General features: G+C 45.8%; 8 protein-coding genes, 2 long non-coding RNA genes, 3 other non-coding genes and 1 pseudogene across 34 annotated transcripts in view; 6 read left to right on the top strand and 8 right to left on the bottom strand.

The window, feature by feature from the left end:
- The window catches only part of RALGAPA2 (Ral GTPase activating protein catalytic subunit alpha 2), a 271302-nt gene extending 94812 nt beyond the window's left edge, over positions 1-176490 (top strand). The window contains exons 17-41 of one of the 5 annotated variants that reach the window (XM_043882987.1): positions 1844-1984; positions 9984-10112; positions 11808-11905; positions 17155-17245; positions 18493-18669; positions 27841-28034; positions 28871-28969; positions 29201-29356; positions 50659-50787; positions 56302-56430; positions 57471-57529; positions 63062-63170; positions 65248-65358; positions 66830-66898; positions 67139-67276; positions 70859-71042; positions 74337-75111; positions 76254-76325; positions 80761-80884; positions 82902-83057; positions 88942-89100; positions 99002-99129; positions 155445-155566; positions 170068-170107; positions 173301-176490. In XM_043882987.1, coding sequence (XP_043738922.1) covers positions 1844-1984; positions 9984-10112; positions 11808-11905; positions 17155-17245; positions 18493-18669; positions 27841-28034; positions 28871-28969; positions 29201-29356; positions 50659-50787; positions 56302-56430; positions 57471-57529; positions 63062-63170; positions 65248-65358; positions 66830-66898; positions 67139-67276; positions 70859-71042; positions 74337-75111; positions 76254-76325; positions 80761-80884; positions 82902-83057; positions 88942-89100; positions 99002-99129; positions 155445-155566; positions 170068-170072 — 3554 coding nt within the window. In that variant the 3' untranslated portion in view covers positions 170073-170107; positions 173301-176490. Of the gene's footprint in view, positions 1-1843; positions 1985-9983; positions 10113-11807; positions 11906-17154; positions 17246-18492; positions 18670-27840; positions 28035-28870; positions 28970-29200; positions 29357-50658; positions 50788-56301; positions 56431-57470; positions 57530-63061; positions 63171-65247; positions 65359-66829; positions 66899-67138; positions 67277-70858; positions 71043-74336; positions 75112-76253; positions 76326-80591; positions 80658-80760; positions 80885-82901; positions 83058-88941; positions 89101-99001; positions 99130-155444; positions 155567-170067; positions 170108-173300 lie in introns of those variants that run through there. The other 4 variants (XM_043882988.1, XM_043882990.1, XM_043882989.1 and 1 more) reach the window with 4 other exon arrangements.
- A 15670-nt stretch (positions 176491-192160) lies between these two features.
- INSM1 (INSM transcriptional repressor 1) lies at positions 192161-195084 on the bottom strand. The gene has a single exon (XM_043884031.1). It carries the CDS (start codon positions 194870-194872, stop codon positions 193313-193315), a length of 1560 nt encoding a protein of 519 aa, XP_043739966.1. The 5' UTR covers positions 194873-195084; the 3' UTR covers positions 192161-193312.
- Positions 195085-202213: 7129 nt separating this feature from the next.
- Positions 202214-445157, bottom strand: CFAP61 (cilia and flagella associated protein 61). The gene is made up of 27 exons (XM_043882897.1): positions 445050-445157; positions 442524-442674; positions 436882-437032; positions 432997-433073; positions 431310-431377; positions 430567-430693; positions 415127-415259; positions 400540-400699; positions 380407-380498; positions 365410-365481; positions 364248-364426; positions 362552-362591; positions 358602-358741; positions 349551-349677; positions 343911-343988; positions 340954-341160; positions 338245-338373; positions 306617-306744; positions 285889-285987; positions 280278-280442; positions 273310-273488; positions 260404-260696; positions 253185-253512; positions 251835-251926; positions 244782-244987; positions 207094-207184; positions 202214-202674 (listed from the first exon to the last, which is right to left on the bottom strand). Exons 2-27 carry the CDS (start codon positions 442664-442666, stop codon positions 202474-202476), a joined length of 3705 nt encoding a protein of 1234 aa, XP_043738832.1. The 5' UTR covers positions 442667-442674; positions 445050-445157; the 3' UTR covers positions 202214-202473.
- Positions 445158-445159: 2 nt separating this feature from the next.
- Positions 445160-465179, top strand: CRNKL1 (crooked neck pre-mRNA splicing factor 1). Its single transcript, XM_043882894.1, has 14 exons — positions 445160-445325; positions 447074-447226; positions 448076-448167; positions 448943-449101; positions 449780-449946; positions 454721-454899; positions 456041-456211; positions 457773-457964; positions 458632-458691; positions 459363-459443; positions 460183-460422; positions 461523-461624; positions 462072-462320; positions 463193-465179. The coding sequence occupies exons 1-14, from the start codon at positions 445275-445277 to the stop codon at positions 463376-463378; spliced, it is 2082 nt and encodes a 693-aa protein (XP_043738829.1). The 5' UTR covers positions 445160-445274; the 3' UTR covers positions 463379-465179.
- A 436-nt stretch (positions 465180-465615) lies between these two features.
- NAA20 (N-alpha-acetyltransferase 20, NatB catalytic subunit) lies at positions 465616-489224 on the bottom strand. The gene is made up of 7 exons (XM_043882895.1): positions 489215-489224; positions 484263-484357; positions 478859-478883; positions 470862-470952; positions 470089-470224; positions 466616-466761; positions 465616-466139 (listed from the first exon to the last, which is right to left on the bottom strand). Exons 2-7 carry the CDS (start codon positions 484313-484315, stop codon positions 466054-466056), a joined length of 537 nt encoding a protein of 178 aa, XP_043738830.1. The 5' UTR covers positions 484316-484357; positions 489215-489224; the 3' UTR covers positions 465616-466053.
- Positions 489225-495285: 6061 nt separating this feature from the next.
- RIN2 (Ras and Rab interactor 2) lies at positions 495286-704205 on the bottom strand. Of its 11 annotated transcripts, XM_043883045.1 has the most exons (14): positions 703935-704138; positions 700859-701031; positions 673114-673222; positions 595404-595497; positions 559573-559673; positions 535692-535884; positions 532226-532337; positions 528529-528649; positions 523111-523202; positions 518440-519618; positions 507007-507312; positions 504555-504686; positions 499976-500139; positions 495286-497143 (listed from the first exon to the last, which is right to left on the bottom strand). In XM_043883045.1, the coding sequence occupies exons 4-14, from the start codon at positions 595458-595460 to the stop codon at positions 496820-496822; spliced, it is 2781 nt and encodes a 926-aa protein (XP_043738980.1). In that variant the 5' UTR covers positions 595461-595497; positions 673114-673222; positions 700859-701031; positions 703935-704138; the 3' UTR covers positions 495286-496819. The 11 variants fall into 11 exon arrangements, with proteins under 11 accessions (XP_043738980.1, XP_043738989.1, XP_043738988.1 ...); XM_043883054.1 differs by lacking the exon at positions 700859-701031 and having other exon boundaries at positions 703935-704205; XM_043883053.1 differs by lacking the exons at positions 559573-559673; positions 700859-701031.
- Positions 663015-663087, top strand: TRNAG-UCC. The gene has a single exon. It is a non-coding gene; the product is annotated as a tRNA-Gly (tRNA).
- On the top strand, positions 697529-697600 carry TRNAC-GCA. The gene has a single exon. It is a non-coding gene; the product is annotated as a tRNA-Cys (tRNA).
- Positions 704206-704236: 31 nt separating the features above from the next.
- Positions 704237-718872, top strand: LOC122681225. Of its 5 annotated transcripts, none has more exons than XR_006336910.1 (6): positions 704237-704642; positions 705738-705875; positions 706559-706649; positions 710205-710314; positions 717364-717474; positions 718146-718395. It is a non-coding gene; the product is annotated as an uncharacterized LOC122681225 (long non-coding RNA). The 5 variants fall into 5 exon arrangements; XR_006336911.1 differs by lacking the exon at positions 717364-717474 and adding an exon at positions 718483-718872 and having other exon boundaries at positions 704241-704642; positions 718146-718213; XR_006336909.1 differs by lacking the exons at positions 717364-717474; positions 718146-718395 and adding an exon at positions 711054-711809 and having other exon boundaries at positions 704244-704642.
- Positions 706796-732920, bottom strand: LOC122681224 (heterogeneous nuclear ribonucleoprotein A3-like). Of its 4 annotated transcripts, XM_043883060.1 has the most exons (3): positions 719783-720785; positions 716604-716612; positions 706796-706806 (listed from the first exon to the last, which is right to left on the bottom strand). In XM_043883060.1, exons 1-3 carry the CDS (start codon positions 720768-720770, stop codon positions 706802-706804), a joined length of 1002 nt encoding a protein of 333 aa, XP_043738995.1. In that variant the 5' UTR covers positions 720771-720785; the 3' UTR covers positions 706796-706801. The 4 variants fall into 4 exon arrangements, with proteins under 4 accessions (XP_043738995.1, XP_043738993.1, XP_043738992.1 ...); XM_043883058.1 differs by lacking the exons at positions 706796-706806; positions 716604-716612 and adding an exon at positions 732916-732920 and having other exon boundaries at positions 719243-720792; XM_043883057.1 differs by lacking the exons at positions 706796-706806; positions 716604-716612 and adding an exon at positions 719243-719628 and having other exon boundaries at positions 719660-720785.
- On the bottom strand, positions 728790-1151585 carry SLC24A3 (solute carrier family 24 member 3). Its single transcript, XM_043883055.1, has 17 exons — positions 1151106-1151585; positions 1080184-1080312; positions 888795-888871; positions 831715-831789; positions 828329-828413; positions 827509-827612; positions 775843-775917; positions 766000-766025; positions 763205-763258; positions 757317-757450; positions 755207-755367; positions 754183-754450; positions 748899-749065; positions 746070-746184; positions 744804-744916; positions 732002-732067; positions 728790-730572 (listed from the first exon to the last, which is right to left on the bottom strand). Exons 1-17 carry the CDS (start codon positions 1151554-1151556, stop codon positions 730423-730425), a joined length of 2250 nt encoding a protein of 749 aa, XP_043738990.1. The 5' UTR covers positions 1151557-1151585; the 3' UTR covers positions 728790-730422.
- LOC122681226 lies at positions 1041945-1062081 on the bottom strand. Its single transcript, XR_006336912.1, has 3 exons — positions 1062071-1062081; positions 1046584-1046592; positions 1041945-1045624 (listed from the first exon to the last, which is right to left on the bottom strand). It is a non-coding gene; the product is annotated as an uncharacterized LOC122681226 (long non-coding RNA).
- Positions 1045832-1045919, bottom strand: LOC122682335. The gene has a single exon (XR_006337349.1). It is a non-coding gene; the product is annotated as a small nucleolar RNA SNORD86 (small nucleolar RNA).
- LOC122682358 lies at positions 1067382-1067463 on the top strand (annotated as a pseudogene).
- Positions 1151586-1153433: the final 1848 nt, after the last annotated feature.

Below are 1153433 nucleotides of genomic sequence, written 5' to 3'. Positions count from 1 at the left end.
CCCATGGACAGAGGAACCTGATGGGCTATATATATAGCCTATAGGGTTGTAAAGAGTCAGACACGACTAAAGTGACTAAACAACAACAACAATATATGTATTTCCTATTTTATATTTTTAAAATTATAAAATATTATGACTTTTTGTTGCCTGTGAAGACAATGATTTTTGAAGATTTTTACTATATCATACTGTTTTATAAAAGTAATCTATCTAGACTACATATTAGAATTTTTACTCATTTCAATTTTTTTTACATATCTTTAGTCTTCTGAGAAGGCCCAGAATATTCTCATGGTAGATTCTCAAAGATTCCCTTTGAATGAGGGAACAGCAGCTCACGACATTAGGTTTTGCACTGTTAGCATGAAGATGTTTATTATGGAAGACCCATTTGAAAGTGACTTTTTTTCTAATCCCAGTAAGAGAATATTATAAGATTATTCTAATTTGCCCCACAGACTATACTTAGACTGAGAAAATGTCAGTGATAGTGGTGAGAGGGAAATAGAAAATCAGCAATTGTGGAGTGAGGAAGTGATGATTAACAGAGAATTAACTTGTTTGCACCTTAAAAGGACTGGCAGGGAGAATCTTAGAGAATTAAAAAGTTTACCTTGTTTTCCTGAGTGTGAATGATGCTAAAACCTTACATGTCTAAAGTGAATGGTTAAAGCAGATTTCCACACAAAATAACCTATATTTTATTATTTCTAAAATATCTAGTGATAAATTTCGGGAAAATGCACAATTATTTGACTTGTAAAAGGAAAACTTTTTAAATGAAGTGTCCCTGACATTGAGACATGGACACATCTTTCAGGAAATTTGAAGTCAAGTTAGTTTGATGTTTACACGGACGTTGTCTTCACCTAAATAGTATCTAACATGTTTGTGATTATGCATTGCAGACAGTTCTCTAGAGCTGGGAATTCTGGTAGTCAGAGAGTGGGGAAGAGACAGGAAAAGTAAGAAGTTTGTTTCGCTTTTTGCAAAAGCATCACTACCATTTGTAGGTCTATTTCATTAATGTTAAATAAAATCATGTGAAAATAATACAGTAAGTAAACCGTCCTAGTTTTGTTTTAAGGACTAAACTGGTTTTCCTGATGATGGTTTCATATGTATGAGGCCTATTCTCTCCTTATGTCCATTCATTTCCTCAAATGGTTTTGAGTAGCAATATATAGTATATAGAAAAGCTAAGAATATGCTAAAGTTTGTAATAAGAAATTATGGACTTCATCAACACAAAGTGTGATTTCAAAGGCTGTGTTTCATGAAGACTTTTACTTTTTTCCCAAATGTCAGATCCTTGAATCTTCAAGTTGACTTTTATGTGTTCTTGAGCTTTTACGATATTTGATTTACTAAATGATTTGCTTTTAAATGCAGTCGTCTCTCAGTAAGCCTGATTATTTATGAAACAGTTTTGATCTTAAGTTAGATTCTTCCCTCCCTCACCATGGTCTTTTTGTTTGGGTCCTTTTAGAAGAGAAAACTGGTTATAACGTCTGCCCAAGTAAACAGACGACCCAAACACAAATCTGATTCCCAGCAGAAAAAAAAAGGAAAGGCTCAACACACAAGGCATTCCAAAAAGGAGATCGATCATTTGTGAATGGCCCGTTCTCCTCGCCATCAGCATGACGGAAAGTTGGCTGTATTTAGAGACTTACCATTAAATCCTGTGTGTTGTGCCAACTTCCTTTAAAGTCTGAAGTGACCTCCTCTGAATATTTAAAGCGAGCCCAGAAAAATAATAATAATAAGGAAAAGGAAGAAGTGAAAGATCTTGATGTTCTTCTGACACTTGACTCTGTTGCTTTGTCTCTCCTGGAAGCTAAGCGAAGCCAGTCTATCAGCAACTGTGCCCACCTCTCTGAGGCTTTGCCCGCCACTAAAAGCGTCCCACTCCTCCTCCACACCGTGAGCGCGCTCTTCCCCGGTTTCTCTTACTCCTCTTGCTCCCACAGGCTGTCAGGTACTGTAATACTGTCTCTTCTGTCCTGCTGTGTCCCTGGGCTGTTCCCGCTTGCTCGCTCGCCCCTGGGTCTGCCTTCATTTGTTAATATCCCTGCCTCACGCATGTGTGCCCGGCCATTGCACTTGGCGTTTGTTTTCAAAGAATATCAATTGTTTCTAGGTGGTTAGACGCTCAGTAGCAATTACATAGTCAAGCAGAATCTCTGCATCTGGGCTTTGCATTCTGAGCTGAGAACCATACTTGTTTTCTTGGAATATAATTGCTTTATAATGTATTAGTTTCTGCTGTACAATGAAGTGAATCAGCTATGTATATACATATATCCCCTCCCTATTGGACTTGCTCCTGCTCCTCCCGACCCCTCTATGTCATCACAGAGCACCAGGCTGAGTTCCTTATTTTATACAGCAGGTTCCCACTGTCTGATTTACACACAGTAGCATATACATGTCAATGCTACTCTCTCAATTCATCCCACCCTCCTCTTCTCCCACTGTGTCCACATGTCCAGAGAACCATAGTTTTTAAGAGGGGAAAACAGTGATGCCAGCCTTGTGTGCCTTGTATATGGAGCCTATAGAGTGGAAGGGAATCTTCATAAAATTCTACAATGGTTCTGAGCCTGCCAATGTTAGTGTGTTTGCTCGGCCTCCCTCAGAATGGATGAACTGGAAAAGTTATGCAGGCTAGAGTTCCTTGGAGTGAATAAATCATATTCATGTATAAAATAATGATCAGTTTACACAGATTCATACTGATTATTGAGTATGAAAAATAACAATGAGTAGTAAAAACAATTTGAGTAAAAAAAATAACAATGGTGAAAATTGCTAATTTCCAAGAGTGTTATTCCAGGCCTTTAGCCAGTTAAAATTGAGTTCAACTACGTATTGTTTATATACTTGCCCTTTCTGGTTTATTAAGATGTTGTTGCATCAAAAGTAATTATTAGCATGGACACCTCAGCAAAAGGATTTATAGTGAATAATTAGGTCTGTGTCTACTTGTTTCTCTGTGATCCCAAAATGAGTCTTCTTGCTGAAGAGGGAAATGTTTTCATGTCCTTTTGGTCTCAGAAAGATAGCATTATAGATTAGTATCTATTTAATATTGGAGATAGCTTAATTAATTGTGGCTTTGAGTGGCAATAAATCATGTCATACTCTGGTTTAGCAAAGCAACATACCCCTGATAAATACGTAAGATGTCATGGTACTTACTTCTAGAATATGATAGAAGAGTAAGAACTGCGTTTCTTAGAAAGCCCTTTTTGTCTGGTAAATACTGAAAGTGGAAAATAGTAAGAATGGTACAGAGAAGATGGCCACCAGTCAGTTAAATCACTGATGAACATTAACTGCTTCACAATTTGGTTAAAAAAAAATACTCCTACCTGGAGATGATTAAAAAAGTATTTTAATTAGTTTTGCTTTCTATTTGGCTGATATATGCCTATAAGGTGAAAAGTTTTCCTTTTTCACATCCCGTTTTTTTCCCCACCCCATTTTGTTTAAGATTTTTTTAACTTGTTTGCCCAGAATATGTTCTCACAAATCTCTTCCTGTTAGTCATCTCATTTTGGAGTTTTTTTTCTCATTCATTATTATATTTTGGTTGACTCAGGTTCTCAATTCCCGTATGTATGTACACAGTTCCAGCAGAAATTGAATAAGATTTCAAGCAGGGATTCTCAACTGGGGACGGTTTGCCCCCCCAAGAACATTTAGCAGTATCTGGAAACATTTGTGGTCATCAAGCCAGGGTCCTGCTCCCTGCATCCAGGGAACGGATGCCGCTAACCATCTTACAATGGACAAGGCTGCCGCTACTGCAGAGAGCCGTCTGACCCAAAATATCAGTGGCGCTGAGGTCTGAGAGATCTTGGTTTAGGGTGGAATGAAGCAGGCCGTGCTTACTGTATGTTTCTGTGCCTCCACCCTCTTCCTGGTTTTACGGCGAAAAAGACCTAGTGGTACAGTGACTTTGAGGACGATCTGCTGATGTTTCATCTGAAAACCACTGTTTGCGAGCGCTTCCCTCATCTGATGCCATGTCTTCTGCGCTAGAGAAGTGATCCACAGTCCCGGATGACTGTTGTATTAAAGGCCTGGGCCCAGAACAATGTGTATCAGTCCTCACTATGAGATTTTATGTCCCTCATGGACTAGCCCACGAGAGGATTAAATGTGTGCTCCATTTTGAATTCTGGTGCTGGCCTGTCTTGCTGCCCTGTTGCTGAATACAGATGTAGTCCGCTAGACATACATCCGTGTGTGCATAATACACAGACACTTTTTTTTTTGGCTGTGCTGGGTGTTCATTACTGTACTCAGGCCTTCTCTTGCAGCGAGCAGGGGCTACTCTTCACTTGCAGTGTGGGGGCTTCTCATTGGGGTGGCTTCCCTTGTTGTTCCTGTGTCCCCTGCATTGGCAGGCAGATTCCCAACCACTGGACCACCAGGGAAGTCCTACAGACACTTTTAAAGTTGCCCCTCTTTACTGTAGATGACAATCGGCTAACTTTGTGTTCTTTTAGGTTAACGTTTCTTGGTTTTGTTTCTTGTCCCACCAACATGTGTTTTAATAATATAACCAATAGACTATTTCTTACCTCCATCCACTCTGATGTCTTATTCTGATCCCTTTGGGACGCCTTATTTAATCACACCAGAATTCTGGGACAGTCACGACCACCTGTATTCTGTTAATTCATGTGAATAGCTGCATAAAAGAACATGTTGGGGGTGGAACTGGCAATTTCAGTGACTTCCTTTTTTTTTTTTTTTCCTCTTCGATGGAAACAGTTCTTTCCAGCTGTTTTGCACTTTTAACTGCTTTTATGTTCGGACATTTATCAATCTGTAGCACAGGCCATGCAGATGGTAGGTTTTATGTTTCTTTGGAGTATATTATAATGGTATAATTAGAGGGTCATGATCTTCTCTTGCTCCAAAGGAGGCTTAACGGGGCCTGATTGAAAGCCTCACTCTGCTGCCCCTGCATCTGGCTTTCCAGCCTCCAGGTAGCACCGGGTTGTCGGGACGTGCTTCTGAATAGGGTCCCCAGCGTTCTTGTGGGACACATCAAGATGTTGAACTGATTTATGTCTCTTGTGCTTTTTATAGGGTCAAGTTGGTTTGTGCCCAGTGTTTTAAAAGTTAGGAAACTACATGATTAATTTTGCTTGTGCAACCTTGTACGAGGAGTAAACAGAACCCGAAATTTTGGTAATTGAAGAATGAGTCTCAGTCTGTTTAGTAAGATGGATTAAGGAAGCCTCAAATTAGAGAGTGAATGAAATGTCTTTGAAAAGTCGTCAGACGTCTGGGATAAATTGAAGTTTCTAAAGAGTTTGCACACTTAATTTAATCACGCCAACTCTTCTTTCAGTGTGGAAAAATGAAATTAGTCCTTATTTGATCATTTTTCTAGTGCTTTGAATAAGCTTTAGAAAGCAGTGATTTAGTAATGGCCATTGCGTAACGTATCCTCTCAAGAAGCCAAAAAGTTGGTACTTTTAGAGTTTGGGTTACTAGGTTAGCCCTGCTTGAGAGAATGCATAATCTGGTGATTCTGAGATAGAATTCAGCCCTGAGATAGAATTCAGTGATATTCAAAACAGAGACTGCATTAGACCTCCCAGCATTTGTAATGTCCTTTTTATGTAATTTAGACTGTCCTGTTTCTATTTTGCACATTAGATAATCCTCTACCTTGATATTTGCATATCAGTGTTGTTTAGTGACTAAGTCATGTGCAACTCTTTGCGATCCCATGGACTACAGCTCACCAGGCTTCCTTGTCCTTCACAATCTCTCAAAGTTTGCTCAAACTCATGCCCATTGAGTCAGTGATGCTATTTAACCATCTCATCCTCTGCGCCCCCTTCTCCTCCTGCCCTCAATCTTTCCCAGTATCAGGGTTTTTCCAGTGAGTCAGCTCTTCACATCAGGTGGCCAAAGTATTGGAGTTTCAGCTTTAGCATCAGTCCTCCCAGTGAGTATTCAGGGTTGATTTCCTTTAGGATGGACTAGTTTGATCTCCTTGCAGTCCAAGGGACTCTTGAGTCTTATCCAACACCACAGTTCAAAAGCATCAATTCTTCAGTGCTCAGCCTACTTTATGGTCCAGCTCTCACATCCATACATGACTACTGGGAAAACCATAGCTTTGACTATATGGACTTTTGTTGGCAAAGTGATGTTTCTGCTTTTAAATATGCTGACTAGGTTTGTCATAGTTTTCCTTCTAAGGAGCAAGCATCTTTTAATTTCATGGCTGCAGTCACCATCCACAGTGATTTTGGAGCCCAAGATAATACAATCTGCCACTGTTTCCATTTATTCTCCTTCTACTTGCCATGAAGTGATGGGATCTGACGCCATGATCTTTGTTTTATGAATGTTGGGTTTCAGTAGTAGTGTTAGTGTTAGTCACTCAATCATGTCTGACACTTTGTGACCCCATGGTATCAATGTTAAATGGTTTTAATTTGTTAGAAAAGAGCAGTAGCTACATCTGACCCCTGAGAAGAGGGACAGCCTTAACCGAAAAAAAAAAAAAAAAGCCAGCAGGGGGAGCTCGAGAACTGTTTTAAAAAGAAAGGAAAAAAGTACCAAGAAAATGTTTCTGGTAGTCATTTGTTCATCTGTGCAGAAAAAATATTGAATATAGACTTAGAACAAAATATGAGAAAAGGCCCGAAAATGTACAGTTCCAAATCGGGAAATTGGGTTTAACTTGTGGGATAAAGAGAATTTGCATGCTTTTTTTTCCTTCACCCTCTTTCACGTGACAGCCGAGACCAGGAGTAGCTCAGGGCACCCCGCCCCACAGCCTGGCAGTTCCTGGGACCGGGATTCACCCCCCACCCTCCCCTTCTTCATGGGCCTCCCATCCCACCTCTTCCCATGGTTTCTGCAGGCTTGGACTTCGTCCACCTGAGAAGGCCCGATCAGCCTTTTTACAAAAGCAGAGCCTTAAAGCCACATCAGGCCAGCCTGTTGGGAAGGCAGAGCAGCTGGCCCTGCAGGTTCTTTATCCGTCTGTTGTCTGAGGACTGGTGGGGACACTCGTGTTTGGAAGCTGTGGTCCCACGGCTGGGCTTCATCCCACCAGATGGCGATGTTCTGTATCCTGAGAAAGATGCTGCCAGCGTTGGCCCAGCTCTTATTTGTTTCTGCTCAGAGCCCAGAAACTAGCATCTACCAACTCTTGGCATCACATTTAAGGGAATAAAGCCCACTCTTCCCACTATCCATAAAGACCGGCAGGTGCCAGTTGTTTCTGATAGAAGCAGGAAGCTCTTGGGCTCCCTCTGCTGACAATGGATTTACAAGTAGGTTTGTTAACAAATAGAAGCCCTTCTCAGAAGGTGTCGGTGTCTTGCATAATTAGAATGAACAATGAAAGAAGACAGTGGGAAGGATGGTGAGTGGTGTCATCTGGCTTCCTCTGCCTGATGCTGAGGAGTCTGGGAGCAGAGCCGTAGGGGGCCTGGTCTGCCCTCTGGGATGCTGGATGGAGCATGGTGTTTATGGATGTCCCATGTTTCTTGTGGGGAAGTGAATAGCTCTTGACTCTTTAGGAGCAGATAAGGGCAGAAACAACGTGGAAAGACAAGGCTGTAGGGGATCTGTCTGCTCTTGCTACCCTGCCTTCCTTTGCTTGTTCCCTGAGTCCAGCTTCTCAACAGTATCTGGATTTAGATCATGGCCCTGCTTCCCTGGTAGCTTAGATGGTAAAGAATCTGCTTGCAATGCAGGAGACCTGGGTTTAATCCCTGGGTTGGAAAGATTCCCTGAAGAAGGGAATGGGAACCCACTCCAGTTTTCTTGCCTGGAGAATTCCACAGACAGACCATGGGATCGAAAAGTGATGGAGTGACTCACACTTTTACTTTCACACCTGGACGTTTGATCATAAGTGAAGAATCACACACATTTCATAGTTTTGAGGTCTGGGAACTTGTATCCATGTACTTAAAAATAGAATTTTTGTGTGGATAGTAAAAATAAAGCGACAGCCCTTCAGTGAAATCCTCTGTTATATTTAGAATCTTCCTACATACAGCTTCTTGGTTGGGGTGAACCAGCCCTTTGGCTTGTGGCTCTGGTTGAAGGTAACACAGAGAAGGATACCTTGGCCACATTTCAGGGGATGAATCGGGTGACATGTCCAGGGAGGACAGTACAGGCTGAGTTCTGATCAGTCCCTTCTTAGAAGGACTGATTGTTGTTGAGTTGTTCAGTCATGTCCGACTCTGCAACCCCGTGGACTGCAGCACACCAGGCTTCCCTGTCCTTGACCATTTCCCAAAGTTTGTTCAGACTCATGTCCATTGAGTCATCATCTCATCCTCTGTCATCCCCTTCTCCTCCTGCCCTCAGTCTTTCCCAGCGTCAGGGTCTTTAACAATGAGTCTTCTTTTCACATCAGGTGGAAGTATTGGAGCTTCAGCATCAGTCCTTCCAAAGAACAGTCAGGGTTGATTTCCTTTAGGATTGACTGGTTTGATCTCCTTGCCTTCCAAGAGACTCTCAAGAGTCTTCTCTGACACCACAGTTCAAAAGCATCAATTCTTTGGCACTCAGCCTTCTTTATGGTCCAACTCAGATCTGTCCATGACTACTGGAAAACCATAGCTTTGACTAGATAGACCTTTGTTGGCAAAGTGATGTCTTTGCTGTCTGGGTTTGTCATAGTTTGTCAGAAGGACTGAAAATTGACTAATGAAAATTTGGAGAAAACATAATCCTAGGGTTATGGATGTAGAGTCCCGAGGCTGCACAAAGGAGGGTGAAGTCTGGAGGTGAGGCAGTGGTGGGGTCACAGGCAAGACCACATGGCAGGTGCTCCAGGAGGGGAGCCTGGCCAGCATGGTGGGGGTGGAGGTCAACCTAGGGGCAGGGGGAGCAGCAGGAGGGAGGGAGCGGCAGGGTCAGGTGGGCTGGGCCTGCTCAGCCTGAAGAGCACAAGGTCTCCTAGTGGGGGTCAAGCCTCTGGGGTGACATTAAGGGGCCCTTGTTCACCGTGAGGAGCGTGAGCTTGAGCAGACAGTGATGGGGGCCTCGGGCGTCCACAGAGGGGGTGGTACCGTCAGATCTGGGTTGTAGGGGGGCCTTCCTGAAGCCATGGGGAGGAGGGCAGGGAGGAGGCCGATAAGGATAAAGCCGGAGGTCAGGGATGGTGTCACCTTGGAGCCTCCATGCTGCAGACAGGAGGTGGGGTGACCCTTCCAGTACCTTGTGTTGTCTTGGGAGATTAAAATGAACCATGACATTCAGAAATGAGCTAGCAGGGACTTCTCTTCTCTAGGGGAACATGGTTTATCTTGATCCTAGCTGGGATCACCCAGTGGTCAGTACTCAGCTGTGGTTTTCTATTTGATGATGTACATTTATCGATTCTCCAAAAATACCAGTGGATCGTTTTTGTACTTCAGTGATAAATTCATGCTTGCATTTGGTGATAATGTCATTAAATAATTGCAGTATTTTACGTTGGACAATTGAACATTTATCTGTGAAAAGGAATGATAAAGTTGAAATTCCCGCTTCCTTTCATCTTCCTTCCAGGTGTAGTGTGTGTGTGCGAGTGCGTGTGTGCGTGTGTGTGTGTGTGTGTGTGATATTCTGCTCTCCCAAGTGTAAATGCCCTGTCCCTGCATCTCCCGGCTCCCCCTCCCCTGGGCATGCCTGTCGCTGAAGCTCCTATGACTTACAGTTGTCAACCATTCTGCTTGTGCTCTCTCTGTTTTTTTGTTTTTTTTTTCTTCTTCACTTTGAATTAAAACACTTTGTAGAACTTAGAAGGCAAATGTACCCTTGGAGTGAAATAGAACTTCTAACAAACAGAGAAAACTTTATAATGTGAAAGCTGCTAATCCTACTGGATAATTTTTGTGGGAAAAAAGTATCTAGAGTCAGTGAAGTAGTGAAATTATTTTAAAATGTTTTGATATCCATCCCTGTGTGTTCTGTGTTAATGCCCACAGAAGTGGAAGAATACCTGCAGCCAGAAAATGCATCTGCCACTGAATCTGGGCCCCTGGGGCAGCAGCCGATGGTTCGGAGCGGCAGTAGCCCTGAGGTCACTGAGCCGCTGTGTCCCGAGGCCCCCCCAGGTATCAGCATCTTACTCACGCGAGACTCTAGCTTCTGGCCGGGGAGGGGCTGTGTGTCATGGGGCTTTCTACTTTAATCCTAGTTCTATTTATTTCAAGGGAATTTACTTTAGAGTTTGATTGCAAGGATGTGATTTCTTGAATCACATGAAATATTTTCACTACTTATTTTTATCTAAGTATCTGAATTGTGTGTGTGTGTGCCCTTTTTTCAAGTGTAGCATGTTTAAGGACTGAAAAGAAATCCAGAGTGGCTGGAGGAGGTGGGAGGCAGAGGATGTTCACCCCAGGCGAGGGAGGGCAGCAGGTTAGGGCAGAGGCCAGTAGGAGAGGGGTCTTGGGGTGAGGGATGAGAGGTGGATGGCTGACCAGACCTGTGAAGTTTATTAGCAGTGCGCAGATCTGCTGAGGTTGAAAAATGATAACTTGTATTATTAACGTTATGGGCTTCCCTGGTGGCTCAGCGGTAAAGAATATGCCTGCAGTGCAGGAGACCCAGGTTCAATCCCTGGGTCGGGAAGATCCCCTGGAGGAGGAAATGGCGACCCACTCCAGTGTTCTTGCCTGGGAAATCCCATGGACAGAGGAGCCAAAAGGGCTACAGTCCACAGGGTTGCAGAGTTGGAGATAGCTGAGCGACTGAGCACGCACACACACCCATTAGCATTAATCCACACTGTTTCTCCAGCAGCTTTCAGCAGCAACCAGGGTGAAAGGTGAGGAGGCAGGTGGTTAGACCTGTGAACATTGACTAATATGTTTTACAGGGAAAATGCGTGTTAAGTGTGTCTGGTGACAGTGAACATACGTACTTAGTTTTATGAGTCAGGTAAACAATCAACCAAGCCATCCTGTGGTCCTCAGTGTCAGGGTCATGCCATCCTCATCAAATGAGCAGGGTATAGCCCCTCATAGAAATTCTCTCAAAAGAAAAATAATAAATACACAATAAAAACAATTTGAGAAATCTGTTACCTGGAAGGTTTTCTGTTCTCCAGAAGTCTTTGTGTAGGATTGTTATGATCTTTTTCCCTTAAATATTTGGTGGAATCCATCAGTTGCCTGGAGTTTTCTTGTCAGAAGATTTTAAAGTACTATTCAGATTTTTGAATCATTCTAAGACTTCGTATTTTCCTTTTCTTGTTTTAATTTGCATAAGTTTTGTTTTTTTTTTCTAGGAATTTGTTCATTTATTTTAAAAAAAATATTTATTGGCCCCAGACTATGCATAGAATCTGATCTTTTTAATTAACGGTGGCAGGCTTGGTGGAGATATCCCATTTTCTATTATGGACACTGGTTGTCGGTTACTTCTCTCGCCAGCAATGCTGAGCCACCTCACGCTCCCTTCCCTGTCCTCTTCCTCCCTTCCCCGGCCTGGCTGACCGGGGCAGCTCTTGTCTGAGACCCCTTCTCCAAGGCCCCCGGACAGGCCTTGTGGCTCCCCCTCCCCTCACCATGTGTAACATTAACACTCGACAGTGAAGTTCTCTGTGCATAAGAGACCAGGTCTGTGGAGCAGTCGTGATCCATAGGCTGCTCACGTGCTGGGCCCTGCACTCTTGTTTTTACATGTCTTAGAATATCTAAATATCTAAATTTAACCATTGCCTATGTATAAAAATCTTCTTCCAGTTTTACCGTCTGAAATATTTCTGTTGTTGATTTCCCCCCTCCCTGCCCCCAAACCTCTAGGCCCAAAGCTAGAAAATTCAGAGAATGTGAGTTCTTCAGAGCCCAGGCCTGCTCAGGAGAGCAAAGGACATGAGAAGAAAGAGCATGAAGGAATAACAGTAAGATCTTTTCAGAGTACATCCATGTGTCATTAAAAATAAACCTACAGATCACTGGCACGATACGCACATTTACTAGTGGCCGTGACACTATCTTTTAAAATTTATTTCCACTTAGATGTGTTTTAGGAACAGGTGACCTTGAGACGTTTGAAAGACTTGCTCACTTTCTATGTAAAATTATAGTCACATTACAAAAATAGAACGCAGTAAGTGTGAAAACAGACTTTCCCACCTGGTCTGTATGTGCACTTTCTCTCTTTAAGGACATCCTTGCCTGTCAAGCAGACGCTCAGACTCCCTATTCCTGGTATCACTTTAGGTTGTAGCCCTCACCTGATGCAAGTTCACAGATAAATGAGATGTTGCAACGATCTGTTATGGTTTCTTTCTTTTTTAAAAAATGTAAAATGGCATTTATCGGGTTCTTAAAACACAAATAAAAAGTTTAAAGAAGAAAATTAAAAAGTAGCCCTAACTCATTCATGCAGATAATTCCTATTTATTCATTAAAAAAAAAATGTAGTATCTATGAATAGAACACCCAGACATCCCAGAAAAGTACAAAATACACACAGAAAGTCACTCCCTACTCTTCCCTGCCTGGAAGATATGAGTGTTAAATTTCCTCAGTCTTCATTTTTTTTAACGGGCATATACCAGCTTTATACGTATGTTCCATTTACATGTATATTCTGTGTGTGTATTTCAACAATCAGATAAACACCCAGAGATCCACCCCCAGTGTAGAAACCAGAGCATCTTCAGTGCTGTTGCCATGCCTCTTGGGCGTCATCTCGGTCCCGCAGAGAACGGCTCTCTGTTGGCTCTGTCAGTCGTGTCTTTGCTTTCCTTTGTAGTTTTGCTTGAGATGTATGTACCTCTAAACAATGCATCCTTTAGTTTCCCTCATTTTTAAACTTTGTAAAGGTGGTATTATTGCTTTGTTCACTCATTACCATGTATTTACCATGCCTACCATGTAGGCACGTTGCCCTAGTTCATTGCTTTCTCTGCTGTTTGATATTCCACCGTGAGTAGAACACAGTTCACTTTTCCATTCTCTTGTTGACATTTAGCTTGTCCCCCCTGCCCACCGTTTTTTTTAAATGAGAAATGAAGCTGTGCACATTCTTGTATGTGTTTCAAGATCTACGTGTAAGATTTTCTCAACAGTATTGTCTTAGAGTGGAACTGATGAATCACGGGGAAACAGGGTGCTCTTTTTCACAAGAGAATGTGTCTTTCTCCAGAGTGGTTGTATCACTTGTTTTGGCCAGCAGTGTGTAAAAAGTTTCTGTTCATCCACATTCCTGCCAACACTTACTACTGTCAGATTTAAAATCTTGGGAGTCAAGTGGGTGAAAATGGGATCTCATTTTGTTTTGCATTTCTCAGGTTGCTGATAAAGTCCTTCCTTATGTTGATTGGCCATGTATGTTTCATCTGTGGGGTGCCTACTGATGTCTTTTCCATTTTCCTGTTGATTTGTCTTATTTATTTTTACTAATTCTTTATGTAGTCTGAATACGGATCCTATATTGGTTATGTTTCTGGTGAATTTCTTCTTCCAATGTGTGGCTTTTATTTTCACATTCTCTATGTTGTCTTTTGATGAACAGAAGCTCTTAATTTTGATATTCTTGATTATCATTGTTATTACATTTTATGAAAATTAAAAAAGCTCATTTATGTATTTGCTTTTGGCTGTGCTGGATCTTTGTTGTTGTGTAGGCTTTTGTCTGGTTATGGTCGGGAGTGGAGGCTACTCTGTAATTGCAGTACACAGGCTTCTCACTGCGCTGGCTTCTCTTACTCCAGAGAACCGGTTCTAGGGCACATGGACTCAGTAGTTGTGGTCCATGGGCTTTGTTGCTCCGCAGCATGTTGGATCTTCCTGGTTCAGGGGTCCAACCCATTTCTCCTGCATTAGCAGGCAGATTCTTCACCACTGAGCCACCAGGGAAGCCCTGAAAAATTTAAAACACCAACTTGAAAGGGATAAGAATATTTGCCTTATGTTTACAAGTGTTTCAGTTCTGCTCTATACATTTAAGTCTTTCATCTGCCTGGAGCTGATGTTTATGGAGTGGCAATAGGGATCCAATTTTATTTTTTCCCCCACATGGATAGCCACTTATCCTGGGTCCCCTATACTGAATTCGTTTTCCTTTATTGATCTGAAAATGCTACCTATCTCTCATAGATACTGCATCCCAGATGTGTGAGGCTTTGTTTTGGTGCTTCTTGAGTCATTGGTCTCTCTGTCTTAGTACTGTAGTTCCCCTGCTTCCTCCTCACCCCCATCTAATGGAAGCTATTTTTTCTACCATCTTCTGTCTTTTGTTGTTGCTGTTGAGAGGTCTTCGGTCCATCCTGTTTGTTGTTCCTCACTGTTCTTCATCCTTGTCCTCCAGTTTCACTACAGTATATTTAGGCGCATTTTCTCTTGGTCTGCACAATTTGTCCTATTTTGGATATTCTACATGTGCCAGGCATCTGTGAATCATTGTTCTTCCATCGCTTCTGGAAAATTCTTGGTAATCAGTTATTCAAATATTGCCTGTTCTTTGTTCTCTCTCCTCTTTCCTTCTGGAGTTCTGGGTAGAAATATATTTAGACTTTCTCATTCTGTGTTCTATGTCTCTTAAGCCCCCTTTCATATTTTCCATTCTCTTTGGCTATGTGGGTGCGTTCTGGGTGATTCATCAGATCTGTCTTTGACTCAGTTCAATAATTCTCTTCTCATGCATATGTAGTCTGCTGTTTAATGGTCCCATTGAATTTTTTTGGTTCAACAATTTTATGTTTTGCTTCTGAAAGTTCAGGTTAACACTTTTCAAGTATATCTTGTAATCTCTCATGATCTCTTATAGCTTGCTCATTTTTGTGTGATTCCCATCTTTTATTCCTTTAAACTAGTCACAGATTGCAGTTCTGAATTCTTCATCTGATCATCTGAAATCCTTGAGGGGTGGGTGGAGAATCTATATCTGATATTTTTTGTTTCTAAGATTTGTGCATAGTGGGTTTTTAATTTCCTTTGGTGTTTGGTGACTTTTGATTGTGAGTTCCTAGCTGGCTGATCTGAATCTGCAGAAAACCTGAATTTCTGATATGATGAAGTTTCACAAAACAGGGAGTGCTACTTTAATTTGGGACTCTGGTTCCTTTTGCCACTGGCAGTGGTAATATTAGATTAATGCCCAAGGTAGCCCCATTTCACTGCCCTGGTTTCCATTTGCTTTGGGTGGGAGTGGAAAGAGGAGGTGGGTCCCTTGAAGGTTTATTTTACTTCCTGTGAGCCCCAGATTTTTATGTAGGTTCTATAGTTGGAGGATATTTTATCTTCCAGAGGGTCAGAAGCAGAAGAGCCTATATTCTGCTTTTCAATTAAGGAGATATCCTGTGTATATTCCATTATCATATTAGAAATATATGCTTCCTAGGTGGCTCAGTGGTAAAGAATCTGCCTACAATGCACTAGACACAGATTCAGTTCCTGGGTCAGGAAGATCCCTGGAGAAGGGAATGGCAACCCTCTCCAGTATTCTCGCCTGGGAAATCCCAAGGACAGAGGAGCCTGGTGGGCAACAGTCCATGGGATTACAAAAGAGTCAGACATGACTGAGCAACTAAACAACAACAATATTAGATATATATCATCCTTCTTTAAAGCTAATATTTTTTTTACATACTGTTAATCTTCTAAATATTTTATTCATGACCTACTTGTGTGTTTTAGCTTAATGATTACTCTGTCCTTTAATTTTACATCTTAGTCCCTCCTTTTCATGTGTTTGCTTATTTAGTATTCATTCCTTCAGTTGGCTTATTGAATTCCATGATGTTTGTACACTCTAAGCTGGAGAGCCTTAAATATACTATCTTCATTTCTGGCTCTGATCTCCATCTTGCCAGTCATGGATTTTTGTTGCACACTTATGGTACATTCTCTTTAGATATTCAGCCCAAAGATGGATATTAAAATATCAGAAACTTTCCCAATTCCTCCGTCCATTGTCCATCCATCTGCCTTTCCTCCCTACCTCACTTCCTTCTTTTCTCACCGTCTTTCTCATGGTCCGCTAGATTCATATCCTTTTGTAATTTAAGTTCCACTCCCATGGACAACACTTATATAAGCTCTTGTCTGTCATTCTGCAGCATTTTTAGAATTTATCTTTTCTTCTCTTTTTCTATCATCAAAAGCCTTGTCTGCTCATTCCTGAATTACCATCAGAGTTCCATAGCAACTTTCTTCGTAACTCTATTCCACAGATAGTAAGTCAACTTAACCATTTTGATTATGTTTTTAATCACAATCAGCTACCGTCTGGAACATACGGTTGCTCATTTTGTCAATACTGGGTTGAAATTCCTAAGCCTGATGTTGGAGGCCCCCTGGCAGATGTGCCGCTTGTAGAAGGTGGTCACGTTTCCTTCCTACCGTTTTCCCTCTTCGCCTGACTGCCCTGCATGGCCTGCTGTAATCGGCTTCTTTTCCTGCACGTAGAACTTGCTGATTTCTCAGTGCTTCCTGCCCTGAGCCCCTTCCTGCCTACTCTCTACCACCTCATGTCTGTAGCCTTGTTGAGCAGCTCTCCTTCACTGTGAGCCGATCAAGGTAACACTTTCTTCTGCATACCTTTTAGAGAGAGTTGACTTGCATATTTTGCTAATGTACATTGTGATCATTTTGTGTAATTTGTGTACGTTTTGTCTTTCCACGCCAGTTATGTAAAATGTAGGGGGTGCAGATTTCCTCCCAGTGTTCTAGTCCTGTATTTAACCCACAGTCCAGTGCTGGGCAGTGCTCAGGGAAGCCTGCTGCACCTGTAACAAGAATGGGTCTGGGTGGGGTTTATGCCCTCCCTGCCAGCACGCTGGTGACTTATACCTCCTGGAGGATGATATCCATTATGTATGTGTACCCAAGCAGAGGTACAGCTAGAACCTCAACATAAATGATTTCCATGTAACTTGGCATCCCTCCTCCATAGACCATGTTAATTGGATGCCAGCTGATAAAGCAGAAGTCTTAAATTTAAGATCTTGGGTAATTTATAACTCAGTCACAGTAATTAGTGAACCCATATCCTTCCAATGCAGAATGTCATTCAGTTTTTTGTTACTGTTCTTGCTGTTCATTTGTTTCTTTTTCTTTAGACATATGGACTAGAAACTTAACAGTCTTATAAAAATTAAAACTTTTCTGTAACCAGCACAATCTTTCTTTCTTTCTGAAGATCTTAGTTCGGAGAAGCAGCAGCCCCATTGAACTGGATTTGAAAGATGACTCACAGCAGATGCAAGGAAAATGTCGGGAGAGACAGAAGAGTAAGTACCAGGAGATGTGGTCTGTGTTTGTCCAGCTTCAACATGGATGGACTTTGTTTCCTTTTGATTTCTAACTTGAATGATATCATCTGAAGATATGATGTTGCGATATGGGACATGTTTATTTGTGGAATCCCAGGATAGATGGGTGGTTAGTACCAGTCAAACATTAAACACTACCCAGTTACCTTCGAGAATTGTCTTTCCAGCCCTGGGTCTTTCTCCAGGTGAAAATCACAACCAAGGCTGATGGCTGGTGAGGAGACAGGCCCAGAAGGAAGAGTGGTCTTCCTTCTGGAAGTTTCCCTAGGTTCAGAACACAGAGCTTCTGCAGTACCTTGACGTCAGTGGTATAAGTATTTAAAATTTGCCTGGGATGCTGAGATGTACCGTTAGGTACTGTGATATGCGGCCCTAATACTCTGCTTCCCTGAGGTCCTCTGCCATGGCCCCTCCTTCTTGGTCGTTCCTGGTGGAGGGCAGAGCAGGAATGCTTCGGCTCCACCTTCTAGAGTCCCGGGACAGGCAAAGTGAGCGACCTCGCAGGTGACTGGGCTAGCTGTCAGTTCTCTGCCCGTGAATACCTGACAGTAGATTAGTAGCAGCAAGGCTGGGGCTGACCCGTCAGCAGCTGACCCAAAGGGCACCAGGAGGGCTGCAGGCAGAGAGGGCGGGCACGCCGTCTGTGTGCAGCAGACAGGGGACTTAGGGGGCAGGCCGGCGGAGTCGGTTCTGTGTCAGACTGAATAGCCAGGTGGGGCTTCGCAGCCTTTGACAGCATCATTGTACCATGACAAATCAGAACGTTTCAGTGCTTAGAGGGGGAGAATCTCTATTGGTGGGATGCCTCATCCCCCAGTGATCCTAGGTGACTTGCCTAGGTTCATGTCTAGACATAGATTCTTCAGCCTGGAAGCATGAACCTGCCTTTGTAGTGGGATCAATTCCCATCCACCTCCTCTAGCCTCCCCTGTTTCATAGTTGAGTAAGTCAGGGTACAGGTTGTGAGGATGTGCTCTTGTGGGTACCAGGGGAACTCAGTTAAGGCCTGTGAAGAGTCGGAGCCCATAAAGACAACGCACATCCACACCTGGAAGCTGTGTGTCGTTGACCAGGGGCCCCACGCAGGCCCCTGTCCCCTGAACGATCCCCACCGGGGCAGCTGCTTTAGGTCCTTGTGCGCTGGGACCGTGGAGGTGCTCGTGCCCTGCCCTGGCCTTCTTGGACTGTATCTTCCGTCATTCCAGGTGACAGTGTGAGCAGTGACCCCACTCTGGGCTGCAGCACCGAGGCAGAGCTGTCCCTGAGTCCCTGGCAGACCTGCGAGGAAGACCCAGATCTGAGCCCGCCCGCGGATTCTGTGACCGACGCCGACGCCCGCCACTGGTTACAGCTCCGGCCCACGGATGCTTCGAACCTAACAGGTAACCATGTCCTTCAGACGAGGCAGCAGTGTTCACAGGGTTTCCCAGGTGTGAGGATGCTAGGGCATCCTTCGGCACAGTGATGATGGGGGCTGCCCCCTCCCACATGGGTGTGCCCACCCCAGTCCCCCCACCCCCACCCCCTGGTCACAATCAGCGGTGGAGTCTTGGTCTCCTGCGTGCAGAGGATTCTGAAACAGTGGAAGAAGAGGGAGGAAACCCATCGTGCCCACACCCGCTGTCCAACACGGGAGGAGGTGGCTGATAATTTAGGCTGACACTTTGCCATCCCTGACTAGATTTGCTTTACTCTGAAAGCAGAGAAAAGTGATTTCTCCAACTTATATGTGCCATGAATCCAGGAGAAGTTAAAGAATTTGAATACTTACCTATTATTGTTTTCTTTAACTTTGCCATAGAATCTTTGATGCATGCAAGATAAGTTGTGATGCATGTTATAGATCAGTGAGCCTGCCCTGAGCATAAGAAGTAGAATAGCTGCCCCACAAGTGAGACCCCCAACAGGGGGGCCCCCTTCTCAAATCCTTCCCTTCTCTTGTCATCTTATGTGAATACTGTGACCCTGTCCGCAGTGTTTTTTTTTTTTAATTAATTTATTTATTTTTGCAATTATTTAAGTTTTCCTGGGGTTTTTAATAACCATTGCCACTTCTTTATAAAGTGTTAACCACAGTATCTGTCTCTTCAAACAACATATTTAATTTTGGCTTTAAGCTTTTTAAAAATGTCGTCATATTATGTTTTTTTTTTTTTTTTTGCAACATTTTTCCCTTGAGTATTCGTAGTTCTAAGATTCATGAATAGGTTATAGAGCCAAACTTTCTGGGATGGCATCCAGGCTCTGCCAAGGAGTTGCTGGGTGGCTTTGAGCTGGTAAATCTCTCTGTCCTTCAGTTTCTCTTTACAGTAGAGTGGGGATACTAATAGTCCATATTATAGGGTTGTTGGAGGAATCAGTGAGTGAGCCTCTAAGTCAAGCACGTAGAGCAGATTTAGCTCTTCATATGTATGCACACACACATGCACGCCCATGCATACACACGTATCTTGTGACCCTGGGAAAGTGAACCTCTTTCACTTTAGGTTCAGTTCTCTGGCCTGTCACACAGAGGGCACCAAGAGAAGTTGGGTTTTTGCTTTGCTTGGTTTTGGTAAGAAATTGTCTGGAGAGGCCAGTGTTCTGAGGAGCTCAGCATGGAGGTGCCCACCACGGCCATATCCCTCCTGGCCCTCCACGTTCCCCGGTCCATAGACATCTTGATGAGAACCACAACAGCAGACCACAAAGCACGTGTTGAGTAAAACGTGGTATTAAACTAAAAATCATTTTAAAATTAGAAGTAAAGGCTAAACTCTTCACTTAGCTTTTTTTTTTTAACTAAGCAAACTGGTTTTCATAAATTAAAGTATAAATTTTAAGCAGTCTCTGTGTTTTGGGAAATTTCTAATAAAGTAACATAAAAACTTCATAAAATTTACATAGAAAAATGGTGTTGGATAAAAATCTTTTATCTCTGAGATAGATAAGACCAAAAAGAATGCTCTTAATGTGCATTTAATGTTTATCTTAATTACAGCTGGAAAAACAAACCAGTTAACTGTAAATGAACAACGCATTGCCTTGTAATGCTGTAAGTGCCGCCCTTAAGAGATAGTGGACATTTTTGGTCTAAATGTTCACCTCTGCCCATGGTAGAAGCCTTGTAAAGTTAATGAGAAAACAGTTGACAAAACCAATGTGCTTACTTTTATAACTTACTGGGTAGTAATTGGTGCTTCTCAAATTTGTGGTTCTTTCATTATAGAAATTTCTGTAATATATGTAATGATAATTTCTATAATATATATAATACAAAATCATTATGTATAGAAAATAAATATAATAATTGTGAATAATAATATCATAAATTTCTGAAGGATTTAACAGTTTACAAAGAACTTTGAGACATCCTCTTTGATTTTTATGGTAAGCAGGTCAGGTTGTACAAATTCTGTTTGAGGTGGAGAAGCTGAGACCCAGAGAAATAGTGTCGTCTTACTAGAAAGTAGGCCCAGCATTGGAACTGGCTTCTAGAGTGTTTTGACTTCAATTCCAGAGTCATGCCCACTCCTTTCTTCTGCACTGCTGTTCAAATTACAACTGCCAACCCCATTCAAACTATTTGAGAATTATTGATACATTTATGGAATCAGTGGCTTCTTTGGGTACAATATTCAGATTATCCAAGGGGAATCATCATCATGGTACTGTTGAAGACTTTAGTGCATTTTCAGTAAGCTGAATTTGCCTAAACAAGGACTAGCTTTAATTACTTTTATTGAAAAGAGAGAAAATTGGGTGATTACCTCTTTTGTCTGCCTTCTGGAAAGCTTAGCTCTGATCCCATCTCAGAGTGTCCCTGCTATGCTCGGTCTAATACACTTGTGTGAGGTAATTTCATATGATGCTCTCTCTGCTGTGATTAACTCCTCCAGATACTCAGCTCTTCTTTGAAATCCTAATATCGAGAATCAGTACACTCAGTTCAATAGTTCATCTTGTCATCTGTGAAAAGGACAAACCGTAATATGATAAGGTTTATGGATTATCACTGTTCTGAATTTAACTTTCTGTTCTTAGGAGAAAAATTTCTTCATAAATGGACAAAGCAAAACTCATGTTACCCTGATCTCTAGGACATGCAAAGCAAGCGATCCAACAATTTGAATGTATCTCCATTTCTCACTGAATAATCCTACTGGTTATTAAATGCTTGGAATAATAAACTGCTTCTAAAATCTTAAATTCCTTTATCACTGGCCAGATAGCAGTTTAGTTTTGTATTTGCTTTCTTATTTAAATCATTTCATGTTTTTTGGAAATGACAGTTAAATTTATAGTGGACTGCTTCAAAATGTGTCTGGGATTTGTATGGCAAGATATGGAGACATGGAGGTGACTGTCATGAAGGAAGAAGATTTTAGAAATAGGGGCATGGGGACTTCCCTGGTGGTCCAGGGGTTAAGAGTCTGCCTTGCAGTGCAGGGGACACAGGTTCGATCCCTGACCTGGGATGATCCCACGTGTCGCAGGGCAACTAAGTCTGTGTGCCACAACTACTGAGCCTGTGCTCTGCCACAGTGAGAAGCCACTGCAGTGAGAAGTCCTGTGTACCACAACTAGAGAGTAGCCCCCACTTTGCCTTAATTAGAAAAAACTTCATTGTTCCCTCGGGCAACAGTGAAGACCCAGCACAGCCAAAAATAATAAATTTTTGAAAAAAGAAATATGGGCACAGCATGCCCCATGGGAGGGCACTTGAGGGGTCATCCAGGTTGGTGGGGAAGTAGGAAGAGCGAGGAAAACATGGGCAACATCCTTTATCATCATTTGCACAGGTAAGGGAAGGCAGGGTGGACTAAGCAGACTGGGGATCGGCTGGTTTAGATCATTTCAGCCGAATCTGAAGCACAGACACTGGCCCAGGCAGCCAGGTGCCAGACCCTGCAGTGATGAGGGCACCGGGGCATCCCCTTGTTGGTGAGAGCTAGACAGAGGAAGGTGGCCAGGATGCCTGGTTTGGGATTGTGAGGTTTGCATGTGAATGACATACTCCCTAGTGAGTTGTTTGCCATCTCTAGGAATTGGCAGCCCTGGGAGTGGCAGCCCCTCCTGGCCAGGGAGGCCCCAGATGCCAGAGTATCAAGAATACCAAAAATAAGAAAGTAGACTTGACTCACATGTAAGTTTTGTTCAGTTGAGCTTATGATTTTCAAGAAGGGGGTATTTATAACTCTATAGAAAAGCTATGACAAACCTAGACAGCGTATTAAAAAGCAGAGATATTACATTGCCAACAAAGGTCAGTATAATGAAAGCTATGGCTTTTCCAGTAGTCATGTACAGATGTGAAAGTTGGACCATAAAGAAGGCTGAGTGCCAAAGAATTGATGCTTTTGAACTGTGGTGTTAGAGAAGACTCTTGAGAGTCCCTTGGACAGCAAGGAGATTCAACCAGTCCATCCTAAAGGAAATCAGTCCTGGATATTCATTGGAAGGACTGATATTGAAGCTGAAGCTCCAATACTTTGGCCATCTGATGTGAAGAGCTGACTCATTGGAAAAGACCCTGATGCTGGGAAAGATTGAGGGCAGGAGGAGAAGGGGACAACAGAGGATGAGATGGTTGGATGGCATCACCAACTCAATGGACATGAGTTTGAACAAACTCTAGGACCTGGTGAAGGACAAGGAGGCCTGGCATGCTGCAGTCCATGGGGTCACAGAGTCAGACACAACTGAATGACTGAAAAACAATAGCTAAGTATTGATATTGCTGCTGACCTCATCTCTTATTTAGCAAATAAGCTTATAGTCTAGAAAGACTGCTTTTGATGCTATAACAAATAAAAAGATTACTTAGCCATAGCCACGACCAATTGAAGAACTTACCAAGAGGACAGAAAAAATAAGACATTTATCCTAATGAGGACAAATAATGGGATAAGTGTGATGAGACTTATTTAAAGAGAGTTTTAATCACAGAGATAGACATGGACTAAAAGAATGGAATATAAAACATATACTGGATGCATAAGGACATGGAGTTGTGGTACACGAAAGAGGCAGCCTTATAGATCTGACAAGAGAAGGATGGGCTGCCCAGTCAAGCACGCAGAACATTTAGCCAGCGGGCAGAAAACCTCACACCCTGATTGCAGCCAAATTCCAATGGATAAATACTCAAATGTAAACAGGAAAATTTTAAAACTTTGGGAAGAAAATGTCTTCTAAAAATTCTATGACCTTGGGGGAGAGAAGAGTTTCTTAAAATGAGATAAAAAAACAACTAACCATAAGAAAGTGGCTGTCATTAATTCAACTCCAGCATAAATAAAACTTTCTTTTCGTTGTCAGAGAGACTTTTAAGAACCGAGAGTTAGCAGAACCTTGACGGTTAAGGGCCAGCTTCGGTGCTTCTTCTTTTCCAGGTACCTATTACATCGATGATACTCTTTTTTTTTTTTAAATATTTTTGGCTGCTCTGGGTCTCCATTGCTACTCTCAGGCGTTCTCTAGTTGCAGCGAGTGAGGGCTGCTTTTGGTCGCAGCGTGCAGCTTTCTTACTGCAGTAGCTTCTCTTGTTTTGGAGCACAGGGTCTAGAGTGCGGGCTCAGTAGTTACGGCCCACAGGCTTAGTTGTCCTTGCGCACGTGGGATCCTCCCAGACCAGGGATTGAACCTGTGTCTCCTGCATTAGCAGGAGGATTCTCAGCCACTGGAAGTCTAGTGCTACATCTTAAGATCAGACTCAGTTAGAAGTAGTTTCCAACACTTCGCTTTAGTGGAGGAAGGGTCAGTGGTGTTGCCTCGCATCAGGGATGGGATTGCCATTGGCGATTGGTTGTTCACAGCTAGTTTTTGGCTCCAGGACAGTACATGACGGGAGAGGATCAGTCAGTGAGTACTTCAGTTGGGGGATGAATCAGCTTTCAGCTGCAGGCTCTTGTTTGATTTAGCTTAAAACAACACATTTCAACCTTTTTTTGGTAGTAAAAAATATGTATGATTAGGTTTCAAAATCTCTCTTAGTATATTTATCCCAACCCTGCCTTTCAATGTTGTTACTGAAATCCTTTGACCACTTCTGCTTTGAATTATAGCTTCTGCTTTTAATTATCCCTGTTACCTGCCACCAAAACTGTTTTTGCATGAGTGGTTTGTCAGCGTCTGCCACTGCACACATTTTTGGAATCTCCACCAGGCTTTGATCTGTTTTGGAAATATCAAATGTTCTAAAGAAAAATCATGATGACAAGTACCATGAGATTGGTTGCTCACCTTGGAGATCTTTAAATGAATGTTACCTGTCTGGGAAGCAGATGAGAAAGGCCACAGTGATGGTCAGCAGAGTGCCAACCTGCTGTTTCTCCACTTTATTTATTTGTTTACTTTTTGTTTCTCCACTTTAAAAAAATGTATTTATTTGGCTGTGCCCGGTGTTAGTTGTGGCATGTGGGATCTAGTTCCCTGACTAGGGATTGAACCTGGGCTCCCTGCACTGGGAGCATGGAGTCCTAGCCACTGGACCACCAGGCAAGTCCCCTATTTGTCCACTTTTTAATCATCAAAGTCTAGGCCTAATTTTTCTGGTCCCAGAATTAAGGTGTTTCAGTTGAGCTTTTGGATTTGTGCCTTTTCAACTCAAATGGGAAAATCATTTTCAAAGCACTGGCCATGCTTCAGGTATACTCCACCAAACCTACATAAAATTGCTGCCATGTGAAGTCGCCATTTGGTTGGCTGCCTTATTTTACCAATCACCAAGACTTATTTCATGACTAAAATCCTTTGTACATTTGCAAAGTTCTAAACTTCAGATTGCTCCTGTATTAAAGGCCTGTATGTGTTTGGGGAAAGGTGGTATAATTTTGTTTGCAAGACTTCCTACTTTAATAAAAAATATTTAATGTCTCTGAAGCATTTAGCAAGAATGAGACAAAAAGGTGCTCTTAGGTTAGCATACTAGCTTGCTCATGAAAAAGAAAATGAACTGTTTGGTATTTTTGAGGTGAACGTGAAATTTTCAGAAATCTCTCAAATCCCAATTTTTAATTAAGCGCCGCTTCACTGAGGAACCATCTACATGTGAAATGTCAGCATCTGTTCTGTTGCTTATGCCACAAGTGGAATCATTTTGGGCAAAAACATTTCAACTCATTAAAAAATTTTTTTCACGGTAATGTTGAGCATGCAGTCATTTCAAATACCTCGAAAAGACTCCCTGTATTTTGATAATGTGATGGGGGATGTTACCTAGAATTTTATCACTGAGGAATACATTTTTGGTAGGGAAGGGGGATCTTTCCACAACAGAGAATGTGATTGTTGGCAGGTTGCAGGGAGATGCAGGTGGTAAGGTACCTGACCTCTTTTTACTTGGAGCTATCACTCAAGGGAAATCCCGGCATGATTGGAAGGCTGAAGGCTGATCTCCACCTCAGATGGCTGTGTTGTGGGGGTGATGCTTGGGGATGGAGCAAAGGTCTAAGTCACCAAATCTTCTGACTCTTTTTTAACCCCTTATGGGGTTAAAGACTCATTGCATTCTTCATGAGAAAACTACATGCCATATGATGCTGTTTGTTCACTTGGAAGCTTAGGTTTATTTGTAAGGTTCGTTGAAGCTTCACCAGACCTTCTCAGACCAACAGATGCTTGATACCAGACTCATTTGACAGACTAAACATCAGGAGGATGACAGACTAAACATCAGGAGGTTTTGTAAAAGTCAATCGGAGAGTCCAGAAGGTCCACAATTTGGCTTTTGCCATCTATACAGGTGCAGTGTGGGAGATTCCAGCATGGATTATATGTGTCTCTTTAGTCAAGTATATTTATGACACTGATGTGGGAAATACTGATGTGTTTCACTCTAAGAAGAAACAGTGCTCCTGGTTTTGGGAAGGCTTTTCCATGACACACGTACCATCCTTATGAAATCTGCTTCAGGGTCTTGTGCTCTTTCCATAATAAACATAATAAGTTGTTAGCGGCTGTGCAGGAAGCATCTAGAGCCGGCCGTGGATTTGCCCGGGCTCCTTGTCACACTTTTCTCCTGCTCCTGGCTGGCTCTGGTCCTTCCTCCCCTTGAGTTCCTCGCATCCATAGACTGTGCTTCCATTTCTGTGGTTAGACCTGAAAAACCCCAACAGCACTTGCACCTGGAATGATGCTCAATGGTGGTGGATGTTTGTTAGTATCTTTTTTTTTTTTAAATCAGCTTCTATACATGTACTACAAAGCAATAGAAAAAGCAAAGAACACTCTTTAAAAACATTAATAAAATAGGCAAATAGGAAAGATTGATCGAGGAAGAAATACTGGGTGTGAAAAAGGGAACAAAGCAATAAAAACAACATAAAAATTAAAAACAATTCAATAGGTTAATTCCAATAGATTTATAAAAGTAGAGGACAATTCCTAGCTTTACTGAAGCTTCAAATAAAAGAAAAGCTGTCTTTTTCAACCTGCTCCAGATATGTTGAAGCTCTCCAGAGTCAGTAATTTTTCACACGAAAGTTTCAATTATCAGAATTATTTTTGAATCTAAGATTGTAAAGGGAACTGTAGGAAAATTAGCAAAGCTTTTCCAGCACAGAATTCTATACTCAGCCAAGCTATGAATTTACCAGCCAGGGAACCAAGACTTTCAGACATATGAGGACACACTCCTTTCTCAGGCATTTAGGAACATGCAGTCCACTAAAAGAAGAAGAAATACCACATACCATTTTGTGATTCTGGTCTTACAGATGAGAAGGGTAAATATATGTTCACACAAAAGCCTGTAAACATTTCTAGCTTTAGGTCTAATCAAACCAAAACCAGAAACTATCCAGTGTCTTTCATCAGGTGAATGGAAAAACTATGACATCTATGGATACACAACCCCCATGGATGAATCTCTCAAATAAATACCTTATGCTAAGTGAAAGAAACCAGATGGAAAGGCTACTTACTAAACAACTCCATTTATCTGACATTCTGGAAAAGGCAATGCTGTAAGGATAGGAGATGGCAGTGGTTGTCTGGAGCAGAGGCTTGGGGAGGGGACCAATGGCATAGGGGCCCTGGTAGAATGAAGAGGAAGTTTCATGTCAGTTATGGAGGTGGTGTATGTGACAGCTACATGATCATACACATTTCTTACAGCTCCTTGAATCTAAGAAGGATAAAACTTGTTATAAGCAAATTACACATCCCACAAAACCTGAGTTAACAGTGACAAACACCGCAGATGTCACTCCCGCCTCGAGGCCATCCTGGGCCACTTTCTCTCATGACAGTGCTCCCTCCGCATCCTACTCAAGTTCTCCTTCCTCTCCACTGCTTATGAAGACCTTCTCAGGGTCTCTAGGAACTGTCTCGTCATCTCTGGGTTGTCACCCTTCTAGTTGGAAGAATCAGAGTCATCTGACATTTCCTCATCAATCTCAGTTTCCTGTCCTTCCAAGTTGTCAGCCATTTCACACCTCATCTCAATTATTTTATTCTGAATTGTTTTACTCTGGATTTGCATACATGTTCAAGCATAGGTCATTTGCATTAAAGATAAAAGGCTGTAACAATGAAATAAAAATTGTGTTAACACACGTTTTCCCTCACAGACAGCAGCGAATGCCTTGCTGATGACTGCAGTATAATTGCTGGGGGGACCCTCACCGGTTGGCACCCAGACTCAGCCGCTGTGTTGTGGCGAAGAATCTTGGGGATCCTTGGAGATGTGAATAATATCCAGTCACCCAAAATCCATGCCAGGGTGTTTAGCTATCTCTATGAACTCTGGTACAAGCTAGCAAAGGTATGTCCTGCTATTGTTACCTTTCATTCTAGTGTGGTAACATTGATTTGTCACTTAACCTAAAAACTGTGTCGCATGTGACTTTTGAACACATTCTGGACCATGGGTTTAGATACTGAGACAAAGTACATTTGGTGATCAAAAAATAAATAAAAATACTTATAGCTTGGTCATTTTATATATGTCTAAAAGTTATTTCATTTAATGCATAAATAAACTATTGCTATAGGATATCAAAGAATAGGATACTATACAATAGTTGTAGTTACTCTCTTTATAAAAGCAGTACTGGGCTTACTGTACAGAATTTGAATGTAGAGAAATGCTAAGAAGAAATTTAACCTCACCGTCCACATGGAAAGCCATTATTAGTATATAATCTTATTTCTGAGGATAATTTTTGTAAAAGAACAATCTCTTGTCCTTTGTTTGTAAAAGAATACATAAAATTTTCATTCTAGTGTTGGTTTTTGTTTACAGTATATATTTTCCCCGTGTTAGTACTTTTTTTCTTTTTTCAAAAATGTGATTTGTGTTTATACAGTATAACTCATGAAACCATTCCTTATCACTTGAAGTTCAGGATGACCTCTGCAAGCATTAGGATTGAAGGAATAACAATGCCCTAGTTTTGCATTAGATCTAAAACCAGCACACAATTCAAAAAGACAGTACATCTCATGATAAAAGAAATACTTGTAAATGCTGTAGCTTTTCACTCAACTTACAGAAATTTAATTGACAGCAGCTATTTGACCGTGGAGCACGATATTGACATGTCATTGGGATAAACTGTGTATTATCTTGCCTAAAATTCTCCTCATTTCGAATCATAGATACGGGATAACCTGGCAATAAGCCTGGATAACCAGTCTTCTCCATCTCCTCCTGCCTTGATCCCACCGCTCAGAATGTTTGCATCATGGCTATTTAAGGCAAGTGAATATGTATTTATTCCTTTATTGTAATTTCCCCTTCCTTTCTGAAATTGAGTTTAAAAAATGTAATTGCCCAAGGCTGCATGTTTTGAAGACAGGCTGGGTCTTACTCAAGCCAGCGCTTCCCACATCTCCATAAACAACTTTGTGGACAACTGAGAAGTAAATGAAGGGACAAAATGCATCTGCGTCTGGGGATGATTAAATCTCTAAACGTCTCCTTGGCAGGCGACGACGCTGCCTGACGACTATAAGGAAGGCAAACTCCAAGCCTATAAGCTGATCTGCTCCATGATGACCCGGCGCCAGGACGTCCTGCCCAACTCAGACTTCCTGGTGCATTTTTACCTCGTCATGCACCTGGGACTGACCAGCGAGGACCAGGTATCTGTGAAGCCTCCGTTGCATGTGTCATGTTTTTGCAGGTGAAATTGGGGTTTATGAAAGTACTCCTGAAAGTCGAAATTCTCCATAGTTTCAAGTCTTTCACATGCAGCAGCACCAGTGGCCTTTCAGGAATGAGTCCGACGTGTCTCATCCAGGCTGCTTCTCCCCACTGACTCTACATTTCACCAACCGAATTTGAATTTTACTCTGTGGCCTGTCCAGTTCTGTGTGATCTAATCTCTGCCTGTTGCCAGCCTCAGAAATACTCATCTCACTCATCTTTTTGCTGGGGTTCTACATTAGATATTGGGTTATGAAGAAAATGACTTTGGTCATTTAAAAATGTTTGAAAGCTACTGTTTAAGGAGTTAGGATATTCTCGAGAATGACCTCACCTTAAATCATGGTTTCTGACATCTCTTGAAGGGGAAGTAATTTCTCTTAAAGAAATGTGATTGGTGGTTAAGTTGAAACAGAAGGGCCATAGGAGCCACCGACAGTCACCAGCCTGTAGCCTCTGGCCTTCCTTCTTCTAGAAGCCCCCTGCTTGTGGGCAGAAGACAGGGAAGGGGGTGGGACCACTGACTCAACTTACTATCTGAATATCAAGCAGGCAAGTGACATGATTGGTTTGTGAAGCTTGAGATTGTCCTGGACTTTACTTGGAGGATGGGTTTAGAAATGTGACAGTACTAGGATAGAGTAGGACATTGGGCCTGGAGATTAAGGAGGAAGTCATTAAACAAATATAGGTTTTGTTTTTTTTTGTTTAATGGCAAGAAATCAGATGGTAGCATTGGAGGTGGGAAAAAGGAAAGGGAAGAGTTTAAGAAAATGTGAAGGCATTTAATTTTAGCACCAGGTCCTCTTGACTGATAGCTTGACTGGGTTTCCCTGATGGCTCAGTTGATAAAGAATCCGCCTGCAATGCAGGAGACCCCGGTTCAGTTCCTGGGTCAGGAAGATCCACTGGAGAAGGAATAGGCTACCCACTCCAGTATTCTGGTCTAGAGGATTCCATGGACTGTGTGGTCCATGGGGTTGCAAACAGTCAGACATGACTGAGCGACTTTTACTTCACTTCCTCTTGACTGATTATAGGTTTGGGAATGTTTCAGAATTTACCCTTTAAATTGATAATACTTATCAGTGAACTTGAGTCATTTGTGAACTCCCGAGTAGCCATTCTTTTTGTCTTTAGTTGATGCTTTGAATATATGATGCAGACACACAAACCTTTTGATACATGTGAGAAGTCATTCTCCAAATTTGCCAGCCTGGCCTTGTGCCCTGTTTAAAACCCTTGTGAAATATTCCCTGCTGGGCTTCCCTTGTAGCTCAGTTGGTAAAGAGTCTGCCTGCAGTGCAGGAGACCTGGGTTCGATCCCTGGGTTGGGAAGATCCCCTGGAGAAGGAAATGGCAACCCACTCCAGTATCCTTTCCTGGAAAATCTCATGAACAGAGGAGCCTGGTGGGCTGCAGTCCATGGGGTGGCAAAGAGTCAGGCACAACTGAGCGACTAACACTGAACTAACTAACTTAACTTAAACTCTTCGAGCTTTAGTCATTGAGCTTTTCCCCTGAAGTAATAGCCATACTGTCCTACTGTGTTGTCTCTGTCATATTCACTACATTTCCAGCAGCGTGCAGTGGACATCTGTAGAGCAGGTTGGACTTAGGTGCATGTAGAAGTAGGGATGTGTGAGTAGTCTTGTTTGTACTCCTTGCTGAGATACGTTGCAGCCATCATTGCAGATGAAAGCATGTTTTATAGAATGATGCACCTCAGGGCATGTGGAAGATTAAGGGTAAAAATAGGAAAGAAAATTAACTCACATATATTAATGAGATCCCTCAGTGACAGAACCAAGAGAGGAAGGTGCAGTTAACAACTCTGTACCTTAAAGCAGCATTTTGCTAAGCTTTGCAGGAAAAACATCTACCTGGGAATAATAATCAGCTGTACAATCTCTGTAGAATTCTTTGTAGAATTTAATACAAATAAATTTGAAGTCAGCTGTAAACACTGAGTATTTCTAGAATGAGTTTTCCAGAAAGTCATGTAAATAGGTGTGTTTAGAGTCCTTCCTATTTTAAAGCATGTTGGAATAAAAATGAAACAGTAAAATGAGATGAGATCTGTATATTATAACATTTGAGAACCCCTAACATTATTTCAAAAATGGGATTTTGCAGAGTAGAAAAAAGGTTTCAAAGTTTATATGTAAAATTTTAACACTTTAATGTATGCCTTATTTTTGGTTAAGTTTGATCTTTTGTAGTTCATTTTAAAATACATAAATCTTAAATGATGGCCCACTGCTAGTAGTAATCCCACCATCCAGACTTCTAAGAGAGAACAGGGATATCATAAATCTCTATTTTATAATCAGCCTTTTGTTTTGACCATTAGAAGCTCATGTTTTTATGTTTCATAGAATTGACTATTTTGCTGTAACCTTAACAATTATTGGTATATGTTTGAGAAGTGATGACTGTCTGCCAAACAGAATTACTCTAAATAAACTTTATTCCTTTGCCAGAAGTAAATTATGCAGAAGGCTTTCTAATGAAAGAAACTTTTCTCATTTAAGTAAGAAATGCCTCCGGTAATTAGTTTAACTTTTGGTCCACATGTCTAAATAGATCATGGTGGTTGCTCCAGAACTTCTATGACTTCTGGAAACACATGTTATATTAATTATAAAAAGCAAAGAAAGCATGTACTATAAAGAACACAGTGAAATTCAATGTCTTAATTGACAAACTGTGCACCTGTGACTTGGACCATCTCATGACTCTTCCTGTCTTATAAGAGTTTTCAAAGTGCTACGCTTTTATATAGCCTGGGACTAGACATCTTCTTTCTTTCAGAGAGAACCTTGTAAAAAAATATTCCTTTGTTTTTTTTTTTTATTCTTTTTTTTAATTTTTTTTTTATTCCTTTGTTTTAATGAAATAAGTACTAGCTAATCATTTTAAAATTTTTGACAGATTAGTTTTGTCTTCCAAATAAAATCCGAGATGAATTTCTTCCTCTCGCCTCTGGGTGGCACTCTTGTCTGCACGATGGTGGTTCACTGGCCAAACAGAGCCTTGAAAGTTCCCGGGAGACCCAGTTCCCTGAGGAGCTTGGTGCTATGGCCTGGCCCAAGTTACAGATGCTTTCTCAGATCGGAGAGTAGCAAAACCATGTCAGTAGTGACTTAGAAAGTGTGGAATTAGAAATAAGATCTAAAATGTTAAAAGTTCTTTTTTTCAAACATAAGAGCACTTACAGTAATGGAAGATTTCTTTTTGTTAAAAAAAAAAAAAAAGTTATAAAATATCTCTGATGATGTTCTGTGTTACAGTCATATAAAGTAGCAATTTCATCTAATATAATAACAAATTAGTTACATAAACAAATACAGTCATTTCTGTATTCTAAAAAAGTAATCGGAATACATATACCAAACAGCTTGAATTCAAAATGTAGCACATTCCAAACCAACTGCTTTTAATATTGTTTGGACCAGTTACTCAACAGTTTCATAGATAAAACCATGGCCTTATCGAGTGACATGTCCTACAGTAAGATGTGTATAGCGGGAGTTTATGGTTTATTGGTGTGATGGAGAAAATGCTTTGAAGTAGCTTTGTTTTTCCTTGACTATGAATTTTTTAAGAAAAAATGGATCCTGTTGCTGATTTAGAAAATAATTAAGATGGTAAAGACTTTCAAAAATAACTATAAATTATGAGTAAGATTCAGGAAGGCTCTCGGGACTGCCTGGACTGGTTGTGCAGGGGGTCTTCTTGCTGGCTTCCCTCCGGCCTATTGCTCTGTGTCTGGGCTGGGGAGGGGGAGGGTCGCCATCTCTGCACCACCGCAGTGCCAGACCCGGGGCTGGGAACTTGTGATGTTGTCCATCGATTCTTCTCTGCCGTTCAGTTAGACAAATATCATGACCCGCTGTATAAATAGCTAAGGCTCAAAAGATATTGAGGGCATTTGCCCAGCGCCACACATGAGAAGGGCTATGAGAGCTCTCGGGAAGCCTGGCTTATTCTGCAGGGTCTGTCTCTCCCGTGGATTCAACACCGCACACGTCGGGCAAACAAACAGGCCTCAGCCACGTCCCTCCTCCTGTTGTGTCTCACCTGGGCTTTGTCCTCAGTCCTGCCCCCAACTCAGAGTCCTCCTCCCTTGGGCCCCTCCTCCCATCCCCGCCTGCGATACCCTCCCTTGCTCCCACCCGGCTCCTCACCAGCTTCTCTTCCAAAGCTGTTCCCGGTTCTGCTTCGTTTGTCCTAATACTTAAGCAGCTTTTTTACCTCAGTCTCCCCCTCTGAATATGTGGACATGAAAGGAGCTAGGGTTTGGATTTATTAAAAACAGTTCCTATTAATTTCATCATTATTTAAAACATATGGACAGATCAATATGTGTGAAATGGAAAAGGACAGTTGAGGAAAGGAATGTTATTTTTATGTTTCTAAGAACATATATCAAAGACTGGAAAGTTTTCTTTGCTTAAAATTTAAGTAAACTATTTTTTAACAATGACTTACAGATTGAAGGTCTTAATGCAATTTGTCTGTTAAATACATCAAAGTTAAATTCGCCTTTAAATGTGGAGCTTACATCAGTGCAATTATGGTTGCAAATTTGCATATAAAAATTTTGGGAAATGAGGGTCTTTGTCGTTTTCATCTATGATGTTGCATTGTTGTGCATGTGTGCTCAGTCGCTTCAGTTGTGTCCGACTCTTTGCGAACCCATCTACCATAGCCCACCAGGCTCCTTTGTCCGTGGGGTTCTCCAGGCAACAATACTAGAATGGGTCTCCATGCCCTCCTCCGGGGGATCTTCCTGAGCCAGGGATCAGACCTGCATTTGCCGGCAGATTCTTTACCACTGAGTCACCAGGGAAGTCGTGTTATCATATTTGGTAACAAACCAAAAAGCACGAGGCTGCTCCCAGGTGGGGAAATGGGTTTAGCAAAGTCTGCTGCAGCTCCGGACCCTCGATACGTGAAGTCAGGATGCAGTCTAAGGGGTGACAGTTAGGAGCCTGGGCTCCCAGCCTTCTGTGCTCCAGGCCCAGCATCCTTCTGAGTAGACAAGTGATAGACCTCCTTACACCTCGGCCCCCTGACCTGCATATGATTGTAGTGCCTCCCTGAGGGGGCCCCTGGGAGACTTTGAGGGTGTAGACAGAGGAACACACTCAGTTTGAGGCCGCCACTGTGCTTGGTGAGCACAGACCCTCGTGGTGACACCGAGGATGCCGAGGAAGGCAGGGCAGTCCCTTGGCCAAATGAGCCCATTTTATTTTTCCGATGTCTTGGGGTGTTGGTTTTTTTTTTCCCTCCATATAGTCTCTTAGTTTGGAACATAACCATTTGATTAAAACCTGTTACTAGGCATCCTGGAATTTCAGAATGTAGTATGGTTGTGAGAGTTGGACTATAAAGAAAGCTGAGAGCCGAAGAATTGATGCTTTTGAACTGTGGTGTTGGAGAAGACTCTTGAGAGTCCCTTGGACTGCAAGGAGATCTAACCAGTCCATCCTAAAGGAGATCAGTCCTGGGTGTTCATTGGAAAGACTGATGCTGAAGCTGAAACTCCAATACTTTGGCCACCTGATGCGAAGAACCGATTCATTGGGAAAGACCCTGATGCTGGGAAAGATCGAAGGCGGGAGGAGAAGTGGATGACAGAGGATGAGGTGGTTGGATGGCATCACCGACTCAATGGACATGAGTTTGAGTAAGCTCCGGGAGTTAGTGATGGACAGGGTGGCCTGGCGTGCTGCAGTCCTCGGGGTTGCAAAGATTCGGGCACGACTGAGCGACTGAACTGAGCCGAGTGAGAAACAATGACTTCACCTGCGGTGGGTCAGATACGAGGAATGACGTGTCCAGGGACCTTGTGACCTGGATGTCTCTCATGTGTCCTGGCCACTGGCTTCCTTTCCAGGCACTCCTGACCCCCAGCAGCATGTGCCCGCTGTGGGATCGATGCCAGAGAGCTGGACACCCTGGCGGCCAGTTGACATCCAGCCGTGTTCCAGCCCAGCAGGGGCCCCGTGTGGTTCTAGACGGCAGGTGGGGCGGCCTGCATTGCTCCAGCCGCTGCATAGCTGGCAGCCAAGACCCTGCCGGGGCCACACCCCAGGCTGGGTGCCTGGCTGGGCAGGGTTGCCGCCTGGGTCCTCTAGCCAGTCTATGAGCCCTCTAATGCCCTGATAGAAACCCCTCCTGTCTCAGACTCAGCACAGGAAATCTTTCGTTTGTAAGAACCTGGCTCCCCCAGTGATGTCCTGGGAGGCACCAGTGGTGTGGGATCCAGGCGGCTCGATGTTTCAGGTGCTAAAAGCACTGGGAGCATTTCTTTCTCCCGCCCCCTCGCCCCGGCTAATTTGTTTTGTAGCCAAGAGTATTTAACTTGTTTTAGGAACATTTTTGCTTTCACTTCCATACACATTTTAGTGCATCTTTTCTCTACCAGTGCTAAAGGAAACATAGTTTTAAAACATCAGGTACAGAGGAATATTCTATCATAGAAGTCACAACAATTCCTGATTTTCTTAACGGATGTTACAACCTCCTCTCATGAGATACATGATGGAATAATATAATAATAAACAGTCATTTGTAAGGAGATCCCAAGGGGCCCCTCGCTGAGCATGAGGCTCAGCAGTGAGCCCTGAAAGCAAGGTGCGGGGGTGACACTTGTAAATTGGCCATACCTGCTTCTTCTAATAACCCCAGACAGCCTGTATCATGCAGCAATATGTAATAATTGCATCACCTTTTCTCAGACAAAGAATCGTTCTTTGCTGGAAATTTAGACATAACTAGAACCGTGTATGTGTGCTATACATAAATTTATAAATATATTTACAGCAAAACATAAGTGAATGTTCAGTTTTAGAAAAAGTGAAGAATTAACATGTCAGATTGGAGACTTACCTTATCTCCTCTCCAAGGAAATACTTCTAATACATCTCTAAAGTTCTTAATCTATACAGGGAGTGATTGTTACCCAAGTTTGAATTCATGGGATTTTAATTTGGTGCTGGCAGGATAAAGTGCATATTTATAAATTTAAAGGTCCAGCTAATGTTGGGAAGGTTAAATAATCTTGATGTGTGTCAGTAGAGAAACTTTAGAAGCCTATCTTAAAAGCTTCATCAGAAAACAATTTTTTAAAATTGTAGGTTTGTTGCAATAAATGAAATAAGATGAATTGCAGGCCTTCTTCCTAAGGTTTTTAAGAATGGGAAAATGTATATTCCAAGACTCCAGGATTTCAGATGGCTTTAGAATATATTCAGCATTTGACTTTAATGGATGACAAGCCTCGTACTGGGAACTCTCAGACCTGGGCGCTCGATTGAGCTCTGTCCCCCACCGGCCTCAGGGACCTTGCCCCACCACAGGTGGTCAAGTGGATGAGGGGGCCCCGGGGACCTCAGAGGCCCTTCCTTGAGCCTTACTTGGTCCTCTGATTTATTGTTAGACAGTTTATTATTAGGGCCACATTGTCCTTTCCTCAATATAGTAAAAGCTTCAATGACCTTTTCCCATTGAGCACTTTTCCCCACCATAGTAAAGACCAGCGCAGTTCTGAGGGTGTATCTGGTGGTATGAGACCACAGACAATGAGTGTCTGTAACATCCATCCTCTTGTGAAAAGGGCTGCCTGAGCAATGCCCACACTGCAGAGATGGAACCATGCTGAACACCCCTAGATGTCGGCTGGTTTGGAAGCAGCTCATGGGGCAGTGGGCATCCAGCAGGACTTGCAAGGATGGTGGGAGGACAAGAAGCAGGATGGGGTTTCTCAGGCCACGTTGAAGGAGCAACAACCAGGGTGGTTTTGATCTAGTGCCTGATGGGTGCGTGGACATGACATGTGGACGTGGATGCGGGCAGCACTGGAGAGAGCCTTGTTTAGATCCGAGTTTGTCCCATGGATAATGGGGAGTTGAGCACAAGTGCATTAGGAAGCTTGAGGCTCGGTGGTTGTGTGGGGTGGACCATGGCCAGGAGGGCCATGACAAGAGGCACAGAACTGGGCGAGGATTTATGTGCGTGTGTGAGTTTATTTATATGTGTGTATACATGTCTGTGTGTGTATTTATGTTGTTTGTTGTTGCTGTTTTATTCACTAAATCGTTTCCATCTCTTTAGCGACCCCATGGACTATAGCCCACCAGGCTCCTCTGTCCATGGGATTATCCCTGTAAGAATACTGGAGTGTATTACCATTTCCTTCTCCAGGGGATCTTCCCTTTTCAGGGATCGAACCTGTGTCTCCTGCATTGGCAGGCAGATTCTTTACCACTGAGCCACCAAGGGAAGCCCTGTGTATTTATATACTTGTGTGCATGTATGTTGTATGTTTTGTGTGTGGAATATTGTGGCCCAGTGGGGTGTAGGGCTGAATGCTAAGTGCCCCAAGAAGGCAGGATCTCCTGGCACTGTGTTCATTTTTTTTTTTTTCTCAAAGCAAGCATTGGTTTGGGAAAGCAAGGTGATGAATTGAGAAAAAGTGGGAGCAGGGCAGGATGGGACCCCCCCCTCCTTCCCATGGACATTGCAGCACCAGGGCAGACTCAGTGGATGTGTCAGAGGGTACACCCAGGGATGCTCCCAAAGAATTCTCACCTGCTGGGAAGTAGAAATGTACGGGAAAGACTTCCAGGCACATTTTCTCTCCACATGAGAGAAGGTGTTCTCTAATCCTGCCGGAATTCAAGCTGACTGTAGATTTATTTACAGTTATTAAGCTAGAACTTCTGAAAGTCTCAGTTATTTTGTGTTGCCTTAGCCCATTTTGTTACTGTGTGTTTTTGAAAGTAATGAGATGCTTAAAAGCAAACGTCTATTTTTCTAAAAATATAATTCCCATTAGCTTGAATTTACATTAGTCAAATTGAGTGGTATTTTACTGAAAAAAGGGTTTGCTGTAGCAATAAATGAAACTTTCAAGGTTTAGGTTTGATGGAAGGGTAAATATTTACAAGGATAGTTGGTGTGTGTTAGTCATCTCCTGCTGTGTATCCTTAAGTTAATAATAATTCCTACTGTGTGCTTGTTGTCCAGACCCCAAATGATGAAATGTCTGTAGCACAGAGTCAGTCTTAGTTTAGGTAGTATCCACTGGTTCCTGAGTGTTTCCCATAAGGTTTCATGAGAATGGACAAGCCATAGATTAGTCAGGTTTCATCAAAGAACATTCTATTATAACTTGGTTCAGCTTCTCAATGGCCATGGAGACTTAAGATAGATGACTGCACCAGAACAACAGACTGCAGGGCTTTTTCTTTCTCTTTTCAGCTGTAAAGCCAGTCATTATTTTCATTAAGCTGCAGTCCAAGCCCCCTGACACCTAACTAAGGAAAGTAGAACTATGTGAAAGGTAACAGATGGTGGAGGCTGGAATGATGAGGGTGACACGTGTGCTGCCAAGTTGTTCCACGGCTTCAAAAGGTGTAAGGTGATCGCCTAGGGGGTGGTCCTGAGAGGAACGGTCCACCTGAGAGGCTAACACTGTGCTTTTGCTGGACTTCCCTTCCTGGGCTGAAAATGTCAAGACTTTCAAATACATGCTACCAGTGAATGATACTAATTACATCTGTTTAGACATCAGGGTCTAATAAGCGTCTGCATGACATACAGTAAATAAAAATGCAATACAGCAACTCAATATATGTGGAAAATTAAAAGCTTGTATTCCTACTGAATACGCTCACCATGCAGTGTATGAGCTTGCCTGCAGTTTCCAGCAGAGAAAACGTTCTTTTACCTCAAGGCATCTCTCTGGAAGGTCCATGGTCTTTTGAAGCCCAAGTCGCCAGAATCTTCCTTAGCAGGCTCTCAAGGAGAGTGGACACTCCATCAATGTGCCAGTTGATAGAGCATCAAAGGAGTCACAGGAGAGCTCCCTGAACCCACGTGCATCCTGGGGAGGAGCAGGTGACAGTGGCCCCTGAGCTGGACCTTCTGGTTGAGCTTTTCGCTTCGTCAGTTTCAGAGCAGGCATTGACCTTCTTTGGTGGCAAGCTCGCCCCCGTTGACAGGAGAACAGGGATTCCTGAGCCATGGGGGAGCTCTGGGGATCTTGGGTGTGTCTGGAGACGGTCTGGTTGTCACAGTGGGGAGTGGGGCATGCTGGCATCTAGTGAGTAGAGGCCAGGGATGTCACACTCTGCGGCGCCTAGGACTCCAGCAAAGACTTTACAACCCGGAGAGTCAGCAAAGAGAAGCTGTGCAAGGACGCCAGGGCAGGGGAGGGGCCAGGCCCTGTGAATTAACCCGTGCATTTCGGCAGCCATCAGAGGATGAAAGGAAGCTCCCAGCTTAACCAAGGACCGGAAAACACGTGAAGGTTTAACCAGGGAGACTGAAGCAGGGGAGGCAGGTGTTTTAGGTGAACTGTATGGAAATTGCCAACATGGGACTTTTTCCAAAAAAGAGGGAGGTACAGTTCCTATGGTTCAGCTTGTAAAATAAGGGCTTCCCTGGTGGCTCAGTGATAAAGAATCTGCCTAACATAGAAGACACAGGTTTAATCCCTGGTCCAGGAAGATCCCACCTGCCTCAGAGCAACTATGCCCGTGTGCCACAGCTCCTGAACCTGTGCTCCAGAGTCTGGGGCAGCTGTAGGTGTGAATGCAGTGGGGAGGGGCTCAGGGGGGCTCTGTTCCCCCACGCAGGTCACTGGGGGAGCCAACAGGGGGAAGGTGAGCAGAGCACAGCCTTTGTGGTGGCAGGTCAGCCCATGGGCACAGATGGTGGCTTTCTTCAGAGGTCCAGAGCCCTGTCTGGTAAGAGATCAGGCCGGGGGACTTCCCAGCCCGGTGTCCGGTTCACACCAGTGTCCGGTTCACACCAGGCACGGTGACCCATTTGGGATTTGCAGCCTCTCACACTCTAGGGTATCTGTCCTGGGCCACGTGGCCTGGCCACCACACAGGCAGCCTAAGGAAAGGGGCATCCACTGTGGGGCTTGAGCCCTGACCTTGCATGTGGATCTCTGTTTCCTTGCATCTGTGACCACACAGGCTCGTCTGGCTTGAGGTTCTTGTCCCATGAAGTAGGGTCCTAGCGGCTGTCTTAGGGGCCTTGGAAAGGTGAGCACAATGAAACCCCAGTGCCAGATAGCAGAAAGGCTTCCGTGTGACCGGAATATTGCCTATTGACCTACAAGTTCTTCTTTAAACATTTAGAACTCGAAGAAGATTCTTGAGAAAATTCACATGTTTCCTTTAGGCAGAGAAGAAATGAGATGGCTTCTCCCATTTCAAGTACTAAACAGTTACTTGGGCGAGGAGGCTGCTTCAACTACGTTTGGAAGGGAGGGATTTTTTTTTTTTTTAATATAAGAGATTTTAAAATCATGATTGTGAGTTATGGTCCATCAGGATCGACCTTGGATACAAGGAAACAATGTCAAGAAGAGCATTGTAAATGGAAGTTTTGTTTCTGGAAGGAAGTGCTCTCCTTGTGGGGATTAATCTCTTTTTGTGTGTTGATTTCTTTTTAACGCATAACAATAAGTGGCAGGGTGGTAATTGCAGATTGTTCAGCTATTAATGCTATTTACTGGAACACAGTTCAGAGAGAACATTGTTTTATAAAGAAACAATAAACAACAGTTCTCTTTTGTTCTTCTGTGGAAAAATATCTTTTGGTAGGTATTTGTGGGCTTGAGAGATGTTAGCAAAAGAGAACCTTTTAGTAATAAGACGTTAAAATAAAATACCTTTTTTTTTTTTAACTCTAGTCTTGGGTGAGCGTGTGCAAGATGGTGCTTCTGTGAAGACCCAAAGCCTATGTGTCAACTGTTGCTTCCTTCCCTGGGTCCCTGTGGAGGGCTGGCTAATCCACAGTGGGTCCCGATGATCTGGGCCTCTCTCTCAACTGTACAGGGCTGCCCCCTGCCCCTTGGGGTCATTGCTTAGAGAAGGTTTCCCCTGTGATCGCACCTCCATGGGCATCAGGGCTGCGTGTCTAGTGTATACATTCCGGAAGCACATTTTTAAGCCACGGCAGCCACTTGTTGACTTCACTTGAAAGTATAGCTTTAAAAATATATTTGCATTCTTAAGCAGAGTGAATGAGGTGAGAGAATACTTTGCTCTTGAAAGTGTTGCCCTCAGCGTGGTGCTGTGCATTCGAGGCTCTCTGCTCCCGGATGTCCAGGGGGTCCTCATTGACCCCGAAGTCACAGTTTCTCTTCTGATGCTTGAGTTTGTGTCCACACCTTGGTCTCTTTCTGGCCTTGATTGACCTCTTACTCACTGTGTATAAAATGGAAAGGTCGAATGATGACCTTTCAGATCTTCCTTCTCTAAGGTTTTGTGGTCCCAAGGAACACTAAATACCCTGTCACGCAGACTCAGTGAATCTTCCCCGCCGTGGATTTCGGTACTTCTTTCTGAGAACAGGCGTGTGCGTTGGAGCCTAATCTGGGTCTTTGCATGAGGGTGAGGAACTGTTGTGGACAGTTATACCTGCCCTGCATATTGGCCATGGCCTTGGGCGGCACCTGAGTGTGTTCAGCTTATAGTTTTCTCTAAGAATTTCTTTTCAGTATTATGTTCAGTTCAGTCACTCAGTTGTGTCTGACTCTTTGCGACCCCATGGACTGCAGCACGCAAGGCCTCCCTGTCCATCAACAACTCCAAGAGTTTACTCAAACTCATGTCCATTGAGTCAGTGATGCCATCTAACCATCTCATCCTCTGTTGTCCCTTTCTCCTCCCGCCTTCAATCTTTCCCAGCATCAGGGTCTTTTCAAATGAGTCAGTTCTTTTCATCAAGTGGCCAAAGTATTGGAGTTTCAGCTTCAACATCAGCCCTTCCAGTGAATATTCAGGACTAATTTCCTTTAGGATGGACTGGTTGGACTGATTCACTGTCATGAGGAGCGTCTATTTCTAGCTGAGGCATTCCTGAGACAGGACAAACAGGGAACCTGGAAACAGTGTGGCTGCCTGTCTAATACCTACGTACATGTGCGTGGTTCACTCCCTGGGGCTTCCCTGGTATCTTCAGGCAGTAAAGAAGATCTGCCTGCCAATGCAGGAGATACAGGTTCCATCCCTGAGTTGGGAATATCCCCTGGAGAAGGAAATGGCAACCCACTCCAGGATTCCTGCCTACGAAATCCCATAGACAGAGGAGTCCAGTGGGCTACAGTCTGTGGGGTCGCAAAAGAGACATGACTGAGCAACTAAACAACGTGGTCCACTCATGGGAATAACTTCTACCTTGATGATGATGTAGGTTCTCACATGATTAGGTGCCATTAGTGTGTTTCTGACCAGCCTGTGCTCAGTGAGGCTGTGACCCCTGCTTCTGCTGCAGAATACCGTCAAAGCTATTAGGGACAGGGTGGAGGAGAGCGTGGAGAGACTTGACTGTTTGGCCTCTTCTGCAACGAGCAGGTGGTAGCCGCAGAGAAAGCAAAGTTAAGCATCCTCCGACCCCCCCCCCCCGCCCCCCCAGGCCCTGGTCTATTCTAGGGATGCACAGACGCCTTTGTGCACAGATCTGACTATCCGGGGCAGTCCTCTTCCAGAACGAGGTGTCCGTGACCAGTGAGCTGAACGCTCAGTCTGCACACGCGAGTCTGGTGTAGCCTCCAAGTGAAAGTGAAAGTCGCCTTAGTCATGTCCGACTCTTTGCAACTGCATAGACTCTAGCCCACCAGGCTTCTCTGTCCATGGAACCCTCCAGGCAAGAATACTGGAGTGGGTTGTCATGCCCTCCTCCAGGGGAGCTTCCTGACCCAGGGATCGAACCCAGGTCTGCCGCATTGCAAGCAGATTCTTTACCATCTGAGCCACCAGGGAAGCCTGACACAGCCTCTGTGCTCCCCTCCCCCCAACCCCCCACCTCGTCATTTACCAGCAGCAGCTCCTTGAAGCCCTCCCTTGCTAAAGTCTCCTCGCGAGGGGTTAATCACCGCTCAGAAGCACCTGCATCACCCTCATTAGGCCAGCCTGTTGTGCAAACTGTCATGTTGTGGATTTGAGGCTTATCAGGGTCACAGCTAAGATGGTCCTTACAGAGGCAGACTGAGGCATCTCCAGGGCCGGGGGGCGGGGGTGGGGGCAGCTGGCAAGTCCCTTCTCTCTGTGACTCTCAGCAGCGTCCCTCATCTTCTGGAATCATAAATGTGCCAGGACTTTCGGTGGGTTTGCAGCCTCCCTTCTTCAGCCTCCCAAGTTAGTGGTGACAGTGCACGACTCCATGAATATACTAAAAACCACTGAGTTGTAACTCTCTAAAGCATGAATTTTTATTCTAGGTAAATTACATCCAAAGCTTTTATAGACAACAAAAAGAAAAAGAGGCAGGTAAGCAGGCTGGTGACGTTGTCAGCTCCAGTATCAGAATTCATATAGTGTTTCTTAAAATCAGTTAACCAATCAGTCTCCCTTTTCCTGGAGCAATCAGCCCATCTTCATCAGTTTAAAGGCGAGCTGAGTTTTTCTTCTCAGATGAGGGATTCATTGTTAAGCAATCATTAAAAAAAAAAAAAAAATCCGAGGCTCTCCTGTAGGGCTTGTGGTTTGCAGTGGCTTTCTCTGCCATCTGCCTTCTAATTCTGTCCCAGGTCCTACGCATGTGGTTCAAGCAGCAATGCTGTGACCCTTAGAAGTTTGTTTTGTGTTTGTGACTCTCTCCTTTGCTGTGTCTTCTCCGAAGCACTTTTCAGGGTGAGAAGTAGGAGGTGATTTTGTTTCTCCAGCGGCAGAAGGCAGAACCCAATTATTCTGTCCTGTCATATTTCTCCTGGCCTTGGTAACATAGTTACACCCGGAGAAGTCACATTTGTCCAGCACGCATAAAAATCTCTGCCTTTCCGCCAAACAGATTACACCACACTTGGCCTTTTGAGCAGAGAACGAATTGCTTGTACTGCGTATTCCTTGGCCCAGATCCTGAAAGTAATTTTTAAGCTTTGTCCTCTGTGTTTATTTCCAGTGACTTTCTGTAAGGGCAGTGCTTATGACATGATCTGTTAATAACTTTCTTTTTCTTAATATGTATTTTTATTCATTTATTTGACTGCGCTAGGTCTTAGTTGAGGCATGTGGGATCTAGTTCCCCTACCAGGGACCGGACCCCTGCATTGGGAACTCAGTCTTAGCCACCGGGCCACCAGAAGTTCCTGTTATGCTTTTCTTTCCTTTTTTTTTTTTTTTTTGATTAATGAATTTATTTTGATTGGAGAATAATTACTTTACAATATTGTGATGGTTTTTGCCATACATCAACATAAATCGACTTACAGGCCATAGTCATAAAGCCTTTTTATCAGCAAAAGCCCTTCCTGAACTGCTGTAGAGCCTGGCGGGGCCAGGTCACAGTTTGTGGTGTGTAGAAGAGGGCAGGTAAGCTAGAGGAGTAGAGACTCCTCAGCAGTAGTGAGGGGACCTTGGGATTGAACTTTGGGGGGGGCTCTTCAGATCTGTCCTTCCGGAAGCCAAGACTTTTCTGTCACTCAGCATATCAAGCCTCGCCAATAAAGCGATCACTGATACTTAGAAATTTGTTGTCGAGGCACTTCAGGATTGTGCCTGCCTCTTTAATTGTTAAAGAAAGGTTAGATTATGTCCAGGGGTAGTGTTCCAAGTAACCCTCTGCATTCACTTCTTCTGCTAATTAGTAATTCCATGAACGGGATCTGTTAACCAGATTAATGGGATAACCGGATCCCAACAGTCCACATCCTCCCAAACAGAAGAACTTCCCATAGACTATTGTAGAGAAAAGGTGTCTTCTGAAAACTAGTGAGGAAATCATTCAGTGGTTTAGCATTTTCCCTCAGATGTGAAAGGAGGACTCCAGTGACTTCGCATATATGGATTCTATTTCTGAACAATTCCGTTTGGCCTCCTGGAAGGTCTGAGTGACTTTCGGGGGAATAACCGGATCTGTTTGCTCCGAGGAGCGGGCGCGAGGCCGCCGAGGAAGCAGGGAGACAGATGGCCGGCTATTGTGTTACCACCATCATCTGCTGGGCCGTGAGCAAATATTAAGTGAATAATATATATGTAATTGGTGTGAAAGTACAGTTGCAACATTTCTAATTCCATGTGAAGGATGGCTGCTTCTTGAACACTTGTATTTCATCGAATGCTATATTGAAATGTTTCTGTTTACAGGGTTAATCCATTTTAAACTGCTTTATAGTGAACGTTTTTCCCCCATTTTTTGACACCACTGTGTAATATTTTGAATTGAAATGGCCTGTAATGGCCCTTTTTTATTTTCCATAACAACACGAGCACTAAATTATAGCTGTGCAATTATGTAAACAATGGAAATGCTTCCAGAATGAATCCTTCCTTTTAAATTTTCATTTTGTGTAATTGTTGGAAGGTTTGGAGCCATAATAAACAAAATTATTTTACACATTTATCGTTCTAAAGGTCAATTATAAGAGAACTAAAGAAACAGCACTATGTAAAATGAATAAACCAATTTCTGGTGCTATCACCATATGTTTTTCTTATCACTTATGGTTTTTCCAGTTGCTGTGTACATAGCATTCAATTAAAGCGATTCATTTACTAGGCTGAATGCGGTTCGTGTTTATAGAACTGTGCTTTGGAGGGGAGGAAGCAACACGCCTCTGTTTGAATTACCTGATTTTTTGTAAGATCAGCGATAAGAGACAGATGCTCCTAGCAGTTCCTTTCCCATAAACCTGAATCTGTGGATAAGCTGTACATCCATAATCATCATCTTACAATCTAGTTTTCATACTCAGTGTAGCTTGTGTGTGGACTTTTAACCAAAAACGAGAGGAAAATACTAGTTTGAAGGTCCGTTCCTCCTCCTACAGCTTTTTGCAGATTGAATTTGCTTTCCTTTGAACAAAAGCATGTGAAAGAGTTTCATGCTGGTCAGTTTTCAAGAATAAACTTCATTCCTATTTTAGAGTCCATTTTTGATTCAGCTTGTTGTTTTGCTTATTATTTTCAGTCCGTTTAAAAATGTGGAAAAGAAACTAATTTTTGCTATCAGACTCACTTGATTGGGGGAAACTCTAGAACTCCTTAGAAGAGTGGGCTCTAGCAAATCTAAAAAAGAGCTTTTCCCATTTTTATTGCATCATTTGCCCTGTGAATTATATACACTTTGGCTGGTTGCTGTAACACTTTGCTAAGGATATTATTTAAGAGCATTAATTTGTATTTTTTTTTTAAACTTCTGGGAGAATGTAATCTAAGAGGCTTTGGGAGCCACCTTTGAAATGTTTTAAAAAGCTCTTTCTGAGCATCAGCAAAATACTAGTTCACTGAATTCTACAGAGTAAATTACAGAAAATAAAAAATCCTTCATGGTCCTTCCCTTATGTTTTTATTCCACTTCTGTGTGACCCTTTCCAACTTACAAAGGCATGTGTTCACATCTTTCCTGACACATTTAAGTCCAGGGGAATCAGCCCCTGCTTGGAAGAGAAACCAGAAGTTCTCAGCACAGTGTGATCTGTCCACGACCCTGTGCAGGGTACCTTGACCCCAGACCTGGGACTCTTTCTACGCTGCCAGAGTCTGACTGCAGAACAGGGCCGTATACCCCACAAAGGAGGAGGCACGGAATAGCCCTGAGTCGCACCCTGGGAGCCGTTGCCCTGGCTCTGCCAGCTCTGAAACTCCCAGTCAGGAGTTGGGTCAGGAGCTGGATCAGGGACAGAATTCTCTCTCCGCCCAGGATGCAAACCACGCTTTTAACAGGGAGAGTCTGCATCCGACTGAAACCTTTGGCAAAAATTCAGTATCCTTGGTTCACTATAATTGTACTGATTTAAGGGTTATTTCCTATTTATGACATAGGCTGGGGCTTCCCATGGGTGGCGCAGTGGTCAAGAATCTGCCTGCCAATGCAGGAGTCGCAGGAGACACAGGTTTGATTCCTGGGTCAGGTAGATACCTTGGAGTAGGAAATGGCAACCCACTGCACTATTTTGGCCTGGGAAATCCCATGGACAGAGGAGGTGGGTGGGCTCCGTGGGGTCTTAAAGAGTCAGACAGAACTGAGCACTGAGCACTCACACACATGCATGGCACAGAATACTGGCTTTCCAGAACATTCTTATTTACATGGAAAAAAAAAGTGAGTTCCTTTTTTAAAAACGACATAGTGTTCTCTTTGGACTTGAATATGACAAAAAAAACATGAGGGTTGTATGTGTATAATTGGTGTTTGAGAAGCACTGTCCTATCTGGTCTCTGCGAAGGCCTGCTGACTGACTGGAAAGTTTCAGTCTCAGGATTTCCATCTTTGCAAAGACTGCAGCCATCACTGTGCTCGGGGTGTGTGGAGAGGAAGGCGAGAGAGGGCTCCTCCCGGAGATGGCCAAAGCACTGGGTAGACCCCACTCTTTCTGGGAAGGTGCAGCTGCTGTCCTTCTAGCATCTGAGTTATTCCTGATTGCAGAATGTCGTCACTAAGATGTAGTCTTCAGGCTGTTCCATTTCAGTGTGGGTAAGCGGAATAAGCCAGCATATGGCCCTAACTTGGCCAACTGGCCGCACAGTCCCCCCCTTTAACCCCCACGTTAACCCCGGCCCAGCACTGCTGTATCTGGCGGCTCCGCTTCTCCTGGGGGCCGCCTTCCATGGGTGGCGGGCAGGCCAGGCCAGCCATCTGTCATCTTGCCCTCTCTTTCCAGTCTTCTCGCCCATAGAAACAGGTTCCGTTGAAGAGCCTGGCTGCAGTCCAGGGGGTGGGGAGCCTGGGACTTGATCTTGCTGCCCGCATCTCTGCCGTCTTCAGCACTGGTGGCAACTTAGTTTTTGGAATGCCCCATTTGCAGCTCGTTGCCCTGACACGCCTGAAACTTGTGAAGTGAAAATGGATTTCATGTATAAATTCTGGCTTTAGCTTGTTAAAGGATTTTGTTCCTAATTCCCATAAACTCATCCGAGAAAACCCTTTTTTAAAAATTAAACCTCTCAATTCCAGTGGTTTTAAAAAAAAAAATCTGTGATTTAAGTATGTGCTAAAGATGTTAAAAATCCACAGAGATCAAGGCTGAGTTCCTCCTCTCAACAGATGGAATGAAGGCAAACCTAACCAAGTTAACATCATGGTTGTTTGCATTATTAATCTTCCCATGCATGGCATTCTGCTACCTTGCAAGCCAGGTTTGCACGAATCCTTTCGTGGCAGCAGATGTCAACAGAAGAGTGCTTCCATCTGCTGCCCGAGACGTTGATGCCTGATACCCCTCGACGAGGCCCAGTGCAGAGTGTACCTCTGTGAGTAATTACAGGTGTGTGGTGAGGAGCCCAGGGCATTAATCAGAGGCTTCATTATGAAAAAGGTGGATCTTTTGTTCCGCTCCTGGAGCGAGAGTTGACCACACACTTTCTAAACTGCAGTGTCCATCTGCTCAGCTCCTAGAATGTTTGCCTTGGCTGATGTGGACACTGAAACGTATCAAAGGACGTGATTACAGCAGGTTTAAACATTAACCCGGGAGAAGCGTGGTTCGGGTTTTTCTTTCCTTTCCTCCTTCCTTCCTCCATTTTATCTGCTTATTTATCTGTTTGATCTCTTTGTTTTTCAGTATAGGAAAACGTCTGCTGAAATGCTAAAACCTTGCATTAGTAGTTGTGAAGTAATTTTCCATATAAGAGTTTTAATAGAGTAGGCACTGCACAGTCATTTTTAAAGGACATAAACATAATGATTTGTAGACACTGAGTGAGCTGACTGTGTAAGGAAGAAACCATAGAAAAATGTTTTGTGAACACAGGAAAATTTTCTTTTACCATTACAAGTTTTTCACTGAGGTTATTTTTATTATAAAGGACTTAACCTGTTAGGATGTAGCACATTGCTGCTCCTTTACTCTAATTTAATCAAGTTAAATCGGGATTATCTTAAGGATTTTCAAATAGCCACCCTGAAATTTGAGGATGGTTTGGGGGACGTTTCTTGGTGTGTTTTTCTTCTTACTCCTACTTTTGGGAACTAATTCTAGGTTATGTCACTGCAAATCACATACCTGTAGCACTTCAGTACATTTGATGAATGCACTTGGCCTAGAACAGCATGAAAACAGTTGTGATTTTCTTACTAATCCTCTTTGCACACACTCACTCACACAGATGGCTTCAGAGATGTGGCCCAGCCATGGATGGCCAGAATGCCGTCCAGGAGGGGAGCGGCGGTCTGCCATGGGCTGGAATGGGGTGTCAGTCTCAGAACAGAGCTGGCGGGCAGGGGCCAGCTGGCCACCCACCAGTGAGAGGCCTGGTGTCTGGGGGAGATCGTCTACTTGCTGTACCGGGCACAGCTGCCTCACCATCCACTTCTACCCAGAGCATTGCCCACCATGTGATCCATCCCAGCGGGACCCCATAGCCCCTCCACTCCCACTGTTTCACTCTTGCAGTCACCCAAGGAGTGAAGTTTCCATCTCTGCCAACTTGAGGAGTTTGTCATAGGACAGTGTGCTTTGACTTTCATGAACTGAAGAAGTTGAGAATTGACAGCTGCTTGCAGGTTTCATGTATTTATCTACTTCCACACTCCTCAGATGGTAACGAGTCCACCTGCAATGCAGGAGACCCGGGTTCAATCCCTGGGTCAGGAAGAACCCCTGGAGGAGGACATGGCAATCCACTCTAGTATTCTTGCCTGGTGAATCCTGTGGACAGAGAGGACTGGTCGGCTACAGTCCATGGGATTGCATAGAGTCAGACACGACTGAGAAACTAACACACAACACACACAGACACTGCTGTAGCTCGTCCAGGGAGCTCGCCTCTGCATGAAAAAGGCAAAAGCATCTGGTCCCAATGCCATGATTTAGATCTTAGACAAGTCACCCTATGAACGGTTTAGCATCTCCATTCTCTTACCTGTAAAATGAATACAGTAGCCCTGGACTAACTCCTCTCTTAGAATCTTTTTCACTGAAAAAGTTCCATGAGTCTGTGTTCTCTTAGATAATCACACAGTAGCCTTATGTATCAGGCTTCCCTGGTGGCTCAGCCATAAAGACTCCACCTGCAATGCAGAAGTCACAGGAGACACGGATTCGATCCCTGGGTCAGGGAGATCCCCTGGAGGAGGGCAAGGCAACCCACTCCAGTGTTCTTGCTGGAAAAATGCCATGGACAGAGGAGCCTGGCGGGCTACAGTCCATAGTGTTGTAAAGGGTCAGACACAACTGAAACAGCCCAGTCATATGTGCAGATGAACTGATGACTTTGGAATTGTGGTCTTGAAAGTTACAGTGGTGTTTTCTTCTCTTCCCTTCTAGGATATCCTAAACACCATCATAAGGCACTGCCCGCCCCGCTTCTTCTCCCTGGGTTTGCCTGGCTTCTCCATGCTGGTGGGGGACTTCATCATGGCTGCTGGCAGGGTCCTCAGTGCAGACACGCTGGCGGTGAGTGTGACAATGCTCAACACCCGGCTCCCAGGAGGCTTCCCAGTGGCTAACAAGGTTCAGATTTCTCCACTCCTAACAGGTGTTGACTCATTAGTGCAACGTGAAACCGGGCTCTCGGGTAGATGCCCTGGCAGCTGATGTGTGAAATTGTAGGATAAGATGACACGCTGGTGGTGGAAAGGCGTTTCATCAAAAGGCCAGAGTGTGAGAAATCATATCCTCACTAATATCTCAGCACATTTGCACGGTGAGAAGCAGGATTCGCCTTCTAGAATCTCATTAGCATTTTTCAGTAAATGGTGGCACAGACATGGATGTCTGTGGTTAAAGGAGAATCTTAAGTGTACATTCTCAATGAAGCTTTTTTCTGTTATTAAGTCTTATTGTAAGTCTAATAGAAAATATTTTCTTAAAATATAAACTTAGAACTTTAAAATCTTGAACCGAAAAATTGATATGTATCTTTTTATTCATATGGCTTAAAACTCGGGCAGAATTCTTATACTAAAAAATTAGAAGCTAGTGGACTAAATGAGCATTAAGGGCTACAAAAAGAATTTATTTATAACCTCAATGTTTACCTCCTAATACTGTTATTTTTAGGGCAAGGTATTAATGCCTTTGAGTGAACACTATTATCTGTTTTAGTTGAAAGGCTTTCACATCTGTACTCTGTACACATCTGTGTTCTGTATGGCTGTTACCTGTCCAGACCCATTTTTCCCCTCTTCAAATGGCTTTCCTGGTGGCTCAGATGGTAAAGTGTCTGCCTGCAATGTGGGAGACCTGAGTTCGATCCCTAGATCAGGAAGATCCCCTGGAGAAGGAAATGACAACCTGCTCCAGTACCCTTGCCTGGAAAATCCAATGGATAGAGGAGCCCTCTAGATTACAGTCCATGGGGTTGCAGAGTTGGACACGGCTTCAATTCAAATGGTGTAAATAAATTAGTTTTAATGTTTGTCATGAACTGTTAAAATCAATGTGAGTATTTAGCTACCTAAGTTTTTTTTGACACATTGTTACTTTTCATTCTCCTTATTTCTTTTTCTCAGGGCAAATTCAAACTCCAGCCCTGGATTTTAAATTAAATTGTTTCTTAATACTTTGTATCACTGGTATTTCATGCTGGCACTTTCATGCAATTTTTCTTATAGGGATAAATTAAAAAGCAAAGGGGAGGGAAGAGAGATGAGAGTGAAAAGGAAGGATGAGTGGAAAGATGTAAGGAAATTGTTGAATTTAACTTTTTTTGGTAAAGATTATGACAACTTTTCATACTTACTTCTGAAAAAGATTATAGGATAATCATTCACGAATAATCTCCTAATTTACTTTTAATCATTCAAATCAGCATTGCAAAATCTTTGAAAAAAAATTGAAAAACTTTTGGGGAAAAAAAGCATTGGAAAAAGAGCATAGAGGGAGGAAAATCATACATTATTGAAATTTTACTTACTTGCTCTGAGAGATTCCTGTGAAAATACAGGTGCCCTTTCTAGTGATAATTTCATGCATGGTGGTCATTCTCAGTGAAAATTTATCTTTTGGCTAGATGAGTTATTAAAGTAGCCTTCCAAAACATTTTTTAAAGAGAAAGAGAGAAAATATGAGAATTTGACTGTAAGAGTTACACTGCATAAAGAGACAGTACCTCTTCAAATTGCTTTGAATCACTGCAGCTTATTAATAACACTTAGGTAAGATGATGACTCTGTCGGTAAAGAATCCACATGCAATGCAAGAAACCTCCTGCAATTCAGGAGACACAGGTTCGATCCCTGGCTTGGGAAGGTGCCCTGAAGAAGGAAATGGCACCCCACACCAGTATTCTTGCCTGGAAAATCTCATGGATAGAGGAGCCTGGTAGGCTATAGCCCATGGGGTAACAAAGAGTTGGACATGACTTAGCAGCTAAACCACCACCACCACAATCTTAGTTTAAACTTGAGGTTTAAAATCATAAGGGAACCAGTGAGAGGTGTTTGGATGGGGCCACAGCTGCTCAGTCAAAATTTTTGAGTTAACACAAGTCACCTGTTCCCCCTGGAGGGCACAGAGGTGGAATGACACAGTGTCTTGAATTTGCTTTATTGAAAGTAGAAACTTTTTTAAAGTTTGTTTTTTTAATTTTTAATATGGGCCATTTTTTAAGCTTTTATTGAATTTGTTACAATATTGCTTCTGTTTTGGTGTTTTTGGCCACAAGGCACGTGGGGTCTTAGCTCCCTGACCAGGGATCAAACCTGCGCCCCCTGATTTGGAAGGCAGATTCTTTTTTTTTTTAAATTAATTAATTTATTTCAATGGAGGCTAATTACTTTACAGTATTGTGGTGATTTTTGCCCTACATTGACATCAGTCAGCCATGGGTGTACACGCATCCCCTGGTCCCGAACTCCCCTCCCTATCCCATCCCTCTGGGTTGTCCCAGTGCACTGGCTTTGAGTGCCCTGTTTCATGCATAGAACTTGGACTGGTCATCTGTTTCACATATGGTAATATACTTGTTTCAATGCTGTTCTCTCAAATCATCCCACCCTCGCCTTCTCCTACAGAGTCCAAAAGTCTGTTCTTTACATCTGTGTCTCTTTTGCTGTCCCGAATGTAGGGTCGTCGTTACCATCTTTCTAAATTTCGTATATATGTGTTGATATACTGTATTGGTTTTTTTCTTTCTGACTTACTTCACTATGCATAATAGGCTCCAGTTTCATCCACCTAATTAGAACTGACTCAAATGCGTTCTTCTTAATAGCTGAGTAATATTCCATTGTGTATATGTACCACAACTTTCTTATTCCTTTGTCTGCTGATGGACATCTAGGTTGCTTCCATACTCTAGCTATTGTAAACAGTGCTGTGATGAACACTGGGGTACACAGGTCTCTTTCAATTCTGGTTTCCTTGGTGTGTATGCCCAGCAGTGGGATTGCTGGGTCATATGGAAGTTCTATTTCCAGTCTTTTAAGGAATCTCCACACTGTTCTCCATAGTGGCTGTAAGAGGGTTCCCTTTTCTCCACACCCTCTCCAGCATTTATTGTTTGTAGACTTTTTCATAGCATCCATTCTGACCAGCGTGAGATGGTACCTCATTGTGGTTTTGATTTGCATTTCTCTGATAATGAGTGATGTTGAGCATCTTTTCATGTGTTTGTTAGCCATCTGTGTGTCTTCTTTGGAGAAATGTCTGTTTAGTTCTTTGGCCCATTTTTTTGATTGGGTTGTTTATTTTTCTGGTTTTGAGCTGCATGAGCTGCTTGTATATTTTTGAGGTTAATTGTCAGTTGCTTCATTTGCTATTATTTTCTCCCATTCTGAAGGCTTTCTTTTCACCTTGCTTATAGTTTCCTTCATTGTACCAAAGTTTTTAAATTTAATTAGGTCCCATTTGTTTATTTTTGCTTTTATTTCCATTACTCTGGGAGGTGGGTCATAGAGGATCTTGCTCTGATTTATGTCAGAGAGTGTTCTGCCTATGTTTTCCTCTAGGAGTTTTATAGTTTCTGGTCTTACATTTAGATCTCTAATCCATTTTGAGTTTATTTTTGTGTATGGTGTTAGAAAGTGTTCTAGTCTCATTCTTTTACAAGTGGTTGACCAGTTTTTCCAGCACCACTTGTCAAAGAGATTGTCTTTTCTCCATTGTATATTTTTGCCTCCTTTGTCAAAGATAAGGTGTCCATAGGTGTGTGGATTTATCTCTGGGCTTTCTGTTTTCTTCCATTGATCCATATTTGTGTCTTTGTGTCAGTACCATACTGTCTTGATGACTGTAGCTTTGTAGTATAGTCTGAGGTCAGGCAGATTGATTCCTCCAGTTCCATTCTTCTTTCTCAAGATTATTTTGGCTATTCAAGGTTTTTTGTATTTCCATACATTGTTCTAGTTCTATGAAAAATACTGTTGGTAGCTTGATAGGGATTGCATTGAATCTATAGATTGCTTTGGCTAGTATACTCATTTTCACTATATTGAATTCTTCTGATGCATGAACATGGTATATTTTCCCATCTATTTGTGTCATCTTTGATTTCTTTCACCAGTGTTTTATAGTTTTCTATATATAGGTCTTTTGTTTCTTTAGGTAAATTTATTCCTAAGTATTTTATTCTTGTCATTGCAATGGTGGATGGGATTGTTTCCTTAATTTCTCTTTCTGTTTTCTCATTGTTAGTGTATAGGAATGCAAGGGATGTCTGTGTATTAATTTTATATCCTGTAACTTTACTATGTTCATTGATTAGCTTTAGTAATTTTCTGGTGATGTCTTCAGGGTTTTCTATGTAAAGGATCATGTCATATGCAAACAGTGAGAGTTTTACTTCTTCTTTTCCATCTGGATTCCTTTTATTTCTTTTTCTTCTCTGATTGCTGTGGCTAAAAATTCCAAAACTATGTTGAATAGTGGTGGGGAGAGTAGGCACCCTTGTCTTGTTCCTGACTTTAGGGGAAATGCTTTCAGTTTTTCACCATTGAGGATGATGTTTGCTTTGGATTTATCATAATTTTGGCTTTTATTATGTTGAGGTATGTTCCTTCTATGTGGAAGGCAGATTCTTAACCACTGGACTGCTAGGGAAGTCCCAAAAGTAGAAAGTTTTAAACAAATTTTAAATATTGAAATGAAAAAGAAATGAATGAGGCAAGAGTGGTAACATTTTGAGTCTAGGTATTGGGTCCATGGATATCACATTTTCTCCACTTTTACATTTAGAAATTTTCTTAACATGAAAACAGAGAAAAGTAAGAGCTGCAGAGGAGAAGGCAGTACTGGAGGCAGGTGGCATCACGCAGAGTCACAGGACCCCATGGCGAGGGCGAGCCTGTTGGGGTGAGGTGCCTTCTGGACCCCGAGCAGAGATGGCGGACACGTCGTCGAGTCTACAGATATGGACTCAGGAAGGAAGCTACAGAGTAGCTACAGTAGTAGATGTAGACTCTGGGCTACAGAGAGGTGGTGGTGGAGAGTCAGCCACGTGGAGGAGGCATTTAAAGCCTCAGGTCTAGATGTCCTGGAGAAGTGACTGTAGGTCTAGGAAGGGAGACGGCTGAGAACTGGGCTCAGCACCCCAGAGTCCAGATCCTGAGAAGCGAAGGGTCCGATCACAGGGACTGTCAGGCCTCCTCTGCAACCCACTAAGGTGTCTGAGTGATGGAAAGGCTCTCTGGTGCATGGGAGCTGTTGGCCATGTCCCCTGCCATGAGGGGTCAGGTGAGACCAGGCCTGGATGTTGACTGGTGGGTCTTGCCTTGTGGAGGTTGTGTAACAAGAAGCGGTGAGCTCCCTGACCGACTTTAGCAAATCTGAACATTCTGCTGTTAGTCGTTTAAAATCTTTGTATTTAAAACATGCAGTAAAACAGTAAACATATAGTAACTTCATCCCTGAGACCATTGCCCCAGCAGAGGTGTCTCTAAGTCAAGAAAAAGTAAAACATGTTGTCACTTATCCAACGTTTCTAACAAAAAGGCCAGTGTGTATCTCATTCCCCTTTCCTGTGTGCAGGCACCTCGTTCGGAAGCCCTCACCATTCTCGGGTCTCTGGTCTGCTTTCCGAACACCTACCGCGAGATTCCCCTTCGGCAGCCAGTGCCTGAAGTTGCTGAAGTCGCCACGGGAGCAGAAGATGTCAAGGTATGTGATGCCATGACAGAATCTCAGGTTAGCATCTTCTCACTCGAGCTATGTGGTTCTGTGGTTCCCTCTTCCGTTATTAAGCTCTGTGCTGCTTATCCCTGAAAGTTTTGCTCAGTCGTTTAGATGTATCAGTAGTTTTTTTTTAGAACACTAGTTTTGTGGGATTAAAGGAGCTAGATGCAGAGTGCGCTGCAGTTATAACTGATGGTTAGATTCTGTGGGTGTTTTTTCCTTAGATCTGTTTACCATCCCTGTGGATCATAATTTTGTAATGAACCATTCTTTGTAATAATTTTATTAGTTTAATTAGGCTGCATTTGTGCATCAAATGAATTTATAAGAAATAATTGAAATATTCAATCCCATTATTGGCCTGATTAAATACTACTAATATTTTAAGTTCTAAATTATTCCTTGGAGAAGAAAGCTGATTTTTTCCTCAGATGACTTTGGGGCAATCAAAGATGGTTTTCAAATCAATTAATCAATTTGTGTATCTATAGTATACATGAATAATATGTAATTTCGTGTACAGTATATAATCCAGGTAAAAAGAAAACTGAGATTTTTTTTCCCTATGCATGTGTGCATGCTCAGTCACTTTAGCCATGTCCAACGTTTTGCAACCCCTTGGACTACAGCCTGCCGGGCTCCTCTGTCCATGGGATTCCCCAGGCGCGAATACTAGAGTGGGTTGCCATGTCCTCCTCCAGGGGATCTTCCCGACCCAGGGATTGAACCTGGATCTCTTGCACTGCAGGCAGAATCTTCACCACTGAGCCCCCGGGGAAACCCAGGAAGAATCATTTGCTCTGCTCGGTTTTCGTCGCGCACACAGAGACACTCTTGTCTAGTGGGCTTCTGAGACCACCATGCTGCTTCCCCAGGCCCCCTGTGTCCTTCCCCAGGGTTCCCTGTCTGGGGGCTCTGCCCTCTCAGTCCTTCAGTGGCCCCAGATTGCCTTAAAACCCGGACAGAACATGTGGGAAGTCAACTACTAAGCAAGGTTTTTATTTTCCTTCATTTTGTGTTTTTAGCACTACCTCATAAGTATTTTACTGAAGAATGCCACAGAGGAACCAAGTGAGTGTGCAAGGTAAATGTTACATGAAAGGTGAACGCGTTCAGAATTTTAAGATATGCAGTCACGTGCACTCAGTGTTAAAAAATACTGTCTTTTCACTTTACTTTTAGACTAAGAAGTGCAGTATGAATTATGTGGGGGGAATCATTTATTACTTTTTTTAAGAGGTGCCATTATTAAGTGAAAAGTGTAAAGTACAGAAGATTATGCCACCTGCTGTGTAATAAAAAGCAAGATTGTGAATATGTGGGTGTATTCCCTGATATTTTTAACATGGAAGAAAACGGAAAGATAAACCAAAGCTTATAAAAACAATGTATGTATAGGGTAGTGATTCTTACTCGGCAGTGGTTTTGTACCCCGGGAGACATTCAGCAACGTCATTCACCAACATCATTCACCATCTGCTTGCCGATGATGCTGAATTTATTTTCCTGGCTCCTCCTCCTCGCCCCTTACATATTCAGGTTTATATATGAAACTGCCTGCTTGAACTTCAACTTGGATGTCCCAACACATCTAAACTGAACACAACCATAACTAAAGCCTTGAGTCTGCTGTCTTCACCACAGCCTCACTGTCTCAGGCTTCATCTCACTATCATCTGCCCAGAAGCTTGGGAAAATCCTTGATTTCTCCTTTACCTGCTACATTCAAACCTTCAGCAAGTCTTGACAATACCATCTTTCCCTCTTTTCCTTTAGTATAGAAAGGCAAATTTTTGTCAAGCTAACTGTGGAATAGAAATGTGAATAATATGGTCAGTCTTTCTTCAATTCAGTTCAGTTGCTCAGTCGTGTCCTGCTCTTTGCAACCCAATGGACTACAGCACGCCAGGCTTCCCTGTCCATCACCAACTCCCAGAGCTTACTCAAACTCATGTCCATCGAGTTGGTAATGCCATCCAACCATCTCATATTCTATTGTCCCCTTCTCCTCCTGCCTTCAATCTTTCCCAGCCTCAGAGTCTCTTCCAATGAGTCAGTTCTTCACGTCAGGTGGCCAAAGTATTGGAGCCTTAGCTTCAACGTCAGTCTTTCCAATGAATATTCAGGACTGATTTCCTTTAGGATTGACTGGCTGGATCTCCTTGCAGTCCAAGGGACTCTCAAGAGTCTTCTCCAACACCACAGTTCAAAAGCATCAATTCTTCGGCTCTCAGCTTTCTTTATAGTCCAACTCTCACATCCGTACATGACCACTGGAAAAACCATAGTCTTGACTAGACAGACCTTTGTTGGCAAAGTAGTGTCTCTGCTTTTTAACATGCTGTCTAGGTCGGTCATAGCTTGTCTTCCAAGGAGCAAGCGTCTTTTAATTTCATGGCTAGAGTCACCATCTGCAGTGATTTTGGGGCCCCCCAAAATAAAGTCCCTCACTGTTGCCATTGTTTCCCCATCTATCTGCCATGAAGTGATGGGACTGGATGCTATGATCTTCATTTTCTGAATGTTGAGCTTTAAGCCAACTTTTTCACTCTCCTCTTTGACTTTCATCAAGAAGCTCTTTATTCTTCTTCGCTTTCTGCCATGAGGGTATTGTCATCTGCATATCTGAAGTTATTGATATTTCTCCCAGCAATCTTGATTCCAGCTTGTGCTTCATCCAGCCTGGCATTTCAATTGATCTACTCTGCATGTAAGTTAAATGAGCAGGATGATAATATACAGCCTTGACATACTCCTTTCCCCATTTGGAACCAGTCTGTTGTTCCATGTCTGGTTCTAATTGTTGCTTCCTGACCTGCATACAGATTTCTCAGGAGGCAGGTCAGGTGGTCTGGTATTCCCATCTCTTTCAGAATTTTCCACAGTTTGTTGTGATTCACACAGTCAAAGGTTTTGGTAGAGTCAATAAAGCAGAAGTAGATGTTTTGCTGTAACTCTCTTGCTTTTTCAATGATCTGACGCATGTTGACAATTTGATCTCTGGTTCCTCTGCCTTTTCTAAACCTAGCTTGAACATCTGGAAGTTCACGGTTCTTATACTGTTGAAGCCTGGCTTGGAGAATTTTGAGCATTGATTTGCTAGCATGTGAGATGAGTACAATTGTGCAGTAGTTTAAACATTCTTTGGCATTGCTTTTCTTTGGGTTTGAAATGAAAACTGACCTTTTCCAGTCCTGTGGCCACTGCTGAGTTTTCCAAATTTGCTGACATATTGAGTGAAGCACTTTCACAGCATCATCTTTTAGGATTTGAAATAGCTCAACTGGAATTCCATCACCTCCACTAGCTTTGTTCATAATGATTCTTCCTAAGACCTGCTTGACTTCGCATTCCAGGATGTCTGGTTCTAGGTGACTGATCATACCATCATGGTTATCTGGGTCATGAAGATCTTTTTTGTATCGTTCTTCTGTGTATTCTTGCCTCCTCTTCTTAATATCTTCTGCTTCTGTTAGGTCCATATCATTTCTGTCCTTCATTGTGCCCATCTTTGCATGAAAGATTTCCTTGGTATCTCTAATTTTCTTGAAGAGATCTCTAGTCTTTCCCATTTTATTGTTTTCCTCTATTTCTTTCTATTGATCCCTGAAGAAGGCTTTCTTATCTCTCCTTGCTATTCTCTGGAACTCTGCATTCAAATGGGTATATCTTTCCTTTTCTCCTTTGCCTTTTGCTTCTCTTCTTTTCTCAGCTATTTGTAAGGCCTCCTCAGACAACCATTTTGCCTTTTTGCATTTCTTTTTCTTGGGGATGGCCTTGATTACTGCCTCCTGTACAATGTCATGAACCTGCATCCATAGTTCTTCAGGCACTCTATCAGATCTAATCCCTTCAATCTATTTCTCACTTCCACTGTATAATCATAAGGGATTTGATTTAGGTCAAACCTGAATGGTCTAATGGTTTTCTCTACTTTCTTCAATTTAAGTCTGAATTTGGCAATAAGGAGTTCATGATCTAAGCCATAGTCTGCTCCCAGGCTTGTTTTTGCTGACTGTATAGAGCTTCTCCATCTTTGGCTGCAAAGAATATAATCAATCTGATTTTGGTGTTGGCCATCTGGTGATGTCCATGTGTAGAGTCTTCTCGTGTTGTTGGAAAAGGGTGTTTGCTATGATCAGTGCGTTCTCTTGGCAAAACTGTTAGCCTTTGCCCTGCTTCATTTTGTACTCCAAGGCCAAATTTGCCTGTTACTTCAGGTGTTTTCTTGACTTACTACTTTTGCATTGTAGTCCCCTATAATGAAAAGGACATCTTTTTGGGGTGTTAGTTCTAGAAGATCTTGTAGGTCTTCGTAGAACTATTCAACTTCAGCCTCTTCAGCATTACTGGTCGGGGCATAGACTTGGATCACTGTGATGTTGAATGGTTTACCTTGGAAATGGACAGAAATCATTCTGTTATTTTTGAGATTGCATCCAAGTACTGCATTCCGGACTATTTTGTTGACTATTATGGCTACTCCATTTCTTCTAAGGGAATCTTGCCCACAGTAGTAGATATAATGGTCATCTGAGTTAAATTCACCCATTCCAGCCCATTTTAGTTCACTGATTCCTAAAATGTCGATTTTCACTCTTGCCGTCTCCAGTCTTTCTTAGTTGTGTGTGAAAGGAGTTAGGCAGTGAAATTAAAGCCATATAAGTGTAGAGAAGGAAGCAGACTAAAATATGAGCAAGATTTCAAATAAACAGAGGAGAATTAAGAGAGAATATAGTTGTAATTGTGGGTGATAATAATTCAGAAAAGTTAAGAAAAATAGTAAGGAGTTTCATTATATAAATTGGAGTGGGATGAAATGGCATGACAGCAAACAGCATTAAGAGAGTGTATAGGAATACAGATTGTGAGTAAGATGATACTGCCATTAGCTTAAAAAAAGTCTTAGTAGACAAAACTTCACAATCACAAAGGACATCCTCAGGATACAGAGAACATGAGGAGTCACTGTGAGTGTAAAAGAATAGGAAGATGCTAAATGAGGATGTTAAATGATGAATCTCAAAGCAAGAAAAGATCAGAAAGGGCTGTTAAAAATGAGTGTGGCTTAGAACTCAAGGCAGGTGAGAGTCGCTTAGGTTATAAAACCATTTTACGGGTCAGTGTGTTCTCCATGGTGCAAGGCTAATAGTTACAGAGAAATTCAGGTGTTCCTAGAAATGAGAGATCTCTGCTCTTAGCAAATTACATTTAACAAGTAGGTTAATGGGTCATAAAAAAAAAAAAAGAATACACACACATATATAGGTACACACATGCATGAAAGGAAGAACAGCTCTTAAAATGGTCAAAACATGCTGTGGGGCATAATTCCAAGTTGTACAGATTGTAGGAAGTTGAACAATCAGAGTCTAAGTTAGGCTGAGGGAAGATAAAGAGGCTTGGGGTAGAATGTAGAATACCTGGGGAAGCTTGCAAAGTGAGATGCAAAGTACAGTTTCTGGACTGAGAACAGGTGTAGGAATTAGGCAAGAGGAGAAAGAGATGTGGACAGTTCTAGATAGTTTGGAGAGTGTGGAGCTCCTGTCTAATGCTGGCACCTGAGAAACAAGAAAGGCCCAGCACACACCTTGTAACCAGTGGAAAAGCACAGCTTTTACCCAGTGGTAGAAGGTGACATGTTTGTCAAAGGGTATTTTAATTCATTTGATCTGAAGCACTTAGTCCATTCTGATCAGAAGAGGTGAGAAGCTAGTGAAGTGCAGTGGTTTTAAAACCTCAAAATAGATGGATTTTAATTGCTGAATTATTTTGAGCACAAAGGAGCACTCAGTATGCAGGGCCAGGCACTGTGTCCGATTTGATTGGCACTGGGTGTGGCCTCTTACTACAGAGAGCAGCACACACACATTACAGCAAGCTTCTGGTTCCAAGTAGAGGTTTGGAGCCCCTTTTTGTTCAGAAAGTGAGCAGGTTGGGGAGGGGGGTGGTTGGCGCAAGCATTTTAATTTCATATATGTGCCTTCAGGAAACATTAAGGGGAATATGACTTTTTGATCATTGTAAAAGATAGTAGGGCTTTCAATTCCAAAGAGAATTATTGCCCAGTCTTGTTTATAATTGAGAACGGTAATTTTTGAAGGACTATGCAACTTAAAGAATATAGTGTCTTAACACATTGTTTAAAAGAAGTAACAGTGAAACTTAACTTTGAAAGTTGTGCTCAGGTATTCTTTACGATGAAATACAGGATTTGTCTCCTGTTTGTGGTAGTTGTTGTGTATTTTATTGTATGGACAGCAATTATAAACTCAATTTCCAATAGTTTTCGAAGATCCATGTTTTTGATTCTTCCTCAAAAATATCCTGAAACAATAAAATGTGATACAAAAATTAGTTTCAGCAAAAATAAGTGATACATGTGCTGTGACAATTCACAGAAAATACGCCATGTCTTTCATTAAGTATTTAATCACTAACTAGAAAACCAGTCTGTTGAGGGTACCTTATCTTTTTTCTCAAGAAGACCTTTTGTTAATGTAGCTACAACTTTTGTGACTTTGTAAACAAGGCTTAAAATATCTTGTCATTGACAAATACCAAGAAAATGCATCTCTTCACAAGGGTTTTCTTCCTTTTCTGTCTTTTCCAAAAGGTGCATTGCCATCTGCTCCCTCGGGATCTGGATCTGTGAGGAGCTGGCCCAGGGCACGAGCCACCCTCAGCTGCAAGAGGCCGTCAACGTCATTGGTGTCACTTTGAAGGTACTGCCAGTTCATCGTGTGTATTTGATGTCGAGTGTCTCAGATAGTCAACCTATTGTAGGTTGAATTAGCACCATCCCTATTGCCCCCTATGTTACAGAGGGTTTTGATGCAAAAATTCTTTCTCTGAAAGCCACGTGGAATGTTCTCTGAGGGTCCTGGACAGGGCTGCTTCCCCCGGGGTGGTGCCTTCTGGCCATCCACCGCCTGAGCTTCGGGGCAACTGGCACAGGGCCGGCACCCGTGACCAGTGCTGAAGAGAGGGTCAAGGATGTATTTCATCCCCACGTCCCGCCACCCTCCGCCTGCTGGCGACACCATCCCCCTCGAAGGCCCCCGTAGCCTTAGTGCCTGGCATCCTGGGCCCGCCGCCTGGAAGGAAACTGTCCCGCTTGTCCCTGCTCAGCTCAGCAGACCACCCCCTGGAGGCTTCTCTCTGCTGTCCGCCCCCCGTCTCTCACACCTCTCTGCCCTCTTAGCTCGTTTTGTCTGCTGTGTCCCTTACTTCGCCATTGTCACCTTGTCTGTCTCTGGCTGAGATGACACAGTCACGCCTGCCTCGTGTTTCTACCGTGTGACTTGCCCAGTGGGAGGCAATAGGACTGCCCTTGGCCCCACTCTCCCCACATTCCATTGTGCCCCCAGACCCCCACCTTGGGGCTGTGCATGGCATTCGGAATATGATGGAGAACAAGATGCAGGAAGATAAACACACAGAAGAACTAGCAAACACACAGAAAGGATTGGCTCTTAGCCCTTAAGGCCGTATAGAAGTTCCAGCGGGGGAGGAAGAGGAGACAGAAGAGCTGGAGGAGGTGGGCTTGGCGGCCTCGTGGAGAGATGACATCTCTGGCTGTGACCTGCAGGACATGGCAGCACCTGCCAAATGCAGACCTGGGGGCTGAGTGTCCTGGACAGAGCAAGGAGCAGGTGCAAAGGCCCTGGGGCAGAAATAAGCCAGAGTATCTGAGGAGTGGACAGAGGCCGTGAGGGTCAGGTGGCGGGAGGCCTGGGTGGCCAGAGGAAGCCATGGAGCCCCTTGGGGCCTGGTGCTCTCTACCAGGTTTCCTTCTGCCTGGCAGGAGAGGGCAGTCAGTACCTGTTGTGCAGAAGCTGAGCTGATCACCTTCCCCTTCTCATCCTGTGCTTCGTCACTGACGTGCTTGACTTTTCTGGTTATTTCTGTGGCCCTCTGCTCAGCTGATATCTGCATTGTGCAGCCGGGCGCTCCTGGCGTGGAAGTAGCTGAGAGGCAAATCCAAAGGTCTGCCTGGACAGGGCACAGATTTGGTGACGAACCTTTCTGCTGTGGCTCATGGGGTCTGACTACAATGCGGCCCAAGTCTGACCAGGGAGGGAGCAGTAGGGGTCCTCGTACCTCCCATGCACCCCCAGTCAGTCCATGGGCCCTGCGGGCATTGCCCCTTCACTCTGCCATCTCCTGAGAGACTGAGATATCCAGAGAACTGTGGACACCTGCCAGACACAGAAAACAGACTCAATAATTGAATTTGCCATAACTTTGAATCACGTCCTCCTAGTTCCACATTTTTCACATTTCTTAGAATGCTATCTGTGCAGGTTAAGTTTAATTTTATAAGATGGAAAGTCTTTTGATCAATCCTTGTTTCTCCAAGTGTAAAATGAAGATAACATCCACCTTACGGAGTTGTTAATGAAGAGTTATCAAGGTGAAAATGAGAAAAATTCTTGTAAGAGGTTCAGCACACCGGGGCTACTCAATAACGTACTACATTTCAATTTCCTCCAGTCGTCAAAACTATCGTTCGTGTGATCTGGATAAGACAGTTGAATTTATGGTTTTAATTTCCAAATGATTAAACATTTCTGCAGAACATTATGTAGATTAACACAACTTGTGTAGACAGAAGGCAGTTAACAGGGTGGTGACCATGTACAAACTGGTGATAAGATACACTTTTCAGATATTTCATGCAGAACAAGGACGTGGGTCCCCAGAGGGAACTGAAAAGAGATCCTTATTGTGTCCTTCTTTAGGAATACCATACATGTGAAGTGAGGTTATTTAGTGTAGGTTTTTTTTTTCCTTTTCTAGTTTCCTAACAAAATCGTGGCCCAGGTAGCCTGTGACGTGCTTCAGCTGCTAGTCTCCTACTGGGAAAAGCTTCAGATGTTTGAAACCTCCCTGCCTCGGAAAATTGCAGAAGTAAGTCTTTTTTTCCGCCATAATGCTCAAACATCAGTGTTTCCTCTTTTTATTACATTTGATATTTAATGAATTCTAGATACTCCGATAATTGTTGGAGCACCGACTGTTAAACTGCCATGTGAGTCGCCCATTTTCAGAGTAAATTACGCTGGCCCTTCTCAGCTGCGATTTCAGGCACCGAGTAAGAAGCCACCAGTGTTCCAGGGCAGGCTCACACTTGGGGAGTTTGAAAGGCAGACACGACCACAACAAAGAGACCTTTTGTCGACTGGGCTTCATTCATCCAGAGTAATTTGGATGGTGCCAACAAGGAGTAGGCAGCTGGTCGTGATGCCCTGTGTGCGGGGGCTGGGGGAGGGGGGCTTTCCCAGAGCGAAGGCCTGGGCTGTGCGTTCTGCCACCAGCATGATTGCCCAGCTGTAATGAGCTTACCACTGTCGTACCCTTGGGGTGGAGTGGGGGGAGTGGGTCATTGGTGGAGGAGAGGGGCAGAAGGAACAGGAAGAATGCCGTCAACGATGACATCCTGGCGGTCAGTGGCATGAGAAGATGCTATCTTGCAGGAAGTAGGTACCCTCACCCTGCAGGAGCTGGGGCCAAGGCTCGTCCCTTCTTTAAACAAGCCCTGGTTCCATACACACCCAGTGGAGAGAGAGGAAGTAAGGTGATTCACTTTTTCTCAACCCTGAACAAATGTCACCCATGAGGTCACTTTGTTCTCTCAGATACCTCAGAAATCACAGGTGATCTTCGACCTCAGGGGACCCAGAGTGAAACAGAGCTTTGGATTTTAGGAATGTGAGATGCTGCTGTATGTAAAGTTGGGCTTTAGAACAACTGTGTAATTTATCACCTAAACGGGGGATGCCTTTGAGAATGAAATAGATGCTGCTACCGTGGTTCAGCTGATAAAGAATCTGCCTGCAAGGCGAAAGACCTGGGTTCGATTCCTGGGTTGGAAAGATCCCCTGGAGAAGGGAAAGGCTACCCACTCCAGTATTCTGGCCTGGAGAATCCCATAGACTATACAGTCCATGGGATCACAAAGAGTTGGACACAGCTGAGCGACTTTCACTCACTCACCCCGGCACCGTAGGTCGTTGGAGACCTGGGGTGTGTTATAAGAAAAGTAATTGGGTGCATGTTCATAATTACCTTTGGAAGTATTTATCGCTTTCATCGTGAGAAGGGTGGAGGCTGATGCTGGAAATGGTGTGACCACAGACAGAACCACTCCTTCCTCTGGACCCCGATCTCCCCGCCCGCAGAAGGGAGACAATCTCGGCCATCACCCTCTCCGGTCTTCAGGCCATGCCTGAAGTCACTGAGGTGACTCAGCCTGTGTCACCTTCCTCCAGGAGCTGGCCCCCTGGATGGGTGTGGTGGCAAGGCCATCCCGGACCTCTTACCTGGTGGCTCCCAGGACCATACCGTGGTCTGTCTAATTGGGAATTTGGCTTCTTTGCAGATCCTCGTGGCCACAATCGCTTTTCTGTTACCAAGTGCCGAGTACTCCTCGGTGGAGACAGACAAGAAGGTAAGTGGCCCATCCGCTAGGTTCTCCCCAGAATCTGTTTTTTTAAAGACATGACTCAGGTGGCAGATGCTGTCACACGCAGGGCTTTATAACCGGCCCTGGCCTCTCTCCGTGAAAGCCTCCTTCACTCCTGTGTCCCTGAAGAATGGCCATGGTGCTGGAAGGTCTGTTTCCTGTAACAACACACAGTGATGGAGGCTGTGAGGCTACAGAGAGGCTCTGGTCTGCTTCCTCCTCCAGTTCCTCGTGTCCCTGTTGCTCTGCCTCCTGGACTGGTGCATGGCGCTGCCGGCGGGCACCCTCCTCCACCCCGTGTCCACGGCGGCCCTGGACGAGCAGCCCCCGGCCCGGGCCCCCTTGCTGGATTACATCTACAGGGTGAGTCCCCCCGCCACCCTGGGCCTCGGGGTACAGGGTGCGGACTGGAGCCTCAGACGGTCCTCCAAACAGGTCGCTGTTGTTCAGTTGCTCAGTCGTGTCTAACTCTTTGTGACCCCACGGACTGCAGCATGCCAGGCTTCCCTGTCCTTCACCAACTTCTGGAGTTTGCTCAAACACATGTTCATCGAGTTGGTGATGCCATCCTACCATCTCATCCTCTGTTGTCCGCTTCTCTTCCTGCCTTCAATCTTTCCTGGCATCAGGGTCTTTTCTAATGAGTCAGCTCTTCTTAGGCATTCCTGTATTTATTTGTACCCTTTGGACAAGGATTTATGGGGGTTCAACATTTTAAAAGAAATGAAGGACTTGAGGAGTGTCCACAGAACAATTATAATTATAGAGAAGCCGTGATTACCTAGGCTTCCCTGGTGGCTCAGATGGTAAAGAATCCGCCTGCAGTGCGGGAGACCTGGATTCAATCCCTGGGTTGGGAAGATCCCCTGGAGTAGGGTATGGCTACTCGGTCCAGTATTCTTGCCTGGAGAGTCCCATGGACAGAGGAGCCTGGCAGGCTACAGTCCATAGGGTCGCAGAGAGTCAGACATGACTGAAACGTCTTAGCAGACAGGCAGTAGTTACCCCAGGCATGATGCAGGCGTTTTACCTGTGAGCGTTAAACAACTGCAGTTTGCCAGACTCCCCCAGTGTTTATGGAACATGGTCCATACCTGCTTTGTTTTGAAAAGAATCTTTATTGTAGGAATATCTACAGCCTTAGTTGGCCAAAATCTCTTTATCAGAGGAAGAAAAAGTACAAGGATCCCAATCTTCTCTTTGCTTTCAAAGATCTTCAGAAATAAATTAAGACAATACAGTATATTATATCAAATTAATCAGCATCATCATTTTTATAACACCTAAGACATTGGAATTTCACCTCCTACCACTGACTAAGTGTGTGTTTACTCTGGACCCTTAGTACTATCCTTCCAAACAGGCCTTAACAGCTCTCCCTGTGGAAGCCTTATCTATCCATCTGTCTATTGTATTCATCCGTCTATTACTTGTGTGTCCATTGAATAGGGCTCCCCAGGTGGTGCTAATGGTAAAGAACTTGCCTGCCAATGCAGGGGACCTAAGAGACACAGGTTCAATCCCTGGGTCAGGAAGATCCCCTGGAGGAGGGTATGGCAACCCACTCCAGTATTCTTTGCCTGGAGAATCCCATAGACAGAGGAGCCTGGCCTGTCGCAGTCCATGGGGTCACAAAGAGTCGGACACAACTGAAATGACTTAGCACACATGCACACAAATCATTGAACAATTACTGCAAGGCAGGGGCAATTTCTTTGCTTATTTTTGTAGTAATAAAACTTTAAAATAATTAAAAAAAAAATTTCTAGGCATTTCCCTGGCAGTCCAGTGGTTAAGACTTTGCCTCTCAATGTAGGGGATGCAGGTTCAATCCCTGTTCTGGGGAGCTAAGATGCCTTCTGCCTTAGGGGCCAAAAAACCAAACAAATCCATAAAACAGAAACAATATAACAAATTCAATAAAGACATCTTTTTTTTAAATGGCCCACATCAAAAGATGAAAAAGATTTCTTAAGTCATTAACGGATTGCTTTGTTGCCTTATTTTTTTTTCCATTTATTTTTATTAGTTGGAGGCTAATTACTTTACAATATTGCAGTGGTTTTTGCCATACATTGACATGAATCAGCCATGGATTTACATGTATTCCCCATTCCGATCCCCCCTCTCACCTCTCTCTTCACCTGATCCCTCTGGTTGCCTTATTTTAAAATGCATTCAGTTAAAACCGAAAAAGCCACTTAACCATGGTTGAAGTTCTACTAAAAAAGTACTTTTTCCTTTTAAATGGTTTCTTGAACGGTCAAAGATTTTAGTAACTATGTTCAGATGAAGCAGATATTTCTGACATCACTGTGACTTATAAACCTAGACGAGGCTTGGCTTAAGCCACTAAAGTAGCTGCAATCACTTAAATTCATGTCTAGCATTCCTTTTCTTAAAACGTCTCTCTTAAAATTGCTTCACCAACATAAAAATCACTTTATAGTTAACGTGATACATAAATCTACTGTATGATCCTTTATTTATTTATTTTTTTAAGGAAACTTTTTCCACTAAAGTATCCTATGCGTCCAAAAAAAACTGCATCCATCAATCCTAAGTGAATTTTGGAGTTTCACCAAGTGGACACGCCTGTGAAAGGGGCTCCCAGCTCTAGAAACGGCACATCCTGGCATTCCAGGAGCCCCCGTGTGTGTAGCCCCCACACAGACCCCGGGGGTGACCACTGTCTTGTCACAGCAGACACTTGTTTTTGGCTGTTGGACTTTATACTGTACAGAATCATCCAGTGCGTCCTCTGGTTCGCATACGTATGCCTCTCTGTTGGACGTACACCTGGCGGTGGAGTTGCTGGAACACGTGTGTTGTGCATTAGAAGTGAACACACAGTAATCTTCCAGGGTGACTATGCTGATAACTGCAGCTGCTCCGCACCCTGGCTGACACTCTGTCTCTTCTAGGGAGGCAGTGGTGTCCTGTTGTGGTTTTATTAATCATTTATATTTCTTACATTTATGGCATTTGACTAATAGAAATTAGCTCTTTCGATGACAGAAGCTCAATGAGGGAGCTACCCTCATTTTCCTGTACTGCTCTTTCGCTAGGAAGAGGGCATATTTGGGTGGCTGTCCCCTGCTGTTCTTGGTCCTTTGTAAGCAGGGACGAAAGTTGCATTTATCGCCAGCCTCCTCCAGTCCCCAGGAGGCAGCACAATTGGAAGGAACTAAATCGAGACACATCCAGCCCGACCTCAGAGCTCGTCATCTAAATGCAGTCTTTCCTTAGTTTTTAAAAGCATCACCTTCATCTTCTTAAAACTCAGTTTTTTACATTTATGATCAGAAAAGAAGCTTTAGTACAGTGATTAGCTCACCTACACACATTGACATCCTGAAGACGGTTGTGGGCACAGCGTCAGCTTCGGTCAATGGCAGTTTGTAAACAACCAGTGAGCTTTCAGGAAACTCGTCTTGAGAAAGTAAGGATACTTTTAGAATTTATGTTAGATTTACTTCGTCAGTTATACCTTTTAAAAAGCGTATCAGATTGGCCCTTCCAAGTCCTAGTGCCATGAGTTACACGAATTCAAATCCAGGAACGTTTATGCACTAGGTCAGCGGTTTCTGCTGATGGTTTTCATTCTGATTGCCTCTGTGGGTGGTGGAGCACCCGTGGCCCATCGTGTGGCTCGTTGTCACCTCTCCGGTGCCTCCATGGACGGGAGCAGCGCCAGGCGTGTGCAACCACATAGAGTGCCAAAAAGCACGCTTGCTGACTTTTGCTTTCCTTTTGCCATCGATACAACAGGAGCGAGATAAGCATGTTCAGAGCAGGAAGGTGTTTTAGGATGGAAAGGATTTGATGCTCTCAGGAATTATCAAGCAGGAATCCTGCCTCCCAGGGGCTGCTGTCATTTGACAGCCCATCAGGAGGCAGGCGGTGGGTGGCATTCCCGGCACACGCTCCCTCCTGTGCACGCAGGTTCTACACTGCTGCGTCTGTGGCTCAAGCACGTACAACCAGCAGAGCCGCTACACCTTGACCCTGGCGGACCTGTCATCCCCGGATTACGACCCCTTCCTGCCGCTGGCGAACGTGAAGAATTCTGAGCCGGTCCAATTTCATTCATCAGCAGAGCTGGGCAACCTGCTTACTGTTGAAGAGGGTAAGGCTCTTCAGGCTATTCATTGCTGTGGGCAGCAGAAGGGAAAATGGTAGCCGTTTGTGAGTACTCGCTGTGTTATTTTCTAAGAAGCTAGTGGTTGCAATCTGGGTTTCTGCAGTGCTCTGTGATATCAAGTCCTTCGTCCTTTGTTTCTTCTTTCTCTGTCCTCCCCTTTCTTCTCCCATCTGAGTTGAGTTTTATAGGCTTGAGGACCTGTGGGAGGCACAAATCCCCACAATCCCCACACACAGTCCACTTTCTGTCCCCAAGGAGTTTTTCATCTCATGGGGAGATAGGATTCAGGCAGAAGGACTCACTGTGTGTGGCCTGGGAGTCCTATAGGGGTTTCCCATGGAGAAGTGCCTAAGTCAGACTTGGGAGGAAGGAGCAGCCTTTGTGAGGAACTGGTAGAGAGGGACCAGCTGGGCGTCACCAAGAGCAATGGAGACAGGACGGTTCTGCTCCCAGCAGAGGGCCTGTCGTAGACGTGGGTGAGGTCAGGACGTAGGCTGTGCATGTCCTCCTCCATCACGCTTCTCCCCAAAATGATGGGAACCCATCTCTACACTTGGGATATAGTCAGAATGTGGGGGTGTCATCTGTATGTGTGATAATATTGCGTAGAATCGCATACACACACACACACAAACACATACACACACACACGCAATTGAGTGCCTGTGAAACTAGTGAACTCTGAACAGTGATGCACAGTCTTGGTGATGACCATACTGATATTGTCCTGTTGCCGCTCAAGATGTTTACCATTTGGGTGAAGGATGTTTGAAATTTCTCTGTGTTATTTCTTACAAGTGATGGTGAATCTTCAGTTGTCTCAAAAAGTAAAAGTTAAAAAAAATGTGGATATAGAGCATTAGATCATCCATGATAATTTTATGGACCTTGCAAGTTAAAAACCTAGGGCTGAGAATGAACCTTGAAGGTAAAAACATCCTCCAAGAAAAAAGAGTGAGGGCAGAGTGAGGGAAATGGACAAAGATCCATTCAGTGTCATTAATTCATTATTTATAACCAAACTGTTTCTAGCCAGATAATGTTTCTGATAAGCAATGTTATATTTTTGTCTATCATTTTAAAATGATTCTTTCATAGACCATTACCCACATTTGATGTAATGACTACTTTCAGAGTTACAAGTGAGAGATCCAGCCACCTATAGCCGAAGTGGCTGTTGGCTCAGCTTGAAGAGGAGCCATCAGTAGTACAACCCCTGCTCACTCTTCTCATCTTTAATACCTAATTGCTTAAAAAGAAGAGAAGGGAGGAGCTTTAAAAAAAGAAAGAAAGAAAGTTAAAGGACAATCTAAAATTAGTGCTTTTATATTTCCTCTCTAAATTTAGAAAAATGAAACAAATATATGGAATATGATTTTGCATAGCCTGCAGAAGTCACAAGCTTGTTTCTTCATTAATGGGGTCTAGATTTCCTCTTGATTTTTCAGGGCAGCCCTGATGCGGGTGAAGTCTGCCAGGGAGAAACAGTTTTTATTCCACAAATATTCTCTTTCCTTACTTTTTGGTACCAAAGATATTTGGGGTGTGTCATTGTTTATGAGGAGTAATGTGACTCCAGGTTAATTTCCCCTTGCAGAATTCAAGCATGTTCATTAAATTACAGATCCGTATTTATCTCAGATTATAAGTACGACCTATGTAAGTAAAAGTAGAGAGGGTTGCTTTTCCAGTTGTTTTCTGCTGTGGGCCTGATTCCAGTCGGACCTTTCTTGTTAGTGTCGAAGCCTGTGCTTCATCATCATGCAGTGTCTTACGTTATGGACTCCTGAGCCCCCAGCTGGCCGCAGCTCTGCTATAGAAGCATTAACATTTCTGATGGGGTGTGTATCCCATCATTTGGGATGATAAGCATGAATAAAAAGCATCTGTAACTTTTGCAAAAGTTAATATGTACACAAAAGCAGAGGCATTCATCACTGTTATTCTAAGGGAATGAGTCAAGGTGTTTTAAATTTCTCAGCTGTATGGAAATTGTCCACACATCAGAGGGTCTGGAAGAAACATTTCATCTTCAGAGACACATGCAGATGACCTTCTCTGCTTCTAAGAAACCTGGGGTTTTAAATGAAATTTTATTTTGCATGGTTGAATACAGGTGATTTCTTGTCTACCCCCCCAAAAATTAAGAAGTTCAAAAGAGGTTAGGACGATCTCAGTCATCATGCACAATTTCCTAGATGCTAGGATTTGATTGTTTCTAGGATTTTTACTTCATAGAATTGATGTTTTATAAATAAGTCAATTAGATTTCTAATGTCTAAGGGGGAGGATGTTTAGCACATGAAAGCATATTTGTACTTAGTGATAACTTTTAATATTTGGTTTTTCATGTCGTGAATTTAAAAACCAAGTATTTCTTAAGTATTTATTAAGCCTTTAAGCCCAAATTAGAAAATTTAGTTTATTTAAATATCTAGTGATTTTTTTTTAATTAAAAGTTTTCATTTTGGCCTGTTCTTCGATTGACACACAGTTCTTTTGTAAACGTGGTGGATTAAGATTTCTGTAACTGCTTTGAGGCCTCAGTAATCGTTTCAGCCCTTACTTGTGAATTTTGCCTGTTTCCCCATCATATCGCAAGCATTTCACACAGCCCCCTTGATTGCTATTGTCAAAGTCCTTCTATACATCTGAAGTCTTAAACATTTTATAAATTAGTTGCTCCTGGGCATTTAATCAACTACAAATTCAGTGAAAGCTTTCTAACTAATTCCATGAATTATTAATATATCAGATTCTGTTAAATATTTAAAATGCCCTAACAACAAAACATAAATAGTCACAATAATCCTAAAGCAAATTGCTTCAAATATATGTAAGCCATCCTGGGCTTGATTCATCCCCTTATCGGTGTCTCCCTTTACCCAACAAAGGGAGCAAGGCCACCTCCCCAGCCCTGGTCCCCAGCCCTCCAAGCCGCCCTGCTCTCCAAGGGCAGATGTCTACCTCCCTGAGCTCTTAGACCCGTCAGTGCTAAAGGATCTGTCTCTGGTTTATAGCTGTACCTGCACATTTTTAAATGTCCCTTTCGGAATGAGACCTTCCTATAAATTGGTTCTTTTAGCCATCTATTTAAATTGTGCTTGTAAATTCAAACAGAATGAATGTCCAAAGAAGAAAACAGGTGGAAAAAAGAAAAAAATCCCCAGACTTAAAAAAAAAAAGCTTCCTCCTTGCTGGGGACAGGTCGCGGTCCGGTGGTGGCCCCTTCTCACCCTCCTTCTCTGCTGTGACCCCATGTCCCTATCTCGCTGTCAGCAGAGAGGAGGAGAAGGAGCCTGGGGCTGATCCCGCTGACCGCGCGCATGGTGATGGCGCATCTGGTCAACCACCTGGGCCACTTCCCGCTCTGCGGGGGCCCCGCTGTGCTGCACAGCCTGGTGGGCGAGCACCACGACAACGCGCACGCCGACGCCGCCGAGCTCTCCCCAGACGTGTTCAGGAGCCCCAGCCTGCAGCTGTTTGTGTTCAACGACAGCACCCTCATCTCCTACCTGCAGACGCCCGCAACCAGTCCTGCCAGCGGGTCACCTGCGGGCGCCCCCTCGGATGTGAGGGTGATCGTGAGGGACATCTCAGGGAAGTACTCGTGGGACGGGAAGGTGCTCTATGGACCTCTGGAAGGCCGCTTAGCCCCCAAGGGCAGAAGCCCCTCATTCCTCATCTCGGGCTGGCATCCCCCAACCCCTGGACCTCAGAGGGCTCCTTCTCAGACTGAGGAGGGAGAGGATGTCCTCGACAAATTACTTGAAAACCTTGGCCACACGAGTCCTGAATGCCTTTTGCCATCCCAGCTCCGTCTGAATGAGCCTTCCCCACCCCCTTGTGGCATGAACTGGGACCAGGAGAAGGAGATCACCAAGGTCCTGCTGCGCCAGAGCACACAGGAAGACGAATACGTCCAGAGGTGCGACTCAGATGTGGCCATGAGGGTCGCCAGCCAGGAGCCGCCGTCCCCGGTGGAGCCCCGAGGAGCCTTCTACTTCTGTAGGCTGCTGCTCGATGACTTGGGAATGAATTCTTGGGACAGAAGGTAACAACCCTCCCTAGACCTTCAGTTGTGGTTTTGTGTGTGTGCGACTGTTGTTCTCAGTTTGGGGTTTGGGAAAAAGAGAACAGAATTAGAGAATCTCCGAAATGGAGATTTTTCTCTATTTCAGCGTTAATAGCTGGAGGAGGGCATGCCTACCCACTCCAGTATTCTCGCCTGGAGAATCCCATGGACAGAAGAGCCTGGTGGGTTACAGGCCATAGGGTCACGAAGAGTCAGATATGACTGAAGCAACTTAGCACACACAGGCAGCTTATTTTCTGCTCCTAAAAGTGAAAGTCACTCAGTCATGTCTGACGCTTTGCGACCCCATCAACTATACAGTCCATGGAATTCTCCAGGCCAGAATACTGCAGTGGGTAGCCTATCCTTTCTCCAGCAGATATTCCCAACCCAGGAATCGAACCAGGGTCTCCTGCATTGCAGGCATATTCTTTACCAGCTGAGCTACCAGGGAAGACCCTAAATGAAAACTAAAAACAAAACTAACTGTGCTCTACTGATGCACAGATTGAATTCCAAACATCTGTTATGTATTTTAAGGGGTATCAAGCATTTACTCTGGGTGTGTGTTTTAATTACTACTCTGCCCATTGTTGCTTCTGCCTTCATGAAAGAGGCCAGTGGACTACAGAGACGAATAAGCCACAATTTCTCCCTAGCTCTGGTGAGGGAGGAAGACTTGCTATGACTCTGATAAAAGACAGTGTGACTCAGGATCTCAGGAAGGACAGCCAATCCATCGGGAAGTGAGGAACAGTGGAGGAGACTGCGGATGGGGTGGGTTTGAGCTGCAGAGGTGAGAAAAGAGTCTCATGACAGAGGTGACAGTGATAATAACAGGATAGGCACACACGTCAGTCACACACTCAGTGACCACAGCCAGCCAGTGTCCCCAGACAGTCTCGGGAGGCAAGTGCAATTGTGATGCCTTTGAACATCTTCAGAATGAAGTTCCTTCTCTAGGCTTCTGCTGCAAATCTTTGGTGAATGGAGTGGTTGCGGAGAGGTGGATGGATGGATGGATGAATGAATGAATAGGTAGGTTTGTACACTGACTGATTGGAAAGGGCAAAATTGATCTGTGATTACACGACTTTTCTCTTATCCCTTTTTCTTTATAGGAAGAACTTCCATCTGTTGAAGAAAAATTCAAAATTATTGAGAGAGCTAAAAAATCTGGACTCCCGACAGTGGTAGGTGAAAGTGTATCAAACCTCCTTGTTCCTGTCTGTCTTTGTGTGTGCTGGCGGGGAGGGGTGCCAGATAAGGTGGCAGGAGTGCCACCCCTGCAGGGACCTGGTGGTTTATACCTTTGGTAGTTTTATCCTGAGGAGTAAACTTTCATGTTTGCTACATGAAGAAGAAGTCCTCTAATCTCTGCCTTTGATTAAGAACCTTTCAGCCAGTGGACGCTGGTTCTCATCATGTTTCTGCAGAGCCTCTGGTTCCGCTGAGGGGCAGACGCCAGTCCACATCATTCAGCAGTGTGGTGTGGATCCTATGGACTAGGTTAAGACCCGGGTGCTATAATCAGGGGCTCCCTGACCCTGAGCCTCATTCTCTAAAGCAGGTCAGATCTCAGATGGACCTCTCTTCTGAACGATTTTAGAAGCAGTTCTGAAGATGAGCTCTGACCCGTGTTTGATCTGGAGAAACAAAGGGCTTCCAAAAACATCTCAGCCTGGGGCCAGTGTCTTGGTGGGCACATAACAGGTGCTTGGAAGTCTTCAATAAACTGCTTCCTTAATCTTGAGTTTTTTAAAACTCATTTAAAAATTAAAACAGCTTTCTGTTCCTATTGTTTTCCCTTCAGAAGCATCACTAGGCATCTCCTTAGAGAGAAAAACCTGCGTTTGTTATTCCTCAGACTATCCTTCCCCACATTGTTTCCCAATGGTCGTTGTGCTGCTTTTTCTCCAGAGGAAGTTCTGGGGCGTGGGCGGTGGGGGATGGGTGTTTCCTGAAGGGGCTTGGGGATTCACGCCCCCTCCCTCCCACCATCCAGTAGGAAATGAGCAGTCACTTGGGTTCCAGACTCATCTTTTCCAGTGTAGGTTGAGTTCTTCCATGCTCCTTCCTATTGAGTGACGACATTGGTGTCTTGTGGTTGTGGCCAGTTTGTTGAGTGTTAATGTACTTTAATTGCATAATGTACAATGGAAATAGCTCCCTGGGGGACTGTTCTTGATATCTCATAAGATATCCACTTATTTTACAGTAAGGATGTTTTCAGGGTTCTTTAAAAGAACAGAAATAAGCTGGGGGGGCTTTTTAGCGTTGAGATCCCGTGTATCAGTCACTTAGCAAATAAGAACATATCTTGTCCCTCAGCTTCCGATCAGGATGTTTCTATTAATTTCTGGTATCAATTTATCTCCCTGCTGTCAAGTCAAAGTTTCTGCTTAACCCGTTCCTAGGAAAAGTATGGCTTCCCAGATGGCACTAGTGGTAAAGAACCCACCTGCCAATGCAGGAGACATGAGATGTGGATTCGATCCCTGGGTCAGGAAGATCCCCTAGAGGAGGGCATGGCAGCCCACTCCAGTATTGTTGCCTGGAGAATCCCATGGTCAGAGGAGCCTGGTGGGCTGCAGTCCTTGGCGTCTCAAAGAGTCGGATGCAAGAATGTAGAGACCACCTCACAACTAGGGTTTGTATGCTGTGAAGCTGGCAAAGATGTAAATAGTATAGTGAACATAGGTACACATTCAAGAAAGCTCCCCCTTTTAATATTAATGCCTCTCCCCACCAAAAGATAAAGTAAAAGTAACAGTCATGTTTCTTTGGCTTTTTAATGTGACATCACAAGGAAACCAAGCTATTCTGGTCTAGTCCTAATAAGAAAAAAACAAACAAACTTGAATTCTAGTGAGGAAGAGGAAACGGTTGATTTTCTGTCCATGTGCTTTGGACTACCTGCTCCTCTGTGCACTGGTCCTGCTGCTCCTGGACATGAAGTGCTGTTGATGTTGCTAATTATCATTTCAAAAGCCTGGCTCTAATAAGGCCAGACACAGCGTCTGCATCCTCCCAGGCTCTCTGCAGTGCTAACATTTTGGAAGCTGTGAAATTTGATGAGTGTTTACAGCTAAAGGTCACCTGGGCTCACACCTCTATCCGTCACGCAGTCACCCGGCATCTCTCTGCTCCACAAGGAGCTGATGAGGACCCATGACCCGTAAGCAACTACGAAGGAAAAAGCTTGGACTTTAAGGAGAGCAAACAAAAGCATTTCAGATAAACCTGAGTTTGTTTTTTGTACGTCCAGTGTATAGAATAGAGAAAAATTAAATGCTGAGGACTTATCGATATGTAGATGGAGCTGCAGAGAAATGGACCGACTCTCCTTTGCTCTCCATCTGTTGAAAGAGACTGTCTTTTAGTTCGCGGCTTATGACCTCCCTTACCGTCCAAGCCCCTACATGATTACAGATCTTAGAATCAACTTGTCTGAGTCCAGACTGCTGGCCAACCCTGCCTGTAGTTCAGGAGGAAATGATGTCACAATTTTGGGCCCCATGTGCTTGAGGACAAGCTTTCCAAGGTCTCTGCTGGAGTACCGCCCACTAGCATCCATCAGCACAGAATCCCCTCCCCACCCCCGACATCCATTCTCTGGAGAGCGGCACCCCCACGAACATGACAGAGCATGTCCTCAGTCTTCAGGACACCCACCTCCCCCTCTGGCAGCACGACAGTTCACCTCAAAAGCCTTAAAAGTAGGCAGTGATCATAGTTCCACATCTATGAATTTATTTTAAGGACTGTCAAAGATGATGTGAAAACACCTTTCAAATGGATGTGACCCAGATGTCCAGTAGCAAGGATTTGGGATATGGAATAGTAACATAATGGAATGGAATATTCCACAATCATCATTAATAACTTTGTTACACAAGCATATGGTGTAAAAGTGTTTGCACTCCAAGACGGTGTAGATGATGATTTTTATGTTAAGCATATTTTACACAATTTTTTTAAAGTGTTCACAAATATTTTAAGTGAAAAAAACAGTGGCAAAACACAAACTGATTACGTCTCATTTTGTAGGCAAAAACGCATCCTGAGATAGTAACCATTGTGATTTCAACATATAAGCAAAGAACGCGAGTGGGTTTTAAAAAATTCTTCTCTTTCCTTTCTGTATTTTCCAATTTTTCCTCTGAGTATGGTCATTAAATGTAACCTATGGGGGAAGCAGGAGGAGTAAGCTATCAAGACAAATCCCTGGGTCAGGAAGATCCCTTGGAGGAGGGCATGGCAACCCACTCTGGTATTCTTGCCTGGAGAATCCCATGGACAGAGGAGCCTGATGGGCTACAGTCCATCAGAGTCTGATGGGTCACAAAAAGTCGGACATGACTGAAGTGACTTAGCACACACACAGAAGGAGATATTGAAGAATGTGTTAAAATACAGAGCCCAGATTCTATCACTGTCGAGTCTAATCAGATTATAATTTTGAGGTATGAAATGATTAGGCAGCAGAAACATTTCCATGTTGTTTAAATGCTCAGTAGTTTTTCCAATAGATTTTTCCAGAGTATATGGTAGAAATCAGGAGAAAAGTGGAACTGCTCTGGAAATGGTAATCCAAAATCTAAAACATAGAGACTGGAATCCACGTCTTGGGTGATGGAGCTGTGGTTCTTGGTTAAAGCTCTATTCCAGCGAGAGTGATGTCATCACCTCTAAACTGTGCCCACATCACTTGTCGTAGATCTAGTGACCTTGACACTGTACTCCAGTGTATAATTTATATTAATAGAAATTTATATTAATATCAACATATTCCAATATATCATTGTTTCTCGGGTCAATTCAACAGAGATTTAGATGAGCAAATTCTGCATGCCAAAGACTGTATCAGATGCACAAAAGTTGACCCAGAACTCCTTTCTTCAGAGTGTGTGTTGCATTTGCCTGATTCAACAGCAAAGTGTCCCAAATCCATCATGGAGAAAGTGGACAAACAGTTTATACTTCAGAAGAAGTTTCCTTGGGCAGCTGTCCAACCTCCCAGGTACCCTCAGATCAGTCAGAGCCCAGGATGGGTACAGCCCTTCACAAAGATGGTACCTAAATGTGTCCTGCTTTGAAGAAGCAGTTTTCATTTCTCAAGTAGTCTTGGCCTGTGTTACAGTCCCAATTAGGGAGCTCCCCAGCTTCCTTACCTAAAGGTGTGGGAAGTGAAATATGCACAGTCATGTGGATCTGTCCACCACTGATACCTATCTGAAAGGCTTGGGTTTTTTTTTTTTTTTTTCCTTAACCAAAGCTAGAGAGAGTTTGTCAAACTGTGTGCTCTTACTTGCTGTTCACACATCACACTTCTAAGAGGTGGTCTCAGGAGCCGGACTGCCCTGCCTCAGCTCCTGACCTCCCGTTTGCGGTGTCACGGGCTGTGCCTCCTTTGAATTGTCTCTACAAGGAGGTGGTGACAAGACCTGTCTTCTTGGGCCGCCTGCAAGGATAGACGAGATCGTGTGCTGAGGCTTCTTGGAACAGTGCCTGATCCTTTGTAAGTTCTTGGTAAACGTCAGCTGTATAACAGATGTATATGTGGCAGCAATATAACCAAACTTTATACCTGAGAATTCTAACTCCTTCCAACCTAAAAATTCACAGCCGCGAAACGCACAAAATCGCAGTGTTTTACATTGCCGAAGGTCAAGAAGACAAGTGTTCAATCCTTTCCAATGAAAGGGGAAGCCAAGCATATGAAGACTTTGTTGCTGGACTTGGATGGGAGGTAATTCATTTCATCTAGGAGGTGTTTGCCCATCAGCATTATCTAAGGATGTATGTAAGCTAGATGTTGATGGTATATGTTTTTACATTCATATGTAGCTTGGATAGAGTTCTGGAGTTGAAGGGTGTGTAGAATTTGACCTCTTGTGTTAGTTTTTTTTTTTTTCATACTTTATACATAAACTTTTGTTCCCCCTTAACTTTCCTTTTAATATTATTTCATTTGCTTTGTATGTGAACTGAGTAGTCAGATTGGCTCTCCCAACTGTAGACAGCGTGTAGTAAGAGAAGACAGACAGGGGCAGGGAAGTAATGACTTTGGTCCCCGTATGGAAATTGGAGAAGAAACCAATGACTCAGGGGTGAAAAATGAAGAGTTGGATGAAGTCAAAAGTTGACTTGACAGTAGATGTGATGGTTTTGCTATCAATTTGTTTTCTTCAGGTAGGGCCCAGGGTGGTTGATATTTAAAAATTTTGTTTCTTCTTGGCTAAATGATATTCTGACAGAAAGATAGCCATACATTTATACACACACACGCACACACATATATATGTCTCTAAAACATATTCTAAAAGAATCCAGAATAGTTAAAATACAAATTAACATATATGAAATAATTTTCTTACTTTTCATTACTTTTGTTTTGGTTTCTTGATCATCTGTGCTGTGGGTAGCTCTCTGGGTGCCTAAGTGAGATTTACCTCTGAGAGCTGAGCATTTAGCAAAGGGACCGATAAGGAGATGAAGATAGGACAAGAGCACATCAAGGTCAAGACCATGTACTTTGTCATCAAGAAGATATTAGTCTGAAATAGTTATTACGCTTTCAGTAAATTGTTCGTCTTACTAATAAAATGATTTCTTGTTTGTCATGGAGTATATGTAGTATTTAACTCACATTTCTAAACTATGCATTTCTTAACTAGCATTTTAAGAAAAGACTAGAAGATTAATTCAATGCATATATTGATTGTCTTTGGCACAGAAGAAATTCTTTTGTTTCTTTCTTTTTTTTTCAGTTGTGTTACCACAGATGCTTTACTGAAGGAATAGCAGTTTATGAAAAGTAAAAACAAAATACTGAAAGATAATCTTAAGTACTGACTAAGAAGAGAACATTCTTACCTTAGCCTGAAAAAGAATTATGAGTCAGAGACTTTGGGCAGCTGTATAAATTGGAAGAACCCTTTTGAAAGGCAGTTTAGGAGTGGCTATTAAATTTGGGAACATTTGTACCCTTTGACCTGAAAGACTGCTTTGAATGCTCCTTCTGGTTTGACCACACCAGGACTGTTGGAGAAAGCAGAAATGCCACAGATCCATCAACAAGGGAGCTCTGTGCATGTCTCTACATACAGACATATTTATGTGTCGGGGGGAATAATGTTGAAGAAATATGCATCAAACCTTTGCTAGTGTTTTTTTTAAGTAGGTACGATTTTGGAGCCCTTTCATTGTTAATTTTTTTATCTTTTAAAAAAAATCTTATTGGCGTATATTTTATTTATAATGTTGTGTTAGCTTCAGATGTACAGCACAGTGAATTAGTGGCTTCTCAGGTGCCACTAGTTGTAAAGAAGCCGCCTGCCAGTGCAGGAGACTTAAGAGACGCGGGTTCGATCCCTGGGTTGGGAAGATCTCCTGGAGAAGGACATGGCAACCCACTCCAGTATTGTTGCCTGGAGAATCCCATGGACAGAGGAGTCTGGAGGGCTACAGTCCATGGGGTCGCGAAGGGTTGGACATGACTGAAGTAACTTAGCATGCATGCACACACATACACATATCCACTCTTTTTAGATTCTTTTCCCATATAGGTCATTACAGACTATTGAGTTAATGTTTATTTAATATTTAATTTCATCTCAGTTTGCATTAAAATTGTTTATAAGCAGAAAATTATAAAAAATGAAAATACTTAGATTAAAAAAAATAATAAACAAACACACTCCCGCTTAGTGAATAAGAATAGCTCCTGTTTGGTCCTCACTCTTTTCCCCTGTGTCCTGCATCAGGTGGACCTGTCAACCCACTGCGGGTTCATGGGCGGGCTTCAGCGCAATGGCAGCACGGGCCAGACCGCCCCCTACTACGCTACCTCGACCGTGGAAGTCATCTTCCACGTCTCAACTCGGATGCCGTCAGACTCAGACGACTCGCTCACCAAAAAAGTAAGGAGCCTCCTGGGGGACCATGCTTGGCTGTCCTGGGACAGAGCAAAGTCCATGATGTGTCACACACATGGAGACTGGCTTCCTCTGGGGTCACTCTCCTCAAGCGACCGTTGTCATTAATCTGAAATATCCTGCTTGGCACAAACTAGATAAAGATAACAGGAAAATCGGTCAGTCGTATAAGTCTTAAATCCTGAGATGAAGATGAAGGAAGCATCTTCGATGTTGTTAGCTTTGGATCTTCTCTCCTGTGACTGTTAACTGAGAGAAAGTTACTCTGTTGACCTCCCGGGCTGGCCAAGGTCATCTGATGTAAGGACCCTCTATGGCTGGGGTCGGAGAAGGCTGGCGCCCCCCAGGGCTGCCAGAGGGGGTCGCTTGGCAGACCATTTGCAAAACGGCTAGTGCACGTGGCCTGCTGCCCACGGCCCCACCTCCTGTTCTCCATCAGCACGGGGCCTGCGGGCAGTTTTCTCTCGAGTTCAGAGGAGACCTCCATCCTCCACCTGGGAGTCAGCATTCCAGGGCCCCGTGTGCGTTCTAACCTGCAGGCTGAACACCTCAGCTGACCAGCAGGAAGTAAGGGGGCCCCTAAGAGAAGAGGACATTTTACTCTGGGGAGGAAGCCTGGAAATCTGACCCACGTCTGTGTTTCCAGATTAGAACAGTTGGGCCTCACATGCTGGTGCCAGGGGCTGAGCCCGGAACCCCCTTTTGACAGCCCTCTCTTCCAACAAGGATCCCAGGAACTGAGGCAGCCCCTGGAGGGTGGAAAGCAGACTATTCTGATGCTAAGTCTGGCAGTTTGGTGCTGTGTTAGGTGGCAGGGGAGTGTCTATAGCCAGGGTTCAAGTGAGTAGCCAGTTCCTTCGTCAGCCAGTTCCCTCCGTTTTCCCATCTATTACATGGGATTAAAAACACAGTTCATGTCCCAGGGTTGCTGGGCAGTGGGTGGACAACGCCTGCAAAATTGCTGAGCACCGATCTGGTACCCAGCAGCCCTCATCCTTGCCTGCTGGTTGGATAGCCTCTTCCTCCTGGCCCGTTAGGTGGGCGATTGATACTGGCCTGCAGGCTTCCTTGTACCTGCCTCATTTCTCTTCTTTGTGGTTTTGCTCTTTCATCACTGCAGCCATGGCCATCCGGACCACAGACACAGTAGGTGGCTGTGTTCGTGGGACCTCAGTGGTCAGGTTAGGGCATGATCAGACTCCTCCCACAATGACCAGGGGTCTCGGATGTGCAGAGCATGACTGACTTTCCCTCAGTGGCCACATGCTGGCTCCTCAGGGCCTGGGGAGCTGCCTCCATGTCTTAGGTTTTGGTGGTGGTGGTATTCTTAGTGGAGGGGGCCCTGCCCACAGAGACGTGATCTCTGATTACCCAGACCCTAGGCAAGATTCTCAGGCATGCTCAGCTGCTAAGTCTGGTCCCCCATGGACTGTAGCCCACCAGGCTTCTCTGTCCATGGGATTCTCCAGGCAGGAATACTGGAATGGGTTGCCATGCCCTCCTCTGGGGGATCTTCCTGACCCAGGGATCGAACCCACATCCCCTGCTTGGCAGGCAGATTCTTTACCATTGAGCCACCTGGGAAGCCTCAGGCAAGACCCACACATCATTTTTTCACTACCATGTAAATTGCTGCTACTCTGCAAATGCGTCACCATAGTCTATGATTTTCTTTTTTATGACTGAAAACTGTTTTGTTCCAAGATTGCTTCATATTTTAAACTTTTCAAAGAATTATTTCCTAAGTAGGATTGTCTTTTTTTTTTTTTTTTGAGAAAAGACAGTGTTTTCTTGATAAAAACACCCTGTTATAAATCCTATTCTGAGGCTTGGCTGGGCTGTAAGGTTCCCTACTGTAATCAGGCAAACGCAGCTGATCCCTTTTGCTGCTCCAAGATTTAGCATCGTTAGTGACAAACTCTCTCTATCAGGACGTCTCACAGCTCGACCAGAAATCAGTCACAAGAACAGCGGCCCCACAGTTCCTCGTCTCATTCCGACTGAATTGTCCCTAACAGCTTAAAAATGAGCTGCAGAATTCTAAAGTGATTCATGCTCTCCTCTGCCCCCGTCACGGGGCCACTTTTTCAACCCTGCAATCTGGTGGCAACCCCATACTGAACTCTTGATCCTTCACCGCAGAAATTCGTTAGCTCCAGCCCGATTAGATTTTTCACAGCTAATCTAACTGCTGTAGGGGTTTGCAGAGTGGGGACAGAGCTGTGCTATTGGATTTGTCCAATTCATTTGACTCCAGGACTATAATTGCACTTATGTCTTACAAGGCTTTTATAGCCCGAGGCTGGCCAGCGCATAAAAAACAAATTGGCAGTGATACAGGACGAGTGGAGGGGATGAAAGGCCCACATTATCAGTCTCCAGGCAGCACTGCTCTGGCAGGAAGTTTCCTGGTTAATTTACAAATAAAACTTAGATTTTAGGATGGGCACACTGTCGGCCGAACAATGGGGATGTCAGGGCTGCCTGTTACTTAGTAAAAGTAGCAGCCGGGCCCACTGAGGAGCAGGAATTCTTCAATCAAACAGACGACTCCTTCTGGAGCCAGCTGGCGACGTAATGCAATTAGTCGGGAAAGGAGGTCAGCCCATTAGGTGTGTACCAGGGCCAGTGTCAGCAGTGGGCGCCGCCTGGCAGCGGCGGGCAGAGGGGCCCCGGCAGAGGGTCTGCACAGCCCTGTCAGGGTGAGAAGTGGCAGGACAGGCACTGATTTCTGAAGGCTCAAGCCCCGAGCGTTTATCAAGCCTCTTGTGCAGTTGAAGCAGTAGCTGGCGTGAAGGATGGCTCGTGCAGACGACCCGCCACTCCCATCAACTTGACTCATGGGCTCGAGTTTCTCCCTGGAGGGCCCGTCATTGGAATTCTCCAAAACTCACATAGTGACATCTCTGTAATGGAACCCCCTTTAGACAGAGCGACACTTTGAAGCTTCCGGAGTACTCCTGGATGTTCTGACGTGGTTGACAATCTGGCTGGGTGACTCTTACATGCTCTTCCTTCCTTCATGTTCTCATCATGGACGGAAGAGGGTGCGTCCTTGCTCTTCACACCCCATGTATTTGCAACTGGTTCCATGGCCTCAGTTCTGAATTCTGTGCATTGGATAATTAACCTGTGACTTGTGCGGAGGTCTGAGGCAAGTGACAATGAAGGCAGCTTTCAGACGGTGAACCTTGAGTCATGACCACTTGGAGTGTTATCACGCCAGACGCGTGGACCTGGTCCTGTGATCTCATCCTTCTTGGTCCATCCTGAGAATACAGTTGTAAACAGAATTGGGAGAAAATTCTTCTTTTTTTTTTTTTGATGTGGACCATTTTTAAAGTCTTTATTTGTTACAATATTGCATCTGTTTTTTGTTTGTTTGTGTGGTTTTTTTTTTTGGCCATGGGGTATGTGGATCTCAGTTTCCCAAGCAGGGATCGAACCTGCACCTCCTGCACTGGAAAGGGGGTGGCTTCACCACTGGACTGTCAGGGAAGTTCCAGGAGACTTCCGTGGGTTATGTGATCAAGTTACCTAATTTAGAAAAGGGAGGTTAACTGCAAAAATTTCAATCCTCACTGTGTCGCCTCAGAGCTGATGCCTTGTGACTCACGAGTCTGGACAGGGAGCTATCCCAGGTTCTGGGGTGCCGACCTTTGGTGGGACGGCCATGCAGGAAGGCTGTTCAGTGGGGTGTGTTGGTCCCGTTCAGAAGTGTGTGCCAGCCCTGCAGTGGGGGCACAAAACTACCCAGAAAGTTGTCTCTCTCTATGGGGTGAGCAGGGTAGATGTGTGCCCCCAGGCAGCCCCTGCCCCCATTACCTTCTCCTGCTCTAAATTCCTCCCGAAGTTTCCATCTGAAACCACTCTGATTTCCCTCAAAAACATGCCTTCATTGTGCTGCTGGGGAGCTACTGCTATGTTTTGACTCCAAAAGACTGAATTTTAGGAGTGCGTCATAAACTCCTTGCAGGTTTTATTGAAAGGGAAAAAGAAAGGAAAATGGGTATCTAGAAGTAGAGAGATGCCTAGTGTTAGTATGAAAACCCAGGGTCTTTTTAAAAAACTATTTATGTAAGGGATCAGCCTCAACTTTTGCCTGCTACCCTTCTAGTCTTTATATGTAAGAGAGGAGGAGAAGGAAAAACTTATTTTACATTTAGCAAGTTGTGGATGTCATTGAATTTTTCCACACCCATCACACCTCGTGTTCAACACCCACAGTAAAGTGTGTGCCCCAGAGCCCAGGTTTCAGATGCAGCTGAATCAAGTGCCTCACGTGGGGGCCACCTGAGCTGGAACCTCACCTCACTGTAGGTACAAAGGTACAGTGGTCCCCAGAGGTGTGACAGAGGAGGAAGAAGCAGGCATTGCAGGAAACCAGTCTCCCTTATGACCTCGTGAAGAGAAGGGAGGCCTACAGGGGTGACCTCGGGTTTTCCCCTTGTGGTCAGAGAGTCTATAAAGAAATTGCACTTATATCAGCATGTTTTAAATACACGGTATTTGAAAACATCCTTTTTTATAGTGTAAGACAAAGTGCTTGCTTTGACCCGACATCTCTGTTTTATTAAGAGCCTCTGAATTTAGTTCTTCTCGGGGCTCACCTGTTAAATGAGTTCACAAGCAAGGCAGGCTTTGTCACGGGCATCGGCAGGCGTACGGGGGCGAGGATTCGCATTCTCAGTAGGCACCTGGGGGCCTCACCAGCCAGCCCCTGTGGGTTTAGGACTTCAATTTCAGCCAGCATTTTAGCTTTTATAATCGAGTTTGCTTGACTAAACAGCCAGGCCTGCCCCCAGGAGCTCACCTGCACTTCTCCAGCCCCAGATGCTCAGTTGCTGCACAGGATCTCCAGGGAAGGTGTTCTCGCATCGGATCGAGCTGTGCCCTCACGGACGCTCAGAGGGTCCCTTCCTTGGAGGCACCGGAAGCCCTCCCCAGAAAGGGCAGGAGTCTCTGACCTGTCGACTTTGGACCGCATGGCCTCTTGTGTATAAATGGGAGGGCTGGGGAGTTGCGCTGTCACAGAGTTGCTGCCCTGGGGTGCAGCCTAGATGGCCGTGGGCAGTGGAGGTGCGTGGATTGGAAGCCCCCGCCCAGCTTCCACGCTACTTCTGCACCTGTGGTGGGGGAGGCTCGCCTTCCTGAGCCCCCTCACCTCCTTATTAGACTACATAAAGGTGATCTCAGAGAGTTAGTGAAAAGGTAGAACAAAATGTACGTGTGAGCAGACTTCTCTGCAGTAAGCAATCTTTCAATGCTCGGTGCTGCTGCTTCGTATTAGTTTCTTATTAAATTTAAGTAACCCTAGTTTCTTAGACAAAGGTAAAATTATATATACTTTTTCTTAAAGGTTTGTCCTAAATTTGGTTTTTGTACATTTGGTAACGATTGTGTTATAATGGCTTCTGTTCTCTTATATGCATCTTTTTTTCTTAATCATCATCGAATTAAGAGCTTTATGAAGCTCTATTGTAATATGGAATAAAAGACTCACACTGTCCATTGTGTAGAAACACACTCAGCCACATAAAGCATCAGGCTTTGCTGCAGGAATAAAATTAAATTTTTAACAAATCCTGGAAAAGGTCCTGTCCCCATGCAGCCACATGTACCTGCGATGCTTACATGCCTCTCTTGGTTCCAATGTGTTTCATGGAAGGCGAGCTGTGTGTTTTTTTTTTTTCTTTCCCCTGTGCACTTGTGCTTTTTTAAAAATCCTCATAGAAGGCATCAGCGTTGTAGCCTTTTTCGGTGGTGAATTATTTTTGCCTCCGAGTATAATAATTCAATTTGTAAGCCACGACCCTTCATAAAGTGCTGTGATCACTCTGATTAATAAGGAGCCAATTTGCCGTTGCAGCTCCGTCACTTGGGGAATGACGAAGTCCACATCGTCTGGTCTGAGCACTCCAGGGACTACCGCAGCGGGATCATCCCCACCGCCTTCGGAGACGTTTCAATCATCATCTACCCCATGAAGAATCACATGTTCTTTATCGCGATAACCAAGAAACCTGAGGTATGTTTCCACTGCACTCTTCATGTGGCTTGTACAGTGATTTGCATGATGGTTCCCTGTTACTGAAAAACAGTGTTAATCGATATGTTAAAGGGGCCACTTGACACGTACATGAATTACACGTGCTGTATAGGAATTAAATATGAATTGGGGTTTTTCAAACACTCTTTCATCAGGAGCACAGAATTCTGTATTTTATTGCTGAGATTCTTTGAAAATTATATTGTAAAGACATGTATGGTTTTTTAAATGTTTTTCATGTTTAAGATTTTATAATATAAAGAAAGGATTGAAAGTCTGGGGCATCTTCATGAATAATAATAAGATCTGAATGAGCCCCATGTCACATGCAGCATTTTATGGGTGACTGTGGGTAGAGGATCCAGCCTTGCCTCTGCCGCTGCTAACGGGGGTCAGTCCTGAAGGATCTTGGAAAAGTCCTAAAGAGCTGGGCCCCCCCGAGGTTCGGTCTATGTTGGGGCTCTAAAGATGGATGCATCTTCCCACCCAATCGGTTCAGCTGGGTATCCATCATGGGAACGGCCAGAACCATTCGGCGTCGTGAGCGCAGGACCTAGATTGGCTTCCATTTCCGCCCTTGTCCTGCCTTTAGTGGTGATTTAATAGTGCTTTGTACGGTGGCTTGATTTTGTTTTGGAATTAATAATCCAAGATGGGCTTCTTAGTCTTTTTAGTAAACCTTTAGTGTATTATCTCTCCTTGTCAAGAAAATGACACGTGCGTCGGCTTCATACTAAATACAACCTTCATTTCTGTTCCAAATTGTCCTCCTGCAGGAGCTAAAAGTTACCCTTCTAAATATACTCTTTTTCAGCTTTAAAAATAATAGGCAAAACTTTCCTGGGATTTATAACCTAAAAGTGTTCAAGTTGTGAAGATTAAATGAGCTAAGAAATGAAAGGTGTTTAAATCAGTGCCTGGTCCAGAGGAAAAAGCTATTTAAGGGTTGATAATGATGATAATAATAATAGCTTTTATTATTATTGCTATTGTTGTTTTTTGTTATAGTTACTACCATGAAAATAGAATAAATAATGACTGCGGGACAACTCCTAAACTCAGAAAAGTCCCCACTCTGGCTGGTGAGGAGCCTGACATAAAGAGAACTCTCTTTTCTTTTCAAGGAGCGAAGATGCCAAAGTTTTTCATATTAAATATTTGTGTGATCTTTGGTCCAAGTCTCTGTGTGTGTGAAGTGTTCAATTTTGTATAAGAAAATGGTTCTTATCGCTAATAACATTTGCGTGTGTCCAAGAAGGACAGTAATTTAAAAAATTAAACTGCAAATTTTAATATTAGACAACTGATAAATTTAGTATCCTGTGGCTTTCCAAACTGGCAAATGTGTTTCTTTAATATTTAGTATGGATTAACTGGCTCTATTAGTTCATTTTCAACATGGCCCTCTAAAATGTCATTTAATGTCTTAAAAATGTCACCTTTATTTTTATAGCAAATTAAGAATATAAAAGGTATTTCAGTTCACTTTATAGTATCAAAGTGATTTTTAAAAGGTATGATAGTGTATGAAAACAAATATTATCATACTTTTTAAAATTTCTTTTTAAAAATATGTAAGTTTTATATATTTGGCCATAAATTCTGACAAGATGAATCGAGCAAATCGCTTTCTTAATATTTCAATTCAAAAGGCCTAAAGGAAAGAAGAGAATAATGGACAACTGGAAATTTAGTGCTATCCCCACATTTAAAGGACAAACCATTACAATGTAATAAAATTAATCCAGACATTTCCAGGGCAAGTGTGGCTGACCTTTTGTTCGCCAACCACTGACCTCAGGGTGAACGCGAGAGGCTTGTGGAGGGAAAGTCTGTTTGTTTGGCTTCGGTCCCTGGTATTTAAATTGCATTCCCTAATCAAATGAAAAGGCTGTCCTCTCTATCAGGTTACAGAATCCATGGCAACATTTGGCCTTTTATATCCATAATGTTAGCCTTTTTGTTTGCATCTAAGTAGAGACACCTGGAGCAATGTTAACATTAACCGATTTAGCATTAATAGCTTCATTATATAAGAATTTCTGATCAGATAGCTGTTACTTTTGTTATATTGCTTCAGCTTGTATTGTTGTCATTTTTTATCTCCCTGCTTGGCAACCGGGCAATGATTTGCAAATTTTTTTTGTCTTGATTAATTAAGCAATATAATTATCAGTAACCACGATGCAGTCTTTGCTCAACAAAGCTTCTGAGAGAAAACAATGGTAAGTCTGTTAGTATGAATGCATTCCACGTGTCCCAGATGCATGAGGATATTACGGACAATGAGGGGAAAGGCCGCCTGGGAGCGGGGACAAAGGGTGTCAGGCAGGCCCGACACACTACACATACCGCCAGGGACGCTCTGCGGGCTCCCGGGGACACAGACGCCTCGTTAGATTACAGCTAGTCAGCAGAGATTAATTCTCAGCCATTTGGTGCAATAATTTACCCATTCCTCAGTCTTTTAACCAGCATGCCTTACCACGGAAGGGGAGGCTTTGTGCTCGAAAGGTTTATTTAACCTTCCCCACTTTTAGGGATTGCCACACAAAATCAATATTTTTGCTAAGAAATTGTCATGACGCAGCTGCTCAAAGTTAAGAATGATCCTTCTCTGAAGGACAGGGAAGTGTACAACTTTCCACAATGACCACATCGGAGCATCTGTGGAGGACTTGTATCTTTCATCTGAACTTGGTGTGACTGTGTTCTGAGTACGTTATACTGGCCTCCGGGTAGCCATACTTCCCTAAGAATAATTTTAATCCTTTTTGTTTTTTTTAGGAGGGAAAAAGAAAAAAGAAAAAAAAAATCTCATCAGTACACAAAAGTCCTGCTCACTGGACAGAGTCATGCATATTCAAATTGTACTTTCATTCACTGGGCCTCATTAGTAGCCTGTGTAATAACGCGGGGCTGTTTGTAATACAAGCTCACAGACAGCACTGCTTCCAAGGCCTTTGAAATTGAACATATTTCGCTTTTTCATCCATACACCTCCCTTAAATATACAAATTATGTGCCTGGCAGAACCCGCCTTGCCTTCATAATACAACCTCTACAAAACAGTAGGTTGTAGGAGCGTAGCTGTGCTCACGGGAGGCAGGGATCTGAGAACGTCTACTCCCTTCTTGAGCTTTTCATCCAACTTAAAACATATAAATTTACCAAAAAATCAGTGTGCTTAGCAACATATTGGGTTGGCCAAATAGTTCACTCAGGTTTTTCCATACTGTGGACATCGCCTCTTTAGTCACAGCAAAGAAATATGCTATTGCCAGACTTGTGGTGTTCTGGTTTTTTTTCCTAAGTTGGTGGTCAGGGAAGACTTACGCCCTGGGCAGAACGTGAGATTTACAGGGTTTGTTAAAACACCCAATTTGTCCTGCAGGAAAATGATTCACAAAACCTCCATGCAGCAGGGGGGTACCCATGTTACTTTGTTTCTTCCAGTAACTGGAAACAACATGGGAACTCAGAACAATATGGGTGCTCATTTGCTTGTATGAATTTGTGAAGGTACGTTTTAGCATTTTTGCTGTGTTTCTCTCCAGGGACCTTAGTGATTGGCTTGTGCCTCTGACCAAAGGGCAGATGAGCCGAAGCAGCCTTGACCAGGAGCAGTTTAGGACAAGAGGAAGCTTTGAGGAAGGGTCCTTTTTGTCACCCCAAGCAGATTGTCCATTTTGTAAGTGAAAACCACATTGGCGTCCTCCAGGGTCTCCTTACTTGACCCTGGTAGATACGGGCTTGGGACGAAAACATGATGATTCGATCGTTTCTGAAAAGCAAGGCAGGAGTGGGTAACAGGATAGGAGCTGGGACCCCAAAGTTCCAGTCCTTGTGCTTCGCAGCAAGGGTGTCCTGGGCAGTCTCAACATCTCTGGACTTTAGCTTCCTCAGTTGTAACACTGAGGTTGGGGAGCATCCATCTTCCATGGATTCTTAAGCACCCCTTTAAGAGGAGAGACCCTTGTTGGAGCTTCCTGATCCTAGATGCCCATCCTTTCCCGAAGTTGCCCTGAGGCTACAGTTGTAGTTTGTGGCTCTCCTGCAGGCTCAGCAGCTATTGTGAGTGTGTGTGTATGTGTGTATGTGTGTCTGTGTATGTGTGTATGTGTGTCTCCAGGAAGACAGCTAACCCAGGACCTTCACTGGGAGCAAGTTATGTACTCGGGGTGCTGGTTAGGGCCCTTGCACCAGAAGCCACAGGAGCATTTGCACATGTGAGATCCTGAGTAGCTGGCACCCGTTTTTGGAAGGAAATCTTTTCCTAGGGTGACTTTATTATAAAGGGGATGTGTTTGACTACAACGTGGTTGTGTAAATTTCTTCTTGTTTCAAATGTGCAGTTTGAATATTTCAAATATTTCTTAAATATTTATCTCAGCCCCAGCCAAATGTCCTTTTTGAGATTAAGTCATACATTTTCAAATACTGTGGGGACATTCCCAAGGAAGGTGAGTTGCTTATTTTTGAATATGTAAAGAATCATTTGTTTTGAAGAGATAATTAAAGACACTGGAGAACTAGAATTCACTAAATATGTTATTAAATGGATAACTGCAATATGTTCTGGTTTGGTAATTTATTATTATTATTGTTGTTGGGAGGTTTTTAGGTAGAGGAATGACATTGGGAACTTTGTGAAAAAGGCAGCTGTCATTTGCAGATGTTACATCAAAATCAGATTTCTTCTCTAGTTCATTGCCACTCCTAATTAAAGAATTCCCTGGATAGAAGGGATCTATATTATTCCTTTTGTCCAGTTTTGAAAGACTGTCTGAGTCACCCAAAAACTGCTGCCAAAGAATAATAAGGGACATTTATTTATAAGATAAACTTCAGTACAGATAAGAAAAAACCTGTGGCCTATTATTAACTCCTAGCTCCTGTTTTATCTTGCACAACAATTTAGCTATTAAGAATTCCCTCTCAATTGATCTTCCCCAAAAGTTGCATTGTTTTCCCTTTTTTCAGCTGGTCTTTGATATTTACATCTTCCCACCTTTGTCTTCTCCTTCTCTGTTGGCAAGAGTCAGCCTGTGTAAATGTGCCCCAAGCAGCCACTGGAAGAGCCTGCTGTGTGTCAGAAAGTGGGCAGTTTTCATCCTCTGCCCCAGTTGACCTCAGCAGGAAGGGCCTTCCTCTCTGACCGCTCAGCATGCACCCGTGTGCCTCCCGAAGCTCCTGTGGTTGCATGGAGGTTGCATGTGGTCGTGTGTGGTTGCATGCACCCTCAGCTAAATCTGGGCAAGGCAGGCAAGGGATGCCAGGAGTGTGGAGAACATCTCCGTGAGCAGGACACAGACCCGCCGCCCCCAGGACTAGCCTTGTACTTTCTGTGCTGCCCTTGAAGTTCATTAGTTGATTGTTTGTTATGGTTGCATTTTTATTGTTTAGTTAGCTTCATGATTTTTTTTTTTTAAATTACAGCTCCATCTCACTGATTACTGGATTCTTTTTAAGGTTAGGGCTGGGACCTTATGACAGATCCGTAGAACACTTCTCCCCAGCACCTCATCACAACATCAGCTGGGCTTTTGTATAGTAATGGGAAGCATCCAAAAGAGCTGCACATCTGAGACCTTATCCGCGAAATCTCTAGGGATACCCAGACACAATAGGGAAGTCAAAAACAGAGGCATCCGAGCAAGTTTTAGAATCTGATGCCTTCATCTATGGCTTCAGCAAACCATAAACACAGCAGTCATAAACACTGGCTAGCTACTAGCCAGACGAACATCAAGTCTTATACTAACAGTCTATTTATTTCAGTTTCTTTTATCTGGCATATCATGTAAATCAGTCTCAACAACAACAACAAAAAAAATCACAAGGCATCCTAAAAGGCGAAAAAAACAAAAAACCCGCAGTTTGAAGAGACAGAACAAGCATCAAAAGCAGATTCAGATATGGCAAAGATTTTGAAATGATCAGATCAGGAATTTAAAAGAATATGCTAATGGCTCTAAAAGTGGACAACGTGCAAGAAGAGATGAGTAATGGAAGCGGAGAGATGCAAACTCCAGGAAAGAATTAAAAGGAAATGCTGGAAATCAAAGACATGGTTGCAGAAATGAAGAATGCCTTTAATGGCTTAATCAGTGAATGGAATGAGTGAAGAAAGGAACTGAGAGCTTGAAAATATTAGTAGAAATATCAAAACTGAAATGCCAAGGGGGGAAAGGATTACAAAAACTGAATAGTGTTCTAGATCTGCAGGATAATTAAAAAGGGTGTGTGCATGCCTAGTTGCTCAGTCTTGTCCAACTCTTTGCGACCCCCTGGACTGTAGCCCACCAGGCTCCTCTGTCCATGGAATTTTCTAGGCAAGAATACTGGAGTGAGTTGCCATTTCCTATTCCAGGGAATCTTCCCGATCTAGGGATTGAACCCACATCTCTTGTGTCTCCTGCATTGGCAGGCAGATTGTTTACCACTGAGCCACCTGGAAAGCCCCTGGAAAGCCATTTATGAAGGGTAATATACACCTAGTGGGAATACCAAAAGAGAAAGAGAAAGGACAGAAGAAATATTTGAAATGGTAACTTAAATACATTTTTATATTACATGTATTTTAGTGGCTCAGTTAGTAAAGACTCTGTCTGCAATGCAGAAGACCTGGGTTTGATCCCTGGGTTGGGAAGATCCCCTGGAGAAGGGAATGGCAACCCACTCCAGTATTCTTGCCTGGAGAATTCCATGGGACAGAGAAGCCTGGCGGGCTATAGTCCAGGGGATCACAAAGAATCGGACATGACTGAGTGACTTTCCCTTCACTTACAATATGTGAAAAATTTCCAAATTGATGACAGATACCAAACCACAGATCCAGGAAGCACAGATAGCACCAAGGAGGATAAGTACGAAAGCATCTACACCCAGATGTATCACATTCAAACTACATGTTGTAGACAGAATGTTTGTATCCCTCAGACCCAATAATTCATATTTTGAAATCTAACCACTAGTGTAATGGTATTTAGGGCTAGGGGTAAAGGTGATTAGGTCATAAGAGTGGGGCCCTTGGGAGTGGTATTGGTGGCCTTTTGGAAGAGGACCCAAGAGCTTCCTTACCACTTCCTGCATGTGAGGACAGAGACAAGACAGCCATCCATCTATTAGCCATCTGACTCAGACTTTCCAGCCTCAAGAATTGTGAGAAATAGATTTCTATTGTTTATAAGCCACCCAGTCTATGATACTTTCTTAAAGCAGCCCAAAGAGACAAAAATAAAAAATAACGGGAAGATCTTAAAAGAAGCCAGAGGACAAAAATAAGTCTAGAGGCTCCAGCCTAGGAATTACATTGAACTTCTAGCCAGAAATCATGCAAGTTAGAAGCAAGTGGAGTAAAATATTTCAAGTGTTGAAAGGAAAAAAACACCCACGAACATAGAATTCTGTATTCTTCAGAAGTGAAAGAAGACATACTTTCTCAGACAAATAAAAGCCAGGCAATTTGTAACCAGTAGACCTGCCTTATAAGAATGTTGCAATAATTTCATCAAAAAGAAGGAAAATTATATGGATCGGAAACACAGATCTAGTTTAGAAAGAAAGCTTTAGAGAGGAACAAATGAAATCTTTTATTTTTTTATATTTATTTATTGATTGCACTGGGTCTTTGTTGCTGCAAATGGGCTTTCTCTAGTTGCAGTGAGTGAGGGCTATTCTCTAGTTATGGTATTCGGGCCTCTCATTGCAGTGGTTTCTCTCGACCTCTTTCTCAGTAGCGGTGGCACACGGGTTTAGTAAGGGAAGCCCTTGCTCATGTGCACATGCCCCTGAGAGGGCCCGGCCTACCTGAGCCTACAGTCCTATGAATAACCACAGAGGTCCCTGCTTTCCCTTTTGACCTCTCATTTTGACCCTTAGTTATTTCCAGTCTGGCACTTGATCCTCTCATTGTTCATGATAACTTTTCTTGATTGTTTTAGGTTTACTTGGGGGATGGGTATTCATGAAATGCCCTCAAATACGTCCTGTTCTCCCCGGTTTGTAGGCAGGATTCAGGGTGAAGCCAGTGGTATTCATAGTGGTATGTCTCCAGGGATGGTCCCGTCCATCAGTGCTGAGGCAGTTCTGACTTCAGGGTAACGAGCCAGCTTCTTGGGGGGAATGTCACGGAAAACCAACTCTCACTGGTCCCCAGTCCGGGACGTCTCCCCACATGCCCTTTCCCCCATGTGGAGAAGCTTTCCTCTCCTGTCTTTCCTTCCTGACGTCGTCTTCTAACATTATTTTGTAACTTCACAAAGTTCCTTTCACAGAGACTGTGATCATGGTTGCCATTACATTTCACAGGCACCCCCTCCTGTTTACCCCATCTTTTTGTAATGCTCTATCCCTGCCCCCACCCTGATTTACAAACATGCATCCTACCCTATCTGACCTTGGGCATTTAGGTTCCTGATCACTTCACTTGCAAAGATCATCTCCAAGTTGGGCCAACTCTGGCCAGAATCAGGCTTCCTCACTGTTGCTGAAACACACCGATTCCGCCCCCACGCAGGGCATCCTGTGTGCTGCTCTGCCTGGGATGCTGTCCTATCAGCGGTCCTCATGCACTGGAGGTCAGCCCTCCCTCCCTCGGTCCAATCCTCAGCTTCAGCCCCCTGGCTGTGTGACCTCTGACTGTAGGACTCTCCCCTAAAGAGTCCTATTGCTCTTCCCTGCCTTCTCCTTCACCTTAACACTTTACTACTGTGTGTGCAGGCTAAGTTGCGTCAGTTGTGTCTGACTCTTTGCAACCCCATGGACAGTAGCCCGCCAGGCTCCTCTGTCCATGGGGTTCTCCAGGCAAGAATATTGGAGTGGGTTGTCATACCCTCCTTCAGGGGATCTTCCTGATCCAGGGATGGAAACCGTGTCACTTACATCTCCTGCATTGGCAGGTGGATTCTTTTCCACTAGTGCCACCTGGGAAGCCCACTTTAATGCTTAACATATTACGTATTTGAGGTCTTTATACTGTTTTTTTTTTTTTCTCCAAAACTTCCTGTAAGTTCTAAGCTCAATGAAATCAGGAGTTTTTTTCTTTATATTCACTGCTGTGTCCTAAGTCAATAGGACAGTATCTGTCAGGTAATAAATATTTTTTGAACAAATGAGTAAGTAAGTGATAAGAATAAATACAGGAGTTATAAGGAAGACCCTATTCTTGACTTTATGGAGCTGACAGTCTCCATAGTAGTGAATGGAGTTGATGAAAATCAAAAAGGAGAAAAAAAAAGTGAAAGAGAGAAAAAGAAATCCAAAAAAAGACAGGCACCAAAACCCTGCGTGGCACAGGTGTGAAGGAAAGCCAAGTCTCTATTAAAGAATTAGAAGGAAATGTGAACAATGTGATGTCTCTGAAATGGAGGGAAGACAGTTCAAGAAGGAGGACCTTGTGGTTGTTAGCCGAGACAGTGTCATCTCCTTCAAGAGTCAACATACGTCGGGATCCATGTGAAAAATTGCTAATTCTAAAACTGATTTCAGAAGGTTGCCAGCCTTGGGGTGTACCATGAGGCCTGGCTGTGGAGTGTATCCACATGGTGGAAATGCTCAGTAAGAGCAGTATCTTTTCCACAAATGACAGCTCAAGAAAGAAAAGAAGAACATAGTCACCGTCTGTCAGGAGAAGTTTAGCTGATGAGTTTGCAGGAGAGGAACGTCGTGGCACAACCCTGCCTGGCTTGATTCGAAAGCCCTGGACCTGGATCCCCTACATCCAGTGCCCAGCCTGTGAGTGGCAAGCCTGCGTGGTCCTGACAGATTCGATATGTATCAAGCAGCTGTTCTCATGTCTTTGGTTCACCTTTTACTGTTTGTTTTTTTTTTTAACATACCAAGTGTTCTTCTGGTTTTTTCTGTTTTGCATTGACAGGTTCCGTTTTTTGGGCCTCTGTTTGATGGAGCGATCGTGAGTGGGAAGCTACTGCCAAGCCTTATCTGTGCCACCTGCATCAACGCCAGCCGGGCCGTCAAGTGCCTCATCCCCCTCTACCAGAGCTTGTATCTTTTTTAAGTTAAGTGTGTAACGCGTTAACCTTCCCAGCCTCCAACTTCAGGCAAAGAGGTAAGTCTTAACAGCTGGGCAGAAGAGGGGAGAAAGGATGTTTTTCAGTCTGAGTTGAAGAAAGCAGAGTGTGATGTTATACCATTTCTTATATCATATCATACCATACTTTTATGTTATATAATTTTGTGCCACATCTAACTTAGGAAGAGTTGATTTTCATAGTCAAGCCCCATACGTTTGTGCTGAGAACAGCACCCGTGATGAGATGCTCATTATCCTGGGGTGTTTCTCCCCAGGTTCATTCTCTTCCCCCCGCTCCTCCTCCTTCCCTGTTTGCTACAGTCCTTTGCGTGTAAGTTGGGGTGCTGAGAAGATGCAGTGGGGTCACTCCAAGCACCTGCCAGAAGCAGCCACGAAGGAAATGATGCTGATAAATCAGAGAACGTGGCACGTGCCACTGGAGAAGCACAAATGGCGTCCCAGGAGGTCAGGGGAAGGGGACGCTGTGTCTGCTTGGGAGGATAGGAAGGGCACCCTCGACCAAGTGTGCTTGAACTCACCAGTGACAGTGGCTAGAAATCCTTTTGTCGTTTTCCCAAATCCCGAATACCTCCTTCTCTCATTTCTGATCTTCTTTCTAAAAACAAAAGGAATTTCACTAGTGTGATTCTTTTTTTTTTCCTCCAACATTTGTTGGCCTGCTATAATCTTTAAATTTAAATCTTAAATCTTTTGGAGCCAAGAACCATGAAAAGTAGCCATTTGACCTGGTTGGCGTTGGAGGTACAGCATATTTAAAGCTTCATTTTACCCTGATGATAAGAAAATTAAGGCGACTTCATAAAATTGCTTCGAAACACATCTGACCTAACACAACTCTGGATCTCTCTGTTTCTAATTAGTATTGATAATGATTATAAGCATATTGTGTTTGACCTCTGTCTTTCTGCTTCTCCCAACCTTGCCATCAGTGACACGCGGCTGGAGGGTGGGTGGGGGCCAGGGGTGTGTGAGAAATACCACGTGTGAATAGATACAGTTCATGAAAAATACCTTTCATTAAAATCCTGGTCACTTCATTGACTGATATTCTGTCTTTAGATTAAGAAAAAAATACATATGCCATGTGGCAACTCGGAATTATCATAGAAATTAGTAGTAGAAAAGAGCTATTAGATCCCATCTGGTCCCTCCCCGGGGGGCTGGGGGGCATTATCCCCCTTGGCCTACCCCCTCCCGATTTGTCCGGCCTGGGGTGGTGTTTTGGAGCAGGCGTCCTGTAACAGGGACCTCCACCGCACTCTGGACTTAATCTCATGGCTGGTGCCGATTCAGCCTTCTGCAGTGGAGTTTTTATTTCACAGGCTGTTAGAAAAAGGTTCTTGGCAGAAATGAGAAAGATCTTTTTAGCAGTTGGCTTGTCAGGTTTGCATGATGAGCTGGACACTCATCAGTCAAGGACGTTGGGCCAAGGCAAGAAAAAGTCATTTGCAAACAGGAAAATTCCGTTTGCTAGAGGTCCATTGTGATTTTTGTCACGTCACCTTCTCCACTTATGGAGCTGCTCATTACAAAAGCCACGCTTTATTGTGTTGTTGGACACTGCTTTCTCCAGTTGGAATTAATGCGGCTTCAGAATAATCAGGTTTAAGGGGAAACACTATTTTTAAAAGTTCAAAGGATAGGATTCAGCATCATTTTAAAAACTCTTCAAGCAGCCACACTGAACTGAAGTGGATGTGGGCTTAGGGCCACTGATGCTCACATGAGTGAGGAAGTGCTCTTTCCCAAAATTGCTCATAAAATAGCTAGATGGACATCTCAAAGGATGGCTTAGTATGGAAGTTAGCAAAGAGAAAGTAATAAACTTATTATGTTGATTGTTATAAAATGTTAAAGATTTTTCTTTTGCCTTATACCTTGAGAAGCTTTAATTAGTGCTATTCAAATAAATTATTTAAAACATTATCAGTAATCTTTATAGAGATATAATCAATGTGGAAAGCTTTGCAATCACTTAACTATTCTATTCTCTAATTTCTGCCTGCAAAAGAGCTAGTATTCAGGTCAAAAACCAAAGGTATAAGAAGAAGAAAAGTTAAGAAAAGTAGGAAAAAATAAGAGAAAAGAAAAGTGGGGTGTTTATATTTTTGTTCTTTAAAAAATTACTAATTTTTAAAATATTTATAGATGTCTGCCTAGGCTATTAATAATGAACTGCTCCTTTAACACTATGTTAAAGCATCTTGGCGCTCTCATTCATGTGCTTTAACAAAAATCTAACCTAGTTGCTGTTGCCACTAGTGTCTGGAATCCACTGCTTCACTGACATAAGCCTTAGGTTTGAAGTTTAAAAAACACCAAATAACCAAACACATCCTAATCATGGGTGTCTCCTTGCATCTGTTCATTTACCAGTCAGTCCCTGTGGGCTCGGAATCTGCCCAGCCCAGAGCTGGGGTTTGGGGTCCAGGGGGCAGCAGGCAGGTGTAGTCCTTGCCCCGTGCTGCCTGGAGGAGACAGGCAAACTAACCAAGTTCGAAGGCATCCAGGGAGTGGGACTGAGATGCCAGGGAGAGAGGCGTAGGCTGAACTGGAGGGTTGTGAGGGGCGCTGTGTCCCCCGGTGGCAGGACCGGGTCCTAGGCAGAGGACACCGGAGCAAAGAGAGGCACTCACAGTGTTCTCGAGTGGTCATCTGGGCTCTTTAGGATTGTATGCATGGTCAAGTCCAGCGGGGTCCTGGTGACAGACACAGGAGTGAGCTTCCAGCAGGGATGGTCTTCTGAGTAGGACCAAGGAGCTGAGGGGATCCTAACTCACTTCACAGCCACCTTGGAGGTTCAGATCCTAGTACAGCATCAGGGTCGCCTGATGCCAGGGCAAGAGGTAGCGGGGACGGGGGAGGTCCACCACCCCCAGCCCCTCAAACCCTCCCAAGGACTGGGAAGATCATTAGTGCCTTAGATATCCCTGAAACCCGGGATCGCTATATAACCCAGGTCCCAGTGCAGAATGAAAATGTGGGCCCCTTACTTAAAAAGCAGAGAACATGCCTTCAAAGAGGCATGTTTATAAAATGCTTTATAAAATATAAAATGTTTATAAAATGCTTTATAAAATATAAAGCATTTTCCATTCTCTGGCAACTTTTCTCTAACTTGTCATGGTGTTTTTTAATTTGCTATTAAACATTATTTTAGATAAAGGAATATTAAAAATTTAGATGATTAGCATTACTTTTTCATTCTTTATATTGTGCAATGTCAGTTTAGTATGCAAAACATAAAAGCACCTAACTCAGGTATGGAACCACTGGAATTACCCAGTTCATATTTCATAACTTGTACATAGATGCCAGGACTGGAAACACTGCACAAAAGAAACTCACCTGGTTTTATTTCACTCTCCCTACGTTCTCCATTCACAGATGTGCTAAACTTACCTTCAGTTTACAGAAGAGTCAGGACTGACAAGGAACCGTGGGCACCATTTTCCCCTTTCCCCCGTGTCATAATTTTTAGAGGAAATTGTTGCCTAACACAAGGAAGTAACACAACTCAGGACACATAGGGTTCCTTGGTGGTCTGTGTTTTTTAGGACCCCATAGGCTTGTTTCTCTCAGAGTGAGTTCTGGTTCAGATGGGGAGCCTGTCTTCCCCAAGGTGGTCAACCCGCACCCCAGCTAGTGACCAGTACTCAACTCAGATATGTCCACTGGGATTCAGTTTTGGGTGATATTTAACCAAAAGTAGAATATGGGCAGTTCTATATCAGTTTTGTTCAGTAATATCCAAGAAGAAGGGCTTCCCTGGTAGCTGACTTAATAAAGAGTCCACCTGCAATGCAGGAAACCCCAATTTAATTCTTGGGTGAGGAAGATCCCCTGGAGAAGGGATAGGCTACCCACTCCCGTATTCTTGGGCTTCCCTGATAGCTCAAACAGTACAGAAACCACCTGCAATGCAGAAGACCTGGGTTTGATCCCTGGGTGGGGAAGATTCCCTGGAGGAGGGCATGGCAACCCACTCCAGTATTCTTGCCTGGAAAGAAAGAGGAGCCTGGAGGGCTGTAGTCCATGGGGTCGTAAAGAGTCTGAGTGACTAAGCACAGCACAGCATTCAAAAAGACATAACAGTTGTTACTAAACTGAGGACGGAGGGCATTGTTGGAATGAAGTTGCCTTTCGGAGATCTTTTCTGAGCAATAAACCCAGCTTAGACTCACCATTAGAGGAGCTCCTGTCTGGGGTGCCCTCGGCTAAGCGATCAAACAGTTGCAAGTGTGTTGAAGGCTCGTAGGAGACTGAAAAATAGCACTGTCTTACAGGATTCCCCCAAAGAACGTGAACTCGGCAGGGATGTGTTTGCAAAGCACCTTCAGTGACGCCTCATCCTGGCCCCGCTGCCTCCCGGGTTTCTGGTCACTTCCTCCGTGGGCCTTTGTCCTGCAGCCACTGTCCTGCTGAGAGATGTGGGCCAGCTCACCAGTCTCCTGCCTTTCCCGTCCCCCATGGGCCATCAGGGGGCCCAGACCTGTGCCTGGAGGGCTGTGGACAGGGACCTGCCACGTGTCTTATTTATAGGTTCTGGGCCAGCTCGAGATTCCCAAATCAGACTGTGGTTGACTCAGGTTTCTGGAACCGTCAGGCAGGGCTTCCCTGCGCCTGCTCAGAGAACTTGTGTTAAGAGAGGCTGCACACAGCAGGCAGTGGGCCTGGACCCACTAGGTCTAGACCCTGCTAGGAGGGGTTCTCCCTGAACCACACAGACGGTGGCCTCTTATTTTTTTTTTTTTTTAGACGGTGGCCTCTTAAAGTGCATGTCCCCCTCTGGGAGTGCAGTGGTCTCAGTGGCATCCCCCGCCCTCCCCCCGTGGCTTTATCGGTTTTGATGGGAGGGGCCTGTCGTGTTGGCCCCCACTCCTGCACCAGTGAAGTTTAGCATCATTTTCCATCAGCAGGTAGACTTGATGATTTCAGAGCATCTCTTTTTAGACTGCTAACTTCTTCCTATCATTGCTCAGTCGTGTTCTCAATTGACACACTTTCAGAAATGGCCCTTTTTCCTAAAGCTGTAACCATCCTGTTTCCTTCCCTCGCCCCTGAGACCTCTGTTCTCTGTCCTCAGAATACTTTTATGTCCCTCCATTTGTCTTCACACACGTGAGAGACGTGTAGGAAGAGGAGGCAGACGGTGCCAGGTGGTGCGGGGCCAGTGACACATTTGTCAACATGGTCTGGGTTCTGCCACGCGCCAGGCACTGTCCTAGCCACTGGGAACAGGAATACGAATAAATGTTCCAAGTGAGGGCACAGCATCGCTCAGGACTGAGCTCCGAGAGAATGCATCACGTTTGAGGCCCACAGATGCTTCCGTCCAGCAGAGTGCAGGACAGATGGACACACAAACACACACATTCACTTGCACGCACATGCATGCACACACACATCTGGAAGGACAGAGGTGATAGAGGCGTTGCAGGGGTAACAGGAGGGGCTCTGAAAAGACCTGAGGGTCTGGTCTGCGGCAGGGGAGGACGGGGCACCCCCCTCAGGCAGGTGGCCTGCTAGATGTGAGGGTGCAGAGGGTGATGGGAACAGAATCAAGGCCGGACCGCCTGGAGCATCCCCTTTGAAGAGTAGATTTGGGAGGAGTGGGGGACTGAGAGATGGGTGGAGGAAATGGAGAGAACAGTTTCCCAGGAGAGCAAGGAGGAGGGGAGTGAAGGGTCACCTTGGCAGGCCAGCAAGCAGAATACATATCCCTAAGGGGTTCAGCCTCAGCACCAAGGCCCCAGCCTTCACCTGGAGAATTGGGAGAAACAGGAATCTAGAGCTGAATTGTTTCAGGGAAGAGAAACACATGCTAGAAAATAGCAGCACCGCTAGGAGAGGAGACGCTCCTTGCTGGGGTCAGAGTGCCCAGGAGGGAGCATGCTTGGGGTGAGGGGTCACAGTCCATCGGTGGGGGGTGGGGGCAAGGGGGTGAGACATGCATAGTGTTTTTCTAGTCCACCTGCTGAGCTGCCTACAGGCAAAGTAGAGCTGCAATAGGGACTTCAGCTGCTTGGCATCCACTCCAAAGTACATTCTACTAAGGGCAGCAAGCATTTGATAAATTTATTTATGTTTGGCTGCACTGGGTCTTCACTGCTACACATGCTTGTGTAGTTGTGGTGTGCTGGCTTCTCATGGCAGTGGCTTCCATTGCAGAGCATGAGCTCTAAGATGTGTGGACTTAAAAATAGCTGGGGCATGTGGGCTTAGCTGCTCGATGGCAATTGGAATCTTCCAAGACCAGGGATCAAACCCGAGTTCCCTGCACTGGCAGGTGGACTCTTAACCACTGAACCACCAGGGAAGTCCGCAATTGATAAATTGCTGGCCAGCAAACTCTCTTTCAGAAGACAGAGGAAGCAGACACTGGGAGCTAGTATCTTAGATCCATTCATTGCTCAGCATCAGTGAAAGGCTGCCTTGGATGTTGCAGAAAGTAACGGTTTGTCCCAGAGTTTGTATAAGAATAATAGAATAAACCACAAGCAGACTTATGCTCTGACACCTTGGAAGCACATTTCAAAAGGTAGAGATCAGGTGAGGAAATGGCATGTTTCCAGGGATGGCTTGAGGCTTTAGGGGGGAGGGGTGGTGGAAAGAAATGAGATTTGATATTTTATTAGAAAATGAAAACTTTCTCTGAGAAAGAAAAAGGGGAGGTGGGGTAGAAGGAGCAGCCAATGTAGCCACATGGCGTGGGGTCTGCAGAGCCTCAGTTCTGAGGGTCGCTCTCCACGGTGTTCATGGGAGGTCTTCACCATGAGCCCCATCCCACCTGTCCACCAGTTTTTTCATCTGGGAGCTGGCAGAAGTGTCTTAGTGTATAAATGAAGACTCAAAGCACTGAGAACACAATAAGAAAAAAAAAGAATTGGCCCCTGACAGTAAGATCCATCTTCCAAGGCCACATACATCGGGTTGTGGAACAAATTTACAACCGTGATCTCAGAACCAGGAGAATTGTTTTTTCAGAAGTCATGTAAATTAAGGATGCACCCAGAACTGAAAACAGGAAACTGTTTTCCTCATTTTCAGATAGGATTAGAGGATGAATTGGGGCATATTGCATAGTCCCTTGTGCATGTAAGCCTCCAAAAAAGGATGAGTCCACATAGAATAAAGTATCCCAAACACATGCATGATATTTGATAAGATTACTCTTTTCAGAAGTTAGAGAAAGCTTGTAAATATACATCTTAATTTTGGTTAAACACAGGATAAAGTATCATAACCGTCTGGCTAATGGGAGGGTTCAGGCCTACAGAAGCTGGGCAACTTTACTGTGGCTAAATATAAATGCAGTCGTTTGTGGCCACCGACCAACCGGGGCCTGAATGTCTGGTCCCATGTGGGCCGAGGCTTTGCTCAAGGCTGCTTCCATCCAGCAATTTTCACAAAGGTCTGGAACACCTGTTTATCAAAGTAAATACCATTTTTAAGGGAAACTGAGAGGGCGAACTAACTTGATCCAAGGCAATATCAGAAATGAGGATCATCTCAAAAGATGAGTCTACCAGACTCAAACCATCCAGATGAGACCAAGAGGGGAGCCCAAAAAGCCACACCCTTGGGCTTAGCTGGGTTCCTAGAGGCCAAGGGCGACTCTGCATGGCCACAGGTGTTGTCTGCAACCCAAGTATCATGATTGAGCACAGATTTGAGATCCAGGACATGAGGGTGAGACCACATCAGGAGGAACAGGCATGGTCCCTGTGCCCTTACACTCTTGGCTCTCATGGCAAATAGGGGTGCCACTCTGGGATCACATCATAAGAGCCCAACCAACCCAGAGCAGGTCCAGAGAAGCTGGTCCATACAGCTCAGGGAGCAAAACCAAGGAGGAATGGTCTCAGGAGCCTGGGGAGTCAAAGAGGAGCAAGGGCTGCAGAACGGGAAGCAGTGAACAGAGGCATCCAGGAAGTGGGTTTTAACTCAATGTTGGAGCAAACATGCAAAACCCAAGAGCCCCAAAACCAGCCATCTGCAGCTGAATCCAACCCCTCAGATGGACTTCGTTTGAACTGCAGTGGCCTCCAGCGTCACTCGTAAAAATTGAGTTTGTCAGCCAGGTTGAGAAGTTGGGAGATTGTGCATTTTACAAAATCTAGATTTCTGATTTTTCTTGAAGAATCAAAACCTCTGACCCCACAGAGCCTCCTCTGCTGTTGGCAGCACTCAGCCTTCTAACCAGCTGGCTGCCTGTCCCCCTGTTCATCACAGACCCCTGGACCACGTCTCCCTGACACTGAGACCCAGAGCCCCACTTGTCCCCCTCCTGGGGGAGATGAGAGGGTCAGAAGACCCCACAGGGGAAACACAGCCTGGTCCTGAGAGCCCAGTAAGTGTCACCATGGTCTTTGTCATCACACTGTGAGCCTGGCTGGTGTTCACTCAGTCGTGTCCAACTCTTTGCGACCCCATGGACTGCAGCACACCAGGCCTCCTTGTCCTTCACCATCTCCCGGAGTTTGCTCAAACTCATGTCCATTGAGTTGATGATGCCATCCAACCACCTCACCCTCTGTTGTCCCCTTCTCCTCCCGCCTTCAATCTTTCCCAGCATCAGGGTCTTTTCTAATGAGTCAGCTCTTCACATATGGTGGACAAAGTATTGGAGCTTTAGCTTCAGCATCAGTCCTTCCGGTGAATATTCAGGGTTGATTTCCTTTAGAAGTGACTGGGTAAATCTGGTAGTCCAAGGGACTTAAGAGTCTTCTCCAGCACCACAGTTCAAAAGCATCAATTCTTGGGAACTCAGCCTTCTTTATGGTCCAATTCTCACATCCATACGTGACTACTGGGAAAACTAGCTTTGACTAGACAGATCTGTGTTGACAAAGTGATATCTCTGCGTTTTAATACACAGTCTAGGTTTGACATAGCTTTTCTACCAAGGAGCAAGTGTCTTTGAATTTCATGACTGCAGTCACCATCTGCAGTGCGAGCCTGGCCCCATAAATACCAGAGTTTCAGATCTCTGTCGTGAAATGTGGACGTGCCCGTCCATGGAAGTCACATCTCAGAAGTAGTTTTCACCATCAGAGGTGCTCAGATGAAGGCTGGAGACCACTCCTCCCTTCTGTGTAGAAGGTCCACCTCCCCTCACCCCCTGTGAAAGCTTGGTACCCAAGAAGGGGGCAGGCAGGAGAGGAAGACACCACTTTGCTGTTTTTGCTGCAGATTCATGACTCATCACAGTTAGAAGCACATCCCTCCACAGAAAGCTAGTGTGACTCTAACAATGTGCACAGAAGCCAGGCTGACGCCTTGCTTCGTGAAATAGCACTAGCAGCGCCCCTTCTCCTCACTTCCCACTCGGATCCATGGCTGGGCCACCCTAGCTCATCCCAGCCTTCACAAGGGGTGTTCTTCCTCACTGGGGGTGTGGGGACCCCCCCCCCCACGATTCTCCCCGGGTCACGCCCATTCCCCCCCACCAATGGTTGCTGACTGCTGTGACCCAGGGGCCTCCCAGTCCCCAGCTGTCCATGCTCCCTGCCAGACCAGCCATCTCCAGCCTCTTCTGTCTAGAAGCTGTCCTCTGTGACTAGAAGCTGTCCTCTTTGACTAGAAGCTGTCCATTCCTCCTAGGGCTTTATAAACATGCATATGTGTGAGGGGAGAGCCAGAGAGAAGAGATTCATTCTGTTTTTTTAAGAAAACATTTTGGAAAACAAGACAAAAATGACTCATATTTTATAAAACAGCATTTCTTTTTCAAAATTGAAAATAATTTTCCAAGAAATAGAGCTCTACAAATACAGTATATATCTCTGTACAGAAGGACATACTTTAAGTCCTTTCCCCATTTTTGAGTGTTTACCTTGCAGCTGAATCCCCCAACGTAGTGTTTTGTGTATATTGCTTTTCTATCTCTTTGTAAATAATAACACTTGCATCACCACCACAAAGTTATTGAAGGACATTTAGGTGGAAATCTCAACAATTAGAATAGTGACTTTATATCTGATTTTTTTTAATTTTTCATTTATGTTTTTATGTATTTATTTATTTTTGGCTTCGCTGGGTCTCCGTTGCTGCACATGGGCTTTCTCTAGTTGTTGCGAGTAGGGGCTGTTTATTCTTCCTCGCATCACCTGGGCTTCTTGTGGCGGTGGCTTCTCTTATTGCGGAGCACAGGCTCTAGGGCCTACATACAGGGTTCGGTAGCTGCAGCTCAAGGGCTTTAGAACCTGGGCTTAGTAGTATGTCCAACGGGTTTAGTTGCTCCGAGACTTGTGGGATCTTTCCCGATCAGGCATCGTCGAACCCATGTCCCCTGCACTGGCAGACGGATTCTTATCCACTGGTTTTTAATTAATAGACGTGTATTGAGGGCCATGAAAAGTAAGTGATGGCTATTCAGTCATCCCGTATTCTTAGAGCCATGAAAAGTAAGTGATGGCTATTCAGTCATCCCGTATTCTTAGAGCCATGAAAAGTAAGTGATGGCTATTCAGTCATCCCGTATTCTTAGAGCCATGAAAAGTAAGTGATGGCTGTTTAGTCATCCCATATTCTTAGAGCTGTTAATAGTTAGATGGATTCGAACAGCGTTCAGGTTACAGAAGAGCAGCCAGGAAGGAGGTGGGGAGGGGAAGCAGTGAAAGCCAGGATCCACCGGAGTGGTGTGGTCCTTCAGTCTGAGACCTCAAGTGACACTGGCCTCAGCGTCTGTTTCTGAATCCTAGGGACACGGTCGTGCAGGGTTGTCATTTTCATTCATAACTGTATGTAAATTTCATACCGCCAGTAACTCGCCATAGGGAAGTCCTGGCTGCCCAGCTCCTGCCACCGGCCAGTCTGCACGGGCAAGGCTGTCAGCTGAAGTCACTTGTTGGGGAGTTCACAAACTCTGGTTACAGCAGCAGCCTTAAGGGAAGTGTAATCAGCCGGAGAGATTAATTTGCATCTCAATTAGAAGAGAGTTGGGAGGAAGCTCTGGGGTCTGGTGCTGGAAGGTTGTGGAAGAAATCTCCCCAGGCACAAAACCTCTGCAGCCTCCTCCAGCCCAGCGGAGGACACTGTCTGAGGTTGCGTTTCCATAGGGACCAGCAGCCTGCTGGGCCCCGGAAGCACTCAGTTTGCACCGTAATCATTTGGTCATGATGACACAAATTCCGCTGTTGTTCCCCAATACAGATTTCTGTTAGAAAGATGCTAGAAAAAGTGGAAACAGTCGTCCTGTCAAGAGCAGGCAAGAGGGTATTTGCTGACCCTTCCCACCTTTCTCCATAGTGCTGCTAGGATTTCTAGGCATTTAACATCTATGAATGTTGGAATATTCAAAGAGCGAAAGATCATTCCATAAATGACCCGTTTCTTTCGAGTTCAGGTGGTTACTTTAGAAATGGCACAGTTTCACAGGGAGCCATTATTCCTGATTCTACTACACTCCTCAGCAGTAGGCAAACAAGAGTATGAATTTTAAGATGCAGGCGAGGAAGAAATATGGACTCTACTGGCCATGGAGCATGGAAAAACTTCTGGCCATTACATATCTTTTTATAATCCTAGCGAAACTATAAAGAGGCATCCCTAACCTTAACTCTATTGATTTAAAATTTAGTGGTAATTTTCGCAGGCTTTATACCTTTCAGAGGGCTTCCCAGGTGACGCTACTGGTAAAGAACACGCCTGCCAATGCAGGAGACGTAAGCGACGCAGGTTCGATCCCTGGGTCGGGAAGATCCCCTGGAGGAGGACATGGCAACCCACTCCAGAATTCTTGCCTGGGAAATCCCAGGGACAGAGGAGCCTGGCAGGCTATGGTCCATAGGGTCTCAAAGAGTAGGACACGACTGAAGTGACTTAGCATGCACACATGCACGCATACCTTTCAGAGGAGATCTTCATGGTCTTAGAATTCTGCACTTGAGCTTGGTGAGAGGCCTGAGCCATCTAACACCAGGTCCCTCTGTTAGAACCAGGGGGCTCGCCCATAGTGTTTTTGGAGGACAACTTTTATTTCTAGTTTATTTTGTCCTCTCTCAAATAATTAATTCATTGGCTCCAGCTTCAAAGTGAGAAAACAAAGAAGAGTGAGGAAAAAAACTGAATCCTACATTATGAACTGTTGCACACCAACTGAACTCTCTTTAAAAAAAAAAAAAAAAAATCAGGCTTTTAAATTTATCCTCTCATCTTGGAGAGGGGAAGACATGAGTTTCCTAAGGCTGATCTCTCCCAGTGCACACATCACAGCGAGACATCAGAACCTCTTAATCCAACGTTAATCAAATTTCAGTTTACTAATTATCGGTCCCATTTTAAAAGGAACACGATGCCATAAACAGCATCCCAGAGCATTTAGCAGTCTCTGCAATTAGAAGCAATGTATTCGAAAGTGAGACTTTCTGTTATTCAGATCTCCAAAAAGGATAATCCATGCCTTATGATAATAAGAGATCGCGCAAAGCTGCAGAGGGACAAAGCAGATCAATCCACATGGTGATCCCTTTTGGGCCCGTCCACTTCAGTGTCTGCAGTGGGCTCCTAGCGGGTTTTGTGCCAGAATAATCTACAACACACGCAAGTAAATTTTTTTTTTAATCAAAGTGGAATGCCTCCTTGGTCATCTGCAGGTGAGGACAATCGGCATGCCATCGTGTTGGCCTTGAAAGGGTGTCCTCTCTAGTTTACTCGGTGGCATTTTACCAAACTCTAAAATGAGTGCTTTGAAAGTTTGCTCCTAATATGTTTCTGGGTTCTGTGCTTTGAAAGGTCTTCCCTGGTGGCTCAGATGGTAAAGGATCTGCCTGCAGTGCAGGAGACCTGGATGAAAGCATTTGACTTCATACCCTGGGACTTGACAGAGACCCCTGGGGCTTGAGAGAGGGGTGCTGGAAGCTCTTAGGATCAGTGCCAGGGCCCCCATCTACCCTCCCAAGATGCGATCATGTGTCCTGCGTGGGAGCCATGCAGGAGTCATGTGGACTTCATGTTGTACTGTGCACATGCCTTTAACTTGAGAAGTGCAAGCTGCTTCAGTTTCCAACAGAGTGGCATGTTTCCAAAATGCACAGTATTTTAACCTGACGACTCCTTGGACATCGCTCATTATGACTTACAAAGCCACGTCTGGTATCACAGCTGTCCAAATGATCTTCTCATTATTTTCATCAGAATCATAAAAAAATGAAACGATACAGTATACAGTGGTTTATGATATTAATAGTTCTCTTTCTTCAGTTTATTTCTTCTAATGCTTCTTCATTCCAATCTCCAACCTTCCTAATTCGGTCCTGGGACATTAAAGAGCCCCGAATATGTGTCCACCCATTTAAACGCTCCACCGCAAAGCTTTCGTCCTTAATCCATCAGTGATCCATGAAGGAGCTGCCTCCTAAAAAAAACAAAAAACAAAAAAAACTGGGGCCTGCTAGTCATCTTAAGCCAGCCCTTAAGATGCCAAGTCCCTTTGGTCCTGCCTTCATTTGCCTATGAAGTGGGATGTGGGTCTGTGGGCGCATCCCGGCGTGGAGGCAGATGTGAGCCTGGAAGCGCAGGCTCATACCTCCACAAAGGCAAGCAGGCCCGCTGATGGGATTCTGAATTTATAAGCAGAGTTCCAGAACTCCCCCAGGGCCTACTTTTCAAAGGCAAATTAGTATGTTTGCAACTTGATCCCTGGGCAACTTTTGACAGTTGTTCTAAGAATAATAAAACAGATGGACAGAATAGATTTTGGGGTCTCCATCCAAACTGCCGTCCTCGGTGGAATTTAAAGAAGGCGCAGCCTCGCAGGGGGGCCTCTATGGCTCACCCCTGTGCTCTGCCCTCAATGCCCCGAGAATCAGAACTTTCTCCCCAAAGATGAAAATTGCCATCACATTGTGTCCTCCCAAGGAGAGGTTAGCTTGGCGGTGAAAAGTAAGTAGGATGTGTGTTTTCTTCACATTTGTAAGATGATATGAACTGAACTGGGATACTTTGAATTGACACTCTCAAGAACCCAATTTTAATACGAGGAAGAAATGGAAATTAGTTTTAGGTTTAAGGAATATTTTCAGAGGATTTTTGACCTGTTTAAATCAAGGAGAGCCTCTTTTGAATGTCCTGGAAATACTATCTACTCATTAATTTGTGAAAGCAGAATTGATATCCTCTCTGACAGGATGAATGTTCTCTGCACATAACCACCTATGTGCACATTAGAAGTCTTTCATCAGAAAACAGCACTTAGGGGCTTCCCTGGGGGTCTACTGGTTAAGACTTCACCTTCCAATGCAGGGAGTGTGGGTTCAATCCCTGGTCAGGGAGCTATCGCACATGGCTTGCAACCCAAAAACCAAAACAAAACACAGAAGCAGTGTTGTAACAAATTCAATAAAGACGTTAAAAAAAATGGTTCACAGTTTTTAAACACTTAAAAAAGAAAATAGCATTTAAATGATCTCAGTGAGGAAAGCAAATTATTTCTGTGTTTATGTGCTGTAAATTCTCCCTCCCAATGCCTATGTATTTGTGCATAAACACCTCACATATACTGGGCTTCCCAGGTGGCACTAGTGGTGGCAAACCCACCTACCAGTGGAGGAGACATAAGAGACACAGGTTTGATCCCAGAGTCAGGAAGATCCCCTGGAGGAGGGCATGGCAACCCACTTCAGTATTCTTGCCTGGAGAATCCCATGAAGAGAGGAGCCTGGTGTGCTACAGTCCGCAGGGTCTGACAGAGTCGGAGATGACCGAAGTGACTTAGCAGGCACACACACACACATAAACTACCTTTCGTGGAATCTCAGAGTTCTTTTGTTGTTGTTGTTCAGTCGCTAAGTCGCGTCTGACTGTTTGTCACCCCATGGACTGCAGCCCACCAGGTTCCTCTGTCCTTCACTGTCTCGCAGAGTTTGCTCAAGTTCATGTCTGTCGAGTTGGTGACGCTATCCAACCATCTCATCCTCTGTCATCCCCTTCTCCTGCCTTCAATCATTCCCAGTTATCAGTGTCTTTTTTCAGTGAGTCGGCTCTTCACATCAGGTGGCTGAAGTATTGGAGCTTCAGCCACAGTCATATTCCAGTGAATATTCGGGGTTGATTTCCTGAGCTAAATGTTGGTTTAAATTCAGATCAGGATGAGATGTGCTCTCCTTTTAATTTCTGGCTTTCTCTGAGATAAATGTCCATCCTGCTCAAACACTCCTCTTCCTAGATTCGTGTGCCCCAGTTATCACACTTTGGGCTGTAAAGAGTACACACAGTGGCAGACACGCTGTGCTTCAGGGTCCCCAAGTTGCCTGAGTGACTGTGAGTTACATGCACTGGGGGTCTCTGGTTTCCTCAGTGGCTTTGTCATTCAACCAGTTGTTTAACCAGAGTTCCACTGATGACAACTCAGTAGGAAAGCAGACTTTTTTTTTTTTTTTTTTTTTAAGCATAAAAGCAGTTTAAAACCTGTTTCTAGCTCTCGTGTTGGGCAATGTCACTGACAGTCACAGTGGACCCTTCTGGTCAAGGCTTGATTCTGTCTAAGAAGCTTCCACCGTCTTCCATCCTCAGCAGCAATTTTCCCACAAGGGATGCATGAATTGTCAGTTGCGTCACTTTGATGTGGTCCTCAAACTAGCAGGTGATGCCCAAGAGCTGGCCTCACACAGACCTGGGGTTTCAGTTTCCATAAAAAGTTCCTTGGCTTTTATTTTTACATTTTTATGATTTATTTATTTGGCCATGTCGGGTCTTAGTTGCAGTGCACAGACTTTTTAGTTGGGGCTCGCAGGCTTGGTAGTTGCGGCACGTGGGTTTCATGGCCCCGTGGCATGTGGGATCTCAGTTCTCTGGCCAGGGATCGAACCTACGTCCCCTGAATTGCAAGGTGGATTCTTAGCCACTGGACCACCAGGGAAGTCCCTCCTTAGCTTTTTAAAAGTATATGTATGTATTTTATTTTATTTATTTACGTATTTATGGCTGCGCTGGGTCTTTGTTGCTTTTCTCTAGTTGTGGCAATCAGGGGCTACTCTCTAGTTGCCGCGCATGGGCTTCTCATTGCGGTGACTTATCTTGTTGCAGAGCACAGGCTCTAGGGTGGGCTTCAGCAGTTGTAGCACGTGGGCTCAATAGTTGCAGCTCCCAGGTTCTAGAGCCCTGGCTCAGTAGTTGTGGCACACGAGCTTAGTTGCTCTGAGGCATGAGATTTTCCTGGATTGGGGATCGAACCCATGTCTCCTGCATTGGCAGCTGGATTCCCTACTCCTGAGCCACCAGGGAGGCCCCCTCCTTGGCTTTTAACAAGCTTCTTTACCTCTATCCGTTTCCTTACCTGTAAGATGAGGATAATAATTCCTCACAGAGAGATCATTGTAAGGATGTATGGCAGGAAGAACATGTAAAAGGAATCAATCCACAAAACATAACCCACATCCAACTGCTTCTCGCCACCCATCACCCCTACTCTGGGCTGGACACCCCCTCACTCATTGCTCCCTGGGTCTAGCCTCCCTGGAAAACTTGCCAGCAACCAAGAGTTTTTCCTCTAAAGTAGAAGTGAGAGCTAGTCCCAGTTCAGAAGCCTCCAGTTACCTCCCCCTCTCCCTGACATGACAACTAAGGCTGTACAGGCTGACCACGGCCTCCCGACTCTGTTTCCGGCTCCTGCCCCATGTCCAGCCCAATCTACACTCGTAGCAGCCAGAGCCAGCCTGCTAAAATGTGGGTCAGACTTCAGGGCTTACCAGGCCCACGCTCTCCACAGGGGGCTCCCCCTCACTGAGAATCAACACCAGAATCCTCCTGGGAGGCCCGAGGCCTGAGGGCCTGGTGCCCTCAGCCTAAAGCTCTGTTCTCCAGATATCCACCGGCTCAGCCTCTCAGCACACCCCCACTAAGCTCCCGCACCTGCACACACACCTCTGCCATCTCCTTGCTCACCTGCACTCTATTTACGGTGTAAATTTACCACCTAGTTCACTCATTTGACTCACGTCATATCCCCTGCCTCAGGGCAGGGGTTTCGTCTGTGGGGTTTACTCTCAGAGGGTGAGGGTGGAAATCTCCAACCTCAGGGATCTCGAGGGCACTGGTGGGGTGCTGGCCAGGGTGCCGCCCACGCTGGTGCTCCCCAGGTGAATACCAGCCCTGGGTGTGGCCTCCGCACCTGCCACAGAGTCAACACTTTGTTTGGTAAATACTTGTTGAGCAAATGCATAAATTCAGCCCCTTGTCATCACAGAAAAGGTCATCAAATTGAGAGCATCTGTCTTCCTATTAAAAAAAAAAAGAAAAATGAGTCATTCATCTTTATGTCCACGAGCTTTCAGAAGAACTTTCTCGGGAGAGCAAGAGCAAGCCCTCACATGGTGCGAAAGCTTTGTGTGTCCTGACCTGCCTCATCCGGTAGACGGGAGGAACAATACTCTCTAAGAATAAAATTCAAGATTTCAGCATACAGCGTCAGGTGGCCCTCGAGACATCCCCATGAGGTGAATGAAAGAGCCAGGCTCAGCCCCACCCCAGCTCATCCTCAGGACTGGTTCTGGTCTGGCCGAGGGCAGGTGACAAGGCAGGAAGGGTGACCCACTCAGGCGAGCATAATTTCCTTCTCAATGGCATCTGTCTGTTTGGCTGTACCAAGTCTTTGTTGTAGCACAAGGAATCTTTTTAGTTGGGGCATGCCAGCTCTCAGTTGCAGCATGTGGGATCTAGCTCTTTGACCAGGGATCGAACCCGGGCTCCCTGCATTGGAGTGTGGTGTCTTAGCCATTGGACTGCCAGGGAAGTCCCTGCTTCTCAATTTTAGTTCAAAGTATTTTAATTTTAACAGAATTTTAGAGTTTTAGTACAAGTCCTAGCCTAGTTCTCTCACTGAGGGAGGCCTGCAGGATAAAGTCAAGCCCTCTGCAAAGGCTTGAAAAGGTGGTGGTGGAAAGGGGACCTCGTGCATCCTCAGGGCTGGCAGGGCTCAGCTGGGTGGTTCACACGCGAGTCTGGCCACCACGGGCTGGCTAGGCGTCCTCACTCCCTGGCAGCCTTCCCACTTGGAGAGCTGGGGTCCCCTCATCCCAGAATGACCTCCCAGCGACCAGATGGAACACATGACTCCCAGAAACACAGGCCAAAGTCTCGAGGTTTTTCACTGTCTAACCTTGGAAGTCCCAGAGCTGTTAGCCTGGGCAGGTCCCCAGGCTGGCACACACTGCTGAGGACAGCGGCCTGCTGTGAGTGAGGGAAGGTGGTGACCAGCAGGCACCCCTGCCCGGCTTCCGCAGACCGTGTGGTCTCACCCCCTGAGCCAGGGCACGTCCTGACGCACCTGCCTGGCCCCACTCCCAGCTGGACAAAGACCACGTCTTCCTTGGCTTCCTCATCTTTTAGTCTCCAGCATCTGACCTGCTAAGAACTCAGGAGCTGTTAGTTCAGTTAAAATCCAAAATGCAAACACTTTAAGGAATTTCCAAGAGGGGAAAGCAGACTCTAGTACCATCTATATAATGACTTAAGATGTTTTTTATGCTGACAAGGAGGAAATGACTTATAATGGGTACCAAAGAGAAATAGATGATTGTAAATGACTTCTTAATCCAAGGAATTTAATCATAAAAGCAGTAAAACTGAGTTCACTTGCTTCTGTGTCCACAGAAGCACATATTTAAAGGGTGCATTTTGTCCTCAGTTTAATTTCTTTGGGTTTCTTATTTTCATTTTAATCTGTTCTCTTTAATCCTGTAATTTAATTTTATATTGCCTCTGAGAGTCATGAATTGTGCACTACTTCATAATTTTATTTGGCTTTTTTAGATGATCTTATGTGTTTATGCCTGTGGACGTTTGTCTTCACAAAAATCTTGTGAAAGCCATTTATATCATTGAGATGCCCTTAAGGAGGATGTCACTTAGGGCCAGTTTTTAAATGCTCTGCTTTGAGTTGGGGGAAGGATCAAGTTGGAGTGGGAAATGGTTTTTGTGTTTTCTAATAAGAGCCGCCCTTCTGACTGGTGAACCCCTCAAACGCTGGAGGGCCTTTCTTGAGCAACATTCTCCACACGCACATGGCTCTGATAGCTTCTTGACGTGGCCTCTGGCAGTTCTCTGCGTTGTGGTCTGTCTGCCTTGAAGGAATGCATGAATGCACCTTCTAGGCTTCCGTTGCCGCGTTGTTGTTGTTTTTAATATAAAAGCCCAAGGTTTTGCTTGGCATCCTTGGCTTCTCTGAGAGGCCCTGTAACCACCGACACGAAAGGAGATGGTCCCCAGGCTCTGGCGTCTGGCCTGGCTCCCCCGCTTTGCCATCCCTGGATGCACACGTCTCCCCCACCTCCCCCGGGGCCCCGATGTACACGGCACAGGAACCCTTCCAGGTGGCGGGAAGGAGCGCTGACCCTCATCTGGAAGGGGAGCGTCACCCCCACCACCGCAGTCGATCAATACCGGAGCTCTCTACTCTGCCGCTCACCTTCCTCGAGCGCAGCAAGACCCTTCTGCAGGAGTGATCGATAGCTCTAATCAGAGGTGGCCTGCAGCAGGTCATGCGAGGAGGGCGCTCAGGTGACGGTCCTGGGACCGCGTAGGCCACAGTTTGCGGCTCAGATTCACAGCCTCCTTCCTAGGATCACACTCCATGTGGCATGGGAGCTCCTTATCGTCTCCCCTGTGGATCTCTATTCCCCTGAAACGTAACAGGATCGTGGGCTTCTGGGGACCTGTGCGTGTGACTCTCAGACACATGTTATGCCTCTGGGCATCCTCTGTAAGCAGCAGGGAGTCAGAAAGTACCCCTTTCAACCCCCACATCCATATCTCTTTATCTTGATTTTGTCTGGAGTTCTGGAAGCTACAGAAATTAAGGTCTGGATGTAAAGACAGCAGATAGACAGGAGATAACCAATTCGGAGCAGGGTCAGCACCGACCACGATGCCAGCCTGACCTTCAAGGAGCAGCCTCTGCAGCTGGCAGAGTCTACTGCCACCCACTCAGGACAGAGCTTTCCTCCACAGTCACAGCTTTCCAAAGTAAAACATGTTTGAATTCATTGATGAGTACCTTGCTGTATTTTACACCAAGTTCCTTATCATTGTACTTGTGTAAATTCGAGGTTTTAACTCTCTTGGGATGTAATCTTTGTGTCAGTCTTGACAGCCTCTGACTCTGTAGCAGCTGTTCTCACTGATGTCCACGCCACAGGCAATCACGGGCTTTCTACCTTTCAGAAAGTACAGGCGTCACCTTGGGAGACCCCTGGGCTGTTTGGCTGGTTGAGCTTGGAGGAAGACTTGGGGGAGACCAGGTTTGCCCCGAATACTAGGCAGTCCCTTCTTTGCCTTTATACACCCACAACATGGACAGAGGAGCCTGGAGGGCTACAGTCTATGGTGTCGAAAAGAGTCAGACATGACTGAGCGACTTAGCACACACAGCACAACCACCCTAGGAACCAGAGACGGAAGTGTACTTCTGGAGCTGGTCTTTCTATTCACTTTTTCCTTAAGAGCTTAAAAAAAAAAAAAGAATCTTGCTGAAAAAGTGATCAACAGATTCTAGTTATCTCATTCGCACTGCCAGCCCCCAAGTCTGAGAAGGACAAGTCTAAAAAGCAGTTGTTTTCACTAATGTACTCATTCAACAAAGTATCCACTGGCCATGTCCTGTGTGCCATGAACTGTGTGCTTCCTGAAGGTCCCAAGCGGAAGGCAGGGTTCTGATACCCATTCTGCCGGGTCTTTGATGAGTGTGAAAAACATCAAGGAAAAGAGGGGTCCGCAGAGCTTCTTAGTGGCTGTGACGGAGTTCAGCCTAGGGAAGGAAGGTGTCTCTAGGAGGGGCTCTGCCCTGGCTGTTGGTGGGTGACTGGGAGTCAGAGGATTTGACCAAAGGAAGGAGTAAACTGAGCCTTCAGTAAACCTGGGACCTTCATGGAACTTCGTGGTCTGGAGATTCAGATGCCACTGGGAGCATAGCAGACCAGGCATACCCATCACCAGTCATCACGCCTGGGTCCTCCTGTCTCCATCCCACTGGCCTCATCAAGGCCAACGCGACTTGCGCTGTCCACCAGTCTCCTTCCCACCCCTTATGTGGAATGTACTGCTGCGTTAGGCTTTGGGAAAAGCCAGGCCAGGGGGTGAAGCAACTTGCCGCCTTGGGTTCAGGGAGGGCTCCTGCCCACGCTGCTCCGTCCCAGACACTCTGAACATCACACGTACATGCAACCATCTTATCCTTACAGAGTACTGTGTGGAAGGTACAGTTATCATCCTGCCTTTATATATTATGCAATCTTAATCCAGTGTCCCGTATAACAAAATCTACCATGTATCTGATCTTCCCTGAAAATAGAGTAGAGGGCACCATGTCCCAGAGAGATTAAATAACTTGCCTGAGGCCACACAGTTGTCCGAGGGGTGAGCCAGGACCTAGCTCCACTCCCCCATCCCAAGGTCCCTTCTAAAGATGCAGACATTTCAGGGCAACTTTGTAAATAAAGCACGTCGGGTGTGTTGGGGTGGGTTTCTAAATTGTGACTTAACCGATTTTGATCAACTGCAAACAGAGGATTCTGCTTTAAGGAGACTGAAGGCACGAGGGAGCAGCCCAGCTCTGGAGGCCGTTGTGGGGACCCGGGCCACCCCCCTGCCCCTCTCAAGGCCGGCATTGTGGCCGGCTCATTAGCATGCGCGCGCGGCCTGCCGTTGAGCTGGCTAGCTTACCAGCTGTTCCTGCTGCTCTGCACAATGTCGAATGTGTTCAACCCACTGGGTTCCCGTCCCCGCTGCCGGGAGGAGACCGTCCTTCCTCTGGGGATACCCACGTGGCTGCCTGTCAGCGGTGGCACCGAATAAAGTAATAGGCCTTCGCATGGCATATGGTGTCTGGATTCGTACAAGATGCAAAACTCCTCCGCCGTTAATGCACGATGACTCATAGCATTGCTAATTTTTCAGACAAAAGCTGACTTCCACACCCACGCTTTTAACCCCTGCAGCTGAAAAGTCTTCAGTTGCAGAGCTCCAGAAAGGTGGCCTCCGGACCACTATGTAAAATGTGTTACACTTACCGAAAGCATCCGAAGGCTTTGGGTTGAGGTTAATTTTAAATTTCTGAACCTTTTAAAAGATTTTTTTCCCTTTCCTCCAGAGAAAGGGAATTTTGAAGCTTAAACTCTGTTTCTCTCTCACAGTGGGAGAGTCTTAAAGGTTTGGGCAATTGATTTTTTTGTTTGTTTGTTTGCTTGTTTATTAGAAAACCATTCAGAGGCTCTATATTTGTCGAAGACTAGAAACTGTTTATAAACTAACTTTCTCATTTAAAAGTTCCATAGAAACTACTGTTGATGCTGTATCAGCTCTACATAGAGCATTCCATGTTAGAATATCTCTAAGTTACAAGAGAATGTTGGTTCTTTTGTCTCTAGCGTACTAAATGCATAGCTTATTTAAATCATCGAATTCTACCAAAACAAATTTAGATTATAAATTTACGTTGAAATGAACATTTTTTCAAACTATAAAATAAATATGTGGGGTTTTCTAAAAAGTGTCCCTACTAAATTATTTAAGACTAGTTGTGCTAATAGATGTCTAAATGTCATCTGAGATCTTATGCACTGAAATAAGGCAGTTATTTGCATTTATACAATCAGGCCTCCCTTTGAATTGATGATCAAAATATTGGTTCTTTTACAAATAATCCTTTATGGAACATTTTATTTAAACATTTCAAGAATCAAGAATGACCAACAGGAATGATTAGACAGTTTCTAATTATGGACTGAATCACTGAGTGTTTTGTAGTCAGTCTGGCACATGAGAGCCTTTGCAATCAGAATTTGGCGAATGCATGAATTTTTAAAGCAACTTCACCCTAGGAGGATGATACAGATTTTTTTTTAATTGAGTACTTTTTGCAACCCCCAAAGATTTCTTTGGGGGTGGGGACTGGAGACTTACTCACCACATTGATATTTTCTTCTGGTTATATTGTCAAATCCAAAGTTTTTGCTTGCTTTTCTACAGATAGGAATTCAAATCTGCATCTGATTTCTTCTAAGAGGCATTCTGTCTTCAGAAAATTAAACAGAATGTATAAACTTCCTAAATGTGCCTCACTTCCTAAATCTTGGCATTTGATGTTGCTTTTCTAGCATTCTTGCCCTCACCATTGAAAGTGAGTCGATGTGTATTCTGTGAGCCCAAAAATTCGTTAAACACTAAAATTCACCGTAACAGTGAAATGAAAGCTAAACAGGCACTGAAGTTTTAAAAATATTTTACCTGAGTTTACCATGTTAAAGATTTCCAGTTTTGCTTCCACTCCATGGAACTTGAGAGCTATATTTCTTATTAGTAGTGCCAGCACTTTAGTGTTTTTTCTGATTTCTATTCATCTTTGTGAAATGTGGGTGGGTGAAATGCATTGGAATATCCAGAGAATTGCACAAGGATGGAAACGGGTACAAAGCTGAGACTGAACTCTTGGTCAGTAGTTTGTGTCTGCAAGTGACTAATAAAATGTTCTCCTGTCAGCTGAGGGACCAGGTATACACACAGAACCGAAAAGCAGTTTGGGGCGGATGATGTGCAAAAGCTCAGCCTGCTCAAAGGCACGGAGAACGAGGACCCCTGGTCCACGGTTACTGCACTTAGTGACAGCCCAGCAGAATAGGGCCTGTTCTTCCAGCACCACAGATGGAGGGAGTGAAGCTGGAAGATGCAGGGGTCTTGGCCAAGGCCCCACAACCTGGGCAGGGCCAGGATGGGAGCCCAGGCCAGCCTGACTCTGAGGCCTCCCTGCTGTTTCTCAGCGGTCCACACTTTTGAGCTAAGAACAAGAGGCCATTAAAATTACGTAGCTTTGATGCTCAAAAAATTAAAAATAGGGACTCACCTGGCAGTCCAGTTGTTAAGACTCCACACTTCCACTGCAAGAGGCATGGCTTTGATCCCTGGTTGGGGAACGAATATCACATATGCTGCTCAGCTAAAAAAATAGTATTTTTAATTATGTGTTAAGAAAATTAAAGCTAAGACTACTATATCATCTAGCAATTTCACTTCTGGGAATACATCCAAAGGAAATAAAAACAGTAACTCAAAAAGATACATGCCCTCCCCCTGTTTGTAGCAGTGTTATTTACAAAAGCCGAGACATGGAAACAACTAACATGTCTATATATATGTATATATATATACATAAAATATATGTATACACACATACATACATACATACATACATACAATGGAATGTTAGCCTTTTAGAAATGAGGAAGTCTGCCATTTATGACAACATGGATGGATTTTGAAAGCATTATGTTGAGTGAAATGGCAGGTAGAGAAAGATAAATACGGTATGGGCTCACTTTCAGATGGAATCTAAAAAAGAAAAAAACTCCTATGGGAAAAAAGGAAATCAGGCTTATTAGCAGAGGCAGAGGGTGGGGGAAGGGGAATTGGAGGAAGATGGTTAAAAGGACCAAACTTCCAATTTAAGATAAATAATTGCTGTGGTTGTCACGTACGTGGCTCTGCTGGTAAAAAATCCACCTGCATTGCAGGAGACCTGGGTTCGATCCCTGGGTTGGGAAGATCCTCTGGAGAAAGAAATGGCTACCCACTCCAGTATTCTGGCCTGGAGAATTCCATGGACTGTTCAGTCCATGGGGTCGAAAAGAATTGGACACAACTGAGGGACTTTATCTTCATTTGTCATGTACAGCATGGTGACGATAGTTAGATATTTAACACCACTGTACAGTATACAGGAAAGTTGTTCAGAGTAATAGTTCTCATCACAAGGAGTAAATTTTTTCCTTTCTTCTTTATTCTTTTTATCATATCCATATGGAAAGATGGATATTAGCTGTACCTTTGTGACAGTCATTTCACAAGTACATGTAAATCAAACTGTCACACTGTATGCCTTAAACTTACAAGGTGATGTGTAAGTTATTTCTCAGTAGAATGGGGGTAAAGTATATAGCTGTCAAAAAGCAAAGCAATCCCACTCAATTTTAGTCTGTTTTATCCTTATTGTTAACAGGAGGATCTTAGCCCTTTAAACCTTGATTTTATGGAATGAAGATGCCAAGAAAATTGTCATAAATTCGAAAACACCCGTTCTGATACCATATGTACATCTCTTATATATAAGTACATGTGGCTTCCAAATTAAAAGGCAAAGAAAACTCTAAGTGTAAATATCCTTAATGACCTATTTCACAACAGAGTCTAGCTCAAAACAGGCACCTGGTTGGTATGACTCATTGTGCTTTTTGCCTTGATGAATGATTGAGAATACAGTTCTCCCATGGTGACACTGGGTCTTGCAAGCAAGTCATCTATTTGTATGTGTTGACTCTATGTATATTCTACCTCTTTCAAAAGTAGGTTTTAACTTGCAGGTTGGGAAGATCCCCTAGAGAAGGGAATAGCTACCCACTCCAGTATTCTGACTTGGAGAATTCTATGAACTATACAGTCCATGGGGTGGCAAAGAGTCGGACTCGATTGAATGACTTTCACTTTCTTTGAAAGGTCATGAGTACTGAGAAAGAAAATCAAAGGAAGTCAGGGCTGGCATCAGACATGGGGCATCCCAGTGGGGCCGTGGCAGTAGAGCAGTGGTCCTTGTTAACTACTGTGACCTCCACAGCTGCACTACAATGTATAGCTACCCAAGTGTCCTCTGAATACCCTTGTTTCAGAGTTTTCTGTTTCTGTCCATGAGATTAAATTGTCTACATTGGAAAACATAATGATCATTCTAAAGATGTACATTCTGAGTTTCAAAATCTTATGTTCTAGACAATAACATATATTTAGAGCAAATTTTTCACATGAAAATAATTTCTGTTCTACCTGAGTCCAAAAAAATATCTTTTGAGTTTATACACAAGTCCATGTGTAGTAAAGGCTAATTAACACCCAAAAAGAAAAAAAAAAAGCAACAAACAGTTGAGGGTTTGACATAGCAGAAGAAGTAAAGAATTAATTAGTGATATGGGAAAACGTATCATTAAAAAACCATCTTAAGGGCCACATTTTCTATATGGCGGCTTTTGCTAAGCCTTTTAGTTTAAAAAGCCCAAGCACCTGACATCTTGCATCTCTGTTTTTCTGTAAAGATAAAAGGAAACTTGAGTGTTTCATTCTCAATAATGCACTTAATATGTGACAAAAAGGGTTCTGTTCCCTTCATTTCCACAGCCAGGCATTTTCGTATTATTGCCCAGTAACTGTCGTTTCATGCTTAACCCTTTGTGGACTGGAACGCTTTCCTCAACCTCCAGGGAGGGACAAGCGGGGCTCATGTGACCTCAGAGGTTTTGTGTGTCAGATACTTGCACTCACGCTGGTCCTGTCGTTACCATGTTGCAGGACTTGTTGCCTAATATCTAGCGCCTGGGCAGGCTTGTTTACTTGTGATCACTATGTAATCATTCATTTTATGGAGCCTCATTAAGGACGGACCAACCTCTGTCCCAATTTAGCGTCGCTGGAGCGTAGGTAGCATCCATCTGCTCCACCCGCACTGTTTAATTAATGAACTTGGTCATGTGCTCGTTCCCTGTGAAAAGCTCTGTCTTCTCAGGTTGTTGAATGGGACCCACGTTCCAGATTTCTCCGTGAAGATCCTAGAAAGCCCGAGTGCTCGGCACTAGCTGTGAACTCACTAACTTCTGTTAGTCTGGACTTGAAAGCACATTTACTTTTTCTTTCATTATTTATTCATAAACCCAAAGTCAGTTGCTTTTTGAGTAAGTAAATTATTAATCATTTTTTATAACTTCTTGCTCTTCGGTGAGAGTGAAAAAATAACCCACGTAAAAGCTATAGTTCCTTTCGATGCAGTGAAAATATACTTGTTATTTTGAGATTTTTCCCTTCTGAGATTAAAGTTACAGAAATGCCCAAATGCCAAAAGCATCATTACTGTTTTCCAGTATCTCTGTTTTACAGAATTATCAAAGAAACTCTGTAGCATAGATTTTTTAAAAAGTAACAATAAAAACTGAATCCATTTCTTTTGGGAAAATATTTTTAAAACTTCATTACCTTTTATTTTTAGTGTTTTATAAAATTCTGTCTGATTTAGAGGTGTTTTGTTAACATCTATTTTAAAGACCTGATAAATTTGATATTCTACAACAAAAGGTGTGGGAAACTAATCATGTTCATTTAAAACATCTATTACAAACTGAGGCCTGGGGTTTAATGCTGATTAGCCATACCTATGATTCCAGTGCCTTCTCTATAAGTCTATTTAATATAGAAATTAAACTCCTCTCTACCCTGTTAAGAGCTCTCAGATCCTGGCATTTCTTTCCACCCTGAAATATGATAGAGTCCCACATTCATATTGTATTCAGTTTCTTCTTTATAGGATCAGCTCTTATTCCTGTAATGGCAAAAAACATGTCTGAAAAGTCATTTCTTCAAAAAGCATTTTTACCTGCCTCCATCAGAATTAGAGGGAAAAACTACATTTGTGTTCTTGCTTAATTGTTATAAAATTAATTTCGCTTAATTCTTATAAAGCTAATACACTTGAAAATCAACGTTAACGTTGTTTCAAGCTAAGTACCCGTGTGGTGGTGGTGTTCAGTCATTTAGTCGTGTCTGACTCTTTGCGACCCCATGGAGTGCAGCACACCAGGCTTCCCTGTCCTTCACCATTTCCCGGAATTTGCTCAAACTCGTGTCCATTGAGTCGGTGATGCCATCCAACCATCTAATCCTCTGCTGTCCCCTTCTGCCTTCAATCTTTCCCAGCATCAGGGTCTTTTCCAGTGAGTTGGCTCTACGCATCAGGTGGCTGATGAGAAGATCCATGAAGTATTGGAGTTTCAGTGCATGAGCATAAAAACCAAAGGGATCAAGAGCTGGAAGAGTAAGTGGGGCGATGCTAGGAGATGCTCGAGGGTGAACAAGTGGGATTATCACCTAGAAGGAGGCCCGCCTGTTTCTCATTCTCTAATGTTTGTCAAGCGGAATGTGATCAGGGACGTGGCACCCTCAGTGGAGACGTCCTTGATGAGGGGTAGGGAATCCCAAGGCCCCGTCCAGAACTGTCCCATCTTGTCCCTTCTGAAGGTGCTCAGAAAAATACTTCATGATGAGACAAAGTCAGAGGCAGGTTGCAAGATGAGGCTCCATGCCTTGTTTTTTGTGTATTTTGTTTGTTTATTGCACCTGGTCTTTGTTTCGGCATGCAGGATGTTTTAATTGTAGCATGTGGGAGCTAGTTCCCTGACCAGGGATTGAACCCAGGCCGCCTGCATTGGGAGTGCGGAGTCTTAGCTGCTGGACCACCATGAAAGTCTCTCCATGCCTTGCTTTAAATTGGGTTGGCATTCATGAAATTGCTGACATTTGACAGGTTTTGACCTAGTTAAAAAAGAAAAAAAAGGCATTTTCATATAGTTCAACCTAGTTTTTTGGATTCCCAAAATGTGTATTATATATGAACATCAACTCCATAAACTGTGCAGAGAAATCTGTGTGCCTGGGCATGGGGGGAGGGGACTGTGAGGAGGGTTGGACCACGTGCCAGGACACCCTCCCAGGTGGAGCCTAGGGCTGTGTCGGAGAGGCTGCTAGTCCTGGAACCCCTGGCTGTTGAGGTCACTACATCTTAAACCGTCTTAGTCTCTCTCTGGGATCCTCTTTTTCCTTTAACCTTCTGTCTGTGTGGCTGGTTTCTCTGGGCCCTGTGCCCAACGGTTGGCATTTCATTATTGCTATTGCATGCAGTGTCTCCAACCCTGTTTTGTGATAGGGGCTTGAAAAATCAGTTAACAAATGAAATACGTCTTTACCTGGGAAAATTTTGCATGGCCTGCTGGGTTAGCAAACTCTCGACACAGACCCCAGCCACTGACCCCCTTCTGGTGCTGGCCAGTGAATAGTCCTCCTTTATTTACCAACCCATGAAAGGGGAGCTCATACCACTTGTATATTAAAAATTGTAAATGGAAAAAAAAAAGTCTCTTTGTTAAAAATATTAAAAATCTACAAGTGAGATCATACTGTCGCTGCTAGTCAGTTGGGAGAGCAGTTTGGGTGGGTTTTGAATCATGACAAATGGGCCATCAAACCAAAGTCCAGCAGAGCCATGGCAGCCAGAGGACTCCAGAGCAAGATTTGGCCCCGGAGTGTGCATTCAGGCACGACCAGCCCAGCAGATTGGTGACTTGTTCCCACCTCGCCCTGGCCCAGACGTTTTCAAGTCACAGGACTTGTAATTCCAGCCCAATAAGTGATGCTAACTAGTGCAGATTTCCTTTAGAATTGTTTTTTATTTCTCTAAATAATTTTCACTTATTTTTAAGTGAAAATGGAGAAATTGAGAGGGGGAAAACAATCCCAGATTTCTATCTTATAACTTTCAATTTTTAAGTATGCATTCTTATTAACTGAAAGCATTATACATTCACTCGACAATCCAAGGTGGTCACAGTTTTTTTTTTTTTTTTCCTTTATTTATTTATTTATTTTTTCAGTGGGTTTTGTCATACATTGATATGAATCAGCCATAGATTTACACGTATTCCCCATCCCAATCCCCCCTCCCACCTCCCTCTCCACCCGATTCCTCCGGGTCTTCCCAGTGCACCAGGCCCGAGCACTTGTCTCATGCATCCCACCTGGGCTGGTGATCTGTTTCACCATAGATAATATACATGTTCTTCTTTCGAAACATCCCACCCTCACCTTCTCCCACAGAGTTCAAAAGCCTGTTCTGTACTTCTGTGTCTCTTTTTCTGTTTTGCATATAGGGTTGTCGTTACCATCTTTCTAAATTCCATATATATGTGTTAGTATGCTGTAATGTTCTTTATCTTTCTGGCTTACTTCACTCTGTATAAGGGGCTCCAGTTTCATCCATCTCATTAGGACTGATTCAAATGAATTCTTTTTAAAGGCTGAGTAATATTCCATGGTATATATGTACCACAGCTTCCTTATCCATTCGTCTGCTGATGGGCATCTAGGTTGCTTCCATGTCCTGGCTATTATAAACAGTGCTGCGATGAACATTGGGGTGCACGTGTCTCTTTCAGATCTGGTTTCCTCAGTGTGTATGCCCAGAAGTGGGATTGCCGGGTCATATGGCAGTTCTATTTCCAGTTTTTTAAGAAATCTCCACACTGTTCTCCATAGCGGCTGTACTAGTTTGCATTCCCACCAACAGTGTAAGAGGGTTCCCTTTTCTCCACACCCTCTCCAGCATTTATTGCTTGTAGACTTTTGGATAGCAGCCATCCTGATTGGCGTGTAATGGTACCTCATTGTGGTTTTGATTTGCATTTCTCTGATAATGAGTGATGTTGAGCATCTTTTCATGTGTTTGTTAGCCATCTGTATGTCTTCTTTGGAGAAATGTCTGTTTAGTTCTTTGGCCCATTTTTTGATTGGGTCATTTATTTTTCTGGAATTGAGCTTCAAGAGTTGCTTGTATATTTTTGAGATTAATCCTTTGTTTCTTCATTTGCTATTATTTTCTCCCAATCTGAGGGCTGTCTTTTCACCTTACTTATAGTTTCCTTTGTTGTGCAAAAGCTTTTAAGTTTCATTAGGTCCCATTTGTTTAGTTTTGCTTTAATTTCCAATATTCTGGGAGGTGGGTCATAGAGGATCTTGCTGTGGTTTATGTCGGAGAGTGTTTTGCCTATGTTCTCCTCTAGGAGTTTTATAGTTTCTGGTCTTACATTTAGATCTTTAATCCATTTTGAGTGTATTTTTGTGTATGGTGTTAGAAAGTGTTCTAGTCTCATTCTTTTACAAGTGGTTGACCAGCTTTCCCAGCACCACTTGTTAAAGAGGTTGTCTTTTTTCCATTGTATATCCTTGCCTCCTTTGTCAAAGATAAGGTGTCCATAAGTTTGTGGATTTATCTCTGGGCTTTCTATTCTGTTCCATTGATCTATATTTCTGTCTTTGTGCCAGTACCATACTGTCTTGATGACTGTGGCTTTGTAGTAGAGTCTGAAGTCAGGCAGGTTGATTCCTCCAGTTCCATTCTTCTTTCTCAAGATTACTTTGGCTATTCGAGGTTTTTTGTAGTTCCATACAAATTGTGAAATTATTTGTTCTAGTTCTGTGAAAAATACTGTTGGTAGCTTGATAGGGATTGCATTGAATCTATAGATTGCTTTGGGTAGAATAGCCATTTTGACAATATTGATTCTTCCAATCCACAGTTTTGATTTCTGTAAGAAACAGGTAGGTAGTTCAGTAAGAATATAAAATGTTGCTGACCACAGCTTCTGTTAGAGCAAGGAAAGAAGGTATCCAACAGGGGAGGTGATGCTTCTAAGAAGAAAATAGATTATATTTGCAGATTCAGTCATTACTTTGGTTTTTAAAAACAGGTGGGCTAACGTCTTTGTTAGCTTTGGCTAGGTTGTGATTACAAATTCAGATCTTAGAGTGCTTTCTGAGCAATTGCTGGATTTTACCAGTTTTCTTTTAAAGAGTATACTTCTTTATAGGGCTGGTTCTTAGAAGGGTGAACACACTGGACAAGCTGATAAAATCTATTTATAATAAAGATCTTTGAAAGGTGAGTCTTAAGGCCTGTTTGACAGTTCAAGGTAATGTGAGTATTTGGTGCTGGGCAGGGGAGGTATGTTTGAGAGCATCCAGCCAGGTAGCCCTGAGGAAGATGGCCTTGTCTGGGGGTGGGTGGGAGAAGAGGTAATTGGGCTTTTCTGCTTTTGGTTTATTTTTAAAACAAGACTTTGCAGCAGCAGTCCTTTCCAGGAGATGCTGGCCCTGCAAGGCCCCATGCTGACCCAAAGCCAGGATAAAGATAAAGTTGCACCCGAGCTTCTGAGTCCAGTGGCTCAGTGAACCTCACTCAGTGACCCTCATACCCGGAGCCCACCTCAGCCCCATGTATTTGTCCTGACATCTGCCTTCCCCCGAACCCTGCCATCTGGACTTCTGCCCTGCAGGTGTAATAGACTTCTCTACCTTTAGGGATCTCATTTCCAGACTCACACACTCCTGGGATGGCCCCATGGTGAGCAAGTCCCGAGAGACGCCTAACCTTCCTTTGCAGATCAGCAGGACTAGGTGGTTAATCATTCACAACATCTTTTATTAAAGTAAACATGAGCCATGAATTTGCATTATTTTTAAGATAAGCAGCTTTGCCTGCAGGCCTCTCAGGCCCAGCTTCCAGGCCCCTGGAAGTCCCGCCCTCCAGTCTATGCCCCTTTGCCAGGGGACGACTCGGGAAACCCTTGTGTGTATTGCCTTCAGCCAGGGTTCTCAACCCTACAACCACCTGGGGAACTGCCACAGACATTGAGGCCCAGGACCCACTTCCCAGGTTCTGGTTCCCCTGGATTTGGAGTGGGGCGTGCTGTGCATATTAAGCCTCTTCAGGCGTGTCCAACTCTTTGTGACCCCATGGACTGTAGTCCACCAGGCTCCTCTGTCTATGAGATTCTGCAGACAAGAATACTGGAGTGAGTTGCCATGCCCTCCTTCACGGGATCTTCCCACCTCAGGGATCGAACCCGTGTCTCCTGTGTCTCCCACTTTGCAGGCAGATTCTTTACCACTGAGCCACTGAGGAAGCCCGAATTGGAGTGGGGATTAATGCATACTGATTAGTCACCAGGCGATTCTGAGGCACAGGCAGCACTCTGACTACCAGGGAGTCACAGATGCCTGAGGGATGGGAGGAAAGGTGCTGCCCATAGGAGATGGAGTCAGGAAGCTCCCCGGTTTCTGTCAGAGCCGGGAGTGGTGGCCTGGAGCTCCCATCTCTCTGGGGCTCGGGCCTCAGTTTGTGCTGTGCGATATACTCAGCACCTCCTGTGGGACCACTGCATTCACTGCTCCCCCACGAGGAGACAGGCCGTCCTCGAGAGCACACAGCTGGAGGAATGGCAGGGATGGGCCCGGGGCACGGGCAGTGTGACCACAGAGACCCCCATCGCAAGAGGATGTCCCACATAAGATTAGAACTAGAAGACGAAGGTGGGGCCACCAGCATGTTGGCTGGAAACTCTGAAAGGCAAGCAGCACCAGCTGCAGAACTTGGGCCCCTCTTCTGGGGCACCTAGGGCTGAAGAGGGACCCAAAGATACAAGGAGAGGAAGGTGGAGGGTGTAAGGCATCCACAGTCCCCCCACTCCTCAAAAATAACAGCCTGGATGACCTCAGGTCCAATCCAAGATGTCTGCTCGCTGGAGAACTGCCTCCCCATCCCTGCCTGGAGAGGTGCTCTTCTGCAGCCTTCCTCATCCAGGAGCAGCTGCATCTGATCCTCTTCAGATCACATCCCTGGACCACTGTACTTGTGTAAGCCCTTGTGTTATTAGCATCTTACCATCTCAGACCTTTGTTAATTGATCAAAGGGTTAAAGTATAAAAACTATGCAGCTTTAAGGAAAATGTCGATCTTAATGCGTTTCTTTAATCTATAACAATGACTGGTTTTAGTCAGGGCGCTTCAAATGCAGCTATTGTGGAGTCCCTGCCCTTGTATCAGTGGTTAAGTGTCCCGGCCCATTGAGATAGCTTTAGAAAGTGCAAAGGCTACGCTAGCACGTCTTTGTCTCCTCGTCTTTTAACTGTAAAGAAAAAGATGTCCTTGTATCAAGCCTCAGCATTTATGTGAAAAATGAAATCGGGTTCAGTGTGTGCATAGATTTTTCAGAGAGATTAAAGTGGGCATCACGCAATTTTTCTCTACAAAAGGCCGCCTTTGATGTGCTTTCTGTCTATTCACGCAGAAGTGTCAGCCTTTGTTTCTGAGCCGCAAAAGAGCGTCCGCTTGTCACCGGCGCATCCTCATACCTTTGTGTGGGGGCCTTGTTCCAGGTGGGTCTCGTAATTCAGAGATAATGTCACAAGAGCGCGTACACTGTGACCAGACGGCAGGCTGCCTCGGCAAGATAAATGCCAAGGCAAAGCCCAGAGCGCTTATCAAAAATGATCAGGAAACAAAACTAAAACATTTATTTCTGAGCATCTGATTGTAATCCCGGGCTCTCGGCATTTCATCAGCCACATAACAGAAAGTTGCTGCTTGGCACTGGCTTTGTTCTGTGCCTAGGTTCCAGTTTGATTCTGCCTTTGAGGTTTTACTACAAAGAAAACCCGTGAAGTGGTTGCATAACAGGGTCTGGGGGCCGGAGCACGTGCTTGCAGCCCAGGTCAGTCCAGGACTGAGGGAGTAGAGTGGAGATGCTGGGATCTGGGCAGTTCCTATAAAGCATCTTCTGGGCACTCACCCCGGGGATAAGGGTCCATGGTTGGTCCTGACTCATAGTGGGGTTGATGCCTGTTCTACTCCAAGGGGATCTCAGGCACAGAGGGAATCCGGGGCACCTGGCTGAGCCTCTGGGCTCTCGGCAGAGAGAAATCTACACCCTTAACCCCTGTGCTTGCCCACATCTTCAGCGTCCTAGCTGCATCATCGCCAGCTGCTAAAAATACCCTCACAAAGGACTCTGAGTTTGTCTTATCAACTAAAACTATGCCTGTCTTTCTAAGTTTGTTGAGACCATCTTCATCTCTGGAAAAAAAAAAAAAAAGGCAGGGTTTTTCTCCTTAAATGAAAGTGAAATCCAACAGACCTTTTTTTTCTTGGCTTGGCTTTATATTCTTTTTGATGGCAAGTAGGTGTTTTAGGAGAATCTAACTTTTTGTGGATGTTTTTGTTAATGCTACTTCCAAATGAAAACTGCATATATATCTTATTTTAAAACAGCCTCCCAAACAGCGAAGGCTGCATCCCAAGGACAGCATTATTTAAACGATGGTTTGATCTCTATGCCCCTTGGTTTCCCTTATGTTTCCTCTGCTTCAGTCTTTCTCTGCACATTCAGTCCGTGAGGCCAGCCTGGACATCTAACTGTGGGATACCAAGCATTCTCAGGAGGGGAAGAGAGGGCCCCCTCTGGGACCCCTTGTCAACCCCTGGGGAGGGGGAAAGTTGAGGAGGAGGGGGGAAGGTGTCTCTTTTCTACTGCAGTCCCGCCATGACCCACTGCCGCCCACTGAGGCCTCTATGAGCAACTTTGTGTGGAGCCGGAGGGGACGTCTAAGTCACCATCAAATTCTGCCCGCACTCAGCTCCTCGGGACCACCTCCCACCCAAGCCCTTCCCCAATTTAGAGATTCTCGACCCTTTACAAGTCCTACTCTTATTTCCTTCTCTTCATTTTCTATCATGAAAGTGGTGATCCTCTGAGACATACCAAAAACAAAAGAAAAGAAAGAAACAGCCTCTGATATAAATTCATGCCAATATATTTGAAAGTGCTCCCGCAAAAGAAAATTGGAATGTGAATTCTCAGTTAAAATGAGACTTCATTCTCCGGCCACTCAATTACATTCTGCTTTTGTTTGTTTTTCATTTGCGAGTGAGCCTTAACCCACATGAAAATGAAGGCAAGGCTACGCTGTTCTGTCCCAAAGAAGCATTTGGCCACTCAGTGAAAAAGAGCCAGGATCCCATGTATAAATTATTCAGAAATTTGGTAAATAAATGGGCAAACTTCTCGCTGGGGCTATCGCTATTGCATTATTCAGTCCAATAAAGAGAATTTAATTTAATGGGTTTTCAGCAACATTGTTCAGCGAGCAACAAAAGGCATAGTGTCCTTTATGAATAACTGATTTTCCCGGGGCTTTCTGAGGAAAGTGAGTCCTCGTTAACCCTAGAATGGCTAGCTCATGTCATTGAAGCTCGACCACCTGGCTGGGAGGTTGCCCATCAGCTGCCAAGGAAGGGCCGGCCGGGAGGACCAGGTGCTCTGCCCGCTCCGTCTGATTGTTACAGGGGAATAAACAGCATGATTGCACAGTGTGGCCGGGGGCGAGGGTCCAAGACTGCTGCCAGCCAGGGAGCCTGCTTTCTTCCCGGCTCGGCAACCGGGGCCCCGAGAGCGCCTCTATTGAGAGCAGGTAACGCTGACAAAGCTGCGATGCTGTCTGCTGTAATTAGGACGGGGAAAAAAAAAAATCAGACCGTTGAGAACGAGGCAGCAGTGAGCCTCAAGTACCTGTCTCTGCTTCGTAGGGAGCCTCAGGCTTTCAACGCAGGCTGGCAAGTTTCAGCATTGACGTGTAGGAGAAATTCTAGAAAGAAACCTTCATCCTGAGTGACCCTGCTTCTTGTTTCATGTTTGGCTTGATGATGCTGCTTGTTTGCAAGCCTCACACCCAGCCATCACCACACGAGAAGTTTTACTAAGGCCTGAATTCCATGGCAACCCCAAATTCCTGCCTCGTTGATCATCCTTCATAAACTGCTGGCCATTTCTCTTTATCTTCCTTCATAAAGCTCTCCAAGTATCAATGTTTAACCACCTGAAGTAGTCCTCACTCTATGCTGCTGTTTATTCTCAGTTATTCCTCTAAAGCACTGCTCCCCGTGTGGAGGTATAAAAGAAAATTAGCCTTATTGGACTTCAAAAAATTTAATTAAGAAATAGGCATTACGACCTTTCTAAGGGGTTTTGAATGTGAAATGGTTCATTAAGTTCATGTTAATAGAAAAGTAAAGAGCGCTTCCCCCAAATGGCAAGAAAAAAAAAAATCGCTCTCTTAACACATTGATTTATTTCATTCGCTAAAGCACAGGAACCATGAAATGGTTCATCCCCAGCAGCACGTTAAATATGTGCAGAAGTCAAATTACAGCCTGACAGTGCCTTGTACTTTGTACTCATGGTGTGTACATTTCAATAGGCTGGAAGGAAAAAGCAAACTCTGGAAAGATCCTTTTATGAAATTAAATTACCTGTGTTGTATGGCTCTGAAGCTGGGTGTGCGGCTGTTGATTCAGAGGGATTTTAACTGTTGCCTGTAGCTTTTCTGTGGGTTAATCCCCCACCCAGGTCAGTCTCCATCATTAGAAAATAGAAAGAAGAAAAATGTTTCCAGTCAGGCATCTAGGCTGTCCAGGGGCACCTAGTTATACAGAGTCATCAGGACTGCCTAGAAGGACAACTGTCAGTTCTTCAGTGTTTTCTATGTTTTTTAATCCAGGGGCAGTCAGGCCTCTGAGTTATAAATCAGGAGAGGGGCTTGAACCACGTCAGGTCACGTGTCCTGGCCTCAGTTGCCACATCTGTGAAAAGGAATGGTCAGTGTGATGATCGTACAAGCTACCAGTGCAGCAGGGTCTGCTGTGGATGCTAGCTTTGTAAAAGTAATCCCGTTTCTCCTGCCCACTCATGGGGTGTTTTCTGATGGAAAATGTCTCCATATCACACCTTTCTTCTCAAAGGATGTATTCTCCAGGCCCCACTTTACGTTAAGTACCCTGCAGGGACAAAGGAAACAGATAGGGATCCAGTTGTTGGAGAAGAGCCTTTGTTTAGCAAACATTTCATCAGACCTATTATATTTAACACATGGACTAATAGATGGGTTCTGTTATATACCCATTTCACAGGGAGGGCAGGAACTTGCCAAGGCCCGGCACACAACATCGGATCTCGGAGCCCTCCACCCTCATCCCATCAGTCAGCCCTTACCTGGGGGTCTGGTGCCTGCAGGGCCCTGCCCAGCTCCAGCTGATGCACAGGCTCTGAGACTGCGGACTCCTGGCAGGATGGAGGAGGGGCAGGGCCGTCAAGACAGAACTCTGCCCCCTGCCCCCCCGGTACTTGAGCTCAGCGTCTCCTCCCCTAGGACCCAGTGGCCCTGACGAGGCCAGGGCTTTCTTCCTTCTGTTTAGATGGTTCTTCTGCCTCCAGTTTCATGGCAGCAAAGTCCACAATGTCTTCTCATTGTCGCCTTTCAGAGCCATCCCTGTGTCTGACTCCCTGCCCACGCTGCTGTTTCTGTACCTCTTTGCCCGGCTTGACCCTGGCTGCCCAGCAGGGACACGGGCCTCATCGCTCTTTTATTGCTGCAGCATCTGTGTCTACCTCGTCCGTCAGCCACCAGGCTGTTCTTCCATCCTGTGTGGAACTGCCTTGGGAGAAGGAATAAACGACACCTTCTAGCGAGCGAAAGGTGGATCTTATTCAGTTGTTTGGCTTAGCAGGAGGAGTATTTACAAATACACTGACATCTGAGCAAACTCATGTAAAGCCCGCCTGTAAAGGCCTTGAATTAAGAGGGCCGAACTGGAAGGCGCCAAGGGGTTTCAGTAGCCCCGTGGTTCCCTGTGGGGGGTGTCTTTGAAGTGCTCTGATAGCGACACGTGCTAGAGGCCACCACATCCCCTAGCGATCGAGTGACCTGTGGCCTGAAAATGAAGAGGTGGCCACGGATGGGGCTGTGGCCAGGCCAGCTGAGAGGGGGCGTTAAAGGCCGTGGGCTTCCCACAGTGCTCCAAGACTCTGAATCAGACTGGACCACAGGGAATTGCCACTTTTGTAGGTCAGAAGCCAGCAGTTTTTCATGATTCAACCCAATGCATTACTCACCCAGTTTTCAGCAGCTACAATATTTCTGGGATCATTCAACGGAATTTGGAGCAAGGAATCTCCAAAAATGTTCACTGATCCTCTCCGCAGTCTCAATCTCGGTCAAGCTAGAACAGTCTCTGGAAAGGGACCAAAGCTTCACCTTGATCCCCACATTGGGTCTCCCATTCCCCTAATGGAGAGAACAGGGTCCTCTCATTTCACCACCCGCGTTCCAGGGTCATCTCCCACAAGCCCATCGCCGGCCCAACTCCTTGACTGAGAACTGTGCCCACCCCTCGCCTCCCTCCCCTCCCATCCCTGCCCTGACTGGGACGGGGCGGAGGGGGGTCATCCTGGGCTCTGCCCCATTGACCTTTATAGTCAGAAGACAGCCCCGATTCCCTCTCCTCTCTCAGATATCATTTAGTGAGCTTGCACTTGACTGCAGAGTGTATTCTTCACCCTCCTTCCGTTTTGGCTCCACGTCAGCTGCATCTGTATTTTATGCCCTCGTGGTGGAGCTCTGGGAGCCACTGTGAGCCCATCTTTCCCCTCCGCAGCTCAGGGATGACAGAATCTGATAAATTGACAGTCTTCCCGACGCCTCTCCATCGTGGAATTAAGTTTCCTATCTCTGCTTGGTTCCTCTCTCCCTCCCGCTACCTCCCCTGGCTGTGCCCTCACCTGGGGCTGAGCTGAGAGCTGGGCAAATCCACCAGCAGGGAGAGCACCTCACAGGTGTGCGGCACCTGGCGTAGGCAGGCAGGGTGCTGGGCAGGGCTGCCTGCACGGACAGGGGCCTCGGTGTCCGCTGCTCCTGGTATCGAGTGAGCCCCTTAGGCCTGGAGTGTTGGGACACGTTGGATCCTGGGACCAGTAGGTGGAGACTCCCCAAGGGAGCCACCTCCCTGAGATGTCCAGTTGGTTTCAGAGCATCAGGGTAGAACACCTAACAATACCTTGTGTAGTCGTTCCTAAGTTCACCTTGTTATTTCCTTAATTTTTAAAATTGAAGTATAGTTGAATTTTTAAAATTGAAGTTACAGTGTTTCAGGTGTAAAGTGATTCAGTTACACATACATGTTTTTCAGATTCTTTTCCATTGTAGGTTATTATAAAATATTTAATACATTCAATAGGACAGACACACTACTATGTATACCGATAGCTTCCCATGCTATTCAGCGGGTCCTTGGTGTTTATGTTTTATAGACAGTCCTGTGTACCTGTCCTGAGTTCACTCTGAGTGGCTCTCCCTAGAAGGAATTTAAATATAGTTCTCTTGACTTGAAGGGATGAAAGATACTGATGCTTCGCTTGAAAACAAGCGTGCCCCAGGGGGGAGAGGTCCTTCCCTTCCCTTGTCTTCACTTCTGAGCGTTGGGCAGGAAGCATCCCTTTGTTCCAGCTTTGGGGCGTCCTCGACTTGCCCTCTGCAGTTTCAGGGTGTCCCTGGAGCAGAGCCTGCAGAGCTTAGAGGGGCAGAGAGCATCTGTGCTCATGTCAAAAATGCTCTTACCCTTCCCCATCTACTCTGGCTTTGAACCTGCTGCTTTCAGAGCCCAGGCGCCTTAGCTGTCAGTCTCAACACAGCAGCTTCCCTAAAAGCATAACTGAGAGCAGCTGCAGACGCTTCTCCCCTCCTGAAGTCCCGGGAAAAGCCAGTGTGTGGGGAAGGGGTGCATGTGTGTGTGTGTGGTGGTGGGGGAGTGGCTAATCGTGTTGTCAAAATTTGCTTTACCTTTTGCTTTCCTTGCGCTTACGTACACCTCACTCCTCACTGCCTGACCTGCCAAATGCCTGAGGCTCGGTTCTTCAGGGCTTTCCTTGGACACCAAGTCATGGCCACCCCGTGTGTCCCCACTCCTCTGAGTCCTCCTCGCTTCCTCCCACTGCGGATGCTCTGTGGCTATGTCTCAGATGCTATGGTTAAAACCAAGGGCTTAGGATGGTGCAAAAATGTCATCAAAATCTTTATCTACTTTTCTGTTCGGCTTTTCTTCGCTACATGAAATACACATTACAGAATATTGTATTTCTTGTTTGATCTACATTCTGTTCTGTTCTGGAAAGCATGAGAATTCCATCACTGGGAACTGCATTTCTAATCCATCTTAGCCCTTATCAGTGATGCTCTGAAGCCAAGGTTCCTCAGCCTGGGAGGGCATGCCAACCCACTCCAGTATTCTTACCTGGAGAATCCTCATGGACAGAGGAGCCTGATGGACTACAGTCCTTGGGGGTCGCAAAGAGTCGGACACGACTGAGTGACTCTATGAATGTGGTCTCCATTCTCAAGAAAACATCGCAGGCTGGGAAACCTGTCAGGCGACCTCGGTGGTCCTTTAAGTGCACGATTCCGACCAGATTGAAATGAGGACACATTAATGATGAGGTTAATTAGGAAAGCTTGCTTTAAAGGAGCTGAGTGGGCTGATGCATGAGTATTCACAATTGTTAGACCTCATCAGAGAAATACTTCAGTCTTGTGATATAAGTTAAGCTGTTGGTGGTCTGGTTTTTCAGAAATGGACTATATGTTTACATTGCATCTGTGTTTACTCCTTACGTCAAAGGGCTTATTCCTGATTTCTCACAGTTGAGTGGCCCCTGGAGGTGCGTGGCCCAGCCTCTCCAAACACCACAGCCCAGGCTGGGTTTAGATCCCTCTCCTAGTCTCTTCCACTGTTCCCCAAATATTTTCTGGGGGCAATGCAGTGCTCCCCCCAACCCCCTGCCATTTCTGGGAAGATTATTATGTTGAACTATGAAATTACCAATGTTCATTTAATACTTAACTTACTAGAGACTCAGTTTCTTCAGCTTTAAAATGAAAATCACCATACCTTTTCTTCCTAGAATTTTCCAAGAATTATTCTAATAATCTTTGCTCATGGTTGGCACATAATAGGATTAATAATCATGCTTGCATATGGACATATGGGCAGATGGATAAAAATGTTTGCATTTGTGGCAGAACTGAAAATGGCTAATGGATTGTCCCTAAATTTGAATGGTCTTTCTTAAAATTTTAGTGTGGGCAGGATCCATCTAGGAGATGCGGGGGGCACAGTAACCAGCCAGATGTGGGCCCCAGGAAGCTGGATCCTGCCATGATGCAGAGGCCAACAGAGAACAGCTGCTTCTCACATGGGCAGTTAGTTCTGAGACTGGCAATTTCAGGACTTTATGCATTTAACAATGATGAATTTCCCTGGCCAAAAAAGGAGGCCAGCTAGTTTTAAAACAACAAAAGCCAGAGACAAAGTTGTTTGGGGGGAGATCAGAATCTGTTCTTTCAAAATAATTTTTCAGTAAAACATAATTACTTATCTTCCTATGTGCATACAGCATTCAGAATCTGTGTTCCTGGCATTGAATTAGTCAACTGGTTTCCCTTAAGAATTAACTTTATATAACTGTTTTCAAAAGATATGCTGTGGCCTTTATTTTTGGTCTTATTATTTTATTTTTAGTTTTTAATTTTTTACCGATGTATAATTGATTAACAATATTGTGTTAGTTTCAGGTGTACAACAAAGTAATCTGGTTATACTATATATATATGTTTGTATATATCTATATTTTTTTCTTTTCCATTGTAGTCTATTGCAGGATATCAAATATAATTCTCTGTGCTATACAGTAAAAGGTGTGGGGGGGGGGGGGTGCTGTGTACCATATACACAGTGGAATATTACTCAGCCATGAAAAAGAATGAAATAATGCCATTTGCAGCAGCAAGGATGGACCTAGAGATTGTCATACTAAGTGAAGTAAGTCAGCCAGAGGAAGACAAATATTATATGATCTCACTTATACGTGGAATCTAAAAAATAGTACAGTTCAGTCGCTCAGTTGTGTCCGACTCTTTGCGACCCCATGGGCTGCAGCACTCCAGGCTTCCCTGTTGATCACCAACTCTTGGAGCTTGCTCAAACTCATGTCCATTGAGTCGGTGGTGCCATCCAACCATCTCATCCTCTGTTGTCCCCTTCTCCTCCTGTCTTCAGTCTTTCCCAGCATCAGAGTCTTTTCCAGTGAGTCAATCCTTTGCATCAGTAAAAAAATATAGTAGCAATGAACTTATTTATGAAACAAAAACAGGCTCACAGACATAGAAAACAAACATAGTTATCAAAGGGGAAGAGGAGTGGAGTTAGGAGTATGGGGTTAATGAATGCACACTGGATACTGGAGAGGGTTCCTACTCCAGGAGATCTTCCCAACCTAGGGATCAAACCTGCTTCTTTTGTGTCCCCTGCATTAGCAGGCAGGTTCTTTACCACTTTCACCACCTGGGAAGCCCATGAATGCATACCACTATATATAAAATTATCAACAACAGGATTTACTGTGGTCTTAATTTTTTAGTTCTCTCCAGTCAAGGGAATTGGATGGCATTGCAAATGATTAAAAAGTCCAAGTAGATGCCTTTTAATTTGTCCTTCCAAAAGCTCAAAAGTAAAGCTCGTTAGGTGGCGTCACTCACCTTTAATAAGATTAGCATTGTCGCAAAGTTCAGGGGACCTCCACAGGATAACGTTTGGCCCTTCCCCTAGTTTTTGTCCCAACTGATCACCTGGCTTGTGACACCAGGCAGCTAATCAATTCTGTCACCACTGGAGAGCCCGGGCAATCCCTCTACAACAGGTTCAAGAGGACATTCGCTATAGGGCTGTCTCTATAGAAAATGACCCAGGCATTTCCTTCTGTAGTGAAAATTGTCAGAAACCTCAGTTTACGAAGTAAAAAACTGACATACTTGATCTGGTTCAGGATCAACTGTAGGGGACACCCAACTTTCCTTCACTGAAATGACTATTCCCTGATTTCCCAGGTTGTCTAGTGGTTAAGAATATACCTGCCAATGCAGGGGACCTGGGTTTGATCCCTGGTCTGGGAAGATTCCACATGCCGTGGAGCAGCTAAGCTCATGCACCAGAACGTCTGAAGCCCGCCCGATTAGAGCCCTTGTTCCGCAACGAGAGGGTAGCACCCACTCACTGCAACTAAAGAAAGCCTGCACGCAGCATTGAAGACCCAGAGCAACCAATAAATAAATATTTTTTTTTAATGACTATTCTCTTAGTTCCTGGTCCTCCTGTTTGTGTTTTTAATGAAGAAGAACATGTCCCCTGGAATATTTCCTCACCTGTTAGAGGAAACGATTTCAGGCCCAGGACGAGGGGAGACCCACTGCCTCCACCCTCAGCAGGACCAGGACTCTGGGCCAGTCGCCTGAGCTCCAGCAGGCAGTAAGCGGATCGGCCCGCAGCTCGAAACCTGTCCTGCCTTCCACTCCTGGCTCTGAGGCAGTGGGCTCCACACACCCCAGTCCTGCTTGCTGGCCATCCTGGTAGGTTCCACTCGTGAATGTTGCAGGGGCTGAGTGCCCTCGTGGGCAGGTAGTCTGCCCACCCCGACTCCAGGCACATGGCATGTACTCCTGCAGGTCACCATGAGGCCCCTCTTCCAGATGAGGGACTGAGATTCCAGGAGGCAGGCTACTTGCCTAGGTGATAAGGCCACATTCAGCGGAGCTGCATCCCAGGCAGGGCTGACCTTGACTTGCCACCAGGGTGCAGGAACACCAGGCTGGCATTTCTCATCTCTCTCTCCCTCAGAGTCATTGCACAGAGGCTTTTAACCTCTGCAGTGTTTCTGAGTGACGCCAAGTGGGCACATAATTAAAAATAAGGGTTTTCCAAGAAGCTTTATGACCCTTGGAAAACAACAGTTAAAGAAGAGCCATCCGTTCTCATTGCTGCTCAGTGTTTTTTTGTTTTTTAATATTTATGTATTTGGCTGTGCCAGGTCTCAATCTCAGCATGCAGGATCTTTAGTTGCGTCAGGAGATCTCCTAGTTGCAGGATGTGAGACCTAGTTCCCTGACCAGGGATCGAACCTGGGGCCACCTGCACTGGAGCACAGGGTCTTGGCCACTGGACCACAAGGGAAGTCCCCGCTCAGTGTTTTAATTGTAAAGCACCCAGTGGTCAGCTCTGCTGTGTCCAGCACCCTGACCTCATCATCCCTGCCTGACAGTGCTCAGCCATCCTCTCCACAAAAATGTCCACCCCAAAGAGTTAATTAATAAAACTTTAGAATGTTCTGTTGTTCAAAATGTGAACAGAAATAAGCACAGTATGATCAATCTGGCTTAAACAGGCTGACTTAAATTTCCCAACCTCTGACACTTAAATGAAAGGATAAATTCATATAGTTCATCACTCTGTATCTTGGCTTCCTAAGTCAGTCGTGCAGATAATAATTCAGCTAGGAGTCACCTCTTATGCCAGATTAGCTGTAAAACTTGCCAGTTTATTTTGTGCCATTCTTGGTTCTGGAGACAGACAGAAGGCTCTGATTTGTCTCTTCTCACCTTCCTGTCAGCACCAAACAACAGTATTTATGAGTTGACTTAGCATGAGCGTTGCAAACTCTTGACTAATATTCATACTAAACTGAAACCAATGTAAGAGAGAAGCAGAGACTAGCACTGGGAATCAGACTGGCCTGGACTTGAGTTCGAGTCATGCTCACTTCTAGCTGGATGGACACAGGAGAAGAATGTCTGCTCTCTGCCTTACCATCTGTGAATGGAAGTTTCCAGAAGGTCCAGTGGGCTCATGGCTGCAAAAAGGGCAGTGCTAGACCAACGCTGGGTAGGCTGTTCTTACTTGTTATGTAAAGATTGTTTCTTTTCTTCTGAGAGAGCCGTTATCCCAACAGAACTCAAGCTAATGATGATGTAACCTCACCACGATGTGTTTTAGAATCCCCCTCGAATACTGGAACATTCAGTGTGATGGTCAGGTATTGTCGAAGCCGAGACTTAAAAGAGAGTTGAGTAGCAAGGAAGTGCTTTTCTTACAGCTGAAGGAAGAATTATGGATACAGAAGAGGCACTCGGTAAATATCAGGTGGATGGATAGACAGATGGGTGGATGGGTGAATGGATGGGGGGTTGTATGGGTGCATGGGTGGATGAGTGGATGGATGGATGATGAATGAATGGATGGGTTGGTGAGTGACTGGAAGAAATAAGAAATCGAAGGAAGACAGACCTAGACTGTCTGCTCTGCATGGCTGCCTCCCAGGGGGCGTGTTGGCCTTCCGGTCCAGGGACCTGAGGTACAATTTGCTTCACCTTTGAATTCTGAGGGACAGTTCCATCTCTCTTTAAATAAAGTACAAAATGGCTACAAAGGACATTTTCCTCATCTGGGCCATGTCTCATGCCATTAATATAAAACTGCTGGCTTAATGGAGTTGCTTTTGATCTATTAAGAAAAAGACACACCTAATTCAATTTCGTTATTTTTCCAAGAGTAAGTGTCTTAATTTGCAAGAGAATGATTTGATTATAATTTTAAGTGATACTGCAGTTTTATTTTTAGTCACGAAGATGATATTGAGTGACTCTATAAGGCTCAAATGTGGAAAGTCCCAGAGAATTGTGTGAGTTGGGAATTTTATCTTTAACAGCGTTCTGGGGTTGTTTCTGCGTGTAACGTGATGAATGTATCTTAGTCAGAATTAACAGACTCCCTGACAGGGAGTTTTGTGTATAAAAATATGAAAACCGACAGTTTTCATTTAAAGTATAAAGTAGAATAATCCTAGCATATAAAACCACATAACATCAAGATGCAAATACCCATCATTTTTCATCTGCACATCTTTTTAAAGCACGTGTTATTGTTGAGAGATCTTTCTTATTCTGATGTTTGTTCCCACCGGGATAGTCTTGTTTCTTTATTTCCTCCTGCATTACTCTTAAAAAATGGGAAGTTTCTAGGTACTCAAAGGGATCTACTAACATGTAGTGTAGATGTTGACTCTGTTGTCCTTCAGGTCTCTGTAAAAACATCACCGAGTAGATCTAACCAGGCCTTCTGTTAGCTGGGGCTCCTCCAGTCCCTTCCCTTCAGGGGAGAATTCTGATATCGAGAGGCAGGGCTGTGGCTGGAGCTGGGGCCCTAAGTCAGGCTGCTAGGGTTGGGATCCAGACGCTGCGATCAGGGTGGAGGTCCTGGCATTTACCATCTCGGGGTCTGGAGCCAGACACCACCCTCCCTCTGCCACGCTGCTCCTGTGTGTAAAGAGAGAAACAGTACAGACCATATGTAGAGTCGTGAGGGTAAGTGATATAGATACAGCTTCTGAAAGGCCCCGCACAGTGCCGGATTCCACAAAATGCTCAGTCGTTTCCGCGGTCTCACCATCTACAGAGAGCCTGTGTTTCCCCCCGCTTCCCTTGTGGGGAAATGCTGTTTCCTCCTTTTGTTGGAGGATGCGGTCCACTTCCAGACAAACTGCTTGTAACAGAACTGTATGTAGATATTTTTTGTTTCTCTGCACAGCCTAGAACTAAGATGAACAGAGGGCATAGAACCGCACGTCGAGTCCCTGTGAAACCAGAGTCATTCTAACAGGCGCTGGGAATTCTGTGGTCAACCTTGAAAGCAAAACATAACCATTTCCCATTACATTGACTCCATATGCTTCTTGATCATCACTTTTTTTTTAACCTGACGCTGATCCTAATTCTGAGACAGGTGTAAAAAGAGTAAAAGAGATGCTTTTTGCCCACCAGTTGCTCAAAATCCCTGTCCTGGGGCTCTCTGGGCTTCTCTGGCCCCTCTGGTTAGCGCGGGGCCCAGATCTATTGACAGGCCCAGCTGTGGCCACAGACGGAGCAGGTCTTCAGAGGGCTGTCTGTGCCCACCCTGCCTGGACCCATCGCAGGACAGCTCAACCCTCATGCCCACTCAGCATGGCCTCCGCGAGCCGTTGGCATCACGCACTGTCTCTAATTGCAGGAACTCAGTCGCTTAAACATTGTGAGGCAAACATAGTTTTGCTGCCTCTGATCACGGAGGAGCTTTGTGTTATCAGAATTCCCCCAAATTTCCAGTTAGGTTTCGATCACTGGGGCAGTATTTTTTTCACTGACTGATAAGTCCGTGGCTGTCTCAAGTTGCAAGCGCAGGTCAGCAGCCGTGGTCATCAGGTGTGCTCTGAATGACACCCTATCTTACCCCCTGGAACTGGGTCTGGATGGGCCCTGGGAGTCACTTAGTCCCTCTCACAGGGACAGCTGTCCTAGTCTCCAGGTCACTTGCATCTGGTAAACCCCTAACTTTTCTTGGAGTTTCTTCTTGTCATTTGATAATTTGGTGTTAAGATGAGTATCTGTCTGGAAAGCTCAGATGCCATTAAGCTATAATTATTTTACAAAAATACAGAAATACTATTTTCTGTTTGCAGATACAGTCTTATTTATCATCTTAAAATACAGCTCAAAGTAAACATCATAAAAAGGAGTATTTCCCCCCAAAATTGTTTTCTGAAATGGAAAAAAAAATAAGAAAATCTGTAGAGTTTAGTGCAAATACTTGGGACAAATACTTTTAATTAAAAAAAAAAATATTTAATTTCTTTTTGACTGCTCTGGCTCTTCATTTCTCTGCAGGCCTTCTCTAGTTGTGGTGAGTGAGGGCTGCTCTCTAGTTGTGGTACGCTGGCTTCTCTTGTGGAGCTCAGGCTCCAGGCACGCAGGCTTCAGGAGTTGCAGCTCCTGGGATCTAGAATACAGGCTCAGTAATTGTGGCCCACGGGCTTAGTGGTTCCATGGAATGTGGGATCTTCCCCAACCAGGGATTGAACCCGTGTCCCCTGCATTGGCAGCCAGATTCTGAACCACTGGACTGCAAGGGAAGCGCTGGGACTGGCAAATTTAATTCTTTCTAAGCCCATCCTGACTTCATCTGGACCCAATGGGTTGGTGAGGAGCAACAGTTGAGAATATTTCAGGAAACTTAGGGTCAGAACTTCTGCCAAAGAAGATTTTTTTGTCCTTTTTGATTTTGTTCTCTTATCTATCATGTATCATCACAAATTTATTTTTAGAAGCAACCTGGATAAAAACCAATCCATAGGTCACATGAATTGGCTTTCTTCTCCAAAGTGAGAGTGGTTGGGGACTAAGTATCAGATGGTTCAGTGCAAATCATGTTGCACTAAAACCTGTCACGTATATTATTTAATAATAATTTGCCTCTTACAGTCAGCAGTAATAAAGTCCGCATTTAAAATCCAGGTGCACTGCTATTTTAATTGTCGACCCTTTTTTATTCCTTGCCACAAAGAGGATTCAAGACCTTTAGAGACAGTTCCGCATTTCTGTGTTCTGTTCAGTTGTAACTTCGTCGATGTTAAACGCCAGCAAATTGTCAGCAGCGGTCGTTTGTATGACTGACGTTGGGAGCATACTTGTCAGCTCTCTGGGATGAATGAAAATCTGAAAGAGAGACAGTGCTGGTAACATTGACTCCCTTCCTCCCAGAAACCGAGTTACTGGCATCAATCTGGCACTCTGTGGTCCACATTGATCTGTCACTTCTTGGGTTGTTGCATCATCAAGGTAGCCAGTGGGGTGTCTGCTCACTCACTCAACCATGTGGCCTCTAGATGTGATTTTCTCATCACTTAGGTTTTTACTGATGTGAGGCTTTGAGGGACAGGGTCTCGGGGCCCTTTCTTGCCTGGTGATTTACAGAAGGTGAGACGAGGGAGCTGGGGAGGATGGAAAGGGAAGCCCATGACTGAGGGTGTGCTCCTCACACATCGATCCCTGTGAAGAGCCGACGTGAACATTTCCAATCATACTGTAATCAATCCTCAAACCCTTGGAGTGCCTCGGACCCTGAGAGTGAGACCTTCCTTTCCCTCCACCCATGAGAACAGACCTTCTCCTAAAGTCTAATTTAATAGCCTGAAAAAAAATCTGTTTTTCCCCCATTTCTATTTACTCTGGTCATTTCCTGTGAATTATTCTTAAACTTGGTTACATGGGTCTTTTCTCCTTTCTTAGCAGTGGTGCACTGGTTCCTCCTCTCCAGGAGTGTACCATTACAGTCTGAAAACTAATCTAATATCTTATGTGTTTAATTTCCTTTTCCCAAACATCTATCTCTTTGGTTACATTGTTCAGTGAAGTTGTCCTCTTTATCCGTTTCCAGGCGGTGACATTTACTTTGAATGATTCATTTATTTGGAGTCTTAAACAGTCCTAGAATTTAAATTTGCATTATATTTGAAAGACAAACAAAATCTTTGTAAAAGTGATGCATGGCTTTAGGCTGTTAGGAGCATCTGCTCCTGTCTTGATTTATTATGGAATTACATCCATTTATTACGGATTATCAAATGCCAGCCCAGCCCACCTATGGAGCATCCCTCTGGCCCCAGCGGCAGGTACCAACCAGAGAAGAGGTTAAGAAAGCAGACGTGAGACATGAACGGAGGCCCTGCCCTCCAGAAACACGTGGTCCAGGGCTTGTCCTGCCCTCTGGCTTCTGCCCTCCCCCTAAAGTGGAGAGGGGGTTGTTCCCAGTGTGCGTCCCTCCCAGGTCTCCTCCAGGACCTTCTCCAGCTGGAGACTCAGAACTCTTCTTCATCTCCCCCCAGAGCTCTGCTGAGCGACAACAGCCGCCTCCTCCCCAGCGCTGCTCCCCTGACCCCACGCAGGCCCCTCAGGCTCCCTTTGCTTCTCCATCCTCTGCATCAGCTTCTGCACCTCAATGCCCTCCAGGCCACCTAAGGCTTGACCCTGGGGCCTGGCCAGAGCGGGAGTCCCCACACCCCCAGGCATCCTGCCATCTGCCACCCACTTCCTTCCCCTCCACCTCTGCTGTCTGGAGGCCCGCATCTCCTCCCGCTTTCTGACCAGTTTCCCTTCCTCAGGGCCCTTCCACACAGGCCCCTCCCTGCCCCCACTCTCCATGATCTCAGGAGTACAGTGTAGACCTGGCTGTTTTCTGTTTCAGAACCCCCAGCAGTGGTTCTCCCAGGGGCTGGAGAGGCCTTGGGCTCCTCCCACCACCGCAGGCCCAAAGGAAGCCCCTCTTTCCCGCTGGGTTCCTGTGACCTGAATAGCAAAAAGAGCCTGAATAAGCAAAAAGAATGAAGTCATTGTTATTTTTAAGGAATTTATAAAATCATCAGGGCTTCTCTGGTGACTCAGTGGTAAAGAATCCACCTGCAAGACAGGAGACCCGGTTCGATTCTCTGGGCCAGGAAGATCCCCTGAAGAAGGAAATGGCAACCCACTCCAGTATTCTTGCCTGGGAAATCCCATGGACAGAGGAGACTGGTAGGTTACAGTCCCTGAGGCACAAGAGTTGGACACGACTTAGCAACTAAACCACCACCACCATAAAGTCATCAAGGTCTGCAGCTTAAACCTGTGTACTCAAGTTTCCGTTGTAGGTTGACTTTTTATACCCACATATGTTTAAGTTTCATTCAAAGAATAAATAAATCCCAACCTTGCACAAGATCATGGAATTGACTTAACCCCATGTGTTTCAGAATTTATGATATTAGCTGAAAGCAGTTAAGTTAGAAGACCAGGGTTCTAGTCCCAGTTGCACCCCTGAGTAACTGACCCGAGAAAACTCACCTGAACTCTGAGCATCTGTTTCCCTGTTAGTAACATGGAAACCACAGGACTCATCCTAGCTCAGGTGGATCCAGTGTAAAGGAGGCTGTTGCCTAAAGCTGGACACAGAGCACCCCACCGCCTTTGATTATCCACCATGTTCTTTCTGGAAGACAAGGCCTTAGGCCCACATTGGGGATGAGGAGGGACAGGGAATCCACACTCATGGTGCTTCCAGCTTGTGTGCTGGAACCCCAGTCAGTGCTTCCTGCTAGGATTCTGTCTGATCTTCCCACAGCCACGAGAGCTGACGTCACCATCCCCACCAGGCACAGAAGGCAGCCTAGGTTGGGGCCCAGACCCAGGGCAAGAGGGGCGGCTGGAATTCAAATGCAGGCCAGTCTTCCTGAGAAGAGCAAGCTCCTTTCTGATTGTCATGCTGCTTCTGTCACTGCTAAGCATCAAACAGTGATCAGAGTAAACCTGGGGGTTCGGGTTTGAATCCTGAAGCTCTTGCAACCCAGCAGAGTTTATCTTGAGGGTTTCAGAAAGTTCTCTTCGAGGTTTTGTTTGTTATTGTTGTTGTTATAAACCATTTTTAAAGTCTTGATTGAATTTGTTACAGAACTGCTTCTGTTCTGTGTTTTAGTTTTTTGGCCTTGAGGCATGTGGGACCCTAGTTTCCAGACCAGGGATCGAACTCATGTCTCCCTGAATTCTAAGGGGAAGTGTTAACCACTGGACCCCCAGGGAAGTCCCTCTTGGAGTTTTTTGAGAAAATGTAACCAGTGAAGACATATGTAACCAGTAAACCACCCAAGTTTACTCTGATTACTTCTTTATGCAAGTGAAGAACACTGAGTAGAGTAGTAGGTAAAAGACTCAAAACTAGGCGGAAACCAAGATGAGTTTCTAGTTAGTAATTTGAATGTTCTTTGCATTTGGTACTCAAGGGGAAATTTTCTCTTAAAAACTGCTTTGCCTTGTGTGGTATTTAATGAGAGAGTACTTCAGGACAGAATGTCAATTTCACGTCAGTGGACTTACTGAGAGCCAGAGGGCAACCGCTGGCATCAAAACAGGCATTGGCTGTGTGACCAGGTGGCTCCATAGCCACCTGCTTCCTCTGGTCAAAGGTTACTGATCACCCACTGCCTGGAATTACTTCAGCCTTCAGTTCATATCTTAACATGGCTTACACCTTATAAAGTCTTTGGTGTCTAAATTATAAATGCCTTTTTGAATAGCACGCAGCCAGCATTGACGTCCTAAGAATGTTAGGTATGAAAATGTCCCAAGACACTGCTCTTTGTTAGTGGCCCTGGATAGTACTTCTTAAAAAATTCAACAAAGATTCCACAGCTACATTTTTTAAAGCTACTTAAAAAAAGAAGAAGAAGAAGAAGAAGAAGATTCTTGGCACGTGTGAGCTCCTTCAGTTCAGTTCAGTCGCTCAGTCGTGTCTGACTCTTTGCGACCCCATGAACCGCAGCATACCAGCCCTCCCTATCCATCACTAACTCCCAGAGTTTACCCAAACTCATGTCCATTCAGTCAGTGATGCCATCCAACCATCTCATCCTCTGTCGTCCCCTTCTCTTCCTGCCCTCAATCTTTCCCAGCATCAGGGTCTTTTCAAGTGAGTCAGCTCTTCGCATCAGGTGGCCAAAGTATTGGAGTTTCAGCTTCAGCATCAGTCCTTCCAATGAACACCCAGGACTGATCTCCTTTAGGATGGACTGATTTGATCTCCTTGCAGTCCAAGAGACTCTCAAGAGTCTTCTCTTGAGACTTCTCTCAAGACTCTCAAGAGTCTTCTCCAACATTGATGTTCAAAAGCATCAATTCTTCAGCACCCAGCTTTCTTTACAGTCCAACTCTCACATCCATACATGACCACTGGAAAAACCATAGCCTTGACTAGAAGGACCTTTGTCGACAAAGTTATGTCTCTGCTTTTTAATACACTCTCTAGGTTGGTCATAACTTTCCTTCCATGGAGTAAGCGTCTTTTAATTTCATGGCTGCAATCACCATCTGCAGTGATTTTGGAGCCCCCAAAATAAGTCAGCCACTGTTTCTGCCATTTCCCCATCTACTTGACATGAAGTGATGGGACCGGGTGCCATGATCTCAGTTTTCTGAATGTTGATCTTTAAGTCAATTTTTTCACTCTCCTCTTTCTCTTTCATCAAGAGGCTCTTTATTTCTTCTTCACTTTCTGCCATAAGGGTGGTGTCATCTGCATATCTGAGGTTATTGATATTTCTCCCAATAATCTTGATTCCAGCTTGTGCTTCTTCCAGCCCAGCATTTCTCATGATGTACTCTGCATGTAAGTTAAATAAGCAGGGTGACAATATACAGCCTTGACATACTCCTTTTCCTATTTGGAACCAGTCTGTTGTTCCATGTCCAGTTCTAACTGTTGCTTCCTGACCTGCATACAGGTTTCTGAAGAGGCAGGTCAGGTGGTCTGGTATTCTGCTGTTTCTAAACGGTGCCAGGGTTGGGGTGGTGTCTGTCTTCTCTTTGTCATGGTGTGTACATGTTCTGGCTTGGGCTGCAAGTGAAAATGTACTTGACGATCTTCTGGTCTCACCCCATCCCTCGTAGGTGTTTGTCTGAATGACAGCACCCAATTCAGCACAGTGTAGCCCAGCCTGGGGTGGGGAGTGTCTGCTCTCGTGATAGCAGAGAACCTTCTAGGAAGCAAACCTTCCTGCTCCAGGGCCCCGTTCTGGATGCACCTTTGTGCCCCATCTACTATGGTGCCTTTTTTGAAGACTTTGGCATCCCTAGTGGCTCAGATGGTGAAGAATCTGCCTGCAGTACAGGAGACCCAGGTTCTATCCCTGGGTCAAGAAGATACCCTGGAGAAGGGAGTGGTTACCCACTCTGGTATTCTTGCCTGGAGAATCCCATGGACAGAGGAGCCTGGTGGGCCACGGTCCATGGAGTCACAAAGAGTCAAATACGACTGAGTGACTGTGTTCTATTTATATTTACATTACTCCATTGTATTTACTGTACCCAAGAACCTCAAAGCTGGATTATTTCCCTCTGGGAGTCCAGTGCTGGATGGAGGTGCTCTTAGGAGCCCAGATCACTCAGCCTTGACAGAGACAAGCTCATGACAGCGGGAGCGTGTCACTCACTCAGGACAAGGCTGCCGGCCACCCGGCGGGTAAGCATGGGGGTGGCATACGCGGCAGCCCTCCGCGGGGACCAGTGAGCTCGGTCAGCGTTGGGGGCGCCCCTCTAGGCGTGTGGCCTCCACCGTGTCTCTAGCCCAGCGTGTGCTCACGTCCAAGCCCCATGTGCACGGGGTCCGGACGCAGCCCAGGCCTCAGGACCCAGCAGGACGGGACTGCAGAGGCCGCGAGCAGGGAAGGGGCGCCGACGGGGCCCCAGGCTCAGGTGGTCGTCAGCCGCAAGTGGAGCTCAGCCCTTTGAGTCATTTGTCACGCCTCGCTCGGCCCCTGCTGGGCCTGCACGTGCCAGCTCAGTGTCACAGCTCCTGTCCGCCAGCCGGCCGCCCAGGCCCAGCATCCTGCTGTTCGCGGCCCAGCGGCTCGGAGGGCCGCGCTCGGTAACAGCCGAGCGCTGTGCGGAAGACGCATGTTCGTAATGAGACGTGAACGGCATTAGTGGGTCCCCCAGGCCACGGGGGCCGCGCCGCAACACTTGGCAGCCTGTCCGAGAAGGCGAGTCACCTGGAGTTCAGCCGGAACGCAGACTCACATGGCCCAGGCCTCAGGCTGCTGCGACCACCGTCCGTCCCTGCAAACCGTCATCCATCATTGTCTTGAAACTCCTGTTCCTTTTGAAAAGTTGCCCAGAGCCAGCCTGAAGGGCGATTCTGGAATGGGCCGGCCCAGGAGAGCTTTCCCTGGTGATGGTCGTGTCCCCTGTGTCTGCACAGTCCAGGCTCTGTGTTCGTGAAATACAGCGTGCGGCACACAAGAACCCTTTTCCTTATTTCTTCATTTTTTATTCATTTAAATTTCAGTGCACCTAGGCACTGAGAGCCCATGGTCCTGTGTTGCACAGCCAGCCCCAGAAAGCCTCTGGGCTCCTCGTGGGCTGAAAACCTTTCCCTGAATGTAATTAAAGGAGGAGGAGCAAAACCCCTTGTAGGGAAAACTCGTGAGCATCCTTTGCCAGAAGAGAGTAGAATACTCTCCTCTTTTAAAATGCATGCCTATTGAACAGCTATTTGGAAGGGCAGAATTTTTCCCCAACTTGCATTATTAAAAGAGGCCATTTTGAAAAGATAGTTTTAAAATTCAGTGAGAAATGCTAGAATTACTCTGGCCTTTCTGGAGCTACAGATAATAAACGGGTGGTAACCCACATTCCCTGTGTTCCTACAGAATTAGCACGGTTTTCAAAATGACTGAACCACGTCCCTTAACTTCTGCGTCGATCACGGGGAAGCAGGGGGAAGAGCCAGCTCGCTGAGTCCCCTGAGTGCTAACTCACAGAGCCCTCCGTGCGTCGCCTCCATTCGCTGCCCAATTGTCCTGACGTTATCCTGTTATTGGAAGGCGTGATTCACCTTCCGAGGAAACAGAAGCCACACACAAAAGGGGAAGATTTGCTTTCTGCCCCATGAAAGGCTGCCGCACGCGGGGGCCCTATTGAGACAGCTGGAAAGTTGCTTCAGCGTGTTACGCTTGTAAGTTTTATTGGTGCCTGGTTTTTGATTACACATTTGAATGCGTGTGTTCCAGGGCTGCAGTTTTAATTAAAAGCCAATAGTCCTTTTTTTTAATATTGTGTTGTGTGCTCCCTGGTAGATTCTCCCAGTTAGTTCTTTCTAATAACTAATATTATTTAGTTATTTAGAACTAATAACTAATATTAGTTCCTTCTAATAATTAATAACTTTCTAATGCTCATGGCCTATCTCAGCCTGAGACTCTGGGGCCCTTCAGAGCCAACCTTCCTAGCCTTCTCCCTTCCCAGTGGTCTTATTTTTTAAAGTGTGTATCACCGGTTCTCGCTTGGAGCATCAGAGTGTCAATTCACGTTATCAGTAGGCTGAGAAAAACATCTCCTCCGGGGACTCAGAAGGGGTGATCCAGCGTTGTCCCATGGTTGTGGATGGAAAGGGATGTGGCTGTCATCCACATCTGTCTTTTTGTTTGTTCCTATCAAGTTGAGTGGAGAAGGAAATGGGTATAGCCTTTTGCTCTGATTCTGTGACTATCAGTTTACGTATTTTTTTTAGCGATACTGGTTTGGGTGCAGTTGAAGTCTAAGAGAAGCGCAGGCCTCCGAAATTGGAATGTTTTCATGAATTATGACTCCTATTTTAATTCTCCAATAGGATGCTTATGCACTTGCAAGGTACCCATTCCCCATCCGAGTGTAAAAGGTGTGTGATTGTGTTTAAAACAAAGTCGCTGCTCTGTCACTGCCCTGCATTTCGTTCTGCATGGACACTTGTTTCCTTAACTGACGCCCGCAGCTACGAGGAGAGAGCTCTCTATCTTGAAGCAATAATTCAGAACCACCGTGAAGTCATGACATTTGAGGATTTCACAGCCCAGGTCTTCTGTCCATCTCCCAGCTACTCGATCAGCGGAACTGGTGAGTGGCCACGTGCCCCCCCCACCCAGCTCTGCCCAAGACCCTTCAAATGCTCGAGCTGCAGATGTACACCTGTTTTTCACAGATAAATGCCCACAAATTTAAGAAGCGCGTTCTCCCCCCTGAATGCACTAATGAATATCAAAAGGAGTGATGACATTCATTTTAATTTGTTTTGTATCGGAGCTGTTCGCCAGGTCCTTTCCTCCCACCATCCCGTTAACCTCCGCCTCCAGCGAGGTTAATGAACTTGTTCTCAGCCCCGTGCTCTGGTTCATTCGGGAGGGTGGGTTTCTTGCTGAGCTGGGAATATGTTGTTTTAAGAGTGGTGCCCGCATCAGGGCCTACTTATCGAGAAAGAGTTCCTCCCAGTCGAAGCCGTTGCTACTAATGCTAAATGGGGATTATGCCGCCGGGATGCTCGGGTCAGGGATTAATGCGGGAGCAACGGGAGGACCGTGTCCCCTGGCCCATGGTGACAGCAGTGTGGCGGGCTGGCTTTCTCTCTGGAGTGGTCCGCGTCCCGGGGCGCAGCCGCCGAGAGCAGCACCTGGTGTGGACCTGCTCAGACACTGGCTCCTAAGCATTTCCACTTATGAGGCCAGTGGAAAATCTCAAAAAACATTGTTTTTAGGTTTTACTCTTTTTATATTTCCAATTTAGAAAAACAAAAAAATGTCTGCTGGCACTTACCATGATGATATGGTTACTGTGGGGTTTTTTTTTTTCCCCAAAGAATAGAATGACTTGGTAAATTTCTGTACGTAATTACAGATTAATTGCCTTTCAGAAAGCAAGTGGGACATTGAGTCGATGCACGTTGAAATCCTCCATGAGGGGCGTCCTCTTCCTCCGCTGGGGTGGGCACAACTGTTAGGGGGGCCTAATAGATTTCTACCCTCTGTCAGTTGCCTCTGATCACTGCCTGGCTTCTCCCATCCTGACTTGTTAACAAATATCTTACACACAAAGTGAAAAAAATTAAATTCGGTGAAATAAATCACTTACAAATAAAACCAGCCATGCATCACTGTTGAACATCGCTGGCTGCCGGCCTGGCCTCCCCGAGCTTTGTCAGGAGATAAGAGGGAGAGGCTGGCCCCGCACTGGGAGCCAGGAGCAGCAGGCAGAAGGCCTGGGAGATAAGCAGGCCGCCGAGGTGCGGGGAGCTGCGAAATTTACATAATCGCGCCTCTGCTTCCCTGCAAGGCGTCCAGAAATACAGGGATGGCCTCTATTGATCTTTGTTGAACTGGAATACTAAGCAACATGAGAAAAGCTTATAACTTAAAGCTTTGATTAATGTTTCTTACATTAAAAAAGTAGAACAGCTGTGAATTGAATTCTTTTATACACTCTGCCAACATTCGATCTAAAGCCTCTGCTCCCCCAGCCCTCCCCCCCCACCCTCTCCCCCCACCCCTGCAAAAAAAAATCAGTTTCAAGGGAAATGAAGATTTCAAACCCAGTCTGGCTCGAGATTGAAAATCACTTCTAATTTTTAGGTGAGAGAACACGAAGGATTTATGGCAAAGCTAGTTTTGTAAAGATCTCATTCAGCTTTTTCCCACCCTCATAAAGTCCTGGGACTGAATTTTTTAGTGCAGGTTTGTTTTTTTTTTTATCTTGATAAAGCTTTTTGTTTTCTAAAATTAAAAGTAATTAAATCATAGCTACATGCTTCCATTTCTTAACTATTATGTTCTAAAGGCTCTTAAGATGTTACTGAAACAAGTATTGATAAACTTTATTTTCTATGTATATTTTAGCCTCTATATAAATTAATTTGATCTTTCCCAAAAGTTCCTAATTATTTACACCAGTTCATGTATAGGTAACTTCTTAGGTGAGCCGCCATGAGTGCTGTAGATTTTTTAAGACCCACCATTTAGAGACTGGCTGCTTTAAGAATGTCGCATTGGCCAAAGTCACTGAATTGATAAAGGTTCTGACAGCTTGATAAGAGCAGGTATTGGAATGTGCACAAAAAGATGGTGAAACCAAAGATGAGATGCCGAGCCAAATGCCGGTCCTTCCTCTTTTCAGTTTATTGACGTCAGCATCACGTGTCATAACCAGTAGGCTTCAGGGTGTTCTGTGTGGACTGAGAACATTTTTCTACACCTATCACACCAATCCATGGATGCAATTTTAAGTCCAAGCATGATGTTCTCTTTCAACGTTTTGCATATCTGCCCACTACAACCATCAGGAAGAAGCTCAAAATCAACTTGGTTTGCCCTGGAATCTGGGGGTACAGTTCCATCCCACACACAGGCCCTCTGTCAGAACCACATCCTCCTCTCATTCACAGACCAGTTTTGCTTCTGAGGAATCCCTGTTCCCGTCTGTTAACCACTTTGACGGATGAAAACATTTTTCATCTATCCACAGTGTTTTTTGTTTGTTTTTTATTATTATTCTGGGACAAGTACAGTCAAACCCAGAAGAGCCAGGCAGCTTAAACTGAGAAATCGAGGTGAGGGCTGCTTTTCGCAGGGACAAGCCAGCTGGAAAAATTGACCCTGAGCGGCTTAAGCTCCCACAGCGCTCTTAGGATTCACTCAGACCGTCTCCACAGCGCTGTCGTCAGAGCAGGGCCTCAGGCCCCCGCCCACAGGCTTGCGCGCAGTCCGAGGAACCTGGGGTTCCAATCTCCTTTGTGTTCTTGCCACAGGGCCTTGTGGTCAAGCACAGGGACAGTGGCCTGAACCCCACATTCGCCCCACACTGTGTTATGCCGCAGGCAGCCCCATCTCTAGAGGGAAGGCCTCCAAGGTGAGCCTTTGAGTCCTAGGTCCTAGGTGTAAGTAAGAGGCATGCCCAATGGTGGGGGCCTATGCCCAAGGAGACTGCCTGGGAAACGCTCTCCCCGGAGGCCCCCAGGCTCCCTGTCCCAGCACTTGCCACCCAGGGCAGCACAAGGGGGCATTGGGACTCACTTTCCAGGACCACAGGTAAAGACATAGTCTTCTGTTGTTAGGCTCATAAGTGAGTCCTCAGTTTATTAAAAGAGGTTTAAAACAACTATTTTCTGAGTCAGAAAAAAAAAATGTTATTTTAAGTCACCCCCTCCCATATCTATTCCACACATTACTCGTGTTGCTAATGCCCAGATCATGAAAGGTATCTGAGCTGGCCTTCCACTCACTCTGTAGTCTACCTCCCTTTAAATTCCTTCTTTATTGACCAGCAACTTCTATAGGGTGGCCAGTGATTAAATACTGGCTGCAGTGAACACACGGGCACATGTTCATATATATGTTTTATGCATGTATTTATATGTGCATTTCACACGCACATGTGTGTGCATGCACATACTGGGGTGAGGGACTAATTTTGTGTGTTCAAGACTGTCTCCAGGGAAGGGGGTGTGTGCAGCAGAGATGCCTTTAAAGGGTTAACTGGAAGGGGAGGGACTGATGTAATCACTGCAGCTCACAGCCAAGTGCATCTGTTCGCCATGAGGTCATTCTTCTGCATGCTAATGATTTGGAAAATCAAGTCTAATGCTTGACATTATCGGAAAGGCTATAAATAGTACAAATCTTTACTTTTTGGAAGCTGTTCTTATTACCTAAGGGAGAGAGAAAGAAAAAAATAAAAATTTAGCTTGGACTTCAGATTGTTTTTTTTTCCAGAACTGCTTTAAAGGTCATGTCTGGACCTTAAAATCTTGGAGGAATCCACTTGTGTCTGTTGATAAATGAATCCCAAAATCACGGTTGCAGTCACAGCTAGCCATCTGGGAGTGGGGGACTGTTGGTATGTGTACTTTGATATCTGATGGGAAGCATTTCCAAGTGCCTTGTTCAGAAGTTGACAAAGGTGGGTTTTTTTCCTGAAAGAACGCCTCCAACCAGGTTAAACGAGGGGTCCTTGTCCGGTAACATGAATGGACCCGAGTTTGGAGAAGCCTTTCTGCTTTAATGCTGCCGTCTGGAGCCAGCAGAGGGAGCACGGATCTCTGTCTCTCCTGTTAGCCCTGCGTGGACACATATGATTTCTCCAAGGTCCGGCCGGGAGTGCTTCCTCCTTCATGGCAGGCCGGAGGGGAGAGGCTCCAGGATTTAGAGCAAGTGGACGGGAATTCCTCGCCAGGCCCCGTCAGACTCCGCCGCGTCTCATGTAGGTCATATTTGGAGCTTAAAGCAGATTAGTCTGAGTCTGTCTGAGGATGCTTCTGCCACCGCCACTGCAGCTACCAGGCAAAATGGCGAACTTTCATCTGCTCGCCCGGAGCAGCATGGTTGCCCTCTCGGAAAGGCTTATGATGCTCACCTACCTAATAAAAAGACATGTCGTTCTTTTCTACCAGAAAATCACCATTTCAAGTTCCCAGAAGCTATCAGAAGACCCAGCCTGGGGGTCCCTGGGTCATTCTGGCCCTACTGAGACTGCAAGTGTGCTACATTACACATTGGTCTGCCTGGAGCAGGAAGCTGCCCCCAGCTCTCACTTGCTAAGACCCCTGAGCCCCACTCAAGGTTGCATGTGCCAGGACATGGCAGCTAATCTTCTGCAATGACCCCGCCATGGCCATTCGCTAGGCAGTTAGCCATCGAGTCAATCCCAGAAACAGCAGAAGATGGAACTGACTCTAGCTGCTCCCCTGCCAGTCCAAAGATGAAAGGTTTTTCCCATTCAGTGAGAGTGGTCACTTTAGGGATTCATTCAGTATGCCTCTGTCTTTCTCACCCTCGCCCCCTATAAATGTGGTCTGAATAAGGTTTTGCTAGACAGCACTTCTTATGTATTCACCTTTCTCATACATTTGCTGAAACCGGCCAAGAACACTGTAGACCATGGAGGCAGAAGGGGCTTCAGGAGTCCCCACGTCCAGGCTCTCATGTCATCCTGATAAGCTGCAGACCAGCTGTGAGGGACACCCCGGGGCGCCAGCCTCAGCCCCTCCATCCCCTTCTCCTCATCACAGTGGGGTCAGCTGGACAGCATCCCAGGCTCAGAGAGTGACCGCTGTCCTCTCAGGTAGGCTGTCACCTACCCCTGATTGTCGGTGACCTTGGTCACAGAGCTCCTGACGAGTCAGTGAGAAGGGAGTTGTTTTAAATAAACCATCTAGACTCTCTGTCTCAATGTGTCTCTTTGAACTGAGCCTGCTCGGGAAAACTTGCCTCCCTCTCTGTGGTCCTTCAGGAAGTCTTCATGAGATGTGAACTCGGTTGGGGAACAGACCCTGACATGACCAGAAACCCAGGCCGAAGGAATCGGGGTCCCAGCATGGGCTGTGTGATACTGGGGGTTCTGCTACTTCCTGTCACTCAGCAGTCAGCGTGTTCATTGGCCAGTACACTCACGGGACTGTGACAGTCTGTGGGGTCACGTGGAAGTTGTAACTGCAGACCCTTCTAGCCAACCACGTGGAACAGATCAGAGGATGAAGCCCAGAGGACGCGCTGAGTCAACAGACAAGCCTCAGATGCTCCCAGGTGCCTGTGTGGGTCAGGCTCCAGGGCTCCATGTGGCCGTGGGGTTTGAGGGGCTTTGAATGTTTTGGGGGTGCTAGGAGTACAGCAGAAACCAGGCCCAGAGCCTTAGTGTGGAGGCAGAAGGTGGAGCCATCACCAAACTTCGGGCCGCCCTTCCTGTTCAGGACTTTGTGCATTTTCCTCTCTCGGCGCGGAAGACGGCTCGGGCTGACCTGCCTGGCTCCATCCTCAGATCCTGCCGTCTTCCTGTCCCCCCCTCAACCCTGTGCTCAGCACTGGCCAGGCCCTTCCACCCACAGCCGGCCTCCCCAACTGCAGGGAGGATGTGTCCCATCAGAGAGCCAGGCTCTGGTGTCCTCTTTGTCTAACCTGTGGCCTCAGTCAAGTTAGTGCCACTCTGCCGCCCAGAGTCCAATTCTGTAAAATGGGTCTAACAGCAGTACCTTCTGAGTTCAGTTCAGTTCAGTCACTCAGTCGTGTCCGACTCTTTGCAACCCCATGGACTGCAGCATGCTAGGCCTCCCTGTCCATCACCAATTCCCAGAGCTTACTCAAACTCCTGTCCATCGAGTCGGTGATGGCATCCAACCATCTCATCCTCTGTCGTCCCCTTCTCCTCCTGCCTTCAATCTTTCCCAGCATCAGGGTCTTTTCCAATGAGTCAGCTCTTTGCATCAGGTGGCCAAAATTTTGGAGTTTCAGCTTCAGCATCAGTCCTTCCAATGAATAATCAAGACTGATTTCCTTTAGGATGGACTGGTTGGATCTCCTTGCTGTCCAAGGGACTCTCAAGAGTCTTCTCCAACACCACAGTTCAAAAGCATCAATTCTTTGGCGCTCAACTTTCTTTATAGTCCAACTCTCACATCCATATGTGGCTACTGGAAAAACCATAGCTTTGACTAGATGGACCTTCATTGGCAAAGTAATGTCTCTGCTTTTTAATATGATGTCTAGGTCAGTCATAGCTTTTCTTCCAAGGAGCAAGCATCTTTTAATTTCATGGCTGTAGTCACCATCTGCAGTGATTTTGGAGCCCAAGAGAATAAAGTCTGTCACTGTTTCCATTGTTTTCCCATCTATTTGCCATGAAGTGATGGGACCAGATGCCATGATCTTAGTTTTCTGAATGTTAAGCTTTAAGCCAGCTTTTTCCACTCTCCTCTTTCACTTTCATCAAGAGGCTCTTCAGTTCCTCTTTAATTTCTGCCATAAGGGTGGTGTCATCTGCATATCTGAGGTTATTTATATTTCTCCCAGAAATCTTGATTCCAGCCTGTGCTTCATCCAGCCCAGCATTTTGGCATACCTTCTAAGTAGTGCCCCGATAGTTCCCGCTAAAGGGCACTGGTAAAGGCCCAGTGAGTCAGTATGTATAAGGGCCCGAGGACACTTCTGGAGACCTCCGCGGGTGTTCCTGAGTGCTCTGCTCACCACCCTGCCCATCTGGGTTTTTTCTCACTTCGCCCTGTGCCTCCCAGTTTCTCCTCTCCTCCTGGAGTCCCTTCTGCTTATGTCAGCCTGTCTCATGGAAGAGGGGCTGCAAACTGGTCTGCCACCCATGAGATGCTGGTCGATTGCCCCGCCTATGAGGACGGTCCCACTCTGCAGGCCAGGATGACAGCCCAGAACTCTACTCAGGTCATCCACAGTAGCCCCCAAATACAAGCTATCTGATGTCACCATCCATTCAAGGGCTCGGAGGCACCCACTCTGCCCACACGTGCTCTGGGCTGCATCTGGATGGCGTTGGCAATCAGCCTGAGAACCACTGATCGCCCTGCACTGGCTGTCACCGCCCCCCATACCCAGTCCCACCCTCCCTCTCATGTCGCCGGTTCAGCCTAACACCTATGCATATGACATTGCTTTTAAAAACTCAAAATGCTTCCCAGGTGGCTCAGTGGTAAAGAACCCACCTGCCAACGCAGGAAACTCGGGTTTCACCCATGGGTCAGGAAGATCCACTAGAGAAGGAAATGGCAACCCACTCCAGTATCCTTGCCTGGGAAATCCCATGGACAGAGGAGCCTGGCAGGTTATAGTCCATGGGGTCATAAAAGAGTAGGACACGACTAAACAACTAAAGAACAACCACCACCACAACAAACATTTGGAAGGCATCAAAATATAAGCCATGTCTAGGGTGTAAAGAGTCAAACACAACTGAGCACGCACACCTCCTCTTGGAAATATGTTAAAGCATTCATAGGAGGTTTTTTAACCGATAATCCATTTGCCAGGACCCAGTGGTGCTGGCTCAGCTGTGCCCTGAGTCACTCCCCAGATGCTGCAAGTCCCTCCACCAAAGACTTGGGGGGTTTTGTCTGTGATGTGGCCTGGGGATGGGGACTTCCTTTCAAAAAGTAAGCAGTTGCTGAGAACCACTGTGTCTCACAAAGGCGACCTGGTCCAGCTTCCTCTAACTTATCTCCCTTACTCTTTGATTTTTCTCAGCCTATAGAGGGAAAGCTTTGTCCTGTGTGTGTGAGTTTCGTATATCTATATTGGGCTGTAATTTCTTTAAAGAACGACATAGCACTTTCTTATATGCCGCAGGAATACGATAGCAGTGCAGGCAGGAAGAAGTCTGACTCTTCTTTAAGGGGTCCAGGTGTGTCTCCAGGTCACAGATGTGTGTGGGGCCTGATGCAAGAGCCAGAACAAACACCTGTAATTGGGTCTCATCCTCCCCGGCCCCTCCCGTCCTCCCAGTGAAAGTGGAGCCATGAAGAGCAGCAGGGCCCCGGCCAGGTGTAGGGGAGGCGGGGCCGCCAGAGCCCGGTGACAGCGCAGGTGGGGAAACCGAAACTTGGTCGGGGGCTTTCCTGAGTGGTATGGAGGGTTTTAAAGAGAATTTCCAGTCGCCCTGTTTTGCGCCACCTTTTGTCCCTTGGACTGCAAGGAGATCCAGCAAGTCCATCCTAAAGGAAATCAGTCCTGATTATTCATTGGAAGGCTGATGCTGAAACTGAAACTCCAATACTTTGGCACCTGATGTGAAGAGCTGACTCATTGGAAAAGACCCTGATGCTGGGAAAGATTGAGGGCAGGAGGAGAAGGGGACAACAGAGGATGAGATGGTTGGATGGCATCACCGACTCGATGGACATGAGTTTGAGCAAGCTCTGGGAGTCGGTGATGGACAGGGAGGCATGGCGTGGTGCCGTCCATGGGGTTGCAAAGAGTCGGACACGACTGAGCGACTGAACTGAACTTGCCTCATGTTTATTCACCCCCTTTCCCTCTAAAACTCTTACTATCTTGGTGTCAGCTCTGAAAGAGGGAAGAGACGGATGTGACGAACATTGCTCCACCTGACCTGATGGAAAATGACGGTGCTGCCTGTCAGATGTCCTCATCGCTGCTCCAGCCCCGCCTTCCCTGGGGAGCTGTCCCCGAGCAGGATATACTGGGCGTTTCAGGGGAGGATGGGGGGCTCCGACACCTTGCGTTCTGTCTCTCCTCATCCCTCTCAGGGCTTCACGTCTCCTCGGGGAGCAGATACTCAGGAATCACCAACATTGGCTTATTTTTCATAAATTAGATTAGTCAGCTCCAAACCACAACTACCTATGAAAAAAAGATTTATCAAGGGGCAAAAAAGACATTTGGCCAGTGGTTTGGGTCAGTTGGGTTGTGATTTCCTTGAGCCAGGCCATACCGTTTGCTTCGTGAGCCAGGAAAGGACGGAAACTTGGCCTGATGTGTGTTAGCTGTCACACTAAGTGTCCTGCCCATCAGTCTATAACTCTCCCAAGCTGGCTGAGATGGGAACTCTCAGAGGTGTGGATGAGAGAACGAGATGCAGAGAGGAAGACCCCACACCTCAGAGCCACCAGCGCGGGGACCTTCCTGCCCCGGGCAGCTGTGGAGGCTGGTCCCACGTTCCTCAGAAAAGACAGGTCCTGAGACTGTTCGAAGTATCGACATGATGTTTAATCGGTTCCTTGGGAAGAACTCGAAGCTGCTGCTTTTTCTGTGAAATGCTGCCTTAGGTTTGCCCTGGGTTCTCAGTCGACTCTACAGGGTTTTAAGTGTGAATGGCATCCTGCCCCTGTCTCCCTGGGTGTTAATTACAGCCCCAGGGACACACAGCAGTTGCCAAGAGATGGCCTGAAAATACCAAGAATTTTTCTCCCAGACAGTTTTTGGAAGTGACTCTTGAAGCTTATTCGAAATAACCTTGGGAAGTTGTTCGGGAGAATCCAGAGTTCCTGACACTTCGGTTCACATGCCTTATGAGCTGTGACTGGAGCCCTCACATCCAGAAGTTTCTAGAAGGTGGAACACGGACAGTTTCAGCTGTCAGGGTAGGCTCCTGGAAGCCTTGATGGTTTTGCCTGAATTTCTGTTAAGCAGCAACCAAAGCAGAGGCCAAATGGGACCTCTCTTAGTAGCACTGAAGTTTGCGGATGGGGAAAAGCAAGAATATTTTATACTCTCCTTTTCCAGAAGAATATATGAATGATAACCAGGAAATAAACTTCTAAAAAAGCTCAGCCACTCAATGGTGCACAACTCTTTGCACCCCTATGGATTGTAGCCCACCAGGCTCCTCTGTCCATGGAATTTTCCAGGCAAGAATACTAGAGTAGGTTGCCATTTCCTATATTTGCAAATTGTGCAGCCATCACCACAATCTAATTTTAGAGACTTTAAAAAAAATCCCTCCTGAAAAATAAAAACCTAAATTCCACTAGCAGTCCATCCTCATCCTACCTCCCAGCCCTAAGCAACCACCAGTCTCTTCCTGTCTCTCTGGACCTGCCTGTTCTGAATGTTTTGTATAAATGGAATCAGATGATACGTGATCTTTGCTGACTGGCTTCTTGCACTCCGCACCTCCTCAAGGGTCATCTGTGTTGTAACCTGTATCCGTATTTCGCTTGTTTTTATTGCCAAATAACTTTCCATTGTAAGGGCAGACCATGCTTTGTTTCCATTCATCAGGTGGTGGATATTTGGGACTGTTTCCGTCTTCCGGCTATTATGAATATGACTGCTATAAACATTTCTGTACTGATTTTCTATTTGGAGACGTAAATCATTCAGACTGGTAAAATGAACAGTCTCCATGGCTGTGAGGCGACTGAGATCGCCGTGTTCATGTCCTATGAGACAGTAAGTGGGTCTGGAAGCATCTTTCTCCATCACGGCCTAACAAGACATTAATGTTCAATGCTCAATTTAGCTAAATTCAGTCATAGATCTGTAAGAATATATTATAGTCATGCAAGGGGAAGAGAAAAATGCCGGACAAGTGTTTTCGAGAACGTTCTACCTGCTGGCCGAGTCCCCGCACAGGTGGACGGGCGCACCGGGCATGCCCTCTCTCTGCCCGCCTGTCTTTTGGTCCAGCTGTCCTAGTTTTATGCTTCGGAACCGAAGCTGATGGGCAAGACCAACGACCAAAAAGAGGAAGCCGAGCCCAGAGCCAGAGCCAGGGCCGGGGCCAGGACCCAGCCCCTGTGGCCGGATGGGAAATTCTGGACGCCTTCCTCGGGCCATTTGGAGATGGTAATTAGGCTGGCTAGTGCCCACTGGTCTGGGGTTGCCAGTGTTGAGAGTGTAGGCTCACCCCATCCACTGCTGCACCTGTTCGCGTCCACAGAACTATTCCAAGGGGTCTGAATAGCCCAGACAGCCCTCCGATCTGCCGTTCAGCCCGCCTTCCTGCCTCAAGGATATTTAGCTCTCACCCGACGCCAGAACGCCAGCCCATTGCTTTCTGTCCCTCAGCATGCCAGCTCTCAGAACCATTCCCTTCCCTAATTATCCTGAACCAGCTAATCGTCTCCCACGCTGACTGCTCAGTAACTAGGACCCAGGGAGAGCAGCCACTTTTCTTGTCCCACCCTGCCCAGCGTGTGTCCCAGGGGGCAGTCCTGGACAGCAGCCTTGCCTCGGAGATAAGACACTCGGTGCAAATCTTTGCTCTTCTGCTCTGCCAGTGAGCACAGCCAGAGAAAACAAGCCACAGAAAGGCCCACCGGCTCTTAAAAAGCCTCCACGAAGCGCCAACCGAGATGGTGATCTCCTCATCCCTGGGAGTCCTGGTGGATATCATCCAGGTGTCAGAGGAGTCATACGAGACCTGAAAAGTAGGATGTCCTTCTGTAAAAGCCGCCTCGGGGGTGTCTGAGCTGCTGAGTGGTTGCACGTGGCCCATTGGCGTCCCGAGTTACCTCCATGTCCCCTAGGGCCATGCCACACCCTCCAGTTCTCCCCAGGGGGTCTCGCTCAGCTGCTCTCAGACGTTAGTAGGGCCAACTCACCACTGCCAACACCGTTCACCTATAAGGAAACTCCAGACTTAAGATGCATATTAACCGTACAATCAGTGCTTCTCAATCTTTTATCCTTCTTGCCCCACGTTTTTATTTTCTAATTTGTCCTCTCCCCCAAAACACCACATATAAATGGTCTACCTGTATATTTTCCATGCTGACATCTGGACTTTGTACAAATGGAGAGTAAGACATCTTTGCCCCCCAACAGTATGCCATTAACTCCTCTGCCAAAAACCTCCGAAGGAAAGGGTTTCATCTGTCACCCGGAGCCTAGAACAGGTCCTGGCACACACCAGGTGCCCAGCCAATGAGAGAATGACATGGTTAGACTTCACGTCTCCCTGGGCATCACACAGCTTCGAGCACTGTGGTCTCTTCTGGTGCTTCCAACACTGCCCAGGTTAGTCGGTATCTCATGCTGAACCGCCCCCGGGGAGGCGTCAGGAAGCTGACAGCCTGCTGCTCTGCTCCACGCAGGGGGTCCCCGCCCTCCAGGAGCACTGTCTGTGTGTCAGGGCGAGTGACATTTGAGCCCCATGGAATAATTACAGCAGCCCCCAACTGCCGCCGTCTCTGCATCTCCTTAACTCGCCGGTGGATTGGCAGTCCCTGAGACTTTCTGACCAGTCCAGCACAGCACACCCGGCTGCATGTGGGGACGCACCGGGAGAAGGGCCGCCCATCCTCATCAGCAATTACAAACAAGCCCTCCATTGTCAGCCGTGCCATCTGTTTGCCCAGTCCCACCAATCGGGTGCCTGTACGCCCAGCATTGCCAGCGCCTAGGGGCTGCCGGGGAGGGGGGCCATGGAGCCCCTTCGTGGGGAGACCCTTTGCTCACAGTGGAGAGGATCGACAGCATGGAAGCTGAGCCCGTCGGCTGGAGGAAGACTCACATGGAGATGTTCCACAACCGCTATCTTCTGGGAGCTCGCAGTGCATTTCAGGGAAGAGGGGCAATCTAGGTCTTTGCAGTGTTTAGAGGTCCCACAGAAAGCAGAATAGTCCAGCACCAAGAGTCAACACTGCCTGAGAACCCCCTGTGCCCCTAGAGCTCACTTTCCATGTAAAGACAGCTGTTCACAGTGTCTGGAAATCAAGGAAGACAGACAAGTCTAGTGCATCATCATGATTGTTCTCTATCCTGAAGTTCCCAACCCTGTGTGACTTCAGGGGGTATGGGGGAGTGAAATTTCATTGACAGATTGGAAAATATGGCTTCAGAGAAGCACACATTCCTTCCAAAAAGCCCCACCTAGGATCTGTTACTGATCTATCCTCCGACGGCATCCACCTTAGAAACTGGCCGTGGTCACTGCGCCAGCCTTGCAGGTGAGGTCAGCAGGCTATCCAGGTTCACCACAGTGGTCAGGCAGATAGCAGTCCATGTCACTGATATGAAAGTCCTTTGTCCAGATTTGATGGTGGGCTGGTTGTTTTTCAGTTGTTCAGTCATGTCCAAGTCTTTGCAGCCCCATGGACTGTAGCACACCAGGTTTCTTGTCCTTCACCATCTCCCAGAGTTTGCTCAAATTCACGTCCATTGAGTCAGTGATATCATCCAACCATCTCTTCCTCTGTCACCCCCTTTTTCTCCTGCCCTCAATCTTTCCCAGCATCAGGATCTTTTCCAGTGAGTCGGCTCCTCGCATCAGGTGGCCAAAGTATTGGAGCTTCATCTTCAGCATCAGTTCTTCCAGTGAATCTTCAAGGTTGATTTCCTTTAGGATTGACTGGTTTGATTTCCTTGCTGTCCAAGGGACTCTGAAGAGTCTTCTCCAGCACCACACACAATTTGAAAGCATCAATTCTTCAGCACTTGGCCTTTTTATGGTCCAGCTCTCATATCTGTACATGACTACTGGAAAAACCATAGCTCTGACTAGACAGACCTTTGTCGGCAAAGTGATGGTGGCCTAGTGATACCGAACTAGGAGTGCTGTGGGGGTCAGGGTGAGGAGCTGTCGCCTGACTCAGAAAGAGGTCATTGCATTTGCTAAGGCAAACCATGTGGGAAATAGGACGGCTGTGGAAGAGTGAGTGGTTGAGAAAAACCGTCCGCTTGGGGGAGCCTCGCTGGGGTCTGACAGGACTGCTGGGGTCCTGCTACTCTGTGAGTGAGAGTCCAGTCTTGCCTCTGCAGGGTCCCCTTTGAAGCTTCCCTGTGCAAAGTACCCCTCACTCTTCCTCCCTGGGGAACGTGACATCGAAGGTGACGCCTGATCCGCATTAACACACTGCGTGCCCCTCAAAAACCTGTAAAATGAAACTTAGAGATGTGTGAACTTATACAGTTAGTGGGTATCAGTTATTTTTTCAGGGCCTCCAGAGAATTCCACATGCTTGTCTTGAAAACTCTTAGCTTTGATTATACCTAAGACAAAACATTAGGAACCCTCGTGCAGCCGGAACGGGGCACCGAGACCCCCAAGGCCCCATTAAGGCCAGCGGTCAGAGGCCGTCCCGCACGTGCTGGGTCAGAGCGCCCCAGGGTCTGCAGGGCTCCCGCGGCAACTGTCACACGTCCTGGGAAAGCTAACATCACCTTTGTTTCACACCTGTACAGGTGACGGCAGCCAGAATTTTGTCCTGCCAAGTGGAATTTCAGGTGAATTTTCAGTTGGTAATGATCTCGGAAGCTGCAGGAACACTCAGGCCACCCAGGAACAGATGTATTTTTAGCACTGTGTTCATTATCGAGTTGGGCTGTGCGTGTACAGGGCCTGTATTCACTCCATTTTATGTTCTTTCCCTTCAGATTAAACTACGTGAAGGCCTCGCTGCAGTGTTTGAACAACGTAAGTTCAAAGAACAAGTGTTTGAACTGACACGTCAGTGGAGCTGCCCAGCGCTCTGCTCTTGGGGGAGTGGGGGAGAGTTCACTCACTGACCCGCCTCCCTCCAAGGCTAGGGGTTCCTGCCACCTCCCCCTCACCCCTGAGGGGCTCTGTACTGCGTGTCTGCGCTGCCCGCCTGCCCGAAACCCACCCCAGCCTTTCTCCGGCCCCCCGTGCTCTGGGCGGAATCCGACACCAACACCTGCCATCCCAGAAAATGTCTTTGTCGCCTGCCCTTTTGTGTGCGGGGGGCCTCGGGGAGCCAGTGGGCCCAGGGCCGCCCCCTTTTTTTTTGTTGCCGAGCCTGGAGGAGCGGGGGTCTTGAGATGGGCCGATAAGATGCAGCACGTGAGGGCCGGCCTTTGACCGCTGGCCTTAATGGGGCCTTGGGGGCCTGGGCTGCGGAGGGCAGGTCGTCCTGGGGCTGCTGAATGGAACAGCTGGGAGAGGAAGAGCAGACAAAAGCTGTGGGGTGCAGAGGGCAGGGAACCCCAGCATCGCTACGGTTTAGGACCCAGAGGGCAGGCTGGCCGTGGCAGGTGTGACCTCTGTGGGCCTCCTCTTTCAGCCTGGGTCTGGGGTTCGGGCCCTGCCCAGCAGCCTGACAGACAGCAGGCACCTCGCAGCAGAGCCTCTCGGGGTGGCCCAGGCTGTTCCTCCTCATGGAGTCACGGGTGGAAGGGAGACCGGATGCTGAGGGTGACCAGGAACCAGAGGGTGATGGGGATATGGATGGGCAGGTCAGGGAGCGAACTGTCGTTTATCACCCACATCGCCCAGTGGAGCCGGGCACAGACACCCTCCCTCCTGAGTCGATATGAACAGGGAGGTGAGGGTCTGGATTTGGGGTTTCTTGCAAGCGCCACCTCCCCCCCCCTGGCAGGCCCACTGCACAGGGAGTTGACCCTCCAACCCAGCTGCTTTTTCTTAACCCGCCCCCGCCCCCCCGCCCAGCCATGGAATTGTTCCAACCTGGGCTCACTGGTGCCAGCCCCCAGGGTGACACGAGCCACAAAGCCCATGTTGGCCAGGCAGAACAGTGTACACTCCTCCCTAGTCGTGGGGATTCATGCAAAAGCCTTTTTTTTTTTTTGCTGGGACCCCGTATCTCCTAAGGTGGCCAAGTGGAGCTCCAGGGTCCTTTGAACACTGGCTTCTAGCATGAGGAAAGGCCGGGCGGAGGCAGTGGCTGTCAGCGGCCAGGAAAGGGATCACCCTCTTTGTGGCCAGCCTGCTCCGTCCGCGGCGGCCACCTCCCCTTGGCATGGGGTGCAGTGGGCATGGTGGGAGCCAGCACAGGCCAGGGATGTGCCAGGGGAAAGGTGGGGACCAGAGGGATACAGGGGACATGTGGTGCGGTCTCCTGCTCTGGCGTGACCTTCCTGGGGCCCCGGTGGTGGGGGTCACTGCCCTGAGATGCCCGAAGGCCACTTTGCAGTGAGAGCTTCATGCTGGTCCAAGTTGGCATTGCCCTGCCCACCTGCCATTCTGCAGTGCGGGACTGCGAGGGCCGGCCCCGCAGGGGTGGGGGAGTAAATATTTCCCTTCTGATCCAGCAATACTCACACCTGATATCACATCTTTGAACATCACTTTATCTCTAGCATTTAGTTGCTTTTTTTTTCCCCCTTGCTTCCCTCTCCCAATGGATCTGAATTCAGAGTGGGTGGAGTTGGTTCCTAGTTGGTGGTGGTTTAGTCACTAAGTTGTGTCCAACTCCTGCGACCCCATGGACTGTAACCTGCCAGGCTTCTCTGTCCATGGGGATTCTCCAGGCAAGAATACCTGAATGGGTTGCCATTTTCTTCTCCACGGGGATCTTCCCAACTCAGGGATCAAACCTGGGTTTCCTGCATTGCAGGCAGATTCTTTACCGACTGGGCTATAAGGGAAGCCCTGGTTCCTAGTTAATGATGTGAAATTGTATACAATTTGAAGTGAAGGTGTTCAAGCTGGAATCATATCTGGGATTGAGTCAGGGGTGTTCTCCCTGCTGCCCGCCCTGATTGCCCACACGCTGACGTCCTCAAGGGGCCTGGGGTAATGTCCGTAACCAGCGCCATCTCCACCTTGGATGGCAGCATAGCTGTGCTGCTTTTACCAAAAATCAGCCTGTTTTCAAAGACAAAAACAGTAGAAGAGAGATTCACAACTCCTCTCTCTGCCCAACCTTCCTGGGACTGGAAGGAGGCGACAGTAGGGACCAGGCATGGGACATCTTAAGGAGCCCATTTGGGGAACAAACCTGGGGTAGGCAGTCTCCTCAGATCCAAGCGTGTTCACAGGTATTGGTTCCAGAGGCTCTCCCTAGAAATGAGAAAGTCAGGTCCGAAAATGAAAGGAGATGCTGTCTGTGAATAAGGCCACTTATGTAAATTAATTTCAAAGGCCAGTAATGAGAGAAATGTCAGGCCAAAGCCTGAAAGTGAAGCATGTCGGGAGAAGGCTAGAGAGCCTGCTTTTGAGGAAGCTGGGGCGAAGCCCAGCAGGGTTTAAAAATAGGTTATTAGGAGGGTGATGAAACGGTCCTCCCTCGAAGCAGGGCCCGGGGGACTCACCTCAGCAACAATGGCCGGGTGTTGCAGCAGCGGGCGCCTGGGTTCCTGGAGCAGCCCTGGGGATGGGGCTTGCGCAGGCTTCAGCTTTGTTCCTTTTTCTCTCTGGGACCCAACAGCTGTAGGCACTTCTGGACTTGTTCAATTAGTCCTGACCTCCTGTCTCAGACCCTTTGGGGAATAATTGAGCTGTAAGTCCTGGTGTAAAGTATCAGCATGTAAATCCATGTAAATAATAACACGACGGAGCCACAAGCTGCCCCTGACTTTTTTTCTTGTTCTTTCACTGATTCTGGGACAGCTTTGCTCTGTCGCCCTTGCCCCACACCCACAGTGTTAATGGTGCCTTTTCTCTTCCTTCTTTACTTGAGGATTAGATGTAAGGCCCAATAAATTTCGAAAAGATTCACAGCTCCTTTTGCACTACAGGAAGGTCTAGAGCAAAGGCTGGGAGGAAAGACCTTTCTAGTCTGGGTTCATCCAGCAAACGTCCCTGCACACGTGTGGCACCAGGCGGGGGTCCAGCCCTCTTCCTGGGGACGTGCCACATCCTCCTCTCCACCCTGTGCTCACGAGGGCCTCCCTCTGCTTCCTTCCAGGGCCCTGGCCGCCGGGCTGAGATCCCCTCTATGGTGCCTCTCAGGGAGGAAGAGCTGGAGGAGACTCCCCCACTTCCCCATCCGAACCCCCAAACCCAGACTCCGGGAACCTCACTGCTCTGCCAGTGTCCTCGGTGAGTCTCCCCACGCACAGGCTTCTGAACTTGAGGAGGAATCCCACCGAAATGCTGCGGATCAGACTCTCAAACTAGGCGGTGGCATCTCAGGAACCTTGGGCTGTGAAAGAAGAGAAGTCGCCAACAACCAGAGACGCACCCACCGGTGGGGCTGCCCCAGCAGAGGGAACGAGAGGAGGTTCCAGGCTCCCTGGGAGGGCGGGGGGCAGCTGGCTCTGTCCCCCAGGAGTCTCCTTTGCTTTGTAAACTGTCCGACGTTTCACTGTCCTGCTCTTGGAGGAGGGCTTCCTGCATTGGTTTTGCTTTTCCTTCTGTTAGGATTCACGGCTAGCCCAAAATTTCATCATCATGGAAATTGGCTTTCCCCAGGGTCTCGAGCCTGGGAGAAGTTCTGCCTCCGTTGCTGTGTATTTTCCACCTGGTCCCCAATGCCCGCTAACCAGGGAGAGCGTTCCTGACTCTGACCCTGACCGTGTCCCTGCTGGAGACCCTCTACGTGGTGATGGTGAAGCGCCCGTCTCTGGGCGCTCAGGTGATTCTAGAAACACAGGGTCCTGTCCCTGCAAAAGCTCCTTTCCCAGCCTCACCCTGTGGTAGGGTCCCCCTGCCCCTTGCTGGGAGGGACCTCCCACACATTTCCCGACACACCCGAGCTTTAGGGGGACTGAACTCGAGCAAAGGGTGTGATCCCTACTTTGTACCTATTTGGCTGCCCAAGGGAAGCCTGTTGTGGCTGTGTGGTTTTTTTTTTTTTTTTTTTTCAGAAAGGGAGGAAGGACAGCCCCACTTTCCATTTGTGCTTGTCAGGTGCCCTTGCTGGGGTTGGGGTGTTGGCGGCTGGCCCTCTGCTAGTCACCGAGGCCCTCGGGCCATCTCCAGAGTGAGCCCTGGGCCCAGAACAGGGGAGCTGCCAGCTAAGGGCCCAGAAAGTTCTCCGTGCAGGTGCTTCCCGCCCGGCCTGCCGTCGCCTCTCCACTCCTGCACCCACCCATGCGTGCCCCCAGCCTACCCCTTGCCCACCTTCCGGCTGGGCCCTCTGAGCCCCCTTGCCCAGCAGAGCCGCCACCTTCCCTGACAGCCCACCGCCCAGTGGGCTGGTTCCTGACAGTGGCAGGGGGAGTGGGCAGACCCTGGAGACGGTGAGACAGGATTCAGAAGGGCTTTCCTGTTAGAAGGAGGGGGACTTCTGACTCTCCAGGGAGCTTGTTTCTCTGCTTTACAGAGAATGGCGGGTAGGGCTTGAGGCCAGGCCCACGGGCAGGGGCGGCTCAAGCACTGTCGGGACCCAAGAGAAGCCGGTTCGTTCCAACAGAAGCAGCTCTCCCGGCTGGTCTGTCAACGGTTCGCGTCCACTGATGGCGGGCTTGGTGGCAACGTCAGGGGTGACTGGAAGTGACCGCCTTCTCTGTTGTGTCAGCGAATGTCACAACTCTTGTCCTCCCAGGCACTCCCCCCCACCGCCCAACCCCAGCTTTGAGTGACTTCAGGTTTCTGCTCGGCATGGTCTGGCCCACGTGGCCCCAGCCTCAGGTTCTGCTCCATGTGGTTCCTCGATCCTACAGGAGGGGCATCGTGTGCTCCTGAGTCCCACGTAAGCTCTGGCTTCTGGGACATGTCACCTTCAGGCTCTGGACAACCCCTGTAGCAGAATTCTTAAACTTGGTTTTAGGACTCATATTGAAGCCCCCCCCCCGAACTCCTGCCCCGTGATTCCAGTCCTCCTGACCCGGAGTGGGAAAGGTGGTTGTAGGTAGCAAATACATAGACTTTCCTATAATCCCAAAAGATTCTGACCACCCTATGACCCCAAAGGACAGCTAGCAGTGTGACGGCTCTTCTCAGTAACAGCTTTGGTTTAGAAACACAGGGACTCTAGTGACCAGGTTTTTTGCTTGCAATCATGAGCACTTGAATCGCTTTTGTTATTTGGGGTGGAAAATCGAAATGATCAAGTTTTTTTTCTTTTTTTTTTTTTTCACTTAGAAAAGCAAATATTGAGCTTCTGTAATAAATGCCTTTCAGCAAAATTTCCAAGCGTCACTTATCCAGTGGGCACCTACCTGAGTCACCGTGCTGACTCATAACATTAGTAGGTCAGTCATCCGTAAACACAAGTGGCCCTTGCTGGCCGCAAATGGAGAAGACTCGTGGGCTTCCAGGCAGGGCCAGGTCTTCTGCCCACCTCTCTGCATGTTGATTTCCATCTGAAGCAAAGATGGTGATCTCTAGTCTCACTGAGTAGGTGTTTGTACTTAAAAAAAAAATAATAGTAATTCCACAAAATGATGACATTTTAAGTAGTAAAACCTTGATTAGACAGCAGTAAGGACTTGTAGTTTGAAGAAGGGACTGTCACGGAGTCTTCCTGTGGTTAAGGAAGCGTCTTCCCAGCCACCACAGGGAAGGAGGGGGCCTTCAGCCTTGACTCTGAGAGAGGCTGGCTGGTGGGACCCTCATCCTTACCATGAGATCCTTTGGATCCTTAGACAATGCAGGTCACATGTTCCTGACTTTCCTCGGGAGTGATCACCCACACTTCATCTACTGTCATATCTGCAGGCAGGAGGGGTGCTTTCACGATGACTGTGACGTCTTAGATGTAACTGTGTTACCCTCATAGCAACTGAAGGGGAATGTCCACACCCAATGGGAAATTCCACAGGAAACAACCATGTCTTCATTGCACTCAGTACCTACGTATGACATACACGTTAAGTGAATGTTTTCTTGTGTTTTCCAGGTCTACAATATTTAGTCCATGTAAATGATAGAATTTGATAAATATGGTAAATTAAGTTATAAGGTGTCATTTGATTTCTCTTTTGCTGTCTCATGTTATTTAATGTTCCCAACGCTCCACACCTGGTTTGTGCCTATGTCGGTGTAGACCGTGCCTGTAAGCCACTTGGCAGGCACGGTGCCCCTAGGCAAGGGGCCTCGCCCCCAAGGAGCACACGGCTCACCAGTGGCCACTACCTGACTCCCCAGTTTGTCCTCCCTCTTTAATTCTGATTTACTGTGACGACTCAATAAAGTAGAAACACAGCACTCACGTGCCATATGTTCCTCGTGTTTTCATTATAGTTGGAAGGAAAATAAAGTTTATCCTGGCATCTAACAAAAGATGGTTTACATTTTTATCAGATTAAGTTGTTCAAAAGCATTTTTTTTTTTTAACCAAAGCCTTAATAAGTATCCAAAATAGTAGCCAGGATGGATACAAGGAGGTTTGCTGATGTGTTGTGTAAAACAATGACCTCTTGGTTCATAACCTGGAAGCCAAGATCAGCGTCATCGCTCTCCTATATCTCAATGTCCCCTCTTCTGCATCTTCTCCTCTCTTCTGCATCAAGGCCCACAGTGAGCCCTGGCTTTGGCCCCCTGTCTCCCCAGAGCAGCCCTCTGTACCAGTCACTCTTCCAGGGGCCTGGAGCCCCTGACTCTGATGAGCAAGGGGCCAGTTCGGAGGCTTTGTCTTGTGAAGAAGTGATAGGGTGTTATAACACCCCCTGTTGGTGCAGCTGAAGCCCACTTGTGGCCTCACCTCAGGACTCTAGCCATCAACCATCACATTCGGACAACCTGGCCAGGTGGCCCCTACCAGCATCCTGGGCTACTTCCATATCCTGGACAGCAGGGAACTTCCAGAACATTAGACAATCAAGCTTTGCAGAAAGCATCCATTCGTCCATCTGCAAATATTTGCTGAGTACCTGTTGCTTACAAGACATTTAGTGACTTCCATGGGGAATGGGGATCCAGCTGCTGTCCTGGGAACCAAGTAGAGCCTGCATCCTTTTGGCTTTTTAATTTTTTTTAAGCTTTTGACTATTAGCAGGAGCTCACTTTGGAGGTATGTTTTGCCTTTAATGCTTGGTTCCTCATAAAAGGGAGCTGGGTGATTTTATTTGTTAGGGAGCCTTTGTAAGATTCTGAGTCCTACCCACCTAGATTCCTATCAATAGGTGTGGTGGGACCCCATCATCTGTTTTCTCCCCCGCAAGAATTCTGCTCCTTACAGAACGAGGGAGAAATTAGGAATTCTCAGTGGTTAAGACCCCTCACTTTCACTGCCAAGGGTGTGGATTTGATCCCTGGTTGGGATCTAAGATCTCACAAGCCATGCAGCACGGCACCCCCCCAAAAAAAAGGAATTCTTAGTAGCCTCCCTTCTGGACCATGTCAGACATGAAAAACACTGACTAGGTTCATTCAAACAAACATTGCTATCACAGATATCAGATGACATTATGTGATCAAAAATCTCTTTAAACGTTTTTTAATTTTTATTTATGTTTGGCTGTGCCATGGAGGCTGCAGGATCTTAGTTACTTGACCAGGGATCAAACAAGCACCTCCTGCAGTGGAAGCACAGACTCTTAACCACTGGACCACCAGGGAAGTCCCCCAAATTCTGCCCAGAACACTAACTTAGGTAATGAAGAATAAATGAATAAATTCTGTCAGGGACAAGAATACGGTTCCCTGTGTGTCTCGGTATAATTTCCGTCTTCCACTTACAGAGCCCACCTCACCCTCCAGCAAGATGCGTGTCGGGTTGGACAGAGCATCTTTTCTATAAATAGGTCATGCTCACCAGCTTCTAGATCAACACGGGGTCCTGGGGGCCTGAAAATTGGAGTGTGGCTCTCAGGCGGGTGTGAAGTGGACAGGGGCTTGCTATTAGAGCTCCTCAAAGGACCTTTCTGACTTCAGAAAATAGTCTGGCGAAGAAAAGCTTTTGTCCGTAAATACTCGGGGACTGCATTCTGCTGCTACGATGGCAGAGGTTAGCACTTCTGATCAATATTCTTCAGAAAAGGCCGCCGGGCTAAGTGCAGGCAAAGGGCTGGATGCCTCCTTCCCTCCAAGAGGGCACAGCACACCCACAACAAAGCTCTTCCCTACCCCACCCCGCCCCCCGTACTTGGAACCAGCGAGGACGGCATGTGACTGGCATCGCCTCCCTCTCCCTTTAAAAAGCATCACCTTGTCTTGTCCTCCATGTTGATGGCTGATTATGGGACACTGGAAACAGCTCCCAGCATCACCTTCATGCAGGGAAATCTTGGCATCCTCATTTTCGGTATGGGGAAAAGGAAGGCCTGGCACTGTCCACTTGAAGGGGAAGGCAGGTGCCAGGAAGAAAATGCAAAGGCCACAACTGTGACCTCTTAGGACTTCCCTGGGGGTTCAGTGGTTAAGACCCCACATTTCCACTGCAGGGGGCATGAGTTCGATCTCTGGTCGGGGAACTCAGATTCCACATGTTGAGTGGTAAGGCCAAAAAAACAAACAGTGGCCTCTCTCTTTTTTTTTTTTTTAATTTATTTTTTATTAGTTGGAGGCTAATTACTTCACAACATTTCAGTGGGTTTTGTCATACATTGATATGAATCAGCCATAGATTTACATGTTTTCCCCATCCCGATCCCCCCTCCCACCTCCCTCTCCACCCGATTCCTCTGGGTCTTCCCAGTGCACCAGGCCCGAGCACTTGTCTCATGCATCCCACCTGGGCTGGGGATCTGTTTCACCATAGATAGTATACATGCTGTTCTTTTGAAATATCCCACCCTCACCTTCTCCCACAGAGTTCAAAAGTCTGTTCTGTATTTCTGTGTCTCTTTTTCTGTTTTGCATATAGGGTTATCGTTACCATCTTTCTAAATTCCATATATATGTGTTAGTATGCTGTAATGTTCTTTATCTTTCTGGCTTACTTCACTCTGTATAAGGGGTTCCAGTTTCATCTCTTAAGGAAGATTGATTACTGATCAGCACTGAGATTTTAATGAAATAGCCAAAGTATAGATTTGTAGTTTACACTGTGTGTTCTGTACTTTTTCCCTTCTAAAACTAATTATCTGCCCCCCACGTCAAACCCCTGATCAATAAACAGATTCTCTGCAGATTAATGCAAACTCATACAAAGACACGAGCTTTCCTTTTTTATAGAAATAGCATCCAACAACACACATCATTCAGTAACTTCCTAAGTTTTGAAACATGTCATGGGCACCCCTCCCTTAATTAATCCTTCTAATAGGTACGTATTATTCCATCATGTAGCCACACTTTATTCAACCATCTGAACATGCAGATGGTCTCCAATGTTTGTTATAACAAATGAACCAGTGGTCAACACCATCTCATCTTACAGATTGACATATAGCTTCTGCTTTTATTTCTGTAAGATAAATTCCCAAATGTGAAATTACCGATGCAGAGTATAGATATAATTTCTTTGTGAATTTTATAAAAGTCTTTTATCCTTAGCTTCCTGTTCATTTTCAGTGGAGCTCAATCTTTTCTCATGTTTCTTTATTAACTATAGATCTATATTTGTGAATTTTGTGCTTATCTCCTCTGTTAACCTGTTATGATCTTCATATTTTTCTTCTCAATTTTTATGTAATTAAGTTTATAGTGAAGCACACCTTTTCATAACTCTTAAGGTTCACTATTTTTTCAAGTTAAAAATGTAAAGTATGCCAAAAATTAAAGAAAGTAGATGTAATTTTAGCCCTAATAGACTATTAGAAATCTGTAATATCCACTTTGGAGGTCTATAAAAAAAAGCAAAACTAAGACCAATGTCTTCCTATATTACCCATCTACTTAAGAAAAGGAAATCTTGGTGTTTTTTTTTTGTCTTTTTTTTTTAACTGAAGTATAGTTGCTATGCCCACTCCAGTACTTTTGCCTGGAGAATCCCCATGAACAGAGAAGCCTGGTGGGCTACAGTCCATGGGGCTGCAAAGAGTCAGACACGACTGGGCAACTAAGCAAAGCACATAGCTGCTATCAGCATTATATGAGTTATAGGTGTACAGTATAGTGACTCACAGTTTTTAAAGGTGGCTCCACTTTTAAAGCCACTCCACATGTGGCTATTGTAAAATATTGGCTATGTTCCCCATTTTGTGGAACACATCCTTGTAGCTTATTTATTTATTGGGATATAATGTACACCTGAAACTAAAGGCCATTGTTAATCAATTATACCCCAATAAAAATTTTTAGAAAGGAAACATGGTTTTAAAGGCAGGCACACAGGTAAAAGGTAGAATTTCAGCCCCAATAAAGTGAAGCCTTCATTAACTGAAGACAGTGAAGGCCTCCGCTTGGCTTACACACCCAATATTTCCTTCCATGATGGTGCTCCAAGGAACTTCCTAACTTTGAAGGCATTTCTGAAAATCCTAATACATGCATCAAAATACACCATGAAACCACGTTTTATTGCAGGTGGAGAGGAACATGAGCCTGGGAGTCAGACAGCACTGCATTCAGTCTGCAGGCTCCTTGCTTGGCCTCCAGCCCTTGAGTCCCAACCTCTCTGAGTCTTTGCCTCACCTGTGAGTTAGGGTAACAGTACTGACCATGGTGGTTAGCCTTGAAGATGGCCCCAGGGGCCCATCACTCTGGTGCTCACACCTGGTGTGATCACTCCTGCATCGACTCAGAGAAAACCAGTGGGACCAAGAAAACACAGCACAAGTGATGGTGTGAGTCTCTAAGGTAAATCATAAAATATTGCAGCTTCCACCTTGGCCCCTTGAATGGCTTACTCTGGAGAAAGGCATAGTGAGATGAGGACACAGGGCAGTGCTGGGGAGATCGACAGCCGTGGGACTGAGCCATTCTGGAAATGGACTCTCCAGTCCAACGATCCCTCACTTGACTGCAGCCTCAGGTGACATCTAATGGTAACTTCATGAGGGATCCTAAGCTGGAACCACCCAGTCGGGCCACTTCTGAATTCCTGACCCACCAAAACAATGAAATATAATGAAGGATTATTGTTGTTCTAAGCCACTAGGCTTTGGGGTAGTTTGTTGTTCCACAGTTGTAGTCATTGGGACATGGACCCAGTGTTTGGAAGATGCTAAGGTACAGAAGGCATGTACATAGGACACATCCTGATGGTGTTTTAAATGGTTTAATGGGTGAGATGATGATAAACCCTGTTTCTCTGGGCCCTGACCACGTCACTTCATGGGAGGAGCACTGGGTCAGAAAGCCAGCCATCCCTCGGGTTCTGGTCTCTCTACATCTCGGGCAATGAGCCTTGTGATGTTGGGCAAGGCATTCAACATTCATAGGCATTTCCCTCATGTCCAGATTAATGAATTTGAATACCTTCCATACAGAGTTGATGTGGAGAACAAATAGAAAAAATCACATTCAAGCATCTAGAAACCAGACAATGCTCTAAAAACAAAAGGTGTATACCAGTTATCTGCTCAGTTCAGTTGCTCAGTTGTGTCAGACTCTTTTTGACCCTATGGACTGCAGCACACCAGGCCTCCCTGTCCATCAACAACTCCCAGAGTTTACTCAAACTCATGGCCATTGAGTCGATGATGCCATCCAAACATCTCATCCTCTGTTGTCCCCTTCTCCTCCTGCCTTTGATCTTTCCTAGCATCAGGGTCTTTTCCAACGAGTCAGTTCTTCGCATCAGGTGGCCAAAGTATTGGAGTTTCAGTTATCTGCTACTAGGCAACAAATGCCCCCCAAACTTAGTGACTTAAAACAACCACCACTTTATTACTCTCTCATGGTTCTGGGGTGATGGGGTCCAGGTGGGGTCTCTCGTGCAGGTATTCCGAGTTGGTGGAGGGTCCAGAGTCAGGGATTACCTCCCTATGCCTCTGGGGTTGATCCTGGCTGTTGGCTGGGATCTCATCTCAGGCCGTCAGCTGATCACCGATATGTGGCCTCTGTGTGCAGCTTGGGCTTCCCCACAGCATGGCATCTGCCAGTCCCAAGTGAGCCCTGGGGAGAAACTGCCTGCCTTTACCCCTCCTGGTCTCAGAAGTCACAGAGTCACCCCCACTGCACTTGATTCCAGGAAGCAGCCACAGAGGTTTCAAGGGATGGGCCCAGAGGCCACTTCTCAGTGGAAAGTGCATCAGAGAGTTTGAAGAAATAGCTTTAAAACCTATACCACCGGGTATGAAAAGAAAAGTTTAAACCAGTATTCTCTCCCATCCAGTGGATGGAGCTGATGGAGATCAAAGGACTTCAAATAACAATGATCATGAGCGAGTTCTCCCCAGCACTTGACCTGAATAACTCAATCTCCACTGCGGCGTGGGCGGTACTTGGCTGCAGATGGCCGGACGCACCCTGGCCAGCTGAAGGAAATAAATGATTTTCTCGGGGCTCTTGGCTACCCCTCCCCCAGACTGTGCCCGAGTGCTGCACGATCAGACTTTGGGGCTAAAAGAGCCACGAACAACACCCAAATCACCCTGCCAGCCAATTTCCACTGCAGCTCACACCAGGGCACTGGGCCTTCCCCGAGGCCACCCCCAGGAGATAAGGATCAAGGCAGGGGCCTGCTGGTGGGAGTGGACTCTGAGTCTCAGATTCCGGGTTGGAACTGCCCCCCCACTCCCAGCTCCACTTTCCCCAACCTGGACATCACCCTTGCTTGAGTCTGAGCAGGGATGCCCAGCGGCCTGGGCTCTGAGATTTCTCCTTCTCACACTCTTGCCAGTTGCCATGGTTCTTGGCTGGCCTGTTAACTCGCCTGCAGGTGTGGAACAATAAGTGGTTTCCACAGCCAAGTGCTTTGAGAGCCAGAGTGGAGGCAGAGAACTGACAGAAGGTGGCGGGGACGTGCCGGCGCTGGGTGATGTCTTCGATGCGGTGCTGCTTCAAGCTTCATCTTTCACAAGGAGCTCGTCCGTTTCCCCTCTTACCGTCTGCACCTGGAGCACGTGAAAGCAAAGCGAAAATGGTTCAGAATCTGTGAATTCGGTGCGGCCATCATGCCAACGTGAGAGCCTTTATTACAGGGCTGCATTAGCCTGTTTCTCAGGAATATCGGTTATTGGAGTTTGGAGGTTGGGCAGTGTAGAACGAATAAGTTTTCTCCAGTGGAGGAGATAGGAGATGACATGAAATGATGACATACTTGGCTCCTCTCTCTCTGGCTCACCCGGGTGGAATTTTCAGGCTGTTCTTTTGGGGTCAAATTGGCAGAACACATCAGTTGTTTTCACGATTTGGGATTAGAAGCGTGTTATTTCCTTCTGCTGTCACATCACGCTCCGTGACAAGGTCCCCTCGACAAGGGGACGCAGCCAAGACTCTGCATTTTACTCTCCATTTGAATTCTCCCATACAGACACATCTGCCCACTCCCAACAGTTTAATCTCTATGAACCAATGACTTTCTTGCTCTCAGCTAAATTTCCCCACTTCCTGGCCATGCCACCTCTTTGGGCTCTTCCGTTTCCCATCAATACAACCTCACAGAGTTATGTGAGAAATCAGTGAGGAAGTCATATCAGTAATAAGGGTTCAATGAATTTTCCCTGGTAGTATTATTGCAAACAAATCAGTCCATCATTAGTCAGAGTTAGTAGTCTCTGGTTAAAACTTCAAGCCATCAAGTCTTCCCAGGCCAAACTTCCTGCCGGCAGCAACAACTGATAACACTGTCTGTGTGATGGAGACCCCAAATTCCACCGGCACACGTTAAACACAAGCAGGCCCACAGCCTCACCCCAACCCCCACCTCCTGGGGATCTTGTGCAAATGCAGATTATGATCTGGCAGGTCTACAGTGGAGCCTGCAACTCTGCATTTCTACGCAGCTCCCAGGGATGCAGGTGGTACAGGTCGGTGGCCTACACTTTGAGTGACAAGGCTCTGAAAAATATATGCTAGGACAGTACAAGTTCTCCACTGTCGTCGTAATTGATACACGTATGACACTGTGTTGGAAGTCTCACCTAGAAAAAAATTTCAAGATGTTGGGAAGTTCTTTTCTTGATTTTTTTTTTAATTGAAGTATAGCTGATTTACAGTGTTAATTTCCACTGTACAGCAAAGTGAGTCAGTTATACATATATATACATTTTTTTATAATATTCTTTTCCATTGTGGTTTATCATAGGATATTTAATATAAGCGTATACATGTGCTAAGTTGCTTCAGTTGTGTCCGACTCTTTGCAACCCTATGTACTGTAGCCTGCCAGACTCCTCTGTCCTTGGGATTTTCCAGGCAAGAATACTGTAGTGGGTTGCCATTTTCTACTGTTGGGGATCTTCCTGACCCAGGGATTGAACCTGCGTCTCTTATGTCTCCTCATTGGCAGGTGGGTTCTTTACCACCAGCACCACCTGGGGAGCCCATTTAACATAGATCCCTGTGCTATATACAGTAGGATCTTTGTTTATGCATCCTATATGTAAAAGCCTACATCTGCTAATCTCAACCTCCCACTCCACCCTTCCCCCAGTCCCCTCCCTCTTGGCAAGCACAAGTCTGTTCCCTATGTCCATGAGCCTGTTTCTGTTTCCTACATTGGTTCATTTGTGTCATATTTTAGATCCTCCATATAAGTGATGTCATATGATATTTGTCTTTCTCTTTATGGCTTATTTCACTTAGTATGATAATCTCTGGGTCTATCCATGTTGCTGCAAATGGCATTGTTTTGTCCTTTCTAATGGCTGAGTAATATCCCATTGCATTGCTGTATATGTACCACATCTTTATCCATTCATCTGTCGATGGACATCTAGGTTGTCTTCATGTCCTAGCTCTTGTGAGTGGTGCTGCTGTGAATATAGGGGTGCATGTATCTTTTCAAATTACAGTTTTTTCCCCAAATATATGCCCAGGAGTGGGATTGCTGGATCTTATGGTAAATTTATTTTTAGTTTTCTGAGGAACTGCCATACTGTTTTCCACAAGTCACATTTTAGGTTGGAAACTTCTAATCAAAGCTGACTTCTTCCTGCAGGACATTGATCTACATGCCCCCAATTGCTCAAATATTTGTACAATTAAGTGAGGTCAGTAATTGTCAGAAAGGTCCTTGTTGCTTTGAATTCACATTATTTTAAAACTGATCAATGCTGAATTAAAATTATCTTCTTTAATTAAGTTGTGAAGCTAATAGTTACCAGAAGTCCACAGATGGTTAGGTTGAACTATGCAAACTTGTTGATATTAAACTTTTCATTTTACCGATAAAAACAGCAATCTATTTACGATTCAACTGAAAGGTTGTGATTTCACTTGGTAAATGGCAGCCACTGATGCAGTGAAGAAAAGTATTTTCTGAGTTCCCTTCAATATCAATTATCACATTTTTTTCAATGTTTTCTCTTTTTTAAAAATAATTTTATTTATTTATTTATTTATTTTTGGCTGTGATGGGTTTGTTACCATGAGGGTTTTCCTCTAATTGCCACAATCAGGGACTACTCTAGTTGCAATGGGAGGGCTTCTCATTGCAGTGGCTTCTCTTGTTGCAGAGCACAGGTGCTGGGGCTTGTGGGCTTCACTAGTTGAGGCATGTAGGCTTAGTAGTTGAGGCTCCCGGGTTCTAGAACACAGGCTCAATAGTTGTGGCATATGGGCTTAGTTGCTCTGAGGCATGTGGGATCTTCCCAGATCAGAGCTTGAACTTGTATCTCCTGTACTGGCAGGTGGATTCTTTACCTCTGAGCCACCAGAAAATCCCTCAATTATCACATTTTGAAAATACAAAGTTCATGCTTTTCTCTGTGGTTAACAGAGCAAAAAGTTTTTTTGGATACAAATCTGAAATCTTAGTCACGTAGATGTTGTATTAAAATGATTTAAAATTGTAATTTATCTGGTAATTTATCAAGATGGGGCTTCCCAGGTGGCCCTAGCGGCAAAGAACCCACCTGCCAATGCAGGAGACAGAAGGGGCCTGGTTTCAATTCCTGGGTTGGGAAGATCCCCCAGAGAAGTGGCAACCCACTCCAGCATTCTTGCCTGGAGAATCCCATGGACAGAGGAGCCTGCTGGGCTACAGTCCATGGGGTCGCAAAAGAGTTGGACACGACTGAGTGAGCATGCACACATGAGTTATCAAGATATTCATGTGAAAACCTTCAAGAAGATATCAAGGAAAATAATACTGTTCAAAGAATCAACAAAGGTCTTCTATTCAAGAGATGAGTGAAGAGAGCGTGTTCCTTTGTGGTATAAAATATTTTATCCGTTCTGACATGATTCTGTTCAGGTTTGGACACCCTGAGATGGTGATTCGTCCATCTTCTTTTATCCCTGGCAGTCCTCAATTACATCATTTTCATGTACCTTGCTCCTATCAGTTTCTGCCCATCCTCTAATAATGACCTCTTTGTAGCTGTCTTCTAGAAGACTCATCTTACATAATAGAGTAGGACAGACAGAAGTAGAAGGGGACCTCTATCCATCGGTGTTACAAGCTTTTCAACGACACATGTTTAAGTCCAAGTTCCCCCATGCTTTTCTGTTCTTTGTGCTCAGGGGAAATTCTAGCCTAATTTTTTTTCTCGTGTAGAAAGAGCCTCCTGTGAAGCCTTCCATGCCTGAACACCTCTGCCTCCTATCAGATCCCAAAGACAAGAGCCTCTTGGCTCACTTTGTACATCCTGTCACTTTCAGGGGTGACCGTCACCTGGTAGGGGTGTTTGAGAAGGACCATTGCATCGGGGCTCCGATCCTGGACAACAGAAATGGAGCAGCTGTTGCTTTTGACTACTAAGACCTTCTTTGATGAGTGAGGGAGAAGAGGAGTGGATTCAGGCTGAGGTTCCCATTATTACTGTTTCCCTGGAGCAGTGCTCAGTCTACTGGTTCAAGCCAAGTGGAGGGAAGACAGAACACCTGGGTTCTGGATGGAGAGAAGGAAGTATAGGTGATTCAGGAATGCAAATGGTATGGGTGAGCTTTTTATAAATGTTTCTGGCACTGCACAGTGTGTGCATGACATAGGTGAAACACTGTTTGTCAGTGATCATGCCCTTGCAGACTTCCCTGGTGGTTAAGAATCCACCTTGCAATGCAGGGGACTTGGGTTGGATCCCTTGTTGGGGAACTAAGATCGCACGTACGGAAGAGCAACTAAGCCCATGAACTGCAACTGCTGAACCCTCATGCTCCAGAGCCCTGGTGCCACAACAAAAGATCCCACGTTCCAAAACTAAGACCCAAGGCAGCCAAATAAAAAATAATCGAGCCCTTGAATGTGCTCTGACTGGCAGTTAACACTCTATATGTATCATTTCAAAATGGAGAATATTCTAAGACCAGCTTGTCCCAGCAGTGTGGGCTTTTGTGAAGAGCTAAAGAAAAAGCATCAGTATTGATGCTGTGTGTGGAAATGCCACCAGGAAGACCACACAGTCTAGAAATCTTCAAACAAGATGAATATGAACACGTTTACTCTTACAACCCATCTGCTCACCATATATGCTGCCAGAGGAAGCCAGGCTGCACTCAACATTCCACTCTCCAGATGCAACAGAACAAGCCCACAATAAAAGTGCCTGGTAGACAATGATGACATATGGGGTTTAAGAGATGAAGGAGTGTGTATTTGGGTCAGTGAAAATATGGTAACTGACTTTGAATCAGATGCACAAAAATGTGCTGTGATTCTAAGAAGCGTATCAGGCCTTAATGATGCCCCCAAACTATCTAGGAGTGGTCGACATGGAAGCCGAGGCATGCCTCTAACCCAGTCCTGAGAAATCAGTTCCTCTTCACCAGGAAAGTCCAAAATACCTCCCACTGGGCTCTGTCACTCCCGAGACCCAGTCTCATTCATCGTAATTTCCCCCACAATTCCTCCTAACTGTCCAGAGAAACAGGACATGTTTGTCTTCACAAAATCCTCTTGACTGGAAAATTGCCTTGATGACACCAAAGCCTGTAGCTGGTTGTTTGTACAAGACAAAGAGATGCTGATGAATCTGTTGGAAATTAGTTGTTTCCTTAGCAACCTCAGAGGGAGGCAGGAGTTCCCTGTTTCTCCTGGTGAGAGAAAGATGTCCCCTTCCTAGAAATCCTTGGGCAGGTGGGTGCTCTCTTCTCTGGCCCCTTCCTTCTGTGGACTGAAGGTATCTGGCCTCACCAGGGAGCCTTGATTGACCAACGTGTGAGCAAATGGGAGGAAGCACCAGGACTAGGATCAGGCCTTCAGAGGATGGCCTTATCCTCTAGGTATCTGGGACTAGTTCTTTCTCCTAGGGCCACAAGACAGGGACATTCTTGGGAACCCGTGACCAGGCCTCACATCTGAACTGCTCTCTGTGATGCTGACCGGCCTGACAGAGCCAGTCGCCATGTTACATCACTCATGTTACAATGAGTATTTCAGCCTTTCCCCATAAGTATGAGTCATTTGATGTTGCAAGTTGGTCATAAAATCACACTAAGTTCCTTCACTGGGGCTTCCCAGGTGGCGCTGGTGGTGAAGAACTGCCTGTTAATGCAGGAGATGCAAGAGACGTGGATTTGATCCCTGGGTTGGAAAGATTCCCTGAAATAGCACCCCACTCCAGTATTCTTGCCTGGAGAATCCAATGGATAGAGGAACCTGGCGGGCTACAGTCCATGGGGCCACAAAGAGTTGGACACAACTGAGCAAGTTTCTTCACTATGTGAGATATTTATAATTTGAAGATGCATTTGTCTGCTCACTCTCTCTCCCCCGTGAGATCCTCAGGCTCTTCCTTTCAGGTTATATTGCCACAACATGATTTGGATGTTTCCAGAATATAGGATCAGAATCCTAAGTGTCTTTGGACCACCATATTGTACTCCAAGCCCTGGTACCACCTTGGGAGTTAAATGGAACCAACATCCTAGTGAGGTGCTGCTCAGCTGATCATCTTGCTATAGAGTGTTCTGCCACCTTTCAGGTCTCTCTCTACAACTTGGTTTCCTGATTGGTCCTCTCTAAACCCCGCAGCGTGGGCTTTTAACAGGCAAACACACAACTTTCTCTAGCCTAGCCACTAAAAGACTGTAACTTAACCTAGCCTGAAACAGGCTACCTGGGTGGTGCGTGCACACACACACACACTGTGTATGTAGGTGACCGTCTAAGTGGCCCCATACACTAGGGTCAATTTGCCAGAAAATCTTTTCCATAAGACGAAACATCCTTTTTGCAGAAAGATAGCAAGTTTGGGTCAAAGCCTGCCTACCACAGGCCAGTGGATTCATAACTAGTCCTAAGGTCACAAGAAACACTCCCCGGGCAGAGCTTTTCTCCCTCCTGCTCCCCCTAGGGCCCTTCCTGGCCTTCACCTTTCAGCCCACAATGTCCTCCCTAGTATCTCACTGGGTCTCCCAAAGTCCATTCCCTCCAGTTTAGATATGCGGACACGGGCCTGTTCGGTTCCCTGGAGCCCAAGCTGCTTCATGACCTTTTGCATCCACAAGATATTGGGTGGGTGAGGAATTCCTAGGATGTTATAGAGGACTGTCAAAAGATTCTTCTGCTTTCTGTGTCTCAAAGACGTGGTGGACAGCTGTGGAATGAAGTCCAAGGGGATGGAGGGGTGGCGGGTTGGGAGTAGGGGCTACCCCAGAGAGCCTGCAGCAAAACAATGGTGGATCACAGAGGAGGCCTGGCCAGCCACCTCTGGGCACAGACACTCTAGGCCACAGGTGCCCGGTGACTGTGGGTGCCGGCCCAACCGTGCCCCCAGGTGTCCGCAGGGCACCCCACTATACCCCTAGGCGCCACTGAGGGCCCAGAGTCCACCCGGCCTCCAGTCTTGTTCTGCTCTGCGCTGTGACGCTGTCACAGGGCGCAGCTGTGGAGCCTCTGGCCTGGCTCCACGCGCTTCCAAGTTACCCTGGAGCAGCTGCCTCCGTGAGTGCTACCCCAGAGTGAAGCCAGAGGGCCTGGGCATCACCTTCAGGCCCTGGCGCTACAGGGGAGGAACAGCGCCCCCAGCGGCGGCCCGCCTCCTAACCGCCGGCCCCCCGCCCGCCTCCCCAGGCTGAACTGTCTTGAGTTCCTTCGCAGCCGGTTTCCACTGGTGGGCGTCCAGGTTGGAGCAGTCTTCCACACAGAGGATGCCCTCCTGATCCTTTGCACACTTATAAGGAAGGTGGGTGCATTTCCACTTGGCATTTTATAATAGGAGCCCTTGGGAACTTATTATCCAGGGAGGAATGAAGAGACAGACAATCTGATTTCCTGCCTGCGGAACATTCTACTAACTCACGTTGCATTACTGTGAAACAAAGTGACCACGGTTTTCTCTCTGCGCTGTTTAGTCAACTTCATTGTACTCCCTTCAGTATGCGATTTCACACAATATCTTACAGAGATGAAATTCACTATGCGATTTCCTAGCTTATTTCGAGGAGATGAAATTTTGGTTTCTGTTTGAGAAAAGGTCTCCTTGGTCAGTCAAAATGAATATCCACAGGGGATAAAGGAACATATTTTCAAACCACCAAATCATATTTTTCTGAAGATGGGCCTTAGGGTTTATGTTTTTATGATTATGGACAAGAAAACGAAGCCAAACACAGATGCCAAGATGTCATACCTGCAGGCCAACCACCAGGTTTTTAAGGAAAATTTGTATTGGCATGGAATGTACACTGACCCTCAGGAGGCTGGGTCTTTCATTGTGAGGTGTAAATTCAGAGGGAACATTTAAAAAATCTCATATTGTTGCTTCGAGGGAGCAATTATCAGGCCACAAATTTGAAGGTTTCTTTGTTTCATTCCAAGTTTTCAGGAGGTTATTAACACAGCTTTGTCCCTATGCTTTCATGTTGGGCTGCACAGAGCTTTGGTCTTCCAGTATTTTCCAAACTGGTAAATAATAAAAAAATAATAAAAAGAGGGGCAGTTTGTCCCCGAGGCAACTTACCTGTGCTGGCTGCTCCTCCATTGTTCCTGAGTCTGTTTCAAGACTCTCACAAAGAGGGTCCTGAGAGTGAAACTTTCAGTAAACCTCGCCCCACAAAAAACTTTAGGCTCAAAATCTGAAAATCATCTCTTTCGTCACATTTTCCTTCCAAGTTTCTCACGTGTTGCCCTTCCCACCATCATGCCAGCTACACCTTTTGGAAATGCGGCTTCAACCGTATGGATTTCTAAAATCCCTTTGAGGGGCAAAACCTTAAGATTTAGTGGGCCACAGAGAATACACAACTGTGATGGTTAGCACAGCTCCATAATTGAGCGTTTCAAAGGTGGAGAAAAACAACTCCAAATATTCACTGGTGAACGTCAGGATTGTTCTTCGAAGAGCTTTGTGACACATCACGGAAAACACTGTAATTACCGTTATTAAATTTAATACCTCAAACAGATGCTGCTCCAGTTTTTACCCCCCAAAATGGATTGCTCACCTGATTGGAAAATTATTTCTGAGTCCTTACTTTAAACTCAGTTGCTTAACTTCTGGTACACCCAAACAGGAGTTGGTCTGTGTCCCTTACTTTGGAAATCTAACCATAAAATCATTCCTACTTTCTCCTGGTTGATACTTAAGGATAAAAAATTACCCATCTTTACTTAAGGAATTACTGTTACACTGAGCCCCAAACTGTCAGGAAATGAGGATCTGATAAATTAAGGTGGTGTTCTAATATCCCCCTTGGTTAAAAGGATAGATTCTTGTGGACATTTATCTAGATTTCTCTGAAAAAGCATTGCACAGCCTCCCTTCTACCTTCCAGTACATTCCTAAGGACCCCTAAAAAGCCTCTGGCTCCAGTCTGTTTTGAGCCTACACCCCTGAACTGCCAGAAGGGCAGAATTCAGCAGTTCAGGTTCAGCTCTAAAAACCCACAATTCCAGTGATGGTGGTGGGATTTTCTTCTTAATAAACAACAGGCATACATTGAAGAAATCATTGGAAGCTGTTTTAAATCCTTGTTGAAATCACATGATGCAGAAATAAGTCCACCTTTGACTTTGAAAATATTTTATTTGAATAGTAAATAGTTATACAGTTGAAACAGTTCTATTGAAGCTTTCTATAAATAGCTAACAATTAAGAAAATAATGTATGTAGAAAAGAGATTGCATTTAAAAGTAAGAGCTGTCGGTTGTAGGAGGGCCCCAGGGGGGAGGGGCTCCAAGCAGAATAAAATGGTATGTTGTCTGTAATTCGCTCAGATAGGTATAAAAGTTAAAACTTTTAACAGATCCCTTTAGAAAAAGGCTCTCTTCTAAAATGCACAGTGAAATGTCAAGAGTGGTGGGGGGAGGGGGGAAGCGCACCAAAAAATATGCAATCAAATAATATCATAATCTTCATAATTAATATAAATAAATAAAGAATAAATAACAATTACTCATAAATCAACATATACATTTAGAGGGAACTCATATAGTCCTACCTCAACAAAGATGATCAAACTGAAAAGACTTATGTGAAATACTGAGGCAGTTTCTACAGCATCTTCTGAAAATTCCCATCCCTCCCTCCTAAAAACAATCCCAAACAGACAACGTTCAAGGCATTTGTGGCTAGACTAAAGAAAACTCTTTTTTTTTTAAGCAATTTGATTTGTTCACATACAAAAAGGTAAAGCCAGACTCCAGCAGTTCACAAGCCATAATAAAGCTAATCATGTGGGGAGTTCAATTTACAGCCTGTGAAATATAAAGGCATTTATTCCTCAAGATTCACCCAAAACAACCCGTAGGCTACATACATAGAGAGCAGAGATTGGTAGGCGAGAGCAAACCGCATTTCTAGACCATGAACACAGCGAATACTAGCAAGAAAAACATCTCCCCTCCAAGGGGAAGCTTCCAACCACGAGACAAACGCGTACAGCTTTTCTCCCTTGTACAAAAAGAGATTGGCTCCTGTTGCGCCAAGGCGGGGGGGGGGGGGGGGGGGAGAAGGGGACACAACGCAAAGGGGGGGGGGTGTCCAAAAGGAGTCACAACGAGAGGATGGGGTTACCGTCACGCCACACCGAGAGAAGCGGAGACCACACTTTCACCGGGGATGGGCGCCCCCGGCACGGGCGCAGGGTCGGAGCGCGCTCTCTCCGTGGGTCTCCGAGCGAAGGCACGGTTCGGGGGGCCGGGGTGGGGGGCGCGCTCTAGCAGGCCGGACGCACGGGCACCTGCAGGAGGATCACCTGTCTGTTCTCGGACGGATGGCACTTGTTGATGTGCCTCGTGAGGCCGGGCGAGCTGTAGAAGGTGGCCGGGCAGTACTTGCAGGGGAACACCTGGGCGGCGTGCAGCAGGCGCAGGTGGCGCTCCTGGGCGCCCTTGCTGGGGAACGTCTCCCCGCACACCGGGCACAGGTGGCACTCGGCGGACGCACTCAGGCCCAGCACGCCGGCCGCCTCGCCGTCGCCGGCCGCCTCCTGGGGCACCTTTTCGTCGGGCCCGGGGTACAAGGCCAGTAGGTCCTCTGCCGGGGGCGCCGGCGGCGGCGCGCCCTTGGCCTGCAGCGCCTGGTGGTGCGCCAGCAGGTGCTTGCGCAGATAGGCCTGGCGGCGGAACTTCTTGGCGCAGTGGTGGCACTCGTAGAGCCCGTCCTCGGAGCCCGATTCGGACACGCCGCCCGGGCTCGGCGTGTCGCGGTCGCTGCTACCGCCGCCCGTCGCCTCCCGCGCCTCAGCCCGGGCAGGGGTTTCGGGCTCGCACGCGCGGGAGGCGGCGGGCGCAGGCCGCGGTTTGTGCCAGCGGCGATGCGAGGCCAGGTTGGCCGGGCAGCTGAAGACCTTGGCGCACTCGGGGCAGCGGTACTCCACGCGCACGATGCGCGAGCACTTGTGCTGCGCCAGCGCGAAGGGGTCGGCGTACTCCTCTTTGCAGAGCTGGCAGATGAACTCGCCCAGCGGCCGCGCCGCACCCCCCGCGCGGCCTCGCGGCGCCTCCACAGGACCCTCCTTGATCTTGAGCCCCAGCACGGGCGACGTGGTCACCTCGTCCTCGAAGTGCAGCTTGCGGATGGCTTTGGGCTTCTTGGAACCCGGGGCCTTGGCTACCTTGGCGGGCGGCTCTGCGGCCGCGGCGGCCGCGGCGGCGGGGGGCGAAGGCCGCTTGCCCGGGGGCCTCAAGCCGGCGGCGGGGGGCAGTGGGGGACCAGGCCCCGGGCCGCGGGCCGCCTCGGCCCCCGCCGAAAAAGCCGTGCCCATCTTGAGCTCGGCGGGCGCGAAGAGCAGCGGGTCTCCGCTGCAGGTGCCACCGCCTCCGGCGCCGTTGGCCCCTCCGCCGCCGCCGCCGCCGCCCACGAGCAGCGCGGCGGGCGTGGGGAAGGACTCGGCCGAGACGGGCGAGCCGAGGTTGAAGCTGCGCTCGAAGTACTTGTGCTTCTCGTGCTCGCGGCTCACGGGCCGCGTGGGGCTGTAGAGCGGCGCCGGGTGCGCGGCCTCGGGGTTGCCGAAGTGCGCGGCCCGCAGCCCTGGCGGAGGTGGCGGCGGGCCCGGCGCGCAGGCGAGCGCGGCGGCGAGCGCCGCATGGGCGCGCTCGGTCGGCGGTGGCGGCTGCAGCGGGCCCTGCCCGGGGCCGGGCGCCGGGGGCGAGGCGCGGGCGCCCCCGCAGCCCGGCGACAGCAGCAGCGCGCGATCGCCGTCCTCGCCACCGCGGATCCGGTAGGACACCGGCGTGGACTTCTTGCTGCGCTTCACCAGGAAGCCGCGGGGCATGTTGGCGCGGCGCGAGGGTGAGGGCGAGAGGCTGGCTCGGTCCCACCTCCGCGCTTGGCCCCGGCGGCCCTCAATGTCCCCGGCGCATGGTCCGGGCGCGGCGGCGGCGGGACTCGCGTGGCGCCGGCGGCAGCTCGGCCCGCCTCTGCGCCCTGCACGCGCGCCCCTGTCCCCGGGCCCGGGAGCCGCTCCCTTTTAACTGGGGGAGGGGGCCATTGTTCTCGCCTCCCGCTTCCCCCGGAGCCAATCAGCGCGTCCGCAGCTCCTCCACCCGGTTGGGTGGGAGGGCGACGCGGCGGCCAAAAGGGGCCCGGGACTCGGGGGTCGCCCGGTAGGTGCGGCAGATGTACCTGAGGGCGCGAGGCCCCCGCGCGCGCCTCTCGGCCGCCCCGCCCGGCGCCGCCGCCCCGCCCGGCCCCGGCACACGCCCGGCCCCGCCTCCCTTCACGGTCTGCTGCTCCTCTATGCGGAGGCGCACGTGCCTGGGCTTTGTGTCTCTCCTCCGGGGGGCTCGGAGCCGCCAAATGGGCCCGTCCATCAGCACGACAATGCTCGCCCCCCCCCCCCCTCCCGCGCGGGGATTACCCGCGGGTCGCGAGCAAAATAGCAACAAAGGAGAAGAATGGCCCCAAATATGTCAGGAGGGTTCAATCCGCGAGCCGGAGCGGAGGGGGAAGTTGTGCGCGCTGATTGGGTAGGGGCGGCGGTGGGCAGGGGAGGGGGAGATCCGAGCGCGGCTGCTGGGGCGGGAGAGGGCTTGGGGGAGGCGCTGGAACTCCTCCTGGTATTGGGAAATAATCGGGAATCGAAAATAGCTGCCAAGCAGGAGTCGCCCAGAACCCCGCCCGGGCCTGGGACTGAGGGGCCGCGGGGACCCAGGATCTAAGCGGAAACGGGACCCTGGAGTTTCAAGTTTGGGTGGAGGGTCTGGCCTGCTAGCTGCAGCCGAGGGCGATGTCCGCAGCCGCCACGCGCCCGAGGGCCTCAGGAAGGTTTCTCTCGAGTTTGAGAAACAGTTGGCACTGCACTTCTTCAATCGCCTGCAGACACAGCGCTGGATGGGGGAAGGAGCAGGCTGGGTTCCAAAAAAACCTTGAATTTCTGAACTTTTTGGTTGTTGTTGTTTAAGCTCCCGGAGGCTCCGGGATTGGCATCGTTGGAACGGTATGGTCCAGGCCATTCGGAACCTCCGCGTCGCCCAGGGCTGGGGTGATTCGAGTGGCGTTGGCCAAAGCCCGAAACGCGCGGCCAGCCGCGTGCGCCCTAGTGAAGTTGGTTTCCGCTCTTCTTGCGCGGCCTCATGCATTTTCATTCGGAGCGGGCATTTTGTCTGCTGGTTGACATCAGATGCTAAATCAAGGGCTCCAATCAAGGCGCAGCGGAATAAAGGGGCCGCCTGTCTGGGCGCGGGGCCCCCCGGAGCCGTGCCCCCTTCACCTTTGTGAAGGAAATTAACCTCCCGCTATTGAGCGCCGGTCTCGGCCAATCTGGACTCAAAAGAGGCGCGTGCTGCCGGCCGGGGGGGAGAGGGGGGCAATCTGTCCTCTGAGGCAGGCTGTGGCCTCGGAGAGGACCGACCGCCTCCCCCCCAGCCCCCCGCCCACCCTTCCAACCGCGCCACCAGGAAAAAACAACAGTGAAAATCTACCCCCACCCCCACCACGCCGTTTGGACCCAGACCGGGCCCTTTCCCTCCAAGCTCTTCCCAGCCCCAGCCCTACCCCAGCCCCAAGGAAACACAAAAGCAGAATCTCCGGGAGTGGAGGGGTCAGAACCCCAAGAGTGGGTAGTGGCCCTGATCGCCCATCACTAGGAAACAAATTGCCAAGCCACATAAAATGTCATATGTTGTGAAGAAAATGTCACTTTATTGAAAGAAAAGGAAATGGGCACTTTTCTGCAAAGCTCTGTACACTCAGATTTTGCTGAATTTTGCTTATGTTTGATTCCACTGAAGGTATTTAATTGTTTTGGATTTTCCCTCTGAAAATACCCTGGCGTGGAAATGAAAGGTTTTTTTTTTCTTTTTCTTTGAGTCCACATGAGTAATAAGTTGTAATGGAGACAGTTGTTAGAGTTAGTTAATCAAGGGGTTAATCAAGTTGATTAATCAAGGGGAAAATATTTGGTGATTTTCTGTTTGTGATTTTAAAAAAAACTCATACACTGAAAATAGACTATAATGCAATATATTTTGAAAGCTCTCACCCTCATTTTAAAAAATGCTAACTAGGATGAAAGTAGTCTTGAAAAAAGTTAGAAATTCTAAAATGACTTTATTTAAAATATATGTGTGTTTCAGTCTAAAAGTAACTGATGTTATTTCTTTGCTCTTTTGAGTGCTGATTAATACTGCTGATGAAATTAGAAGTGGGAAGGGGATTCCGGGACAGCTCTGGCCAATTTTATTTTCTAATCACGAATCCCATCTGGATTGTCCAATAATAGGGGGGGGAGAGGGGGTGGCCTGCCCGCCGGCATCCCCTACTGACGGCCGGGTATTTGGTTTAGCATGTGTAACACTCTTTTCATTCAACAGATAACAGGGAGAGTTAGTCACCTTGCGAATCCTTTAAAAAATGACAACACCCATAATTGTGAAGAGGGCGGGGGTGTGCGTGTGTGCAAAAACAAAACAAAACCCCTGTCTGAATGCAGCGAATTCAACAGGGCTCTGAATTAAGCTAAGAGAATCTATTGAACACTATTGAAATACCGAGATTCAATGGATCCGTTTCTTTTTCTTTATTTGTGGTTTCTAGTCTTGCCAGAGAAAATGAAATCTGCTTTCAGACAGGTATAGTCAAAACAAATGTAAACTTGAAAGGTCCGAGTATTAGAAACTAATTTCACAACCCAGGGCTGAGAAAGAACTAGGTTTCTCTTAGGGCACACACCAGCACCGTCCAAGGACATGCACCTCGCACCCGGTCTTGGGTTTCCGTCCTCTTCTGCGTGATTTTATTTCTCAGAATCTGCGCGCCCGCGGGCAGGTGGCCAGTGAGTCGAGATATTTGCCTTCCTTTTGGAAGAGGAAAGCGCCACCACGCTGCGCTGAAGCGGCGGGCCTCTGCTCACTGCGATTCCGGATAGGGGCCGCGTGGAGCTGAGTTGGGGACCCCTGAGCGCTGACCTGCCCCTTCCAGGGGAGTTCCACGGGGGAAGGCAAGAAGAGGGATCCCAGGCAGGGTACTGTCCTTCCTAAGACCCAAGCGACTCCCTTCCTGTGGGGTCCTGGCCAGTGCTGAGGAAAAACCCGGAGGCCTCTTCGCCTCTCTCCTTGAGGGGGTGAGGGCTTCCTCTGACCGCTGCAGAGCTGGAGGCCACGGCTGCTCCGACTCTCCTGTCCGGGAGCCCTAGGTTGCCGTCGGGGAAGGCGCTGGGGTTCACTTCGGCCAGGAGGTAGCCCCAGGGAGTTGCTAGAAGCCCAAAGCTTGGAGCCAAGCGCTAAAGCGGGGAATTTCGGCCCAGGAATTGCCCCTTGATGTTCCTGGGTTCATGCAACCCCTAAGAGGCCAGAAAGGAAGTCTTTCTCCGGGGTGTGTTTGGAGACGCCCCGGAGACGCCAGAGGAAAGCGATCTGCACCCCCAGCGCCCTCGCGGGTCGGTTGCGTACACCTCTGCCGGATTCGCAGAGGCCCTCCAGGTCCGCGAGCCACGCCCGGACCTGGATCGCGCGTTCCCGCTGCAGAGCCAGCCGTCAAGTCCCGGAGGGACCCGCGCACCCCGGTGCGCCGCGCTCGCCGGCCGGAGCCGGAGACTCTTTGTATTTGCAGGAATGAGGGGCAGGCGTGTTGGGCCCCCGGGGCACGCGAGAGCCACGCGCAGCCCGCCGCCGCCCTGCCCAACCCGCTCCGGCCTCCGGGCACCTTCCGGGGGCCCCCCGCCCGCCGGCCGTCGCCTTTGTTCGGCACATTAGCATAAAGCTGCCACAGATCTCCCGTTTAAATAATTCCACACAAAAGGAGAGCGCAAGAAAGAGGGCGGACGAGGGCGAAGCCGCGAGGCTGCGCCGTCCGCCGGGCGCGGGGAGGGACCGCGCTCCGCCAGTTCCCTCCCCTCGAGTTTCAAGTGCCCCCGGCAATCTGCCGCGCGCCCATTATTCGCCCTGGGCCCACGGGGTGGTGGTCGGCCGCCTCTTTCATCCTGCCGAGTGTGCCGTCGGGCAGCCGCACGCTCCCTTGAAGTGCCCTCGGGGGCTGTTTGTTTTCGCCTCGGGTGGGACTGCCGCGGCCTGGAGGGAGAGGGGAGGCGGGCCGGACGGGCCCCGGGCCGGGCGACTTGGAAGGGTGATGGTACCCAAGGCGGGCGCAGCGACGCCCAGAAGTGTGGGAAAGTCAGACGGAGAGGACGAGGCCGGGGAGAGCTGGGAGGGCACCGAGTGTGGGGCGCGCAGGGGCGGCTCCCCTCACCCTCCCCGATGAGGGGCAGCCCGGCTCCCCTGTCTCGGACAAGGCGGCGACAAAGCTCCAGCAAAACCGACCAGAAAGGCCCGGTGACTCCGACAGTCCCCTGTCCTCGCCTCCCCGGGGGCGGACGGAGGGACAGCCAGGCGCCTGGGGGCTGCAGGGGCGCACCGTCCGTCTGGGCTTCGGGGCCCCTGTCCCTGCTTCGCTCTTGGGTTGGGGGTCCGCGTTCCTCCTCTGCCCTCCTCCTCGTGCCTTCTTCCCTGCCGCCCCCTTCTCTTTCTCCCCAGCCCCTCTCTGCCCACCTCGTCCCACCTCGTCCCACCTCATCCCACCTCTCCTCTCTTCGCATCTTTCACTGCCCCCCACCCCGCCCCGTCTCGTCTCTCTGCTCCGCGGAGTCTCGTCCACCTCTGACCCCCTCGGACAGTCCCGCTCCTCCCTCTTCCTGGTCTCCCTCCCAGCCTCCCCTCCCCTCTCTCTCCGTCCCCCCCTCTCTACGGTGCCCCCCTTTCTCCCCCTCCCTTCCTCTCCTCCCGCTCCTCACCCCCTCTGGCTCTCCACCCCCCACCCCTCCCCGCAGGCCAACGTGTGTTATTTTATTTGTCTAGAGAGAGCCTATTTGTTCAGTGATGTGTGGCCTCCTGGCCGCCTGCTTTAATGGGGGACGCGGAGGCTGGTTTCTGCGAGTATTAGCATACAGCTGCCGCTCCGCCCGGCCCGGCGCGCACTGTATCCCAGCCTTATCATCACCTCTTCTCTCAACCAGAAAACAATCAACAGCCCCTCGCACACGGCGACTTTCGAGGCCCTCGTCCTGCTCCTTGGCTAACACTCAGCCGGTGCACCCGTGCTGGCGCGCTTGCACACACACACACACACACACACACACACACCCCTTCTTCTGAGGGTAAATATTGATTGCCTGGCTTCACATTTTCTCCTCCGTACAAGGTTCCCTTTCCTCTCCCACATCATCTTCTATTTTTCTCTCTCCTTCTTGGGATATTTGGGTAGCATCTCAGGAGCCACTTTGGGGAAGGAGGTGGCCGCGAGTTAGCAGAAACCGACCCGTATCAGGAAATTACTAAAGGCATCGTGAGGCATGGTTGTTCCTTGTGATATGGGGAGAATACAAAGGAGGAAATGTAACTTTGGTGTTTTCTTGTCCATATTCTTTGTCCAAAATTAGAATTACAAGATTGGGTAGGCTTAGAGCTCAAGACTCCCCGCTGAGCAGCACAAGCTGAACCTTATGGGGACTTTTCAGATTCAGTCTCTGTGGAAACTCTGCCGCAGAGCTTCAGATTTAGATTTAGAGAATTCTAAAGATTTAGAGAAGTCCAAGTACTTGGTGTGTCTGGAACCCTTTCCTTTGCCAGGATTTAGCATCATTGAAGAATAAATATCTTTATTCTCTTGAAATCCTTAAAACAGCCAGTTTCAAATTATGATCAACAAGTCTTGGGTTCATCTCCTATTCTTAAACAAACTGTTCCTTAGTCATACAATGCTTGTCTGCACACATATGCTAAAATTCCTACCTTGATTCAGGAAATTACTTCCTGAATATAGGACAGTGATTAGTAACTTCATCCCATACGCTTTGTAGACTATATTCTAGACATTTTCAGTCCTGCCATGATACTTCTGGGGTCCCAAGATTACTTTTTAAAAGGCAGCAGAGAAAAACTTAACCATAAAATTTATGCATGGTTTGACATTAAGGTTGGCATTGTCATATAGGGTCACTTTTATGTGACTAGACGCTTTTTAACAGTAGTACTTGGTCACAGAAATCATCACCAGTTATCCTCTGTTGTTCTGTTCATCTGCACCCAAGGTCCCAGGGCCTGTTACAGAAACTCACTCCATTTACTGATTACTTTGATCCAGGGCCTCTCAGAGAAAGGGGAAAGTGGGGAAAGAGAGTTTCTTGAGCTAACTCATTCACAGGCCCTGAAACATGGTTCCATGTGTGTTGAGCTTGCAGTTTGAAGAGGGAACTAGTATTGACTGTTCCCCATATGAATGGCACAGTTTATACCATATGGTGGGTGCTGGGCCCTCCCTCTGAATGACCCCTGTCCTTGTGTAAAGCATATTTGTGCGGGAATTAATGGAGTTATTGCTTGCTTTTGCCTGCTTTAGAAAAATCAGAGTCTGGTGTTCCAGAACCATTTTATTTTTTGAGGGGTATTAGTTTATTAATGGGGGATAGTTCTGTAATGACTTACCCTCCAAGTAGCTGTGCAGTCATTACAATTGCTCCAACTTTTGCTAAATGTTAACATAAAAAAAAAAAAAAAAAAAAAAGAATGAAAACCGAAAGCCAGTTTTAACCTCTGCTGGTCAAAAATTCAGACACAAATGATGTCACACTATCTGCTTAAAAGATATCCAAATAAACGAAATCAGTCTTACCTGGTGTTTCTGAATCCATGTGATTTCAGGAAGGCATTTAATGTGCTTTATTTATGGGAAAGTGGGCTACTGACCCACATTACAGGTAACAGGTACCAGAGGGCCCCACTGCTAAGCAACAACACCGAGAGTCAAAGGAAATGACCCAGATTAACCTCCTACTGCCGTTTCCTAATCTAAAACGTGGGCCTGAACCTGGGTTGATCTGCCAGTTTTTTCCTTGCATTTATGTGCCTAATCTGAAACAGGAAGTAGAAATGTAATACACAGGCCGTGAGAGCAGGCCCCTCGTTTCCAAACTCCCTGTAAGCTTGTCTATGCAACCATTCCTGATGTTGGATTATAGAGATAATTTCGCCGCGTCTGTATTCCTAATTTTCCATCCCGAGTATACGATTTTATCACCCACGTGACCAGGTAAACATGTAAAGGACTAACAGTATGGGCGGCAGGACTTTTCAGAAAACCAAACAGAATCATGCCCAAGGTTTAAAAAGAAAAACAAAACAAGTTTTGCACACTAACGGTCTCATTTTATTGCTAAACTGGGTTATTCTGGCCAGGAACACGCCTGGTGTGGGTAAAGCCTCTCCGTGCCCCAGAATCGAGTCGCACCGCCGCGCGCCACCTACTGGGACGATAGGAAACTACAGGCATCTGGTGGCCGCAGAAAAGGATGGTGCCCGGCAGTCCAGTCAGGTTTCCTGCTTCTGTGGAGCACTTCCCGGAACGACACGAGTGGAAACGATCACGTGCAGGCGGTGGCTGCAGCTAAATGATGCCCGGCCACGCGTACATGGGCAGGTGGTAATGATTGTAGTGCAGGTAGTCAAGGATGCTCTTCTCCACCAGAGGCCTGTAGATGGTTTCCTGAAAAACTCTTTTGAGGTAATCCCTGGGCTTCTCTGGCAGGTTGATTTCCTCATCTTCGATCTGACGGGCTAACTCTTCCATAGAAGGAAGTCTTTCATCCTGGAAAATAGAGTGAGATGACAGATACTGATATTACTTGGGCTGAGTGCCACAATATTGTTTTTTTTTTTTTTTTTCTAGGTTAAAAAAAATTAAACTGTGGCAAAACACACATAGCATAAAATTTACCACTTTATTTTTAAGTGTCCAACTAAGAGGTGAAAAGGACCTTCATGTCCTTTTCATGTCCTGATGATGCAGCCATCAGCACCACCCATCTCGGCACATTGGTGCGTGAGTGTGAAGTGGCTTCAGTTGTGTCCGACTCTGTGTGACCCCACGGACTGAAGCCCTCCAGGCTTCTCTGTCCATGGGATTCTCCAGGCAAGAATACTGGAGTGGGTTGCCAAGCCCTTCTCTAGGGGATCTTCCCCAGCTAGGGACTGAACCCGAGTCTCTTATAGCTCCTGCATTGGCAGGCAGGTTTTTTTTTTAAACACTAGCGCCACCTGGGAAGCCCTAGAATAATCAAGTTAGCTCTAGTTTACCAGAGTAGGTAGCCATTCCCTTCTCATTCTCCCAAGTTGTCACTACTAACCATTTACTGCCCACCCTAGGGTCTTTCATTGAGGCATGCAAACTCTTAGTTGTAGCATGTGGGATCTAGATCCCTGACCAGGAATCAAACCCAGGCCCCTTATATTGTGAACACAGAGTCTTAGCCACTGGACCACCAAGGAAGTCCCCACACTTCTGCTTTCTCTATGATTTGACTTTAGGCATTTCATGTAAATGGAATCAAACACTAGTTCTCTTTTTGTGACTGGCTTAGTTCACATACCATAATGTCTTAAGAGTTCAGCAAGCATAGTAATTTTAAACTCTTAATTTTCAGATAAAAATGATCTGTAGATCAGGATTTTTTAAAAAATAAGAAAGGTGGTGATTAAACATTTTTAGTTGAAAACTCCTAGATGGTTTACTTTACAGTCCCCAAGCAATGGGATTTTTAAAACCTAAACTAAATTCTTAGTAAAGGCAAATGTCACTGCTATCTTTAAAGGTGTGGGGCTCAGAGAGAATAAAGTTATTTGCAGTTGAGAATCACACACTGTGCATATTTATAATATAGTAGAGATTTTCCCAACATTTTATTATAAAAAGATTCAGACATAGAGGCAAGTTGACAGTGATGCACTTGGCACTCGGATACACACTCTCTGGTTTCTATGGTTACCATACTTGTTTCGTCACCTATCTGCCCATTTATAGGAGGCCTGTTGAATAAAGCACTTCATTCATAAAATAAAAATAACTTTAAAAGGGACTTCTCTGGCAATCCAGTGGTTAAGACTCAGGGCTTCCAATGCAGGAGGCATGGGTTCGATCCCTGGTGGGGGAACTAAGATCCCACATACTGTGTGGGCAGTAAAGCCAAAAGAAAAAGCGCTTCACTGAGATTTGAGCTGTGTGCTTTCTGAACACTCCAGTAATTGAAAATTACCCTAAATGAAGATGCACTTTGATGATGTATTTACTTGACCTTCCAATAATTCTTTTTTATTTTTAACAGCAAAAAAAAGTGGATAACTTGCAGAGTTCTACTGGATCATTAATTTATTAATAGTAAGAACTTATAGGTAGAAAAATAGATTCAAACTATATGGAGACATACAGTAATGATCACTTAGTTATATAAGTGAGACACTGCCGGGCGTGGGGATTATACACATATCACTTGGAAGAACCATCTGTGGGAGGCCAGGACCCCAAATCGGATCAACAAAGATGGGAGAGAGAAAGAATGGCAAGTGATGCCCAGAAGTCAATATTAGAGGCACCAAGACACTTGAGTGCCCGAGCACGTAGAGCTGAGGTTGGCTCTTTCTTCCTTAATTTTCCAGATAGATTATATCAAATATAGTGAATATGCAAAAATTAGAGGAGATTTGGGACTCATGTAGGACGCTGTTCTAACTTTGGGGTGAAAAGTGAAGTCAAGTGAAAGTTGCTTAGTTGTGTCCGACTCTTTGAGACCCCATGGACTATACAGTCCGTGGAATTCTCCAGGCCAGAATACTGGAGTGAGTAGCCTTTCCCTTCTCCAGGGCATCTTCCCAACCCAGGGATCGAACCAGGGTCTCCTGAATTGCAGGCGGATTCTTTACCAACTGAGCTATCAGGGAAGCCCAACATTGGGGTAATGGTGTAAAGTCACAAAATGGAACTCTCAAACTTCTGGAAGACAAATACTGCTCTAGATTGTAAACTCATGTTTTGTGCATTTGCCTCTCCGGTGTGCCCTTTCTCAGGGTGACTACCTACCCCCCCAACATGTTCATCTGTGAGCAGCTCACCTCACAGTGCCCCCCAGACAACACATGACCTCATGTGTCTGGCTCCTTTCAGTTAACTCAGTGTTCTGAGGTTTATCCACTTGTTAGAATGTATCAGCACTTCATTTCTTTCATGGCAGAGTACATTCCATTGTATGGAGAGACCACGTTTGTTTATCCACAGGTCCCATGATGGACATTTGGGTTCTTCTTCTGTCTTGTAATTCTGAATAGTGATGCTATGAACATTCATACACAAGTATTCATTTGAATACTGATATTCAATTCTGTGGGGGTATATACCTAGGAGTACAATGGCTAGGTCATATAGTAATTCTGTTTATAAGTTTTTAGGAGCCATCAAACTGTTTTTTTCCATAGTAATTGTATAGTATTTTTATATTCCCACTAGCAATGTGTGAGACTTTCAATTTTTCCACATCCTTGCCAACACTCAATATTTCCTCTTTTTTTTTTTTTAACTGTAGCCATCCTAGTAGGTGTGAAGTGATATCTCATTGTGACCCTGGCTTTTGTATTTCCCTAGTGATTAATGAGGTTAACATCTTTTCATGTAAATGGGTTTACTTTGGCTCTTAATTTTACCCCGTTGATCTCATGTCTATTCTTATATAAGTACCATACTGTTTTGGTTACCATTGATTTGTATTAAGCTTTGAAACTGCAAAGTGTGTGTCCATCAACTTTTTTAAAGTTTCTCAAATTGTTTTAATAATTTGGAGTCTTTTGCATTTCCATATGAACTTTAGGATGGGCTTTTCCATTTCTAAAAAAAGAAATGGGGATTTTTATAGGCTTGTACACAACCTGTAGGTTGCTTTGCATAGTAGTCCTATCTTAACAATCTCTTTAAACTTTTAAACTTGGTACTTTGGTGTTTAAAATTTTTACTTTATATTGGAGTATAGTTGATTTACAATTTGTGTGAGTTTCAGGTGTACAACAAAGTGAATCAGTTTGATATGATAGATAGATAGATATAGATATATTCTTTTTCAGATTATTTTCTCATTTCGGTTTTTGTTGTTTAGTTGCTAAGTCATGTCCGACTCTTTTGCGACCCCATGGGCTATAGCCTGCCAGGCTCCTCTGTCCATGGGATTTTCCAGGCAAGAATACTGGAGTGGATTGCCATTTCCTTCTTCAGGGAGTCTTCCTGACCCAGGGATAGAACTGCCATCTCCTGCATTGGCAGCCTACACCCTGAGGACCCATGAGGAGGTGACACAGAGACACAGGGCCTGCTCATTTAGACAGTCAGACCACTCAGCCAAGCCCCAGCCCTCGTCTGAGTAAACCAACGAAGCATCTAGAATGGATACTTGACTGAACATGTAAATTCCCCACAACTCTGGTAAAGACTGCAGGTGTTGAAAAAAAATAAAGTTTCATAAATATTTTACTATTTAGATGGCAGAGTCATATTTCTTGCCAAGTACAGAGTCTGTGCAGTCTTCAGCCTCACTTGCAGTTAATCCTCAATTGCTTGGAGAAAGAAGTTTCAGTTTTAAAAGGAGAGTGTTTAGGGACTTCCCTGACTCTCCAGTGGTTAAGATTCTCTGCTTCCACTGCAGAGCGCATGGATTCGATCCCTGGTCAGGGAACTGAGATCCCATATGCCACACAACATGGCCAAAGTGAATTTTTAAAAAAAAAAAGGCACCAACATTTGCAAAAAACTAAGTAAGTAAATAAAAAATAAGAGGAGTGCATCTGGACACCTGTTGACTTCCCTTGACACCTTTAGAACAACATGTGCACACAAATGGTTAACAGTCAACTGGCAGATGTGGACAGAGACCATAGAACGGAGACTTCATGCTTGGGGGCCAGGAGGTACAGCCCACTACCTGCTTTCAGCCCTCACTGTCACGTGATAATGAAAGTACAGGTACTTGTAAAAGAGGAAAAGAAATCTGCCTCACATAAGAGATTTGAATCACCCACTTGCCCTGAAATATCACCGTCTATGTTTACCGACTCCATAGTTTGTTTAAGTGAAGGACAGTTGGTTTTCAAAGTGAAACCATAAAGTGAGAATGTAGGGAAAAGTCTAAATGATCAACAGCTTGTAGCTCCTAATTTGCAAGGAATAACTCACATATCCGTTAATCACGCTTACCTCCTTGGAGGATAAGATTTGGTGTAACGCTTTCCGGAGATCAATAAAACGATCGTGAAAGAGGGCCATGCACCACGACTCCGTGAAGTAGCTGGCGAGGGAAGAAAAAGGTTCGGTTAGTTGGAAACCCTCTCATTACCACTAATAAAGTATTTACCTGCTTTTTTTTGCCTTTATAAATTACAGTTCTGGCTCTTTTGTAATCGTTTGCTCACGAAATGCCTCGCGGAACAGCATGGCCAATCAATTTTGTAAATGGATGTCCCTGATGTAAGGCCGGCTTCCATAATTACATTTAAAGTGGTTTAATTCAGAGCTGGGGCAAGACCCAGTGAAGAATCCTGATTTTATCAGAATTTAAAAGCCTGAAGACTTGTAAAGAACGGTGTCTCCATTATCTGCCCCCGTTTGAGAAAAACAGATTGCAGGATTAACTGAACTGCTGCATAAACAAATTAAATTTGGGGAGACAATAACACAAATGTTGTTCATCATTAAGGTTTCTGGATTAATAATGACCAGAAAAACAGGCCACCTCGGTGTTGGGACATGGCCTTCATGCGACTGCACAGACGCCTAATTGAATCTCTCTTCTGAGAGTGGTTCCGCTGGCGGCCCCTCTTTGCTAACTTGGCCCTGAAAAACTATCTGAACAAATGCTTTCCTGCGTGGGGGACAGCATGGCCATCCTTTATTCACAGGGGATTGTCACAGGTTTGCTGCATTCTTGGGAGAACCAAGAACCTCTACTGGTATTTGAACTCTTACTTCCTCTTCATGCTCAGAGTCTCAGGAAAAGTCTTCTGGGTCAGGCAGGCCCACTGGGGTGACCTGGGCTCCCCTGGCGTGCCTGGGACAGTTAGTGGACGTCAGGTGTGTGCCCAGGGGAAGAGAAACTGGTGCCGACATGCAGATGAGCACTCTCTGTTTTTTTCTGATATTAAAAAAAAGTGTTTATTTGACGGCATGGGGACTCGGCTGCTGCATGGGAGAGCTGCGTCGCAACACTCGAGAGCTGCGTTGCATCAAATGCGATCTTTTGTTGCAGCGCCGGACTCTCACTCTCTAGTTGAGTTTGCCCCGCAGCATGTGGGATCTTAGTTCCTCAACCATGGATCGCACTCGCACCCCCTACCTTGCAAGGTGGATTTTAAATCACGGAACCACCAGGGAAGTCCCTGTTATCTGCAACTTGATGTTAATTCTTGGGAAGGAGACAATGAACCCAGGGACACCACGGCACTAAAGGACCAGGGCAGCGTCAAGCCTGTGTAGGACCAGCCTGGCTCTCAGCTGCACTGCGTGGTACCTATCACCTGTTTGCTTGTCCAGAATATGACCTAATTTCATGCTAAACCACTTACTTTGTGGTTCAGGTCATATATTCATCCAACTACTAATTCCACTAATATTGACTCATTGCCCATTCTGTGCCCAGCACTGTTCTGGATACTCAAGAAACAGCAGGGACCAACACAGACAAACATCCCTGCCACTGAGCAGCTTATATCCCACTGATAAATAGGTCCATGTTCAACATGTGATGGAGAACTGCTTAGGAGGAAACACATCAAGTGAGGATGGGAGAGATCAGAGCAAGGCTTGCTCCTAAGACAGTGACTTAGCCAGCAAAGCCCAAGGGACAGGGAGTGAACCACCTGGGACTCAGGGGAAAGAACCTTCCAGGAACAGCAGGTACAAAGGTCAGGAGGCAGGAGTGTCCCCAGCCCTCAAGGAGGTGGGTGGAGATAAGCAGAGTGGGATGGGGGCAGGAGCTGAGGGGAAGGATGCTCCTGGAGGCAGGGGTCCACTCAGATGTGCTATGTAATCGATCCACGGCCATCTAGCTCAGTACTTGGGTGCAACAGCGTCCCACAGATGTTCACGGAACAAAGGAAGGAACAATGAATGCAGCCCTAGTGGTTAAGAACCCACCTGCCAATGCAGGTTAGACGTAAGAGACGCAGGTTTGATCCCTGAGCCAGGAAGATCGCCTGGAGGATGGCACAGCGACCCACTGCAGTACTCTTGCCGAGAGAATCCCACGGACAGAAGAGCCTGGCAAGCTGGTGGCACAGAGTCTGACACGACTGAAGCAGCTTGGCACGCAAGCGCAAACTGCACACGGCATGGTATACACTCCACACTGCCTGGCCCTGATGGGTCTTTCATTAATACAAAGTTCTATTCAATAAGTAGGTGGCAAAATGCTGCAAAGTGTCCCAAGATGGGCAGTCGTGCAAAGGAGCGAGCCTCACAGGGACAGGGGGAGAGCTGTGGGTGAGCCCAGGCTCAAAGGGCGGTCAGCCTGAGCCCTGGGGTGCAGAGGGAGGGCCAGGGGTTCCAGAGGATGCTCGTGAAAACCTGTCAGCGCAAATCCTGAATGAATGGAGTCGATGGAGGTTCTGCCCCCCTCTGCATGGAGTTCTGACCCCCACAAACTCAGGCTGACCCTCCAACACCTGTCTGATTCCTGCAGCAAAGGCACTGATGTGGAACCGGCCACCTGGGCAGGTATCATCTCAGCCGGGTGATGCTTTGACACATCTCGGACGGTTGCTTCATGGACCAAAGCATCAGTGATACCCAAGTGCGTACACTCAAGCACAGCTTTGCCAGGATGGTCCCTCCCTCTTAAGTCTCAGCAGCTTCTAGGAAAGCTTCAGGGAATCGTAAACTCGCAAATCTCAAAACTATTATGCGTGCATGCTAAGTCATTTCAGTTGTGTCTGACTCTATGACCCCCATGGACTGTAACCCACCAGGCTCCGCTGTCCATGGGGTTCTCCAGGCAAGAATACTGGAGTGGGTTGCCATGCTAACCTCCAGGGGATCTTCCTGACCCAGGGATTGAACCCAGGTCTCTTATGTCTCCTGCACTGGCAGGTGGGTTCTTTACCACTGAGCCATCAGGAAAGCCCCTAAAATGCCTGGGTTAGAATCGAATGGGTGCTTTTAAGTTTGTTGCCACCTTTCCCACATAGCTGAGATGCGTCCTCCTCACCCGGTATGTGTTTCCATGGTGGCATCAGCATTCCTAGTCACTTGGTTTCGGGGTTTGCAGCCACAGCCTTCTGCTGCACAGAAGCAGCTACCTTCCTGGTGTCAGCACAGCTCTTTTCCAACTGCCCAGGTGCTGCTCAGGTGCGGCCCCACTCAGCACCCTCACCGCTCCAGCCTCTGTCTCACCCCTTGGACTCTTCATCATTTGCTTCCAAGAGTGGACTCTGGGGAAACCCACTTCTCTTAGAATGAATGCAGCCCCACACCCCACCTGGGGGCCCATCATCTAACGCCCAGGTCTCCATCACTTCCATCCGGGAGGCTGAGCACAGAGGCCTGGGGAGCCTTAACCCTCTGAAAGGGATCAAGCTGGTCTGCATGGAGACTCGGGGGTGGAAGAGGAAGCTGAGGTTCCTGCATGTTTCCTGCTGCTGCGTTGGCGCTCACAGCCCCTCAGACGGCCTCCAGCAGCAGTGGCACCTGGCGATTCAACGACCACTATGCTCCTGACAGCCCGGCCAGCGGTTTGCAGACTCAGGAGACCGGAAGTTGCTGTCCTTTCAGCCTCACACCACTGCCTCCTGGGATCAAGCACTTGAGGAGCTTGTCCAGAAGGTGATAATCTCTGCAACCAGCTGTTGGCTGCCTGTGTTCCCAGAGTTCGTTTAGTTTAAAACTAAACCAACCGGCTGTCATCGACATCTCCTTCTCAGTTTGACTGCAGCTTCAGTGGTGCCCTGAAGGCCACTTACAAGAAGGTGACAAAGTGCTAGCGCCCACACCGGGGAGCTGGGCGTCACCACAGAAGGCGTGGGCATGTTGTCTTAACTGTCGTGCAGGCAGCACCCGTCACAGTCACAGGGGAACTGGAGTTCTGGAAAAGCCGCAACCCACGGCCTTTCCCAACCAACTGTGGGCTGTGGAGCTCCCAGGCGTCCTCGCTTCGCCCGGGGTGAGGGCTGCAGCTGTGGGCTGGGGGGTGCTGACCGCAGGTGGCAGAGTCAGGGCACCTCCTGGGGGGGCCGGTCCCGTTCAGACTTCTCCCAGCTCCAAAGCTGCGCTCACACTGCCCGCTGCTCTGTCTGCTGTCTTCTCCCCATGGGGAGGGTCTCAGGCTCCCTCCAGACACCTCCCACCCTGGCCCTCCTGCCTGTGAGCAGCCCCGAGGACCCATATGCACGTCTTCACCTCCTCCGGTGCCATCCACGCTCAAGTCCACATAGACCTCCTCTGTGGAGCTGACTCAGGGCTTGAGGTTTCCACCCACTTCAGTGTATAGAGCACTCCTGTCAGTGCAGGAAAGTGCCCCAGGATGTGTCTTGACCTCTAATGCAAGGTGGGCAGTGTGTCCCCATGGTGTCCAGCGCAAGCTGGCCCTCGGGGGGACTGAAGGAGCAGGTGAGGACACCTGGGACCGCTTCTCCTCTCACCCCCTTCGTGGAGCGCTTCTGTACTAGGGCAGTGACCCCGTTTAGGGTGGGTGAGAGCGGGGGTTTAGAGAGGCACAGACCCCTGTGGAGTCCTCAAAACCAGCCTAGAAATATGGCAGCAGCCTTCGCTCTAAAAATCAGAAAAACTTTGAATTTAACCTCAAAGGATGAGGACATTGAGTCAAACGAAGATCATCTCCTTTTGATATCAGGATGTTAGAAAGAAGTTTTATTTTACGAACTTATAAATCTAGTTTTCCTCCCCAACTGAATGACTTCTGTGCTTCAGTTTCTTTCCTTCTCTGTAGAAAGGAGAGGGGCTTCTGGAATCCTTGCTAAGGCTGGCTGGAGTGGGCATACTGTCTGCATTAATGACCCCAAGAACTATGGATGATTGGCATTAGTGCTAGGCTTTGGGGAAATGTATACTTCCATGAACAATGTGAATTTTAAAAAAAATAGAGGGACTTCCCTGATGGTCCACTGGCTAAGACTCCAAGCTCCCAATGCAGAGGGCCCAGGTTTGATCGCTGGTCAGGGAACTAGATGCCACATGCCACAAGTTAACGCTCTCACGTGCCACAACTAAGACCCAGTGCAGCCAAATAAAAGAAACAATTTTTAAAATTAAATAAAATATAGCAACTTCTTTCCCAATTTACAATCAAAAAGGGAAGACCAACAGGACCACTGAGTCACCTTCATAGTTGGTGGCCTCAAAGTCTTCAGGAGACATGGCTGGGTAAGAGCAGGGCTATACCACGGCTTCTAAGTGGCTATGCAGATTGGGGTTCCCGCATCACTAAATGCATTTTTAAACATCTGTGAAAAAAGGCTTACACAAAATTCTCCAGAGCCCAAACAGAAGACATGACAGTCCCTGTTCATTTTGCAAATGGTTGTCCTGGTTTACTGGGGGGAGACTTAAATTCTCCATCACTTTTGCAAATGATCCACTTTTCCCAGAAGGCCCAGAAAAGGTCAACCCATGGAACTGAATTAACCATTCTGGTCGATGTGGTCCAATCATTAAGGAATTGATCAGACTTCTCCAGAGCTCAACCTCATCTGGTCATTCAACCTTGTGGATCGACACAGTCACATCAATGGGGTGGGGACCTGGTAACCAGCCCCGCCACAGGCAAGGGGAAAAGACGGACTCAGCGGACTCAGCCCCAAGGCCAGGGCCCTTCACCAGAAGTAGGGAAGGAGAGTTGCAGGAGAGCAAGGCCCATCTGGAAATGCCAAACTACACACCACTGCGAAAAGGGAGGGAGTGGGCAGAGAAGAAATACACTTCTCTCTCCAAGACCCTCTTTTTTTTTTTTTTTTTTAAATGAAAAGCATTCTAATTTTATCTTGGTGTGATAATAGTCAATTTTTGCTTTGGGACCTGATAAGAGGGTTCCCAGCTGCCACTCACTCACATCCAGAAGTTTATTTGAGCCAGAAACTTGCCTAAGCATTGCCTTTTCTCCTGGGGTGGGGGGGAGGTGGGGGGACCCGCAGGCCTTCCCGGGAGTGTGATGTTCTCATGGAAATATGATGCTCTCGAAGGTGCTGCCCCTTTCCTGTGTGGACAGCACCTTAGACGCAGGGCGGGGACAGATATTCTCCTTCTACAAGGAGGCTGTGGGGGCTGGGAGGGGGCCTCGGTCCTCTGATGGACACTCCGCACACAGAAGGAAGTGCAAACAGACACCCTGGGGGCCAGGTGTGACCTGGAGAGGTGAAGCAGTGGCCCCTGGCCCCAAAGGGCACACACTGTGGGGGATGTGTGGGGGTGTGGGGGCGGGGGGCCGGGGTTGGGGCGGAGGGCCAAGTGAGCCGTCTGCATCCTTCCGGTCACCGCATTTCACATCCCCTCCTCTTAGGCAAGTGTTTGCCAAACTTCAGCCTCTAGGGAACCCATGAGTTTTCACATAGTCTGCATTACTCATTTTTTCAAAAATGACCCTTGGATTGATTTGCTTTTTTTTTTTTTTTTTAACAGAAAGAATGTCTACTGTCTTGTTCTAAGCAATCATACCTATGAAAGAGTGGGTCTGATATGAGCCTTACACTTGTCTTATTCTTATTGAAATGACTCCATCATCAGTCACATGTGTGCCTCTAACTGCCTAAAGCACCTCGCCTGCCGCCGGGGATGCTGTTTTTCTTACTGCATGGTGGAGGCACCTCAGCTGGGGACACAAACTCACAGACACTGTGCTGAACAGTTCCTGTGCATTATCTCATGTCATTGTGAGTCCAGTCCTCTAAAGTGGGGCTTGCTGGCCCATTTTACAGGTGAGGAAATAGATTTGGAGAGGTTAAATGACCTGGTGTCACACAGCTAACAAGTGGCTGAACTGGGTTTTAATCATAATTCTGCTTAATCTGACAGCTTCAGCTCTGGACAACTGCACAATCAAATGTCATTTCCTGAGCCTTTCTAGCAACTTTCTGAATCACCCCAGTTTCCCTGGTATCCCCTGCATTAGCGAAGATTAAGTTTGTTTGCAGTTATAAAAATATTCAAATTAATCCTGCCTTTAAAAAGGCATGACTGTACTTTTTTCACATAAAGAAAGTCTAGGTGAGGTGTTCAGGGCTGACATGACGTTTCCTTAGAAATCAGATCACTGCAGCAACCATAGGGCCCTTGACCTCATGGAGCAAAATGGCTGCTGAGTTCCAGTCATCATAGACATGTTCCTAGATGGAAAAAGGAAAACTGAGGGGCCTTCTTCTTTATTTTAGAAAGCATTCCTATAAATCTCATGTAGTACTTCTATTTATATCTTACTGGCCAAAGTTTGATCAAATGGCTTCCTTGGCTACAGGGGAGCCTGGGAATCATTGTCATCTATTTTAGGTACAAAACAACACCCTATAAATCAGGATTCTGAAGCGCAAGGAGAGAACAGACGTCGTCCGCTATGATACCCAATAAACTCCACAGCATCTGCTTAAAAACCTTGTCTTAATGTTAAGTCTATGAAAACTGTGAGAGTGTGTTAAATTGAAGTTCCCAGAATGAGAACATGTCTTTCACTAGATTCAGATCTGTCCCCAAATTAAACATTCTGGAAACACACACACACTATTTTCTGTATATGACAGTCACCTCCAAGCCCATGGGAGACCCTGGTGTCTTCTACGTCCCCATCTGGCCCGAGTTGGCTTAAATGCAGAGGAGAGAAGAGAACAATTTGTGTTCGCATTGTGAGGGTGCATTCTGGTCGTTTTATTCTGCCCATAAAAGAAACTGGATTCATGCATTTCAATACAATTTAAAAAATAGTAAGAATAGGGACAAATGAGCATTTCCAGTTAGCCGTAGGTTTGCTTGGAAATTAAATTACACGTTTCTGGGGTGGTGGATTTACTCAGGGATGCCATATATTATAGGAGCAGATGCAGCCCACGACACACTGACTAAAAACCCCAAAGACTGAAATGAAAGTCTGATGTGACTATTTCCTGTCCGACTTGAGTTTGCCAGAATTACTATCAATCGTTCATTTATCGCTTCGAGGCATATTTAGAAAGAGAAGATGAAGGATTTTGAAAGCAAAATGAACTAGTTATTTCACATGTTAGTTGCTCAGTCATGTCCGACTCTTTGTGACCCTGTGGGCTATAGCCCACCAGGCTCCTCTGTCCATGGAATTCTCCCAGCATGGATATTGGAGTGGGTTGCCATTCTCTTCTCTAGGGGATCTTCCCAACCCAGGGATCGAACCCAGGTCTTCTGCATTGCAGGCAGATTCGTCACTGTCTGAGCCACCAAAGAAGCCCCATTATTTGATAATCAGTTGTAACTGTCAACCTGCCTAAGATCTGTATAACAGAAAACCAAGCCTCCTCTGAATAAAGCTCGGCTACAGTGTTATTGTAAAAACCTGGAACTGGCATCACCGGGGAATGGATGTTTACTCCTCTAAGGAAATATGCCTCTCAGTGCCCTGGCAGTAAAAGCAAAATTCTGTTCTTCTGTATGGCTGGTAAGCAACCTGTCTCTTCCTGCCGACTGGCTCGTGGCTCCACAAAGCAGGTGTTCATCTGGTTACCCAGGTATGCCAGGAACCAGAAGCTGACACCGCCTTCGCTGGGCACCCTGAGAGCTGGGCGTGCCAGGCACACCTGACGGCAGAGGTGCTGGGAGAGAGGCTGCTGTTTGTTGGAGGCGCCGGAACCTGTGTGATGCGTCTCCTGTGAGTGGACACACGCTCGGTCCCGAGCCGCGCTGCCAGGAGGCCGTGTTCTCTCTCACAAGCATGAGTCCGGGAGAACACGGAGCCCCAGACACAGTGGTCCTGGGTCAGGGTTGGTGCCCGGATGGTGCTGAGCATGGAGTGGTGCCTGCCTGCCCCACGACCCCTGCCTCCGGAGTCTTGGTTTTCAGAAATACTATTCCTACATGATTCTCTGAAAGACCTGTCTGCTGGCAGCTTGCTCTTTCTGAATCCTGGACACTTAGCCCAGGAAAAACTGCTTCATCTTAGAAAACAGACAATGTTTCTCAGGCATCTTGCCCCTCTCACCACCGATAAACATTTCCCTTCTTGCTTTGTCCTGGAAGAAAGCCCAAGCCAAGTGTGCATGTTCACTGCTGATATCTGTGAACACACATCTGTGTTGTGGAGGGCGCCATCTCTCCACCTGGACTCAGCTTTCTTTGCTGACCTGCCCGTGCTCACCCACTTACTGCTGACCTTTCTCTTTGCCCCTGCTCTGCCACTGGTTAGCTGATGTCCTCTTGAGCTGGGTTGCTTTAACCTCCCAGTCTCAGTCTTCATAGCTGTAAAATGGGGATACTGATGGTCCTTACTGCAAAGAATGACTATCAGAATTCTTGGAGACCCTGCAGGAAAGAGGTCCGTGTGCCTGGCCCTGTGTGTATCATGTTCTTCTTTTTTTTTGAATTTTCACTGGGGTATAATTGTTTAATTTTGTGTCAGTTTCTGCTGTACAGAAAAGTGAATCCACTACACATATACATATATCCCCTCTTCTTTGAATTTCCTTCTCATTTAGGCCACCACAGACCTCTGCATAGCGTGTTCTTCTTCTTATTATTATTATTACTGCTGCTGTTGTTGTTCTTAATTATCCTATTGTATATATTTGTGTAAACAGCCTCAGATCCTTTCTGGTGTGAGTTAGAGGCCAAATTAAGGATTAAACACTTTTTTGTTTGCCGTTTGATTGAAAGTCTGTCTTTGGCGTAACTCTGCAGTTCTTCTCGGGGACTGCTTTTGCTCCACTCCAGGGTGTCTGCGTGAATTCATTTAGCTGCAGTTTTGTTTTATTTTTTTTTCAACGGTGAGTTTTTATTTTATATTTATTTTTTTTACTTATGGCTGGGCTGAGTCTCCGTTGCTGTGTGTGGGCTTTCTCTACTTGCGGTGGGCAGGGGCTGCTCCCTAGGCGTGGTGTGCAGGCGTCTCACTGCGGTGACGTCCCTTTTTGGGGAGCACAGGCTATATCGCACACAGGCTCCGTAGTTGTGGGACACAGGCTTAGCTCCCCCGTGGTATGGGGGATCTTCCCCGACCAGGGATCGAACCCACACTCCCCTGTGTTGGCAGGTGGACTCTTCTTTTTTTTTTTTTTTTCCCATTTATTTTTATTAGTTGGAGGCTAATTACTTTACAATATTGTAGTGGGTTTTGTCATACACTGACATGAATCAGCCATGGATTTACATGTATTCCCCTTCCCGATCCCCCCTCCCACCTCCCTCTCTACCCAATCCCTCTGGGTCTTCCCAGTGCACCAGCCCCGAGCACTTGTCTCATGCATCCCACCTGGGCTGGTGATCTGTTTCACTATAGATAATATACATGTTTCGATGCTGTTCTCTCGAAACATCCCACCCTCGCCTTCTCCCACAGAGTCCAAAAGTCTGTTCTGTACATCTGTGTCTCTTTTTCTGTTTTGCATATAGGGTTATTGTTACCATCTTTCTAAATTCCATATATATGTGTTAGTATGCTGTATTGGTCTTTATCTTTCTGGCTTACTTCACTCTGTATGATGGGCTCCAGTTTCATCCATCTCATTAGAACTGATTCAAATGAATTCTTTTTAATGGCTGAGTAATATTCCATGGTGTATATGTACCACAGCTTCCTTATGCATTCGTCTGCTGATGGGCATCTAGGTTGCTTCCATGTCCTGGCTATTATAAACAGTGCTGCAATGAACGCTGGGGTGCACGTATCTCTTTCAGATCTGGTTTCCTCGGTGTGTATGCCTAGGAGTGGGATTGCTGGGTCATATGGCAGTTCTATTTCCAGTTTTTTAAGAAATCTCCACACCGTTCTCCATCATGGCTGTGCTAGTTTGCATTCAGGTGGACTCTTCGTAACCGCTGGACCACCAGGAAAGTAACTGGCTGCAGTTTTAGAGCAGCAATTCATTTTAGCTGCGATCAAGTTAAAATGGACTTTATGACAAGACTTTGTGAAGTTGTGTCGTACCCTGGAGAGTCAGGTGGGGATAAATAAAATGTATATTATCAAGGGTGAAACAGATCACCAGCCCAGGTTGGATACATGAGACAAGTGCTCGGGGCTGGTGCACTGGGAAGACCCAGAGGGATTGGGTAGAGAGGGAGGTGGGAGGGGGGATCGGGAAGGGGAATACATGTAAATCCATGGCTGATTCATGTCAGTGTATGGCAAAAACCACTACAATATTGTAAAGTAATTAGCCTCCAACTAATAAAAATAAAAAAATAAATAAAATAAACTGTGACCTCAACTGCTTATTTTGGTCTGAGTTGATGGAAGTTCAATCAAAAGTGTTTTGCATGGCGTTCCTTGTTTTTTTTTTTTTTCCTGTTTATTATGAAGAGTAAACCAGTCAGTCCAAATAGTTAACCCAGCTGTTGGATGGGTATGTGCAGAGGCAGAGAGGAAGCCCCAGGGGATAAGGATGCTGGCCCCCATGTGTCCAGTGAGACCAGGTTTTCTTCTGACCTGCTTTTTGTGCCCGACACGCTAGAGCAAACAGTCTTCTCGTGGAAGCAGCATGATTTTTATATAGCTAAGAATTTTGTTCCTATTTAAGTTGACCTTTACATTCGCACTGAAGCTGGGACGGTGCCTGCCCAGACCTTTGGTGGCCGTGGGGAGCGGGCCAGGCCTCCCTCCCAACCTGCCGGCCGGGGTGAGAAGCCAGGGAGCTGGCTGACTTACGGCTCCTCGTACCTGCCCTCTCGGTCCATCTGCGGTGTTTCCCGCATGTTGCTGGTTGCTTAGGGGCTGCATTAATTGAATCTGGACGAGATGTCTAGTGCCCTGGAAGTTGTCCAGCTATGTACATTGATTTGTTATATAAATTCAGGACTCAGAGGAGGAGGCGAGGTTAGCATTTAATTCGGTGGAGAAAGGCAGGCTCTTAGCACTCAGCTCCCCTTCCCGTGCCCCCTCCTCTCATTCTGCATCTCTCTTCATAGAAAGCACAACCATTTTCCTTTAATTAGGCTACAGAGAGCACAGGCTAGCATTAGGCCACTCAGCCACTCAGCCACGCTCACAGCCATGGCCATTTCCTATCTATTTTCTGTAGGGAAAGAACAAAAAAGTGTACATATGCACACATAACCCCCTAACAAGTCCAAGGAGGATGGAACAAAGGAACCAGTGGAATTACCTTTTGTGAGACTGAGGCCACAGGAGCCAGGAAACCCCGGAAAACAAGGTATTTTGCTGCCTCATGAGTCTTTTGGTTAAACGAACTGCTCTTTAAATTTTAAAGGACTGCTTAGGATAAATATCACTCTCTGGTACAGAACATATCCAACACATTCAGTCTATGTTTACAATAATTGTGATCGGTACATGTTTAAAATGATTCCCTTTCATAACAAAAAAATTTTTGTAGGGAATACGTTTTTTTAAACTAAAGTTTTTATAGAGATGATGACAAATGACATGCTGTTTCTTCCCTCTCTTTGTCACTTTTATGCATTCAGGTTTGTAGCTCCCAAAAACAAAGAACTAAAATTCAACCAACATATTCCTAGTTCTTATCTCCCTGTTGTTGTTGTTAGTCGCTAAGTCGTGTCTGACTGTTTGCCACCTCATGGACTACAGTATGCCTGGCTGCCCCGTCCTTCACTATCTCCCAGAGTTTGCTCAGACTCATATCCACTGTGTCAACAATGCCATCCAATCATCTTCTCTCCCTAAACTACATTAATGAGAGGAACAGATATGACCACGTATGTGAGAATCCATAAGTGCACCCTGAGATAGATAAGTGAATAAATAGAGAAGCGATAACCTTTCCTCAGAGTCGAAAGCTAAGTAATAAATACAAAATGAATGATGGAGCTAGACAAAAATCAACCTTTGACAAATAAGACAGTAACAATCCTTTCGGGCAAGAATTGTTTATGAATGCTAAAATAACTGGAAAGGATGATATTTATTCTCAAAGTATCACTAATTGATGATGAAGGTAAAAATAGAGAAGCCTGCACATTTGTCACTTTACCAGGGACCACAGTTAACAACACATGTGAGAGGACAGATCTTCCTTAGCAGCCCCTCCTGCTGAGATCCCATCCTGTCCCATCACTTCATGGCGGATAGATGAGGAAACAATGGAAACAGTGACAGACTTTATTTTTTTCAGGCTCCAAAATCACTGCAGATGGTGACTGCAGCCATGAAATTAAAAGACACTTGTTCCTTGGAGGAAAAGCTATGACCAACCTAGACAGCATATTAGAAAGCAGAGACATTACTTTGCCAACAAAGGTCCATTTAGTCAAAGCTATGGTTTTTCCAGTAGTCATGTATGGATGTGAGAGTTGGACCATAAAGAAAGCTGAGTGCTGAAGAATTGATGCTTTTGAACTGTGGTGTTGGAGAAGACTCTTGAGAGTCCCTTGGACAGCAAGGAGATCCAACCAGTCTATCCTAAAGGAGATCAGTCCTGAATATTCATTGGAAGGACTGATGCTGAAGTGGAAGCTTAAATACTTTGGCTACCTGATGCGAAGAGCTGACTCATTGGAAAAGATCCTGATGCTGGGGAAGATTGAAGATAGGAGGAGAGGGGACAACAGAGGATGAGATGATTGGATGGCATCACTGACTCGATGGACACGAATTTGAGTAAGTTCCGGGAGTTGGTGACGGACAAGGAAGCCTGGTGTGCTGCAATCCATGGGGTCGCAAAGAGTCAGAAATGACTGAGCAACCGAACTGAACAGTTAACAACACGCGTGAGAGGACAAATCTGCCTCGTGTCCCTCCTGCTGAGATGCTTGGAGAGGGATGCAGTATCATCCCTGCCATTCCTGCAAGGAGGCACAGCCTGTAGTGAATCAAGAGGAGCCATCAGACAGACCCAAAGGGGCAGGCATTCTACAAAATACCAGTCTGTGTGTTTCATGAGAGAAAGCTCATGACAGCAAAGGGCTAAGGAGCCGTCCCAGACTGGAAGCCATGATGGAGACACGAGGAAGGGATGGTGAGAGGGTTGATGAGAAGCTGGGGAAACACCGGCATCTCATGGGGGCTGGCAGGGTAGGGACGTGGAGGGAGGAGAGGGGCAAAGGAGCATCACCAGTGACCCCAAGTACAATAGAGTGAATTGTGGCCTGCCAGGCACAGGTCCCAGGGCCCAGGGGGAAAGCCGAGGGCGATTGTGCTGCTGCTGCGGGTGGGGGGTGGGGGGTGTGAATGGGGGGAGCAGGGCACCTGGGGGTTCGAGATAAGACAGAGCTGGGAGGGGCTGAGTACCAACCAACACGTGGGCCTGGGTGGGTGGTTCTGCAGAGGGTAGAGGTGAAGGGCAGAGGGCAGAGGTGAAGTGTGGCAGGTCCCCTGTTAGTGGCAGGCAGTTGGATGGCAAGATAGTTTCCATCCAGGAAGAGGGAGGATTAACACAGGGCCAGAACCATCCCGGGGCTTTCCCGGTGGCTCAGTGGTAAAGATCCCCTGGAGAAGGGCATGGCAACCCACTCCAGGATTCTTACCCGGGAAATCCCATGGACAGAGGAGCCTGGTGGGCTACAGTCCATGAGGTTGCAAAGAGTCAGACCACAGCTGAAGCAACTGAGCATGCACGCAGAGCCATCCCTGGTCGCTCGTGTTCGTAGAGGGGGGCTGTCCCATGGTCCTTGTCATTGTGTCCCCTCCTTGTCCTGTCTTCAACCAGTCACAGGGGGTCCTGCTCTGATCACAGCTGTATTCTGTGAACGCTGGGCGTCATGGCCTCGCTGCTGACTTCTGGGACCATTCCATTTTTCACTTTCTCAGAATGGACCCAGGTCGCTAAGATGGGGAAGGAGGATACAGAGGCCATCCCTAGGGAGGGTCCTACCCTCCCCTGCAAACACCCTCAGCTGCCTCATCCTCTCAGCCTCCATGCCACCCAGCTGTCTACCTGCTTCCCTCCTGCACCCAAGGAGCAGAACATAGATGGCAAGAACCCACATGACCTTGCTGCCGGATTGGCTCTCACGCCTGTTCATCCTCACAGAATCTAACGGGCACTGCGTGTTGCCTGGCAATCCCGACACCGTGTGAGCGGATTCACGTTTCTGGCCTCTGAGATGACTTTGTCTCTTTCCTTAAACATCCAGCACCCCTTCCTGCTTTTCTTTGATCTCAGCTGATGACCTCGCTGTATTAAGAAAACAGGGACGATCAAGAGCTGCCTTGTCCTCTCACCCAAGTCCTGCTTCTCTCCTGGGACCCTGCCCCTGTGGCTGTTAGGATAGAAAGCTGTCCAGCTCTGTCCCTGGCCCCTCTCTCTCCTGCATCTTTTATTCGCTACAGATGAGACTCACATCCTCCCCTCTTCGACAAACCCCTCCGCACTCTGCCTACCAAGTATTCCCCAGTTCCCTCTCCACTTCACAGAAGACTTCTCCAAACTGGTCTCTGCGGCGTCTGCAGTTCTCAGGTGGTAACCTCCCTCCTGAGCTATTTCCACTTCCCACCTGCTCCGAAGCAGCTCTGATCAAAGCCCAATTCAGCCACCAGCTCGCCACAGCCCCTCTGTGGAATCAACACAGCTGACCACTGCTCCGCTCTGCAAGCACGACCAAACCCCACATCCTGTGCTCCTTTCTGAACCTCATCTTCTGGACATGGAAACGTGGGGACTCCCTTGGCCCTTTTCTCTGGGAGCTGAGCGGGAAGAGATCTGAACTGGAGTCTGGGCCTGGGGGGCTCTGGATGTGAAGTGTGGCAGGGCTTGAGGCAGGGCTTCAGGAGGCCGTGAGCTCCCCAGGACCAGGCAGAGCGGAAGCTCCTGGGCAAGGTGGCTCCCTGCCCATTACCTCAAGGGGGCAGCTGCGAGTTGTTGTTGTTCAGTTGCTAAGCCTGACTCTGTGACCCCACAGATGGATGGTGGCACGCCAGGCTTGCCTGTCCTTCACTATCTCCCGTAGCTTGCTCAAACTCATGTCCATTGAGTTGGTGATGTCATTCAACCATCCCATCCTCTGTCGCCTCCTTCTCCTCCTGCACTCAGTCCTTCCCAGCATGGGGGTTTTTTCCAATGAGTGGGCTCTTCGCATCAGGGGGTCAAAGTATTGGAACTTCAGCTTCAGTGTCAGTCCTTCCAATGAATATTCAGGACTGATTTCCTTTAGGATTGACCTCTTTGTAGCTGTGAATTACAAGGCCACGTTTACATGGCAGGGGCGGTGGGGGGGGCAGTGTTAGATGGGGACCCTGGACTGGTAGTGTGGGGGTGGGAGAAGCGGGGGAGGGGGGCTCCAGCAGTGCCCACGACAGAGGTGGAAGATCATACATTCTGGTCAGGTAAGTCTGAGGGTCAAGTGAGCAGTTGGGTTTTCACTGGAGCTTAGAGCACATCTTGCACATCCTGATGCTGAAACACATCCCAAATCCGACCACTTGACTCTGCACCCATCTGGTCCAACCCACCATCTCTCGCATGGGAAAACCAGAGAAGCCTCCTAATAGCTGCTTCTATCCATTTTCCACGGCTGCTGCAGTGAGCTTTCAAAGCACAATTAGGCAGGTCACTGCCTTTGCTTTGTGGAAAGAGCCATCTCAGCCCAGGCCCATAGAGAGCCATGTGATGCAGTGGCCTTGACCTCCGGTCACTGTGCTGCAGCTTTGGTCCCCAGACGTTCAGGGACCTCTCCCCGTCGAGGACCTCTGTGCCCACTGTGCCCTCTGGCTGGACTCGTCTCCCCCCGCATCTGGCAGGCCTGGCTGTGTCTCAGCATCGGCCCTGACCACCTCGACTCCTCTCTGGAGCTGCTTTATCATGCTTTATCACACTTTGCTTCTTGAAGTTGTTTCCTAGCCCTTCGCACCATTGGAAATGGTCTTATTTCCATATTTATACACTTGCATGTGGCCTGGCCTCCTCCGGAATATAAAATCCAGAAAGGCTGGCTTTTTTCAGTTTCATTCATAGCTCTATCTGCAGAACAGAGCACACAGCAGGCACTTAATACATGTTTATTGAATGAATACATGCATGCGTGTGTGCTCAGTCATGTCCGACTCTTCATGATGCTGTGAAATGTAGCCAGTCAGGCTCCTCTGTCCATGGGATTCTCCAGGCAAGAACACTGGAGGGGGCTGCCATCTCCTTCTCCATGGGGATCTTCCCAACCCAGGGGTCAAACCCACATCTCCTGTGTCTCCTGCATTGGCAGGTGGGTTCTTTACCGCTGAGCCACCTGGGAAGCCCCTTACTGAATGAAAGAGTAAATGAAAAGCATAGACCAAAACCATGATGGACTTGGCAAGTAGGAGACCATTAGAATCTTAACTGGGAGGAACTGCAGAGGAAATGAGCTGAGTGTAGTTTACTACTTCAGAGACAGTCGGACAGTCACATGTCCATCTGATGTCCGTCCCTACGTGCCAAGCACCATGCCAGGTGCTGAGGAAGATGTGTCTTGTTCTGAGGTGCTCAGACATCAGGAAGACACAGTGGTGTGTGAGCTGGAACACAGCCAGCTCAGGGGCCCAAAGTCAGGGTCACTTCGCCTCCCCTCATGACCACTGTCACCAGATGGCTGTCTTTCAGGCATGGTCAATTTGGAATATTCTCTCGTAACATGGGTTCTATCAACATAAGCAAACTGGCTTTGATTATTCAGCGGGTTTAACCCAGCAAGTTAAAATATCAAGTGACTCTTTAAAGATCAGGTTTTTTAATGGGCTTGCTTACTTTTCAAAGTGAAGAAGCAGTGAAACCAGTTGGGTCTGCTCGTGAGCCCTGTCTCAGGGCAGGTGAGACCTGACCTCACCCCAGTGGCTGCTCAGCGACTCATGCTACACAGAGATGTGACCTACCACGAAGAAAGATGGGGAAACCCCAAAGAAGAGGGAGCTGCAGGGGATTCAAACGCTCCCGAATCATCTGCCTTCCATCTGGGGATGGAATTTAGTGATTCATTCTTCTAAAATATGTTTGGTCATTTTTCTTCTTCCATTTCAATTACCTTCCTATGAAATATTACTCAGCCATAAAAGGAACGAGATTGGGTCATTTGTAGTGATGTGGATGGACTTAGAGTCTTTCATTCAGAGTGAAGTAAGTCAGCAAGAGAAAAACAAATATCATATATTAACACACAGATGTGGAATCTAGAAAAAAAATGGTACAGAAGAACCTATTTGCAGGGCAGGAATACAGACACAGACCAAGAGAATGGACATGTGGACACGGTGGGGGAAGGGGAGGTTGGGATGAATTGGGAGTAGCACTGACATATATTCACCGCCATGTGTAAATAGGTAGCCAGTGGGAAGCTGTTATATAGCACAGGGAACCTGGCTTGGTGCTCTGTGTTGACCTCGAGGGATGAGAGGGAGGCTCAAGAGAGAGGGGATATATATGTAGCTGACTCACGTTATTGTGTAGCATAAACCAACAGAACACTGTAAAGCAATTACACTCCAATTAAAAATAAAGTGACCTTCCTAAGCTGGGAGAGATAACCCATTTCCTCTTTATGGAAGGTCTTGGTTATAACATAAACTAAAGATGCTTTTTGTTACCCAAAGTTTAAATAATGGCAGTCCAAAGATATAAACGTATGATGTTAGCCACGGGAGAGTCTGCTACAATCAAGAAGACCCCCGCACCAACCATTTTGGAGACATGTCATTATGTAAACTGGGGCATATAGTCACTGGGGACACTTCAGTTTAATTTTTCTGAGGGAATAAAAACTATAATGAGAAGGTACATCAATGTTATTTGACTCCAATCTATGGAATATTGAACTACCCTTCAAAGTCCTTGCTTAGTTTCTCTTCAAAAAAATCACTTGTTCATCGTCTCTTCTTCATGAATGTCAAGAGTAACATAATAGTGACAACTATCTCCACTATGATTTAATACTATACCAGTGATTCTAGGAAATTCAATAAAACAAGAAAAATAAATAGGAAGTGTAACTACTGGAAAGGAAAGAAAAAAGCAGTTGTTATTTGCAGCTGATAATCATCTGCCTAGAAATATGAGAATAACCTACTAAAATACATTTAAACAAGAAGAATTCAGGATAAAAACAACTTACAAAACCCACTATTTTCCCTATCTACAAATATTTTTAAAATTAGAAAACATAACAAAAAGATCCCACTTGCAGTAGCAACAAAACTATAAACAATACTAAAACAAGCCTAAAAGTAAATGTGCAAGCTCTGTGAAGAGACCTACCAGAAGAAAACCACTGAACTGAAGACAGCACACAGACACGTAAGTGGTAATGTTCAATTTTATAAATGTTTGAAACTAACCTAAAAGTTCAATCAAAAAATTCAGTTAGACTCCCTAAATGATTTTTTAAATGGAATTAGACATGGTAATTCATTTGGAAAAGTAAAAGAATAAGCTAAGAAAACTGCACATCAAAGATGGAAACAAACTCTAACACCATAGTAATTAAAAGAGTGTGGCAGAATCCAGAAACAGAAAAGAAATGAATCAAATAACAGGGCAGCACATCCAGAAGTGCACTCATCTGTATGAGAGAATTTAGCTCAATATATAATAATGGTAGCATTTCAATGAAATAGCAGAAAAAAAAAAGACTATTTTAAAAGTTATTAAGAAAGTTTTTTCTACACTTAGAAAAAGTAAAATTAGTGTCTTTAAAGAATAAACAAGCAGGAAAAAAATTCCGGAAGAATTAAAGATGTCAATGTGACAAAAAGCTACAAAAGTGAAATAATGGAGCAGAATATAACTTTCAGTTGAAGGAGATTTTCCTAAAGAGGAGACAAAATTCAGAAGCTCTAAAGAAGCTTTGATTAGGTAAAAATTAGAATGTTTATAAGAAAAAAAATATTGTAAACAAATGATATAAGAGAAGGAAAAGACTACTCACAGACTTGGAAGAATATCTTTTCAAAACCCAAATCCGATAGAGGACTAATGTCCCAAATATTCAAAACTCTTAAAACTCAACAGAAAAAGAACAAACCCAATTTAAAAAATGGACAAAAGATCTGAACAGACACCTCATCAAAGAAGATATATAGAGAGCAAATAAACATATAAAAAGATGCTCCTAGTCATTGTTCATCAGGGAAATGCAATTGACAACAATATGATACCACAACACCCCTATTAGAATAGCTAAAGTCCAAAACACTGACACCTGATGGTGGTGAGTATGTGGAGCAACAGTAACTGTCATTCATAGCTGGTAGGAGTGCAACACGGTGCAGTCACTCTGGAAGACAGTTCGGCAGTTTCTTACAGAATTAAACACATTCTTACCATAGGATTCCAAATTGCACCCTTTGGTTTATACAAAGCAAATGAGTTGAAAACTTATGTCTACAGAAAAAAAAACTGCACACAAATGCTTACAGCAGCTTTACTCTTAATTGCCAGAATGTGGAAGCAACAAAGATGTCCTTTAATAGGTGAATGGTCCATCCAGACCATGGAATAGTATTCATCAATAAAAAGGAATGACCTATCAAGATATGAAAGATACAGAGGAACCTACAAGAACATTGCTAAAGTGAAATAAACCAACCCAAAAGGTTTAAATACTGTGTGAGTCCTAGTATATGACACATCTGGAAAAGGCAAAACTTTTGGGTGGTTTGGAAGGTGCACTGGCTCAAACCAGAATCCTCTCCTAGCTGAGGTTTCAACAGTAAGAAGTTGGGTGGCAGACAGCCAATTGGCTTGAGGGGCTGGGCCTTTGGGGGAGGGGCCTCAGTCTGAGACTGTGATCACAGCAGTTATAGGGGCATAATCACATCATTAACGGCCATCTGATACAATCAAAAACAAAATCATTATCATGATCCTTCTAACAATCTCAAGCTTAAAACCACTCAAGGTCTAATTCAATAAGTAAGATACTTAAGTACAGAAAGTCACAAGCAAGAACAGATTTTGTGTCATATTAGCAAATCTGATTTTCATTAATGCAAGATGAATGTCTTCTATGAAACACTTTCATATCATATTAATGACATGATAGCAAGCAGCGTTCACCGGTTGCTAGGCAACATGAGGGCCCTCTAATGATGTCCTCGGTACTGGAGATGGAGCGAAAGAAGATGCCAGAGTTCTGAGGCTCTTCCCCACTTCTTGGCAACGGTTTCTGCCAGAAAACCACTATGGGGCTGAGAGGGGAGGGAATGAATGATGTCATTTACTATGTCACCATGTCACATACACCTCTTCACCCTTTCCTCTTTTTCATGGCCTCACTAGTGAGAGGGCAAGAACTGAGAAGCAGGCTCAGAAGAGGGCACTCAGGGTGCTTTCCTTCCTCTAGGTCTGCAACAGACTCCTAGGAGACCAGGACAGGCAACAGAGTGGATGCCTTGAGAGGTGTCTATCAAGTCATATTTTGTTGGACTCTTTTCTGCTCCTTGCATTACTACCTGTTTGCGTGGAGGGGTGCGGGGGTGGGGGGGGAGTTAGGTCCCCAGCAGTCATGCTGCAACTTCATGGTTCCATGAAGCCAATACAGCATCTGATCCAAGTCTTCTAGTTATAAAATCATAAGCAACAGCCATCCCCAAACTTAGTGCCACAGAGTGAAATCCGTTGTAATATGCTCACAATGACTCGCTTCTGTTCCATGACTGCAGGGGCTTCAGATGGGAAGACAGACATCTTGGGACCACTCTGATGGTCGGGGCTGGAATCATCGTAAGTCTTCTCCACCCACACATCTGGCCACCTGTGCTAGGATGACTTGAAAGCTGGGACTCTTGCTTGAGTGTCTACTTGGTCTTTCCAAACAACTTGGGCTTCCTTGCAGCATGGCAGCCTCAGGGTGCTTGGACTTCTTGGCTGACAGGTCTGGACTCTAAGAGCAAGTGTTCCAGCAAAGAAGCTGGACCTACGTGTGTGGCCTTCTATAACTCAGCCTCAGAAGTCACATCGCCCCACGTCTGCCACACTACGTCGGTCAAAGCCATCACAAGCCGGCCCAGATTCAAGGGAGGGGGCACAGACCCCATTTCTCTGTGGGAACAGTGAAGTGGTTTCAAACTGCCGCCCTAGGCCACACCAGTCACTCTCCAGGAAATCCAGAATGGGGACTGAGATGCACCCAGTTATTCTCTGGATTTTGGGGATTGTGACATGGAGGCATGGGGGCTGTGGAGCAACTGAGGAAACAGACCCGCAGAGAGAAAGCAGCGGCCAGGGCTCAGCTTCTTCCTGCCTTCTTGTAGTCCCTGTCCTGAGACCCAGCCATTTGTATGCCCTGTGTTCCTTTGAAATACAACCATGAATTCTCAACATGAATTCTCCTTTTTAGCTTAAATCTAGCTTTGGTTAGCCTCTGCTACTTGCAACCAAAGAGTCCTAAGTAGCTCAGAGACCCTCAGCTGATTTTTCCAATGATTACTGATGTAAATGTGATTGCTTATATGCATGATACAAATTCTTATTAATTTCAAATATACCTATCAATTCCTTGTTATGGAAAATGAGGGTTTATCTTCTTTTTAATAGTTTTTTTTTAATTGATGTCTTTCTATTTTCATTCATTTATTTATTTTTGACTGTGCCATGCAGCATGTAGGATCTTAGTTCCCTTTACTGGGAAATGAACCCAGGCCCCCTGCATTGGGAGTGCAGAGTCTTAACCAGTGGACCACGAGCAAAGTCCAGAGGTTTACCTTTTTAAAACAAACCCCTATTGCTCCCTATCCCAAACTTTCCAAACAGTATGACAATTTTTGATGAAATTAGTATCTGTGATTATGTTATTTTAACAATGCAAATATTAACCACATTTCTTTCTTGTATAACTTTTTTGCTTTCCTTAGAAATAATAATTGCTCTTTTTTTCCTCTTCGTTTTCAATGTATCTAGCACCAAGTCTTTTTTTTTTTTTTAATGCTCCAAGATGTCTGTAAAATCTCCTTCAATATTATTTTCAACATAAACATGTCAAATAATCAAAATAATTAATAATTTTCTCAGGATTCCTCCCTCTTAATGCCTCTGTGCTCCTGTCTGGTCTCACCTGGTTGTTCCCTGGGCTAATGGGGTCTTCTCCACACTGTTCTCCAGTCTTAGAATATCTCAGCTTACAACTTTCCCTTTTTTTTTTTTTTGATGGTTATGTTGTTTTTACATTTCTTTTTAAAATTTTTTATTGAATTATAGTTGATTACAATGTTAGTTTCAGCAAAGTGATTCAGTTATATATATATATATATATCCATATACATACATACCTATATGGACTTCCCTGGTGGCTCAATTGGTAAAGAATCTGCCTGTAATGTGGGGGACCCGGGTTTGATCCCTGGGTCAGAAAGATCCTCTGGAGAAGGAAATAGCAACCTAGTCCAGTATTCTTGCCTGGGAAATTCCATGAACAGAGGAGATTGGCAGGCCATACAGTTCATGGGGTTACAAGAGTCGGACATGACTGAGCAACTAAACCATCACCACACACACACATTCTTTTTCAGATTCTTTTCCATTATAGGTTATTACAAGATACTAAGTATAGTTCCTTGTGCTAAAAGGAAGGTTCTTGGGTTGCTTCTTAAAAATAACTCACATTGAGAACAAAACAGTGGTTACCAGTGGGGGGAGGGAAGGAGCGAGGGGTAATAAAGGAGCAGGGAAGTAAGAGGTACAAACTATTAGGTATAAAATAAACTATAAGGATCTATTGTACAGCATGGGGAATATAGTCAATATTTTATAATAACTATAAATGGAGGATACATTAAAAAAATTAATTCTTTAAAATACTCTCCTGGTGGTTCAGCTTCCTTGGTGGCTCAGACAGTAAATAATCTGCCTGCAATGTGGGATATGTGGGTTTGATCCCTGGGTTGGGACGATCCCCTGGAGGAGGGCATGGCAACCCACTCCAGTATTCTTGCCTGGAGAATCCCCATGGACAGAGGAGCCTGACGGGCTACAGTCCCTGGGGTCCCAAAGGATCAGACATGACTGAGGAACTAGGCACAGCACAGTGTAGAATTTTAAAATATTTTTAAGTTAGAGGACATTCAGTTCCAAGAGTTATCAACTCATGGCCAGTTTTGTGTCATTTCCAGCCCCATCCACTTTTCTCCCTCCTGGCTTATTTTGAAGAATATCCCAGGTATTTCAATGAGTACCTCTGAAAGACAAGGATACTGCTCTCAAAATACATGCAACTCTCCAATACCATCTTCACATTTAAAAATCAATAACTCCTTCACACCATCAAATATCCAGTGTTCAAATTTCCGATAATGTCATAAAGCACCTAAGTTTTTTACAGCCCATTTGAATCAGGATTCACATAAGCTGATATGCTGATAAAAATCTGTCTTACTCAACAGCCTTCCAATTGCAGTTTATTAGTGGGAGGAGTCAGGCTGTTTTTCTGTAGAGTCTCCCAGGGTCTGGGATGTGTGGACGAAAGCTCTGTGGTTTTAGTGATCATGCTCCTCTCTCTCTATTTCCCATAAACTGGTGGTAGACCTAAGATCCTGGGCAGATTCAGGTCCAGTTTTTATTTCAAGGTGGGGTGTTTTCCTGCCAAGAAGCACAGAGTGTGTGGCTGTGTCTTCTTCTGTGTCAGCAGCCACACCCCGGAGCCCTTTCAATCAGGAGAGGTTCCAAAATGGTCATGTTCTAACCAAGCTGTTCCTCCCTCCCATGTGGGCAGGAACGGTCCTTGGTACCTCCGTCCTTGGCGCCTCCTTGGAGGATGGTCATAGAATCACTGCCAGAAATTGCCTCCTTTCAGAAGGTTGAGGACATTACCCGTTGTCTGTCTGGTTCTGTGGTTGCTGTTGAGAACCTGGTGCTATTCTGACCCTGGTTCCTTTCTCAGTGACATGCTTTACCCTCTGGACATTTGTAGAAGCTTCTCGTTGTCCCTGACATCTGGAATTTCACCACAGAGAGTCTTGGGCTGTTTGTCACTTATTGTGCATCTTTCAATCTGGAGATTGATATCTTTCAGTTCCTTTTTTTAAAAAAAAAATCTTCTGCCCGTAAGAGGAGTCTCCCAACCCTGCTCTCTCTTTGGGTAAAAGGTTGAAATTTTCTCTTCGCTCTCTCTGGAATTCCTCTTAGACAAAAGGTCTTGTTCTCTTTTTCATGATGCTTTGTTGACTTCATCATCTGACCTCTCTGTTCTGACTATTGCCATACTGGGAACACGGCAGCAGAGAGGGACCAGGGACTGTACCGATCAGTACTGGGACCTTCACCTCACCCCTTCTCTCTTCACACTTTTCCTCTCCTGGGTCTGGTGTCCTCACATCTGGAGTTCTTCCAGAGGACAAGGCTCTAGTCTCACACGGGGAGGGGAGAAGCAGTTGGGGGGCTGCTTGACTGTTGCCAGAAGGAAAGAGATCGGGGTTGGGGGAGTTCTGGTCGGTGACATTACAGTCTTTTCTGGGGTTTCGGTTCTGTCACTTGCAGAAAGAAGTTCCCAACTAATGGTTATGACCAGGAAGAACATTAACAATGACAAAAATTTCAATCTTTTACCCAAGAACAACATGAAATGATGATTTGTTTTTTAAAGAAAACCTGGGAATTAGAAATGATTCCCTGCCCTTGGGTATCCTCCTACTTGGTATGCTGTGGGCTGACCTGGGGCCATAAAGCCTGGGGGTTAGCACTTTGGTCCAGTGCACAATTGGAGAAATCAGGGTAGGGCTATATAAGTTCATATATGTAATCCTTACTAGGACCCCTGCCTGCAACCCACATCCAGAAAGATCCACTTGCAGGTCAGTCCAGAGGGCAACAATTGACCCGATGGACACCCTTCGGGGTGCCCTGGAGAGACTTCAATTCGGGGACCTGACAAGCCCAGCAGATCCTTGGTCGTAAGTCGGTGTTAACATCTTGAAGGCAGTGTAGCTTTGTTCAATTATCACGTGCAGAAAGCCTGCGGCTTGCAAATGCCGCTTGTCAGCTGGGGCTGCTGGTGGCCAGAAGCTGATCGTTAAGCCTGCCGTGGAGCAGCGAGGCCACCTCCCAGCAGCCTTGCGGCCTCCAGCGTGGGGTATATTTTCCTATTTCACTTGGATTTGCTCCTAATGATTGAACTATAGATTATTAATGCTGTGAGCCTCTGGGAGCCCAGCGTGACCATGCCGGGCTCTATTCTGCCCTCGGAGCCTTCGGCACGTATCCTGGCCTGGCAGACGGTGCTCCGGCAGCTGTCAGAGCCGCTGGGGCCAAGACAGGACCGTGGGATGCAAACAGCGGCTCCTATTAGCAGCTGCGGGCACATCGCTGGTGGTATTTGGTGCTCTCTTCTCCCCAAATGACCAGATAGAGGGAATAGTAAGTCACAAAGTCCAGCTCGGAGTTTGCTGGGCAGCTGACAAAGAGAGTCTTTGGAGAGAAGGAACGTGGGATTGTGCATCTGTCACTCTGCAAGGGGGCCTGGGTGGGTGCTAGTTTTGGGGATGTGCAGGGCCTGTGGCAAGGTGACCCCGGGATTGCCACCTGCCCCGGGAGCAGAAGGGCAGCAAAGCCAGTGTTTGTGGAATTGGTCCTTCCAGAACAGGCTCTGAGCAAGTGTTCCCTATAGGTCTTCTCATTTAGTCTTCCCCTAGAAGCTGGAATAAGCCTCTTTTATGGGTAAGAGAAATGAAACTTAGAGGAACAGAGGGACCTTCCTAAGACAAGCTGCTAGGTGAGGTCTCAGGGACCCCCCTGGGGGTGTGTTCTGACACATGCATGCTCCTTTCCACACTTTATCACCACCCAGGAAGAACCAGGTTCCCAATGAGGAATAATGTCAGAAGCTGGGGTCAAACACTGGCCTAACTGACATGGAGGTCATTCCCATGGTGGCTGCATACAGAGGGCTTAGGGAGTACCACACGCCTTTGGCCACACAGACAGCAGCCGTCAGAAGCAGCAGGCAGCCTAGTGCATTGTCGGAGACAGAGCATCACCAAAATGGGATGTAAATCTGTCCTAGCTCAGACTGACTGGGTGGCTTAAATAGTAGGCATCTATTTCTCAAAGTTCTGGAGGCTGCAAGTCCAAGGCCAGGGTGCCAGGATGGTGGGTTTCTGGTGAGGGTTCTCTTCCTGGCTTGTAGATGGCTGTCTTCTCACTGTGTCCTTAGACTGAGGAGAGAAACAGCGATCCCCCTCTCTACCTGTTATAAGGCCATAGTCCTATGGGATTAGGATCCCACCTTTGTGACCTCATTTTACCTTAATTACCTCCTAAAGACTATCTCCAGATAGAGATGCACTGGGGATTAGTGATTCAACATACAGAATTCTGAGGTCATGGTGGGGTTATCCATAGAGAGAGTAAACCAATAGAGGAATTAAACAGGGCGATGGGATAGGAAATACTCAGATGTTGTTTGGGCATAGGGAGAATATGTAATATAAGGGGATGTTATGCCATGTATTCGGCTGGAGATGTTACTTTGAAATATAATATGTAATAAATGTGTTCTCAAACTTGAAAAAAATTTTTGTATTTTAAAGATGTTGTTATTCAACTGACTTCTCACTTGCATTGTTTCTGATGAGGAATATGTTGTCACCTTTATCTTTGTTCCTCGGAAAATAATCTGTTTTCTCTTGTTCCTTCTTCATTTATTCTTTATCACTGGTCAAATTGAGCAATTTGATGATGATATGCCTTGGTGTGATTTTCTTAAACTGTAGTTTTACAACATTATATGTTACAGATACAATATAGTGATTCACCATTTTTAAAGGTTATACTCCATTTATAGCTATTATAAAATATTGGCTATATTCCTCATGTTGTAAGTTGATCCTTGCAGTTTATTTTATACCTAATAGTTTGTTCCTCTTACTCCCCTACCCCTCTAGCTTGCCCCTCCTCCTTTCCTCTCCCTAGCGGTAACCACTAGTTTGTTCTCTATATCTGAGTCGGCTTCTTTTTGTTACATTCACTAGTTGATTGTATTTTTTAGATTCCACATATAAATGATATCAAACAGTATTTTTCTTTCTCTCTCTGACTTATTTCACTTAGCATAATGCCCTCAAAGTCCATCCACATTGTTATAAATGGCAATATGTAATAAACTTGTTTTTATGGTTGAGTGGTATTCTGTTGTATATATCTATATATCACACCTTCTTTATCCATTCACCTCTTGACGGATTTTCAGTCTGCTTCCATATCTTTGCAATTGTAAATGATACTGCTATGAACATCGGGGTACCTGTATTTTTTTGAAAAAGTGTTTTTGTTTCTTTCAGATGTACACCCAGGAGTGGAACTGCTGGGTCAGATGGTAGTTCTATTTTTAATTTTTTGAGAAACCTCAATACTAATTTCCATTTCATGTTTTTCATGCTTAACATTCATTCAGCTTCTTGGATTTGTGGGTCTATTTTTACATACAATTTAGAAAAAATTTGGTCATTATTTCTTTAGTCCATTTGAAGCTACCCTGTAGCTCACCAAGTCTCTGCTTATTATTTTAAATTCTTTGTTTCTCTTTGTGCTTCATTTTGGGTGGTTTCAACTCGCATGTCTTCAAATTCACTAATCTTTTCTTCAGCAAGGTCTAATCTTGCATTAATCCCATCCAATGTATTTTTTTATCTCAGACATTGTAGTTTTCACCTCTAACAGTTTTATCTGGGTCTTTCATATATTAATACTTTCTATATGTCTACTCAACTTTTCATCGTGTGGAATACAGTTATAATAACAGTTTCAATATGTCAATCTGCTAAGTCTGTGTCAGCTCTAGGTTGGCTTTGGTTGACTGATTTTTCTTCACATTATGGGTTGAATTTTCTTGCTTCTTTAGATGCCTGCTCATTTTTCTCACCACTTTGGGGAGACCACAGTGTCTACTCGGCCCACTGATGAATCTTGAGGTTTTCTAGGTTGCCTGGTAGAAATACACACTGTTCCCAGCCCCATGTGAGCTCCAGGAACTGTAGCTTCTAGTCCTTGGAGCGATTTGTTCCCAGCCTTGGGTGGTTTCCTCCCTTACATGCACTGATCAGTACTTGACTGAATTTTCAAGGGGAACCTTCTGATAATTTCCAAGCCCCTCTCTCTGGGTGATGGGATTAGGAATGGACTTTGTATTCTACTTGGCTTTAGAGATATTTTTCTAAATTTTCTGTAACAATCAAGTGTTGCTTTCATAATGGAAAATACTAAAGAGTGAAAAAAAAAGAGAAAAGTACACAATCCTCAAAAGGAAACACACAAAGATTCAGGACTAGTAGGGAGAGAGGAGACGGTTGCATGATGTTATACCCTGCTGCCCAGGTGGCTTCAGAGCATCTTCTTGCAATTCTTATTTGGCTATGAAAAATATAAGCAGGAAGGCATGTTTTTTCCACATGATTCAGTGGACTGAAAACAGGATTTCTGAAATGTATTTTTGTTGACGATTCCAGTAACAACAGAACAATCCAGCTTTTTCTTGGAGCTTTGTAAAGAGGTATTTATATTAAAGCAATGTGGTAGCCTTGGAGATAACAATTGGCTCATCAGCTATTATTTTAGACTCATCAATAATACCTTTGACCCACATGCTTGCTGCCAGGTGAAAAGGAGGAAGACAATCTATAAAGGGCTTTAGCTCCTGCAGCAAAAGCTTAAAAACATGCTCAGAGGGACAGAAGTCAATTCTGAACGTACCAGTCAGATCTGCTGAGCCCCTGGGGTCTGATGAGGGCTGGAACGTTAGTAACTGGTGAGGAAGAATAGGCTGGTTGGGATGGGGCCAGCTGAACAGTATATGAGCATAAGTGGACAGGAAGCATCACAGTGTGACCGAGGGCCTCCAAGAGCTTGTCTGCCTCCCCTTCTCCCATGCTGTTCTTGCTCCCCATCTGTCCACCCTGGCATGTGATCTGAGGAGAATTTCCTTTCCAGGTGACCCCACAAAAGCAGGTACAGAGAGAAGTCATGTCTCCTCCCCTGGGGCCTTCACTGCGCATGCACCTCTGATCTACAACATCTAAACACTGGGGAACTTAGAACCAGTCAGGACTGGGGATTAGCCTTTTAGGAGAGTTGAACTTTCTGCGACAGTGGACGTCATCCATTCTGTGCTGGCTGATATGGCAGCCACTAGCCACACGTGGCTGTTGGGTATGCGAGACGCAGTTAGTGTGAATGAGGAACCAGGCTTTTATTATTTTTTTCTTTAAATCCTAATTAAAACTTAAAAGTCGCACCTGGCAACTGCTGTCAGGTTGGACAGTGCAAATCTAAGGTATTGATGACTCTTTGCAATGCATGAAGCAATATTTAAAACTATATGATACTAGATTCTAGTGGGAGGGAGGTTCAAGAGGGAGGGGACATATGTATACCTGTGACTGATTCATGTTGACGTATGGCAGATACCAGCACAATAATGTAAAGGTTATCCTTCAATAAAAAATTAAAAAAAACTACATGATATGAGATTCTAGATATATTCTATAACTATGAATGGCTACCGGTACGGTAGCCACTAGCCACATGTGGCTGTGGAGTATGTGAGATGTGGCAAAAAATAAATCTCAATGCAGACCTTTCTGATAAATGCTGAGATAATATGCCAAACTATAATTTCGTGATAAATGAGGCAAATTATTGGAACACACTGGATAAGAGATGAAAAAGAAAAGCCCTGCAGTGGAAGCAGTGCTCCAGGTTCATTACGTGAACATTCTGCCCTGACCGTGTGAAAATCTGTGTTTGTTTTTCCTGTATGTTATCATCTTGGGATGAGTGTCTGAAGGGACACTCATTGGTTATGAGTTCAAGATGGCTCAAAACAACCTTGTCTTCCTCCCAGCAGAGGTTAATTCCACACAAATGTTACTGAAGGAAAGAGGGAGGTGACATATTTTTTTTTTTTTTACTGTTCTGGGTCATGATTGCTACATGGGCTTTTCTCTAGTTGCAGGGAGCTGGGTCTACTCTAGTTTTGGTACACAGGCTTCTCACTGTGATGGTTTCCCCTGTTGGGGAGAGCAGCGGCTCTAGGCCACGTGGGCTTCAGTACTTTTGGCTTCTGGGCTCGAAAGCACAGGCTCAATAGTTGTGGCACGTGGGCTTAGCTGCTCTGCAGCATGTGGGATCTTCCTGAATCTGCGCCTCCTGCATTGGCAGGTGTATTCTTTACCACTGAGCCATCAGGCAAGCCCAACCCTGATCTTAGCAGAGCAGTATTACAAATAAAAATGGACATAGGTTGTGTTAGATGGAATTTTGCTCCTGCATTGATCTATACTCAGAGACATAAGGTTGACTGTCTCAGTAACTAGGGATGTTCCCAAATATGGGTTCAGCCTCACAGGCAACGTGGTCACATGAGAAACACCAGTGGGCAAGGAGAGGTTCTTAGAGCAAGGAGGCCAAGGGATGACCAGTGAGGAGCCCCAGGTGAAGCGTGCAAATACGCACAAGGGCAGAGAAATAGAGCTAAATGATGGGGAAGGAACATGAAGAGAGTGGATTTTTATTTTAGCAAATCATTTGACCAGCTTTCTTTATCAGGCTATGAAATGGAATTGGCACTATCCGAAATCAAAGACTGGCAGGAACACTGACCTAAAGGTCTCCAGAAAGGCAAGTAGGTAGCCAACACAGAAGTTTGCATCTTGGGAGAACTATTATCCAATAAATAAATTCTTTTTTAATTTTTAGACATTTATTTTTTTGTTTGGCTGAGATGGGTCTTAGCTATGGCATGCGGGATCTTTGAATTTTGTTGCAGCATGTGGGGTCTAGTTCCCTGATGAATGAACCCAGGCCCCCTACATTGGGAAGCATGGAGTCTTAGCCACTGGACCACCAGGGAAGTCCACTCAAACAAATTTTAGGTATGCAAAAAAAATTGATGGGTTGGAGTGAGCAGTCATGGTTCAGTCAAATTTTGATAGGTCTGGAAAAATGGGCACCTGGAATTTAGTGAAATTCGCTCAGTCCATGGAATTCTCCAGGCCAGAATACTAGAGTGGGTAGCCTTTCTCTTCTCCAGGGGATCCTCCCAACCCAGGGATCAAACCCAGGTCTCCCGCATTGCAGGCAATTCTTTACCAGCTGAGCCATAGTGTGTGATTTTCTACTGGACACGGCACAAGGTCACCAACCACAAAGGAACCAAAAGACACTTAAGTCATGATTAAATTATTCCAGTCGAGTCTAATAGGTGAATGAATCAGGAGGCAACACGGGCTGGCAGCCTCCTGCTTGGCTGCTCTGAAGAGATGGCACATGGCAGCTTTCCTAAGGGAGTCACTCCTTGGGTTTTGCAGATCAAAAAGGTAATGGCAGCCTTTTAAAGGGTCTGCTCCTGTTGCATTTATAATATTGTGCCCAGCAGCACTTACCCACTAAAAATAGGCCGAGCACTTGGGAAGTGCGGAGGGGGACGTGGCGCTCGCAGGAGGAGAGGGCCGGGCGAGGGCAGCCTTTGAGAGCTGAGCACATGAAGATGTGAAGAAAGGTGATTTAATAAAGGTTCATGAGTATCTGATGGGCTCACACAAAGAAGCTGGGGCAAGACCTATTCACGCCGTGAGGATAAAGGATGCTACAGACTGTTAATTAAGGCTAAGGGGAAGGGATTCAGGAGGCAAGAGCTTTTCTTCACAGGGCCAACTGCTAAGAGGGGTAAACGAAGATGAGGACAGTTGAGAATGTGGGGAAGGCACAGGATGGGACAGGCCTTACTGGAGCCTCGTGATGGGGACTCAGTAGGCACCTGCCTCAGCCTCCCTCTCCTCTTCACCCACGGTTCCCATCTCTGCTTCCCCGCTACCCTGAGGAAGCTGCCTCTGCCCCAGTATCTGAGGGCGAAGCAGCACCAGCAGGTGGAGGGAAGGGGCCGCTGTCAAAGTGGGTAGGGATGGGGGTACGGAGGTCATGACAGGTGTGTGTAGGTGTGTGTGGGCCACTGCAGGACACAGGTGCTCCAAGGGGAAGATCAGGGAAAAGTCTGCTTTCTAACACTTTTGTTACATGATTTTCAATGCTGAATGGTTCAGAAAGGAACAAATGATTACTTGGACTCCTTTCTTTCTTCAAAGTGATAAATCAGTCAACCCATTAATTTATTTCTCTCTCTTCCACACACATCAGCAGACACACTCCAGCCGACACACTCACACAGACACACGCCATCACAGGTGCACACACACGGTCACCAGGGGTGAATTTGTTCTCTTCATCACTGGCGGTTTGCACGGGCGCGCCAAGGGGAAGACAGAAGATAAACCAGAGGTAGATTCCAAGCCAGCCTGGCTCCAGACCCTCAGCTGCACTGCTGTCCTGTGACAGCTGGCGGCTTGGGTGTCACTGCTGACTGCTCGGCCACCACCACGTGCCCCAAATGGCTCCAAGCGAGTCTGTCCTCGGGCAGCCAGACCCCCGGCTGGCGAGGCTTTGGCTGCCATGGTGTCTGCCTGTGTGGCTGCCACCATTCCTGCTGTGGCCACCAGCACTGCCTCTGTCCTGGCCCGTGATGGTGTGAGACTAGTTTGAGGGAAGTGGATAGAAAGGATCCAGAGGGTTTCGCTGAACTCAGAGAGGAACTTGACCTTGAGGTCACGTCTGCCTTGCTGAAGACAGAGTGGCTGGTTAATGGTCAGCCCTTGCAGCCTGAAGGAAGGTGCCCCCATATGCAGCAGATGGAATCACGCCCAGATTTGAACAAGGGAGGTTGCTGGTGCTGCCCAGGTCAGGAAAACAATCGGTAATCATATCTCGGCCAAAATCAGCTAAACCATTCACCCTGCCTGCTGGGAAAGAGCTTTGCCAGCGGGTCTGACAGCAGACAGGGCAAGCGGACAGGGCCAAGAATCAGCATGGGACCTGGCAGCATTTCGTGGCACTTGAAAAGAACGTGGCCGCAGCTGCTCGTGCACGCCAACATCGTCCGGGAGGGATGGCGGGGCCTGGGGGCACCCTGGGTACCACACTAGGACGTGATCAGCAGTCCCTTCTGCAGCCAACCACTATGCCCCCTGAACCTTTCTTACAGACGTCAACTGGCATGTGCCAGTAGCCAGTGCTGTCCCATCTTCCATCCCAAGGATTCACTCCTAGCAAATCAAATTAACTGTTAAAATTATTTCTACCATCAGTTAACAGCTGTGCCCCAACCAGGGGCCTCAAACTCACAAAGTCTGTCTCTTTCAACATCCCTTCTTCTCAGGGAAAAAAAACTGACAACAGCTTTTGAATTTGGTCAAATTTTCTTTTCAGAGAAGACTCTTAATACATAGCTCCCACAAAAATCTTCTTTGACAAAGAACTGATACCCCACCAACTCAAATATTTTGGGTTAGATTGAGAGCAACAATAAAACCCTACCCAGATGATAAGGAACAAATGAATTCACTTTCTAAATACTTGCACTGTTTTATTTTCAATAAATAATGGAGTCAAGTCTAAAAAGATTTAAGGAGAGAAAATCTATTATTAAGAAGTTTGATACTTAAAATATAATTTATAATGGGAAGCATATAGGAAGACATTTTCATACATAAAATGTTTCAAAAGTTAAGTACTCTTCCTGGGAAAAAATCCATGCATGCTAAAAATGCTTAGCAAGACAGTAATAAAAAGAAACTTTCTTATCATGAAAAAAGTATCTACAAAAATATGTATGGCAAATGTCACACACTTAATATTGAAGGCATTCCCTTTAAAATTAAGAATGAGGCAAGGGTGCCATCCATCACTACTTCTATCCCGACTTCTTTCATACGTCTTACCCAGTGCAGTAAGATAAGAAAAAGAAAAAAAGCTACAAAGATTGAAAAAGAAGAAACAAACAAAACAGTCACTATTTGCAGATGATATAATTTTTTGTGTGGACAATCTAAAAGAATTTACAGGTAAATTATTTGAATGGATGAAGGAGCTTAGCAAATTTGCAGATTACAAGACCATACAAAAAGCACATTTCCATAAACCATATAGCAGCAATCAGTAAGAAAATGATACTTACAACAGTAATAAAAACATAAAGAACTTTGGATCATGTGCTGTGCTTAGTCACTCAGTTCTGTCTGACTCTTTGAGATTCCATGGACTACAGCTGCCAGGCTCCTCTGTCCATGGGGATTCTCTAGGCAAGAATACTGGAGTGGATTGCCATGCCCTCCTCCAGGGGATCTCCCCAACCCAGTGATCGAACCCAGGTCTCCGGCATTGCACGGGGATTTGTTATCAACTGAGCCACCAGGGAAGCCCAAGAATACTGGAGTAGGTAGCCTATCCCTTCTCCAGGGGGATCTTCCCGACCCAGGTATTGAACTGGGGTCTCCTGCATTGCAGGTAGATTCTTTACCAGCTGAGCAGGGAAGCCCACTTTGGATCAAATGAAAATAACACAAGCCATTGATGGAGAAAATAATAAACCTTTATTGAGCTATTTAAAGAAACCCACATAAATCAAGATCTATAGAGTTGACCCTTGAACAATACTGATTGGAACTGCGTGGACCCACTTATATGCATATTTTTTCAATAGTAAACACTATGGTACTACCTGATTCATGCTTGGTTGACCAGCATGCTTGGTTGAATCCACTTTCTTCATAAAGGAAGTGAAAAGACAAGCTTCAAAATAGAAGAAGACGTAGAAAGGAAGCAAAACAAACCATGTTTGCATCCAGAACATATAAATGAACACTGGGAGTTAGTAAGAGATGATATCCTGCCCAAAATGGACAAATGCCATAGACAAGCATTTCCTAGAAACTACCACGAATGGTCACACAAACAAATGAAAACCACTAAACTGCATCAGAAACCAGGGACGAGAACATTACAACGCGGGTCAGACAGCTTCCCACACCACCAGGAGGGCCAAATGTTCAAGTTGAATGGCACAGGGGCCTGCCAGGGTTGTGGAGGGCTTTCACAGCTGGCTGAGCGAGTGGAACAGACACCACTACCTTGGGCAACATCTGGGCATCACCTAGTACACCTGAGAGAAATTCCTGCAAAAAGGTGTGCCCATGACACCAACCGCACCAAACTAGAACCATTTGAACATCCATCAACCTGAAAATGGACAGATGCACTTCAAGACGATTTTGTTATCCTGGGAATATCACACAGCAGGGAGAACACACGAACTCCAGCCACACACATGGCCATGGACAGGCTCGCAAACAAGAGCCCCAATTGGAGTGCTAACTTTCTTCGGCAGCCACAGAATTGATTCAAGACAGGTAAAACGGATCAGTACATCACTTAGGAAACCACAGATATGTGGTATGCCTTTAAAACAAGGCTTGGCCTGCTGCCTGTTTCAGTACACAGGTTTACGGGGACACAGCTGTGTTCACTGGTTTACGGACAGTCTGTGGCGGATTTCACGGCATGGCAGACGACTTGAGTGCTTGGAAGAGAAGTAATGTGGCCCCTGAAGTTGAAAGTATTTACCACCCTGACCTTTATAGGGAAAGCTGACTGATACCTGCTTTCCAAGAAAGAAAGGGAACGATGAACCGAAATCACAGGACAGTGGTGATCACCAAGAAAAGGGAGGTGGGTGTGATCAGACTGGTGCTTTGAAGTAAGGTTGCATGTGTACATGCATGCTAAGTCACTCAGTCCTGTCCGACTTTTTGTGACCCTACGAACTGTAACCTGCCAGGCTCCTCTGTCCATGGGCTTCTCCAGGCAAGAATACTGCCATGCCCTCCTCCAGGGGATCTTCCTGGCCCAGGGATCGAACCCACATCTCTTACATCTCCTGCACTGGCAGGGAGGTTCTTTACCACTAGTGCCACCCGAGAAGCCTCTAAGTAAGGTTATTATCCTTTAAAGTACATACATGCTTTACATACTTTTTGTTTGCTTGTTTCTATGATGTATTCTACAATTTAAAAACATTCTTATAAGAGGGAAGAGGGAGTGCCTCTGATGTTTCAGACTCCCCCATGGGTACTGAGGACCCTGGAATTCTACACCTCTGTCTGTTGTCATCTTGTTTTGTGGACAGAGGGAAATTCTCCTAACCTTTCTAAGCAGCAGACTTAGAGTTCTACTCTAAAATTCTAGCCTTCCGAGAGTTATAGGATAAGTTCTTTGAATTGAAAAGACTGGGCTCTAGACCACCCAGTCTGAGTAACCTGCCAGAGCAAAATTCAACACCTTAGGCAAATGGTCACCCTCCTCTGTTAGAGCATGTGTCCTGAGAAGGTGGCTGGAGTCACAGACACCCTGCCTGCGGTGGTGGGATTCCCACCAGGACCAGGTGCCTCCGCATCCTGCCTCCAAATTGACTTCTTACATTTCTGATCACTACTCTTAGCAGCCTGTGACTCAAGAGAGACTTGAATATCATCTGTGACGTGGAAGCCGTGCAGGGATACGTCTGGGACCCAGCCTGCACGTGGCCACAGGGCCACATGTGGCCACACCAAGAGTCCACGCTCTTCTCCTCTGTGGGCTTCTCCATTCTCTGGCTGAAGTTTAACACTCAACTTGCTGTTGAGAAGCTCTAGCTTCTCCCAGGGTTTCTCTGGTGGCTTAGGTGGTAAAGAATCTGTCTGCAATGCGGGAGACCTGGGTTCGATCCCTGGATTGGGAAGATCCCCTGGAGGAGGGCATGGCAACCACTCGAGTATTCTTGCCCGGAGAATCTGCAGGGACAGAGGAGCCTGCTATATGGGCTACAGTCCATGGGGTTGCAAAGAGTTGGACACGACTAAGCAGTTAAGCACAGCATAGATCTCCCAGGGGTTCCCACCAACTTGCTGGTGCATCACAAAATACTTCACAAGATACCGACTGCCTGTGTCTGTGTTTCCATTCAGGAGAGGGCAATGCCCAGCTTACCTGTAGAGATCTGGGACCAGCCCATCCTCATATCGAGCGCACAGGTTGTTGAGGGCTTGCTCGTGCTGACCAAACAAGCGGATGTAGTTGGAGGCGGGGAAAGGCACTTTGGAAAGGCACGTGATGGTTTCCACCATCTTGTATTTGTTGATGTGGATGCGGAAGTAATTCCCATTCTTCACGTTACCCGTTACTATTTCTGAACCCTAGTAGGGGTGGGCATCAGAAAAACCCCATTAGAAACATGTCTGGACTTTGGCAACTTTATCACAGCAATTTATTTTTCAAATATAACAGGGTATATGTTATTGCTTGCTGCAAATCACAGTGGTAGGTATTGACCAAACTCAACTGAAGGTAAGTGCATGTCAGAAACCACACATGTGGACTTAATGACTAAAAGTTCCTTGGGATATTTCACACTGTGACTACATCACTCCACGTTTCTAAATTGGTTGCTAGGTTACGGCCAATTCTCCATTCTTCAATACCTCACTCGGCAGGTACGTGGAACTGGGTCTTTTCTCTCCTGTGAGGTGTCCTAAGACTGTTAACTTTCTTAATTTTTCACAGTACCACTTTGAGAAAAACTCCTAGTCAAAGGTGGTCAAAAGGAATGACAGTTTTTAAAGTTTTACTTGAACAAAGGAAGCAAGGTAAAGGTAAATCTCTGACAGTTGGGTTTGGGGAGGTTTGACTGGTAGGGTCTGTTTCCAGGAAGAAGGTTCAAGCTCATGGGAAATAAACACACATACAATGTGTGGGCTACTTGTTAGCTTATAAATTAGGAGAGGTGGAGGTTCATGGCTTTATGTCTTCTAGAAACTGACTGAAACCACCACGTGAACCCAGGTGACGAGGAAAGACACCTCTCTGCTCCAGTCACGACTACTTTTTCTAGTTCAGCCCCTGACAGCCACCCACCAAACAGCTGGAGACGTGCTTCTCACCGGCTCCAGCAATGAGCAGAACCTCGGTGGACAAACCAGGGTTTAGCTGGTGGTGGTTGAACCTGCACTTTGGCCCTGGACTCTGAACCCAGGACACAGTAATGTTTAGTAAATCTCTCCTGAGAGCATAGCGATTTAAGCTTTTGCCCTGAACTTGAGTGTGGCATTTAGAAATCCACCACAAGGTGAACTGCAAGGATCCCAAACATTTACTGAGTCCCGGACATCCCCTGGAGACACTGTCTAAACAAGAACACATGGTTTACCTGGATTTTTAAGTAAAATGAAGCAACTGGTGGGTGTTTGGGTATCATGTAGCTGAGCTCTGAGGAGGAGCCAGTCAATCATAAAGGCACAAGGTGAGTCGTGGGGGAGGGTTGACAGGTAAGTCCTGGCCCAGCCCCAAGGATGTGCGTGACAGTAGGGGACAGAACCAACACAGCTTAGGAAAGAGGTAGAGGATGGCACCCCAAGTGAGGTGCACTAAGTCCATCATCATAGAGATGGATGGATACAGAGAGGAACTCTACCTCCATAGCAAAGGGCTGAAAAAAACATGCAGTGAGGTGTTATCTAACAAAACAGTGGTACATCTGCACAATGGGACACAGTGTATCCAATAGAAATTATTGGTAAACTGTATTTCATAACAGGGAACTATGTTTCCAGTACATTTTATACTGTAGAAGTACACTATAACAATTTGTAATTTTTATAACTTGCACAGATTCATAAAAATACATGGGATCAATTATTTGCTTTTGTGTCAACATTTTAACAAAATGTTAATGGAGGAGGGGTGCTGCTAAGACTAAAGCTGCTGGTACCAAACTCAAATAGTCTTTAAAGTCTTGTATTTATCCTTAGAGATGCACATAATGGGAACATTCATCATGCTCTAGCTCCGTGTGTATTTAATTCAGAAATAGCTTTGCTATGATGAGCCAGCAAACAAAGTTGACCCCTGGAGGCCCCTTTGCAGTCAGGGGTGCCTTGGAGAAGTGCGTGAGCAGCTGGGGGAAGGGCTGCCCCCTCACCTCACAGGTAGGGTGACTGTGGTCCCGGGAGAGGGGGCACTGGCCATAGCTTGCAACAGTTTTGGTGCCAGGTTTCCCCAGGGCTCAGTGGAGAGCGGATCCCACAAGGCCTTGGACCCTCTTCTTTGTCTTTGAAACTTATTTATGATGAGTGATTACAGAAAAGCACTTGGGCATCCAAGGGCCACATCTTGAGATCCACCCACATGGCTACTAATATTCTGGGCTCGGCAAAGACTTTCACTGAATATCCCACTTTCACAATGGCTCACAAGCACCAGTATCTGGGGGCTGATGTGGGGGATATTGAGCACCTCGGAGCGAGGTCCATGGGGACTCCATGGGTGGTGTCTTGCCACATTTCCGTGGGGTCCTGGCAGGTTGCTGGTGGAGAATCTGAGCATCATGGGCCCTCCCTCTGAGTTCATTCCGTTCAGGAAGGCTAATGATTCATCAGCATCATTGTGGGTCTGCTTATTTGGGGGTGAGGCAAGTTGGTCTTATTTTTTAAATAATTTTTATTCCTTTATTTGACTTTTGGCTGTGCTGGGTCCTCACTGCTGCTCAGGCGTCTCTAGGTGCGGCGAGCAGGGGCCACTCTTCATTGCAGTGCGCAGGCTTCTCATCGCGGTGGCTTCTCTCGTCACCACGCACAGGCCCTAGAGAGCAGGTTCAGTACTTGCTTACGGGCTCAGTTGCCCCCAAGGCATGTAGAAGCTTCCCAGACCAGGGATCGATCCCTTGTCCCCTGCATTGGCAGGTGGATTCTTCACCACTTGGGCCATCAGAGAAGTCCTTATTTTTTTTTAATTTAAAAGTTGAATTACAATCTGCGGGTTGCCTCTGTGTGTCTCAGCCCTTAAAGAGCTCAGAGAGCAGCTGCGTGGAGGAAGGAAAGGCCCAGTGATGCAGAGACAGCTCAGCTTAACTCTGGAAGTGACCATGACTACTGTTAATGAGACTTGGCACTGTGACCACATAACTAGGGGGCCATCCTGGGCCTGTGACATGGAAACAGTTTGCACTGACATGAAAGACAAGTCACCTACAGATGGGTTTCTCAGACACAAGTTACCCTGTGGGGCTGGGGAGACTGATCTAAACTTCTTAGGTCATTTCTAGTCACAGCAGATGGGAAAATCCAGTGAGGTCCAGAACACTTTCTGCTTATCCTTAAACGAGGACTTCAGGCAGCCTCCAGCCCAGCCACCCCATGAGGGATTCTGAGGCAACAGTGATGGTTTTGCACGCTTTCCAATTCTTGGGGATGTGGTGAGTTTCTCCCTTTAAATACATGAGTTAATTGTTAGGATATTCAGGTCTTGAATTTAAAATTTTGACAGAGTAACTGGTTCTGATGTGGGTTTTTTTTTTTTTTGTCTCCCATCTTTTCCTGAATATAATTATTCTTTTGAGCTCCTTTATGATTTTGACAAAGATTGGAACAAGCCTCTGGAATTCATGCCAAGTGGAAGACCCAGGGGTAATCAGACTCGGCGTGCTAGAAACCCAGGTTTCAGGCCCCACAATGAACACACAGTTTTAAATTTAGTGGTATCCAAGGCAGGGTTTGTTGTGACAAATTTCTTTATTCCATGGAGGATAAGCCAACAAAGCATGTGGACTGGAATCTGTAGATCAGTTTGTTATGTAGACGACTTGGGGACCCCTCTCTTCCTTTTGTCGGGCTACCGACTGAATTACTCAAGCATCTCTTACTTAAATATCCCGAGGAGAGAATGTTATAAGAGCCTGATGAGGTTCATCTGTACTACAATCATTGTGAGAACAGTAATTTAGTTTCTCAAGTGAAATACTGCTCCAACGGTTCCATTCTCCACCCACTGGTGATATTTAGGCAACTGCCTGGCCATTCTGGCAACAATTTTACTTAATCAAATTAATTCCAACCCCAAAAGATTGCCATGGAACCATCCTATATTTTTTTTTCTTGGTGAATAAAATGGGGGAAAAATCTGTTTATATCTTCTGTACTAATTAAAAAGGAGGCTGGCCTGGCAAAATGGTTAATTACAGTCAGGGTTCCTGCTCAAATGCTGTCACAGTACCAGCCAAAGAAGCTATTCAAGTTCTAGTCTTATTAAAACTGTCATTAACTAAAACTTCCTTTGGCGCATCCTCTGACTTTATTCCCAGAGAGAGCCGTGGTTCATAAACAAATGATATTGCATGTCAGAAATCACACACTGTCCTCGAAGAATCTGGTTCTGTCCAATATCAAGTCCAGTATTTCCTAGTGTTTGAAACTACTTCGTTCCAGGTATTTATCTACAAAGACCAAAGTGTCCTTTGGTCACACTCCAAACTCATGATCCGAGCTGCATCCTGTTTACGTCATCAGTGGCAAACTATACTTTTCAAAGATGGCCCCAATGGTACCCCATTCCACATGCTCTTCTACACTTGACCTTGACTATCTTCCCATTGAGAGATGAACACTCTGTCCTTTCTCCTTGAATCCCACTGGGCTGTGACTGCTCCAACAGAGGATGTGGGGGTAGTGACTGCTGTTTGACTTTCAAGGCTGAGTCACAAAAGGCAGTGCAGTGTCCAGCTGGCTGGGGGGGACCCTTGCACTTGGAGTCCTGAGCTTCCATGCAGGCAGTCTCCCCACTCAGAGGCTGCCAGGCTGTGAGGAAGCCCGGGTGACATGGGCAGCCCAGGTGTGATGCTCTGGCCAGCAGTCTCTGGGGCTGAGCTGTGCCAGCCCAGGTCAGTGACAAGCCTTCGGTCAGAGGACCCAATCATTGGGCTACCAATAGTCTACTAAGTCTTCCCAGCTGAGCAGAGACAAGCTGCTCCCACTGTGTCCTGTCCAAATTCCTAACCCACAAAATCTGAGCACAGTCCAAGGGCTGCTTCATGTTGCTAAGCTTTGTTACAGAGCAATAGAGACTAGAGACCATTGACTATGGTCCTTACTTTAAGAACATTTTGAAAAAAAAAAAAAAAAGAACATTTTGTATCAGACCATGGATATGGGACGTGCCTAAAAGAATCTTGGAAAGGCCCAAGGGAACCAAGTTTTAAACACATGGCATCTGACCTTTCCTCAGCAGAACCAGGTCTCAGTACTTATCTGGAACTATGACTAACAACATCCACCACTGATGGGGCACCTGTTTTATTCCTTGAAGGGAGTGTTACTTTATATATGATCCCTAATGATCCCAGAAAAGCAGAGGAGTTATCAACTCTAAGTCCATGGTAAGACAACTGGAACACTGGGATTCTGACTTCCCAAAGAGGGGCCAGAAGCCTGGGAGGTCTGGAGTCTGCTCTCCTGATGGAATTTTCCATCAGTTTCTACTACATCTCACTGGCCAGGACCTGCCATGTGGCTGACCTCATTCTCAAGGAAATCTGGGAAGTGTGCTTATTTTAAGTTAGATTGCTAACCTTCAAATAAAAAAAATTCAGGATATGAAAATGGGAATGGAAGCAGGCAACCTCCAGTGATTGCCTCACTGATGAAAAAACGAACATGACACGCCAGGAAGGAAACCCTCGATTGACCACAAACGCCACTCTGGGACCAACTGTCAGATGATCTTACCTGGGGAGCTCACCAACTGACCAACCACCCTGTATCCTTTCTTCCTCTCTAGTTCCCTGGAAGCTGGGAGACACCCCACCCCCCCGCCCCCTGCAATCCCCAAGCACACGCAGCTTCCGCTTCACCTCTATGGTCTGTCCAGTGTCATTCAGAGGAGCAGGAGTGCCAGGGGGTCCAGACAGACATCAGACCCTCAGAAATCTGCCTGTTGTCAACACAGAGGTGACAGTGATAATTTTAATTATCGATGGATACATCACAGGCTACCTCAAAACTTTGTGGCTTAATGTCCTTCAGGAGGTAGTTGGATACATAAACTGCTGGTGCATCCAGACAGCAGAATACACACACTCACACACACACACACACACACACACCATTCAGGGATAAGAAGAAATGGACTCTCAAGCCATGAAAAGACATGGAGGAAACTTAAACGCAAACTGTTAAGTGAAAGAAGCTGATTTGAAAAGGTGACAGACTGTATGATTCCCACTCTATGATATTCTGAAAAAGGCAAAACTATGGTAAAAAAAAAAAAAAAAGGTCACTGGTTGCCAGGAGTTGCAGGGGATGGAGGGAGGGAAGAACAGGTGGAACAGAAGGGATTTTTTGGGTAGGGACCCTGGTCTGTATAACACCACTATGGTGGACACATGTCATCATACATTTGTGCAAACCCACAGCATGTACAATACCAATAGTGGATCATCATGTAAATTGTGGGCTTCTGGTGATGATGCACCAATGTTGGTTCATCAGTTGTAACAAACATACCCTGTGGTGGGGATACTAATAAGGGGGCAGCTATGCATGAGAGGCTCAGGGGATGTATGGGAAATCTCATACATTTTTGCTGTGAACCTAAAACTGCTCTAAAAAATAAATGGCTTAAAATGGCAATCAACTTTTACAACCTCAGTCTTTGGGAGTCAGAAGTTGGGACTAGCTTAGCTAGGGGATTCTGGCTCATGGTCTCCTGCAAAATTTGTGGTCAAGATATCAGCCAGGGCTGCATCATCTGAAAGTTGGACTGGGGCTGGAGGACCACTCACACAGATGGCTCCTCACACGACTAGCAAATTGTGGAATGTACGGGGCAGGAATCCTCAATCCCTTTCCATGCGGACCCCGCCAAAGGGCCAACCGGGTGACCTGATGATATGGTAGTAGTGACCCAAGAGGGTGCAAGTTGGAAGCTGTAGGATCTTTCAGGACCTGGCCTCGGAAGGCACACGCTATCATTTATGCAATATCCTGCTGGCTACACACATCAGCCCTGGTCATTGTGGGTGGGGACCATTCATGGACATGGATACCAAGGGGCAGGAGTGAGTAGGGGCCATTTCAGAGGCCAGCTGGCCCATGGCTTTCTGATGCAAGAACCAATACATGACACTAAAAACTGTGAATTAAGAATTTCACCCCCTACCCCCGGAAACAAAGTGCTATATTTGAAAGTAAAATGAAACTCAGGAAAAATACTTACAAAATCAGACTGGGCCCTCTGTACCTCCAAAGGGGTTGGGATGGCGGGCTTGGAGACATGCAAGTAATGATAAGACCCAGGGAGGATGCCTCCTAGTGGAAAAGGCCAGTTTTAGACATTTTATTTCAGTTGGGTGAACAAATGGGTAGCAGGGCTTACATCTACAGCACAAGACCACCAGAGACACCTGCTGTGGTGTGTGCTACTCAAACTTTCCCACCAAAGTGCCTCTGTTAGCAAGAAACACCCTGGGGTTGATAACATTTAATACAACCAATGTGAATGTGCCATAATAGCACACAATACAAGCACCAATGCTCTAAGACGTCCAGGCTGACCCTGTGTATCCTGACTTCCCATAACTCATGGCCCTCTAAACCCCACCTACCAAGGCCAACCAAGACTTTGTAAACGTGGCCTTTCTCTGTCCTCCTCCACTGTGTAACCAACATACTAAAAAAACTAAATGTTACAAGGAAAGTCAACAAAGTCCTTGTTCAAGGCTTTAGAAAACGTGGATTATGAAATGGTTACTATTTCTAGCTGGCCCCAGAAGCCCAAGCCAGATCCCGCTCTGAGCAGCTTCTGACATCCAGGACTCGCTGTCCTTTTCCACGGCCACCGCCCTCCCTAAGGTCTTGTATAGAGTGAGGAGGCGATCATGACCTCTCGCTGGGCAGATAAACACAAAGACTGGGATGTTGGGCTTCTGCCTCTTTAGACTGATGTTCTGTCTACTGGATTAGGGTTCACAGACCCTCCCTCCGGGAGTCCATGGATGATTACGGGGGTTGGCCCATCAACTCTCTGGAAGTACATATACACAATTCTAGAAATATGTGCATTTTTCTGACAGAAGGTGCGTCTCCCAAATATAAGGAAATTCTGTGTTACTCAAGTGATGACCTCCTTAGGAGCCAATAAAGCAGAGGGGATTAAAGTGGACCCATTTTCCAGCTGCTAAGAGTTGTGCTTATTATTTCAGACGGCAGGCTGAAGCCTGCGTGTCTTGGAGGCTCTCCTGATCTCTCAACTTTCAGTGAGAATAAAAGTTTGGCAAGATATCAGGACACCACCCACACACCAGTGGTGAGGAGCCTCTGGGCAAGTTATTGACCATCCCCTAGTCTCAGTGGTATTATACATAGAGTGACCATCACAGTTCTGACATGGTAGAATCGGGTCCATCATAAACAGTTAAACATGAGAGACAGCCCTCATCCCCACGTCTCTTTGCAAAGCCACTGATGCACAACGGAGCCTCCTAAACAAGCCTATGGGAAATGGGGCTGGCTGGTTCAGATCCAACAAGCGGCTGCAGCAGTGGGATGAGGGTGGCCCCCTACACACCTTTAATCTTGGCTCCCTTGTACATGGGGATGAGTCGGTCAAGGTCAGCCGGTGGTTCAGTCACAGGCTCCAGAGTCGGATCAAAGAGCTTGAGCATTGCTGCCGCCAGCTGGAAGCCGATCTCTTTGGAATTGAAGTTGCTGTGTGTCCACTCGTTTGAGTAGTACCTATTGGAGAACTTGGTGAGGGGGCCGGCAGCTCTGATGGCTATGTCGTTGGTGTGGAAGTTGCTGTCGATCACGAGTCGGCCATCGTAGACCAAGCATGCATCATTGAAGGCTTTGAATGTTTCATAATCCACGTTCTTCTCGAGGAAGCTGAAGAACATCTACAAAGTGAACAGACACATTATCCCTAGTTATTATTCTTCACTGTACCTTCCCAAGAGGTTGAATCATCTCCATTTTATTATTTGGGGCACACTAGAAAACCTAAATCTACTAAGAGTATGTCCTAATGGTGTGTGTATCTTTGGGATGAAGAACAAATTAAGATCACTCAATGTCACTCTTTTTTTTAAATTGCTAATCTAGATATCCAGCAGTGGATGCCGCACGATGGAATATCTCCCACAAGAGCACACTTTCCCTGGTAATGAGGTTTATGTTCATAGACATGACTTGCCCCTCATTCCACGACACTCATCACTCCTTCTCAGCCTCCTTCCATTTTCCTCTCTGGTGTCTGACACGCATGTCTCTCCAGGCTCCTTCTTGGGGTCACCTTGTCCACTCTTGAGTCTTCAGACTGCCCCATTCCTGGCCCTTTAAGCCCAGAAAGTCTGTCCTTGCAGGATACCCCATCTGCTCCTGCCCTGTAACTCCTGCCCTGGGAGGGCAGGGACTGATTCAGTGAATATATACAGGGTACCTGCATGCCCCACCCCCACATTCTCTGCCCAAATTTTAATACTTTCTCACACTCATCTGGAAATCATCTTCCGTATTGATGTTAAGTCATTAAAGCATCTAGTGAAAGTGAAAGGGAAAGTCGCTTAGTCGTGTCCAACTCTTTGTGACCCCTTGGACTATACAGTCCATGCAATTCTCCAGGCCAGAATACTGGAGCGGGTAGTCATTCCCTTCTCCAGGGGATCTTCCTGACCCAGAAATCAAATCAGGGTCTCCTGCATTGCAGGTGGTTTCTTTACCAGCTGAGCTACCAGGGAAGCCAGTCTAAGTTATTTGTTTTTAGGGCTTCAGTTGTTGTGGAAGAGGCTAAATTGACTCATTTTTATCTTAGTTGTTGCTATTCAGTCACTAAGTCATGTTCCACTCTTTGCAACCCCATGGACTGCAGCACGCCAGGCTCCCCTGTCCCTCACCATCTCCCAGACTTTGCTCAAATTTATGTCTACTGAGCCAGTGATGCTATCTAACCATCTCATTCTCTGTTGCCCCCTTCTCTTGCTCTTTCCAAGCATCAGGGTCTTTTCCAATGAGTTGGCTTTTTGCATCAGGTGGCCAAAGTATTGGAGTTTCAGCTTCAGCATCAATCCTTCCAATGAATACTCAAGGTTAATTTCCTTTAAAATGGACTGGTTTGATCTCCTTGCAGTCCAAGGAACTCTTAAAAGTCTCCAGCACCACAATTTAAAAGCATCAATTCTTTAGCACTCAGCTTTCTTTATGGTCCAACTCTCAAAATCCATACATGACTACTAGAAAAACCATAGCTTTAACTATATGGGTGTTTGTAGGCAAAGTGATGCTTCTGCTTTTTAATACACAATCTAGGTCTGTCATAGTTTTTCTTCCAAGGAGCAAGTGTCTTCTAATTTCATGGCTGCAGTCACCATCTGCAGTGATTTTGGAGCACAAGAAAAGAAAATCTGTCACTGTTTCCATTCCCCCCCTCCTATTTGCCATGAATCTTAGGTTTTGTTTTTTTTTTTAATGTTGAGTTTCAAGCTAGCTTTTTCACTCTCCTCTTTCATTCTCCTCAAGAGGCTCTTTAGTTCCTCTTTTCTTTGTGCCATTAGAGTGGTATCATCTACATATCTGAGGCTATTGATATTTCTCCTGGCAATCTTGATTCCAGTTTGTGATTCACCCAGCCCAGCATGTCACATGATGTATTCCGTATAGAAGTTAAATAAGCAAAGCCATTCCACACCCCTTCTCCACCCAAGAACAGCGCATGAATGAGGAGTGAGCCAGGAGTGAGCCTGCGACAGCCAATAATCACAGGTGACTATACACATTTAAATCAAAATTAATTAGGTACTTCCCTAGTGGTCTGGTTTCTCTGATGGCTCAGCTGGTAAAGGATCTGCCTGCAATGTGAGAGCTCCAGGTTCTATCCCTGGGTAGGAGAGATCCCCTGGAGAAGGGAATGGCAACCCACTCCAGTATTCTTGCCTAGAAAATTCCATGGACAAAGGAGCCTAGCAGGCTACAGTCCATGGGGTCACAAAGAGTCAGAGACGACTGACTGACTAACACTTTCACTTTCCCTAGTGGTCCAGTGGCTAAGACTCTGAGCTCCCATCGTTGGCAGCCCCGGTTTGATCCTTGGTCAGGGAACTCGATCCTGCATGCCACAACTAAAGATCCCACAAGTTGCAAATAAGACCTGCCACAGCCAAATAAATAAATATTTTTAAGATAAATAAATCTAAATTAATTAAAAGTAAGTAAAATTTAAAATCCAGACCCTCAGTTGTGGCCTATTTCAAACGCCCAAAAGCTACAGATGGCAGCGGCTGCCATACTGGACCATTTCTACCATCACAGGAAGTTCTACTGGACAGCACTTGACTTGAGTCCACCATCCCTGTGATATTCTTTCTTCTTCCTGAGGGAACCAGCAAGGACTTTTCCCCTTTCCCTGTCTCTGTTCACTTGGACATCTAATCCTCTCCCAATTACTCCCAGTCAGGTAGCTTCTTTCTCTCTAATCTGTTAGAAAATTATTTCTGCTTTTAACCTTACTCAGTAACCACAGGAAAATATATTTCTCTGAGTCCCTCACTCTGAATCTGTCTGTCTACTCTTTTCTTTTTTTGCCTCTACTCCTTTTCCATTTATACAGAAAGACTTCTTACCCATAGAAAAATACAGAGAGATATTTGAATTGAAATTGTACGTGCAAAACAGGACCAGTAATGCTCAGAATTCTCCTTCAACACCTGCACAAAGTTCTTCTACATACTCAGTTTATCTCCTAGTTAAATCTACCTTTTATTAAAGTGGAAGTGAAAGTGAAGTCGCTCAGTCGTGTCCGACTCTTTGCAACCCCATGGACTGTAGCCCACCAGGCTCCTCCATTCATGGAATTTTCCAGGCAAGAATACTGGAGTGGGTTGCCATTTCCTTCTCCAGGGGAGCTTCCCAACCCAGGGATCCAACCTGGGTCTCCCGAATTGCAGGCAGAGGCTTTTATCGTCTGAGCCACCAGTGAAGCTTCCACTTTTCATTAAGTGAAAGTGAAGTTGCTCAGTTGTGTCTAACTCTTTGCGACCCCATGGACTAATGTAGCCCACCAGGCTCCTCTGTCCATGGGATTCTCCAGGCAAGAATACTGGAGTGGGTTGCCATTTCCTTCTCCAGGGGATCTTCCTGACCCAGGGATCAAACCCAGGTCTCCCGCATTGCAGGCAGATGCTTTAACCTCTGAGCCACCAGGTAAGCGGCACATTAAATATACTAACCCTTGTTTTCTTGGGTTTGGAAGATTACCAGCACTTCTACTGAAATCGTGTTATTTTATACCGTTTTGGAGTAGGCATTCAGAACATGGTTACATTGGAGACATAGGAGTTGGTGGAATGGACCGATTGCTGGAACAGCAAATCCAGCACTGTCCCTGGGAACACAAGTTCTGAGTCACAGATCTCTCAAACCTCTCAAACACAATTCATGTGCTCCTATAAGGCCAACTGAATATTACATCTTGGCTGAAAATATGGAGTGTTAGAAGAAACATCTGCTTTAAATGCCTGTATAAATAATGCCCTAAGGTTCTACCTCAAGGAACTAGCAAAAGAAAGGCACGGTAAAGCCAAAGCAAGCAGAAAAAAAGAAAATAATTGTTAAGAGCAGAAATCAATGAGAGAGAAAACTGACAGACAACAGAGACAATTAACAAACTCAAAAGCTGGTGCTTTGGGAGGAAAAAAATCAATACAATTGACAAATGTCTAGCTAGACAGAGAACTTTAGACAGGTCTTTGCCTCGTCTTCGTTTCTGGCGGCTGCTGCCCATTTGTGCTATTCAGGATCAGGTGGCGGGTGCCATCACTCCGTCTCTACTTCCGTCAGCACACGGGCTCCTCCTCTCTGCCATCACATCTTTCTCTCCATATAAGGGCACCAATTACCAGACTTAGGACACACCCCAATCCAGGATGATCTTCTCTTTGCTTGACAGCAACCATTAAGATCCTATTTCCAAGTAAGGTCACGTGCAGGTCCTGAGGCTTAGGACCGTAGTTCTCCAGGGGACATAATTCAAACCATGACCCCACAACCACAGTGGAGATGTGAATATACTTGTCCCCATCAAAGTCTTGGAGAAGGGAATGGCAACCGACTCCAGTACTCTTGCCTGGAAAACCCCATGGACAGGGCTACGGTCCACGGGGTCGCATAGAGTCGGACATGACTGAGTGACTCACTTTCACTTTTGTCAAAAGTCTCCTAGTGCCCTGACAGAGACGCTACTCAAAGCTGATGATTGGAGGGATAAATACCCTTATCTCTCACCTTCTTTAGGCTTCTAATCCCCAGCCGGTACCTGTGCTATGCTAAGTCACTCAGTCGTGTCTGACTCTTTGTAACCCCATGGAGCATAGCCCGCCGGGCTCCTCTGTCCACTGGATTCTCCAGGCAAGAAGACTGGAGTGGGTTGCCATGCCCTCCTCCATGGGATTTTCCCGATGCAGGGATAGAACCCACATCTTTTACATCTCCTGCATTGGTAGGTGGGTTCTTTACCACTAGTGCCAACTGGGAATCTCCAGCTGGTGCCTACTGTTGGCCAAACACAGATGAGAGTTGCGGGGTTGGGGGCGGGGTGGGGAGATACACAGCTGGGAGGGTACCCTGCAGAGGCCACTGCTCATGGTGCAGAGCAGAGCAGGGGGGAGCAGGAGACAGGACCCAAGGACAGTGGGCCACAGTCTGACTCATTACTTTAGGGGAAAGTCTGGGTAGGAAGGCATGCTGGATCAAGGTGGTTGAGAGTATCTATCTGCAAGGTGTCTGCCTTGATTCTAGTTCTGACCTAACAGGAGAGTGAAGGCTGGTGGGGGCTGCTACAGACCCTGTATTCAGTCAGATACTTGGGGAAGGTCTTCTCGTACCTGTGCTCCCTAGGCAGGGTGTGTACTCACTCACCCCCAGAATTCCCCCAGGGTACACTTGGCACACCTCTTCCAGGATCATCATTATGGGAGGAAACTTTCAATGAGAAGATCTTGATTTTTCCTCTCTTAAATAGGTATTGTGACATACATATGTAGTTGGTGTCACTATTCTATTAAAGTACTAAGAACTTTTTATTTTTCACTGCTATATCCCTCACGCTTAGGACCAAGCTTGAGACCTAGTAGGTGTCCAGTAAATCTCTGCAGAGCGAAGGAAAGAATGAATGTTCTTGAGGAGCAGAATGCAGAATCCCCTGGGTTATCAGAATGAAATGAGAGGAGGTAGGGAAGCTCCTCTGACACGTGGTCTGCCTTGAGCTCCTCCTGTCTGGGTTCTGCGGGACGCGGGTCACGGCACCCACCTGTAAGAGCACTGGGGTGAGAAGCCCTGACTTAGGCCACCAGCCCTTACTGCCAGGTAATGGACCCCCATGAGCCCCCGCGGGCCTCCCCCAGGTGGTCTGCCCACCAGAGGCTGCTGGTATCCTTCATCCCAACCCCCGACACCCCCTTGACCCCCATGACTTCAGCCCTCACTCTGACCGCAGCCCCCTCCTCAGGGGTCTCCTGCTTCTCTGGCGCATCGACTGGCCCCTTCCCCTCTTCCTCCTGGCTTCCGCTCGTCTCCCAAACAGGCTGTGAGCTGAGCTGTTCTAAGTCCCTGTTCCACAGGGAAAAAACCACTGTAGCTGTTTCCAGAATCCTGGGAGGTCAACACGGCGTACACTTTGAGGGCCTGTTAGCCTGGGTTAGATCTTAAGCTGATGGGGAGTCACCGTGTTCTGTCTGTAAAGTGGGGGTGCTTCCTGTGACAGAGCTGTTGTGAGGAGGGGACGGAATGCACTGCAAGAGGGTAGCATGACACCGGGACTTGCTCACAGTGGGGCTTGCTGCTGCTCAGGCGCTCAGTCGTGTCCGACTCTTTGCAACCCCATGGACTGCAGCACGCCAGGCTTCCCTGTTCATCACCAAGTCCCGGAGTCTGCTCAAACTCATGTCCAGTGAGTCAGTGATGTCATCCAACCACCTCTTCCTCTGTTGTCCCCTTCTCCTCCTGCCTTCAATCCTTCCCAGCCTCAGGGTCTTTTCTAATAAGTCAGCTCTTTGCATCAGGTGGCCGAAATATGGGAGCTGGCAGTCCTCAAATCCTGACAGTCCATCCACAAGCAGGAGGGGGATCCAGTTCCCATTCCTTTGCATGTGGGCTGCCTCGGTGACCTGCCTCCAGGACTCAGAATGTGGTGGCAGGATGTCGCCTGATGTATGAGGCTAGGTCACGGAAGGAGGGATGCTGTCGCTGTCTCTATCATCTCTCTGTCTGTTTCTATCTCTGTTTCTATCTCTCTCTCTGTATCTCTGGCTCTCTGTCTGTCTGCTTCTGTCTCCATCTGTCTGTTTCTCTCTGGCTCTCTCTGTTTCTATCTCGGTCTCTCTCTTGATCCCCTCTGTCTCTGTCCCAGTGCTTTTGGAACCAGTCACCATGCTGAGGAGAAGCTCAGTCCCATGGAGGGGCCATCTATGATTGTTCTGATCAGCATCTCACCTGAGCCTGATCTGACACCAGCAGCCGGAGAAGCGGGTGGACACACCTTCTAGATGGCTCCAGCCCTACCCAGTCCCCTTTCATCCTCAGGTAAGACCTCTAGGGATTCCTGCCCGATGAGCTGGGTCCCACCCTGGGACGAGAGAGACTCAGGAATGACTGCTGTTGGTTTAGGTCACTCGGTTTGGGCTACTCATTATGTAGCAACAGAAACTCTGAAAGTTTGCAGGGGCTGGAGAGGGTGCGGCAGGGAAACTGTGACTATAGCTCTCCCAAGGTGGTGAGTGAGGTTCCGGGGACCTACTTACGGAGCAGGGGAGCTGGAAGGGCTTGGTGGGCGTGGTGAAGCTGGCGGTGTGGATGGGGTCCGGGTACATCCCGTTGTTCCACTGAGCCAGCAGCGCGTCCCGGTACACGGTCACCCCTGCGGCCTGGAGTGCATCCTCTATCGCACCCTCCACTGCGCAGTCGTTGATGCAGGTGATGATGGACGTGGGTGGGTGTTGTACCAGGTGGATGCAGGAGCCCCTGACGCCCAGGTTCAAGAGGGTCTCCACAGTGGTGTATGTGTCAATTGAGTTCCCATAGATGATGACGTTCCCTAGAAAAGGGGGCAAATTGCTAAGATACATAGCTTAAAAAAAAACAACAACCAATAACCTTATTAGTCAAATGCTAATAATGCTGAATTGCTCCCTCAACCCTCTTATTTTTTTTCAGCTGTGGGAAGCTAGCAGTGTTACCTAGCAACGGCAACCAAGATAATTTAGCAAAGAATGGACACACAACATCCCACAAAGTAGTCAAGTACTTTTAACACACAAGTAGGATATTCATTTATGTTCCTATAATTTGAAAGTTGAAATTATGCTAAATGAAACGGTCAAGAATAAAACCTTTTATCTTGTTTTTGTCCCCTATTTGCTATACTTATTAAGGGGGAAAAATGGCAAAAGTTTGCAATAAATGCAAATTCTTCTTGAGTCATGAACAGGACAATGGTTAAAAAAAATTAGTCATGTGCATGATGGTATGGATATTTCATCATTTAATTGTTGAATTGTGTTTAGTTCAAGGAAACTTTTTTTTGAGAACGAAAGACTAGAACATTCTGCTTTGCAACAGATAATTTTATAAAGATTCAAATCCTGAGTTTTACAATTTAATGTGCTAAGACCTAGCGAGAGATTGATGGGTATTCTTTTGGTGAGGAAAAATAAAATCATAAAATAATCTTGAAAGATTTCTACTGTGTGAGAGCACTTTGATGATATAATTTATTTATATTTCTTAAAAATATTACGGAAGTAATTACATATGCTCTTCTGATAATGATATAAATTTTAAGACCAATGATCCTATTATATGAGTGAAATGTATTATGTGCTATTCATATGCTATTTTTGACATCGAATTGGCAATATTACCTCTTCACAAAGAAAGAAACTGCTGTGGACTCACATTTCAGGCAAGCTGTAACAATTTTACCACAAAACTTTACCTCTCTTTTTCCTTCTGTTTGTGAAATGATATGAAGAGGAATTTTAAGAGACAAAATAAATGGCAAGTGTATTTACTCAATTTTGTGGAATAAATATGCAAAAATCAAACTGAAAGGAGGTATAATGGCTTATCTTACTTGTCTAGAAGAAAAGGAAGGAACTGGAATCGCTTTCAGGCATTTTGCAGAGCTTCTAGGAAGTCCTCCCCTACTCCCCAACGGGGAAAGAAGCCAGGGGCAGGGCCCTTCCTCCCTGCCTTCCCTAGGACATTCTGATCTGGGGGCTCTGATCACCTCCCCGTTCAGACTCACTAGTGTGACGTTCCTGGGTAAGCTGCATTTTCCTTGGCCGAAAGAGCCAACGTTTTGTTTAAATTATTGAGGTAACCACCTGCTGCAAAACGTGACTCCTGGAGGTCTGACACAACGAACAAGTAGTCCACCAGGAGAGCCAAAACTTGAACCTCACATTGTCCAAATTTGAGGTCCTCTGTCCCTTCTTTTATTTATTTATTTTTTTTATTAGCTGGAGGCTAATTACTTCACAACATTTCAGTGGGTTTTGTCATACATTGATATGAATCAGCCATAGATTTACACGTACCTTCTTTTAAATATGCATGTGCAAACAACGTTCACTTCCCATGAAACAGATTAAGCGTTTAGGCCCCATGGAACTCAGAGTTTCATTATTTTTCCAGTTTCTCCTTCATGTAGGCTTTTAGCAACTATTCTGTTTCTTCATTACACAGAAAGGCTCACAGAAGCCCCAGCAATGCCAGGCTGCTGGGGTCATTAGAGGGCTGTATGTTTAGCCAGGGTTGCCCACAGATTGTAGGCAGCTGGAGAGTCTGAGGACTTCAAAAGATAATACGTTTCATAAAACCTATTTAAATTAGATGTCTACTTAATTTAAATCTATTTAAATTATATATATATATATATATATGTATGCTAACTTCTAAATAGTTATCTTCTAGTTTGTCTTTTAATGTAGTTTGAAACACCTCCCCCAAACATGAGACTTTGGTTATTGTAACTGTCAGCTATTGTCACAATAATGCTGTGTAACAAGCTACCCTCAAACTCAATGCCAAAAAAAAATAAGCCTGTGGTAGGTCCGCTCACAGGTCTGCAGGCTGACAAATGCTGGCTGCTATGGATCCAAGCTATGGTTGGGGTCAAGTCAGTACCACCATGCCTCTCTCAGCCTCTGTGGACCAATAGCAACCTGAGGCATATTCTCTTTAGGGAGCTGTGCAGGAGGGCAGGCATGACTGCTCAGATACTTTCCAAGGCTCTCCTGGAAACAGCCACTAAGGTTCCCTTGACCAAAGCAAGTCAAGCGGCCAAACCCATGCCCAAGGGGGTGAAGCACATTCGGTCCACAGCACGGATGTGTATGTGTGTGTGTTCATTGAATAACATTCCAAAATCACAGTTACATTGGGCACAGGACTCTGTGTGTGCCTATGCCTACATGAGGCCTATGTGATGTCATCTAAAATTTTCATCTAAACATGTTTTACTGATCATTTATTTACATTGTCCTATCCCACAAAACAGAGTAGAATCCCATTATAATTTTCTACTACCTAAATAACAAGCCACAGGTCAAATCACATCCCTCCATGAATATCACAAAACCCAATGTTATGAAGTCAGCCTATTACTCTTTGCCAGTTCAGTCCTTCAGCTTTTAAGCGTTCCTACTCCAGAGTGGGAGGCAGGGAGTGGATTATTCTTTCCATTATCTTTGTGCAGTTGTGACTTATTTCTGCATCATTTCCAACTTTTACTTTGCAAAAAATTTTTAGATTCAATTCCTGTTTATCTCACGACTCTGATATATCAGGCCCAAAGGTAGGCATTTTTAATACACAAGCCCTTATTATTATTACTATCAGTAACAATAACAGAATTGTTATCAATAACATTGGCTTCAGGCAAATGCCTGTAACTTTTTCATAAACTAAAAGTAAAAATATAAGTATGAAGACAATTCATAGGAGAAGCAAAGTCTTATACTTTGGGGAATCCCCAGGAAAAAAAACCCAGCAGATAAAAGAGTTTGATTGTTAATGTATTCATTTCAGGACAAATCAATCTAGGTAAAAAATATGATTGCTTATATTTATCAGAATAATTTTACTTGCATGGATGAGGTGGAACTAAAACTTTTTAGAAACTACTTATTTCTTTTTCCTTTTTTGGCCATGCCAAATGGCATGTAAGCTCTTAGTTCCCTGACACAGGATTGGACCTACACTCCTTGCAGTGGAAAACTAGGATTCCCAACACAGGACCCACCAGGGAAGTCCTGTAACTAGGGCTCTTAAAGCCCTCCTGGGCTGGGCTGTGGCTGTGGTCGTGTCTGGGCCCCAGTAGAGGATCCAGCCTCCAGCCAGGTGAGGCTTCCAAGGATCCAAGATTGTCTCTACCTGCCTTCCTTGCATCACTTACTCAGGGGTGGACTTCAGGCTTACCCTGCCCACCGTGGGGCTCCACACAGAGTCTCTCTACAACAAGTAGGACAACATGCTTCCTGGCCAGATGTATGGAAGAATGTTTAGGCTTTATCAGCTTGCTGACCCGAGACTGACTAAGCATTCCTTTTGGGTCCTCTCAATGTTTACTGCAGACACCCTCACTCTGGCCGGGTTTTCCTACTATGTACTTCTACCTGCTGTTCACTACGAAGTTGACACTACAAGACAGACTGAACCAGCCACAGGATGGATTGTATACTTGAGATCTGTAAGACAGAAACGTTAGATCTGGCTACTGGGCTTCTTTTCTCTTCCAGCCCACAACATCCTACCCAGTTCTAAATGTAACCCAAATTGTGTGTGCCTCCAACACAACAGTATAGAGTAACACTCCTATTGTGTTGGTTCTCATTTAAACCCAGGACTAGGGATATTTTCCAGGGAGGTGAGCCCTTTGTATGACTACCGTGCTGCAGACTGTTGAGTGGATCTGGGGCTGACTCAGGGAGGGAAGATGGAGGGGGAACAACTGAAGAAAGAAAGGGAGGGGGAGGAGTTAAATAAATTTTATCATCTCTGGCTGAGTTAGAAGCAAGAAAGGGTTTAAAAGTAGGTGCATCTGTTTATAATAGCCAGGACATGGAAGCAACCTAGATGCCCATCAGCAGATGAATGGATAAGGAAGCTGTGGTACATATACACCATGGAATATTACTCAGCCGTTAAAAAGAATTCATTTGAATCAGTTCTAATGAGATGGATGAAACTGGAGCCCATCATACAGAGTGAAGTAAGCCAGAAACATAAAGAACATTACAGCATACTAACACATATATATGGAATTTAGAAAGATGGTAACGATAACCCTATATGCAAAACAGAAAAAGAGACACAGAAATACAGAACAGGCTTTTGAACTCTGTGGGAGAAGGTGAGGGTGGGATGTTTCAAAAGAACAGCATGTATACTATCTATGGTGAAACAGATCACCAGCCCAGGCTGGATGCATGAGACAAGTGCTCGGGCCTGGTGCACTGGGAAGACCCAGAGGAATCGGGTGGAGAGGGAGGTGGGAGGGGGGATTGGGATGGGGAATACGTGTAAATCTATGGCTGATTCATATCAATGTATGACAAAACCCACTGAAATGTGAAGTGATTAGCCTCCAACTAATGAAAAAAAATTAAAAAAAAAAAAAGTAGGTGCATGAGGGACTTGCCTGGAAGTTCAGTGGTTAAGACCACTCATACGGCAGGGTCGCAGGTTCTATGACTGGCAGAGGAAATCATGCTGCATGCATGCGTGTGTGCTAAGTCTCTTTAGACGTGCCCGACTCTTTGCGACCCCGTGGACTGTAACCTGCCAGCTTCTCTGTCCATGGGATTCTCCAGGCAAGAATACTGGAGTGGGTTACCAAGCCTACCTATAGGGGATCTTTCCGACCCAGGGATCGAACCCATGTCTCTTACGCCTCCTGCATTGGCAGGCAGGTCCTTTACCACTAGCGCCACCTGGGAAGCCCTCATGCCTCATGGCATGGCCAAATAAAGAAACAAATAAATGTAGGTGAAAGAAAGCGGTTGTAGGGTGGGAGAGGGGCTGGGGGAACTGGGCCATGAATAACAGCAGTGAAAATGGCTTTGTAAGGGCGACGCTGAGTCTGCCAGTGTGTCCGAGCCTGAGAGGGCCAGGCAGGGTGGCTGGGGTCCCCCTGGAGCAGAATACCCTGATGGCTGTTGGTGTGGGCTGGGAAGCAGCCCCAGGGTATGTGGTACCCCCAGTATCTGTCATCTACAGCAGGCTTCAGAGGTCAGACAACTCCAGGTCATTAAAGATTCATCCAGCTCATGCAGTTCTACCACTTCGGTGCTGTGTAACTCACAGAGCGTTTGCAAGTATTTAGAAGGAGATGCATTCGTGTATGTTCTTTGGACGTTCCCCTGCACGTATGGAAGCAGCAGAGTGGAAAAGCTTAGGATGTCCCCCTGGATACCAGTTGTATGCTAAGAGATCCACTCATTGCCTTCTTTGCAGCTCAGTTTATTTAATAGATAAGAAACAACCAGTCTTTGCAACTTGATCTGATGGCTGACAGAGGAGAAATGGCAGGCAGTCCTACTTGGAAATGGTAAATGGCAACCGATGGTTAGAACAGACTGGGTTGATTTTCAAGGAAGGGTGATGGAATAGAACTGCAGCAGTTTTCATGGGAGGCTGATCTCTGTTGTCCCTTTTAGGGGATAAATTATGCATTAGGGAGATTACAGAGCTGAATCAGGAGGCAGGGTAAGGGGGACAGAGGGGTAGTAAAAAAAAAAAAAAAAAGACAACCTTGGAAAGCCCCTGTAATTAAAGTTGGCTGGAAACAGCACCCAGTCTCTCTCTCATGCCCACCTGCAGCGACCTTTGGGACCGAATGTGCAAGGGAGCTTCCAAAGATAAGAGGGGCTTCCCACGGTGCTAACAGCCCAGCTGGGGAGGAGGAGGGGACATGGTGACTCCTATCACCACTCCAGCGAGCTGTCACCCACCTGAGGCTGAAAAAGCACTAAGACCTGCTGCTTGAAATGTTGGCATGAATGGAGAGGTGATGTTTTTGCTACTCTCTTGTTGATGCTGTAAATGAACACACGAGCAACTCTGATTGTGTGACCAGGAAAACAAAGCAAATACACCCAAGATACAGAGATGGGAGGATTCTCCAGGAAGAAAACCATCCCTTGGAAAGAAGAACAGGGCAGGAATTTCTGCTCTGACGTTCTGGCCAGGAAATCAGCTCTCAGGAGGATAGGAAATAAATTTAGGAATTATGCATACAAATATTAATAAGAATTTTTCTTTGTAGTAAATGTATTTTGAAGACCAGAGGAAACAAGAGTTATACATTAATTTCTGTACTTTAAATGACTTCTATGCATGTATATTTACATATTCCATTGTATTTTGATGAAGAATTGTAGTTCCTTTTCCACATCAAAAGAAACAGAATGATTATCACCAGAACAGGCCCAGGAGAAAAGTTTAATTACGCTTTCTAGAAAACTGAGCACAGAGAGGTTAAGTGACGAGCTCCAGGTCACACAGCCGTAGATGGTGCAGCAGGATTCAGACCTGCCAGGTCTGATTTGAGAACCAGGAGGGCATGGCAACCCACTCCAGCATTCTTGCCTGAGAATCCCATGGACAGAGAAGTCTGGAGGGTTATAGTCTGTGGGGTCACAAAGAGTCGGACACAACTGAAGCGAATTAGCATGCACGCCCGCTCACACCACTACACTGTATTTGCAGATGGATATAAAACATGTTCTAAATACCTATATTTTATTTATATATATATATGTATATTTGACTACTGTGGTGTTGGAGAAGACTCTTGAGAGTCCCTTGGACTGCAAGAAGATCAAACCAGTCCATCCTGAAGGAAATCAGTCCTGAATACCCACTGGAAGGACTGATGCTGAAGCTGAAACTCCAATACTTTGGCCACCTGATGTGAAGAACTGACTCATTGGAAAAGACCCTGATGCTGGGAAAGACTAAAGGTGGGAGGAGAAGGGGACGACAGAAGATGAGATGGTTGGATAGCATCACTGACTCGATGGACATGAGTTTGAGCAAGCTCCAGGAGTTGGTGATGGACAGGGAAACCTTGAGTGTTACAGCCCATGGGGATGCAAAGAGTCAGACATGACTGAGTGACTGAACTGAACTGATACAACACATTCCTTAAAAACCGCCTCTAATTGGCATTTTATCTATATAATTAACTTTTGGAAATAACTAGATAATGAAATAATTTTCATAGATATCAAAGAATATTTATAAATTAGGAAATAAACACTCACTTAAAAATTTTTATGTCTGTGAATAGACCAGAGAACACACTTTTTATTTTTCATAAGTTAAAGCATAAGATTTCCATGACCCAAGCCTGACCTGTCCCATGTTGCTCTGCCAAATGAAAAAGGAAGAATATATTAGATATAGCATAAGAAGGGCTTTGTTCGGTGATTCATGCACTGGAATTTTAATGTTACACTTTTCTTACAAACATGCTTTTAATAAGGCAGTAAACTGTATTTAGCTAAAGATGAAAATAATTGATCCATTTCGGGCCATTAAGGTGGTAGATTTTTTTGTACTTTACTTTCATCCTACTTTTCATTTTCATGGAAAGTACAGAGGTAATAGCAGTTGAATTTCAATTAGTTTCAATTAATGCCATAAACTGTTATAATGTATTAGGTTGCTGGGTTCTATCTGAACCCCCGCCCCACCAGCTAAACCCTCCGGGTTTTGTTTGCTGTTGAAAGCCGGTGATGTCAGCCCTTCTCCGGGATGCTGGAGCAGTTCTAATAGTTTAGGATAATTTACATCTATAAACCCATCCAACTCCAGAGCCCCCAAAACAATTTCCTTCTGACTGGACTCATTCCATCACAGAACAACTGTTTCTCCTTTGGAAGCAGAGGGAGGCATGATAAAACAGCCGGGGGTTGGAGGGAGGAGACTGGTGATGCTTTGGGGGAGATGTTTGTGCATTTCCAAAGGGCAGAAATTCAGAGGAAAGCTAACTTCCTCTTAGTTAAAAAAAAAAAATTCATTGTTTCTGCTATCTAGAATCCATCTGTCCTTTTAGAACAATCCCTCCATCATCCTCAGGACAAGCCCCTCTTCTTGAGTCCCTGGGCTTCAAGTTGGGCTTGGACTGTCCCAGGAGTCAGGCGTGATTCTTGGGTGGACATTTGACTCAATCCCCACCCGTGAGACACAGGAGATTTTTTTCTCAGGCTCTTGGCAGAAGGGCCCTATCCTCGGTGCCCCCCTCCCTCCAACCCCACCCTGAACTACCGAGAAAAAGGAGAATTAGCACAGAGGGAGCAAAAGCTAACTCTGATGAAAAACGTCCACATTCTTTCTGGCGTAATTAGGAACCGCGAGCTGACAGACAGAGTGACGGTAATGGATGCGGGAACAAAACCCTGCTCCTCCGTTTCATGGAGTGCCAACTTCTAGTTTCCTGCTTCAAACGCCATCGGCCCATCACTGATGTGGAAATAAGCTAGATGCGGTCTTGTGCCAACAGGACCACCAAATGGATCAAAGGTGGCTGCTTCCAGCCCTTCCCCGCCAGCATGGTGGCCCCCACCTCCAACCCCAATTCACCCCGCCGTGGGTGCCAGAGACGGGGGTTCACCTTTCTGAAGTGCTGTTGCATGCATAGCATCACCCTTGGGACCCCAACCTCTAAAACGTAATCAGTTAAACCCAGACTTGGCTGGACACTGAGGTTCCCCCCTCACCCCTCCACTTTCCCATCTCATTGCTGCCCTTCACAGAGTCTGCCCGACCCAAGTTGTTGGGCCATGGGTTTTGGATACAAGTCAGACATCCCCAGCCTCTCTCTTCCCTTGCTTATCCTGCCCTCCTTTAAGTCTGAGCTCAAATCCTCCCTCCTTGGGGAAGCTGTCTCCAAACTTCACATTCTCCTGGGCTCCCATGAAGACCGTGATGCCCCTCTACAACCAGACTGGTGCCTGGTGTACATGGATCTCCATCTTTTGTGTAGAGACCGTGCTAGACTGCACCATCAGCAGGATGGCAGGGGCTGAGATGTACACCCGGGGAACCTTCGTACACAGCAACAACCCCCTCGCACAGCGGTAGTGGTGGTAACAAGGTTAAGGACAGCCTATGTGACCGAACTCTTACCATGTAAGAGACATGACCCTGAGTTGGACATGAAATAGCTTATTAATCTCGTTTGCTCCTCACAGCAGCCCATGTGAGGAAGATATCTGGAATGGGACTAATTGAATTCATCTGAATAGGGCTCTAATTATGGAAAAGCAACAAAGAGAAAGAGCTTCCTCAAGGCAGGAGGTTAACGTTTTTCTTCCCAACTTCTCTTAGCGTCCTCTGAAAAGGGTCACTAGCCTAAGTTGAATGAACTTGGCTGGATCAGTTTCTCAGATGCCTTCCAGAGCCTGGGGCAGGCCTCTGACTGTTTAGACGACCCACTTGGAAGATTCCCTAGGGGTATCGTTAAGCAATGGACCTGGAAAGCAGCCTACTCTTAAGATAGGAAGCTAATGTCTACCAACTTCCTAACCTGTTCATTCAGTAGACAAAAATAGGCATGAATGGGCTTTATGCAATGGCTAATGGAAGACATTCTTAAATCTTGCAAAACCATTTATTTCCCTTTAAGTGGTACCAGAATGTTATCATCTTTGGCCACTAGTTAAGGCAACGCAATAGCGTGGATGCTCCTCCCCCATTTGAAAGCCAAGAACTTTTTGCTTTGGAATTTCTAAGTACTCTTCCATAAGCATTCAGAGTTAAGAACTTTCATTGTAGAATACTGTACACCAGTACCCCTCATGAACACAGGCATAAAAATTCTTCTAAATGTGTTAGCATTCTGATTCCAGGAATAAGGATATAGGAATTTTCATCTTGACCCATTAAGAATTATTCCAAGATGCAAAGTTAGTTCAACACTCAAAAATTAATTAAGGAAAAAAGAATTAATTAAGGTAACTCACCAAATTAATGGAGAAAGGAGAAAAAAATTATTTATCACCTCAATAGATGCAGAAAAAAGCATTTGATAAAATTCAGCACTTATTTGTGACTGAAAACTAGAAACAGCTAAAAGGCATACTTTTAGATGAAAGTGAAGTGGGAACTTTTCCATCTAAAATAGGAACGAGACAGGAAAGTCCACAATCACCATTCCTGTTCAACTGATGGTCATTGACAAGGCAATATGGCCAACAGAAGGCTTGACAGGTCTACAGAGTAGAAAGAAGCTAAAAAAAAAAAACAAAAAACAAACTTGCATTGCCACATGCAAAGGTATTTTTCTTGGTCAAAAGACTCCTGAATCTTAGCCCTCAAAACAGCCAACAGCTCAATTAAAATATTACATTGTAACAGGACTGAGCACAGTCCTAAGACATAATCATATTTTGTACTGAATCACTGGTTTTTGTGTTTTCCGCAAGTTAAAGTTACATTTTGAGGTCTGGACTTGATGAAATGGGTCCCTGGTGGCTCAACTGGTAAAGAATCTGACTGCAATGCAGGAAACCTGGGTTGATCCCCGGGTCGGAAGATCCCCGGAGAAGGGAATGGCTGCCCACTCCAGTATTCTTGCCTAGAGAATTCCCATGGACAGAGGAGCCTGGGGGGGCTATGGTCCATGGTGTTGCAAAGAGTTGGACATGACTGAGCGGCTAAACAACAAAGACAGCAATGTCACAGACTGTATGGATAAAGGCAGGGTTCTGAAAACTATGATTCACCTATTTTTGTAAATAAAGTTTTATTGGAACACAGTCATGCCCCTTCGCTGACACACTGTCAGTGGCTGCTATCTTGCTATATAGCAGCAGAGCTGGGTAGTTGGAACAGAGACCATATGCCCTGCAAAGTCTAAAATTTTTACTATCTGGCCCTTTATGGTAAAAGTCACTGATTCCGTAGGTGTACTTAGGTCATAGGGCAGTGATTAAAGAACAGCTAAAATATTGAAACAGGTTTAAATACATACAGATCCAAACTGAAAATAATACCAAGTGCTAATGCAAATATTAAAATACTTCATCAAGTTTTAATCTGGGTTCCCAGTATACAGCTATATATATGTAATTATATATATGTGTGTATATATATGTGTCTCCCACACCTGCCCAAAGATTTCAGACCCAGTTGGTTTTATGGGTTATTCCTGTCTAATTTTTAGGTGATGCAAAGTATTTCTGACCCCAGAAAAATGTGGAAAGATTCCCCAAAACATTTTGTGAGACTAGCATACCCTCGATTTCAAAACTGGACAAGCCAAGCATAAAAGAGAAAACAGGCCAATCTCACATATAAGTTTTGATTCAAATAGCCTTTAAGTATTAAAAAATTGAATTCAGCAATGTATTGAATTCCCTTTGATATTTATTTTTTTATTGTTAATGAAGTAAGTGTAGGAACTTGAGAGTTAACCAAAAAGTTCCACTAAAAATTAGAAGAAAGTATATAATTTTAATACATTAATTATAATAACTAACATTGATTATAATAACTAACATTAATTACAATGTGGTGTGCTAAGTTGCTCAGTCGTGTCTGACTCTTTGCGACCCCATGGACTGTAGCCCATCAGGCTCCTCTGTCCATGGGATTTTCCAGCCAAGAATACTGGAGTGGGTTGCCATGCCCTCCTCCAGGGGATCTTCCTGACCCAGGGATCAAACCTACATCACTTACATCTCTTGCACTGGCAGGTGGGTTCTAATTGTTAGTCATAATAACTAACATTAATTATAGTAACTAACACGATGAAATTATATTTAAATAAATACATTACATAGATTAATATGTTTGATTGTATGTATACTGATTCCCCATAGTCCAGTCACTTAGTGATCCTTCGATCCCTGGACTGAATTGAAGGCCTGGGTTAGAAGACCAGCCCCTTGCAGGTAGTTTATAACCTGACCAAGGCCCTGATCCTCCCTGTGCTTTCAGTAAAATGAAGAGGCTGCAGAAAGTCACCTCTAAAAGTGGACTCCCGGGTTTCAATTCAAGACAAACCGGCAGCCAGGCCCTGTTCTGGTTATTCTATTAGTCGAACAATTTTCATGAGCCCAAGTGGGAGAGAGGAAGACACTTAAGAAGACACTTCTGAGTGGCAGAGGCATTTGTACAAATGCTTTCCCCTCTCATTTGGATGCAGAAAGTGGCAGGCGACTCGACTGTGTGCGTCTGTGGGAACGACTGTGCGGGCAACCACGTTGGAGAACAATGGGTGGTGAGAGAAAAGAGCCCTTACGACTCAGACCTTTCTTTTTCTTCCGAGGTCTTTTCAGCCTCACAAAAGGAGACATATTTTCCATATAATTGCTAAACATGTTTGCTTATTAAATTATTCTTTAATTAGTTAATGATTTTAGCCATGCTTTGCTCTTCGGATATTCATTTCGTGTAATAAAATAATTATAGATAATTAAACTATCTCCAGCCCTTTTCTTTCCCCCGGCAAACATGCTGGGTATCCAAAAATGACAACAAGTTGTAAATTAATCTGGAAAACAAAGCATGACAGATGAATGATTTGGTTGGAATTAATTAGGCACTAATTATACACTGGAACTAGACGAAGAATAAGACTCATTATGGAAAGAAAACGCTGTTCTGAAAAGATGCACGGGAACCAGCATCCTTACCTTCGGCCGTGATGGACTTGTTCTTGATCCAGGCCAGGGCCCTCAGGCAATCCTCCTCATCGTTGAGGGTGAAATGATTGCAGGGAATTGGGCCGGTGTACCGCCGCAGGCAGCTGTTTGAAACCTCTCTGTTGGTCGGATGGAGGCTAATATCCACCTCCGTTGGACATGGGACCTGAGGTGCATTACAGAGAGATGCTTATTTCGGTGGTAACAGGTGAAGCGTTCAAACAGTAATTAATTCACTGACTGACGGATTCATATAAACAAAGCAATGCCCAGTACAGGCGTGCCTTTTTCCGTCTCCAGATAGAATCAAGTTTTAATTTAAAAAACAACAAAACAAAACAAAAACCAGACAGGTGAAATGGCCACTTGGAGCTAATTCTCAAAAGGAACTGCCCTGGTCATCTTGATGCTATGTAACAAATTATTCCAAAGCTTGGTCATGAGAAACCATCAGGAGGCTCCCAGGTTCTGGAGGTCAGCCATGCAGACAGGGCAAAGGTGGGGGACAGTAGGTCTCTTTGGAGACCTCAGCTGGGAAGACCTGAAGGCTGGGGGTGGAGACTTGACGGCCAAGGGCTGGAATCACCTGGAGATGAACTCAAGCCTTTTTCTTTCCCCAAGAAGACAGGGTGGGTGTTTAAACAGATGACAAATCATTATCAGCCTGTGTCTAGAGGTTGGTCCCAGCTGGGGTGGGGGACATGATGCCACATGAACACCATGTGACTTGAGCCTCCTCACGACCGGGTGGCTGGGTTCCAGGGCGCACGTCCTGGGAGAGGTCAGCAGTCCAGAGGGCTCATGGTCTTCTCTAACCTAGTCCTGGGGAGCCCAGCAGGGGCTCTCCTGACAGGTTCAGTCATGGAGCTCATCATGAAGGTCTGGCCAGGGTCAAGGGAAGGGAAATCAGGATCCACCTGCTCCCGTAGGAGGGACGGGGCCGTGGAAGAGTCTGTGGAACTGCATTTGATGTGGCCATTTTTGGTTAAAAAAAAAAACTGCATGGAAGCGACTGTATCAGGGACTGAAGTTCAAGTGCACAGAGGGTTGAGACACCAAATGAGGGAAGTGGGCTACCACTTACTTGTGAAAATTATTGGCTTTTCTCTCACTTTTTCAGAGAAGTATTCCTCCCCAGCCTCACCCTCTCTCTCCCACTCAGCGCAGAGCCCTTCCAGTACAATTCCCGTTCCCTGACTTTTGACACAGACACGAGTGAAGACGGATGCTTTCCTCCGCTGCAGGGAAAGCAACAGCACCAGCATGATCATGGATGCTGGCCGGCTCTGGTCCTCGTTGTCCAAGATGCTGTGATGAGCTGGATGGCCCGGACCCCAGCCAGAGTGTTCAACCTGGACTCAGCTCCATCCAGTCACTGCCAGGGTAGTCTCGGGGTTCTGGTTGGCCAGATCTCATCTCTCAAGAAATGCCAGATACTTGGTGTCTTTTTTTTTATGTGGACTCTTGATTTGTTCATTATTTTGGTTCAAATGAAAATCAAACAGAAAGGCGCCGTCATGGAAGCCAAGTTAAAGGGCAGAGTGAGACGGGTGTGCCCAGTGGCCCCTCGCTGCCCTGCTGGGTAGCATTTGGTGGCCAGGTGGAGATTATGGGAGATGGCGAGGCTGGAACCTACGGCGAAACCCCCAGGCAGCCTGGCTTCTATCAGAGGAGCCAGCGTTCTGCTCGCTTGTGGCCTGAAGCCTAAGGGCGTGAGGCCAGACTCCTACGGCTACAGAGGGCAAAGTGTTCACTGTCCGCAGAGACCAACACGGACTTCAAAGAGGCTCTTCCTCCCCTGAGAACCACCAGCAACCCCTGGCCATGAGGGGGATGTGAATGCTGGCTGGTGCCTGAGCATGTGGGGCTTCACTAAACCCCAGATGACATTTGGAGAACTTGCTGGTACATCCTTCCTCAAGAGAAATAGTAAAGTGTGACTACACGACTGTGATGTATGTAATTCAATTTCAAGTGGGACTAAAGAACAAAAAAACAGAATCAATTTTTAAACCTGGATGTCTTTTCTCTGTGAGGAGGCTGGCCAGAAACTATGGTCATTTATCACAACTAAAGGGCTTCCCAGGCGGTGCTAGTGTAAAGGACCTGCCTGCCCATGAAAGAGATGTCAGAGATGTGGGTTTGATCCCTGGGTCGGGAAGATCCTCTGGAGGAGGGCATGGCAACCCACTCCAGTACTCTTGCCTAGAGAATCCCCACGGACAGAGGAGCCTGGCGGGCTGCAGTCGTAGGGTTGCAAAGAGTCAGACACGACTGAAGCAACTTAGCACGCATGTATGCATCACAACTAAAATTGTGGTGGCAATCTCTTATTAGCAATATAATGTATTTAGCAATATCACAGTAAAATTCTGGTATTAATCACATTCACGGTCGGGGGCTTTGGTGAGTGATTTAAAGTGCACAGTGTGGAATACTGTGCCTTAAAGGTTTGAAACTTTATCAGAACTACAAAAGCACTGTATTGATAGATAAGAGAAAATGAACTTGGGGTAACATTATATCAGTTTAGTAAATCATGCTTTAACAAATCAGGAAAAATCCTTGGCAGAAAAAGGCAGAGCTGAAGCGCAAACTGAGAGCCGTTCAGTTTATAAAACTTTAAACTTATCATTCCAGATAGCGTGTGCTCAGACGGAAAAAATAAAACCACAGAAAGGAGGGGAAAAAAGGAATAAGGTCAAAAATGAAAATCAGTTTGCTATAATCCTGTGATGTAACTGCCGCCTAAAGATCCATATAATTCTTCTGTGCACTGAAGTGGGTGGAGTTGTTTTTGCACATTTCTAAACTATAAAGAATTAGAAATTAAAGGGATAATGTATTTTCATATTCGCACAGTGGCATGTCACAAAACAGGCAGAACTCAAGCTAGAATTTTTAAGTTACCAAACTAATTAAGTTGCCCACACAGAGTTTAGCAGAACTCGATACGTCAAAAAGGATCTATGGGGGAAAATCATATGATGTCATCAGTGAAAGGAGGGAGTAAAGTTCAATAGGAGGGCATTCAATGTAGAAGCCCATCAGTACCAGCTCCCCAAACCAGAGGTTCTCTGCCACCACTAACCTGGCACTAAACTGTGACTGGAGAGAAGCAGGGGACTTCCCAACCACTCCAGCGATTCAGGACTGAGCATCACCTGCTGGTGGGAGCCTGTTGGCCACCCCTTTCTCAACAAGTTAACACGGCAGTAGGGGATGCTGGTGGCCTACCAGTACTCTGTCTCCCTTTCTTTCTTAGAAACGGATTCCTGGGACATATGCCCAGTTGGAACATTTCCCCACTTATGACCTAAGAAGTCAAGAGAGATAAGCAGGATCTTTGATGAGGGATGCCTTGGAAGCGGGAGGGAAGAGGGCAGTGGGAAAAGTCATTTTGCCCTAGTCCTTCCTCTCTCCTGCCTCTTGCACATGAAATGGCTGGAACCACAGCAGCCACCACAAGATGCTGAGGATAGAAAAACATTCTAAAGGCAGAATAACAAAAGACAGATGGGACTGGGTTCTTGATGACACTTGGAAGCCACTTTACCAGAACTGAGTTGCTTTTCTCCAGATATTTTTAAAGAAAGAAAAAAACTTAAACAAAATGAAACAACAACAAAAAACAACAACCTGTTTATCTGACTCTAGCTATATGTATTAAGTTCCAGAATTTGTGTGTTGTGAAAACTTTTAAAAGCCATCAAGGGTAACCTCTGCACCACAGCTATGGGAAAGAGCAGGAAGGAAAGGGTAAGGAGGAAGAAAGGGGAAGGAGACAGGGAAAGAGGGAGAGAGGAGAGAGATAGGCAAGGATGAAGAACTGGAGCCAGACCACCTGGGCTCTAACCTTAGCCCCTAATCTGCCACCCTGCTGTGACTGTGGACAATTCGTCTTGTCTGACCTTGGGCCTCAGCCTCACGGCATCTCAGTTGCCTCATCTGTGAAATGGGGATTCCTGCATTTCTCCAGTTAATTCTGCTTTGCTGGATGTGACGATTGCTGCTGCTCCTAACAGCTGTATGAATTTGCCTGACACCTTTTGCTGTTGCCCCGTGTATCTATCTTTTCGCTCTTACCCTCTGGCTGCCCATCTTTGCCCCGCCTCCTGGCTTCCCCAGAGCACTGCCACGAGGGGAGTCCCAGCCATGGTTTTCCCATGGCCACGCTGACTCATCTGACGTCAGGCTGACACACTTTTATCTTTCCTCTTTTTGAGACGACCCACAGCCCGGCGTGGGGGCAGGCCTCTCTTGGTCTGCATGATGTGCCAAGAGCTGAGGAGGGGGCTCGGGGACCCCAGTTGTAAGCTCTTGTACACAGTTTTTTCAGAACCAGTGTGCGGTCAGCAATCAGAATAACTAATCCATACATGGGTTGAGGGGGAGGGGTTAGAGGGTGCTGAATGTGAACCAAAAAAATCTTCATCTTCCAAAATGGAAAGGCCATAGGTCATATCAGAAGTCGACCGATCAAGGGGAAAACTACAAACACATTTCTGCGAGTTCTGGGGAGCAATCCATGAAGACTGAATAACGGAAATGCCTTGGAATGGTTGAACCTGGAGAGAGGGCTTGAAAGTAGAGACTAGCCCTCCTCATGAGAAACCCTGCAACACAGTGTAGCTTGTGCATGGATTTTCTCATTAAAAAAAAAAAGTGTGGTAGATCTGGATATCAAAAATATTGCACGATATTTTAGACTGATCCGTGCCATTTACAAGACAGATTAGAGGTTAAGGTTTGTAATTATATTTTATAACAGATATAACATATAGTCTTCTTGCTTACTTTCATCAGTTTGTTAGTATGTTTTTAAATCACAGAATTGGGACAAAACCACGAGAGACTGGAAGAGAAGGAAATAGGGAGAGAAATAAGAGCTGGAAGCTCTCAATGAATTCAGCTGCCTTTAAAAAATACCAGCTTATGTACCTTTAGTTTTGATGTCCTTCTGGAAAAATTAAATTGGAACACTCTTGATCACTTCTTCATTTCATGTTGCCCAGTGTAAAAAGGGCAAGAGCTTAATGTGCCACAGACGAAAGCTGTGGGGCAGCTGGGCACACATGGGCAGGCGCCCGGGACTCCGGACAGCTGGCCAGGCCTCCTCTCACATTTTCCCAAGTCCACGGTCACAGGGAGCAGCTGGAGCTCTGAGGTGGGGGTGGGGGTGGGGGACAGAGGAGTGCTTGCTGTTTTCTTCTGATTTCATGTTCAAAAAAGAGGAATATTTAAGGACCTAGTTTATTTTTATACTTCATCCAGAAAAAAAAAATCCTTTTCTACACTTGGAGAATTGGATTTCTTTAAAAGAAGAAGGAGAAGAAGAAGGGGAGGAGGAGGTAGGAAGAAAAGACATCACTCAGAGGTTGATCCGAGCTGGACCATCAGGGGTTCCCTTGACGGCCTTGGCCTCACCTGGAAACAAGTCAGAACTGAGGTTTCTCAGCCACACCCTCCCCCCCCCACCTTCTGGCATCTGCATTTTAATGAGACGTGCACAGGGGACGTGTGTGCATAGGACAGCTGGAGAAGTGCTGCTCTAAAGTAAGATGAGGTTCTAGAATGTTCGAGTCCATAGTTCTCCAACCTAGCCTCAAATCAGTGTAAGTTCAATGCATGAAGCAGGGCACCCAAAGCTGGTGCTCTGGGACAACCCAAAGGGTGGGGAGGGAGGTGGAAGGGGGCTTCAGGATGGGGGGATACATGTATACCTGTGGCTGATTCATGTTGATGTATGGCAAAACCCATCACAATGTTGTAATTATCCTCCAATTAAATTTATTAATTTTTTTAAAAAAGAATCAACTGGGAGCTTCAAAAAAAAAATACTGATGACTGGGTCCCACTCGCCCCAGATTAATTAAACAAAGCCTCTGGGGGCGGGGCCCAGCCTGGGTTTATTTCAGAAGTGCCCCAGGTGCACTCAACCAGTAACTGGGGTTCAGTGATCGAAGTAAGTGATGCTCAGGTTTGCCAGGCTGTCTGTCCTCACCACGACCACCAGCTCAACCATGAGTGAATCCCCGTGGTAGCCTGGGACAGGACCAGGAAAACACGACCACTGCTTGCGTGGGACATGGTGGAGGGGGTGGATAACTCCATATAAACCCAACTTGGAGCCTATCCAGTTCCTTGGGGGAAATGTAACAAAAATACTCCATCATCTAAATCTCTTTCCATCAAAGAGATGACCTATTTCTGCACAAAATGCTGCTGCATTGCAGAGTGAGAATGTTCAAACTCAGCTTCAGTCACATCCTGGGGCATTTTCCTCGAGTAGGGTTTGAGAATTTAACCCAGATGGAGAGTACCAGGTAAGCCACCAGCCACACTCCCTAGAGCTTTGTAACCAAGATACACAATAACACAAGGGTGACAGAAGGTATGCATGTCTGAAACACTTTCTTGAAAGTCTGGCACCATCACCAAATGTTAGGCTCTTGAAAGTGTTAGATGCTCAGATGTGTCTGACTCTTTGCAACCCTATGGACTGCAGCCCGCCAGGCTCCTCTGTCCATGGGATTTTCCAGGCAAGGATAATGGAGTGGGTTGACATTCCCTCCTCCAGGGGACCTTCTTGACCCAGGGATTGGACCCAGGTCTCCCGCATTGCAGGTGGATTCTTTACCATCCGAGCCATCAGGGAAGCCATAGGCTCTTGAGGCAAAGTTAATTTCCTGTAGATGCATGACAGGCTGAGTCTGGATTCTGCTCTGGTGAGTGGCAAGTGTTCGACTTTGGGACCACAGCTTCAAGGATGACATTTCTCCAGTTTGCTGCGGTTTTTATCCTTGGGAAGAATGCTTTCTTGGAATGGGTTTTCAGGAGGACCCAGTTCTGGTCATGCGTGCAGATGGGAGGCACACTCTTGGCCCTGGGATGTGGGCCCGGCCACCTGTGCCCCACCCCCCCGCCCTGCATCCCCCAGCCCTCGAGAGCTTCCCTGGTACTGCCGTCCGGTGCAGAGGATGAGGTGGTCGTAGAGCACGACTTTCTCTCTCGAAACGATGACCTGCTTGGCTGCTCGGTCTATGGCAGTCATCCTAGCAACCACCACGTTGACCCAGGAGCACAGCGACATCAATTCATGATCTCTGTCATTACAGCAGTGGCTGCAGAGAGAGAGGCTCCATCAGTGACATCTGAGCAGCTGACAGCGGGCATTAATTAGACATCTGGTGAGCTGGTTCAGGGCCCCTGGTGGGCCGAGCCTGCGCTCTTGCTGAGAACTTACAAGGACCTGGGCAGGCTAGGAGATTTGTCCTTGTGAGACATTTAGTCGCCAATTGACATCTTCCTATTAAAGCTACATTGTTTCGCTTGGGGTAGGCCGGTCCAGCCAGGGAGGGTGCACGTGCGCCCGTGTGTGTGTGTGTGTGTGTGTGTGTGTGTGTGTGTGTGTGTGTGTGTGTAATCATTTCTAATACTCTTTTTTCTAATGCATGGCTGGTGTAAATTTACTTTAGCTGTTGAACTGTCATATTGACAACTGGCATCTTGTCATATTGACCACAGACTCGGAGTGAATGAGGATGAAGAAAGTGACATCTGAGGATCCCCAAAGGTAGGGGTCGAGGCCCAGAATACAGAGAACCCCGCCCATCTGCGAAGGCTTTTTGATAAATGACTCATTTCCAGAATAAGCATATGGATTCATGCCAAAACAACAAAATGCATTTTATTTAAAGAAAGTGTCAATTGGGGAATTATGTTTGCATCCAGTACAATCCTTGGGGACTTTGGGGAGTCCCTCCTAATGACAAAGGTGATTTATAGGGACCTCTGCTTCCATAAGAGCAGGTCCAGGATGGACGGGTTTGCTTCTCTGGGTTCCACTTGAGGATGAACACAACACTGTAATGGGAGAAAAGTAGATTTCCTGTGGCTTTGGGTTTATTTAGATTTCTGTAAGGGTTGTTTCCAGAATCTTCTGGAGGGTGTGACCTCAGGTACAGGACGTTTTAATAACCCTGTTCTGAAGACCAAGAGTGCAGAACAGCAGAACAGTGAGAGTCTGTTTAAACCCAGGCTTCCCCTAGCCAGGGTCTGTGTCCCTGCTCTGTTGCCAAGGAAACTGGGTCCTGGGGACTCTGCACCCCTTTTCAGAACTTCACCATTTCCACCTCTGAGCAGGAGATAATGACCCCTCCTCACCTACCTCGAGGGTTGTGAGGAATGGATATGAGAATGTAAGAGATGCTGTCTGGTCAAGTGGGATGCATATGTGAGGAGTATTAGTCCGGATAATGTTAACGATACACAATCCTGTTTACTCTGCTTAGAGGCAAACAGGATTCTGAAGTGGTAATGGGAGAACATTTTTTCTTTTTGATCCATGCGTAGAGTCTGCTTGCACCACACAAAAAGAACCCTGGTAATGGATACACATTAGACCCTGTTACAGGGCCTGTGAAAAAGAAGCGAGTCTGCGCTTTGTATCTCTCCATGCAACAAAACTTAAAAAACAAGAAAATTTCTTCTTAATAAGAAAAGAAAATAGGGGGCTGACCTGTCACAGGAAAATAACAGAGAGTGAGATGAAATTCTTTTTTAAAAAGCCATGTTGGTACCTTCATAGGAAAACAGGATATTTAACTGATTTCGTACATTCATGAAGAGACCCATGAAGGACTGTTCCTACTTGGGACATCATCCATTCCTAATAGAGTGGTACTGTCAGCCATCCAAGATGGGGAAAAAATTAAATTTCGTTAACGCACAGGGATTTGTCACATGAGGATCTGCTCAAAGATGACAGTGCTCAGGGGAAATTTGGGAAAGGCTAAGATGAGTGTTATTTGTAATGACAGTCGGCCAGCCGTGTTGATAACTTCAGAATTCATATCTCAGAGCTCAGACCTGAAGCTCTGTCCAGCAGGCTGGCACTCAGAAACACTGGGGCTTTAGGGAACCTCAGGAAGCATGGAAAATGTGGGATGCTTCCTTTCACAGCCTGTGACCACACAGAATGACATTTCTCAGTTTAGGACATCACTGGGCAGGCAATGCCCATCCGTTTTGGATATTATAAACCGTCCTGGACCTCCTTTAATTTACCCATCAGGTAGGTGAAGCTAGATACGGGAGGCTGTAAGTGTTCTGCCTGTAAAATTATTTCCTAGGCACAGTAAATGAATATTAAGATTCTCACATGGCAGGGACCGTCTCATGGCTTGGAGACCAGAGAAATATCTCCACTAGGGTTCTCTGGGAGACAAGAGAAGAAACCGAAGAAGGGAGGTCAAGGAAACTTCATGTTTCTCAAGTGAGCTTGACCCTGACACAGAAATAATGTGAAAAGTTGTCTTCATAGAACATTCCGGAGACAGGTAACAAGGAGGGGGGAAAAAAAGTAGAAATGCAGAGTGGCCTGCTGGCTCAAAGTTGCAGTGACCTCAAAGCTAGAGATTGGAAGTCTTAGCCTAAGGTCCCAGGTGCAAAATTAGGAGCGAACTCCAGGGGAATGTTAATAAATGTAAGTGTGGTGAAGACCTGCATTTCATGGAATTGGAACCCTACAGGATGGGAAAGAATCTCAGAGGTTTTCAGGAGAGTTTATTGTGACACTCACGGAAGAAGGAGCATCGTAATTAACCTTCAGTGGTTCAGAGCTGATCGTCTAGTTAGTGGCTTTCTCCCTCTGCCTGTTCCCCCTTCCTCCCAGTGCCTCCCTTTCTGTTGCATCCCGGGTAAGTCATTAGCACTTCCACCAGAGGCTGGACAGTGTGGGGGCATGGGGGAAGGGGACAAAACATGGCTCTTCAAAAAATAGTAATGGCAATAATAAATCCAAACACTGGTTATGGAAAAGTTCAGAATGTGTATTGCGTTGGCCAAAAGGTTCATTCAAGTTTTTCCAGGAGCTAGTATGGAAAAACCCGATTGAACTTCTTGGCCAACCCAATATTTAGCACAAGGAATTTGAATAATTAGATTTACAGATGTCAGCACACTTGCTATTTTTTAATTCCATGATCAGAAAGTTTCCTATATTGTGATCTGAGGGCCATTTGAAAGGGAGCATCCTGTTGATGTTTCAATTTGTAGCTTCTGTGGGTTAGGATAACATGCTGGTCCCCATCCAGATGCATCTTATATGGCTATGTTATCTAGTCCCTGTCTACACCCTGGTGGAGGGGACTTTGGTAGGTACTTTTTGAAGGTAACCATCATCCATTTGACATAATTTACTGAGCACCTGCTAAGTGTCGAACATCGTCCCAGACACTGGGACCCATCACTGAACAAAAAGGTAAAAAAAATTCCAGCCCTTGTGGAGTTTGCAATATAGCTGAAGGATTCAGAATCAACCATTTTAAAGGCAAATTGTATATTTACAAGGATTTCAGTAGTAAGGAAGAAAGCAGAGGAGGAGGACTGGAGTGTCCTGGAGAACTGGTTGCAGACAATTGTGTGGTCAGAATGGGTCTCGTGGAAAAACATAAGTCACTCAGTCATGTCCAACTCCGCAACCCTATGGACTGTAGCCCACCAGGCTCCTCTGTCCACGGAATTCCCCAGATAAGAATACTGGAGTGGGTTGCCATGCCCTTCTCCGGGGATCCTCCCAACCTAGGGATCAAACCTGGGTCTCCTGCAACGCAGGCAGATTCTTTACCATTTGAGCCACCGGGGAGTAAAGACCTCCAAGGTGGGGACTTGCCTCTTGTGTTTGAGAATCATTAAGGAGATTGGTGAGGCTACAGTGGAGAGAACAAGGGCAAACATAGTAAAAGAGGGGGTTAGAAGTGTCAGCAGAAAAGGACAGGCTTCAGACTGGATGGAGCATCTGGAACTTTCTGTGATGACAGAATCCTTCTGCAGCTGGCCTGTCTGATAGGAGAGCTACAAGCTACATGTGGTTAGTCGGCCACTTGAAAAGTGGCTCAAGTAATTGAAGGGCTGAACTTTAATCCCCCTGAACTGTAATTAATTGGAACTTAAGCAGCCACATGTGGCTTGCGGGGGCTGGACAGAGCAGCTCCTGGCCGCTGGTGAGCTGACGTGATCTGATTCACGTTTCTGCAGCCTTTTTCTGGCGACTGGGCCGATAGCATGGATGGGGGGGAAAAACAGGGGCAGAGGCACCAGGTGACCAACTGCCAGCCACACGCAGGTCCCTGCAGAATCAGGCCGGCAGAGTCTCACTCTCTATCTGTTCTCTTCTATTTTTTTTTTTTTTTTATCTGTTCTCTTCTAAAACACACCTGGCCTGGAGACTGACAGGAAACCTTGGCCAGGCTGACTGAATTACATTTGTTGTGAGACAATGATTCGGAACATGGGTATTTCCTGGGAATTGTGTCATTTGGAAAGACAGAAAGTGAGGGAAAGGGTGTGCATGGATTGACTGTCCTTGCTCAGCCAGGCATTAGACTGATTTTAACCCAAAACTCCAGTGAGGCTGGTTTAGCCAAGCATGATCCACAGTCAAATCCCTCAAAGCACAGAGAGATGAAGTCCCCTTTGTGGTGGGGGCAGAATCTGAACCCCCATCGACCTGGCTCCAAACCCAGCCCCTTCTGACGGTGCTCTGATGATGTCCTTACCAAAACCCTGAAGTTTATAGTCTGGTTTTAAAAGTACTGGGTCAAAATGAGCCTGGTTCTGCTGGCAAGGTGGCTGCTGATTTTGTCACTGTCTGACAGCAAAATCAGCCTTTTTCACAGAGGAAAGAGGATCCTTCTTCATGGATCTAAAATTAACACCACCACCACCCCCTAACCGAGAACAATTTCCTCCCTCGTTCCTGGAGAAACTGGGACATTGTTTCTAAAGGTAGGGAGCCTAATCATGCCTGTACCCAGGCTTTGCTCAGGAAATTAAAATGAGTGGAAGCTGAGTGATAATGAAATGGCATTTTCTAGAAAGGATGTTGTCAAAGACTGATTCTGCAGGGACAGAACATTGATGCTTGCCTTGATCAGCTCCAAAGACCTTTGCTTCATCAACCTCAGGTGGTAGAGGGCTGGGTGTGTCTGAGACCCTCTCCCCAGGGAGGCACCCAACCTTTAGCTCCCTCCAGCAGGTTGCCTGTTCTGATGCAAATACGGTCACCAAGCTCCCCTGCCCTGGAGTGTCACTCAGAACCTGAGTGTTGGTGGTGTCTGGGTCAGCAGACTCGTCTCAGATGTCTGGAACAGGCCAGCATCGTCCCAACCCTGCCATTCACTCTGAACTTGCATTTGCATCTCCTAAAGAGAGTCTGAACCCACAAGAAAAGCCCACCACTTCCCTTTTCTACTATTTAGCAGAAAAAGGACAGCACATAAATGAGGGCATTTAGGCGTCAGTATGAAAAAGCAGGGGAAGGATAAACTGGGGGTTTGGGATTAATAGATACACACTGCTATATACAAAATAGATAATCAACAAGGACCGACTGTGCAGCACAGGGCACCCTACTCAATATTCTGTAATAACTATATGGGAGAAGAATCTAAAAAAGAATGGATATATGTATAAATGGATCACTGTGCTATACACCTGAAACTAACACAACATTGTAAATCATCTTTACACTCATATAAAATAAACTTTTAAAAATGAAATTCATACTCATTTGCTAAAAATTTCCTTTGTTCATTGCCCAGAAGTTTTTTTCCTGGGAGTCCGTAGGTTGAAATCAAGGTGAGATTACTGAACTTCAGATGAGAGCTAAGGAGAAAGAAGAAAAAAAAAAAGGTAAAGCACAATTCTGTGAAAGTTCATTGTAATTCAACTGAACCTTATTTCACATGTCTTCTAATTGTTGCTGCTTTCGTTGACAATAGCAACTCTTTTTGCAAAAACCTTTCAAGAGAACCAACCATTTAAAGGAGAAAGAGGGCGTTGGAACAGCTAATGACACGAACTTCCCAAACTGCCATCTTGTGAAGGCAGAACATTAATTTTTAAAAATTTGCTTTTCAGAGTAAAACAAAATCAAACTGCAAATTAGGAGAAAGCAGGTAGATTTAGTGTAAGTCAAAATTGGGAAGATCTCCCGGAGAAGGGATAGGCTACCCACGCCAGTATTCATGGGCTTCCCTTATGGTTCAGATGGTAAAGAATCCACATGTAATGTGGGAGACCTGGGTTCCATCCCTGGGTGGGGAAGATCCCCTGGCGGAGGGCATGGCAATTCACTCCAGTACTCTTGCCTGGAGAATCCCCATGAACAGAGGAGCCTGGTAGGCTACAGTTCATGGGGTCGCAAAGAGTCAGACATGACTGAGCAACTAAGTGCGCGCGCGCACGCACGCACGCACACACACACGCACGCACACACACACGCACACACACACACACACACGCACACACGCACACACGCACACACACACACACACACACACACACACACACACACACACACACACACAAGCAAAGTTTGAGTTTCAGATGACTTCTGAGAAACAGCATGGAACCCTAACCACCAGAGTGAAAACTTGCTGAGTGCTTGCACTCAGGGGTTCTGCGAGGCCCTCCCCGAGTCCTTGAAGCAGTACTATTACTACCCTGACTTTACTGTGTGGAATGGAGGCAAAGCAATTTGCCCAAGACAGTACACCCAGGAAGTCTGGAGGTAGGATGTGAACCAGGTCATTTGGCTCCAGCATCTTCTCATCTAACCTTGGTCTCCACTGCCCTGTAAGACCCCAAACTGGACAAGGATGCAAAGGTCATCTAATTCCCACAGTCAACAATAGATTTATGACTTTCAGATGTTTGTCACTACTCAAATCAGGAGGCCACCGCATCACAGAGGAGAGAATGCTGGAGGATTCCTTTTGAGAGCAAAGCTGCCTTATATTTATTTGCATCAGGGTTTCCAGGGCTCAAGGTGCCCTTATGGGCATCGTCATAGAGATTAATCTTCAAGACAATTTCTGCTGGGGGCAGGAGGCAGGTTTGCATTTATCTGTATTTCAGACTGAAGAAAATCAAGGTTGGAAATAGTAGATAATTTCTTCATGGTCAGGAAGGTCAGAATCAGCTGGACCAGAAATGAAAACCTTGCCTTCTGACCCCAAGTAGCACCCACTGCATTCACCCAGGTTTCCCAGAGACCAGTGGCCTGCGGGGTGGTGAGCAGTCTACTTAGCACACATGTTAAGTGGGTGTTTCTCAGCGCTCCTTCCCTCTAGGTCTCCCTGAAATATTTACAGCTCTCCTGCTGGGCAGATCTACCCTCCAGGTCGAGTCAGCAACATTTTCTGGGTGACCTGATCTTCTCCTGGCCTTCAGCAGGACAAGGAAGGTATTTTTTTCCCCTAAAAATCTCTTCTTGGTTCACCCCTCCCCTTATACCAACCAATGTCAAAAAAGAAACCATCTCCAAGTTAGAGAAGAACACCTGCCCTCCTTACCCAGGAGGGAACTGGAAAATTTCCAAACGTGGAAATGCTATCAATTTGCTGACAATCTGTTAAGTACCATTAAAAGCTGGAGCCTTTTGGTGAGGGCACACACGGCCGGCAATGGAATAAACTCAACTGCACCTGACATTTAAAAGTAGCTAAATGTTATGAAAGGGTCTGCTCTAAAGTCTCTAGGGATGTGTGTCATTTAAAGGTGAATATTCTTATTTGATACAAAGAAAACCAAGAACATCTATCCTCTAACAATAATAATTTTGAATCCATTCAAATAACATAAAGGTTACAATTAACCCCAACTACTTAGGGCTGCCAGTCTGCAAAGACACCAATCATAGGCCTTTGATTTCTTACCATTTAATGGAAAATGCAAATAATAATATGTGTTTATACTCATGTGTGGTCAAAATTTATTTGGGCTTTGGAGGCTAAGTGATCAAAATGTGGTTTATGTATATAAATAACATCTATATGCAGGCCTCTTTCACATCTCTGTGTGAATAGGAGGCTTAGTGATTATTCAGCGATATCTTTTACAACAGAAACAATCTCTTTGGCACTGAATAATTTGAACTAACAACATGGACCACTTGTAAAATGACTTTAATTTGCCAAATTACTGCCCTGCATTGCCCTGAATTATATTATACAGTTAAAGGTTTCACCAAAAGATTAGAGGAGGGGCATTTTCTTAATTTTTATCTATTCATTAATTTTTATCTATTTTTATTTACTCCTCTGCTTTAGCTTCAGCCAAATTCCTTCTGTGCTCTCCCTTGTGGCTTCTCTGATTCTTCATCCACTCTTCAGGGTTGCCATTTCACCCTTTCTCATTCTCCTTACTATGCCCTGTCTCATTTTCTTTCTTTTTTTTTTCTTTTTTTTTTTTTGCCCTGTCTCATTTTCAAGTGAGAACACCTCCCATGTCATAAGGAAAACAGAAAAGAGCCCCCCACCCCGGCAGGACCCCTCCCCCATTTCCCTTTTTGCCACCTCCACATACTCCAACAAGAGCAATCTTCCTTCCCGCTCTGATTCAGAAGAGAGAGGTCCCCCATCCACCCTGTCTCCTCTTCAAGCTCCCCTCCTGTCTCTCCCAGCAAATTTCTCTTTCAGCTGTACTTAAGAAACCTGAAAGTGACCTGTCTCGTGCTGATACGGTGGAGCCATGCCATCAGCAGACCCTGCTTCTCTACTGCTCTTGCGTGCCTTCCATTCCTAAGGTCACCTCAGGTCCAAAGTGGCTCCTGCAGCTCCAGCCATCACATCCACCCTACATCCACACTATAGGCGGAAGGGAGGAGGAATGGGGAGCAGGGGTTGCTCTTTAAGGAGCTTCCCTGAAAGTCTCATGTGGTCCGTCCGCTGACATGGCAGAACTTAGTGACATGGCCTTATGTAGCAGCAAGGAAGGCTGGGAGATGTGGTTTTTCAAAGAGAAACACACTGGGTTTTCCAAGAACCACACTGCCCAGGGTTCTGTTATTAAGACAAAGTACAGAATAAATACTGGGCGGCAGCTAGAAGTCTCTACACACTGACTTGTAAAGGAATGGTGGGTGGGAATGAGGGAAGATCCTCATATTATCCAGGGTCCAGGCAGGAAGTGGACAGTCGACTCCACAGGGTTTGATTGAAGAAAAAGGCAGAGATGTGTGCAGGGTTCTGGGGCTCACCCATGGACTAGCAATGGTGGGTAAGGTGCCACTGCTGATGGTAATCCTGAGGAGGGAGGGCTGGAGGACATAGGGATGGCTGGGGCCATGGAGGAGGCCCCATCCAGAAGCTAACATATAGAACTCTCAATCTGAGACGGCACTGTCTTGAGGTTCTCCTTGAAGACTGCTTTCTTCACCATCTCCTCCTCCATGGCCCATCTACCCTTTGCCAAGCTTCCCAGGCTCCATGCTTAGCCTGGGATTGACCAGGTGATGGAATCGACCACCATGACTTCATCTTACATCTTTAAATTATACTTTTTTTCTGAGCTAGAAATCTAATTTCCAGATGCCCATCAGTCCTAATGTGGCCACTCCACAGGCATACCAAATTCAGTACGTGTCTAAACAATGGGATGGGTCTGTGGCCCCCTCCCACTTCTCTCTCAACTTCATCAAAGGCATGGTTAACTGATCACCTCTTAAGTTGGGAACCTGGGGCTCCTACCCTCCCTCTCCTTCCCCACAACTGGTCACCACGTCTAGTTATGTTTGCATTGTCCATGTCTCTTGAACACCCAACACCTGCCATTCTCAGGACACACTGCCTTAGCTCACCTTCTTGCCTAGAGAAAACAGTCCCAGGGTTAGTCTCTCTGGCACACGTATCTCTCCTGTCTATCTTCCTGGGAACTCTTTTTAAATTAAATCCAAGCTTAATTGTTCCTGGCTTAAAGTCCCCATATCTACTCAACACTTTGCTGAATGCAGAGCAGTGTGGCTAAGACCATGGGGTCAGGGGTCAGATTGCCTTACTGGACTCCTGGCTGGAGCACTTTCTAGCTCTTTGGCCTCAGGCAAGCTATTCAACCTTTCTGTGGCTCAGTTTCTGGCCTGTGAAATGAAAATAATAAAGCCTCACTCCTCATATGAGGGATGTGAGGATGAGATTAAATAGCACCTATAAAACACTGAGAATATCTCCTGTTACACTGAACATTTTCAATGCATGTTAATTATTTTTATGACCAAAACATTAAGTTCAAATTCATGAGCCTGGTATCTCAGTTCCTATGTTTGGGGCATAACCTTGCCTCCCCACTGTTCTTTGAAAGTCAACTTCTTGCAGTTCCATGAAGTTCCTGACTCTTTCATGCCTTTATATGAAATTACCACCAGCATTTCCATTTAATCTCCAACCTCATATCTTTCTGTGACAGCAATCTCTGTCAGCCTGATTTAGAAACATCCAAATATTTAATTTCTTAAATTTATAACTGAGTATCAGATACTCTTAGATAGTCATAGTACTCTTAGTTATAGTACTCTTAGGTACTCTTAGAATACTCTGAGAAAGTTATAAAATACTCTTAGATATAATACTCTTAGATAGTTACGGTGGCCCAGATAGTAAAGAATCCACCAGCATTGTGGGAGACCTGGGTTCGATTCCCATGTTGGTAAGATCCCCTGGCGAAGGAAATGGCAACCCACTCCAGTATTACTGCCTGAAGAATCCCATGGACAGAGGAGCCTGGTGGGCTGCAGTCCCTGGGGTCACCAAGAGTCAGACACAACTGAGCGACTTTCACAAGAGTATCAATCCACAATCATCATACTGTTTCTCATGTACATATAGATCTTAGCTTTTCTTCAGATGAAATATGGAGATAAAACATTTAAGGCTTTTATTCTTTCAATATTCAAAATTCAATATTATTTCAATATTCAATAATCAAAAAGTTCCTGCACACAGAAGAGGGGGTCACGGGGGCATTTGGGTATGGACATGTGCTAGACGAGATGGCAGAAGCAGTGGCACCTCGGAAAAGGCACTATCTTGGGTCTCACACTATCGGCTTTATGCGTGAAAACAAAATGTAGCATCACCGTGAGCCCTCCACTCTGAAATCAAAGGTCATCATGCCGTGGAACCAAAAAAAAAAAAAGAAAAAAAAAAGTTCAAGTGAAGTGCTCAGGCCAATGAAACATTAAACAAGTGCACCTGCATTTTCACAGCAGATAATTCCAGTGGGATTTCATGTTGCTGTGGATACAGAGGGAGGAACGGCTCAAAGACACTTGTGAGGCAGGGAGGGATTAGAGTATCCAGGGAAATAAGTAAAAGGTATTGCGTTTCATTCCATGCTTTAGAAGGACAGCTACAGAATTAGGTCTAAACGTTCTTATCCTTCACATAAAGAGGGTCACATTGCCAAGTTATGGTGAACACGATAAAAGAAACACAATGCTTCTCAGGTTTCTTACCCTTCTGGGCAGTAGAAACCTGTCAACCTGCCAGTGAATGCATATTATTTTTTATTTTTATGTTTTTGCTGATTTCCTGGGGGGGGTGCATAATTAGCACAACCAAAGCAAGTAATTTAATTAACTGTTTCCATTAATGGTTTTATTCAAACAAACAGATAATGTGGAGGGAAACCAATTATCCCATATCAATCTAAATGCTACACTTTAATTTACTAAAATCTCTGCTTTCTGAATCGCTCAGCACAATGACAAAAATATTTGCCAACTGAATGGTGAATCCCAGCTAGAGATGGATATTTAAGCAAACTGCACATTTGACTAGTCCAAGAATAACTCAGACTTAATCTGGTCTTAATGATACCACGTGATTTCACAAAATGAATAAAATGATGGAATTTCAAAGTTAGGAGTTATGTGGACTTACAATATGAGAGGAAAAATACAGGGAGAAAGCAAATCAAAGAGAAATATTTCTTATGAGTAGAGAACCTATTAAGAGAATCTAGCTTTTCTTCTGGAAAATGTTTAACTTCCTTCTGCAATATTTTTTCCTGCTTAGATTACAAAAGAGACTTTTGGACAATGTCCTTGACCACTGACTTCATTTTTGTTGTGTGAGTCAAAATGACACACAGCAGCTGCCTGTGTGGCCACAAAGCTCTCGGTAACTGTACACTCTGACCTCCGGGGGAAAACTGGATGGGTAGAAGCCTGTGATCAATGATCCTAAACCCTTTGAGAAGGGACGTAGTCAGTCTTCACCGAGTGGATGCTGTCTTGCATGTCTCCCCTGCTCCTGGAAGCCCCTGGAGGAACCAGGATGGAGCCCAGAGGAAAGGGCCAAGGAAGAAGTCGCTTAAACCTGCCTGTGTCCAGGCTTGTGTGTGGCGTCAAGGATCTCTTATCAACACTGGATCCACAATCAGGCACAATGTCCTGCCTGGCATGACCTTGGTGACCTGTGGATTCTCCAGGGACCTGGCAGGGGAGGGAGGCTAGTGGTTAGGATAAGGGGAGTTGGGCGGGGGAGACTTGGGGAGCAGGATCTCAGAGGAAAAGCTTATGTATCTGTGCATGAAGGTTAAAACATAATCCTTACCAAAAAAAAAAAAAAGAAAATGAGTGTAATGCTTGAAATGTCCATTGAACAAATGAGACCAAAATTTGGGAGTTCCAACAAAAAGAACAAAATAAAACTGACTTTTGCTTTATGATTTAGAGGGAGTGATTTAAGATGTTTTCCTCTCTACATACATGAAGTAAAAATGTCATTCCCTTCTCCAGTGGACCACGTTTTGTCAGAACTCTCCACCATGACCCGTCCATCTTGGGTGGCCCTACATGTCATGGCTCATGTTAGACAAGGCTATGGTCCATGTGATCAAACTGGTTAGTTTTCTGTGATTGTGGTTTCATTCTGTCTGCCTTCTGATGAAGAAGGATAAGTGGCAAACAAAACACGGTTCACTGGAGAAGGGAATAGCAAACCACTTCAGTATTCTTGTCTTTAGAACCCCATGAACAGTAGAAAAGGCAGAAAGATAGGACACTGAAAGACGAATTACTCAGGTCGCCAGGTGCCCAATAAGCTACTGGAGATCAGTGGAGAAATAACTCCAGAAAGAATGAAGAGATGGAGACGAAGCAAAAACAATACCCAGTTGTGGATGTGACTGGTGATGGAAGTAAAGTCCAATGCTGTAAAGAGCAATATTGCATAGGAACCTGGAATGTTAGGTCCATGAATCAAGGCAAATTGGAACTGGTCAAACAAGAGATGGCAAGAGTGAACATCGACATTCTAGGAATCAGTGAACTAAAATGGACTGGAATGGATGAATTTAACTCAGAGGACCATTATATCTACTACTGAGGGCAAGAATCCCTTAGAAGAAATGGAGTAGCCATCATAGTCAACAAAAGAGTCCAAAATGCCAGTATTTGGATGCAATCTCAAAAACAACAGAATGATCTCTGTTTGTTTCCATTCAATAACACGCTAATCCAAGTCTATGCCCTGACCAGTAATGCTGAAGAAGCTGAAGTTGAATGGTTCTATGAAGACCTACAAGATCTTCTAGAACTAACACCCAAAAAAGATGTCCTTTTCCTTATAGGGGACTGAAATGCAAAAGTAGGAAGTCAAGAAATACCTGGAGTAACAGGCAAATTTGGCCTTGGCGTGCAGAATAAAGCAGGGCAAAGCCTAATAGAGGTTTGTCAAGAAAATGTACTGGTCATAACAAACACCATCATCCAAAAACACAAGAGAAGACTCTATGCATGGACATCACCAGACGGTCAATACTGAAATCAGATTGATTATATTCCTTGCAGCCAAAGATGGAGAAGCTCTATATAGTCAGCAAAAAGAAGACCGGGAGCTGAGTGTGGCTCAATTTATGAACTCCTTATCATGAAATTCAGACTTACATTGAAGAAAGTAAGGAAAACCACTAGAACATTCAGGTATGACCTAAATCAAATCCCTTATGATTATACAGTGAAAATGAGAAATAAATACAAGGGGTTAAATCTGATAGACAGAGTGCCTGAAGAACTATGGAAGGAGGTTTGTGACACTGTATAGGAGGCAGTGATCAAGACCATCCCCAAGGGAAGAAATGCAAAAAGGCAAAATGGTTGTCTGAGGAGGCCTTACAAATAGCTGTGAAAAGAAGAGAAGCAAAAGGCAAAGGAGAAAAGGGAATATACCCATTTGAATGTAGAGTTCCAAAGAATAGCAAGGAGAGATAAGAAAGCCTTCCTCAGTGATCAATGCAAAGAAACAGAGGAAATCCATAGAACGGGAAAGACTAGAGATCTCTTCAAGAAAATTAAAGATACCAAGGGAACATTTCATGCAAAGATGGGCTCAATAAAGGACAGAAATGGTAGGGACCTAACAGAAGTAGAAGATATTAAGAAGAGGTGGCAACAATACACAGAAGAACTAAAAAAAGATCTTCATGACCCAGATAACCATGATGGTGTGATCACTCACCTAGAGCCAGACATCCTGGAGTGCGAAGTCAAGTGGGCCTTAGGAAGCATCACTACGAACAAAGCTAGTGGAGGTGGTGGAATTTCAGTTGAGCTATTTCAAATCCTAAAAGATGATGCTGTGAAAGTACTGTACTCAATATGCCAGCAAATTTGGAAAACTCAGTAGTGGCCACAGGACTGGAAAAGGTCAATTTTCATTCCAATCCCAAAGAAAGGCAATGTCAAAGAATGCTCAAACTACCACACAATTGCACTCATCTCACATGCTAGCAAAGTAATGATCAAAATTCTCCAAGCCAGGCTTCAACAGTACATGAACTGTGAACTTTCAGATGTTCAAACTGGATTTAGAAAAGGCAGAGCAAACAGAGATCAAATTGCCAACATCCGTTGGATCAAAGAAAAAGCAAGAGAATTCCAGAAATCGTCTACTTCTGCTTTATTGACTATGCCAACGCCTTTGTTGTGTGGATCACAACAAACTGTGGAAAATTCTTCAAGAGATGGTAATACCAGACCACCTGACCTGCCTCCTGAGAAATCTGTATGCAGGTCAAGAAGCAACAGTTAGAACTGGACATGGAACAACAGACTGGTTCCAAATCAGGAAAGGGGTATGTCAAAGCTGTATTTTGTCACCCTGCTTATTTAACTTATATGCAGAGTACATCATGAGAAATGCTGGGCTGGGTGAAAAACAAGCTGGAATCAAGATTGCTGGGAGAAATATCAATAACCTCAGATATGCAGATGACATCACACTTATGGCAGAAAGCAAAGAAGAACTAAAGAGCCACTTGATGAAAGTGAATGAGGAGAGTGAAAATGTTGGCTTAAAACTCAACATTCAGAAAATTAAGATCTTGGCATCTGGTCCCATCACTTCATGGCAAATAGATGGGAAACCAATGGAAACAGTGAGAGACTTTATTTGGGGGGGGCTCCAAAATCACTGCAGATGGTGACTGCAGCCATGAAATTAAAAGATGCTTGCTCCTTGGAAGAAAAGTTATGACCAACCTAGACAGCATATTAAAAAGCATATTACTTTGCCAACAAAGATCCATCTGGTCAAAGTTATGGCCTTTCCAGTAGTCATGTATGGATGTGAGAGCTGGACTATAAAGAAAGCTGAGTGCTGAAGAATTGATGCTTTTGAACTGTGGTGTTGGAGAAGACTCTTGAGAGTCCCTTGGATAGCAGGGAGATCCAACCAGTCCATCCTAAAGAAAATCAGTCCTGAATATTCACTGGAAGGACTGATGCTGAAGCTGAAACTCCAATACTTTGGCCACCTGATGCGAAGAACTGACTCATTGGAAAAGACCCTGATGCTGGGAAAGACTAAAGGTGGGAGGAGAAGGGGACGACAGAAGATGAGATGGTTGGATGGCATCACTGACTCAATGGCCATGAGTTTGAGTAAATCTGGGAGTTGGTGATGGACGGGGAGGCCTGGCGTGCTTCCCAGGGGTCGCAAAGTCCATGGGGTCACAAACAGTCAGACACAACTGAGCGACTGAACTGAACTGAAAAATGCCATACATTTATCCTTTGAGCATGTGCAAGGTATAAATACCAAGATGGCACCTATAAAAGGCAAACTGGAAACCCTTCACACACGAGAAATTGCAAAGTACAAGACAGAATCAGAATCATTCCTCAAGACTGGAAAAAACAGCATTGTGGGAATTCAATAGCAAATGAGAGGTGGCTTCCCTGGTGGTCAAGTGGCTAAGAATCTGCCTGCCAATGTAGGAGACACAGGTTCAGTCCCTGGTCTGGGAGGATTCCACATGCCATGGAGCAGCTAAGGCCGTGGGCCACAAGTACTGAATCCCATGAACCCTAGAGCCTGTGCTCTGCAACAAGAAGCCACCACAATGAGAAGCCCATGTGCCGCAACAAAGAGTAACCCCAACTTGCTACAGCTAGAGAAAGACCATGCAGCAACAAAGACCCAGTGCAGCCAAAAATAAAATAAAAATAAACAAATAAAAAGACCTGGATAGTTTTTTTTCCCATTTATTTTTATTAGTTGGAGGCTAATTACTTTACAATATTGTAGTGGTTTTTGTCATACATTGAGATGAATCAGCCATGGGTTTACATGTATTCCCCAACCTGATCCCCTCTCCCACCTCCCTCTCCACCCGATTCCTCTGGGTCTTCCCAGTGCACCAGCCCCGAGCACTTGTCTCATGCATCCAATCTGGGCTGGTGATCTGTTTCACCCTAGATAATATACATGTTTCGATGCTGTTCTCTTGAAACATCCCACCCTCGCCTTCTCCCACAGAGTCCAAAAGTCTGTTCTGCACATCTGTGTCTCTTTTTCTGTTTTGCATATAGGGTTATCGTTACCATCTTTCTAAATTCCATATATATGTGTTAGTATACTGTATTGGTCTTTATCTTTCTGGCTTACTTCACTCTGTATAAGGGGCTCCAGTTTCATCCATCTCATTAGAACTGATTCAAATGAATTCTTTTTAATGGCTGAGTAATATTCCATGGTGTATATGTACCACAGCTTCCTTATCCATTCGTCTGCTGATGGGCATCTAGGTTGCTTCCACGTCCTGGCTATTATAAACAGTGCTGCGATGAACATTGGGGTGCACGTGTCTCTTTTAGATCTGGTTTCCTCAGTGTGTATGCTCAGCAGTGGGATTGCTGGGTCATATGGCAGTTCTATTTCCAGTTTTTTAAGAAATCTCCACACTGGTCTCCATAGCGGCTGTACTAGTTTGCATTCCCACCAACAGTGTAAGAGGGTTCCCTTTTCTCTGCACCCTTTCCAGCATTTATCGCTTGTAGACTTTTGGATAGCAGCCATCCTGATTGGCGTGTAATGGTACCTCATTGTGGTTTTGATTTGCATTTCTCTAATAATGAGTGATGTTGAGCATCTTTTCATGTGTTTGTTAGCCATCTGTATGTCTTCTTTGGAGAAATGTCTGTTTAGTTCTTTGGCCCATTTTTTGATTGGGTCATTTATGAAGGACACTACATAATGATCAAAGGATCAATCCAAGAAGAAGATATAACAATTATAAATATATACGCACCCAACATAGGAGCACCGCAATATGTAAGGTAAACGCTAATGAGTATGAAAGAGGAAATTAATAGTAACACAATAATAGTGGGAGACTTTAATACCCCACTCACAACTATGGATAGATCAACTAGACAGAAAATTAACAAGGAAACACAAACTTTAAATGACACAATGGACCAGCTAGACCTAATTGATATCTATACGACATTTCACCCCAAAACAATCAACTTCACCTTTTTCTCAAGTGCACACGGAACCTTCTCCAGAATAGATCACATCCTGGGCCATAAATCTAGCCTTGGTAAATTAAAAAAAACTGAAATCATTCCAGTCATCTTTTCTGACCACAGTGCAGTAAGATTAGATCTCAATTACAGGAAAAAAATTATTAAAAATTCAAACATATGGAGGCTAAATAACACGCTTCTGAATAACCAACAAATCATAGAAGAAATCAAAATATGCATAGAAATGAATGAAAATGAAAACACAACAACCCAAAACCTCTGGATAGTTTTTAAAAAGCAAGTGAGATCACTTCCGGGTGGGGAGGGTGAGGAGGGTGCTCTGCTTTGGGCATATACTGGAGGTTAGGAAAGCTTTATTGACAGAGTCAGGGCAGGTTTCCTCATGCTCGGTGGGTATCTTCTTGGGCCTTCATTCTTAAGGGTGAATAGTTGAAGCATGAAGCTTTGTGAAATGCTTTCTACTGGGTCCAATTCAACACGTAACTACTATGAACCTGGGGCAATGGCTTCAGCTATACAATGTTTAATGATATGTTAACAATGATGCCTGGTAAGCCCCAAAGTAACGATGAGACTTAGAAGTTATATGATTTGTTGGGAATCAGAAAATGTGGTTTGGAAGACACAGCCCATAAAAACAGCTCAATTACAATGAGCAATCGCGGGGGGGGCAGGGGGGCGGCGAATAGGTTTCCTTATGGGTAAGACTGCCAAGTTTGAGGAAAAGTCTCCATAAATGGTGATTAAACCTGGCTATGTGTCAAAATTACCTGGTGAGTCTTAAAAATACACATTCCTTGGGTGCACTGCAACTCTGCTGGATTGTTACCACAGGAACAGGGTCTCAGGAAGCTGTCTTTTTATAACTACCACCTAGTCACCCTTACCCAGAAAAGTAGCTTTGATTATAGAATTGGAGAGTTTGGAATTTTTGCAAACTGTTGCTTATACAAAAAGTTGTTTTTTGAGTCACGAAGTCATGTCCGACTCTTTTGCTACCCCATGAACTGTAGCTCACCAGGCTCATCTGTCCATGGGATTTCCCAGGCAAGAGTACTGGAGTGGGTTGCCATTTCTTTCTCCAGGGGATCTTCCCTACCCAGGAACCTTCTTGCCCACTTTGTTCCCACTGAGGTTTCTGGTGGAGCAGAACGCCTGGGTTCTCTCTAGAGCCTCCAGGATGCCTGGGGACAGAGGTGGCAGGAGGTCAGGAAAGCCTCCTGACAGAGTTTTCTCTTCTTGCCTCTCTTCCCTCTGCCTTCGTCTAGACCCACGCACTTCGTTAAAGGGGTGCTGCTGCTGCTAAGTCGCTTCAGTCGTGTCCGACTCTGTGTGACCCCATAGACGGCAGCCCACCAGGCTCCCCCATCCCTGGGATTCTCCAGGCAAGAACACTGGAGAGGGTTGCCATTTCCTTCTCCAATGCATGAAAGTGAAAAGTGAAAGTGAAGTCGCTCAGTCGTGTCCCACTCTTCACGACCCCATGGACTGCAGCCTACCAGACTCCTCCGTCCATGGGATTTTCCAGGCAAGAGTACTGGAGTGGGTTGCCATTGCTTTCTCCGTCGTTAAAGGGCAATGGTATGAATATTAAGAAAAGAGAACACAGACTTCCCTGGTGGTCCAGTGGCTAAGACTCCATGCTCCCAGTGCAGGGGCCTGGGCTCCATCCTTGGTCAGGGAACTAGATGCTGCCTGCCACAACTAAGGCTGGGCACATCCAAATAAATAAATAAGTATTTTTAAAAACAGAAAGAAAGGAGAACAAACAAAAGGAACCAGGTTAGCAGGGGACCCCCTCACACACACACACATCCCTTGTAAATGATCCTCCTGCCTCAGTGCTTTCCTGCCTTCTCTGCCCAGGGTGACCGCCTGACCGTGGCAGCTGGAGGGACAGGATGGAAGCATAGCCCAAGAGTGACCAGATGGACAAGAACTGGTGGGTAAATACCTGCTTCCTTGAGCACAGAGGGACGGCTCCCAGCTGTGACCCCGCAGGTCCTGGCAGTGTCTACAATGACCCAAAGGCACATGATCTGGGGGCTTTGCTGGCTTCCCTGCCTGTCCCATCTCACCTGCTCACTCAGGGAGTTCTCAGAGATCACCTCCAAATAAACTACTGGCACCAAATTCTTCGTTTTCAGCATTTGCAGGAATGCAAACCAAGACAGGGGCCGATGTCATCATTTGAAAATGAGCTGACTGCAGAGGCTGGAGGCTGAGCAGCTGACTCTGTTACTGGTCCACATGTGTGGTTTATGTTTCATGTGATCATGGAGAAAGAGCTTCCTGTTTAACAACTTTTACCCCAGAGGCTCAGAGAACCCACAAAATATGGCAATTAGCTGATCCCCCCAAAAGGCCTGACATTGCTCAGAGAGGCTGCTTTCCTTTTGCTCTGGGAGCCTCTAAAGTGAGCCACTGGAGATGAGAAAAGATCTCCTGAAGGGAGCAGGAAGGAATGATGTCAGTAAGCGAAGATACTTTATTTTAACCTTAGTCACAGGCCACCTCAGAGATACTGTGGATTTGGTTCCAGACCCACAATAAAGCCAATATCTCAATAAAGTGAGTCACCTGTATTTTTTTTTTTTTTTGGCTTCCCAGTGCACACAAAAGTTATGTTTGAAAATACTATAGTCTATTCAGTGCGCAATAACATGATGTCTACAAAAACAACGTACTAACTAAAAAATACGTTTTTCCTATAAAATGCTAACCGTCATCTGACAATGCAGGGCTTCCACAGATTTTCAATTTATAAAAGAAATGCAGCATCTGCAAAATGCAGGAAAACCCAGGGATGCCTGTGCGCTTCAATACTAGGATCAGATTAGGAAAGCTGATGGTGACGAGGATGGCTCTGGATCAGTATTTTCTGGAGGCAGGATGTCAGCTCCTTCTGCCTGGGGAAGCACTATCCCCGCCCCTCACCTTCCCTCTCCCCAGGCCATCAGAGGGGCCTCTGTACCAGCCCTCCTCCCCCCTCCCCACACCCCTACCACAGGCCCCATCGTGGTGCCAACGCAACAAGAGGTGATACGTGACCTGCCCCAGGGATCTCTTGCCTGCTCCGCAGCAGGTGCCACGGCCCGGCTGCCACCCCGCATTTCCGGGGTACCCAGAGGGTGATCGGAGCCAGCACAGGGCCCTCAGTCCCTGGGGCAGAGGCTGGCAGCACACACAGGACAGCCAGCAACCTGTTCGCTGGGGTTCAGCTCTGAGATCGGCACGTAAGCACCACTTAATGAATCACCTAATTAGTGACAGGCCACACTGAAGACCTCAGCTGTCCTCAGACAAAGGTGGAGATAAGAAGCCTCATTAAGTTGCAAGCGCTCGGCTGCAGCAGCCAGATCCACAGTTACGCTGGGCGCGGCGTGGTCCTGCGCCACCTGATAGCGCGTGTTCCGGTCACCTGGCACAACTGCAGCCTCGCAAACGTGCCCTGCAGTTCGAAGCTGTTCTTAGTCACCTTGACATGCCCACAGGGATGTGGGATCAAGGCCCAGGTGGAAAACCAGAAATTTCACCCTGGGGTGAGATGACACGGTAGGAATTTTGACACCTCTTCCTGGGGGCAGGAGTGGAAGATGAGGCAGTGGGGGACCTGATGCCCACTGGAGCTCCCCGAGAACCAAAGGGCATCTTCCTCCAACCACCCAGAGTTGTGGGGACACCACCCGGGGCTGCTTTCAGTCACTGTCATCTCAGGGTTCATTCATGCGTTTCTCTAGGGCCATTAGAGGCTCCTCAAGAGATTCTTTACATCAGAATTCAATTAGGAAAGATTTTTAAGTAATGGATTAAAAGGAGCTGCTCCATAATTGGGAGTAAATAATATAATACACAAGGCATAGAGACACATGAGCTGAAACAGAATCAAACAGTAACTGCTTCAGCTCAGTGGCTTGACGACAAAGACAGAAGGAAGAAGCTGTTGTGTACAATTCTGGAAGATAAATTGTCTATCTGGGACACTGACAGTGGTGGGGCCTGAGGCTCTGTGTTTCTAATAAGCTCTCAGGAGATGCTGATCTTGCTGAAGTCCAGACCAAACTTTGGAGTAAAAAGGACATAAGATGAGTTCATAGACCCGGTTCTTATCCCATCCCCCTTTTTTGGTAGAGCATGTGCCATAATTCTTTTTTAAAAATGATTTTGGAGTACTGTTATAGAAAGCCCAACATTGTCAAAGCATTGCCTTTGGAGAGTTCTGCAGGAACAAGGAGCTGGTAAAAATATGACTGGCTATGAGGAAAGAGGTCCCTTGATTTCTGGAAAGAGCTTTCTGACTTCCTTGCAAAGCTCTCCTTTAGGACATGGCATTTCCCTGACAGATGATGGACGCTCCCCTCTGGACCTGGCTGTTGATCTGAGAACGCAGAGTTCCCTCTAGACTGAACTCTGACAGAGTTGGTGGCGCTCCTGGGGTCACAGCACCTCAGGTGGCAGGACTGGGGGTCCCCTGCCGTGAACCTCCCTCAGCAGGGGAGGAGGGCAGGACTGCAGCTCTGGTTGGCCGGAGAAGGGGACCGATGGCTGAGGCCAAGAGCATTCTGCCAAAAACCAGTGTTTGGGGTTTTAAGCAGAAGGACCAGGAAGGATAAGACCAAACAACTACACTGCCCAAGACAACACCTTTCCGTCCCAAAGGGCCAGGCAGCCAAACAAACACCACCTATCAATCATGAGAACTACAATTTTAATATAGCTCATGTCCATCACCTGAATGTCCTGGGCATGAAGAAAAACACAGCAAAGGGTCTTAAAAGTTCCCTTTCCCCTCCACTTCACTGCCCTCTATTCCACAGATGAGTGGGGTTTTCTACTCTATGCCCCCCACCTCAAGAAAGCTCCCTGGCATGCCTGCTGTCCTCCCCCTGCCCAGCCTCCGGCCCCCGGCAAGGTGGGTGATGGGGAAGGAGGCCAGGATGTGCCTGCCGGGTGAGGCCTGGGGGCCTGAACACGTTCCCTCCTCTGCCCTCTGTGGAGTTGTTCAGGCACAGCGCCCTCAGAAGACATTTGCACAAGACCTGGGTGCGGGGGATGGGGGGCAAGTTAGCTGAGCTTTTCCTCCACCCTGAATCACCCTGCCCCTTTCCCCTCTGTATCAGCCAGCCAGGGCTGGCTCAGGAAGGTCGACAGAAATCGTAGAAAGTCTAAGGCCACTCAACTCAGCACGAGAGGATTCACCAGGACCAGGAGGATGTGGACACACATGGCGGGTGGTGTGTGTCTCTAGAAATGCCTGCCAGTCATGTCACTGGGCACTGGAGGGCCCAGGAGGCCTTGCCCTTATGAGGACAAGAAGAAGTCGCCGAGCAATCCACTAGCCTGATGACCAGATAGGAAGGGGTGTCCTCTGAGCAGGTGTGGCTGTGGGTGGGGAGCAGCTGAGGACCAGACAGAATGCTGTACTAAAATCCAAAACCCCAAACACCCCCTCAACACTCCCCCCCATGTGGAGCTCACACCCAGGTATCTGTGTTAGTTGGTGGAAGTGAAAGTTGCTCAGCTGTGTCCGACTCTTTTGTGATCCTCTTTGCGTTTCTCCAGGCCAGAATACTGGAGTGGGTAGCCTTTCCCTTCTCCAGAGGATCTTCCCAACCCAGTGATAGAACCCAGGTCTCCCACATGGCAGGCGGATTCTTTACCAGCAGAGCCATCAGAGAAGCCCAAGAATACTGGAGTGGGCAGCCTATACCTTCTCCAGCGGATCTTCCCGACCCAGGAATCGAACTGGGGTCTCCTGTGTTGCAGGCGAGCTATGAGGGAAGCCCCCTGATGTGTTAGTTGGTGACTGTGGACAAATCACATCAACATCCTAGTTGGCACTTGGGGAAACAAGAACATGACAAGGCCAAGAACTTCTGCAAGGGCTGCTTTTGGTATCTGAAGAGGAGATCCAAGGTGCTTTGCAGTTTTTCCTGCATGTAAATAATGTACGAACAAAGAGTTGTGCTTGCTTTGTCACCAGATGACAGGATGACCAGATTTTCTGGAAAAAGAGGTTGCTGTACGGGGCCTCAGATGGATTTTCTGGGAACTACGGGGCCCCACCTGGGTTTAATAACACAGAGCAGGAGCACGGGAGGGCGACTCCTAAATCTTGCCTCCAAAATGTGGATTTAATCCTCACTGGAGGTCAGCGCTTGGTGAAAACGGTGTTTCTTCCATTTCATTCCAACTCGAATCATTTATAAAATCCAGTTCAAATGGCAGTTAAACTGTTAAGTAAAATCTACAGCAGGTTACTATGGTGATTGCTGATTTGAAATAATTAGAGAACATAATGAGAGAACTATTTCCTCTCTTCGGGATTAGATATCCGTAAACTGATACTGGTCTATTTTTAGTGGACGTAATCTGTGCAACGATGATAGAGAACCACGAGTGCTTTAAAATGCTTTAAAAAGGTCTGTCTGATTGAGGAATTTAATCAACCAAGTACTTATATTAAAATTTATACCTGTCTTTATTAAATCTAAGTTGATTCCATAAAAAGAAAATTATATGTGTATATATCAATGTAATCATTTTAAACAAGACATAATGACTGGATATATAGCTAAATTAAGATTTAAGATCTGTTTATGATAACTTCTTCTCTACTATAATTTCACAACTCCACCCAGATCATTCATCATTCAAAAATGGCTGCATACAACTGCTGTTCAGAATCTTAGGTGAGGAGTCCTGTCACAACAGGGAAGACCTCAGACTACAGAACGGCACAGGCAGTGAAAAGGAAGTTTCCTGAGTGCATCTCATGATTCCTTCCATGCAATGCAAGATTGCGGTGAACTGACCACAGTATTTAAAGCCTGTGAACTTTGTTCTAATTTCAATAAAGACAGGAGACTTATGGGACTTCCCTGGCTGTCCAGTGGCTAAGACTCTGTGCTCCCAATGCAGGGGGCCCGGGTACAATTCCTGCTCAGAGATCTAGACCCTGCATGCTGCAACTTAGAGTTGGCATGAATGTCGCAACGAAGATGGAAGATCCTGCGTGCTGCAACCAAGACTCAGTACTACCAAATATATATATATATACATATATATATATATATATATTTTTTTTAAATTAGGACTTCATTGGTGGTACAATGGATCTGAATCTGCCTGCCAACGCAGATGACATGGGGTCAATCCCTGGTCCAGGAAGATTCTACATGCCTCAGAGCAACTAAACCCGCATGCCACAACTACTGAGCTGGCACCCAGAGCCTGTGCTCTTCAGAAGAGAAGCCAGCACATCATAGCAAAGAGTAGCCCCTACTCACCACAACTAGAGGAAGCTCGTGCCCAGCAATGGTGACACAGCGCAACCAAAAATTAATTAATTAAAAAAATTAAAGACAGGTGACTTATATCTGGTTAACCAAGGGTATGTTCTGAATAAATGAACAAACTGGCTAGGAGGTGAAAAAAATCTTCCATTAAGTGTGAGGTCAGATGAGTAAACTAATCACCTGGGGTTAGCTCCTCCCCCTGTCCACCAGGAACAAACACCTTCTAGGGCGCCTTTCCTCTGCCCTTTTCCTTGTTTAGCCCTCACCACTCATCTAGTGGGGATACCTTGCCCCCTTTGCCCACTCCCCTCTTAGCACCTACAGTTTTGAACGGTAGCCAAAGTTTTCTCATGTGATCTTGAGCAAAAGATTTGGGTAAAGAAATAGATTCTCCTAACTTAGGAGTCTGCGGTTCCTCCAAACCAGGGTGTTTGAAAACACGCAGAGACTTTTTACAAAAGTAACCTGGATCTGAGAGAAGTCAGGCACACACTGGCAGTTCCGTGCTGGTGATGGAGATACCAGGCCACAGACACAAGTTGTTGGACAATAACCTGGGGCTCTTCCTGTTAATGAGGGACTGAAATTCGCTGATCAGATAGAAAGCTAGTAGGGGGAGCTGAGAAGCCTCAGGAACCACCTATCAGGACAATGGGCAGAAATTATGCATTTCTTCAAGGATAATAGAAAACAGCTCAAACAGATGCATGAACCTCAGTTGTCCTGGGGGAATGTACTCTGTCCCCTGGCACCCAAAATACAGGGGTCGAAAGAAACGTCCTGGCCTGCCTGCCACCTCTGAAGCCTGTTATTGATGCATAAAGTCAAAACTGGTCCATCCCCACACCTGTTTGATCACATAGAACATCTGTTAAAATACAAGCTCCCAGGGCCCTCCATGGGACTTTCTCCTTCCATATGTCTACAAGGTCTGGGAATCTACATTGTTAACAAATGCTCTAGGTGGTTCTTATAATTCAGCCAAAAAGTGAGCCCTAGTATAAAACCAGGATGAAAAACATCTTGAATTGGTCAGATTGACACATACTAGGCACTGCAGGCCACGTGGTCACATCTGCTCAAAGCTGCCACTGTATTAACAAAACAGAGACAAAACATAAATAGATGAGCATTACTGTGTTCCTGTAAAGTTTTATTTTCAAAAGCAGGTGGACCTGCTTTGACCTGAGAGGCCAGAGTTTGCCAACTTCTGATCTAGAATATTCCTCTGATTCTTTTTTTTTTTTTTCAAATTAATCTACATAGGTAAGGTATGTGAGGTGTCGAAAAAAAATCAGGTCTGTCTTTTCAAGGGACCCTCTCAGGTGTGGCAAGAGAAAGGCCCCTTTAAAAACAAACTAATAAATAAAGTAAAACAACTTACCAAAATACCAGTGTTTCTAGGAAGGAAATTCCAACATTGGATGCGCCAACGACAACAATCTTGGCATTGATGGTTATTTTAGGTTCCAATGATAGTTTTCTGTTTGTATGGTTCAAGGCATAACTCAACTGGAAAAAAGCACAAAGAGAAAAATGGACTTGAGGAAAACATAGCTGAGTCTGCATTCCCAAATTGGCAATTACTTAACCAGAATATTACCAGCACATCAAACTGAAAAATGCCCCTGTACAGCCCTGAGGAGATTTACAGGAAGGAATGTCAAATAAATTAATGTAAGAATATGGGAATATACCTAATACCTAGGCTGGTGCACATCAAAATGCTTAATCTAGATCACTTTTTATCTTATTATTAGCAGATGTTTCATATAGAACTGAGGCCATCTATGACTAGAGATGATAAAGTGAATAATCCCACAGGAAGACAGGCAAGCTGCTCCCTGAGAAACTGTGGTTTCATCAAAGACCCCAATCTTCCCTTCTGTCCAGGGTTTCCTGAGACTGTGAATGACTGGATTATAGTAGCCAGGTTCTTGATGGAAAGTATTAATTCTATTCAATTCTGCATCCCTCATAGCATATGGAGCACAGTAGGTGTCCAGTGATATTTATAGAATGACAAACGCATTGAATGACAAACATATTGAATGACAAACATACTGAATGACAAAAGCATATTGGATAATAAGGCTTGTTCAGTCTTTCAAATAACTTAGGGTCAGGGAGGACTCTTAGAAGCACAGAGAGTAACAGATGATCGTTTTAATGCCCGTGTTTGAAAAAATGACCTGAATTGATTTGTTTGGTTCACTTTCCTGCAGAGGCTTCAGTGGGAGCCTGAAATGTACAAGGGAAGGTTTTACTACAAGGAAGTGATGGGGTACTCTTGAAGAATGACAGACTAGAAAGTCTAGACTGTTTAGACTCTCCTTTCAGAAGACTTTGCTTCCAATTTTTAACTCATAAATTCAACAAAATTTTAATCTGATGCTTCCTGTGTGTCCAGACAATAACAGGGCTTGCAGCTGACTTTTCATCAGAAGCAATGGAGGCCAAGAGTCGGTGGAGTGATGTCCACACCAATGCATGTCTCCCATTCAAGTTCCTATTACATTAGCATTAACTCATCCTCTAGGTTAGAGACCTTCAAATCTAGTAGACCAAACCAGTTTTTAGTTTTCCCCCAATCCTGAGACCTCACGAGTTGGAAGTCTTAATGGTGAAGTCCTATGGAAAGTGAAGTTCCCACTTACTTTTGAGTGTCTGAGGCAGCATGCGGGGGGTGGGTCGCATGCTTTGCAATTCACCCAGGAACACGTGTGATCTAGAGGATAAATCCCCTCTCTCCAGCTCGAGCTAGCCCAGCAACACGAGGTAGAAAAATGTCTTGAGAAAATAAAGTATTAACAGAAATCCAAAACAAAGTTCCAAGATTTTAGACTCTCCCCATAATTAACATTGATGGTGCCTCCCAGCATCTATTTCACTCTCTCCCACATCTAATGAAGCACACCATGGATTATGGGAAAAGACAATCCACTCCCATCTTTAAGAGGGGACTCTGGTTGATACAAACCAGGTTGTATAATCCCACCCTTCTTGCTCAACAATGACCCAGAATAGACATGTGACCTCTGCTGGCATAATCAGAGTGAAGCTCAGGACTTCTTGTGTGATGATTTAAGAAGAAAAGCCTCTTGCCTTCCAGATGCCTTGAGGTATGTGAAGCCTGAAACAGTACAGTTGTCATGTCACCAAGAGGGAAATGATTCCGGGATGAAGCTCCAAGAGAATAACAAAGAAATAGAACAAGAATTTCTTTCAAATCCTACCTGAACCCCATGCTATCTTTGGGCTCTTCAGTTACAGGAGCAATAAGTATCAGTCAGGTATTGCCAAACAGTGTTACATAACAAACTGCCCCAAAATGCAGTGGTTTAAAACACTGCCATCTATTTTGACTCAGGTAACTCTGAGTCACCAGAAAGAAGGCTGATGTCAGTGGGATTCATCAGGGTTTGGCTTCACTCTGCAGTTTTCAGTTTGGCTTCACATGGTTCTCTTTTTTTTAATTTATCTATTATTGAGGTACAGTTAATGTACAATATAAGTTTCAGGTGTACAACTGAGTGAATCATGATTTTTCAAGGTTACACTCCATTTATAGTTATTATAAAATATTGGCTATATTCCCTGTGCTGTACAATATATTCTCATAGCTTATTTTACTTTTTTTTTTTTTTTAACTAAAACTCTTATTTTGTATTGGAGTACAGCCAACTAAAAATGTTTTGATAGTTTCAGGTGGACAGCAAAGAGACTCAGCTACAATATATAGATGTCCATTTTCCTACCTATCTTATCTTTTTTGGTGACAAAGAGCTGGGTCTGTCCTTCTCATGGCGGCAACGAAAGTGCAAGAAGGGTAAGTGAATAAGAAATACCGTTGCAACCCCATGGACTGTAGCCTGTTAGGCTCCTCTGTCCATGGAATTTTTCAGGCAAGAATACTGGACTGTGTTGCCATTTCCTCCTCCAGGGGATCTTCTCAACCCAAGGATTGAACCCACATTTCCTGTGTCTTCTGCACTGCAGGCAGATTCTTCACCTGCTGAACCATCAGGGAAGCCCACTTATTTCTTAATAAGGTATTAAAAAATATTGTTCATGGCCAAAGCAAGCCACAAGGCTGAGCCCAACACCCAAGAGATGGGGAAGCAGACTCCCCTGGAGTGGGAAGAATGTCAAAGTCACACACAAGGGTGCAGCCCAAGGAAGGAAGAAGCACTGGGGAGAAAGATGCAACCCGCCCTGTTTCCTTGATGGTTAGGCCAGTTTGTTTCTTTTACACGCAACTAAAAACTTCCTAAACTGATAGACTTTCTGAATGACAATAATGAATATACCATTTAGGTGAAAGAGTATCTCCTCTTCAAATAAATGTCACTCTGATTTGCCCTCTGAAAACTTCCCAGCATAGGCCAAAGAGGAGTTTTGTGAGAAAACTAGTTAACCCTGGTACATCTGGCTGCCGAAGTGGACTGTGTTCTGATTAACTTGCAGGACAAGCCTTGGCAGCAGCAGATTGGGTCTGGCAGTTTAGAGGGAAGAAGACAGAAAGCATAGCCCGTGGTATGATGGCATCTAATCGAAGGTCCAATTAACAGACTTAAGATGCAAGCATCTTCACAGAGGTCAGAACCCAAGATTCCTTCTATAGGAGGTATGTTCAGACATTCCCCTCTGCTGTCAGGAAGTGCACGTGGACACTGCAACACGGGCAGTCATGAAATTCCCTGGTAAAGAATGATACCTCATTGATGAAACAGTTCTTGAATCAAAGATACAAAGGCGGCCGGGGAACAGAGCAGAATGGCTTTTGTTTCCCTCACAATAGCTTTAACACCAACAGCTGCCGGGCCTCAGAAATCACCTTTCTAACCGCTGAATACACACAGTGGCCTCGGGTGTCAGCAGCCAGCATCAGTACCCACGAGGGTGGGTGTCTCGGGAGAGCAATCAGGTCTCACAATGGTTCTCGGGAAACCCAATTTTGTGCCCAGGCTTTAATTAAAAACATATTCATCACTGGGTATGAAGAAGTAACCTGAAGAAGCCACGTTTTCCTTTTGTTAGGATAGGCAGTTTTTAAATACCTTGGGAAAAAAAAAAAAAACACATTCTTTCCAGCCTGGAAATGTCTTCCAGTGACAACTGCAAATGAAGACGACTTTCAAAGGGTTTGTTCTGCCTGTAAGCTGGAAGCTCGAGGCATTTTTGGAAGATAGCACGATGTGTCCTTCCCTTATGTTCCTTCAAACTACAGACTTTGACAGTAAAGAAAAACAGGTATGGAAGACCCTCTGAGCCAAGCCAGGTTTTCCTTTTCTTGGTCTGAACATCTACCTAAGATGTGCTGTGACCTGGAGATCCTGGTTTAGATGCTTGTTTCTGTTTTTGATTTCCTTAATAGCAAAGTAAAAATACAAGCTCTATTTATTGACTCACACCTCATAGACAGAAATTAAATGTACTTTGGAACAGTAAGTTATCAAAGATGAAACACAGGCGTGTCTATAAGCCGTTCCACTATGTACTGTACCAGTGATAATATGGGTGAGAGGTCAGATTCTTACCTCCATGTTCTTTTGAGACATTTATGATTCTATTTTCCTAATGGAATTAAATGAGCATTTTTAGACAAAGGGATGATTTTAAATAGAGAGATGAACAGGTGCCCCAGCAAGAAGAGCTTCCCTGATAGCTCGGTTGGTAAAGAATCCCCCTGCAATGCAGGAGACCCCAGTTGGATTCCTGGGTCAGGAAGATCTGCTGGAGAAGGGATAGGCTACCCATTCCAGTATTCTTGGGCTTCCCTTGTGACTCAGGTGGTAAAGAATCCACCTGCAATGCGGGAGGACCTGGGTTCGATCCTTGCATTGGGAAGATCCCCTGGAGAAGGGAGAGGCTACCAGTATTCTGGCCTGGAGAATTCCATGGACTGTACAATCCATGGGGTCACAAAGAGTTGGACACGACTGAGCGACTTTCACTTTCAGCAAGAAGGAATAAACCATACAGCATGTATAAGCTGAACTTTTAAGGCTAAAAGACAAGTCCCTTAAAATAGTTTAGGACTCTCATAATGAGTTTAAAACACAAGCCTTAAGTTCCATCCCTGAGATGGGAGAAGAAAGAATGGATAATATGGGAAATTCTTTCTGTTTGGAAATTCTAGAGCTGGGGTGAGATGGGGAGGGGAGAGAGTGGGAAGGTTTCTGAGAGAAGTGATGATAAAGGTCAAGTGGCGGGGTGTTGAGATGAGAAAATAGGGAATAAAAGTGAGCATGTGCTTAAATTTTAAGCTATTTATCTGTAATCATCTACAAACTTCTGAATCAGAACACCTCGTACAAGTGACAGCGTGACTCATTGAGGGGCTTTGTCCTTCTATTAATTCATCTGGTTGGTCTGCCACCCTAGATTATATGCTTCCTGGGGTCAGAAGCTACATCTTTGTTTTCTGAGGCATTGTTCAGTTTCAGTTTAGCTTTTGTTTTATCTGAACAATTCCTGCCATACATTTTTGGACATTTGATCAATGATGAAAGGACGCATAGGCTGACTTTTCATGAGCCCTTCTTAAAGGGTGTTGATATAATTTCCACTGATGAAAAATACTTCCTTTGGTGTTTCCCAGCTGCTTAAATGACCAACCAATGATTTAGATATAATTAGAGCTTTGTTGTTGTTGTTGTTTGGTCACTAAATCGTGTCTGACTCTTTTGCGACCCCATGGACAGTATGTAGCCCACCAGGCTTCTCTGTCCATGGGATTTCCCAGGCAAGAACACTGAAGTGGGTTGCCATTTCCTCCTCCAGGGAATCTTCTGGACTCAGAGGTTGAATTCATATCGCCTGCACTGGCAGGCAGATTCTTTACCACTGAGCCACCAGGGATGCCCCATAATAAGAGCCACTTAGGATAAAAGTTTATCTGTTTAGTAAAAACGATACTGATGTATAAGCTCAAGTGAGTTTATGCCGTGATTCACATACATTTGTCAAGAGATCTTAAAGACATGGTTTTGAGTTGTATGCATATGCGCTAACTGTTCTGTGTGCACAAAAAACTAGTCAAAATATAACTTTGTCTGGTATATACAGACCTGAGTTCTGTGTTTTCATAACTGTTTAAGTTTCTCTTTTGCACTTAGAATGAGTTAGAATCACAACAAAATCACGACTGAAACTCAATTTCAAAATCAGAAGTTACTAAAATTACAAACAGGTCATTAAACTAGAAAGCAGTGACAATAAATACAAATTATCCTATACAATAAACCCGATTCTTACTAAAATGCGACATGACAACGTCTATGATGAATTTTTTCCAATGACACCATTTCATTTGGGGGTGACATTCAAACTCCAGGATCACTGGACTGGGCATCATTAGCCTGGTGGCAAGGTTTGTGCTTGTTTTCTTAACTCTGCTACTGGTTGAAATTCTGAGCCTCTTTTCCTTAAATATCAGTTTCCTCAGGTGTAAAATGGAAGTAAATTACACAAGCCTCTGCCTTCCTCAGCAGGCAAACATGGAAACTATTCATTAAAAAACGTCGACAAATACTTGGAGCTTTTCAGGCAAAGATGTTACACAAGGTAAAATTGCATATCCTCTCTCCCATCTGCAATATGAAAGGCAAATCTTCGAAAACACATTTTAAAAGGGCGAAACAAGGAGCTCCATTTTCAGCTCCACACCCATGTGTATCTATTTTTTCTTACAGAAAGCGTCCAAAGACTTCAAAGGGAGCTCTGTCCAGGCAAGAAAATGGAAGATGGAGAGATTCAAAGCCATTAGAAATAGAGTTTCTGAAATTCTTAATAAGCCTATTTTTGCCTTACAAATGTAATTTTTTTCCTCCTTACACTTTTCCATTCTCTCTCTTCTTTTTAAGAACGCCGCCCCACTTTCCCCCAATTTGATCAAGACGAATAATGACAGGTTGACAGTGCTATAAATATCGGTGTCCCTTTCAGAGTTCAAAGTTCACAAACTGACCTCTTGGGGGCAAAGTATTGCAACATTTACCAAATAAAAAAAGAGTAAGGAGATACAGACACATGAACAAGATTCAATAAGTGGGACATCTCTTCCACAGATGCACAATGCAATTTTGAAAAGTCATTAAAAGGTTCAGAAGCAAGGTAGGAATGCCATCACCTGTCCCAGCACAGCCTGAGGGGGCTGTCAGGACAACGCCAAGGTTTTCAGCCTTGTTTTCTGAAGGATTCCCTTAACCTTCCTCCCTCTTATAGAATGGGCACTTCTACCCCTTCCTGCAGCTCCAGCACTTAGGGAGAATGCACACTGTTACGTCTCTGGCATCTGCTGAGAGGGATGACTCTGGGACCCATTCTGACTTGCTTTCCTAACACGGGGATGAGTGTACTCAGAACCATGTGACGTGGGGCAAGGGGTGAGCTGGGGTTCCTACAGGATCCCCATTGTTGTCCCAGGCACACGGTAAAGTTAGCAGAGTGAATGAGACCCTAATTCGGCCTTGCAAAATTATTCATAACTCTACCCATGATCCCAATATCTGTTGGAAAGACTAATACTGAAGCTGAAACTCCAATACTTTGGCCACCTGATGCAAAGAACTGACTCATTAGAAAAGACCCTGATGCTGGAAAGATTGAAGGCGGGAGGAGAAAGGGACGACAGAGGATGAGATGGTTGGATGGCATCACCGACTCAATGGCCATGAGTTTGAGTAAACTCTGGGAGTTGGTGATGGACAGGGAGGCCTGGTGTGCTGGAGTCCATGGGGTCGAAAAGAGGTGGACACGACTAAGCAAGTGAACTGAACTGAACTGAACTACCCATAAAGAATTCTTATTTCTTTAAAGAACAATCATGCCTTTAACTCCTTTACATTCTTCACATTATCCCAGGCAAGCTGTGGGAGCTCGAGCCCTAGCTAAAGAAGTGGGTTCCTGGACGTCCCTGGTGGTCCAGAGGTTAAGAATTCTGCCAATGCAGGGGACACCATTTGATCCCTGGCCCAGAAAGATCCCACATGATTCAGGGCAACTAAACCCATACACCACAACGACTGAGCCCGCTTGCCCTACAGCCCATGCTCTGCAACAAGAGAAGCCACTGCAATGAGAAGCCACTGCAATGAGAAGCCGACAAACCACAACTAGCCTTCACTTGCCTCAACTCGAGAAAGTCCAAGCGCAGTATTGAAGACTCAGTGCAGGGATAAACAAGTAAATTTTATAAAAATTAGTAAAAACATATTTTTTTAAAAAAGAAGAGGGTTTCTGTTTCAGTTAGGGTTGGACTTGGCTGCATACAACAGAAAATGCAGCTTAAACACAAAATAGTACCTTTAACAGGATAGAAGATAATTTCTCTCTTTATGAAAAAGAAATCTGGAAATACATAGTCCAAGGCTATTGAGGCAGAGCCAAACTTCTACCTGCCTAATTCCCCATCCTAGTGCATGGCTTCTGTCCTCAAGGATGGCCCAGGATGGCTGCCAGAGATCCAGACAGCATGTCCTCATTCCAGGAAGCAGGAAGGAGAAGGGAGGGGAAAAGGGGCCTTCCTTCCAGCAAGCCACAGCCTTTAACCAACCTTTTCAGAAACTTTGTTCCAACTACTACTACTATCTCAGTGGCCAAAACTGAGTCATATGGTCATGCATACAGGGGCTCTAAGAAACACATTCTCTTTGTTGGGGCATTGCTGCCTGTAACAAAATTGAGATCTTATTACTAAGGCAAAGCAGGGAAAGGATAGTGGGGCTGACTTGTGGCCTTTGCTGGAATTCTTTGCCACTGTGTGTGCTCAGTCACTCAGTTGTGTCCGACTCTTTGCGGCCCCATCAACTATAGCCCGCCAGGTTCCTCTGTCCATGGGATTCTCTAGGCATGAATACTGGAGTGGGTTGCCATTTCCTACTCCAGGGGATCTTCCCAACCCAGGGATCAAACCCACGTCTCTTGCACTAGCGCCACCTGGGAAGCCCGGCTATAATTCAGTAAGCTTCTATAATTCAATGGGTGAGTTTCTTTAACTTGCACTTTTTAAAATATTTTTGTTATCAGCTCCATGTCTCCTACACTCATACCCCCCACCTGTTCATTATCACTATTTGCAAACGTTTTAAAAATTCAAATTATTGCCACCCCATGGCATTCACTGGCAACCATTCTTACACATTTATATGGGGGGGGGGGGGGGAGTGTTTTAGAAGTTGAGTGATTTTAATGGATTTCACCAGTTCTAGGTTGCACAATTTTTCCACATTAGCATCCCTGAAAACAGCCTCATGGTCAAGGTCACCTTAGCCGTTGAGGTCAGCCAGGTAGCTGCAGTGACACAGTTGTCCTTTGCTGGGCACAGGTGACTTGATCAAGGTTATTCACTGTCATCATTTCCAGAGAGTCATATGCATTATGTGACAACATGGGATGAGTTTAACTGCTGCTGACAACGCCTTCAAAAAGATTACAGCATGATTTGGCATCGAAATGAACATTTATTATGTTCCCATGAAGGCCTGGAAACCACACAGCAGGGTGCAAATTTGATATTAGTGAAGCAAATATCAGTCATTGGAGAGAATGGCTATAATTCCATATTTTCTTGCAATGCAACAATCGAGTGCTTTATGGGAGCAAATCAGGGATGATAGATGCCTACAAGTAGACAAAACTGTGTCATATTTTGTTACTGAGACACATGAAAAAGTTTGTTTCTTTTTGCATCCCACAGCAAACAATGCAATTGAAGGGAACATAAATTGGCTCTCCTCTCTGAATAGATGAAAGAAATTTCAAAGCAATAAGACTTGTATGACCAATTTGTATGCTGTTCAGGGCTCTCATTAAGACACTGTGTCATAGTTTGGCCATGTGTTTTTCTTAATAGTACATAAAGTAAGGGTTTATCTTATAATAATGACATCTCGTGTATACGCTAAGTCGCTTTAGTCGTGTCTGACTCTTTGTGACTCTATGGACTGTAGCCCACCAGGATCATCTTGTCCATAGGATTCTCCAGGCTAGAATAGTGGAGTGGTTTGCCATGTCCTTCTCCAGGGGATCTTCCTGACCCAGGAATCAAACCTGCGTATTTTATGTCACCTGCATTGGCAGGCAGGTTCTTTACCACTAGCATCACTTGGGAAGCCCGTAATAATGGCATCTTAGATTTGATAAAGGTGATTAAATTCACTTGTTTTTAATTAAATAACATCTTGAATCAGTAGTTCATATTATAACCACTGAAAATATGGCTGCTTTGATGCAATACTCGAGCAGAGGCAAAGGGAGACTCATGTTTGGCTTTTCAGAGACCCAGAGACTCACTGATTCCCCAATGTGAGGATGCTAGCATGGGCATCAGGATAACCTCCTGTGGCTCCACATCCCTCCCTTCCCATCTGAAGAGGTGCTGAGTGTTTAGAAATGTCTTCTGCACCCCTCATCATACCCAGCAACTCCTGTCTGTTAAGGTTCAGCCACTTGGCACTAGAGTTATCATATCCAATACAATATCAGCCAGAAACTGGAGAAATGACATCTCTAGGGTGAACAGACAGCAAAAGGTAGGCCAAAAGCAAATCCATGGCAGAGAAATGGTTTGAAGAATCAATGACCTGACCTGTATTGCTCTAAAAGCACAAATTACTATTATATCCATGTCTCTTGAAAAAAACTCACTGACTTAATGTCTTAGCTGCCTAACCACTCTCAACCTCTAGAGCCACATGAGAGACCCATTTGTAATGGAATAAAATGAAGGCTTGGCCTCAAAGGTTTTGAAAATACTCAAATTCAAAAGCAGTGAAAGCCATTGTTCCTGTCAAAGAATGTCCTTTTGAAAATTATGGCATTTTACTACAAGGATCCAAGGATAAAAACGGTCCTCTCCATTTTCGAATGGGCTCCCCAGGTAGCGCTAGTGGTAAAGAACCCGCTTGCCAATGCAGGACATATAACAGACACAGGTTTGATCCTTGGGTCAGGAAGATTCCCCTGGAGGAGGCCATGGCAACCCACTCCAGTATTCCTGCCTGGAAAAGTCCATGGACAGAGGAGCCTGGTGGGCTACCACCTACATGGTCGCAAAGAGTTGGACACGACTGAAGTGATTTAGCACGTATGCATACATATACTGAATATAAATGAATATATGCATGTTTATAAAATAGAATTTGAATATCTTAATAATTAGGTAAGGAATCAGAGAAATATATGAGTGATAAGTTTATTCTCTTGGGAATTTCATTAAATGAAAAAAGTTGTATAGTTATTTGTTTGCACTTCCTAAAAAAATGATTTACAGAAAATGTGTCAGGTATCATCTGTCTGAACATTATTTGATTAAAGAAAGAGGACTTCAGGCCATCCTTCCCTTCCTATCCCATATCTTGGACATGTGCTTTATCAGGATGCATGGAAAGTTTATATTTAGCTATAGGTTTAAAAACACTTGCATTTAATATCCCAGAAGCTGACTGGAATCTACCCTTATTCTCACAGAAGCAACTTAAAAATATTCAGCAAAGAGTTTCTATGACATAGAGCAATTTCCCCAGTGAGAGAAGCAACTCTGGGAAAAACTGTTTGCATGAAATCAGTGTTCTAGCAACAAGGCAAGTCTGACTTGTTGGTGGAGAAGGCAGTTGGATTCGTGGAGTGGTTCTGGGGATAGCAGGATAATCCATCCAGAATCCTGATGCCTGAAATTCTTCCATCAAAAATCTGACCTTAAGTCAACAATTTCAATCCAACAGACACATATTGAGCATCTCCCACGTGTCAAGCACTGGGCCCAGTGCTGGGGTAAGAATGAGGCACGGCTCCTGTCATGAAGGAATTCTCATTAAGTCAGGAGACATGAGTAAACTAAGAAAACGCAGCATGTGTGATTAAAGGCAGTATACCAGGAAGCAATGGCTGTGTAACAAACCAGCCCAAGATTGAGAAGATTAAAACAAGCGTTCATTGAACTCAGGATAGGAGGGAAGTCGGGATGGTCTTCTTCGAGGAAATGACAGCTGAGCTTGATTTAGAAGGATCCTTTCCAGGTGATGGGCAAGAGAAAAAACAATTTTCTAGATGGGATGGCAGGGGGAACCAGTGCAAGAGTCTGGAAGAGTGAGGTATCCCACTGAAGAACAGATTAGGCTCTACACGTGCATTTGCAGATGACGTCCTGAGAAGGCAGAGCGGACAGGGGAGGCAGACACAGAGGGGACACACAGGGAGGAGCAGGGTCAGGAGAGCCTTTGGGCATCTCCGGGCACAGAGCACAAGGGAAATTTCTGTTTCCCTGGGAACAAGCTATTTGCTCAGGTCGGGTCCCTGGCTATTTGCACTGCTGGTTCGGGTCTCCGGTTCATTTGCCAGGAAAATGACAGCAGTGGGAAAAGAACTCATTTTCCTGAGAGCTCCTGTCCAAGCGAGGGCTGTTCTACAGATACAACTTTTCAATCTAGCTGTGTCCCCGCCATTTCTTTATTTTCACTTCTGGGTCTTAACACACACTCCTGAAGGCAAGCTGAAACTCAGGGCTCTGCTGTGCATGTCTGAGGTGTGCCTTCATGCACACGTGTAGCCTTTCAATCAGGCTCTGTACTTCCATTGACATTCGACAGTATCCCAGAGCTGCTCTGAAGAAATTAAGAACATTATCTCTTTCATTTTGATGCAGACAATGGTGTGTATTCTTTTGCACGACTTGACATTTCTGTGCACTGAAATGAAAGATTCACTCGACTTCTGAGAGCAACACACACGGGCTGTTGTGACAAAATAAGCCTTTCTGAAAATTCCTATGGAGAATGCTAAGGCTAAAAATAAAGTTCAAAGGACCTTGATCAGAACCTATGGGCCAGCTTTTTGCTTCCAGGGAAGGATGTACAGTGGGGAATAAAACAAACTCATTTTTTTTTTTGACCACACTGTGAGACATGTGGAATCTTAGTTCCCCGATCAGGGATTGAACCCACACCCGTGGCTGTGGAAATGTGGAGTCCTAATCACTGAATCACCAGGGAAGTCTCAAACCCAGCTTATTTTTAAATTGAAATTAAAAGAGAGCTGGATAGAGAGTAAAGCAGAAACTGCAACAGCAGGGAAGCTGGGCCACCATTAACGGGAATGGCCGGTGCTGAACAAAGATGGGAACACGTTAATAAAACGCGGAGGCTAACGTCAGTCATGCAGACATTTCACATCCGATCAGGGAAAGCAACAATGTTTGCTGCTCATTCCTGTGAAAAGAAGAGCTCGGTGCACAGGAGACACCCATACAGGAGATTTCTACTTCTTTGTTCCTCCTCATTCTTTGAATCCACGCCTGATGATTTTGGCAGCACTTTTGAGAGACACTAATTCCATGCTCTCGATGGAAATTTTTCCATCATAGTAAGATAGTAAGTGTTCAAAATATCTGATTACAACACGCACATACACAGACGCACAGTAATAACAATCCTGCTGTAATTAATTAGCACAAAAGGCCAGGCCAGGCCTGGAGGGCTTAGAAGGGGAGCTGGCTTGCCACTCCTGTGGGAACCACCCTTGGGAAGGCAGGTGTCCCTGGCAGCATGTTTGAGGCTCCACAGATCAAATCAAGCAGGGGTCCTGGGGAAAATGTCCCCTTTTGCTCACTCTGCTGTGTATTCAGACACAAACTATAACCACCACCACCACAACAGCTAAAATCGCTCTTGGTAGGGAAGAGGGCAGAGGCCAGGGGACGCCTGTCATTACACCTGTGCATGGCTCGCATCACGCTTCAGTGCAGAGACAGGCCCAGAACTTTTCATCTGTCACGGGCACGTCAGCGGTAAACAGCCCGGCGTTCGTGTTAATGACACCATCTGGCGGCTCCCGTAACTGTGGAGCATTCAGCTTCCAAACAAGATGTAATGGCAGCAACACATGAAACCCACTGACATTTACAGTAAGGAAATTTATTATCCGCCGTCGGTTTGTATAAATGTGTTTGCATGACTGCTGGGGCTATAAAATCATCACCTTTGCCAGGCAAGGGAAGGTGCAATAAATAATGGATTGTAAGCCATGCATGTACTACCAAATCATGAAACATTTATCACGCAGGCACAATAGCGTCTTAAGCAACAGTTACCACTTGAAAAATTAATGCCACTTTGGCGGGTTAAATGAAAACCATTTAGTCTAAGCTTTCATGATTTTTAATACGGTTTGTTATAGAACACAGGGATTTTTTTGATTTTTTTCTTAATTTTTATTTTTTAGTTGAGTATGATATATGCATGTAAATAACTCTTTTATAATAATTTTCTCTTGAGAAACAATTGGTCTAGACTCTTTTGTTAAAAAAAATACTTAAATATATAAACTGAAATGTTTTCTCAAAAAAGAAATAATTGTTAAAACCTTTTCAAAACTAGAAACAACAAAAGAAAGGTTCAGATGGCATTCTTCCCTTTCAAATCCTTAATGGATTGGGCAGTTATGGTTGCAATTAAATCATTTTAACTCTGAATTAAGGAAACAAGTAAGTATAAAGTCAAAACTAACCAAATCCCACGAGGAATTGAGCCACATTGTCCCCATTACTTAGCCCTTTAAAATACTCTCCCCACAGGGTGCCCCGTAATTTTCTCCTTTTTGCTTATTCTAAGGGTATCCACAGCTTTAAAAAAAAAAATCCATGAAAATAACAATTCAAAATACAGATAGACTGGGCAATGGTGACTAGCTTTATGGAGGATTCATCAAAGACTACCATCAAATTTAAAGGAACAAAGAGAGATGTAGGTGGGACAAGTTACTTGTTTTCTTCCTGGACACGGGGTGGTGAGTGTGGGGAGCTCATGCCTGCCCTGACACAAGCCTCAGGCTGGGATGGAGGGTGGCAAACCCAGCCTGGACCAAGGCTCTGTCATGGGATACTCCTAGAAAGATGGATTCTTGACACATCATCATCTTGACATGTAAAAAGGAACACTTATCAGGAGGAAACAGAGAAAGCACTGTTTAAAAAAAAAGTTTTAGGCAGAAGTCAAGAAATGATGGAAGTCGAGGTTTCTAGCTCAGTTTGTAAGTCAGGTTTAACTCCCTAGTGAGAGCTGTTGAGTAGTTTCAGGGTCTCAGACCCTCAGATTTGTCCTTCACTCTCCCCTGCCCCTCCAGGCACAGTGCCTGCCCGGGCGGGCGGGAACGTTTTGGGGGGGTTGGGGACGGATGGAGGGTTCTCTGGAAGGCTCATCCCTGTAGGGGAGATGATGGGCTGCAAAGAGTCAGGAGGCCCCGGGGGAGCCCTGCCCCATCATTGGATCAGTGGAAGGACAAGGATTTTCATGCCTTCATCCCCAGGCTGACTGTCACCTCAATGGCTCCTGGAGCTGCCCCTCTGTGTGGCTTAGGATCAAAATCCCAGGATTTGTCAAGATGAGTCGTTGAGGATGGTTCCGTCGACTGCCTGGGAGAATCACTCACCCTTTGGAGGACTTCAGCGCCCGGCCTGGGCAGACAGAGGGGAAGAGGGGAGGGGGACTGCTCGCTGTCCACCACTGTCCTATGCGTCAGGAGAGGCGACCACGTGTGTGAGGAAGCTGCCCGCGTCCATCCACACGCCCACGAGTCTCCACCGCACAACGGAACCTCTGCCGTTCCAGCCTATGGACGCCAACCCCAGCACCGCGGGACTGCTATCCTACCATGATGTAACATGTATTGCTTGAACCTCCACATTCAGACAAAAGCACCAAGCCGGGGATTCTTCTCAAGTGGAATCTCTATGCAGTAACCTGTGCGAACACCACACGCTCACCTGTCCTTCCATCTGTCAGTCGTTAATGTAAATACTCCCCAGAATTTTGGCTCTTACAGGACGTGTTCTGGAAAGAACTCTCCGGGCTCTCCCAGAGGCAGAGGATGGAGGGACAAGGCCAACACGGCCTTGCTCTTTCCTCTCAAAGTGGTATCAGTGCCCCTAGCACCTGACTAATCACTCTGCCTCTGCACATGTGTGTGTATGTGCATGTGTGTGCATGTACGTGTGTGTGTGAGGCAGTGTGTAGCATGGCAGAAACAGCTCTCCTGAGGGTATGACACAGGCTGACAGCCTGAATGCAACTGTGAAACGAAGGAGAAAAAAACAGCTAACAATAAAGAGAAACAAAAAGGAATTCAACAGATGCATGTCATTTTTCCTCTTCAGCGAGGATCAGTTTTTCTTGTTAATTATATCACCTATTCTTTCCTTATATTGATAATTACATAATTACATGAAACAGATGGGTGACAGAATGCTCCCAGATGGTGAGAATGTAAACAAGCTTACCAATCGCTTATTCTTGAGCATATTATAAAGAATTATTTAATAATACATAGATTTCTATACACATCTGTTAAATAGAGACTTCAAAATAGCAGTGACTTTGTCATTCTTTTCTTACCTAGATAACAACACCCTCCAAGGAAGTTCAGGGGAGGCCAACTGCCATCCAGGTAAAATATTTAACCTTTTCCAAACATTGGGGCACATGAAATCCTGAACTCTTATCTGAGTCCATGGGTTTACCCTGCCCCTTTAAAAAACAGAAATAATTGTTTGAAGGGGAACTGCAATCCCACATAGCTCTAGTTCTGCTTTGAGCAAGCTGTGGAAGATTGCAAAGAAATGGGGGGTGTGTTTTAAGAACATAATTGGAAACATTTCCATCGCATCTGATGGGCTTCTCCAATGAAATTCTTTTAAAATAGCCATGAACTAGAAGTCAAAGCATCAGTGCTGTGTCATCAGAAGTGTGTGCCCATGGGAAGGCTGGTTCTCACGGGGCCAAGGGCAGGCTCAGCGCCAGGCTGCACTCTGGTGGGTGAAAAGGAAGAAGGGAAACCTTCCAGACCCTCATACCACCGCTCTGGCCCATCAGATAAGGCATGCACAGGATCCTGTCCATGAAGGGGCAGGGCTGACTCTGGGAAAGGCGTGTCCACATTGTGGTGTGCATCAGATTCAGGACAAAAGACACAGCACCAGGAAAGGTGATATGGGGGGGGGGTACAGAAGTGGGCTCAGGGTCTGTGCGGCTCCCAGGGAGAACCTGGACAGGGGAGGCGGGTGAAGAACAGAACTCAGAATCAAGCTGTGGTCACCCACTGTGCTGTTGGAGTTGACGGGGTGTAGACATGCTTGGAATTTGCGCACTTCTATAGGGATGGTGATTGTAGCATGTCTGCATGTGTGTGTGTGAGAGAGACAGGTGGGGGATGGCAGAGGGATCGGTTTGTTCATAAGCAGAATCCAAGAAGACGAGTTTGAAACCGAACTATATACTTCACCAGTAAGAAGAGTTTCTAGACCATGGATGCGTGTAGGGATTAATGTACTGATTCTTACAAGGAATATAGGACAGTGCCTTTCATACATAATGTGTGACAAATGTTAACTATTATCACATTTCTCCTGACTTTACTTGGTTGTTCTTACTTTTAGCATATTTCGTGTTTTGAAAAGAAATAGGAGACTAATTGAACAGTCTCATTCAATTACACAGAGCTTTGTTAAGTTTTCTTTTGCAAAGACAATAATATTCAGAAAAAAATTTTCATCCCCTCTACCACTAGCACTAAAAACAAGTAGTTTTGTTTGTATATATTTCCTGTTTTTGTCCTATGTATACATATTTCTTTAAAGTTGAAATAAACCCATAAATAATGCAGACACACACACACGTGCGTGCACAAAGATGCATTTGATTACTCAGGGCCTGGAGATTCTTTTGGAATCTGGGCTTGGCAGGAGGTATCCCCCATCTGCTCTCCACTGAGGGCAAGTCCCCAGAGGGAAGGCCAGCTGGGAGAGAGAGGCCAGGCCATCTCTCCTGGAGTTCCAGGGAACTGGGTCTCAACGTGGCTGCCCTGAGCACAGCCAAGGCTCTGGGGCTCCAGACAGCAAGCTGCAGAGCAGACGCGCTCAGGGAGCAGGACATAGTGAGAGGGGAGGTGGTGGGGGCAGCCCCACCAGCAGTAAGGCGCCTCCACCTGAGAAGACAAGGGGCTGGAGAGCCAAGGACAGGGGCAGGTTCGAGCCCAGCCACCCAAACTCCTCCATCTCTGGCACTTGCTCCCGCCTTTGGGGTGAGTCAGATCACCGGGGGTGTGTATTTGTCTTGTGTGTCTGTCTGTAGCCTCCGACCTACCAACCCAGAGTGACCAGTGGGTGGGGAAGGAGGTTGTCTAGTTGTCAACGGTACATAATTCCGTGGGACACTCTCAGACCATCTCTGTGACCTGCTCACAAACTGTCACTTGTGAAAGATAATAATACCCGGCTCGCTTTTTAAAATCAGCCATCACCTCGGGTTTCACGGAGGCACCACCCCAAGGTGATATCGAAATGTTTTCGGCCAGCGGAGCTTCACTATGGTTACCAGAAAGTGTTGCCTGAGCCTGGCACCTTTTGGTTAAATACATAAACTACCATAAAACCCTCAATTATAACAATTGCCAGGGTGATCATTTCAATGCACTAAACTATACTTTAAAACAAAACAAAACAAACAGAACCTGGGACATGATTGAAGAGTGCCAGTCAGGACAAGGGGCTGGCGTGCAATCCTCGGTTGCCACCTTAGGTCCCCAGAGCCTGGACGGCGGGAGCCAGCCACACACTGTCCAAGACATGTTTGATATCTGCAATAAGACCGCCATAAAAAACCTTTATGGCTCCTACGCTTCTACCATACCTTATTTATTCTTTTATTTTCCTGTTTTTCAGGCATGCTTTCTGTTTTCTTCTTGCTTGTTAAGTTGGTTTCTATGGAGATCATGACATCAGTAATCCTGACTACGCTTAGTGGTCTTGAGGCAACATACGGAGTAAAGGGTTTTATTCTTCCTGAAAGAGGGTCAACCCCAGACGACAGCAGCAGCCTGAGGTCTGAGGACTCCAAGCTGCTTCTCTGATGGGGGGAAGGGGGGTGCGGGGTTGGGGAGGAGAGCACATGGTGGGGGAGGGCAGACCAGCTCCCCCCAACCCCCTGCTCCACCCCCAGGCCACCAGACCCAGGCCTCCAGACACAGGCACTTCAGTTTCCAAGGCTCATTTAATCCTTTGCCTCCATGCACACAAATGCCATTTCCCCCTCAGATTCAGTGAGTGTGTAAATAATGATGAATAAACTCGGAAGGCTTTATGAAAATTACTAAAACGTGGAAGACTTTTAATCCACCTGAGTTCAATTTGAATGTAAAACCTCTCTAGGTCCTTAGTCTGTTTGTTTTTTTTTCCCCTAGCCTCTCACATCTTCAAGAGAGCATATCATACTTTTTTATCAACCAGAATTGATTAACAAGATGTACCATCCAAAAGCTCTCACATAAAACTAAAAGTTAGACTTCTGATACTTTCTAGTACCAACGTCTATTGACATAAAATGACTTCGGAACAAATGGTGTTGTGTTTTTATCATTACTCCAGGGGCCCGAGGGAGCGGCCAGCCCTGCGAGGGCCTGCTGAGTCTGCAGGCCAAGTGCACATCACTGTCATCGTCATAGTCGGCACTGTTTTATATTAACAGATGTGATTCATTCCTGCCAAGTCCCTGTTGACTCCTGGCCCTGCCGACCCCTCAGGCAGCAGCCAGGGTACACCAGCCGTTGGGCAGACATGCCTTTTCATTTCCAGGCAGAGAGCAGGTTGAGAGGCTTTTGAGTCTCACAAGAGCCTGACTTTTGAGTCCCCCCAAAATCAGAGTTGATGTTTCAAACAACAGATTTCAGAAGAACACATGGTGATGGCAGAGTCTGCTGTCTCAGAGAAGGCAAGTCGGAGGGCCAGAGGGAGAGAAATGCAGCCCAGCCTCTCCTCCCCCTGGGTAGGGCCATAAAGCTGAGGGGCCGAGTGGGATTCATCCCCACAGGGTTCTGGAGAGCACAGTGGTAGGCAGGCCTGTGCTTCACAGGGTCGCCCAGCCCCCTGGGCTGAGAAGGTGGAGTGGTGAGAGTGGCACCAGGGCAGGAAAGAGGATGAGGCCGGCCAGGAGCTTCCCAAAGCCCAGGATGGTGGGGCAGGGGCTGTCAGAAATAAAACATGAGACAGGGCAGCGAGAGAGGGCACGTGTTCCAGCAAACTTGAGGCCTGATCCGAAGAGATCTTGAGGCTGTGAAAAGGGCCCCCACCTTGAGCCCTGAGGGCTGCTTGGGAGCCTGGGTACCAAAAGAGGGATGGCTGAAGGTAGGCTGAATCTCTGAAAAATGAGCAGATGCCTGTGAGGATGGAACATTTCCGAGTGGGCTCCATTTAAACGTTAAATGGCTAAATGTGCCTGGAGTTGATGGAGGTTCCTTGTCCTCCCAGAAGGTGGAATGGAGGCTCCAAGCAGAGATTCAGCTGAGTTAGAGGCTAATGGGGAAATGGAAGGATGCTGGCCATCTGCAGACCTGATTATCTGCTTAAGAATCTACATCTCACTGTGGTACATATATACAATGAAATATTACTCAGCCATAAAAAAGAATAAAATAATGCCATATGCAGCTACGTGGATGGACTTAGAGATTTGTCATACTAAGCAAAGTAAGTCAGACAGAGAAAGACAGATCAGTTCAATTCAGTGGCTCAGTTGTGTCCAACTCTTTGTGGTCCCACAGAATGCAGCAAGCTGGACTTCCCTGTCCATCACCAACTCCCAGAGTTTACTCAAACTCATGTCCATCAAGTCAGTGATGCCAGCCAACCATCTCATCCTCTGTTGCCCTCTTCTCCTTCTGCCTTCAGTCTTCCCCAGCATCTGCACCTTTTCCAATGAGTCAGTTCTTCACATTAGGTGGTCAAAATATTGGAGCTTCAACTTCAGCATCAGTCCTTCCAATTAATATTCAGGACTGATTTCTTTTAGGATTGACTGGTTTGATCTCCTTGCTGTCCAAGGAACTCTCAAGAGTCTTCTCCAACACCACAGTTCAAAAGCATCAATTCTTCGGCACTCAGCTTTCTTTATAGTCCAACTCATATCCATACACGACTACTAGAAAAACCATAGCTTTGACTAGACCTTTGTCAGTAAAGTCAGAGAAAGACAGATAACATATGACATCACCTATACGCGGATTCAAAAATATGGTAAAAATGAACCTACCTATGAAACAGAAATGGACTCACACACGTGGAGAACAGCCAAGAGGGAAGGGTTGGGGGAGGGATGAAGTAGGAGTTCGGGATTAGCAGATAACAAACAATTATGTGGAGAATGGATAAACAACAAGGTCCTACTGTACAGCACAGGGAACAATATTCAATATCCTGTGATAAACCACAAAGGAAAAGAAAAAATTTTTAAATCTACATCTTACAATAAAGAGAGTGTCCCTCATGCTGGCAGTTTACACACTGCAAGGAGAAATCATCTTTTAAAGAAGGCAATCGCAAGCTTGCTTTCTCAGATCCTAAATCGGTTTGCTTTTTGTTCAAAGACATAGTAGCTTTACCTTTGACCTAGAGAATCATTGCTAGGAATTTACGGAAATAAAATCATGATGAATGTACTCAGAAATAACAAGGATGGACGTAGTGGCCTTGTTTATAATGACAGACATTTGGAGAGGACATTAGGGACCCAGCTACACGCAGCAGTGCTGGCTCCCAGGTCTGGCATCCCTGCATCCCAGCGCCTAACCTGGCAGCTGCTCGGCCTGGGGAAGTGGATGTCACAAAGGACGTGTGAGGCAGGAAGACAAAGGCTGCTTCGTTCCACTGGAGCTGCGCGCGTGAAAATGTGAAAGCAGGTGGGCAAGCACTGGTTAAGTGACTTTTAAACCCCTCATTCACAATTAGGACAGAAAAGCATCGGAAGAATGGAGAGAAGGGGATTTTTCTGGAAATTTCCTCAGTGAGAACTGTTGATGTGCTCTGGGGCGCACACCACTCCAGGCCCAGGAGGAGGGGTAGGGGTGCCTCATCCTTTAAGTTACAAGACAAGGGTCTGGGAGCCTCAGGCTCTCGAGCGAGTCCCCACGGCTAGTGGACACTGTGCAGCGCTGTGTGGTTCCCACCCAAGGATGCTGATGACATCAACGGGCAGGCCAGTGACGGGGCGACCGAGAGGGAAGGTGCTGGCCACATCTGCTGACCAGATAGCCTGAGCTCTTATCAGAGGTCCTTGCCATAGGACCATCTCCAGGGGCAAACCAGACTTGGGCTGCAGAGTTGGAGGTATGTCCCTGAATTATGGGATGCAGTCCCGAGCAGAGGGACAGGGATCTCTGGAGAAATGGACCCGTGAGAAGAGCTGTCAGGCACACAGGGCGGAGTCTTCCCTCTGACACACGCCTGTTGCCCCAACTGTTCCTCCCCACCTTGGCCCCCATTCCAGAAGGACTGGAAACATAGCTAAACAAGAATAAGAAATGAATAGGCTTTTTTCCCCCCAAAAGCTAAATACTAATAAGCTAAATAGATGCTCAGTCACTGGAGGGCATGGTGACTTAGAAGGAGCGAGGAGGCTCCCAACCCTTCTTCGCCAGTTACAGGTTTCAGTGGTGGGGTGGAGTGGGGGGAATGCAGAGGAGGGAAGGAATAAATTCTAATCTTTGGATGAAAATGGAATTTGAGGTTTGATTATTATCTGAAATGAAACTGGAAATTTTATAGAATTAAAAGCATATTTTGTGGATTTGGAATGACCCACTTGGTGCAGTTGGTAAAGAATCCGCCTGCCAATGCAGGAGACACAAGAGATGCGGGTTCGTTCTCTGGGTGGGGAAGATCCTCTGGAGGAGGAAATAGCACCCCACTCCAGTATTCTTGCTGGAGAATCCCATGGACAGAGGAGCCTGGCAGGCTACAGTTCATGGGGGTCACAAAGAATCGGACATGACTGAGTACACATACGCACACAACTCTAACTACCTAAAATTGACCAGGAAAGCCCCGGGACTTGCTCGATCTCTCTCTGAGTGCAGGAAAAGCTGGCCTTGGTAATCATATTCCCAGGATGATGGGGCAGAAATGGTTATTATTCCCACAAGTCCCACTGGCTCAATGTTCAGGCATATAATCAAACGGCTCATAACTTCAGTTCCCCCAGTGCAAGATGGAGAAAACACTACACAAACTACTGTGAGAACGTTGCAGGCTAAGCCACACAGGCACAGGACGCAGAACCTGGCCCAGAGGGCGGTGTGGCCACCCAAACGCCGCTCTAGAATACCCTGGGACACGGAAAGGTGTTCACGACCTCAAAAGTGAAAGTGCATGTTTCAAAACACTGCACGCCGATGACCCCATATTTAATCGCGTGTGGCTTTTTTCACAGAAAATAATCTAGAAGTAAAAACACCAAAATATTAAGTAAGGTAACCTATAGATAGAAGATTGCAGGCTTTATCCATGTTCTCTTTCTACTGTTTCTCTTTTCCCCTAAAATTTCTACCATCACCATGCACTGCTTTTGTAACTGCATACATATATTTTAATCAAGGAGGAGGATGTGACTTCCCTGCGGGGGCCGGGGCGGAGGGGGGGGCATCTGCAGCTCTGATTGTCCCCTGTGTCATTTTACCTCCTCAGCTCCGTTAAAATCCACAAAGCAAAGCTTCCTTGGCGGGCTTTCCTCCCCGAAGGCGGATTCTGAAGAAGCCACTTAGCTGCAGAGGCCAGCTCCTGCCCGGAGCTCAGGTCCATCAGGGAGCCTTGCTTGGCAGGGGGTGTCCAGAGCGCTGCAGCCAGCAGCTAGCGTGTCCCGAGAACCCTCTGGACTTATGCGGCCTTGCTCTGCAGGCAACAGGACATATTTTCCCCCTCCTGGATTGCAGCAAGAACCCCATCAGCATCTAGGAAAGCCTCAGAATTTTTTTTTTTCTGTTGGAAGCTGTTTTAAACGCATGTTACCAAATGCATTTAAATAATGTTACCAAAGGTGGGCTGAAGCGATGGACACACCGGTGTGAAAACCCAGCCACATCACTCCTTGGCGTCTGGATGGGTGTTCCCTGTGCTCGGAAATGTCCTTGCAGCCCTTCCTGGGAGATGATGGGCCAGAGAGGGTGAAGCAGGGAAGATAAGGGCAGGAGAGATTTTATTTAGAAAAACCTCTGCTTTCCAGAGAACTGAAGGTTAGATAGGTGGCATACCACCAAGCACATGTATGGCACTTTCCCAAAGCAGTGGGGACGCTCCACTCCTGCAACTGAAGGAACAGTCAAGGTCACGGCCCATCCATGGCCTTGAGCTGGCCAGCAGCTCACCACTTATGAGTAGGGGTGCTGGGTCTGATCTAAGAATGAGAGAACCGGGACTTCCCTGGTGGTCCAATGGCTAAGACTCTGCACTCTGAATGTGGGGACCTGTGTTTGATCCCTGGTTGGGGAACTAGATCCCACCTGCCGAAACTAAGACCAAGTGCTAAATAAATAAAAATAAATATTTTTGAAAAATTAAAAAAAGAAAAAAAAAAGAATGAGAGTGCAAAATGGTGCCATTAGTTGGGAAAACAGCTCGGAAGTTCCTCAAAATGTTAAACTTAGGCTTACCACATGACCAAGCATTGCTAATCCTAGGTGCAACACCCAAGAGAAATGAAACCACACATCCACACAGAAACCTGTGTGCAAATGTTCACAGTGACATTACTCACAGTAGCCAAACAGTGGCAATGACTCAAAAGTCCATCATCTGATGAATGGACAGACAAAATGGAGTATGTCCACACAACAGAATATTACTCAGCTGTAAAAATGAATCGAATATCGATACATACTGCAAAATGGCTGAACCTTGAGAAGATGCTCAATGAAAAAAAGACAGACACAAATGCCACATATCATGTAATTCTGTTAAATGAAGTGCCCAGAAAAGGCAGATTCGTAGAAACAGAAAGTAAAATAGTAGTTACCAAGGGCTGGGGGTGGGGGTGTAGGGAGTGACTACTAATGGGTTACTTTTTGTGGGGGGAGGTGACAAAAATATTCTAAAATTAGATGGTGATGGTTGCCCAACTCTGTTAATATACCAAGAACCAATAAATTGCTGTTTAAATGGGTGAATTGTATGGCAGGTGATTCATATCTCAATAAAGCTATTAGACAAGAGGGGGGAAAGAAGAGAGGAAGAGAGAGAGAGGTCGACTCTTACAATATCTATCCTAGAAAATGATAAGATATACTTTTCTGACAATACTGAGAGATGGAGAAGTAACTTTACTTTTCACCATATCTCATCACACCGTGAAACCACCTTTTGCCTCTACTGCAGCCCAGCTTCTAAACAGTGCCCAGGCGGGGCCATCAGTGCTCACCCTGTCCATGCCTCACCTCCCAAGTGAACCTTCAGCTGCTCATCCTGGGCGTTACCTGAGCACTTTCTAATGAAGCCAAACACAGAAAGATAGTGAATCTTGAAAAATGGATACTGTCACCCACATACAGGATTATTTTTTTTTTTCACCTTTCCCAGTGGCTGCCACTATAATTTTGAAAGGTTTATAACAACAAATTGGACACAACAGAGAGAGATGTGCAGACAGCCAGGATCAGCTGCTATCCAAAAACTGACCCCAGGGCTCTAACCTGGACCCCTGTGTCTGCTCCCACCCCATCCAGGGTCTGGCTGGCACAGGATCAAACGTGAGGCTGGGTGGCTCAGCCAAGAGGAAAATCCAGCTGTTCTGGGGAAAGCCAATTATCTGTGAGTCACCTTTTGATTACAAGACTAGTGCCAAAGATCTGGAAGACTCCAAAAGGTTTCTTATCAAGCCATCTTCTTTTTCTGTGGTTTGGTTTTCCTACAATAAGCCATGATATCAGTACTTTAATGTTTAGGTAAGAGAGAATATACAATGGTCTGAGTTTTTGGTGTCTAACTGCTTGGGCATGAAGCCCTGTCAATGAATTAGCCTTTGGACACGTCACTAGCTCTCCGTTCTGCAGGCCTGTTTTTCTTTAAATACCTTGAGAATGACAGAAGCAGTAACTATTCACAAGCGCTGCTCATATGAGGATTCCATGAGATAATTCACGGGAAGTCTCAGAAACAGCATGCTAGTAATGGCAGTAGGAGCTGTAGTTTATTACTCTGTAACCTTTCTATAGGGAGGAATTTGATAACAAGGAGAATGAACCACTGATTTATGTCATTTTGATAGATACATATATACTGTGCACAATACTAAAGTAGATAGTGTTTAGAGAATTGGAAAGACATGACCATAGAATTTGTATTCTTTGTTCAGGAGGGGGAAAAAAAAGAGCCCATGAAAGCATTTATGTAAATTATTCTAAGAATGTCAGAGAAAAGGGTTTGCCATAAATAAAAGGAAATGCATTTCCCACAGGTTGGGTAACTGTAGGAAATGGCCGAGAAGTGGCTTGAAAAAGCAAACTGGATTCACAGCGATAATTTAAAGTGGGTTAATTTCATTTCAGGAGAATATCACAATGGTCCCATTAATAATGATCAGTGCATGTATGATGCTGAAAAATATGGGTTTGCATTTTTAGAAACAACGAGATACTAAAGGGTCAATTTACACACACACACACACACACACACACACACACAGACGTGTGCGTGTACAAGTACAACCAAGAGAAGCCTAATGCAGGCAGTGAAAGTTTCCAAGTTTAACGAAGGGTTGGGGAAACAATTAAGCTGGGAAAATCTAGCAGGTGCTGGGAGAATAATGCAATTTCCTAGGGCAGCAGATGCGCAAGGGAAACAGTATCCAGCAGCAGTCCATCAGATGGTAATTACAGCTGAACTGGGGAAGAGCAGCCAGATGAAAGGGGCGATTCAAAGGGTAACCGAATGCCAGAGCGGACATCTTCCTGAGAGCTCACACACCAGGAAAGGCGGGCCAGCACTTAGCTCTGAGAAGGGGGGTTAAACAAACCGTCGTTCTTACTTTGTAGAAGGACAAAGGGAAAACGGGGGCCTCAAAGAATTCATTAGTCCAGATTTAAATTGACCGTCACGAATAAACAACCACACACAAACACACACACACACACACACACACACACACACACACACAAACAAGCGCTGATCACTCTAAACATCTGATTCCTGAGATGGTTCTGTTATATGAAAGATGATGGATTGACCTGGTCCAAAAAGTTTTGGGGAAGAAAAAAAAAAAAGGAGAGATGGATTCTCATTCATTTAGAATACTCTAAATCAACACAGAGAACCAAAGTGATCAAAGTGAATGACAGGGAGCATCTCCTGGTACCGAAGCAAAGGGAGGAGCTTTTTAAGTTCAAAGCAGATTTTCTGGTGTTTATTATCACAAGTAAGAGTCATTTAAAACCCCGGTCTTGGAAAGGAAAGCATGCCTCAGACACATCTGCCCCTCCCAAGGGATTCCACAGAACAGGTCCAACCCCAGCAGGGCTGTTCTTCTCTTGCTCCCTGGGGCCGGTGCACCCTCCCCCATCCCTGGTTTAACCAACCCCAAGAAGATCCCCTGAAGGAGGGCATGGCAACCCACTCCCGTATTTTTGCCTGGAGAATCCCCATGGACAGAGGAGCCTGGCATGGGCTTGCAGAGTCAGACATGACTAATGAGCATGAGCATGAAGCAGTCCCACGAAGCGTCCCAATACTGACACTAGACCGTAAGCTCCCTGAGGGCAGGGACCCTGTCATGGTCATCTCTGAATCCCTAAGGGGGAGGCAGGAAGAAAAGCAAGTCAGCTTGCACAGAGAACCACCCCAGAGTAAGTCAAACTGCTCCATAGTTTGTAATTAATATAGTCATCCATTCAACCAAATTTTGAGCATTTCCCTGATCACGGTTCTCATGCAAGTGGGCCACACTGATCCATTTCATTAAAAATTCCCATCAGGAATTTAGAAAGATGGTAACGATAACCTTATATGCAAAACAGAAAAAGAGACACAGAAATACAGAACAGACTTTTGAACTCTGTGGGAGAATGTGAGGGTGGGATATTTCAAAAGAACAGCATGTATACTATCTATGGTGAAACAGATCACCAGCCCAGGTGGGATGCATGAGACAAGTGCTCGGGCCTGGTGCACTGGGAAGACCCAGAGGAATCGGGTGGAGAGGGAGGTGGGAGGGGGGATCGGGATGGGGAGTACGTGTAAATCCATGGCTGATTCATATCAATGTATGACAAAACCCACTGAAATGTTGTGAAGTAATTAGCCTCCAACTAATAAAAAAATTAAAAAAAAAAAAATTCCCATCAGAACAATTCTCAGAACGCAAATGCACAGGCCGACGAGACAGCCCATTCAAGATGAGAAGCAAGTCTTCTCGGTCCACGCCATGTGGATTATGGTCAGGAAAAAGCCTCCCTTTATCCATGAATCTACTGGTTGACTGGCAACATGATGAATCTTCTGGGCCCAGCCCTGTGATGTGTGATGAAAATCATTCACACGTTTTCCAGGTCCCTTCCTGTGACCTGACATGGGTGGGCTGTCAACTGATATGAACTACAGGGCAGGTCTGGTGGCAGGGACACGATTCATCTAGACCAGGCAGTAGCATCCTGGCCTCGGGGTGGGAGGGGGCGTGTTTCTCTGCCATGCGATGATGAATTTCAATCACTGCTGGCTTGTGCCAGCATCAAATTGGCAACCCACCGAGATGAAACGCTTTCTATCCCATTACTCATGCCTGGGGTGATCTGTTCCCTTGAAGACTGGCTTCCCAGGTGAAAGCTAGGGAACGGATGGTCAGTCTGAGATGGCTTAAATGGGATAAAATGTATGAGAGGCCAGTGCCCAGAGAGAGAAACCTCTGTGAGGGAGCTGAGTCCCAAATGAAGCCCCAGGCACACAGGGGAGTGTAAAACTTAAAGGGACAGAAAGGGATTCGTTTAGTCAGACATTCCGTTAACTTCAGCAGCTGCAATACTATTTGCTCTGCTCAGAAATCAGTGTGCTTATGACCCTGTAGACATTCCTTTTAGGGGCTTCCTTCTGGCGGTTCAATGGTAAAGAATCTGCCTGCCAATGTAGGAGATGCAGGTTCGATCCCTGGTCCGGGAAGTTCCCACATGCCGAGAAGCACCTAGACCCGTGTGCCACAACTACTGAGCCTGTGCTCTAGAGCCCATGCTCTGCAGCTAGAGAAGCCACTGCAAAGAGAAGCCCCCGCGCAGTAACGAAGACCCCGCACAGCCAAAAATAAACAAACAAAATCATCTTAAAAAAGAAATTCCTCCTGAAAAGTTTCCATCTGACTCACCTTGTCTCAGATAAACAGCCTAAAACATTAAACCCACCTACAACCTTTTTTAAATTTAAAGTAATGTGACATAATAGCATTTTAATGCTTGAGCATCCAAGCTCATTCCATGTGGATGACGATCTCAATAATCCTTTGGTTGTACTTCAAGACTTCTACATTTTGACTAAATCTAGGTCTTTACTAAAGCCTTCTTGAGAATGAGTACAGCAGCAAGCAGCAGTAAAGTACTTCTTTAAAAAAATCAGAATTCACTGTATACCTATGGCTGATTCACCTTGATGTTTGGCAGAAACCAAAACAATACTGTAAAGCAATTATCTTTCAATTAAAGATAAATAATTTTTTTTTAAAAAAATGAAAAAAAAATCAGAATTCACCAATGCAGTAAACCATACAGCACAAAGCAGCAGATACCGAGCACCAGCCACACCATGGCTGACTTTCTGGAGTAGGGATTCAAAAATCCATCCTGTGCTGCGTCTTGAAATAAGCCAAGGCTCTAGGGCGGGGCCGGGGGGGCAGCACACACAGAGATAACCACAGAAAAGCTTATTAAATGTGAGCAAGGATTTCAACTCATAGAAACCTGGAAAGCTATGGTAGGGTTGTTGTTAATGAAACAGAATGTTTTCTTTGGCTTTTTTCCCCACCCGGAGTCCAGCTCACCTCAAATTCATCCAGTTCTGGAGATTCCCAGGGGTGGGAGATGCTGGAGGTTCAGGAATGCTGCTCTCGACACCAAGTAAGCAGCCCTGAACTGTTCCCCGTCCCTCCAGCCACACACTCGTGCCCCCCAGTGACCAGCTGAAGGCAGTGGGGCCATGGGCTGCCACTGACGTCCGGGGGCTTCTCCTGGCCCAGCCGTGTGGTCTACCCAAACTCTAGTGCATCTCAGCAGTGGGTGCATATAGGCAGCACCTCTCACACAGAAGCATGTCTGTACCTTGCGCCTGTGGGCCCTTCTCCTGGGATCACATGACGTCAGACAAGCCATGTTTCAGTGATGGGTAGAGATGAAGCCACCCTCCCTGACCCCAACACACTCTCTTGGATCTCATTATGAAAGTCCTTTCCCCCCGTCTCCCCACCCCTACAGGCCACCTGGTGGCCGAGCTGGTGGTCCTGCAGATGGGCTTGAGCCCTTTCCTCTCTAGCATGCGATGCTCAGACCCTGCTACCTAACGACACACCTGTGGTCCTGGGTGAAGTGCTATGTACCTGCTGCAAAATGATAAAGCAGGAAGGGATATTAGGTGGGGATGCAGTAGATGCAAAACTGGCCAAGAGCTGAAACTTGTTGCAGCTGAGGGCAGAGGATCCAGGACTTTCAGTGAAGCTCATCGAGTGGGCTGAGACAGGGGCCCCCTCTGCCTTCAGAAGCTTTTAGAGCAAGGTTGCCTGTGTGCTCAGTCATGTCCGACTCTTTCTGACCCCATGGACTATACCCCGCCAGGCTCTTCGGTCCATGGAATTTCCCAGTTAAGAATACTGGAGTGAATGGCAATTTCCTCCTCCAGGGGATCTTCCCAACCTAGGGATTGAACCCACATCTCTGGCATTGGCAGGTGGATTCTTTACCACTGTGCCACCTGGGAAGCCCTCTAGAGCAAGACAGAGTAATTCAGGATCTGTGAAATCTAGTAACAAAATAATAAGACTTGAATTTGGCCTCTGTTTTTAACCTTCTTCTTTCAGGAAATCATGCTTCATAAAACTACCAGTCTATGAGGGATTGTACACTAAAAAAAAAGAAGATAAAGTCTCTTGGTTTGGTCGGGAGAATCTCTTTTCTGTCACAGGATTTGCTCTGCTTCTTGAGGATGCCTCACGTTTTCCGTGAGGAAGACTGGGAGAGGGCAAAAGGATTGCTTTGTTTTCAGTCTCTACTCAAAGACAAAGTTAGAACTTATCAGAAAATAAATAAAAAATTTCTGTTTAATTTTATAATTTAGAGATAAACGTAGGACTTACAGCAACCTGGGTCACAGTCAGCAGTTGCCTCAAAGATGGGTCTTAGGGGAGCGCCCCCCCACCTCCAGCAAGTAAAGCAGGAGCTGGGGATAGTGCGGTGATGACTTTGGGCAGCATCAGGCTTCTCTCCGGTTGGTCTGAGCACCACATGCAGCTCTGATGACCAACTCCTTGGCTAAAGGTTTGGAGAATTTAAGCTTTGCACTTTTTTCTCTCTCACAGAGGACAAACGTCAGCCCACTGAGGGCTGTCTTTCTCATTTATGCGCAAGTGTGCACAAACAGAACAGGCTCACCTGTGAGTCAGCCTAAGTCACAGCCGAGTTCCTGAATATGGCTGGCCCTGTGTGTGTGGCTGTTTACACGTACACCTCCATTGAAAGCGAAACCTAGGCTCTGTGTGGTTCCTTCTCTTGTTCTGCTGGTAAGGGCGGCCCAGGGCTGTCATTTTAACGTCCCCCCCGGCGCTCCCACCCGACACACCGCCGCTCCCCAGGGCAGCGCTGACTGCCCGCGAAAGAGTGAACAAAACCCAGCTCAGACTCAGCCCCGACATCCTAATGCAGCCAGATACCGGTTCTCAAATCGTGCAACGAAAGCTTGAGGGAAGGGGCGTATGCTTTGCAGCAAGGCGGCAAAGCCCACAACGATGCTGGGAGGCTGACGCCAGCCCCACTGGTCCTGAGATGCAGGGGGGCGTCACAAGGACCCCCTCGGCGCCCTGCTCCGGGCTCTCCGCGGAGGCACCACCTGAGGGCAGGGGCCGCGGGGAGCCCGGGCTCGGGGATGAAGGAGCCGCCCCAGGCCCCCGTTCCAGCGCCGCCCCATCTGCCACGCCCCGCCGCGCTGGCACCGTGCCCCGCCTGCTGCCGCCGGCTACCCACCGCGTCCTTGGAGACCTCCTTTGATGGAGCGTTGATGCCAAGCTTTTCCAGGGGATAGACAATCTGTCGTCGGGGCCGCACGGGAACCAAGTAGTGGAGGGCGGACGTCAGCGAGTGGGCCTTGGGGACCTGGGAGACAGCAACCTCTATTTTAGCCGGGAGGGTGTGGGAGCCCGAGCGCACAGATGCCAGACTCGACAACTGGAGGGCGGGTGGGGGGAAAAGGGGGAGATCGGCAAATAAACAAACATACACTTCGAGCAGAGGAATGAATTGTAGATAATGCCTGACACTAATGAAGATAATTATGGGAGTAATTGCATTACTATCTCTGTGGGAATGACAGATAAACAAGTGGTTTGGTTTATGGGATTTTTCAGCTCAAGTATTTTCCCCAGGAGGATATTCTTCTCCACAGTGATCATGAATCAGCTTGATTTGACCCCATTAATAAGCTGTGTTATCTGCATCCTGGTAACCTTTGTGTCTTTGGCACAAACTGCCTTAAGAGGGCATGTAGATTAAAAAAATGTCATCTGAGGGGCAATAGGGCAGGGATGTGAACAAACCTCATGTTTGTGAAAGTCACTGCTACTTCAACTGGACCTTTCTGGATCAAATGAGTGCTTTAAAATCAAAGGATGAGACTGGAGAGGTGGGGGTGAGGTAGGGGCTGAATTAGATTATTTTGATTTATATTCAATCCTAAATTATGAGCTGGATTTATGCTTACTGAAATGGGCTATAGTAAATCATGTTTTAGATGGATGCTTTAGATATTAATGTTACCCAACTTAAGAGCTTCTAGAAGGGATTTTTTAAAATCCTTCACCATTGAACTTCAGCTCCTGATATTACACGCTGAAAAGAAGAACCTTGGGGTCTCTAGCCAAAGCTCTGTTTTTAAGCCTGGACAAGTTCTCAGCACATGTTCTGGCAGGAGGTTGTGGAGAAAACTGTCTTCGTTGTGTCAATCAAGAGTCACTTATATTGCTGTTGACTGGGGATTTATAGCAGAATTTGGAGAGTCTCATTTGCACTATTTGGAATTGCTTCTTGCACTTGTTTAAATGGATGTGTATAAATCAACCAGAGATGTAAACAGAGAGGAAATCTGTTTCCAAGTGTGTTTTTATGTTATATACACAATAGTGCATAACATGGTGCTAATTCTACACCACGAGGGGAATATGTGAACACCCACTGAGTTCAGTTCAGGGTACCATTTTTTTTAGGATGGATGCAAAAAGACTCTACCAACCTGGCACGTACAGACACCACTATGAATAAAAATTGAGGATTTAATGTCACATCCTGAAGGTCACCAAGCTGGCACTTGGCCAAATGGGAAGTGCAAAGCAATTGCACAGGGCCATGCTTTTCAGGCAAAGCTGTTACACTTCCCATTTTGTGAGTTCAAATCTGGGGCATTCATGTTACTGTTGTGCTGTGTTTTAATCGGGGAAAAAAAATCATCTTTTGAGCGTATTCTCCATTTGCTACCAATCTTTCCCATGTTTTTCCTTCTTTCTCCCCCATTTCTTCTGTTCTTCCAAAAGGCATTTGTCAAATAAGATACGTTGGTAAAATTACTGTTATGTGCATGTACCCATATACCTTAGATTGTTTTCAGTTGGATAATTCAGAGCATTTTAAAAAAATCCACTTAACTCATCATGGTAATTAAGAAGAAAAGTGACAGTGTCAGAATCCAGGCAGAGCCACAAATGGATTATGGGACAATTTCAACCTAGTCTGGGGGTTCACCTCGCAACAGCCCTCAAGTCTGCCTCGACACTCTCAGTGGCAGAGGGACCATCTCGCAGGAAAGAAGAGCCTGGGAGTCCAGCTCTGAGAAGCCTTTGCCTTCGAGCAAACAGGACAGTGAGTGTGTGTGTGAGCACAGGTGGGACTCTTCTAGGCATTGAAGGTCGAGCTCTGAACAGGACAAAAAGCTCCAGCTTCATGGAACAATACAGAATGAGAGCTAGTGAGAAGTGCAATGAAGGAGACTGAAGCAGGATGAACAGAAGCAAGAGCTTCCGTGTGTACACATAACAAGTGCTATGCAAGACATAGAGGTGTTTCACTACATAAAGGCTGCATCAGTATCACTTATCTCCACTTTTCATCCATCACTTTTATGGGATGTTACAGTGCTAATTTGGAATGTCATGATAGCATACCAGTATTCAGAATTGAACTGATTTATCCTATGAGTTCACTACTGGAACGTTCTTTGCCTGAAGAACATCATGGGACGTTTTGGCATTCACTAATGTATGTGAGAGATCATTTGATTCTCACATCCCTTAGGACACTTTTCCATAGCTTCCCGTCTCTGTTTAGTTGATATGGAAAAGCAAACAAATTGTTTTACTAATTGTGTGGGTTGTGATGGTTTCAGAAATTCAAAGCCTTCTGGGTTTTCCCTAGAGTGTGTGAAAAGGACCAAATTCAGTATGGTCATTTGAAATTCAGAGTCAAAATCCATATATAGTCAAATATACATGTATCATATATATATGTATCACATATGTATATATATGTATCACATGTGTGTATATATGATGCATATGTCATATATATATATATATACATATATAGTCAAAATCCATGGAATGAGGAAGAAATAAAATATTGGCACACAATACGAATGACACCGTGGATGCTTATCTGCAGGAGAAGTGACTGAGGACACTCTTTTACCTTGCTTTCCTTGACTTGTGGGTAAACAGGGTAGTAGAGACAAGATTTGTATCCTAAACGGAGGATCTCCTTGAGAAAAAACTTGGTGTAGTGCCGGAAAATGGGATTCAGGACAAAGTGATACAGGTGTCCGTGCTCTTCACGCTGGTGGTGATTGAAGTAGATGAAATCTTCAATGTTGTAGTGAGATCGGATATACTCTATATCCTAAAAAAAGAAAAAAGAGGTGAGAAAGGACACCTGAGAGGGTTTTAAACAAATGGCATGCATCCTCTAAGAAACATCTGGCTGATTCATATCAATGTATGACCAAAAAAATAAATAAATAAATAAATAAAAATTTTAAAAAAAAATCATGAAACAGAAAAAAAAAAAATAAAGCAATGATTGAAGTAAATAGAAAAAAAAAAAAAAAAAACTTTAAGGGCATGCCTTTCCCTTCTCTTTCTAAGGAGCCAGGGTAGAGACTGAACTACACCTGGTGGGACTAGGAAGAGATCTACCCCAGCATCCGCTCTAAATGGCATTCATCCTTGGGGAGAAAAGTTGAATACACATGCCCAAAGATATACACACAGGGATGTTTACCACAGTGAGGTTTTGAGTTGTGAAAACAGGGACTCAGTCCTGCAGTGGATGCTGCCCGGACACCCTTTATCAGTGACTAACAGCTCACAACGGCCACCTCAGCAAAGAACTGCTCTGATGGTCATGCTTAGGTCGATCTTCAAGAAGTTTCCCTGGAGAGACCTGGAGTGTGAGCTAATGATTCTCTCCTGCATTATCATGTTCCAGCATGTGGCCAGAGGAGTGTCTATTTAGCTGATCCCCTCTGGATGGACATCTAACTTGTTTCTAGGGCTTTGCTATGAGGAAACACACTGCCCTGTGCACCAGATCCAGGGCTTCTCTGAGCGAAATGCCCAATGAAAGAAAAAAGACTAGGTACAATAATGAGAGACGAGTTATTTTCTCCTATTACTTACTAATCTCATTTTCATTGTTAATTTTTGAAAAGCTAAAAGCTTAAGTTTCCTGAAAGTCACCTGCTTTGATGGCTTACTTCGGAGCATGGCTCAGAGCTTTGGAATTTGCTCCTCACACCTGTGCTAACAACCTAGAGAGCCTTGAGTCCCAGCTTGTAGGCAGCCTCCCAGTGGTCAGGGCAATGTCATGGAGAAGCGGATAAACACACTGTCAGGGAGACCATGCCAGTCATTCGCACTGACCATTTGATCTCTCATTCATGACATGGACAGACTTTTGAGGTAAACTGAGAAATGCAAAAGATCAGATAGAGAAACATACCACTCACTCCAGAGGAAACAGAGGTTATCCAGCAAACAGAAGATAATTAAAAAGAAAATTCTACCAAATGTCCTCAGGGATACCAAAAAGGATCTCACATAAACATAAAAAACAAGCTGCTACAAAAAATAAAGGAACAATAAGAGAACAAGTAAGAGACTTGGAAGTTAAATACATGAACTCTGAAATTAAAATTCCAGTAGAAGTTCTGAATAGACATGGCTGAACAGTGCATTAGGAATCTGGAAGACAAAAATCAAGGAAATCTCCTAGAATGAAGAGTAACAAGTACAAGAGATTAAAAAGTACAGGAAAAAAGATATGAGACAGCGAAGGGTCAATTCCACTTAAAAAGGAATTTAAGACAAGGAGAATACTGAAAATGAAAGAGAAGAAATAATTAATGAAATCATGAAAGAAAGAGGTTCACAAGCTCAAAAGAGACATAGATACTTTACAAGAATTTCAGGAATAAAAAGGAAAAGGGAATTCTCAAGAGAGAAAGCAAACAAACATACATTTATTTACATCAGATTGTATTTTACCTGGGACATTGGCTACTAGAAGATGATGAGAGTAAAAGCAACACTCTGATGAGAAATCATTTGCATAGGAATTCTATACACAGCTGAATTCAGGTGTAAGGACAGATGAAAACTTGTATGTGTGTGGACTCAGAGACCCAGCCCTCTTCCACCCTCTCTCCAAAAATTCTTAAGGATATATTGAATCAAAGGAATCTAAGAACAAGGATAGTTTGAATACATTGAAGAAATAAAGTCACATGAGCATATCAATAAACGCCAAAACACATTTAATAAAATTCAATATGCATGCACAATAAAAACTTTTAGTGAACTAGAAATAGGAGAGAAGTTCCTTGATATCTTCCAGAAGCTATGTTCCCAGGTGGGAAGTCTCAATATTATATTTATCAGTTCTGCCTAAATTGTTCTGTAAAATCTACATAGGCACAAATAAATTCATAGTAAGTGTTACAAGGTTTATCTGGAAAAGAAAACAGTCAAGTAAAACCAAGAAATTTTAGGTAAAGAAAACAAATAAGAGAAGACTTCCGTACCAGATACCAAAACACATGATAATGCAATAGCTATTAACAAATAAATCTATGGAATGGAATAGAGAGTAAAAATAGACACAGACACATGGAAATTTAATAACGTAAAGACAGCATTTTAAATCAGCAGGGAAAGAATGGACTGCTCAGTAGTAAATACTTTGGAATAATTGGCTGTGCATTGGGACAAAATAAAATTAGATGTCCACTTAACAACAAACACACACGATGCATGTTATTAAGTGCAAGAAAGGATGTTGGAAAGGATAAATGCATAATTCTCAATAGAGTAATTCTTTGGGGAGAGAGCTGGGACTTTTTTTGGTGTTGGGAGGTTATTTGAATTTTTAGAATGTGAATGTTTCCATGTATTCTTTGTAACATTTTAAACATTTTGACTGAAAAAAAAAAGTGGCTGCCAAGTGGGATGCAAGCAGATCTATAGCCTTCAGGGAAAAGGAGACATTTGTATTAAATAAGTAAAAATGAAACTTAGAAAAGGGACATCGTGCGTTGATTCAGGAGAGGAAAAGGCTTAGTAAAGGGAAGTCATATCCACTTCCCAGCTTACCATTTCATTTCTGATCACTGCAATGCCGACTACCTGTTCTGCAACTTCAGCTACAAATACCTGAAGTGGTGTTCCGTCCTGGAAAGAGAAGAAGATGCTTTAGGACCTTTCAAAATATTGCTATTAATGTTTCTGTAAGCTGTCCTTAACGGGTTTCAACCGTGATCATAGAACAACAATGATAAAGCCACCATCCTATCACCTTCTGGGCCAAGTAATAGGTTCAATGACCTCCTTGATTGCATTTAACCCTCACTCCAACCCTATGAGGTAAATATTACCATTTTGTCTCTACTTCATTTGTGAGAAAACAAGGCTTGGGAGTCCACCTTGACAAGATCTCCAACTACTATGGAACGGATCTATTGATTCCAACCACGTGCTTTTGACTGGGAATCTGTATTCCTGCCAGGATAATCTCATGGACAGAGGAGCTTGGCAGGCTACAGTCCCTAGGGTCGCAGAAAGTCGGACATGACTTAGTGACTGAACAACAACTGTTTTCTTTAGCACAACGTCAGTGGTTCTCGCTGTCAGCCCAGGAGCCCTGTGTCCTGAGGACGCCAAAGAGCATTGGTTCATGTCTGTAATGTCTGCTACTACTTTCTGTATTAGAAATTAAAATTGAGAAAATTCTGGATTCTTCTATGAATTTTTGTTGAATTTATTTGTTAAAGCAAATTTTTTAATTTGACAAAATATTTAGAGAAATATTTAAATGACACCACCTTTATGGCAGAAAGCGAAGAAGAACTAAAGAGCCTCTTGATGAACGTGAAAGAGGAAAGTGAAAAACCTGGCTTAAAACTCAACATTCAGAAAACAAAGATCATGGCATCCAGTCCTATCACTTCATGGCAAATAGATGGGGAAACAATGGAAACAGTGAGAGACTTTATTTTTTTAGGCTCCAAAATCACTGCAGATGGTGACTACAGCCATGAAATTAAAAGACGCTTGCTCCTTGGAAGAAAAGCTATGACTGACCTAGACATCATATTAAAAAGCAGAGACATTACTTTGCTGACAAAGGTCAAAGCTATGGTTTTTCCAGTAGTCATGTATGGGTGTGAGAGTTGGACCATAAAGAAAGCTGAGTGCTGAAGAATTGATGCTTTTGAACTGTGGTGCTGGAGAAGACTCTTGAGAGTCCCTTGGACTACAAGGAGAACAAACCAGTTCATACTAATGGAAATCAACCCTGAATATTCATTGGAAGGACTGATGCTGAAGCTGAAACTCCAATACTTTGGCCACCTGATGCGAAGAACTGACTCATTGGAAAAGACCCTGATGCTGGGAAAGACTGAAGGCAGGAGGAGAAGGGGATGACAGAGGATGAGATGGTTGGATGGCATCACCAACTCAATGGACATGAGTCTGAGTAAGCTCTGGGAGTTGGTGATGGACAGGGAAGCCTGGTGTGCTGCAGTCCATGGGGTTGCAAAGAGTTGGACACGACTGAGTGACTGAACTGAACTGACAGATTTAAAGAAAAGAGTAGCATTGTTTCCTATTTTTGCAGATCTCGAATGTGTGGCTTAATGGAAGACAGCTGGATTCTCACATCTGCTTCTGTATTCAATCTGTTGTAATATATTAGTTTGGTTGAAAGGAATACAAAAGAAATCTGTCTTCATAAGGACAGTAGTTGGAAAAAGGAGATGTATTTAAACAATCTTTTCAGATAATTATGGATATTCTTCTTTGATGCTCCACCAAAAAGTAACATGTCTTAAGTATTGTATTAAAGATTTGTTGCAGTGTGGATCTGAAACCTAACAGTGAATGTCCTACTACATTGAAATTCACTGGTGTCTTCTTCACTTTGCATGATTTCACTTTATCACTTCTGCATGATTTTGTAATATCATGGCCTGTCTACCTGGAAAATATTGGTTCGCCAAGCTTATGTAGATTTCCCAAATGTTGACCTATTTTTAATCACAAAATATCAAAACACTGCATTTGGTAATATCACCATCAGCTTCATCAGAAAACCTGTTTTTAAGTTTTGGGGGAGCTGTCAAGCTTATGATGGCAGATACTGATTTTCTAAAAGTCTAAGTTTTTCTTGAAATCTTGGACTTCATCATAGAGGATACATGCTGTCAGTTGTCTTCGTGGAGTGACCCTCTCACCTTGTTCACTTTGAAGAAAAAGTCTGCCAGCTCCCCAGGACTAAATAACCATATTTTGTCTGCCAGCTGCTCTGCGACAGCAGTGCTGTGATTCAAACAACCTCAGAAATATTTTTCTTCAAACCACCACCGTGCTTCAGTCTGCAGCCCAAGAGCGGTATGGGCAAATCTCATTTTGCTACACAGAATATGGCAAATACATATACTCAAGGACTGAGGCTTAGTAAGTTAATAATGTTTACAGCTTCAAGGAAAACTGGCTCGCCTCTTTTTTTTTTTTTTGAATTGTAATTAAAATGTCTATGGAGATAGTTGCAGATTCACCAGCAGTTGTAAAAAACAATACAGAGAGATTCCTTGCACATTTTGCCCAGGATCCTATAATGGCAACCTTCTGCAGAACACTAGTATGATATGACAGGCAGGGAAAGCACACTGATGTGATTGTGTGTGTGTGTGTATTCAGGTCTATGTAGTTTTAGCCCCTGTGTGGGTTCATGCGCCCACCATTGCAGTCAAGATACTAGACAGTCCAACACAAGGATCTCTTGGCTTGCCTATTGTACCACACCTGTCTGCCCTCTGCCCAGCTCCCATCCTTAACCCTGGCAACAAGTGATCTGTTCTCCAGCTCTAAAGTGTTATCATTTACAAAATGTCATACAAGGAAAATCATACAGTATACAACCTCTAGGGATTGGCTTATTTTTCCATTTAGCATAATTCTCTAAACATTTTCTAGTGGTAAAGAATCTGCTTGCCAATGCAGGAGATGGAAGAGATGTGGGTTGGATCCCTGGGTTGGGAGGATCCCCTGGAATAGGAAATGGCACCCTATTCCAATATTCTTGCCTGGAAAACTCCATGGGCAGAGGAGCCTGGTGGGTGACAGTCCATGGGGCTGCAAAGAGTTGCACATGACTGAGCAACCGATCACACACACACGCACACACACTGGACATTCACCCAAGTTGATGCATGAATCAACAGTGCATCCCTCAACAGTACAGAGGTCCTTAAAAAACTAAAAACAGAACAACCATATGATCCAGCAATTCCACTTCTGAGTATATATCTGTAAAAGATGAAAATCCTAATTTGAAGAGAGACATGCACCCCAATGTTCATTGCAGCATTATTGACAATAACCATGACATGGAAGCAACATAAATGTCCATCAACAGAGGAACGGAGAAATTAGATGTGATACTTACATACAATGGAATGTTACTCATCTGTAAAGAAGAATGAAATTTGCCATTTGCAGAAACATGGGTGGGCCCAGAGATGATCTTATTAAGTGAAGTAAATCAGACAGGAAAAAAAATAAATCTCATATAATATCACTTATTTGTGGAATCTAACAAAAAATGATACAAATGAGCTTATTTACAAAACAGAAACAGACTCACAGACATGGAAAACCACCACAGTTACCAAAGGAGAAAGGGGTGATGGGAGAGATAAGTTAGGAGCTTGAAATTAACTGATATACTGACTGTTTGGCTCAGTCATGTCCGATTCTTTGCAATCCTACAGACTGTAGCCCACCAGGCTCCACCGTCTGTGGGATTTTTTTCAGGCGGGCATACTGGAGTGGGTTGCCATTTCCTCCTCCAGGGGATCTTCGTGACCTAGGGAATGAACTCACATCTGCTTCGGCTCCTACATTGCAGGAGAAGTCTTTACCACCGATCCACTGGGGAAGCTCAACTGATACACATTACTATATATAAAACAGATAAACAACAAGGACTTACTGTATAGATATACATATATTTATTTGAATCACTCTGTGGTACACCTGAAACTAATACAACATTATAACTCAACTATACTTAAACGAACAAAAACACAGTACATCGTTTGCTACAGATGAGCACTATTCAGTGGCATCCCCACCAGCGACAGAGGAGTGACCCAGTTTCCCAGCATCCTTGCCAGCACCGAGCGGTGTCCCTCTTCTTAGATTTAGCCTTTCTGCTGGTGCACAGTGACCTCCCATCATGGGCTTTCTGATCCTGTCGCTGCTGTGAGAGCAAACTCGGTGACCTCTGGCAAGTTTGCTGCCCCACCCCCGAGCCACACCGAGGTCCCTGAGGTTTTTCCCACCACTGCTTTTGCATCATCAGAGCGAATATCAATTCAGCAGAAAAGGAAAATAATTTCTTACTCTTCTTAGGAGGAGAGTTTTAACCTCACAGACTCCTTGAATGTCTTGGGGACCCCTAGAGTTCCTTGGAACCCGCTTTAAGAACTGGACCACTACGTCATATACTGTGTCAGCCAGCCAAGAGGGAAGGAACAAAAAAAATATATAAACCAAAACCAAAAGAGACCAAGACAAACCAAAACAGAAAAACATGTGCTGAAGGGAAGTTTTAATTCAGTGCCTTTATACTTATTAAAACTCTCACCATGTTTGTGTTTGTTGCCTCCCTCTTGATGAGTTTTAGATTGACTGAATGGTTTATTCAAAAGAGCCCATAACTGGGAACTCGCCAGATGACCTGAGAGGTGGAATGAATAAACTGGGGTATGTTCAAGCAATGAAGTACTTTGTACACCACACTGTGGATGAACCTCACAGTCGTGGCTGAGCAAAAGATGCTTGGTGTCAGAAAACATATTGTCCGATCCCTTTAAATAAAGCTCAAAAGCCAGGTATTTAAGAAGTGAAGGTAGTACTAACCTGGGGGGAAGGGGGAGTCACTAAACAAGAACTTGAAAGGGACTTCTGGTGGGCTGGGGTTAGTCTGTTTCCTGCTTATTCAAATTGGCGTGTTCAAATTGTGACATCCATCAAACTTTTTTATTGGTTATGCTTCAGTGAAATTTTTTAAAAATAAAATTCATCAAAACAGTAATGAAGCATTTTCCTAACCACATGCATTCTTCCACATCTGGAGGAAGGTAACTGGCGCGGTTCTTAAGAAGGCAGCGATGACATAAGGACCACTGCTAGCTTGTCCTTTGTTATGCCAAATGTATAATGTACTTACAGTAGTATAACGAGAGCCCCAAATTTGTCACACAGGATCTTCCCAGCCAATCTGATCCTTGGGGATGCAGCCAGCTCAACAAAAGCGTATGGACCAACCCATCATCCAGAGGGTGAAATGGGTGCTGCTGGGATGGGCACCAGGGACCCAAGGATCCTCTAACCGGACTCAGATGTGCCTATTCCAAGCACTGGGGTCTCATTTTCTTACATGTTGCCTAGATCAAGTTCAAATTTTCTATGCCTGAGATAAGGATTTAGGGCATATCTGATCAGCCCCCATGGGGCCACTAGTGAGAAAAACAGCCCCAAACTTCTTTAAACCTCAGTTTCCTTGTTCTTTTTATCTCCCTCCCCTCTCCCAACCCTACCTCTGTTGCTCCCCACCACCCAATTCTCTAACAAGGCCCGAGAAAACTTCGGGATGGAACCCACACGGCTCATAATGGTACCAAAGCATGGGGAAAGGAAGCCAATCTGGAAGTAGCAGGTACTTACAGGGTCCCTGCGAGCCTCGTTGTACTGCTTCAAATCCTCCAATATGCTTTTAGACGGCATGAGGGTGCTGACGAGCTTTTCAACACCAGGAGTGTCCGAGAGGGTAGCTAATCTTATTTTAATGGTCCTGGGTAAGAAGAGACACATTTTCTTTTTCAGCTTACAGTACTAAAATACATATTCTCCCTGTCCCCCAAATGGAGACAAGATTGTAACAGATCACACTTATATAAAATAATATCCAGTAAAATATTTTTATATAACATTGGGATTTAATTAAAAAGTAACTCTTCATTCTAGAAAACATTCATTTAAAAAGTGCAAAGAATAAGGTTAAAAGAAAACAACAACACCGACTGTAACCATTAACCAAACAACACAAAGTCAAATTTTAAATTTATTTCATTTAAAATGTTCAGCACCATGCTTTATGTCACATTTGCTTCATACATAAAACCAAATTCTTTGTCAAATTTATAAAGTATGTTAAGAAGTTAAGAACTTACACTGAACCCAGGCTGGCTTCATGAGTCTTAAATTTCTTAATAATTTGATCTTTGATTTCGTGTTTTTACGTGAAGTCTAGGAGGACAATGGAGCATGTTCAGGGCTTGATGCCTTGGCTGGCACGTGGTACCCACCTCGCCAGCTCCCACGATGGTTTCTCCTCCACCTCTGCCCTGTGATGGCTTCCATCCTCTGCCAGGGTGACAACTGGGTGCATCACTGGGGGAGCCCCACTTTGAGCAATCCTGCCCCCTCCTCGCTGGGGTCCTGGACATGGGCCTGGGGAGGATCAGCATCAATCTGTGCCCCTGGAGTCTCTAATCAGAGCAAGGTGGTGGCTGTCCGCACCCAGGGCAGGCAGTGCCACAGTGTGTTAGGCTGGCAACTCAGTGCAGAGCTCCAGCCCACCCCATACCTAGGTATGCAGGGCATCTGAGTGCCTGTTTGCCACGGGGTGGAGCTGTGGACCCACGCGAAGGGGAGGTGATGTTTCCACCTTAGGCTGGAGGCTGGGCCCTGCATACAATGTAGGGTTCATACAAGACACGCTCTCCAGTCATTAGGGGGTTATTAGTGTTATTATCAAATAGGACAAGGCTACTCCTCCTACAACTAATAAAGTAAAATACTCTAACCTTCTTTGCTTCCAACTGTAGTGAATATTTGTGCTTATGTTTTAATGTTTGCTTCCGTTCTATGGGCAAAGCAGCACATTTGTAAAGAACAATCTATATCTATAGTTAACTGATATAAAAATGATCAATTACTTTGTCTCTAAGTCGTGTCCAACTCTTTGTGACCCCGGGGACTGTAGCCCACCAGCCTCTTCTGTCCATGGAGTTTTCCAGGCAAGAACAGTGGAGTGGGTTGCCATTTCTTTCTCCAGGGGATCTTCCTGACCCAGGGATCAAACCCATGTCCCCTGCATCTCCTGCACTGGCAGGCAGATTCTTTACCACTGAGCCACCAGGGAAGCCCCAATCAATTGCTATCACCTGAACAATAGAATAATAATAAAATTGGGAAAAGAGTACATCAAGGCTGTATATCGTCACCCTGCTTATTTAACTTATATGCAGAGCACATCATGAGAAATGTGGGGCTGGATAAAGCACAAGATGGAATCAAGATTGCCAGGAGAAATATCAGTAACTTCAGATATGCAGATGACACCACCCTTATGGCAGAAACGGAAGAACTAAAGAGACTCTTGATGAAAGTGAAAGAGGAGAGTGAAAAAGTTGGCTTAAAGCTCAACATTCAGAAAATTAAAATCATGGCATCCAGTCCCATCACTTCATGGCAAATAGATGGGAAAACAATGGAAACAGTGACAAACTTTATTTTCTTGGGCTCCAAAATCACTGCAGATGATGACTGCAGCCATAAAATTAAAAGACACTTGCTCCTTGGAAGAAAAGTTATGACCAACCTAGACAGCATATTAGAAAGCTGAGCCATTACTTTGCCACCAAAGTCTGTCTAGCCAAAGCTATGGTTTTTGTAGTAGTCAAGTATGGATGTGAGAGCTGGACTATAAAGAAAGCTGAGCACTGAAGAATTGATGCTTTTGAACTGTGGTGTTGGAGAAGACTCTTGAGAGTCCCTTGGACAGCAAAGAGATCCAACCAGTCCATCCTGAAGGAAATCAGTCCTGAATATTCATTGGAAGGACTGATGCTGAAGTTGAAACTCCAATACTTTGGCCACCTGATGCGAAGAACTGACTCATCTGAAAAGACCCTGATGTTGAGAAAGATTGAAGGTTGGGGGAGAAGGGGATGACAGAGGATGAGATGGTTGGATGGCACCACCGATTCGATGGACATGAGTCTGAGTAAGCTCCAGGAGTTGGTGATGGACAGAGAAGCCTGGTATGCTGCAGTCCATGGGGTTGCGAAGAGTCAGACACGACTGAGCGACTGAACTGAACTGAATAATAGAAACAGCATGAGCAATTTTTAAGTGAAAGATAAGAACATGGTTCTCACATGGCCACCTTGTGCCAAAATCTAGTTCAGATGTTCCTACTTGTATCTCTCCACAAGTTTGGAATGAGGAGTTTCGGATCATCATTCTTTCATTACCAGCTCTGTGCTGGGTCTCTTCCTCTGTCCCACAACCAGGCACAGAACCGGGAAGGAGACCACACACCCAGCCCACCACCTGTTCTGCAGGTTACCTTGCACAACCTTCCCAGAAGTGAACACGTGCTCACACCAAGATGGTTTAGGTGTTTTCTCCTCAAGGGCTCACACATGGTTCTAGAGCTGCTTTGAATCAGAGAGGAGCTTAGCCATGGTTGTCCACCCATCCATGGGGCTTCCTCCAGCCATAGAAGAAGCAAGTTCTCCCAAGAGGGTCCTACATGGGGCCCCCTGGTTTCCTAACGCTTCCCTGCGGCCCTTCACCTCCCCAGGTCACTCTGCCCTCACACGTCCCGCCTCTGCTGAACTTGGATGTTCAGGAAATGTCACCTCTCCATGAAGAAATGATGTTATCCTTGCCCACTGGTTCCTTCTTGGATCTGGAAAGTTTTGTTTCACAAGAGATTTTGTTCTCCTGCTTTTGGTAGATTCTGGCCTCAAAGGTCAGATTTTATAGCATTTAATCAGACTGCATGCATAACAAAATAGAAAATCATACATAAAAGTAGAAGGAAAAAGATTTAACAGTTAATTTTTCAACTTCAAGTTCAATGAATGAATGGTTTTAGATACGTAGAAGTCAATGTATATGTCGTCACTCAGTCTTGCAGAATATAGGGTGGTTTTTTGACGCCAGTGAATTAGATGCCAGAAGAAAAAGTAATTTGAATCTTACTGCATTTCAAAGGAGTGATCTATGTAATAGAAACATAAAATAATTCGACAGCTATCAGCATTTCAGTTTAAACCAAAACAAAATGATAACCACAAAATAAAGTTTCTCTTGGCTTCTATTCAAGGAAGCTGGTTAAAAGCACCAGAAAGACTGATAGCCCTAAACCACTCTCAGTGACAACGTGGGCCTGAAACAGGTAGAATGGTGACGTGCTAGAAAAAGATGACCACCAGGCATGAGTGAGTCACCCATGGAAAAGCATATAAAGCAAAAACACTGAGGGAAGGAACCATTTAAAAGCCAACTCCTAAGGGCATTTTTATTTCCTGAGCAAAGTTGACAATAAGTAGTATGATTCAACTTAGAAGTCAATGTTTATTCATAGAAAATCATTTCTGGCACCAAATATATATATATACATATGTGTGTATATATATATATATATATATATATATATATATTTCAGTTGGATGAGTAAGTTTGAAAGTCTCCCAAATTTAAAAAAAAAAAAAGGCAAATTTCAGAAAAACATGCTTTGGAAGGGCAGGAAGATGGAATGAGCAGTTGGTTCATCCAAACGTGTGTCCTCTGGTCATGAATAAAGAAGAAAAGCCCATGCAATGGTGGCTCAGATGGTAAAAAATCCACCTGTAATGTGGGAGACCTGGGTTCGATCCCTGGGTCTGGAAGATCCCCTGGAGAAGGGAACGGCTACCCACTCCAGTGTTGTGGCCTGGACAGAGGAGCCTGGTGCGCTACAGTCCATGGGGTCGCAGAGTCAGACATGACTGAGCGACTTTCACACACACAACGGTGAAGGACAGGCAGGCGGAGGAAAGGAAAAGGGGTCCTCATACCATGCACTCCCCTCAGGTTATATAAGCAGGCACCGCTGAGATCACTCGGTGAAGGAGAGTGTTAAAAAGCGTTCAGTTTATGCACATTCCAAATGAAAGCTAACATAAATGCTGGAAAATGTCCTCTCAAAGACCAGTAGCCACAAATGAAACGAGAGGGGCCCCCTCATGGAATCTGTTGACAGAGAGGTGACACCGCTAACAACCGAGCGATTTGTCCCTGTGCTCAGCGGCATGGCCAGAGGGCAGGTGACAGACATAAATATAATTTCCCAAGGGAAGAGGAAGGCGATCCGGTGGGAGCCGAGGACAGAAGGTCATGAAATTTAGAGTAACCAAACTTAAGGGCAAGAACAATCCATCCCAGATGTCAAGAGAAGTGAAGCAAAAAATGGAAGAACACAGAGGTATTTAAAGCCACGGCTCAAAAAGTGGGGCAGTGGAGGGCAGTGGAGGGCCACAAGGCTGTTCCGCTGCCTCCTGCCCTCCGCCCCCACATGTCTCATGCCTCTTCATGTTCACCCTCATCACTGCCCAGTCCGTATCTTCCCTCTCCTCTTCCCTTCTATCTTCCTCCTCTACCTGGAATGCAGGTAGAATTTAAAGAATTAAAGATGTAGGTTTGCTCTAGAGAACAATGATCTGCTGCCATGGCCACAAGAGAGACATCCCCTGTTGGTGACACACACATGGGTTTTGAGGGACATCGCCCCCTACACGCAAGCACAGATTCCAAGCAGCAAGAGTCAGGAACAAGAGTAAAAGTGCAAAGGAGCCACAAGACTAACACACTGAGACCTGGGTGAGCAGTGGTGGGTGGGTTGTCAATGAAACTCAGAGCAACAAAGGAGAGTTCCCAAAGAGGACTCAGTGACAAAGATCATGATTTTCTAAGGACATGGAAACTATTTCCGCTTGAGAGTCTTTAACTTTTTCAGAAAATAACCCAGGTGCACACAATCTGCACCTTTATATGTAAGTGATTAGAACAAAGCAAACATGAAGCTGACATTGCAAATGGTTACAAAGAAGAACTAGGGCCCTGCTGCCACCAGGATTAATTTCCAGATGCATGTTGAAAGTCTCATTGCTTTAAAAAATTAAACTTAATTTTTAATAAAAGAAATATGTGTTCATAGTAAGGAAAGGAAGTGTATAAGAAAGGAACATGGCTATGAATTAAATAAGTAAGCAAGTAAGAGCAAGGTCACGACCACAGGCAGACCCAGGGCCCAGTTCTGACCGTATGTCATCTGGCTGCTGTCATCAGTGTGTTTATTCATGAGTAGCATCAGAAGTCATGAGAAAATGTCACCAATATGCTCTATGCAAGAATGCAGAGAGCGTAAAGAACATTCTAATAAAAGTTTTACTTGAGTCATAATAAAATTTAAAATCTCAGTGACACAAAATTAACTTCATTTTCTATTATGGACATAATGCATGCCTATAATTAAAAAAAAAAATCACACAGAAATAAACAACCCACTCTTAAAAAGGGCAGAAGATATGAACAGACGTCTCACCAAAGTAGATACACAGATTGCAGACAGCAAATGAAAAGATGCTCAACATCATAAATCAGTATGGAAATGCAAATTAAACCAAGATACCACAATATAGCCATTAGAATGGCAAAAATTCAGAACACTGACAAATGCCGGTGAGGACGTGAAGAAGCATTCATTGCAGGTAGGAATGCAAAATGGTGGAGGACTTTGGAAGACAAGGGGGTAGTTTCTTACAAAACTCAATATTCTTACCATACAATCTATGGTTGTGCTCCTTGGTTTATACCCAAATGAGTCAAAAACTTACGTCCACACAAAAACCTGCACACGAATGTTTGTAGTTGCCTTTGTAGTCTGTCTTATTCATAGTTGCCAAAACTTGGAAGCAACCAAGCGGTCTTTCAGTAGGTGAGAGGATAAATAAACTGTGGTCCATCCAGACAAAGGAATACCATTCAGGGCTAAAATGAATTGAGCTATCAAGCCATGAAAAGACATGGAGGAACTTGAAGATACTAATTACTAAATGAAAGAGGCTAATCTGTAAAGGCCAGACACTGTATGATTCCAGCCATGACATTCTGTGTGTGTGTTAGTTGCTCAGTTGTGTCCAATTCTTTGTGACCCCACAAACTGTAGCCCGCCAGGCTTCTCTGTTCATGAAATTCTCCAGACAAGAATACTGGAGTGGATTGCCGTTCCCTTCTCCAGAGGATCTTCCCAACCCAGGGATCAAACCCTGGTCTCCTGCATTGCAGGCAGGTTCTTTACCGTTTGAGCTACAGTGAACAAAACTATGGAAATGGTGATAAGGCCAGTGGCTGACAGAGATGGTGGGGAAGGAGAGAGAGATGAACAGGTGGAGTACACGGGAGTTTTAGAAACTACTCTGTATGAAATTATAATGGAGGACATGTCATTATACATTTGACCTGACCCATCAGCAGTGGCCACGGGACTGGAAAAGGTCAGTTCTCATTCCAATCCCAAAGAATGTTCAAACTACCGCACAGTTGCACTCATCTCACACACTAGCAACGTAATGCTCAAAATTCTTCAGGCCAGGCTTCAACTGTGAACTTCCAGATGTTCAAGCTGGATTTAGAAAAGGCAGAGGAACCAGGGATCAAATTTCCAACATCCACTGGATCAAAGAAGAAGCAAGAGAATTTCAGAAAAATATGTACTTCTGCTTCATTGACTATGCTAAAGCCTTTCGCTGTGTGGATCACAATAAACTGAAAAATTATTAAAAAGATGGGAATACCAGACCACCGTACCTGTCTCCTGAGAAATCTGTATGAAGGTCAAGAAGCAACAGTTAGAACTGGACATGGAATAACAGATTGGTTCCGATTTGGGAAAGGAGTATGTCAAGGCTATATATTGTGACCCTACTTATTTAACTTATGTGCAGAGTACATCATGTGAAATGCTGGGCTGAATGAAGCACAAGCTGGAATCAAGATTGCCAGGAGAAATATCAATAACATTAGATATGCAGATGATACCACCCTTATGGCAGAAATTAAAGAGGAACTGAAGAGCCTCTTGATGAAAGTGAAAGAGGAGAGTGGAAAAAGCTGGCTTAAAACTCAACATTCAGAAAACGAAGATCATGGCATCTGGTCCCATCACTTCATGGCAAATAGATGGGGAAACAAGGGAAACAGTGAGACTTTATTCTCCTGGGCTCCAAAATCACTGCAGATGGTGACTGTGGCCATGAAATTAAAAGATGCTTGCTCCTTGGAAGGAAAGTTATGACCAACCTAGACAGCTTATTAAAAAGCAGTGACATTACTTTGCCAACAAAAGTCTGTCTAGTCAAAGCTATGGTTTTTCCAATAGTTATGTATGGATATGAGAGTTGGACCATAAAGAAAGCTGAGTGCCAAGGAACTGATGCTTTTGAACTGTGGTGTTGGAGAAGACTCTTGAGAGTCCCTTGGACTGCAAGGAGATCCAACCAGTCCAACCTAAAGGATATCAGTCATGAATATTCATTGGAAGGGCTGATGCTAAAGCTGAAGCTCCAATAATCTGGCTACCTGATGTGAGGGACTTGGGAAATACTCCGTCAGGAAAGATTGAAGGCAGGAGAAGAAGGGAATGACAGAGGATGAGGTGGCTGGATGGCATCACCGACTCGATGGACGTGAGTTTGAGCAAGCTCCAGGAGTTGGTGATGGACAGAGAAGCCTGGCGTGCTGCTGTCCATGAGGTCACAAAGAGTTAGACACAACAGAGTGACTGAACTGAATTGAACTGATAGAAGGTGTAACTGATGAGCAAGCCTTCATGTAAACTTCATGTGGACTCTGGTTGATGATGGTGAGTCCCTATAGGTTCATCATTGGTACAAATGGTGCTATGAGCCTAAAACTGCTCTAGAAAATAAAATTTATTAATGAAAAAAATCAAACAGAGCCCACAGATATAAAGCAAGGAATACATTGCCATGTACACCCCCACATCCCCGTCTTGCTTCCCAAAGGCACATAAGGTTAATAAAGTCCTGTGGACTTTTCTAGAATGTCTCTTATGTATATACAATTAAAAACAAATCTTGATTTTTTTCTTGCATGTTCTAAAAAGACCTTCCCTATCCTGAGACATAGTAAGGATCAGTCTGCCCTCACACTCCTCGTGGGCTTCCTCTGACCAGGTTGATTCTTCTAGTGACATGTCTCCGTGGTCCCACAGACCCACGGCTGGTACCCCCATCACAGCTGCAGGTTTACTTTTACTTGAGTGTTTATGAGCTTTGAAAGGACAGAGGACACATCAGTAGGTTGCTCATTGCTGTATTCTCAGAATCTGGCCCGGAACCTAGCACTGTAGACACAGTTTCTAATTTGGACCTATTGCAATATTTACACTGAACTCTTCAATCATGTGGGAATTTATTTTACTGGAGAATATGAAGAATATTTCTGTTCTTGTTTTACCCCATCACTTACAGAATCATTCTTTCTTTTCCCACCACTGGGACACAAATGCCATCATATACATTCATCTACATACCTTTAAACACACACACACATTCAATTTTTACTCTCTTGGGGTCTGTGGTGGGACTCTTTCTTGTGTTACCTTGCTCTACCCATGGAAATGGTCAAATGACATTGTTTTGATTATCTTGGAGTTGGATTATGCTTTAATATCTAACTGGACTAGTAATTTGTCACTATGACTCTTTCCCTAGATTGGTAAAAATCACTTGATGAAGCCCTCCATCAAGACAACAGTTTTAAAGATAAGTTATTAAATGAAAATGGCAGGGAGTTCCTGCTTCATTCTCCTTTTGTAACTTCATAGACTGTCTTTTGGCCCACTGAGCATCCGCTTACTTGAGCAACCCCGCCCGATGGAAGACATACAGGTCCTGGTCTAGGGTGCAGTTGTTGAAGGGAACCACCTTCACGAAGCTCTGGATGAGGACAAACTCAGGGGTGAGATGCGGCACAGAAATGATGCAGAAGTCCTTGTCCTGATGTGATTGGAAATCAGAACTCATTAATCACTAAACAAATTCCTGCTGTAAAATACTAAAGAAAAGAGGAGTAAAATGTGTGAAGGAGACGGTATTCAAGTTCAACATTCCTATCATTTGGAAAATAATCAGAAAATTCAGGGAGATAAACAACTGTAAGAATACGGAGAAAATTTCTGGCGTTTGACTGAAACCTAAATAAAAGAATATTGTGAACAACGGAAGCCATTTGGTACAGCTGTTTTTTTGGAAGTAGCGTTTTAAACTTGCGTTTGCAAATTCACTTGTATCCAGGAGTGAATAAAGCAGTGCACTGTCATGGCAAAAGCCTGGGTTTACCAAGTGATGCTGTGCTAGTCGTGGTCCCCGCCTCTATGAGGTGAGAGGGTGGTGCTCAGACCTTTTCAGCTCAAAAGTCCTGTGATTACACAGGAACGGATGTCTGTATTGTATCAGGATGTGATCTTACTTGGGTGATGAAATCTAAGGGCAGGTTCACCTGGGCAGTGAGATCTGTGTGTCCTGACCTGTGTCTGCACTATCCAATATGCTGGCCAGGAGCTGCTTCTGGCCACCGAGCATTTGGAACCTGGCTAGTGTGATGGGGGAACCCAATTGTTACTTTTATTTCATTTTGATTAATCTAAATTTAAGTTTCAAAACTGATACTTGGGAACCCTCCTATATTGTTGGTGGGAATGTACACTGAGGCAGCCACCATGGAGAGCAGGATGAAGGTTCTTCAAAAAATTAAAAATAGAACTACTGTATGACCCAGCAATCCCACTCCTGGAGAAAACTACACCTCAAAAAGGTACATGCACCCCAGTGTTCACAACAGCACTATTCACAATAGCCAGGACATGGAAGCAACCTAAATGTCCATCGACAGATGAATGGACAAGATGTGTGTATATATGTATACACACACTCACACACACACACACACACACACACATGATGGAATATTACTCAGCCATAAAAAATGAAATAATGCCATTTGCAGTTACATGGTTGGACCTAGATATTATCATACTAAGTGAAGTAAGACAGAGAAAGGCAAATACCATATAATCACATACATGTGGAATCTAAAAAAAAAGATACAAATGAACTTATTTATAAAAAGAAACAGACTCACAGACATAGAAAACAAGCTTATGGTTGCAAAGGGGAGGGGGAGTGGGGAATGTATGGAGTAGGAGTTTGGGGTCAGTAGACACAAACTATTACATATCAAATAGATAAGCAACAAGGTCCTACAGTATAGCACAGGGAACTACATTCCATATCCTTTAATAAAGCATAATGGTAAAGAAAAAAATAATAAAATAAAAGCTCAGTTATTGGAAAAGTTGCATGTCTGTTTAGAACAACTGGGTATATGAATCTATTCATTCAACTATAAATCTTAGGAAACCTCAAAGCAGATCAAGGAGTTCTGATGACAAGTATAAATTTTAGGAATTCTAAAAGCAGATCAGGGATTTCAGATGACAATTTAGCGCTTGTACTGCAATGTACCCTAAGTGTAAAATACACACTGGATTTTAAAAACTGAGAAAAGGGATGTTCAAGATCCCCTTAATAATTTTTCATACTGATTACATATTGAAATGATTAATTTTTGGACATAGTACATTGAGTAAAATACATTATTAAAGTTGATGTCACCTGTGTCTTTTTTAGCTTTTTTTTTCTTAGTAATGTGTCTACTGGACATAAAGGACAGACCTGCGGACACAGCAGGGGAAGGAGAAGGTGGACGAATTGAGAGAGTAGCGTTGAAACATATACATTACTCTATGTAAAATTAGACAGCCAGTGGAAATTTGCTGTATGCTTCAGGGAGCTCAAATCCGGTGCTCTGTGACAACACAGAGCAGGGGGCTGGAGTGGGGGGCGGGGAGGGAGGTCCATGAGGGAGGGGCATACACACAGCCATTGCTGATTCATGTGGATGTATGGCAGAAACCAACACAATACAGTAAAGCAATTAGCCTCCAATTAAAAATAAATAAATTTAAATTTAAAAAAAGGAAAAAAAAAACAATAATGTATCTGCTGGAACATTTGGAACTTGGTGTCTACGGGACAGTGCTGCTGTGGACCGTCTCTGCTCCACATGTCCCCCGAGACCCTCTGCCAGGCGCCTGCAGAGCAGCTTGCTCTTCCCAGAGCTAATTTGTCCCTGTGGGATCTCGCCTTCTGCTGAACCCTGTGAAGGCATTGCCTGAGCTAATCCAAGACCCTGGAGACACACGTGCAACTCAAAGGAGTGTCACTCTCTGACCTTATCCTCCTTCTTTCTAGCAAAATAACAGCTCCTTCTTGAGTCAAGAAGGGAAGACTCACAAGGGAACTTGTGAGTCAAGTTGTCGAAATACTCTAGCTGAAAAGAAGGACTGAGTGCCATGTCCCAGGGGCTTCCTCTGGGAGGAGGAGACACTAATGAGTTGCTTCATTGTGCATGGGAAGGATTAAGGATGAAGTAATGATGATATTTTGCTCCTGTCTCCTGTATCCTGAAATAATTAAAAAGTAAACATGTTGGACTTCCCTGGCTGTCCAGTAGTCAAGATCCCACAGGGGTCCACTGTAGTGGGTGTGAGTTTGATCCCTGGCGAGGGAACTAAGATCCCACATGCCACCTGGAACAGCCAAAAAATAAATAAATAAAAAGTAAACATGTCTTTTATGGTTTTAAAGCCAGCATTGCTTTTGTCACAATACTGGAGATCTGTCTTTGCATGAACTTTAAAATAGCAATGAAGTGAACTTAGTGAATTTACTTTGGGGCATCTCTGAGGGAAGCCAGCTTTGCAAATCCTCTCTCAGGGTCACTACAGTGGTTTCCGAGTTTCAAAATGCCTTAAAATTCATTCAAAAAAATTATGATGGAGAACATCAGTGCCAAGGCTTCATGATCTTAACAAAATGAGGAGATACAATCTGTGATCACATAGCTTTCACGCAACAGAATTAAAGCCTCTTTGGCTTTATAGCCTCAGTATAAAGAGAATCAAGGAAAAATAAAACAATAGACATCTTGCCTATATTAGCTGACTGAAGAAGTGTGGTTGTTGACCTGACTTAACTGACAGGCAAGCCATGAAAAAAAGCCATAAAAATTCAATGGAGGAACCTACATTGTCTTCCTTCCCTCCTTTCTTCCCTCCAATAAGGTAACAAGAGGTTGGTCAGAATTTCTATCCCTTGACAACTGTGAAACAAAAATGGAAGCGGCAGCCCAGACACCCTAAGATAGAGAATCTTGTTTGCACTTGGGTGTCTCCTTGGGGCCATCCACCAACCAACAGTAGAGGGTCAAGCAGCTCCCACATGTCAGGCGATGCCAACCAGAAGATCAACCTCAAGTTCCCACCTTCTTACCCTCAGAAACTCAGTATACTGGTGTCAGAATTCTCTGAGCCAACACAAACTATAAGGAAATACAAAAGACTAACTTCACTGTAACTCCTGACATTTTCAGATGCTCCCAGCATTCTGCCCATGATTTGATTCTATTGATAACAAAACACCAGAGAAATACTCTCTAAAAGAAGTTATGCATTGAAAGAATACTAAAACAGCATGACTGAAAAATTATTGAGAATGACAATATTTCCTACTTTGAAGAGTTCATGATGTATTATTCAACCTTTTTTTTTTTTCAGAACAGAGAAGTGGTCCCACCTCAATATTCATATCAGATATGTTTGGATAATGAGTATGGTATCTTACTTCTCTATAACTTTTCTAGCTTATAAAACCAACTATATTACTCAAAATTCAACATGTACTTACACGGAAAAGATGGAAAACAAAATTCATAAAGTCCAGTGACCTGTAAACAGACAATAAGAACTGTCACTGACCTCCAAGCAAATGCAGCACCCGTGTACCTTCCAAGAGATGTATGGCTCTCACCCCCTTAGGCAAGGATTAGCCAATCACTATTCAGAATGTGTCGAGCTGAACAGTAATCAACTGCAGAAGTCAGAAGCTTCAAATGTCAGTAATAAAGCATTTGCCTATATTCAAGGTACTATTATGGCAATTAATAGTCTCTACACATTCAAAAAGCAAGACTGTCCTTTTGTGAACAGGATCCCTCCCTTCCTTTCTGGAGGAGCTGTGGGGAGACGTGGGCATATTCTAAGCTACTCTGATCTTTTTCTCTTTTATATGCAAAAGCTTTTCTGACCAGTGGCAGATGCCTATTTGCAGGCGAACCATAATGGGTCATCGAATTGCTGTTTGAAAATTCAAAAAGCACATTTCTTATCTTATCATGAGCAAGGGGAAACAAATATACGCAACAGATCTAGAGGGATTTTTTACAGGCTTTTTAGATGTCTGTAATATAGTTAGAATAAAAAGGCTTCCCTTTTTAATCTTTCAGTTGAATTGCAATTTCAAGGAAATTGAAAACTCTAGAGGAAAAAATGTCCAAGTTAAAGCATGGTTCTAAGCAAGGCTGGGAGAATGGGATGTAATTAAACACACCCTCCAAGAAGGGAGAAGCTAGTGGCACTCTTGGTCATCTCAAAAATACTCCAAAACCTTCCAGTCTATGAAAATGTGCCAATCTTTCCTTCTTCAACACTGTTCTGTGAACAGAATGTCGAGTGGGTGGGCACCCCAAAGGGGATATGGACTCTCAGGTATGGAAGGCAGGGGCCCATATCCAGACTTCAGGGGGCAGCAAGCAGTGGACACGGGAGTGTCTGCCCAGCACCAGGCCTCCTCCTTCCAGCAGCCAGCCTGGGTTGTTGTCTGGTGTCCCATTAACCCCATCACAGATTGAGACTCCAGCCCCCAGTCAGTGGGGAGCATGAGGAAACTGACAAAGCTGTCCTCACGTACTGGCCCCAGCCATCAGCTTAGGAAAGAGCACACAGTCCAACCAGGCCCAATGGAACTTCGAGAGCTGGGCCCAAACCACACTGTCCTCCTCACTGGCTCTAGTGCAAAGCTGAGGCCACTTCTTGTAGCCCCAGGTGGGGACACTCCTCTGAAGATGGGACCGGCAGAGGCGAAGGGTAGAGAGAAGCTTGGTCTGTGATTGGGTTATCCAAATCCCAGGTCAAGTCACACCGAAAATCAGTCCTTCCAGTGGATTATGCTTTCTTCTATGCGGCAGTTTTTGTTCATGTTTCCAAAGCCAGTTTCAGTTGGATTTTCTATCACTTGCAACTAAAAGATCCTAGGCAATCTAAACCCAAGTCTCCCCAGAATGCTAACTCTAGAGAATGAGGAGCAGCATGTGGCTTGGGAAGGTATGATCTCGCAGACCCTGGGCAGCCTGGAATTTCATGGGCTGGAGTCTGAAAATGGGGCCTAGGAATCTGTACTTAAAAAAAAAAAAAAAAAAAACTCCCCAGAAATGAGGATGGGAAGCCAGGCTTGGAAACCCCTGACTCTGTGAGATGAAAGTACGGGGCCAGCAAGGCCAGGAGAAGCTCTTCCCACGGCAGACGAGCTGGGGACCAAGACTTGCCTTGCTTCGTACTTCTCGTCGATAAAAAACAGCTGGATGCAGAAGGCAGTGGAGGCGCCCCTGTAGACAGGGCGGAAACTGCTGGTGTCCTCGGGCAGAGACAGGGACAATGAGCTCCTATGGCTGATGTAGTAACCCATGTAAACCATACTGCTCACTTGACTGAGTTTTTCTGAGTCCTGCAACAAGGAGAGAGGACAAACCCAACTGGGAAACCCATTCATTCTCTGCAACTTAAGGGACTAGTGGTTGCCTCGTCTCTACATGACACTGTTCCTGGGACAGACGTGACTGCCTCACCTGAGACGAACCATCCTGAGCCAGGCCCGGCTTTAAGGAGATGTTCTTAGTGAGATCTCTAAACTCGTAAGGATGGGAACCAGTTTTCCTGGGAAGGTCAGAAAATGAATGGTCTTGGTTGGCTTTTGATACAGGCTCCATGTTTTAACTGCATCATTGAGGAAACGTTGAAAGTGAAAGTGTCAATGTATGACAAAAACCACTACAATATTGTAAAGTAATTAGCCTCCAACTAATAAAAATAAATGAAAATAATAATAATAATAAAAAAAATTAAAAAAAAAAATAAAGTGAAAGTGTCAGTCACTAAGTCATGTCCAACTCTTCGAGACCCCATGGACTGTAGTCCACCAGGATCCATGGAATTCTTCAGGAATTCTCCATTCCCTTCTCCAGGGGATCTTCCCAACCCAGGGACCAAACCTGGGTCTCCTGCATGGCAGGGAGATTCTTTTAACAGCTGAGCCACCAGAGAAGCCCCTTGTGTGAATAGTATAATAAAAATTAGAATCAGTATTAGCACTAAAAACTTATAAAGAAAATCAGGAGCCTCCTCTCTAGAAAATGGGAAGAGGAGATAGAGTCTATCTACTGAAATGGTTGCAAATTATCAAAGTAGAAAGTGTAACTTCTAGGACCGAGCTGTGTGAGGGGGACAGAATAAAAGGCTTAATCTCAGTGGAATAACGGTCATCAAGGGTGACCTGTAGAGCAGGTCCTAAGGAAGGAGGCAGCTCTGAACTGGGAGAGGGAGGCAGGAGGCCTGGGGAGGACAGGGCATAGGAGTGCAGGTGGAGAAGAGTGAGCTGCATGGGGGTGGGGAGGGGAGCACCAACCACTCCAGTGCCCTCAAAAGCCTTACCTCCACTTCACTAGTGTTCTCACTTATGACTGGTGACAAAGCCTCCTCCACTGTGGCTTCTGCACCTTTTCTCTACAAATGACAAAGGCAAGATGTGAGAATTAATCACTACCCGCAGTGGCTCAGAGCCCGAGTTCTGGTCAAATTCTGGCCTCACTGCTTACCAGCCACATGACTTTCACAAAGTGAGCGAGTTTCCTCTTTCATACAAAGCGGCTAGGAGCACCACCTGCCTCGTCTGATTGTCTGAGGATACAGTCAGGACATGTGGGTGGGGAGATGCTCAGTTACCTCCCAACTCTGCAGATGCTATTAACACTGATCCTTCCTTTACTCTCATTTCTGTATGTAATTTGAAAGCTGCACTAGGGTTTTTTTTTTTTTTAATTTTTTCAGTGGGTTTTGTCATACATTGACATGAATCAGCCATAGATTTGCACGTATTCCCCATCCCGATCCCCCCTCCCACCTCCCTCTCCACCCGATTCCTCTGGGTCTTCCCAGTGCACCAGGCCCGAGCACTTGTCTCATGCATCCCACCTGGGCTGGTGACCTGTTTCACCATAGATAATATACATGCTGTTCTTTCGCAACATCCCACCCTCACCTTCTCCCACAGAGTTCAAAAGTCTGTTCTGTACTTCTGTGTCTCTTTTTCTGTTTTGCATATAGGGTTATCGTTATCACCTTTCTAAATTCCATATATATGTGTTAGTATGCTGTAATGTTCTTTATCTTTCTGGCTTACTTCACTCTGTATAATGGGCTCCAGTTTCATCCATCTCATTAGAACTGATTCAAATGAATTCTTTTTAACGGCTGAGTAATATTCCATGGTGTATATGTACCACAGCTTCCTTATCCATTCGTCTGCTGATGGGCATCTAGGTTGCTTCCATGTCCTGGCTATTATAAACAGTGCTGCGATCAACATTGGGGTGCACGTGTCTCTTTCAGATCTGGTTTCCTCAGTGTGTATGCCCAGAAGTGGGATTGCTGGGTCATATGGCAGTTCTATTTCCAGTTTTTTAAGAAATCTCCACACTGTTTTCCATAGCGGCTGTACTAGTTTGCATTCCCACCAACAGTGTAAGAGGGTTCCCTTTTCTCCACACCCTCTCCAGCATTTATTGCTTATAGACTTTTGGATAGCAGCCATCCTGACTGGCGTGTAATGGTACCTCATTGTGGTTTTGATTTGCATTTCTCTGATAATGAGTGATGTGGAGCATCTTTTCATGTGTTTGTTAGCCATCTGTATGTCTTCTTTGGAGAAATGTCTGTTTAGTTCTTTGGCCCATTTTTTGATTGGGTCATTTATTTTTCTGGAATTGAGCTTCAAGAGTTGCTTGTATATTTTTGAGATTAATCCTTTGTCTGTTTCTTCATTTGCTATTATTTTCTCCCAATCTGAGGGCTGTCTTTTCACCTTATTTATAGTTTCCTTTGTTGTGCAAAAACTTTTAAGTTTCATTAGGTGCCATTTGTTTAGTTTTGCTTTTATTTCCAATATTCTGGGAGGTGGGTCATAGAGGATCTTGCTGTGGTTTATGTCAGAGAGTGTTTTGCCTATGTTCTCCTCTAGGAGTTTTATAGTTTCTAGTCTTACATTTAGATCTTTAATCCATTTTGAGTGTATTTTTGTGTATGGTGTTAGAAAGTGTTCTAGTTTCATTCTTTTACAAGTGGTTGACCAGCTTTCCCAGCACCACTTGTTAAAGAGGTTGTCTTTTTTCCATTGTATATCCTTGCCTCCTTTGTCAAAGATAAGGTGTCCATAGGTTCGTGGATTTATCTCTGGGCTTTCTATTCTGTTCCATTGATCTATATTTCTGTCTTTGTGCCAGTACCATACTGTCTTGATGACTGTGGCTTTGTAGTAGAGTCTGAAGTCAGGCAGGTTGATTCCTCCAGTTCCATTCTTCTTTCTCAAGATTACTTTGGCTATTCGAGGTTTTTTGTATTTCCATACAAATTGTGAAATTATTTGTTCTAGTTCTGTGAAAAATACCGTTGGTAGCTTGATAGGGATTGCATTAAATCTATAGATTGCTTTGGGTAGAATAGCCATTTTGACAATATTGATTCTTCCAATCCATGAACACGGTATGTTTCTCCATCTGTTTGTGTCCTCTTTGATTTCTTTCATCAGTGTTTTATAGTTTTCTATGTATAGGTCTTTTGTTTCTTTAGGTAAATATATTCCTAAGTATTTTATTCTTTTTGTTGCAATGGTGAATGGTATTGTTTCCTTAATTTCTCTTTCTGTTTTTTCATTGTTAGTATATAGGAATGCAAGGGATTTTTGTGTGTTAATTTTATATCCTGCAACTTTACTATATTCATTGATTAGCTCTAGTAATTTTCTGGAAGAGTCTTTAGGGTTTTCTATGTAGAGGATCATGTCATCTGCAAACAGTGAGAATTTCACTTCTTCTTTTCCTATCTGGATTCCTTTTACTTCTTTTTCTGCTCTGATTGCTGTGGCCAAAACTTCCAACACTATGTTGAATAGTAGTGGTGAGAGTGGGCATCCTTGTCTTGTTCCTGATTTCAGGGGAAATGCTTTCAATTTTTCACCATTGAGGGTGATACTTGCTGTGGGTTTGTCATATATAGCTTTTATTATGTTGAGGTATGTTCCTTCTATTCCTGCTTTCTGGAGAGTTTTAATTATGAATGGGTGTTGAATTTTGTCAAAGGCTTTCCCTGCATCTATTGAGATAAGCATATGGTTTTTATCTTTCAATTTGTTAATGTGGTGTATTACATTGATTGATTTGCGGATATTAAAGAATCCTTGCATTCCTGGGATAAAGCCCACTTGGTCGTGGTGTATGATTTTTTTAATATGTTGTTGGATTCTGTTTGCTAGAATTTTGTTAAGGATTTTTGCATCTATGTTCATCAGTGATATTGGCCTGTAGTTTTCTTTTTTTGTGGCATCTTTGTCTGGTTTTGGAATTAGGGTGATGGTGGCCTCATAGAATGAGTTTGGAAGTTTACCTTCCTCTGCAATTTTCTGGAAGAGTTTGAGTAAGATAGGTGTTAGCTCTTCTCTAAATTTTTGGTCGAATTCAGCTGTGAAGCCATCTGGTCCTGGGTTTTTGTTTGCTGGAAGATTTTTGATCACAGTTTCAATTTCCTTGCTTGTGATGAGTCTGTTAAGATCTTCTATTTCTTCCTGGTTCAGTTTTGGAAGGTTATACTTTTCTAAGAATTTGTCCATTTCATCCAAGTTGTCCATTTTATTGGCATAGAGCTGCTGGTAGTAGTCTCTTATGATCCTTTGTATTTCAGTGTTGTCTGTTGTGATCTCTCCATTTTCATTTCTAATTTTGTTAATTTGGTTCTTCTCTCTTTGTTTCTTAATGAGTCTTGCTAATGGCTTGTCAATTTTGTTTATTTTTTCAAAAAACCAGCTTTTAGCTTTGTTGATTTTTGCTATGGTCTCTTTAGTTTCTTTTGCATTTATTTCTGCCCTAATGTTTAAGATTTCTTTCCTTCTACTAACCCTGGGGTTCTTCATTTCTTCCTTCTCTAATTGCTTTAGGTGTAGAGTAAGGTTATTTATTTGGCTTTTTTCTTGTTTCTTGATGTAAGCCTGTAATGCTATGAACCTTCCCCTTAGCACTGCTTTTACAGTGTCCCATAGGTTTTGGGTTGTTGTGTTTTCATTTTCGTTCATTTCTATGCATATTTTGATTTCTTTTTTGATTTCTTCTATGATTTGTTGGTTATTCAGAAGCGTGTTATTTAGCCTCCATATGTTTGAATTTTTAACAATTTTCTTCCTGTAATTGAGATCTAATCTTACTGCACTGTGGTCAGAAAAGATGACTGGAATGATTTCAATTTTTTTGAATTTTCCAAGACCAGATTTATGGCCCAGGATGTGATCTGTTCTGGAGAAGGTTCCGTGTGCACTTGAGAAAAAGATGAAGTTGATTGTTTTGGGGTGAAATGTCCTATAGACATCAATTAGGTCTAGCTGGCCCATTGTGTCATTCAAGGTTTGTGTTTCCTTGTTAATTTTCTGTTTAGTTGATCTATCCATAGTTGTGAGTGGAGTATTAAAGTCTCCCACTATTATTGTGTTACTATTAATTTCCTCTTTCATACTCGTTAGTGTTTGCTGTACATATTGCGGTGCTCCTATGTTGGGTGCATATATATTTATAATTGTTATATCTTCTTGCATTAATCTTTTGATCATGATGTAGTGTCCTTCTTTGTCTCTTTCCACATCCTTTATTTGAAAGTCTATTTTATCTGATATGAGTATTGCGACTCCTGCTTTCTTTTGGTCTCTGTTTGCGTGAAATATTTTTTTCCAGCCCTTCACTTTTAGTCTGTATGTGTCTCTTGCTTTGAGGTGGGTCTCTTGTAGACAGCATATATAGGGGTCTTGTTTTTGTATCCATTCAGCCAATCTTTGTCTTTTGGTTGGGGCATTAAACCCATTTACATTTAAGGTAATTATTGATAGGTGTGGTCCCGTTGCCATTTACTTTGTTGTTTTGGATTCACGTTTATACAACCTTTCTGCATTTCCTGTCTAGAGAAGATTTAGCATTTGTTGAAGAGCTGGTTTGGTGGTGCTGAATTCTCTCAGCTTTTGCTTGTCTGTAAAGCTTTTGAATTCTCCTTCATATCTGAATGAGATCCTTGCTGGGTACAGTAATCTAGGTTGTAGGTTATTCTCTTTCATTACTTTAAGTATGTCCTGCCATTCCCTTCTGGCCTGGAGGGTTTCTATTGATAGATCAGCTGTTATCCTTATGGGAATCCCTTTGTGTGTTATTTGTTGTTTCTCCCTTGCTGCTTTTAATATTTGTTCTTTGTGTTTGATCTTTGTTAATTTGATTAATATGTGTCTTGGGGTGTTTCGCCTTGGGTTTATCCTGTTTGGGACTCTCTGGGTTTCTTGGACTTGGGTGGCTATTTCCTTCCACATTTTAGGGAAGTTTTCAGCTATTATCTCCTCGAGTATTTTCTCATGGCCTTTCTTTTTGTCTTCTTCTTCTGGGACTCCTATGATTCAAATGTTGGGGCGTTTCACATTGTCCCAGAGGTCCCTGAGGTTGTCCTCATTTCTTTTGATTCTTTTTTCTTTTTTCCTCTCTGCTTCATTTATTTCCACCATTTTATCTTCTACCTCACTTATCCTATCCTCTGTCTCCGTTATTCTACTCTTGGTTCCCTCCAGAGTGTTTTGGATCTCATTTATTGCATTATTCATTTTTAATTGACTCTTTTTTATTTCTTCTAGGTCTTTATTAAACATTTCTTGCATCTTCTTAATCTGTCTCCAGGCTATTTATCTGTAACTCCATTTTGTCTTCAAGATTTTGGATCATTTTTATTATCATTATTCTAAATTCTTTTTCAGGTAGATTCCCTATCTCCTCTTTTGTTTGACTTGGTGGGCATTTTTCATGTTCCTTTACCTGTTGGGTATTTCTCTGCCTTTTCATCTTGTTTAGATTGCTGTGTCTGGAGTGGGCTTTCTGTATTCTGGAGGTCTGTGGTTCCTTTTTATTGTGGAGGTTTTACCCAGTGGGTGGGGTTAGACGATTGGCTTGTCAAGGTTTCCTGGTTAGGAAAGTTTGCGTCGGTGTTCTGGTGCGTGGAACTTGATTTCTTCTCTCTGGAGAGCAATGGAGTGCTCAGTAATGAGTTTTGAGATGGGTCTATGTGTTAGGTGTCACCTTGGGCAGCCTGTATGTTGACGTTTAGGGCTATGTTCCTGCATTGCTGGAGAATTTGCTTGGTATGTCTTGCTCTAAAACTTATTGGCTCTTGGGTGGTGGTTGGTTTCAGTGTAGGTATGGAGGCTTTTGGACGGTCACTTATTACTTAAAGTTCCATGTAGTCAGGAGTTTTCTGGTGTTCTCAGGTTTTGGGCTTAAGTCTCCTGCCTCTGGATTTTAGTTTTATTCTTCCTGTAGTCTCAGGACTTCTCCAACTATACAGCACTGATAATAAAACTTCTATGTTAATGGCGAAAAGATTCTCCCCCATTAGGGACACCCAGAGAGGGTCACAGAGTTACATGAAGAAGAGGAGAGGGAGGAGGGAGATAGTGTTGAGCAGGAGGAGAAAAAGGGGGACTCAAGAGGAGAGAGACAGATCTACGCAGTTGTCTGTTCCCAGAGCGTTCTCCGTAGCCCAGACACCCACCAAGATTCACAGAACTGGATTGGGAAGAAAAGGGGAAAGGAGTAAATAGAGGTGTTCTGAGGTAGAAAACGGAGAGTCAAGATTGGGAGAGAATAATCAACACACTCGTGAATAAAAATGGGAACTGAATATTGGATTCTTAAATGTTCACAATTTATATCATATATTGAAAAACAAAAATTAAAAATCTAGAGTAGAGATTAAACTCTTAAAAATACTATATTAAAAACAAAAACCAAAACACACACAAAAAATTTTTTGAAAATATATATGAAGTTCAGTTTAAAAAATAGGGCTTCTCTTTTTTTTTTTTGGTAAGGTTATAGTGTATTGAAAATGAAAATTAAGGAGTAGTAGAGGAGTACTGGAGGACTTTAAAAGAAATAAGAGAAAAAGAAAAATAGAAAATAGAAGAGAAAAAAAGAAAAAAAAGAAAAGAATTTTCCCTAATTAAAAAAATCATAAAAATCTATGAAAATTAAAGTTAAGGAGTAATGGGGGAGTAATAGGGAATTTTAAAGGAAAATAAAAGAGAAAAAATAAAAAAGAAAAAAGAAAAAAAATTTTTTTTTTTCTTATTTACAAAAAAAAAAGTAAAAATATACCTAGGAATTTCTCTGGAGCTGTTGCGGTCAGTGTCGGTTCGGCTCAGTTTCAGATATCTCCTCGTTCCAGCTTACACTTCTCGATATCTACAGGCCTCTTCCAGTGTAATCGGTGTTTTCTACAGGGATTTTAATCTGTTGCACTGCTCTCTTCTGAAGCGGTTCCCTTTGTTTATTTGGCTTCTGTTTGCCGGTTTCTTCAGAGCCTCATTTCCGCCCTGACACAGGCGGGCGGAGGTGGACTCTTATTCAGGTAGCTAGTTCTGTCGCGCTGCTGGGAGGGGCTGGTGCTGCGGGGAGAGGCTGGCGCTGCTTTCTCGGTCTGCGCTACTCAGGATCCCGGCTGCTCTATGTGGAGCGTGCCGCGCGCTGTGTGCAGCTCCAGCCCTCGGGTGTTCCACAAAAGCACGGAACAAAAGGCTGCATCCGCTCTTGTGCCTTCCCCGTCAGAGCGGTCCAGGCAGCCAGGAGCTTGACAGGCGCACTCTCCCCAGGTGCGGTGCGCCCACTCCCTTCCACGGTCCCAATCTCGGTTTCCGCCGGCGCCAGTCGGGTGCGTGCGCCTTCTGCCCTCTGCGTCCCCAGCCCCAGTCCCCGCCCGCGCCGGTCGGGTGCCTGCGCCCTGTGTCTCGCCGCGACCTGCTCCCGCCTCCGGCGGGTCTGGGCCGGTGCACAGTCTGCGAGCTCTTCTCTGGACTTTCTCGGTCCCTTTGTTCTGCGAACGGCCAGCAGCATGTTCGGGCCGGTTAATTTTCTCTCTCTTCCCTGCTCTTCCACAGTTCAAGTTGGCAACTCACAAAAGCTCCCTCCGATTGTCCTCAGGGCACTCAGGCCCAGACCCTACCCCAAGCAATGCCACCCACTCCCCTCCGTGCCGCCCCCCACTTGCTGGTGGCGGATGCGGGTGTCTGGGGCACTTTTCTGCTGAGAGTTGCTTTTAGGCACGTAATCTGTGGGTTTTATTTATTGTTTCCCTCCCAGTCAGGTTGCCCTCCTAGATTCAAACATTTCCCCCAGGCCCGCCAGTGCGAGGGTTTCCCGGTGTCTGGAAACGTCCTCTGAAGACTCCCTTCCCGGGACGGATCTCCGTCCTTAGCTCTTTTGTCTCACTTTTTATCTTTTATATTTTGTCCTACCTCCTTTCGAAGACAATGGGCTGCTTTTCTGGGCGCCTGATGACCTCAGCTAGCGATCAGAAGTTGTTTTGTGAAGTTTGCTCTGCGTTCAGTTATTCTTTTGATGAATTTGTAGGAGAGAAAGTGGTCTCCCCATCCTATTCCTCCGCCATCTTGGCTCCTCCCCCTGCACTAGGGTTTTTAACTGCTCTGCATGCTCAGTCACTTCAGTCATGTCCAACTTTGCAACACTATGGGCTGTAGCCTGCCAGGCTCCTCTGTTCATGGGATGTTTCAGCCAAGAATACTGGAATGGGTTGCCATTTCCTCCTCCAGGGGATTTTCCCAAAGCAGGGATTGAACCCATGTTCCTGTGCATCCTGCATTGCAGGCGGACTTCTTCACCCACTGAGCCATTCAGCTCAGTTCAGTTCAGTCACTCAGTCGTGTCCAACTCTTTTCGACCCCATGAACCACAGCACGCCAGGCCTCCCTGTCCATCACCAACTCCTGGAGTCCACCCAAACCCATGTCCATTGAGTTGGTGGTGCCATCCAACCATCTCATCCTCTGTTGTCCCCTTCTCCTCCTGCCCTCAATCTTTCCCAGCATCAGGGTCTTTTCAAATGAGTCAGATCTTCACATCAGGTGGCCAAAGTATTGGAGTTTCAGCTTCAGCATCAGTCCCTCCAATGAATACCCAGGACTGATCTCCTTTAGGATGGACTGGTTGGATCTCCTTGCAGTCCAAGGGACTCTCAAGAGTCTTCTCCAAGACGATAGTTCAAAAGCATCAATTCTTTGGCAATCAGCCTTCTTTATGGTCCAACTCTCACATCCATACATGACTACTGGAAAAACCATAGCTTTGACTAGATGGACCTTTATTGGCAAAGTAATGTGTCTGCTTTTTAATAAGCTATCTAGGTTTGTCATAGCTTTTTTTCCAAGGAACAAGTGTCTTTTAATTTCACGGCTGCAGTCATCATCTGCAGCAATTTTGGAGCCCCCCAAAATAAAGTCTGTCACTGTTTCCACTGTTTCCCCATCTCTTTGCCATGAAGTATTGCTGAAGCCTGGCTTGGAGAATTTTAAGCATTACTTTACTAGCGTGTGAGATGAGTGCAATTGTGCGGTAGTTTGAGAATTCTTTGGCATTGCCTTTCTCTGGGATTGGAATGAAAACTGACCTTTTCCAGTCCTGTGACCACTGCTGAGTTTTCCAAATTTGCTGGCATATTGAGTGCAGCACTTTCACAGCATCATCTTTCAGGATTTGAAATAGCTCAACTGGAATTCCATCACCTCCGTTAGCTTTGTTCATAGTGATGCTTCCTAAGGCCCACATGACTACATTCCAGGATGTCTGGCTCTAGGTAAGTGATCATGCCATCATGATTATCTGGGTCGTGAAGATCTTTTTTGTACAGTTCTTCTCTGTATTCTTGCCACCTGTTCTTAATATCTTCTGCTTCTGTTAGGTCCCTACCATTTCTGTCCTTTATTGAGCCCATCTTTGCATGAAATGTTCCCTTGGTATCTCTAATTTTCTTGAAGAGATCTATTCTTTCCCATTCTATTGTTTTCCTCTATTTCTTTGCATTGATCACTGAGGAAGGCTTTCTTATCTCTCCTTGCTATTCTTTGGAACTGCATTCAAATGGGTATATATTTCCTTTTCTCCTTTGCTTTTCGCTTCCCTTCTTTTCACAGCTATTTGTAAGGCCTCCTCAGAGAGCCATTTTGCTTTTTTGCATTTCTTTATCTTGGGGATGGTCTTGACTCCTGTCTCCTGTACAATGTCACGAACCTCCATCCATAGTTCATCAGGCACTCTGTCTATCAGATCTAGTCTCTTAAATCTACTTCTCACTTCCACTGAGCCACTGGGGAAGCCTATAAAGGTGCCCATAAAAATATCATCACAATAAAAAGTGATGTGTTTCTACATGTCTCTCCCCCCAACCCGGGGCCACTCTGCCAACCATAGGAAAACAGTGATCTGCTTCGTCGTTGTAGATTGTATGCTGACTCTACTTCTGGATTATCTATTCTGTTTGATTCATCTATTATTAACCTTGACATCATTACCACACTAATGCAGTTACAAGAACCTTATAATAGATCTTGAAATCAGCATCATTAGTCCTACAGCTTGTTCCCTTCCCATAGTTGCTTTGGCTGTGCTAGGTCCTTCTCAATTTCATCTGAATTTTGAAATTAGTTTTCATTTCTCTTCGGCTCCAAAATCACTGAGGGCAGAGACTGCAATCATGAAATTAAAAGATGCTTGCTCCTTTGAAGGAAAGCTATGACAAACCTACATGTCATATTAGAAAACAGAGACATCACTTTGCCAACAAAGATCCATACAGTCAAAGCTATGGTTTTTCCAGTAGTCATGTATGGATGTAAGAGTTGGACCATAAACAAGGCTGAGTGCTGAAGAATTGATGCTTTTGAATTGTGCTGAAGAAGACTCTTAAGAGTCCCTTGGACTGCAAGGAGATCAAACTAGTCAATCCTAAAGGAAATCAACCCTGAATATTCACTAGAAGGACTGATGCTGAAGCACCAATACTTTGGCCACCTGATGCAAACTGCCAACTCATTGGAAAAGACCCTGATGCTGGGAAAGATTTGAGGGCAAGAGGAGAAGGGGACAACAGAGGATGAGATGGTTGGGTGGCATCACCAACTCAATGGACATGAATTTGAACAAACTTCAGGAGATAGTGAAGCACAGGGAAGCCTGGTGTGCTACAGTCCATAGGGTCACAAAGAGTCAAACACAACTTAGTGACTGAACAACAACAACAACAAAAATTAGTTTTGGCTGAGATTTCATTGATCAACTGACATCTTGAAAATACCAAGTCCTCAAAATTATGTATGGGGGATACTTCTCCACCTATTTAGGTCTTATTTCATTTCTCTCAGAAATGTTTTGTAGTTTTTAGTATACAGGTTTTGAACATCTTTTGTCAGATTTATGTATTTTGTGTATTTGTTCTACTGTAAATGGTAGTGAAGTGGTAATAAATCTGCCTGTTGATGCAGGAGACCCAAAAGACACAGGTTCAATCCCTGGATCAGGAAGATCTCCTGGAGAAGGAAATAGTAACCCACTCCAACATTCTTACCTAGAAAATTCCATGGACAGAGGAGCTTGGCGGGCTACAGTCCATAGGGCTGCAACTGAGCATGCTATATTGTAAATAGTATTTATTTAAATTTCTCATTGTTCATTACTCTTACGCATAGATAAAATTGAACTTTGCCTATTAATTTTGTATATATTTAGCAGTTTATTAAATTACTTATTAGTTCTAGTAGCTGTTTTATAGATTCTAGATGACTATGCTGCTGCTGCTGATGCTAAGTTGTTTCAGTCGTGTCCGACTCTGTGCGACCCCATAGACAGCAGCCCACCAGGCTCCCCGGTCCCTGGGATTCTCCAGGCAAGAACACTGGCATGGGTTGCCATTTCTTTCTTCAATGCATGAAAGTGAAAAGTGAAAGTGAAGTCGCTCAGTCATGTATGACTCTTTGAGACCCTATGGACTGCAGCCTACCTGGCTCCTCCCTCCATGGGATTTTCCAGGCAAGAGTACTGGAGTGGGTTGCCATTGCCTTCTCCGCTAGATGACTATGTTATCTGCAAATTGAAGACAGTTTTAATCCTTCCTTTCCAATCTATATGCTTCTTAAAGTATTTTCTTGTCTTTTTCACCAGCTTGAACCTCCAGAATAATTATGAATAGAAGTGGTGAGAACAGACATTCTTGTTTCTGACCTTGGTGGAAAAGCATTCAGTCTTTTACCATTAAGGATGATGCTAGCCACATGCTTTTCAAAAATAACCTCTATCAAATTGAAGAACTTCTATTCCTAGTTTTCTGAGAGTTTTATGAGGAATGAATGTGAATTGTCAAATACCTTTCCAATATTTAAGAGATAATCATACAGGTAATCCTTTTTAATGTTAATATGGTGAATTACTTTCATTGATCTTCCTATAATTGTATTTCTAACCTTGTAACCCAGAATAAACCATACTTGGTCATGATGTATTGTCCTTTTAATACACAGATTCAATACATGATTTTTATTTGAATTTTTCCATCAATGTTCATGAGAGCTATTGATCTGAAGTTTTATTTTCCTGTAATGTTGTCTGTTGAGAAAGATCATACTTTAGATGACTTGAATCCTTTAAATATCTTGAGACTTATTTTCTAGCTTGGAATATGACCTGACTTGGTAAATAGTCCACATGGATGTGGGAAGATGTATCTACTGGGTCGTGTGCTCTATTAAGTGCAAATTGGGTCAAATTGGGTAGAGTGTTCTATTAAGTGCAAATTAGGTCTAATTGTCAATAGTGTTCTTAGAATCTTCCACACTCCTATTAATTTTCTGTCTACTTGTTTTATCTGTGATCAAGGGAGGGAGACTGAAGTCATCAAATATAGCTGCTTATTTATTCATTTGTCTTTGCAGTTCTATCAGTTTTTATTTCATGTTTTGTGAAGTTCTACAATTAGGTACATAAATATTTAAGACTGTTATGTCCTCTTGACTTTCGTTGTCCCTGGTAATACTCCCTCCTCTGAAATCTACTTTGTCTGAAATGAATGAAGCTACTCTAGCTTTCTTTTGATCAGTGTTACCATGGTGTGTTTACATGCATGCTTTTCATTTGAACCTATTCTGTCTACTCAAAGTGCATTTTTGTGACCCACATATAACTGTCTTGCTTTTTAATTGAATCTATATCTGCTTTACATGCTCTTTATCTGCGACATGTACAACAAAAAGATCATTTTACATTTAATGCAATTATTAATGTGTAGGATTAAGTCCGTCATCTTGGTGTTTGTTTTCTATTCGTTCTATTCTGTTCTTTATTCCCTCTTTCCTTTAAACAAAAATTTTTTGGGGGTTGTCTTTTGGATTAATTGTATATTTTTATAATTCCACTTTACCTCTTTGTAGGCTTATTAGATATAACTTTCTGAATTTGATTTGTAACTTTCATTTTTTTTTTTTAATTTAGAGAAGCCTGGCAGGCTGCAGTCCATAGGATCACAAAGAGTCGGACACGGCTGAAGCGACTCAGCACGCATGCATACATACATTCCTCCTGCCCTGTGCTATGGCCAGGAACTATCTCAAGGCAAGAGGCCAGCACAGTCAGAGGGCTCAACAGAGTTGTTTCCCACCTCTTAAGAGTCACTCTCCTTTGTTACCTGATGAGTGAAGCCTTAAAACTTACTTCATATACTTTGGCAATGTTTTTTCAGGCAGGGAAGTAAATCTAGTCTCTATCACTCCATCTTTGCCAGAAGCAGAAATACCTCTTACTGAGTTCTTTTTATCACTTCCATTCATCAGCTTCCTCTCCCACACTCTAGTCCATGCCATACAACCTTCTTTAAAAGCTTCAGGGGTCCCTCAGGGCCCTCTCCTGGGTGGTTTTCCACCCTCATTTCCACATCCTGAACTAGCAGGCTTTCCTCTTCCCATGGAGTACCACCTCCTGAAGGCTGAGGCTGTGTTTCAGCCACATGAGCACCCTCAGTCCCTAACAGAGAGTTCAACAGTTATGTGTGTCCAACCTTGGTGCAGAGACAAAAGCAGTCTTCAAAACACAACACCCACCCAGCTACAGGTTGGGTCCTATCATGGTCTGTGGTACAGGAAGGCATTTTTCATAGAGACAACGAAGGCAGGGTGAGCCAGGTGGCCTAGTGCTGAGATAAAGGTCCTCCCTACCTCCTTGTCTTCCCAAGATCTTCTTTGCATGAGCTGATGGGCAGGGGGAATGTTATTTTGTCCAAGATTGGAAAGGAGGAAAAAAAAAAGGGAGTTGGGGGCTGGAGTCCAGGAAGCAATGACACTGCACCAGCCCCATCCTGGTCTCACACAGACGGAAGAGTCAGGAGGACCGGAAGCAGAAGGGCCCCGGCCGTGAAAACACGTGCTGGGACCCTGGCCACACGCAGTGCTGGTGCAGGGCTGGGCTGCTCATGGTAGCCAGAGGTAAGCCTGTTCGTCCTCCCCACCTCTTTGGTGAGGCTTGTTATAGAGGACACGGGGACTTGCCCCGAGGTCCTGCAGGAGCAGGTGAGGACCCAGAGCCCAGTCTATATGGGCGTTTCTATTTCTGGGAATCATCAGTGGTCAGAGGGTGGCAGAGCTGGAATGATCGCTGGATCCCCGGCCCATCCCCCCAAATCCTATGTCCTCTATGACATGGCTGACTGCATCTCCTTCAGTGTGGGGTTTGCTCCCCTGTAGACTTTTGAGAGTCTCTTGGACAGCAAGAGATAAAGCCAGTCAATCTTAAAGGAAATCAAGCCTGAATACTCATTGGGAGGACTGATGTGGTAACTGAAGCTCCAAAACGTTGGCTATCTGATGCAAAGAGCCGACTCATTGGAAAAGATCCCGATGCTGAGAAAGATTGAGGGCAGAAGGAGAAGAGGGCGACAGAGGATGAAATGGTTGGATGGCATCACCGATGCAACGAACATGAACTTGGGCAAACTCCAGGAGATGGTGAGGGACAGGGAAGTCTGGCATGCTGCAGTCCATGAGGTCACAAAGAGTCGGACAGGACTTGGCGACTGAACAAATGGTCAGGGCAGCAGCACTTGTAGAGCAGGAGGTGGGGGTGGGGTGGAGAGGGATCCTGCTGAAGGCAGGTCAGGGAGCTCTGGTGGGTGCTTCTAGAGCCTGAGGGGCCCAGTCAGGCAGGGAGAAGACGTTGCCTCACTGGAGTCTGTGGACAGGGTGCATTTTCTACTGGCTTTATCCATGTCAGCCTCCTGAAACCAGGGGAGGAGTGAGGAGGCAAGGGGAGAAGGGATGGGATTCCACTCTGAGCTGAACTCTTGAAGATGTTACAATGTTCCAATGTCTTAACTAACATGCAGCCTGTTTCATCCCTGCCCTGGTCCCCAGCTCTTAGTGCTAGGGAGGCCTTTCCCCGCTCAGGAGTCACTCCAGCGCCAGGAGCGCGCCTGACCTGATGGTGCAGCAGCCCCAGGCCCGCCCTGGGCTCCGGCTGGGCGGACATTCTCCTTTACCTGGATGCTCTCCCTGGTCTCCAGCGACACAGCTTCCTGCGGCTCCTTGACTATTTTCTGGGATTCCTCGCTGATGTTCTTGAGCTCGGAGTCTTTGGGAGAAAAAGTGACACAAGGACAGAAAAGAGATGATCGATGTCCGCACAGCACAGGACACTGGCGGCAGCGTGGTCGTGTGTTTCTAAACTGCAGCACATCTGAAGGATCCAACTGCTGGGGGCAGCACTGCGAGGGGGGTGGGGGAGAGCAGGGTCTGTGCAGCCCACCTGGACTCAGTTCTCCGTGCCACATTCACACGATAGGATTCAGTGGCACCCGGCCCTGCAGGAGCCGCGGGGATAAACTGAGGCCAGGGTGGGCCTGGTGGGCTGCCAGTGACTGAGCTCCGTGACTCTTTCATGGGAGCCCCTTTGAGGTTTGTAAGCAACTGGTTATCACCCTCTTGGATGGCAGGCTTTGAAATGATTTTAAGCCGGAATGGGGAATTAGACCGCAGTCGGATGTGCCCGTGCTCTCAGGACACAAAGCAGCCCAGGGCTGCTTTCTCTCTACCTGGAAATACTGTGAATAGGCATCTGAAAGCAGCCATGACACTCACGTTTATACTTCCTAAGCAAGAACTAGAGCTGAGCTTACATTATCATTTAATATGTTGTGGAAAGTCAATAATCAGGGTGGTGTTCATGTATGTAGTGTTCACGTGTTTGTACGGTTCACCAAAAAATAGAGCAGAAAAGAAGTTTCCCCATGTGTCTAAAAAGCTATTCCCCCTCCTTTCCTTCCTCCTCCTTCTGCTCTTTTATTCCTGTCTCTCTTCCTGTCTTTCTCTCCCCAACCCTAGCCCTGCACCCCCTGCATCTGCCTCTTCCACCGCCTCTCCCCCTTCCCCTGCCCCCCACCCATCCTCTCTCGCTCCCTCTGTGTCTGCTCCATGGAGGGACTCAGCCCTGACCCCTGCTCACAGCCTCTGGGCCTCAGCTCCTTCCAGCCCAAGGACGCTCTGCCTGGGGGCTGGCCCTCCCAAAAACTGTCTGCACAGACACAGGAGGGACATTAGGACTGCAGGAGGCCGCAGACACTGGGCTGCCGGCATGCCCTGCTGCCCCATCTTCCTGTTTCTAAGCATCACAGCAGATGGGATGGGGCCAGAGGCTGCGACCCTCTCTGTGTCCCCCTCTCACACTGCGTCTGGTTCCTCCAGCAGCAGCCAGAGTCAACGGGTCCTGCAGATTACTTCTAGACCCTGCATATGCACTGGCTCACACCCTATACACTGCTTTGGGCAAAGACACAGACAAATGAAATAGAATGAAATTCTAAGTTAGAGAAAAGTCAGATGCTCAGAGAGGTGGAAGGGGAGAGATGAAGAGGTACATGACGTTGAAGTTACCATGACACAATGTCACCCCAGCAGAGTGAGAAGCTCTTCTACATGGAGAGCAGGTGACAGGAGAGAGGACAAGGGACTCAGAATCCCTGCTCTGAAGAAAGATGCTTTGGGGACAATGAACCCTAGCATGTCCCTAGCACCTGGAAACATCCTTCTTCCTGCAGAACTTTCCAGTCGTCTATAGAGCATTTCCAGTGTTCTCAGGCTGACAAGAGTAGAGGGCTTTTTAGGTGAATTTAGCTTGTTGTGGTGATACAACTTGTGTGCAGTAGAGTGCACATGAATCTCTACATGTATCGACTCCCATGTAACAATCACTTAAATGAATATTAAAGCTTTTCCAGAGCCCAGAGATTTCCCTCACCTGCTGCCCAGCCAACACACCCCTTAAAGGTAGCGGCTGGTCTGACTTACACCATCACCAATTCACTTTGCTCAGCAGCAAAGTTTTTGAAATTTTATATATATATATACAAATATATATATATATATATATATATATATATATAATTCCCTATTCTTGAGTTGCACTTTATATTTTAATGAAAAAGATAGTCTTAAGCTTTAAATTTGAAGAACTACCAAAAACAGTCTAGTTTAAAAGAAAACTAGACTTCCCCTGTGCATTTATTTATTGAAGCATAGTTGATTTGTAATGTTGTGTTGGTTTCAGGTGTACACAAAGTGGGTCAGTTTTGTATGTGTATCAGGGCTTCCCTGGTGGCTCTGCGGTAAAGAATCTGCCTGCCAATGCAGAAGACTCAAGCTTGATCCTTGGGTTGGGCAGATCCTCTGGAAAAAAAAATGGCAACCCACTCCAGTATTCTTGCCTGGAAAATCTCATGGACAGAGGAGCCTGGTGGGCTACAGTCCAAGGGGTTGCAAAGAGTCAGATACAACTGAGTGACTAAACAACAACAACCTATATATATATGTGTGTGTGTGTGTGTGTGTGTGTATGAAAGTGAAAGTCACTCACTCGTGTCTGACTCTTTGCGACCCCATGGACTGGAGCGGGTAGCCCCTTCTCCAGGGGATCTTCCCTACCCAGTGATCAAACCCAGGTCTCCCACACTGCAGGCAGAACCAGCTGAGCCACAAGGGAAGCCCATGTGTATGTGCGTATGTGTATATATATATTCTTTTTCAGATTCTTTTCCCTTACAGGTTATTACAAAATACTGAGTAGAGTTCCCAGAGCTATACAGTAGGTCCGTGTTGTTTATGTATTGAATTTACTTTATAATTTGCAACCCCATGGACTGTAGCTCACCAAGCTCCCCAGTCATGGGATTCTCCAGGCAAGAATACTGGAGTGGGCTGCCATTCCCTTCTCCATCTTCCCCACCCACGAGTCAAACCCGGGTCTCCTGCATTGCAGGAGGACTCTTTACTACCTGAGCCACCAGGGAAGCCCATTTTAATTAGGACAAAATTACTAAAAAGCCAGAAATTTCAGGGACTGGATTAGATTCGCAGTCAACAATTAATCCTGGAGCTCTCACTGTCTGACAGGCTAATGCTCAGAAGACAATTTCCAATGACAACGGCTAATTGTCTGGGCTAAAGTGTCATGGGTGCTGCTGCTTATTTCAAAGCAGCTGCCGCACTCGTCCCCAGAGGTGGCTGCATTTCAGAACTGGGCGAGGTGAGGCCATGTCTCTCCTTCCCATGTCTCTGGGGTTTTGTGGGGTTTAATTAGTTAATGTTCTTAATGTGCCCTGAGATCCTCAGACGTGAGGTGCTGTCCCGGGGAAAGTCAGGTAGTGGTTTTATATGACACGCAGCTAGAAACACTACTGAGGCTGTGAATTTAATTGTTATTCTATTTGCTTACATCACCTAAGTAGCTTGGAAGTCACGAACCAGGGCTTTATTCTAGTGGGAGGGAAGGCACCGTTTGCTGACACTTTCTCTCTGAGTGAGACTGAGAAGGGGCTACTCTGAGGAGGGGTTACCATGATGTGAATAAAACATCATATTATCATCCCAAGGGACAGCACCCACTATTGCATTCCTAACTTAATATTCTTTTTCTTAAAAAGACTTCCCAAATTGTATAAACCCAAGGTCCCACCAGACCTGGTTCTACCCTGCTCTTTATCTAACAGGAAAAATATGTGAAAGTAGCTCCGTCATGTCCGACTCTTTGTGACCCCATGGATTATACAGTCCACAGAATTCTCCAGGCCAGAATACTGGAGTGGGTAGCCTTTCCCTTCTCCAGGGTATCTTCCCAACCCAGGGATCGAACCCAGGTCTCCTGCATTGCAGGTGGATTCTTTACCAGCTGAGCCCCAAAGGAAGTCCAAGAATACTGGAGTGGGTAGCCTTTCCCCTCTCCAGCGGATCTTCCTGACCCAAAAATCAAATTGGGGTCTCCTGAATTGCAGGTGGATTCTTTACCAACTGAGCTATCAGGGAAGTCCTTTGTCTAACAGGAAAAATACATAGGGAAAGCTAAATAATACATTCTGAAGGCTTTAGGAAAAAGTAACAGTATACAATCTGGCGGTTTTTAACTTAAAAAAAATAATCAAAAATCCTACTAGATTTTTCTTTTTTGTGAAATGAAATAAAGTGATTCTAAAAGAGTAATGGAAGAAGAACTAGTCAACAAAACTTTAAGGAAAAAGAAGAAAGAGTCCAAATTTTCTAACAAACATTAAGACATATTATATAAAGCCATAGTTATTAAAATAGCAGGTTATCAGGAGCAGGAACAGAACAGAATGAAATCCAAAAAAGAGCCTAAATGTTCATATACAGTAAAGGTAGCACTGGTGTGGAAGCATAAACAATACAATAAACAGTGCTGATCAAATGGGAAAAGAATGGGTCCCAATTTCATATAATACACAAAGGTCATTTGCAGATACATTAACAGCTTAAAGTTCTTTTTTTTAATACTTTTAAATTATGAGAAGAACATATAAGAGAATCTCTCTATTATTTTAGGGGTGGACAAATCTTTCCTTTCAAATGTAGAAGGCAGAAGTCTTAAAAATATTGACATACTTGACCCCATCACAACTTAAAAGTTTTATCAAAAGAACCCTAAAGTGTTTCTTAAATAAGTAGATACACGGAGAAAATATTTGCAACACACATAATAGACCAAGAACTGAAGTCTAGGGGAAGAGAAAAAAAGCAATAGGCAAAGAAAATGAATGGACAGGAGACGCAAATGACCAATAAACACATAAAACGTGTCCAACCTCAGTAACAGAGAAATGAAGTTTAAACAATAATATCTCCTTTCACAGCTATCATACTGGCAAAAGTTAAACGTGCTGACAACACTAAGTCCTGGAGAACTAGGAGAGGCTCGGGAGGAAGGCCACCGTTGTGGCCACACTGGGTATATTTCCAGGCTGGCAAGAGCAGTTCTGGGAACACAGCCTGTGGAAACACTCTCAAGGGGCCCAAGGCGAAGTGTGCAAGAATACTTACTGTAGCACAGTTTGTGATACGAAATAGTGGAAACAATTTGCATCCGAGGACAAGTGTGTCACATTTCATAGAGTGAAATCCTATCCAGAAGATAAAAGGAGCGTCCCAGACCTAAGCTTATTGACATTATTAGATCTCAAAGAACTGAGTGAAGAAGCAAACTTCAGAACTTCACAAACCCAAAAGGTGCCATTTATGTAAAAAAAAAAAACACTGCCACGAAATGGCAGAATTTTTTCCAATGAACACATGGACTTCATATAAAAGCAGAAAAAGAAGTCTGGATGGAAGCCTACTAACGTTATAAAAATGGCCATTTCTGGGAATGAGAGGGAGAACCAGGCTGGGATATTGATCCAAGGGAATTCAACTCTAACTGCATTATCTTAACTTTTTAAAGGAGGACAGTTTCATGCATTAACTCAATTAAGATCTCCCCAAAAATGTCTATTTATGAGAGTAATTTCATTTCAGAATATTACAAAATGGTTATTTTCTTTAGTATTTTAATATTATGGCTGATTTCAGAAAAGATTGACAAATGAATTTAAGCCCTCACCTTTTAGAAGAGGAAAAATTAAAGGTTCAAGTTAAAACATTCATTCAGCTGAAGTTCAGTGGAGAACGAGGAGTTGCAGTCACATGAGGTACCCAGCAGTACAAAAAAACCAGACAGAGGTAGTCCTTACTCTAAGAGGCTCACAAGTGATCAGGGTAGGTAGGTGTGCATGCACACACTCACAGCCCCCCCCGCCACATACACCCCTAACTACCTTGCAGTAGGGAAGTTGCTAAAGCAGAGGTATGAACAAAGCACATTGTTCCCTTATTTATTCATTCATTTAAAAATTTATATTTCATACCTACCACCTGGTGCACATTAACAAACTAGACATTAAAGATTTGGCAGCAAATGAGACTAACTTGCCCTTCCAAATAAAGTCAGTAAGAGAAGAAGAAATACTAAGCTATGCTAGATGGTGTGTAGAAAACAAGAGCCTGGGAGCTGCTTCAGTTTGAGCAGTCAGTGTTCTATTGAGTATGTAAAGTGAAAGAGAAAGTGTTAGTGTCTCAGCTGTGTCCAGCTTTTTGTGACCCCGTGGACTGTAGCCCACCAGGCTCCTCTGTCCATGGGATTTCCCAGGCAAGAATACTGGAGTGGGTTGCCGTTCTCTTCTCCGGGGGATCTTCCCGACCCAGGAATCGAACCCAGGTCTCCTGCATTGCAGGCAGACTCTTTACTATCTGAGCCACCAGGGAAGCCCATTGGACGTGTAAACTGAGATCTAAAGGATAAGAAGGAGCCTCAAGACAGTAAGAAGATGGAGACAGTGAGCAAACAGCACATTCACGGACTGCTGAAGAGTGAGGGTACCCTTACTTCCTGACCTGTTTCCTTCCTTGCTTTGCCTCCAGCCCTTTGGTCTTCCTTATAACTGTGTTAGTTTCTTGTGGCTGCTGTGACAAGTGGCTTAAAACAACAGAAATGTATTCTTCCAGAGTTCTGGAAGCCAGAAATCCAAAATCAGTATCTCTGGGCAGAAGTCAAGGTGTCAGCAGGGCCAGGCTCCCTCTTTCAGGATAATCTTATCTCCAGATCCTTCATCACATTGAGGAAGACCTTTTACCAAAATGAAGGCAGCATTTACTCGTTCCAGGGGTTAGGGTGAGAACGTCCTTTGGGAGGTCACGTTTCCATCTAAACTCAGAAGCACCTGTTGCTGTCTGGATGCTCTGTATCCACTCAAGGGCTTTCCAGGAAGGTCAGACTGAACTTGTCCAAATCAGAAGTCACAGCATCTCCATCAAATGACTCATTCACGCTTTTTATTTCCATCTGGCAAGACGGTTCCACCATCCACCTGGCTTCCGAAGACATCCTTGAGGCTTCCCTCTTCTACAACCCTCCTTCCCCATATGCAATAAAATATCAGGTTCCATTAATTCTCCAAAATATCTCCCAAGTTCATTCACAGTCACAGCTCTAGTTCAGCCCCTTCTCATCTCTTTCCTGCACACTCTAGTGGCCCCTGGGAACTCTTCCTGAAAACTAGAAGTTGATGGTGTGTCCCTTTCTGGTTCAACATTCCCAGGCTGCTCATCAGATATGCTATGATTAACAAGAGTCTAGAGTCTTTGCTTCGCCACCCTCTGTCTCCTGACCTACTTCCTCCCTCCTGCTGCCCCCTCCCTTCCTGCTCCAACAACACTGGGCTGGTGCTCTCCCCTCACATGCCCTGGTCTCTAACACCTCCTTGCTTTTGCACAGGCACAATGTCTTTCCTCTGTTGAAATTCTTTCTGCTTCTTCACCTACAAAGCTCCAATTTGTTTTTGAAGTTCTGATTCAAAAGCTTTCTTTCTATGAAGTCCTATATTGATGTTCCCAAGATGACTTAGGTGTAATTCTGCTGGGATCTCAACACAATTTTCTCTCCTTCAAAACAATTCTCTGATTGTAAATTCATTTGTCTGCATGTTTGTCCAACCATTAGGCCATGAGGGGCTCACCACATACTGGATCAGGCTCCCAAAGACTAGTATATGGGATACACTCCATATTGGCTGAGTGACTGGCAGGAAGCTGAGGATAAAGTCCATACAAAGGAAACCACTCAGCAAACCACAGGAGAGCAGGACAAAGACCTTTTCCATATTTTTCAAGGACACTCTTCCTTTCTGGACTGCAGGGCAACCTCCAAGCCATATAGCATGATGAACTTGAGCTCACTGTCTTGATATGAGACTTTAGGTTTTAGCCTTAAACAGGCTAAATTGGAGTTTGTGTCTCTGGAGGACAGGAGAAAGAAGGCCATGACAAAAATCACCAGCCTTATTCTTCTGTGAGCATGGGTTGTAGTCATGACGCTCATTTTTCATCCTTAGTCTGTTCAGGCCTTTTGTCATGTAGTGTCCTCCACTCTGATTCTGAGCTTAGCCTGGATCTGCTTTGGATAAGTGACATGTGTTAGTTCAATGCCCAGACCTCAAGAGGCTTTGTGTGTTTCTACTTGATCTCTGGTGCCTCTGCCATCACCATGATAACATGTCCCATCCAGCCTGTGAGAGGCACATGGAGTGGACCCAAGGCCAGCCTAGATCTGCCAACAGGCAACCAACCCCAAGACGGGTGGGAAGACCCAGCCATGGGCAGCAGAGCTGTCTAGCTGATCCAGCTGTGTGGGTGTAGGACGCCACTGCGCTTCTGTAGTTGTTTGTTAGCGGCATTCTTGTGGTAATGGACTGTTGATACAGTCACAAAACACAGTACAGAGAATCAACTCAATTCTGAACCTGGTTCTCTGAAAAATAAAATTGACACTGGTGAGATTAAGAAAGGAAAAGACATACGAGAAAAATACCAGGAATAAAACAGAAACGTGGGGAACGTCTATAACGTAAGACGATAGATATAAACCCATAAGAGAAGAAAATGAACTAAATACTAAAATTAAAAGACAGCGGCTGTTACACTAGATAAAAACAACAACCAAATTTATGCTATTTACAAAAGACAAACCTAAAATGTAAGAAAACAGGAAGGATGAAGATAAAAGAATGGGAAGAGATATGGCATGCCTATATGAGCTAAAGAAAGCAAGCGTGGCCACATTAAAACCAGAAAAAGTAGACTTTAAGGCAAAAACCTTTCACCAGAGATAAAGAAGGACACTTCATAACTGGTTTTTTTAATTTCAAGGAAGACATGACTTAAAAATCATGCACCTAATTACATAGACTCAAAAAAAAAATAATAACATAGACTCAAAATACATAATGAAACAATGATAGGAGTAGAAATTTATATATCTACAATCAAAGCAGGAGATTTTAACAGACCTCTCATGAATTGATCAAACAACTGATGAGGTCAAAAGGATAAAATATTTGACATTGTTATCAAACATAATCCTAAATATAGAACCTTGTACCTAACAACTAAAGATTATACATTTTTTTCATGGACTCAAGGAATATTTACCAAAATCAACCATAAGCTCAACAAATTTTAAAGGATTAAAATCACACAGGGGAGGTTCTCTGACTAATAACTTTCCAGGGCCAAGATGGAGCTGCTCTTGCCTGGTGGGGGGCAGGTCAGAAAACTGAAACTTGGGTAACCTTCATGTTCCTGTAAATGCTACACTCAACCAGAAATGTAGTCGATCCTGTCAGCCAATCCTCAAACGCCAACTCAACACTGGGCCTTCTTACCCCAAACCAGGGTGACTGTGAGACTTGGCCAACCAGATATTTTCTCTTCCTTATTCTTTATCCTATAAAAGCTCCCTGCCTTTTTGTCCAGTTTGCAGTTCTCTGAAAAGAGACCATCCACTTCATGAAGCATTAAAGTTTATTTATATCACATAAATTGTCTTCTTTAATCATTTTGTGTATGTGTTAGTTACTCAGTCGTGTCCAACTCTTTGCCACCCCATGGGTTGTACCTGCCAGGCTCCTCTATTCATGGAATTCTCCAGGCAAGAATAATGGGGTGGGGTGCCATTCCCTTCTACAGAGGATCTTCCAGTACATGTGTGTGTTTGTGTGTGTGTGTGTGTGTGTGTGTGTGTGTGTATACACACACACACACACTGGAGTTATATATATCTATATATGTATATATACCAGCAATTGTACTCTAATCATTTTTAAACCTTCATATACTAAACAATGCTTTTCTAGAAAAATCTAATTTCCTAAAGTTGATTTGAAAGAAATAGAAAATTTGAATATGTTAATAACCTTGAGGGGAAAAGGAACATTGTCAGTCATGAACCTGAAGTCAGAAGCCATCTTCCAAGGTGACTTCCCTGGTCTTTCACTGGGCGAGCCCACGTGTTCCTGAAAGTCTGAAAATGCCCAGAGCCAGAGCAACGTGCAGTGAAGAAAAGGCTTGCAAAATGCAGCAAAATAACTGGCTTCGCGTTGGGCTTAGAATGAATACATCTTCCTTTGCTTGCTTCCATGAGCAACGACTGTGATTTTTAGCAACTGCCTCCTTAGCTGCTTGCTTGCTCAGATTAAATTTGCTCTGTGATATTTTAAGAGTTGTTGAAACCCCTGTGTAAACAGACACGGAACTCTTGGTGACCCCCGTGCAATGGGTGCAGCCCATTGTCAGCCAATGTAATCAAGGGAGAATTCAGAGTATTCATCATAAGCAATTGATTTTCAAGAGAAAAGTCAGCAGGATCAAACAGCCTGTTGGGATGAAAACCCTCTGAATCACCCCTATCACCGTGTTTTCTAGCAACTAACTCCTGACTCCATATAGTGTAATGGCCAAATTACTATAATTATCCTGCAACACAAGTGCCATATCAACATTATTTTAAACATGGATTTTTTGCATAATCTTTCATTATTATCATTCAGCCTCCCATTTGGAAATGGAAAACAACAACAAACTGTGATCTACCCCCAAAAGAAGAAAGGTCACCAGAGAGAACAAATAAAAGGGCTATTTACATGTGAATGTGGTAAGAGAGACGCATTTTACAGTCAAACACACTCTTGAAATTCATTAAATGCCTTCTCCCCTGCTTCATAAATATGGGCAAAAGACATGCTGCCTACTGAGAAAATAATCCCAGTACATAATGATCATAACGAATATAAATAAAACCACTTTTCTCTCAAAGACCTCAAGGCCCTATGTACAAATGCATTTGTATTTCAACCGCTGAGAAACGGATCTGACTGGTGAATGCAGCGGAGTCATCACTTAGCTAGTGGCTCCCAGTGCTGATGAGGTAGATAGGACCACTCCTCCCAGACATCCAGCTCCCAGCACAATTGGGGAGTCTTCAGAAGGTGCCCTCGCCTGTCGCCACTGTCTTTAAAGGCATCCAAAAGGGCTTAGAAACCAGTACCTGAATGAAGACAGGTAAGTAATCAAAAGACTTTCCAGGGCAATGACCCTAACAAGACTGGTTTCCAGCCCTGACTGCCTCCTTCCTGGTATGATACCAGCCCAAGGGTTCCACCTGGAAAACCCATGCAAGCGTTTATACTGTTAATGAAGTTAAAATTTGTATTCTAAGGCAAGTCAAGGAAAATCTAAACATAAACATTTTTCTATGTCCCTTGTTCTCCTCTCTCTCCTCTTCTGTGTTATGGATGGACCAAACTCCTCATTAGTAGAAATACCTGATCAACAATATAGAGTAACATTCTCTCAGTATCCACAGAACAACTCCTTAAGAGAAAATATTTCTGGGATTCCCCTGTGGCCCACTGGTTAGGACTCCACATTTCCAGTGTGGGGGACTCACATTCAATACTTGGTTGAGGAACTAAGATCCTTCAAGGCATGCGATACTGCCAGAAAAATACATAAAGATGATATTCATTCTTGACCTTGTAAGGGTTTATGATGAGCCACCACTTTGTACTGTGATACTGAATGGTTTGCCTTGGAAACAAACAGAGATCATTCTGTTGTTTTTGAGATTGTACCCAAGTACTGCATTTCGGACTCTTTTGTTGACTACGATGGCTACTCCATTTCTTCTAAGGGATTCCTGCCCACAGTAGTAGATATAATGGTCATCTGAGTTAAATTCACCCATTCCAGTCCATTTTAATTTGATGATTCCTAAAATGTCAATGTTCACTCTTGCTATCTCCTGTTTGGCCACTTCCAATTTGCTTTGATTCATGGACTTAACATTCCAGGTTCCTATGCTATATTGCTCTTTACAGCATCAGACTTTACTTCCATCATCAGTCATATCCATAAATGGGTGTTGTTTTTGCTGGAAAGGGTCAGTTCTCATTCTGATCCCAAAGAAAGGCAATACCAAAGAATGCTCAAACTACCACACAATTGTACTCATCTCACACGCTAGCAAAGGAATGCTCAAAATTCTCCAAGCCAGGCTTCAACAGTACGTGAACTGTGAACTTCCAGATGTTTGAGGTGGATTTAGAAAAGGCAGCGGAAATAGAGATCAAATTGCCAACATCCACTGGATCATCGAAAAAGCAAGAGAGTTTCAGAAAAACATCTATTTCTGCTTTATTGACTATGCCAAAGCTTTTGACTGTGTAGATCACAACAAACTGTCGAAAATTCTTCAAGAGATGGGGATACAAGACCACCTGACCTGTCTCCTGAAAAATCTGTATGCAGGTCAAGAAGCAACAGTTAGAACTGGACATGGAACAACAGACTGATTCCAAATCAGGAAGGAGTACATCAAGACTGCATATTGTCACCCTGCTTATTTAACTTATATGCAGAGTACATCATGAGAAATGCTGGACTGGATGAAGCACAAGCTGGAATCAAGACTGCTGGGAGAAATATCAGTAACCTCAGATATGCAGATGACACCACCCTTATGGCAGAAAGCAAAGAAGAACTAAAGAGCCTCTTCATGAAAATGAAAGAGAGTGAAAAAGTTGGCTTAAAACTCAACATTCAGAAAACTAAGATCATTGCATCTGGTCCCATCACTTCATGGCAAATAGATGGGGAAACAGTGGAAACGGTGACAGACTTTATTTTGGGGGGGCTCCAAAATCACTGCAGATGGTGACTGCAGCCATGAAATTAAAAGATGCTTGCTCCTTGAAAGAAAAGTTATGATCAACCTAGACAGCTTATTGAAAAGCAAAGACATTACTTTGCCAATAAAGGTCTGTCTAGTCAAAGCTATGGCTTTTCCAGTAGTCATGTAGGGATGTGAGAGCTGGACTATAAAGAAAGCTGAGTGCTGAAGAATTGATGCTTTTGAACTGTGGTGTTGAAGAAGACTCTTGAGAGTCCCTTGGATTGCAAGGAGATCCGACCAGTCTATCTTAAAGGAGATCAGTCCTGGGTGTTCATTGGAAAGGCTGATGCTGAAGCTGAAACTCCAATACTTTGGCCACCTGATATGAAGAACTGACTCATCTGAAAAGACCCCGATGCTGGGAAAGATTGAAGGTTGGGGGGGAGAAGGGGATGACAGAGGGTGAGGTGGTTGGATGGTGTCACCGACTCAACGGATATGAGTTTGGTGATAGACAAACTCCGGGAGTTGGTGGTAGACAGGGAGGCCTGGCGTGCTGCAGTCCACAGGGTCGCAAAGAGTTGGACACGACTGAGGGACTGAACTGAACTGAACCACTTTGTACTTAATCTGGATTGTGAAAACTATCTACATCATTGAAAGTACAGCCCTCTGCCTCAAAAACCTATACAACTGTGCTTTGACCTCTAACAGGTGCAACCATTTTCGGAGCTATCTGAGAGGTTGTTCCTGGGTTAAAAACCTCAATCTTGCTAGAATAAAATTCCCCATTTCTTTCTTAGATTGACTGATTAATTTTTCATCAACACTGTCACCATGGAGATAACTGTGTCAGCCTGGGCATAAGCCTGGAATTATTTATTTGTTTTGTCAACTTCTTTAACACACCATTAGAACTCACATAGTTACTTCTGGAAAACTAGAGCTGGCAAGAGTGGCTAAAGTTTCAGAAGAATGCAATTTTCTTACCTTTGTATACCAAAAAGACATTTGTTGTTGTTTTTAAAAAAAGATGAAATTCAAGCTGTGACAAATATGAGTCAGTATATTAGACTTTGTATGAGCATCAGGTAGAGGGGACATTACTGCCATGTCTTGCAGCCTTGGCCACAGGGCTCCAGAGAACCACCAACACAGGATCCTAGGTGTCACTGAATGTTGAATCATGTTCCCACAAAATTCATGCTTTAAGTCCTAGCCCCTTAATATCTCAGAATGTGACTATCTGGAGAAACGGCCTGTCATTTATTTTTCAGAGTTTTTAATGTCAACCATTTAAAAAGTCTTTATTGAATTTGTCACAATATTGCATCTGTTTTATGTTTTGGTTCTTTTGGCCACAAGGCATGTGGGGTATTAACTCCCCAACCAGGAACCTGCACCCCCTGCATTGGAAAACAAAGTCTTAACCACTGGATCACCAGGTAAGGCCTAAGAAAGGGCCTTGGAAGAGACAGAGTAATATGAGGTCAGATGGGTGGGCCCTTAAGCTACTATGTGTCCTCATAAGAAGAGGGGATTAGGACACAGACAGGAACAGAAGGGAAAACCATGTGAAGACACAAGGAAAAGATGATCATCTACAAGCCAAGGAGGGAGGCCTCAGAAGAAATCACCCTGCCGACAACTTGATCTCAGACTTCTCATCTTCAGAACTGTGAGAAAATCATTTTCTGTTGTTTAAGCCCCCTGTTCTGTGGGACCCTTCTATGACAGCCTGAACAAATCCATACAGAGTCCAAGAGGGTCACTACTTAAGTAATTATAGACCATACTAGTTGGTATTAATAAATACATGGTCTGAGATACAATATCCAAATATCTTGGCGGAAATACTGCTAGGCTCTGTAGAGGAGTGTTTCATCCACATTTGGAATCCATGTTAAAAGAAGAATAAAGTATAAAACAGAAAGCAACCCAGACATATAAAATAGAACCTTAGGAAGAGAGGCTAGACAACCTGGGCTACTTGATTAAATAAGACTTGATTTAGCTGCTGTTTCTCAGCCCTCCATATTCCTTCTCCCTGCAGAAGAGAGACTGAGAAGCAAATGTAAGTGCAATAAAAGAAATTTAAATAGGACATAAGGGAACATTTCCTGACAATGAGCGATTTTCTTTCATTTAAAAGGCAACATTGCTATATGGAGATGTTGTGAAAATTATATTTTGAAGGGCCTTTTAAATGTAGATTAAGCAGTACTTTTCCTGGGTGGGCTGGTTATAAGAGGCTGCATTGGTTGGTTATTCTTCAGGACACCCACGATTCTGTTGTGTGAAACTGTATCTCTCCCAGCCAAGGGCACGTCGAGGTCCTTGGAGCCTACATGTGCTGGCCCCTGTGCATGTATTGAGATTCACTTTGCAGGACTCTTTCAAAACCAAGACTCTCACTCCCCAGGTCACACCAGCCTGCGTGACAAACAAAAGTTTCGTCTTTTGCTTGTTTTTAACTGGTAAATGTGTCAATGCCAGGGCAGCTGTGGAAATGCAGGCTGTGCCCTATTTTGCCTTATGCATCATCAAGAAAATTGCCAGCTCACTTCTGGTTCCAAAGTCTTCATTGTAATGATGCAGGGAACAAAAGACACAGCTTGATTTGCAATCGCTGGGCTGGGCCAGCGGTGGAGCCAACTGGAAAAAATACATATTGTTTTGAGCCATTTTATTGTCAGTGAAGGAAAATATTCATAAACTGCCAGCATATGGAGGGAGCATCCTGCTGCTTGTTCCCTCAGCTTTCAGACTCCTGGCATTTGAGGGATCTTGGGTCTCATTCAGTACAACCTCCCATACAAGTAGCAAGCCCTTTCCTGAGACTTACGACTATTCATGAATTTTTCCAATGTCTGGGGGAACTTGGCTACTTCTAAACGAGGTACTCTACTTAATAAAAAATAAACTTTTACTAGATTTTCCTTAAACTGTACAAAATCTGCATCCTTAGACTTTGTTCCCATTGGTCCCAATTTAGTCTCAAGGTTTAGCAGCTAAAAACCCAAATTTACAAGTGTGTGTAACAATTTATAGATGAAGAACCAGTGGCTAAAAGAACGGGATCATATACAAATTATTCAAGTAAAATGCAAAGTGAATGTGCATGGTTACACTTTTCAGATCCAATGGAAACTTTGGACACAGCTGAAATGATGAGATGGCAGCTGATCACAATATGTACAGTAGCTAAAGAATGAGGAACTTGATAACTAAATTCCATATAGGTTAAATGGATTCTGTATTCATAAATACAGTGAATCATGTAACTTTGATATTGTTAAATCATTAGAAACAATCAGCATCATATTACAAAGATTTAAATATTTTAAGATCTTTACCTAAAGAAGCTAGCAAACTGCATTTTTGTTTCTTTGCTTAATAAATAATTTGGTTGGAAAAAATAAAGAATGGGGACCACTGTACGAGCTCTGGAATGTTGAGCCATGATGTTGTCACTCTGCTTGGAGGGGTGGAGGTTTGCATGAAATTGTTTCACAGCTGGTGGGATCAGACCCTACCTTGAGTCAGGACCTGAGAACAAGCAGTTTACTTGGGAGGTGATCCAGGAAGCACAGTAGGACGGTTAGGAAGAGAGAAGGGAAAGGAAGGCAGCTAATGAAACATATGTCATCACATGGATCACTAGCTGGAACTTCATCTCCTGGAGGAGCTCTGAGAAACAATGCAAAACTCAAATCTCAAAGCTATCCCACCGAGGGGTGAGGAAGCTGAGGCATTTATACCTCAACTCCTTTCAGTTGTAGTAAGTAAATGTTTTCACAGTTGGTGGGGAAAGACTAGACCAGCAGTGTGTTGGGGTGGGTTCTCTCAGAAGCAGACCCTGAGTCAAGGATTTGAGCACAACTGTCTATCTGGGAGTTGATGGAGAAGATATCAGTAGGGGAGCAGGGACAAGAAACAGGGAAGCTGGGGGACTTTCCCAGTGGTCCAGTGGTTAAGAGCCCACCTCCCAGTGCAGGGGACTCGGGTTTGATCCCTGGTCAAGGTATTACGATCCCACATGCTATAGGGCAACTAAGCAATGAAAGATCCCATGTGCTGCAACTAAGATCCTGACACAGCCAAATAAGTAAATAAACATTTTTCAAAGAAGAAATGGAGAATCAGAGGCTGCTCCTGGGTTCTCAATGTCCTGGTACTTCCTGCCCACCTCTGGCACAGGACAGATTGGCCGTGCACAGTCCTGGCAAACAGGACAGATTGGCCGTGCACAATCCTGGCAAATCCCATAGACACAAGAGGTGAAGAGTCCAGAAGATGGGAGTTGCCCAGAGTGCGCACACACACACACACACACACACACATCACTGAGAGCTCCTAAAAGTGGTAACTCATTCAATAATTCATTGAAGTGAAAAAACTGATCATGTATTTGTATAGTAGACCCACCACTGGAGTTTCTGTCACAGCCACCCTAGACAGAAAGTCAAGTGGAAGGCTGAGCTGGGTTCTGGGTCAGCCCGTGCTAAGCTGTAACACCTTTTGTGAATTTGGGCAACAGGGGTCACCTTTCCCAGGTGGTGCCAGTGGTGAAGAACCTACCTGCCAAGGCAGGAGACCCAGGAGATGTGGTTTTGATTCCTGAGTTAGAAAGACTTCCCTGGAGGAGGGCATGGCAACCCACTCCAGTATTCTTGCCTGGAGAATCCTATGGACAGAGGAGCCGGGCAGGCTGCAGTCCATGGGGTTGCAAAGAGCCAGAGATGACTGAAGCAACACAGCACACATGAATGCACCTTTCTTAGCTCTCGTACATCAAGTCATGAGGATAAAATGAGACAATATATATGAAAATCCTTTGAAAGGTAAAAAGCATAACAAAATTGAAAGCATAAGGCATAACGGTGTGTGTCCACTGAAGCAAGAATTTTAGCTCGTATTTTAGAGAAATTATATTTCCTTTAACTTGAGACTTTCATCAGATAAAAAAGGACAGGATCATAACACATTTCCAGTTTTCTCTGGAGCCTCATTCTTTGTTGCTGTTGATGTGAAGGGGGAAGCAAAATGTGCCAGTGACTCTTTTCTGGAATATAATGAGCTGTTGATTCGTGAATCCATCCCTGGGTTATTTGGAAGTCTACAGTAGTGTTTCCTGGTAACGAAACTTCATAATCACCTTTTTATTAGTGGAGCTGGATTTTCAAAAATAAACAAGACACACAAAATGACAAAAGAAATTTTCCTATTTCCTTTAGCTACCATCCTGTCCTAGATCAACTAATTTTAGGTAAAAATATTAAAAGTGGTAGAGAGAGTAGTAAGACTTCTTTCAGTTTCCATGTCTCTGAGGCTTTTGCTAAACAGACACACTTTGGCTAAACAGATTATGTGTTTTTGAGTCCAGGGTTAGGTCTAAATTTTGAATTGTGTTCCTGCCCATAAAGTTTCTAAGATAGGAACATCCCAGTCATTCTATGTAACTTCAGAGCTACTCAGAAACGTACTGAAAGGGAACCATATCTTTTCAACATTTTTCTAAAGATTTTTTTATGTGGACCATTTTAAAAGTCTTTATTGACTATTTTACAGTACTGCTTCCGTATGTTATAGTTTTTTGGCTGAGGGGTATGTGGGATCTTAGTTCCCTGATCAGAGATTAAACCCATACCCCCTGCTCTGGAAGGTGAAGTCTTAATCACTGGACTACCAGGGAAGTCCCTCAACTTGTTTTTAATAATGACAACAATCAAGGGGAGAGGAAAAACAACCTTAATTTTTTCAGAACTTACTCCATGCTCGGCGGAGAGCTAAGGTTGTCATGTAGACATGACATGTTAGATGTAAACATCTAACATTTAACCATCCCAACGACTTTCTGGTTTTGATACTATTTTTATCTCCATTTTAGGCATGAGACCCATTGAATGCTGCCTTCAAGAAGAATTTATACATTCGAAAGTGACAATGATAACATATTATTCAAGACTGTCTCATGCTGAAGGTTCCTTCAGAACACTCCTGTATGTCTTAACTGAGAAGCAAGGGCAGGCCAGCCTTCACCATGAAACAGTAAAGACCTCAAAGCTCTTATTAATACAGAAGGGATCTCCCTCTCCAGCTACAGCTCTGAAAGGTCTTTGTGACCCGTGTGAACGTTCTGACTAGCTCCATGCGCTTGGTTTCCTGTCCAGCCAATAAGGTCTGCCAAACCAACACCTGTTGTTGTTTAGATCAACAAGTCCTCTGCTTGTCCCAACATGCTCCTCTTCCTATTTTTGAACAATCTTTTTTTTTTTTTTTTTTACATCTAGAAGCATTTATTTTATGCAAAAAAGCTGAAATATGAATATATGTACGCAGAAAGTGCACACATTACCTATGCTGAACAATGCCAAATAACAGTATATTGATGCAACAGTTGTCTTCAAAAATAAACATAAAAATGGAGCCCAGACTGGCAGACAAGAGCAAAATCTTGATATAGTCTTTCAGACACAAGAAAGCAGAGCAATTCAAGACGCCCAGATGTTAACCTGGGAAGACTCATGTAAGTGAAAGACCAACCACAAAGTGATGGATAATGACTGCTCAAAACGAGGATCCATGCTGATGGAGCACTAAGTTTTCTGGAGATGCTGAATAAAGCCCTGGACCTGAGTGATCTCAGTCAGACCCCACGATGCCCCTTCGTGGGAGGTGTTCCTACTCTTCCTATTTCACAAATGAGGAAACCTAGGTTTGGAGAACTAGATTTACATACCCTGCTGCATCTCCTTGATTTAAGAAACAGAACACTTAACCTCAAAGAGGCTCATGGGTGCAGGGAGACTTTCTTAAAATACCAAAGTTTGAGATGACCCAGTTTCACTTGGTGAATTTCCTAATACAGACATGATTTTAAAATCAGTTCTACAGCATGTATACTATCTATGGTGAAACAGATCACCAGCCCAGGTGGGATGCATGAGACAAGTGCTCAGGCCTGGTGCACTGGGAAGACCCAGAGGAATCGGGTGGAGAGGGAGGTGGGAGGGGGGATGGGGATGGGGAATACGTGTAAATCTATGGCTGATTCTTATCAATGTATGACAAAACCCACTGAAATGTTGTGAAGTAATTAGCCTCCAACTAATTAAAAAAAAAAAAAGGAAAAAAAAATAAAATCAGTTCTAATATTGTAGATGGCTAAAAATAAGCAAGTTTAAAATGACTACTTGCAATAGACCTGTATTATATAATAAGTTGTTGATGACATAAACACAGAAGCACTAATTGTTGGGGTTACAACTTAAAGGCATATATACATATATCTGAATATATTTGTATAAATGAATCACTTTACTGTATACCTGAAACTAACATAACATAAATCAACTATACTTCAATTAAAAAAAATAAAATAAAAACTTAAGGACATACAGAATTTCTCTAGTTCTTGACTTAGAAGATTCACTTATGATATTCAGGTTTGGGGTTCTATGTGTATGCACAAGTAAAATCTTGAAACATAATCAATTATTTCACCACAAGTTACCTCTACTCTATCAATGAACTTCTGAAGGTAGACATTCTGAATTGAGGAGACCTTCAGTGGCAAGGCCGTGGTGTCTACCCAGGGCCATGCCCCTTGACCCTCTGTGCTCACAGATACAGGCGCAAGGCTGTGAGACACCAGGAACCACTCCTGGAAGGGGACTGGGGACACAGTGGCCCAACAGGTGCCAGCACCCAGCTCCAGCACAGAGTCGAAAGCAGAGCACAGCGCACAAAGCCCCATCCCCGCGTGCTCCTGCGACAGCCACTGTACCTGAACTTCCGTGGATGCTGGACTCCGGGGGTGGTTCTAGGATGTCGTCCTGGTGCGGGATGCAGAGTCCATGGAAGGGTCCCAGGTCAAAGCACTTGTGCAGGAGCTGCAGGTTCACTTGTGAGCACACACTCATGAACCCGACAGCCACACCTTCCACCTGAAACATCCAAGACATCTCATGACCATCCGACCTCAGGGGAATGGGCGCCGTGAAACTCCCATGAGCCCCTGCCCCTGGGCCCCTGGAGCTGTATGAGGGAGGGAGCACCCCGTGGTCAGGCGCAGTGCACAGCACACACGACAGGCTCAAAAACAATGTCGTGGATGACCACCTTGGATGGAGGACAATCCATCATGGATGACCATCCTAGAGATGGGGCTGGAACTTAGGGAGGCTGTCATGGTGTTCTTGAGGGGAAACTTTGTCCAAACAATACCCCTGCCTGCCCTAAATCCTTTCATTTTCCTACTGCAAGCCCAACCCTTCTATCTACTTTCCTCCCCACCACAATGCAGTTCCAAGGAAGACCAGCCATTATTTCTAGTGGCCATCTGGTTGACCCCAATTTAGAACAAGTTAACAATTCGCTCCTTATCAGGTAGGTATTCTTCAATTTTCGTGTGTGTGTGTGTGTGTGTGTGTTGTGTGTGTGCATGCACTCAAATTATGCCCAACTCTTTGTGACCCCATGGACTGCAGACCGCCAGACTCCTCTGTCCACAGGATTTCCCAGACAAGAATACTGGAGTGGGTCACCATATCCTTCTCCAGGGGACCTTCCCAATGCTGGGATAGAACCTGCATCTCTTGAGTCTCCTCTATTGGCAGGTGGATTCTTTACAACTAGCGCCACATGGGAAGACTTATTTCTTTCATTCTCTTGAACATATATTTGACTGGATGGTCTCATGGGGAGGAGATGAGAGGAAGGAGGTTTAGTGGAAAGTTCTTAGAGAAATAAACTCATTGCACCTGTTAACCAGGTGTGTCTGATCTACAACATAATCACCTCCCAGCATCCTGTGCTGTGCTGTGTCACTCAGCCGTGTCTGACTCTTTGTGACCCCACGAACTGTAGCCCGCCAGGCTCCTCTGTCCACGGGGATTCTCCAGGCAAGAATACTGGAGTGGGTTGCTATGCCCTCCTCCAGGGCATCTTCCCAACCCAGGGATCAAACCCAGGTCTCTCACATTGCAGTCGGATTCTTTACTGTCTGAGCCACCAGAGAAGCCCTCTCAGCATCCTACCTGATTCTAAACCTCCTGCAATGGCCCTCATCATTTTAGGCCTTTGATGAGGAATACATCAGTGGGAAGATGAGGGTGACAGTGAGATATAATAAAAAATATTTGGTCTTCATCCCTCACTCCTGGCTCAAAGTTCATAAAACACTCATAATTTCCTGAAAGAAGAGTCTTTTATTCTTCATAATAAGCCCCTTAGTTATGCTAATGAGGTCACTTTCAGAGGATGGGAACGGGTTACCAGAGGAATCAGCCATGTGATTAGAGGGTTGGAACTTTCAGCCATGTTCCCTCAACCTCCAGGGCTTCCCAGGTGGCTCAGACAGTAAAGAATCTGCCTGAAATGTGAGAGGCCTGGGTTCGATCCCTGGGTCAGGAAGATTCCCTGGAGGAGGAAATGGCAACCCACTCCAGTATTCTTGCCTGGAGAATCCCCATGGACAGAGCCTGGGGGGCTGCAGTTCACGGGGTTGCTAAGAGTTGGACACAACTGAGCAACTAAGCACACAGCACCTCGGCCTCTGAGAAGGGGAGAGGAGCCGGAGAGTGAGTGCAGCCACCACAGCCAAAGATCTAATCAACTGTTAATGGAAAACTAGAAAAACACCTGAACAATGGGGTTCCCAAGCCTCCGTGCTGGTGAACACATGGAAATGCCAGGCAGTGGTGGGCTCAGAGAGGGCATGGACGCTCCCCCCACCCTCCCCACCTCGTCCAGTGCATCTCTTCCATTTCCTGATCCTGAGTGTATCCTTTACAGTGAACCCATGATGGCAGTGAAGAGTCACTCGAGCTCTGTGAACCCTTCCAGCAGGTTCTCAAACATGACCAAGGGGGTCATGGGAACCCGTGAGTTATCGCTGGTCAGTTAAAAGCACAGGGGACTGTGAATGGGGCTTGTGAATGGCATCTGATGGGGGCAATTTTGTGGGCCTGAGCCCTAAATCTGTGGGGTCTGCACTAAGGCTGAGCAGTATCAGAAAGTGAATTAGACTGCAAGATACCCAGCTGGTGTTGGCTGGTGTGGGAAAGATGCAACACATTTGGGCTCATAAGTGTTCTGAGTGGAGAAAACAATATATCTTTTCATGAGTGACTAGCTGATCTAGGCCTATTACTGGTACTGACATTATAAATTAACAACAAATTTTAATTCTATCAAATTTTAATGCCACATTGACTGATGACTGTGATTCAAATTCTTTACTATGTTCCTTTAGTAATTCTGGATTTCACTCTTCTCTGCAAGGAAAGCATTTAAAATTTTAAAAGAGGCAAGAAGGAATACAGAGTTCTTGGGTTAACTATTCTCACTCATAGTGATTATTTTACAATATATACATACATCAAAATATTAGGTTGGACACCTTAAACTTATACAATGTTATATATCAATTCTAGCTCAGTAAAATTGGGAAGAAGAAAAATAAACACATTTCACATAAATAATTCCTTTGATCTTTATGTGGGTTCTAAGCAAATTCTGGTAACCCGATTTGACTCTGACAGGTCTTACAAGAAAACAGCATTTACTGGGTGGGTTCTAGCCCTCCAGAGTTCAGATTTTATTTCTTGAGACAACCATTCAGTCAGAAGAGCTCAACAATTGTCAGAATTCCCAGATCCTAAGAATGCAACATCATTCCATAAATGCCCAGTTGGATAAAATGGTTAATACTCCCTAAAGTAGGGCAAGAAGCTACAACACTCTTTTAGAGGAAAAAAAAAGTTAGCTATTAAGCTCTTCGTTCTCAAATGTATCTTTTGGCTTAAAACTGTTCTCCAAGATGTGTTTGAAAAGTAAATATGAGATTCCCTGTAATTCTCCCAAATGCTAGAATACAAGAGGAATTTTTTTAATGAATTTTTTTCCATACATATTCTTTTCTTTACAGGCCCCCCCAAATACTAACTGCAAAAGGCTGGATTCACACAGCTGTTTTACAAATCCATCGACACTTCAATAAAAGTCCAAAATAAACATTTTAATTTTTTTCCCAAATAGCAAGTGATTGTTTGTCTTGTTTGCACGCGTGAACAAAGGCTGCGGTAGCCGCAGTTGTCTGGCTTCTCTGTAATTTTAGGCCCAAGACTCAGCAGACGCTGATTAACCAATCCATCTACCATATGTGCAGGGAGAGACGGCCAGCCTCCCTCTCGGCAGGGAAAATTGGCATCCATCTTGGTTCACATGGAGATGTCCTTCTCATCTACAGCCACGCTGGCGCAGCGCAACTTCCATGGCCTGAAATACCTTTTGCTGGCTTCGCGGCGAGCTGCGTGTGCATGATAAGAATGTATTATTTATAAGACCGCTGTTAGTAATGAGCTATTACACTAATGGCTCGTCGTGTTTGGAATTTGATTTCAAATGGCATGGATCACACATTCTGATGAAAATGAGAAAAACATGTTTTGCCATTAGGAACAAAGATTTCACGTTCTCCAATTCTGCAACCTGTTATATTCTCGTCATTCATCCCGGGGGTGTGACAATTCACAAAGTTAAGGATGATGGACCCAACACAGCGGGGATATATTGTGGATGTGCCTGCTTTTTTCCTTTGGGTTCCTTTGTGATTACCGTTCTGACGTGAAAAACACTGTTCTTAAATATGAATTTGTGGGAGTATTCAAATGCATCTTTGTGTGCGTGTGTGTTTTCCAGAAAAAAAAGTTGATTTGATGGATGTTTTCTTTTTTACTTGTACAGTGAAAAGGTAATGATTGCAGGCTCCTGTCTGTCTTCCAGGTAACAAGTACTTTCCACTCCAAAGGTGGCTTTCATTTTCTCACACTGTGAGCAAAACTGAGTTTGTGGCTGTGCTTGTTTTTCCCATGAGGATCCATATGACAATGCATAAGGCTAAGATCATCATAAACCACACATTCAGTCGCTGTATCTTCATAAGCAGGTCCATCAATAGGCCCGTGTGCAACATATCAGTCACACTTCCATCTAAAAAGCCCTGTATCACCCACCTTTCTGGGTGACCATACTCCACAGTGAGGCTGCCCTCATTGTGACAACTGTCAGTGCTGATCCTTCCCGCCTGATGCCAAAGGCATGGCTGGGCAGGCAGGCTCTGCCCACCCGCAGGTCAGTGGTGCCTCCTTGGACTGCTGCTGCCCATGCTGCAGATGCTGCCAAGGCAGACACTCTGCCCATCTGTCTCCAGGAGCCGCCCTTGGCCTCCAACTGCCCCGCCCTGAAATCTCAGTTTGTGTAAACACCAGATGTCAAGGTAAGCCGGGATGAAGTTATAAAAAGCAACTTTGCTAACTCAGAACTCCTCCAAAGTGTCGATGAAGTCAAAGAAAGTGCTCGCAGTTAAAACCCTTTAGTCCGCAGCTTGCACAGTGCAGATACAGTTCTCAGGCCTTCCACACACGTGGCCTTGACTGCCGTGGATGGGTCTGGAAGGGGCAGGCTTGCTGGACTGTGTCCTGTTCTCTCTGCTCACCCAAAAGTGCAGTGTGCTGGGTAACTCCTAAGTGGCAGTTACAAATAAATGGGAAAAGCTTATTCATAACTGTTGCCAATTTCTGTGGTGTAAATACTCCTGTTGCAGCCTGTCGTGAGTTCCTGGTGTGATGTCACTGAGAGGAAAACTGGGAAAAGAGGCCCAGCAGCCATAATTACAGTAATTCCTCTGCACAGAGACCACAGATATAAGTGACTTCAAGAGGGCAGATAATAGTAAAATAATGACAAAGTTACGGCCTTTGAGCTCATCTTTGCATGGGCTCAATAAAGGACAGAAATAGTATGGAACTAACAGAAGCAGAAGATATTAAGAAGAGGTGGCAAGAATACATAGAAGAACTGTACAAAAAAGATCTTCACAATCCAGATGATCACGATGGTGTGATCACTCACCTAGAGCCAGACATCCTGGAATGTGAAGTCCAGTGGGCCTTAGGAAGCATCATTACAAACAAAGCTAATGGAGGTGATGGAATTCCAGTTGAGCTATTTCAAATTCTGAAAGATGATGCTGTGAAAGTGTTGCACCCAATATGTCAGCAAATTTGGAAAGCTCAGCAGTGACCACAGAACTGGAAAAGGTCAGTTTTCATTCCAATCCCAAAGAAAGGCAATGCCAAAGAATGTTCAAACTACTGCACAATTGCACTCATCTCACACACTAGCAACATAATGCTCAAAATTCTCCAACCCAGGCTTCAATAGTATGTGAACCATGAACTTCCAGATGTTCAAGCTGGTTTTAGAAAAGGCAGAGGAACCAGAGATCAAATTGCCAACATCCACTGGATCATCAAAAAAGCAAGAGAGTTTCAGAAAAACATCTATTTCTGCTTTATTGACTATGCCAAAGCTTTTGACTGTGTGGATCACAACAAACTGTGGAAAATTCTTCAAGAGATGGGAATACCAGACCACTTGACCTACCTCTTGAGAAATCTGTATGCAGGTTAGGAAGCAACAGTTAGAACTGGACATGGAACAACAGACTGGTTCCAAATAGGAAAAGGAATACATCAAGGCTGTATATTGTCACCCTGCTTATTTAACTTACGTGCAGAATACATCATGAGAAATGCTGGGCTGGATGAAGCACAAGCTGGAATCAAGAAGTAGCAGACTTTATTTTTTTGGGCTCCAAAGTCACTGCAGATGGTGACTGCAGCCATGAAATTAAAAGATGTTTACTCCTTGGAAGGAAAGTTATAACCAACCGAGAGAGCATATTATAAAGCAGAGACATTACTTTGCCAACAAAGGTCCATCTAGTCAAGGCTATGGTTTTTCCAGTAGTCATGTATGGATGTGAGAGTTGGACTATAAAGAAAGCTGAGCACCAAAGAATTGATGCTTTTGAACTGTGGTGTTGGAGAAGACTCTTGAGAGTCCCTTGGACTGCAGGGAGATCCAACCAGTCCATCCTAAAGGAGATCAGTCCTGAGTGTTCAGTGGAAGGACTGATGTTGAAGCTGAAACTCCAATACTTTGGCCACCTGACTCATCTGAACTTACTCATCTGAAAAGACCCTGATGCTGGGAAAGATTGAAGGAAGGGGGAGAAGGGGATGACAGAGGATGAGGTGATTGGATGGAATCACTGACTCAATGGACATGAGTTTGGGTAGACTCTGGGAGTTGGTGATGGATAGTGAGAACTGGTGTGCTACAGTCCATGGGGGTCACAAAGAGTTGGATACAACTGAGCAAGTGAACTGAACTGAACTGATGACCTTTGAGGATTTATTGATTTTACTTTTAGTATAATTTATGACACTGTTATCACTTAATTTTTGACAATGGCTATGTTTAATGACCAGTTTGCCAAGTTCCTGAAGATTTAACAACTGGCTCCTGTGAGCCAGGGCAAGCGCACCCCCCTCCCCCCCACCCTGGAACACTGCTACCGAACGGCCAGCCTGAGGAAGCCTAGAGGGGTTGGGAAGGGGGTCCTGGGAGGTCAGTGGGAGGGTGGTGACTGCACTGGTCTTGAACCCAAAACAGGCTGAGATACCCAATATGGCTTGGTGCAAACCAGAGACTCACTCCCAGATCCTAGGTCAGCTTGCTCGCCATGGACAGGTCCTGCTTCCGACCTTCCATGTAAGACTGAGGCCTGTGGTCACATCTCCACGGAACACACAGAGATCAGACTGGACTCCGTTTGTGTCTTTAGAGATACCAAAGGATCTTTGCAGGGTTGGGACTACAGTTTCAGCCGGGAATGTTGCTTTGATGTTCACCCACACTGAAAGCTTGTAACACATGACAGGAGAGGGAAGGAAATGAGGGAGGAGGCCACTGCAGCTGCGCCTCACAAGCACTAAAACTCAAGAGATTTGGGTTCAAACTTGCATCATGAAACCAAATAATTAGAGGCCTTCTCCAGAGTGATATCAGTATCACTATGACAAGACATCCTTGGTTTTGTCTCCGGCTCAGCAGCAGATATTTGGCTTCCATGCACGAGCAAAAGTGCAGTTGAGGGAGCTGTGGGATCCAGCACCATCCACCAAGGGGCCTGGGGGGAGTCTCACCTGCCTGTGCATTGGGAAATAGGCAGACAGACCTCAGTTGTGGTTGCGGACCCTGCAGAGGCCCATGAAGTGACTCTAGCTCTTCTGAGCCTCGGTCTAGGAGCTCCTGAGAACAGTGCCTGTGACAATCGCTCATGGATTCAAGAGCCTTTGATGAAGTTCAGACTTTCAGAGGAGAAGATTCTGCTCCATTTGGAGCAAAAAAACAAACCAAAAAAAACCAGTTTGGATGTCCTAGAGTGGGTAATACAAACAGTCTGCCTTTCCCCACAACACCCATCCTCCAAGGCAGTACAGCTTAGGCCAAGCTTTATTCCCATAATTTGTCCCACGGGGGTAAGGGAGACTGTGTTAGGGAGTGCCTGGCTTCCCTAGCTATGCAGGATGCTGTCAGAGGGACTCATTTCTCTCTTGCCAGACTTAGAGTACTAAATTAGGAGCTCATGACTGGGTTGGGGGGTGGGGGAGGAAGGAGTCTGAGAAAGTAGCAGGTAGGACCCTCAGAGGACATTAACAGGCATCACGGATTCCATCAAGAAGTCCACACACGAGCTGCTGGGAATATTACACCCACGGGTCCTGCCAACTGGCCCAGGAATGTTCCACATGCCTTATCCACACACCAGCCCACCTTGTGGCAGCCTTTACGTGCACTCCTAGGAGTGGTGTGAGCAGACCTGGCAGATGGCTAAGGAGCATAATGAGAAAATCGGCCTAATCTGTGGTCCAGGAAGATACTACAAATGTGAGCTTTAGTGCCATCTTTGGGAAGACAAAACACTCAACCTGGTGCTTTGGAGGGCCCATAGAAAATAAACAACTTAAAAATTCTGCCGCAAGAGAGACCAAGAGGCACATAGGAGGTGTATCCATAAAAGGATACCCCAGAATCTCTAGCAGGGCTGAGAGAAGGTATTTCTCACCCAAAGACCAGAGGAAATGATTGCTATTCAAATGTGAAGTCAGCAATGCAAAACTCCAGGACCATGAAATATCAAGGAAATATGACACCACCAAAAGGTCACAATAGTCTTCTGATAACTGAACCCAAAGACAAGGACAAATGGTAACTCTCCAACACACTACACAAATAATTCAAAAAAGCTGTTTTCAGGAGACAGTGAGCTACAAGAAAACACAGATAGTTCAACAAAATCAGGAAAACAACACACAAATAAAATAAGAAGTTTAGCAAAAGAGAATCCATAAGAATCAACCATAAATTCTGGAGCCAAAGAATCAATGAACGACATGAAAATACAACACAAAGCATATAACAGTGGACCTGATCAATCAAAAAAAAGAATCAGTGAGACTGAAGACAGGAACTTTGAAAATATCAAGTCAAAGGAGAACAAAGTAAAAAGAATGAAAAGAGTTAAAGAAAGTCTGTATGATCTATAAGATACCATCCTAAGGACCAATTTGTGAATCACTAGAGTTCCAAAACAAGCATTGAGGGAAAAGGGAGCAGAGAGCTTATTTAAAGAAATAATGGCCAAGAACATCCCAAATTCAGGGAGAGATATAGATACCCAAGTTCATGAAACCCCTAGGTCATCAAACAAAATCAACTTAAAATATCCTTCCCAAGACACATTATAATAAAACTCAAAAATCAAAGGTAAGAGGAGAATCTTAAAAGCAGCAGAAGAAAAAAATCTTGTGACTTCCAAGGGAACCCCCCTGTAAGACTGTCAGCAGATTTCTCAGCAGAAACCTTCCAGGCCAGGAATTAGCAGGATAATATATTCAAAGTGCTGAAAGACAAGAACTGCCAATAAAGAATACTTCACTCATCACAGCTGTCCTTCAAAAATGAAAGACTCGCCTAGACAAACAAAAGCTAAGAAAATTCATCACCACTAGACCTGCCCTATAAGAAATGCTGAAAGGAGTTCTTCAAGATGAAATAAAAGGATGCTAATTAATAACACAAAAATATATAAAAAATATACAACACAATAGTAAAAGCAAGTATCCAGTCAAGTTCAGGATACTATAAAACTTTAATATGGCAAAGCATTAACCACTTAAGTGTAAAGATTAAAGGATGACAATTTAATATTTCAATAACTATGGGTACAATAATTTGTTAGTAAATATGGGATATAAAAAAGGGTAAATTGTGATTTTAAAAGTGTAGGGAAGTAAAAGGGTAAACCTTTTGTGTGCAATTGAATTAAGTCTTTAGTCTTTAAAATAGACTGTTATGTCTGTAAGCTGTTTTATGTAAGTTTCATGGTAACCATGCAATAAAGATCTATAGTAGACTCACAAAAGATAAAGAAAAAGGAATCAAACCATTTCACGCCAGAAAATCATCAACTCATAAAGGAAGGCAGGAAGAAAGGAACAAGAGTACTACAAAACAGCCAGAAAACAGTAAGATGGCATTTGTAAGTCCTTATCTGTAACTACTCTAAGTGTAAATGAACTGTATTCTCCAATCAAAAGACACAGAGTGGCTAGATGGATTAAAATAACAAGACCTATCAATTTGCTGCCTACAAGAAATCCACTTCCTTTAAGGATACACATCATTTTCAAGTGAAGAGATGGAAGAATATATTCCATGCCAGTGAAAACCAAAAGACAGCATGGGTAGCTATGCTTATACCAGACAAAACAGACTTTAGGCTCAAAAAAAAAGAGACAAGGAAGGTTATTACATAATGATAAAGGGGTCAATTCATCAAGAAGATATAACAGGACTCCGCTGGTGGTGCAGTGGGTAAGACTCCGCCTGCCAATACAGAAGACATAGGTTCATTGCCTCGTGTGGGAAGATCCCACGTGCCACAGAGCTACTAAGCCCATGTGCCACAACCACTGAGTCCAAGTGCTGCAGTTACTGAAGCCTGTGCGCCTAGCACCTGTGCTCCGCGGCAAGTGAAGGGGCCGCAATGAGAAGCTCATGCACTGCAGGAAGGAGTAGCCCCCCACTCACTGCAGCTAAAGAAAGCCCGCACAAAGCAATGAAGACCCAGCACAACCAAAAATAAATGAATAAATAAATCATTAAAAAAAAAGATATACCAATCATAAATATATAAATATATATATACTCAATGTCAGAGCAACTAACTATGGTAAGCAAATACTAACAGATCTGAAGGGAGAGATAGACAACAATACAATACTAGCAGGGGACTTCAATAGCTAACTTTCAACAATGGATAGACATCCAGAGAGGAAATCAACCAGGAAACGTTAAGAGTCGATGCAAATGTTAGATAAAATTGACCTGACAAATTTGTACAGAACATCTCATCCAAAAGCAGTAGAATACACATCGCTCTCAAGAACACATGGAACACTTTCCATGATGCAGAATATGATAGATAACAAAATGAGTCTTAGCACACTAAAAAGATTTAAATCACACCTAGTATCTTTCCCAACTACAATGGCATTATCCTAGTAATTAATAATAGGAGGAAAGCTGAAAATTCACAAATATATGAAAATTTAATATTACACTCCTGAGCAATTAAGAGGTCAAAGAAGAAATCAAAAGGGAAATTAAAAAAATACCTTGAAACAAACAAAAGTGGAAATACAACAAACCAAAATTTACAGGATACTGCAAAAAGCAGTTCTAAGAGGTAAGTTTATAATAGTAAATGCCTACATTAACCAAAAAAAAGTAACATTTCAAATACACAACCTAACTTTACAACCTCAAGGAACTAGAAAAAGAAGAACAAATTAAGAAGCCCAAAATTAGCAGAAGGAAGAAATTAACAAAGAGCAGAGCAGAAATAAATGAAAGAGAGACCAGAAGAGTAATAAAAAAGATCTGCAAAACTTAGAGCTGTATTTTTAAAAGATAAACAAAATTGACAACCTGTTAGCTAGACTAACTAAGAAAAAGAGAGAACACTCAAAATCTGAAATGGAAGAGTAGGTGTTAAAACTGATGCCATGGATACAAAGGATAAGAGATTACTATGATTAATTATATACCAACAAATTGGATAACCTGAAAGAAACAGACAAATTCCCAGAAACAGAGAAGCTACCTAGACTGAATCAGGAGCTATTGATCAAAGGATACAAATTTCCAGGTATAACATGAATAAGTTCTGGGCATCTAATGTACAGCATGATGATTACAGCTAATAACACTGTATTATATACCTGGGAGTGGTTAAGAGGTAGATCTTAAATGTTTTCACCACAAAAGAAAATGGTATTAATAATTCCGTGATTTATGTCGGAGAGTGTTTTGCCTATGTTCTCCTCTAGGAGTTTTATAGTTTCTGGTCTGACATTTAGATCTTTAATCCATTTTGAGTTTATTTTTGTGTATGGTGTTAGAAAGTGTTCTAGTTTCATTCTTTTACAAGTGGTTGACCAGTTTTCCCAGCACCACTTGTTGAAGAGGTTGTCTTTTTTCCATTGTATATCCTTGCCTCCTTTGTCAAAGATAAGGTGTCCATAGGTTCGTGGATTTATCTCTGGGCTTTCTATTCTGTTCCATTGATCTATATTTCTGTCTTTGTGCCAGTACCATACTGTCTTGATGACTGTGGCTTTGTAGTAGAGTCTGAAGTCAGGCAGGTTGATTCCTCCAGTTCCATTCTTCTTTCTCAAGATTACTTTGGCTATTCGAGGTTTTTTGTATTTCCACCTCCCAGAATATTGGAAATAAAAGCAAAACTAAACAAATGGGACCTAATGAAACTTAAAAGCTTTTGCACTACAAAGGAAACTATAAGTAAGGTGAAAAGACAGCCCTCAGATTGGGAGAAAATAATAGCAAATGAAGAAACAGACAAAGGATTAATCTCAAAAATATACAAGCAACTCCTGAAGCTCAATTCCAGAAAAATAAATGACCCAATCAAAAAATGGGCCAAAGAACTAAACAGACATTTCTCCAAAGAAGACATACAGATGGCTAACAAACACATGAAAAGATGCTCAACGTCACTCATTATTAGAGAAATGCAAATCAAAACCACAATGAGGTACCATTACACGCCAGTCAGGATGGCTGCTATCCAAAAGTCTACAAGCAATAAATGCTGGAGAGGGTGTGGAGAAAAGGGAACCCTCTTACACTGTTGGTGGGAATGCAAACTAGTACAGCCGCTATGGAAAACAGTGTGGAGATTCCTTAAAAAACTGGAAATAGAACTGCCATATGACCCAGCAATCCCACTTCTGGGCATACACACTGAGGAAACCAGATCTGAAAGAGACACGTGCACCCCAATGTTCATCGCAGCACTGTTTATAATAGCCAGGACATGGAAGCAACCTAGATGCCCATCAGCAGACGAATGGATAAGGAAGCTGTGGTACATATACACCATGGAATATTACTCAGCCATTAAAAAGAATTCATTTGAACCAGTCCTAATGAGATGGATGAAGCTGGAGCCCCTTATACAGAGTGAAGTAAGCCAGAAAGATAAAGAACATTACAGCATACTAACACATATATATGGAATTTAGAAAGATGGTAACGATAACCCTATATGCAAAACAGAAAAAGAGACACAGAAATACAGAACAGACTTTTGAACTTTGTGGGAGAATGTGAGGGTGGGATATTTCAAAAGAACAGCATGTATACTATCTATGGTGAAGCAGATCACCAGCCCAGGTGGGATGCATGAGACAAGTGCTCCGGCCTGGTGCACTGGGAAGACCCAGAGGAATCGGGTGGAGAGGGAGGTGGGAGGGGGGATCGGGATTGGGAATACGTGTAAATCTATGGCTGATTCATATCAATGTATGACAAAACCCACTGGAAAAAAAAAAAAAAACTGAGAAAAAAAAAAATAATTCTGTAATGTAATGGAGGTGCTGGCTCACGCCATGCTGGTGATCACTTTGCAAAATAAGTACATCAGACTAACACACTGTACACCTTAATCCTACACAATGTCATACGTCATAACATCTCAATAAAGCTGGAAAAGTAAACACATAAATAAATGCCTTCTCTAAAAAACAAAGAACTGACTTAGCTGGATGGGTACCGTGGGACCATTAAAAGCTCATTTGGGCCTGTATGAATCATTTTAACTATCAGGGCTTCTCAGATGGTAAATGTCTTGAGTCTTCTCAGGAGACTCAGGAGATGGGGGTTCGATCCCAGGGTTGGGAAGATCCCCTGGAGTAGGAAATGGCAACCCACTCTCTTATTCTTGCCTGGAAAATTCCATGGCCAGAGGAACCTCGAGGGTTACAGTCCCTGGGGCCGCAGGGTCGGACGCAACTCAGCACATACACACACACACACAGTTTTTGACTCATTGTGTAAGATGTGGTTCTTCAAAATGGTGCTGCTGGAACCAAATGCTTCCTGACCCTTCCTTCTGTCACTAGCCTGGAGCCAAAAGTCAAATGACAATATTTGAACAAACGTCCTTAAAAGACAACACATAAACCTAAATATGAGGAAAAAAAAAATTAAAAAAAAAAAAAAATTTAAGTCTTTCAATGCAGAAGAAACAACTATACATGGACCAGTACATCTGAATCTAATTTTTAAGGCCAGTTCTCACCTGAAACTAAATCTCTATGAACATCTAAACTCATCTTATTCTTTTTTTAAGATTTTTTTTTTTTTTTTTTGATGTGGACCATTTTTAGTCTTTATTGAATTTGTTACAATACTGCTTGTGTTTTACGTTTTGGTTTTTTGGCCACAAGATATATGGGATCTTAGTTCCCCAACTAGGGATTGAATCTGCATCCCCTGCAGTGGAAGGTGAAGTCTTAACCACTGGACCACCAGGGAAAGTCCCCATCCTGGCCTTCTCCCAATGTGTCTTCTTCCATCATGTAGATCAATGTTTCACCACCTGGGAGGCATATGGGAAGTATACGGGGAGCGTTTTCAAAATACTGATGTGCTCTACCCCCAAAAGACTGATTTCATTGTTCTGACTGCAACCTGGCATCAGGAATTTTTTCTGAGATAGAATTCACCTTTTGAAACTGAGTAATAATCAGTTAAATCCATCACACCCGGGGCCCGCCATCACTGATTAAGCTCGCCTTAACTGTTGCTACCCATACAAACGACTTGCACATCCGCCAAGAGGCACGTAGCCCAAATGATAAGATGTTTGCCCAAGTTGTTTTCTAGGAACTTGGAGTCAGCTGTGTCTAGTTCAGGCCTGAACCTGTTAAGACTGAGCACCTGGGAGGGCCTCGTAAAACCTGAAAAACCTAAAGCGGGAACCCTGGGGAAGCGGGTGATGTCATGGCTCCAAGGATGTTCCTTGAACCAGGACCAGGGCTGCCCCCCTCTCACCCCTCTCCCGGGCGGGCCCCAGGTGAGTTATCACGCACCTCACACACAACAGCGTGATTCTCCTCGTCTTGGGCCTCGATGAGCTCAGCCAGGAAGTACTCGCCGTACGTCTCCTTCAGGATGGTGTCGTGGTGCAGGAATATTGGCATGAGGTCGTCGTGATCTTCCACCCTGTCAAAGGAAAAGGCCTAAATCAGTGTTGGTTCCTCCATCTGCTCCTTTGACCCTGTCCTAAATGCCAGGGATAGAGCAACACGCCCAAGAAATGGACTTACATCATAATGGGGAGAATAGACAAGAATGTAACAAGTAAGTATCCTGGAACATTTCAAAGTGCGACCATTGCTTTGGGATGGAGAGTGATGGGGCCAAGGGGTCAGGGATGGGAGACCTGAGTGAGACCCGAATGGAGAGATGGGGAGGAAGCTATGTCGAGACCTGGAGGTGGGCTGTTCCAGGCAGAAGGGACACGTTCACCAGCTGGGTGCAGAATGCAGGCGCAGCATCGCTCGTGAGCCAAAGGACAGGAAGATGGGCACAGCACCTCCCTTGTGTGTTTCAAGGAGTACTGTTTCTACAACACTGCTCCCAGCAGCCCCTTCCTTCCCTTAGAAGAAAACCATAATCTAAAAACACTTTTCCGCTATAGGGTCCCTCATGGATTATCACAGCTAAGATGTAAAGGTTCTGGGAATGACTATGATAAAGACTATTTCCTCAAGGGGCCCACGGTGCCCTTACTCCTGAGATGCCTACTTCCGTGGAGGAGGAGATGCTGGTTTGCAGGTAACGAAGCTCTGCTCCCTACCCGGGGCACGACTACCTCAAGCCTCCTTCCCAGGACTGCCTACCATGACCCTGACCCCCAGTGTGGGCGGGGATGGGAGACCCAAGAACCAAGTTCATGGCAGCACAGTGGTGCTGGCCCTTGGCTTTCATTTTGCTGCCATATTACTTGTTTGTTTCTTCTTTGTAGCAGATTCTTGATTAACACTATTTTAGTTTTCCTGTCTAGGATATTCTTATACATTTTCCTGGTCCTTTTCTTTTAAAAATGTTCCATATTTGTATTGCTTTTCTCATATAACTGACTTAGCTACTACCCTTTATCCCCCCTCTTCTTTCATTACTCTGCCATCTCATGGGGCTTCCCAGGTGGCACTAGTGGTAAAGAAGCCACCTGCCAATGCAAGAGACATAAGAGATGCAGGTTTGTTCCCTGGGTCAGGAAGACATCCCACTCTAACTTCTAGTATGTTCTTTTTGATGTTACTAGCAGCTCCATCTAATGAATGACAAAGACTCTCCCCTTGACCAGACTCTGACCTGCGACACTCAAAGTCTCTTCTTGACTAAGCCTGAGCCCTGGCCTGAATATCTGAACAAATACTAGCAGTTACTAAGGACAGCTCAAGGCCACGTCCCTAGGATGATGTGAGACTGCCTTAAAGCGCCTGCCTGAGCAAGTTCAGGTTGCCAGGAGAATTTCCAGCTTGTTCCAGCCCACATCTATGGTTACCCCATCACCCAACGTCTGCAGGAGGGCAGGAGCCTGGCTTCCACACTCAGATGAGTCTCATAAGGGCTCTCTCATTTTCACTCTGTCTTTTTAAAAAATTTTCGATAAAGCCCATTTTATTTTATACAGATACAGATTGATATGAATGAGCATATGTCCTTTTGCCTGGAATGACTTCTATTTGCTTCTACAGGTTAATTGATGTTCATTAGATATGATCACAAGCATACTTCACAGTATTTTCTGTTTCAACAGATTTTAAATTACATTGTAGCTAATATATATCTATTATTGTATGTAATGCATTATTTCTACTACTTTGGAGTTCATAGCATATAATTGGTTTGTTTTAGTCAAATATCTAATACAGGAGAATAGTTCACCCCCTGACAACACCAGATAATTTTCTCAGTCATAATTGCTATTTTATATTACAAGAAAATACCAATATATTGATTCTAAATAAGAACTTAAAGAATAAGATCACTGCCCGAATTTAAATTTCAGTCTTTTTTCCTTTGGGTCTTCTATGCAGTTTTCTTCTTCTCTTAGATACTGCATAATTTGTCATTATAAAAAAATCTTTTTAGAATAAAAACATTTCTATGAGAAACAATCATCATAACATTAAGTTGCTTTATTTTACTCCAACTATTAGCTATAAGGAAATTTTATTTTTTTATTTTTTTATAAAGAAAATTTTAAAATATAATTTTTCTTGATCTGTATCTCTATGAAGTGTCTTTACAATACCCTCAGAATTCAAATTATTACAGTTTGAATTTTTAAAAGATGATGCAGAGTTCAGTTTTCTTATGAGATCTTGATAATGTTACTTGAGTTCTCCTTTTATTCTCCATTGTTCATATAAGCAGACTGTCTTCCCTTTCTGTAAATCACAATATATAATCAAAAGAATAACTCTTGGATCCAATGTTTTAAATTCCTCCAGGATAAACTGATCATATAAACTCCAGATTTCTTTCTCCCTCCTCTCCTCCCTTCCTTCGTGTTTTATTTTCCTGTATTTTCACTTCAGAAGGCCCAGTCACCTCTGTACAAATGAAAGCTGAGTTTGGTCCACCCTGGACCGCACTCCCAATGGAGTTCTCTCCCAGTGGTTACTTAGGATTAAAATCTGTCCTTATCAGAGTCCTGCTTTGTTTGACCTTTGACGTCTGCACACCCTGGAGCCCATAGCCCAGGGGCAACAGTGACAGCCAACATGGAAGGGACTCCCCCCACCACAGACACTGACGGCTCTGGGGGTGCCATCGCTAGACCTGTCTGCCAGGAGTGGCTATGTTGTCCGAGGGGGGCCCTCTGGGGAGTGAGCCCACCCCAGCCCTCCAGCCTGCCTCGGACTCCCCTTCTGAGACTCCTGCCCAGGTCTCCTCACTGTGTGGCCTTGGGGTCTCACCTGTAGGAGGGCAGAGACGAGGAGAGTTGGGGGGGCGGAGTACAGCATGCAGACACGGGACGCCCTCAAGGTTACTCTCTCGCAGGCATTCAGCCCCTGGCGGCATCTGCTATGGACGACTTCACATGCCACCCACCACCCCCCTCCCACCATCCGACATACTCCGAAACCCCTGCTGGCAACCTCTATCTGAGTGTCCAAGCCCTCTGCTGGGAGAGCCAAGAAGGCCCCACTGCATTCAGGACACCCCTCCCTTCCCCACACCACAGCCTGCAAAAGGGCGCTGCTAACAGAGGTGGCTTTTCTCTGTAAACAGAGTCCTCAATGATAGATTCTAGGCGAGAATAGACAACAAATCCATTTTCAATATCTTGCCAAAAATTAAAGTTCCCACCAATATTTTTTTTAAGAATTTAAAAAATATTGATTTATCATTTAGACTGTGCCGGGTCTTAGTTGCAGCATGTGAACTCCTAGTTGCAGCATATGGGATCTAGTTCTCTGACCAGGGATTGAACCGGGGTCCCCCTGCATTGAGACTGCAAAATCGTTAGTGCCTGGACCACCAGGGAAGTCCCAGTATTAGCTCAGTTCAGTTCAGTCGCTCAGTTGTGCCTGACTCTATGTGACCCCATGGACTGCAGCACACCAGGCTTCCCTGTCCATCACCAACTCCTGGAGCTTGCTCAAACTCATGTCCATCAAGTCGGTGATGTCATCCAACCGTCTCATCCTCTGTCATCTCCTTCTTCTCCTGCCTTCAATCTTTCCCAGCATCAGAGTCTTTTCAGATGAGTCAGTTCTTTGCATCAGGTGGCCAAGGTATTGGAGTTTCAGCTTCAACATCAGTCCTTCCAATGAATATTCAGGATTGATTTCCTTTAGGATGGACTGGTTGGATCTCTTTGCAGTCCAAGGGACTCTCAAGAGTCTTCTCTAACACCACAGTTCAAAAGCATTAATTCTTCAGTACTCACCTTTCTTTATGGTCCAACTCTCATATCCATACATGACTACTGGAAAATCCACAGCTTTGACTAGATGGACTTTTGTCGGCAAAGTAATGTCTCTGCTTTTTAATATGCTGTCTAGGTTGGTCATAGCTTTTCTTCCAAGAGGTAATTATTTTAAATTATGTGAAAGTAATTCAATATTCTAATCATTTTAAGAGAATAGAGACAGCTATCACTCAGAGAACTCCAAAATCAACTGAGTACCATGGTCTTTTATCCATATGATGGACACAAAAACACTACTTTATGGTATAAAAATCAAGAATAAAGGTTCAGAGAGACCCAGGGCCGAATGCCTAATCATGAGCCCTCGGCAGCCTGTGAACAAAGTGATCCATAATCACACCTCAGTACTTATTCTTCTGGGAAAAAGAAGAAAACATCCAAGTTGTGGAGCTCTGAAGAGTCTCTCCCTTAAGCCCATCCCCAAAATGTATAAAGAGGAACCTGTTCTGCAAGCATGCTCCTTGGGGTAATCGATGGTTTATGCTCTTGCATCAGCCCCAGTGCTAATGATAAAGTATGACATCAGCCTCTCGTAGTCTCAAATGGCATGTGACAAAGTCTAGCCCCTTGGAAATAAGACACCCCAGCTAACGAAAACAACTCATTCAGGAAAGGGTTTAAATTTGTGCCCTGCCTGCTCAGAAGGTAAAGACTCTGCCTGCAATGCAGGAGACCTGAGTTCGTTCCCTGCGTGGAGAAGATCCTCTGGAGAAAGAAATGGTAACCTACTCCAGCATTCTCGTCTGGAGAATTCCATGAACAGAGGAGCCTGTGAGGTTACAGTCCATGGGGTCGCAAAGAGTCCGACACAACTGAGCAACTTTCACTTTCACTTTGCCACTCAGATAGGAGGAAAGCCACTTCTCGTGGAGCCGTTGGGCACGGCAGGGCCACGTGGCCAGCACCTCCATGACCCCCAGTGTTTAGGTGGTGATGACTCTGAAGGTTACAGTTGATCCACACAAAGTATTGACACATCGGGGAAGATGCTACTGAGTAAGGAGTAACCTTCCTTTAGAGCTTGCAGCCGTTATGAGGTTTGGAGTAGACGATGATCCCCATGTTATGGAACTAGTTATGGACTATTTTATTTTAACCTGTTTGGAGGAAACAAAAGGCCCTTCCCATAGAAACTGGTTTGATCCCTCAGGCCCCTAAATGCCCATCAGACTCAGAACCATGCCAGATGAAAGCGGGGTGGAATCCAAAGCTGAAGGAAATCAACAGCCTCTCAGGACACTGGAAGCCCTGGAGAAGGCAAGGTGAAGGAGGACAGGGACCTGGAGGCTCTTGCTGGCTTCCTGGGAGGTGGGGAGAAGGAAGAACAGGCTCACTCCCCACCTCCTCCGTGTTAGCGAGGGGGGTTTCAAGGAACAGTGTGATGCCAGACCCCAGGGCACTGGCCCAGCTGCTGGCATGGTCCCTTGGTGGCAGGTGGCTCCCTCAGTATCCTGACCCCTCTTCTGTGGCATCACAAGTGTGGAAGAGAGCCCTCAGGAGGCTTCCCTGGACAGGGAGGTGCACATTGTTTCCTCGCCAGCAAAGAAACTGTGAACGCATAGATGGAAAGCTCATGCTTACAGGCTGTAAACGACGGCTCCAGCCCACCTTTGTGTTTGGGATACTGGCTTGGCCTTCTCTCTGCCGTCTGAAGGCATCTGCCACAACCGGAAAGGATCTGCATGTCATTAGCGAGACTTGAAAATGTGCCATTGGAAAAGAGATTCTGATGTCACTTTAAATGCCATAAATATTGTATTTCTTCAAGCCTGAGAGTGCGTGCATATATGTGTGCATATTCTTTAAGAGGGGGCATCCCTGGTGGCTCAGCGGGAAAGAACCCACCTGGCAATGCAGGAGATGCACTTCGATCCCCTGGAGGAGGAAATTGCAACCCACTCCAGTATTCTTGCCTGGAAATCCCATGGACAGAGGAGCCTGGAGGGCTACAGTCCATGGGTCACAAAGAGTTGGACAAGACTTTGTGACTAAACAACATTCTTTAAGAAATCAGTGAAGACAGAAAAATTCAGAGAATCCAGTTTAGAGGTAGTGCTAAAGAATGCCGTGTATTTTGCTTTAACCAACCCCTAACACAATTGATTTTAATTTGGAGTTGGAGAACCTACAGTAGGTGCCAACTTGGCACCCAGATTTTTCTTTTTATTCAGATGTGTACAACAAAGCACCTTTTTCTTTCCAAGATCTCTTGTGACCTCTAGTGGTCTTCTCTAGGAGAATCAAATCCATCATTTCTAAACTGTATATTCATTCAAAACTTTAAAATGGGTTTTGGAACCCTTTAGCCTCTGCTCATTGGAAAATGTCATGATTTTAACAAGTTGTGGAGGACTTCAGGATGACTTCAAAGCACATTTGAGGCCAACTAGAGGCTCCTGAACTTCCACCACTGCGATCTGATCTATGTTGGCACGTCTCTGCTCCAGTTGGATTGTGAACCAAATTATATCTGCTGGGTCACTTATCAGGACCCAAGAAGACCAGTGGGGAAATTCCAAACTGCTCCACACATTGTTTTTGAACGCTTTAGTATATTTATCACTCAAACATCAGAATGTTTATTTACATGAAATTGCTTAGAAGTCAAGCTTAAGTGGATTCCTAAAAAATCATGAGACTATCAAATGCTTAATAAAAATAACTGCTTTAAAAGGTGAAAAGTTAGCATTTTAAAAACACCAATCTTAAAAGTCCTAATTTTTTCATCTATTTTAAGTAGCAATAATGCTGACCTAACTTAATTTCTGTTATTAGCAAAAAAAAAGCAGTACTATATTAAGGAAACTTTAAGTTACTTTACAACCCTGATTGACAGCACAATTATATTCCTTTCCTCGGTAAGTACTCTCCCATTCCCATGAAGACTTGAAAAAGGTAGGTTTCTTCCCAGAAAGCCCATTCCAATAGTTTCTGCATCTGAGAACATCTCAAATCCACCAGCAGTGATGAATCAAGTCCATGATAGGTTATAAAGATGTGTCTAGAAGCAGCTGGGCTTTGCTTCATATATTATACAAAATACAGAACAGTAACTTTGATAATTAGTTTCTAAGTAGAGGGGGACACTACAGCACAACACGGGTGTGTCAAAGAAACGGGACTGGGGATGATCACGTCCGTGTGCTGGCTCTGAATATGCTGCTAGGTAAACAGCAAAAGTATAATCATATTCCCAAACCCTTCACTGGTTTGGTGTCTTAAGGACTGTGTTCTTCACCATTAATTATCAGTGCAAGTAACAACAGATGAAACAGATGTCAGAAAATAAATGTAGGGGAAACCAGAAATGAGGCAGCCTAAGTGGATGCGTGGCCACACCCATCTGACTCCAACATGGTTTTTTCCTGCATCGTTAAGGAGGGAGCTTGTCCACATGAGTGCCGTTTCCAGATACCTGAAGTCCGACACCTGCAGGTGTCAAAACTCGAATTGGGACACTGTGGATGCAGGACCTCCTAAGATGTGTCACCCGCCCTCTCTGCAAGCAAAAACACCAATTCTCATGACACCATAATCACCTCTACATTTCAGTGCTACACCCCAAAGTCTCTTCTTATAAGCATCCCTTCCTCACTACAAAGCACCCCCTGTCATCTCTTGGCCACCAGGACCACATTCCTCTCGTGAACTGCTTTTGGCAGATTTCCTGGACAGTTCACTCTCGGAGGGAGGCTAAATAAGCAAGACCGCAGGGAAAGGAAATGGGAGGTTTAGTTCAGGCTGGGGGCAGCCTGTCAGCAGGAAGGTCAGCATTCCTAACACTCAAGTTTGCAAGAGTAAAAGGAAGAAAGGAAGAAGGAGGTGGGAAGACAAGAACTGGGGAGACCAGCTCCTGACCCCCAGTTTCCATGTGCTTCTAGGAGCCAGCACTGGGCGGGGCACATTCTATACCCAGTTTCTCCAGCCACCTGCGTCCCAAGGTGGCAGGAGCCGCATCACTGAGTTAGCCAAGATGCCAATTACTTTTTACACAGTGGAAGAAACAGGTGATTTTTCTCCCCCATAATTCATTTATTTTGTAACTGGATATTTTTACCTCTTAATCTCTCTCGCTTACTCCACTCATCCCCTCCCCCCTCCCCCCCACGCATACATCAGAAATAGGGCATTTTGAGATAGGCAGCTTCAGTACATGTCAATGTCAGCATTGGATTTATCTCATTACAATAATGTCTTGATGAATATCTACGTCAAAAAAACATTCCCCAAGAAAATTCCCCAAGGAAATAACAATTTGCACAATCCAAATTCCATATGCTTTTTGTATACATTTTAAGAGAATTCGGAGTGTGCAGGTCTGGGGAGACTGGAGAAGGCATGGAAGCCCTGAGCCCTTCCCCACATCCTGCCCTGTGCATCTCGTCCATCTGGCTGTACCCAGGTCATGCCCTTTTATAACAAACTGGTCATCTAGTAAGTAAAAAAAGAAAAGGCTTAAAAATGTGCTAATTCATCTGTAACTGTTCCCCTCCAACCTCCCCCAAAGAACTGTCTGCTTTCAATGTACACGTTTAATCATCTGTCTAAACTAGAAGTTATTTTAAATGCAACTATTTTCTTCATTTAATATGGAACCTGTAAAATGGCACTGAAACCCACAAATATTTGGATTAATGCAAATTAAAAAACAAACTATTGTTCTACTGCAGACAGTTTTAATAAGTGAAACATCCGCCATTAGCAAGAATGCAAGAAAATGAGACTGTTGGTTAGGATATAAATCGACGTGATTATTTTGGTCGAATAATTTGGTAGTATCTATTTTAAATTTTTAGTATTAAAGCAACCTTACCCAGAAATTCCACTTCTAGGTATCTATACTACAGACAAAAATAACATTACCACAGCATCACATGTTATAGAAAAAAAGAAGACACATTTCCATAAACAAGGAATACTTCAGTGAACTTTAGTAAAGCCACATGATGTGGCATTTCACACAATGAAACGCCACACAGCCACGAAAATCAACAAAATAGATCTGAAAGGTGGATGAGCTGCTATATTAAGTGGAAAATACAATTAACAAAGCATACTATCATGACTACAGACATATATGCATGTGTATATATATAGAGAGAATACATATGTAACACTTTCATGTGTCTGTACAATTATATACTCACATAGAATAATGAAACAAGGAGTAATTTTTAAGCTTTTTATGATTGGAAAATATAATTCATTTTATTAAGTGACCCCATGCCCCACAATAGTTAGCAAATGGCAGGAAAAAAAATGATTAATTTTTAAATGAAATTGAGATTAAAGTACAGCAACTGTGAGACTACAAGACCCTAAGAAATTAATTTATGGAACTTTCTTATAACATAATTAACAATTCGCCAAGTGGCCAGAGGTAGAGCACTGGGTACAGAGGAGCCAAAGGGGTGAGCCTGGGAGAAAGCTGAGGCCCAGGCCCAGAGGCAGTGTTCAGAGCCACACAGGAGGAAAAGAGAAGACACAAGCCAGGATGGGGCGGGTTGGGGCTGGAGGCTGGGGGAGAGGCTACTGTCAGGGCACAGTCACCCTTCCTCTTACCCAAGGTTCACCTGACATTTCCTTAATGGATATAGAATTATTCAATTATTACCATCTTTACAATGAGTGTAGGTAGTTTGGGTTTTTCAGGGAATAGGAAATATTTTAGATGATTAGATTTATCTAAACAATTCAGATAAGCATTTTATCTAAATTGTTGAATTTATAGAATGGAATCTTGTCAGTGTCTGTAAAGTGAAAGTCACTCAGTTGTGTCTAACTCTTTGTTACCCCATGGACTGTACAGTCCATGGAATTCTCTAGGCTAGAATACTGGTGTGGGTGGCCTCTCCCTTCTCCAGGGGATCTTCCCAACCCAGGGATTGAACCCAGGTCTCCTGCATTGCAGGCAGATTCTTTACCAACTGAGCTATCAGGGAAGCCCCTCAATGTCTGTAGGATCTGTACTAATATCACCTCTTTCAATCTTGATATTGGTAGTAAGTCTATTCTTTTTCTTTTTCTTGATCAGTTTGGCTAGGAGTTCATCAATTTTATTCATCTCATCTGTGTCTTTTAAATTGCCAAATCCAACGGTCTCTCTTTTGTAATCAAATTATTTGATCTCCCTACAAATTATTTGATTTGCCACTTTAAGAGTCTTTGACTTCTGTGACTCTCTTCCAGTTTTCTTTATTATTGTTAAGAGTTTCATCTTTCAAAATTCTGCTCTAATTCTCTGCTTTTTACTTTAAAATAACCTCCTAAACTAGACCATCTCCTTTGTTCTCATGATCTCCTCAAACTCTCTCCTCTACATCTAGCACTATTATTTTTATCTTTGGTTAATGAATCCACCATCCCCAAGTTCAGATCAGTTTCTCAGTCGAGTCTAACTCTTTGCAACCCCATGGACTGCAGCACGCCAGGCCTCCCTGTCCATCACCAACTCCCAGAGTATACTCAAACTAATGTCCATTGAGTCAGTGATGCCATCCAACCATCTCATCCTCTGTCATCCCCTTCTCCTCCCACCTTCAATCTTTCCCAGCATCAGGGTCTTCTCAAATGAGTCAGTTCTTCACATCAGGTGGCCAACGTATTGGAGTTTCAGCTTCAACATCAGTCCTTCCAATGAATATTCAGGACTGATCTCCTTTAGGATGGATTGGTTGGATCTCGTTGCAGTCCAAGGGACTCTCAAGAGTCTTCTCCAACACCACAGTTCAAAAACATCAATTCTTCAGTGCTCAGCTTTCTTTACAGTCCAAATCTCACATCCATACGTGACCACTGGAAAAACCAAAGCTTTGACTAGATGGACCTTCGTTGGCAAAGAAATGTCTCTGCTTTTTAATACGCTGTCTAGGTTGGTCATTTTCTTCCAAGGAGCAATTGTCTTTTAATTTCATGGCTGCAGTCACCATCTGCAGTGATTTTGGAACCCCAAAAAATAAAGACTGTCACTGTTTCCGTTGTTTTCCCATCTATTTGCCATGAAGTGATGGGACCAGATGCCATGATCTTAGTTTTCCGAATGTTGAGTTTTAAGCCAACTTTTTCACTCTCCTCTTTCACTTTCATGAAGAGGCTATTTAGTTCTTCTTTGCTTTCTGCCATAAGGGTGGTGTCATCTGCATATCTAATTGACGTTTCTCCCAGCAATCTTGACTCAGCTTGTGTTTCATCCAGCCCAGCATTTCTCATGATGTACTCTGCATATAAGTCAAATAAGCAGGGTGACAATATACAGCCTTGATGTACTCCTTTCCTGATTTGGAACCAGTCTGTTGTTCCATGTCCAGTTCTAACTGTTGCTTCCTGATCTGCACACAGATTTCTCAGGAGACAGGTCAGGTGGTCTGGTATATCCATCTCTTGAAGAATTTTCCACAGTTTTTTGTGATCCACATAGTCAAAGGCTTTGGCATAATTAATAAAGCAGAAGTAGAAATTTTTCTGGAACTCTGTTTCTTTTTTGACGATCCAGCAGATGTTGGCAATTTGATCTCTGTTTCCACTACCTTTTCTAAATTCAGCTTGAACATCTGGAAGTTCATGGTTCACGTACTGTTGAAGCCTGGCTTGGAGAATTTTGAGCATTACTTTGCTAGCGTGTGAGATGAGTGCAATTGTGTGGTCGTTTGAGCATTCTTTGGCATTGCCTTTCTTTGGGATTGAAATGAAAACTGACCTTTTCCAGTCCTGTGGCCACTACTGAGTTTTCCAAATTTGCTGGCATATCAAGTGCAGCACTTTCACAGCATCATCTTTTAGGATTTGAAATGGCTCAACTGGAATTCCATCACCTCCACTAGCTTTGCTTGTAATGATGCTTCCTAAGGCCCACTTGACTTCGCATTCCAGGATGTCTGGCTCTAGGTGAGTGATCACACCATCGTGATTATCTGGGTCATGAAGATCTTTTTTGTATAGTTCTTCTGTGTATTCTTGCCACCTCTTCTTAGTATCTTCTGCTTCTGTTAGGTCCATACCATTTCTGTCTGGTCATAGCAAACACCCTCTTCCAACAACACAAGAGAAGACTCTACACATGGACATCACCAGATGGTCAAACCAAAATCAGATTGATTATATTCTTTGCAGCCAAAGATGGAGAAGCTCAATACAGTCAGCAAAAACAAGACAGGGAGCTGGCTGTGCCTCAGATCATGAACTCCTCATTGCCAAACTCTGACTTAAATTGACGAAAGTAGGGAAAATCACTAGAACATTCAGGTATGACCTAAATCAAATCCCTTAGGATTATACAGTGGAAGTGACAAATAGATCGATTCAAGGAGTTAGATCTGATAGAGTTCCTGAAGAACTATGGAAGTAGGTTCATGACATTGTACAGGAGGTAGGGATCAAGACCATCCCCAAGAAAAAGAAATGCAAAAAAGCAAAATGGCTGTCTGAGGAGGCCTTACAAATAGCCGTGAAAAGAAGAGAAGTGAAAGGCAAAGGAGAAAAGGAAGGATATACCCATTTGAATGCAGCGTTCCAAAGAATATCAAGGAGAGATAAGAAAGCCTTCCTCGGTGATCAGAGCAAAGAAATAGAGGAAAACAGTAGAATGGGAAAGACTAGAGGTCTCTTCAAGAAAATTAGAGATATCAAGGGAACATTTCATGCAAAGATGGGCACAATAAAGGACATAAATGGTATGGATCTAACAGAAGCAGAAGATATTAAGAAGAGATGGCAAGAATATACCAGCCCCCACTAACCTTGAAAATCCCGCATCACCGTCAACTTGTTCTCATTCTTCAACTCCTCTATACAATTGGCAACCAAACTGCACCCTCCCTCTCAATCATTTCTTTGCACCTATGCACCTGCCTTGGTCCATTCCGTGAGCTGGACCTCTGACTGGTCACTGCCTGAATTCTAGCCAGCACCACTCTTGGCCAGACTGTCCTGTGCCCCTCCCCTGCGAGCCACTGACCACAGGAAGACCCGTTATTCTTTGACATACAGTCCACACCATGTCTTTCTTCAGTGCTCCCTGCTGGCTCCGAGTTGAAGTCTGCTCATCATGGTCGCGTGCTTCGTCATACCTGCCCACCTGCCTGATGCTCTCTTGCCTTCATGCCTTTGCCCATCGTGCCCATCTGGCTGAACTCTGCTCATCCCCCCTGACTAGAGTCAGAGGCTACCTTCTCTGTGAAGCCTCTTTTTCATTTACATTTCCCCCACTGAGGTACAGTAACATAGTGTAAAATGCACAGGTATTCAAAGTTGATGACTTCTGACAGCTGCATGCACCCTCATCAATCCACAGAGCATGGTCTCCCTATCCTGTCCCTCCACCATACTCTTGCCTCTGCCAGAGGCATCTGTTGATCTGGCTTCTGCCATTTTCTACATCATACAAACAGCAGTCTTTGTTTCCATGTCTGTCTTCTTTCATTCAGCATAAACTTTCTGAGCCCGGTTCATGCTATTGTGTCTGCGTATGTGCTCAGTCACTTTAGCCCTGTCTGACTCTTTGTGACCCCAAGGACTGTACCCCTCCAGGCCCCTCTGTCTATGGAATTCTCCAGGCAAGAATACTGGAGTGGGTTGCCATGCCCTCCTCCAGAGGATCTTCCCAACCCAGGGATCAAACCTACATCACCTGTGTCTCCTGCATTGAAGGTGGATTCTTTACCCATTGACCCACCTGGGAAGCCCGCTATTGTGTATATCTATAGTTTATTCCATTTCGTTGCTGCGTAGTATCCATTGCACAGAGGGACTGCAGTGTGGTGGATATTTAGATTTCGGAGAGCCTGGGGGTGGTATGAAGCTATCTTGATCCCTCTCTGTCCTTCCCTCCTCCAGGCTACGAAGCATTACAGCTTGTAAGTGGATCTGTCTCCCCCACTTAACTCTAACAATGGTAGTAATAATGTTCAATTTTCTTGAGCACCTACGTGTGACCGGCAGGGTGCCGAATGCCTGATTTCTGTCAGCTCATCCCATCACTACAACAGTCCCACGTGGCATAAAGTATCTTCACATCCACTGACAGACATGAAACCATGGCTTGCAGAGGCCCAGTTCCTTGTTTAAGTTAACTCATCTGGAGAGGAGTAAAACCAAAATCAAGATTTACATCCACCTGATGTCATTATTACAAATTCATAATACTACATGCCTGGTAAATAGTAGGCTCTCCCTGAATGTTCAGCGATGATTTTCTTTAGGATTGACTGGTTTGATCTCCTTGTAGTCTAAGAGACTCTTGCTTTTTAAAAATTGAGATTTTATACTTTCTAAAGAAACCGAGTACTTATCCAATATGGCAATGATGGGAATTCTCTAGCAGTATAGTAGTTAGGACTCCATCCTTCCACTGCAAGGGGCATGGACTCAATTCCTGGCTGGGGAATGGAGAGCCTGCAAGCTACATGGTGTGGCCAACCCCCCCCCCCCCAAAAAAAACCCATGAACTTCCCTGGGAGTTCAGTGGTTAGCACTTCATGCTTCCAATGCAGGGGGGTGAGGGTTTGATCCCTGAAGCCCCCTTGTGGCTCAGACGGTAAAGAGTCTGCCTGCAATGCAGGAGACCCAGGTTCGATCCCTGGGTTGGGAAGATCCCCTGGAGAAGGGAATGGCAACCCACTCCAGTAATCTTGCCTGGAAAATCCCATGGATGGAGGAGCCTGGCAGGTACAGTCCATGGGGCCGCAAAGAGTCGGACATGACCGAGCAACTTCACTTTCAGTTTCTTTCTGGAGAACTAAGATCCCATATACAGTTGGGCAACACCAGAAACAAACAAAGCACATGGAAAAATGCAACAAACAAGCAAAACCAACAAATATGGTGGTTCCATATTTCCCTAGCAGTCCTGTGGATGGGACTTGGCCTTCCAATGTAGGGGTGTGGGTTTGATCCCTGGGCGGGGAGCTAAGATCCCACATGTCTCCTGGCCAAAAGACCAAAACATAAAGCAGAAGCAATACTGCAACAAATTCAATAAAAACTTTAAAAAAGTTCCACATCAAAACAAAAAGTCAAATATGGGATCTGTCTTTAGAAACTTTTAAGTAGCAAATGCACAGCTTCACTGACCACATGGCACCAAATGACTCTCAAACATGCAATCCTATTATGTCATCAAGGGGAACTCTAATCACCTCCAAACGAATGAAAGTTCCTGGGTATTCTAAAGTAATTTCATTCAAGCTATAATCACTCACAGTAAGAACTGGCGATTTTTAAACTCTCTGTAAGGTAACTGTTGGGCTTCCCAGCTGGCACTAGTGGTAAAGAACTCGCCTGCCAATTCAGGAGACATAAGAGATGCGGGTTCAGTTGCTGGGTCGGGAAGATCCCCTGGAGGAGGGCACGGCGACCCACTCCAATATTCTTGCCTGGAGAATGCCATGGACAGTGGAGTCTGGCGGGTTACAGTCCATGAGGTCGCAAAGAGTCAGACATGACTGAAGCTACTGAGCTCGCACGCATGCGAGGTAACTGTCAGGGTAAGTGCTTCGGAAACAGGAGGCCTGGCGCCCGTCTTACCTGGCTTTGCGGATGTGCAGCTGAGGGTAGTGGTTTTGCCTGTGACACACATGCACGGCAAAGTCCTCATCATTCGTCAGGCTCGGGACACACCCCACTTGGCTGAACACGGTTATGAGAGTGGAGCCTAAATCCCAGAGACAAAGAAATGAGGCCTGGATTTACCAAGAAGTAACTTTAGGGCTTCGAGAAAAATGAAGCTTTCACTCTAACATGTGTTGTTTGTTTTGTTTTTTTAATTGAAGAATAATTGCTTTACAGAATTCTGTTGTTTTCTGCCAAACCTCAACCTGAATCAGCCATAGGTATACATATATCCCCTCCCTTTTGAACCTCCCTCCCGTCTCCCTCCCCATCCCACCCCTCTAGGTTGACGCAGAGCCCCTGTTTGAGTTTCCTGAGCCACACAGCAAATTCCCCTTGGCTGTCTATTTCACATATGGTAATGTAAGTTTCCATTTCACTCTTTCCATACATCTCACCCTCTCCTCCCCTCTCCCCACATCCATAAGTCGATTCTCTATGTCTGTTTCTCCATTGCTGCCCTGTAAATAAGGTCTTCAGTATCATTTTTCTAGATTCCCTAACGTATGTAACATGTGTTTTAATTGTTACAATCAGATGGGCATGTTACGTCTCAAGGACCTGGAGACCATTTTTATGTCCCATTCTCGATGCCCCATTTTAAGCAGAAAATTCCTGTCTCAGCTCCTGGAGCTAGGACGTGGTGGAGGAGGCCTTACCGAGGCTCATGCAGGATGGCACGATGAGGAACACGAAGTGCAGGTCCGGCACCGCCTTGAACACGGTCCTGGTGAGGGTAAGAGAAGGTTGGGGTGTCAGTAAAGTGACCTCATGAGCCACTGAGGTAGGAGATAGATGGGCCTCAGGGCCAGACAGCTGGTGTCTGTCAAAGGGAGTAAAATTCAAGCTGTGTCCCCACCCAGAACTCCAAGGACAAAGCTAGTGGCAGAAGCTGAGCTCTGCTAAAGAGAGAAGATGACCACTCCTGAGGTCAAGGAAGACTTCCCTGTTCCCACACGTGCAGGAAGCCTTCTAAAAGGGGGTCAAAAAGGGAACATGCACCCCAGGCCTCTACAGTGGGATCTACTTTAGAAAAAAGCTGCACATGCATCTTGGGGAGGGTCCTAGGACCAGTCAGGAGTGAGGAAAGAAACAAGGTAATTGGCCAATTGTAAACAAAGATCTGGAAGGACTGCCCATTACAAGTGCTTTAAAGCACCTCTTCACTGCTTTCCTCATTCAGGACCCCTCTCCAGGTATGCCCCGCCTTGTTCCTGCCTTCAATAAACTGTTTATCTGTGTGCTCCCCTACATGTGAAGCTGCCCTCTTCAGTAATAAACTTTGTACCTATTTTTACAGCTTTTGCCTCCTTGAAACATTCTTGCTTTCGAATGGGGAAAGAGCCAGGGTCACTTTGCTTCTTAGCCTCCAGACCCTCTGGGTCTGGTGGCTAGGATTCCTGGTTTTCATCCAGGCTACCCAGGTTCAGTTCCTGGGCAGGGAATGAAGTAAGATCTCTCTTCAGGACCACTGACGGCTGTGTCTCTGAGATCAGCACCTGAGTGAGACACACGCCTTCACTACAAAAATGAGACATTCATAAATGCACCCGGGCGCTCTGCTCCCCACCGGCAAAGGGAGCCTACAATTCCTTTCTCTTCTCTGCTTTTCTCTGGATTCCAAAAGGCCTCCTTTTGTATCTGTTCCATGGAGGTGGCAAGAATCAAGGCACCATGTCCATGCAGTGCACCAGATTTCTGCTTAGATTAACTTTTGCCCTGGCGTCTGGAGGTTCTGGTGTGACATTACAGAGGCCACCACCCCCAAATGTCAGGGATCCACCTCGGGAACTCAGCAGGTCATGTTTCCCCATGACCTGTTACTCACGATGTTCTGCCAGTTGTCCTGTTAATAACATGTCTCAGGATAAGATTGGGGGAAACTATTTTTACAAACATCCAAGCCTGTGACCTTTTTCTTTCCTTTCTTCCCCCAAATCCATATTTTCCCAAAGGACGGTCCGACCTGTTTGCCTCCAGTGGTGGCAGTTAAAGGCATCCATTTAAAGGATTGTTTTCTTTCAGAAATTACACTGCTGTTCAGAGAAAATGCTCTACTAGAGCCGGAAAGCAAACAACACCTCAAAGAATTAGGACCTTTAAAAATATTTTTAAACTATCTATCATGTATGTGTATGGCAAGCCTGTCACAACATTGTTTATTGGCTATACTCCCAACACAAAATAAAAAGTTTAAAAAAAAAAAAAGCAACCTAAACTTTAGTTCAAAAAAATATCTCTGAACTATCCAGATACTTAAAGACATGATAGAGACAGGGGCAAGTCTTGTCTGCGATGCTGCTACCAGCACTACACGTCACCGTCTGTGATGCCGTGGCCACTCACCGAATAATCTCTTTGCAACAGCCGACAGAATACTCGTCCACGGCCACAAAGAGGTGCATGAACAGTGTGTTCAGAGGCTGCAGAAGGAAACAGGACAGGTTAGAGGCTGAGTCAGAGCAAGGGGAGGGGTGGGGTCGGGGGAAGGTCTGGAGGTGGGCACAGCCCAGAGCTGCCTGGAACTGGTGGATGAAACTTTGTGTCTAAAATGAGGAAACTTTGTATCTAAAATGATGAAACTTTGTGTCTAAAAACACCCAGGCAGGGTTCAAGCCAATTTCCTTCATCCTGTGAAGTCCCTTAGTCAGTGTCTGACTCTTTGCAACCCCATGGACTGTAGCCTACCAGGCTCCTCTGTTCACGGGATTTTCCAGGCAAGGGTACTGGAGTGGGTTGCCATTTAGCTTGGACTTATTCAAGGAAATGGACAGCCTCCGTCCGGCCCTTCCTCTCGCCTCACTTCCAGCCACAAGGCAGGGGCACACCTACAGGGGAGTGAAACCGACTGTGAACTCCATGGTCTTGTCCTGGGAGGCTGCTGCCTAATGAAAGACAATCCTGGGACTCCTGGGTCAGCAGCTGCTGCTCTGTTCAAGTGACACCCGAGGGAAAGAGTCTCTCCCGAATTTGCAGGGTGGGAGGCAGATGCCCCAGTTATGAATCTGATGGCTTGTTTTGTTCCACATTCCCAGAGTCAGAATCTAACCCTACTCTCAGGATCCAGAGAACCCGAGGGGGAAAACAAAGCAGCAAAGATTCTACTGTGACTCTCAGGGTAAGATTTTCGGGTTTTTAAAGAGCTCTGCCCCATAGCTTTTGAAAAAAATTCTATCAAAGTATATTGTTGATTTGGGGGCATCCCTGATGGTTCAGTGGTAAAGAATCCAACAGCAATGCAGGGGACGCAGGAGACTAAGGTTCGACCCATGGGTTGGGAAGATCCCCTGGAGGAAGAAATGGAAACCCACTCCAGTATTCTTGCTTGGAAAATCCCATGGACAGAGGAGCCTGGTGGGTTACAGTCCATGGGGTCACAAAGAGTCAGACGCGACTGAGCCACTGAGCACACAGTTGATTTACAATGCGGCATCCATTTCTCCGGTACAGCACAGTTGTCCTGAAGACTTCTCAGCTGTTCTGTGCATCCCCACGCTGGTCTGCTCAACTCTGTGCCCCTGTGCTTACTGGCAAACCCTCAAATTCTCGAGATGATGCAAATGGGAGGTGGCTGAGTGGTGAGGGGAAGGCAGTGCCTGTACCTCAGTCCAGACACAGCAGCACTTCTGTGTCTGTTTCCTGAGCAATTTCATAGGTGGCCTTGGGTAACCACTGGCATGTCTGTGCCTTGGTCTCCCCTCCTGTTGGGTGGCACATGCCCTCAGAACACTCAGAAGGAGCTTATCAGGCGTACAACAGTGAGAGAATAATCATGAGTTTAGTTCATGAGCTTGAAAATTCCCCAAAGGTAAACAACGCAAACTCCAGAATCCAGATACCACCAGGGACAGTGAGTGACAAGGTAACGTCACAGTGTGAGCACTTCCTGTGCACAGACTCGCCTAACCCCACGGCATCTTTTATATTCTGAGCAGGACTTGGCTTACGGTACATGGCTTATCACTTGGCTGGTGATTTCCCAAATTCTTTCTTCCATCAAGAATATTACAGTTCAATATTTATTCCTCAGCTTTAAGATAAAAACCATTATTTCAGTTGCAGATACCCCGGGGTAGGTAATACATTAAGCCATAATGGTCTACACCTATGCTAAACAATAGGAAGATAATTCAAGCCACAAATGCTAGGTACATAACTAATTTTCAATTTTCTATTAGATACACTTTTTAAAAAGGCGTAAACAGGTTAAACTAATTTTATTATATTTTATTCAATCTAATATATTCAAATTATTACCCTTTTAAGAAGCAGTCAGTCAGTATAAAACTTCTCAACAAGATATTTTACACTCTTTTTTTTTCCTACTGAGTGTTTGATGTCCAGAGTATGTTTTATACGCATCAGTTCAGTTCAGTTCAGTGGCTCAGTCATGTCCGACTCTTTGAGACCCCATGGACTGCAGCATGCCAGGCCTCCCTGTCCATCACCATCTCCCAGAGTTTGCTCAAACTCATGTCCATCAAGTCGGTGATGCCACCCAACCATCTCATCCTCTGTCGTCCCCTTCTCCTCCTGCCTTCAGTCTTCCCAAGCATCAGGGTCTTTTCTGGATTCTTTGAATCAGGTGGCCAAAGTACTGGAGTTTTAGCTTCAGCATCAGTCCTTCCAATGAATATTCAGGACTGATTTCCTTTAGGATGGACTAGTTGGACCTCTTTGCTGTCCAAGGGACTCTCAAGAGTCTTGTCCAACACCACAGTTCAAAAGCATCAATTCTTCGGTGCTCAGCTTTCTTTAGAGTCCAACTCACATCCATACATGACTACTGGAAAAACCATAGCTTTGACTAGATGAACCTTCGTTGGCAAAGTAATGTCTCTGCTTTTTAATATACTGTTTATACACATAGTTCATCTCAATTCAAACTAGCCACATTTAGGTTCCCAGTAGCTGCACATGGCTGGCATACCATACAGGAAAACTCAGCTCTGACACTATCGAAGGAAGTAGTTGAAAAAGAAAACAATCTTAAAAGAACAAGAAGAGGAATAGAAGGGGAAAGAATTTATGAAGAATCGTGTTAATTTATAATTTTTGAGACAGTAAAATCACGACCCTAATGCAAAGACAAAGTGCAAGTATCAGAGATTGATTCAATGCATCAATTCAGAAAGCAACCAGCAAGATGATTAAAAACAAAACAACAACAACCAAAAAAATGATTCATTGCACTTGAGAAGCTGTCTTCAGACAGTTTAATGAGGAAATTGTTAGAAGATTGCCTGGCTAGATACAAAGAGTTCCTGTCCCGCAGGGTCAGAAATGGTGACCTTTGAGGTTATCTCTTCCACCAGACAGAAGTGACTTACATCTCAAATGAACCCAAATCTACAAGCTAATCACTGCTCCTGCAGAACTGGAAAATAGCTCAGTCAATAGAAAATCAATCAAAGGTACAAGCCCTGACCGAGCAGATCTTTTTGGCCTATTTCCAAGTTTGAGATCACTTTCCTGACAATGGGGACCAGGAGAGCACAGGGTGGTGGGCAGAGGGGACCACATGGGATGAGGGGGAGGCTGCATCTGGACGGACAGATGCTGGGTAGCCAATGTGCTGGCTGGGCGTGTTTGCGGGTGTGCTCCAATCCACCCGTGCATGCGACTGCCGTTCCCCAGGGTTCCGGGGACTCACTCTTGAACTCCATGGTCGCAGCTTCTGACACTCCCCAGCAGCTGGGGCCTGACACGGGCCTGGCTCTGGCAGCCGAGGCAGGGTCAGCTCAGGCTGGGCACCCCTCCCAAAGCCCCACTTCCCTGGGACCCGCCGACGGGGCTCCTGTGGGTCCACAGGGTGTCCTGTGTCTGCAACTGAAAGACGTCAAATGAGCCGGAGCCCACAAGGGCACTTTAAAAATTATAGAGCATGACTTGAACCTGAGACTCTATTGCCAATATTTCAGGAGTAGATGGTGTAAATGGTAGGTGCCCACCAGGCAGGTCAGAGACGTGGGCACAGAGCATGGAGAAGTGGGAAGCAGAGTTCTGCTGCTCCGCTAATTCCTTCCTCCCCCAGGTCCTCCTCAGAGGCCTCTTGCTCCCAGACTCCCCTTCCCCCTCCACCACCTACGTTTATGTCTGTCATGATGTCACATACTTTCTGTCATGACCTTTGAATCGCTCAGTCTGAAAACTGAGGCGATCCACATGCAAACACAGGACTTTCCTCAGAAATTCAGGCTGCTCTCACAAATGACACGTGTGGTCACTCACTGTGCATGGTATGTCACTGTCCAGCTCCCGGAACACGGACACCCAATCATCCTGCGTGGCGATATTCCAGTTGGGGTAATCCAGGAAGGTGGCCTGGGCCATGATCTCCTCTTGGTCATTGTGGAGGGTGATGGCAAGGTTTGCTTTCTCCCTGTGGAAATGGTTTGAATTGCACACGTGAAGAAGATACCAACCGTGAGAGGAAGAGATGTCATTTTCTCCTACCTTGGGTTCCCGGAGTTCAGCACCCACTGTGTCAGGTGTGACCACCTTTCAGAGAAGTGGCAGCGATGAGGCAGCATCTGTGGAACATCTTTCAGGACACCTGGCACTATCAACCACATCTCTACAGAAAGTTACGCTTCCTGAGAAAGGTGCTATGTCTATGATATAAGATGCCCAGTATCCTCCCTTGGAGACAGGCGGGGGAAACATTGAATGCAGACTTCTGCATGCTCTTCATGTTGCCAGCTTCATCGTGCTGGCCAAAACACACGTTTAGGATGGCCAACTGACCCCTGTGAGTCTCTCACACACATGCACTTCCTACACTTCATTATTTTCTTTAAGCCAGTTCACTTTTGGCTGCAATGAGTCTATTTCAATAACAAGTTTTACATTACTATCATAAAAGGAAAACCAGTATCCCTTCCTATAAGTAGAAGCTAACTATAAAAATGAAGATATGACATTTAACACAAAAACTGCTCTACATGATTAGAGTCAAAATCACTTGAATCAGATCTGGTACCACCAGAGCTGTGGGCACCTTAGGGAGACACTGTGCTTGGACACCAATCTCAGTACCTCCAGCCACCATCCTGTCTCACAGGAAGTCACAGCACTTAGCCACAGGGGACTCCCAACACGGCCCAAGCTCTTGGCCCAAGCTCTGCAGCTGGTTGTCCTCAGGTATTGAGAATATGGGATCCACAGAGGACGTTCGTTAGCAGGAGAGGCAGCTCCCCCCCAAGCTTCTTCCATCTAATTCACTGAGGTCCCTGCCCCTTATTCTACTCTTGCAGGTCTCCCTCCAGGTCCTGTCCTCTGGGCTCCCCTGATCCGGGCTCCCAGAGCCATGACCTATGACTTCACACTGAGAGTCCTCACTCTAACCCGGATGAGAATGGTCAAGGGCACAGGACCATTGACCTTGACCTTGATCAGTGAGCATCAGTGATGGTGGTGATGAAGATGGTAGAGGAGGAAGTGGGCAAGACCTGGGACCGGGCAGCCACCATCCCTTCAGCGAAGGAAAGGAAAGGTGTTCCTGGAATCCCAATTAGAAGTTGAAATGCACTTATCCATGGGAACCTAGGGTGGTGGTGGTGTTCTGCAGCACAATTAGCACAGTGCTATATCACACAGACAGTATAGATTAGATAGGCTTTTCTGGGGTGGCCTAGGAAGCCAGCCACCAATAACTTTATTTCAGTGGGAAAATGCACTGCAGTTTCCAAAGAGCCTGACTGCAAAAAGTAACTTTGGCAGCAAATCATTATTATATACAATTTCCACTTATTACTGTTTAGCAAATAGGTCCTCTATAGGACAGATAAAAATCATGATGGGAGTGAAAGTGGGAGAGGAGGGAAAAGGTAGAGGGAGAAGGCATGTGCCTTTAAAGCTGGTTTAAAATTATCCTTTGTAATAAGCCAAATCCAAGCCAAAGGAGCCCTTAAAAAATATATATACACACACGTGTGCACATGTATATATTTCACCAAAACATATTAAAGTTCAAAGATGTTACCAGCAATAGAAATCAGAGTTCTTTCCATTAGAGCAGTGCTCCATTTACTCAATAGGTTTAAGGAATTTAAGTTCAGCCAGTACTGGTTTTACTTAACTGTATTTGGTGAAAATCTTGGTGAAAAAGGGGTCCCATTTTCTGCCTCGTTAAGGAGCAAGAGTGAAACAGGGCTCCATGTCCCTTTTCTCCCCAATACTTCAACTTTAAATCCTTCTGTGACTTTTTATACCTTAGGTATGCCTCATATGTAAAACATGACTGCTATTTGTTTTGTTCTGTTTTCAGCCAATCCACTCACCTTTACATTTTAACTGAAGAATTTTGTTCAGATACACTTATTTTGATTACCGATATACAGAATTTTTTTCAATCGTCCTATTATTTGTGATTTTAATGTGTTCTATGCTTTCTGTTTCTTTTTTCTTCCTCTTTTCTCACCTTCTTTTAGATTCTGGTTTCTTATTAGTTTCCTGTTCAATTTTCCCCTCTATAGATCAGCAGGTATAATTTCTATGCCTATCCTTTAATGATTATACTACCCCAAGTTAACACACATTTCTAACAAAGTCTTTACCCTCTGTTCCAGTTATCAACTGACATGTACCAAACCACCCCTAGGCTCCAAACAACGATTTTTTTATCATTTCTCATGGTTCTGGGCTAGCTGGTTTTGATTGAGCAGTTTTTGGTGGAGGTCTCTCAGATGATGGCAGTCAAGTGGTGCAGATAGCTGGAGTCCGCTGAATATCCAATGTCTAGAATGGTTCCACTCACACTGTTAGCAGTTGGTGCTGGTTATTGGCTAAGAGCTCAGCCAAGGCTGTCAGGTGAGACAACCTGCGTGTAGCCCTGTGACTTGAGCCTTTAACAGTGTGGCATCTGGGTTCCAAGAGGGAGCATTTCAGAGAGCAGTGGGAGCTGCAGACTTCTTATGGTCTAGACTTGAAGTCATAGAGCATCCCTGTTGCTGATTTCTATACACAGGGCCAGCCCTGACTCAGGACAAGAAGAGACTTGAAAAGGACTTGATGGAGGGTGTGTGGATGGTGGGAGGGAGGGGGAACACCTCTGAATACTAGCTACCAAACCCTCCTCCTCAACAAATCCTTAAAGCTACTTTCAATTTAATCACACGACCCCCAATTTATCAGCTATTTTTGTCCTGTATTTTATCTAACTCATTATTTATATTTTATAACACCATTTATAGTTAGTATCTATATTAGATTAGTCATTGTTACTGTTTCATACAAGCTAGATTCTTTTTCATATTTATACATATTTTTCTTTACTTTCCTTCTTTTATCTGGGGTTTTTCCAGCCGAGATATTCTTCCTTCTGCTTAGAGTATGTTCTGAGGAATTTCCTTAATTCAGAGTCTACCAGTAAAGTAACTGATAAACTAGTTTTTATTTATCTAAAAAATTCATTCATTTTTTTCCCATAAGTATTGAAATGTTTATCTAAAAAAATCATTCATTTTTTCCCATAAGTACTGAAACATTGTTTCACTAGGTATAAATTCTAGTTTGATGTTATTTGCTCTCCAACATTTCACTGTCTTCTGGGTACCATTGTTGCTAGTAAGAATTATCATTAGACTAATTTTTAGTTGTTTGCAGGCAACTTCTTTTTTCTCTACAGGTATTTTCCAGGTCTTCTCTTTAGCTTTGGTGTTTTGCTGTTTCACTATGATGTAGTTAGTTGTAGAATTCTCTGTGCACTTTTCCCATTTGGAATTCATGGAGTTTTCTGTAAAAATGTGTGCTTTTCAACAATTCTGGAAAGTTCTCAGCCATTATCTCTTCAAATATAGACTCTTCCACTTTCTATTATGTTCTTCTAGAAGTCTGATCATACCTAATTGTTAAGTATCCCATTTTTATGTTTTGTCTCTGTCTCTTTGCACTGAATTCCAGGTAATCTATTTTTATTGATCCTCCAGTTCACTACTTCTGTCTTCACCTGTGTCTATTATGATGCTTAATTCATCCTCTGAGCTTTTAATTTTAACTCTATTTCTTTCTAGATGGTCTATGAGACTTTTTCAATACTCATTTTTCTTTTTATGGTCTTTTAAAACATACCTTTTCACTTTAGACATAGTATACTTATTTTATATTCTGTGACTTAATATCTGAAGTCTTTGAGTCTGGTTCTTCTGTATAGTTTTTGTCTCTGATTCTCACTAATGGTGACTGTCTCCTTGTGTATTTGTTTTGTGATTTTTGTGTGTGTGTGTTGTTATTTTTAACTGCGAGTTTATGTTTCTTGGAACCTTATCTGTGAGTATTATTTGAAGTCTAAGCTGAAGCTCCACCCTTTCAGACCTGATCTGCATTTATTTCAGCAGTCTCCTATATACAATACTAACCTATAACCACTTTTAATCAAATTTTCCACTGCCTTTACTTTATTCAGTCTATGGGTAAATTAACTTAGTTTTAGTTGTCTGAAAATGCATCCATTATTTAGGAGGTTTTGAAGCTTTTGCAGGGGAGCTTTATTCCTCCCCTCAACGCTTTTATTCATGCTGAGGTTGAAATGGCCAAGTTTCCTTACTTTTATGCAGTGGGTTTATGTCTCCTTCATCCCTACAAACAATATAATTTTATACAAAGAAATCTAATACTTCCCTCCTTAAGTGTAGGGAGTATTTAAATTCTGTTCCTTGCAAACCTGTCAAAACAGAAGTGTGAGTTTCTAGAATGTAGCAAAAAATCCTCAAGGAGAAAGTGGCATGGGTTCCTGCTGTTGTCTTGAAGTTTCTGATTTCATTCTGACAACTTTCTCAGCATAGTCCTTACTTTGTGTGTATGTGTGTGTGTGTGTGTGTGTGTGTGTGCATATCAACATGTTTCCATCCAAAGGACATCATTAAGGTGTTTAATCCATCATAATGCCAAAAAAGAGAAATAATTTCATTGGTATACATATTTTTAAAGCTTTTATATATATTGCCCTACTGACCTCCAACAAAACTATGCCAAATGTACATTACATTCATCAGTGTGGTGATCAGAAACTGTAAATTTTAATGTCTTAGGCTGGCCTAGTTTAAACATTTCGATTGCATTTAATCTGAAGCTTTATGAGATCCAAAATACTGAGCTATCTCTTAACATGCTCAATAAAAATAATGAGGAGTCGATTATAGGATATTTCTATGTGTTAGTCGCTCAGTCGTGTCGACTCTTTGCGACCCATTGAACTGTACCCCACCAGGCTCCTCTGTCCATTGATTTTCCAGGCAAGAACACTGGAGTGGGTAGCCATTTCCTTCTCAGCCCCGGGATTGAACCCAGGTCTCCTGCATTGCAAGTGGATTCTTTATCATCTGAGCCACCAGGGAAGCCCTATATTCATATTCTAGTGTCCAAAAACAAAACAAAACAGGGAGAAAAAAGATCTTTTCTAAAAAAAAAAAAACTATGCCTAATTCGAAGTTTAGAAGAACAGATCAACAAAAGTGGCTGAGAGCACATTCAGGCTTTGTCACCTACTAACTGCTGGACCTTGGGCGGGCCTCCACTTTCTCATCTGTAAAAACAGGCATGACAGTGGCTACCTCAGAATTAAACAAGACGGTGTTGGCAAACCATGGAGTCTTTGCAAAGCACAGAGAATAAATTCTCAATACCGGTAGCTAATGTTATTAACTTGCCTTCAAATGACTCTACTGGTAGGTGAGGCAGTCAAGATTTGAACTCAAGTTTGCCTGAATCCAAAAGCTGTGAGAAATCTTTCCAATTTTTATGTTTGTTATGGGACTTAGTGATGGCTGTTCCCAGACACCTTCTGCTCAGTAGGGCAGACTTTCCTGCTGTCTGTTTCCTTGCCATAAGCCCTGTGAGGACAAAGGAGCGGAGCCCCTTGGCAACATACTTACAGAAGATAGATGATATTAAGATTTCCAAAGAGCTTCTGGGTAAATTTTCTAATGAGGTTTTTGATACAGTAAATATCCTGTGACTCTGTTCTTCGGCAGTGTACCACTTCCACTTTTCCTCTCGGAGAAGTGAGTACTGACATTTTTGATCCTGTCCCCAAAAGAGAGAAAAACAGCCCACTGTTAACCTGAGATGATGAGCCAATCTAGCTACGTATTTACAAAAATGGGGCATTCCTTCAGTCTTCCTGTGGTCAGGGTGAGCATGGTTGGTGGGATACATCTCCCCTGGGCGTAGGCTATGACAACTGTTCCCCAAAACTAGCTGACACATATCTCTCCAGGAAAATGAAGTATCTGAGAACTGGCCTGGCTAGAAGTAACTGCAATGATATTTTTTGTTTTCCACAAAGCTGCTTTAAAAATATTCAAACAATAGGACTGAAGAACATTGAAAGGAATTGTTTACTGATTCAGGGTCCTCATCAGCCACCATGGTCAACTAAAGAGCCTCTTGATGAAAGTGAAGGAGGAGAGTGAAAAAGTTGGCTTAAAGCTCAACATTCAGAAAACTAAGATCATGGCATCCGGTCCCATCACTTCATGGCAAACAGATGGGCAAACAGCGGAAACAGTGGCTGACTTTATTTTTTGGGGCTCCAAAATCACTGCAGATGGTGACTGCAGCCATGACATTAAAAGACGCTTACTCCTTGGAAGGAAAGTTATGAGCAACCTAGACAGCATATTAAAAAGCAGAGACATTTCTTAGCTGACAAAGGTCCATCTAGTCAACGCTATGGTTTTTCCAGTGGTCATGTGTGGATGTGAGAGTTGGACTATAAAGAAAGCTGAGAGCCGAAGAACTGATGCTTTTGAACTGTGGTGTTGGAGAAGACTCTTGAGAGTCCCATGGGCTGCAAGGAGATCCAACCAGTCCATCCTAAAGGAGATCAGTCCTAGGTGTTCATTGGAAGGACTGATGTTGAAGCTGAAACTCCAATACTTTGGCCACCTGATGCAAAGAGCTGACTCATGGGAAAAGACCCTGATGCTGGGAAAGATTGAGGGCAGGAGGAGAAGGGGATGACAGAGGATGAGATGGTTGGGTGGCATCACTGACTCGATGGACAGGGGTTTGGGTGGACTCCGGGAGTTGGTGATGGACAGGGAGGCCTGGCGTGCTGTGGTTCATGGGGTCGCAAAGAGTTGGACACAACTGAGCAACTGAACTGGACTGAATGGCAGAAAGTGAAGAGGAACTAAAGAGCCTCTTGGTGAGGATGAAAGAGGAGAGTGAAAAAGCTGGCTTGAATCTCAACATTAAAAAAACATGGCATCCAGTCCCATCACTTTGTGACAAATAGAAGGGGAAAACGTGGAAGCAGTGACAGATTTTTTTTTCCTCGGGCTCCAAAATCACTACAGGATGATGACTGCAGCCATGAAATTAAAAGTGTCTTGCTCCTTGAAAGGAAAGCTGTGACAAACCTAGACAGTATATTAAAAAGCAGAGATATCACTTTGCCAACAAATGTCTGTATGGTCAAAGCTATGGTTTTCTCCATAGACATGCACAGATTTGAGAGCTGGACCATAAGGAAGGAAGAGCACTGGAGAATTTATGTTTTCGACTTGTGGTGCTGGACAAGCCTCTTGAGAGTCCTTTGGACTGCATGGAAATCAAACCAGTCAATCCTAAAGGAAATCAACCCTGAATGTTCATTGGAGGGACTGAAGCTGAAGCTCCAGTACTTTGGCCACTACATGCAAAGAGCCAAGTCATTGGAAAAGACCTGATGCTGGGAAAGATTGAAGGCAAAAGGAAAAGGGGGTGGCAGAGGGTGAGATGGTTAGATGGAATCACTGACTCAACGGACATAAATTTGAGCAAATTACAGGAGATAGTGGAGGATAGAGAAGCCTGGTGTGCTACAGTCCATGAGGTCTCAAAGAGTCGGACCTGAATTCGCGACTCAATAACAATAATAGATAAGCGCACTGGCGCTAAGAAAATTGACATTAAGATACAATGACAGAAAATTTAAAATATCTGTTTATCTGATATTATTTAAGATTGATATATTGTTTATCTGATATTATAAGGCTGGATTATTTGCTAGTACTCTGATGATTTATTTTCACTTTTTTCTGTTATCTGGCTTTAAAATTCCCTCAGTTTCTTTCAGTTATAAGCCATAGAATTATTTGGTCACAACTGTCCAGAAACCAAGGGGCAGTTGACTATTCTGGAATACAAAGCCCAGAATGCACCCCAGCTCAGGGCGGCCGAGGAGTTCAGCAGCTTGCCGCTAGGCATGCCAGGAATGGTAGTTTTCTACCCCACCCCCGCCCTCGAGTATCCGCACGGGAGCCGGGTTCCTGTCCCCTTGCGGGATACCGCGGCTTCACGGATCCACCCGTCCTCGCACGGTCATCCCAATCCCAGAGGCGACCTGAGGATGCGCCCCTGAAGCCCCGGATTCTGCCCGCCTCTCGGCGGACAGCCAGCACTTCTCACCTCACCTGCAACTCCCAGAGAGTCCCGGGCTCAGAAGAGGACGCGCAACCCGGTTACCACAGAAACGACGTTGACGCCGTCACGGCGCGGAAGAGAGGTCAAAAGTCGCCCCAGCCAGTTCCGCTTCCGGTTCCGGGATCCCGCTGTTGTCGGAGAGTTGCGCGGTGTGGGCGAGCCCTCGGGGAAGGTGTTCTGTGGTCCCGGGCTCGCCCGCGGTCGCCGCTGCAGCCATGGCGGCCTCCACCGCGGCCGGGAAGCAAAGGATCCCCAAAGTGGCCAAGGTGAGCGGCTCGGGGCCTTGTGGGATGAGGCCGGGGACGGGGTTGGCTCGGCCTCGGTGGTGGCCGGGACGGGAGGTGTGTGGTCCCGAGAGCTGGTCGTACCTCCCTGAGTGGGGGCCGCGGGCAGGGAGGGCCAGCCGGTCGTGGGGGGCACCCCCGCATCAGCGTGGTCGTCGTGTTAGAAGGTGTTTATCTTAGAAGGGGAGGAGAGAGGTCCTTCAGCACAGACCCGCTGAACCAGGCACTTGCTAGGCGCTGGGGCTCCGGGTAGAGCGGGCTAAGAGGTGCTCTCCGTAAGGGTAGAATTGCAGCCTTGCAAAGGCTTCTGAGCCCCAGAGGAATATGTCGTGGCTTCCTGGGCTCTTGTGCGGAGTCTTCAGCGCCAACTTTGCAAGGAAGTGATGGTTAAACTATGCTGAAGGCGGTAATAGGAGTCAACCCCGGGTGAGAGTGCAAGGAGTGAGAAGAGATGACAAGGGCTGTTTTGGCTGATCTGACTTTTTCCGTGCGCAGTTAATACTTAGCGAATGCTTAGTATGTGACAGCATTTGTCCTAAACGTTTGCACATACTCTTCCCTCCCATCTTTCTCCAGCTCAGATGACTCTCTGGAGCCTGTCCTTTAGGTACCCGTTTGGATGACTCCCAGAGAGAGTGCATAGAAAGCACTCAGCACAGTTTCTGGCACTTAATGTTCATTAGACAGGCGCTCTCAGCAGCATCATTGCCCACGTGGCATTAAATACTTAGTATTTCTTATAGTTCAGTTCCATAAACTTTTATTGGGCTCCACAGGTCCCATAAAAATTTAATGTGAGCCACATAGATAATTTTAAGTTTTCTCATAGCTACAGTAAAAAAAAAAAAAAGGCAAAACAGGTGACATGAATTTTAATTATACATTTTATTTAACCAGTGTAGCCAAGATAGTGTCATTCCATTATGTCATAAATACAAAAAGTTTGATTGGATAATTTATTCTTTTTTTTTTTTCCCCCATACTAAGTCTTTGAAACCCCTTGTGTGTTTTACCCTTGCAGCCCAATTTGGACTCACCAAATATGATTCATGGCTGCTGTGTTGGACAGCACAGCTCTAAGACCTCAACAAGCTTACAGTCTAATGATAGGAACTTTCAAGTTTAACTGGATAATTTATTCTTTTTTTTTCCCCCATACTAAGTCTTCGAAACCCCTTGCATGTTTTACACTTGCAGCACAATTTGGACTCACCAAATGTGATTCATGGCTGTTGTGTTGGACAGCACAGCTCTAAGACCTCAAGAAGCTTACAGTCTAATGATAGAAACTTTCAAGTCTTTGACCTGAAATGCCATGAAAAATCAGACAGTTATCCACCTGAGGCCAAGGCAGAAATTGAAGGATTCTGTAAATAGAGGTTGAAATGCCAGTTAAGGCATGGCGCACATCTTGATAAGACCTCTGTTGAGAGTTTTACCTAGGCATCCTCAAAATTTATTATACTGTTCTAAAAGAGAAATGTTGTTTTTGCTACCTTTCCTCTTGAGACTTTTATCTATGGCTTTGTGATAAATACCTTGCATGAAGTAAAAATGTTTGTAGTTTTTTTTTTTTTTTAGTTTCATAGAGAAATGGGAGCACGTCATGCAAAGGGGGCATCTTGTAACAGCGTTTATAAAGTTCACATTTTAAAAAAAAGCTCATTTGTTTCTTAAACTTTGTGTGATAAAGCATCTGCTAAAAATGGAAATGTCTCCTGTGTTAAAAGGTGAAAAACAAAGCCCCAGCTGAAGTACAGATCACTGCGGAGCAACTGCTAAGAGAAGCTAAGGAGAGAGAACTTGAACTTCTTCCACCTCCCCCTCAACAGAAGATCACAGATGAAGAAGAGTTAAACGATTACAAACTACGGAAGAGGAAGGTTGGTCTGTGTGGTCTGTGTTAGTCTGTCAATATCATTCAGAATTTATAGACCAGAGTTTGAAAAGTTCCTCACTGATTAGAGAGACTATAAACTTAAGAAGAATTTAGTGTTTCTGGCCCCTTGCGTAATGTGACTTCTGTTCACCAAGTGGTTGCATTATTGCTAAACTTCATGAAATACACCACAAGTTGTCTGTCTTCCATTAAATCCACCACGGACAGAATTTTTAGTGCTGAATCAAAGACGGGTGGGAGTTTACCAGGGAGAACAACTGACAGCCGAGGAGGGGCAGAATTAGCGAGATTGTGTCATGTTCTTCTGTCTGTAGGGGCCTTCTGTGCTGCGAGGTAACACCTGGGGTAAAGCCGAGCAAGGACTGGGGATCTGATCTGACCTCCCCCCACCCCAGGATGTGGGATTGTTTTTTTAAAAAATCCTGTTGCTCGTCCTGTTGTATCTACATATTTAATTATCCTCAGTAATATCTGAGACATTACTGAGAGGACTTAAACAGTAAGACTCAAAAACACTTTCTCATTAGTAACATGTGTAGAGTATATTAAAGTACCAGTTGGTTGTTACAGACAATAAGAGAAAATGTCAGCAATTCTACTCATAATTATTTTTATCTGAACTTTTCTCTTTGTTTGCCTGTAAGACTTTAAAGAAACACTTGTAACTTTAACCTTCTTTAGTGGGTTTCTTTTCTCTCAAGGATTCCAGGATGTTATTTCTCTTAAATAAGAGCAAAATGAATACATTTCTTAGTACAAGGGTTAACAGACAAAAGACAGTGTCATCTTTAGTTATTTTCCTTTTAATTTGACCCTTTTTGCCTTTTGCCAGACTTTCGAAGATAACATAAGAAAAAACAGGACTGTGATTAGTAACTGGATAAAATATGCACAATGGGAAGAGAGTCTAAAGGAGATTCAGAGGTAAAGTCACTGAGCATGTAACTGTGTAAATAGAAATTCTCAAGTTACCAGATAGAAAAACACAGAAGTTAAAGCATGTGTAAAACCGTATGCCTCTGATAATAATAAAATAAAAAATTTCAGACTTTGTTCTTTGGGACCCTAGGGTTCCTTTGAATGGCCTCAGGAGCGCTGTGGTGGGCTGGTCCTAGTGGAGAAGGCTCTCCAGGTGGATCTCATCACCAGCTCACACTCTGCAGCCAGAGAAGTGCAGTTCCATCCGTTTTCTCCATGTTGGGAAATTCATTTTTTGTTTTGTTTTGTTTTTTAAGAAAAATTGTTCCACTCAAAACCAGTGGCCAACAAAATGAAATCATGTCCTGACCTTTCCTGTTGTTCCACCTTCCTGTGTTCTCCCAGTATGCCCCCTGCCCTGGCCAGGCCCAGAACTCACCACATCTCCTCACCCTGACGCCGGCAGGGTCCCCCCCTCCCTACCCAACTTGGTCTTGGGAACTTTTGTTCTCACCTACTGCTTAACTAACTTTTCCACTTGACATTTTTCTTTCTTTCCCCTCTGCTTCCTTGTGCAGACCTTCACATTGCATTGCAGTTACATGCATGTCAGTCTTTCTCTAAAACTTGTAAGGTTCCTGAGAACATCCTATCTTTTCACCTTTTTATGCCCAGAACCCCACTCCCAATAAACACCTGACAAAACAGCCGAGCCTTGGAGGTGGTTGGCAGGTGTGTTGCATGTGCTGTAACTGATACCCTCCAAATCTGGCTTCTCAAGGGCTCGATCCATATATGAACGTGCCTTGGATGTGGACTACCGAAATATTACACTATGGCTGAAATATGCCGAAATGGAAATGAAGAATCGCCAGGTCAACCACGCCCGGAATATCTGGGACCGAGCCATTACAACTCTGCCTCGGGTCAATCAGTTCTGGTATGTTGCAGATCTAATGAAATAGCTTTTTGTAGACTAAATTTCCACATTTTTGTGTGTACATGTGTTTGTTTATTTGGCTGCATCGACTCTTAGTTGCAGTATGTGGGGTCTTCATTGTGAAGCATGGGCTATTCTCTGGTTGTGGTTCATGGGCTCCAGAGTGCACAGGCTCAGTAGTCATGGCACACGGGCTTAGTTGCCCAACCAGGGATCAAACCTGTGTCACCTACATTGGAAGGTGTTCTTAACCACTGGACCGTGAGGGAAGTCCCTGTGTAATTATTTATAGTTGTAATCATATGTATTAAATCTTGCATCCTGCTCTTTCTTTAAACATACACTCATTATTGTTTAATGTCTTTTAGTCTGTTAAGTCATAATCCCAATGTATAATTGCTGTGTCATCAAAACTGAAATTTTGGTTGCAATCTTTTATACAGAAGAATCTTTTTGTTGAACTAAGCAACATTTGAGGAGAAAAATCCTTTTTTTCCAATGTCTGATCCTTTTCAGATTTGTAGTTTAATAGGAAAAACATGTTTGACTTCACCTTTTGGGAAGATAAAGCCCTGACTCTTGATGTGTTAGCAAAGTTAGAGCCAGAGATTGCCAAAGACCGTTTTTTTCTGAAGTCATTTTGACCGTGACCGATAAGTTCAGATGATTCTGTTGAAGGTACAAGTACACGTACATGGAGGAGATGCTCGGGAACATCGCTGGTGCCCGGCAGGTGTTCGAGCGCTGGATGGAGTGGCGGCCGGAGGAGCAGGCCTGGCATTCGTACATCAACTTCGAGCTGAGATACAAGGAGGTGGACCGGGCCCGCACCATCTACGAGCGCTATATCCTTCGGACGGGTCTGCCTGCTGCTCTGCCGGGGGGCTGTGGTCTGGCTGGGACACGTAGTCACTGACATTGGCCCAGAAGTCAACTTCTGCTTGATAAGTTGCATTTATATTTTCTAGGGACATAGTTGTTCAGAACAAAAGTTTGTGGTCTGGATAATTGTGTCTTTTCCAGGGAGACTCAGGTTTGTTTGTCCTTTGGCATTAGCACTGTGGTTCCTTGTGGAAGTTAACACCGTAAGACCCTGTTTGCTCTGGGATGTATGTTGGTCATGGGCACCGGTACTGGAGTTGGTCCAGGGGTCTGCTGTTTACTAACTGTGTGATCGCGATGTGTCAGATCACTCCTTGGAGCCTAGGTGTCCTCATCTTTATTTTTTTAATTATTTACTTATTTATTTTTGGCTATGTGGGCTTTTCTCTCATAGCCGGTGGGGGCTAATCTAGTTGAGATGTGTAGGCTTCTCTCATTGGAGAGCACTGGCTCTAGGCACGCAGGCCTCAATAGTTGCAGCTCCCAGGCTCTAGATAGAGCACAGGCTCGGTAGTCGTGGCACATGGCCTTAGTTGCCCCATGGCGTGTGGGATCTTTCTGGACCAGGGATCGAACCAGTGTTGCTGTGTTGGCAGGCAGATTCCTTACCACTGAGCCACCAGGGAAGCTCCCTCATCTCTAGAAGGGAGGTAAAAGTCCCTGCTGTGGGCTGACTGTGAGGAGGAAGGAGATGGTGATGGGAAAGCACCCTCAGCAGTGCTTGATTCTTGTTTCACTGTTTTCGTGCTGGTTTATCTCCTACTTGTTAACATTTATTCGTAAATCCACAATCAGTATTTGTGGCACTTAGCAGTCATTTGCAGACAAGTCCAGAGTGATGAAAAACTTGCATCACCCAAGGCACTTGGTCCCAGTGGAGGACAAACAAGACAACCGTCTGCCTTCCTGTCTCTGCTCTCCTGCAGGGCTGACCGGGGCAGGGAGCAGGAGGGGCAGTGCAGGGGAGGGAGATGCCCTGGCTCTGGGCCAGCTGAACAGGACAGAATTCTTTCTCTGGTACAGTTAATGGGCAGCTTTAGGCATGTCACTTAACACTCCTGAGACTTGTTTTCTCTTTTCTAAAATAAAAGAATTTGCTAACGATAGTTATTTTTAGGATTTAAAATCACAGGCTGTGAGATATGTGTATGTATTCATATATATAGATATAGTATATATGTGTGTGTGTATCATGCATACATATTTCCTCTGGGAGTAGCGATTTGGTATTCTCCAGGCAGAGTGAGTTCATGGAGCATAAGTACTGAGAGATACAAGACTCAACTTTATTATGTAATTTTAGCATCTTAACTGTGACTACTCATTTTGATATCACTAGTTTAACAAGAGCATGTATTGCACCTGCTCTGTGCCATACGTTATTCTAAGTGCTTTACAGATACTGTTGTTTAATCCCTGTGACAGCCCTCGATTCAGGAGCTGCTTCCTTCTGCAGATGAGGAATCTGAGGCAGGATAGCACCTCTCAGGTGCTGGTGAAGCTGGGATTTGAACCAGTCAGCTTCAGAGCCGGTGCTCTTTAATCATTGCCCTATTGGAACATGTTCAGTTCAGTAGCCAGTCGTGTCCGACTCTGCAACCCCATGGACTGCATACTCTTTAATCATTGCCCTATTGGAATGTGTTACTACTTTGAAATTTAATGATTTCTTCAAGGAAAGTAGATGAAAAACACATCCTATGGAGAAGAAAATTGTAATAAAAAATGTCTCTGTTGGCTCTGATTATAGTAGCTTTCTTTTCATGACATGTTTTTTTTCTTTTCTTCCTTTTTTGTATTTTTGATTTTCTGGCCATGCCACACACCTTGCAAGGATATTTGTTTTCCCAACCAGGGATTGAATCTGGGCCATGGCAGTGAAAGCACTGAGTCCTAACCACTGGACCACCAGGAACTTCCTCTTTTTTTCCCTTAAATCTTTATTGGAGAACAGTTAATCTACAGTGTTGTGTTAGTTTCAGGTGTACAGTGAATTAAATCAGTTATATATATGTATGTATGTATATACATATGTCCATTCTTTTTCAGAATCTTTTCCAAGGTAATTTACCACAGAAGTGTTTCCTGTGCTACACAGTAGGTCCCTGTGATCTGTCTTATGTACAGTAGTGTGTGTGTGTGTCAGTTGCTCAGTTGTGTCCGACTCTTTGCGGCCCCATGGACTGTAGCCCACCAGGCTCCTCTGTCCATGAAATTCTCCCGGCAAGGACACTGGAGTGGATTGCCATTCCCTCTTCCAGGGGATCTTCCTGACCCAGGGATCGAACCCAGATGTCCTGCAATGCAGGTGGCTGCTTTACCGTCTGAGCCACCAGGGAAGCCCAGTACTGCATGTATGTTAATTCGTTTCCCAGTCCATCACTTCCCCCCATGTTTCCGCTTCCGCAACCGTAAATTTGATTTTGGGATCTGTGAATCTGTTTCTCTCTGCCAAACAGTTCATTTGTGTAATTTTTGTTGCTGTTGTTAAATTTCACCTATAAGTGATAAATGGTATTTGTCTTTCTCTGTCTGACTTACTTCAGTTAGTATGACTGACTTCATTTCTTCTTTGGAGAAAAGTCTACTTAGATCTTTTGTCCATTCTTTGATTGTGTTGTTTGTTTTTTTGATACTCTAGGTTTATCCATGTTGATGCAAATGACATGATTTCATTCATTCTTATGGCTGAGTAATAGTCCATTGTATGTGTGCACCACATCATCTTTATCCATTCTCCTGTTGATGGACATTCAGGTTGCTTCCATGTCTTGGCTATTGTAAATAGTGCTGCAAATTAAAATAGTGAACATTGGGGTGCATATGTCTTTTTGAATTAGGGTTTTCTCCAGATATATGTGTAGGAGTTGGATTGCTGGATTGTATGGTAATTCTGTTTCTAGTTTTTTAAAGAACTTCCATACTGTTCTCCATAATGATTGTACCAAATTATATTCCCATCAACAGGGTAGGAGGGTTCTCTTTTCTCCATGTCTGCTCCCAACATTTATTGTTCACAGATTTTTTGATGATGGCCATGCTGACCAGTGTGAGGTGATATTTATAGTTTTGATGTGCATTTCTCTAATAATTAGTTATGCTGAGCATCTTTTCGTATGTTTTTTCCCCATCTGTCTGTCTTCTTTGGAGAAATGTCTATTTAGATCTTCTGTCCATTTTTTTATTGGGTTTTTTTTTTAACATAGAGCTGCATGAACTGTTGGTGTATTTTGGAAATTAATCCTTTGTTGGTTGCTTTATTTGCAAATATTTTCTCCCATTCTGTGGGTTGTCTTTGCATGTTGTTAATGGTTTCCTTTGATGTGCAAAAGCTGTTATGTTTAAGTCCTGTTTGTTTTTTGTTTTTATTTTCATTACTTTAGGAGGGGGATTCAAAAGGATACGCTGTGATTTATGTCAGAGTGTTCTGTTTTCCTCTAAGAGTATCTGGCCTTACATTTAGGTCTTTAATCTATTTTGAGTTTATTTTTGTATATGGTGTTAGGTAGTATTCTAATTTCATTCTTTTACATGTAGCTGTCCAATTTTCCCAGCACCGCTTATTGAAGAGACTGTTTTCTCCATTGCATATTCTTGCTTCCTTTGTCATAGGTCAGTGTGTGGGTTTATACCTGGGCTTTCTGTCCTGTCCCATTGACCTATATTTCTGTTTTTGTGCCACTACCATACTGTTTTGATGCCTATAGCTTTGTAGTATAGTCTGAAGTCAGGGAGCCTAATTCCTCCAGCTCTGTTTTTGATTCTCAAGATTACCCTGGCTATATGGTGTCTTCTCTGTTTCCATACAAATTAAATTTTTTTCTTTCAGTTCTGTGGAAAATGCCATTGTTAGGTATTGCATTAAATCTGTAGGTTGCCTTGGGCAGTATTGTAATTGTTGACAACATTGATTCTTCCAGCCGAGGAACATGTGTTTCCATGTGTGTATGTCATCTTTGATTTTGCTAATCAGCATCTTACAGCTGACCTCTCCAGCAGTGAGGGGGCCTCCCCAATATGGGAACGCTCTCCTCTCCTTCAGTCCCCCACCAGGGGCAGGTCCTGTCCCGCTTACTGTTCTCTGTTGTTTTCCTTTCTTCCATCCTACCTGGATGCGTGGGCATCTTTCTTGTTCTTTCAGGTGTCTGAGGTCCTCTGCTGGTGTTCAGCAGGTGCTCTGTGAAAACTGTTCCATGTGTAGCTGTACTCTTGGTGTACTTGTGGGGAGAGGTGAGCTCCACGTCCTCCTCTGCCATCCAGAGTCCTCTCAGGTGTTTCTTCCTTAATCAGTAATTCAGCTATTGTTACTAAGCAGATAGCACAACAGGGCCACTTGTTGAACACATTCTCTTGGCCTGAAAGTGCAGAGTTTTTTACACATTTTTCTAATTTATAGTTGACAATCATTAAATGAGGTTGGTTGTTAACTATTTTCTTATCATTTATAGATGATAAAACTGAGGCTTAGATAAGGTAAGAACTTGCCCAGATCACATAGCTAGTCATGGGGTTCAGCTTTTCATGACTCCAAACTCCTCTTTGTACTACTCTTAAAATACTGAAGAAGCACTGGAGGAGGCCAGAGAAACAAGACCCTGCCCACTGGGGAGTCACAGGTTAGTGGGTCTCCAATATCCCCATAGCCATAGTGGGTGGTGTTGAGGTTCTGGGTTTGGGTTTGGGTTTTTGTTCTTTAAGCCACGTTGTTCTGCCTGGTTTTTCCTTCATTCCACTCACTTGTTCTTGTGCACCCTGATGTGAAGAACTGGATTAAGTACGCCCGCTTTGAAGAAAAGCATGGTTACTTTGCCCATGCACGGAAAGTGTATGAGAGGGCTGTCGAATTCTTCGGGGACGAACATATGGACGAACACCTTTATGTTGCCTTTGCCAAATTTGAGGAAAATCAGAAAGAAGTAGGTAAACTTAAAGGAACTCGATTATGTTGCAAAAGAGAAAAACGACTTCTTGTGCACGTTGAGTTCATTTACAGTTTCTTAACTTATCCTTGGAGAAGATAATTTCAAAATACGAAAACATGATTTCTCAAGGAAAACAGTGCACGTCACTAACCTGTAGGTTGGGAGTGATTATAGATTGTATTACAACTGTCTTAATTTTGTGTGCTCTACTTGAAAATAAATCTTTAAATCTAGAATGAGAATATTATCTACAAACTAAGAGTCATTTAGTTTAGTCATTTAGGCTCTGATTAAAGGGCTTTACAAGTCATGAGCCTGGGAAACAAAAGGCCTAGAGCCCTCAGTACTGAGAACAGAATTTGAAATGGAAACAAAGATGGCCCCACAATTAAGTCAGTTGTGTTCTCCCGTAGTATGTGTAGGAAATAGTCCCTTCACGTAGCTCAGATAATCGGGGATGGGGAGTGCCACGTGCTGGGGTCTGAGTGCGGGGTCTTGCACAGGTCTCAGGGGTGAGTTCAGGTTCTGTCCTCAGGCCGGTGGGAAGCGTGGAGGGTCTTAAGCAGCAAGTGGTTGGATGTTGTCTGTGTGCCGTGAGGTGGGCCTGTGGCTGCTTCGTAGGGAGCGTATGGGGGAGGGCGGCAGAAGTGGGATGGGGGCTTTTCACATGGTCCACAGAGAAATGGAGGTGGGCCGGCAGGGACCTGGGGAGAAGTGGAGGGCTGAATTGAGGAGGTAGAAAAGGTGGACTGTGGAAGCAGGGAGTGTGGGGGTGCAGGGGAGAGAGGAGTCGGGGGGGGGGGTGGGCGGGAGGGCCCTGGCTGAGCAGGTGCGTGATCAAGACCGGCATGGGGAGTCTTGACAACAACCCAGCTAGGCGGGACTCGGGTGAGTCCGAGATGCAAGTACAATGTCCTTGCTGGCAGATTAGGTAGACTTAAATGTGGGGCTCAGAGTATCTGTCCATCCTGACCGAAGTACCTCAACAAAAGGGAGAGGGAAAACCATACTTTGGACACTTTGAGGCCTCACAGTCTAACTTACAGGTCATGTTTTATGTCAGGGTCGCTTTCCGTCTTGTGGCTAGAACAAGAGTGCTGTGTTCTGGAAGAGTAACCATCCTGTCTGCTTTCAGTTTGAGAGGGTGCGAGTGATCTACAAGTATGCCCTGGATCGAATTTCGAAGCAGGAGGCCCAGGAACTCTTTAAAAATTATACTATCTTTGAGAAGAAGTTTGGTGACAGGCGGGGCATCGAAGACATCATTGTGAGCAAGCGGAGGTTCCAGTACGAGGAGGAGGTGAAGGTGAGTGTCGCGGGGCGGCACCGCTGGACCACCCTGTGTCTGCAGTAAACTGGCAGTCACCCCAGAAGGGGGAGGTAAACGGGCAGGTGGAAAAGGCAAGCAGACAGCACTTGGACTTGCTCTGCCACACGGGTGTCGGAAGTCATGGTATTGGCAGCTAACTGGACACAAAGAACTTGAGCAAAGGAAATTTGGAACCCGTTTGAGCTCATTGTTTAAAGAAGATGGAAGAGTCAGAGATTGACCTAAAAAAACCATTTTTATACATTACCCTTTAGTTTAACTGCCTGAGCAAGACTATTGTAGTTATAGTTCCATCCTCATCTCTCTCTGTAACATGCTGTTTTGATTTGAATTCAGCGGTAGTAGTGTTTGCCTTTATTGTTTTGTTGTGTATTTTAAAATATTTCTGGCTGGTCAAATTAATTAAGATAGCGCCAAACAAAGGACTAAGTGGTGGTAGATGAGGTCAGCGAAATATGTCCAAGATATATTATTATTAAATGAGAAGGCAGGTTCTGCCGTTGTGAAAATGGTACAGTCCCATTATAATTTTTAAATCTAGGCAGAGACAGAGTCACATCCATAAACACACTTAGGAGAACAGATGTCTGTTTTCATGGCTATAGATACTGGGAGCTTTGCAGAATCAGTAGGAAGCTGGAGGAGGAGGCTTGGAAAGTGGGCAGGAATCAGGCCAGTTGCAGAGAGTCCTAAAGTAGAAGGTGGGACAGTCACATTTCAGTCTGGCTGGGAATGATCAACCCACCAATGGAAAGCACTTCCACAAGCCAGTTCCTCCTGTCCTTCGTCTCTGTGTCACCCACCCGCATGAGCCAGACTCAGACAGGGGTCCTTAGTTGCCAAGTGCAGTGGCTTCCAGGGGGCGGGAAGGCGGGGCCCCGGCTCCCTTCAGTTCTGTGGAGGAGAGGTGTGCAGGGCATCGCCCAGCACAGAGTTGTGCTCAAATTACCAATTGCTGCTTCATTTAAAACAAAAACAGAAAACCAATTGTTAATCAATTTTTATGCATTTGCCTCTAAGTCATTTTTCCATTTATACCTTCTTTTAAAAAACTTAAAAATTGTGTGTTAAGTCGCTTCAGTTGAGTCCAACTGTGTGACCCCATGGATTATAGCCCGCCAGGCTTCTCTGTCCATGGGATTCTCCAGGCAAGAATACTGGAGTGGATTTCCATGCCTTCCTCCAGGGGATCTTCCCAACCCAGGGTTTGAACCCATGTCCCGGATTGGCAGGGAGGTTCTTTACCGCTAGCGCCACCTTGGAAACCCAGCTTAAAAACTGGGATGCTCCCCAGCAAAAAAGGCTATTGTAGGTGAAAGGAGCTTTGCTGGGGAACCCCTGGGTAACAGTCTGTCTTCTCTCTCCTTTTCCCTTTCTATTTATAAAATCTCAAGAATGGTATTTCTCAATAGTATAAAGTCTAGAAAAAAGGCTGCTGGAGTATAGAAAGTCAGTCTGGTGTCTTCTGTCAGCTTGCCTAGTCCAGCAGGTGCAGCTCTGGGTTCGGTTTCTGTTTAATCCAACCTGGTGTTTCCAGGCTAACCCACACAACTACGATGCGTGGTTCGATTACCTGCGCTTGGTGGAGAGCGATGCAGAGGCCGAGACGGTGCGGGAAGTGTACGAGCGTGCTATCGCCAACGTGCCGCCTGTGCAGGAGAAGAGACACTGGAAGCGATACATCTACTTGTGGATCAACTATGCCCTCTATGAGGAGCTGGAGGCCAAGGTGCAGCGTGGGTCCTGGCAGTGGAGGGCTGCTCCACTGGGCAGCTGGCTGGCGCGGGTGGGAACTGATACCGTGGAGCCTTGACCACACAGGAATTTCACTGTACATTCTTACAGGCTTCCCTGCAGCCATTTACATTCTTTCTGCTACGTTTTAAACTCTGTATACCTGTTGTGGACACAGGCGAGGTGGTTTTTAGTTTTGATGTGTTTTTTTTAATTTTTTACACTTTGAGGCACTTGAAAGGGAACAATTAACCAGCCCTTAGTTTTATTATTTATAGTTGCCAGGGTTTTCTCATAACTAGGGATCACAGCTGGATTGCATATTCTTGCTCTTAAACCAAGTAGAATTTTCAGAAATTGGTTGTGTGTAAGTTAATAGGAAAAGATGAATCCTGTTGGACGAAGCCTGTAGAACGTCTTTGTTCCTGCTGTCACACAAGAAAGCCTCTCCACTGAGAAGCTCTCCCTTGCTGGCTCAGTGCTGAGGGCGGGTCTTTGATCAAAGCTTGATGCCCAAAGTTAGTTCGCTTTTGATCGTAAATGGAAATAACAGCTTGTGGAAACATACTCAGTGTCAGGGGTGTACATTTTTTTTAGTAATGGTGAAATTAGTGTTAGTATTGAATGTGAATATTTTGTGCAAATTTCTTACCCTAATGTAGGATCCTGAGAGGACAAGACAGGTTTACCAAGCCTCTTTGGAACTCATTCCTCATAAAAAGGTATGTTTGCTGTAAGCATTCTGTTCTAAACACATGAAAATCCTCCATCTGTTACTTGTGAAATAATCCCGTGGAATCGTATTTGTTGATGAGCTCTTTCCCTGTGCTAGGCACCCTGGAAAACATAAATAAGAACAAGGTATGTTCTTTGCCTCTGAAAACAGCTTCCAGTCTAGTTGAATGGACAGCCTTAAGTGACCAGTGACTAATAGAGATACTAACGGAGAAATTCTGAGAGGATGGTAACGGGAACAGGCTGAGCAGGTGTGCTCAGCGTGCACAGGGACAGCCAGCAGGCTGCTGGCACCCGCGTGGAGGTCCGCGGGCATGGAACACGGGTGTTCTGGGGGCAGTGGACACGTGGTCTCTGCCCACTCTGGGCAGTTGGCTTTATTTCCTGACACTAGAGATAGCGAGCGATGTTGACCAAATTACTTTCTGGAACAGAGGGGCGTGTTCTGCCCGCTCACCACACACCCACAAAGCTGCCCCTCAGTGGGGGCTGGAGAGCCCTGCGTCACAGTGAAGTGTCCAGATTACTCTTGGTGATTTCTGTCAGATATTGTCAGCTTAGCTAATGAGAAAATGTCTGTCCTAGCTCTGAAGCTTTAGGGAAATTCACTTGTGGCCTTGTGTTAATTTAAGTGAGTTTTTGTGCTTTTGTTTTCTAGTTCACATTTGCCAAAATGTGGTTACTATATGCACAGTTTGAAATAAGACAGAAAAATTTACCATTTGCCAGAAGAGCTTTGGTGAGTAAATAAAGGATCATGATGCATCATTAAGTCGTTTGAGAAGGAAATTTACATTTTAGTGTTTACAGGTTGTCCAGTCCCCCACTAAGAAGGCAGTAGAAATACTGTGCCTTTATAACCTGAGACATGTTTTCGAAAGCTGGGCCTTAGAGAAAAGATTGAGTGATAATCCTTAAATTATTCTGTTGTCAACAATGGACAGTTACAGCTACCTGTTAACCAGATCTTTCCTGTGGCTAGAGAGATTTGATCTTAAATTGTTAGTAGTCTGATCCTATGCAAGATTTTTGGTGTATTAAATGCACCTCCGCCTTGACAAGTATTCTGAAGTTTCTCAATGGGATCAGATGCAGCTGTCCTTCTGATAAGCCCCTGGCTGTGGGCAGCAGGGTTTGTTCATTGATAACCCCTTTATCATGGGAAGTGTTCTCCTCTGACATCTGGATTCCATAAGAGATCCTGAGAATCTAGGTGAGGTTCAAAATAGTTTTCCAAACACTTCAGGAACCCCGCCTCTTACTGAATAGGCCCAGTTGACAGCCGAGTGAGCTGGAGCTTTTCTTTGGGCCTCTGTCAGGAGCCAGTAGAGCAGTGCAGTACTGCAGAGGGAATGGGTGGTTCGCCGGATCGATGCACCAAGGCTCTTGATCAGTGGAGTAACAGCTTCTCGGCCAGGTCAAGGATGTCTGCACAAGTCAGACCCACTCAGGCATCACCTCAGTGTCTTCTTTTCCAGGGAACGTCCATAGGCAAATGTCCAAAGAACAAATTATTTAAAGGTTACATAGAATTGGAGCTACAGCTTCGAGAATTTGACAGATGCCGGAAGCTTTATGAAAAGTTCCTGGAATTTGGGCCAGAAAACTGTACCTCTTGGATTAAATTTGCAGAATTAGAGACAATCCTTGGCGATATTGAGCGAGCCCGGGCGATCTACGAGTTAGCCATTAGTCAGCCACGCTTGGACATGCCAGAGGTGAGGTACTCGTGTTGACCATGGCTTTATTTCAGACACTTGCCCAGCATTACCTTAGATAACCATCTAAGTGTGTGTGCCTTTTGGAGCATAGAGACGATACCACCTGTAGTCTTTCACTAACATCAGGACTTCTGTTTTAGAGACAGAGAGGCGGGGGGAGGAAGCTCTCTCTAGCGGGTAGCTCAGCCCTGCCCCAGTGACACCAGTATGAATTGGGAATTTACAGGTGGGCTCTTCCTGTCTTTCTGTAACAGAAGGCTAAAGGGGGTGGCCAGGGCAGTGCAGTCAAGGCCATGTGAAGTACAGGGGAGGGGTTCTTCTGGCACAGATTTGCCTGAATTAGGCCCTCACCAAATCAGGATGTTCCTGGAGGCACCAGTACCCTGGCCTGGCCAGCTACTGGGTAAGCTCGAGCCGCCAGGTGGCGCCAAACTGCAGCCTGGACAACGTGAACCTCTCAGGAACCTCCAGGCTCTCTCAGGTGTTCTGCGAATCTTGCTCTGGGGTGACTGCACTCAGCGGTTTACCAGGCCCTACTGACTGCACTGGGCAGGGCTTTCTGGGTCACTGGTCCCATGAGTTGACCTCAGCTACCCCACAGACTGCGGTCCCAGGTGTCCAGGCTACATCTTTCTTGTCCTTGTGCCCTGACAGGCTGTACCCAGCTAGTGGGCAGCTGGCCCCTGGATGCTTGTTGAGTTGAACTCAGACATATCAGGGAACTTACAGTGACGGCAAAAACAGTATATGCTGACTGACCTAGGCCCATTTTCTCCACACAAGTTCCTCGTATGTGGCAGGTTTATAATAGTGCTGGGTGGTTTGTTAAGTTTCTCTGCTCTTCTTGTTAAGTCCAGCATTTGGGAAATTTCAAAAGAAAATCTGGAAATAAATCCAAAGTCTTTTTTCTCATAATGTAGACCCTTAGCCAATTGGCCAGCTCGTAAATACTAGCATTAATCGTATCCACATACTGTGTGTTCCTTAGAAAATTCTAGGTTCCTGGATGTTCTAGGTTAAGATGGTAGGCTGTGCTTCAAACAAGAGCATGTTGCTTCTTAAATGTCAAGACTGACCTAAGAATTTGTCTGTCTTAGGTGCTTTGGAAATCATATATTGATTTTGAAATTGAGCAGGAAGAAACGGAAAGAACACGAAATCTTTACCGACGATTGCTTCAGCGGACACAGCACGTCAAGGTATCCTGTGATTTGTGGGCTACCTTTGATTTTGCTCGAATCAGCAGTCTGGAAGAAATACTGTATTTCTATATTTTAGTGTTTTTTTAAGTATATTTTAAGTGGCTTCCTTTTACAGAGAACTTGTGAATCTCAGGACTTTGGAATGTTAAGCTTATATACCAGGCCAGTATTTATACTGCATGTGAGTAACTTGGATATTGTAAGTTGAATAAAAATTAAAACTTTTTTCAGGATATTAAGATTATTTCAGATACTTAATTGAATATGAAAGCAGACTTCTTCACCATTACTATATAGAAGCAGCTAGTCAGTATGTTATATTCTTTCAACTGCTCGATGAATACAGTAGGTGTGTTCAGATGTTGTCAACAAGAAATTAGCTTTATTATTACGTTATTGTTTCTGGGTGACATGGTTAATTTGGTTTGGTAATTTCTTTCTAAGGTATGGATCAGTTTTGCACAGTTTGAGTTGTCTTCAGGGAAAGAAGGAAGTTTGGCAAAGTGCAGACAAATTTATGAAGAGGCTAACAAAACCATGAGAAACTGTGAGGAAAAGGAAGAGAGGCTCATGCTGCTGGAGTCGTGGCGAAGCTTTGAGGATGAATTTGGAACAGCGTCAGATAAGGAGAGAGTGGACAAACTCATGCCCGAGAAGGTCAAGAAGAGGAGAAAGGTCCAGGCTGACGATGGGGTAAGGACTGAGCCCGCAGCACTGGTCCTCCATGCCAGCCGAGCAGAAATGCCAAAGACTTTGAAATGCGTGTACAATGCGTGGTATGTGTACAACCTGAGAACAGGGGCGGCAGCTGGGGAAGGAGCCAGTCACAGTCTGGCTGCTGTGGGAACACGGCAGGGTATGCGGTCCACACAGGGTGGAGCCCCGAGGAGGGCTGGCAGAGGGTCCTCCTGGCGCTGCTGGTTCCGTGAACTGTCTGAAGCATGTTGTTTCTGGAGCATTAGACAGGAGGTGGAGGGCACTGAAGCCTCTAGGTGGGAACTAATACAGGGGAGGCTCTGTGGGCCATAGGAAAGCCCCCAGAGCTCTGTGGGTGAATTGTGGGGGGCTTGGTTGGAGAGGGTCTCTTGGGAGGCTGTTGTATCAGAGAGGTGGTGCTGGAATCTGGGACAGCGCACCCATGGGGAGTGCAGTCAGTGGCCGACTGGACATGGGAGGGGCAGGCAGGGAGCCAAGTCCCAGGTCTGGCTTCACTGCCAGGTGAAAGTCAAGTAAATCTTTAGAAGTTCAAAGTCTCACAGGGCTGCAAGGTGGAGTGGAGGACACTGCGTATCTTCTGGTTGGCTGTGGAGCACTTTTCCCACCACGCTGTTGCTTTCAGTGAGCAGCAGCTGCAACAACACCCACCCAGCAGTAGGTACTCACTCTCAGTCTCCAGGGCCTGCCCTTGAAAGTAGAACTTTCAAAGTAGGCCTTGATGCTGTTTTGCATAATAATTATAAGTTGAATATGAACCCTGGGCTCTACAGTGACAATTCTCTGCTTTAACTGAAAAATGCATTTCAGCCACAGGTTAGCTTATCTTCTGTTTTTCTTTGTCCCTGTAGTCGGATGCAGGCTGGGAAGAATACTATGATTACATCTTTCCGGAAGATGCGGCCAACCAACCCAACCTCAAGCTCCTGGCCATGGCCAAACTGTGGAAGAAGCAGCAGCAGGAGAAGGAGGCTGGAGAGCAGGACCCAGACACAGACACTGCCGAGCAGGAAGCTGGGCCTTCCTGTTCGTATTGACAGATGTTTTATTATTTTTATAAATGTATAGTTTGGAATTCTTGCGACTCCTGTAAGTTTTGTCGTATTCCATCAGTGATGAATTGATGGAGATCTTTTGACAACTACTTTTGAATTATTTTTAAAATGCTCTTGGGTTAGTTGGGGGTGGGGTTTGTAAGTAAAGGAATTTTTCTTTAGCTGCTGGGTTTTCTTTATCTGAGTCTAAAACATTTTGTGTCTCCATCATTCATTAGGAAATCTAATTCATCTATTTTAGATGGACCTGCAGAATTTTGAAAGTCTTTTTTTATAAAAGTTTCAATTGCATTCCATAGTAACTTTTAAGTTTTCTCATCGTGGTCTTCATAAAGGTATGTTATGCATTCATCTGACACTTCTGACTTATTCACGCCTCAAGTCACTGACTTGAGTTCCATCCCCAGCTGTCACTTAGTGATGCATAACTTAACCTTTCAGTTTACGGACTTTTGCCAGCTCATTTTAAAGATTAAATTAGAACAGGAGTATACCTGGCACAGAGGGAGTACTCGGTCAAATGTTCATGCCTTGTGGAACTGGACGTGCTTGGATTAATTTTAACATCAATAACTGTACCTTCTTAATGGCCATTTATACTAAATGTTTATGAAAACACCAGTTGGAAAATAATTTACAGTTGCTACATTTCTGCACAAGGTATTTTTTTTTTTAAAAAAACCAAGAACATTTTAGTAAAATTTCAGTTATACCATACTCAGTTGCCCAAACTGGCTTAGTTCTGCAGTGGCTTGTTTAAAGAACAATGTTCCATGCTCCAGTGAGTGTGGGAAACCCTAGGTTAAGCCTTGCTGACAAGTCTCTTTATACTTAGTCTTCTTAGGGCTCTTGACACGTTCTTGTTTGTTAGGAATCCTCAGCAGCAAGGCCTGGCTGTGTTTCCCAAAATACAGTGAACAAGGAAAGCATTTCTACCAAGAGCACCAATAAACACTGCCCGGCATTGTTGCAGCAGACTGTCTACCCGTAAAACCTGACTCATGCAACCTGGCCTCAATTTAGAATGTGAAAGACACCTGCGGTAACTTTGTCATGACACAAAGTAACGCAAGATGATGGTGTATTTGCTGGCCGATACATTGCTTATATTCTCAAGCAAAAAAGCGTTTGCCTTAGTTAACCAATCTGAGAAATTGTTTCCTTTAATTTAGCCTGTATTCTCAAGCCTGTTTTTTTGTTGTTCACTGCCAAGGTTATTTGGCTGGAAGCATATCTGTTTCTTCACCTGTAAGGACAATTAGCAAATTTACTTGGGCAAATGTATGATTACATTTTCAAGTATGTCAGTCACCCAAGGGAGTAAAAGCTAGTTGTTACGGTGTTAAATTCTATCTTGAAAATAGGAGTGTTTGAGAGCAGAAAGAAATAGGACCAGCAGGTAAAAGCAGCCTGTTCTCCACCTCACTGCTTCGGTCACCAGACTGGCATTGGCTGCTGGAGCCATAGGCTCTGAGTCCCGAGGTCTGAGCAGGGGCTTCAGAGGAGCACCATGTTCTGAACTGGCTAAGTTGCACAGGGCCACGGGTGAGATGAAAACAGGCCAGATGCTCTGTAAGTGATGAATCAGAATCATGTTTGTGTTGCACATGTGTGAAAGGAAAAAAAACCAGCCAAGTTCTTGTGTAAACTATCACTGTTTGCAGGCACATACCATGCCTGTGTAAAATGCTTGAAAGAAAAAGTTAGTGTCTTGGGAGAGTATCACTTCTCTCTCATCTTCACCAAAATAAGTCCTTTCAAAAGTAAAGGGTGTTAACAATCATTTGTGATTCTTTTTCATTTTATTTAGCTACTTTTAGTCAATGGTATTACAAGTGATGAAAACGACACATGAAAATAAGTGGCTAGCCTGTGATCTAATCGTTTGGCCTTTTGTTTTTTTTTTTTTTTTTTTAAAGAAGTTAGGCTCTGTTCTCCCTTTATCATCTTTTTGTATTCTGAAAGGCAGGAATATAGTATTGTGAAACTAGACAGAGGAAAGACCTGAGACCGGCAGTGTGGAAACAAGTATCTGGGAAGACCTTAGTCTGCAGTAAGCAGGAAGCTTAAGTGTGCCAGGCAGGGGCTGTCACGGAAGCATTTAAACAATGCTTTGTATGTAAATGAAAAATGTGACAAACAAACCCTAAATGATGACCTTTCTCAATCCTGCTAACTTTGGGTTTACAAATGACCATCAAACTTCCAGAAAACATTCATAGAGTCAACAGTGCATTTTATTATACATCTTAGATCTATACATTTCATATATGCTTTTAAAGCTTAAGTTCAATACAAAATAAAAACTGTATATGCAGCAGTGGTTCTCAGGCACAGAATTTAGGGGGAGACTAGAGCAATCGTTTTCCCTAGCACACTGTGAACAGTGTGTTATTAGCCATGACAGTGGAAGGTTTCCTTCTCACCTAGCTGCCTTTTTTGGTTGGATTTTATTACAGTGAACAGCTTTAGAAAGTATGATATTGCTAACAGGAAACAAGATGACTTAAAATAAGTTGATAACCTGTATTTTCTTGAAGTCTTTAAGAGTTAAACGATCCCCTTCTCTCCTAATAGAGCTCCAAGGTCATCTAATGAAAAAATATTGTCCATAATTCTATCTGGAGCATCATCAGCCTAAGAACCACTGCTCATGGTTATTCAATGTCTTCTGGCCTCACAGGATGAGGTAATGGTATGATGGACTTCTTCTCAGTGTCCCTGGATAGCGCTTTCCTCATATCTGTTAAGAAGCAAAGTTTAATGTAAGTACCCAAATGTCAGAGTATGATTTTGTATCAGATTTAAAGTGTACAGGTGTTTAAAAAAACACCAAAACCATACACGGTTTTGTCCCCTACTCTCCCACTTTTACCAGATTCTAAGAGAAATGTATTTATAAGTGAGACTCCCAAGCAGGAATACACGAAACACTATTCGAACCCTAGTGGGATTTAGCTCTTCCTACAAATGTTCTTTTGACAAAGTCTTAGTAACATGTCTGTAACAGCAAAACAGTTGATAGTAATTAACCATTGGTTAGTTAATGTAAGTTAGTTAGTAGTAGGTTCATGAAGGTAGCTTACAGGAGATTTAAATACTATAGCTCAAATTTAAATATGATTTTTTTTAAAGTGTATTAAAAGAGCCGAGTATTTTGGTCTATAGGATGCGTGTAAACGTCTCTTCCTCTGGGACGCTGCCCCAGCAGGGACTCACCGTAAGCGTCCTCGTCGGGCTCCCCATTGCTCGCCGAATAGTACTCAATGACTGTCCTGTACACGCTGTAGCCCAGCTGCTTGTACATGTTGACAGCAACTTGGTTAGACACTCTTACAAAGAGATCAACAAAAAATCCACCCTTTCTGTAATTAAAAAAAAAAAAAAAAATCAGAATGGGAGAAGTCCTAGAAAACAATACTGGTATGAATAGTTTCTCTCTTCATTTACATAGGTCATATTTACTGTCTCCAGATAAAGTTGTATGAACTTCAGAGATGTCTTACACAGCTTTTGTTAGATTTTTCCCAAAGGCTTAGTGGACTGATGCCAATGCAGATCTCATCCTCTTAATGTTACTGTTTGTATTAATTGCTTCACTGTATGGTCAAGGATTTCCAGTAATTACTAAGAGAAGCATTCCATGCATCACCTCTAATATTTACTATAGGTTTTCAGTAAATAATTTTTGTTGGTTAAAGTTTTCCCTTTCTGTATCCTAGATTGCTTAATCAAGAGGGAATACTGTATTTTATCAAAATGCAGATCTCATCCTCTTAATGTTACTGTTTGTATTAATTGCTTCACTGTATGGTCAAGGATTTCCAGTAATTACTAAGAGAAGCATTCCATGCATCACCTCTAATATTTACTATAGGTTTTCAGTAAATAATTTTTGTTGGTTAAAGTTTTCCCTTTCTGTATCCTAGATTGCTTAATCAAGAGGGAATACTGTATTTTATCAAAGCATTTTCTACATTTACTGAGATAAAAAAATGTTCTTCAGTCTATTAATTGCTAGAATACATTCTTAGGTCCATTGCTAAGTTTTTCTAGGACTTCTGCATCTGTAATGAGATGTTCTTTCTTGTACCGCTTGTCCGGTTTTTGTTAAGATTATCTTAGCCTTAAAAAATAAGTTCTCTTTTTGTCTGTAAGATTGAACTTAAGTCATTTAGTCGTTTTCAAGCTAAGAATCTTTTTTTTTTTTTTTTAACAATTTTGGAGGGACAACCCTAAATATTTAGAAATATATTTTAATGTTTTGCCTATGTTCAAGAAGTTTTATGGAGTATGGTGACATTTATACAGTGAAAACATGACACCCACTAAACTACATTTTAAAAGGATGAACGTTACAGAATACATCAATTATAATGTGCAGCAGAGACCTCAGGTGGCCTTGTGAACCCTTTCTGGTGGCCCAGGAAAAGTTCGTTGACCCCTGTTTTATACAATCAAATCAATTTCTGATTGTTCTAATTAGGAATAGGCCTGTTCATACCTCTAATTATGATGATCTATTTCTTCCTGTAGTTTAGTCAGTTGTTGCATTTTTACTTTGTCACTGGGTATGTAACTTTTGATTGACTCTTAACAATATGGAGTGACCGTTTTTTATTCTAGTAATAACTATAATGTGACTTAACTACACCCTTAATTGCTTTTCAGTTTTTATTTGCTTTAGAATTTGCATAATTTAAAAAGTGAAGTGAGCATAAGTCACTCAGTCTTGTCAGACTCTTTGCAACCCCATGGACTATACAGTCCATGGAATTCTCCAGGCAATCTATCCAACCCAGGGATCAAACCCAGGTCTCCCGCATTGCAGGAGATTCTTTACCAGCTGAGCCACCAGAGAAGCCCAGTTTAGAAATTTTCTTTACTTTTAATCTTTCTGTATCTTTACATGTATTTCCTGTAAATAGAGTACGGTTCTGACAGCAGCATTTTTTTAATCTGTCGTAAGAACACTGAATGTGAGGTTCACCCTATTGGTAAATTGTAAATGTAATAACTTCCAATTCCCCCTCCCCCCACCATTCCACTCGTCATGAATCTAACTACCTTAGGTCTCTCTGAGTGGTGTCATGTAGTGTCTGTCTTTCTGTGACTGGCCTATTTCACTTGGCATAATGTCTTTGTCTTTAAACTGGAGTTACTAGTTCCTTAACATTCACTGTTGTACTTACCTAATTATATTGGGATTCATGACCACCACCTCATTTCATGCTTTTTGTTTGCCACTTTAGTTTTTCTTTTGATTTTTATTAGCCAATTTTTTTTTTGAAATATAGTTTCTATTTTTAGTGTACATTATTTAATATATACATGTATATATATGTATACGTATAGGTACACACACACTCCTGTACAAATACAGGCCACTTAAATCTTAGTAACTACTGTAATGAAGGTTTAGGAACTGGAAGGGAAAGGAGAGTAGTAATTTTCTACTCTAAAAGATAGTCTGTCCTATAAATTTTATGTGTAAGGTCATGGCTATTAGAACACATGTCCAAACTCCCTGTCCACTATAATAAAAATGTCAGATAACTTTTTCAGACGTGCATGCCATTAATTCTTGTCTGTAAACTACAATCTTCCTAAAAATTTTCTCCTCTTCCCTGTTCAGTCTAGGAGAATCTGATTCTGCAGAACCACCTGCATTCTTGTTTTATATTGATTTTCATGTGGTCCTGGAGCTTTTTAATGACAGGAATTTTAAAATTCTTAAGGACTAGACTTCTTTTACAGCTTAAACAAGAATGAACTCAAGTTCCCTCTTGCCCTCGACTTGCTTCAAGTCAACTTTTGAGGCCATGGGTTACTTCTGTAAAACGCTCCACTTTAATGGATTTAATAAAAGTAACACATTAACAAGTGTCTGATATATAAAACAGGTCTGTAAAAAAAAAAGCCACAATGTTGGCTGTTCAAACTGTGCTGCCAGGTGGTCCAAACTCATGGAGGTGCTGAAGAATATTTCAAACATTTTGGGAAAACACAGGCAAGCCTTACATGTTGAACACGGGCAAACTACTGGCTTTGTATAGTTCACAAATACACATCACATTATATTTCTTTTGGTGACACAGTCTCTTTATGAAGCCAGGCTTTTAGCAATTTCTGTCATAAAGCCCCAGGACCACATGAAAATCAATGTGAAACAAGAGTGCAGGTGGCTTTGCAGAATCAGATTCCACAGTTTGAGAAGCCATGTGATGCCCAGCAGGCACATCTCATTAGGAGATAACCACAGTGACTAAAAATGAAATGAAAATATTTCTTTGTTTTACTGCTTAAAACTATAAACTTTTCTTTAGCCTAGGACACTACTGAAAGAATTACTGAGATGCAAAGGGCATGTTAACAAAAAATTGGGGAATATATCTGCCACAGTGGCAAGAACAGTAACAGAGACCTTGAGGGCTAGATTCTGATTCCACCAATTACCCAGCTCAAGAGTCTACAGAACGTCATTCACTCTGCTTTAATTTTCCTCAGTGGCAAAACAGGGACAATAATTCCACTATGAATGTGTGAAAGAACTGTTGTAAGGACTATTAGAGGCTGAACATGAAATTCCTATGAACCTGCATCATGACAACCTTCAACCTGAAGGAAACAACTGATAAACATTTACCAAGAGAGAAAGAGTTCAAGAAATTATTTGAAAAACAGGCTCCTACCTTTCTGAAATTTCCTCTAGTAACTCCATAAGTTTAGCAGCCAAACCAAGGCGCCGAAATTCCGGGGCAACGGACAGAGCTGTGACGTGCCCATGCCATTCTTCCCTCGCCACTGAGCCTTCTGCTTTGCCCATGACTGTCAACGAAAGACCACATCCAGTAACTGAACACGGCAACTACACGTGGAGAAATACTGTGTGGTACACTTTCATCATAAAGGAAGCGACCAAGCCCTGATTTTTAAGTAACACTTAAAGCCGGGGTCCCCAACCTCTGGAGACCTGATGATCTGAGGTGGAGCTGACGTAATAATAATAGAAATAAAGTGCACAATAAATGTAATGTGCTTGAATTGTCCAAAAGCCATCCTCACCCCCACCGGAAAATTGATCTTCCATGAAACCGGTCTCTGATGCCAAAGTTTGGGGACTGCTGCTTAAAGCCATCTAGCTAATTGCTAGTGCTCTTACCTGATATGTGTTTTTTAAATGACCTACATTTCGTGTGGGTATGTATGTGTGTATGTACACACAACAGACAATCTACAGCTCAAACTTGTGTCAGTAACACGACCAGTTCTGTTTGGGTCACTGCTGTATCCCCTGGGCCTAGCACAGTACCTAAGACAGAGGGATCAGTAAGCTGTCCAAGAGTTGAAAATAAAATTACAGGCATCATGATTATATTTCCAGTTCTGTGATCAGTCTAAGAGTTAAACACTATTTTTTATCTTAACTGCTTACCCAGAAAAGCACTAGTAGTGTTATACTTACTATAACCCATTAACTCTCCTCCAGGGGCCTCTGCGACGATGAAGTACTCTGGCCAGTGGGCGAGGTACTGTAGGTAAAAAGGAATCCCATACTAGAGACTTGTTAAGGAGGATGCAAAGTAAGGACAGTCAGAGTTCTTCACAAAACGTGAAGTTTCCTTTAAAAAGCATATTGTTCCTTTATCCCTAGCCATATGTATGATATCTGCAATCAGTTCATTACATGAAATGTTTAGGTTAGCACTAAGTTAAGAAAACTGCCTGAATATGTAACCTCAGATGTGAACGGAGACATACCATCCAAGAGTGGAGAACCAGAACCCCCAAGTTCTACAGCCTGTCTCCCCGCTGCTCACACTATGGCTAGCACCCCTTCCCGGGACAGCACTTCCCCATCACCTGACCTTCCTGTTTACTGTCCCCTTGCAGTGTGGGCGTCACCTGCCCTCTCCCCCTGGTGCTGGGCACACAGTGCAACCTCAGTATGTTTACTTCTCCCTTTCGGCACTAGGAAATGAATGACTAGTGCCTTCGTTAGCTTCAGGCATGGGACAGTGAAAATAACTTTAATTTACTTCCAAAGGCTACTTAACAAACCCAGTTTGTTCAGTCCACTGATTCAAATTCTGCATTTCTAGTAATGCAGAAAATAAAAACCTACTGTAAAAGTGAATGCCTGAGTACTTTGCTCATTACTTAGCTCTTCAGCCCTGCTGTCCTGCTGAGTTGTACTCATTTCTATACTTCTCAGTATTAACTTGGAGATGCAGTTGTATTAAGGGACACCATCAGCCTTTTTTTTAAACTTTCTGGAAAATCTTTTTGTAAATTCTTCAAACTCTCCTCTGAAGGACAGCCTTTATTCTCTCTTAAAACATCACCATTAACATGAGAGCAAAAGTCTTTCTGCCACCCAGCCACTGACACCATAACCGTCTCTTCTCTGGCTACTGAAGGAGCCCCAGGCACTAGCTTATGGACCATGAAGCCCTGGCAGGCACGTCACCCAGTTTATGGGACTTTTGCCAAAAACTTTACGTATAATGGGAAGCATACCCTATAGGCTGATTCGCATTGTAATACTTTGCCTATTATACAGTGAAAATTTTTCTGTCATTCAAAATTCTTCAAAATCCTTTCACTTTTTTAAACAGGGGTCTTTAATAGATCATAATCTTTTCAATACAAATGAAAATTGAGTTTTTTTTGTTTTTGCTTTTTTCAGTGAACTTTGTTTCTGATATTCAGCCCTACTGTCACCTGCTATAGTTGATTTTTACTGCTGTTAGCATTCCACTGACATAACTAAGGGGCAAACAAACATTTCCTATAAAGAGCCAGATAGTAAATATTCCAAGGCTGTGTGACCCATATGGTCTCTGTTGCAACTACTGTGAAAGCCACAATAAATCCTAAAGGAACTTCCCTGTGTGGAAAAGACTATTAGCATCAAGAAAAGCATGAATGGGAAAGCTCACAAGCACAGGCAAAAGAGGTAAAGGTAGGAGATCCTCCACACACAGAGTATCAAAACCAACAGTATTGGAAATGCATCAGAAATTGAGACCAGCAACTTAAAACAATCCTGTATGTATACAGACAGACTACTGTATCAAAACCTCATGTAAACCACAAACCAAAAATCTACAATTAAGACACACACACAAAAAGCAATCCAAACACAACACTAAACAGAGACAAACCACAAGAGAACAAAAAAGGAAGGGAAGGAAATACCTACAAAAACAAACCCAAAACAAGAAAGTGGCAGAAAGAATGTGTCAATAATTACCTTAAATGTAAATGGATTAAATGCTCAAAAGACACAGACTTGCTGAATGGATACAAAACAAGACCCATATATATGCTGTCTCCAAGAGACCTACTTCCAATCTAGGGACACACACAGACTGAAAGTGAGGGGACAGAAAAAGGTATTACATGCAAATGAAAAAAGAAAACTAGAGTCGCAATCTCGTATCAGACAAAATGGACTTGAAAGACTGTTACAAGAGACATAATGATCAAGGGATCAATCCAAAAAGACGTATACATGCACCCAACATAGGAGCACCTCACTATATCCTGCAAATGATAACAGAGAAAGAGAAATCAACAAAACACAATGATAGTGGGTGACTTTAACAAGCCACTTTCATCAATGGACAGAGACAAAACCAATGAGGAAACACAGGCCTGAAATAACACATTATACTAGATGGATTTAACTGATATTTATAGAACATTCCATCCCAAAGCAGAATACACTTTCTTCTCAAGTGCACATGGAACATTCTCCAGGATAGATCACATACTGGGCCACAAATCAAACCTTGGTAAATTTAAGAAAGTTGAAATCAAGCATCTTTTCTTACTACAACACTATGAGATAAGAAACCAAATACAAAAAAAATAAAAAATACAAACACATGAAGGCTGAAAAATATTTACTAAACAACCAATGGATCACTAAAGAAATCAAAGAAGAAATCAAATACCTAGAAACAAATGACTGTAAGAACATGACAGTCCAAAACCTATGCTGCTGCTGCTGCTAAATCACTTCAGTCATGTCCGACTCTGTGCGACCCCACAGACAGCAGCCCACCAGGCTCCCCTGTCCCTGGGATTCTCCAGGCAAGAACACCAAAGTGGGTTGCCATTTCCTTCTCCAGTGCATGAAAGTGAAGTCGCTCAGTTGTGTCCAACTCTCAGCGACCCCATGGACAGCAGCCTACCAGGCTGCTCCGTTCCTGGGATTTTCTAGGAAAGAGTACTGCAGTGGGGTGCCATTGCCTTCTCTGCCAAAACCTATGGAACGTATCAAAAGCAGTTTTAAAAGAGAAGTTTATAGCAATATAGTCTTACCTCAGAAAACAAGAAAAATATCAAGTAAACAAAGCAACTAAAGAAAAACAAAACCTCAAAGTTAGTAGAAGGAAAGAAATCATAAAGATCAGAAAAGAAATAAATGAAAAGATCAGTGAAACTAAAAGCTAGTTATTTGAGACAATAAAATAAACCTTTAGCCCAAACTCATCAAGAAAATAGAAAGCTCAAATAAATTAGAAATGAAAAAGAAGTTAAAACTGACACCACAGAAATACAAAAGATCATAAAAAACTACAAACAACTATATACTAATAAAATGGACAAATTCTTAGAAAGATACAATCTTCTAAGGCTGAAGAAACTGAAAATATGAACAGACCAATCACAAGTACTTAAATTGAAACAGTGATTTAAAAATGTCCAACAAACAAAAATCCAGGACCAAATGGCTTCACAGGTGAATTCTATCAAACATCTAAAGCGTTAACACCTATCCATCTGAAACTTTCCCAAAAATTGCAGAAAAAGGAATACTTCCAAGCTCATTCTATGAGGCCACTATCACCCTGATATCAAAATCAAAGATACCACAAAAAAATAATTACAGGCCAACATCACTGATGAACAGACACAAAAATTCCTCAACAAAATATTAGTAAACCAAACCCAACAATACATTAAAAGGATCATACACCATGATCAAGTGGATTTATCCCAGGGATGCAAAGATTCTTTAATAGCTTCAAATCAATCAATGTGATACAGCACATTAACAAACTGAAGAAAAACCATAGGATCATCTCAATAGAAGCAGAAAATGCTTTTCACGAAATCTGACACCAATTTATGATAAAAACTGTCCAGAAAGTTGGCATAGAGGGAACTTGCTGAAACTCCAATACTTTGGCCACCTCATGCAAAGAGTTGACTCACTGGAAAAGACCCTGATGCTGGGACGAATTGGGGGCAGGAGGAGAAGGGGATAACAGAGGATGAGATGGCTGGATGGCATCACCCGACTCGATGGGCATGAGTCTGAGTAAACTCCAGGGGTTTGTGATGGACAGGGAGGCCTGGCGTGCTGCGATTCATGGGGTCGCAGAGTCAGACACGACTGAGCGACTCAACTGAACTGAACCTAAACCTAAGGCCATATAGGATAAACCCACAGCTAACATTATTCTTAATGGTGAAAAGCCAAAAGCATTCCCTCTGAGATCAGGAACAAGGCAAGAATGTCCATGATCACCACTTTCATTCGACATAGTTTTGAAGTCCTAGCCACAGCAGAGAAGAAAAAGAAAGAAAAGGAATCTAAATTCAAAAACAAGTAAAACTGTCACTACAGATGACATGATACTACATACAGAAAATCCTGAAGATGCTACCAGAAAACTACTAGAGATTGTCAGTGACTCTGGTAAAACTGCAGGATACAAAATAGACAGAAATCTCTTACATTCCATACACTAATGATGAAAGATCAGAAAGAGAAATTCAGGAAACAACGCCATTTACCATTCACATAAAAAAAAAAAAAAACCTGGGTATAAGCCTACATAGGGGACAAAAGACCTGGACTCTGAAAACTTTAAGATGCTGATGAAAGAAATCAATGACAGACAGATGGAAAGATACACCAAGCTCTTGGATTGGAAGAATCAATATTGTCAAAATGACTATACTACCCAAGGCAATCAGGTTCAATTGCAACCCCTATCAAATTAGCAATGGCATTTTTCACAGAACAAGTTTTTTTTTTTTTGTATGTAAACATAAAAGACTTGAAAGACCCAAAGCAATCCTAAGAACAATAAACAGAGCTGGAGGAATCAGGCCCCCCGACTTTAGACTATACTACAAAGCTGCCGTCATCAAAACAGCATGGTACTGGCGCTCGCGCACACACGCGTGTGCACACACACACACACACCACACCATGGAGAAAAGTGTCTCTTCAGTAAGTGGTGCTGGGGAAACTGGACAGCTACATGTAAAAGAATGAAATCAGAACATTCTCTAACACTATACACAAAAATAAACTCAAAATGGATCAAAGACCTAAATGTAAGATAAGATACTATAAAACTCTAGAAGAAAACACAGGTAAAATGTTTTTTTATATAATCATGTCAGTATCCTTTAGAGCAATCAAAATAAATGGGACCTAACTAAACTTAAAAGCTTTTGGATAGCAAAGGAAACCATAAAAAAAAAAAAACTGAAAAGACAATCCACAGAATGGGGGGAAACTATCTGCAAATGAAGTGACTGAGGTGGTTAATTTCCAAAATATACATAACAGCTCATGCAACTTTGTATCAAAGAAACAACCCAACCAAAAAATGGGCAGATATAAATAGAATTTCTACAAAGGCGGCATACCAGTGGCTAAAAAGCACATGAAATAGATGCTCAATATCCCTAATTATCAGAGAAAAGCAAATCAAAACTACACTGAGGTATCACCTCACAGTGGTCAGAATGGCCATCTTCAAAAAGTATACAACAATAAAATGCTGCAGAGGGTGTGGAGAAAAGGGACCCTTCTTAGGGAATATAAACTGGTAGGGAGAACAGTATGGCGGTTCCTTAAAAAACTAAAAATAGAACTACCATATGATCAAGCAGTCCCACTCCTCTGTATGTATCAGGAGGAAACTGTAACTCCAAAAGATACATGCATCCCAATGTTCACTGCAGCACTGTTTATAATAGCCAAGATATGGAAGCAACCTAAATGTCCACTGACAGATGAATGGATAAAGAAGATGTGGTAAACACATACAATGGAATATTACTCAGCCATAAAAAAATGAAATAATGCCATTTGCAGCGACCTGGATGGACCCAGAGATTATCACACTAAGTGAAGTGAGATAAAGACAAGTATCATATGCTATCACTTTTATGTGGAATCTAATTTAAAAACTAATACAAAGAAACTTACTTATAAAACAGACTTATAGATATCAAAAACAAACTTATGGTTACCTTTGGAAAACATGTGGTGAGAAGATAAATCAGGAGTCAGGGATTAACATACACACTACTATATATAAAATGTGTGTGTGTGTAAATAACCAATAAGAGCCTACTGTACAGCACATGGACCTCAACTCAGTATTCTGAGATAACCTACATGGGAGAAGAATCTGATAAAACAATGGTTTTTTATATATAACTAATCACTCTGCTCTATACCTAAAACTAATGCAATATTGTATATCAATTATACTCACATTTTTTAAAAGGTCACAAAACAAGGATTGTTATTAATATATATTACAGATACTCACTGTCAGTTTTAGATATTTAAAAAACCTGCTTCCATTCTACTATTATGTTCTTTAAGTAGATATACATGTTTTAAATATTCAATTATGTCTTGTGCTGAACTGACCTAAAGGTTCAGAAAATTTTAACGAGAGTTTTACTTTTTGACTTTAAAGTCTTAATAAAGTTTTTACTACAAAAAAAAAGTACACGCACATGCACACACACACCCACATAGTCTTGATTTCTACTGCTTGATTTCTATTCTTGATTTGTACTAGGGGTACACATGCTACTGATTTTTCAAAACTTGATCTTGGTTCTAACATTGGTGAACGTTCTTATTCTTAACAGGTTGTTCATTTTTCTAGACTGATGATTGTACTATCAATTATAAATGATGACAGTTTTATTTCTAACTTTCTCATCCTTATACTTTTTCCTTCCTTCTGGAAGTTTGGTCAGTTCCTCTAGAACTATGTTAAAGGGTAGTAGTGACAGTAGGCATTCTTATCTTATGCCCTATCTTGAAGGGAATGTATCTTAATTTCTCACTCAAGTATATAATGCTTGCTCAAAGTTTTAAAATATAAAACCTTTACCAAATTAATAAAAGTCCTTCTAATTCCAGCTTGTTATACATTCTTAACCATAAAAAAACACTACACTGTAAGTCAGCTATATTTCAACTAAAAAGTCCAGGACTAGAGCACAGTGTGTAAATTATTCCCCAGTAAAGCATTACTTACAAGAACAGGCCCATGCATGTTAGCGTGCCCACCCCTGACATAAATGCCTCTATTGTTATTTTCAGGTTCCAGGAAACTGAATTACCAGGTATTCATGAGTAAAGTACCTTCAAAAGACTAGCTTTTGAACATTCTCATAAATTGCTCTGTCACTAGCAATTTATGAGAATACTCCCCTCGCCTCACCTCCATCAGCCCTGAGCTTCATCACTGCTTGAAATCCTTGATAGTTTGATAGATAAAACATGTTACTTCATTTTGGTTTTAATTATCATGTCTTTTAATTGGTGAGACTGAACTCTTGAAATTTTCATAGCCTCATATATGCCCTCTTGGTTAAATGATCAATTAATACTACCCTCTTACCCCACAGTGGACATGGCACATAACCCAGAAATCCAACTCTGTGCTTCAAGCTGTTCAGAATGTAGGAGTTATCTATTCAGGTCAGAGGACCCTAACTTCACACATTCTTGCCCATGTTTCCATTGGGGACCATGACAGATATTGCTAATTGTTACCTAAAATCAGTTTTTTTCCCCTTTAGCAGCCAGCCTGAATGTAAACCCCAGGCTCATCCCAGACTGTTCTAGATAGGTGTGTCTTGAGGCAGGTGCTGGTCGGGCAAAGGGCTGCATCACACCTCCCAGCGGTCCCCTTGGCTTCCCCTCTGCTGATTGACGCTCCTGCCAGGAATGCGGATGAGATGCCGTAGACTCTGGAAGCCAGGGTCCCCCGGATGAGAGAGTGGTCCCAGGGCAGAGCCTGGAGTCTAGGACATCATGGAATCGCCTGGCACTGATCATCCTCTTGAGGCTTTGTTCTTATCAGACAGAAACAGCCCCTCCTGCTGAAGTCACGGCTTTCTGCTGCTCACAGCTATGCTTACTACTGAGGGGCAGGGAGGGCAGGGGATTGTACTGTTCTTGATTTATGAAGTCATTATATTAGCTTGTCAGCAGACGTAAGATAACTCTTGTTCCCAGTTTTTAGTTTCTTTTATTCTTAATTGCCTTCAATGTTGTTTATGATGTTTCCTGACCTCCAAGTCTTAAACATTTTCAGTATTCAAGTCTATTTTTTTTCTTTTCTCTACTTTCCTTATTAGAAGCCTTTATTTAAACTTTTTAAAAAAGGATACAGTTTCTGTAAGTGGATCCAAGTTACTAAAAGAAACAAGAGAAATGTCAACAGTAAGCAGTGTTTACAAAATCAGTTTAAATAGGCCAATTACAACTAAAAATAACATGCACAGGGAAAACAGAACATGTTAAATTCACAACTTTAAACCAATTTTTCAACTAAGAAAAATGGTTTAACCTACCTAATGACCATATTAAGCCATCATTACTGTCACTATAAAGACACGCATACATTTTCCTTTAACTGTTTCTTTACAAATTACTTTACGGTTAATACATCATCAAAATATTCCATCTTCTTTTTCTTTGGGCCATGCCTCACCGTGGCTTGTAGAATGTTAGTTCTGCAACCCGGGATTGAACCCATGCCCTCATGCACTGGGAGCACTACGTCAACTACTGGATCACCAGGGAATTCCCTACAATTTTCCATTTTCTAACTAACAGTAAACTGTAAGTGGAACTGGTGACCAACCTGGGGTGTCAATCACAGACAGGGCTACACCAGCCTTGTAGCATGTGCCAGGGCCGTCCCTCCCTCATCCCCTCTAAACGTGGGCTCTCTCACTCCTGGGGCTTCTGCTCCCCACTGCCCCCATTCTCATACTTTTAATTTTGCTCTCAGAGGAATACTCCTTACCTGGCTCTGGAGCTGCTGAGCACCTGCCTCACCAGCATGTCTGACCACAACACTCCCAAATCAGCATTTCCACACCTGCCTCCCTCCACAGAGAGCTCTGCCCCTCACTTTCCTATTGAGTCAGTGGAAGCACAATCCTGGCGGACCCCAAAACAGCACCCTCAACTCCTCTCACACATGCAGTCAAGCTCTTCCTCGGGACCTTTAGCAATAGCAACAGTAACAGCGCATTTCTGGAGACCAGCAAATCTTAGCACCCCTTTATACTCAAAACTTACTGAAGACCCCAAGACTTAAATCTATGGATATTTAAAAGTGTAAGACATTTGTTCATTTTTTAAAAATCAGTTAAATATTAATGTGATTGACTTTTTTAAACCAAAAGTCACTATTTTCAAAGACAAAAGAAAATTTAGTGACAAGAATGTCATTATTTGAACAATTTTATGTATCTTTTTAATGTCTGGCTTAATAGAAAACAGCTGATTTCTCATTCCTGTGTCTGCTGTGCTTTCTGTTAGATGATCACACATCTGGAAGACTCCACTTGTGCACTAGTGAGAGAATGAAAGTTAAAAAAAGCAATAAAAAACAAAAACTGGACTTCCCTGGTGGTCCAGTGGTTAAGACTGTGCTGATAATGCAGGGGGCCAAGGCTCAATCCCTGGTTGGGGAATTAAGATCCCACATGCTGCACGGCACGGCCAAAAGGTTTTTAAAAAACAAAAACCCTTAGTTTTATCATGAAAATGGCTCTGACCCTGCAGAACCCCCTCAAGCAATCTTGAAGTGCCCCTGCCCACACCTAGAGAATCACTGCTCTAATTCAGTATAGGACTCACTCTCCGCCCTTCTCAAGACTACTTTATACCCTCTCCTGTCTTCTCAATGCTCCCTCTTCCAGCTCAGCTGCTTCTGACTTCAGGAAGAAAACATAACTGTAATAAGCAGCTTCACCAAGGTTCCAGCAGCCACCCCACCTGCTCTCTGCCTGCGGCATTGGGCCCAGGCCCGGAGTGCAGGTCAGCAGGTCCACCGCCTCTCAGGACCCAGCAGCACGGACAAACGTGCTGCACCCTAGGCCGTAAGAACACGTGACACAGTCCACAGCTCCGTCCCGACATGCTGTCCTCTCAGCCTCCAGACCCAGCAGCAGGGTTTCCTCCTGCTTCACTGGGCCACTGTGTCTCCTTCACCACGCGATGCCCCGGGAACCATCCTGGAGCCTTTTCTCCTGTCCGCACTCATCAGTGAAGTCATCGAGCCATCTGGGTTTAACACCATCCATGCAGTGTTGACCCCCAAGCTTTTATTTTTAGCCCAGACCTAAACTTGAGACTCCCATGCCCGGATGCCTGCCTGACTTCTCTACCTGGGGGTCTGAGCACCCTCTGCAGAGAAGCCCATGTCCAGCGCCGGCCTCTCCAAGGTCCAGCCCTCTGACTCCGACCTGGTGTCCTCACACTCCCACTTGCTGCTTGGGCCACACTGGCGGCCGCTTCCGCCTCCGCCTCCCCCACTACATGTCTGAAACAGGAACCAGTGCCCATACTACTCTGCCCATACCACCCATGCCCCCAAAACCTACACACTCCCCCTACCCCCATCTTTCTGCAGTGACACCTTCCCTGAAACACCTAACCCAAAGTCGAATCCACATGTACTTCCTATTTCCCTTTCCTGCTCTCATTTTTCCTTGTTTACTGAACACTAAGTTCTATCTTACTTTCCCCTCTAAAATGTAAATTCTGGGAATTCCCTGGCAGTCCAATGCAATGGTTATATACAGCGACTTCAGTTTTCAATGACTTTGGTTTTCACTGCCGAGGGTCTGAGTTCAATCCCTGGACTTGGGGAAGCAGGAACGACAAGCTGGGTGGTGTGGCTAATTTCAACAAATAAACTGTAAATTCCATAAAGATAACATGTTTTGTCTTGTTCACTACTGTCTCTTCAGCACTGGCAGGCATAAAATATTTTTCCAAGGATAAAATATTTGCTGTTAATGGCAATGTTTCTACATCCATTGCTTCTTTCAGTTACTACTGCGACATCCTACCCCAGTGATTCTCCGTGTTCTTGACAGAAGCGCCCTAATCAAGGTGAGAAACAGAAGGAAGTGAGGAGGAAGAGGAGTCCCCCACTGGCATAGACTGAAGATGCCTTAACAAGTTAGATGACTCTGAAATCAAATTGATGTTGTTTAGTTGCTAAAGTGATAGTGAAGTTGCTCAGTCATGTCTGACTGTTTGCGACCCCATGGACTGCAGTCTATCAGGCTCCTCCATTCATGGCATTTTCCAGGCAAGAGTACTGGAGAGGGTTGCCATTTCCTTCGCCAGGGATGTTCCCAACCCAGGGATCAAACCCAGGTCTCCTGAATTGCAGGCAGATGCTTTACTGTCTGAGCTACAAGGGAAATTAATACATTTGAAATAAGGGGGCCCAAATGTCCTACATGAGTAGTGGGACAGTAACCATGCAAATCAGTCCTCCCTTCCTCCCCATCCTACAAAAAAAAAACGTCGGCAGTAGTTGCGGATCCCCAGGATAAAACCAAAATGTAAAGGACTAGAACTTCTGGTGGGTGAGTGAGTGGGTGAGTGAGTGGGTGAGTTAAAGTCGCTCAGTCGTGTCCGACTTTTTGCTAAGTTTAGTCACTAAGGCGTGTTCAACTCTTTGTGACCCCATGGGCTGTAACCCACCAGTCTCCTCTATCCATGGGATTCTCCAGGCAAGAGTACTGGAGTGGTGGCCATTACCTTCTCCAGGGGATCTTCCCAGCTCAGAGATCGAACTGGCATCTCCTGCATTGGCAGGCGGACTTCTCGCCACTGAGCCACCAGGCAAGTCCTCATAATTAATCTTTAATTAATGGTAATTTTGAATATATACCTTTTTTGTTATACAAAGGCATGGTGACTACCACAATGTGGAGATTAAACAAATATGTGTTGATTGTCTACCTGTTAACAGGACAGGATGATGTTTTGTTGTACATAAATGGTCACACTTATTTTCCTTCTGTTCTATTCATTTTCATATGAAAGTGTTGACCCTTCCTCAGTCTTCGGTTAAAACTGACTTTCTAGGCGGCTTTGCCTCATCCATTCTTGAAGTGTCAAAGCACCCGGTCACTTCCCAGGTCTGTGCTTCTGAAACCCAAGCCTTCATCAAGTCATCATCTCTGGGCCACTGCCAAGACCTCCTAAATGGCTCACCTGCCGGGTACACCTTCTCTAGTCACCCCGAGACACAAGGCCCTGCAGCGGAGGGCTCAGGGGTCCTGGGCAGCCAGGAATGAGTATTTGCAAAAGAGTGCTCAGTGATTACTCTTAAGAACCACCAGCCTGGGGCCAATCTCCTTAGGGAGTCTCAGTGCTCTGCCCACTCCCACGCAGGGCTCTTCCACCTGGGCCATTCCTCTGAGCTCTCGAATCCTATGCTGACTCACGCCAAAAATTGGGAATGAGAAGAGCAACTACTTCACAGAGGTGTGAGGAGCAAAGGGATTACTCTGATCTTCCCTGTAGCTCAGATGGTAAAGAATTTGCCTACAATGCAAGAGAGCCGGTTGATCCCTGGGTGGGGAAGATCCCCTGGAGAAGGGATAGGCCACCCACTCCAGTATTCTTGCCTGGAGAATCCCATGGACAGAGGAGCCCGACAGGCCACAGTCCATGGGGTCGCCATGAGTCTACATGACTAAGCGACTAATACTATTACTACTCTAGCTACTAAGGAGTTACTCCCGGGCCAGGCACAGTGAAACTGAAAGCAGTGGCCTCAGTTACTCTGCTCCGACTGAGAGAGGCCCGCAGAAACCACCTCCGCCCCCAACAACGGGGCACAAGTCCAGCCTCACCAGTTGCTCTGACCCCGGAGTTATAGAAACCCGATCCTACAGTCACTCCCCCGCACAAGTGTCCGCCGCCCCCCAGGGCAATGGCTTTCTCCTCCAGCACCTCTTTCCTCACCATTGTCAACACTTACCCATCTTCTGAGACTCAGCCCCTCTGTGAACGTTTCTAGTGAACTCTGCTCAGGTTCTTTCCATCCTCCTGACACTTGAACCTCAACTACCTGGTCCTTGAAGTTTCCAAAAAATTGCCTCGGGATCTTTAAAAGTGGGTCTGGGATTGGGGAGGTGGGTGGATAAGATGGACGGAAATGTGATGAAGCCAAAAGAGTGAAATGGTAAAAAAGTGGGAGGCCAGCTGGTAGCCTACAAGTCTTCACGGTAAAACCCTATCAAGCTTTTAAGCGCTCATAGATTTTCATAATAAAACTTAGGGAAAAAAAACAAACAATGAAACCTGCAAGTCACAGAGCCTGACTTAAGCCGGACGAAGGACCGGGCACCCCGAGGACCGCCCTCCGACCCCTCTCCGCATCCCGCAGCAACAAGTGGTACCCCTGCCGGGACGCGCAGCTACAGTAACGAGGCGCGCAAAGGCGCCGCGCCCGGCGGCGGCCAGTGTTACCCCGCGCGGATACAAGGTAACCACGCCGCCGCCGGGCCTCGGCTGCCGCGCAGTGGGGGGACGCCGGCAGGAAGCGGAGGGGAGCTCGGCCCGGCGCCCCCCGACCCTCGCCCGGCGTCCCCCCAGGCCCCGAAAGGCGCCCGCACTGCGGCCGGGGCTGCGGGGACACAGCCACCCGGCCAAGGTCAGCGGGGCCGTCCAGACGTCCCGCCCGGCTCCCTCCCCGCGCGGCCCCTGGGACGCGCCGGCCGCCGCCGGGCCCGAGCGGGCCTCACTCACATGTTGTTGAAGCGAAACAGGTCGTCGCACGTAAAGGCCCGGAGCGTGGTCATCGCGTCGCCGCTGCCGCGGGACCGGCTCGCGGAACCACCTCACTCGCCCCGCCGGAAGTTGTCTGACGCGGATGCCCTGGGGCGGGGCGGGGCGGGGCGGGGCGGGGCGGGGCGGGGCGGGGTGGAGGGGGCGGTGCAGAGAACTACTTCCGGGCCACTAGTTGCTCGGCAACGCCGGTCGCGACTTCGCGCCCTCTGGAGGCCGCAGCCGGGAACGCCTGTAAAGTCTGGGGTTTTCCGAGGATCTTCACTGGGAGCCACCCCGCCTCCCCGAGAACGAAACAAGACGCAGCCAGGGGGTAGGAACCCAAGGCAGAAAAGCAGAGCTCGGGATCACTTTGTGCCCCCTGGCAAGTGAGGAAGGAAGCCGAGAGGAATGGGAGAACTCATGGTCCAGAGCGGCCTGTCTTTGTGATGCCAGCCGTGCATGCGACTGCAAATTTTCTAACATATTTCACAACATAAGAGAAAGGTGGAATTAATGGCATTATTATTTTACCCAGTATATAAACAGTATTGTTTCACATGTAATCAAGTTTTAAAAATTCTAATAGAATGTTTTAATTTTTCTTTCTTCTTTTTTTTTAATGATACTAAGCCTTAGAAATCCAGTGTGTATTCTATATTTGCAGCATATTTCAACTCAGGACCTAAATTGTCACAGGCAATTCTTGCCCTGTATTTAGATTTCATAAAATGTATGAATAAAAAGTGAATTGATATACCCAAATTGTTCCAACCATGCTAAGTTTTCAAGTAGCCTTTTAAAAAAGATAAAATTGTGATTCTTATACAAACATAAAATGCACACATAAAAAAACATTTTAATTCATTCATTATGAAAGCACCACTAAGATGTTACTATGGGTTAAAAGGAGAATTTAAACCACAGAAGGCAATCAGGAAAGCTGAAATGTGTTTATAAATAGATGTACAGCTGGTCTATTTACTGTATTTCCTGGCCATGTACCATGCGTTTGTGTTTCTGTGGACAGGGATCCTTTTCATTACTGTCCATTTCCTGCAACTTACAGGGTTAACCTGGATGTGCGTAGCTGGCAGAAAGCAGAGTCTTTTTTTTTTTTTTGGTAATTTCCAAATGAACTGAATTAAAACTAAATAGATTACTGAACACCAAAGAAATAAGAGTACCCAAAGATCTCCTTTACACTTAAGATACATTTTATATTACATCATATATGGGAAGATCCCCTGGAGGAGGAAATGGCAACCCACTCTAGTATTCTTGCTTGGAAAATTCCATAAACAGAGAAGCCTGGCAGGCCACAGTCCATGGGGTTACAAAGAGTTGGACATGGCTGAAGCGACTTAGCACACACACACATCATATATGGTAAATATGTTTTCAACATCTTAATGAAAATCATTGAGAAGTATTTTTTATTATAAGCTTCCATTTAGGGCACTACTGTCTCTTTGTAATGAAAGATATAATGATCTTTGTCATGGTCTTTGTCCCTCCTGCCCTAGTCTCCTGATTATGTTGCTTGTAACATTGTTACGTTTCCGAACTTTCATATATACAGCTGTTTTACACCTATGCATCTCCCAGTTGCTTGATTTCTTCAGTCTGTAATTGAGTGAATAGCATGCTCTCTGCCACTTTTTGTTACAATTTCCTCATTCCATTCTTCATTTTGATTCATTTATGGCTTGGCTGGGTTTCATTATAGTATTTCCTTTTCCCTCTTTGCTTTGTTTTCCAGGGGCCCTGTGGGGCTGGTCCTCTGTTCCCAGACCTCCTTAGCCTGTGAGACGCCTGATTAGAATATTGGCTGGATATTCATGGATTCCCATGTTCTCTCCCCGCCAAGAAACGTTGTAAACAACATTATTCCGTTGTTTTCCAGTGTTGAAAGTTTCTGGGGGAAAAGAGTAAGGCCAGCAGGATTTCTGTTTTCCCTTTTGTGGGTGACTTAGTTTTTGTACTGGAGTGGGATTAGTCAGGACACTTCCAGAAAGAAAATATTCTTAAAAGTGCATACATTTTAAACCAACTATATCTTTGACAATTTCAGCAGTTTAACACAAATTTACAAACACACACACACACACAACAGTCAAAGTTGAATCACTCCCACATACCGGAGACAGCCTCTCTGGAAAAGTTTGGTAGTTTCTTTAAAAACTACTGAGTTGGCCAAAAACTTTGTTCGGGTTCTCCTGTAAGATGTTATGAAAAACCCAAAAGGACTTTTCAACCAACCCAATAAATATGCAATTACTATTTAGCCCAGCAGTTGCACTCCTGGGCATTCATCCCAAAGAAGTGAAAATGTATGTATACACAAAATCCTGTGCACAAATACTTAGTTCAGTTCAGTCTCTCAGTCGTGTCCAACTCTTTGTGACCCCATGGGTTGCAGCACGCCAAGCTTCCCTATCCATCACCATCTCCTGGAGCTTACTCAACCTCATGTCCATTAAGTCAGTGATATCATCCAACCATCTCATCCTCTGTCATTCCCTTCTCCTCCCACCTTCAATCTTTCCCAGCATCAGGATCTTTTCAAATGAGTCAGTTCTTCGCATCAGGCAGTCAAAGTATTGGAGTTTCAGCTTCAGCACCAGTCCTTCCAATGAATATTCAGGATAGACTTATTTCCTTTAGGATAGACTGGTTGGATCTCCTTGCTGTCCAAGAGAATTGTCATGGTTTGCATCGTTACATCGTTGTCCCCACCATCACAGTAACTCTATTTAAAAAGTACAAAGTACATTACATGCCTTGGTGCCCCACATTGACTTAGACTTCTAGGATGTGCTATTATGGCTTTCCAATCTTTATCCAATCTTATTTTTAACCTGCAGAAAAACACCATTCCTGTCCTGGCTGCACATTTTCCTGTTACAGATGACTCAGAACTTCTCACTGATCATTTCACACTGTGTACATCCTGTCTTTGCTTAGTTGGGAAAAAAACAAGTTTTTACCACATTTTATCACAAAACATCTTCCTGCTCATTGAGATGAAACACCACGTGCTCTTCTGTAAATAGTGCTGACCCAGGCTCTCATCCACCATGGCAACATTCCACTGACATTAAACAAGCAAACAGCCTGGTGTTTCAGCCGCTGTTGCTTTTTTTTCCCTTCAGATCACGTGGAAAAGACAAAGTGCCCAGGAAATATGTATTTTGAGAAATCCTCAGCAATATGCTTGACAATGAAACTGCTTGGTAGTTGCCTTCAGATGAAACATTTCTTTTTTTTTTTTATAAAATAACTGGGTTGGATAGATGCTCTCACTCCAGCCCTCCATGGAATCAATTACTTTTAGTTTTGCTAACTAGCTTGTACAAAAGCACTGTCCATTCATATGAAAAGCTGACAACGGGTTTCAGTAAAACAAGGTGAGCAGTACACATGGGCTCCCTACCAGCACCTCACTTAAAATGAGAAGAAAAGAGCTTTAAAAAAAAAATAAACTTTTAAAAGACAGAAATCCATATGAGGGGCTTCTCTGGTGGCTCAGGGGTAAAGAATCCACCCACAATGCTGGAGATGATGGATATGCGGGTTCCATCTCTAGGTCTGGGAAGATCCCCTGGAGGAGGAAATGGACATCCACTCCAGTATTCTTGTCCAATCCCATGGGCAGAGGAGCCTGTGGGGTCACAAAGAGTTGGATACAACAGAGCGATTGAGCACCCACTGCACCAAATCCATAAGAACGAAGAGAATGGAGGAGGAGACAACAGCCAGTGATATCGGGCCGCACAGTTATGGAAGCTGGTAAACTCATAGAGCAATCGGAGACAAGCTGAGAGTTTAGCAACTGCTAGACAAAAAGCCTGGGGCAGGCAGTGGATTCCCAGTGCAGAATCTGCTGAGGCCCAGGATTTGGACAAGGCTGGGACGCCTGCAGGGAGAGGGATGCAGTTATATCCCCAGAGCATCACAGGAGCTGTCTTCCTGAGTTCTCAGCACACAGACAGCACAGGGTGAGGGTGAGACAGGGTTAAGTAAGAGCAGGCATGCTGACCCTGCCCTCTGGAGGTCCCAGAGTGCTGGCAAGACTTAATCCCACCCTGCAACCTCCAGTAGGTCACTGGAGAACTTTTCCTGGGGAAGTTGCCTGACCCAAAAGGAAAAGTCCCACTGCTATTCACATTTTTCATCCCTCCAGTGAAATGACCAGGTTGTGACATGGTCACTGGGAGGGTCACCAGTTCACAAACTCTGCCCGGTATCTGCAGCTCCCAACAAGCTTTGTGATGCTTTCCATTTAATTATGAATAGCTAGCCAAAAGCCATGGAACATTTCAGTAGAGCCTGTAACCCCAAAAACAATAAAACAGAAAAAGAGAACTAGCATAAACAGAGATTTTAAAAAAAGAAAAAGATGCTGAGGGCTTCCCTGGGGGCTCAGTGGTAACTAATCTGGCTCCTATGCAGGAGACACAGGTTCAACTCCTGATCCAGGAAGATCTCACATGCCGCAGAGCAACTAAGACCGTGAGCCACAACAACTGAGCCTGTGCCTTTGAGCCTGGGGGGCACAGCTAGTGAGCCCAACTACTGAAGCCTGAGTGCCTGGAGCCTGTGCTTTGCCAGGAGAAGCCACTGCAATGAGAAGCCTGCAAATAGAAATGAAGAGTAGCCCCTGCTCACCACAGCTAGAGAAAAGCTGGCGCAGAAATGGAGAACCAGCACAGCCAAAAATAAATCTTTTAAAAAAAGAGCTTAAAAAAATAGGTGTGCAATCTACTAGGTCTGTTACAGAGGCAGGTTCATTTCCTCTATATGAAGCAAACCAAATGCTGGGAGATGGAGATTTGTCACAAAGGTTTATTTACAAGGCAGCCCCCATAAAACTCTTCCCCCAATTCCCTTCTGGCCCCTCAACTCCAGCCCCTGGGATTGGGGGAGGGGACTGGAACCACCGCTTCCTTATACAGCTGCGATTATTTGATGTTTTACACAATTCACTTCTTAATCACCAAATAGATTTTAATTACATCTGTCTTCCCTGTGTTTCAAAACTGATGAGTAAAATGGCCCTGTTGGTAACAGATTCTCAGAGAATGGAATGCCTTTAAAAGAAAGTTGGCTGTCCTTTCAGAAAATGAAAAAGCCCATAAACTTCCAGCATCACGTGCAGACAGCGTGACTAATTATCCAGAGTACATGATGATGTCCCTGCACACACACGCGCGCGCACACACACACGTGCACACAAGTGACAGCAGCTGGCCCAGACAGAAAGAACCTGCTGACTCAGCTTCTGTTTGCCCTCACATCAGTTCGGTTCAGTTCAGTTGCTCAGTCGTGTCCGACTCTTTGCGACCCCATGAATCGCAGCACGCCAGGCCTCCCTGTGCATCACCAACTCCCGGAGTTTACTCAAACTCATGCCTGTCGAGTCGGTGATGCCATCCAGCCATCTCATCCTCTGTCGTCCCCTTCTCTTCCTGCCCCCAATCCCTCCCAGCATCAGGGTCTTTTCCAATGAGTCAACTCTTCGCATGAGGTGGCCAAAGTACTGGAGTTTCAGCTTCAGCATCAGTCCTTCCAATGAACGCCCAGGACTGATCTCCTTTAGGATGGACTGGTTGGATGCCCTCACATAGTCGGAGGTAAAAGACGATGCTGGGCAAAATTATTGAATTTGTCTTCCCCCCTACCTTTCAGGTGTTTTTTTTTCCCCTATAAAAGCAAGAGAACATATAAATAACCAAGAGGGTAATACTCATTTCCTGACATCTGCCTTTTAAACCTTTTGTGATCATGCAGTTGATGTGAAGTGAGGTTATGCCTTTTTTTTTTCCCCGTAAGCATCACCAGCTCCTTTCCTCCAGAGTTTTTTAACAAGGCTTTCCAGGTGGCACAGTGATAAAAAAAAATATGCCTGCCAATGCATGAGATTAGGGTTCACTCCCTGAACTGGGAAGATCCCATGGAGTAAGAAATGGTAACCCACACCAGTATTCTTGCCTGGAGAATCCCATGGATGGAGGAGCCTGGTGGGCTTGAGTCCGTGGGGTCGCAAAGAGTCGGACATGACTGACCAATTGAGCACACACACCAGCCCTTTCCTCCAGACTTGTAACAGCAGCAGCCTACGTCTGTTTAATCATATCAGCTGCACAAATGTCCTCAATTCAAATATGCCTTGAACTAATACTTCTCAAATTGTAACATGCATTTGGTCATCTGGAATTTTGCTAAAATGTGTGTTCGGTTTCAGTAGGTCTGGGAGGGGCCTGAGACTGACCAGCACCTAGGAGATGCTGGGCTTGATACTTCGATTGCATTTTCTGCAGCAAAAACTTCAACTCTCTGTGAAATGAGATTCTGCACTCTGCCAAGTATGGTATTTCCATGTGCTTATAAAAAGCAGATGCTTTCCAATGTCCTAGCAAGTTCATGTGTGTTTATTTTTAATTGCTTAAAGAGACTTGGGCAGTTTCTTGTTCTTTGCAATTTTTCATTCTTTCGTTTCACTGTTGATGCATTTCTGTTCTGCTTGTGATTGTATATCAATAGACTAGAGAAACAGAGAGCAAAAAAGATAAAATTGACTAACACTACAATCTGAGTCCACTCTCTTCATCTGTAGAATTGGCAGCAAGTAGGAAGCAAGGACACTAGAGATAAGGAAAATCACATCAAATGACACCTGATTCTTCTTTCAAAAGCCTAATGTATTTCAGAGTAATCCAGTTAAATAATAGACACGCATATATAAATATCTAAATGAATAAGTGAATATAAAAATACAATTAAAAGAGGAAAAGCTATGGAAATAGTCACTGACAGTAGTTGTACTTATCCATATGTCATTCCTTTCTGGGAAGCGCTGCTGCAGGCAACCTCAGGGGCAGACCCGCTTCCTCCTGGGAGGTCTCTCTGGCTGCCCCTGCAATCTCCCTTCCTCTCTTTGCCTCCTCTTGGCAATAGTCACCACTGGCCATGAGCCCCGCTGATGCTCTTAGCCAGGAGGGAACGCTGGGAAAATCCTTCCAGTTCACACGTGTATCTGCCATCACTGCCATCATCACCTCCATCATAAACAACAAGGCTAAGGGAAGGCATCCACTTTAATTCCCCCACACTGGGCATCCCACATACCAGTGCTCAGTGCTCAGTCGTATCCAACTCTCTGTGACCCCATGGACTGGAGCCCATCAGGTTACTGTGTCCATGGGATTTCCCAGAGAAGATTACTGGAGTTGGTTACCATTTCCTCCTCCGGGGAATCTTCCTGACTCAGGAATTGAACCCACATCTCTTGGGTCTCTTGTACTGTAGGCAGATTCTTTACGCCTGTGCCACCTGGGAACATGAACACTCTATATGTGTGTGTGTGTATGTGTATGTGTGTGTGTGTGTGTGTGTGTGTATGCTGTGCTTAGTTGCTCAGTCGTGTCTGACTCTTTGCGACCCCCTGGACTCTAGCCCGCCGGCCTCCTCTGTCCATGGAGATTCTCCAGGCAAGAATACTGGAGTGGGTTGCCATTTCCTCCTCCAGGGATCTTCCCAACCCAGGGATTGAACCCATGTCTCCTGGGTCTTCTGCATTGAAAGTGGATTCTTTACCATCTGAGCCACCAGGAAGCCCTGGTGTATACACACACACACACACACACACATATATACAAATGTTAAACCTTTGGTACCTGTTACTGCCTTTCTTTTTTTCATAAGAAAAATTGCCAGCAGATAGTAACACAGATGAGGAAGCAGAAATAACCAGTGGCAGTGGAAAATTTTCAAAGTTGATTATCTCATGATAATAGTAACAATATTCAATGTGCTGGTGGAGAACTGGGTACTAAGACTTCACATGGATTAATTCAGTGCCGTATGGCTCCCAGAGGAGTTAAGAGGAAGACGCTGTTAGTTCCTCGGCTGGTAAGAAGTGCCTGTTTGACAGTGTGCATGTTTGCGTGTTTTGTGGATAGATGCTCTGGATGTGATTTTATTTTATATGCTGTAGCTACATTCTTCAGCTTCCTAAATCGTTCCTAGTGAATTTGGTAGAACTGCGCTTTCCAATATTGTAGCCATGAACCAATTTTGGCTCCTAAACATTTGACATCTGGCTAATAAGATGTGACATATATGCCCAGTACACACAAGATTTTGAAGACAATACAAAAAAATTAATGTAAAATATATCTAAGATTTTAGATTAATTGTTGAACTATTATATTTGGGATATCATGGGTTAAATATAATAATTACTAAAATCAAATAAATTATTAGTAATACTGCAATATATTGCTATTGATTTCACCCATTTGTAATTTTCTTCTCTCTTTAATGTGGCTACTAGAATACTGAAAATCACTTATGTGGCTTGCTTCCTATTTGCATGGAACAGTGCCATGTTACGAGCACATTATCTTATGGTCTTTTGCTGAAATCAGACAGATGAGACCAAGAACTTGTGCTTGATTAGGTGTTTGGGGCTGTAGACAAGGTCTTACCTCTCCTAGGCACGTGTCTCCCGTAAGACCTGTGTCTTGCTCTAGCCTGGTATTTCTCAGCCCCAGTGGACTCACCTTGGAAACTTCAGTAAAAGTTGCTGCCTGGATCCCGCGTGCAGAGATTGTGATGGTCTGGACAGCTTGGCCATCGGGGTTTTAAAGCCCTGCAGGTGAGCTGAAGAAGCAGTGGAAGCTGAGAACCTGATGGAGAAAAAGGACCTGGGGACAGCGGGGCAGGGGAGTGGGGAGCGGGGCAGGGGGTGGGGGGGAATGGGGGCCGGGAGTGGAGGGGGCGGGTGTTGGCAGAGGGGCTTGGCTCACTCTGCATCTCTCCTAGAACTAGATAAGCATGGGGAAAGGTCAGAGCCCGCCCAGCTCATTAAAAACTAAACTCCCCCTCCCCTTCAGGGCCCTGGGGTGGGGAGGGGAGGAGTGGAACTCAGTTGGGGTGGGGTGGGGCTGAGAATGCTTTCAGCTGTGTGAGGTGACACTTCCCCAGGGACCCCAGGGACGGCTGGCTGTGGAAGTGTACGCTTCTCTCGCCTCCAGGGGCCACGGGGGAAACCACAGCCCTGAGCTGAGCCTGGCCTTACCCCCACCCCTCCCCCAGCCCCCAGCCTCTGTCCACAGGTTGAGCATCCTCCCCGTCCAGGCCTAGAGCCAGAGTCCAGGAGACGCTATAGCGGGTCTGTGTTTGGTCGAAGGAAATACTCAGATCCTTTCATATAATATTCTAAATGTCTACTATGTACAGAATTTCAGAATTCAGGCAACTTCCAACTTTTGAAGGTTAGCTTATTAGCATCGAGACAAGAAACTGCCCCCTCCAAACCCCCGCTGACTTCAATCAAGGCAGACTTGCCTGTTGAGCAGGGGTCTGGCTACCACTTTATTAAACATTATTGGCCCAGACCTTCCTGAATAATTTTTTATAAAACTTCCCCTGCATACCTTCCTGACAAAGTCACTGTTCCAAGGGGGGAGGTGCTGCCACCTGCCACCCATCCTTCCATGCTGCAGCGAGACATCTTTTTCGAATAAGCACGTGATCTCTGAGACCAACCACCAGATCTTCCTCCGTCTATCTCTTCTATTTTTCTACGATCCATTTAGGATTCTGCCATGTTATGTGAACATTCCCCTATGTCCAGGTTGATCAGGGCTCACAAAATGACCAATAACACTTTTGCTCTCAAATTCACCATCATGAACACGGCTTGGAAAATGATTACTTTTTAGGATTTTTACCACCAGATACTGCCAGGTGATGAAAATAGCTGTGTCCATGTATGTAACCCTTCCTCTCAAACCTTTGGGGGAATAAGTGGGCAGTGCTGAGGACCATCAGAGCACGCTCTCATTTCCAGACTCTTAAAGATGAAGGGAAGAGCTGCCCAGCAGACGCGAAGCCGCGTTTATGAATGAATGCATTCATGGCTGGGTTTCCTGCCTTCTGTGTTTCCTTACAGATCTAAAGTTGTAACTTCCACACAGTGCTGAACTACATGAACAGTTTCTATTTCTATTCTCTGTCCCCCAAGGAGAGAATACTTGGCAGCCCATGTAACGTTTAAAAAAAAAAAAATCCTTTCCTCTGGCTGGCATTCAACTTTTATATTTTTAGATTTGGAAATACATTTCCCTCTCCCTCCACCCAGCATATATATTTTTACTCTCCTCTGACTCCTTCCAAACTGCAGCAAAATCTGTTTCCTGGCAATTTGAGAAGTGAGAACTGTTGGAGGGGGGGAAAAAGTGAGGAGACATGTGATGCTGTCATGTTAGCATGGAAACATTGCCCAAGGACAAAACCAGGGGCCGTCTTGTGATGTTTTCTTCTGCTCACACCAGCGTCCTATTTTGATCTCACCGAAGTTTACTCCGGCGGCCCCCATTCAGACATTGTGACCCGCGTGAAATCAGCAGGGGAACCGACTTCTGAAGATAAGAAGAGCTGATGCTCTCACAGCCATCAGGACCAAACTGTCACTCGGAATTCATTGTAAATATACAAAGCAGGCAGGCCGCTCAGCTGTAGCTCTGATCTTAAAGTGCCCATCCTACTTCTGGGTTAGAAAGTTCATTCTTCAACAAGGACTTATCGTGTCATTGCTCTCTGCCAGGCTTGGCTCCAAGCAGCAGGAACAGGGCAGCTTCTGCAGTGTTGGTTTTGCAACAACCCTAAACTCTCAGCCTGGGCACTTTAGAGGTTACATAAGACCTGGGCAGCAGGGGTGGGGGAGAGAGGGGGCGGAGGCGGGAGAGGAGTGTCTGCAGTACTCCCAAAAACACCAAAACCTTTCAGGTCAGAAGACCATCTTTTCCTTCTGCTGCAGGATTTTTGCCTCCTGTCAGAACAAGAGCTGGCTAAAAAAAAAAAAAAAACACAGCATAAACTTTTCTGTTTCCTGTCTGAGGATTATCTAACCACAAACACCAGCGTGGATTCCAGTTTTACATAACACTCTGCGGTACATCATTACACTCCGCTTCTCAAAGGAAAAGAGACAACGTGAGGATATTGCAAGAATTATTTTCACACATGAATTATTGTACAGTATTACAAAGAGTTATGTGCAAAACTCCATTAAAAATCATTTACAAAAGGAAGTACAACACAGTATGTGTTGAGGGTTCCAGATGTATAGCAAAAGCTTGAAAAGGTACAAAGTAGAAAGCCAAACAAATCAGATGACTGGGCATCTTTACACAGTACAATAACATACTTCTGTAACTACCTGTGTGACACGGATACAAGAATTCATTCTCTGTGCAACCCCCCGACCCCCACCCAAATAGGTTTCATAAAACAGAAACTGAACTTCACCACACATTCCTACAACACAGACAGGCTTTTTTTGGTGCATCGGCAAACTCCTTTCCAAATAGTATTTATTTAATTCGATGAAACTCACATTATGTGGTTTCTGCCCCAAAGAATTTGATGCTGTTAGTTTTGATTTATGTGGAAAAGGGGGGAAAAAAAAACTGTTGCTCTAATTTTTTTTTCCTCGTGGGGTTTTCAAAATTGCTTCCAAAAGCAAATAACATGGGACAGATTTTGCAAACCTCACTGCATATTTACAGTATTTTCAGCATAGGTGGTTCCTTCTATCTCCTTTCCCCACTTCCTTTAAGGAGCCTGAACCAGCAGGCTCCACTCTTTAGTCTCCTGTGAAGAGTCTGTATTTCCCTCTCAGTCTCTCTCTACATTCATTTCTCTCCTGATTCTCAGCATCACTTGGTGAAAACACAAAACAACATGATAGCTCTGAGCGTGAACAAGGTAACGACAGTACATCGGATTCCCAAAGGCATTCTGTGGCCAGTGTCAGAAATACATGGCTGTAAGAAACCCAGTAGTCTCTCCCCACAAAGTGGCCGAAACATCCAGTTACGGAAGAGAGACCTTTAAAATGCAATACTCTCAAATCCAGCAAGAGATTTCTTTTTTGCATCATTCAATGTTAAAATCACATGCATAATTATAGAATATCTTAAAAGTTACAAAAATATTTTAAAAACCAATCCTGACAGTTTACCTGCAACTGCTATAAAATCTTCTATGAAATATATAAAAACACAAAGGCTCTTTGTAAAAAAAAAAAGGAAGGAAGGAAGGAAGGAAGGGTGGATGAAGGCATCCACAGAACTGAGAGGTCCTTGATGCACTGCATCGGACCGTCTTGTCAAACGCCTGCTGTTGAACTCGAGAGAAGAGCTGGTACTTAAATGTTTATTCAGTACATATGCACACACGTGAGCCAACCCAATACCTGGCTGAGGGGTAGGCAGCAAGCCATGTGGGGACACTTGAACCAGTGGATGCAACTTTCCACCTCTGAAGGACAGACAGGTCCTCCTCTTTGCCGAACCTCAGCGAGCTCGCTGGGGAGTCGTGGTTAAAGATGCCCTTGGCCAAGTGGGCCTGTGGATGGCTCGGTCACGGGTCCTCAAGGAGATGACTGCACAAGACCGTGGACGCCAGAGGCCAGGTTGCTAAGTCTCCCCCTTTGGACACACCACTGGGAAGCCTCCACGAGTCCCCTAGGAGGCGCTGAGGTCTTCCTCCCCGTTCTGGAAGATGATGCCATAAGGATCCTTCTTGACGCGCTTGTAGACGAAGTGGAAGACGTGGGGTTGTGGCCGGCTGTGCAGCTCGGCCTTGATCTTCTGCGGGTACGTGTCCTCTGCGAGCTGCTGCCACGTTTCATCCACAAAGAGGAAGAGGCTGTACTCCTGGGGGTCGGCCACCTTGAACTTCTCGGCGCAAAGCTGACACACGTCTTCAGTGGTGACGTACGGCCTCACGAGGAGGGTCTTTCCTGTGCAGCCACTGTTGACCTCCTGGAATGCAACCCGGAGGTAATTCTGCAGGGGGCGGAAAAAAGAGATTTGGGGGGGACAGAGTCAGAAGAGGAAGAGAGACGGCACAGATGAACCCGTGGGATGCCAAGGAGAGGGCTCACAGGTGAGCCTCGTCAGGACACCAGGCCTCCCAGGTAGGGAAGGGGGCTGATCCCAGTCGGGACAGTGGAGAGCACACTGCATGGTCTGGGTTGCTGTACTGTTGTTATTGTTTAGTCGCTCAGCTGTGTCTGACTCTCTGCAACCCCATGGACTGTAGCCCGCCAGGCTCCTCTGTCCATGGGATTCTCCAGGCCAGAATACTGGAGTGGGTTGCCATTCCCTTCTCCAGGGGATCTTTCCAACCCAGGGATCGTCCCCGCGTTTCTCGCATTGGCAGGCAGATTCTTTACCAACAAGCCACCAGGGAAGCCCTGTAATTCATCCCAAGTGTCAGAAGCAGGAAGTCTGTTCAGCCCTGCTCTTTCAGTCCCTTTCATAACGCTGGGCTGAGAAATTCCTGGTGAAGAGTGTCAACTTACTGCTACCCTGATCTTATCCCTCTAGCCTCCAAAACTGTGAGAAATAAATCTCTGTTGTTCATAAGCCAAAAAAAAAAGAGTGTCAACTAGAAGTGATGCCAGGTTTATTCCCAGCTTGAAAAGTAACCCAGAGGGCAGAAGAGCCTGAGCCAGGACAGCAGGGGGAGACACATAACATGAGGACACAAGAGCACAGGCTCTGTTGGCTCTGGACCACCTTTTACGAGGCCTAAGCAGGGGCTATGCTGTTACTGCGGAGAGCCGACCAGCCTTCTCTCCCCTAAGGGCAATTTCACACCGTTGAACCCAACGCAAGGCTCCAGGAGGCTCTGAGTGCCCTGTGGAAAGTTGGTGGCGGTGGGGGGAACATGGATTCTGTGGAAAGACTTGGGAGATGTGCTGACTGGGTGCAGGGTGCTGCCATGTGGACATGGAAGGTGTCGGGGGGAGGGGGGTGTTGGCAGGCCCCGTGTCATAAGCAGTGCCAGGCGAGCGGCATCACAGGACAGACTGGGGTCCTGACCAGGGGCAGGGTGTCCCAGCCTCCCGCCCGGTTCTCCCAGCGTCTATGGCCCCGAATTATTCTTCAGTTCCACTTCTTCAGGAGTGGGGGTCACCAGGTAAAATAGGGGAGGCCCTGTTACATCAGATTTTCAGACAGAAAATAAATGCACATTCCTTTTCAAAACATGGTCGCCCTACTCAGGTGTGGAGGGGAGCGAAGCCCTCTGCCTGGGTCCCATGAGGTTCCCCTGAGGGTTTCCTGGGCTGATGGAGAAGAGAGCTCTCTTGGGAAGGACAGTGCAATCTGCACATGAATGATAAATTGAGGCTCTGAACCGGAACGTTTCGGGGCACCTCTGAGCACACACCTGCCCTGTTTTACTTACCCCTCCTCTCTCCTCCTGCGCCCCACCCCCAGCACACGTGGCTTGAACGCCTGATGTGCATTCACTCACTGACTCCTGAAGAGGACTTTGTGCAGGAGGCCTACACTATCCCCATCTGACCAGGGAAGAAACCGAGGCACAGAGAGGCTAGGTAACTTGCCCAAGGCCACACAGCAGGCGAGTGGCAGGCCAGCGTTCCAGCCTCTTGCCCATGAGGTGGGGTGCTGCCACTCCGGCGTGAGCAGACGCGTGTGTCTGTGAGCCTGACTTAGGTGTTCCGAGTGCAGCCTCGCTTCCTGGCTTTGCTCCTTCAGCCAAGCTGAGTGCCGACAATCTCTGTCTTGGGCCTATTCTAAGAAGATGCCCGTCTGCAAGGTGAGCGAGGCTGGTGGAGAGGGTGTGTGTGAGACAAGGGCTCCATGGACTCCAGGGGTCTCTGGCCGAGAAGCTCCAGATAGAGACAGGGGGCTGGGGGACGGTGGGAATTGGAAGGACATGCATTTTCCTTCAAGAACACCTTGCTGACCCTGCCTTTCCACAACAGGCTCCTTTAAACCAAATGTACCTTTTGAGTGTTTTCAGAGCATTAAAAAGGCAAAAAGGGCAAGGAAAGTGAATTGGGACTCAGAGACAAATCTGGCCTGCTTGGGAATTCACCACGTGGCACGTGGACTCAGTCCGGGTTCACAGTTCTGCTGGAAGCTTTTGAAATAATATTTGAAGACCTGTGCAGACTCACTCATCTTTTCATAGACTGTGAGCCCATGAAGCGATCCTGTGTTGGGTCAAGATTTCTACAGCCTCAACCCGCCTCTCCTCTCCAGGAAGCACGCTCCATAGGAGCCCCACTTTCCCAGCACCAGTTCATGGACAGAGAAAATTCTGGATGGGGAATTCAGGCAAGATTGGGCTCAGATGTTCATGCTCCAGCTCTGGCCCTACCAGGCTGCCAGAGCTGACACTGCCGATGAGACCCTAGGGTCTTCTGTTTTGGGGGGAGGGGGCAGGGAGAGGAGAAAGAAATGGGGTCACTGCACCCCTCCATCTTCTCAGAGAGGCCAGGTCAAGTGCAGGGCCTCACAGGGCTGTTTCCATACGGCAGGTCACCTGTCTGCCACCTGTGCCAGAAGCATCCTTCCCGTAGGCTTTCTGAGGGCCTAGGTGCTCAGTATCCATGCAGAACCTTCAGGAGGAAATCCTGCCTTCATTTGACTATTTCCTTAAGGGCAGCAAAACTTGGGCCAAATCCACACATACACACACACACACTCTCTCTCTTTTAAGGAAAAGAGAGAAGTGAAACAAGGTCAGAAGATGGTTTAAAATATCCCTTTTCCACTGGATGATCGGACGGGGGTGGGGGGCCCTGAGCCGCGTGGGCCGTGCGGAAGCAGCGGGGCCCACCCCGGCCGCTGGCCACGCACCTGAAAGTCGTCCACCGAGGGGACGGTCCGGTTGGTGGTCCTGCGCTTGTGCCACTGCCTCAGGGTGTCCCTGGCCTCGGAGCTGAGCAGCCGCGCCGCCTGCTCTTCCTGGAAGTTCTTTATCAGGGAGAGGGCCCCGTAGGTGCTCGTCAGGTAATAGCCTCCTGGAAAGGGTAGACAGAGTGAGTTCTGCAGGGGTTCACCTCTGGGGACCACAGGAGGGGGACCACAGAGTCGGAAGTCAATCTCCACCTTGCCCCTTCTCTTCCACACGCATTTTTTTTTTTTTTGAGCAAGAGAATCCTCTTCCATCCATTCCTGCATTCCTATCCATGGATGTGCAGCTAACCCAGGCCTGAGCCACTGCCTGGGGACTGAGGACCAGGCCCTGCTTCCACTGATGGAATTTCCATTCCAAAGCTGAGACTCACAAAATCAACCGAAGTGCAACAGTGAAAATGCTTTGCCAGAAAAGGTCAGAGCACTGGAGCCTGACATATTGAGGGCGGGGGGAGGGTGGTGGCTTGTGAGGGCGGCAGGGTCCACTGCTGAGGTCAGAACACTTTCCAGAAGGAACAGGAATCCACACACCTCCCAGCAACACCTGCTTTGAAACTTCTCATTTAAGAATTCATATGTGCTAAATTTGAAGTGAACTATACACTTTGAAAGAAATATACAATACACAAGTGTGCTTACAATAATAAGGGGTTTTCAAAATAACCTCTCCCCCATGTTTCCCTTTCTTACCCTTACACATAGGGACTCACAGGAGACGACATTTAGGAAAAGGTTAATTTACAGGGAAAAGGAAGTGGTGTCCCTTTTGCTGGTGCATTTGGGAATGATTTCCTGTTTGTGCTGTGCTGAGTTGCGCAGTTGTGTCTAACTCTTTGCGACCCCATGGACTGTAGCCCACCAGGCTCCCCTGTCCACAAGGACTCTCCAGACAAGAATACTGGAGTGAGTAGCCTTTCCCTTCTCCAGGGGATCTTCCCGACCCAGGAATCGATCCAGGGGTCTCCCACATTGCAGGCGGATTCTTTACCACCTGAACCACTAGGGAAGCCCTCTGATGTCTGAGGGGGTGTTAAAAACACTTACAGTACTCTGAAAGGCATGTAAATGTGTTCACAGTTTGGTCCTAAACTATAGGGTTGTCCAATAAGTTCATTCTGGTTTTCCTCAAAGATGTTACAGGAAAACCGGAAAGAACTTTTTAGCTAACCCAATACGATGAGGTGCCTTTCTGGCACTTGTAAAGCTCCTCGCTGGAGAAACACTAGAGGGCGCACTAGATGTTTATTACAAACTCTGCAACTGGACACTGCACGTTGTGGACTGAGAGACATTCTTCGTCCAAATACCTGTTGAATCTCCACCTTGAGCCAGGTACAGAGCCGGGCTGGGTTTGTAAAAATTAGGATCTGAGTCCCTGCTCCATAAATGCATTAAAAGAAAACGGATATTGGTGTGTTACTGATACAGGGACCAGAAGTTAGCTGTGGTTAAATGAGTTTTGTCTGCCAAGTGTCACTTCCACTGCCAAAGTATTGAGTGTTAACACAAGACCCTAGAGAACTTTCTCTCTGGTCAACAGGTGGCAACACTCAAGACGGCAGGTGGTCCACCATCTAGGAAACGAGTTGAATGCCCCCCTAAGTCATACTGGACGTGGAATCTGAGAAACAATTTTGTGGTTTTCAGGTCACTGGCAGAGATTTGGGGGTCATTTTTTTTTTTTTTTTAAGATTTTTTTTGATGTGGACCATTTTGAAAGTCTTTGCTGAGTTTGTTACAATATTGCTTCTGTTTTATGATTTGGTTTTTTGGCAGGGAGGCATGCAGGAGCTTAGCTCTCCAACCAGGGATCGAACTTGCATCCCCTGCATTGAAAGGTGAAGTCCTAACCACTGGACCACTAGGGACGTCCCTGGAGGTTATCACTTACTGTAGCATCCTCTCGCCCACTCTGAGCAGCACACCTGCTATGCATCCATCATAGGTCAGCCTTTTTGTTCAGAGTCATTTGACTAATTTGGCAGATTTACCACTCAGCTGTAAGCTTCCTAGGGCAGCCCCCACGGTACACAGTAGAGAGTTTCAAGTGGCTGAGTTTTACTAAATATTTCACCCATGAACAAATCACATGATTGAGTGGGAAACTCAGTAGTATGGAATTTAAATGTGACACAGAGGATTTCAGGAAAAACCAATATGGACCTAAGGACTCAAGAGAGGCTTGTGGAGGTGTCAGAATTGGAGCTCGGACTTGGAGGGACGACGACTGTTGAGTTGGGGATGGGGGTGGTTTCCTTTGAATGTCAAATTTTTCACTCTATGGCTCAAAGTTCAGGCCACTGAGGGGAAAACGCCAAATGCTGGAAGCACAAAACTGACCACACTTGGAAACATGTGGATGCAATTAGAGTAAGGTTTAAATTTCAGCAAAACTAACCCTGCCACTAGGGCTGTGCATGTCAAAGGGATTCTATGACGTCTTTTCCGTAAATGAAACGACCTGCTTCAACAGCAGAAAACTGATGTGGGCTGTGCTTTGGGCTGTGGGGCAGGATGCAGGGCAGGACCAGCCGTGCATCTCCTCCTGGTCTGCTAGCCTGACAGGGCCGCCCAGTTCTCCCAGCAAGGAGCCCAGAAGCCAGGACATGGCTGAGTGAAGGCGGGCTCCAATGAAACTCCGAGTTGACTGACTGCTCTGTGTGTTTTCTAGCTGCGTCCTTGTCTTTCTCTGTGATTCCCGGAGGTGAGGACCTGCCCACCTATCACTGACACAGTACCCTGAGCAATGCCTCACTCTGGAGAAATGCTGGGAAAAATGACAGGTCTCCATCCTCAGGTCACAGGATGTAAGCATGTGTTTGTCCCAAGCACACACTGTCAGCAACAGAATGGTAATTTTCTGAGGGAGGCTGGCATGTCCTTTCCCCAAAGCCCCAGGAGTTCAGCACACTTATTACTAGAATTAAACATGACTGAAGCTCAAAATAACCCTCGCTGCATATACAATTATAATAATAATGCCATGGAAGAAAGAAAAGAAGGGCATGGAAATGAATGTATGTTTCCTCCTGGTCCCTGGACAAAGCCACATGCTTCCTCCCCTCTGGGAATCCCAGGGCAGAGCCGGGGAGGAAGGCTCCAGGCAGGGTCTGGGCAGTTTATCCTGGAGGGTCCGGCCTCAGCATTGGTTTATATTAATGAGGGGAGATAAACTGGGAAGAGGTAAAGGGATGGATGAAAAGATACTCATCACTGGTCCTGAGTCAGCGGGTCCCTGCAGGGGTGGAGGGGGACCACAGGGCTCCCTGGAGGCCAGACTCTCTGACCCAGAGCCAGGCCCTGGGGACCAAGGGACTAATGCACACGTTTGGGGGGTGACAGTGCACTGCCGTCTCCTCCAGGGAAAATCCCGGGATGCTACATTCTCTGGGGAATCCCATCAGCATGTGGATGGACGTTCTCACTCAAGCCCAGACTAAAACTCACTAGAGGAAAAAATGTTAGGCGCCAATTCATCACTCAGAGTCCATGTGGACTGAGACACATGAAATGAACTGTCAGGACACACAGGCCGAACAAGCTCCGATCTGCTCCCTTTAAGACAAGCTCATACAAGAGTCCTCGTTATTTCAGGCCTGTGCACCATGGTGACAAACACCCTAATTATTTCCATGATAAAATACTTAACCTTTGTGTAAGGACAGGGATTCCTGTGAAGACGTGTTGGAATGAGGCAGACAGGAGGAGGACGACTGAACTGACAAAGTAAGTTGAAAGCAAATCGCCCAGATTTTTTTAATCCGCTGTGGTTTTATGTGAACGATGAGCAGGTGCTATTTTTTTTTTTTTGTAAGAAAAGGAAATCACTGATGCTTTTTTAATCTTGAAAACCAAATTTAAAGAATAAAGATGAAAACAAAAGACAGGCCTTTGTCCGATTCACTGACACAACAGTGGGCAGTTATGCTGGCAGTGGAAATATTCTGCAGCAAAACTTTACAGTTTCCCTGTGAAATCAAAGAAACCATTTCTTTTAAAAAACGGCCCTGATTCTACTGAACGGTATTTTTTTTTTTTTTCTTTACTGCAACTAAGCAATCTTGGTGAAGTATAATTATGGCAGGGTTGCATTGTTTTGTGTGTTTTTTTGACTTTTCCAAATTTTCTGCGACGAACATTATGACTGCTGTAATCTGGAAAAAAGTCAGTACCTTCTCACAAACGAACAAAACTAAAACGGCCGTTAACCCTGAATATGTCAAGAAGCACCCATGTAAGTGCCAGGTGGATCTGAGGTTTTATTTGGGGGGATGAAGATGTTTGGGCGCTGAAAAGAGTTGGAGGATTGCCCCAAATTGCAACTGGACTAAACGCTACTGAGTTGTCCACTTTACAGTAGTTAATTTTAGTTTAACCATGAATGTACTAAGGCCTATTTCATTGCTCATTTTCAAATGGTTATCTCATGTTCTGCAAACTCTGCCTCAATTTACAAAGAAAAGAAAATAAAAATGAAGAAAAGCACCCAGTTCCTCCCACTTCTCCAAATGCCCGCTACCTTCTCCATGTAGCAGGGACGGATCCAGAAGCTCCATCATGTACTCGACCTCCGTGTCTAGCTCCAGCATGTCACACTGCGCTATGACATAGGTCAGGACCGGCAAAAAGTCATCTGCTCCGTACATCCTCCCTGGAGTAGGAAGAAAGGGGGGGACAGACGGGTTATTTTTAGCTGCATTTCTCCCTTTCATGTCCTACTTGCTGCTTTTATTAGCAAAGAGTCATGCAGGGGAAGTGAGGTGGGTATTTCTGGAATCCTACAGTGGGGAGGGCTCCTTCCCACTGCCCTCATCAGAGGCTGACCCTAACTCAGAATTTCAGGATGAATGTCCAAGTCAATGAACACAGGGAAGATTGTTTTCCCATTTCCATGATTTGCCTCAACACATGCAATAAATCGGGGCTTCCCTGGTGGCTCAGCGGTAAAGAACCTGCCTCAACGCAGGAGAGGCAGGTAGACGCAGGCTTGATCCCTGGGTTGGGAAGATCCCCTGGATCTACTGGAGTGGGCAACCCACTCCAGCATTCTTGCCAGGGGAATCCCATGGACAGAGAAGCCTACTGGGCTACAGTCCATTGGGTCGCAAAGAGTCCGACATGACTGAGCACACACACACGTGAAATAAGAGTCTTTTTTTTTTAAAGGGTTTCACTTTTCAGCAAGTGACAGAATAAAACATTTTGCGTTAAGTGTCTACTTAGGATGTTTCTCCTTTGTGTCTTCCTATTGCTTTCTGTCCAAATTAACCAAACCATAGTGACCAAAACCAACTTCAGCAAGGAACAACTCGTCCTTCTCCGTCTTCAGTGTGACTTAAATGTGCTTCATCAGTGGACATCGAATAAATACATCTGATTAATATCTGACAAAAAAATGGTCAGTCCGTACTATGTTTTATCACGACAGAGATTCTCAACTAGCGGTGACTCTTGCCTCCCAGAGAAGTCTGGCATTGTCTGGAGACATCTTTCACACTCATGACGGGAGGGTGGGCATGCAAAGAGCAAGCATCTGGATGCTGATAAACTTCCTAGAGGAAGTGGGACGTTCCCACAGCAAAGGACTAGCTGGCTGTAATGTTATTAGTGCTGAGGTTGAGAAACTGCCTAAGAACAGAATCCTGTGCAGATATAATGTGGGGGACTTCTTATAATTTGACAGACTACAGAAAATACACTTCTTGGGACTTCCCTGGCTATCCAGGGGTTAAGATTCTGCACGTCCAAGGCAGAGGGCGCAAGTTTGACTCCTGGTTGGGGAACTAAGACCTACATGCTGCTTGGCTCAGCCAAAAAATAAAAGAAAATCCATTTCTTGCATGTGAAGCATGCTTCAGAAGTGGTGTTCATCCGCCAGCATCACCAGCCCAGGAGCTCACGTGTTAACATTTCTGCTCAACAATCTGCAAAGTGCATGCTCATGGTGACCTCCCCCAGCCGTGAGAAAACAGAGCCTGTGTTTTCTCTCTGCTGCCTCTCCATGAAGCGATTTCGCTCACTGGAAACACTGTGATCATCCAGGGAATTAAAAAGGCTCACCCAAGACCTGGGGTACCACAGGGCTCATCACTACCCATAAATCAGGGTCACTCTCGCATCTACAAGTAGCAGCCCTGGGGAAACCTGAGGGCTGACACGTGTGAATTCCTATTGCACTGCATCAGCTCAGAGCAAAGAAGGGATGACCAATAAATGACTGTAATGAGACCTGAACGCTCAAGTTTCTGACAGATGCTATCACGGACACAGGCTCTCACCGGCCAGAATGCAGTAACAGGAATAATCGGGACTATCTCCACCATGCTTGGGGCTATGCAAACATTGATCTGTCTAATGCCCACCTTAGGAGGAAGGCTAGGGTCACACCCAGGACAAGAACAGAACTGCAGCTTGGAAGGTTGATTACGGAGGTTGAAGCCCCACAGTTAATGAACCCATTCCCAGACCCAGGGTCTCAACTCAGACCCAAGACTGAGTCTGTATCCACTGCCCTGAATTAAATCTTTTTTTTTTTAGCTTAACATAACTTTTTTAAGGTTTTTTTTTTTTTCTTTTTTGGATATGGACCAATTTTTAAAGTCTTCATTGAATTTGTTACAATACTGCTTCTATTTGTTTTGATGTTTTGGCCACAAGGCCTGTGGGATCTTAGATCCCTGACCAGGTGTCTAACTCTTGCCCTCTGCATTGGAAGTGCAGAGTCTTAACCACTGGATTGTCCGGGAAGTTTCTGAACTAAAGCTTTTATAAACTGGCATTGTACAAAACTCATTGTTGCCCTGCCCTGGATTTTTGGTGCTGTTAGTTTGTTGCATGTGGACTAATTTGCATTTTTGTGAGCCCCTTGGTGAAGTCAAGAAGCTGAAAGGAAGAGCAGTTGGGGATTGGAAAGCCCAACACGTCCCAGCCCCATAGGAGGGCCAAGAGCCTGGATGGGGTGGTGGCCTCACCTGAGTTGTTCTCCATGACGGTATAGATGAGCTTGCAGACTCTCAGCAGCAGCATGACCTTCTTTTCTGGCGAATACATCTTCTGCATGGTCATGAACTTGACCTTGATTTTCTCCACGTCTACAAAGTCAGGGGTGGGGGCGAAGACGCCCAGCTCCTGTGGATTCCTCTGCCGCACGAGCTGCAGGTTCTCCTTGAGTTGTTTCCATGAGCCATCGGCCACGTGGAAGTGCTTCAGCATGGCCTCGACGTGGCCCTTCAGGGGCTTCAGGATGCACTTGTGCATGGCTTTCTCCAGTACCACATCTGCCAAAGAAAGCGCAGCTACTGTGACCATTGTCTGAAGAAAGAAGAAACGTAAGGTCTGCTTTCTGGAAATGCACACCTGCAACTCTGTGCATTGGTTATCAGGCAGACATGTCCCAACTGCACAGCCAATCAACCAAAATTTAGCCCCACATCATTTACATACTGGGCTTTCCTGGTGGTTCAGACAGTAAAAAATCCGCCTGCGGTGTGGGAGACCTGGCTTCAATCCCTGGGTTGGGAGGATCCCCTGGAGAAGGAAATGGCAACTCACTCCAGTGTTCTTGCCTGGAGAATCCCCATGGACAGAGAAGCCTGGAGGGCTACAGCCCATGGGGTCGCAGAGAGTCAGACACTGAGTGACTAAGCACAGCACACATGCATTCACACACCAAAGTTTCTTTTTTCTTCAGTAAAGAGCCAAGAAGAGTGAATCTTCCCTAACAGTCTTATAGTCTCTCTTGCATGCAGTCAATACAACTGAATATATTTGTTTTAACTACTTTTACACCTTCTCACCCATAAGCACAGGTGAATATTCTAGAAGGTATGCTTTCCACCCAGTCTTTCCACTGAGGAGCCAGTGAACAGCTAAGCAAATGTGTCATGTTAAAAGAAGGATTTGCTAATGGCAAGGGTTCCAGCTCCTTCAAAATTTTTCCTGAGGGAAAAACTCAACTAAATACACATGGTATCTTGGATTGGATTCTGGACCAAAAAAGTCTTTCTGTCATTTACTATAAAGGACATAGTGGGGCATTAGATGAGATCTGAATAAAGTCTGCAGATTAGATAACATCATTAACAATGCATCTGGCTTCTTTCACACAGACTGTATCTTGGAGACTCCGCCAGCTGTGCCTGGAGCAACAGTGTGCTCTTTCTCACAGAATGACTCTTCCCTGAAAGTTAATGAAAGTTAATGTTACTGCAGTTTTGGAACACAATGTCCCTATTTTTAGATAAATACCCACTAAGTATTTAGGGGAAAAGGGATACAATGCCTGCAACTAGCTCTCAAGGCTTAGATAAAAGGAGGGGATGTGTGCATGTGTATATGTGTGTCTGTGTGTGCGTGAGCACGCATGCGTGTGTCAACAGGAAATCACTAACACTGGGAATCTGGGTGAAGGGCAGACATGATTTCTTCACTGACTTTTAGCAACTTTTTTGAATGTCTGAACTGATTTCAAAATGAAAATTTAAAAATTCTTGAAGTGAGTTTCTGTTCAGAATTAGGAAATATCCTTAGGTGTGGGAGACATTATTTCCCCCTCTTTCTTGGAATGGTTTGCCCAGAGGAGAAGCCTTCTTGGCTGATGGTACAGGGACCAGGACCACGAAGCTGGAGCCCGGGTCTAAAGAGGGTCTGTGCCGTGAGAGGCTCTCTGCTTCTTCCACATCAGTTTTTCAACCTCAAATGTTTCACATTCTCATCAAAGCTGCCTGGGTAGCAACCACCCCAAGGATACGACACTTGGGGATACGATTTCATCTTGGAAGCCCAGGAACCCACAGAAATAGCCAAGTTATCTCTCTGGCCCTTGGCATTTCTGACACACATCAGATGACACAGACTCTAAATGATTACCTATTATTAGAAGATCAGGGACAAAGAGAAATCTAAGCAGGACATACCAATAGAAACCAAGGTTGAAGCAAAAGAGGTTATACAGTAAGAAGAAAAACAGAACATTTCTTCACATCTGGCATTGAAACAAATTACTGTTTTAAAACAAATTAAAACCAAGATTGCATTGGTTATGCTGTGTCAATAAACTTCTAGAAAGTCATATAGCATCTCTGACTTCACTTCCAATGGCCACTAGGATGAAAAGTCAACAATAGTAATTAACATTGGGTGCCCAGTTGGGCTAGGCTTTATTTCATTATCTCATCTAATTCTATAGTATCTCTATTATTTTTGCACAATATGACTATTAGGGCTTTTTATAGACGAGGAAACAGACTTGGAGATGTCTAATGGTTTGCTTGAGCCCATAAAACTGAACACCCTGCTTTTCAAAGTCAATGCTATCTTAGTTCTAAAGTTCATGGTGTTTCATAAACATTCACCAGTTTACTGCTCTATCCAAAGATTCTGCAGCTACATTCCTGGTGACCCCTCCCTTTGCTGGAAGGAGGTCACCAAGGGAGGAGAAAGCCACGTCAATCATTAATTAGGATGCACATGAATGTTGGGAGCAGCGTTACTCACAGCAGGCTCAAACTAGAAAGCACCCAAGGCCCAACCCAATGGCATGGATGCCAGGAGATATACACACAATGGAATTCAGAAAATGGAATGCAGACAATGGAAGATTCATTCCATGACAAAGAGCAGGTTGCTGCTCCAGACACAACTGGCTGAGTCTCCAAGATAAAATCTGTGTCAAAAAAGCCAGACACACAAGAGTTGTCTCCTTTAGCATGATGCTTACACAAAGCTCAAGGACAGACAAAACCAACCTATGATGACAGGTCAGGATGGCAGTCACCCTGAGAAATAAACGGGGCTTCTGGGGACACTTCCAGGTGATGGAGACAGTGGATGCCTGTGGTGGCTACATGGATAAAAAATTATCAAGCTAAGCACTTGAAATTTATACACTTCATGGATATATGTTAAACTTCAATAGCCATGTGTATAAATCAAGCCAACAGAAAACACCTAGAGACCAGCCTGAGCATTTCACCTTGAACCCCAAGGGCAACTTTTAAATTCCAAGCAAGTCTGATCATCTCAGGGCCAGAGTGTGCACACAAACCATCTCCAAAAGGTTCTATGCTGTTCCTGGGGCTGACAGCAGACAGCTCGTCACCAGCCAGCTGAGTGAGTCTCTTGAGCAACTCATCCTTGTCCCCAGGGAAGGGGTGCTGATACTGGCCTTTGAGCCACAAACTCCACTCTTAATAGCAAATGCAACAGTGGAAATCTGCTAGGAGGGTTGATATGCAGGACCCATTGCCTTAAAATTCCCAAACAAACAAATTTTTAGAACATTTTTAAAAGGTTATAATTTAGAAATAAGATAAAACTGGTCTCTCTGCTTTCTTTTTCAGGTCTTCACTCCTAACCACCCCTCCCCATCCTCACAAATCTTTAATAAATACAATGAATAAGAAAAAAAGTCCAAATGACAAGGACCCAGTACCTGAATGATTCTCTCAAATAGGAAAAGAAGGTCATGCTTATGAAGCAAGAAGGAAAAATGATTTTAGGAAACAAAAGAAACAGAAAATCTTTCAGAACATAGACTAGCTCAGAACAAAAGGAAAGAACAGATCAGATCAGTCATGTGGCTTATAAATTACTACTATCCGTTTTCCCCTACCCTCTCTGGTTGCTTTACATCCAAGAATGATGCTGTTCTAGGCACTTTACAAGCACTGACTCTTCCGCTCCTCCACCAAACCCCTGGTGGGAAGACCGTGATTTATTTTAGAGCTGAGGAAACCCAGAGACATGGATGCCACACAGGTACCAAGGGGAGCCAGGATTCAAGCCCAAGAACTCTGGTTAGGTCAACTGTTTATCTACAAGGAAATAAAAAGATGCCGGAGAACTGTCTGCACTACTACATTTTGAGTGTGAGAAACTGATTGCTAACTGGATAATCCACTGGAAACACAGTTTTTGAAAATATTTTTATAGAGATCCTATCAACTGGTTCCAAAGTTCATCCACTCAGGGAAGCAGTCAGGGGCATCAGCCTAGAGCTCCCTGCCTTACTGAGACCTGTAAATGCAGTGATTTACAGAAAGCACTCAACGTGTTGGCCTCTAGAGCCATGACACGATCGCCCCCGTCTTAGGAATGAGGACAGAAGCCTAAGGTCTGTTACTTCCCTCTGATTGGAGGCACGGATTCCAGAGAAAGTCAGGCATGAAACGGGGACCCATCACAGGACAGGCTCACTCATCAGCTCGTCTGGACACTTTCTGCTCCCCTGCTTCTGCCAAAGAGGAAGCGAGAGTCCAGAAGCTGAAGTTCAGCGAAGGCGCGTGTCTTAGAAAGAGTGAGAGGAGGTGGCCTGGCAGCCAGCCCAGCTGTGTCTTTCTAAGTGACTCTGGCCTCATCACTTCACCTCTCTGACTGTCACTGCCTGCAACTTCTGAACTGCCATCTACTCCTCGCCCAGGGCAGGGAAGACAGAAGGAGCACTCTGAACCTAACTGATGGTTAAAACAATTCCCGGTATTCTCCAGGAATTCTAACAGAACCCAGAGTCTAAACAACATGATGTCCAAAAGGGGTAGGTTGCAACCTACATGACAAAGCTCAAAGATGAAGTAAGGTCATAGAGCCTCTTGGCTTATTTAAGTTCTAGCATTCTTTCAAGAAAGTAAAGTAGAAGAAATAGAAGTTAACGTTTGATGACAAGAGGCAGAACTTTTTTGTGGGGAACTCAAACTGTGAAGTGCAAACGTGCACCATCGCGAATACTGATGGGGACGTCTGTTTTCACAGTTCCTGGGACAAGGGGCGGTTACAGAAGCCTGTGCTCTGTGCTGGCCCTCGCTTCAGCCCTGTCACAATGAATGAGGGCCCTCTCCCTGAGGCACAGAAGTTAAACGACTTTCCCTGGACGGTGGAGAGCCTGGTTGTTCCTACTGCAAAGAAGTCAGGAAATAGCATAGTGGCACTCGCTCTGTACGAGAAGGGAAAGAGGACCCGGTTCTGTCTTTCGGTGCTAACATGGTCACCTCTGCCTGCATAGCTGGATTAAAGATCAGGGCTGAGCTGGACGGGGTACTCACTGCTTTCCAAGCATTCCAAACACTTTTATGTACTTTACATGTATTTAAACTACCCTTTGACTGACATGAATACATAACTCCTATGTGTTTTTCCTTTGGGTCTTCTAGAAGCCCACCCAGAGACAAACAGATTAGATAGGAGCCCAGGCAGCTCTGGTCCCTGAAGCAGGGAGGCAGCCAATGCTCTGTGCCTTGTTAGCCAGTTACCACTGGGAAGAGAGGTAGCACAGGGGTGCCTCAGAGCTAGCCCCCCCAGGGGAGGCAGCTAGGGCCTCACACACCTGCTCCCTCACTCCCTGCCGGAGGGTGGCTTCCCCAGAGTGGGGCGAGCATTAATCCTCCCCACCTCCCCCTTCCATCCAAGCTGGACTGGCGGGAAAATGCCGCAGGTACTGGAAATCCAGGAGGGGAGTGAGTGTCAGTGGAGCGGGCACAGTGGTGCTTGGTAAGCCTGCGGCAGGTGAAGAAACGGAGGCACAGAGAGGTTAAGACACATGACCGAGCACACACAGCTCAGCGGCAGCAGAGCTGGGACTTGAATCCACAGTCCAGTCTGAGCTGTGGTCAGGAAAAGAGGGGCGGTCTTCTATCTATTTATACTAATTTTCAAAAATAATATAGACGTGCTTTCCCTAGGCTGCAAGAGGTCGATCTTCCTCCTGCTCTGTACCTTTTGATGATGTACAAAGAGATCCTCTCCTTCCAGGTGACATAGACCCAAGGACTAGGTCGGAAGTCAGAATCACCGTGGCTTAACTCTTAACTTGGCACCACTGTGCCTCTCAGCCTACGACTTTCAGAAGGACTCTGTCTAAAACAGAGCAGGTAACGCAATAACTCAAGGGATTAAACCAAACTCTGAATTCAAACTTCAAAGCAAATCACGCTAGATTTTGAAGCTTGAGTAAGACTTATTCGTGCATGCTCAGTCGTATCCAGCTCTTTGAGACCTCATGGACTCTATGTAGCCAGCCAGGCTGCTCAGTCCATGAGATTTCCCAGGCAAGAATACTGGAGTGTGCTGCCATTTCATCCTCCAGGGGATCTTTCCAACCCAGGGGATTGAACCCACTCTCCTGCATTGGCAGGCAGATTCTTTATGACTGCACCATCTGGGAATCCTCAGGCTTGAATGCTCATTTAAAAAAATGATATGAAGCAAGGAAGTTTTCATTGTTTAAAGCTCAAGGAATGACTTCAGACTTCTTTCTTAAGCACACTAGACTCTCTGGTGTTTAACCACATTTCTCTATAAAGAAAATAAAACATTCATGTAAGTAAATTGATGTTCTCTTTGAAATATGTGGGAATTGGGTTTAAGGCTACTTTTTCTTCAAATAATGGTAATACCCTTCAGAGAAAATACACATTTTGACAGCCACTAAAGAAAGCAAAACCATATCTTGTTTCTCATTACTGACTTTTAGAAATACAGTTGGCTTCTCTGTATCTTTGTTGAGTGTTTGTGTGCAATTTGAATGAAATAGAAAGTTGAGGATTACTAACATTTTTGGGAGTTGGAAAAATTTTGTTTTTCTTGAAACAAGACTTGAAAACAGAGGGATTTCCTTAAGATTAATATCAAATCAGAAGTAAAAATTCTTTTGCTCGAAGAAAATCAAAACAGCATCCACAAAAATGCAACAAGTTCTGTAAAGTGTAGATTTCACTACCAGAAAGTTGGGACTAAGTTCTCTCATTGGTTGAAAGAGACTGAAGCGGAAGTGGTGTGATGTGAAACCCACCAATAAGGAGCAAGTGTTGGGATAACAAAGGATGTCACAGGGTCTATACCTTACTGGGCGGGGCACTCAGGAGTGAGTACACTTCACTCTGTCCATGAGTTACAGATCCTGGGCTTTTGAGGAGGATGCCAAATGGTACACATGCTTTTGTTAAAGCAGTTGCTTGTCCCTGCACGTACCACTTCTGCAGAGTGGAAGGTAGAGAGCTTGCCACAAGGGAAACACGATACGGGGCCCTGGAATCAAGAGAGAGCTAGGTCGAATGGGAACTTATCTCATCCTCCTACCAGGAGAGCAAAGCTGATGTCAATCAACCAACATCTGTTCAAGAACCTCTACACGGCAGGGTTTTGTGCGGCAGTGCTTTAAAGAGCAGTCTAAACAGAAGTCAAATTCTCTATGATAGGGCACCACCATTTAGGCTGGCAATTTTAGAGCTTTGAGACTGTTTATCATAACATTCTCACCTGGCAAGTGCTGACCTACAGGGCTCCGACAGGAGCACATGGACAAAGTGGTAGTTGGGTGAGAGCTATTTGGTTTTTTCATTGGCTTTTCTCTGTGCAACTGAAGAACTCCTTTGTGAAGAAGATTAGCATTGTATCCAAACACTAATGCACATGCGTTCACATGGTTCTTTTTCACATATGAGTGATGGATTTCTACATGGGTTACAGCACTGAAATACCTCCTCCAACTTCCTTAATGACAGGATGGAATTCTGTAGATCTAGGCTTTACATTTCCACCTCCTCAATCAGCACTCTCTCCCCCAGAAGCTGTGGGAAAGGAGGACAGGACTAGATTTTTTTTTGAAGAAGAGAAACCCAACTGGTATTCTTGAAAAGCCTTAGAAGCAAGCATCAGTTGACACCGGTTCTGAAGAAATTTGAGGTTTGGAATCCTGGGGGTGGCATTTAAAGTGAATCCATTCAAAGTGAATTATAACCTCCCAGGAAGTGAGATTGGTGAAAATAAACTGATAAACAAGAGGAGACCCAGGCTGAATCCAATCTCCCCTACCCACCAGCAGCATAACCCTCCACAAGTCACTTTATATATCTTGACCTCCGGTCCTGAATTTGCAAAACAGAACAAAATCTACACAAAGGTACCAACCATGAGTTGATCACACAACTCAAAGGAATCACTGTGTTAACAAGGTCTTAGTAAACTAGTGAGCCCGTCATTGAGGAATATGTAAAACAGATCATTTAGACTCCATTTTCTTGCCAGAGTCCGAATCTAAACTGGCACATTTAAGGGGACTGGTTTTCTAATCATTAGGATCACATCTTTCCCCACAACTCGGCACGTGATGAGTTTCTCAGGTCACCTTCTGCTTTGGCTCGCCTTCCTCTTAATTTCAAAAGCCCAGCACATTCTCTGCACTTCTCAAAACAGAATAATGGTTTCATTGATGAAGTAACAGATATGATGAAGCATCTGCTTTAATGCAAAAGCTTAAACAAAACAAACAATAAAAAAGTGTGGCAGTGTGTTGTCTGGGTACACCCACATCCGCAGACAGTGGCACTTTGAGCTGCCTCTACCAATGGTGAGCCTACTATTCTTGAATCTAATCCCTTGAATTTACAAATTAAATGTTTAAAGTAATTTTCATTTAGATACAATTGACAACTATTGTAGTTCTATTAGGTGTATAACACAATTAAACAATGTTTTCCAATCTCCTTAGTTTCTTATGAGAAAATATGAACATAGGCACCAGCAGGGGAGAGGGGTAAGGTTCAAAACACAGGGTTTAAAAAAAATAAACTGGGGTGGGGGGCTTCCTAGGTGGTTCAGTGGTAAAGAATCTGCCTGCCAATGCAGGAGACACGGGTTTGATCGCTGCTCCGGGAAGATTCCACGTGCTGCTGGACAACTAAACCCGTGTGCCATAACTACTTAGCCTGCACGCGAGAGCCTGTGCTCTGCAACAAAAGAAGCTGCCACAACGAGAAGCCGTGCACCGAAACTAGAGAGTGACCCCTGCTCGCCACAGCTAGAGAAGAACCTGTGCGGCAACAAAGACCCAGCACAGCCAAATAAACAAAGTAAAAAAATTTTTTTTAATTTATAAGGTTTTTTTTTTAATGTGGACCATTTTTAAGCTCTTTATTGAATTTGTTGCAATATTGCTTCTGTTTTATGTTTTGTGTTTCTGGCCGCGAGGCACATGAGATCTTAGCTCCCCGACCAAAGGTTGAACCCACATTCCCCAGTGGTCCAGTGGAAGGCAACCACTGGGCCACCAGGGAAGTCCCCTCAAAAAAACAGGCTCTGAATCCAAAGAAGAAAGTTCAGAAGCTGCACTGGCTAGGCTGGTATAGCCCTGGAGAGCTGACTCCACCTGGCAGAACCCAGCCTTGCTCCAGGGCGCACGGATGCCGGCTTCACAGGGCTGAGGCCAAGACCTACTGCCAGCGCTGGGACAGGCAGCCTGGATGACAGCTTCCCTCCTCATGACCTTAGATTTTTAGATGGAAAGCTCCATCTTTCCAGGGCAGCAAAGCGTTTGTGTCAGACTGCTGGCCACATTCAAATCTGTTTTTAGAGAAGATGAGATCCGGGCTCCAACCAACAGCAACACCCTATCTGAACTGTCACCTTCCGAGACGCCAGCAGGAGAGCTTCCCCGCACCCCACCCCACCCCCGCCCCCCGGAAGGACCGGCAGCTCCGGTCGGTGCTCACGGCATCGGCGGGGAAGGAAGGCAAGGCCTGGCGCCCCAGGGAGGAGCCTCGTCTCCGTGGGCTGGCTGGCACTGCGGCCACATAGCCCAGCGCTGACATCAGCGCCCGCCTGGCTCTCCCGCTGGTGCGGGGTCTGAGCCGGTCTCCCCTGAGAGGCAGGCTCGGGGGGCGGGACCGAGAGGGCCGGGCCGCTCTTCCGTTGTCCCGAAGGCATGCATTTCCATCCCCAAGGCACATCCTGGGGCACATTCCTTCCAGCTTTCTCTCCAGCAGCCGGGCTCTAACCACGCCCCACCCACCCAGGCGCAAGCCACAGGAAAACAAACAAGGCTTTGATTCCTTTGTGAGAAAATCAAAAAGCTGCTGAAACTCACTTCAAGGAGGTGGGGGGGAGAGAGAGAGGCGGGGAGACACCACCGGCAAACCACACGCTGTTTACTACTTTCCACAAACAGACCCAATCAGAAAGAAGCCGATTCCAGCTTTGCTTTATGAACGGCCTAGAAAAGTTGGGTAGCTCTTTTTGATCGCTGCTGCCCAGTGAATGAGGTCTCTGAAATTTGTCCTTCAGAGTCAATCTTCTGAAGTTAAAAAAAAAAATCCCTTAAGACTCTAGCCCTGGAAAAAGAGAGGTCTTGCCAAATTCAATCTTCCCTTGGCCAAAGTAACTATTAGCAATTCAGCTCTCCAATGAGGTTAGAAAGAAAGTTATTTCCCCTTGACTTCGGAGAAAACACCTTTCATGTGACCTCCAAAATTTGATACTTATTTTTAAAGATACACAAAACAAACTTGTCCATTTGACTTTTTTTTTTTGTTTTTGCTTACTCCCAAACTTATTGAATTCTGTGATTAGAAGCCCACAGGGCAGTTACCCTTTGGGGAGAAGGGGGACAGGGAGGGGGGTCCCTGGGGGTTTTGATGTTGTCATATTATGCTGCACTGGTGCTTGCTCCCTGTGGCAACTCACCCAGCTGCACACCGTGGCCTCTGCCCTCCTCTGAGGGTAAAAAAGGGTACTTTCCAACCAGTACAGCACAAACCCCCACGGCTTGCTGAGACACACCTTCAGAAGACCCTCAAGGCCCACACAGAGCGCACAATCAGGCAGGCAACCGGAATGGTCCACCGCTGAACAGACCCATCTGCGGCTCCCATCAGTTGCTCCGCCAAACGTGTCCGAGCCTGATGCTCAGCCCCGAAGCGAGGTATATAACATGAAGTCAACTTCAAGAAGCTGTGTTTCTAGTTCAGATCAGCCCAGGGGGGTGGAGTGTGTTGCTGTTTTGAACTCCAGAGAAAATGCCACCCAAGAGAACTAACATAGGCTACACTGTCCTGCCAGGCCATAGGCGACAAATATATCGTCGTTTTATTGAAGTATAGTTGATTTACAAAGTCCTATTAGTTTCAGGTGTATAGTAAACTGACTCAGATATGTATAGACACACATCCTGGAGGAGGAAATGGCAACCCACTCCAGTATTCTTGCCTGGAGAATCCCATGGACAGAGGAGTCTGGTGAGCTACAGTCTGTGGGGTTGCAGAGTCAGACACCAGTGACTGAGCACATATATACACACATATATAGATACACACATATGTATTCTTTTTCAGACTCATCCCACATAGGTTATTACAAACTGTTAAGTATATAGGTCCTTGTGCTATACAGTAGGTCCTTGTTGCTTATCTATTTTACCTACAGTAGGGTGTATCTGTTAATCCCAAACTCCTCATCTATCCCTCCCTCCCCTTCCCCCTTTGATAACCATAAGTTTCTTTCTACGGCTGTGAATTTCTGTTTTTAAATAATTCCACTGGTATCTTTTCTCGATAGCAGGTATAAGCAATTCTACACACACACACACACACACACACACACACACACACACACGTATTTAAAGGCAAGGTGGTACTCACCTATCTGGTCTTCGGGGATCAGCGATTCGATGGGGGGGTCCAGCTCGGAGCTCTGGGACAGGTAGTTCTTCACCTGGGTCATGAACTGCCGGATGGTCTGCAGGAGGTCGGTGCTGGACACGTGGCACTCCTTGTTCTCCTGCAGGAAGCTCACGTAATCCTGCACCAGGCAGCCGAAGTAGGTGCGCTTGTCGCGGGCCAGCTCGGCGATCCGGCGCACCATGCGCTTCTCCGGGGTCAGGAACGAGCTGAAGACGCCGCTCATCTTGCGAAGCTGGGACTTGACGAGCTTGGGTAGCACGAAGGAGCTGTTCCGCTTCTTCTTGGACTTGATGGGGGGGGCCATGGTCTCCTGATCGCTCTCGCCGTCGTAGTCCTCCAGGCTGCTGTTGGTGTCCGCCTCGTAGCCAAAGAGGGGCATGCTGCGGTCCAGGTCCAGCGAGTCGGAGGAGGAAGTGGAAAGGCTCATGTCACTCAGCCGCTGGCGGCCCGCGCGCCACGGGGGCCGGGATGCCGAGGCCGAGGCGGCGGCGCGCCGGGCCCTTGCGCAATCCCCCGAGGCCAGGACCGCCTCCGCCTCCGTCTCCGCCGGGGCGGGCCCCCCCGCTGCGCCGCTCGCCGGGCCCGCAGCGGGCTCCGGGCGAGGCCGGCCGCCGGTCAAGGTCTTGGCGCCGCCCTCCGCCTCGAGGAAAGACGCCTGCTTCTTGAGCCGGGGTGGAGGCACGGGGGTGGGTTTCGCTCCAAGCCGCGCCGCGTCCCCGGGCTGGTGCAGGGCGACGGTTTCCGGCATGCCGGCCGGGGGCGCCGCGGGCCCGGCCAGCTGGGGGCCGGCGGGCTGACTATGAATAGCGGGCGGCGGGGGCCTGGGCGGCGGGGACCGAGGCCTCTCGGTGCCATCCGCGTCGGGAGTCCGGGTGCAGGGCCGCCGGGGGCCCCCGCCGAGGTCCTGGCTGTGCACTTTGAAGAAGAGGGGATTAATAAAGCACAGGGCCCCGTTGGTCTGGCTGCACTCCAGTTCCGAGGGCGTCCTGGTTTTTATAGAATGCACTCCATTTATCAGGCAGAGCTGACGCGAGGAGGCCGGACCCACGCCATCGTCGTAGCCGCCGTCGGAGGAGGGAGGCCTATGGGGAGGTGGAGGGTTTGGGGGTTTGTTGTCAGCTGGAGAGCTCCAAAAATCTGAAAGTCATTATCAGTGAACACAAGAATGTAAATACAGTGCACTCGGCCGGTCCATCACAAACAGCACACTTGCCTGGCAATGCATGGCTTTGGAGGGGAGGTGCTACGCTGGAGTGTGGTGTTTTCCTTTCTCTCTCTCTCTCTCTTTTTGCTTTTAACTGCATTCCTTTACTGGAAGGGCTGGAAATACTGCCAGGCCCAGCTGCAGGCTCCCAGGAAGGCTCGGGAGGCTTTGGGCTTCAAGGCTCTTGAGAAACGGCTTGGCTGTTGCCTACAGCGGGCCCAGCCCTCCCCCAGGTGAGAAAAAAGGAAGAGTGGGAGCTGGGAGAAGGCTGGAGGGGGGGCGGTCCCCGGGGTGGGGGGCCACTTGCTCCACCAAGAGGGAGTTTGCCTGCCCAGCAGCAGCACCCTTTCTGATGGATCCCCTTATCCTGGGGTGCCCTCCTCCGCCCCCCAGGGTCCGCAGTTCCCCTTTAATGGGCAGGACGAGCAGCTGGGCCTGAGGACATTACACAATCTGCCTGGGGTTTTACACATTCAGCATTAAAACCCAAAAGGAGGAAAAATGCACTCATAGGGCCTATCAGCAAAAAAAAAAAACAACAAAAAACAGGACAACTGGGCTCAGGCCAAGGATAAGTGCAAGTTCGACCGTCTTTGTGGTTTGCTGCCCACTCTTCCCAAATCTTCCAGCCTCCTAGCCATGGCCACTGTGGCTCAGCACACTCTGGAGTGGGGCACATCGCTGTGATTGCAGCCACCCTGCCTGTGTGTCCTTGGACGGACAGGCTGGTCTTCCATGCAAATCAAGGGAGGCTGTGGTGCTGATAAATACCTGGTGTTACTTCCATCTGGAATAGGTTGCTCTCTCTACAGCTTTGCCTTGCTGTGTTTGCTGAAACTGTTTCTTTCCTAAGGGCCCAGCATGGCTGGTCACCAGGGTCTGGAGAGAGGGTGAGGCTGGGAGCCCTGGGCCTGCCTTTTCCTTGCCACGCCTTGCCCTGACCTTGGCTCCTGTTGCCCGCTTTCTGCCGTCCTTCCTTCCCTCTAGGTCTGTGCTGTCCAACAGGGGAGCCAGCAGCCACCTGTGGCCAGTGAGCGCTTGAAATCCAGCTTGTGCAACGAGGGACTCAATTTTCCATCTTATTTCATGTAAACCCATTTAAATGTAAAACTGGACAATTCCATTACTGGGAAACTCAAGTAGGTCTGGAACTTGGGTAGGCGAAACTACTTCTTCAGTTGTAAATTTAATGGACTCTAGATACTGATCCATGTATTTTTGCTGAAAATTTAGTGCGTGAATAGAAATGTGCTGTAAGGATATAATATATACTGGATTTCAAACACTTAGCAAGGAAAAAAGAAGGTAAAATATTTCATTACTATTTTAAAAAATAGGGATGATATATTGAAATAGCATTTCACATAGTAAATAAATTATAAAAATTAACTGCACCTTTAATTCTCTTTCATGTGGCCACTAGGAAATTTAAAAGTGCGCACTGGCTGGCCTTACATATTTTTATAGTGGCCAGTATAGGGCTGCTCTAGCTTGAAATTTAAGCCTCCTTAAATTCCCACTGTCACCGTTGTTAAGACTTTGCAAATATAGAACATATAGTTCCTGTGTATGTGTTGTTCCCATACAGACAATAAAGCTGGGGTATGGGCAAGGGGGAGAGACCCTATGGATCCTTAAACCCTTACTGTGGCTGCCATATAGCAGACCCTCCAGAAACACTTGTTGGATGAACAAATACATGAGGTACAGGGTTTTAAAAAGGGATGTCTCTTCACAAAATGAAGTGCACAGTAACAATTACACGTTGAATATCTATGGGCTTCTCTGGTGGCTCAGACGGTAAAGAATCTGCCTGCAATGCAGGAGGCCTGAGTTTGAGCCCTGGGTTGGGAAGATCCCCAGGAGAAGGGAAAGGCTACCCACTCCAGTATTCTTGCCTGAAGACTTCATGGATAGAGGAGCCCAGGAGCCTGGTGGGCTACAGTCCACAGGGTCACAGAGATTGGGACATGATTGAGCGATTAATACTTTCGCTTTTAAAAAAAATTTGCTTCTGGTGAGTGGCCACCAGAACAGTTTTGTTTGTTTTTTTTTTTTTTGCCACAGCCTTTGCAGGGGGCAAGGGCTGCCCCCAGATACTCTAGTCCTTGAGCCCTGGCCTGAAGCACACACAGCAGGTGGATCACCCACCTAGGAGTCCAGTGGACGGAGGTCACCAGAGGAAAGAGACCTGGAACACGTCCTCAGCAGGGCTAGAATCTAGGTGGTGATGTGACCTTAAACTCAGGAAATGCTTTGAACTCTCTCCAAGGTGTATAAAGCTCAGTGGCAGAGATGGCATGACTTTTCAGCAGGGACACTTACGTGGCCCTGTTATTTCTACAAGGACTCTGCTTCCTTGTCCTGCGACCCAGCTGCCCATCAGGCAGGGCTTGGACGCATGTGGCAATTCTTCTGAGGCAATCTAGGTTTCAGAGGGGACCATGACTCTTAACTCTAGGCTTCTCTGTGAATTCTGCAGGCTCCCCTGGCAACGGCACCCCCATCGGAACAAATTCTTTAGAGTAAGGGGAAAACGTGCCCAAGGAAGGACATTTCTTATTTGCTGGGTCAAGTATCACAGTTTCTTAGGTTCTAAGAATCCTGGGACTTGCACTTCTGAATCCCAAACTCTCACTCAAATACCATGGCCCGGTTGTTCATCTATCTGAAGTATGGAGCCCTGAAATCTTAAGAGAATTCCCCCTTCTCATCAAGGAGGAAAACATTGTGTGTGTGTGTGTGTGTGTGTGTCTGTGTGTGTGTCTGTGTGAAAGTCAAATGCACACAGATTCCCCAGAGCAACAGGACCCAGAAGTGACGCTGGGGGAGTGGTGTGTCCTGAGCCCCTAACATCCACCGCCCAGCACGGGGCTGGGTTGAGAGGCACGAGGGGAAGCGAACATCTGGCTGGCCGGGGTGGGGATGCAGGGCAGGGTGAGGGGTGTGGCCGAGAACACCGGGGCCGGAACTGAGACAGAGAGGAACTGAGACAGATGCTCCCTGGAAGCCCGTGCAGTTAGATTCCTCAAAGCATAGAAGTGCCGTCAACACCGTGTGTTCTAGAATACAACTCAAGCAGGGGAGGTGCCCGCGCTGGACTTCCCTGTCCATCAGGCACGGCCATTCCCCAGCAAGATGCCATAGAAAGGCAGGACCTATGACAGACACTCGCCGGACATTTGGGGGAGCTCAAACTCATCAATGGGAGAATTGTGGGGAGCTCCCCACGCAAACCCAGCACCTGCCTCTGAGAGCTGGTTCAATGCTTGACTTAGAAAAAGACTCTCAAAAGCTGTGACTCAGGGCCTCCTGAAGTTCTGCCATGGAGGTGAGGGTTACATTCTGATGCAACAATGTATCACGGGCCACTGGCTCTGCTCCACCCATGCATGACAAGAGACTGGGCAAGGGCACCCACTTACTTAGTCCCAGCTGGGCGAGTTCTTCAAGCTGAGCCTCGGTCTTGGCTGTTGAAATGGCATAAGGCAACTTCAAGGTAAATGGCAGGACGTCCCTGATTTTTCAAAAGAGAGAATACACATGATTACACGTCTCATTTCTGTCTCTTGTTTTCATTTCCATCCTAGAAAGGTTTCAGCTGAAAGTATTTTATTTTCTTGTAAGTATCGTTGATTTACAGTGTTTCCAATATACGGCAAAGTGATTCACTTTTATACACATATACAGTCTTTTTCCAGATTCTTTTCCGTTACAGGTTATTACAAGATATTGAATACAGTGCCCTGTGCTGTGCAGTAGGTCCCTGTTATTTATCTACAGCTTAAACTATTTCAACATCGCATCATATCCAACTGGACTTGTCTTGACTGGTGACCAGACTGGGCGGGTCATGACTCCTGCCCATGTTAACACATGCAGGACAGACTGAGTTCCTGGTTCCAGATCAGCAGTGAAGATGGAATTGCATTCCTGGGCAGCTAAACTGTATCTAGAGTTAATATTGGACTCACTGACTATGACGGTTGATCCGTCATGCAAATAAAACATTAGGTATCAATTTGCTACCTGCTCTGGATGTTGGACCCCAACTCCCTGGGTGGGAATGTGTGATCCTAAACCGAGATGTGTTACCCACTACCTTTCTCACGGTAGGTTCTCAGTGAAGGTCTGTTGATTTTACTTGTGAGGGGTTCCAGCTGGAGCCCAAACACTGTCCTTTGTGTGCTGGTGACAGACCTTCCTCTTGAGTCTTCAGGTAGTGTTTGTCTAACTGTGATGTGTGCCTGAATCCATGGGGGTCTTGTGAGGCTGCGCTCTGATTCAACAGGTCTGGGGGAGGCTGGAGGTTTGGCATTCCTGCCAAGCTCCCTGCCCCTGGATCACACTTTGAGCAGAAAAGCAAAACTAAAGGAACTCATGTGACAGCCCTACCCCTAAAGAGTCTGGTGCCATGTGTGGACCAGGAAACACACGCACTGCAGACCAGCAGACCCAAGAGGAAGGAGCTGGGCTTGCAAAAGGATCCTGCCATGGCCAGAGCATAGCGTCACCACCGTGACCTCCTGCTTTGTGACCTCCTGCTTTCTCCAAATGGAGAAGGAAATGGCAACCCACTCCAGTGTTCTTGCCTGGAGAATCTCAGGGACGGCGGAGCCTGGTGGGCTGCCGTCTGTGGGGTCGCACAGAGTCGGACACGACTGAAGTGACTTAGCAGCAGCAGCAGCTTTCTCCAAAAGGGCAAAGCCAGACTTGAGAAGCATTTGCTTATCTTCATACACAAGGACCCGGGCTGCCCTGGTGGCTCAGATGGTAAAGACTCCACCTGCAATGCTAGGAGACCTGGGTTCAATCCCTGGGTCGGGAAGATCCCCTGAAGAAGGAAATGGCAACCCACTCGAGTATTCTTGCCTGGAGAATCCCCTGGACAGAGGAACCTGGAGGGCCACAGTCCATGGGGTCACAGAGTCGGACACAACTGAGAGACTAACACTTAGACACAAGGATTAGGGTCATGCTCTCAGCACTGGTGAAATCTAAATGGGGCTCAGCACACAGCCTGGCCTGATACAGATGGGAGAGAGTGTGTTTCAAATAAATAGATGAATGAATGTGCAATGACAATAATGACTTCCCAGGAAAGGACTTTTTTCCCCCTCATTGATGTTATTGATCTTACAAAGAAAGAATTCATTCATTCATCCAGCAAAGTCTATGGTAATCCACAATGTGCCAGACACTATTCTAGGTGCTTCGAACAAAACAAAGTCCACACCTGCATGAAGCGTCACTCCAGTGGATGCCAGCAGACAGAGAACAATAACGCAATTCATAGAATCTATGAGAAGCAGATGTGCTCCATGGATAAAAATAAAGCACAAAAGCAGAAAAATAAAGAGGGTTCAAGTATGAGAGTTGGCCTCACATTCCAGGCAGAGGGAACAGCAGGTGCAAAGGCCCTGGGGTGGGAGAGTGTCTGGTATGTATGAAGAACAGCAAGGAGACCCCTCCCCTCCCATGCCTGCCATGAAGTGTGTGAGGGCAACACTTGGAGTGTCTGTTTTCTGTCTGCACAAGACGCTCTGGATATTTCCACTGAAGAAAGTAACTACACCAAACAACTTGTCATTTACAGTAAGACTGGGCAATACTCTGGGCTGCAGCAGATTAAATCTGGATGACTGGAGAATCTTGGAGCCCTTGAGGCTGTTGACAATGAATAACAAATTAGTAAGGTCTACGAAAAGAGCAAAACATGAATAGAATGTGACAGGGTTAAGAGGACTCACATAAATATTAGGAGCTGGCAGTCAAGAGGCTCCTCTTTCCAGGGTGTCAAGCCAGGGTCACATCCTGCTTCCAGCAGACCCTTCTGCCCCTAGATGCTATGATCACCTCCCTCTACTTGTCCCCGTGCATCTGCTCTGGATGAAGCAGGTGGAGTGTCAGGGGACACAGCATTTGTGTAAGAGCTGCTGCCTGACCCAGGAGAGGCCATGGCCCTGATGATAATCTTAAATGAAGGCTAACAAGAACCAGAACTTTGTAACGCCAAAGTATCATGCAAATATATGTTTCCATGGCTTGCCCACTTCATGAAAACCTACTTTCTTTAGACGATCTGGGAGGAAAACCACGTATTGTCTGACTCAGGTGGGTTCTTTACCACTGAGTCACCTGGGAAGCCCCAAACAAAAACCAACCTACGTTTATTTTAAGATTTTACTTTGCCCAGCACAGTACCTAGAGGCTAAAACATTGCATGATTGGTTTTGGTTTTCCTTAATGACAGAGATGGCAGGAAACCACACCTGTCATTCACTCATGGGTGGTTTTAGGCTTTGATCTACTAGAAAATTAGATGTTGTTTGTGAGTCCTCTCCTGCTGTGCTGGCCAAGGGCACAACCCAGCCCCTCCTCACACAAACACACAAAAGGGGGCGCCTCCTTCTCACCTACACCCTGGCTCTAAAACTCTCAAGATAGACAAAATAAAGTCACCTTTGTTAAAAATGTTTCACTCGAGAGTGTTAGTACATGCGTACTCGTTTTATTTTTTAATTTTGTTTTTACTCCATGTGTAGTTTCTTCTAAAGAGCAGACTGGCTATTGATCACAAAATGTCAACAGAAGGGTCTGCCTGTGAGCACCTGTCTTGACATCATGTGTGTAGGCCACCAAGGCTTCTATGGACTCTGTCCCCTCCAGTCATCCAGTGGCCCTGGACAGTGGTACCCAGTCTACCATGACCACTGATGGCAGAGATGATATATTTCTCAGGCTGCCAAATCCTGTTTTCTGGGTGGGACGATCTTTTTTTTTAAACCTGTTTAGTTTTAATTGAAAAATAATTGCTTTACAATATTGTGTTGTTTCTGCCATACATCAACATGAATCAGCCATAGGGACACATATGTCCCCTCCCTCTTGGACCTCCTTCCCTCCTCCCACCCCATCCCAGCCCTCTAGGCTGTCACAGAGCCTAGGTGGGACTATCTTTCATAACAACAGTGGGCCCATCAAGACGTGAACTATGCCGTGCAAACGCCGGCCAACCTTGCCTCTGGCCCACAGGAGCCTCTCAGGGGCCCGTGCCACAGCAGGTGTGCATGCCTGGGGACGTGGGGGCTTCTGCACTGCCCTCCTCAATTGGGCGGATCCCCTCACACCCGGGCAGGTGGTGGCCCCTGCAGGGTGCTCACGGGGCCCTGGTCAGTCCCATTCAGGGGCGTAAAAGCCCTGTTTCTTGCCCCTCTGAAAGTACCCCCCCATCAGGCTGCTGACTGTGGCTTTGACTGGCCTGGTCTGGGGACCTCCGGGAATGGACAGCTTGGGTCTCCTCTACCACCCAGCTCCACCAAGGGTCTGGTCCAACAGGTGCAACAAACATCTCACTCAGTTTTTGAGAAACAGCCCACATATTAAATTACCATAAAATAACCCGATTCTAAATAGACTTCTCAGCCACGGGTGGGACAGGGATGAGAAGTATCTTTTGCAAAAAAACCCCCAGGAACACACGCTCATCTCTGCTCTGTCAGCTCCAACAGATATGCAGAAAAGCCCAGGGACCGCCGCGCCCCCCCCCCCACCGGCCCCGCCCCGAGCCAGGCTACTTGAGAGGAAGCAATGTCAGCCTCTGCAGACAATGTGTTTCGATCCTGATTCACAGAAAGAATCCTTGATTTGAGAAACTGGGGTGGCTCACAGGAAAAGAAAGAAAGAAAGCCTTTCCCAATCTGTGCCCTCCTGACACTTGTTAACATAGGGGTTTGGGGCTTAGCTTCATGTAGACTGAAACAGTCCCTTTAGTTACAAAAAAGACAGGGGTACCCAGTGGGCCTAAAGGAGAGGGATGCAAGATTTAGGGGCTGAAGGCACTCACAATTCTAGATGAACTGCATCTACTGGGGAGTTTTCAGAAACATTAGGATCTTGATTTATTTTGAAGTAGAAAAGGATATATTGTTTTGCCAGGCAAAGGAGGACATGGAAGGCCCCTGCCTTGAAAACCTATGTGTTCCAATCCCAGAGGAGTTTTTTTTTTTTGGATTGGAGTGTAGCCAATTAACAATGTTGTGATAGTTTCAGGTGGACAGCGAAGGGACTCAGCAATACACACATATGTATCCGTTCTCACCCAAACTCCCCTCCTATCCAGCCTGCCACAAAACATTGTGCAGAGCTGCCTGCGCTGTGCAGAAGGTCCTTGTTGGTTATCCAGTTTATTCTTTTTTTTGTAAATTATTTATTGGGGGTTTATTGTAGCATGTGGGATCTTGTTCCCCAGCCAGGGATTGAACCCAGGCCCCCTGCATTGGGAGCACAGAGTCTTAGACACTGGACCAGCAGAGAAGTTCCCTATCCAGTTAAATATAGCACTGTGTACACGTCCAACCTAAACTCACTAACTATCCCTTCCACTCCCCCTCCCCCCCAGCACCCATAGGTTCCTTCTCTAAGACTGTGAGTCTGTGAGTCTCTATTTTGTAAGTTCATTTGTATCATTTCTGTTTAGATTCCACATATACGGTTGTCACACCATGTTTCTGCTTCTCTGTCTGACTTACTTCATTCCGTGTGACACTCTTAGTTCCATCCATGAGGAATATTAGGATCTTTAAACATGACAGGTTTGCATCACAGGTCCCTTTCTACGTGAGTGTGTGATTTTACATTTACAGGGGCCAGGGCAGTCATTTAAGCCTGGCACAGGGGGGCCTGGGGACCCTTTTACCTCAGGGGTCAATCCTTTCAGGGACATCCAATAGCTGACAAGCCCTCTGGAGCCCCCTGCCTGGCGTGAATGAAGAAACCTGGGAGCTGGTGACAGCGCAGCCACCAAGCAGCGGCTTGACATCAGGAGACAAAGGGAGCCTTACCTGCTGATGCAGTAGAAAGCAATGAGCCGGAATAAATCCGCAAAGCTGATTCCTGAGCCTTCCAGGGAAAAGGCTGGAAAAGAGAGAGTTCGGAAACCAGCTGAGTGTCCCCGAGTGCATCCTGGGAAAGGAAAGGCCCTCGATATTGCTGGCTGGGAGGGCAGGAGCATCTCCGGGCTCCCTGACCGACTCCCGCATGCCTGATGGGAACCAGCTGTACGGAGGACGCATGGTCGTGGGAGACAGGCCAGGGAAGGGTGGGCAGCCCACAAGTCCAGCCCCTGACTCATCGAAGCACGTGCTCCAGTGCTTGGTAAACAGAGCAGCCCAGACTCAAATTACACAACTATCTTTTTTCTAAAGTTCAGGATGCAAAACTGGGCAGAGTAAAAGGGTCAGATGGGCTGGAGCGAGAGGCTAGCAGGAGGCAGGGCGTAGGGGGACACTAAGGCCCCCCTCAAGCCCTTGACCCTCCCGGGCTGGACCTCCTGGATCACAAATGCGCCACTTGTGGTTAAGACAAAAGGCAGAAGGAGCGTGAAGCCTGGAGGATAACACAGGTTCCCATACATCAGCTTGGGTTCAACTCTGCAGGAAAGATGCTAAAATTGATTTACTTCGAGAGCCCCCGCCCCACCCCACTGCCTCCACTAAGTATGCAACCTTCCAACAAAGAAGTATTCTGGCAAGATGGTGTGCCATTCTGTAAATCTTCCAAATGATGGAACAGAGACAGTGGCTCGACTTCAAAAATTCATGTATTTGCCAACCACTCCTTACACTGTCTTGGCTGAAACACCACCCTTGCAGCCCTTCTTCCAGAAATTCTCCAAAGAGCTTCAGCTCTGTGACGATTCCCTAACTTCAGATGAGTTTCTCTCCCTTCCAAATCCTCATTTATTTTGCTTGTTTCTTGTTTGTGTTGTATTATTTTGCTTACTTACTATTTCTTTACTACCCCTACACATATACCCTGACTGACAGACACAGAAAGAGAAACATACACATATGTACCACAATTGTGGAGTAAAAGGGAACGAACTTGGGTAGGTTAACATCTCTGCTCTCAGTTTTCTCATCTGTAAAATGGACAATAATTAAACTTCCCTTGTCTTCCAGAAGGAGAGTAGTGGGTAGTGCAATCTTTTAAAAAGTGAGTAACTTCTTTGAAAGCAGTTCTATGCAGATATGAGTTGGTACTTATTATGCAAAACACTGTCCAGATGTTATGACGAAATAGCTATAAGGTTTGGGGTTTTTTGGTTTTGCTTTTTATATTTATTTATTGGGCTGTGCTGGGTCTTAGTTGTGGGCATGCAGAAGCTTTAGTTGAGGCATGTGACCTTTCAGTTGCAGCATGTGGGTTCTAGTTCCCTGACCAGGGATCACACACACCTGGGCCCCCTGCATTGGGAGCATGGAGTCTAAGCCACTAGACCGCCAGCAAAGTCCAAAAATATCTACGTTTTTAAGGCCAGCCCTTCCTCGCAAAGAAGGTAGACCCTGCCCAGGAAGGGATCATCATGGGAGGCCTGTAGTAACCAGTTATAGGCAGGTTAATGTTTTGCTCAGACTAGGCAGACTAGCTCTTTCAGCTACTTTAAAACCAGAGAAGTGATAAAGATCTTCGCAAAACAGGGAGGAAAATCATGCAGCCAGGGAGGGATCTCAGTCGAACAACAAGAGAAGGTTTAAAATACAAAACACTAACTGTACTTATTGTAGGAGGGGAAGGTGGGTGGGATTTGCAAGCTGACTTATCACGGTAAACTGTGGGAGTTGTTGTTCATTCACTAAATTGTCCGACTCTTTGTGACCCCATGGACTGCAGCACGCCAGGCTTCCCTGTCCCCTGGAATTTGCTCAAATTTATGTCCATTGAGTTGCTGATGCCATCCAACCATCTTGTCCTTTCACCCTCAATCTTTCCCAGCATCAGGGTCTTTTCCAATGAGTCGGTTCTTTGTATCAGGTGGCCAGAGTATTGGAGCTTCAGCTTCAGCATCAGTCCTTCCAGTGAATACTCAAGGTTGATTTCCTTTAAGATGGATTGGTTGAATCTCCTTTCAAGTCCAAGGGACTCTCAAGAGACTTCAGCACCACAGTTCAAAAGCATCAATTCTTTGGCGTTCAGCTTTCTTTATGGTCCAACTCTACATTTCCGTGCATGACTACTGGAAAAATCATAACTTTGACTAGACAGACCTTTGTCAGCAAAGCGATGTCTCTGCTTTTTAATACACTGTCTAGGTTTGAAATGGCTTTCCTTCCAAGGGGCAAGAGTTTTTAAATTTCATGGCTCAATTACTGTCTGCAGTGATTTTGGAGTCCAAGAAAATAAAATCTGTCACTGTTTCCACTTTTCCCCCATCTATTTGCCATGAAGTGATGGGACTGGTTGCCATGATCCTAGTTTTTTGAATGTTGAGTTTTACACCAGCTTTTTCAACTGTGGATGTTAGAAGGGATTTAAAAACCACTTAGATTTATCACTTCTTGGCTAGCTGACTTTAAAAAGCCAACTCAGCATCGCCCTTTTTCACTTAATATTTAATTCACTGTCTTTCAGAGGGTGGGTTTGAAATCTACCTTTTGATTCCCTCCTAAATCATTAGGCAGATCATTAGCCAAGCTCAGTGACTGCTCAGATGACTCTGCACGTGGGGGCTTTTCCCTGATGTCAGCGACCTTGGAAGAGGCCTGGGGGTAAACATCATAAGACCCCATCTACAGCTGACCTGAGGCCAGTCGTAGATCACACAGAGGCTGGCAAGTTCCGCTGGGGCCAGAAACATCTCCTCCAGACCCAGTTAATAGATATTTGGCTCAGTAAGACTCTGAACTCCAGGCTGAGTGGAAGCCTATATCTGCCCCCAAATCAGTCTCAAGACCTTCGGTGCCTTCAAAGACAGGGACTGAGGCTGCTCAGCTTATAATGAGCATCTGGTCTACATCGGCTTATTGAACAGTCGATGGCATCCAAACTGGCCTTCACACCTGGGCTCGCTCACCTGTGGCTGAGAAAGGCCTCCCCCTTGGGGCTGTAGGTCCACCTTCTTATTGTCACTGGGAGGCTCATAGGACATCAGGATTGTGTGTTCCCCTTTTCCTTGAAAACTTGACATTCCAAAGACTTCATGTTTCCAGGGACCACAGATTAGCAGAAAGAAACCAACATTCCTGATTCTCTCCCTCCAAAATTTCAGCCAGTCCATTTCTCCAAAGAGCTGGATTCAGCCTATGACCAGCTGCCCCTATAGAACACTGTACAAGGATGGCCTAGAGGGGACAATCCCCTCTAGGGCTACTCAAGGGCTGTGCAGACACACACTTTGGCATGAGATCCCAAAAAAAGACTGTTGTGCAGCCCGTCCTTCAGCTTAGCCATCAGCAAACCTGGGGACCACGCCCGGCGTAACTGGGAAACTAGCCTCTGTGAGGCCCTGTCATGTGCCAGGCAATAGACTGCGAACCTTGCACACAGGCTGTTTAACTGTCAACAGCTCTCTGAGGTCACCACCATCCCATTATACAGATAAGAAAACCGAGGCTCTTGTGCTAGGTTATCTGCAGGGAATAAGTGACAGCTCCAGGACTCAGACCCACGTCTGTCCATCTTCAAGTTGCAGGCCCTCTCCCCCTCCACTTACTTAAAGACCTCACTTCACCGGGACCTCACCACCTGATGACCACTTACTGTATGTGCTTTCCTTTATGGCAAATTCCTTGAGTGGGACTCCAAATTCACAGGGCAGGCGAAGGCAGAGGACTTTCTTCTGCATTTTGGTGGATTTACGAACCAGGAAGATCTAGAGGAGGGAAAAGAAATGCAAGCTGAAGAGACATCTAGAAGGCTGGGACCTGGGTGTGTCATTTCCTACACATGTAGCTTCCATGCATGGAACCCCTCTCATAGCCAAACTACAGGGTTTCAGGTGCACATTGCTGCCATGGATACTGATGAGCCAGCAGGCCACGGATGCCCGCCTTTGGTAACCAGTCTCGGAGGATCCCACTTCTCCACGAGACTGAGAACCTCCTCAATCTGTGAAACATTTTCAGTTTGGTGACTATTTTACAGCTCATGATACACGCTCTCCAGCTTATGTCTGATAAGGCATCCTGGCTGATGAACCCTAAATTCTAGACACAGGTAACACGGCTCAGCCATTGTGGAGAATTGGAAGTTCATTGGCTAATCTGGCTCATGAGTATATTTAAGATAGAAATCTGAATTTGTTGCCAACATTGGAAAAGTACAAGGTCTTTCACTTTACACAAGAAAATCTAAGTGGCCAGTGTCTCTTGGAAAATGGGATAACAAGGCAAGACCTGGCTTGGCCACATCTGCTGGAGCTGAAAATGGGAAGTGCTCTGAGGTTCGCGCCAGCCAACACACAGGCTGGTGGTCCCTTTACTCCTGACTCACTTTGCTTTCCGACAACTCCCTCCAGTTCCAAACGGTGTCTTTAGATGCATGTTTAAACCAGCCCAAGCCCAGTGCTGATCTCAGGAGGCCATCCAAGCACATGTTACTGTAGAGCTGGGCATGCCACATCCAGCTGTGCACTGCACAAACCTGGGGGCGTCATCTACCCAGATGACAAACGCAATGGTACTCCCTGGAGTTTGTGGTGTGGTGGCCTGGCTGCATGCCGGTTCCCTCCTGTGACTCATGACCCTTCTTCCAAGGAGACCATCCAGTCCTGTTTCTTCATTTTTCTTTCCTCTGTGTTTGGCTATCTGCTCCTACGTTTCTGCAGCCTTTTACTTTTCCCATCTAATCGTCATCTCTTTCTTGATGTCCAGTCAATAGCTCTTAAGACACTTTTATGGGGGGAGAAGGGGTAACAGGAACTGGGTGTCTGTGGAAGACAGGAAGGTCAATTTCAGGGCTCTCTTTTTCCCCAGTGACCATAGAGAGGTGGCCACAGAATGTGCCAGCAGTGGGAGTCAATGGCTCTGGGTCAGCCTGAAGCAGAAGCGGGTGCTCCCACAATGCTCTTGTGATGAGGAAAAGCCTCAAAGTACTGCTGGGAGGCAGCTGCTGTTGGTGGAAAGAAGTATCTCTCCCTTTGGGAGGTGGGGGTCTCCTTGAGTCTTGAGGCTCAGGGAGGGTACAATCTCTGAGCCTTATCTCCTGAACATCCAAAACCTTAGGTCAGCAGTTGGCAAAGCATGGCCTACAGACCAAACCCATCCTGCCACTTGCTTTCATAAATAAAGTTTTATTGACATACAGCCTTGCTGCTTGGTCTACATATTTAAACAGCTGCAGCTACCCTGTGATGGCAGAGTTGAGTGGCTGTGACAGAGGCTCTGTGGCCACAAAGCTCCAAATACTGACATTCGGACTCTTCACAGGAAGAATTTGCCGACCCTTGTCTTAGGGTTATAGATGAATTAGGGATGGTGGCACCCTAAGGACCAGATGCCACTAGGGTTGGTCTTTCAAACCTTTCTCTTTCACACACCTGCTCCTCCTCCTATTCAGGATCCTTGCTTCTCCTGGTGAACTGTGGCCTCTCCCCTCCTCACCCTGCCCTCAGCCCCATCCCGTCAGGCAGATCCTGCCCAGGGATCGGGAAGGTGGAGAACCTCCTGCCTGACTTGCTCCCCACCAGCTTCCAGCAGGAATCGACGTGCCTGACTCCAGGTGCTGGGACGAGCACGGAGATGAAGTGTTGCCTAGCAACACGGCAACCTCCCTCATTAGAATTTTTTTTTTGCAGAAACACAGGAGCAGACAGCTCAACTTGCAAAAAGTGGGGGCCTCACAGAAAGGGGTCCTGATCATATAGACCAAAACCAGAGACAACAACCCAGTGAGCCGGCCAAGGAATTCTCCGCAAGGATGATCCAATACTGCGCCTGTCCTCCTGAACGTGTTCCAGCAAGGACTTAGTCTTGTCTGCTTCCGTCAGATGAGGAACAAAGACTCACTTGTGAGTCAAAAAGTGACAACCGACAAGCTTTGGCTGATAGGAAACTGGAAAGTTTATTTTTGTGTCCAGCTGTTACAACATTCCTTGGCCAGCTACAGAAGGAATTTTCTCCCCGCCTCTCCATCCATTCCTTAGTTTCTATCTCTTGTGGTGTGTTGTTTCCAGTCTTATTTTATCTGTGATTTATTGTATTTATCCTTGTTTTAGAAGTGTACATTGTACACAAGCGCTGTCCCCAAGAACTTTCTATGATGGTGGAAACGTTCTATACTTTGCACCGTCCATTCAATATGGTAGCCACACAGACATTGGGGATAGTGAGATCTTAAATATGGCTAGTGCCACTGAGGAACCAAATGTTTTATTCTATTTTATTAATGTAATTTAAATAGCTACATGAGGCCAGTGGCCACCATGTCAGATAGCACAGAATATATCTACCTATCACTGAATAACATTTTCTAAGAAACTTCTATAGCATCATGGAGTGGGCTTGAGTTAGATAAGACTAGCCTTGGGTGAAAGTGAAAGTTTCTCAGTAGTGTCCGATTATTTGCAACTCCATGGATTATACAATCCATGGAATTCTCTAGGTCAGAATACTGGAGTGGGTAGTCTTTCCCTTCTCCAGAGGATCTTCTCAACCCAGGGATTGAACCCAGGCAGATTCTTTACCAGCTGAGCCATATGGGAAGCCCTTGTGTAGCCTTGGGGAGGGGGGTGCTGAAGAAACCAAACTGGGCTTTGATTTGTCACTGAGACCACACAAGGGAAAGAGGATGACTTTGGCAGCCAGAGTAGACAAGACTAGGGATGTGGAATTTTAGAAGGCTGGGTCCTGAATTGGATGGCTGGACCCAGGCCAGGGCTCCCGGGCTCATGATGAAAGGAAAACCACAGACTGAGGACCCCACACCAGGCTCATCCTCCATGTCACATCTCAAGAAGTCAGGCCCGGGGCCCGTGGCCAGTGGCCCCTCCTCAGTACCCAGGTGCCCTGTTATCGCTCAGAGTCTTGAGGTCCCAAGGGCAGATGAAGGGCTCTGTTTTGGGAGCTGCCGCCATAGTTTCCAGAATTTCTCTGCCTTGTAAGGAGACACACACACCGGGCACCATGCTCCCTAGAGGCTGGGAAGAACTCTTTGGAACTCGCCGTCTTTCTCTTTAGGGAAGTGACGGCCCTGCCCGCCTCCCCGTTTCCCCACTTTAGAGTCTTACCCCCGGAGGCTGCGCCTGCAGGACTCCGGCCGCCTCCTCCTCACTCAGGCTCAGTTGCAGCCATATGGGGTGGGTGTGCAGGAGTCGGTCCAAGATGCTGAGCCTGTTGGAGAGGCTGTCGTAGCCCGAGTCCCGGGGGCAGGTCTTGGCGTCCGTTTCCTCGGAGTAGTGATCGTCCTTGTGTCTTACCATGCTAGGAGAGAGAATCGGCAGGGGTCAGACGGCTGCAGCAAGGTCTCCCTCATGAGGACAGCACCCTGTGGTCTCCTAGGCTGGACCTATCCTGGCCCAGGGCCCCAATCTTCATCACCACCTCTTCTGTCTTCCCCTCCAGACTGAAAGCTTTCCAGGGGCAGACACTGGGTTCTATATCACTCTGTATGTCTAACATTGCAGCAAGTCCTCAACACCCCTCAACACACTCAACCTTCCCTTTCTAACTCAGTTTTCACAGGGTTTTAAATATCCTAAATGCTGTTTACTGTTTTCTGCTATTAGGGCATGTCTTCACTTTGAGCAAAAAGAAACTCTAAGTGCTAAATTCCATACAGTAGCCATGAGGCTAAGAGCATGACTAGGCAAGCTCTGAAAACACAGATGAACATTCCTCAGGCACACTCGTTTTATATCCATATGAACTGGATTTCATTTCCTTTCGGGCACTTTCACTTTCACTATTAATATTATTTCTAATAGAACCCCACAGTGGAATGGTATTGCACTATTCATAAAACCATATGAATATTATTCGTAGTTGCCATAAAGTAGAAACACTTCAAATCTCCATCAACTAAAGAAAGGATAAATAAAATGTGGTATATCCAGAAAATGGAATTTTATTCAGCCATAACGGTCATTGATTCTTTTTATGATTGAGACATTGATCCATGCTACAAAATGGAAGACTTTGAAGACTCCATGGAATGGAATGAAACCCTGAGGATCCCACACTAAGTGAACGAAACCAGGCACAATAGTGTGCTGATCCCACTTATGCAAAATATCTGGGTTATACAAAAACATAGAGACAGAAAGATCAGTGATTGCCAAGGACTGGGGAGGGGTTGGGGTAGGTCATGACCACGAAAGGGTTTGGAGGTTCTTTCCAGGTAACAAAAATGTTCTGGAATGAGATGAGCTGATGGCTGTGCAACTTTGTGAAATACTGAAAAAAACCACTGAACTGTATGGTATGTGAATGAAATCTCAATACAAAAATATCCCCTTGATGGATATCATCTCCTCTGCCCCCCAACCCTAACCCTGTTTCTGAGTACTTAATCCCGATTTTACAAGTGAGGAAACTGAGGTTCAGCAAGCTCCAGAGTAATAAACAGCCAAGAAATGGCAAAGCCAGAAATCCCAGAAGTTTGGTGTTTCTCCAGCTTTGCAGCTAACAGGTGCGATCACAAACACAAGATGGCTGTAACCAGTTGGTGTCTACTGTTGGCCAAACCTTCAGAAATACTCTCTTATCTGCTCCTTACAGTAGCCCTGAAAGGAGGTGCCAGGATCCTAGCTTTCAAAAAGAGGACCAGGAGGCTCAGGCCGAGGAACAGCGCTCTGCTGAGAGAGGGTGGAGGTCCCCGTCTAAGGCTGCCTAAGCTCTGGGGTGTCTTTCCTTTGCCACATTCAGAGTTCTCCATGCTGGTCTTCTCTATGGTCCCAGAATAGCCAGTGGGACCACCAGGCCTGACCACCCACGTCTGCACGGCTGAGTTCAGGTGGGGTACACCTCATCTTCAAATGTCTGCACTCCAAGAGACCCATACATGTGGTCTGAAGGAAGCCTTCAACAGTGAGGAAGACAGGTGATGGGGTCTGAATGTAAGGGGAGAGGGGAGAGGAGGTATGCCACTCCCCTGTGGACCACTCTGCTCTAAGAGGTCACGTGGGGGCACGTAGACTTAGGAACCACACACCCCCTGCCACCCCATGACAGCACATGGGCCACCAGAGACTGCACCCCGCCTTCTCCCCTGCCACCTCTATACCTGCTCCAGATCTAAAGAATCTCTAGATCTAAAGAATCTCGGGCTTCCATTCAATATTTATATTTCATCTGCTCTCAAGTAAGGAGTGTTTTCCTTTACTGCTGCTGCAAGTTTCCATGTGGGACCATCTGTGCCCAGAAAGGGTAGTTCCTCATTCTGGAAATGCCATTCCAGGGCCTCCAGGTGTTTTGAAGAGAATCTCTGCAGTGCTCAGAACAAACTCTTCACAATGAAGCTGGTGTAAACATTCCTTTCCCATGAGGTAAAGAAGGCAACTTACAGCACGGGTTTCCACCCTTGGCTGCCCATGAAAATTGCCTAGGGAGTTTAAATTTTTGTGATGGCTAGACAGCACCCCCAGATCAAATAAATCAGACACTTTGGGGGCAGAATGCAGACATCAGAATGGTTCAGCTTCCCCAGGAGGCCCCAACCTACACCAAAGTTTATAATCATTGCTTTGCATCAGTGCTTGAGCCTGGGGGAAAAAATCCTCTGGGGGGTGTGAAGCCACAGGCGCTTCCTGGTTTCAGCCCCAGAGGTTTTGATTCTGCAGGTCTGGGATGGGCCCAGGACTCTGCATTTCTAGCAAACTCTGGGGGAATTCTGATGCTGCAAGCCCCAGAACTTGAGGAGCACATGCCTAAGAGCAAAATATGCACTTAAACTCAGACCCAATTAGGTGGTTGGTGTTTGTGTTTTGTTTGGGGCTGAGAGGATACAGGTAACATGCCATTGAAAGAGCTCTCAGGGGATTTCCCTGGTGGCCCAGTGGCAAAGACGCCATGCTCTCAGTTCAGGAGTCCTGGGTTTGATCCCTGGTCAGGGAACTAGTTCCTACATGCTGCAGTTAAGACCCGGCAGAGCCAAATAAATAAATAAATGTTTTGAAAAAAAAAAAAAAATTCTAGGAAACCAAATAAAGGCACATGTCAGCCCTGCCATCTCAAGTTGGAGATACTTTGGAAGTGTGAAAGTGAAAGTGTTAGTCACTCAGTCGTATCTGATTCTTTGCGACCCCATGGACTGTAGACCGCCAGGCTTCTCAGTCTATGGAATTATCCAGGCAAGAATACTGGAATGGATTGCTATGCCTGCCTCCAGGGGTTCTTCCTGATCCAGGGATCAAACCCAGGTCTCCTGCATTGCAGGCAGATTCTTTACTGTCTGAGCCACCAGGGGAGTCAAGAGATATTTTACCAAGACCAAGTTCTCCTCCCCCCAGCATGGCAGTCTGGACACTTGTGTACTGAGAGTGAATAGGTTGATACCTCGTCCTTAGAAGGGCCCATCCTGTGTGGTTAAGCAGCCTTGGTTGTTAAGCAGCTACAAAGCCTTTGTTCTGACAACTGACCTCACCTTCAAAAGCCAGGGCCCAGACAGGAAGGCGGTGAATAAGATTCATGGGGCCTCATAAAGGAGCAACCATAAATTAGACCTTGTCTTTGCAAATGACTAAGCTCACGCCTTTATGCAGCCGGCTGTCTGAGGTTTATAGCCTATGATTACAGGACAGATTGGCTTTTATGGGGACAAGCCTCAGGAAAGAACTAATGAGGGAAACACTGAAGCTGTAGTGGATGTGGTTGGCGCCTTGCCTGCCAAGATCCCCTTGATCAACCAGGCACCCGTGCCCCTGTCACTATGAGTGCTGGCTGCCAAAAGCCCACAGCTGCTTCCTTCCCTGGGTAACCCAGGAAGCTACACCACCCCTACCCCCTGGAAGCAGATGCACGGCTCAGGACTCGGTAACATGGGTGGAGAAGAGGCTTTCTGGCTTCAAGGTGGGACAGGTCCAAGGTAGGTGCCAGTCAAACTTCAGAGCTCCCTGCAGGGTCAGGCGGAGGCTATACCCCAGCTGACCCCACATCTCTGTCTGGTTTTCTCCCATCATATCCTATAAGCCCTGTCTCAGGCTCTGCGTCTAGGGAATCCAATCTGAGAAAGAACCTGATGAGATTCAACACCATGATTTCTAAGACTGATGTGAGGGAGGACAAAGGAGGAGAGGCTTATAAAAGATAAACCAGTGAGCAGGAGACACAGGATGTCACAGTGGGGAGGCTGGCACCTGAGATCCGGCCAGCTCCCTTTTTAAGCTTTGTCTGAAAGTGGCAATTAATATCTCCACCACCGTGCAGAACTGATGAATGGCAGGCTTATGTATGGATGCTGACATCAGTAGGTGAAAGATTTAGGGAACAGAACATTCACAGCCTTAAAATACCACCCCAAGGTTTCCTTATTCTGAAGAAGGAAACGTGCCCTGACAAGGGAGAAGCCACTTTGACCGAGTGACCGGGGTTGATATCTCCACCACCTCACCTGGTGCCTCTGATGTGATGCTCTGAGAAGGTTATAGCATCACCTGGTCTTCCTGCCCCCAAACGCATACAACCTGACTCCCTATGGGAGGAAACAGAAAGACCCACATTCAGGACTTCTGCAAAGCCACTGGCCTGAGCTCTTCAAAAAAGTCAGTGTGGTAAAAGATTAAAAACAAAAAAGAGCTTCCCTAGTGGCTCCATGGTAAAGAATCCACCTGCCAGGGCAGGGGACACAAGTTAGATTCCTGATCTGGGAAGATCCCACCTGCTGCAGGGCAACTGAGCCCATGTGTCACAATTACTGAGCCCTTGAGCTGCAACTACTGAAGGCCATGTGCGCTAGAGCCCACACTCTTAACGAGAGAAACCACCACAATAAGAAGACTGCACACTAAAATTAAAGAGCAGGCCTTGCTCACCACAACTGGAAGAGGTCCTTGCACAGCAATGAAGACCCAGGGCAGCCATAAATAAATAAATCTTAAACACACACACACACACACACAAACTGTGAGTTACCGTAGAGAAAAGGAGACTAAACAGATGTGATCATCTCACTGAGTGCACAGAACCAATCACATACAGCCTCAGAATAAAATGCAGTGAGAAAGAACAATCGGAATATCTGAATATGAATATATTCATATCTGGAATACATGAGATACTACTGTGTTGATATTTAACCTCCTGACTGCGATAACGTTATCACAATTCTGCAGGAACATGTTCTTGCTCCTAAGAGAAGCATACTCAAAAATTCAGGGGCCAAATATTAAAATGTTAGAAATTAAGTACCAAGTAGTTAGCCCCTCCTCACCTCTCACCTCCTCAAAAAAAGGGAAGAATACAGACGGAAGGAAAAGGAGGCGAAATCCCAACAACTGGTGAGCAGTTATAAATAGTACTCTTCTTGAAACTTTTCTGGTGCTTAAAGTTTCTCAAGTATTAGGTTGGGGAAAATGAAATGGAAAAATACATAGCACCTCAGTTTTTTTTGTTTTGACTGTGCCGCATGGCATGTGGAATATTAATTCCCGTACCTCCTGCTTTGGAAGGGCAAAATCTTTACTACTGGACCACCAGGGAAGTCTCTCACTGGGTTTTTATGAGCAGGGGATTCATTTATTTATTCAACTATTAACTAGTATTTCCAAATATCTAGGCTGCTTTCAGGGAGGGGGGAGATGAAGCTCAATTATGGATTCCGTGAGCCCCACACCTGCATGTGAAAATCCTGGGCAGTCAAAGAATGCCCTCCAGCTCTAAGATGCCTCTGGGGCAGAGGCATCTGGAAACACTGGAAAACTCAGACCCTGCCTGCTCTCATTCCAACTGGGCTTCAGGGCCCAGCAGCAGATGGCCGATGACCACACCCACTCTGGGGGGCAGGGTGCTCCAACATTCTGGTCACATTCAATGCCAGTCTCTTCAGAGTGTGGGACAAGAGTGGCCTTTCCACTTGGCTGTATTCCTGTCATTCCTGGGACCAGGCGTTGGTAGCCTAGGCAGGTGCAAGAAGAAGCAACGGCAGGCAGTGCATTATAATTCAGGACCAAGGCCTGCTTCTTCTATCACATGTCACAGAATCAGACTCATCTCAGAGGAACCATGAACTTGCAGCAGTGTTCCCAAAGGATGCTTTCTGATCCTCATCCAGAACCCCAGAGTACGGCACAATCCATCCAGGCAGCCACTAAGGTCCAGCGTCTAGACCAAGTGTGTTCAGTAAGGCTCCCTTGTCTTTCCCATACATCACTCCCTCCCAAGCTCCTATCCAAAACACCACGTTACTTTACACTTCAGTCTTTCTTCAAATTAATGACGGGCAAATAAGAAAGCAATATTAACACATAGGGGCTTCCCTGGTGGTCCAGGGATTAAGAATCCACCTGCCAGCGCAGGGGACACAGGTTCAATCCCTGGTCTAAGAAGATCCCACTCGCCGCAGAGTAACTAAGCCTGTGTGCCACAATTACTGAAGTCCGAGTACCTGGAGTCTGTGCTTCTAACAGAAGCCACCGCAGTGAGAAGCCCAAGCACTGCAACAAAGAGTAGCCCCGGCTCACCGCAACTAGAGAAAGCCTGCACACAGCAATGAGAACCCAGTGTAACCAAAAATAAATAAATCTTTTTTATTTTATATGTGCTGCCGAAGCGAGCACGAAATAAACCTTTTTTTTATTTTAAAAAGAAAGCAATACATAATAGACATGAAACTTTGATGTGAAGTTGTTTCAGTGCAGTGATACAGTCGACAGCGTTCTGTGTTTAAGAATCTTAGTTCAGCTGTTGAATAGCAAAAATGAAGTTTAAAGGAACTAGATACAAGCAAATGCCAAACTGTTACGCTCAACAAAGGCACACAAGTCCGTTTGGCAAATGGGTCTCAGAACGAGTTCAGTGGTCCAAAGGGCTCTGTCCTCAGTCAGGACATGGAGACAAAAGTATAAACCTCAAAGAGAAAGTTCTCCAAACCTATCCTATGTGCATTAGAAACACATCATTAAGGGACTTCCCTGGTGGTCCAGTCGCTAAGATTCTGTGCTCCAAAAAGCAGTGGACTGGGATTCGATCCCTGCTCAGCGAACTAGATACCACAGACTGTAACTAAAGATCTGCATGCCACAACTAAGATCAAAGATCCTGAGTGCTGCAACTAAGACCCGGCACAGCCAAATAAATAAAATAACTATTAAAACTTCCTTTCCATTAAAAAAAAAATCATTAGGCCAAACAATTATACTTTTTAAATGGATAATTTATATCAACATCTATGATAAGCTGTACTTGATTATTGTTCAAGGGCAATCACTATTTCAACTAAGTCATTTAAATGTGCTAAGACTGTTCCTTTCTAGAGCAGAGTGTTAGATCATAGTTCAAAGGAAAAAGAGATTGGTTTAGTTCATTAACAACTTGAGAAAACCTCTCCTAGAATGAATGGCAAGTGCTCTGAAGAACTATATCTATATAATGATATATATAAGGTGGGCTCCCAAACCAGATTCTACAGCTCCCAGCTCCCTTCTGGGTGTTTGCGTGGAGGAGGAACAGGCATCTTTGCACAAACCCATCCCATCTGCCTTGGAATTTGGTACCTTTGTGATCCCCTTCACAGTAAACCCATCCTTACATTTTAACCAGGTTTTCTGTCTTGCCTCTACCCAAAGAACTCTGTGAGTTGAGTCATCTGAGGACATTGGATGATTGAGTCTGCAGGCATTTGGAGGAAGGGTTATTGCAATTCCTTAAAATGCACCTTGGCTTTTGGCCTTTGTCCCTTTTCTTCCCTACATCCCAGCTCCCTGGCCCTACACACCACCTTTGGTCTCCTCTATCAGGTAGTTAGTTCTCTTCTTCAAAGGGGAGTCTGCCCACTGTGCCTGCTCCTTCCTGGCCAATCCCAGGTGTGGACTGTAGGACTGAGTGACTCACAAGGGCACTAGATTTAGGATCTGAAGGGGTAAGAGGCAGGCTCCACCCAGGTTTTACCTTCCAGGCCCTCCCTGGATTTCCAGCAAATATAACTCAACTCTCAGGGAAGACTCAGAATTCTTCCTGCAACCTAAAGGCTGGCCTTCCAGACCCTTAAGAAAACTAAGAGTTTGTCTTTGTTTACACTGTAAAGGCCTATTACACAGACAAAGAATGAATCAAGAGAAATGGATGGGGCTGATGATTATCAATAAGATGTTAATGTCAATAAAACAAAATAAAAACAAACAAACAAACAAAAACAACAAGAGCAGAGCCCTGGGTTTGGGTTTCAAGTTGCTTTTGCTGAGGACTTAATTATGACTTAAGATTCATCTCCTTGCCTCTTTCCCTGACATAAAGAGCTGAGTCTGGCTACAAAGCGAAGAACTCAAAACCAAACCCCACCTGGTACGACAGAATAGATTACTTTTCATATTTTATAACTTTTCAGTAGTTTACTGAAAATTGACAGTAATTCCCAGAGTGTGCTGGATATACTAAAAGTATAGTGGAAGTATATGGAAGCATGGTTTTTATTTTAATGTCCAGCATTTAATAGCCATATGGATTTAGTGTAATTCCCCATTATGGTGGAGGTATTAATTGACTTTTCCCCCCATTTTTTATTGTGGATAAATACACATAATATAAAACTTACTACCCTAACCATGTTTAAGTAGTGTTGAATACATATGCATATTGTTGCACAACCATCACTATTGTTAAAAAAGAAATGACAGGCCCCAAATGGAGTCACTTGTGCTGAGCCCACCAAAACTTCCTAACTAACCTACGTATGGTTTCAACCTTCCTCAAGAATGTGACCTGTAAGCAGACAACTTAAAATTTCCTGGTTAACACTAACAAGACATACTGTCTAATCAGTTCAGTTCCGTTCAGTCGCTCAGTTGTGTCCGACTCTTTGCGACCCCATGAATCGCAGCACGCCAGGCCTCCCTGTCCATCACCAACTCCCGGAGTTCACTCAAACTCATGTCCATAGAGTTGGTGACGCCATCCAGCCATCTCATCCTCTGTCATCCCCTTCTCTTCCTGCCCCCAATCCCTCCCAGCATCAGGGTCTTTTCCAATGAGTCAACTCTTTGCATGAGGTGGCCAAAGTATTGGAGTTTCAGCTTCAGCATCAGTCCTTCCAATGAACACCCAGGACTGATCTCCTTTAGGATGGACTGGTTGGATCTCCTTGCAGTCCAAGGGACTCTCAAGAGTCTTCTCCAACACCACAGTTCAAAAGCATCAGTTTTTCGGCACTCAGCTTTCTTCACAGTCCAACTCTTGCATCCATACATGACCACTGGAAAAACCATAGCCTTGACTAGACGGACCTTTGTTGGCAAAGTAATGTCTGCTTTTTAATATGCTGTCTAGGTTGGTCATAACTTTCCTTCCAAGGAGTAAGCGTCTTTTAATTTCATGGCTGCAATCACCATCTGCAGTGATTTTGGAGCCCCCAAAAATAAAGTCTGACACTGCTTCCACTGTTTCCCCATCTATTTCCCATGAAGTGATGGGACCAGATGTCATGATCTTAGTTTCCCGAATGTTGAGCTTTAAGCCAACTTTTTCACTCTCCTCTTTCACTTTCATCAAGAGGCTCTTTAGTTCCTCTTCACTTTCTGCCATAAGGGTGGTGTCATCTGCATATCTGAGGTTATTGATATTTCTCCTGGCAATCTTGATTCCAGCTTGTGCTTCCTCCAGCCCAGCATTTCTCATGATGTACTCTGCATGTAAGTTAAATAAGCAGGGTGACAATACACAGCCTTGACGTACTCCTTTTCCTATTTGGAACCAATCTGTTGTTCCATGTCCAGATCTAACTGTTGCTTCCTGACCTGCAAATAGGTTTCTCAAGAGGTGGGTCAGGTGGCCTGGTATTGCCATCTCTTTCAGAATTTTCCATAGTTTTTTGTGATCCACACAGTCAAAGGCTTTGGCATAGTCAATAAAGCAGAAATAGATGTTTTTCTGGAACTCTCTTGTTTTTTCGATGATCCAGCGGATGTTGGCAATTTGATCTCTGGTTCCTCTGCCTTTTCTAAAACCAGCTTGAACATCTGGAAGTTCATGGTTCACATATTGCTGAAGCCTGGCTTGGAGAATTTTGAGCATTACTTTACTAGCGTGTGAGATGAGTGCAGCTATGCGATAGGTAGTTTGAGCATTCTTTGGCATTGTCTTTCTTAGGGATTGGAATGAAAACTGACCTTTTCCAGTCCTGTGGCCACTGCTGAGTTTTCCAAATTTGCTGGCATATTGAGTGCAGCACTTTCACAGCATCGTCTTTCAGGATTTGAAATAGTTCAACTGGAATTCCATCACCTCCTTGTTTGTAGTGATGCTTTCCAAGGCCCACCTGACTTCACATTCCAGGATGTCTGGCTCTAGGTGAGTGATCACACCATCGTGATTATCTGGGTTGTGAAGATCTTTTTTGTACAGTTCTTCTGTGTATTCTTGCCACCTCTTCTTAATATCTTCTGCTTCTGTTAGGTCCATACCATTTCTGTCCTTTATTGAGCCCATCTTTGCATGAAATGTTCCCTTGGTATCTCTAATTTTCTTGAAGAGATCTCTAATCTTTCCCATTCTGTTGTTTTCCTCTATTTCTTTGCATTGATCGCTGAGGAAGGCATTCTTATCTCTCCTTGTACTGTCTAATAGGCCCCTCCTTTTCCTTAGGAGGGCGACCTTGCTAAAAACGATGAATTCTTTGCTAATAATTTCATTTTCCCATTTCCTCTCTACCTTAAAAAACCTTTCCTTTCCTGCAGCCCAAGGGAGTGCCTTTTTCCTCCCTAGATGGAATGCTGCCTGATTTCTGAAGTATAAATTCGTGAAGCCATTCACGTCCAGACCTCTTTTCCTTTTGCAAATCTGAAACTACCTTTTAAACAGTAATTCCCATTCTTCCCCTCCCCCTAGGGCCTGGAAACCACCATGTACTTTCTGTCTCTATGAATTTGACAACTCTAAATCCCTCATATAAGCAGAGTCATATAGCATTTGTCTTTTCACAGCTGGCTTATCAAATTTATCTTAAATGTAACACATAGCCAACCTAAGAAAAATATCAGGTACATGAATAGTAAAGATGGCACATGAATAAGTGAAAAACTGGGCACAACGGATGATGGGCTAAGACAATTCAAGTAAGAAGACTATTTTTTCTGTATTAATCTTCACAAACCCTTCTCTTAGTTTCAGCAGGGAAGACCATCCTGAGAAGAGCATCTATTGTCTCTTCTCAGCCCCTCCTTGCCCACGTTCACACTCCGCCCCCCTTCATTTCATTTTATTTCTGTTTTTTAAAATTGGCATATAATTGCTTAACAATGCTGTGTGAGTTTCTGCTGTACCACGAAGTGAATCACTTATACGTATACGTCAAAACTGCTCTTGAGTGTCTATAAACGGCTGCAACCCACCTGTCAAAACCCAGCACAGGGGCTTCCCTGGTGGCCCAGTGGCTAAGACTTTGTGCTCCCAATGCAGGGGGCCTGGGTTCCACCCCTGGTCAGGGAACTAGATCCCACATGCTGCCAGTAAGAGTCCACATGCTGCAACTAAGACCCAGAAGCAAAATAAAAAATATATATATATATTTAAAAGTCTACCAAAAAGTCCCCACATTGAACTCCCCTCTCCCCTCACCCCTGCCCCATCTCTTGCAGCTGCAGTGAATTCCTTCACCCACTGTTTATCTGCCTCTGAGGCAGTCACCTGTCTTACTCTGCATTCCACGTGGCTCCTTCTGGCCTGGCTTCATCCCTTAGCCATACTCAGGCCTAACCCTGGGCAGATGTGGACATGATGCCTGCTCTGGACATGACAGGGATGATGGATGAGGCTGATTCCTTGTGAGTCAGGAAGGGGAGGAGCTCAGCAGGTGGAGAGAAGTGGGGGCCAGGATCCCCACAGCTTTGGTCTGGGCCCCCATTACACACCCTCTGACTCAGGCCTTTCCTCGGGGAGGTCCCAACAACAGAATCCATATGCTCAGTTCCGGTCTCAGGAGACAAAGGACCCTTGTCTCCATGTTTACCAGAAAATGGGTGGGGAGGGGAAGCTGGACATACCACCCCAGAAGACACCACTTTGGAAAGTGGATTATTTCAAGTTGAAGACTCGGTCCAAGGACTCAGGGAGACCCTCCTTCCCCTGAGCTACCTGGAAGAATTCTGCTAGAGGCCTGATCCAGGAAGGGAGCTCATGGCAAATGTGACCTTTCACAACAGAAGACTTTTGGGCCCTGCAGACACCTGTTTACCAGCATCTGCTCCTCTGTCCTCCAGGTGAACTCTCCTCTCCTCCTGAAGTTCCTGACCCTGACGCCTTTCTTAGCTCAGAATGGCACAAGACTTGATTGCCTGACTGTCTTGAGTTTCATGCCTTTGGGGTCCCTGTATGTACAAAATTTGGTTTTCTTCTGTTAATCTGTCTTATGTCAATTTAATTACTAGACCAACTAAAGAATTGATGCTTTTGAATTGTAGTGCTGGAGAAGACTCTTGAGAGTCCCCTGGACTGCAAGGAGATCAAACCAGTCAATCTTAAAGGAACCAACCTCGACTATTCATTGGAAGGATGGATGCTGAAGCTCCAATACTTTGGTCACCTGACATGAACAGCCAAACTAATTGGACAAGACTCTGATGCTGGGAAATATTGAGGGCAGGAAGACAAGGGGATGATAGAGGATGAGATAGTTGGATGGCATCATCGACACAACGGACATGAGTTTGAGCAAACTCCGGGAGATAGTGGAGGACAGATGAGCCTGGCGTGCCCAGTCCCTGGGGTCACAAAGACTGAACAAAACAAGAGTAACAATAACCACAATAAACTAAAGAAGCTAGAAGGGTAGAAAAGAAAAGTTTCCCTCCCTACTGCAGCCAGCAAGAGCTCCCTGGCCTCTGGCCATCTCAGGGTCTGCGTTGAGTAGCGGAAGCAGCCCAGACTCTTCCAGGACAACAAGTCCAAACTTAGAGCAGCCCCGATCTCACTGCTCATGAGTTTCCCTCAGGGACACACCCTCTCCAGCCTCCCATGGAGCAGCAAGGGGTGGGGGGTGGGGTGGGGAGTGCTTAGGGTAAACATGTCATTGCTGAGTTTTGGTCTAGAACTGTACTTCTATACCCAGCAGACAAAGGGCACCAGTGCCAAGCACTCCATTCAAGGTCCCCAAATACAAAACACCATCTCCACCACTGGGACTGAGACTCAGAATTCCAACCAAAGTGGCCGGGTGTGCTCCAGCTGGTGGAACACAGGAGACAGAGAAAGACCTTCCCGACAGGACAGCTGTCTTTGGTGGAGGCAGGTCTGGAAAAAAAACAAGGTGGGAATCTCACGCCCACACTCCCTTGGGGCTCCACCATTCAGTTATAAATGGATTCTTACTGACCCAGAACCAAACCCATCCACTTCCTGCCCAACATGTGAAAGCGTCAATAGCAAGATGCTCTTGTTTATAAGGCAAGTGGACCTGGATCCTAGGGTCCCCTGAACCTGACAATCTGGTTTCAGGGGAAGAACATTTGTAGTTAGACTTGGATCAAAGCCCCAGCTGACTCTATAACTGTGAGACTGGGCTCATTACTACATGTCCTCCAGCCTCAGTTTCCCCATCACAAGAATCCCAAGACGGATTGTTATTAAGAAAAGGAATCTGTTTCTAAAACAGAGGAAATCGGAAAAGAACTGAGTAGAAGAGCCTGGACACGTCCTGAGAACTATGAGTAGATTCTGTTCAGGAGTTTCCAGGGTGTCTCTCAGTGTCTCCTAATTTTTAGAAATTCAGAGAAAGAAACAAGGCAATGTTTTTTTTCATTCTAGACTATTCCAAGGCTATTCTATAAACAAATTCTGGAGTTTGTTTGATCAGCATTTCATGTGAACCTTCTTGGGAAATTCCTTGGCAGTTCGGTAGTTAGCACTCAGAACTTTCACTTCAGGGGACCAGGGGTCCCATCCCTGGTCAGAGAACTAAGATCCCACAAACTGTGAAGTGCAGCCAAAAAAAGTGAATCTTCTAGAGGAGGGCTCCCGGTGGGTACCTCTAGCTGGGGTGTTCTCCATCTGTCCTCAGGGATGAGTCCCAACCTGGACCTGGTGCCTGCCACTCTCAACCTCCAGATGGAAAAAAAGGAAAGGTGGAAATCTACTTCTCCTGGTGTCTTTGTGTTGAAATTCCCAGGAGCATCCTGCCTCTCTGGGGCCCTCCCTGCCTCAATCTGCCCATGTAGAGCCTTCAGCTGCTCCCCAGCCTAACAAAGCCCCTTCCCTTGATGTTGCCTCAACCAGCTGCAATGGCAAGAAGGATGCAGCCTGGACATAGCACTGCCACAGGGCTCAGCCTCCAGCTATAAGAGGCCAGTGCAAGGCTGTCTTCAGATTTAAGAAGCAGACGGAAGTCAGAGTAGCCTTGCTCTTGGAGCAATAGATCCTGCCTTATGTATTAAAAGGACACCAAACATGTTCCAAGTACTAAACAGTGGCCAAGATGCTAGGATTGGTGGGAGATACATCAAGGGATCAATAGGTTCTGAGAAAAACATTAGTAGCAAAAGCTTCTTAGGACTTGTCCAGTGGTCCAGTGATAAAGAATCCACCTGCCCAGGCAGGGGACACAGGTTCAATCCCTGGTTAGGGAACTAGATCTCACATGCTCTCGCTAAGACCCAGATTGGCCAAATGAATAGACAAATACATAAATAAACAGATGCTTAATTTAAAAAAAGAAAAAGCCTCTTATGTAGAGAGACAGAGAAAAGACCAGCTCATCCCAAAGAGATACATCTAATAAATATTTCTGGCAAAGGGACCAATTCCAAATTTTGCTAAACACACACACACATATATATAGCAAACACAAATTTCCCAGAAAACCTTTCATTTCAGAGATACCTGGTAGCTGATGTACAATGATTTCCTAACACTCTCAGTCAGGCAAACACTTCTTTAGAAGGTGTGAAGCCAAAATAAAACCCACTGTGTAGTGTTCCAGTCTGGAGAAGGGGGCCCCAGTTCATTCTAGCTGTATGTGGCTCCTTTCTCAGTTTATAGCAGAGAACTTGCCAGGTGAGCTAAGACTCTGACCCACCACCTGGGATGGAAACGTGATGGACAGAGGCCTGAGAGGTGGCATGTTCTCATAAGGATCATGGCATGTCTACCTTCATTGAAGGGAAATTAAAGGCCGTCTAGAGGAAACTAGAGGCCATCTCCTTCTTTGAGGTCAAACGCTAGAAACTGGTAGAACTGGGCCCAGGCCTGAATTGTGCAGTTTCCCTACGCCACAAAAATGGGTATTTTCATTCCCCAAGGCTTTTTTGTCCCCTTGAACTCTGCAAGGACAAAGATGAACAGATTTGGGGTCACGGGCTTTATCCCCCACTGGCCAAGGGTTGTTACTTGCTGGGGGAGGAGGGGAGGCCTTGACTTCCTCAAAAAGATTTCTAAAAGCAGTGACAGAAGGATTTTCATGAAAAAGCTCCATCTACTGAGGACCAGTTGGAGAGAACAGCACAGGAAAGGGAACATCAGGGGACTCGGCCCTGCCACTTGCAGGAGAGGAGAAGGATTCAGTGACTTTTTTACTTATGAACTTCCTGCTACTGACTCGCCAGTGAGAGATGGAAAGGGTAGATAGGAGCCCGTGCTGGCAGGGTCTCCCCTCATTCCTGTAAAACTAAGAAAGGAACAAAGGACCTATTGTCCTGGGCACCCTTGAAGCTGAAAACAGGAGCAGGAGCCAGGCAGGCTGTGTCTCACCCGCTGATCCTGGAGCCCAGGCATTGGCCAGCATGGGGCTTCATGAAAAAGAAACTCTCCTTAGGGTCACACCACGGGTGTCTCAGAGCCAGACTCAGTCAGACCCTGCATCTAACCGACCCGATGTTCTGCAGCAAAGTCAACTACCAATCCAGCGGCCAGCCAAGGTCTATAAAGGCCGAGAGAGATCAGGGCCACCAGCCCCCTGACAAAACCAGAATCTACTTCTAGGACACATTATGCCTTTCCAGAATTCTCCAAAAACGTCCTTGTAAGTCAGCGAAAATCATGCATGATCTACCACTCAGATGCACAGGACACACTGGCAGGACACGTAACCAGGCAAAGAATGAAAATAACCAACAAGCAATCAGAAGGGACTCTATCTCAGGGGGTGGGTTCATGGTAATACTGATTTTTATTTTGTGCATCATGCTTTTTCCATAATGTACAAAAAGTTTTGCTTTTGCTGATCAAAAAAGAAATCTTACATGTTCTTTTTAAAAGCCTTCCCCAGGACTTCGCTGGTGGTCCAGGGGCTAGGACTCTGAGCTCCCAATGCAGGGGGCCTGGGTTCCATCCCAGGTTGAGGAACTGGATCCCACATGCTACAGCTAAGACCTTGCGCAGCCAAATAAATAAAAATAAATGTTGAAAAAAAAAAAAAAAAAAAAAAACAAAACCTTCCCCAATATCACCAGTCAAAATGGGCAAAACAACTGTTTCGGGAACTGTTGATTTAGATGTTGTCCTTACACCTGCTCACCTCATTCTTTAAGGCTGAGTCTCATCTTTGCTAAAACCGCCTCCCACCTGGAATTACCCACATCCTTGCTAAGGTCCCCAGGACATCTGGCACAGTCCACTATTACGTCCTCTTCCCATTATATGATATTTGTTGACAATTCTTTCTTCCTTAGGTTGTGTAACACTTCAGGCTCCTGTCTAGGTATGTTAGCAAATAGCACCCGCTCAAAACATATTTTCTGCAAATTGAACTTAATTGTTGCCACTTTGGTAACAGTGTGAGAAAAGAGTTGGTCAGTTCATGTAGAATTCCTTGACACCATAATCCAAACACTTGCATAGTGGTTGGAAATCAGGAAACATCTTAAGGAACTGGGAGAAAGCTGATCAGGCAAGTCATGGCAGAATATCCTCACGGGCGTAATGGGTCACTATCTTACTGCAAAATGATTTCCGCTTCTGTCCCCCCAAAAGCACCCCACCGTCCTGCTTCCACTGAAGGAAAGAGCAGCTGTGTCTATGGTGTCACTTGAGTGTTTCAGACAAATGGGTCTTCAACCCAAGTCAAAGAGCTCCTCTGTCCTGTTTGCATCAGATAGTCTTTGAGAAAGAAGGTGAACAGGTGAGGGCTGACAAATCAGAATTAATGGAAATATGCGTGGGGCTTCCCTGGTGGCTCAGTGGTAAACAATACACCTGCCAATACAGGAGATGTGGGTTCAGTCCCTGGGTCTGGAAGATCCCTGGGTCTGGAAGATCCCTGGGAGAAGGAAATGTCAACCCATTCCAGTTTTCTTGTCTAGGAAACCCCATGGACAGAGGAGCCAGGTGGGCTACAGGCCATGGGGGTCTCAAAGAGTCAGACACAATTTAGTGACTAAACAACAACAGTGTTAGTAATTCTTAGAAATAGATCATGTGTAAGATGAACATAAACTTTGATAACAGTAAGCATTTTTTTTAAGAAAGAATCTAAAATGCTACAAGATATAGCTAAGATTCTGTAGCAAGTGATCATTGTGAGCTTCCTAGGAGGCAAACCAACTTTTCTGACAGGTGTGGTTGGTTCTGGGCATGGCCAGCTCTCAGATGTTGTGGGACCTAAGGATGAGCCCCAAATTCTGAGGGGCAGACAGGTTTCCAAATATAGCAATAAAGGAAAATATTGCTTTGCTGACTAACACTGCACATGACACAGACACTATGTAAGGAGACAAAACACAAAGCAATTTTGCATTTGATGACTTGAACTTGTTCCAAAAGACCTCATGTAAAGATCCTCCAAGACCTTCGGAGGACCAAAAGTGGCTAAACTCAGTGGAGAATAGTCACTCTGCATGTGGTATTTCAAGAGGAAAAGATGGAAAGGAATAATACAAAGTGACGTTAAATTCTGTGTTTAAAGTCACCGATGTTGAGGACATGTACTTACTAACTATGGGAAACTGTATGGGAAACTGTATCTGAGTTTAAATGAAGAATTTAAGCCCCCCATATAACCAAAATAGCTCTACCAGATTTTGGGTGCATATGTTTCTTAGTTAGGGATTCTCAGGTGGCACCAGTGGTAAAGAACCCACCTGCCAATGCAGGAGATATAAGAGATGTGGGTTTGATCCCTGGGTCGGGAAGATGCCCTGAAGAAGGGCATGGCAACCCATTCCAGTATTTTTGCCTGGAGAATCCCATGGGCAGAGGAGCCTGCCCATAGGGTCGCAAAGAGTTGGACACGACCTAAGCAATATAGCACTCACATACTCACTGCAACTAAGAGTGTGCATGCCACAACTAAAGATCCTGCTTGCCACAACTAAGACCCAGCACAGCCAAATAAATAAGTAAATAATTATTAAAAAAAAAAAAAAAGTAGATGATAGCAAGTGTACATAAGAACAGAGCATTCAGAACTCTCACACACTGTGGGTGTAAGCGCAAACTGACATGACTTTGGAAAACTGTTGGGCACCATTTACTAAGGTTGACTATATAAGCATCCTACAACCCATCAATTCATTCCTATGTCCCTAACTGAAGCTTGTCACACGTGTTCCCCCAAAAGACACCACAAGAATGTTCACAGCACTGTTATTCAAAATAGCCCCACACTGGAAACAATGCCAATATCCATCAACAGGAGAATATAACTTGTGCTGTATTCATAGAATGGAATACACACTGTATGATTCCAGTTGTATCAAGTCCCAAAACAGGCAAACCTGACTGATGGCAACAGAAGCCAGGAAAGTGTTTACCCCTGGGGTATGGCGATCAGAAGGGAGTACAGTGGGGGGCCCTCCCTCTGCTCTGGAGGAAGCTTAAGGCCTATCCCACATCTTCAACATTTCTTTACGCACCAGAATTTATTTTCTTGGGCTCCAAAATCACTGCAGATGGTGACTGCAGCCAAGAAATTAAAAGACGCTCTCTCCTTGAAAGAAAAGCTATGACCAACCTAGACAGCAAATTAAAAAGCAGAGACATTACTTCACCAACAAATGTCCATCTAGTCAAAGCTATGGTTGTTCCAGTAGTCATATATGGATGTGAGAGTTGGACCATAAAGAAAGCTGAGCACTGAAGAATTGATGCTTTTGAACTGTGGTGTTGGAGAAGACTCTTGAGAGTCCCTTGGACTGCAAGGAGATCCAACCAGTCCATCCTAAAGGAAATCAGTCCTGAATATTCATTAGAAGGATGGACGCTAAAGCTGAAACTCCAATACTTTGGCCACCTGATGCAAAGAGCTGACTCATTTGAAAAGACCCTGATGACGGGAAAGATTGAAGGCAGGAGGAGAAGGGGATGACAGAGGATGAGATGGTTGGATGGCATCACTGACTCAATGGACATGAGTTTGAGCAAGCTCTGGGAGTTGGTGAAGGACACGAAGCCTGGCGTGCTGCAGTTCATGGGGTTGTGAAGAGTTGGACACAACTGAGCGACTGAACTGAACTGAACTGAGGTCCCCTAACTGCTTTATGAGCCTGGCATCTTGCTCCTCCAAGAGGCTTCTGATGCTTGAATATGTTTAGAATCTCAAAGGGGCTGGCGACTGTCATTTTCCCATTCACTGAATGTTTACCAAGTAATGCTACCTGCCAGACACCATCCTGTGTGTTGAAAAAAAACAGCACTGGGCACAGACGAAGTCTCTGCTCTCACACAGCGTACTTTTTAGTGCCGGGGGCAGAAGACACATGCAAGCCAGTGAGTCCATTTCTGGTCTGTACAAGTCCTACAGATTTGAATAAAGCCAAAGACTCCCCTGGTGGTCCAGGGGCTAAGCATCTGCCTTGCAACACAGGGGACACAGGTTCAATCCCTGGTTGGAGAACTAACAGCCCCCACTCCACAACTAGAGAGTCCATGAGCCTCAAATGAAGGTTCCTGCAAGATGCAATGAAGATTCCACAGGTGGCTGCAACGAAGACCCAATGCAGCCAAAGAAATAAATTAATATTAAAAAAAAAATAACAACAGCCAGCTGAGGGGACAGAAGAAAGGAGAGTCCATGGGTGACTGCTTCTTGCAGGAAGGGCATTCCAGGCAGAAGGAACAGTAGGATGAAGTCTGGGAGGTGGGAGCTTGCTTGGCCAGGAGCCCAGGGGCTGGAGTAGACAGATAGAGCAGGGGACACTGTCAGAAGATATGTGGGGGGCGGGGAGGGGGTTGGATCCCCGTAGGACTGAAGGCCATGGTGAAGATTTTGGTTTTAAATGAAAAACTACTAAAGGACTTTGAACACGAGGGACGTGACTTGGATTCAGATGAACTAAAGTCAGATTACCCTCTGACTTAGATAACAGTTCAGAGGGACTTCCCTAGCAGTCCAGTGTTTAAGACTCCACCTTCTAAAGAAAAAAAAAAAAAAGACTCCACCTTCTAATGCAGGGAGTACAGATTTGATCCCTGGTCCAGGAACTAAAGTCCCACATGCCTTGGGAGCTGTGCCAAAAATTAAAACAACAACAACAACAACAAACAGCTCAGAGGTGGTGAATCAGTGAAAATAAAGCAGGAGCAGCGGGCAGTGTCTACTGCAGTGGGGATGAGGAGTAGTCCCACCCTGGATCTATCTTACTGGCAGAACTGCCAGGGTTTGGAGACAGAGGGGAAGGCAGTTAAGAGACAAGAGGTGTCAGGGTTTGATGCATTTGTGAAGGGAAACCAAGGGCTCAGTCCTGGTCTTTGTAAGTTTGAAATGCCAAGGGTCAGGCTGTGGGCAGCTGGATGCAACATGTGGATCCAACAGAGGACCAGCCTAGGGATGGATACATGCTGGGAATCTGGGAATATTCTGGAGGTGGGATGCTCATAACAATGGATGGATGAGACGGAGAGAGGTAATAGGAAGTGGAACCAAAAAGATTCTATTTAATCTACAGTTGGATCATAAGCCACAAGCCTGGATGGGGTCACATAGGAAGTTGCTCTAGAGATGTTTCTGTGAACAAGATACTGTGCTTACCATGTGCTGACACTGGGCCAAGTGCTTCACAGCTATTAATTCAGTCCTCCTAACAACTCAGAGGTAAAGCTCCGTTACTATCCCCATTTTACTGATATGGACACTGAGGCTCCTATTCAGAAAGGAAAGGGGTTAGCGCAGAGGCCTCTGGGGACCCCAGGATCAGGTGGGCAGGGGGACGAGGAGGAAGCCGCCAGTGGCAGGCAAGGCGAGAGGAGACCAGGGAGCCTGGTGTCCCCGAAGCCCACAAGTATCCCTGCAGGGGACAGAAGGTGGGAGCTGACCATGGATACAAAAAAGGGTCATCTTTACTTCCACTAACCTGCTTCCTTCTGAAATTAACTTTCTCCCAGTTTGAATGCAGGCAACACATCTCAGCAGTGCTCTCAGCCCCTGAGTCCCTATCACCACCAGCAGTCCCAGACGTTCTCAGCGTCAGTGCAGTCCTGCCTGCACTCAGAGGTCAAGCTCCGATTTTTACCATCCATTCATCTCTGCTTCCAGATGAGAGCGGCTCCTCAACCCACAGCCTGACCTGGCCTTTCGCATGTCAGTAAAGGAGCGCCTATGCTATGAAATCACATATTAACAATCCTGATCCTCATATCTCAATTGTTCCCGCTGTCACACTACATATTTTATTTTATGCATTTAAAGTATTATCCCGAGGAGGGGCTCTATGACACCCGAAAAGGTTAAAGACCTCCAGCTCATCTCAATATTAACCACAGAGGAGCCACCGCAGGCAGAGAACCGAATCCTAACCTGGGGAGTCAGCGGGTATTTCACCTCCCATTCCTGGTGACTGCCTGGGGCAGGTGAGGTTAGCCCACAGCACCCCAGCACCCTCACCATAAGTGATGTCACAAAGGAAGGTGACTGGGATGCCTTCCTGCAGCCACCAGAAGGTTCCCTGCCCAGGTCTGGGGGTGGGGGTAGGGGATGAGGGTGGGATGGGGTTGGGGTGTGTCTTCTCTCTACAAGGCTCTGCTCCCCTCACTCCCACTGCTTCCTGGTCGCACCTTCAGGGTGCTCTGTGCCAGGCTGACCCACTGTCTCCCTGTGACCACAGTTCTGCTCTGCCCTCACTTGCAAACAGCTCAGAGTCCTCCTCGAAGTACCTCTCCATCATCTGCCTCTCCTGACTTCTCCACTGGGCAAAATGGAGGGCTTAAAACTAAGTCACTGTGCCATGCTCCAAACAGTCAGTGAGAGATCCCAGCACAGAATCCAGAGGCTTCTCAGGTGGGCTTTTTTCCATGTCACATGGGTCCCAAATCAGCAGAACTAGGGTCACAATAGAGTTTCCTTCAAGGGTCGTTTGGAGATTCAATGAGCTGGCAGCTATAATGTACTTACAACAGTGGTCCACACGTGGTAAACACCATATACATTGTGAAAGATAATCTTGGAAACAGACATTACCATATGTAAAATAGATAGCCAAGGGGAATTTGCCATAGGACTCAGGGAACTCAAACGGGGCTCTGTAACAACCTAGAGGGGTGGGATGGTGAGGGAGGTGCCATGGCTGTTCAAGTGGGAGGGGACATGGGTAAACCTGTGACTGAGTCATGTTGATGTTTGGTGGAAACCAACACAACATTGTAAAACAATTATCCTTCAATTAAAAAACAAATAAAAAAAATAATCTCAACTTTCCTGTTCCCCATTTTTAAAAAGCCTTTAAAATTCATAAATTCCGTACCAACCAGTGTAGCATTCAAGAATAACTGACACTAACATGAAAAAAAAAGATTTTGTGGAATGTTTATAGTCATTCTTAAATTTAAAAACCTTAAAGGAGATGTTAAAGGTGAAGAGAGAAAACCTGGCTAAAAGTTCCATGGAGTCTGGAACTATAGTGAACATGGGGCAGAAAATCTCTGATCAAAAAAAATCATTGTGTATTTGTCGAGTTTATGGGGAAAAAATGAACCCATCAAAATTGTTCATACCAAAGTCAAGGGGAAGTCACAGAATGCCAAGTGGAGGACCATCTGGTCTACCTCCAGCATTTTTGTACAAAAAGAGAAGACAGATAGCACAGAGTATTTGCATAGCTAAGGGAGGACACATTCCTCCAGAGACTCAGGGTGTGGACGCACAGACTCTCAGCTGCAGGGTGGCAGGGTGCCTCCCTGGGTCGGCCAGTTTTCCCTCTACAGCAGGAACAAGTCGGGCTGGTATGAAACTTGCCCAGACAACCAGATTCACCTGGTTTGCCTGCCTCTGCAGGACTCCTCCTGCCCAGCTCATGACTTGCAAGCAAAACCAACTCCAAAAATCTCACCCTCGCACTGCACTAGGCAGCCTCAACCCCATTTCCTGAGAAAAAGGGGAAGCTGCTAATGAATCTGGTCTCCGAGGCACCAAGTGTCCATGGCATATTCTACTGACTATGCCCTCCTGTCCTTGCAAAGAACTAGAGCTTCCAAGAACTGAAAGAGGTTTGGGGACTCTCCTCTAGCCTGCCCGCTCCCAACCTCTGTATCCTCATTCTGCAGAAAATGCCAGTCCTTAACTACCTACTTAGACCTTGTGCGTTATGAACACAACGTAACACAGGTAACCAGTGCCTTTCTTCATCACTTACAACCACATCCAATTTCCAATACGCTGGGTCACATTTCAGGCTAAGGGCCACGGAAGGTGCTGGGGTTTTTTCTGACCTGAGAATGCAAAACGAGTCCATCCTCTTTAGTGCTCCCTTTAAACCTTCTGGAGACAGACACGGGCTACACTGAATTCTGTTTTGCACACGGAGGCTCCCGCTGCGTTACTGTTTTCATCACTGTGAGAAGGTGGAGGTGGCAGACAGAACTTTAGGTTTCCGGGTTCTGATGCCAAGAGGAATGGAGAAGGTGTAAAGTTCAATTGCCTTCGGAGGGATGAACGTGAGCCCAGACAACTGGTTCCTAGGCCACTCCCACCTCCTACAGAAGATTCTTCTGGAGTGGCCACCACACCCCCAGTTCCCAAACCTGCCAGGCGACCGGAACAGCTATCCCCGCAGCTACCAGGGTCACGTTGCCCCCATCGCGTCCCCGATGCCTAATCGCCTCGGTCACCTGTGGGCTTCGGTGGGTCCCAGGCCATTTTCCAGGCTGACATCTGTCTGCACCATCTCCTGTTTCAGTTCGCCGATCTCCGAGGCGATTGTGTCAATGAGCTATTCAAAGACAAAAATAGTGTGACGTCAGGAAGTGGAAGAGGCGTGCCCAGAGCTGGGCAGCGTCAGCCACTTCAATAGGAGCACAGAGATGACCACTTTTCTTTTCTTTTCTTTTTTTTTAAATCCTGGCTTTGTGAATTTCCTTCACCCAGAGAAGGGGGAAACAGGGAGGGGGCAGCTTCTGAGAAAGAGGAAGAACTTAGGTTTCGGTATCACCCTAAAATATGACATAAATAAAGTAAAAAATATGACACCCAGTTTGCTTTCTCAACATGAATACAAAGAGGAATAAACAAATCTTGGTGAAACCAGGCTTCAATATTTATATTGTCAAAGTGAACAGTCAAAATGGATGCCCTGGGTTAAACTTTATACCATCCTTATTCTGGTTACAGAAAGATATCTATTTCAAAGATACACACAGTTGGCAAATCAGCTTCCAATGACTTGTTCGGGGAAAGGGAAGAGAGAGGGTTGTGTGGGGGCAGGAGTGGGTGAGCGGGCAGCCAGGGAGCCGCAGGGGAAGAGATGGGGAAACGTGTCTTCTTCTTGGAGAAGGCTTGTGTGGTCTTGCATGCCTTGCCTACATGCTTGGGAGGAAGCTACATCTGACCCTGAAGTTTGGTCTGAATTCTTGAGCCCCCCTTCCTCCCCATGTCCACTCATTCAAAGACTCTTCATGATGCTAACCAGGATCTGTGGAACAGCTACTCAAAGTGTCACTGCTCATTCATTTTTTAAAAAAATGTAGTTATTTTCTCATGTGGGGCTTCCCAGGTGGCTCAGTGGTAAAGAATCCACCTGCACTGTGGAAGACATAGGTTCAGTCTGAATTGGGAAGACCCCTTGGAAAAGGAAATGGCAACCCACTCCAGTATTCTTGCCTGGGAAGTCCCATGGACAGAGGAGCTTGGCAGACTACAGTCCATAGGGTCACAAAAGAGTTGGATACAACTTAGCGGCTAAATTAACAGATGTTTTCATATAAATGTTACTTATGTCAACAGGAAACCAATTAATATTTTAAAACAAACATTTAAATTATTTCTTTCCTAATATAGTAGATATCTGTAGGCGTAACCCACACGTCAAGCCCTTCATAATTTTTCACAGTGTAAAGGGGTCCCGGGGATAAAATGCTTGAGAATCGTTGTTCTAGCTTAAAGATGTTGTCATCTTGCCTCAAGCAGCTTTTATCCCACCCAGACTCTGGAAGAAACTTCATTTTGAGTCTATAGGCTGTATCAAAATGTTGACCCTCATCTATTCATTCATTCAGAATGTTATGGCTACTCTCTTCATGGTAAGCACTCCATGACAGCACTTAGCATCGAGAAGTTACAGAACGAAAAGAGAGTTGAGTGATGCTGTAGGCAGCAGCTTAAGGGTCACCCTAGCTATGGTGGGCGGTCAGGACAGGTCTTTGAGGAAGTGATGAAGCCCTGAATGACATGGGAGCCAAGGAAAGATCAGGGGAGGAGCCCTCTACACAGAGTCCCAGAGGCGAGGGAAGTTTGTGGGAGGCTGTGGTCTGTCTGCCACCAGACCTTGTGTACCTTCTAGATTACAGTACCCTTGGATTTGAGTTTTCAACTGAGAACCATTGGAGGGCTTTACTAGGGGAATGGCCATTTTACTTGTTTTATGTTCTAAAAAGATCCCCTTGGCTGCTGGCTACACGGGGTTTGTAAGGAGAAGCAGCAAAACTAGTTAGGAGGCAACGGCAATGGTCCAGGCAAGAGACAACAGTGGTGTGAACCAGAGTGGTATCAGAGAGAAGGGGGGACATCCAGGAATCACTGGAATCACTGGACATGGAAACTGATAGATGGATTGAATGTGGGTGTTGGGGGAGAGAAGTCTTAAGGCCACTCCTAACTTGTTGGCTTGAGCAATTAGATAGATGATAGTGCCTTTCACTGCGGAAGAAATGGGGAAGGATCAGATTTGAGGAAGAAGCCCAGCTGGACACTGCACAGGTTAAGTTTTAACTGAGTTGCTTGTTGGTCATCAATTAAATGTATTAAGTGACTTCTAATACGAAGGGTGGAACAACTTAAACATTTGGAAGTCACTGGAATAGGTCACTGTGACGAGGAGAGACTACCTATGGGGGGTGGGGGGGGATGGAGAGGGGCCCCAGCAAACAGCTGGGTGCACTCTCAGCACTTAGAGGTCAGGGGACGGGAGGCCAGCCAAGACCATCCCCTTTGTGTGTGACTGGGGTGCAGGCTATAGGTGGAGTTTCTGGAAGCACTGGGGCCTTAGAAGAGGAGGTAAGGGGATTTCCTTTGAGACACATTCCAGAGGCAAACATTACAAGTCTGACAATGTCAAATCCTCGAGGATGTGGGAAAACAGAAGCGCTCACATGTTGCTGGAGGCATGTTTTGTGAGCATGTTGGAAAGCAGTGTGGTACCTTATAGAGACATAGACTCTCATGCTTGAGAAACCCACGCCCCTGGGTGAGATGAGAATGTTGGCCACACCGCTGTTTGTAAAAAAACTGAATTATAAGCACCTAAATATCCACCAACTGGAGATATTGGATAAATGGAGGTATAGAATACTCCACAGCAGTTAAAATGAATGAACTAGGACCTCCCTGGTGGTCTAGTGGTTAAGACTCTGCATTTCCACAGCAAAGGGCATGGGATCAATCCTGGATTAGGGAAATAAAATCCCCGTAAACCTGCCCGGCGTAGCCAAAAAAAGAAAAAGAAAAACAAAAGAAAGATAAAGAACCAGATTATATATATCAACACACAGGCAAAAGCTCAAACAAGTTTTCATAAAAGCAAAAAAAAAAAAAAAGTGAAACAAATTACACTCAGTATATGAAGTTTCAGTTCAGCTCAGTTCAGTTGTTCAGTCGTGTCTGACTCTTTGCAATCCCATGAATCGCAGCACGCCAGGCTTCCCTGTCCATCACCAACTCCCGGAGTTCACTCAAACTCATGTCCATCGAGTCGGTGATGCCATCCAGCCATCTCATCCTCTGTCATCCCCTTCTCTTCCTGCCCCCAATCCCTCCCAGCATCAGGGTCTTTTCCAATGAGTCAACTCTTTGCATGAGGTGGCCAAAGTATTGGAGTTTCAGCTTCAGCATCAGTCCTTCCAATGAACACCCAGGACTGATCTCCTTTAGGATGGACTGGTTGGATCTCCTTGCAGTCCAAGGGACTCTCAAGTCTTCTTCAACACCACAGTTCAAAAGCATCAATTTTTCGGCACTCAGCTTTCTTCACAGTCCAACTCTTGCATCCATACATGACCACTGGAAAAACCATAGCCTTGACTAGACGGACCTTTGTTGGCAAAGTAATGTCTGCTTTTTAATATGCTGTCTAGGTTGGTCATAACTTTCCTTCCAAGGAGTAAGCGTCTTTTAATTTCATGGCTGCAATCACCATCTGCAGTGATTTTGGAGCCCCCAAAAATAAAGTCTGACACTGCTTCCACTGTTTCCCCATCTATTTCCCATGAAGTGATGGGACCAGATGTCATGATCTTAGTTTCCCGAATGTTGAGCTTTAAGCCAACTTTTTCACTCTCCTCTTTCACTTTCATCAAGAGGCTTCTTAGTTCCTCTTCACTTTCTGCCATAAGGGTGGTGTCATCTGCATATCTGAGGTTATTGATATTTCTCCCGGCAATCTTGATTCCAGCTTGTGCTTCTTCCAGTCCAGCGTTTCTCATGATGTACTCTGCATGTAAGTTAAATAAGCAGGGTGACAATACACAGCCTTGATGTACTCCTTTTCCTATTTGGAACCAGTCTGTTGTTCTATGTCCAGTTCTAACTGTTGCTTCCTGACCTGCATATAGGTTTCTCAAGAGGTGGGTCAGGTGGTCTGGTCTTCCCATCTCTTTCAGAATTTTCCACAGTTTATTGTGATCCACACAGTCAAAGGCTTTGGCATAGACAATAAAGCAGAAATAGATGTTTTTCTATGATCCAACAGATGTTGGCAATTTGATCTCTGGTTCCTCTGCCTTTTCTAAACCCAGCTTGAACATCTGGAAGTTCTCGGTTCACGTATTGCTGAAGCCTGGCTTGGAGAATTTTGAGCATTACTTTACTAGCATGTGAGATGAGTATATGAAGTTTAAAACTAAGCAAAATTGTACTATTGAGTGTTTGTAGATACATACATGAAAATAGATGACTCCAAGATGCAGTATAGGGTTAATCATCTTAGTTCTCAGGAAGAGAAGTGAATGGAGGTGTGCACAGGTGAATGGAGGTACGCACAGGTAGAGCATCTCAGCCACCTGCAGCACTTCATTTCTTAAAGTAATATGGCAAAATGGATGGAGCTAGTGATGCGTGTAATATCATGTGATTTTCTCTATGCTTAATTGACTTCATCATCAAACTTATTAGGTATATAAGAAAGAGGGTGAATATGTAGGAAAATGGAAAAAGGAAGGACTAAAAAGGTGGGAGTGAGTAGGGTGGGCTGGGGGTGTCTGAGTGTCTGTGCAGGGGTCCCTCCTCCCCTTTCTAGGGCAGGAAGGTCACACATGGCCCATGAGGGAGCAGGCAGGCCTGCCCTAGGGAGGCCCAACCTCGACCTCCGGCAAATCTTAAAGGGAAGATTCCCACCCCAGCACATTCATCCTTTCTGCCCTCAGTCCCCTTCACAGCCACCATCATGAACTGAATGGCTTTCCCTGAAAGAAGCAGCTGACCCCTCCAGCTAGCTTTCTTTGTCTCAAACACACAATACAAACTGGTTGTCACTTAGCAGCACCCAGATGGCAAACCACAGGTGACACCTCTTTTCTGTAAAGCAGAAGCGAAGTGTCGGGACCCCAAGACATGTAGGTGGATGACCACTGAGGTTGCCCTGGCTAGATGACTCTGGGACACTCTGGCTGGATTGAGGGCGTTTTCACCCCCTCCATCTCCCCTCTCCACCCCTTTTGACCCCCAACTCATCCATCAGATGGCACAGATTTACCTGACGGATGGACCAGAGGCTAGGGTTCCAGAGCCAGGCCTCCAGCAACAAGCAAGAGTCATCCTAAAATGTCTGCTGATCCCTGAGGTCAGCCCAGAGGTCCCTGATGGGATGTAAGCTGCTCCCCAACACTGTTCCCAGATACAGGGGTGTTTGATTGGTTTTAATCCCGAAGATGTTTGACCTCACCCCATATGCTCTCGTGTTCTTCCAGATTTCACTCTTTGAGGGCAAACAGGGGTAACTTACCAGCCACTGAAGGGGGAGCAGTGACAACCGAGTTTTAGCCTTTTCCTGTGTTAAAGCCAACAGCAGTCAGTTTCAGTGTAAGCTGCTTCATCAGAGTTTCTCCAAATCCACTTACACAACCTGAGACCCCAGCACATACGGGTCTCTGTTAGAACTCCTCCGGGGGAAGGGGCTGCCTACACATGTGCCAAGCTGGAAGCCAGTGTGGCTTTCCACAACCCTGTTTGGCCGCCCTGGACATGTGTGGGTGCCCGAGGGGGTGACAACACAGCCAGACGGCTGTTACTCAGTGAACTGGCACCAGAGATGGGTCTCAGGTTTCAGGGCACAGAGCCGGTGAGAAAGTAGTTCTTGTTCAAAACACAGTAGCTATGTTCTCTCCAGAAAACCCCACAAGCAGCAACACGGTCAGGGCACAGAAAGCCTGCCCAGAGAAAGTCTGGGCATGGCCTGTGTTCTGTATACCCCTCAGGGCTGGTGTGCGGAACAGGGAGATGTGTGGTTGCAGCTGCTTCTGCATCTGCCACAGGGGGAACAAGCCTGGGGCTGGGTCTCTAAGTCCCTTCTCTACATCATTCTGCTCAGAAAGCCAGCGCCCCCCGCCCTGGGCCCCAGAACAAAGCTCAGGAAGTGCTCCTTGGGATGAGTTTCACCCTACCCTGCAGCCAGGCCAAGGGCAGGAGAATTCGGAAAGCCCCAGGTTCTTTCCCGAGATCACACCCAGGGCTCCACCTGGACAACATGGAACTTGTGCGGCTCCAGCCAGGCCCAGGAGTCTACACTGATGTGGACCAATCTGGGATTATTCTGGGTGGGTCATGTCCCTGTTGGGGGAACCTCACCATTGGGGCCACACTTCCAGGAGCAGCGGGTATAGCGTGTGAGGCAGCCCGCTTTGCAGCCCCTACCTGACAGAGAAATGAAGTGCTTCCTGTAAACACTGATGCTTCAGTAAACAACGATGTCACAGTCATCAGCAATTCCAGACCTCCAGGGCACTCAGGAAGGAGGAAAAATACCTGAGATCTAACAGCCATCAGATTGCAACCACTCCCTTCAGTGAGCCCAAGGGAGCTCAGTTTAGTTCAGTTGCTCAGTTGTGTCCCACTCTTTGCGACCCCATGGACTGCAGCACGCCAGGCCTCCCTGTCCATCACCAACTCCCAGAGTTTACTCAAACTCATGTCCATCACGTCAGTGATGCCCCAACCATCTGATCTTCTGTCATCCCCTTCTCCTCCCGCCTTCAATCTTTCCCAGCATCAGGGTCTTTTCCAGTGAGTCAGTTCTTCACATCAGGTGGCCAAAGTATTGGAGTTTTAGCTTCAGCATCAGTCCTTCCAATGAATATTCAGGACTGATTTCCTTTAGGATGGACTGGTTGGAGCTCAGGATATGGGGAAAAAACACCCAGGACACTGGCCCCAGATAGTTGAGATGCACGTGAAAGGAATGATTTCAGTGAGCTCAGACTCCTGCATCTTCCCATATACAGAAAAGTGCTAAATTCCTTGCGATATCTGGTTCTCTTTAATTCACAAAAATACTTTTGATGTTCAGACTACCTGCCCTTTGTTGCAAAACTTCTATATAACCTGGTGACTCCCTCACCCCCCTCCCCCGGAGCAATTCTCTCAAGGCTACTTGAGACGCTGCCTCCCAGGCTTAAGTCCTAAAAATTTCCGTGGAATAAAACGTAACTCTCAACTTTTAGGTTGCGACTATTTTTCTTAAGTCGAAAGAGGGCTCAGAAAGACCTACCTTCCAATCCCAGCCTGACCCCTGTCAGCTGAGTCCTGAATCCCTCCATACCCACTTATTCCTAAACCCCTGATGCTAGGGCTGGAAAAGACCCTGATGCTGGGAAAGATTGAAGGCGGGAGGAGAAGGGGATGACAGAAGATCAGATGGTTGGGGCATCACTGACGTGATGGACATAAGTTTGAGTAAACTCTGGGAGTTGGTGATGGACAGGGAGGCCTGGCATGCTGCAGTCCATGGGATCGCAAAGAGTCGGACACAACTGAGCGACTGATCTAAACTGAGCTCCCTTGGGCTCACTGAAGGGAGTGGTTGCAATCTGATGGCTGTTAGATCTCAGGTATTTTTCCTCCTTCCTGAGTGCCCTGGAGGTCTGGAATTGCTGATAACTGTGACATCATTGTTTACTGAAGCATCAGGATGCTATGGATGAGTATAAAGGATGATGAGATGAAAATATCTTGGAGCCTGCCCCTAAATGCTCTCACATTTTCTTCCTAGTTCAGTCCTCTCTTTATATGAATGGTGACCCACTAGGAAGCAGAGAGCTGATAAAGCTGACACTTAAAACAGATTCATACACCTCCCTGCTGCAAAGAGGCCGTTTCATCCCCAGTGGATGGACCTACAAAAGACTAGTGTTCCTGACTCCAACCCTCCTTCTACCTGTCTGCCCAAAAGTCTCTAAGCTTGAGATCTGCCCACTAAATAACAATTTTTCCCAATGAACTGATGGACCAGGAGAGAAGTTGTCTGACACCCCTGCTTGCAGGGCAGGCTGGAGGGAGGGGAAGAGGAGGGCCTCAATCTTGCTTTCTTTATTTTAGAGCTAGATAAGAGGAGAGAGATTCTCTTGAAGGTCAAGTAAAAAAGAAAGCCCTTATACAGCAAGTTCTGATATAGGAATTCCAGGACTAACTCAGGAATGTTATCAGCGGTTCTTGAAAAGATGTGTCACTGACAGATGAAGACTTGAATCCTAAGGTGTGGGACAAGTCAAGTGCCTGACTCCCAGCCAGGAGTCAGAATTTCTATTCCCCAAGTGCATCGAGTTGACCTTGGGATATGATGCGCCTTGACAATCTTATCAGCTCTGTGGGCTTAGACCCACCTCCAGGTCACAAACAACCACTGACCCTCACAACTGCCTTTCCTGTCTGTTTCCCCTGAGCTGGTGGAGCCTCCCAGGTCTAGCAGGCACACCCCATGCTGCAGTTTTCCTAAAGCAATCTGGAAAATAATTGGCTTCCTACAAACTCTCAGAAGATTTCTGCCCCCCAGGAACCATCACCATGGAAACAAAGAGGTAATGAAGGGTGCTTGCCTTCACTTGCAAAGGCGTCTGGGGGGTGACACTGGACCATCTTGGAATCCGGCCCTTTTTCTGTTTTGTTTTTATGTGTTAGTTGCTCAGTCATGTCTGACTCTTTGCCACCCCGTGGACTGTAGTTCCCTAGGCTCATCTGTCCTGGGGATTCTCCAGGCAAGAATATTGGAGTGGGTTGCTATTTCCTTCTCCAGGGGATCTTCCCAACCCAGGGATTGAACCTGAGTCTCCTGCATCTGCAGGCAGATTCACTACCATCCTGGAGCAGGAAATGGCACCCCACTCCAGTACTCTTGCCTGGAAAACCCATGGACTGAGGAGCCTAATAGGCTACAGTCCACGGGGTCGCAAAGAGTCGGACACGACTGAGTGTCTTCACTTCACTTTCTTTACCATCTGAGCTACCAGGGAAGCCCTCTCCCAAGAGTGTTTGCATTGATGTTTGTGAAATTTTAATTATAATTACAGACATAATACATGAATATATTTCCATGAAATCATGGGTTATTTGTACTTTCCTGGTGGCCCAGGGCTTAAGACTCTGTGCTTCCAGGGCAGGGGTTGGGGATTCCATGCCTGCTCAGAGAACTAAGATCGCAGTCCCCAAAGATTACTGAAGCAGTGGATGAAGAGTGTCACCCGTCATGTCAGTAAACAAAGGATGTCATGGCCACCAAGCCCTCAGCCACTGTAGCTCCCAGATTGTGCACGCTGGCGGGATTCAGGGTGGAGAAAAACAGGATACTAAGGTAGATAGAAAGGTGCACACCAAGAAATGATTTCAATGAGCCCAGACTCTTGCTTCTTTCTCATAGGAAAGTGCTAAATTCATCAACTAGAGATGTCTTTTTCTTTAGTTAACAGTAATATTTTGATGTCCCAGCTACTCGTTCTTTGTTGTAAAAACTGCTGTGTATCCTGGCTCCTCCTTTGCCTCTTTGGAACAGTCCCTCAGAGCTATCTGAGAGGCCACGTCCTGGGCTTAAGTCCTTGGTATGTCCGCTGAATAAACATAATTCTCAACTTTTAGGTTGTGCATTTTTTTCAGTCAACATAGTTAAAACTAATCTCCCTTGACTACTGCCTATAACCCCACCTACTCAGAGGGAACCACAATGACCAGTTTTGTGTGTATCATTCTTTTTTAAAAAATTTAATTAATTAATATTAATTTTTGGCTGTGCTGGGCACGAAGGTCGCTGTGAGGGCTTTTCTCTAGCTGTGGCGAGCAGGGGCTACTCTCTAGTTGGGTGTACAGGCTTCTTGTTGCGGTGACTTCTATTGTTGCAGAGCATGGGCTGTAGGGCCCACAGGCTTCAGGAGTTGCAGTTCCCAGGCTCTAGAGCACAGGCTCAGTAGTTGTGACGCATGGGTCTAGCTGCTCTGTGGCATGTGGGATCTTCCCAGACCAGGGATCGAACCTACGTCTCCTGCACTGGGAGACAGGGAAGCCCAGTTTGGCGTGTTTCAATCTTGAATGTTATCATTGTGCGCTTTTTCTACACAATGGAATTGTACTGATGCACTGTCCCTTAGCTCGCCCATATTCATTTCACCTAAGAAAATGTTGATACATGAATACTTGGTTAATTCTTTTTATTTTGTTTACTTTTAATTTCTCGTCTGTGCCACAAAGCATGTAGGCTGTGAGTTCCCTGACCACGGATTGAATCCTCCCTGCTCTGCATTTGAGTCAAAGTCCAGAGTCTTAACCACTGGACCACTAAGAAAGTCCCACCTTTGGTTAATTCATTCCAAGTGGGAATGGTTTTCCACCATAGGGATAAACCATGCAGGGATATACCTAGGAATACCCTGTGTATCCATTCTATTTTGATAGATGCTTAGGTCGTTTCTAATCTGTTGCTGTCACAATCATGACTGTGATGAGCAGCCTTGTGTACCGTGTGAAAACTCAAGAGAAAATGCCCAGTTGTAGGCACATAGGAGGTTATGAGAGGTACCATGTGGCTCTCCAGGGGTCTGTGTCCAGCTGCAGTGCCTCCACCCTCTTTGAAAACATCCGCCTCACTTGTCAGCATTTACTGTGTGTTAGTCGTTCAGTCCTGTCTCTTTGCGATCCCACGGACTATATAGCTCGACAGTCTTCTCTGTCCACGGGATTCTCCACTGGAGTGGGTTGCCATGCCCTCTTTCAGGGGATCTTCCCAACCCAGGGATTGAACCCAAGTCTCCTGCATTGCAGGTGGATTCTTTACTATCTGAGCCACCAGGGAAGTATCAATTTTTTAAGCTTTGGCTAATCTGATAAATGGCTTTTTATTATCTTAGCGCTTTGCAAAGATTATTTTTGTCGGGACGAAAGAAATTTTTCTTTGCCCTTCTACACTCTTCTGGCTGGTCCAAGAATTAACAATTAAAAAAAAAAAAAAGGTGGGAATGTCCTTGGATGTCCAGTGGTTAACACTCTGAGCCCACTGGAAGGGGCGAGGACTCCATCTCTGTGGGGAACTAAGATCCCACATGCTGTGCGGCAGGGCCAAAATAACTAAAATAAATTAAGTTAGGATGCAACAGGTTAACAGCAGAAAGTCAAACAAAGTATAATAACATGTACACATAGAGGAGAGCCAAAAGAACCAAAATGGCCAAAACCTTTAAATATCATCTTCAGCTAAAGACAAAAGAGAGTGCTGGGACAGTGGTTTTGGGCTTCAAAGGGGAGGAAGGCAGTTCTTAGGAGATGGACCAGCAGCTGTTTGGGAAACAAAGGTTTGCTGGGCTCTGCAGAGACAATGGGCCATGACTTCCTGTCCACTGCCTCATGTGAGTTAGAGGCTTCTACGCGATGGCTCCCTTCCTGGTACAGGTCCTCTATCTGCGTTTTTTTTAGGCAGTTTAAGGGGAAGGTCAAAGGTTCTTCCTGAGTCTTTGAGCTATTGTCTCCAGCTTCAAATAATCTGCAGGCCAAAGAGATATTTTGGGGTGGCAAGTTTTTCTTCCCTTCATATTTTGGTTATCTATTTGTATTTCTTCCCAGAGGGATTGTCTGTTCATTTATTTGTTGCCTGTTTAGGGGTTTGTTGATTTTTCTTAAGTTGTGGATATGAATCCCCTGTCTCAAATACTGAAGATTTTCCCTCATCCTGTTTCTCTGCCTTTTAAATTTCCTTAAATTAAAAAAATATATATCTTATTTATTTTGCCTGCGCTAGGTCTTAGTTGCTCTTCATTGTAACAGGCAATTTCCTAGTTCTGGCATGCAGGGTCTAGTTCCCTGACCAGGGGTGGAACCTGGGCCCCCTGCTTTGGGAGCAAGGAGTCTTGACCATCTGGTAAGTCCCAAATTTCCTTAAACTTTGAATGTTGATAGAATCAAAAGTTACTTAAGGCTCTTGCTGACTCTCCGTTATCTAGGAAGACACTCCTTATCTGGAAGTAAGAAAGTCTCCTTGGTTTTCTCTAAGACACATGTCATTTTGCCTCTTTATGTATGATGTATTTGTTTCCATCTGTCATCTGTCTGGATTTAATCCTGAGTGTGATGTGAAGTTGGGACAAGGAGGTGAGGGGTGACTGTGATAAGACCAGGGCTAGTTCTACACTACCCACCCTCCTGGCCTAAACTCTGCCCGGGGTACCTTCTGCAGGCCAAGGAATCTGCCCAGAAGGCTGCCTTTTCCCAATTTGCCCAAAGGCTGGGAGTGGCTCAGGACATGTGAACTCTGCACTGGGTTTTTCATTCCATATGGAGGGTCAGAGACACCACAGTATTTATGCCACAGTCCCTACTGATCCAAAACAGCCCTTTAGCCTCAATCAGAACTTTGAAAGAAAGTGAAAGTGTTAGTCCCTCAGTTGTGTCCAACTCTTTGAGACCCCATGGACTGTAGCCCACCAGGCTCCTCCACCCATGGACTTCTCCAGGCAAGAATACTGGAGAGGGTTGCCATTCCACTCTCCAGGGATAGAACTCGGGTCTCCTGCATTGCAGGCAGATTCTTTACCATCTGAGCCACCAGGGAAGCCAATCAGAGCCTTCCTAGTTACCAAAAAACAACACCCACTACCTTCTTATTCCCCTTTCTCCTTTGGAGTTAAAAAAATATAGCCCACTTCCAACACACGTAGAGGAAAACTGAATAAGCAACCCACCCCTCCCCATCTTCTGTGTTAAGTCAGTGGTTTGCCATGAGTAATTTTCTGTTTTTAGCACAAAGTAGTAAATAGCAGTATTTAGAAGAAACAAACAGGAGCGAATAATTGAATTATTTAAAAGCAGAATTTTGGCCAAAGGCCCAGCTTCAAATTGCATTGGCTCTGTTGATTCAAGCAGTGTATTCCCTGAGGAAATCATTTGACCCCCTTGCATTTTGTCATCCATGAACTGATGATGCGCTGAGGGCTGTTTCTCAGGTCCGTTTAAGGGTCCAAGGCGGTGTTGCAGGCCATGTCCACAATAGACAGGCCCCTTTATTGTTTGCTGGAGGGTGGGGGGTAGGAGCTGCGGGGAGATGGGTGCGGAGAGAGGGCTTTCAATTGATACCACATTCCTCGGAGGACAGCAAGGTGAGAAGTGTGGTTTAAGGTGTGCCACCAGAAGCTCCAGGTGGGATTAAGGATGCTGGATGTGATGGCTCCAGGTGGGATTAAGGATGCTGGATGTGATGGCTCCAGGTGGGATTAAGGATGCTGGATGTGATGGCTGATTGTATATGCTGGGGACGCAGGTCCTGCTGCAATGCCCACAAGGGAGAGGGAGACCTCCATGTGCTATTTCCCCCAAGCACTTGAATTCCACAGGGCTCGTTGGGGGCCTGAGAAGCATGGAGATACTTTGAATGGGTCCCTTGGACTACAAGGAGATCAAACCAGTCAGTCCTAAAGGAAATCAACCCTCAAAATTCATTGGACGGACTGATGCTGAAGCTGAAGCTCCAATACTTTAGCCACCTGATGCGAAGAGCTGACTCATTAGAAAAGACCCTGATGCTGGGAAAGATTGAGGGCTGGAGGAGAAAGGGACGACAGAGGATGAGATGGCTGGATGGCATCACTGACTCCATAGACATGAGTTTGAGCAAGCTCCAGGAGTTGGTGATGGACAGGAAAGGTGGCGTGCTGCAGTCCACAGGGTCGAAAAGAGTTGGACATGACTGAGCGACTGAACAACAACTTAGAATGGGTAGAAATGTTTGAAAGGCAAAGCCCTCATCAGTACTTGGTGCACCTTAGGTGTGATGGTACCCGCTGCAGGACTCATCCAGGGACCAGGCTTCTGGACTTTTAGCCTCTTGTTGGACCTTCCTAGTATCTGAAAAGCCCTGCAAACATCAGGTTGCACAGTGGTCTTGCTGACACTAGTGCTTCTGCCAGACATGCTGGGTGCTTCCCCAAGGCTGTCGGGAGAAGGGAACCTGGCCCTCCACAACCAGCCCCAGGTCCTCTGTCAGAGGACGGAAACTGCTTGGGCTTGCGCACAGAAACCCAGAAGGACCCTCAGAGTCAGTTCTGGACCACTGACTGATGGGCGCTGACTGTAAATGCTCCAGCTCCCTCATCTTTGGTCCTTGAAGACAGAGCCAGAGTTACCCTCAAGGGACTTCCCTTGAACTTGGACCCTTGCTCAGCTTCTCTGCCCCACTCCGCTATGGGTTTCTCTTGGGAGCACTTTCTGATAAGCCACTTTCATGAAAAATTTTAGCTCTGGGCTTGTTTCTGGAGACACTGACCCAAGGTGCTCCCAACCTCCCCTGTTGCCTCTCTCCCCCCATTCACCACTTGAGGTTGATGGTCCTGTGTCTGGGACCATCCTGAAGCCAGAGGCTCTCGCCAATGGCCTCCACCTGGATGCAAATTCTGCAGAGCAGGAATGGTGTCCTTGTGCTCTGTGGAGACCTCCGAGCTCAGGACAGTTCGGGGCACTTCCCTTTCCTGCCTTCCTCTTGGTAACTTCCCTGTCCATTTCCGTCTAGACCAGGGATAAATCAGGACACGGGGTGGGTGGGGCTCCAGCCTGACCTCAGCTGGACACCACAGGGAAGTGGCTGACACTGTGGCAGCTGCTGCGAAGGCACAGCTCCAGAGTTTTCAGCTGTCCACCAGCGATCACACCACGGGGGCTGTGCATGCAGAATTCAGAGCTCCGAACCACTGTTCAGTGCTCACTGAGCAGAAGCCATTGGTTTGAAACCACGGCCCCAGACTCCCCTGGCGATCCAGTGGTTAAGAATCCGCTTGCCAATGCAGGGGGCACGGGTTCGATCCCTGATCCATTCCAGAAGGATCCCACATGCGGAGGATCAGCTAAGCCGGCGCGCCACAACTACTGAGTTTGCACGCCTAGAGCCTGTGCTCTGCAACAAGAGAAGCCACTGCAATGAGAAGCTCACGAGCACCGCAGCTAGAGATAGCCCTCGAGCAGCAATGAAGACCCAGTGCAGCCAACATAAATTAATACATACAAAAAAAATAATAATGCGAAGAACTGACTCATTGGAAAAGACCCTGATCCTGGGAAAGACTGAGGGCAGGAGGAGAAGGGGGTGATAGAGGATAAGATGGTTGGATATCATCCACTCAATGGACATGAGCTTGAGCAAACTCCAGGAGAGAGTGAAGGACAGGGAAGCCTGACATGCTGCAGTCTGTGGGTTTGAAAACAATCAGACTCGACTTAGCAACTGAACAACCGCTAATGACTAAACTGTAAGCTGCTTCTCTCCAAGGGTAAGAGATCTCCACATTGGCTATACCCTGCCAGACACTCACCTCCAAATATGGGGAGGTTGTGGAGGGCAGGGAGGCCTCTACCGTCAAGCATGCCAAAGGCTCAGTACAACTTAAAGAGGCCCAGCCCAGAGCTGTTAGTTTAATTATATTCGAAATGATCCTCCACAACAAACACTAATATAACTTCAAACTTAGTGCATCTTTGGGGAAAAATTATTTTTTAATTAATTAATTTAAGGGGAAAATTTTTTTTCATATATTTATTTATTTTTATTTATTTATATTTGGCTGTGCCCAGGTCTTCGTTGCTGGAGGTGGACTTTCTCTAGTTGTGGCAAGTAGAGGCTACTCTCTAATTGTGGTGCCCGGGCTTCTCATTGCAGTGGCTTCTCTCTCTGAGGAGGAGGGGCCCCAGGCACACAGGTTTCAGTGGTTGTGGTACACGGGCTTAGCTGCTCTACAGAATGTGGAATCCTCCTGGATCAGGGATCAAACCGATGTCCCCTGCACTGACAAATGGATTCTTACCCACTGTACCACCAGGGAGGTCCTGGAAAAAAAAAATTTTTTTTAATGATACACAGAGTGTCTATAGTTTAATATATAAAATATGGAAGCAGCCAGTGTGCTGTGCCTTGAAATAGTCATTCTGCTGAGGTCCTGATTTACTCTGTCAGTGGTCTGAGGTTAGTGTTGTGTTAGATTCTTCAATGAGTTCAGAAGTATAGATACCTCTCTATCACTGCTTGTGGCTTTGAGTTTTAAGGTGAAATAACAAGATAACCGATAAGCACCATGAAGAGCAAAGCTCTTTCTAAGGCTTGGCACTAATGTTTCTACAGCCCTGGTTTTAGCATCTGTGTCTGAAGTTTTAGTGTTGCATGTTTTAAAAAAGATTTTTAAGAAATGGTTACAGTGGTGATCATTTTGTAATGCAGAGGAATTTTAAGTCACTATATTGTGTACCACAAATTAACTCCATCTTACAGACCAATTGTTTTTCCAGTAGTCATGTATGAATGTGAGAGTTGGACTATAAAGAAATCTGAGCGCAGAAGAATTGATGCTTTTGAACTATGGTGTTGGAGAAGACTCTTGAGCGTCCCTTGTACTGCATGGAGATCCAACCAGTCCATCCTAAGGGAAATCAGTCCTGAATATTCATTGTTAGGACTGATGCTGAAGCTGAAACTCCAATACTTGGCCACCTGATGCAAAGAACTGACTCATTGGAAAAGACCCTGATGCTGGGAAAGATTGAAGGCAGGAGGAGAAGGGGGTGACATAGGATGAGATGGTTGGATGGCATCACCAACTCAATGACATAAGTTTGAGTAAACTCCGGGAGTTGGTGATAGACAGGGAGGCCTGGGGTGCTGCAGTCCATGGGGTCACAGAGAATCAGATGCGACTGAACTGATCAATTATACTTCAAAAACAAACTCATAGAAAAAGAGATCAGATTTGCGGTTATCAGAGGTGGGAAGTGAGGGTGCAGGGGAGGGGAAATTGGAGCAAGGTGGTCAAAATGTACAAACTTGTAGTTATAAGATAAAGAAGTACTAGGAATGTAATGCACAACAGGATTAATACAATTAATGTTGTATGATATATATGAAAACGGTTAAGAGAATAAATCCTAAGAGTTGTCATTACAAGGAAAGAAAATCTTTTTTCATTTCCATCAATTTTGTAACTACTGGGTTGTCCAAAAGGTTCATTCGGGTTTTCAAAGCCCAAATGAACTTTCTGGCCAACCCACTATATGAAATGATGGATGTTCACTAAACTTATGGTGGGCATCATTTCATGATGTATGCAAGTCAAATCAGTATGCTGTACGGGGCTGCATGTCAATTATACCTCAGTCGATCTGGGGAAAAATAAGAAAAGAAAAAAGAAGCGTGTACAGAGTACTTTAAAAACATCAGACTCTAGGTCAACAACAGGAAAGATGTACAATCTGCTCCATCAAATTTAAGATACTATCATCAAAAGACATGGTGTTACTTTGTATACCACCAAAAAAAAAAAAAAACCTGCCAGTAATAATTATAACATATCATTGATCATTGTTGTTGATGTTCAGTCGCTAAGTCATGTCCAGCTCTTTGTGACCCCATGGACTGTGGCATACCAGGCTCCTCTGTCCCACTATCTCCCGGAGTTTGCTCAATTTCATGTCCATTGATTATAGGATCCAAATAACTTCAGAGATGGTAACTTTTGGAACAGTATGTCTTAGAATTGAAATGCACTATCTACATCTTCACGCAGATCAAGTGGAAGGGCCTGAGGTTGTGTTGGTTGACTGTCAGCGGCTCGTTTTGTTGTTCTGATAACAACAAACAGGCTGCGTGGGACCAGCATCCTGGAACTTACAAAACAGTGGTGGGCAGATGACCAGCCGGCCTTCCAGCCTCCTGGGCTCCACCTGGCACTCCCTCCAGGTGTGACGGGCCTCGAGAGGGTGTTCCACCAAGCTGGAGGCTGGAAGCCTGCTCAGAACATATTCCTGCACACCAAGCAGGCTTCTCTGCCCAGGAACCGCAGTGTGGCTAAGTTCACCACTACAATCAACCTTGTCCACCCACTCATCGACTCAGTCACAAAAACTGTTCCTAACAAAACTATACAAAAAAGTTCCCTCCAAAGTCAAAGTTGGGCACTGTCTAACAAGCCTGCCTAAGGGTCCCCTGGGATCTCATTTTGTTTGACTCTTTTTTTTTTTGGCCACATCGTGAGGCTTTCAGGATCTTAGTTCCCCAACCAGGGATTGAACCCAGGCCCCCAGCAGTCAAAGCTCCCAGTTCTAACCACAGCAGGGCCAGGGAAGTCCCCAACTCTTTTCTTTTACAGAAGGCTCGGACTCTGTAAAGTCAGATGCAGAACTTGTGGGAGAGTGATACATCACAAATGATGTTTGTTTGGCAGAACTGATATCCCCAAAGGCTTTGGCTTTATTGCCCTGTCCATCTTGAGCCAGTTTTGTGTTAGTCTGTGCTATATAAAACTGCAGTATTGGAAGGTCAAAAAGTGGTTGCATATCAGTAACATCAAGCCGGTATCTAATCTTGCAAAGTTAGATTCATAAAGCTGGCTCATGGCAGATGGTTAAGCTGGTTCAAGATAAACTTCTTTTGCCCATTATTTACTAGCTTCTGCCATCTATGACTGGCTCCAATAACCTGCTGATTTTCTCCTTAATGAGTTAAACCAATCCGTGATGCACATTCACTATGTATTTGTTTGAGAATTATGTTTTTCACTTCTATTCATTCTAAGAGACTTGACAGCTGTGTATTTATGGGGTGGGGTGGGGGTGAGGACTGTTTAACCTCTCTGGACTTCAGTTTCCCGAAGCATTAAATACATGGTTGGACTTCTGACACCTCTTCTGGCTCAGGCTCCTGATGACAACCAGCTGCCCTGCTTAGCCTTTCCGGAATGCAGTGGCATAAGTGTCAGTCACATTCACTTCCCTTTTATCACCTCCAGCTTCCTACCAAGCAGCTGCCTGCACTGGGCTTTCTACCAGCCCTGGAGAAGAAATAATGACTCACCCTTTCTGGAAGTCGATCTGTAAGCAAACTATCAAATTTGGCATTTCCAATTCTAGGACATTCAAATAAACACTCAGGTATATGTAAAGAAAGGGTCTTGGGAGCATCAGTTACAATAGTAAACAATGCAAAAAGGAGTAAGTGTCTAATAACAGTGACCTCATTAAAAGTGTGGTACAGCAAGATGCTGGAATATTATACAGCCCTTAAAATGGTGATTCATATGTTGATTGATATGTACAGAGATTTGTACATTATATATCAGTACAGAGATTTGTTATTCAGTGGAAAAAACTTGCATATATTGCCCAAGCCCATTTAGGTAATATATTTATTATGGATTACTGTATTGCAGTATAACTATAGACAGAAAGCAAAATTCTGGACTCAGTGACTTCCCTGGCAGTCCAGTGGTTAAGACTTCACCTTCCAATGCAGGGGGTGCAGATTTGATCCATGGTTGGGAAGCTAAGATCCCACATGCCTCAAGGCCAGTAAAACCAAAACATGAAACAGAAGCAATATTGTAAGAAATTCAATAAAGATTTTAAAAAATGGTTCACATTTTAAAAAAATATTTAAAAAGAAATTCTGGATTCATCAGCATCAAGATTCTCACAGGGCTTATTTCCAGGTAGAGCAATAAAAGATGGTAAAATATAGGAGACATTCTCTTTCTTCTTTACATTAAATTTTTTTTCTACAATAGCTTTTATTTTTCCCATAGAAGAAATAGCTATTTTCTTTGGGAAAAACAGAAATTAAAAGAATAGTTCAGCAGGTGGAATTCATACAGAGCCTAGTGTTAACATCATAGCAGTTAGACAAGTCTTCAGAGCTCCTGGGTTTGGCGATATAATACTCCAGTTTGGGCAATACGTGTGTGTGTGTGTGTGTGTGTGTGTGTGTGTGTGTGTGTGTGTGTGTGTGTGTGTGTGTGTGTGTATACTCCAGTTTGGGCAATACGTGTGTGTGTGTGTGTGTGCGCATGCTCAGGGCTCAGTCATGTTCACCTCTCTGTGACCCCAGGCTCCTGTTTCCAGGGAATCTTCCAGGCAATAATACTGGAGCAGGTTGCCATTTCCTACTCTAGGGGATATTCCAGATTCAGGGATCGAACCCGTGTCTCCTGCACTGGCTGGCTGATTCCTTACCACTGTGCTACCTGGTATCACAGGTGCTTAAACTGTCAAATGGAAGTGCCAGTAATGAACCACTTGGTCAGTGTAGGCCTGGATAAAACTAAAGAAATGGGGTGTTCTGCCAATTATCATGGTCTGAGCTACTGAATTAAATTCCTTCTCTTGAGGCCAGATGGACACTCAAAAGAGTTGTACCTCACCCACCCAGCCTACCTTTTTTTGGACAAATCTACTCAATTACACATCAGGGGTTGACTTCAATATCGAATCAGGGTTGCTTCTCATTCCAAAACATCAGTTACACATAAGGAAGTTTTCTCTCTCTTTCTTCTTTTTTTGAGTTACAAAAACCAGGGCAAACTCTGAGCTATACTTTTCCTGTGCCCACTGTCTCTACTCAGCCACTACAGCCCCGCTCCCACAATGCTACCAGTTTTAGATGCAGTGAGAGAGAGTGTGTTTCTAGTGCCATTTCCTCAGATGGTTTTCACTCAACACTAGCAGTGTGGGATGTAAACAGGCATGATTTCAAAAAAAAGAGTTACTGCTCCAATAACACTGGAAATATCCAAGGAAACCGGGTTAAACATTCAATTACACAAGGTCACACGGACTCCTCAAAAACATTTAAAACGCGGGGGTGAGTGAAGTTTCCAAGAAGAGAATGGAGTGTCCAAGATTCCACTGTTCTCCTGATCTTTTTGTTTGGTTGGTTGTTTTTTAGCTTTTATTTTATATTGGAGTTGTTGTTTAACTACTAAGTTGTGTTCAACTCTTTGCAACCACAGGGACTGCAGCCTGCCAGGCTCCTGTGTCCACAGGATTTCCCAGGCAAGAATACTGGAGTGGGTTGCCATTTCCTTCTTTAGGGGATCTTTCTTGATCCAGGGATCGAACCCGAGTCTCCTGTATTGTAGGCAGATTCTTTACCACTTAGCCACCTAGGAAGCCCATATTGGAGTATAGTTGATTAAAAACATTGTGTTAGTTTCAGTATAGAACAAAATGATTCTGTAATACACACACACACACACACACACACACACACACACACATATCCTTTTTTTTTTTCAAACTCTTTTCTCATTTAGGTTACGATAAAATATTGAGCAGAGTTCCCTGCGCTATACAGTAGGTCCTTGTTGGTTATCTATTTTAAATAGAGAAGTGTGTCCATGTCGATCCCAAACTCCCAATCTATCCTTCCCCCTCACCCTCTGCCTCAGTAACTATAAGTTCATTCTCTAAGTCTGAGAGTCTGTTTCTGTTTTATAAATAAGTTCATGTCTTAGTATTCTGCATATAAGTCCCCCCCTGATCTTTAAGACTCTGTTAAGGACAATTTTCAGGTTTTACAGAAACCCTTAAGGAAGTGATGACCTAAGGAGATGCTGACATGGTCCCTAGGAATAGCAATTGCCATATATGGAATTCAATTTTATTTTTTTTAAAAAAAGAGAAATAAAGGAGTAAGGAGTCAAAGGGAAAGTAGCAGGAGAAGAGCCATGAATCTACAACTTGCAACATTAAGGTGAAATTTTTGAAATTAATCATAAAAAATGTTTTTTCTGTAAGTTGAGGATGACAACATCCTCTGAGAGCATACACTTAATTTAGGGAAGGAAGAAGGCAGAGGGATTCTGAAAAGGGAATTTGGACTGTAAGAAAATGTAGAGTCTGGTCATTTTCAGTCTTGTGAAGATGACTAGCAACTTGGAGGTGATGAATCACAGAAACACTGAAACTTACTAAAGTGCAAAGGCTAGTTCCTCATCAGGAGCTGAAGCACCGATGGGGATGTCGGCGAGGCACTCAGCTCAGAACATCAGGTGGGCCACATGCAACAAATACAGGCAGCGCCCACCTCTGCCTCCTGGGGTCGCTGCTCCCTCAGGTTCCACTACAGACACCGGGACCCCCCTGCCTAAGGCTGTGGATGCTCTGAGGACATGTGCAGCAGGGGTGTGGGGGTGTGGTAGGGCTCGGTGCACAGGTACCCTAGCTTCTTCCCACCCTGGAGGGACAACTCTGACCAAAAAATAAGTTTTGGACTAAGAGCCACGGTCAACTCACATTTACTGAAGACCGGCCACCTTTGGGGCACCAGGCTAAATGGGCACCAGAAGAAGTGTAAGACATTGTCCCCATCTCTAAACCTGTCACTAAAAAGCCTTACAATGTGACTGGAAGGTTAAGACAGAAAAGTAACGAGAAACACACGTCAGGTGAGTGGCCATAGCCGGTAATAACTGGGACACCTTTGATTTGCCCTAAAGTCACAGTCACGCCCCCCTGCTCACTGAGTTAGACTGCAGGGCCCTTGCCCCCGCCAGCAGACACCAGGAGCCACATTTTGCAAGAGACTCAGGCTTAACTTCAGTCCTAGAGCACATCCCTCACCCTCTGACATGCTTGTGTACCTTGCGGGTGATGTGCCTTTAATCAGAGAAGTTTTAAGGTTCTTACTCAGGGCAAGAGAACTAAGACCTTTAGAAACAGAAGCCATCCCGTGTTCACAGCAGCATTACTCACGACAGCTAAAAGGTGGAAGCAGCCCAAATGCTCATTATGGATGAATGGATGAACAAAATGTAGATTATACATATAATTGAGTATTATTCCTCCTTAAAAAGGAAAGACATTCTGACACACGCTTCATCATGGATGAACCTTGAGGACATTATGCTGGGTGAAATAAGCCCATCACAAAAGGACACTGTACTATTCCACTGATCCGAGGTTCCTGGAAGGTAGTCAAGTTCATAGAGACCGACAGTAGCATGGTGGCTGCCAGGGCCTGGGGGAGGAAGGACCGGGAAGTCAGTGTTTAATGGGGATGGAGTTTCAGTTGGGGAAGGTATTAGAGTTCCGAAACTGGATGGCAGCAATGGTTACACAATAATGCGAGCACATGTAATGCCACAGAAATGTATACTTAAAATGGTAAATTTTGTGTATGTTTCACCACAATTAAAACCTCAAATCCACAAAAATCAGAAAGCAGGGTATCAGAGTTTTTGTTTTGTCTTTTTTTTTTTTTTTTAACAGATCTGTGCTATAGGGACCATCTTTGGAGGAAATAAGCTATAATAACCCAGTTCCAGCTTCTAAGCCCTGGGCTCCCCTAAGAAGGGAATGGTCATCTGAAGCGAAGCCCCAGGGGCTCCAAGATGTGAAGAGGTGTGACCTCTGGACAGCACGTCCACGAATTCCACACCCGTGGACCCAGGGCCAACCCAGCTGGCACTCTGCAGGTTGTGCCTCTTGGCGCCGGGATAAAGTGCAGTCCCCACAGCCAGGGGTCCCCACACCTCTGCATCTTAAACACTCCAGATGGAGAACAGACAGATGCTCCACACCAAGATGGTCAGGAGTGACCAGTCCAGCCTAGGAGGCCTGGAATCTTCCCAGTGCTGGACAGACTCCTGGAACCAGGGGGCCGAACCAAGATACTCCAGGAGGGAAAAGCTGGCCTTACCAGCAGGCCCGAGGCTGGGGCCGGAGTTGGAGAGCTGGGTCCTAGCCTACATGCCTTCCTTTTGTGCCACGAAAAATGCCTCAAAGCTCTCGCCTGGTTTGGGGTCTGAGCATTTTGGTTCAGATGAGACACCTGCCTATGGCCAGATGACTTCTCTGGGTATACAGAAGTCTCTTGAACTCTTCTTGCAACTTTCTAAGGAAATGTGAAATTGTATCATATGAATACGTGATATCATATAACATGCACATATATGTCGGTACACAAGGAATCCTTTGTGCCATCCTTACAACTCTGCTATAAAATTAAAATGATATCAGTCAAAACCCTCACTCCTGACTCCTGGGTGGGGTGGGGGGGGCGGGAAATACAACATACTTAAGAATGAAAACCAGACTGCCAGCAGTCACTTCCCTCTTTCTCCCAGCTTATCTCCAGAGCTTACTTTGCACATTCTTCTTGTTGGGAAATCTCCGCTTTGGAAAGTTCAGACCACTCTGTTCCTTGTCCTCAAAATCTTTATCCAAGCACCCTTGGAACCCAAGTCAGAGGAAGCGTGGCCGACACACCTCTTCCTACACAGCAGCTGGGCTCCGAGGCCTGGTCGGGCCTTGCTCCCCGGGGCACCCCGACCACACCCAGCCCCCAGGGCTAACACTCCGCCCCCTGGGAAGTCAAGGATCAGGGGTCACCAGGCAGACCTGCCAAGCTTCCTGATAAGCCCCGGAACCACACAGCCCTGGTTGGAAGGCCAGTTTGAACTCCTGCCCCCTGGGTGGCCTGTGAGGGAGACCGTAAGCTCCCTGAGCCTCAGTCTTCTCATCTGTAAAAGGGGCAATGATCACTCAGTTGAGGGGGATGAATGGGAACTAGCCTAGGGGAGGTGTCCGGCCCCTCTGTGGCCATAATAGCCCTGGCTGGTTCTGGGTGGGGCTGCAGAGCCGAGCACTCAGTTGTCAAAAGTTTCCAGGAGGGAAGCCTTTTAATTTCATCATTAAACTTAATCCCATCATCAATCTAATTTCATCATTCAAAGCTAACTTCTGTGTCACAGAGGAAAAATAAAAAATTATTTGAAATTACGCACAAATGGTGGTGGTGGGGCACAATTCTTCAGGCTTTGCCCGCCTACTACAACTGCTGAGCCCATGCCTTGACAACACTTCAATGAACGGACGTGGCCATGTCCCCACCACAAACACAGGTGCCTGCTGGCTCTGACTTGAAGGTGACAGCTGGCTAACTCTGCCCAGAGTGACTGTCCGGGTCCCTGGGTGGCCCCCCTCCAGTCTACTCTGCACATTTCAGGTAGAGGACATATTTCAAAGACTCTGGGGCGGGCCTGAGCAACAAACACACATGGAGACCTCGCAACCTTCCTAAAGTGGCAGTGGGCAGCTGGCTGTAGCCCAATGTTTTCAAGACTGATTCCAAGAAGGTGCAGAGCTGGAAAACACAGTCCGTGGCTCCAGACGGGCTAAGATGATATGCACAATAAAGATGAAAAGGTGGAGGGCAAGACAGAGTGAACCAGAAGTGATGGGAAGACTTGGGGGTGTTTTGAGAGCAAGGAGAAGGGGCGTTTCTGGAGGGGCAGCTGGGCACAGAGACATGAGGAGGTTGACCAGCAAGCTGAGCTGTGCTGGGTTGGATGTCTGCTCTGCATCCTTTGAAGGCCCAACCCCTAGCATCTGATTCCAGAGGTCTGCACTGAAATCCAAGAACCTGCATTTCTAAGACGTCTCCAGGTGAAGCTGAGACCAGAGCCAGGACCACACATTGAGAACCACTGGTTGAGGCTGCCTCAGTAACAAACTCCGGCCAATGAGAACACTGTCCGTCCATCAGAAGACCACATTTCTTGTGTCAATTACTTCCTAACATGCAGGTAAATGCAAAGACACAGACTCAGGCATCTCACCTTGAGAGGCCTACCTAAATCATTAGTGTCTTCTGATTGAAATTATCAAGTATCACCAGGGCCCTTGTTAAGGCAAACGATTCCATTTCCTCCCTTAGAGGTTCTGATTTAGTGGATGTGAGAATCTGCCTGTTAACAAGAACCCACAGGAGTTCTTATCTGTGACTGTTCAGGGAAGGAAATCCTCCCCATAGGAGACCCTTACTTAACAGCCAAGAGTGGAACCAAGAAGGCAACACCTTCCCCCAGGGGGATGTCCTAAGATTCAATTCAGTTCCAACACCACCCAAAGTCAGCACACTTCACCTGCCCAAAGGAGAGGCCAGTCTCTACAAAAAAACCTGTGCCCCAAACAAAGCAGCCAACTTCACAGCAGGATGCAGGCCAGCCAGGTGTGGAACCTGGCGCTCAGGGACCCTGAAACCTCTGAATCTTAATGTGTTCCAGGTGCTTGGGGATAATATCACTGAATTTGTGCAACAGCAGCCTTAGGAGGGAGGGAGCCTTAATCCTCAATTTCCAGAAGAGGCAACAGGTCCAGAGAGTTGAGGTAAGTCGCTCAAAGTCACATGGGAAGTAGGTAACAAAACTGGGATGAGACCAGGTTTGTCTACCTCCAGAGACCGACTCTCAACATGCCTGTCCTACCTGCACTATTGTGACATCATCAGGATGCTATGTGATGTCATAGTATATGGTGTCAGAATATATGCCATCATAAGGGATATTTGACTCATTTGAAAAGACCCTGAAGCTGGGAAAGATTGAAGGCAGAAGGAGAAGGGGACAACAGAGGATGAGATGGTTGGATGGCATCACCGACTCAATGTACATGAGTTTGAGTCAACTCCATGAGTTGGTGATGGACAGGGAGGCCTGGCGTGCTGCAGTCCATGGGGTCGCAAAGAGTCAGACATGACTGAGCAACTGAACCGAACTGAACTGAATTGATAAGGGATATTTGGCCTTTGATCCAAACTCTCAGGATCGCCTGAGAGGTAGAGGGAATGGGAGTGTCTTTAGTTACTCACTGCAAATCTCCTTCTATCGGGCCTGAGTTTAAGTCATAGATGCCTGGTGGCTAGAAGCCCCTGGAAGGCTTCAGGATGCAGGCTGGTTGCCAGGGGGCCCAGGCATATGATTAGAGGGTTGGTATTTTCAGCCCCACCCCACCCCACCACCAAGAACAGGGGCTGGGGGTTGAACCAATCACCAAAGGTCAATGATTTAATCAACCTGCCAACACAACGGGACTTCCCCGATGGCTCAGGGTTGGTAAAGAATCTGCCTGCAATATAGGAGACACAGGACACTCGGGTTCAATCCTTGGGTCAGGAAGATCCTCTGGAGAAGGAAATGACAAACCACTATCGTATTCTTGCCTGAAAAAATCCCATGGACAGAGGAGCCTGGTGGGCTACAGTCTGTGGGGTCGCAAAGAGTCGGATATGACTGATCGACTAAGCGCGCGCGCGCGCGCGCACACACACACACACACACACACACACACACACACACACACAGCACAATGACCTCTGTAAAGGCTCTATGTGGAGGGGTTTGGAGAGCTGCTGGTGGGAGAGGCTGAGAGGGTGACACACCCAAACTCCCAGGGACAGATGCCCCTGTGCGTAGGTCCCTTCGACAGCTTGCCTTGGCTGTTCAATGTATCCTTTATAACACACTGCTAACAGTAAATAAAGTGTTTCCTGGAGTTCTGTGACCATTGTAGCAAATTACAGGAAGAGAAACACTTTGCTTTATGGCACTCTGCTCCCCAGATACTGCATTTTTTACAAATTGAAAGGAGGTGGCCAACCCACATCAAGCGAGGCTATGGGCCATTTTTCTAATAGCATTTGCTCACTTCGTGTCTCTGGGTCACATTTTGATAATTCTCACAGAATTTCATACTTTTTCACTATTATGGTATTGGTGATGGTGATCTGTGACAGGTGATCTTCGATGTTACTACAACCAAATGATAATGACTTGCAGAAGATTCAGATGATTGCAAAATTTAACAATATTTTTAAATTAAAATGTGTACTTTTTTTTAGTCATAATGTTATTGCATACTTAATAGACTATGTTGTTGTTCTGGCACTAAATGGTGTCTGACTCTTCTGCGACCCCGTGGACTGTAGCCCACCAGGCTCCTCTGTCTGTGGGATTTTCCAGGCAAGAACATTGGAGTAGGTTGCCATTTCCTTCTCCAGGGTATCCTCCCCACCCACGACCGAACCCGCATCTCCTGCATTGACAGGCAGATTCTTTACCACTGAGCCACCAGGAAAGCCCCTTAATAAGACTATAGGATATTGTAAACATGGCTTTTACATGCATTGGGAAACCAAAATATTGGTGTGGTATCTGCTTTACTGTTATATTCTGGAATGGAACCCACAACATCTCCTAGGTCCCCTGTACTGAACTTAAGTGCAAGCTGGAAAGAGTGTGGGTGACCAGGAAACCCCTCTACTTGTGATGGCATCTGAAGTTGGGGGCAGTTCTGCAAGACTGAGTCCCTAACCTGGGAGGTCTGGGTAGTGTTAGAATTGAGTTAAACTGTAGGACATCTGTTGGTGTTCACAGAGAACTGAAGTGGTCAGTGTAGGAAAAGCCCACACATTTGGTGTCAGAAGATTTGTGAGGATAGAAATGGTTTTCTCTGAGCAGTGAAAGATGTGGAACTACACGGCCTCTTCACTGACTACTTTCTGAGGCCCTCCCCACTCCAGGTGACTGGTGCCCTGCTTGCTCAGCCCACTGACTGTGGGTCCCTGAGTCCTGTCCTCCCCTCAGAGATCTTAAGTTACCTTTTCCATCCCTTCTCCTCAACATTCATAAACTCAAGTTTCTTCTCTGGGCTGATCTCAGCTAACAGTTCAGAAAGTCCTCATCTATACTAAGTTGTGAATGACTGATGACATTTGATATTCTGTCAGGACATGCTAACTCAGGGGAACCTCCAGTTGGTGTTACAGGAAGGTGGGGGAGGTATTTTTGGACAGGCCATGCTCCTTTTTAGAAGGTAAGGCAAAGGAGAAAGGAGGCTCCATCCCACACTAGTTCCTCCCTTGGCAGCTTTCTATCTGGGACAGTGGGCTCCTAATACCCCATAAGTTAATGGCAAGAAGCTATTCCTAAAATTCTAGTTTATAATCCCTCTGTCACCCAAGGGTTATTTATTAGAAAGTGTTGAAGTTTCCAGGCGGAAGACTCCTTTGCTTTGAGTACATCCTTTCATTGTCATGCTCTGGCACTGTTTCACTAGGTCACCTAAACACTAGTTATCTAAGGGCTGCATCTGTATTTGACTTTGCTCTGTTGCTGCTAATGAAGGGCTCAGGCACTGTGAAGTTACATGTCTGCCTGGAGATTTCTGCTCAGAAAAGGGAAAAGATTACCCCAAAGGTTACAGTTGTATTGCCCTGTAGGACTATCACCCGTTTTGACTTTAACTTAGCAAACTTATTACAAAATGACTCTTTTTTAATTTTTTGGCCACACTAGGTGGCATGTGGAATCTTAGGTCCCCAACCAGGGATCAAACTGGTGCCCCCTGCAGCGGAAGCACAGAGTCCAGGGCACTGAACTGCCAGGGAATTCCCAGAACGACTTTTTAAGTCAACTACAAATATATCATTTGTCCAGGTATTCTATGAACCAGCTTTATACTGGCCTCCTAGATTCATGCATGGTTTGAATAAAGCTTCGAAAGATGTTCATTTTATACTGTATAAGATGTTCATTTTATATTGTATAAGATGTTCATTTTATATTGCATGATTTAACTTTTTGAAAATCATACAGTGAAACAAGAGTCCTTCAAACCTACACCTTCCTCCTGGGTACCCCCCTAGTTATGAAAACTCAGAGTTACAAGTAAGCCTGCAGAGATGATGTGGTTGAGGGGGACTGGGAGAATCTTTTTCCTTTCTGATGTTCAAAAGGCAAAGTTCCTTGGAGCAAGTGAGGATGTGCTGAGGCCCAACCAGGCTACATTTAATATCAGAAAGGGATGGCCAAAGTGTGCTAGGAAAGTGATGCTATAAAACCATGAAGTCCACTGCATTTTGAAAACATGAACAGGAAATGCTGTCCAAAACGTTTGGGGGCATTCCTAGAAAGTCATGCCTGGGGAGGGAGAGGATGCTGATCTGTGTCCTGGAGGCATTTGGAGCAGATGGTGAAAGATATGCTTGTGTATCCAGAAAAAGCCCTAGGTCCTCCAGAGAGAGGACACTGTCCCCAGGACCTTTCCAGACAGAGTTTCCGGGGGGATCTCAGTGGAGAAGGGGGGAAGGGATCAGAGCAGAAGCTTCAGGAGGTCTACACAGGGTGTGGGTGGGGCGGGGGGGGGCACATGAGAAACTCAGACTGAGTCCCATTCCCACCCCTGCTGTGGACCAACAACCAGCCCTTGGGGCTTCAGCCTTTCTGAACCTCAGTATTCTCCTCTGTGAAAGGAGGAGGTTTACACTAGACAAAATGCAAGCCTTCACTCTTCAATACTTAGCCACCAGCCATGTGGGCTCCAGAGCCCTTATAATGTTGACAGTTTGTATCAAGACACACTCGGGGTAAAATACACACTGGGTTTCAAGGGCGTGGTACCAATAAAAATGTAAAATATCTGATTAGTAACTTTATCTTGATGACATGCTGACATGACAATATTTTAAATATACTGTTGGAAAAAATATTAAAATCAATTTCACTCTTTTTTAATGTGGCTGCTGGAACACTTAAAATGACATCTGCAGTTTCTATGTATTTCTCTGGGGACAGCACTGCTCTAGGGTCTCTCCAGATGTGAGCCTCTAGAAGCAAAGCAAAGACACACCAAACACTGATGTCAGGTATGCTTTGCGATATTATGAAGAATAATTAGCCATGTGTCAGTTGCTCTGACCAAATCTCTAATCACTATTTTGTTTCTAACGCAAGGCACTTAGTCCTTTCCTGGTCAGAGTCAGTGGACAGAAGTCCACCATCCAGGGGGCACATTGGGAGACAAATGCTCACGTCTGTGGCTTTTAAGCACCCACATATTCATGTAGGGATTTGATCCATGAAACTACTAAAATGTGATTTGGGATTCCATCCATTCCTTTTTTTGAAATTTTATTTTTAATTGGAGGATAATTACAATGTTGTGATGGCTTCTGTCATACATCAACATAAGCCTGTTATACAAAGGGAATTAAATCTGAAAGGAAAGATAAATATTGTATATTAATACATATGGGCTTCCCTGGTAGCTCAGCTGGTAAAGAATCTGCCTGCAATGTGACCCAGGGAGACCTGGGTTCGATCCCTGGGTTTGGAGGATCCCCTGGAGAAGGGATAGGCTACCCACTCCAGTATTCTTGCCTGAAGAATTCCATGGACAGAGGAGCCTGGAGGGCTACAGTCCAGGGGGGTTCGCCAAGAGTCAGACATGACTGCGTGACTAACACACACATTAATGCATATATATGGAATCTGGAAAGATGGTACTGATGAATCTATCTACAGGCTATCTACACTTTTTTAGCCCCACCATCTCTGACCACTGTTCCACAACACTGACTTCTTGTCCTAGGCAGTGCGTTCGGAGACGTGACTTTCCACAAAGGATCATCTTCAAACTCAAACGCTGGGAATCCCTGAGGCCTGAGATGGGCAGGGGTGCCAGTTCTTGATGACTGAAAATGTGTCTGTAAAGTTTTCAAAACAGAGTAACTTTTCAAATGCCGAGGAGAGACCAGTCATTCAGGAAAGTCGGTTGGGGTGATGCAAACCATCACCCCCAGTTCATCTACTTTGCAGAGTCGGATTTTAGCAATTAGGTTTCTTCAAAGCCAGTCACACCTCTGTTCTTCATGGAGCCAGAGAGCACTTCCAAGGCTTGTCTGAACTCCAACCCCAGGCTTTCTGTTTTTGAAAGACAAGCATCATGCACCTGCTATCTCAACTGTGCAAGATGACCAAAACGGGATTTCTCAAACAGAGCCTCTGCTGCTGAACTGGGCCCTCGATCATCCCGATGGTTTGTGAGTCCAGGCTCTGGGCATCTCCCTGCAGGACGAACAGGGGCTTGGAGGCACAGGACAGCATGGGCCCTGTGGTCAAACACATTTTCTTCCTGATCAGTTAAGACCAGCCGTTCCCCTGTCCCAGGAGTAAGGGAAGGAGAAGGATCAGACACGCAGCAGCAGGGAACCCTACCAACATGTGGGCGGCCAAGGGCAGGCAGGCCTGGAAGCAAGTAGCACTGCCCGGGGGCAGTCACACTGGTTCTCTTCCAGCATCTTTGCTGCTCTAAGAGGATCCCTCTCAGGGTCAGAGACATGGCAACACAAGCCAGAACAAGTCCCTCATGGCAGAGCTCAAGCTATGAATAGAGGGGGATGTCCTGGTACGAGGCTGTGGCCCACGGCTAGGTTTACGTGACATTTCTACTACTGGGCGGACACCAGCTCAGCCCCCTGCTGTCAATGGAGAAAGGGGGTGGACGCCAGCCTGGAAGGGCAGCTGGGAGCCTGATGGGGAGAAAGCATAGGGTGGGAGGAGGACGGACACAGCAGGTTTGGGCTACAGGAGCAGACCTGGGAGGGCACAGGGGCAGGATGGGTGAAGGATGAGCTGGGAGAAGGTCTGGAAGTCCTTGAGTGTCAAGGTGAAGACTGCAGACCTGGTCCTGGATGTAGCAGAGAGCCGGGGTCGGTCTGCAAGCAGGCAACATGGATGGATGGAATGATTGGAAAGAACCAACCAACCAATCAACCATCTGCATTCAGAGGTGGTGCAGATGGATTCTGAGCATCACCTGTGGTGCCCACAAGGAAAGAACCAGACCCTAGGTAGGGTGGAGGATGCAGGGAAGGGGAGGAGGGGTAGAGCTTGAAGACCTGAGGGGCCTCTGCCAGCACTGGCTGCCTGGATGAGGAAGGGGAGGCGTAGCTTGGGGAAGCTAGGGATCCAGCAAATAGAAGGATCCAAGATGACGAGGAGCTGCTCAGCCCTGGGCCAGGACCACCTACAATTCTCCCAGCCCAGATGATGTCTTCCTTATACAGTCTCCTCCACACCACATGGCCTTGCAAGGTGACAGCTATCGGTGTTCACGTTGATGTAGGTGCAAATAACTTTGCTGCCTCCCCAACGTTAAGACCTTTCAGGACAGGAAGATACTATTCTCACAGGCGGGTGAGGAACATTAGCAATGATGCTGGGAAGGGCTATGGACCATGTGTTTGTTCAGCACAGGATTTCTGTGGCCAGGATTCCAGGATGAGAGTCCATGAGCACCATAACCCCAGGGTATTCTCAATTACCGCAGAATGTTCAGACCATCTGCCTTACCCAGGACCTCACGTCCTGCAACTTGGCTGAGTCACTGCTAGGAGCTGGGACAGAGGCAAAGCCACAAATCGAGGCTCGCTGCTAGCGGTTAGCAGCTCTAGCTTAAAGCACAAACTGGGTAGGGAAGATGAGGCTGAAAAAGAGGTCTGGTGATTGCCTTTCAAGGATCCATGCTTTGCACAAAATCAGGCGAGCCCTAATAAAAAGAAAGGGATAATGACTGTGTGGAATTCAGCTGTGAGTCAAGAATGTAACCACGAACTCTCACATTTATGAAGTGGTCCTACCCAGACGTAGGGCATCGCGAGTCTGTGTGGAGGGTGGAAGGACAGTGGCACAAGAAAGTTACTCTGATCCCTAGATTCAACCTTAGCTCTAGGTCAGATGCCACTTTCTAGGAAAGACTGTTCTGGGACCCATGTCGAGTTATCTGTCCTGAGTCCCTTTTACTTCTCTCATGAAGCACTGTTTTCTCCTATGATTATCACCATGGGTTTACTATTATATTGGATTAATATCCTGCTTTGGTACCAGACTGAAAGCTCCGTGAAGTCTGGGATGGCTTCTGGTTTTTCTCTCCCTGGTGCCTAGGACAGAGCCTGGCTGATCACAGGTACTTGGTCAATGTGAGTCAAAATGAAGCTTGAGGAATAAAGGAAGAGCTACTGGGTTCTGGGCTGTGCTGAGGGACAGCCCATCTCAGCAGCTGAACACACCTGGCATTTTCACAACAAACCTTCATGGGGTCAATATTAAAGGTCCAAAGGGCAGATGACTCCATCCTTGCAGATAACCACATGGAAAAATGATGGAATAATTAATAATAGCTAATAATATTATTTATCTAATAAAGAATCTGCCTGCAATGCAGGAGACCTGGGTTCAATCCCTGGGTCAGGAAGATCCCCTGGAGAAGGGAATGGCAATCTACTCCAGTATTCTTGCCTAGAGAATCCCATGGACAAAGGGGCCTGGTGGGCTATAGTCCATGGTGTCGCAAAGAGTTGGACACGACTGACTGACAAACACTTTCACTTTCAATATTATAATAACAAATATTTTTATTCCATGATAACTAATTATGAAATAGCTATAGTAAAGAATAACAATGTCTATAAAAAAGAGGAGAGAAAGAAATATAAGGTAATTGTATCAACTTGGAGCATCTAACAAACAAAACGATTTTTTTAAGCTCTGCAGTGGGGAAGGGGAGACAATACCAAGTTATATAGTTCAGGCCACTTGTAACATTTTCCTCAAGGGCATTTGACTCAGCAGAGAAGTGGACCTGCCCTCAGCCTCTCACTTCTTGTCTGATGGATTCTTTCATAGGACATAACAAGTTAACTATTTTACCTGTTAATGCAACTGAAAACACATTAAAACAAAAAAGATTTTTCCCAGGACTGCAGGAAAAACTGATTATGTTGAACTTAACAGTAGGTAGTATTGGGTCCAATTGTTTTTAATTGGGTCCTTAGGAATTTTCAAAGGCAATCTGGACTCTGTTTTCTCCTTTTGCCTGGACTTTAACTACTACGTGAGATTCAGTCACTCTCTGCTTCCTGAGGCTAGGGTGCTAATTATGGACAAGCCGACATTTAGGCTGATGTAGGCAGTGCCTTGGGGGAGGGGGACTTGGGTTCCCCCCTTCCAGCAAGATGAAATGGATATCTTAGCATAAGTCAGAATCCAAGAACTGGAGATGAATCAAAAGCCTGGTGGGTTAGCACCTGGTCCACGGGACGCTTGGGGGGCCCCTCTTGTGCCTCTGCTGGTGGATTTTACACAGGTTTGATTCAAATCGAGTAAATGGTTGTGAACTAAGACAGCTACATGGACAAAGCTCAACTCTCAGGACTGAGAATAGAGACCATCTGTGTCAACATGACTTGACTAGTTCTTCCAGGAAGTTATCGTAAACCAATAAATAAATCTGCTGTTTACGGCAGGAAATTCCTACAAAACAATCTGTCCTGGCACATTAGTTTGCTCACCTGGGAAAACAGCTTTGCTGATCAATGGTTTACTCTCGAAGACTCGCTTTAAGACTCTTGACATGCTGCATCCACCCATCCTGAACTGTATTACGTACTATGTGACCACAAACTTTGCTGAAACCCAGTCAATTCTCTGCCTGAAAAAGCACAGCTTAAAGAGCCTGGACATGGACTTCTAAACCCTGTAAAGACACCTCCTAACCCCCTTTGCCTAGACACTGACAGGCCCAGGCCCTGGCCATGTCTTCTTTTGACAGTCTCTTGAACGAACTTGGCTTTGCTTTACCAACAGGCTTTTCTGATGAAAATTTTGCAGCCCAGAACTGACACAGGAAATCAGGTTTGGTTCTCTTGGAAACAGGAAGCATCTAAATGTGAGTTACTCTATACCTACAACCCACCAGGGTGGGGTAATCAGTAAATATAGTCAGTTTTCCTCCAAAATAAGAAGGCCTCTATTTCATTCCCCCTTTGAGGAAAAGACCTGGTATTTGAACACCTGCCTGTGACACATTGCAAATGCATGTTTTACTACTGTTTCCCTCTGATTTTACATTTTCTGCATTTCCCAAATTTTCTACGAGTTTGCATTATTTGGAGGGTGAGTGAGAGGAAGCAAAGCAAACACCATAAAAAGAAAATTAATTCCCTCATGTATATTAGAAACAATTGTCAGGTCTTAATTTAAAACACATACTCGAGTATATAAAATACCCACTGAGAAGCTCATCTCATTAACCTAGCAAGGTCCCCCATTGACATCAACAGGCATGTAGAAAAGTGGTCCAGCTTTCATCATGCTGCCTGGGTTCTCTCTTAAGAGGCCTCTGGGGGTGTTTGATAAAATACACCAGCAAAAGCATTCAGTCAGTCTAGGGTAAGGCCCAGGAATCTGTGTGTCCTTCTCTTCTTTTAACAAGCACGTAAATGATTTGCAGGATCAAGCCAAGGGTAAAGCACACTCAGATGCTGAGCCCAGCTTCCATCAAAAACCATCCAGGTGAAAAAGGAGCAGGTGAGCAGTTGACAAGGGAAGGTTGTCTCACCTGTCTCATACAGGTAGCATCTCCCTGTGCCTGGGTGCTGACCCTGTCTGGAAGCACGGACTCATGAAAGCCCCTGTCTCCCACCAAAGCCAGAAGAGCTCCCCAGCCAGAGCTGGTTCAGGGAGCAGGCTTCCCCCTCCCCTCTCCGCAGTCCTGCAGCTCCCCGTGCAGTCCGTCACTGGGAGCAAGATACCCATCAGCAACCCCGATCGAGGCTCCCTTTTACCTTAAAGAAACTTCCTCGCTTGTCCAGACCGCGGGTGCCCATGGTCTGAGCTGACATGGCCCCCCGACGAGGCTCTCCTGCACGCCGGGGACTCCTGAAGGTAGAGACATGTGTGATGGTTAGTCCAGCCTGTAGGAAATTCCTTTCTAAGCCACAGAACACTCACAACAACCCTCCTGCCAAGATCTTTTTCCATCAACAACAAGAGTGCCGTTTTATTTCCCACCAAAGCCCTTCCATCTCCTTTCAGGCTAATTTCCTGCCGCCCATGGCTCAGACTCAGCCCCACCTTGGCCGCCCCCCCTCCCGCTCCTCCAGCTGACGGCCGAGGCTCCCGGGGACTGCGGATAGCATAATGATTGCTCTGTGTGTTTGCTTGACCTCACGCTCAAGTCCTAGAGGGACAATGCTAGATGTCACTATAATCTGCTCCAAAGCTCACAGACTTAATGCGGCTGATCACAGAGGCCAGCGGAAGAGTGACGCCCTGCGTGTCCCAGAAAATCCTGCAGGAATGGGATGAGGTCATTAACAGCTCTGCCAGCCCTCTCCCCCCAGGCAAGGTCAACACAAGGGCACCAGGAAGAAATCCCTCTCTTTTCTCCTAAGAAATCAAAGCTTCGGATGAAATCCTGTGTGCCTGTTGACAGAGATCAGTTTGTGTTAAGAAACAGCATGTAAACAGCTCCAGGATAACCTGAGGGGAGGTGGGGTGGACATTGGAACGCAGAGGGGAGTTTAAGGGCATGATTGGGTTTTGAATCATAACTGCAGCTATTTGAGCTTGGAATTGCCCTTACTGGAGCATCAAAACCCAATAATCTTGTCTCCAGGCTGCAACGCCTTCCATGTCCATTTATAAATAAAGCACACATGCACACAGGCAGCTGGCCCCGCCCCGTCCAGTGCACGCTCAGGAAGCATCTCCGATCTGGCCTCCTGCACCAGGAATGATGATTAAACTGCCCTCTGGCTCTCAGAGGTAGCTAACCCTAACCTCGACCAGCCCGGCAGAAGGACCATAAAGGAAACATTAAATGAAAAAGTGTTTGGGGGATCTTAGAGGGATTCTGCGGCAGGGGTGGGGTGGGAAGGCCCCAAAGACACAGGAGCTGCTGCTAGTTTGCTGAGGCTCTTTCATCATGAACTTGGGGGGACAGAGGCAGCAGCAGCCCACAAACATGTCAACAAGCAGAAAAGTTGCAGAGAACTGCTTGCGTTAGGAAGTGATGACCTTTGGAGACAGGCACGTTCCCACCCCAAGACCTGCCACTCCTTCACATCCACAGGGGGCTGCGATGACCCGTGGTTTCCATCTCAGAAAGTGAGAACACAGCGTGCACCCGCCCCTTCTTCTGGAGCTGTCACTTATTTTAGTTATGTCTCTGTGGCTCCGTCCCTTTAAAGGTTCAGAGCTGTCTTCCATCTGATTCTTTCCACTCAGAATCCCTCTGAGATGAAGATCAACCTTCCAAAAGCCTCCTGAGAAGACTGGTGAGCTTTCCATGGCGATTCTGTTGACTCTGAGATTCACATTCACGGGCTCTGCTGTTGCACGGAGCCCCAGTTCCAGGCCCTTTGAAGTTCATCACTTAATTAGCAAAGTCCAGGGACTGGAGTGCCCCCAAAAGGAAAACGCAGTGCTGTCTTCAGAGCACGGAGCAGAACCACAACCACAGTGGAACCTTGAGGGGCAAATGATTAACTGTTTCAACCAAGAAGCACACAAATAAAAAAGTACACTTGAATCCAAGCCTAATGCCTGTAATTCTTTTCCTTCCAGACGCTTTCTCGGCAAGGAATTTGACATTGCACAGCAGTGAAGGAATGGCACGTTGGGAGCCAAGACTTCATTCCTCATCCAGACCTAAGTCCCTTTGTTCTGTTCAGAAGTTTTCCGTATACAAACCCTTTCTGATGAGCCAGGACAGGCACGGAATATTGCCTATAACCCCCGAGCAGTCTGGATTCCTCAAGTTTTACTAGCTTAATTAGCTGCCTGAAAACTAAGTGTGAACACGTCTACCTCAAGTGGTCCTCAAGGAAACAACTAGCCTGGATTCCATGTGGAATTGGCAGATCCATCACATTTCTCCCGGAGGATGCAGGTTGCATCTCTGCTTCTTCAAAAGGCTATGAGAGCAGGTGACAAAGACAGGCTGCCAAGGGCCACAGCAGGTCCTTTGCAGAGAATGAAATCCAAGCAGACAGTATATCCACATTATTCAAATTCTTACAAATAAAGCTCTCAAGGGTCCCAAAGAAGTTGGGGTGTCAGGTCTTTCCTGTTGGAGCAGCAGTTTCCTTCCCAAACCATAGCCTCTGACACCCCAACTCAACATGGACAGAAACCTAATACAATTGATAAGCAGACTTTCTTTCCACTTGTGGTTCTCATTTGATCCCTCTCCCACCCTGGGGTTATACCAGCGATCTCATCCTAACACCACCCCAGTACACAAACAGACTGAACCAACATACAGAAAAGGTACGGTAGTTAGAGAGGCTGTCAAATTCCTCCAGACTTACACGGTGGAAGCTTGCTCCTTTCCTGGTTTCCCTGAATGGTGGAGCAGAGTCTCCAAAAAGGAGCCCAGCGTGTCCAGTGTATCTTTCCAGATGCTAGCTGAATGCTAGCAAAAAAAAAAAAAGAGAGAGAAAAAAAAACACGAAAGGGACCGAAGGACGCTGCGAACCCTTTGGAAGGACACAGCCAAGCACTTTCAATAACAGCACTGAAAGAATGTAAACAGAGCCGGCGCTGTGGTCCAACTACAGGACAAAGGCAGGAAGCGAGTATTCCCAACTCTTCCCCTATGCCAGGCTCGGCCACTTTGGAGGAAGCCTGGTGGTGGCCTCCATGTGGCCCCAAGAGCGAGTGCCGAGGTGAAGTCTGTCCTGGGATTTCAGTGTCCAGGACTCACTGCATCGTCTGATCGGGCTCCAGGTGGTGTGGACCGTGCTGAGCAGGACACTCCCAGCCGGCCTTCCAGCCCCTTCCACTGGGAGCCACTGAGGACGGCGCTGGGGTACCGCCATCCGATCTTGGGCTGCGGGACTGGCCGGCGGGGCTGGAATACCTGGCGCTCGGGCTCCAGTTCACCGAGCCACGGAGCCAAGTCACTGGCAAGTTTCCAGCTGTTGCTTAAAATTCCAGCTTGCCAGATCTTGGCAAGAGAGGCTGCATCCGAGACGGACCCCAGCCGCCCACCCCCTCCTCCCCCCGCCCCTGATTTATTTAGCCAGCCTCTACCATTCTATTCTGTTCACCTCAGGTACAAGTTCGAACCTCCAGAGCAGCAGCAGTAACACTGACTCTGGCGACCTCCACTCCCAAGTCTGGTTTAAAAGACGCAGCTTCTTGGAGTCATGGGTTTCTCCTCGGCTGCGGCTGTGCAAGTCGGCCCTGAAATCTTTCTAGTCACTCCCGTCCTCCTTCCTCCTAGCAGCTGAATGAAGCGAGGCAAAGTAGACTTCAGCTCTTGGTAAACAAGCTCTCATTATTATAATCATTTTACAGCCAATTGAACTGAAGTAGAAGAAAGTGACTCACCCCCGGGGACCTGTTAGGTCGAGGCCGGTCCTGGGACAGGCATGTCACCTTTCCTCCCGGTTCCTTGAGTGACTCCGATGATGGCAGGTCCTCCCTCTTTTGAATGTTTTTCGTCTTTACTAAGAGGTAAGAGCCAGTGGGGCGGGTCTGCGTCTGGGTCCAGGGAAGGTCTCTGAATATTTCCGTAATTATCTTTGTATGACCAAGGATTTTACAAGTTGGATAGAAAAATCTCTATTCCAGCCCCTGGCTGGACGATTCAAGTTATTTAAATTTAAAATTTGTTCTTTGAGCATCTTGTCTCCCTGCCCAGCACTGGTTTTTTTCTCTTAGTTGTTAAACTCTTTAAAGCATTTTGAAGATCATAAACATCTTTTGTTGAAAAGAGAAACTAATTTACGGGAAGTAAGAAACCAGAAGAGAAGCACTGTATTCCCAGGCTCTTGGTAACTGTTTTTAAAGAGAATTAGAAACAATGCTCTGTGTCTTGACTTTCACAGGAGTAACCGAGGAGAATAAAAATAATCTTTCTTCTTTTTTTAGGAAGGTGTTCACAGTGAGACTGCCTTGCAGCCACTCACAGGGTTGTCCTGTAACCAATTCCAGGGGAGGGCCTTCCCCTTGGAAAACAGGGGGTCTCTCAGAGATGCTGCAGAAGCTTTGCCGATGCCTACAAAGCAGGCATGGACGCCTCCAACAAGGGCAGTGAATATGCCCTGGACACAGGCAGGCAGCTTGGCTGTTACAAGCTCCTCCTCCCCACCAATGGGAAACTGCTCCCTGACCCCCCACCCACTGCCCCCATCTGACCCGTCGGGCCATCCAAGAGTTACCGCCTGCCTCCTTCTCCCTGTCCCCTCTGAGTGACACCCCTCGGGCCTCGGGGCTGCTACCTGGAATAGGGCTAAGAAGAGAGAGGGGTAGCCCCCAAGGTCATTCTCAGAAGCATGTGTCTTTTAAGCTCCTCACTTGAAAAGCGCCACATAGTCGGTGGTCACAGCCGGCACACGTGTGCAATGACCACACGTAGGTGAAGAAGCCCCATAAGCCGCATCGGCCCTGAACCCAGAGGACACCATGGAGGGAAGTCACACCCTCCAGGCCTCCCTCGGGTTTACTGTCTACATGTGAGCACCTGAGTTTACAGCTCTCCTTCCCTAAGTGCTCTGGCCACAATGGTCTCTCTGTGTGTGTGTGTGTGTGTGTGTGTGTGTGTGTGTGTGTGTGTGTGTGTGTGTGTGTGTGTGTGTGTGTGTGTGTGTGTGTGTGTGTGTGTGTGTGTGTGTGTGTGTGTGTGTGTGTGTGTGTGTGTGTGTGTGTGTGTGTGTGTGTGTGTGTGTGTGTGTGCGCCCCCAGCCGTGTCTGACTCTTTGTGACTCCATGGACTGCGGCCCACCAGGCTCCTCTGTCCATGGGATTTCCCAGGAGAATACTGGAGTGGGTTGCCATTTTCTTCTCTAGGGGATCTTCCCAACCCAGGGATGGAAACCATGTCTCTCGCAGCATGTTCTGCACTAGCAGGCGGATTCTTTACCACTTTGCCACCTGGGAAGCCCCAAAAGGGTCTATGCTGGTGGTTCATTTTAACTGAAGGTTTATAACCTGGTGGCACCTGGATGGAATCCACACTGAAGATACAACAGATGAAGTAACACACTTTTTTAAAAAATTGAGGGGAGGAGCCAAGATGGCGGAGGAATAGGACGGGGAGACCACTTTCTCTCCTACAAATTCATCAAAAGAATAATTGAACGCAGAGCAAACTTCACAAAACAACTTCTGATCGCTAGCTGAGGTCATCAGGCGCCCAGAAAAGCAACCCATTGTCTTCGAAAGGAGGTAGCACAAAATATAAAAGATAAAAAGAGAGACAAAAGAGCTAAGGATGGAGATCCATCCCGGGAAGGGAGTCTTAATAGAGGAAGTTTCCAAACACCAGGAAACCCTCGCACTGGCGGGTCTGGGGGAAGTTTTTGAATCTCGGAGGGCAACCTGACTGGGAGGGGAACAATAAATAAAACCCACAGATTACGTGCCTAAAAGCAACTCCCAGCAGAAAAGTACCCCAGACTCCCCGCATCCACCACCAGCAAGTGGGGGAGGAACGGAGAGGAGCGGGCGGCATTGCTTAGGGTAAGGACCGGGCCTCAGTGCCCTGAGGACAATCGGAGGGAGCTTTTGTGAGTTACCAACTTAAACTGTGGGATAGCAAGAGAGAGAGATAATTAACCAGCCGAACACACTGCTGGCCGTTCGCAGAACAAAGGGACCGAGCAAGTCCAGAGAAGAGCTCGCAGGCTGCGGATCAGCCCAGCCCCGCTGGAGGCAGGAGACAGGAGGCAGGGGGGAGGGGAAAGGGGCAGGCTCGGCGCCAAGGACCGCATCCCCTATCGCACTGCAAACAGGCCTCCAGTTTCTAATCAAAGACCTCCTGAGATTCTGGATGGTCGACATCCGCTGGGAGGGTCGCGGTGAGACACAGGGCGCAGGCACCCGACTGGCGCAGGCGGAAACTGAGACTGGGACCGCAGAGAGGAGAAGGCGCGCCGCACCTGGGGGGAGTGCGCCCGTCAAGCTCCTGGCTGCCTGAGCAGCTCGGACGGGGAAGGCACAAAAAGCAGGCGCAGCGTTTTGTTCCGTGCTTTTGTGGAACACCCGAGGGATGGAACCGTGCGCAGCGCAGGGCGCGCTCCATATAGAAGAGCCGGGAGCCTGAGCAGCATAGACGGGGAAAGCAGCACCAGCCCCTCCCCGCAGCGCGACGGAACTAGCAACCTGAATAAGAGACCACCTCCGCCCACCTGTGTCAGGGCGGAAATTAGGTACTGAAGAGACTGGCAAACAGAAACCAAATAAACAAAGGGAACTGCTTCAGAAGGGACCAGTGCAACAGATTAAAATCCCTTTAGATAACACCGACTACACCGGAAGGGGCCTGTAGATATCGAGAAGTGTAAGCTGGAACGAGGAGCTATATGAAACTGAACCGAACCTACACTGACCGCAACAGCTCCAGAGAAATTTCTAGATATATTTTTACTTTTCTTTTTTAAGTAAAAAAAAAAATTTTTTTGTTTGTTTTTTTAAAATTTTTTCTCTTTTATTTTCTTTTAAAATTCCCTATTACTCCCCCATTACTCCTTAATTTTCATTTTCATAGATTTTTACGATTTTTTTAATTAGGAAAAATTTTTTTTCTTGTTTTTTTTTTCTTTTTCTCTTCTATTTTCTATTTTCCTTTTTCTCTTATTTCCTTTTAAAGTCCTCTATTACTCCTCTACTACTCCTTAATTTTCATTTTCATTACACTATAACCTTACAAAAAAAAAAAAAAAAAGAGAAGCCCTATTTTTAAACTGAACTTCATATATATTTCTAAAATTTTTTGTGTGTGTTTTTGTTTTTGTTTTTAATATTGTATTTTTAAGAGTCTAACCTCTACTCTAGATTTTTAATCTTTGTTTTTCAGTATATGATATAAATTGTGGACATTTAAGAATCCAATATTCAGTTACCATTTTTATTCAGGAGTGTGTTGATTACTTTCTCCCAATCTTGACTCCCCGTTTTCTACCTCAGAACACCTCTATTTCCTCCTTTCCCCTTCTCTTCCCAATCCAATTCTGTGAATCTTTGTGGGTGTCTGGGCTACAGAGAACATTCTGGGAACAGAAAACTGTGTAGATCTGTCTCTCTCCTCTTGAGTCCCCCTTTTTCTCCTCCTGCTCATGTCTATCTCCCTCCTCCCTCTCCTCTTCTTCATGTAACTCTGTGACCCTCTCTGGGTGTCCCTCACGGGGGAGAATCTTTTCGCCATTAACCTAGAAGTTTTATTATCAGTGCTGTATAGTTGGAGAAGTCTTGAGACTACTGGAAGAATAAAACTGAAATCCAGAGGCAGGAGACTTAAGCCGAAAACCTGAGAACACCAGAAAACTCCTGACACATGGAATTTTAATAAGAGACCATCCAAAAGCCTCCATACCTACACTGAAACCAACCACCACCCAAGAGCCAATAAGTTTTACAGCAAGACATACCACGCAAATTCTCCAGCAACGCAGGAACATAGCCCTGAACGCCAATATACAGGCTGCCCAAGGTCACACCTAACACATAGACCCGTCTCAAAACTCATTACTGGGCACTCCATTGCACTCCAGAGAGAAGAAATCTAGTTCCATGCACCAGAACACCGACGCAAGCTTCCCTAACCAGGAAACCTTGACAAGCCAATCGTCCAACCCCACCCACTGGGTAAAACCTCCACAATAAAAAGGAACCACAGACCTCCAGAATACAGAAAGCCCACTCCAGACACAGCAACCTAAACAAGATGAAAAGGCAGAGAAATACCCAACAGGTAAAGGAACATGAAAAATGCCTACCAAGTCAAACAAAAGAGGAGGAGATAGGGAATCTACCTGAAAAAGAATTTAGAATAATGATAATAAAAATGATCCAAAATCTTGAAAACAAAATGGAGTTACAGATAAATAGCCTGGAGACAGATTAAGAAGATGCAAGAAATGTTTAATAAAGACCTAGAAGAAATAAAAAAGAGTCAATTAAAAATGAATAATGCAATAAATGAGATCCAAAACACTCTGGAGGGAACCAAGAGTAGAATAACGGAGACAGAGGATAGGATAAGTGAGGTAGAAGATAAAATGGTGGAAATAAATGAAGCAGAGAGGAAAAAAGAAAAAAGAATCAAAAGAAATGAGGACAACCTCAGGGACCTCTGGGACAATGTGAAACGCCCCAACATTCGAATCATAGGAGTCCCAGAAGAAGAAGACAAAAAGAAAGGCCATGAGAAAATACTCGAGGAGATAATAGCTGAAAACTTCCCTAAAATGGGGAAGGAAATAGCCACCCAAGTCCAAGAAACCCAGAGAGTCCCAAACAGGATAAACCCAAGGCGAAACACCCCAAGACACATATTAATCAAATTAACAAAGATCAAACACAAAGAACAAATATTAAAAGCAGCAAGGGAGAAACAACAAATAACACACAAAGGGATTCCTATAAGGATAACAGCTGATCTATCAATAGAAACCCTCCAGGCCAGAAGGGAATGGCAGGACATACTTAAAGTAATGAAAGAGAATAACCTACAACCTAGATTACTGTATGCAGCAAGGATCTCATTCAGATATGAAGGAGAATTCAGAAGCTTTACAGACAAGCAAAAGCTGAGAGAATTCAGCACCACCAAACCAGTGCTTCAACAAATGCTAAAGGATCTTCTCTAGACAGGAAATGCAGAAAGGTTGTATAAACGTGAACCCAAAACAACAAAGTAAATGGCAACGGGACCACACCTATCAATAATTACCTTAAATGTAAATGGGTTGAATGCCCCAACCAAAAGACAAAGATTGGCTGATTGGATACAAAAACAAGACCCCTATATATGCTGTCTACAAGAGACCCACCTCAAAACAAGAGACACATACAGACTAAAAGTGAAGGGCTGGAAAAAAATATTTCATGCAAATGGAGACCAAAAGAAAGCAGGAGTCGCAATACTCATATCACATAAAATAGACTTTCAAATAAAGGATGTGAAAAGAGACAAAGAAGGACACTACATCATGATCAAAGGATCAATCCAAGAAGAAGATATAACAATTATAAATATATATGCACCCAACATAGGAGCACCGCAATATGTACGGCAAACACTAACGAGTATGAAAGAGGAAATTAATAGTAACACAATAATAGTGGGAGACTTTAATATCCCACTCACAACTATGGATAGATCAACTAAACAGAAAATTAACAAGGAAACACAAACCTTAAATGACACAATGGACCAGCTAGACCTAATTGATATCTATAGGACATATCACCCCAAAACAATCAACTTCATCTTTTTCTCAAGTGCACATGGAACCTTCTCCAGAATAGATCACATCCTGGGCCATAAATCTGGTCTTGGAAAATTCAAAAAAACTGAAATCATTCCAGCCATCTTTTCTGACCACAGTGCAGTAAGATTAGATCTCAATTACAGGAAAAAAATTGTTAAAAATGCAAACATATGGAAGCTAAATAACATGCTTCTGAATAACCAACAAATCATAGAAGAAATCAAAAAAGAAATCAAAATATGCATAGAAATGAATGAAAATGAGAACACAACAACCCAAAACCTATGGGACACTGTAAAAGCAGTGCTAAGGGGAAGGTTCATAGCATTACAGGCTTACATCAAGAAACAAGAAAAAAGTCAAATAAATAACCTAACTCTACACCTAAAGCAACTAGAGAAGGAAGAAATGAAGAACCCCAGGGTTAGTAGAAGGAAAGAAATCTTAAACATTGGGGCAGAAATAAATGCAAAAGAAACTAAACAGACCATAGCAAAAAATCAACAAAGCTAAAAGCTGGTTTTTTGAAAAAATAAACAAAATTGACAAACCATTAGCAAGACTCATTAAGAAGCAAAGAGAGAAGAACCAAATTAACAAAATTAGAAATGAAAATGGAGAGATCACAACAGACAACACTGAAATACAAAGGATCATAAGAGACTACTACCAGCAGCTCCATGCCAATAAAATGGACAACTTGGAAGAAATGGACAAATTCTTAGAAAAGTATAACTTTCCAAAACTGAACCAGGAAGAAATAGAAGATCTTAACAGAGCCATCACAAGCAAGGAAATCAAAACTGTAATCAGAAATCTTCCAGCAAACAAAAGCCCAGGACCAGATGGCTTCACAGCTGAATTCTACCAAAAATTTAGAGAAGAGCTAACACCTATCTTACTCAAACTCTTCCAGAAAATTGCAGGTGAAGGTAAGCTTCCAAACTCATTCTATGAGGCCACCATCACCCTAATTCCAAAACCAGACAAAGATGCCACAAAAAAAGAAAACTACAGGCCAATATCACTGATGAACATAGATGCAAAAATCCTTAACAAAATTCTAGCAAACAGAATCCAACAACACATTAAAAAAATCATACACCATGACCAAATGGGCTTTATCCCAGGAATGTGAGGATTCTTTAATATCTGCAAATCAATCAATGTAGTACATCACATTAACAAATTGAAAGATAAAAACCATATGATTATCTCAATAGATGCAGGGAAAGCCTTTGACAAAATTCAACACTCATTTATGATTAAAACTCTCCAGAAAGCAGGAATAGAAGGAACATACCTCAACATAATAAAAGCTATATATGACAAACCCACAGCAAGAATTACCCTCAATGGTGAAAAATTGAAAACATTTCCCCTGAAATCAGGAACAAGACAAGGGTGCCCACTCTCACCACTACTATTCAACATAATTTTGGAAGTTTTGGCCACAGCAATCAGAGCAGAAAAAGAAGTAAAAGGAATCCAGATAGGAAAAGAAGTAGTGAAACTTTCGCTGTTTGCAGATGACATGATCCTCTACATAGAAAACCCTAAAGACTCTTCCAGAAAATTACTAGAGCTAATCAATGAATATAGTAAAGTTGCAGGATATAAAATTAACACACGGAAATCCCTTTTATTCCTATACACTAACAATGAGAAAACAGAAAGAGAAATTAAGGAAACAATACCATTCACCATTGCAACAAAAAGAATAAAATACTTAGGAGTATATCTACCTAAAGAAACAAAAGACCTATACATAGAAAACTATAAAACACTGATGAAAGAAATCAAAGAGGACACAAACAGATGGAGAAACATACCGTGTTCATGGATTGGAAGAATCAATATTGTCAAAATGGCTATTCTACCCAAAGCAATCTATAGATTCAATGCAATCCCTATCAAGTTACCAACGGTATTCTTCACAGAACTAGAACAAATAATTTCACAATTTGTATGGAAATACAAAAAACCTCGAATAGCCAAAGTAATCTTGAGAAAGAAGAATGGAACTGGAGGAATCAACCTGCCTGACTTCAGACTCTACTACAAAGCCAGTCATCAAGACAGTATGGTACTGGCACAAAGACAGAAATATAGATCAATGGAACAGAATAGAAAGCCCAGAGATAAATCCATGAACCTATGGACACCTTATCTTCGACAAAGGAGGCAAGGATATACAATGGAAAAAAGACAACCTCTTTAAGAAGTGGTGCTGGGAAAACTGGTTAACCACTTGTAAAAGAATGAAACTAGAACACTTTCTAACACCATACACAAAAATAAACTCAAAATGGATTAACGATCTAAATGTAAGACTAGAAACTATAAAACTCCTAGAGGAGAACATAGGCAAAACACTCTCTGACATAAATCACAGCAGGATCCTCTATGACCCACCTCCCAGAATATTGGAAATAAAAGCAAAAATAAACAAATGGGACCTAATGAAACTTAAAAGCTTTTGCACAACAAAGGAAACTATAAGTAAGGTGAAAAGACAGCCCTCAGATTGGGAGAAAATAATAGCAAATGAAGCAGCAGACAAAGGATTAATCTCAAAAATATACAAGCAACTCCTGAAGCTCAATTCCAGAAAAATAAATGACCCAATCAAAAAATGGGCCAAAGAACTAAACAGACATTTCTCCAAAGAAGACATACAGATGGCTAACAAACACATGAAAAGATGCTCAACATCACTCATTATCAGAGAAATGCAAATCAAAACCACAATGAGGTACCATTACACGCCAGTTAGGATGGCTGCTATCCAAAAGTCTACAAGCAATAAATGCTGGAGAGGCTGTGGAGAAAAGGGAACCCTCTTACACTGTTGGTGGGAATGCAAACTAGTACAGCCGCTATGGAGAACAATGTGGAGATTTCTTAAAAAACTGGAAATAGAACTGCCATATGACCCAGCAATCCCACTTCTGGGCATACACACTGAGGAAACCAGATCTGAAAGAGACACGTGCACCCCAATGTTCATCGCAGCACTGTTTATAATAGCCAGGACATGGAAGCAACCTAGATGCCCATCAGCAGACGAATGGATAAGGAAGCTGTGGTACATATACACCGTGGAATATTACTCAGCCATTAAAAAGAATTCATTTGAATCAGTTCTAATGAGATGGATGAAATTGGAGCCCATTATACAGAATGAAGTAAGCCAGAAAGATAAAGAACATTACAGCATACTAACACATATATATGGAATTTAGAAAGATGGTAATGATAACCCTATATGCAAAACAGAAAAAGAGACACAGATGTACAGAACAGACTTTTGGACTCTGTGGGAGAAGGCGAGGGTGGGATGTTTCGAGAGAACAGCATGTATATTATCTATGGTGAAACAGATCACCAGCCCAGGTGGGATGCATGAGCCAAGTGCTCGGGCCTGGTGCACTGGGAAGACCCAGAGGAATCGGGTGGAGAGGGAGGTGGGAGGGGGGGATCGGGATGGGGAATACATGTAACTCCATGGTGATTCATGTCAATGTATGATAAAACCCACTGCAATGTTGTGAAGTAATTAGCCTCCAACTAATAAAAATAAATGAAAAAAAAAAAAGAAAAGAAAAGCTCAAAAAAAAAAAAATTGAGTAAACTGTCTCCAGAGACCCTCAGTCAAGAATTCATGTCCACATGGTTTATCAGAGGTGCCTTCACGATGCCCTGGTCAAGGAGAGGGTGTGACACAGGGGAGGAAGGGCAACCAGCACAAACTGCAGCATCAAGCAAGCAGCCAGAGGCAAATGGCCTGCAGCCCTCCAGGGTTGGGAGCTCTGAAAGCTGGTGGAGACTGGCCTTGGGTCCCAACTGAGGGGCCAGGGAACTGGGATGTTTGTTCAACTCCCCCCAGGTAACAGTGGGAAGCTGCCCCCAAGGGGCCTTGGGTCACCAGCTGCTCCCATATAACCCTGGTGTGGGTAGAGTGGACTCTTGGAGCCAAAGAGAGCCCTCAGGCAAAGCTGGCAGTTGGAAATCAGGCCAGTGTGCATGGAAACACCCAGTACCCAAAGGAGATGGGAAGGACTGAACAGTGTCCCCTACACCTGGTAACTCAAACCAGGACATTTTGCCTAAAGTGTGAGTGTCTTGCTTCTCTGTCACAGCGAGTTGTCATTCTCCTACACTGCTGGTGGGAATGTAAATTGGTACAGCCACTATGGACAACAATATGGAGGCTCCTTAAAAACTAAAAATACAGTTATCATATGACCCAGCAATCCCACTCCTGGGCATGTATCTGGAAAAGACAAAAACTGTCTAATTTTTAAAAATACATGTACCCCAATGTTCATTGCAGTACTATTTACAAAAGCCAAGACTTGGAAGAAACCTAAATGTTCATCAACAGAGGAGTCAATAAGATGTGCTATAGATATTAATACAGTGGAATACTGCTGCTGCTGCTAAGTCACTTCAGTTGTGTCCAACTCTATGCAACCCCATAGACGGCACCCCACCAGGCTCCCCCATCCCTGGGATTCTCTAGGCAAGAACACTGGAGTAGGTTGCCATTTCCTTCTCCAATGCATGAAAGTGAAAAGTGAAAGTGAAAGTGAAGTCACTCAGTCATGTCTGACTCTTAGCAACCCCATGGACTGCAGCCTACCACGCTCCTCTGTATAGGGGATTTTCTAGGCAAGAGTACTGGAGTGGGGTGCCATTGCCTTCTCCAACAGTGGAATACTACTCAACCACAAAAAAGAATGAAATAACGCCACTTGCAGTAACATGGATGTTGATCATCTTACATCATTAGATCATCACACTAAGTGAAGTAAGCCAGAGAAAGACAAATATCATATGATATCCTTTATACATGGAATCTAAAATATGATACAATGAACTTATTTACAAAACAGACTCACAGACTTAGAAAACAAACTTATGGTTATCAAAGAGGAAGCGGGGGAGGAATAAATTCACAAATTATCTGTGGATTAACAGTTATACCCTACTATATGTAAAACAGATAACCAATAATAACCAATAAAGAGGACCTACTGTATAGCACAGGGAACTATACTCAGTATATTGTAATGACCTATAATGGAAAAGAATCTGAAGAACAATATAGCTGAATCACTTTGCTGTACACCTTGAACTAACACAACATTGTAAATCAACTATACTTGAATTAAAACAAACAAACAAACAAAGACCTTGGTATAAAATACATACTGATAAAAAGCCCCATCAAGCCAGGACAGAACTGGCAGATGTCACCTCTGGTGGGGGTTTCCTAGATGAATACAAGGAACAGAGGCCTTTGGACCATCCGAAGGAAGATGCTTCAACTGACGGGTGAGGAAGACAATCAAAAGGCACATTTCCACCCCTTCTATCCTCATTCCAAAGGTGCAAGGGGCTCTGCTGTCTGTACCTTTCCACACTTTCTGCTTCATCATCAGAATATTTATCCTCCCCTTTAATCAGTGATATGCCGGAAAATATTCAACAACTGATGTTCTGGGGATAAAAGCCTCCAAGTTTTAGCATCTGCCTACTTTAAAGGTGAAATACTCTTATCAGCTCAGTTCAGTCAGACTCTCTGCGACCCTGTGAAGCACAGCACACCAGGCCTCCCTGTCCATCACCAACTCCTGGAGCTTGCTCAAACTCATATCCATCGAGTCGGTGATGCCATCCAACCATCTCATCCTCTGTCATCCCCTTCTCCTCCCGCCTTCAATCTTTCCCAGAATCAGGGTCTTTTCTAAGGAGTCAGTTCTTCCCATCAGGTGGCCAAAGTATTGAAGTTTCAGCTTCAGCATCAGTCCTTCCAATGAATATTCAGGACTGATTTCCTTTAGGATGGACTGGTTGGATCTCCTTGCAGTCCAAGGGACTCTCAAGAGTCTTCTCCAACACCACAGTTCAAAAGCATCAACTCTTCAGCACTTAGTTTTCTTTATGGCCCAACTCACACATCCATACATGACTACTGGAAAAACCATACCTTTGACTACACAGACCTTTGTCAGCAAAGTAATATCTTTGCTTTTTAATATGTTGTCTAGGTTGGTCATTACTTTTCTAGCTTGTGAGATGAATGCAATTTTGTGGTAGTTTGAGCATTCTTTGGCATTGCCTTTCTTTGGGATTGGAATGAAAACTGACCTTTTCCAGCCCTGTGGCCACTGCTGAGATTTCCAAATTTGCTGGCATATTGAGTGCAGCACTTTCACAGCATCATCTTTTAGGATTTGAAACAGCTCAACTGGAATTCCATCACCTCTACTAGCCTTGTTCGTAGTGACGCTTCCTAAGGCCCACTTGACTTCACATTCCAGGATGTCTGGCTCTAGGTGAGTGATCACACCATCATGATTATCTGGGTCATGAAGATCTTTTTTGTACAGTTCTTCAGTGTATTCTTGCCACCTCTTCTTAATATCTTCTGCTTCTGTTAGGTCCTTACCATTTCTGTCCTTTATTATGCCCATCTTTGCATGAAATGTTCCCTTGGTATCTCCAATTCTCTTGAAGAGATCTCTAGTCTTTCCCATTCTATTGTTTTCCTCTATTTCTTTGCACTGATCACTGAAGAAGCCTTTCTTATCTCTCCATGCTATTCTTTGGAACTCTGCATTCAATTGGGTATATCTTTCCTTTTCTCCTTTGCCTTTTGTTTCTCTTTTTTTTCACATCTATTTATAAGGCCTCCTCAGACAATCATTTTGCCTTTCTGCACTTCTTTTTCTTGGGGATGGTCTTGATCCCTGCCTTCTGTACAATGTCACGAACCGCCATCCATAGTTCTTCAGGTACTCTGTCTATCAGATCTAATCCCTTGAATCTATTTCTCACTTCCACCGTATAATCATAAGGAATTTGATTCTCCAAGCCAGGCTTCAACAGTACATGAACCGTGAAATTCCAGATGTTCAAGCTGGATTTGGAAAAGGCAGAGGAACCAGAGATCAAATTGCCAACATCTGTTGGATCATCAAAAAAGCAAGAGAGTTCCAGAAAAACATCCACTTCTGTTTTATTGACTATGCCAGTGCCTTTGACTGTGTGGATCACAATAAACTGTGGAAATTTATTCAAGAGATGGGAATACCAGACCACCTGACCTGCCTCCTGAGAAATCTATATGTAGGTCAGGAAGCAACAGTTAGAACTGGACATGGAATAACAGACTGGTTCCAAATCGGGAAAGGAGTACGTCAAGGCTGTATATTGTCACCCTGCTTATTTAACATATGCAGAGTACATCATTAGAAATGCTGGACTGGATGAAGCACAAGCTGGAATCAAGATTGCCAGGAGAAACATCAATTACCTCAGATATTCAGATGACACCACCCTTATGGCAGAAAGCAAAGAAGAACTAAAGAGCCTCTTGATGAAAGTGAAAGAGGAGAGTGAAAAAGTTGGCTTAAAACTCAACATTCAGAAAACTAAGATCATGGCATCCAGTCCCATCACTTCATAGCCAATAGATGGGGAAACAATGGAAACAGTGACAAACTTTATTTTTGGGGGGCTCCAAAATCACTGCAGATGGTGATTGCAGTCATGAAATTAAGGCATTTGCTCCTTGGAAGAAATGTTACGACCAACCTAGACAGCATATTAAAAGGCAGAGACATTACTTTGCCAACAAAGGTCTGTCTTGTCAAAGCTATGGTTTTTCCAGTAGTCATGTATGGACGTGAGAGTTGTACTATAAAGAAAGCTGAGTGCAGAAGAATTGATGCTTTTGAACTGTGGTGTTGGAGAAGACTCTTGAGAGTCCCTTGGACTGCAAGGAGATCCAACCAGTCCATCCTAAAGGAAATCAGTCCTGAATATTCATTGGAAGGACGGATGCTAAAGCTGAAACTCCAATACTTTCGCTACCTGATGTGAAGAACTGACTCACTGTAAAAGACCCTGATGCTGAGAAAGATTGAAGGCAGGAGGAGAAGGGGATGAGATGGCTGGATGGCATCACTGACTCAATGGACATGAGTTTGAGTAAGCTCCGGGAGTTGGTGATGGACAGGGAAGCCTGGCGTGCTGCAGTCCATGGGGTTGCAAAGAGTCAGACGCGACTGAGTGACTGAACTGAAGCGAACTGAGGTTGGTCAATGCTTTTCTTCCAAGGAGCAAGCATCTTTTAATTTCATGGCTGCAGTCACCATCTGCAGTGATTTGGGAGCCCAACAAAATAAAGCCTGTCACTGTTTCCACTGTTTTCCCATCTATTTGCCATGAAGTGATGGGACTGGATGCCCTGATCTTAGTTTTTTGAATGTTGAGTTTTATGTCCATTTTTTCACTCCCCTCTTTCACTTTTAGTGGCCAATTTCAAGCTACCAATGTGATATCCGTGAGCTTGCAGAATTCATGAAAATTTAAGTCAACTCTAGTGAGCAGAGCAAACTGACTCCAGCTCCCACTGCACCAACTTCACCCATTTTCCACCACCCATTCACCATCTGAAGAGGTTGCTTTCACTTGATTCCTCACATGCGGAAGTCATACAGGACAGCAAAAGTAAGAAATAAGGTTCCCAGGCAAAAACCTGTGCTTTATCCATGAAACCACATTATTTGTTTCTACTAAGATGCGAACTATTTCTGGTTATCATCTTCACCAAGTTAAGTGGTAGCATCAAGAACACTGAAAGAAGCCATATGCTCAGTCTGCTATTTTCAACTCAGAAGGTTCCACATCCTTAGAGGTTGGAGAGAAGAAGAAAAAGAGCTTCCTTTATCCAACTGGACACTGGGGATCCACATGCTTTATTCACAGTGGTCTCTCAAGGACCTTTCATGGAGCCTGGCACTTATGCACTCAATAAATGCGTGTGAGATTTTACAGAGACATCATGGAGTCTGGAAGGAAGGGTTTTTAGGGAATGGCTTCATCCAAGAATGAGAATTCAGGAAGAACACAGCCTCAGGAACAACGCAGAAAGTTCGAATGCCAGGAACATGCACTGTTGACCCATACATGCTGGACAAAACGCTCTTTACACCACCCTGAAACACAAGGTGTTGGTTTACAGAGTCCATGTGTTCTCTGTGGCTGGATCTCTCCTGCAAAGTACATGATCTGAAAGCCTCTCCTTTCTCTATAACATATAGACCTGCTGTTGTCTCCACATCCTCAGTCACTCACACTTCTCAGATCTTTCATTTCTGCACAAATCACAATCCTCGAGAGGCCTCCAGGTATGTGTCCGAGCCAGCACAGCTTTGCTGGAGACCACAAAGCAGAAGAAACCCACAGAAAGCTGCCAAACACCCAATAAAATAAAACTGACTGAGCAAGTAGGTTTCTCTGTGTGTCTGTGTATGTATCCCGATCTTGTGTTATGGAGATCAGACCCTTAAAATTCCCATCCTTGCTCTTAGGAAGTGGGCTGGAGAATAGCTAAGCCTTCTCTGGAAATATCCTCCTGCTTTTGAACATTCTATGTGGGGTGCTGAGTGGAAGCACACCACCCAATACCAAAGTAATGAAACACTTCTACACAGAGTAAGTGCCCTATGAACAATGTATTTAATTCTATCTCACAGTCAGAATTGGTGTTATCAAGGGAGACACATATACCAATAAACAGTTGCTCTCCAAAATAATTTAATATTTTATGTTGGCTACCAAAGAGTCATGGAAACCCACAGAGCTCAGTAAGGTTCTCAGTCATGTCTGCTGCCATCATCGAAAAGATGGTTTTTGTTTGAAATTGCGCCTCTGAAGTTCAGGCATGTTTAACAGTCTCTCTCTCAGCTGGCCAGGCACATCTGCAGTTTTGCGGGGGAGATAAGCACATACAATTGGGGCATTTCACAAATCCAGCTTCATATTCAGTATGACTGGGTTTGGCACAGGCCACAGCTACCACAGAGTTTCTGCAGGCTCTCTTTGAAGCTTAGGGGTTTCCTCTCAAGGGTCTACCCCTTCCTTTCCTCTTGGGCAGTGTCTGACCGATGTGAGGACAGGGAGGCCAAGCAGGCAGGCACAGTGAGCGTGGAGAACGGGGGGACAGGGGGGAGGCATAGCTGGATCACCCTTTTTCATCTGGAGTGTTTGCGCGTGAGGACACACGTCAGAGGGAGAGAGCTTTGGGTCATAAGGACAGCCTTGGGCTCAGACCTCTGGAAAATGAAGAGCAAAGGCATTGCGGTCAATGGACCCATGGACGGAGGGCCTGAGTGGACAGAGCAGACAGCATGCCATTGCCCTTGTCTGGGCTCTCATTCCTCCAAGGGGGTGCTGGGTGGACACCAGTCGTTTCAGAACTTGGGACGAGAGGACAAATGGAGACTCATACCTTGTGTCTGAATTTTTTAAAGTTATAATCGAAACGACAAGACGAATTGTAAAACGTGTTCTGTCCTCCTGCCACGGCAGATGGACCGTGTAAGGACTTGGAAAGCCTGGCTGTGATTTAAAGTTTTTCAGACTCTTCAGGGTTCTGTGTTGACTGAGGGGACACGGGGCCATCCTGAACCTACCTCCCCGGCTTGTCACCCTACTTTTCCCTGGGACGGCTCAGTGGACACCCTAGCCTTCCTATCCGAGCCCTGTCCCTCTCTCATTTCCTCCCAAACCCTGCAGCCTATGGAGATGTACTAATGTAGTTGGTGCAACTGAAGAACTAACTACATATCCGGAAGCAGAGCCAGCCCTCAGGCAGAGGACGTGGGGGAGCCTGTGCACAAGGGTATGGGGCGTGCGGACAGGGATCCCGAGGGCGGAGAATCTGGAGCCAGAGGTGGCGGGGGATGGGGTCTCTGGACAGGCATGGCCTTTGACCCTGTAGACTTCTCCTTCCACAGGAGGGATGAGGTTAGAGGGGTACTAAGGTCACTACTGGAGGGCAGCTGAGTCATCCTAGGACCCCTGAAAGGATGGACATGGACACCGGTTCCACCACTGCTCTGGGGTTCTACCACCCTCACTCAACCTTTTTTTTTTCTTTTTGGCAGGAGAGTAAGGCTCATCCCAAGTGACCGGGTTATACCCTTGTGGCATTTGGAGAAAATGGACAGGCTTGGAGTCAATAGTCCTGAGGCCTCCTAATCGCTCTTGAGCTTTTAATTCCAGTTTATGAGGCCAGGCTCTCTCCCTCACAGCAGCCCAGCTATGGCGCTCCTTCTCTGCTTTCTCTCCTTCCCCCTCTATCCTGAAACTCTGCTGCCTCCTCACTATGGGTCCACCCTCCTGAACTCTGCCCCTGCCCCCCAATCCTCCCTTCATCCTACACCAGCTGCCTCTGCCCTCAGCATCCTTCACGTGGAGGTCCAGTCAGCACTGACAAACACTCACCCTTGGATCTGAGATCAAGGTCCCATACGGACTCTTGCTTTGGGGCCAGGGATATTTATGACCCTCGACAATCAGCTTCTATTGACCTCGAGTTACTGCAGATAACAGAACACTGGATGATATGCCTGAGAATCCACCCAAGCTGGTTATCTTGGTAAGACAAGCCCTCCCTCTCTTCGGATGGTTGTATCAGGTCCCCAGCAAAGGGGAGGATTAGAAGTGAATTCTATTATCCTCCTGAGGACCTCACACTCTTGCTTTTGTCCAGAGGCTGAGAATGTTTCCGTCAAAGCCAGGGAGATAGTTGATGTCTGCTTCAATGCAGGGCCAAACCATCCTTCTCACAGTACCCTTTGTTGTTGTGGTAAGTAGTGCTCAACTCTTTGCCACCCCATGGACTACAGCCCACCAGGCTCCTCTGTCCTTGGGGTTTCCCAGGCAAGAATACTAGAGTGGGTTGTCATTTCCTTCTCCAGGGAATCTTCCCGGCCCAAGGATCAAACCCATGTCTCTTGCATTGGCAGGCGGATTCTTTACCACTGAGCCACCAAGGAAGCCTTCACAGTCCCCTTTGGCCTAACCCAAATTGGGGCTGGGGGTCTAGCTATGACAAAGCTATCACCCCACTACTATCAAAATAGGGCCCTAACCTGTCTGTGGTATTTTGATTGACAAAGGATTTTACCCATGTATCCTCATCTCACCTGCCTGCTAGGGCATCAGGGGCTCTTCCATCTATATGCACGAGGCTCCCTGGTAGCCGGAAGCTACTATTTTAACCAAGGCTTCACCACAGACTCTGTTCTCAGAGCTCGAGTGCTTCCTTTTCCTTCCTGCTCCTATTTTTGATTATTTTCAATCCCTCTATGATTCCACTAAGGTGAACAAAAGGAGTGGACAGAAGTCAAATCATTCAGCTGGCAGGCTCGTGTGTGATTTCTGGATCGCAGCTCTTTGTTTCCTCTGCTTCCAATTTAGGGGGAACAAAAACAAAGCAAAATCAAACCACAAAGTGTTTGTGGGGTCCTCTTCCCCTCCCTCCTCACTGCCTTTGCTGAACTCAGAAAGATCTGTCTACAAAAAGGTATAAAAAGAAGCACTCCTTTTTGCTTTCTGTCTCTGAAATGCTGACTTTCCACTCAACATTCCTTTCCCCTGAAGTCCAGGCTCCCCTCTCTTAATGACAGCACCAGGCTTGAATCCCCGCTTCACTCTGCCCATCAATCACTCCCAGTCCTGCAGGGTCTTTCATCCAAACCTCTGTCATCTTCCCCCTCCCCCCGTCCTCCATGTGCACTCAGACCTTGGACCGCAGCACCCTTAATGGTTTCAACATCTCGCCGCCGTCTGTGGTCCCCACTGTCTGTCGGCTCCCCTCCAATCCCAGAGGCATTGGTCCTTTCCAGCCTCCTGCTTCCTGTTGCTGAGCTGCATGGGGAGAAACCTGCTTTTAGGAATCTAATGTCCACAGTCCCTGGTTGAGTACTCAGGGCCCTTTTCCCATCTGTTTTCAGTAGTGATGTGTGTGCAGACTGGCCCTGTCCGTTTCGGAATGGAGCTCCCACAATACTGGACGCTGAGAATATTCCTGATCGGCAGCCCCCTCCTCAATGGTGTTTTCACACCTGACATTTGCACATTGTCACTTTCAGCCACACAGCAAACCTGGGTCAGCAAGTTGATGAGTCCGAGGCTGGTAGCCATGGGGCAGGTGAGACGCTGAAGGCACGTGACTCCCGGCTCCCTGACCACCCAGGTGGGAAAGCTCTCAGGTGCTGTCCTGTGCTGTCTCCCAGGGTCCCCGTGAGATGAGGTTCCAGTCACCCCCAGGGAGCTGGCTTGATCACACAGCCTTTTCCCTCCCCCTCCTCACGACGGGCTCAGAGCTGGTGCAGAGATGTCGGCTGGGGTCTGGGTCGCTGCCTAAGCTTCAGCCCTCCCTCCTTGCTCGACCTCCTGGTGACAAGTGACCAAAGGTTCTCTTTGCTATGAATTTCCACTGCAGCCATGGGAGATCTGAACCTCGGTTTCCTCTGACCAGTTGTAATAAGAATCAACCCAAACTCATGCCTGAGCCTCTCTCTTTCTGGACCTTCCCTGCCCTTCTGCTAGGACGTTTGGCCACTGCCTGTTTTTTGCTCTGTTCAATGGCTCCTTATTTGTACTCTGTGACCCGCTGCAATATGCTGCTTTTATGTATCCAGAGAGGTCATTGCTGTAACTTGCAGAGTTTTCGATTCTTGCTCTGATGGCATGGACAGAAGCGTTTGTGACACCCACAGTAATGCACTGGGATGTCTCTGAGATGTTAAAGTTTGGTCCTTAAAAAGCCCTCCCTTGCAAACTATCTGCACCTGAATCCTTATCTTAGGGTCTGCTTTTGGGGGCAGCTAAAGCAAGACAATCACAGTCACACACACACATACACACACACACTTTAATGGCTGCTCCCCCTTCCCTGCGTCCAGCCCCACTTTCTTCCGATCACCTCCCAGAAAACAACTTCTACAAAAATCCTTGTCTCAGAGTCTGGTTCCCTATTTCTCCTAGGAAAGCTGCTCACTTGGTACTGAATTCACAATTAATGGAAACACCTTTGCCAATATAAAATCCACAAACATATTTTGAATAAAATTTCTACGACCCTATATATAACCACTACTCTTTGTGAGCATAACTTACCCTTTCCAGGTAAAAATGGAAACAAAAGACCTATCTTGCAAACTGTTGCAAAAATTTGACTTACTTGAAAATGAGTTAAAATGTTACATTACTCAGTGCAACAAATGATCAATCTATTTTGAACTGAGGATCTAATTTTTATTACCAGAGAATCTTTTTTTTTGGGGGGGGGGGTCCGTCACTTGCAAAATAAATTCAAAGATTAAGAAGCATCACTGGATAAGTCCTCTCAGGATACCCATGTACTGCGGTCCAGCTCTGCTCCCATGTGACCACAATTAGAGCTTTTAAGAAACTCCCCCGATTTTTCTCATCATAATCACTTGCTTGTTTCCCCCACGGTAATGAGCAATTAATCCCACATTATAAATAGGCCCTTGGATCAGTGAGGGGCTTTTATGTTGTAAGTAACAGAAAACCCAATTCTAATTGGCTTAAGAAGAAACAGTCATGTCTCCTTATAGATGGCTGATTAATTGCAAGAGGAATGATAGTAATCAAACAGTGGAAAAACCAAACAATGCCAGGACCAGGTGAGTGAGATGAATACCTCACTGAGGCCAGAGAGATGCCATGTTCCTCCAGGCCTGAGATGAACACATCAGTTATAGTGCATCCCAACAGGAGGCGGGGGACCTGGAACTTATTATAAGGAAACCACATATGCTCCACCTAAGGGACATTCAACAAAAAAACTGGCCTGGATTTTGCAAAAATATTGATGTCATGAAAGACAAGGAAAAACAGGAATCGTTCCAGATTAAAAGAGATTAAAGAGACCCAAACCTTCCAAAACTCATGATACTGGACTTAGAGAAAGAAACATGCTATAGAGGGTATTGGGCTTCCTAGGTGGCTCAGTGGTAAAAGAATCCGGTCGTCAATGCAGGAGACACGGATTTGATCCCTGGGTTGGGAAGATCCCTTGGAGGAGGAAATGGCAACCCCTCCAGTATTCTTGCCTGGAAAACCCCATGGACAGATGATCCTGGCAGGTTACAGTCCGTCGGGTCTCAGGGAGTCAGACACAACTGAGCGTGTGCGTACACACACACACACACACACACACACACACACACTTAGAGGGTGTTACTGGGAAAATTGATTAAAATTGGTGTCTGTGGCTTAAACTACTGTATCATACACCTAAATCAAAAAGGACATTTCTTACATTTGCTCATTCTAGTTTATTTTCATTTAAAATTTTTTAGGTTAATCTTAAGCTTTTTAAAAGTTAGTTTTGAAAATTGAGACACATTAGTAATACTGTAGGAACTGGTGAGGCCTTGACTCACAACTTTCTTTGTATTGTGATTCCTTTTTGGATGTATATTGCTAAGTGAAACTTGTTAAAATCTTTTGTTATAGTATGGGTGCTGTGTTCAGTCATATCTGATTCTTTGTGACCCTATAGACTGTAGCCCACCAGGCTCCTTTGGTCATGGGATTTTCCAGGCTAGAATACTGGAGTGGGTTGCCATTTTCTATTCCAGGGGATCTTACTGACTCAGGGACTGAACTTGCATCTCCTGCTTTGGCAGGAGGATCCTTTAGCACTGCACCACCTTTGTTAACTAAGATTTTTTTCTTAAAAAGACTTCCTCACAATGAAAAGAAAAGATTAAGCTGCAGTCCTGGATGACAGGACTGTGGGGATGTGAGAGAAGGTCCCTGTTCTGAAGAACATTTGGAAAAGCACATGCTCAAGGGGTGTGATGTCCACTGCTCTCACCGGGCTCAGAGAGGACCCAACCACAGGGCACAAAGTGATACAAATTGGTGAACTGGCATAAATGGAAAGTAAGGGTTTTCTGAACTACTCTTGCAAATTTCTGGAAGTTTGAAAGTATTTTGAAATCAAAACTTAAAAAACAATTGAGAAATGAAAGTGACTAGCTGACCTGGAGGGCCAAGCCAGTGGCTCCATGATTTTAGCAAGGCCCTACTTCCCTGGCTTTCTTCTATCTCCTGGTTCTACCCTCCCGGGGTCAGCGCACCTGTCCTCGTGACAGGTGGTGGACTGGCTGGGGGACCTCAGGCTTCACACACTGTCATAAGGGGAAGTGAGGGCCTTCTTTCCCGAAACTCTTCCTTCATGTTTGGAAACCCTGCTCCATCACAGAGAATCTAATCAGGCCGCCCTGATACTTAGGACATGAACTCCCCTTAGTGAAGTGAAGTCGCTCAGTCGTGTCCGACTCTTTGCGACCCCATGGACTATAGCCTACCAGGCTCCTCAGTCCATGGAATTTTCCAGGCAAGAGAAGTCCCCTTACCCACCCACTATGGCAGACACCCCAGGTCTCCTCCAGTTTCACGCAAACCTTCATTCCCATTTCCAGCTCCCCCACAAGCCCACCCTCATCTGCCACAACCCTGAATCTCTGCAACAGTCCCTCTCTCTAAACTCGCCCCCTTCACCACTTGGTAAACACTTTCACACTTTCTGTCCCTCAAGATTTGATTCTTGAAGCACCTCTTTTGTGTGGCCTTCTGGGTTCCCTCAATGTGGGGGGCTCCTCTTTCCTGGGGGTCTTGACCTTACAACAGCCTCTCATGACATTATGAGGCCATATTTCTACTTATCCCCCACAGGCCCTGAGCTTCTGTAGGGCAAAGCTGGGCTATGGTCCAAGGTTCAGAAAGTGCCCACACCCCCACCACACGTGGACCCGGCATCACGTCTGCCCCGCCGACACCACGTGCTTCCTGCCCAGGAGAAACCTGCGGAATGAGTTTCATGAGTGAATCTGTGAAACTGCTTACAGCAGGGCTGGACCTGAAATAATTCACTGAAATAAAATGTTCTCCAACAAAATACATCTTAATTAGGTTGGGTATTTTACTCGGGGAAGGAAAATTACCCGGTTATTCAAGCCACATGGAACCACTGAGAAAGGCATCATTTAGCCCATACGTGGCAAGTGCATAAGTTCTAATTTCCTGTTTTTTTCCGAGAGGCCGCCGTCCCAGCCTGGGTCGGGCAGTGCTTGATCGCGGCCCAGCCTTGGCTCAGGAGAAAGACTGTCTTCAAAATATGGGGAAAAGGGAATCTCAGAAAAGCCACAAATCACAAATACCACATCATCAAACAGGCGGGACAGCCACGGTCAGCGGCCATTTAGGCAGCCTGGCTGGGGGGCGTCGGCTCTTCACGCCGGGGTGGGGGGCCACGCCAGACACATGGACATGATGGTTTTGCAGCCCCTGCTACCCAGTGGAGGCCCTTTCCTGGGGCACAGAAGTGCATCACAGCTGAAAAAGCAGACTGGCTCATCAGCTAGATGACTTTTTCAGAGCAACTAGGGACTCATCCCCCTGAAAAGTCTAAACAATCCCTGCGCTTCATTCATCCTTCATTTTTAGTCAAATCATGGCTCTTAAAAACCTCCCACTGAAAAAAAAAAAAAAAAAAAAAAAAAAAAAAACCTCCCACTGGAGGACATGGCCACAGTCACCCGTGCATCCTGAGACTGGACACCACGGAGGACACAGCATCCTTTAGGGGGCCAAGAGCACACGACCTGAATCTCCTTGTCAGGCGCCCTGGACACACCAAACTGAGGGGAGCTCTGCAAAAACCAGTCTGAGCCCTTCAGAAATGTCAGGGTCCTAAAGAGAAAGGCTGAAGACCCACTTCAGGTCTAGGGAGATTTAATGCAGATTTAAATGCAACGTGTGATCCTGGACTGGATCTGAATCTAAAGAATAAAAAGGAAAATGTCTCTAAGTGGCATTCCAGGGTGAAACCAGAATATGGGCTAGAGGTTAAAGTACTGGATGAACATTAAGTTTCCTGCATTTGACAACTGCACTGTGGTGACATGAGAATGACCTTGTTCTCAAGAAGTACATAGTGACGTGTTAAGTAGCTCACTGACTCTCAAATCACCTAGAGAAAGGAGTACAAGTGTATATGTGTGTATGTGAGTGTGTGTAAAACAGACAGGGTGAAAAACTGATATGGGAATATGTTAAAGATGTATTAATCTGGGTAAATAAATGGCATACTAACATTTTTTGTACTATACCTGCAATATGTATCAAGTTTGAAATCTTTTTAAAATGTGGAAGTGCATTCCACTGCCTCATTCTATAAAATAAAATAAATGAGATTCTTAGTGACAGTGGTTTGGAACAGCTCACCATGAAACACTGGAAAACAGTTAATTAAGCAGAGAGGGTGGGAAAACTTTATTCTATCACTTATACAAAGAGAGAAGGCAATGGCACCCCACTCCAGTACTCTTGCCTGGAAAATCCCACGGAGAAGCCTGGTAGGCTGCAATCCATGGGGTCGCTGAGTCGGACACGACTGAATGACTTCAGTTTCACTTTTCACTTTCATGCATTGGAGAAGGAAATGGCAACCCACTCCAGTGTTCTTGCCTGGAGAGTCCCAGGGATGGGGGAGCCTGGTGGGCTGCCGTCTACGGGGTCACACAGAGTCGGACACGACTGAAGTGACTTGGCAGCAGCAGCAGCAGCATACAAAATAAGTTAGTCTGGCAGTACAATTTGATTGGTGAGTGGTTTTTTTTTTTTTTTTTTGGTGAGTGGTTTTTAAAGATTTGACACTTGATATAAAGTGTATTTGTGGGTGTGTTTTATTATTCATTGTCCAATTTGACTATGCCAAACCCTTTGACTGTGTGGATCACAATAAACTGGAAAATTCTGAAAGAGATGGGAATACCAGGCCACCTTACCTGCCTCCTGAGAAATCTATATGCAGGTCAGAAAGCAACAGTTAGACTGGACATGGAACAACAGACTGCTTCCAAATGGGGAAAGGAGTACATCAAGGCTGTATATCATCACCCTCTTATTTAACTTATATGCAGAATACATCATGAGAAACGCTGGGCTGGAAGAAGCACAAGCTGAAATTAAGATTGCTGGGAGAAATATCAACAACCTCAGATATGTAGATGACACCACCCTTATGACAGAAAGTGAAGAACTAAAGAGCCTCTTGATGAAAGTGAAAGAGGAGAGTGGAAAAAGTTGGCTTAAAGCTCAATATTCAGAAAACTAAGATCATGCCATCTGGTCCCATCACTTCATGGCAAATAGATGGGGAAACAGTGGAAACAGTGGCTGATTTTATTTTTGGGGGGGCTCCAAAATCACTGCAGATGGTGATTGCAGCCATGAGATTAAAAGGCGCTTACTCCTTGGAAGGAAAGTTATGACCAACCCAGACAGCACATTAAAAAGCAGTGACATTACTTTGTCAACAAAGGTCCATCTAGTCAAGGCTATGGTTTTTCCAGTAGTCATGTATGGATGTGAGAGTTGGACTATAAAAAAGCTGAGCGCAGAAGAATTGATGCTTTTGAACTGTGGTGTTGGAGAAGACTCTTGAGAGACCCTTGGACTGCAAGAAGACTCTTGAGAGACCCTTGGACTGCAAGGAGATCCTAAAGGAAATCAGTCCTGGGTGTTCATTGGAAGGACTGATGTTGAAGCTGAAACTCCAATACTTTGGCCACCTGATGTGAAGAGCTGACTCAGTGGAAAAGACCCTGATGCTGAGAAAGATTGAAGGCAGGAGGAGAAGGGGACGACAGAGGATGAGATGGCTGGATGGCATCACTGACTCAATGGATATGAGTCTGGGTAAACTCCAGGAGTTGGTGATGGACAGGGAGGCCTGGCGTGCTGTGGTTCATGGGGTTGCAAAGAGTCGGACATGACTGAGTGACTGAACTGAACTGAATATTTAAGTGATGCTAAAAGCTTTAAGATGGGACCATACACCTCACTGCCCACTAGCATTCCTTCCATCACATCCTCTTCTCCCTTTCAGAAGTTAACAGAATTCTGCTGTGATTGCATGAGTTTATATTCTCACCAACAGTGTACAAGATGGAGGGTCTTCAAAAAGCTAAAAATAGAACTACTATATGACCCAGCAGTTCCACTCCTGGGTATATATTGCCCCAAATCCTCACTAATTCAAAAATATATATGCACTCCAATGTTCATAGCAGCATTATTTACAATTGCCAAGATATGGAAGCAACCAGTGTGTCCATCAATAGATGAATGGATAAAAAAGATACGACACACACACACACTGGAATATTACTCATTTCAAAAAAGAATGAAAATTTGCCACCTGCACCAACATGGAAAGATGAACACAGATGAACTTGGAGGGCATTGTGCTTAATGAAATAAGTCAGACAGAGAAAGACAAATACTATATGATATTACATGTAGAACCTAAAACATACAACAAACTAGTGAATATAACAAAAAGAAACAGACTCACAGATACAAAGAATAAGATAGTGGTTACCAGTGGGGAAAGGGAAGGAGGGAGGGGCAACATAGGGATTCAGAGGCACAAAATAAGCTACAAAGATACATTGTACAACACAGGGAATATAGCCAATATATCTTAATAACTATAATGGATTAAAACCTTTAAAATAGTGAATCATTATATTGTACACCTGTGACATATAATATTGTATCTCAACTGTACTTCCAAAAACAAAAACAAAATAAAAAAAGAAGTTACAAGAATTCTATACTTGGTGTTCATCAGTCCCCTATATTTCTTTACATTTGCTACATTTATGTGCATGTGTACGTTTTGTCATATTTTTTTAAAATATAACTTTTAAAAAGAAAGTTGAATTCAGTTTGTGTGACCCTTGAGGGACCCTCAAGGAATATTACAGTTTCAGGGATTCTAATCTTAGAACCATTGGATGGACTAATCTCTTAGGCTCTTCTGAAATAGTCACCTAGTGACCACAATTTCACACTCCTGGCAAATAACTTGAACACCATGAAACGGTCCGTAAAACATGTGTCACAGCACACACCCAACAACATCTTGGAACCAGGAAATACCAGTGAGCAGTAGTGATTTGGAAATCTCTTCCTCACTTTATCTTCAGTGCCGGCAATCACATCACGTTAGTAGATTGAAATTCACCGTGGCTGGAGTACTTATACCACGGAAATAGGCAAGAACTGCAGGCGGGGGCGTCGTAAACACAGCAAACCACTGAAGGCACCCAGTTCTAAGGCACCTTGGTTGGAAAAGCGACAAAGTTTTTCAACTAACCTTTCAGATACTCAAAAGGTGGGGGAAAAAGGAAAAACGAAGAACTAAACTTTGTTAAAGATTAAGATTTCACAGCCCAGACAGACTAGTATAGAAAATGTTAAAGTGAATTCAGATGATAATTTAAGAAAACACTGTGCAAAATATCCAGATATAATCATCCAAAGTAATTTACAAATTACATTTTGTCCAGTAGAGAACAAGATTATCTCTTTAAGAATTCTTGCCCTGAGGAAATAACTCCTCCTATACCATTAGACCTGAGTCTCTGGATCACTTATCTAGACCATCTCTAATTCCTGAAACCAAAAAAAAAAAAAAGGGAAGGAAGACTGAAAAAAAAAATTTTTTTTTCCAACTGTTATTTACAATTAGAGTTTTATATTGTGATACCTGATTCATAACTAAGTTTGGAAAACAAAACTATAAGATCTCTTGGGTCTATTTGGAAATATGTATGTCTCAGTGTGTGTCTTTGTTTTTGGATATTGTTGGGATTGGTTTGTAAATGAGCTCTAATCTAATTGGCCTAAAGAAAAATAAGCACTTACAAATCAAATAATTCTAAATACAAGAGAAATTAACCTAAATGAATTTCAGGTTCACATGAATTGGGAAATAATCAGTATTAAATACCTGATTTTAATGTTTGTTTGTTGATCTAACTAATAGAGACATGTCTAAGAGTCATTAACATTAAGCATAAATTTCCATTGGCCTAGGTTTAATATAAGTTAAATATTGTTATTTTGGGCTTTCCTGGTGGCTTAGACGGGAAGGAATTCACCTGCAACGTGGGAGACCTGGGTTCGATCCTTGGGTTGGGAAGATCTGCTAGAGGAGGGCATGGCAACCCACTCCAGTATTTTTGCCTGGAAAGGAGCCTGTCCTTTGCATGGACAGAGGAGCCTGGTGGGCTACAGTTAATGGGGTCACAAAGAGTCAGACACGGCTGAGTGACGAACCATAGCACACAGTAGAGAACAACTCCAAAGGGTATGGGGTTTGATTGCCCTGCAGGACAGTAACTACTTTGGTCTCTTAAATTGTGAGCGTATTTTAGCAGCTTGGCTTTTAATTGATTATATATACATCAGCCTCCACTTTTTTATAGGTAAGAAGTAGATTTATTTAGAGAGAAACTCCATCCACAGACAGAGTGTGGGCCATCTCAAAAGGTAAGAGTGGTGTTCTGTGAAATACCTTGGCCGTCTTGCTGATGCTTTCCAAACCAGTGAAGTAAATCTTTAGGTCATGCATCTTCAATGTCTGCACAAGTGCTATATTTTAAAAACTCTTTTTTTTTTTTTATTTTAAAAACTCTTTAATGATCACATTTTGACAAAGGAGATAATGGGCTGAAACTAAAGATTTCGGTCATTTTTCCATCTCGTCAAATTCAGGGCTGTTAGCCTAGAGGAGGAGAAACTTTGGAGACGTGAGGAAGGAAAGATTCAAAAGGCACCATGTTGTTGGATGAGCTGGTCGCCTTGTTCATCAGAGCCAAGCCTTGTAGGTCTCGAAATGTAACCGAGTCTGGCTATAATAAGAACTGAAGAAAATCTTAACCACAAACAGATAGATAGATGTTTTGCCAAAAAGCCTGGTGCCTCTCTGGGCAAACTTCACCAAAGAACTTTAGGAAAGCTCAGCTGTTCACTCCCCACTCCAGAAAAGAGGACATGAACCCTGCTAACTAAACAATGCCACCAAGATGGTCCATAGCCAGCATAATGCCAATAGTAAGAGGTCCTGCCTGTTAGAAGCTGGTGGGGTTCTGTTATTGTTGTTATTGTCTGCCCCCCTCTTCCAGGAGCCTTTAGATGTTTTCCTATTGACTTCGCTCATTTTTTTTTTTCCTTTTTCCCCTTTTCTGGCCATACCATATGGCATGCAGGATCTTAGTTCCCAACCCAGGGATGGAACTCATGGCCCCTGCAGTGGAAGACTGGTGTCCTAACCACTGGACCTCCAAGGAATTCCCTCATTAAATGTTAACACCACAGATATACTGTATACTTATTTATATGTCAGATGTATTTCTGTGATTTATACACAAAAACAGTAGGATTTTGAGACTTCCCCGGTGGTCCGGTGGGTTAAGACCCCACGTTTCCAAGGCAGGGAACGTGGGTTTGATCCCTGGTCAGGGAACTAGGACCCCACATGGCACACAGTACAGCCAACAAGAAAAAAAATTTAAAGTAGGATTTAAAAATTCCCCCCTCCAAATATCCCATTTATTGTGAAATGGGCTTCGTGAATTTGACAATTGCTGAGTTTGATCTGTCAGTAGGGAAGTTCAGGAGGCAGGTGCCTCAACTGACCTGGCACATCATGGGCGGATACACGTGGGAATGGTCAGCATGTACACGTGCTATGGATTGAATTTTGCACCCCAAATCCATATGTTGAAGCCCCAATCCCACATACATCAGAAGGTGGCTGTATTTGGAGACAGACATTTACAAAGGTAACTGGGTTAAAATGAGGTTGTTAGGTCAGCCCCAAGGCAATACCTCTGGTGCCATTATAAGAAGAGAGGCTTAGGATACACAGAGAGAGACACCAGGGACACACACAGAGAAAAGACCATGTGAAGCGGCAGGAGGAGAGTGATCGTGTACACACACCAAGGAGAGACGTCTTGGAGGAATCCAATCCCACCAGTACCTTGATTCTGAACATCCAGCCCCCAGAACTGCAAGAAAAGTAATGCATGTTGCTTAAACCACTCAGTCCATCTATGGCAGCCCTCGCTACCACAACATGGTAGCTGTTGTCATGGAACAGAGAGATCTGCGTGGGAGCCGAGCAATCTCAAGACTTTGGGACTGTTCACTGAAGCCAATGTTGCCAAGTGGGCAGAAAGGGCAAGGCCTAGAAGCTTCCTGTTGGTTGTGGCAACAGGAAGGAGGAGCTAAAAAATGGGAGGGAAATGGAAAAGTCAGCCTTTTACACATATTATTCTACTTGACCTTCTTGTCCATCTTGGGATGGAGGTACCATCTACAATTAATGACTGGTATAGCTATGACTGGGCTTCCCAGGAGGCACTAGTGGTAAAGAAGACACCTGCCAATACAGAAGATGTAAGAGACGTGAGTTCAATCCCTGGATCAGGAAGATTCCCTGGAGGAGGGCATGGCAACCCACTTCAGTATTCTTGCCTGGAGAATCCCATGGGCAGAGGAGCCTGGCGGGCTACTGTCCATAGGGTCGCAGAGTTGGACACGGCTGAAGCAACTTAGTATGCAAGCACAGAGCTATGATGGAAAGCAGGGGTGCTTGACTCCCAAGAGCCCCCTCCTTCTATGGCACCTTCTATCCTGTTCCTGAGAGTGAAGGCCCAAGGGTATCCATGTCTCTGCAGCCTCCGCCAGCTCAGCCCCCTGGAAAGTGAGTGGCTACTTCATTTCCTGTTCCGGCCAGTTACTGTCCCCTAGGAGACTCAGCTCCATTCCAGTTATCCCAACATTCTAAGGATGAAAGCCCTGGGAGGGCCTGGTGTGTGGCTGGACCACACTGACTCCCTCCTAAGCCCACAGTCGCACCCTCTCCCAGCTCCTGGTGACTGAGTTTCAGCCTCCTCACCAGGAATGCACCCAAGCCAGAGGAGCTCCCTGTCCCCCTGCACCCTTGTCTCCATCTGATATGAAAACTAGAAGAGTGCCTTTTGCTGGACACAGATGGTGAAGGGCCATGAGACACCTGGGTAGTGGAAAACGCCTGGCTGTGGTCGATGTGGACACGTTTCTTACTCGATAGTCAAGATTCGGTTTCCCCCTTTGGCCCCTTTGGCCCTACTGTCCCCTTTGGGCTGCCAGGAGGGCAGCTTCGAAGCCCTCTGGAGTGTGTGTCCACTCAGTCCTGCCTGCCTATAAGTTCCCCAGGACAAGCTTCACAACTGCATCTTATGGAGCTGCCTTCTACACTTCTCAGTCTCAGAAGCCCCTCTCAGTTCAGAGTGTATTATTCCACATCTCCGCCTCCCAGCAGCTGGCATGGAGGGGTGCTCCCACTTCTCCCCAGGACAGTCCTGCAGCTGCCACAGCCCCCAGGGACCCTCTCCCAGCTCTGGGGTCTGAGCTCAGCGGCTTCGACCTGCTCTCGATCTGCTTAGAGACACGGAGTCGACAGCAGTGGTCCCGCCTTCTTCCTGCATGGCCTGTGGCTTCTGCCAGCTTCCTCCTGGCTCTGCCCACAGCCCGGGCAGCTCCACCCATTCTGCCAGGGTCTAATTATGAGAAGCAGACCTAAACATTCATCCTGGTCTTTAGGAAAACAGATGAGATCATGGAACTATTGACATTGATCTTTTTTAAGGAAAACTTACAAAGAATAGAGGAGGAGTCAGCAGATTAGGATTGGGAAAATGTTATTTCAAGGGGAGAGTTTATTTCCCGAATATGGTCAAGAAAGAAATATTAAGCTAGTGGGCTGTGCAGAACAATGATGCCTGGGAGACACGAGCATGCTGCCCCTAAAACACAACATCCTTGACGTTTTATTATTTCTCAGCAATAGGGCAGGGGCTATTTTGACTTCATGAAGGAGTCTGACAAGTCTCTCAAAATATTCTAAGAGATACAATGTGGGTGGGATGGCAATACAGTCTGCTAACCTAACCACAAAGCCTCTAGAATACATCTATCCTTTCAGGTCCTTGGACCAAAACCTAACAGTGCTGGGTCTCTTCTTCATTCCTCTCAATCAGCTGAATTCATCTTTGCAACTTAACCTCTGGAATACTTCCAGCCTCATGTAGATTCAGCTTGACCCGACTTTCATTCTCCCCTTGGAAGAAAATACATTGACTTTGGCATGCAACTAAATTGTCGAGAGAAATCAGAGAATGGCAATGACAGGCGGGCAAAGATTTTTAAATAAGATATAAAAAGCAAGTGCATGCAACTATTTCTGTAGAATATTTTAAAGGGGCAAACCACTAAAAAAGGGATAAACTAGACTTCATTAAAATGGAAAACTTTGAAAATTAAAAATTTGGTCCAACGAAACACATTATTAAAAAGCAAATATACAAAGAACTTAAATTCAGAATATATTTTTTAAAAACCCTGAAAACCAGTAAGAAAACAGACAAAATGAATTTTTTAAAGGAGCAAAAGATTTTAATATAACCCTTCATGAAAGAGACTATGTAAATCTAAAGTACATGAAAAGGTGTTCAATGCTATTACTCCTAAGGAAAATCAGAATTAAAACCAAAATGACATACATCCATGTAAGCAGTTGAATAGATAAAATTTAAAATCATATCAAGTGTTCCAACAATGAGGAGCAACTGGAAGTCTCCTACACTGATGAAAGGAGTAAAATTTGGTCCAACCATGCCGGGAAACTGGAATATCTACTAATATTTACACTCACTCTGTAACAAGGAGGTCTAGGTCTAGGTATACCTTTAGGACGGGGCTTCCCAGGTGACACTAGTGGTAAAGGATCTGCCTGCCAATGTGGGAGACATAGAAACTCGGGTTCAATCCCTAGGTTGGGAAGATCCCTGGAGGAGGGCATGGCAATTCACTCCAGTATGGACAAAGGAGTCTGGTGGGCTGCGGTCCAGAGGATCGCAAAGAGTCGGACACAAGTTAGCATGTGTGCATCTAGGATAAATGAGTGTACATGCCGACAAAAAGACGAGAACATCCATGGCAACCTAATTCACAGTAGCGCAAACTTCTAACAACTTCAATATCCACGAACAGGAAAATCGATAAACAAATGATGTTATATTCATACTGAGAATAAGTATTCAGGGATTAAAAGGAACAGATTGTTGGTATAGAGCAAAAGAAGCCAGTCACAGAAGTGTATATACTTTATGCCACAAATCAGGCAAAAACCAAACTATGGTGACAGCTAACAGAGTATCAGCCACTCTTATTCGGGAATAATATTGACAAAAACCATCTGATGTGATGGAGACATAAGAGATGTGAGTTCTCCTACAGCTCTTGGTTCTCTTACGTCTCTCATGTCTCCACAGCGCTTCGTGAACTGAAACATTGAGGCTACAGGTGTGTGATGCGAAAAGTTCACTAAGCTGCATATATAAGATTTTTCTTTTACTGTATGAAAATTATGTCTCAATAAATATATATATATATATATTTTAAATGAGGGCAGATAGAGGCTAAGATATTCCAGTAAAGGCCTAAAAAATACAAAAAGCAGTCTCTCTTCCTATTTCTCCTTTACTAGCCACCCTGCAGAGTCTAGAATCACTCCATTTGGGGTCCTAGACCCGTTCCTTTTTTTTTTCTTCTCATATCACCCCCAACTATGAGTCTTTTATTCTAGCTCTAATAAATTTCTTGCCATTATACGAAATGTGAAAATACCATGAGTCCACCTTTTTTTCTTCTTACTGAGATTGCCTATATCTTTTTAAAATTTATTTTTAATTTTATATTGGAGTATAGTTGATTTACAATGTTGTGTTAGTTTCAAGTGTGCAGCAAAGTGGTTCAGTGATACATTCTTTTTCGTGTTCTTTTCCCATTTATTTTATTACAGAATATTGAGTAGTGTTCCCTATTTCTGTTGACCAATAACTGGAATGCTTCAATGGAGAAATACTAAATTTGACAGCCTCTAAGTCACCAGTGATCACAGAAGGTCCATGGTTTCACACACTACCCAGTACGCTGAACATTGCCATTTAAATCATCACATCACACTTTCTTATCCTTTAGAATTTATTTCAATTTTATTGAAGGAGGTCTCAAGCTAGAAGGCTTATCTAGACATATGATGCTATTATATACAATTTTTCTGCATACATTAAAAAAAATAAGGAAAATAATTGGTTGATATAGTCCTAAAACTCTTTCATAGACCGAGTCTGGTCTTTCAAGAGCATCACTGTGCAGGACCTTTTAAAAGAGTGCTCCCCACTCTAGTCTGTGGGAATTTCTCCCCAGCCTTTGCCACCAACAGTGCACATCTGATGCTGGTGTTTTCTTTATCTCATAGGAGAAATCAATGAAAGGTTTTCAGATGACAACCTAGATTCTTATTCCTTCCTCGAATGGTCCTGAAATGCTATGTGGACTGAAATGCCAGGTGTCCACCCAGGCTCCTAAGAATAACAAGCAGGTTTGCATACAACCAGGAAAGGACAACCACCCCATGTTCATGTGGCCCGCAGGGACTGCAAAATGCCCCCAACCTGTGATACCCAAAATTTCAGAGACATAAACGAATATATAAAGTATCTCATCCTAAGTCATGGTCAGTGACTGAGTGACTGGAAGGTTTTGCAAACACCTTAAATCTCAACAGGATGATCAGCCTGAGGTCACAGAAGAGTCATTTCACTTGTATCTCTAAAACTACTGTCAAGTTGTACCTAAAGAAAAAGTGGAGATTCAGAGTGACCTGAGCAGAGGTTTCAAAAGGGTAGGACAAGAAATAAGTTGACCACACTACTCCCACCTAAAGGGAGGTGGCCTCCTGGTACCCGTCATGGGTATTTTCCTGTAGAGGAGGTGGATGCCTCCAGCAACCAGACCTGTATCCTTCAAGCCATTCAGATGATCCCACCGTGCCCCTTGCCCTATCTCCACGTTCATAAGCACAATTTGAATTATGACCTGGTGCTCTAAGTAGGTTTCCTAGAAGAAAAGAACATACTGGGTGGATGGTGAGAATTACCAATTCACAGCGTATTCCTCTTTCTTACTGCAAATCCATCTGCTGGCACCTTGGCTCATGTGACAGCTCTTGAGTTAGGTCAGTTAGCAGGAGTCCATGTGAGCTGCAGTCACCACCTGGACGTGCTGGCAGAAAGCAACTGGATCCAGCTATCCACCCACTGCCCCCCGAAACTTCATGCCTTTCTTCATCTGCACCCTCTGCTACGTGACCTTGCGGTCCCCCCAAGAGAGGCAGAGCATACTTCCCTGCCCCCATGACGCTGGGCTTGGTTGTGTGACATGCTTTGTCTAACAGGATCAGTGACGTGGGCACCAGCTTCACAGTACTTGGGCAGCAGGATTTGCGCCCTAGTGCCTCTGTCACCACACGAGGACCCATCTCAGACAGCCCAGGAGGCTGAGGCACGTGTGCCCCTGAACCAGCCCAGACCTGGGAGCCACCCACAGACAAGCTCCAGCCAAGTCGCAGATGTGAGCATGAGAAGGAAACGCTTGTGGTCACGGGCCTCGAGTCTGGGGAGCTTTGTTTTGCAGCACCATTGAAGACGACAGCTGACTGATGCACATTTCCAGCCAGTCTCACTGCAGCTGTCACAGTGCCATCAATGACGTGCAGTTACCCCACCTGGAGCTCTTGGGAGCCCAGGGCTCCCTGTCCCTCTGGATCTAGGGCAGCTGGGTAGGCCTCCCTGGGACTGGAACTTCTTCCAACCCTCTTCAACTGTCCCTGTCTCCAAGCTTCACCTGTGTCTGGGACTCCGAAACTGCAAATCCTTCTTCCCCTCCTTGAACTGAACCTCCCTCGGCCCAGCATCACCTCTGCGGCATCTAGACCTCTTCCCCCAACCCCCCCTTGTCTGCTTCAAGGCTTTCTCTCTGCCTTCTGGCTCTACTGTCTTCTGTCCCTGCCCTGGTCCCCAGCTGGCTTGGAGGTCACTGTCAGAGTGCAGTGCCATTAGGCAGACTTTTTTCTTGGGCCATTTCTAACCCCTACACGCCCTCCCTTAGAACTTGGTCTTATAATGGGATATATGGCACCAGGGGCAAGCACCGGGTGAGAAAAGTGCAGGGAGCATCTTGGCTGAATTCAGGTCCCTCCACCCGACCTTCTAGGAGCCTGTGCTGCACTTTTAGCCACATCTAGGACTATGTTGCTGCAAACAGAAGGCAAGATGACACGGTGGCCAAGTGGCCTGTGAGAACCGTAGACTACATCACCCATGACCAGGCATACTATGTCCCCCATCCGGAATCCAGCCAGAGTCCACACTAACGAAGAGATGTACAGCATTTCTCCTTACAAACCATCGCCCTTAGGAGAAATGACAGCCTCCCCTGAGCCAGACGGATGTTCAAAGACAGTGAACAACTCCGCCTTCCTTGGGGGCCTCACTCGATTCTGTGCTGGGCAAAAGGGGGGCTGGGGGATGAGGCTAAACGTGCTCAGAAAAAGACATGGGGAAGGTCCTCGCAATGTTAGTTTATGGGGAAGGTCATCGTTGATGTGGGATTAAAGCAAAGGTCAACAGCCTCTGTCCTTGGGCTCATTTTTCCAAGGGGCCAGGCTCACAGCTCCCCGGGGATGCTGTGTCCACAGCATGGCCACTTTCAGAGGACACTGAAATTTACTTTAAAGAGAACAGTCACTTGTATAAAACCCAACACAGAGGCAGAGGAGATGCAGGAAAAAGGGACTTGTTCCTTTCCGATAAATCACAAGGAACAAAGAGGGAAAACTTGGATCTCTAAAAAACTGTTTTGTTTTGTTTTTTTCCCCTAGCCTCCTAGATGAAACTTCACATTTTCTGGAGGTTGCTGTTTTGCGGCATTAAGAGACTTGTATTTTAATATAAAAACCACACAACCCTTGCTTTTTCTGTGCTGTGCCATTATCTGACTTTTGGCAGACTTCAAATTCTTCCTTTTAAAATGATTTCCTTTTGGAGGTCAGCTGAAAGGCCGGCTCAAGCACCACATTGATAGAACTGAGCTCTTAAAAGCAGCCATTATGGGTCCCAGTAGAAAAACACTCCGTGGTGCCAGCCTTCCGAGACATCAGGCCTCAAATGTGGCTTTGTGTCAACGCAGCTGGATCCACAGGCGAAAAGTTAAAAGACTGATTTAAAAATGTTTCCACTTCTGGAGAGGGAGGCCCCTCTCCCTGCAACTGTGATGCCGAACGCAAGCAAAGAGCTGGGCTAGAAGGATGTTCCACCAGGGCAGCTGTGGACCGAACTTCCATGCCCAGAGCTTGACCTGTCTTCCAGGCTCTCTCCTTATATCCCGGTGGGCAGGCGGCACCCACAAGTGCCCTGAGAGCTGGTGAGCATCACCGTCCAGAAGAAAAAGCCATACTTTTCTGACTGTCAATATTTCAATGACAAAAAACTGTTTATTTATTCTGCAGGCAGGACAAGCTTATCAGGAACCAGAGTTTTTTTTTTTTTAACTGGCAGGCAGCTTTAATACAGCCTAAGATTTTAATACTTGCTGAATTCTCTTAAAACTCCTCCCAGGAGCTTGAAACTTTTCTCTCTGCACGGTACTCCCTAAAGTAAGGACCGTCATACAGAGTGAATGGACAGTAAGACAGGAGTCACAGATACTTAGGGCAAAAGCCAAATTATTTGGATGATTTAAATGGTTGACCACTGGTGAAGAACTGAAAAATTGGTTTCACTCTTGTTAATAGAGAAACAGAGGCATATTAACATGAGTAGGAGTTTATTGGAGCAAAAATAGATTCAAATCGGGCAGCACTCAGTCTGAAAGGTAGAAGGAGCTCCCAGGAGCCATACAAAATGAAAGACTTCCCCAGGCAGAGGGAGTGGGATCCAGGAAGTTATACCAGGTAAAAAGGTGGGATGGTTACGGCAAAGTCATTTCCTTTGGGGGATGGCAGTGGTCTATCTAGCAGGTGACCTCATTACCACTGATAACATGATTCCTGAGTGTGACTGGTTTAGGATTCCATTTCTGGGAGAGCTGAAATTGTCATGAACTCAGTTTGGTGACATAGGGCTTAGCATCAGCAACTGCACTTGGGGGCCGGTTGTCTTATTTTTAATACTCAACGTGGGAAGAGGATTGTCACTAATGGGTAGGAACAGACCACACATCTTTGACTCTTTTTAAGTCAGCTCTTCAATATATGTATGCACAAGTGTGCCAATTATACACAAACAGCCTGATGAATTTTCAGAAAGTTGGCACACCTGTAAGCCAGCCCGCAGACCAAGAAACAGAATGCCACCAGTTGCTCAGAGTCACCTTCATCCTCTCCTTCCCCTTGGCTTTTATCTTCCCAGGCAGTCATCAGCAAATCCATCCCCGACTGTCTGTGTGAAAAAAGTTTTACTGGAATACAACCACACCCATTCACTTACATATCATCTACATCACCATAAAAGACATGGTGAGTAGTTGCCAGCAAAGACCTATGGCCTGAGGAGCCTAAAATATTTACGATCTGGACCTAGAACAAGTTCAAAGACCATTGTTCTATGGTGGCACTGTCCAGTAGAATATGTAATTTTAAGTTTTCCAGTAGCCAGATTAAAAAGTAAAAGTGGCCAGAAGATCTCAGTTGACATTTCTCCAAAGAAGACATACAGGTGACTAATGGGCCCATGAAAAGATGATCAACATCACTAATCATTCAATTCAGTTCAGTTCAGTCACTCAGTCGTGTCTGACTCTTCGCAACCCCATGAATCGCAGCACGCCAGGCCTCCCTGTCCATCACCAACTCCTGGAGTTTACTGAAACTCAGGTCCATCGAGTCGGTGATGCCATCCAGCCATCTCATCCTCTGTCGTCCCCTTCTCCTCCTGCCCCCAATCCCTCCCAGCATCAGGGTCTTTTCCAATGAGTCAACTCTTCACATGAGGTGACCAAAGAATTGGCGTTTCAGCTTCAGCATCAGTCCTTCCAATGAACACCCAGGACTGATCTCCTTTAGGATGGACTGGTTGGATCTCCTTGCAGTCCAAGGGACTCTCAAGAGTCTTCTCCAACACCACAGTTCAGAAGTATCAATTTTTCAGCGCTCAGCTTCCTTCACAACTCTCTTTCTTCCAACTTTCAACAACTTCCAACACAACTTTCTTCCAACTCTCACATCCATACATGGCCACTGGAAAAACCACAGCCTTGACTAGATGGACCTTTGTTGGCAAAGCAATGTCTCTGCTTTTTAATATGCTATCTAGGCTGGTCATAACTTTCCTTCTAAGGAGTAAGCGCCTTTTAATTTCATGGCTGCAATCACCATCTGCAGTGATTTTGGAGCCCCCCAAAAATAAAGTCTGACACTGCTTACACTGTTTCCCCATCATTTCCCATGAAGTGATGGGACCAGATGCCACAATCTTAGTTTTCTGAATGTTGAGCTTTAAGCCAACTTTTTCACTCTCCTCTTTCACTTTCATCAGGAGGTTCTTTAGTTCCTCTTCACTTTCTGCCATGAAGGTGGTGTCATCTACATATCTGAGGTTATTGATATTTTTCCCGGCAATCTTGATTCCAGCTTGTGCATCTTCCAGCCCAGCGTTTCTCATGATGTACTCTGCATATAAGTTAAATAAGCAGGGTGACAATATACAGCCTTGACATACTCCTTTTCCTATTTGGAACCAGTCTGTTGTTCCATGTCCAGTTCTAACTGTTGTGTCCTGACCTGCATATAGGTTTCTCAAGAGGCAGGTCAGGTGGTCTCGTATTCCCATCTCTTTCACTAATTATTAGAGAAATGCAAATCAAAACTATCAACCAATATAACGAAGTATCACCTCACACTGGTCAGAATGGTCATCACCAAAAAGTCCATAGATAACAAAAGCTGCAGCATGTGTGGAGAAGGGAATCCTCCCACACTGTTGGCAGGAATGTAAAATGGTGAGCCACTATGAAGTTTCCTTTTTTCTTTGTTTTTGGTCATGCCATGCACTCTGTGGGATTTTTGCTCACTGAGGAGGGATCAAACCTGGGCCTTTACCAGTGAGAGCACAGAGTCCTAAACGCTGGGCCACCAGGGAATTACCTGGAGGTTCCTTTAAAAAGTAAAAATAGAGCGACTATATGATCCAGCAATCCCATTCCTGGGCATCTATCTGGAAAAGGTGAAAACTCTAAAAGACATATGCACCTCAGTGTTCAATTCCAGCACCAGCACTATTCACAACAGCCAAGACATGGAAGCATCCTAAATGTCCGTCAACAGATAAATGGATAAACAAGATGTGGTAAATATATACAATGGAATATTACTCAGCCACAAAAAGAATGAAATAATGCCATTTGTAACTACATGGATGGACCTAGAGATTACCATAATGAATGAAGAAATAAGCTGCTAAGTCACTTCAGTCGTGTCCGACTCTGTGCGACCCCATCCCTGGGATTCTCCAGGCAAGAACACTGGAGTGGGTTGCCATTTCCTTCTCCAATGCATAAAAGTGAAAAGTGAAAGTGAAGTCGCTCAGTCGTGTCCGACTCTTTGCGACCCCATGGACTGTAGCCTACCAGGCTCCTCCGTCCATGGGATTTTCCAGGCAAGAGTACTGGAGTGGGGTGCCATTGCCTTCTCCGAAGAAATAAGCTAGAGAAAGACAAATATTATATGATACTGTGTATATGCAGAGTCTAAAAAATGATACAAACTTATTTACAAAATAGAAACAGACTCACAGACAGAAAACAAATTTAGGATTACCAAAGTGGAAGAGGAGGTATAAATTAGGAGTCTGGGATTAACAGATACACACTACTACATATAAACTAGATAAACCACAAGGATTTACTGTATAGTATAGTCAATATCTTGTAATAACATAATGGAAAAGAATCTGAAAAAATACATATGTATAAGTGAATCACTTGACTTTACCCTTGAAAGGAACACAATATGGTAGATCAACTACAGTTTAATAAACAAAAAAAGAAAAAAAGTAAAAAGAAATATGTAAAATTAATCTCCATTTATCCAACACATCTAAAATATTATCATTTTAGCATATAGTCAATATGAACAACTGAGATGTTTTTCTCTCTCTTTCATACTGTTTCCAAGCCTGTGTGAGTTTCATAGATCAATTCACTGCAGCCATACTCAAGTGCTGGACAGTCCTATATGGCCAGGGCCCTCTCTGCTGGACAGCACAGCTCTGGAACACCTTCTGCTCTTGGAACCAGAGCTCCAGGACTTATCCTCCCCCACCCTCTGGCTCACCCCCCTGCCAGCCGGGTTCCTCTCCTTCAACTAACTGCATGTGCCATTCTGTATAAGCTTCCCTCATTCTTGAAAATATGAATGGAAAACAAACATTCAAAAATCCTACAACTCTTAGTTGTAACACATCCCTAGGGCAAAGAAAGGTGAGGAACTGCTTACAGTCTTTAGAGAAAGGGCAGAATGAGTTGGTGAGGAGAATCAGACCTCATCAGATCTTGTTGGGGGACTTGAGGCTAATAAACAAGCTAAAACAAATCAACACTAAAGGTGTCAGAAAAAGAACAGGAGGAAAAGAGAACCTGATGAGCATCCCTTCAGGTGTCTTTGGCAATTCAGCCATGTGATTATTCTACTGAGCCATGAAAGAATGTTGACTGCAGGACAAGATATGAATTTAATTTTGGTCTGCCTGATGTTCCAGAAGCAAACGAGCAAAAGAAAAACTAACTAGCTGCCAATATTTAGAAATTAAGACATAGCACTTACCAATGAATTTCTGGCATCTTTGGAAAAATGACAAGGGCCGGGAACAAAGTTTGGATGACAACAGTTGGTGGGATGGACTGGCAGGTGCCCCCCCACCCCGACCCCAGAAGGTGCATGTACTTTCCAACCTGCCACAGTCACCTTCTTCCAAGTCATCAAACAGCACTTATGTACCTGCTGACATGGCCCCCTGGCTCTTAGTTTGTACTTCTGCAGTATACATAACTTTGAGACATCAAGATAACTTTGAAACTATGACAGGGTAATGTTGAAAGCAATGCAGTTACATCTACTAGCAATGGGGAAATTTTTAGCCTGGGTAAAAACTATTATTTATCAGGTTTATAGTCTAGTGTGGTTTCAGTCTGGAGGGGCTTTGATCCTTTAGTTTATACTGGTAGAATAGTTGGTCCCAAATTCAGAGGCTGGTGATTTTTCTTATCCATTAATTAGCTGAGCAGCTCCCAAGAGCACACAACTGTGATCACAAACCCTTTCCAATCACACTGGCCAAACTGGAAAAACAGTCTGCCGACATCATTTCTAGAGTTATTGCCTCTTAAATTATTATGGCTTTGGAGCTGACACAGTCAAGGGTTTAAATATGACAATCAGGAAATGAACAGTTTCATCTTTGGCATCCCCACTTCAGCTGCTTGTGCCTTGAATTTTGTTCATTGACCTATGTCATGCTGTATTAAGTTACAAAGAGTTTATGAGCCATGGCATTGCATGTTTTATAGACCTATGAAATGTATTCTTTATAAAGTCAACATCTTTTATTTGAAAACATCTTGAGGACCAAAATTTACTTGGTCAGAATAATTTTCTACTTCTAACAAGAAGTTCCTCTCAAAAGAAACTCAAAGAAAGTGACTCTATTCTTCCACGTGGCTTGCCATTTTGTTTTGGAACATCCCGGTAGCCTAAATCAGTCTTTATCTAGCTGGACAGTTTGCAAAGGAGCAGCCTCACTGCTCTGAGCCTCAGTTTCCCTGTATTTAGTGTGGGGTAGAGACTGGAGTGGCCAATGTCAACATTACTTATTTGCACCAGAATCCCTTTCTTCAATTTGTTTTTTCTATGGCTGCACCACAGATGGCATGTGGGACCTTAGTTCGACCAGGGATGGAACTCCCATCCCCTGCCCTGGAAGTGCAGAGTCTTAACCACTGGATCACCAGGAAAGTCCCCACTTTCTTTGATTCACCAGAAAAGGGCAGAGCTGCCTTGCTGATGGGGGTGGGTGTTAGGGCCTCAGCTGGGACACCACCCACTTACCCTCCTCACAGGCAGCCCTGGTTGGTCTGAACACAAATGCCCAAATGACAAGCTCATTCCTCTTCTAGGGTGCAGAATTTTTGAACCAGTCATTAAAATGGCTCAGGGCAGTGGGGCAGCCTCACAAAGATTTCCCATCACCTCTATCAGTTGCCTCAACAACCCAGGACCATTCTGTGATCCACTGTCCCCCATGCCCTTCTGCTCTCTGACCCTCACCCATCTACAAGCCCCACCTCCCTCCAGAAAGCTCTCTCAAACACCTGGGGTGTCCTGCCCCCATCCTGTTCTCCCCAGGTCCCTTCTCCAGCATGGAGCACTTACGTCACAGGGACTTTAGTGAACACCTCGACAGGACGGCTGCACAGAGGAGGGACTTGCTGAGGGCCACGCGTCCCCATCACTGGTCTGCTGTTCTTCACAGTGAGTCCAGAGCCTCCCCCTTGATTTCTGACTATGGTAGAGTCTCAAAGGTTTTGACCTTTGAGGAGGTCACCTTCATCACACAATACACCCCTTTACAATGAGGGTACATCACTGTACTACCGGATCATCTTCCACAATAATAATTTTCAGAATAATTTTCTGCTTCTAACAAGAGGCACTTCTCAAAAGAAACTTAAAGAAAATGACTCTATTCTTCCCCTTGGCTTGCCATTTTGTTCTGGAACGTGCTGGCGGGGTGTGGTAGCTGAAATCTGAATGAAAGCAGAGAAAGGGGAGGCCCTGCATCTATGGTTCAGTTGCTCATTTCAACAGGGGCCTTTTCATTCCATTGGTTGGCAAACCCTGTGAGGCTGCAATGGTTACTCCCAGCTCTGAGTGGGATTTACTTCACTTCAATTGAACTGAAAGAACAAAGGCCAACCTATGTTCAAGGCAGCAATGCTAAACAATCCTAGTAAAGTTCTTTTTTGAAAAAGTTGTTATGCGGTATATACAAGGGACTGAATATAACCCATATGATCAAACGCACCCCAAAGCACAGACATCTTCTAGGGAATGAGAGGAGCCAAAGCAGAAAGGAGAAAGTGGGGCCTAAGCCCCATGTTGGAGACGATGAGAACATTCTTGAATCTCATACACGTTTCAACAAAATACTTGTAGCAAATTTTAAGACTTTTAACCTGTGAGTTCCCAGAAAAATAAGACTTCTGCTGCTTGACTGCTTTGGGGTAAGTCCAGGACAGGACCTCTGGAAATGTGCATGGAGAAGGCCAGTGGGGCTCCAGGATCCTAGGGATTTGAAACTTGGTCCCTCGCTGCCCATCCCGGACAAAGACGCTCTCCTAGCAATTGCAGGGCTTGATTGGATGTGTAAAGACACCTCTGTAATGATCAGAAGTATTTCTGGGTTGGACTCAAGGGTGTGGAGGCTCAGCCTTGAGAGACCTATGAACAGGTTGTGTCAATGATTATAAAACATTCCTGAAAACTGTGGGGAGGGACTCGCTGTGGAAAGTGAATAATGATGAGTGTTTGTATGTTAAAAACAAAACTGTGGGGACCTGAATGGGCAGGAAACCTGAACAAGAGGGGATATATGTTTACACATGGCCGATTCGTTTTGCAGTAGAAAATCACACAGCACTGTGAGGCCACTATACTCCAACAAAAATTAATTTAAAAAACTAAATAAAATCAGGAGTGTCTCCTTATTTTAATTTGTGTCTTTCTAGACGCCGCCTGCTCCAAGTCACATTGGGGGAATACAGGCACCTGATGGAGAACAGACAAGCAACAACCCCCTAACTCCTGCCCAAGTTAAGTGCTGAGAAGCCTGACCACTCTCTCCCGGGCATGGAGCCAGGGGAGAGCCATGGGGACGGGAGCCGTGACACCTGGATTCAGCCGGTTCCATTGCGTGACCTTGGACCAGGTACATTCTCTATGAGCTTTGGTCTCTTTGTTCATAAAATTTGAGGTTGAAATTTCTAGTCCTGAAAAAACTAGCTTTTAGTACTTTTAATCCCTTGACTATAGGAAAAATACGTGCCCAGTGTAATAATACACGGCCCATTCAGAGGATGAGAGAAAACAGAAGACCCTGGGGACCACACAGACCCAGAGATGGGGGGGGGGGGCGCGGGCACCCGCGGAAGCAGAGGCACAAGAATGGAGCCCAGGGGGGCAGCCAGGGCTGAGGGGCTTGAAAGGAGCAAAGGGACCAGGGCTTGCTCACCTCCGACAACAGTCACGGCACAGCAGAGGGAAAGCATTGGGCCAGGAGCCAAGGGACACGCCTGGCTCCGTTGTGGAACTGGTTTTGTGACTTTGGGTGGGTGACTGAGCCTCCCTGAGTTTCCATTTCCTCATCTGTAAACTGTAGGCTATGGTTCCTACTTCAAAGGGATTTGCTCACGAAAGCTGCAGGCAAGCGCGGAGCATCTACACAGCAGGTCATTCCCACCCAGACAGAAAGGAGGCCTTTCCCTACCTCGGTCTTGGTTTTCTTTCCTTCACAAGGATTTGGGCAGCTACAGACCCACAGAAGGGCCTGTCTGCACGGAGCTTGTCTCCTGGGGGACCCGCGTGGTGTTGGAGCCAAGGTTACACAGAGCAGATCCAGGTGAGAACAAACCCCGGGGCACATCGATGGGGCAGCGAGCAGAGGCCAGCGCAGGGTTGGACCCGGGCCCTCTGCCCACAGTTCCTGCTGGAATCCTGCTAATAAACAGGTTGGTCCACCTACGTACAGATTCAAAAGGACTGCAGAGGCCTGCCGAGCTGAGCGGTTGGTGCTGTCAGGCCACCGGCAGGCACTCCAGGGACCAGCGGAGGCTTGAGTGAGGTCCCCAGGGATCTGTGTAAGGAGTGGGATGGTACCTTGGCGTCACCCTACACCCAGAGCCACCGCCCACACTGGAGAAACAGGTGCTGGTCGGTGGGTGTGCCAAGATCTGCTGCGTCACCCAGTCCACTGTGGCCACAGACAGTCCCACACTTCCTCAACAGGTTTACCCAGGCATTGGGATCAGATCTGACCACATCTGAGATGGTGATTTTTCCAGACAAGAAAGAGCTGTGAAAGGCCAGCCGGCAGCAGGGCCCAGGGTGATGCCCAGTGGGGAAGGGTGTGGCGATAGCCACCATCTGCCCCAGGTGCCCCCTGCAACCACCCAGTGTCCCAAAGGCCCCACTCATCTTCATCTCCTGCCAGTGCTAAATTAGACAAAACCCCTCCACTGCTTATTTATCGAAGCTTTGCTCAAAACATCTGTTTTCTCCTGTTTTAACAGATAATTGGTTAAATTATAATCATAAAACTTTTCCCGGCCTTAACAGTATATAAAGAGGTAATTGGTATGACAAAATTAGCAGAAAGGAGGGGATACAGAATGAGACAGAAGGGGGACTTCCCTGGTGGTCCAGTGGCTAAGACTCCACGATCCCAAAGCAGGGGGAAGGGGTTCCATCCCTGATCGGGGAACTAGACCCCACATGCTGCAACTAAGACCCAGCACACCCAATTAAATGAATAAGTATACATATATTTTGAAAAGAATTACACAGAAGCAAAGTTTTTTTATTTTTATTTTTTCCTGTCATGCCGCATGGCATGCAGGATCTGAGTTCCCTGACTAGGGATCAAATCCACGCCCCTTGAAGTGTGTCATCCTAACTGCTAGACTGCCAGAGAAGTCCCAACGTTATAATATGTTACCTAAATAATGCTGGGATTAATCCAAACTTAATTGTTACAAGTTAATATGTTAATTGCAATCTTCAGGGCAACACTAAGAAAGTAACTAAAAAAGAAACATGAAAAGGAGATTAAAATGGTACACCAAAAAGTATCTATTTAATATAAAAGAAGTCAACATTGGAGGAACAGAGATGCAAAAAGGTATAAGACATACAGAAAATACACATCAAAGTGGCAGATGTAAAGCATATATTACCAGTAATTACATTAAATGTCAATGAATTAAACACTCCAGTAAAACTGATTTGGGCAGAAGAAAAGAATTCCTGATGATCTAACCATATGCTGTCTGCGATGGTTAATTTTGTATGTAACTTGATTGGACTAAGGCACGCCCTGAAACCTGGTAAAATATCATTTCTGGGTCTGTCTGTACAGAGGTCTGCAGAAGAGATCAGCATTAGGATATGCAGACTGAGAGAAAGCTGGGCGCTGAAGAACTGATGTTTTCCAACTGTGGGCCTGGAGAAGACTCTTGAGAGTCCCTCAGACTGCAAGATGATCAAACCAGTCAATCCTAAAGAAAATCAATCCTGACTATCCATTGGAAGGACTGATGCTGAAGCTGAAGCTCTAATACTTTGGCCACTTGATGTGAAGAGCAGACTCAGTGGAAAAGTCCCTGATGCTGGGGGAGATTGAGGGCAGGAGGAGAAAGGGACGACAGAAGTTGAGATGGTTGGATGGCATCACCGACTCAATTGATATGAATTTGAGCAAATTCCGGGAGATAGGGGAAGACTGGGAAGCCTGGCGTGCTGCGTCAATTCATGGGGTTGCAAAGAGTTGGACATGACTTAGAGACTGAGTAACAACAGCAGTGTAGACTGAATAAACAGCTTCACATATGTGAGTAAACACCATCCAATCTGCTAAAGTCTTGAACAGAACAAAAAGGTAGAGGAAGGGCAACTTTGCTCTCTCTGTTTGAGTCGAGATATTCATCTCCTCCTGCACTCAGACACTGCTGCTCCTGGTTCCTGGGACTTCAGACTCACACTAGTACTTCCACCCCCGCTCCCCACAACCTCCTGATTACAGGGTCTTTGGATTTGGACTTAATGTCACCAACTCCCCAGATTCTCCGAGTTTTGGATCTGGACTGAACTGAACCTCTTGCTTTCCTGGCTCCCCAGCTTAGACTGCAGATTGTGAAACTCCTTGGTCTCCAAAATCACATAAGCCAGTTCCTGCAACAAATCTCTTCATATGTCTAGATCTATATTTATATCTATGTCTTACTGGTTCTGTTTGTCTGGAGATACTCTATCCATAAGAGATTCAGTTTCTCTTCAAGGACACATAGATTGAAAATAAAAGAATGGAAAAGGTTATGCAAATAGTATCCAGAAGAAAACTGGGAGGGCTACCCTAATGTCAGACAAAGTGGACTTTAAGACAAGTTACTAGACCAAGAACATTTGTCATGATCACAGGACCAACCCATCTAACAACAGAGCCTCCAAATACATGTCACAAAAACCAACAGAATTAAAGGGAGAAATAGAAATTCAACAAAAACAGTTGCAGATTTCAGTGCTCACTTTCAGTAATGAACAGAATAATTAGAAGATGAACAAGGAAATAGAAGCCTGACTGATACTAGGAACCAACAAGACCTGACAGATACCATAGAACACCCCACCCAACAGCCACAGAATACATTCTTCTTAAATGCATGTGAGTATTTTCTGAGAAAGATCATATCTTAGGTCATAAAACAAGTCTCAACACATTCAAAAGGATTAAAATCACAACAACAGATGAAATTAGAAATCAGCTGTAAGAGAATAAGGAAATTCTATATACGTGGAAATTAAACAATATACTCAAGTAACCAATTAATCAAAGAAGAAATTATAAAGGAAACTAGAAAATAGTTTGAGATAAATGAAAACAAAAACACAACATGCCAAAATTTATGGGATGCAGCTAAGGCAGTGCTTAGAGGGAAATTTGTATTTGTAAAATGGTTATATTTAAAATAAATGAGGTTTCAAATTAAAAGCCTAACCTTTCACTGTAAGAAATTTTGAAAACAGCAAACTAAACCTAAATTAAACAGAAGAAAGGAAATAATAAAGATCAGGGGGAAATAAATAAATTAAGAGAAAACTGAGGAAGTTGTTTCTTTGAAAACATAAATTGAATTATAAGAAGACTGAATTATAAGAAGAAGACTCAAATTACTAACATCAGGAATGAAAGAGAAGACATGACCACCTACTTTACATAATTTAAAGAACAAAAAGAACTATGAGAATTTATATCAACAAATTAATATTAAATTAAATTAATTATTAAATTAAATAAATTTGTTGATATACAGAGAACACTATGAACAACTATACTTAGATGAAAGGACAAATTCCTAGAAAGACACAAACTACTGAAACTGACTCAAAAAGAAATAGGAAATCTGAATAGATCTATAATGAAAAGGCAGAATTAGTTTTAAAACACCGCCCTAAAATTCCTAACATGAGAAGTCCACAACTAGATGACTTCACTTGTGAATCTCCCCATTGTTAAAACATTAACACCAATACTTCACAAACTCTTCCAAAACATAGGAGAGATTGCTAGTGGCTGGGAGGAAGGAGGAGTTGGGGTTACAGAAATGTTCTGAAATTAGATAGTGAATCATGGTTGCAACACTGTATATACTGACGACCACGTATGCTTTGAAAGGGTTAATTTTCAGGCATATGAATCATATCTCAATTCTTAAAAAGCAAAAAAAAAAAAAAGTAATGGTCTTATTAAAGTTAGGGACACTATTAAATTTAGTTGATTAAAGGAATTAGTTAACCACAGCATGCAGTCTGTTTGTCCAGAGCAGACCTTCGCTCCTCAAGACACAGCGCAAATGCCAGCTCACCTCACAATGACTAGCCCTGTGTCGTATGAGAAGCCCTGTTTCAGACTGACGGCGCAGAATCTGTTTAAAAATAAGTTAGAGGTAACAACTAAAGTAACTTGATATTGAAAGAACAAAATAGCCTATCAAATGAGAAAAGATGTGCTTTTATTTTCAAGCTAAAAATCTCTGAAGATCTTTTGAATAAAAAAGAAAAAAAAGACCTAACTATGAGAAGGAAATGGCAACCCACTCCAGTATTCTTGCCTGGAGAATCCCATGGACAAAGGAGCCTGGTGGGCTATAGTCCATGGGGTCACAGTCAGACATGACTGAGTGACTAATACACACACGTTATTGTTACCCAGCTAAATAAAGTATTTTCTTTTTCTTGTCCCTCAACTCAAAATGCATTTCAGGTGCATCACAGAATCGGAAAAAAATGAGTAATAAGACTAGATGAAAGGACAGGCATTCATCCAGTTCATCTCTGGATGGGGAAGGTCATCAGCATACACCCCAATCCAAAAAATAAAAGATAAAAAAGAATCAAAAAGGAAAAGACTGATAAACTTAATTATATTTAAAGTAATTGAAGTATTTGTACATTAACCACATCATAAACACAATTAAAAGCCAAAGTAAAAGGGTGGTTTAATATTTGCCAGGAATTTGACAAGAAATAATATAAATACTTATATAATTAATTCAAATAAGTCAGTTAAAAAAAAAAAACTACTTAAATTTCCCAATGGTGAAATCAGCAAAAGTTATGAATGTAAAAATAAAAACCCATGACAAAACAGGATAGAAAAGATATGTGTTTAATCTGAAAATGTTGGAACTTCTTAGGAATAAAAATGCAAATAAAACTGACAGTGAAAGGCCATTTAACAGGATAGAAAAGATATGTGTTTAATCTGAAAATGTTGGAACTTCTTAGGTATAAAAATGCAAATAAAACTGACAGTGAAAGGCCATTTCTCACTTAAGAAATCAACCCAAATTATGAAGGACACAAAGCTCAAAGGTGTTGATTCCTCAGAGCCTTTATTTTCCCTTGAGGTGTTTTCATTTTCTTTGAACAATTCCCCATGTTTATTGAGTTAAATTCATTCCCAATTATCTCCTTTTCTGCTATTAAATGTAAAGGCTTTTAATCTAGCTCGACTCAGCCAGAGCTAGATTAAAACCCAGCACTGTAACTTGTGGTGTTAACATGTGTGTGTGTTCTCTGTTCTGTGTTACTTCACCTCGCTGAGACTCAGTTTCCACATCCATAAAATGGGGACAAATAAGACTTTAAGGGTAGTACCTGTACATGACAGGTGATAAGTGACACTAATAACAATGGTGAGACAGCCATGACAACCCTGTCTTGAAACCCTCTAATTCCTCTAAAATGAGTATCTATTGCTTTCACAATTATGAATCTGTTTTTATACTGTTGCTTTTGTTTTTATACTGATATGATTTATATACCTTAAAGTTGCACAAAAATCAACAAAAAATTTTTTGAGAGAAGGGGTTCAGGAAAATTACAGGATCTTACCTATAAATGAAAAATCAATTGCAGTGTTCAATTTTAGTAGCAGAAGAGAAACTCACTATCTTCTCTGATCGTAATAGCTATAAAAATTAAATAGAAAAGAATCATGTAATTCAATAAATATAAGAACCATTTAAAATTTGGTAACCTTAATGGAAAAATGAAGAAAGATCTAAATAATGGGGAGAGATATCACAGTCTTCTTGTTGGTAGTCTAGAAATACTCCAGATGACAACATTCCTTAACAGAGATTTAACATAATTCCAGTTAAAATACTAACATAACCTAAGGAATGAGGCTGAATTGAATCAGCTGTTTTTCTGAAGAACAAGCTGGTGATACACAATGAGAATAACAAATCTCTTCATAGTGTGATTTTTAACTTGCTGATTTGAGTGTTGAGGATAAATCCTGTTAGCTTTGGTGTGATACTATAAGGAAACTGTCAGTTACAAATTCACTCTAATTTTCTTTAACTGAAACTAGAATTTACCTGAAAAAAATGGGGAAGGAGGGGAAGAAATCTATTATGTTCAGCAGTATCATGGTGAGGCGTTAGATATGTTTATTCTTTTTTTCAAAATACCTATGGTTGAGTTTATTGTGATTTTTAAATTAGGTCTAATTGACATATGATAGTTTTAGTGGCTCAGATGGTGAAAAATCTGCCTGCAATGTGGGAGACCTGGGTTCAGTTCCTGGGTTGGGAAGATCCCCTGGAGGAGGGCATGGTAACCCACTTCAGTATTCTGGCCTGGAGAATTCCATGGACAGAGGAGTCTGGTGGGCTCTAGTCCATGGGGTCTCAAAGAGTCAGATACGACTGAGCAACTAACACTCAAGGATTCACTATTCACTTATATTGCAAAATGATCACAATAAGTCTAGTTAACATCCACCACCTTACATAGTCACAGAATTCTTTTCTTGTGGTGAGACCTTTTAAGACCTACTCTCTTAGCATCTTTCAAACCTGCAGTACAGTATCATTAACTATAGTCACTGCAGTACAACATCCCATAACTTATTTTATAACTGGATGTTCATATCTTTTGACTCTCTTCACCCACTTCCCACACCCCACACTCCACATCCAGCCTCTGGGAACCACCCAAAGGTGGCTTCCGAGTTCGGTTTTTGTTTTAATTTCTCTATGTGAGACAGTATAGTGCTTGTCTTTCTCTCTCTGACTTATTTCACTCAGCACAATATCCTCAAGTCCCCTCCATGTGGTTGGGAAGGCATTCACATTCATTCTTTAATCCACTTTGCCCAGTAGAGGATGGAGCGGGAGTGTGCCGAACGATGGCATCATAGGATGACATCACAGGAATAGGGAGTGGCCATGTTTCAACCCATGGTCTGTCCTGAACACGCTTGGTGCAGAGCGCAGATCTCCCTCTGGGTGTGCAGGGTGAGGGGGCGTGTCTGTCACCCCGGACAGCCATACAACCCAACCCAGGCCTGCTGGTTCCCGGCACGGTGCTCAGGCAGTGACCAGTGATTGGTAAGGGTCGCCCTCGGCTTCCATCACTGTGAGGACCACATGGGTGGTCCAGGAACCAGGCCAGTCAGGAGGCAGAGGGAGACGGGAAACCATTTCCTGTGGTTTCCGTGGGGAGATACGGGTGAGGAGGGTAGGTAGGCTGAGAATTGGCTACCTTGAGTAATTTCAGTGGGCTCTGGGAATGGGGGCTGTCGCTGGTGGTCCATCTACTTCCTGGCCCTTGGGTGGTCAGAGCTGGGAGAACAGTGGTCCAGAGTGGGAGAGGCCCATAGAGGAGGTGGTGGGGTTGTGGGCTCTGGATGGGTCAGTCTGCATTTCAAAGATGCTCTCACTGGGTGAGTGGTTTACTGTTTCTAGGATGTTACTCAATCCAGAGTCAGCAGGACCCCAGATATTAACACATCAGAATGCAGAAAATACAAGACACGGCTGACGCACAAGCAAGCCTGACCGTCCACGGCACTCTGAGAAGCCCAGGCAGCTTATTATCAGGAGGGCCCTGATCAATCCCCAGTCATGCTTCTGCTACCCACCTGCCTTTCCCCACATCCCCGGGGCCCTAGGCACCAGGTTTCTTACCTCAGTTAAGCAGGACTTCCAGGAAAGCCCAACCGTGCCCTCAAACATGATACACTACACCGGGATCTTTCCATAAGATCTGGCCCCACCTGAACCAACCACACATCCCCTCCAGCACTGCTCTTCTCCACGCCTTCTGTCTTCAAGGGGCAGGTCCTAAATACCAGAGCTCTCTATAGAAGTGTGGCAGCACAGCAGGTCTAGTGTAAGACCCCGAAGGAGAGCCACAGGGGAGGAGCCAGCTCTGCCTTTTAGCAGGTGTGCAATGTGGGTGGAAGTAATAATACAACCGACAAGGTTGTTGTGTGAATTAAACTGGATGAAGAGCGCCTGCACCACTGAGTTGTCGTCACCATCAGTTACAACCCCTAGATGCTGTCTTTCCAACTTATAACATTCAAGACCCAACCAGGAGCATCATCTTCTTAGAAATAAGAGGTTGCCAGAGACACCGGTCAGAATTCCAGCTCAGCTCTGTGACCTTTGCAAGTTACGACCCTCGGTTTCCTCATCTGTAAAACGAAGATAAAACCGGTTCTGCTCACAGGACAAAGGTGTTAGTCCAGGTCCTCTGAGATGAAGATATGCACACAGGATCCACTGTGCAAAGACTGTCTTAGAGGGGGAGGGAGTGTCTTAGAAGGAGTTTCCTGCTGTGGGGGGAGAGGAGGAGGAAGCAGGAGGTGGGGAGGGTCATCCAGCCAGGATGCAGGTCTCTTCCAGTGAAGCTGAGAGGGATGGAAGGGAGGGGAGAGGTACACCCTAGGATGCTGAGCAGCCCGAGGAAGGCTGGGGAGGCCCCAAGGGCTGATGGAAGCAGTGATGACCATCACCGGGGGTTCCTTGTCTCTCGGCAATGGGCCTGACTCAGCATCCCTGCTGGGTCAGCCAATGGCTGGGAGACCTGGTGACAGATTACAGAGCGCAGTGGTTGGCCCTGCGGTCAATCATGTCCCCTTTGGCTGGAAATCTGCAAGTCACCTTCTCATGGCCACACAAGTGTAAGGATGAAATGGATCAAAACAAGATGGAGAGAAGGATAAATATGTGATAAAATAAGTATTGTAGAACGTTCATGGTAGAATCTGGGCTTCCCTGATGGTGCAGTGTTAAAGAACCTTCTGCCCATGAAGGAGATGCAATAGACACAGGTTCAATCCCTGGGTTGGGAAGATCCCCTAGAGGCGGAAATAGCAAGCTGCTCTAGTACTCTTGTGGGTTGGAAAATCCCACGGACAGAGGATCCTGGTGGGCTACAGCTGAGCAGCCAAGAACATGCACAATGATAGAATCTAGGTAGTGTGTATATGGGGGCCCACTGAAAAATTCTTTTGACTTTGTTTGATTTTTTATTATAAAATAGTGGAAAAATAAGTATGCATAACCTTCCTAGGAAGGGCAGACTGGGAACCTTTTATGAATTTATTTCAAAGATAAGGTCAAGCCCATCTGGTATTGAAGATCATATCAGTATAATTTCGCTGATGTTTTGAATTCGTTATTTATTCAGCAAACATTTATTGAACACGTACCGTGAACTTGTATATACAGATGATGTTCCAGGGAGGATAAAGAAATATAAGAGCTTTATCCTGCAGATGTTACAGTAGATAAAACAAATACATAAAGAAAGTTAAACAACAGACAACATTTTATGTCATATCATCCAGGGCATACATTTTTAAATGTGTTTATTGGTTCTATTGTACAAACACCATGTCTGACAGTTGATAATTAATAATAATAGTAGCAGTCACTTACACAAAGCTCCCCACATGCACGGACTTGTTCCAAAGGCTCCAACATCTGAATGTCTGTCTCAAGACTCATGTTGAAAATTTAATGCCCAAGGTGGTAGAGTTAGGAGGTAGAGCCCTTGGGAGGTGATCAGTTCATAAAAGCAGAGACCCCATGAGTGAAATTAGTGCCCTTTGCAAAAAGGCCTCACAGAGCCCTCTAGTCCCTCCCACCGTATGAGGACAGGACAGAAATCTGCAACCAGGAAGACCCTCACCCATCCACGCTGCCCTGATCCGAGACTGCCAGCCTCTACAGTTGTGAACAGTAAATTCCTGTTGTTTGTCGCCCACCCAGTCCCTGGCATTTAGATGCGGCAGCTTAAAGGGACTGACAGCTCACTACGCTCCATCCTTTAAAAAATAAGTCCCCTCCCGAAGTGGACACCTGTCCTCCATGGATGCCCCAGAACTCTAACCATACTCCTCACATCAATAACATCTTACAGAATAAAGGCAGTTTTTCCAACAGAGAATGAAAAAAATAAAACATCCAAACCCTCATTTCCTGGCTTCCATGCTGCTGGGCTAGTTATGTGACTTGGGTTCTGCCAAGCAGACGGGCTCCTGCAAGGCTTTGCCGGGAACAGAAGGATGTGGAAAAAGAGGCAGGATCCAGAACGGGGCAGAGCAGGTGTGGCCTGAGGGTCAGTGGGGGAAGGGTCCCCTGACTCACCAGCTTCCTGACCCTTGGCGGGCTGACTCTGATGTGTCCTTCAGGGAGTCAACTGGGAAGCCCAACCCACTTCTGAATCCATCCTAGGTTTCTGAGAACTCTGCTCCTCAACATGGCTTCCTGCATCAACCAGCTAGGGGTGATGAAGTGCATGCATCTAAAAACCTGACTGCTATATTTCCTGATGGAAAACAGTGGAAAGGGAACTATGACCTCTTTTGGACCCAATCTATTTTGTTCCACCTTGTCTAGCATGCCTTTTGTTCTGCAGTCCTACCCAACCAATCCCCATCTCATGCCCCAGAACTCCGGGTCTCCAGACCTGTTTACCTACTCTTCCTTCTTCCTAGTGGGTCAGGCATGATGTTGTCTGCCTATATGCTCTTCCTAACCCTCTCTCCAGTGCTGCTTCTCAAACTCTGATGGGTAATTTCAACAACCCTTAGCATTCATGGACCTCCCATGTGCAGACATAACTATTCTGCATTGGAAGGACTAACACTGAAGCTGAAGCTCCAATACTTTGGCCATCTGATGTGAAGAGCTGACTCATTGGAAAAGATCCTGTTGCTGGGAAAGACTGAAGGCAGCAGGAGAAGGGACGGCAGAGAACTAGATGGTTGTATGGCATCACTGACTGAACAAACGTAAGTTTGAGCAAACTCCAGGAGATAATGAAGGACAGGGAAGCCTGGTCTGCTGCAGTCCATGAGGTCACAATAGCCTGACATGACTAAGGGACTGAACAACAAACCCAGATAATCTTGAAATTTTGCGGAGGCACAAATCTAAATCACGAATGCACCAAGGTTGGTCAATTGCCTTGGTTTTTCTCTTCCTTCCACTCTAATACCCGTCAGTGCTCACACTGGCCAAACCCAGCACAGACCCAGTTAGCAAAGGGAGCCTGAAGCAATGTAGCTGGTTGGGCCAGTCTAGTTGCCAACACAGTAGAATTAGGGAAAAGCAAAACCGGATCCAGGGCCGTGGAGGATATGACAACTCAGCAAAAGCTTACAGAAGGCAGGGGGACCACAGAAACGAGGCTCTAGTTAGATTTCGACAAAGGGAGATGCCGTGTACCATGGTCTGTTCATAAGGAGTAGGTTTTTGTTTGGTTGGTTTGGAGAATCAGTAAGCTGTTGCTGTAAGTCAATAACAAATAACTCTAAATGCATGTCTACCCCAGTTCTCATGTAGGGAAAAAAATGGGGATGAACAGAGAAAAGTGATAGCAGGACATCTCAGCCACTGCCAAATGCTGGAAATGAGTGAGTACCACTGCTACAGAAATCAGGAAGAAACATCGAAGACATAACTGGTGGGGATTCAACCATGCCCACACATTCTCATATAGTGTCACTATGATCAAAACTTTGCATGACACGCCCTTGGCCTACTCGATGACAGATCCAGGCCTCAGAAGGTTGAGAAAGCAGTGGGAGGGGCCACTAGTCTTGACTTATTTCCAATTAACGAGGAGGAAGTGATGGGAGAAGTGGAAGTGATGGGTATCGAGAGAAGATGCTCACGTCATCTTTAAGCTCATGGCAGCCAGGAATGAGAAACCCAGTCCAGCTGAGAATCTGTAGTTCATGAGCAGAGATCTCAAAATGCTGAAAGGTGAGTTGACATCTAAAAAAAAAATATGCCCTCCTTCTCAATTAAGGTGAGCATTCTTGAAAACAGGGCCTGACACCACAAACACAACTAAATAATTAGCAGAGACATAGAAGAATCACAGCAAGCCGATGTGACTGCACAGACAACTCTGAAGTGAACTCAGAGCTAGAAGGGACAAGCTAAGAGGAAAGGTTCTAAGTGAGGCAGAGACAGATGTAAATGAATGACGTCTATAAACCTAAACCCCAAGAAAGGGTGTCTTGCAAACAGAGCTAAAGAAAACCATCAAATAATTTTTTAAAGGTTCTTTTTTGAAACAAGAGATGGTTGACCAGCAGCAGAACAAAAGAAAAACACACCTATTCAACTCCTGTCCACTGGAGTGTTTAATACCCATGATGTGCGCTTAGCTGCTCAGTCGTGTCTGATTCTTTGTGTGACCCCATGGACTGTAGCCCTCCAGGCACCTCTGTCCATGGGGATTCTCCAGGCAAGAATACTGGGGTGGGTTGCCATGCCCTCCTCCAGGGGATCTTCCAAACCCAGGGTTTGAATCCAGGTCTCCTGCCCTGCAAGAGGATTCTTTAACAGCTGAGCTACCAGAGAAACCCTAATACCCATGATACGAACAAATAAATAAGACTTTGGGACTTGGAGGAGGAGACCAGCATTAACAAGGAGCACGGGATCCTCAGGGTCACAGCGCAGCTGTAAGAGGTTGTCTGGGTGTTCCACTGGCACTTCCATTTCCCAGCCTGGAGGGAGCAGGTGCCAGGCTGTGATTAAAACTAAAACGCACATGAGATGATTTGTGGTCATCGTCCAGCATTCACAGGGAACTGAAGAGGTGCTGGGGCAAGGCTGGTATAATGTGGGCCCTGGTTTCAAGACCAGAGAAGGAAGTTGGCTCTTTCCTCTAAGATGTGGACTTTGGGGCCATCTTGTGCATGACTCTAACTGGGATTACTGGCAAAATGGTCTTTCTTTGGGCAAAAGTGCTCATCCCCAGGGTCAGCTTGATTTCCAAAGACAAGGTCTGTCACTCAGAGACACTCACTATGTTTTTGGCAGGGCTATTAGACTAGGAAATTAGTAAAATAGATAAAATAAAAAATGAACCTGTTAGTCATGGATCTGAATTTCAAAAAAGGAGCTGACAAATAATGACACCCTTTTAGCAAGATAGAACATTGTGCATAAGAGGATGACAAAACAATAGTTATGTGTCCACACACCCAGAGTCCCGGTTGATAAATCGCTATCACACAGGAGCAGACCCCACATTTCTTTCCATGACTGTTCTGTTCAGGATGTTTACTAAAAAGTTAAACTAGAATAAGGATTGCATCAAAGTTAAGCTTAAAGTAGAGAGAAGTGGTAAATCTTGTAAGCCAGTGTTTTCTAAACCTCAATCTTGAGAGAAATGCCTTAGTAATTCTTACCACTGTGTACACACAGATTTAAGGATTTTCTTTGATTCATTTTAAACTTACACTTATTTTTTTTAAAAAAGAAGCTATGTATTTGATGTGTTAATTATATTTTATACTATAAATTAGGTTCATAAGAATTAAACAATGAAGTGAAAGTATAAAAATGCTCATCTGAGAACCACTGAAAAATCTTCTGGGCTGTCTCTACCGGTATCTGTAATATGCTTTGGAAAAAATGGAACCAGATGACATCACTGAAATACAAAATACAACTCAACTGGCTGAGACCACAGCTCACAAAATGATGTTTGGGAAAAATCAATGTGAACTCCTGTGAGCAGGGGGACAGAATGCATTACCGGAGAGCTTGCTAGAGAAGACAACCGCGGGCACACGAGAGAGGGACTCCAGGTTGAACCGACTCTTTGTGCAAGATGGCACAAGTGCCCGAATCCCCAGTGCACGTGGCTCATGTAAGCCATTTCCACGGCTTTCCAGGTGGTGCTGGTGGTAAAGAACACGCCTGCCAATGCAGGAGACCTAAGAGACACAGGTTTGATCCCTAGCTTGGGAAGACCCCTTGGAGGAGGGCATGGCAACCCACTCCAGTATTCTTGCCTGGAGAATCCCATGGACAGAGGAGCCTGGTGGGCCACAGTCCATGAGGTCACAAAGAGGCAGATGTGACTTTGCACGCCCGCAGAAGCCATTTCTTTACTGCAGCAAGTCCTGCTCCATGAGTCCCCAGCTCTCACAGAGAACATGGCGCTCAGTTCAGTGGGCACCTCTGCGGGGATTCTGCCACATCAGACGAGGTGAGGAGAGAAACCAGGAGGTGAGAGAACAGAAGCCTGGCCCCACAAGGATGAGCTGACTGCCTGAGAAGGGTTTCCCAGAGAAGCCTGGGAAGCGGAGAAGGATGCGGCAGGTGGGCCATCTTCTTACAAATAGGTTCGACCTACAGGGCTCAGCCTAGGAAGACCATCGGATGATCCGAGCTGTCCTGGAAGGCCCAGAGCCAACTGCTAGAAGGTCAATCATAGGCTTCTCAAGCATTTGGAGATGAGAACGGCTTAGTCCTGAACCAGATTCCCCAGAAGTAGAGCCCGGGATGGGGATTCAGGTGCACACGGCTGGCTGGGAGTGTCTTGGGGGTGAGGAAGGCAGAGGGGAAAGGACAGAGAGCCCAGCAAGCCTGTGCCCGTGGTTACGTCTGGCCGTGGCCTGACCCCACAGGCAGCTCTATAACATGAATGGAACGATATTTATCCCACTGGAGGCAGGACCTGTCTTCTATACCCACATCTGCCGGTCGATGACCGGCCTTTCCTGCAGGGTCTGTCCTCCTAAGTATCATCGAGAACAAGTCTCCAGAGAAAGGGGCCACTGAGAGGCCATGAGAACCCGAGGCCCACCCCAGCCTGCGGGGAGACCTTGGTGGTTTAGGAGGATGGTCACTACATGGTTGTTTGCACCTGGAAATGATTGATGGGACCTGAGTTTTTGTAACTGATGTCTGAGTTCACTTTTAAAAAACCGTAAAAGGCCATTTTCCCTTCTTCTTGGCTCCTACTGTGTCCCTGACAGCCAGAACTTGCAAAAATCTCTCTTCCTGAGATCCTAAGAGGCTCCTGTAATTGTTACCAAGTCCAGCAGGGATGATCCAGGTTTTAGGGAGCCTGAGGCTTATTCTATTTGGGAAGCCTCTGCTATGGGAAATAACACAAAATTACTAATGCAGGGAATTCCTGACAGTCCAGTAGTTAGGACTCAGCATTTTCACTTCCATGGACTGGGGTTCAATCTCTGGTCGGGGAACTAAGATCCTGCAATTCTGAAACTTGGCCAAAAAAAAAAAAAAAAAATGCTACCCTATGCCCCCAGACATTCACATGATTACTGTTAAAATTGAGATCTGCGACCAGCACGATGGTGACAGAAGTTAAAGGTGTAAAGTCTTCTGAGAAAGACCAGGATGGCTCTACAAAGACGGCAGCCTCAGAGTTGAGCCTGGAAGGATGAGTAGGAAGTGGAAGGGATTCCAGGCAGAGAGAAGAGCATGAGGAACACCCTTCAGAAGCAAGGGGTGAGCAAGTGCTTTGGAGAGACCACAAATCCAATTTTTTAAAAATTGGAATATAGTTGCTTTACAATGTTGTGTTAGTTTTTGCCATACAGCAAAGTGAATCAGTTAAACATATACAAATATACTGTCTTTAGATTCTTCTCTCTCTTTTTTTTTTTTTGGCCATGTTATGCAGCATGTGGGATCTTAGCTCTCTAACCAAGGATTGAACCTAGGCACCCTCCAAGGAATGCAGTTTTAACCAGTGGACCACCAGGGAAGTCCTTATAAATTCAGTCTATTGCTAGAGCACCAAGGGTTCTATGGAAGGGGAACTGGCTTTGCACAGAACAGACCATCTTATAGGCCATGCCAGCTAATGAGGATTTGACCATCTGGGTGAAGATGAGACACCACTGAATACCTCTGAGCATAGGTGACATTTCCAGGGGGCCACCCAGGCTGGGAGGTGGGAGGCTGATCCATGCATACAAAGGGCGGGGCATATGGGTGAGATTCTATTTAAAGGGTCAAGACTTGATACCTGTGGGAGGTGGGTAGAAAAAAGGGAGTCCCAGGTAAGTTTCAGGTTTAATGTGCAAGAAACTTGGGTAGAAGGTGGTACAATTCACCAATATACAGCATCCAGAAAAACAGCAGGTATAGTTGGAGAAATGAAACAGATGAATTTTAGCGCAGTTAAATTTGAAGAGGCTGTGGGTGTAGGTGACCAAGAGAGCTGGATATGACTCTGGAGCTTGGCCACATGGTCAAGGCTGGAGAGACAGTGTTGGCATAGGCAGGATGACCAACAGATGGCAAGGAGGAAATCTGAAGTTAAGCCTGAGGACTCCTCTCAAGCATCTGCAGCCATGTTCTGGGACCAGCTCACAGCAGGTCCAATTAGTTCTCTAAATTAAGTCCCGCAAAACAGCTAAAATATGAAATAAAGAAAAGGCTAAAGAGAACAAACATTATGGAAATCACATTGACACCAACTGCTGTCCTTTCCTGTATGAAGCATGAGTGACAAAATAATCACAGCTGAACATTCATGCCTACACTGTTAGTGGAATTGTAAGTTCACTATGGAGAACAGCATGCGTTCCTTAAAACATTAAAAATAGAGCTACCATATGATCCAGCAATTCCATTACTGGGCACCTATCTAGACAAAACTCTAATTTGAAAAGATACTGGTACCTCTACATTCATAGCAGTACTATTCATAGCAGTCAAGACATGGAAGGAATGTAAGTGTCTGCTGACAGAGCAGTGGATAAAGAAGACATGGTACATATGTACAATGCAATATTACTCAGCCATTAAAAAAATGAATTAACACCATTGCAGCAACACGGATGGACCTAAAGATTATCATACTAAGGGAAGTAAGTCAGAGAAAGATTGAAGAGTCATGTCTAAATCACTTTCTGGCCAGGGCTCAGGCTAGCTAGTGGTTTATGATGTTAATAACAAGTAGGGCTTCTAGACTTGTCACAAGTCACACCTGAGGGAGCTGCTGGCCGATGGGAGCTGACAGCTCACTGAACATGTGGACAGCAGGTATCGGGCACCTCCTCTCTCCCTGACACTGCAGACATTGATACCAGCTGTGGTGCCATTTCCCAGTGGGGTCCGCAGCACCCTCCTCCACACAGCATCCTGCCCACCAGGTAGAGCGGCCCTACTCTGATTCCACCGGTGAAGAAGGTGAGACCCAGAAGCTGCTACCTATCCACCAGCGTCAGAGCCGGGCTAGCACATGGCTCTCCTGATTGCCTCACCCACACGCTAACAATTTCTAACCAAGCAGGAGGGTTACCGTGTTCTGGATTCTCCAGGCTCCAGATCATCAACAGGACAGACAAAAGCCGAATCTCCAGACGAGAGCTCCGTCGTCCCAGGGAGACAGAGCTGGTGATCCTTCTCACTGCGAAGGTTAAGGACTTGCACTTCCTGTACGTTCATCTAATATTTGCTCAGGTTTTCTGTTTGTGTGACCCAGTTCTGACCACAGGGCCACCACACCCAGCCCTCACCTGGGAGCACTGTTAGGGCTTGGCCTTTCTGCCTCCTGCCACATATGCTAACAGACTGAAAGAAACAATCAGGTGCAAACACAGCTCCCCAAAGCCACCTGGGGCTCAGACCAGAACATGATCTTCCGATACTTTCTTCAGGTTATCAAACTGCTTAACCATGGGTCCCTGCTCTTCCGTTGCTCTACTCTCTTAAACTTGAAGAGGCTTCACTCAGAACAGAAAAATTGAAGAGTTCTCCCAACTGTAAAGGTCACAGCCATAACACCCTTAGGTCAGGCTGTATTAAGTAGGGACTGGTGGTCACGGCTGTCAATCAATGTTGCTAAATGTAAGTTGAAACCTTGCAACAATTACTGATATAATTAAGGCATGACCTTGGGAATGTCTTTATAAGTCTGGCCGATGAAGAAAAATCCTTGGCCTTGAAATTTTCTGAAATTAGACTAAGTGAATTTGATAAAAAAACATGTTGGACATAAATAAATCTGTTCCAAGTTTTTCAAAATTGCATCCATATATTAAGATTCAGCCCATCCACAGACACTACACATGTGCCCCAGGGATGGGGCCCTGATCAAATCTGATGTCTGTTTCCTCAGGGCAGAGGGCACCTGAAAAGCTTCTGAACCAAATGAGACCTCTGTCTTTCTAATCTGCCTGTGTGCTGTATTGTAGAGATGAATCCAAGGAGTGTGACAGGCCATACAGACCCCCCCAAACTGAGGCCTTATTCCTTCCCCAAAGGAAGATGGTGCAGCAGTTTTCATCTTTCTCCTAAACGCATGGCTGTTGGAGCTAATACCAACCATGGCATGCAAGGTGCCTGGCTGGGCTGTGACTAATCCATTTCCCAGAGGACCTGGTGGTGTGCTGAACTCGGGAGGAAGTGGATGGCTATGAATCAGTGTCCAGGAGTGGAAAATACAATGTGATTCACATTAACTAAAGGAAAAGGTTGAGGGAGAAAAAACAACCAGAAATTAAAACCACACGCACTCATGCATCAGCAAATGCCACACTGAGCATGTCACTGTGACTTCTGCTTTTTAAAAGTCCAAGGAAGAAAAAAAAAAAGGCAAATTTCAAAACAAAGCCTAATAAAACTAGTTACAGCAAAACTGAACTAGTACAGTGCATAATGTGGTTATATAAAGACGAATGAGTTCTTTTTAGTGAAGTCGGTACTTGTTGTAAGAAAATAAGAAGCCAATACAATATTTGTCAATCTCAAATAGTCCTTTACATGCCTTCATTTACTTTTGTTGAATAGTAGAAAACTTTTAATATTAACTTAAGCTCAAAGTGCACTTGTTCTTTGTAGTGAGAATTCTTGCCTCATTTAAGCCTCCTCTCAAGTAGCATCATTTAATTTTCCAATAATGAGGGATCTAGAAATGTAAAATGAAGGGGTGACAGTGGGGCTCCTTAGAATCCAATCAACAAGGAAGTGAAAAATAAACAAACAAGAAACCTCAAAGCCACTGGGATCAATCACATTGAAACAACGGGAATCACTGGGAACACAGAGACATAGAGCTCAGACTTAAAGTAAAAGCAATTAAGTATCCACATGAGGACTTCCCTGGTGGTCCTGTGGTTAGGACTCTGCACTTCCACTGCAGAGGCCGTGGGTTCAATCCCTGGTCAGGGAACTAAGATCCTGCATGCCATAAGGGATGGCCAAAAAAAAAAAAAAAAAAACCTCCCCAAACAAAACACTGAAGTTGTAAAAATAGAATTATAACATGACTAGAAAATATGTATTAAAAATGTATTATATATAAGAATCTATGTGGGCACAGATTATGAGTTTCTTTATTGGTGCTACATGGATAATTACAAATTCAAATGGGTTATTAAGAAAACCTGAACAAGCTTGTGCATGTAGGCTCAGCCATGTCCGACTCTTTGCAACCTCATGGACCCCGCCACGCTCCTCTGTCCACGGGGTTCTCCAGGCAAGAACAAGAGTGAGTTGCCATGTCCTTTTCCAGTGACCAAACCTGCAAGCCATCAAATGAAGTTACTATTTGGATAGGATTTGATTTATTCCCTAGTGGATTTTAAAGTCAGGCTAGACCAGAAATGGAGTGAATGACTTGACCGTGTAGGGCGGAAGGTTTTGGGTGGATGTGTTGGGTGGGAGTGTTGTGTGACCTAATGAGTTTCTTGAACAGCTGTAATAATCAGTGGAGATGTTAGGAAATAAAGTGTCACAGTTTTTGGAAAGTGGCACCAATCAGTGAAAAGGCAAAGTCAGTTGTGTGGAAGCAGTGGGGAAGAAAAGAGAAGGAGGGAAGGAGAGAGGGCGGCGTGCTCACCACCCCACTCCCATTGTACACGTCTGCGTGTTCCAGGGAGCTGAGCTCCAGGCAGAGTCTGGGTGAGGGCTGAAAATGTTTTATTTTTGGCTAACTTTCCTAAGTCTGGGAGTCTTCTTGGGTTGAGCTAACCCAATGACTGCAATCTGCACTGTATGATCTGTTGTGTGAGCTCCTTAAACAAACATCCGTAGCTCCCTTTGCCAGTGAAAACAAAGCAATATTAGAAACAGCATTTGGGGCTCAGATGGTTCAGTCTCTGCATCCTGCATTTAATGCTACTATTTTCTATTCTGACCAACGTAGCAAAATGTGTAATTTACCAAGACTTGAAGAGAGCACTCATCATTCCAAGTTACGCATCAGAAAGGCATTTTATAAACATGTCTGGTTTCCCATAATTTATTGATCATATATTTCCAAACATCAAACTTTCTAAAACATGCAGAACTGCATCACAGATAATAAAGACTAGGTATTATTTTCCAGTTGATTTTTTTTTCAGTATTTTTGGTTATAAAGTTATGATACAATGAATCATATGGACATTCAAATCTAATGCTTTTGGTAAGTTTGGAATAACTTTTTTTTTTGCCAAAAAGAGCAATACAAATTTGTTATAGAAAAATTAGAAAACAAATTACTAAAATAAATTGCTTAAAACTATCATTTTCTTTGTTAATCCTCTGTAGTACATCCTTCCAGAAGCTTTATGAATGCATCTGTCTCTACTTCCTTACTGGATTTTATTTCATTTTGTAATGCTTATTATAACTTGCTATCTACTGTGTATTTATTTGTTCAATTATTTATTGTCTGTTTCTCCCACTTCTATGCATCTGTTCCTTCCTTTTAAGAGAATAGACAACTTCTTGGGGGAAAGCACTTTGCCCCTTTTGTTCACTACTAACTGCTCCCCCACCCCTAGACTCAAATAGTGCTTGATACCTATTTGGAGTTATAAAGGCTTAGTGAATGAATGAAACAATGAACAGTTGATGCTCACTAACTATTTGGAAAATTGAAAGCCGTAAGTACAAGCCAACCCGGCCGACATCAAGGAGATAGCAATTAGGTGAGAAGGTCTTCCTTCTCCCTCTCATCATCCTGATTCCCTCTGCTGTTGACTAAATCAACCCATTAATTCTTGTTTGAACTCAGTATATATAGCTGCAGGCATGGATTTGGTTCACGTTCACAATGTGAGAAGTTACAGAGAGACGGGAAGCAGAGGCGAGTCTACAATCAGGTCAGTGTCAGAGGGCAAGAGCAGGGGCCCACTGGACACGGTGAGTCTGGGCTCTCAGTGCCAGAATGGGGATCATCCAGCCCTCCCAACCCTCTAGATCTGCCATGCGACCGGCCCGCCAGGGGCCTCCTGACCGTACCCAGAGTGGAAGGCTGAGGGGGTGGAGAAACTTGTGCCCTAATGTAAGAAAGAGAGATACTAATAAGCTTTTTCATGCTTTTCTTTATGCAACATCTGGACACATTTTAATCACCAATTTCCCATTCACAGAGAAAAAGCGGTCAAGGAAGTATGCCTTCACTTAATAAAGAGCCACTGTGTCGTGACCAGACAACTTTTTCTGGCAAAAAAAATCAAAGTCTGATCTTGCCCTTCCCTTTGATACTTTTAGCAAGCACGTCCATGCTGTGAGACGATTCCTGGATACACCATCCTGATGGGGTGTGGGGGCTAGCCTTTTTTTAACTTTTTATTTGGACATAATTTCAAACTTCCAGAAAACGTGGCAGGAGTCCAGAACCCTTACTAATTAATAGGGAGACAAAAGGACCCAAAATAAACATAAGGAAAGATCAGAAGAGACACAATGCCAAGAAGGTAAGCCAATAGCTAATAAGCACATGAAAAGATGCTCGACATCTTTAGTGAAGAGGAAATGCTAAATCCACAGTAAGACGAGAGAACACATCTACCAGAATGGCGAACAACAATAAAGATGACCACATCAACTGTGAGAATGGAAATTAGTCTCCCATTGTTGGTGGGAATGCAGTAAAATGGAGCAGCCTCTCTGGAAAACAGGTCTGCAGTTTCTTAAAGAACCAAACACTCATCCTATGACCTGTAAACTTCACTTGTAAGTACCTACCCAAGGAAAATAAAAATCTATGTCCACATAAAGGCTTGTATATGGATGTTCATAGTAGCATTATTCTAGAAATGGAACTGAAACCAATCCAAATGTCTATCAACTGTAGAGTGGATAAACAAAACATGATATGTCCAATCAATGAAACACTATTCCACAGTAAAAAGGAAACAAATTATGGGCATGCTACAGTCACGGATGACTGAGTGACAGCAGCTAGACACCACGTCCGAGTCCATTTGCCTGACATTTCTAGAAAAATGTCAAAGTTTACTCAAACGCCCATACCTATACACTTAAAATGGGTTAATTTTATGATATATAAATTAAATCCCAATAAACTAATTCTGGGCTTCCCTGGTGGCTCAGTGGTAAAGAATCCGTCTGCAATGCAGGAGATGCAGGTTCGATTCCTGGGTAGAGAAGATCTCCTGGAGAAGGAAATGGCAACCCACTCCAGTTTTCTTGCTTGAAGAATTCCATGGACAGAGGAGCCTGGTGGGCTACAGTCCAAGAGGTTGCAAACAGTCAGACACAATTGAGCGACTAAGCAACAACATCAAAGCTATTTTTATAAAGGGGAATATATTCTAAAGATTGCTCTGTATTGTGCTTTTTCTCTACTCAGAACTATAACTTGAAGATGGTTTCATATCATCACCATAGTTCTACCTTTTTTGAAAAAGTGAAAATGTTAGTCGCTCAGTCATGTCTGACTCTATGTGATCCCATGGACTGTAGCCCACCAGGCTCCCCTGTCCCTGGAATTCTCCAGGCAAGAATACTGGAGTGGGTAGCCATTCTTCAGAGGATCTTTCAAACCTGGGCCTCTTACATTGCAGGCAGATTCTTTACTGGTTGAGTCACCAGGATGCTCTCTACCTTTATAAGTGGTTGTCTAATGTTTCATTGTATGACTGTGATGAAGTTTAAATAAATAAACAGCCATGGACACACACACACACACACACACACACACACACACACACACATGCTCTCCTTTCCGCATTCTGTCCTAAGGTCTCAGAGGGATTTTGCTTCCAATGTGCTCAGATTTAAAAGCTACAAGACCCCCTCCTTCCATTCCCCAAACTGCCTGGCACCCCCATGTCAGATGCAAAGGTACCTCACCCACGTCCCCTTATCACTTGCCCTCCCATACATGCCACTTTTTGACTTGAAAAAAGTCAACATTACTTTTGTTTTGATTTTTTTTTTTTTATTTTCTTTTTTAAATCACAAATTACCTACTCCAAAATATCCATCCTCTGGTACCCATGGCTCTCTTTGATCTAAGCACAAACAGTAGGAGCATGTCTGGGTAGGCCAGAAGACCAAGGAGCTATCGCCTTGCAATAATCCGTGGCAATGATGAGTGGGAGTTGGTGGATGAATGCCCCATGTACTCACTCCCTGGGAGAAGTAATTCGAGGGGAGATCAATGCCACCTCCCAGAGCTCCTGGGCAGGCTGGACCCCAGCTGCCCACAGTGGTCAGGTGCTTGTGAACACAACTGCTCCCCTTTGCATCTCACGTCTCCTCTCCCCCTGTATCCTTCCCGCCAGAAGGATGGTAGTGGTACTTTCTGCCTGATCCTTGTGATTCATGAAGATGGAAATCAGCCATAAAGTCCACAAGCATGTCGACAGCATTCATAATTTGCATGCTGGCATGAATGAGTTAATTAGAAAGCTCTGTTGGGCCAAATAGGGTACCATCACGGTCTTACTTGAAATAGGGTACCACCATGAAGACACCAGAGTACAGTCTTGCTTGCTTGGCCAACATGCAAACACAGTATGAATAACTTACGAGTGTTTGGAAACACATTTAATCGTTCGAGGCTTAGGTTTCTGCCGCAGACCTCCACTACGGGGCCAAGAACACAACTGTCAAGCCACCCTTAGCAGATGCTTTATGACTTAGAACTCACAAAAAGCATCAGATGGCAAGTCTTTTCCATGCTCACTTGGAAAAAGCCCTGTAAATTTATGGCTGCTAATTCCAACCAACATAAAAGCGTCGCCTCCTCTCCTTCCAGCTTCAACTGTCTTCATGCCAGATGGGAGAGCCAAGGACCCAAGAGGCAAAGAAATGACATTTTCACCAAACTCAGAGCACTCTCTCCAACTGTAGGAAAGTATACACTTTAGTGTAATTGACAATTTAGTCATCCCACCGGCTGCTCTTATTTCATTCTGACGCACTTGAGCAACTGGTATGTGCTGATGCCAAGTAAAACCATTTCAGGCCGCTGCCGGTGGGGTAGTGCTTGTCACTGAGGGAGCTCAACAACCCCAGACACCTCCTGAGTCCAGGAGGAGCAACGCTGAGATACCAGAAGGGGCAGCAATCGCCCACAAAGGACTGAGCTCCCAGAAGTTTCTGGAACCCGGGGCTATGTAGCTTCTAATGACTACATCATATGGCTTCCCCGATGGCTCAGTGGTAAAGAATCCACCTGCCAATACAGAAGATGAAGGGTTGCTCCCTGGGCGGGAAAGATCCCCCGGAGAAGGAAATGGCAACCCACTCCAGAATTCTTGCCTGGAGAATCCCATGGACAGAGGAGCCTGGTGGGCTACAGTCCACGGGGTCACCAAGAGGCAGACACGACCTAGGGACTAAGCAGGAACACACAGAATATCACCAAAGACTCGCAGGTTTGCCCAGAGTTAGAACAAAACTGCCACTGGAAAAAGCCTTTACATTGCAGCTTGTCTTTGCCCAATTTGACAGAAGCAGAGGCAGCATAAGAGAGGGACTTCTGGGTTCTGACCAAGGCCAAGGCCAAGGCCAACAGTAGATCCCCACCCTCCCACCCAGCACAGGCGGAGTTCACCACTCAGCCTCTTGACTTGGGCATGGCTATGTGACTTGTGTTATCAATACGATCACACAGGAGCACCAGTGAAGAAGTCTCTGCATTTCCACCTGCACCCCCGCCTCTCTCATGGTCATGAGAAGAGCTGCTCTTGGGCTGCCAATGCCCTCAAGCCTAGATTTAGAATGAAGTCAGGCAGAACAGGCTTGAGCCCAGACCTGAGCGAAAGACCTTGCTGGATCAGGTTGGAAGCAGTGGTCCAGTCGAGCCCAGCCTGGATCAGCCACTCCCCCTCAACCCTCCCCACGAGGTCAGCAGAGTTACCCAGCTGAGTCCACCCTAGATCAGACAGGCCAACCTTTACGGAGTGTGTTGCATAAACCCTTATTATGGGCTTCCTTGGTGGCTCAGATGGTAAAAAATCCACCTGCAATACGGAGACCTGGGTTTGATCCCTGGGTGGAGAAGATCCCCTGGAGGAGGGCAACCCACTCCAGTGTTCTTGCCTAGAGAATCCCATGAACAGAGGAGCCTGGCAGGCTACAGTTCAGTTCAGTTCAGTTGCTCAGTCCTGATTCTTTGCGACCCCATGGACTGTAGCAGGCCAGGCTTCCCTGTCCATCAGCAACTGCCAGAGTCTACTCAATGAGCCTACTCAAAGGGTTACAAAGATCCGACATGACTGAACGACTAAGCACACAGCCTTGTTTCCACTGTATCTGAAGGCAGTTTGTTGCACCAGACAAACTAATGCAGAGAACAGAGGGAAGTCTAGGAAGCCAGGGGTCCTGCTTGATACATTCTCCTTCCTCCCTTCCCTGGACAAATGGGGCAACTTACAGGATATAATTGTGATGATCACACTTGCTTCAAAAGGTCCCCACGATTTCTCTAGGAACACCCCAACTTCTGTGTCCCTGATTGGGACAATTCCTAGATGTTCCCTACATGGTCTGTCACAGGTTCCACGCAGGACTGATCCCTGGTTACCCACAGCAGTCCCCTGCTCAGGGCCTCCCCACTTCCCCGCCACACCCCTCACTCCCTCACTCTGCCTCCGTGCATCAATGCCCACAGAAACACTTGCACTGACTGTCCCGTGGTTAAGATTCTGAGCTCCCAAGGCAGGAGACATGGGTTTGACCCCTGGTCAGGGAACTAGATCCCACATATCTCAGCTAAGAGTTCGCATGCTGCAACTAAGAACCAGCACAGCCAAATAAATAAAATAAATGCTTTTTAAAAAAATCACTCCTGAAGAACTGAGATTTTGTATTTTTAAAAAAAGATACAGTTGCACATGAATGCTCAACTCTAACACATGGCTCACTTTACAAACAACGGGAAGCACTTGAATGTGCCAGGCATCATAACACACAGGCGACTTCACCTCTCTGTGCCTCAGCTTCCTCATCTGTAAAATGGGGTCAAACCACTGCTCACCAGGGCTGCTGTGAGAAAAGAATGTGTAACACACCTCAAACAAGACCTGGCTTGTGGAAAACCTTCAATAAACGTTACTATTTTGAAGCAAGAATTGCTTCTACTTGGACTTTCCTTGTGGCTCAGCTGATAAAGAATCCGCCTGCAATGCAGGAGACCTGGGTTCGACCCCTGGGTTGGGAAGATCCCTTGGAGAAGGGAAAGGCTACCTCTAGTATTCTGGCCTGGACTATACAGTCCATGGGGTTGCAAAGAGTCGGACAGGACTGAGCAACTTTCACTTTGCTTCTCCTTATTACCAACAGGCTTCCAAGCTGCATACTCCTATTGGATGGAATGGGTAGGATGGAGGAAAAGAAAGCCAGAAAAAAGAGGATGAAGAACAAGGAATATCTTCCATCCTCATGAAAGTGAAAATGTTAGCTGCTCAGTCGTGACCGATTCTTTGAGACCGCATGGACTGTAGCCTCACAAGGTTCCTCTGTCCATGGGATCTTCCAGGCAAGAACACTGGAGTGGGTTGCTATTTTCTTCTCCAGGGGATCTTCCTGACCCAGGAATCGAACCCAGGTCTCCTGTATTGCAGGCAGATTCTTTACTGTCTGAGCCACTTGGGGGTTAGATGAGTTCCTCCCCATGAACCCACTTTAAATTCTTCAGCCAGCTGATGGCAGCACTAGCCTTTAACTAAACGTGAGCAGGGCCAGCAGCAGGCATCCTCCATGGATTATACTTGGTTCAGGACATTCTGCTTACTGAGAACCAGAGGCGGAACAAGAAGGGTGTCTAGGCGAAGCCACAAGGCCACCGATGCCATGAGCAAAGGCTGACGGAGAGGAGAGCACACACAACAGGTCACATTTCAACATTCATACCGAAGCCAGTTCTCCAGTGCTGCACATCTGAAAATACTTTCCACTTGAATAACAACCCACAGAGAAATAGTAACGCAGAGCCCCGCCGGTTCCTGTTATTGTTTAGTTTACTGTTGCATCTTGTGGAAGCCGTTTATTTATATAAGTGAGACCCAAAGATGTTTCATCTCACAGGAAAAACAAAGGAAGTGACAGAGAAACCTTGACCTCAAAAGACAACCCTTTAGCCCCAAGATAAGACTTCAGTGTTTATACCTGGAATTTTGCACTTCCTTATGTTACCATCTTCCTTCTCAAGAAAATTCATACTTCCTGCTCTTTGCTGTTGATTTAGCTTACATTTATTCACTGTCTGCTACAGATTAGAGCCTGTGCTAAAAAAAAAAAAATGAAGAACGGGAGACACAGATTAGGCTCTGGTCTCATGGAGTCTGAAGTCAAACATGGGCAACATAGAAATGTGAATATCACTCCACATGCTATGAATCTCATGTAACATGAGCAGAGACCATGAATCTAAGCTCTTGAGGGGGTGGTGGTGGGAGAAGCAGGCAGCCTCCTGAGAGGACTGTATGTTTAAGGCAGGACCCCAGGGTTGAGCTAAGGGCTTCCCAGGTGGTGCAATAGTAAAGAATCTGCCTTCCAGATCAGGAGCCACAAGAGACACAGGTTTGACCCCTGGGTGGGGAAGATCCCCTGAAGGAGCAACTGGCAACCCACTCCAGCATTCTTGCCTGGAAAATGCCATGGACAGAGGAGCCTGGTGGGCTATACAGTCCATGGTATTTCAAAGAGTCAGACACGACTCAGCAATTGATCATGAGCAACGAGTTTAGCTAGGATTCAAATTAAGGAAACAGAGTCACAGGAAACTATGTACGTAAATCTAGTTCTCCAAAGCTGTGTTTGCTGGTCCGCCTGCTTCAAATGGTCTGCCTTCTCTGAGCAGAGCTGTGTTTGAAGGGCAGCTCCTGGTCCAGAAGGAATGGGCACTGGGGTCAGAGTTCATCTCACAAGCTCGGCATCAAAGAGCCCTGGGTTCACATCCAGCTCGTCATCTGGCCTTGGGTGAGTCACTTCATCTGACTGGGCCTCCCTTCTCTTACTTGGAAATCTGTGTAATGACATCTGCCTTAAACAGTGCTGCAGTGGGTTTAAATGAGATGCTCAAAGCAGTGAGTTTACACTGTCCTGAATCTGCTGCGGGGTCAGGGATTGGAGGGGACAGTTCACTTTGTCCCAGTTCCACCTGGCAGCAGTGGGTGGAGGAATGGAGGCTGGAGCCACCTGAAGTCTCCCTCACATATCAGTGGGGCCTGGGGGGTGGCTACTGACTAGGAAACCCCCCCCCCACCCCCCCACACACACGGGGCCGGGGCTGCCTCACAACACAGTGGCTGGTCTCACCGGCAAGCCTACCCTGAGCCTGAAAGCCAGCCGGGAGCCACGCTGGTGTTGCTGCTCTTGGCTTCGGAACGACTCAGTGTCACCTCTGCCACCTTTTCTGTGAGTCCCCCGCACCCCAGTTTCCAGAAAGGGGAAAGCAGACTTCCCAGATTGAGGGGACCCAGGGAAACTGTGATCCCCCACAGTGACCTACACAGATGTCCCTCTGATGTTCAATCCCTTTTGTACAGAGATCTACGATTCCATGAAAAAAAAATAGATGAAAAGTGGGGATGGGAAGAGAGGCAAGTGGGGAATGTACCTGAAAGAGGAAAAAGGCTTTTACGTTGGGATGGGGCCACCATCAGGACCGTCTGCTCTCAGTAATCAACCAGCTTCAATGTTCTCATCTCTGAGATGAGAACGAAATGAATTAACCCATTAAAGGGCCGAGTCTGCCACACAGTTGGAGCTCTGTTACTCTGAGCACTTACAGTGAGCTGTCCTGACCTTGGTTTGGCCCTGCTGCTACTGCATCATGACAGGATCCCTTGGGTACCTGAAAATAGGTAAGCATCCTCCCTGACTCTTTCGGAGAGAGGTACCATCCACAGCAGTGCACCACACTAGAGCGCACAAGGTCCCCACGCACAGAAGAATTTGGAAAAGAGAATCCAGGGCCTCGGGGTACGAGGCTTTAGTTGTCACTTACCCTTCACACCAGCATCTCAGTCCAGCCTCCACCTGCTCAGCATCCTGAAAGGGCTTGAACGGGTATCTTCCCCAGCAGAAGGTCAGAAGTCCGCAGGTCCCTTCTTCATCTGCAATACACAGAGTTGGCCATTTAGTGTCTTGTATGCATTTCTTAAATGCCACAGGGCTTCCCAGGTAGCTCCGTGGTAAAGAATCCGCCTGCCAATGCAGGAGACACGGTTCAATTCCTGATCTAGGAAGGTCCCATGTGCTGCCGCGCAAATAAGGCCATGCGCTGCAACGACTGAGCCGGTGCTCTCGAGCCTGGGAGCTGCAATTACTGAAGCCCACGAGCCCTGGAGCCCTAGCTCAGCAACAAGAGAATCATGGCAATGAGACACCTCCATATCAAAACCAGAGAAAAGCCCGAACAGCAACAAAGACCTAGTGGAGCCAAAAACAAACATATAAAATTTTTTTAAATGCCACAAAAATCACCCAGGGACTTGCCCATCACCTGGCTGGGAGGGGTTGCTGAGAGCTGAGGTACAGCCATCCTCAGTGTCTGGGGAGCGGGGTGGATCCAGGACCTGCAGATACCAAAACCCACCATGCCTAAGTCCCTTATTAAAAGGGTGCAGTAGTAGGTGAATGAAAGTGGCCCCATATTCTGTATCCACAGATTCAACTAGCCGTAGACCCAAATTTTGCAAAACTGAATCCAAGGACGTGGAGGGCAGGTTCACAGGATGGAGGGCAGACTGTGTGGCTAAGAGCCTTTCCCTCCTGTTTTGATCCCCTTTCCCACCTCCTGGTCAGGTTATGAACAGGGGACTTCCCTTACCAGAATGTTGTTTATATCCCTATGCTGATGCTCAGATTTCTAAAACTCCAAATAGTCTTCTGTGGTAAAAAATAAAAGTAACTATTAACAAGGATTCTGTCTTCTTCATCAATCAAGTGACAATTTGTTCCTTCACCCCTTGCATTACATCCGTTCCAACAATTTAAAGAGTCCTGCAATCTGCAAGGGTAGGATTTGGAGATGAAACTAAGTGCAAAATGAAATTCTCAAATGACCCCGTATCTTTTTTGTCCTGTCAACACCCTAGCCTTTACAGAATTATGTAAGTCCATGAATGCAGTTGTCTTGCTTACAAACAAACAGAAAACAAAACGCAAACACCAAATCAAGGCTCAAGTTTCCTTTAGCAAAAGCTAAACATCCACAGACAAACGGATAGGTAAAGAAGGTGTGGGCTGTGGCCCACCAGGCTCCTCTGTCCATGGGATTTTCCAGGCAGGAACACTGGAGTGGGTTGCCATTGCCTTCTCCAGGAGATCTTCCCAACCCAGGGATCAAACCCTGGTCTCCTGCATTCCTAACATATCCTTTACCATCTGAGCTACCAGGGAAGTCATGGTTGTGGTACAGACAGACAATGGAATATTCAGTTCGGTCGCTCAGTCGTGTCCGACTCTTTGTGACCCCATGAATCGTAGCACGCCAGGCCTCCCTATCCATCACCAACTCCCAGAGTTTACTCAAACTCATGTCCATCGAGTCGGTGATGCCATCCAACCATCTCATCTTCTGTTGTCCCCTTCTTCTCCTGCCGCCAATCCCTCCCAGCATCCGGGTCTTTTTCAATGAGTCAGCTCTTCGCATGAGGTGGCCAAAGTATTGGAGTTTCAGCTTCAGCATCAGTCCTTCCAATGAACACCCAGGACTGATCTCCTTCAGGATGGACTGGTTGGATCTCCTTGCAGTCCAAGGGACTCTCAAGATCTTCTCCAACACCACAGTTCAAAAGCATCAATTCTTCTGCACTCAGCTTTCTTCACAGTCCAACTCTCGCATCCATACATGACCACTGGAAAAACCATACCTTTGACTAGACGGACCTTTGTTGGCAAAGTAATGTCTCTGCTTTTTAGTATGCTATCTAGGTTGGTCATAACTTTCCTTCCAAGGAGTAGGCGTCTTTTAATTTCATGGCTGCAATCACCATCTGCACTGATTTTGGAGCCCAAAAATAAAGTCTGACACTGTTTCCACTGTTTCCCCATCTATTTCCCATGAAGTGATGGGACCAGATCAGCCACAAAAAAGAATGAATGATCTGCAGCAGCACGGATGGACCCAGAGATTATCACAGTAAGTGAAGTAAGTCAGACAGAGAGCAACCATCTGATACCACTTATATGTGAAGTCTAAAAACATAATATAAGTGAACTTACTCACAAAAGAGAAACAGACTCACAAATACAGAGAACAAACTAATGGTTCCCAAAGGGGAAAGGAGGGGAAAGGGATAAATTAGGAATTTGGGATTAGTAGGCACCCACTACTATATATAAGATAGATAAACCACAAGAACCTACTGCACTGCAGAGGGTATTACATTCAATACCTTGTAATAACCTATACTAGAAAAGAATCTGAAAAAGAATATGTATAACTGAATCACTTTGCTGTATACCTACAACTAACATAACATTGTAAATCACCTACCCTTCAATCAAAAAAAAGAAAAAAAGAGTATGTTACTTGAAATCTTAAAAAAAAAAAAAAAACCAAACAGGTTGAAAAGAACAGGCTACCAATGGATGGTGCCAACAGTAGTTAAGTGTCAAAAGAAAACATTGTTCCATAATCCTAGTAAATTGGGAAATGTGGAGTTACACAGAGCAAAACAGGTTACTTTGTTGCAAGATTTCTAGGGTCTCTCTGAATATGACCTGGAAGAGTTTAAGTATGTCCCAGCGCTATCTTCCAAATTTTTCTGCCCAAAGAGCTTTTGTTCGTGAACACCTCAGGGTCAAGCCAGCTGTGAAAGATGGTGACCTGGCATATTTTTTCTTCCTCTCTTTTTCTTTCCTTTCTTCCTCTCCTTTTCCTTAATTGTCGTAGGGAAAGGCGTTGCCATTTCTCTCTCTAGAGGAAAGGCCAGAGAGGATGCTATAAAGCAAACTGTCCTACTGCCATCAGAATAAGACCCCTGATGGCTGGGCCATCCAGCGGAGCAGCCTCCAGCCCCGCACGGCTATGGATCACCCGAGCCATGCAGACTCCGAGTTGAGATGTATAGAAAATAGACACCAAGTTCTGAAGACTTAGTACAAAAAAGTAAAATACCTCATTAACAATTTTTTACACAGACCTCATGTTGAAATATTTGATACACTGAATTAATTAAATAAAACATATTATTAAAATTCATTTAACCTGTTTAACATTTTTTTAATATAACCACTAGAAAATTTAGAATGACATGTGGCTCCCACTACATTTCTATGGGACAGCATTTCTCTATGGAATAGCCCTCAAGGCCTTACTGGCTCCTGGTATACCAGAATACAGTTGGTGTATTTGCTGTCTTCTGAATACACGCATACACACAGACACACACACACATACACAGACACAGAGACACACACATGGAGGACGCTTAGCCTAAAACCCCTTGTTCCTTGATGCCAGGTCCTGCTACAATCCAAGCTTTCCTTTAAGCTCCATCTCAAAACAGAGCAGGTCACGGCTGTCATGTATGAAGAACCAATGACATGCCAGGCACCATGTACTATCCCCTGACTCTCTGAAGCCATCCCAGCAGCTGCATAAGGAGAGTAGCAACAGATTCTCAATTTACAGCAGGACAAAGTGAAGTGACCTGGTATTGTCGGATTGGGCTTCCCTAATAGCTCAGTTGGTAAAGAATCCACCTGCAATGCAGGAGATCCTGGTCAGATTCCTGGGTCGGGAAGATCCGCTGGAGAAGGGATAGGCTATACACTCTAGTGTTTTTGGGCTTCCCTGTGGCTCAGCTGGTAAAGAATCTGCCTGCAAAGCGGGAGACCTGGGTTTGATCCCTGGGTTGGGATGATCCTCTGGAGAAGGGAAAGGCTACCCATTCCAGAATTTTGGCCTGGAGAATTCCACAGACTGTAAATTCCATAGGGTCGCAAAGAGTTGGACATGACTGATCAACTATCACTTCCACTTTAGCACCATGAGCTGGGCATGGCAAAACCCAGACTTGTCATCACCGTCCCCACCTTTAACTCCTGGGTGGTCCTCGCCCCCTCCCCACGTCTGCTCTGGGGTCCCGGGTATCACGCTCCCTCACTCCTTTGAAGCCTCACTGCACTTGGTAATACATCTTAGTTTACATACGTTTCCACAGCATGAATTACTATGTTGTACTATTACAATCTCGATTTTGTCTGATCCACATGGTTTTCTCTGAAGACCAGGATGAACTCTGCTCTTGCTTGAGTCTTCACAGAAAATGGCACTTTGGGACCTCCGTGACCGTTTGACTAATATACAGCGTATTATATATTATACTTGAATGTCCTCCTCTCAAAACCTTTTACAAATTACAGACTTTTGCTGGTGAAAGGGGAATAAGGGAAATTGGTGTGGATGCCCACTGCTGACAAGCAGAATAAAATTAGGGGCAGGGCCTCCCTGGCGGTCCAGTGGTTAAGAATCACCTGCCAATGCAAGTGACACTTGGGTTCGATCCCTGGTCAGAGACGGTCCCATGGGCAGCAGAACAGCTAAGCTCACACACCTTGAGCCTGAGCCTGAGCGACCTGGAGCCTGTGCTCCGCAACAAGAGACGCCACAGTCGTGAGAAGCCCACACACTGCAATTAGAGCGTAGCCCTTCTTGCTGCAACCAGAGAAAGCCCATGTGCATCCGTGAAGACCCGGCACGGCCAAAATAAATAAATAAGAATCACGACCTGAAGTACTTCAAATCACTAAAAATCAGAAACGGGGGGCCAAAGAGAGCAGCTGGGTGTCTGTGGTTCCCGCCGGCAGGACCACCTCTAAATACCTTCTAGCTTCTCTCTTTCAGCTCACACTGCCAGGCTGACTCTGTCCTTAATCTTGTCCCCAGAAGGCATCCTGTCCCCCACCTCCCTGACCACAGAAAACTGCCTGAGAAGAAACTGATGGGGGAGGGAAGGAAAACATGCAAGGAATTAGGAGAGTAATTACGGGTATTTCCAAAGCAAGAACATTTCTGGTAAGCTTAGAAGACTCTTCATCCTTTAGCTATTTTGTTGTCAGAAATGGGCACCCCCAAAAAAGTCAGAATGAAGATCCCCTAGAAGTTACAATACCTATGAAAACTAAGGATTCAAATTTGTTATTTATTTTCTATTCCCTTTCCAAAGACTTTTGTGTAATGGAGAAATTTTAGATGTTTCCAATTGCTTTAAAACAGACTTACTGGTTAACTTTCCTTATGCAATGATCTCAGTTTTTCCCTCAGAAGCCAGCTTGCCATGACTTCATGAAGTTTTTCTCACTTCCATGAAAAAACATTCAAAGATGGGGCACACCTTCTCTTCTGAGGATCATTTTATTCTGATATGTATTCTTGCAAAGGATGAGCCAAGAATTCTGTTGCCCTTTGATGCTCTAAACCTTCATACTGTACTAACACATTAAATTAGATTCTTTGATCTCTGCTTAAATATGTAAGATTAAATTAAATAAGATCAACAAGATTGTTTTGAATAATCTTCTCAAATAGGTTCATTGTTTTGGAAACATTCTCTCATCTTCAGAAATGACCAGCAGGTCTAGGAATGCATATATATCCATGATAATTCTGTAAGCGTTTCTATTTCTGTCCTGCCAGTTAAGGAAAGGGGCCACTAGAACATTTGTTTATTCATTTTAACAAACATTTCCTGGATTTTGCTCAGGGTCTCAGCTGGACACTGCAGGGACACAAACAGGGTCCTGTTTTTAAATGTGGGGATCTCAAAGGGACGCAGAAGATGAGGGTAGTTTCAATCAGGGGGCAGGAAGCGAGGCATTTTAGAGAAAACCACTTGGTCAAAAGCAGATGTGCCAAGGTCAAAGCATTGGGATCCTCGTTGGCCCTGGGAGGACTGGGGATGGAAGTGGATAGGCAGCCCAGGAAAGGGCCTGGACCACGGGGAGGAGGGGGGCTTCCATTGTACAATGAAAACAGCAGAGCTGCTGAACCGTGTTGCAGGGTGGGCTGCTGGAGGTGGAAGGGCCTCTTAAGGCAAATAATGAAGACCTGAACTATGGACTACCACCTTGAACTAGCAAGATGGTACCAGACACCAGAGCTGTTACGGAAGGCTGCTGCTGAATATGAGGAAGCTCTAACAGGCCCCCAGAGAGGACAAGGAAGCCTCGAGAAGCAGCTGGTGTGGGCGGGTGGAGGATTAGTACATTTTTAGATAAGCTGAGTCTAAGTTGAAAAGTCCAGCGCTAGTTGAAATATTAAGAGGAGTAAATGTGTGTTTCTGTTTCAGGACAGAAAGTCCCCTCCCAGCAAACCCACAGATATACATATCTGTGTATATCTCCACGCACAGATAGTGAGTGAAGGGAGAGTGGTCACAGCTGCCCTTGTGATCAACAAAGCCAGGAATCAAGTTTCCTGTGTGGGAAGCAGGCATCCTGACCGCTGGCCTTACTAAGACGAGAGGAATTGCCCGTGTGAGTGGGTGTAGGTGTTTTTTTTTTAATATAATTTTTTTATTAGAGTATCAGTTCGGTTCAGTTCAGTTACTCAGTCATATCCAACTCTCTGTGACCCTATGGACTGCAGCACGCCAGGCCTCCCTGTCCATCTGGAAGTAAACTCCCAGAGTTTACTCAAACTCATGTCCATTGAGTTGGTGATGCCATCCAACTATCTCATCTTCTGTCATCCCCTTCTCCTCCTGCCTTAAATCTTTCCCAGCATCAGGGTTTTTTCAAATGAGTCAGTTCTTTGCACCAGGTGGCCAAAGTATTAGAGTTTCAGCTTCAGCATCAGTCCTTCCAAAGAATATCCAGGACTTATTTCCTTTCAGATTGACTGGTTTCATCTCCTTGCAGTCCCAGGAACTCTCAAGAGTCTTCTCCAACACAGTACGGTGGGTTCACAATGTAGTGATAATTTCTGCGTGTACATATATCCCCTCTTTGGGGGATTTCCTTCCCATTTAGGTCACCACAGAGCACTGAGCAGAGTCCCCTGTGCTATGCAGTTATCATTAGTTATTTATTTTATACATATTAATGTATATATGTCAATATCACTTTTTCCAATTCACCCTACCACACCCCCCCCATTGATATATATATATACCCCCTTGGTATCATATATTTGTTCTCTATGTCTGTGTCCCTGTTTCTGCTTTGTAAACAAGATTGTCTGTACTTAATTTTTTCAGATTCCAAGTAAATGCATTAATATATTTTGTTTTCTCTTTCTGACTTACTTCACTCTGTATGACGGTCTCTAGGTCCATCCACGTCTCTGCAAATGGAACAATTTCATTCTTTTTTTTGGCTGAGTAATATTCCATTTATGTATGTACCACATCTTCTTTATTCATTCATCTGTTGATGGACATTTAGGCTCTTTCCATGGGTCTATGATTATTTCACTTTTGGATGATTTGGTCTGAGGTTCCAGAGGGCAAGGGGTGGATTCTAGGGCATGGTGACTGCACCATTAGGAATGAAATCTCATCCCAGCCCTCTCTTTGAAGTCTCTTCTCTCTATTGTGACCCAGGATATTAGACAAGTTGTTCACCATGCAGCCAATGCAGGAACCACCCAACCTTGGGCTTCATCAGAAAGCTTAAGACTGGTACTCATGTTCTCAGTTCCTGCATTTATAAGGATTATCACATTCAAAGACAAGGTAGACAATTCTCCCAAGAATTCTCGTGTCACTTACTTTTGCAAAAAGCAGTAGATATTTAAAGATCTAAAACTACAAAGAAGAAAACCACCTGAGGATAACTCAGTTCTTTTCCAGTGGAAAGGTCAGTTTACAAGGTACATTTAGACAGCAACCTAATTCTTCTTAAAAGAGACATGTTCTGGGGCTATTAACGTCCTCTTTAAAAACCTTCCAAAACAAAACTACTGAAAAGGGCGCCAGTAGTAAAGAACCCACCTGCCAATGCAGGAGATGTAAGATATACGGATTTGATCCCTGGGTTGAGAAGATCCCCCGGAGAAGGGAATGACAACCCACTCCAGTATTCTCTCCTGCAAAATTCCATGGACAGAGTCTGGCGGGCTGCAGTCCATAGGATCGCAGAGTCAGACGCGACAGGGCAACAGAGCATGCACAAACACACACCCACACACACACAAGGTATTAGGCTAGCTACTCCTCCTCTAACAGTCCTTTCTTCTGACACTATTCATTCTGGATATCCATCACTGCATAACAAATCACACAAGACTTGGTGGCTGAAAACAACCAGCATTTTATTATCTGGTTTGCGAGGGTCTGGAATTCGGGTAGGGCTTCACTGAGCGGTTCTGGCTGAGTCCTGAACGGGACTGCAGCCGGAGAAGAAAGCAGCTGGGACAAAGCTGGGGCTGGGGGAGCAGCCAGGCATCTTTCTCTTACTTCTTGTAGGTTCAGACCATGCAGTCTCTTCCCTCGGACCAGTCTGGGCTTCCTCACAGCATGGCGGTCTCAGAATATCCCGAGGACAAGGTGGAGAAAGCATCACCTTTTCCAACTCATCCCCTAAGGTTGTGTTATTTCTGCTACATTCTACTGGTTACAAGCGAGACTCAAACCTGCTGCTGCTGCTAAGTCACTTCAGTCGTGTCCGACCCTGTGCAACCCCATAGACAGCAGCCCACCAGGCTCCCCCGTCCCTGGGACTCTCCAGCCAAGAACACTGGAGTGGGCTGCCATTTCCTTCTCCAATGCATGAAAGTGAAAAGTGAAAGTGAAGTCGCTCAGTCGTGTCCGACTCCTAGCGACCCCATGGACTGCAGCCCACCAGCCTCCTCTGTCCATGGGATTTTCCAGGCAAGAGTACTGGAGTGGGGTGCCATTGCCTTCTCCGAGACTCATACCTAGCCAGATGCAAAAAGAAGAGAGTAGAGTTCACCCCTGAATGGGGTGGGAGGACAAAGAGAACAGGCATAACGGTGATGACGCTGTGTCTGTCTTTAGAGAAATACAGTCTCCCCCAGCCTAGAGTTGGCTTGTACAACAGATGTCTCATTTAAGGAAGCCAGGGATAGTCTCTTTTTCTAGGTATGTAAACCAGACAAAACATTTCTAAGCTGCTTTTAACACAGAGGAAGGGAAGAAAACATCAAATCTGTTGAGTTGTTTTTTTTTTTTTTAGCCTATATGCAACTTTAATTTAAGCTCCAATACTTTGGTCACCTGATGCAAAGAGCTGACTCATTAGAAAAGACCCTTATGCTGGGAAAGATTGAAGGCAGGAGGAGAAGGGGACGACAGAGGATGAGATGGTTGGATGGCATCACCAACTCAATGGACATAAGTATTAGTAAGCTCCTGGAGATGGTGAAGGACAGGGAAGTCTGGCATGCTGCAGTCCATGAGGTCACAAAGAGTCGGACACAACTGAGCAACTGAACAATAATAACAACAGCAAATTCAACTTTAAAGAATATAACACATGGAAAGTACTTTGTGAACTATAAAATACAGCCTAACTTGTGGTCATTCAAAGCAATTTAGAAACGTCTCTGAAGTTCTATCTCTCTGAAATTGTGATATATTATTAATGGAGATGACACTCTCCTTGGCAAGTTTTATCTACTTAACAAATACCACTTGAGCCACCCTAGGAAAGTATTTGGGTAATTCTTAGAGTCTTTTTTTAACAGAAAACTTGGAAAGTAAAAACCATCACCAAGACTAGCCTTATAAACTGTTTCTCCTTGGAAGAGGCAATAAGTACAGCTGTGGGCAAGGAATGTTTGCCTTGGGCTGCGGTTTAGGGAAGGAAGGACAACAAAGTAGGTGCCAGGTGACCGGTCACTCTGCTCTCTCTGGAAAGGATGGTCCCAGGGACAACACAAATCCATTCACGGAAGCTGAGGTTTATTTCTTCTTCTAGGTTCAGCCAACTCTCATTTCACATCTTCCTGGGTTTTGTCCATTTTAGCTCTTATTTTTAAAAATATCTTTGATTCAAGGTTGACATATATAAACATATATGTGACAAATCTATATGTATGACAGCCTTGAATCAAGAATTTATAAAAAGAAAATGCTTATCTCAGGATATTTAATAATGTTGGAACGCTGTTTGCTATTATCTTCTGTTTGGGGGTGTGTAGATGTGTTTATGGAGAAGGAAATGACAACCCATTCCAGTATTCTTGCCTGGAGAATCCCATGGACAGAGAAGCCTGGCAGGCTACCGTCCATGGGGTCGCAAGAGTCGAACACAACTTGGCAACTAAACCACCACCACCAGATGTGTTTAGAGAGGGGTGCATATTTATCCCCTGAAGTGTTTTGATTCCCAAAGTGTTTTCTTCTCATCACAGCTCTGCGCGTGCATTGCCTGCCGCATTCTGTTCTTTTTGTAATGGATTTTCTTTCCTGGACCAGCAGTGAGCAGGTAGACAGGGGCCTCGGGTGGCTAACGAGGTTTCTCGAGTCACATGCACCCTCTGCTGTTGATGTGGTGAAGTGCACTTTCTTTATTGCACAGAGCGCTTCTGGGCGATTCTAGTCTGCTTTTACAATACTCCTTTTTTTTTTTTTAAATCTCTGCAGGACTCCTCCAATTTTACCCCAATCGCTGTACTTTCTACACATCATCTACAAGAGGCAATGCTCTTTCGGGGTTCCCTTCCTTCTGTTTTGAAACCTCGGGTCCCACATGCATTCCAATATTTCTACCCAGGACAGAACTTGTCTTTCTAGGGGTGATGTTGACTGGTTTGGGTCACCCCACACTCCCGAGAGTCCTGTCCTTTGCTCCAGATTTTCTCTGCTGTCTCTGCCCAGTGCTCCTGACAGGGATGGGCTCAGAGACTCCTGGCTGGACTTGGGTGTTTATCTCATTACTCACAGGAAGTCCTCCCCCAGTTTCAAACCCCACTTACTAACTCTGTGACTTGGGACAAGCTCACTTAACTTCTCAGAGCCTGTGTTTACTTGCCTGTAAAATGGAATCAAGGCACTCATTTCACAACACTGTTCAGGGACCCTGAATGGAGTGACGTCCATAAAGTTTCCAGCATAGTCGGGCCTGTTTTTCTTTTAATCGCAGCCTTTTCAAAAATTCTCATCAGAAAAGTTCTATTCAACTCAGACCTTTTTTTTTTTTTTTTTAAATCATAACCACCCTTAGAAAAACCAAAAAATGACAACTAGGAGCAAAACTATTTCTTTTAGTTCCCTGAATCCAGCTCCTCTGGGATCATTGTTATTCTCAGGCTTTTTAAATGTAACATTGTCCTCTGTGATTTCAAGAGCAAAACGAGCAACATGATGCTGTTTGGTTTTCTGCATTTTGTTGTTGTTGTTGTTATTTAATTTGAAAAAAATAGAAAAAAATCAGTTTGAAATTAAAGTAGCCAACAGACTAGAAGCAACAAACTCTCGAAACAAAACACCAAATGGCCAAAAATAAGTCAGTCTTAGAAGTACAGTTTACAAAATCGCATATCTCATAAAAACAAAAACATGAAATGCTTTTCCTTCTAGATTAGACTGTTTTCTCTCCAGAAAGAGGAGAAAAAAGCAACCAGTGATGTGAGATTAAAATGAAACATAACTGTTATCCATCCCAGCAACAGGCTTCCCAGGTGGCTCAGTGGTAAAGAATCTGCCTGCTGATGCAGGAGACTCAAGTTTGATCCCTGGATTGGGAAGATCCCGGGGAGGAGGAAATGGCAACCCACTCTAGCATTCTCGCCTGAGAAATCCTATAGACAGAGGAGCCTGGTGGGCTATAGTCCACGGAGTCACAAGGGATCAGACATGACCGAGTAACTGAGTGCACGCACGCGTGCACACACACACACGCACCCCAGAAACATCTAAAGAAATGACCCACAGGGCATCAGATGTGGAGTGTGTGAGTTGTAAAAACTTGGGCACATAATTTAACTTTTCTAGGACTCAGTTTCCCCTTCTGAAAGTTAGGTGCTATGCGTCAGCAATTTCGGGGTCTTTTGCTATCTGAAGTTCTTTGTCTATATAAATGCTCATGCAAATTTAATTCTCCATCTTGTCTGAATACCAATATTGCACCTTTTTTATAACACCTGTCAGGGAAGAACATTCATGTAGATAAGTCACAAATTTGTAAATGCCCAGGGCAGTAATACCCCTAGCATTTCTAAAGTTGTCTCTTTAGAAGATAAAGTCTCAAAGGAGACTTCATTTTTCCTCCCCCCTAAAATAAAAATCTACTCAGCAACATCTCAGAGACACGATTTTTTTCTTTTCATTGAAAAGATAGCTTCTGTAGTATGATTTGCCTTTCTGGGAATTTCATTCTATTTGCAGGAAAATAATACCCCGTAAGACTGGATTGTAGCACATGTCACTCGTAATCAGAGATTCCCTCCCAATATCCAATTATATTTTTGTCTGTTTTTAAGAGTGAAATATGACTTAAAAAAAAAAAAACTAAAGGCCTGGGGATGTCGCAAAGCAAGGCTTTGCTCTCCTTGAGCATTTTCTTTGTTTATTCACAGTATTCTTAAGTCCATGTGGAATGACAACTGCACCAGAGCCATGAAAGATTTCATGCGAATAGGAAATCCCCCATCACAAAGAAGGCTGATTCTCAGCTGGACACAGATGCAAAGTTAGAGAAAAACATTGGCAAATGTTCCTGCTGCGAGCCAAGATGCTGCAGTTTCATATCTAGCTGACAATTTATAAAAGCCTCTTTAATCCCCATAGAGTCATTTTAAGGTAACTGGAATGCAGGATTTAAAATTTCGTGTGCAGAAGTAAAAAACATGTGAAGACAGCAGAGCTCAGGTTTCACACCACCTTTTTCTCGGTGGCACTGGGCTACCTCACCCTGGCTCTGTACTGGGGCAGAGAGCCAGCAGAGGTGAGCAGCAACCCACAGGCAGGAGGGGCCATGTGAGGTAGGGATGGGGAACGGCTCCCTGGGCTTAGAAGGGAAGCAGGTGTGTGGACCTGGCCACCAGTGTGGGGGTCAGCCCCACTCCCGGAGGTACAGCTCAATCAGAGCTCCAGCCCCCTCGTCATCAGCGTCCGTCCCTTACCAGCTTCACCAGGATTTCCACAGCCTCTGCCTGCATCCTCAGTCCTTTTAAAGGCTCTGCATGTAAACAGAATGAACAAACAAAAAAACCCCAAACCCTCTGCCATTAGTGATGGAGAAAGGAGGATTAAAAAGCACTCTCTCTTGCTTCTAAGATCAGAATTAAGGGTGCCTGTTTTCACCACTTCTATTCAACACAGTACTGGAAGCCCTAGTCAAAGCAATCAGGCAAGGAAAAAAATAAAAGGTACCCACTGGAAAGAAAAGAGAAATCTCTGTTCAGAGATCACATAATCTTATATGTTAGAAGATCCTGAATATTCTGCAGACAATGAGAACTCAGAAAGAATCCAGCAAAGTTGCAGTGTACAAAGTCAACACACAAAAATCAGTTGTATATACAAAACGTAAATTAAGAAAAGAGTTCCACTTACAATCACATTAGAAAGAATATAATATGTAGGAAAAAATTTAAATTTTGCCAAGGGGGCAAAAGATATACACCAAAAACTAGAAAATGTTGCTGAAAAAAATTAAAACACAAATAAAGGGGAAGACAGCCAGTGTTTGTGGACTGGGAGATTTCATATTGTTAGGACATCAATACTAACCAGATGAAACGCAGTCCCTAAGAAAACACCAATGCCATCTTTTTGCAAAAATCGAAAAAATCATCCTAGAATTCATATAGAATCTCCAGAAACCTTGAATAGCCAAAACAACCTTGAGAAAGAAGAACAAAGTTGGAAGACTCACACTTCCTGATTTCAAAACGTACTATAAAGCTATAGCATAAAGACATAAAGACAGACATGAAGACCAACAGATTAGAACAGAAAGCCCCCAAATAAACCCATGCATATATGGTGAAATAATTTTCAATATGGGTGCCAAGATGGTTCAATGAGGAAAGTCCTTACAACAAAGACCTTTGACTTTCCTAGCACAAAGACTCAGTGCTAGGAAAACTGGATATCCACATGCCAAAGAATGCAGTTGGCCCCTTAACTTATACCATATACAAAAATTAACTCAAAACAGGTCAAAGACTGAAGTGTAAAAGCTAAAATTATGAAACTCTTGGAAGAAAACAGAGGAGAAAAACTTCAAGATACTGAGTCTGGCAATGATTTCTTGGTATGACACCAAAAGCACAGACAACAGGAAAAAAAATAGATAAATTGGACTACATCAAAATTAAAAACATGTGTGCCTGAAAGGACACAAGCAATTAAGTGAAAAAGCAACTCAAAGAATGGGAGAAAATATTTACAAAGCATGTATCTGATAAAGGATTAACATCCAGAATACAGAGAGAACTTCTACAACTCAGTAACAAAAAACAAACAACTAGGTTTAAAGATGGCAAAAGGCTTGGGTAAATATTTCTCCAAAGAAGATATACAAGTGGCTAACAAATAAAAAGATGCTCCATGTAACTAACCATTAGAGAAAGCAAATCAAAACCACGAAGAGACACTGTCATCTATTAGAATGACTATTATCCCCCCTCCCCCAAAAAACCCCACAAAAAACAAAATAAAAAGTGTTAGCAAAGATGTGGAAAAACTGGAACCCTTGTGAACTCTTGGTGGGAATGCAAAATGGTGCAGCTGCTATGGAAAACAGTAGGGCAGTTCCTCAAGAAATTAAAGAATTACCATAGATTTACCATATTATCTGTGGTAATAGAATATCTATGGTAATAGAATTACCATATTATCTAGCAATTCCACTTCTGAGTAAACACCCCTAAAAACTGAAGACAAATATCTCTTCTTAAAGAGATATTTGAACATGCATGTTCATAGATGCATTATTTACAACAGTCAAAAGGCAGAAGCAACCCAAGTGTCCACTGATAGATGAATGGATAAACAAAATATGGTATTATATACAATGGACTACTATCAGCCTTTAAAAAGTAGGAAATTCTGACACATGCTACAATATGGTTGAACTTTGAGGACGTGATGCTAAGTGAAATAAGCCAGTAATTCATGTGGTAAATACACAGTGTTATTTACGCTATATGAAGTAGGCTGATAAACAAGACAAAGACTGTAGTATTCTACTTATATGCAGTACCTAGAGTTGTTAAAATCAGAGACAAAAGTAGAATGGTGAATGCCAGGAGCTGGAGGGAGAGGAATGGGGAGTTACTGTTTATTGGGTATTTCAGTTTGGAAAGATATGAAGAGTTCTGTGGATGGATGGTGGTGAGGACTGTGCAAAACTCTGAATGTACTTAATGCCGCTGAACCATGCCCTTAAAATGGTTAGAATGGTAAATTCTGTTATATATACTGGAGTGGGTAGCCTTTCCCTTCTCCAGGGGATCTTCCCAACCCAGGGATCGAACCCAGGTTTTCCCGCATTGCAGGCGGATTCTTTACCAGCTGAACCACCAGGGATACTGGAGTGGGTAGCCTATCCCTTCTCCAGTGAATCTTCCCAACCCAGGAATCGAACTGGGGTCTCCCGAATTGAAGGCGGATTCTTTACCAACTGAGCTATAAGGGAAGCCCAAATTCTGTTATATTTCACAACTAAAAGAGAAGGAAAAGCTACAACCAGTTGGTTAGCTGAAATGATGAGAATTTGGCAGTCCACCAGCAACCCAGCCTTACAAATAAAACGAGAAGACAGTCGAAGGCAGGATGGGTCGGGGGTGGGGCAGTGCACCTGGACCCTCACCCCACCACCGCCTCCCTTCACTCCCTTTCCTAGTTCATCAACTCGCTGCAAAAAAATTAACGGTAGACTTTAGGGCACAGAAAAGACAGAGGCTTGAGGACACCTAGGAAACTGTTTAATGAACTATAAACATCACAAAAATATTTGTGTATTTCTATTTCAGAAGGAAATTGTGCAACCAGATTTCTTGGGTATTTCTCTACAGCCATGGGTGGGGGGAAGGATCAGATAACGGTGGTGGGGGGGGGCGGTCAGAGGTCACAGGCTCCTGGAGGCACAGAGTCCCACATCCACCCACACCCTCCATCATGAGACAGAAAGTTCCTCAGCCGGCTGACTCTTAAGAATCAGGCTCTGCCCATGGATGCACCTGGGGCCATGCTGTCCAGCCCCCATTAGCTTGACCTTGAGCAGGTCAGGTCACTGGTGCGACCCCAGCCTCCGCCTTCCCCATGTCAAACAGGTACAAGAAGCCTACCCATCTTTAGGACTGGCAGGAGCAGACCTGACAAGACAGCACATGGACTGTGCAGACTCAGTAAAGGTAAGTTCTCACCAGGACTCCCAGGATGGTCAGCCCTCAGGATTCTATCGACAGGCTCCTGCCAAAATCAAGTGGTTTCTTCAGTCTCAATGGAGAAGTCTTCAGCCTTTCTCCATCAGACTCGGAAACCCTGAACCCTATGTTAGAGGGCGCCACATGTGAAAGTTCTGAGTCCCAACTACCCAAGGGGCTCTGTCTGCTGGGAAGACAAGCAGCTAAGGGAAATGAACCAGCATCATCCCTTGAGCTGAAACATTTTCAACCTGTGCATGTCGTCTCAAATACTTTATTTTTGACTGCACTTTGATGCGGTGCATGGGGGCTTCTGGGATCTTAGTTCCCTGCCCAGACATCAAACCTGCACCCTCTGCATTGGAAGGCAGATTCCCAACCACTGGACTGCCAAGGTAGTCCCCCCCTCCCATATACTTTCAGTCATCTCCAGATTACTTATGGTAGCTGATATAAGGGAAACAGTTGTAAATACAAAGTAAATGCTACAAACCAGTTACTGTGTGCTAAGTCGCTTCAGTTGTGTCCAACTCTTTGTAATCCCATGGACTGTAGCCTGCCAGGCTTCTCTGTCCATGGGATTTTCCAGGCAAGAATACTGGAGTGAGCTGCCATTTCCTTCTCCAGGGAATCTCTCCCACCCAGGGATTGAACCCAAACCTCTTACGTCTTCTGCATTAGCATTGGCAGGCAGGTTCTTTACACTGGCGCCACCTGGGAAGCCCAAATAGTTGCTGGTACACAGCAGATTCAAGTTCTTGTTTTGGGGGAGTTTCTGGAATTTTTTTTTAATGTTTTGATCCACAGTTGGTTGAATCCAGAAATGCAGAACCAGCAGATTAGAGGGCAACAATAGCATCCTCCTCCTCACAAGATATGAAGATGACCTGGACGGGGGCGATGGCCAGGAAGACTCAGAGAAACACAAAATGGGTACCACACCTGTTCATTTCAGGGCCTGACCCATGGTACTCAATCGCACTTTGAAAGAATGCAAGGGTTTCATTCCCTTCTAACCTCTTTTCTAAGATAGGAATGCTTTTCTCTGGGCACTTCCAATTCCTTCGAAAGCCACAGTGGCAGCAGACCTGGGGCCAGTGGGGGCGGGGGGCGGGGGGCGTGGGTAATGGCTTTTTCCACCTAAATATTCCTCTCCATCTTCTGCAATCTTGGGCTTCTTGATCTTTTCCCCACTCCTCTACTTGAAAAAATATCGCTTTATCAATGTTGCTCCAAGAAAAATACAATGTGCCCAGAGCACATTCCTGTCTGACTTCCTCTGGAAACACAAGTCAGGGTTGGTTCTACTGACCGCGAGTGTTGTCACCCATCTTCTTGAACAATCCCAAGGCTCTCTCCCGCTTCAGTGCCTGGCTTAGTGGGGCAGGGAGGGGCAAGGGATGCTGGAGCCGGTTCAGATGCAAGCTGAGTTCAGAAACCTGAGTTCTGCCTGCATCAGTCTTCTGAGGGAGAAAAGAGTATAGAGATCTGCAGAGATCCCCAGCTCCTGCCCCGGCATGACAGCATGGGTTCCATGGGACAGAACCCCAGGCTTCCAACAAAGGAACCGCCAAGGTCACGGTGTTGGTCAGAGGGAAAGCAAGGGCAGGTTTGTGAGTGTTCTACAAAGCTAAATTTTTATATTTTTTAATAGGCTGTGATCAGCATCACTGTACTATCTAGGGATCTGAAAGTTTTGCTACACATTTCCCCAGTCAAGTCATTTGGTCTCTACCTATCCTGAGTCAGCAGAATGAAAAGCTGTGGTTCATTAAGGGTCAGCCTCTCCCAGGACTCAGGATGTGGCGATCATTGAAACCACTGCAGTGGTTTAATGGACAGCACATCTCCAAACCAGCAGTCAAGACATCAGTCTGCCTGTCATTTCTTTAAGACTTCGCCTCCCATTCTCAGCTTCCATCCACTGCTGGGAGGGTGCTGAGAACTCCCTGCCCTGAGAAAGAGGCAGGAAGGCAGGACAGAGGCGATTCCTGTCGGGCACTTTGACCACAGAGTAACCACTCACTGCCGAGAATACCCAACTCCTGACCATGTGAGCTGGTCACACTTCCTGCTCATTTGATCAGTTTCCAACTTTACATCCTGCTATGGGTTGAATGATACCCCCCCAGAAAGATCAGTGGGAGACCTGATCCCCAACACTTCACTGAACAGGCCCCTTATTTGGAAATAGGGCCCATGAAGATTTCATCAGGTTAAGATGAGGTCTTTGGATGGTCCCTAATCCAATATGACTGGGGTCCTTATAAAAAAGGGAAATGTGAACACACACATGCAAAGACAGGACCATGTGTAGACCTGGAGAAAGGACTCCATGGGAGGATGCGAGTGGAGACTGGAGGCTGAGAACTGCTTGACAGTTCCTCTCAACCAGAAGGCAGGAGAGGAATCCAGACTGTACCGTCCTTGGCACCTTCAGAGGGAGTCACGGCAGCCCCCAGAAATCTAACATACCTTAGTATTTTCACTAAAAGATGCTCTGGAGACGTGATAAAATGCTGCTAGGAGCGTAGGTCCTGGCATTTGACAGACCTGGTTTGTATTTTGGCTTCTCCACGTTTGTGCTGTGTGACCACACACAAGTTACTTAACCTCTCTGTGCCTTGAGTCTATGATCTGAAAAAAAGAGGGAAAATAAAACCACTTCCTGTGCCCCACAGGGACAATACATGAAGTAACCATCTCAAAGGCGCTCGGTGCCCCTGGTTGGTATGACCATCAGTTGGGATCCTGAAGCCCTTGCCAGGGGAAGCGCATATCTCCTGCAGCCCATGGTGCACTCCGTGGTCACACGGCCATGTGCTCAGGAAGGCCCCACTCTTGGCTTAATGCTCTGCTGACACTTTCTTGAAATTATTAATAATTTTTGACCAGGGCCCTCATTTTCATTTTGTCTGGAGCCTCGCAAATTATGTAGTGTTCCTGCCTGGCCCCTTCAGTCACATACGTGAGTTGAAAGCTTGTGGTCCCCGGTGTGTGCAGGAGAGCATCCTCTTTAAGAGTGAAGTGACCTTCCAGGGTCGGGAGCCTTTTTTATCTTTAAGCATCTTTATCCCTCAGCCCGTCGCTCAAGTCTTTCTGGAGGCTGCATTCAAATATCCCAATGTCTTTCAGTTCAGTTCAGTCACTCAGTCATGTCTGACTCTTTGCGGCCCCATGAACTGCAGCACGCCAGGCTTCCCTGTCCATCACCAACTCCTGGAGCTTGCTCAAACTCATGTCCATTGAGTCGGTGACGCCATCCAACCATCTCATCCTCTGTCATCCCCTTCTCCTCCTGCCCCAAATCCCTCCCAGCATCAGGGTCTTTTCCAATGAGTCAACTCTTCGGATGAGGTGGCCAAAGTACTGGAGTTTCAGCTTCAACATCAGTCCTTCCAATGAACACCCAGGACTGATCTCCTTTAGGATGGACTGGTTGGGTCTCCTTGCAGTCCAAGGGACTCTCAAGAGTCTTCTTCAACACCACAGCTCAAAAGCATCAATTGCTTCAGCCCTCAGCTTTCTTTATAGTCCAACTCACATCCATACATGACTACTAGAAAAACCATAGCTTTGACTAGACGGACCTCTGTTGGCAAAGTAATGTTTTTTAATATGCTGTCTTTTTAACATGCTGTCTAGGTTGGTCATAGCTTTTCTTCCAAGGAGCAAGGGTCTTTTAATTTCATGGCTGCAGTCACCATCTGCAGTGATTTTTGGAGCCCAAGAAAGTCAAGTCTCACTGTTTCTATTGTTTCCCCATCTATTTGACATGAAGTGATGGGACCGGATGTCATGATCTTAGTTTTCTGAATGTTAAGTTTTAAACCAACTTTTTCACTCTCCTCTTTCACTTTCATCGAGAGGCTCCTTAGTTCTCCTTCATTTTCTGCCATAAAGGTGATGTCATCTGCATATCTAAGGTTATTGATATTTCTCCCAGCAATCTTGATTCCAGCTTGTGCTTCATCCAGCCCAGCATCTGGCATGATGTACTATGTATATAAGCTAAATAAACAGGGTGACAATATACAGCCTTGATGTACTCCTTTCCCTATTTGGAACCAGTCTGCTATTCCATGTCCAGTTCTAACTGTTGCTTCTTGACCTGCATGCAGATTTCTCAGGAGGCAGGTCAGGTGGTCTGGTATTCTCATCTCTTGAAGAATTTTCCACAGTTTGTTGTGATCCACACAGTCAAAGGCTTTGGTGTAGTCAATAAAGCAGAAGTAGATGTTTTCTGGAACTCTCTTGCTTTTTCGATGATCAATGACTTTACCTCTATCTTAATTTGAGCATTACCTGTACTTATAATGTATTTAAGGAAAAAAAAAAATCTCTCTTGCAGAAACTTGTTCCAGGTTTGAGGAAAAGAATGAAGAGAAAGAGCTTTCATGGCTCATGTTCTCCCTGACTTCATGGTCTGAGCCCCAGCGCCCTGGGCTGGTGCTACTGAGAGAAGCTCCTACAGAAACTGGCAGGCTGCCTCACAACAGGCAAGCTTTTATTTTTAGCTCAAACGGGTATTTGGCCTCTTTAGTCACTGTGCCCAAGCCTTCAAGAATCTTTGTGCCTTAACTGTTTAAGTCAACAAAGTTGTATTAAGTACCTGCTAGAGACGATGTGGAGAAAAGGGAGCCCTCCTACACTGCTGGTGAGAAAATGAATTGGTGCAAGCCCTATGGAGAACGGTATGGAGATTTCTCAAAAAACTAAAAATAAGAACTATTGTATATCCACTCTTGGGCATATACTCAGAGGAAAAAATGTAATTCAAAAAGACACATGTACCCCAGTTCTTTGCAGCACCATTTACTATAGCCAGGACATGGAAGCAATCTAAATGCCCATCAACAGATGAATGGATAAAGATGTGGAATATATACATAAAGGAATATTACTCAGTCATAAAAAGGAATGAAACTGGGTCATCTGTAGAGATGTGGATGGACCTAGAGTCTATCATACAGAGTTAAGTAAGTCAGAAAGAGAAAAATAAATATCATGTATTAGTGAATATGTCTGGAATCTAGAAAAAATGGTACAGTTCAGTTCAGTTCTGTCACTCAGTCGTGTCCAACTCTTTGTGACCCCATGAACTGCAGCACGCCAGGCCTCCCTGTTCATCACCAACTCCCAGATCGTACCCAAACTCATGTCCATCGAGTCAGTGATGCCATCCAACCATCTCATCCTCTGTCGTCCCCTTCTCCTCCTGCCTTCAATCTTTCCCAGCATCAGGGTCTTTTCCAATGAGTCAGCTCTTCGCATCAGGTGGACAAAGTATTGGAGTTTCAGCTTCAACATCAGTCCTTCCAATGAACACCCAGGACTGATTTCCTTTAGGATGGACTGGTTGGATCTCCTTGCAGTTCAAGGGACTCTCAAGAGTCTTCTCCAACACCACAGTTCAAAAGCATCCATTCTTCTGTGCTCAGCTTTCTTTATAGTCCAACTCTCGCATCCATACATGACCACTGGAAAAACCAGAGCCTTGACTAGATGGACCTTTGTTGACAAAGTAATGTCTCTGTTTTTTAATATGCTATCTAGGTTGGTCGTAACTTTCCTTCCAAGGAGTAAGCGTCTTTTAATTTCATGGCTGCAATCACCATCTGCGGTGATTTTGGAGCCCCAAAAAATAAAGTCAGCCACTGTTTCTGTTTCCCCATCTATTTCCCATGAAGTGATGGGGCCGGATGCCATGATCTTAGTTTTCTGAATGTTTAGCTTTAAGCCAACCTTTTCACTCTCCTCTTTCACTTTCATCAAGAGGCTCTTTAGTTCTTCTTCGCTTTCTGCCGTAAGGGTGGTGTCATCTGCATATCTGAGGTTACTGATGTTTCTCCCGGCAATCTTGATTTCAGCTGTGCTTCATCCAGTCCAGCATTTCTCATGATGTACTCTGCATATAAGTTAAATAAACAGGGTGACAATATACAGCCTTGACGTACTCCTTTTCCTATTTGGAACCAGTCTGTTGTTTCATGTCCAGTTCTAACTGTTGCTGCCTGACCCGCATACAGGTTTCTCAAGAGGCAGGTCAGGTGGTCTGGTATTCCCATCTCTTTCAGAATTTTCCATAGTTTGTTGTGCTCCACACATTCAAAGGCTTTGGCATAGTCAATAAAGCACAAATAGATGTTTTTCTGGAACTCTCTTGCTTTTTTGATGATCCAGAGGATGTTGGCAATTTGATCTCTGGTTCCTCTGCCTTTTCTAAAACCAGCTTGAACATCTGGAAGTTCACAGTTCACGTATTGCTGAAGCCTGGCTTGGAGAATTTTGAGCATTACTTTACTAGCGTGTGAGATGAGTACAACTGTACGGTAGTTTGAGCGTTCTTTGGCATGGCCTTTCTTTGGGATTGGAATGAAAACTGACCTTTTCCAGTCCTGTGGCCACTGCTGAGTTTTCCAAATTTGCTGGCATATTGTGTGCAGCACTTTCACAGCATCATCTTTTAGGATTTGAAATAACTCAACTGGAATTCCATCACCTCCACTAGCTTTGTTTGTAGTGATGCTTCCTAAGGCCCAGTTGACTTCACATTCCAGGATGTCTGGCTCTTGGTGAGTGATCACACTATCGTGATTATCTGGATCATGAAGATCGTTTTTGTATAGTTCTTCTGTGTATTCTTGCCACCTCTTTTTCATATCTTCTGCTTCTGTTAGGTCCATACCATTTCTGTCCTTTATTGAGCCCATCTTTGCATGAAATGTCCCCTTGGTATCTCTAGTTTTCTTGACGAGATCTCTAGTTTTTCCCATTGTTTTCTTCTATTTCTTTGCACTGATCACTGAGGAAAATTTTCTTGTCTCTCCTTGCTATTCTTTTGAACTCTGCATTCAAATGGGTATTTCTTTTCTTTTCTCCTTTGCTTTTCTCTTCTCTTCTTTTCACAGCTATTTGCAAGGCCTCCTCAGACAGCTATTTTGCTTTTTTGCATTTCTTTTTCTTGGGGATGGTCTTGATCCCTGTCTCCTGTACAATGTCATGAACCTCCGTCCATAGTTCATCAGGCACTCTGTCTATCAAATGTAGTCCCTTAAATCTATTTCTCACTTCCACTGTATAATCATAAGGGATTTGACTTAGGTCATATCTAAATGGTCTAGTGGTTTTCCCCACTTTCTTCAATTTAAGTCTGAATTTAGCAATAAGGAGTTCATGATCTGAGGCACAGTCAACTCCCAGTCTTGTTTTTGCTGACTGTATAGAGCTTCTCCATCTTTGGTTGCAAAGAATATAATCAATCTGATTTTGGTATTGACCATCTGGTGTTGTCCACATGTAGAGTTTTCTCTTGTGTTGTTAGAAGAGAGTGTTTGCTATGATCAGTGCATTCTCTTGGCAAAACCCTATTAGCCTTTGCCCTGCTTCATTCTGTACTCCAAGGCCAAATTTGCCTGTTACTCCAGGTGTTTCTTGACTTCCTACTTTTGCAAAAAATGCTACAGATGATCTTATTTGCGAATCAGAAATAGAAATACAGACATAGAAAACACACCAAGGAGGAAAGGGGTGGGGGTGGGTGGGATGAATGGAGAGTTGGGATTGACGTAGATACACTGCTGCTGCTGCTAAGTCTCTTCAGTCATGTCCGACTCTGTGCGACCCCATAGATGGCAGCCCACCAGGTCCCCTGTCCCTGGGATTCTCCAGGCAAGAACACTGAAGTGGGTTACTATTTCCTTCTCCAGTGCATGAAAGTGAAAAGTGGAAGGGAAGTTGCTCAGTCGTGTCCGACTCTTAGCGACCCCATGGACTGCAGCCTACCAGGCTCCTCCGTCCATGGGATTTTCCAGGCAAGAGTACTGGAGTGTGGTATAGACTGCTATGTATCAAATAGAGAATGAATGAGAACCTACAGTATAGCACAGGGAATGCTACTCGGTGCTCTGTGTTGATCTAACTGGGAAGGAAATTAAAAAAAGAGGGGATATATGAACTTACAGTTGATTCTCTTTGGTGTACATCAGAAGCTAACACAACACTGTAAAGCAACTATATTCCAATAATTTTCTGTTTAAGTGTCTGCTATAGATGTAGCTCAGTGGTAGAGCGCATGCTTTGCATGTATGAGGCCCCGGGTTTGATCCCCGGCATCTCCATTTGGACTTCCCTGGTGGCTCAGATGGTAAAGCATCTGCCTGCAATGCAGAAGACCCGGGTTCGATCCCTGGGTTGGGAAGATCCCCTGGAGAAGGAAATGGCAACCCACTCCAGTACTCTTGCCTGGAAAATTCCATGGACGAAGGAGCGTGGTAGGCTTCAGTCCATGGGTTGCAAAGAGTCAGACACGACTGAGCAACTTTGCTTTCGCTTTCTTTATAGATATGCCAGTGCTACTCTGGCAAACACCAGACAAGCCCACAACTTTCCCAGTGCATCTCAGATGCAAACAGGTACTGGGAAGATGGACTGATAAATGGAGCAGGATGCCTTGAGATCAACGGCTATGAATCCTTGACAAGCTTGTGGTTTTCCAGCCTGTTTGCCTTCCTGGGGCAGACATAGACCAAGGGATGGGTTCAGACAGGGGAGTCCCCTGAGAAAGACAACAACAGAATTCACGTGTATGCCAAAGAAGGGCTATCACCCTAGACCCCGAAACCCAAGCTGGGAAGGAGGCAGGTGAGGATGTGACATGAGCCAGGCGCAGGGACCAGGTAGCAAGGCCAGTGGATTGTCGAGCAGGGCAGGGGCTGAGCCAAAGCAACTCTACAGGAAAAACAAGGTTTCACATCTCATCGTCGAGACAGAGGACAAGGTGGATTGAGTCCCCTCGCCAACGGCCACTGGTGGAACTCGTCTGTTGAATGTTGAATTCTTCTGAAAATGCTTCAGCTGTTACAGTGTTTGGCCCCTGCTTCTGCGCTGGGTCTTCATATGGTGTGTAAATACGCTTAGATCGTTTCATATCTTGATCCATTTTCCCAGCACTCACTAAAAAAAGTTTCCTCAAAGGCAGTTTTGTTAAATTAAATAACACACAAGTATACAGCTCTATGAGAACCTTTAGTTCAGTCAACCTTCAACAACTACACTGCCATGCTTATTGATTTTTGTCTGTTTCTAGAATGATGTTTCATTTATAAAAGCATCAAAATCTCAGAATACAGTCTTGGTTCTCAAGTGAGGCTCTTTTTCTCTCTCCAGAAGAACTGAGTACAGCTTCCTCTGAAGCATTCCATTTTTTCCTCATTTTCTATGGGGGTATACAGAGAATTCTTCAGTACAGTAAACACCAACTAAGACCCGGATGTTTAAATGCACTTATGGAAAAACAATGGTGAAAAAATGCTACTTTTTCATATATTCATTTTCTTTTACCATTAATGTTGACCGTTTTCTTTTTTCTCTTGCAATTGTTATTTTAATGGTTTCTTGGTACTTACACTAAATGAAAAAAATACTGTAGGAAAGTAAGTCAGAAAGGGAAAAATAAATATCATATATTAACGTATATATATGGAATCTAGAAGGATGGTACTCATGAACCTATTTGCAGATCAGTAATGGAGACACAGACATAGAGAACAGACTTGTGGACATGATTTGGGGAGGAGGAAGGAGAGGGTGGGATGTACCAAGAGTAATACGGAAGCATACATTACCATATGTAAACTAGATGGGAATTTGCTGTAAACTGGGGCTGGGTAACAACCTAGAGGAGTGATGGGGAAGCGGGAGGGAGGTCCAAGTGAGAGGGGACATGGGTAAACCTATGGCTGATTCATGTTGATGTTTGGTAGAAACCAACACAATTAGTGAATACTGTAAAGCAATTACCCTTCAATTAAAAGTAAATAAATTTAAAAAAATACTGTAGGAAAAAACTAAGAAAGAGATTGATTTCCACCTTATATCAACACTTAAAATTAGATCTGATGATAGATCTCTGGAATGGTCCAACTCACTATCAATGCAGGCGCTTTCTCTTTCCTTCCAGGTCCCTGGACATGGAAGTTCTGCCTCGACCCTATTCTACTTGTCCTGTGGCCTGTCCCTGGGTGAGTTCACCGACTGCCCCACTCTGGTCCCCTCAGCATCCCAGTAACTCCCCAACTCTGGCTCTTCATTGACAATTTCTATCGAGGTAACATACAGGACTTGTTAAACTCAACAGGTTAGAAGTCGCACTATTTCTTCCCCACTTTCTCCCTTGGCCACCTATGCAGAAGGACACACACACGCTCACTCAGGAATACCCACTCCATCTGATAGGTTCATTTTTCTCAAAACATTCCTTTCCTTGACCTCTGTGACACCATCCTATTAAATACAGATCTCTAAAGGAGCCCACATATCTTCCGGTCTTTGAAATTACCTGTGAAACAAATCTGCAGACACATTTCCTTAGCACTGGAGACCTAGAAATGTCTCCATCCAAATACAGATGGACGTTAAATTCACCCAGCCTGTCTTATCACAGTATCACCTTTCCCAAGGCTCCTCCTAGCCCACCACTCTCCTCTGAATCCCTGAAAATACACACTGGAATCCTCTCTTCAGCTCCTCTCTTAAATGCAATCAAGCCTGAAGAGCCAGGGGTACCAATGGGTGAAAAGTACATAACAGATTGCAGGCAAGCTCTGATTCAAAAACAACTGCAAACAATGGGTGTGTCTGCATTGGGGGCTTCTGAGGCACTGTCTGGGGAGGCTAGGTGAGCTCTCTCTGCCTGCTTAGCGCAGCCCAGAGAGCCCGCTTGCTAGGGCCTGTTTGCATTGCCAACCGAAGTCCTCCAGGTCCCTCAGACCCGATCACACCCGGGGGCAGGGTGGGGGTGGGGGACTAATTCATGTTAATCAGATGCATGCATGCACAAACGCTAAGTTACTTCAGTCCTGTCAGACTCTTTGAGACCCCATGGACTACTGTAGCCCACCAAGCTCCTCTGTCCATGGGATTCTCTAAGTAAGAATACTGGAATGGGTTGCCATTCCCTCCTCCAGGGGATCCTTCTGACTCTGCAGAGATCGAACCCACGTCTCTGATGCCTCCTGCATTGGCAGGTGGGTTCTTTACCCACCTAGTACCACCTGGGAAGCCCAATCAGACGCATAGAAGCTGGCAAGCCAACAATTCACTCTAAATTTACAACGGGGGATCACTGTGCCTTTTAAATGTCCAGAACATATATTTTCACTCTTCTGCGCACTAATGTTCCTTGAACACTGCCTAGACGTTAGGAGGTTTTGCATGAACTAAGCAATTTCCCCAAGTGGGCTCCTTAAGAAAGCTGGATCCAGAAGATGCTTCCTGGTTCTGGGGCCAAATGAAGTTGGCAACCATTCCATATTATGGAGTCATACTTAAGAACCCCAATGCACATAATAATAATAATGGCACCGGAAAGTCCTGCAGTGGAAAACCTACTTAACCTTCTTATTTCTCTAAGACATTTTACCCCTGTGACTCTGTAATAATTTCTCTGAAAAAGTACCTCTGAACACACCACTGTGTAAATTCTGTTCTGGATGTACACTTCATGGTGTGTGTGGATCTGAGTCCGGCCACCTCCAGCAAGTCAGCAGTGGTTCAGCAAAATGAGTACTGGGCCTGGGGCTCTGCTTCCAACTTTGGTGCTTTGACCTGTCCAGGCCTCTGTTTTCATACCTACCAAATGGAATTATTAGTGTTGTTGTGACAAACAACTATGATATTATCTGGAAAAGCATTTTATAAAGCAATATAATAATATGATTATCTGCCAAGGATATACTTATTGCTCTGAAACTCCTCCAAATGCTTTTTACAGAAGGATGCTGCTGCTGCTGCTGCTAAGTCGCTTCAGTCGTGTCCGACTCTGTGTGACCCCATAGACAGCAGCCTACCAGGCTTCTCCATCCATGGGATTTTCCAGGCAAGAGTACTGGAGTGGGGTGCCATTGCCTTCTCTGTTACAGATACTTCTGTTCATTCTTTCAACACTCATTCCTGAAGTGTTAGGCAGTAAGAGCTTGGAGCTGGCTTTCACCCTTAGGAAGTTCAAAGACAGGGGTTGAGCAGGGGCCACTGAATTCTGCTCAAAAGTAACTGCTTCCCAGGTGACTCAGGGGTAAAGAATCAGCCTGCCAATGCAGGAGACAAAGGATGCGCAGAAGGCGCAGGTTAGATCCCTGGGTTGGAAAGAGCCCCTGCAGTAGGAAACAGCAACCCACTCCAGTATTCTTGCCTGGAGAATCCCACGGACAGAGGAGCCTGGTGGGCTACAGTCTATGGGGTTGCAAAGAGTCAGAGAGGACCGAGTGAACATGCATGCACAATACACACCCAAGGACTCTGGGTGTCTGACCAGGGAAACGCGGCCAGAGTTCAGCTGAAACCACTAGGAATCTGGCAGCATCATCAGACCTGGATTGACACGGGGAACAGGACAGAGCCTCATGGTGGAATGCGGGCAGTGCCTGTGCTAATTGGGCCCAACTGTGGCTGACCTCTCAGGGCTGCATACCCTCGGACAGAGGAGAAATGAGTTATCTGTCTCCTCCAAGAGGAGGGGGAGGATTTAGCTCCCCAAAGAGAGATTTCTGGAGAAGAAATTCCTCTTTGTAGTGGGTGGTGGCCCTTGAATTTGGCGAACCAGAGGGGGACCTGGGGCGGGTTTGGGGGAGGGCTGCTTGGACGTTCTCTCTAAACAAGAACATACCTGCAGCCCTAGAGTGAGTCAAGCTGCTTGCATCTATTTCTGCATGGCGGGGAGGGAAGGGCTATTTTAGATCTCCTTCTTTTCTTAGGGAACATGTTTGCAGCGGGGAGAGGGTCTCCAGACAAAGGAGGCCACAGTAGCAGGGCGTTCTCCTGTCCCCAGCCTTCAAAGGCTGAGAACCGAGTCCCCAAACCCCAAAGCTCCTGTCAACCACCAGTGCTCTTTCTGGAGTCCCAAATGGGAACCCCCCCGCACCCCACCTCAATCCAAGGCCACCATCCTGTGGAGGTGCCAAGGCAGGGACAATGCATGTTTGTTCTAGAGACAGAACTGGAACTGGAGGCCGAAAAGGAAATGCCCACCTCTATGTACACTCATAAAAATACTCTTGCATACTTGAACTGGGTAAAATAGTACCAGTTCCACAGTTAAAAAACATAGCCTACAAGGGAAAACAATCCGAAAAAGAATGTATCTCTGTGTATAACTGAATCACTTTGCTGTACACTTGAAACTATCATAACAGTGTAAATCAACTATATTTCATTTTTTTTAGAGTCATAGTAAAAACAAAAGAGATATTCAATATAAAGCCTAAACCGCTGCATACCACTCTGCCAAGGCTCAGAAACCCCCAGGTGGGGTCTAGACAAACAGGGCGATTGGAAACACTGTTTCCACTGCACAGTGACGCAAGGTCATAACCACAGCCGGTCTTGATGTAAAACGTTGACATTTTGTTCAGGGGATTTTTCACATGAAATTTGATGGTTTTCAACAGTGCATTAAAATACCAATTTTGTTAATGACCGAGTTCCGCCAGCTGTTTGTTTTTGCTGCAATATTTACAAAGTCCTGTTGGTCCGAAGAGTTCCCTGGGGTTTCCTTACTGATGACAGCACGTTCCTAAGAAACCCCACTGTGCCTGAAACCCTCAGGGCTGGAAGAAAATACAGCCCCCCCCCCCCCCCAGCTTGCGGGTTTCTGTGGCTTTCTGTCCTGAGTTAGGAAACCTCCCGGCACCCCCTTGCACCCCTCCCCCACTAGAGCAGAGAGGCGCCGGTGAGGGCCCGGGCGGCGGGGAGGGGGTGTCAGTCCCTGCTGTATTTCTTGGCAACACATCACAAGCTTTAAAGCTGAATTCTGCAAACTCTCCGAAGTCCCGCAGCCGTCGGGGCAGAGAGGCGCGGGTGGGTGGACAATGCGCTGGTGCGAGCCGAGTCCAAGGGTGGAGACCGAGCCCGAGGGTGGGGGGGCGTGGAAGCCTCAGAGTGGGAGAGTGACCCCCTCCCTTCCCCGCAGGAACCCAGGGCTCCTCCTCAGCCTGCCGCACCGCCATCAATCACGGCGACAGCCCCTTCGACCCCCGGCCGGCCTCTCCCCCGGGGGGGAATCTTTAGCCCGAGCGCACCGACCCGGTCTGCCCCAGGCTTGCCAGCCCCACTCCAGGTTGCGCGGCTCGGGGCGCACTTGACACGCCGCCTGCATCCCCGCAGGTCCAACTCCATCCAGGTCCCCGCGGCCGTCCGCAGTGCGCGCGCGCACCCGGAGCCCCTGCGCCTGCAGCCGCGGCGCCCCCTCCCCACTACCCTCAGCTCAGAGGCCCCGGGAGGATTCCCGGTGGGAAAGACCACCCTGGCCCAGTCCCGGCGCCCCTCCTCCCTGGTGCCCCCTCCCCCGTGCGTCCCCACGACCCCAGAGCCGCTCGATTGCCAGCCCCCCCAGGTCTCCTCCGGAGGGGAGGAGCGTGCGAGAACTAGCGCCCGGAACCCCGCAGAGCCCCCGCCCGCGTGCGCCCGTCGGAGGGGGGTCTCCGGGCGCTTGGGGTGCAGGCCCAAGGGGTGGGGTCTCCGCTGCCGCCGCCCCTTACCTCGCGCAAGCCCTCTCCGCAGGTCTCGGAGAGGGGGGCGACCCGGGCCCAGCGGACCGGCGCCGGGCTGGCTTTCCCCGCCCGGGAGAAGCTGTTGGCGGAGGAAGAGGAGGCAGGCGAAGAAAGGGCTTTGTGTCTGCCTCGCGTCCTCCCTCGGCCCCAGCACGGGCCATCCCCCTCCCCCAGCCGCCCTCCCGAACTCTGGAGCGATGGGGCGGGGGAGCCGAGGGGGCGAAGAAGGCGCCTGCGCGACCCGGGTCCACCCCCGCCCTTCCCCCCGCCCCCACCCCGTACCGCCCACCCTGCGCCCCGGGACGCACAGCCTCTGCGCTCACCCCGGCACCCGGCGCCCCGGCGGCAGGGCGGAGAGCTGCCGCAGAAAGTTGATCTAACCCGGCGCGAACCCCGCTGGCCTGGCTCCCGACTCGCCTAGGCGCCGCCGCAGCGCTTTGCTCGCTCCCCCGGGGAGGGCCAGGCTGTTGTTACCGGAGACAAGGCCCAGCGTCCCCTTTCGATCTGCTCATCCCCCCAGCAGCTTGAACGCGTGCACCTCCCTGCACGGGACGAGCCCCACCACCCCGCCGCGGACCCCGATCCGCCGCGCGGGCTGGGAGCCCTAGTCCCGGAGGCCCCAGTAGGGCGCGGCGCTTTGTCCCGGGTTTGAACGCGCCCGCTGCCTGCCGCGCGGTGTTGTGCTGTTTTCGCTGGGTAGGAGGCCGCCTGGGCTTGTTTCTGCGGGAGCGGCCCGGCCCCCGGCCCGCGGGAGTGCGAGGATGTGGTTTGGCTCCGCGCTGGGAGACCTTTCTCACCCCTGGTGGGGGCGACGCGCACAGGCAGAGAGGCGAGGGGGTGCGGGCGGGTTCACCGCCCCGAACCAGCAGTGGTCTGGCGAGTCCCTGGTGAGGGGAAGTTCTCAACACTTCCCCGCTGGAGAGAAATACCTAAAGGTTACAAACTAGCTGGTGTCTCGAAAAAACAAAACAAAACAAAAAAACCGAAAGAACAACTCAGAGACACCCGTTTTGGACAGAGCAGTAAAAGAAAAAGGAAACCAAGGGACAGACACCTTGTATTTTGTTTCCGTCCTGCCCCAGACCAGTAGCCCAAGAGGAGGCCTGCATTTTATTGGTGGTGGTACTTGTGAAATCCTGCCTTCTAAAAATCCCCAAATTTATCCTTTGTATTCAACTAGGCTCCCAGGAAGACAGAACCCACTGTGCTCGTCTTCTGTTATAAGTCAACCATTCCATGAATAATTGAGCACCTGCTTTTGTGCCAGGCAGTGCTGTAATGGGATGAGCTAGAGAGAAAAAGACCAAAAGATCTTTGTTATTGATTCCAAGCAAAGATCTCCCTGCCCTTGGTGGAACTGACCTACTTGGCCGGGGGTGGGGTGGGTGCAGGGGCAGAGGGTGATCCATGAACATCAGTCAGTTAATTATCTGGGCTGTAGAGGAGGTCAGCAGTGGGAACTGGAGACAAAGTAAGCAGGCTGGGGAGTCCTTATGCCTGGGGTGCTCTGAGGAAGCCGGCCTGAGCAGGTGGGATTCGGACAGGTGAGGAAAGGAATTACCTGGAGAGAGGACTATGGGCAGAGGCTCTGAGCTGCTGGGTAGAAATCACGATCTACGTGGAGGGTAAATGTGGTCTGGCTACATTGCTGAAAAATGGGTCTGATGTTGTACGGGAGAGTCAATTGCAAGGGGCAAAGGTGGAAACAAGTTAGGAGACTTGAAATGATCTCAGATTGAGGGAAAGGTGGCCAGAGCAGAGGTGAAGTATGGATTCTTACTGGTTTTGCAGGTAAAAGTGTCAGGAATTCCTCTGCGGTTGGATACACTGGAGAAGGGAGAAGCAGACAGAGGCAGTCCTGGCCCCACATCTCTCCCCCTTCCCTCCCTTCCTCCACCAGGAATGATTGTGTTTTGTAGACAGCCCCAGGTAAATACCAAACAGGTATGGCCTCTGCTCCTTCCTTCCTGTTCTTTTCCTTTTCTTCCTTTCTAGCACCCTCTTGAAAACTTTGTTCATCTTGTGGACACAGGCTCAATGTATCCCAGAACTTGGGACCCATTAGGCCCTATTCCCCCCAGGGAAACATTCTACTGTAGAGATGGATTTGGGGGTTACTCAACCAAACTGTTTACTGAGTAGCAACTGTGTATGTGCCAAGCACTGTTGTAGGCTTTGGGGCTACAGCAGGGAACCAAACAGACAAAACACTGTATTCTCCTGGAACCCTCAGTCTCATGGGGAGAGAGTCAATAAGCCAGACAAACAAGGAAAATATGTGACATGGTTGATGAAACGTGCCATGGAGGAAAAATGAACCTGGGGAGGGAGAGAGAGGGTGCCAGCGAGGCTGTGATTTGAGATAGGTGGTCAGAGAAAACTCCAGGGGGGAAGAAAAAAAAAGAAAACCTTTTTAAAATAACGAACCTTGGACCCTCTCAGGGACATATTCACACTTGGCAGGTTTGGGTTTCCCCGACCCGGGTCCCTGGAGGCTGCAGCGTGCACTCCAGTCAGCCGCAGAGATCACAAGTGCTCCGGGGGCTCTGCTGTCAGCTGAGGACCAGCCAGCCAAGAAAACGACATTTCTAATGAAGTTATTTCCCTTCCAGAGTAAACCAAGCAGCCCTGGTCTGGAAGCATTGCCCAGAGCTGGCAACTTGGCAGTTTGTTTCTTTCCTCTGTCGAGCAGGGCAAATAGAGGTGAGTGTCCTGTGCACAGAAAAGGACTTGAAAAAAGTGGTTTGGTATTCCAGGATCTGAGCTGTACAATCATCACAATGATAATGATGGCTTCTCTTTATTTATGCATCTGCAATGGTAAAGGGTAACGTTACCTTGCTCAATCCCCATAGCTACCCTGAAATTATTTGAGGCTTTCTTTGTGACCTAGTATATGATCTATTTTGAAAAAAATTCCATATTTATCAGAAAAGCCGTATTAAATGCCCCCCGCCCATAATCAAGTTCATACTTAGCATTTAGTAGTTGTTCAAAACTGTTTATTCCTGAACTCAAACACCAACTGATTAAATGTGAATTCATCTTTTGCATTTATTCTAATCATTTGTGTCATTTACTTTTATAATTTTCTTTGCCAGTCTTCTAATTTATATTCTGCTTTCTCCCCATCCCATTCCTGAATAAATGAACATCTTCCATTTCAACTGGAGTTCTGACATTTTTCCTTGCATTTTCTACCTCTTGTATTCTAACATTGTTATGCTGTTACCTAGTACATAAATATTTATGGGTACTATGCTTTTACAATGGATGGCAGTTATCAGTATAATAAGCCTCCTTTGCCCCGTTAAATGTGTTTGTCCTGATTTATTCTGAAATTCATACCATGACCCCCACTTTCTTTGTGTTTATGTTCAATACATTTTTTAGTCTACTATTTTAAATCTTTTTGCATCTTTTTATTATGATGAGTCTTTTTGAAGCAACATTTATATAATCGAATTTTCTTTTTAAACCCAACTGATGAATTTGTTTCAATTTTTGCCATCTTGTTTTATGATGTGGGGATTTTATAATCCCCTGCCCCTTCCTGAGTTCTGTGCTTTTTTTGGTAAAACTGACTGTACTTTCTGTCCTCATATTTTCTTTGGGCATTTGAAAAGTATAGTTCTTGTTTTGGCCAGAGTGGTTCATTCCATCCTGTATTCAGTTATGATTCTGTACAGGGTAGCAGACACTGTTCTAGGCACTCTGGTTATTTGATGAATATATGAAGCGCTTCCCAGGTGGTGCTAGTGGAAAAGAACCCACTTGCCAATGCAGGAGACATTAGCGATGTGAGTTTGATCCCTATGTTGGGAAGATTCCCCTGGAGAAGGAAATGGCAACCCACTCCAGTATCCTTGCCTGGGAAATCCCATGGACAGAGGAGCCTGGCAGGCTGCAGTCCATGGGGTGGTACAGAGTCAGACACAAATGAAGTAACTTAGCACGAAGGAAGCCAAGAAGAATCTGTACAAACCTGATGAAAAGAACCCTTATCCTCTGTTTGCTTCCTCATAATTTCAGTTACTTTTCCACAATCACTCTTTGTTCAATGAAGTATATAAGCACTTAGGCTTAATCACTTTGGTGGTTGTCCTGCAAAGGCTGCTATGCCTGTGTAAAAATAGAATTTGTATGCTTTACTTCTGTCAATCTGTTTTATGGCCACTTAAGTCTTGGGCCCAGCCAGAGACTCTAAGAGAACAGAGGGAAAGTTTGCTTCCCTACACTGTGCAGGTAGAATCACCAGGGCATGCTTATTCCTATGTCTCTCCTGGGTTATGTTTGGGTGCGATTTAGATTTATTTATTTATAATTGGCCATACTCTGCATGGCATGTGGAATCTTAGTTCCCTGGCCAGGGATTGAGTCTCAACCACTGGATTGCCCAGGAAGTCCCTGGATGCAATTTAGATTATATTTTAGTTGAGTTTAGTCATGGGTAAATTTATTAAATCTGGTGGGTGCCTTAAAAGTAGCAGACATTTGTTGACGTTAACTGAAAAAAAAGTGTCTCTTTTGAGACAGTTGAGTTACAATGAAACGCTCAGGGTGGCATTTTAGAAATTGTGTGTGGATGTGCTTGCCAGTGTGTGTTTATACCCCATACCTCGTCCAGTAGGTATCCTGAGAGTCCTCAGGGCATGTTGAAGAATCCCCCCAGCTGCTTAGGTTTTGGGGGGAGCCCTTCAGTGAATAGTGGTGCCGTTTACTGAGATGGGAGCAGTTTTGGAGGGATGAGAGGTAAAGACTCCTAGCCGTCTTTGGTTTATTTGAGAACTGCCTGCCCTGACTCGGCCCATGAGCACTGCGGGATTTACCGTGCCGTCCTATTCCCTGCTCACCTGCCAGGCCCCTCATTCTTCCCAGTCTTTGTTTATGGGCGCTGGACTTTAGAACAGAAGCTTTTACATCACTGAATTATTATTTTTCTTCTGTGTGACTCATCTGTTGGGAATTAATTGTATATCTGTATTCGGCCTAATGTGAGGCTGAAAGGGCTTTGTCAGTCACCACTGCCAGGACGTTTCCAATCAGTTTTACTCCACACATGTTAATTTCTCTCCTATAAGTAAACCCCATTTTCTCCTCCTCCTTCTCCTTCTCATTCTCTGCCTCCTCCTGCATGACCAGACTCCAGCGAGTGCCCCCTACTTTTGCTTGCCCCCCACCCAGCACCATACCCATTCACACTCTCTGGGTAATTAAACACTTTATCTTTACCACTGATCACAGATCTATAACCCCAAATCTAACCTCTCATGTACTTGATAACTCTCTTACATCTTCTACTCCTGGGAGGTAACAGCTACTCAGTATTTACATACAAAGTTAGAGCTCCTAATTTGCTCCCCTAAAATTCTCCCCAAACTTCCCTATCTCTGCCTTATCCTTAATTTCTTGCTTTTTCTCACCTTTTTTCTTCCAGTTTTATTGAGATATAATTGGCATAGAGCACTGTATACATTTAAAGTGTACAGTATACAGATGACTTACATACATCATGAATGATCACCACAGTTTATGAATGTCCATCATCTCTGATAGATATGAGGGGACTTCCCTGGTGGTCCAGTGGTTAAGACCTGTGCTTCCAATGCATGGGGGCATAAGTTCAATCTCTGGTTGGGAAACTAAGATCCTGCAGGCCACACAGCCAAAAAAAAAGAGTAAAAATTAAAAAAATCCACCCATGGTGGAGGGAAATAATTTTTTTTAAAAGCCAAAACCTAAAAAAATAAAATAAAATAAAAAGCCAAAACCTCTTATAAATACGAAATTAAAGAAATAGAAATATTTTCCTTGTGATGGGAACTCTTGGGATTTACTCTTAACAACTTTTACATATAACATGCAGCAGTGTTAATTACATTTATCATGTTGCACATTATATCCCTAGTGTTTATTTATCTTATAACCAGAAGTTTGTACCGTCTGATTATTTTCATCCAATTTCCCTCCTCCTCCTGCCCTCGGCCTCTGGTCTCTTTTTCTCTATGAGTTTGTTTTTGAAATGTAATTGACCCACAGCACTATGTTAGTTTCTGTTGCCCAACATAGTGATTCAGTATTTCTGTATATTTCAAACTGATGCCCTCAAAATGTCTGCTTACAGTCTGAAACCCTACGAAGACAAGACTCTTGCTTTTTCTTTAGTTCTGACTACAGACACATCAGTGACACCTTCCTGCTTTCCCCACAGCATGTAACCTGAATCTGTCCCCTTCTCTCTGTCTCCCTTCTCACCAGCCTGGGGCCGAGCCACCACTCCTCAAGCCAAGGAGGCGTCTCCCTGAAACACTGCATCCAGCCTGGCCCTCCGAGGATCTTTGCACACGCAGCAGGCAGAAGGACAGACAGTAAGTCAACACTGAGGTCAAAAACTTTCCAAGATGTGAACGTGCCCCTGTATGCCAGCTATTGCACTGTACTATTAGGCTTTTCAAGGTACTGTAAGATTTAAAATGTTTTATTTTTTGTCTTTTTATGTATCATTCATGTGAAAAGTATTATAAACCTATTACAGTATGGTGCTTAATAGCTGATTTGGTACCTAGACTAACTTTGTCAGACTCATGAATATACTTTCAAAACAACTGATTCATGTGTAGGAGACTTGCTACACTATAGTCTAAACGGAAGTCAGGTCACATTGCTTTCCTGCTCACCATCTGGCTTCTCATAGTGCTTCTGGAAATTCAAAGTCCTTCTCGAGGCCAACAGGGTACTCACACCCTGGCCCCGTGCCCCACCTTGAGGCCCACCCCCCGCCGCTCCCCATGGTCCCCCATCTCCCCACTCCCTGCCCCTGGACTCTGGTCTTCTCTTTGTTGGACACACTGGACTTTTTCCAGCCTCAGAGCCTTTGCAGGAGCTGTTTTCTCTCTGTGGTCCTTTGCATGTTTGCACCTCAGGCACAGAGCGCACCTTTGAAGACTGTATAGACCCAAGGATTTTTTTTTATTATGTCCTCATAGTTCAGTGACAGTTTGGTGAGTTATAAAGTTCTAGGTTCAGAGTTATATTTATTCAAAAAAATCAAATTCCCTGTACACTGTGGAGAAGCCTGAGGTCAACTGCACTCTTGCTTCATTGTAGGTGGTCGGCTTCCGTCATCTGAAAGCTGGGAAATAGCAGTTCTATATTCAGTGTATTTGAATTCCACTGCGATGAGGTTTGAGAATTTTTCTTCATCCACAGTTAGGTGCCTTCTCCAACTGTAGACTCTCATCTGTCTTCATTCTGGGGAACTTAAAGACATGCCTTCAGGCCCTTCCCCGTCTCCTTCTGGATCTGCACATCAACTTCCATCCTCCGAGCCTTTGAACTTCTCCATCTTCCATCTCCAGTCTCCTCGGAGAGGTCCTGGGTCACATCTTCCTGCTCATTGGTTCTTTGTATCTTTTTTTTTTTTTGCTGCACCATGCAGTTTGTGGGATGTTAGTTCCCTGACCAGATCGAACCTAGACCCTCAGCGATAGAAGCACAGAATAACTGTCTCATCTGTTAGAAGCGGAAGACACAGACATACACATTTTCAAGACAAAGGATCATATGTCAAAGTGACAGCTTGATATTTTACATAAAGTTCACTGGACACACAGTTCTGGTAAGCACCTGCAAAGCAAGCAGTAAGTCTCCATGACTCTCCAGAGCCAGGAAAACACACTGTTCTTTTAAGAAATTGCATTGCTGGCATCAGAAGAAAGAAAAAAATTGATCTTCATGGTTGGGCAGGCCTTCTTATCTTTGAGGCACTCAAGGTTTGTGTGTAATTCAAAGGCACACGGCACATTGGGGAGGAAGGAGGTCCAGACAAATGCAGAGAGAGAATTTTATGTTGAATTTTTCTTGTCCTGCCTTAAAATATAAATTTTATTTCATCACTAGCAAGACAGAGTTTTTTATGTGTCATTATGTATTCACGGGGTACATGTGCTAAGTTGCTGGGGCATACTAGGTGGCGCCAGTGGTAAAGAATCCGCCTGCCAATGCAGGAGACGTAAGAGACGAGGGTTCGATTCCTGGGTTGGAAAGATACCCTGGAGGAGGAAATGGCAACCCATTCCAGTATTCTTGCCTGGAGAATCCCATGGACAGAGGAGCCTGGCAGGGCTACAATCCATGGACGTGTAGCAGAGTCGGACATGACGGAAGCGACTTAGCACATGTATTCATGGGAGTGACAACCATGCCTTTTCCTTATTCTGTAGCCTGGAAGCAAGTCACAGAAGTAGAGGCTTGTAGGACAGACTTCAGGGTGGGGAGCATGAGGCCCTTTGCCACCTTGTGGGACTTGGCCTACTGCTGAGGGGGGAAGGGCCTGTGAGCCGTGGGGGAACATCTGTGGTCACACCCATTACTGGCTTCCACTGGAAACATCCCTGCTCTGGGTTTCATTTGGAAACTCCTAGAAGCAGCAGCACTGGGCAACAACCCCTTGCCCTAAGCTCTGTCCGCTCCTCCCTGGGGTCCACAGGAAGGGATGCCTAAGGGGCTCAGGTCCTGGAGCCTCTTTCCAGGGCCCCTCACTGCAGCGGGCATTGGGGCTGCCCTGCTGTGCTCTGGAGAAGGCAATGGCACCCCACTCCAGTACTCTTGCCTGGAAAATCCCATGGACAGAGGAGCCTGGTAGGCTGCAGTCCATGGGGTCACTAAGAGTCGGACACGACTGAGCGACTTCACTTTCACTTTTCCCTTTCATGCATTGGAGAAGGAAATGGCAACCCACTCCAGTGTTCTTGCCTGGAGAATCCCAGGGACGGGGGAGCCTGGTGGGCTGCTGTCTATGGGGTCGCACAGAGTCGGACACGACTGAAGTGACTTAGCAGCAGCAGCAGCGCTCTAACACTGCATTCGCATCAGGGCCCACGGCGCTGTTGCAGGGCAGTCAGGGGAGACACAAGGGTAGAATCAGAAGCTTTTTTCTAATTAAAAGTGGGAATTGATCACCTAACCCACTCCCCAGTTCTCTAATGATGTGAGTGAAAAGCTGGATTCCGCTAAATACCATCACATGCCCTGTGGCTTGACTGGTCTCCGCTGAGGTTTCCTTCAAGGGCGAGACCCTGCGGCTCCTGGTCTGGGGTCTCATCCACTCCTCCCCTCCCCCATCAGTGCTTTGTTAGATACTGGTTAAGGCCAGCGAGTCTCAACCTTGGTTGTGCATTATACCTGGAGAGTTTGATAAAACCCTGAGGCTCAGGTCACAGCCCTGACCTATTAGAGTCTCTGGGGTGGGGTGCCTGCATCAGCAGCTTTATAGCTCTCAGGTGATGCTAATATGTAGCCAAAGTCCTAGAAAAGTCTGGAAGCTGCAGCCTGTGAATCAGTCCTTAGCCTTGCTGTTCTTTGGGATCACCTGGGAAGCTTTTAAGACACACTAAGGCTCGGGCCTCAGCACCCAAGGTTCTGAGGGAGTTGGTCTGAACGTGGTTGGGATTTTCCAAAACTTCCCAGGTGCTGGCATTCTGCAGCCAAGGGTGGGAACTGCTGGGCCTGCGTCCAAGTAGCAAGGTGCTCATGGGGAACTGGCTTGTCTTTCTGCTCTTCTTGGCAAGAAAAGGGGCATGTGCCCAGTTTAAGTGTGATTCATAATGAGTGTGGCCAGAACAGAAAGGTCTGTGTTGCTTTTGTTCAGCAAGTTGAAATGATCAAGAATAGGTCAGGTTCAAGAATGTACTTGTAAAAAAAGAAAAAAAAAAAAAAGAAAAAAAAAAAAAAAAGAATGTACTTGTGTGTTAGTCGCTCAGTCGTGTCTGTGACCCCATGAGCTGTAGCCGGCCAGGCTCCTCTGTCCATGGAATTGTCCAGGCAAGAATACTGGAGTGCATTGCATGCCCTTCTTCAGGGGATCTTCCCAATCCAGGGATTGAACCCCAGTATCCTGCATTGCAGGCAAATTCTTTACCATCTGAGCTAACAGGGAAGATTCAAGGATAGACCAGATTCCCTGCTGAGATCAGAAAACCTTAGGAGAGTTTTCCAAAGGAGACACTGGAATTTCCCGGTGCTAGCATGTTTGGCGTGCGCTTTTATTTTATAAGGGGGTATTAAGAGACCATTCCTCATCTCCTCCACTGGGTAGTCAGCTTGAGGAGCCATCTCCAAATGGGGAGTGAGGCCATTATCCACTGGGGTTGCTGAGGGACACAGGATAGAGGCAAAAGGGTAGACCTGCTCAGCTGAAAGGAGAGAGAGGGAACCACCAGGCCCAGGGTACAGAGCTGCGCCTTGCAAGCTGTGTTGAACAACAGACAAAAGACCCAGCAGATTCGGGAGAGGAGAAAGGAGGTCGTGTAAAGCAGGGGTCCCCAGCCTCTGAGATCTAAAGCCTGATGATCTGAGGTGGAGCTGATGTATAATAATAGAAATAAAGTACACAATAAATGTTATGCACTTAAATCATCCTGAAACCATCCCTTCGCCTCCTGGTCCGTGGAAAAATTGTCTTCCATGAAACCGATCCCTGGTGCCCAAAACATTGGGGTTGACTGGAAAGACAAACGTGTGATGGCTTCAGTGACACGGTCATTGTCAGCTGCAGGTTTATTTTCACAGGTGCGTCCAGCTCTGAAACCATAAGTCAGTTTTCTAGACTTTGTTTAGAGGTTGATTCTGAAGACTGAACACAAACCACATTAACATAGTTATAACCGGTGCTCATTCTGCAGACTCACCACAAACTAAGATTAATTTTCCTTCTCTGCAAATCCAACATCACTCTTCCCAGGACATTTAAAGAGAAATGTTTCCAGCATCAAAGCCAAATGAATTATCTTCTTATTCCCTCTCAATTCCTCAAAATCATGATCATGCTGTATGTCGACTCACTTCCTGTTGGAAACCTTATTTTTTCTTAAATGTCCCTTTTCTCTGGAGGTTTGTTATTGCCTTTTCCTTCATCTTCCCTCCCTTCCTATCCTCCTTCCTTTTATAACTTTTAAAAATCATTTCTGTTATCAACAGAGGACATTTACCATCCCAGACCTTCAGAAATATTCAGACTTTCAATTCCACACACTGCTGCAGGAAATTCACTTTCTCTCTGAAAACATGCTTCCGGAGACCTGGACATGAGGGTTTAACACGTAGTGTCCCCCACTGGTCCCTGTGAGGGTGGGCGGGCATGCTGGTGTTGTGGGGAGTCACATCTGCCGGGCTGTCTTTTTGCTGGTCTCCGAACACAGGGCTCACATGGCAGATGCTCGCTGGGGGCGGTGTTGCTCTCAGGCTAGCAGCCCCCGAGGGTGGACCTTCGGTGCTCGGCACAGGCAGAAGTGGGCCGTGGTTCACCCCAGGCCCCCACACGCTCTGGGTCCCTGCTCACCTTCCAGATGTCCAGAGGCTGGGGCTGTGACCCTCCCATCCCCTAGTGAAGTCTTACTCTCCCAGCCCGGCTCCAGCCTCAGCATCTGCTTCTTCCTCGGAGCTGATGTCTCCTGTGGAGTGCTCTCCCTCTCCCTTCTTCCTGCTGCTGGCTGGGCCCTCAGCCTGCCCACCGCCTATGAATGAATGGGAGCAGGACTCGCAGAAGCGTGGGTCTCTCTTATGCACCCCAGTCCCATTAGACAGCCCCCACCCCATGCCCCCAGATTAAGCTTCATCCCACAAGCCCAGGGTCAAGCCCACACCTGCAGAATGGCAGCGGGGTCTAGTCCCACCTTGGGGGCTTCCATGGGGGGGTGTGTGTCCAAGTGCTGGTCAGGGGCCGTGTGGTGATGGCTCTCCCACAGAAATACTGCTGCAGAGGTGGCCAGCTTCGCAAGGCCTATGGGTCCCACCTGGAAAGGGATGCTGAGGTCCCATCAGAGAGACCTGGTGAGCTGATAAACTTGGTTCTATTTCAGTGTTGCTCTCTGAAGCATCACAGGACTAGCTTCCCGGAGCTGCCATAGCAAAGTACCACTAACCTGGTGGCTGCAGGCAATAGACATATATATCCCCTCACAGTTCTGGAGGCCGGAGGTCTGAAATAAATCAGGGTTGGCTCCTTCTTGCGGGGGCCAGGGGGAATCTGTCCAGTGCGTTTCCCTGAGTTTCTTGGTGGCTGTGGGCAGTCCTTGACTTGTGGCAGAGTAACTCCAGCCTCTGCCTCCATGGTCACGGGGCCTTCTCCTTGTATGTCTGTATCCAAATTGTCCTTTTATAAGGACACTAGTCACTGGAGTAGGGCCCCCCTCAACTCCAGTGTGATCTCATCCTTACTTGATTATATCTGCAAAGGCTATTTCCAAGTAGGGTCACATTTGCAGGTTGTAGGGTGTAGGATTTGAACATATTTGTGTGTGTATGTGTGTGTGAGAGAGATACAGTTCAATCCATAACAATTATCAAAGTAACTTAAAAGATAATTAAAGTCATAAAATGTGACAAATCTTGTTATTCTTTGAACAATAGTATTGTGAAACTTGCCTAGCTTTACTAATAGCCCTAGCCTTTTCAAATACATAAAGATTGGCTTATAAATACTTAGATTAATGAAAAATGGAAAAATACATGCTCTCACCTCTATTAAACCCCTAGTTCATGCACACAAATGGAAAAAGAATGATAAACACAAATAGTCCTCTACCATCAATGGCAAAACAAATACATAGTATGTTCATACAAGTATACAAATGATTGGTGCATTGCAGAGGAAGGAACACTTCCAAACTCATTCTACAAGACCAGCATCACCCTGATACCAAAACCAGACCAGTATCACTTATGAACACAGATGAAAAAGTCCTCCACAAATTATTAGCAAACTGAATCCAACAATACATTAAAAGGATCATACACTGTAATCAAGTAGGATTTATTCCAAGGATGCAAGGATATTTCAACATCTGCAAATCAATGTGATATGCCACATTAACAAATTGAAGAATAAAACCATGTGACCATCTCGATAGATGCAGAAAAAGCTTTTGACAAAATTCAGCATCCATTTATGATAAAAATCAGTGTATCTCTTTTAAAGAGGTAACCAAAGTTTGTTTCTTGTTTATTTTAAGGTTAAAATAATGTTTGAGATTAACTTCTTTCATAATTCTTTCTTTTTGTCAAATCCCTCCAAATAGAAATTAACAATTAATCACGTCTCAATTTTTCACTCTTTCCTGCATGTATTACACTTAGAGTGAGAAGCACCACAGAACTTTTAATTCCACATTGAGCTTTTTTTTTTTTTCACAGTCCCTGTGAATTTACAAATTCTCAGATCCTCAAAATGCACTTGGATGGTAGATGCTCTAAAGATGGTAACCAGCTTTACCATCTCACTGGTTCCTGTTATTGAGTTAACAATTCTTAGACCTATACTTGTTTTCTTTTACTTTTACATAAAATATACCAAAAACCTTTTTGATTGTGTGCTTTAACATACTTCTGGACTTTTTCTCTATCCTTGTTTTTGTGGTAGAATGGAAGACGTTACGTGTCAAAGCTCAGATGCTGTGCTTTCCTGTGACAGGCCTAATAGGTCCCCAGAGGAGGTGACTAACCAGATCCCCTCACTGCTCTGCTTTTACACGTAGGTGGAATCACATAAAATGCCAGAATTAAACACCGCTTTTGTTTTCATCTTGCACTTTTTTTGCAAATGATAGTCTATGATCGCTTTAAAAAATAGCTATTGTAGAAGAGGAAGAGAGGAGATGAAAGTTGGTGTGAAATCATTGAATTGCTTTCTGGGGGGCAGTATTTTTTTTTCTTTAACTTTTTATTTTATATTGGAGTATAGCCAATTAACAATACTGTGATAATTTCAAGTGGACAGCAAACGGACTCAGCCATACATATACATGCATCCACTCCCCCCCAAGCTCCCCTCCCTTCCAGGCTGCCCCATAACATTGAGCAGAGTTTCCTGTGCAGTAGGTCCTCATTGGTTATCCATTTTAAATATAGCCATGTGCACATGTCCATCCCAAACTCCCTAACTGCCCCTTTCCCCCATTCTTCTGGTGGGCGATATTTTGAATGGCCTGAGCAGCTGTGAAAGAGACCTCTAAAACCAGCTCCCAGTTGTTTTATGTTTAGATTGGGGTACTAACTGGGAAAAGGAGTGGGGGGACAGGAGAGCCCTAGGGAAGGAAAATTCAGGGGTGGTCTGGGCTAAACGTCCAGAATTCAGCCTGCAGAGAGCTGTGATTGAATTACTCGAGTGAGCTGCCTGAGGACGGGTTCTCCTCTCACTCACAGCAAGATGGCTGTGCCTGGATGACCGCAGGACACCACCAATGCCAGCATGACAGTCGGCGCTTCCCTGAGTGAGGATGCCCTGGGGGCTGAATCATCTGCTCCTCCACTTCCTGGCTATGTTTGCTTCTGGCTTCAAACTCCGCCGCCATCCAGCTGTGTCTCAAATATCCTTTCAGAAATGACAGCCTAAATGTCCTCCTGGGGGGACCTGTCCCCACACTTATTACAAAAAATTGCTGTTGCATAAAAACCACTCCCCTCTTTGTTCTATTTTCTGCCTCCTCCTGCTAAATGCAATGACTTTCTTGGTTGAGCTATTTTTTTTTTCTCCCCGTAGGAAATCTCTCATCTTGCAAATGATGCAAAATCTTATGGAACTTTAGAAGGAAAAAATGTAGAATCAGTCCTGGATTGATTATGGAAAGAAGACAGGTCTGTTTCTCAGTACCACACAGGAATTTCCAGTATTAGCAATATTGCTGGCAGCGTATCCACGTGGGTCCATGTTTAAAGAGTTGGGTGAATGTGAAGATTCACCTTGAGTTAGATCTTGGCACCTTCAATGAAGTGCTCCACAGTTATTCCTTCATCCAATGAAAATGGACTTATTAGAACTAAAAGATGACTCTCTTGCCATCCAAATTCAGCAATCAGTTCAGTTCAGTTCACTTCAGTCGCTCAGTCACATCTGACTCTTTGTAATACCATGGACTGCAGCACGCCAGGCCTCCCTGTCCATTACCAACTCCCGAAGTGTACCCAAACTCACGTCCATTGAGTCGGTGATGTCATCCAACCATCTCATCATCTGTCATCCCCTTCTCCTGCCTTCAATCTTTCTCAGCATCAGGGTCTTTTCAAATGAGTCAGTTCTTCACATCAGGTGGTCAAAGTATGGGAGTGTTTGGCTTCAGCATCAGTCCTTCCAATGAATATTCAGGACTAATTTCCTTGAGGGTGGACTGGTTGGATCTCCTTGCAGTCCAAGGGACTCTCAAGAGTCTTCTCCAGCCCCACAGTTCAAAAGCATCAATTCTTCAGCACTCAGCTTTCTTTATGGTCCAACTCTTTTTTTTTTGAAAAGTTAAAAATTCCTTAATTTTTTATTCCTGGTACCACTACCACAATTTACAGGGCAATATACCTGATGTAATGAAAAGAAAAAGAAAAAAACAAAGCTACAACAGATAAAAGACCTCAGGAATGTACATCTAATTGACACTACATTGCATTAATCAATAGCTGCACTTTTTGCAAACTGTGGCTATGACAGTCCTGAACAAGAAGGGTTTCCTGTTTAAGCTGCAGTAACTTTTCTGACTATGGATCATCGTTCCTTCTGTGGCAGATTTTTACAGTTCCTCTAACGCATTTGGGACGACTGTCACAAAGTAACCTGCAGCTTTCCTGACAACTCCTCGCTCTCTCTCCTGCTAAGAACTGTAGCCCTTTTCTTCTGAGTTTTTAGAACCTTCTGCTACCACTTCCACCATATCTGCTACCATATCCACCACTTCCACCACCAGATCCATAACCACCACCATAGGGACTGCCCGAGTTTCTTCCACCAAAACTACCCCCTTTCATGGGTCCATAATTTGATTGCTGTTGTCCACTATAATTTCCAAAATCGTTACAGTTTCCACCACCACCATAGTTACCACCTCCAAAATTTCCTCCTTCATTGTAACCATCATGTCCTCCACCACCGCCACCATATCCACCACCTTGGTTTCCATATCCTGGTCCACCACCACCGTAACCTCCTCTACTACTATAACCAGGACCACCGCCATAGTTGCCACCATCACCTCCAAATCCATTGTATCCACCATCACCTCCTCCGTAACTCCCTCGGCTGCCACCACCTCCACCACCATAGCCTCCTCTTCCACCAAAGTTTCCACCATGGCCAAAGTTACCTCCACCACCTCCAAAGTTTCCTCCACGACCCATAAAGTTGCCAGATCCACCTCCACGACCTCTTTGTGATCCAGCAGATTGCATCTCTTGTTTAGAAAGGGCCTTTTTCACTTCACAATTATGCCCATTAATAGTGTGGTATTTCTGAACAACAATTTTATCAACTGCATCATGATCATCAAAAGTTACAAAAGCAAATCCTCTCTTTTTTCCACTCTGCCTGTCTTCCATAACTTCTATGGTTTCAATCTTGCCATACTTTTCAAAGTAGTCTCTCAAATTATATTCTTCTGTATCTTCTTTAATACCACCAACAAAAATTTTCTTCACTGTTAGATGGGCACCAGGCTTTACAGAATCCTCTCTAGAAACAGCTCTCTTTGGCTCCACTACACGCCCATCAACCTTGTGTGGTCGAGCTAACATTGCTGCATCCGCTTCTTCAACACAAGAGTGAGTCACAAAACCAAAGCCCCTGGAACGTTTTTTTTGGGGGTCTCTCATCACCACACAATCTGTAAGTGTGCCCAATTTCTCAGAATGTTCTCTTAAGCTATCATCTGTAGTTTCAAAGCTCAGACCACCGATAAACAGCTTTCTCAACTGCTCTGGTTCCTTGGGATCGTGACCCTCCTCCCCCCAGCGGCAGCGGCGACAGCCGGAGTCGGGCTGGGGGCGACCGGGCGGAGGTTTTACCTCCATTTTGAGACCGGGTATAGTCCAACTCTTACATCCATACATGACTACTGGGAAAACCAATCCATCCCCAATTTCAAGTGTGTTGCTCCCCTTGACCTATTCGGGTCCCCACTTGATACATCCTGTAATAGTCTCAGATGCCAACAATGCAGAGTGAAGAGTATGTGTGTAAATGGTCACCTGTCCCCTGGAGAGCAGAGTGACATTTACCGTCAGAGTTTCTCAAACTCGGATGTTCATATCCATTACCCAGGACCTTGTTAAAATGCAGGTTCTGGGACTTCCCAGATGGTGCAAGGGCTAAGACTCTGTGCTCCCAATGCAGGGGGCTCTGGTCCAATTCCTGGTCAGGGAACTAGCGCCCATGTGCCACAATTAAGAGTTTGCATACTACAGCTAAAAGATCCCGTATGCTGCAACTAAAACTCAGTGAACCCAAATAAATAAAAATTAAAAAAAAATTTTTTTAAATGCTGGATCTGATTCAGGAGGTCTGGGTGGGGTCTGAGATTCTGCTTTTCTAACATGCCCCCCGAGTGATGCTGCTGGTCCGAGCACCCTGTAAGCACCGCTTCCCTGAGGCAGCTCCTATTTCCGGCCAACCAACCTCAGGTTCCCTGGGCATCTTCTCAACACCAAGGAAGAAACTTTACCCTCCTTTTTTCTTTCCTCCCTGGTTGTGCTGTGCAGTATGCATGATCTAGTTCCCTAACCAGGGATAGAACTGATGGCCACTGCACTGGAAGCTCAGAGTCTTAACCACTGGACCCCCCCAGGAAACTTGACCATCTTTGTTGGCCCCTTAATACTCTACTGGCTGCACAGACACTCATCACACGTGGTTCTCCTCAGGCAAATTCAAATCGACAAAACAAGGTTGAAAAGGCTATTCTTGGTTGCCCAAGCCGCCTTTCGAGTGCTCAACAGCTACGTGCACCTCATGGCTACCATATCAGACAACAGAGGTGGAGGACAGTCACATTCCTGTGGGAAGTTCCAGCGGACAGTGCCGTTCTACAGGGTTCCCCAAGTGTCTCATTCTAGTCAAAGCTGCCTGCTGAAGGCCGACCCACACTTTGAGTAGCAAAGACCCACAACATTCCTGTGTGGTTCTGCACAATCAAATATCTCAAATGGTCTGATTATATCCCATGAGCTGTGGTTCTGAACCAGGGGCACAGGGAGAAACATCCAGGCAGCCCAAGACAGGTAAGCAGATCATCCAGCTCAGAATGTCAGCGGGGGAGGGGGTGGTTAATCGGAAACACACCGCAGGGGATTCTAATGTGGGGCCCAGCCACCGCTGCTTTAGGACTGAATTCAGTACCATGACCTGCACTGACACGCAGCCGGGAGGCCTTGGAAAGGTCTCTGGGCTTGTCACAACACACAGCTGCTCATGCCACCTGCACCCAGCACCGCCTAAGAGGGTGAGGGAGGCAAAACACCTAAACCACCCCTCCAGTCAGCCCCTGGGCACACCTCTACCCTCACCCCGTATAAGGAACAAGCTTGCCCCACTCCGGCAGCCAGCAAGGAAACCTGCTGTTTGTTCTCAGTTCCCCCTGTGCAACAGGGGGCCCAGTAAAGCTTTGCCTAGGGAAAAAAAATACACGACTTTCCAGGGTGGAGGTGGGTCTCTGAAGAGCCAGTGGAAGATTGCTTGGTTTTGCCTACTCACAGCTTTTTTAATGTGTGCATTTTCAGGTGAAGTCTCTGAGACACATGACTGTGACTTGAACAACTATTATTACCTTAAAATTCTAATCAAGACTGGAAACCTGAGGCACCAGTCCTGTGAAGTCTTCATGCAAGACTTTTATAATGGTGCCAATTTTAAATACAGCTTTTATTTAAAACATTGCATTCTCCACTTCCAGTCCAGTGCGTGTAAAGTTCAATGTTAACTTCCTTTCTCTGTGTACACATTCCCTGTTCAAGTATCAAGAATGCCCAGTTATTTACGTAAGAAGAGGTGTTTTTGCAGACATTGAGGGTAAAACAGAATACCCTTCTGCCATTTCCTTGCTTCAAGTGTACCCAAATTAAAACCTGCCTTATTTACTGAAGTAGACATTTTTATGGTAACACATTTTCTGACGCTCATAGCCATCAGTATCCCTCTGAAGCTGCTCTGTGTATCTTCTGCCCTCTGAATGGCCCTCTCCATGGGGAATAGACACTGTCTGGGCCAAGCAGACCCATGAAAACCAGGCAAACAGTTACTGCTGAGCGATTTCATCTTTATGGGATCTGTGTCTCCAACTGCCCTTATGTCCAGACCTTGCTGGCTCCTCTGAATTATGCCTTTAGCAAGAAGAAGGATGCTATTATGGCCACTATGTCATTATCTAGAGCTCAAAAGTTGGGTTAGAATTGTTCCCTGTTTTTATTTCCTGTATCACAGAACCTGGGTCTCTTATTAACCCAGCCCTCCCCGCGTCGGTGCTTGCTGTGTGTTGGCATCACTGCTTCGGTAATGAGAATCCTTGAGGAACCCAGCTCTGCACACCTTTGGGGAAGGGGAAGGGAGAAGTCAGGTCAGGCTGTGACCAAGTGCCAGGTGGGACCGATCACGACAGTTGATGGATGTGAAGTTGGGGCGGGGGAAACAGAGGGACCTGGCAGCATTTGGGACTGGCCTCCGTTGCTTTCCGGACTGCTGACTCAATCAGGAACTCCCAGGAAAAGAGCGATACAGGATGCCACCTTCCCAGGGGGCGTGCAGGGAAAACTTACCGCTCACTCTGGAAGGCTGTCTTGTCCCAGGTTCACACAGGGAAACTGTGAAACTTTCCGTGCAGCCAGCCCACCTAGGTTAAAATACCACAGGGCCAGAACTCCTTCCTGAAACAAATACCAAAACAGAGTTTAAAATTCGGAATTGGATTCAACTCCTTTTGAGAGTCACAGGTACACCCTGTTACCTGGTCATCCAGGGCACACGAAGCACTGACGCCTCCAATGAAATTGATTTGCCTGATTGATAACAGATGAGTGAGTTTCTTGGCAGGGCTCTCTTTTTTTAATCTTCAAACATTTTGTTCTTCCTCCCAAGAAGTGCCCTTGGTTAACATCCAGGTGGCAGATTAAATTCTGCCTGGGAGGGTAAAAGACCTGCTTCTGTTACCAAGAGGTCTGGGAAAAAAATGAAGAAGTACCTTGAATACAATACCTTGCATTCAATTAACAGTAACAAGACACACACGGGCCTGAGTGGGCAACGCTGCCCCAGGAGCACACATCTTACTTGACTGGCTATGCTGCTGCTTCTCAGCGCAGGGAGAGATCTCATCATTTTTTTTTTTCCCTCGGGACCACCCCATACAGGCAGAGACCAAGCATAAAATGTTATATTTCTAGAAGGAAGACTCTGTCTTTTCTCCTTGTCCTCCCCCCCCACCAACTGTGCAGAGTAATATCTCAACCCACTTCCTGATTCTTGAGCGCAATTTTTAGTGGATACAAAAATGGGCTCTTACCATGTCATCTGGGAGCACAGTGTGTTCCCTGAGGTTCTCGTGGATAAGCCAGGAGCCCAAGACCAAGTTAAGGTCTGGCTGCAGGCAGCGCCACTCCTAGACCTGTCTCTCCTGGGAGTGGCAGTTGTTTCCAGGTGGAAACTGATCTCGGCAGCCTGGGGATGTGGTTTCTGAGCCCCAGGCAGGATCTCTAGCTGGGGTGTGTTTTGGTTTGTTTGTTTGTTTTTGGCTGTGCTACTTGCAGAATCTTCGTTCCCTGACCAGGGATTGAACCCCGGTCAGGGCAGTGAGAGTTAGCTGACTCTAGTGCCAGGCTCTTACTTCTTTCTTGGAGTCATGACATCTTTGTTGGATGGATTTACATCAATGGAACATGTTTAGATTAGAAACATAGCTAGATACAGTTGTAAGGTGCAACTCAGAGTTTGTGAGTTGAAATTTTCTCCTATTTTCATTGTTACTTTCTGTTGTTGGGATTTAGAACAAAATCTTTTTCACCTGGAATGAAAATGGTGGTGGCCTGCTCACATCTCTCCCAAGCTAATACTTCCCCAGAATCCTGGCTCTCCTGCATTTTCATCTTAAACCATTTGCTCTGATCTGCTTTAGTTTTAATTTGAAGGCTGTCTTTGACTGTGAGTAGATGCTTCCTGCCAGATAATAGAGAATGTGGTTTTGAAGAACTGATCATATTTCTTTTCCTACTTTCAGCCATTCGTAGAGCTCAGTAGAAGTAGAAAGAAAAAGGAATTTTGAAAGAATGAAAGGAATAATATATGTCTGTATTGTGTGTTTTTCTGTAAGCTGTACACCAGTGATATTGGTAGATGCTACTGTAGGAAAAATATGGCTTTATGGACAAAACACCCATACACCAGTGATTCTCAAAGTGTGACTCAGACTCAGCAGGGATAGTGGAAATATGAATTTTGGGGCCTATCTTTAGAACTACTGAACCAAAAACTCAGGGGCAGGGGCCCCAAATCTGTATTTTAACAAGTCTCCAGGTAAGTCTGATGCATAATTAAATTTGGAAAATGCTGATTTAGACCATAAGATGAGTAAATGCAGGTAAATATATTTTTTCATATATGAAGTTGACTAATACTGTATTTAACTTGTAAGCAACTGGAAGGAACAATTCAACCTGACATGAAATGAATGACTAGATATTATGGAATTAATGTTTTACATATCTGAAATCACTGGACATAGATTCTCCTGATAGTAAAGCAGCAGGCATCTGGGTTCAAACCCAGATTGGTGGTTGGAGTAAAGATGCCTGACCAGAGCAGAGGGTTATTATCTAGTGTTTGAAGAATGAATCATCTTAATCATGGGTGAAACAGTTCACTTATGTGTCAAAAAGAAAGATATGAAACTGAGTGGATACATTTTTTTCTGCAAAAATTTTAAAATACTAGTTTTATCTTGAAAGCACTTTTTCACACGTGTACAGCTCTTTTTAGCAATGACTTGTAGGCATGGCTCAGAAGTACCCAAAAAACAAACTGCCAGGATCCAGAAATTCCTTGTCACATTTCATTGGGAGCTTTGTATGCAGCTCTCTGGGATCAGTTATTGGATTAATTGTTCCAACAAACCTAAGATGTGATATCACCAAATCCAGCTTTTGACAGACAGGATAAGATGGATGTTGTGTTAAAAAGAAATGTAATTCACATATATTTGAATACACTTACGAAATAACTTCAGTTTATACCTTGAATGGCATAGATGCTGAAACTCAAATCTTACCTCTTCCCCCTCCTCCCACCCATTGCAAAAAGAAAGACAAAAAACCAGGATGAGTATTAACTATGATTATTCACTATATTTAAAACCTCTACAACTTGGCAAGAGTGTGTACTAAACTGTGGTTCAGTAAAAAGTTAATGGGACGCCTGGGTATACTTTACTAAGGAAATAAACATCCTGAGTGCAGCAGTAAGCTATCTGAAAGATTTTGGTGAGGTTTATTATCCTGCCTTGTGTTTTGAAATGAACCACAAAGTTCAATGTGAAATCAATCCTGAGACACGGCATAATTTATCTCATGCACATTGCTAATCTCTGCGTGTCCACAGGCTCAGTTCCTGACTTTTCTAACATGTCTGCAGTGCCTGAAACTCTAGATGATGATGCGATGGACCCACGGCATTTTATTTATTAGAGAAAACTTGGCTGAATCGACCAGATTCCTGCAGTTGGACTATAATACACAGCTGGATAATTGGAAAATTTTCAAATATCCATCAGGTTGTTTTCATACAGAGTTCTGGTGTCAGATAGATGGTGTGTGTGTCTGTGTGTGTGTGCATGCATGTGTGTGTGTGTGTTGAGCAGCCACTGCAGAAAATCAAAATAAATGAGACGTATTAATTAGTACAAGATGACACAAAATCCAAGAAGGCAATGTCCCATCTACTTCAAAATACTTAATCAAAATGGGTCAGAAGAATTGGATAATTATCTATTAATGGGATAACCATCCTGTTTTGAAAAGATGAAAATAAATCTTGGAGAGAGCAACATTACCATCTCTAATTTCCTATTTCTGTCCCCTCTGCCCCAAATCTGACTATCTTCATGAACAATTAGGCACAGCTCTAAGGCTACACTTAATTATATTTATTGCAGGTTGAATGTTATTCCTATTTTATATACTGCAACTCGAAACTGTCTGGACTTTACAATATTATTACACTGTTCTCCCCCCTTTTTACATAAAGACATTTATGCTTTATTTTTTTAAACATGAGTGCTTAAAATAAGTTCACATTTGCTGTTTGAGATGCACAGAGTCTCAAACCCTAGCACGTACATTTAGGACTAAGCTACAAATATCAGAAGCCACAGATTTAGGAAAACATAATAAGCAGCTCTCCAGGTCTTTTTGAAGGTAAATACAAACCATGTACCTATAAAAGTGCATTCTCCCTTCAAGGGTAGGACCAGCACTTTGCTTTGGGAAGTGGCAAAGCCATCTGGAAATTTCATGGCCTCTCAGTGTATGCAAGGTCACTTAAGGGCATGTGTGGGGACAGTGACTTTGGTAGGCCCTGGCCACGTTGGGAACACACTTTCTAGAAAGAGAGTGTATGGTGGTACCCCCTGGGGTCATCCAGGCTATTTAGGAAGAAGTACAAGCTTCAGGGTCCACGCCCCACCCCCCTCACCATTCAGGGCCACTGAGGTGTCCCCTTGTGCATGAAATCACAGCCTGGGAGTTTACAGAAATCAACACACCCCAGAAAACTGCTGAGAGGGTTTCTCTGGTGATACCGGCAGGTTTGGGACGCTGTAAGAAGGTTCTCCCCTCTAACTCATCCCAACTTCTCCCAAATAAATAAATCCCAGGACAGGGAAAACAGCTGCATCAGCAGTTGCGCATGGCTGGACAGACGGCCCAGTCAGAAGCATGTTCTCAGTCAGCAGTTTAAGATACAATGTGCATGGCTGAGACCTGGCAGAAAGGAGCCCTGCCCAGTTCCTAGGTAAGCAATCATGGTGCATGAAACATGGAAACAACCTTGTCCCAGAATTTCCTCTCTGAGACATTTAGCCCGGAACTATGGTTTCTTAAGATTTCACAGCAAATGTGTTAAAAAAAAAATCAGGCTTTGGATCAAATGTCTTTGTGTAAGACTAAAACTAATCAAGACCAGTATGACAGAATATTTAACATAAAAGCATCTGATGCTTTGTAAGTACCAATCCACTTTACGGTAATACCCTATCCATGTCTAGCGTGTATTTATAAAAAGCACCAATATAGGAGTAAAACACTTTTAGACGTAAACACTCAAAACAAAGCTAAGTTCCTAGTATTTTCCCACCACCTGGGAAGAGATTTTTAAAAATAAATTTGGTGCTGTGAATTACCAGCTATTTTTCTTCTGATTCCTATAAAACAATTATATTGAGGTTCAGGTGGAAACTTGCCTTGTTTGCTCATCTCGGTCTACTTTTAGATCCTGGTAATAATTTTTGTTTGTTTGGCTGCACCTCACAGCATGCGGGATCTTAGTTCCCCCACCAGGGATGGAACCCCCAGCCCCAGTAGGAGAAGCATGGAGTCTTAACCACTGGACTGCCAGGGAAGTCTTCTGATAATGATTTCTTGAGAGTCATGCAGAATATGGCTTATTATGTATTACTTCCTTTCCTTCTTAAGGAACCACCTTGGGGAAGTCTTAATTTTCACAACTGAAATCTACTAAAATCAGACAGGAGGGTGACTTGAGCCCTGCTGGACATCACTGTCAACTCTGGAATGCTCTTCCTATTATGTCCAGCTGAAAGAACTCCTAACACACCGTCGCACATATTCTATAGAATGACAGGCCTGGAGTCCCTTCAAGATTCAGAGGGGACCCACAATTTGTCACCTCATACCTGCAATCTGCCAGACACTGACCAGATTCCCAGAGGCATCAACCGAGAAACAGTAAACATTCCATGACACCATCTTTTCACCTTCCCTGTGTCCTCCTCACTCCAGGGGGAGAAAGCAAAGAGGAAACTGCTCAAGGAAAGATACAGAACAGAGAAGTTTATTTTACACTATCCGTCCAAGAAAACAATCTCCGTAAAACCAGTGCAAAATGTGTAACAGAATCCGTAAGTGTGTCTCAGCTCTGAAAGCCCGAAGTGGTGATTCCCTCTCCCGCTCCTCCGGCCAGCAGGTGCCCCTCGGCCAAGGCCGGCCTCGGTGGGCACCGTGGGCAGAAACATTCAACCCATTTGTAGCAGGTTATTTTTACAATTCATACCAGAGTGTGTACAGGGGAAGGGGAAAACCATACCGAATGAATAGGTGATCAGTGCTTAAAGTAAATACATGGGGCAGCACGGGGCGAGAATCCACAGTTTCAATAAATACAAGTGAACAAGCATGGGTGGGTCTCAACTCCGTGGAGTTGTCTGCGGAGTAATTCAGCGTCGGACAGAACCTAGCAGAGCTGCTGAGCAGCAACTGATAACAACATCCACAGTAATATGCCCTTGAGCGAGTCTGCATCCAACACGTTCTGTGTTTCCAAGGTGTCAGCTCTGTTCCCCCTTCCTGTGCCCCCTCCCCACCCCCGGGGAAGGGAGCGGGGTGCTGGGGCAGCTGGGCGCGGCGACTGTGAGGAAGGACGCTGGCCTTTGAGCCAGCGGTCAGGGTCCAGTGTACTCAGTACGAGGGGCGGTGTCTGTGCAAAGTGCGCTTCTCCACTTCCCGAGAAACCAGTGTCTGTAACTCCTGCCTCCGGGTCACACTCCCTGCCCCCCCAAACACCAAACCAAGAGCAGTCTCAGAGTCTCGGGCGGGAGGCACTACCGCGCCGGCTGCCTGGTGCTCAGGATGGAGAGATTAACCGGGGCAGGCAGGCTTCAACTATTGCTTGAGAGGCTAGAAAGAACTGGGGAGAGAGTGATGGTCAGAATGGACAGGCGGGCAGCTGTCTTCTTCCTGGAAAACCCAGGGCCTCAGGGCAGGCCCCCCGGTGTGACGAGAAGGAGTTTGTCCAGGGGCCTCTCCAGCCGCTCCTCTGACGGGCGCTAAATCCACACAAGCTCCAACGCGACTGGGACTTGACCCCAGAGGACGCAGCTGGGACGCCCGGTGGATCAGCGAGGATCCACAGCCCGGTGAGAGAAGATGCGAGGAAAAAAGTCTCCATCTCTGGAAGGAAAGGAAGGAAAGGGGGGGAGCCCCCAAAACCAAACAACCCCCAGACTCAGGAACGTAGAAATCAGCCCCAAACATAAGGAAAATCCCAAACGCTCCCTGTCATGCGTGGACCCTCTCCTCTCTCTTCGCCACAGTCTCGGCTCATACATGAGGCCGGCCTTCCATCCAATAACTTAAAAAAGGAGGAGGGGTATATAGTAAGTTTGCCTGGCTCGGGCCAGTTAGCAGCCAGTTTTTCTAGAATCTCATTCACTGTTCAAAAATGGGGCTTGAAAATTCACGCGGAGGTCGGGAGCCTTCACGTGGAGGAGGGCTGAGCCGGAGTGGGGGTGGGGGTCCGGGGCTGGCGGGTCAGGAGGCGGAAGAGGGTGGGAGGGGTAGGGCCAGGGCCCGGGAGGGGTCGAGGGAGCGGAGGCCTGCGGGCGGCGGAGGCGGACTTGGGCGCCCGCTTGTATTGCACAGAAGGAGGGGCCGAGCTGGGCGCGGCCGCGGGTCAGTGGTCCCCGCACATGGGCAGGTTCACAAAGGTGAACACGTTGAACTCCGTCATGATGGAGAAGCACAGGAACACGCCATAGAGGAAAAGGCAGCCGCACCCCAGCTTCCTGTCCAGCTGCCACTTGTTCAGGTGGACGCCAAACACCTGCGAGCAGAGAGCAGGGTCAGAGGGCCCCTCCTCCAGGCGGCCCAGACACCGCACGCGCACTGGGTTTCCCTCTGCCGGCTCCCTCTGTGTTCCTCTTGCGGCTCTGTCCCCAGCATCCTGACCTCCGACTGCCCGGGGCACCGGGACTCACACTTCAGCCTCTCTCTTCCACCTACGCTCACTCCCTGGGCAGTGGGGGCGTCTCATCCGACTCCTTGACTCTAAACCCCTTCTACTCCTGGTGTCTCCTGCGTGGGCTTCCTCCTGAACCAGCTGTTCTGACCTCGCCCCTGGGATGTCAGTTTGGCACTGAAACCTTCAGATGTTGGAACCTTCCAGTTCTTCAGTTCTTTCAGTTCTTCAACAGCCCTCCAGGGCAGAGGGGGCAGTGGTGAGACCCTGTCCCAGGAATGCCCAGCCACAGCATCCCGAGACGCAGTGGACCTGCAAGCCAGCGGGCACTCAGAGGTCAGATGTAAGGTCCCTACGGGCCTCACTGGTCAGTCTGTATAATGGGGCTGATACCAGTGACTACCTATTCGAGCGTGGTGAGCTCCAGATGGGGAAATCCCCACGGTAAGCACTTGTGTGACGGTTACAAGCATAATAACCCTAAGTCATACCAACTTGAAGAACCTCCTAAAAAGAAGGAATAGATGGGTTTTCACTATTGTGTAATGCAGTATTAGATCTGGTAAAACCTTGACGTTGGACTTGCATGCTGGTCCTGGAAATGACCTCTCCTGCCCTCATGAATTCCCATTCTCTACATATGTATGTTCTCATGACAGGTGTGATTCAACAAATAGTTCCTTGAACAATTCAGGAAAAAACACATTGCATTTCTTACTGTGAAAATTCAGTAGCATACGTGTACGTTATCAGACACTTAGGGCATGTGGGTCAGTGCACATGGTGGTGTGAACTTGCTCCCACCAAAGATGTCAAGTGAGTTGGAATAGTTTATGCAAGTGGATGGATGGCCAAGGCAGTGCAGTGGCATCAAAGTGCACTCACTGTCCAGCAAGTCTGTCCTCAGTCTTTGAGTGTTGGTCACATCTATGGATTTATGGAGATGTTTAGGAACCTGGAATAGTCAATTAATTAGACTATAACCTTCTGTAGCCTCATGTGCAGTAAAAGTGGGATTCCCCCTATTGCTTTTGATAAATGTTTGTGTTTGACATGAGACAGGCTGCACTTCTGAGAGGAGGCTGGCTCCTTTCAGAAAGGGAGGCTTTCTCGTGGGTTGCCAGGATCCACTTGTGGAGGACACAGCCATGAGATGGGACAACCTCGAGGCTGACTGTCCCTATCCACCGGGAGGCCAAGTCCATCTGGTGTCCAAACAGACTCTGTAGCCAGAGAACCCAAGGGGATGGGGGGAGAGGTGGGGACTGGAGAGCGGAGAGAGCTGCAGACCCACCGTGACAAAGACGGAGGCCAGGAGCAAGCCCACGGAGTAGATCAACCCCCGGCTGTTCAGTCGAATCTGTAAGAGAGGATGACAGTCTGTAAGAGAGGAAGAGTTAGGCTCCCGAAACACATCTGCCAAGTGTGGGGCCGTGAGTTCTAGTGAGGCTGAGACCCTCCTCCAGGATGGAGGGCAAATGGCAGCTCCTCAGTGGGGATGGTGCTTTCCTCGACACCCAGGGGGCACCCTGGCCTGGTCCACCCTCAGCCCCATCCCTGCCCCCTCCAGCAGCTGACTGCCCCTGAATTCTCCACTTGAATTCTCCATCCTATGTGGCCTGATTCTTATTTCCTGGGGGACCTGACTTCCAGGGAGCTTCCGATTTCCCAACACACAACTTTCAGGGTGAATTTAATAACGTGGGTCATGAGAACAATATTTTGAAAAATGTGACTTAAGCTTTTCTTTTTTTTTAAAGACTCTTTTAGGGCCCCTTGGGGGCGGAGCCCCAGGCACCTACCAACATCCCCCTGCGGCACCTTCCATCTTTGTACCTGCCTCTGACTAAGCTTTTTAATCTCTTTTGCATTCAAATGTCTGTGACCTTCACCTGAACTTGATGGGAAGTGGTGAGTGAGGGTTGCTATTTTGAACAGGCAAAGAAGAGTTAACATTTCAATTTCTGATATTTTGTTTGTTTTCCATAGTAACACAGTGGGGTTAACAGGCAAACTTTGAAGATTAAAAAAAATACAAACAACAATTTCTGGAATTCTTAGGAGCCCTGTCAGTGCAACTTCCCTTGAGGCACGCATAGTCTTAGTTCCCTGATCAGAACCTGTGTCTTCAGCAATAGAAGCGCAGAGTCTTAACCACTGGGTCACCAGGGAAGTTCAAGCGCAGTAAGTCTTACCCCCGTGAAAAACTAGTTTCTTGGGGTCTTGCTAAGCCAGACAATCTCACCAACCATTCTCACCTCTGGACAAGACTTGGAGCCTCAGCAGTGCAGTGTGGACCTAAACCAGCATTCCCTGCTCCTGCCTCACAGATGCGAGGCCCATGAAGTGCAAAGGCAGGCGGTCCCCATGGCGATGCCCTTCTGAGAGCAGGCAATGCATTTGGATTGTTCAGCTTTGACATTTAACGTTGTTTTTATTTCTTGCCTTCAAAACTATGAAATTTCACTCTCCAACTCCCTCTTGGCAGTTGCTGGAGAGGAAACAGGAGGCTGGCTGGTTCCTGAGTCAACAGGAATTTAGGCTCCACGGATGTGTCTTTTAGTGCAAACGCACACAGAGACTGCGTCACCCCCAATTTCCCGCGTGCATGTGGCTCATAAAACAGCCCACTGAATCTTACACCGTTTGTTTAAGGACCTGAACCTCCAGCCTCAAAGACTCTGACTTCCCCCACATCGCAGTGTAAAATCTCTGTATGTTCTGAGGTCAGCTCCACCCGACCAGCAAATTCTTTTAGGAAAAACAAGAAGCCCCTGGATTTTCGCTAATTGGTTTATAACTCAGAACACATGTGGTTGTCACTTTGCATTTTCTGACTTGGGTGGTTTGAACACTTGCTGAGGCTTCGGTTCCAAATGGATACGTCCAGCTGGGACTTTACACTATGTTACGTCACAGGGTGGGAGGCTTTCCTTGAACACTGGCATGAGGTCAGAAAGTGAACGAGAACTGGAGCAGCAGCTTTCTCCCCAGTGTGTGTGCACACACACGGGCTGCACTTGTTCTCGCGGCAGCTCCTCGAAGTGTCCCGAGCTGCCTGAAGGTGAGAAAGCTGAGGCTCCAGGAAGTGGAGTCTCACCCTTGGCCCCGGTGAGACTCAGCTCACACTGTGTGTGTGTGTGTGTGTGTGTGTGTGTGTGCAAGACTCAGCTCACACTGTGTGTGTGTGTGTCAGACTCAGCTCACACTGTGTGTGTGCAAGACTCAGCTCACACTGTGTGTGTGTGTCAGACTCAGCTCACACTGTGTGTGTGTGTAAGACTCAGTTCACACTGTGTGTGTGTGTCAGACTCAGCTCACACTGTGTGTGTGTGTGTATAAGACTCAGCTCACACTGTGTGTGTGTGTGTCAGACTCAGCTCACACTGTGTGTGTGTGTAAGACTCAGTTCACACTGTGTGTGTGTGTAAGACTCAGCTCACACTGTGTGTGTGCAAGACTCAGCTCACACTGTGTGTGTGCAAGACTCAGCTCACACTGTGTGTGTGTGTAAGACTCAGTTCACACTGTGTGTGTGTGTGTCAGACTCAGCTCACACTGTGTGTGTGCAAGACTCAGCTCACACTATGTGTGTGTGTGTGTAAGACTCAGCTCACACTGTGTGTGTGTGTGTATAAGACTCAGCTCACACTGTGTGTGTGTGTTGGGGGTTTCCCCACTGTGTGTGTAAGACTCAGCTCACACTGTGTGTGTGTGTGTGTGTAAGACTCAGCTCACACTGTGTGTGTGTGTAAGACTCAGTTCACACTGTGTGTGTGCAAGACTCAGCTCACACTGTGTGTGTGTGTAAGACTCAGCTCACACTGTGTGTGTGCAAGACTCAGCTCACACTGTGTGTGTGTGTATAAGACTCAGCTCACACTGTGTGTGTGTGTATAAGACTCAGCTCACACTGTGTGTGTGTGTGTAAGACTCAGCTCACACTGTGTGTGTTGGGGGTTTTCCCACTGTGTGTGTGTGTAAGACTCAGTTCACACTGTGTGTGTGTGTAAGACTCAGCTCAAACTGTGTGTGTGTGTGTAAGACTCAGCTCACACTGTGTGTGTGTGTGTGTGTGTGCGAGACTCAGCTCACACTGTGTGTGTGCAAGACTCAGCTCACACTGTGTGTGTGTAAGACTCAGCTCACACTGTGTGTGTGTGTAAGACTCAGTTCACACTGTGTGTGTGTGTGTCAGACTCAGCTCACACTGTGTGTGTGTGTTGGGGGTTTCCCCACTGTGTGTGTGTGTAAGACTCAGCTCACACTGTGTGTGTGTGTGTGTAAGACTCAGCTCACACTGTGTGTGTGTGTGTGTGTAAGACTCAGCTCACACTGTGTGTGTGTGTGTCAGACTCAGCTCACACTGTGTGTGTGCAAGACTCAGCTCACACTATGTGTGTGTGTGTGTAAGACTCAGCTCACACTGTGTGTGTGTATAAGACTCAGCTCACACTGTGTGTGTGTGTTGGGGGTTTCCCCACTGTGTGTGTAAGACTCAGCTCACACTGTGTGTGTGTGTGTGTGTGTAAGACTCAGCTCACACTGTGTGTGTGTGTAAGACTCAGTTCACACTGTGTGTGTGTGTGTCAGACTCAGCTCACACTGTGTGTGTGCAAGACTCAGCTCACACTATGTGTGTGTGTGTGTAAGACTCAGCTCACACTGTGTGTGTGTCAGACTCAGCTCACACTGTGTGTGTACAAGACTCAGCTCACACTGTGTGTGTGTGTGTCAGACTCAGCTCACACTGTGTGTGTGTGTAAGACTCAGTTCACACTGTGTGTGTGTGTCAGACTCAGCTCACACTGTGTGTGTGTGTGTGTATAAGACTCAGCTCACACTGTGTGTGTGTGTGTCAGACTCAGCTCACACTGTGTGTGTGCAAGACTCAGCTCACACTGTGTGTGTGTGTAAGACTCAGCTCACACTGTGTGTGTGCAAGACTCAGCTCACACTGTGTGTGTGCAAGACTCAGCTCACACTGTGTGTGTGTGTATAAGACTCAGCTCACACTGTGTGTGTGTGTGTAAGACTCAGCTCACACTGTGTGTGTTGGGGGTTTTCCCACTGTGTGTGTGTGTAAGACTCAGTTCACACTGTGTGTGTGTGTAAGACTCAGCTCAAACTGTGTGTGTGTGTGTAAGACTCAGCTCACACTGTGTGTGTGTGTGTGTGTGTGCGAGACTCAGCTCACACTGTGTGTGTGCAAGACTCAGCTCACACTGTGTGTGTGTAAGACTCAGCTCACACTATGTGTGTGTGTAAGACTCAGTTCACACTGTGTGTGTGTGTGTCAGACTCAGCTCACACTGTGTGTGTGTGTTGGGGGTTTCCCCACTGTGTGTGTGTGTAAGACTCAGCTCACACTGTGTGTGTGTGTGTGTAAGACTCAGCTCACACTGTGTGTGTGTGTGTGTGTAAGACTCAGCTCACACTGTGTGCGTGTGTGTGTGTGGTGCAGGTTTCCCCACTCACCTGAGCAATTCTGCGGCACCAGCTGGCTGTCCTTCATCTGACACTACCTACCTGGAGGCGCCATCAGATCCCACAGGCTGGGGCTCAGCCCTGCAAGGCTGTATCCCTCACCCCTACTGGAGATGCAGGTACAAGTCCAAGTTGTCACCTGTGCTTCTGATGAGCAGGTTATAGATCTGAGGTTCACACAGAGGTTCCAAGAGGGAACCCCCTCCTTGGGTTCAGCTGGTTTGCCGGAGGGCTCACAGAGCTCAGAGAAACCCCTTGCTTACTCTGTCACTGGTTGTTAAAACATGATGTGACTCAGATGGACGAGACGCACAGGGCGAGGTGAGGGGAAAGGCTCAGGGTTCCAGGCCTCTCAGGACCCGCTCTCCCTGCATCTCACGTGTTCCCAGAAGCTCTCTCACCCATCGTTTTGGGGCTTTTACAGAGGCCTCGTTACAAAGGCACAACTGATTAAATCTACTGCTGCTGCTGACTGAGGGACCTCCAGCCCCTCTCTCTGCCCCAGAGTTCACAGTATTGGGATGCAAAGTTCCAGCCCTCAAATCACAGGGTTGGTTCTCTTGCCAACCAGCTCCATCCTTAGGTGCTGTCCCAAAGTCACCTCATTCACATAAAAAGATAATTCTGAGGCTTTTAGGAGCTCTGTGCTAGAAAAAAAGACGAAACATATATTTCTGACTACAAATCGCAGTATTACACAAGGCCATGGAGCTAGTAGGGGTCACGTCTGCACTAAGAATCAGGCTTCAGCCTGAAAATTCCAGACTCTTTGGTGCACCTTGCAGGGCACAGGAGAAAAGCCAGGGCTTTCTCCACCTGCTAAGAACTTTCTAGGGTGGCATCTGGGCCCCTCTTACCATCTTGGTGGGGCCACCTGACTCCCTGGAGCCCATGCTGGCATCTGTGGTCTGTGTCTGAGGCGCCTCCTCGAGCCCTGGAAGTGCCACCACCCACCTCTCTGGCCACACCTGTCCACCCCCTACTGGGTTCTCCCCCACACCCGGAATAAAGTCCTCACCCCACCCTCATCTTCAGAATGGAGTGGTTTAGGGAGGGATCTAAAACTTTGATGGTGAGATGGAATCTGCTTCAGGCCTTGGTGACCCAGGAAAGACCCTACCTCCCCCCAAATATCACCTCATTTTTCCTACAATCTCAAGAGCAAGATTCGTCTTAAGGGGATTGGGTGGTATCATTGCAGCCCCCAGGGCCTTGTTAGAACAGCCTTAAGAAGAACCATTCATTGCGAAGCCCCCAGACGATCCCCAGTTACCTCACTAGGTCCGTGGGAACAGTCTGTGGCCAGGCCCTGGCATGGTTTCTGCATTTTCCTGGTTTCCATGGTGTCAGTATTCCTGCCAAGGTCAAGTGCAAGCTGCTCACGTGGCCTCACTGACAGTGGAGTGGGGAAGGGCTCCGTGCAGCTGTCCCAGGGTTGGGGCAGGGTTTGCAGAAAAAGAAAAACTGGTCTGGCAACTGGAACAGAAACTGTATACCAGGAGATCGACTTAGGAATGTTTATCCTCGAGAACATTCTTCCTCGAGTAGGAAGATGTGGTAGCATTGAGAACTGACTGGTAGGTTCTGGGTGCACTGGCTGAGTCGGACACAGCTTTGCTCTCAGAGGGTGAGGGAAGATGACACCCCCCTCCCCAACTATGTGACTGAAGAGGCAGTGGACATGGCCGGGTGGCTTCTCGGAGGAGGGGAGAGCTAGCGGACAGATGGCATTAGAAGGAGGAACTTGGGAAGAGCCTTCCTCCATGTGGTCAGTCTTTCTGGAAACAGGATGCTCATCCTTGCCCTTTCTGGCTGACCACCCCCCAGCCTCCTTCCCTGGACCGTTTCTCACTACCTGACATTAGGGTATGGTCCTGATTCTCTTCTCTGTTTACACCTACTCCCTGTATGAGCTTTAGGCTTAAAAACCCATACTAACACTCTTGACTGTCAGAGGTCTTGCCTCTGAATTGATCTCATTGTCTGCCTGATGTCTCCACCAGGACGACCCTCAGGCACATTACACCTCATCTGGTTCTAAGCACAACCCTGGACGCTGTCTCTTAAATATGCTCTCCCACCCTGGCTCCCCTGGGTTCTCTCTCTCCCCCAGGTCACATATTCTGCTTTACCTACAAATGCTTCATAACTGGTCTGGCTGCCCTCTGTCTTGTCTGGTTCCACGATGGTGTGATCACTCACCTAGAGCCAGACATCCTGGAATGTGAAGTCAACTGGGCCTTAGGAAGCATCTGGGCCTTAGGGAGCATCGCTACGAACAAAGCTAGTGGAGGTGATGGAATTCCAGTTGAGCTATCTCAGATCCTAAATGATGATGCTGTGAAACTGCTGCACTCAGTATGCCAGCAAATTTGGAAAACTCAGTGGCCACAGGACTGGAAAAGGTCAGTTTTCATTCTAATCCCAAAGAAAGGCAATGCCAAAGAATGCTCAAACTACCGCACAATTGCACTCATCTCACACACTAGCCAAGTAATGCTCAAAATTCTCCAAGTCAGGCTTCAATAGTACATGAACTGTGAACTTCTAGATGTTCAAGCTGGATTTAGAAAACACAGAGGAACCAGAGATCAAATTGCCAACATCTGTTGGATCATCAAAAAAGTGAGAGAGTTCCGGGAAAACATCTATTTCCGCTTTATTGACTATGCCAAAGCTTTTGACTGTGTGGATCACACCAAACTGTGGAAAATTCTGAAAGAGATGGGAATACCAGACCACCTGACCTGCCTCCTGAGAAATCTGTATGCAGGTCAAGAAGCAACAGTTAGAACTGAACAACAGACTCCTTTCTGGGAAAGGAGTACGTCAAGGCTGTATAATGTCACCCTGTTTATTTAACTTATATGCACAGTACATCATGAGAAATGCTGGACTGGATGAAGCACATGCTGGAATCAAGATTGCAGGGAGAAATATCAATAACCTCACATGTGCAGATGACACCACCCTTATGACAGAAAGCGAAGAAGAACTAAAGGGCCTCTTGATGAAAGTGAAAGAGGAAAGTGAAAAAGTTGTCTTAAAATTCAACATTCAGAAAACTAAGATCATGGCATCTGGTTCCATCACTTCGTGGCCAATAGATGGGGAAACAATGGAAACAGTGACAGACTTAATTTTTTTTTGGCTCCAAAATCACTGCAGATGGTGACTGCTGCCATGAAATTAAGACACTTGCTCCTTGGAAGAAATGTTACATCCAACCTAGACAGCATATTAAAAGGCAGAGACATTACTTTGCCAACAAAAGTCCATCTAGTCAAAGCTATGGTTTTTCCAGTAGTCATGTATGGATATGAGAGTTGTACTATAAAGAAAGCTGAGCACCGAAGAATGGATGCTTTTGAACTGTGGTGTTGGAGAAGACTCTTGAGAGTCCCTTGGACTGCAAGGAGATACAACCAGTCCATTCTAAAGGATATCAACCCTGAATATTCATTGGAAGGACTGATGCTGAAGCTGAAACTCCAATACTTTGGCTACCTGATGTGAAGAACTGACTCATTTGAAAAGACCCTGATGCTGGGAAAGATTGAAGGCAGGAGGAGAAGGGGATGACAGAGGATGAGATGGTTGGATGGCATCACCGACTTGATGGACATGAGTTTGGGTAAGATCCGGGAGTTGGTGATGGACAGGGAAGCCTGGCGTGCTGCAGTTCATGGGGTCACAAAGAGTTGGACACGACTGAGTGACAGAACTGAACTGAACTGACCCTTTCCCCACACTACAGCTGGAATTCTCTTCCTCAAAGGATGGACAATCACACCACCCGCTTCCTTGTCCCCACGACCATGGCTCTCCGTGTCCTTGCCCACGTGGCCTCTCTGGGCTCCAGCTCACCCCTGCCACTCATCCCTGCCCCTCCCACATCCCCACCCCCCCACCCCCACCCCCAGGCAGAGGAACTGCCCTCGGGTCCTTCAGTGCCTGGAACATTCTCTTATCTTGGGTCTTCTACTTGGCTTCTGATAATCTCAGTTTCTCAGGGTAAGGGGCATTTCTTCACACGCATCCAGGTGGCCTGGCCCCAGCCCACAGACACATGCTGCCCTGAATGCTGCATGGCCAGCTCTCGGGAGGGCAGGGGTCACACTGTGTGGTCATGTCCTCCCGGAGGCTGGGGCTCCGGGAGCACAGGACGGTGTCTGTCTGGGTCACTGAGGCAGCCCCAGCGACGGCTACCAGCTCAGCACAGAGAAGGCAGTCAATTCATGTCTGAGTAGAAGAGTGACCTGGACAGAGGGGTGGGGGGAGAATGCTTCTGATCACTTCTTTTTACCTCCGTGGATTCTGGAATAAGGTGGACTCTTGGTTGGAGAGAGAGAAAGACAGACTCCCTTGCTGCCCCTGTTTGCTACTTCTTAGGTTTCTTTGATGTTTCTAAGCCCCAGCTCAGAAATCTAGATTTTGCCCTAGCTGCCTGGAGCTTGCCTGGTGACTTCCTTAGTTTGGTGGGAGCAGGTAGGAGAGACTTATCACCGAGATGGAATAAGAAGTACTCATTTTCCAAACCGACTTTTAGAAATAGCTCTTACTGGGGGCACTTAGGTAGCTAGCTGGCTTCTGAGCAAGACACAAGTACTGAGAAATGCAAAATCTGTGCAACTGCCTTCCTTCCTTGCTGTCAGAAGCCTGAACCTAATACTTTGCACAAAACAGCTGTCTCAGTGGTAATTTATCCAGTAATCATGACCTGGAAATCCAGCTAGGCGAGATGGAAAAATGGCTTCAGAACCATAGCAGCTCCCTTGCTAGGGTGGAGAGGCCATTAAACCCACACAGGCCGCTGAGTACTGATGTCAGAGAGACAGGAAGATGTCATGGGGGTCACTGAAATGCTAACAGGTGGAGGCCCCTGACTGTCCTTTGGGAAGGAACACTCTCTCCTGGGAAAAGCTGGAGGCAGAGATGAGGGAAGACTAAACATTCAAGACCAATAAGCCTTTAAATTTGCTTTTCCGTGAGCCTGAAATTATCTTTGCAAGCAACTTCTATATCTCGGTATGAAGTTATACACGGGTGCCCCTACAGTGTGGCTGGGTGTGGGGGGCTGGCCCAGAGGGCCCGATGGAAGCTGTGGAGGGACCAGGGCGTGGACAAATGGGTCACCTTCACGGAAGGATCCAGAGTGGTTCCTCCGACATGCAGATGGAAATTGTGGTAGACTCACCTCTTACTGCAGCTGCGGGCAGTGGCTGTTTGAGCTGCACCAATGCCTGTGGGATTTTACTCTTAATTTTTCTGGATGTCTGAGAATCACCACCATGAATGCACATTATTTAACTGGGCTGAAATACAGCAATGCTCTCAGGAGCTACTGATGTATGAGGAATGCTCATCCCTACAATTGAGGAAATAAAATGTATTCTCTATTTAAACAAGGTAAATGTCCTGCTGCATGGATGGCAAATGCCAAGTGGACAAGGTCTCACACTCAGGCTCCAGCAGCAGGGAGACAGTGTGGGTAAATGACTGTTGGACAAAGTAGGGTCTTCACTTGTTCCAGCCATATGTCAAGTGCTTGAATGTCTCATGGGACTAGCGGCTGACTGTATTCCACATTCCATGGCTGGAACATTTTCATCACTGCAGAAAGTTCAACTGGGCAGGCTCTGCTCCAGAGTTTTCCCTGATTATAATTCTCTAGTTAAAGTTTCTCTCATTTTCTATGACTTGGAAGAAAAGCTATGACAAACCTAGACAGCATATTAAAAAGCAGAGACATCACTTTGCTGACAAAGGTCCATATGGTCAAAGCTATGGTTTTTCTAGTAGTCAGGTATGGATGTGAGAGCTGGACCATAAAGAAGGCTGAGCACTGAAGAACTGATGCTTTTGAGCCGTGATGTTGGAGAAGACTCTTGAGAGTCCCTTGGACTGCAAGGAGATCCAACCAGTCAACCCAAAAGGAAATCAACCCTGAGTATTCATTGGAAGGACTGATGCTAAAACTCTGGCCACCTGATGTGAAGAGCCAACTCACTGGAAAAGACCCTGATGCTGGGAAAGATTGAAGACAGGAGGAGAAGGGGATGACAGAGGACGAGATGGTTGGATGGCATCACTGACTTAAAGGGCATAAGTTTGAGCTAGCTCCAGGAGATGGTGAAGGACAGGAAAGCCTGGAGTGCTGCAGTCCAGTGCTGGGTCATGAAGAGTCAGACATAACTGAGGGACTGAACAACAACAACAGATTTTCTATGAAGATCATAAGTTACTTCTATAATCAGAAAAAAGGACTAAAAAAGGAAAGTTTAGATTTATGGACTCTTGGGAAAACCCTGGAGATTATTTTGGGAATGGCAAAACAGAATCAAGGTGACTTGTATCGAAAGGAAGTAGTGAAGCTTAAATGGAAAATACTGTTCTCAGTTGAAGTACAGAAAAGGATGTGTTACCCAGAAGGGAGGCAGTCCACACATGACCCAGGAAAAGGAGCTCAGAGGCTGGATTAGAGGGAGTGGAGGGGGCAGCTTGGGATGCCAGAGAGACAGACCCTACAATAGCGGGGCACTCGTGGACCGTGGCTGCTCTACAGCCCCGGTAACAGGTTATCCAGCAGGTCCCTCCTGTCTGGACTCCACTCTCGACCTGGCACCCTGGACCACAGGACTCATTTGCGTCTCCTCCCCTTCCTGTGCAGCCAGCTCCACGAATGACCTGGAGCCCCCTTATAAGTAGGTGGGAATGTGTGATTTATGGGAAAGAATATGAAAAAGAAAATGCATATACATGTGTAATTGAATCACTTTGCTGCACATCAGACTCTAACACAACACTGTAAATCAACTATAGTCCAAAAAAATAAATTTTTAAAAAACCAATATAGGGAAAGATGAAAAAACACTCAACTCACACACAAAAAACCATTACCCTCTAATGGAGAATTGGGTAAAGGGCATAAAGAGATACTTATCTGAAGGAAGAATCTAAAAGGCCAATACATGTGAAAAAGAATGTTTAGTGTCTCTGGTAATTAAAGTAAGATTGACTAAAACACAGTTAAAAAAAAAAACCACAAAACTCATGCTGCTGAATCTCATAAAAGCCATCAAAAACGTCGTTTTGTAAATCTATGTACCTCATCAGTTTGAATGTCATCATTTTTGATTAACTGTCTAAAAGCACCCACGTGGTCTGCCCCTGCATGACATCTAGGCCACATGCCCCCAGGCTTGCTCTGCTCCTCTTACATGGGTCCCCTTCCTGTTCTCCAACAGGCTGAGTGCATGTCTGCCTCAGGGCCTTTGCACAGCTGTTTCTTTTGCCTGGAATGTTTTTGCTCTGCCTTGCCCCAGTTTCCCCATGATTGCCTCTTCCTAGTTATTCAGACTTCAACTCACAGTCACCTCTTGTAAGGAGCTTTCCCAGACCCTGCTCTATCACCATGTCATCTCCCAATTTCACAGACAGCAGAGCAGAGATCTCAGCTCCTTAGGATACATAATGCTTCCTTCCAACCTCTTGTGCTTATCTTAACTCTCTGGTGAAACCTTCCTGCCAACAGGTAGATTCACATGAACCAAACATGTATGGCCTTTCTCACCCCGTGTTTAGAAATTTCATCAATGGACACACTCTCCCTACTTGAAACAGCTGCGAGGGAAGAAACTTGGAAACCACCATCATCTCATAAATGAGCCATGATATTTTCTTTGGAAAACACACTTACCTACAACATATTACACAGATAGACTAAAGCATGCTCAATAACACATTCAGAGAAGCACCAACACTGGGTTAGGTATGAACACTGCAGAGGCATCATTCTGTTTTTCTCCCTGACACAGAGAGAAGCCTCTAATTGCAGTTTCTCCCTCATCTCTGGACAGTGTCAGGACAGGAGTGCCCCTCAGCAGAGGGGGAACAATCTGGCAGGCTCGGAAAGAGCACTGATATCTAGCTGGAACTCCCAAGTCCCCATCTGCAAATCCACCTGGAGTCAGAGTTGTCTTGGTTTTGAGAAAGAGCGTGGGGCCGTCACTGTGGAATGTGACGGTCACTAGATCCCTGGCAGAGATAGCGTCATGTACTTTGTGTCCCTTCCTTCAGGAATAAAATATTTTGCATGCAAAACAAATCCGCAGAGCAAGAGTTGGTGAATTAGGGCCTGTGGGCCAAACCTGGCCCCTCTGCTGTTTTTGCAGAGCCCGTGAGTGAAGAAGGGTTTTTACATTTTTCATCAGTTGAAAAGTTTTGAAAAGAATCATAACGTGTCACGACACGTGAAAGTCACATGAAATTCAAATTTCAGTTTCTATACAGAAAGTCAGACTGAAACAGCCACGTTTACTGACCCGCCATCACCTGTTGCTGCTTTCAGGCCAACACAGCAGAGCTGATGACGACTGTGACGGAGACCATCCAGGCCACAGGGCCTAAAGTATTTACTATCTGACCCTTTCCCAAAGCTTGTAGCAGCTCCGTCTGCTCTCTGAGTCCTGAATGTCCCCACGTGGGCCTGACCTTGAGAAGACCTGGCCAGGAGAATTTGTTTCCCCTCAATGCAAGTGTTTCCACGCCTCCTCTGCCCTGAGACACAGTCTGAGCGGCTGAGGTCACCAGCAGAAAATTCCACTTACGTAGGATCCATAATCCACAGCCAGGGTCTGCAGTGCCCAGGGGAGACCGAGCCCGATGAGGATGTCAAAAACATTGCTCCCGATGGAGTTGGACACGGCCATGTCCCCCATGCCTGCGAAGACAAGAGGTCACTGGAGTGAGGAAGGTGGTCCCTGGGGGGTGCCCCAGCCTTTGAAGACTCTCTCCAGCCCCTATTCTGACAGCCAGAGACCTGGCGGGCAGGTGGGCCAGCCCAGGTGCTCGGGCTGTCCCAGACCATCCATCACTGTAGGATGATTCTGATAATAAAATAGTCACTGAATACATATTTTCAATAAATAGAATGAAATACACATTCTATTGAACTGTTGAGCTCTACTTCAAATATGATCATTGATTAAATGTAATTCATAAAACTAAATCTGGTTGCAAAAATTCTGAAACATTCTGTGGAAAGGAATAAACTCAACAGTCTATAAAGGGCTCATGAGTTCACCGACCCACACAGTTCAGTGTCATTACCCATCTGCTCCATGCCGTATCTGAGTCTTCTTCTAAATAACTGAGCAACATTAAGGAAAATAATGTAACCAGTAGAATTTTGTGAGGACCAGTGGAGGACACTTTGCTAAGGGTGGCAGCTACACACTGCTGAAAACCGATCTCCTCCCACACAAATCAGGTTCATAAAGGAGAGTAGGTGCTGGGAGGTACATGGCCATCTGGGGGGCTCCCACCCAGGCGTGGGGAGACTGTGATCTTGGTTTTGAGGGTGGAAGGGTCTGTTACACACTAAAGAGTAACGTCTGGCAGCTGGTGCTTTGAGAGGTTCTGCAGGGAGTAAATCTTAGGCTATGGGGTCCATCCTCTCTAAGCTCAGTTTCCTCATCCATGAAATGGGTATACGACTGTCCCTAATTCATAGAATTGATAAATTAAGTAAGATCACGTGTCCAAATTGCTCTGTTAGGTGTGGGGCTATCATCAGCAGATGTCTGCTATCACTGTATTTCTTACTATTTTAAATAATAGAAACAATACAACCCCAGAGGGGATGAGGCGACACGCTAGTATTTGGGTCTCTGCCTTTCTCGAGGGTGGATCTTCTGGCTTGTTTCCCTGTTATTCTGATGCCAGGAAGCCTTCTGACCAGCCTGGCACTGAGGTGGCTGGTGCTCCTGCACGGCTGGGATGCGGTGCCCTGGTAACTGCCGTGTAAGCTCCCCCTGCCCCCCAAAGTAGGGAGGCCTGGCTTCCCTTCCCAGCCCTCCCCATGCGGGCCCCACCTTGTCTGGCCACAATGAGGCTGGCCATGCAGTCGGGCACGCTGGTTCCAGCTGCCAGGAAGGTGATCCCCATGATGACGTCAGGAATCCCCAGCGTGTAGCCGATGATCGTGACCTGGGGGCGGGTGTGGGGGAAGGAAGGGAGGCAGGAAGAGGCTGTGAGCGGAGGGCCGATGCCAGCCCTGCCTGCCTGTCGACCCTGTCACCAAAGCTGAAGAGTCTGCAATCTGGGCAGTCTCTCTAGGGGCAGCTTCTGCACTCCGTGTCAAAGACAGAGGGCTAGGAATGTCTCAGGGAATAGAGAGGTGGAGTTACAGAGCCCATGCTTTCCAACCAAAGACTGGCCTTTTTCACATGTTCCTTTGGGTGAGGCAGGCAGTCTGAGAGAGGAGAAATAGAGTTGCTGGAAAAAGGCAATAGCGGGACAGTTTTTGAACTCAGGATGTTCCTGGGGACCCAGAATGGATGGCTGCCATGCTGTGCTAGGAACTCCACTGTCCACGTCTCAGGTTGGCTGCGTGAAGAGACTTTACTAGAGTGGGGAGGGGGTTGAATGACACCACCCAGTCTAGTAAGAAAAGCTGTCAGCTTTCTTTCCTCCCTTCCTGGCAGCTTGGGAACATCATCTCTGCCCACATCACCCTCTGCTCCATGGTGGCTTACATCTGCCTAGCACTCAGGCACTTTTAGTGTAACTTACTTAACTCTCACTAAAACCCAGGGCATAGCTACTGGTGTTATCTCCATTCTCCAAGCGGCCTTGGGGCATCCTCTGCCCCAGACATCAGGCCCGAGGGCATGGGCAGCACCTCTGTGTACACAAGGGGAGGGGTTAAGTCAACACCAGAGGCAGTGCTTCTATTCTGTAAATGAGCTCATTCTCACTCCCAGTTTTCAGATGGGCAAACTGGGAGGACAGCAGTGGGTGAGACGGAGTGACCAGGGGCAGGTGGCACAAATGAGTGAGTGGAAAGAGACCCGTTCCGGGCACCCTGGCCTCAGGAGAGGACAATGTGCAGGAGCTAAACGTTAGGTCATTTTGGGATGCCCCCCCCCCCCACGTTCCATAAAATGGCAAGAAACGCAGACGGCATGTGGCCAGTAGCCCACTCCTGCCAGCTCCTCCAGGATCCCTGCATGGGAGTCTAGCCTCACTCTCTCCCCTCCAAAGGTTTGGGGGACGTTATCTAAATCTGCTGGGATGTCTGGCTTGGTCTCTTTCACGCAGAGGCTGTGTGCCTCATTTCCGCCAGTGCTGGACGGGATCTGCGGTGGCCTCGGGCTCTCTGCCTTCCATGCTCCAGGGAGGAGAGGGAGGCGCAGAAACACCGCAGTTTCTTGTGGCTGCTCTGGAGCCTTTTGTGCAATGGAGCTGCAAGCGTCCTGCTCACCCGTGTTTTTCTGTTCTCACCCCCAGCGGGGTCCCTGCACAAATTGGTTTTGCTCCGTGGGGCTCAAGCTGGGAAGAGGAGCCTGTCCCCACTGTTCCTGTGGTTACCATGGTTACAGCCGAGGCTGGAGTGCTGGGAAGCGATTCTCCAGGTGTCTGTATCAGGTCCCGAGGGTTTCTCCTGGTCTCTCCTTCCCCCCGGCCCTTTACCAAGGCTTCTCCAAACCTCCCCCAGAGTGGAAGGAGGCAAACAGGAAGAGAGTGAGCCTAAGATCTGTCAGCTACTTTGCATGTTAGTGGACTTCAGAGAAAAACCACTGGACACCGGGAGGTCAGGGATGCCAATGCTATTCCCCAAAGTTGGCACCCAAAGGGAAGGTCAAATAAAAACAGTAATGGACACAGCATGAAGGAGAGACCCCTGCCTATGAGATTTGGATTGAGAAAAAAATGTCTGTGATGTTGAAGGCAAGGGATAACTATGATTAGTTGTGTCAGGTTTACACATTTGTTATTACCTCCAAAATAATCTTTTCAGAACTTTTTTTAGCTCTTGAGTTTAATTCTCCAGCATTTATATTTCATCTCTACCTGATGCTCAAGTACAATTAGATGTACAAATGTCATGGTTTTTAATTTCTTCCCAATTCCAATTATAGTGAATTAGGGCCACTCCCCAGTTAAACACGAGCGTTGTGCATGGGCAGTGAGTGCACTCTGGGTTTCCTAGGATGGCTTTAGGGCAGAAATGCTTTTAAGCGAAGGTCCCTCAATCAATGCCAACTCTTGAATCATTGTTTTAGCTTCAGAAGGGACCCTTGAGCATTCACTTGGTTCAGTGACTTCATTTTCTGGTTGAAGAAACTGAGCAGAGATGGGGAGTGACTATGACGGATGGAGTGTCACTTCTCAGGCCTCCCACCTTGCCTCCATGCTGGCTGCCTGTGACCCTGCAGGTCTTTCCACCAGAGCGGGTGGGGTGTATGTCCCCCACTCCACGGATACTTAGCAGATGGAGGCTGGGTGGAAATCTCAAGCCAAGGCCCCAGAAGGCCCCCATATTTGCCTTTGCCCTCCTGCATCCCAATGACCCACTGTGAGAAGACACTGCCCAGGTAGCCACTGGTCCAAAGAAAATGGGCAAACACAGAGCAGACACGAACCCCACCTGCTGCCTGAACCAAAGGCAACCACACTGGAGCTGAAAGCAGACTGCTTAGCTGGTAAGACCAGTCACCCACAGTCTACCTGCCGACACATGAGCAGGAGGATAAGCTCTTCTGATTCTAAGCCACAGAATCTAGGGCTGGTTGTTACACAGTGTACGGCAGCAACAGCTGGCTGATACAGTGACTGGTCTAAAACCTCTGCCCTGGCTCCCCTCTGGTTGAGAGTGCTTCTCTCTGGAGGGACCCAGCACCCTGGGGTCCTGGACTCACCATCCACACCATCATGTAGGAGAAGGCTGCGATCCACAGCGTGGACGAAGCGAAGGTCACCATAAACCATTTCTCCCAGCGGGGCTTGTTGCAGTTGGGGACGGTGAAGTACAGGACGAAGCTCAGGGGCCAGGTGAACGCCCACTTCACTGTTTCCAGTTTGCCAGCTGGGAAAACAACAAAGGCAAAACAAACAAACAAAAAAATCAGGTGCATTTTTTGGCTCCATCCTCAGCATGAGTGTCCCCAGACATTCAGCCTGACCGTGGTGCTCCTTACCGCAAAGACGCAAGTGCCTTTCCACCAACAACAAGACCAAGAGGAATAGAAAGTGCCCACTTGTTGGCAGGCCTCAAAATGACAGGATGTGTTGCTTCTGAGTAATACAGCACTGGGAGGGGGGGGGAATGGTTTGGCAAATGGAGCCAGGTGGAAGAGGATGCAGAAGATTCTCAGGATACAAACGGGGTGCAGGGAAGAGTGTGGGGTTGGGGTGGAGGCAGAGGAGGGGAGGTAAAGACCACCAGCCCCCTCGCAGTCCTCCCCATGGATAGGCAGTACATCTTCCCAGAGTCTAAGGCCGGCGGGGGGCGGGCGGGCGGGGGGCGGGGGTTGGGGGGGGGGGGCGGTGTCCAGCAGACACAGCGCCACCTAGTGGAATTTCTCAACATCGTCCGTCAACTTGCGGAAATTTTGATGGATGATGTTAAAGCTCTCCAGGTTGCCAAAGCATTGCTTGACTGTTTACATCCCAAGCTGCTATGGATTTGCAAATTCATAACTGCTTCCTGGCTCTATCGGCCTGCTGCTGTGGATAAGATGATGGATCTGTTAGTGATAACCTGTCCTACCATCTCAGCGGCCTGAGTGCTGAGTGCCAGACACAACGGTGACTGTTTTACCATGAGTTCTTGTAGCCCCAGATTTGAAAAACCCATCAGCTCTCCTTTGGCCATGACTACCATCCTGCTTAGTGGCTAAACGACAGCAACAACAAGCCATCCTGCATTAAGTACTAACTCACCTCTGAAAAGAAATATCAACCAAGATCTGCAGAAAGGTCTCTGTGCATCCTTTCTGGTCAACTTCCCACCCCCTACCACCATAGAGGAGTTCTTTCTGTTCTCCACCTTCAAATAAATACAATTATACGGTTTTTGTTTGTTTGTTTGTTTCTACCTTCTTTTATTCAATATAATGCTTTCTGAGTTTCATCCATGGATCAGTAATTCATTCTTAATTGCTAAGTAGTGTTCCAGCCTGTGAATACATTGCAGTGTGACTGCATTCTCCTGTGTCTGGGATTTGGGCTGTTGCCAGTTTTCAGGTATTACAACTAAAGAGGCTGTAAGCTTTTCTGTGTGAATCTTTCTGTGGGCATGTTTTCATTTCCCTTGGGCAAAGACCCAGGAGTAGAAATGCTGAGTCATAGGGTGGGTGTTTTTTTAACTTTATGAGAAACTGCTGAACTGTTTTCTAAAAGGATTGTTCCAGTTTGTATTCCCACCAGAGTTGAGGTATTTTTAAAATTACATTGTGAAAAGTGATGACTAAAATGTTTAACACAATTTATCTTATAATTGTACACCAGCATCCAGCACTTATTTCATACATCTTTCACCAGTCTCCAAATATTTTCTTAGAACTGCAGTTAAGTTACGTGACATCACTTTTGACCCCTGGTCTCCCTAGATTGCAAGGTGGTCTCTAGTGGGAGAGAGAGGGGACTTTCTTATCAGTCCCCATTCTGTCTGTTCTGCCTGAATCGAGTGCCTCAGTTATTTAAACTCCCTGAGCGTCAGTTTCCTCGTCTGTGGAACGTCGACAGAGCAGCAGTCCATGGGGTCACAAGGAGTCAGACACAAGTGAAGTGACTTAGCACTCCCACATGGAGACATACAGACACATACATGATGCATGTGTGCTCAGGCACTTCAGTCGGGTCCAACTCTTCACCACTCTATGGACTGTAGCCCGCTAGGCTCCTCTGTCTGTGGAATTCTCCAGGCAAGAATACTGGAGTGGGTAAGCCATTCCTTTCTCCAGGGGATCTTCCTGACCCAGGGATCGAACCTGGGTCTCTGGCATTGCAGGAGGATTCCTTACCATCTGAGCCACTGGGTAAGCCCATTATATACTATACAGCATATTAAATATATATAAATATTTGTGTATTAATATGCAACATATCAGGCCTTCCCAGGTGGCTCAGTGGTAAAGAATCCGCCTGCTAATGCAGGAGATGTGGGTTTTGATTTCTGGGTCGAGAAGATCTCCCGAGGAGGAAATGGCAACCCACTCCAGTATTCTTGTCTGGAGAATCCCGTGGACAGAGAAGCCTGGTGAGCCAGTTCATGGGTATATGAAAAGAGTTGAACATGACTAGGATGCACACACAGATGCAGCATATTAAATATATACAGTATATAGAAAGCATGTTATATGCATGCATCACATCAATCATACATGTGCACACGTACACCTATATTCATGTACACACACGTATGCATGCATGTCCTATACTCCTCTATTTGTATACTCCCACACAATTATGTACTTGTTAATGATACCCACTCCAGTCAAGCCTCAGTGGCAGAAACATGCAAATCCAGGTCCCTGCAAGATTCCCGTGAGAGGGAAACAGATCCTTACCCAGTGGCCAAAGTATCTTGGCCTGAGAGGACCCTCGAGTGCCCTCTGCTGGCCTGAGGGCCTCTGCTCACTCACTGCTGCAAGGAGGCAGCCCTGCCCAGGGGAGGCTGTGGCTGGACACTCAGCCCCCAGTCCCGGCCTTGAATGCTGCTTCTCAGCAGCTGGTGCAACAGAACAGGGGCCCACACTCGGACAAGCCCATCCTCACTTCAGGGGCAAAGCCAGGTGCTGACCTTGCTCCCGGTGTGGCAGAGGAACCCTGAAGATGGCTGGGGGACCCCAGGCCTCAAGCCCGTGCCACCCAGCAGTGGCCCATGGACCAGCAGCATCGGCATCACCCAGGGCCCCACCTGGATCACCCAAGTCAGAGCCCACCCCAAAGATGCCCACAGGAGAGGGGCTGGCGAGGGAGGACTCGGCATCCCACTGACTGCCTCAGCAGCTCAGGGCCCCGGGGTGAAGCTGAGACCTCCAGGGGTGGCAGGGCCAGACGGCGCATCCGTTCTCCCTGTGGGGCTGTGCTTCCAAAGGCTGGAGGGTGCCTGACGTGGGTGCCTGAGCCCACACCTGCAGCCGCGCCTCCTAACGTGTGGGGAGACCCTACGGCCTCCACATGTGCACCGCAATCCTGGGGTGAGGGTGGGGAGCAGGAGTTCAGGATACCCCAAAACTTCACACGTAGGCCTGGAGGTACCGCATCCAGGGGAGAAGCAGGGAGCTCGTGACCCGAAGGGGCCCTTCTGTCCCCCTGAGTGATGCGGTCTGTATGCTCTCACCCCTGTGTCTCTGATGTCTTCCTGGAGGAGTGTGTGTGGATCCTGGGCCCTGGGGCCAACACAGCGCCCGGCCACTTACAAACTCTTTCATCAGGGACGACGTCAGCCAAGTGAGCATTCTCGGAGCGAGGTTACAGGGCCGACGGTGAGCTCTGCAAACAAGGGCTGGGGAGGGGGTGGAATTCCAGACACGGCCCCCAAGGTCTGTGCCCCGATTTTCAGAGCCTGTGGGGAGGCTGAACCACCATCCCTGACTGCATTACACTGTGAAGCAGAGCTGACCTCCAGACAGGCAGGTCATCACTGGAGCCCTCGCAAGCGGAAGAGGAGGCTAGAACCATGAGCAGAGTGGGGAGGACCAGACATAACACACGCAGTTCGTTTGAAATAAGACGCCATGGGATGAAGAAGACGGTGGCTGTGGGGTGGGGAGCAGCCCCAGCTGTCAGCCACAAGGAGCCACCAGGAGCCACCCTGCCAGGGACCTGAGTGTGCCGGGGCTTCTGGCAAGGACCACAGCCCTGACCCCCTCATCACTGCCCCGTGAGCCTCGGAACCCCCAGCCAGGCCGAGCCAGACTTCTGACCCCCAGAACCTGAGCTAGCCAACAAGTTTAAGCTGCAAGGCTTGTGCTCATTTGTTACAAAGCAAGAGGAAATGAACATGAGGCCTTACAAGGGAGGAGTGGGGGACCAGTCATTCCATCCTTAATATGTTTTTGTCCTGGTCGATAGGAAGGTTGCCAAGAAATGTCACCAAAGGTGGCAAAATGGATAAGGAGCCAGGATACATTTTTACTAACAAGCAATGACTCAACTTTGGGTGATTTGGGGTCTGGGAATCTGGGTGGTGTTTTCTAGTTACTTTCGGTCGGCAGTTGACCAGGCTGAAATCTCAGGAGCCCTTCAGGGACCCCGTCTCCCCCTGAGCTTTACTGGCTAGACACCAAGAGGGGCCCCGAAGGACACTGCACCCGAAAGGAACACTCGACTGTGACACTGCACCCATGTCTCCTTGTTAAACGGCCTCTCAAGTGGATTCAGCACTTCCTCCTCAGAGCTGACAGCCCCCACTACGCTCCAACGTTGCAGAGAAGACACACAGGCTAATTAAGCTTCACATACTTGACAGTGAATGTGAACTGGACTAGCAAACACTTTCCTGAAACAGAAACTTCTGGAAGGTCTGGCAGACAGGCAAAATTCTTTGGATTTGGTCCACCCATTCCACTAATGGTGGGGCTGGAGGACAAGGCCGCTGGCTCAGCTCAGTCTTTACTGGAGGCAGCAGTCGGCGGACAAGGACACTGCCCTTGTGGCCAGGGTTCTGAGAGCTTACCAGCCTCTGCATGCACCCTGACCCATCAAGAAACAGGGAGACCCCTGGGCCAGCCCCTGAGGTGTGATTGGGGAGCTCTCTGCCCTGGTCTGCATCTCCCATGGTGCCCACCCTGGAGACAGCAGGTCCTGGGACCTGGGCCCCCAAGGGCTGCCTTGTCAGGACAGTGCCCCGACCAACTGCGATGGGGTGGGTAAAGATGGGGGAAGCCTCTCCCCACAGCACCAAGCCGCCTGGTTGGCAGGGTCCCGAGGAACCACTGACGGAGCCTTCCTCCTCTAAAGGCCCGCATTTCAACCAGGCCCGAAGGTCACCGTCTTAGTCATCTTTGGACCCACTGTGACAGAATCTTACCCACTGTGAAGGTTAACACAATATAAATATTCCTACGGCCATACAGACAGTCCTTGAATTTGGTATCAGAAAGGTCACCCGGTCAAGGGCATCAAGTCAGTGGCTTCAAAACAGCTCTGGACCCCAGCCCGCCCAGCCCGCCCAGCCCCAGCAGGGGCTCTTACACGGGGGGTCGAAGGGCGTGTATGGCCCTTCCTCCTCCTCCTCGTCCTCCTCCTCCTCATCGTTCTCGTTATTCTCGTTGTCCTCATTCTCGTTCTCCGTCTCGTCACCCGCCTCCGCGACGACCTCGTCCCTCTGAGTCCCGCTCGAGCCTCTGTCCGGGGCGCCGCTGGGCCCCATCCCGTTCTCCACCGTGTGCTTAATCGGGATCTTGATGGCCACCTCGGACTCTCCATTGGCATAAGCCCTGCTGTTTATCAGTCTCTGTCTCTGGAGAGGGAAAGGCACGTTCTAACACAGAACGCCCCCAGAGGGGCTGCAGATCCTCTCACCCAGGGCCCCGGCTGTCGGGATTTTCCCAGGCTGCTGACAAGGGGGTGCTTCCAGAAGACTCTGCAGACAGGTTCTAAGGGACTCCTTAAAGTAACAACCAACTCTGATAAACTTTCTGGGAAGAAGGATCACTCTTTCAAGACCCTCTGGAACTTACAAATCCCTTTAGAGGAGAGTCCCCATGTCTCAAATGGGCACTGCTTTTCGAGCCTGTGCACTGGGTTGTTAATGCTCCTCTCCAGATAGTAGCAATTCCCTGGTCCATATGTGAGAAAGCCATAAAATGTATCGGGATTAGGATCAACAAGGCTGCCATTTCAGAGAAAGGCATCCCTGGGAAAATTTGGGTCAGAGACTCTGCAGTACCCTAAACTAAAGGTACCTTGACTTAACAACTACTTTCCTGCAAGTTCACATCCGGGGGCTTTATTCCGATGGAAGATAATGAGAAGAAGGTAGGCAGAAGGGACAGAAGAGTCTTTCTACACAGCTGGGAGGTGGACTGCATCTCTGGACACGTGGTGGGAAGAGCAAGGACCAGGATGCATAGCTGAGCAAGAATGTTGGGAAACAGCTGAGGGACATTATTGTGTAAAACACTGAGGCAGCTGCTTATACCTGCAGACTAGGGAACGTCCTCCCTGCCCAGTTCCCCACCCCGGCTGTGGCAGATGGACTTGTTTTCTTAGATACCTCATTGATTAACATGCGACTGGCCATGGAAAGTCGGGTCTTGGGGGGGAAGTGGCTGGTGATCATGATTCGAAGACCAGCCTCAGAGAAAGAAAGCTGGTGTGGGTAGGCCGACAGCAGCTCGTCTACCATGATCACTGATGCTTTGCGGTGGAAATTGGCTAGGAAAATTAAAAACAGAAAATAAAGATAGCGTTGAGGCTAGGAGTCGGAAAGAGATAGTCATTCATCTTCCTTCCCTTCCTTATCTTTCTTGCTCCCTTCCTTTCTCCTTTCTTCCCCCCTCTTCTTCTTTCCATCCACCCATCTGCCAACCCATCGACCCTCCCACCAATTGACTCATCCATCCATCCACCCACCCATCCATCTGTCTCGAAGGGTTGTGATTAAAATTTGAAGAAGAGTCAAAATCCGCTTTCCATGGGCTCATCGATACTTCCTTTGAAATGACTTGAAACAGTTTGAGTCCTTCTTGACAATAATAAGAATGAGTGATAACATAAGAGAATTTTCCTTTCTCCTCAAAGGATTCTTTTCCTGCCACTAATATCTGGGGTATAGGAAAGACTCCAATTGTTTTTAGTAACCCTTTATGCCCTTTTCAAATGTCAAGAGTGTTCACAGTGGGCTGTTAAAAGCTGCAGGATTGATGCTAGTCCAAACAGAGGACATGGCGGGGGGATGCAGGGCTGACCAGGGGGCGGGGGGGGGGGGGGGAAGCAGGGAGCTGGCTAGCTTATAGAGGCTCAAGTCCAGAGGGTGCTTAAGACAAATCTTATGAAATGATCTGCTAGCAGGCCTGAAGAATACTTCCTCCATGGCCCAAGCTCTTCTGCGTGGATATTGCAATGTGAGGACGCAGCTCACGGGTCACAGCCTCACTCCTGTTCTCCAGGCCACTAAACCATGAAATGATCTCTGGAAACACTGACTAATAGTAGGTAGCTCTCTTTGGTTCTCTAAGAGTATTCCTTTTATTGTTATAAACTACCCTGCAGAGAAGAAACAAAATGAAATCTTTATGTGGGATAGCGCTGAATACTCAAAAGTCTTTCATTTAAAAACATGGGTATAATTAGTGAGAAATTAGTATAGTATAATTAGTGAGAAAACTACATCAAATAATTGATTTTCAAATTCTAATAATTACCCACAGATTTCAAACTGAGATATGTACTTGGAAATAACCTATAGATTTTTCATTTTCTTTTTTTCCTTCCCTGAAAAGGAAGGAAATGGGACTGAGAAGAAATAAACCCACACATTTCAATAGGAAAGTTAAAAAAAAAGTTAAATGAAAAGGGAAACACATTCTAGGCAAAAGTAAATGATAATTTTCCATGTTCCTCTAAGAAAGAATATTATCAGAGAGCACTGTATTATTTCTCTTTGAATAGGAACTGCTTACTAAACATCTACTGAATATCAGAATTTGGGGGAATGATTGAGTGACTAACATTTTCACACTTTCAGGGCTTCCCTGGTGTCTCAGACAGTAAAGAATCTGCCTGCAATGTAGGAGACCCAGGTTCGATCTCTGGGTCAAGAAGATCCCCTGGAGGAGGGCATGGCAACCCACTCCAGTATCCTTGTCCAGAGAATTCCACGGACAGAGGAGCCTGGCGGGCTACAGTCCATGGGGTCACAAAGAGTCGGACATGACTGAGTGACTAACACTTTCATTTTCTTTTCTATGTCATTTTGCAGCTGGGAAACTGAGGTAATATAGCCTGAAAGTGAATTCAGATATATACACTAATAACAGCTATCATTAATGGAGTATTTTACATACTTTATCTCCTTAACTTGTTACAAAAATTATCCTCGTTTTACAGAAGAGAAAAATTGAGGCTCAGAGAGGTTAAGTAACTTGCTCCAAGGTCACACGGCCAGAATGAGAGACGGTCAGCGCCTTGACAACCCTGGTGTCTCCTTTGCCATCTTGTTTCTCTGTTATCAACCCCAGCACATTTGGTCCAAGAACTTACACCAGCTTCCAGAGGCTGCCCATCACCAGGATCAGCCTGTTCCCGGATGCAGCCAATGGGAGGGAGTCGGGGGGGGGCACTCCCCGGGGCAGCCCCGCAGTGGGGCATGGCCCCAGGGTTACCTCTCTTGAGTAGCACCACGGTTGCGTCGCAGTTGCCGCTGTCGTCCATTTCGGCGTTGTTGGCCAAGCCATTGACCATGTTTCCGGCACCCTTGGTCCTCCTCTCGAAGCACTGGTGTATGCAGGCATTGTATCTGGACACGGCCAGGAGCAGAAAGAGCCCATCAGCACTGCCGCCCCTCCCTCCTGGGCTCCTGGCTCCCCAAAGCTCCCTCAGTCTGGACACGGGTGAGGGATCTGGTGCCTCAGGTTAATAGGGTTACTGTTTTATTATCCTGTTTTCCCCAGGATATTCAGCCCATTCCCCCAACTTGAGGATATATGGTAAGTGAAAATAAAACCAACGTCAGACAGATAAATAGGGGCACACTGCTTTCTCTGCAGTCTTTCATGTCAGTGGGGGAGCTCTGGGATTGATTTCCCTTACTCATGATCTATGTATGGATGTGAGAGTTGGTCCATAAAGAAAGCTGAGCACTGAAGAATGGATGCTTTTGAACTGTGGTGTTCGAGAAGACTCTTGAGAGTCCCTTGGACAGCAAGGAGATCCAACCAGTCCATTCTAAAGGAAATCAGTCCTGAATATTCATTGGAAGGACTGATGCTGAAGCTGAAGCTCCAATACTTTGACCACCTGATGTGAAGAGCCGGCTCACTGGAAAAGACCCTGACACTGGAAAAGATTGAAGGCGGGAAGAGAAGGGAATGACAGAGGATGAGATGGTTGGATGGCATCACCGACTCAATGGACGTGAGTCTGAGCAAGCTCTGGGAGATAGTGATGGACAGGAAAGCCTGGCGTCCTGCAGTCTATGGGGTCACAGAATCAGACACGACCGAGCTACTGAACAACAACTGTGACCTATGCATGGTAGGGCTGTGATGAGGCTCAGGTGGATGAGTGAAGACTCCCTCCTCTGGGCCATGTCCCCAGGGCCTTTGCTGTCAGGGCCATGCTGGGTGGAGGAAGGTCAAGGTGTCACGTCCGTCCGCCTGTGCCGCTAGCATCACAGTCCATATGCCCAGGTGGGCTGACTATCAAGGTCTCCGCCTGCCTTTGGTTTCCTGAGGTCACAAGCTGGGATCCAGGGAAAGTCTGTCACTGTTGTGCCATAATTCCAGGTCTGCGGGGCTCTTGGCTTTATGACAAAATTCTGGGCTATGTTTCTTCAGAGCAACTGAGGGAAAGAATCAAAACACTGTGCGGAGTTTCTCCCATGTGTGTTGGAAGGAAGGCAGCTTAGTCAAGTTCCTGGGATGCTCTGGCAGGTACTACTGTCCTGGTCCCTTTATCATTGGTATTAGAAGACTCCCATGGAGGAATCCTAGGAAACTCAGGGGCAAAGACAGCCACCGGGCAGAGTCTCCAGGGCACTGTGGCCCCCGCTGCTTTTTTCACTAAGAGACTTAAAGGTCTTGAAGGTTCACTGACCATGGGACAACCCACTGAGGGGTCCCACCAGCTTGGTCTCTGGCCTCCCACAGAACGGCACCCAAGCATGAGACTCTAAATCCTGCTCACATGCCACTCAAGCTGTGTTCCCCCTCCTCTTCTTCATCCCTTTTCCTGCTACAGACATGAGGCCCCTTGGGGGTCCCTTCCCACTGCATCCTGTGTCTGTTCGTAGTGCAGCTCTGGGTGGTGGGCCTGCCACGGAGATACAGGTGGGGGATCCTCTAAGGCTGGGCCCCTTCCTGTTCACCCTGGGAACTTATGGTGCTTCCTACAGACCTGAGGGAGAAGAGAAACCTAGTCTAGAGGGATGGTGGCAGCCGTGGAAAGGGCAGTGGGCAGGCCCACTCCCAGGGTTTATAGTCTCAGGGCTTGCAAGGAATAGAATGAGAACATGACTATTCTGCAACGTGATGAAATGATGGAGCCAGATATTGAGGATCGGCAGCTGCCAAGATAAAGAGAGATCCAGGTGTCCGTTGGTGCGACTCTCTACCACCCTGGACACAGTCTAGCCTGAATGCTATCAACGGCTGACACGGGGGGGACATAGCGGCTGGAGGAACAGGTCACACAATCCCACAGATGTAATCAGCAACGTCCAAACTGTGGGCAACTCTGCAGAGCCATCAATCAGATTTCATTCAAGAATAAATTGCAAGGAAAAAAAAAGAGGGGGAATTTATAAACTCAAAGAAATCTAAAATATGGAGCGACCAATAGTGATGAGTGGAATGTATTTGGATTCTGCTTTTTAAACTATTCGTGACATTTATGAGACCGAGGGAACTGAAAAAATATTTATGAGGCTGTTGAGAATTTGAACATTGGATACTGAATCATATTAAAGAATTAGCATTCATTTTAGGTATGATCATGATAGTGTGGCTGGGTTAAAAATGAGTCCTTTTAGAGGTACGTACTGACGTTTGGGTAGATGAATTGGTATGATGTCCGGGGCTTCACGGGGCTTCCCAGGTGGTGCTAGTGATAAAGAACCCTCCTACCAATACAGGAGACATAAGATATGTGGGTTCAATCCACGGGTCAGGAAGGTCCCCTGGAGGAGGGCCTGGCAATCCACTCTAGTACTCCTGCCTGGAGAACTCATGAACAGCGGAGCCTGGCGGGCCACAGTGCAGAGGGTCACGAAGAGTTGGACACGACTAAAGGACTGAGCAGGCAAGCACCGGGGTTTCAGATCATGTCGGGGGAGTGACACAGCTGCCAGTGTGGGGGGAGGATGCGAGTCAATAGTGGGGGGACTCGTGGGGAGCACATGGGGCGCGTCATGCTATTCTGCTGACTGCTCTGCAGGTCAGCATTCTTCATGGCAAGGTCTCCTCACCCTCTGTACCCCGTCCTGGAGGAGCTCCAGGGAGAGGCACTGTTTCTGTCATCTTGACTTAGAATCCACTTTCCCCCAAGAAATACCGACTCTCCGGGGGGTTTGCTTTAAAAGTTCACAACTGTGTTTTGTGTACTTATTTGGATTTGGATAATAGGATACTAATGCTATGTATTGCATCATTATGAGCACTTTCTTGGAACTGGATATCAGTTAATTAAGTTAACTATTCTATCACATCCCATCCTTACAAACAGCCTTTCAGGTAGGAAGCATCAGTCCTTCTGTTTCTAGAAGCAAAAACTGAGATTCAAAATGCCGGAACCACCTGGTTCAGTTCTGCAGCCAGGGCTGCAAGGGAGGCACCTGATCTTAACAACAAGCCCACACTGCCTCATCTGGGGACCAAATCCCAGTGAAATGACCCGGAAGGACAGAAATCAATCCTCGCCAAAGTCAGGTATGCTTCAGGCTCCCTTAAGGTTTCCACCTATTGGGCTAAACCAGAACTGCTTTTTGACCTTCAGACAGAATGTTTAAAAGTCATTTGAAAGCCATCTATCCAGGAGGCAGCTGACAATTCTAATATAGGCTGTTTTCAACGGCTGCTGCTGTTTTATATTTTTAATTGAATGTTTTAAATTTTGTGCTTGCACCCCAAAGCTACTTTATTGTGAAGCATGCAATTTTATAAATCAGATTTTATAAAACCCAATGATTAAAGCCTCTGATTACTGAGGGGGATGGCAAAAGAGCAGAGATTTCAATTTAGAACTTGGGACCAGAATTTATGCAGAAAATTTCACGAGCGCAGTAGCTGCCGTTCCCCACTTTATTTGTATCCTGCTGGTCTGAACAGCTGGGAAGCTGGTAATGCTGACGCATCAGCAGAAACACACCTCATTAGCTTTCACGGTGGACTTGGCTGGGGGTAGGGAAATTGTTCAGTATGTTCTCTTCATGTCCACATGCCCTGCCTACAACTCACAGATGTTACGATGGCTCAGTAGAGGGGTGTGGTGGTTATGGAGTGCATGCTAGCAAAATTCTTCAATCTTCCTTCTTTTTAGATAAAAAGAACTTTCTGAAGGCCTCCTTATTCTGTACAGCCGTTAGTGAATTCAGTATGGGACATGCTTTCATCTAAATTCAGATTTTAAAACACAAGATCCATGTTGGGCTTATAGCAGACACTCAGTCAGTTCTCCTGGAATAATTGATGAATCCACCTTTTCAAAAGGGGAGATGAGAGCTCTTGACTCACTGGGGTCTCAAAGCATCAAATGTTAAAAAAAAAACCAAATACGTGAAATAAAAAATGCTGAAAGAAGACATGTATTGTTCAGGCTTCCTGATGGTGGCATGGATTCCCTGATAGTTTTGCTCTTTGAGAGAAAGAGAAATAAATTGGCTGCTCCTGCCTTCAAAGGCATTTCCTTGGAGTCTAGAAATTATGGAAAGCCTTGGGCCAACTCGGTTTTTTTTATGGGAGCTGATGTACTGGGGTGTGTGATTTGTGGGAAAAGCACCTGGTTTTGTCATCTTACTGTGATGGCAGTTACCACCATGGCAATTCCACATCAGGATAACTTTGGGTGAGGTTCTAGTCTAGAAATAGTCTCGTTCAGTCACAAGGTCCAGATGCTGGGTCCATGCTGACCATGGACAGCTCCTGAGGTGAAAACTGGGCATCATATTGGGTCAGTGGTGTCAAATGGCTCACAGCCTACCCCGGCCATTGGTCAAGCCAGCTCCTGACTTCTCTATTCCTGTGACATTGGCCAACGGCCACACTGATTTCTCCCCACAGGGTTCTCAGCCACCAGAATTAATTTTTATTAGGCCTCAACAGCAAAGAAAACTTGACGTGTCAGTGGCAGACTGCTACTGGAGGCATCCACATCAGCGATTTCTGGCAGCAGTCAGACAAAAGGACCTTTTGCCAACAAAGGTCCATCTAGTCAAAGTTATGTTTTTCCCAGTAGTCATGTATGATGTGAGAGTTGGACTATAAAGAAAGCTGAGCACCAAAGAATTGATGCTTTTGAACTGTGGTGTTGGAGAAGACTCTTGAGAATCCCTTGGACTGCAAGGAGATCCAACCAGTCAATCCTAAAGGAAATCAGTCCTGAATATTCATTGGAAGGACTATGCTGAAGCTGAAACTCCAATACTCTGGCCACCCGATTCGAAGAACTGACTCACTAGAAAAGACCCTGATGCTGGGAAAGACTGAAGGTGGGAGGAGACGGGGATGACAGAGGACGAGATGGTATCACTGACTCGATGGACATGAGTTTGAGCAAACTCCGGGAGTTGGTGATGGACAGGGAAGCCTGGCGCGCTGCAGTCCATGGGGTCACCAAGAGTTGGACACGACTGAGTGACTGAACTAAACCGGCAGTGGTCTCCTGTCCTCCCCCTAGAGGAGGCGGTTACTCCTGCAGTCACATGGGCTGGGGGAGAGCATGGGCTAATTCAAAGCAAATGCAATTGCTCCCGCGGGGGCAGGTGGCTGCAGCACAGAGTATCTCTGCACTGTTTACAAGCTCCTCATCTCAATGGTCCTTGTCAAAAAAGATGACCCAGCAGGTTTCTGACCACAGTGCTTACATCAGCAACATAACTCCTGATACAGGTGGCTATCTGCGCAGACTCCATGGGGAAAAAAGAATGCATGATCTGGCAGTCTAAAACATGTCCACAGGTAATTGACTCTCCTCTCTTGGAAAGGCAAGGAGTGAAGACCACAGCGACTCTTTTCTAACAAATAGAACACGGCAGAAGGGACGGTGTGTGACTTGTGAGGCTGGATCACAGAAGGTGTTGCTGGGTCCTTCCTGCCCTCTCTTGAATCACCTGCTCTGTGGGAAGCCAGCTCCTGGATATGGGGACACAGGAACGGTCCTAAGGAGAAGCCTATATGGTAAGTTTTGCCACCTTTCTTATTATGAAAGCGAACAGCCAAAAACTAGGCTGCCAGGTCCTGAAGAGGGGCAAGGGCAACGTCCCTCTGTCCACATCACCACATAACGCTGAGTGCAGGAAAGAGTCTGGGGAGAGAAACTGAGCAGGGATCTTACTTACTTCATGATGACAATGTAGATGAGATACATCAACACGAGGACCAAAGACTCCCACCTGTGGACAAACCAAGAATGGTTAGTTAACGGAAGCCCCCAAGGCACACGTGCCACACCCCCGACTCCGTTACACGCTCGTGTGATGCGAACAACAACTAAACCTGCCCAACACGGTAAGGAGGAGGTAGCCATGAGAACACCACACACAGTCTCTGATCTATACACAAGTCCTAGGCAGCACCCAGCTTTGGAGGATCTCTTCCTTCCTCCACTCAAAAGGGGAATGCTTCCTCTTCTTATTTTCTCACTCCAAAGAGTGCTTTGAACACAGCAAGACTTCTGTCATATTGCTGAATATAGGACTCCATGTATTAAATCTGGCCACAGCTTAATCATTCACTAAAACAATTCAGATACAAACGGCAACCTGGGGGAAATGACAGGAGCAACCAAGGCACTGTTAGCTACATCGGAGTAAGGCCTGTTAGATACATTAGATACAGTGGGAGATGGAGACAGAGAAGGAGAGAGGGGAGGGAGGGAGCAGACAGACAGACAGACACATCTGGGTCAGGGAAGGTGCTGTCAGAAAGGATAGGAATGAACAAGTGGGAGAATGGTCAAGGGAAAAATAATGAGACCTCTGGAATGTACCTTGAAGTTTTGATACTTTGAACACTTCCTCTAGTTTATTTTAGTAACTTCCAGTTAGAAAACAATGAACTTGATTTCTAGGTTCCTCTTCAGGTGTAGAATTTAATTAGTTAATTGAGAGCATCATTTTTGCTTCAAGAAAAGGTTCCTGAGGGATGGTCTATGGAGAAATGTTAGGTTATGGCTTTCCTGTGCGCTTTCAAGTTCCATGTCTAGAAACTGATCCTGGACAAATATGCAGTCAAACATGAAAAGGATGCACACACAGCTTCCTGCTGCAGTGCTATTTTATAAAAATGCAGTGTTGGAAAGAAGCAGTCATCCGACGAGCAGCTGGCTATGTGAGTTACGGTGAGTCAGGCCTCGCCATGGGCCACCACCCATGGGTCAAGAATGATCCTGCAGATACTGGATGAGGCTATTATAGACACAGTGCTGGTGATGCTGGTGATGCTACCGAAAGAAATCGGGGGTCCAAACCACCTAAAGTCTCCTGAAAGAGGCTAAGGACTGACACAGACTTGCCATGAACCTGCTTTCACTTCTTCCTATGTGGTTTTCACGAGCAAGGCCAGGGAGATGAGAGGGGGCTCCTTCTAAGACCATCAGATGGGAAACCACCTGTGAATCTCCTTGCTTCAGGTCTTCTGCACAAACGCAGCAGAAAGATTTCTGAGGTCAACTGTGTCCTTATGGCAGCATGGTTAGCAAAGAGCAGCAACCCTGAGCAACACTTAGGCACCTGCTGTTTGCCGAGAGACAGTGCTGGTTGTGTTAACCGTGTCATGAGTTCAAGTGGCAATGCTTCTGCAAGTTTTCTTGCGCTGCACTGAATCTCCAAGGACATGAGGGGACAATATCACCATTGCATATGGTAACCAGGTCCAGGTGGATCCCACAAGGAGGTTCTTCCCTGGTCTCTGAGCTGAGATTCTCCCAGGCATCTTGATCCCTTTCAGCCCATTGATCACTTATTCAAAGACTTCTTTCCTATTTCTTATGGGTCAGTATACAGACCATGTGTTTTAGAGCAAACTCTCCCAGCTGTCTCCCCCTTGCCCTCTTGGGCAGGGGAGAGAGAGCAGCAGAATACCTTAATACCCTGAATAGTGTGTAACATTTATGGTCAATGTGATATGTCCCCCGACACCTCGAATTCTGAAATCACAGTGACGACCTAGGATGCAGAGGTGTTGCTCCTGCAAAGGGCTAGCACTCATTTTGCTGAAAATGAAGACAGCTGGGCTCTGTATTTCTTTATTTTTACTTAAAAATGATATAACCTATTATTATTATTTGCATATTCTTTTCCATATGGTTTACTATAGGATACTGAATATATTAGCTCCCTGTGCTATAGAGTAGGAACCTATTATTTGTATGTTTTTGCTACCTCATTCTTAGCTTTAAAAAATACCATCCAAGTCGCCTACCTGCAGCATCACAACTGCCTGTTTCTGAGGAGTTATCTCAGAAAAAGTAGCTGTATTTTCACATCACTCTACTTCCACAGATCAAATATTTGAAAAAGGGAACAGGAATGCACAACACACCCAACTTCTGTTTCCATTACAAACACAGCTGACATGCTCAGAACTCATCTCAAAAAAGGCAATTTGGACATTGACCCAAATGCAAATGTTCCCACATATTTAATTTGGGCAATATTTTTAATCTATCAGGAAATCACTGATTTTTCAGAGCTCCAAGTTCATCTTGAATGTTAGGCAGAACTTTAATAGGCTAAAGGTCATGGAAGTGCCTCCACCTCTGGCTCCTGTGATATAAATGGTATTCGAAATATGGCAATGTGGTCTGAACAACTGGAAAAGTTTCCTCAAATCTTGTCCGTGGCCTTGCCCATGGCTGACTACAGAAAAGCACAGTTAAATCACACCATCTAATCTGGATGAAAGATGGCGGGATAATAGCAAAGGAAGCGCACTAGCCCAGCCCAAGGGAAACAGCTTCTGCTCCGTTAAAGCTGGTTTGTTTGTTGAGATGGACTCAGGGTTCCCAAGAAGTGCTAGCCATTCCAAGCTGCCCTGACATTTCCCTTTCTTTCCTAAACCCTGATTCTGGTTTTTAAGATACTATCTCTGCAACACAGCAAGGGGAACTTGGAAGGGGAAGAGAGGTACTTACCAGGAAACTTGTTCATCATAAATGAACTGTGAGAAAGAAGATAAACAAAAGAGAAGATTAGACACACACATTCATGCACACGCATGCCTTATCACTGCACGTTATTTGCCCTTGTGGCTGGTTGGTGGGAACCAGGGCTGGGGCTGGTTTGGAGTCTGAAGCGTCTGTGGGCACCTCAGTGGAGGGAGGTCTGCTGGCAGACTGGGGTGGGCCTGGTTCGGAGGACAGAGCATCAGCCCATTTTCTGTCCGAGGGTGGAGTGAGAGGGAAGCCCAACCTTGTTATTTGTAGAATTTTGGATCTGGAAGGCAATGCAGAGCTTGGTGGGAGTATCCAAACATTAGCCACTTATGGGCCACCTGGAAGCTGTCTGCACATCTCTGTGCCTTATATAGCACCTTCAAGCTCTTATGTTAGCACCTGGGTGTCTAGGGACTCAATATTTTCCAATCAGTCAACCTACTCTTTCATTTCCTCAAAAGAACTTATTTTCAAAGAAAATTTTGTATCACAACTGGACGTGGAGAATCCACACCATGTGTAGAGAGAGAATAAAAATGCACACAGTAACAACAGTGAAGATCCTGGCTGGACGCTGTGAGTTGCCCACGTCCTGGGTCCCGGGCCTGCCGTATGTGAAGGGAGCTTAGCAGGGTCAGAAGCAGTGGAGAACACACAGGGCCGCACAGAAAACCTCCTTCATCAGTTAGGACCCAAAGGAAATATACAAGACTGAATTTATTTAAGCCCTGGTCCATATAGTAATAGCATCTAAAATTGCTTCTCATTTTTTGGGGAAAAGTGGTATAATCTTGGCTCATTGATTTATACAGGGAACGGGGCTACAGAGAACACGCATAGTTTCCCTGTGATTGCTCACTTAGCTGGAGAGTTGGTCCTAGAACCCAGCCCTGGCTCTTAATTTCGTGTTCCTTCCAAGGCACCCTATTTGCCCAGATGGTATGGTGCTGAAACCAAATGAATACGCTCCGTTTCATTCCAGCAGGAAGCTCTTTCTTTGCCTACACTCAGGACATGACTGATTCGGGCTCGAGCATCTCTGAGTGGCTTTCCGATGGGCAGGGACCCACTGGAGTCTCTGAGGCAGAAGCATCCATACAGAGGATGATCACGGCACTGAGATGGTTAACTTGGCTAACAACTGGCATCATTCAGTCGCTGGTGATGATAACTACTACCAGTTGTGGTGACAACAGACACAGACAACCTCAAAGTCCAGCAGGTGCAGCTCAAAGGCACATGAGAGGACCCCCCTCCAATCGCCCCGAAGGAGTAGAGAGAAGGATGAGGAGAAAGTGGCCACCTTTCTTGGTAACTCACTGTTCCCAAAAAGACACTGAAAAAGACATTGATTCCATTAGGTTTTGTCCTTTTGTCATATGTCATTATTGCATCCAACAGGCTGGTGTTTGGATGAAGATGTCAAACCAGGATGGGAAAAAAGAAAAAAAGAAGCCAAGGAAATTGCCCCATGACCCAGGCTGGATGGTACGGAATCCATTCCAGTCGCTTTTATGTAATCATTAGCTTTCAAAAAATCCAATAAATCATGGAATGGAACCAATGATTGAAGTTGGAAAATGTTTTCTATTAATTGAAGTTAATTCAATATCAGTCTTGGGCAACAGGATAGAGCAATCAATTCGTAGCTACTTAAAAGAGCACAAGATACTGGTGAAGAGTTGATTAGATGACCAATTTAATGTGTGTCTCTGGGGAGGGCAGCCGACACTCCATAATATGAAAGCAGCTCTAAGGAAGCCTTATTTTGTGACATATGACCGATGGGGGTAGGGCTCTATATGTTTTTAGCTATTATCTTAATGATCATAGCAGTCAGAAAAACCAGAATGGGCTTACTATCTTAATGATCGTAGCAGTGAAAAAAACCAGAATGGGCTTAACTGGGCAAAGGATTCCAAAGTGAGAGCAGAATTTACAGGGAACACAATGTCAGAGAAATAGTGGGGTGCCCCATCCCTGGATGCAAATGGTGTGGAGGGAGAGAGAGGCAGAAACTTCCAGACCGCGGAGGTAATGGTGCTGCTCCCTGACCCTCAGAGCCCCAAGGACTAAGCCACCCTGTGGCCCACTTGAGAACAAGGTCTGGGTTTGATCCCCCTTCCTCAAGAGGACTAGGTGGAAACACCAGGGGCCTCCAAAAAGAACAATACAATGGTTATAAGGGGCTAGCAATCAGGCCTTTGAGAGCATCTGAATGGAAAGAGGCTTGTTTGTGGAGAGGAAGACCTGCCTGCCGAGTCTGGCGGCGCCTGGAGGCGTGTTGACTGATGGTCGCCCACACAGGACATCTGCCCTGTTCACGGAAAGGTCCTTCCAGGCAGCACATCTCCAGGGCATCCCGAGGGAGCATGGGGCCAGCCTGTCTCAAAACTTCCGATGCTGAGGACAGTGTTTCTCACTGGGTGCTGCTGATGGCTGGACGGAGTGGATTTCTTATTCCTTAGAGATTTTATTTCATTTAATTCTTCTAAGACAAGTGTTGCATATCCCTCTGTATTTTCATGTCCTCTGTGAGTAAAAGAAGTCAAAACGACTTCCCCCACCCCCGCAGGCGGGGAGACCAGGGAAGAAGAAAACCTGAACGAACTCTCCTCTCCTGAAATGAGAAACGCGCCCCCAGTTCCAGCCGGCTCCCACTAGGTGGCGATCACGGTCCAGCCCCGCGCTTGGCCATGCGGCCCCGGAGGGGAGGGTGTGAAGAAGGAGGACCATTCCCTTTCTGGGCTCCAGGACATCTGGGCAGAGGGAAAGCGCCTCCGGACAGACAGCCTCCCGCGGGCGCCTGTGGCCAGCCCACCTCGGTCACGCGGCGGGGTCACGTTCGGGAGGCAGCTCCTTGCTGGGGCTCTGGGATGCTGACGGGCGGGTCCCTCATTTACACTCACATGCGATCACTGGCCCTACTAGGGTGCGGATGGAGATGACCTGGAGCTGACCTGCCCTTTTTTCCGGATGTTGCAGCGGAGCCTTCGGCAAGCAGTGACAATTAATTTTCTTGGGCTCCAAAATCACTGCCAACGGTGACTGCAGCCATGAAATTAAAAGACTTACTCCTTGGAAGAAAAGCTGTGACCAACCTAGATAGCATATTGAAAAGCAGAGACATCACTTTGCTGACAAATGTCCGTATGGTCCAAGCTATAGTTTTGCTAGTAATCACGTAGGGATGTGAGAGCTGGACAGTAAGGAAGGCTGAGTGCTGAAGAACTGAAGCTTTCAAATTGTGTTGCTGAGGAAGACTCTTGAGAGTCCCTTGGACTGCACGGAGATCAAACCAGTCAACTCTAAAGGAATCAACTGAATATTCATTGGAAGGACTGAGTCTGAAGTTGAAGCTCCAATTACTTAGGTCACCTGATGCGAATAGCCAACTGATTGGAAAAGACCCTGATGTTGGAGAAGATTGAAAGCCAAAGGAGAAAGGAGTAGCAGAAGATGAGATGGTTAGACAGCAACAGTGACTCAATGGACATGAATCTGAGCAAGCTCCAGGAGATAGTGAAAAACAGGCTGGTGTACTGCAGTCCATGGAATCACATAGAATCTGACATGACTTAGCGACTGGACAACAACCCCTTGGGGAAGCAGCTTTCTGTTCTCTGCTGGTTGTCTGAAGCCAGGCCCGTGATAGCCCCTGTGACACGTGTGGCCCCAGATTTGCTGCGCAGCTGGTCCTGCCCTCTGACCCACACGTGGTTCCTCCAGATCGACCTCAGGCTGCGCCCTAGGCTTTCCAGGTGTTCCGTGGACCAGCTAATGGGAATTCACAGGAGTGAATCTGAAAAAAATACTCTTTTCCTCCAGGCCTCTGGGAAATAGATGGGCTACCATGGAAACCAGCTTTTCAGTGTTGGCATCTGGTCTAGAATTCTTCCCAGAGACAGGCTTCCATCAGACAGGCAACTCCCTGGATGACAGAGCATCCCAGAGACTCGAGATGGGACACCAGGGAATGGACCGCCAGGGGTTGCAGGCCAGTGGGCCAGAGAGAGAGGCTGGGCTGGCCCCACTCTGTGCGGCAGCCTCGGGTTGGCTGGTTATAGGCAGTAATCATGGCTGGGTGGCTGCCTTGCTGAAGCTGAGACCTTGTAGCTGGAATCGTAATCACTGGCACCATCAGAATTTTAAGCAGTGGAAAGTAAAAGGAGAAAATCAACACCATCATTCTCTTTCAAGAGCCTGAAACCTTGAACATCCTCCCTGCTGAGAAGGGAAACTGCTCCCTGCAGACTCTCCCTCCATGGCGTACAGGTGCCCTCAGGAGATGTGCTGTCTTGGAGGCCTGCCTTCCCAGGCTCTGGGGCTGCAGGTGTGGGTGGGTGGCTTAGCTGAGGCCACGGTGACTTCCCTCTAAGAGGAGTCAGACGGAAAATACTGGAAAACAGCCGCGAGGCATGGGTATGGTTTCCAACTGAAGGGTAAACAGGAATTTCCACATTAGGATCTTCAGCAGGCTGACCTGACAGTGTGGGGGCTAACGGAGGGTGGCAAGGAGAGCTGGTGTAAAGGCAGGGCTTGAGCAGAGCCTGGGCAGGGATTAGGGGAACAGGGGGCTCTTGGGACCTCCTCTTACATCCTTCCCTGTGAGAATCTTCTGACCGCCACAGCCATTCCTGCTTTGCCAGGCCCTGAGGTGGAACCGTGAGCACGAGGGTCTCAGGGTCTCCAAACTGGAGCGAGAGGAAGGGGCCCAGTGGGGACAGGCCACAGAGGCCAGGGGCCGGAGGACGGTCATCCCCGTGGGTGTCCGGTGTCCCTTCCCTCCTCTCACAGAAGGGAGAGAGATGATTTCTGGATCACTGAAGATGAGTCGTCTTAATGAAAGACTCCCGGGAGAGGGAGGCTGATGTTCAGTCTCTGGGTAAGGAGGTATTTCAGGTGCTTCTGTAGAGGCAGATGCATGTTAGGTGCAGTAAAATCAGACTGTATGAGGCAGGTTTTGTTGGATGAAAAACCCGAATTCTTTGCTGGGCTGATATAGTTGTGCATCTTCTTCTCTTGCTCTGGGAGACCTGAGTAGAGGGCAGCTACCTCACCTCGGGGAAATCCTTGGATTTCTAGAGCCTTGGTGTTACCATCTGTAAAATGGGAGTCCTATCACAGCAGCTCGAGAGATCATGAGTATTGAACTAGGGAACCTTCATCGTGTTCAGTGCTGTACTCAGTCCTGTGAAGTATGGAGCCTGTGCTTGTTGAAAGGGTGAGAATGTGGGGCTACTTCCCATGGAAGGGTTTGCTGTCTACATCCATGCTATCCAGATGATAGGCGCTAGCCACACGTGGCCACATGCACTGAAATTAATGAGATAAGGTTCGGTTCCATAGTCTCACTAGCTGGCTTTCAAAAGCTCAATGGCTCAATGGGAAAAGAATTTGAAAAAGGATACATGTATATGTATAACTGAGTCACCTTGCTGTACATCTGAAACTGGTACAACATTGTAAATCAGCTATACTCCAGAATAAAATAAAAATTAAAAAAAAGGAGCTCAAAGGCTTACATGCCTGGTGGCTACCATATGGGACAGTGCCCTCCAGGCTGTCTTTGACGGTTGGTTCAGCTGACCTGTCTCTCTGTGTCCCCATGGAATCTCCTTCAGAGTTGGGGGCTGCGCTGAGTGAGGGGGGGAGCATTACCTTAGATAAGCTCTTTCTGCTGTGCCAGCACTTAGATTGCCCCTGAGGCCCCCAAACTGCCAATGGCCCATCTGGCCCTTCTCCAGGAGGGCAGCACCCCCCAGGCTGGATTTGGGAACCCCAATAAGCTATATGGAGCCTGTCTCATGGGGCTTTCCATGTTCCCCGGCTACCCCCACCCTGGCCAAGCTTCCCTTCTCCTGATGCTCAAAATCCCTGATCTTGAAGCAGAGATGAAGGGTAAAAATAAAGCATTCCTTTTAGGGCAGCTGTTAGATTGATGATGAAATGAATCATTTGCATTTATGTAAATTACATGATTATGTAAATTACAGTAACATTTCAATAAAGGAAACTATCTGGCCTGCTGGAATTTGGAGAAAGCAGACGAGGAGGCCAGAACTCCCACAGTCAGTTGGGGGTGGGTCCTTGGTGTGAGAGAGAGGCAGCCAGAGGGTCTGTGAGGGTCTGCGGACTATCCTTCAGGTAGATGGGCAGTTCAACAGGCATGGGACAGCACCCGGGACTCTCTCAGGACCTAAACAGTGACATTTCTCTTGCAGAGAGAGACCCAAGTCATGGGGCGAGCCTCCTGGGCCACGTCCGGCTTCTCCAGGGCTGGTGCGTCACTGTAGAGTGTCCCCAGGACTAAAGGGGGAACACCAGATGGGGCAGGAGAAGGGCACTGACTCACACTATATGCTTTAGAGGAGAGCAGGCTCAAAAATCAGCAACATACAAATGAGCTAGAAAATAGCAGAGAGCAAAGGTTAGGTGCATCCCAGATACAAAATTGAGTCCCTTGTCTCTAAGCTAACTGTTTGAAGCTCTGCTGGCTTCAGAACATCCCTGCGGTGTTTTTGCCTTTGGGTCCGGCCTCTGCATCAGCCTCCAGGCCAGCTGCCTCTCAGACCAGGTCAGAGCACCCTATCAGCTCTCCCTGGCCCGGGGGCCCCAAGTCTCCCAGAGAAATCGACTTTCCCAGTGCTTCAGACCCCCAGCCCTCATGGATTGTCCTCAGGGCTGCTCTACCCGAGCAAGTGTATTTAGAAGCAGCATCTGGTCCCTCTTCGTTGGGACTTGCCCTCCAGGTGAATGAGCTCTTCACTGTGGTACCTCGGAGGCCCATCTTCTGAACAATTCAGAACCGTAAAAAGGGGAGAGAGTGAAAAAAAAAATACCCAAACAGTTTAATTATTTGGCTGGTTGGTAATTCTTTCTGGGTAGGAGGAGAGCTTCTAAGTAGAGGACTTTTCAGTGCCCATTGCAGGGTCCAGTGGAAAAGCTTTGTGTTATGCAAGGAAAACCTGCCCCCCTAAAAGTGATGATGTTACCATGACACTAGGGGAAACACAGAAGGAAGAGATTAGGAAACCTGACAAAAAGATCCAGCGTGTGGAGCAGCAGCCTGGGGCTGGCGCATGGAAGGGGTCTGGGGACACTGAGAAACCTCCTTACCTAAGTGCTGCTCTTTGGGTACTAGATTGTTTTGCTCCTCATGCTGTTTTAAAGTCTCATGTGAAAAGGTCTCCAACAACAAACAGCTGTCAGAAATCCAGACCACCAAGCTGCCATGATGCCTCCCTTTTGCGGCTCTCCAAGTGTATTGGAGATGACACCTGCCCCACAGCAGGTGAACGTCTGAGGAAATAGTATCCGACTGTCTTTGAGATTGAGTTTCTGCAAGTGCAGTGGGCGCTGCTGGCATCAGAATCACGATGGAAGATCCTGGTTAAACTGAAGTTTCCTGGGTCCAACCCCAGGCCCTACTGGATTAAAAACCTCGGGGTTGCATGTTTCCGGGAGGCATGCAGGGCATGTCAGTGCTGCTGAATTTGGAGAGACACCATTAAAATCAAAAGAACCAGGACCAAACCCCCAGGACTCAGATGTTCTCTTTTGCATAATTCCTAACAGTGGAGAAATGTAATTTTTCTCAAGATCATAAAAATCTAGGCGCGACATCAGCTCGGTAAATATCCAGTCCAGTCTCTAAGTCACAGCCCAGAATCTCCTGCTGTTGACTGTTGCCGTCGGAGGGAACACAGAGTCGCTGGCGCCCCATGCCCAGCTGGCTCAGCTCTGATTCATCCACAGTAGGTGACTGCTTTGCTCAAAGACCCTGCTCGCGTGAGCGTCACCAGCAGCCCAAGGGAGCAAAACTGCCTCGCTTCTTCACATGTCATTAGCGACGATATATTTGTTCTGTCTCAAACATGTCCAGATACACTTAACAGAAGACAGGTTATTTCACACACAGTTCCAGGAGGCGTCTGTGTGAAAACAGAGTGAAGCTGATGTCTGCAAGTCTGCTGACAGGCATGGACATCACAGAGCCCTTGCTCCTGGCATGGGGCTGGGTCTTGGACTTCGCTGTTCTGTCTCATTACCTTGTCTCTAGTGGGAGTGGGTGGGCATCTCTCTAGAATTCAACAAAGTGGAGAACTGCTTTCATTACCACCACCCCCAATACATCTCTTGAAAAAAATGACTTTCACAAATCATCCTAAAATCCCTTGACAGCAGAAGAGCTGAGCACATGTGATCTATATCAGGTGGGACATTGCAGGGCAGAGCTCCTGCAAAGCACGTGTCAGCAGTCTGGGCTGGGTGAACGGAGGCCTCCAGATCCGGGCTGACTGAGCCTTTTCCACAGGTATAAGAACACAGAGCTCATGGCTGCCCTCAAGTCTGCTGACCGGGCATTCTACAGATGGAGTGTGTGTTCATCCCAACGCGGGCGTCTGAGCCCTGCTCCTCCCTGGGGCTGGTCTCCACTCTCCTGATCACCTGTCACCCTTGGAATGTGGGGGCTGTAGTTGTAAACCCAAGATCTTTGCTGTAGGATTTGCTACTGACTGAAGTACCCACCTGATTCCTTGGGCAAAGTCTTGTATTAAATGTCACTTTTGACTTATTTGCTTGTGTGTATGTGTTGGTCACTAGTCGTGTCCAACTCTGTGACCCCATAGACTGTAGCCCACCAGTCTCCTCTGTTCGTGGAATTCTCCAGGCAAGAACACTGGAGTGGGTTGCCATTCCCCTCTCGAGGGGATCTTCCCGACCCAAGGATTGAACCCTGGTCTCCTGCATTGCAGGCAGCTTCTTTACCATCTTAGCCACCAGGGAAGCCCTTATTTGCATAGAGATTTACAATGAAATACTATACAGGTAAATTCTTTGTAAACAGGTAAGTAAATCCTTGAGCGGATCTATTCCTGTCCAGTAGGTGCGAAAACTAAGACCTGGAGAAACTGATTCCTCTAAGGTCATGAGAGCGAGTAAGGGAAGGGCCAGGAGTCAGATCTCCCACCCTCATCATTGTTCTTTCTGCTTTGCCACCCTTCTATTCCTGGATGGCTCAGCTTGGGTTTGTCCCCACAGGAGACCTGGAGGCACTGCTCATTTAAACAAAGGACTGGCATTTGCAGGTGTTCTTTGTAGAGACGGCATTTGCACGGCTCTGAGGACTGCTGGAGGTGCGGGGTAGGGGGTGGCTGGCAGTGATGCTACTTGTGACATTAATCTGCGATGAGCTCTGTCAGTTTGGGCCAGAGATGCAAAGAGCCTCAAGTAAGATGGGCTACAGGGGGCACGCTGCGGAGATCTTTACAAAATGAAAATCCACAGGACAATGAAGGCAATGCGTATGGTGGGAGTGGGGGAAGATCCGTTTAATATCCTTCCCAGGCTGGGTGGCTAGGATGGGAGTGGGGGACTGAATACAGGAGGAGGCCCAGCCTTGGGGAAATCATTCTAAGTGTAGAGACACTTGGACCTAGGACATGAAGGTGTCTAGTAGAGACACCCACCACTAGGGACACAGTGTGGGGTGTCCCCATGAAGGCGGTAATGGCCATGGAGAGTGTGGGACAGGCAGGACGAGGAAGGAGGGTCTGCACCCAGGGACACTGAAGGGAGTTACAGTGGAGCCCGTGAGGACAGTGAGAGCAAAGAGTCATGAGAATCCCAGGAAAGCAGCAGGGGATGCTCATGGAGCCAGGTGAGCAGAGCCACCTCCTGTTCTGAGCACCAGAACCATCGGGCTGGGTTCTGGGTGACCAAAGCAGCTGCCTCTATGCACCTGGAGGAGTCCCGAGTTGCCCCGAGCTGAGAAGGGTGATCGGGAGAGGAGAGGCGAGGTGCCCGGCACACACTTACCACGATGAGCGCGACCACGGACAGCGTGTAGTAAATGGAGTCCCTCAGCAGGCACCAGGAGGAGAGAGCCACGACCTGGGGGGAAGGGGCGGCAGGTGAGAAACAGGACACGGGCCACGCGAGGGACACAGCCTGGCTCTGGCGGTGCAGCCACTGATGACCCAGACACACAACTCAGCCCTTCTCTCTCTGCCCTAGACCCAGTCCCTCTGCCAGTCAACAGGGACTCACTGAAGGTCTTTAGGCATAGTAGTCTGGTCTCTGAAAATTGGGTGCCAAGATGGGTTTGAACCTGCCAAGACTTCATTATGGGGAGATGCCCAGGAGAGAAGACAGGGAGGGAGCTGGGGAAGGCGGAGGGCTGCCCAGCTGTTACTCCGATCTGGCCCCCAAAGGAGAGGCAAGGCTGGGTTAGACGGACTATCTGAGGAAGGTTCTGCAAAACCAGGTTGAAGTCTCTCAGGAATCTGCCAGCCTTGGTATCCCTGCAGCCAAGGAGAGGGGAGGAGCCTCCTGACTTGCTGTCCCTGCCAGCACTCTGCCCAGAGCTGAGCATGCCCTTCCGAAGGCCTCCAGCCTCTTCTCTCATCTCTATGATATGCCTGGCCTTGTTGGCACTTGACCTCTGGCTTAATCAGAATTTTTAAAAGATTGATTTGCCTGTTGATGTGAAGAAAATGCTATCTTAGAGGTGGTGGCTCTGCTGAGACCAGTGGACACTTCGCTGGAGGCTAAGCAGCCTTGGCCTCCTGTGTGTGGACTTCCTGCAGGAGAAGGAGACCCTTGGTGCCGAAGGAGGGGAGGGGACGGGCAGGGCATCGTGGGAGGAGGGGCCTTGTTCTGGAGGAGAGTCCTCTCCCCTGGGTAAGTCCTTCAAAGTCTTTCATGGAGGGAAACCTGGTATTTTTCCCTCTGGTTTGCAAAGTAGGTCCATTTTTGCAGACTCGTCCCAAAAGGAGCCTGGGAGAGTCGCAGGTCGGAGGTGCCTCCTGGGCTGTCATTCTCACTCCCTCCCACCTCCCTAGGAAAGTGTCAGCCACCCCACAGCCACAGGACTCATCTAGCTGCCTTTGCCCTTGCCTCGTAAGTGGGAAAGGACACAGCAAATGCCACTCTGAGCTGCGACAAGAACAGGGACCAAAGACAACTGGAAAAGGGATTCCAGGGACGCCACCTTTGGTGTCTCTTCCCTCCTGGATGACTGGGTCCAGTTGTAAAGAAAAGATCAGGGCAAAGGCAAACCAGAGAGACTATTCTGGATTCAAATAGCATGAAAGATGTGACTTAAATAGAACTAAAAATGAATAACGAGGCCAGCCTCTTTCTGTGAACACACACTTCCACCACTGTAGGGACACTGAGTATTTTCTGTGCTAATTTTGCCTTCCTTGGTTTGGTATTTGCAGATGCAAGTTCCAGATGAAGGGCTTGTCAAGAAAAGGACTTCTGCCACAAGGATCACTTTAGAACAAAGAGTCCTCTCCAGCCTTTTATCATCTCTCCTTGGACTGTTTACTCTTAGAGCCTGTGGCCACCACTCACCATCTATGGAAGAGGACAAACTGGGCTAGATTATTCATGTTCCATCAGGTCATAAAAGGTGGTGAATATTTTAAAATTTATTATAATTAAGCAAATGGACTTAAAACACATGGCAAACATCAACTCTGAATTTTCTTAAAAATCACTTGGATTTTTAGTTAAAGATAGGTGGACTGAACATCCCAGTACCACTGCTCTTTCTTATTATACCATAACAGGGTTACAGCTAAGGGATTTTTTTTAAAAAACAAGATATAAACCTGGGAGAGAAAGAGACTAGAAGAATTGATCAGAGTAAGAAAATTTTGGAGGCTGGAAAGCAGAACCATTGAACAATCAAAGTCTTTCAGCTGGCAGTGGACCAAGTTCTAGAAATGGTGGTAAAGGTGGCCTGAAAACGGGATGACTGCAAGACTGTTGAAGAATTTAATCCCACCTAATACTATTACAACAGTGTTAATCAACTATCCTTCAATATAAAATAAAAAAAACTTTTTAAAGAATTTAACCACAAACTTCTTCCCTCACTTCAAATAGACCAGTGACTGTACATTCCCCACCTTATCTGAGACAGGAGACCTGGCATTTACAGAAGAGAAATTTCAGAAACGGAGGAGAGGAAATGATTGAATAAATAATTAAAGAAAAGTTCTCAGAAGTTAAGGACTTCCATTTTTCTAACACAATGGACAAAAAGATGCACACCAAGGCATGTCATTGTGAATATTCTGAATACTGGAACCATAAAAGAGTCCTAGAAGTCACTGGAGAGAGAAAAACAGGATCATATACAAAGAATAATATTTTATTTCTCAGCCAGAGAGCTGAAAGCTAGAAGACAATGGAGGAGTGACTTTGAAATTAGAAAGGAAAATGATTTCAACCTGGAATTCTACACCTGACCAAATTGTTCATTAAGTGTGACAGGAGAATAAAAATAAAAGCTTAATTATCTCAAAAAATTTACTTCCTACGTATCCTTTTCCAAAAAGCTACTAGAAGATTGCTCCACTAAAATCAGGGAGTAAAACACTTGTTACATAGAATGTTGGCAAAATAAATCCTTACATCAAAAAACAAAAATTTATTGTAATAAGAAAAGATCTCCAGAATGGTGGTGAAAGAAGATTCTAGAGAGATGGTAAGAGGAGATTCTAAAAGAAACTTTTGAAGCTGGTCAGAAGACACAGAAGAAATGATGCCAGGAGGACAAAATTGATGAAATATAATTCCAAACCCACAGAAAGGAGACTGGAGAGCTCTGGGGACAGAGCATTGAAATCTAAGCAAACAACAACAAAAAAGACAATCATAAACCATGGGGAAAACACAGAGTTGTGCAGGAAGGGAAGATGAATCATTACCTAGTTATTGGCTGAGCTATAAACAGTGGTCACACAGTCATAATAAATGCAGTGTAGACTGCTGTCTAAGTAAATGGTGTCTAAGTGTTTGGTGAGGATGGAGGGCTGGGCATTCGAGGTGAGCAGGGCTGAAAAAGACCTTAACCCTCCTCCTCCACACTGTAAAGCCTTGGAGAATACTTGGAACTGAAAGGTCAAGTCACTGCTTTAGAAGCACATGATCTGGAGACATGGAGTGAGTATCAGGAACAACCAAACCAGTGGAAAGTAGTTGCCTCTGAAGGGTGGCAGGTTGGTGCTGGTGGGATAGGAGGGTGGCTATCTTTCATAATAAGCTGCCTGGAACTGGTTGCCTCTTAAGCTTTGTGTGTGTATAACTTTAATGAAAATAAAAACTAAATTAAAAATGAGAAAGTGTAATGCAAGTTATCCATTTATATTTACTGATCTAAGAAATACATATCACACTAGGTCTAAATGTCAGATTTGCCTGGATACTGATCTACTGTATCTCTTTATAAATAGAGTACTTTTTAATGTATAGACCATCTCCACGTTTCAGCTCTAGATTCAAAGCCTACAATTACCAAAACCAATCTTATTTATTAAATTAAAAAGATGAAATATAGTTGATTTACAATGTTTCAGGTATACAGTAAAGTGATTCAGTTATATATATATATAATATATATTCTTTTCCATATCTTTTTCATTAGAGGTTATTACAAGATATTAAATATAGTTCCCTGTGCTACAAGTAGGTCTTTGTTACCTGTTTCGTACAATTAGTGTGTCTATGTTAATCGCAAATTCCTGATTGATCCCTCTCCCACCCCCTTTCCCCTTTGGTAACCATAGGTTTGTTTTCTATGTCTGTGAGTCTATTTTGGCAAAACCAATTTTTTTCTATAGAAGCAATGAACGGGAGGACAAGAAAGGAGTCATACCAGGGAAGAGAAAGTCTCCACACTCTCGAAGGTATTAAAGCATCCTTGATTCTGCAGCATCTACAGTGAAAGCTGTGACCACTACTCACCACAATAAAAAGAGTTACCTGACACTTCCTGCAAACAAGAGGACCCGGAAGGGTTACTTCATTCAGTCCTACAGTATCCAACAAGGTGGGCACTGTCACCCTCACTGGCTGGCAGTGTGGGCATGGCCAAGTTGAAGTCTTGAACACAGTGGTACAACTAGCAGTGGGATGAGGACTGGGATCTGAACCCGGAAGCTTGGATCTCATGGTCCTGACCCCACACACTGTGCTACTCTGCGTAAACAGAGGCAGGGTGAAAGCAGACACCCATCTGTGACATCCCCCGTGGAGGTCTTCTTTTCTCCATGACCAAATGCAGGGGCATTTGGCGAGAGACGAGAAAGCAGTGACCACAGCTTCCCAGGTGGCTCAGATGGTAAAGAATCTGCCCACAGTCTCTGGGTCAGGAATATCCCCTAGAGGAAGAAGTGGCTACCCACTCCAGTGTTCTTGCCTGGAGAATTCCATGGACAGAGGAGCCTGGTGGGTTACAGTCCGTCCATGGACAGAGGAGCCTGGTGGGTTACAGCCCGTCCATGGACAGAGGAGCCTGGTGGGTTACAGTCCATCCATGGACAGAGAGGAGCCTGGTGGGTTACAGTCCATAGGGGTGCAAAGAGTTGGGCACGAATGAGTGACTAAAACACTTCCACGCACTCACAGCTCAATATAAAAATACACTGCTTTAAAGAGAGCCCAGGCAAGAAATCAAGGCAGAAGGAGTGACCACAGAGACTGCAGACAGGGATATGGACATGCTGTGGACATATTCCAGGAGGGAAAGAGAAAACTCAGAAACTATTCCATTTAGGTGGTTATTGTTTTCCTTCTTTTTTTTTAAACACCAATACAGCTCATTGTTTGGTGATGGAAGTGTTCGCTTTTCCACAGACATGGATACACTGATGTTTGGGTACAAGCCACTCTCTCTGCTTCTCGGTGGAGGGGCTTTTATCTCTAGACAGAGGCCAGCAACCATCTGACTTAGGCCCCGAATGCACCCGTGGGCACAGAGGGATCTGTCAGCACCCTTGCGTCAACATGGGAGGCTCTTTGGCATCTGCTGGCAGACAGCATCTTGCGGAGCACTCTGTAGAGTGAACACGGGTCCCCAGAGAGAGTCAGCAGTGAGTGACGCTGCCCTTGACCTCATTAATCAATAATACAGACGGCAAGGACTGTAAGAGGTCACCACTGGCAGACTCCTCTGTAAATTAAAGCCAGAGGCTCTGTTCGTCCCCTTTCACTCTAGGAATCCCTCCCAGCTGGAATTGCATCTTGATATTTCTCTTCTATTTCAGGAGTGCATTTCGCACTTCTTCTATTGAATATGCAGCTTCAGTTTCCTTTTTATAATTTCATTTAATTTCAGAGTGGCAAGAAGCAAAAAGAAAAAAACAACAAAAACAAAAAACAACCCACACTTCTAAAACAGAGGAAAACACCTCCTCCTGTATTCAAATGCTGAGTGATCATTTGGAATTCTGACTCCTTCTAGGGAGTTAAAATTAATTGTTTATGATAGAACTATATATTTTCTGTGTATGGATTGTATTGTAAATCTATACATATATATAGATATATATGGTGATGCATGCACATCATACATGTGGATAGATGGCATATATAATACAATTTAATATTTTTTCCTTGATGGAGAATGGGATTTGACATCGTGGACACATTTTAAAAGGAATGAATACCCTCAACTCATGAACACTTTGCCTTTTTAAAAACCCATTTAAGCAGGCAGAACACCATAATAGTTACATGACATAAACATAAAACTGCTATCATTTCAGAGAAATGTTGTTATTTCACACAAATTTCATGGAAAAGGGATTTGAAAATCATAACATGAATCTTGTTCCAAGATTTTGAGTTGACACAGTTCCCACAGCCAATTCTTATCTCAGGCAAGACAGCCGTGAGATCTGGAGAAATGCTGGGGCTCTAGGGGGTCCCTCGCATGGTCTGAGGGCATCCAATGGTGTTGGGGGTCAGAGCTGGTGAGGGACAGGTCTTGACACTACTGTCTGTTCATTATTCAAGTACCCATTCAAAATGCTTCAATCCTGGGAAAAGTCACCGAACTACAAATGGCTCCTGCTTTCTGGAAATTTTTTACTGAGAGTGGACAGTCAGAGTCAAGCCATATAAGAAGACAATAATAAATTTCTGCAAAATACAATGAATGTCCTCTTATTAATCTTTGCAAACAGGAACCAAAAATGAACTCATATTTTAAATTTTACATTTTTCCTAAGAAAACCCATTCTGAGTTCTAGTTTCATGTAAGGAAAACAAACGACAAATGAAGAAGCTGCTCCTGGAGATATATTTAAATAAAGACGAGGCCATGTTGGGACCATGCAGGCATACAGCAATCTCCTGAAGGCTCTGCATTGACCGAACCGAACAACCACCAGGGACACTCTAATGATCCGAAGTGCCCAGGATGCAGGAGCACCTTCCCAATCGTTTAGAACATCAGGTGCAGGTGTTCTCATGTTGGATGTAAATGCTGCCTTCTAGGCCTTCAAAACTTGGTAGCTCAGGGTGTTCTCGCATACCTCAGAATTCTCAGGGAGATGGCGCCACCTTAAGGAAGGATTGTGCGGGCTCATGCTCCTGGGACCAGGCGTGGGGCCTGTGCTCACTGCCAGGCATTGTCATGCCAGCACTAGGGGCTATAAGAGTTTGCCTATAAAAGTAGGGCATTTAGGGTAATTTCAAGTCATCAGATGTATTTGCTTGGATTCACCCAGAATCAGAGCCCAGGGCAAGATTTGAGTGCATATACTTCATTTGGGAAGTGATTCTATGAAACACTGTTGGGGAAAGTGAGGCAGATAATGAAAAGATAGAGATACAGCAGCAGATGACTGGGGAGAAATCTTGGTGGGGCACTCTCCTGGGGGCAGGTGCTATCCTGGTGGGGCGTGATCCTGGTGGGGTGCTCTGAGGGACCCTGGAGAACATGCCTCTTCCTTGTCTCCTCCAAGGGGAGAGGAAGGTGGGGTATTTATCCACCTACTTCCACCAGTCACTGCTTGAAGGCTGCAACCAGAATGTTGATTCCCTGGCCAAGAAGAGCCCTCAGAGAGAAGGATGCAGGCTCTGGCACGGGGAAGTCAGGCCAGTGGGAACTCAAAAGGTGTGGATGAGGGGTCATGGGGAGGGACACCTGCAGTATCTGCTTTAACCCTAACCATGGATTTACACAATGATCTGATAATCTGAATAAGCATTCACACACACACATACTTTTGTAAGCTCAAAAATACAACCCATTGTCTATACACATCACACCTTTTTTATCCATTCATCTACCAGTCGACATTTAGGTTGCTTCCATGTCCTGGCTATTGTAAATACTGTTGCAGTGAACATAGGGGTGCACATGTCTTTTCAAATTATAGTTTTCTCTAGATATATACCCAGGAGTGAAGTATCACATGATATTGCTTATATGTGGAATCTAAAAATGTAACACAAATGAACTGACTTATAAGGCTGACATAGATCCACAGACATGAAAAACAGATTTGTGGTGACCAAAGGGGAAAGGGGAGGGAGGGACAAATTAGGATTTTTGGATTAACAGATACATTAATATATATAAAATAGATAACCAACAAGGACCTACTGTATAGCACAGGGGACTAAGGTCAATATTTTGTAACAACCTACAAGGGAAAAAAAAATTCTGGAAAAGAATAAATAGGTCCATAGAAACCACCGCAGTGAGAAGCCTGCGCACCGAAGCTAAGAGAAAGCCCTTGCAGCAACGAAGACCCAGCACAGCCAAAAATAAATAAATAGCATAATTTTTAGAAAAGATGCTGGGAAACCACCCTTTTGTACAGTGTAGAACCAGGCCAGAAAATTCCTGCTCCCTTCCAAGTTTTCCTAGTTGATCTATTGAAAAGATGGTATAAAGAATTCTAAAACACAGAGAATTTATTTATTTTTAAATTTATATCATTTGGGCTAGGAGCCAGATACACATTAGAGGCAAGTATTTCCTCATTTTATCAATTATGAAGCCTAAAAGGACAATGTCTGGCTTGAGTGATCATTTTACTCTCTTGATCTGTAACGCATCCTCATGGGACTGGGGTCTCCAAAGTGCAGTGGGGCTTTTCTGCATTTGAAGTGCTGATGGAAAAGGAAGTTAATACATATCATGTGAGTTCAGAAATAAGACAGCTAAGACCATGTATGGGCTTCCCTGGTGGCTCAGATGGTAAAGCGTCTGCCTACAATGCGGGAGACCTGGGTTTGATCTCTGGGTTGGGACGGGCCCCTGGAGAAGGAAATGGCAACCCACTCCAGTACTCTTGACGGGAAAATCCCATGGACGGAGGATCCTGGTAGGCTACAGTTCAAGGGGTCGCAGAGTCAGACATGACTGAGCGACTTCACTTTCACTTTCAAGACCATGTATGGGCTTCCCTGGTGGCTCAGCTGGTAAAGAATCCACCCGTAATGTGGGAGACCTGGGTTCGATCCCTGCATTGGGAAGATTCCCTGGAGAAGGGGAAGCTACCCACTCCAGTATTCTGGCCTGGAGAATTCCACGAACTGTATAGCCCATGGGGTTGCAAAGAGTCGGACATGACTGAGCGACTTTCACTTCACTTCAAGACCATGTATTTGAGTTGAAGCTTCTGGAAGTAAGAGCCTGGCTATAGCATACGATTGCATTATTAGCCATTAGTGTTTCCACTACCACATGATGCTTTTCATGCTGTCAGAAACCAGTAGTGGAAGCACCGTGGGGAAGATGTCCCATTTCCCTCTGGTCTCTCTGAAAATTAAAATGCTGAAGGCAAGGGGGATGGAAAAAGAGGAGGGCCAGCTCCTTTCCAGTCCACAGGCTTGGGTATGGACTTGGAAGGGTCTGTTTCACACCTGGAAAGAGCCATGTTTCTCTGGCTTCATTAAGTTACAGGGGAGAGGAAATGTGTACTTCAAAGCAAAGATGTCTACCCCCTGCTTGACATGAAACAGGACTTGCATCATATCAGGAACTACCCTGACTTGTGACATCTCCAAAGGGAAGGTGGGTGGCCACCCCTCCATGGGAGCGCCAGGTTGGAAAGGAAGCACTTGCCCCTCTAGGTGTGGAAGCAGGGTCACACTCTGATCTTGGGGGCATGCAGTGACATTTTTGTACTAACAAATACTGGCTGCTAGTCTGTGTGGCTCATGCGGCCCCAGTTGATCTGTCAGGCAACGTATTTTAAGTAATTTCTGTGACTCACGGTGGAGAGAACAGGCGATGCCCATGAATCAGTCCTGTAGCCACGGCAGACTGAACCCAAGAACTATTCTTTAATGGATGCTTGGCAGATCGTTTCCCCTGCATTAAAGATCTGAGGATTAAAATACGGTAACACCAGAACATACCCAGCCTTGATTTGCATTTAGCAGTGAAGCAGAGGCTGTGGCAGCCAGTCACACCTGCCAGCTGACAAAGCCCCTTCCCCAAAGAGCTGGCAACTTTTAGCCAAAATCGAGGGGAGAAGTATCTGTGTTAATTCCACTTTGTGGATGACCGTGTAAAGGGGGAGAACTTAGTGCCTTATCGGTTCAGAGGCTCAGATGTGGAATCAAAGTGCAGCGTGGAAGGTGCAACAGTAAAGATGTGGTACTTATCTGGTTTGAAGAAAGTTGAGACGTGGGGAGGGAAGGGCGTGCAGGTCTCACCCCTTCACCCGTACTTCCTCTGCATCTCCTACTCTGCCCACCCCCTGGCCTGCAGGCCTGAGCATAGTCTCCCAGTCTCCCAGCCTCATCCTCCATGTGTGGTGTGGGAACAGAGGCCTGTGCTCCTCCAACCTTCAATTCTCCACCTGGAAAGGTCATTTCTATCTGCATCAGTCCCTCAGCAGCGTGGTAAGGATCCACACAAAAACCTCGGAGACGCTAAGATTTTGGGGTGAGAGGAAGGTTGTGCGTGGAGGCATTAGGAACAGAGTGTCTTTACCTGGAGCACCCTGTCTCATCCTCAGGAAAGAAAACGCCCCTCTGAAGATTTGGGGCCTTCAGGGACCCAATAGTAAGTGTTTCCCGGGAGGTCATGGCCTGAGATGCAGCCCCTTCCTTAATAGCCTATGTTTAAAAATTGGTTCTTATGAACCAGATACTACATACAGCACTTCACTTGCCTTTTCCTTTCCAATCATTTACTCTTCCTATTTTACAGATGAGTCAACTGAGGTTACATAACCTGCCCAAGATTCACAGTTTGAAAGTGACTGAGCCATATTTTGACCAGGTCTGAATTCAAGAGCCCAGATGGTCACCCCTTTGCCAAGGTTACTCAATTTAGCTGATCATAAGAGTGATCTGAATCTGACAATGGATTCCCAAGCCCATGTCAGACTTTTTCTTTTTCTTTTTTTTTTGCACTACACAGCTTGGGGGACGTTAGTTCTCCAACCAGGGATAGAACCCAGGCCCTAGCAATGGGGACCCTAACCACTGGACCACCAGGAAAGTCCCCCTTTTTTTTTGCACCCCAGACCTTTCGAATCAGAGCTGCACACTGGAATCTCTTAGAAGCTTTAGGAAACACTGATGCCTAGGTTCCACCCCCAGAGATGCTGAATTAGTGGATTTAGGCTCTGACTGGGCCTTTGGGATTTCTCAAAGCTTCCCAGGATTTCTCAAAGCTTCCTAACATCTGGCAGGGGTTGAGACCACTGGCCCAGCCTGCAACCACCTGTTAGTCTGAGGGATGTCCAGATAAACAGAAATGAGAAACTACCAACCATCCCCTGTCCCCCACAATGCAGAAGGAAACCCTGCTGGTATGTATGAGATTTTGAGAAATAACAACAGATTATACGTATTTCTTATGACCATTTCAGAGCCCACATACTAGCAGTGTTGCCGTCCACCACTCTGCTTATAAAGTATTTCTGTTTTAACATCTCATAGATTTATAATAAAAATTTGCTTTGAGAGTCACATCAGCATAAAACTAGAAGTGTGCAATTGTTGGATTTCACTTTTAGCTGGAGAGACTCAAAGGTGAGGGCTGGAATCCTCGGAAGGTTTGTTCAGTGGTGTGGCTGGTGGCTGATGCTGGCTGTCAGCTGGGGCTATGGGCCTAAGCTACAAACAGCCTCATCTGTGTCGTGTATGTCAAGACTTTGTTCCTTTTTATCACTGATCACTATTCCCTTTGCTTATCCGTTTACCTGCTGAGGGGTGTTTGGGATGTTTTGAGGCCTGGTGACCAAAGCTGTTCTGACCACTTTGGCATGTCTTTTGATCCAGATGAGGATCTGGGAGGGCTGATAGGGTCATCACTTCCGGCATTCTGAAAGAGCTGACGTGGAAGCTGATGAGAGGGCTGGCCCTATGTTATCTGCAACCACACTGCAAAGCCCTTTATTTCCTCCTCAGAGTGACAAGGGTCTCCCCAGCAGAATTCTGGTGCAGCCCGGCAGCCAGAATCTGTCAAAGCAACACTCACATTCTCCCTTGTCCTATGAACGACACGACTCTAGATCCCAGGAGTCAGAGGGCACAAGCCAACCAAAGCAAAAGTGGTCTACAGAGACTTCCCTGGTGGTCCAGTGACTGAGACTCAGTGCTCCCAATGCAGGGGGCCTGGGTTTGACCCCTGGTCAGGGAACTAGATCCTGCATGCTGCAACAAAGATCCCATTTGCCACAACTAAGACCCAGTGCAGCCAAATAAATAAATAAATGTTAAATTAAAAAACAGTGGTCTATGAAAACCAAAGCCAGTCAGCACTGCTGCGCTGAAGAAGGTGAGTCAGGCATGCTTGATAATGAGCATTTCAAAGAGATAAGCAGCCTCCTTTTGCAGCATATAAATTCTACCCCTGTGGAGAAAACAACTCAACAGGCATCGCTTTCGACTGGCAATGTCTCAGCACTTAGGCCTGGCCATGAGTGTAAAAGATAACCGCTGACAGGGGACCTCCAAAGGAAATGGAAAGCTCATGGAGCATTTGTTCCTCTTCTAAACACATGAACTATTTCATGGCAGATAGAGAAAGGGGTAGGAGGGAGTATTGGCTAACTTCCTCAAAAAAGAAGAGCAGCAGCAGTGGCCTTTTATTGAATATTTACATGTGCCAGGCATCAAATGAATGAGTTTTCTCTACAGGCTTTAGTTCATTTCATTCCTGCACAGGGTGGATGCTAGGGGCTTGATTATGTCCCTCTCAGATTCATATTTTTTGAAGCCCTAACTCCCAGGACCTCAGGACCTGGGGCCTTTAAAGAGGTGATTCAGTTAAAAAAAGAGGTAATGATAACCCTTTCTGCGAGACAGCAAAAGAGACACAGATGTATTGAACAGTCTTTTGGACTCTGTGGGAGAGGGCGAGGGTGGGATGATATGGGAGAATGGCATTGAAACATGTAAAATATCATACGTGAAATGAATCGCCAGTCCAGATTTGATGCATGAGACAGGGTGCTCGGGGCTGGTGCAATGGGATGACCCAGAGGGATGGGATGGGGAGGGAGCTGGGAGGGGCGTTCAGGATGGGGAATACTTGTACACTCATGGCGGATTCAAGTCAATGTATGGCAAAACCAATACAATACTATAACGTAAAATAAATAAATTAATTTTAAAAAATTAAGAAAAAAGAGGTTCCCAGGGTGGGCTCTAAGCCACATTGACTAGAGTCTTATAAGAAGAGGAAGTGAAAGTCGCTTAGCCGTGTCCGACTCTTTTCGACCCTATGAACTTTAGCTCACCAGGTTCCTCTGTCCATGGGATTCTCCAGGCAAGAAAACTGGAGTGGGTTGCCATTTCCTTCTCCAGGGGATCTTCCCAACCCGACCCAGGGATCGAACTCCCGGGTCTCCTGCATTGCAGGCAGATTCCTTACTGTCTGAGCCACCTGGAAGTGGTATCATCTGGACCCAAATTTTATAGAGGGAGGAGGACCACGTGAAGACACAGGAGGAAAACAGCCACAAGCCGAGGAGAGAGACCTCAGAACAGACAAATCCTGCCAACACCTGCCTCTCAGACTTCTGGTTTCCAGAAGTGTAAGAACGTAAATTTCTGTTGTCTAAGCCCCCTACTGAGTGATGCTCTGTCCAGACAGCCCCGGCTGACTCATGCAGGGCTATGTAATGTTGTCTCCATTTTACAGATGTGAAAAACTGAGGATCACGGTCACCTTCTAAGCTTGTGTATCCAGTAGTGGAGCTGGCTGACTGTTTCCAAAGCCCAGGCTTGCAAGCATTATAGAAAAGACTGTTGCCTCAAGTGAAAAAATAAAAAGGAAGAGGGGTCCCTACCTTGTGGAGCTTACAACTCACCGTGAAGACAAAGTCCTGTGTGGCAGGCAGAGAATCAAAGGGAGTCATAGGAGATTTGTTGACAGAAACAAGGGACTGGAGCAACACAAAGAAGGGGCCCTGAGCCAAGGAATGTCGGTGCCTCCAGAAGCCAAACAAGATGATGAATCGGATTCTCTTCTGTAGCTTCCAGAACAAACACAGCCCTACTGATGCTCTAGCTTTAGACTTCTGACCTCCAGAACTCTCAGAAAATCAACTTGTGCTGTTTGAAGCCACAAGTTTGTGGAACTTTGTGACAGTGTTGGTAGGAAATGAGTACACATGTCCTAGTGTGAATCTCAATGACAACCTCGATGCCCCAGGTGCCCAGAGGGGCTGAAACTCAACCAATTCCACACCCAGCAAGGTTCAAATCAGAGTGCGGTTCAAATTATTTTCCTGACATATAAACATACTGCTTTCCTAAGGTCAGTGGCGCCCCACAGCCCTACATCCAAGGCAGTGCCTGCGGAGTGGGTGTCTAATGAACCTGTCTCATCCTCCATCTCTCCGAACAATCCTGGGCAGAGGTCGTGGTCAGTCCTATTTACAGAAAGGCAAACAGAGGCTAGAACAGCAGAGGGACTTTCCGAGGTCCACAGCTGGAGGTGGCAGACTCAGGTCCATATTTGCCAGAGTCTGAACCCCACACTGCTTGCATTTTTTTACACTCTGTTTTTGGGGTAATATACATAAGACTTACCATCTTCACCATTTTTAAGCGTACAGTTCAGTGGCATTAGTGAGTAATGTGGTCATTAGTAGGATGCTAGTATTGTCATTTGAAGGCTACAAACAATAATTTTGAAACACGGGGCACATTCTTTGGAAATGGCGCTTAAAATGATTACTTAGTGTTTGGTTCCACTTAGGTAAATCAAATCTTTAACACTTTGAATCCTAGCTATTAAACAAATGAATGGAATTAGTGAATTTTGTAAATGAATAGACTCTTTATCAATTTAAAGTTATTGAAATGGTAAAAAAAAAATGTTGTTGTGCAACCCTCACCACCAACCATCTTCAGAACTTTTTTCATCTTTGCAAACTCAATCTCTGTATCCATTAAACACTAACTCCTCATTCGCTCCCCCAGCTCCTGACAACCACCTTTCCACCTTCTCTGTGTGAATCTGACCACTCTGGGTACTTGAGAGAAGTGGGATCATACAAGGTCTATCCCTTTGTGTCTGGCTTATTTCACTGAGCACAAAGTCCTCCAGGTTCAGCCATGCTCACGCTTTTAACTCTTGCATGATTTCCTGTAGACGCACAGAGAAGCCTCAGCATGGCTGAGGGTGGGAGCTGTGTGGGTCATCTCAGCATCCACAGCCCAGATTTACAGAAACCTGGGACATATTTCTGGTCCTCAAGAACGCTGTACCACTGAATTCTGAGACTACAGTGTGGTCACACAGTCCGTCCCTGCATTGCCCACAGAGAGGCTTACTAATTATAACAGAATGAAAGATAATTGCAAAATCCTTCTTTAAGCCCATAATTTCAACCTACCCTCCCTCTCCACAAATCCCACTAACGTGAAAGTACACAACATGAGGTTTCTACCACATTTATTTCTTCGGCTCTTCCTGATGTCAAGATGGGGCAGAAGGCCTTAGGACTCTATAAAATTGAAAATGTAATTTATAAAGAGAAGAGTTGCTGTATCTTGGCTTATTCTAAACATTCCTGCTGTGAATCTTTCCATTCGGTTACTTTATTCTTCAGCTACAGAATTTCTGTTTGGTTCTTTTTAATAGTTTATCTCTCTTTGTTGATATTCTCCTTTTTTTCATACCTTTTACTGGATTTCATCTAGCTATCTGTTTCCTCTCTCAGTCTACTGAGCATCTTCATGATAGTTATTTGGAATCTTCCATCAGACAGCCCATAGGTCTCCCTTTCTTTAGGGTCATGTTCTGGAGATTTATTTTAGTTTTATGATTTGACCATGTTTCCAGGTTTCTTTGTATGCCTTTTAATCTTCTGTTGAGATTTGGGCATCTGAAGAAAATAGACACTTTTCTCAGGCTTTACAGATTGTTCTCATACAAGGGAAAATCGTGTCCAATCAGCCTAGTTAGAGAGTTTATAGATTTCTCAAACCTTTCCTGGGGTCACGTCTTCTCTAGGCTCCTATGTGTAATAATTTCCCGGCTGAGGAAATGCGCCGTTTCTACTCACGAGCGCCCCTCTGTGTCTGTTTGTGATACTGCTGTCTCAGAGCGCCGGCTCTGGCGAGTCAAGGCGGGGTTCCCCTTCCTTCTCAGTGGCCCCCACGCACCCAAGGTTGCTACTGCTTTTCCTGCTAGTGATCAGAGTCAGGCGGGACAGGAACTGACCCCCCGGGCAGCACGCTAAGAAGCCAGAACGCTGGACATGCGTCCCATCTTTCTCTTCCCTCCAGAGGGAGAAGCAGCCTCCTGATGAGGTTGCAGTCTGCTGGGAGGGCACGGGGCGTGGCAGGTAAGCCGATGGACTTGCCCACCCGCCCAGGGCACCTCTTTTGGCACTGCGCTCACCTAGGGTGCTGTGATCTCTCAACTGGTTTTTGAAGTTCTCATACAGGCAATGTATGGTTCATACACCTGGTCCATATTACTGTTGTCAAATCGGTGTCCCCGTGGGGCAAGGAGTGCCTGGGGCTTCTATTCCAGCAACTTGCTACTGTTATTCTGATGGTCTCTCTCTACTCATCAGTGATATGAACACGTTTGCAGCTATTTCCTGAAGGTATCTGTTCAACTTGGCAGCTGATGAAAATTTCCTTTAAAGTTACTTCATATTTGCTTCCACCTGTGTGAATCCACGTCTCCTTATGAAATCCTGTCACTTGTCATTACCCAGTGTTTATACTTGTTCAGAGAACGTGACAGTAAAATACCTCACAAATCACTCAACTGAACATTCTTCCCACTTGAAGGTACCCTGGGGTTCCATTCACTGCTAACTTCGTGGAACAATTAAAATAATATGGGCCAGGAATGATGGAGTCTTCTCTTCCTTGCATCTTACAATGTGCCAGTCCTTTATCTATTCTTAAGGACCTTTATTTGGCTCTGCTGGGCCTTTGTTGTGGCATGTGGGATCCTCAGTTGTGGCATGTAGAACCCAGTTCCCTTACCAGCACACACAACTTTTTGGGCAACCCAACTCTTATTTCCTTTGGAAGACCTAATCAGAACCCAGGAGTATAAGACCAAAAAATAATCACTTCCTCTTGACATAAGTTGCCCTGGTACCCTAAAGATAGATTTGGTTGTGTTCAATTAAACACCCATTTTTGGGTCACTTGCTATAAACCAAGTACAAAAGTGGATGGTTTTGAGAAAAAACTGCAATTTCTAACTTAATTTACGTATAACTTATGTCACAGCTTTGCCATCAGGAAAAGTGAGGTAAATAATATTCTTGCTCTTCTTTACTCTCTTCCTAGAACTTAGGAAAGGTGCTTCACTGTTCTCAGTTTCCTCAGCAGAAACTTATTAACAACCCTCCTCTTTAAGGACATGAGGATGAACAGGGTAACATCAAGTTTTACTGCAGTGCTTAGATGTAGTTGGTACTCAAGGAACATTAACTTACCTTTAATTCTGAATTTTGATGGATTATTATTGGACTAAGGGGCTTCCCAGGAGGTGCTAGTGGTATGGAACCCACCTGCCAAAGCAGGAGACACAAGAGTTGCAGGTTTAATCCCTGGGTAATAAAGATCCCCTGGAGGAGGAAATGGTAACCCACACCAGTATTCTTGCCTGGAAAATTCCATGGACAGAGGAGCCTGGAGGGCTACAGTCCGTGGGGTCACAAAGACTCAGACATGACTAAGTGATTAAGCCCAAGGGACTAAGTTGAAATATTTTATAAATCCAAGCAATATTAAAAACAATAACTGTTACTAAAACAAATTCACCAACAGCCTACAAAGCTATGGTAGACCAAAGTGATGGAAAGTGGACAAACTCTCCCCACAGTAACTATCCCCACAGATAAATGAGAAGAAAAATAGAATTCAACAAATATGGAGAAAGGGCAATCCAAAAGAAATTTGAACCAGATGAAGAGATTAAAAATATGTGAAGTAGGAGAGTGTTGTATTAAAACTCTCAGTGGGATGAAACAGAAAACTGGGACTCCATGGAAAAGATATATATTTTAAGGAGTTACTATTTGTATTCACTTGTGGCCAACTGTTCTTGAACAAATACACTCCTGTGGGAAAAAAGGATACAATATATGTTTGTAGTCACTTTGCCTCCTAGAAAAAATGAAAGTGTAATAACTTGTGGTTTAGTGTTATGGTTACAGCTGCTGTTGACAGCTGTTACGAGCAGCTGCAACTCTATCCCTTAGAAAAGACCTGACAGGTGGTACTGGCTAGGGCTGGACTTTCACAGAGATGGTTTGGATCAGACCCAGAGAACTGTTGCTGGTGAGATGTTGGCTTAATAATGACTAGCTGCTATTATAGTATATTATATAATGTCAAATGCTTTTGGATTTTTGCTTTTGTCTCACCAAGTAAGACAGGGCATTCAGTGATGCCCCCACCGCACAGGGAGAAACTGAGGAAACAGACACGTCCTCCTCTGAATTCTACTTGCACTTGTACTTTTAGATCCTCAACTTGACCATATATGGTAAATTTTAGATGGGGACCAAGCCTTATATTTTAATTTCCCATCGTGGGATATATATATTTTGGGTCTATCTGGTAAACTGCAAACATGACTCAAGATCATAAAGTTCTTTCCATCAAGAGGTGCAATCTATTCCCTCCTCCATCCCCAATCTGGGCTGACTTGTTTTGGGCCGTTGGATGCAGCAGAAGTTCTGGGGTACCAGCTCCAAACCTAGGTGTCTAGAGACCCCGAGCTTAGCTCTCAGTGGGAACCCTTCCACCAGCACGTGAGCCAGCCTGCTGGAGAATATGAGATGCAGCCTTCCCAGCCTGAGACACTAAACAAATCCAGCCAAAAGCAGCCTAGACCAGAAGGATCATCTCACTGAGCTGATCTCTAATCGCTGACCCACAGAATCATGAGCCATGTACAGTGGTTGTTGTTTCAAGCCACTAACTTTTTGTACAGTTTGTTGCACAGCCATCGAGAACAAATACTATCCAGAACTCACCCACTTGAATCAGGATTCAACCTAACAATGAACCTTACTAACCTAACTCAGGATTCAGTGAGTATGTGCTCATCTCCTCTTTCCAAAATCTGGATGGTCTAGCACCATGTCTCAGACTGAATTATTGGCCCTGATTCTCCACTCTGGACCCACATCCTATTTCACATACCTTTGTAGTTCTTCCTACAAAAGGTAGAATGAACTTTCCAAGTCCTTTGGACATTGGAATGAGCACAGAAAGTGATGGTTCACCAGTTATGAGCCTAGAATTCTGGCATATTTTCTTACCCTATTAATTGCACTTCTGCCATCACCATGAGAATACCTTCCCTTGAGTAGCTGCTGCTGCTGTCTCAATCTTGGCCCCAGAATGAACAGATATGTAAGAAATAAATGCCTATTATTGCATACAATTGAGGTTTGCTTATTACACAGCAATAGCTGACTCCAACACATAGCTTCACTTTGACAGAGCAAACATATTTGAACTTCCTTCTCTGATAAGTGAGGCAGCATTCAAGGCCTGGATTCCAGGATTCTGGGCCCATGGCCTGCACAGTAATCAGCAAGTGAGTTTAGAAACATGGCTCTTCAGCGGCTAACACAAGATCAAACTGCAGAGTCCTGTCAAAGCATCAGAGAGAGAGGATGGGTGGAAAGGCAGATGCCAAATAAAGAAGCCTCAAAACAAGAGGTGGAAGCGTCTAGCCAAGGAAGGTAAATTCCTTTATGGTTATCGAGGGAATGAAGGCAGAAGGGATGGTTAGGGGCTCTGGGATGGACATGTACGCATGGCTGTATTTAACATGGATAGCCAACAAGGACCTGCTTTACAGCACAGGGAACTCTGCTCATTGTTATGTGGCAGCCTGGATGGGAGGGGAGTTTGGGGGAGAATGGAGGCATGTATATGTACGGCTGAGTCCCTTTGCTGTCCACCTGAAACTATGACAACATTGTTAATTGGCTCCACTCCAATATAAAATGAAAAGTTAAAAAAATTTCCCTTAAAAAAGCAAGTAAGTTCTTGAAGAAAATTAATAGGATATGAGACCCAAAAAAGATTTCTTGAGGCCTTGACTCTTTTGAGGGAGGTCTATGTCCTGCATTCTGACAAGAGAAGGAGTTGTTAGTTCAGCAAAAGGGCCTTTTGGGAGGTTGGTATTAGCAGATGCAAACTATTATACACAGGATGGACAATGAAGTCCTACTGTAAAGCACAGGGGACTGTATTCAGTATCCTGTGATAAACCATAATGGAAAAGACTATTAAAATAATGTATATGTGTGTAAACTGAGTCACTTCATTGTACAACAGAAATTAGCACAGCACTGTAACTCAACTATATTTCAATTAAAAAAAATTAGAAAAGGGGGGGCTTTTATAGAGAATTATGTAAACTCTTCCTTAGTGGCTCAGCTGGTAAAGAATCTGCCTGCAATGAGGGAGACCTGGGTTCAATCCCTGGGTTGGGAAGATCCCCTGGAGGACAGCATGGCAACCCACTCCAGTATTCTTGCCTGGACAATTCCATGGACAGAGGAGCCTAGTGGGCTACAGTCCATGGGGTCGCAAAGAATCGGACACGACTGAGCGGCTGTCACTTCACATGCAAACTCTTTAGCTCCCTTTCTTCCTCCAGAGACACAGGAATGGTCAGCACCTGGTAGATAGCACAGCTCTCTGGGCTGAATCAGGTGTGGCCTCTCTCCTTAGGCACAGACTCGCTCTCCTTTCCCAGATGTCTGGATCACATTCAAACAGGCCCATCTTCCATCTAGCACTGGCTATGGAGACAGTGTATGTGCTTAAGGCCTAGAGCAGCTGTGCAATAGTCTAGAATCTTTGCTGTCTGACATGGAAACTGCTATCACATGTCATTAGTGAGCACTGGAAATGTAACTGGTGTGGCTGAGGAACTGAATTTTAAATGTAAATTAAGTTAAATTTTAAATGGGAAAGTGAAAATAAAGTAGAAGTGTTAGTTGCTCAGTCGTGTCCAACTCTTCGCAACCCCATGGACAATAGCCCACCAGACTACTCTGCTCATGGGATTCTTCAGGCAAGAATACTCAAGTGGGTAGCCATTCCCTTCTCCAAGGGATCTTGCCAATCCAGGGATTGAACCTGGGTCTCCTGCACTGCAGGCAGATTCTTTACTGTCTGAGCCACGAGGGGCTAGTGGCTATTATCCTTAACAGCACAATTCTAGAAGGCAGTGTGACGACCAACTCCAGGTCATCATGAACATTTAATAAAATTACCTGTTAACTATGGGAGCTTATTGAGAGGCCTCATTTCTCAGGAGAGGAGTGAATGAATTACTCATTCCATCTGTTCTGCCCAAGTAAGACAGAAGATCCAGTAACAGGCAGTTGGCATCTTGTTTGCTTCCCCCCATCAATGTGCTGGGTTGGGGAGGGGGGTGTTCCCAGTGACATCCGACAACAGCTGGGGTAGACCTGCAGCTGCCTGCCCCTCAGATGCACCTCAGCCTGTGGTAAGGCTTTAACGTCAGACAGCTAATGTTCTAGCGATGTCAGTTCTTATCCTTCCCGTCTCTTTCTCTCAAGAGTGCCTAATCTCACCATCTACTGGGTCTCCCAATAGAGAGCACTGCAGAACTTGCTGGTATTAAAGAGCTTTGAACTTGAGACGCTGAAATACAATCGTTATCTTGTCAGGCTTTCTCTCCCAAAGAGGACTGTCAGCACACAGACTGTTAAGACTCCCCAATTCATCCTTTCTTTTATCCCAAAAGGAAAAGAATCACCATTTAATCTTATTTCTAACATGCTGGAAGCTGCTCTGATGATAAAAAGATCTGCTTCAGGAATCAGGGTGACTCTGCAGGATTACAGCCTAGATGGGCTGGGAGACCCTCGGGCAAGGCAGATTTTGGTAGAACTCCCAGTTACTGAGTTGAGGTTGGGGATCATGGAGTGAGTCAACCAAGGGACAAAGGTAGGTTAGTTCCTCTGAAAATGCAAAGGAGGGTCTTTTTTTGGCGAGGAGGGGGCATGGCTTTGTGACCTCTTGGTGGGTCCTAAGTAATTTTTTCCCCCTGCAGAAAAAAGTGTCCTAAACCCACAGATATTCCATAGCTTCGGTCTCTTCCTTCTTGATCAACTTTCCAATCAGTTAAGATTTTCCCTTGCTATCATTTAATTTGTATCCATAATTTAGTATTCACAAGTTACGGCAAGAATTGGTTTTTTAAAACCATCGACTGTCATTGAACAATAGACACAAGTTCCTTAAGCCAGTTTTCAATAAACTCAACATAATACAAACATTAACAGCATGTAGACTCCTTATCATAGATCTATACCCCAAAGCTCCAAGGGATGGGCCGCAGCCAGGAGAAACACCCCACAAAGCCTGCTTGAAATGGTTGGATTAGAGGTAAGTTGGGGCTCCAGTGCTGTCAGCTATGTAACAAGTTACTCCAAAACATGGTGGCATAAACCAGCCATTCCCAGGCTCACAGACCCCAAGAGTCCATAGTGCCTGCTCATCTCCATTCTAGTCAGCATCGGTTGGGGCGGCTTGTGGATCGGGGACTGGAGTCATATGAAATAAGATTGCTTATTCTCATATCTGCCTCCTGGGGTGGACACATCCCAACAGCTGGGGCAGAGAGACTGGGGGACCATGGACATCCTGCTCCATCCTTGGATCATCTCTCCTGCATGACAGTTCCAGGGTAGCTGGCTTCTTTCACAGTAGTTCAGGACTCCAAAGGTCCATGTCCCGAGAAACAGAGACACAGCTGAAGGGGAAGCCCTACCGCCTTTGTGGACCCAGGCTGGGAAGTCACGCAGTGTTACCTCCACCTCACTGTGTTTGCTGGAAGGGAAGCCCTAGTGAGCCCACAGTCAAGGAGACAACCAGACTCTATTTGTTGATGGCAGGAAAGTAAAAGGATGTGTGGCCATGGGTTGAGCCGCTGCAGGTGGGCAGCAGTGGGTGGTGTGGGGAGGTATGTGGTGTCACAAAGAAGAGCTGGGCGGTGGCTGGGAGCCCTGGCCTGCCCCGGGGGTCCACCGTGCCATGGTTTACACTTTGGTTTGGGGGAACTGGAACTACTGAGCACTCTCAAACAGTAAAAACAACTGACTAGGACCCTTAATGAATCTGTGGAAGGAGTCAGGCATGGTTCTTCCCAAAGAATCACGAGAGTGAGAAGGCTGTGCATTTAAAATTCGCTCTGCTTCCCTTGGGAATAACAATTCCCAACACTCTTCTAATTCACACTTAATTCATGAGGTATTAACTCAGTTGATCCTCACAAAGACTCCGCGAGGCTGGCATGATTACTGTGCCCATTTTTCAGATGAAAAGCAGAAGCACAAGAAGCATAAAAGTTACTTGCTTAAGATCACTTAATTAGTATATGATTGTTAGGAGCTGAATTCTGTCCCCCCAGTTTATGTGTTTTCGCTTTAACCGCCGGGACCTCAGAATGTGATTGTGTTCCTGATGTCTCTATAAGAAGAGATTAGGACATAGACACGCACAACGCGGGGACTGTGTGAAGACGCAGGAGACAGACAGCCATCTGCCAGCGGAGGAGGAGGCCTTAAAGAAACCGTCTCTGAGACACCTTGATCTTTGACTTCCAATCTCCAGAACTGTGAGAAAATCACTTTCAGTTGTCTAAGGCCCCCAGCCTGCAGGACTGTGTTGTGTGGGCCCTAGCAAACGAAGGCAGGGGTGACACTGGCGTCTGGACCCAGGTAGTGATTCCCGGGGCTGGAAAGTGGGAAAGCATCCCCTGGGGACCTCCCCCAGCGACCTTTCCCAGTCCCTGCCTGCTCCGCCCGCTCCCCCTGCCTCCACCTCAGGACAATGTGTTTTAAGACAGGCTGGGCCTCCTCCCCTGAACACTTCCAGGAGGATGCCCAGTGCAGATGATAGAAGAAGCAGCCAATTCCAAGTGAGGAAGTAAAAGAAAAACAAAAAAAAAGACCGGAAAGGAGATCATTTAAACTAGGACGACAGGAGATTTAAAGCTCCCTGGGATCTGGCTTGGAAGTTGGAGATCAAAAAGAAAAATCCCATGGCCCTCAGAGCTTCCCTGCCTTCATTACCCCGCGGTTATGTAACCTGCAGCCTCAGCTGAACCGGGACCGGCGTTCTCGCTAGGGCATCACCACTCTTTTCATTAAATCTCTCTTTTTACAACATTGCTGTGACACAGGCAGCAAGTGTCCGGAGCCAGCGGTGGGGCTGAGAGTAGGTGGGCATGTGGGTGGTTCAGGAGCCAGACCTTGGCTTGCATACCTCCCCCAGGACAGCCCCTAGCTCTGACCTCAGAGGGGACCCTTGAACTGCCCTCCACCATCAGGCTTGGTTAGACTAGCATGGTTTCCACCCCCATTTGTCCTCCCAGATCTGACTAGAACAAATGTCACGGATGGTATCCATGGTGAGAAGAAAAGACTTCAGGGATGAAGCCAGCCCCACTGGCTATCTCAGAGTCCCGAGGCTTTGAAACCGGAGGCTGCTTATACTCCTCACTGACTGCTGGTGAGAAGGACCACTTCTCACCTGCCAGGTGGCTGGCAGGAAGAAGGACCTGGACATTTGCCTGCCACAGTCCCAGGAGCTTCTCTGCAAACTCAGAAGTGCCCAGGGGTGTGGGTGGCCCAGATGTACGGCATAGAGCAAGCCCAGCAGGCGCACTCTGCAACCAATCTAGAGGCCCATGGCTCATCAGCATGTGGAGTCTAGACCAAGTGGCACGAAGGATCAGCTGCAGAGGAGTCTTGTGACATCAGCTTCATTTGGAGCTTTGTCCCCTTTAGACTAAGCTCCGTGGGCTGGGACCATATCCACCTGATCCGAGTGCTATCCAGAGTAGTGACAGGTGGGTCACATTCCCCCTAGTCAGGCCTGTGAGGACATGGGCTCCACCTGCATGGCCCGTCCCAATCAGGCACTCGATAATTGTTGGATGCGTGAAAGAGCAGTGACTGGTCCATAGTTCTCCCACTGGTGGGAGGTGTGAAGCACCTGCAGAGGTGGTTTGCTCTCTCCTTCCCCTCTTTCCTTGAAGACGCCCTGGAGTTCTAAGCTACAGAAGCAGTACCTGGGACAGAGCCAGGTTTGAGCTTTTGGCTGAAGCTGTCTTCAGGAGGATGGTGATGCGGAGGGGTGCTGGCATCCTTACAGATGTGGCTCAGTGCTGAACGATCAAAACTCCTCAATGGCTCCTAGGCCTTCCAATATCCTCCAAACAAGCAGACACTTTCTGGAACCCGTTTTCTTAGGGTGACTTGAACATAGAAGCTTCCTTCCTAGCTCAAATGTCTGCTGTTCAGGTGGTCCCAGCATCAGTGGGCATATCTAGGTCAGCCATCTCAGAATAGACACTGGGCCTGAAAACTGCAGAGACACAGAACTTGCTAGAATGTTTCCGAGAACTCACCTCATGCTGTCCCCTGACCGGGTGCATGTGGATGCTCAGGGGGTACTGGGTGGCTCTGTCCAGAGGACTGGAAGGACCTGCTGCTCAGCTCCAGGGGCAAGGTCGTCTGGTGACCTCCAGCTGGCAGTTCCCTGGGCTGATCTGCCCCAGCTGCAGACAGCAGCCTTGCCCGAGGTCATGGCCTTCTTGGGGGGCCTTGTCCACTAACTGAGGGATGCAGGGCTATACAAAGTGGGCCATATTTTTTCCAGAACTTTCTGCCAGGTTGGCTGAGGCGTTGGAGAGTCTGCTTTGCAGCCTGACTTCATCTCCCTCCCCCTTCCCTTCATAGGTATTGGTCCCTAAAAACATCTTATTCCCAGAACTCTGTCTTGGTGGGTGTCTTCTTGCAAAAAAAGCAGCTGGTGACAGCGTGTCATTAATTCATTTAAAATGTCTAGGCTCTCTCTGATTTGATCTCTCCCTGATAGATTAAAAAAAAAAATGAGACAAAACCCAAACATAAACCAAACTACAGCAAACAATAATAATAGCAGCTGGAAAAGGAATTAAACCCCCTGGTGGGAAAGATCCTCTATCCCATAGAGGTCTGTTCAAAGATGAAGCTAAAGACCACATAATCTGTGAGATTAAAGCTTAAAAGATTATGGTTTAAAAAGGGGATTATGGCTTGGATGAGGAGCAAACACAGATTCACTAATCAAAACATATACACACAAGCACACACCCCCCAGCAAATTTCAATTCGGGTTGTTGGATGCTAACCCAGGAGATCATTTGATCTTCCTTGAACACTCCTAGGGATTCAGCCTCATTCTTCATTATCGGTGTCAGGGTTCTTAGCAGAGAGATCCAAGTCAAGGATTCATCTGTGTCAACAGAAGCCAGGTCACAGGCAGCTGCAGAGTTGGAGGCAGTTTAGTCAGAATCCACACGGCAGCCTGAGGGGTTTCAGAGCCACAGACCGCACTTTCCTGATTCAACAATGCGAGCTGGTCCTTGGTTAACAAGAGCCTGTGTGCATTGCGCAGGATGGGACCCAGAGGCAGAGGACAACATTGAGCTCCCGGAGCCCACAGCCAGGCTGGACGACCCAGAGGAGCACAAGCAAAGTGCAAAGGGGAGGGCTTCCCTGGTGACTGCCTGCCAGTGCAGGAGGCACGGGTCAGTCCCTGCTCAGGAGGATCCTGTATGCCGCGGAGCAATTGGGTCCACGCACCACAACTATTGAGCTTGTGCTCTGGAGCCTGGGAACTGCCACTGCTGAGCCCCCGTGCCCTAGAGCCTGTTCTCTGCAACAAGAGAGGCCACCACAATGAGAAACCTGCGTGATACAACTAGACAGTAGCTCCCACTCGCCACAACTAGAGAAAAGTCCGTGCAGCAGCGAAGACCCAGCACAGCCAAAAAATAAAAAGCACATAAATAAAATTATTAAAAAAAAAAAAAAAGAAGTGCAAAGGGGAAGAAAAGCAGAATGGAATCCAGAGCAAGGTTCTGGGGTGAAGCCCAACGTCTGGTGAAGGAGAGTCAACGGGTCCTTGGCACGAAGGGACAGCTGCTCAGAGAGGAAGGGCTTGGGCCTTGCAGGAAGGGAATTTAGGACAAAGATACTACTGCTTGAGCAAGAGCATAGAAAGAGGTCTTGAATATTTACTGGTGTCATTCTAAGTGCCTTACACATGAATTCATTCCTATAACTGTCACAGTGACCTCCCAAGGTAAAAACTAGAACCCATTTCACAGACAAGGGAACTGAGGCACATATAATTTAAGTAATGTGTTCAATGTCATCCAGGTAGAAATGGCTGAGATGGGATTCATTCCCAACGGTGTGACTCTAAATTCTCTTAATTATACTTTTAATCTTAAGGTTTTCAAGATGCCACTCTCACCAACCCCACTTCTGCAGGAACATTGAAGAATACAAAAGGTGAACAGATGCTTGTTCAATCTGATGGCAAACACTGCAGAGCTTATTACTGTTACCATTTCTACTAGTTCCCACAAATACAGAGAACCCTACGCTAAATGCTTTTTGATCTCAAATTTCTTTTTCAGAGCAAGAAGATTTTCCCATTATTTAAAAAGTATATACCCAGAGAAAACCATAATTCAAAAAGACCCATGCACCCCAATATTCACTGCACCACTATTTATAATAGCCAGGACACTGAAACATCCCAGATGTCCTTTGACAAAGGAATGGATAAAGAAGATGTGGTACATATATACAGCGGGATATTGATAGTGAAAGTGAAAGTCACTCAGTCATGTTCGACTCTTTGCAACCCCATGGACTACACAGCCCATGGAATTCTCCAGGCCAGAATTCTGGAGTGGGTAGCCTTTCTCTTCTCCAGGGAATCTTCCCAACCCAGGGATCGAACCCAGGTCTCCCGCACTGCAGGCAGATTCTTTACCAGCTGAGCCACCAGGGAAGCCCAAGAATACTGAAGTGGGTAGCCTATCCCTTCTCCAGTGGATCTTCCCAACCCAGGAATCAAACGGGGGACTCCTGCATTGCAGGTGGATTCTTTATCAACTGAACTATCAGGGACTCAGCCGTAAAAATGGACAAAATTGTGCCATTTGCAAGAGATGTGGATGGACTTAGAGATATAAGTCCATACAGAGGGAAGTAAGTCAGAAACAGAAAAACAAATATCATATATTAACACATATATGTGGAATCTAGAAAAATGGTACAGATGAACCTATTTGCAAAGCAGAAAGGGACACAGACATATAGAATAAATGTATGGATACCAAGCAGGTGATGGGATGAATAGGGAGATTGACATATGTACACTACTGTGTATAAAATACATATGGCTTCTCTCATAGCTCATTTGGTAAAGAATCTGCCTGCAATTCAGGAGACCCTGGTTAGATTCCTGGGTTGGGAAGATCCTCTGGAGAAGAGATAGGCTACTCACTTCAATATTCTGGCCTGGGGAATTCCATGGGCTGTACAGTCTGTGGGGTCGCAGAGTCGGACACAACTGAGTGACTTTCACTTTCCACTTTCATGTATAAAATAGATAACTAACGAGAACCTACTGTATAGCACAGGTAATTACTCAGTGCTCAGTGTTTACCTAAATGGGAAGGAAATCTGAAAAAGAGGGGCTATAATGTGTATGTATGTTTGATTTACTTTGCTGTATAACAGAACATAACACAACATTGTAAAGCAACTATACGCCAATAAAATCTTTTAAAATAAAATCAAGTAAAAAGAATCCCATCTTTGGAAATCTGTACTTTGGGGTTAGGAAAACTATAAAGACAATAAACATGGGGAGAGCTGGCAGAGAAAAAAGGACACCTACATGTAAACTAGTTCAAGTGAGAGTGAGTTGCAGAAGTTAAAAAAGTGGGGTTTTTTTTTGTCCTAAAAAATAAAATCTGTGGACCTAATGTTTCCCTAAAAATGGATGTTCTAAGAGCAATCACGCCCTGCTTGCTGTAATGAATGGGACTGGAATCAAGCATCGCTTGTCCCTTGCTGTAATTTCCCCATAACATGGAGGAAGGACAGCAGATCATAGTGCACTCCCACCTTCGTATTTTATTCTCCCTTAGTCACAGAGAGAGTCTGGGGGAACATTTGAGGGTTTCATCAAATCTTCCGAGTCTCTGTCCTAATCCTTTACTCTCTGAATCATTCTTTTGGAAGGATTATAGAGCCTGTGTCATCATCCTTGTCTCACTTTCTCCCTCCACAGGGAGACCCTCATTTATTTTAATGACTTTGCGAGTGAGGTGTGAGCAATCCTCCAACACGTCAGCTTCATGAAACCTGCATTTTTATGGGATGTCGGAACATCTAACAAGTCCCCATAAACTGGACACAGAGGCTGAGGTATCGGGTGGGAAAGGATGCTATTGTTAAATATGGAAAGGCACATGGGAGGGGCAGTTGTTTCAAGTGCTTGGCTCATTAGTGAACATTGTGTGTTTTGGCAACTTTGCTTCCTTGTGCAAACTGCTCACAGCAGGGACTTGCTTAATGAACACCAGAGGCAGACCAGTGAGGACCCCAGGCTCCGCTACACACGGTACTCTCTCTCTGTGCCTTTAAAGCAAGCATATCCTCACTCTTCTTTCCTGAAGCCTTCTTGTGACATGGTGATTCTACAGAGACAAGGAAAGCACACCAGAAACATGCAGCAAGTGTTGCTAACTTGCAAAAATAAGTTACTTAGTTATGCTTCTTCGAAGAACTGTGTGTGCTGACAGGAGACACAGACACCAAAGAGCTGACTTTAACTCATGTCATAGAAAAATACATTGGGATCTTGAAAACTGTACCATTCATTTGGCAATGAATCATTGACCAATCTGTAACTTCATGTTGTTTGTTGCCTTAACTTGTATTTAGATCTCATATTGCTAATTAATACGCACTTGTTTATGTATTTTCTCGACACCCTCACCCCCATACCACCATCACCAAAGAAGCTTATACCAGAAGAATCAGCTTGGACAGACAGGTTTAGTAGTCTATTAGAGATGATCATTGGCAGACATGAATAATAAAATGGAAAAGATTGCTATGGGAGTTTGAAGAAGAGATTATGTCTACCTGGTGAAACCATGGAAGGCTTCCTGCAGGAGGTGACATTTAATACATACTTGTAGAATAAAAATGACTATGCTTTCACAATTGGGAGATGGTATGGAGTGAACAGAGATAAGGAAAGGCATTCCAGCCAGGAGGAAGAGCACATGTGTAAGCTCTTGAATGAGGTAAAACCCGGCACAATGAGTGGTTGGTTCAGTTCTGCTGTAGGTGTGGTATGAGTGAAAGCCAGCCAGAAACGGGAAATGACCACGGAAGGTGGGCCCTGCAGGCAAGAGACAAGATCAAGAGGAGGTTCAGGAAGTTTAATCACTGTGAAAATGGATTTGGGGAAGAGAGGATAAAGTCAGAGGGGAGGGGCCTCTGGTGGTCCAGGTGCCCAAGAGTGGAGGTCTGCGCTAGATTGGTATCAGTGGACTTACAAAGGAAAGGACAGGTACGAGTACTGCTGTGATGGAAGACTCAATCAGACTTGACAATGGGCTGGGCATGGAGGGTCTGCTGTGAGGCCGAGGCTTAAACTGTGGGTGTCAGAAACCAAGGAATGCACTCAGTGTACTTGGAGAGCTTGGGTGGGAGGGTGTGATGGTTGACTTTATGTGTCAACTTGACTGGGCTACACATGTCTAGATATTTGGTTGAACATTATTTCGGGGCACAAATGTGAGGGTGTTCCTGGTTGAGACTGTCTCCCCAGTGTGTGTGGGCCTCACCCAATCCACTGAAGGCCTGAAGAGAATAAAAGGCTGAAGAAGAAAGGATTCTTTCTCTCTGCCTGTGTCTTTGGGCTAGGACGCTGGCCTCCTGCCTTCAGACTAGGACTTGAACTGGAACTTAACTAATAGCTCTCAAAGGGTTCTCAAGCGTTTGAACTTGGGAGTATCCTACACCATCGGCTCTCCTGGGGCCTCCAGCTTGCTGACTTGCCCTGTAGCTCCTGGGATTTGTCAGCCTCCATAACAGTGTGAGCTAATTCCTCATGGTAAATCTCATCTATATATACGATTATGTATATATATATATATATGATTATATATAATCACACATATATGATAATATGATTTTACATATATAGTATATATGATTTATCTATATATATGTGTGTGTATATATATATACACACACACACATCTGTTCTTTAAAGAAACCAGAATAATAGTCAATAGGCAGAGTTTAGTTCAAGGTTTAGACTTTGAACTGGAGGCTGTCCCCTGGGACCTGGGTTGGAACGGTCTGGAACCCCATTTGCAAACTAAATCCTGAGGACCAAGAACAGCCTGGGCCAGGGATGGAGACTGTGGTGCCTGGCAGAGGAGGCTGAAGTCGAGATCAGATGAGACTGTCCCACATCAGGTGGGGGAGATGGGACTATGGGCAGCTCAGCTGGGGAGGGATGTCCCCACTGCGGGGTGAGAGACGAGGGGATCCAAGAGGAAGAAGGCATTTTGCGAAGCAGGGCAGAAGAGGATGCCCAGTAGGAAAAGCTCTGTGCATTTGCACCCCGAAGTTTGAGGCGCTTAAAGAATCGGTCCCAGCTGGGGCGTGGGGACAGGGAACGGGCCAAGTCTCATGTCATAGGTTCTCAGAGAGTATCTCTGAGCTGACTCAGCTTTCTGGTGGCTTCCTTGAGGATAACTATCTGGACGAGGTGACACATCCCTCTCTCCTTCAGGTATATACGTCTCTTTGTTCATTTGTGAAGGGCCCTGAGGGGCGGCAGAGGGGTAGGACCAACAGGTGGACTGAGTATAAAGCCCAGCTTGGCCACACACTGCCCACACGTGCCATGGAATGGCCGAAGCGGGCTGGGCTTGAAGCACTGCAGTGAGGTTCCGTTCATGATGGGACAGTCGCTAGCACGTTTGTGGACGAGTCACCCCACCCCCAGAGCACCCGTCCACCTGCCCACCCTGGTCATTTTCCTGTGGCTCGGGACCTCCCTGGCTGTCTTCCTCCACACCCTCAGTCCGACATGCTCAGCCCCCTTTGATCTCCCTCCCATAAGTGAGGGATGCACATGTGTCTTCTATTTATATTCATGGACAGAGAGGAGGTTAGTTAGCATACTTCCTTGGGCTCTAAAGATTGATTCAGCAAAATCCAATGAATACTATTTGCCCAGCAGTCGCTCAGATTTAAATTCAATGAGAGGTCTTGGAACTTTATTGGAGCTTGAAATCCCTTACAGTAAATGTGTGTTCTGCATTTCAGCACCAAATAAGTTTTAAACACTGAGCTATGGAATAAAAAGTAAAATCAATACCAACTGCTATTACTTCTATGGGCAATGCCTGAACCAATCTCCGCCAGAATCACCCTTGCTGTAAGAAGCTCAGTTGAATGATATAAGTCACTCTCCCCCATGCTGGAGCCCTAAGTCCTTAGCAGGCAGTAAATAGGAGAAGATAAGTCTACCCACACGGGTGGGCAACGTGTTTACGGGGAACCCAGGTGAGTAGTCACTCTCCCCTGCCCCAATTCAGGTTAGCATGTGGTTACGGGCATGATGCTACAGGCCTGCTTTATCTCACGATGCTGCCTAGTTTGGCCAACTTTCCTTTGCTGCATTGCTCACCAGGGCCAAATAGCATACTAGGTGGGTGGATGGGGTGTTATAAGGCCTCACCCAAGGGTGATTCCAGGCTTTAAAAAAGACTACTCCCAGTCAAGGGATGTGAGCTGGGTGTCAGAACAGGCTTCAGAAAGTGGGCACAGCTGTTCAGAACCAAGAGGGCCAGGGAAGGGCAGCCGCTTCCTTCAAGTCCTACCGAACTCCTAGCTGCTGCTTCCAGCTGCCGCTGGATGGAGGAGCTGGGAAAAAAGCAGCCCCATACGCAGAATGCCTGTTTTCCTTTCAAAGCTATTAAATTGCATTCGTTTTCCTTTGGTTTGGCAAGTTCAACAGACTGATTTGTGGGGAAAATGGAAGCTTTAAACAATTTGGTGGTTTGTCTTTTACTGGGAAGATGCTAAAAGATCAGGTCACTAAATAGAGGCTCTGCAGGTAGATGTCAGAAAGCCCCTGCTGTAAAGAATGTCTCCTCCACAGAAGACAGCACATGTTACACCTCTGGATGAGCAGATCTGCTGATGATGTGAATGGCAGCCTGCGGGGTTGAACTTTCATCTTTTAACGGCAGTGAATATTAATTGCTGCAAATCCCAAGAATCAGATGACAGCGGTTTCTGAAACTCATATATTGCTATGAAATTCTATCAGCAAGGGTACATTTTATAGAAAGAGAGAGAGGGAGGGAAGCAAGGGTGGATGGAAGGGGAAGAGAATAGACCTCTTTGTGGAGAAAGCTTAGTAGAAGTCCTAATTGGAAATAGACTATTCAAGCTGTGGACTTCAGTGATTTTAAAAAATTATGAGAAAGAACTAGAAATAAGCAGGGTGAAAAGTCTTTGGACATTAGCTAGCTGTGGCTGAACTGGGTGAGCACGGTTCAGGCAAATACTTCACACAAACTGTGACACCGCTCATTTCACACCATCTCTGGGCTCCCCAAGCCGAGGACCACTGCAGGACTGAGATGAGGGCAGTGTGGTCTGTTGCTTTTTCCTGAGATTGTCCGTCTGTCAAAAGTCAGATGCCACAGGCAGCTGTGTAAAGAGGTAAGAGCGTGGACTTGTCTGTGAAATGGATGGGGCATGATTCCCTGGTGGAATTTGCTGGAAATTTTGCTGGAAATCCCTGATACTTCTGAGCCTGCTTTGTCATCTGTCAAATTTGGAGTAACTTTTACTGTATTAGTTACCCATTGCTGTGTTGAGCAACTTAACGCAATAAACATTATCTCACGGGGTTTCTGAGGGTTTGGAATTTGGAAGTGGCTCAGCTGTGTTGCTCTGGCCCAAGGTCTCACTAAATAGGGTCCACAGTCCATGCGAGGACTTACAGGAGCTGGAGGAGCTGTGTCTACAGCAGCTCAGTCACATGGCAGGTGACCACATGGAAGATGCTTGTTCAGTGTGGGAGGGAGACAGAAAGGCCTGAATACCAGGACCCTGGGGTCAACGGGACGCTATCTTCGGGGCTGGCTATCACATTTGTCAAATATCTTCATTCTCCCAACTGTTCTAAATGTTACTACAAGGAATAAATAAGAAAATGCACTGCAGTGCCTTGTTCTCAATAAAGCCTGCCCCCCTTGCACTAGGATTTGAGGCAATTCTAGTATGGCAGACACTCAGTTTAGCATCATGGACAGAATCCCAGAAGTAGAGGAAGCATGGTTTTACTAGAAATCTGACAAATTACAACTCAGAAGAGGTGGCTACTTAACTGTGGAAAGTGGACCGACAAAGTGGCTGCTCTACAGACAGTCTCAGCTTCAAATATTCCAATCTATTATTCCTAATAAACCATCTTACTGCTCAACTAAACTCCAATATTTCCACACTCAAAGTGGACTTCCCAATTTAACTCTTGGACCTGGAAATACCATAAACCTTGGTCAGACCAAGCGCTCCGGTGTGGGTGAAGGCAGGAGGGATGACCATCCCAGAGTGGGGGAGGCAGATACTAGAGTGAGGACAGCTGATCCAGATGCTAACAGGGAAGAGGGGAATGCTGAGAACATGAAGGGAAAAGGATGAGATCTGCAACAAGACAATGAGGCTAAGGTTAAAGGATCCATCACCTTTCAGGAATGGAACAGAGGCCGAGGGAAGGGAGAGACACTGAACTGAAGTCACAGGGAGGTGGGAGGCAGGATAACAGGGTGGAGTACAATTCCTCAGGACCAGCAACCAGGGGTTTTGAGCCAATCCCCCGCAGCATTCAGGCTATGGTGGAGACTCACACCTAGATGATGCTACAATGTCTGCACATGGCATCTAACACCTGGAGAGATGGCAGGTAGCACCGGGCTTTCCGACTCCTTTCCACCCACTGTGATGTCTCCCTAGGGAAAACGCCCCCAAATATTTCCCTAGAACATGGTCCTGTTTGGAAGCAAACCCCTCACCAGGCCTCAGGAGCCCATTCCAGATCTGCCTCTACCCCTGGGCACTCTCTCCAGCAGGTCCCTTCACCGGCATTCTGCCTGGAAGGTTCTGGATTGTCACATGGCTCCTCCCTCATACTGGTCAGGTTTCAGCCTCACTGCAGCCCTTTGCTCCCTACTGGTCACTGACAATACCCTCTTTCACTATCAGACTATTTCTGTCTGAAATTACTTTGCTGACTTACTGGGTCCTTGTTTATCATTGGTCTTCCCTCCACTAGACACAGTCAACAGGAGAACTCAGGGGGCCTGTTTGTCAGCATCACCTCCCTGAGCACTGGAACTATCACTCAGGATGTCTGCACTGATGGAGCAAATCTCTAGCCTACAGGGTGCCGCCAGGGCTTGTAGAAGCCTTTGCTGCCCTTTAGAGGACAGTGCTTAGCCTCTTAATCATGTCTGACTCCTTGCAATCCTGTGGACTGTAGCTGGCCAGGCTCCTCTGTCCATGGGGATCCTCCAGGCAAGAATAGTGGAGTGGGTTGCCATGCCCTTCTCCAGGGGATCTTCCCGACCCAGGGATCGAACTCAGATCTCCCGCATTGTAGGTGTCTTTACTGTCTGAGCCACCAAGGAAGCCCTTAGAGGATTCCCTGGAATCCTCTGGAAATCCACTGAATCCAGAGATTAAGGATGCAAATTCTACAAGCCTGGCAGGAACACAAGCTGTAGCCAGCACCCAGGAAGTCACAGGAGTTTTTTCAGACTGTATGCGTACATGACTCCAAGGCTGGCGCCAGCACACTCGGTTCTGAAATGAACAAGCAACTTAATGAGTAATTTAAAAAAAGACTGTAAGGGAAAACATGTACCCAAACCCTGCAAGCTCCAGGAAACTTCTTCCTTCTGATGGCAAAAGGATTTCCTGAGTTCAAATACTGGCTAAGTGGTTTGACAACAGCCAGCCAGCTGGGAGGACAGGTGTTCAGATCCCTAAAGGACTTGGTCACAGATATGAAGTCATTTGGACTATTTATGGAGTCTGTTGATCCCATCTCTGATGGAGCTTGCTTGATAATGTGAGCACTGAAAGCCTGCAAACAACCTCAGAAATATCTACAAAACGGACCCCACTTCCATACTGTTCTTTTCTTTGGAAACAGGGAGACATCAGGGACCCTGAAGCTGGAGAAGTGAAAAGTCTGCATGCACTGTCATCCTGGCTCTGCAATTGGGGACGGTCCATGGGCAGATGCTATGCTGTGGCTAGGAGTATACAGACCAAAACCCACAGAATTTCAGCCCCAGCCCTAGCCAAACCAGGGCCAGGGACTTGCTTATTTCCAAGGACCTTTTCCTTCTAAATCCCATGTGGGGTCTATCAAGGTGGAGCTGGTAGGTTCTGGAGACTGGAGTCTGGGGCAAGGAGAGGCGAGAGGGTGGGAGGTGACCCACTGCTGGGGTAAAAGCACAGAGTTCCTGCCCCGACCCTGGTTCCAGCTTTGTGGGAAAAACATGACTTGAGAGGTCATGCAAGCAAAGCCAAGCCAGCCAAAGATTCCAGGATGGAAAGTGAACACTTTACCCAGGACATGCCTCAGCTTTGCTTCCCTTATGTGAATAAGAACTCATCTGGTGGTCCCCTCAATCTTACCTTCTTATCCCTGAAACAGAGTCAGTTCCTCTAAAGAAAGAGACTGGAGAACAAGGGCAGAGGGGCTGATAAAGTCCTCAGGGATAGTGCTGCCGACATGGGACAGTGGAAGAGAATCCCTCCCCACTTGGTGTCAGGGAAGAAGCGCCACGCTCGCCAAGGGGCCACGCTGTGCTGGTTTTAGGAATAGAGGATAGAAAGAGCCTTAGGATTCATTTAGTTCCCCACCACATCCCGGAATACTCCATAATCAGACAACATATACACAGAGTTCAGAGAAGGGCCTCATTTTCCAAAAGGGGACATCCTCGTGGTTCTCACTTGGAGATGACCCCCCGGGTCACCCATCTCAGCATTCTCTATAACTGGTTCTAAAACAAGAGTTTTAAAGGATGCCCTGGACCTGCCCTGTACTTCTAGACCAGAGAGAAGAGCTGTCTTGACAATCCAGGACAGTCTCTTCCTCCAACTGTGAGACAAGTTCTACAACCCTCCAAGGAGGCCGGGGGCCTCTGCATGGCTTTGCTCCACGGGTTTATAGAATCCCACAGAGATTAAGAATGCAAATTCTACAAGTCTGGCTGGTTCTGATTCCAACTCTGCTATTCCTAGATGTGTGGTCCGGGGCAAATTTCTCTACCTCCCTCTCTGGGCTCTGTTTTCTCATCTGTAAAATGAACAAAAACAACATCCTCACCATGGGTTTGATAGAAGGATTAAAAACAAGTTACATATAATTTTGTATTAACTTAGTTGAGATCCCAATGTGTATTAGCTATTAATACATAAGCTGTTTTTAATTAAAAATGAAAAATAGTAAAATAAAAAAGGGAGCAGAAGAAAATTGTATACTGTTAAAAAAAAGGGGGGTGGGGAGAAAAGCAAAGATGCCATGGGGATTCTGGGACATATGTTTTTAGAAGCTGCACGTTGCAGGGGCCACAGGCAGAGCAAGATGGGGGAGAAATAAGGTTTACTGTACGCTGACCATGATGAAAGCCAAGGCTCTGATGTTATCTGACAGCTGAGCCAGTCAGTGCTTGAGTCTCCCAGCCTCTGGCTACCACATTGAGTACCCTGTTCTAACTTTCCACACCCCAATGGCAGCCATAGCTTGATCTTGGAAGAAGAATCACAAACAAATAAAGCCCACGAGGCTGTTTTGTTTCTCATTTCCTAGGGAATGGCACTCACATACACCCACTTCAGGGAAGGATGAGTTCCCCTCGTTGCCATGGAGGCAGCATCCCCTTGGTTGAGCCAGTGAGCCCCAGGCCCACCACTGTTCCATCTTACTCTCCTTGTCAAAGCCAGACCTTCAGAGCTCCCCTGTTGCCCCAGATGGTCTGTGCACAATCTAAAAAGGTTAATGACGATTGTTTCTTGCTTTTAGAGATTCAGGTTCAGGAGGGAATAAATTCTAACTTCACATAAACAAATGGAGATGGGTCAGAATAAACAAGAATAGACTAGAAAAGTAATTTTATTATATTAAAAAAAAAGCCCCCATACCAAAAAAGCAAAATTTACCATGGTCACCTACCCTGATTCTCCAAGTCCCTATTGCCTGATGAATCTGAAGACTCAAATGGCTTGTCAGGAACTCAGAGATCCTGGACATCTCCATGACACTGCAGCCTAGTATGAGCTGATAAAACAATCCGGCTTCATCTGGACCGAGGGTGGGCAGGGGGAAGGGGTGAGGGAAGGAGATGATGGAGAATGCAATGGGTCAAGCCACACCGGGTTACATGCCATGGATTTCAGCTGTTTTGTTCTGGCTTCACCATATGTAAAATCACGACTTCTGGAGGTCTGTGCAGCTCCTAGGTGCCAGCTGTAAATTCCCAGGGGCAGGCTGGTGCAAGGCGGGCAGTGCTGTCCAGGACTCGGGCACATCCCTGTGTCTGGGAGCCTGGAAGGAGCTAATGAGGGTTTTCCCCACAAGTGACACCAAACAGGAGCAGAAGCTCCACGTGCAAGAGCTGGGGGGCTGCTCACTGATGCTGAGCAGGCATTCCGTGACAGAAGCCTCCAGGCCAAGTGGCTGGTGAGTAACAGACAGCCAACCTTTCAACGAGAAACCACCTCACAATGTGTCTCAGTGACCCTACCAAGTTTCTAGATCTGACACTCGGTGGGAGACCTCAGAATGTGTTTGATAATGAGCTGACTGTTCTCTGAAAATTCACTCTCCAAATTTCTCAAGACCGAATCATTCTCATTTGTAGAGTCAGGACTCATGCACATCACTCAGGACAAAAATCCCAGACTCTTCCCTGACTGATCTCATTTGATGACCCCCATTTCCAATTTACCAGCAAATCTTCTCGATGTCACCTCCAAAAATATTCTAAATAGAACAACCACATCTTCTCATATTTAGTGCCCAGAATTCAGCTCTCACCTCATCACTGGTTTCCCCACCACCATCTTGTCACCATCAGGTTCCTTTCTCCAAGGAGTTATCAGCGCAAACTTTGCCAGAGGATAAATCAGATGTTACTCTACAGCTTAGAGCCCTCCCATGGCTTCCCACAGCACCCGATCCCCACCACGACCCATTCCCACCGAGCTCTCTCCCATCTATGCCCCTCCCCCTTGCACACTAGGCTCCCAGTTGGCCTTTTCTCTGACCCTCAACAATGCCATGATTGTTTCTGTCTGAACACCCAACTACTCCTTCCCTGGGCTTCCTTTCCCAGGTCTCCATACAGTGCTGCCTTTGTAAATTGGGGTTCTTCTGTGACACTTTCCCAGACCACTTCCCTAGAGCTGCTCCTCCTCCTCCCCGACAGGTCCCCCATCCCATTGCCCACGGCATTTCCTTCAAGGTCTCTTCTTTGTACCACGATCTGACCCTTTATTGGCTTCCATGCTCCTTGCCTGAGTCCCCCTGCTGGTCTGTGAGCTCTATCAGAGCCAGGACTTTCCTACCCTGTTCATCTCTGTGTGTCCTGTGAATGCACATAAAAGGCAGCGAGTGGAGACCCTCAGAACATCAATAATTCTGTTTCAAGACTGTGTCTCAAGTTCTGTCCAGAGTTCCCACTGTCTCAATCCACCTTGTCTTTGGGGCACCCAGCGGCAGGTGGTGACATGTGTCCACTCATCGTCTAACGCCCCAGGCACTGGTCAGATAGTTCCTGGGCACGTTTGTGTCAGGCTACGGGGCCTTGTGAACGCTATCTCTGATCCACACATTGACCCTCCCCTTCTCTGCGTCAAGGGTCACTTAGTAAATGCATCAAAGATTGACTGTGTGCCAGCCACATGTGGGCAGTCCTCCGGGTGCTGTGGACAGAGTGGGAACGAGGGGGAGGGAGGCTGGGCTCTCAGGGCCTCACAGCCTGGCGCCATGATCGTTTCCTGGTGGAAAAGCGCTCCCCTCATTTCTGCAGCATCTTCATGCACCCCATCATCTTTGGGATGAGGGGGGCTGGTCACCGCACACGCCTGCTGCCCTTGGCTCTGTTCTTTCCTTGTGCTAGCCTGTGGGATTAGCCCACCCGACTTTTACAGCATCCCAAAGGTAACGGCCGTCTATCTGCTTGGCTGGCGTGTTTCCTCTGCTCAGAGAGGAACTCAAATGTCTGAAACGGTGCCTGCAACCAGAGTCTTACCAAAAAAAAAATTTTTTTAAGTTTTATTTGGTGCCATTTTCTTTATGGAGTGGGATTTAGTAGTGTTTTCTCACTCCATTAAACTATCAACGCTTGCAGAGGGACCTTCCCTGGAAATGCTTTATAAATCAATATCTCTTTTTCCCACACTCTCTATAATCCTTACTTTGTTTTACTTTTCTACAGCATTGGCCACCCCTGGACACACATGCTCTCTCCCTGTTCACTGTCAGACAATCTTGATCCCTCTCTCTCCTTCAGTCCATCCATCCATCTATACATCTGTCTACTGATCTTTCATTTCTGTTGGATAATCAATACTCCAACAGATAATCACCTGCTCCGACTCTATCCTTTCTTCACTGGTGTCTCTCTAGTGCCTACAACACTGCCTGGTACGTAGCAGATACTCAGAAACATTTGCTGAATCAATGAATGGACTTACTGCCCAAAGAGGGAATATAATAAACATTTCCCCCAGAACCCGATCCATGGACTACTACCACAGGTTTGAATTCACAGGTGACAATATGAAGAAACCAACACCTCGAGTTTACATTTTTTTGTGCAAAGACAGGCTTGTGATTCTCTATCTCCTCAGGCTATGGGGGCTGGCTACGGCTCCCACCACGAACACTTTAACCACACTTGCTCACACTAGAAGCATGAAGTCTGATCAGTTCGGTCACAGAATCTGCAGCGCCCTGTGTATGTGGAGTGACAGGAGGGCAGGCGGGGTGCTCGGGGGAACATCTGGCTGTGGGAAGAGACACAGCGGCCTTCCTGGTCCTCTGCACACACGGTCACTACTTGCTCACATTCTGGACTTCTTCACCTCCCCACTTCTTCACATCTTCTGTGTGCAGGCTCTGCTCATGGACTAAGGGCTTGTGTGCTGGCAAGTGGGTCTCGGTGCCCAGACTGAGGGGGCCTGGGGCCACCTGGCAGTTTCAGGGGGCTCAGGAGTGGATGTGAGGGACTCAAGATGCCAGACCCACCAGAAGGGTGGAAGTTCAGGAGATGCTATATATGCTAATTTGGGGTGAGGAGGAATTCCCATCTTTCCCTTTTCACTGGATCACAGCCTCTGCTTCCTTGTGAGGCAGGTTTTGTGGGAACGCAAAGGCACTGAGCTGTGAATGGGAGCACAGCTGTGGTGTGGAGGGAGCTTAATGCACGAGGCCTCTGAGCTGGGCTTGAGGGGGAACCTTTCATTGCCGGGCTTTCAGGACCCCTGGAGCCCTAAGCTCCTCACAACTTAACGGCTCTGTGACTGACAGGTTACTTGGTCCCTCAGAGCCTCAGTTTCCTCTTTTGCAAAAACACTGTCCTCTTAGGAGGGTTCTTGTGAGGATCAGAGGGGTTTCAAACATGAGAGTAGCACCAGGCACAGGCTGACGGCTAAGGATGCTTGTTGAAAGAGACACGATAAAGCAGGCATCTGCCAGCCAGAGGGCTTCTGTCCCTACTGCATTCACCCATCAACCCGGGTCAGCTGCTTGTGGGGCGGGGGTCCTGGCTGGACAATAGGCAGCACGGGGGCTGTGGAGTCCATTTGGGCATGATCCTGACCACAAAGACACGTGTGTCTAAAGATGGACCTTCTACTTGGGGTGGCTCTGGGATGGATGGCTGTAAGGTTCTGGGCTCCTTGTACACTGAAAGGGAAGTCACCTTGCCTTTTTCTCCCACAGGATGAGAGAGTTCTCCAAGGACCTCTCCTAGAAACTCAAATGCATCCAACATAAGTGACAAAACAAGGCCACAGTCACTTTAAAGCATCTGTAACAGCCCTAGTCTTTACTGATCTGAAGATAAACTGGACAGAATGTCTCTGAAGGATGGTCAAGCATCATGGTACACAGACCGCTGGACTTTAGAGTAAGAGGGTGAAAACCCCACTTAAAATGGCAAATCTTAAACAAGGGGATACATATGAACTTATTTACAAAACTGAAGTAGAGTCATGGATGCAGAAAACAAACCAAGGGATAAGGGGTGGGGAAGGGATAAATGAGAGATAGGAACTGATATACATATATATATATATATATATACACACACACTATATATAAAATAGATAACTAATAATAAGCTGCCATATAGCACAGAGAACTCTACTGAATATTCTGTACTGGCCAAGATGGGAAAAAAATCTAAAAAAAGAGTGGATATATGTATGTGTATAACTGATTCGCTTTGCTGTACCCCTGAAACTAATATAACATTGCAAATCTACTGTACTCCAATAATTTTTCTTTTTAAATGGGCAAAGATTTGAACAGACTCTTGCCAAACAAGACGTATGCTTGACAAGGAAGAAGCACATGAAAAGACGTTCAACATCATGACTTATCAGGGAAATGCAAGTTAAAACCATAGTGAGGTGCCATGTGTGCTCACTAGAATGGCTAAAAGTAAAACAGAACAACAATCTGAAAGTACCAAGTGCTGGAGAAGATGCAGAGTGGCTGGAATACACATCTTGTTGGTGGGAATACACATCCTGTTGGTGGGAATACAAAAGGGTTTCAGCCACTTTGAACGTCTGTTGGTGGTTTCTTATAAACATACTCACCATATGACCCAGCAATCCCACTCCTGTCTTATTTACCCCAAAGAAATGAAATCAGTGTCCACACAAGGATCTGTAATAGATCTGTACACATTTGTCTGTGTCACACTAGCCCAGGGAACATAGCCAGAGAGGCAACATGAGATACTGCACAGGCTTTGTTCTGTAGTCATTTAACTGCTTTCTATGATAACCAGGGACCAATGGCTACGTATGTGGAGTGGAATTGATCATAGTCTTATCTCTGGGGAGAAGGAGGAAAGCGTGGTTGGTTTCTGAGTAATCTAAGCCAACTGGGCAATTCTAGTTCCCGTGCCACAGTGATGGGTTCAGGGATGGTCAGGTGACCTGAGTCCAATCAGATTTTTGTTTGATGATGCCATGGGGATGAAGTGTGGGGAGATATGCCCCTTCTTCCTAGTCAGTGTGAAATGTGTATACGAGGCCTGCAACTGATATAGCCCCCAAGAAAAATATTTACGTGGAAGTGAACAAAAGAGATTAGTGATAAGAGAATCACAGAAAATGGGGCTGGAGGCTTGATGAAACCATGCCTGATGTCCAGTTTTCTGTATTTTTCAGACATAAATAAATTCCCACCCTCTAAGAGACCAAGTTAGAGCTGGGGTTTTTTTTTTTTTACCTGAAACCAAAAACCTCTTACCTAATCTAGATGTGGGTTCTGATCTCCAGGGATCATTTCAAGGAAGTAGAACAATCCACGGACAAGTGCTGTGAGCCAAGCTAAAGTGAGAACAGAGAGCTGGGATGAGGACGCAGAGGCCACTGAGGTGGAGCAGCAGAGAGCTGTGTGGGTGACCTTAAAGGAGCCTGGGCCAGGAACAACAGGGTCTATCAGGGGAAGATCAGGTGTGGGGCTCTGTTGGGACCTGGCCTTGTAGGGGAATGGAGGGGACAACCGAGGAAAAGATACCAGGGAACATAAGAGAGACAGCCTTGAGCAGACAGATAGTCATAGGACAGGAGCATCCAGAGGGGACCATTTACGCTGCCTGGACCAACTGCCCAAGGGGGGCTGCCCTTTGCCCAAGGTCAAGCTTGGTCCAAGGACTGAGTAGAGCTGAGCCTGCAGATGGGTCTCAAGCAGGTATAGCTGTTCCTCCTCCCCTGCTCTGGACGAGGACAGGGGATCTGCTTTCAACAAGATCCTCTTAAGGCAGGTGGCCTGCAAATGACCCTGGGAGAAACTCTCTTGTACTCGAATGTGGTAGAATATCCAGGGACCACCCCAGCTGGACCTGACCCAGGCTTTGGTCTACTCCTGCACCACAAATTCTCCCATTAGAGCATCCTGCCTCCTGGGCAGGGCCTCCGCCTGCACTTGGCCCCTCCTGGTTTCTCCATGGATCACTCCTACTCCTTGAGCTTCCCCCCCACCCCAACTCTAGCAGGGGATGGCAGGCCTACAGCTCCTAATTTTAGGTTCGGCAACTCGTGGTGTGAGATCTTCAGCCTTGCCTGTCCTCAGTTCCCAGCCTCTTGGGGAGACTGGATGCTTCTCTGAACAGGAATTTGCTAGGTGGTGTGTTTTTGGGTTTTGTCTGGGATACAGTAAGCCAAAAACCAAGGTGCACAGGTAACTGAGGTGGCCTGTAGACCTCTCACTGTATTTATCAGCCTGAATCCCCTGTCTGTTTGGGGGAATTGTAAACCCAACCATGGAGGATGTCATCTGATTATGAGAGAAGCTTCTAGCTGAGCACTGGTTGGGTTGAGTTCTTCCATCACTCAGCTTCGGTCACCACCATGGTGCTGACATGGCCATTCCTTGCTTCGCTCCATTTCTTGCGTGCCTGAGTGCTAAGTCACTTTAGTTGTGTCCGACTCTTTGCCACGCTATGGACCGTAGCAGGCCAGGCTCCTCTGTCTATGGGATTCTCCAGGAAAAAATACTGGAGCGGGTTGCCACGTCCTCCTTCCGGGGATCTTCCTGCCCCAGAGATTGAACCAGCATCTCTTACATCTCCTGCATTGGCAGGTGGGTTCTTAGCACTAGCGCCACCTGGGAAGCCCCTGTTCCGTCTCCTACACTCAACATTTCTAAGGAACACTCACAAGCTAAGGGATAATTATAAGAACTCAATAATAACATCTGGAATTTTTGAGTCGTAAGTTCCGCGTGTGAAAAGAGAGTGGATTTGACAGTCCGCAGACGTGACTCAAATCCAGGCTTAACTACTTCACGGTTGCCCCCTGCCTCCAGCTTCTCAGGCCTCTGTCTGTGAATGAGGATGACGCTATCTTAAAAGTCAGCGGATGCATTTCTACAAATACTTATAAAGTATCTAGTGTGGTGCCTGCACTTTGGTGAAACTCAATACGGTTAAGTTCCCTACGTACGAACAAGCTCCATTCTGAGAGAGCGCTCCTAAGTCCCTTTTGTTCATAAGTCCAACAAAGTTAGCCTGGGAACCCAACTAACAAGTGACGATTGTTACTAATTAGTGCTTCTTGGCAGTACCAGTGACATCACCCCTGCTTTGACGCTTGCTTCTGGACGTCCTGAGCTTGAAATACAGATACGGTACTACTGTGCTCTGTACAGTACCGTCCAGTAAAGTACAACCACGCATTGAGGGTGCACTCACACGACTATACACCAGACATGTGAACTAACTTATGTGATTGTACATGCAAAGGCACATTCACATCTTTAAAAGTTCACAACTTGTAGGCTTATATGTAAGGAACTTACTGTAAATATATATATATATATATACATATATATATATATATATAAAACATCTATCTGGTTTTTCTTATTCTTTCCATTTCTCTGCTGAAATATACCACCCTCATTTATTCTTCCCACCTTTCCCTATTTAACAGAGATGGTTTAAATGATTTTCTGCTAATTCTTTTATCTGGATCATCTGTGGTTTACTTCTGCTGCGGTCTTTCCTTGGTTATGAGTTCTGTTCCTACCTCTTCATGGGTCCTGTAACTTACTGCTGCATCCTGGAAATTATGTACAGAAGAGTGAGAGCTGAGGAATAAGCCTGGTTCTTTTCCCTCTGGAAACCTCCAGTTCTTCTCTCGCCTGTTGGCACAGGGAGGAGGTGATTATTCAGAGGTCAGCCTGGCTTCGTTCGACCAGGGCTGAGTGGCAGCCCACTTTGGCTCAGCGCAACACCATCCAGCTTCCCAAGGAAGGACCAGTCTCCCAGTTCTTATCAGAATCTGATCTGGCATTTCAAATTCTCAGTTCCCTTTGCATCCATCCATTTCGGGTCTCAGGAGAGTGTGGCAGAGGAAATGATTTCCTTCTGTTTATCGACCCTGCCTTCATTTCCACTTTTCTCAGCAAATCTGGGGTGAGGGGATCAAATCATTATTGTCTCAGATGGTCAGACGCCAGTGGATCCCACCTTTGTCTACCCTTGCTTGGCTCACTTGTCTCTATCCAGTGAACTTCTGGATCCTGCTGCTCCTCCATGTCCAGACCCACCAGGTCTTACAGCTCACGTAGGATGGGCTCCTCTCTCTGGAAATCTGTCCATCAAGCTCTTCTGGTCTCCACTGTCCCTTGATATCCCTGTATATGATTTTTACATTATCCAGATTTCTCCTTGCACTTTTAGGGAGCTCAGGCCTTCTGCATCCCAAGTGGAAGCAAAGACTGCCTAGAATGGCAGCTATTGTTTTGGACACAAAGGACATTCCCTGCAAGCAGGCTGTCCTGGCCCTGAGCTCCTAGGAGGGAGCCTGGCACTGAGGCTGGTATCTCCTCCCTGTGAGCTGGAGGTGAGACCTATGGGATGGCTTATGTTTGAAGGCTGTTTTGAGTGTGAAGCCATGCTTTATGGACCCCACTCATATCTCCCCACCTTTTACCATTTCAGGTCCTTCCAACAGCCAGCCTCCTAAGTCTACTTGCTTAGGGGTTTTCTCTGGACTCCAAAGTCCACCCTGCCTGTGCTCAGTAAATTTGGAACGTCACGGAATTAATGTCCCTCAAAGGCAATCCTTAAGCAATGACGGGGGAGGCTGGTGGATAAATCCCCTGCTCCCACCCCTTGAGTACGGAAACCTGGAGGCTGTGTTCTATGTTATCTTCCTGGCCCCCAGAAGCAGCCATCCCAGCCGCCCACACCAGGGACTTGCTGGGGACACACAGCCCTGGGCTGCTTTCGCCTGCCTGTTTCACTCCCCCACTGCCTGGCTGGCCTGTCCTGGGATCACCTTTTATTGTGTTATTTATTTATTTTTTTTATGTGAACGATTTTTAAAGTTTTTTTATTGAATTCGTTACAAAATTGTTTCTGTTTTCTGTTTTGGCTTTTTGGCCAGGAGGCATGTGGGATTCTAGCTCCCTTACCAGGGATCAAACCCTCAGCTGCTGCACTGGAGCACTTAACCCCTGAACCGCCAGGGAAGTCTCTGAGATCAACTTTTAGATAAACTACTTGAATTTGAAATTGCTGTTTAGATTCTTCTGGGGAAACCCAATCGCAGGCAGGCAGGTCTTGGTTCAGAGATGCCACCTCTGGGTCCTGTCTGGGGCTAGCAAGGTGTTCACAGAAGGAAGGCAAACCCAGCCACTAAGAGGTGGACCTCACCAGAGGACATCAGGTACATTTCTAGGATGCCGGGAGAGGAATGAGGGGCTCCTCTGCCAGCCTGTAATAACTGGAATATGAGAGTTCTGCATCTGGGATACAGTTAGACTGTTTACTGCCTGTCTCTGCTTATGTCTTGAAAGCTTAACATAACTCTGAATGGGAGATTTAAATTCACAAGTATGTTGTTTTGCAAAACTGGCAACAGTTCTTTCAATACAATACGTAAGATACATTTACTGTGTTGCCTCCAGATCTCGGTGTTCTGTCTTTGTTATTATGTTTTGCTCTTAAATAAAGAAAATCTTTAGGACCACAGTCCCCTGCATGTCTTGTGAGGATTCCAAGAACCTTTCCATAAGCTACTTTCCAAGAAGCAATTTCTTTCTCATCCCATAGAAGTCCCCAAAGCACCTTAGGCGAACTCCAAGGCGCTGGGTATGTTCGCAAACTGCAAAAGTAGCAGACATTCAATTACATCGAATTCATCAAAACCCTAATTGAGACAGAAACTCAAGCCTTATGGCTGAATCACTTTAATTTCAGATGGGGAGCAGACTGGGTCACAAACAGCCTTTCACGCTGAGGACACCATTAGAGAAGCCCACGGGCGCACACTGGTAATTCTCCCCGCAAATGCAAGTGCGGAGCAACGTAAATGACGCTGCCAAGTGAGCCCCCTGACTGGATTGATGAATCAGCTCAATTCCCAAAGTCCGGCCTGTGCTGCCACCTTCCTCTGTCCCAGCTCCACTGCCCAGGAGGGCTTCTCGGTAGATAAGGCAGCACCTGTGTCTCACCGAAGTTGGTTTTCCTCCCAGCGATCAGAAGGCACAGGGACCAGGACCAGTCCTCTGAGGTCTTCCTACTAACACCTCCTCATCTTTTCTTTTTTAATTTACTCATTCATTTATTTGGCGGTGTCGGGTCTTAGCTGTAGCACACGGGATCATCACTATGTCACGCAGGATCCGTTGCTGTGGAGCACAGACTCTCGAGTTGTGACACATGCGTGGGATCTTAGCTTCCCAACTAGGGATCGAACCCTCATTCCCTGCATTGGAAGGCAGATTCTTAACCCCTGGGCCAACAGGGAATCCCCAACACCTCATCTTGCTTCTCATTTTCTCCCCGACCTTCCCATTCCTCCCTACTGGCATCCTGTGGTTGTTCAACGATTTTTTTTTTAACTTTTTTTTAATTGAAGGATAATTGCTTTACAAAGTTGTGGTGGTTTCTGCCATACATCAGCATGAATCAGCCATAAGTATATATATGTCCGTCCCTCTTGAGCCTGTCTCCCATTCCCACCCCATCCCACCCCTCTAGGTTGTCACAGACTACTGCGTTGAGTTCCCTGTGTCATACGGCAACTTCCCATTAGCTATCTATTTTACATATGGTAATGTGTATGTTTGGGCTCAGCTGGTAAAGAGTCCGCCTGCAATGCAGGAGGCCCCAGTTTGATTCCTGGGTGGGGAAGATCTCCTGAAGGAGGGCATGACAACCCACTCCAGTGTTCTTGCCTGGAGAATCCCCATGAATAGAGGAGCCTGGTGGACCCCATTATAGTCCATGGGGTCGCAAGGAGTTGGACATATTAGAGCGACTAAGCACACAGCACATGTTTCAATGCTACTCTCTCAATTCGTCCCACCCTTTCCTTCCCCTGCTGGCTGCACAAGTCTGTTCTCTATGTTGAGTCTCTATTGCTACCCTGCAAATGGGTTCATCAGTATCATTTTTCTAGATTCCATATGTAAATGTTAATCTACGATATTTGTCTTTCTCTTTCTGACTTACTTCACTCTATATAACAGGCTCTAGGTTCATCTACCTCACTAAAACTGACTCAGATTCATTCCTTTTTATGGCTGAGTAATATGGCAACCCACTCCAGTATTCTTGCCTGGAGAATCCCATGGACAGAGGAGCCTGGTAGGCTACAGTCCACGGGGTCGCAAAGAGTTGGACACGACTGAGCGACTTCACTTTCACACTTTAATAGTCCATCATATATATGTACCACAACTTTCTCCATCCACCTGTCAATGGATATCTAGATTGCTTCCATGTCCTGGCTATTATAAATAGTGCTACAATGAATATTGGGGTAGATGTGTCTTTTAGAATTGTGGTTTTCTCAGGGTATAAGCCCAGAAGTGGTATTGCTGGATCATATGGTAGCTTTACTTCTAGTTTTAAAAGAAATCTCCATGGGCTTCCCTACTGTTTTAGCAGTAAATAATTCACCTGCAATGCAGGAGATGTGGGATGGATCTCTGGGCTGAGAAGATCCCCTGGAGAAGGGAATGGCAACTCCAGGATTCCACTCCAGTATTCTTGCTTGGGAAATCCTATGGATAGAGGAGCCTGGTACAGCCCATGGGGTCACAAATGAGTTGGACATGACTTAGCGACTAAATAACAACATATTGTTCTCCATGGTGGCTGTATCAACTTAGATTCCCACCAACTGTGCAAGAGGGTTCCCTTCTCTCCACACCCTCTCCAGCATTGTTTGTAGATTATATTGTTAATAAGTTCTGCCAATGGGTAGGTCAAATTATTGCAGTGACCGAGGGTGGAATCTGGAGACAGTGACCCCAGGGAACCTTATTCTTCTCAGAGCTGATAATGGTGTCTGACTGTACTAGTGTGTACCATGTGGACCAAGCACTGCTGAACAAGGTCTGTTTCATCCTTACAGTGATGCTAAGAGGTAGATGTCTTTGTACCCACTCTACAGATGAGAACACTGAAGCTTAGAGAGGTGACATAACTTCTCCAAGGCTCCATAGCCAGCAAATGGCAGAGCCAGGATTCAGATCCAGGCATATCTGATCCCTGGGCTCATGTTCTTTCCAAAACATCATTTTTTCTCCCTCTGCAAAGACTTCCGGGATTCTACAAAGGTCTGAAAAAGAGAGCTGGAACTTTCCAAGTGGGCACAGGACAAGGAGAGTCAGGAGGGAGGTCAGCCTCGGAATCACCACCCAGCTCCTCTAACACCATCGTGGTTGGTGTTTCTCCGCTGATCATGTGAGAGGAGCTTGGCAAGGCCCTTCCAGGGGGGCGAAGTGACTGATCCCAGCACTTGCTGAAGCTCAGGAAGCAATGTGTCTTTTCTGCAGGTGTTCTCACCAAGCCAGTGATTAACCGCATTGCTAATAAATTATGAAACATAAGTGCATTCAGCCCACCTCCTATGTAATTAGTCGTGTGGCATTTACTCGGCACTTTTCAGCCATGTGTTTCATTTCTTTACATTATTTCTCCCCCTTTGGGCTTGACTTTGCATCAAGCTTCAGGTACAAATGACTAATGAACTAGTGACAACACTAATACCGGCCGAGCTACTACTCCTACTGCTGATGGTGACGATGCTAATTAAGAGAGCGGGGATAGCCGCGGGCTCTGCGGAATGTGACTGTTCATCTCCGGGAGGCAATGAGAGGGTGGCCAGCATAGGCGGGGGCCAGGGAAGTACAAACGGCCCCAAAGGCAAAGACGGGCACTCACTTTTTGGGGGTACTAACTACATTTACAAGATATCTAAAAAATACCATGTCGCGGGCCCATAAAATCTAAGACGAGACAACGGAATGAAAGGATGAAGAAAGAAAACATCCAGCCTAGCAAATCAGGTGTAACTTGATCACCACATATGGACCCAGCTGTCCAGAAGCCCCTTCTGGGGGTAAGCATCCAGCTGTGGGCTCTGCAGCCGACCCGATGGGATCAAGGTGTCCCTCTGCCTGTACCCAGAAGCAACAAACCAACCAGGCGACCCAGACAAACCACTTGGCATGAAGATGATGGGAATGAAAAGCAGGCAGTAAGGGGGGGGGCAGTGGTGCCAGGGAGTAGCCGGCCTTTGAGACTCTGGGGTCCACATGAGAGTCGGTGGTGCTGGGTGCCCCCAGCCAGGATCTGGGAAAGGATATGGGAGAAGGTTTGCAGGAAGTTCCTTAGCCCTACAAACCAACCAGCTGTTTCCAGCAGAACCTGCATCCTTCCTCCATAGCGAGGGGGCTGGTGGGGTCCCCAAGTTCCTCAGAACTGTAAGTGGGAGAGCCTCACGGGCTACTGGAAGTTGCTTTTCCTAGAAGATATGGAGTCCTGGCTGTTTGGGCAGAGAGCTCAGGACTGTGTTTCTGAATAATCTTTCTACAAAAGAAATTAGGGCATCAGAGTCAGCCGGGAGGGGGGTTGGCTGCAAACCTGCAGCTGCCACTACAAGGCTGCAGATGCCAGGCAGCCTCACATGGTGGTGACATCAGGTGTCTTCTCCAGATTTTCCAAGACAGACACCAGATGCACACGGGCCCCATGACACCTTCTGGCAGTGGAATAGTCTCTATAGATAAAACGCAGGTATGCAAAGCCTCTCATGACCCCCAAAGTGAGCTCAAGTGGACACAGAAGTCAAATGTTTGATCCTTATAGAAAAAAAGAGAATGTTCCCCAAACTGTGACAAGTGAAGAAAAACAATCTGTCATCTCCTCTCCCTCCATCCCATTAAGTCCATTTCCACTCCTAAGGTTGGTTTACATCATTCCAGTTCAGATCAGTAACACAGCAAAATGAGGGTGACACCCTCAGATCTGCAGGCTGGTTACCTATTCACGTGGCTCTTGAACTCCATGATTCACTGGCCCAGAGACCAAATCACGCTGCCTGGGTTTCCAGTCCTGGCTGGGCCAGCTTCTCAGGCATGAGACCCCATGTCACCCCACCCAAGACCACTGGCCCTTGGGTGAGCTCAAGGGAGACAGGCCGCTGCCTCACCTCCACAAGGGGCCCACCATGCTACGTTTTGCGTGAGTCTCACCTGCCCCGCGAAGAGCCCACAGACGCCGATGATGCACAGAATGTTAAACACAGCGGAGCCCACGATGGTCCCCACGCCCACGTCACCCTTGGTGATGAAGACTCCTGAAACACAGACCGAGGTTAGCCGGCTGCTGTGGTGGGCTGTATCCAAAGTGGGTGCGGGGCGGAGGGGGGAGATTTTTATTTATTTATTCATTTTCTATCAGAGCATAGTTGCTTTACAATGCTGTGTTGGTTTCTGCCATAATACAAAGTGAGTCAGCCATATGTATATATATATCCCCTCCCTCTTGAGTCTCCCACCCTGCCCCCATCCCAGCCCTCTAGTTCACCACAGAATATCAAACTGAGCTCCCTCTGCTATATAGCAGCTTCCCACTAGCTATCTGCTTTACACCCAAATATGTATACATGTCAATGCTACTCTCTCAATTCATCCCAGCCTCCCCTCCTCCCACCACCCCATGGACACACCTCTGTTCTTGACATTTGCATCTCTATTCCTGCCTGCAAGTATCACGTATATGTGGGGGAGTTTTTTTAAGTGTTAGTTAGACTGTTCTCAGGATCTACAGGAAACAGCCAAGGGTTGGAGAGAACTTTCCAATCTCTATTGGAGCCTCTGTCCACAGGACCATTGGAACTGGGTCTGGGACCCATTCATGCAAAGCAAAAATACCATTTTAATAAGATGAAAACAGCCACTCCAGCAGTGGGAAGGCTGGCGCTCTTCCCCTTGGGGTCTCAGGGCTCCTGTTTCCAGAGCCCTCGTTCCTCAGGGAGGACAGAGCTGAGATGTTCCTCAGGATGGCACCTACCTATGACCGACGTGAACAGCTCCGGGGCCGAACTGCCGGCCGCCATGAATGTGGCTCCCGCCACATCCTCACTGAGGTGCAGGCGCTGCAGGGGAGCAAAAACACAGGTGAGTCGGGTTTCTCCTGGAACAGCAGCGACCGTGACTCCCCAGGTCCCAGCTCAGTTCCTCCTCAGCTTCCCCTCCTCCCCAGCTGGGCCACACCTCCTCTCTGGGCAGTATCAGGGAGGCAGCTACATGCTCCCTCCAAGTAAAGGCTCTGACAAGATCCAGGGATCCCAAGCCAGATGCCTGGGGGGTTGCAGAGATAATGGGGGGAGGGGGTGGTCTTGCGAAGCAGGGTGGGCCTTTCCCTCCTATTTAAAAGCTCAGTTGCCTCTATGTTGCCAAATATTCCTATTTATAGAGATGCCCAAATCCACATTTTTATGTAAAAGATTCTGACTTTTTTCACTATCTTGCTGATGTTCTCAGGCTAAATTAAGCTCATGGTAACCAGTTTCTGAGCCTTGAGTCTGGGAGGCTACGGAGGATTTGGGGCTGGGGAGGATCACCCATCCTCAGTGCAGCCTCAAAGCCTGGGGTAGAGGGAATGGGGGGCAGTGAGAATGAGTAGAAAGAGATGGTGAGCCCTGCCGAGATGATCCACACAACGAGCTCTCCAGGTTACCTTGCTTGCTGACCCAAAAGGTGATTTGCAAGAAGACATGCGAACTGAGGCTGGATGGTGTGGGGAGGTGGCATGGGAAGCCTTTCTGCATCCACTCCTGGCCCAGAAAGGAAGCTGCTGGCTGTCAGTAAACAGGCGGCTCCTTGGGCATCCCAGCTTAAGGGACCCTGGTCCCTCTCCCAGCAGCACCACAGCCGCACTTCCCCACTCAGCCATTGAGGGGCAGCACGGCCTCGGTGAAGGCCCCTGGCTCCACCGACCCGTCCGAGGCTGCCGCGGAGCCCTGCTGAACATTTTGACCTGGAAACCTGGGTTCCCTGGCTCTTGACTGAACAGTAAACTTTGCAGGTGGTTCTGAGAAGACCCTAAGATGGAGGTGCGGCTGTCTGAAGGTGAAAGGTGTGGCCGTGAGGGTGGCCGGGCATCCCGTCTCCCTGGGCGGGTACCCCAGCAGTGCTCAGGGTCCATGGCTGGTTTGCCCAGGCTCGCCAGGAGCTGCGAGCCTCACTCTGCAGTGTCCGCTCTAGCTCGGGCTCCCGCTGGGGCGTTAGCTGTGGAGTCCACCCCCGGGCTCACACATGTCCTGTTCCTCTCTCTGCTTCATTCATCACACTGCTTCTTCCTCCTGGACCTCCCCTCTTTCACCCCTCATTCACGTCAGCTCTGGCCACATCTCACTGGGTCCTGGCATCACCAGCTGGTTGGGGGAGCACTTCCTGCCTTGGGACCCTCTCCATCCACCAGAACAGTCATCAAAAGCTTTCCAGCTTCCTCCTGAGAAACTCCTATGTCTGGGCCGGGCAGCCTCAGGGCTCCCCACACACTGAGTCTTATCCCTGGGTCTCCCAGCTCAGTTGTCTTGCTCGGACTCTTGGCTTACATATCTGTCCTTGTAAGACACTGCCACTGAGACTGCTGCTCTCGCCCTGCCCCTGCACAAGCCCTTCCCTGATCTCAAGGTGAGTCAATTCCCTCTTCTCTGCATCTCCAGCTCCAGCACTTCACCTGTCCACAGGTCTCACTCTGGAGCTTCTCTGAGCCCCAGGCCCCGTGATGGCCAGGATCACACCCACATTTCACCTTGATTCCTCCCCAAGGGCTGTGCTCACAGGTGCCATGTGTGTCCCCAGTGGAGAACACATTCTGCACAATTGCACGTACATTTCCAGCACGAGGTCTTAACTTGGCTATTAAACAATGTGTGGTAACGAGAGTGGTTGGCTTTGTATGAGGACTAAACTGCTCCTGGTGGATTTTAGAGACCACAGATGACCCTGATTACTGGTACTTCGGTGCCTCCCCCTCTTCTCCACCAGGTGCCCCTGTTCTCAGGTTAAGTTGCTTTGGACAAAAGGCTTCCACACTGGCCATCCATCCATCTCAGAAACCAGCTCTCTCACTTCCCTTCTCCCACCTCCACTGTTCAGAGGAACCCACTCCTGGGGTCTCTCTAGGATTGCTGTGGGATGATTCTCTTTCAAGTACACAAAACTGACTGACTTCAGGAGGTGGAAGAAACTGCTTAAGCTAGTAGTTCTCAAGTGTGGCTTCCAGACCAGCACATCACCTGGGAACTTATTGGAAATGTAACTTCTGTTCCCCACTGTCCCCCAAGACCCAGTGACTCAGACACAGTGGGGAGGGACAGTCCAGGCTGAGGGCAACGTAAAGGAACAGACAGGAGGTGCACCTGGGAGACAGACACTTTCTGAAAACGGGATTCTGAATTAAAAATAAAGCAGAAAGCTTCCAGATAAAGAAAACTACGTTTCAAATCAGAAAAAGAGATGAAAGAAGCAAGAGAATTGAAAGAGCTCTGGATATGCTAAATATTTTCAGATAAAAGGGACATAATCGGCCCTGGCGTCCCCTGGGCTGACTTTGAAGAGACCCTTTCCTGGTCTCTGCAGCCAGTTTTTTCATTGTCTTGCTTTTTGGGGGCCCTGCTTGCAGTATTTGTGCACATGCACAGAGAGGAAGTGTGGTGGAGGTGTGGCTGAAGACTTCTCACTCTTCGAGGACCCCATGAATCATGAGGGAGGGTTATGGCAGCAGAATGAAAGGGAGGGGAGGAAGGTGGAGGAAGGAGGAAGGAAGAGTGAGACTTAAAAGAAAAAGAAAGTGGGAACAGAACACAAACTGCATTTTGAGTTACGCCAAATGGTGCAGGGAGAGCTGGTCGGAAGGGTTAAAGCCCAGATATGGATCAGCATGGGCTTCTCTGGTAGCTCAGTTGATAAAGAATCCACCCGCAATGCAGGAGATCCTAGTTCGATTCCTTGGATCGGGAAGATCCCCTGGAAAAGGGATAGGCTACTTACTCCAGTATTTTTGGGCTTCCCTGGTGGCTCAAATGGGAAAGAATCTGCTTGCAATGTGGGATATCTGGGTTTGATCCCTGGGTTGGGAAGATCCCCTGGAAAAGGGAAAGGCTATCCACTCTAGTATTCTTACCTGGAGAATCCCCATGGACAGAAGGGCCTAGCAGGCAACAATCATGGGGTCTCAAAGAGTTGGACACTACTGAGTGACTAAGCACTACCCAAAACAGCAAGCATGGGCACACCTAAACTCTAAGCAGACCAGTGAGTTTCTGGACTACCACTTCCCACGGCTCTGAAGCATGCTGGTGCCTGGCCTTCCTGCCCAGCAGCATGCAGAGCTCCTCAGAACCTCAGTGGAGGAGGCTGGAACAGTTTCAGTGCTCAAACATGTACCTCACAGATCTTTTCCAAGGAGGGGACGAAGAAGTCGTCACACACAATGGCCAGCGCGTAGAACATGTACATGGCCTGGAAGAGAGGAGAGAAGGGGTTAAAGTCAGAGTCAGGGCAGAGTCCCTGGGGTGAGGGTCAGGCCACCCTCTGCTTCAAGAACATCCTGTCTTCATTAATTCAGCAGCTTATACTATATACTGAGTCTTTGCAATGCCTGCCACCTATCACATGCTCACCTTGTCCACCTCCTAGATCCCCAAGTGTGCCATGGATGCTGCCCCAGGGCCTTTGCACTTGCTGTTCGCACTGCCCAGAACACGTTCCCTCCAGATCACCTTGCCTCAGTCCTCCATGTACTTAGGGCCTCTGGATTAATGTCAGTCTAAGCAAACGGCCCTCCCCATTCCCCATATTCTTTGTTTTTCTTGATCTATTTTATGTACAACAGGCTAAAAGCCCCAACGCCTCTTACAAGTCCATAAACTCTCTCTCCAAGACCATGTTCCAATATTAGGTGTTGATCTTCCTCGAGGTAAGAAGCTTTGTCTAATGCACAGCAGTGCCAACACTTGGATTAGGACGAGAAATGAGCAGATTTGCCAGGCTCTCTGTGCCTTCAAGGGTGAAAGCTACTGAAAACCAAGTTAGTTCCATGCCCGAGGCAGCGTGAGGTAGGACACCCACCCACAGATATTCTGTGACAAGGCTCCTCTGGACACCTAGGGGCCTGCCAGGCCATGGGTGTCTTTCCAGCTCAGAGCACTTCCTGGCATCTGAGGGCAGCCTGCCACTTTGCTTACAAGAAACTCTCTTCCAGCTGTTTGCTATATTACCCACTAGAAGTCAGGTTCCCACTGGGAAAACAAACAAAACAGAACAAGATGTTGATGGGGTGCTGTGTGTGTCGGGGTCAGGGGGATGAGGGAACTCTGTACCTTCTGTTCAATTATGCTGTGAACCTAAAACTGCTCTAAAAGGTCTACCATTAATAATAATAATAATAAAACAGTATAAGGGAACAAAACAAATGTACAAAGTCAAACTTGAAGATGCAAAGAACCTATTGGAAGTGGTGACATGGATGATTTTATTAATGCAGTGGTCCAAATACTTTAGAGAACGAGGCATTTGGGGATTAATTTGACCATTCCTGTATTTCCAAAGGATAATATAACATCATCATTAACAATGATAACAATACCACCATTATTAATAATATTTGCCCCTCTTTGTCAGGCCAGGAATTAAGGCATGTTCTGGTAGTCTCATTTCTCCTAACTTACATGGGAGGCAGGGGGTTACTGACCCATCTCCCAGACACCACAGAGGACATCTTAACTTCTCCAAGGATCCTCTCCAAGCCTTCCCACAGGGCCATTGTCACCCCACACAGAGGTCGTTTTTTATTTCTGCCCCATCTCCGCTTCCTATTTCAGCTCACTTACTAATGACTGCCTTCGCCAGTCACACAGAGGGAGGGACAGTTTCAGAATCCTAGTCAGCCACTTTTGGGGGCTGCCCGTCAGAGCCACTGATGTCCTTATTTATTTATATTTGAAAAGGTTTATTTTGATTGCGTGTTCACATAAATATACCATTTATACACAAGAATAAACGTGATCAGCATGAACATGAGTAAACCCTTGCTACCTCTGTATTTGGAGTGAATCCCTCTTATCTTCTATAAATGAATGGACCATAAACAGTGTTGCAATTTAAAAAAAAAATCTTTAAGCATATATCCTTTTACACTTCTAGGATAAGCTTCCAGATGGGGAGTTGTTGGATAATGGTCTTTAATGTTATTATTTTTACAAGATGCACTGCAAAATATAAGACAGACTGGAAGTCTCAAAAAAGGTTGAGCCGGCCCAATACCCTGGGATTGCCCACGTGGAGCCTAGGCCAGTGGAAACTGAGGCTCAGCTACAGCAAGCAAGGCAGATGAATGCGGGTCATGCTCTAAAGACGATGAGTGAAGATGTTTGGGGGAGGGGGTCATCTGTGTGAGCTGCAGCTCCAGTATCAGACCACAGGGGCTTTTCTTCCCTGGAATGCATCAGGACATCTCTACTCAGACACCGACCCACATGCTGCCAGGGACCATGGGTCATGTTTCAGGTTTATGTATCTTCAAAGAAGGGAGGCAGCTATGTCCTTCACATGTTCCTCACTATTCTGTTCCAGGTTTGCCCAGAATGAGGGCCAGGTTTGCCTGGAGTGAATAGGTTCCAAGATGGGAGCGCTCAAATAGTAGCTGGTGTCGTCTTCTGAAGCCGTTCAGGGAAGTGGTCAAGGAGCTTGCCTGGCACAGTGACTGCTGGAAGAGGCAGCCTGCAGCCTTGGAGGAAGCCCAGGATGAGGTCAAGGACCTTGCACCCAGTCCTGGACTTGACACTTCCAAGCTGTGTGACCTTGAGAGACTATCCTGAGCTCGCTAGCCTTCAGCATGAACCCCACCATCTCTAGTTAGCTTCGGGCTGCTGGAGAGAAGCAAATGGAAAAAAAAAAAAAAAGCCAAGACATGTCCCAGTCATCCCTGCTGTCTCAGCTGAGACTGACCAAGCTCAACCCAGTTCTGCTGAACCCCAAACACCCACAAGCTAAATAAATGTTTACTGTTGTATGTTGTTGAGGTTTTCAGGCCATTTGTTATACAACACTATTGTGGCAACAGCTTAACAGCTACAGCCAAAGTGATGAAAAGAGCCATAGTGAAAACAATAACAACAAGAAGTAACTTCCAAGAAATTTAAAGTTTCTTGTTCTGAGTGACTATGTATTTAGCTTTTCTAGCCTCCCTGGAACTAGCCATGACCACTCACACAATTTTGGGCAATGGGAATAAGGGACAGATTCAAGTAAAGTCACCCTTTCTTCTTGCCTTGAACTCAGATGTGATGTTTAGAGTGTCAGCAGCCATTATGTGACCATGAGACAATAAACATGACAATACATACCAACATGCTAAGGGTACCAGAGCCCTGAAGAATGCTATTCACCAGCTGATCTAATGCCAGAAACCACCTGCCTCTGTACTTTTAGTAGGTGATAAGATGAATCTCCTATTTGCCTCAGTCCCCATTAGTTGGGATTTCTGTACTTGCAGCCATGTGCCTCCCTAACAGATACAAGGCATAAAAGATTCATTCTGCTGGGTGTAGGTGAAGGAGGTCAGAGAAGGCTTCACAGAGAAAGTGCCTAATGAGCTAGGATTTTGAAAGACAAATTCTATTTAATCAGGCAATTCTAAAAGTTGATTGGGACTAATAAACTAGAGAACTTTGGTAAAAATAGTTAAAATGCAAAATATCTAAGGTAACAGGAAGTCATCATGGCCTGGGGCTTTACGGGGGTGAACGGCTCTAGATGAAATGTTGATACACATAAGGACTTCCAAATTGTGAGGGCAAATGTATCCCACCAGCATGACATTAGCCCCGCTGTTTTATGTGGCATCTACAGTCAGCGGTTTTCACAGACAATTTCCTTTTACTCCATCATCTGTACTTGTGTTTCTCTGTCTTTAATTTCAGTGAAAGTGGTGCTGGAGAAGCAATTTCTAGAGAAGACTGTAGAAATCTGGCTTTGGTAGAAATTGTTCTAAATCTCCCAGGGAATATGATCAGAATAAACAGCAACAACAACAAAAAGATTTTCCTTTTTTCTGTCTCTGTCTTTTTCATGGTTTCAAGTGATCATATGTGATTAAACTTGGAAAAAAGTTTTTTCTTTAAAAGTCATTCTCCCCCTTGAAAAGTTTGATGCCTGGTGGCCCCATGATGCTATGGCAGAACCGACTCACCCACCCACTCTCAGGTTCTGCTACCATTGTAGATATCACTCTGTTGGAACAGCTCACTGCCCTGGTGATTAGAGAGAGACACAATCTCAGCCAGCCTTGGATTCTGACCAAGAGGATCTGAGGTTGGGGAGCGGGCTGCAGGGAAGAGGAACACGGCAGAAGGTTAGGGGTGCCCCCTGGTCCTACCATGTTCATCGGGCATTCCCAGGTGGCGCTAGTGGTAAAGAACCCACCAGACAATGCAGGAGACATAAGAGATGTGGGTTCAATCCCTGGGTCTGAAAGATCCCCTGGAGAAGGGCATGAAAACCCACTCCATTATTCTTGCCTGGAGAATCCTATGGACAGAGGAGCCTCGTGGGTTAGAGTCCATGGGATTGCAAAGAGTTGGACACAACTGAAGCGACTTCGCACACACACACATACACACTGCCTTTCAATAGTCAGAATTTGCCTCAATCTGCTTGAAGACCTGACCAGTGGGAGTTGGTGCATCTGTCCCTGCTTCCTCACTCCCTGAGAGGGTCCCTCCACTTCATCCTCCTGGGTTCCCACAGCTGAATCAAGCTTCAGGAGCCTGTAGTGTCATAAGCTCCAGTGCTCACCTTTTATCAGCAATCTCTCCTTCTCCCATCTCACTTCCTACACCCCAATCAATATTTCCTTTCTCCACAAGTGACCACTGAGTTCTAATCATTGTCTTAAGGTCAGCTTCCAGGAAACCTCGAATTAAAGTAAGAGCAAAGTGTGTTAAGGAAGACTGTGAAAGGAACTAAATGCAGTATTGAAACCAAGCTGCACCACCAAACGCAGAATGTTTATAATGAGGGAAACTCTGTGCAAGGGGGAGAGGAGGGATGTATGTGATCTATCTGTACTTCCTGCTCATTTTTTCTGTAAACCTAAAACTATTCTAAATAAATAAATGTATTTTTGGAGGAGTTTGCAATTAACATATATATACATACATATATGTATATATATACTACAAATAAACAAAAGGTCCTACTGTATAGCATAAGGAACTATATTCAACATCTTAATAACCTATAATGGAAAAGAATCCAAACAACGTGTGTGTATGTATATATACATAACTGAATCACTTTGCTGTATACCCAAAAGTAACATAACATTGTAAGTTAATTATACTTCAGTTTTTTAAATAGCCAAAAAAATAAACAAAACAATGTATACAAAAAAAAAAGAAGAAATCAAGGTGGACCACTCTCAGAAACAATTGTCTTCCTAAAATCGAGTGGGGACAGTAGTTAAGTGTCTGGCAATGAGCTTTTCTTTTAACGTAAGTGCCTGACATTAGGCTTTTGATCTCCAGGGCATCCATTCCAAAGGCACCCGTCTCAATAAACACATCGCCAGCTACACAACTAGATGAGGAGACGGGCTGCCTCACCCAGGAAGTTCCCCTTTCAGAAATCCTGGGTGACCCAAATAAGTGACCACTGGACTGACCCCGATTTTCCCTATTTGCACCCTAAACTCCTGCTTTTAGGTTTTAAATTTGCCAGTAAAGAGTGAACCAGATAAACTCTAGACACCCTACACTTGCCCTCAATAAAGGCAGGACCCCAGCTCTGTTCCCCCCTCTCTCTCCCAGCCCTGGCCATCCAGGACCTCACTGTGAGGCCCTGGATGTACACCCCCAGGATCTGGGAGTAATAAACTTTGTCCTTTCAAAGTTCCCTGGTTGCTGTTTCTGGGGTGTGTCCTGCCATCGTGATAGAACCAGGAGGACCAGTCCAGCCTCAACACTGGCTGCTGCTCAGGAGATGCCCATGGGAGTGCACCAGCAGCCCGACCCAGGTGAGTGCACTCCCAGTCACAGCATTGCTCTCAAAGGCTGAGAGCAACAGAACTCGGGGATGTTCTCTTCTCCCCACCCCTCATCCTTCTGTAGTTGGCATCAGAAGGTCGCTGGAACCACTGCCAACTGAAAAGGATTCTCTCACAGGGACTCAAATGCTAAAGGAGGCTGAGCATATGTTAATATTCCTGCTCACCAGCATAAACCTTTTCATTGTGTTACTTGATGCCTCTCACGACGACCAGATAAAGCCCACGGTTGACGGTGTTCTCCGAGGTCAGCACCCTGGGGTCACTGTCTCAGAGCCGTGGGTATGAGATCTGCCTTCTCTTCCTTTGTTCTCTCGCCTCTTTCTTCTCCACCCCAACACCTCTCGTACAGGGTCCACTCTGAGAATGGCTCCTGAGTCCCTGAGGACCTCATTTATTTCACTTGGTTGTCAGTTTCTCAAGGAAGTGGGGCTGGTAATTGCCATCTCCCCATAATATCCACTAAAGGCATGTTCTGGGAACGGGTTTCTGTAGATGGGCTGACGTCTGCGTGGGCCTTACAGGGGCTCCCTGATGGGGGCAGTCACACTCATGCTCCACTGACCCTCACAATCATGGCTGCAGGACGGGCTGCTGGTTTAATCCAGCCTCCTCACGATGGGGAATCTAGTTCATTAACCTGGTTCAGGTCAGCCAGCTAGTAGGTGGCAGAGGCAGGATGTGAGCCCAGGAACTATCTCCCTACTACATGCCCCTCATCACCACACAACAGCACCTCTCACTCTCTCTCTTTATACACACACACACACACACACACATATATATATATACACAGATTTAAGGATTGGAGACGGAAATAGCAACCTACTCCAGTATCCTTGCCTGGAAAATTTCAAGGGCAGAGGAACCTGGTGAGCAACAGTTCATGAGATTGCAAATAGTCAGATACAACTGAGCACACATGCACAGACATAAAGATACAGATATATACTATAAAGAGATACCTATATTATATAAATGTGTATATATATATAATCCCCTGGAGAAGAGCATGGCAACCCACTCCAGTATTCTTGCCTGAAGAATCCCATGGACAGAGGAGCTGGGCAGGCTACAATCCACAGGGTTGCAGAGTCGGACACAACTGAAGTGATTTAGCATGCATGCACATATATACATATATTATACATCTCCCTATATATTTTGATTTTTAAAAACTTCATTTTTTTATTATGTTAAATATACACAAGATTTACCATTTTAACCATGTTTAAGTGTATAGCTTCATGGCATTAAGTATCACACGGCTGTACACCATCACCTCCAGATCCTTTTCATCTTCCCAAACTGAAACTGTCTCCACTAAACACTAACTCCCCATTCCCTCTCCTCCCAGCCCCTGGTGGCCACCTTTCTACTTTCTGTGTCTATGAATGTGACAACTCTAGAGACCTCATATAAGGGGAATCCCACAGTATTTGTCCCTTTGTGACTGTCTTATTTCACTTAGCATAATGTCTCCATGGTTCATACATGCTGCAGCAGGGGTCAGAATGCCCTACTTTTTCAAGGCAGAGTACTATTCTATTGTAAGGATATGCCACATTCTATTTAATCGTTCATCTGTCACTGGACATTTGGGTTGCTTCCATCTTTCAGCTATAGTCAATAACTTTGCTGTGAACATTGATGTACAAATGTCTGAGTTCCTTCTTGTAGTTCTTTGGAGGTAGATACCCAGAAGTGGAATCACTGGATCATATGGTAATTCTGTGTTTCGTTTTTTGAGGACCTGCCATACTGCTCTCCATAGGGGCTGCACCATTTTACATTCCTTCCAACAGTTTACGAGCTCCAGTTTCTCCTTATCTTCACCAACACTTGTTATTTCCTGTTTTTATTTATTTTTTCAATAGTAGCTATCTTAACAGGTGTGAGATAATGTGATCAAGGCACAGTTTGGGGTTTTGTTAATAAGTTCATTTTTGAAGAAGTAGTTACTACCCGCCCCCCCCCCAACCACCATCAAAGCCCTGCTGTCAGGATAGGAGACAAGTGTGACAGAAACAGGAGGCAAGTGTGTTCCTGGGCCCTGGCAATCCTCCACCTAAGTATGTGCAAATACTCCAGGAAGCCCATTCATTGTTTCCAAAGGAAGAGTCTCCTTTGTAGAATCAAGAATGAAAACTCCTTCCATTGTCCTGGGCTTCCTTCCCTTTCAGGGTATTGCCCTGCAGGAGTCTTCACTGGACTTAGACAGAACAGGCAGAGATCAGGGCTGAGGGGAGGAGGACGGTCAAGGCAGGATGGGAGCAGAGAGTGGAGGCAGCCGGTTTGGGCATGCCTGTCAGAGGCTGCTACTTGGTGCCAGGGCCTCAGCTGCCCACAGGGGATGAGGCAGGCTCTGTGGCTCACTGAACAGTGGATGCCCATCTGAAGTGGGCAGCCTGTGCTCTGCCCTAACCAGCGATGCATGAGAATACGTGCTTAGCAAGGCCAGAGCTTCTGATCTCCCAAGAGAGAAGCTGCGAGTCTGGACTGTTCGGTAGCATCTCTTGATGCTGAGTAGGACTATGGCTGCCCTGCTTCCCATACTTTCTGCCTTGCTGATTCTGCTGCCTGCACCCAGGTCTCCTGGCTGCTGTCTGAATGAGCCTCACAAGCTCTGCCTCAGGGCTTTCGCGCTGGTTACTCTCTGTGCCAGCCTCACTTTCTCCCCAGCCATCCACCTGGCTCTGTGCCTCACTTCCTTCAGCCTTTGCTCAAACCTCACCTTCACAGAGCCTACTTCTCCTTCACCTCTCCTCCTCCTGTTTCTGACCCTGTTCCATTTCCTCTTTTTTTCCATTACCAGGATTACCTTCTAGCATACCAAATAATTCTTATCATGATGCTTATTTTATTGTATGTCTCCTTCCTTAGAATGTAAACTCCACACAGACAGGGGTCTTTGCCTAACTCATCCTTTGATGTATCCCTAGTGCCCATATCAGGGCCGGCACATAGTATGTGCTCAATAAATAATTCCTAGATAAATGATTGAATTAAACAATTGTAAAGCACTCAGCCAGCTACACAGAACCTGCCAATTGTAAGCATTATAAATTCAGTTTGGGTCCAACTTTCCAATTCTTTGATCAGGAAAATGGTATACCATCATGTCTGCTGAACATGTAAGCAGAGCATTTGATATTACAGGTAAACACAGAGTTCTTCACTGGATTTTCTGTGGACTTTAAGGAAGGACACAGGGCCTAGGTTTCAGGGAGTGAAGGGGAGGGTGTAGTAAGACCATCTGGAGGAGCTAATGTTTATATCACGTCTGAGAAGATGAACAGGTATTAGCCAATCAAAGAAACCAAGACAGAGTTGACTAGGCAACAGAACAGCATGAATGAAAACATGGAGTCATAAATTAACATGGTTTGTGCTGAAAACTACACTATGGCTGGAGTGCAGATTATGAGTGAGCTAGCAGAGACAGATGAGGCTACAGAAACAAGTTAAGGTTAGTTGGGCGAGTTTTTATACTCTAGACTGAGAGATTTGGGTTCACAGGTGCAGACCATCTGTGATGATCAGGAATCATTGTTGACTTTACTGGGAAAACCTTATGATGATGGTAGTGATGAAAGTGACTTTGATGGTGTGATGATGATTGTAATAATGCTGGTGCTGATGGTGATGACAGTGATGGTGATGGGATGATGACGGGGACAGTGATGAAGATGAAGATGGTGATGATGGTGGTTGGTGGCAATGGTGAAGATGGTGATGATGGTGATGGTGAAGATGGTGGTGATGGTGATGGTGAAGATGGTGATAAAGATGAAGATGGTGATGATGGTGGTTGGTGGCGATGGTGAAGATGGTGATAATGGTGATGGTGAAGATGGTGGTGATGGCGATGGTGAAGATGGTGGTGATGGTGTTGGTGAAGATGGTGGTGATGGTGATGGTGAAGACGGTGATAAAGATGAAGATGGTGATGGCGGTGGTTGGTGGCAATGGTGAAGATGGTGATAATGGTGATGGTGAAGATGGTGGTGATGGTGAAGATGGTGATGATGATGATGATAATGGTGATGACGATGGGGACAATGGTGAAGATGGTGATGATGATGATGATAATGGTGATGACGATGGGGACAATGGTGAAGATGGTGATGATGATGAGAAAGACAAAGATGGTGATGATGATGACAGGTAACACTTTTTGAATATTGACCATTGAGCACATGACCACTGAGCATACTGGCCATATGACTAAGCATAGAAATACATTACAACTTAATCCTTTCAACTAGCCCATGAGATACTATTGTTATCCCCACTTTTCAGACAAAGAAATTGAGGCAGACAGAATGTAAGTCCTAAGTCACAGCACCAGCACAAAACAGAAACTGGACTTCAACCCCATTTGAATGACTACAAACCAAGCCAGCCATGGTTCTAACCTTACTTTCAGCAGCAAAAGAAGAGATGTGGTCTGAATGCTCAGGATGCCCACTGGCTTGAGGGCTTCTGAAGACCTCTCATCTTTCTTTGAGTGATTTCTTTCCTTTCTGCCTTTCCTAATACTTCGCCATGACACTCCCCCTCTCCCATTGCCACTAAACCTGTGTGACATACTCTGGGAGCTCTGAAAACCCCATGTGAGATGGTCTGACAGCAGGTTTGTTAGCTAGCACTGGCTTCTCCTTCAGGCTCATTGAAAAAATGACAATGACTTCTACCTTGAGGATATATTGTAAATAACAGAGAATTTAACTTTTCTGGGGGACTTTGAAATTCCAGCATATACTCAACTATCTGTAGGAAGATGGAACTCTCCAAGTTTGGTGAGAAACCTGCTTCTTGCCTTAAAGTTTTTATTAGTAACCAGAGCTGAGTCTTTCCGAGGCAAGCCACATTGAAGTAGGAATTTCCATGCCAGATTCAGAGCTAAGCTTATTAAACAACATGGAGCCTTTGAAAGACGCCAGTCTGGTTAAAGTTATCAAGACATTTATATTCTTGCCTTTCTGTCGTTTTCTTGTTATTCTCTGTCCAAACAGTCTTGGGAGCCGGTGGGCACCACAGCTGCCAGATAACATCAAACAGTGGATGGAGGCCCAACCCTGGGCAGATAACCAAAACTTCCAAAAACAGAGTTGGCCTGAGACATGGGCACTTCAGGCAGGCTCATCATCTGGCGCCTCTTCAAACTCATGCTCTTTAAATATTTATTCAACATTTATTTACTGGAGGATGGAGGCGAAAACTCATCCTCTATTAATTAAAAAGTGTATATAGAAATCAAGCCTCTTACTAATGCATTTCTAGCAATGCAGGCATAGTCAATATTCTGAAAAATAGACTGCAAATTCTCCCCCATTTTTCCATAATTGTTATCCTCTTTCATGTTTCTTTTGCAAAGGGGATTATTCTTAAGTAAGCAACTTCTTGTTGGTGAATTCAAAGTTTTAATATCTAATATTTAGGTAGTGAAACACTTTATGCACTATTCATTCTAATTTTAAAATTTCAGCTGGTGACATTATTCACAATAGTCAAGACACAGAAACCACCTAAATGTTCATCAACAGATGAGTGGATAAAGAAGATGTGGTGTATATATACATATATATATATATATCTTGTTTTATATAAACATATGCTATATTTTATATATATATAAAACAATGGAATATTACTAAGCCATAAAAATAATTAAATAATGACATTTGCAGCAACATTGAGATCATCTAGAGATAATCATACTAAGCAAAGTAAGTCAGAAAGAGAAAGACAAACACCATATGATATCACCTATATGTGGAATCTAAAATATGACAGATATGAACCTATGTACAAAACAGAAACAGACCCACAGACATAGAAAACAGACTTGTGGCTGCCAAGGCAGGGGTAGGAAAGGAGTGGGAACTTGGGATTAGCAGAGACAAACTTATATATAGGATGGATAAACAACAAGGTCCTATTGTGTAGCTCAGGGAACTATATTCAGTATCCTGCGATAAACCGTAGTAGAAAAGAATGTGAAAAAGAATGTGTATACATAGGTATAACTGAATCACTTTGCTATACACAGAGACTACCACAACATTGTAAATCAACTATACTTCACTAAAGAAAATAAAAATTCAGCTGGTGGGATGATGTGAGCTCTTATAAAGTACATGTGATAGAAATTGGTTGGCAGTAGCAAAAAGCAGGAGGATATGTGTTATTCCTGCTGTAGGTGGCTGTTTGCTTCAAGTGGAGGGGATCAACTTATTTGTCTTCAGTTGTATTGTGCAGAAACCTGAGTAAAGAGGCACCATCTTTTCCTGTTCCTCTAAAAAAATTTTTTTGAATTTTGTACTGGGGTCTAGCCGATTAACAATGTGATAGTTTTAGGGGAACAGTGAGGGGACTCAGCCATACATATGCATGTATCCATTCTCCTCTCTTGTTTCTTATGCAATGTTTTGTGCTCCTGGGAGGTCAGTGACCTGAGAAGGTGCTCAGATGGACACATCACCATCTAGCTTTGGGTATCCAGTTAAAAGGCATGGTCATGTGCCGGGCTGAAACTACTTCCTTAACTGCATGCCTTTACTGTGTCCTCTTATCAGAACTGACCCAGGATCGTTTTCTCCTGGAGAGGAAGAAGCTTTCCCATTCATGGTGGAGGGCAACACAGGTCATCCTGCTTGTGACTGGTGTAAAGGGTCAACAGGCTGGATGGCTGTGGGTAGCAGTCCAGCCTGGGGCTGTGTGTCTAAGTGAGCAAAACCAACAGGCTTGCGTGGGGCTTAAACTCTCACCTTCATTTTATTGCTTAAGATCTAGTATAGTTAATGAAGCCAGACCAAAGTTTTGTATTATAGTACTTCCAACTTCACACTTCAATGACAATCCACTAAAATCACTCCCAGATGAGTACTATGGACTTTTAACTAGGAGGTTCAAAGCCTCTCTTGCCAGACAATTAGCTTAGCTGGGCACAGAAGGTCCCTCCCCTGGGCTGACATTCAGGGTATTCCAAGGAATCCTTTGTACCCAGACAACAGCGTGAATGACTGCTGGTCTTGGGTGTCCTTCGTGCATTCTATTTACATTGTGTGCCCTTAGAAAGCAACAGGGCTCAAGAGAGAGATGCTCTCAAATGTTCTACTAAACATATTTCTGTTGCTGGAGGGACAATGCCTCTGATAACGGGAAGAGGACTGACTTTTGCTGCAGTCTGTAGATGATGACACCAACATGAGGAACTGGGGCTTTAAGGCAGAAGCTAAAAGTTAATCATGCTTACACTCACCTCCCCCAGGGCTCAGAAAAAGCAAGATGCAGAGCTGCAGCTAAAAACCCAGGAGATCGTCTAAAGGCTTAAGGGTAAAGCATGCTGAAGTATGTGCATGCATGCTAAGCCACTTCAGTCGTGTCCGACTGTGTGTGACCCTATAGATTGTAGCCTGCCAGGCTCCTCTGCCCAGGGGATTCTCCAGGCAAGAATACTGGAATGGGTTGCCACACTCTCCTCCAGAAAATCCTCCCGACCCAGGGATTGAATCTGTCTCTTACATCTAACCTGCATTGGTAGGCAGGTTCTTTATCACTAGCACCACCTGGGAAGCCCACGCTGAAGTACAAGAGAGATGAATTCCTGGAGATTATAAAGAAACTGGAGAACAGTGGCATCTTTGAGTTACTTCAGTTCTTTCCTGGAACCAATAAAGCAGGAATGGAAGAAATCTGCCTGGCTGGTTAGTGCTGTGAAAGTGTTAGTTGCTCATTCGTGTCTGACTCTTTGTGACCCCATGGACTGTGGCCTGCCAGGCTCCTCTGTTCATGGAATTCTCCAGGCAAGAGTACCGGAGTGGGTTGCGATTTCCTTCTCTGGGGATCTTCCCGACCCAGGGATTGAATCCACATCTCCCACGTTGCAGACAGACTCCTCACTAGCTGAGCCACAAGGGAGCCCTGGTTACCCCTGCTCTCCCAGTCAATGTAAAGAAGTTGGTGGAGGCAGTGATGAACCATGGTTATGAAGCAGGAATCAATCAATTTATTGTTGCTTAGTTGCTAAGTTGTGTCTGACTCTTTGTGACCCCATAGACTGCAGCATGCCAGGCTTCCCTGTACTTCACTATCTCCTGGAGTTTGCTCAAACTCATGTCCATTGAGTTGGTGATGCCATCCAAACATCTCATCCTTTGTCGCTCTCTTCTCCTCTTGCCCTCAATCATTCCCAGCATCAGGGTATTTTCCAATGAGTTGGCTCTTTGCATCAGGTGGCCAAAGTACTGGAAATTCAACATCAGTCCTTAAATGAATATTTAGGGTTGATCTCCTTTAGGATTGACTGGTTTGATCTCCTTGCAGTCCAAGGGACTCTCAAGAGTCTTTTCCAGCACCACAATTCAAAAGCATCAATTCTTTGGCACTCAGCCTTTTTTGTGGTCCAACTCTCACAACTGTACATGACTACTGGAAAAACCATAGCTTTGACTATATGGATGTCTCTGCTTTTTAATATGCTGTCTATGTTTGTCATAGCTTTTCTTTCAAGCAGCAAGCATCTTTTAATTTTGAGGCTGAAGTCACCATTTGCAGTGATCTTTATTGGAGCCCAAGAAAATAAAATCTGTCACTGTTCCCAATTTTTCCCCATCTATTTGCCATAAAGTGATGGGACCAGATGCCATAATCTTAGTTTTCTGAATGTTGAGTTTTAAACCAGCTTTTTCACTCTCCTCTGTCACCCTCATCAAGAGGCTCTTTTAGTTTCTCTTCTCTTTCTGGCATTAAGAGTGGCATCATCTACATTTCTGAGGTTGTTGATATTTTCCCCATCATTCTTGATTTCAGCTTGGGACTCATACCCTGTCCTTTTACATGATGTACTCTGCATATAAGTTAAATAAGCAGGGTGACAATGTACAACATTGATGTACTCCTTTTCCAATTTTGAACCAGTCCGTTGTTCCATGTCCAGTTCAAACTGTTGCTTCTTGACCTGCATATAGGTTTCTCAGGAGGCATGTAAAGTGGTCTGGTATTTCCATCTCTTTAAGAATTTTCCACAGTTTGTTGAGATTCACACAGTCAAAGCCTTTAGCGTAGTCAATGAAGCAGGAGTAGATGTTTTTTGGGGATTCCCTTGCTTTTTCTATGATTGCTTGGTCCATATCTCAGCAGTGTGACCTGAGGTGAGCATTTCAACTGCATTGAGGTTTCAGTTTTCCTTGTTTGTAAAATGGGGATAACAGTATCTACCTCAAGTGGTTGTTTTGAAACTAGATCATGTAGAATTCTTAGCACCACAGCTGGAATGTTGCAAGTGTTCAATAAATGCTGAATAATATTACTGGGTCATTATTATTTCAATCACCTTGTTAGAAAGAAAAGTGGAACCAACTGAACTGAAATGGACTCAGAGGATTATTCCTATTTTTCTTCTTTACACAAACACAAGGCAAGATGAGCAGGACTCTTCCTCTCTCCAACTGCATCTGGGGGCCACTCAACTGGAAGCAGGCACTCAAAAATGGTTTCCTTTTCCTTCCTTGTCTCATAAGAGCTAATGCCCATCCAAGGAAACCCAACCCAAGTTTCACATTCCAACAAACACAGGATTTAGGACTCCCGAGCGGTCAATGGGGAAGGCCAACACAATGGTAAAATCCAACCAACCCCTGGATCCGATGTTAATTACAACTGAAAAGCAGATGGTATCTAAATCTAGGCCCATCTGTTCCCTGTCTGTGGGAAGTTTCCCCAGCGGAGAAGACAGAGCCACAGCCAACTTCCTCTTGCCCCAAGGAAGACGGGACTTTTGCATTTAAGAAAACATCTTCCTGTTTGTCATGATAAGATTGTCTCTGATCTACAAAACCACAGAAAATTTAGGTCAGACACCCAACCAGGCAAAGTCAGTGGGACAACCTCAGGAATGTAGACAGCTACTCGAGCTCTCACCACAAGTGGAGCATTTTGGAGATAAGAAAATATTTGAATATGACTTGTGCCTTGGTTTATAAAATGTCCCCTACACTCCATTTGGAATTCCAATTATGAAGTGGCCTAGATGAGAGAATTATTTGATTGGATTCTATTACTCATATGCTTTTGAACTGTGGTGTTGGAGAAGACTCTTGAGAGTCCCTTGGACTGCAAGGAAATCAAACCAGTCCATCCTAAAGGAAATCAGTCCTAAATATTCATTGGAAGGACTGATGCTGAAGCTGAAAATCCAATAATTTGGCCACCTGATATAAAGAACTGACTCACCGAAAAAGGCCCTGAAAGACTGAAGGCAGGATGAGAAGGGGATGACAGAGGATGAGATGGTTGGGTGGCATCACCGACTCAATAGACATGAATTTGAGCAAGTTCCAGGAGTTAGTGATGGACAGGGAAGACTGCCGTGCTTCAGTCCATGGGTCTCAAAGAGTCGGACATGACTGAGCAACTGAACTAAACTATTACTCATGCTTATATCATCTGTCTTTTTTTATTAGAATATAATTGCTCTACAATGTTAGTTTCTACTGTACAATGAAGTGAATCAGCCATATGTATACATACATCTCTTCCTTCCTGAGACTCCCTTCCATCCACGCCCCCATTCCACCCCTCTAGGTCATCAGGAGTACCAAGTTGAGCACCCTGTTCTATACAGCTGCTTCCCACTAGCTATCTGTTATACACAGGGTAGTGTATATGGGTCAATTCTATGATCTCAATTCCTTCTACCCTCTCCTCCCCCCACTGTGTCCACAAGTCCACTCTCTGTGTGTCTCTGTTCCTGCCCTGCAAATAGGGCATCAGTACCATCTTTCTAGATTCCATATAAATGTGTTAATATGTGATATTTGTTTTATTTGAATTATTTGATTGGTTTTTATTGAGTAATAAAAACTTAATATTCAACATTGAGTAATAAAACTCATACTTACATTACCTGTCTATTAAACAATTGACAAAGAGGTAACTCCCCATTTTCCATTCTTTAAAGAAAACGATATCTACTAATTGAAGAAGAATAAACATCAAGGCTCTCTTGGGGAATGCCAGTGTCCCTGGGTCTAGTCAGGTGGGGATGCTGAATCCACAGATATGAACTGATAAAGAAAGCATCACCTTACAGACACTGAAAGCACCTCTTCCCTACTGCATTTTATCAGCCAGTTTGCACCAAACAAAGTGACTTTGACTGTGAAAGAAGGACCCAAGTGGTTGTTTACTACTGCTAATAAAGTGTTTAAAGAAGCTCGTGGTACATGGAGTAGATGCTGTGGATGCCCCTTGGACATCTTAAGAACCTGGCAGTTTCCTTCCCAGGATGGCTTCCCACCTCACCTGGGGCTGGTGCCTCCGTGCATTTCTGCCTAAAGCCTCCTCCTGTGCTGGAAAGCTCCCCTCAGCCCATGGGCAGAGCTGCCTGATGGTGCTCAGGATAGCATGGGGTCAACCATCAACAAAAAGGGATGGGGTAGGAGTCAGTGCACTCACACCCATCCTGCTCAATCTCAACTGGACAATCTTGAGTCGTGTCTACGTCACCCCTTGAGATCCACAGTGGGGTTCAGTTCAGTTGCTCAGTTGTGTCTGACTCTTTGCGACCCCATGGACTACAACATGCCAGGCCTCCCTGTTCATCACCAACTCCCAAAGGTCACTCAAGCTTATGTCCTTCGAGTCATTGATGCCACCCAACCGTCTCAACCTCTGTCGTCCCCTTCTCCTCCCACCTTCAATCTTTCCCAGCATCAGGGTCTTTTCAAATGAGTCAGTTCTTCGCATCAGGTGGCCAAAGTATTGGAGTTTCAGCTTCAGCATCAGTCCTTCCAATGAATATACAGGACTTACTTCCTTGAGGATGGACTGCTTGGATCTCCTTGCAGTCCAAGGAACTCTCAAGAGTCTTCTCCAACATCACAGCTCAAAAGCATCAATTCTTCTATGCTCAGCTTTCTTTATAGTCCAACTCTCACATCCATACATGACTACTGGAAAAACCATAGCCTTGACTAGATGGACCTTTGTTGGCAAAGTAATGTCTCTGCTTTTAATATGCTATCTAGATCGGTCATAACTTTTCTTCCAAGGAGAAAGAGTATTTTAATTTCATGGCTGCACTCACCATCTGCAGTGATTTTGGAGCCCCCCCAAAAGAAAGTCTGTCACTGTTTCCACTGTTTCCCCATCTGTTTGCCATGAAGTGATGGGACCAGATGCCATGATCTTAGTTTTCTGAATGTTGAGTTTTAAGACAACTTTTTCACTCTCCTCTTTTACTTTCATCAAGAGGCCCTTTGGTTCTTCCTCGCTTTCTGCCATAATGGTGATATCATCTGCATATCTGAGGTTATTGATATTTCTCCCAGTGGGCAGTGGGGTTGAGCCCAGCTATTCACGGCATTAACAGCTCTTTCTTACCCCTTTGGTTGGCTTCCCTCCCTCCCTGTCTTGTCTACCTGACTACCTATCTCCTGCTTCTTGGGCTTCACTTCAAATACATGTCCTGTGGCCGGTGGTATGCTGGAGCAGTCCGTGTCAGCTCATAAGGACCAGTTATTAAGCTTTCAAGAAAGTTCTAAGTCCACTGATGTATTGGTAGCTTAAAATTAATCATGGTGTAGATAGTTACAGCATGTTAATGAGCAAATGCTAAAAATCACAGCTTTTCCCCTCAGGAGAAACAGTTGTTAAATATTTCCCAGCACACCACAGTCTTCAGCCTAGTCCTTGCTTTTGGGTTTGTTTTGGGAGCACTGAGACTAAGTGTGAGTAGCAGGTGCCCCACTGAACCAACCCATGAGCATTTAGGGAACAAAAGAATCAAATGTGCGATGATTATTACAATCATTCCTTCACTGGCCAAATGAATGATTCCTCATGAACGTAACTAGAGGAATAGGATTTGCTTCTAAATTAAGAGTTAAGGAAGGAGGTAGAGAAATTGAAAGGGAAGAAACAAAACAAAACCAAACCAGGAGCTATTGCCACTTGAAATTCATCCCAGAGGAAAATATAGAAGAAAATCTTCATGACTCTGGGTTACACAAAAATGTATTAGATAGAAACACTAAAAATTTAAGGAAAACCAGGAAAGAAAAATAAGGATAAAATGGACAACATCAAAATTAAAAGCAAAACAAAACTTTGCTCTTTAAAGATACTGTTAAGAAAATGAAGAGGAAGGCCACAGACTGGGAAAAAATTTGCAATATATATGCAACTATATATATATATATATATATGGGCTTCCGTATATACAAGCAATGTATATGGGCTTCCTTTGTGGCTCAGCTGGTAAAGAATCCTCCTGCAATGCAGGAGACATGGGTTTGTTCCCTGGGCTGAGAAGATCCCCTCGAGAAGGGACAGGCTACTCACTCCAGTATTCTGGCCTGGAGAATTCCACAGACTGTATAATTCATGGGGTCGCAAAAGTCAAACATATATATATATATGTATATATAAAACTTGTATTCAACAAAAATAAAGAACACTTACAACTCAAAAATAAGGAGACAAATAACCCAATTGAAAACATGCAATATTTGAACAGACACTGAAGAATATAAATGAGTGAGAAATAAGATTAAAAAATGCTCTACATAATCATTAGGAAAATGCAAGTAAAAAACCACAATGAGATACCTCTACACATGCATTAGAAGGGCTGAAATCAAAAAGATCAGCAGTATTGAGTGTTGGTGAGAAGGTGAAGCTACTAGAACATTCATCACTGGTAGGAATGAACACGCTTTCCAACCAGTGTGTTGGAAAAATATTACAAAGTTGAACATACACTTGCAAACCACCCCCAGGTATTTACCCAAGAGAAATGAGACCATCTGTAGACACTAACTCTTGTACACGGATATTCATAGCATCATAATAACCCCAATCTGGAAACAACTAGATGTGGTTGGATAAAAAACAGTGGTACAGCTGTACAAACGAATTCTGTTATTTTAGTTGCTAAGTTGTGTCCAACTCTTTCGTAAACCCATGGACTGTAGCCCACCAGGCTCCTCTGTCCATGGGATTTCCCAGGCAAGAATACTGGAGTGGGTTGCCATTTCCTTCTCCAGGGGATCTTCCTGACCCAGGGATTGAACCCATGTCACCTACACTGGCAGGCAGATTCTTTACCACTGAGCCACAAAGGAAGCCCACAAATGAATTGTATTTGGTAATAAAAGGGGATAAACTCCCTGCATATACAACCCATACACATGACTACATAATAGATCTCAAAAGCATTATGCTAAGTGATGAAGTTTATATTGCCAGTAATAAGATCACTGCCCAACCTGTCCCCCATGTGACATGCTGAAAAGAGTATCAGGTCACTTCAGTATTTCAGCTGAACAGGTATGACCTAACCAAGTCATAGGAAAACTGAACACAAACCCAAACTGGCCTGGACTCTTTAAACTTAGGAGGATCATGAAAAATATAGATTTAGGATTTGTCATGGATTGTAAGCAATTACAGAGACATACAGCTAAATGCAATGTGGGGTCCTAGGTTGGACTAGAAAAAAAGAAACCTGGCAAAATTTGAATAAGTTCTGTAGTCAGTTAATAGTACCATACTAATGTTAGTTATCTAGTTTTGATAACTCTATTACAGTTATGGGAGACGTTACCATCAGGGGAAGCTGGGTGAAATGTATGTGGAGAATTTCTGTGTTATGGTGGTAGCTCTTTCTTTAAGTCTAAAATTACTTTTAGGGAGTTCCCTGGTGGCTCAGTGGTGAAGAATCCTCCTGCCAGTGCAGGGGACACGGGTTCAATCCCTGGTCTGGGAAGATCCCACAGGCCTTGGGGCAACTAAACACAGCCTTGGAGCCTGCATGCCCTAGAGTCCATGCTGCCCAACAAGAGAAGGCACCACAATGAGAAGCCCATGCACCACAACTAGAGAGTAGCCCTCACTCGCTGCAACTAGAGAAAGCCACATACACAGCAACAGGGACCCAGTACAACCCCAAATAAATAGATTAATTAAAGATTATTTTTAAATAGGTTTTTTAAAGTGGCAATTTTTAGCATGCAAATCATACTTCAATAAAGGCAATTTAAAAAATAAGCAGTTCCAAGCGAAGGGACTCAGCCATATGTATATTTGCATCCATTCTCTCCCAACCCCTCCTGCCATTCAGGCTGGTACAAAACATTGAACAGAGTTACTTGTGCTATACAATAGGTCCTTGTTGGTTAAAGACTGTAAAATGCTAAGAATAAAATTAATCTAAGCTAAATAGAAACTGTATATGTAGCCAGATTTCAATTAAGAAACTATACAGGCATAAGAAATGATACTGCCTGAAAATTTATTTCAGAAGATTATACATCTACCTCTAAACTAAACAATATGTTATGGCAAACCGGGCTTCCCTGGTAGTTCAGTTGGTAAAGAATCCACCTGCAATGTGGGAGACGCTGGTTTGATTCCTGGGTTGGGAAGATCCACTGGAGAAGGGATAGGCTACGTGCACTCCAGTATTCTTGGGCTTCCCTGGTAAAGAATCAGCTCGTAAAGAATCCGCCTACAATGCAGGAGACCTGGGTTCGATCCCTGGGTTGGCAAGATCCCCTGGAGAAGGGAACGGCTACCCACTCCAAAATTCTGGTCTGGAGAATTCCATGGACTACATAGTCCATGGGGTCGCAAAGAGTCAGACACGACTGAGTGACTCACATCACTTCACACTGGCAAACCTATAGAGAAGAGTGAGGGAAAGATTTAAAATTAAGAAGGACAGTGGACAACTTGAGGGTGAGTGGAAGTGGCATAGAAGAATGGGGCACACTTGGGGAAAAATGGCAGCGGTTATCTTCTATTTCTTAAGTTGGATGCTGGTTTTTAGATATTTGTTTACTATGTTTCATGGCTTACATAAATGTTTTATATGGTCTTCTAAATGTATCAAATTATTAAAAATGAAAAAAACAAAAAGTAAAAATTTGTGCAAATATATACATATATATATATATATATAAGCAGTTCCAATGTAACTCAGAAAATCTGTTGTTACTTCAAGGGGCCTGAAATGAGGACACAGTGAGGACAGGAATCTGCATCCTCACATTTCCCCGGCCATCCCTGACCTTATGTCATGCTTCAATCAAGCATGACCTGTTTTCCCTTGTTTTATATACATGTCTGAATACCTACATACATGCATACATAGAGATATACACAGTTGTTTTCCTTATGCCTTCGTTCAAAAGGGGGCAGATTACTGCTAAAAACTGCTAAATTTTTTCAATAATAGGATTATATTTTGAAACATTCAAGTCTAACTTTTTTAAAGAAGAAACCCATCTTTAAGAAAAATGGAAGTAGGCGATGGTTTTAGAGATGGGTGCCGAGTTGGAGTTGTGATGCCAACAGCTGGACACAGAGATGAGCTGGTAGATGTTGAGCAACTGACACTCCGGATGCGAGGGAAGCCCTGATATGAAGCATTTGCTGATATCTGTGGTGTAAATACCACCATCACGGCCAATGTTAGGACACTGCCGTGATGGCTAAGTTGGGAAAAGGCAGACGGGCACAGTTGGCATTGTGGGCCAGGTGGAGCCATTGCCTGCACACCCATGGGGCAGATGTGGCTGGGGAAGGGGGTGGGGCTCTGTGTATGGTGCTTGGGAGAGAGGCCCTCACGTGTGTTTGGAGGTGGAAGGTCCTCTTTATCTGGCTGATAAAAGCCATAGACAAGTCATGTTGTCTCCATCACAGGAGACCTAAGATGTGGAGAGAAAAGAATCACAGTTTGCCCTCACAAGCATGTGAGCTGCACAATTAGGAATCACCCAGGGACCCAAGCCCCAAGAGGATGCTGTGCTAGAGAAGAGCGTTTTGCCTCCAGACCCCAAAGGGCGGGGCTCTGGACAAGCCCAGAGGCCTGTGCGTCTCCTTGGCAGGATGTAAGAACCAGTCAGAGTGTGGAGAAGGCCCTACATCTCAGGACACCAGGAATGAAAGGAGGATTTGTTTTTTTAATGGATTTGGAGAAGTGTGGGCAATGTCCACACTTAATGTTTTCGAGTTGACTCTTTTTCTATAATTTTGGGTTTTGAGGTCAGGAAGGACATAGCACAGGCCTATCTGTGCCTTAAGAGAGAAAATGCTCCACAGGAAGAATGACATGAACCTGACCACTCAGGAGTCTTGCAGAAAAGCGTCCCAATCAGGTGTCACAAACCCGATAGAGAAGTGAGTTACATCTGAGCCGTCCAAGCTGCCAAGCTGACACTGTCCTTCCTTCTTCTCTCCTCCTTTTCTTCCTTCCTTCCACCCTCCCTCCATTCCTTACAACGCATGAGCTACTCCAGCAACATTTTTCACTCTGGCTAAAACCGCTGCCTCCTTCTCAATGTGACGCGATTATTTAGGGTTTGCTGGAAGAAAGCCCACACTTATTAAGTGGCTTACCTGGATGGTGAAATTATTCAGCTGCTTCGGAATTCTCTGCCTCTTTGGCTGATGGGGTGGGGGAGAGGACAGTTTAATAAGACAAACTTATTGTTAACCCCAAGACCAATTTTCCCAGGAGAATACACCACCAGGGAGGAAGGAGTTGTATCTTTGGATTCTCTTTGTGCCTAAGGCAAACAGTGGAGAATAGGAACAGCAGCCACTTTTGAAGCCCGTGGTGTATCTTTTTCTGCATCTTTCTGGTGGTCAGCCTTTCCTTGACTTGGGATGATAAAACATCAAAGTGGTATATTTGCCATACAGAGGAGAGGGGTCCTTGAAAGCTCAGGATGATTCACAATGTCCTCTGGTCATTTACAGAATGACTTCTGGGGCCTTCTTTTCCCCGTAAAATAAGAGACTTGTCTGAGGAGGTCCTTTGATGCACGAATGAGCTTCATTTTATAGATGAAAAACTGAATTCTACTGAAGAGGGCATGGATGTTTCTGGAGGGGACAGACCAAGTCATGGGTGCCACTGCACTAGAAGCAGGTTTCACGAACTCTTTCCAGACCAGAGGTTTTCAGAACATGCCTGCAGTAATCTGGTGATTATCTACTGTCCTAAGTTAGGAAGGCATCTATTTCCCTTCCCTCTCATTGAGACTAATGGAAGAAGGCATACTGACAATTCTTGAACTGTGAATTCAACAGGCTGAACCTGAATGATGGACTTGTCCATCAGTGTTCCTTAGCTTCAGTTTCTTTTAGTAAAGAAGTGTCCAGTCGGCAGCAGCTGCCTTGAAATAATTCAGTTTTGCTGCAGACGAGTCCCTCCAGGATTGTGGGACGTTCTCTGAGAGTTGATGTTTCTTATTTATAAGCAACAAGTACGCAGCCTTCTCTCCCTGGAAATCTTTGAGCTGAACAATACTCACAGATTCTGCTGTCCCTTTCAGGGATGCTAACATCTATCTGGGGGCACAGTAACACTCCAGGTTGCCAGTACTCCTATTAGTGTTCAGTCGTGTCTGACTCTTTGTGACCCTACGGACTGTAGCCTGCTAGGCTCCTCTGTCCATGGGATTCTCCAGGCAAGAATCCTGGAGTGGGTTACCATTTCCTTCTCCAGGGGATCTTTCCAACCCAGGGATCAAACCTGGGTCTCTTGCATTGCAGGTGGATTCTTTGCTCTCTGAGCCACCAGAGAAGCCCAAGGTTGCCAAGGCTGTCTAACTCAAAGCAGTTGATTCCATCCAACCATCTCATCCTCCGTTGTCCCCTTCTCTTCCTGCCCTCAATCTTTCCCAGAATCAGGGTCTTTTCCAAGGAGTCAGTTCTTTGCATCAGGTGACCAAAGTATTTGTCATCATGGGCTTGCTCAAGTCTTTTCTCTCCTCCATTTTGTTTCTCCACTGGACTTTCCACTCCTCTCTTCACTTGCCCTTTTCACTGCAAACCAGGACGTGAAGAAAACTGAGACACATTCAGAATTTGCCAACCTTTATCTCAGCTCTACCTCGCTGCTCCTGGATCCTCTGATGTGTTACTCTGAGTGAGGGAAAGGAGGGGAGGAGAGGAACCTCCCGCTACACATACGGTATCCCTCAAGAGGCTCTGCAGGGCTTCCCACTCAGGTGTAACAACTCCAGGAAACAGACATCATCAGACAGCACCTGTTACAGGTGAGGACACTGAGGCTACCTGAGATGACGTAACTTGCCCAACCACCCCCAGCAGGAAGCTCACCCGAAGCCCGGTGTGACTGCTACCCCAGGATATGCCTTCCCTTCCCTCCTCCTCCGTCTCCCTGAAGGCTGCTACAAGTGCATCTGGAGTAGGGTTTGCAAAGGGACGTATGTGTGAGCCACATATACAATTTACAACATTTCTACTTTTTGAAGTAGTGTTTTTAGTTCAGAAAAAGTAAAATCTGATATTGCTTATATGTGGAATCTTAAAAAATGGTACCAATGAACCTATTTACAAAACAGAGTCACAGATGTAGAAAACAACCATATGGTTACTGGGGGGGAGTGGGGGAGGGATAAATTAGGAGCTTGAGATTAACATACACACTATTGGCTTCCTTGGTGGCTCAGTGGTAAATGGTCTGCTTGCCCATATTCAATCCTTGGGTCAGGAAGATCCCCTGGAGAAGGAAACGGCAACCCACTCCAACAACAATAACAACTATTACTACTGTATATACAATAGAAAACAAACAAGGACCTACTATATAACACAGGGAACTCAATATTCTGTAATGGCCTATGTGGGAATAGATTCTAAAAAAGAGAGGATATGTGTATATGCATAACTGATTCAGTTTGCTTTATACCTGAAACTAACACAACACTGTAAATCATCAATACTCCAGTAAAAATAAACTCAAAAAAGTAAAAAGAAACTAGTAAATTTTTTTAAAAAAACTGAATATATCCACACGACAATTACACAATTATATCACATGCAATCAATATTAACCTATTAAGGTGATATTTATATGCTTGTTTTCCACACTAGGGGTTTGTGATCTGGTATGTGCCACACAACAGCACATCTCAGTTGGGACTCACCACTTTTCACGGGCTCTAGAGACACCCGTGGCTGGTGGCTGCCATGATGGGTATGCATAGACAATGCCCCATTTTCCATCTCTGGGTTATTTCTTCTTAAATCACAGTGTTGTCATGGGACCCATTCCTCTGCCTTTGAGATCAACACCTTGGATTCACTTTCCGCCTTTTCTGAATCCTCTTTCTTGCTTCTCCACTCTGCCTCCTAGTGGCACGGCTGGCTGTTCTTAGGTGGTCCGCCCACCTGCCAAGTTCCCTACAGCGTCACCCAAAGGTGCACCGGCCCCTCTGGCTCTCTGAATGTACTCTCTTTTTTATACCCCAGTGTTCTATATTTCCATGGTGTATGCTCCTGAAAGCATCCCAAAGCAGACCTGTCCACTCAGCACACACCCTCTCCCTCCCACCACCAGTCCTGAGTGTCGTCTTCACTTTCACAGGATCATTGAAAAGGCTTGGGATGGCCATCCACAGCTGACTGATGTGAATGGCATCACATTGGCAAGCACATAAGTGGCTTCAGCTGCGTTACTTTTACACACCCGTCAGTCATTCCATTATTAAATACTTACTGAGTGCCCACAATGTCAGGGACACGTTCTGAGGGGCTGAGGAAGAAGTAAGGATTATTCCCATCTGGACTCTGGCCTTTTGAAGTTTACACAGCTGTGCTTCAGAGAGGCCATCCTGCCCTGTGTGGAGTGAGAGCTCACAGTTTCTGACTGAGTGTGTCCCTCTCACCGTAAGAGTCACTTCAGTCTCTTGTGATGCAGTTAGTCACCTTACGGTATCTGTCATCTGCCTATATTCTCCCCACCACTTCCACCCATCATACACAGGTGTGCACATACAGGTACACACACATGCACATATGCAGGAGATGGGCTGCCTGTTTGCTGTAAATTGTGTGCTATTTGGCAGAATAACTCTCTGGACATTCAGAGAAAAGGAAAGAAGGAAGGAGGGGAGAGAGAGAGAGGAAGAGGCAAGCCAGACTGGGGCCTCTGCAAGCTCCAAGAATTTCACCTTTCGGCGCTTGTCCACCATGCGACATGACAAAGCCCTGCTGAGGGTGGATTCGTGGACTTCGGTAAGTATGTCCCCTTCTTTCCTTCAGTGATGCAAGATGACACAGGTGTAGGCTGTCACCCAATCTTATCTGTCCTTGTTTGCAGACAGTGACACCCAAGGTAGTCAGGGAGGGAAACTCCCCAACAGTAAGAACTGTGAGCCAATGACAGTGGAAGCAGCCGAGAAAATCCAAACATGGGGTTTTAAGAGGAGGCAGAATGAAGAAAACAAGATCTTTTGAAATGTTCAGAAGTGAATGGAATCAGCTGAAATTGAATGTCATTTCATAATGAAATTATATTGGGCCCCTTTGCTGGCGCCCAGAGAGCCAGCTGGTCAACAGTTAAGGAATGAATCCTGTTGAGGCACAAAATAATGGAGAGAAGTGTCACAACTGGGGGGAAATAGGAAGACACACTGTCTTCCTAAACTTCTAAGGAGATGGCCACGGAAGGAGCAGCTACACTCTAAAGACCTAGGCAGCATGGTGCAGGAATGGTGAAAACTTCCGTAGGCTGTATTGGGGGGTCTCCCCCCGAGCTGAGAAGCAGGTGTCTAGACAGGAACATGACGGGGATGAATTTTACTTTGCGGACACCAAAGCTGTCTGCAGGGACCTGGGGATGTGGGAGGAGAGCTGTTCCTATCTGCTTTCTCCTCTGCTAAAGGGAGAGACTTAAAGGAATCTTTCTATTCCTGGCTGAAGCCTGAGTCGCAATTTTGTATCTTATGGGAAGAGGACTGTACCCAGGTTGTACTAATAATGAGACACTCAAAGAGAAAAAAGAAGTTTTTCTAAAGATAAATCTCTAAGGAAATGGAAATCTTTTAGGTGAGAGGTAACTGAACTGAAAGTTGTTTCTGAGTCAATACAAGAGCAAGAAATGAGGAGGAGAGTAGCTTCTGACATGGTCAGCAAAATTGTCTTTCGAGTTTTGGTTTTATTTTTTATGTTTCGGCTTTTGAAATTTGGATATATTTTGAGCCCCAAGAGGGGATCAGGCAGCTGAGGACAGGCTGTTTGGGCCTCTAGGGAGTGAAGGGAAGGAAGAAAGAAGTAATTAAGGGGCCTCTGGAAAATGATCCTAGGATTCATTAGGAGAAAAGTTGCGAGTGTGTCCCAAGGGTGGGTGATCAGCAGGAGACTGGCCTTCTGTTGGACTCCTTTGGTCCCCAGAAGCCAAAGGAGCAGAGTATTCCCAGGCAAAAGGTCACTTGTCCCTCCAATATAGGGCAATGTGTCTCTGGAGGTCTCCAGAGGGGGCTGCAAGGGCGCAGAGCATGAACAAAAACAAGAGGCTCATGGCAAGTTATGGCAACTCCACCAAGGAATTCAGCTTTCTACACCTATCGCAAGAGCAGGGGAAGATCACATGGATGTGGAATGGGGTAAGAGGGAGTGATCATTAATTAAAACTTAATACCACTTCTGTCTGAATTTTTGGAGAGTTCATTATATATGTGGACAATCTTCTCAACACCTTGACTCTCTATTTCTTGAATTCTTCCTGTGCTCAGATACTCACCTCTGGAATCATACTATTGCAGACCTCGTCGTTATTAATACCTACTGTCCCTTCCCCAACCTCAAATATATCCCTTCCACCCTGATGACTTCCTCTGCCTTCCAGAGTATTCCTCTAACATCCTGATTCCAACAAGCCTTTTCCTAAATAGAGCCTCCATCCTAAAGTCACGAGAACCAAAGAGAAGCTTTGCCAGCCAGAAAGATGGGAGGGTCTTGGCACATTAATGACACTGCAAAGGCATGGCACTAGCCCTTGAACTGACTCCTATGAAGTCTCTCCCTTGAGAAAAATAGGCACCTAGGAGTTTAAGCCACTCTTCATTGAGTTTCCTATTCCTTGCAACTGGACACAAACTCCAAGGATGCAGAACCCACTAGATCCCTGAATCCTGTTCTCCTGTTTCTTCCCCACACTCAGCTGCTCTCAGACCTCACTGCTGACTGGTTCAAATGTACCTACCACTCTCACCTTTGGCCTCTGTTTGCTCTGAATTACTGCCTCTTTTAAGTTTTTCAGTCTAGTTCCTTAACTACTCATGACTTTCAAGGCACTTACTTTCTTAACCAGACTTAGCCGTGACCATGCTACACAGATATGTGTCTGTCTATCATACAAAGAGAGAAGGCTCGGGTGACATCTTGTGTGAAGACCCAATTTAATTTTGACATCATGCTGCTAGTCTTTAACTTAAGTTCAAAATAAAAGGTACAAATGCATTTTCTACTTTTCTTGTCCCCACGGACACGTGTATATGTGTGCATACACACAACACATCAAGCCCCAAGCTTCTCTAATTGTGATTTTGTGGCTACACATAAATCAAAAAGATATAATTCTTTCAATTTCCAGGTGGGTGAATTCAGGTAAGTCTTTGAAAATGGCAGCCAGCCCCACCCTCTCACTGGGTCTCCCTTTTCCTCATTCTCTTTTGAGATTTGTTGAATCTTACAGGACACAACAGAAATTAGCTCACTGATACCATGGATGTTATTTTAGGTTCTCAAATGGCACATTCATAAAAGAGATGTTTTTCCTCTAAAATTTATTTTAGCTGTTGGCTTTTTAAAGAACCAGAAAGAAATATGTCAAGTAGAAAAGTTAAGACTGGGAAAAAGGAAACTGCTGTAATTCTTTAGTTGCATCTAGTATAGCATGAGGAGAAGGCAATGGCACCCTACTCCAGTACTCTTGCCTGGAGAACCCCATGGATGGAGGAGCCTGGTTGGCTGCGGTCCATGGGGTTGCTAAGAGTCGGACACGACTGAGTGACTTCACTTTCACTCTTTGGAGAAGGAAATGGTAACCCACTCCAGTGTTCTTGCCTGGAGAATCCCAGGGATTGGGGAGCCTGGTGGGCTGACGTCTATGGGGTCGCACAGAGTCGGACATGGCTGAAGTGACTTAGCAGCAGTAGCAGTATAACATGGTGAAAGTAACTTTCAGAAATTTGTCTAGACCAAATTGAGTAAATGCTGTCTTGGCAATTCCAAGCCTTTATTTTTATTTCTCCCAAAGTTTTTCCTAATACAGAGGACTGATAATGATTAGGTACGAATCAAACATAAGATTTTCTTCAAGAAAATATTGAGAATTTTATTTTCTAATTATTGTCACAATTTAAAAAGTAATCACCTTGGGAGGTGATATCTTTTTCTCAGGTTTTCTATCTTTCAAAACATATTTGGAATTTAGATGATGAGCATCATATCCTTCAGAAAAAGTCCAGTCATTCAATTCTTTATCATTTGGGAGTATGATTTTCAAACTATCAAAGGCTTTTGAGGTGAAATCTAGTATTAATAAATCAGTGAAATTAAGTTATGAGTAATATGCAAGTTGATGCTTTTAAAAATGGTGTCTGTATCTTGGTCAGAACTGAGATATTGGCTGTATCATGTCAACTTTATATTGTCCTTGGAGGACAATATCCTTCATTTGAATCCATCCAAATCCATTTGGATGGATTCATTCTGTAGTGTTTCCCTAAAAATCAGCTGTTGCAGAGGAATGTCTAGCTATCCACCAAAAACTGGTGCTCTCCCAACCAGGCTGTAAAGATACCACTGGAAAGTGGTACCCAGCTAAAGATAGCACGTCCCAGCGTCTCTTGCGGTTAGGTGCCATCTTGTGACTGAGTTCCAGCCAGTCAAATGTAAGCAGGCAGAAGTGATGGGCAACACTCTCAGGCCTTTCATATCAAGCTCCTCCATGTCTGACCCATTCTGCTGGCTGTTTGCATGGTCAGGAAGATACTGGAAGCCACGTAGAGGACCGCCTATGTGGGTCCATGCCCTTTACTGACTCTGGAAATGGGCTATTAACCTCACTCCTGAAAATGTTTTGTGAGGAAGAATCCTCTCTTGTTCTGCTTGTGCCATGACACATTTAGGGGTCTATGGCAGACAGAATTCTAACAGCCCTATGGTGTACATATATTTTCTCACAGTTATTCAAACACAATAAAGCTGCTGCTAAAGACAGGATTTGCAAGTATAATTATGGTCTCTAAGCAGGGGACTTTCAGATAGGGAGATTATTCTTTGTGGGTCTATCCTAGGCAGGTGAGCTCTTTCTGGTGAAAGACATTTGAGGAATGAGAGGCACCTGAGGGATAGTCTCCACTGACAGCTTGTGAGATGCTGAGAAGAGAAGCCAGCCAGAGTGTGCCTGGACATCTGACCTACAAATGGCGAGAAAATAAGAAAATGCTGTCTTAAGCTTCCAGGTCTGTGACCACTTATTACGCAGCAATCGAAAACAACATAAAATCTGTTTGTCACTGTAATTAACCTCCCCTAACTGCCACATTGGCCTATTTACTTTACACATAGACTCCATGGAATATCTCATTGTTAAATGTTTAGAAAATTAGTGATAAAGAGAACTTCTAATTAATGACACAGATTTTCCAAGGCCATTGCTTAGAGTGTCAGTGTATGTGAAAACAAACATCTTACATTGTAGGCCAAACCTTCTCATTTGTGACAAGCATGCTCCTTGAAAGCAGAGGGGCCATTCTAAATATGCAACACCAGGGAAGGACGAACTCAGCATGGCAGAATAGATACAGCCCGATTCACACTGAGAAGGGCCAAATGTCAGCCTGGCTTGTAAGCTAACGACTTTCATGCTATACCCACATTCTTCCACATACTGGGCTTGAACTCATCTGCAGGGTGACTGAGAAATCACACGAATTCAGAGGAGAACAGAATGCAGTCAGAAGCATTCTAATATGCCTAAAATTGGCTGGGCATTTTTAATGATCTAGTTGTGTGTGGGGGGAATCCTTAACTGTACCACAGTTCTCAATACTTAGTTATCTTGCTAAACTCTGCAGCGATCACTGCAAATACCTCCTGATTTCTGGGCTGTGCTCAAAGGAGATCTCTCTAATTAGAGAGAGGACAGAGCTACAACCAGGGCTGCAGCTTATTAGAAATCATGAATCTCCTCTTGCCCTGGCTCTGGGACACCATCAAAGGAACTGCAGTTTCAGCATCTGCCTCTGAGCTCAGGGCAAAAGGAGGGTGGGAGAGGGAGTTGATTTTGGCCTGGTCACTCACCCAGCTGTGCTGAACAAGCACATCTCTGGGCTGGAAGAAAGTGGGGAGGGAATATGACAGCAGCCATGCCCCTGTAGTCACCTGTGAGATTCTAGTTCATCTCATTTTATTTTGATCATTTGCAAAATAGCTTTATTGAGATATAATTTACATACCATAAAATTCACCCATTGTAACTGTACAGTTTGATGATTTTCAGCAAATTTTATGCAACTGTACAACCATCACCACAGTCCAGTTTTAGGATACTTCTACCACCCCCAAAGTTCCTCCATGTCCATTTGTAGCCAATCCTTACTTCCACCCCCAATCTGCAGGCAACCAACAATCTGCTTTCCGTATCTTCAGTTTGACTTTCCTACAAATTTCACATAACAGATCACAAAGCATCTAGTCCTTTGTACCAGGCTTCTTTTGCTCAGCTTAATGCCTGTGGGGCATCCATGAGGTGTCAGACTCGGAGCTAGGCTCTGGGATAGAGTGATGAGTGAAACCGACATGGTCCCTACTTTCATGGAGAACTGAGACCAGCAGGGCGAGAGCTGTTAATCAAACAATCCCACAAATAGAAGCATAATTACACACTCTGATCACTGCTATCAGAGGAAAGATACAGAGTACTCTTAGCTCACACAGACAGGAGATGTGATCTGATCCGTGAGACTCAAAGGAGGCTACAGAGAGGAGGTGATCACTTAGCCGAGATCTTAGGGATGCACAGTAGTTAACCTTCCAGAGAGGGAGAACAGACAGACATCTGAGAACAGACAGACATCTGAAGGAATGGAAGGAGGTCAGAGCTATGGGAGCACACGGCGGGGGTGCAGCAGACAGGTGGATAAGGAAGAACCTGGGGGGATACTAGCTTCAGCCTGAGCCCAGGGGGGACCTGGGAGTGTGAATGGCACCAGAGAGATGTCCCATCCAGAGGCAAGAATCCCTGGGTAGTACTGATACAAGTGGAAAGTAGATACAATTGGGTTCCACTTGCTTCTCACCCTAAAATATGCATACAAGTCTCCAGAAGACCTTGCTAAAGTGTAGATTCCAATCAGTAGACTTGGAGAGGGCCCAGAGATTCTACATCCTATCCACTACCCAGGTGACCCATACTGGTGGTCCATGGACCACACTTTGAGTAGCCAGGACCAAGAAGGCCAGGTAGTGGATTCAGCAAGGGCGACATCACCAGGTTTCCAGGCTCAGCATTTACAGGAAGTATAGCTCCAATTTCAGACCCAGGAGAATCTGCAAAGAGGCCAGGTTTGGGAGGCAAGGCCAGGATTTATTCCTGTGGTAAGACAGTCTGAGAGTGCTCCTGACTATGCCCCAGAGAATCAGGGAACCTCTGACTAGAGGAGACCTTCAAAATCACTAGTCCACGGGACTTCCCTGGTGGTCCAGTGGCTAAGACTCTGTGCTCCCAATGCAGGGGGTTGGTGTTCAATCCTTGGTCAAGGAACTAGATCCTACATGCTACAACTGAAAAGAAAAAAAGTCCCCGAATGTCACACCAAAGATCCCACATGCTGCAACTAAGACCTGGCGCCACCAAATAAATAAATGAACATTTTTTTAAAAATCACTAGTCCACTATTTCTGAAAATGAAGGGAAACCATGCTTCCAATTCTTGGTGTTTCCTGCCTTGTCGGGGGTGGGAGTGGGATCAGGATGGAGGATGAAGAGTGATGGGCTAGGGGAAACAGGGCTTTGGCTCTTCCAGCCAACTTCTGGAAAGCAGCTCTGTTTTCTACACCGAAGAGATCTGGTTTACAATCTATTTCCAAAAAACCCCAAAAAGACAAGGGAAGGAATGAAAGGATTTCATATTGTGTGGCATTGAGAGATGGTAGCCTGATTTCTGGTCATCACAGAAGAGTCCTCTCGGCTCTGATCATTATTGGCTCCAGATTCTTGCACAAGCTCAGGAGTGTAGGGTGGGTGTGGTTATGGATTCTGCACCAACCACAAAATGCTCCTCACTAGCCACATCCTGGGGAAGGGCTTGGGAGAAAGACTCGGTCCAGCACCTAGTTTGGAGGATTTAAGGGATGGTGTTTACTTCTAAGGAAATGGAAGCACCTACAAATCAATCAATTTGTATCAGTCAAAGGGAAAATAGAACATAAACTGTTCTTTGTTTTCTTGGAACTTGGAAAGGTACAAGCCTCCAAACTTCACTTCATCCCTGTGCCCTGGACAAGCCTCAGAATGTCCCCAAGTTGGGGCAGGTGGCCTCAGGATACTTGGAGGGTTGGGGGAGAGGTGGCCAAACAGCAGGACTCAGACTCTGAACATCCAATCTCATCTCCGAGGAACCCAGTAGTAACATCACTCCATTCCCAGGAAGGGCCCGGGAGTACCGCTGACCTAGATGTTTGATTTTTTTCAACTCCACATGGCAGCAAGAGTCAGAAAACAGAAGCCCTTTTATCTGATCTTAATTAAACACAATATGCACAGAGGGGAGTCACTCTGAACAAGGGTGGAAGCGAGGCCAGCTGACTGCAGGGGGAGGATCCCTGATGCAGGAGCTCTTAAGTGACTGTCACCCATATGGAAGCTGAGAGCTGGGAGTTCTTTCCTCCCAGGGTTACACTTTTCCACCTTCCTGTCTGAGCTACTCACCAACTCAGACTTGCTCCCAGGGTTCATTAACTATATGCAGCAGCAGGCTGTCTTTCCACCTGCATCATAAGCATACTGAGTGAACAGCACTTCTCCTCTTCCCCATATACTTCCTAGGTCCCCATCATCACCCTGAGTCTAACAAGTGAGGTGTCTGGTTCTGGACCCTCACATGACCTTGCTCCTGCCAGGTCTTGTGTTAATGGTGACCATACTCACACAGCCGTATTCTTCCTTAATCCTTGAGCCTGGTGCCAGGAGGAAGTGGCATCCTTCCTTCCTGCTTTGATCCCTTTGCCTGTCCCTCTTAGTCTCCCACACGGAGGTTGATCTGAAGTCAGAGCTCAAGTTACCAGAGGGCAGGTCCTTCACTCAGAATGACCTGAGTGTGCCTGCTTCCTCCCTTTCTGCCCCATGTGGGTATCATGTCCATCCTGGAGATTGTGCCACCTGGGCTGGCGTGTGTATTTCCACCAAACTGCCAGAGTTTGGTGCGTGGTGTCAGATGCTCACCAAGTTCTTCACTTTGCTATTGTCCCGTGTGAGGTGATGCCCCCTAGACAGAGTTGGTGTGGTGGTGATTGACCACACCAACATCACCACCCCCTGGAGAATTTGGGACAAGAATGATGTCACTCGGGCAGACTTTCCCTCACATATCTATGCATAAGCATTGAATTTTAGGTGTGCTTTTTAGCCTTTTTTTTTTCTTTCAATCTCCCTGGTGACACTCTTGCTGCACCCTGCCTGTCTGGCTGGAAACTCAAAAGAAAGACGGGAAATGAGAAACATCCATTCTCCATGCAGTTCTAGCCTCTTCTCTCCGAAGGAAGTTGGTGTGGTCTCACCTGGCTGGGTTTCTACGGGGCCAGGGGCACACTGGGCAGCTTTCAGGGCTGCTTGGGGGAAGAGCCCAGGATGTCACCACTGTCCTCTGGAATCATTTTCTCAGCCTGTGACTGATCCTTTCTGACAACTTCAGATGTGGTAGATGAGGTGCTTACTGGGCAGTTTTGACTTTGAAAAGTGGTCCAAACTCTTTGCAGGCAAAATACAGGCACCTAGAAGATGGCAAGCCTATGTAATAACACAAGGACTTTGACTTTCTAGAGGGAAATGTGTACCCCTAAACTCTTCCCTGACAAGGAAGGGCTCTGAAAACACCTGGGATAAGGGCAGTTAACAGGAATGATTATGTGAGCTCTAGGACACTGTTTCACAGCTCAGATCAGCGAACACATCCTGGAATCTATGTAAAGGAAAACCATGCCATTCACACTGGGAACTGCACCTGAGGCAGCACTGGATTCTGAAGCTCAGAGTGTTGCTATCCTCTTCGCAGAGACACTACACTTAGGTGACCAGCTGTCCCTGGAAACCTAGCTTATTTCTCAGTGTAGCCAACATTTGCAGGTTGTGGCCACCTACAAAGTGTGGGGCCGAGCTCTTCTCAGAGCACAGGATCCAGTGCTTCCTCTGAAGCCTCCCCATCCCACACTGGGATCCCTCCCTGGGGCCCTTGGCAGATCCTCCTGGCCACGTCCCTGTCACTTGCCTTTGCACCCCCAGTGCCAGCAGCTGCTTAGCGTGGAACAGGACCTTGATACACACTTGCAGAATGAACGCTGTGGACAAGGTCCTCCAGAGGATAGCCCAGGATCACCAGCTGTACCAACACTTTCTAGGACCCAGAACTTCAAAACAGAACTCCCTTTCTCTGAAAAAACCCTCCTTTATCCAGGCTTCCCTTTCCCTGCCATGCCTACCCCCCACTCCAGGGCCAGTGACACCTGCGTAAGAATTAGACACCCCTGGGACCACATCTCCCTTACCATCTCACTAGATGTATGACCTTGAAGATGTGACTTCACACAATAGAGCTTTGATTTTTAGCTTATAAAATGGGGAGAGGAAGACATACCCACCTGGATTATTTGGAGAATAAATGAAATCCTGATAATGGTAATAAACATCCCATTTAGTGAGACTTATGATGTCTCAGGCATGTGTCTTACATACATACTTTGATTCTTTTTTTTGTTCTTTTTTTAAACTTTTTTATTATTTTTTTTTTTGGCTGTGCTAGGTCTTTATTGCTATGTGGGCTTTTCTCTAGTTGCAGCAAGTGGGGGCTACTCTCTAGTTGGGGTGCATAGGCTTCTCATTGCAGTGGCTTCTCTTGCGGAGCATGGGCTCTAGGAGCACAGGGGCTTCAGTAGTTGTGCTCCTGGGCTCTGGAGCACAGGCTTAGTAGTTGTGCACACGGGCTTAGTTGCTCCATGGCATGTGGGATCCTCCCAGACCAGGGATAGAACCGGTGTCTCCTGCATTGGCAGGTGGATTCTTTACCACTAAGCCACCAGGGAAGCCCTAATTTGATTCTTTCTTTAAGTCCATATGGCAAGTGTCATTGTTTAACAGATGAGACTGCAGGACATTAGTAACTCTAATGGGTCATTCTGTGACTAGGAGGCGGTCTGGCTTTGACCTTCACTCTTGCTCCACAGACCTTGGCTGAGATAAAAGATCAACTGCCCAACTGAGGCCGAGTGTTCATGTCTCTTGTCCCCCCGACAAGTCTGTGACCTCAGGTGCCTTTCACTTCCTCCCCTCCTATCCCCTGTTCCCCATTAATCAATAGCCATCCCTTGGGTGGAGTCAGAAGTGGAGAGATGGGGTCAGTGTTGAGAGGCAATGCCCTTCAACATTCTTTCCTCTTTCTTTCTCCCTCAGGCACAGACTTGAGACAGGGCTCAATTCTCTAAACACGGTAGTACCAGAGATGTACACCACCCCACAGCTACACCCTGAGACTTTCCTATCACTCTCATTTGGGGATGCTGCCCTGTTTCTGGAGTGACTATCCTGCCATAAATGTGGATGGAAACAGAAGTGGGCCCCCAAACTCAGACTTTCTCCAAACGCTAATGTTCATCTTGCAGTCACATGAAACAGCCACCATGAGACAGCAGGAAAATCCCATCTTTGCAGCTTCAAAACCAAAACAGGGCAGATTTCCCCTGGCAGCATGGGTCCTGACTTCCAGTCAGTTTACCTGAAGCAGGAAAACCTGCCCTTTAGCTTGCATTCTCAGTAAGAGGAAAACAGGAAGTTTAGTCTGCAAAAACTTGCGTGCGTGCTAAGTTGCTTCTGTTGTGTCCTATTCTTTGAGACCCCATGGACTGTAGCCTGCCAGTCTCCTCTGTCCATGGGGATTCTCCAGGCAAGAATACTGGGTTGGGTTACTGTGCCTCCTCCCGGGGATCTTCCCAACCCAGGGATCAAACCTGCATCTCTTAGGTACCCTGCACTGGCAGGCAGGTTCTTTACCACTAGCGCCACCTGGGAAACCCTGCAAAAACATGACCAGCCCCTTATTCTGATCCCCTGATTCCGAGTAATTAAGTGATTACATATTTACATATATTCAGTACCTGATAAACACATAGACGCACCATTTGCCAGCTTCACGTATTTCAGGGTTTCTATGTAGGTGGGAGTGCAATTTCACCTGGGCCTCAGCATTCATTACCCAGCTCAGGCGTATTTGCTCTGGGCGTTGCCTCTCAACACTGACTCTGTCTCTCCCCTTTTGACACTCCCATCCAGCCCAGTTATAGGTCCTCCAAATAGGTTGGTTGACTTGATAATGTTTTGCCAGGTGGGAACCCTTGGAATCTCATTGGGAGTTACCAATGGTTTGGATCCCACAGGCTTGCTTGCTAAAGTCCCAACCGGTAAGCACATTCCCCACCCCTTTTATTTTAAAGATGTCAAATTTTCTTATATTTCAGGTAAGCTTTTCATATTTTAATGGGGACATTCTGGAAACAATGACTGAGTTCCTTAGAAGTGACTTTGATGACGAATGAGATCACGGAGTCTAAGACTGATTCTGAGATGCCAGGGGTCTGTGATTCCAGCAAATGGGGAAGGGGGTAGTTTTCTGCCTCCTTGGGTTCTGCCTCCATATCCTCTTCCTTCAGGATGTCCTAACCAGGGATAGCAAAAAGTAAACAGTGGTACTTGTGAATGAACATTTTACATTGACTTAGGAAGGAAGCTGGAAAGAAAGGAAAGAAGGAAGGAAGGAGATGTCTGGGTGGATAAGGAGCCCCATTCCCAAGAGCACGAAATGTGTGTGGAAGAGGCAGGATCAGGGCAGCCTGAGCACTGTCTAGAGACATCTCCCAGGGCACTGCCACGGTCATCATCAGTACTACTGTTAAGTCTTTCACACATGTCATTCTTCTCTGTCTGAAAAGTTTCCATCATGGATTTAGCCTAAAAGGAAGGTTTAAGCAAAATATGTTCATTCTAAAGGAAGACTAAAAGTAAAAAACTGCTTTTAAATCAGAACACGAGCTGAATGTATGAGGTTTGTTAAACTAGCCAGCTTTCAAGTCTTCACCAGTTGACATTCTTACTGTGAGTGGTTTTTCAGGGTAATCCTATAAGAAGCAGGAGAGGGGCATGGGAGAGTACTAAATTATCTGTAATTTTTAATTGCTTCAATGTTTATACATTTCAATATATGTAAAGTGACATTGCTATTGAAATAGATTTTCTCTTTATTAATACTTGTCATTGATCTTTGTGACTGTGACAGGTGAGTTAGGACTACACTGAAGGAAAGGAAGATCTGAGATGTTCTGCTTTTTCCTCTCGGCTGCCTTTCCCTTTTCTGAAAATAATTTTGGAAATAAAGCAAATCAAATGCAAATGCTCCCCCATTCCTATGGCACAGAATGTCAGGAAATCCGCTTCGCCAGTCTTTGTGCAATATTAACCGCCCACACATAACACATGGGATGTTTATTCCTCACTCTGGCACCGGCTTCCTCCCTTCCATACTGTTTGGAATGTACAATGTGGAGGAGTTGGTGTTACCGGCCTCTGAGAACCTTCTGGTTTCACATTTCTGTAAAGGAACAGTTTTTGTGTTTTCAAGGCAGATTAAAGAATCAATTTGCATTTTAAATGGGCACTATGGAAGAGAAGTGTGTGAAGGGCTTCAGGTGGTTTCTGGGTGGTGCAGGTTGCGCCAGGGCAGGACGCTCTCCTGACAGGAGGGCCCGCCACTTAGAAGGCAGGTTGTGGAGTCTGGGAGACTGGTTCGAATCCTGAACGTGTTCCCTGAGTGACCTTGGATGGGCTGCCTGTCCTCCCTGAGCCTTAGTTTCTTCATCTGTAAAATGGAGCAGATTATAGCAAGTAGGAACGTGGTGTTTGCTTGGGTACTGATGTCCATCAACCACCAGAACGGAAAGATCAGTTCAGGGTCTGTACCCACACTGTGACCCTAACAGCTGTGCCCTTGGCAACTTGAAGTCCTGGATAAGGCAGGCTGTGAGTGGCAGGCCCAGCAAGCTCTTGGGCTGTTGGTGGGAAGAGCACACTCACCCAGCGGAGCTGCTGCCCGGGGCTGCAGAGGGCAGAATGCAGCCTCTATGCTCGGGCTGCCATCTCACCAGTGACTCAGGGACTCTGATTTATGTTTTCTTTGTTATTGGAATGGACATGTTTTAACTGAACAGCTTGGTCAATTTTGACACCAGAATGTACTTATGGCATCAGTAGAGAACTTGACCAGTACCTCACAAGACCCTTCAGAGTCACTAAGCCTAAGATGAATCATTATCCTGACTTGTATCTGTTTTTGTACTTAATAGAAGTAGAATCATACAGTCCACACTCTGTGTCAGACTCAGTACCCTGTGTGTGAGGGTCAACCACCCTGATGCATGTAGCTCTAGAGCACTGTAGGTCATTATCCCGGCTGTGAAGTCTTCCACTGTGTGACGTGAGTGCCATTTACTTATTCCTTGCACTACCGACGGGGCTTTGGCTATTACAAACGGTGCTTCCATGGACATTCTAGTACTTCTGTTTTGTACATAATATACATTTCTGTTAATACTTAGAAGTGGGATTGCTGGGTCACAGAGCAACTCCACGTTGCTGTTAAGCTTCCATCTTTACTACCAAAAAGTTTAACAAAGTGATTGCATTAATGTATAATTCTACCAACAGTAGATGGGAGTTCCAGTTACTCCACATCTTTGGTAACATTCGGGATTTCCAGTCTTTCGTTTTAGCCAGGCTGTACCTCTCTGAGGTATATCTAGAAGGATGCCCTGGCAAGAAGCTTCTTTGGGAACCATCTTCAGGGTCTGCTCTCTTTCTAAATAAAATCTCTATTCCTTGCCCCAACAACTCATCTCAGTATATTAGCATGTTGTGCATATGAGCTTGGTAACCACTGTTAGTCACTCAGTCGTGTCCAACTCTTTGCAACCCCATGGACTGTAGCCTACCAGGCTCCTCGGCCCATGAGAATTACTAGACAAGAATACTGGAATGGGTTGCCATTTCCTTCTCCAGGGGAGCTTCCTGACCCAGGGATCGAACCCAGGTCTCCTGTATTGCAGGCAGATGGTTTACTATCTGAGCTACCAGGAAAGCCCTCTGGTAACCACAGGGCACATGAAAATGCTGTTGACTGTCCACGTTCCACTGATGGAGAGGACCATGTACACAGACAGTCCCGAATGCATTCATGTCTGGCTCTTGAAGGGGTCTTGGTACTAGCACAGGAACATAGGTATCTTTACCTTTTAGGAAATCCAAAGTGCTTGAAAGAAAATGCTGGTCTCACCTGGTCCTCTTCTGTCTGCCCCTGCTCCCTGCCTCCTCTTGAGAAAGGCTGGCATCATCTCTTTCATAACAGCCAACATTCACTGAGGACTTGGTGAAGCTGTGGCTGGGCAGTGTTTTATATATATTTTCCATCATCCTCACAGCATCCTCACGATGTAGGTGATATCTTCTTGTCTTCGAGGAGGAAAAACCCACCTCAGGAAGGCCATGTTAAAAGGACACAGCCGTGCCACAGGCCTGGGGGGAGGTGGAATTCCAGGACAGGCCTCCTGCTGCCCACCCACCCAGAACTGTGCAGTCCTGCCCCCCACAACTAACACAAGGTGTGTCCTGAAATCAGAGATCCCGCTGCACTGAGGTGGGTGGTCCACACTGCTCCGCTGCAGTACAGGAGAGCGATGTTGACATAGCCCAGCCTTCAGTGGTCATATTCCATCAAGTCACTACAAACACCGAAGTAGTGAGGACCAACCCCTTCCTCCTGGAGGAATGGAGGGTCAGGTTCCTGTGAGGCTCAGGGCACAACATTTTCATCAAAGGATCAACCCAGAATCTTGTTTTATGTGCGTTTCTCTTTAAAAACACCTTCCTTAACACACACCCTTGAGTTGTTAGCATTGAACTCATGGCCGACACCAATGTCTCTTGTGCCTGAATGAAACTCATCTAACACATGTATTAATATTTTCTCCATCAGGCGCATCCCAGCCTTCACGCACAGGAACCCTAGATTGCACTTCAGCATTGTGCTCGGAGGCAAATGTAAACAGCAACCTCATCCTCATCCCCTCCCCAAAGCACAAAATATAGACAGCGTGGCACAATGTAGGCTCAATGGGATGCTTGTTGACAGTTGCCTCACTCAACCTCAGCTGAGAACATGCACGTGCAAACATTGCTTTGGGGGCTGCAAATAAATTTTAGCAAGTAAGCGAATCTGCAAATGCATAATTTGTGAATAATGAGATCAACTGTGTATCTGTTGGTTGATTGATCTAGGGTAAGAATCTTCTTTATTAAGTGCTATGTGCTTGAGCAAACAGTGGTCTCAAGTAAAGCACTGAACTAAGCAGAGCGATGGCCATGCCCTCATACTGCTGCAGATCACCAAGAGAAAACTTTCTTCCAAAGACCACAGAGATTGCTGGGAATAGCTGTGCAGTTTCTGCACTGCACAGTCCTTTCAGCTGCGGCCAGGCAGCCTACTTTGGGCTGCTTCACCCAGGAAGGGGCACCATTTTATCATTTATCCAGGAGTACCATGTGTACCAGTGGTGGCCTCTCAAAGTGCTTGCTGAATGATTTTCTACAAACTTCCCTGGAAACCTATGAGGTCAGCAGGGACAGGTAGCCACGTGCTTGCTTTCCTGTTGGCAATCAAGTGACTTGTCCTAGGATATTCTAACAGTCACTCTTCCGATGCATGTGGTCCTTTCAAAGCTGACAAAGCAAGGGGTCCTCTGGGCAGTGCCCACCAGTGTAGTGTTTCCTGTAGCCAGTGGGATGGACCAGTAGAGGGCCAAGGCTGCCTGCCACCTGCCAGTTCAACTCTTTGTTCCATTTGGGGGTTCACTCTTGAGGCTGCCATGCCTTTAACATGACTGGAGAAGCATAGGGTGGTGACAGCAAATGGCTGAGGCTGGCACATGATAAAGTCTCTAACTGATCAATTTCTATCCAGGCCTAGGGTGACATAAACATCTGCCCACAGGTGACCAAAGCCCAGTGTTTCCCACAGAGCTCAGTCATTTTTACATAGGCCTACAGATTCTGAGCAATGTGTCTAATAGTACATGGACAAAACTGAACCCCAAACCCCAAGTGACCCCCCTATCCTGCCTGCCTGGTGATTGCTGCTCCCTCCTCCCATGACACCAGCATCCCTGCTGACATCCTACTGCTGCCTGCACAGACACCATGGAGATGCATCCACCCCAGGCCTCCTCCTCTTTCTGCCATCCCTTCTCAGAGTCATGCAGCTCATGTTAACTTCCCCCTTTCAGAGATTCTCCTGAAGCACCTCTGGGTGTGCCCCACCCCATTTTGCTGCAGCAACATAAAGAACTGAACTTCATCCTGGAGTGACTACGGGAGCATTTCCGGTTATCTCTGATTGGTGTGCTCTCGTGCCTGAGAATCCTATTTTATTGGTAGAGAAAAGTTGAGACTCGCCTCTTATGGGGTCACGGAGAAGTGGACTCTAGAGTGGTTTTGGTCTTGTATAATCTCAATTAGCTGGCCCTCCATGTCCTGACACCCCAAACAAACATACCATCTAGTGCCAAAACCCTTTTTCTTTGTTCCACACACACAGATTCAACAAGAATGCCAGCCCTGTTCTCCCAATCAAATCACCTCTCCAAAGACCCTCCTGCCTAGAAATGTGGAGCCTCCACTTTCTGAGGCTCGTTTCTCCTTGGCTGAGGATCCAAGGGAGTTGCTTGGTGAATTGTCTTTACCAACGGGATATGGCAGAGGTGATACCATGCCAGAGGGGAGCTTAGGGCTGCTTCTGATTATCTCATGGGACACTTTTAGCTGTCATGTGAAGAAACCTAGGCTAGTTCCCTGGAGGAGGACACAACATGTGACCCCAGCTGATAGCCAGTCATCTGTCCAAAGACAGGCACCTGGCTACTGACAACTGAAGAGATACACACAGGGAAGCCTAGCCAAGACTGGAAGAACCACCTGGGTAAGCCCTGCCCAAATTGTTGACCCACAGAACCATAGCTAAATAAGTGGTTGCTTGTATAAGCTACTAAAACAGAGGTTCCTCTGTTACACAGCATAAGCTTACTGATGCAATATCATTCCTTTAGAGCTAAGATCATTAATGGGCCCTGAGGGTGGTTAGTCATCATTACTCAAAGTAGGACTTTAGCAAACTGTAAAGTACTTGTGAAAGGAGAATTCTGTGATCAGCTTTGAAAACCATGCTATTACACATCCCATACGGAGATTCATGGCCCAATTTGCATATTAAAAGATTGTGAGAAACCCTGCACTTAGCACATAGTCAGACAATAACTTATCATTTCTGTTCCCGATCAATAAAGGAGCCTTGATTTCAAACCTGAAGACCACAGATCCTCTGAGAAGCCCAAGTGATGGTACTGGGGTCAGGTGTCAACCCAGAGATGGTGGCAGGTGGTCGAGACACCTCTCTGATGGCAACCAGGTGTCCCCATGCTATGGAATAGATGGGGGTGTCTCTGCTCTTGGCTCCTGACCACCTGGAGGCTTCCTTGTACCTGCTGAGGCCGAGGGACAGGCCACCAAGAGGGCACATGAAGCAGCCTCCAGAAAGAACTGAAACAAGACTAGTGCTGCCTCCAGAAGGTGGACGAGCTGCCTGGAAGTCGTTGCCAAAATTCTCTATTTACAGAAAATGGCACTTTGTAAATACCAAGCTGTGCTATTTATGTAGCTGTTTCTCATCAATATATGTGGGAATTCTGTAATTATCACGAGTGCTCTTCAAAGGCTTCTGGAATTGCAGACAAAGGAGGGGCACAGATAGAGTCAGCTGAGCCTCGCAAGCCCTGTGCCCCCGGCTCCTGTTCTTTCACGTGGCTTGGCTGCTAGTGAAAGTGAAACAGCAAAGGGCAGGGCAGGGCCAGGCCAGAGCCGTGACCAGGGTCTGGCCAGATGGCCCCTCTCCTTGGGGCACGGATCGGGGAGTAACGTGGGCAGAAACAAGGCACTCAGGGATCTGGACGTGGAGGGATATGAAGCCAGTCCAACAATGACCAGCCCACGCTGGTGCTGGACATAAGGCTGGTGACACTGTCCTGCAGCATGGCCACAGTCCCCGAGTCCACCCCACAACCCCGGGTCCTCTGGCAGTTTAAGAACTGGGAGGTTTCTAGAGCTGTGCCCGGAAAAAAGGCTTTGAAAACTATCAAACACTGCGTCTACTGACCACGCCTGGAGTCACTTCCAAAGTCATCACTCATATCGTTGCCATGGAAGGAGACTTCCCCCCCCCATCGCCCCCCGACTCAGGAGCCCTGCACCTGGGTCCAACCCCAGCTGTCAATCCTGCGCTCTGTGCCCTGGGCAAGTTGCCTGATTTCTCCGTGCCTCAGTTTCCTCACCTGGGAAAAGAGGAAATAATCCCTGTGTCCTAGGTGTTATGTCATGGGACCCTCTCAGGGTCTTAGTGACCCATCTCCAAAGTGGGAACAAGATCGGCTCCTGCAGGAGAAGCCAATGAACACGCAGCTCTGAGCGTCTCATCCTTCATTTCTGTGCGATGTTCCCAGCGCAAGTCTTACATTTGTCAGCCCCCTGGGAGGGGAGGACTACCACCCATCCTGCACTGCTCACTGACAAATCTGTCCATCAATATGTCTTCATTTGATTGAAGCTGAGGTAATTATGCAACACTGGTCTAAACATGGTGTCAGCAATTGCTTCTTTGGGCTATTTGCTCTGCCAAACCTCAGTTTGTTCATTTATCTAAAATGGGAGGATTAAGGTGGAAGGTGAGAGGAAGGTGCTGGCATGCTCCTCCCACTGTGGGAAACTCGCAGCCAATGTCCGTCTCCCACCCCCAGCCTTTACCTTCATGGCCTGGAGTGGACCAGCTGGACGCCCTGTTTGTGCAGCATGTGTGCACACAAGCCCTGGTGCTCCCTGCCACTCTCCCTTGTCAGCATCTTAATGGGAGAGAAGAAATTCCTATCTACTTGGTTGGTTGCTTTTCTGAGCTTCTGGGAGATTCCTGATGCACTTGAACCAGTGCCAGGTATACTGGTGGCTGAAAAAATGACACGAGGCATCAGGGGCCTGTTACCCTGTGACTGACCTTCAGCTGAGCAATGAACACTGGGCGACCTTTCTGCTTGGCTCCCACTCTGATGCCCTGGACTCGTGCGCAAGTGACGGACTACAGTGCCCGGACCACTGGCAAACTGAGGCTGGAGTTGTCTAGCATCTGGCCCTTTGCCATGAATATTATTTGGGGGCAGTGGTGGCTCTTGACTCTCTACAGGAGTCCTGTTCCACATATGAAGCAGCTGCCCACTTTTGTTCTGCCCACACTGGTCATGTGACTTGATCTAACCCCAGGGGCCATGGAAATGAGCCTGTTCTCTTGTGATAAGAAGGCACAGAGCCTCAGAAAGTGCCTGTCTGTACCCAAGCCCAGAGCTCAAGCTCCCAACTCCAGCCTGCTGAGTTTCACTTGGGCAATATCGATACTCCTCTGTTTCCAGGCAGCACAAGCTCTTCAGAAGGGGCTGAGTCCCAGGAAATTGGACAGTGTCATGGCTGACCAGAGACGGGAGTCCTTTTGTCTTTTACTGCACCAATTGCGGCTCTTGGAATTGGACTGGACCTTGAGAATTTTTTTTTTTTTACTTACAGCTGAAGAGGCCAAAATATGAGAAAGGCTAGTGACTTTCTCAAGGTCGTAGAGCTGGACAGTGGTAGCCCTGGGACAGACTGGCCCAGCACCACTGCAATCAACACAGTAGTGACATCCTCACCAGTCACACTCTTTCTCCTTTGGTGAACGGTGCCATCGCCCATTTATCCCAAAGACAGACAGACAGAGACCCTCTGCACTCAATTGGTTTGAAGACATTCAAAGCAGCACAGCTCTCCTGCCAGTGTTCAAACACTCTTATCTCATTATTAGAAAGATCACATGGGAAACATTCCAGTCTCTGCCACATCTCACAGTGCAGGACACCCCTTCCCCTCCCTTCCCACGCTGCCTCTCCGTGCCAACACCATCACTAAACCACACAGAGATGAATACACTCACAGAAGAACTTTTCCCTTCCTATCAGTTTTTATTTTTTTAAAAAAGATGAGGACCAGATAATTTTATAAGGGAAGACACAGTAAATCATCTCGTTAGTCATCCTGAGTTCTTTCCAGTTTGAACAGACTCCTCTCTGAACTGACTTGTCTATTTACTATAGCAAGGGAGACAAGAGGATTCACTTTTTGCCATTTTTGGTATAGAAAAATCTGGTTCCATTGCCAGCAAAGAGTGGAGCAAAATGTTCAGGCGGTGGCTAGTTTGGGAGTGTTCACACGTGAGAACCAAGGCATGTGTAAAAACTGCACAGGGCAGCAAGATAGAGGGTCGATGTGGAATCAGAGGAAGGGGTGCACCCAGGTACCCCAGGTGGGATGAGCTTGAAATGACTGAGGAACACGAGGAAGGTCTGTGGGATGGGAGTGTGCTGGGGGTGGAGAGGGTAGGACATGGATGTGGAGAGGTGGGCAGACCCAGAACATGCAGTCCAATCCCCACATATATCATTAAAGGACTGCCTGGACTACTGTGTGGGACGTGGACATGGGGGGGGATCCTGGTCCAGGGGAGGGTGATGGCAGCCTGGACAATGGCCATGCCAGTGAGGATGGAGATGAGATGAGGATGAAGACACAGGTTGGAGGTGGAAAGGCCAGGATGGGCTGATGGAGGTGGGGTAGGAGGGAAAGAAGTTAAGGCTGATTTCTAAGATTTCAGCCTGAGCAATTCAATGGACGGTTTCTGAGATGGCCAACCTAAGGGGCAAGAGGGTTTGTTGTCTTTTAAAAACCCATGGCTCCATTTCAAACTATATTCCAACTCCATATCAATCTACATTCCCCCTTCAATGGAGTGCTGAGTTGCCAAGGAAGAAATTAAACACACTCACACACACTCCTTTATCCAGAATCCCACTTTAAGTAATTGTGCCTAAGATGGTAAAATGTCTTTCCTATTGCCTTTTAAAAGAGGGTTATGGTATCCATAGATAAGCATCTGTACGTGTCATGTGTGCACTCAGATGGATGTGCACATGAGCCTGGGGATAAAATTGCCCTCTGGGACTTGCCCTCTGCAGAGGAGAGTAATAGGTCTTGCCTCAAGCCAACTCTGTAAAACAGAAAAGAAATGAAGTCAGATGAAGCTGGGCCTGTGTCCAGGAGAGGATGAGAGGGCCAGCACAAGCCAAGTTGCTGGTCCTATCACAATTTCAGATACTGAAAACCACTCTGCTGGCTGCATTCATCCCTCTAGTTCACAGCATTGAGGAAAAGACAGCTTTAACAGTTCAAGAGGAGAAAAAGTAGATCCTCAGTGTTCTAATTTTGTATGTAAAATGAGACCCATCAAAGCACTAATAACATAGCTGACAAGACAGACTCCATGTTTACCTTTGGAATCCACTCCCAGGCTAGGAGAGTGCCTTGTATTCTGAGAATGCATCACGAGAGTCCATGAAGAGCATCCCCAGCCACGGGACAAGGATGAGGCCACAGGTGGGCCTAATTTGCATTCTTGCTTTGTCATTTACAGGCAAAAGAGCTTTACATCAAGAAATCTATTTGCAAACAGCTCCTAGTATTCTTGGGAGTAAGATGAAATAAGCCTTAGGAAACAAGACTTTCAGAGAGGGTGTCACAGGTGTCCCAGGAGTGGAGGACACCCGTTGGATTAGGAGTTGGGTAGGTGGGTGCCATCTTGGTCCCTGGGCTGACAGTGAGGGGCAAATTTGATGGCTGACAGTTTACTCCAAATATCCCCTAAACCAGCAGCTTATTGGGATCTGGTTCTAAATTCCCCAATGAAAGAGGGCCACTTATTGAAAGGGCAAGTTATCTTTGGGGTTCCTTAAGATTCCTTAAGTGTGAGAACAAGAGAGGACTAGCGATGGGAACAGTTCTGGAAACTCTTTAGGAGCCTCTGAAGAGGGTGAGAAGCTCTCGGGATCTCAGGGAAGCGGGGGTGGGGAGAGATGTGGCAGAAGAATCCTGGCTCCTGCCTCACTGTGCCCCCCAGGGTGAATGGGCTTAGCCAAAGCTACACCCCAAACCCCACCTCTGCCCACTCCTTAACTGAGAACACATTTGGGTGGTTTTCATACTCAGGCACCAGCTTCAGCTGCTGAAATAACATCTCAGCAGACAGCGGCCAATGCTTCAGGGAAAGAACACTGTGATTGTCACCAATGACGTGTTTGTTCAGATGCTACATGTTGGAGCACGTGTTCAGAAAGGACTCTGAGTCCTTGTGAAATTGGGAAACAGACACAGCTCTGTAGGGGCTACAGACATAGCTCCCTGGGGCTCTTCAAAGCCCAAGCTGCCTGGCAGCACCAACATCGTGGAGACAGGCATGTAACTGGAGTCGATGGTTTCAGAGGAAAGATACTGTAAAATTGTAGCCAGTATAGAATATTGTTCTCATTGGGACTGTTGGCAATGTCATCTCAGAGGAACACATAAATTAAGTTTGCCTTGTGGGTTACAAAATAAAGAAAAACAAAATAGACTGGGGACAAGTGGACCAATAATAATAAATTACTATCAATAATGACAAACTACTGATAGATAAATAAGATGAAGAGAAGCATACAGTAGGCTGCAGGTGTCCGGTCCTGCTAGGTAAATATTTGGTATCTAAGCAATGTGCCTGCTCTCTCCCATCACCAGTTGGGGCTCCTCATTAGATCAAAGGTAACACTGTCTGCTCCATGCTCATTCTCTAAGCTTCTCTCTATTGCACTGGGTTCAAAATGTGAATCAAAGAGACAGTAGACGAACACATGTAGTATCTGTCCAGAAGGGGCTGGATTCTCATAATTTTGCATCTTCTATAGCCTCATGGGTTTTAGAGAGAGAACAGATGTGCATAATAATAATGGTTGTTGTTTACTCAGTTTGTGTATGACTGTTTGGTGACCCCATGGGCTACAGTCCACCAGGCTCCTCTGTCCATGGGATTCTCCAGGCAAGAATACTGGAGTGGGTTGCCATTTCCACCTGTGAAGATCTTCCTGACTCAGGGATCGAACCTGCGTCTCCTGCATTGGCAGGCGGATTCTTCACTGCTGAGCCATGAGGGAACTCCAATAATAATGGTAGGTAATATCTATTAAGCCTTTACCCTAGAAGCAGAACTAGATTCCAGGATTCTAGTGCAAGTCTTTTAGCTGGGAGGGGGGAGTCTCAGAAAGTGACCCCCCCCCATCCAGAAAAGAGCAGGAAAATAGATCGGGGAGGAATGGTGCTGCTGATCCAGATGTGTTATCCATAAGATGCTGGACAGGCACCTGCTGGGGCACCTGGGAGAGACAGGGCTGAATGTGTTTCCATGTGTACATCTGAGGCATAAGGGAACCAAGGTATTTATCCATCAACCCCTCTCTGACTGAGGGCTATTTCTGGGGCTGATGATTTCCTGGCACTTCTGGGCTGCCCTGCATTCTGGCAGAATGGGTTGTGGGGGTCAGCAAAAGCCTGGAGTCATAGGAGCTGGGAACTGGGATTCAGGCAGGCGCACCAAGCTGTAAATACTAAGTGGGCACAGGGGAGCCTTATCCCAGCAGTGCCAGATACTCTACCAAGAACTCTGCCCACATGCCTTCATACGTTCCTGAAAGCAGCCAGATTCACCTCCAGTGACTGACGGGGAAACTGAGGCTTGATCAGGCAAAGCAGATCGTCCATGGCTATGCGCCTAATCAGTGGAAAAGCCAGGACCGACACTCAGGTGGGTTTCACTCAAAGGGTACGCTTTAAACCACCACCAGGCTTTATATTCAGCTTGAGGCCCTGGGGAACCAACCACTGGCCAACCTGTGTACAGCTCATGGGGCCTGATGGTCAGACTCTGGCCATCTGAACTGGGTCTCACGCAAGGAGAGGAGTCAGTAACTTAAGATCTTTCGAAACATAATTTACCCTCTTTGTGCTAATCTTCTCTGGACACCAGTTTTAGCTTTGTGTTGACACTGACAAATTAAGGACATGCTCAGCACTTTTGCAAAAGTAAACAGGAAATTCCACAAGCTCTTCTAATCATTTTTCTCTTCCAGGGTGAAATCCCTTAACGCAACACGTCTGCCTGGCCAGAGAGTTGTTGGCAGGGCCTTGCTGACCAGATCCTGTGGGTCCCCCCATACGTCGAAACCCCTGTGGCAGCTTCTCTCTAAGGACCCTGGCCTTGGAGCTATAGAAAGGCCTCTGGGCCCCCCTGTCCTGGTGTTCATGAGGCTGGGGCTGGCTCCCAGTGTGTCTGACTCTGGTCCTTTGTGGTGGGCTAAGCACAGGTGAGCCACCCTTAGAGAGATGTAGGGTAGGGAGAAGGTGAGGACCAAAACACCTAACATTTCTTGAGCATCTACTATGCACTCCCACTTTATAGATGGGGAAATCGAGGCCAGGAGAAGTTCTGTGACTTGTTCCAAAGCCCCTAGCACTTTGGTGACACACAAGCTCTCCTGCTCCTAATCTGGGTATCCTTCTCTCTCATCAAACATCTCATCTTGCAACAAAGGTTTATTGTCTAGCTCAGGGAACTATAGTCAATATCTTATAATAACCTATAAGGAAAAATAATTAGAAAAATAATATATGTGTATATGTAAAACTGGGTCACCTTGCCGTGCACCTGAAATATTGTAAGTCAACTATACTTCAATAAAAATATATAATAAGAAAAAAGAAGCCTATACATAACCCCTGCCCTCCCCCTGCGCTCCCCCCCCCCCCCCCCGCCCCAAATCCCATCTTGGTAGCCTGGTGGCTTATAAGTGACTTCTACACATCCCATGTGTGTGAGTTGCTAAACCCAGGCCATCGCTCAGATGCCAGGGTAAAGGAGTAGCGCCTCTTTCCTAGCGACCTTTTTTCCCAGCTTTGTGACCCAGAGGTCACAAAGCCACCTCTGCTTTGTGATTTTTTGAGTTGACAATGCAAGCAAAAGGAGGGATGACGCTCAGTTAGAATCTCTAGGTCTTCCAGGGGAGCTCCTTGCCATGCATGCATGCTCAGTTGCTCAGTTGGGTCCAACTCTTTGCAACCCTATATGGACTGTTCCCCTGCCTACAGGATTTTCTAGGTAAGAATACTAGAGTGGGTTTCCATTTCCTCCCGAGGCTACTTAGATTTATATTAATGAGAATAAAATAAAATTTAAAATCAGGCTAACCTCTCAGTCAGACTAACCAAGTTTCAAGGGCTCAGTAGCTCACAAGGCCAGCAGCTCCTTTAGAGGACCGAGCAGAGAGGCAACAACTTCATCAGCATTAGAAGGTTTGATGAGATAGCACTGTTCTGTAGACTTAGAGTTCAGTCTCAGAGCACAAAAGGAAAGGAATGACCTTGGAGAGACAAAAATCACCCCCGGGGCTGAGGTGGAGCTATGATGTACAACGCTGCCTCTCCAAGTAGGGGTGGGGGCAAGAAGGGCCAGCTCCACATCCTACTGGCACCCTCGCCCCTCCGGCCACTGAGAACTGGCTTGTGCATCAATTAGTTTATTCTTTGGCTCTTAACAAAAGCACTCTGAGCCCCAGGGAGGGGAGAGGATCCAAGGACACCATTCCTTAAGATATTATAATTAAACAGATGACTGGAAGCAGCCAAGGCCCCAGGGAAAAGACAACGGTCCAGTAAGGCCCCTTCCAGAGCCCCTCCCCCAGGACTGAAAGGGGACTGGAGCTCGGAGGAGGCAGGGAGAGGAGGGGAGTGCTCCCCACCTGGGATGGGCTCTCCCCCGTTCTTCAGGAGCATGTCAAAATTAGCTTTCACCCTGCTCCAGGTGGGGGTGAAATTGGAGTTGGAATTCAGACTGCAAAGCCAAGACTTCCTTTGGGATCTGCCTGCCCTCCTGTGCTTCAGTCACCCCGACTAGAGAAGACCTGATGGAGGGTATCCTGATCAACATTAGAACAGACTGTGAAACAAGTTCTCAGACAAGTGTGTTTCCCTGGGGATATTCACTGTCGACAGAAGTTTGCAGATGACGGATTTCCACTCTACCAGGAGCTTCCCAGGTGGCTCAGTGGGTAAAGAACCTGCCTGCAATGCCGGAGATATGGGTTCAGTTCCTGGGTTGGGTAAATCTCCTGGAGGAGGGCACAGCAATCCACTCCAGTATTCTTGCCTAGACAAGAATCCCATGGACAGAGGAACCTGGCAGGCTACAGTCGCAGTCATACATGACTCAGCACAGCACAGCACACGGAACCCCTAGGTAAAGAAAGTAGGAAGGAATCTTTGTCTAGTGGAATCTCAGGCCTGAAGGTTTCTGACGGCCTCAAAACCTGGAAGAGCCAAGGAAAATTAAAGTCACAGTGTGGGCAAAGTTTAACCAGAAATGGCTGCTTGATTTCCACAAAGCTCACAAAAAGGAGGGAAGTATAAAAAAAAAAAAAAGAAAGAAAGGCAAGCTTGGACAGGGAAGATTAAAGTGTAGTTTCAGGGAGTCAGAGCACCTGTGACCACGGGCCAGCACCAGGCCAAGGGCAGGGGCTGTGCAGAAAGCCTCCCATGAAAAGCATACTCACGAGGTCTATGTGCGACGGGGTGTGTGAGCTTAGATGTGAAGCTTAATCAGGTTTCGAGACACATGCTAAAAGGCCTGGGTGCTCTGGTGGAGATCCCAAATCACTGCCAGTTGGTCCCTGGGGTCCTCTCTCTGGGGTGGCCACAGACAGGACACAGCTCTGGGACCCTCCCGAAGAGGGCCTGCCACCCCTCACTGGAAGAGGCCAGATGATGTAAACACCCGTTTACGATGCCCTGAGGGGTGTTCGTCAGGGTACCTGGGACCCCTAGCCGCATGGCCCTGAGCCATCCTCTGGCATTCCTGGACTCTGTGCCCTGACAGGGGAGAAGAGTGCTCTGAGTAGCCCCTGGCCATGCCTGACCCTATTCCCCAGGCAAGGAGGGACCACTTACAAGCCAGTGCCTGAGTCACCGCCTGGGGCCTCCCACCCTCCAGACCATAGTTTCCACTCCCTCTAGATCCTGAACTCCAGGGTCTAAACCTTCCAGGTTTCTGCCTCCTGCCTGGAACCCCCTTCCCTCTTCTCCTTTGGAAAATGCCTGCCCACTCTTCAAACCCACTCCACTGTTGGAGCCTTCATTTCACTCCTCCTGCCCTGGGGGGGACCATGGCTGCAGTCTCATGCAGCGGGAGCCATCCAGGGGGGATCTGCTTCCAATACAGTGGGCTCCTGCAGAACAATACAGTGAGCTGTGACCAGACTGCTAGAAGGGTCCAGCCCAGTGCCACCATCCTGCGGGGGCTCAGAGATGCTTCCCAGAAGGCTGAAAGCAGGACTCTGTATGTAGCTCCTACAGCCCTGACTCATGCATTTAACTGTTTCCCACCGGCGACCGGGATGGCTCAGGTTAGCCCTGGCAGCCTTTCCTACACCCAACGATGTAATCCGACAATTCTTGAGCTCCAGGTGTGCTGGGTACCATGGTGGGTGGAGCTTGTCCCAGTGCTGAACAAGTAGGGACTGAGGAGCTTTTGTTTTGTAATGGGCCAGACAGTACACGAGGGTTTCTTGTGAGGCTCATGTAACCCTGCAGTGGAGGTTTGGGTGGGTCATATTCCTGAGGCTGGACAACACAAATTTGTTCCCTGACCCTGGGGAGGCCATCAGCAGGCCCAGCCTGCCTAGATGCAGCAGAGGGGCTCCTCCTCCCCCGAGCCTGGGACCCCTGTCCTGCATCACCTGCCTGCATGTGGATCCCCCAGGCAGCAGGTTGGGCTTCTCCACAGGGGTCTCCTCCCTCTGAGAGGCAGGTTGGGGAGGAAGCCTGAGTGGGCCTTGGCTGCAGACACAGGCTGTTTGGGTGGAGAATTCTGGAATTCAAGGTGCTGGAGCGTGGTCTTCAAGGGGTGAACACTGACTTTGGCCCCTAGACTCCTTGCCCTGTGGTTTCCACAATGCAGGGCCCAGGGCAGGGCAGGCTGTGGGATAAGACACCAGTAATGACAAAGTGTGAGGCTGCAGGCTTATATCCACTCCTCTGGGCAAGGGGGATAAAAAAGTACCTTTAAGCAAAGGCCGGAATTATCCTGCTTTGTCTACTTAGCTTTCATGCCTGCCTGGGAACTCACTGCCCCAGATGGCAGAGGCCTTACGGGACCCTTGGCTCATGAAGGACAAGGCAACGTACCCTCCTCTGCCTTCAGCTGGGTTCAGAGGATCCCGGGGCCGGGGGGAGTGGAGGAGGGAGGAAGGGCCCTGCCTTCGGCTGCGACAACACCCCTTGGGAGACAGAAGCTCGTGCTGTTTGGGCTGAGAGTGGAAACCTCATCTCTCAGCTGTCAAGGCATCAGGGCGCCGAGGCGGCTGGGAGTCCCGGGTCTGATGGAGTGCCTAGGTCTTCTCAGCCTAACAATAGGGAAGGCTCCCTGGTGCTGGGATGGCAGCTAGCATCCATAGGAACTGTTCTGTGCCTGTGACTCTCCTGATGGGCAGAAGGGCTGCAGAGGTTGCTTTATCATTTGGGGCCCCTTGAGCCTTTTTTTAAGTGGAGGGTTTAGAGGGGTTGGGGTAAGTGGGGAACGACTTGTAGAGTTGACAGCTTTCATCAGGAAAGGAGTCATGCTTAGGCAGCTTATTGGGCCAGGGGGTAAACATATTGCCAGAAGTCACACACAAAGCAAGGATAGCAGAACCGGGCTCCACCCCACATCTGGTCTGACTCCAGAGCCCGTGGTGTGGATGGAAAAATAAGGTCTCTGTCCCCTCCCCTGGATTATGGTGGGCTTGTGACTGCAACAGAGGCTAACAGAAATGACTCATGTGACTTCAGAGGCTGTGCCACTCAGGCCATGGGCTTCCTCCTTGTCACCAGAACCCTCCCTCTGCAAGCCCTGGGCTGCTACCTGGAGCCATGCTGGAGAGGGTACACAGAGGTGCTCCAGCTGACAGTCCCAGCTGGGCTAGTCCTCCAGACACTGCAGCCCAGACACCAGACATGGGAGTGGATGAGCCTTCTTCAAAGGGTCCTCCAGCAGCCATGGCTCCAGTCCTAGCCATCAGCGTTACCACAGCCATCAAATCTCCCATCCTGAGCCCTGGATCCTGGGGTGCAGCACCCACCTCTGTGCCCTTTCTGAACTATTGATCCCTGGAACTGATGAGTGACAGGATGTGGTTATTTGATATGTCACCCAATTCAGGGAATGTTTCACAGCAATAAATAACCAGAATGGAATCAAGAGCATCCAGGCAGAGCCCGTGCCATGGAAACGGGAAAGAGCACTGATGTATCTAGTGGAGAATGTGTCCTGAGTCTTACTAGTTTTGCAGCTACTTCTTCAAGACAGCATCATCCCTGCACCCACCCCACCCCCCAAACTCTCTGGATGGGGACAAGGAAAATCAAAAGCCTTCCATCCACTGGGCCTGTGGGTGAAGTGCTAGGCCAGAGGTGGAGATTAAGAGCCAGAACACATTTTCATGGACCACCTACTATGTGCCAGACACTCTCCCACCACAGGACAGGAAGAGGTCTCGGAGGAAGCCACATGCAAAACTACATCCCTGTTCTCATCCCAGCTGTGCACAAAACTACATCCCTGTGGAAGAGAAGGTGATGAGCAATAAGCAAAGAACTAGATAATATTATGTCACAGGGTACTCGGTGCTGCAGAGAAAAGTAAAGCCATGTGAAGACAGGCAGTTCACAGAGGCAGGTTGGGGAAGGATGGACTCCCAAGGAAGGTGGCATTTCAGCAAAGAGAACCCCCACTCTGTTTGACCCCAGAGCCCACTCCCTGGGCATGGGTATCGGGGAAAGAAAACGTCCATGTAGCCCCTAGCGTACACACCTGTGGCCTCTTAAAGACAGTACCTTTGGATATACACTACCATATGTAAGACAAATGAGAAGAATCAGCTGTAAAGCACAGGGAACTATACTTGGTATCTTGTAATAACAATCTAGAAGGGAAGAGGACCTGAAAAAGTATATATATGTACACACACACACGCACGCACACACATATAATTGAATCACGTTTCAGTACACCCAAAACATTGTATATCAATTACGCTTTAATAAAAAACACCTTTTAAAAAGCACGTTTGTTGATCACTCGTTTGGGGCTCACAGACCCCACAGCAGGTGTGTGAACAGGAGGGGAAACCCTTCCCCTCCCTCATCTCCAACCCCCAATTCCAAGCTCTCCCTCCGGCCCTGCGGCGGGGCCATCAGCAGGGTACTTACACAAAGCACGTGAAGGACCACTGCCCCCTGTCTTCGGTCCTCGTTGGTAAAGATGTCATTGGGGAACTCATGCAGGGCTGCGGGATGGAGAGAGAAGAGCAGCTCAGTATACACAGGTAACAACATTTAGAGCAGGAAGCCTTCAGAATACTGCCTTCCTCAGTCTACCGTGAACTTGGATGAGGAAAAATGACATCTGTAAGTTCAAAGTTCACAAATCTCTAACTGGGAACTTGGTGATTCCTCCTGATAAGCATGGAGGCAACAAATCTCGGTTGGGTTAGAAACACGCAGGGCTGTGACCCCAGCGGACATGCTCAGGATCCACGGTCCTGCCATCTGCCTGGTTCCCGCTCACCCCCTTCAACATGGGGGTGGCGTGGAGTTCATCACCTGTGACCAAGGGTCATGAGGACACCTGGGAACCACTACTGTGCAGGTCTGTGTTCTAATACGCTGACAACTTCATTCCAGTGCATTAGTTTCCTTCTGCAGCGTCACACGTCTCCTTGCAAATATTTAAACGTTTTTCCCGAGCAGAGGTCTGCAGGCCTCAAGGGTTACCCGGGGGTCCGTGGCACATGCAGGGTTAAGTCCTTGCTCTGAACTGTCTGTCTGGCCCTCCTTTCCTTGTCCTGCTCTTGCCCTGGCCGGGGGCCCCCTGGCCTCTTATACTCCCTCCTCCTGCCTCCTACTTCTATGCCACATTGCCCTCTGCTTCCCAGGAAGTCCAGTGCAGTGCAGAACACATAAGAAATGTTCCTTTCTGCCCACTTTCCAAACTCAGGACACAGATGGCTGCCGTGCAGTAAAGATAAGAAGGAACCCTGCAGGGCAGGCCTGTCCCTCAACTTTCTGGCTCAGGTTGCCCAGCACTGTCTGCCCCCAACCCGGGGGTGCTTGACTCTGGCCAAACCTGCACCCCACTCCATGCTTCTGAAGACAATAGGCATCGCCCATAGCTGCACTGCTCCCTCCTGATGTCCCCTGGGGATGGGCTGGCCGTGGTGGGTAGACAGAGGCTCTGACAGCAGGACATCTGCACAGGTTTGGGCAGAATTCACAGCAGCATACGCAGTGACCTCTGCTCCCAGCCAGCCAGCACCCACCCGCCCTGCACTTGACAGCCACTATGCCTCCAACCCTCCCAGAAAGCTGTTGCTTCTGGACTGTAGATGAGAAACCCAGGGGCAGCAGGACTGGACAGTGTGCTGGAGCATCCACAGCGAGGGCCATGTGCCCAGAAGACCAGCCCGTGACGCCCTCACAGCTGTGACCTCTTGGCTCCTGGCACTGCTTGCACATCTTATTTCACCTGGTGACCTCTTCTTTCTGGGGGGCTTCTTCCTAGTGGGGGACCTGATCCGATCTATATTCAGCCCCCACACACCAGAGGAGCAATCTGTGCAGCTGCCATGGGGCTTTTCAGTGTTGGGCAGTGCAGGGGGAAATGTGACCAATCCACTGCCCACTTTCCCCCAGAGGTGGAGACGGGCCAGTATGCAGGTTACTGTATCCATCAGGACAGCCTTGGGAAACTGAAGCCAGGGTCTGCCTTGTGATGGGCACCATGCAAAACCGCCATGCATGGGGACGGCTTACCATCAACGAGGAGGAGGAGGGATGTGAGGGGCATCAAGGTGCCCCTGGCACTGATACATGGAAGCCAGCCCACTGCCTTCCCTCCTACCCCTCCTGTTGAGAGCAGCATATGGAGGGAATGAAGGCCATGGTGCAGGCAATCCTACAAGTCTGCAAGATGCCCACCCTGTGCCCACTCTGTCATCCTTGTCTCTCTACCAGAGCCCCCAAGAATGGTTCGATCAAGGGCACCATGTCAGTAAGTGACACATTTTTATGTTTTGAATTGAGGCATTTTGAAGGACTGTTGCTAATGTTGAAGCTTCAATACCTTGGTCACCTGGTGCAAACAGCCAGCTCATTGGAAAAGATCTTGATGCCGGCAAAGACTGAAGGCAAAAGGAGAAGGGGGTGGCAGAGGATGAGATGGCTAGATAGCATCACCAACTCAATGGACATGAATTTAAGCAAACTCCAGGAGATAGTGGAGGACAGAGGAGCCTGAGATGCTGCGGTCCATGGGATCACAAAGTTGGACATGATTTAGCAACTGAACAACAACAATTTTTATTTTAAATGCCCTGGGTGCTCAACAGTGAGTGCAAAAGTGGAATGACCAGGACCAGATGGATGTTCTGGGCTTTGAGTTTGATAGGAGAGGGTCTCAGCAGAGATCTGGATTCCCAATCAACCCTGGGGCCTGGCTGGGGCTCTAGGCCGAGAGCTAAGCCCTTGGATGGGGAAGGACCCACAGAGCCCAGTGCTGGCTCTGGACCCGCAGAGTGAGCGCTGTCCAAAGTGCTGGCCCAGGAGGTGTTGGGCAGGGGTTGGGGTAAGAGGGTAGGGCTGGGGACCAGGACACTCTCCTTCAGGCTCCTCCTTCCTCAATGCTCAGGGGAGTGGGGAGCTTGGCAGTGTCCCCTTCTTGATCTGTCTTCCCGGCCTGGTGTCTGACTCATCACCAGCTGGAAACTCCCAGTCCTTGGTCAAGGGTGCCTCCTGCTGTCAGAACCCATGACTGGCCAGGAGAAAATCAGTGAAATTCTCCATGAGATGATCCTGTTACCCAAAGGCTAGTCCATGTGCCTGACATGCAGTGAGGCCAAATGATACTGAAATGCTGGCGTTCAGAGCAGAGAAAAATTTACTTCAGGGCCTAGCAAGGCTGAAGCAAGGCTCATGCCTTAAAAACCCCAAACTTCCTGAAAGCTCTCAGCAAAGCCCTTTTCTAGGAAAGGGGAGGGAGAGGCATGGTTGTTGTTGCAAACTTCCTGGTGTCAAGCCCTTTATTCCTGAGGTCAGGTCGTGGTCAGGGAACGACATGCTTGTCAATCTCCACCAAACAGATGTGATTCTCTCTCTGACAAGAAAGGGCAGGTCCCAAGGCACAACTTCCACCCTCCGAGGTCTAGGGCCTGGTTAAGAGGAGGCAGAGCTCAGTTGTTGGCTCCTTCAGGGCCAAGTCTCCAGACCCTGTCTAGCTGTCACAGCTGAGGGAGCCAGACCCCCAGGACCCAACTGGCCCTCAGGCTCTTCAGGCTGCCTAGACAACAGGGACTGGGTCTGGCAGGACACAGTCCCAGCCTGGTCCCTGGGCCCCCCTAGCTCACCTGCTGGCCCAAGCCTGGGTGAGCTGGAGGACCCTGGGAGAAGGCCAGGATCCACCTCTTACCTCACTCTCCACCTGATGACCACCACTCTGCTGACCATTGGCTGAAATGCCCATGATTGATGGCTCATTGACAGCTGGTTGCCTGTTCTTGGGACCAACTGCAGTGCTGACCAATGGCTGAGCAGGACCACTAATGGTCACTCACCGACAGTTGGTCACTTGGGGGTGGGGCCCATGGCGGGGCTAACCAATGGCTGAGAAGGACCACTAACGGTCACTCATTGACTGTTGGTCACTTGGGGGCAGGGCCCACAGCAGCACCAACCAATGGCTGAGAAGGACCACTAACGGTCACTCATTGACAGTTGGTCACTTGGGGGCAGGGCCCACAGCAGCACCAACCAATGGCTGAGAAGGACCACTAACAGTCACTCATTGACAGTTGGTCACTGTTGGGGGGTGCCCACCGAAGTGTCGACCAATAGTTGAGCAGGACCACTAACAGTCCTGAAAAACCATTGCCTGCTAATGGGGTGCAGGGTGTAATGGCACACAGCAAGGGCCTGGCTCTGTCACTATCCCACTGCAGAAGCACGGGGCTGTGAGCAGTGTGGCTGGCCCTGCCGGACCTCCTCCCTGAGCTGGAGGTGACTGGGCAGGTGCTGAGACAAATGGTGGGTGTGACCAGTTGGGAGGGTTGGAAGGCAGAGGACAGTCAGTTAAATGCTTTTCAATTGCTTCCAGAACAATGACAACATTCTTTTTTTTTTTTCTTTTCTTTTTTTTTTTTTTTTTAATGACTGGTTTTCTTTTTTTTTTTTTTCTTTATATTTCAGTGGGTTTTGTCATACATTGATATGAATCAGCCATAGATTTACACGTATTTACAACATTCTTACTTGGTGGTTCCCAGTCATGTGGAAAGAACGGCCAGGTAAGAATCCCCCAGGAAGCCTCACCTGATGTGGGTCCCACTTTATGACAGCTCCTCTGAAAACATGCACTGGGCTGATGATGAAATTATTATGATTTCAGAGAGCTAATACATGACTTGCAAAGAACATTGTAATCATTTTCAATTCCATCATGTTGGAAGCTTGTGTGACTCATTGGCAAAGACCAGTACCTGATGACCCCAGTCACAGGGGACATGACTCAGGAGCCCCATCACCAGAGACCCAACTGGGGCAGCAGTTTCTTTGGGGGTAAGCCCCCAAAGCTCATCACTTTTCTCATTAGTAACCCTCTCCACCCCATATGCACCCCACACAGTGCCTGCCGGTACAAAGTTATTTCATGAAGTGTTGCTTTGTCCTGGTTCTAAAGCAGTTCGATGTGATGGTGTTTACTCTCCTTAAGGCAAGGGTCAGCTTAGGCTGAGGAAAGGGCCCTCAGTCAGGCATCTGGAGATGTGGGGCTTATCCCCAGGCCTCTCGTGGTGTGGCTTTTGCCAACGTGTCACTTCATCTCTCTGGGCCTGAATCTGCCTGCTGGCCCATATGAAAAATGGCTGCGGTTTCTTGTCACTGCTCCCTCCAGTCCACACAGAATAGGGTCAGTGCATACAGCAGGTGCCTTATAAGTGTTGACAGGATGAAGACCTCTGAGGGGAGGAGACGGGGTCCCTGACTGCAGATAGCATGAGCCGGCCTTGCCCAGCTGGACTGGTGGTTCAAGAGCTGCCGGTGGTGGTTGACTTAGCTTCTCTGAAGCCGAACAAGCCCCCACGTGAGGCCAGCACAGACTCTGGGCCACAAACTCAGCCCAAACAGTGCTTTTGGAAGGGCCACATCTGCCTCTGAGAAGAGTATACAGAGACAGAGTGGCCCAATGGCTCTGCCCAGCGCTTCTCAGCCTTGGCTTCCTTAACATTTTCCTGTGGCTTAGGCTTTGAGTATGAGCCCACCGTGGGAAATGAGGCCTGGGTTCAGGGCCCACCTCTGTGACTCATGGGTTTTCTTTTCCCCTCTCTGAGCCCACCTCCTCCATCAGTGAGAAGGTGTGAGGACGCCATCCGTGTAAAGTTGCTGGGAAGCGCACAGACAGTGTGTGCAACACCTCTGCCATGCCATACGTCCTGGGTACCTATCGCTGTTCTTGTTCATTTTAACAGTGATAGGATGCAGGCCCAGCAGGGGGCCGAGGACACATTCCTCACGACGTTGGTGTTAAAACCCACCGATCACCAGCTCCTGCCTGCCTCACCTGGGTGTCTATTTCTCCGGGATGGTGTTTGGTCTGAAGGAGCCGCACGAGTGCCTGAGCCTCTGATAAGTGCTTCCTGTGTACACGCTGTTGGGAGCCCAAGGTCCTCGTGTCATGCTGGCAATAGCTACACATCCAGCTGAAGTTTCCCCCAAATACCTTCAAAATCCTCAAAGTCTCTTTTTGCTCCTCTCCTTCTCCCCATAATTTTCTTTCCGGTACATCTTGCCAGTCTGGGGCAGGCAGCCGGCAGAAGCAAGCAGTGCTGTTCCCATGGAAACCACAGAGCCTGGAGGGAGCGGATTCCCCTTACCAAGGCAACGGCAATCAGCAGCCTGCTCCTCTCTCCTGGCTGCTTTCCTGGGCCTGAGTTTGATGAGTCTAAATGGAAGTCTGAAGGGGATGGAGAGCTTTTTTTTTTTTTAAATGCAACAGGGACTTTCCGAGCATCTTTAGACATACTAATTGCATACTGATCAAATAAAGCGGCTCAAGATGAAAATCAACACACCTAAAAAGGCTCCCTGAAAATACCTGAGTGAAAGGAATCTGGGCCTCTGTGACCAACACAACACCCTGCTCTCATCCAGTTCTTTTTTTTTTTTTTTTAAATCATGAAATACTTAGAGCATCTTGATTGCCTGGCCCCTTGGGAATTGCACCAAGAACTGAGGTCCTGACACTGCCCAGCTCCTCTCTGTGGCAATGGGTGACTTCAAGCTTCTGTTTTAGACACTCTGATATATCTTGCTGCTCCCTGGGCCCCTGGCAGACACCCTGGGAAGCCAAGTCTGCCATGTGTGGTGACAGCCCCCACAGAGCCCTCTTGATGCTCTGTTGGTGGTCCCATTATGCTGTGCTGGCATGTAACTTTCCAATAAACTGCAGTCATGCCTTGGCCTAAATAACCCTATGAGCTGCTGGGTGGCAGGACCTCTCTCAGGGCAGCACCCACCAGGCCAGGGCCACAAAAGAGAATGACACTGACTGAATGGAATCAGACAGACTTTCTCCTAGGACACAGCTTCTGTATGCACCTAGGACAGAATTATTAGCTGAAAAAATGACACTGGGAGGCACAATTCAATAAAACATCCAAAAACTGAATTCCAACATGAGTGGTCTTTCAGGCTGTGGACAAATAACCCATTCTTTCCATTCTAAGACCTGGAAGGAGCACAGGTCTAAGCCTCCTGCGTGGTTAGGTGGGGCCATGCAGATGCTTTGGTTAATGAAATGTGAATAGAACAACAGGACGTCTGTTTTCCTGGGTCAACCTCCATAGCCAGGGTCTGACTCACTATCTTGTGTGCTCTTGGCTACGTGTCAGGAACGAATCTTTCATCAACCAGGGTCCCTGAGTCAGATATTAGAATCCCATCCCCCTGAGGTGCACATTTGGTAGCCTGAGTAATAAACAGCACTTGTAGTCTCCTTAGCCACTGAGATTTGGGGCTGTTTGTTACCCAACATATCCAAGCCTACTCTGAGCAATGCAACAGCAAATGTGTCTTTGGCATCCCTATGGCATTTTGCACTTGAGGATCTGCCTTGAGACAATCTTTCATTTCTCCTATCTTCTCCACTAGACTGTGTGAGGGTAGGAAAGGTGGGAGGAAATTTGTTCTTCTGTGCATCCCCCGTGCACAGCTAAGTGCCTGCAGCAGAATAGTTGCTTTATGAGTATTTGCTGATCAGATGAACACATGCGTCATCACTGAAGGCCCTTGAACAAGATTATCTGTGAAAGAGTCTATGAAAGTGGTTGTATTCACAACTTGGGAAGTTTCAGGCATTCCAGACTCAGTGAGGTTGAGCAGGACACGGGGATGCGACAGGGAGCATGTTGGCAACAGGCGGGTGCAGGCTGCTGTGAAGTCATCATTCGAACTTGCTTCTCAGTCCAAGGACTGTCAGTAACATGGGAAAACTTAGCAAATCAAAACCATGCAATGAAATACATACTTATTTAGCTCTTACCATGCTCTCAGTACCTTATTCAGCCCCAGTTCTAGAAACATGAAGGATACACAGTCCTGACCATTGAGGAGTTAATAAAAAGTTAGGCTGGGAGCAAGGGAACCCTCATCTCTGAAGTCACACCAACAACATGTGTCCCAAATTGAAGCAGAAAAGTAATCTTTATGGAGTACTGTAAAGATGTATTTACCACTTTTTCATTGCTCCTATGGGATAGGAATCATTATCTTCAACTTACAGAGGAGGAAACTGAGGCTCAAAGAAATTAAGTAACCAGCCCACAGTCACACCATGTTCTTGGAGGAGCCATCATAATTGGGGTCTGACTTCCTAGCATGTTGATGTCTCTGCAATAGAAAAGGCAGAGTGAATGGAATCAGACAGCCTTTCTCCTAGGACACAGCTTCTGTATGCACCCAAGAGAGAATTATTAGGTGAAAAATGACACTTGGAGGAACAATTCAATAAAACACCCAACAACTGAATTCCAACCTGAGTGGTTAGAATTGGTTTTTTTTTTGTCCCTTTCTGTGACTTTTTGGGGCACAGGTCCCTCGTTTCAAAAGCCAGAAGCAAAGTTCCAGACTCAAATGGGTTGATGTGTGTGTGGAAACAAGACTGTGAACAGCACCTCTATGAAGGAGAATGTAACAGAGGTCGTGGTAACCAGGAACCTCAATCCAGGGTTCCTCCAACTATTACTACAAAGGCATCACCAATCAAATTCACTGGCAAATGTCATTTCAGCCAAATGTCTATGTGTTGACATATGCTCATCAGGCAGCCAGGGTTTTCTAAGAACCTGAATACCTAGATTTGAAGACCTTCTTCACCACTCATGAGTTCTGTGGCCTTGCACAAAACTCCTGAGATTTCTCCAGTCTTAATTTCTTAATGTGCAAAATGAGGGCATGAAAACAATACCAGTTTATGTGATTAGGAGGATTAACTGTGATGATCTCTGTGAAATACCAAGTACCTAAAATTAGGTAAATAATTATCAAAGGGTAGCTCCTTTGATTCAAATAATGAGGAAGGAGAAATACAGACAGGAGTTGTTTCCCGAGGCATCCATGCGCACCTTCCTAGAGTCCCATCATGTTCATGCTGGGCAACCCCATCTCATTTGCATCTCTTTGCCTGAGGGCTTTCTCCAAGGCTGACCATGGGTGCTCTGCCCTGTTACTGCAGGTTGGAGAAGCTGGAGAATTCTTATGACTCTTGGCCCCGAGAAGGCCAGGAGAAGCCCTCCACCAAAGTCTGATGGAAGGTTGGGTGTATTAGTATCCCAACTCCCTCCCCACACAGGTGGGGTCACGGGGCACATTCTGTGCTGTTTGCTGCTGTTCTCAGAGGGACTAAGCTCCAGCTTCTTAGAGTGACAGCTGGCTTCGTAACCTTCCTTTGATTGATTGCCTTTCCTTCCTTGTCTCACTTCCCAACTCCCCTGCCTAAATCATCTCCAAAATAAACTTGTACTTGAGCTTGCCTCAAGGCCTTCTTCTGGCAAATCCATATTTATACAGAGGGAACTAGGAATTCTGCAGTCTTGTACCCTCCACTTCAACAAATGCTAGTCTTTCCAGCAGAGAATTCATCCATATTCAGATGAATTTCCCTCCAATCAGGGCCTCATTCCCACGCATTTATAGAGAAGTGATGCACCCTGCCTGTCAACAGCAGCACAGAACCGCCTCCCTCCTGAATGCAGGTTGAGAGACCATCTTTGCCTCCTTTTTTGTGGTGCAGACGTTGATCCAGCACCCAAGACAAGCTCCTTGATTTCCACTCCAGGGCTCTTTTCTCTCATGTCCATATTGGCAGAAGATTTTAAACAACCATCCCACAAGCTTTTCTCCTGGAAGGGAACAGACATTCTTTGCAACTGAAGAACCCCAGTCATTAGTTACATAGAATTTTGGCCTGGCAGGGCCCTGAAGTGTAATTCGATGAACTAGAAACATATTTCTTTATCAATAATAAAAAGCTGAGGCACCCACGCTGCTCATGTGTCTGAGCCAGCAGCTACTGTAGAAAAATACAGTGATCCCACGAACAACGCTGTGCTCTCAGGCCACAACCATGGCCGCAGAGAGGAGGCCTCTTTGCAGAGGCAATAGCCTGCCACTAGCATTTGCTGCTCCTGCGGGATATCATGGCTGTGTCAGTAATGAATTCTTATTAAAGGAAATGAAATATTTATGGTAAATAGGTCTGCAGTGCTCAGAACTTTATAGTCTCCTTGGACTGCTCTGTTCCTCAAAACGTCCCTTGGTGCCAACGGCAGAGACAGGATGTTTGGATGGATGAACAGGGGTCTGACCCAGGTAGTGCATCCCTCGTGTTCTCACGTCTGCTTATTGATCCAGAGAAATGCAGACCGACAAGCTGAGGTGTGCAGAAACCCGCTGCATAGCTCCTCAAGGCAACACACGAGGGCTGGAAAGAATGCCCACTGCTGAGAAGCACCCTGGGAGAGGACAAGGCTCTGTGAAAAACTTTCTTAGGAAAAATGTAATTAAATAGTTCTTTCTGAATGTTGCAATTCCCTACAGGAATCTATGTTGAACACGTTCACTCTTTCAGCATTTATTCTACTGAAGATGAAGTGTGCACGCCAAATGACTGGTAGTTTCAAAATCGGTGATTTTTTAAAACGTTAACTCATCACATTTCAGAGCTAGAAGCAACCTTTAGGGTTCTGTTGGTCTACAGATGGAAAGGTAGTTAGCATAAGGACTTGATGAGAAACGCTGTTGAAGTTCTCCTCTGCTTCCCCTTTTAAAACCTGCTTTCTTTTTTCTCCATATTATTCCATGATCACCAATTTCAGGGATAGAAAGTAGAGGTCATTTCATATGTTCATCAGTTGATTGGTAATGACTGACTGCTAGGCTGCATCATCTGGGATGGGGTTTGTTGTGGTGAAGCGTCATGATCCACTAACAATGGCTCTACCATGGCTATGGGAAAGGAAATGGGGGCATGTGTGCTTCTTATTTCCTTGCACTGAGCTCTGCTGACAAAATCCTAAAAATAAAGCAAATTGTCCCTTCTCACTCCTGGTAATAGTGACTACTGTAATTTCTTCTGGTCTTCACCTACCTTAGAGTGTAATCCACTGAAAAGCTGGACAGAGACTAAAAGTGCTTCAATGACCAAATATACCTCAATTAAAAACATATTCAGAACTCAAATTGTAAAAAAAAAAAATAATGTTTCAATATGATCCCCCAAAGATGCCAAATATATTCAAGCAGATGTATTAGGTAGCTACTCATTTATAAATATTAGCTGGAAATCTAGTCTGTAGTAATGAAATAAATACCTAAGAAAACTCACAGCTAGTTGTAGGAAGAGATGTAAATAAACAGACAAACTATTTGGCAAAACACAATTTAGTATTTGGTGATCTCTGACCACTCCTTGAGGGAAACACGAAGAAATGTTATCTGGAGGAAACCATTTTCCCTTTGTGTTACCATACATTAGCTATCTTTGAAAAAGCCCCAATGAACTTTTTGGCCAACCCAATACAAACTGATGACAAGAAAGATATTTTAAGAAAGCTACTACGCTGTCTTGCATTTAGCAAAGCAAAACTGGTCACAGTTTGGAGCAGAAAGATAAAAGCAAGGGCATCTAGAACCTACTTGAGGTATGTTTAATAATTTTTGATCGTATATTTACTGTATGGATGGTGCACTGAAGAGACTCTGGATTCTGTTGTCTTTCTCTGAAGAGTGTTGTGTTTTGTTGGAGCAGAAATTTAGATTACTGGTGCTCTCCGGTGCTGGTTTTAAGTTTTTTTCTAAAAAAAGCCATTTTTATTATATGCTTAGTCCTGGGATATGGTCCTAATAGGTTTCAATGGGAAGTCTGAGTAATAGATTTCTTTAAATTTAGAGACTTGAACTGAAAAGTCTTGTCTCCCCAGTGCTGGTAGCTACTGAAATGTCTACTTAGCAGTTCCAACCTTTCAGCTGCTGTCCCCCTAGGAACTGCCTGGAATCCCACACACCCAAAGCATGCATAATTTCGGGGTTAGTCAAGAATTTGAGGGGAATTTATATGCATGCTTTGCGCTCTCCCTCTGAATTTTTCCTTTCTGGGGTATTCCCCAAATTCTGGCTACTCTGGGAGCACCTTACACTAGTCTCTGATGGATTGCGCCAATAAGATCACTGCTCTTGCTCTGCTAGAGCTCTATCCCCATGCACTGTACATTATGGGAGCTTGCTCTGGGAAAAGCCAATGGGTGCGGCCCTCACACAACATAGTTTCCTTCTTTCAAACCTCATATACTCTCTATTCTCTGCTTGCTTTATTTATTCACTTTCTGGAGCCTTTAAACAATTGTTTTTCTTTATTCTATTTAGAGTCTATAACCATTCCTACAGGAGGATTAATCCAATATAAGCTACTCTACCATGATGGGAGGTCTAAAGTCCAGAATATATCCTAGATCATAACCTGCCACAGAAGAATGTCCAGTAACCTAAATGCACGTGAATGTTTTCCCAAACTTGCTACTAGTTATATTAAATCCTCCATGGAACTACTGTAGTCCAAAATAACTGTGTGGTCCACTGGTAAATAACACCCCGGGGAAACTGAAGGTGACTAGATGGGCAGGCAAGTTATGATGGAAGGGCTAGGAGGCAACCTAGTTTCATCCTAATTCATATGGATAAACCAAGGATTGGACAGAGAGAAATCAGTACAGTGTAAGATTCGTGGCAGCCTTGCAAAGCCCTCAACTATAAATATTTCAAGGTCAAGGCAATCCAAAGACACATCTGTGGCAGTTCTGACGTCTCTGACAGGTGATGCCCGAAGGCTCAGAGGCAGGAAAGTGTGTTAGGAGGCAGAGTGCTATCAGAAACCAGTTACAGCCAATGAAGTGGAATCACATCCTGCTCTCCTTTGGAGCCTAGAGGTCCTCTTACATGTCCCCCAGAGTGTCAGATTTTGACATTCCACCTGAATTTGGCAGATTGAAATTCACAGCAATAGAAAGTAGGTGTTTAATAAAGGCTTTTCAAGTCCAGACAAATTTATGAAGCTTTAGAAACAAGAAAGAGAAGTATGCAGCAAACAAACTTGACTAAATCTGGCCATTACCTAAAGAAAATAAAGGTAATCACGTCTATAATTTTTTTAAAAAAGGAAGTAAAGGGAAATTCTGCTCATTCCCTGAATTAGTTGAGACCAAACTCATAAATACGACAACTGGTGTTCACAGTGAGGAGGGAAAGGATTCACTTTGTTCTGGTGTCAGAACTCCCTCACATTCCCTGTGACAAGTCAGCGACCACTGGGCCCCCTCGGAATCCAGGATTTCTGTGTCATTTCTGGCTAGCTCATGTCTTTCTATGTGTGATATTTCACTGCAGGGTTGGCTGGAGTTGAAAAAACAGTCAAAGAAATCCTTAAAGAAATCAACACAATTATTTTGGGACAAAAAGATGCAGAAGCAGTGGCATAAACTTCGTGATGTAATAAACTTGATCATGATGTCATTGAGACCAGAGGCAAATGGACACATTTACTGTCATAAGCCAGAAAAAAATTTTATCCCATCTGAAGCAAAGGCTAATCCAAGACAATGAGCATCCTCTTGCCATCCCCACCATCCGAGAACTGGATTAGCCCAGACTTAAGGATGTGGACCTGCAGCTCACCAGGCACACTGGACAGATGAATGAGGTGTGATAACTTTGTTGACTTCAAAGAATGGAAAAGAAATTCATATTACTTCCTCTGATCTTTTCTCATGTAAACATTGAATGGGGGGGGCATTTCATATAGATCTATGGACAAAACCTATTAAAATAATTTTTTAAAGAGGTGATCCTTTTAGTGTTCAAGATATGTATTTTTTTGGGGGCGGGGGAGGTGGCTGGGGAGAGGTAAAATTATTATTCTGGGAGTGACTCCAATGTTTGCCTTTTCTTGCATAGGTCAAATAAATATGACCAGACTGTCAAACTTACTGCACGAAGATCTCTGATCTCCTAGGTAACAATAAGGTGGGCAGATAGGCAAAGCTGCTTTTTCCTCTGAAGATGGAAATGACAAACTACTTCGAGATCCTGGACCAAGAAAATAAGGTCCGGCCTAATCATGAGCTAATCTAAGAGGCCAGTGATCAGATGCCTACAGATGGGAGGGCTAGTGTGAGCTGTGTTATCTAGGACACAGAAGCAAACCAAGGGACTTGTTCTCAGTGATTTTAAGTAAATGGTTCTCTCCAAGGATACAAGGTTCCTTTGAGAATGATTCAAAGACCACAGAGACTCTGATTTCTTTACAATCACAAACGTATCCTATAATGCTAGCAGGCTTTTCAGGGACACAGACGTGCACACAAATGTCCCCTATCCACTTAACAATGCATGGCGTTGTTGTTACACCCACCGCACTGACTTAAATCTGGCATAGGATAACTAGGGCACAGACTACACAGCCTTGTCTTCCTGGAGTTTGCAGTCAAGTTGGGGAAGCCAGATTTAAGTGTATATACAAATTGGAGGCCGATAGAAGGCTATATCCCCAAACATACATGTAGGTATATATGTGCATACACATGTGCATGTGTATATGTGTGTATATATCGACTACTGAATAACTATGCCCAAAGGCAGTAGTTGGCCCAAGACAACCAGAACATCTTATGCTTACGGCTCATGACTCTGGGGTTGACCGACCTCAGGGAGGTGGTCCTCACTTCACCACTCACGCGACTACAGTGACCCAGTGACTGGGACTAGAAACAGGAAGCTCCCTCCCTCACTCCCTTTCTGGTACCTATGCTGGGGCAGCTCAGATACCCGGGTCTGACACTTCTGGGGCTCCTAGAACCCCCTTTCTTTCTTGAGGTCTCTTCAGCGTGAGGACTTCTCACATGGCCTCGGAGCTACAAAGGCACATGTTTCAAGACAGACACCCAGGAGAATGACCATAAACTATGGCCCTTTATGATGGATCCTGGGAAGTCACGCAGAGCGTTTCTACCACAGTCTGTCATTCAAAGGCCTGACTGCCCTCAGGGCGGGGCAGCAGGGGCGGGGGTACTGTAGACTCTTTGTCTTGACTTTTGGTGGGGGTGGGGGAGGGACCCTATTCTGGAAGCACACGTGGTCCTGGATTTATTACCATGGTCATTTGAGAAGATGAACCCAGGCACTGTTTCCCTCTGTGTGAAATGATGTGCTTAGTCGCTCAGTCGTGTCCAACTCTTTGTGACCCCATGGACCTTAGCCTGCCAGGCTCCTCTGTCCATGGAGATTCTCCAGGTAAGAATACTGGAGTGGGTTGCCATGCTCTATTCCAGGGGATCTCTTCCCAACCCAGGGATCGAACCCAGGTCTCCCGCATTGCAGGCGGATTCTTTACCATCTGAGCCACCAGGGAAGCCCTGTCTGAAATGCTAACTTTATAGCTATATTTACAATGTATCCATTAATACGGATCAGCGTAGGTGGTGTTTAGAGTCAGGAACCAAAGCCCCTGGGTGAGTCAGCAGGTAAGGGCCGCATGTGGTGAGTCAGTCCTGAGCGGAGCCTTGAAGAAGGGGAAGCTGGGGAGGAGGCCCTCCCAGGTGGGAAGGAAGTGGTAACCAAGGTGTGGAGGGGGGAGAACCACAGCTTCTAGGTTCTAATGAGGTGGGGACTCTTCCATGTGGTTCTCCTTGAACAGAAGCCAAGTTCTCCAGTGCAAACAGTGGGAGCTACTCATGCACGACCCGGTCATTGCTTTCCTTCTGTGACCCTCCCTAATCCTCGCAGCTAGCTACCCAGACAGCTCTATAGACAGGGAGACTGAGACCAAGTTCACAAAGCGTATGTGCCCTTGGGGCAGACCCTCTAAGGGGGCACCCTTTCTTCTCCTCCCATGAGTCGGGGCTCAGCTCGCATTTCCCCAGGCTCACAGAGATCAAGCACACGCTCATGAGAACCCTCACTTTGTTTTTTTCCAAACGAAAACACTTCACCCAGAATCTACAAGAGCCTGTGGAATTGCATTGAATTTCATGGTACATTAGAACCCAGAATAGGACCCAAGACGAAAACTGGCCAGGTTTCCTGATTAGCCGTTTACTAAGCCTCAGGCTAGAGAAACAGAACTCTGGACTGTGTTGAGTCTGGGATTCTGCTCCACCGCGTGCCTTGTGGTGAATAGCTTTCTGCATCCAGGGCTTCCTATTCAAACGGGACTATTTTCTAGCCCCTTCCACCCCAAAAGGAGCTGGCTTGGCATTCTCACCTTATGTAAGTGCTGCGAATGTCTACCTGCATCTTGACATTTGTCATCAGTGGAGAACAAGCTAGGAATCGACCCAGATCCTCTCGAGACCTGAGCTCCATCCTGATGGGAAGCATGTTGGCACTTTTTGCAGGATCTCCATCCCAGGGTGCAATTTTATCCTTTGCACATTTCTGGCCGAGAGATGCTGGCGCCCCAGTTTCTCTTTTGGTGTGTTGGGACCCACAAGAGCAAGGTGCAAAGAGTTGGCATCAGGACTCCGGAAAGATGCCAACTTAGAACAATGTTTGACATGGGGGAAGCATTGTCCTGGTGCTACTCCTGCTCCTGAGAACTCCTCTGAAAGTCTCTGGGAGGGGCCTGAACCAGCCCTGCCTGTGCTCTGCTCACCTCGCCTCAGATCCCGTTTCTTATGCCGACCCCCTAGGGTGTTTGCACTCCTGAGAGCTGGCACCCAGAGTCCCCTGAGCTAAAGTCTCTGTTTGGCACTGCCCTCTCCCATTCCCTGGTCCCAGCAGTTTTCCAGGGAGCCCTTCCCAAATCACTCTCACATGCGCGCTCCTGCCAGGCTCTGCTTCTGGGAAGCCAGGCTAACCCAGGAACCGCACGAGCGCTGCTTCTCCCACAAACATCCCCTTGATCATCCCGAAGGAATCCTGCACTCAGTCGCCACGGGAGTGGGATCCAGACCACGTGAGCACAGGCCGCTGACTTGTTCCCACGCCCTGGGGTGTGTGCGTGGCAGTACTACGAAGGGACAGGATCCCAAAGAGGCCACATGCCTCGCCTGTCAGCCCATCCATCCCAGATCAGCCTGTTTATGCTCTGTGATGAGCGTGTCTTCTGTCGAGACTCCAGCATGCTCATGGGTCCTTGTTGCCTGAAGGTGGGCTGGCTGGGGTTTAGGATGGGACTCTGCTAGGGTAGAACTGCTCTGAGATGCGGTCAGGAAGGAGTGTAGCAGCCACGGAAACAGCTGCCCGTGGCTAAAGTTTCCAGGGCTAGTGCCAGCGGATGGAGCCAGGAGCGTCCCAGGGGCACGTCTGACTTGTCTGAGCCATGAGGAGGCAGTGGGATCATCTTCTCACTGTGTTTTCACTGATCTTAAACATGTTCCAGACATTTCTATGTTCTCCTATCACAATACATATATTTTCACCAGGAAGCTCAGATGTAAATAGCCAAACAGAATAGGATTTCTGGTTCTGTCTTGGTCCGTTGGAAGCAGGAATAGGCTCAGGTGACAACAGAACACCCAGCCCAAATCTGAATATCAGAACCTCGTGGTCTGAAAGGAAATGGCAACTTGGGTTTGGGGATGGAAATGGTTGTGATTTTGGTTGACTATTTCAAATGACAGAAAGGCAAGTGCTAGAAACAGCCCAAGTACGCTCACACTCTATAGTATCAATAAGTAGGTGTTGGTCAGGGGCAGGACCAGGCATATACAAGGGAGAAAAATGTTGAAAACATCTTTCACACAAAAGGTATGGACCACACACATCTTGGCCAGGCTTACCTCTCCTGGGGGAAACTACACAGTGCTATAAAATGAATGAAATCAGCTCTTTTTAAGCCCTCATGTTTAATAAGCCTGGATGAATAGCTAGCTGAGTGCTTACATCAGGGGCTGGCGGTCCTGGGTCCAAGGCTATAATATTTGACCAGCTACATTCTCTTATGTATCCACCTGCTGCCGCATGCCCTTTCAAAACACATCTAAAACCTGCTAAGGTATGAAAAGAAAGGAAACTTCTCACAGACAGATGTTCAGTGCCTTCTTTTCAAGGTGACAAGAACTTGCAGTTTTATTATAACCAGTCCCAGGTGAAGTCAAGCAGGACAACAGGGAACATCCTTGTAGTAGACACTGTTGCCGGCAACTTAGATCCCCTTCACTGGGCTGGGACCCCCACCTCCTGCTGCCGTGAATGTTGTCTATTGAGTGCATCCTTCTCTTTGAGAATTGCCCTTCTCCTGAGAAGTGACCGATGCATGACACTTCACCTGAAATGCCTGGAAGACTAAGTGCTTACTTCCCGAGCCGCGTGCGGCCAACCCCTGCCTCAAGGTGGGACAACTTTTCGGGGCCACACATGCTCTCTGGTCCCTGCAGGATCAGGCTGAGGCTGGCCTGCAGCTGAGAACACAGCTTGGCTAACTCATCCTGCTGAGCCTGCTTCTCTCACTCCCCTCTACATGAGAACTGTCCATCAATAAATCACTATCTCAGGAACCCAAACATAGACAGCCCCTTGAGTTGGCTTTTGCTCTCAACTTGCCAAGGGAATGAGGCCTGTCACTGAAACATAAAATCCACACCCTGGGGAGAGGTGAGAGGGCCTGTGTGTTCAGGGATGAACCAGAGCAAGCTGTGCCTCTTTCGATCCCTCCAAATCACCGCAGCTCAGAGCTAGACCAGTAGTTCTGCCTCTGTTCCGAGTGAAGCCCTGGGCCGGAACACAGCTACAGTCCAAGCTGAATGCCCTGGAAGTGGACTGACAGCTGGGGAGGCAGATTTGGATTTGGCACCAGAAACAATCCTGTTTCCTCCCCACCTCCCCAGCATCCTTGGAATAATTATAACTGGGTAGGATTTCCTTCCCCCAAATCTTCCTTTGAAGTCTAAAGAGGGATGCTGGGGGAGATTTTATATTTTAATATGGAACTTATTCCCCAGATGTTTCCATCACTTGGAAGATAACGAGTTTGGATGAACCCAGCATCCCTGCTGTGATGGCCCAAAGATCAATATGTGCAACACTTTTCTTGGTCATTTTCCACCCTCTGGTCCTCCTGGAGTCTTTGTCCCATGACCACAGGAGTACTTCTCTATCAGAGGGAGACCCTGTTCTCCTTCGTGGTAAGGATTAAAAATGTATAGAGAGTTCTAATCGCATGACTGACTTGGGCAGGAGGACCTATGGATGTGTCAATCCAGTATCTAAACATTCAGGTAATGCAGGCAGCGTCTCTACTGGTCCCATGGAGGCCTGGAGGCTCAGAGATGTGGACTGATGCCCCTCCAGAGGCAGGGCAGCAACCACAGACCCTCCCTCTCTCCACACAGATCTACACCCTGGGGAGGCTGCTGGGTCCCGCCTGGAAGAAGCGTGAGCTATTTTAACTTGGAATGCGGCAAGCAAGGCCAAGAAAGCCACAGCCAAGAGATACAGTGCAAGGCAAGCACGCCCAAGAGAGTACTTTTCCCAACAAATCAGGTCTCTTCCAAGGCCCCAACGAGGCAGGCAGCACTGTGGTCTCCAGGCAGCTCACCCTGGAGAATCTGCTGCATTTCAGCGTGTGGGGGTGGGGAGGGCTGGACCATCTTGCGGGAGGTGGGGATGAGCAGGAAGTGGGCAGGACAAGTGCACTCCTGACTCTGGACCCCCAACCCTATATCCTGACCCTTGACACTTGACCCTGACTCCTGACCCCTGACCCTGATTCCTGAACCCGACTCCTGACCCCCCATCATTCTCATATTCTAACTGGTTCTATTTTCCTAAGAAACTCCTATATCCTCCACCCCTTCACATTCCACAAGCACTTTTTATTTCCACTATTTCGCTCTGTGATCCTCAACCTGGTTCTAAGAGTACAGAAAATACTCTGTATACTGGTTGCAGTAGAGGCATGACTATTACACAGAATGGTTTTAGGACTCAGTTTATTCATCTGATGAAAATTCTGGAGTGTACACTCTGTCCTAGGCACTGTATGCTCACCCTGTTTGCGAAAGACCCAGTGCAGTCAAAGCAAAGAAAGAAAGAAAAGTGGAAAGGAAATAATTATCCATAAAGTATGGTGCCAAATAAAAGAAAGAAAAAAGGGTGAAGGAAATAATTCACCATAAAGTATATGGACATGAGAGACAAATGACTAGGTGATGCAGGCAACTAAAGTGCGGGCACCCTGGCCTCAGGATTAAGAGGTCAAAGGTCCACAGTGAGTGGGGTGCGATGACAGCACTGACCTCTCAGCTTCGTCGGCTCTCAGATGGGAAAGGTGAGCAACCACGGACCTCTCACGTATGGATCGGGTATGCTGGGCTGGCCCCTTGTGCCAGGCCATGCACACACTCTGGCAGATGGATGGAACTGGCACCATCGCACAGATGCGGAGGTTTGACTCAGAAAGACAATACCTTGCTCAAGGCCACACAACTCCTCACAGTCAGGGTCAGACCTAAACGCGGTATCCTTTGTCCCCAGAACCCACACTTTTAACCACAGTGTTGTCCTGATCGCCAGGGAGCAAGCCTCTGGCCCAGAGGTTAAGAAAGACATGTATGACTCTGTCAAGGTCAGAAGGTTTCAGTTTCCTCTCATCTTAGTGGAGACTTTCAGACCTGGTACACAGTGGACAACAAGTGCGGACCTGCCCTAACCCCTTTGTTTATGGGTTCTTAACCTCCCAGTTTAATAATAGCTCTAATTGCATCAATCGCTGAGTTGCTATTGTCTTTTGGCAAATGTCCAGATCAGGCTTTCTTATTGGTTCAAATATGCTGTCCTTATCAGTGCTACATGGCAGCCTGGATGAGAGGGGAGTTTGGGGGAGAATAGATACATGTGTACAGATGGCTGAGTCCCTTTGTGGTCCACCTGAAATGATCACAACATTGTTAATCAGCTATACTCCAATACAAAATAAAAAGTTTAAAAAATATGCTGTCTTTGAAGCTTTTTAAAGGTTGTTAATGTTGTAAAGGATAATGTGGAGATGCCCTGACATCTCTCTCCCCAGAAAACTAGGTGGATTAGAAACAAAAAAACTAGAGGGACCCTTGCACTCCGACCCGCCTCTCTCTCGGGCTTAGTGGTTGGAGGAGGATGCAGTAAGAGTCAGGAGGCATCTCCATCTGCTGACTTTCTCAGGAGTCTGAGAAGACTTTCTTCTGTGAGGAGTCAGCCAGGAGCCACTCTCTCAATTTCCAAAGGGCCACGGTCTGTGCATTAAAGAGGTTGCTACCCTGGGCCACCTGATTACTGTCCTCAGGGGCAGATGGCAGAAACATGGCCCTTGTGCTCAAGAGGACAGCTTGTGTGAACTGGCAACAGTTCATATGGCCAATGGTGAGCAGGAAGTATGGTTTCTGGGATCCCTTTGGAAGGGACCTTTGGAAGTTTACAGATTTAGAGAGAGGCAAGCAGTTCAGGATCGCATGCACGCAGTTGATAAGAACTTTCTCTATTCTCAAAGCTAGCTTTTATTTCCTTCTACCCAAAGCCTCCAAGATCTAGTGTTGGATTCAGAAAGAAAATAGGGCAAGACTTGATTCTGCTATTCAACATGGTCAAGGAAATGGAGAACTGCAGAGGGAGCCACCGTCAGGATGCCGGCTGTCAATTAAGAAGATCATGTGCCATAAAATACTCCCAGCACTGACATTTTTTTGGTACATAATTTGATTTTTCTTCCAGTTCAAAAGACAGTTCAGGATCCACACACCCTAAGGGCCACTATTAAGCTCAACAGCAGTTAAAATTTCACAGATAGGCATGATGGTATCTCTAAATAGTGATTTCTTGGAACACCCTACTTTTATCTTTTCTTCCAAAGGCCCTTGGGTTCCTTTGAAAAAATTAATTGGGGAAAAAAGATCCATAAAAGAGAAAAATATGTAAATGTTTATAACAGTATCTCCCAAACTTCAGGTCTTTAGTAAATGTAAATTATTAACTGAGAACAAAGGATGTGACCCTTGTTGAAAATATTACTCTGGTGTTTGCTTAAATTTTCTGGAGTCATGGCTGCATTATCCTGCCATCATAATTAAAATGATGAATGAAACACTTGACATTAAAACTTAGGATCTTACATCAGGATTCTGAAATATGAAAACCCATATACACTGAGGGAAAAGAAATAAAAACCTCATGGAGCCAACAGGGCTTCCCTGATGGTTCAGCAGGTAAAGAATCATCCTGCAATGCAGGAGACACAGGAGACGCAGGTTCAGTCCCTGGGTCAAGAAGATCCCCTGGAGGAGGAAAATGGCAACCCATTGCAGTATTCTTGCCTGGAGAATCCCATGGACGGAGGAGCCTGGAGGGCTACAGTTCAAAGGGTCGCAAAGAGTCAGACACAACTGAGCGACTAAGCACAGCACATATGGAGCCAATGGGTCAATCATATCGAGAGGGGTCCTGTGTTTTGATTGTTGCCACTAAACAGTCACTCCCCAGCCCCTGGCACCCACTGTTCTACCATCTGTCTTTCTGAATTTGATGACTGTGGCTACCACATACAAATGCAAGCATATTATAGTATTTGCTTTTTGTATTTAGCTTATCTCACCCATGATGAACTGTCGCAGAAGATCATCCATGTTGTGGCATGTCTTAGAATTTCCTGCCTTTTAAAACACCTGGATAAGATTCCATTGTATGTATCCTCCACATCCTGTTTCTTCATTCATCTGCTAGTTGACACCTGAGGTTCTTGCACCTCTTGGCTACTGTGAATAATGCTGCGGTGGACAGAAGTATACAGATAGCTCTTTGAGACACTACTTTAAATTCTTTTGGGTGTATACCTGGAAGTGGAATTGCTGGATCATATGGTAACTCCATTTTTAATTCTTTCAATATGTTTTGATGCCATTTTATTTTCTGCTGACCCCTAAGCCCCACCCAGGACCTCTGTTCTGAGAAGCCTCTCTTCCACCCTCAAGCCTTTCCCAGAAGGTGTCTTCAGCTCCCTCCACTTCCTGTGATGTGCTGGGACATTGCCTCCAAGAATAAAGCCAGAATCAGTGCTTCAGACCCCTGCTGGCCCCACACTTGCAAAAAGCTGAGCCATGAGCAGAGGCAACCCCTCCCAACGCCCCCGACACAGAGACTCCATCTGCTCAGGCCTCAGGGAATTTGACCCAGCCTCCTGGCCACATAGACCCTCTGGTTTCTCTCCTATGCTCACAGAGGCAATAACTCTGATGACCACACCAAGGAAGCAGGTCTTTGAGGGCATTTGGAAGCAGGTCTTTGGGTGCATCTGGAACATCCTTGAACCTCAGAGGCAAGAAAAACAGCTGGTGCGGCTGATACAAATGCCATCTATCCTTCAGATCTCACCAAATATTCCAAATCCTAAATTTAGGTTTGGTTAAAATGCACACACACACAACTACTCCATAACCCTGCAAGCCACTGAAGTAAGATAGCTAAATTCTGTGTCTAGCGTCCCAGGCTGGCTGCCTCTAGAATTTCTTTTCAATTTATTTCAATGGCAAAGAACTCTTTTTCTTTTGGTTCTTCTTCCCACTGCCTTGGAAGCCAAGCTCAGACAAAAATCTGCCAAGGAGCTACTGCTTGTGAACCATCAACCTCTACTGCCTAGGCAGGAGAAGAATAATTGATGACCGAGGGCACATGTTTTCTGGAGGCTTTGGATCAATGAGTCAGATCTGATCTGCTCACTGACTCTAAGCTGCCTGGCCTCAGCAGTCATTAATCACAAGTAAATAAGCTAATCATAAGTAGGTAATTCATTGCTTCAGAGCCTTGATGGCTGCAACGGAGACAGGAGGGGTGCTGACACGTGAGCTCTGACAGAAGGCCATGCCTCAAAGAGGGAAAGACCAGGGCAACTCCAACCCCTTGGCCCATTCCCATAACCCAGCATACTTCCTGTCTGTTGGGCTGGTCTTCACACTGGATGGTGAACCCTGCAGTTCGATTCGGTACACACAGTGGCAAAGGCTTAAGGCCGAGCCACACACTTGGGGTGTCCTCAGACTCTGCCCAGAGGTCCCTCCTGAAATCTCTGCAGTCTCACCAAGTTGGTGGCCAGAGGAAACATCTCAGCAGGAGGCTTCTCATTGTTCAGAACATTTCAGCAAGAGACGGGTTTTGTCCTCGCAGAAGCAAGAACACTTTCTAAATGGGAAAGAAGGGAGACTGTCCCAGGCTTGCTCACTCCATTCATTCATTCACTCATTCACTCACTCATTCACTCACTCACTCATTCATTCACTCACTCATTCATTCCTTCACTTACTTAGGTAATATAAGTTGAGCACCTATTACCTGCTGGCTGTTTGATAAACACTGGAATACAAGGAGATCCCTGCCTAGTGGCCGATCATTTAATTTCACCAAGGAGTATAAGGTTTCAACTGGAATGAGCATGAGGAAGATGCTCCCTGGGGCTTGAGGAGCCAGGCGAGGGGAGGTCCATGACTCCTCCGCCTACAGAGGGAAGAAGAGGAGCAGGAGTGAGGTGGAGGGGAACCTGTCCAGGAAGATGAAGTGGAGCTGGGAGGCAGGGAGACCAATGTGGTGTTTATGTGACTGGAGGAGAGTAAGGCTGGAGTGGGGAGAAGTAGGGGAGCATGAGAGGTGGGGCAGAGGGGGCAATGCCAGCCCAGGAGAGCCAGCCAGCCCAGGCAGCCTAGGTGGGAAGTGCTGCTTTTTGTGCATTACTTATTTATTTATAAAAATATTCATTTTATTTATTTATTAATATTTAGCTGTGCCAGGTTTTGCACAGCCAAATAAATATTTAGTTACGGCATGTGGTATCAAACCCAGGCCCCCAGCATTGGGAGCAAGGAGTCATTAGCCTCTGGACCACCAGGGAAGTCCCATGTGCATTTTGTAGAAGGGGGAGCTTGATTAGATTTCATCTGCAGGAGGACCACACTGGCCATAAGATGGGGAGAGTGTGGGAGGGTGGAAACCACGTGGGCCAGAGCACAGCCCAGGGGAGAGGAAGAAGGCATCCTCCACGGAGGTGTGGCCAGCAGTGTGCAGTGGGGAGCTGATGTGGGTGTTAGGGAGAGGCCAGTCTAGGAATACATATGGGTTTCTGCCTCCAGCAGTAGGGAGGTGGTTAATTGGGGCACCCAGGACGGGGAGGTAAGAGGGGCACTGGATCTGGAGGGTGGCCAAGGGGTCACTTTGGACATGTGGAGTGTGAGGACCCCATGGCTCTCCAGGAAGAGGTGTCAGTTGGGTCTAGAGTTTCAAAGGAGAGCCCTGAGGGCAGAGGTCAAGTAGGGGAGGCCCTCAAACTCACTGCTGAGAAGAGGTCATGTGGGAAGGTCACCCAGTGACCTGGCCTGACTTTTCTGACTCTCCAGGGAACCTCCTCTCCTCTCTTGCCACCCCCAGGCTCACTCTGTCCTCCATCTCAGAGCCACGCTGGGCTCTCATCCTGCGTCCTCTTTATGGACAGGTAGGACTGCCCCTTCCCCAAGCGTCCAACTGAAACATCCGAGTCCATTTGAATTTTCCTGACACTTGACAGCTCCAGTGGAGCTGGATCCCTGAGACCCCTGCCTCCACCCCATCAGACTCTTCTCACCCTGGTTGGGTGGATTTCCACTAAGGCCTGAAGCCAGGCCTCTCAGATTCTCACTCTGCCTCTGGCTGGGCAGTTCTGGGCCTCAGTGTCCTCATGTGAAATTGTGGCCACCTCCTCTTGGCACTCCTAAAGCAGTGGACAGCTTGGCACAGAGGCATGTCAAGTCCTGAATCCACTGTCTGACACAGTATTGCTCTATCAATGTCCATCATTATTGTTTTAATTTTTCTTTCAACCCACTTTGTGCACATTGATGACCAAGATGTAGCAACACAGCATCTCTTCTTGACAGCACTGCCTCCGATATCAATTCCTTCCTCTGGACTCCAACCGCTCGTGGGCAGGGACAGCCTCTTATTTATATTTGCTTCCCCAGCTCCCCCAACAATGCCCTGAACATACTTATAAGTGGCCTTCCCTCTGATGCGCGTGCAGCCACGAGACATCAGACAAGTCCAGGCAGCTTGTCAGCAGGGGGCAAGACGAGCATTTATAACGTTCCTGCCAAGAACACCGAGGACTTTCAGAGGCTTGTTATTAAACAAGAATCAATATGCATTTATTGAATCCTACTGTGTTTTTCTTACATAACTGAACTCAGTTTTGCTGTTTTGAAGGCTTCCAGGAGGACACCAAGGCCCCGTTGTCAGGAAAGACGGGTCTCCCAGGACTCAGATGTTCCTGAGCCATAAACTCAGCTCTCAGACTGTGCCCTTTGCCCCAAGGAACTCGCCTAAGTCTACTGTTCTCTTGGGACTCCTCCCTTCTCCAAGGTCAGCACATAGCATCTTCCCCCTGCTGAGTGTGAGGGTAAGGAATACAGGGTCTACAGAAGGGTCTGGATTCCTCTGAGAGTAGGATCTCAGGAGCTAAGTGGGCTAGTTCTCTGACAAATGCACAGAAGCAAGCCATCAGTGAAGGACCCCACCTCGCCTCCGCTAGGCCACCTGTGGGGAAAGTCCCCAGTTAGTTACTGCAAGGGCACTTAAATTTGGTGCCATTTTTTGAAAATCCAAAACTCAGGCGGCTGTGAGTCCAATGGTGTAAGTGTGGTTCTTAGGACCAAGGTTGCTAATGTGTGTAAAAGTGGGAGGCAAAAATGAACAGAATAAAACACAGCTTTCACAACCTCTTTAACAAGTGGTGCTGGGAAAACTGGTCAACCACTTGTAAAAGAATGAAACTAGAACACTTTCTAACACCATACACAAAAATAAACTCAAAATGGATTAAAGATCTAAATGTAAGACCAGAAACTATAAAACTCCTAGAGGAGAACATAGGCAAAACACTCTCTAACATAAATCACAGCAGGATCCTCTATGACCCACCTCCCAGAATATTGGAAATAAAAGCAAAAATAAGCAAATGGGACCTAATGAAACTTGAAAGCTTTTGCACTACAAAGGAAACTATAAGTAAGGTGAAAAGACAGCCCTCAGATTGGGAGAAAATAATAGCAAATGAAGAAACAGACAAAGGATTAATCTCAAAAATATACAAGCAACTCCTGAAGCTCAATTCCAGAAAAATAAATGACCCAATCAAAAAATGGGCCAAAGAACTAAACAGACATTTCTCCAAAGAAGACATAGAGATGGCTAACAAACACATGAAAAGATGCTCAACATCATTCATTATCAGAGAAATGCAAATCAAAACCACAATGAGGTACCATTACACGCCAGTCAGAATGGCTGCTATCCAAAAGTCTACAAGCAATAAATGCTGGAGAGGGTGTGGAGAAAAGGGAACCTTCTTACACTGTTGGTGGGAATGCAAACTAGTACAGCCACTATGGAAAACAGTGTGGAGATTTCTTAAAAAACTGGAAATAGAACTGCCATATGACCCAGCAATCCCACTTATGGGCATACACACTGAGGAAACCAGATCTGAAAGAGACACATGCACCCCAATGTTCATCACAGCACTGTTTATAATAGCCAGGACATGGAAGCAACCTAGATGCCCATCAGCAGACGAATGCATAAGGAAGCTGTGGTACATATACACCGTGGAATATTACTCAGCTGTTAAAAAGAATTCATTTGAATCAGTTCTAATGAGATGGATGAAACTGGAGCCCATCATACAGAGTGAAGTAAGCCAGAAAGCTAAAGAACATTACAGCATACTAACACATATATATGGAATTTAGAAAGATGGTAATGATAACCCTATATGCAAAACAGAAAAAGAGACACAGATGTACAGAACAGACTTTTGGACTCTGTGGGAGAAGGCGAGGGTGGGATGTTTCGAGAGAACAGCATGTATATTATCTATAGTGAAACAGATCACCAGCCCAGGTGGGATGCATGAGACAAGTGCTCGGGCCTGGTGCACTGGGAAGACCCAGAGGAATCGGGTGGAGAGGGAGGTGGGAGGGGGGATCGGGATGGGGAATACATGTAACTCCACGGCTGATTCATGTCAATGTATGACAAAACCCACTGAAATGTTGAGAAGTAATTAGCCTCCAACTAATAAAAATAAATGAAAAAAAAAGAAACACATACACACACAAAAAATAAAGTCTTTTCTCCAAAAAAAAAAAAAAAACAAAACAGCTTTCGATAAATATTCATTTCACAGAATCAACAAGGATGAGAGACCCCCCAGCCTCCAGGCCAAACTCTCCAAATGAGAAAACAGACCCAGAGAGATGAAACACCTTCTTAGCTTACTTGTCTGAAGGACAGACAGCCAAACCCTCGAGTCTCCTAGTTGTTATTCAGTCACTAAGTCATGTCCGACTCTTTGCGACCCCATGGAATGCAGCATGCCAGGCTTCCCTGTCCTCTATCTCTCAGAGTTTGCTTAAACTCACCTCCATTGAGTCAGTGAGGCCAACCAATTCCAAATTATACAGATCACATTCTTTCGAACAAATTTCATGCTAAAACAAGCAGCAAAAGACCAGTGTAATGACACCATCATCTGTGGCTAAGACGTCTGTGTACTTTCTTAGCCAGACCCATGAGAAGTGCTTTCTATGCATTTCCCAGGTTTCACAGCCACTTTATCAGATACATACATCAGATACATCAGCTGCCATCACTGTTTCACCGAGGGAAGCAGTGCATTGCACAGACTTTGGGCAGCCAGCCCCAGTCCACTCAGAAACACAGATGGCACCAAAGCCCCAGGCTGAATCTTCCTTCAAGGTCCTCAAAATCTGAGTGAGCTGCTAGTGTCCCAGCTCTGTCACCTGAACACTCGTGGTCCTCATGTGAGGGGCAGAGTCCCTCCAGCCCAGGGCTTTCTCCCATCCTACAGGTGGAACAGTGGAGTAGATCCGAAGAGATGAGATGGATGCCTCCGGGAGCAACCCTAACCAATGAGGGATGGGAGCTGGAGATTAAAATTCCCAGCCTCCTCCTCCTCCACTGTGTCCCAGAGCTCCCTCGCTGGACAGACAGACCCCCATCTGCCCACAAAAGCTACCTGCTCATTAATATGCTTGGTACTACTTTCCTTCCCTCCTCTTTCCCTCCCCCCTGGCCCACCAATGCCTCTTGGTATCACCTCCCATGTAAACTTCTGATTTGCATCTTTGCTCAGGGTTAGCTCCTTGGGGAGTAAGGCTAAGACAGCAAGAGGGAAGGGCAGAGCCATCCTCTCTCCACATCTGTGAGGATGGGAAGCTTCAGAGAGATGTCAGGAAGCCAGTCAGGAGGTGGTGGCTTCCCCCACAAACTCAGAAGAGGCGTGATAACAGAGCCAAGAAGAGCTGTGTGAGCAATGGATAAAGCAGGAGACTTGGGCCATAAATAATTAACCTGTGGACTTGCCTGTGGTCAGTGGTTCATGACGAGGGAGTTGAAACTAATCAGAGGTTGGCACGAAAGGAAGCTACGGGTGCCTATGTTAGCTCCAGAAGACTCAAAGGACCAGGGCGGTGACCCCAGGACCCAGATCTTTGCACACAGGGGTAGTTGGTCAGCGAACCTGGCTTAGGTGTGTCAGAGGCCTTGGTGAATTCTGCAGCCTCCCAGGAACCCACACACAGAGTGGTCGCGTGGAGGAAACAAGAAGTTCTGCTGACTGTGCCTGGGCTATGCCCCCCTTCTCGAAAGTGACTTGGCGCTGGCAACCAAGGCCATCCACTCCCCATTCAGCCCAGGTGCTGATGGCGCCATGGCCTGGGCTGTGTTTTGGGACAGAGATGAACTTAAGACAGCTCTCAGCCTGCAAGTGCTTATGGCTTTTGGTTCCTTGTCCTGTAATATGAATGGTCTGGCAAGCCTGACCTGCATCTCACTGAGTATTAAAGCTCTTTAGTGACGGAGCACCACCGTGGCCCAGGGTCCAGACTCCTGCTGGTGGAAATACTCCCCCTGCCCCCAGGGGATGCGGAGAAACACTGCTGGTGCCCCGGAGTGCGGTCACACTCACGGTGCTCTGTAGCTTTCTGAGCTTGACTTTTCACAAACCAAATGGATCAGTGATTGTGATCCTGACACTCCCCTTTTAAAAATCTTTGAGATTCAAGTTCAGGAAAGCTCCCCTCAGTGAAGAAGAGGGTGTATCTGAACCCTGTGGATATTCTCTGTGGCAAATGTAAGGAAGAAAAGAAAAAAAAAAAAAACCATGGCATAAAGGAAGTCAAGAAGAGCAGTAGCAGTACATTCCACCAGTGGATTTATGGACCTGAGTCGGGTCAGAAGACCACTTCTGAAATCAAAATAGGATCCTAAAGATGCATCTGCTGTCACGGAAAATCAATAAAGCCCCGAGTGGGCACTTCATCTCTCCCTGGGGTGTCGGGGAGAGGTGTGTCATTTATCATTTACAGGAAGGCTGGGAGGAGACCAGGGCTGCCAGACAAGGTTACTCCCTGGCTCCTGACTCCGGGCAATCTCTGGATTCAGTTTACTAAATGAAATGCCTGCTAATAATCTATATGACAAATAGCAATAAATGAGTATGACTGAGGACTTCTCACTGACACCACGGATGGGATTCCTGAAGGCTGTCCAAGGGCTGGAGTGGATGTCCAGGGACCTGGGCCTTCTATTCTCTCTGTAGGGTTTTCTATTTCCCTCTGGAGAAGGAGGAGGCTACTTCCCTTGTGAAAATGACAATCACATTATTTCATCCCCTTCCAATACCTTCCCAGCCCAAAATTAGTCATGTAATCCCTTCTGGTGTCAAGTCTAAAGGGTTTAATACAGAGAGCATACAGAGTTTCTACTGTATTCATGTGCCAGGCTGGCAAAAGGGAGAAATTGTCAGAGATGCTAATTGAGCCACTTGCTTTGACAGGGGAGCACTGATACTGGGTCTTTAGGCAGGTGGTACCCCCTTGACAGGCGAGGCCAGGGAGAGCTGGTGACCCCTGGCCAGAAAACTCCCCATCCAAGAACTAGAGTAGCTGTGATCCTTAACTTCAGGTTAAGCACTGTTCTTTTTCCAGAGTTCTTTTGCACACACATATACCGTAGAAGAGAAACTCTGTAACTCAAAATTATCTCTAGGTAGCAAATTAATCTGCAATTAAAATCCCTCTCTTTGGTGGACTTAGCTTGCCTTCAGCTAAAATTGGCAATCTGTTCCCTGCAGGTCTCTCCAGCTACAAACACCTGCCTCTTTCTCCTGCCTTCATTATTTCTACAAATAGCAGCCACCCCTATATAAGCTCCAAACAGAAGATCTGAAATCATGTATCCTCCGGACGCCAGACCCAGCTCATATCCAGGGGCTTCCAAATCAAGAGACTTGTTTCCTCCAACCATCAGCTCTCCTCCAGGGCATGACCATCGGGGGCAGGCCCCTCGGAGGTCCGCGTGATCAGGCATTAGTGACAAGCAAGTTTCTCCAGCTCAAGTCCTTCCTTTTGCAATCTCTCCTGCTCATTTCTTCTCCTGTGGTAACCCTCTTCCCACTCAACTGCCAACTGATTGGGGACCACAGTCCTTACCCTGATGGTCTACACACTGCAGTCCACGCACCCACAGATGCCCTGTGGTTCATCCACAGGAAGGGAGTCCTTACCTTACAAGGTTATCTGTGCCTAACTCACAGCTCCCCAAAATCCCGTATGTGCCCAGAGGAGTTAGGCTTCCCAGGTGGCACTAGCGGTAAAGAACCTGCCTGCCAATGCAGGAGATGCAAGAGACGTGGGTTCGAACCCTGGGTCCAGAAGATCCCCTGCATGAGGGTATGGCAACCCACTCCAGTATTCCTACCTGGAGAATACTATGGACAGAGGAGCCTGGTGGGCTATAGTCCATGAGGTCGCATAGAGTCGGACACAACTGCAACAACTTAGTACACACACACATGCCCAGAGGAGTCAGGACAGTGATACGAAGAGAGAAAAGGAGGATTAAGAAGCAAGCGCTACTCTCAGCCCTCCTCCAGAGACCCCTGTGGGATTCTCTGTGTTTTGGGAGAGACCCTTTGAGGTTACCATAATTACAGATGATGACATCCCAAGCCTGCCTCGACAAAAGTCACAAGCTCTCAGTTGCAATTCCCCCCTTCTTTGAAGCAACCACCTCCAAGCACTCACCTAGCTCTCTCCAACAACACTGTGTAATTTTACATATTCTGGATACTAGTCCTTTATCAGACCTGTGTTTGGCAAAGATTTTCTCCCAGTCTGGGGCTTATCTTTTTATTCTCTGAATAGTAGCTTTCACCAAGTTAGTATTTCAAAAAGTTAAATTTCCATTTTTTAAAAATTATAGCTGATATACAATGCTGTGTTAGTTTCAGGCATACAGCACAGTGAATCAGTTATACATTTACATATGTACATTCTCTTTTAGACTCCTTTCCCAGAAAACCCAACTTATCATTTTTTTTTCTGCACAATATGGATTGTGTTTTTGGAGTTGCATCTAAAAAGTTATTGTCAAGCCCAGGACCATGTAGATTTTCTCCCATGTTACATTCTAAGGGCTCCAAATTTTATGTTCAGGCCTGTATTTTATAACTAAGTCAAGTGTTTCAGTGTTAGTCGCTTAGTTGTGTCCAACTCTTATTGATCCCATGGACTGTAGTCCACCAGGCTCCTCTGTCCATTGGATTTCCCAAGCAAAAGTACTGGAGTGGGTTGCCATTTCCTCTTCCAGAGTATCTTTCTGACACAGGGATCGAACCTGGGTCTCCTGCACTGCAGGCAGATTCTTCATTGCCTAAGCCACCAGGGAAGCCACATTTTATAACTAAAGTCATTTGCTATGTAGCCAGGACTACCTTTAGCTCTCTCTTAGATCAGGTCCAGGATTTGCATCTGAGGTAAGTTCAGGCTTATCATGGCTTAATAATCAACACCTTGGGTTTATAGCAAGGGCTTATTAACATGGACCTCCAAGAGCATTCATATAACCAGTGGCTAGGTTGGCAGGAAAGAGGCTGGCAGGGCAACTGGCTCGCACATCCTCATCAGCAAGTGGATTGCTGGGGTCTGACAGAGCAGGGGGAGAGGGGGGAAGGCCTCGGACGTGTGCTCAGGTGTGAAGCTAACTGGAGCGGTGGGGGGGGGGGGGGGGGGAGGGCCTCGGACATGTGCTTAGGTGTGAAGCTAACTGGAGCAGGGGGAGAGGGGGGAGGGCCTCGGACGTGTGCTCAGGTGTGAAGCTAACTGGAGCAGGGGAAGGGGGGGAGGGCCTTGGACGTGTGCTCAGGTGTGAAGCTAACTGGAGCAAGGGGAGAGGGGGGAGGGCCTTGGACGTGTGCTCAGGTGTGAAGCTAACTGCAGCAGAGGGAGGGGGGAAGGCTCGGACGTGTGCTCAGGGGTAAAGTTAACTGGACTCTTTCCAAGTAATTTGCCAACATGCTCTGTTAAAAGTCCTTCCCTTCTGCCGTGGTCAAGGCTGTTTCCTCTGTTAGAGATTAGGCTCACGTCCTAATGTCAGTTTCAGGCTATCTCCTGGGTACCACTCATCTGTCTGGTTCAATGCTGTGGCTTTAATAAAATGTAAACTACATTTCCATATAGAGTAGGGAAAAAATGTTCCTTCATTGCTCTTTTTCAAATTATGTTCAGGGCTTCAGGTAAATCCAAACCTAAATCTTACAGATTTTTCAATTAAATTGGAAAGATGATTTAAAAATAAGCTTTCATCTTCTCCCCAAGAACACCTAGTTATGAAAATATTTTAATATCTGTTTAGATACAAGTTGACATTTTCTTTATAGAGGTTGTGCACTGTTAAAGTCAATCCTAGATGTTACATTACTACTTTTTGGTTGGTATTATCTATATAAAAGATTTGATGCATCTTCTAACCGGTCACTATCAATATTTAGGGGAGCTATTGATGTCTGCATATTTATCTTGTATCTGACCATATAAAGCTTTATTACTAATTTTAAGAGATTACCAATAGATTTATATTATTTTTTGGTACATAGTTATATTATCCATAAATAGCATTCATCTTTCTATTGAGAAGAGCTATCTAATAGCATCTTTGAAGCAAATGTGTTAAATAAACATGATCATAGTGGCCATCTTTATCACAGATATGATTTTTATGGCCCATGTGTGTTTTCTGGGCTTCCCAGGTGGCGTTAGTGATAAAGAACCCGCCTGCCAAAGCAGGAGACATGAGAGATGCAGCTTCAATCCCTGGGTCTTGAAGGTCTCCTGGAGGAGGAAATGGCAACCAACCCCAGTATTCTTGCCTGGGAAATCCCATGAGCAGAGGAGCCTGGCAGGCTACAGTCCAAAGGGTTACAAAGAGTCAGACATGCCTGAATTGACTTAGTACAGCACGGTGTGTTTTCTGGTTACCTCCACTGATGTATGGTTTGGATCAGGGAGACTGAGTCTTTTTGGCAGGGGGGATACCCTTCCCTTTAACATTAATTTTTTTTTTTATATAATGTGATTACCCCCTACCCCGTGGAGACCCATCTCTACAAAATAGGACACTGAGAGATATTCTAGTGTACCAGTGTTAGTTGCTCGGTTGTGTCAATCTTTGCTACCCCGTCGACTAGCCTGCCAGGCTCCTCTGTCCATGGGATTCTCCAGGCAAGAATACTGGAGTGGGTTGCCATTTCCCCCTCCGGGGGGTCTTCCTGAGCCAGGGGTCACACTTGGGTCTCCTGCACTGCAAGCAGATTCTTTACCGTCTGAGCTACAGGGAAGCCCAAGAGAGACATATTCTACTGTTAATCAATCTTTGCATCACTAAGTTCAGATCCAACTGGCTCATGAAAGAAACTTCTTTTGATGTCCTGACAAATCTAGTTAAGTGTTTCCTTTGGCAGTTCTGGATTCTTAATTTTCTTTCAGAGTGCTCTGAGTCTAAACTCTGGGTTATGATGAAGTTCTAAGCCATTGGGGATAAACACCACCCTCCACCGCTCCCTGGCTCCCCCGTCCAGGGGCAGTGGGAGGGTCGTGCACACTCTTGGGGGCAGGCATCATATCGCGGTTCTTCGCTTCAGCTTGGTGCCCTGGAGCCCACACGGGGAACTTCAGAAGCAGCTGACATCAAAACCACCCCAACTTCGGGAGAAAGGCTGGACCGTGGCTGACAGGCTTTATGAAGTGGGCTCCTGGGCCCGAGCTCAGTGAAACAAGGAGAAAATTTCCTCAGACAGTTTAATTAAGTTGAGTGACTTTCACTGTCCCGGAAAATAAACTCAACCTTTTTCTCTATTAGCAAAAATGACAACTCAGCACCCAGGCAGATTGCTGAATTAATAAAAATTCATTAGAAAAAAATCCATCTTTTAATTAGAAGTCTCTGCAGACTTAAGGACTGATCTGCCTGGAGAGAACACGGAGAAATTCTTGATGCCAAGTCTCTGCCAGCCCATCGCCCACCTCCTACACTGCCTGGGGCTCCTTCCCTGGGCTCCTCACACCACCTGTACCTGCAAAGCAGCTCCCAGGTCCTCAGTGAAAGCAGGACAGCTCCCCTGGAGGAGGGTCTTGTGGGGGCTGCACAGATCCTACTATTGACAGAAGGTGGTCAGTTAGAACAGGGAGAGCTGGTTCAGATCCTGGTTTCCCAGAGCCCTAGCGGCCTGGCCGAGGGTGAGTGACTCACCAGCTGACCATGGAGATGGGACTAATGCCAAAGCCTACGGATGGCACAGGTCAGTGAAGGATGAAAGGAGAAAAGCCCATGTGAAGGGCTGAGCCCACTTCCAGGTAGTGCCCACGGGAGGTCCGCTGTTGCCGGTGTGATGACAAGTGCCAACACTGCTCAGTTATTATTATTATTATTCCTTCCTGGCAGATGGGGGGTGGATCGTGTGCTAGGAACCTAGACCTCTGACCTTCGCTAATTGCATATGCGCTCAGTTTCAGTTCTCTTTCTTTTATAAGGTAAATGAATAATATTTATCTAGCATGTTGTACAGAGTTTTAAGGAACACATGTTTTAAAATCCTGAAGACTAAGAAAAGTAAAGAAAGAAATTATCTTACGAATTGTCAAACAAAATTCACGGAGAAAAAACAGTGCCTCTACAGCAACTATACTGAGACCGAACCATTCATATTCCTATGAATAGCATTCATTTATACTAACCCTGTGAAGGTTTATCATTCTGCCCATGATGTTTTTACAGAAAGCCCTGCTTCTGCAGTGCCCAGAAAGGTGCAGAAATATCACCTGCAGGCGATGCAGGGACACACCTGGACAGGTGGAGATGGGCTGTCTGACCACACGGGGCGTTCATGGAGTTGTGAGGTGAGAACTCATACTCTCAAACTGGCCCCTCCCCGGCAGGAGCCTGAGAGAATTTCACCCACACCAGGAGCAGCCAATGTGTTTATCACAAAGTGTTCTGTTCTCTCAGTGAGTTTCCATCAGAACAATGTTGCAGACTGACCATCAGAAATCTGTTGTAGATTGATCCTTGAGAAGTCCACTTCCCACCTCTCATCCCAAGGCAAGGACAATGCCTCCAGCAGGTAAAGGTACCCGTGACACTGACTGACACCCACTTTACACGTGCCTGCAACTTTGGAATGCCTTGTTGGATCCACACACGTCACCACACATGCTTTTGTGATGTACATACAGGACATGGGGCCCTGTGGTGGGTGACAGAGTCTGTTACTGTCTAATAAACATACTGAAGAATCTGCTGAAAGCTTCATCTCCATAGAAAGAGCACATGTGGACAAGTACAAAGCTTCTGCAAGCTCCCTAAACTCTCCTCCACCATGCATCCTTCCAAGGATTCATGGACCCCAAATGAAGAACTGTTGCTTTATACAAGAGAGTATTTTAAGAAACGGTAAGCTAAATATTTGCAAAATTGAATCTTTTTTAAACCCCGAGATTACTTGGTATTTAAAGAACTACAAGGCAAATTCCTTTGTAACTCAACAATCTCTGTTATGCAGAGATTTGCAGACTATCATATATATATATATATGGGCTTTCCCGGTGGCTCAGAGAGTAAAGCATCTGCCTGCATTCATTGCAGGAGACCCAGGTTCAATTCCTGGATTGGGAAGATCCCCTGGAGAAGGGAATGGCTACCCACTCCAGTATTCTTGCCTGGAGAATTCTATAGACAGAGGAGCCTGGTGGGCTATGGTCCAGGTGGTCACAAAGAGTCGTACATGACTGAGCAATTAACACTTTCAATGCTATAGTATATATATATATAAAATATGTACATGTAATATATGTGTGTGTATATATATATACACACCACAAGGCTGCACTGCAAGGCATGCAGGGTCTTAGTTCCCCGACCAGGGATCAAACCCTCATTGCCTGCAGTGGAAGTGCAGTCTTAATCACTGGACTGCCAGAAAATTTCCTATTTTTATATTTTAAATTCTCAAATATGGCTCTATTTTTAAAGGAACAGTTTGAAATTTTTGGATTAGGTTCACAAACTGCCTGCATCCATTTTTTTTTTTTTAATTAATAATTTGAAAAGGAGAGGCTGTTGATGGGGAGTGTTGTCAAAGGAAACTTTTCAACCTTTCCTGCTCTTACTTCTGCATCCCCTCCCCCGCCCCTTCCACCCAGTGATGGGCTGGGGCCATCCTCGACTAGCTCTTAATCCACATGTTACGCATTCAGAAAATTCCCCTTGACCTTGGCTGTTGTGGGAGGATCTACGCCAAGGGAATCAGCAAAGGCTACCAATCATGAATGGGGGCTTTTTGCTTCCTGGAGCCAGTTTACCAGGCAACTCCTGTCTCACTCCCTAGTTATACACATACAGTCAACACCTGGAGTGTTCATGGAGCTCACACCTGGCTTTCTGGCTTCCAGATCAAAACCAGAAATGCATTAATAATATAACTCAAGGAAGAAATTAGTGCCAAACTTGATCTTAATGGCATATTAATTAAGGATGAAGTCGGAAAGCAATTTCTGCAAATGTTTCAGGACCAGATTCACGGAGGGACTGAAATAGTCATTTAAAGATGGGGCAACATTCGGGATCTGCCAGTAGTGAGGACCTCCTGGCCATGCCGCACACCCCAGCACTGTCCACCAGATTGCCACAGCATGTCAGCATGGAGTCTCCGCTCTTACTCTGCTTCTCCCACTGCTTCTTCAAAGACACCTTGACCCAGAAACCTCACAACAGGCAGAGAATCCCTGAAGCACTCTCCAAGCCCTTGACCCTTGCTGCGCTGGGCCCCCGCTCCTTCCCAGACACTGTCCTGGGAAATCACAGCATCTCCTTGCTTCCTCCCGCTGAATTCCCCTTCCTGAATCCTCCTCGAAATGTTTACCCCATTCAAGTGGCAAAATTGCAGCCTGAGGTTAAAGCCAACCCTCCACCTCCTCTGGGCCACACCTGAGCAACTGACATGGCTGGAGAGAAATGACACGCCTGGGCTTAGAAGGGCTTTTCTCAAACAGGCCACTGGAACCCAAAGGGGCACCATGTGATTTTCTCCCTGCTCTTTGGAGTGATGGCCTCACACTCTCTTCTCTCTCCTCAAATGCATCCTCTCCAACAGCTCATCACTCTGCCTTATGTTTAGAAAAATTAGGAGCAATCAGACTCTCATCTTCTTCTGCCAGAGCCCAGAAGCTCCCTGTATCCACACCCATATCCTTTCTCTCTTGCTCTTAAAGTGCAGCATCCCCGCAGCTTTAGAAGGAGGTCAGGGGTGCCTGTTCTGGGTCACTTCCCCTCCTGGACTGTCCACGATTTTACCTCCTGGTTTCCCCTCTGCTCCTGAATCAGAAGTTTTCCTTTCCCCTCCATCATTTCAATCAACAAACAAATAGGTTCCAGAGTCCTCCCTCCAAACATATCTCGTCTTAAAAACAAAGCCTTCCCCAGTTCAACAAGCTATGGGCTGCTGCCCCATTTCTGTGCTCCTTTTTCAAAGAAAAACTTGCAAAATGGTAAATTCAACTTCCTCACCTTAGTCTTGGACTCAGCTACTCTTTGATCATTTAACACACTCCCCACCCTCCAACCTCCCTTGAAAATGGCTCTCGCCCAGGTTGCTATAGACTCCATGCTGCCCGACATTTCAATGAGGGCTTCTCCAACCTTGTTTCCTTGGTGACCATCCTTCTGACCTCTCTTGTATTTAAGGATGCTGTGATCTTTTCTCCTTCTTTCTTACTGACCACTCCATCTTGGCCTCCTTCACTGGTACCTCTTCTCCTGGATCCAGATGGTGAAGGACCAGAGGGCTCCATCTCCAATATCCATCTGGGTCAACTCATGGCTCTAAATGCCATCTGTAAGCTATGTTTCCAAAATGCGTATCTCTAGACATGCCAGAACTCCAGGCACATGTACACTTAGGTGACATTCAGACTTAGATCAGTTAGATGAAGGCACATTCGATATTTCCCCTCAAACTTGCCCCTTCTATGCACACTCCCATCTTCTCTGTCTGGGGAAAAATTACAACAATCCCCTCATTTGTTGACCCACATGTTCAGGAGTTTTTCTTGCTTCTTTTCCTTCTCCTCTCCCATCCAAACCCTCAGCAAGCCCTCTCCACTGTACACTCACGTACATTACAAGTCTCCCCCTTCTCTTTACCCTGACCACCTTCACCATCTTTTTCCTGAACCACTGCAATGGCCTCTTTCTTGGTGTCTTGGCTTTCACTTGTGTCCCCCTTGTAATCCATCTCCCCCGCCACCCTCCTCTGGCAACCAGAGTGGTCTTTCAAAACACAAATCAGGTCATGTCACTTCTGGGCTTAAAACATTTCACACCACCCTGCTTATTACTTTCACAGCAATGACCACAGCCTGTAATGACCTGATTATTTGTTTCCTTTTCTGCTTTCGGTCTCCTCTCATTAGAATATAAGCTCAGGGCTTAGGGGCCCTGTCTTATCCACCACGGTACCCAGAAAGAGGCCAGACACATAGTGGATAGTCACTCTCATATATTTTGGATAAATTAATAAAACTTTTTTGAAAGGGAGGTCTTTTTATCTAATCTCGAGTCCAGGATAGCTTCTTGTGGTCAGCAGAATCTCTGTGCATTAGGAAGACGAGGTGTGCTTTAAATAGGGCCCAATCCTGGCAGAAGACAGGGCACTCAGAGAACTCCATCCCTGCAGGACGTTTTATCGCCCTCAGACACTGAAAGCCCCTAAATATAGGCCAGCCATGAAAGATTCATGAGCTCCTGCTGCGACGGGTCAGAGCCATGGAAATCAGAGACTTCCATCATGGTGGATACTGTGACATTTATCCCTAATCAGCAAACGCATGTACTTTATTACCTTTTGAGGGAAGAAGGACCAGGGTGATATTCCAGAAGCACAAGAGGCTTCCCTCTGGAGCAAGGATTATAGTTTGCTCTTGGATGCAAACACACAGCACCCATGGGCTACATCCACTGCACGGTGGCTGATAAAAGGGGTAGCCCTGGCTGGACTCCCTTCCCAGTGTCATTGCAGGCATCTTAGCTGCTCACTGTCCTCTTTTCTTAGGTGCATTTAACTTAATCCTCGTGTCAGGAGTCTGTAGCATCTTTCCTGAGGCAATGAGACTTTCTGGTCAAAAGGACTATTGGAGGAGTAGCAGCAAGGGATAGGGCTGAAACGATGCCAGCATTTGACATTTATAGTAATTCTGATTTATCATTTGGGATCCTACATTCAAGAAAAGTTAAACTTCTATATATGGTGAAAACATGGTATACTTTCTCTAACACGTAGGATGAAGATTTTTATTTAAGGCGTACCAATTTACTTCTAAATAGACCCGGGGCAGCTTACAATGAAATGAAATACAAAACTAGATGGCTAGGGGAACACAGAAAAAGGCCACCAAAAGCTGAGTGCCCCAGCCTGAGGACCTAGCATACGTTCCCCTGTAGCTCCAGAGATGTGCGTTCTTAGGCTGCATCTACAGAGTCTGGTTTAACTGGCCCACGGTGGAGTCTGGGCCTCAGTGGGTTATTTTTAAAGTCCTCTGGTGAGTCTAATGTGCTTTCAGTGGTGGAAGGGCCTGCCCAGTAGAAGCATGGTTAGAGCCTATGACATCCCAGAGACAAACCACTGAACACGGCAGGGCAGTGACTTCGTGTGGCTGTTTTAAGACATCGACAACAAAAGAGAAACATGCCATGCCATGCCAATTTCATTTTCTGCTGGAGGAGACCGCAAGTTGATCTGCAGATATAAGATTTCCCACCTTCCTGGAAGACCCCAGAATCAAGCATGAGTTAACCACTTGGATAGAATCAGTAATATCACAGGCACACAATCACCTCTGGCTTTGACGGGACGTGTCTTAACTAAAGACACATGTCATTGCTCGCATCAAACAAACATGCATTCTAGCAAACCATGTGAGTAAGCATTTTATATTTCTGAAAAAAAGGAATATGACCAAGTCCCTGATGGGAAGATATGTTCTAAGTGGGAAGTTTCTGTTGCACAACTGGACACTTTGGATGCTTCCAGATTGTCAGTGAGCCTGGGCGTCCACAGCTCTCACGGCTCCACCCTCCTGACCTGCTCTCATCAAGGAATCCTGGAAGAAAGACTGCAGGAGCACTGATCACATTTGATTCATGAAATCTGCCTTCCGAAGTGCTCTTTCCTGTATGTGCTCCAGGCCTGTTCAGTACCGCAGCCGCAGGCCGCACATGGCTAACTAAACTTAAATAAGTTAAAATTCAGCAACATTGAAACTCCAGCACTTCCTTGATTGCTCAGTGGGTAAAGGAGATGCAGTTTCAATAAGTCAGGAAGATCCCCTCGGAGAGGAAATGGCAACCCACTACAGTATTTTTGCCTGGGAAATTGCACAGACAGAGAAGCCTGGTGGGCTACAGCCCACGGGGTCGCAAAGAGTTGGACACAACTAAGGGATCAAACAACAACAACACTGAGACTCCAGGCCCTCAGCTGCACCAGCCATGCTTCAAGTGCTCGACAGCCCAGGTGGCAGGTATCGCCAACTTGGACAGGGCTGGTGCAAGGGATTCCCATCCCACAGAAAGTTCTATGGGGTGATGCTGCTCTGGACTTAACAAGTCCCCGGCCAAAGTCCCTGCAGAAATATTGATTGGGGGCTGAAGAAGTGAAAGAAGATCAGATGTCTAAGCAGCATCGACAATCTCCTTGGGAAAAGAGGAAATCATGGTGTGTTCGGGGGCCTTGGTTTCTTAATCTGTATAATAGGCAAGCTCTCTCCTTTCTTCTTTCAGCTTTAATGCACATAAAGCTTGTCCAAAAGGGAGACGACTCCTGAGAAACATACTGTGTACACAGAATAGGCTATTATTGTTCAGTGAAACAATTTTAAGCACTAACAGCCCCCAGAAACCAGGTCCAGGAGGAAAGATGATGGGGAGCTAATGAGCAAGGAGGGGGTCTTTGTCTGGTTTGGGATCAGACAGGTCTCTCAGGGTCCTTCCTTTCGCAACTGACCTCATCTCTTCCTTTGAGCACACACTCGATGGGCCACACACCCACACGTCCTGACTGGCTGTGCACGTATGTGCATGCATGTGTGTGCATGTGTGCAGGTGTACGTACACGTGTGCACACATGCACGTGAACTCAGGGCCTCAGGAGCCAGCGGTCAGAGGAGGGTGGGGAGGGATGTCACAGTCATGTCACAGGCCCGCTCTGAGAGGACAGGACAGGACAGTCCACTTCCACCAGCAGGGTGGTCACGAGGACAGCAGTCCCGATGGCCTGGGGATGAAGGACCTTCCACTGCAGTGGCAGTTTTTCGCAGTTTCCACGCGGCTGTAAGAAGGTCAACAGGAAGCCATTCATGCCCCGGGGAACTTGGGGACAGTACGCTGTTTCCTTCTCTGCAGCTCAGCGTCCAGGCCTGTGGATGTGTAGTGTGAAGGGCCCTCTTTATCATGAGGCTGGAAAAGTGGGTGGGGAAAGCACCAGCATGCCCCCCACCTCTACCTCGGGTGCCCCTCAGCAACCCTGGGGGAGCCTGGTGGGTGGCAAGTGCAGCTTCCTCCCAGGACCCCCACCCAGCTAGAAGGAGCCCCCCACCTCCCTTCCCCGTGCCTGCTGAGCTCTCATCCCATCTCCAGGCCACCTCTGCCAGACGGACCTTCTCCTGAACTTCTCAGTCCACACAGGTGGCAGAGGAGAGGGGTCCATCTGCTCGGTCCAGCTTCCTGGCTGGGCACCCAGCGCTGTAATGAAGGAGTCCTGCCCTCAGGTCCCCGCTGAGCCCACCGTGGTGCCCACCATCTGTAATGACCCCTTCTCCATCCCTCTCCTGTCACCACCTCTAACTCATGCTCTGCATTTGCCAGGGAAATTGTATCAGAACAAATCAGGGAAAAGATGGTAAGAAACTCTCCTGTGTCTTGACATTTGCTGATGGAAAAAGACAACGATGACGGATAAATGCTTTTGTGGAGGGATTCTCCACACAAATATGTGCACATATGTCTGCAACGTTATTTCACTGCGACTGAAGTGTTCACTGGTGGAGGGACTTTGTGGGGCATCCTCACCCTGACAAAGAGGGAAACCAGCCCTCCTGTACACAAACTCATGCAGGAAACAACTGGCATGATCAGACCCAGAAAATACACTTCAGGAATCTGGCGTCAGGAAAGGCAGATGTACAAGGATGCAGTGGTGTTTATGATGTAGAGAAACTGGACATCAACTAAGTGCTTCGTGAAAGAAGCCCAGGAGAATAAACACAGAGCATCCCTGTAGGGCAACGGCATGCAGTTATTAAACACCACGGAATACATTTTTTTTTTTACTTTTTTTAAAAAAATTTTCTTCTGCACTTTTTTTTCATTTATTCTTATTGCTGCTGCTGCTAAGTCACTTCAGTCGTGTCCGATTCTGTGTGACCCCATAGACGGCAGCCCACCAGGGTCCCCCGTCCCTGGGATTCTCCAGGCAAGAACACTGGAGTGGGTTGCCATTTCCTTCTCCAACACATGAAAGTGGAAAGTCAAAGTGAAGTCGCTCAGTCGTGTCCGACTCTTTGCGACCCCATGGACTGCAGCCCACCAGGCTCCTCCGTCCGTGGGATTTTCCAGGCAAGAGTACTGGAGTGGGGTGCCATTGTCTTCTCATTTTTACTAGTTGGAGACTAATTACTTTACAATATTGTAGTGGTTTTTGTCATACATTGACATGAATCAGCCATGGATTTACATGTGTTCCCCATCCTGAACCCCCCCTCCCACCTCCCTCCCAATCCCTTTATGTTGACCAGTTATGGTGTTCATAATGTGGCAAATTGAATGAAGACACTTACATGGCCACCATTGGAGAGCTGGAGGGTTGTCCCCCAGGGAGGATGTCCCAACGGTCTCACCATTTAGGACATCTTTAATTCCTCTGATTAACGACAGAATTCCCTAACCAGAATCCTTACTCCGTTCACTGATATTTTCTTTCTTCAAGGCGACCGCAAGAGGCAGTTGCTTAAACATCAACAAGAACCAAGCTTTTCAGGAAGATGGACATTGAGAACAGACTTGGCCTGAAAACTTTTCCAAACACACTTCAGAGGATGCATGGAGTGCTTAGAAGGAGTCTGGACGCTGGGAGAGGAAACCCAAACTAAAGCCGTCAGGAGGCAGGTTCCTGGGTGAGAAGCTTGGGAGGAGTGATCAGCATCCCGAACCTGCACGACAGACAGCAAGGGGCACCAGGTAACTAGGCAGCATCAATGGGGTGGGCGAGGCCACGCTGCAGTAATACACAACCCTCTCCTTCACACGTGCCCAGCATGGGGCAGCAGGGGCCTGAGTCCCGGGAATCACTCAGAGAGGCTTGGTTTCCATGGGACCCCTATGAGCACCCCCTTGGGGCAGGAGGACACCTTCAGCTCTTACAATTTCCGCACGCCCGTGCAGCACACCTCGCTTCTGCCGTGTTTCATTGGCAGAAAACTAACTCATCGCGTGCCCACGACCGGCTTCAACAGCTGGGATGTGACAGGTAGCAGGGTTGGGACTCTGACGAGCAGTAACAAGGTGGTAGAGACATGGGCGGGAGCAGGGGCTGTGTGGCCACCTGTCAGAGACGCAGGCAACTGGCGGGGGTGGGGTGGGGGTACAAGGGGGAGAATCACCGACGTCAAGTACATCCTTGGGGGAGGCGCAAAGCAAGAGGAGTGTTGAGGCAGATAGCCTGGATGTCAGGGTTGAGGGGTGAAGCCACAAGAACCCAGCTAGAATGCCTTCCTCTCCACTAGGTCCCTTGAATGAGGGAGAACAAGTCACAGAGGTGGGGGGCACTGACGCTCAGGATGAAGCCAGCCTGAACTTGCCCCCCAGGGAGGGCAAGCCACCCTGGGTGTGCCAGGATAACTCTGAGGGGAGCGTGTCCCTACATCAGGCGCCCTGGATGCTCCTCAGAGACCCCAGCCCTGGCCCTGCCCCTTCCACACCCCTGTTCCCAGCAGCCTTGCCCTGCACTGGTGGTCCAGGGACCAGCAGCACCCAGGAGCTTGTTACAAATGCAGACCTTCAGCTCCACTCCAGAACTTCAGCATCATCATCTGCATGTTAACAGGATGCTGGGTGATTCATATGCACAAAATTTAAGTTTGAGACCTGGCAGGGCCTAGGAACAACATAGAAACTGCAGCTCACCTGGCATTTGCCATCTCTCAGCCTTGCTGATGCTGGGGTGGGGGTGGGGGTGGGGCTTGGGGGTGGGGGGATGGGCTGATATTAAGGAGGAAGACACTCCATGGGTATCCAAGATCCCTCTCAGCCACCCAAAGATCACAAATCCACACTCAGCTCCAGAGAGCGAGCATACTAATTCTATTAAAATAAAGAGTTGTTGACCATTTATTAAATATTTCACAAAGTTCACACATTGCATTTGGATGAAAGAACCACTGCTCTCCAAGTTTCCATCTAGTACTCAGAGCCTGTTTAATTTTGCAGGATGTCAATATAGGCCATGCCATAAAAATCAATCCATGTTTACACGGTGCCTCAAACGCATCCAGAACTTAAGATAACAACGTGTCAGGCACATGCCTCAGCATCCACTCCTGGCATGACTGAAAGATGTGAAGAGTGGTGATGAGCAGGTTACTAATACAAGGATGTCTTGTAAGAAACCTGGGTTGACTCCGTGGTTTTATTCAATGAGTCTTAGATGTGACAATTTTAGAGGATGTGTTGACTGGGAAGAAGATGTTGGTAAGTATAGCAAGACTGGCCAGGATGCTCACGGTTATGTTCAGTATCTTTTAAAACATATCTGGATGTATACACTTTCCATTAAAAGCAACCCAACTCAGTAAGCCATGCCAATCACCCAATTCAAGTCAAGTGAGACTGATCCATCACCCACCACGCTTGCAGTCTTCTACATGCAGGTGCTGGGGCCCAAGTCTTCCAAAATCTATGGACACTCCAAAACCACCTTCTCCCCCAACCCACCTGCCCAGGTCCATACAGGAGGAGAGAAGTGAGTTCTGAGTGAGTCTGATAACACTGCTGTTTTACCACTCCAATGGGCCAAGGCAAGCGTGTCAACTAGTCCTAACTTCTCAAGTGCCTACAGACAACAATTCTTCAGTCCATTGAGGTAAGTGACTTGACAAAGTCCATCTGGTTAAAAACTCAGCCAATTTTACCCTACTGTCTCTGAGATACAGAAAGACACACACAAAGACGTGTACGTGTATATCTATGTGTTTGTATATGTGTCTGTACGATGTGTGTACAAGTGTGTGCATGTGTGTGAGACAGGCTGGAAACCACTCTTTGCAGGACACAGGATGCATGAACCCAGAACCCGTCCAGACCTACGACCCACTGCAGCTCCCACCCTGCCATGCCGACCCAGGTGGGTAGAAGTCACGTGGAAAAGGTGCTTATGTAACTGTGGAGCATGTACAATCTGGACCTTCTGGAGAACGAGTCTGGGAACAGATCTGCCGTCCCCCAGATGCTCTGGGATTCCCCTGGGGGTACCTGATCCCAAGACTCTGCCACCTCTGAGCCTTGTAGCTAGAACTGCCACTTTTGATTACCATGGGCTGGAGGTAATTAATTCCTGGAGAAGCCACGTGGGCCTCTGCAGGGGCTGTTCTGCATGCTCACCCAGCTGACTCCTTCTTCCAGATGGGACACAGGATGGCTGGAGTGATGGCCCAGAGAGTGTCTGTCCTCAGAGGGAGCCTGTGTTGGAGCCTTGGTCCCGTGATGGGTGACCTGTGGCTGTCAGGACCCATGCGAGTGCCTGGCCTCACCAGGTGGCCTGGGAAGCCAGGGCAGGGCAGAGCACCAGAAAGCTCCCTTTTATAGCACTTCTCTAAGTGCCCAGCCGTGAGCATTTCAGGGTTGAAAAGCAGGGCTGACTTTTTCCCTGGTGTTCTTCTATCCCATCGAGGAAATCATCTAATTAAATACACATTTTCTCAAATGGAATCGAATCAAGCATTTTCATTTTGAGTAAAAAAAAAAAAAGGTAGGCCACAAATAACTTTTATTTCAGTCTGAATGTGTATTGTGAGAAACAATGCTGCTTGAAAATGCCCCAGTTTAATGCTTTCATCTGAAAGTTCAAGTGCAAGGTGGTAAACTGATGTGCCCCCAGGTCACCCAGCAAATGAAGCCTCAGAGGCCGGTCCTCCCATGCAACGTTCCTCCACCACGACCAGAGACTCTGCTCGTAAAATGTGAGGCTCCAGGAAGATCTGGGATCCTGCCACTAGGGTTTCCCTTTACATCCCAAGCCACATGTCGGTAAGTACTGCATTATTCATTTTCTCTTGAGTTCAGACGTTTTTCTGGATGCCCTTTGCAGTGTTTCTTTTTATAGCATCAGAAAGCTTGCGGAGGAGCCATATCTGTCACATGCCTCCCCTTATATTAATCCCAGGAGAAAGCTCGGGATCTAATATTTAAGCTTCTAAGACATTAACAAGGGGTTCTGCCCAGATTCGCAGTTTCATCTCTTGTCTCTGCAGACACTTGCCCCCACCCCACCCTGAGTGAATACTGGGAAGCACTTCATGCCCAGGTCTAAGGCCCCCTGATGGCTGAAGTCACTACCCACAGCCCCCTCTCTCACCCCTGCTAGCCTGCCTTGCCCGAAGATTAGGGTTTGGGATTCTTGGGGGTGACAGGATTTCTGAGCCACTGTGAGCTGCAGACTGGCAGTTTGTGAGAGAAACGTCACTGAAATGCCGGCCATTCTCAAGACAAAGTGGCAGGATGTGAAAAAGGGGACAGATGCTTGCCTGGAGAAGAAATAAACATGTGCTTTCTCTCCCCATGGGCCCTCCTCCCAAGGCTTCCCAATTGTGAAGCCCCAAACAGCAGCACCCCACCAGGACTTTTTCTCATGGGTCTTTCTTTCAAGATTAACAAAAGCTTTATGGATCTAGATGGGGAAGAAGAGAAGAACACAGGATTCGTGGGAGAGTCAGCACTGTCGGTGGCAGAGAGAACCTGTGATGTGGGGTGTACCTACTTGGCCTTTCCCAGGACACTATAAACCAAAAGCTCGCTCATTTGTGTAAAACTGTCTCATATGGACTGTTGGACTTTGCATACAGTAGGTGCCTGATAAATGTCACCTAAGGAACTGACTCTGTATTATGGAGACACTGGTTATTTCAGTCTCCCAACCAAGTAGTTTGAATTATTCAGCCTCTGTCCTCATTTGGGTTCCCCCAGTAGCGGACCTCAAGAAGAGCAGTTTATCTGCGGAGGGGAGGAGGGTTCCCAGGAAGCAGTAAAGGAGTGGGCGAGGGAGGCCGGGGGGGCAGGAAGCCCGTCTAGGGGGCGGCCATGAGCTTGTTACCTCAGCGGGCAGCTGGGACTCAGTCCCACTAAGGAGGCTCTGAGAGAGAGGGCTGAATGGCCTTGGACCAGTTCCACAAAGAGTTAAGGAAGCTGGTGTTACCTCCTAACCCCATACATCATCGGCTGAAGACTGCTCCTGGGACATTAGCTTCCAGGCATTTTCAGCTTGCTCTGTGATCAGGCTGAGCACATGGCCATGGTCGGGAAAAGAATCTGATAGTTAATCAGTCCACTGATGACCCAACCCTGTACCAGGTTCTATGGAAGAGAAAGAAAACCTAGAGAATCAGAGAGTAGCTGACATTTCTGGCTACCTGTCCCACACCCAGCTCTCCCTCCCTCCTCCTCCTCCTGTCTGGATCCCTATTCTACTCCAGTGATGAGTTCTCTTCACAAGCAGGGATTCAGGAACCAATAGTGGTGGTTCCATTCTATTTGCAAATCCTTGGCCCAGGAATGGGTGTGAGATGTGAGGGAGGAGTCTTCAAGGGGGCACTGAGAGCCTACCTCGCTAAGAATGAGAGACACACAGCAGGGTGGGGAGGGAAGGAAGAAGAGCTGGAAGTCCGAGAGCGATGCTGCCATGCACCCTCTGTTCCCAAAAACACACATCCTCAGCCACATCCGATCACAGCAACATGAACAAAACCAGGGGACACAGCCCTCTACAGCGACTGCTCCTTAGCCCGCGTTCCCCACCCAGCACTCGTATAGCTGGTTTCAGGGACAGAGTTGGTGTGGGACTTGGCACGTTTCTCGATTAAATTTCATCTCCTCCATCTCCAGGCTGGAGAGTTTCAAAGCTTTGTTCTCCCTAATGCTTTGTGGTTATGACTACAATCCTTGGGTCTCTTGCAAATGTGGTAATCAGGCCTTTGATGTCTTCAGTGAAATTCTTTATGACCTGACATTTCTCATTCACTATCATCTGTAAAAATGATGAACTTCTGAGGTCAAGAGGGCCATGAGAGAGAAACCTTCTCCCGCCCAAGGTTATTAATCAGTTTTGAAGCAGTCTTGTCAACCAGCTGCTAACATACGAGCTGTACCCCTTCCACATCCAGTTATCCATCTAGCCTCCAAAAAAGTCATAACAGATTCTGCAAATTTTGTGTTGAAATCAAGACCCCATCTAACTACTTCATAGCTTTGAATTACTGGCCTGGAAAGCCTATCACAAAATGGAAATAAACAACAAGTGCAAAAGATGCCTTCAATGAACCTTACATCCATCACGGGTCAGGGTGTTACAGGTTGGAGACCACACAATGCAGACATGTCTTCCCCTCACTGGCCTGACAACTGGCTCCTTAAACGGTCGGGAAATGAGAAGGGCCAGTTGCCCAGCCTCTCCCCAAACCTTGGGTCCCATAAATACCGTATTCAATTACATCAGACATGTCACTAAGTCCCTGGCTTTGAGCACACCTCCTAACCCCTAGCATCTCCACCTTTTGAACTATGAAATGGTCATGTCACCAAGCTGGCCAGATTTCTGCAAGGAATATTCACTAAAATGTGGAGACAGCAGTTTGTAAAATAGAAAATGGCTCTGTCTGTACTGTTAGTGATCTTTTGCCCAAATTCTTGCAATAAATGAAGTCTTTGGGTCTATTTTTAGTCTTTTTTTTTTTTTTTAAGCAGCCTGAGAACACTCTCAGTCCCCCAAAGCCCTCTCCTGGGCATCTGTTTTGGGTGCCCTCATTGTTCTATCAGTGGGTGCAAGTCGTGGGGAGGGGGAGCAGGCTCAGGAGACAGGTGAGTGTAGACCAGGGTCCTATATAAGGAAGGGAGGGGCTGGGCGCATGGTGAAGGCAGCACAGGAGACAGGGGGGTGGGAAGCAGACACCATGGAGATGCTCATTCAGAACCTGGACACTCTCCTAAGGCGACAGAAATAAAAACAGCAATAATAAATAAGTGGGACCTAATCAAACTTATAAGTTTCTGCACAGCAAAGGACACAATAAACAAAACAAAAAGACAACCTACAGAATGGGAGAAAATATTTGCAAACAATGTGACTGACAGCAGCTTAATTTTCAAAATATGCAAACAGCTCATACAACTCAACAACAACAACAACAACAAAAACAACCCAATAAAAAAACGGGCAGAAGACCTAAAGAGACATTTCTGCAAAGAAAAAAAATACAAATGGCCAACAGGCAATAGGCCAACATGAAAAGATGCTCAACATAGCTAATCATTAGGGAAATACAAATCAGAAGTATAATGAGAAACCACCTCACACAAGTCAGAATGGCCATCATCAAAAAGTCTACAAATAACAAGTGCTGGAAAGGGAATGGAGAGAAGGGAACCTTCCTACACTGTTGGTGGGAATGCAAGTTGTTGCAGTCACTATGGAGAACAGTACAGAGGTGCCTCAGAAAACTAAAAATAGAATTACCATATGATAGAGAAATCCCACTTCAGGGCATATATCTGTTCAAAACTGTAATTCAGAAAGATACACATACTTCTGTGTTCATAGCAGCACTATTCATAATAACTAAAACATGGAGACAAGCTAAATGTTCATCAACTGATGAATGGATAAAGAAGATGTGGTACACATATGCAATGTGTCTGGGACACACCATACAATGGAATACTACTAAGCCACAAAAAGAATGACTTAATGCCATTTGAAGCAACGTGTGTGCAACTAGAGATTATCATACTAAGTGAAGTAAGTCAGAAAGACGAGTATCGTATGATATCATTTATATGTGGAATCTAAAATATGGCACAAATGAACTTACCTACAAAACAGAAACAGACTCTCAGACATAGAGAACAGGCTTGTGGTTGTCAAGGGGGTGGGAGGTGGGGGACAGATAAATTGGGAGTTTGGGATTAGCAGATGCAAGCTTCTATATATGCTTCCTAGGTGGAACTAGTGGTAAAGAATCCAGCTGCCAACACAGGAGACGCAAGAAACGCGGGTTTGATCCCTGTGTTGGGAAGATCCCCTGGAGTAAGAAATGGCAACTCGCTCCTGTATTCTTGCCTGGAAAATTCCACGGACAGAGCAATCTGGTAGGCTACAGTCCAAAGGGCCGCAGAGTCAGACATGACTGAGCACACATAAGCTTTTATTATATATACAGGAAACCACAATGGAAAAGAACATAGAAGAGAATGTATATACGTATAACTGAATTGCTTTGTTGTATAGCCGTAATTAACACAACATTGTAAATCGGCTATGCTGTGCTGTGCTTACTCGCTCAGTTATATCTGATTCATTGTGACCCCATGGACTGTAGCCTACCAGCCTCTGTCCATGGAGATTCTCCAGGTAAGAATACTGGAGTAGGTTGCCATGCCCTCCTCCAGAGGATCCTCCCAAACCAGGGATCAAAACCAGGTCTCCCACATTGCAGGCGGATTCTTTACCATCTGAGCCACCAGGGAAGCCCAAGAATACTGGAGTGGGTTGCCTATCCCTTCTTCTGGGGAACTTTCCAACCCAGGAATTGAACTGGGGTCTCTTGCATTGCAGGCAGATTCTTTACCAGCTGAGCTACCAGGGAAGCCTGAAATCAACTATAGTCCAATGGAAAAAAAAACAACAACCTCAACACTCACCACTACTGTCCCCAGGCTCCTCCCCTCCAATGTAAACCACCCCAACCACTTCTCATGTCTCCTTGGAATCTTGGCAACTTTTGGTCTGAGACCAGAAGCCAAGGCCCTCCAGAACTTGGTCAGGCTCCCGAAGGACTCTGGTGGTTGATGGTGGGCTCTTGTGTCCACCCAGGCACTCTTCTCTCCAAAGGGTGGGATCAGGGTTGAAATTTAACAGATCCCTCACTACCCCCTGAAGGATGCTCTGTTGAAGGATGGAGCCTAACGCTGCCAGCAGGAGGGGCAGCTGTGGTCCTCTGGGCATCTGTCAGTCAACCACCTCAGGCATCCCCAATGAGCATCCCAGACCATGCCATCAGTCTCCACATCCTTCCTCCCTAATAATCCTCTCCCACCACCCCCGTCTTCCCCGACACACACACACACCCCTCCGGCCCCCACATTAGCCACCTGCTTTCCATTTTTTAAAGCTTTGCCGCTGATGAGTGCTGACAACAGAAGACACAATTAGGACAGAAATTCTTCTGGGAGCCTGATGACCTGATAGTAGGTCTTTGATAAACCGTTAACTCCGCCTTCGGAAAATTCTAACCCTGTTCTTTAAAAAGTACACCATCTCTTCCCCTCAGTGTCTCAGATGCTGGTCTGTGGCTGAAATGGAGCAATCGTACTTGCAGGATAAGCCCCCAAGCACCTTATCTTTCACCCACAATGCCTCCCCAGAGTGGAGCTGGGCTCCTCTGAATCATGTCCTGGCGTTAGGGATGAGATGTGGTCTGGGCTCCTGAAAATAGCCACCAAGACAATCCTGTCTTGTAGCATGGGGACAGACAGAGGCACGTCAGGAAGAGCAGATAAGGCTCTGGGTAAATGTTTCCTTCTTTCCCTTTGTCAGGGCTGGAAGCCCAGTCGAGCATGCTGAGGAAGAAAAAGGAATTATCGGCAGTTTGATGTCCCTCAGACAGCCTGAGATCTGAGGGCCCAGTGGTATGTTGTCCCCTCCGGAGGTGGGGAAGAGAGACCAGCACCAGAAAGGGATGGCGTAATTAAGCAAATAGTGGAAAGTTATTTATCAACAGCTGAGCATGTAACCTCCTGATGACCTTAAGAATCTCCGGGCCCCATGTCCACTTGTAGCCATCACTCAAAATGTCTTTACTGCAGGGGCTGCTGGCTAGCCTTTCATGTGCTCTTATAAAAGCAGTGGATTAGCTTGAGTGACAAAACTCTTGGGTTTGCACAAGAGACCTCTCCACTGAGCCCCACAGTTGAGGTATCAGCAATGCAGGGGACCAAGAGCTGGCTGTGCTCAGAGGGCTAAAGAGACCCAATATGACTGATGAATAGACCAAGTGGATGCCCATTGATAAGATGACCTGCTGGGGCTGGGCACAGTTATAGGAAGCCCCCCAGAGAGATGACACCGAGTAAGGTCAGGGTGGGCTATGCATAGCTGTGTAGGATGTGAGGTGCACAAGTGGCTGAAGAGGCCGCTGGGTGCCCTTGCCAAGTTAAGCTGGAGGAAATGGTATTTTTAAATTTATTTTCTTATCCCTTTAATATTTTTTGGTAAATGTCATTGAAGTATTATATACACATAAGAAAAGTGCATAAATTGAATGTTCCAGGTTTGCTGAATTTTCACAAATCGAACACACCCAGGTCACTGGCATCCAGGTCTAGAAACAGAACACTAGTAGGACCCCAGAAGTCCCTCTCCAAAGGGCACCTTTAAAAAATGTAAACCAAAAAAAAAAAATGTAAACCAAGGTGCCCCCTGTTCCCTAAGACCGCATTTCACAAAGCTGTGACCAGCCCAAGGGGCACCTTTTCCAAGGCTGCACAAAAGTCTTCTACAGGCCAGTGGTGTCCCAAGAAAAGTGGCCGCTACCTTCAAGACGTTGCCACACACTCAGGGGTCAGGCAGGTACCAAGATGACAACGTGGGATGCAGGCCAAGGCCAGTGATGCTGCACAGTGGGAGGGGCTGGTGGAGGACTCTCCAGGAGCCATCTCTGTGAGAGACAACTTCCGGGAGTGCAGAGCCCGGCTCTAATGCCTCGGAGCCTCCTCTGCTCCCTCCTGTCTCACACTCCCAGCCCCTACTCCTACTTCCTGCCATCACCCACCCCCAACCCAGTGAACTGCTCAAGCCTTTGTCCACTCTGCCGCTCCAGGGGGTCCAGAAAGGGCAGCGTCTCTGAATGCACCTACTTCAGGGCTGTGTGCACAGGGGCTGAGGGGCCACCCCCACCTGCACTTACCCTGCTCAGGGTGTGAGGTTCCCCCCTCCCTATTTTAGAGAAAGAGGAGAAATGACCTCTGCTCTCCTTCTGATACTAATACCTCATGGAGTGTTTACTAGGTGCAGGGACCACGCTAATTTGCTTTGCAGGTTTATCTCGCTGAGTCCTGGACCACATCCTGTGAGACCAGCTCAAGTTCACCCACACAGCACTGAGGCTTCAGGATGATGTGCTGCCAAGTAGTAGGGCCCAGAGTTGACCTGAAGGTGAAGTCCAACCTTACTTCCCAGCCCGTGACAAGGGGGGGCCTCATCCAGTTAACCACTGGCACCATTGTGGGGATACAACATGGATGTGGAGAACCATCCAAGGATTCTTTTGGGGAGAAAGGACAGATGGTCACCTGTCTGATGCCACAGTTTCAGGGTTCAGAGAAGCTGTGTGCAACCCACAACGCCCACAAGTAAGGCAGGACTAGGGTCAGCTATGTAAGCACCTTCTCTGAAACCCAAGATTTTGTTTTCACATCAGAAAATGTGGATTATAAAGACAATGTTGCACTTATTACTGAGATTAAAAAATTGTACAAAATAAGCATCAGTGACTTGTGCCTAACAAGTGCCCATATACAGCAGATGCCAGGATCACCATGGTGACTTGGTGATGCTAAGATACGGTCAGAGCACCGCGTCTGCTGTTGTGCTGAGCTGGGACCATGGGTTTGGAGACCAGGTCCAGCCACCCTGGCCTGGGCAAGACTGGTGGAGACCTAGGATCCTGACTTTGGAAAGGAGGGAGTGGTTGCCACTGTGGGCCTCGCCTAGGACTCAGAACCAGCTATGGTGGCGGAAGCTGGACACAACAACTCCTGAGTCCTCAGTCATTGTATAAAAAGTGCCTACTGAATACTGCCTCAGACCTCGCATATGTGAGGATTAATCTTCTATGGTGTTAAGCTGCTGGAATTTGGGGCCTTATCCAATGGCAGCAGCTGGAGCTACCCTACATAATTCAACAAGGTGCTTTCTGCACATCTTTCCAGTGTTACAGGGTCCACGAGGTGAGTTTGGATGCTCATAGTGCCCTCATCTGAGTCATGAGGGCCCCGCCGTAAACTTCCAGGCTTGGTCTGGTGGAGCCACTTAATGGCAACGGTGGCCTGAGCTGATGGCAGATGCTGGCAGTAGGCCCTGAGCCCCGTGGGTGCACGTACGGGTCTTGGCATACAGGATCTATGGTCCATGCATTTGCCCATCCACCAGGTGCAGTGAACAGAGCTCAACAGGACCCCACAGAAAATCACTAAATCCAGAGAGTTCTAGGGATGGGTCCAAAGCCAGCTGGTGACAGAACTGAAGTCTGTGAGAAGTTCCCCATCGGAGGCATTCTGGTAGAATGAGTCAAGGTCACATGAAGGGCACTCTCCCTTTCTGTCCTTCTATGCTCAAAGGGCTCACTCAAGTCACCTGGATGCAGAGAATAAAGGTAACTCCTTCCTTCTCAGAGTGATTCCCTAAAGCCACAAGCCTCTAAGAAAACACTGAAGACTTGGCCCTTGGCAACAGGCTCCAGCCAGCAACCAAGTCCAAGATCTGCCCAGAGGCAAACCTTAGACCCAGAATTCACATCTTCTTCCTTACTGCTAGGAAACAGGAACATGGTAATTATACCACCACCTAATGAGAGACCTGGGTCTCCAGAGTTTGACACTTTTTTATGTGTAAATATTAGCCTTCCTACTGAAGCAGCTGACTTTCAATCTCCTACGCTTTCCAACGTTTAATTAAAAGGCTCCAGCACTCTCTGCAGCTGCCTCCACAAGTTGGCTCAGAATAAGTTTTCTTTCCCATCACAGCCTTTTCCTTCCAGAATTTTCTCCAGGGTCACTGAGCCACACTCTCTGAGGAGGTGGCTTGAGTCCTGGACTGGTGTGTCAGGGATAGTGCTAAAGCCCGGCCAGGCTCACTTTCCACCTCTGGACAATAGGATAAAGGTCACAAAGCTTCCCCACAGGGTTCTTACAAGAACACGGTGAGATCCCAGGAGCTCACACACAGCATGTGCTCTTTCCCCCGCTTTTTCACATAATTGGACAGCAGTCAGTCAGTCCGTCGTGTCCGACTCTTTGTGACCCCATGGATTGCAGCACACCAGGCTTCCCGGTCCTTCACTATCTCCTGGAGTTTGCTCAAACTCAAATTTAGTGAGTCCATGAGGCCATCCAACCATCTCATCCTCTGTTGCTCCTGTCTCCTCATGCCCTCCATCTTCCCCAGCATCAGGGGCTTTCCCAAAGTATTAAAGCTTCTTGAAACTGCACTCACTAAATGATGACAATAAATGCCCTTTTTTATTATTAATCAGAATACTTCTGTGGTTTTTTGGTGTAGAAACGTAAAAAGGATATGAAAAACAAAATGAACTTCTTTATAAAACAGAAATAGAGTCACAGACATAGAAAACAAACTTATGCTTACCAAGGGGATAGGAGCGGGGAGGGATAAATTGAGAGATTGGAATTGACATATACACACTTCTCTGGTAGCTCAGCTGGTAAAGAATCTGCCTGCAATGTAGGAGATCCTGGTTCAATTCCTGGATTGGGAAGATTCCCCTGGCGAAGGGATAGACTACCCACTCCAGTATTCTTGCGCTTCCCTGGTGGCTTAGATGGTAAAGAATCTGCCTGTAATGTGGAAGACCTGGGTTCGATCCCTGGGTTGGGAAGATCCCCTGGAGGAGGGCACGGCAACCCACCCCCAGTGTTCTTGCGTGGAGAATCCCCATGGACAGAGGAGCCTGGTGGGCTGCAGTCCATGGGGTTGCAAAGAGTTCGATGCAACTGAGTGACTAAGCAGAGCACGCACACTTCTACAGATAATAACAATCTACTGCATAGCACAGGGAATTCTACTCAATACTCTGCAATGGCCTATTCGGGAAAAGAATCTTAAAAGAGTGGATATACGTATATGTTTGGGCTTCCCTCATAGCTCAGTCAGTAAGCCATCTGCCTGCAATGCAGGAGACCCGGGTTTGATTCCTGGGTCAGGAAGATCCCCTGGAGAAAGAAATGACAACCCACTCCAGTATTCTTGCCTGGAGGATCCCATGGACAGAGGAGCCTGGAAGGCTACAGTCCATGGGGTTGCAAGAGCCAGACACGACTTAGCGACTAAAACCACCACCACCATGTATATGTTTGACTGATTCACTCTGCTGTACAGAAGAAACTAACACAATGTCGTCAATCAACTATAACCCAATAAGAATTAGTTTTAAAAATAAAACAAAAAATACAGTGAACAGTAAAAAAAAAAAAAAACAAAAAACACATAGAAGAAACAAGTCTACACCCTGGCAGGGCTTTTACAAATTGACCCTCCTGTTGTGGACGGTGGTGTTGGGGGGCCCATGCTACAGAGGAGGAAGTTCCAGGTCTGGAAAGGTGAGGAGGTGGCCCACACATGCCCAGCTGGGACGTGGCTCAGCCAGGATTTACATCTAGACTCCGCATGGCATGAAAGCCTGTTCTCTCTCTGTGACAGACTGTCCCCAGTTCTCCAGTTGGGACTCTCTAGGGGATCTTCCCGACCCAGGAATCAAACCAGGGTCTCCTGCATTGCAGGCAGATTCTTTACCAGTTGAGCTAGCAGGGAAGCCATCCCAAATAGAGAGGGACAGCAATTCTGGGGTTGTTTAGACAGAATCCAACACCAGGGTAATTGGATCAGTTGATCAAAAAGTACCTGTTGAAAGATGTCCTGAGGACCCCAGAGCGAGTGGCAAAACAAAGCCAAGAGGACTGTTAGCTGTGGCCAAGAGGACTTTGGGTGATCATGCAGCTTCTGAAACAAAAATGAAACCCCTGGAAGCTGCCCGCCATTGGAAGGAGTTCCTCCTCTCCATGTCTGCATCACTGTTTCCGATTCCCCCATACAGGACTCTCTAATTAGGCATGAGATGAGCGTTAGCTTTTTCTAAGAAAAGAGGGAAAAGGTGGGTTCTTAGCTGTAAGACTGTGAAATCCCTTCATTCTGTAATTAGCCAGGAACAAATAAGCACCAGGAAGCAGCTGTGTAGCCCCCGTGAAAGGCATGCAGGGGGCAGGGTGGGCACAGAGCCCCACATTAGGAACCATGGACAGCCGCCTTCCCTTTCCCAAGGAAATGGCAAGTCCTCCCAAAAAAGGTCATTCATCCCGAGGCCAGCAGTACAGGCTGGAGCTCTACAACCCTCTCCATCTCATGCAGTGATTGAAATGTTATTCCTGCAGTGTAAATCTTCCTGGGCTGAATCCACCTGCAAAATGTTTCTCGTTTCCCCCGTGCACTGGAGCTCAACCCTGTCCCCCATCTGCCTCAAAGCTGGCGGAGTGCCTCCCCGACCCCCAAGCCTCTCGACTGCATGACCAGCAGGGACTGATGAACACCAGGTTTGCCGACATCCGTGGGAGAATAAAGTTCTGTGACTTCTGGGTTTTAATGTCCGTGAACATTTCCCTTATATGGGGGGTTTCTGGGAACAGAAACGTAGCTCTAAATCCTCACTCCTCTCGTTTGATAAACCACTGGAATTTCAGCTTGGAGATGGGCACGAAGCAGGGCCTTTATTTTTTTAATTTTCGTGGGCTCCATCTAGGGCTTTGTTGGCCCAGGAGGGAGGGTCTCTCTCAGGGGTCAGCCCACTCCTAGAGCAAACACATGGGTAATAAATAGTAAACATGAGCACACTTTTCAAACCAATCAATCCAGAGCCCTCACGCCAACCACCTCCTTTGTGGAGCTCTCACCCTCTGGGCCACCCTCCACCTGCCCTTCTGGAAGCCAGGGCCAGATACCTGTACCCCAGGTAACTGTACAACCAGGACAGTCACTGTACCCCAGAGCCTGCTAAAACTCACCAAACTAGCCAAGCCGGAGGCTGCCTGCTCTGCCTCTCCTAATCCTTTCAAAGGAGGTCACAATAAAGGCTTTGTCCTCAGAATGTCTCCCCCCACCCCCACCCCACTCTCTTACCCCTGACCCACTCTGATACCGCCCCATGAGCTATGACATGCCCCCTTCTCTGGGAAGCTGTGTGGAACAAACCATGTTTTCGCATTGTTCCTCTCCTGATTGGTTGGTTTTATCATATCTCAAATTTTCTTATTTTTTAAAAGATTTTTTTTGATGTGGACTATTTTTTAAACTCTTTATTGAGTTTGTTACAATATTGCTCCTTTTTTTATATTTTGGGTTTTGTTTTGTTTTTTTTTTAGCCACAAGGCATATGGGATCATAGTTCCCTGACCAGGGATAAAACCTGCACTCCCTGCATTGGAAGGCAAAGTCCCGAACACTGGACCACCAGGGAAGTCCCTCAAATTTTCTATAAAACACCTTCTAGTTGAACACAACAAGTCTCTACTAAGTCACTCTCACCACACTCCATATCCACCTCCCACAAGATGGCAGAAAACTTGAGTGGCTTCATCTGTATCATGCTTTTCAAAGAGGAAAACCAACAGTTAGGATGGAAAAAAGAATCCAAGACATGCAGATGCAAGTTTAATACTCTGCATATTGGAGAAAATTTACCTAAAGTGACCTAACTTTGTGACTGCCTGATTCAAAGGCAAAGCCTTAGTGCATTCCCTGTGGAAAATTCATTAAAACCACTGCAGAACCACGATTTCTGAGGATCTCATTAGTTTGTGTAAGAATGCTCTGGGATTTGACCCAGTTTCCACTCCCAAAGTCTGAAAATAAAATGTAAGTGTTTTCTGCATAAGGATTTGGTCATGTGTCATTAATCTCCTAATAAAATTGGTGGTGATACTGTCCCACTCAAAACTTAAACTATCTCTAGATGAGATACCAGAGAGAAAGCCCACATGCCATTACTACCTGCATTGGGGGACTTCTGATTAGAACCCTGAGATTCTTGCACTGGATAAAATGTACGTGCACGCTAAGTCGCTTCAGTCGGGTCTGACTCTTTGCGACCCCATGGACTGTAGCCCACCAGGCTCCTCTGTCCACGGGATTCTCCAGGCAAGAGTACTGGAGTGGGTTGCCATGCCCTCCTCCAGGAGATCTTTCTGATCCAGGGATCGAACCCGCATTTCTCATGTCTCCTTCATTGGCAGGTGGGTTCTTCACCACTAGTGCCACCTGGGAAGCCCACTAGATAAAATATCCACATCTTATTTGAAGCTACCTGAAGGACAGGGTATAGTCCTAAGGTTAGTTAAGATATAGAAGATTACAATTGCCACCAATCCAAGAAAGTTCATTGAAAGCTTGAAACATCCTCAGGCATTTATATCTCTTGGAATTGACAGCACGAAATCCATGTGTTAAGATGCTCTCGTGAACACAGATTCAGTAATGCATCTGGCTACTAAGAGCTGGCAAACCATTCCCCCTATTAGTGGAAGCTGCACAGCCGAGTGGATCTCGGTAGTAACATTACACACTCTTTGGCCAGTCAGATGAGAGACCCTGCTCCTGATCAAAGACTTCCTTCCTCTTTGGTCGCTAACACTTTTCCTTCACTTATGAACACCCTGGCGCTCGAGATACGCATGCAGTGGTATGCATGCTCCAGCTTACATTCAGCTGCATTGGTATGCATTCAGATTTCAGACTTCAGCTTGAAACTCTCCATGGGTCATCACCTCTACCTGAAAAACTGTGGGCAGCAGAGAAAACTCAATGGGCAACTGAAAGATGGTCATAGGAGAAGAGCAACCAAGGACTAAAAAGAGTCAGGCACTGTCTCGTCTTCTGTGATTGATGAGTGCTTCTTTTAACTCTGAAATTTTCCAGTGTTTATCAGGACCATCTTCAAGATGACATATAAGTCTGTTTGATTTCCTGAACATGAAGTCAGCTGACCGTGGCTCTTCTTACACCACCTGCTTTGGGGGTTGGAGCTGGCTAAATGCTGTTTATATGGATGTCTCCGTGGCTTCAGTGGGAAGACCTTGATCTCTGGTCACCCATGGATGCGTTTTGCTGACCCCAGCCCAATGCAGGGAGCACTGAGGTCGTCCGGGAAGAGAAAGGGCTCTTCCCTTGGACAGTCATTCCACTGATATGAAACTGACAGGATTCAAACCTGACTTTTAAAGACTCTAAAACAAAATGATTCTACAACCTTTTGCCCTGTTTAAAGCTCCACTCACCATGCAGAAGGTCTTCCATGCCCCCAAGCCCACCATCCTCTGACTCAGTTTATAATACTGGTGCTTCTCAGTGCTGGGAATGGGAGGGGGCATGTTGCCTGGCTGGCCACGCAGAGAGTTCCCCTAATTCAGACAGAGAAAGTATCTTATTAGCAAATGATTATTTGACTCACTTTATCACTTTATGATTTTTTTGGACCTCTTTCTTGAATTGTTGTTGATTTCTGTTTGGAGTCAGTAGAAAAGAGAGCCAGGTCAGTGCTTCTGCCTTGGGGCTCAGTTTCCATCGACTTCTGTTTGCTCTCGGGCCGCACACCCATCTGGCCACTAACCACGGGGTGGCCAGATCCACAGCCATGTTGGCGGGGACACTAAGGCAGACCCACCTCTGGGAGGACTAGGATGCCCTTGAGAGGTGGCCTTGGCTCTGTGACTCCCTGACGGCCCTGAGGACCCTCTCTCATGGCCTTTCTGGAGGAGGCTCCCAAAGCCTTCCTGCCCTCCATCCTTCTCATCACCTCCCTGCCTCCCCAGTTCTCCTTCTTATAGGCTTTGCCCTAACCAAGTCCCTGCAGGCTTCCTCCCTCCTTGGAGGCCCCCACGATGACCCTGGATGCCTCACGGGAGCTAAGCCAGGTCAAAATCCAAGGCTTCACCAGACTCGTGTCCACACGGGTCTTTCTGCCAGCCGACCAGCCAGTGAAACCTTCACAGGTAGAGAGAGGCTATTCTGCCCTGACTGCAAAGCCCGCGGGGCTCCCCGCATCCCAGCAGAGGTCCTGACCAGGTGGGGCCCTGAGGGCAGGACCTTGTGGAGACCCCACCTCTGGGTCAGGGTCAGAGACAAGGGCAGAAGCCAAGACTCAAAACAGGAAGGACGGGGCAGGGTATGATCACATGTGTGTATGCACATGTGTGTGTGCCTTGCACGGATGTGCCTGTGTGAGTTTGCCTGTGCATGTGTGCAAGCCTGTGTATGTGTGGTCATGGGCTGGGGCCTCTCGAGGGAGCAGGGCCGCTTACCGTGGATCAGCTGCATTTTTCTGCACTATTTTCCCCATTAACATGCTCCCCTAAGGCTGCAGAAACCCTACAGTCCAGGTTCTGCTTTTAATTTCCACACGAATCAACTGCGAGAGCGGCCTCTCCTGCCTTCCTTCCCACCCCCTTCCCCCATCCTTCCCACGCTCCTTCCAGCTCCATCTCTTCTTCCTCCTTGTCTCCCTGTTCCCGTCCTTCTTCTGGTTTCTCTCTATGGGCATTGGGTCCCCTGCTTGGTTGGAGACGGCACCTTCTGGGTGGCGACCCTCTTTAAAAGCTCAGTCCCCTCGGCTCTCATCCTCTGTCCTCTCTTTGATGAGCCCAGAAATCCTCACACCTTTGCCGATCCCCTAGAAAACTGCCCCAGAGTTGAGAACCCCAGGATCCAGACCCAGGAATGGGCTTCACCCCAGCAAGAGTCTAACTGAAACTTAGAGCAAAGAATACAGCGCGAGGGTTGGGGGGAAGGAAGAGACGAAGCAGAGGCCCTCCCTGGGCCTCAGACCCCAGGGCTTCCCCGGGGATGCCTTCCTGCAGCTGGGTTGCACTGTCTTCCTCCCTGCATCTATTTAATCATAAGACCAGGCTGCTTTCTCGAAGCCGTGCAGACAGGCTTCCCCGCTGCAGCTCTGGATTAAAAATGAGATGGACTGTGAGGACATTCTCACTGCTTCAGGGTGACTGAGCTTCAGATCAGATGACAAGGTTGTCATCAGCACACAGGAGATGCCTTTTATGGGTCAGTGGGAAATAATAAAGACAGAGTGACCACACAGAGTGACCTCACTCCTGTGAGGACAGATTTATGAGCCTCTACGAGGCAACTGTAGGTTGTGATGCACCGGTCCAAGGCGCTATTTATTTAGCAGATCAGAAGTGCTTCGAAGATGGTGCTCACTGAAACTCACTGTCCAGTAAAGGGACAGTGTATTAAAATGACGAAATAAATTCTAGTTCAATTCCTGACTTCCACCTGAATGTGTGTCTCTATCCCAGACTGAATCAGACTTGAGAAATAATGGTAACTCCTGGATATGGGGATGGATTGAGTAGTGGAGATGCTGTGTGTGTGTATTACCTTTGCATTTGTTTACATGGCACTCCCTACATTTGAAAGAAAGTGTTAGTCGTGTCCAACTCTTTGCGACCCCATGGACTGTAGTCTGCTAGGCTCTTCTGTCCATGGGATTCTCCAGGCAAGAACACTGGAGTGGGTTGCCACTCCCTTCTCCAGGGGATCTTCCCGACCCAGGGATCGAACCTGGGTCTCCTGCATTGCAGGCAGATTCTTTACTGTCTGAGCCACAAGGGAAGCCCCTACATCTATATCCTAGATTTTTCACTGTAAAAACGAGACAGGCAGCATTATCTTGCAATCCTGCTTGAATAGCCCTGATCCATGAGGCTGACTCTCTTCTGTAAGTCACTAGGTTGAACCACTGGAAACTGGCATTTCCATATATTAAAAGGAGTCAAATGTCAGCCGCTTCCTAAGGGTCTGCCTTACAGTCTAGCCCCTGGATTCTTTTCTGGATGATTCTAGACATAAAGGTGAGAACAGCGGGGGACAGCAGAGCTGTCTGCTTTTGTCCACGCTGCTCACACCTCGTCCCGCATTGGGTAACCTGCAGAGAAGTGAGGCACTGGCTTCTGGAAATTACAGCCCTCTGGCGGGGGTGGGGGGGAACCCTATTTCAGGATTTTCAAAACAGCATTATATTTCCTTTTAAAATTCTTTGGGGGTAGAAGGCAGTAAGGTTCTAGTGCTTCCCAGGTGGTACTAGTGGTAAAGAACCTGCCTGTCAATGCAGGAGACATAAGAGCTGAGAGTTCAGTCCTTGGGTTTGCAAGATCCCTTGGAGGAGGGCATGGTAACCCACTCCAGTATTCTTGCCTGGAGAATCCCATGGACAGAGGAACCTGGTGGACTACAGTCCATAGGGTCACAAAGAGCTGGACAAAACTGAAGCGACTTAGCACGCACGCACACAGAGAGGGGGTAAAAGAAGCCCTGGAGGGGGGAGGGGGAACTCGAGGATAGAAGGGAAACATCTCACACTTGTGGTGGCTGAGAAAAATCACAACTGGGAAACCGTACCTTGGCTATCATATGTGTAAAATAGCCCTGAAGTGCAGATAAGGGTATTTTGTATTTGTAGCTGGCTCACTCGGGTTATACTTTTCCATGCTCACCACCTGGGAGAGGCAGGTAACCGAGCTCCACCCACAGGTATGAACTTGGAAGTCATGCTCTTGCCTTCTGCCTCCCAAAGACAGACTGAAGGCTGCCTGTGCCACCCCCATCCCCTTAAAGGAGAGAATTGATACCCATGATAACCAGAAGCTCATATTTGGTCAGTTGTACTGGAGGCTTGCTCACTTCCAGGAAAAGAAACGCCTGTAGGCAAGCACAGAGGCAGCACTCCACCATCCAGACGTGAAATCTCCTTCCCATCCTCGCTCTTGGCGAGAATCTCTCAGCCCTCATGTTGCAGGAAGCCCGGTCAGGCATGGATTTCTGAGAAGTCTCTAAGAGCCTCAGAACTCCTCTTCAACACAGAGTATTAACACTACAGAGAGCGGGTGACTGTGTCCAAGTCGACCAGCAAACGCAAAGCAGAGTGACTAGGTTGTTCAGGGGTGAAAGGAGACGTCAGCAGCTGGCAGCCAACCCTGAGGAGGGCAAACAGGAACCACAACCCTCACAACCAGGCCAGGAGAGAGAATTCTCTGTCAATTCTACTGAGTCATGAAGAAATGACTGAGTCATGTGCACTACGCAGAATGAGGAGGCAAGAAAGATTTAACAAAGTCTGTACTGGAATCAGTGGAAACCCAGATAAACGATCAACCAATATATAGTCATTGAATCGCTACTTAAGGCATCTTTCAATTATTTGAGCCACTCAGATATGAGGAGCACAGCAGAGCGGATCCTTGACGTGTTCCTGCAGATATGCTAGCTGACGTGTGAGGAGGGCAGAGTTGTTGATAAGCTTCAAAAAGTGGGATTGCATCCACTGTTATTTAAGGTGGTCATGAACACACAGGGCCCCATCTTTAGTCAAACATGAACCACTCTGGATGTAAAGATGCATTTCCTGATGGAAGACAGGGGCTCCATCCAGGGAGCACATCCTGGAAATGGTCCACATCCACCGCCTCCCAGAGCTCCCAGCCTCCAGCAAACACTTTACCACCCTCGGGTCGGCCCAGGACAGGCCAGTCAGGGGACAAGGGCAGTTCTCTGGCAGATGGCAGCACCATGGGCACCACTCATGAGGGCCTCAGCCAGCAGCTCGTTTCATAACTAGAGTCATCACGCCTCGTACTGGGGCCAGTGGGTATTGTCCTGCCCCCAGGAGGGCGATGAAAATCACATGTGGTCTGGGAAACATCAAGTCCCTTCATTTTTTGGCAGCAGTTAGCTACATTTTTGGCTTTCCCTGGTAGCTCAGCTGATAAAGAATCTCACATGCAAGGTGGGAGATCCTGGTTCGATTCCTGGATCGGGAAGATCCCCTGGAGAAGGGATAGGCTACCCACTCCAGTATTCTTGGGCTTCCCTGGTGGCTCAGACAGTGAAGAATATGCCGGCAATGTGGGAGACCTGGGTTCGATCCCTGGGTTGGGAAGATCCCTTAGAGGAGGGCATGGCAACCCACCATAGTATTCTTGCCTAGAGAATCCCATGGACAGAGGAGCCTGGCGGGCAACAGTCCATGGGGTCGCAGAGTCAGGACACGACTGAGCAAAAAGCAGCAGCAGTTAGTTACATTTTTGCATCACTTGCTCACTGTAATTTTCCTCAACCTCCAGATGCCCCTTTGGATGAAGGACCTCTACCTTTAAAGCAGTGGATCCACATGTGCATCCAAGCAATGTAAAACAAATGTTCCATTTTCCCTGTGTTTCCAGAGGTTGGGGACACTTGGTGATGCATGGCCTGGTCTCAATCATAATCAAGGTCTTTAGTGCCAGGGGCTCATTGCAGCCGGCTGCCTCACATGTGCTGCAGGCTCTGCATGTCTGTGTCCCAAACTCGTGCACATGTGGGTGCACCCACACACATGCACAGATGCGCACACACACAGACACTTACAGACACACATGCAAGCACAGAGACACACCCACACACGTCTTCTTCTTCCTTCTCTTTCTTGTCTCAGTGTGCCCTCAGCCCAAACATCTGGGAGTCTTCATTCCTTTGTCCTTCTGTTCTTTTTATTCCATGGCCACGCATGTTCAATCAAAAGCTAAGCCCCTCAGTCAGCCCAACCCCTGCCTTTGTCCCACTCCTGCAGTTCAGACCCTGAGCCATCACTTGCCCAGATACCCACAGGGACCTCTTGTGTCCCATGACACTTCCTCTCAAACCTACCGTGCAACAGAACCTCCTGACAACTCTTATGGCGCAGCACAGACGGAAGGGAACGTGGCAATGTCTCACAAAATCACACGTGCCTCTGCCTGGAAGTGCAGCAACCCCATTTACAGGGGTTTACCTGGACAATGCACTTTCACAAGCTGAAATAATTCACCGTGGCTTTATTTGAAAGAGTAAAATACTGGAAACAACCAAGTACCCATCCCTTGGAGTCAGGCTACATAAACAATTTTCTAAGTATTGACTCTTGAAATGTATGTAGTATACATTCCCCCAAAATAAAACTGAAGATGAAACAAGAAACTCTAATTATATACAAATGAATTGATTTGTACACAATTATAAGTCACATGCACAAATAATAAATTCAGGTCCTTGGACTAGATACCCTTGGTGGGATATGTACTAAAGAGGAAAATAACTGCAAAGAAATCTCACCTCTCACCGAGTAAATCTATTGGTGGTGGTGGTGCTATTGGTATAGCAATCCACAAACAACTTTGTGGATGTTGTAAGATGCAGCAAATAAATTAATGTATTGATATATTTGTGCTGGAGAAGACTCTTGAGAGTCCCTTGGACAGCAAGGAGATCACACCAGTCAATCCTAAAGGAAACCAACCTTGAATATTCATTGGAAAGGCTGATGCTGAAGCTGAAGCTCCAATACTTTGGCCACCTGATATGAAGAGCTGACTCATTGGAAAAGACCCTGATGCTGGGAAAGAGTGACGGCAAAAGGAGAAGAGGGTGGCAGAGGATGCTGGTTGTATAGCATCACTGACTCAATGGATATGAACTTAGACAAACTCTGGGAGATAATGAGGGACAGGGAGGTCTGGTGTGCTGCAGTTCATGAGGTTACAAAGAGTAGGACATGACTTATCCACTGAACAACAACAACAACAATGGATGTATTTCGAAACCAAGGGGCAGTGGGTGTGTAATGGCATCGGATCATGTAGGATACGAATGTGCATTCCTCCCAGATGCCCAAGCTCACGTATTTAGTCATGACATCTGTAACCTGCTTTCTGTAAGATTCTGAAAAAATAACCCAGAACAAAGGAGAGCAGGCCAATGGGCAGATGTTAACAACTTTGGAATCTTATGTTCAAGGTGCAGCATTATTTATTGTATTAATCTTTGAACTCTCCTGCTCGTTTGGAAGTTTCAGAATAAAAAGTTGGAGAGAAAATAAGTGTTACTCGTCCCCAGGCACACACAAAATGAAGTCTAGGCACTGAGCAAAGGGTCTTGGGGGTCTGGTCTTCACTAGATCTCTTGATTTATCTCTTAACACCACCCCCACCTCCCAACCCCTTGCACCTGTGACCCTATCCACACATGTTGGGGTGCACGTCCTCTGTCATATCCTGCCTTCACCCCACCCCCTGCAAGGGTGGGTCCCTTTCTGCCTATTCACACCATAACTTCTCCTGTAACCTCATCTCAGACAAGACTCCTTGTGGGGCATGATCTTCCTTCACATCCCTCTGCCTTGCTCCAGGCTCGGGTGTTACCTCCGTCACATCCTGCATCACGGTGCAAAGAAATGAACCCATGGACCTGTGTCCCGCAGCAACCAGTAGGCTCCCCAAACAGAAGCGGCTTCAAATCCTGAGGGCATCATGGGGACCCAGCACCCCCAACAGAACTAGCCAACTCTAAGGAGCTGGACAGGGATCTCTCTGAACATGGCAGGATGCCCGCTTCTGTTACTGTCCTCCTCTGTTCAAACTCCAAATGGTCCTGGGTTGTAACAGCACAAGGGGTTCTGGAGGCCAAGACAGTTCAGTGCCCACAACCAGACAGAAAGTGACCTCAGGAGCAGAGGAAACAATTCTGCAAATCCTTCTGCTTCTGACACCCAGGAAACCCCTCCCACCTCTAGGGACTCCTGCTTTCCTTCTCTCAGGGAACAAAAGCACCCAAAAATGTGTAAATGTCTTCTATCCAGCCATCCACGGCCAGCCTCCTGCTTCAGAATGAATGGAGGTCTTTTACCATGTCATCCTCTAACTGCTGTTGTGGTTGGGGCTGAGCGGGTGGAACAGGAAAAGCTGGAGGAAGGGTGGTCTTCACCCCTGAGTTTGGTTCCTCAAATGTCTTCTTGGCACGGCATCTGGGCCCCGCGGAGAGGAATGAACATCCCTCGCTCCAGTAACACTGCTCCTCTGTTAACCACCCACGGACTGTCCTCACACGTAGGACAGGGGCTGCCTGCATCTGCCTTGTGCGTGTTTGGCACACAGTTCATGTGCATTTTGTCAAACATCATGCACATCCCCATTTTAGAGACAAGTGAACCGAAACTTGGGAATTGGAGAGGTATAGCTGGTAAGGAGTCTTTTAAGATCAGAAGGTGACAGAGACAGGGCCTCTCGAACAGCTGTTGTTGCTGTTCTTCATTCACTAAGTCAAGTCTGACTCTGTGACTGCATGGACTGCAACACGCCAGGCTTCCCTGCCCTTCACTATCTCCCAGAGTTTGCTTAGACTTGTGTCCATTGAGTCCATGATGCTATCTAACCACCTCATCCTCTGCCACTCCCTTCTCCTTTTGTCTTCAGTCTTTCCCAGCATCAAGGTCTTTTCCAATAAGTCAGCTCTTCATATCAGGTGGCCAAAGTATTGGAGCTTCAGCTTCAGCATCAGCCCCTCCAATGAGTATTCAGGGTTGATTTCCTTTAGGATTTACTGGTTTGATCTCCTTGCAGTCCAAGGGACTCTCAAGAGTCTTCTCTGGCACCATAATTCAAAAGCATCAATTCTTCAGCTCTCGGCCTTGTTTATGGTCCAACTCTCACATGCGTACATGACTACTGGAAAAATCATAGCGTTGACTATAGCCACCTTTGTTGGTAAAGTGATGTCTCTGCTTTTTAATACACTGTCTAGGTTTGTCATAGCTTTCCTTCCAAGGAGCAAGCATCTTTTAATTTCATTAATTTCCTGAACAGTGAACCTCTCCAAATCACTTGTCAATTGATCACTATTCAATTTAACTTAAGAACTCTCAGATTCCTGCGGACAAAAGGGATGTGCTCATACACCCTTCTGCTGGATCTCCTTCTCTCCCCTACTCAGTAGGTGAGGTTTCATAAAGAAGTGAGCAATTCCTTCCTGATTAATAAAATAATACCTGCTTGCAATAGGGACTTCCTGCTTAAGCTTTTAGAACTTTGTCATAAGCGGTGACTACTCATTAGAAACCTGGGGGGAATTTCAAACTCCTGGTGCCAGCACTCACCACAGGTCCATTACTTCTGTCACTTTAGCAAACTGACAGCTGCATATCTGTCTTTTTAAAGGTCTCCAGGTGATCATAATGTGTTGCGAAGGCTGAGAACTACTTGAAGCATTTCACCAAAGTTGCCAAGCAAGGGGGTGAAATTTCCCCATCTAAAGATGGCTGCCAAAGATGCCAAACTCAGAAGGCCTGCTCAGGTCAGAAGCCAGGTCCTTGTCAGCACATGGAGCACAGGAACATCCCCAATTCTTTCGGTGCATCATGCCAGAGGCACCCATGCACATCCCTAGATACCTAAGTGCCTGCTCCCTGGACCCGTGACATCTGCACCATCACCTAGTGGACTTAGGCCAGTCCTGTCACATCAGTCTCTCCTCTCTCCCTGAGCTCCGGATCTGCACCTTATAAAAGACCCCAAGGCCAATTCAGTGCAGTGGTTATAAGCATAGCATGGGAGCCAGGAAGTCTGGCTCTGCCGACTCTGACTTGCTGCGGAGGTCATCTGCAGGCAGTTTCCCCCAGGTAGGCAGTGTCCCATGTCCTCCTGTCTGCAACAGGTCTCTGGCCAAAGTGTGGGTTCAGTGGGACGGGACAGACTGTCAGGGAGTGAGCACCCCAATGGAGGAAATGATGGGTGGATGAAGATCCCTGCTTCCTCATCCCTGGAGGGGTCATCACCAAGATCTCTAATGGGGTGAAGCTCCAGCTGCCCACAGTGACTGGCTCCCTCATGCATACTGCATGAATGCTCCCAGCTCCCTTCCTCCCTCCCTTACCCTGTTTCCTGGGATCTCCTCTACAGCCAAGCCTCTGTGTAGGCTCAGCTGTTGGAAGAACCCAAGGTAAGACATCAGGAAAACTTGAGTTAACTTCTCTGAGCCCAGGCTTCTCTAAAAGCCCATGGAAGTGGACAGAAGCACTACATAAGGAGCTGGCTCACTGCCTCCCAGGGAGACAGGTAGGCAAGGAGAGCAGCTTTGACCACGCCATCCTGAGGGGACTTACACCTCTCCCCCTGGGGTCCTGAGTGTCTGCAGCACCATCCCAGCTGATGGACAAACAGCTGGAAATTTCCAATACCCTTTCTAGCCAGGGGTTCCGGGACTTTTGCTTGGAGGCATCAGGTTACTCATTTAAATGATTAAATCAATCAAGGCTAAAGTCTTTAAGCTAGATCCCCAGTCTCTGTGCAAACTGGAGTAAACTCAGCTTCAGCCTAAAGTTTTCCCTACTGTCTTAGGGAGCTGGGGAAAAAAAGACACTGGACTTTTACTGCCTGGTTGGTGCCAACAGGTGGTGATGTGTACTTCTACTGGGAGGCACAACGTACCTGCTTGTCACTCTTTTTGTGTCGTCAATGACAGCCACTAATCTTTCAAGGATCCCGCATCTCACTGGGGGATGCAACAGTGACGGTCTCATTCTTTTGTGTCCTTTTTTGTTTATCAGCCGAAATAGTTTTATAGAAAAACCTTCTCTCATCAACTGTTTTGTTACCCAAGGTACAGTTTTACAAGGAAGACAAAAATAAATGCTTATTCATTCTTGCTATTTGCTAGTTTTCATAATAAGGAGTTGGCTCCCTAGCATCTTCCAAAAGTGACCCAATGAGTTCTCCTTTCCATTGTCATGACAGACTTGTGATCTGATCTGTGCAGCCCTTATTCTAAGCGAGGCTGAAGTCATCATATCTTTGACCAGTGGAAACCTCTCCAAACTAACATGACCCAGATTTCAATGACTGCGTTGCTGTCTGGCTTGACAAGATGTTCCATCTTGTACATTTCCTACCTTAGATCTAGAATCAACCACTTCCTCAAGGATCTCTGGTTCTTTAAATGAGGAATGGTATTTAGAGATGAGGGTCTTTTAAAATCCATTGTAAGGGGCACTCAACTGTGCTATCATGCTAAGTTGATTCAGTCATGTCCAACTCTTTGCGACCAGGCTTCTCTGTCCATGGGATTCTCCAGGCAAGAATACTGGGGTGGGTTCCTGTCCTCCAGGGGATCTTCCTGACCTGGGGATCAAACCCACATCTCTTGCATCTCCTGCATTGCCAGGTGGTGTCTCTACCATTAGCACAACCTGGTCACTCAATGGGTCCTTTCGAAGTGGGCAACTCCTATCTGTGAGCTGGACATTTTCTTGTGTTTTTATTTGATCCTCTCTTCTCCTTTTCCATATTCTCTGTTTTCCATTTGTTTCATATTGATCTGGGCTTAGATTTCATAGCCTCATCCTGTGAAATTTTTTAATTCCTCTCCCTTTATTCCATTCTACTTTTGTTTTATTCTGCTTTCTGGGAGATCTCTTCCACTGTATATTACTCCTCCCTTGTTGAACCTTTTGATTTTGTGATTATATATTTTATTTCCAAGATTTCTTTTATGTCCCTTTTTATAGCCAACAGTTGTTGCTCCATGGGTGCAATAATTTTCTGACTTTCAAGGCTATCACTCACCATCTTCTGGATGTTTCATATGTGCACCACACTCTCTATGTGTCCATCAAATTTCTTTCTGTCCTACTTTCTGGCTTTGGTTTCTGACTCTCCACTTCAAATGACCCCTTGATGTTCACTCATATTTGAGTAAAGTTTCTGCAGAGTTGGGAAAGTCTTGTTTCTGGCGAGGAAGAGGCTGGTACCTTCTGGGCTCCAGTGCAGACTGATCAGGCAGGGATTAAGCAATTTCTCAGAGGAACTCCAAAGTCCTTATTAAACTGTAGGTCTTTTCTTTTAGGTGATCGATTTCCCCAAAGACTTCCCGACTCCAGCTTCCTGCCTGGTGTGAACAGGTCTGCCTCCCATGGATGGGTACAAGCAGGGGTCTAGCCATTCAGCATGCAGATTTTCACTGAATCCCCCCATAACATTACAGAGTCACTCCTTCAGCTCAGGTGATACCTGAGTCAGAACTTCTCAGACTCAACTCAGAGAACGTGCCTTCACTTCTCTGCTGGAGCTGTGGTCGGGGCTGGTTTCCTGACCATGTCGTGGGAGAAGAGACGATATCTCTATAAGGTTACATCATTATTCTAACAAAGAATCAACCAGTTCTTCTGTCTCCAGCCCTCCCTCAAGTCTGTGCCTTCAGGACTTCCCTGGTGGTCCAGTGGTTAAGATTTCAGCTTCGAATGCAAGGGGTACCGTTTCGATCTCTGGTTGGGGAACTAAGATCCCACATGCCTCATGGCCAAAAAACATAAAGTAGAAACAATATTGTAACAAATTCAATAAGGACTTTAAAGATGGCCCACATCAAAAAAATTCTTTAAAAAGGTGCACCTTCACAACTACCTGGCACCTTGACGACTGAGCCTTTCCAGGGTTCTTTCTGGTTGGCCCCTCCTGTTCCCATCCTGCAGGGACAGGGGTGCCAACTTCACCAGCTATGTCAGTTATTGCTCATTCTTCCACTCAACAGATAGCAGAACCGTGCTGACCAGTCTCTGCTTCCACTCTCTTAGAACTTGGGGATCCATGCCTTTCTTTCTTTATTGAGGTATATTTGACATATAACCTTATATTATCCTCAATCGATGCCTTTTAAAATTTATGTTATTATCAACATCCAAGGATTTTGTGAAGAAATGGGAAAAAACATATAAAATGTGCCATATTTAGCCAAATGTCATCTCTGCTGTAAGAGAGGTGGGGAGAAACTAAACTAGTCAAGACTATTATTTTTTGGGTCAAGAATTAAATTTGATCTTAGTTTTTTGATAGGCAAGGCTGAAAGGACAGCATTATTATGTAATTTATGGGTTAGTTGTCCACAGATGGAAGATGTGCTCTAAGATACATAAAAGGGGTGACTATTATTTTCTTTCTTTTTTATTTTTGGCCATACCATATGCCTCGCAGGATTTTAGTTCCCAATCAGGGATCAAACCTGGGCCATGCCAGTGATAACACATAATCCTAACCATTGTACCCAGGGAATTCCCAGCTATTTTCTACTTTAAAAGGAATAGACATCCTTTCTGGAAAACTTAGGGGAGGCACTTTAAAAGAATATAATAGTTCCCTGTCATGTCATTACCCTAAGAAAACTGATGTGAGCATTTGGTATTTACTTTCAGTCTCCTTCCATTTTTAAAAATGTAGGTGAAATCATATGTGGAGATAATTTCCTATTTTTTTCTATCATGTTCTGTCTTAAGAGTTTTTCCATGCTGTGAAAAACTTTTCACAAGCATCATGGTTAAGGCTGTATTTTTCATGGAACACATAAGCCATATTTTTTGAGCCATTCTCATAATTTGGTGCATTTCAACTCTTTCGTAATTAGTGTTCTAATAAACTACATGTCTGTTATGAATGTCTTTGCACACCAAGGAGGGCTCACATATCTGAGGCCCTCTTTAAGATACATTTCTAAAAGCTGACTTTTGGGGTCAAAGGGCATCCACACATTTCAAGGCTCTTGATGTGTTGTGGGCCAACTGTTTTCCAGAAAGTCTATGCTTTGCTTGAGTTGGACAAAACACAATATCTGACTGTACCTCTTTCTGGACCATTGTCCTAGCATTTCTGTTACTTTGACAGGGGAGATGATGTGCCCTGGCTATTTCTATCTGCATTTTGTTGAAAACCAATGAGGTTGGTCGTCTTTGTCATATGTTGATTTGCCACTTGAATTTTCTCTTTAGAGGTTTGTTTTGTCCTTTACTCAGGTCTGTTTTGGGTCTTAATGTTTTTCCTATTGATTGGGATGAATTCCCTATATATTAGAAATATTAATCTTCTTGTTCTGTCCTATTTGTTTCTAGCATTTCCCAGCTTGATGTCTGCTGGTTAATTTTGTTAATGGAATAGCATTACAGAACGAGATTTTATTTTCCTCTTATTTATTTATTTGGCTGCACTGGGTCCTAGTTGCCTCATGCAGGATCTTTCATCAGGGCGCATGGGCCAGCTTACTCTAAAACACATGGAATCTTAGCTCCCTGACCAGGGATCAAACCCATGTCCCCTCCATTGCAAGGTGGATTCTTAACCCCTGAACCATGAGGAAAGCGCCCAGAAAGAAATTTTAAAATGTTATGAAGACAAACTATGGATTGTCTCCACCTTGCTTTCTTCCAGTGCGTTTATATTAAACAGTTTCAGCAGGGAGCTTGACTGAAATATTCCTGTTTGAGGGAGCTACAGGAGAATGGCACAGAGACTTCAGTTTTTCCTGCTGTTCACTTGCTCCAGAAAAGGAAGTTGTAAATCAAAACGTAATCATTAGTCTGTACTGCAGAGGAGGGGCTGAGGGAAGAGTAAAAGGTGATTATTGGGTGTCGGAATCCTTGATAGAAACCAAAACCAGGAATCAGAGGAGGCAGCCAGTGTAACTGGAAATGCACCATCAGGAATCTGCTTGGACAGAACTCTATTGAAAGACTGGGCACACATCCAGACAACTCCAAGGGCCCACCTGAAACCTGGCAATCCTCTCCTTGAAGAGAAGTTGGGAAAGTTTTCTAAACCTTTTCTCTAATTCTGCTATACTGTTCTGTTGTCATAAGGACCCAGGAATCTCAGTGTCTGGAGCCACTTATTTATTTATACAGCAAATATTCACTACATCTTAGCTCTGCCCAAGGCACCCCACGAAGCATCACAAACCAATGTTCACATTTTTCCATTGTCTTCTTTTGTTTTTAGAAAAGGGTCTGACTTATAACTGCCTTCAGGTTCAGGTCAATTCCCCTCAGCCTCAGACCTCTGGGTTTGGCTGTTCTCAGTGACTCAGGAGGTCACCAAACTGCAAAAGGGTTGAATGTTCCTTCAGACTGTGGTGAGAAGGGGTGTCCCAGTTGGCCACATGTCGACCTTCCTAATTCGAGCCTCATACCAAGATGGTGCATTCTCATAGCACTGCTCTCTCCCATTTTAGCTACTGTTCCCCGTTCTGGTTATCTTTTATTTTGGTCCTGAAAACACTGTAACATCTTCAACAGACACAAGGCGAAGAGAAGGACACCTACAAAACAACATGAACTGGTCCGTCACTGGGAGAGTTGAGTGGCTAGAAGTTGGTCAGGTAATGATTTGCAAGCTGTCTGGCTGTTACTCCACACTGGGCAAGCACTAGGGACTCAGGCTGTGAGTCAGTGGCCCATTCTTGTAAGATATTAAGCCAAATGGGCATCTCAAATGAGCACCCTCTACTGTGCCATGTGTGATCTTGAAACAATTTCCACTGGTCAGGCTGTCCAAGCTGCTGCCTTCGGGTGGTTCTTTCTGCCCCTTCCTTCCCCCACTCTCCCGGCCTTTTATTTTCTAACTTGGCATTTCACCCACGAGGGAAATGCAGCGGTCACAGTCCATTAGTTCCCATCTCTGTCCTACAGGAAGGTCTTCTCCATGAGCTTTCGGCTCTGTCTTGCCATCCCAACCAGCACATTTTTCTTTGTCTGGGTCACTCCTTTTGCCTGAATAATCTCATTAGGGTTTCATTTCATTAGGCGTGAAACAAAGAGGGCTTGGATGAGCTTGAATAAAAATAGCATGAGATGAATTCACGGACCAAATGCTTTAAATTCCTACTTTCTGGGGTTTGAAATCTGCCTAGTGCTATACTCAACAATTCTGTCGATTAATGCCTTCAAAAGTACCCCCCGTTGCTGCAGATGGAGAAGCTATGACCCTGCACACACCCACAGCTAAAAACATGATGATAACAGGTGTGGGGGATGAGGGGCCATAAGATCACCCTGCTGTAGCTCACATTGTACATTTCTTATACCCTGGTAGATCCTGAGATGAACACAAAGGAAGTTCACCAAATACATTAGAAACAAAAGGTGAGTATGCTGGAAGTGTCAAGGGGAAGTCAACATCCCCAGGCCCAAAGCCATGGTGTGCAGCTGCTGGAGAGAGGCCGTATCAGAGGACACTACAGCAGAGCATGTGGGTTTTGACTTCTCAAAACCATCACCCACAATTATCCAAGCTGATGGGAAGATGGCCAGAGCTTAAAGGGAGAAGCAAATGAGATGCTCCCCAGGGACTCCTGCACTGCTCCCTATTTATTTTCCTTAAGTCAGTTCTATCAGACCGGAGGCTTGGACTTTCAAAGCCATCATCAAGCTGCTTGGTGATGGCCAAGGCTGCTAGGTCCAACGATACCTCAACATGTCCCAAATACTGACTTTATTTTCTTGCCAATGAACACAGTACCAAAGGATGCTGAAGACTCAGGCTACTGCATGGCATCAGTGCACAGACTCAGTGTCCCCCCCTAAACATTACACTCTCTGTTGAAGAGGCATTTGTAGAAGGACATTTTCAGGAGTGGGGGAGGGGGGGCTACTTGGGAACACTGGGCCAGTTCACCACCTCAGGGAGAAGAAGGATTTGGAAACATCCTGATGCAAGAATGCGCCGAGGGGAAGGGTCACGTCACTCACACCTTGAGGAGCCTGGGGCCAATCAGGCGTCCCCATGCCAGCCAGCAATGTGCTAAGTCGCTCCAGTCATGTCCAACTCTTTGCGACCCTATGGACTGTGGCCTGCCAGGCTCCTCTGTCCATGGGGTTCTCCAGGCAAAAATTCTGGAGTGAGTTGCCATGACCTCCTTCTCCAGGGCATCTTCCCAACCCAGGGATCGAACCCACAACTCTTACGTCTCCTGCATGAGCAGGCAGTTTCTTTAGCACTAGTGCCACCTGGGAAGCCCACTAGTCAAAAGACCCTTTGCTCTGCCCAGGACTCAGTCTCAAGAGATGACTGGACTGGAAGGGATTCAGGATGAAGTCAGTCAAGGCATGGCCGCTGTTAAGTACCAAGGAACGAGGAAGGAACCACATGGCTTCTCCCAGACTCCACCTCAGGACAGAGATGTTTCCAGAAACAGCACCCAGCTCTGCTCCCTTTCACAATCCAATGTGGGCACTGATTTGTATCAAATGTGTTATGAGCTCATGTCTATTTCGAAGGTGGTGTCTTGCACAGGAAAATGCTCAATGCATAATTGAAGAAAGAATAAATGAATTTGTTCATAGTGTCACCTCTTAAGGTACTTTCAACTCTTGATTCGCTGGATTCTTTTATCCCTTTACTTCCAGTGTTTCCCGAGCACCTAATTATATGACAGACAAAGTCTTTGGTGCTGGGAGTCCAGTGGTGAGCAAGACGGGACACGGTTCTGTCTTCGTGGAAGCCACAGACCCGAGAGCAGTGCTGACTTATTCTCCAGCCTTGTGGGGGAGGCAGTAGCATGTTCTCTTCAGTTCCACCAGTTTATCATTTCATGATCTGATACATCCTCCCTGTCTTTCCAGATCAAACGCTGTTCCTCTTTAAGTCTGTCTCCAAATGACCATCACTCTTCCTACAGCACAACCTCCTCATCCCTGGTCCATCGGGGGAACTGCGCCAAGTCAGCACCGCAGGACCCACTACCCAGAGGGGACACTGACCACAGGCTTCAAATGAGACCTGGGCAGGCACTGCCTCTCTGCATTCAACCCACTATTTTCTGTTGTTTAGTCACTCAGTCTTGTCCAACTCTTTTGTGACACCATGGACTGTGGCCCACTAGGCTCCTTCTGTCCATGGGATTTTCCAGGCAAGAATACTGGAGTGGGTGGCCATTTCCTTCTCCAGGGGATCTTCCTGACCCAGGGATTGAACCCAAATCTCCTGCACTGGCAAGTGGGTTCTCTACCACTGAGCCACCAGGGAAGCCCATATTCAGCCCACTGGCATGTTAAAAATGGCGAGCACATGCATCCTGGGGGGTGATAACTAAATATTAAAGTTTCCCCCCAGCTGCCTCCTCCCCACTCACCTGCCTGCGTTTCTCCTCCTTGGACTCTTTCTTGCAGTAAAATGGCCCCAAGTCTCATCCAGTGTCTCAGGACACAGTAGGGCAGTTTCTGTGCTGAAATTCACAGCAAGGCAATGCCTTCCTTTTTTCCTTTCATCCTCTTATCTTTTGGGGTCACTACTGCTTAGCGGATCAGTTTCTTCAAGGACATTGTCTAATGCCTTTTGGCAAATGGGGAGTTTAATTTTTCCCCCTCTGGGAACCATATCATTTTGCTTCTTTTTAAGTATTTTTTTCCAGGCTTTAATAAGCTTTCTGATAAAGTCTCCCAGCTCCTTGTAAGGCACTTGCTTTGTTCCCTTACCCCTTTCAACATTCTTCTAAGAAGTGCTCCTATTCTCACCACTCTGTCTTGTTCTCTAATTGAATATCTGTGTCACGAGTTTCACTGCATTCAAAAAACTGTCCACATATTTTTTCATATTAGAGAGATAATGCATGTACGTGCCAAAAAACGGAAGATGCAGAAAAGCATGAAAATGAAAGATAACCATAAGCCTACTTTCTGGAGACATCCCCCGTTAACTTTCAAGATCACTCTATTCTGTATATATTTTGTGCATGGATATATTTTTTTACATAATGGTGCTACTATAAAAAAAGTTTTAGCCCTTTTTAAAAAAACTTTCTCTGGTATTGTTTTCATTTTCTTGTGTTATTAAAACTCTTCATAGCCATGATTTAGTGGCACAATATTTTATACTATGGATCTAATTTATTGCCCAATTTCCTAACCTGACACTTGGGTTGTTTTCCCCTTGGGACTGTAGTTGTGTAAGGAATTTCCCTCCCTCAACCCCTTCTCCAATCAGACAGCCTCCTCTGACTCAGCGGCTCACCCACAAACGTGCCCTGAACCTTCTCCCGGTTACTGGTCAGAATGGGCACAGCACATTCTTCTCAGGGCACCTGTCCTGCCCAAAGCTGCTCAGCCCAGGCTGCACCTGCTGGGTGCACCTTGCCCCCAGACCCCTCAGTGTCAACATCTGTCTTCCTGTTTCTGCTTCCTTCAGCCCACTCAGGTGGCCCCACTGCCCCGGCAGGCCTACCTCTGGCCCCCGGCACTGCACACAGAGGGTCCTGGCCTGCCAGCTGCACCCGCTGCATCTCCTCCTGGAAAGGTCACCTCCCAGGTCTTTAAAAGAGAGATGGGAGGGGGGCTCACGAGGGAGGGGACATATGTATACTTGCGGCTGATTTGTGTTGACATGTGGCAGAGGCCGATACAATACTGTAGAGCAGCTGTCCTCCAATAACTGCAATTTATTCTCTACTTCTCAAAATGAAATGAGTCCAAAGAATTAACTCACTGAAGGAAACAACAAAAAGGTGTCTTCTTGGAATTCTGGTCTCAACCTCTTGGGATCTGCAATCTAAAGAAACAATGGACATGTATATGTATGCCTGAGTCCCTTTGCTGTCCACCTGAAGCTATAACAACATTGTTAATCGGCTATACGTCAATATAAAATAAAAAGTTGTTTTTTTTTTTAAATAAAAAATCAGTGGGTTCTCCTCCCCACCAGCCACTTTCAATGACCTGACCCAGCACCACTGGCTCCTCACCCATCTCTCCCGGAAAATGACTAGTTCTTGAAGGTGTTTCTTGATTCTCTTTCCCTTCAGGCCAACTCAGTTTCTCTTGTTCCTTACTATGACTCCTTTGCCCAGAATGGTGAAGGTACACAGCAGGAGCTCAATAAATGTTCCCTTTCTGAATGAATGAAAGCATGAAGATCAATTTCCCTTCCCTGGTGAACTACTCTACAGAGGAGTTGCCACAGTATATAGATAGACTCTATACCCACAGAATTTCTTAAATCTTGAAAATGTCCATAAACTTTGGGCCGGTATTTTGCTTCTAGGACTCTCTCCTGCTGACATGGGATGGAAACAATAGTTCTGGCAAAGAACAGTCATCAGAACACTATTTATAGCATTAAAAATAGAAAGCAACAGAAAAACGGGGAAATTGTTAGGCATGTTCATCACATGTGAATGATGAAATACCATGCAGCTGTCAAAAACTGTACTTACAAAGAATTTTTAATGACATGAAAATGACAGCAAATGTAATGTTAATGGTATATCTCTGAGTGATAAAATAGGGATGATATTTCTCTTTATACTTCAGCATTTTATCAAATTTTCTTCAATGAGAATGTGTTTCTTTTACAGACAAAGCAAAGCACTGAAAAGTCACCAGTTTCTGAGTTTAAAGGTATTTGGTTTTTTTGAGGTCCCTAACTTCTTTTCTTTGCAAACGGCAGGAATTTTTGTAAGTGTGACAGAAAGAATGGTCAAAGAAGGAACCAGTTCCACAGGTTTAGTCCCATGAAACCCAGAGGTTCCCTCGGAACTGTCAGCAGTCCTCACCCTTGCGCACCCCACTCCCCGTGAAAGTGGAAAGAGACACCAGGGCTTACTCCAATCCCACTGACATCTGGCCTTCCCTGGGGGCTCAGTGCTAAAGAATACACACGCCTGCCAATGTAGGAGACACAGGAGACTTGGGTTCGATCCCTGGGGTGGGCAGACCCCCTGGAGGAGGAAATGACAACCCACTCCAGTATTCTGGCCAGGATAAGCCCATGGACAGAGGAGCCTAGTGGGCTACAGTCCATGGGGTCACAAAAAGTCAGACACAACTGACCATGCCGCACACATGCACTGACATCCTCTGCTGAGTGAGTTAGGGTGTAGACACCACAACAAAAAAAGAGCATTGTCAACATTTTCTTGCTAAACCATACGAGATTCATATATATATATACATATACTTGATTCAACACTGTGGGAAAAAAGAAATACATACCGTGGGCCACAAGAGGAAACTGACACCTAAATGATTACTCTCATTATTATTGGTGCTATTGTCGTTTCGTGTTTTTTTTTTTTTCCTTTTTCACTTCCCATGCCTGAGATAAGCACCAGTAACTAGACTCCTAAAATAGACACTTTTGTGACTCACTTCTTCTCCTTGAAGGCCTTTTTCAGCTGCATCCTTCCTGCAGTTCTCTTCTGAAGCCAGGGTGACTTTGGTGGCTTCCCTCTCTGTTTTTCCCCCTCTCTGTCTCTGACATGAAAGGCAGCCCCACTTTGCCAGGCAGCCGCCCTGGACACGGGAAGCAGCTGGACAAGCACCGTCACAGCCCATCCTACCCCTTCTTCACTCCCAGGAAGAGGATGGAAAGTGGAACACAGAGAGACTAAAGATGACAAATGCCTGCCACCTGACGGGCTCAGCCCACTGCCCCTAATCTCCTGGTTCCATCATTTCATAGGATGACCACAGGGACCCGTCACTGCTTCCTGACCTTGAATCTTCTTAGGCAGCCTCTTGGCACCAGTGCCCAAGGTTCTCTGAGGAACAGCCGAGCTCTTCAATGAGCCCAGAGACTCATTGATAAGAACTGGCTCTGGTCTCTGGAAACCTCCACTGTCCCTGGATCAACAAACCAAATCAATCCCCCATTTTTTCTACTCAGTTTTCAAACAAAGCCTCTGTGTAGTCAACAGGTATCTTCCAGCAGGCAGTGATTACAGCCATGAAATTAAAAGATGCTTGCTCCTTGGAAGGAAAACTATGACAAACCGAGACAGTGTATTAAAAAGCAGAGACATCATTTTGCCAACAAAGGTCTGTAGAGTCAAAGTTATGGTTTTTCCAGTGGTTGTGTATGGATGTGAGAGTTGGGCCATAAAAATGGCTGAGTGCTGAAGAATTGATGCTTTTGAACTGTGGTGTTGGAGAAGACTCTTGAGAGTCCCTTGGACAGCAAGGAGATCAAACAAGTCAATCCTAAAGGAAATCAACCCTGAATATTCATTAGAAGGACAGATGCTGAAGCTGAAGCTCCAATACCTCGGCCACCTGATGTGAAAAGCCAACTCACTGGAAAAGACCATGATTCTGGGAAAGACTGAGGACAGGAGGAGAAGGGAATGACAGAGGATGAGATGGTTTGATAGCATCACTGACTCAATGGACATGTATTTGAGCAAACTCCAGGAGATAGTGAAGGACAGGGAAGCCTGGAGTGCTGCAGTCCATGGGGTTGCAAAGAGTCAGACATGACTTAGCGACTGAATAGCAACAATAACAATCTTCCTGGGACCAGCAACACTGATGGGTAGAAACTGCCTGGTTCGCGACTGAATAGCAACAATAACAATCTTCCTGGGACCAGCAACACTGATGGGTAGAAACTGCCTGGTTTACCATCCTGTCAGAGATCAACAGGAAAGAGTACCACGATAGACTAGTGATATCTGTCTCTGATGGTTGGGGGGCACTCAGGAGTACTGCATGTTCCCCAGCTGCCACCTCTGACCAGATCTGTCCCTCCACCTCCTCAAGGCTTGTGCTTGTATCTTTGCAATTTCATACCTTACGAGTGGGGTGGGAGGTTCCTCTCACATACAACAGATAAAGTATTAGTTGCTCCATCAAGTCCACCTCTTTGTGACCCTATGGACTACAGTCCACCAGGCTCCTCTGTCCATGGGATTCTCCAGGCAAGAATATTGGAGTGGGTTGCCACAACAGATAAAGCAACTATCAATAAATAAGCTCACCCATGCACCAGGAGGCCAAGGCCATGGTACTGCCCACCTAAATCAGGGGGACTTCACTGATTCCCAAGGACACGGGGAACGCATGGAACCGCGCTGCAGCCCCGTGTTCCCCTTCACACTGCCTTTTGCTCTCCCCGCCACACTCCTGCACTTCGTCCCTCCCCTCTCACTGCAGCAATCACTCCATTCCAATAAATCTGTCATGCGTCTCCTTCTCCTTCATGAGACAATAGATTCCTTTTATGGCTGGAATCTCATCACATCCTCCTTGTGGGCAGAGTGGATGAGCAGAGAATAGCTTCTCAGTAAAGATTTTTTTTTTTTAATTTTTTGATGTGGACCAATTTTTAAAGTTATTATTGAATCTGTTACAATATAGCTTCAGTTATATGTTTTAGTTTTTTGGCCATGAGGCATATGGGATCTTAACTCCCCAAACAGGGATCAAACCTGCAATTCCTGTATCAGAAGGCCAAGCACTGGATGGTCAGGGAAGTCCCTCAATTAACATTTTTGAATAGAATTCAACTGGGTCTCTGGATGAAGATCTAAAAGTAGATTGACATATACACACTACTATATATAAAATAGATAACTAAAAGCCTGCTGTTTTGCACAGGGAACTATACTCAATACTCTGTAATGGCCTAGATGGGAAAAGAGTCTAAAAAGAACGGATGTAATTATATTCATAACTTATTCCCTTTGCTGTACACCTGAAACTAACACAACATCATAAATCAACTATATGCTGATAAAAAATAATTTTAAAAAGTCAGTTCTCTTAGTCTCTGTATGGACATGAAGGAAAGAGGTAGAAAAGCTCTGAAATTGAACTCCAGGCCCTTCAGTTTTTAAACCAACTTTGCCAGTCCTCTATCATTTCACAGTTGTTCTCACATATAAATCAACATAAGAATGTTCTTAGTCGCTCAGTCGTATCCCACTCTTGGCGACCCCATGGACAGTAGCCTGCCAGGCTCCTCCGTCCATGAGGATTCTCCAGGCAAGAATACTGGAGTGGGCTGCCATGCCTTCCTCCAGGGGATCTTTCCAACCCAGGGATCAAACCCAGGTCACCTGTATTATAGGAGAATTTTTTACCCTCTGAGACACCAGGGAAACGCAAACACAAGAACACTCAGGTGGACTCTTTCAGATGCGGTCACATTTGGTGCCAACATTCAAATACTCTTTCTCACATACACACACACACACACACACACACACACACACACACACATACATGTGCATCATATGTATTTACCAATAAGCACTAAAATACTGAGTCCTTTGGGGGACATCACCCTGATATTGTGGAAGGCCACTAAGGCCCTCAGGCTGAACTGCAAGTTCTCCAAAGCAATCAAAGAAGGAAGGATAGGTACAAAATTTCAGCAAGTTCAACAATGCAATTCAAAATCAGGCTTTCAGAGGTTCTTTTTGAAATTGCATTTGCTGTCAGAGTATTTATTAATACACTCCTTCAATGCAGAAAATCATTCACTGAAAAAACATGAATATATCTGCAAATCCATGTGTTAAAAGGATTTCATTATTCCACCTGAAGTTCCCTCTACAAAAAGAAAAACACCTAAATTTTATATACTGTCCAGTGTGTACACTCCTATTATCCCAGATATCTGTGCCTTTTGGTAATTTTCCTTGGTAGAAAATAATATTTAGATTCTTCAAATACTTCAAGGTTTGGGATTTTGCTTTAAATCAGTTAGAAATTTTGTTTTAAACCAATGCTGATGCCAAACATATTACTAGAAGTTAGGTTATTTATGTCAGGGTGATTTTTGACAAAAATGTAGAGAAAACAACAATTGTAAAGAAATATGCAGCTGAAATTCTGCTTCCATCACTGTGATCAAACCCAAGATGCTATTCTGCCTTTTATGTTTCAGTTACATTTCCATTGATGTGGCCAGGGTACCAATGGCATTGTAGTTTCATGAGTCTGTCCTACCTCAAAGTGAAAAGGAATTTGAGGCAGCTAGGACAGAAGGCTGATAGAAGGCCCACCAAAATTTTGTTTTCTCACAGTGAACTGATTTTCCTAGCTGTAAACTTTAGAGAAGAAACAGAAAGATGGATTAGAGACTGATGTTCTGGTAGTAGTGGTGGGTCCTGGTTTCTTGAGGATCCTAATGGAAGAAGCACTGAGTTGAGAGCCTGGTTTCAGTTACACCCACAACTAACCCCCATTCCTGCCCCCTATGCTGGAGGGGATGCCAGGAGTGGGCCCTACAGGAGACACAGTGACTAAAGTGATGGAGAAATACACTAGATTTTGGAAATAAGACTCTAGACCCACGGAGGGCAGAGGCGATTCCTGCCTCTCAGAGGGAGCCACACCCAGCAAGAACACACCCCATGGACAGAGGATGGCCTGGGACATTGGCTAGTAATCCCTGGGTGAGAAGCGGGGGAGGGGAGCATGCTTTGGGTTGTCTTTACCTTCTGTGGTCCCTGTCTTAAAGACCCTGAGAGAGAATGTGGAAGAAAATAAGTGGGCTTTTAAAAATAAGACTGGATTTCCCTACTGGCCCAGTGGTTAAGACTCCACACTTTCACTTCAGGGTGTGCTGGTTTGATCCCTGGTCAGGGAACTAAGATCCCACAAGTCACGTGGCATGGTCAAAATGTAATAATAATAATAATAAAGTAAAATAAATAAATAAAAATAAGACCATGTCAACCCTGATAGGCTTTGAGGAAACCAGGGGTGGGAAGCCTCCTGGGTAGGATGTCAGGGGAAAGAATCACAACTCCATGAGAGGGACAGCCCTTCACATCCTCAATTTGTCATTGGTCATCACTCCTGTGAAGAGTGGCAGGCACTGTAAGATGACCGCCGTGTACCAGGATCAGGCCACCCTGACTGTCCACGGTTGCCTAAACTGACTTGAGGACCCCATCTTGCCACGCTGCATGCGTCAAAGTCTTCAAGGCACTGGATTAAAACTCATGCCTGACTCTTCACCCTGGGTTGATGCACAGGGACAATGGAAAGGCAGGGAAAGAACCAGGGTAAACCCGGGGCTCCGCAGGCTCCCGGTTCCTGAAAACATCCATCCAAAGTCCACTTACTCAATCCCTGTACTCAGGGCCTCTCCGTGACCATGGACTCCTTCATGTTCACCCTCACCAGGGCAAGCGGATAAGGGCATCTTTATCTGCCCACAGTGCTGGGTCACAGGAACCTGAGCATTTCCAACACTAGAATGGCCACTGGCTTATCCATCCCAGTATTTCACTGTCTGAACGCAAGCTCGGGGAAATTAACTCCACAAAGGACTGTGGCCTGTTTTGCTAACTGATCCAAGGATGTATAACAGGTGCTCAAAACTCTTGGCTGAATAGAACTGAATTCTGAAGGAGTGCCAAAGAATCCCTGGTGACAGCCCAGAATGTTACCCTCCGTGGTAAAGCACAAAGAATACGGGGGTGGGGGCGGTGGAGGAGGGCAGGGAGACCCCAGTACTGGTCTCTTGCTGTCCTCGAGCTGAGGAGCCTTAAATCACATGCCTGCCTAGAACCTCTATCCTCTCACCTGTGAAAGGAGAGAAGCTGACTCCACAGTGTTTCCACCACTGTTACCTTGAGCCCTAGAGCTCTGCAGACATGCTTCTGCATAGGAGATGCACGGGGGACTCTGCCTTCATCTTCATCTGTTTTATTATGAGACGTCCCACAAATTTTCATTTGACTAAAGAATTCCACTGCAGACTTCCCCAGCAGTGCAGCAGTTAAGAGTCCATCTTGCAATAAAGGGGTCTGCAGTAAACCCTGATGGAGGAACTAACATATCCTGCATGTCCTGTGGTTCAATGGAAAATTAAAAAAAAAAAATTCCACTGTTAATGATAAAAGGTAAAAAAAAACAAAACGCTTAACTTTTTTATTTTTTTGCCGGTAAGACACTACCACCTGACAATGTTTATAATCCCTTAAATCTGGCTACACAGGCATCTCATGGATCCTAGAACACCCCTAAAACCCTTCACTCCCCATGACTCCAGATATTCTGTTCCCACTGCCTGGAATGCCCTTCCCCAGCCTCCCCGTGGCTTCCTCTTTGTTGAACTAATTCCTACTGAAAGGTCACTTTCTCAGCAACACCCCTGCTGTTCTCAGATGAATCTGAGTCCCTGTTCATCATTCTCACAGCATCTGTCCTATTTATTAAGAGTACTTTTCACAGTTAAGATGAACTAAATTGGTACCATCTTGGGTCTAATGTCTGTTCCCCTGGCTAGATGATCATTTCCAAGAGGCTGAGGCTGAGGACAGAGACTGGGTCTGTTTGTTCACCAACTTTGCTCTCATACAGAGCTGAACTCATACGTCTTACCTGAAAACTGCTTCTTAAAGCATAACAGAGGAGCTGGAGGGCTGTAGTCCATGGGGTCGCAGAGTCGGACATGACTGAGCAAGTGAGCACAGCACAGCATGCTGCATAAAGTGCTCAGTAAGAGTTCATTCCTGTGGGGTTACCATCCCACACACTAAAGACCCTGGACAAGCCAGGGCCTTCGTCACACTTCCCGTACAAAAGGAGAGAAGCCACACCAGCTCTGCCCCAGTCCTCAGGCTCATCCTCTGTCTTGTGTCACGTCTCAAGGTCACAGATCACATCATCCTGGGGTGCACCTTCCAGACCTGGGCTATCTAATGTGGAAGCCACTGGCCAGGTGAAGTGAAATGAAAAATTCAATTCCTCAGTCACACTGATCACCTTTCAAGGGCTCAACAGCTGCATGTGGCCAAGGGCTACTGTCCTGGGCAGTATACGTACAGACCACTTACCACCATCACAGAACTGTATTTCTATTATTAATTTTCTTTGGGGTACAGTTGACTTATACTATTGTGTGAGTTTCTGCCGTACAGCACAGTGCATCAGTTATACACAGACACACAGGCTGTGTTGTGAGCTGCGTTAAGTCACTTCAGTCATGTCCAACTCTTTGCGACCCCATGGACCATAGCCCGCCAGGCTCCTCTATCCATGGGATTCTCCAGGCAAGAATACTGGACTGGGTTGCCATGCTCTCCTCCAGGGGCTCTTCCCAACCCAAGGACCAAACCTGCATCTCTCATACCTCTTACATTGGCAGGCGGGTTCTTTACCACTAGTGTCACCATCCACCCTTTTTTAGAGTCTTTTCCCATATAGGAAATGGGTCACTACAGAATACTGAGTAGAGTTTCCTGTGCTATACAGCATGTTCTTATCAGTTGTCTATTTTATATATAGTAGTGTGTATATTGGAGAAGGCAATGGCAACCCACTCCAGTACTCTTGCCTGGAAAATCCCATGGATGGAGGAGCCTGGTAGGCTGCAGTCCATGGGGTTGCTACGAGTCAGACACGACTGAATGATTTCACTTTCACTTTTCACTTTCATGCATTGGAGAAGGAAATGGCAACCCACTCCAGTGTTCTTGCCTGGAGAATCCCAAGGACGGCGGAGCCTGGTGGGCTGCTGTCCATGGGGTCGCAGAGAGTCAGACACGACTGAAGCGACTTAGCAGCAGCAGTGTGTATATGTCAACGCCACTGGCATAGCCACTATGGAGAACAGAACAGAGGTTCCTTAAAAAACTAAAAAAAGACCTACCATATGATCTAGCAATCCCACTCCTGGGAATATATCCAAAGAAAACAAAAATTCAAAAAGATAAATGGACCCCAGTGTTCATAGCAGCACTAATTACAATAGCCAGAACATGGAAGCAACCTAAGTGCCCATCAACAGAGGAATGGATACACAAGATGTGGAACACTTTCTAGCCTACACTGTTCTAATGCCTGCTTAGCCTGACACACGCCATATTTCTGGGTTGTCCTGGACCACATTGTCCCCTTTCTGGGTGTTATCTTCCTTCCTAACACCATACCTGGAACTAGCTCACTGCTTATCTCCTCCAAAAGGACAGAGCAATATCCTACAAGCTTCCATCTGTCAAAAAAACTAACTTCTCTGAACCTTTAGCCTACCCCACAGTTTTTAAATACTCAGTTTGATTTTTTTTCATTATTTTCGCAGTCTTTGCTAACAACTTCCTTTAGACATTGGCCCTCTCAATGCTGTCTGCTCATTGCTGGGCTGCTCCTGGAGGACCTGGCCTCATTCCCTGGGACTCCTAACTCTGGAGTCTGGGCAAAGCCCTGGGTTGGTTCCTAATCATTTCTGTCCTTCTGACACTGTGGCTCATTTGCTTCTTTTTTTTTTTTAATTTTTATTTATTTATTTTGACTGTGCTGGGTTTTCGTTGCTGTGTGGGCTACCCTCTAGTTGCAGTGCGCAGGCTTCTCATTGCGGTGGCTTCTCTTATTGTGGAGCATGGGCAGCAGGGCATACAGGGTTCAGTAGTTGTAGGCATGTGGGCTCAGTAATTGTGGCTCCCAGGCTCTGGAGCATAGTTTCAGCAGCTGTGGTCCACAGACTTAGTTGCTCTGAGACATGTGGGATCTTTCCTGATCAGGGATCAAACCCATGTCTCCTGCATTGGCAGATGGATTCTTTTTTTTTTTTTTTAACCACTAAGACACCAGAGAAGTTCCTGGCTCATTTGTTTCTAAAGAAAACTTTAGGCTGTTGAATCATAGCTCCAATATCTGCATTCATCTCTCACTTTTCATACAAGGCTCGAGAGAAAAATTGCTAGAGAGAAAAACCTAAGCAAATCTGCTTTCCTGAAATGGACTCTCTTAACTTCGGGCTTATTGCTACTGAGTTCATCATGGATTTGATTATTTTGTGATCATTTCCTCCAAGGCTTCTGTCTAATCTTTAGATTAGAGCTTTAAAGCAGTAATTCTTTCTCTCCTCTTTCATAACATCACATTAAAAAGGGATTTCTTCCTCAGTTGATTCTCTGATGTTTGTCAATTATCCTCATGCAGCTGCTGGCCTGCATCTGGGCTCCTGCAGGAGCAGACACTGAGACAAAGATTCAGGTTTCCAAGTTACAGCACTGGATCCCAGAATAAGAGAAGCCACCGCAATGAGAAGCCTGAACACCGCAGCTAGCGAGTAGCCCCCACTTGCCGAAACTAGAGGAAAGTCCTAGAGAAATACAAAAATACCCAGCACCAAGCCAGGTAAAATTCATAATGTCTAAATAACCAGGGAAAGATTACCAGTGGTGCAAAAGACCAAGAAAATAGTACCCAAGTTGAAGAGATAAAGCCATCAGTCAATACTAGCCCCAAACTGACACAGATGTTAGGACTGGCAGACAAGGACATTAAAACAGTTGCTATATCACATTCCAAATTTCAAAAGTTACATGGAGATGAGGAAAATACTGCTGCTGCTGCTGCTACTAAGCTGCTTCAGTCGTGTCTGACTCTGTGCGACCCCATAGACGGCAACCCACCAGGATCCCCTGTCCTCGGGATTCTCCAGGCAAGAACACTGGAGTGGGTTGCCATTTCCTTCTCCAATGCATGAAAGTGAAAAGTGAAAGTGAAGTCGCTCGGTCGTGTCCGACTCATAGCGACCCCATGGACTGCAGCCCACCAGGCTCCTCCGTCCATGGGATTTTCCAGGCAAGAGTACTGGAGTGGGTTGCTAACAAGGGTCAAATTGAGCTTCTCTAGATGAAAATATTTTCTAGATGAAAATGTCTGAGGTGAAAATATACTGGGCAGGATTAATGGCAGATTGGACATTTCAGAAGTGAAGTTGGAGATCTTAAAGACAACAATAATAGAAACTATCTAAAATAAAACAGAGAATGAAGATATTGCAACACCCCTCTCTTGATAATTAATATAACAAGTAGACGGAAAGTAAGTCAGGAGACAGGAAACAATTCTACCCACCAACTTGGCCTCATTGACATTTATGGTTCATGCCACACAGCAATAGCAGAAAGCATGTTCTCTGCAAGAGCATACAGCACATTTATCAAAATAAGCCATATTCTGGGCCATAAAACTAGTCTTCATTAATGTAAAATGAATCAAGTCATACAAAGTTTATTTCCCATCCACAATGGAATTAAATTAAAAATCAACCACAGAAAGATATGTAAAAAAATCACCCAATATTTGGAAGCAAAATAATATGTTTCTAAATAAGCCACATGTTAAAGAAGAATGCAAGGAGAAATCAGGAGACATTTTGAACCCCATGAAAATGAAAACACATCAAACTTTGTGGAATGTCACAAAGAAGAAACTCTAGCACTATGTATCTATGCTGAAAAATGCTTTAGATCAATGACTCTGGGGTCCACCTCTAAAAGATTAGGAAACGAACACAATCTCCATACTATTTTTCACTGTGGTTACACCACATAGCATTCCCATCAACAGAGCACCAAGGTTCCCTTTTCTCGACATCCTTGACAGCATTTATTTGTTTGTTTGTTTATATCACAGCCACCCTAACAGGTGTGAGCTGATACCTCATTATGGTTTTTATTTGCATTTCCCTGATGATTAGCGATGCTCAGCACCTTTTCATATACCTGCTGGTCATCTGCCTGTCTTTCGAGAAATGTGTATCCTGTTCCCTTGCCTATTTTTTTAGCATTTATTTATTTACAAATTTATTTATTTACTTTTGGCCGTGCTGGGTCTTCACTGCTGCATGCAGGCTTCCTCTCGTCGTGGTGAGTGGAGGCTACTCTCTAGTCGTGTTAAGTGGGCTTCTCTTGCTGTGGAGCACGGACTCTGGGGCATTTGGGCTTCAGTAGTTGCAGCTCCTGCACCCTAGAACACAGGCTCAATAGTTGTTGCCCATGGGCTTAGGTGCTCCAAGGTATGCGGGATCTTCCCCGACCACAGATCAGACCCGTGTCTCTCCTGTACTGGCAAGTGGATTCTTAACCCCTGGACCACCAGGGAAGTCCCTGGCTATTTTTAAAATGAGGTCATTTGTATGGTTTGTTTTTTGTTTTGTCTTGTTCTTTGGTTGCTATCACATTTAGGAGTTTCCTTTATATTGTGGATATTAACTTTTTCTCAGATATATAGTCACCGAATATTTTCTCCCATTCCACAGACTGCCTTTCCATTTTGTTGATGTGCTGTGCAAAAGCTTTTTAGATTGCTGTAACCCCCCAAAAGAACTACATATGATCCAGCAACCCCACTTCTAAGTGCATATTCAAAGGAACTCAAATCAGCATCTTGAAGAGATAGCTGCATTCCCATGTTTATTACCACATTATTCACAGTAACCAGGACAAGGAAGCAACCTAAATATCCATTGAAAGATGAATGGATAAGCAAAATGTGGACATACCATATATGTATGCACACAGTAAACAATGAAATAGTATTCAACCTTGAAAAGGGAAGGAAATCCCACCACTTGTGACAACTGAATGATATACTAAGTGGAATAAGCCAACCACAGGACAAATACCATGGGTACCACTCATATCAAACTCACAGAAGCAGAGAAGAGAATCACAGTTGCCCATAGCTCAGGGAGGAGACAGGGAGGCATTACTCAGAGGGCACAAGGCTTCCACTGTGTAAGATGAGTAAGTCCTAGAGCTCTACTGTACTGCACAGAGTGTATAGTTAACAGTACTGGACACTAAGAAATTTTCTAAGAGGATAAATCTTATGTTGGGCTCCCTGGTGGCTCAGTTGTAAAGAATCTACCTGCCAATGCAGCAGACTCAGGTTCAATCCCTGGGTTGGGAAGAGCCCCTGGAGAAGGAAATGGCAACCCACTTCAGTATTCTTGCCTGGGAGATCCCAGAGGACTACAGTCCATGGAGTCACAAAAAGAGTCAGACATGACTTAGCAACTAAATAACAACAATAAATCTTAAGTGTTCTTATCACACAAATAATAACAATAAAATAAATAGGGCAGAAGGTGATGGATGTCTTCATGGCATGGATTGTAATAATGGTTTCACAGATGTACCTTGTTTCCCATGCCATCAAGTTGTGTACATTTGATATACACAGCTTTCTGCATGCCAGTCACACCTCAGTTAGGTGCTTAAAAAAACACAATTAAATTCAAAGTAAGTAGAAGTTAGAAATAATACAGATCAGCGTGATAATGAATTAAATAGAAAATAAACACACAGAAGAGCAATAGAGAAAGTCGTTGAAACCCAAAGTTGTTTCTAGAGATTGTCAATAAAATTTACAGATCAGGAATGAGAGTCATCTATACAGATTCTATACACATATTAATAGGACACCAAGTAAAAATTATGAACAACTTGATGCCAATATACTGACAACTTAGATGAAATGAACAAAATCTTTGATAAACAAGCTACTAAAGTTCATTCGAGAAGAAATAGATAACTTGAATAGTTCTCTATGAAATAAATTGAATATTTAGTTAAAAACTTTAGCATGTATAAAACTCTAAATCCAGAAGGTTTCACTGGTAAGTTCTACCAAACACTTAGGAAAGAAATAATATGAAGCCTGTACAAACTGTTCCAACTCCCACACAACTTAACTTATGAGGCCAGTATTCATCTGTTACCTACCAAAACCAGACACAGACATTATAAGAAAAGATAGATGAATATCCCTCATAAATGTAGATGCAAAATTATAAATAAAATTTTAGCAAATTGAACCCAAAAATATGTAAAACAGATAAAATATCATGACCAAGTCAGATGTATCTTAGACTCAAGGTTGGTTTGACATTCAAAAATCAATTAATGTTAATTCACTATATTAACAAATTAAAACAAGAAATCTTATGATCATCTCAATAGGTACATTAAAAAGTACTTGACAAAATCTAATATTATTCTTGATTTAAAAAATAACTCTCAGTTAACTAGGAATACAGGGGAACTTCTTCCATTGATAAACACTATATTGAAAAATCCTATAGTTTACATTTAGTAAATGTTGAAAGACTGGAGTGCTTTCCTCCTAATACAGAAAGAGACAAGGATGGTCACTCTCTCCATTTCTGCTCAATATTACAGAAGCTCTAGCCAGTGCAATAAAGCAAGGGAAAAAAAATAAATCTGTATTTATTGCAGACAGCATGATCCTCTATAAGAAAAACTAAAATAATACACAAAAAGGTACTAGAATTAATATTTGCTTTAGCAGACTGAAGGATAACACAAGATCAATATGCAAATATCTATTGAAAGCTTAAATGCTAACAATGAACAATCAAAACTTGAAATTACAATGAGATACCAAAAATTCAAAAGTTTAAAAAGAAACACCATTTACAATAGCATAAAGACAGGATAAATCTGAGATTAATATGACAAATGTTGTGCGAGATCTGTACACTGAAAATGACAAAAGATTGCTGAGAGAAATTAAACACCTAAATAAATATACCATCTTCATTTGTTGGAAGACTTGTGATTCTTAAGATGTCAGTTCTCTCCAACTTGACTGTAGATTAAACACAATCCCAATCAAAATCCCAAAAGGGTTTTGAAGAAGAAGAAAAAAAATTATAGCACTTAAATTCAGTAGTGAATGCATATCAGTTAGGAGTCTTAGAAATTATATCATAAGCCCAAAGGCAATGATGACCAGTGAGAGAAAAGAGAAGGTTCTAATTATTGAAATAAGCAGAAAGGAAAGATTTAAGAGAAAGAAGTATAAAATGCCTTAAGTATTCAGTAAGGTAGGTTACATTCTTCTAAAGCAATGGTATGAGAAAATGGTGTCGATTTCCTCTGTACATGAGAGAGAAAGAGCCAGGTTTCTCACAAACTATTAGCGACCCCTTCCTCATGCAATCTCACCACCTCCTGTGGACCGAGGTCCTCAGACAGCAAAGCTTCTGAGCTATAACACTCCTCCTTCACATTCTCATGAAAGTGCATCAAGAATTAACAGCCTTTTCAGCATCACAAAGATAGTTTCAAATTATGTTCTTTATCTGCAGCTTCCAACTTACATAATAGATGCAAACAGCCTTGTTGGTTTCTCCAACCTCCAACTTGAGAAATTTCCTTGTTTCCCTTACCTCTTTATCACTTAAAAAAAAAAAGCACAATCTTTCCCTTTATAACCACCTACATTTTGAAGAAGGCACATATTTTCAAGGTAAAATGAAATAAGAGATGAAGACAAGGCCAGTCCTTCCTTGGAAGACAATAAATGTTTGTTATCTAGGAAGTTGTTTTTAGGATTCTGCTTTTGTTCAAAGTTTGAAAACACTGCGAAACTCCTGGGTTCAAGTCTCCTTTTCTTTCCAAATGTAGTGATTTCCAACCAGTTTGTTATCTTCTTTGGAGGACTGAGCCTCAAGATTTGTATCTCAAATGATTATTTCATACCTTTGGCAAGAACCTAACTGGTTATGAGGAAAAACAAATCATTTGTATTTTGAGGGGAGAAAAACATATGGCCTGTGGAAGAAATTTTTCTAATGAGAAAAAGATAATGTATGATTCAAGAGTTCCAAATCTGCATGTTAAAAATATGCAAGAGGGAATAAGGGAAATTTGGAAGAGTGCGTAGAATGTGCTTACCCTGAGAGTGAAAGCCTTGAGTCTGTTGAGTTGGGTTGACATGCACACAAGACATACAGTGCATATCAAAGTGTATCATGTTGCTACCTCGAACACTAACATTAATGATCACTTTCTCATTTACCCCACCGGCCAAGTTCTCCTCTAAATTCAAACCTATTCCTACTAACACAATTCATGCGGATATATCCTGATGCCGAATTCAGTTCTGTTGACTGGGATGAAAATGCAAAAGAACATCCATGTGCAGGGTTGCCAAGGGGAGGTGATGACTCTGCATGCCTACCCCTGGCAAGCTTTCCCTGGCACTAATTACCATGATTTGACATGACTGCATATTTTTTACACACCATATGATCCTGGCAAACAAATGTGTCAGTGAAAATTATACTCTATCAGCAGAAACCTTCCTAAATGCCAGGGAAGTAACGTGATCTGTGCTGTGAGCAGTCTCTAAAAACGGTGCCAATCCTGATCACGTTTTATTCCGATCTAAGAGTTACCGAATGCACTGCACTTACTTATTTCTCCTAAACCACTGTGAGTTCTTGACCTGCTCTCCCCAATTGCATGTGGCTCCTGAGTGCTGCCACTGGGGCTGGTGAGTATTTTAAGTGCAGGAGATTTTGAATAAAAAAGAGATTGTAAATCCCTCATTAGTGACTTTATATTGATTACATGTGGAAATGATACGACTTCAACAAGCAATAGAGCGGGTTAAATATTAAAGTTGATTTCACCTATTCTTTTACTTTATTTAACGTAATTATCAGAAATTTAAAAGTACATATGTGTTTTGCATTATATCTCTGCTCAGTTCAGTTCGGTTCAGTCGCTTAGTCGTGTCCGACTCTTTGCAACCCCATGAACCACAGCACGCCAGGCCTCCCCGTCCATCACCAACTCCCGGAGTTTACCCAAACCCATATCTCTATGAGGTAGCGCAATTCCAGACAATAAAGGTTAATATATCCTGTAGACTCACTGCTTGGTCTACTTTAAAGTATAGAAGAAGGGATATATGTATACATATATATGTACAGTAGAAACTAACATGACATTATAAAGCAACTATATTTCAACAAAAGTTAATTTAAAAATAAAGATTGGGTTCTGTGTATCTACAATAGATAACTAATAAGAATCTACCGTATAGCACAGAGAACTCTACTCAATACCCTGAAATGACATACATTAGAACAGAGTCTAAAAAAGCGTGTGTATATGTACAACTGGTTCACTTTGTTATACAGTAGAAACACCACATTGTAAATCACCTGTATGCCAATAAAAGTTAATTTAAAAAACAAAGTATATAGATTTGAAAAGCAACCCAAAAAGGAGACTATCCTTTCAGTGAACCCACACACATTCAACCCTCTGGGAGCACCAATAGATGGCAATTTCTTCTTTCAGAGAAGTAGATGGTCACGTTCAAGGGCTATTGTGCAGCTTCTGTGGTGACAACTGGTTCCTGTTATTGCTGTTCACTCACTTAGTTGTGTCCAATTCTTTGCGACCCCATGAACTGCAGCACAGCAGTCTTCCCTGCCCTTCATTATCTCCCGGAATTTGCTCAAACTCATGTCCACTGAGTCAGTGATGCCATCCAACCATCTACTCTTCTGTTGCACCCTTCTCCTCTTGCCCTCAATCTTTCCCAGTATCAGGGTCTCTTCCAATGAGTCAGTTCTTTGCATCAGGTTGCCAAAGTATTAAACGTTAGCTTCAGCATCAGTCCTTCCAATGAATATTCAGGGCTCATTTCCTTTAGGATGGACTGGTTTGATCTCCCTGCTGTCCAAGGGGCTCTCAAGATCTTCTTCAGCACCACAATTCGAAAGTGTCAATTCTTTAATGTTCAGCCTTCTTTATGGTCCAACTCTCATATCCGTATACGACTCCTGGAAAAACCACAGCTTTAACTATATGGACTTCTGGTTCCTGGAGATCCTTTTTGTTGCAGCCAACATAGTTTACATTATTTAAAAAAAAAAAAAAAAGAATACCCCTGGGGCACCTCCCTGACAGCTAGAAGACTGAAGCTCCCTAACGGGGCCCAAATTACCTTGTCCAGGCTCAGTCCAACCACTGCCTGTCCCATCCCAATACTCCACTGCATCCACAGACCTCTTCACTGCTCCCGAACTCCTCACAGCCTTCTCCTCTTCCTGGAGTGCATTGATCCTTCTATGCCTGTAAAATTCCTATTCATGCTTTAAAACCCAACTCAGATGCCCCCTCCTTTGCAAGCTCTTCCCGCTCTGACCCCCCGCAGCTCTCCAGCGTTTTCAGCATCTAACCCCTAGAGCACAGCTGGGTTTCCCCGTCATGACTCAACTACCTCTCTGTCTGCTCTCCTTCCATCTGTCCCTTCCCATATGCTACAACTCATCCAGGTCAACCCAATGAATGATTTGTGTGTGTTCACATGTGCACATATTTGCATTCGTGCACACAGGAAAGAAAAATCTATAGACCTAACATAATTACTCACCGAAATGTTGAGAGTGGTCAATTCTAGACTGGAACCATGGGTGACCTTTTAAATTGTGGTAAAATGCACATTACATAAAATGTATCATCTTAACCATTTTTAACTGTACAGTTCAGAAGTGTGAAGTTGTTCCCATTGCTACTCAACAGATCTCTAAGACTATTTTTTACCTTGCAACACTGAAACCCTGACCCAGTCAAAGACCTCCTCTCTGCCAGTCCCTGGCCACTACCATTCTGCTTTATTTCTATTAGCGTGACTATTATAGAATACATCATGTAAGGGAAAGCATACAGTCTTAATCTCTTTATGACTGTTTATTTCTCTTAGCATCATGTGATCAAGGTTCTTCTGTGCTGTAGCAGATGTCAGAGCTTCCTTCCTTTTTAAGGCTGAATAATATCCCACTGTACAGATACACACATTGCGTTTCCATTCATTCACGACTGGACATTTTGCTGGCTTCTACATTTTGGCTATTGTGAATGACGTTGCTATGAACATGCATGTATAAATATCTTTCTGAGAGCATGCTCTGAATTCTTTTGAATATGTGCCCAGGAGTGGGACTGCTGGATCATACGGTAATTCTGCTTCTCATCTGAGAGGAACCTCCAGACTGTTTTCCACAGTGGCTGCACCATTTTTCAAGCCCATCAACAGCACACAAGGGCTCTAATTTTTACATATCCTCACTAACACTTATGCTCTGATTTTCTTTTCTTTTTTAACAGTAGACATCCTAGTGGGTAAGAGGAGGTATCTCAATGTGGCTTTGATTTGCATTTCCCTAATGATCTGTGATGTTGAGCACCTTTCCAATGCTTGTTGGCCATTTGTACATGGTCTCTGGAGAAATGTCTATTTAAGTCCTTTGCTCATATTTTAATTGGGTGGTTTGATTTTTGATTGTTGATTAGTAGGGGTTCTTTATATATTCTGGATAGTAATATCCAGATATACAATTTGCAAATATTTTATTTTGTTCTGTAGGTTGCCTTTTTACTCGATTGTGTCCTTAGATGCATAGTTCCAATGTATCTGTTAATACTTTTACTCTTGTTGCCTCCGCTTTTGGTGTCATCCAAGAAATCAATGTCAAATCCAAAGCTGTGAAGTTTTTGCCCTGTGTTTTCTTCCTGGGGTTTCATAGTTTTAGGTCTTACCTTTGGGTTTGTGATTCATTTTGAGTTCATTTTTGTATGTAGTATAAGGTACAGGTCCAACTTCATTCTTTTGCATGTGGATATTCACTTTTCCCATTTTTTGTAAAGATTTTCCTTTACCCATTGTATAGTCTTGGCACCCTTGTCAAAATCCTTGACAAACCAAAATCAACAAATTTTTTGGTTTTGATTCTGGTACCATCCTTCACTGGTAGTGTCTGGTACTGTCCTTCACTTTTTAACATTTCAAATATATATGTGTGTGTGTGTGTGTATATATATAAATGTATATACGTATATATACGTATATATATGTACTCTTTTTCAGATTCTTTTCCATTATAGGTTATTACAAGATATTGAATACAGTTTCCTGTGCTATACAGTAGGTCCTTGTTGTTTATCTATTTTATATAGAGCAGTGTACATATGTTAATCCCAAATTCCTAATTTATCCCCCCAGCCCAAATCTATTATCCTGTTTGGAAACTGTAAGTTTGTTTTCTATGTTTGCAAGTAGCTAAGCTATTATATTTTCACTGAATAAAAATGTACTGGATATCTGCTATATTAGACACAGTCCTAAGCTGGAAATTCAGCAATAAACAAAATAAATCCCCACTCTCCTAGAGCTTGTACTGGGGACAAGAAAAAATGAACAAATAAATACCTGATGTCAGAGTCTGTGATATATATTGGGAGGTGATATAAAGCAGAAGATGCCTGTGATGGTGTGGGCTGCAATCTTGGATCAGGGACAGTCCCCCCTCCCCTCAATAAAGTCAACAGAACCACTGGCCATTTGGGGAAGGACAAACCAAATTAAATCATTTGATTTATGACTGTATTAAGCATGCTGTGAGGAGTGGGGAAAGCAGAGAGATGAATGAGAACACCGTCTCAAACTGGGTGAAACCTTGAGGTCTGCCCAATCACAAAGGAAAGTGAAGACAAAGCATTGAATGGGTGAAAGTGCTGAGGTCAGAGAAAATTAACAAGCAACACCTGAAGAAAGCTTTCAGCTTAAGGGGTGGAAGCACTCAGTGGATAAAATTGGACAGGAGGCAAATGGTTCTCGAAGTTTCTACCTAGGAGTAAGCAGAGGTGATGAGGAGGTCATGCAAACACACCAAATTTCCCCTAACCCAGCAGATCAGACAAAGCAGGTAAAATGCAACCAGAAGCTCCGTAGATTCCATGTATAAACATAGGACGTCAATACATACATGCACACTTATCATCATGGGCATGTGATGCCCGCATGTGAATTGACTATTCACGTACGTTATGTACACAATTGGGTCATTTCACAGGACATTCCATTTTTGTCCAGGTGGAAGTTGAAAAAAAGGACCCTCAGCTTCCATAGAAAAATGTTACAGGAAAGTGGGCTCCTCCCATATCTTCTCTGCATCCGGCTGCATTCAAAATACCCACAGATTTCTCTTCCTGAGTACAGGGTTAAACAATGAACTCAAGACCAGCAATGGAATAGCGGCTGTCTGAAGGGATAATATCTCTGGAAACAGACTGGATTAGCCAAGCAGCATCCAGAGAAATAAGTATCTCATCATGATTACCTCCCATTTATAGCCCAGCCTCCTGGGAGGATGCTGATCAGGGCTGCCAAAGAAGATCAATCAATTCAGCCCGATTGGACTTGGTGACTTTACCACTTGCACTCAGAGAACTGGGCTGGGATCACTTTGAAAAGACATCATCTCTCTTACCACTCTCTATTTAAACAGAAGCCGCTGTCAGAAACGGATGGAAAATAGGTTTTGGCAGCCGAGTCCGTGGTAATGGTAAGAGCTGAATGCTCACAATTTTGCAGGCTTTGCCACAGAGATGTGGGGCAGCTGCCTGAGTGAATATATCGGAGCACTGGCTTGATCCTCTTGGGCCCAATATGCTGTGTTTGTCCACAGCTTGGTTTCTGGGTGGAAAAAGTCAGAACAGGTGATGGAGGGGAGCTGTAATCAAACCCTCTCTCTTTCCCCTCCACATTTGTGTACTTTAGTTATCTTGTCTTAGATAAGATTTCTACGTTTCTACATTGCCTGAAAAGGTCAGAGGGAGGGACGCTGCACAGACTCTGGTGATCCTGGGGCCCTGGGTGGCTCCTGAGAAGGAAGGACACGTGAGTCCACGTCGCGTGTCCATCAGACACCAGACTCCGAGAGCAGAAGTAATAGCCTCTTCAGGTTCTCCCCTAAAAAGATGAGGAAGCTGCTTAATTTTAATCACTATGACTCTCAGGTGTTAAAAAAAAAACTTTCTTCCTTCGGAACCATTTTTTTGTCTTCCTCCCACTGGGGTAAATTAGACAAACTCCTACATGGCTTTAATTAATCATGTTATCATCACCAACAGTAATGCAGCTTCTGGGACTTTTCAGGGACTCTGATCATTCAGTGTGTAATGGACATGCGGGGGAGAAACTTTTGGTTTCTGCGTTCCCACCCACAGATGATAAATGGCATTTTCTCCTGCATTTGTGGGCCCTGGCATCCGGATCGATCAGCCAAACCATAGCCCTTATGCATGTGGAGTGAATCACACAAATCGCTGATGTGTTTACCAAGAGCAGACACGTGAAGAATGCTGCCAGGCCCCCAGCAGAGACCCGGCACTTGGCGGATGTCCGAGGAACTGTCAGATAAGATGCTTGGGACAGGGACATCATCTGTCGGAGGCAGAGCAGACACCTCAAATGTCACCTGGGTGGTTTCATTGCCTTCAAAGATGTCTTTCCTTCCATTTCTACTTCAGCATGTCAAGTCTCATTGCTTCTTTCTGTGTCACATGTTCAACTGGACACTTGCCCCTCCAGGTCACTAGACAAATGGGGACTTTTGTCAGTCTTGAAATTGTCGGAAAGGAGACACAACCATGCAAGGCAAAAACTTGCTAAAACTCTCAAGAAATTTCTTCTGGGAACCTTCTCCTTATATAGGAGGAATAGCTGCCAACCTCAGCGGTGGAAACTAGTGGGAGGGATGTGGAACCAGAGCCCCAAGGAACAAAGAAAGAAAACAAAGAGTGGCTGCCAATCCCTCAGCACATCTCACCTCCACCACCCAGAAGAGGGGCTCACTCCTGTGTTAAGCATTTGTGGTTCTACAATAACAGAAGCTTGGCACATAGAGCAGAGAGCACTCCCCAAGCCATGCAAACCTCCTCCCTCCTTCTCATACTATGGATGAACATTGAGGGCATCATTTAAGTGATGAAACCATCCCCTGCCATAGGACCTTTGCATCTGCTGCTCCACCTTCCTGGTCATCCACATAGTCTATGCCCTCTGCTCCCATCCTGGCTCAGCAGTGTCTCCTCAGAGAGGCCTTCCTGGGCTATCTTCCCCATCCCTCTCTCCATCCCCTGTTCCTGCTTTATTTTTCTAATTAGCTCTTATTCCCATTTTCCAGACAATGCATTTATTTATTCTTTTTTTTTTTTTACTTAATCACCTCCCTCAGCCAGAATGTAAGCTTTAGGAACATGAGAAGGTAGCTTTGCTCCCTATTATATCTCTAACACCTGTAATAATGCCTGGTATAATATGTGCTTGGGCTTCCGAGGTGGCTCAGTGGGTAAAGAACCTGCCTGCAATGCAAGAGACACCGGAGATATGGATTTGATTCCTGGGTTGGGAAGATACCCTGGAGGAGGGCACAGCAACCCACTCTCGTATTCTTGCCTGGAGAATCCCCCTGGACAGAGGAGCCTGGCGGGCTACAGCCCACAGGGTCGCAAAAGAGTCGGACAGGACTGAAGCAGCTGAGCACACACAATACAGCACAACATAACAGGTTCTCAATAAACATTTGCTGAAAGGATGAACTGAATGAATGAATGAATGAATATAAAATGTGAGAGAGCAATGCAGCACATTCCTGTTGGTAACAGTAGATCTAATATTAAGAACAGGCAATATCTAAGCAAGACACCGAGTCAAGTACACCTATACTTCTCCCCTCCCCTACCCCCACTGGGTCTCTTCATCGCCCAGATGTCTTAACCTATTGTGATTTTAGCCTGGTTCTTAATTACAAAGAGTCAGAAATCATTTCCCAGTGTTCTGTCATTTAAGGTTGGCTGCCAAGGAAAACCTCTTAATGCTTTATTCTGGACACCAAAGGAAAAACCTGGTTTAAAACAGGAACTTAACCTTCACAGCCAAGATTCGGTTGACTTCAGTCCAGTTCAGTCATTCAGTTGTGTCTGACCCTTTGAGACCCCAGGGATTGAAGCATGCCAGGCCTCCCTGTCCATCACTAACTCCCGGAGTTTACTCAAATTCATGTCCATTGAGTCAGTGATGCCATCCAGCCATCTCATCCTCTGTCGTCCCCTTCTCCTCCCACCTTCAATCTTTCCCAGTATCAGGGTCTTTTCCAGTGAGTCAGTTCATTGCATCAGGTGGCCAAAGTATTGGAGTTTCAGCTTCAGCATCAGTCCTTCCAATGGTGGATGGAGTCATTTCAGACTTCAATTTACCTGTCAGCACCACACTTACCTGTTTCACCCATTAATGCTGGTACCTGGTACTCCTACTCATTTCAGGTCTCAGGGAAGACCATTCCAGACTATTCCATCCACCCTTCCTTTAATAAATACCCCAATCCATCCTTCTGCTCAGAAAAATCAGAGGCTGAATCAGCCTAGAGCCCCACCATCCAGAGAAAAAGTGAGAGAAAAAGAACAGACATGCAGAAAATCAGTGTTACTGCTGGGTCTTCCCTTCTGGTCCACAGCAGGCACTGGCTGGAGGGATCCTTCCAAATGTGACTCCAAATGTACCTTCTCCAAACGTGAATCCACCTCCAGAAGCACCACTGCAGCTTCTGCTATTCTTGGACTCTAGTTTGCCTCCTGCACGGGATCCCAAGAGACCTGTACCGCTGGGTCACTACCAAGCCTCCAGCTTTACCTGGCACCCTTCACCCACCTTCCCACCCTGCAGTCTTCTTTCAAATCCTTCAACACACCCTGCTCCTTTGGACCCCAGGGCCTTTGCACAACCTCCATCAACCTTCACCTGGTCAATATCCTTTCTGTAGGTTCCAACTTCAGGATCACTTTCTTTTCTACGAACCCCTCCTGACACCAAACTCACTGTGTGATCTCCTGTCACTTACAATATTGTGCAATCGTAAACAGGCAAACAGATATTTGAATGTTATTTGATGACAAGTTACCTGCTCTACGATGCTGTGAGTTCCCTGTGGGCAAGAACCGGGTTTGGTTTTGCTCATTAACTACTCCCTAGCCCCAAGGATGGCACCTGGCAAATGACAACCTGCCCCATTAAGATAAATTAATGCATATTCAATGTGACCTAGCCAGCATCTGGATCACAGGGTTACTGTTAGCAATTCTATAAGAACACTAACAAATGCTAACAAAAAATATTTTATAAAAATATGAAAAATCGTATTCTCCCCAAATCCCAAATGTATATCTGAAGCTACAGGAAAAATCAATCAGATTATGGGGTGTGTGTGTGTGTGTGTGTGTGTGTGTGTGTTGTGGCCATTGCTGCTATTGCTGCAGTCAGGTGCAGTGGCCCCAGGGAGGAAAGGAGACTTTCGCAGAGACTTAATTATTTTTGACACTACCATGCAGCAGAAGCAGTGGCTGGCTGAGTCCTGTTGAGCCCCTGTTAATCCATGACTATCCTCCAGTTAATAAGGGTAAGTGAGAGATGTGCGGGTGTGAGCACATACCCCAGAGCCCCTCACTTCTAACAAAGTAAAACACGGTGCCCAACACACAGGAGGCTCTATGTATGCACCCTTGACAAAAAGAAGGGAGCCCACTGGAGGGGCCCAGGACATGTGATCAAGTCATGACTTGATCTACCACCCATGACTCATCGGCTTGTCTCTGAAATGCTCTCCATTAGACAGTAATTTTCCAGTTCTAACAATTATGCCTCACTTGCTCACAGCAACCACTGTAACCCGGGGCCATCAAGGGACAGTCTAATGTACCACTAAGGCACTGATATGATTTCTTAAGTCCCCAATTAGGTGGACTCTTGGGGTCTATAATTAGCTCCTCTCTCACACACACACACCCACACACACACACACACCTTTCTTAGGGAGAAGAGAGATCTGTTTCTCAAGCTTAGGTGATACTGATCACATTTGGTTGTTCTCATTAAAAAATAATAATAGTAACAATTGATCCCTCTTCCCCAAGACCTAACTTTCTGGTAATGGCAAAAGAAGGAAATAGGTAGATGGAGGAAGCACAGAATAACTGCAAAATGAAGAACAACTCCGCTTGGGGCCCTGTGTACCACATTACCAAGCCCCCCAGAGTTCCAGCCTGGTCACGAACATTCTTGGAAAGAAAGTAAAGCAGAAAAAGACGTTTAAACCTTTCCAAACAATTGACAATGTAAACAGCATCTTCGGCAAAGTGGTTCATAAAGCCCCAGATCCAAACCTACATTTTGACACCAGCTCATTTGTTCAATGTGTTCCTTCGTTTACTGAATAAACCTTGCCAAGTACGTTGATCGGGTCTCACCCAGACCATGTGTTGAGCTTTATTTTCCCTGCAGGGATAACTTACAGGCAAAGGCTGTGCTGTAAACTATCGTGTCTGACTCTTAGCAACCCCATGGACTGTAGCCCACCAGGCTCCTCTGTCCACAGGATTTTTCAGGCAAGAATACTGGAGTGGGTTACCATTTCCTCCTCCAGGGGATCTTCTCAACCCAGGGACAGAACCCAAGTCTCCTGCATTACAGGCGGATTCTTTGCCGCTGAACCATCCAGGAAGCCCAAAGGCAAAGGCGGAGGGTTTGAAACGGGAGTCTTGCTCTGGCTATGGACAGATTCCAGGCCTTATTTATTTCTCCCTCCTTAACAAAAGCAACACAGGAAACTTTTTTTAAACTTTATATAGGCCAAACTGTACTCCACTGCTGGTCCCTGGCACCAGGGGACAAGACACCACTGGTCTAAATGGCGACATCTATACCTGACTCCTCAGCGTTCCTGTCCTGACCCTCCACCCACACAGGGATCAAGCAAAGAGTTCCAAAAAGAAAGGATCCTTTAGACTGAGCTGCGGCAAACTTTTTCTGGAAAGGGACAGAGTTGATATTTCAAGCTTGTGGACCAGGGGTCTCTGCAGCTGATGTGAATGGGGGTGTTCCCATAGGACTGTGTTTACATACATTGGCGGGGGTGAATGGATTTGCCCTGGGGGTTTTAGTTTGCCATCCTGTGCTGGACTCTGCTCACTTCTAACAAAAGATTCTTCTGAATGACTCAGCAAACAGGGGGAGGCTGCGTGGTAAAAACCAGACAAACATGAAATCGGACAGAGACTGATCAGAGATCCAAACCCATGACAGGGCACAGCTTTGGAAGGTCTTTTCCCATTTATTTCATTGAGGAGTAACTTACATGCAATGAAATGCACAGATTTTAAGTGCACATCCAATGTATTCTGAAACACGTTTACCTCCACCTAGCTAACTCCCAGTCCAAGAAAGGAACGGAACAATCCTGTCACTCTGTAGTATCCCTGGTGCACTCCAGCCCTGACATCCAGTTTAACCAGATCTAGAACTTACACCAAAATGGAATCAAGCAGAACGGATTATGAGGTCTGGCTTCTCTCGCTCAATATGCAGGGTCTGTCTTTGCTAATGGTAAAGAACCGCTTGTCAAGGCAGGTGATGTAAGAGACGCGCGTTCAATCCCTGGGTCGGGAAGATCCCCTGGAGGAGGGCACAGCAACCCATTCCAGTTTTCTTGCCTGGAAAATCCCACGGACAGAGGAGCCAGGAAGGCTACAGTCTATAGGGTTGCAAAGAGTCGGACATGACTGAAGCGACTTAGAGCGTGCGTGCATACACACACACACACACTGCCACTTCAGTGTCCACACCCCTTGGTGGCTGTGTCACAGGCCACTGTGAGATGTATCACCTTGCCTATGATTGAGGACACATGGCCCCAGACTCCTATGATCAAACTCATTTCGAATCAGAGTGAATAAATACCGCCAGAAATGCCTAAACCAGAAACAACATGCAGCACTATTCTCCTCTCTACATTCACATTTCTATGCAGACCAAAGCCCCTCTCCCCATCCCATATACCAAAGGACCTCCTTGGCTCAGTGTGAAATAGACAAAAAAAAAAGGCACACACTCCAACTCATACATAATCCCGGCTCCACCAGAATCCCAAGTAGGCAGCCCTTGGCAAATTCTCTAGAAACCATGAATGTCTCTCCTCCAAGCCCTTCAAGCTGCCACGTGACAGACAGGCCCCTGGCACTTCCTCCCCTAACGCTGGCCTGTGAAGCTGGGCTGCATAATTAACACCCATGGTTATCTTTCAATGCCTGCACCTGGTGCTCTTAATTTAATTATCTCTCCGTTTATACAATCCACTGCACACTGGGGCCTGCCCCACCTAGCCAGCCTGGCCCTGCATCTCCACTTGCCTGCGGGACTTCTCATCCAGAAATAATTAAGAACACAGGGTCCTCTGTCCTGTGGCCAAGTCGGCCGTCAACATTACTGGACCTGGAGGGACGTTTTATCTCAAAGAAATGGAGTCAGCGAGAAGCCCTGGTCCGAGGGACAGGGAGGGACACCCGAGCATTTCTGCTGAGATGGGAGCAACCAGCAAAAAAGTGGCCGTGACCTTTCAGAAAACCTGGAACAGTCTGCTTCTGGGCATATTCTTTCCCTTGGCTTGCTCCTGGAGGAGAGTGAAATAATGAATTGGGAACAGGCTCCCAGCAAGGCTAGGATGACGGGCTGCTCACAGTTATCCACGTGAGGACACACACACAGAACAGGGTCACAAGCAAGCTGGGGTGATGCTGGCCCCTCCTGTACGATGGTGCCAGTTTATTCTCCCTCCCAGCCCTTCTATGACTACTGGTCACCAGAAAACCAGCAAGCAGCGATCTCAAACACAGGGAGGCCTCCATGTTTCCTTTCACTTTTTGGTTTCTTATTGGACATGGCGCTTAGCAACCAAAATGTTGTTCCTACCCTGGCAGTTCATGAGCAACAACTACAATTACAAACAAAATAGCATTACAGGAAATATAAACTGGGGTGTATGATGGATTCCATGAGAGCACCTCATCTGCCCACTTGCCCTCACCTTCATGTATTTTCTTCCAGCGTCTGTCTTTCGGCTCCCACATACCCACACACATGCTATCTCTTGTACTGGGTTAGAAAGTTTTCACTCTAATGCATGCATGCTAAGTCGCTTCAGTTGTGTCTGACTCTTTGCGACCCTATGGACTGTAACCTGCCAGGCTCCCCTGTCCATGGGATTCTCCAGGCAAGAACACTGGAGTGGGTTGCCATGAGCTCCACCAGGGGATCTTCCCAACCCCAGGATTGAACCTGTGTCTCTTAGGTCCTCTGCCTTGTCAGGCAGGTTCTTTACCACTAATGCCACCTGGGAAGCCCCTCCATTTTAATAATCAGTTCTAAATAGAAAGCTGGTCAGTCCTCAACATCTCTTTATTTCAGTCTGTTTCAAGACACACAAGAGAAACTTCTAACAGCCATAAGAATTTTGGAGACTTTGCTTTATTTATTAACAAAAAGGCCCTCCGCATATATGCATTAGTATACAATATTTGTTTTTCCCTTTCTGACTTACTGCACTCTGTACGACAGGCTTAGGTTCACCCACATCTCTACAAATGACCCAATTCCATTCCTTTCTATGGCTGAGCAATATTCCTCAGCCATAAACAGCCTGAGTACTATATATATGGACCATGTCTTCTTTATCCATTCTTCTGTTGATGGACATTTAGGCTGCTTCCATGTCTTGGCTATTGTGATTAGTGCTGCTATGAACACAAGGGTATGTGTAGCTTTCAAATTATGGTTTTCTCAGGGTATATGTCCAGGAATGATGACCCAGAAGAGCGGGATGGAGGGGGTGTGGGAGGGAGGTTGAAGAGGAAGAGGATATATGTATACATATAGCTGATTCACTTCATTTTACAGTTGCAACTAACACAACATTGTAAAGCAATTATACTCCTATAAAAAAAAAGGTAACAAATAAAAGCAAAAGGCCCTCCCCACTCACATGGCCAATCCTAGTTCATCTTTGCCAAATTCAGAAAAACATTTTCAGGAAATTTTGGTGTGTTTTCCCCAGCTTCTCTGATTCTCAGGGGTGTCTGAAGGAGGAGCAGAACTCTCCCACTTCAGTAGCCCCCTTCTTCACCAAGGCTCAGCTGAGGAGGGCCCGCGGCCTGGCCTCCTGCTTGATGGATGGCTGCATCTCCAAGCCCTGACTCAGAGGTGGCCACGGCACACTCCCCGAGATTTACGATGCCTGCTGCCCTTCTTCCCCTCACAGAACATGAGGTCCCATGCACAGTAAATGTGGTGACTTGGGAACTCTGTCACCCCTCTGGGCCCGGTCTGTCTTCCAAAGGCCAGAAGCTCAGACAGGGGGTCTCTGCCTGCCCCTCGCTTCCCTTTCTGGACAAGAAGCAGAGCTAACCCGGGAGGTGGATGGGGGGGCGTGTGCCAGGGAGTGTGGTAGGTTTCCTTTCTCTTCAGAATAAAAGAAGAAAATACCCTGACCTTAACTACATGTTCTCCATCCCCGGTATTACTTGACCTTAGCCTTGGAAGACAGCCTGACTTCTCTCTAAGGAGCCTGAGGAGACTTTCCACTCAGAAGGTAAAAGGGGAAACACTGCTGCCTAGATGGGAGGAGCCGGGATTCAGTGCCCAGGAATCTGGGTCTCAGTTCAGGCTCTTAGGAGGCCAACTCTGTGACAAGGATGCCGATGCAGGTGACTAACTTGAGAGGTGGAAGATGGCCAGCAGGAAGGTGGGGGGACGTGACCCTGGGAAAGGAAGGTGGTTAGTAAAGCATGATCTGGGAAGCCAGTTATCCCTGTGGGCTGGTGGGGCCTGACCCCAATTCCCAGGGAATTCTAGGGAGAATGCATGAACCATGAACCTCAGGGTTATTCTTACGCAAGGGCGAGGGAAAGTGAGAGTGAAAGTTGCTCAGTCATGTCCTGCTCTTTGCAACTCCATGGACTGCAGTCCATGGAATTCTCCAGGCCAGAATACCGGAGTGGGTAGCCTTTCCCTTCTCCAGGGGAGCTTCCCAACCCAGGGATCAAACCCAGGTCTCCCACATTGCAGGCAGATTCTTTACCAGCTGAGCCACAAGGGAAGCTCAAGAATACTGAAAAGATGCTCAACATCACTCATTATTAGAGAAATGCAAATCAAAACCACAATGAGGTACCATTACACGCCAATCAGGATGGCTGCTATCCAAAAGTCTACAAGCAATAAATGCTGGAGAGGGTGTGGAGAAAAGGGAACCCTCTTACACTGTTGGTGGGAATGCAAACTAGTACAGCCGCTATGGAGAACAATGTGGAGATTTCTTAAAAAACTGGAAATAGAACTGCCATATGACCCAGCAATCCCACTCCTGGGCATACACACTGAGGAAACCAGATCTGAAAGAGACACGTGCACCCCAATGTTCATCGCAGCACTGTTTATAATAGCCAGGACATGGAAGCAACCTAGATGCCCATCAGCAGATGAATGGATAAGGAAGCTGTGGTACATATACACCATGGAATATTACTCAGCCGTTAAAAAGAATTCATTTGAACCAGTCCTAATGAGATGGATGAAACTGGAGCCCCTTATACAGAGTGAAGTAAGCCAGAAAGATAAAGAACATTACAGCATACTAACACATATATATGGAATTTAGAAAGAAGGTAACAATAACCCTATATGCAAAACGGAAAAAGAGACACAGAAATACAGAACAGACTTTTGAACTCTGTGGGAGAATGTGAGGGTGGGATATTTCAAAAGAACAGCATGTATACTATTTATGGTGAAACAGATCACCAGCCCAGGTGGGATGCATGAGACAAATGCTCGGGCCTGGTGCACTGGGAAGACCCAGAGGAATCGGGTGGAGAGGGAGGTGGGAGGGGGGATCGGGATGGGGAATATGTGTAAATCTATGGCTGATTCATATCAATGTATGACAAATAAATAAATAAATAAAAATTAAAAAAAAAAAAAAAAGAATACTGGAGTGGGTAGCCTAACTCTTCTCCAGGGGATCTTCCCAACCCAGCAAATTGAACCAGGGTCTCCTGCATTGCAGGCAGATTCTTTACCAACTGAGCTATTAGGGAAGCCCAAGGGAGAGGCAGTTGGGATATTTATTCACCAACTAATGCTCCACCAGGTGCCCCCATCAGAGGGGTGAGGACCTAGTGTACCAGTGGGTTAAGGCAGGCATGGAATCCATTGACAGGCATTATTCTTAAAGTATCATCTCTCTTTAAAATTAATTTTTATCAGAGTAAGGTGTTTTATAATGTATAAACTGTACAGCAAAGTGAATCAGCCATATGTATGCACACATCTGCTCTTTTTTGGATTTTCTTCCCATCTAGGTCACCACAGAGCACCAAGTAGAGTTACCTGAGCTATGCAGTACATTCCCATTAGTTATCTATTTTATACATAGTAATGTGTATATGGGGCTTCCCAGGTGGCACTAGTGGTAAAGAATCCACCTGCCAATGCAGGAGACATGAGAGATGGAAGTTCAATCCCTGGGTTGGAAAGATTCCCTGGAGGAGTCCCATGGACAGAGGAGCCTGGCGGGCTACAATCCATAGGGTCACAAAGAATGAGACACAACTGAAGCATGGATGCACATATGCATGCAATGTGTATATGTCAATCCCAACCTCCCACTTCATCCCACCCTGCCTCCCCCAAACTCAAGCACAGATTACATGAAGAGTAGAATCTACCTATGTCTGCTTTATCCTAAGAAGCAATTCTCTTCCCTCTAACCTTCCAATAAATCAGATCGTCCAGAAGGTAGTCTGACTTTACTGGCTACATGTGCTCAATGAAAGCCAGGCAGAGAACCCTGGAGGCCAGGGGGCTGAGACGTCCTCGTGGCCTCAGTAGTGGTCTTCTGAGGGCCCCTGAGATGTGTCCAGCACTCAGGGGAGATGCAAGGCGGCGGGGCGGTTGGTGACAGGGGTTCTGTGCAGTTCAGCGCCCCGCCCCAGGCTGGCAGTGCATTCAGCCCAGGCCCTCTGCCCAGGGCCTTGCCTGGCTTCTGCCTCTGTTCCCCCTGGTTGTCCTCTTGTGGTTTAGAGGTCACACTGCCCTGTGTTCCTCTTCTTCCAATGAGGAAACAAGGTCCAGATTTTCCCAAGGCACGTGTGAGCTCGAGGTGAGGGTCAGAAGGTCAAGAGTCCCCTCCAGGCGGGCCCCATTGTCTGAGACACCAAAGTCCTCTCTCTCTGTTTCTCTCTCAGGCCCAGTCCTCTCCAGTTTTCCAAACTTTCTGATGCCATAAACCAATACGGCGCACTGCTCCACCCAGACCCTCAGCCCCCCATTCATTCACTCACCGGGCTCAGGCCCTGCCTCTACAGAGGAAGGGACGGTGGGACTGATGCTGGTGGGACCCAGAGGGACCCCTGTGAGAGGCCTCAGCTTCTGGCTGGACTCCCTTTGGCCTTTGCCGAGGGAGAAATTAGCTTGTATAAGTCAGATCCTCTCTCAGGAACTAAATCCCAGCAGCAAACAAAAACCAGACCGGGAAACATCCGCTCGAAAAGACAAAGTGGGTTGAGGGCAGGGAGCCAATCCGTAGGCCCCCGACCAGAGCTCAGTGCCAGGGTCTCCCTTTCACGACAAGGGACAAAGAGTCACAAAGTAAAGGAGTTCTCTCCTTCTCTCTCTCTCTTTCCTTTTTGGGAATGAAGTCAGGCATGCGCCTTCTCCATGTAGTTCATTTCCCTTGTGGTCCCAACCAGCCCCGGGGCCACCACAGGAAATGGTGAAGCAGAAGAACTTTCCATAGACAGGTCCAAATATTTGCCTTCTGATGCCACCTGATTAAGTCTGTGATTCTGGCTGCCACGCAGAAAGGCGGAAATCTGCTGGTTGTTCCCGAGTCCTCTGCTGGGTCGTGGTGGAGTGAACATCTCATATTCGCTGTTTCTCCCCGGGGTCCAACCTCCTGATCTAAGTGTCGCTCGTATAACCGGGGGCCTGTGGGGCTCATACTAATGTTAGCCCATTTTCTCCAGGAGATTCCACCACCAGTAAACAGACAGGAAGCCCCTCAGAGGTGGGAGCTTAGGTCTGTCTGCCCGCTGCTTTGTTCCTTTTTGTGCTTCACCATTTTCCTCATAAACACACGAATGACAGAACTGGGTGGGTACTGCCAAAAGGCCAAGGTCACGACCTTTATTCCCACATGGGCCTTTTACTTCGTTTGTTTTTTTGTTTTCAATCAGCTCTGCTTCCTTGAGGAGTATCCCTCGCCCTCAGAGGGCCACCACGGCCAGGAGCAATATGGCAGTACCTAGGAACGCCAGGGGTGGCGGACCCGCCTCCTCCAGGGACTCCTGCAGCGAGCTTTCCTCTTAAGAGTCTTCTAGTCTCTCTCCTGCCTGCCCTCAGCTTCTGCCTCTTCACAGAAGCAGATGTCCGGCAAACACAACCACGGCACAGGAGGGATCTAGACGGGAGTCACGGATCTCTCAGTGTCACGTAGCTGGGGCTCCCGACATGGGGTTAGAACTGGGTCTCTGGTCCCATCCATGAGAGGAAGGAAATCCATCACCTTCAAAAGTAGGGGCAGCCTGCGGAGGGCATGTTATCAGGGAGCCTGCCCCCACCTTTGTCGGGGGGTGCGGGTGGTCATTGACGATGGCTGGCAGCTGGAAGGCCGAGGTTCCTTTTATGGAAGTAACCAGAGAACCCAGTTCCTCTCCCTCTTCCCCCGCCTATGCCTTTCTGAGCCACTGCCCGGCCACTGGCTGCCAGGCAAGAGGGATCTGATTCCAAGATCTGGCATGGAGTCCATAATGTGCTTTTCCTCTCAAAGCTCCTAGAGCCTGTTCCACTTGGTCTGGCCCTGAGCAAACACTGGGGTCCCCTTCAATACACCTCCTCAGTCCCTGACCCCTCAACTTCCACTACCAAATCAGCTTCTCTTTGCCCAGCTGTGTGATGGATAGAATGACACTCACTCTGCTCCCCACAGCCCTCAACCAGCAATTCAGGGGAGTGGATGAGTATGTCCCCCGGCTCCCTCCCATCCAGGGCTTCCTTCCCTTCCCTGGGTCACCTCCCAAACTAGGCCTGCGCTCAAGTTCTAGCTCACGGCTGCTCCCGGGAACCCACACTAAGACGGGCTGCCTGATGTACTGGGAAGAACCTCAGAGAAAAGGGAAGAAAGTCCAGACGGATGATTAGGTATCTCTGACCCTCAGCGACCCCACGTGCAACAAGGAACCCAAGCGTGTGCTACAAGAATTGGGACCACCATGAGACCTGCCAGGCTTCAGATGGCCAAGCGCTGGTGGGATGTGGAAGTCGAGTTCCTTTTCTGAGCAGCCACAGCCTCAGTGGGGTGAGACTGCTCAGGTGAGACCGGACTCTGCTTCCTCCGCTCCTGGTTCAGCATCCTTATTTCCCGTCCCCTTACTGGGCGAGGTTGGCATAACATCTTTACTCCATCTGCCTCGGAGGTGGAGAGATGACACTACCCCCAAAGCTTCCTGGCACAGGAGGGTGATTTTAAAAGCAATAGGTACATTCTCCAACCTCTGCCATCAAAGCAGGGAGCTGGCTGGGGTCCCTTAAAAGGAAACTCCAATAAGCAGACTGTCAGGCTCCAAACCATAAGCCCTGCAGCTGGCCTGGTGGATGGAGGAGAATTTCCTGGGGTGGAAAGTGATTTCACCGAGGTTGTGAGCGCCTGGAAAGTTCTGACCTGGGGTCGCTTTCTGTTCCTCCCCTAGAAACACAAATGTCTTTCCCATCTGCCAGGTCTCAAAGAGGATGAAGCATCCAAGATGGCAATCATCAAACAACTGGCTGATATTCACTGTGCACCATAGGATGCTAAATGCTAGGAGGGGAAATAGGATACAACCATGAAGTGGTGAATTAGTTTTAAAAATTAACATGCTTGGATCAGAGATGACTCTAGAATTTCAATGTAGCCATTTTGGAAGGCCTTTCACCCACCTCAATGGCTTTATACATTAAACAATTTTATAACTGTCTTTTTTTTTTAAGTATTTGATTTTTCTGATTTAATTTTCCAGTGAGGCATAACGTGCACATGGAAAAACGCACAGAAGTTCAGTGTAGAGTTCAGTACCTTTCAACAAATGCAGACGCCCTGGTGACCCGCAACCCAACAAAGGCACAGAGCATTCCATCACCCCAACGGGTCCCTTGTGCCCTTTCCAGTCAAGGGCAGGTATGGTACCCTTTACACCTACATGGATCAGTGTACTTCCCAAGGGCAAGGACATACTCTTACACAAGCGTGGCAAAACTGTCAAAACATGGACATCAACAATGCTAACAATAGTATGATCGAATCTACAGACCTGATTCGTTTCACCCATTTTCTCACTATCATTTTATTGGAAAAGGACACATTTCTGCACTGGATGCAGTCAAGAATCACACACCACACATACCTCAACTGTCACCTTAGTCTCCTCCAAAGTGGGGACAGCTGCTCTCACTGGGCTTCCACATCCTTGCAGACCAGATTGTGTAGGCCGCCCTCAACTTGGGTCTGCCTGTCAATTCCTCAAGATATACAACCCCAGAAGTGAGTGTGCCCCTCCCAGGGTATCCTGTCAGGAGGCACGATGCCAGCTTGTCCCTACACTGGGTTAGGACAGGGTCAGCCAGTTTCCTCACTGTCAAGTTCCTATTTTCTTATCCCATGGGAATATGCTTAAAGATGATGTAAATATCCTGTTTATCAAGCATTTAGTCACTAGTTGAACTGTTATTTATGGTTCTTGCTTGAAACAATTATGAAGGTTGCCATATGGTGCTTTTCTAATCTCATCATCTCTACTCAAAGAAAGAGTGCGTCTCATTCATTCATTCATCCATTCATTTATTCAAACGTGGACTCACAGATTATTTTTTAAATTAATTTATTTATTTTAATTGGAGGTTAGTTACTTTACAATATTGTAGTGGGTTTAGCCATACATTGACACGAATCAGCCATGGGTGTACATGTGTTGCCCATCCTGAACCCCCCTCCCACCTCCCTCCGACTCACAGATTCTTATCTTATTCCATGGATCTTATTTGACTGTTACTGTCACTAATTATTTTGATCTCAGATGGTCTCAGTTTTGGCCAGTGAGGAGTCCTTCCAAAGCTGGTTGCTGTGTCCTTGTGCAAAGTCAGGACTGAGAAATTTCCGGACACTGAAAGACCATGGGTCCCATTTTTGTTTCAGAAGAGATTTAGCTTTTATTAAAAGCTCTTCTTTCAATAAAGCATCCTTTGGCTACACTGTTGGGTCCTGGGGCCAACGGTTGTCATGGCTGCTACTTTGCAGAGAGGGGTGGAGCAGGGGGCCTGGGACTGCAGAAGGGGTGGGGTGGGACCCACTCAGCACCAGGAGGAGGGCACTGCCCAGCCTCAGCTGGACACAGGGCACACACCAGCCCAACAGCCAAAGCCAAGCTCGAGAGGCTACCAGGGCAGAGAGCAGCCAAAGCCGTGTGCCAGAAAGAAGGGTGACAGGAGCCAATGTCAAAGGGAGGGACAGGCAAGTGGGTGCCAGGTTCCCAGGACATCGCTGGGCCCCAAGGGCTGCTTTTAACTCAGTCTGTCCTGTTTTCTTTCTGACTGGACCTTTCCTGTCAGCAGTCATCACCACCAGTTAGGAAACTGTTCTCAGTAGAGACACCAGGCAAGATGGTTCTCAGTTTAAAAGGACCAACTTCCTTCCAATTGCTGTCTCACTGACTGCCACCCATGTGCAAGCTAAATATGCATGGGTACACACACACACAAACACTCACTCCCATTCTTTACTGAAAAATTGACACTTGATAGTTACCTCTTCCACCATTTATCCCAAGAGTGCATATTTTACTTTTCCTACTCTATGGCGCCATGTGTCATGGTGATAAATACTGCTTCTCCTGAATTTCATAGCATGAAACATGGAGCCTGTTATCCAGCAGATATCCAGGGATGGACACTGGTTAATCATTACAAAACAGAACAGTTTTCTTAGGCAAACATGGGGAATATAGCAATGCCAAGTGGTCAGGCCCTAGGCTACCAAGGAAGTTCCAGCTCTGGGGATGGTTCATATCCTCCCAGCCAGACCCTCTCTGTGACACAGCCACCAAGGGCAAAACCAACTGGTGCTGACTCCTGTCTCCTCCTCCCTCCCAGGTAAGGTATGGTAAGGACTGGCAGGTGGGAAAATGGAAGGTAGGGAGACCACAGCAAGTCCAAAAACCTGGGCATCTACTCAGACAACCATCAGCTCCACACTTTCCCTAGTCAAAACAAAAGCCCCTGGACACTTCTAGAGTTTTCTGCAATTCATCCCTACTGGATGAAGAAGGGTTAAAAAAGAAAAAAAACAGTAGGCCTTTCTGTTTAGTTCTCTGCTTTCATTCCAAGCCTATTTGTTAATAATGAAGCAAGGCTCTGTTTCACCTCAGTGAAAATTTCAAGCCTCAATTATCTCAATTTCTTTGCAAAAGCCTGGTCTTTTCCCTTCTCAGCTTCCAGGTTTTCATAAATGGGGGAGCACCTCCTCTTCAGGGAGCCAGGCTGCCACCTGTGGCCACTTCAATGTAAATTAAATAGAATTAAATAAAAGTCAAGATTTAGTTCGTCAGTTGCACTGGCCACATGTCAAGTGCTCCGGGGATGCATGTGGCCAGGACCTTCCATGTGATAAACAGTGTAGAGAACACACTGTCCTCCAGGGAGTCCTCCTTGGCGAGGGGGTGGCTAGCCAATGGGCTCCCCCATGTTCAAAGGAGAGGGAGCTGCATCAGAACCATGCCGCGACCTCATGAGGTGTCCTCTGCACTCACACCCATGGATGGTGTACTGAGTGCCGGATGTACACCCAAGGGTGGTGGGGGGTCGGGGAGAAGCAGAGGCATTTGACCTTTATCTTTCTTTACTGACATTTCACCTTCCAAATCCTTCCCGCTCATTTCTCAGCAAGTTGAAACATTTGCCTCAAAATGGAACCCAACCATTGGTCCCTATTTTTTTTTCTTAAATTTTGATAAAGTAAGTTTGATGATGCCAAAGGTCTCTCTGGGGCTTCCCTGATAGCTCTCAAGGCAGGAGACCCCGGTTCAATTCCTGGGTTGGGAAAATCCCCTGGAGAAGGTATAGGCTACCCACTCCAGTATTCTTGGGCTTCCCTGGTGACTGAGCTGGTAAAGAATCCACCCGCCATGCAGGAGACCGGGGTTCAAAAGCTGGGTTGGGAAGACCCCCTGGAGAAGGGAAGGCTACCCACTCCAGTATTCTGGCCTGGGAATTCCATGGACGTATAGTCTATTGGGTCGCAAAGAGTCGGACACGACTGAGCGACTTCCACTTTCACTTTTCAAAGGTCTCTCTGTGACCAAAGATTCTGTCATTATTACTTAGGGTCTCACGAAGAGAGGGGTGTATGTAGTTTGGGGACCCCTCCAGAGCAGGAGAGTTGATGACTACATCCTGGCTTTAGGAGGACAGATAAAAATCTAGTCATTGAGATAGGTGAGGAGGTGGTGGGAGGAGAGACTGAATCCAAAATCACACCCCAAACCCATTAACATGAAGGGACTATAAGAAAAGAAAAATCTCCAGAGATCTCCTTTCAGTATGAAAGTAATTCACATTGGGGATAACTATCAGCTTAAATATATGCCATAGGCCTGTGGTATTTATAAGTTGTTCTTTAAAACAGTCATAGTAACCTTCACTTCTGGAAGTACTGGGATAACTTTTAGGAACAATAAGAGGGTCCATGGGGTCACAAAGAGTCAGACCCGACTGAGCAACTGAACTACAACAAAGAGAGGAAGATGAGCCCACAGAAGGAATGACTGTTCACAAAGGGCCATGATGATTGCTTTGCCTTTAAAGAAGTTAACTTTCCACACTGAATATCAGCACCTTTGGCAATGCGAGGAAAAAACAGTACCCTCCCACTGTTTCCCCACCTCACCCCCGCCCCCAACACACACAAATACAATGACCCTGTCAATACGTAGTTTGAAAAAGTAAGACCAGATCACGAGGTGAGTTAAGCAGGAGGCAGGCAGGTAGAAAGAGATGGATTTCCTGTTTGAAGAAAGCCTCTGCCACACCTGGAAGGGGTAAGCAAAGAGTTATTTTTAAGATTTGCAAAGTTTGAATTGGCTTAAATGTAGTCCTTGCCTGGAGGCAAGGGGAAAAACCCAGATAATAAATAATACCTGGACCAGCATGTCAGGGAAAATCAGAAAGGAAAAAAACAAAGGATCTTCATTTTCACAGCATAGATCCTAAACCAGGGAACAGGCAACCTTTGCTATTGGACAGTCCAAGAAGGATCCTCAAGGAAGGACTGGGGGCAGGGTGTGGGGGGTCCTAGCAAGACCCCTCACAGAGCAGAGTTACTAAAATTAGCCTTGGAAATGAACCACTGACGTCTTCTCATTCTTATGTAAAGTGTAAACAAAAACACCATTAGAAAGATATGACTGCTTTATTGACCTATAACCTATCACTTGGGCTTCCCTGGTGGCCTGGCAATGCAGGAGACCCAAGTTTGACCCTCGGGTCAGGAAAATCCCCTGGAGAAGGGAATGACAACCCACTCCAGTATTCTTGCCTGGAGAATTCCATGGACAGAGAAGCCTGGAGGGCTACATACAGTTCATAGCGTTGCAGAGTCAGACATGACTGACAGACTAACACACACACACACACACACACACACACCTTATCATTTAGAAAGTAATCCTGTTCATTTCTGGATATCAGCTCAAAAGAAATCACCCACTACCCCATTCTAGCCATATCCTGCCCCATATCTTGCTAATAATGGTCCTCCCATTCAGAGACCCACCCTAAAGCCTACGGGGAGAACCTACCACATGAAAGAGACTTGAAAATGCCAACAGCAGAAGCCCCACACTGCAGGGGCCATCCTGGTTCCTCTCCATCCCTAGGTCCAGATGAGCAGTGTACCAGGGCTCACCCAGAGGGCATAAGTTCAGTTCAGTTCAGTCGCTCAGTCGTGTCTGACTGTTTGTGACCCCGTGGACTACAGCACTCCAGGCCTACCTGTTCATCACCAACTCCCAGAGTTTACTCAAACTCATGTCCATTGAGTCGGTGATGCCATCCAACCATCTAATCCTCTGTCGGTCCCTTTTCCTCCCACCTTCAATCTTTCCCAGCATCAGGGTCTTTTCAAATAAGTCAGTTCTTCACATCAGGTGCCCAAAGTATTGGAGTTTCAGCTTCAGAATCAGTCCTTCCAATGAATATTCAGGACTGATTTCCTTTAGGATGAACTGCTTGGATCTCCTTGCAATCCAAGGGACTCTCAAGAGTCTTCTCCAACACCACAGTTCAAAAGCATCCATTCTTCGGCACTCAGCTTTCTTTATAGTCCAACTCTCACATCCATATATGACTACTGGAAAAACCACAGCTTTGACTAGATGGACCTTTATTGGCAAAGTAATGTCTCTGCTTTTTAGTATGTTGTCTATTAAAGAATATTAAAAGTTGGTCATAACTTTTCTTCCAAGGAGCAACTGTCTTTTAATTTCATGGCTGCAGTCACCACCTGCTGTGATTTTGGAGCCCAAAAAACCAGTCTGTCACTGTTTCCACTGTTTCCCCACCTATTTGCCATGAAGTGATGGGACCAGGTGCCACGACCTTAGTTTTCTGAATGTTGAGTTTTAAGCCAACTTTTTCACTCTCCTCTTTCACTTTCATCAAGAGGTTCTTTAGTTTTTCTTCACTTCCTACCATAAGTGTGGTGTCACCTGCATATCTGAGGTTATTGATATTTCTCCCAGCAATCTTGCTTCCATCTTGTGCTTCATCCAGCCCAGCGTTTCTCATGATGTACTCTGCATATAAGTTAAATAAACAAGGTGACAATGTACAGCCTTGACGTACTCTTTTCCCAATTTGGAAACAGTCTATTGTTCCATGTCCAGTTCTAACTGTTGCTTCCTGATCTGCATGCAGATTTCTCAAGAGGCAGGTTAGGTGGTCTGGTATACCCTTCTCTTGAAGAATTTTCCACAGTTTGTTGTGGTCCACACAGTCAAAGGCTTTGGCATAGTCAATAAAGCAAAGGTAGACGTTTTTCTGGAACTCTCTTGCTTTTTTGATGATCCAGCAGATGTTGGCAATCTGATCTCTGGTTCCTCTGCCCTTTCTAAATCCAGCTTGAATGTCTGGAAGTTCACGGTTCACCTACTGTTGAAGCCTGGCCTGGAGAATTTTGAGCATTACTTTGTTAGCTTGTGAGATGAGTGCAATTTATGGTAGTCTGAACACTCTTTAGCATTGCCTTTCTTCTGGATTGGAATGAAAACTGAGCTTTTCCGGTCCTGTGGCCACTGCTGAGTTTTCCAGATTTGCCGGCATATTGAGTGCAGCACTTTCACAGCATCATCTTTTAGGATTTGAAATAACTCAATTAGAATTCCATCACCTCCACTAGCTTTGTTCGTAGTGATGCTTCCTAAGGCCCACTTGACTTTGCATTCCAGGATGTCTGGCTCTAGGGAGTGATCACACCATCATGGTTATCTGGGTCATAAAGAGCTTTTTTTTATAGTTCTGTGTATTCCTGCCACCTCTTCTTAATATCTTCTGCTTCTGTTAGGTCCATACCATTTCTGTCCTTTATCAAACCCATCTTTGCATGAAATGTTCCCTTGGTATCTCTAATTTTCTTGAAGAACTCTCTAGTCTTTCCCATTCTGTTGTTTTCCTCTATTTCTTTGCACTGATCTCTGAGGAAGGCTTTCTTATCTCTCCTTGCTATTCTTTGGAACCCTGCATTAAAATGGGTATGTATTTCCTGTTCTCCTTTGCTTTTGGCTTCTCTTCTTTTCACAGCTATTTGTAAGGCCTCCTCAGACAGCCATTTTGCTTTCTTGCATTTCTTTTCTTGGGCATTGTCTTGATCCCTGTCTCCTGTACAATGTCATGAACCTCCGTCCACAGTTCTTCAGGTACTCTATCAGATCTAATCCCTTGAATCTACTTGTCACTTCCACTGTATAATTGTAAGGGATTTTACTTAGGTCATACCTGAATGATCTAGTGCTTTTCCCTACTTTCTTCAATTTAAGTCTGATTTTGGCAATAAGGAGGGCATAGGGAAACTCAGATTCTGGGGCTCCACCCCAGCGCTCCCAACTCAGGAGGGCTGGGATGGGGCCAGAGAATATGCAATACTCACACATTCTAGGGACCCGCTGGTCCTCAAACTGCATTTTGAGAAACACTCACTGCTTGAGGGATTCCTGGGGTCCCCCCAGGTCTGGTGGAAGGAAAGTCAGATAGACTGAAGAGGCGAGTGGGGAAGCACACTTCTCTTTGGCCCCCGGGTGCCAAGTGCAGGGCCTTCCGGGAGAGCATGAGTCAGCACCAGCAGAGCCTCGAGCCCTGTGGGGGTGCTGTTCCCAGGAGACCATGAGCACCTGCCCAAGAGCCCCTCCATGGTCTCCAGGGAGCCCTGGACAGATGGCAGCCTGGGCTGTTCTTCCCTTCTCCTCCCACTGTTCCTGCTGCTCCCCGTGCCAGCTCCTGGGTAGCCCTGGACTTGGCAGGTTCTCAACCCTACAGATGACAGCTCTGCCCAGAGAACACCAGCGGTCTGGGGTCTACGGTCTGTGGTCTGGGTGCGTTGCTGAGGCAACCTGTGCTTTACAAGTTAACTGCTCCTGAGATGCAGACACCAGGCTTGCCTGGTGCAAACTGACCCTCGAGGTGGTTTTTTTTTTTTTTTTCCAGGAACTATTTTTCCTGGCATACATGTAACATACAACGAAAAAAAAATCCTTTGCTTTTTTAAAACATCCAATACAAAATAAGCTATTGTTAAGGCTCCAAGCAGTCTGTCGTAACTCCCCAGTACGCTGTAAAAACAATAAGCCCCTTGAGGGCATGTGTTCCTTGGCCATCACTCTCTCCGGGAGCTGGTTTGACTGTACTGTGTTCCTTCCATGGTCTCGGTGTATGGGCATCCCCACCAGACACACATGCTAGGCTCTGGACTCTCCTTTCAGCACTGATGGGGCACCCAAACAGCGGACGTTGTTCTCAAGCGGACACTTTTTTTCTTCCTTTATGCTGCAGACAAAGTCAGTAGCCAATTGTGGATGATGAACTTAAGAAGATGGGCAAACCTCCATGGAAACTGAGATGCCTGGCATAAGGCTGTCCAAGACGACCAGGTCTGAGGCAGACGCGATGCCCCAGGGGAATGGTCAGGTACAGGCTGAAGCAGAAACAGCGGTGGACTCGGGGATGAGAGCTCAAAGTCCTCCGCTACTCTGGGACACCCACAGGGTCGGGGTCTGCAGGTCCCTGAACTGCTCCAAACACCAGTGCCCTCCACTGTGCCCCAGGGTCCTTACCACTGCCTGGCCCTAGGTGGGGAGAGTCGGGGTGTGGGAGACAGTGAAGGTTCAAGTTACCGGCAGGTGAGGCTCAAGGGTTTAAAGATTCTGTAAAAGTCCACCCAAGTCTGCTGTGTAATTTCAGTCTGTCTTTTAACTATCCTCCCATGGACGTTAATAACTTTCTTTTTTTGTTAGTTTGTTTGTTTTTGTTTGACCGCACTGTGTGGCATGCAGGATCTTAGTTTCCTGACCAAGGATTGAACCTACGCCCCCTGCAGTGGAAGTATGAAGTCCTAACCACTGGACCACCAGGGAATTCCCAGATGTTAATAACTTTCAGCAAAATTCTTTTCGACTTTCAACAGATCCTTTTTGCCCTGAGACCAGAGGAGATGCCAGTCAGTTCATCCTCACAGTCTTCTTCTGCTTCCTTGATTACTCCACTAGATTTGGGGGGAAACTGGTTGAAGTAGAAAGGGCAGTGGACTCAGAGTCAAGGGTTCGAGTCCTCCCTCTATGCTGAGGCTGGCGGGGAGGAGAGGGAAGTTCCCAGGGAGGAAGGACATCTCCAAACACCAGCTGTCTTCTCTGGGAAACACTTAAGACAATGTTCAGTCTGCATTACAGAAACGCCACGCAGACTTCAGGAACGGAACTGAGGCTGACAATTCCACCTGGTGAAGAGCCTACTATGCGTCAGACTCTTTAACACGTGTTGCCTGCATTATTTATGTCTTACGAGAAACCTGTATTTTACTTGTCATCATTCGCACTTGTCACATAAAAGCATCATGATGAAACAGATCAAGAAATGCCTCCATGGTCACATACAGCAGGGGGACAGTTTAGACAGAATACAAGTTTGGGTGACTTTAGTTCCAAAGTCCTTTTCCTAAAACCTTGAGGTGATACATGTGAAAGTGCCGTGAAAATGCTCTGAAAATGCTGACGCCAAGTCAAAGGTAAGATGATGTGATTGTCCAGGAACCAGAAATGCTAATTAAAACAGCAGCTCACTCATCCTGTATCATCAGGGAAGGAGCGATTTCACTTAAGTGAGGTGTTCCAGGTTTCTAAAGGTTAGCCCTAATTAAGAATCGACCTTGCAGATGCTTTTAATGGAAAATTTTCAAAAGTAATTACACTCTCTTTTGCTATCTTAAATACACACGGATCTGAATTTCAAGATTTCTAAAAATAATCCAGAACGTTAATGAGTATGAGGCAAGAAAATGAGATACAATTGGAAATGTTCTTAGAGTCTGTGATAGGAGTTAAGGGGGACCCGAATGGCTGGACTTGTTCACGTAACAAGCCTGCTTTCTCCTAGAATATTTTATTACGAAAATGTTTCCAAAATGCTGAAAACTCGGGAAAACATTACCGCCACACCCCACCCACCACATAGATTGTAACATCACATTGTAAAAGGCTTGTTTTATCACACAGGCACCCATCTGTCCACTCCTCTATCCAGCTACCAATATGTCTTTTAAAAACACATTTAAAATTATACTGCAGAGGACGTCCCTGGTGGCACAGTGGATAGGAATCCACCTGTCAATGTAGGGGATGCAAGTTCAATCCCTGGTCTGGGAAGATTCCACCTGTTTCAGAGCAACTGAGCCCATGAGCCACAATTACTGAATCCCATGTGCCTAGAGCCTGTGCTCCACAAGAGAATCCACCAAAAGGAGAAGCATGTGCTGCAACAAAGAGTAGCCCTCACTCGTCACAACTAGAGAAAGCCTGTACAGCAACTAAGACACAGCACAACCAATAAATAAATAAATTAAAAAATAAAATCATATTGCAGAGACCAGCACACTTCTCCCTGAATTCTTCAGCATGCATATCAAATCCATACTTGTTTGTGGTACTTTTCCATTAAGATGCAGTTCAGACACAATAAAATGCACAAATCTTATGTGAACATTCACTGAAGTGATACACCCTTGTAGCCCAAAGTTCTCTCAAGATGCCGACCTTTACTACTGCCCAGAAGGTTCCCTAGTCAACCCTAGTCAACTCCACTCCCGAGAGACTCTACATTCTACAGGGTTTCCTTCTCCTCCCCTCGAGGCCAACTCTACAAGTGCCAGATGTTCTGTATCTAATCTGTGACCTCATTTTATCTGCAATATTCTGGATGGGGTCATGAGAGTAATTCACAGCCACTTTTAGAAAAGTGCATGGGGCTTAGATTGTCTTGCCATGAGGCCAAGAGGCATTCACCTCTACAAGGGCATAGGAGTATCTGACCTTGCCAGCAGGCTGGTTTCCATCCAAATGGCAAGCTACTGGATTGTTACAAAGCTTGACCAAGTATCTTTCCACCTGTAAGATCCAGTGCTGATTTGTACAAGAAGAGAATTTCCACAAGGGTTAAAATTTCCATGTGACAAAGATTCATCTGGTCAAAGTTATGTTTATTCCAGGGGTCATGTACAGATATGAGAGTTGGACCATAAAGAAGACTGAGCGCTGAAGAACTGATGCTTTTGAATTAGGGTGCTGGAGAAGACTCTTAAGAGTACCTTGGACAGCAAGGAGATTAAACCAGGCAATCCTAAAGGAAATCAACCCTGAATATTCATGGGAAGAACTGAAGCTGAAGGTGAAACTGCAATACTTTGGCCACCTGATGCAAACAGCTGACTCATTGGAAAAGATCTTGATGCTGGGAAAGACTGAAGGCAAAAGGAGAAGAGGACAGAAGAGGATGAGATGGTTGGATAGCATCACTAATTCAACGGGCATGAATTTCAGCTAACTCCGAGAGATAGTGAAGGACAGGGAAGCCCGGCATGCTGCAGTCCATAGGGTTGCAAAGAGTTGGACAGGACTTAGCGACTGAACAACAACAAAAGTATTTCACTAGGGTTCTGAGGGACTCTGTTTAGAAAAAAGATAATGGCTCACTCAACTGTTTGGAACCATGGTGCCATGACACTCATGTGCTGTTAGGTTGGCAATCATATACTGAGAAGGCAAGACGTTTTCAGGTTGAGATGTTGAGACATACACAGGTTCACATGTTGAGACATCACATATTGGTCTGTTGTGACATTTGCATCTTGAGATGTTGAGACATGAGTGCATTATGGCTACTGAAACATTCACAGGTTGACATTCACATGTTAAGATGTTGAGATGTTCACACGTTGAAATGTTGAGACATTCACACGTTGATGTGTCACGATGCTCAACATTGAGATATTCACAGGTTGACTCAAGGATACATTCCCAGATCCAGATGTTGAGATTTTCACACATTGATATATAGAGGCATTCACAGCACCTGGTGAGACAGTCCCATGTTGAGACGTTGAGACATCCACAGGTTGAGATGTAAAGACCTTCTCATTCATCTCTCTGACTTCAAGTATCAGATGACTTGCGCCAGGCCTGAGATACAGACATGGGTTTCTTCTCACCACCCTCTGATGAACTTTCCTTCTGCATTCCTTCCCTGCAGCAGTGCTGGTCCCACCCTGGAGGTCTCCACGGACAGTTTCCATCCATGCCTATGGCATCCTGCATCTTCCTGCCTGAAGATGTTTTCTGGGCCCAGGTGGGTGTGTGACTCCTACATGGGCAGGCAAGAAACACTGTGGGTCAACCTATGTGGATAAGATTTGAGGGATGAACACCCCAGTTTCTTCACCTGTCAGTGGCTGGACACTGTCTCCCAGAGGGTCCATGCTAGAACTGAGCCCCACGCATCCTCAATGGTAACATAACCTGTTGGTGTTTCTTGAGATCACCTCCCAAACAATCTGTTTGTACCCAAATCCTTGTTTCTGAATATGGTGAGAACCCTAACTTGAGCCATCTCCAAAGCACCAATCCTGTCTCCAAGCAGACAACTGGAAAGCAGAATCAGGACCTCATCCCTGCCAAGAGCGAACATGTCCTCTTCTGCAGGCCACCAGGTTCTCAGGTCACCATCTCCTCATGGCACCTCTGCTGAAGCACGTGGGTGGGACCTGCTCCTTGAGGAACAGGGGCATCAATGATGGAACTCCACAGAGGCGCCTCAGAATCATGACACCCTTCCCAATGGCAGACAAGTTCACCTCCCACTGCATCCCAGGGAGGGGCCAGTTCTCTCTCTCCACGTGCAGGTGCCCATGGCAGGCAGTGGTAGCAGGTGCTGACAGCTGTCTTTGGAGTGGGGCTGTGGGGAGGGGTTTCTCAGGATGAGTCTCTCCATGGGGAGAGAAGGTGCTGGAGCTCCACAGAGACTGTTCACAGCTATGTCTCCTAGAATCTCTGGGTGAGCAGACATGAAGGATACTCACAGAGACACAGGAATCTTAGAACATGGGCAGCTTGAATGAATAAGAATGTTTGTTTTAATTGGAGAAACAAAGGATGAAAAAAGATACAAATGGTGAAACTTCTGTGGAAAATAGATTGGTGGCTCTTCAGTAAGTAGACCATAGGGGTGTTCAAACAAAAATTTGTACACCAAAGTTCAGAGCAGCGGCTCAGATGGTAAAGCGTCTGTCTGCAATGATGGAGACCTGGGTTCGATCCCTGGGTTGGGAAGATCCCCTGGAGAACGAAATGGCAGCCCACTCCAGTACTCTTGCCTGGAAAATCCCATGGACAGAGGAACCTGGTAGGCTACAGTCCGTGGGGTCGCAAAGAGTAGGACACGACTGAGTGACTGAGTGACTTTACTTTTACTTTTAAGTGGAAATACCCAAATGTCCATCGACAGATGAGAAGAAACAAATGGGACAGAAGCTCACAATGGAATACTGTTCAGTTCAGCCATAAAGAGGAGTAGGATTGGTACATTCTTATATAGATATATACATACACATATACGTATAAATATATTGATATATAATAATATATACATTTATTGATATATGATTATATGTATATTTATACATGATTAAATATAGATTATAGCTTGTAAACATACTGAATGTGAGAAGATATTTGCAAATGACACATTCATAAGGGGTTAATACCCAAAATATGCAAAGAACTCATACAACTCAATGGCAAAACAAAAACAAAAACAAAAACCACCAAGTGGATTAAAAAGTGGACAGAAGAACTAAATAGACATTTTTTCCAAAAAAGACATAAAGGTGGCCAACAGGAACATGAAAAGATGCTCCACATCACTCATCATCAGAAAAATGCAAATCAAAACTACAACGAGATATCACCTTACACTTGCCAGCATGGCTATTATCAAAAAGACCAGTGCTACATCAGATATTAAAATGTCTGACAATACCGAATATTTATGACAGTGGAGAACAATGGGAAGTCACACTCTTGCTGGTCAGAGTGTAAATCTATCCTCCATGCTGGAGAGCAGTTTAGTGGAATCTACTAAGGAGACACATATCCTGCCATCCAGCAATTCCACTGTTTGAGAAATTGATCTTACCAGGAGACACTGGCCAGAGTGCTCAATGTGGCAATGCCGTGTCAAAAAGCTGAACACCATCCAAATGTCCATCCACAGAACAGTTAACTAAACCATGATGTAGCTGTGCCCTTGGATACCATGCAGCTTTGAGAGTCAGTGAACTAGAACCTCAGAAACCCACATGGACAAATCTCACACACAGAACGTCAAGGGAGAAATGCAGGTTGCTGGAGGACACACATGGTGTGAAACATTTATATTGAGTTTAAAAACATGCAGCTGATACTTGATACTGTTTCTGGACACACATGCTTGTGCTGAAAGCCTAGAGGTAAATATGGGATCACAAGCACTCAGAGGCAGGGAAAGTGACAGTCACTCAGTCATGTCCGACTCTGCGACCCCATGGACTATAGTCCATGGAATTCTCCAGGCCAGAATACTGGAGTGGGTAGCCTTTCCCTTCTCCAGGGGATCTTCCCAACCCAGGGATTGAAACCAGGTCTCCCACATTGCAGGCGGATTCTTTACCAGCTGAGCCACCAGGGAAGCCCAAGAATACTGGAGTGGGTAGCCTATCCCTTCTCCAGTGGATCTTCCCAACCCAGGAATTGAACCGGGGTCTCCTGCATTGCAGGTGGATTCTTTACCAACTGAGCTACCAGCAAGTGAAGCGAAGTTGCTCAGTCGTGTCCGACTCTTAGCGACCCCTTGGACTGCAGCCTACCAGGCTCCTCCATCCATGGGATTTTCCAGGCAAGAGTACTGGAGTGGGTTGCCATTTCCTTCTCCAGGGGATCTTCCTGACCCAGGGATCAAACCCGCGTCTCCCGCATTGTATACAGACACTTTACCATCCGAGCTACCAGGGAAGCCCTCAAAGGCAGGGAACAGAATTCAAATGTGAACAGTGAGAAGTTCAAAGGGGAGTTCAAATGCATTTGCAATCGTTTACTTCTTAGGTGAGTGATGGCTATGTGGATGTTCATTATATTATTTCCTAGACATATTTATGTCTGAAGTATTTTGTCAAATTTTTTTTCCATTAGGAGGTGATGTACTCAACTGGCAGGAGAGGTGCAAACCAATGGGAAGGCCTGGTGGGGAGTAGAGTTTGGTCCCAGTATCAGTGGTTCTTAACCAACGGGTCTAGGGGGAGAATATAGGGGACCCTGAACAGGGATGAGGAAATACATCTTTTTTAGTAACTTCTACCTGAAATGCAGCATTTCCCTCAAATATAAACGTGGGCAGCAAACTGCATGGTGTATTAGTAATTTCTTAGCCTTTAGCACCAATAGCTGTCAGGTATTTTACAGCCCATGACACTTTGCAGGTATCTCAAGATAGCATTTATGCTCATCAACAATTCAAAATTACAGTAGTTATCAGACTCTCCACCAGCTCTTGCTATTGAACATGGAATAAAGAAGCACATAGATTATTATTTCATCCCCAGATTGTTTATTCACTACACTGATAAATGTATTTCAACAAAGGCAAATTGTCTTCTGTTGCCCTGTTTTTTATCCTATGTCTTCAAAACAAGATTCTTCAGCAGACTGCCAATGGGTTTGAGTACCCCTGGAGGAGGAGCAGGGTTGGGGTCTCCAAGGAATCAGGTCAGTGACTATTAAAGTCCGTGAGGGTCCCCAAGGTTTCAGGACACACAAGGGCAGAAATAAAAATCAGATCCTGATTTAAAGAGGAAAAGAAAGTTGCACTTGTTTATCTCAGCAGATAAAAAATGCAAAGCTCAAGAATCAGGTGAGCTCTTTGCAACTGTGCCATTGTCCTTGACCTGTCTTCTCTCAGTCTCCTTTTATTGGATTTTACCCAGGGCCCGTCTTGTGAATTGTTCTGAACACAGATGGAAATGTAACATGAGAACTGAACTAGTGGGTCCAGTCTCCAAGGGAGCCTCCAAAATGACTTGAAACCCAAGTGAAGGCTGAGTCTGTAATTTGGTGATTAGAACCACATGTGACTTCCTCCCTTCTGGCCGGAAGGATGCCTGGGTGGGGCAGGGGCGTGGGGAGCTGGCAGATTTCCGACTCAGCCTAGCAGACGTGTGGCCAGGCCTCAGGAAGCCTGAATCCAAATTAAAGGATCCCAAGATGGAAGAGAACACCATGGCTTTCAGCGGGAAGCAGCCTTGTCCACCACATAGAGTGGGGTATGTGTTTATGCCCCACAGGGAAGACCATGGGGGTTTCTGTACCTCAGAACTGCCTACAGAATAGGAAGTGATGTATCTTAGGAGTGAGGCTGGTGAGAACCTTGCAGGTTGTAGACTAGAATTTTTTCCTTAAATCTACCATTTATTGAGCATTTGCTACATGCTAGGCATGCTCCAAATAGGAAAAGGAGTATGTCAAGGCTGTATATTGTCACCCTGCTTCTTTAACTTATATGCAGAGTACATCATGAGGAATGCTGGGCTGGAAGAAGCACAAGCTGGAATCAAGACTGCCGGGATAATAACCTCAGATATGCAGATGACAACACCCTTATGGCAGAAAGTGAAGAGGAACTAAAAAGCCTCTTGATGAAAGTGAAAGAGGAGAGTGAAAAAGTTGACTTAAAGTTTAACTTTCAGAAAACTAAGATCATGGCATCTGGTCCCATCACTTCAGGGGAAATAGATGGGGAGACAGTGGAAACAGTGTCAGACTTTATTTTTTTGGGCTCCAAAATCACTGCAGATGGTGACTGCAGCCATGAAATTAAAAGACGCTCACTCCTTGGAAGGAAAGTTATGACCAACCTAGATAGCATATTAAAAAGCAGAGACATTACTTTGCCAACAAAGGTCCATCTGGTCAAAGCTATGGTTTTTCCAGTGGTCATGTATGGATGTGAGTGTTGGACTATAAAGAAAGCTGAGCACAGAAGAATTGATGCTCTTGAACTGTGGTGTTGGAAAAGACTCTTGAGAGTCCCTTGGACTGCAAGGAGATCCGACCAGTCCATCCTGAAGGAGATCGGTCCTGGGTGTTCATTGGAAGGCCTGATGATGAAGTACTGAAACTCCAGTACTTTGGCCACCTCATGCAAAGAGTTGACTCATTGGAAAAGACTCTGATGCTGGGAGGGATTGGGGGCAGGAGGAGAAGGGGACGACAGAGGATGAGATGGCTGGATGGCATCACCGACTCAATGGACATGAGTTTGAGTAAACTCCGGGAGTTGGTGATGGACAGGGAGGCCTGGCGTGCTGCGGTTCATGGGGTTGCAAAGAGTTGGACACGACTGAGTGACTGGACTGAACTGAACTGAACTGAAGGCATGCTGCTATGTGCTTTTTAAAAATCAACTTTATTCAAGTATTTGCAATAAAACTGCAGCCTTTTAAGGTGGACAAGTCCATTGCCCCCAACCATTCTTTCATGTCCCTTTGTGGTGCATCCATCATGGGCCCACCTGGCCCTGAAGTAATCACCAATCTGCTTCCTGCCTTAGTAAATTAGTTTGCTTTTTCTAGAATTTTATGCAAATGTAAGTACACAGTATGTACTCCTTGGTATCTGGCTTCTCTCATTTATCAGGATGTTTCTGAGATCCATTCAAGTTGTGGTGTGTTTGGCTGTTAATTCCTTTAAGAGCTAAATAGTGGTCCTTTACATGTATGTCACCCTACTGGTTTATTCATTTACTAGTTGATGTATACCTGGGTTTTTCCAGTTTGGGGCCATTATGAATAAAACTGCTATGAATGTTCACATGCATGTCATTTTGTGACCATATATTTTCATTTCTTTGGGGGAAACACCAAGAGTACAATCACTGGGCCATAATGGTAAGTGTATGTTTAATTTATAAGATACTCCACACTGTTCTCCAATGTGGCTGCACATTTTACATTTCTGTCAACCACAGATTAGAGTTCCAGTTGTTACACATCTTGCTAACACTTGGCATTGTCAGATTTTAAATGTGAGCCATCCTAGTGAGCGTGCAGTGTTATCTCATTGAAGTTTGAATTTTCAATTCCCTGATGACTAATGATGTTATGTATCCTTTTGTGAGCTTATCAGCTGATATATGCCTATTAGTTGGGTTAATGTGATAAAGGACCTTGCTCGGGGAGACACTTGCTCGTTTCTTGTTTCCTCTTTAAGCAGTTTTGACTTTTTATTTATTTATTTAATTTTTAAATTTTTTTCATTTATTTTTATTAGTTGGAGGCTAATTACTTTACAATATTGTAGTGGTTTTTGTCATACATTGACATGACTCAGCCCTGGATTTACATTTATATGCGTTAGTATACTGTAATGGTCTTTATCTTTCTGGCTTACTTCACTCTGTATAATGGGCTCCAGTTTCATCCATCTCATTAGAATTGATTCAAATGAATTTTTTTAATGGCTGAGTAATATTCCATTGTGTATATGTACCATAGCTTCCTTATCCATTCGTCTGCTGATGGGCATCTAGGTTGCTTCCATGTCCTGGCTATTATAAACAGTGCTGCGATGAACACTGGGGTGTACGTGTCTCTTTCAGATCTGGTTTCCTCGGTGTGTATGCCCAGGAGTGGGATTGCTGGGTCATATGGCAGTGCTAGTTCCAGTTTTTTAGGGAATCTCCACACTGTACTCCATAGTGGCTGTACTAGTTTGCATTCCCACCAACAGTGTAAGAGGGTTCCCTCCACACCCTCTCCAGCATTTGTTGCTTGTAGACTTTTGGATAGCAGCCATCCTGACTGGCGTGTAATGGTACCTCATTGTGGTTTTGATTTGCATTTCTCTGATAATGAGTGATGTTGAGCATCTTTTCATGTGTTTGTTAGCCATCTGTATGTCTTCGTTGGAGAAATGTCTGTTTAGTTCTTTGGCCCATTTTTTGATTGGGTCATTTATTTTTCTGGAGTTGAGCTTCAGGAGTTGCTTGTATATTTTTGAGATTAATCCTTTGTCTGTTGCTTTGTTTGCTATTATTTTCTCCCATTCTGAGGGCTGCCTTTTCACCTTGCTTATCGTTTCCTTTGCTGTGCAAAAGCTTTTAAGTTTCATTAGGTCCCATTTGTTTATTTTTGCTTTTATTTCCAATATTCTGGGAGGTGGGTCATAGAGCATCCTGCTGTGATTTATGTCGGAGAGTGTTTTGCCTATGTTCTCCTCTAGGAGTTTTATAGTTTCTGGTCTTACATTTAGATCTTTAATCCATTTTGAGTTTATTTTTGTGTATGGTGTTAGAAAGTGTTCTAGTTTCATTCTTTTACAAGTGGTTAACCAGTTTTCCCAGCACCACTTGTTAAAGAGGTTGTCTTTTTTCCATTGTATATCCTTACCTCCTTTGTCAAAGATAAGGTGTCCATAGGTACATGGATTTATCTCTGGGCTTTCTATTTTGTTCCATTGATCTATATTTCTGTCTTTGTGCCAGTACCATACTGTCTTGATGACTGTGGCTTTGTAGTAGAGCCTGAAGTCAGGCAGGTTGATTCCTCCAGTTCCATTCTTCTTTCTCAAGATTGCTTTGGCTATTCGAGGTTTTTTGTATTTTCATACAAATTGTGAAATTATTTGTTCTAGTTCTGTGAAAAAATACCATTTAAGCAGTTTTTAAAGAACGTATTCTTTTTGAAGAAGGACCACGTCTCACTAATCATTGTGTCTCTAGCACAGTATGTGACACATGATAGGTACTAAATAAATTAACTCAAAAAAAAAATGAGCAAATGAATTCCAGTTAATTCTGGGATGTAATAAAATGACATTCTTAAGGCCAAGTAGAGTGTTCAGCTATAGGTTTTTCTACACTGAATGGCCCAAAACTTAATTTTTTTTATTGCTGTTATTATATTCTCTCTCCTTTCATATCAGACCTTCAGCCTCCCCCTGCCTCTAAATAACCCACCTCCAAAACTAGTGATCTGAATCTATCATGGGCTTGTTTGGAACACAGACAAACAGGTTTGTTTTGACTTCTAAATGTGCAACCATATAAATAAAAGCAAATAGGTCTGAAGGAGAGCCTTCAACACTTTAAAAGAAGACTCTGGGGAAAAGTCCCCAGGAGATTCCTAGGTAATGATTTTCCCCATCAAAGGCTGAGAACATGTTGAAACTGAGGTCTCTGGTACAGCAGAAATCAGCAGTGAGGTCCAGAGCAGGGAACTGGGCTTAAGGAGAGAAACCCAGAACGACAAATCTAGTTCAAACCCCAGCTCCTCCAGTCCTGATTTCTCAGACCCTAGAAAGCTCCTGGATCCCACCCAGGGGAACACAATGCAGTGCTTATGGGGCATTTTAAGAATTAAATGAGGGAATGGATGTGGAATTTCCCCACAAGGCTGCTCACAGCAGCCTTGCAATAAGCATCAGCTCCTTTCCTCCAGAGCTCCTGCTGCCATGGGCACCAGTCCAGAGCTCCCCTGGCAGCTGGTACCACAACCCCCTGCTGCTGGGGCTACAGCTTGGACTCTATCCTCAGAACTGCCCCTTGGAAGGCTGGGCTCCCCATGCCCTGGAGGTGTCCAAGGACTGATGGATACAAGCAGCCTCAGGCTCCTCACTTGAGCAGGGACCATCCTGAGTGTGACCAGAGCTGCAGGAGTGGCCCTCCCCGACACTCCGTCAGGCCCGGACTGAACCTGGCCTGAGAAAGCATCCCCCTTGGCCTCTTCCCCTGCCTTATCTGCTTCTCTCCTCCTTTCACAGACTCCACCTGAGAGCTCCCCCTCAACAAAACACATGCTCACGAATCCCCATCTTCCTGCCTCCAGGAACCTGAGACGCCCAGGAACATGTGGGCACCGCATCCCCCTGATGCACTGATGCCAGGAGTAAGACCATTTGGAGCCACACTCGTGGGTCAGAGGAGTGTGAAGGGTCTGGAGAAGTTTTCCATAATTCTTAAAACCCACGGACTCTCTGGGTATCACAGTGTTTGGCCTGTCACCCAGACCAGTCACCAGAGGGGAAATCAAGGCACTGGAGCAATCAAACAAGAGACATGAGCAGGAGCCTCGGGAGGTGTACAGAAGAAGCTGCACAAAGACAACCTCTGGTGGGGTGCCAGCGGTGTAAAGACCCTGATGAATACCCCAGGAGAGGGATCTGGAGGAGGCTGCGACAGACCAGCAGTAATGCCCACATGAGGGCTGGCAAGAAGCTTAATCACATAACTCAGAGGACACGGCAAACACTGAAGAAGTTCTCCAAGCCTAATCCCAGGCTGGAACAGGAGGACAAACTAGGACAAGAAGCCAGAAATGATGGGGGTGGCCAGAAAGTCAGAGGTCTAGCGTCATGCTGAGTCACGCCTGGACTCAGAGGACAGTCCCGCAGTTGGGTCCCGAGGGTCAGTCCAGATGCTGCGTAACCCACGATGCAGAGATGTGATAGACAGGGAAGAGCAGGCGTGAGCTGGACTTCTGAAAAGCAGGCCACAATCCCCCACTAAGCCTACAAGGGTGGCCACACCTACAATGGGGCTGGCAGAGCAGCTGATAGTGCCTACAAAGCCAAGGCCATTTCTGGGGAAGACCGGTGAAGCACAGACTTGGGGGAAATGTCTAGAAAGACTCTATGGAGGGTGGCCCTGGACTTGAGCCCCTGGGCACCATCACAGAGAGGCCAACATGAAAGCATCCAAGGGAGATGATGACAGTGATCAAGGGACCTGGGAGCTGGTTTATGGGAAAAGCTAGAGGCATCAGAATGTACAAAACCATTGAGGAGAGGAACCCTATCTGTATATACTGTTAAAGGTCTTCAGTAAACTGTCACTGGGACTGGGACAGAGATGAGTGAAAACTCAGCGTGTGGTTCTCATCTTTCCTGGATTTCTCTCAAGGTGATGAACAGGTCAGCGTAGGGCTGCACCCAAGGCTGACTCACAACTGCAGAACTCAAGGAGAAGCTGTCCTAGAACCTTCCTCTCTTTTGATGTTCTCCTAACAGAGGATAAGGATATGTGAAACTAAAAGGCATATCAAGTATCTGCCTAAACTGGTCTCCCTGTTCTAAGCACTTATGTTAAATCAGAAAAATTTCATCTCCCATGAGAATGCCCATCAACCAGCAATGGCTTCTGTGAGCTCTGGGTTGACAAGAATATGTTGATTGATGATTGAAGGCAGGAGGAGAAGGCAACGACAGAGGATGAGACAGTTGCATGGCATCATCGCCAACTCGATGGACATGAGTTTGAGCAAGCTCCAGGAGTTGGTGATGGACAGGGAAGCCTGGCGTGATGCAGTCTATGGGGTCGTAAAGAGTCAGACACGACTGATCAACTGAACTGAACTTATATCTGGCAAGAGCAATGGAGGGGAGATGGCTACATGTGTGCCGCAGATGGATCCTTGTTTTGTTTAGAAAATTCTAACACATTTAAATGCTAAACAGTTAAATCAAGTTATCTGTATGCATATTTTAAAAAGCAAACAGTTTAACATCGTTTAAATACAGTAGCACAAATAACGTGGTAAAAGGAGAGGCAAAGAGAAAGGAAGGAAGAGAATGAACAGAGGACAGAAGGGCACGGATTCAGGAAAGAGAAGTAGGACTAAATTCAGATAAAAATAAGTCTGTCACAGAAATTCTGCAAAGTAACTTTGATGTCTTCCACCAAATTCTATTAATATTTTAATTAAATGTTCTTTTTATGAACTACAGGGGGAAAAAGATATTTAACACTGAAACAGTATTTCACATTTTTCATATATAAACTTCCCAGCTGGGCATTCATTCCTTAGAAGCAGTAGAGCTGGTGACTCTCAATAATCCCTGGCTTAAGGTAGGAGCCAGGGCTATGAAGAATAGCACCACACCCTCTTCTCCAGAACTCCTGGAGCCCTCCAACCGTGCTCACACTCTCAAGACATGTTCTTCATCCTGCTGGGTCCCCAGCTGAACATGTCACTCACAAGGATTAGCTGTATGACATGAATGAAGCAATCATTCCAGCTAACAGCTTAGACATATGTCTCACAGGGAGCAAACAGTGTAGACAAAAATACCAGCCAGAGCTCATTGAAGGATGTCAAAACCAAAGAGGCCAGAATGCCAGAAATGAAGGTAACTTGGTGCTGTGCTTAGTCGCTCAGTCATGTCCAACTCTTTGTGACCCCATGGACTGTAGCCCACCAAGCTCCTCTGTCCATGGGGATTCTCCAGGCGAGAATACTGGAGTGGGTTTCCATGCCCTCCTCCAGGGTATCTTCCCAACCCAGGAATCGAACTCAGGTCTCCAGCATTACAGGCAGATTCTTTACTGTCTAAGCTACCAGGGAAGGTGACTTTACAGTCAACCTGAATTTGGGCTCCCCAGAAGCAGAATCTGAGACAAAGATTTAAGGCAGCTCACTTAATGGGAGGGAAAGGGAACTCTGACATGGGGAAGTGGGGCAGGGGAGGAATGCAGACAACGAAGACTTAAGTGATCAAGCCACTTAGGCTGTGGGGCTGGAAGTCAGTGCTCTTGGGGAACCACATGCAGCAGCAGCTCAGAGCTGTCCACACAGTTGGAGAGGGAGCGGGGGGATCTGTACCCTACCTCCCATCACTTCTTGCTTGGGGACTGTTCCCAAGGATGCTCATTTTCCGGAATGTCTGGTCTGCTTTGTAGGGCAGGTAGAGCAGTCTTCTCTGGCTTTGGAGAACATCCAAAACCCCTTAGGAAAAAGACTCTGGTTCAGGCAAGAGAAGATTGGGTGTTGCAGAGACATAATCTGGGCATCAGCAGTGTCTGTTACACCAAATGATCCCTTAGTGAGCAAAAGGAAACTCCTGACTGGTGTGGCTAAAAGGTGGTCAAGAGAGACAGGGTGAGACAGGAGTCCTACGGCTGTCTCCCTACGTGGGATCTGTGGAAGTATGCTGGCTTGTTTCTATGGTGATTTAGGAAACAACTTCTTGGAGCAGTAACTCTGGAGATGGTTTCTTGGTCAGAGGGTCTTGTAAGCAATACAAATATGTATTGCTTGGCAAAGCATGAGTCTAGCTGGCATATATGAAGGCAACAGAGCACTTGTCCTCAAAAGGGATGTATTTTCCAGGAGGAAGTGAGCAACGAGTGATGCAAACACTGTACCTGCCCTACAAAGCAGACCAAATTTCCTGAAGCAAGATGAGCTACACACCTCAAGAGAGGGAAAGGATAAATTGCCAGGGAATTTCCCCAAGAAAGAATTATCTGGCTGGGTGGCCATGATGCCTTTTTTGAGGAGGTGAGATTTGAGAAGTATGCCACAAACTGGAGAAGATATCGACAGGAGGAGAGAAGGGAAACCACACCAAGGCTGGAGGGGGACGTCAGACCTTGCACAGGGGTGTGGAGGGGAAGGATGAGTGTGCAGGACATCAGGAGTCTTGTGTGCACAGGCTATGCACACAGGTGTGTGCTGGGGAGCAGGAAGAGATAGCATGGCAAAAGTGAGGTGGGTCCTGGCAGGGTTTGTGTGCCCAGCAGAGACACAGCTTTGTCATCTGAAAAGCAGGAGGTATAGCGTTTTACCAGACTTGCTAAAGGACGTCTGTAGTGATCAGTCAGCACTGAGGGCCAGAACTAGGGTGGTGACCACACGCACAGTGAGAACAGATGCATGCAGGAGATACAGAGGCAGTTAGTGAGTGAGGCAGAATACTTCTTATCTGTACTGTCTGGCAGAATTTTCTGAGATGACAGAAATAACCCATAGCTGCACTGTCCAACCCAGTGACAGCTCAGCCCCACCACAGATGGATCGCTCATCCAGATACGGCTGTGTTCACACGTATGGCAGACTGGACCACTAGTGCTCAAATGAGAGTGGACAGAACCTTCCAACCAGCTGGGAATTCCCAGTTCTCCTTGTAGAAAGCAAATCATCCTCAAGAGGTCCGTCTGAAGTGTGAACTGCCTTTGCCACCCATAAAGAACGTCTGGAGTGCTACAGCGTGAAACTGAAGGTGCACATGGGGAGCCCATTGCTTCCAGCAGAGCCTGCACAAATGGCTTTGAGGAGCAAGGTCCATCTCCACCTTGTGACCTCCAGAGCCACTGTCCATCATCAACTGGCAGCCCAGTCATGGACAAAAAGTCAAAGATGGACAAGCCTTGATTGGGTCAAAGAGAAGTGATTGGATCAAAGTCCAGCACCCTGAGAGGTACGGAGGCAGGGCAAGCGGCCAGGGACTGTGTTCTAGGCGCTACTATCAGCACGCTTCAAAGACAGCGCCTCCCTTCCCCTTCACAGCCGCACCCTCACCTGGTGGACGAGACATCTGAAGCTGAGTTCTAACTCATCTACAATCTCTGCTTCTAAGGCACAGGCTGCGATGCGGCTCGGCTCCCGAGTCCACGGTCGTCTTCTGTGCCACGTGTGTCAGCACAGCGTTTTTTTATTTTGATAATGTCACATTTTCATTTCTACCTGGAATCATTTTTATGGGGAAGATCTGGACTCTAACTTATAAGTTAATCACTCACAAATATTTATATTTTTAAAACTCCAGTCTATATAATGTTTCCCTTTTCTTTTCATTTATTAATAGTTTTTTTTTTAAGAGAAGCTTTAGGTTTATAGACAAACTGAGTGGAACGTACAATTGAGAGTTCCCCTGTGCCCTCTCAATCCCCCCTCAGCCCAGTTCCCCTGTTACGAATATCTTGCATGAGTATTTTGTATTTATAACAACTGATGAACCAATATTGATTTATTAGTATTATTTTAATAATACATCAAGTGTCACTCTTTGTGTGGTACAGTTCTATGGGTTTTGACAAATGATGTTTCCACCATTATGGTATTATACAAAAGAGTTCGACCATTCAGAATATCTCATATAGGTGGTTAATGGCCCATCTACTTATTCTTCCCTTTCTCCATCCCCTGGAACCCCAGGCAATCACGGATATTTTACTATCTCTTTAATTTTGCCTTTTCCAGAAGAGCATATATTTAGAGTTACACAGTATGCAAGCCTTTCAGGCTGGCTTCTTTCAATTAGCAATATGCTTTTATTAAGAGGGCTTCCCAAGTGGTGCTAGTGGTAAAGATCCTGCCTGCCAATGCAGGAAACATAAGAGACTTGGCTCTGAACCCTGGGTCAGAAAGAACCCCTGGAGGAGGGCATGGCAACCTAGTCCAGTATTCTTGCCTGGAGAATTCCATGGACAGAGGAACCTGGTGGGCTACAGTCCATGAGGTTGCAAAGAATCGGACACGACTGAAGTGACATATAGCACGCATGCACAATAGGTTCCTTTATGTTCTCTTGTGGCTTGACAGTTCATTTCTTCTTATTGATGAATAATATTCCATCATATGGATATACCACAGTTTGCTTACCCATATGCATATTGAAGGACATCTTGGTTGCCTCCACTTTGGGGGCCTCTTTATTCTGTTCCATTAATCTATTTGCCTCTACTTTCACCAATATTGCAGTGTATTTTTTAAATAAACAATAGAAACTTACTTAAATCTTCTTTATTGAGGCCTAACTTACATACAACATTAATCAGTTTCAGGTGAATATCACACTGCCTTGATTACTGTAGCTTTATACAAAGGGTTGAAGTCAGTGTCAGTCCTCGAACATCATTGTTCTCCTTCAATATTGAGTTGACTATTCTGGGTCTTCTACCTCTCTGGATAAGCTTTAGAATCATTTTGCTGATATCCACACAATAACTTGCTGGGATTTTGATTGGAATTGCATTTTATCTAGTCAAAATCAAGTTTGGAGGCTAATACCCTAATGCTATTGCATCATCCTATCCATAAACATGGGATATCTCTCCATTTATCTAGTTCTTTGATTTTTTTCATCAGATTCTTCTAGTTTTCCTCATATAGATCTTGTACATGTTTTGTTAGACTTATACCTAAGTATTTCATTATTTTGCTTTTAATGTAAATAGTGTTGTATTTTTTATATCAAATTCCAAGTACTTGTTACTTGTATACAAGAGAGCAATTGACTTCTGAATCCTTGTATCCTGCAACTTTGCTACAATTACTTATTAGTTCCATGAGCTTTTTTTTACTGACTCTTTGGGATTTTCTCATAAGCAATCACGACATCTGTGAACAAAGGCAGTTTTATTTCTGCCTTCTCAATTTCAAAAATAATGAAGGAGCAAAAAATTAAAAACAATAAAATGGCACACAAGATTTTTTCAGTGATACAGCAATGCACTGTATTGTGGCCTGAACATGTCCCCGTCATGGACCAACATCCTGTTTACTCGCTGGAGGGGGCGGTGTCCACAGATAACCAGATAGCGGTTTCCCCAACGCAAAAACCAATGCTCAAAAGTGAAGTCCACCATGAGTCTTTCCAGGCTCAGAACCCAGGGCTTGTATCCATGGTGTGGACTGAGGTCTAAAATACTGCAATATTGGTTCAATGTTGGTACTGGCTCCAGGTAAGATCCACGACCCAGTGATTTTGGAAAACATGGCAGGGGCAAGGCGCCCTGTTCGCCAGCATTCTTAACAAGCATGCAACATCTTCTATCACCTCTCCCTTTATGGAGATAAATCTACCAGCAGCCCCGTAAGACCCTCCACCACTCAGCTTCACTGAACTTATCCAACACTGCTGCCCAACACTTCCGCATCCTTCTCTGTTCCAGCCAGACGTCCCTGAAAACCCTATCTGGTTGACCATCTGCATGTGGCCCAGACATTTCTAGACTAGGCCATAGGTCTATTTTCATTTCTATTTTATGTCTCCACAAATACTCATTCCTCAGGACAGCCTCCTGCCTTTTCAACTCTTATACATCCATCAAGACCCAATGCAAGTAGTCAGACAGAGAATGACAAATATGATATCACTTACACGTAGAATCCAAAAACAAAAAGGGGTACAAATGAAGTCATGTACAAAACAAAAACAGAGTCGCAGATGTAGAAAACAAACTTATGGTTACCAGGAGATAAGTGGGTGGGGGGAAATAAATCAGGAAATTGAGACGGACATATACACACTACTATACATAAAACAGGTAACTAATAATGACCCACTGTAGAGCACAGGGAACTCTACTCAATATTCTATAATCACCTATATGGGAAAAGGATCTAAAAAAATAAAGTGGATACATGTACATGGATAACTGAATCACCTTGCTATACACCTGAAACTAAAACAACATTGTAAATCAACTATACTCCAATAAAAAAAAATTTTTTTTAAAGATCCAATTCAAGTGAAGCCACAACCATCTGGCAGAATTAGTATGTCCTTGAAAAATACCAACAGATACAAAGATAAAAACAGAAATAACTTCTTCCAACCACCAGAAACCCTTTCTTAACATTTGGTATCTATACTTCCATATTGTAATTTGCTTTTTGCACCTAGAACATTTATCATAAATATGTTCCCGTGTCACCCAATACCCAAAGACCCATTTTTTAATAACTGACCAAGATTTCAATGTATGTTTGTCCTACAATTGGGCATGATCTTATTGGATCATCTGACCTGTCCAAAGATTAACACTGCCAACTCAGCAGAAATGTATCTCGGTGGGTTCACCTAGAGCAGAGCATAGGTGCCATGGCTCCATCCCTGCTTCCCATCACCTGGGCAAGACATAAAGGCAGATTAATTAATGAATCAGCTTTGAATAACGGCCCAGTCACCTCTGTCACTGCCAATATTTTCTGCCTTAGATTTTAAGCTTCAGGAGAACAGAGCCAGTCAGCTTAACTTGCTGTATACAGCATCATATTTCCACATCATTTGAAAGTTGGCAAAAGAAAACCAAACCCACAGAAACTGGTACTTAACTCTTCTTGAAGGTACAAAGTGAAGTTTGTGCCCCACCCTGAGTTTCCATATCAACCTGATGTGGGCCAACATTCCATTAATAACAACAGTAATAACGAGTGTTTTATAAAGCTTCAAAGTACTTTTCGATATCTACTATCTTGAGCCCGATGAGGTTCTCTTGTGATTAAGGGTGAAGCTGAGACTTAGACATCGGGGTCCAAGCCCAGGAGCTGAGCTCAGCTCCACTACATGGCGCGTTCTCTCTCTCTCTCTCTCTCTAAGGTCTTTTTTCCACCCAGAACGATGACCACCACCAGGACAGAGCATCCCTGAGGTGTGGAAGATGACATGCACAGGTCTACAGGATGTGGAATTAGGGTGATGTAGACAGCCTTCTGGAGAAGGCCGTCCACAGAACACCCTGAGCGGAAGCCGTGACTCCCTCCACCCTGCCCCGTGCAGTGTGGAGCATATGCTCTCGCTGGGCCGGGCACACTCCCCGCGTTCCAGCCGAGGTCCTAGCCAGAAACAGCTTCATTTGTCACCACATCACGGTGACTCCTACAGGAAGGGCCCATCTGGAGCACAGACCTCACGGAACTGTGGTCAGTGAGCTGCAGCTGGATGGACACAGGGTCAGAAGCACAGACGACGAGAACATCAGAGTTGGCACCCAGAGCCTCCAAACCGAGACCCGCCTTTTGCAGGGATCAGACGGGTGGCCACACCCTCCAAGGCCTTCAGTTTCTTCATTTGTAGAACAAACAAATCAGCTCAATGATGTCCAAAAGGCTGCATTCTATGGGTTTATGGAATGGGAAACTGTTTCCATTTCGCGGACTTCCACAAAATGATGTAAAATTCCAAAGCAGGGTTCCTGGATGGCTGGAAGTTACACCCAGTCACGATGCAAAAGCCTGCACTCCATTTCCAAGTCTGGGATCCTTTCTGTGGGACACTATAATATTTACCTTTAGAATCTCTGAAGTGAAAGACAGAATGCTCCCTGGGTCATCAGGTCGGATGTCACAGCCCAGGCTTTACGGGAAGACAGGCAACTCTTCACGGCCTAGAATCCCACTAGAATACACTCTAAGACCCAACCTGTATGACCCTCAAGTGATCCTCAGACCTTCTGTCAAATACAGACACCTGGACTCTACTCATAGAAACTCTGATCCAGGGTGCCTGGTGGGAGGGAAAGGTGTGTGAAAATCTTTCTTCAAGGAAAAATTCCCCAGTGATTCTCACCAGCTTCTTCATAACCTAACTTAAACATTTCAACCTAAAATAATTAGTTGGTTTGCCTATTGGGTTTCCCTGGTGGCTCAGACAGTAAAGAATCTGCCCGCAATGAGGGAGACCCAGGTTTGATCCCTGGGTCAGGAAGATCCCCTGGAGTAGGAAATGGCAACCCACTCCAGTATTCTTGCCTGGGAACCCCCTGGACAGAGGAGCCTGGAGGACTACAGTCTATGGGTTCCCAGAAGTGTCAGACATGACTTAGGAACTAAACAACAACAAGAAGCACCCAGGGCTTGCCAGAGCATCCCCCCCACGCCCTTCACATGGCATCCCCACCGGTCTGTGTCCAAATGCCTCCTCTTTTGACTTGCCTCCTCTTTTGACTTTTTAATTTTTATTTATTTTTTATTTACCTGCTTATTTTTACTGAAGTTCAGTTGATTTACAATATCGTGTTAGTTTCTGCTGTGCTGCAATGTGAATCATCCCTAAACGCTTCCTTTTCAGGACATGTGCCGTACTGGACTAGAGTCTAGCCCCATGACCTCATCTTAACTTGATCCCCTCTGCAACGACCCCATCTCCAAATAAGGTGACATTCTGAGATGCTTGGGGTTAGGATGCCAACACAGCTTTGCGGGAGGGACACAATTCAAGTGATAACAGACACCATCCTAGTCCTAAAGATCGGAGACCACCCCCTGGGACCTCATGTGCCCCATGTCCCCGGGACAAGAGTGCAACGTGCATGCAGGGGTGAGGGTCCTGGTTGGACTGTCGCTTCATCAATCAATTCTTTTTCAGTCTTCTAACTTTATTGAGGCTTTCAATGGCTGAGTCAAAGATCTCTCTTGGTAAATGTCACATTGTGCTTGAAAATATGTGGGTTATTTTCAAATATCTTTTGATATTGATTTCTAACATAATTCCACAGTGATAAGACAATAGACTCTGTATGGTTTCAATATCTTTAGACCATGAAGTTTTTGCACCTTGTTTTATGTCCTTGGGTATGTTCCAGTGTCTCATACTTTATAGTCCATGGGAACATGAATAGAATTTGTATCTTACTGTTGTGTGAAAACTGTATAAATCTTAATTATGTTGAATTGGTTCATGGTGTTTTCAAGTCTACTATATCCTTCTACTTTTCTGTATAGTCATTCTGTTGATTTTTGAGAGTTTGATATTGAAACTCCAACTAAAAATCTCATCTACTTAAAAAATAATTGTAATATAGAGTGGAACTATATGTAACTTTTCTGTATTGTCCAAGTCTCCTGTAAATGTGTTATCATACTTTCCTAATTTAAAAAATAAAAAAGAGAAACACATAAACATAAAAACATCCCTTGCTTCACACACTGTCACAAGGACATCTTTTGGGAATTATTCACTTTATTTCTATCTCCCTCTACCCAACCTATCATGGGTGACACATGATGGATCAAACACTCAAGGCGTTACTCAGAGCTTCCTTCAAACAACTCAGCTTGTGTTTAGGACCCAACAAAGGCCGTCTCCAGCCCAGCCCTGTCCCCACCCTGTCAGTTTCTGGCCCTTGGCCTGCAGGGCTTGGCAAATCTCACAGCCCTGGGTTAAGAACACAACTCTACCCAGCAGGTAGGACAGGGCGGGGTCTCTCTGAAACACCACGTGGAAGCCAAGTGCAAGGAAATGCCAACATTTATGGAGTCCTTTCTGTTTCTTCTAACTCGACCACCCCTCAGCTTCGGTGCTCCTAACCTGCTCCTCTAACTTTTCCTTAGAAAACAGGAAATAAAAGAATTTCTGAACAGCTAGATAAGTGAACTGACATGTTCTCCTACCAACTGTTACACAGGTTCGGAGATAGCGTAGGAATACATATCTCCACAGATTCTCACGGAGTATACTGAGTTACGAGCTCTCTCCCCTTCTGCAGACACCCACATGGATGCTGAGCTGAGAGGAAAACAAATGAAACAGCTACCTGGAGACAAAAAATGACTGCCCTGCATGAAGCATGGCCCTCAAGACAAGGAGGAGGACTGCAGAGAGTTTTCCAAACCGTGGTCACAGCCTGGTGAGAGGCCCCGGGGGAGACACCAGGCTGGTCTGATACAATGCTCTGGAAGCATTCAAATTAATGACAAACAGGTCCTGGTTTGTTGGGAGCTTCAGGTCCAAGAATGCCTTTCCACAATTCAGCAAGTTTATAGCTCTTTTGGAGCTTGGAAGGCATCCCTTTGCTGAAGAGAAGCCACCCCCTTCTCAAGTGGAAAGTCCCTGTGTGATTCAAAAAATGACATCTTCATGGCAACCCCTGGATGTTCCCACTCAAACAGGGCCACCCAGACCCAGGCTCAAAAAGGCGACGGAGACCCCCTTCAAAGAGGAAAAATCCGGCATATAACTCAGACTTAAAAATCGCCAGGGGCTCACTACACTGGAGTCAGACCCATAAAAATAGTCTCGCTAATAGGAGCTGTCATCGAGTGAGTGCTTATCCCACACACTGAACTCAGATGACTCCCAAGCCACTAGCTCGTGGTGTCTCTGCAGCCCTGTTACTGATCCCATCTTACTAATGTAAGACCCAAAGCCTTCAAGGTCAGAATCTTCCCCAAGGTCATACCTGCAGGGGATGGAGTCAGCTTTCCTTGTTCTGTTGACTCCAGAGGCTAAGCTCTTGAGCCCCTCATGCTTTTAAGAGTTGGTTCAACTCTGAACACAACTGGCTAAAACAGAAGAGCCAATAAGATCAAACCAGCACATCATCCAAGGACTGCCTGATCCCAGAGGCCAAGACAGCGCCCCATCCGGCCACGATTTTCATGTCTCAAGTGGCCTTGGTGGCAATGAGCAGGCACGACACATCCCGAGGGAACCACATGAGTCTGTGAAATGGGGCTTGAGGGCTCCGAGGACTGTGGTGCTTATAAAAATGTCAGAGAAACTCGATATGCAACCAGCCAACAGGCCCTGAGGTTTGCCGACCCTATTACATGACAAACTGTGGGAGGCAGACCCCAAATGAATGTCCTGTCAAAGGATCTGCTATCCCAAGTCTGGAGAGATGACAAGGCAAGGGAGAACTTGGGTTTGGCAAGTAGAACTTCATTGAAGATTTCATTTCATAGCTTTTTCCCTTCCTATTAAAAGTAGAGACTGTATATTCAGTGTCTTAAGATAAAGCTAACAGTGGTTGCTGAAAATAGTTGGATACTTGAATTGACGATTGATATAGATGAAAGGCATGATGTCTGTGATTTCTTGATTGAACTTTTTACCATCCTGGTGAAGAAGCCAATGTGATCAATTACAAAATGTCCCCAGCTCTTCATTTATCCCTGTCCATGATCCTTGCAATCAAATTCTTCAGCTCATTCCATTTCTGGGGACAGCTATTCTTTGAATTTGGGCTGTTCTTGGGATCTAATCTGGCCAAGAGAATGTGGTAGTAATGACATTCAAAACACATGAGACCACCCAATCTAGCCACCTCCCAGCTACCATCAGATGACCACAGGCTCAGGAACCAACTCAGCTGACATCAGGTGAGCCTGACCCAGATCAGCATCACCACCCAGCTGACCCCTGGATTCAGGAGCCGCAGTAAATGCTTATTATTTTAAACACTTGAATTTCAGGGTGTCCTGTTACACAGCTGTAGCTAACAGACACAACAGGGTTCCCAAAGGACGAAGGAAGACTACTTTCCCAAGACACTCCCATGGCAGATATGAACTTGTTCTGAGCAAGCCATTTCTCCAAGGCCATCATCTTATTTACTAAAATATGCTGCTTCAAGAAGAACTCCCATTTATGGACTTTTACTATGTGTGAGGCCCTGGGAGTCCATTTTTTTATTTAATCCTCCCTGCAAAGTTCTCTGGACTGCCACACACAAGGACTGTGATGTAACATTCTCCTGTTCATGAGAAACAGAGACTCGGAGGGGCCAGCTGGCCCAAGGCCACACACTAAGTGGCAGATCCAACCTGCGACCCCAAGGCCAACTTGCCTCGACCTCACATGCTTACAGAGTGTGCCTCGGAAGTTCTGTCTCTGTAATTCATTAACGGCGATGTGCTGGGGTTGAAAAGGTTGCAGTGGGATCATGTATCAAGTTCATATATATATTGGAGGTTTCACCAGCTTCCCCCAGGCCAAGAGAGGGCGGTGGACGGACAAGCACAGGCTCCTTGAACTGCTCCCCATGCCAACAGGAAGATTTTTCTCCCGTTCAAAAAAGTCAAAAGAAGAATGGAAGTCAGGGTCCAGAAAACTCTTCCTATAAAGGGCCAGGCAGTAAATATTTTAGGCTTTGCAGGCCACATGGTCTTGAATGTGTCCTTGAACCAAAAGAGCAGCCATGGAGAACACATACACGATTGGGCGTGGCTGCGTCTGGTAAAATTTTACTTACAAAAACAGGGGTATTTTGCTGAGCCCTAGCCTTAGGAGTCAGGCTATGGGATCTCCCAAAAGAAAATAATTGCTCTTACTCCATAGAACTTTTTTTATTTTTTATTTTATAAAAGTGTTGGTATTTCTCAGCTTGATGACTCAATCACCAAACCTACCTTTGAATTATTTTTAACTGTTTCCAAAAAACAAACCACCTTCCAAGGACATTTGACTCCATTGAGAAACCGAACACAGTAAGTCCCTGGTTCTGGAAACTGTCCCCAGAGTCCGGCTCAAGGATCTTTCACCCAATATCAAATCTTTACAATAAGTGGACTGGATCACATGGAAGAGAATCTGTGTGTGTGTGCTATCTCCTTGACTCTTAAAAACTTAATTTCTTCATGCCAAACACGTCTATTTTTCTTTTGTTGTCTTTTTTTCCCCCTCACAGCTTTATTCAAATACAGTTCACATCTCATACAATCCACCTATTTAAAATGTGCAAGTCAACCTTTTTAATACAGTTCTGCACCCACAGACTCATGTGCATAGGTTATATGCAAACACTACATTGTTTTATACCCAGGACTTGAGCATCTGCAGATTTTGGTCCCCAAGGCAGGTCCTGGAACCCATCCCTATCAGACACCGAGAGACAACAGTGCATTCACAGGGTTGTGGCAACCATTACTTTTGTTGTCTTCATTCACCATAAGTGGTAACAGGGAGTGAGATCCCACACGTTATTCCTGCTCGACGGCCTTGCGACTACATCCAAAATCAAAGCTGTGTTCACTAGAGGGTCATTTACTACCCCTGAAGAGGTACAACAAGCAGGCAACAGTTACGCCAGCATTGCTTTCTTCCCTTCCATTTTCCTCAAATTACCACCTTCAATGATCGATTCATCTATTTACAAGGCAAAAAAATTAAAAATTAGCAAGACCAGACTCAGTAGCATTTTGTTTGCTCAACAAAATGGAAATTCACACATACAAGTTGGCTCTTTTTAAAAAATTCCATTCCTTCCGAGTTCTCTGATTCTTACTGATGCCACAAACCACTTCGGTGGAATCATTCCTTCTTCTTCTCACTTTGTAACAGGCCAAGTCCCCCACCTCTCCACAGACACACACACACAGCATCCATTTGGGGTCCATTCAAGCTCCCATCAGGCTTCCCAGGTGGTTCTAGTGGTAAAGAACCCACCTGCCAATGCAGGAGATGTAAGAGACATGGTTTCAATCCCTGAATTGGGAAGATCTCCTGGAGAAGGGCATGATAACCCACTCCAGTAAAATTCTTGCCTGTAGAATCCCACGGATAAAGGAGCCTGGCGGGCTACAGTCCACAGGGTTGCAAAGAATCAGACGTGAGTGAAGTGACTGAGGACGCATACACACGAGCCCCACCAGAAACTGCTTCACAGACCCTGGTTTGAATGCCCTGGTTGTGGGGGAGTGGTGCTGCAGAGCAAGAAAACCAGCCCAGAGACAAGATAAAAGGCACCTCTCTCTATGACCATCAAAACACCTGACTAGGACTATTGATGTCACCGATAAAAATATCTTTCCAGAAACATCCGGCATCCCAAGGTGCATCCGCCTACCTGCTAGATACACATACACAGAGGCACACGCTCACCGTACACACACACACTGCTCTACCTGTGAAGGTCAAGAGCCACCCACCCTGAAGAATCACCACTTCTCCAGGCCCCTCATTTCCACTTTCTGGCAGGATCATACCTCAACAAAACAGCCATCCAGTAGCCACCAGCATCCGGTCCCTGGGCCCCTCCAGCTGCTAAAGAAAAAACCCAGTTCATCTGACACAGGGAGCAAAAAAAGGGTTGGGGAGATATTTAGAATGTCCTCTCTAAACTCTCCTGGTTCCAAGACTTCAGGATTCCAGATTCTAGAAGAGGGTGGCTGATGGCATAGGGCAGAAGCCGAGGTGGGAACCCATTCACAAGAAAGACTACAGCCTTTAATTCTTTTAATAAAATACTCCATGAGGCCTCTGGATGCCTGAGGGACTGACGCCCCCCCCCCCACCCCAGCCCCGGCCTCTTCCTCCTCCTTTAGGGGCTCCCGTGATCCTTCAGACACTCCTCTGAGATTTTGGGAGGTTTTCTCCCTGTGGAATGGGGCCTCTTTAGCCATGATCTGCGTTTCTATTTATTCTTCCCCAACACTCAGGCCTGAAAGTAGCTCAAGAGCGAAAAAAAAGAAATTGGAGAGAGATGCATTTTTGTCATTCTTGGCATGTGTCAAAGTCATGTTGGAAAAAGAATTCTGGTCAATTTTTAGAGTTGCTGAGAGGCATTGAGTGAGTGCGCTAAAGATATGTTTTGGTATAAAAGACAAAAAAGAGACAGTGTGCTTATACAGTCACCCTCTATTCCGACAGGCGTTCACACCCATGGGGGCAGGGAGAACCGACAAGAGCCGGGAGCCCAGGCTGCCTCTCCTGGTCCTGGTGGGGGCTATGGAGGTGGCCCCCAGGCCTCTTCTCCTGCTCAATGTCCCCCTACAACTCATACCCCAGGAGGTAGCCAGAGCAATCTTTGGAAACACGAATTCATTAAAGTCATCTCCATTCTTCCAACCTTCCATCAGCTTCCTCCCCTATTGAGAATAAACTCCTCCAGTGGTTGAGTGCCCCAAGGCTCTGACCCCTCCTGTCCCACCCCCAACCCCTATGTCCTTCTCTGTTCCCCAAGGATCTCTGGCCTAGAGTGGGTCTTTTCAGAGGCCGGTCCCTCCATCCAGAAAGTTCTTCCCTGGGTGGGGACAGCACCAACTCCTTCCCATAACCAGGTTTCCATTCCCCCCACAACCCCGACCAAATGGGATCCCTCCCATTAACCCTATCACCACCTGATTACCCCCCACTTCCCTTCTCCTTAGCAACTTTGTTCTTTGTAGATTTCTTTATTCCGTCACGTTCCCCCAGGAACAGGCACTTCATGAGAATTTGGGGCTTGTCTGCCTGGCACACTGCATGCAAAATGGGAATCTGACTGGTGCTCCATAAATCTTACATAAATCAATCAAACCATCAACAAAAGGGGAGCTTTTTAAACTTTTCTTTTCAGAAGTAATTTCAAACTTACAGAAAAATTGTGAGAATAGTATATTGAATGCCCATAAACCCTTTATCCAGATTCACCTTGCTGCCCCATTGCTTCATCATTCTATCTATAGCTATATAATTTCTATTTATAGCCATCTATTTCCATCCATCAATCTATCTACTCCATACATCTATCCACTCATCCATCCATCCATCCATCCATCCACCCACCATCCATCCACCCATCCAGCCATTATCCATCCACCCACCCACCCATCCATCCATCCATCCACCAACCCATCCACCCACCTATCCATCCACCCATCCAACCATCCATCCATCCATTCTTCATTATTTCTGAACTGTTTCAGAGTAAATAGCACACATCATGGCCCTACACCCTTAAATACTTCAATGCTTATTTTTCAGTAATAAAAACATTCTTTTACATGATCCAGGCACACAATTTCAATAATTTTATCATTGATATAACTCTTGTATCCAATCTACTGTTCAAATTCAAACTTTGTCAACTGACTTAATAACGTCCCTTAGAGAATTTTTCCTCCAGGATAGGATCCACAGCATGTAGCTGCCCCCTCTGCTATATACCTGAAAAAACACAACACTGAAAATCAACTATACTTCAATTTAAACACACATACATATAAGTGGGATGATCAGTCATGGAGGCAGAACCGTATGTTCTGTGCAGGTAACAAATCTTGTGACATCCTCTCTGTCTTGTGTGTTCCACCCACTGGCTTCCCTACCTGGGGGGGGCGGCGCGGGGAACTCTCCCACAGGGACACAAAAATGGGTTTTTCTCTTGGTGACCCATATACCCTGACCCTGGGGACAATGCCACTGTAGCCGCCTGCCTCTGCACCCCTCCCCAGCCTGGCCACGGAGTTGGAGGACTCAGGGAGGCAAGCAGGAACCCCTCAAAAGCTGGAGAAGGTTACAACCATCTCCAAGATCCACCATTCCAGCCATCATGAATAGGCAGGGCCTCAGAAACTCTCTTCCCATTGTGTGAATCACAACAGAACAAAAGGATCTGATACTTGGGTATCATGAAATAGTAATAGGATGTTTTAAAAATAAAATTGAAGAAATAAAGAAACGTTAATCAAAATAAATGGAGGGAACAGTAAACCTTCATGAAACATTCAGGCCACCTCTCTCTCGGTACAAAGTCCAGTTTTAATGAATCTCTAAACAGAAACGTAATTATTGGCTGGATTTATTTTTCCTGGCTTTCCACAGAATCCATTTCTGTAAAACAAAGGAAACAAGCTTTGTTCTGTGCTTTTTGCATTTAATAAAGGAAAACTGAAGGTGCTGGAAATTCTCCCTCTCTTCCTCCTGACCCACCGTTCCCAGGCCCCAGCCCCTGCTCTGAGCTCCAGAAGGCCACACTTGGCTTCTGGGGGCCACTGCTGGCTCCCAGGGGGATTTGACCACTGGCGGGAGCTTACGGAGGGGAGGAGAGAGTCCAGGGCACTTACTGCCTGTTTCTCTCCTGGCCCCGAGCTCCTGTCAAGCTGCCTCTCCATGGCTCACAGCACTGGGGGCCCTGCCTTCCTCTCCTCCTCCAGCTCAGGGTGGTGATGGCCCCTCATTATAGCAACTCCACAGACTGCACACCCTGTCCTCTTGGTCCTCTCGCCCTGCCCACTTCTCACTAAGTAGATCTTTCCCCAAACTACCTCCATTGCTCCTTGCAAGTATTCCATTGTTGCTTCCCAGACCTTAGCAGAAGGAAGAACTCGGGGGGACACCATGACCAGAGGGAAAGATCCCCTCACACACAGTCTGGTGGCCAGGCGTCCTCAGCCATAATCTAAGTTATTTTAGGAATTGAAGAAGATGACACCCCGGGCTATGAATGAGTTGACATCATCTCAGAAAAAAAATCCCTCCTTCCATTCACCGCCATCAGCTGTCAGAACTGAAAAGCTGTGCTCCTTGGCTGTCAACTGCCAGGGCGAAGACTGAAAAGTGAACATACCAGGAGGATGAACTCATTCATCCAAGGTCTGAGACACTGTCCGGGACAGCATGTGTCACAATATTAATGCAAATATCAGACTGTGTTCAAGAGCTTGCGAGAACAAGATCATTGACTTCCCCCCATGTCCAGCTGCATAACTGGCCTTCTATAGACACAGCCTAAGGGCAGCCCTTTAATGAACCCACAGCTTTGATTTTCTCTGATTAAATGGATGGGTAGAGACATCAAATCATCATGGCATGGAATCTGGAGAGGATGACGACTAGGGCAGCTGCGACCACAGAGCTCTGCGACCATGAATCTGGGGTCTATGGGACTGTAACACCTCTCGGGGTGAATCAGAAAGAACCCTTTTCTCAAAAGCAGAACTACTCACCCATCAACTGGAGCAAAGAATGCATCCAACGGCTTTGCAGCTACATGGATGGACCTAGAGATGCTCATACTAAACGAAGTGAGTCAGACCAAGAAAGACAAGTATCATGTGATATCACTTATATGTGGAATCTAAAATATGACACAAATAAACTTATCCATGGAACAGAAACAGACTCACATAGAGAACAGACTTGTGGTTGCCAAGGAGGAGGAGAATGGGGAAAGGATGGTGTAAGAGTTTTGGATTAGCAAATGCAAACTATCATGTATATGATGGATAAACAACAAGGTCCTGTTATATAGCACAGGGAACTGCATTCGATACCCTGCGATAAACCATAATGGAAGAGAATATATACACATATACATATTATATATGTAACTGAATCTCTTTGCTGTACGCCAGAAACCAACACAACATTGTAAATCAGATATACTTGAATAAAATAACTTAAAAAAAAAAAGTGCCCCACGGTAAACATCAAAGGGTTTTTACCTTGGATATGATAATATGTTTGTCACCCAATCTCACTGTGGATCTTATCAGTCCTCAAGGAAAACATTACAACTTAAAGACAGTATTAGATGGATCTGAGGAGTGCCTTAGCACCAAGAAAAGCAGTGTTCTGGCTGGTGTCCCCTCCTCTAACAAGGCGAGAGGGCAGTGAAATTAGCCCTCTGACATCAATTTGTAACTTATCAGCCGCCACCACAGACAGCCAGCTTTCAAATGACTGAAATGAGAGGAAGCATCCAGTGACTCAGGACGAGCATTTTTTATTATTCTCAAGTGTGCTAAGGTCAGATCGTCACAGCTACCAAATACGTTCAGTCATCATAACTGATGTTTTCTGAGCTCCGATCCTGTACCAGGCACCGCATGCGGACTTGCTGTGCCTCGTCTCATTTGACGTTCAGAGATCTTGTGAGTAAGGTAGTCCTGCCTCCGACATACTCAAAAGCAAACAGTCCTAGTTTAGTAGACTTCTTTTTTAAGCTTTTTTTTTTTTTTAATTGGGCTCTAGGGGATGGGATGGGGAATACCTCTGTAAGTTATGTCCCATTAGGAAGTTGTCCATTCTAACTTTCCTGGGATAGCTTTCGGAGCTTTTTCTTTTTCTTGGAGCTGCTGCTCTTGCTGGCAGCAGCCTCTTCAGGTCCACTGCTGAGTGGCTCCTCCTTGGACAATTTCCACTTTTTCTTGGGGACCCTCTTGTTTTCTGACTCATCCGGGTCAGTAACTGTTTCCTCTTTGGGAAAAAATTTCTTCCTCTTGGGAAGACTTCCAGTACCAGCTGTCTCTTCAAGATCACTACTAACTAGCTCTTCCTTGGAAAAAGATTTCTTTTTTGGGGGTTTGGAAAAAGAGACAGTTGGGTCTTCCATTCCATTCTCCTGAAGAGCCTCCTGGGGCTTTTGCTTTTTCATCTTTTTGGGTCTTTCACTTGTCTCCTCACACTCCTCCGGGGCACTGCTATTTTCTGAAGAAGCCTGGGCAATTGCAGCCACCCTTTTCTTTTCCTTCTTCAAGCGTTTCTTCTCCTGTTTCTCGAGCTTCCTAGTAATCTCAGCAGCCACTTCCTCTGCCTGAACCATTGCCTCCTTCATGACATCCAGATTCTTTCGGGGAATCTCTCCAGTCTCATAGAAGGACAGCCGCTCCTCAACTTGTTCTCAAAGCTTCTCCCCAAAAACACTGGTGGGCACCTCAGAGAGGCAATCGATTTGTGAGGCAATACTGCATTTGTTTGCCAGGTGTCGGGAGACGCGACCTTTGTTCTTGGCAGCTGCTCGGCCAATGAAGGTAGAGTGGAAAATAAGTCCGTATTTTGGGGTGTTACCCCTTGTCTTCAAGGCTCTGGAAACTTGGTCCCTTTGCTGGGCCCAGGGAATCACTCAAGACACCAGGACTGGCCATCACCCCCATAGCAGAGGCCTGTATAAGTCAGGGAGTTTTTTTTTTTTTTTTTATGTGGACCATTTTTTAAATACTTCATTGAATTTGTTACATCACTTCTGCTTTATGTTTTGTTTTTTTTGGCTACAAGCATGTGGGATCTTAGCTCCCCAACCAGGGATCCAACACATATCCCCTGCATTGGAAAGTGAAGTCTTAACCACTGGACTGCCAGGGAAGTCCCCAAGTAGATGTGTTTGAATGCCAATCATGGTGTTGATGATAATTACATCAATCAAATGGTTGGCCAAGATATAAAAAATAATTCTTAAAACAGAGCAAAGGAACAATTTCCCAGCTAAAGCAAGTCTTTCGACCCTCTTGGCATATGAGGCACTGATTTTAATTCCTCCAGTGGCAAGCGTGGTTTTCAGCACCCCTTTGGTAGAAGGTTCCATAAAACGGGTAAGTGGTTGGAAAAGTTCCCCTTAGGCCTCAGCATCTGGTTATTCTCCTGGTGACCCTTCAGGGTATAGAATACAGAATGAAAGCACCCACAAAGAAGCCTGAAGATGCTACTGGCCTTGTGGTAGGAGGTCACCTGAATATGCCCGTCTAGTCCTGCTGGCTTTATAAGGCCTGATCCCACTGCTTCTTGAAATGCCCTGACCAAAGAAAGTCTTCAATGTAAAAGAAATAAACAACCTTGCCAAAAAAAAAAAAAAAATCCCCCACTAGGTGAAACCTCCAGGTCCTAGAACATTTCTGGGCTGGACCACCCAAAGGCTTCTGTGTTGTTGACCTGCTTACCCTGCTAACCCACCAGTTAGCACAAGTATAGTCAAACATGGCTCCAGGTCATTCTGTTACAAAAAGTCCATTCAAACTGACACATTTGGCTTTAAAAAAAAACAAAAAAACAAAAAAAAACTGCGGCAATGTAAACATCAGGAAAAAAAAAAGTGATGGCTCACATGGTAGCTCTATTTTTAGTTTTTTAAGGAACCTCCATACTGTTATTCATAAAAGTGAAAGTGTTAGTCGTTTAATCGTGGTCCCACTCTTTGCAACCCCATGGACTGTAGCCCACCAGGCTCCTCTATCCATGGAATTCTCCAGGCAAGAATACTAGAGTGGGTTGCCATTCCCTTCTCCAAGGGATCTTCCCAACCCAGGGATCGAACCCGGGTCAGGGAAGCCCATTCTCCGTAACAGTTGTACCAATTTACATTTCCACCAATAGTGTAGAAGGGTTCCCTTTTCTCCATGCTGTCACCAACACCTGTTATTTGTGGTCTTTTTGAGATGGCCATTCTGACCAACGTGAGGTGATACCTCCTTGGACTTTTGAGTTGCATTTCTCCAATAATTAGTGATGTTGAGTACATTTTCATGTGCTTCTTGGCCATCTGTATGCATTCCTCGGAGAAATGCCCATGACGATCTTTGGCCCATTTTTTGACTGGGTTGTTTGTATTTTTGTTATTGAGCTGCATGAGCTGTTTGTATATTTTGGAGATTAATCCCTTGTTGGATGCTTCATTTGAGAATATTTTCTCCCATTCTGTGGCTTGTCTTTGCTTTGGCTTTGGTTTCCTTTGCTGTGCAAAAGTTTTTTAGTTTAATTTCGGACCCATTTGATTATTTTTGTTTCTCTTTTCATTACTCTAGGAGGTGGGTCAAAAAAGATTTTGCTGTTATCAAAACTACAGTGGGCTATCACCTCACACCAGTTAGAATGGCTATCATCAAAAAATCCACAAACAACTGCCGGAGAAGGTGTGGGGAGAAAAGAACTCCCCCCCACCCCACACTGTCGGTGGGAATGTAAATTGGTACAGCCACTATGGAGAACTGAATGAAGGTTCCTTAAAAAACTAAAACCAGAGCTACCATATGACCCTGCAATCCCACTCCTGGGCACAGACCGGAGAAAAACATGATCTGAAAGGATACATGCACCACAGTGCTCATTGCAGCACTGTTTACAAAAGCCAAGACCTGGAATGTCTTGTCAATCGACAGAAGTGAAGTCGCTCAGTCATGTCCGACTCTTCGACCCCGTGGACTGTAGCCTACCAGGCTCCTCTGTCCACGGGATTCTCCAGGCAAGAATACTGGAGTGGGTTGCCATTTCCTTCTCCAGGGGATCTTCCCGACCCAGGGATCAAACCTAGGTCTCCCGCATTGTGGGCAGATGCTTTAACCTCTGAGCCACCAGGGAAGCTCTGTCAATCGACAGAGGAACAGATAAAGAAGATGAGGTATAGATAAAACTCTATAGCATCTTTCCTCCATTGTTCTCGGACACACTTTTAGTTATTTTAAACACATTCAAGTGTAACAAACATCTTGGAGATTCAAGGCATAAGATGATCTTACTCCTTAAGATGACCTGTATTGATTCCTAAATGATCTGACAGCCTGGAAATAGAAATGGCTTTCAATTTTCTAAGACCAAAGTCATTCAGCATGAGCTTCTTCATTTTTTCTTTTTTGATCTTCACATATTTTCAGTATCTTTATCAGTTCAGGCTTTCCTCTGCCCTCTGCTTCCTTACTTCCAAGCCCAGCGACCTGTGCAAACCAGAGACTTGGTAAATGTCTGCTCAATAAATTACTAATCATCTTGCCTGCTTCTGAGATTCAGGTCTTAATTTGATTCAAAATTTCATTTGTATTGCTTTCAAAGGTTCTGACGTGGCTGTTCTATTTCTTGAGTAGTATTGCACTCATGTATGGGGAGATCAGCCCTAAGTGTTTAGAGACAAAGGATCATGATGTTTGTCTGCAATACTTTTACCTGATTTTCCCATATAAATATGTTTTATATGTATATATATGGGCTTCCCTGATAGCTCAGTTGGTAAAGAATCTGCCTGCAATACAGGAGATCCCAGTTCAACTCCTGGGTAGGGAGGATCCAATCCAATCCCAAAGAAAGACAATGCCAAAGAAGGCTCAAACTACTGCACAATTGCACTCATCTCACACGCTAGCCAAGTAATACTCAAAATTCTCCAAGCCAGGCTTCAACAATACATGAACTGTGAACTTCCAGATGTTCAAGCTGGTTTTAGAAAAGGCAGAGGAACCAGAGATCAAATTGTCAACATTCGCTGGGTCATCGAAAAAGCAAGAGAGTTCCAGAAAAACATCTATTTCTGCTTTACTGACTATGCCAAAGCCTTTGACTGTGTGGATCACAATAAACAGTGGGAAATTTGGAAAGAGATGGGGATATTAGACCACCTGACCGCCTCTTGAGAAACCTGTATGCAGGTCGGGAAGCAACAGTTAGAACTGGACATGGAACAACAGAAAAGGAGTACATCAAGGCTGTATATTGTCACCCTGCTTATTTAACTTATATGTAGAATACATCATGTGAAATGCTGGGCTGGATGAAGCAAAAGCTGGAATCAAGATTGCTGGGAGAAATATCAATAACCCCAGATATGCAGATGACACCACCCTTATGGCAGAAAGTGAAGAGGAATTAAAGAGCCTCTTGATGAAAGTGAAAGAGGAGAGTGAAAAAGTTGGCTTAAAACTCAACATTCAGAAAACTAAGATCATGGCATCTGGTCCCATCAGTTCATGGCAAATAGATGGGGAAACAGTGGAAACAGTGGCTGATTTTATTTTGGGGGACTCCAAAATCACTGCAGATGGTGATTGCAGTCATGAAATTAAAAGACGCTTACTCCTTGGAAGGAAAGTTATGACCAACCTAGACAGCATATTAAAAAGCAGAGATATTACTTTGTCAACAAAGGTCCATCTAGCCAAAGCTATGGTTTTTCCAGTAGTCATGTATGGATGTGAGAGTTGGACTATAAAGAAAGCTGAGTGCAGAAGAATTGATGCTTTTGAACTGTGGTGTTGGAGAAGACTCTTGAGAGTCCCTTGGACTGCAAGGAGATCCAACCAGTCCACCCTAAAGGAAATCAGTCCTGAATATTCATTGGAAGGACTGATATTGAAGCTGAAACTCTAATATTTTGGCCACCTGATGCGAAGAACTGACTCATTTGAAAAGACCCTGATCCTGGGAAAGATTGAAGGTAGGAAGAGAAGGGGCCAAAAGAGGATGAGATGGTTGGATGGCATCACCGACTCAATGGACATGAGTTTGGGTAAACTCTGGGAGTTGGTGACGGACAGGGAGGCCTGGCATGCTGTGGTTCAGGGGGTCACAGGGAGTAGGACACGACTGAGTGACTGAACTGAACTGAACCCACTCCAGTATTCCTGGGCTTCCCTGGTGGCTCAACTGGTTAAGAATCCGCCTGTAATGCAGGAGACCAGAGTTTGATCCCTGGGTTGGGAAGATGCCCTGGAGAAAGGAAAGGCTACCCACTCCAGTATTCCTGGCCTTGTGAATTCCATGGACAAAAAAGTCTGGCAGGCTACAGTCTGTGCGGCTGCAAAGAGTCAGACACAACTGAGTGACTAACACACGCACACACACACACATATGTGTGCAGGTAATAATAATGTACGTTCAATATTTGGTCCTGAACCCTGTACTGGCAAAATGCTCCTAAAACTCTTGGAATTTCTTGAGTGATGGGAGTGGTTTTCTTACTCTTAAGGAGCCCCTTTGGAGCTCAGGTGGGGTTCCCGGAGAGCCTCAGGCTGGTGTTACTCATAAGAAAGACCCAGTGATTAGAGAGCTAGAACTTTTAATTCCACTCACCAACCTCAGGGAAGGGGAGGGCGAGGTCTGCAGATTAAGTTCTATCAAAATTCTTCAGCAAGTTGAGTTGATGAGCTTCCAGGTTGGTAAACATGTCCATGTGCTGGGCGGGTGGTACACCCCAGTCCTATGGGGACAGAGCTTCTGGGCAGGACCTCCCCCTGTGTACCTCTTCATCTGGATGTGTCTGTATCCTTTTACAATACCCTTTCCCCACTTTTTTTTTTTTACTGAGATATAATTCATGCATATAATAACCTTTAAAATAAACTGGGAAACGTAAGTAAATGTCTCTTGAGTTTCATAAGCCAAATTATGAAATTAACTGAACCAAGGAGGAGGTTGTGGAAAGCTCCAATTTATAGCCAGTGGGTCAGAAGCACAGGTGACACCTGGGACCTGGGACCTGTGTCTGAAGTGGGGGCAGCCTCATGGACTGAGCCCGTGACCTGTGGGCTCTGTGCTGTGTCCAGGTGGACAGTGTGAGGATCGGATCAGATCTGCAGGACACCCAGGCGGTGTCCACTTAGAACTGGAGAACTGCTTGGCAGGGCTGGAAAACACACAGAGGAAACACACACACTTGTGTAGAGACAGAGAGAGATCACACACACAGACACAGAGCGAGCCAGAAATGCTCAGCATCCATAAGAGCAGCTCACTCCAGGCGGAAGGGCCACAGTATGAGCCAAATGAGGGACAGCATGCCTCCCAGAAAAATGAGCAGATGTCCCAGCCCAGGAGCTTCACAGCAGCGATTCTGTAACAGTCTCTCAAATGAGGTGGAAATAATCTTCGAAGCTCCACGCAGGCACCCCCCGCGTTAATTTCATAATATGGCCCCTGTGATGTTGGTAAATCACCATGTTTTGACTGGAACGCAAAACACACATATGCAACACCTCTGCAACTTGACCTGCCTGTGCCGGACAGGACTCGACAAAGGCAAGAACCGGCTGCAACACAGGCTGGGCCGTCGGCAATGCCCGGGCCAGCTTGCCTTTAGACACATTTGGCTCCAGATGCAGCTTTGACATGCCGACAGGTTTAAGTGAACGTAATTACAGGTGAGCAAGCTGGGTGGACCCTGCTTTCCCAATCCATCCCTGATGCTGCCCAGGAGCGAGGCAGGCCCAGGAGAATGAGCCTACTTGGGAGTCTGTGCGATGAAGCTCTGGGATCCCCCACTGATACACCCTGCCCCAAGCATAGGAGGAGCTGATGGCTTTGGTGAGCCTGGTGCACCAACCCTTAAGTTGGAAGGACCCATAACCCACCATCAAGTGGGCACAAGTGGCTGAACACGCAGTATGAACCCATGTACCTACTGTGAACGTATCAAAACACTCGGTACCACCCGGTACATAATTGCTCCCTGAAACTCCTCCAGCACCCGCCCCGTGCCTCCCTGAGCCCCCTCAGCACCCCCAGCACCGCACCCCCATGTCCCCACAATCCAAAGGATAAGAACAGGGCTCTGGCTCCATTCGACTCAGCGGCCAGTCCTGACCTGTCAGGGCTGCGCTTTGTCACTGTTGAGTATTTTAAACCCCACTCTGGCCTCCTAGTTCTTCCAGGGCAAGATCTACTTTGTTCTGCATCACATCCCAGCACTTCCTATGGTGCATACAGGGCATCCACAGATGCAGGCGAGCACCTGCAATGGGGCAGGTTTGCTGGGGGCGGGGAGGTGGGAGGACCTGCTGAGGCCACACCTGCCTTAGAGACACACCCGTGTCTCAGGAACAGGTTCCCAGAAGCAGGTCCCAGAAGGCGCTGAGCCTGAGGCCCTGATTGCCTTGCCAGGCGGTTTTGCTGGGAAATGCTGACTTGAGACATGTTAGCAATACAACACACACACACACACACACACACACACACACACAGTGAAGAATGAAGCTATTCTGTCCCTCCCAGTGTCTCCACCACGAGCTTGCAACACAGTGGAACCCAGGGTCCTTGAGCTGTGTTGTGGTCAAACCTGAAACCACCTGGTAGGTCTATGCCAGGTAGAGGAAAGGAGACCACCTCAATAGCAAATTGGGAGGGGGGGCTGGGACAGCTGTAAGGACACCCACGTCTCCAGACCAGGACTCTGTGTGGCTGCCCCCTGAGGTCTGGACACAGCTGGACACAAAGGGAAGGTCAGTGTGCCAGCACATGGCTGCCTCTAGAAAGGAAAAGAAACCACCTTGAAAGCTTCCCTGGTGACTCAGATGGTAAGGAGTTCGCCTGCAAGGCGGGAGACTTGGGTTCGATCCGTGGGTTGGGAAGATGCCCTGGAAAATGGAAATGGCAACCCACTCCAGTATCCTGGCCTGGAGAATTCCATGGACAGAGGAACCTGCTGGGCTACAGTCCATGGGGTCACAAAGAGTCGGACATGACTGAGCGACTAACTCTTCTGGAGACAGGGTATTCCTCTCCCCTCGTGGTGGCCTCCAACCCTGCAAGTGGCCAGGAAGGGGCCCTGCTGGCACAACCGCCCATTACCCCATGAGCCTCACCGCCAGCCTCTCCCCCTAAGGTGGCCAGCAGAGCCGTGTCCTCAGCAGATGAGTTGGTGGGCAGCCCCCAAGGGCGGTGCAGCCATGACCCTGGGCAAGAGGTGCTCCAGGGTCGCAGACTCCGACATTTCAGCCCGTCACTAGGGGAGCAAAGTGGGCTCCAACTCCAGGGAAAGAAGGCAGGAGCAAATGGGTGGGGTGGGGCCAGGTGCCCGGAGTGGATAAGGGACAGAGCCAGAGGCAGGACCCAGGCAACCCCTGCTCCCTGAAACCCAGAGCAGCTCTGAACACCCCCACCAAGCTGCCTGAGATCCCGGGAATGTAAAGAAGAGAGGTGTTCTACAAACAGCGTGCATGCATGCTAAGTCATTCAGTCGTGTCCAACTCTGTGCAACCCCATGGACTGCAGTCCACCAGGCTCCTCTGTCCATGGGATTCTCCAAGCAGGAATACTGGAGTGGGTTGCCATGCCCTCCTGCAGGGCATCTTTCTGACCCAGGGATCGAACCTGTTTCTCTTATGTCTCCTGTATTAGCAGGCGGGTTCTTCACCACTAGAGCCGCCTGAGAAGCTCCTCCTGTAAACACCACACCCTCAGCAAAGCAATCCTATGCCCCTGACAAGAAGGGGAAGGCAAAAAGACCTCCCCAAAAAGGGCATGAACCCATCATGGTGACTCAGGGAGGAGAGCCAGCCCCTTGGCTGCAGGAGTGAGGTGCTGTGGGCAGGCCTCCAGTGTGGCTCAGATAGGGCACCCAGGTCTCTCCTACCACTTGGGTCAGGGTAGGGAGGGCGGTGGCCTGGCAGGGTTGATCGGCCCTGAAGACCCCTTTTCCCTTTTGCCTCTTTTCTGTAAACGTGGCCGGTCAGGGAGGAGTCACCGTGGGAGCAGAGGAGAAACGCAAGCATCACTGAGACAGAACAAGGCAACCCTGTTCGCCACGCAGGAGGCGTCCGACCAGCCCTGGAGGATCCAGGAAAGTCCACATTTCAAAGCGATGCTAGCAGAGCCAGGAGCCCTGACAGCCTGAGGTTGTCCCCACCGTCTCCTCTGCAAGGCCCACGTCAGGTGGGGTCACACCCCCTCCTGTGAGTCAGGGTGACTTCACTTCTGGCTGATTTACAGCTCCCGGCTACGTGACTTAATCCCAGAGGTCCTCAATGTCCTGCTGGACATTCTCAAGATTGGATTTTTCATCTGAGTGATTTATGAACTGCAGCTCAGATGACACAGGAAACCCCCGCCCTGTCAAACGGACCACGGTCCTCGCTCGCGAGAGACCAGACGCTCGTGTTGTCCAGCCCTGACACCCCCAAGGCAGTTCCAGCCTCCCTTCCTTGGCCCGTGTAATCTCGGGGGACCTGCTTACCGCCTCTGGTTGCTCCTGAGCCTCTGTCTCACCTCTCCCTCTCCAGCTGCACTGCTAGTGGGCAGAGGCTGCAACCCTGACACCACTGCCTGTGAGCACAGTGGACATGAGGACTGTGGATTCTTGTGCTGTGATTACCCACTCACCCTCCAGCAGAGCCCCTGGGTCCACACAGTCTGTGTTCTTGATAAAATTGTGAGCACCGGGCCCCTCCCATGAGATCCTGTCCTGATGATAGCCAGGAGGCAGGGGAGGCCTCAGCCCTGCCGGGTCAAGGATCTGGCCCCAGCCATTCAACAAACTATATGGGGTGGGCCCATGACCCCACCTCTTCCAACCACCTTTCACTGACTCCCCCTTGGTGCTGGGTGGAAAGTCCCTCCAACGCACCCTCCCACCATGCCCCTGAGTGGGAGTGTCTGATGCTTACCCCACTCCCAACAACTGGTCCTCAGAGCATCACCCTCTGGAAAACGAGCACTGGGGCCCCTACCAGGGCTGCCCAGAGCCCGCTTTCCATTTCTCACTTAAAACATTTCCAGTCTGGTATAAAAGAGGGGGAAACAGGCCTACTGGACACCAACCTTTCACAAGTGAAAGTACAGGAAACAGATATGGGTGTGTGGTGAGCAGGTTTGAGCACAGAGACGCAAAGGACCTCATCTTTGCAAAAAGACAAAAACCAACCCAGGTGCTCTCCTCCAGCCGGGACAGGATGTAGGTACCACAAAAGCAGGTGTCTTGACCGCCAGCCTGCTTGGCCCCACAACCCATAAAATCAAAGCAAATTTCTCCTTTAGCACTTTTTCCCACATTGTTGTTCAGCAGCTAAATCGCCTTTAACTCTTTGTGACCCCATGGACTGCAGCATGCCAGGCTTCCCTGTCTTTCACCATCTCCCGGAGTTTGCTCAAACTCCTATCTATTGAGTCGGTGATGCCATCCAACCATCTCGTCCTCTGTCATCCCCTTCTCTTCCTGTCCTCAATCTTTCCCAGCATCAGGGTCTTTTCTAATTAAGCCGGCTCTTTGCATCAGGTGGCCAAAGTTTTGGAGCTTCAGCTTTATGCTGAAAAGTGTAGTTAGTGTTCTAAGAAATGAATGTCCTTCTGCACAGGGCAGACACCATGCGTAACTCATGTCTGACGTGGCCTTCTGCCTGTGTCCAGACACACCGACAGGCCACAGCCTGGGAAATGCCAGGCTGTGTTAGGACAAGCCTTGGCTGGCGCTCATCCTGGAGCCCATGGGACGGGCAGCATGCCTGGAGGTGGGAGGACTGGGCAGCCTACTTGGCCAAGAACCCACCACAGTCACTCCCTCCAACCTGCAGACAGGGAAGACCTCACTGAGAAAGGACGCTCAAGTGTCCAGAACAGCGGGGGAGGTGCTTAAGGACGGGCCCAGGCTCCCTTCCTGCCTCCTTGGCCCTGGAACGAAGACTGTCTGTCTGCAGCCCTGGGACCTTTGACCCTACAAGAAACCAGAGTAAAACTCGGGGCAGAGAGTTTGCAGGTCAAAAACTTCGGTCGTCCTTCAACAGTGCCCGGTTGTACTGGGTTGTTCAGAAATTTTGTTCAGGCTTTTTTCCATCTTATTTTTTTTTTTAATAATTTTATTTACGTATTTATTTTTGGCTGTACTAGGTCTTGGTTGCTGCACAGGTTTTTCTCTAGTTGTGGTGTGCGGGCTTCTCACTGGGGTGGCTTCTCTGGTTACAGAGCATGGGCTCTAGGGTGATTGGGCTTCAGTATTGGCGGCTCGTGGGCTCAGCAGTTGCGGCTCCCTGTCTCTGGAGCACAGGCTCAGTAGTTGTGACTCACAGGCTTATTTAGTTGCTGCGTGGAATCTTCCCAGACCAGGGATCGAACAGGGGTCTCCTGCATTGGCAGGCAGATTCTTTACCACTGAGCCACCAGGGAAGGCCCTCTGCATAACATCTTACAGAAAAAGCCAAGCAAACTTTTTGGCCAACCCCATAGAAAGCTGAGCTGGATGACGGATGAATGCACAGGGTGACGGGTTCATGCCCGTCATCAGGAAGTGCGCACATGAAGGGGTTTCCTCCCCGTGCACCCCAATACCTGGGCTTGTATCCTCAGCCCACGTGTCCAGCACCGCCCTCTCTTCTGCTCACCCTCTGCAATGTAGACCCTCCCAGCGAGGGGCAGGGAGGTCACCCAGCAAGTTTGTAAAGCCCCAGGGGGATTAAACTTGTCACTGAGACACCTCCCTGCCACCAGCTGGGAAAGGGCAGAAGGAAAGGTTCACGTTCAAGAGCCGCTCGAAACCCCAGGACTGACTCTGAGGGCAGATGGTGCTGCGTGTCCAACCAGACGCAGGAGCTGGAACACCACACGCCTCAGACTCTCAGTTCAGCCTCAACCTCTGACTTGTCAAGTCAGCTGAGAAAAGAAAGGCCTCAGAGAGGCAAGTCCGGGCCTCAGAGTTGAGACAGGCCCTGACCCAGAACGGGGCTGCATTCCAGAGTCGCTCGGGTACCTGGGTCCCACTTGAGGCCATGCAGGTGTAGAGCCCCAGGGCAGACCGGTGAGGGGGGCACCAGCCTCCCCCCAGCTCTTCCTGAGGAGGCTCTGACTCCCCTCCTGCTCGGAGGGTGGCCTGTGGGACTCTGAGATGCTGAGTGTGATGCTATAAGCTTGTGACATCTCCTTGTTCACGTTAATGGCTAAAATAAAACCACCACCTCGCCCAGGCCCTTCCCTGTCACATGTGGTCTGGACAAATAGATGAGCAGAAAACGAAAGAAAACAAAACCCATCAGGGGTAGCAGTTCAGCAAATAGCCAAATAAAGTGTAAAATGTTCCTACCTATGTTTTAATCATTTCTCTGTGTGCACTTGTAAATGAACAGAAAGAGATCCTGAAGGACCCACCCTGTCACTGTCCTGTTTGCAATGACTGTCTCCCTGGAGCTCACGGGGAGGAGGTAACAGGTGCGTGAAAAGGAATTTAACTTTTACTCCACAGGATTCCATACTGTTTGGACTATCTAAGCTAAGTGTGTGTTCTTAAATGACTCTTCTAACTTAAAAGAGCCAAAGATAGAAATATAAAGCTATATATACTTGACCTGTCCTAGGCTTCCATATAACTGGACCTTTGGATGGATTCCTGGAATGCCTTCCTCTCCACCGGCCCACCAGCCAGGAGTCAGCCAACATTCCTTGCACACATCAGGGGGAGGAGGGGAGCCCTTGGCTGAAGGGAAAAAGGAGCCCTGGGTCTCAGCCTCCTGGGTACTCCTCCAACACTGCAACTTAACTAAGGCCACCTCCATTACCACTCACAAATAACCTTGTCACCTTTATAAAGTAATCAAGTGCTCTGGTTCACAGGGCGACTTTCCAGCCTGACAGTACACTACTCTGAATTTACTGTTCTTAGAGTATAGGCTCATGTCCATTTGCTATTCCAGTATTTGAAAAGTGAATTTGACCATGAGAAGGAAGTGGGTGCAAAAGTACTCATTAGGCACGACATATGAAAGAATCAGAAAAAAAAGTCCTCATGCCACAGACAGGGCATGGCAGTTATGCCCTCAGATGGGCTAAGGGCTACCCCGGGCAACTATAATCGCCTTTCTTTGGAGCCATCCTCTTGAAAGACATGCTGCAAGATGAGTTCTGTGTTGACCAGGGCAGCAAGAAGGGAGCTGTGTGCTGTCGCTAAAGCAAAAGAGGCCGCTCTAGTCCCCCTGACCACCTTCAAGGATGCATGCCATCGTCTTCCCAGGGGTGATGCTTGTCAATTCAAAGAAGCCTCCTCCTGGAAACCTTTCTTCCCCTGCCTCTGCCATCATCCTGACCCTCTGCTGAGCCTGCTGGGCAGGCACACGCCATCAGCAGAGAAGTCATCACTCTGCAGGGAAGAGGTCAGATGTCCTGCCCCCACCTTCAGGGAGTGAGACCTGTGGGCTCAATCTCCCCACCCCCACCAGAAGACCAGCCTGCCTGCCCCAGAGTCAGGGAGGAGGGTCTTGTGTGTGTGTTAGCTCCTTGTCCTCATTTCCTGTCTGTGGTCCTGGAAGGATTCGCTGCCTGGCAAGAAATCACTGCTGGACCCTGTGGTCAAAAAGCTGCCCAACACAAGGCTGGTTCTCCTCTGGCCCTGGGCCCCTGAACATGGGTTTAGGTTCACGTCCAAAGTCCTCCAGGATCTGAACTCAAATTCACACAAGCAAGTGAGCAACCAAAACCGAGGCTCCAATGGCCCTAAAATGTGCTTCTTGATGAAGGAAAGAAGAAAGGGAAAATAGAAAAAAAATTGAGAGACTCCAGGAAAGCAAATAAACACAACTTAGAATGAGTTTTAAAAAGGCATTTTCCCAGAAGATTTAAAGCCCACTGGCCATCCTGGGAGCTGGCCTTTGTCTTTCCCCTAGAGAAGCAGAATCTGGCTAAAGACACAGGTAGTACGAGGGGCAGGGAGCAGTCATCCACACATCTGGACAGCAGGCCTCCAGGGCGGTTATGTAACATGTGGACTGCGCCATCACGCTCTGTTTACGCTCCTGCAGCCCCAAGATTGCAACACAGGCGACAGCTCTATGCAGCAGCCGAGTGGGGGGAACAAGTGACCAGAGTAGCCTGGTTCCTCCCCTGGTGACCAGGGTCAGCCCTGGAGCAGCCCAGCTGGGACCCGGCAGGGAGGAGTTGGTGCACGAAATTCCTGGCCCAGAATTGAGGAGCTTTGTTCCTCAAGCTCTCACACAAAGCCTTCTTGGTTTTTATTTGCTACACAATGGTTAACAAAGGAAGACAGAACGTCTGCCGAGCATACACCAGCGGGATGCCCGTGGAACTCTCCTGTGCTCAGGAATCGTCGGGATCGTGTGAGACTCATGTTCAGATTCAGCGGGTCCAGGTGGACCTAAGCCCCTGGTGGCCGATGAGCCCCCAGCTAGGCCGACACCTCTGTCTTCTGACCATCACATGCGACCCCTGGAATGATGTTAGAAGGGGCAGTGTGAAGGCAAGGGCCCATCTGTTCAAGAAACTGAAAATCATCGGTTAGATGCCGAGCCTCCTGGATAAGGTGACCAGGGGTGGAACCAGCTCCCCAGGACCAAGCAGGTCAGGTCCATCCCCAGGGTCCACCTCTGGCATTGAACCTAGCTCTGCTTCAGGCCATCATGACCTGTTGGGCTCTCCCGCTGTTCAGAGTCAGGACTCCGGGAGGATGGACGCTGTAGCGGCCAGAGGGTGACACTCTGCGCCCCCACTCCAACCTGGTGGATGACCTGGATCTTCCCAGAGCTCAGGGCACCCAGGACACAGGCGGGAAGCCCAGCTCTCCTAGGGGGAGAGGTGTCCCTGTCCCTACACCCCCAAACGATGACCCTCCATCTGCTTGGGAGCGGCAGGTACATAAACAAGAAAGGGCCATTTCAAGTTAGCCCACCTACATGGAGAAGAATCCAGACCCAGTTTCCACTCTCCTTTGGTGGGCCACTTCTCAGGAGGCTGAGGACCCTGCCCCCTTCCAGAAAGCCCCTTGATTCCCTAAAGCTGGCTCAGAGCTTTCTCTCCCAAGTAGGAGATGGGAGCTCTGGGCCTGCGCTTCTCAGACTCTGATGCACACAGAATCACCTGGCGACCCTTAGTCAGAGGGCCCAGCTGGGTGTGAGACTCTGTATTTCAAACTGACTCCCAGGAGATGCTGAAGCTGCTGTTGATCCTTGGGCTTCATTTTGAGAAGAAAAAGACTAGAGAGTGTGCCAGTCATCTGGTGAGGCCCTTTATTTGCATTAATATACTAGCAACACCATCACTGGCTTGGACAGGCTCAGACCCTTCACCAGACAGATGAAACAGCCGACAGTCTCTGAGATTAGGAAATCCGATCGAGTTTTGGAGCTAGAAAACGGAGGTGTCCGGATTTTAAGTCACTGGAGGAGAAAAGGGCAAACCACTCCAGTATTCTCGCCAGAAGAAGCCCATGAACAGTATGAATAGGCAAAAAGATATGACACCGGAATGTGAGCCCCCAGTTTGGAAGGTGTTCAATATACTACTGGGGAAGAGTGGCAGGCAATTACTAATAGCTCCAGAAAGAATGAAGCAGCTGGGTCAAAGTAGAAATGATGCTCAGTTGTGGATGTGTTTGGTGGTGAAAGTAAAGTCCAGTGCCTCAAAGAACAATGCTGCCTAGGACATGAATTTGAGCAAATTGCAGGAGACAGTGGACGACAGAGGAGCCTGGCATGCTGCAGTCCACGGAGTTGCAGAGAGTCGGACACGACTTAGTGACTGAACAACAAAACCACCAAAGTTTATGTTCTTTGCTCAACAAAAGGAGGGCCCCAGTTTATTAGGAGAAAGTTCAACCTAGGTTCAGTGCATTGGGTCTCAGAAGGCAAGCATGCATGGAATTTACTTTAGAAGGATATCAATCAAATGTTTATCGCCTTTTCTTTAATGGTCTGGGGTTTGAGGGAATGTTTCATTTAGTTCATTCACTGTATTTAATAGACATTTGTTGCGTTTCTAGATGTTAAAGGCTTGAAAAACTTAGGTCATGACATGGGCACCTTCACAATGAAATCAAGAGCGTATTGTAGCCCAGTTTCGTATTTTTCCACTCCATATTCCAAAAGGCACAGATGATTTCAGACATTTTAATAAAAAACTAGCTCCACAAAGGTTTGTAGGGAAAAATCTATACTGACAAGCCCTCAGCCAATTGGGGCTTCAACATCTGCTTTTGGAAGAAACCATAGATGTCACCTCCTCTCACTGGTGGTCGGGAGACTGCAAAGCTGAACTCCAAGTGTGTCTTTAGCCTTCAGCAATTTCGAACAAAGCCACAGCCACTCAGAGGAGGAGCTTTCTTTTTTGCAAGGGTGACTGGGGCAACACTTATAGCCCATGGAACTGAAGAAACAAAAAGTCAAGGACGTGGTAACATCAGGTTGGCCAACACGCCTCGAAGAGACCTTCTCCTTTCAACAAATAAAGTCCATCAGGAAATCTCACAGCGTGCAAGGAAAATATGCTTAACATGCTCCATCCACAATTTAAGCCACAGCCAGTTTGAAAGGAAGAGAACTGACCAGGCACTCATCCACCTAGGAAGCCCCCGTCTGTTTCCCAAGGTCCCTCTTTTATACCTCTATGGAGGGAGGTCTACGTCATGTAGATATTAGGGGACAATAATGACAAACAAAAATGATAACATTTCACTTTCAAAATTTCTTTGTTTCCATGAAAATCAGGAACAAGAAAAATGCAAATATTCTTGTGCTGAATTAGGATAAGTTAACCACATGACTCAGTAGTATGCGGGAGCCATAGGAGACATTTGTTCAACCCCTGAGTTGGGAAGATCCCCTGGAGGAGAACATGGCAACCTGCTCCAGCATTCTTGCCTGGAGAATCCCATGGACAGAGAGAAGCCTGATGGGCTACAGTCCATGGGGGTTCCAAAGAGTTGGACATGACTGAGCATGCACACACCAAAAGCAACCCAGCATCCACTTGGTCAGAACAGATGTCTGTTTGGTTCAGAGGATCCCTGGGCACTCAAGACCTGCACCTCTGTCAATTTTAATCAGTTTCCCAGAATGAGACTTTTCAAAGGACCACAACCTGACTTTGGCTTTGAAAATAGTTGGAACTGTAAGTCTTAAACGGAAAAGCACAACTGGCAACATAATTCACATTCACCTGGATGGGATTTCCCCAGGTGCTTTTTCCCTTGGAATTCTGGACTCCAAGGAAGTTAACCAAAATTACCAGAAAGGGGTTCTGCTGCCCAACTGTTTTGGGAAATGTGGGCTTAAATGAACTTAAGCAGGTTATTTCCTGCAGCTCTCAGAGGTTTTGATGTGAAAGTGTCCAGTCTCGCCAACAATGAGCCTGTTTTCTAAGTTTGGTGGCTCAGGGAAGCCCCTCCCCCAGGTTTGTTTTCCAAACTAGGCCAGATTGCTGGAAAATGGAAATCATTTTTAATATGTTCCAGGCGGTACCTATTTTTCAGGCAAGTGTTACTATTTGTTTTATTTTAATTAGCTCTATGAGTCTGGGAGCAGGAGGACACAGGGCGGAAGGCCCGCCCTCATCCACAGAGCTGACCCAGCCCATCTGGGAACCATCATTGACGTGGGGCTCTCATGTCCTCCAAAGACAGGCATGCTGTCCATCCACCCATCCCCCAAACATCTAACCCAAACCCACTCTGTGCCAAGGCCTGGAGAAGGTGCAGGAAATGCCAGAAGAAGGCCTGCCCTCGGGGAGCTTCCTGGGGTGACTATTCTACTGCAAGGCTCTTGGCAAACAAGTTATCTTGTTCATTGAGGTTCTATGTTTCCTCACCATTTCAGAATTACACAGAAGGTACAACCATCCTTCACATTTCCTCCGGAAAGAGACACCATTCAGGAGATCCTAAGAAAAGGGGTGCACTGGGAAGTCTGAGTAACTAACCCTGGTGTGTGGGGCGGGGGGTAAGAATATATATATTTTTCCTTCCTTCCCCAGGGATGTGACAGCTCCTGGCAGTGTTGCTCCTCCGTTGAGAGCTGCTCTCATCCCACACAGGTCTTCCGTGAACAAATATCACAAGCAGCCAAAACAGGAAGAGTTAAATTTAGAAACACAACTGTCACACTGCATTCAAGAAGGAAAGAGAAAAATAACTCATCAGGTCTTCAAATTCAGTCCAGGCCCAAAGATCCTGGTCCAAGTCTGCAAGGCGTGGATTCGCTAAGAAGCCAAGGCCCCAAGGATGCCCCAGAATCAACTTCTCATTACTCCTGGACCCTCCTCCACAATCCTGTCCTCCCCAAAGAAACTCTTTTTCAGCTTTTGCTGGGTAACTGGCACTCTCTCAGAAACTTTATTTTTTTCCTGTAAAATGTTTTGCCATTAGCTTTTAGTTGAGAGATTTCCAGATTCGCGGTCTTTTAAGAAGAGAAAAAAACGAACTCGACACTGTAAAGCAATTAGCCTCCAAAAATCCTGTGATAAACCATAACGGAAAAGAATATTTAAAAAATGTATACATATGTGTAACTGAATCACTTTGCTGTGTAACAAGAGTTAATAGCATGGTGAATCAACCATACATCTATAAAAATAAGAGAGAGAGAGAAAAAGCACAGATGATGACATTTAGCCTCCCGGTGTCCCTGTCTAGCAGACCACTTGTCTCCCCCTAGACCCCGCAGGTGAGCTAGGGGATGGGGAAAGAAGAGACCAAACAGATGGAGACCTAGGAATGGAAGGATTCTCAACTGTTCTATCACAGAGAACCTGCTGCAGTGGCCCGAGAAGGAGGACAGGTACCTCTGATCCTTCCCACATGGTCCTGGAAGATGGAGATCCTAGGAAAGTTGAACTCTGCAGAACTGGAGAACAGAGGAACCAAAGCTGTCACTAATTGAGCCCCTACCTGGGCTCCAGGCATGGGGTTACACTCAGGGCAAATGCTATTCATTAAGTAATTATCCCAACAACGGCTCACAATTTCTATGCACTAATTATGCAACAGCATCTTGACAACAACCTTATGTACAAGAAGGCACTTCCAGGGCTTCTGGGGTCAAAGCTTACACAATTTGGGGACCCCCTTTATAAAAACACATATCAAATGATGAATAAAAATGAGACAGAAGATCTTGGAGGGGCCCCAGAGAGTGTGAATAGCCCTGAGGCTCACCATTCCCAGTCCACGTGGTCTGGCAGGGAGGTGCTTATCAACAGCATCTGCTCTGAAACACAAGGAAATGGAAACTCCTCTGGGAAGTGACGAAACGGGCCCAACGGCCTCTCCCAAGCCAGTAACAAAGCCAGGTGGTTTCAAGGCAGTGGTGCCATCCTCCAGGAGGGAAAATGAGGTCATCATTGCCTCAGAAACTCAACTGTCTTTTGGTAAATTTGTAAAACTTGATGTTTTCAAAGCCTTCATTTTTAAAGAGAAATGAAGAGTGAAGTAATTAGTCTCTAAGTTAACTGGTTTCAAAATCTGCTTGATGGTGACACTATGTTCCTTTGAAATGGAAAAATGCATCAGATCACCCAAGACAGGAGGGGTCCCATCCCTCAGGGACCTTCTAAGCTGAGAGATAAACTCACCAGGGCTTCTTGCTGCTTTTGTGAAATGTGGGTCAGCTTCAAGGTGGTGATAACCCTCATCTTGTCTGCCCAGCAAGCCACCCTGGAGGGCACAGATAAGACCCTGATTTGGGGGGCGACCCTCCTACTTCATGTAGGTCTGTTCTCTGCCATGAAACATATGGGTTGACCTCAGTGGGCATCAAACATTTCCATTCTTCTCTAAAATTGGTCATTTCTTTCCTGGAGCTTTTCCTCCAATTCCTTCACCTTTATCATGTCCTTTCCTGAAGGGAGACAACTTCAGGAAGCTGTTAGAGGTGTTAGGTATTAGACAGCCAATGCCTGAGACAGAGGACAAGTCTGGTTCATTCTCTGCTTCAAGCACCTGTTAAAACTGTGACACCTTAGATGGGTCCTCTAATTGCTGGCTCTAAAGTCCCTTACCTGAAAACTTAGGGTGAGAAGAGTAGGAATCACCCCATGGCAGGGAACAGAAAACAGGCACATATGTATTCCTGGGAATGGACAAATAAGTGGCAACAAAGTCATACGACGGAAAACAAGAGAGCAGTTCAAATGAATGATTTTGCACATACCATCACAGAACATCAGTCTAATAGAATAATGTTTACATAAATTTGAAAGCACACCAAACCATACTACTTATTGCTCATGCATACAAATACAGGAGACAAAAAATTTAAACACAGGTCAACCACCTTGAAAATAAGGCTGATGGTGCTTCCGAACCTGGAAAATCAGAGGAGGTGAATAAAGGGAATGTCCATCTGGTCTGCAACTGTTGTATTTCTAATAACTGAAAAGAGACTAGAAGCAAATAAAGAATGTTGTTGGTCAGTCGTTCAGTCAGGTCTGACTCTTTGCAACCCCATAGCCTGTAGCATGCCAGGCTTCCCTGTCCATCACCAACTCCCAGAGGTTGCTCAAACTCATGTCCATTGAGTCGGTGATGCCATCCAAGCATCTCATCCTCTTTCGTCTCCTTCTCTTCCTGCCTTCAATCTTTCCCAGCATCAGGGTCTTTTCCAATGAGTTAGTGAATTCCAGTGAATATTCAGGGTTGATTTCCCTTAGGATGGACTGGTTTGATCTCCTTGCTGTCCAAGGGACTCTCAAGAGTCTTCTCTAACACCACAGTTCAAAAGCACCAATTCTTCAGCAATCAGCCTTTTTTATTGTCCAGCTCTCACATCCATACATGACTACTAGAAAAACCATAGCTTTGACTACGTGGACCTTTGTAGGCAAAGTAATGTCTCTGCTTTTTAATAACCTGTCTAGGTTTGTACCGCTTTTCTTCCAATGTTTCTTCCAACATTTAAAGAATGCTATCATTTATTAATTCCCAGAGCAAATACATTGGAATCTGTTGTATTTTCCCTTATAGTTTTGAGGGTTTTGTTCTCTCAAGATAAAATGTGAAAAACAACAACTGTCACAGAGACGTTCCAAGGAGTCATTCATTCAATCAATCATTTGTTCAACAAAGAATGAACGTCAACAGGTATTTGGGGCATGCAGGGAATAATTCAAACCCTGGGGATATGACCGTGAATTGACGGCCCTGCTCCTGCCCAGGCAGGGTTCATCACCCGCAGGCAAGGACCAGCACTGGTGGAAATGATGCGTCAACACTATGCTCCTGGCTGGAGTTCAATACAGGGAGGAGCGAGATGCTGGAAGGGGCACCTGGGCGTGGCCAGGCTTTCACTCCAGCTCTGCCACCTCCCCCCACCCCAGATGCCCCAGGGACACCTGACTCACAGGCAAGGTAGGAAAATTAAGGAGATCCTGCAGGTCTCGGTCCAGGCACACTTAGCCCAGCCCTGACTCCAAGGAGACACCCAACAAATGCCTGGTCCCCTTACCTTGTCCCTGAAAAAAAAAAATGCCTGGTCCCCTTACCATGTCTCTGGAAAAAACCTATGGATTTCCATCCTAACTCAGGAAAGCTGGGTTTACATCTGAAATAGTAATAATCGTATCTAACACCTGAACATGACTGTATCAAGTCCAACTTCTCCATGTGTCATTCAAACATCATTTTTAAGAGCTGAGGAGGAATGTTTGGTCCATAAAGTAATCAGGAGAGTGAGGGGTGGACTCGGGTCATACAGGGGCTGAGGGCTGGGAGGGGGGCAGCTGAGAAACTGAAGAGAAGGAAATGCAAACAAAGAAGACCGGCAGCTGACCTTACAGGTACACCAGCCAGAAGAGGTATAAGATTTATTTTACAGAACTCACAATGACTAAAAGGAAGATGTTCTGGTTTAGCATGAGGAGGACAACTGTAATAAACCTGGAGTGCCAGGGGAAAAAAAGGCCTCTCATAGGTTGTGAGGGGTGAGCGCCCATCACTAAGGACATCCTGGGACAGGACAGAGGACCACTTTCTGGCGGTGCTACAAAGGGAACTCAGGACTTACATGGACTGCTAGGTCACACAATTTCTTAAGAGTCTCGGCATGTTGAGAGTCTGTGACTCTAATTCATGGTTTTCAGAGAAGATAAAACAGCCATGTAAGTATGCCACTCCTGCCCAGCCCAGTAACCACTCACTAACCCCTCAACAGAACTTCCTGTCTATTGAAACACCTTAGCAGGACATTCACAGTTCTCTCCCATGCATTTTCACATTTTCCCCCAAGACAGTGAAGACAAGGAGGAGCCATTCCTGGGCTGGACCAAGAGGGGCACCGGGGAGGAAGGGACGTGAGAGAGAAGCCCCCGGCTGGGTGCCCAGGGACCTGCCTTCTGCAGGCCCGGAGCCTAGGACAGGGCCATGGAGCTGAACCGCTGGGCACCGTCCAGCCTGTGACACCCCAGGCAAAGACCAGACTGTGGCCACACAAAAGCTAATTAGGAGCTTTGTGCAGTGCAGTATCGTAGCCAATGAGGTTTATCCGAGGTGCAATTATTGCTAATTGAAAACTTTTCCCAAAAGCCAGTTAGGTGTGCAGAGCCAGTCCAAGAGCCTAGAGCTCAGGGACAATAAGGAGACCACCACTGTGATCTCGACTGGATGGAAAGAAACAGCTTCTCCACCCTCTATCCCCTCTGCAGCCGGAATCAGAAGAGGCCCTCAGCCCCAACCTGCTGGCGTCAGGACAGCTGGAAGCCTCATGCCACCTCTAGCTTCCATGCTGGATCCAAGAAACATGCCCGTCCTTGTCTGTCCCCACCAAACGCCAATGCTGGGGAGCACCAAGGGAGTCACTGCACCAGACAAAAGAAGTGATCCGTAGCAGAGATTCTCTCCAGCCCCAGAAGTTGTTGAGCAGAATGACCAAGAGTGTATGTGTGTGCCAGTCACTACAGCTGCATACAAACCAGCCCAAATGGGCAGCTCCGAACAGCAACAACCACGTATTATCATGTCTGTCTCCTGATTCTGGGGTGACTGGACTCAGGCAGCTCTCATTTGGGGCCTCACATGGCTGCATCTGATGGTGGCTGGGGCTGGGGTCATCTAGAGGGTGTCTCTGCTCAGGTGTCTGGGTGGCGATGCTGGCTGTCCACGGTCAGCAAGGCCCTTGGCGATGGCCCCCATGACACCTGAGCTTCTTCCCAGCAGGGTGGCCAGGTTCCCGGAGCCACCATCCCAAGAGGAAGAGCTGGGGGAACCCTACTGCTTTAGAGGACTCAGCTTTGGAGATCACAGAGCTTCTGCCACAGTCCATCTGTTAGAAGTGAATCATGAAAGCCAGTCATATTCAAGTGGAGGAGAACAAGAGAAATTTCATGTTGAAAGACAGATCAGAGTACCTATAGGTACATCTCAAGACATCATAAGGTACCAGCCTTCCTCGGGGGCTACAAACGGCATCCGTTAGCCTTCAAGGATCCAAACATCTCAAATTCCAGGTGAGAGTTACTTCCCATTGTATCAGGCTTTGGGCTGAAGAACATCACTCAGTGGGATGTATTTTTTTGGAAGTCTCACCTTTGAGGGCTCTAAGAGCTATGAGACCACAGAGGACCTGAATACCAGGGTCATAGGGTTCCCCACTTAAAACACATTGAGCCACCTTGAAAGATGATTTTCTGTAAAATATAGATTCCATTTCACACCAGACAGAGACCAATGAGGGATGAACTGGTTACCTGAGGATATGGATACTCTAGCTTGATTCTGAAGCTGGAAAATCCAGTGAATGCCCCTGAAACAACACATATCCCAGAGAGCAAAAGATACACATTTCTCAATTCTGATTCAGGGTTCACATTCAATCTTGATCCTGAGTTTACATACATTCTAGACCTCAGGCACCAGCAATGCTCCTAGAAAGAGTTCTTTTACTTTAGTTGACTGCAAAGGAGATCTGCCTGGTGGGCAAAGGTTCTGTTTTCTTGCAGAAGGAGCTTATGCAGGGCTCCTTGTTTTCTCCTTTTCTCAACTTTGACATGTCCTGAGCTTTGCTGAGGTTCCCCGAAGGCCAGCATAGGCATGGAGGCAGTCAGATGAATGAGGACAGGAGGGATGTCTCCTGTCTTCCTGAAAGCCCTCCGCTTTTGGCCCGGCCAGAAGGGCTCCTCTGCTGTGGCCAGGCCAGAAGGCCTCCTCTGCTGGGTCTACCTAAGCTCCCACTTGTGGCAGGAGGGCCTAGTGAGCAGTCAGCACTTGTGCAAACACACATTCCAATGCAGTAAAAACAAAGTCCAAGGGCTTCACCGAGCAAGACAAATCCACGCACAGACAGAGGAAGTGCAGAGTGATGCTATGCACTCTTCTTGGGTCACGATGAGCTTTCCAACCTGTTCAACAACATGAAACCACATCCTTGGGAATAGAGAAGTAGGTGTTTAGCAATCGCTGTTGCTACTCTGCTCACCTTCCCTCTCTGTAGCTCTTGGGTGCTCACTGGCCCAACATCCAACCACCAGCACCTGCTCCCCAATACCCCTGGGGCTGTCTCCACCCATAGGTGTTACTCCACCTGTGCAAGGGGCATCACCACCCCCAGGAGCAGCCTTCAACCAGTGAGTGACAGGAGCTGGTGCATCAATACCTCAACTCCCTCACCCCCTTGTGGGAGAACATCCAGGTGTCTTCCATACTCCATCCCAGCTCACTAACCTAGTGCCCACTCCATAACTGGTTCAGGACATGCCCTCTCTCCCCTATCTCACTTCTCTACTCCCTGCTCCCACAGGTTTCTTGGGCTCATCTCCCAAATAAACTGCATGCATCCAAACCTTTGCCTCAGCATCTGCTTCTAAGGGAGCCACAACTGAGTCAAGGTGCTTGATGGTCACAGCAAGCAATGGATGATCACCAAGAGTGTGCCATCACTGGAGAGTCATGTGTGCGTCTCAGAGGACCTCCTCCCAGTCAACATGTATGTCAGGAACTGACAAGGAAACAAGGAGCACAAAGAATGAAGATCGGGCCAACAAAGGGTTCTGCTGGGACAGAGCTTACTGTGGACAATGAGGCTCTCATCCTTTCCAAAGACCCTAACACACACACACATACACATATACACACATTCAACCTTAGTGGGGCTGGTGACCTTCCCCAACCAGGTATCTAGTTCCCAGTGCAGGTGCATCATCTCTCTCTGATGCTGTTTGTGAGAGGAGTGTGCCCAGCTCCAGTGAAAAGGAATGCCATGCTAGCCCCCAGGAAGCAGCTTCCACAGCAGAAGGAGCACAGCCTCTGACTCAATGAATCAGACCATTTTCTGGACCTTCACAGCTCTCCTCCTTCCATCTCTTGTCATCATTGAATAAGTGAATGTGCAGTGTTGCATCAGAAGTAATAACACCTTAAAGACAAGGGAGATCGCCCCTCCTCTCTGCTCCCCCTTCCCCCCTTTCCCTTCTTAAAACCACAAGGTTGCTGAATCCAGTTTGTGGTTCTGCTTCAGGGGAAGTAACAGGGGTCATTAGGGGCAACTGGCTGTCTATGACTAACCTCCTCAGGCCAACCAAAGTGCTTGCTAATTTGACAGACATCACAAAGGTCTCTTTGAAAGTGAACCTAAAATAAGTATCTAAGGAAAGTGAGCAAAATCTACAAGGCACTTCCTAGAGAGAAATATACCCAACATGTCACATTTACATGGAAAGCATGTCACATGTGTATGAGTAATCTACATGCATTTGTGTACGTGTGAGTGTGCATGCAGAGTCAGGATGCATTTACACACAGAAACATGGATGAATCTCAAAAGCAGTGTGCTACAGACTAAGTCTTACATCAGAGAGCATATAGTGTAAGATTCATGTACAGAAGGTCCTAGAACAAGTACAAACTAATCTATGGTTTAGTATGGTTTAGATCTATGGTTTAGAAATCAGAAGAGTAACTGTGTGGGGGTGGGCTGGGCTACGGGTTTACTGAAAAGGGACATGAGGAAACTTCCCAGAATGATGGTATGTCCCATATCGTGATGGAAGCTGGCCATGGAGTTTGCATAGGTCATAGGTACCACTCATGGGTGGTACACTTAAGACTTGAAAACTTCATTGTGCATAAATGTTACCCAACATTTGGATAAACATCTTGTTACCCAAGACGGATAAGCAGATCATAAAGTCTAGCTAATGACACACATGCTAAACCTACACGAGACAGAGTGTGTTTATTTCTTCAAATCACTTCAAAATCCACCAAAAAGGAATAAGATAGATTAACGGATAGATACAGGGGTGGAGAGGTGAATAAACACGATAAAGCCAGTAGTGTGAAATGCAAATTAAAGAACTTAGGTGCTGAGTCTGAGGGTGTTTGCTATAAAATTCACTCAATTTCTCTGCATGTTTGCAAATTTTCATAATAAAATGTGGGAGTAGGAGGAAAGATACCTAAAGGCAAGAGTCTTGAGACTAACTGGGGAGAAAGAAGATACAAAATTGTAACAACAATGACATTGTGGCATTGAAAAGACAACAATTTTAGGTTCATTATTGTGTGCCCTTGGGAACCATTGATCCACCGGGCACCACATTCTTTGTCCTGGGTCCCATTAAAGGAAACATCCTTCGGTGAGCTACAAACACACAGTGATTCCTGCAGACAGGTCAATATTCTGCATCAAACTTGGGTCAATAATGAAGACACTCAGAGAGATGGGTACATCTGTGTTCCACCTTCCATTCCTTTAAACTCAGTATCAAATTATAATTTAACTTAATAGGTCTCCTATGTGTGGTTAAATGGTGCAGACAGTAGGGAAACTTTGTTTCTGGAATATGGAAGGACAGTTGCCCTTGGGACATGGATCACCGTCTTTCTGGATGAGTTGACCTACTCATCAAAGACTTGTTCAAAGAGCAGACCCACCGTGGTAAAACAGGAGAGACCTGAGCAGAGAATAAGTCCAGCTTCTTCCCCACTTCTCACCGCCCCTTACTTCTCCTTCCTTCACCCACTGACATCCACTCTGCACACCCAACCTTGCACATGCAGTGTGAAGACCTAAATCTCTATCGTTGGTGACTTTTCATGGATTTTCCCAGGACAGTCAATTAAGATTGCAGCATAAGTGAAATTCCCATTTCCCAAGAAAGATCCATTGGGAAATGGAGGCTGATGCTAACAGGATGTTCATGTGCCCAACATGTATGCTTTGAAAATTAATAATATTTTTACTTTCCACCTAGCTATTATAATATTAATACAGTCAGACTGACTTTACTCTCCTCCTAGAGAGTAAAGTCATGCCCAAGCCAGTGCATGAGTGATAACCACATCCTCCTGCGTATAACTGAGGCTTTGGGTGCAGGAACCCTGAGCACACGGTGGGTGCTCCAGAAATGGGCATCAAATCACAGTTGGATATGTGCTTTGTGCTAAGCTTCTTTATTTTAATATTTATTTGTGTATTTCTTTGGTTGTGCCAGGTCATAGTTGCAGTGCACAGGATCTTTTATTGTAGCATGCAGGATCTTAAGTTGTGGCATTCAAAGTCTTAGTTGCAGCATGTGGGGTCTTGGTCCCTGACCAGAGATTGAACCTTGGCCCCCTGCGTTGGGAGCATGGACTCTTAGCCACGGGACCACAAGGGAAGTCCCTTGTGCCAAGTTCTTCACACATTTTATCTCGTTGACTCTCCACGGCAACCCTCTCTGTTTGTGCAGTGAGTTACCCTCACTTTGCAGGGGAGGAAACTGAGGCTTGGAGAGGTTAAATGACTGGCCCAGGGCCCCACAGCCCATGGATGTCAAAGCAGGATGCCTCTCCAGGTCTGTGGGACCCTGGACCACATCCCTGACTCCACTCAGAAGTACTTTACAATTATAAAACGTGGACATCCCTTCTCTTCTGGTTCTCGCAATGACTCTGAGGCAGGGTGGGTACTCCAAGTGCCTATTTCGTGACTTGGACCCCAGTCCCACACTCCTGCCAATGTGGCCTGACCTGCTAGGTTGCAGCCTGTTCTCTTCCATTCCTCGGCCCAGTGTATCGGCCTGACATCCCATTGTAGACATGGGGCTAGGGAGCAAGGCCTTGGCCGGGATGGACAAGCCACTGAGCTGGGTTCATGTCCACTTCTTTCTGAGTCAGCTTCTAAAATAGGCAGCTAATCTTTAATTCAGGGATTTTATTGTTCTATGATAGACACTTCAGTCACACTAATGGTCTCACACTATATCAGGAACCACAGAAGCGCCAGTGTGATAACCCAGATGTGGACTCATTTAACCTTACTGTCCAAGATGAAAACCTTGTCTGCCCAGGCCAATCCCAGGGGAGGCAAACTGGAGGGTGGCCATCAGCCCACTTGCCGTGGGGAGCACCCAGGTGGAAGAACTAACAGGCTTACTGTCCAGATTCTCAAGTGTGCGCTGGTTGGTGGGAGCCACAATAAGCGGGTCAACTCAGACATGCTTTCCCCCAGCCCTCCGCCACACCATCGGCTGTGTCCTGGGAGCCTGTTTAAAACGTCTGAGGCCTAGGAGACTCTGGGGAGAGAGGTCAAGCCCTCCCCAGGCCACATCCTAGCCCAAAGCTCCCAGAGGCCGTCCCAGGCCTGAGAGCATCCTAGTCAGGGTCAGAGGGTGGAAGGGAGAGGCAGTCAGCACCCTGAGATCTTGCCCTCAGCTGCTCTGGGTCAGCCTGGCTGCTGAGGGGGAAGGGATTAGGAGGGCAAGGTCAGAGTCACTGACAGGACACTCTGAAATAAGGGGTTAGTCCAGACCAGGGGGTTTCAAGCATTTTCATTTCAATTTATTTTTATGATTGATTGATTGATTTTTTTACTTTTTGGCCTCACCACCTGGCATGCAGGATCTTAGTTCCCCCACCAGGGATCAAGTCCACACCCCTTGCAGTGGAAGCGAGAAGTCTTAATGGTTGGACCACCAAGGAAGTCCCTCAAGCATTTTTAGAGAATAAATATTGATTCTTCTCTTAAGATCCCTAAGGATCTTTCTAGTGACAAAGATAACATAGCCACCATTTATTGTTGCTGAGTCACTAAACCATGTCCGACTCTGCAACTCCATGGACTGCAACATGCCAGGCTTCCCTGTCTTTCTTTATCTCCTGAAACCTGCTCAAACTCATGTCCATTGAGTTGATGATGCCATCCAACCATCCTATACTTTTGCTGTTTTATGAAGCTTAGTTCACTTCATGATGTGAGCATCTAAATATGCATTTTACAGATGGAGGAAAAGAGATTCACAGAATTCAGGAAACTCACCTGACATCACATAAGTTGAAAGCAACATAACGGAGACTTAGGATTTACTCTGAAACCCAAGCTCTTTCCACATTTCACCAATGATTTCACACATCCTCAACCATCCGTTATTTTTCCTACACTCCTTGCATTTACAAAGAAAAGATGCAATTTGCAAGCAGACACACCTGGGATAATTTCTACATGACTTGTGACCCTCTTAAGGTGAAAAGAGAATCAAAGTGTGTCACCTGACCAGGTGAGAACCATGAAAGTTAAACCAAGAGCTAGTGTTGTGTTAGGCGCTCAGGCGACTCTCTTCGACCCCAAGACTGTAGCCCACCAGGTTCCTCTGTCCGTGGAATTCTCCAGGCAAAAACAGTGCAGTGGGTAGCCTCTCTTTTCTCCAGGGGATCTTCCTGACCCAGGGATCAAACCTGGGTCTCCCGCATTGCAGGTAATTCTTTACTGGCTAAGCCAGCCTCAGAAGACATAAGTTTAGGTTAGGATTTTTGTCTACAGGGAGTATATTGCTTTTGAAATAAGATAAGCATAAAGGAAAATTGAGACATTTGTTTTTTTAATAAGAAACGAGTTTGGGGGGGAAACCTGCTTTCTCTTCTTCCAGGGGAATGGGAGAAGTCTCTCTCGCAGTTATAAGTGGTCTTGCCTGAGCCCTGACCAGCAGAATGTGAGCAGGAGGGAGGGTCTGGTCCATAAAACCCAGCTATGAACAACCCCCCTATTCTTTCCTCTTCAAGCAGAGAAGCACAGCGACCTTGGAAACCAAGCATGAGAAGAGTGAAGCCTCAAAATGGAAATTTCAGAGCGCACAGACCACCTCTAGCAACAGGGCCACCCACAGACCAGAACCTCACATGAGAAAGAAACTTCTTTTGTGTTAAACCCCCAAGTCTGAAGGACTTACTTGTTACAGCAGCTGCTGTTGCCCTAATTCAGTAAAGAACTTGATAAAAATTGAAGAGCAGATCACAATGGGTTTCCAAGGTGTTCCACTTAAGAATGTCCACAGCTATTGTTTGAATCATTATGAAAATTATAACTGCAGAGAGAAGTTAGAGCTAGTCCAATGAAGTATACATTTTAAGACTTTTAAAAATAATCTTAGTTGTTTCCTGGGTTCAAACTCAGGAATAAAACATTAAGGCGATTGAAAATTGTCATTCCTCATATTCTGGAAATATTTGGTTAAAGAAAATATAGTATTAAAATTAACTTCATCTGTTTCCTTTTATGGTTTTAATGTAGCTACTAGGAATCTCAAAATTATATCTGTAGCTTGCATTATATTTCTATAGGACCATGTTTTCTAAATGATGCAAATGTCAGATTTTCTAGATAATTATCGATATGCATTGATTATCCATGTGGGACAACTAGGGGCCCTGCTCTGCTTCTGGAAAAGCCCTGTGACCTCAGACAGGTCATTCATTTTTTTCTTTATGAAAATGGTGAGAGATTTGGACCTTTCGTGCTTTGCAGATTGGTCATATCCAGTCTCATGGTATTAAACCAGCTGACCCTGATGTTATGGTTTAAACTCAAAAACAGCAGGATCCCACCCCTCCCTGTGCACATGACCTGCAGCTGAACCAGCCTTCACTTGCTTGCACATGTGAGCCTGGCCCCCAGGTTCTGTTCATGGTCCATACCTACATTTGGACTTCCCCTTGAACTGCTTCTCCCATCCTGACCTGACTTCCCTCCTCCAGGATGGTTCAGATTTGACTCTTAGACTCTGCAGTTTCTGGCCATTCCAGTAAACAGCCACCTGATCCAGTAACGACTCTTGCACAGCCCCACGGGGTCAGGGCCTGCCGGCCTCTGTCCTGAAGCAGAGGCTCAAGGTGGCTTCCCTGTGCCCAGAGACCTCAGACCCAGCAAGTCAGGCAGAGAGAGGGAACAGAGCCCTTTATCAGAAGAAAATGGAAACAGAAACAGACCTTCAGATGTCAAAAGCAAACTTATGGCTATCAACAGAAAAATGTGGGGGAAGGGATAAATCAGGAGCTTGGGATGAACATAGCAACCCTTATTATAAGCTAGATAACCCACAAGGACCTACTGTACAGCACAGGGAACGCTACTCAATATTCTGTGACAACTGCATGAGAAAAGAATCTGAAAAGGGGTGTATATATGTATATGTGTAACTGAACCACTTTGTTGTACACCTGAAACTAACACATAATAGCAAACCAACTTTATTCCAATAAATTTTTTTAAAAAGGGAAATGCAGTCATCTCAGAGTGATGCCCACACCAAAGGCTCTCATTTTAAACAGCTTCCTTCTTCCCAAGTTTCTTTGAAAGAGGCACTCTGAGGAAAAGCTCATTTCCTTAAAATATCAAAGAACTAAAAACCAAAAGATGATAGATTTTTTTTTTTTCTGGAGGCAGACTGCAAAGTGTAGAATAAAATTCTGCAAAGTGTACCAACACACATTCCCAAGAACCCCTCTCTGCCACAGTTGTCTACCACCCTCAGTATTACATTTAGCTGACTTAATTTTCCATGGATCGAATGTATTCAAAGTTAAATTTCTCATAAGAGTTCATCTGAGTAAACAGTTTCAAGTGTTATTTGCCAAAAGACAATGTTTCCGGGCTCGAGATGAAATTGGCAATGTCAAGCTAAGAAAACAACCTTAAAAATTCTCAGAGGGCTGGAACGATGACAGAAAAACTAGAGCCTGGACCTCAGTCTTTTTCATACAGATCTGGAGGGAAAAATTACAAATTTTCACCAAACCAGGTCCTCAAAGGGGCAGGGGAGAATGCCATTTAAAAGAAAAATTCACACACACAAAAAATCTTAGATGTCTTTTTAATTTTATTTATTTATCTATGAAAGCACTGAGTCTTCATTGCCTCATGGGTTTTCTCTAGTTGCAGTGAGCAGGGGCTACTCATTGTGGGGGCTTCTTCTGTTGTGGAGCACAGGCTCTAGGCAGGTGGGCTCAGTAGTGGCAGCTCACAGGTTGCTCCATGGCATGTGAGATCTTCCCTGACCAGGGATCAAACCTGGGTCCCCTGCATCAGCAGGTGGAATCTTACCCACTATGGGTAGTCCCTTACATGTCTTTAAAGTGGCAGCTGTCCTATGAAAAGCGGCAGCCATATCAAGCTCGCCACACCCACAAAGATAGCACAGCCACTGTCCAGTGGGCCAGGGATCCTGGTTGTCCCCTGGACCATGATCTGGCTTCCTGGTTATCAGAGAGAGGGAGCGGGGAAGGGAGACGGGGAGGAAGGAGGGGGGAGGAGGGGAACATGGATGGCAGAGGGATAAAAGGATGGGGAGGGCAGTAGGACACAGAATTCCGGGAACACAAACCAGTGACTTACTAAGGGGAACTGGACCTGCCGTCTTAGGGGTGGAAGAGTTTGTGAGTTCCTATTCTGCACTCATGCAATGGAAGGGACAGAGGGTTAAACTAAGTCTGCTTCCCAAGTCAGGAAGCAAGCCAGCCCCGTCCCCCAACTGTTCCCACAACCAGAACACATGTCAATCCATCACCAGCCTCCCAGTCAATTTCATTCCGATGGCCTCTCCAGCCAGGGGTTCCAAGGACACAGCCTGAGAATCCCTGTGACATCAGAGGGCACCAGGCATACTTCACAACAAGAGCCAAGTTAACTCCTGCCTGTGACCCTGACACTGTGTTTCCCTTGGCCACACTGGCCCCCACACACTCAGGTCCCCACGTGGACACTCAGCGCCGGGCACAGAGGGAGCCCCGACACCATCCCTGGGAGCTGTGAGTACCCTGCTCTGTGACACCATCGTGAACAGGAAGGAGGCCGGTCCAGAAGGCTGCTTCCAGCCTGCACTGGAGCTGCAGGACAGGGAGCTCTTGTTTGTTGCCACCCCCCCCCCCACCACTGTTGCCCCCCTGGATCTCTCCTTTCCTCCTTGCCCTGTGCCCCCCCTTTCTTGCCAACACCAACAGGTGCTGGCTTCAGCTCTTCTTAGCTGGACATCTGTTCTGCCTGTGAGCTGAGTCATTCCTGTCTCTCGATAGCATTTCACGTGCCTTATTCTTTTACACCTGTCACTCTGAGAAATGCATTCTGTGAACCAGTCAGCAATGCCACTCACAGCGAGCCAGCACCATCTCCCCCAAAACACAGCCCCAACTCCAGGGAACAGAAGCCTCCATCGCTTGGCCCTGCACAGAGCTGGACCCCAGTCCCAGAGCTGGGCTCTGTACCTTGTCTGACGCCATTCTTTCACATCCAAAGGTGTGCCCGCAGCAAGGCTGGGCTCCTAGAACTGAATCTCCTGTCTCTTGACGTCCCAGTCACCACCCGCATTCTCACTGCAAAACGACGCTGACACACCTTCAACTATAAGACCCGATCAGCAAACAGGGTTACCAGCACAGCAGTGACCCGAAGCATCCCTGCCACGCCCCCTGGGCCAGGCCCCCGCAGAAGCCCACCTCCCAGGAGACTCGCAGCTCTGGCCACACAGTAATGGCACTTAAACCTTTGACCCGGCTTTCACTTGTTGCTCACGCAGCCCCCACGTGCTTCAGTGAAGCGTACTCTTTCGACAGGGACGCTTTTATTCTCCAACTTAAGGAATATAGATTATGTCAGGTTGTAGGCTGTTTTTTGGCAGGGAAGGGTAATCTATTTTTAGTTCTTTCCAACCGTCGGAAAGGGAACCTCGATCCATCTTCCCAAAAAAAGCACAGACACACAATTTCACCTTCTGTAACCCGAGGGCTAAGGTTCTTTGGGCTGCAATGAAGATTGCATATGTCCATCTAGGCTGATGCTTAAAATGAGGCCAGCGTTTGCATGTAGGATCACTGGGTGGTTGAGCTCCCAGGCCCTTAAAGGGGGCACACTTGAGGCCCAAGACTACCACGTAAGAAAGGAAGAACCACCCCTGCCCCGCCCACAAGAGATCTGAGAACTCCGTGTCAGGGCTGACAATATGGCCACAGGCCCAGTCCATCCCATGAGCTAAAAAGTTTTTTTTTAATTTTTAAAGATTATAAAGATTATAAAAATCTTTAAAAATATAGACAGAGCACAGGCTTTGGGTTCCCTGCATCAAACAGCAAACTCTCACTGGCTCTCCACTTTACACACAGCAATGAAGATGTTTCAGCGCTGCCTGTGACAATCTAGAGAGGTGGGATGGGGAGGGAGGTTCAAGAGGGAGGCAACACATGTTTACCTATGGCTGATTCATGCTGATGTGTGGCAGAAACCATCATAGTATTGTAAAGCAGTTTTCCTCTAATTAAAAATAAAATTAAATAATAAACATGTACTATAGACACAGTATCAGGTCTTCAAAGCCTAGCATATTTGCTCTCTGGCCCTTTTCAGGCAGGGTGCCTGCCGCGTGATTTAAACAAGCGGACTTCATCCATCCAGAGGCCACCTGCCTTGGCCAAAGTCTGGCTGAGCTGAGTTCTGGTCATCCCAAGTCCCTTTGATCCCCTTCTGTTAGTTTTCTCTTAAAAGTTCAAAAACATCAGAGGTAAAATGTTCTGAGGAAAGGCATATTCTATTTGTTATATCAAATATAACTGCTGACAAACGAACATCCATTTCTTCCAAGAAGCTCAACATCAGAGGTGAGGGTCTGGTTCAACACCTGTGCCTTTACTGTGACAGAAACAAGGCTCTCGATTAAAAACCAGGCAGAGAGGACTCCAGGCATCAAAGTGAAGATGACCACAGGCCATCCTCACCCACCTGCTCCTGGCTTAGTGTCCCTCAGGATGGCACCAGCATCCATATTTTAGACCAGGACTTTGACTCACCTTCTCCCCCACTGCCCAAGGAAACAAGCACAGAGGTAGAAACACATGTAAATTGTCCCCCTGGGATCTTGCCTTTGCATTTCTTAGACACCTGCCCCTAACGTCCTCAGAGTCTCTCTGGATCAGAACTCAGAGGAAAACCACAGATCCGGCTCCTCCTGGGCTATGACCACCACCAGTAGCCCCATCCCCAGTATAAAGGCCCCAGTGTGGCCACATCTTACCTGGCTCAGTGCAGTTCTTGCTGCTCCGCGGTCCTGCATCTTCTGAAGTTAGCGAGTCATTCACCTGCATTAACTTCCTCCCCACGGTCCACTGTGTGTCTTGCCCAATGAAGTCCATGAAGTTCAGGTCTGGGGAGAAAGAGACCACAGCCACACATCACTAAGAGCTAGTGTGACCCTTGCCCACGCTGGGTGCCCAGCGCCTTCAGCCATCAGCACTCAGTCCCGCCGACAGCCCTGACACCTCTGACCACTACGCTCAGCATCCTGTCTCTAATTTCAGGGGGGCTTCTCCAGGGCTGGATCCTGCCGGGCCCCCAGCGGCAGCCCTCAGCCAACGACTGCTAGGGGGCGGTGTATAAACACCTCACTGCTCCGGGGGGTGACTGAAGTGTGTGTTCTAATCCAGATTCCAGTCTACTCCACTGGGATGACTCTCCAGATGTCTTCAGGGCGACTCTCCTGATAAAGCACACTTTATTAGCTGTCATCCTGGAGGAGGAAATGGCAACCCACTCCAGTGTTCCTGCCTGGAGAATCCCATGGACAGAAGAGCCTGGTGGGCTACAGTCCATGGGATCGCAAAGAGTTGGACACAACTAAAGCAACTGAGCATGCATGCATTCCCTGTCTTAATTCTCTGCCCCCCGTGACATGCTGAGAAACGCTGAACAACCAGTTCTCTGTAGGAAAAGTCCTGATTCGTAGCCACTGGTCAATTTCCATGGTATAAATTAAATTCTCACCATGTCCAATTTCAAGCTACCAATGTGACCTCACTGAATGTGGACTTGGGAAAAGAAAGGGCCCAGTTGTGTCCACTAAGTCAGTAAGACTGGCTCCTGATCACCAGCATCTGCTTCCCAACCTGTATGCCTTTGGGAATTCCCTGGTAGTCTAGCATTTAGGACTCTGCACTTTCACTGCTGGGGCCCAGGTTCGATTCCTGGTGGCAGAACTAAGATTAACAAGCCATGTGGTGAGGCCAAAACAAAAACAAAAAAGATGTTTATATTCAGTATTTCCTTGAATCACCTCCCAAATAAACTGCCTGTAATTGAACACCTGTTCAGGATCTGCTTCTCGGATCACCCAGGCTAAGACACAATGTCAACATGCCCAGAGCCTAGGCTAACAAATCCTACATAACAAGATTTCCACAAACATGAGACGAAGAGCACGAACCAGGGGAAAGTTGATCACTGAATGCATGAGTAGGGCTGAGGTCTCCGGCTGAGCTGACCATGGGGATGGAAGTGTCAGGACAAAGAACAGACACCGAGGGGCACGCAGGGGACAATGTGGTGCATTCTGCTCAGGATGTGTTGAATCTGAAGTGTCCGTGGACCATCCACAGGGTGGTGTGCTGCCCGGATAATGTGGGTGCAGACACTGCAGGGCAACAGTTCAGCTACTCAGAACATCAGGAGAGCCATAAACAAGCAGAGAAGCATATAGCATGTGTATGAATGGGGTTGCCTAAGGAGAAGGAAATGGAAGAAGAAACCATGGGAAATTCAGCATTCCTCCAGAGAAAGTAGAGTCAAAGCCTTCAGCAAGAGATAATGAAGAGAAAGAAAAGAGCAAGGGAAGTGGTGTCACAGAAGGTAAGCAAAAAGAGAATTTCAAAAAGGACAGAGGTGATAATGGCCTTGACCACTATGGACAAATCATGTAAAAAAATTTTTTTTAAAGATCATGTAGGAGAGTTGGACTGTGAAGAAAGTTGATGCCGAAAAATTGATGCTTTTGAACTGTGGTGTTGGAGAAGACTCTTGAGAGTCCCTTGGACTGCAAGAAGATCCAACTAGTCCATCCTAAAGGAGATCAGTCCTGGATGTTCATTGGAAGGACTGATGCTGAAGCTGAAACTCCAGTACTTTGGCCACCTCATGTGAAGAGTTGACTCATTGGAAAAGGCCCTGATGCTGGGCGGGATTGGGGGCAGGAGGAGAAGGGGACGACAGGGGATGAGATGGCTGGATGGCATCACCGACTTGATAGACATGAGTTTGAGTAAACTCCAGGAGTTGATGATGGACAGGGAGGCCTGGCGTGCTGCAATTCATGGGGTCGCAAAGAGTCGGACATGACAGAGTGACTGAACTGAACTGAGAACAAATGTAAAATAACAACAGAGCAGGACCTCAGAGAGTCCTTGGGTTTTGGAAACAGCACACAGATGGCTCTCTCTAGTGGTTTGGAACTCAAGAAAGACATGACATGAAGCTTTGGCTACCTCTTGAGTGTCCAGAGTTGCTATGGTCAGAAAATGGATGTAAGAAAAAGACAAGAGTCTAATTCATGGAACCAGTGGCCTTTATGAAAGGCCAGAGACTGGGCCCCACCCAGCTATACCAACCTAGTATTCTGAAATGGTCAGTGAAGAGTTGAAGGTCATAATACCCTCTCCTCTATTTCCATGGTAATTCTAGTTTCTCAAATGATGTCACTTTCATTATGTAACTGGAACCTCGTGACACTGCCCTGGAAAGAAAGATGGAGCCTGATCACTCTCTCCTGGGTCCACTGCTGTCTCTCTGACACCGAATCACGGCTGGCTCAGAGTAGGTGCTCAGGAAGTTCATGCTGGAGTCACCATTCCCACTCAGTAAATGGATACGGTAAGACTTGTGGAAGCTTCTGGAAATCACAATGCATGTGGGCATCTCACCTAAGCCAACAGGACACATATAAGCCTGCAGCTCATGCCCTGAGGCCTTTTTCAATCAACTGGAATCTGTTCCCACATGTAAATTTATCAAGCAGCTAATTACAACTTTACACGTTAGCCAGAAGAGCCCCTAGGTTTAGGTTTATTCTCTCTCTCTCTCTCTCTCTCTATATATATATATATATATATATATACACACACACACACACATACATATATAGACTGTGTTTCCAAGGCAGGGGCTGTGTGTTCAACCCCTGGTTGGAGAACTAAGATCCCTTGCGCTACAGAGAGAAGAAAAAAAAAAAAAGTTGCATATGCAGCCCAACTGGAATAAACCATAACTTAAGACTGAAATACAAAATACCTACATGGTGACCAGATATATCAGTTTAACCATAATTGTGAAGACAACCCTAAAGATATTTCAAGGTCAAAGCAAGACACTTGTATAGTCTGGTTTACCTGAACGGTTAATTCTTAGGATTAAGGATAGTGACAAGCAGAGAAAAAATACTGCAAAAATTCATAAAAAAGGAATAAGGTCAGTGGCGTCAAAATTCAATAAGCAGACTTAAAACACCATATTATCCTAAACAATCTCAGAGTGTGAAGAAAGACACCTCGTTTGTCTCAGGCTGGGTTTCTACAGAAGCAGCCCCTGAGGACAGAGACTTGAGCACAGGTAGTTTACCTGGGGGCAGTGATCCCAGGAAGCACCCATGGGGGACAGGGCAATGGAACAGGGTGGGGAGCCAGCCGGTGGAGGTGTGTTTCAAGTCTGAAGCTAAAATTCATGAACTAGAGCTTGACCCCTCTGGAAAGCTCTAGGGGACAGTGTAGGTATGCAACTCAGACACCTAGAGGGTGAGGGAGCTGGGGTATTTACCCACTTGCTCTTGGTCTGCCATGGGTTGAATGAAGCCTATTCCAAGGGGACATTAATTCCCTGGCATTTCCAATCAAGATGGACTCTGGTACCCAGTAAATGGCCTTAGATAATTAGACACAGGTGTTGAAAGTTGTACCAAAGATATGAGGACAAGTGATGCAGGCAGGATGCCAGGGGCATCGTCCCGCCTACATGAGACCAACAGATTGACCTCTCTGCTCTCATAATCTGGGTCAAAGAATCTGCAGTCCTGAGGGGCTGCAATCGTAACATTCAGGAAGACTCCAGCATTTTGCAAAGAAGCAAGAGCATCCCTTCCAGTGACTTCCAAAGTTCTTTCTCAGGCCAAATTTCCATAGTTCTGTAATTCTGAGAGAAAAGCTGATACCAATTAAGAGATGTAAAAATAAAGCCAGCTATTGTAGCAGAAAATGAGAGGATTTTTTTACACAATGATTCAATAGCTTCAGGAATTAGAGACTATTAAGGCAGTGCCTCTGGATTCCAAAATCTACAAACTTTAATCCCAACAAAAATATATTTGAGCACTGACCACTGATACACGGATGCAGAGACCAGAGTCTGAGAACATAACAGTGATGAAAAAAAAGCACTGTGTTCACTCACCTCCCTCTGAGGACCACATGTGACAATATGACACCCCATTTTCTATGTCCTCACAAAATTGCTGGAGAGGTAGGAAGGGGCAGTTGGTTCTCAGGTCAACCTTCCTCTGGAGTAAGTTACAGTAGAAGTGATCTGCCTAAACTCAGAACCAACCCATGGCCACATCTACCACCAGTTAACAGTCATCACAACAGCCATTTATTGAGTGTCTATTTTGTGCAGAGAATTTTCCATTCTTTGCTACGTTTCATCTCAACAGTCTTCTTTTAGAGCTGTTAACTCCAATTGCAAATAAGGAAAACTAAGCACAAAGAGGTTAAAAGACTTGCCCACAGTCACAGAGCAAGCAAAGAGGAACAAAACAGGGATCTGAATCCAGGTCTGGGGATCCCCAAAGGCCACCTTCTTGGCAGATCCCTGGAGAGGATGGGATCCATCTGGCCGTGTTACTCAGCTATCACAAGACAGATGCATGAGGCAGCCTGCACCTTACAACAGGTGACATCATCTCATGGGGTCTCCTTCCCCCCAAAACTCTTAGGAACAGTGATGAGGCAGGAGCATCACCAGAAAGAAAGCATCACACACATGATAGAAAATGGTCCTGAACCCCACTGGATGTAGGATGCTTGGCTCAATGTGGATTTCTCAGAGACTCAGCTGGTCTCTTAGTCACGACATGGAGGGTTACAGTCTCAGATTCAGGGAGCAGGGGCGGGTGGCCAGTGGGGAAAGCAGAAGGCTTTGGGGAGATGCCCGCTTCTCTCCCCTCCTCATCCCTGGCTTCCCTGGACTTCTCTGCTCTGCAGGGGCTGCTGCTCCATGAAGCTACGCTTGAGCAACGTCAACAAAACCCCTTGGCCCCCCTCCACCATGTTCCTGGCTCCTCCTGCCAGGCCCTGGAAGTTACAAGCTGACCTAATTAATCCAGGGTGGGGGAGGGTGAAGAGGGAGGCAGCAGGCTCACGTGTCCTGTGTCACCAGCTCCGAACAGCGGGACAGGAGTGGGCCATGGAGGTAGCTCAGCGTACCTGCTGGAGGAAAGAGGTTCCCGACACAAGACTCAAGCACAGGCATTAAAGAAAGCGTGGGGCTTGAAGCCAAGTTTCCATTACAGAGCTGTGTGCTCTCTCCCTCTCTCTCCTCCCTCCTTTCCTCCCCTCTGTGACCAGGGCCTGGAAAGCCCAAGGATACTGAGACCCAAAGAATGGGATTCCTCGGGTGCCCCAGGCCCCCCAGCTTCATCCTAGACTAAATAAATACCACACTTTGTCCTCGTCCCAAATAGGGCCCTGAGCCTGGCAGAGAGGTGGGGCTACCACCACCCCATCTCCCATGGGGGGAGGACCCCTTTGAGATGAGGCTTTGCTGCAGCAGCATGAGAACTGTCCCCCAGCCTCCAGCCCATGTGCCCAACCACCATCCTGCCCCTTCTTCCTCCATGCTCTCCCCAGGGTTTCACCCCTTTCACTGGTGGGATAAAGCAGCCAGCTGGGACCCCAGCCCAGATCCAACTCCAAAGTCCAGGCGTGTGTGTCCCACCTCAGCCAGGAGCTCAGGAGCCCAGGGGAAGTGGCCGCTGGGGGTCAGCAGGCCCCCTAGATGGATCGTATTAACTCTCCCCTGCCCCAGAACCGGGACACAGCATTTCTTCTTGAAAATAGGGATGGAGAGAAACACTCTGGACAGCAAGTGGAGACGTGGAGTCTTGCAGAGAGCCTCATGCGACCCTGAGGACAGCACGTCCAGGAAACTCGGTGAACAGAACAAGAGACAGAGCCCGTGGCCACAGGGCTGGCCCCGCTGAGCTATAAATACCCCACCCTGTGGTTTACACAGCTGTCTCCACTCTGGGCGCCCCGGGTCTTCACCCCAGGGTCAAAGGCGGGTTTGCATCAGCCTGCAGCCCTGGGACCGCCTTCTGCAGACTCTCCTGCACCCTCTCCCAGAGGCCCCCCTTCCTGCCCCCCACCCACCCACCATGGTCCTCACCCTCTGTGGTTGAATGTGGGGGGAGGGCAGGGGCGGGGCTGGCCTCTGCATGAGGATCTTCACACCAACTCTGCAGCCGGAAGACAAGCTTGGCTCTGCACGGCTCTTGGTCCTTGGAAAGGAGAACAGACCATGGAGAGCTAAGAGCCCACCATACTCACCAGGAGAGGAAGAAGCCGGAGGTTTTATGGCCTGGACATCAGTCCCTCCATGGTCTCAAAGCTTTCAGAAGGACAGAGAAGGCCACGACCTCCATTTAAACCTCTCCTCTCTCTGGCATCTACATGCCCTGTCAGGCGGGTGCCCATCTCCTGCGCTCTGGTTGCGTGATGGTGATCACAGGCCAGGCTGCACTTGAAATGAATTCCAGTATCAAGGCACCACACCCCAACTTCAAGAGAGAATCCCCGTGGAAAGTTGAGGTTTCTTAGTCCCCCTGATGGGAAAGAAGGCTGAGCGCAGAAGAATTGATGCTTTTGAACTGGGGTGTTGGAGAAGACTCTTGAGAGTCACTTGGACAGCAAGGAGATCAAACCAGTCAATCCTAAAGGAAATCAATCCTGAATATTCATTGGAAGGACTGATGCCGAAACTCTAATACTTTGGCCACCTGATGCAAAGAGCTGACTCATTAGAAAAGACCCTGATGCTGGGAATGATTGAAGGCAGGAGGAAAAGGGGACGACAGATGATGAGATGGTTGAATGGTATCACCGACTCAATGGACATGGGTTTGAGCAAGCGCCAGGAGATGGTGAAGGATAGGGGAGCCTGGTGTGCTGCGGTCCATGGGGTTGCAAAAGTTGGACATGACTGAGCAACTGAACAATTGAGGGGAAGAGGGGACAGCAACCCCTGGCCACCTGCCCCAGGGACGCGAGCCTTCCACCAATGCCTGTCCTCTGCAGGACTCCCACACACAGCACTCAGCCAGCATCAGCCAGAGCATCTCCTGGGGGCTTATGAGAAACACAGCATAGACTGGGCAGAGCCGGACTCTGCACAGGGCACAGCGGAGGCTGAGCTGCTGCTCCCAGGACCCAGTAAACAGCTTCAAGTGTTATTAGCCAAAAGACAATGCTTTCGAACATAAGATGCAGAGGGAGGCTGCAGGGCATGGGCAGAGGGTCCCTGCCCAGTGCTGCTGGGGCTACGATGGAGAACAGGAGTGAGACGCCAGGGCTCTGGGCTCGGCGGTCAGACATGTGCTGTTCAGTCGAGTCCTGCGTCCAAAGAGACCGGTCCCGTGGACAGTCCCCATGCAAATCCATCCACTGGAGGGGAATGGGCAGGTCCAGCCATCTCTCTACTGCCCCCGAAGTCCTGATGGCTGCGGTGTCTCCCCTTCCCTCCTGACTCCAACCCCTCGCAGCCCAGCCCACACACCCTCCCAACAACCACACTGTCACAGAGCTTCACTCAAACCCTCACCTGGGAGGACTGGGGAGTCATCACTGCATCCCCAGGAAAGATCCCCAGTGATTCTACATCACCCTTTGGGGGTCAGGCCCATTGATATGGGGCTAAATTTAAATGACAGACCTGGGGATTTTAGTGGCAAACCTAAAAAAGAATCCAAGTACTTGAGGTTCCTGGACAAAACCCAACGTGTGGTCCCTGAACCAGCCACCTCAGCATCCCCTGGGAGCTTGTCAGAGATGGGAAATCAGACCTCCAGGGAGGCTCTGAGTTTAAACAGGTGATTCGTGTGCATACTCGAATCTGGGTAGCTCTGCAGCCTGGTGCTGAGTTGAGTCTTTCTTTTCCCATTTGTTCACAGACAGGGACGGCTGAGCACCTTCTAGTTCCCAGGACAGCATTCAGTGTGATCTCTCCACCTCTAAGTCCCCAGGGATCGAGAAGGACCCCCTCATTGAGCACAAGCCCCTGCAGGAGACATGCTCTGGCATCCAAGATGCTAGCTGGCCGTCCTGAGAAGGCCATGCATGCATGCATGCTAAGTCGCTTCAGTCATGTCTGACTCTTTGCAAACCTATGGACTGTCACCCACCAGGTTTCTGTGTCCCTGGGGTTCTCCAGGCAAGGATACTGGAGTGGGTTGCCATGCCCTCCTCTAGGGGATCTTCCCAACCCAGGGGTCCAACCAGCATCTCCCATGTCTCCTGCATTGGTAGACAGGTTCTTTATCACCAACACCATCTTGGAAGCCCCACTTCGTCCATACCTGCCTGAAAAGGCATAGGAAGATCAGGTCTAGGCAGCTGGACCTGAAAGCTTCCTCTTTTCAAAACAGCTCCGTTCTTCCCCACTGCCCTAATAACTAAAGCAAACAGGTACATTCCAAGGACCCCATGGGCTGGGCTTCTGGTTACAGGATTCACCTCCTTGGACATCTGTGGGCAGATCTGTTCCCAGCTGTGGGCTCTTGGAGAAGTGGAATCACTTTAGCTCAGTTGCTGCATCTAAAAACTGAAAGGCTTGAATAATCCCCCCACTAAAGTCCTTGAGCTCGGATTTTATAAAATATACGGTAGAGTTGTATACCCCAGGAGGATGGGCTGCATGACTTCTTAAAGAGTGGGCAGAAAACATGAGAACCCCCACAACTGTATTTCATGCCAATTTAAAAATAAGAAAAATGCATATTTAATATTTATAATGCTGGCTGACAGCAGCACCCCCACAGAGCCCACAGGCCAGCATGTCCCATAATTAACATAATAGAAGGGCACTATCAGCCTCTGCAGGTGGCAGGCAAGGGTCTTGCTTGCAGAGTGTCCAGCAAAGTGCCCTTTACATACACTCAGAGAAGCAGATTTACAGATATTGTTTGAGACAGTAAGACTTTTACACTATTTTGAAATGAGATGGGGGCATGATCATGAAATCTTTTTATACCATGTGGATGTTCATTATCATTTGGCAAAGAACTCTTTTAAACTGTTGAACTTAAAGATGAATTATGCATTTCTCCTATAAAAAGACAACAGCTACAAATATGCCGACCTTTTCTGAGACGATTGTAGCCACCAGCTAAGTATGCACTTACTAGATATTTTCAGAAAACACACACACGCACCCTTTAAGGTGACATTTTAACCATCAGGTAAAAAAGTACCTACTTTCCTAGAGAAATCTGTTCTATGCAGAGAGAATTTTGAAAACAAATATCAAGAAACTGTGTTGCCTTCCAGAAATGATAGAAATCAGCAGCATCTAAAACAATCATATTTTCCACCTTAAAACGTGGATGCAGAATTATGTTACCTGATTAAAAACATTCCACACACAAAGAGTTTCAGAGTTTTGAATCCATTTGTTAAAAATATGTAAATTCAACACCTTCTGAAAAGTAGCATGATTAATTGATTGAAACTACAAAAAGTAGGAAGTTGTGAACAAAAAGTCTTTGCATAATTGGTAGATGAGATGGAAAAATTAATGTCTTGATTTAGAAGGTATGGCTTATGATGTTTTTTCTTTCCCATTTGGATCTGTGTATCTTAGTGAACTATCTATTTCAGTTAGGACAGCCCATAAAGTCAATATTAAACTGAACCTTTAGTTAAAATAAACTGACTTTCAATTGGCTGTATCTCAAAGTATGAAACTAGTATCTTCAAAAATGATTTTAAAATATTCAATCACACTGTCCTCAATAAAATAGTACTCATAGAACATAATAGTATTAATAATCATACTACTTTAGTAAAATTGAAATGTCTTGCTCTATTTTATTCTTTGTTATTGCTCTATTATTAAATCTTTATTATTGCTCTTATTAAATCTTCAAGATTGCTCTATTACTAAATCTTTACTTTCTTCCTCAAATTTATGTTTCTTGATACATAAATCCCTTGGACAGCAAGAAGATCCAACCAGTCCATCCTAAAGGAAATCAGTCCTGAATATTCACTGGAAGGACTGATGATGAAGCTGAAACTCCAAAACTTTGGCCACCTGATGTGAAGAACTGACTCATTTGAAAAGACCCTGATGCTGGGAAAGATTGAAGGTGGGAAGAGAAGGGGACAACAGAGAGTGAAATGGTTGGATGGCATCACCGACTCAACGGAAATGAGTTTGAGTAAATGTCGGGTGTTGGCAATGTCAGAGAGGCCTGGCGTGCTGCAGTCCATGGGGTTGCAAAGAGTTGGACATGACTGAGTTGACTGAACTGAACTGATTATTAAATCTTTATTATTATTCTTATTAAATCTTTATTATTGCTCTATTACTAAATCATTATTTTCTTCCTCAAATTTATGTTTCTTGATACATAAAAATCAGGGATGGATCCAGGTTTTGTGAGGACTGAAGTTTATGTAATGTTGAGGTCCCTCTTTTAAACAGAAAAGTTTAGAAATACAAAATTAGATACAAGGCTCAAATATAAGTATATATAAAATATATATTACAATATGAGAAAGACTAGAGATCTATTCAAGAAAATTAGAGATACCAAGGGAACATTTCATGCAAAGATGAGCACAATAAAGGACAGAAATGGTATGGACCTAACTGAAGCAGAAGATATTAAGAAGAGGTGGCAAGAATACACAGAAGAACTATACAGAAAAGATCTTCATGACCCAGATAATCATGATGGTATGATCACTCACCCAGAGCCAGACAGCCTGGAATGTGAAGTCAAGTGGACCTTAGGAAGCATCACTATGAACAAAGCTAGTGGAAGTGATGAATTCCAGCTGAGCTATTTCAAATCCTAAAAGATGATGCTGTGAAAGTGCTGCACTCAATATGCCAGCAAAGTTGGAAAACTCAGCAGTGGCCACAGACCTAGAAAAGGTCAGCTTTCATTCCAATCCCAAAGAAAGGCAATGCCAAAGAATGCTCAAAACACCGCACAACTGCACTTATCTCACATGCTAGTAAAGTAATGCTCAAAATTCTCCAAGCCAGACTTCAACAGTATGTGAACTATGAACTTCCAGATGTTCAAGATGATTTTAGAAAAGGCAGAGGAACCAGAGATCAAATTGCCAACATCTGTCAGATCATCGAAAAAGCAAGAGAGTTCCAGAAAAACATCTACTTTTGCGTTATTGATGCCAAAGCCTTTGACTGTGTAGATCACAATAAACTGTTGAAAATTCTTCAAGGGATGGGTATACCAGACCACCTGACCTGCCTCTTGAGAAATCTGTATGCAGGTCAGGAAGCAACAGTTAGAACTGGACATGGAACAACAGACTGGTTCCAAATAGGGAAAGGAGTATGCCAAGGCTGTATAATGTCACCCTGCTTATTTAACTTATATGCAGAGTACATCATGCAAAATGCTGGGCTGGATGAAGCACAAGCTGGAAGCAAGATTGCCAGGAGAAATACCAATTACCTCAGATATGCAGATGACACCACCCTTATGGTTGGAAGTGAAAAAGAACTAAAGAGCCTCTTGATGAAAGTGAAAGAGGAGAGTGAAAAAGTTGGCTTAAAACTCAACATTCAGAAAACTAAGATCATGGCATCTGGTCCCATCACTTCATGGCAAATAGATGGGGAAACAGTGGAAACAGTGACAGACTATATTTTTGGGGGCTCCAAAATCACTGCAGATGGTAACTGCTGCCATGAAATTAAAAGATGCTTGCTCTTTGGAAGAAAAGTTATGACCAACCTAGACAGCATATTAAAAAGCAGAGATATTACTTTGCCAACAAACGTCCGTCTAGTCAAAGCTATGGTTTTTCCAGTAGTCATATATGGATGTGAGAGTTGGACTATAAAGAAAGCTGAGTGCAGAAGAATTGATGCTTTTGAACTGTGGTGTTGGAGAAGACTCTTGAGAGTCCCTTGGACAGCAAGGAGACTCAAGCAGTCCATCCTAAAGGAAATCAGTCCTGAATATTCATTGGAAGGACTGATGTTGAAGCTGAAACTCTAATGCTTTGGGTGCCTGATGTGAAGAACTGACTCATTTGAAAAGATCCTGATGCTGGGAAAGATTGAGGGAAGGAGGAGAAGGGGCTGACAGAGGATGAGATGGTTGGATGCCATCACCGACTCGATGGACATGAGTGTGAGTAAACTCCGGGAGGTGGCAATGGACAGGGAGGCCTGGCGTGCTGCAGTCCATGGGGTCACAGAGTTGGACACAACTGAGCGACTGAACTGAGCTGAACTTCAGGGTTTGCCATTCTGGGAGGTGTCCTGGTTTGCATTTCCTGAGAACCAAGTCTGAGACAAAGACTTAGTGCAAGTAGTTTATTGTGAAGGGGATCCCAGGACAATGGAGTGAGGGTGCATGGAAAGCATGGAAGGGAAGGGAAACAGGAGCTTTAAGGGGGGTTATACATGGGGGATGGCATGGAAGTTGCTGTCATGGCAACAAGGGCGGAGCCCACTGGAAGCTTGGAGATGCACCAGGATTCTTCTCCAAACCATCCCCCAGCAGGATAAGGGTTGTGGCTCCCATCCCCCCCGGCTGAGGGCTGCCCCAGAAGCGCGAACGCCCCCAAATTCTGAGCTGCACTTTCAGGTGGGCCATGCCACCTACCAGACCCACCTGGAACCAGAGAGACACACGGTCCAGGCTTGAGGTGGCACCATCACCGCACCGGAGTCTGAACCCACGTGGCACTGCCCACAGCAGCTGCAGCTCCAACCCGAAGGAGGGCAGACGGGGTATCTCGAGGACCACTCAGGTGTGTCAGCTACTGAAGGTAACCTGGCCTCATCTTAGAAATAGTCCCTCTCAAAGCAAGTGGCAAGCTGTGATTGGTCTGGGGCCACATGTAGATTTTCTAACGATGTTTTCCTTTTCTCCCCCTTCTCTCACCACGGAACTTGATGCCAGACCTAAAATATCCTCTGGACGCTTCACAACAAAAGGATAGGATCAAAGAGGGGAGGGGCCGAGTAGGTTTCTTTTAGCTGGAGAGCCACTGAGTTCTCACACTTTCCTACACTTTGGCCCACTGCTCACATCTTTCCAAGCAGGAAACTCATGCTCGCCAGAGGCGAACAGCAAGGCTGAGCTGAAATAATGGGAGCATCCATGCCCCCAGGGTTCCTTCCCAAGTCAGAGATCTCCCAACAGGACTGGGGAGACAAGGGAGGGAGCCCCCAAATGGCCAGCCAGGGACAGGCTGACCCATACCGCCTTCCAGCCTTCCAAGCCACCACTGGCTGCCTGAGCAAGGACACCTTCACTTCTGTCATTTCAGCCCAATAGCAGCCCCTCCCCAGCTCCCACACAGTGAATTCCCCGCAGTGGATTTCTACTCATTCGTGCATGCCCCTCTGTCTCCCCCTCTGGCCACTCCCTCTCCCAAAGCTTGAGAGATGCCACCAGCCAAGGCCAGTAATCCTCTGTCAGGGAGCCAGGAGGAAAACAAAAAAGTAAAAGGCCTCTTCCATTGTTTCTATAAGTGAAGGAAGGAGGGGACAAGGGAGAGGTGGTCAATAAAAGGAAACACACACACAAGCGGACTGAAATGGGGTGGTGAAGCAAGGGATTCTGGGAACCAAGGCCCATGCCCATCTCTTTCTGAATTATGAACTCATATAAAGAAGGGGAAAGGGCAGGGAAGGAAGCTGCCCCCCACCCCCACGCTGCCCGCATCGGTGACATAACTGGTCCATTGATCACACCAGCCTACCTGCAGACACAGCCTCCAAGAAATCCCCCAATGCCTTAGGCATTTTAAACTGTCTTCTGTGTTTTAAGACATGTGACTGATGTATCAGATTAAACCTTGTGTTAAGATAAAAGAACTGTCCTGAGAAACATCAGACTTTGGTTTAAATTCTGGGTCTACCACTTTCCTGCCCAGGCAGCCTCACAGGCATGAACCTTTTCCTAGAAGCTGGCCTTACACCCGTGTGATCTATCCCAAATACCAGCCTGTGCTATACTGTGCTAAGCCACTTCAGTTGTGTCCAACTCTGTGTGACCCTATGGACTGTAGCGTGCCAGGCTCTTCTGTCCATGGGATTCTCCAGGCAAGAACACTGGAGTGGGTTGCCATGCCCTCCTCCAGGGGATCTTCCCAACCCAGGGATCGAACCCGCGTCTCCTGCAGCTCCTAAATTGCAGGCAGATTCTTTCCCACTGAGCCATCAGGGAAGCCTCTAAATACCAGTCCACCTGGATGCACAAAGCTTTTTAATAAAGGAAGTGAGCCTATGTTACACCCAGTAGTTTGTACCTCCTGCAGTACACACCACTGGGCAGAAGATAGCCTCAGGGATGGGCAGTACAACATGGGGAATATAGCCAAGATTCTATAATAACTACAAATGGAGAGTAACCTTTAAAAATTGTCCAAAATTTTTTTAAATAACAGCGAAAATTCCAGTGTCCCCTCCTCAGGGATCCAGGACTCATCAGATCACGTCAGCACCCGGCAGCATGAGTGATAGCACCTGGCATGTTCCCACGCATCCCCTCATCCCTGGTCACGGCAGCCTGACAGCCGCCCAAGCACCCCTCAGCTGCAAACTGAACAGAGAAGGATGGAAAAGGATGAGGAGTTCCAGCCTAAACGCCCATCCATCTGAGAGGCTTCTCCTCCTCCGAAGAGCTCAGCGAAGCCACAGAGGCACTGTGAACCACGTCAGCTGGTTTACGAGGAGCCGAAGCCTGTGATGAGTCCCGGGAGGGGGCGGGACTCTCCGAGGTGCTTGGAGAACCTCTCCTTGCAGCCTCCTGCTCCAGGGCCGCCCTGATGGGGTTTTCAAATAGAAACACTGCCTTTCCGACTCGAGGGCATCTCACCCTTTCTGATGACAGGTGTGAGCTGTCACCGCTGCCAGACGATCAGCAGCGAGGACTCACAGAGTAAGAGAAGCATGTCCATCTAGGCCAGGGCAGTCACCTAACTTGGGCAGGCAGAGCTCTGGCCCTGTGTCCTCCATGGTCAGGGAACTGGGCCTGGGTGCCCTCAGCCTCTCTGAAGGGTTCCTCTCCCATCTTTTATAGGAAGCAGTAAGCCAGAACATTCTTTTCTCCAGAGGCAAAGACGTCGTGGCTCTTTCCACAAACGCCTAACCAAGGATGCCCTAGCTGAAACCTGGGACATTTTAAAATCTCTGGTTCATTCTGTCTTTGGTTCAGGTTTCCTTAACCTTATCATCACTACCGCTCTTGCTACGATTGCTAAATATCACAGAGGTGTAACTTCAGCAGCGTAACGAATGGGCCTCCGTGAGCACTGAGTGCCGGGCGCCGGAGAGAGGGGCACATGGACCGGACTCAGGATGCTCACCTCTCAGAGAGGGCCCACCTTCTGCCAGGCGCCACTTGCAGCTCTCGCCTCACATCTCAGCACCTCACTCATCCGCCGGCACCCTTGGGAGGTGCGTGTCCTCACTCCCACTTCCCCAGTGAGAAACCCGTCACTTGGGCCCCAGGCCAGCGACTTGCCCAAGGGCCCACCCTGAACCCGGCCGCAGGCGGCGCCTGGTACGGGTCCTCAGTACCTGGAGGGCCTGAGGACTTAACCGGCAGGACAGAGATCTGAGACGCTATCTGGCTTTTCAGCAGCAGAGCTTGGCCTGGCACCTCCGCCTGGTAGTTTCCATGCCAGGAATCCTCTCTTCACCTTCGCCTCCTAAAGCTCAGGAGCCTTGCCTCAGCTTCACTGAGAGGCTGTTGTGAATAAGCTTCCCCTTGACATTTCCATCGGAGACACAGGAGGGACAGGGCTGGTTTTATACAAGTAAAATATGATGTGAGAATCATGCTGAAATTTTACTGTCTTCAAAAAGAAAATGTTGGCAAATACTGCACACCAAAATATTAAAGGGGGGACTTCCCAGGAGGTCCAATGGTTAAGACTTCACCTTCCAATGAAGGGACTGAGGGTTCAATCCCTGATGGAGGAGCTAAGATCCCACATGCCTCACAGCCAAAAAACCAAAAACATAAAACAGAAGCAATACTGTAACAAATTCAATAAAGACTAAAACACGGTCCACATCAAAAAAAAAAATCTTAAAAGAAAAAGTTAATGGGGAAATCTAGGAGGTGGGTATCACAGTTATTTCCATGTTTCTGTATGGATGGACGTTTTCATATAAAAAACTGAGGGGAAAATAATGTTGTAGAAGGTCCCAAAGGTACATGATTATTCATGGCATCCCCTCTATAGCATCTGAGAGTGATAAAAAGAAAGATTATTGCAACATGGTCAAGATCTATGTGTCCAGGGAACCCCTCCAGAGGGGGCCGGTCTGGGGCCACGTATGGTCTAACACCTTGGCTGGGTCTTGCCGCTCAGCCATGCTCTGCTTCCAAGACCATATCTACTGCACCTAAAAGGCCTCAGACGGCGTGGTACTCTCTTGGCCGAGTGCACCATAATCACCATCATTAAGAAGACAGCCCCTGATCAGTGTCCCTTCCAGAACCAGGACCCGCGACATTGCGTGTGGGAACCGGTATGTTCAGCACCTCCCAAGTTGCACCCTTGTTTCACTTCTTCTTCCAGAACCAGGGTCTGACTTCTGTTCTCATCACAGGGGCCTCGAGGGCTTCCCCTCAGTAACAAAGCTGTATCAGCAAAGTGTGCTCTGGGGGCGGGGTGGGGGTGGGGATGAGAGGGTGGTGGGGTTTGGGGGGTGGCAGGAAGTCACTTGGCTCAGAGGCCAGTTGTCTCTGAACAGCTCTATTTCCAAGGTCTCCTCTGGATACGACCAGGACAGAACGCACCTGACTAATTCAATTATGAAACAGGCCCCATCCCTGCGCTGATGTTAAATCTAGAGGAACAGCATTTCTTTGGTGAATTACTGCCGGGATGAGACAGGGACTCCACCTGAGTGTACTGAGGGTCCCACAGCCTATGAATACTTCCTTGTCCCCGGCTTTATCCCCGGCCCACTCCACCACCCCCCCACCCCGCCCACTCTACCCACCCCGCCCCACCCTGAACAAGCTCCGGAGGAGGAGCTCGGGGTCTGCTTATTCCTCTGCTGAGCTCTCTGGAAAGCTCAGACTTAGTGGAAAAGCTACAGGAAACTGTTCCCTCTCCTATCTCCCTCATCACGATGGCTTCAATTACTGTTTTCTCTGGGAATTCAATTAATTGAAAAGAAGCACAGGAACTAAAGAAGTTTCCTTTTGCCTTATTCCCTACAGAAATGTTAAAAGGGGCTTTTACAGAAGGCCTTCACTCCCCTAGGCCCCTGCCCAGACTTTGAAAGGGGCGGAAGAGCTCAAGGCACAGGGATCTGTGGTAACAGCTGGTGGGAACAGGAGGCCCAGGGATGCCAGCCTCCAGGAGCTTAAAACTGTGAACAATGGCACCTCTGGTTTAAATGCAAACAGGTGAAAAGACAGGCAAGGTGTTTCAAACATCCCTCCCAACAAGGACCTACACTTATGCAGAGCCTGCAGACAATGGCTTGTGGCTGCAGGGCTCAGAGACTCTGCCAGTCTTAAAGGGGTCCCTGAAGGAGCAAAAGGGGAAGACTCAGCCCACAGGGGAAATACCAGGCATGTCCAGGAGCTTTTCTGCCCTGTTACTTCCCAGTTCTGGCAGCAGCCAGGTCTCTCCACCAAGCGCAATAACTGAGACACCCAGCGAAAGGCAGGAGAGAGAAGATGCCTTCTATGAATTCATTCCTTCAAGGAATCAAGCACTACTAAGAGAAAAAGACACTTCCCCAGATGGTCCTCAGCCCTCCCTGGAGGTAAGATTGGAGGCCAAGGTCCAGGCTTTGTCATTGAGTCTTTTACGGGATAGAGGATGCTCTCCTGGTCTCTGGCTGGGCCATAAGGACTCGAGGAATCCAGGTACACAGGCTCAGCCAGGCAACTCTCCAGCCCTTCTGCCAGCCAGGGATTTACTGCCTGTTCCCTCTGGGCAGCGGCGGTCCTGGAGTCAATTTTCCAAGAAGAAGATCGATTGAGGAAACCACTGTTGAAGCTCAGATTGTAAATTTTTTTAAACAGCCCTGTCCAGGGCTACAGATGGCCCTGGAAGACTCACGGGGGCAGGAGAAAGTGTCAGCCCAGCTCTCTGGCTCACCTTATGTGACTCTCTGTCTCCTTCCAGGATTTCTCTCTAAAAACCTATTTTTGCAAACCATTTAAAAAAAGACCCAAGTTGGGTTTGAGCCACAGTACTAGATGAGTCATCAGAAGTCCAAACCGGGGAGGGTTTCGTGGAAGAATATAATTTTGGAACCAGGAAGGTCCTTTGAGAATGTGAGCGCAATGCAGTCCAACAGAAATACACTGCTGGCCACGTATGCAATTTCACATTTTCTTGCAGACACATTAAAACAGTAAAGCACGGCAGGTGGAATTCATTTTAATCATGCTTTACTTAACCTGATATTATCATTTCACCATGCAATAAGAATAGAAGCTATTTCATCACCTTTATTGAGATAACAACTTATCTACCATAAAATCCAACCATTTAAAGTGTACAATTCAATGGTTTTTCATATGTTTACAGAGTTCTGCAGTCATCATAATCTAATTTTTGAATCTTTTCATCACTTCAAAAAGACAACCATTAGCAGGCACTCTCCACCCACCCCTTGCCCACTAGGCAGCCACTCATCTTCTTTCTGTCCTCATGGATTTGCCTCTTCTGGACATTTCATATCATTGCGGTCCCACGCCATGTGGTCTTTGGGGACCGGCTTCTTTGACTTAATATTTTCAAGGTTCATCCATGTTGAATCAGTATCAGTACTTCATTCCTTTTACATATATACAAACACACACACACACGTATATATATTTGGCTGCTCCAGGTCTTAGTTGCAGCGCATGCAATCTTTAGTTATGGCATGCAGGATCTCGTTTCCTCACCAGAGATGGAACCCAGGCCCCCTGCAATGGGAGCTCAGAGTTTTAGCCACTCGGCCACTAGAGAAGTCTCAATACTTCAATCCTTTTAATCCCTGAACAGTATGGATAAAAATTATCAGTGAACTATTTTACACTCTCTTTTCATACTTAGGGCTTTCCTGGTGGCTCAGACAGTAAAGAATCTGCCTGCAATGCAGGAGACCCAGGTTCAACCCCTGATTCAGGACGATCCCCTGGAGAAGGGAATGGTGACCTACGCCAGTATGCTTGCCTGGAGAATTCCATGAACAGAGGAACCTGGGCAACAGTCCATGGGGTCACAAAGAGTCGGACATGACTGAGTAACTAACACTTTCATTTTCACTCTTGTACTTAGCCTTCAAAACCTGTTGTGTCTTGTACATGTGGTATACATCTTAGTTGGACGAGTCACATTTTAAGTGCTCTGTAGCCACATGAGGCTCATGGCTCCACTATTATTGCAGATCCCATCATCTTTAGAAAATAAAATAAAACCCTGGAAGGAGAATTACTTGCCAGAGGCCACAGGCTGGTTAGTGGAGACATCTCGGCATGAACCAAAGTGCTGGACCCCTCTGACGGTACCAAGCTTTTCCTCCTCACCTATGCTTTGGGCCACATGGAGAGGATACAGACGAAAAGGAACAGACTAGACAGATATCAATGGAGGTCCACAGGTCCACTCTCCTTCCTCAACAACATTCCCAATGTGGTTGGCCATCATTCTGTTTCCACCTGGGCATAGGCCCTGGAGGGCAAGGCAGGGCACCCAGCCACTGTCACCCTAAAGAAATCACCTCCCCACCACCCAGATGAGCTGGTCCCAACAGCAGTAGCTGCTAAAAGACAACAAAGGTTAAACTGATGGGTCACCAGGAAAAACCCACTCACCTTCCCTGAGACCCCTCAAGGGAGGGAAGATACGGACATCACCTACTCTATGGGGTGCTCATGAGAAGGGATACAGACACACCAGGGAGGAGAGCTTGTTGGGTTAAGGAGAGTTGGTGAACTTCTACCCCATAGAAATAATGTTGCCCATGGATTCCCACCTCATGAATCAAAGGCATTTACTACTTATGGGAAAGAGTAGATGCATTCTTTCTTCTGTAGATGCTACAGTTTAATAATTAACAGAAAATACTTCTATGGCAGTTATCATGCACCAGATAGTCTTCTAAGCAATTTATACCCAGCAACTTTTATTCTCACAAACCTTCGCAGGAGTAATTTTAAGTATCGCAGAGTTGATTCACAATATTACTTTCGGATATACAACAGTGATTCAATATTTTTTATAGATTATAAAATCCAAAGTTATTATAAAATATTGGCTATGTTCCCTGTGCAGTAAACATAACCTTGTAGCTTACTTATGTAATATATTATAGTTTGTGCCTCTTAATCCCATACCCCTACCTGTTTCCTCCCCTGCTCTCCCCACTGGTAACTGCTAATTTGTTCTATCTGTGACTTTGTTTCTGCTTTGCTATATTTATTTTCATTTTTGTATTCCACATATATGAGATAACATATAGCTATTTGTCTTTCTCTGACTCATTTCACTGAGCATGCTGCTGCTGCTGCTAAGTCACTTCAGTCATGTCCGACTCTGTGCAACCCCATAGACGGCAGCCCACCAGGCTCCCCTGTCCCTGGGATTTTCCAGGCAAGAACCCTGGAGTGGGTTGCCATTTCCTTCTCTAGCGCATGAAAGTGAAAAGTGAAAGTGAAGTCATTCAGACGTGTCCGACTCTTAGCAACCTCATGGACTGCAGCCTACCAGGTTCCTCTGTCCATCGGATTTTCTAGGCAAGAGGACTGGAGTGGGATGCCAGTGCCTTCTCCTTCACTGAGCATAATACCCTCCAAATCCATCCACATTGCTACAAATGGAAGAATTTCATTCTTTTCTATGGCTGAGAACTATTCCATTGTATATATAGACTATGTCTTCTTTAACCATTCATCTGTTGATAGACACTTAGGTTGCATCCATATTTTGGCAATTGTAAATAATGCGGTTATGAACATTGGGGTGTGTGTATCTTTTTGAATTAGCGTTTTCTCTGGATAAGTAGCCAGAAGCAGAATTTCTGGTATTACACACCTTGACTTCTTATTATACTACAAAGCTACAGTCATCAAAATAGCATGGTCCTGGCACAAAAACAAACACATAGGTCAGTAGAACAGCATAAAGAGCCCAGAAATAAATTCACACACTTATATTCAATTAATCTACAGCAAAGGAAGAAAGAATATACAGTGGGGAAAAGACAGTCTCTTCAGTAAGTGGTGCTGGGAAAATTGGACAGCTAGATTTAAAAGAATGAAATTAGAACAGTCTCTAATACCATATACAAAAATAAACTCAAAATGGATTAAAGACCTAAATATAAGACCAGAAACTATAAAAATCCTAAATGAAAACATGGGAAGAACACTCTTTGACATAAAATGTAGCAGTATTTTTTGGATCTGTGCGCTAAGGCAAAAGAAACAAAAGCAAAGTAAACAAGTGGGGCCTAATTAAACTTTAAAGCTTTGGAATAGCAAAGGGAACCACCCACAAAGCAAAAGACAACCTTCAGCTCAGTTCAGTTCAGTCGCTCAGTCGTGTCCGACTCTTTGCGACCCCATGAACCGCAGCACGCCAGGCCTCCCTGTCCATCACCAACTCCCGGAGTCCACCCAAACCCATGTCCATCGAGCCAGTGATGCCATCCATCCATCTCGTGCTCTGTCATCCCCTTCTCCTCCTGCCCTCAATCTTTCCCCTCATCAGGGTCTTTTCAAATGAGTGGTCTTTTCACATCAGGTGGCCAAAGTACTGGAGTTTCAGCTTCAGCATCAGTCCTTCCAATGAACACCCAGGGCTGATCTCCTTTAGGATGGACTGGTTGGATCTCCTTGTGGTCCAAGGGACTCTCAAGAGTCTTCTCCAACACCACAGTTCAAAAGCATCAATTCTTCTGCATTCAGCTTTCTTTATAGTCCAACTCTCACATTCATATATGACTACTAGAAAAACCATAGCTTTGACTAGACGGACCTTTGTTGGCAAAGTAATCTCTCTGCTTTTTAATATGCTGTTTAGGTTGGTCATAACTTTTCTTCCAAGGAGCAAGCGTCTTCTAATTTCATGGATGCAATCACCATCTGCAGTGATTTTGGAGCCCAGAAAAATAAAGTCAACTACTGTTTCCACTGTTTCCCCATCTATTTGCCATGAAGTGATGGGACCGGATACCATGATCTTAGTTTTCTGAATGTTGAGTTTTAAGCCAACTTTTTCACGCTCCTCTTTCACTTTCATCAAGTGGCTTTTTAGTTCTTCTTCACTTTCTGCCATAAGGGTGGTGTCATCTGCATATCTGAGGTAATTGGTATTTCTCCCAGCAATCTTGATTCCAGCTTGTGCTTCCTCCAGCCCAGCGTTTCTCATGATGTACTCTGCATATAAGTTACATAAGCAAGGTGACAATATACAGCCTTGACGTACTCCTTTTCCTATTTGGAACCAGTCTGTTGTTCCATGTCCAGTTCTAACTGTTGCTTCCTGACCTGCATACAGATTTCTCAAGAGGTGGGTCAGGTGGTCTGGTATGCCCATCTCTTTCAGAATTTTCCACAGTTTATTGTGAACCACACAGTCAAAGGCTTTGGCATAGTCAATAAAGCAGAAATAGATGTTTTTCTGGAACTCTGAACAGGAAAAAATATTTGCAAATTGTATGGCTGATAAGGGGTTAATATCTAAACTATCATACAACTCAGTAACAAAAAAACAACCAACCTGATTTTTAAAAATGGGCAGAAGACCTGAATAGATGTTTCCAAAGACATAGAGATGGCCAACAGGTACATGAAAAGATGTTCAACATTGCTAATCATCAGAGGAATGTAAATCAAACTACAATGAGATATCACCTCACACCTGTCAGGATGGCTATCATCAACACCTAAATGGGTGGGATGGGGGCTTTGGGAGAGAGGTCCAAAAGGGAGGGGATATATGTATACACAGGGCTGATTCACTTCATTTTACAGCAGAAACTAAAAAAATGTTGTAAAGCAATTATATGCCAATAAAAAATAAAAATAAAAAAGTCTACAAATAAAAAATGTTGGCCAGGGTGTGGAGAAAAGGGAATCTTTATACACAGTAGGTAGGAATGTAAATGGGTATAGCCACTAAGAAAAACAATATGGAGTTTCCTCAACTAAAAAAAAGAGAGAGAGATTTTTTTAAATTATTATTACATGCATTTGAAGATGAAGAGAGCATGGTACAGAGAAGTAAAGTAAGTTGCCCAAGATCACAGAGCTAGTAAGTAGCATGGCAGGCATCTGAACCCAGGCGGTGGGCTCCAGAATCCAGTTTCCTGCCACAGAGCTGCCCTGGAGAAACCTGGGACACTCAGGGAGCCCCGGTCTCTCCCTGTGAAGTCTCCACCTCTTTGCTGGACCCCCGCCAACCTCCCCGCCCACACAGCACGGTATCTGGAACCATGCCTTCCAGCTCCAGAGAACATTCGCTTGTGGCCACCCGTGCCTAGACTTCCCTTGCTAAAGGCATGAGTCAGGAAGACCAAAGGAAAAAAAAAAAGTTCCTTATGAGTTATTATTACTTGTCATCGCACTTCTTGTACGAGCCACAAGGGTCCAGATTTATTACATTGGAAGGAGAGCTGTTGAGTTTGTTCCTGAGGAATGACAGACTCCACAACACTTGGATTCACTGCTTTTGTCCCCAGAAACATGCTCCCCACCCTCACCCAACTGCCTGAAATCCTAGCCCAAGACAGCAAGCAGCAGGAAAGGCAGCTTCCCTGCCAGTGAACCCAACCTTCACTCACTGAGGATGGAGTGGGGTCCCCAAGACCTAATCCCCCAGGACTCCCCGGGGCATCTGGGGTGACCATACAAAGGCATCAGGGTGCCTGGTGTCCACTTAAGAATAGATAGCTATCAGTCTGCCCCAGTAATGTCACCGTGTAGGAGGACGCACTGGGATGGCAAAGGCTAAAGGTCACAGTCCCACTGGAGACTGGCAGGTGTGTTTAGTTCTATTCATACAGTGTTGTGAAAGTTCCCCAATTTCATACAAAAAGCCGGATTTCCAGTTTCTTTTGCAAAACCAGAAGACCTGGCAAGGCAGGCCTGAGTCCCTGCCACAAAGACACTTAGGGGGCACCTACTCCCCCATGAACGAGGAAGCCCCTTTGCCCACACCCCAGTTCCCACCACTCCCTACTGCCTTTCACCAGCTCCTCAAGCACAGATGCAGAGCACGTGCCCTGGATCTGGCTGGGAGGATGACGGCGAGGCCTGGGCTTATCAAGCAGCCCCGGCTTACCTTTCCCTTTAAGCCACACTCACACACACCTGGAGTCGTGTCAGCCAGCATTGCTCCTGTTCTGTGATAACACCTGCCTCTCTGCACCCGAGTCCCTCTCTTTCTTTGTCCTTCCACTTCCTGGCTGTCCTTGCGCCCAATGAACTCTGAAACACAAACTCAGAGCTTGTGTTCCCCTGACATGTGAAGGCCTTGTCTCCCCCATCCATTCCAGAAGCTCTTAAAGAAAAGGAACATTTCATACACTTCTCCCAGCTCCTTTTCCTGCCAAAGTGGGTTGGATCCACAGTGGGCACTCAACAAGAGTGATGTTCATGAGGAGTAGAATCTGATGGGGAATTGGAGGAGGACCGGGGCAGAGGCCAGGACTTCAACAGCTTCTTACTGGTGGAACCTGTACCGAGACCTTGGAAGGCCATGGAGGATAGGGCTATAGGATACAGACAAGGTTCCCATCAGTAAAGATGTTGATGACTCAAAATTAACAACCACAAGACAATGAAAGAAGTGAATGCCAGCTGACATGGTTCAAGGGTCTGAGAAGCCCAGAGGATTGCAACCCAACTGCTCAGAAGAGCTTGGACTCCGCGGGCAATGCTGGGGTTGTGCCAGGTGACGCTTGGCACGGGACTCATCCGTGTGTGTCACGCACGCCTGCATCAGATTCTGGACTCTGAAATAATTTCATGCTTCTCATGTAGAGAGAACGTCTTAAAAGACGACTGACTCCTCAAATGGAACAGAGGCAGATCATTTAACACTCAACACATGGGGTCACTGGATGAACATCCCAGGACATGACCTGGATCCTGGAATGCCCAGATGTACGTCCAGAGGATGGCAAGCTTCAGGTCTGTCCCCCTCCTGCACCCACTCCTAGAGGAAAGGGCGGATGAGTCCATGGACCGCAAGGGAAAACACTGGGATGCCAGAATGATACCATTCTGTCCACTGGCCTATTGGACCAGTGCTATTGCCTAATCCCATGGGGAGACCAAGTATCCAGGAATTGCTTCAGAAGTTTCCACGTGACTGTGCTTCACCCTGAGAGGCAAAGGACCCACTGCATAATTCTATAAATCCAAATGTACACACATGTTCTATGAGATTGTGAAACCAGGTACCACCTCTTTGTGTATCTCTTTAGAATATAACACAGAGCCACCAACACAGGAGAATTCTAAATATGAATGTGGACCTTCCCCCCTATTGGAAGCCTTACTGGAAGATTAAGAGAAGTTTATCATGGGAGCCATGAAAAGAACTGTTGAGTAAGAAATGTGGACTTGCTGTCTAGTTCTTGTGATCCAGCAGGACAAAGCCACAGAAAGAAAAATGTACCAAGACAACCCAAGGGAAACCGTAAGGGGATTCTGGAAAATAATGTGCCTCTATTCTAATTTTAGGCTTTTTTTAAACTAAGAGGAGAGGTAGGAAGGGAAAAGAGAGCAGTTTCTGAGTATCTTTCTGAGTATTGGAAAAGATGAATGCCAACCACACCGTCAGCTCACTGATTTCAACAGATGATGGCAATGATTAAAATCAGCTGTCTGGGTTAATTAGCGCCTATTACCGCAAATACATCATCACCCTGTCACCACCACTGCTTTTTCTTCTTGCTCCAAGTTTCAGTGGCAAAGATTGTGTTACCCACAATTTTAGGGACTTCCCAAAGCTCAGGGTCTCTTCAACATGAAGGTCATCTGAGTGCACCCTGCCTTGGGCCTGCCCCTTCCACTGGTGAAAGACCATTTGGCTCCATTCCAAAGTTAGTTATGTTGGCCCCAAAACTCTTTAGCCTCCAATTCATGGTTGTCTGGGGGAACATTCGCTCTGGCTGACATGGTGTTGAGAGGAACAATGCTCGCCCGAGATGGCTGTAAAAGATAACGAGGAATTTATTAGGAGCGCTCTGTGTTGTCTTTGATGGAATCAGCCACCACCATAAACTTCCAATCCACTCTGCTAGGCTGCAGAATGCACTAAGAATGCAGCCTGACCACAGAGAAAGCCCACTTGGGGTCTGTACATCCCATGGCATTAGAAGTTCAAAACATAAAGAATCTGGGTCACTTTCCAAAGCAAGGGAGGTGGACCAGCAAGGGAAAGGATCAGCTTACCTTGCTGCCAACTATCTGGGAAAACTGCCCAAGAGAAGCCAGCTACAGCAGACTGGGGAAGCCGGCCCCAGGCCCCTGTGGCCCCGGAGCAAGCATCCCCGATGCAGGGCTTCTTGGCTTCCCCCACCCAGCACCTGAAGCTGCCCACTTCTCCCCCTGAGGGCTTCCTCCAGCACCACAGGAGGCTGATCAGCACAGAAGCAGCTGAGTATAGTCAGCCCTCCATATTGCACATCCCCACATCCCCAGATGCATCAGCTGTGGATCTGAGGCTGGCTGAGGCTGTGGGTCTCGCATCCATGGATACAGAGGGCTGACCCTGCTCCACCATTTCATATAAGAGACTTGAGCATCCATGGATTTGGTATCGGGGGTCCTGGAACAACTCACCCTCAAATACTGAGGGCTGAGTGTCAGATTTAATTCTGGGGGAGGGGAGGAATGTGAGCAGTGCATCCCCACCCCCACCCCGGTCAAGCCCACCAGCAGGAGATTGGATCCAGTGACTAAACACCCAGCTTCCTGCCCCTGAGGCATGTTCCACACAGCCTATGAGACATCTCAGGTTGACCAGTTGTCCACGGCAGCATTTGTTACCTCTTATTGGTGTGTCTCTGCCATTTTGTCTCTCTTTCTTCCTTCCTTCTCTTGGAGGAAGTCCTGATCTACCTCCTGTGTCAAGTCCTTGCCTGAGGGTCTGCTGTTAGGAAAACTCCAATCAAGACACAGGCTCAACAGGAGGATTGATAGGATTTTAATTCGTAATTGTTTTTCTTCCTGTCTGTGCCTTATTCCACAGGGAGCACTTTAGCTCTCTCTTAAGTTTCCCAAATATAGAAACAGGGGGCAAAGGGAAAACATGAGAAGCAAGGAGGGACACCTTGTCCCAACAATAGGGAGAGGCTCAACTGGCCTGAAAGCTGCCTACCAGCAGCGGTTGCCAGTGCCTCCCTAGTCTGGAGTCCCTAAAATCTCTCTGCTCACAGGACCTTGCAGTTAGGGGCGGAGATGGGTTTTCAGTTCTGAGCACAATTCAGCATCTTCATGGGCAACAGCATAGCAGAGTGAAAGTGAAAGCGTTAGTCCCTTAGTCGTACCCAATTCTGTGCGACCCAGGTTCCTGTGTCCATGGGAGTCTCCAGGCAAGAATACTGGAGTGGGTAGCCATTCCCTTCTTCAGGGGATCTTTCCCACCCAGGGGTGCAACCTGGGTCTCCTGCATTGCAGGCAGATTCTTTATTGTCTGAGCCACCAGGGAAACCCTGTAGCATAAGGCAGGAAGAATAAATTGATTCTCCATTAGTGATGTCTGAAATGGGACCAGGAGGAGAGGATGGTGGCCAGTACACCAGGCATTTACAATCATTTCTATAAAGACTCTGGAATAAGACAAACTCAAAACTCAAAAATTCAACTCTAACACTGAAGATTGCAGGCATCTTAATCTTCCTATCCTGGTCTCAGGTTCCTCAACTGTGTAAGTAGCAGATAATGGGTACTATTCTAGAAAACTCTTACAGGGATTGCACATGATGATATGTAAAATCTCCTGGCACACTTCTAGCTCAATAAGCATTTGGTTTCCTTCACCACTGGGAGCCAGAGAGCTATTTAATAAAACGTGTTTTGGATTTCTTAAGCAAATATATTATTTGCCAAAACTACTTAATATAGTTAATGGTGAAAAATCTCAAAAGGATTAAAACATTTTTTTTAAAGCTTTAAGATCATAAACCTCTCTCCCTCTGGCCACACCTCTCCTCTGGTTGAAGAAGTTTTTCCATGGAATTTAACCCTCCGGGCAAAGACATCTGATTCTGAACAAACCGTCATACACCCTTTAGAGTGTGGTAGCCCTAATTCCCAGCTCCATTAAAAACACAAGAAAGAAGATGCTAAGAAATGTGCTTGGATGACACATGCTTTAAATAATTAACCACCAATTACGCAAGTTGAGACTGCATCTATTAGTCAATTGCTAGATTTAGAAGGGGGACGGTCCCATATGGCAGGCCGAGACCACACCCCCATCTCAGGAATGCAATGCTCCCTCAGTGTGGGTATTCCTGCATGAAGACAGTAGGAAGCCAGGCCAGGAAGAAGTCACTTTAAAACCTAGTGTAAATGGTATAAGTGGTGGTTTGGAAAATATGCTAGGAAGTTAGCTGCCAAAAACCAAAAATGAGAGCAATTTAAGGCACTTTCCGTTGCCAGCAAACATCCCAGTGTCTGACACGATGCCCAACACAGGCATACACAGAGAACATAGTTGTCAAATGACTTAATGATCTCCAACCCTTGTACATCCCCCCTGCACACCTGGCATGTCCACAAGTTAAGGTCTGAGAACTATAAATAGGAAAGGCAACTTTTCAGGTCAGACAAGGGACAAGAGGCAAGAATCAAGGGCACAGTATGTTTCTCCCCCGAGGAATAACCTTCCGAGCATGCCAGGAACAGAGAGTCCTCGCTCTGCACGGTTCTCAGGCATGAATTCTAGGTGTCATGGTTTAGCTGAATAATGCTTGTTACCCAAAAACACAGTTCAGGTTTTCGTTATGAAGATATGTATTAACCGTGCAAGACTATACGGCATTGTTGTTTTTATTAAGTCACTAAGTCGTGTCTCTTTTGTGACCCCATAGACTGTAGCCCACCAGGCTCCTCTGTTCATGGGACTTCCCAGGCAAGGATACTGGACTAGGTTGCCATTCACTTCTCCAGGGGATCTTCCCCACCCAGTGATTGATCACACTGGCGTCTCCTGCACTGGCAGGCGGATTCTTAACCACTGAGCCACCAGGGAAGCCCAATACACATTAGCCGTGAAAGTGAAAAAGTCAGTCAGACATGTCCAACTCTTTGCAACCACATGGACTATAGCCTGCCAGGCTCCTCTGTCCATGGAATTCTCCAGGCAAGAATACTGGAGTGGGTAGCCATTCCCTTCTCCAGGAGATCTTCCAACCCAGGGATGGAACCCAGGTCTCCGGCCTTGCAGGCAGATTCTTTACCGTCTGAGCCACCAGGGAAGCCCTTATTAGCCGTGAGGAGTTGTTAAAAGCAAAAACTTACTGCTAACTCTTCAGTCCACGATCAGTAGGTAAATAACACACACGCGGTGACTGGTGGCCAGCACATCAGGATTTTCAGAGCTCACCACTACCAAGGCATCAATGACTCAGCCACCAGCAGACAATCAACTGTGTGGTGGTGCTGTTCCTTGTCCTCCAGTGAGAAACCCCTGTGACATTCTACAAGATGAGTAACCAAAAGAAGGACCTGGCCAGCAAGACGAAAGTGCAGCAAAGAAGTGGCAAGCAGTAATTCTGGAAGGGAAATGTGACCCTTAGAGAAATGGAGCTGAAGGAGACACGACCTGCCGAGTGAAGAGATGCTGATACTCATGAGGTTGGAAGGACTCGATGGATGCAGCCAGAGGAACCACAGAAGGCAAACTTAGGAACACAAATGAAGAGAGTGGTCATGACAAAAAGGATGGAGGCAGTGAGGCCAGCTCAAAGTTTTACGTGAAAGGGACTCCTGGAGATGCCTTGAGACACTTGAACACACAGAAGATAAAATGTTAGGGGCCAACCCAAACTCAGAAAGTGGTGGGACAGCTCACCAAAACACATAAAAGATGCTCAGCCTGCACTATAAATGCTGTTTCAACTACTCCCCATAAGTGTCTTTGTAAAGTACAAAGAAACTCTTTAATTCTTGGTATTTCTAATATTTTTAGTTAGGAACAGTAAATAAATACTAGTTTTACCATTCATTTCACTATCCACTTAAAACCAAGGGTAAGGTAGATTTTCATGATGTGACAAAAAATTTCAAAGATCACAAAACCACCATCATTTTTCTCATCGAGTGTAAACATTGCTCGGCATGGTTCCAGTTTGTGTGGTCATTTTTACCAACAGGGTCTGTACAACCCTGGTGGGTTAAAAAGATGCCAGGCACACAGAATTCTCTCTAAAAGTAGCTCGTAAAGAAGAGAAATAGGGAAACTTGGCCAAGAGACTGGTCCTGATCCCTGCCTCTGATAAACAGGCACGATGCCAGCTGTGTAGTCAGTTTTCTCCAGGACTTCTTTTCGGCCCCTCATTCTCTGTCTCTGCTGTGCTCCAGAACAAAAACAAGAAAGAAAACCATTTGGTGCAAGGATAAACCTTTACCATCTATCAAGTACTCATTTGGAAAATAGGTTTCCCCCACTGAATGTTCTCAACTGTCTAAGGTATAGGAGACACTCATCACCCCTATTTTAAAAAGAGAATTAAAGAAAAAAAAAAAAAAGCCTGAGAGAAAAGAAAGCACTACCCCTAAACCACACAAGCAGGAAGACTCAGAAACCTAAAACAGTGCTGACCAAACCAACAGAAAAAAACAAATGAATGCAAGCCACACATGCAACACATTTTCTAGAATCCACATTAAGAAAGGAAAAAAGAAAAGGGAAATTAACCTTAGTAATTCATTTTAACTAACCCAGCATATCAGAAGTATTACCATTACAACACATTAGTCAATGCAAAATTATTAAGGAGATATTCTCACTCCTTTGAATGAAGTCTTTAAAATCTGGTGGCTGTTTTCCACTGACGGACACCTCCGTCCACATGCAAGGGCTTGACTGGCTGCCTGTGGCCCTTAGCTACCGTGCTGGACAGGACTGGGAATTGTCTTGTCTCCAGGAATGAACATTTCTGTGGCTATGGGCTTCATATTTTCATCCACAAAATTACTGCCTTGGCTATTGTAGTCTTGCCTCCTAAAGAGTGTACTGGGAAAGTCATAGATCTCTAGAAAGAGATGAAGACATTGCAGAAATTGGATTTAAATTTTTTCTTTTTAATTTTCTTTTAGTCAGAAAACTATGAAGCCAAGTGACTGAGAAAGGGACTCTGGTGAGGACGGACATCAAGGTGTACAAGGATCAATTACTGCATCTGGGCATGAAGGTGCCTCATCACAGAAGGCCTCGCAGAGACAGCCAGTACCCCAATGGTGTCATTGACTCTGCTTTCTAAGTGGTATATATTGTTCTATTTATGTTAACATGTGGCTGATGAATAAATAGGAAACTGGCTTTTGTATACTGATCTTCTATCCAGCAATCTGGAAGAACTTCCTCATTAATTCTAATAATTTTTTAATTAGAAAATCACAATGTTTATAACTAAATTATTTCTTTTTTTAAGTGATCTGCAAGTTGACCTCACTTAATTTTTTTTTTAATTGAAGTAGAGTTGGGGCTTCCCTGGTAGCTAAGCTGGTAAAGAATCTGCCTGCAATGCAGACCCCGGATCAATTCCTGGGTCAGGAAGTTTTCCTGGAGAAGGGATAGGCTACCCACTCCAGTATTCGTGGGCTTCAGTGGTGGTTCAGATGGTAAAGAATCTGCCTCCAACGAGGGTCACCTGGTTCAACCCTTGGGTTGGGAAGCTCCCCTGGAGGAGGACATGGCAACCCATCCCAGCATTCTTGCCTAGAGAATCTCTATGGACAGAGGAGCCTGGCAGGCTACCAGTCCATGTGGTTGCAAAAAGTTGGGCATGACTGAGTCTCAACTAAGCATACACAGCACAGAGTTGATTTACAATGTTTCAAGTGTACAGCAAACTGATTCAGTTATACACACACAGATACATTTATTGTTTTGTCGTTTCAGTCACTAAATTGAATCCAACTCTTTTGCAACCCCATAGACTGTAGCCTGCCAGGCTCCTCTGTCCATGGGATTTCCCAGGCAAGAACATTGAAATGGGTTGCCATTTCCTTCTCCAGAGATCTTCCCCACTCAGGGGCTGAACCTCCATCTCCTGCATTGACAGGTGAATCCTTTACCACTGAGCCACCTGGAAGCCGACATACATACATACATATAAACATATATATATGTATATATACATACATACACCACATACACAGTCTTAGATTCTTTTCCCTTATACATTATTACAAGATATTAAATATAGTTCCCTGTGCTGTGCAGTAGGTCCTTGTTGGTTATCTATTTTATACATAGTATTGTGTATCTGTCAATCCCAAATTTCTAATTTATCCCTGCCCCTTTCCCCTCTGGTAACCATAAGTTTTGTAACTAAGTTTATTTCTTGCAAGGAGATCCAACCAGTCCATCCTAAAGGAAATCAGTCCTATATATTCATTGGAAGGACTGATTCTGAAGCTGAAACTTCAATACTTTGGCCACCTGATGCGAAGAGCTGACTCATTGGAAAAGACCCTGATGCTGGGAAAAATTGAAGGTGGGAGGAAAAGGGGATGACAGAGGATGAGATGGTGGGATGGTACCACTGACTCAATGGACATGAGTTTGAGTAAACTCCGGGAGTTGGCGATGGACAGGGAGGCCTGGCGTGCTGCAGTCCATGGGGTTGCAAAGAGTCAGACACGACTGAGCGACTGAACTGAACTGAACTGATTTCTTGCACTGGAAAGCCTTCTCCTTTGACCTGTCTTCTCAATTTATTACATTTGCTACAACTTCTGATAAAACATTGATCACAAGAGATAAAGAAAACTCTGGCCTATTCTTAATTTTGAAGGAAGAGCTTTTAATATTTCTTAATTAATGATTACATATTTATTTCCAGGTTTTCATACTCTTCACCTGGCCATTAGTCCTGGTTTGCAGAGCTGAAGACAGAAATCCAGATAGAGAAAGACAATAGGCTTGAATTCTTAAATACTTTTATGCATCTGTTGAGATGATCACATTTGTCTTCATTTATCTGTTCATGAAGAAAACTATATTTAGTTCAGTTCAGTCACTCAGTCATGTCCAACTCTTTGTGACCCCATGAACCACAGCACACCAGGCCTCCCTGTCCATCACCAACTCCCGGAGTCCACCCAAACCCATGTCCATTGAGTCGGTGATGCCATCCAACCATCTCATCCTCTGTCGTCCCCTTCTCCTCCTGCCCCCAATCCCTCCAGCATCAGGGTCTTTACCAATGAGTCAGCTCTTTGCATCAGGTGGACAAAGTATTGGAGTTTCAGCTTCAACATCAGTCCTTCCAATGAACACCCAGGACTGATCTCCTTTAGGATGGACTGGTTGGAACTCCTTGCATTCCAAAGGACTCTCAAGAATCTTCTCCAACACCATAGTTCAAAACAATGTATTAATGCATTTCAATAGATGAATAAACATATTTTAAAATACTGAATAAAATTTTTAATATTATACCCCTTGAGGTTTTCAATCTCTTCTTCAGTCATGTTTTTAAGTAATATCTACCTTGAAAAATGCTAATTTTACTTGAGATTCCTAGTATCTTGAGAGGAAAGAAAAAGAGACTTTATCATTTTAATCTCTGCTGCAAGTGTATCTATGAATCCCTTTTCATGCCTAATATTATTCATTTGTGCTGGTCAGGCTTGTCAATAAATCTGTGTATTTTATTGTTCTTTATGAAGAACCAAACTTTGGTTTTGGTAATTCTACTGATTATAACTTAGTTTACTATTTCATTGATTCTATTCTTATTTTTTATTATTTCTTTCCTTCTAATTTCTGGGGTATTATTTATTTTTCTTTCCTCTAACTTTCTAAACTGAAAATTAACTCATTTATTGTTAATCTTCCTTTATTCAGATATAACAAAATATACCCTATTTTTAATAAACTTATTCACTTTTAGTTGGGGGCTAATTACAATATTGTAGTGGTTTTTGCCATACATACACATTGACATGAATCAGCCATGGGTGTACATGTGACCCCCATCCTGAACCCCCCTCCCACCTCCCTCCCCATCCCATCCCTCAGGGTGGTCACAGTGCGCTGGCTTTGAGTGCCCTGTTTCATGCATCAACCTTGGACTGGTGATCTATTTCACATATGGTAATATACATGTTTCAGTGCTATTCTCTCAAATCATCTCACCCTCATCTTCTCCCACAGAGTCCAACAGTCTGTTCTTTATATCTGTGTCTCTTTTGCTGTCTCACATATAGGGTCATTGTTACCATCTTTCTAAATTCCACATATATGCATTAATATACTGTATTAGTGTTTCTCTTTCTGACTTCACTCTGTAGAATAGGCTCCAGTTTCATCCACCTCTTTAGAACTGATTCAAATGCATTTTTAATAGCTGAGTAATATTCCATTGTGTATATGTACCACAGCTTTCTTATCTATTCATTTGCCAATGGACATCTAGGTTGCTTCCATGTCCTAGCTATTGTAAACAGTGCTGCAATGAACACTGGGGTACGTGTGTCTCTTTTAATCCTGGTTTCCTCGAAAATACACCCTATTATTATATAATGTAACACACTGTATATAACAAGGTTATACGAGTGTCTGTGATCAAAGAATTTAATCTACATGATGCCAACTCTGACCTTTATTATGGCTTGGTACAAGATAAATTTTTATATATGTCCTATTTTATATATGTTGAAAATAATGTGTTATATATTTTGAGAACATTACTCTATATATGTCCATCAGATCAAACCTTTGTTCAAATCCTCCCTATCCTTAATGATTTTTTTGATAATCTGATCAACGAGTTACTTTAAAAAGTATATTAATATCTCTCAATATGATTATGAATTCACTAGAGTCTTCAGTTTCTTCTTGAAAACCATCAGTTTTTGCTTTGTTATTATGGGATGATGTTATTAAGTGCTTGTGTGCGAAGTCGCTTCAGTCATGTCCAACTCTTTTCAACCTTATGGACCATAGTCCATCAGGCTCCTCTGTTCATGGGATTCTCCAGGGAAGAATACTGTAGTGGCTTGCCATGCCCTCCTCCAGGGAATCTTCCCGAGCCAGGGCTAGAACCTATGTCTCTTACATCTACCTGCATCGGCAGACAGGTTCTTTACTACTAGCGCCACCTGGGAAGCTCCATTAAGAAATTAGAAATTTAGAGTTATTACATTTTCCCAGTTAACTGTATCACTTACCATTAAACATTGACTCTTTGTCTCAAAGAATAATCTTTGCCTTAAAATCTATTTTAATGAATAATAATATCCAATCTTATTCAATCCAATAGTGCCTTTGGGTAATGTATACCTACATCTATTGGTTTGGAAATCCTATATCCTCCTCTTGGAATTTTAGTAATCCCCATAACTTTCAACATGCACATTTAACTTAATAAACTAATAACACTGTAATCAATCAATATAGCCACTCTTCTTGGCAAAAATACAAAGATTTTAAATGTTTTTCTGATTACTGGTTCAAATTGATCATTCTTACAGGATTGCTATATATAATCTAAAATATTTTCAAATTCTTTATATATATACTTATACACACACACATATATATATACTATCTTATGACATTCTTCGGGGTTTAACTCTACCTAGAATTTCAGAAAAACCTGTGATGCTTCTCCTAGGAATCGCAGGGTGATCACAGTGTGAGACAGACTATTTTATTCATCTCTTGTGATGAGATTCCAGGTCACGTAAAGAAGGGTTCCCAAATCACCTTGGGGCATTTCCATGGCCAGGTGTTCTTGGAGAAGACTTGTTCCAGCCCCATCCAAGGCCCAGGTCAAGAGTCAAGCTTCCAAGCATCTTCTTTGGTGGGAAGGTTTAACATACGGTTCCCTCTGTACTGATCACAGGGTTTCTCTTTCATGTCAGAATCTCAGAAAACTTCCCCAATCCACTTTCACCCCCAGCCTTGCCTTCTCCCTTGCTTACTGGAATGGGCCAATGCCAGCAGAGGAGATGAAGCTGTCAGGGACAGCATGCTCCCTGGCTATTCATCAGTCTCTCTGTGGACACCTCCAGCAACATCTCTTACTTCCTAGTAAGTTCAGCTGGGCTATGATACAATCCAGCTCTTCCCGCTGTTTTTGACCAGGAGGATTATCAAGTGATCTTGTCTTCTGCACAATAGTCACAGTGAACTTCTAAAAGGGCTCATCTGGGTATGTCACTTCCTTTCTGCTTTAAACCCTTCAAAGATTCCCCCTTGTTGGGCCTCCCATCTCTTGAAGGAATATGTTAGGTAGTTAGAATAGAGAAAAAGAATCCAAAATGGTGGTGGCTAAAAGACAAAGAAAGGGAAAAGCCTGCAAAAATGGAACAAAAGAAAATCCATGGACCAGAGTCAGAACCTCAGGTGAAACAAACACACTCCCTTCCTGGCTAGTCCTACTTTGCATAAGACAGGCTCAGAGCTATTCAAATCCTAAAAGACGATGCTGTTAAAGTGCTGCACTCAATATGCCAGCAAATTTGGAAAACTCAGCAGTGGCCATAGGACTGGAAAAGGTTAGTTTTCATTTCAGTCCCAAAGAAAGGCTATGCCAAAGAACATTCAAACTACCACACAATTGCACTCATCTCACACACTATCAAAGTAATGATCAAAATTCTCCAAGCCAGTTTCAACAGTACGTGAACTGTGAACATCCAGATTTTCAAGCTGGCTTTAGAAAACGTAGAGGAACCAGAGATCAAATTGCCAACATCCCTCAGATCATCGAAAAAGCGAGCGAGTTCCAGAAAAACATATACTTCTGCTTTATTGACTTCGCCAAAGCCTTTGACTGTGTGGGTCACAACAAACTATGGAAGATTCTTCAAGAGATGGGAATACCAGACCACTTGACCTGCCTCCTGAGAAATCTGTATGCAGGTCAAGAGGCAACAGTTAGAACTGGACACGGAACAACAGACTGGTTCTAACAGGGAAGGGAGTACGTCAAGGTTGTATATTGTCACCCCTGCTTACTTAATTTATATGCAGAGTATATCATGAGAAATGCTGGGCTAGATGAAGCACAAACTGCGATCAAGATTGCCGGGAGAAATATCAATTACCTCAGATACGCAGATGGCACGACCTTTATGCAAGAAAGTGAAGGACTAAAGAGCCTTTTGATGAAAGTCAAAGAGAAGAGCAAAAAAGTTGGCTTAAAACTCAACATTCAGAAAACTAAGATCATGGCATCCAGTCCCATCACTTCATAGAAATAGATGGGGAAACAATGGAAACAGTGACAGATTTTATTTTGGGGGGCTCCAAAATCACAGAAGATGGTGACTACAGCCATGAAATTAAAAGATGCTTGCTCTTTGGAAGAAAAGTTATGACCAACCTAGACAGCATATTGAAAAGCAGAGAGATTACTTTGCCAGCAAAGGTCCATGCAGTCAAAGCTATGGTTTTTCCAGTAGGCATGTATGGATGTGAGAGTTGGACTATAAAGAAAGCTGAGCACTGAAGAATTGATGCTTTTGAATTGTGGTGTTGGAGAAGACTCTTGAGAGTCCCTTGAACTGCAAGGAAATCCAACCAGTCCATCCTAAAGGAAATCAGTCCTGAATATTCATTGGAAGGACTGATGTTGAAGCTGAAACTCCAATACTTTGGGCACCTGATGCAAAGAACTGACTCATTTCAAAAGACTCTGATGCTGGGAAAGATTGAAGGCAGGAGGAGAAGGGGACAACAAAGGATGAGATGGTTGGATGGCATCACCGATTCGACGGACATGAGTTTGAGCAAGCTCCGGGAGTTGGTGATGGACAGGGAAGCCTGGTGTGCTGCAGTCCATGGGGTCACAAAGAGTCAGACACGACTGAGCGACTGAACTGAGGCTCAGGAGGGAGCAGACAAAGCTTACAAAAAGAGAAAGCCAAGACGGATTGAGCCCTCTCCCTTGGGGTCATCCTGCCCTCATGGCGTGAGGGTGTACTATCCTTTGTTTGTACTATCTGAATAAAACTCTGAGCTGTGACCAAAAAAAAGAAAAACTCCCCCTTGCTCTGAAGACAGACACCTGAATTCTTTTCCCCCCACTTTATTGAGATATAATGGACATATAACACTGTGGACATTTAAGAGGCACAACAGGATGGCTGGACACACACACATGCTGTGAAATGATTATCACAATCAGGCTAGTTAACACCTCCATCACCTCACATAGATGTGTGTGCGTACAGCGAGAGAATTCTCTTAGCGACTTTCAAGCATGTAATATGATATCATTAATTAAAATCACCATGCTATGCATTAGATTCCTGAAATGTTTTCATCTTACAACTAGAAGTCTGTATCCTCTGATCAACATCTCCCCATTTCCCCGAGGCTCCTCCCACCCCTGGCAAACACCATTACATTCTCTATTTCTTTGACTTCAGCTTTTTAATTTTTATTTTATTATTACCTTCCCTGGTAGCTCAGGCAGTAAAGAATCTACCTGCAATGCAGGAGACCTGGGTTTGATTCCCAGGTGGGGAAGATTCTCCTGGAGAAGGAAATGGCAACCCATTCCAGTATTCTTGCCTGGAGAATTTCATAGATAGAGGAGCCTGAGTCTGATATCAGAGGAGCCTGATACAGTCCATGGAGTCACAGAGTCAAACACAACTGAGTGACTAACACTTTCACTTTCATTTTATTACTATTTTTTGTGGCATGTGGCATCTTAGTTCCCCAACCTGTGATGGAACTCATGCCCCTGCATCAGAAGCACAGGATTTTAACTGCTTGACCACCAGGGAAGTCCTGACTTTTTTAGTTTCCACGTATATGTGATCATACAGCCTGCATCTTTCTCTGTCTCATTTCAATTAGTATAATGCCTTCAAGGTCCATCTGTGTAGACTCCTGAATTCTTACTGCAACGTAGCATCAGCCTGCCCACTTTCTCCCACACTTCTATGCCCTGACTCCCTTCATTCCAGCACGTGGGTCTTTCACACTCAATCTCCATCCACCTCCAGGACATGGGAGACACTGGGCTCCCCGCCTTAGGAACTCAGTGCCAACTTGCTTCTCAGATGCTCCCTAGGTGCTCACGTCCTCAGAGAAGCTCTGTCTGACCTCCAAGCTAATTCAGACTTTCCCACTACATGCTCCTGCAGCACTTTCCTTTGTGAAATAAAATTCATGTCTTACAGCAAGATAAGAAAAATCCAAACATAAAAAAATTCTTCTCTGTCCTTTGCCTTCCCCTTCTCCGCTCTGTGCACTGTGTATTTGCATTATTCATGGACCAGACCTCCCCATCGGCAGGAAGACCTGCTCAACCATAAAGAGCAACATTCTCCCAGGACCCACAAGACGACTCCCTCCTTAAAAGATAACATTCCTTCTTGATCTTGTATGGGCTCACATGACCCACCACAATGATGCTTAGGTCTGGGTTATGTAAAATATCAATAATATGTTTTTTGATGTACAGCCCTGTGTCTTAAAAAAACTTACATAACTGTGTCTTGACTTCTAACAGGCACAACAGTTCTCGGAGCTTTCTGAGATGCTGGGTTCCTGGGTTAAAATCCTCAAATTTGGCTCAAATAAAATTTTCCATTTCTTAGATTGGCTAACTAATCTTTTATCAACACCTTCTAGATCTTATCTCAGCTCCTGAGGACACACTCAGTAGTGTCTCTCTGGTGTCTGTCTTCTCAATGGACCCCAGCATCGGGACCCTCAGAGCCGTGTCAGGGCCTGGTTCAGGGTGTCCACTCACTGAACACTAAAGGAGGACTGACTGATGATCAATGCACAAGTCAACATCTCATTGCGGAAGGGAGGAAGGCTTGGATGATGGCTCAACAATGGAATGAAAAGAAGAGTCAAATGGCAGAGGCACTGGCAAGAAAGAATTGATGGTGTTTGGTAAGTGGGTGGAAGGATATTTTCAAAAAGCTATATATATTCTTAGAAGAAACTGGATTATCTGTATTTTAGATGTCCGGAGTATGAAATGTAGGAATATTCAGGTGCAGATGTCCAGTGGCAGCTGGAAATGTTGGCTGGGGTTCCAGAGGAAGAATGAAGATTGTGACCATGTGAACTGGGGACGGGGGGGTGGTTCACTGGAAAAAGATGTAGTGTCCGGGAGGGGGTTGGGAGAGTGGAAGGCAGCCCCTCGGGCAGCATCCTGGGAGCCCACGGAAAGAGGGAAGAAGGGGAGCCAGTGAAAGACACAGAGAAGAGCCCTGAGAGGAAAAACAGGAACCAGAGAGGGCCAAGAAAAGAAGGTCTGGGTTTCCAGCAGGAGATGTCAAGGGCTGCAGTGGAGGATCGAGAAGAAACGCTTTCACAAGAAGTCTGAAGAGGCTCTGCAAGTTAAATCCTGCCATGAATGCCCCAGTCCTCTCATTTTTCATAACATTACACATCTTTGCAGGATAAACTTCAGGAAGGCAGACAAATCAGAAGCATCTAGGATTCCAGGTCCTTCTGAACTGTGAAAAGTGTTAGCTTCAATTAGATTGTGTTTAAAGCTTTCAGAGACTAAAAATAAAAGCATGAAGAAATTCCCAACTCTTTGCAGGAGGGGAACTGTGTTTTGGAATTACATAGATTGCTTCCCACCTTCCATTCCCCCACCCCACAAGAGCTATGATTCAGAACCTTCTATGTTATTTGAGCCAATTTATTTCTGGTTCACGGAAATGACATTCCAATGTTATTTATATAGTCAACATCTCATACATCATATATGTAAACTTATAAATCATACTTCCTACCCATTAATACAGGTCCTAGGAAACTACACAGGTTAAGTTTAGTAATTCTCTTCCAAAATAACCCTTCAAGTTATTTGAAGAGTAAAAATCTTGTTTTAGTATAATAAAAACAAGACATTGAGCATCCCCAAATGAAAAACAAAAAAAAAAATTATTATTGCTACTTATATATTAAAAAGGAACAAGGAAGGCACTTTTCGAACAAGTTTAATGCTTAAAATACTGGACTTTACTAATAAGAGTATAGGGAAAAATTTGAACTTCAAGAGAAAACTAAGCATTGTCTAGAACACATCCTTCCAGGCTGTCTGATCCTACTTTTTCTTTGCCCTTGAGCTATTAATTAATTCAATTTTGTAAATTGATAGTAATGCAAGATAAGTATTGTCTACAAATGTGAATGTGTTCAGTGGATTCAACTGACTTCTCCCCACAACTGAGGAAGAGTCCAACTTTGCACATTCACTCCAGTATTCCTGATCCATCCGTACGTCTGCTCTGTGGATTCTCCTCTGAAACACCTATAACATCTTACCGGATTCCTCATCCATAAGGGTGAGTTCAATAAAATCTTTAACAGACGGTCACTTTAAATCTGTATGAGAGCTAAGGTTTACCATCTCTGAAAAATTATTATAAGGATGTTAAAAGCCAACCTATCCTTCCCGAACACCGGACTGTGTCGAAAACGTCAGCTGCAAACCCAACTGCTGACATCAGAGTCCTGGGAAAGACTGGGTCCTCCCCACAGCCCAGGCCTCTGTCGGCCGAACCCCAATCTGTTGGGGCACCTCAAACCCAACACCAGCAAAACTGACTTCATCCCACACCTGTCTGTTGACTCGATGGATGAATGAAGTGGAACACCTACAAAAAACAGGGTTTTTATTTACTCCAACAGGGCCCACGTGCACTTGCTCCAGACTAAGCCATCACCACCACCCCCCAACCCCATCCCCCCATCTCTGGGTTGTAAACTAATCTTCCTCTCGGATCTGAGACTCCACGACACCCATTCCCAGTCCCACGCCTCACCTCCCTCCCTCCACCTTTTCCAGGAAATCCTTTGAGTTTTAATTCTCAAATTAGAACTCCCAGTTGAGATGAAAGTCTGCGGTGGAGATCCAAGAGCATCACGACCCCCAGGGAGATGCTGAGGCCAAACACTTTTTCAAAGCACTGGTCTTGGGACCTTGACAGTATAACTGGGTCAATCAAAGACAGCCTTTCAGACCTCGCTGCCTGGTGGGATCAAGTTCACTTATTATTCAGCATTTCTACAGCCTGAAACATTCATTTCTCGGCACGGTTTTGCCAGCAAGACAAAGGGCAGCAATTCTGCAGTAAGATGAGCCCCACAGTCGGGGAGGCTGATTCACTGCTCATCACAATCGCCTTCAATGAGAGCTAAATGCGCCCTGAATTCACAGCCGCCAGGTGAGTCTGGAAGGAGCATCTTAGCCATAGGGATGGAGCTGTTAGTCGCTCATCAGTGCTGCCCTGGGGCAAACCCACCTGCCAGCACTTTTCCAGGCTTTGGATTCAGACGTGCCTTGCCTGCCCCAACCTGAGTGAGACCAGGAGGGATTTTCCTGACCACCAGCCCCACCTTAGACCAAGAAAGACGAATGACATGAAGGGGAGCCAGGCTGTCCTAAGAGAGGGTCCCCAGCCTGAGCGGGGATGGCACGGATGTTGTTGGCGGGGGGGATGGGGACACAGAACAGAACTGTTTCCTGGTGATACCTGAGGGGTCTGCACAGACCCTGATGACTCAGAGCCCATGAGCTAGGCGAGAACACACGACTGTCAGCTTTGACAGGCCCCACACCGTATCCCTCCTCACGGCAGAAGCCCAGCTTGGCCCTCGCGTATGGGCTTCTCAGATCCAGGTGGTTTGCTTTCCCAACGCCTCTTGCAAGATTCTGGCAGGCTCCTGGAGACCTGTCCATGTGACATGATCCACACTGGCGGGTCCAGAGGGGTCCTGTTTACAGGCACAGAGCAGCAAGAGGTGCTGGCCATCACTGGTCAGGTCCACGGGTGGTGTGGTCTCACTTCTGGTGCCTGCCCAGACCCACTGCGTCTCGCAGACACCACCCTGCTGCTGTGAGCCTTGGCTGTGAATGGCTCCCACCTGCCCCCTTCCCCAGAGCAGCCGCCTCACCTGGCAGGTAACCCTGCCCCCCAGCCAGGGGCCAGTGAGTGGCTGGCTAAGCGTGTAAAGACAGTCCCTCTGCCTGCCCCAGACAGCATGGACTCTGGCATACATCTTACTCAGGACCTCCCTGAGGGATGCCTGCCCCCAGCTCAGGCTGTATCCCCCACCCACCCTGCCTCACCTGCTTCCTCCCCCCATAACACTCACCCACCCCGGGAAAGTAGGCTCTGCCAATAAGGGAGCCTGGACACCCTATAACTCATCTGCTCACTCCCGAGGAGGACAAGTTGCTGCGGGCAGCATCCAGACGGGCTTCCCTGGTCGCCAGGAGCCTGGGTGCACGGCTGCACGCATGCGGCTCAAACCACCACCATCCCTGGAGCTCCTGGCTCCCAAGAAGCAGGAGAACCCTGGAAAGCTCTACGTGTACACATTTCAGAGCCAGCCCTCGCCAAGCAGCAGGACGATGCTATTTCAGAATTTCAGAAGCCGCAGATCCACTCCAATTAGGGCCGTGATGGCTGGTGGAAACACCACCAGCCCCTGCGTTCAGTGGCAATTACATAAACTCAGGGGGCAGCACCAATTATCACAGGGTGACCCAAAGCCCCAAAAGGCATCGAAGCACCTTTGATGATTTTCAGTGGGGGGAAATGAACAGATTCATGCTTTATTAACACACATTTAGGGGTCAACAGAATCTTCTAAGACATCGGATGGTGGAAAAACATAAAACAGGGCGCATTAAACTGCCTCTCTCAGGTGTCGGGAGGTGCAGAGAGGAGATGGAGGAGGTGCATGGATGAGGGCCCCAACCTGGGGACCGAGATGCTCCCCGGCATCCAAGGGAGGGCTTCCAGTTCTGTGCTCTGCAGTGGTCAAGGACAGAGAACTGGGGGCATGCTCACCCCAGCCAGACTGCCCTCCAGGACAGCCTATATCCAGTCCTGGGCCAGGGCCACCTGGATGCACAGCACTATGACAGAGGCCCCAGAGATCGAGCCGGCCTCTGCAGAAGTCCCCGGGCAGCAGCCCACACATGGGGACCATCACCTGCCAGAGGTACCACCTCCACTCCCAGAGAAATGCCCCTAAATAGGTGTCATCAGGTCTGGAGATACAGTCAGGGTGTCCTGATTCCTGGGCCTCCTCCCCACCCTGGGACTCGGGGACCCCGGGCAGGGACACGGGGGTCAGGGTCCACAGGGGAGGAAGTGCCTGGGTCACCTCCCAAGGGTCCCCAGACATTTCCTGTCAGATGCCGTGGCTCTGGGAAGACCTGTTCACTCTGTTCCTCTCCTTAAATAAAGCTTTACTCTGAAGAGCTCCAGTGATGATGGTCACATGGGCTCCCGTGTAATTAACACTCTGCTCCATGCTGTGAGGCTGCATGCTGGCCTCGGGAGCTATCCTCGCACACAGATGGGGGCGGGAAGACAAATCCTTTCTGGAGATGCTGTGAGATGAGAGAAAGCAAAGTCCACGGAGAAGAGGAGGAGGAGGAAGGAGGGGGTGGTGGAAGAGGAGGGAGGGAGGAGTAGGGGAGAATCCATGACAACAGCAGTGTCTGTCATGGTGGTCGCTTCAGCCTAGATAAGGCCAGGCGTGTGCCTTGGTGTGTCTCTCACCTGGCCAGTCCCCTGCCTCCACACCCAACAAGGGTGAGGACGCCATGGCGCCTGAGACTCCTCCATCCCTAAGTTCTACCCCCTCTTGGCTCTGCTTTGCCCATGAAGCCTTTCAGTCCGACAGACGGAACCACAGAGTTCAAGCTCAGTCGTCCACTTTGCTTTTAAAATCCAGGGTACACTTTACAAAGGCACATCCATGGTGGAAAACTACTTATGAGGATCTACAAAAACCAAATATAGGCACGTCCCCCCCGAGATCCTGTGATTCCACAAGGAGAGGCTCAGACGTCATCAACACGCACTCGGTGACCACAGAAAGGCACATACGACTCACAACAAATACTGGAAACGACTCAAATGCCCATCAGTTCTTACCAACACTAAGTGGCCATGATAATGGATCCCCTCCAACCAATCGAAACGGTGTAGCTGGATCTCCCAAGCACAATATTCACTTGAAGAATATACACACAGGCTACAATGAAATAACACAGAAACAGGCAAAACTGTGCTGTTAGAAGTTGGCTCAGTGGTGACTCCTGGGGTGACTAGATGGATCCACGAGGGGGTTTCGGGAGTGTAGGCCCTGCTCTATTTCTTGATCCAGCAGCTGCTGTTTCCTTTGTGAAAATTCATCAAGCTCTACACTTATGGTAAATATACTTTTCTGTGTCTGTATTTTGAAAGTTTAATATATGTATGTATAAATATGTGCATGTATATATATATATATATATATATACGTGTGTGTGTATATACATGTATATATATATATACTTTTTTAAAGGTTTCAAAGTAACAAAATGAATCACACTCTCTCTGTATGGAAACCATCCTTGTCATTTCCAACTTGGGTTGAACATGGAAGGCAGCAAAAAAAATGTGAGAGGGCCTTAGACTCTGGAAATGAAGTCAAGGCTTCATCCGGGCTTCAACCAGAGACTCAGAAGAGGTGAGGCTGGGAGGGGAAGCAGGTGGGGTGGGGAAACCAGTGAGAAGGAGACGGAGTCAGAGCCCCACATGAGATCTGGGGGATTCACATCTCTCCACTCCACCCGGAATCTCTCACGGAGGCAGATCTCATCTTGCCGATTTCAGCCACACGGACACTCCCACCATCAGTTTCTCGTGCACATGACCCTGCATGTGTACTGAGGTGACGCAGGACCACAGGCGGGGTACCACATGAGGAGGATGTGTGGGGGCCAAACATGCACCCCAAATTCCAGCCCGGCCCCGCCAGTTTTCAGATGCCTCAGAGACACTGAGAAGCTGAGCTCACATAGGACTTGAGCAGATGCTGACCCCAAGAGCACAGATTCCTGTGGTTTTGTATATATTTCTGTAAGATGACAAGTATTTTAAAATGAGGATTTATTGGCGTATACTTGCTTTACAAAGTGACGTTAGTTTCTCCAGTATAGCAAAGTGCATCAGCCACACATACACATATATCCCCTCCTTTTTGGATTTCCTTCCCATTTGGGTCACCACTGAGCAATGAGTAGGGTTTCCACGTCTTTAAAGGGACCCCACGCCAGACCTCCTCCTAAGGTAATTCTCGCAGCATCCCTCTGCAGGAAGACTTACAGATGGCCGAGAAAAGGCAGGCGGCCAAGCTAGGAGATGAGCAGGCTGACGAAACCCTGACACCCCACCTGCCACCCAGCCCAACTCACCCCTGCCTGGCCAGCAACAGTGGACACCACAATTCCCACACCCTCCCCTTCCACTGCAGAAAGAACTCCACTTTACAAGGAAAAGGAATGAACACCTGCAGCTCTGGAGACCTACAGGGTCTCTAAACCCAAAATTTAAAGAAGGTTACCCCCAAGGGGACCCAGTGTGATCACTGCGGTAGGTGGGGTCGAACCGATCCAGTGTGAGTTGTGTTGCTGTTAAGTTCTCACTATCATCATTTCAGGGCAAGCACCACATAATATAATGAATATTTCTTGTTAAAGTTAATTGTATGGTTTGGAAGTGTCTGGGCAGCTCCTTAGGGAAGGGAGGAAACCCTACTGCCTCAACTCTTCTCTAAGCAGTGAGGATGATCAACCTGCAGACACTTAAGTTACAGAACCAATCATCCCTCCCTCCCTTTCCTCACCTGCCTCCCTGGCAATGGGTCTTCTGTCACATTTGTTGGCCTTTCAATTGCTCACTGTAAGCTTGTTTCTTATCTAAAAATGTTGCGGGGGTGGAGAGAGAAGCTTACCGTGAAATACAGGCCAGCCTGCAGCCTCTCTAGGGATGGGTGGAGACCCCCCCCCACACCCCCAGGAGCTGCCTGCTTCCCCCGAGTTGTTTTTTTTGGTCTCAACTCACATCACTCACTATCAACACCACACACCCCACTTCAAAGTTATAACATTCTCCCAAATCACAGGAGACACCACGTTTCCTGAGCTCTGATGCTTGCTCCTTGGAAGGAAAGTTTTGACAAAACTAGATAGCATATTAAAAAGTTGTAGCCCTCTTTTTACACCACACCGTGGCCCACAGAAGTGGAAGCAGTGACAGATTTTATTTTCTCGGGCTCCAAAGTCACTGTGGACATTGACTGCAACCACGAAATAAAAGATGCTTGCTCCTTGAAAGAACAGCTATGACAAACCTATACAGCATATTAAAAAGCAGAGGAATCATTTTGCTGACAAAGGTCCATCTAGTCAAAGCTATGGTTTTACTTTCAGTCGAGTACAGATGTGACAGTTGGACCAGAAAGAAGGCTGAGCGCCAAAGAACTGATGTTTTTGAACTGTGGTGTTGGAGAAGACTCTTGAGTCCCTTGTACTGCAAGGAGATCAAATCAGTCCATCCTAAAGGAGATCAACCCTGAATCTCCATTAGAAGGACTGATGCTGAAGCTCCAATGCTCTTGGCCACCTGATGCAAAGAGCTGACTCATTGGAAAAGACTCTGATGCTGGGAAAGATTGAGAGCAGGAGGAGAAGAGGGTGACAGAGGATGAGATGGTTGGATGGCATCATCAACTCAATGGACATGAATTTGAGCAAACTCCAGGAGATGGTGAAAGGCAGGGAAGCCTGGCATGCTACAATACATGGGGTCACAAAGAGTTGGACGTGACAGAGTGACTGAAAAGCAACAATAACAACAAAACCATATGTAAAACTAGACAGCCAGTGAAAATTCACTATATGACACAGGGAGCTCAAACCTAGTGCTACACGACAAGCTAGAGGGTGGGGTGGGGTGGGGGGTGGGAGGGAGGCTCAAGAGGGAGGGGACATCACATACCTATAGCTGATTCATGTTGTTATATGGAGAAACCAACACAATATTGTAAAGCAATTATCCTCCAATTTAAAGCAAATTTAAATAAAAAAATAAAAGAGACCCCATGGAGCTCCCTCACCCCTTCTACCACACGGAGACATGGAGAGAAGTTGGCCATCCATGTACCAGGAAGACGGCCCTCACCATATACAGAATCTGCCACTGTCTTGACCTTGGACTTCCCAGCCTCCAGAATCACAAGAAGTAAATGCTGTTTCAGCGATGCCCACCCCTTCTTCCAAAGCATATGTGGTGCAGCGACAGGAGTTAAGACCCACCCGCCCCCCCAAGAAGGAGTGAGGAGTCAGGCAACAGGAACAGACATTCATCAGGGGATGCATCTGCCACCAGCCCCGCATGGCTTCAGGAAGCTTGACTCAGTGCCCTGTGCTGGAAGGGGAAATGGTGAGAGAAGGTGGGGGGCAAGGGGCCAGAGAGGCGAGGGGCCAGAAGGGCAGGTACGAGATGACAAGAAACTGGACCTGAAAGGGGACAGAGAGCAAAGATGAGGGAGGAACTGAAGGAAGATGTAGAACTCCAGCTCAGAAGGTATAGTGAAGACACGGGAACCCAGGGTACTCGGGTATCACACTTGGGTACCCAAGTAGGATGGGATCCTGATGGAGGAGGTAAGTCCATGAGTTTTATTTTTAGCAACATTCATACTTGAAGATGAAGACAGGCATCTTAGTGAAAATTAAATGTTACCCTAGGGTGGCAGGAGGCCATCCCATAAGGAAAGGAAGCCCAACTTCCCTTCCACCCCAAGGAAGTCTGCATTTCCCTCCCAACAGCCTCAGGCCCTTGACAGAGCAGCAGAGCTTCAGGAACAAGAAAGGTCTCTATCTTGACCTGTCAGAAGTACAGTCACTCAAGGCGCAAACTGTATGCTTGGGGTTTGTTTCTGTGCAGAGAGAGAAACCCCATTGTCTGTCTGCTCCATGGTTTGTGGCAGTGCTTTTCAAACTTCCATCACACGCAGTAGGAGACCTTGTTGGAACCAAGTTCCCTGGCTCCCATCCCCAAAGATTCCAATTTGGCAGGCTGGGGTGGAGCCTCTGACCTGGCACGTCCAACAAGCTCACAGGGATGGCCAGGTGATACAGATGCTACTGATCCAAGGATCTGGCTTTGAACATCGCCAGCTTCTAGGAACAAAAATTTATGACATGCAGAAGAAATGTATCGAGCTGTGCAATCTCGATGGCTCTGTGAAACCAACGGGGAAGCACATTTATAAGAGTAATTCTCATGAAATAAAAATGACTAATGATCCGGGGCTGGCTCAGCAGCAAACCTACATAGATGTAACTGTAAATGAGTCTTTGAAGGAAGCATATTTCCAGTATTTTCCAGGAGGGTAGTGATTTAAAATTAATGATAGAATTGGAGAGTTTTAGTGTTACCCGTGTAAAGACAATTTACACGGACAAATTCACAGCTTGGCATACATGCTCCCATTTTACAGATGAGGAAACAGAGAACAGAGGTGAGTCGTAATTACAGGAGTGGAACCAGAACCCATGTTTCCAGACTCACTGTCCAGCACACCTGTTATAAACAAGAAGAGCCAACTTTCTTATCCATGGACGTTGTCACAGCAGAAACTATAAAGACGCAGGAGGATCGTTAACATTTACTGTCCTTCGAGGTGGAACGGGACAGATGAGTCCTGCACAATATCAACATAAAAGATTTCATTCCTGGTGTCTCCTAAAATAAACCTTCAATTGGCGCTGACACTCAGAACATTTGTCTGAGGAGTGCTCCCAGGCAGGCACACCTCTCACCTCCCCTTCCTCCTCCTTTCCTTCTCACTCCACCTCTCGAAGCACTCAAAAAGCATTTATAACACAAACATCAAAGTGAAAGAGTAATCAAGGGACACTATGGGACCCCAGAAGCCCTCAGGAGTATCCCTTCCCAGGCTGGACAAGATGTGTCCATTTATGGCTTTCTTGGTTCAAAACTGAAAGATGATGTTGTTCTGGCCATCTTAGGCAAAACAACTGGCCAGATCTGCCTCCAAGGGGACATCCTTCTCCTCCCAGGCTTAGAGCTGTTGTTTGCAATTCTGCACACGCTGCTGGCTTGGCGGACCAGAGGGAGCCTGGGGAGATCCCCTCCCCCAACCCCAGACCGTTTACCACTCTTGCGAAATTGAGTCAACCGATAAAATTTTGTTTTTCCTTCTTATTTTGTTATCAGAGAAGCACTCAGTGTGTAGGAAAACCAAAGCAACTGTCAAGAAGGGAAGATAAGAAAAACAAAATGTCTATTTAAAAAAGTGAAGGTCATCGTGTAACATGTTTTCAGGCGATGATTTTGTCTGATACTCATGACCCTCTCGATGTGTTTTCCAAGTGGGTGTTTCTTTGTCATCACTGTCCCGTGAACACTCTGCTTTTGCCTCCAGTTCTTGTAGCGGTTTGGGGGGTTTCTGATGAGGAACAATTTTCAGTGGAAGGACAATCTGAGGTGGACATAGGTGGGGACACTTGATGCCAGGCAGAGAATGCCTTATGAATAAATTAAACAAAAATTCAAGAGCTATTCAAAACACTCTAAGACAGGGACTCTGGTGGCTAGAGCTCTACACAGAAACAGGTGGAAGCCCTGTAACTCCACAGGAACTGTCTGCAGGTCTACCAGTTAGCCCAGAACCCACCAGATGACTAAAGCCACAGTAATGACTAGAGATTGTAACAGATTCATGCACAATGGTGTTTCATTAATAGTAATCAAATATTTTAAATAACCTAAGATATTTTTAGTAACCAACAATAATTAATTATATACATGCATATTCAATATATTCTATAGGCTTATCCTACATACTCAGTGGAATGTGAACTGGTCCGTGAAATGGTAATTATAAAACACTGATGGTTCTCTTTATTTAAAATATGTTAAGTCCCCAAAATGCAACACAAAACATATCTATAAATCAATACCCCGACGTAAAGCACTGTATTTATTTTATAATGACCACCTATCTTTTATGAGGGGACCATTCAGTACATGAGGAATATTTACTAAATATACAAAAATGTTTATGCATATGAGCAAATACTAGAAGGAGCACTGAAAAGTAACATTTGATCTTGGGTAATTTTAACTCACCCTAGAGAAGGAAATGGCAACCCACTCCAGTATTGTTGCCTGGGAAATCCCATGGACAAAGGAGACTGGCGAAAGTCTCAAGAGTCAGACATGATTGAGCAACTAAGCCACCACCACCACCACCACAGCTTTAATTCAATTTCTTTTTTCTTTCTATTTACTTTTTATTTTATTTTCATTTATGTTTATTTTTATTACTAATGTAGCAGGCCTTATTTCATCTGGGATGCAAAGCAGGTTTCATTTAGTTGGTACAATGTCATTTGACCAAAAAGAAATAATCCAACAAATAACTACTGAGCTTCTCCTCCATCCCAGGCTCTTCCTGCTCCCAGGAATTGGACGTTCCCAGTGCAGAAGAGGGCAGCAACACAACGAGAAAACACCTACACAGCAATATCCACTGAGGACCAGCACCTTCTCAGGTAAATGCCTGTGTAAGGTGCATACAGAGTCGACCACTCTGGCACTCCCTGTTCGCTTTCCAGAAAGTCAGACCGTAGCCAATATTGATATGCTGAGTGTATTAGTTTCCTATTGCTGCAGCAATAAGTTCCCACAAGCTTAGTGGCTTGAGACAGACCAAAAGCTTGCATTCCTGGGGGTCAGAAGTCCAAGAGGAGTCTCACAGGCTAAATTCAAAGTGCTGGCGGGGACAGGCTCCATCTGGAGGCTACAGGAGAGAAGCCCTAGCCTGCCTTTCCCAGATCCTAGGTGGCCCACTGTCCTTGGCTCCTGGCCCCCTTCCATCCTCAAGCCAGTAATGGTATCACCTTCCCTAACTTCTGCCTCCTCCTTTCACTGGTTAGGACCCTTGTGATTATTAGTGGGCCCACCTGGATAACTCAGGATCATCTCCCAGGTCAAGGTCAGCTGATTTTAATAACCCTAACACCACCTGCCACCTTAATCCTCCCACCTCCACCACCCTACCCCCAGAGAATGGAACACATTCATGGGCTCCAGAGCTTGAAATACTTTACAGTTTCTCAATTTTACTTTTTATACTTTATTCTTAAATGATGGGCTATGTAAATAATAATAAAAATAATCATTTGCTACCATTGGAAATGTTTTAAGATTCATGGCTATGGTTGAATAGTATCTTGGTGTTGGCTGTTGGTCATGGACATCTTTGAGAGGAAGGGGGAGTTTTACTGCCCACCACACTGGGGCAGCTTATGGTTGAAATCCCCAACAGAGAATCTTTAACAATATCTTTCTTCAGAGATGTTTGTTGTTGTTGTTCAGTCATTAAGTCATGTCTGACTCTTTGCAACCCCATGAACTGTAGCCCGCCAGGGTCCTCTGTCCATGGGATTTCCCAGGCAAGAATACTGGAGCGGGTTGCCATTTCCTTCTCCAGGGGATCTTCCTTACCCAGGGATCAAACCCACATCTCCTGCATTGGCAGGCAGGTTCTTTACCACTGAGCCACCAGAGAAGCCCTTCAGGGATGTTTATCACAATGGAAACTACCCCTGCCTACCTGAGAGACTTTGAACACGTCACCATAACTCAAACGAGGCTACTAGTACCTAATCCATGGTTGTATGGAAATAATTACAGGAGGTAACATATGTGACAGAGGTGTGAACCTGGAAAACACAATGACCAGGTGGTGAATATGAGATCAACCTACCTGCTGCCAAATCCCTCTATCCATGACAACTTCTTTGCAACAAACCAGAAATTTTAAGCTAAAATCTGAACAGGCATTCTGGGATATTATGGTAATTAGCACATGTCATGTGATTCACCCTTTCCTGAGGTCTCACTGAAAAAAAAAAAAAAAAAAAAAACTAGGAAGACATAAAAGATGCTGAGTGTGGATGAGTCCCTGAAACACCAGAATGGGATGTGACAGGCGGACCACCAGACGGGAGCCCTCTCCCAGAAACAAGCTGCTGAAAGAAACCACTTGCAACGGGACCCCGCCCCCACCCCATGAATATGTCTTTCTATATCCAACCACTGAGACCCCCAATTTCTGGAAATACAAGTCAACCAGCGAAAGGGGTACAGGTGAGGGTATACTGCCTCTTGGAGAACAAGAGAAGAGAGGACAGAGAGAAAGAACCACGGGGAGGATAGGAACTAGGGTTGCAGGTTTTGCACCTGGGAAGACCTATCAACTGATCAAAATTATATGAATAAAGATCTATCTGAATATTCAAACTACCAGGTAGCAGAAGGTCATATTCCAATCAGAGGTCCTATTCTCTGGACAAAATGAAAGAAAATCAGAAATTGGTATTTTAAAATATATACATAAAAGCACCCTGACAACTTAGCAATTAAAAATCACTTCCCTAAATAACTAATTGAAAAAAAAAAAAAACTACAAGGCTATCTGAAAAGTACAAGAATGGCCGCATGACATTTTAACACTTTTAAGGCAAATCTAAAGCTGCTCTCAGAGGCAAATGTGTCACTGTGCTGTGCTAAATGACTCAGCCGTGTCTGTCTCTTTGGAACCCTATGGACTGTACCCACCAGGCTCCTCGTCCATAGGGATTTCCAGGAAAGAACTCTGGAGTGGGTTGCCATGCCCTCCTCCAGGGGATCTTCCTGACCCAGGGATCAAACCCCTATCTCGTACATCTCCTACATTGGCAGGTAGGTTCTTAACCCTAGCGCCACCTGGGAAACCCCAAATGCATCATTAGCAACAAAGAATAAAAACATATAAATAAAGCACATAAGTCAAGAAATTAGAAAAGAAACCAAAAGAATTAACAAGATTTTAAAGAACTACTAAAGCCATAATCAATGACTCATGAAACAGGAGATAAAAGCAAAACTGCAAAGATACACATGAGATGGGTCATCCAAAAATAATAAAATAAACTAAATACAGTCGGATGTGATCAAGGACAAAAGAAAGAGAAACACGTTAAGTCAGAAAGGAGAAAATGTTACATAATCAACATTACAGAACAAGTTAAAATGCAATGCATAATTTTGTTCATTTACAAAATCTTAAGGAGACCAGCACTTTTCTGGGAAAACAAATTACCTACACAGAAAAGCAGCAATGGAAAAAATTGAAAAGTTTGTCCAAAATTACCCTCAAGAAACTATAGGCCAGGCAGCACTACAAAGTGTTCTTTCAAATTCTAAAGTTGCAGATTATTCCCATGCTTCATAAAATATTGTAGAATGTAGAAAAACATGAGAATCATCAATGTGCTTTGTAAAGCAAGTTTTGTAGCGATAACACCAAATCCTGGCAAAGAAGTTGTATGTCACTATGTCATGAATATAAAAACAAAAATTTCTATATAAAATATGAACCAATCAAATCCAACATCACTTTAAAAGAAAAAATATAGCTATCTAAGATTTACTTCAGGAGCAATTTAATATGTATATTTACTGACATTATGTTACATTAAATACTTCAATAAATGTTAACAAGGCATTTGACTGCAAAAAACATTCATGGCTGCTTTTTTAAAAACTCTTAGAAAACTAGAAATAAAAGGAAAGTTCCAGTGCATAATGAAAAATAACTAGATTAACTGACAACTGACAACTATTCTACTATAGAATAAATCTTAAAAATCCCCTATAGTAGCAAAGTATTGTTTTTATTATTATTTACATAGCTTAACATTTAAGAATAAAATATAAAGAATAAAATTAAGAAATTATAAAGAAAAACATTTCAAAAATAGATACAAAAACAAAACAATAGCAACAATAAATAATAACAGAAGAACTTTCACAAATAAATGTAAGAAAAATATTGGAAAATAATCCTGAATCTTGACAGATGTTTTTTAAAGCCTTGATTAAGAAGCACACTGTGAGATGAATCAATGCCGTAAAATGTTGCAGTTTCACAATTCTTTTTTATAAATTTGTCAAAACCTACAGGCATCTGGACAAAATTTAACAGAGATTCTAAAGTTCACCCAGAAGGATAAATGAATACTAGCAAATGATTTTTCCCCCCAAACAAGAGGTGAAGAGTTTTGTCCCATCAGATAATTCACATGTGAATTAACTACAATGACTAATTAATGGGAAAATAGAACTAAGTAGATATCACAAGAACTGCTTCTGGTACATAAGGGAATAAGCATGGAATACAGGTGACACTACAAATGTGAGGGTAAAGGAAATATTAGTCAATAAACAATTTGACTGTGTGAAACCTGTTAATCTGTCTAATTGTTCATCTCCTGCTAAGATAAATTTCAAATGAAGTAAAGGGTTAATTTTTTAAAACATTAAACCATAAAAATGGGAGGGGGGAGACCAAAGGATTACATGACATAAATATATAATTGAGATCCTGGATCTGAGAATAAACAATGAAAGAAAATAAAAGGGAAAAGAGAATTCTAACTAGATAAAAACAATTTTTTCTATATGCCAAAAATCCAGGCAAAACTTACAAAACAAGATAAAAGATTTATACACAGGATATACACTATTATCCCATTGGGGGAAAAAAAAAAGGAGAACTGATATGAACAAATTTTTCTCACAAGCAAAAAAAAAATATAAATGACCAATAAAAATCTTTAAAAATAATTACAGAATAAAATATTTTCATGTTAGATAATCATAAAACACTGAAATACATAGGAGCCACTTGATTTATTCAATGAGAAAATTATGAATACAAGCCTCAAGCATGATAAAGATATAAAACTCAGGTTATCTATGTATTAATACTGATAAATATATCAAGCAAAGAAATATAGAAACAAACAGTTTAAATTTTAAAAAGTTAGATTCAATTTGTTTAACATCTATTTGATGACAATAATTAACTGTTTGAGTATCTCTAGCAGTTGGTATTGGTAACTGGTCACCTGAGCAATTTCTGCAATTATTTTTGAGTCTTTCTTCTTTGCTTTTAAATGATGGCAGATTTTAATTTTGTTTTGTTGGGTTCAAAATGTATTTCACTCTTGTTAGCAATCAATTTCTTAAAATAAAAAACAATTCAGTTTTACTAGCAAAAAAGGAAGGCAAACTAAAGCAATGAGATACTGTCTGTCTGCCATTAAATTGAATTTAAAATATGTAAAATTATCACAATCCTCAATTCTGGCAGGGAACACTGAATTGAGCACTCCCAAACAGTGCTGTTGGAATTTCTAATTCATTCAGATTCCTGGAAAGTCAGACAGCGGTGTGTGGTAGCCTTCACAATGGGCCCACACTCTGACAGTGAAACAGTATTTCCAGGGATCCAGCCTAAAGAGGCCATCAAAGACCTCAGCAGAGAACAATCATCACAGTGAAGACATGGAAAATACCTCACTATCTCAAATGGAGGCCTAAATAAACAAATTCTGGCATAATCAGAGGATACAATATCACAGTTAAAACCATGAGATGTGGAATCAAACAGCCTGAGCCCACAGCCTACTTGGCCACATAGAAACTTTTTGAGCTCCAGCAACTGTCTTAAACCAATTGTACCTATTCCATTGGTACAGGGGAAGCACTTGGAACAGTGCCCCAAACATACCAAGTGTTCAATGCATTTCACTTAACATGTAAGAAGTATTGTGTGTGTGTGTGTGTCTGTGTGTGTGTGTGTGTGTGTGTGTGTTCTTGTGCATGCTAAGTCACTTCAGTCGTGTCCGACTCTTTGCAACCCTATGGACAGCAGCCCACCAGGTTCCTCTATCCATGGGATTCTCCAGCCAAGAATACTAGAGTGGGTTGTCATAACTTCCTCCAAGGGATCTTCCCGACCCAAGGATCAAACCTGCATCTCCTGCAACTCCTGCACTGCAGGCGGATTCTTTATCGCCTGCAAATATATATGGGAAGCCCCCATATGTATTTATATATTGTAAATATACAATAATGTCACACAATACTAAGAAATATTGTGATTTTAATAATATTATTATGCAGACATTAAAATTAATTTTTAGGTTTCATGCCATGAAGAAATGTTTATAACAAATTTAAAAGCAGACCCCACCGACACTACACAATCTCTTCCAGAAAACAGAAGGAAATACCTCCTGTTTCATTGTGTGGACCCAACAAAACCAGACAAAGATAATACTAGAAAAGAAACCTAGGGCAAGTATTCTGGGTGATCATAGACATAAAAGTCCTCAAGAAAATATGATCAATTCAAATCCAGAAAAATACACCATGAAAAAAACAGCCTTGTCAAGTAGGGCTTATCTGAGGTATGCAAGGCTGATTCTATATTCAAACATCAATCCATGCAATCCACCACATTAACTGTCTAAAGAAGAAAAACCACGGGATTGAATCATTTAATGCAGGTAAATCATGTGATGAACTTCAATATCCACCTCTTATAAAAATTCTCAACAAAGGAAGATTCTAGTGTCAAAAGATTACATACTGTAGAATTCCATCTGTATGACATCCATAAAGGACCAAAGTATGGTGGCAGAGTACAGGGGGTTGGGGTGGGTACAAATGGATAGTTTAAGAGGGATTTTGAGGGGTGACAGTTCTGTTCTGTATCCTGACCATCAGTCAGTTCCACTGTGCATTAGTTGCTTTTAATTTTAAAAGCAGGATTCAAGATGCTACACATAGTATTACAGCAATTTTATAATATGTATGGGAGGAAACATATCAACATCACAACCCTGGAAAATACTGAAACCAACCTGTTCTCATGCCCAGATTTATCAAAAGTAGGTTCAATGAGCTTTCTTTCTGTATGTATCCCAACAAACACTTGTGATGTCAAATGAGCAAACTGTAACAATGCAGAAGGTCAACTTTCAAAGCTGGGGTTATTAAGATCCTACGAAACTTCGGAAGTCATGTTCAGATCACAGACTAGAATTACCACATGAGGGGTAAAAATAGTTGAAATCTTATAACTCAAAGGCCCCTAACAAGAAAAAATAATGGACACTAATTTTTTAAATGACCAAACATTCTCATGGCTATATGAAGTGACTACCCAGGTAAAAGGTAAGCCAAGGTAAGCCAAAATTTTACCTTTCTCCTAAAGCAAGCTAAACGTGTTCCATGGACCACGATTTCTGAATAAACAAATTGATAGGCTACAGGAAGTAACTCACTCTAAAAACCCCTAAATTTCCCCATTTAATGACCACACCACAGGACATATAATTCCCAGCAAGATACCAGCACTTCAGAAGCATTTCAGAATTTGAAATAATTTCACCCAGTACATATGTATCAAATATATTTCTAATCTGAACTTTCTGCTATTTTTGTCTTAAGTATTTATGAAGCAATAAGTCAGAAAACCAGGATTCTGGCTCCAGTTTAAATTCTCTTTCATATCAAGTTTCCTCAAACATAAGATCAGATGTTAAAATACTAAGGTGCCCACGATCTCCATCTCCAGTATTCTCCAACAGTCAACAAACAGTGGTGAATAATGGTGAAAGCAATGTCTCAAAGGGCTGTCCAAACTTCCTGAAGGAAGCAAGTGTTTGAGTGAAATATTTTCATGGAACATTTATTCAGATACTGTGCAAATGACAGACAAAAATTATTCATCAAAGAAAACTGTTAACTAGCCATGCGTGGCCTTTATCTGGCACTTAGCTCAGGTTACTGTACCTGAAAGTGATCAAGCTGCAGGGATTGAGGCCTCCTCCTCCCCTGACGTCCATCCTAACTTCACTGAGACAGACTAACCTTCCTCACACTTGTCCCCTGCCCCTCAACTTACAAGCAGTCTTTGGAGTAGAGCAACATTACTGGTGGTGAAATTGCCCTTAATTCTTCAAGTTATCATTTTCTTCCCTTTTTTAAGGATAAGTCAGGTGTAATAGCACCAAGAATAGAATATTTGTATGACATATAATTTTCTCATAAGCTTAATTTTTGGAATAGGTGATAGGAATTACCTAATGTGACCGTTCATTTGTACAAAAAGGTACCTGGAGTGTGTATGGTTACAGAGGGTCAACACAAGTCGTCTTTGTGATGCTGGATCAGTTCAATATTTTGACTGGGTTGGTACACATACAATATAAATGAATAAGGTTGGTAGGCTGCATCAATGTCCCTACTCTGGTTATGAAATTATACTTCACTCAAGTTTTGCAATAGTTTATCATCAGAGGAAATGGCACTATTTCTTGCCACTGCCTGTGACTCTACAATTATCTCAATAACATTTTTCAATGAATAAGAAAGGATATAGTAAAATCTATGCCTCCCCCCCAACTCGACCATCAGCCCTCCTAAAAGGCAACAACCCTTACCAGTTTCATGTGCATAGGAGTTAAAAGGAGCTTCCCAGTTGACACTAGTGGTAAAGAATCTGCCTGCCAATGCAGGAGACAGGGGTTAAATCCCTGGGTCGGGAGGATCCTCTGGAGGAGGAGATGACAACCCACTCCAGTATTCCTGCCTGGAAAATTCCACGGACAGAGGAGCCTCATGGGCTACAGTCCATGGGGCTGCAAAGAGCCAGACATGAGTGAGCCACTGAGCACCCACAATGGAGAGAAAAGGGGGAAGGCAGGAGGGGAGGAGAGGAGGGAGGGAGAAGACTTGAGGCAGCTTCAGATGGTCCTGCAATGTATCAGAATAAATTGTCAGGTCTTTCGCACAACTGTCCTTGAGTATAGGAGTGTTTCTGCTGAGCAGCCCCCCTACACACACCCACCACCTCCTCCCCCATTGGACTCCTGGGAATAACCCGGTTTTTGTCCTTAGGACAGGACACCAGGGGACCCTCCTCTGGGAAATCTGACTGCCCCCTGATAAAGATCTAAAACTAGGAGCACTGTCCAAGACACAGCCAGTCAGGTCCCCTTACACAGGCACCATCAGCAGACCCTCCCCACCACGTGCATGGTTCCCAGTCATCTTGTTAATGGGGCTCACTTAAATATGAGCAGAGGCCACAGATCCCTTGACATAAGAAAGCACATAATAGGGAAAACAACAACAAACAGACAAGAGCAACTTGGAGAAAGACAGTTCATTCAAAGAAAAGAAAACCACAGACTACTATTAATATACTTAGGGATATAAGAGATGATACTGTATTGATGAAGCAGAACAGGATGGTACTAAAAATAACTTGCAGAGGAAAAAAGAGCTCTTGGAAGGTAAAAATATGACAGCAGAAATAAAAAGCCTGGCATAAGAATTAGAGGGGAAAAAAAAAAAGAATTAGAGGGTATGGTTAAGAAAACCTACAGAAATTAGAACAGAATGATGAGAAAAAAAATAGGAGAGAAGAGATAAGAAAATCAGAAGTTCAAGGCAGGAAGTCAAACACCCAAATAATACAGAATCCGGAAAGAGTAAGCAGAGAACTTAGGGTTGTTGTTCAATCGCTCAGTCACGTCTGACTCTTTGTGACCCCATGGACTGTAGCACGCCAGGCTTCCCTGTCCATGACCAACTCCTGGAGCTTACTCAAACTCATGTCCATAGAGTCAGTGATGCCATCCAACCATCTCATCCTCTGTCGTCCCCTTCTCCTCCCGCCTTCAATCTTTCCCAGCATCAGGCTCTTTTCCAGTGAGTCAGTTCTTCGCATCAGGTGGCCGAAGTATTAGAGTTTCAGCTTCAGCATCAGTTCTTCCAATGAATATTCAGGACTGATTTCCTTTAGGATTGACTTATTTGATTTCCTTGCAGTCCAAGAGACTCTCAAGAGTCTCCTCCAGCATCACTATCTGAAAGCATCAATTCTTCGGCACTCAGTCTTCTTTATGATCCAACTCTCACATCTACACGTGACTACTAGAAAAAACCATAGCTTTGACTATACAGACCTTTGTCAGCAAAGTGATGTCTCTGCTTTTTAACACACTGTCTAGGTTTATCATAGCTTTCCTTCTAAGGAGCAAGCATCTTTTAATTTCATAGCTGCAGTCACCATCCTCAGTGATTTTGGAACCCAAGGAAGTTAGGGTAGAGGAAATGACAAAGTTCCCAGACCTAATGGACATAAACTTCCAGGATAAAAGAACCAGGTGAAGGTACCCAAGAAAATACATGAACTGCAACAGCCATATAACTGTGATACAACTGCACATCAGGAACAAAGCAGTGAGCACACATGCTTTTAGAAGGGGAGAAAACAATTAAAACAATTAAAAATTAACACAGCATCAAACGTCTCAGAGGCAACACCGGAGGCTGGAAGAGCTAAGCCTACAAAATTCCAAAGAAAACATGTTCCAACCTAAACCCTGATCCAGTCTAACAATCTTCTAAGTGTGGGGGTAGAATTAACATATTGTCAAGCCCACAATGTCTCAAACCTTTGTTTTGATTCCCACACCTCCGTCTTAGGAGGCACTATGAGTGTGGGATCCCAAAAATGCACACCAAAAATGAAGAAATAAATCAAGAAAGATACCTATGTGTGTTCCAGGAAAAACGGCTTTCAACATAAGGAAAGCTGAAAGAAAAAAAAAAAAAAAACACATGGAGGATGAAGCTGAAGAAAGATGTCAAGATGACAGCTGGGCAGTAGATTTAACAAGACAACTGTCCAGATTAGAACAGGCCAGAAGAATCTGGAAAAGATTTCTTCCAAAAGAGAGCTGGACAGAATATCTGCACATGAGGGCTTCCCCAGTGGCTCAGATGGTAAAGAATCTGCCTGCAATGCAGGAGACCCAAGTTCAATCCCTGGGTCAGGAAGATCCCCTGAAGAAGGGAATGGCTACCCACTCCAGTGTTCTTGCCTGGAGAATCCATGGACAGGGGAGCCTGGCAGGCTACAGTCCACGGGGTCGCAAAGAGTCAGACATGACTGGGCAACTAACACTTTCATACTCTGGACACATGAGGAGGAAATGAAGGCAACCAGAGGAAAGTCTGGGCTTCAGTTAATGGTGAAGGCTTAGAATACTAAGCCACCAAATATTAAGTCATGTTCAGAACAGGAAAGTTAAGCCCAGTGTATCTCACAGCTTAGCCACCAGGAGCACTGAGGTGGTTGCAATAAGAAGCCAGCCGCTGATTGCGGCCAGTGGTACCCAGTCTTAGCTGCAAGGCAGACCTGTCTGCCTCCCTTTAGAAAAATCCCAATGCCCAAGCTACACCCTAGGGCATTATATCACAATCCCCAGCCAGTAGGACGCAGATGCAGGGTTTAAAGTTACCTGGTGATTACAACATGCGCAGAAGACTGAAATGCACAGAACTCACCAAAGGTGAGTCCAACCCTCATTGCAAACCCTCACAGACCTTTACCTGAAGCAACTACTTATAATCTTGACTTTCAACCACCCGCTATATATCCACCTAGGTGTCCTACCAGTAATCAAAGTCAAAATGCCCCCGAATGAGCATTTCATGTTCTTTCTTAAAAATGACACTTTGTGTGTGTGTGTGTGTGTGTGTGTGTGTGTTCAGTCACTCAGTCATGTCTGACTCTTTGTGGCCCCACAGGCTATATCCTGCTAGGCTCCTCTGTCCATGGGGTTTCCTAAGCAAGAATATTGGAGTGGGTTGCCATTTCCTCCTCCAGAGGATCTTCCCAACCCAGGGATCGAACTGGCATCTCCTGCATTACAGGCGGATTCTTTCCCACTGAGCCACTGAGGAAACCCGATTAAAATGACACTAGGAGTAACTTAAAATAGAGTTACCATATGACCCAGCAATCCCACTCCTGGGCGTGTATCTGGAGAAAACTTTGATCTGAAAAGATGCATGCACTCTAATGTTCATAGGAGCACTAGTTAACAATAGTCAACCATAGAAACAACCTAAGTGTCCATCAAGAGATGAACAGATAAAGAAGATGTGGTGCATATACACAACGGAATATTACTCAGCCATAAAAAAGAATGAAATCATGCCATTTCCAGCAACATGGATGGACCTAGAGATTGTCATAGTCAGACAGATAAAGACAAAGAGCATATGATATCACTTAAATGTGGAATCTAAAAAAGTGATAACGAACTTACTTACAAAACAGAAACAGATTCACAGACAGAAAAAACAATTTATGGTTACCAAAGGGGAGGCTAAATTAGGAGTATGGGATTATCATACATACATAAATAAATAACAGTGACCTACTGTTTAGCATGGGGAACTATATTCATTACCTTGTAACAAACTATAATGGAAAAGAATCTGAGGAAGAATGCAGAGAGACTAGTGCTAGTGACTCCCTGATGTCCAGTGGGGCACCCCATCTCCTGGTTCCCCCATGCTCATCCCCATGCCCTTTGTTCTTACCTCAAAATCCTGCTCAAGAAACCCACTTGTTACTTCCTGTCCTTCCCAAGTTCAGATTCCAATGCATGTCATGAATGTGAACATGACTTCTGCCAAGGCCAAACCACGCAGAAGCACACAGGGAAAAAGGAAAAAGAAAATACAAAGTTGCAACATGAAATTCCCTGGAAGTAGGTCGGTGATGAGCTTACTTTATTTGTTCACCCTCTCTCAGAAGAGAAGAGTGATTGACAAGCAAGAATGCTGGCTGGATCTCCTGATTTAAATCCGCAAGTTGTAGGGACTTCCCTGGTGCCTCAGAGGTAAAGAATTAACCTGCCAATGCAGGAGACACAGGTTCCATCCCCAGTCCGGGAAGATCCCACACGCCATGGAGCAACGAAGCCTGTGTGCCACAACTACTGAAGCCCTCAAGTCTTAGAGCCTGTGCACTGCAACTAGAGAGTAGCCCCCCACCGCCGCAACTAGAGAAAAGCCCGCACAGCAAGGAAGAACCAGCACAACCAAAAAATAAATAAAGAAAATAAAATTAAATTAGCAGCCTGGATGAGTTTGGGCATGCTCCAGAAGTGACAGGGGCCTCTCCCCTGCTCCCCTGGACTCTTGCCTACTCCCTACACTCTGGAGTTCCCAGGGTCAGGACCAACCTGCTCCGTGGTCACAGATGGGTCCAGACAAGTTGCGCTTCTATCCATGTCTCAAATACTTTGCATGGCCATTCTCATCCTACCTCCCCACTTTCTGCACATCGATCTCATTAAAAGGCAGAGGCCTCACAGGAGGTCTGTGCCCAGCACCTTATCAGTCTGCCGCAGTCTCCCCCCATCCTGGGCACCACAGCACATCCTCACTTGCCATAAACAGGAGAAGCAGTCTCCCCTGCATCTTCGGCAACACTTTGTTTTCATCTTTGCTGGTCTGATACTACAGAATGGTAACTCGTCATTTTACAATTTAGGTTTTCCGGTTACTATCAAGGCTGAGGATTTTTACTTGTATCAACTGGTTGTTTGCAAATGTTTTCGCTTGCTTGTTTGTTTTAGGAACTGCGTTTCCATTTCTTTTACCCACTTTTCTATACATTTGTGTTTTTGTCCTTTCTTCACCAACCTAACTCCTTTATTTTCCAGGTTCCAGCATCTCCCACCCTGGACAAAGACCTCCTCCACATCATGCTGTATTTCTCATTTGTTTCTCAAAATTCTTGAAAATCAGTTGTTCAATGCATCTCTTCCCACAAAAGTCAGAGCATCATGAGGATACCGTGGGTACCCATCTCAGACACTACTGTCACCGCAGCACCGAGCAAAAGCCTGCCACACGTTTCCTGAAAGAAGGAACGAAGATCCCTGTGTCTTACACCAGTTGGGTCCAGCCAGAAACTCACTCAAGGGATACTGTTGAAGGGAGTTTCATAAGGGACCATTTACAGAGGTGGGGGCAAGGTTGGGAAGACCAGGGAGGAGAGTGAAGTCCCTAGCACTTGCAACAATGAAAAGCATCACTCAGCCCAGGGATGAGGATGAGGAGAGAACAGGTGTAGACAGACAGAGACTTCACAGCAGGAGGGAGACTGAGAGATGCCATCTAAATCTGAAACATCACAACTCCATGATTCAAACTGCCTGAATGGTGCCCATCACCTCTTCATGCATAGAAAACCTCCTTCCACTGAATCCTCAATACTTAATTCTCATCGCACAAGATGGGACCATGTGTAACACCACAGCAAACGAGAAAATAAAACTGTTGCCAAATAAGTTCTACAGAAACAACGCTGGAAGAGGCCAGAAAAACTCGACTTCCCTTCCTGGCAGGACTACCATTTGCTCTGCGACTTCAGGGACATTTTCTGAACCCTCCCAGACCCCGGTTCCTCCAGGATAAACGTCTGTGTCTTTTTATCCCCCCTCCAAAACTATTCTGCTCAAGAAAGAGAAATCTTCTGAAGGAAAAAGAGAGTTGCCAAAAGCCTATCCTATCAGCCAACTTCCACCAGGCCTTGGAATCCTCCGCAAATGGCTGGTTTTGCAATTCTTTGGGCTTTGCCAACCCTCCAGGGTAAAAAAAAAAAAAAATCTTCCCACAAGGATTCAAGATTCACAAGGGGAGGAAATCTTTGAGAAAAATCTGGGTTGATGAGCAGCTAAGAAAAGTCAGGAGGAAGGAGACACATCTATATATGTTTAGGCAGAAAATAGAAAAGGTTGAAAAGGAATGTTTTTCTAAAATACTGCTTCTATGAAAGCAACCTTCTGTTACTCCTTCACTCCCCAGTCGACTGGAAAAGACAGAGTGGCCCCTGCTTTCCATTCGCGTCCTCTGAGGCCAGGACTACACAGTTTTGACGCAGGTGACTTGAGTTCCAGTTCTGCCACTGAATGAAGTGCCTCTGATGGAGGCACCCACCTTTCTCAGGTCAGGGTGAGTCCATGTAAAATAGGTAACAATATCAAATTTGCTGGCTTGAAGACAGAATTAGAAATCATGAAAACTAGTGTGTGCCTGTAAGCTAGGCTCTGACATAGTCGCTGGATTTCATCACAGGCACTGTCGCTCAGACATCGAAACAGCCTCCACACCGAACAAATGCCTTTTGAGCATCTACTCTGGGTAGGGTGACGGGGTGACAAAGGTGAGAAAGGTTCACAGGGTCCCTGACGTCCTGGGAGCTTAGACTCTGGTGAAAAGGAGATGTCATAACGAATACATAACCAAGTCATAACGAAATACATAATTGCCAACTGCAAGAACTGCTACAAAGGGAAGACAGAGTGTGTTCAGAGAACAAACTGGGGATCCGGTCTGGCCAGGAAGGTCTTGGTCCCAGAAGTGAAGGGTGAAGGATAAACTGTAGGGTGGTGACAACGTGACCTGCACATGCTATGGGTCTGGGGTCGGGTCTCCGGAGCAGAAGAAAGGCCTGAGCAGTGATGCCCGGCCAGGGGAGAGGGAAGATACAGTTTGATGAGAGTCCAGCCAGCCTCCACCCCTGGGAATCCACACGAGGGACTGAAAGGTCATGATCAGGGCCCTCCGAGGGATGGGAAGCCACAAAACTCTGCCACTGAAATGTGCAGCGCAAGTCCCACTGCGGCCACTCTTCACATACCATCTCTGGACCCCAAACCAGGATGACGAGCAGCAGTGTTTCCGTGATTGGGTGATCTATCGATAGAAATTGTAAACACACTCATACAGATACACACACACATATGCACACACATACACATCCATACACACATATGCATACACATATAACATATACACACATGTATACATGCTTATACATATATGCATACACCCATATATACACATTTATACATATACACATGCATGTACACACATATGTGCACACCTATATGTACATATACACACATATACATGGGCTTCCCAGGTGGTGCTAGTGGTAAAGAACCCGCCTGCCAATACAGGAGACGTAAGAGACATGGATTTGGTCACTGGGCGGGGAAAGATCCCCTGGAGGAGTGCATGGCAACCCACTCCAGTATTCTTGCCTGGAGAATCCCATGGACAGAGAAGCCTAGCGAGCTACAGTCCATAAGGTTGCAGAGTCAGACACAACTAAAGCAAATTAGCATGCATGCACACACACATAAATACATACACACATACTCATATAAACATACACACACATATACATATTAATACACATAGCTATACACATACATATACACAGACACACACATATACATACACACTACATACACATATACCACACTACACATATATACATTAATCACACATATACATACACACATGTATGTATGCATGTGTGTATGTGTACACATATATATATTATCTGCCTTTACCATCTTGGGAAGTATATACAATCACTCCTAAGTCATCATCCCTTTGGATCCTGTTTTTTTCCGAAGACAACCACAATAGCACCTCCCACCACACATGTCCACCTTTCTATATGTCCTGACACTCCTCCGCTGAGTAAGTGGTTGCATCTATGTCCCCTCTCTGTGACCGCGGGTTGACATCTGTCACTTCCCTGATCAACAGAAAACAGCGGCAGTGGTACACACAACACCTGAGGCTGACACATAGAAAGGCAGGCACATCCACCTTGTTCTCCTGGACCCCAGCTGCCATGTTCTGGGGAAGCTCAAACAAAGGCACGTGGAGAGGCCACATGTAGATGTCCTGGGTGACAGCCCAGCTGAGGGCCCAGCTAACAGCTGGCATCAACACCACACTTGGGAGTGATGCTGCCTCCAGACGACTTAGGCCCAGATGTCAAGTCACCCAGTCCTTGAATGTCTCCACCTGAGATCCCGACATAGCCAAACAGAGGTCAGCCCTCCCCACCAGGCCCTGCCCAAGTCCCTACCACAAAGGATCCCTGAGTAAGAACATAAAGGAGTCGTTTCACACCACTATTTTGGAGTGATCTCTTATGCAGCAACAGTAACCGAGCCAAAGAGTAGCTCCAAGTTTATACGTATATATAATTTTCCTTAATCACCATTCACCACCCTACACATCTCAGAGAGCGGATGTCTTCAACCACTCCCTCCAAAGGACCTCTGGGTTTTGTTCATACCACTTTTGGAAAAGAAGGACCAGGTTCCTGACTCCAAATAAAAATTAAACACTTTTAAATCACTCAAAACATACAAAGTAATCCATTCAGACTGCAAGAAAAAAAGAAAAAGAAAATCCGCCTTAGCAAATTGGAGCCCTTAATTCAATTGGCTGTGAAAACATCAAAATGAGATCTTCATCAGCAAGTAAATAGGGCACCTTGGGCTTTCCTTCTGCACTGACCGCTGGAGGCTCAAGGATCTGCAAAGAGCGTGCACAACTTGAATGCAGCAACGCATAGATAAGTATTCGGCCCGGGGCCTGGCACTGGAGAACGTGCCAAATTCCAGTTAATATTATTACTGCTTTTGTTGTTGTGAGAATTAACATTTCCCTTTATTCCAGTGTTAATTCTTCCTGACTTAAGCCTAACAACGCTCTTGTCCCATCTAAGGTGAGAATCTATACTGAGTTTGGTTAGGGGTTCCTAAAAGGGATCTCCAATTCCATACATCAGAAATGTTATACAAGATTATGTAATACACCTGCCGCACACCTCTGTTTTGGTTTGGTAAAAGAACTGTCCTTTTTATTGAAAAAAAAAAAAAAGAAAAATCAACATGTGTTAGAAAACAGGCTTCTGAGAAGTTACACTTAATCATTGCGTGGTTTTCAAGGTGACTAAATAGAAGTATCACCTTTGATCATTATGAAGGTACCACTCCCCATGTGGTTATATAAATATTACAAAGCTGCACCCAGACAGTGGCACAGATACGGGGGGACAGAGATGGGATCAAAGAGCCAGGTCACCTCAGGTTCGCCTTTTCCTCTGTTCCGTAACTGCTGTGTGACTGTAAGTGAATCGCTTGGCCTCTCCAAGTCAGAGTGTCTTCAAAACAAGGCTACATTCCAAACTTTTTATTCATATTGAATGGACCCTCAAGCAGAGGAGCTCCTAAGTTAGTAAAAGTCACTATTCAGATGGTCAGGTATGCTGAATGGCAATCCCTTAAGCAAAATAATCACTTGCAGATTCACACATGTTAATTAGTATCTTAAAAATTATTTCAAAAAATCTGGGCCTTGTGCAATCTTCCTGTGCATCATGTAATGAAATTATCAATATCTAGTGGAAGAAACGGTGATTTGAGAAAGAATTACAACTCGCATGCCATCCAGGGGGCTCAATGGCAAACGTGCCCCTCTCACTGACATGTCACTGTTATCTTAAGTTGCTGGGGTGGGGGTCTTCTCAAGCCCCACATTTATGGGAGGGGGTATAGAGGAGGTGAAAAGGCAGAAGGAGAGAAACCAATCAGGGGAAGTATGGAGGATAGGGCACTGGACCCAAACCTGAGTCCCTAGCAGGCACAATTTTGCCCATCCCCAAATGACGTCTAGTCACCTAGCTTCAAGTCTGCAGAGTGTCTGACACCCGCTTCCTCCGAACATCCCAGCTTTCCCCAGGCCCAGGAAGCTCCCTGCCACTGATGGACTTAACCATCTGGGTCACATTCCCCATCCAGAAAAAAATGTCTTTTGTAGCCTGGAAAGAGGTAGGAAGTCTATGCCCTGAGAGCCCTGACCTGTAGGAAGATGGCTGGTGTGTAACTGTCTTGAAACGGCCCTTTCTATAGTATGGACTGGCTTTACACTTGTCAAAGCTGCGATGATGAAAAGGGGGTTAATGAAAACCCTCTTCCTGAGACAGGGCCAGGAACTGCTTCTGGCAGGTCAGACTCTGCCCTTGGAGAGAGGTCCAGCCTCTCTCACTGGGCACCGTCCACTTTCCGATGTCAGTCCCCATGGCCAGACAGTCTGGCATCCTAGAGAAACGCAGAAAACCAGGAGTCTCGAGGGTTCCATTGAGAACCTGGACGGGCTCTCTCCCATTACCATATATGTTGAAGTCTGCTAAGACCTGAACCAAGACCACCATCCACTCTCCCCACCAGGCAGGAGCACAATCCACTGGGGGAGGTCCCTTTTTTAACTGATTGCACCCTTAGGTATGTTTGAGCATTACTATCCAAATGCCTTCCTTCTGCACTTCATAACCCCATGTATTGGAGCTCCGTGGATCTTAACACCGAAGCATGTATCTGTCACTGTTTTCCCTCCCGAGCATTTCCGTAGCTGTTTTCCCACCAAGCGTGCCACTGGAGGAGCCGGGATAGAAAACCGCTTTACAAGAGCTATTCCTCCAAGCCTTTCCTCCGTTTCTCTGACAGCTGCACACCCAGGGTCCAAACTCCTTCCTGTGAACAACTGTGCTGAGCACATTTCTTCACCAGGTCTATGTCAGCTCAAGAAAGGCCGAGGGCAAAAATAAGACAGAAGTTGTGTGCCGGGAAAGCGCTCCGCAGGGCACCCTGAAAAGAAGGCACAGACCATCGGCGGTCCCGTCTAACGGCTTCATCCCGCGTTGCAAGTCTGCAAAAGGGATCCGTGTTCCCAGCAAGGGGCCAGTGGTGGAGAACCAGTCGCAAAATCTAGCCGGGGGGCCAGCACTTTTTTCCTATCATTAGTTCCTGGGCACCTGTTCTAGAAAGAGGGGGATGGAGCTTCCGAAGAAACAGGCGGTCCATCCTGCCTGCTCGGTTCGGAGCACTGTGTCCCCGGCTCAACCAGTCCTCTCCCTGCCCTCCCTCCACAGGCCAAGGAGTTGCACAGGTGGTCACGCGTGCAGGGGCCGAAACTCACCAGGACAACTTCATTACTGCCCACGGGGGACCTGTTTAGGGGAAGAGTCCCCACTGCTGCCTCCCTCAGTCCCTCCAGCTCGTGGCAGGAAGCGGGGCAGAGCCGGGAGGCACAGGTGACGGTTCCCAGGACAGCCAGGCGCCCAGCGTGCCGGCCACGGTCCTACCCCCGTCCCGCGCCCGCGCCCGCGCGCACGGCCCTCGCCTCCCGGGCCCCTCCGCCCGGGGCTGGGGGCGTCCCCGGGCCTGGACGCCCCGCGCCGCCGCCGGAGCCGCAGCGCCCACTCGGGGCAGGCGGCGAGCACTCACCGTCGTGGTCCCGCATGCTCGACAGCGACCAGAGCAGCAGCGCCACCAGGGCCAGGAAGCAGACCTGGCTCAGAAGAAGGTCCCTCCGGCAGCTCCGGCGGCGCTCACGCTCCTCCAGGTCGGGCGACGGCATCCTTTCCGCGCGGCAGGGCAGCGGTCCCGGCGGGGTCCCCGGCGGGCGGCGGCCGCTCCGATCGCGGGCGGCCGCGGCGCGGCTGGTGGCGGGAGGCAGCTCCGCGCGCGGCGGCGGCGGCGCGTCCTCGCTGCGCTCCCGCCCGGCGGCCGCCGCCGCCGCCTCTCCTTCCTCCTGGCGGCCGCCGCGGTTCTCCCGATCTCCGTCCTCGTCGTCGCTCAGTCCCTCCTCCTCCTCCTCCTCCTCCTCCTCCTTGTCGCTGCCGGCCCGCGCCGCCGCCTCCCGGCGCTGGGGGTCCCTGTCCTCCTCGCGCGCCATGGCTCCCACGCTCGGCGTCGGCGCTCGGCCTCGGGCGGCGGCGCGGCGGGGGCGGCGGGGGCGGCCGGGAGGCGGGGGCGGCGGCGGCCGAGGAGGAGGAGCGGGGAGGACCGGCTGGAGGAGGGCCCGCCGCGGGCCAACTCGGCCGGCGGGCGAGGCCACCCGGGGCTGCTCCGGCCTCGCCGGCGGCGGGAGCGCGTCGCGGGGCCGCCCGCCTACTCCATGGTCCGCGCGCGGGGCCGGGGCCGAGCCGGGGCCGGGGCCGGGCCGAACGCGCCGGGAGCTCGGGGCGAGGCGGGAGGCGGCAGCCGGCGGCGGCGCGGCGGCTCGGGCGCGGGCGCGGGCTGGGGGCAGCGGCGGGGACGCGGCGGCGCTGGCCAGCCCGGCGGAGAGGGGGCGCGTGGGGAGGAGACTGAGCCTGGGAGGGAGCCCCGCGCGCGGTCCTGCGCTCGTGCCGGCGCGGGAGGGCCCCCTCTCGGGACACACGCGCCGCCGAAAGGCTGATCTCCGGGGGGGAAAGGGTTCGCCCGAAACTTTTTGAGGAGCCGAGGGTCTCTCCCGCCCCCTCCCCGCCCTGTGCCCGGAGAGGGGCGCCGCAAGTGCGCTTGGCTGAGAGCGCCGGGCCGCCGGGCTAGCTTCCTCCCGCGGGCCTCCTGGGTTTCCCTCCGCCCCCTTGTGGGGATCCCCGTGCGCGCCCGCCTCGGGACCTGAAACAGGACTCCCCGAGGCTCTTTGGCTCGCTGGGGGTATCCTGGCTCCCCCCTCTGGCTCGGGCTCACACTTCACTCGGGATAGTCCTGTACCAAGCCTCCAGGGCTGTGGCCGAGGGAAGAGGGTCAGGGCGGCGCGAGAGTCCCCGGCCAACCCCGGGACGAGGCTCCTGGCTTTCCTGTCGCCGAGAGCAGTCAGCCTGCTCCCAGTCCTGAGGTCAGAGCCCTAATCCTCGCTCTCCCCAGGGCTCCACTTGTGCTCCAGCCCTCACCTGCGGCCTTGCAGAAGATGCCCTTTAGAGAGGACACTTGGTAGTCTCTGATACACCCACCCTCCCTCCTCGGGTTTCCAGCTTCCCCTGTGCCTGGGGCCTCCCTTGGGCTGAGGCTAGGATGGCGGATCTAGACCCAGAAAGAGATGCCTTTATGGTGGGGCTGAAAACAGAAGTGAAGTGAGGTGAAACTCGCTCAGTCGTGTCCGACTCTTTGAGACTCCGTGGACAATGCAGCTCATGGAATTCTGGCCAGTATACTGGAGTAGGTAGCCTTTCCCTTCTCCAGGGGATCTTCCCAACCCAGGGATCAAGCCCAGGTCTCCCGCATTGCAGACGGATTCTTTACCAGCTAAGTCACAAGGGAAAACGGAAGAGCTTGTTCAAAAAAGGATCACTGGAACCCAGGTGTTGGTCTGGGTGACTGTCTCCACAGAGTCTGGTCTTATCAGGGAATCCAGCTGCAGACGCCTATGGAGGTGAGGAGGAAGAAGAGACCTCTGTATGGGTTTCTCCACCCCTAGGTCTGGGAGGACCCACAGAGTCCAAGGGTAACCCCACCTATGGGTCACCTCCTAGCCCAGGCTCCCCAGATGACCAGATGACCCCTCCCCACAGCATCAGGGAACAGCGGGTCATGGCCAAGGACAAAACAGACCTTCCTAGGTGGCTTTCTCACCACAGAGAGGTCATCTCACCCAGCATGCCTGAGAGCTCTTTCTTCCTGGGTGTATCATTCTTTTAGTCCTTTCTCAGCCTGGCGTCTCCCCAGAAGCACCTCTCCTACCCTTCCCTTGTTGACCCTTCTGCTCCGGTTGGTTACCAGGTACCAACCCTGGTAGGAGGATTTAAACCCTGGAAGTCCCTGGGGAAGGGGAGGCACTCCAGTCTCATC

This window comes from Cervus elaphus, chromosome 23, assembly GCF_910594005.1.
Source record: "Cervus elaphus chromosome 23, mCerEla1.1, whole genome shotgun sequence".
NCBI lineage: Eukaryota > Metazoa > Chordata > Mammalia > Artiodactyla > Cervidae > Cervus > Cervus elaphus.
The sequence above is the reverse complement of the archived record's forward strand: the minus strand, read 5'-3'. Positions and strand labels throughout refer to the sequence as shown.

Coding starts and splice junctions, on each gene's coding strand:
- INSM1 (XM_043884031.1), bottom strand. CDS start 194,872: ATGCCCCGCGGCTTCCTGGTGAAGCGCAGCAAGAAGTCCACGCCGGTG.
- NAA20 (XM_043882895.1), bottom strand. CDS start 484,315: ATGACCACGCTCCGGGCCTTTACGTGCGACGACCTGTTTCGCTTCAAC. Junction 470,225..470,861: donor AGGAGAGTTAATGGGTTATA/GTAAGTATAACA, acceptor TTTCGTTGACAG/TCATGGGCAAAGCAGAAGGC. Junction 466,140..466,615: donor GCCCGACGAGGACGCTTACG/GTGAGTCCCTGC, acceptor GCTTCTTAACAG/ATATGAGGAAAGCGCTATCC.
- CRNKL1 (XM_043882894.1), top strand. CDS start 445,275: ATGGCGGCCTCCACCGCGGCCGGGAAGCAAAGGATCCCCAAAGTGGCC. Junction 456,212..457,772: donor AGTACGAGGAGGAGGTGAAG/GTGAGTGTCGCG, acceptor TGGTGTTTCCAG/GCTAACCCACACAACTACGA. Junction 461,625..462,071: donor AGCGGACACAGCACGTCAAG/GTATCCTGTGAT, acceptor TTTCTTTCTAAG/GTATGGATCAGTTTTGCACA.
- CFAP61 (XM_043882897.1), bottom strand. CDS start 442,666: ATGTCAGTACTCACTTCTCCGAGAGGAAAAGTGGAAGTGGTACACTGC. Junction 349,678..358,601: donor CATCGGGCGGGGTTGCTCAA/GTAAGCGGATGC, acceptor CTTCTTACCCAG/GACCATTAAAATAAGATTAG. Junction 338,374..340,953: donor CACAAGTCAAGGAAAGCAAG/GTAAAAGAGTGT, acceptor GCTGTCTCCCAG/GTCCCCAAGGCCCACTCGCT.
- LOC122681224 (XM_043883058.1), bottom strand. CDS start 720,770: ATGGAGGTAAAACCTCCGCCCGGTCGCCCCCAGCCCGACTCCGGCTGT.
- SLC24A3 (XM_043883055.1), bottom strand. CDS start 1,151,556: ATGGCGCGCGAGGAGGACAGGGACCCCCAGCGCCGGGAGGCGGCGGCG. Junction 888,872..1,080,183: donor CAAGAACTGCACTGAGCCAG/GTAAGATGTGGC, acceptor TCCATCCCGCAG/CCCTGCATGAGTTCCCCAAT. Junction 831,790..888,794: donor TGGTCCTTCACGTGCTTTGT/GTAAGTACCCTG, acceptor CCTCTCTTCCAG/GCCATGTACATGTTCTACGC.
- RIN2 (XM_043883043.1), bottom strand. CDS start 595,757: ATGCTATCCGCAGTCCCCGGGAGCCTCGGCCGTCAGCTGGAGGAGCGG. Junction 535,885..559,572: donor GGACCCACCGAAGCCCACAG/GTGACCGAGGCG, acceptor TCTCTCTCCTAG/CATGGTAAGACACAAGGACG. Junction 532,338..535,691: donor TGCAGGCGCAGCCTCCGGGG/GTAAGACTCTAA, acceptor TCCCTCCTCTAG/ATCTTCCTGGTTCGTAAATC.